The sequence below is a fragment of the Lepisosteus oculatus genome, chromosome 4 (assembly GCF_040954835.1).
Source record: "Lepisosteus oculatus isolate fLepOcu1 chromosome 4, fLepOcu1.hap2, whole genome shotgun sequence".
NCBI classification, from domain to species: domain Eukaryota; kingdom Metazoa; phylum Chordata; class Actinopteri; order Semionotiformes; family Lepisosteidae; genus Lepisosteus; species Lepisosteus oculatus.
This window is the reverse complement of record NC_090699.1, coordinates 34,136,756-35,290,188: the sequence shown is the minus strand read 5'-3', so window position 1 is coordinate 35,290,188 and position 1,153,433 is coordinate 34,136,756. Positions and strand designations below refer to the sequence as shown.

At 35.3% G+C, this 1,153,433-nt stretch overlaps 9 protein-coding genes and 1 non-coding gene across 56 annotated transcripts; 8 read left to right on the top strand and 2 right to left on the bottom strand.

Annotated features, from left to right (window-relative positions):
• Positions 1-195,016: 195,016 nt before the first annotated feature.
• On the bottom strand, positions 195,017-740,556 carry LOC102699018 (catenin alpha-3). Its single transcript, XM_006630805.3, has 18 exons — positions 740,416-740,556; positions 739,086-739,189; positions 723,032-723,224; positions 696,913-697,079; positions 687,816-687,935; positions 619,797-620,060; positions 596,406-596,609; positions 411,806-411,886; positions 409,321-409,473; positions 326,876-326,968; positions 290,430-290,586; positions 249,896-250,096; positions 227,874-228,025; positions 221,507-221,599; positions 214,222-214,403; positions 210,276-210,381; positions 204,279-204,413; positions 195,017-200,292 (listed from the first exon to the last, which is right to left on the bottom strand). The coding sequence occupies exons 2-18, from the start codon at positions 739,182-739,184 to the stop codon at positions 200,005-200,007; spliced, it is 2,688 nt and encodes an 895-aa protein (XP_006630868.2). The 5' UTR covers positions 739,185-739,189; positions 740,416-740,556; the 3' UTR covers positions 195,017-200,004.
• LOC102695265 (leucine-rich repeat transmembrane neuronal protein 3) lies at positions 449,228-550,008 on the top strand. Its single transcript, XM_015347588.2, has 3 exons — positions 449,228-449,748; positions 450,282-451,816; positions 548,729-550,008. Exons 1-3 carry the CDS (start codon positions 449,745-449,747, stop codon positions 548,921-548,923), a joined length of 1,734 nt encoding a protein of 577 aa, XP_015203074.2. The 5' UTR covers positions 449,228-449,744; the 3' UTR covers positions 548,924-550,008.
• A 20,147-nt stretch (positions 740,557-760,703) lies between the features above and the next one.
• trnas-uga (transfer RNA serine (anticodon UGA)) lies at positions 760,704-760,785 on the top strand. The gene has a single exon. It is a non-coding gene; the product is annotated as a tRNA-Ser (tRNA).
• Positions 760,786-778,053: 17,268 nt separating this feature from the next.
• On the bottom strand, positions 778,054-817,736 carry pik3ap1 (phosphoinositide-3-kinase adaptor protein 1). 6 transcript variants are annotated; one of them, XM_015347634.2, is made up of 17 exons: positions 817,340-817,735; positions 813,954-814,365; positions 801,326-801,534; positions 799,546-799,690; positions 799,089-799,231; positions 798,220-798,352; positions 796,541-796,737; positions 793,135-793,321; positions 791,981-792,076; positions 790,805-791,059; positions 790,172-790,234; positions 788,707-788,903; positions 786,523-786,595; positions 785,354-785,521; positions 784,248-784,318; positions 782,581-782,816; positions 778,054-781,774 (listed from the first exon to the last, which is right to left on the bottom strand). In XM_015347634.2, exons 1-17 carry the CDS (start codon positions 817,370-817,372, stop codon positions 781,660-781,662), a joined length of 2,733 nt encoding a protein of 910 aa, XP_015203120.2. In that variant the 5' UTR covers positions 817,373-817,735; the 3' UTR covers positions 778,054-781,659. The 6 variants fall into 6 exon arrangements, with proteins under 6 accessions (XP_015203120.2, XP_015203121.2, XP_015203122.2 ...); XM_015347635.2 differs by having other exon boundaries at positions 801,326-801,528; XM_015347636.2 differs by having other exon boundaries at positions 813,954-814,370; positions 817,340-817,734.
• Positions 817,737-825,970: 8,234 nt separating this feature from the next.
• Positions 825,971-865,675, top strand: LOC102687423 (serine/threonine-protein phosphatase 2B catalytic subunit beta isoform). Of its 9 annotated transcripts, none has more exons than XM_015347561.2 (15): positions 825,971-826,307; positions 836,332-836,529; positions 838,958-839,082; positions 840,030-840,141; positions 840,993-841,138; positions 841,509-841,648; positions 841,747-841,824; positions 841,931-842,025; positions 842,967-843,092; positions 843,662-843,739; positions 847,739-847,765; positions 853,489-853,570; positions 857,088-857,185; positions 861,418-861,447; positions 864,168-865,675. In XM_015347561.2, exons 1-15 carry the CDS (start codon positions 826,259-826,261, stop codon positions 864,344-864,346), a joined length of 1,563 nt encoding a protein of 520 aa, XP_015203047.1. In that variant the 5' UTR covers positions 825,971-826,258; the 3' UTR covers positions 864,347-865,675. The 9 variants fall into 9 exon arrangements, with proteins under 9 accessions (XP_015203047.1, XP_069045250.1, XP_015203049.1 ...); XM_069189149.1 differs by having other exon boundaries at positions 853,486-853,570; positions 864,112-864,317; XM_015347559.2 differs by having other exon boundaries at positions 825,972-826,307; positions 853,486-853,570.
• Positions 865,676-867,696: 2,021 nt separating this feature from the next.
• Positions 867,697-884,522, top strand: LOC102687078 (annexin A7). 3 transcript variants are annotated; one of them, XM_015347617.2, is made up of 14 exons: positions 867,697-867,836; positions 869,713-869,770; positions 870,154-870,382; positions 870,788-871,003; positions 873,520-873,560; positions 874,216-874,275; positions 875,655-875,763; positions 876,247-876,341; positions 877,382-877,495; positions 880,479-880,649; positions 881,434-881,604; positions 882,372-882,447; positions 882,639-882,751; positions 883,704-884,522. In XM_015347617.2, exons 2-14 carry the CDS (start codon positions 869,714-869,716, stop codon positions 883,824-883,826), a joined length of 1,575 nt encoding a protein of 524 aa, XP_015203103.2. In that variant the 5' UTR covers positions 867,697-867,836; position 869,713; the 3' UTR covers positions 883,827-884,522. The 3 variants fall into 3 exon arrangements, with proteins under 3 accessions (XP_015203103.2, XP_015203105.2, XP_015203104.2); XM_015347618.2 differs by lacking the exon at positions 867,697-867,836 and adding an exon at positions 868,080-868,100; XM_015347619.2 differs by lacking the exon at positions 874,216-874,275 and having other exon boundaries at positions 867,699-867,836.
• Positions 884,523-893,209: 8,687 nt separating this feature from the next.
• On the top strand, positions 893,210-1,079,194 carry LOC102698616 (sorbin and SH3 domain-containing protein 1). Of its 30 annotated transcripts, none has more exons than XM_069189125.1 (38): positions 893,210-893,318; positions 984,875-984,962; positions 1,007,714-1,007,769; positions 1,009,215-1,009,289; positions 1,012,165-1,012,260; positions 1,014,628-1,014,753; positions 1,016,263-1,016,289; positions 1,016,387-1,016,505; positions 1,017,702-1,018,430; positions 1,018,979-1,019,338; positions 1,021,642-1,021,789; positions 1,023,807-1,023,836; positions 1,027,541-1,027,719; positions 1,028,247-1,028,307; positions 1,031,439-1,031,513; positions 1,032,357-1,032,419; positions 1,034,833-1,034,895; positions 1,035,839-1,035,886; positions 1,036,460-1,036,589; positions 1,039,864-1,039,978; positions 1,045,299-1,045,382; positions 1,048,038-1,048,103; positions 1,050,075-1,050,176; positions 1,052,070-1,052,116; positions 1,056,940-1,057,118; positions 1,058,933-1,060,393; positions 1,061,216-1,061,304; positions 1,062,469-1,062,705; positions 1,064,462-1,064,508; positions 1,065,251-1,065,365; positions 1,066,035-1,066,160; positions 1,066,840-1,067,034; positions 1,068,264-1,068,854; positions 1,069,592-1,069,717; positions 1,072,601-1,072,699; positions 1,075,081-1,075,139; positions 1,075,656-1,075,762; positions 1,076,353-1,079,194. In XM_069189125.1, the coding sequence occupies exons 3-38, from the start codon at positions 1,007,760-1,007,762 to the stop codon at positions 1,076,418-1,076,420; spliced, it is 6,252 nt and encodes a 2,083-aa protein (XP_069045226.1). In that variant the 5' UTR covers positions 893,210-893,318; positions 984,875-984,962; positions 1,007,714-1,007,759; the 3' UTR covers positions 1,076,421-1,079,194. The 30 variants fall into 30 exon arrangements, with proteins under 30 accessions (XP_069045226.1, XP_069045228.1, XP_069045227.1 ...); XM_069189126.1 differs by lacking the exon at positions 893,210-893,318 and adding an exon at positions 956,271-956,541; XM_069189127.1 differs by lacking the exon at positions 984,875-984,962 and having other exon boundaries at positions 893,216-893,318.
• A 5,299-nt stretch (positions 1,079,195-1,084,493) lies between these two features.
• Positions 1,084,494-1,112,043, top strand: pdlim1 (PDZ and LIM domain 1 (elfin)). Of its 2 annotated transcripts, XM_015347628.2 has the most exons (8): positions 1,084,494-1,084,859; positions 1,096,007-1,096,158; positions 1,100,010-1,100,094; positions 1,106,324-1,106,394; positions 1,106,864-1,107,172; positions 1,108,669-1,108,823; positions 1,110,170-1,110,281; positions 1,111,575-1,112,043. In XM_015347628.2, the coding sequence occupies exons 1-8, from the start codon at positions 1,084,767-1,084,769 to the stop codon at positions 1,111,759-1,111,761; spliced, it is 1,164 nt and encodes a 387-aa protein (XP_015203114.1). In that variant the 5' UTR covers positions 1,084,494-1,084,766; the 3' UTR covers positions 1,111,762-1,112,043. The 2 variants fall into 2 exon arrangements, with proteins under 2 accessions (XP_015203114.1, XP_015203115.1); XM_015347629.2 differs by lacking the exons at positions 1,106,324-1,106,394; positions 1,106,864-1,107,172 and adding an exon at positions 1,105,472-1,105,659 and having other exon boundaries at positions 1,084,504-1,084,859.
• Positions 1,112,044-1,120,162: 8,119 nt separating this feature from the next.
• LOC107077393 (olfactomedin-like protein 2A) lies at positions 1,120,163-1,128,465 on the top strand. Its single transcript, XM_015347442.2, has 8 exons — positions 1,120,163-1,120,534; positions 1,121,250-1,121,472; positions 1,121,962-1,122,216; positions 1,123,916-1,124,023; positions 1,124,194-1,124,520; positions 1,124,937-1,125,057; positions 1,126,363-1,126,548; positions 1,127,113-1,128,465. Exons 2-8 carry the CDS (start codon positions 1,121,401-1,121,403, stop codon positions 1,127,712-1,127,714), a joined length of 1,671 nt encoding a protein of 556 aa, XP_015202928.2. The 5' UTR covers positions 1,120,163-1,120,534; positions 1,121,250-1,121,400; the 3' UTR covers positions 1,127,715-1,128,465.
• A 503-nt stretch (positions 1,128,466-1,128,968) lies between these two features.
• fam241b (family with sequence similarity 241 member B) lies at positions 1,128,969-1,132,866 on the top strand. Of its 2 annotated transcripts, none has more exons than XM_015347408.2 (3): positions 1,128,969-1,129,048; positions 1,129,639-1,129,793; positions 1,130,885-1,132,866. In XM_015347408.2, the coding sequence occupies exons 2-3, from the start codon at positions 1,129,695-1,129,697 to the stop codon at positions 1,131,137-1,131,139; spliced, it is 354 nt and encodes a 117-aa protein (XP_015202894.1). In that variant the 5' UTR covers positions 1,128,969-1,129,048; positions 1,129,639-1,129,694; the 3' UTR covers positions 1,131,140-1,132,866. The 2 variants fall into 2 exon arrangements, with proteins under 2 accessions (XP_015202894.1, XP_006630865.1); XM_006630802.3 differs by having other exon boundaries at positions 1,128,993-1,129,048; positions 1,129,647-1,129,793.
• Positions 1,132,867-1,153,433: the final 20,567 nt, after the last annotated feature.

Genomic DNA, 1,153,433 nt, shown 5'->3' with positions numbered 1-1,153,433 from the left:
CATTTACACATAAAAACATGTTTTCTTTTTTCTCTCTTCCCTTTGGCTTTCTGTTTCTCACCTCTGGCCCCCTTTTTTCTTTTCCTCTCCTCCTCTTTTTATATTAATGTTGGATGTACAGTATACACTTTGTTTAGGTACACGACGTCTGCTATACCAGGATGATTGTTCACATTTGTTTGTTATTGTATTTGGTATCAGGTAATATTCTTTTATCTACTCTGAAAATCCAATAAACAAATTGAACATGATAACATTTTCCTTAAAGAAATCAGATTTGTCAATTTTATTAATTACCCAAATGATTTTCTATAAGCTTCAGATGCATCACAGATCTTTGCATTGAGCAATAAGTATTGCACACAAAAACTTTCTTGAAATAATTGTTAATTATGAATAGGCACACAAATGCTAAATGAATTAAACTAATTAGACTAGGGAAAACTATTTTATTTATGGAGTGGGGGGAACTGCTTATACTGTATCATAAAGCATTTAAATTGAATATCTTTCACATCCATCAGTTTACAGGTCAATTCAGATTTTTTGGGGGGGTAATTTACAAAAAAATAGTAACGTCTTTGTGTATACCCAAACAGTGGGAAAGTAGGTGTCATTCTATTGACAATCAAGTTTACATATACAGTAACGTATAGAAAAATGGCAGTTGAGGAATCTTCCATTTAAAAAAAACTGTCACAAGCTACCTGTGTAAAGGATTATTTTTCAAAGCCATAAGAAAAGTAATCGGTTCAAAAACATAACCAAGTAGCTATTTCTATACTTCCACAACCATTTGTGTAAACTATGAATGTCTGAAGGCCTTCATTGTATATTGGACTATGTACTGTATACATACTGTAGGTAATACATACAGACCATTAAGATATTTTGATTTCAGCTACAACTTTGCCCATTCCTATTTTTTTTCACTTCTAGAAATGTAAGACAGAAACATGAATCTTAGTAACAACAGAGTGTTAATGTGTTTTAATCTTTGAAGTGTACTATATTTCCCTAATGAAAACATTACTTCACTGATGCAGTCAGGCTTAATTCCATACCAATCTCATAAACCCTAGAATTCCTCTTTTTTTTTCTAAGTGGAAAAATTCCAAAATCTTGCTGCTATGAAATGAGCATGAGCATGATTAGTAGGATGTCTGACAGTATCATCAGAGAACGATAAATCTGTCTTCACTTTGTGCAGGTATAGACAGATAAAACATATAATCGGATTACTCTTTGTCAGTTACATCCACAACTCTGATGCACACTATATTTGTGAATTAAATCATGGACTTTTCTGGAATACATAGCAATTTTTTTACACACTGCTTAGTAATGTAATGCCAAGAAGGACTGCGTTACTAAGTGGTCTGTTTTTATTAAACCAATTGACAACCATAAAACATAATGCTTATGATGAAATTCATACAGGATATCTGTGACTTCCAAGAAACTAATGAATTAAAAATGTTACTTGAATACAGTACTTATCTTCATAGATAATAGGGATTCTACAAATGTAATGGGTGCACTGTGCACATAATAATTAATAAAGGTACTGTAAGTGCACAAATGATTTTGCGGCAAAAATACCGCCTGAATGAGATTGGTTCAAAACAATTTAGAAGTATTTGTTGGTAATTAGATTACATCTGAAGACTTGAGAAAATTGTTTTTGTTTTGGGCATTTACTGAACACTGTTATAGGTGAAAGAGGAAGAATGTCAGCAAAACCTGAAAAGATCATAGACAACACATAATTAAATTTATGTCAGTAATTACTGAAAGCACCTATGGCAGCTATTACTGATGTTAGTATTTTATGTTAGGTCTCTACCAGCTTTGCACAGAAATATGGTATCATATTGTCCATTCTTGCTGGAAAAATGTATTTAATACTTACATTTTTGTTAGGGATAACTGACAGACTGCATTAGTGAAACCATGCAACAAATGCCCTATCGGAATTTTTCTACTCAGGGACATTCGGTTTTTCACTTGTCAGCCCACTTCAGTGTAGCTTATGCTTTAGGTAAGTTTCCTACTGAGATACGAATTTTTGATCAAGCTTTATACTCTTGGGAAAGGAAAGGTTTTCCTTTGAGATTCACATATACTTTTCAGAATTCATTTTTTCTACATTCCTAACAAGGTTCCAAGTCCTTCCTAATGAAAAGCACCACCATGCCTGACAGTTGGTACCAACTGGGTGATGTGCCATGTTGGACTTCTGCCAAAGAGTTTTTCAGTAAAAGCTTCTTACTTGCCACTCAACCATACAGATTCTGCCATTCAAAATGCACTGTAAAACCCCGTACTGCACGAAAGTCTCCAAAGTTAGCCGCATTGTACCACAGTCAGCGATTGGCTGGCCAAAATGACTGACAGGAGCAATCGTGGTGCATTGGTTGTTAGTGAAATGATTTAATCATTTAATCTCTTTACTGTGCATGTTTTAATCTTTAATTTACAACTAAAGGGACATTTTAGTAGCTGAGTATAAAAAGAAGAGGAGCATAACGCATCTGAAGGTCACAAAAGATATTAATTTCGGAACGTAAACATATTATGTAAACTGTATATTGCTGGTATTGGTACTTCAAATAAAAAATACACACTAGTATTCCACTTTCTTCCTAAACATTTTAAGGATCAAAGTATTTCATTCGGTTACATACTGTGGTTATTTTGGTAGTTTGTACGTGCTCCTTCTGACTTTATTAAGTTTATATACTTCATAAAATGTTATAATGTTTTAACCTTTCCTATGAATATTTACGCTCGTTAATACGGTAAAAAAACGCATACTTTTTAGAATTTGATTAATAGGCAATGTAATATGGAATTGTGTATCTAAAAAACGTAATAACAATAAAATGATACTCATATAGCTCAAATTATCACAGTAGGACATTACACTTTCTTTGTAAATATCTGCATCAGTTTAACCCGTGATTATGTGTGTAGTGTAATGGCTTAGACGTGTGCCTAGGATGCTGGAGGTCGGGTGTTAAAACCCAGCTGTCACCTTGAGATTTCTTTTAACAAATAAACATTTATTTTAAAAACTAAAACAGTAAATATTATGGACACTATATTAACATAAATATCAAAATCTGTTCTTAGCAAATTGATTTATTAATAACAATGAATAATTTCAAACTGCTACTCTACTCCCACTACAGTATAGCTTGTTGGAAATACATTTGTTTATCCTACATTAAGGTTTAACTCATTCAGAGTGCCCTACATTTCAAACTCCAAGTGTTTCATTTTGTCTATTGCTACAATATCAACAGCAATATAACAATGTAGTTAAAAGGAATGTGTCAAAATGTTTCCAAAATAACCACAAGTGAACGAGTTGAGGGATTTGATAATAATAGATAAATCATAACAATGACCCTGTGTTGCTAATCATGCATATCCAACTGTACTGTAATCCACTTTCTTTTTAAACACTTTTTATTTTTAATTTGTCTTGATGAATTGTGAGAGAGTGATAGACGGAGACAAGATGGAGGTTCTCGTCAAAACTAAATTCCCCAGAATGCAGTGGGAAGTAATGTCCGTCACCCTCTGTCAACTGACCAGCTGATGCACTGCATCAGAAAGAATGACTGAAGGATAAGCCCATTAAGAGCGAGTTTTTTTTAACCTGAGGGGAAGGAAAAGTGCCCACAGTCATTTTTTTCATTGTCAGACAAAATAGAACAATGTAGAGTACATAACGTGTAATATATAATTATATTGTTATTAATTTGTTTAGATACGTGATTCCATATTATATTCCCTGTTAATCAAATTATAAAAGTATGGTTTTGTTTACGCCAATAACGAGCAAATTCACAAAGAAGGTTAAGTATATAAAGGTATATGGTCAGAAAGAGCTCGTAAAAATGTTTCCAAAATAACCACATGTAAGACTTTGATGCTTAAAATGTTTAGGAAGAAAGTGGAATACTGGTGTGTATTTTTCTTAAAAATACCAATACCAGCTGTATACACTTTACATAATATGTTTATGTTCCTAAATTAATATCATTTATGAGCATGTGAAAGGCATGGTGAATCAGAGATTCTCAAAAGTTACTCTGTGTGTTTGGAAACGAATACGTGATTGGATCAAAGAAATGCTGTGGTGTTACTTTTTGTCAATGAAAAAAAAACATAACAGTCTTTTCGTTTACAAAGACGGTTACAAAGAAAGTGTACCAGGGTAATACTTGGAGCTTACAGCTTGTCCGAGCTCATACATTATTAATACTTTTAGTAATAGTATAAAGACTTTGATGCATAAAATATTTCTGCATAATTAAAATCATTTATGATAAAGGTGGTAGGTTGTGTACCTACTGAGCAATCTTGCTTTTATAAAATATACCAACTTTTTAATGTTTAATGATTAACATGCTGTAATACACAGTCTAAAATTAAAAGTCTAAAGAGTATACAACTTAAATTCTTAATTGGATAAAGATTGTCCCTTAGCAGTGATCGGGATTCTAAACCGGGTGTTTTCTGGTGACAGCTCAAATGCTGTACACGAGAGGTTAAGCTTTATTAGCTCCACCTGGTGGTGATTCTGAATACTATTTTCATAGCTGCGGTATTATGAGGTATGATGCATTGAGATGCGACACGCCCACCACATTTTTCCACAGCGTACCTCACTCGTTTTGAATGGCTGCATCTGTAAATCACTCAGAATCTTGATGTGCCAATTGTAAAAATAACCCTTCTTCCCTCCTTTGTTTAACTTAAAAAATTATGTGAAGAAATCCTTAATCACAATGCCATCACTTAATTTATCCAGATACACAAATTCACACCAGAGCCAACAACAAGCTATAATAGTGGACTATTTTTACGTATTCACTTTACAACAAACAAACAGAGTGTAATAATCTGATCGTGCCTTGAACCACTGGGTACAGTGCTTTGTCCATTACCACTATCAAGTTATGTTAAATCACTACAACATTTATCATTTTACAATAACAGCAATTGGTGTTCTTACTATTGTTGTAACAGAAGAAATAAGGTTCTTGATCCTGAGATGAAGTAAAACAGATGAGTTTATTGCATGCAAGGAACAATAAAGCCGAAGTCTTGTTTCCCGCAAGAAACAACAAAACCGAAGTATTGTTCCTCGTACTGTTACAAACTTTTGGGTTATATAGTGTTTTCTTCTCCGTTTCTGACGTCACTCGGTCTGATGGTAAAGAGGGGGGTTCATGGTATTTGGCCAGTTTACGATGTTCTGGGCAAATGGTCAGTTTAACATTACATTCAGGGGGGTTCCTAGCTTGCATCTGCAATCCTTATCAGTTAACCCCCTTTCCTGCCATAAACCCCAGCTTGTGACTTAGAAGTCTAAACCCCCTACAGAAAAGATTAAATTCAAACCCCCGTCTTCACATCTTTCTTCACTATGTAGTCTTAGAAAAGGATAAAACATTATAACTTTTTATGAAGTACACAATACAAGCTTAATAATGTAAGAACAAGCACATTAAAACCTGAACCCAGTAAGTTACCAAGTTAAAGACTTTGATGCGTATAATATTTATGATATGAATATAATTAAATTATTTATGATGAAGGTGGAAGGTTGTGTATTTTTGTCCAACTGAGCGATCTTGCTTTTATAAAATATACCAACTTTTTAATGTTTAATGATTAACATGCTGTAATGCATGTTACAGTTTAAAATGTTTAAAATAATTAAAAGTCTAAAGAGTATACAACTTAAATTCTTAATTGGAAAAAGATTGTCCCTCTGCAGTGACTGGGATTTGAAACCGGGCATTTTCTGGCGACAGCTCAAATGCTGTACATGAGACATTAAGCTTTATAAGCTCCACCTGGTGGTTTTACAAGGTTTTAGAAGGTGCTTCTGGTTACTATTATCATAATTAAATTAAAGTGCGGTATAATGTGGTATGATGCGCCATACCTACTGCGTTTTAACGCAGCATCCTCCGCGCATTTTGAATGTCTGAATCTGTACAAATCAAATTTGTGTCAGGACTGGGATATTTAAGAACAATAACTTGAATTTTAATCAAAACTTTGCAAATCTAGGTCTTGCTTATCTTTGTTCTGGCATCTCTAACCAGTTTCTTATTTGCTAAGTTGATCAGTTTGGAATGATGGCCTGATCTAGGCAGTGCTTGTACAGTCCACCTCTAAGGATTTCACTGTACTCAAAAGATTTAAGTAACCTTCTCCTTTTCTGTGTGTCTCTATAACTGTATCCCTGCTTTATATCAAAAGCCCTTTGGTGTTCAAGGTCAATCTTGGTGAATCACTTTGTGAACTGTGACTAAAAATTCAATAACTGAGGGAACTTGCACTGACAGATGCATTAATGTTGAAGTCAAGTTACACCACTTTGATTAGATACCTGTATAGAACCATTTCAAACTATTCTTTTGCACCCAGACTGATTTGCTGTTTAATACTGATGCAAGTGTGTCAAATATAAATCATGCGCATACTACCAACATTTTTATCATTATCATCTAGGAGTACAGTGTGTCTATTTTTGTTTAGAAGTGACAGTAACAAAATAGATTTGTTAAAGGCTGTGTTAAAGGCACTATTTATTAGTAGTTTCAAACAATTCAACAGTACTGTATATGGAATCTCCGCAGTATTTTGTGCACCTTATGCCAATACACTGACATTTTTCATTATTTTCTATTAGGCATTATTATGAATTCTTAGATACCATTATCACATATGATAATACATGTACATTTTCCGTGCTATTATTTTCAAGCTAAGAAGATTCAGTTAAATCAGATGCAGCTTAAAATTCAATATACTTTTGAAATCCCGAGAGAAATATTGTGGGCAAACTCTTCCTCATATCCTTCCTCTTATTCCTCAACTATTTTCCCATGGTATTCTTCAAGCAACATAAAAATTCTTGTATTGAAAATGAGAAAAATATTGTTACTTACTACAGGTACTAGCATTTTCTGTTTATTTGAAAGAGATTAAGATTAAGTGATATATGTATAATTTGAACAAATTAAAGATAGCTTTAAAACCTAACCTAGCTGTTCTGTAAGAACATTGACCTGACAATGTCAAGTGTAACACATTGTGTAGGTTGCTACAGTATATTAACAATATCATTTAAATTATATTTTAAAATTGTCCTAAAATAAAAATACAATTTAAAAGAAGAGGAGGAAATCTGATGAATTATTATATATATACCGTATATAAATGGTGTTTGACCTCACTTTAATAGCATTTTGTAGCAGTTAATGTGAGTTCTAGCAAAGACTGGTAATAGAGATGGTATCTTTAGAACAAATGAGCTGGCATATAAAGTATACTGTAGGGTTAAATTGCTGTAATGAAGCCCATGTAGTTTCTAGTGAAGAGCCTTCAAAACAAAAACAAAAAAAGGTTATAAAAATAAACAATTTCAATTGTAACATATTCACAAATTTATTAGTTTTTTGTTTCAGTACATTGACATCTTATTAAACAGTCATGGCATAAGTTAATTCATTATGCTGATTAACATTTGACAGGAACATGGTCAAATGGAGACTGGAGGCAATACAGTCTCTGCATCTACAGTACGATGCATGCTTTGCTGCAGTTTACAAATGCTGTCCTGTGGGATTCTGTCATATTCCTCTATATACAGTACAGTATACTGTGCCCTAAAAAACATATGCCTGTTTACAAGTTTCTAAGATCTACAGTAAATGCCACATATTGTCCCAGCTCATCTCACAGATGTTCAGTGGGGCTCACATCTGGCGAGGAAGTCATTAATGGCATTACTATTGCAAAAGCAACATAAGAATATGAGTTTCCATAAAGAGATGTTGTCACATCAGGATAAATCCAGGATGAGATTCATTTATTGCAATGCGGTGAGATTGCTATCAGCCCCTTGTGGAGCTCTGTTGCAAATAAAAAACTCATTTTCAGACCATCACATGTTGATCCTGATGAGGCAGTGTGATTCCTATATAGTGGCCTATTATTGATTAACCTTGTCTAGCTGTAATATCTTGCCAGGTTAAAAACTGCTGACTATGAGTATCCCAGACAGCAGGCAACAGTCTGCTGACATCAAACATACTGATGGCATACAGACATTGTTCTCTTGATAAGCAGGTCATATAGGCTCCTTTCTGGTTTTGTTTATTTATGCCAGGATTTATATTAAACAGGTTAAACTACCTCACCATTTGTACTCAATTAACTTTCTCAATAAGTAGTTAATTTTGTGCTTATGCCAGAATTGTTCATGTGTATTACAGTCTGTCAAAAATGCTCAATTACTCAAAATAACACCCAAAAGTTATTCAATACCAAAGATCCATGTCATTTATTTTTCTAAAAACACATTGAATATTTAAATTGAATTTTACCACTGAAGGGAAATCTTAGTGCCTGAGCATAAAAAGAATAGGAGCATACTGCAAGGCGTGTGATGGCCATAAACGATATTAATTTTGGAACATAAACATACAGTTTATGGCTGGTCTCGGTACTTAAAAGAAAACATACACACCAGTATTCCATTTCTCCCTAAACATTTTAAGCATCGAAGTCTTTAACTAACGTGATACCGGAGTCAACAAGCATACTTCTAGAATTTGATTAAAAGGGAATATAATATGGAATCGCGAATCTAAAGAAATTAATAACGATATGATTATATTGGTGTACTGCGACAGAGCTGTGTAGGGCTGTTTTGCCTCTCTCTCCTCATGTGACTTCCCTTGTAGCCCACTGGTCTACGTGCCCAATTACAAACTCATGGGTTGTGTGTTCAAATCCAGCTGGTGCTGTGACTTTTCTTTTAACAAACATTTCTTTGAAAAAATAGAATAGCAATATTATGGACAATCAATTGACTTTTATATTTCAAAATATCACAACATGATCGATTCTAAGTCATTTTTGATATCAATGAATAGTCGCCTTCTTCCCTTCTGACAACGGTCCCTGCGTCCGCTTCCTGCTCCTATTGTGTGTGTGGGGGGGATCCCTTCAGATCTCCCTTCAGATTTAAAAGGTTATTAATCATATCTTCGGTGTCGCATCTTACCAGTGCAGCTGATCTTTGCTGCCTGGGTGGGTCAACTATCACAAAGCTTTAGAGAACCTAACATTTCTATTATCAACAAATTGTAAATTTGTAATAGAGTAAATTTTTATAGAGAAATGGAGGCTGGACAGTATGCGTTACAATATAAACATTTGTATTGATTTAAATCGTGTTTTGATTTAAATCGCAAATGCATGTTTAATTAAATGTGTTTTTTTAATCATAATCAGACTAATGCAACATAAATTGATACAGTATCTTTGTCTTCTAAGTATCTTAATAAACTTTCAGCATAGCTTTCTACCCGTTTAGATTTATTTTTCTTGGGATTTTGGGATCAAACGTGGAAGGATTAGATTGTAATCGTTTTTATTTTTCAAATACGTTTTTTAGAAAAGTGTAATCTATACCTGCCCAGACTGTACGCCTTCCTAAACCCCACCCTGACCACTTTCACTCCTGTCCTGCTCTTCCCCGCGCACCCCAGCCAGGCACTCTTCGGCCTCTGCCCAGGATGAATGTATATTTAGATATTTACACCCGGCGTGGCACCGAGGGAGCGTCTGCATTTATAACTTAGTTTTTAAAATTAGTCAAGCAATATGAAGCATCTCCTTTTACTTTTAAGTCCCTTAAATACATTGAGCACAGCTTTCTCACAACTTAGATTACTTTTTGATACCATCCTTACACAAAGCAGAAACTTCTTGTATTTTCCGATGACATACAAGTGGAAAGATTACAGATTTTGCCTTATGTCCTAGTTATCTCGCTCGCGTTTGCGTTTGTCTGGGTATTTACTTTGTAATCTGTGGCTTACATCTACTGTATTGTTTCGAGATGCCACTTTTAAAGGTGATATGTAAAATAAAGTTTTTTAGTATTGTTATAGAGAATCATGATCAGATTTTCCCTGGTTCAGAAAAAAGACAATTAAAATCTGTATTCTTTCCACTTGTATGTCATCGGAAAATACAAGAAGTTTCTGCTTTGTGTAAGGATGGTATCAAAAAGTAATCTAAGTGGTGAGAAAGCTGTGCTCCTCAAAGCACTTTACAGGATAAAAACAATAACAACAATAGTGGCTAGGCAAATGATTTTTGTTATAGAAATACAAAATGAGATATAATGATGTGCATGAACAAAGTTATACTGCTATTTTCCTTAGATACGCGATTAGAAAAAATAGATTTTTTGAATCCCCGGCGGAACACATTCCATAAGAATCAGCGCTTTTATATATCGCCTTTAAACACATATATTTAAACACACGTTTACAATTTAAATCAAAACGCGATTCAAATCAATATAAATGTTTATTTTGTAATGCATAGGTGACTATTCATTGTTATTAAAAAGACTTAAATTCGATCATGTTGTGATATTTAGAAATATAATTTTTTTGGTGCGAGTGAGGTTTTATTTAATCTCTGACCAAGGGAAACGTTTCATTTTTTCAAAGAAATGTTTGTTAAAAAAAGTCATAGTTCCAGTGAGATTCGATCACAGACCGTGTGACATGGGAGTCAAGAACCTAACCCACAGCGACACCGGCAAGGTCACATCCAGAGTGCTGAAAAAGCACTACAGAAACATTATCGACAGACAATGTATAGTGTGTACTATTCTTGTGTTGCAGTACATTAATATAATTATATCACTATTAATTTCTTTAGATACGCGATTCCATATTATATTCCCTTTTAATCAAATTCTAGAAGTATGCTTGTTGACTCCGGTATCACGTTAGTTAAAGACTTCGATGCTTAAAATGTTTAGGGAGAAATGGAATACTGGTGTGTATTTTTTCTTAAAGTACCAAGACCAGCCATATACTGTATGTTTATGTTCCAAAATTAATATCGTTTATGGCCTTCACATGCGTTACAGTATGCTCCTATTCTTTTTTTGCTCAGCTACTAAGATTTCCCTTCAGTGGTAAAATTCCATATGAATATTCAATACTACAACGGGCACAGTAAAGATTTTAACTGTAAACCTTTCTACGACAGACCAACGGACCACGAGTGCCCCTGTCGGTCAACCAATCACGTACCGCGGTACCACGCCTCCTCTTGCGTCACAATGCACGACGCCGTAGCCAATTATCTCCGGTAAGTGTCTGTACCATGCACTTTGAATGGCTGCATCTGTACAAAGTGATGTTCTTTCTGAATTATTGTAATCACTGTATGGATTACTGTAATCACTAATGTTATATTTAAAGACGTGCTACTGTATATTTTTAATTGCTGACTTGTTGTCAAATATTATGTTATTAGAAGCTAAAAGGTTCAAATAAAATTTTATTTCACATATAATATTAATAGAAATTACTGTATATAGAAAGTTCACAAGTATTTTATACAATTATCAGTGATGCTGTTACTACCACATTTTTAAAATGCAATTTCCAATCAGAAAAATACAGGAGGTATTTTGAATATCCCTTGTTTTGTTTTTAATTTTCATGTACACCTCAGTTCATTGTCCTTCTAAAACAAAGAGCAAGTAATGGATTCAACTTGAAAAATCTGACACTATTTGCATATTGCTACAAATATATAAAGATCTGGCCTGTGCTTTTCTCTGTTCTTCTGAGTGCTCCAGTTTCCTCTCACAGTCCAAATACATACTGGTAGGTTAACTGGGTTCAGGGAAAATCGGCCCTGGTGTGAGTGTGTCTGTTTGCCTTGTGATGAACTGGTGTGCCGTCCAGAGTTTATCCTGCCTTGCACCCATTGTTTGCTTGGATAGGCTCCAGCTCCCTGGAGGATGGATGGATGGTTTAAACTGTTTTAACAAGACTAATGGTTTATTTGTACATTTGGTGTCACCAAACTATTTTTACACTTGCCTACTTTGGGACTGTTGGTTTTTTATAAGTTGTCCATATGTCTTCAACTCCAAAAGTAAGTGATTAGGAAAAGTATGGCAAGTAGATTTGCTGCTCTTGAATGCTCAGCTGCAGTCATTCATGTCTAAAGCGCCACACTGCCTTACAAGAGAGTTATCACTGACTGGAAAAGTGGCCAATTACAGAGAGAGTTTTTTTTGAAAAGCTGAATGTATGCTGGGAAACGAACTCTAGCATACATCTGCAGGTGCTCAGCCAGTTGTGCATCACTGTGTGGGAAATCCCACTCACAGCTGGCTATAGACATGCCCACATCTTTAAGTAAAAGGAAAGGACTCACTTTCAAGAAGTTAGCCTGCATTCAGTGCATCACACATCTTATATCTTACTGAAATTGCTTGCATGAAGGTGAAATGCAGCATGAAGGTGCTTCTATTGCAACACGGTTTTAGAGAAAGAAATTTCTCCTACAGTTGATACCAGAGCCTTGACTGAGAACTGTACTACACCATGTTAAAGCTGCAATCTTTATAGTGATTGCCCTGCACTTTTATACCTTATCGGGTATAAATACCTTTTATACCTAATCGGGCAAAGAACAAGGCAGTAAAATAATTTTGAGCATGTTTCTGAAAGTGTCTTCAGAAACAGGAATGTTCAACAAATACAGATGTCTTTTTAAGGAAGATAAAGATGATTTTACACAAACCAAAAACTGAGTAATAGACAAACCTATAAAGCTTGAACAAGAGGTTGTGAGAAGTGATAATGCCATTGCCCTTGTTAAAATAAATCCTTGTTAAAAAAAAAGAGTTTACCCTTAAGTAGCAAGTAATAGCTTACTGCTACTGTATGGTCTCTGACCATTCTCTGACAAACTAGTTTTCTGCTAATGGTATAGTAAGGTTTTATAGAAAATGCCTTTAGATGTATAAATAACAGTGAAATTCAATAACAATCTCTCCCTATAGAAAAATGTTTTCCCAGTGATGTAGAAAACACTGACTTTCAAAGTTCTCACAGCTTAATGTTGTTAGAGATCCCATGTTACTATTTGTAAAAGGTTCTTTTGCCTTTATAGAATGGCTAAGCTATAATAAATTTCAATTAAGTTAATTAACTTTAGCGGCTCTCCAAACGACCTGCTGCAGTATATCACAAGTTGGACATACAGTAGGAAAGGAATAGCATATCCATGTCCTTTTATATATAGAATATGGACATGGTTTACTGTCCTACTTCGTGGATACTTTTTGTTTCTTGAAGATTAATAATATTATTCATTATCAATTTTATCAGTTTTGTTAGCTGTATTTCTAAATAACAATTTAATAAGTAAAAATGTTACTAATTTTAGTTAAAAATGATGGTCAATCATATTTTAAAAATAACCTCAAGCCACCCATAACTTTTAGGTTTACAACATATTTCTACAAAATTTTGTCGCTGTAATCAAAGGTTTAGCATTTTCATTTTGCCATGGCAAAATGCTACTAGATTACATTAGAACTTTAAACCAACAAGCAGCATACTGGATCACCTACACACTGATCAGCCTGCAGTTGCTACCCCTAAAACACTTTTTTCATTCACGTTTTTACCATATACAGTATAAGACTATATACTTCCAGCAGCAAGAACATCTTGTGCAAAGGAAAATGTGCTACATATACTGTACACCCTTATTTGAGATGTATTTTACATTGGCTTAAAAAATAGGTATACGGTAAACACAAACGAGCCATTCGCTGGATTACAGTGCTAATAGATGCCACAAACAGTACTGTTTTTGAAAACCAACCTCCTACTATTAATGATGTATAAAATGCCACTGCTAACCTTGATAACCTTGGGATTATTCATCTTCCAAAAGTTTATTTTTAAAGTTTTCTAAAAGAAAAAGATACAACTATATACAGTACAATCAATCTTTACATCTTTACAACTGTCAAAAGATTGTGGTGCATTATAAAAGAGCATGGCCAAGCAGATAAAATGGGGATCAAACAGTTTAAAAGAAGATGAGAAATCTCCCACTCCACTTGTTATTCCAACACTGGTTGAAATTTTGACAGTCTTGTCATAACATTGACAGAGAAAAGAAACTGAAGAAATTCTTTGCAGATGTTAGATTGTCTTAGACACACAAACCTGCTAGAAGTAGCTTAATGTGTGTTAATCAAGTTTTCATAAACGTCAGACTGTTGCAAATGACTTTTTTCAGACCAGATGAGTTTTTTTTATTTATCTGACTACCTTTAATTTCTGAGCGAAGTCTTACCCAATAACAAAAGGAATGCATTAAGAAGACTGCCAAATCTATTCCTAAAAGAAACAGAAATTTGCTTTGAGAAAAGACAATTTTCATTCAAGAATGCAGGTATGATAACATGATAAAAGTGCCTAAAATTACTTCAGTTGGAAGAATTCTAATTTGAGTTGAACATCAGAAGTGCAGCAGAACAGTCAGCAATGTAGTATGCTTTCAAAAACACAACTGGAATTTACCATTTTCTCTACTTTCCATGTGTGTGCATGTTACATACTGTATCTTGACTTTTTGAACACCAGGACCTCCAGAGAGGTCACTGTTCTCTTTAGAATGAACTTATGTACTGCACATGCTGAAAATGTAACAGACTAAATCTTGCTTAAATTAGATAAGATCAAATACTTGATCTTATTTTATAATTAAAACATTAATGAATGGACAGGTGGATCAAAGCCTGTCAGGTCAATCTTTATAAGAATAGTTCCTATAAAGCTTCATGGTACATGCCAAAAAATTGAGTTTTAATTAAAATAGCTTAACTTATAATAGCATATGATCATACTAATGATCTGATCTTTATTCTGTTTTGCATACATTGAACTAAAGAGATATTTTCTCCTTCATGCACTAGACCTACTTATCTCCCCCAAATGTCTCCAACTCACTCTCTTCATTACTGTGTGTAGCATAATTTGAATTGATTTCAGTCATTTAGAATCCATTCAGGGTCAAACAGTGATTAACTGCCACAGATTTAATCCAAGGTTGCTGTGGCCTTTTCCATCAAGACAAACAGCTTGTCGGCCAGCTTTCTCTGCATCTTAAGTACTGAACATCCACGAAGTTTAACTACATTACTGGACTTATTTGAATTCTCTTCTCACAATGCCAAACACACAATTATTTTGCTAGCATTCCAAAATTACCACCAATCCCATTTGCATTGTACCACATTTTTAAGTTTAATACGAAACCTAAAAAAGAAAAAACAGAATGCAGTGAAAAAGAAACTTAGATACCTTATAGGCAATGAATGTGGCAGTTTTCTTTATTTGTGAGTTAAGGGCCAAATGTACTCCAGGATTCCATCCTGGATGTACTCCATCCACTCCAGAATGAACATTAAAACATGTAATGTTTAAGCATGCAAATTAGTCCTTGGATTAGAAAAACTGAACTGAAATGATATCACCAGTAAGACAAGAGGGTAAATCACACAAAATATCTCTCACTGACAAGAGATAAGGAAAGGAAAAAATGTTTAAGTAACTTTGCTAGTGTTTGAATAACCTCTAAACCATATATCAGCATACCCAATATATGGGTTTAAAGCTCAGGTAAAACTCTTAAGAATGCTATTCTTCATTTTTATTTTGTTAACCACAAAAGAAAACTATTTGATTATTTTTACACAAGACATGCTGTAAGAACTGACATTGAAGAAAGTTGGGGGGGGGGGGTAGTGAGAGACAGCAAGGTCACCTGAAAGCATGAAACACTGAAAAAACAATTCATAATTAATTTCTGGTTTTCGGATGGCCAGATTAAGTGATGAAATGTTACACCATTAGGGAAAGATGAATGCCACTTCTTACAAATTAAAGGGGAAACATGCACAGCTTCTAAACGTATAAAGGTTATTCAAAATTACACAGATTTGTATGCTGCCCTACAACATACTGTACAGTAGCAATGTCAAAAAACATCTCATGTTTCATACAACATTGTCAGAAAATCAAGACATAATCGTGTGCTGTTGTACATAAATGCAAGCTGAGATGAAGGTAACTGTTAAAGTGATGGTCAGGAGAAATAGATACCCATCACTAACAACCTTGAATAGATTTAAACAGAGTTTTTCTATGCATATAATGCACATTTTATTTTGGTCATAAAACCTTAAAATGAGTTATCTTCCTGAGTGGAGGCAAAGGAAAGCAAACTCAAATAACAGCCATACAGTGTGTCGTATTCTTTATTACTGGCATGACACAAGTGGCTATGGGTGTTCTGCAGCCTGTTTATCTCCCAAAGATGGAATTGCTATTATAAAATTGATGTCATTTTATTTCTCTGGACATGACTGTTTTTTCTTTATAATTTACTAGGCTGAAAATAATGATTTTGGTCTTTTGTCAGCATGAAGTTTACAACCAGCTAGCAAGGAGGTATTCAATTATTCAAAGCTGTGTTCTCCTGAACAGCTTGTACTTGTGACAACAAAGAAGATGCAAGCCTTGTAACAGTGGATGAAATATAAGGTCAGGAGTGAATAACTCTCTGCCCACCTTTTCAGATTTGGATGAAGACGTCATGGAGTGGCTCTTGTGACCTCTATGAAATTAAATTGCCTTTATAAATGAAGAACCCAACTGTCAGACTCTGGCAATAACAAGTTCTTTAACTGTTGTGGGCGTCAAAGTAATTTAAAAAAATCACCAGTAAGCTCTGATTAAAACTCGCAATCTGTTTGCTGCTTCCATATAAAATCAGGTATAAATAAGTTGTTCTTAACCTTCACTTATACTGATAATTAGAATCCTATTGCCACACACAAAAGGACATGTTAAGTGATAGATCACAACCTATACTGTATTTTATAGCACACAGTGGTTATGCTCTTAAGAAAGTGCTAGTTTTTATCTGTATGATCTATGAAACTAACAGTAACATATAGAAATAATGAAATATGTATTATTTTTTCAAAAACATCCTTATTACAAGGTCAGTATATTTATTTCTAACTTGCTAAAGGATGTCTGCAAATATTTTTTTTTCCATCTTTAAAACCTTGTGTACAACATAACTTTCAATTTTTAAACATTTAATTGTAGATGTAGTGTTTCATAGCCATTCAGGGACGCCCAATATGTAGCGTTGCCATAGCCAAAATGTAAATGTAGTGGCTCTCTGAAGGCACCAGTTCTGTAGGGTTTGGGCATTTACTGAGACAATTATTAATTGTAGCAGTAAATCACAAAGTTGATTCTTTTGATGGCTTTAGAATCAAACCATGCGACATAACTCAAACAACGCACACACACAGGTACTAATACACGAGGATACATTTATTAATACATAAAATATGCATGTAAACCTAACAGATCTTATCGAGAGGGTTATCAGAATACAAAAGATATATATTCAGTCAGTTACGAAGTGTTACACATATCAAGAGGACATACGTTCAGTATATCATTCATTTAGACCGTTTCATAAATGAACTTGGTAATAACTTCTACATTAGATACTCAAAACAAGTACATAACTCTTAGGAATTAAATTGATATCAACTGGTTGGGATAACAATTGAATTCTCGAGCTGTAATGCAGTGAAGTTGAATACTCATCCAATCTTTGGGGATTCAGATCTTCCTGCGGGCACAAAGAAACAGTTGCAGGCTGTTGTTGTCCAATCCGCGCTCTCTGGCTCCGTGCCAGGCTGTGCTGTGCGGCTTGCGACGGTGCGCTGCAGATGCTCACTGACCGGCTAGTCAGTGTTGGCTTTAACTAGCAAAGTTTGTGCATAGGAGAAAAGATGACTGTGGGTCCCAGCAAGTCAGGAAGAGGACTGGTTCGTTCCTGATGAAGAGCTAGTTCTGGATAGTGATTCAGCTGTCCACAGTTCTGACCTGTTCACGAGGCCTGCTGCTGGTGCTAACCTCAGGTGGATCCTCTGGTTACTCTCTGGCAACCTCCGCTCTAGACTCTTAGAACAAAGGAAAGTTCTGGCACTTGGACACACTGGCCGTTCCGTGGTTGTAAGGTCTACCATCTGTAGTGTCACCTGGTACTTACAAAAACAATATGCAGACAATAGAAATCAGCTAGCTGTTTTATTTCCATTTAAAGTTTCATGTACCTACAAAATTCATTAAAAAAGGCAAAGCACAAGATAATAAAATTATTTAATATTATCAAAGCTGGTTCTATATCAACTTTCTTTTTTTCCTATATAAAACACTTCTAATGGTGACTTTTACAGTGACTTTAACAACTCATCAAAATAGTTTAATGTTTCATTCGTGAAGACACTGAGTTTATCATCCTGGCTGAAAACTGAGTGGGTGCAGTTAAATTAAACCACTTGTCATTCTGAAGATGCATATTAGTGATACTTTGAGTTTAAAGATCAAAAGGAGTTCACCAATTATGTTGCCTGACAGTCAGAATCTGTTAAAAGGATATGAAATAGGTGCTCTGCATCTGAACACACCATACAGTATCTGTCTTTAGGTAACAATGAGCACTGCTTCAAATTTAAAGTATGAGAAACTATACATTGTATTTATAATATAGCACATTTACTGTATATCTGGAGCATGTTGATGACCACTGATACATAATGAGACACAGTAAGAGCATTCTGATTTGAAAGGCAAATAAAAATGCATAAAATCATTTTTTTATGTTTATGGTTCATTTTAATGCACATTGTTTTTATTGAGGTACTGTATAAGAGGTAAACAATACACAAATAATTGTTAAGGAACATAGAATTAGTGGAGTACCACAGGGGCCTGTACTCCGACCAATATTGCTCTTAGTTAATATCAATGGTACTGTATATATACTGGTATGGTTAGTTAATAAGTCAGGTTTACAGATATTACTAAATTAACAGGTTAAATCAACACTGTATAAGCAGTAAAAAAATCAGAAAGATTTTTAAGACTGGGCAAACGTCTGCCAGATGACATTTAATATAGACAAATGCATGGTTTTGCATGCTGGTAGCAAAAACAAGCTACAGACGCAGCCATGTAACACTTCAAAATAGTTCTGTCCAGAATCCTAAATTCAGCCCTTCACTGCTCAAAACAGATTGATAGGTGGCACTTGTCCTGTGTTAGATGTTACTGAAATTATAGCTTCATTTAATATGTTTTTTTCTTAGTAATTATAGTAATAATAATCATATTTCTTGAACATGTAACATATAAACATATAAAATACATAGGAACAAGTGATATTCCTTGCTGAAAAGCAAAGAAAGGAAACAAAAACTTTTGAGCATGGAATAAACCTATTAATTGTTCCTTTGCAGCCTATGCATGCTGACACAGATACCCACCTGAACTACACCTATAAAATACATAGCCTAGCTACAACTTTAATATATGTAACATGGCTGTACATTTAACAGCATATGACTGAACAAACATAAGTTATACGGATGCAGCCATTCAAAATGCATGGTACAAACCCATGGTACGGTAAACTACCTACAAGCCACCGCAGGGCACCACGGTAAGTGATTGGCTGGCCAAAATGACCGACTCAACTTCAGTTGAGTCTCAGGATGGTCAGGAGGCGCGCTGCGAGAATGTCCTGCCCTTGGGAGCCTTCTGCTCCTGGGCCGTCCTGCCCTGGAATTCTCCTTTGAATTCCCTTTAGAATTGTTGAATCTGAATCTGAATCTGAATCTCTCTGTGTTGCCTGTTTTTACCTGGAGGAACTTCAGCTCGTTGATTGGCTGAAAGTTCCATGGGCATCAGAGTCCCACGTGGGTTACTCGGCCCTACCAGTCCCTGATTGGTTGATCAAGGTGAGATATGAGTCACTTAGTCCTGACACTTAGTAATGCAGTCCAGATGTCCAACTGGCACTCCCTAGACAGATAGGCGCCAATGGATGATAGCCAGGCTTAGCTAAGTGCATCCCCCTTTGGGAGCTGTCCTTATCAAAGGAACCTTAAATCAGCCTGCATGAATAGTTTCTCTGTGGCTGCACCACAGAGATGAACAGAGAGATGAGGCCTAATTTGGGAAAGCTCAGAAACACTTAATTCTGCCTTATTATTAATAAGCCTCGCTGCTACATAGACTACAGTACATCTTATTTTAAAAATATTATTTATATTTACTTCTTGAAATTTGAAATTTGATTCTTGCCATTATGCTGTTTGGTAGCACCAGAATGTTTGGCAGAGAATAGTAAATGGTTCTTCCACACTGATATTTTGACTCTCAAACATTTGTCAAAATATAATTTCACTCAAACCAGCAGTGGGATTCAATCTCATATGTTCGTAATTTCTTTTTTAAACACTCTTAAGATTAGTTTTATCCCTTGACAGTGTTCATTGGAACTATTTACAAACCTCTATGTTTTCACCTTTTTTTTAATTATAATAATAAAGGTTGGGACCACATAATACAATTGCATAGATGGGGATAATCCAGAATTAGAGAAGTTATGCTGCCTAGTGATCACTCAGTTCCCCAAGGCAGGAAACACTTATGCTAATCATTATCATCTCATTCACATCACAATCAGAGATCTAAAAGTCAAATGTAATCAGCATTTAAAGGGCTTTCAAGGAGGAATGTAAGTCACCCTTAAACTAATAGGAGTCTATTGTAGACTTAAGGTAGGAAATTGTTTTATACCTTGTATCTGGGATTGCTATACACACTACAAACCTGTTTCCAAGGGTTCAACACCAGCAGAAATATCATCTTAGAAATCTGTTAAATATGTATTCAATTTGCATGAAACACAGTATGCTGTCTACCCAATCTTAATTGCTGCCGTTAACAATTTAATTGGTCTTCAGACAGAAACATTTGTTTTGAAACACTTGTCATCAACAAACATTTCAAAACATTTTTAAATATTACTGTTTTATATAAAATATTAATATTTCTTGACTGTCTTGGATTTCTTTGAATCCAAATTGCAGTTAATCATTATATTGGATGCTTTGAGAATGGGCTCTGAGTTACTGTAACCCTTAGCAAATTCTGAATGGATGGAAAACTGTTTATTGTTTTAACAATTTAGTTCAGAATGAGAAATAGTTTACTTTTTCAAATTCTAGGGATTTTTGCAATCCCTGCCATTTACTATGATTTTGCTATTTTAAGATTTGTAAAACTTAATATTTTTAGAATTTTTACAGTCAATAGCAATTCATTCATTATGGTATTTTACATAGAATCGTGTATTAGGTAAAATTCTACTGGAAAGCTAAAAATAAGAAAAATTCAATAACAGTACACACCACAATATTGTCATAGGCCAGAAGTTTGTCATTTGCAGTATCTTTTTTCACTGCTAAAGGCTTTACTTAGCCTGAAACAATCAGACTGTTTGAGGTGTTTGCCTAGATGTACAGTATATGGGTTAAAAGGAGCAAGATGGTCAAGAAGGTTTTTTGTGGTTTACTCTAGTAAATAACTTCATGGTAAATCCTTAGAGCCTTCAATGTGCCTTCAAGCTTGTGTCACATAATAGGACCTTGTTCTGAACAGTCTTGGAGTTCAGATACTGCCTTAGTAATTTCAGTGTGATCTTAGAGTAATGACTGCCCTATTTATTTTTGGAAACTTTGATTTCCAGTATTGTTGAATCCTCAGACTAAAACATTCTTCCCTCTTGGTGATGCAGTTTTAGAGTAAGAGATTCAGTTTTCAGCATCCATGTTGTAGGGTGATTTAGTTCTAAGTCATATTCTTTTATTATTAGGATACCCAATACCCTTTGGAATTAGGACAAAGTGTTGTTCTCTTTTTGGCCAGTTAAGGTCATGAGTGGTACTTTTGGATTATAGGAGTAAAATCCAGAATCTAGGTTTTCTAGGATCTAGGATAGGATTTTCATTAATGTTAATACCTTTTAACACAGGACGGGTTTGAAAATAAGTGAACAGCTCACTCATAACTGATACTGTATCTGAAAATGCTTTTTTAATAATGAGGACAAAAAAATAGTGAAGCTTTATTTTATGTTTTGAGCACCACATTGTAATGTTAAAGAAAATAAACCTACTGTATACTGTATTCTGAATGGCAAAGCAAACATTGTATATATTGTGAATACTTAATTTCAAACCTATTGTATTTTTTTCAGGAAGTGTCTTGGTCTACATACATAAGACAGAATTCCATTGTTTGTTGTTAATTCAATTCTACAATATGATTGTACACAAGAGATAAAAAAGCACAATGGAAATTAGGTAGGAAACCATTTTATACCTTACACCTGGGATTGCTATACAAAAGAGCGTCACATTTCAGCAGCCTGTTTTCAAGGGTTCAGCACCCAGCAGAAATATCAGCCTAAAGATTTTGTAAAATATGCATTTTTATGCCGTTATTTTAATTGTAATACTATACTCTCAAAACCACAGCCCACTTTGCACTTCTGGCAATACATCATGGTCTGTAACATGCAGTTGAGGTCTTCAATTTATCAATAAATTTCTAAGTGTTCTACCCTTGCCCCTGATGTTTGCTCTGCAGTGACTTGTGTCTTATTGCGATCTCACTATTTTATGACTGTCTCCCAGTGGGAATTATTTCCATTACTTTGCCATTGAGAGTTATAAATGTAGTTACATGGAACTCTGTTGTGGCCCTCGACTCTAGTGCATGAATTATTATTCATTATTTATTATGAAAACTTTTAATTTAAAACTTCCCTTAGCTCTTAAAGCCTTAAATTTTGCTACCAATTATATGGAGTGTAATTAACTTTTAAACCTTTGTCATTATGAATACGGCTTCAGCATAGCGTCTTGTTAAACATCTACTGGACACTCAAATCAAAGCACTTTGGACACAGGTAATGGGTACAAGAAATGCCACAAATGTGCAGCACCCACCTGGATGATGTGACAGCATGCGTATTGTGCCAGTATGCTCACCACACATCAATAACAGTGAGGAGGAGAACAAAGGGATGAAACCAATTCATAGATGGGGATTATTAGGAGGCTATGATTGGTGAAAGCCAATGAGAATTTTGGCCAGGACACTGGGGTAACATCTTTACTCTTTTTGAGAAAAGGCCTGGGATGTTTAATGAATAATTATTTCACTTATTGTGTAAACCGTTCGGTCAAATCCTGATTTTCATTTTCGTAACCTCCGATTTGCAACCATATCTACTAGATATTTATTCACACCAGTTATAATATTTAATTGCTGTTGCAAATTTAACAAATTCTGTGATAACTAGAATTCAGTTATTTTAAATGTAATTGTCATATTAGTGCATTTCAATATTTTCCAGTACATTTTATCCCAACTTCATTTTGATTTTTGGAGGTAAACAAGATCGTACACATCACGTAATAGGATAGTAGCAAAGACTTAATGGTAGTTGTTACGTCCTAGTGTGGTCCGTGTGTTTTGATGTTATGTTCCACACCTCCTGACTTTGGTTGTTCTCCCTCCCCATTTGGTCATTAATTCATCGAACTTGACATATTACTTCATCATCAATCAGCTCTCGGCAAATCAGAACACACCTTCTTCCATAGACTTTGCCCGACTTTGGTTCTGCTCAGCTCAGCTTCAGCTTCGTATCGCTTTCATTTTGCTTGGGCTTTACTTCGCTTTTTTTTTCATTAGTTTCGCTTCATGTGTGTTTCCGTATAGCTCCTGCTTTGTTGGGTTATGTTCGTTTTTTTTTTGTATTATCCTTTATTTCGCCATTACCTTCCCCTAACATGCTATATCAACCTCTGTGCTCTTTTGTGCCCTGTTCCATGTGTCTACTCTTGTTTTCCCTTATTTGTATTCATAGCTCACTTGTGTATTTGTGTGAACTTTTGTGTTACGGGTTAGTTAAGGTTGTCGGGTACATTGTGAAGACGTAGTTGGTCTTTGTATTAGAAACACTAGTTTAGGACAGCTGAGTGCATTTTGTCTTGTATGGTTTTGGGAAGTCAGTGAAGGTTAGCCAGGGTGAAGACAGAGTTCGGGTTTTGTTTTGGTAGATAGGTCAGCTTTCTCTCACTTTATTAGTCAGCTCCATTTTGTTTGTTATTTTCATTCCTTTGGCACAGTTCAAGTTCCTTTTCCCTGTGTGTTATTGTGTCCCATTTATGTACCAGTCACTTATTCACTTTAAAATAAATCCCTTTTGCACCAAACTTGTTGTCATGCTGCCTAAGTCCCTCACCAAAAACCCACCTACATCCAAATTCATCCTAAAGGTTAAAGCCTTTTACCCTGCTTTGAAGCAGCAGATTAATGGTTCATCTTCTCGGTTCGTATAGCTTTTCTTAATGCCTGATTAATTTAAGTCCTAATAAGAAATTAACATATAAAGTTTTATTCTTGCTGCTGATTGTGAGCTTTTTGTTTTCATTTATTTTTTAAATTCAAGCATTTTTAGAATTTAATTAGTTATTAATAAATTAATAAATTAATAAAAAGATATGTCTTGATCTATGCTTTATTTTAGAAAGTATATCCTACTTCAGAAACAATGTCAGCACAATCCCTCTCTGTACTAAAGAATGTTATTGTTTCTCAAGCAAGTTTTCAAATTTCATCACTTGGTTTAGCAGAGCAGAGCAGAGAGGCAGTGTGACCAATTTAACTTTGGAAAGTTATTTTAAACTACTTTAATAATATTCTCCCAAGACTAAATAAAGGCAAATAGTACTCTGCAATGTTGAAAGATACATCACTGAAATATAGCCTAAAATTTAAAATTCCTCACCATGTTTTAGGCATGATCCTCTAATAAAAAAAAACATCAGGATAAAAAGTAATGTGTGATGTGTGACGAAATGTCTCAAATGAAAGCAAATGTCAAAACGGAAAACCTTTAGACTCATCCTTAAAATGTGACCAATTTGTAAGTAGGAAAAACTTGTATTTTAAAAAGTGATCTGCAAAAAAGTACATTTGGTTTGGTATTATGAGGCAGAAATAAAATGGTTTCCATAAAGTAACAATGAAAATTTCGATATTATATGGCACAATCTACCATTATCCTGAGACATTTTCAATAGTACACAGAATATTTGCTTTTATTGCAGGTAGGCAAGACTAAATGCTGGTGCAGCTGAATTTTTTTTCATTATAACAATTGAAATAAATGGCACCATATCCTGTACTGAACACTACCTGTCAGCAGACATCCAGAGTGTAAAAATCTTGAGGATCACCCCTTCATAATAATGCATGTTGGTGAAGTACTGGCAAAAACCTTCATAGCCTAATTTGAAGTATTTCTTATTTATCATATTATCTCAAAGCCAAAATTAACCTCTGACTGAAGGTCATGCGTCAATTTAGTAACAATTTAAGGTTCTCCCAAGAGATGATATATGGAAAAGTAATTTGTCTAACCCCACCCAATGATTCCTTAGCTTTTCTAAATGGTTTTATACAAACAAAACTCAGTGTGCAATGCACCCTTTATTTACTTGATTAGACACTTTCTTATTTTGTGTTCATTCTATCCTGTGGAAAATCCACTTGTCATAGCAAACTTTTTGTCCTTTCTATTTTGATCATGTTTTTTCTGTTTGTTTCCATGTTATTCTGGAGCTACACAGGGTGCTATTGTGTTTTACTTTATTGTAATTAGGATATCGTTAATATTTTGTTTCTGAAGGACAACTCACCCAGTATATTATTTTGAAATGCATTCTTTTTACTACATAATTATTTTATTCTTTTATTGTTTCTTGTGTAGCAGTAAGGGTTACAGCAGAGCCTCAGGCCTGCACAGTCCTGCTTAATCATTTTTTGTTAAACTTCTTTTTACCTACTTATTCTGTTCTACAAGAAATGCTCATACTCTAGGTGACATGTTGATGACAATGACCTGCTTACACATCAGTTTGTGAAGAAGACTGATTTATTCCCCAGATTATCTTATAAATCTTATGCCTACATACAGACAGCATTTTGGGAAAAATACCGCATCTATATTTAATGTATTCAACCCTGAAAGCAGACCAAAAGATTATATTTTATTACAGAAGCATTCTAAAGACTTTAGAATTTAGAACCTAGCAGATCTTCCTTAGGTTAGACACAGTGTAGAAACTGAGAATGCATTGAGCACTAACATACATGAGGTAACAGGGCATCCTGCTGAGACTCTTACATTTACAACCAGCCCACTCAGGAGTGCACTCTATTAATAGACCATCTTAAGGTTTAGTTCAAAAGATGATGTAAGCGGTACATTCTGATAGGAGCTGCAGCCAAACTGGTCATTAAAGACAGTACTTTCTTAAACAAAGAATGAAGCACATCCAACACCCATTGTAAGCAATTCCCTACCCCTATTCCAATTGCCATACCCCTAAAGGGTACCATTGCTATTTATGTAATTCAGACCTATTTAAAGGTATGATGTACAGAGATGTTACTCCTTGTTTGATTTCTTTATTTTACTACGTTTGTTTACATATTGGTCTCATTTTAATGTACATTGTAATTGTATTTTTAAGAGTATAAAGTATTGTGTCATGTTTCATACTCAAATAATATCAAAGGGTTCTATATCAACTTTCTTTTTTTTTCCTACATAAAACACTTCTACTGGTGACTTTTACAGTGACTTTAACAACTCATCAAAATAGTTTAATGTGTCATTCGTGACACATTTAAAGCAATCTCTATGTCAATAAATTAGTCAAATGTTTCACTTTTTGCACCACTTTGCAAAGTGTCCTGAAGATGTTTGATCACTGTCGGACAAGGAGGCTGGGACCCTCATGCAAAGGGAGGAGTTGGGTAACTGGGTAACTGTACAGAAGGAGCTGGGTTGGAGATAGGATGCAAAAGGAGAAAAGTTTTCCATATGGCATATATATATATATATTTTTTTATTTCAGAAAAAAATATCAAGAATTATTACAAGTTAGGGCAGCAGAGGTGAAATTAAACTTGGTTGCTGTCATCCCGGTCGAACTTTCATTGTAAGCTCCGTTAAGGATACAAACCTTCTGAGTAAATTCATCTAATAAAATTTTAAGAATGAACTTAGATTGACCTTGACTTGTTTTTATGCATTTATCCATTTCTAAATTAGAAATATAGAATTCATAAAAGATTTAATAGGTACTGTATTCATAACACATTTAAGGTCTACCATCTGTAGTGTCACCTGGTACTTACAAAAACAATATGCAGACAATAGAAATCAGCTAGCTGTTTTATTTCCATTTAAAGTTTCATGTACCTACAAAATTCATTAAAAAAGGCAAAGCACAAGATAATAAAATTATTTAATATTATCAAAGCTGGTTCTATATCAACTTTCTTTTTTTCCTATATAAAACACTTCTAATGGTGACTTTTACAGTGACTTTAACAACTCATCAAAATAGTTTAATGTTTCATTCGTGAAGACACAGAGTTTATCATCCTGGCTGAAAACTGAGTGGGTGCAGTTAAATTAAACCACTTGTCATTCTGAAGATGCATATTAGTGATACTTTCAGTTTAAAGATCAAAAGGAGTTCACCAATTATGTTGCCTGACAGTCAGAATCTGTTAAAAGGATATGAAATAGGTGCTCTGCATCTGAACACACCATACAGTATCTGTCTTTAGGTAACAATGAGCACTGCTTCAAATTTAAAGTATGAGAAACTATACATTGTATTTATAATATAGCACATTTACTGTATATCTGGAGCATGTTGATGACCACTGATACATAATGAGACACAGTAAGAGCATTCTGATTTGAAAGGCAAATAAAAATGCATAAAATCATTTTTTTATGTTTATGGTTCATTTTAATGCACATTGTTTTTATTGAGGTACTGTATAAGAGGTAAACAATACACAAATAATTGTTAAGGAACATAGAATTAGTGGAGTACCACAGGGGCCTGTACTCCGACCAATATTGCTCTTAGTTAATATCAATGGTACTGTATATATACTGGTATGGTTAGTTAATAAGTCAGGTTTACAGATATTACTAAATTAACAGGTTAAATCAACACTGTATAAGCAGTAAAAAAATCAGAAAGATTTTTAAGACTGGGCAAACGTCTGCCAGATGACATTTAATATAGACAAATGCATGGTTTTGCATGCTGGTAGCAAAAACAAGCTACAGACGCAGCCATGTAACACTTCAAAATAGTTCTGTCCAGAATCCTAAATTCAGCCCTTCACTGCTCAAAACAGATTGATAGGTGGCACTTGTCCTGTGTTAGATGTTACTGAAATTATAGCTTCATTTAATATGTTTTTTTCTTAGTAATTATAGTAATAATAATCATATTTCTTGAACATGTAACATATAAACATATAAAATACATAGGAACAAGTGATATTCCTTGCTGAAAAGCAAAGAAAGGAAACAAAAACTTTTGAGCATGGAATAAACCTATTAATTGTTCCTTTGCAGCCTATGCATGCTGACACAGATACCCACCTGAACTACACCTATAAAATACATAGCCTAGCTACAACTTTAATATATGTAACATGGCTGTACATTTAACAGCATATGACTGAACAAACATAAGTTATACGGATGCAGCCATTCAAAATGCATGGTACAAACCCATGGTACGGTAAACTACCTACAAGCCACCGCAGGGCACCACGGTAAGTGATTGGCTGGCCAAAATGACCGACGGGGCACTCGTGGTGCATTGGTGGGTAGTCAAAAGATGTAATCATTTAATGTCTTTACTTTGCACATTTTAATCCACTTAGTTTTGAATATTTATATGGAATTTTACCACTAAAGGGAAATTTTAGTAGCTGAGCATAAAAAGAAGAGGAGCATAATGCATCTGAAGGTCATAAACGATATTAATTTAGGAACATAAAAATTACTGTATGTATGTAAACTGTACTGTGTATGGCTGGTCTTGGTAGTTTAAAGAAAAAATACACACCAGTTATCCATTTCTCCCTAAACATTTTAAGCATTAACGTTTTATGAAACGGTACCCAAATATGCAATTGCTGTATAGAATGAATTTTAATTTAAAAAAATTATTTAACACGAAAATTAAGCTGTTTACATCTTCCGCCTGAGAACAGTCACCCGTTGCTACCCAACGCAGAAACACAGCCACTAACTAGCAAAGAGTGGACATTAGCTATCCAATATGATAAAGAAATAAATGATTATTTTGTTTATTTCTTTTGCACATTTATTTGAACATTTCCAACGATTGTACAAGCACTTGGAAACTGTCCAATCCTTAGTTCATCAGGCATTTTCTTTTATGCTGCGGGCAGAGAGATGAACATTATTACACAGAAGACAAAGATACGTTGCATTGTGCATTGTGCTGCTGTAATACAGTTTTAAATAATTAAAACTCTAAATAGTATCAGCTTTATTTATGTGTTTTAAATAAAGGCGATTTAAAAGCGATTTAAATCAATATAAATGTTTATATTGTAACGCATAGGTGACTATTCATTGTTATTAAAATGACTTAAATTCAATCATGTTGTGATATTTAGAAATATACATTTGTTTGGTGCGAGTGAAGTTTTATTTTATCTCTGAGCCATACTGATTCTTATGGAAGCCAGTTTCCGCCAGGGAATTAAAAAAAAAACACACTTTGGTATTCTCTCCGATGCAGTGCAGTTAAAAACATATCTCTGATTCTGTTCCTAAATGAATATCGTTTACGACCATCAGACGGTTTATGCTCCTTTTCTTTTTTCCAGTGGATTGAACAGGGAGAGGCATTTCATGATGTACTTTTGACTGATGAAACAACAGTGGCTCTGGAACAGTTTTCAACCATGTAGTTTTATAAAAAGGGGAGATATGTATGCGTTACTGAAGCTAAAAGTTTAGCCTTTGTCACTAATGTAACCACTGTAGGGAAAACCGGTTCAGGGACGCCAAATATGTAATCATAGTTGCTCTCTGAAGGCACCAGTTCTGTAGGGTTTGGGCATTTACTGAGACAATTATTAATTGTAGCAGTAAATCACAAAGTTGATTCTTTTGATGGCTTTAGAATCCAACCATGCGACATAACTCAAACAACGCGCACACACAGGTACTAATACACGAGGATACATTTATTAATACATAAAATATGCATGTAAACCTAACAGATCTTATCGAGAGGGTTATCAGAATACAAAAGATATATATTCAGTCAGTTACGAAGTGTTACACATATCAAGAGGACATACGTTCAGTATATCATTCATTTAGACCGTTTCATAAATGAACTTGGTAATAACTTCTACATTAGATACTCAAACAAGTACATAACTCTTAGGAATTAAATTGATATCAACTGGTTGGGATAACAATTGAATTCTCGAGCTGTAATGCATTGAAGTTGAATACTCATCCAATCTTTGGGGATTCAGATCTCCTGCGGGCACAAAGAAACAGTTGCAGGCTTGTTGCTGTCCAATCCGCGCTCTCTGGCTCCGTGCCAGGCTGTGCTGTGCGGCTTGCGACGGTGCGCTGCTGATGCTCATTGTTGGCTTTAACTAGCAAAGTTTGTGCACAGGAGAAAAGATGACTGTGGGTCCCAGCAAGTCAGGAAGAGGACCGGTTTGTTCCTGATGAAGAGCTAGTTCTGAATAGTGATTCAGCTGTCCACAGTTCCGACCTGTTCACGAGGCCTGCTGCTGGTTACTCTCTGGCAACCTCCACTCTAGACTCTTAGAACAAAGGAAAGTTCTGGCACTCGGACACACTGGCCGTTCCGTGTTTGTCCGGGCTGAGTCTCAGGATGGTCAGGAGGCGCGCTGCGAGAATGTCCTGCCCTTGGGAGCCTTCTGCTCCTGGGCCGTCCTGCCCTGGAATTCTCCTTTGAATTCCCTTTAGAATTGTTGAATCTGAATCTGAATCTGAATCTCTCTGTGTTGCCTGTTTTTACCTGGAGGAACTTCAGCTCGTTGATTGGCTGAAAGTTCCATGGGCATCAGAGTCCCACGTGGGTTACTCGGCCCTACCAGTCCCTGATTGGTTGATCAAGGTGAGATATGAGTCACTTAGTCCTGACACTTAGTAATGCAGTCCAGATGTCCAACTGGCACTCCCTAGACAGATAGGCGCCAATGGATGACCATTGATCATGATAGCCAGGCTTAGCTAAGTGCATCCCCCTTTGGGAGCTGTCCTTATCAAAGGAACCTTAAATCAGCCTGCATGAATAGTTTCTCTGTGGCTGCACCACAGAGATGAACAGAGAGATGAGGCCTAATTTGGGAAAGCTCAGAAACACTTAATTCTGCCTTATTATTAATAAGCCTCGCTGCTACATAGACTACAGTACATCTTATTTTAAAAATATTATTTATATTTACTTCTTGAAATTTGAAATTTGATTCTTGCCATTATGCTGTTTGGTAGCACCAGAATGTTTGGCAGAGAATAGTAAATGGTTCTTCCACACTGATATTTTGACTCTCAAACATTTGTCAAAATATAATTTCACTCAAACCAGCAGTGGGATTCAATCTCATATGTTCGTAATTTCTTTTTTAAACACTCTTAAGATTAGTCCCTTTGGGAGCTGTCCTTATCAAAAGAAAACATCTTGAATGAATGGTTTCTCTGTGGCTGCACCACAGAGATGAACAGAGAAATGGGGCCTCATTTGGGAAGCTCAGAAACACTTAATTCTGCCTTATTAATAAGCCTCGCCGCTACACCACTAAATAAAGACATATAGAAATCCCTACGTTATAGACTGTATGTGGCTGGTATTGGTAGTTTAAAGAAAAAATACACACCAGTATTCCACTTTCTCCCTAAGCATTTTAAGCATCAGAGTCTTACATGTGGTTATTTCGGAAACGTTTGTACATGCTCCTTCTGACCATGTTACTGTTTACTGTTACTGACCATATTAAGTTTAAGTGCCTGTGGGCACTTTTCCTGTCCGTGGAGGGGGGACCGTCTTTCATTAGGTTAGTCTGTTCTACTCTGAGAATGTAGAGGGGGTGGAAAGTGCCCGAGGTCATTTAATTAGTATTAAAATTCGCACTGATTCCCTTGCGAAGATACGGACATAGGAATATTCGCGCGTGGTCAAAAAAATGGCATAAAAATGACAAAGTGAAGGCTGTGAAAACATTCACAATGTACTTTATAAACAAAGCAAGTGTTCTCACAACTCTAGGAGGTTTTGTGAAAATGCTACAGGCATGCCAAAATCGTTTTTTTTATTCAATTCTCTCTCGTTCGCCCTGCCCACCCCCCTCTCTCTCTTTCTCAATTCAATTCAAGGTGCTTTATTAGCATGACAGATGGGTACAATCGGTGTTGGGTATTTACTTTGCTTTGAGATGCCACTTTTAAAGGTGATATATAAAATCAAGGCTTTAACTTGCTTTAACTCCGCAAGTCTGAGTTCTTGTGTCTGTCCTATCCGAACCCGAAAGTATTACAATATGTATCTTTATAGCAGGTGGTGTACAGCTTTTTAGTATAGATTACACTTTTCTAAAATGTATTTAAAAAATAAAAATTATTACAATCTAATCTTTCCACGTTTGATCCCAAGATCCCAAGAAAAATAAATCTAAACGGGGAGAAAGCTATGGTGAAAGTTTATTAAGATACTTAGAAGACAAAGATATCAATTTATGTTGCATTTGTCTGATTGTCAATCAAAAAATACATATATTTAAACCCGCGTTTGCGATTCAAATCAAAACACGATTTAATGTTTGATAAATGTTTGATAAATGTTTATATTGTAACGCCTAGGTGACTATTCATTGTTATTAAAATGACTTAAATTCAATCATGTTGTGATATTTAGAAATATAATTTTGTTTGGTGCGAGTGAGGTTTTATTTAATCTCTGACTCAGGGAAACATTTCATTTTTTCAAAGAAATGTTTGTTAAAAAAAAATCATGGCTCCAGCAGGATTCAATCACAGACTGTGTGGCATAGGAGTCAGGAACCTAACCCACAGCGCCACCGGCAAGGTCACATGCAGACTGCTGAAAAAGCACTACAGAAACATTATCAACAGACAATGTACAGCGTGTACTATTCTTGTGTTGCGGTACATGAATATAATTATATCGTTATTAATTTCTTAAGATACGTGCTTCCATATTATATTCCCTTTTAATCAAATTCTAAAAGTATGCTTGTTGACTCGGGTATCACGTTAGTTAAAGACTTCGATGCTTATAATGTTTAGGGAGAAATGGTATACTGGTGTGTATGTTTTCTTTAAAGTACCGAGACCAGCCATATACTGTATGTTTAAGTTCCAAAATAAATATCGTTTATGGCCTTCACACGCATTACAGTATGCTCCTATTCTTTTTATGCTCAGGTACTAAGATTTCCCTACAGTGGTAAAATTCCATATAAATATTCAATACTTAAACGGGCACAGTTAAGACATTAAATATACATATACATACTGTATACAGTACAGTTTGCATACGGTAATATGTTTATGTTCCTAAATCAATCTCTTTTATGAGCATTTGAAAGGCATGGTGAATCAATTCTCAAAAATTACTGTACTTTGCATGATTGGAAACAAATGCGTGATTGCGAAATGCTGTGGTGTTACTTTTACAAAGACGGTCAATGAAAAAAAGAATGTGGACCAGGGCAAAACTTTGAGTTTACAGCTTGTCCAAGGTCATTCATTATTAATACTATTAGTAATATCTTCGTTAAAGACTTTGATGGCGACAGCTCAAACATGAGAGGTTGAGCTTTATTAGCTCCACCTTGCGGAAATTCCAGATACTATTATTTGACTTGCGGTATTATAGGAGGATTTACGGTAACTCGCGGTAGACTGCGTAAAGCGCACCACAAATAATGCAGTATCGCCCGCTCGTTTTGAATGGCTGCATCTGTATAAGCACCTATAAACCATCAAGGCTGGGTGGGACTTGCAGGACCCAGGCAAGAAGAATGTGTATTTCTGGGAGGTGTAGTTTCCACAGGCATTGAAGATCTATAATTTCAAGTATTAATACTGAAATGTACAGTATTTCAGGTAAAAACAGATATTTTTGTTACCTTTTCTTCACCCCTTTAATAACTTTTCTACTTCATTAGATCACTTGATGGAAGCAATTATTGGGGATAATAATTATATTTTAAGGTAGGTAAAGTTACAAACTGAGGTACTGTAGGTGACTATGGAGGTGTCTAGGACTCTAGATAAATTGTAAAACCTTGCAGTGTTAACATTTCCAGTGCCAAACCATGGGGGATGTTTGCTGAGATGTAGGGGTTCCAGTCTGTGATCAAAGCGATCATAAGTTTGCCTTAGTTAATTAAGTTCTCGGTAAATGATTAAGTGTCAATCAACAGTCCAGAAACACAATGTACTGTGTAACATCATATCAAGGAAAGGAAGAAAAAGAAGGTCAGAGCACCACATAGGAGGGAGTCAGGAGGAGTTGGAACTTGATGCTTGAGCAAGGCAATAGTCCCTACTTCACGATCATCAACAAAAATTCCTTTTGGAGCTTGCTATTCTGTAGCTTTTAGGGAACTTGGAGTACCTGAGTAAGGAATCCCTCAGTTTAATACTGTGTCTCCTGCTAGGGAGAGTTGTATTACATTTACTGTAGTTTAGAAGGCAGCTTATCTCTTCTTTGGCCTCTGTAGGTTTTATTTCAGAGTCAGGTACTATACTTGGTGGTAGCCAGGGATTTTCCAGGTGGACTAGACTAGATTTAACCAAGTACAATTTTTTAGATTTTAAAATAAAAATAACTATCTGTATTCTAATTACTATTATATAAAATACTAAATATTCTATATACTGTATATAATTAATAAAAACAATTATGTTAGTCTTATACAGTGATACCTAATTTGGTGTTACAGCAGCATTTCTGTTTCAACACTGAAATCATTGCATTTAACAAAATAGTAGATACTGTAGTATTCATACAGAATGATTAGCACAGGAAAGCATTAATGGGTAAATAAACACTTAATACTGCACCAATTTGTCTCACAACATGAACAGAACTTTGTGGATTAACAATGCCTCCTGGCAGTTTCACAGAGAAAAACTGTCCTGCATCAGTTTTTTTTTTAAATAAAAATGATGATGTTTTGGCATCTGTGATACCATGGTGCCTACCTAGGTATACCTACTGACACCTCATACAGTATGTAATTTTGGTCACTTACAGAAAATATGCTCTGTGATCAGTCTAGAAAACAGCAATCAGATACTTTTAGAAGGTGACGGGAATATCTGACACTGACGTGCTAAAGGAACGTTAGCCTTGAACATAGTTTAAATATTATGAAGATACCTCAGATTCAGTTGTTTGAGAGCTCAACCCTCTGAACATCTCCAGGATTAGCAGAGATATTCAAACTAAGGGATGCAAGTAGAAACCAATAAAAAGTGCATCCAAGAAGCAATGCTTTAGACAGAAGATTAGGGATAAGGGTCTCTCATTCTCTTTTGCAATGTTATACATTTGTTCTATGTTCCCCCCCTCCAAATGGAAGAAAAGAATGTGGGATGAACCATTTCTAATTTCCCCTTGGTATGTAAAGCATACTCCATTCATATTCATTGCATCTATAGGAAAATTGTACTTATTTTATAGCTGTCAATTTTTCCTATTGGTTTTCACTATGAAACAATCCATTACTTTCCTGTGCCAAGTGACAATTCTGTTACACTCAAGTTATATGGTAAACACAGTATACTTTATTTATCATTAACTTTGATTATATGATATAATCTGTATTTTGGGTTTAATAATAATAGCGTCATTACAGTTTAAAACTGTGAAACTAAAGGTGATGATAAAGGCCTTTTTTAAAAATTGAATAATTTCATTTTATTTAAATGGCCTCTGAATACAGGAAATGTGATCAGAATACAGACACATTTTTGATAAGACAATTTGTGAAAACAGATACTGTGAGTGTAAAGTTTAAATGAATAATGAAATAAAAGTTTTTCAACAGCTGATACACATTTACTGTATGGTTTATGCACAGAAATCAAACTATCCTGAAGAAATTCCCAAAAATAAACATAGTTTTTACAGAGCAAAACAAACACTCTGTAAGGATAATAGGACTGTGAAAAGGCAGAGAAGCCAAAAGTGTAGTGTTTTCCTAGTTGATACTATAACCTTAACCATGTAATCAAGCTTGAAGTAGAGCTTGAAAAGCTTATACAGAAATCACAGACGTTCTCAGTAGATTGCCAAGTTTAAGACCCTAGGTTAAAGAACTATTAACTTTAAAGAAGAGGCATTACCAAGGGCCCTGTACATTTAACATGGACTGGAATACCATGTCACAGTGAATTATGTAGCTCGCCTTCCTGTGAGGTATCCATCTGTATCCAATTCAGCTTAACACTGGAAGGGAGCCAGAGCTTAAAGTGATCTGACACCTGCAAATGCTGACAACATATGAAGTAAATAAAATCTTACGATACCTTGTATTTTTTTCAAGTATTTTAATGCATTCATAAGTAACCCAAACTGGAGCCATCCTGTTAGATAAAACAGACTTGCTCTACTTTATGCCTGCTTATCACAACTCCAACTGGAAGCAGATGGGATTGCAGTGCCTTTGAAGATTCCAAGCAATGATAGCTAACAAAAACAACTATTTTTGACCTAACATTGTTCACGTTTTATGATATTTAATATATGTAATTGCCATTACATTCTAATATTGCTTTATTTTTTTATTTCTAATTTCTAATTTCCTAATTGAGATCACTAATAATTAATTAACGTTTCTGTTGCTTCCATGGGGAATGGAAGGGGAGGGAGGAGAGGATGACAGTTTTAGGTTTTTATTTGATTAGCAGACAGCCTTATCCAAGGTGACTCACATAGATTATTTAGAATAAATACAGGTCAGTGCAATAACATTACAACAATTTATTTTAATAAACTCAAGTTATAATACATGTAAAATAAATACAATAATATAACTTAATAACACAGCAAATACTGTACAATTAAGGTTCAAGAATGCAATCAAATACCTATGCAATGCAGATACATTGTATAGTATATATGGAGGATATATCAATGAGGCTTGATCAAATAAAAACAGCGGTTTTAGATAACTACAACGGTTGGGTAATTGGGTTAGTGGTACAAGAAGTAGAGAGTTAACTCTATGTGGTACATATATAGTATATGGTTTGCAATAGAAGGAACGAAGGAGTATGGCAAGACCCACTCAAAGACACATCAACATTTCTGGATGTCCAAATGAAAAACAAACACTAACAATCCCCACATGGCAGCCACCTGTATTGGATCACACTTTTAAGCTGTTGACTTAATGTTCAAATATATTGTTTTTGAAGTTTAAGGACATTATATGTCAATGGTTTACAAAGCTGATCACCTCAATTTATTTTCTTAAAATTTCTTTGCAGGTGAGTATAATCATCATGCGATGTTATGCAAAAATATTATTTTTTCTTCATTTTTACTTCTTATTTTTTGCACATTAAATAAACAGAACAATGACCACAGCTTTTTTTGAGGGCACAGAAATTTTAAGGGCACAGATGCATTTCAAGACAGCAAACAACAAAGATATAATCTCCAGGAAGAAACAAATATTTTATTGTAATATTTCAGTATTCATGCCTAATTAAGAGAAAGAATGCTAACACTAATATACTGTAATATACAAGAATGTTCCACATTCACAGAAAGAAGCAATGGGAAGCAGTAAGAAATCTGTATTCTATTTTAAATAAGAGTACAGAACAAAATATTTCTTAAGGGAAAGTTCAGTAACATTATAAGGAATGTTTATTGTTTTAACCTATTTCTCACTGGGAAATGTGCACCAAACCATTACAAGTTTTCAAAAAAAATTATGAGAATTATTTCATACACCATCTAAATACAGTAAAATACTAAATAGATATATTAGCAAAAAGCTAATGAGTATGTAATGTTTCAGTAACTGGAAGTAGCTATTGAGGTGTCCAAGACTCTGGACACAAGGTTAACAGGTGGCTATGCATCAGCCCCTGAGAGCTTAAAAGCAAGAAAGGAACTAAAGAATCATCTGGATTACCTTGGTTAATTGCATTCTGGGTAAATGATAATGAGTTATCAACACTCCAGGAACACAGCATAAGAAAGGCAGGCAGACAGAGAGAGAGAAGGGGACACAGGGTATCCCCAGGTTACTATATAAACAGCCTCTCCTGCTTTGTGGATGCATGTTTAGACTAGGGTGATAGATTTACTACTGACTTTGTAGCATCCAGATTTATAAAAAGAGATTTAACTGTATGTCATATTCTGTTTAGTCTAGAACAGATTTATCTCAAGTTGTGCTTAGATTCAAATGTATCTCCATTGTTGGCCTGTGTAGGTGTTATATAGGGGTTGAATACTTAGCAATCTAGGGTGTTTCTGATAGGTCAAGACATACTGTAGGCCTCTGGGACCCCTTGTTTGTAAACAGGGTAACTTGCATGTAGTATATTTATGTTGCAAAGGAACAAGTAATAGGTTTATTCCATGCTGAAAAAAAGAAGAAAGAGAACACAACGTTTCGGCCTTGGAGCCTTCTTCAGGTGTGAGAGAGACAGGGCAGTAGGCAAAGGTAAAGTAGCGGGAGAACAAAGGTTGGGAGGGAGGAGGAGTGAGAGGCGGGAGCAGGGGACAGAAAGAGAGGCCAATCAAGAGGTGTGAAGTCTGAATGGGTGCAGAGAGGTGTAAAATGAAACTTCCAATGAATGGAGAAAATTTAAAAGAACAGTAATCTGTCGTTAAGGGAAGGAGGAATGTGTGATCCTAACTGCAGAATAATTTTAGTTGCGGTGGTCTTTCTGATGTATGAGTTCGGAAAACCGTCTTTGAGAACACAGACGGAGAGATTAGTGTGGTCGTGGCCGTCAGAGGTGAAATGAGAAACAATGGGCTTGGAGAGATCTTTAATCTTCACAGCCCTGACTTGTTCTCTGAAGCGGTCTCCGAGTCTCCTTCCTGTTTCTCCAATGTAGATGGCTGGGCATTTACTGCAAGAGATACAGTAAATAAGGTTGCTGGAGGTACAAGATGCTGTCTGGGTGATCCGGAATTGTCCTGAGGGGCCTTGAATGAGTGTGGTGGTGGCTGTGTACTTGCAGGTGATACAGCGAGCTCTGTTGCAAGGGAAAGTGCCTGGTGTGGATGGTTGTTGAGGGTGGTCAAGGGAGCTGTGAACAAGGAGCTTACGCAGATTAGGTGGTCGGCGATATGAGATGATAGGGCGATCAGAAAAGAGGGCCCCAATGGAGGGATCATCCTGTAGGCACCAAGGGAATGCGGTTGTTACGGTGGGAGTTCCTGATCGGGTTGATGGTCCGGGGGGTGTTTTTGGCTCGGGCAAGGGCCCTGTCAATCACACTGCTGGGATATCCTCTGTTGATAAAAAATTAGTACATTTCGAGGGCTTGGTTCTCGAAGTCGATGTCCTCGCTGCATAGTCGTCGTAACCTAAGGAACTGTGAAAAAGGAAGAGAGTTTTTAGTGTGGTTGGGGTGAAATGAGCTGTACAGGAGGTAGCTGTGTGAATCCGTGGGTTTGTAATAAACTGAAGTGGACAGTCGGGGGTAGTTGATAGACAAGTGGATGTCTAGAAACGGAAGAGTGGTGGAAGATATGTAAACTGTATATTTGAGGGACGGGTGGAAGTTGGTGAAATGGTGCAGGAAGAACTCGAGCTGATCGTTGGAGCATGTGGCGGCACCGACGCAGTCATCAATATATCGTTTGTAGAGGTCAGGGACATAGCCAGTGTAGGAGGCGAAGAAGCGTTCTTCTACCCAGCCGACAAAAATGTTGGCATAGCTGGGTCCCATTCTGGTGCCCATGGCAACTCCACTGACCTGTTGGTAAAAAAGATTATTGAAAAAGAATGCGTTCAGTGTGAAGACCAATTCTGCAAGGCGTACCAGGGTGTGGGTGGGTGGATCAAGCACTGTGCGTTTGTCCAGCGTGTGCTTGAGTGCTGTAAGTACGCTGGGCAAACGTCCCGAGATCGAATTCTTCCGCGACAGGGGTACCTTTAAAGCGGAGACGACGGCACCGAAAATTTTTGGCGCGCCCTCTCTTTAAAGCCCTGGCCAAATACGAAGACAGTACGTACAGTTATAATTCAAACGGAATTAAAAACTACACATCCCAGTTACCATGGTGGTGCTTGTGATCATTGCGTTTAACCAACGAAACAGGGCGAAAAATCAGTCACATGACTTTGGGGCAGAGTTTCGAAAGCTTAACCTATCAGCAACAAAGCGAAATTTACACGATAGGCTACCTCAAACTGTCAGTTACACGACTGTGTATGTCGCTTAAGCCACTCCTATTTGGCATTTTAGTTATGGAGGCGAGAAGACGCCCCCCCCCTCTCTGGGTGTCTGATTTGCCGCCATGTTTAACCGTCCGTGTCCGAATCGCAGTAGCTACGCGTATGAAATAAAGTTCATCCCAGCTACAAAACATATATATTTTTGTGGTAAGATGGCGCAAAACATCAGTATTTACTGCTATTAATTACTGTACGATTGAGCCTAGATATAAAGTTAGATATAAAGTTAAAATCTCGACAAAGCAATGTAGGAAATACAGAGAAAAGAAATCCTTTCTGACATCTAAAATCAGTTTCGATCAAGGTCTCTAAAACGAACAAGAAAAAGAGGATTTTCGGAGGGCAATTACGCTGTGTTTATATAGGATAAGTGATCTATGAGCAATCTAATTTCTTGATCGTTTAAAACAGTGAAATGTCAGCTGCAAAAGATCGCATCAGAAACAGCACTCTCTCTGCCTGTCATAGACGTTCAGGAAAGGCTGAATAAAGTCATGTCAAGAACAATAATTCGGTGATCAATAATAACAGTTGTAGGACAAGAAACAAAAGATAATGAAAACTTCTTTAGGCTAAAACTCAAGTTCATTCTACAAATTAAGGCAAATGAAAATTCAGGATGTTAAAGTGCTAGAGGTGTAAAAAATACAAAAATGCACATGAGTAAAAAGTTTTAGAAATGGAGCGCGTGTTCCTTTGAAATAAGCAAACAGAAAAAAAGCCATGACTAAAGTGCAGAAGAGGGATGCAGGAACACTTGCTTAGATATACAAAACAAATCACAAAAAGGTGTATGTTACAAAAGAACATGCAAACATGTTCATCATGTACATCAATTTCCCTTCACGATCAATAAAGTCTTATCTATAAACATGAAACAGAGTGAGGAATCAGAAAATTAGCATGCATAAAAAACAGCAATTCTGTCAATAAGCCCTAAATGAATTAATAGCAACCATGGTTTCATGGAGGGCTTCTCAGATAGTTGGGCATTCAGGTAGATTGCCAGGTGAAAGGATTTGTAAACATACTTTGTTAAAGCAAGTCAGTTTTTTCTGCAACACATAAAAGACATTTTTCCAAGAAAGTTTAGCCTTTGTCACTAATGAAACCACTAAATAAAGACATAAATATAGAAATCTTAAGATTTTGTTATTCAATGTTGGTAGCAGGATGAACTGTGCTAAGTGTATATTTTGTCGCAGCTTTGCTGCAAGATGTTAACAGTGAAAAAAGGTATTTAGAAATGAGTTATTTCAAGAAGAAAATGTTCAGAATGATTGCAAATCTAGCAGGATAGAGAAAGCACAGAAAACAGGCAGTTAGATTGATCAGATTAGTATGAAAAGTTATTTAGCAAAGGGAATGAGAAGAGTGACAAACTAGTATGCTTTAGATCTTTTTATCTGAACCAGGGAAAACTGATCATGTTTCTCTATAACAATAATAAAAAACTTTATTTTATATATCACCTTTAAAAGTGGCATCTCAAAGCAATACAGTAGATATAAAAACAGATATAAGAAAGACAAGCAGTTAGAGGTGCTACCAAAATTAGAAAATGAAGCAGATACAGACACTAAGTCTTCTGAAAAGAAAGGTTCTGCGGTTAGATTTAAATGCACTCAGGGTACGTGACTGATATCACTGGGAATACAAATTGAGAGCTCTGGGGTGCAGCTAGAGAAGACCCTGTCACCCACAGAATGTAGATGTTCTTGAGGACAGCTAGAAGACCAGAGTCAGACGGACAAAGGTGGGGAGTAGACAGATAATAAGCCATATACTGTAGGTACTGAATGAGGATGAGGATTTTGAAGTTGACTCGAAACCTGATAGGTAACCAATGCAAGGACTTGAAAACAGGTGTAATGCATCCCTGATAGGATTCTCGCTGTCATATTCTGAACATATTGAAGATTGCTCAGGGTGGATTTAATTTCCCCAGTGAACAAGATGTGCATTTATTAATTCTAGAAAAAAAAAAGCCTTTCTTGATTTCTCTAGTTCTTAGTTTCTCTAGTTCCCTTTAAAATAAACTATTATTCCACAATGCAGAGTATTATATGGACAGTATTTACACATGATATTGTCATTTAAAGAAATGAACACAAGCAGCTTTTCGAGATTTAAGTGTTGGCTGAGTTATTGCAGGATAAAAAACTAGAGATGTTGGTAAGAAGATAATTTTGGGATAGCTGAGGAATACACTGATAACAAGAACACTTCCTAATGGGGTTAGGCATACTTTTGATGAAGATGATGAAGTTAACAGACTGTATGTTTACATAGATACTGAAATGAGGATTGTATTTTAGATTTTGTGTAGTTGCTAGCATTGAACTGTGTGTTGGATGCACATGAATTGAAGGAATGGGCAAACATCGCTGATGCGGATCCACAGAGCCAGCATATTAAGATGTTTATAATTAGAGGCAATTTGTTTAAATAACTAGGTATGGATACTGATGTGCAAGAGAGGTGGAAAGGCTGTTTACTTAAGCCAGCACTATAAAATATTTTATTCTCAGTGAGATGCTGCCATTTCATAGTGGGTTTCTAACACTGTGTATAGTTCAATCCACACAGTGCCTTTACTTCCATCCATTTCTAATCTCTTTATCCAGTACAGAGGATTAGGAGCCTATCCCAGTAAGCAACGGACACAAGGCAGAATACACCCTGGACATAGCGCCAGTCCATCACAGGACAGACAGACACAAACACACACACACCAGGGCCAGTTTTCCCATAAACCAATTAACTTACCAGTATGTTTTGGAGTGCGAGAGGGAGTCATATCACACATATGGAGAAAAACCATGTAACCCAGAGAGAACATGCAAACCCCACACACACAGGATGGCAGGAATTGAATCTAGGACCCCAGTGCTCCAAGATAGCAATGCTAACCACTTTGCCACCATTATAAATGGATGGATATCTTAGTTATCTTTCTAGTTCACAGGTTTGCATGCATAATTTAATTTTGAAAGGCGCTGAGACATCAGGTACTACTGTTGTATTTATGAAAAAGAAACAAAACAAAAAGCATACTAACAACTGTGCCATCCTACTCTTTAGTTAATACAATTTATTATTTATAAACAGTTAACATTGTTAGCAAAATATTTCGAATTATATTTAATTAGTCAGATTTAATGTATATTTGAACAATGAAAATATATTTTTACAAGATGCGGGGGAAAGTGCAACAACTTATTACAGTGCTAAATGTAATATTGATTGCTAATAGTTTATGCTAATACCTAACTTTCTTAATTAGGTGTAATTAAAACAGTGAACTAAGTGTAACATACCATTCAGAAATACAATCGAGAATAGTTTTGTGGTGTTTGTATGGATGAAACGTTTCTAAAATGTATAACGTAACAAATTTAAAGACGATTAAATTCTGTAATCTTTCCACTTGTAATGTCATTAGACAGAACAAGAAGTTTCTGCTATGTCTAAGGATGGTATCAAAAAGTAGTCTAGGTGGTGAGAAAGCTGTGCTTAATGATAATTAAGTGACTTAAAAGTAAAAAGAGATGGTTCATATTGCTTGATTAATTTTAAAAACTAAGTTATAAATGCAGACGCGATCGCTGCCATAAGCGCTCCAGGCAATAGAACGTTCGTTCTGTACTGCTGCGCTCCGCGCCTCCTCCCTCTCTCGGTGCCGCGCCCCTCTCTTACGGAGCGCAGTGGGCGGTACGCTATTTTCAGAGCCTCTGATTGGGAAAAAAAGACCTGCTGATCAGTTTCACACACCAGGAAGAGAATAGAATGGGATTTTTTCTCTTCGAAACGTGTGTTGTCTTTATGAAATTCGTGTATTTTAAACGTTTAATTAAGAAGTAAAAACCTTACAGCGTACACAGAGATTCTGAGCTGATCACGAGGAAGAAAAATCACCCATTTTTCGCGCATAAAAAGTGGTTTTTAACTCTCGTAACCCATTTTTATAGGTTTTAAAGTCGTGCAATGTCTAAGTTAAGCAGGAACACATCATTATATCTCATTTTTTATTTCTTTTTAAAAAAATTTAAAAATCGTTTGCCCAGCCTACTGTAAGGCCTTCATTATGGGGAATGACGGTGTACAGAGATGTGATGTCCATGGTAAAAATGTGGCATCCGGTACCCTGAAATTGGAAATCATTGAAAAGTTGGAGCGCATGGTTGGTGTCTTTGATGTATGAGGGAAGATCTTCAACCAGCGGTCTCATGAGGCTGTCGAGAAAGGCTGAGATGTATATTTGTATATTTAGATATATAGATGTATATTTATGTTGCATGTCATTTAGTTTCTGTTGTGTCATTATTAGCAAATATGTTTAATTCAGTGTGCCTGATGTATTACTCTTTACTCCATAACTGTGCCAGAGAACAATAAAGTCAGGTGCCTCTAAATATACCAACCACTCGGATATATTCTTGGAAAACTCTTTATAATTTGGTGTGGTGGAGTATAATTTTTTTAACTCATTGACGAACCTGATTGGTCATTTTTAATATTCTCTACCTTTTTAAACTGCAATTCATATAAGTAGAAACTATATCATTTTATATTTTACAGTATTTTACAATGTAATACACTATTTTTCCCTAATAGGGGATTAACCAGATCACTATTGCATTTTGCATTCAGGTTTTATTTTCCCTGAAAAGTTTACTTTTCTTTCCTGAAAAGGAAAAGTAAGGCTCAAAATATTTCTAGAGGGCTTGTAAGTGGTAAAATCCCCAAATTAAAAATTTCATAATGACATATGTTTACTTATAACTGCACAATACAAATCTCTTTAATATGAATAAAAGTATATTTTAGGAATTATAAATTCAATAATAAATTAACTGCAACAAGATTCCTTTAATGCAAACACTGTCTGAAGTGTATTAAAGAAGGCTCTTGGGGACTTAGCTTTCCCAGCTCATTAAACACATTGAAGTTTGTTCTGCATCACCAACATATTTCAAACATCCTCAAAATACTTCAGACATTTAACAAGAAAAAAAAAATCAGCTTGAGGTAATGCCATTCATCCTGGACATCTTGTAATGCCATTAAATATGGAATATAAATTGCAGATTATCTTTCAGAATCCCCATCTTAATTATATTTATGGTTATAAAAAAGCAAATATAAATTAAAATAACATAATATGTGTACATACTGTTGAACCTGCCCTCTTTCTTTCATTATCATTCACAGGTAAAATACTTTTTTGCTGCCAAAGCAAAACTTTTACTTTGAATGACATTCAAAATAATCTTAGTTTGATTTAACTACAGTAACACTTTTACTGTACCTGCTTTATAGGATCAGAATCTTTAAGTGCCCATGGAAAAAAGTAAAGGTTACAACCTACAGAATCCCCTATCTAACCTATTACATTGGTAACATACTGTAGCTAATTACCCATTTCTTCAAAGAGGTTATCTGCTTCACCCAAATGTCTGAGCTTATTCAGGACTTCCATTACCCTTTGTGTTGAAAATGTGCTTCCTGTTTTGTTTTAAATGTACTTTTTTAAAAAATGTTTCAATGCTGATTATGTATTTGTCTACTGGGTTGACTTTCTTAGTGCATTTGCAGATTTTGAATGCATGAATAAGATACCTTCACAATCATTCCTGGTTCTAGTTGAAAACGGTTTGATTCTTGAACCTGTCATTATGGGATGTCTCTTTCAAACTGGAATGTTAACTGGTCGTTCTTTTCTAAATTGATTTTAGTGCAACAATATTTTTATGAAGTGATGACAAATTCTGCACAATTTTCTCAATTAGGTCTTACTAGTGTGTCATACAATATTAATATTACATTGATTTCTTTGAATATAACAGTATGCTTTTATTTCACAATGTTTTTTTTGTTTATTTTCAAATTGCCTTGATGGTGTACTGTAAATAGAGTGTCAACATAAATACTTAAATCATTTTTATATCTAGCTATTTGCATGTAACAGTCTGCCCCTATTTACTGTATGTAAAATGTCATCAAATGTCATCTGCAGGTCTTGAATTCAAGATAAATCTTTTTAATTTCCTTTGCAGCTTCGGCTGTGTTTGCTAATTCTTCTATTTTATCAGCAAATGTAACTAGTATATTATGTGTATTTACCCAATCTCTATTTTCAGACTTAATAGTCTTTAATTACCTGGTTTTATCACCATATTTTATGGATGGGCACTACATTAGCAATGTTTCAGTCAATGGCCATTACCCCTTTCTTGATTGACTGTCAGAAGAGATTTGTTAACACCCTATGAATCACAGTTCTTGTTTCCTTAAGTACAAGTGGAAAATACCATCATGGCCTGGAGATTTATCTTAAGTGTTTCTGGTATTTCTTGTTACATTATACTGTTCTTATACTGTTCTACTGATAGTTCCTCAGCTTAAGAAATGTTGTTGATTTTGTTTTCTTTGGTAAACACTTCAGTGAAATATTCATGCAATGCATCAACCATTTCTCTTTCGTTATCTGCATTTCCTATTTAGAACAGAGACATTTTACATCTTGTGCTGTGATTTTAATTGTTTTGGCAATAATGAAAAAAGAGATTATTTTGCAAGGAACACCAAGTGATACTGATCAACCATGGCCAGTCTGCAGACCTGGGGAGCTATACATCAAAAGAATACAAATTTAAGAAGTTTTTTACACACCTTATTTAAATTCAATAGCTTCACACCATTATCCTATATCCCAATGAGTTTGTCTGTTATGACACTGTCAAGGTCTTATTGATATATTTTTAATGAACTCAATTAGTTTCCACACTGCCCATTAAGTCTGATGTCTTGGTAATTTTCTTTGCAGGATGAGATCAAATTCACTAACAGGGATATGCTAAGAAGATGTGATTTAAACTGTTGACAGAAAGCCATTGATAGTATTGTAGCATTTTACCCACTATATTTTTAATCAAATCTTCTAATATTAAAGATGTGATCATATGAGCTGTATTTTTAATCATCATGGGAGGTTTGTGCCTAGAAAGCTAAAGAAAAACCTATATCAGCTTATAACACGATAACTATCTGATTACCTGGTACTAGAGGACCACTATCTTCTGTTTTGTTCTCAACCATGTTTATACAGTATATATACATATATATTTAATTTTTGCTGTTTAAGGTATTGTTAAATTGTTATACATGCCACATTTTGGTCCATTTTCAAATTGCATCTAATGACCCTCACCAAAAATGGTCATCAAACCATAATTTCCTCAGTCGTTCAATTTATGGACAATTTGCCATATATCATTCAATTATATTTAATATTATTATTATACTATAATATTCATATGAGTGAATGTCTGCATTGGCTTCTGTACAATTTAATTAGAAATGTCCATCACTACTATTGTATCTTATTGAGGTTACTTTAACAGATCAATCTATTAGCCCCTGATCTCTTGACTCCATAAACATCTATAATTGGTTTTACTGTAAAAAAACATAAACCTTTCTCCTAGTATCATAAAAAGTTTAAAATGTGTGACTGAAAAATAAAATTATCCACATTACAGTGCCTTGCGAAAGTATTCGGCCCCCTTGAACTTTTCAACCTTTTGCCACATTTCAGGCTTCAAACATAAAGATATAAATTTTTTATTTTATGTGAAGAATCACCAACAAGTGGGACACAATTGTGAAGTGGAACGAAATCTATTGGATTTTTGAAACTTTTTTAACTAATAAAAAAATGAAAAGTGGGGCGTGCAAAATTATTCGGCCCCTTTACTTTCAGTGCAGCAAACTCACTCCAGAAGTTCAGCGAGGATCTCTGAATGATCCAATGTTGTCCTAAATGACTGATGGTGATAAATAGAATCCACCTGTGTGTAATCAAGTCTCTGTATAAATGCACCTGCTCTGTGATAGTCTCAAGGTTCTGTTGAAAGCGCAGAGAGCATCATGAAGACCAAGGAACACACCAGGCAGGTCCGTAATACTGTTGTGGAGAAGTTTAAAGCCGGATTTGGATACAAAAAGATTTCCCAAGCTTCAAACATCCCAAGGAGCACTGTGCAAGCGATCATCTTGAAATGGAAGGAGTATCAGACCACTGCAAATCTACCAAGACCTGGCCGTCCCTCTAAACTTTCAGCTCAGACAAGAAGAAGACTGATCAGAGATGCAGCCAAGAGGCCCATGATCACTCTGGATGAACTGCAGAGAACTACAGCTGAGGTGGGAGAGTCTGTCCATAGGACAACAATCAGTCTTACACTGCACAAATCTGGCCTTTATGGAAGAGTGGCAAGAAGAAAGCCATTTCTCAAAGATATCCATAAAAAGTCTCGTCTAAAGTTTGCCACAAGCCACCTGGGAGACACCCCAAACATGTGGAAGAAGGTGCTCTGGTCAGATGAAACCAGAATCGAACTTTTTGGCCACAATGCAAAACGATATGTTTGGCGTAAAAGCAACACAGCTCATCACCCTCAACACACCATCCCCACTGTCAAACATGGTGGTGGCAGCATCATGGTTTGGGCCTGCTTTTCTTCAGCAGGGACAGGGAAGATGGTTAAAATTGAGGGGAAGATGGATGCAGCCAAATACAGGACCATTCTGGATGAAAACCTGTTGGAGTCTGCAAAAGACCTGAAACTGGGACGGAGATTTATCTTCCAACAAGACAATGATCCCAAACATACAGCAAAATCTACAAAGGAATGGTTCACAAATAAACGTATCCAGGTGTTTGAATGGCCAAGTCAAAGTCCAGACCTGAATCCAATCGAGAATCTGTGGAAAGAGCTGAAAACTGCTGTTCACAAACGCTCTCCATCCAACCTCACTGAGCTCGAGCTGTTTTGCAAGGAAGAATGGGCAAGAATTTCAGTCTCTCGATGTGCAAAACTGATAGAGACATACCCCAAGCGACTTGCAGCTGTAATCGCAGCAAAAGGTGGCTCTACAAAGTATTAACGCAAGGGGGCCGAATAATTTTGCACGCCCCACTTTTCATTTTTTTATTAGTTAAAAAAGTTTCAAAAATCCAATAGATTTCGTTCCACTTCACAATTGTGTCCCACTTGTTGGTGATTCTTCACATAAAATAAAAAATTTATATCTTTATGTTTGAAGCCTGAAATGTGGCAAAAGGTTGAAAAGTTCAAGGGGGCCGAATACTTTCGCAAGGCACTGTATTAGCACTTCAGTACATCTTTGGGATCTCTTCACTTCAATTTTGACTGAATCAATAAAAGGTCATTTTATTAATTCAGATTTGGAATGGTGCATAGATTATACTTTCATTATTGGAGTTTTTCTGTTTTTAGGTTAAGATTAAATTAACATTATTTTAAAAACTATGAGATTTTCATTTTGCCTGTGTGTCATAGGATAAACATGCTTCCTTGCAACATTCAAACATTAGACAAGTAACAGCTCTTTTTATTTGGAGCTGTCATATTTCTGCATTTATATGTACATAAGTAGACAATTACCATGGTGGAGCAAACAAAATATCTATAGAAAATGCAAACCAATGTAACAGCTTTACTTTCACATAGGTTAGTTATTTAATGACTGTCAGAATTAAATAATCATATAATTTACCTTTGATTTTGTCCTAAAATAATTTCATTGACAAATCTGTGTAGAATGTCATAAACAGTTTGGCTTGTGAAGAAGACAATTTTGTTTCTGTTACTGTATGCAGTTTATTGTGCTGTAATTGTCTTTTCGCAGCTTTTAAAATAGTGTCAGATCAGTATAAAATAAGTAAAATGTAAAATGAAATGAAAAGCATTGTGAGATGCAGGTTTACATCTTTTCTTATATAAAGATACATTCTGTATCTTTTGTAAGATATACGGTAGATTATTATTTTAAAATGAGACCAGAGTGCACTTGAAACAGTAGTAAATAATGAAAGTCTGAAAAAGTGTGATAAGGCTAATATGCTAATATGCACTATGGACAGTTTGAAGTATTCATGAAACTACATGTAATTACAGTAGATACAGTATATAGTATAGTAACTGTAGCATTTCACAGTCATGTAATTTGTACTCTTCTGTTTTCATTATGCATTTTTTTTGCAGTAATTTCCTCACTAGTGCAGCTTGGCTACACTAGTGCTAATCAAAAACATTTGCAAAGTCATCAAATTAAGCCATATATAGGGACTGCAGTTTTGTTTTAATGTCTTCGGATATTATAGCCATGAGACACATAAAATGCCATACATAAATTCATACATAATATTGATGAAAGTATTACATACTTAGATGGTAATGGAAAACAGCATCTTGAATTCCAGCTTCAACATCCTAAACTTGAACAGCTGCCAAGGAGAGAGATCATCTTCATGCAGATAACTAGTCATTCTGTCAACATGTTGCTAAGAAACATACTACTCAAACAAACCAATCATCTCATTATTTCAATTGCAAATAACATTATGTATATGCTAAATGAGCTACAGATCTAAAACTATTGTTCTCATTGTCTAGTAATATATTTAAAAATGTTAAAGTCTTTGTACTGTAGCTCACATGATCTTCACTCATACAGCTGAAGTTGACTATTTGTCCAGTAGTTGTATACACTGATTACATCTTCAGCTATACTGGACAGCCATTAATAGAAATACTGTAATCAAGATTACAAAAATCATGGTGTTTCCAGACTGCCAAGGAAAATTAAGTTGCCGTTACTTACAATATGTGAGCTTTAAGTCTGGAGTAGAAATGTGCTGTATTTGTTAACCTTTAGATATTAGACACTACAAGCACAGATTTTCGTTTGAAATGCTTTCCTTTTATCAAGTTGACAAAGCCAGAAAAGGGCAAAGCAAAGGAAGACAAATGTTTGACAAAATGTGTTATACAGTTCAATGAATAAAATGGAAGGTGTCATTTATCATATCCAAATGTTGTTGAAAGTATCAATCTATTATTCAATTTTGTGAGTTAATCTAATACTACAACAGAAAATGCTCCAGAGTATTTTTTTGTTATTCTTTCTTTCCGGTATACTGTAATAGATTCTAGTGGACAAAATGATCAGTATTTGAAACATTGTATACAATATTTGTTTTAACAAGGTTATAAAACAAATGTATATATTAAAACATTAACCCCTTGTCTATTATTTCAATGCACTTAAAATCTGGAGTTTGACAGATACCTAAAGAATCCATTTATAAAACTACAATTTTTGTTGACAGAGACAAGATATTTTAATATTCAGTCAGATTTTTTTAATTCATGAACTCCTTCATAACATTTGCGATGGTTCATTTATTATTTGCCTGAACTGAACAGTATTATTTTAGTAAAACCCATGTTACAGCAAAAGAAACTGCCTTATAAAAACGTGTTGAACATTTTCATTCTGGCTCTACAACGAGACAGCTGTTCATAAAATAATTGTATTTACTGTTTTTTGTTGCTGCTTAGGATCCATTTCTATTTTGATCTAGAGTATTGTCTTTGCAATTTCACACTGTGGTACAATTAAAGTATATTACACATATTCCTTTATTAAATAACTGTAGGTCAATGTTCCAGGAAATATCAGTTACCTTTTCATACAGTACATCTATTCTCACACTGGTCCCACTTGCCTACTGAGGATTTTACAGTTCTCATTTCAGGATTTCCAAATTAAATTAAAAAAAAAATCCAATTGATGATGATTTAATTGTTATACTTCCATATTTCCTTAACTACCTCCCAATATGCATTTTTAAGTTGGCTAAAGACCTTCAGAACTAGCTAAATCAGTGGATGCCTTGCATTTTGTTTCAGTTGTCATTCTCAATCATTTAGAACTGTTTGGAATACAAAGCTCAAGAAAGTTGTAATTGAAGAGCAAAAGTGATACAGCAGCTGGGTATTTTTGTTGTTGTTGTTGTTGTTGTAGACGGATCCATAGATGTGGACTAAAGCTAGATAATACAGATTTATGAAATACTGCAAATTGTTTTACCTGCTATGCGTATTTTAAAAAGGATACCTGTATGTTTTGCTGAGACGAGGCCATGTATTGCTGGCAAAGAAATTGCCAGAAGCAAGACAGATTATACTTAGAGCTGTTTCACGGTTGGAGGGCTGTCAGAACTAGTAGTAAACTGCTTATTCACTCTTGGCACACCTTTTCTGTTCTAATTATGTACTTGCTCACCAAGCTGTTCTTGGGCTGCTTTTTTCTTCTCTACACCTTGCTTCTCCATTTCATTTACTGTTGCTTGACTCTCAGTATTTCCTCATCAGCTGCAGTATGGAATTTTATTATAGAAATAACTGCTGAGACAGCGTGACTGAAGTTCAGTGCTGAGTTGTAGCAGAACTTACTGAAGGGTACAGGGAACTGATATATCAGCAGCAAATAAAGAAGACAGTATTTGTTCTTGCTGTGATGAAGTACTATACTGTATGTGTAGGATTTTCCCAAGATTTTAAATAAAAGTATTCAAACATTACTGGTAATTATTCAATAGCAATCAAGCTCATTACTTTGAGAACATATTTTCTTTAACTATGATACTTAATACCAGCCTAGATTTCTATTACAAGGACAATTATAGTATGTTACATATCCCCAAGAAAATATCACTTACAATAAATCGGCATTTATTATCCTCACCATTGACAAATAGTTTCTCAAATAATGCACTTTTAAAAGATATACTAAAAAAACATTAAAATCACAAACAAATGTGAATCTTCCAATAAACTCTTTTTTTACATTTTCAATGCCACTCGCTACAGTATATGTTGAATGGTTTTCATACAGTAGATGCTCTTATACTTTACAAATTAGTAAAAAGCTACAGTAATATTTGCAGCCTGAACACCATGCCCAGTTTGGAGTACTGCAGAACCACAAAAAAAACTTTGGTTAAGGTCCAAACAAGGTAATCTCCTGGTAGAAGTGTCAAATTTATTGGCTTTGCAGCATGAAACAAGTCACAGGTGTAGCTAGTATGAGGAATAAAATTGCTTACCCACTCACTCAAAAACTGAAATTAAAAGTAAGCATTTTAAAAAAGACAACTCGGCAAATATCAATCGCAAACATTTATTTGCTGAAATATTTCCCAGACAACTATTCACCTGACTAGGACTGATTGCTCATTGTTTTGACAGTAACATTGTTTAATGAGCTGAAGAAACATTTGTATTTTTTTCACTTGATTAATTCATTTAGAACTCAGGAACATAAAAAAAACATGGCTGTACTGTTTGTATACCCTTAGGGTGGATCTTGGCATCTTACAGGTGTCGCTGAGAGCTGTCTGCTTGTTTCCAAGAAAATGCTGAAGAGATTATGTAGGGGCATTGATGTCTCTCCAGCCAAAATGCATAGACTATGTCAGTTCTCTTCATTGTACATATTGTAGGTGTTTTTTTTCCAAAAAGACTGTTAATCTCTTTAATTGTGAAATTGTTGCAAAAAAAAGGTTTTAGAAATAAGTGTTTGTACTACTTACCAATAGCATTTTTGTCTATATATGACATATATAAAAACAGAAAGCTCTCAAGTTAAAAAAAGTAAAAAGTATTGTAACGCAACGGGGGCTCAGGCGGGCGCCCTTGCTGCATCTGGTCGGCCCCATCCCGACTGGAGGCTCGAACCCGGGACTTCCGCGTCTCTCTGCAGTGACCTAGCCCCGTGAGCTAAAGAGAGATCTCTTCACAGCCCAGTAGCTGTGGTCCTGCTATCACAGGGAAGGGCGGTGACGTCACCCGCTCTGGTACGCCGGCTCTTACACACAGTGCTTGTCGGCCGTAAGCGTTACAGTATAAAGGAAGTGTTAAACTATAAAGCCTGCAATTTTTCCTTCTCCTTTATCTGAAACTCATATATTGAACAGAAAACATTTTAAGAACATATGCACATAACATTTGCTGAGTAACAAAAGTAAAAAATGCTTTGCTGTTCCTTCCATGAGTTTGGTTTCTCTAAATCTTACCTTTAATGAATCATTTTTGAATCCTTAAAATGCTCAGCACATTCTTAATTGATTGTAAAGGGGCTATATTTATTTTAAAGTTAATGTTGAATAAATGTCTTGGCTAATGCGTATCCAGATTTCTGAACATTATGAGAGACTTGTGAAAGAAGTGAAAGAAGCCAGAAGCTACTGTACATGCGTAGAAAATTTTGGATAAGACAGTTTGCCATATAGCTATGCAGTTGTAGTTACTGATTTAACTTTCTTCAAAGAGTTTAAAACCATATGTATATAAGTAAGACAGTTTGACAACCATTAAAGGCTAGTTGGCTCGCTAAAGCGTCAGAGAAGCAGACAGGGTGACAAATAAAGGCAATAATCCTGATAACATTTAAGCAGCTGCTGAGGACATTTCTGTTTTTCCCCACAACATCAAAAGTCTTTAAGCCTTTTGACATGTTGAGATCGCGTCATACCGCATTTTACCGCATGCAAATTAGATTATGTTAATAGTATCTGGAATCACCTTGTAAAACCGCCAGGTGGAGCTAATAAAGCTTAACCTCTCATATACAGCATTTGAGCTGTAGCCAAAAAACAACCGGTTTCGAATCCCGATCACTGATGGGGGACAATCTTAATTCAATTAAGAATTTAAGAGATCTGGAGGTGATCAGGGAAAGCACAGTAAAGACAGTGCCCCTCAGAAAAGGAAGGAGGATGGGAGGAGGTTCGATTATCCGATTTATGTTGTTGAAGCCTGATCTCAAATTCAAAAATTTGTGCGATGAAAGCCTCAAGTGATGGGAAGTTCAGGGTTAGGTGTGTAACAAGATCCTTAAATTCATCCGATAATCCAAGGCGGGACTGAGGAATAAGGTCTTCATGATTCCAAGGGGCTAGAGCAGCCAGGAAGCGGAAGTCAGTAATGCACTCCTGAAGGGATTGGGATCCTTGAGTGAGGGAAGTCAGGCATGCAACAATGAGGTGATGCGAGTGAACTTGCCCAAAGACCGAATGTAGGGCAGCTTCAAAAAGGTAGAAATCGGAAGTCTCTGGAGTGTTCCGAGAAAGGAGATGTACGGCCCAATCCAGAGCTCATCCAGTGAGGTAAGATACCATAAAGGCAATTCTTACTGTATGCGTTGGGAAGGAGTCCGGGCGGATGTGAAAAGCCATACAACATTGAGTCAGAAAACCCTGACACCTGGAAAGGTCCCCATCAAACCTTTCAGGGGGAGGTGGGGGTAATGGATTTACAGGTGCAGGAGTCGGGGGGGCAGGAACGGGAGCTGCAGGTTGTGGAGGTGGTGATCGTGTGACATGGTTCATTAGTTGCTGGACTGCCGTAGTTAGTTGGCCCAGAGTCCGGGAGTGCTCCTGGAGACGTTATGCAGGTCACCCCAGTGTCAAACGCACCCTGGAATTTATCTCTAGATATTTCTGGTGGCCATCTATGAAGATCGACATTATTTGGTTTGTGCAGGCTTGTTCCATCTGTTCCAGTGCTAAATCTTCTAATCTCAAGAAGACCGGTCTACTTTAGCCACTTCAAATTCCTAGAAGACCTTGGTCCCACATCTCAGTGGTTTTTCTGACGGATCTGCCTAGGAGTCAAGGCAAGACTACTATCATGGTCATGATAAACAGATTCTCCAAGTCAGCTCATTTTATTGCCCTTCCTGCTTTTCAATCCACTCAAGAAATGGCCAATCTCTTTGTTCTTCACATTTTCAGACTTCATGGTATTCCTGCAGACATCGTATTGGATCAGGGATTGATTGATTCATTTCTAGATTTTGGAGAGCCTTTTGTAAATCTCTTGGGACTTCCACATCTCTTACATCCAGCTATCGCCCTGAAGCCAATGGCCTGACAGAAAGAACCTACCAAGGCCTACCCACTTACCTCCAAGCTTATGTCTTCGCTTCACAAGACGACTGGACTTCTCTTCTCCCATGGGTGGAATACGCACAAAATTCTCTCTCCTCTTTCAGGACCGGGATGTCCCCCTTCTACTGTTCCCTGGGATACCAACCCTCCCTTCTCCAGGATTCACTTCCCAATTCAGATATTCCCTCCCTCCAAAACCGCCTCACCTCCCTAAAGAAGATCTGGAGGCATGCCAGATCCTCCCTTCTCAAAGACAAACGCTGATGGTCATCGATGATCTGTTCCCAGGTTGCGGCCAGGGCAATTCATCTGGCTGTCTACCAGGAATTTACCCCCAGGGGAACCTTCACATAAATTGGGACCTCGTTAAATTGGACCTTTCCGCATCCTTTCCCAGATCACCCCTGTCACCTATTGTCTTGCCCTTCCTCCGACTCTCAGGGTGCATCCTTCCTTCCACGTTTCTCTCCTGAAGCCCTACCACAGATCTTTCCTCTCCCGAGCTTGACCTCCTCGACCTCCTCCACAACTCATTGATGTCCTGCCTTCTAACACATTTAATAAAATCTTGGATATCCACTGGCTCCAGGGCCGCCCGGCAGTTTCTTGTTGACTGGGAGGGCTATGGCCCTGAGGAACATTCCTGGGTCTACGAGGGAGATATTTTGGATCGCAGCCTCATCGATGACTTCTTCCATGAACACTCAATGGGGTTGTCAGGAGCCAACCCTAAAGGGGGGGGGTACTGTCACGCTCTGCACTCGCACTTGCAAACTTGCCATTATATTCCTGAAACGCACTGTTTCACAATCCCATTTCTAACTGAACCCATCACATTCTCACAGGCACCAGATTCCACAGATTCTCACTCCTGAACCAATTATCCAACCACGTCCCTCTCCCTTTAGTATTTAAAGTTCCCTCATGCACCCAACCTTGCTCACTATAGAAAAGCCTCCGTAGAGTTTTCTAGTGCGCGGTTTTTGTCTTGTTGGATTACCTGTTTTTTGGACTTAACTTTTCCCTTTCAATCTCATCTCTTGGACTTCGCCTTTTGGATTGTCATTTCGGTTTGTCTCAGCTCTTTCTAGTTTACTGATCTCTAGCTTCTACTATCGACCTGAATTAAGATTTTGGATTTTTTGCCTCTGCATCCTGCAGAGCTTACGGCTACACATAGGATTCCTGGAGAACTACCTGCTGGATCCCTGACAGAGGGATTCTTTGGACAGGAAATTTAAGTTTCCTACAATGGACTGGCAAGTTCTCTTAACAAGGTTCAAATACTTAACTGTAATCAAGTCCTAAAGGCTGATAAGAACAAGAATCCCCTACCTGGCACTGTCTCTTAATCTTTGCTTGTATCTTGATTTCTGTTCTCCAGTCCTTCTCCTCTTTGTATTCTGTCCTTTCTCTCTCTCCTCCCTTTACTTATGCTCTTTTCCTTGATGAATCTTATTAATTTACCCAGAACTTATCCTCTTGTCCGAGACAGGTTTCAGCAAGGTTATAGCACTCAAGTTAAACTCATATCATGATAAAGAAGATTTTTAATCACTCCTTGAAGTATTGCACTTGCAAGTGATCTCCAATATCCTCCAAATCCAACCATTAAATTTATTTTATGGAGCTTTTAAAAAGTAACAGATTGATAACACACAACATACCGCAATAATGAAATGATGCAATAGAAACTACAGCCCCACAATTAGTTTTCAACAAGTTTGAACAGCAAAATCAAAACACACCACAACACATTATGTATAAAGGACAGAAAACAACCTCTTCAAGATCACTTTGCTGATGATGTAGAATACAAAATGCACTACATTGCCTATACTGCCAATTTGCCATTTTTACAGAAAGAAAAATATAATTGCAAAAGCAAATATTTGCCAAAATTAAAAAGAAACATACTGCCTTTGAATATACTATCCTAATAATAATCCAAATAATATCCAAAGTATTGCATCCAAATGAAAAATAACAATCTGAAAATCAAACAAAAAAAGAAAAGAGAAACAGGGGTTAGGGTTAGCTTTTTGCTTCTCTAACAGATAAAACTAGTCAGTTAAATCTGACCATTCAGAAATTTAGTTGAGGATTATAGGTGTCCATAGTGAATATAACAACAACAACAATAATAATAATAATAATAATAATTTGTTTGCTTTCCTTTGTCTGTCTGCCTATTGTAGGGGCAAGACTTATTAAAAATACAGGAATTAAGTTTGGTGCTCCCTTGCCAGTCTCTCTCTCTCTCATCTCAGTGGTGCTGGATACAGAGAGGCCATTCCATCTGGTTCACATTTAAGGTGTTTCTCTAGCTGATAGTTTCCGGATAAGGAACAACTCCCTAGGCTGAGATTCACCAGCCACCCTAATGAATGGTGATCTCTGGTGCCTTACTGTCTGGGAGATTCCATGGGAGAGTCTTATCCTAAGGTTTACAACCCTAAGGTCAGAGTGCACTGTTACTCATCTTCCACCTCAATCAGCCAATCAGGATCTGGTAGGGCAAGGTAACCCCATGTGGGTCTTGAATGCCTGCGGAACATTCAACCAATGAACGACCGTAGTTCCTCCAGATAAAACAGTCAGTACCGGGCCCAGAAAGGGGCTCCTCCAGGACATTCTCAGACTCAGCTCGGACAATCATATGACAGCCAGTGTGTCCGAGTGCCAGGACCTTACTTTGGTTCTAAGAGTTATGAACGGAGGCCGCCGGCGCGTAACTAAAAGATCCGCCCGAGGTTAGCCCAGCAGCAAGCCTCGCGAACTGCAGGTACCCCAATGCTTGTCTGATCAATGAGTGAACTATGGTCGGAACTGTCGACAGGTGAATCTCAGGATTTAGGACTAGCGCTACTTCGGGAACGAGCCCGTCTTCTTCCCGTCTAAAGAGTGTGACTTGCTTGGACCCGCAGTGACTAGCCAGTCTTCAGAGAGCCCACTGCCAGCGCGTCGCCAGGCAGTGGCACCAGGCCAGAGGACGCCGATTGGACACAGCAACAGCCTGTCGCTGTTCCCTTGTGTCCGTGGGAGATATGCACCCACACAGATTGGATGAGTATTCAACATTCTGCATTACAGCTTGAGAATTCAATTGTAACTTCAACCCCAGTTGATATCAATTTAATTCCTATGAGTGATGTACTTGCCTGCGAGTATCTAGTGTAGAAGTTGTAATCAAAGTTCATTTACGAAACGGTATAAATGAATGGTATACTGAATGTATGTCCCTCTTGGTATTTGTAACTCTTCGTTATCGAATATATGCCTTTTGTACTCTGCTAACCCTCACTCTTAAGATCTGTTATGTTTATATGCACATTTTATGTATTAATAAATGTAGTGTCGCGTATTAGTATCCGTGTGTGTGCGTTGCTGAGTTATTCCGCAAGGTTGGTTTTCTAATAGCCATCAAATAATCATTTTGTGACTTCCTGCTATAATTAATAATTGTCCCAGTACAAAACCCCTACATTGTTAATCAAGTAAACATCAAACTAAGAATAATTATTTTCTTATCTTTTTGACTGGAGTCTAAACTGTTTATTACAGCCCAATTATTATTAATATAAAAAATAGAGCTTTTATTCTTCTCATAAAAATTTCCTAATTAATTTTTTTGAAGGCTAAGAAATGTAAGGACCTGAATTTTTTTCAGCCTCAGATTTTAATCCAAAGTAATAATTGTATTGAATAAGGCCAGAAAAAAAAATTGGGTACCTACAGTACATGTGCTAAAATGTGCTTTTGTTTTTTCAGTCTAGTGTGTGTACTGTGTAAGACAACTAAAAACAAAATCTGATGTTTCAGACTTAGTTAACTTCAGGCCCTGAACCAGGCCTGTACTGTCTATATTTTCCAGATAATTCTAGATGTTAAGGACAAATAACCTTGCAGGCAGAAATGACTTTTTTGGTAGAGGTGTGGCTGGGAGGGTTAACTAACCTTAATTAAGGGTTAATTAACCAAGGTAACCTAGTTGATTCTTTTGATCTAGTGTTGTAGTGTTGACACTAGATGTTTAAGTATTGTCCTTCGATTCTTGAGACACCTCAGTAACCACTTTCATTGACCGTAATAATATTTAAATTAAGCAGAAGTAATGTATTACTTTACATAGTAGCTATACACACTGGACCTGTGAAAGAAAATGGAGAACGGAGAATGAAAAACAGAGAATTAAGGGAGCTTCTTAAGGATCCTGATATTGTTGCTACTGTCAAAGGAAGAAGACTACAGTGGTAGGGCCATGTAATGAGAAGGGATCAAGACCTAATAAAAGAAGTAGTAGAAGAGAATATTGAGGGAAATAGGCCACGAGGAAGACCTAGAATAAGATGGATTGACGCAGTAAAAGAAGATGCCGGAAAGGCGTAAGGCAGAAATTGATGTAGGTGCCTGGAGAAATACAGTAGGATGCACTGGAGGAGGCTAGTTGGTGAGACAATGGAATGGCTTTGATTTGAGATGCCACCTCTGTAAGTATTTTACCAAATATGTATAGTTAAAAAAAAGTAATTTCTTACAAGCAACTTTTAACTGTAATAGATTACTGTTTTAAAGTACATTTTTATAATACTGGTCACAGGTGTTTTTGAGGTGTTAAGGCTGTCAAGTTTAGCTGTGAGATCAACAGATCCAAAATCTTTAGTATAGTCACATTAAGAAGCTACTGCCAGTTATGTTAGAATAGCAGATGTCTCCTGTCATGCTGTTGATATTGCATAATTAAAATAGCTAAAACTGTGTGCTTGTTAATTCATGTAAACATTGTTTTTGCATGTATAAGTTTCATGTATTGTACGTTGTATCCGCAATGTTTGCCATCCTTGTGTTGCTGCTCGTCTTATTATTTTATACTCAAATGCTAATAAGTACAAAGAGAAGCAAGATCCCACATGCCTATCACTGCCTCCCATAATATAATAATTACAGTTGAGTCATCTTTCAATGCTTATATATTTTAAGGTATATATAAAGTAAAAATATTTTGTATAGATGTTTTTACATTTGCAAGTCTTTTATGTTATAAGGGATGACATAGCAGAATCAGTTTCCTTCTTACTCCAGAAAATGAGATACAGCAGCTTAAATGGAGAAAGAAGTAATTATTATAATACCTGAGGGGGGGTTAGATGGAAAATATGGTGGCATTTTCAACACCACTGATTAAGATCTTAGAAATGACAAGCAAAGAATGTGACAAACAAGGCAGATGGCCCCCTTTCAAATTGAATGCCATTCACTTAACAACAATTCTTTGGAGATCATTTGGTTTTGATTCAAATTAACATATCAAGCTCTTAAGATTTGACTTACCTATTGCAGCATTAATCAGGATATCCTGATCATCTTGAACTTCTCCAATGTTCCTGTCTTATGGTCTCAGTTTTAATCATCACCTACTAATTCATGTGAAATGTAACATAATTACCAGAATTTAATATACCAATTTTTCATAAAACCATGCTGGAAAATAAATTGGCTGTGATTAGGAATTTTCAGACAAGCGGACCAGTACCCAAAAAAGTGTCATCTTATGTGTGAAATGAACAAAAAAATGAGAGGGCTGTCACAAGGAAACATTAGTGAAGACAAAGTCAGCTGTGAAGGTGACTGTATAATGAGGTCAGCATAAAAAGTGAGAACAGAAGTTTGCGTGGTTGCTAAAAATCTCAGGAATGTATATCAACTATAGTAAAGTTATAGGAATGCGCTGACCAAAACACTGAGTATGCAGAGAACATGTAATATTGAATGCTAAACGTAATCTACAGCATGGTCTCCAACCCTGATCTACTGTAGATGACTTTCCTGGTCTTCTGCATGTCCTTAGTTTATTAAAGATCACATTACCTATGCCAGTTTATCTCAATACTGGTTCTGTTATGTGAAGTCCCTCTCTTTGAAGGCTCTTGATTTGTTATACTGTAGTTGTTTCAAATAATGACTATTGCCTCTGATGAGTTGCAGAAGTATGTAGGTAATGACAGTCCATAATGTACTGCAGATGGAATGAACTAGTCTAGAGGGATTCTTCTAGTACGTAGAATTTAATTCTAGGTGAATCACAGCAATGATGGCAGTCTATACTGAAGAGAATAACATTCATGTTAATCATCCCAAATGAATTATATGAGGTACATTTCAAAATAATATTTATTAATTAAACAATGGTACCTGAAAGATAATATCTAATGATTCATGAAGCTATCTTTATAGGAATTATGTAAATTGAGCTATCGCAAAATGACAGAGCTAATCATGTACACTTATGAAATCCCACTGTTGGAGCAAACCAATTTACATCATATTGCTATGCACAATTAGCTGCCAGAAAGCTTTTGGAAATCACTTTGTCAATTTAACTTAATATAATGTTTAAAATTATGCAATTAGTGAGGCTTTCAGTTAAGAAATAAGTAGTATTGATCAGTTGATTCAAATAAATAGATGAATAGTTATGCAATGCATAAAATCAGTGATTAGATATCCTTAATTATCATGATCATTAGGCATTTGTTTTTATTAAACTTACTCTTCTAGCTTCTAAAAACCCAACAGGATGTTATAATAGGATGAAGCAAAGACATTTTATGACGTAAAGACTTTTTATACACAACTATGTCCTACAAAAAAGAAGTATATGTATTCCAACATACAGTAAGTAGTACATAAGAATAAACACAATATTTTACTGCAATTTTGAACAGTAATATATTGTCTTTTAGTACCAGAAGCAAATATATTTAAATTAATGCACTCATTTATCTCTACAAGCTAATGACATTGTTATATCCAGGTGGATGCTGCACATGGGTGGTGGTGGAGGGGAGGCTCTATTACCTGTTAAACACTTTGAGAGGAGTCTCCAGAAAAACACTATATAAGTGTAAGGAATTATTTTTTTAAAATTATTATTATTATAAACTTCACCTCACCTTTAAATCCAAAATTCTACAGCATGGGTCCCTTCATAAAAGTTTTCTGATTATCTGAAGTTTTGTCTACCCAATTTAATCCCACCATTAAACATCAGGTTTGAAATTTATGACTGGCAGAAAATCTGGATTTGATCTAGCCCACGTGTTAACTATATTATTTTTGAACAGGGCACAGATCTACTGTACAGTGAAAGCATTGAAAACATCCATCCATCCATTTTCTAATTGCTTTAGTCTATATAGGGTCATGAAGTAGCCAGAATCTATCCCAGCAAGCTGCGGGTGCAAGGCAGGACACACCCTGGAGAGGACACCCTTCATCACAGGACACACACAGACAGAAACACATACACAGTTTTCCCAGAATCCAGTTAACCTACCAGTATATCCTTGGACTTTGGGAGGAAACCAGAGCATCCAGAGGAATCCCCTGTGAACACTGGGAAAACGTACATTCCAACACAATTAAAATAAACAAGATGCAAAGAACTTTTCTAGGATCATAGATATTAGCAAGTATGAATTTATGTGTTGATTTGAATTGCATTCTTTATTACATCATATTTTTGGAATAGTTGTAGAACATACTCATATTAAAAAAAAATATTTCTCTTTGTAGGAGTCCAGTATATTGCACATTTATTCTGAACCAAACACTAAACTGTAATTTGAGAATTCTAGAGACTGGCATCAAACTCCTAACTAAACATGAGTTAGATGGAGGGAAAATATGCTGTAGGGCATGTTCATTGTGACTGCCGCAGTGACAGCAGCTTTACTAACACTGGCAAAAGCAATTGCTATAGTCTTGAAAAAAAGGTTTATGAAATAATGTTTCTAGAAAATCACAAAATAGGACAGAACATAAACTGAGACTTATGAATCAAGCAATACTACCTGTCCTTATCAAAGTTTTTTCCTCAATGTTAATTCACTATAGTGGACATACATTCTATATTCTTACTGTTTCTAAGTAAACGAAGATAGTATTAATCCTGAATTACCAAATTTACAGAACATTTTAATACCCTGCCACTAATCACAATGCTAGGAGTAGTAAATTAACTTAAGCAGACCTTTTTATAGGAATCTAAGTCTGGATTTTCTTCTGAATTGTTTGAAATACGCTATTGCATGAGCTCCTCAAGAAATTGTCCAAGCTCTGAACTGTAATGCAGCAATAAAGACTTTATTCATCAATGCCAGTCAGTACAGAAATGCATTTACAAGCAATAAAATACTTATTGATTCTAAGGATTCTATTTCTGTGAGCACCTGGTTAAATGAAAATGTGAAATTACTTCCAGACCCTTCTTAATATTCTGGCTCTATGAATGCTCTATTTAGAGAGTATCTTCTCTTTCAACCATATACTGTAGTCTTCAATTGATGCCACCTGGTTTTAATTTAAAAGTGCTCATTACTTCATCATAAATAGCATTTTTAAGACTATCAATTGAAACTGACAGAGCCTTACCAGTTTTTTGTTTTATTTTCCTTACGTATCACATGCTTTACATATTTGGTGTTTTTATTTAATCTATGAAAGCTTTCCACAATCCTTCACATCAGTCAGGGGCCTCCAAGACTAGTGCGTACTTGCACAGCCAGTAAAAGAAAAGGCTGTGAGCTACGTCTTTGTTAGAATAATCTTTATCCTCTATCTGATCCAATGGCAATGATTTTAGAGGCTGGGGTTATTTTGCTATTTTTTTTCTTCTTGTTATGTACAAAATTTTAACCATGAAACTCTGCATCTTTTTAAAATAACTTCAATAATCTGTAGAACTGAGTGGTAAAAGCCCTCACATTCTAAAAAAATGACAGCTTTTGAATAGTATTTGCCATTCAATATGTCACAGATAGGCGACACCTGCCAATCAAAGATACTTTTTTTGTTTAGGCTTCAGGCTATGCTGATGACTAGGTACAGTATCTGCAAAACTCAAATTCTCCATAAGAAATCTAGAAATAAACAAGAAATCAGAATACTTGGTTACTCTTTACATTAGCTGGGCAAATTAAATTTATAAATTCTTGATAAACTGCAATATATTAAAATAATCAATTTATAGATCCATTAATTGATGTGTTCAGCAATTGCATGTACTATAAACATACTGTAAGGTTATCTTTAAGAACTGTATAAACATATTTAGTTGCACGTCTACTAATGTCAGGGCATTATCATGCAATATATACACATTATGCATTAACTTTTAGATCTTTTCTACATTTTCTAAAACTGCCACTTGTAGCCCATAAATAAATGTAGTAATTAATATTAATGAATATTTTATTTAAATCAGACTGGTGTTTGAAACTTCAACTATAACTCATGTACCTACAGTACAGTATCAGAAAGGCAATAGGTTTGAAAGCATATATCTTCCAATAAAAAAGTAAATAAAACATTCAAAGATTTCCTAGGGAGATGTAAGGAATGTACACAAGGCTACTCACAGAAGCATACAGTCGATTTTTCTATGGAACTTAAAGTGGCAAAACGTTGATTTTATGCATTATATTCAAAAAGGGGGATGTGTTTGATAAGGTAACAGACATAAAGAACTGGGTGTTAGTACGCTTGAGAAATACATCTGAATGAGATCTTTTATGTCTTCACAGATACAGTATCCTAATTGCACTTTACCAGGAATGTGCAGAGCGGGGCGGCTACTGTGGCTCAAGCCCCTGCCCCTTTGCCCTCATTGGCCCAAGTGCCCGTTTTGCTTTTAGAAAAAAATCTAAAAACGATTCTGCTTCTGTACTTAGTATAGATCTCCCGTTAGGAAAAAAAAGTTGGACCTATATGAGCTCATCAGTGCATAAGTGGCCACCTCCATTTCATTTTATTAAGTGGAGAAAAAAAAACAGTGATAAGCAACATAGGCTACTACACCTGTTGAGGTCGTGTTAAATATTTTTGAACGGTGAGAAGATACACAGATTTTTCAGAAGGCCTGTTCAAAAGTAACACACCAAGGGTGTTGTATTGAGCACTTTGTGTTTAAGAAAGACTATTTTCATTCACCCATTCTAAGTTTGCACACTGCTGAACTCGCCACGTTATTGTCTGCATATAGATTTGAGATTTCCTTAAGAAAATTTAATTAACTGAGTAGACAAGCCAGTCTTTTTGTATTTGATATAAACAGCTAACATGCATATTCTTTGTTGTATATATATGGTTCAGTCACAGAAACAGTAGAGCATGCCTTCAGAAAAAAAAGAAAAAAATGAGTAAATAGTAATCAAAATAGCCAGTTCCTTAGGCTACATTCTACGTATGCCTCAATTACAGAAGAGTCTTGCCTCACAAGAATGATTATATCGGTAAATGTTGTGCGACTTAAGTTTTGATGAATATCAAAACTCCCTGTAGCCTATTTACAAAAAATATACAGGCTATATGAGTTGTAATTCCATTATCATTTTTGGACATCTCTGCCAAGTGTTTTTTTTAGGACACGACCAATAAATAATTCTACTGGAATTCAATTTATATATTAATACGTAATAAAAATTGATGTTGATGTATAAAATAATGTTTAAACTTTTAGTAGGGTATAGTGAGCAATTCAGATAGATATCCAGTAAATAATAATAATAGAGATATATTGCTTTATAGGACAAGTAAATGATCTGTATCTTTTAATTTAAGCTGGCAGATGATCATTTCTAGCAGCTTTCTGAATATCTGTCTCACACTAGACACTTTTGGGGGGGGAAGCAAATCTTTGATTTGATTTGATGTGCTATCATGTGAACTCTTGCTCTTAAGATGGAAAGAGATTGCATTTGGTATTGCATGTAATTAGATGGTAATTATTTTATTTGCTCTGTCCTCGTGTTAAGATGTGTTACCATATATCAGAAAAATAAAGTATATGCGCAGGAGAGTGGTTTAATATGTTGTCTGTTAATTAAACATAATCAGCAACTTTGGAAAACCATTTTTAACCAAGGTTGTTAATATTATAATGCCTCTGGAGTCACATTTAAACTTCCTGCAAAATTAAAAAAAAACACAGAAATACAGCTGGCACTGATTTGTGTCCCAGATCCTCTTATGTAACAAGTCCTGCCCTGTAAAGTGCCACTTCTCCCCTTTTGAGCCACTGCCCACCAAAAGGTCTCTGCATGTCTCTGCACTTGACCTTCAGCAAAACAACAAACAAACTGTAACCTCAGGAAATACGCTTTATGTACTTAACTAGAGAATTTAAGTGGGATTTCAATGTTTGCTGTACAATATATCTTTAATTTATGTTTGCAAGCAATATTTAAAGGGTAAAATGCTTGGTAAATACACACAATATGGTGTTAGTGTATTATTGCATACAGTATAATGCATTAAAATGATTTATTAAACAGTGTAACTAAATATTGTGATTTTTTTTATCTATTATATTTCTAAGGGAAAAAACATGCTATCTTTCTTCCATGGCTATTGCACTCATGGACAATAAAATTTAAATAAACAAATTTAAATTTTTGCTACTTAAACAAGTCAAAACAACTTCTGGGAAAATGTTCTACAGGTTCTAATTACAATTTAAAATAATTCACCAAGTCCAAGCCTAAGTTATGTTACAAGATGACTGTAAGTGCGACTCCCAAATTATCACATTCAATATATGATCTTGATTTGATTTCATGTTTTGTACTCATTTTCATTGCATTGCGAATTTAAAAAAAAAGTATCTGGGTTTACAAGGATATTGAGGTCCTTATGAGCAACAGTAACTCCTGTGACTTGCTAGACATCCGTGATCTTGCAACATTCTCAGTGATAGATGCTTTTCTATTTCCTGCTAAATCTGTTTTCAACAATGTGGCAAAAACAGCATGAAAGAAGGAAATGCCTTCGACAAAGCCCATTTTGAAGGAATGCTTATGCATTTTTCCTGTGCTGCTACCAAAAAACATTAATAATTTAAACTTAAAAAAAACAATTACATACAGTATTTTAAAATATTTGTGTTAATAAACGTTTTTCACAGAAAGCACTGTCAAAATGTAGAAAGTTTTCCATCTCCTGTTTACCAGGAAAGAAAATGTGGATATTTTCCTATCAGAAACTGTGTTTCAACAATGACATTTGCAATAAAATAAAAAGATAGAAACGCCGTGTTCAAATCGGGGACAAAGAACTGTACAGGGAATCACGGTATTCATTAAGGGAAAGCCATAATACGAGCTAAACGGAGATACAGAGTGTGGTTTGAAACCCAATGCGCTGACACCCAGAGGCTGTGGCAGGGATTACAGTCAATCACAGGCTACAAGTGCTGCATCCAGGAGATTGACACAAACAACACATCACTGCCTGATGAGCTGAACCATTTCTATGCCCGCTTTGATGCTCTGAACACGGACACTGCTGAGAAGGCCCCAATTGTACAGGGCAAGTTTGTTCTGAAACCCTCAGATCAGGATGTGCAGAAAACTCTGAGTAGGGTGATTCTGACAGCAGGCATTCAGGATTTTGTCTGAAATTGAGAATTTCCTGTCAAAAAGCAGCCAATTCACTCCTTCCAAAGAGTGTAATGAGACCTGAGCTTAGTACCTCTTAATCATCTAGTGTAGCTTGGAATGTCCAAATAACATTGTTTCAGAATTCCTCATCATGCTTCCTAAAAGTCTATAGGCAATAGAATAAGAAGCTCAAACATCATCCTTACAGATTATAATAATGATTGTAAACTACAATGGCATGTTGTGAACCTTTTCTGAAGGATTGAGAGTGATTGCATCAGATTTTCATTATGACTGCAGGTAATATTTGAAAAAAGAACATCATCAAGTAGGACAAGTAAGATAAAAGTGAAAAGAATCAATGTAGATGTGTTCTCCAAGTAGATTCTGTCCTATTTAATATTAGTTGTTTTACAATACACAGTGCATTGAAGGGAGTGAATATCTTCCACATTTTGTTGTCTGAACTTGCAATCATAACAGATTCAAACAAGATTTAAAAATGTAAATACCATTCTCCAAACTGATAAAAAAACACTGATAGTATGAAAACAAGAAAATTCTCAGTTGAAAATTGTCCATCTACAATTCACAAGATGATACAGCATGATTGCCCATAAAGACCAGGGAGGTTTTGAAACAAAATGGGGATAATGTGGCAGAAAGAAAGTTACATATCCATAACTACAGCGAAGTATGAGGAAGTCTATCATTAAGTGAAGTGAACAGTACATCATTTCATCCAAACTACCTAGATCAGGCCATAGTTCCAAACAAAGCAGCTAGGCAAGCAGAAAATGGCTATCAATGCCAGTGTGCAGTTAACTGTGCCTTTGAAAGCTCGGCAAAAGGTTATGCCTGAGACTGCAATCATGGGTTAATACCTCAACAATATCCCAATCCATACTGAAAGCTGGCCTGTATGACTCAATGGACAAAAAATAAGCCCTTTGAAAAAGGCTAAAAAAAGTCTGCAAAAGACTAAGTCTTATATAAGATAACTGGGGCAGAAGCCCAACACAACAAAAAGTATTTGGCACCATACCAAATGTCAAACATTGTTGTGGCAGGATCATGTTACTGGAATTCTTATTCTCAGCAGGAACTAGGATGGTAAGATGGATGGAAAATGAATTTGGCAAAGTACAGATAGATTTTAGAGGAAACCTTATTGAGTTACTCAAGAGTCTAAAACTTTATCATTTATTCACATTGTACTGTAGCAAGACAATGACCTAAATATCAGACAATGGTCACACTGAAGTGGAGGGTGACGAAGAGAGTCTATCACTTCTCAGTATTAAAAATATAAATAAGACTATAATATATTTTTATAGATGCACCAAATAGTTTAATTCTGAGGCGTTATCAATATATTGGAAATATGTATTTTATGACGAATAGGGTGAATTTGAAACAGAAAAAAATCAGTTCTACTGAACCCAATTCTATAGATATATTCTGTTGCTAACTGAGATCTGTCACGTCTTGTCTATTTCATATATCTCAGTTAGCTAAAGAATTGGGACCTTGGTTTCTGTTACCTCCAGTGAGCTCTCCCTCCTTCCAAATACTCTTTCTGGTTATATCTTATCAAACTGTTAATGTCAAGCTATAAACTTGTTTCCTAGGATATGGCCCACAGGTAATTCTATCTTAAACTTCAAAATAAGAAAAGGGCAAATCTACTAAGCCTTAGACTAAACGGTTTGCCTTGAGAGGGCAGCTTAAAGAATTAAATCTTCTAGGCTTAGAAAAGATAGATTTCAAATCACAATTAAATGATTTTTGGATTGTTTAAAACACTGAACAAAAAGATAGTGAAACACACATACATGTGTTGTGAATACATATTGTAGAATTTTCTGTGATTAGAATAGTTGCATTGTAAAAAAAATACTTCTAGTCCATATGGTACTTACAGTAGTTGCTAGAATAGATACTGTACAAGGATCACATCGAGACATTTCTTGAGATTGGCTAGGGTATTGATTTAAACAACAATGCTGGGGTAGCTTATTCAATAAACAAAAAATCCCTTATAACATAGCAAAATTAAAGTTGTTTCTGTCATATGAAACATTATGAACATTTATCTAAAATATATATTTGGCCTTAAACTGATTGGGTCTTAATGTCTAAATCTTAGCAAGTTAATGTTGACAGATTTTGTACTAGATCATGCCTTGCTTTTAATTCAGGTTTATGACTAAGAAATGTAAAATGTCTAATGTAAAAGAAAAAAAAACATTTCACAAAACTTTTGGAATACTTAGATTTGTCTGTCTTTTTTAGTGCAAGAGGTTATAGGGAATTAAATTAAAGAATAGTCTAAAACTGAGGTACAGATGAAAATATAGTGCATTTTACAAATTTTTACAAATGTATATATTGTATATAAACACAAACTGAAAATCTAGCATATTATTTCCTACAGGGATTGTATATTATCATTATATATATACACATTATATATACTCTGATCAACAGTATTTAACCATAGCATTTCTCCAGTACAAGTGTAAATTGAACTTCAACAAATAATCTAACATCAAGATTACAAATAATGTAATATGATTCACTACTAGTTAGTTGGAATAATTTTTGTTTTTAAACCCTTTTCAGTGGAACACTTTTCAGTGGAAGTAATAGAAAAGAAATGCATTCTGCTATTTTCAGGGCTTCACATTTATCAGGCTTCTGAGTGTTCCCTTATGATGGGTTTTGTAATGATAGACAAACATGACAGCAAAAGGCAATGATTGATTAGAAAGCACAAACAGCAATCCTACATGGTTGCTCTGAGAAATCTTAAAAGGGGTATTTACCTGGAAGCAAGATTTTTGTTCTTAATGGATTTCCTACTGGTGAAACATTTTATTACTCATACTGTAGTCTTATTTATCAATAACAGACTTGAAGCCCTTTAAAGGGCAACATCTCAAAATAGAAGTACTCAAAGCTCTAATTACACAACCCTCAGAAATCCTGACCCTAACTATCCGTGCCTAATAGCAGGCCAGGATATCAAATGCATATGAAATGAAGTAGGAGAAGAAAGTACTAATACTACAAATATTTTTAGTAACTCTAATTCCCTTCTTGCTTGCTGCACAATCTATACATGTTCTGTGCCATTCCATTGTCTTTATTCGACTTTGATATTTATTACTATGAGACAGCAATAGATAAAGATATTATTAAAAACAATTTCTAACCTTACTGACGAAAACAGTACAACAGGAGAAAAAAATATAACACCAGGTAGTAGAGCACAAATACTGTATGTGGCAAATGCCCACTTCCTCGTGACATTAACTCTCTTTAAGCTTTAGAAACCTTTTCAGAATCTATTTACAGTATAACCGTGATAGCTGGAAAGCACTGTAGTGTAAAAAAGCAAACTGAAAGATCATATTTCTTAAATTAAGATTAACATCCTACCTCTCCACCCTTACTTAATGTAAATCAATTTAAATTCAACATTATGAACATACAGTACAACAATGAGACTCCTAACAAACATGCAGAGCAGCTTAATTCACTTATTTTGTGCAAGGGATAGTTTGCTGAACAAATGTATAGTTTAGAGGACAAAGTCATTCAAAAACATTTTGAACAAAAAAAATAAATACCATTTTCCTACTTCTTTGCTTGTAAAATAAGTTTTTTGTCATTTTTATTGTCATGGAAACTACTTTGTCTAATTCAGTCTACAAGCTCCTGCGTGTAGAAATCCTATATTCATACTGTATTTAAGTCCCATTCATTGTCTAAATTAATTTAATTATAAATTTAAAGTGTGAATGATAACAAATCAGGAACAGAGAATAATAATAATACATAATAAATAATACACTTATTGTTTTATTAAACAGTCTGGACGCATTGAATATACTTTCTCAAATTCTGAATTTCCTGCAGGCAAAAGGAAAGATATACTGTACTACAAAACTGTCAAGCCAATTGAATAAACTCATGTGGAGACCAAAAAAGACAAGAACAGCTAATCCATCATCCAGAGAAGATCCAGTTTCAGGTTACAATTAAAAAACATCCAGGTCACATATTATCAGAATTTAACAAATAAAGGGAATGCCAAAGCAAACTTTGTCAAATAGATGAATGAATGTCTTTGGAATTGTTTGGAGGATAGAGATTGCACAGAGCTGCATAGACAACTTACTGCAATAGGGTAAGACAGTTATAATGCACATCTAAGGAGGAAAAAAAATCTTTCCATTGAGTTCTTAAATTTTAAGCAAGCTTTGTTTATGGAGGTAAAATAAGGTAAGGGCACCATACCTTTAACAATAGGGGGCGGTGCGGTGGCTAAGGATCTGCGCCTGTAGCTGAAAGGTTGCCTGTTCAAATCCCGTGGCCGGCAGATGAATCCTACATCCGTTGGACCCCTCAGCAAGGACCTTAACCCCAACTTCTCCAGGGGTGACATATAAATGGCTGACCCTGTGCTCTGACCCCAAGCTTCTCTCCCTGTTGGGGTATGCAAAAAGACAAATTCCTAATATAAGAGATTGTATGTAAATTAAACTCAATGAAAACACCAGCAAAAATAAATTGAAATTGAGTGGTAAACATGTAACTCAAATACTCAAATGGACATAGCTGCAATAATATTTGAATGAGAAAATTAGAATATTTTTAGTGAGATAGCTGCTTTAAAGTGCAACAAAAAGGTCGAGAGAGGTTAAAGTACTGTAATCTACTTAACAAATCAACCAAGCAACCTTTCACATTCCATAATAAAGCAGACCTGTGCAAAGTGGAAGGGTACTTCAGGATATAAATCTTTTCAAACCAGGAAAACCCTTCAAAAAAGCTAATGATTATTAATGATGTTGCCTGCTGCTGAATTTCCTCGGCACATTGGAGTTAGTTTAATAGGGCTAACCGTCAGGGAAAAGACTGTGTGAATTAAAATTTTAAATCTGCTTTTTTCAAAAAGGGCATTTTTGAAATTTCATATGGTCTTATTTGCATAAGCATATTTTTATATATAATGAGTAAAGAACCACTTTAAATTTCTATGGTCTGTCTTCAAAGCAAAACTACAGAACAAACTAAACAAAGCTTTTGTCTTATCTACTGTATGTCTACTAGATGTTATCCAGCTGTTAAGGGTTTAATTGAAGGAGAAAATGTAAATGATGTGTAAAATAACTTAATACTGCTTTTGAGGGTAATATACTGCAAACACCAATGAGTCAGTGAATTGTAGAAGAGATTGCATAACCAATAAAAAACAGCAACTGTACTGTATATCTTAATGCATTATCTCCTGTATACTTTGTTTTTAAAAATCTCATGGCACTTGACACATCCGCCGCTAATCGAAACCCTTCTCACAAACGGCCTCTTCTTCCAGACCTGCTTAAGTCGTAAAATGCCTTTTACAGAACATCGCTCTCTATTGTTAGCTTCTTTGGAACGTCTTGCCTCGCATTATTTGCTTTCTCTTGCCTTTATTGGATTCTCGAACTCAGATTTCCCCTTCTGAGCTCGACCTCGTCTAACACTTAGGATTTTTCTGCCTCTCTCTCCATTTGGATAACCTTTGGTATCGAACCCGGAATTCGCACTCGACTACGTCTCTTGTCTAATGTTTTGGACTCTTCAGAAAGCTCTCCTGCCTCGGCTCCCCTGCTCCACATAGGGTTCCTCACTCTACAACAATGCGGCTTGTTACAGCACGATCTGAAAGAGTACAGACCTACATGGTGTCCTGGTTAATTTTCCACTTTTTTTCATACCTGAAGCTTACTTTGAATTTGATTAGTGAAGTAATTTTTTCAGTTTTCTACCTGATCCACTGTACAGTATATGGGGACCACCTTGATGTACTCATCTGGGTACACTTCAGTAATGGATGAAATGGACTTCCAAAATTATTCAGACCCTTCAATAATGTCCCAATTTGTTCTATTGCTAATGTAACATTTTATTTAAACCTGAATTCTCAAAATACAAAATAAAGATATCTAAGATCAAGATAAGTTGCATTACAAAAACTAAAGAGAAAAAAGTGTGTTGATAAGTATGCAGACCCATGAACTAAATATTTGGTGAAAACACCTTTGGCAGTAATTACAACTGTGAGTTTTATTGGGCAAGTCTCAATCTGCTTTACACACTGGCTTGGTGCCAATCCCTGCTGACGAAAAGAACTATAACATAACACAGCCACCCCCATGCTTGACAGTATTGATGATATTGACTAAGTGATGCACCAATTTCAGGTTTTTTTTTAGAAAAAGGGCTTTGCATTTATACCAAGCAGTTCCAATTTTGTCTTATCTGACCACAAAACCTGCCCTGTGTTTGCAATATCACTTAGTTACTTTGCTGCAAACCCCACACAGGATTTGACATGGTAGTTAGTATGTTATTGTTTGGAGATTAGTTGTACTATACTGATTATAGGTTTTCATCCTGCCTTTTCTTGGATCAGTAAGCTACTATTAAATACAGTAGGCTAGGTGGGCAAAATGGCTTGCTTTCATTTGTAACCTCTTATTTTCTTATGTTTTTATTCTATTTAGTTCATAAATATCTACTTTACCATGCTCAAAGACAATATTCTTTCTAAAAGTTTTTTGAAACCATACTTTGTTAAGGGTTTTTGAAATGTTTTCATACCCTGATTTTAATTTAAGTCATTATACAGCTTTATTCCTGAGTTGTTTTGTAAGCTCCTTGATCTTCATGTCAAATCTTTCCTTACAATTAACTGACTGAGGGACCTTACAGAACTGGTTGTACAGCATTTATTCTGAAATCACGTGAACCACTTTTACTAGACACAAAAACAGAGGGTGCTTTGTTATGGGTTTACATGTCATAACATTTCTTTAATTTGATCAATTTACGTTTTTTCTATTTGCTTCTTTGCTTTGACTGTGTAGAACAAATATTAATTGCTATTTTAAACTGTAATGAGTAACCAAATATGAAAACTGGGCAAAGGTCTGAATACTTTCGTAATACTGTATGCTGGTTACAGTATATAAAGTGCTTTGTGATTCCTTAAGATGAAGAACAGCATAGAAATGAAAATAATTATCACAGGGGTCCCTAATACTGGACACAGTGGATCACTGTAGTTGTAACTTAACTAATAAAATGTACAATTGCAATATTTTCACGTTTTTTTTTCTATTCGGACATTCAGGATTTTCATTTACTTATGAAATGAAATAGTTAAAATGCAGCCCCCAACATGGTTTAGAGCTGGAAACAATCAAACAGTTCAAATTAATCCTATTATTAAGTCAATTAAGAGATCAGATATGTAACGGAGCTTGTCTGGAACAGAAACAAGCAGGTGTGTGGTCTTGTGGGACCAGGATTGGTAACTCCTGAATTCATAATGAAACAGAAAAGCATGAATAAATTGATTGCAAAGTAAAAGAATGAGATAAAGGAAAGTATTAAACTGCTGTGCAATCCTGCTGTGTAATAATACTTCCCGTATCAAAATATCCTTTATTTAAACCTTTTTATACTCCCCATGAGCATATGGAAAATACTACACCCCTGGCATGACGCATTTTACATTTGAAATTACAGATTTTAATTTACATTCAGGCAAACCTTCTTGGTGAATTAAAAAAAAACATGTATTTTTATACTGTTTAACTTATTTTCTCTTTGGAATCAAGAACTGCTGTTAAGACTTACAAAGAGTTACCTCACATCATGGAGAATAGGTGATGTGTCCTTTTTTCTGGCCAATCATTTATCCTTTTCAGTTTCAAACAGTTAGTACTGTACTTACCCGTAGACCCTCCTAAATACTGATCCAGTGACATGGAGTGACCAGTACTTTGCAAACAAAAATCCCCAGCCAGAACCTGCTCAATCCTGCAGTGAAGTTCTCTGCGGTCAGCATTTAAATACGCTGTGAACAAAATGAAATGGACACCGCTTTTTATGCTGATTTATATTCTTTGCAAATGTCATCACCATGCTAAACGTCTTTATGGACAAGCAAACATGAGGTGATGATGGGAAATAATGAAATGGCTTTTACTCTACTAGGAATTCTATGGCGGATCTACAGATTTCCTTGCTCACTGTTTAACACTGACACCTTAAATGTAATCCAGACTATTGAACTTCTGGTGGTGATTTAATGCATAGTCCAGGTTATGAAAGGGCTGGGTTTTAAGATTTTAAAAAAGCTATCCAAGTTACAAATTGTCACAGAAATATGGGCTATATTGGAAACAGTTATTCATTTTTTTCCCTATGATTGAGAAAAGCACAGCTGGTCTGACATAACACCTTCAGAAAATAAAGATGACAAATGAGCCCACTGAGTCCCTTATGCACTCTCTCGCATTGATAGGCAATCCAAATTTACTTTGCTCTGCACACCATATTGCCAAAACATTGCTTTCAAAGCTCATAAAATAGCATGCCGCAACAAATATATTTTATGTATAAAAAACAACTGCAATTTAATGCCAGATGTGACCTGTATTATAAATAATTCTTAAATGAAACACCCTGCAATACGTCTTTAACTGTTCTTAAGGAGGACTGGACTTTTTTGCTGGCTGCTGCATCTACAGTACAGTATGTACTGTATTTGTAGAGAGCATACTCAGATACATTTAGCAAACACGCTAACATTGATAGTTTCAAATGCATTTTAAAATGTAATCAAGCACAAATTTGGAAAATACAAAAACATTCTGTTGTTACGTGTTTTTATTTCAGAGCTTTTTATTCATAGAACCGTAGTTCTAATAATATACAGTAACCAAAAAAACTAATCTTAGTTCTACTATTTTATCTGAAACAAGATTGCAATGTGGTTCTAAATAAAATTTCTCTGCTCTTAATAAAGGAAGTAAATCTCAAATAGACAAATTGTACAAAAGTACCAAGCAGGTGCAATAAGCAGCGATGGAAATGTACAGTATAACAGCTGGGAGGGACTGTAGTGTGCCGAGGAAGAATACTGTAAGGGAAGCAGTAGAGTGATAGAGATAAAGAGGAGACATAGATTAAAAATATAACAGTTCTTTCAGAATAGCACTGGAGGACCTGATAATGCTGATAAGGAGCATTAACTTGCTTCTTGATTAAAATTATTCTTCTACATTTTCCATCATCATCATATATTATTTTATTAGATTTCTGCCTGTGTGATACATTAAATAAAACTCAAATTCTGAAGAATTGAAGAATCCTAATGGCAACAAGGAATATGTGCTTGGGGACTCTAGTTTTAATAATTATATAACAAAAATAAGCATTCATTTTCCTACAGAATTATCAGAACATGACAGGATTGTTTTACATGTAACTTAGCATGAAACAAAGCTTTTCATTTTCTTCTGAAATGTCAATGCTTGTGCCTTATTAACTCAAGGTTATAGTTTTCATGTATAATGAAATGTTAGGAAAAAATTGAACTGAGGCACAAAACTATACTTTATCCTTGAAACCAGCCATTTCTGTCAAGCTCACCAGTGATTCTTTCTGATTCTAATGGAAAGCAATCAACATATTGCCTTTTGCCTCAGCCCATGTGGATTGAAATAGACTTAAAAATCAATCTGGGCTAAAGTAAGGTGAAAAAAGTATTAAATTGCTTTTTCACAACTTTTTTGTAAACTGGAGACAACTGAATTATTATTATAACTGCAGAAATATTAACAAACATATCAGAGAAGCTTTGTAATAAATGTGACACTTAGGGGGTAACAATATAATGTGTTTGAAACAGACTATAACATCCTGCAAAAATATGAACTACTATACTGACTGTATGTTTCTAGCCACTTAATTAAAATGTGCCCTGAACACATCTAACCTAGGCACAAAATGATTTAATGAGTAAAGTCAAGCAATTTTACAACATATAATTCCAGAAGGGACATATATTTCTTAATGGCATAACTAAGTCTTGTAGCACTCCTTTAAACCATTAATTTAATTTGATTACAAAGGTCATTTTGTCATTTTAAGAAGATTTTTTCAAGTTTTGAACTCATAGATGGGCAAAATATTTACAGTACAATCGAAAATCAAACTGATACCTTACACCCTTTCAACATCTTTAAATGATATAATTCAAAAATGCAGATAGAACTACAGTTCTGTGAATGGGTTCAAGGAACCAAAGTTATATTCAATTGCTCTTGACTGAAATAACTACAAACACTATTTTAGAATATACTGTATATAAAATTAATGAAACAAATCACAAATTACAGAATTAGCAGTTGATTTTCAAGTCAAAGCAATAAGGTGAATAAGAAAATTAATTTCACAATAATAAGTTATTTTTAATTAAAATGTATTGTTTATAAAGCACCTTCCAAACCCAAGGATAATGTACTGTACAAAGTGATAAAGAAAAAAGGACAAAGCCCAGTAAAAACTAAAAGAAAAAATTAAACAAGACCATACAATTTTCTTAAAAAGATTAATCTTGAAGTTGGATTATAAGAGAGTCAAAATATTTGTTTTCTCATAGAGTCTGAGGAAAGGCATTCAATAATACTGGAGCAGCAAATCCAAGACTTAGTCCTGGGTACAGTGAGCAGAGGACCAACCTCAACTGAAGGGCACCGAGGGGAGGGAGTGTAAGCATAAAGGAGCTCAGGGATGTATAATGGAACAAGATTTTTTTTAAGTCAGTAAAAAAAAAATTATATTGAATATGTGATTTTATAGGCAAGCAATGTAGAGATTTGCAGTAAGTGTAGGAGTGTAGGATATCCTGCTAAGGTCTGATGTGGATTAGAAGTCTAGCTGCATAATTTTGTACATAATTTTGCAATTTACTGAGAAGAGGGCTTAGGGAGCCCATCAAGTAAAGAGTTTGCAGAAATCAAGCCTTGATGTTATTAATACATTAATCGCACACTCAGCACCAGACATTGATAGAAATTGCCTAATGTGGGTAATATTGCTAAGGTGAAAAATAGAAGCCTTAATCAAATTTTTCCTGTGGCGGTCAAAAGACAGGAAGTGTCTGTGACTCCCAGATTTCCGACTATGGCTGATGTGTGAATGGGGAAGTCATCCACCAATAATAACTACAATGATTTACTAAAGAGTCAAAAATGTTGGTATCCCTAAAACAGAAGTAACAGCTAATAGGAGGTAAGTGGATAGAATCTGATCAAGGACAACCAGTACATGTAACACATTCCAGAGAATCAGTATCTGTAAAAGGAATACAGATATTCAGAAGTTCCAGATTCAATATTGAATAATTGCTATGGATGTGCGTATCTGGCAGAATCTTGACCATCATTTCATAATTCTTTATTTAACTGCTTACAGTAGGTCAGTTGAGAACAAATTCTCATTTATAATGATGACCTGGCTAAGAGGCTAATGCCATTGTAGTGCAAAAACAAAGCAGTGAAAAAAGAAAAGAACAATCAATAAAATTAAAATAACATAATAGGACAAGGCAGTGTTAACAAGGGCAAATGTCAGGCAGAAAGGATTTAATCATACAACTGAAATGCCCTCAGATACAAAGGTGGATAGTTTTAGCTTACACTGCAGATTGCTCCCGTCTTTGGCAGTGGCAAATTGAAATGACTTGTATTTAAAGTCAGTAGCTGCTTTTGGAAGATTCAGTTAAACAAAAGTACTACATATTAAATTGTAGAAAGGCACAACTGCAATAAGTTAAGATAAGAGGGCAGTTTCCCAATTAAAGATTTGTAAGTTCATTTAAGCCAGTGAAGCATTAATTCTAGTATGCAGGGAGAGCCAATCAATCAAAGAAGAAAAATCGCAATGTGTTTGCTAGAGGACACCTGTGATAGGCCTTATGGCAGAAAAGGAAAAGACTTCAGGTTCTCCAAGAATGGCTTTAGATGCATTTCTAAAAACAGTATCCATTATTCAGTGTAATGATGTTTGAACAAGTGCATACTTAAAAAAAAAACATTCTTGTGTTTAAGATAAAGTTAACCAAGACTAGACTGCAGTGTGCATTTTAAGAGAACAGAGTGTTTAATTTTTAAAATATCATAAAGTAATCATGCATTCAATAGAGCTTTACTTCAAAATCTAAGTTTTGAAACGACATAAAAACCTTTAGGTGCATTTTAAAAGTGGGATATAAAAAATCTTTAAGTGCCAGTGAAATGTAAACGTGAGCAAAGATGAGAGAAACACATGAGGCATGTTGCTAGGTCAAAGTATATTATGATTGCACAAAGTGAAAATGTAAATAAATTAAACTGCAAATGCAAAAACTAAAATCCAAGACTAAAATATTTAACTCCGGGAAGGAAGGAATAGGAAAGGACTAACAAGACCAATGTTTTGTTTAGTCTAAATTACACCAGCACAAGCAGCATGTGTTATTTCATCTGGAAGAAAGTATTATGATAGCAAAGTCAGCATGTTAACAAAGTGCAACAGATGGCAAGAGTCAAATCTCAGTTTATGAAGATTGACAGTATACTTGACAGGCGACCTTTTATCTAGGTTTGGCTGATTCCTGTAGATTTGTTTGGGGACCTGCTAATGGATGTAACGGGAGCAGGACGGTCCCAGTCTAGTTTCCTTTCACTTGGAATTCACTTTTCTTGGGGCTTAATGACTATAGACAAAGGGAGCTGTTAAGAACTCAGGGGAAAATGCAGAAAGATGTAAGAAATCAATCGCAAAACCATCACTCTGGAGCAGAAGGAAGCAGCTGTTGACTTGCTTCAAGTTCAGCCATTAAATTGCAAGGTCAAAATTAAACATGCAGTAAGCTATCACTTAAACTGTCATACTTTATATTTTGCATCACTGATAGTCCATATAGCATCCGTATAGTTTCAGATTTTCATTAATTCAATAATTTCATTTTATTTTGAATCATTTAGTATTATTTTTAATTCAGTTTTCTTTTTAATTAACCAAAAGAAACTTGACAACTAAAATGGTAAGTTTTGAATTTCAATGAAAGACTGCGGAGATTTTGAATTTTATTAATATTTTATGTGTATCTATTGGACTATATATTAATGTTCAAGCTTCAAACAGTATTTTCCCAAAAACATTTTAAAAGGAGGGTGCTGCTGTTGATTTCTTTTGGTTTGCCAATACAGCAAAATACAATTAAATACACAAAGTAAACTGTCCTTTTTCTATGCAAATTTTCAGAAAGACTTTAAGATCCACTTGAACTGAGGTTATCAGATTTTTTTAAAACAGCTTTTTTTTCTGCCAGAGATATTGTCAAAGTATGTAGTCTATCACGGACTGGGGTGGATGAACATACAAGTAGCCCATCATCTCAGGGAAGAGCATGCACACTTCACTCGGGTAACTACACAGACTGCTGTGTTCAAGTACTTCCTGGACTAAACAGAGGAGGCTCTGAATACTGACAGTTGGGAGGAAAATGTAAGGACTGACAGGCTTTAAGGCACAGATGTGCAAATATCCCCATTAAAACAAAGGCTGCAATAATGTCTCTTTTAGTAATTATTACCCTCAGTTATTAGTGGTACTGTATAGACAGTGTTAGACAGAAGTGCTTCAGAAACAGATGGGTGACTCAAGTTGTCATGTTTCATGTTAGTGCAAATAACAAATGGCAAGGAAATAGAATCATAGGGCAAATTTAAGAATTACACTTGTAAATTAAGGAGCAACATGACCAAGACCTTCTCATGATCCCTACACAATACACATGCAAAAGAAAACACAGACATTTAGCACATGATAATTGACTGGGGCGGAGAAGATTTATGTTTATTAGTAATTGGGCTGCTTGTGGAACACATAGGATGGGTTACGTGTACAGTACATGTACCTAGAGTGACCCAATGTAAGACAGGTAGTATATGAATAGAATAATCCAAGAGTATTTTATTTTGGGGTTGTGAAGCCTATGGCAATAGTAAGAAAAAAACATGAAACTGATATCACACCCATTCTTAAATGCCATTATATAAATAATGGAAACATTTCTAAGGAAAGATAGAGTCGAGGAATCTAAAAATTAGTAGTACATTTTTTGAAAAAGGTGGGATAGAAGGAATAATGTGGTAGAGCAACATTTCAAAATTAATCTGTACCTCGCAACACTAAAACAAGATAGATACTGGCTGGTGAGAACCTACTGTAAATAGGACAAAATTTAAATCAGAACATTTAAGAACATCATGTTAGGCACAATATATGCTAGAGACCATCTAATGTGTGTGTAACAGTATACAGTATATTGTCTAAATGTACTGTGTATAAATATTAAACACTTCAAGACCTTTCCTGTATACCAAAGTATGAATGGTACTTACCTCCCTCCCCCCAACCCAAAATCATGCAGTGTTCCCTCATTCTTGGTGCTGTGTAGAACAAAATAGCCACCACTAACATTTCTGTTTGTGCATTCTTATAATGCTGCATCAGCAGTCCTGAAATGGCCACTGATCTTAAAGGGAAAGGTTACTGATAGGTCACCTATAATTTACCAATATATGTATGGTCTTTGTTTAAATATACTAAAAGCTTCATGTGATAAATTTGATCATTTGTAAAAGAGGAAGCTTGTAAAAGTTGCATTTTGGAATTTTACTAAATTAATGTTATTTGTTTAAAATGTTCAACCAATATATACATTTGACTAGTTCCTTTAAGGAAGGATAGCCTTCTGGGAAAGGAGGGGCTATAAAAGGGACTGGGAGAGGTGTCACGATCACAACCCCTCCTCTTCAGGGCGCTCCAGCCCTTCCTCGTTTGTATCATTCCTGCCACCTGTTCCTTGTTTCTTCCCTTTTTCTGTTCGCCTTTAAAAGCCAGGCGGTCACTTTACCGGGCACTCTGCATTTGATCCCCACATTGTGCAAGCCTGGGACCTGGTTGCACCTGGCTCCGTTATGTTTTAACTTCCCGTTCCTGTCTTTGTTCCCCCCGCCGGTCCTGATCCGGCACCTGATTTTAATCTCCTGTTTGGACGGATTTCCCAGCCTTGGACCTTTTGCTTTCGTTTTTGGATTCCCCCTTTTGGATTTATTCTGGACTGTTCACCTCGGCCACACCTTCCCGGATCACCAGCACCGTATGGACACGCCCCCCTGTTCATCCCTGTTACTGCATGACTTTTCCATAGTGTATTCTTTCCTCACTATTCTGGATTGTGTCGTCCACATAGGGTCTGGATAGAACTGTTCGTTACAAGAGGTCAGTAGGGAGTGGGTTCTCTGAAAGGAAGGTGATCTGTGTAAGAGCTCGTGTGTGTTTTGGCCTTCAGTGTCTTTTAATGAAGCCAAACCCAGTCACTGGGCCAGTGACAGCAGGCTACTGTACATTTCAATAGATTTCAATACAGTACAGTGCATATACTGTACAGTGACATTACAGAATGTTGCACATTATCTAATATTCATTATGTAGAAACTGAAATTAAAGTGGTTAATGATAGTGTTCTAAATGAGTTTGTAAAAATACTTATTAAGGAAGATATTCTTCTTGACTTAGAGTTGAAAAAAAAAACAGGATACAATTAAGAACCGCAGGGAAAGTGTGACTACAATATGGCTATTTATCATGTATACATTAAATCTCTAAAGATCAAGTCTAAAATTACTGTTTATAATTTTAGAAAAGTAGAATATGAAGGAATGAGGCAAAGCCTTGAAGTGAAAATAGGAAAGATGAAGTGGTAAAATTGGAAAACCATTCAAGAGAAAAAAATAATACTTCAAAACAAATGTACATTTATAAAGTGAATTAATCTCTAAAACAAATAAGTCCAAGTCAAGGAACATATGGCCTAAATGGCTTACTGGAATAATAAGTTTAAAATAGAGAAGAATACCCCATTCATTAGTAATTCAAAACTTAAAAAGCACAGTTGAGGTAGCATTAATTGCAGGCAGACAGACTGATTACATTTAAGCAGCTGCATTGTTTCTCATTTCCATACCAAAACATTTTTTTTTCTTCAATCACACACCATCCATTTCTACACACAAATAAAGTAAATCTACATTAACTGGGATTTATTGCTTGTCCAACATATGGCACATCCTGAAAGACTAGTGAAAGCCTGACTTTAACTGAAAACTACCACCTACTGTACTTTCCTAATTGGAAATTTCAATGGTCTACAGAAAGAGTTACAGGAACTGAGAGACCATCGCGAGATGGAGGAACTGGCTAATTCCATATTTATAAAATACTGTATACACACAAAATTATTAGAACATCAACAATAAGAAAGTAACAGAAAGCAGCTGTTCATAGGTTGTCATAAGGAGAAAAACATTGTATTCTATCTTGACAAACCTACCTAATATCACTTTTATCACATGATTTTGCCTTTATTGGAAACATTTGTTAATGCTCATCAGTTGATAATGCTCATCCATAAATACAATACATTGCAGAAGTTATGGTGTGCTGAAGAAGTGTTCAGCTTTCTAGAGACTTTTTTATGGAAAACGCTACTGTATCTGTGAAGATGTGAAGCATTACATAAGATGAGCACCAGTTAACTAAGGACATGGATCTACAGTTTAGGGGTTTGAGTGAATTTACTGGCACAATTTTTAGTTGCATGAGTTTATTCTGGCTATTAAGAATTGATTGGCAAAACAAGTACAGTAGATTTCACAAGAATTCACAACACATGAAATACATTTATTGATACATAGGACAATTCAATTATCTAAATGGACTGAATTGCAACCTCTGATTTGTATTTTTTCTGTATTCTTTTTAATTGCTTGTTTATATAAATATTTCAAATTGTTAAACATATTTCAATGTTAATAAATTTATTTATTATTTATTTATGAGGTGCATAAAAAAGTTTGGGAGGAAGACACCTCAGTTCCTCACAATCTAGGAGTAACTAGATGAAGTAACTAGAGAAGGAGTCCAGAACATTCTGGTCCTTCTCATGGTTATAAATACTAAAAAATAAAGCTATAGAAGACAATATCTTTATAAAGAGTTAAAGCTTATTAGAAAGATCTAGTGTTTAACAGTATGCAGATGTCAATCCTTAATCGAAAGATTTGAGAATTGTGCAAAGCAACGTTGTCTACCTGTCCTCCCAACACACACACACTTTATCCTTGGCTAAGGATCTGTGCTTGTGGCTAGAAGGTTGCCGGTTCGTATCCTGCAGCCGGCAGAGGAATCCTACTCCGTTGGGTCCCTGAGCAAGGCCCTTAACCCCAACTGCTCTAGGTGCACCAAATAAATGGCTGACCCTGTGCTCTGACCCCAAGCTTCTTTCCCTGTCTGCGTGTCTGAGTGCAAGTTAGGCTATGCGTAAAGACAAATTCCTGATACAAAAAATTGTATATGGCCAATAAAGCAATCTTATCTTATTCTTGCCGTAAACTTCCGGTCAGGATTAGACATTAAATGTTTTGTGCAAATTCTTTGAAATTACTGCATGTAATTAAAAATATGATGATGTCCACATGACGGAAATGTACCTAAATAGCCAAATACATACAATCAACTCACAAATCTAATGCTGTAAAAGTACAGAGTTGGCTGTGACAATTGTGAAGAAAGCACAGGACCAGTAACTGACACAGTGCAGCTACTGTAGGAGATTGTGGTACTGTACTTAGGAGATTGCAAAAATAAAATGCAGGTTTCCATTACATCTAATGTAGTATGCATTTTGCAAACCACTTTGTGTCACCTTTTCAGTTTAATGTTTGTGTTACATTTAATATGTATGCATATAAAACTGATACTGTATACCAAATCTCAATAACTTATATGAAGAACCTGAAGTAGCAATTGGAGATAGTCAACAAGTTTTCTGGTATTGAAGCAATGAAATCCAATCAGTATCCTTATGAAAATAGGAGGCCCTCTTTACACTACATAAGAGACAGCCCTTATTAGCCCCCAGATTTAAAAGTAAACATAACCAAGACAAGACATCATTAAAATCACAACAATGCCTAGGATACAATGAAGGTAGTCATTAAGACACAAAGTAATCATCACCAATGCACTAGCAACAAAAATGATTAAGAAACACTTAAAGCTGTACTGACACACTTTACTTCAAAAATCTGTATGTGATTTGAGTATTTTACGTAAATTGCACTGAATTACTGCTCTCATTTAAGAACCAATAATAATCTCCCATTTAACTGTCAAGGATGCCTTGGGATTTGTTGCTGCTTGATAGTGACTGAATGAGGTCAGATACAGTAGCTGTCTGACAGCTGACAAAATGGCATATGAAAGTGATACAAACTTACAAATGTTTTTATTTTGAATGTGATAGATTTTGCAGAGTGTAAAATACACTATACTTAATGGTTATCTCTTAGGACATAAGAAAATATAGAGCAGTATGAATTTACAAATATTGATTTTTCTGTTGTAGGAGACGTGCATTTTAATTTGTTTTATGCATGCGGTGTTTAACTTTATTTTAAAGTGGCAAATTAATGCAGGTAATATTTTTTTTCAAGTTCATTGAAATGCCATTAATTGCTTAATGACATTACAAAAAATGTAACAGTAAATTGCGAGTGTACCTTATGCCTTTTAGGAACAATCAAATATAATGATTTACACTCTTATAAATGGATTCTAACTATACAATATACCATTTATTGAAACTGAAACATGAAAAACAACAAATGCAAAAGAATAGATTTTTGAAACCATCTGTTGTGATACAAAATGCTAGTCATTTACTGAGATTACAAAGATCAGTTAAATAATAATTTCAGTTAAAATATGCATCAACTTTTACTATAACATGCTATAGTCTAGCTTGTAGATTCTATCAGTCTCATACAGTATAACTAAATCACATTTATATTCTCAGACACAAGTAAATATGCATTTACTGTTGTGAACAAAACATCAAACTTGGGTTTGGAATGATCGTTGAAATTTTGTTGTAGAGAAGCAAGAAGTTACAAGCAAAGTCTGAAATGAGTAATAATTTATATATATATTAGATATTATAATATATTATAAATTATATATATATAATATATATGATATATGTAAGTTATAATTTGACAAAAAAGGCAATTTCTGGAGAACAGCATAGAAGGCACACAAAAGGTAAATTAATTCAATCTTAATTCAAGTTTTGCAAATTGTTTTATATTCTGAGTACAGCTTCGGTCACACTATATTATTATCATGAATGGATGTTTAGAAGTGACTACTGCATAAGCATTACTGTAGAACTAAACTGTACATTATACTTTCACACCTGGCACAATGGCTATTTCTGATAATACTATCTTTGCCTTTCATTTATTTCTGAAATGCACTCAGGCCAGATCAGCAAACTGAATTATGTATGGAATAATAAATCATAACATAATAATATTAATTATAATGATAAAAGTAAATACAAACTAGATCCAATGGGGAAAAATAAATCTGATTAATTTCCAAAGACTTGAAAAAAAGTGCTTATTTTTAAGAGACAAGAGAAAAGAGCTCTAAAATAGAATTATTGTTGTTAATTCATAACTCCTTCTAATGCTTTTATCTTCAAAAGAAGAGGTCATAAAATATTTTACAACAAAAGGCTATAATGCTAAATAGAGCTGTTCATAATTTATACATACTGTATAGAACATGCACACCATATCACAGAAATATAAATACATCATTACTGTGTGCAGCTATTGCACTACTGCGGGTCTAAGTCACATATTATGTGAATTCACTGTGACACCTCTGCTTGCTTTGATGTGTACATGTTTGATATTTTAAGAGGCTAGTAGAGATAAGTGATGTGAAACTGAATAAGTGAGGAATATTTGTACTGTATAATGACATTGTAACTGAAAGACTTCAAAGGGGCACAGGCATGCATGCAATATTTCAAGGCACATGTAACTACATCTTTGTAATGAAGTATAAATGAGCACAATATTCTGTTAGGAAAGATGGTTTAAATATAGGCAGGTTTTCACAGAGATTTTAAAGCTCAAACACTCAATTTTCTCTAAAAACAAAACTGCTGTTGAAAAATATATGAACAAAACATTTTGATAAGACTACAGTAGACAACTGTACATTTAAAAGGAATGTGATGCATTGCTTTTAAGTAGAAGTCAAAATTAACTGGCAATGGCAAAGACTTTTCAGAGTTCTGATATTTGACATGAATGGAGCTGGATAAATGAAAGTGAGGTTTTGCTTGGGGTATTTAATTAGCACATGATTTACAGTTGTGTCAGACACTGAATGGCCTAAAAACCAAAAGCCCATTGAGCTGCAGGTGTCAAGGTCCACTAATTAAACTGTAGTAGGCAGCACCAGGAGCAAGCATCCATGAGTCAAACACACAAAGCATTTATTGTGTTGTGCTTGCACCATCCTTTCTCCAAGGCTTTATCACAGGGACTCTCAAAAACATTTTCTGGATATGAAAGAACATTTATTTAAATGCAACTTCGGATATGCTGTATTTGTGTGATTTTATTTTTATTACGGTTTCCTGACTCTGATTTTGTGCCAGTCCCAGCTACTTTCTAAAATGATGTTCTCACTAATTTTAAAGAAATGCACAGCTCGATTTCTGCAACTGCAAATTAGCAGATTGTTATTATTTTTGTTTGAAAAGCTGTGCTAATTGCTCTGTGAACATGGCCCCAAGGCACTTGGCACATAAAGAGCTGGAAAACATACTCTGGCAAAGCAAGTACCAGGCACTGATTGCATGAGGCAGGAAAGGGACCACGGCATAACACAGCTGGAGAAAAAAGGCAAGCATCTTAAGAGGATGGAATGTTTAGACCACAGAAGCAAAGAAAACTCAAATGTTTGCTTGGATATTTAGACATTACACAAAAGTCATCTGAAGTCTGCTCACCTTCATTTATTGACTATTCTATTTGCTCATTATTAACAGATATTAGCATGATCACATTCCAAATTAAATATTGTAAAAATATTGTCTGTGCCAATTTAGAATATCACAATCCTCTTGAACTACTGTATCTGAACTATTCAGATGCAAACCAAGAGGAAAAAAGTACCTTGCTGCTTAAGGTTTGTAAATATCGGTAGCTTCAAGAAAGAAAAGCAATGAATGCTTCACATGCTAAGTGCAAATGACTCAGTAGTGATCAAGGTAGTAACAGACCATCACTAGCTGATGAGATCAGCAATATGTTTTTTAAAGAAAAAGAAATAAACTCTCCTATTTATTTATATTTGTTTTTTTAAGCTACAGTAAAAGATTAAAGGAAAATAATCTAGATATGGACACATTTATCCATCTAGCAAAAATGCACAGTGGTCCCAAAACAACCCTTTTTAATACAACACGATTCACAGATTCACAAATTGAACAGTGTGGCAAGTGATGTGTAATTAAATAACAAAAGCCTTCATTGTCAAAAATGCTGAAAAATTACAGAATTTACATTATTAGTCACACTGAAATACAAAACATTAAAAAACAAATGCATCTGTAACTGTATTCATTATGCCATAGTAACTAAACCAACTGAGTATTACTGTATATTATGCAAACTTAGGATAAGTACATACAAAAAAACATTACTTTGGCAGCTGTAGAATACTGATAATACTTTAGGATTTGGTGTCATTTTAATAATCTTCCTACACATCTTAAAAGTGTCATACACTACAGTATGTCCCACCCATTTATCACAGCACCATCAATGAAAGTTAACCCATTTGACATAGTGTTTGATTATGTTTTTCTTCAATATGCAAAACTCACCAAAGACCTTATGTTTCACCCTGGGGTCCCATGTCATGTGCTGACCTTTTGTATTGCTAGATTTTAACCCAGTCAAGCATCTTTGGACATCAACCACCCACAGATAACAGGTGAAAGGACAAGTATTCCTTTTATCCCTGCATAACGTCTCTGTTTTTCTAAGCACCATTTTCCTGCTCATGCTTGAATTAATGGACACAGATATTGATCACTTACACAGTATAAGGGTATAGGGCTCAAATGGAATTGCATACCTACCTGCAGTAAAATTCCTAAATAACTCAACTGATACTGTATGTTATGAATATCAGTTTTCTTATAAAAATTACATAGGGAATTTAAATAAACAAAGGTTATTCTACATGTTTAGAATGCCTAGAATTAGGCCTTTGTCAAGCCTTGCTTTCAAATATTTATGCTACTTCAATAGTCAATGTAATCATTATAAAACAAATCCCCAACGAGCTATTCTTCATGGTTTAACAAATGATCAAAACAGGTTGTTTTCTAGCTTTTGTGTGGCTAGGGATTCCTTTAATTTCATAAAGCAACTATGATGGTTAAACCAGCATTGCACTACCAGTATTTTTAAAATGTACTGACAGTAAACGGTTGTGAGAGTAACAGAAAAAGCACTGACGTCAACACAACCAAGGCCAACACTGTTAAGTTTTATCAGTCACACATTTTTTGTTTTGCGTTTCTTCACTCACTCATCTAACAAAAGCGTTTTGGAATAAAAGCTTTCTTTCAGCACCCAGTTACTAATGTGTAATTTAAGTACCATGTGACAGATGTAGAAAGAAACAAAGTGATGATCATTAAAGCTATAATGAAAAACATCTAATATTTTCCTGCAGAAATGGCCACCCTCAGTGTATATATGTTTTTACTCTTCCACATTGTGACAAAATGGCAAGGACTCTAGCTGGCACTTTCCAAGAAAACAGGCTGGGGAAATGTTACATTGCACATTTGGTGTTTAACCTAAGTATATAATGAGGGAAGTGTAAATTATTGGTGATCTTTTGCAGCCTGGGCATTACTGTTATCTCAGTGTTTTCTGTAACTTCTTTACCAGCAGACATTTGTTCTATTTTAATGAAAATTATCCATGCAGTAGCTTCAGCAATAGTCCTTCAATGTGTGATTCATTAGACCTTTGGTGCTCACACAGCAGGAAGCAGTGATGGTCTGCTTCTGTGGAAACAGTCAATTACTGTCTTCTTTTAATTTATTAAATGAAAAAAAAATGTCTAACAGACATTAGGTACACACCAGATTTGATTTTTAAACTTGTATAAGCAGTAACTACATAGAGAAAGTAGTGTTATATGTGTGTAGAAGGATACAGTATATAAATGCTCTGTTTTCAGGAGTGCTTTTTTCAAATAGTTAACTCCTGCATCAAAATTTGTTCCTGTGTGATCAGGTTGTCTTAATGAATACAATGTACTTGTGAAATACCAATGCACTTCCTAGGTCACTTAAAAAATAATCTGAAAAAGAAAAAAATGCATAAAATATTCAATTAGTTTGACAAAATACATTTGACTCCTGAATCAATGAACCACAAGAGATACTGTATGCTTGTATTTACTATCTGTACTGTATATGTTTCATGTTGAATGCTTATTTTCCATTTTTTACAATGTAACTTTTCTACAAAATAATGTGAAATTGTATACTATAACATTTTGGTAGATGATTAGGGAAGAAATTAGGTAGTTATCTTACTAGTTATTGTGGGCCTTTTGAGATTCTGTTTTAAAAAGCAAAACATATTTTGCTTTATATATAGCAACCACCAGAAAATGGACTAGTTATCCACTAATATACAATTATGTCATTGTATCATTGTTATAATTTCCTAATATCACCTCAGGTACCTTTTTTCATATTTGCAAGAGTTCAGAGCGTTTTAAGATTTTCAAGTTCAAAAACATTCACAAGTCAGGATTCTAACACTGACACCTGAGGAGAGAGAATGTAATATGAAAACAGAATGTCTTCGGCTGTAACCACAAAACTGTAGAGGAATCCTGTCACTTTATCTTGCCTAGAATGATGGAAGTGTGACAGGCTACGTTGGCACACACAGTATTACCACACCTGTTAATTGATTAGAGATCAAAGCAACACCATTTACTGTTCTCTAAATATTAATACCTTTCTCATGGCATCTTACAATATCTCCTTTACAATCTAAAGAAAAAGTTTCATCATAAGCAAAAAATCTTTTTCCTTAAATATACAGAAGAGCAGAATTGCCTAAAAACAAACTCAATAGTAACGAGTCAACTTCTGAATAGTGCTTCTACTCTTAATTTATTTAGTGTGCTTTTCCAAAATTTTTCTAAAATCCAATTTTAAATAATATTCTTCTACAGCAGAAGTGAAAGTTTAACATGGCCTGTAAATGCCTGGTTTCAAATCCTGGTCAATGCTAAGGGACAATCTCTCCAATTATAGGTATAATTTTATAAAAGCGAGATTGCTTGGTTGGATTTATAAAAAAGAGTTAATAATTATACTGTAGCTTGAAAATGTGATTTGCCTCTTTCAGGTTTACATCCACATAGACAAAATCCAAAGGTAAATTTTGGTGGTAGAAAATAAAAACAGTAGTATAACGTAATGCATACCTTCCTCAACCAAATGTTATACATACCAACGTGATTTCCTACTCCCCCTTGTGTACGACTTTTGCATGTTCGGGTACGTCTTTCGCATTGCAAAAGCCCATGCTATTTACTCTTGCGTTTTGATTGCTTATGGATCTGTACATTTCCTGCTCTGACAAAGAACCTTTGGCAGCCGGAGGATTCTCCTACACTCCTCGACCAGCCCGTTCCTCTTACATTTTCATTCCAGCATCTTGTCGCTTCTATCCCCTGCCTTCCTACTAGAAGCGCTCATCTCCGGCCAGCTCTCATAGGATTCAGCTCCTCGCCAAAGTTTACATTCTGCAATTATTGTCCCTTCCTCATCACAAATCCAGCTCTCCTTCCTCCGCGGTGAATTCTTCAAACAGCCCCTGCCTCACACCGCAATTCCGTATATCCATTTCTCCTTTCCCTGGTTCGTCTCCCATAATTACAGACTGGACTGTGGCAAACCTTCAGATCACAGTGTCCAGTTTAAAGAAATGCTTCCAAAAAGTTCTGTTTTCACTCCATCTATTTGCTGTCTACAAAAGCAACTTCGGTTCTACAACATTCTCCGGCACTCTCTGCTGACGTCACCCGCGCCGCTATTCTCAAGCCTATGCTAGGACTCTTGCACAGCAGTAGCGGACCTTGGGGTCTCCCTGCTCAGCTTCGAATCCTGACGACTGCCGCACCCCCTCACGTCGTCATGTACCTGCAAAGCGAAGGAGAAGCACCATTTGGCCATACAAAAAAAAGGAAAAGAGAGAAAATATGAAGAAAGAATGAAACGTGAATACGCAAGAAGAGAAAGAGAAAAAGAAGCCAGGCTGCCCCTCGTCTTCCATTGTCTTGTCCTGATACATCTTCGTCTGCATCTGCATCCCCGGCGTCCTGGCCAAATTTCCCATTGGCCCTTACCATTCATGGCCTCCTAATAATCCCCATCTATAAATTGGCTACATTACTTTGCTCTCCTCCCCACTGATAGCTGATGTGTGGTGAGCGTTCTGGCACACTATGGCTGCCGCCGCATCATCCAGGTGGATGCTGCACATTGGTGGTGGTGGAGGGGAGTCCCCTGTAAAGCGCTGTGAGTGGAGTGTCCAGAAAAGCGCTATATAAGTGTAAGCAAATTTTTATTATTAATTATTATTATTATGATCTCTTCTTCAACCAACTAACCTTCACTGGGCAACTGCACCCTGCTCTATTCCCATCCTCCTTCTCTAAACCCTGTGACGCTGAGCCTAAGGCCAAGGCCCTCACCCATCCCCTCCCTCTCTATTTTTAATTTCTGCACTCCTCTGTCTCTCCCTCCGGCATCCTACATGGCCCAAGTTCCACTTGCTTGGTGCCTTCGGCCCCGGTTTCCTCTCTTCCAGCCCCGGCTTCTCCTGCTGCCATCCCTACGGCCCCCAGCCCATCCAGCAAACTAACTTCAGCACAGCCAGCAGGTATCCCACACAGTTCCCTACCTCCTGGCATGCAAAACGACTCAGTAGCCCTCTCCTCTCTTCCTCCAGTCATCAGTCATCTCGTTGTCGCTCTGTTTTTGCATAGACAATACTAAGACAATGCAATACTAGACAATGCCTACACCATTCAATCAATATTCCCATTTGCTGCTCTGATCCACAGTCGATCTCAGCCAGAAACTGCGGACCTTCTCGTTCTCTGCGTACCAGCTACCACTGATTTGACTCTTCGTTGCTTTTCAACATCTGCAGGTCATGCCTTTCCCTAGACCAGGACCCGCAGTTACCAACCCGTCCATTCGAAACACCTAGAATTTGACTATCCAGTTACTTCTCCTGTTAAAACAAAATGGGCTGCTCTCTGCAAATGCACATTCGCCGCCACATTTGCAAATCCCCGGCATTCAATTCAACCCCAGGTTCCTGTTTCTGCTGCTACTGTGGCCATCTCCTCGGCCCCGGGTCTGTCCGGTGTCCTACCTCTGGCCCAGTCAGCAGCTGTAATGTGTCTCGCGTTCCTGTCTCGTTCATGTTTCTATCTTCAGCTCTGCCACTACTGGCACCACCTCCTTAATGCTCATAAAGGTAAATCCTATGTCTTGCGTCCCCGTCTCGGCTTCGTGTTTATTCCTCTTGTCCTTTTCTGCTACCGGTACCACCTCATCGATATTTGTACTGGCAAGTCCCTATTTCATGCTTGTTATTTTCCCCCATGTCCAATCTGCCCCTGTTTTGTTCGGTTCCCCTTCCCCGGCATCCAATTTGGGATCGAGGTTTATTTCTCTTGTCCTCTGCTATTACTGATGCTAACTCCTCAGCCCCGGGTCCATCTGTCATCCTACCCTGCTCAGTCAGTGTCTCGTGTCCTTGTCTCTTCGTGCCTTTATCCCCTTTCTCCAATTCAGCCTCAGTCTTATTCCTCCTGTCCTCCATTGCTACCAAAGCCACCCCCTCAACATCCATACAGGTAAGTCCAAAACCTTGTGCCCCTGTCTTATTCGTGTTTCTATTCCTGGGGTCTTTCCTCTTGTCCTCTACTGCTGCCGCTGCTTCCTCAGCCCCAGGCCTGTCCACCTTTCTAGCTCTGGCTACTCAGCAACTGTCCCTTGACACAAGCCTCTATCCCTGACTTCCAGTTAGACCCTGTGTTCCTCTGAATTCCCTTTCGTCAACACCTCAACGCGTACCTATAATAACCAACTCGCCTATGCCAACGGAAGTCTAATTCCCTACAGTAAACCTATACAGAACGCGAACAAACACTCCAACTTTCCTACTGCTGCAACGACCCATGCATCATAGACCACACCTTCTTCGGACTCTTCGAAATTCTGCATTGGTGGTTTGGGGTCCTGCTTGGTTCTTTTTGGGGTTCCTGGCCTCCTTGTCCTAGGGCCAGGAGGTCGGCCCTCAGCCAAGCGGGTTAAACCAATATCGGCTTCATAATAGTTCATCACGCTTTGATCTTGGGTGTTGTCGTTCCTAGTGAAATGGAATTTATAACAAAAGTTCGGGAGGGATGACAACAACCAAGCTCAATCATACTCAGCTTTCAGTAATTAGCAATTGCTCCCATCATTTGTCCTCCACCAAACGCCATAAATACCAACGTGATTTCCTACTCTCCCTCGCATACGACTTTTGCCTCCCACCTTCACCCCATCTCTACCTCTGCATCTACCCCTTGGTTACCCTGCGTGGGGGTCCTGGCCTCCTTGTCTTTGGGCCAGGAGGTCGGCCTTCAGCCAAGCGGGTTAAGTCAATATCCGCCCCATAATAGTTCATCACGCTTTGATCTTGGGTGTTGTCGTTCCTAATGAAATATGTTATGCATCAAAGTCTTTTACTTGGTGTCTTCCAGTGAGTTTTAATGGTTTTAATGTGCTTGTTCTAACATTATAAAGTTTATATACTGTACTTCATAAAAAGTTAGAATGTTTAATCCTTTTCTAAGAATACGTAGTAAGAACACCACTTGCCGTTATTGGAAAAAAAAAAAGTTGGACTAATTAAATACCACTTGGTAGTAATATTAATATGAAATTGTTTAACTAAGCAGTTAAAATCTCACAAGTGAATGTTTTGGAAACATTTTGACATTCGTTTTTTTTTTACTTATTAACAATAAGCATTATGCATTCACTTGGGGGCCTGTCCAATATAATGATTCAATTATTTGGAAATATAAAAACAGTCACTGACTCACTTAAAGGTTTAACACGTCTGCCTTCACTGTCATGGTACAGGTTTTAATATATTGATAAGCTGTTCTCTGCTTACTGGCAATTGTAAAAGTAACCCTTCTTCCCTCCTTTATTTAATTTAAAGAATTAAATTAAGAAATCCTTAATCATAAAACCATCACTTACAATAATTCATCTAGATACACACACTCATGCCAGTGCCAATTTTGCAAGAAACAATTTCCCAGTAAGTCTTTGGACTGCACAGTACTGTACAGTACATTATAAGGTTTAAAGTTTTAAATTTAAAGTTAAATTGTTGATTGATTTCTGGCTGCTGATATTTGGATTAAGACAAAATACAGATTTTCTCAATTTGAATGTAAACCTAAAAGAGGCACATCACATACACAAAAGCTATAATAATGTACTATTTTTATATATTTGGCTATGTAAGAAACAAACCAAAAAAAATGCTCTGATTGGGTTTTGAACTGCCTGGGTACAGTGGGCTATTTACAGTCCATAAACATTCCATTGCCCATCACCACTATAAGGAAAATAAAAGTTTTTTTTTTAAATTCAATGAAAAATTTCTTAATCACAAAACCATTATTTATAATAATTTGTCCAGATACACACAGTCTCGCCAGAGCTAAGTTTCCCCAGAAACAATGTCCCAGTAAGTCTTTGGACTGCGCAGTACTGTATAGTACCATATATGGTACTGTGCAGTATTTAACTGTCATATGATAAAATCGGTATATAAATATATAGTATGCTCAGTAAATACAACATGAAACCATATGGTCATAAATCTACTACATTGCAGTATGTGGGAAGTATATTTTTCATAAATTTATACAGTAGTTACTTGTTGTTGAAATTTGCATTAACACAAAATATTGTTTTTCTCAATGTGGATATTGAGATTATTTGGATAATAGTTTCACTAAATCTTTCAGTGTTAGTACTAAACTACACTTAGTTTGCACTATTACTTTGGGTGCAGGACAACATCTGTTAATTTTCTTTGACACGAAATACTAATGGATAATTTGCATGACTAGATACTATCAGGCAATGCATTTTCAGAACTGTCTCCTTCAAATTTTATTTTTCTTTATCCAAGCAGCATCCATTTTATTTGTATTAGTTTAACTACTGTAGGTTATCCTCCGTAATAATTTATTAAAATTAGTCTTAAATTTTAATTTATTTTATTCTAACCCAAACTGGTGATAGACAATGGGTCTCTTTGGTGCATAGGTCTACAGTAATGGACTGATTTCTGTATATTGTAAAGCTACTCATTTCACAGCTATTTTCCTCAATGATTTTATCAATAGCTGGAAGGAGATATTATCCTGCTGAGAAACAACAATCCTCTACCTGCTAACAGAATCTAAGACTGTCAGAATAAATAAGGGAAACCATATATTTTCCAATCACATTCTCAGAACAAAATGTCAGGAGAATGCACAGACTTGTGCAGCATTCACATAGTCAATTTACAAAATTGTTAAAAATGGTTGTGTCATATGGGCATTGTCTTACTTAAATGTGTTATTGCTTGTGTCACAGATACCTCACTACATTCAGCTGTATTACTTTAGACAGCTGTTTTGGCCTGTACCACCAAGATGCAGCCATCTAGAATGCACATCAAAATTCATCAGCAGAAAGCACACTGCCTTATACTATGGCTGCACTCAGCATGCCGAATTCAGGCCGTCACTACTCAAAGCAGACTGATGGGTGATAAGTGTATTGCTTTAGATGCTACTGAAATAGTATCTTAATTTAATCTCTTTCTTAGTCTAATAGTCACATTTCTTGAAAATATTTTAAACGTAAAATACATAGCTTGGCTTCCATTTTAAAGAGTAACACTTTTAAACAAAAAAGGTACAAATGTATTTATTTTTTTTTCCTAAAAAGGTAATATGAATAAAATACAATACGTTTAAAGGGTCTGTTTAAAATAGAGCAGGAAGTGTCTCCTTCACAGCATGTACAGTAGTTGTAAGTTTTGCATGAGAGCTCAATACATGCATGAGAAAACTACATTTCCTGACATGCCACATATGTTAAAGAATTTCATGAAGCAATGTCCACAGATTTCCACACTGTATATCAACTAAAGTATTAGTGTCAGTACCTGAACAGCAATATTGCAATATGTTATTTTAGATTTTAATTATAAAAAATATTTTATGAATATTGGCTTTACAAACATTGTATTTAAACATTGTAAGCATACACAAATAAAATATTGTTTTATAATTACTCTTTACACATAATAATTAATAATTCTGTATTCTGTAACTAAAAATGATTCTTCTATAAGCATAATCTATCAGTATTGTGACACATCTCATTTGGAATTGTAGCAGCAACATGGTGACAACATCCAGTCTCAACAATATATTCCTTGTATTTAATGTAATTGTTTGTTGCTAGTATGCATACAGTATGATTAAAGCCGGAAAGCACTAATGGGTTAATATACATTTATTACTGTACTAATTTGTCTGACAAACACTCACAGCAGTTGTACTTTGAGAACTCATTGTGCCACCTAGCAGTTTTACAGAGCAGTGCAGTCCTGCATCAGATTCTTTGAAACAATTAAAAGCCATGACACACTTCTATACATCATGCCCACAATGGTACACAAACTGACAACTTGCACATTCTAGATATTTACATCTGTATAAATGCTTACAGAACTTCATACCATATTGAAGGCATCACTGAAAACCTGAACCTCTCATTACCTAATATACTGTACAATCATTCCCACTCCATCTATTGGGAATAGATTTATCAACAAAACTGAAAGTTTATACCATGGTAAGTACTATATATTATAATAATTTGATTTCAATACAAGTAGCTCCATTGAACAACTTATTTTTCTTATGAGATTTTGGTATGATTATATATTTGTTAAATATTTTCTTGTAAGACTTACTCCATTAGGCCTTATTCTTAAAAATTGTCATAATGATTTCATTTTCTATAATAATGTAAAAGTTATGCTACTACATACAGTTATTAGTTTCTGTATTCTTAAAAAAATAAAATAAAGATACTTTCATTGAGGGTGTGCAATGTTTTATATTTTAATTATTATCTATTCCCCTCCAAGGATGACTGCATACCAGCATCGACAAACACACTCAGAATTCCCAAAACCGTATTTGATGCCCATGAATATCATTGGAAGGAACAGATGGCAATTAAAATTATAACTTTGTCCATCTGCTACACATTGCTTTTTCTGAATCTGACAGACTCTATACTTTTCACTCTACTAAATTCTCCATCATCGTATCAATAAAACATGAATAGAAACATGTTATAAACTCCTGTTGATTTTATCATTTGTTTTACAAGTGAAATTCAATTATCCGTAGTGGTGAAAATAATTCTGCGGTTAAGCATATGCAGTAGGTTTCCAGGACTTGATGACTGCTAGGTGAAGGTCAAGCGCGTCTTAATATTTTAAACCATAAAACCTTAAAGGGGTGTATAACATATATTAAGGAAAATTATATTTAGACAGAACAACCCTAATATACTTATCCACTTCATCCTTCAGATCTTGATAAGCTTTTTATCACTGTTATTTGCTTTTCGTTTTGTTGAGTTGTTTTTTTTAATCAACTTTGAGAAGTCTTCTACTATCATTACAGGTTTAATGGCTATCTGTCCTGTTTTTATTATCTCCCAAGCTTATTTATTCACAATCATGAGCTCAAAGGTCTTTGTACAGTATACAACCAGGAATTATATCAAACACTCAGATGAATTTAAATGAAGCTGCAAACTTGGACATCCACAAATTTCTAAACTGACAAATGTCAATCCCTGAATACCACAAAGTACAACTGGAAAGTGACCAATAGCCAAATATGTTTTTATATCATTGCTTGTCATGGAAAATTAGATTTAATAGCAACAACAAAACATTTAAGAGGAAAAATGCAGATTCATTTAAGTATGTTTGTTTCTCCCAACTTGCTTTTCAAGAACAAACACCAATTGCATCACCATTTTCTTGAAGTAATCCTTATTAACTTTCGGTTTTAACAAAAAATAATGACATCTCCAATTCTTATTTTAGTTATTCACTCTGATGTGAGAATTTTATAGTTTCTGATTTAACTTGACTTTAAATCATGTTCTTTACTTGCAGTCACATTCATGGTATTTTAGATTCTGTTTTTATTTCTGGAACCTTTCACATTTTACATTAGTAGGAACATGCATCCCAACCACTGTAGCCATTGAAAAAGGTGGCCTCAAGACACCAGAATACTTTCTGTACTTCTGTATTTTTGTTGTTATGTTTATTCAAGGAGACATTTAAACATTTCTCCACTCGGGAGACACCATACTATTCTAACAGCTTTTTTGAACATTGGAAATTGTACCTTTGACCATGATTACAAAATGTAAAGTTTAATTTTCACATAATACTGCATAAAATGAAAGTACCCACCACAACAGAAACATACTGTATCAGTACTCAAACGGTTGATGTTCTAATCAATAGAGGGATTATTGAACTGTCTGATGTGGAATATATTAACTTCTGAATGCAATTAATATTGACAATGTCTGTTAAAAATTGCAACAATTAAAATGGAATATTTTTAAAAAAATGCATACTGTATACTGTATTTGCTGCTTTTCTTGGGACACCACTGGGGCTAATTAGATTTGTCCAGTGAGTAATTCCACAGGATTTACTATAGGATCATATTACTGTAGTTGCCAGGTATGCACAGGCAAGGGGTTGTGTCTAAGCTCATGTGGTTCAGGAAGAGTTCGGAGAAGAATGATCTGTAGTGACTTCAGATAGTACAGGAATTTATAATTGATTCCTGTGCTTTAACATCAGCAGCCAGCCTGTAGTTTTAATTCCAGAGGACCTTTGAAGGATTTAAGAGATGTAAAGGAAGAAACTTGTGAAGTATTTATTTTTGTTTTGAAGTGTATTTAATTGGTGGTTGAAGGAACTAGAGTGAATTTAGTATTTTTATAGATAAAAATATTATAGTATTCCTAGATATAATTTGAATCATGCATAGTCTATAAAGAGGTGTTAAGGGTAAATCCATTAAACCCCACTTACAGTAATTCTTGAGTAAACAAAAAAAACAATTTTATCATTTAAAAAGCATTTCCTAATTTACAATAAATGGCAGCAAAGTTTCACCCAAACAAACCTTTTTTAGTTAATCTTAGCACTGAAGACATTATCACGAGGTGCTCTAAAAAGACTTAACAATGATGTAAAGATTTTAGGAGTTTTAAGGGCTGTTTTTTAGTTAAGTGATGGTTCAATACATTATAGACAGAAATGGTACTGATAATTATGCTATATTCAGCTATAAATTGTTTATAGGGTTGTAATTTACCAGGTGGTGCATACGTGTTCTTATTGATCATTAAATCATCTGTCAGAAGTAAATTAATCAATACTGTTTTTTTATGTGTAGGCAGATTATTTTAATTTACTTGGTCAATGGAATGAACATTATAAATAAAACTTGCCAGCTAGGTTAAGAAACAATATTTTAAACTCCCTCCAAGTACGACTACAGTACATATATTCTCCCAGTAGTTTTAACATTATTTAACCTTGAAAAATGTATCTAGCTATATCATGTTTACCTCTTCTTTCGTTTTAATGAATGCTAGTAAAACGCTGAAAAACAATAGATAATAGAAAGGATAATTATTTTTGTTTCAACAGTATAGGTTTCCTCTCAGGAATATGCTTTAGGTATTGGCTCTGACCATATTTTCTGAAAGAAATATGGTCAGAAATGGTTCATACTGAAAACTGAAACTGAGATTAATTATTGCTTTCTTACCAGACTATGGGAGCACCTATAAAAAAGGACATTCTTGTATACCGTAGATCTGGGCAACATGAGCCAAATTACCTCTCATTTATTACATTTCTTAAGTTCTTAATATGACTTGCTTGCTTTAAAAAATCTGTCAAAATTATTTTTACATTTCAGACAAACTCGGAAAAGTCCAATATACTGGCTAGAGATAAATATTAAAATTGCTGTTACTTGTTACCTTAATTTGGTTATTATTTCCAGGCTAGCTCTCTACAAAACTGTGAAATTGTGTGACATTAAATATTCTGTTGCAATAATTTCCAATATCACTAGTTACAAAACAAACAAAACCTACTACACTAAGATCTAGTTTTATTTTATTTTATTTATTTATAATATCTTTACAGAGTTTTTTTCTCACCACCTTACTTTAAACAGTATCTTTATCCTGATGTATTTGTGTTTTTTCTCCTCCTGCTGTGACAACTACTCTCTCTTGCCCATCTGGTAGGGTGCATAACCTCTAAGTCAAGTAATCCATCAAAGCAAAGTTGATTTTCATTTTTATGATACCAGCACACGAAGTTGCTTCACACTAGATACAAGTGACCTCTTAGATGTATCTGCTGACCATATGCTTTCTTGACATGCTAGCATTATTTGATAAGATTTGCTGGTGGCACTTCATGAAGACAAAACAACAATGAAAAATGAAAAATTTAATTTTAAACATTTCTGTGAATATTGATAACATTTGTCATTGAGTAGTGACCTTTAAAAATTTAGGTCAGGTATTAAGGTCTTTTTTATATACAGTATCAGGATTCTATTATTGTTGACAAGATGGAAGATTACTGTATTTTCAGGTTGCGGTTACAGCTACAGTAGTCTAACTTACTTTTTGTACAATTTTTTACTGTGCAGACATTGTACAGTCGCTTACTGTGTTTTACTAGTAATTACTAGAACTAGTAATTCTGTAACTGAAAAGGCACTGCACTGGCCCAAAAGTAGGCAGCAACGTACTTGTACTGAGAAAAAAAGCATCTGATACTGTAATTCAGAGGAACTGAATAGAGATGCATCAGACTGATAGCGGAATTAATCTTGGGGTGCTGAAAATGAACTCCTTCACCTATATATAGGAGGATTGTGCTGGTAGTTCAACACCATGGTAGACAGATGTCTTGTTGGGATTTTGAGTAAAAAGATTAATTTGTTGCTGGTGTGGAGGACAGATGAAGGAGGCCACCAAGTCATTTCTGACACCAGCGGACAGAAAAGATCATTGGATAGCTTCTGGCCAAGGTGAATTAAGGAAGCTAGACAGAGCTAGGGCCAAGGAGGCAGCATCAGGAACAACAGGGGCCAAAAGGGGGAAAACAGGGACCTAAAAGACACCAAGAGTGAAGGTTTTGTGCCACACGAAACTCTGGAGACAGAGGTAGAAGAAATAGTGGAAGTTAAATATTGTGGAGATTCTTTTGTGGCTAATTGGAAAGAAATTAGGGGTGAATTGGATGCTGCAAATAATAGCTTGAGTAAGGCAGGTTAAAGCCATAAGACACCTGCTGACTGAGCCAGACATAGGATGCTGGACACACTTGGGGCCAATAAGATGACATCAGGAGCAGCAGAGGCAAAGAGAAAGGAACCAGGGGCCAAATTGTTCTCCAGGTATAGAGACACGAAGAAAGTAGAATTAAGAACCGTAGGATGCCTGCTGACTGAGCCAAAGGCAGGACACCAGGCAAACTTGGGTCGCAGAGGCAGAGGCTGAGAGGGAGGAAACCAGGGCCAAGTTGCATGCCAGAAAACATTATATTTTAATATGAATATTTTCACATTTCTGTTTGTTTGCAGACCAATGAATGTGACAAAAATGTGAGGAGAGGCTCAGCAGGACTGAAGTGCAACATTGCAGATGACATAATCGGGAGATGTGGATGTTTGCTGGAAGCCTAGGACATGTTTACTGCATAATCTTGATAGCTAAAGAGAAAAAAAATATTTCTTTGAAATGTATGTTGAGTTTGTACACATTTTGCAACAGTCCAGTTGTCAATGGCAGGAAAGGTTTCAGAATGAATGAGACAAGGTTTGTGAATATTACAGCAGGTTTGTGTTTGTGCGGAGCACCCAGAAAGAGAAATAATGAGATGATTGTGAGGCTGGTTGTTTTGAAGATGATGGGATGACAAAGGCAGAACTCACTCTTCAGTGAGGCATGGAATCTTGAAAAAGACCTGAGGATGAGGCTGGCTGAGTTTGAAAAGTAAGTGACTGAGATGTTAAAGTGTCAGATGCCCATACAGTACCTGTTAAACATGAGCCGAAGATTCCTGGCCGAGACCAAAAAGCTATTCATCTGAGCTGCTGGAGTACCCATTGTAAAGTGGCAAACTGTGGCAACAAGAAAAGGTTTTCCATGCAAAACAGGTACTGTATGTGAGAGAGAAGGGGATTATGTATAGTATTTATAACGCTTTAGGTGAAGAAATAATGTCACCTGTTATTACGGATTACTGTCAGCTGAGGCTGATGGAACTTTGCCACCCCTCCCGCCCTTTTGTGATAAACTCCATATAAATTCAAGGTATTCCATTCCAAATCATTTTCCGTGTAATATGTATCACATTGGTTTAGTTTATTTTCTACATGTAACATGCATCAATCTGGCCTGTAGGCAACATGACTTACAGCAGTTTCACTTACATATTTTATTCCCTTTATCCATAGTATAGATTTGGAATGATTTCCATAAATCATTTGAGATTATAAAATTATTGGTTTAAAATAGCTTTTGATTCTGAAGTATCAGAAATGCCTTCTTAAAAACATAAATTGTTTGAAGCTACATGTTCATTATTACTCAACTAATGATGACCAAATGTTTTACTCAGTAATAAGATTCATGGGATTTTTTTCTGAAGTGCTCTTCATTATTAAAGTGAAATGTCATTATGAAAAGGCATGTAGATGTAGCAGAAAAATACATATACAAAACAATAAAGATTGACTATGTCTGTGTTACAATGAATCAATTCAGAATATAGCATGATAAAATAGATTTCACTAAGTATTCTTAGCTCTGCTTTTAATTGATACAGTCATGTTTCATTCCCAGAAGTCCCCTGTTCTGAGTATTTCAAAGTATATAGGAATGAATGAGTACATGATGTAAGCACCTCAATATATTTCAGTTCAAAAGGTTGATTTTAAATTGCATGTTGAGGTGATGTTATCTCTGCTTACTTTTAATCAAATTTGTATGTAAACCTTTGAAATCCTAACACAAATAGAAAAGAATAGCCATCAGTGAGAATGTAGCAAACACTTGGCTAATTAGGTATTTCTATGATAGTAGTAACAGAATAGAGCAATTTTCAGTTTTACAATTTTAGCATTCTCTTTTCATGATCTATTTCATGACTTGTTTTTGACAGGATTTCAAAGTTTTATGTAAAATTTAACTATTGAAAAAAAATCACTTAATATACTACTGCCTATGTGTGCATTTTAAAAATATTGCATTCACATATCCCATGCAAGAAAATAAAATTCTTTTGAAATCTAGAAATCTGTATTTGTCACAACCCAGTTAATATTTAAATAAACACTGTTAAACCTGAAACATTATTAAAACTGGCATATGTGTAGCTGAAAAAGAATCTACAGTATATATATATATCTCATCTGCAAGATTCACATCTAAGCCATCTCTGTGCTTTCATGTGATTTGTGAGTTCATTATTGTTGCCTCTGCCATGTAATACAGTTTTGATGGCATCTTTGGTGCTTTCCTTAATTTCATCAGTGTTTGTGAGGATATTCTAGAAAAATGTTAGAGTGCCATGGAGGTGCATCTGTTAATATATATGAGACTGTTCCAATTCTTTGAAAATAACATTTTACCAGCCAAATATCATTACTGTAGGAAACATATTGTACAGCAAAGCAAGTTGTTTCCTAAATAACACCGTGGTACATTAGTAGCACAAACTACAATAAAAAAATTGCTTTGTGAAAGCCACAGGGTTGATTCTTACCATCTTCTTCGTATTGGTTTTTACCCAATCCTTTACATAAACAGCAACTTCCAGTTTATGGGGGGCATTAGTATTTAATAAGGAACAAGTAATGGTTTATTCTATGCTGAAAAGAGAAGAAAAGAAACACAATGTCTCAGCTGTGGAGCCTTCTTCGAGTGTGAAGAAGGCTAACACACACCCAAAGAAGGTTCCACAGCCAAAATGTTGTGTTTCTTTTCTTCTCCTTTCAACATGGAATAAAAGTTTGCTACCTATGCAAGCTGGCGCACCTACTCACTTGAACTACTCAGTATTTAATAGTTTCCTTACATGAATATAATCAAAAGGCACGGTGCATGGTCAATCAAATATTAGATTTTCTTCAGAAACTGACTCCTAACATGACTAAATAATATAAAAAATATGTTAACATACCAGTTTAATTTACAAAATATTTAAAGAATAAACTCACAGCTATTGAAATACTGTATTGTTCAATAATCCTGAAGCAGAAATGAAATTTGTGTTACAATTTTTGTTGAAAGTGCCAATGCTTACCAAATGTCCAATTTAAGATATGGAATTTTATTTGAGTCTGAAAACAAAATGTACACCTTCCTTCAGTTACAATATGCTAATATAGTTTAACTATGCAACAGTAACTATGTTTTCTGCATAGATGCCTTGCTTTAAAAGCATGTCAGTATTGACCTCACTAATGGAAGCTGTGTTTTAGCTGTTTAGCTTCAAATGCTATCTTCTTCCATCCAAATGCATTTCATAGATCTTTCAGAAAAATCCCCTTAAAGTTCTAGAAATATGCCATGTCAAATGGCAAATTGCCAAATGTGTTATTAGATGTGTTATTAGATTATCTTAGCCCTTATAAAAGTAATATAATGATATTTTTCTTTAAATCTAGTACTCCAGTACTATCTCTATTCACTGCCACCAGATAAAGTGGTAAGGAGTGGTGTACATTAGGGTGGCAAGATGGAGAAGCAGGTAAAATTGCTAGGTCCTCGGGTCAAACTCTTGTCTTGAGTGCCTTCTGTATGGAGTTTGAATGTTCTCATCCTGTCAATGTTGGTTCTTCCTCTGCGTGTGTGTGCACTCTATCACAGACAGGATAAGGGTTAAGGGTCTTTTTGGAATTGTGCCTATTGAAATTGCAAGGGTGAATCAAATTTCCTCATTTAGCAAAAACATACCATACATAATTACCAGAGATTATAGACTCTGTAATAGGTACAGTATATCCCATTTGTATGAGGTTTTGCAGTTATGTGACAGCAAAGATGAGAGTATAATTTTCGTTATCAGAAATGTATTTCCTTTGATGTCTGGGTTATCATTTGCAATGTGGACACAAGGACATCATAAGGAATCTTTACACTTGAAAAATCTCTTGTTGCTGAAGCTAGTATCTGCTTTTTCTGTACAGATTAGATTACTGTTGTAAAGAAGGAGAGCAATCTAGAGAATGTCATTCAGTTATATACGGTATGAGTATTTGTGAACCAATAATATTGATTAATTGACAATGACAATGTTCTAGTACTAATATGGCAAAAATGCAAATTGGAAGGAAAAATAAGTTTCATCAATAGAATACACGTCAATACATACAAGTATTAATATAAGACTCCCAATATATTGAAATATATAACAACCAATGTTTGCCGTTCCATTACAGAATAAATATGTGGGCAAATGCCTTTGCTTGAAGGTTTACCATATTGAATTTCTATTATTTGGCCTATAGTCACTGTTTGTTAATTAAGGTAGGTAGCACTTTAAACTTTAGAGCAGTGATGTGGAAATCACATTACTGAATACAGTCAATGTTCAACATAAATTATAATGCAAAAAAGCAATTTCACTGTGATTGTGCTGTTTATTTTGAGAAGTGACTGTAAATGAGAAAGTTATTTCATTAACAGAAGTACAATGCATTCAATAAATCTTTGGCAAAGTATGCATGTGCTTTATTCATAATTTAAATGGCATGTGTGCAACTGATTGAGTTTCAGTGAATTTCAGTGTCAATATGATATATTTTTCTTTATACTCTTACCATGGATTATATTCACCTCCAAACACACTGAAATTGTAGATGCGCTAAGTATGTTTCCAATTAATTGATAAATAGGAGGTTACAATTAAAGTAGTTATCAACATAACATTGTCTAAGATATACTGTAGTAGCTTTCCACTTAAAGAGACCTTTAATTAAACATATATTTACAATTGAACACATAGTATATTTAAAAAATATACAGTACAGTATAATGCAAGCTGGCTACTAAAAAATAGGCAAATCTCAGACTGAAACCATGTAACTGTCTCATTTAGATGAGTCTAAAATTCAATGTACATTCAGCGGGGAATGCTCCTTAATTGGAAAAGGCATTGGCCTTTGAGCTGTGCTTCTGAATCCAAGGGAGCGCAAAGGCCAATGGGATGATTTTAAACTGTGACATTCAGATAACCCAGCACTCTACCCACACAGTATGGCATATTACTTAAGCAGCAGCATGCTGTGAACTCCACACGTTCTGCTGTTTGAGGGCAATAGATACTGTTCAGTATCTGACCTTTATTTTACCAAAGGCTGCAGTATGGTGCCTTGCAAAAGTTCTACCTTTAAAACTAAAGTGAACAAATATGGTATATAATAAAGCACTTGCAATTTATTAGAAAATGTAATAGAAAAAAAAACATTGCAGTGCTTGGCAAACAGCCTTTTTATCCAGGCTTTACAGGGTACAAAATATGTAGACAAATGGTACAGTTTGAAATAGATTTACAGATTCTGTGCCTCCCCTCCCCCTCTTTTCTGTGCTCAGTAGGGTGTTCAACCTACAATGTGACTCACTTAGCAATCATTATGAGATCAGTTTCAGTGGAAAAGGTTTGATCCAAAATACTATATATATATAATTTTCCTGTAATGCCATGTGCACATCATTTTACAGTATGTCATTAACACTAAAAGAAAATAATCCTACCCTATCAAGTGCTTAAATTAAAAGAATAGTTCATTTTTGATCAAGGTAATATAAACCTTTTCTATCAGATAAAAAATCGAACTGACCAAGATGTAAGCTAATGTTTTGCAAATGTCTTTTGTTTCATCCAAGTATCTTATTTCAGGGATTACATATACTCAATAGTCATTTACTTTCAAGAAAGTGAAGAAACCTTAATAAATCCTTTATAAATCCAAGGGTCTGCCAGTAACACTTTCTACAGTGTTACAAAAACGTCATTACACTGCAAAATGTTTCCACATAATGCTGAAGCCTGACAGTAAGTTGAAAAATGCAATAGCAGTATAGCGGAATGAGAACTGAAGAGATTTGTTTAATTAATTTGTTTAATTACATCTTGAATCCACATAACATTTCACTTACATTGGTGAATGCCAATCCCCGGGCCTCAATATGTGACTCTGAACCAGCTTATCATCAGATAAGTGCATGTTCGGGTGGTCAATCACTGATATTGGCTTTCAGAACCTCTCTGGGTACCTTGTATGTAGCATTGGTTTCCTTTCGAAGCCTGCACAGTCTCAAAACCAGTCCACCACAGAGGTAATAGATATATTATCTTCAGTTCCTCTTCTTTTACCTGCAGACTGACTCATAAGATCTTCTTTCATACACAGGGGAAAAGGGGACTGACCAATTCCTGACACTCTTGACTGTCAAAAAAAACAACAACACACCCAGGGACACCCTGACACAGGCTCATCCCCTCAGTAAATCGCCAGGCTTATTCTGAAATAAGAACATACAGTATGTCCTCTGTCTCCTCAGAAATCTGAAAACACTGGCAATGAAACAGAATATGTAAGACATTTGCTATTTAATTTTCACTACATAACTATAGTTTTTCAAACTAATGATTTAATGGAGAAACTGTAGGAAGGACAGAAACAGGAATGAAGGGGATATTTTATGAAAAATGTAATACAAAACTTTTTATTTAGTTAAAACTTCCAAAGCCCCGGTTATACAGTATGTAACTGATATTTCAGGCATTTTCTAGTATTATTAAATAGACAAATGTAATAATAAAATGTATATAGCTTTGGCAGTGAAACCTTGCAACAGAAGAGATCTGTTTAACAAAATAGAATTTACAATAATTGTAAATGTGGTCAATTGTGTGAATGTGTTAACATGCTATTTAAATTAAGATGCATAAGATGCTGTAAGTCTGTATACAATAGTAGCAAAGTTAGAAATCAGTTAAGTGGAAAAAAACAATTAAAATGTCTGGGTTATTGTGAGCATGGTCAGGCATTGCAATGCCTCATTGCAAGACATTTGATGTTAGATATAATCAAAACATCTATGTACAGATAGAAAATGTCTGAGGATCACAAATTACTACTTATTAATGCCAGGTTTTGTTTGACACAGGCATGTTGTTTTGTGTTGATATAAACCTGTCATGAAAATAGAAAAAATGCTTTTTTGATTAACAGGTAGGGCAGTAGCTTTTTTGGTCCTTGATCTCTTTAAAACGTTTTTTAATATAGTATAATACTCTTCATATGGAATAAGGATCTAAAGAGTTCGAAATAGTTTATTGGTACCTTCTAATCTCTTGCTTTTACTAGTTCACACTGGTTAAGCAATATACTTTCATCAGAAGCATGTAAAAATACATTACAACAATGACATAAAATTTTTGATTTTCATACCCTAACATGTGGCTGTTATCTTACGTAATTTAAAAATGAATTAGAGCAGAAAACATTGCTAAGATATCTACAAGATATCTCAAATAAAATCTCAATTGATTTCTACTTACAGTATAATATTTATACTGCAAAGGAAGAGAGAATTCTAGAAGAATGGACAAAAAGCAGTATGGTTACCATCTACAAGGAGAAAGGAGACCCAATGGAGTGTAAAAACTATAGAGGAATAAAACTTCTGGAACATGGATTGAAAATCCTGGAAAAAATTCTGGACAAGAGACTCAGGAAGATAGTCAGGATCCACAACTCACAATTTGGATTCTCAGCGGGGAAAAGCACAACAGATGCCATTTTTGTGATGAGACAGTTACAGGAGAAGCCACTAGAGAAACGGAAAAAGCTGTATGTGGCCTTTCTGGACTTGGAGAAGGCATATGGCCGTGTGCCCAGAGAGGTGGTGTATTGGTGCTTGAGGAAGAAAGGAGTACCAGAAAGCATGGTGAAGTTAGTTCAAGCAACCTATAGAGATGCAACTACGAAGATGATAACACAACGGGGAGAGACAAAAGAGTTTGAAATCACAGTTGGAGTACACCAAGGATCAGCACTAAGTCCTTTCCTTTTCATAAACATTATTGACACACTGACAGAGGAGGTAAGAACAAAAGTGCCTTGGGAACTCATCTTTGCTGATGATGTGGCACTGATGGCAGATTCAGAAGTAGAACTACAGGAGAAAGTGTTTAAATGGCAGAGGAGTCTGGAAAAGGGTGGACTGAAAATGAATGCAGAAAAATCTGAAATAATGGTAATGGAGAGAAGAGGAGATACTATGACCAATGTTGAGGAGACAAATGGAGGAAAACTGAAACAAGTCGATGGCTTTAAATACCTTGGATCAAAACTGGTAAAGGGAGGAGAAACACTGGAGACAGTAAAACAGAGAGTGGAAGCTGGATGGAACAAGTGGAGAGAAATAACTGGAATAATCTTTGACAGGAAAATTCCTAGAAAGTTAAAGTGCAAAATGTACAAGAATGTGATTAGACCTGTACTACTATATGGAGCTGAATGCTTGGCAGTTGGAAAGAGGGAAGAGAACTTAATGAGAAGAACTGAAATGAGATGGATTCTACAGATTTCAATGAAGGATAAGATCAGAAATGAAGAAATCCGTAGACGATGTAGGGTGGTGGATGTGGTTGAGAAGATGCGAGAGGCGAGGTTATGGTGGTATGGACATATCATGAGGAGGGACGTTGAGGAAGTAACAAAGAGGGTAATGGAATTTGAGGTGGAAGGTAACAGAAGAAGAGGCAGGCCTAGAAAGAGATGGATAGATTGTGTGAGAAAAGATATGGAGGTATGTGAAGTGAGTGAGGAAGATGTGCTCAACAGAGACAAGTGGAGAAGAGCAACCAAAGCAGCTGACCCCAGGACAGTCTGGGACTAAGGCTGTGAAAAAGAAGAAGAAGAAGAAGAAGAAGAAGAAGAAGAAGAAGAAGAAGAAGAAGAAGAAGTATAATATTTATACTTAGTTATATATATATAGTGTGAAAAAGTAAGACATTCTTAATATCTTTCCTAAGTTATTGTATAACAGTAAACAATGGAGATATTCCAGATTTACAAATTGCATTCCTCACAAAACTGTCTAAATATATGCTGTAACAAGGAGACAAAAACAGAAATTGTACAAATTCATAGAATGTACCCAAAGAGCTCAAAAAACAATATGTGTGTGAATGCACTTCATTACTCAAACAATACACAAACAACTGTATTACCAGTTATTGAAGAAGGAAGCAATCCATTGTGTTACTGAAGTACTGTAGGCTGAAACATAATGAGGGGAAAAAGCTGCATTTCAAATTTAGAATGGAACTAAGACATTTGGATAGCTGTGATTGTATATATGTTCCACACTTTAAGTTTTAAAGAAAAAAAAGTCTCTGTACAGAGTTTTTAAAACACTGAAATATTCTCTAATGGAGCATCAATATGGTATTTGAGTGTATCTGCCTCTGAGTAAATTAGCCTAATGTAAAAAGATGTGTAGTCAAAATATCCACCTTATCCCATTAACACATAATTCAGGAAGAGATTCTGAAAATCAAAGTATTAAACTGCTGTTAAAGAAACATGGTTTTTGTAGGTGCTGATGAGTAAGGGTGGACTGTAGACAGTCTGGTTAGAAAGCAAGAGGAAATATTTCAAGATCAATATTTAAGTTATCATTTACGTTTTAGACTTGAAACATGATCTTGAAAATTCACAAAAAAGTTGGTGCACTGATTTAATACAGACCAATGGGCACCACCTGCTGTAATGGAACACTGAGGTATTTCCTGGGTCTTGGCCCAATATATTCCTGAGAAGGAGCCAAAAAAAGACTGGCAATTCCTGCTCCATTGATTATTTTGTTCTCACATGACAATTTTAAACTTGAAGGGGTTTTCTTCCTTTACAAATAATAGCATTCACAGGAATGACAAGAAAAATGAACCTACTGTAACTATTGTGTTTTTAGTCCTCATGACCAATTTGTGTTTTCTTTGAAGTACAACATTGTACATGTTTTCTAATGTAAAAAAGTCTACAGAAATAATACTTTCTTACAAGAAATTATCCAGATGGCATCTTAAGTTCCTTTTCTCATAATGCAATAAATACTGTGGCTTTAGGCTTAATTAGGCTACATTCCCGCATGCTTACTCTTAATACACCAAGCATAAGACATACTGAACTTCTCATAGATACAACCCACTCATTTGCACCTTCACTAAAGATATGCAAGCCATGCTGTCAGAAGAACATTATTTTAATACTTTTAAGTATAATTTTTATAATATTTTTGTATTGTAGGATATGGCAGTAAGAGCAAAAATTAGACCTTAATTCTCTCTTGCATATTAATTAAATACTAGTTAAACAAAATGCGAGTCTAAAAAATAGTTTTAAAAATTCATTACCACATGATGCATTTTCTATGTTATTTGCTTTGACTGTGAACCCTTATAGATATATTTAGGTACTATCTCCTGGAGGTCTGATTTTTGGTTGAAGGTGATCTGTATTTTTTAAATGCATAATGTGTGATAAACATGTCTGTGCCCTTCCTTTGTTATTAATAGTTTTTCCAGAAATATTGTTCAAGTTTTACTGATCAAGGCTATTGGAGCCGTTATTACCCAAATAACATATTTCCCAATACATTTTCTAATCTCTCTCTTCCTCCTTTTTCCCTCTAACACACCTGATTTATAGACGGACAACTGCTTCCATATACTGTACCTATACCATATACATATACCATATACTTCCATAACCTTAAAAAATACACATATAGGCCTATTTGACGGATAAAAATAGCTTTACCATACTAATGAGCATCCCCAGCTGCTAAATGATGACTTTATGTAAGCAAAACATAATTATACATTTCTATAGATATTTCTACTTTTTAGCATTTACTGTAAAATTACCATTTAGCATTTAAATACTCCCATAACTTTAATTAGCAGTGAGTATTTGTTCCTTAGATATTCTACTACATACTGTACAGTACATGTCCATTAAAGTGCAATGGTATATTCTTAGTATGGGACTTCTGTTAAATTAGTCACCGCAGTTTAAAAATTGCTTATGAAACCGTTGAATGTCATTCTCTATGCGGTGGTGACCAATTTAACACCAGTCTAATACTAAGAACACACAGTACTATAATCTATCTTTCAGAAGTATACCCTTTCATTGTCTTATTTTACTACAGTGTATAGTTGGTACAGATGAAAATTACATGAATATTATTATTAAAAAAGTGTTTCTAAAATTGAAATTGATAATGAAGTACACTGCATACTGTAGGAGGCTTTTCCTTTTCGGGTAATAAATATTCTTGAAGCCAAGTGAAAGTTTAAATAGTGAATACATTAACATAAGAACACAGCATACACACACAGAAGTCCAAGTGTGCCTGTGGTGCTTCCGTCCTGCTCCATGCCCTTTCAAGAAAACGTGCTGTAGCAATACTAGAAAGTTTAACTGTTTTCAGCTGAACTACAAAATGCTAAGAGTTGATTCTCTCACATGAAATTCATTTTTATACTGAATGTAAAACAAAAAGCAACAGCATTGTAATGTCTTATTCACTTACTGTATTGTAATTTAATATCAATAGCAATAACTAATGTGGTGTTGTGCACTGATACAAAAGTTTATTGCACTGCATTAATTATTAAACTTAAAAACAGTATCAGCACCTCATGCTTTCTTTTAGCATTTCCATGTTGTCTTGAAGTTTACAAAAAGCATCTAAATCTTGCCCTCCTCCTACACACAAGCACTGGCAATTAACTCTTATCACCACAGCTGTTAATTCCATGAAAGTTCAAGGATTACTGGAAAAAATCCCATGGAAATTTCTATCTTTGAGTTGGGTTTTCTTTAGTCCTGCTTTTGTGAACCTACTGACCTGCTGCCAAAACCATTTAAGCCTGAAGCAATGCCAGAAGAGATGAATCAAAACTCCATTTCCCTCAGTGTTTTCCTTCTCTGGCGTGGTATGAGGACCCCTTCACCTCTTTCACACTTAATACAACAGATATCAAAACTAATCTTGGCCATTTTCCCTTTACTTATCCAGCAATCAAAGCACGGAACATTAAACTCTCAGAAATAACTGCAGAAAAACATTACGTTAATGTGAATTATATGTTTTTGTCTGGAATCTAAATTTGATGACTGACAGGGAATTTTGCTTTCAATGGTAATTTATTACCTCAAACTAAAGGTGTTTTAAAAGCTTTCTAAAACTTCACCAGTTTCAGCCATAAAGTAGTCAAGAATAATAATAAGAACTGGTTATTTTATCCAGTTTAAAAATTCCTCAAAAGGAATTCCTAAATGAACTTAGATTGAAAAGTATGAGCAGATTGGATCCAGCAGCTATTCTTGCTCAAATGTATTTAAATTTGTAAGACATTAAATGTCAAATAAACACTATATTTTTCATAATGTGATAACTAACTGAAAGGCACCATACCATATTTTCCATTAAAACACAATGCAAAATATTTAGGTTTTTTATTATTTACAGTATATATCCACACTTAGTTTTTATTGCTTTATACTTTGGTTTGAACTTAATTTTCAGTGTGCACTTATTCCAACAAGCCACTGTGTTACTGAGTATCATGTCATATATTTTGGCAGTTAACTCGCTATTTGATCTTCATTTCTTGATAGATTGTCAAAGTGGATCAAGGTCAGCTCAAATCCCAATAAACACATCAATCAATCTTTGACTGCACATATATTACTTTTCAGGCTGCAGGCTACAGACCTGTTTCTATTAGGTTTAATGTGATTCTTATAAGGTTTCTCTGTAATTCTTTGTTGTTTTATCAAAAAGGGGCAGTCAAGGAAAGCTGAAGTAAAAATCTCCTGGGGAGCAGTTTGTTTTGGTCTTCTCTTGTTTTGTCTTCTGATTGCACTAAGATAGTAGGACTTTAGATATAATTGTACAATATATACTGAGAGACATTAAAAATACCATAAATATTTGTGCCAATCCTAATTTGCTTTTTAATGTCTCTGACTGTAATGTATACAGTATATAGTATTGTGAATATAACTGAATATACTGTATATACAAAGACAGATACTGTATTAAACAGTTCTTTCATCACCTCACACAATGATGCTGGTCTCGCAAAACTTGTTCTCATTGCTAAAATTCAGACACAGGAGAGTTGCCTTTATGTGTCTAAATCTGACTTCATGACATATTAACTGTAAACTGCATGGCATAAAAATACATAAAAAGCTCACAATGCATAGTGTAGACCTTTGTTATGTGTTCCCCAAGAACCACATTTTAAATCAACTTTCCTCTTTAAAATTCCAGTGTAAAACTAACCTGAACATGTGATAATGTAGGACAATGCTTATCTTTAAATATAACTGGAATTTATCCTGGTCCAACTCAAGCCAGATGGTTGATTAGCCATCAAACCATAATGAATTTAAAAACAAACAAAAATAAAAACATTGATATTACAATGATGAATACCTTACAAAAGGTACCTTTTGTATTGTTTTCCCTTTTATGCATTTATGCATGTAAACTAAAAACATTTCTCAGTGGTTACTGAACATACACCATGTGGTAGGTCCACATAAACTTTCTTACCTTTTTTGATGATTTTTTTATCTTGGTCCATGCAGTCTTGAACTTTAGCAGCAAGATAATAGCTTCTTACATTAACGGGGGAAATCATATTTATGTGCAGGTTGCTTTAAAATTTGGTTCAAAAAGTACACCCCACTCGGGGCAGCCGTCTAGTGTTTTGCGAAGATTTGCTAAGAACCTTTGGTATTTTTTTTTATGCACCCACCTTTACAGTTAATATTTCATACAGCTTTAGCGACACGAAGGAAACTCTCAAAAATCAGAACTTAGAGAATGAACTCTATGAAATGATGATAGAATGACACCAAAAAAATGAAGATAAAAAATTAATCAGATTCACAGATCACATATCATTTTACCAAAATGCCTCTCCAGTCAATGTTGTGTTGTACTTGTAGGCTACAAAGGTAAGAAAGCTTGATCTGCTCAGGTTTTGATTCTAGCAAGTATAGTGTGGGAAGCAACCTTTCTAAATGTATGCTTGTCTCAGTTTGAATAACATTAAATTCCTTTGCCATTGTTCTAATTAAAAGTAGAATATTTGGTCAATAAGACTGGATTCAGCTTTAAAAGGAAAGTATATTAATATAGCACTATGATCTTTTATGTACAAATGTACAGTACATAGCTTAGTAATGCCACTAACGTACTAATTTTGAGTGGTATACACACATAACTGATGTCCCACTCACCTTGTTCGTTCTGCACATGCAGATTTCATTCCACAGCCATGATCATAGATTCACTCTGCTTCCACAATTTCAACTGCAATAATTTATCCTCCAGTTTTATTCCACAGAACTTGTTTGGCATTTGGGAAAAGTGGACATTAACAGATTAATGTTGTTGTGATTGGACTGAATCTTAAACTCAACTAGTCACGAGGCCAGGTTTAACAGGTGGCAGACTCAATGCTGATGTTTAGGTAGCTTGTACTCAAAACCTTTATCCATCTCCAGGATATATGAAATTCAACGTCATTTTCTTAATCAGCTGTTAATCTGGTTCCTGGTTTTGTTCTTTAGTAATTTAGGCCACACAGTGGCTTCAAACAAAGGTTCTGAAGGCCTTAAGGAACTATGAACTACTGACTATGGCATTTCTTATAATACTAACTCTTATCTGATACTCTGAATGGATAGCATTTAAGGCATTGGTTGAAACATAAAAAATGTGCAAGCCTTTTCAATGCCTGTGTATTAGTACAGCAGAATGTCTCTCACAATGTCTCTCCTGATTATCGGGATCAAATCAGTGAGCTGTCACTCCAACGTAGCTGCATCACCCATCTATTTAGCAGTGTGGGTCTGAGAAAATATATTTGACTTCACTTAGCATGAATCAAATATGTTTTCATGCTTTTAGCAGCTTCACAGATATTACTACGAACAGTAAGTCTTGATATGATGGTAGAATCAGGCTGCAGATAATGAAAAGTGGTTTTTAAACCAAGGAAGCTCCACTACGCTAAATGTCTTGATGCTTTCAATGATGTACAGTACTTCATCATTGCTTACATGTGGGACCAGAAGTTTCTTCTCTGCACATTAGAAATCAATGTGAACTTCTCTAATTGATGGGTCTGAGGTTGTATTCACTGAGTTGAAAAACATATTAAATAGATACATTACAATCTTTTATCTCAGTTCTCACTGAGGTTTTACAATTAATGCTAATCTTTGAGTTAAGGCTAAGGATGATCTGTACAGTTCTCTGCAATTTTAAATAAGCCACAAGCAGTAATACTTTCTTCTTCCTTTTTGGTGGTATTGTGTTTTCTTTATTAGTTATTTTAGAAATCATTATGGTCTCTGGATGTGCTTTAGAATAGTATGTCACCAGAACAAGCAGACACAGCACATTAATCTTGACCTGTGTATAAGTCACTGTGATAAAAAAAAAACTAGGAGCAGAAAAGCTTCTCTTAAATGCACAGTAGGGACTCGACATTTGCAAATTTAACTTTCGTGAATGTTCTTATTCGCAATTCGATCTGGCTGACTGGGTTTTGGATGGAAATAGAGTAGAACAGGTTGAAACGAAGCTGAAGGTTGTCAATAAATAAGTGTCGCAACACACTAAGATCATGTGATGAATTAAGCTAGTGAGTGAACCTCTCCTTGCCTCTTGCCCAAGTACCCACTACCAAGGATCCACATCTCAACACAGTCTTGTTTTTGTATTATAATGAGCACTCCCAGTTCTGTGTCCGTGGTGTGGGGAATGACAGGCTGGAGATGGCTTTAGAGGCTCACTGACGGTATTATTGTTCTTTTTATTGCAGGGTAGGGTGTGCTAATCACAGAGGCAGAAAGAGAAAGTGCAGGCATCCTCTGGCTTCAGAAGAGTGATTCATGTTGTTTATTTTAACAGATTATGATATGTTTAGGATTACTTTTATTTCTTTCAGTTGATCAATGTTATTTAATTAACTTAAATCCAATGCATTAATGCATTGGTACTTTAATTATTATATAGGAGTGAGTTACTTATGTCATGTCTTTTTACTTTTAAACAAATTCAATATCCTGTTGTGGATTATGTGACAACATAGTGGTGGACATCTACTGTTACTATATCTCTGAATTTAGCAAAGGCATTTTCCAACACACTTTTAAAACAATTGCAAAAATGGAATATCTCTAACAATCGAAGTTATAAACACAAAAATAATGAATTATTCAAGAGCATTTTGTAACAGTCATTGAAATTACATACCCATCATGAAAAAGTTCAAAATTAATAAAATAGACAAGTGAATATCTCATATGCTGTGCTCCTCAAACATCTACATTTTTCCATTTTCTCCATTATCTCATCTTCTAACAAAAAACTGACATTACTTATAACACATACAGTTATTACAATTATAATGATTACTGTTATTGTTATTCATTTGCGTACAAGAAATCAGACAAATGTCATCTACTGTTCAAATTATTAGTCCCCCTCAATGAGTACGTTCTCATCTTTTTTTAAATTAATGTATTTAGAAAGGAATATGTTCAAATGTTTGGCCGATGAACTGCATTTTTTTTTGCAATAGCAGATGTCACTGCAACAGTATACCTGGCACTGAGGATTAAGCACCTGGAGGGTAGAATGAAACAGATGTTGCAGGCAATGGAACAGATGAGTGTAGCCAGCAAAATAAATGAGAACGAAGGGGTGGTGCAGATTTTGAATTACAATCAATTAATGGTACTTGATTGTCATTGGAGGGATTGTCTGTATATGTCTGGTGTATGATTGTCTGGTGCACTTTCAGCTAATGCAAATTTTGAAGCATATTCTAGTTGGTTTCTGTATTTACCAATATGTGTGTGTGAATCCCTGTGAATGCAGTCTGTGCTGGTAACAGAGTTGAACAGGAGATGTTCACTGCAACCTGGAACTCTTTTATAAAGCTACAGATATTACTAAAAAAAAGTAAATCTTGACAATACCATGTTTACTGCTAAAGCAGATTGATCTTCTTTTCATCCTTCATGATATTCTAGTACTACTCCAGTGCCTGTTGATTTTCATATATATTTTATGTAAAAGTCTACATGTTGAATCTTTCTATGTTTATTGGATTGCATGCACTAACATAGTGTTAGCTGCTGTATTTATTTATATTGCATATAACAGAGATTAATTAACTACATTGGTCAGTACAATTACTAATTGAATCCCAGTTACCATAGGGAAAAGCTGACAACATATTTTGTGGTTAAAAATGTAGTGGATTTAATTTTCCTTTATTATAAACAAGTTCCTCTATACTGTAGCACCCTTGCCCGGTGGTGAGGAGGACGCGCACCTACAGATGCAGCCATTCAAAATGGGTGAGGTATTTCGCGGCATACCGCGACACGCCCACTGGGGTATCACGCGGTTCACGTGTGTCACGTGACTAACTATCCGGCGTCGCCTTGTAAAACCGCCAGGGGGAGCTTAACCTCTCATGTACAGCATTTGAGCCTTTAATTTTGAACTGTGTATTACAGCATGTTAATCATCAGTCATTAAAATGTTGGTATATTTTATGAAAGCAAGATTGCTCAGTTGGACAAAAGTACACATCCTACCTTTATCAGAAATATTTATGCATCAAAGCCTTTACTGAAGATATTACTAATAGTATTAATAATGGATGACTTTGGACAAGCTGTATACTCAAAGTATAATTTCTTTAGCACATTTGTACAAGCACTTGGAATCTGTCCAAGCCATACTTTGTCAGGCATTTTGTTTTACTTCAACGAGCATAAAAACTTCCTTGCTTTTAACAGGGCGTTTCATAATTTCTAACTACGAAAATGATTTAAAATGCGACACCTATCATGAAAAGAAAAAAATACACACCAGTATTCCATTTCTCCCTAAACATTGTAAGCTTCGAAGTCTTTAACTAACGTGATACCGGAGTCAACAAGCATACTTTTAGAATTTGATTAAAAGGGAATATAATATGGAATCGCGTATCTCAAGAATTTAATAACGGTATGATTATATCCGTGTACTGCGACAGGGCTGTGTAGGGCTGTTTCGCCTGCCTGTTCATGTGAGCTGTCTTGTAGCCTACTGGTTTAGGTGCGTGACTACCAACTGGCAGGTTGTGTGTTCGAATCCAGCTGGTGCTAGACCTTTCAGTTTTATTCATTTATTTTTTAATCGCGTAACATAAACATATTACCGTATGCAAACTGTACTGTATTCAATATGTATATGTATAATTAATGTCTTAACTGTGCCCGTTTAAGTATTGAATATTCATATCTAATTTTACCACTGAAGGGAAATCTTAACATAAACATACAGTATATGGCTGGTCTCGGTACTTTAAAGAAAAAAATACACACCAGTATTCCATTTCTCCCTAAACATTGTAAGCTTTGAAGTCTTTAACTAACGTGATACCGGAGTCAACAAGCATACTTTTAGAATTTGATCAAAAGGGAATATAATATGGAATCGTGTATCTCAAGAAATTAATAACGATATAATTATATTCATGTTGCAAAACAACTGCAACAGACATAAAAACTCCCTTGCTTTTAACAGAGCGTTCCATAATTTCTAACTACGAAAATGCCAGGTGAAAGGATTTGTAAACATATTTTGTTAAAGCAAGTCAGTTTTTTCTGCAACACATAAAATACATTTTTCCAAGAAAGTTTAGCCTTTGTCACTAATGAAACCACTAAATAAAGACATAAATATAGAAATCTTAAGATTTGTTTTATTTAATGTTGGTAGCAGGATGAACTGTCAGAGTGTATATTTTGTCGCAAAGTTGCTGCAAGATGTTAATAGTGAAAAAGGTATTTAGAAATGAGTTATTTCAAGATGAAAAAGAAAACATACACAAAACATGGTTTCATTACGACCAGAATCGGTCTTGAGATATTTTTAACTTGATTTACAGTATTTGAGAGGTATGTCTTAACACCGATACTACAGTGCTTAATTACTGCTCACGTATATGTTTCTAGGTTTATTTTATGCACTTCATATGGTCAAATTACTTTTGAGCAACTAATAAGAAGCGCGAAACGGTATGCGTTTTAGTTTCGTTTTGTGCTGGAACCCGTGGATTGATTAGAGATGTCAAGTACATACAAGTCATTTTTTAAATGTTGTAGTTCGTCTTGAAAAAATGTTACGAGTACATCATCTATCAACAATTACACAGGTTCTGTTTCCATATTGCGGATTTTGGTTAGGTATTATCAAATCCAGTGGTGCTGTGTGTTACTTTACTGAGTCCCATGTCACATGGTCTGTGATTGAAACCTGTAAAACCGGTTTAATTCGTCACAGCCAGCACTCTTCAGGTGTGAGGGTCTTCTGCTCAGAATGAAACGCTAAAATGTTTGTGTATATTCTAATGGTAGTGGGGGCAGGGTGTGTGGGAACAGGTTTGGTTGAAATTGCATTGGAGATCTATGTTCTTCACACCTGAAACATTTTCTCTGAAAGCATTTTCTTCTCAGTTTAACCGATCTTGTTACAGCATGTTACAGTTTACTATTATTAACCATATTAATTTTAAGTGCTTAATGTAAAATCTTGTAAAAATATATTTTCATTGTTCAAATATACATTAAGTCTGACTATCATATAATAAGTTAAATACAAAACTAAAGAAAAAATAGGGTTAAATATAATTCAAAATATTTTGCTAACAATGTTAACTGTTTATGAATAATAAAATGTATTAACTAAGGAGTAGGATGGCACAGTTGTTAGTATGTTTTTTGTTTTGTTTCTTTTTCATAAATACAACAGTCATACCTGATGTCTCAGTGGCTTTCAAAATTAAATTATGCATGCAAACCTGTGAACTAGAAAGATAACTAAGATATCCATCCATTATATTCCATAATATCCATGAAATATATGGCGCTGAAATATGTGTGACGCAGTGGTGGCCTGACACGGTGAGGTGCCCTGGCAGCTATGTGATGCAGTGGTGGTCGGGTATGTAGAGGTGCACTGGCAGCTGTGTGTTGTGACGCAGTGGTGACCTGGCACGGTGAGGTGCGCTGGCAGCTGTGTGATGCAGTGGTGGTTGGGTATGTAGAGGTGCACTGGCAGCTGTGTGTTGTGACGCAGTGGTGGCCTGGCACGGTGAGGTGCGCTGGCAGCTGTGTGGTGTGACGCTGTGGTGGCCTGGCACGGTGAGGTGTGCTGGCAGCTGTGTGATTCAGTGGTGGCCTGGCACGGTGAGGTGCGCTGGCAGCTGTGTGGTGTGACGCAGTGGTGGAAATGTTCACCATGTTTCACCATGCTGAAAATGTTTGTACCAGACTTTTTTGAGGCCTGTTTAATTGTGTCTGAAGTCTGATGTTGTAAATTTTATTGTTAAAAAGATCCATGAAAATGTCACTACTAAAGTTAGCTGGTACTGTTGGTATTGTAAGTGGCAAGTAGAGCTCATATTTTAGATTTTGTGTAGTTGCTAGCGTTGAACTGTGTGTTGGATGCACATGAATATATTCATTATATGCCAGCACACCTCACCGTGCCAGGCCACCACTGCGTCACAACACACAGCTGCCAGTGCACCTCTACATACCCGACCACCACTGCATCACACAGCTGCCAGTGCACCTCACCGAGCCAGGCCACCACTGCGTCACATAGCTGCAAGCACACCTCACCGTGCCAGGCCACCACTGCATCATACAGCTGCCAAGGCACCTCACCGTGTCAGGCCACCACTGCGTAACACCACATAGCTGCCAGCGCACCTCACCATGCCAGGCCATCACAGCGTCAAACCACACAGCTGCCAGCGCACCTCACCGTGCCAGGCCACCACTGCGTAACACCACATAGCTGCCAGCGCACCTCACCATGCCAGGCCATCACTGTGTCACACCACACAGCTGCCAGCGCATGTAACCGTGCCAGGCCACCACAGCGTCACACCACACAGCTGCCAGCGCACCTCACCGTACTAGGCCACCACTGCGTCACACCACACAGCTGCCAGCGCACCTCACCGTGCCAGGCCACCACTGTGTCACAACACACAGCTGCCAGTGCACCTCTACATACCCGACCACCACTGCATCACACAGCTGCCAGGGCACCTCACCGTGCTAGGCCACCACTGCGTCACACCACACAGCTGCAAGCGCACCTTACCGTGCCAGGCCACCACTGCGTCACACCACACAGCTGCCAGCGCACCTCACCGTGCCAGGCCACCACTGCGTCACAACACACAGCTGCCAGTGCACCTCTACATACCCGACCACCACTGCATCACACAGCTGCCAGGGCACCTCACCGTGCCAGGTCACCACTGCGTCACAACACACAGCTGCCAGTGCACCTCTACATACCCGACCACCACTGCATCACATAGCTGCCAGGGCACCTCACCGTGTCAGGCCACCACTGCGTCACACATATTTCAGCGCCATATATTTCATGGATATTATGGAATATAATGGATGGATATCTTAGTTATCTTTCTAGTTCACAGGTTTGCATGCATAATTTAATTTTGAAAGCCACTGAGACATCAGGTACTACTGTTGTATTTATGAAAAAGAAACAAAACAAAAAACATACTAACAACTGTGCCATCCTACTCCTTAGTTAATACATTTTATTATTCATAAACAGTTAACATTGTTAGCTAAATATTTTGAATTATATTTAACCCTATTTTTTCTTTAGTTTTGTATTTAACTTATTATATGATAGTCAGACTTAATGTATATTTGAACAATGAAAATATATTTTTACAAGATTTTACATTAAGGACTTAAAATTAATATGGTTAATAATAGTAAACTGTAACATGCTGTAACTAGATCGTTAAACTGCGAAGAAAATGCTTTCAGAGAAAATGTTTCAGGTGTGAAGAACATAGATCTCCAATGCAATTTCAACCAAACCTGTTCCCACACACCCTGCCCCCACTACCATTAGAATATACACAAACATTTTAGCGTTTCTTTCTGAGCAGAAGACCCTCACACCTGAAGAGTGATGGCTGTGATAAATTAAACCGGTTTTACAGGTTTCAATCACAGACCATGTGACATGGGACTCAGTAAAGTAACACACAGCGCCACTGGATTTGATAATACCTAACCAAAATCCGCAATATGGAAACAGAACCTGTGTAATTGTTGATAGATGATGTACTCGTAACATTTTTTCAAGACGAACTACAACATTTAAAAAATGACTTGTGTGTACTTGATATCTCTAATCAATCCACGGGTTCCAGCACAAAACGAAACTAAAACGCATACCGTTTCGCGCTTCTTATTAGTTGCTCAAAAGTAATTTGACCGTATGAAATGCATAATATAAACCTAGAAACATATACGTGAGCAGTACTTAAGCACTGTAGTATCGGTGTTAAGACATACCTCTCAAATACTGTAAATCAAGTTAAAAATATCTCAAGACCGATTCTGGTCGTAATGAAACCATGTTTCGTGTATGTTTTCTTTTTCATCTTGAAATAACTCATTTCTAAATACCTTTTTCACTAGTAACATCTTGCAGCAACTTTGCAACAAAATATACACTCTGACAGTTCATCCTGCTACCCACATTAAATAAAACAAATCTTAAGATTTCTATATTTATGTCTTTATTTAGTGGTTTCATTAGTGACAAAGGCTAAACTTTCTTGGAAAAAATGTATTTTATGTGTTGCAGAAAAAACTGACTTGCTTTAACAAAATATGTTTACAAATCCTTTCACCTGGCATTTTCGTAGTTAGAAATTATGGAACGCTCTGTTAAAAGCAAGGGAGTTTTTATGTCTGTTGCAGTTCTTTTGCAACATGAATATAATTATATCGTTATTAATTTCTTGAGATACGCGATTTCATATTATATTCCCTTTTGATCAAATTCTAAAAGTATGCTTGTTGACTCCAGTATCACGTTAGTTAAAGACTTCGAAGCTTACAATGTTTAGGGAGAAATGGAATACTGGTGTGTATTTTTTTCTTTAAAGTACCGAGACCAGCTATATACTGTATGTTTATGTTCCAAAATTAATATTGTTTATGGCCTTCACACGCGTTACAGTATGCTCCTATTCTTTTTATGCTCAGCTACTAAGATTTCCCTTCAGTGGTAAAATTCAATATCTACAATGGGCACAGTAAAGACGTTTACAGTAAGTCTTTCTAGGACAGACCAACGGACCACGAGTGCCCCTGTCGGTCAACCAATCACGTACCGCGGTATTTTGCGTCATCGCGCGTCAGGATGCACGACGCCGTAGCCAATTACCTCCGGTACGTGTCTGTACCGCGCACTTTGAATGGCTGCATCTGTAGGCACTCAGGGTACCGCAAAGCAGGCTGGGAGTTGTAGCCTGGGGGGAGTCTGGGGGGCCACAGCTGACCTGAGCTGAGTCTGTTAACGAGTTACCACCATAAACCTCTGTGCTACAGTATATACAGTACAGTAGGTCCCCTAATGCGTGTGTAAATCCTTTGGTTGGTGTTGGTTAGAAGGAGAATAAAAGCACTTGCTTGTTTTCCTTTCTCGTCTCCACTTGTCCTTTGTCTTGTGTGAACTTGGAAGCTCTATAATACATACAGTATTACCTCATATACTGAGCAAATAAATGGGTTCTAAGAGGGTAGGAGGTGGAGACAAGATTAAAATTTTTGTTTTAACTGCATTATGCAGCAAAATGGAATTACTAGCTATCCTCTGCCATTTGACTAATTTGAGAAAATTAGTTGGCCATTGTTCTCTGGGTAGAGAGCACTGGCTTTATGTTAGGTGTAAGGCACCAGAGGGAAAAGGGAGCCTTAAAGTGATGAACAAGTGATGGAGTTTTATTTTTTTAAATAAAAGATTTTGGAGGAAATGTTGGTTAACTTATCAGCTACTGAAAGAGATTTCATGGAACTGTAATTAGCGTTTAAGAGCTAGTTTTTTGTTTATATATTATTTCCCACGCTTTATATGGGGTGGAGCGGTGGCTCTGTGGTTAAGGATCTGTGCCTGTGGCTGGAAGGTTGCCAGTTCAAATTCTGCAGCTGGCAGAGGAATCTTACTCTGTTGGGCTCCTGAGCAAGGCCCTTAACCCCAACTGCTCCAGGGGCACTGTACAATGGCAGACCCTGCACTCTGACCCCAGGCTCTCTCCCTGTCTGTGTGTCTCATGGAGACCAAGTTGGGATATGCAAAAAAGACAATTCTTAAGGCAAGAAATTGTAAAGGGTTAATAAAGTGATGTTATTATTATATAATAAAGAGCTGTTTTAGCCTTTAAGCTGTGTTTGTGTGTCAGTTTTTCGGAGACCTGCCTATTAAACGATTCCTCTTACCCATCATTCTGGCCCTGAGTGTGCCATACATTCTTATATTATTTATATACTGTACATTTTCCATAAAATGTAATAGGTTAATTTTCATGGTTAGAGCAAAGAAAGACCACACTTGCAGTGCACTACATGATCATGTGGTGAGCTCGATATTATTTTGAAACTACTTGGAAAGCTTGCATTTGAAAAAATGTTTCTTTACAAATGGAAATTTCCTCAAATGTCATAAACATTAGATTCTAGTATTAATACAATATTAAGAAGTTGAAGTGTCAACATCTCAAGAAAGTAGTTTAGTGCACTAAACGTGAGCAAATGGGCACTTTTAGAAACTAGAAAATCACCATTGCCACATGCAGCCACAATAAATACCCAGCTCACTGCAACTATTTGAATTTCTTTTAAAAACATTGAGTGATTTTTTCCGAATGCTTCTAAGTTATATTGGTACACAGTTTATATGATAATCAAAATGTATGGTGGGAATTGCTGCAAGCATTGTAGGACAGAAAGTTTTTCAAACAGCAAATAAATTATTTGCAAACAACAACAAATAAAACTATTTCAATCATACTTGCAAAGTACTATATGGTCATAATGGAAAATCTGGTCCCAAAACTCTAACCCTTATAGTTGACATTGAGTTGTGGATGACAGTGACTAAACACAGCATTCTTGACAGGAAATCATTTAACATGTTTCATGCTGTGGAGACTACAATGACAGAATGACTGGAGTAAATCATTTTATAACAGTGCAGAAGACTAAAAGGTAATCACCATTAGTTCAGAATCTAATACAGTATACTACTCAACTTTGCCAAGGATGAGCATTATAGGTCAAATTACATTACTTCACTTAATTAACATTTTGTGACTGTCAGTGTTTAATTTTATCTGTTGGCATGCAATCTGTGCGTTTTACCAAAATTTGCATATGGACCTGGAATACAAACATAGTACAAACATAATATTCTTGCAGGTTTAATACTGAAAGTAAATTTAAAAAAAAATGGAGCACTCAGTAGGTGGATCAACAGAAACAGTTTAGGAGTTTTTTCACATTGTAATGAATCCAAAAGGTCTGACAAAAAAAAAAATAATCAAAAAGAATAAAGAAATTCCAGCATGCATATTTAATGTTTTTAAATATGATGGAACTATTGGTCTGTGAGCTTTGTTTTATGATGTTGGTTAGGATATTAAAGGTTTCAAAGGAACACCATCTGAGTGGTTGAGTACTGGGTGTGGGTATGATGCAAACAGTGGATCACAGTTCAGATACCAGCAGAGACCGCAAACTCTAGTTGACTGGCATGGACACTAGGGCCCTCAAGGCTTGAGATGAAGAGGCTAGGAGAATGGGGAGAGACAGAACAATAAAAACAGTCTGGTTTTGCAAGACTGGTGAGCTAAATGCTCAAGAAGAAATGGACAGAAAAGAGGTTAGAGAGAACAGAGCAAGCAGATATTATGGTAGGGAGTGTGATGGACTGGACAGAAAACTGAGGTGACAACATCGAACGAAATGGAAGATTCACCAGTCATGGCCTCCTAATAATCCCCATCTATGAATTGGCTTCATTACTTTGTCCTCCTCTCCACTATTAGCTTATGTGTGGTGAGCGCTCTGGCGCACTATGGCTGCCATCATTCAGGTGGATGCTGCACATTGGTGGTGGTGCAGGGGAGTCCCCATTACCTGTAAAGCGCTTTGAGTGGAGTGTCCAGAAAAGCACTACATAAGTGTAAGCAATTATTATAATTATTATAATTATTTTAATCCAGGTGGATGCTGCACATTGGTGTTGGGGAAGGGGAGTCCCCATTACTTTTAAAGCACTTTGAGTGGAGTGTCCAGAAGAAGTGCTATGTAAATGTAAGCAATTACAACAAAAGAAGCAATTACTTCATTTATCTCTTATTAAGATAAATGTAAACATAGTAGCATCTGCAGAGAACTGTTTGTTTTTCATGGAGATGTTGATGTTGAAGAGTTGCACGTTTAGGAATGGTTGAGGAAGCAAGTCCTGAGAGTGTGGAGTTGATAAGGAGGCAGGGGTGAGGGGGCAGGAAAGACAAAAGGTCTAGCAGAAAGTGAAAGAGACGTCTGTCTTTGACAAACTAGTAGAGTGAATGCTCGTTTCATAACATTGTGAACTGTAAGATTATATGTTTTCTTAAAGTTCCACATAGCATACTACTATGATGTCATATTCACTATTTCACTATACTTACAAAAAGTTCTTTATACAAAATAGATTAAATGGTGTGATAGAATGAACGTTTCTTAATTTTTATAGTTAGGTATTATGATTTAAACTTTATTCCAGTCCTCTTAAGTGATGTGTACAATTTTCCAACAAGAAAATAGCTTTCTATTTGACTAAATAAGGTCTTCTGTATTTATCAAGCAACCAGTTATGAATTACTACAGTGAATTGATTAGTGTGTTCTGCTTACACAAGATATGGCTAGGAGGTCTGGAATTGTTTTCTGTTTTTAATTCTGTGAGATAACAATGCTATCCTTTTTGAGACTGCATTGCAAACAGACTGGGTACATTCATTCCAAAGTTCTGATTATTTAATTATGAGTTTTAATTTCATCATTATCTTCGCCCATTGCAGGGCAATTTAATTAATCAAAGGAATTTGCAGACAGAAAAGTTACATTGTACTTTATATTTGCAAAAATACCATATTGTTTGTCTTTTAGTTTCTGCCTGCCAACTGTTTGAAAGAACTACAGATCAGAAATTACTTTAGAGAGAGATTTTAGAGTTTTAATTACAAGGTTCATTTTCTGTTTTCTGGGAACTCTATACTCAGTGATAATGAATTGTAAGGACGTTTTGTAACAAGAAATTCTAAATACATTATGTTGCCATAAAGGGTTTAGATCAGTTCTACCTAAGAATTAATTTTCCATATGCTGTTTTGTGCTGATTAGGTGGCACAAAAGGAAGTGGAAAACACAAGTTTCAATCTATTCAACATTTAACTATTTTGTACTATCTTTCTGTTGTATAAAGTACAAAGCTCAGATAAATTACTCTCCTGGATTCATACATGTTTAGTATCTTTCTATTCTATTATATCTTTTAATTGCTGAAATTGATTTTCTTATTAAAAACAGCAGTTTGCTTCAGCTCCTGAAAATGAAATTAGTCCATTACAGAATAAACTCCTGTAAGCCAGGGTTACCAGTGTCAGTGCACTTCAACTTAAATCAAATCCCTCAATTTTTTCTTTATTCTCCCTGCCTTTAAATTAGACTTTTTCTATGTTTGTTTCTTGTTAAAAAACAGAATCATTTGGTAGGAGTTTAAGCAAAAACTGTGACAGAAAAATTTAATGTATCATATACAGTACATCATGAACATACAATACTACTAAACCCACAGGGGTATGTCCATGATTGATGATGTTGATGATTCAGGATACAGTTTATTCATATTTCACAACTGCAAAATATCTATTATATCCTAAATAAAAAAAGTTCCAGAAATATATAGTATGAATGTAAACAATATTACCCCTGAAACTCTGATACCATAACATAATGAATGTCATTACACAAAATCAGAGCTGGATTGGGGCCAGTCTGGCAGGCATATTGTGAAAACCCTATTTGACAATGTAATCATCCCAACATTTTAACAAAAATGGAATACAAATATTTTTGAATTCGCAATCATCATGACAGAGCAAGAAGCTTTTCTAATATAACATACATTCAAATGACAACTGAATCCTATCATTTCTTCCAGAACACAGCTAAAGTGGAACAATGTCTCGGTGTGAAATCACTTGTGCTGTCACAAGAAAACTACAAAGTTATTTTGTGAGGCATTAGAACTTATGAAAATGAATGGGCAGCCAAACACATACTGTACTGCATTTCACGCAAGAAAGCAAATAGAGAAAATATTCTCTGACTGGACTATATACTACAGTTTATACTGTATATAGACTACATTTATGTGTGGCACTGTGATTCAGGATACAGTTTATTCACATTTCACAATTGCAAAATTTTGGCGCTGTGGCTTGTGGTGTAGCGTGCTGGTCTGTGGTCACTGAATATCCAGGTTCAAATCCCCAGAATAAACTGCAATCAGTAATGGTCTAGGTTCAAGTGGGTAGTGCGGTAGCTCTGTGGCTAAGGATCTGTGCCTGTGCCTGTGCCTGTGGCTGGAAAGTTGCTGGTTTGTATCCTGAGGCCAGCAGAGGAATCCTACTCCGTTGGGCCCCTGAGCAAGGCCCTTAACCCTAACTGTGTCTCATGGAGAGTAAGTTGGGGTATGTGAAAAGACTAATTTCTAATACAAGAAATTGTATATGGCCAATAAAATGATGTTATTCTTATTATATATAGAGTACTATACTGTATGTACTGACAGGCCTTCAAAATTCTACAGGTGCTATTGGTTCTGAAGAAAGATATAAGATGTGAAGAAGGGGTTAACTGATTCCTTCTTGCACAAGGAATGGACGTCTTGTGACACAAGACATTCCAGGCTTTAAGTTATGGCAGGAAAGGGGGATAACACATAAGGATTCCAGATGCCAGCTAGAACCTAATCCTAACCCTAAACCTAACCCCCCAAGGAAGGAAACCTAAAATTGACCATTAAGACCATTGGTCAAAGCCTGGGGGACTATCCCAACACCGTGACCTCTCCCCATTACCATGGTAATGAGCTATGTCAGAAGAGGCTGAAAAGTGCTATATAAACTGGAAGTTTTGTACCAGTATTTAGAACAATACTTCGGTTTTATTGTTCCTTGCATGCAATAAAACTCATCTGTTTAAACTTTAACTTGGGAACTTATTTGTCTGTTACAACAGCTCCAATACTCACTTGTTGCATTTGTAATGCCTCCAGGTATATTTCAGGAACACAATTCAAAAATACTGTAATCATTCTCAGAATAATGTGCTGTAAATACACTTGTCCAACTGTTTTCAGGAAAACTGCAAAGTTCCACTAATGACCAAGTTTCTTTCATATCAGTGGATGAAATTACTAATGAGAGTAAAATTGCTAGTATACTAAAGATATAATAAAGATAATGGTTATGGTGGTGCTTGTGTTTGGGTGATGATTAGTAGTAGTATTTACAGTATGGGGAGAAAAGCACAGGAAACATAAGCCTCATTAAACTATTCCAATATGTTCCATAGGGCAACACCAAGACAAAATGCTTCATCCTGAGATCTACTTGTGAATCCATCTTTAGGTCAAGGCCCCGCGGTTCCTCTTAATCTTTCATTAAAAATAAATGACAGTAAGACACAGGCCTACCATATGGTGAGAAAATGGTCATCTGAAGTGACATTTCAATCAGTCTCACATCAGCCTGTGTCTGTGTTACACTAGCAACTGATTAAGATGTATTAGCAGGAACCAAGGAATAAAGTTTAAAGAGGTAAATAATGAATAACATTGAGTGCGACAAGATTTTCTGGAACAGCACATATAAGAAATAAATAGAAACATACAAATTAAAAAGTTTAATAATAATGTCATTAACTATAAAAATAGAATTGAAAGATTCTGACAGACAGTACTGTACCTTTTTGTCCTTATTAATAGCTAAAAAAATGTGTATTGTAAAATATTAGCAAGGTTTCCTTACATTTGTGCCAGACTCATAGTATGTGGTAGTTATGTGAGTTGTAAAATAGAACTCATAATAATAAGTGGAAAAGAGGGTACAAAAGACTTCAATTTTATGAAGTAGGAGCAAAGTACAGATGCAGCCATTCAAAACGAGCGGGCGATACCGCATTATTTTGCGGTGCACTTTACGCAGTCTACCGCAAGTTACCGTAAATTCTCCTATAATACCGCAAGTAAAATAATAGTATCCGGAATTTCCGCAAGGTGGAGCTAATAAAGCTAAACCTCTCATGTTTGAGCTGTCGCCATCAAAGTCTTTAACGAAGATATTACTAATAGTATTAATAATGAATGACCTTGGACAAGCTGTAAACTCAAAGTATTGCCCTGGTCCACATTCTTTTTTTCATTGACCATCTTTGTAAAAGTAACACCACAGCATTTCACAATCACGCATTTGTTTCCAATCATGCAAAGTACAGTAATTTCTGAGAATCGATTCACCATGCCTTTCACATGCTCATAAAAGAGATTGATTTAGGAACATAAACATATTACCGTATGCAAACTGTACTGTATACAGTATGTATATGTATATTTAATGTCTTAACTGTGCCTGTTTAAGTATTGAATATTTATATGGATTTTTACCACTGAAGGGAAATCTTTGTAGCTGAGCATAAAAAGAATAGGAGCATACTGTAACGCGTGTTAAGGCCATAAACGATATTAATTTTGGAACTTAAACATACAGTATATGGCTGGTCTCGGTACTTCAAAGAAAACATACACACCAGTATTCCATTTCTCCCTAAATATTTTAAGCATCGAAGTCTTTAACTAACGAGATACCGGAGTCAACAAGCATACTTTTAGAATTTGATTAAAAGGGAATATAATATGGAATCACGTATCTTAAGAAATTAATAACGATATAATTATATTCATGTACCGCAACACAAGAATAGTACACGCTGTACATTGTCTGTAGTGCTTTTTCAGCAGTCTGCATGTGACCTTGCCGGTGGTGGTGTGGGTTAGGTTCCTGACTCCCACGTCACAAGGTCTGTGATTGAATCCTGTTGGAGCCATGATTTTTTTTTAACAAACATTTCCTTGAAAAAATGAAACGTTTCCCTGAGGCAGAGATTAAATAAAACTTCACTCGCACCAAACAAATGTATATTTCTAAATATCACAACATGATCGAATTTAAGTCATTTTAATAACAATGAATAGTCACCTAGGCGTTACAATATAAACATTTATATTGATTTAAACCGTGTTTAAATCGCCTTTATTTAAAACCCATAAATAAAGCTGATACCGTTTGGACTTTTAATTATTTAAAACTGTATTACAGCAGCACAATGCACAATGTAACGTAAATCGCTATCTTTGTCTTCTGTGTAATAATGTTCACCTCTCTGTCCAGCAAATTAACAATATTAATAATAATTAACTTTATTGTATATAGCGCCTTTAAAGGTAGCTCCTCAAAGCTCTTTACAGGTTAAAAACAGTAACAACAATACTGTTAGGCTGGGCAAATAAAATACAAAATGAGATATAATGATGTGTTCCAGCTTAGACATTAACGAAGAGCATAACACGTGGCGGCGTAGCGGTCGGCTCTGGCTTTCCCATCTACTGTATTACCGATGTACTGCAAATACAACCCCCCTCTCTGCTGGAGTGCTGGCTGTGACGAATTAAACCGGTTTCACAGGTATTTTCAAAGTAGAAGGGGGCGAGATTTCCAGCGAAAGACACCTCCCCTCTTCAAAAACCCAGTAAGTATAGTACTTACTAGTTAAGAAAGCTAGGCTCCTCAATGAAATTGCTTTAACATGCTAATACTTTGGTGTAACAGTCCGGGCGTGGCAAGCTTCTAATATCAACTCGACTACGGCGAAAGGAACCCTTCTTTCATTGGAAGACAATGAACATATTCTAGCCCTAAATGAATTAATAGCAAACATGGTTTACATAAAAGACATTTTTCCAAGAAAGTTTATAATAATACGATCTATAGTTGAAATCTGAGCCTAAATAAAAAGAAAAGGCATTTTCAGAGAGCAATTACGCTGTGTTTATGTAGAATAAGTGACTAGGTTTATGAGCAATCTAATTACTTATTCGTTTAAAATACTATATAAAATAAAGTTTATTATTAATTTGCTGGACAGAGCGGTGAACATTATTATGCATAAGACAAAGATAACGATCCTGATCAGTTTAGAAATCTGTGTACGCTGTAAGGTTTTTACTTCTTAAACTTTTAAAATACACGTTTCGAATAGAAAGAAATCCTCTTCCTGGTACAGTATGTATAGCAAACCAGCACTTTTTTCTCCAATCAGAGGGGTGTCAGATGGTGTCAGCCAATCACCATTCTGAAGCCCTACCATAATCTCTGGTATGGGGAGACCCCAGAATTCTGTCCCATAGTTTAGATAGATGATAGATACTTTTATTGATCATGTGAGGGAAATAAAGTAAATCATTTTCATTTTAGGAAATTATTAAACGCTCATTTAAAAGCAAAGGAGATTGTCTGTTATAGTGGACATAAAAACAAGAGTTCGCTGGCATTATATCCTAGAAGACACAGACCGGGAGAATGCCCGCAGCGTAAAAGAAAATGCCTGATGAACTAGGGATTGGACAGTTTCCAAGTGCTTGTACAATCGATGGAAATGTTCAAATAAATGTGCAAGAGAAATAAACAAAATAATCATTTATTTCTTTATCATATTGGCTAGCTAATGTCCTCTCTTTGCTAGTTAGTGGCTATGTTTCTGTGTTGGGTAGCAACGGGTGACTGTTCTCAGGGGGAAGATGTAAACAGCTTAATTTTCGTGTTAAATAATTTATTCTATACAGCCATTGCATATTTGGGTACCGTTTCAAAAAACTTTCATGCTTAAAATGTTTAGGGAGAAATGGAAGACTGGTGTGTATTTTTTCTTTAAACTACCAAGACCAGCCATACACAGTACAGTTTACTCTACATACAGTAATGTTTATGTTCCTAAATTAATATAATTTATGACCTTCAGATGCGTTATGCTCCTCTTCTTTTTATGCTCAGCTACTAAAATTTCCCTTTAGTGGTAAAATTCCATATAAATATTCACAACTAAGCGGATTAAAATGTGCACAGTAAAGACATTAAATGATTAAATCTTTTCACTACCAACAAATGCACCACAAGCGCCCCTGTCGGTCATTTTGGCCAGCCAATCACTTACCGCGGTGCCCTGCGGTGGCTTGTGGGTAGTTTACCGTACCGCGGGTTTGTACCGCGCATTTTGAATGGCTGCATTTGTATATGACATTATTGCTTTTTGTACAGGGATCATAAATACAATTAATGTGCCTTTTAACTCTGTAAAATCCTACATTTTATTCAATTGTAAACAGTTTCAGTTCCTAATATAAAGTAATTTGTCAAAGTATATTATAAATCTGTATACCAGATCTCCAGAAAAAAACTTTATTTGAGTGATTAAGTTTCATCATTTACAATCAGTTTACATGCAGGCCATTTATCAATCAAATGTTTAAGTTTTATAAGAAACAATTCTTCTGCTCACTTTTTATAATCCCTTTTTGAAAAATCCCAATTTTAATTAATTTTGTAAATTTAACTAACTGAAACATCTAATCTATACCTGATTCCCATACAGATTGTAAGAAATGTTCCAAGATTTAAGATATTGCTATAGATGGTACACCTCTGTACAATAAACCTGGAAATATTTGTGTCTGGCCATTTGTCATTTTAGACAAAAACAGGTTCGTAGATGAAAGTACATTAATTCTTTTTAAGTAAATATTAAATTAATTTATATTGACTTTCATACAATTGTTTTTTATAAATCACAGACTTAACATTTCAGGGAACAGTATGAAGCCAATTTTTACTTAAACTTACACATTTTAAATAAATGGCTTTAGTCATGATGCATCAAAGTAAGAAAAGACAGCTTTGGTTGGCCCAACTGTTATCACCGAAGATGAAAAAAGAGAAATAGTAATCTCTGTTTTTCATTACTGCTGTCTGATGAACCATCACTTCATAACAAAATGATAGAATACAAACAGATAATGATCAAAGAATAGGCAGTCCAAAGAATTTGATGATTCCTCAGGCCCACCATTCTGCCACAACTGAATTTTTCCTAATGCACATATCCTTCCCTCCACTGTTAGAATGCAAATACAGTATATACTGTATACATTATACACACTGTAACATACAATATGCAGTAATATAGTCTTGTCTGATCTTATTGTTGGTGTTAACCATATTTTTTTTAATGGACTTCTTTATAATAGTGAATGTCTAGAAGCTTATACAGGTATAATTGGGACTATAGATCAGCTTTCATTTCCGATTTGAAGTACATGAATTACAAGTTAATGCTCAGACAAACTCAGATTTTTTTTCTTTATAATATATGCTTTTCCTCTAACTTTGCAAGTTACAGTAGCTGCCTACTTCATTTGTGCTACAAAGTGCATTCACTATGGAGACACCTAGAAATATTTTATCTAATAATCTACAAACAGAATGTAAAAGAAATACAGCAGCTACTTTAAATTCTATTGTGTAAATATGATGTTCTTAAACATTATTACAGTAAAAAAACAGCCCCAAATGTAAGTTTACTAGTTTGCTGGTTTGGCATTTAATTTTAAGTCAGCAGAAAAATTAACATATACAGTATAGCCACAACAAATGATAAATACATTATTTAAAAACCAAACAAAAGGAAGTAAAACTGAAGGTCATATTTAAATTCAGTTATTACATCTCTTCATTGCTATTGAAAGTTGTAATATTCTTGTGCCCACAACAAAATTTCCTTTTGGCATTCTTGCTGGTTCTTAAATTATTTTCTTCCCAAGAGTGCTATTAGCTCTGAAATATAATGTTTAGCAAGGACTGTAGTGAATTAGCAGAATTTCATGTTCACAATGTTCAAATTATATAAACATGTGAAGGAAAGTAACAAGAACTGTTCTTCAATTAATGTTTTATATATGTGCTCATTTGAAATACCTCCTTGTAGTTCTATAATCTATTAATAACATGGCAAGAAACAGTCATTGCTTTGAAATGTTTGTGGCAATGCAGTACATTTGGGGTTTCAAAGTTCAAAGCTGTTTACTTAAATGTGATTTTTTTTGGTAAGCTAAACCCCTGGGACTCCCCAGGTACTAAAGATTTTCTAAAATATATAGATTATCATAAGCTTGCAAGGATAAGGCAGAGAAAATGTATTGGCCGAGCCTTTGTCGTTGTTTAAGATCCAGTGGATGCAACATAAAAAATCTTGAGGCGTGTGGCAAGCAGTCTGAACCATGCAGTGTAGGTCTCACAACTGATACCTGAATTTCAATTACACAGAACATGAAAGAGGTGTTGCCAGAGAACCCTAAACCATTTATCACACCATTTAATCAAGGAACAAATACAGCCAACATAGTTCAAGAAACAAATAAATGAAAATGACTTTTTAAAGGTCACAAATGTTCCCACTTAATAGCAACTGTCAGTTAAGAAGAGTATCTGAAAGGTACTATGTGTATAATGTAAGCTTACAATGCCCTGCTTTTCAAAAAAGTAAAATAAAATCTCTGTCATTTGGCATTTGGCTAATAAATTGACTCGTCTGCATGCTGTTAAATCAGTTAGACTCACTTTGTATCAATATCACAGTTTCATATGAAGGGAATCTTAACAATAGGCAGTGCTTACAGTACATGCTAGTGTAGTGTGCTCTCTGAAGGCACCAGTTCTGTAGGATTTGGGCATTTACTAGGACAATTATTAATTGTAGCAGTAAATCACAAAATGATTCTTTTGATGGCCTTAGAATCCAACCATGCGATATAACTCAAACAACGCACACACACAGGTACTAATACACGAGGATACATTTATTAATACATAGAATATGCATGTAAACCTAACAGATCTTATCGAGAGGGTTATCAGAATACAAAAGGTATATATATTCAGTCAGTTACGAAGTGTTACACATATCAAGGGGACATACATTCAGTATATCATTCATTTAGACTGTTTCATAACTGAACTTGGTTACAACTTCTACATTAGATACTGAAACAAGTACATAACTCTTAGGAATTAAATTGATATCAACTGGTTGGGATAACAATTGAATTCTAAAGCTGTAATGCATTAAAGTTGAATACTCATCCAATCTCTGGTGATTCAGATCTCCTGCGGGCACAAAGAAACAGTTGCACTAATACTAATACTAATACTAATACTAATACTAATACTAATACTAATACTAATACTAATACTAATACTAATACTAATATAGTATTATACTATCAGGAACAGAAAAAGTAATAGTATCTAAAATTGTAACAGCCAAAACGTCAGGCATTCTGACACTTCAAATCCAGTTTCATTATTTGTTATATGGACTCAAGGGATTTGACTTTGCATGACACTTAAGTAGCAGCTTTCTAAAATTCCCCGTGAGAAACAACCGATCAATGACAGTAACAATTTGTTTGTGACATGCTCATATGTTATTTACTGGGGTCATAAAAATGTTCCTTGTCTGTTTTCGACAATACTACCAATGTGAACTTACTGTATAAAGAGTACTACTTATTGGCTGCCAAGAGACAGTGCATTTTAAACCATATGTATCAACTGACAGGAAAGGTTAGCAACAGCATTTTAATTTATCAGTTGTCTCAATGGATGCTTCAAAGGGAAAAACAATGGTGTTTCAGCAGATATTCTTTTTTATCAAATGTTTTATTTATTTTGAAGGAAGAATAACAAGAAATAAATATCAGATGTATACAGAGAACAGGAGCTCACATAAGCTCACATAAGCTCACATTCTAATAAAAATAAAAAACTGTGCTCATTAAAAAGGTTTTGGAAATCTATCCATGCTGTCACAGTCTTTGCAATACCAAAATGGAACTCTACTTCAGAATGGTTTCTGTGGATTAATTCAACCAAGTTCGATATACTGTAAGAGTATCTCAATTTTGTGGTTGTAATGTGACCCACCAGCAAAAGTCATTGTGGTAGATGCTTGTGCTTGATGACTGATTGCAGCTTCAGGGTTGAAGGAAATCTTTGAGGGCTTCACAGCAAAGTCAAAGCATTTACATCCTTAAGCACATTATTTATATAAATTCAAAGGTGCTCTTTTCGCAAGATGCTCCAAAAAATGTGCAGTCAGTAATATCCACAGAAAACCCAAAGCACAAATTTCAGTTGAAACTGCTAGAATTTGGGTTTCAATTGTGCTAAATTTATAGAGAAATATTGTGTCCTAAAACAGCACAAACAGATTGTCTAGTTCTCTCTAGGTAACTGGGATATGGACAGTTTTAGATGACAAAAGGAAAACTGTATATACTGTAGAAGGCCACTTGATGTTTTGCAGTGACTGTTAAAACAATTAGATTAGACACTGGGGAAGAGGGTAAAGCAGTAATCCGTGGCACCACATTGGCACAATGGGCTGAGTAGAGTCTAAGATAAACAATATAGGAAAAACTGTGTATATCCCAAGGTTTTATTATAAGCGAAATACAATAGGTCTATGTACATGTACCATTCTATATCACTATATCGAATTTATCATGTAATGATATTGAGCTTATCATGTTAACCTGTGTTAAGTCCCAGTTTGAGGTCCGTGTGTGTGTTGTTCCACATTTCCTGACTTTGGTTGTTCTCCCTCCCCATTGGTTCATTAATTCATCTATCTTCAATCAACTCTCAACCAATCAGAACTCAGCTTATTCAGTATTTAACTTGGAGGTTTTCAGAGTGAAGGGGCCTTTCGCTTGACTTTGCTTTTGTTTTGCTACGGCTTCATTTTGCTTTTGTTTTGCTACGGCTTCATTTCTCTTTGTGTGCGTGTTTCCATATACAGCAGCTTCGGCTTTGTTGGTTTGTGTTCGTCTCCTTGTACTTTCGTTTGTTTGTGTTTATCCTTTATTTCGCCATTACCTTGCCCTAACGTTATATCAGCCTCTGTGCTTTTTTGTACCCTATTCCTTGTGTCTACTCTTGTTTTCCCTTATTTGTACTTGTAGCTCACTTGTGTATTTGTGTGAACTGTTGTGTTTAGGGTTAGTTAAGGTTGTTGGGTTCAATCAACACACATAGTTGATCTTTGTATTAGTAACACTAGTTTAGGATGGGTGAGTGCCTTTTTGTCTTGTATGGTTTTGGGTAGTTAGTGAAAGTTTAGCTATGGCGTTAGAAGACGCTGAAGACCGAGTGTTTCGGTTTTTGTTTTGGTAGATAGGTCAGCTTTCCCTCACTTTATTAGCCAGCTCCATTTTATTTGTTATTTTCTTTCCTTTGGCACTGCTCTAGTTCCCTTTTCCTGAGTGTTATTGTGTCGTATATTACATACCAGTCACTTTTTCACTTTAAAATAAATCCCTTTTGCAGCACACTTGTTGTCCCTCACCAGAAAACCACCTAGATCCAAATTCATCCTAAATTTTACACCCCTTTACCCCTAGACACTTGGGGTCATAACAACCTGACTTCAATTTCTTAAAAATATGCTTAGCACACATTGAGATTAATCTTTCTCAGTTTAGTCTAAAAGACTAATGCACTTGACTATTCATAAGACACTTCAAGATCATAACTATAGAAACAATGTCCTTGGTTTAAGCAAAAACATGTCACTTTCTTCCTACAGAGATAATCCATTCAAATGGTCACTTTACAGAAGCACAGCTAATGACTAATGGATACTATAAGGGATGTCAACTCATAGTTATACCAAACTGTACTGGAGTAAAATTGCTAATTATTCACAGTTCACTAATTCCCTGATTGCCCTGATTTCCAGTGTAAAAAAAATAGTTAATTATGAATTAAGACTATATTTTTAGAGCAAACATTGCGTACAGTCACATAAATAGGTTATTTAAGTAAAAAAAGTAAAGTTAAAGAAATAATCAGTATTTATTGTTATAAATGGCATGTACTGTAGTGTAAGGAAGAAAACCAAACACCAAATAGTTAATTAAATTAATTTGGGACTGCAACAGAAAGTGCATAGTATTAATAAAGCAATGCAGTTCCTGCATCAACATTTCACCATATTTCACTTTCATAAAAAGAAAATGTAGAATTAATGATAGCTTATATTTATATATCACTTTTCTGAACACTCCAATCAAAGCGTTTTACAGGTAATGGAGACTCTCCTCCACCACCACCAATGTGCAGCATCCACCTGGATGATGCGGCGGCAGCCATAGTGTGCCAGAACGCTCACCACACATCAGCTATCAGTGGGGAGGAGAGCAGAGTAATGAAGCCAATTCATAGATGGGGATTATTAGGAGACCATGATTGGTAAGGGTCAATGGGAAATTTGGCCAGGACGCCGGGGTTACACCCCTACTCTTTTTTTTGAGAAATGTCCTGGGATTTTTAATAACCACAGAGAGTCAGGTCCTCAGTTTTACAGATGCAGCCATTCAAAATGCGTGGTACAAACGGTAAACTACCCACAAGCCATCACGGGGCACCGCAGGGCACCGCGGTAAGTGATTGGCTGGCCAAAATGACCGGTAGGGGCACTCGTGGTGCATTGGTTGGTAGTGAAAAGATTTAATCATTTAATGTCTTTACTTTGCACATTTTAATCCGCTTAGTTTTGAATATTTATATGGAATTTTACCACTAAATTTTAGTAGCTGAGCATAAAAAGAAGAGGAGCATAACGCATCTGAAGGTCATAAACGATATTAATTTAAGAACATAAACATTACTGTATGTACGTAAACTGTACTGTGTATGGCTGGTCTTGGTAGTTTAAAGAAAAAATACACACCAGTCTTCCATTTCTCCCTTAACATTTTAAGCATGAGCGTTTTATGAAACGTTTTAATTTGTACCGGACTGTTACATTTCTACCGGACTGTTACACCAACGCATTAGCATGTTAAAGCGATTTCATTGAGGAGCCTAGCTTTCTTAACTAGTAAGTACTGTACTTCCTTGGTTTTGGAGGGGGGAGGTGTCTTTCACTGGAATCTCGCCCCCTTCTACTTTGAAAATACCTGTGAAACTGGTTTAATTCGTCACAGCCAGCACTCCCGCAGAGAGGGGGGTCGTACTCGTTAATGTGTAAGCCGGAACACATCATTATATCTCATTTTGTATTTCTATAAAAAAATTGTTTGCCCAGCCTTACACTATTGTTGTTATTGTTTTTATCCTGTAAAACGCTTTGAGGAACACAGCTTTCTCACCACTTAGATTACTTTTTGATACCATCCTTACACAAAGCAGAAACTTCTTGTATTTTCCGATGACATGCAAGTGGAAAGATTACAGATTTTAATCGTCTTTTTTCTGAACCAGGGAAAATCTGATCATGTTTCTCTATAACAATAATAAAAAACTTTATTTTATATATCACCTTTAAAAGTGGCATCTCAAAGCAATACAGTAGATGTAAACCACAGATTACAAAGTAAATACCCAGGCAAACGCAAACGCGTTTTTAATAAAATGCTTTTATTCATTCAGCAGAGAGAGAGCGTAAAACCTGGGTGTAACAGCTGTTCCTTTTTCTGATCACTCGCTCTCTGGATAAACGTCTCGCCTGTCGTGTTCTTTGTTTTCCTAATTTGCTGATTATGCCTTCTGCGATCCACTCCTGCCCTCACACCTAAAGAAGACTATTTTAAATTTCTTTGCACGGTCCATTGTGCAATTAACCCTTGTATGTGCTGTACTTAAGGTGATATCACATAAAGGTGATGTGTAAAATAGTTTTTTATTATTGTTATAGAGAAACATGATCAGATTTTCCCAGGTTCAGAAAAAAAGATCTAAAGTATACTAGTTTGTCACTAGTATACTTTTAATACAGTCTTTGCTGTGCTCTTGAGATCCTTGTGATATTTTGAGCTCTGGTTGAATGATAAAGTGTTGCAGTTTAAATCTCTCTCTCTCAATTCAATTCAAGGTGCTTTATTAGCATGACAGATGGGTACAATCAGTGTTGGGTATTTATTTTGCTTTGAGATGCCACTTTTAAAGGTGATATATAAAATCAAGGCTTTGACTTGCTTTAACTCCGCAAGTCTGAGTTCTTGTGCCTGTCCTATCAGAGCCCAAAAGTATTACAATGTGCATCTTTATAGCAGGTGGTGTACAGCTTTTTAGTATGCACTTTTCTAAAATGTATTTAAAAAATAAAAACGATTACAATCTAATCTTTCCTCGTTTGATCCCAAGATCCCAAGAAAAATAAATCTAAACGCGGAGAAAGCTATGCTGAAAGTTTATTAAGATACTTAGAAGACAAAGATATCAATTTTTGTTGCATTTGACTGATTGTGAATAAAAAAACACATACATTTAAACCTGCGTTTGCGATTAAAATCAAAGCGCGATTTAAATCAATATAAATGTTTATATTGTAACGCCTAGGTGACTATTCATTGTTATTAAAATGACTTTAATTGGATCATGTTGTGATATTTAGAAATATACATTTGTTTGGTGCGAGTGAAGTTTTATTTAATCTCTGCCTCAAACGTTTCATTTTTTCAAAGAAATGTTTGTTAAAAAAAATCATGGCTCCAACAGGATTCAATCACAGACCTTGTGATGTGGGAGTCAGGAACCTAACCCACAGCGCCACCGGCAAGGTCACATGCAGAGTGCTGAAAAAGCACTACAGAAACATTATCAACAGACAATGTACAGCGTGTACTATTCTTGTGTTGCGGTACATGAATATAATTATATCATTATTAATTTCTTGAGATACGCGATTCCATATTATATTCCCTTTTAATCAAATTCTAAAAGTATGCTTGTTGACTCCGGTATCACGTTAGTTAAAGACTTCGATGCTTAAAATGTTTAGGGAGAAATGGAATACTGGTGTGTATGTATTCTTTAAAGTACCGAGACCAGCCATATACTGTATGTTTAAGTTCCAAAATTAATATCGTTTATGGCCTTCACACGCATTACAGTATGCTCCTATCCTTTTTATGCTTAGCTACTAAGATTTCCCTTCAGTGGTGTAATCATAGCCGGCCCAGGGACGCCAAATATGTAACGTTGCCATAGCAAAATTAAATCTAGTGGCTCTCTGAAGGCACCAGTTCTGTAGGGTTTGGGCATTTACTGGTACAATCATTAATTGTAACAGTAAATCACAAAATTGATTCTTTTGATGGCTTTAGAATCCAACCATGCGTCATAACTCAAACAACGCACACACACAGGTACTAATACACGAGGATACATTTATTAATACATAGAATATGCATGTAAACCTAACAGATCTTATCGAGAGGGTTATCAGAATACAAAAGATATATATTCAATCAGTTACAAAGAGTTACATATATCAAGAGGACATACATTCAGTATATCATTCATATACCGTTTCGTAAATGAACTTGGTTACAACTTCTACATTAGATACTCAAAACAAGTACATAACTCTTAGGAATTAAATTGATATCAACTGGTTGGGATAACAATTGAATTCTCGAGCTGTAATGCATTGAAGTTGAATACTCATCCAATCTCTGGGGATTCAGATCTCCTGCGGGCACAAAGAAACAGTTGCAGACTGTTGCTGTCCAATCCGCGCTCTCTGGCTCGGTGCCAGGCTGTGCTGTGCGGCTTGCGACGGTGCGCTGCTGATGCTCACTGACCGGCTAGTTAGTGTTGGCTTTAACTAGCAAAGTTTGCGCACAGGAGAAAAGATGACTGTGGGTCCCAGCAAGTCAGGAAGAGGACTGGTTCGTTCCTGATGAAGAGCTAGTTCTGAATAGTGATTCAGCTGTCCACAGTTCTGACCTGTTCACGAGGCCTGCTGCTGGTGCTAACCTCAGGTGGATCCTCTGGTTACTCTCTGGCAACCTCCGCTCTAGACTCCTAGAACAAAGGAAAGTTCTGGCACTCAGACACACTGGGCGTTCCATGGTTGTCCGGGCTGAGTCTCAGGATGGTCAGGAGGCGCGCTGCGAGAATGTCCTGCCCTTGGGAGCCTTCTAGCCTTCTAGGTATTATAGGAGAATTTACGGTAACTCGCGGTAGACTGTGTAAAGCACACCGCAAAATAATGCGGTATCGCCCGCGCATTTTGAATGGCTGCATCTGTACATGTCATCCAGAGGACAGTGCCTTTTTACAGTATTGTGTCCCCATCACTATACTGGGGCATTAGGACCCATATAGACCACAGGGTTTTTCCCCTAGGAGGTTTCCCATCCAGGTATTGACCAGGCTCAAACCTGCTTCAGTTTGTTACCAGTTGTGAGTTTCAGGGTGATATGGCAGTTGGCCATATCAATTTAAGTTAGGTGGAGAAGTTTAGTAGCTCCAATCTTAGGAGCACAGCATTATAGTATTGTAATTATATTTTCTATTTTTTTGTGAAAAGTTCAAACTTTATTGTAAACCAACTATGACACCCCAATTCTGAGATGAGTTTAGAAAGCTGATGAAAACACTGGTCAACAGTTGAATGTACAGTATACAATGATTCTGGGTACAGCCCTTTACTCTTTCACTGATAATTTGTAAATACTTTTCGATATGTTACATTGCTGCTTGTTTACTTGAAATCTATGATTCCTACCTAGTATGTCTCATAATATAAATTAGAACAATGTGATTCACAACAAGGTGATTTATCCTTTGAAGTGTTAAGATCTTAAGAAACAGAATAGCTTATGAAATCTGATTATTTTCCCTTGTGCACTTTTACAGTAGGATGTAAGCAAACCTCTATTTATGTTCAATGACAATTAATTCATAACCTGTATATCTTTCAAGCCTACTATTGAAAACATCCTTTGATAAGCTATGGAGCATATTACTGTATATCAGTACTCCAACCTATGCATAAAAGTATCAAAGTATCAAGGGATATTAACTATTCTGTGTCTTATGTGTTGAACATGAAATAATTTATCTCAAGAATGACATTTGTGTTTAGTTCTGACAAAATCAATTTCAAAACTTTGAATCCCAAGGAAATAAATGAATTGAGCCTAAAATAGTTAAAACAATTATTCTCACTGCTATTCTCCTCTTTTACAAAATCAACACTTATCATAGTACACTAGAGAGAAAAGAATATTTAAATCATATTCAACTTTGGTTTACCTCTAATTTATGTACTTTTACACAGATACTGTGTCATATATCATTATATTATAAATGAAACCATTTAGACATTTCATGAAGCAATCCTTTCACAAATATTGAAATAAAATTGCACAGTAATAGCAGAATAGTACCATTTCTGTCATGCATAGCTTCTACTGGTGGTGATGCTACTATTGCTTGCATGCTGTATGTTTGTTTGATGTATTTGTCCAATATTGGTTGATAAAAATTGAAGGTCTTCCTCTTTTTATAGACATATCTGAGAAATGTAACTAACTTGCAACATAATCCCAAGATAAAACCAATCCATTTAATGTCAAGCAGAGACATAAAAAAAAGTTAGGAGAAATCAGGTTTTGGATTCAAGATGTTTATTTTGTCTACATTAAAAGTGAATTTTAATAGATGCCAAGCCCTGGCCAGCCTTTTCTAAAATAGAAGGACAAAAACAAAGCGCTTGTTAATTCCCTCAAAGTGCCGGCAGCTACTGTACCTACGGGAGACAACAAACCTTGTTTTTATGGATACGTTTTGATATTCATATTGTAACGCTTACGGCCGACAGGCACTGTGTAAGAGCTGGCGTACCAGAGCAGGTGACGTCACCGCCCTTCCCTGTGATAGCAGGACTACAGCTACTGGGCTGTAGAGAGATCTCTCTTTGGCTCACCGGGCTGGGTCCCTGCTGAGTGATGTGTGAGTCCTGGGTTTGAGCCCCTGACGGTGGGGGGCTGACCTAATGTGGCAAGGGCACCTACCTGAGCCCCTGGTGCGTTACACTGGTGTCAGAAGTAGGGTGGGATGGCGATTTAAGCGGGGGAGAGTGTAACGCTTACGGCCGACAGGCACTGTGTAAGAGCTGGTGTAGCAGAGCAGGTGATGTCACCGCCCTTCCCTGTGATAGCAGGACCACAGCTACTGGGCTGTGGGGAGATCTCTCTTTGGCTCACTGGGCTGGGTCCCTGCTGAGTGACACGGGAGTCCCGTGTTTGAGCCCCCGACGGTGGGGGGCCGACCTAATGCGGCAAGGCCTAAGCTCCCGTTGCATTACAATATATTGCTTGATATTCAAGTGAATAAGATACTGATAAATGATTAAACATTATTTGACTCCATTTGAGGAAATGCAGATACACTTCATCCTTTAACACTCCTGGTACTCATAAAGAGGTATACTAATAGCATCCTATAGTTATAATTAGTCAATAATTGTTCTATATATGCAGTAATACTGTGGGGAATATAAATCCATTAAAAGTATAAATTTAGTTTGATCATCAATTTTCCTTTGGGATCAATAAAGACTTATCTTTCTATCTTACTCACATGCCTCTTGAAAAGTAAAACCTGAAAGTCAGTCTGAGTGGGACAAAACATTTGTACCAAAAGATAAAAAAAACATATCCTAAATTTCCTAGACTACATATTTTAAGGTAAATTTTATAAGAATTGGAAGACCAACATTTCTCAATGCACTGCGTAAAAACATGGTTGCTACTTAAATCATCTTTGATGGTAATAAGCTTTTGAAAAAGGCTCTTTCCTTCATGCAAAGTCTTCAGAGCCCAAACAAAACATCAAAGAAGAGTGAATAGAATATTTTCCAGTATCAAAGAAATGTCATATATAATTAGGGAAAAGGAGCCCTTTTATTTATGAACAGAGGTTATTGATAGGGAATTAAATTTAAATTCTAATCACAATCTTTAAAATGCATCCTTGAAGTTACATGTACCTAAGTGACAATTTCCACCTCAGTAACAAAATAAGAATCTACAAAAACATTGAAATTAATTGTGTCTTTACATACAGTGGGATTAAAGCTGGGAATTTGGATATTTTGGTAGAAAAAAACTGCCTAGCAACTCTGAACTAAGTAGTATAATAGGCTTCTGAAATTGGTTGGCCACTAATAGGCTTGCTGCAGGTACTCAGTCACTGTTAAGGAATAACAGCCTTTTGTTTCTTCAAAGCTGTTTCGTACTTTGCTACATCTGGTCGAATAACCTCATTTTTCCCTTTTATATTTGGTTAGAAGACAAATAAAAGCTAATGAGTAAACAGGATGGGCTAGATGGTCTTCTCATATATGTAACTATTTGGATGTATTTAAGTGTAAGACTGTTTTAAGGTTCCAGAGGTTAAATTCACTCAAATTCAGTCATTACAAATTATGACACCTGCTTTCTGATTTATAATATCATATATTACTGTGATCTCTTCAAAAGCAATTTGTAGAAGAATATTTTTATAGAGATCTGAATTTATTGAGCATCTCAATCGGCAATTTGAGTCTGAAAAGATCTAGAATGACATTTTATTCTATAGGCCTCAAAGGCAAAGCAGACATTGGAAAAAAAATTGCTTCAGAAAGCAACTTCCAAAGGTTATCACATGAAATGTGAGATTCTGTGTCTTACAGTATCTTAAAATATTAAAGGCTTCTTTCCTTGTATGATTCAGCTTTGCTTGATGGCATTCAGTATAGATTGGTTTTCGTAAGAATGTCATGCTGGCTAATAAAGCTAAGACCAGAATAGATCCATTTAGAAAGGGAAAAGTTACAGACTTTGCCTGAAATGTCTGTTGTCAATTAAGATACAAGAATGTTTTGCTATACTGGAGGAATATCAGTGTAGGAATATCAGCAAGTTTTAAATTTTTAAAAAAATCAAACTGAGTTTCATTTCATTTTTATTTTCCTCCTAACATTATGAGTTCAGGTCTCATAATGAAGTGAAAACATATTGGCAAATGATAATAGATTGGTCAGTGGTGAAAAAGCACTTCTGTCCAGGGAGAGCAGGGTGGAAGAGTGAAAGAGGTAAAGAAAAAGCTAAATGTCTGTCTTAGTTAAATAAAAAATACAACAAAAAAAACATTAAGGCTTAATAGAATGGTTAATTGTATAGCTTACTTATATGGATTTTAATTTTAAAAAAATACAAATATTCATATACTGAATATTATAACCAGCTGATTGTAGTATTAATCTCTGCACAGTGTGCTACTTAGGAATGTATGTTATGATAAGTAAGAGATATACTGTACGTTAGAAAATAAGAATTTGTGAGGTGTATATACTGTATTCTCAGATTTCTCTTCTGCATAATTTAACTGAGATCTGTGCAATTTAACCAACATGCCTAAGCCATACGAAAAGAAGAGTTAGTGTAGTAATTGCCATTGGGTTCTTCAGTATGTTGTACTATAAAATAAACAGAAAAATGCTGATTTATATACAGCAGACCTACAAAACAAATTCATTTTTTCCTTATCGTTTCTGTACTAATGTCATGCAAACAATTCGGGCTAAACTCTAAAGCCGGCATTGTTCATACCATGTCATCATGCAGATGTTACAAATATTTCACAAAGAACTGCTGAAGCAGTGGTGCCAGACTACCACATCTACCGTATTGGGAGACATCAGGGACAACTTCAGTAAACTTCAGTAAAAAATGTTTTTTATCATATGGAAATTCTCAGGCTTTAATGCTAAAGAATTATCATATTCTGCCATAAAAGGCACATATAAGTTGACATAATGCCTTTGTGATGAAAACAACTAGGATACTAAATGCAAAAATGTATTTACCACCTGAGATAGCTTGTATTTTTTCAAGTAATACTGAAAAAGAGTGTAACATTTTCTTTCAATATTTAAATATTCTTCACTCCCCTCAACCTTGTGAAATTACTTTATTCTGTTAGCTTACTTTTATTAATATGTTTATTTTATAAAATAAACTCTAAAATCTAATGACAAAACAAAATTAATTGTTGTGTTAATTAATTATGTTATTACTGTAATATGAACATTCTTATTAGCTTCAGTATATAATATTTGCTGCTGCATGATATATATTTTTATTTGTACATACTTTAATTTTTTTTTCAAAACATAACAAAATGAATACAAAATAATCACTATTTCCCCTAACCACACATGGATTCTTGCCCAGATAATAGCATCAGAACAACAAAAACTACATATAAATAAAGTTAAGAAAGGCCATAATCAAATCAAAGCAGGAAAAAAATGGAGAGGTAACCAAAAAATCCCAAATGTACTTTTGTTGGTCAACCAGATCTGTTTCTGCTTCTGCTAAGAGAGACCCAAAATTGGGGTCTGTCACGCCCTCTGCAGCCAGAGGGCGCTCCTTCTCTGTCCTGTCCCTAGTTTCCGGTCTGCTGTCCTTCCTGTCCCTCTCTTTCCCTTGGGCTATATATTTCCGGGTCTTGCACTCTGTCCTCGCTCAGCATTGATGTTCGGATGTCCTGAGACCCGCCTAGCACCAGGGCGCCCCACGTCCGCTCTCTGAGGGCATAGGTTTCTATACGGCATTCCTGAACTCTTTGCACTAATGAGCCCGGGCCTTTTTCCCGTCTCGCCGCTACGCATATGGGTCTTTTTCTGCTCTCCTGCTCCAACTCTCGCTCTCACTGTTAGTCCCTTTGGACATCCGTGACAGGGTCATCATTTAACAAAGTAGCAGCAAACAGTAGCTGCTTTTGGAAACTTTTCTGACATACTATATATAAAAATATACAGTACCTATTCTGCCTTGAGAACAGCACTTACACAAAGGACTAGCAACTAGTAACTAGTATACTATATTCAGATAAAAACTTTTAATAGGAAGATTCCATTTAACTCGGCAATTAAACACTTAATTTATTATAATGAACTATTGTAAAAGAGCAATCGTAGTTGTCTAGGTAATAAAAGAAGTGACAAAGTTTAAGTTTATTTATTAAGAAACAAACACCTTAGAACAGGTAAGGCTAAATTAATAATTTATATGATTCACTGCAATTATTGTTTTTCAAAAATAATGAAAGGATGTGCACATCTTCTGTTTGCCAGCATGATCTACAGTATGGTTAAATAACGTTGTTGCTTGGCCTAGAATGTTTTGTGCACTGAACCTTCAATGTTACTATGCTGCAGTGCATGCTTAGAGGGAACACAGCTTAACAATAGGAGCTGATGATGCAGAAAATGGGAAAACAGTCTGCAAATACTGTAACTGTATCATCTAGAAAACTTCAGAGGTGAAGTGGACATCCTTAGAAGGTAAAGTACTTGCCGCCTATTAGTTTTATTTTTGTGATTGGTGAACAGAATTTTAATCATACTAATAAAACCCCAAACCTATGTAATCTATATCAATAATATATATATATATTCTTACTCAAACTGATAAAAAGCTTTCTTGATATCCAATGAAAAAAAAATACAAGGAGAAGCAATTTCTGCACATCCATGTATAATGTGGAGGAGATGGCTTGCATTGTGGTTTAATTAAAAGTTGTCCGGTCATGATGTACAGTACATTTTTGGTCCAATTAATGGTCCAGGCTGCATGCTAGCACTCTTGCATACAGTTCACTGTCAAAGCAAATCAAAGAGAGAGGGAATAGCTTGCACAAAGTGTATGATGTTTATTTATTTTTTTCAGTAATAAAATTATAACAGTAGTGTAGCGGCAAGGCTTATTAATAAGAAAGAATTAAGTGTTCTGAGCTTTCCCAAATTAGGCCTCATCTCTCTGTTCATCTCTGTGGTGCAGCCAAAGAGAAACTATTCATGCAGGCTGATTTAAGATGTTTTTTTTTTTATAAGGACAGCTCCCAAAGGGGGATGCACTTAGCTAAGCCTGGCTGTCATGATCAATGGTCATCCATTGGTGCCTATCTGTCTAGGGAGTGGTTTGCTTACATCCTACTGTAAAAGTGCACAAGGGAAAATAATCAGATTTCATAAGCTTTTCTGTTTCTTAAGATCTTAACATCTTAAGGATAAATCACCTTGTTGTGAATCACATTGTTCTAATTTATATTATGAGACATACTAGGTAGGAATCATAGATTTCAAGTAAACAAGCAACAATGTAACATATCGAAAAGTATTTATAAATTATCAGTGAAAGAGTAAAGGGCTGTACCCAGAATCATTGTATACTGTACATTCAACTGTTGACCAGTGTTTTCATCAGCTTTCTAAACTCACCTCAGAATTGGGGTGTCATAGTTGGTTTACAATAAAGTTTGAACTTTTCACAAAAAAATAGAAAATATAATCACAATACTATAATGCTGTGCTCCTAAGATTGGAGCTACTAAACTTCTCCACCTAACTTAAATTGATATGGCCAACTGCCATATCACCCTGAAACTCACAACTGGTAGCAAACTGAAGCAGGTTTGAGCCTGGTCAATACCTGGATGGGAAACCTTCTAGGGGAAAAACTCTGTGGTCTATATGGGTCCTAATGCCACAGTATAGTGATGGGGACACAATACTGTAAAAAGGCACTGTCCTCTGGATGACATGTACAGATGCAGCCATTCAAAATGCGCGGGCGATACCGCATTATTTTGCGGTGCGCTTTACGCAGTCTACCGCAAGTTACCGTAAATTCTCCTATAATACCACAAGTAAAATAATAGTATCCGGAATTTCCGCAAGTTGGAGCTAATAAAGCTCAACTTCTCATGTTTGAGCTGTCGCCATCAAAGTCTTTTACGAAGATATTACTAATAGTATTAATAATGAATGACCTTGGACAAGCTGTAAACTCAAAGTATTGCCCTGGTCCACATTCTTTATTCATTGACCGTCTTTGTAAAAGTAACACCACAGCATTTCGCAATCACGCATTTGTTTCCAATCGTTCAAAGTACAGTAATTTTTGAGAATCGATTCACCATGCCTTTCACATGCTCATAAAAGAGATTGATTCGGGAACATAAACATATTACCGTATGCAAACTGTACTGTATACAGTATGTATATGTATATTTAACGTCTTAACTGTGCCCGTTTAAGTATTGAATATTTATATGGAATTTAACCACTGTAGCGGCGAGGCTTATTAATAAGAAAGAATTAAGTGTTCTGAGCCTTCCCAAATGAGGCCTCATTTCTCTGTTCATCTCTGTGGTGCAGCCACAGAGAAACTATTCATGCAGGCTGATTTAAGGTTCCTTTGATAAAGGACAGCTCCCAAAGGGGGATGCACTTAGCTAAGCCTGGCTATCATGATCAATGGTCATCCATTGGCGCCTATCTGTCTAGGGAGTGCCAGATGGACATCTGGACTGCATTCCTAAGTGTCAGGAGTAAGTGACTCATATCTCACCTTGATCAACCAATCAGGGACTGGTAGGGCCGAGTAACCCACGTGGGACTCTGATGCCCATGGAACTTTCAGCCAATCAACGAGCTGAAGTTCCTCCAGGTAAAAACAGGCAACACAGAGATTCAGTAAGATTCAGGAAGATTCTGGAGAGGATTCTGTGGACTGTTCTAAAGGGAATTCAAAGGAGAATTCCAGGGCAGGAAGGCCCAGGAGCAGAAGGCTCCCAAGGGCAGGACATTCTCGCAGCGCGCCTCCTGACCATCCTGAGACTCAGCCCGGACAACCACGGAACGGCCAGTGTGTCCGAGTGCCAGAACTTTCCTTTGTTCTAAGAGTCTAGAGTGGAGGTTGCCAGAGAGTAACCAGCAGCAGGCCTCGTGAACAGGTCGGAACTTTGGACAGCTGAATCACTATTCAGAACTAGCTCTTCATCAGGAACGAACCGGTCCTCTTCCTGACTTGCTGGGACCCACAGTCATCTTTTCTCCTGTGCACAAACTTTGCTAGTTAAAGCCAACACTAACTAGCCGGTCAGTGAACATCAGCAGCGCACCGTCGCAAGCCGCACAGCACAGCCTGGCACACAGCCAAAGAGCGCGGATTGGACAGCAACAGCCTGCAACTGTTTCTTTGTGCCCGCAGGAGATCTGAATCCCCAGAGATTGGATGAGTATTCAACTTCAATGCATTACAGCTTGAGAATTAAATTGTTATCCCAACCAGTTGATATCAATTTAATTCCTAAGAGTTATGTACTTGTTTTGAGCATCTAATGTAGAAGTTGTAACCAAGTTCAATTACGAAACGGTATAAATGAATGATATACTGAACATATGTCCTCTTGATATGTGTAACTGACTGAATATATATCTTTTGTATTCTGATAACCCTCTCGATAAGATCTGTTAGGTTTACATGCATATTCTATGTATTAATAAATGTATCCTCGTGTATTAGTACCTGTGTGTGTGCGTTGTTTGAGTTATGTCGCATGGTTGGATTCTAAAGCCATCAAAAGAATCAACTTTGTGATTTACTGCTACAATTAATAATTGTCTCAGTAAATGCCCAAATCCTACAGAACTGGTGCCTTCAGAGAGCCACTACATTTACATTTTGGCTATGGCAACGTTACATTTATGGCGTCCCTGAGTGGCTATGATTACATATTTGGCATCCCTGAGCCGGTTTTCTTACAGTAGTATTAACCTCTCCACAAAATAAACCATCTGGTTACAGTGCATATTTCAAGCTGAAATAGATCTAACTGGGACCAAAATACTATCTAATATTTCAGATACGTCACCATGAATACCAAGTTATATAACATTTTTATGTCTTGCAATACGTTTTTTTGTCTTAAACATACAGTATATACAGTAAATACCTCAAGTAGAGCTGACTTTGTTAAAAAAACAGGATAGTTGACTCTTGCCCAGACTATATAATTTCAAAAGTGGCGAGATGTGGAATTTATCAACATGGGATCTGTTAGCTATATTCTATATGCTGATCTGACGTCTGGAATATTTGAAAAAAGAAATTGTCTTATTTCAGAGTCTCTGTTAACAGCCCATACAATTAGTAGTTCTGTCTAGATCTAAGCAAAGAAATGTGGCACAATGTCTAAGAAGCAAATGTAATTATGTTCTCAGTAAATTAATTTTCAGTGCAGTATCATCATAAAACACGTGTTGTTGGACAGGTTCTAGAACAGGAATGGCCAGCTTTGATGTTAGAGAGTCACCATTCAGGAGATCAAGGACAGCCTTTTATTGTTCATTTTCTTTGCTTGGAACAATATTATTTTGACTATAGAAATAATTTGCTCAATTAAGTAGTTCCTGACCACTAATTTAAGCTCACACGCTCCAGGTCTATACAAATGATGCTGCAAGGATAATGTGTAAGACCTACTAGATTGTGGCTCAGTAGATGCCACTGTTCTAAGTAAGCTAACCCAGCTTCCAATTCAAAAAAAATCGTGAAGTTTCTCATCATGGTTAGAAATCTTAATTTATAAAAGTTACCAAGTTACTGTCTGGATGTCCCTGATACATTATACTGCACATCTTTCAAGATTAAATTTTGTGAAATCCTACATCTCTCAAAGAATCACTAATGTTGTGAGATCAGTGGCAAAACTTTAACTATACATTCCTCTGCATTAACAATTATCCATCTAAAGATGATTTTCAAGGTTTCCTGAGTGGATGAAGTTGCTTTAAAAAATGGAGTGCAAGTCTATTCTACTAAAATAATACATATCATACTGTATAAGCACACATACAATTATTTTCATTTATAAAACATCAATAACATTTCTTAAGATTTTAACAAAACATCATTCTAAATATATTTTCATATTACAAGTTTTCATGGATATTTCTGACATTGAAAGGTTACAGGTTTTAAAGCTCTTTTTCCTTATGATTCATAAAGATAAGGTACAATTTAGCAAGTCATCATATCAATAATGGGGCAGATGTTCCTTCACAGACATACTGTGATATAAACATACAGTAGCTCTGAGAGCCAAGAGCACAGCTAGAAACTACCACTGCAGAATAATAAATTAATGCTTTGTATTAGTAGCCCCTGTAAGTAAGAGTCAGTGTTAACCTCAGCTGAGCAAAACAAAATTATATAGACTCATAACTTGTAATAAGCTGTTCGCTCTGAAAATACCAACAAAACATCTCTCAAAGTGTTAAGATGGTAATGTACAATGTGCAGTATGTGTGGTACAGAATTGCAGAATGAATCAGTAATATCTAAATAAAAATGTATTCATGTCTCACACTTGAAAATAATTACCTCTTGTGAATACTATTTTAAATTGAAATCTTGTGAAGAACAGGTTCCAATCCTGGATGTCTGTTTTACCGCTATCTGTGTAAGTCCCTTTAAATCAGTAGCACCTGCAGAGTTATGAAAATGTGTTTAACTGCTCAAACTAATCCAATAATTAGTTTGATTATTCATTAAGAGTTAGGCCATTTAATAATTGAGGGATCAAGTGATAAGGTAAAAAGCCCCTCTATTATCATCCCAGAACTGTGCATGACTAAAAGACCAGACTTGCGTCTCAGTTCAGTAGACAGACATTGGAAAGTGCATTGCCTTATAAACCTTTTAAGGTAGATTGTGCTGAATTCTCTTCTTAGATTTTATAAGCTTTAATCTGATAGGTAAGTACAAGATCAGTTCGGTGTATATTATTCCTATATCATTTTTAAACTGTTTGGGCTTAATGCGACATATAAACTAATAAGCAGTTTGAAGTTACTGATTAGTCACTAATCAATAGTTTCTACACTGTTTGGACTTACATATATTTAAGGCTAATAATTTTAAAGGTTTATTTTAAAACAACTTTTGTACAATATCTTGCATCTAACATATTTATTCTGATGTGTTCTAACATTTCATTGAAGCATCTTGAATGTGGTGCTAAAGATTAATCTGATTGCTTTCAAATAATATACTGTATCAAATAACTTTGCATCCATCTTGCACCAATTGAAATACTTTATTTCATATTAGCTTTTCTCTGAAACAAGATTTGTATTAATGATAATCCCCGTTTATATTTAGTTCATATGTGTCATAACTAAATATGCTTTATTTGCATATACAGTAGCTACTATTGAGCATATCATTGCATTTGTGACTTATAATCATGGAAGCAGGTGGTCCCATCAAAACATGGCAGCAACTTATTCATACCTTTGTCTCCTTGCCTGTCATTTATATCAGCTTTGTCACAGTCAGACCACACAGTTTATCTCTCTAAAGCTAGTTAATCTGGCAAATAAACTCGCCTTCATAGCTGGTGTTCCATCAGTTGTAGTTGCCAACAGTACCCGTTTGATTCAATTCTGCTTTTTTCCCTCCGATGAACCTCTAGCATTTTAGTTTCCGGCAAACAGCACAGCCTTAAAAACACAAGTCCAGTTTTGATCTAATACACAATTAACTTTAGGATTTAATTTCAATGGAAAGACTCCCTTAAATGCAATTTTGCCATTATAGAAATGGAACTATTATTGACAAAATATGAATATGGTGTTTTGTATATTCACAGGTGACCAGGGATAGGCCTGCCGTAAACTTTATATAAAATACAGTATAACAGGAACAAGTAATAGGTTAATTCCATTCTGAAAAGAGAAGAAAGAAAACACAATGTTTCGGCATGTGGAGCCTTCTTTGCGTGTGAAGGCTCCACAGCCGAAACGTTGCATTTTCATTCTTCTCTTTTTGCACGGAATAAACCTATTACTTGTTCCTTTGGAGCCTATGCATGCTGATGCAACTAAGGACCTGAACTACTATAACATATAACATATGTATATAACATATAGCTGTATACCCATAGACAATTTAAGAAATACTTTATAGATTATTACACAAAAAACAAAAATGTTTTTGATTGTCACAAGCACTTTGTTACTAACACAGGATATAATGCTCTTTTTGCCATGAAATGCCTTTATCATTAATACAATCAGAGGCATTGAAATAAAATGGTTACATGTTGCTACATTACAACAGTTGTAATGAAAATCTTTTCATTTGGATTCATTTAAAAGTAGAGCAATATTATAATGCTCCTTTTTGAATTTTTAAAGTTTGTGCTCTGTGACTGAACCAGATTTTTTCTCATATGGTTTTAAATAATCATTCATGAGCTAATCCTACTTTAAAGGAATTTGTGAATCTGGAAAAGTCAGTTCATTAAGTCCTCCTACAGGTAATTCCACAGCTGTGAATACGAAATTGGGCTCCTTCCTTGGTTAAATTGCTGTAATCACTGCTTCTTATGTTAGCTGATGAATAGGAAGTATTCCATGGTTATAGCTAAAGAACAAAGGCTTTTTTTGATTAAAGGATTTTAAATCATTCATTAAAAGAAACCATTCATGTTAATCAAAAGATATATGCAATTATTAACTATCAGCACTTCTACAGGAAATATACTGTATACTGTACTGTATATACTGTATAGAAAAGAAGATATGAATGGGCAAAAAAATACATATCCAATAATATATCCAGTTGTGGAGTAGCTCATTGAAATACATCATCACGTATTCCACACTGATGAGACTTGAGAATACAAACAAACTTTTTCTCTGCAGATGTGAAATTGTATAGGGACAGAGAAAGTCCTTCAGATAAGATCAACCCAGCCCATTCAGATGTACAGTATGGATTACAGCTATCTGTACAGTTGCATGGATTATACCTTAATTATCGTATGTGGTCTCTTGTTGCCATGAAGCAAGTATTTACAGAGAAATTCAACAATTATTAAAATAGAATAGAAGGGTGGGGTACCTAAAGAAAAATTGTGAGGGAGATACACGGTGATTGGAGCTAAATAAAATTTCAAAAGGAAAAAAAAAACAAAATCTGGTAATTATACTTTTACTCAAAGGTCAAGGGTATTATGACCAAAAAGCAAGAAATAGAAGCCATTTAAAATTAGTATACAAATATGATGTAATTGTAATAACCAAAGCACAACAAGCAGAGTGACAGTGCAACTAAAACAGTACTGGATACACAGTATCACAAAGACCCAAAGAGACAGGAAAGGCCAAATATTTGGAGGGGTATCACTATGTGATACTCTTCCCTACGTCTAAAAGAACATTCAGGCAAAAAAAAAAAATCACCTAGATGAATGGTTTTAGAATATGCAGTCTAACATTCTGTAGGTCAAACATTCTAAGGGCATGAATTACATGGATGTTGAAGATAACCCTATTAAGAAATCAATAATAATGCTATCTTTGTAATGAAATTAGTGATGTGTGTATAGAGGAAGATGTTATTATTGTGGGGGATTTTGATTTTTAACAAAGACTAGAAAAAACACTACTGATTTTGGCAGCTGAGACTGGAGTATAGATTGTTCTTACTGGTAAAAGGGATATTAGGTAGGCCAAGACAGTGATAAGAATATTGATATAGACTTCATCCAGTTATATTTTCTAAAATAAAAGTAAACGATGAAGTAAGGTGTCTAAGGGATGAAAATGGGAAACTTTTAGACAATTAAAAAAAAACTAATATAGTAAATCAATATTTCATGCATGTTTATTCAAGAAAAAAATCAACACCACATCACAGACTGAACAAAAAATTAAATTCTGTACTAGAACCCCTTAAGATAAACAAATCTCCAGGGACTGATAATATCATGTCATTTGTGCTTCAGGTAAGAAGAGATGCTACTGTCACGGAAGCCAGGTCAGTCTCTCGTGGAGTATGCAATTAAGACCCTATGCGTGACGGTATAATCCAGAAGTATCTGGAGAAAGACATCATGTGATGACACAGCAGGGTTGACAAACAGGGGGTGGTTACTGAAGAGCTCCAGTGCATGGGGGAACGAGCGCAGGCAACCAAATCCAGGAAAGTACAAAATGGAGAGTCAGGGGGCAGTCTGAAATCCAAAAGCCGGGAGATCCATCCAAGATTAAAAACCAAGGAATGGGGAACCAGGATTAGGAACACGAATAGTAAAAACATAACGGGACTTAGAGGTTGGGACGTCTGGAGATAAGGCCTATGCCCTCGTGCTTCTCCAGAGCCCAGAGGTAGTCAAGCCTTCAGATGTCCGTCTTCCAATGCTGAGCCCAGAACTACGGAGACACCGGGCTTATACAACGAAAAGGTAGGAGCGCCCTCTAGGGTGGGGATGACGACCATGACAGCTACTCATTAGATATTAGCAAAACTCTTCCAACAGTCACTCAAAACAAGGGTAATACCCATTAAATCAAAGACTGATGTAATAATGTGACAGACTCTACCACCCAACAAGGAAATTCCAAGGATCTGCATGCTCAGAAACACACAATGACCCTAAAGCCAAATTCTAGGTGGTTGTTTCACTAAGTAGATTTCAATAGTTCAGGATTTTCACAAGTTAGCCAGATTGAATTAACTCAATAACTGACTTAGTTAGGCAAACTCTGGTGTAAGTTAGCGGGTTAAAGTAATTCAGTAGCAATACTTTGGATGATATTATTTTAATTTGTCCTGACCTGCCGTCAGGTCCTCACATTGTGGCCCTAGATCATTTGATAACACAGGAAACAATGTGATGATGGAAACTGTACATTATCTGGGTCAAAGTCTAGGTAACAACTATTGTAGGCATGCACATTTAAAAACTTATTTTGATGGAAAATATTGATAGATTTATTGTCTTTTGTATAATCAATGTTCATATTTTTAGGCTAGATTTTTTAAAACTGTTTGATGCTGTGAATTGATTTTCTGTTAAAAAATCAGCCTCATTAATTTGAGATGTCTGTGCAGCCCAGAACACCTACAGTATTAATACATGTTGCAAGAAAAGTTTAGATCATGGACCATACAGGGAACAGAATATATGTTTACAGTGGACAAAATTATACATGAGAATGTTACCAGCTACTGCATTTTATGAAACCCCTATACTGTATTTAATGAATGGTATTCACTAATGCATGGCTAGGAAATGTTATGAATGGACGCAGAAACTCTTTTAGTGCAAACCACTTTCCTTATCGCATGACACTAATAAAACACTCTGAGTCACCAACACAGTAAAGAACGGCACCAGTCACAAAGGATTCTAATCCCCATGAGCAGAGTGTGAGTTTCTTTTAACACTGTGCTATGACGAACAGTATTAGCAATGTATGGGCTTAAGAAATCATGAGAATGCAAAGTATAACCTGTCTGATATCTGTAATGGGTTTTGTAAAGCTTGAACCATAAACCGTCACTGAAAAGTAGTCAAGTTTTGCAGCAGACTGATTGGTCTATGAGTCATGCTCTTATCCATTAAGTTAGTATAGGTGTGACTTTACCTGCCCTGGAGCTGGTTAAAAATAGAGAATATGTTACTTAACTGGATCCTATGTAACCCTTTATAAATCAAACAAAGTCTATATTCATGTGATAATGTGAATTTCTCAGTCCTTCACTAATTACAATTATACAATAATTATATAATTTACATGCTGTGTAGCGATTTCCAAAGATCAGAGGCCACATTGTGGTCTTTAGTGATAGATCATCTGTAACCATTGCCCTTCCTTAAGCTGTCTTGCTACAAGAATCTATCAATATTACGGCTGAAAATAATGAATCAAATAATTATTGGTAAATAAGTGTGATTTCTATTACATGTAAAGTTATGAAAATTAATGGAAACTATTATGAAAATGGTAACATTAGATTAAATTAGATCAGATTCATAGAAAAAATATATGTGGGAACTATGTAAATACAGTTAAATTACAGAATTCTAGAAATTATACAATTATTGATTTATTGCTTCAATTAGGATCATTCTTCCTCAGTACATTTACCTTTCTATAGGCAAATGAGCACCTGGATCAAAACTTAACTTACAATTTGCAGGATAAAAGGAATAATACCATGAAAGAAAAAAAGAAGAAAGTGTTCTAACAATATCTAGGCCAGCATTTCTCAGAGGGCACACAAGGGATCTGAGAAAGAATTGGGAACACAGAACAAATCATTTTGTTTTGCCTTTAGCACAGAAACAACATTATTTGCGTGCTTTTTCATTAACTTCAGTTCAGTGCTCTTATGCACACACAACGTAAGATATTTGCAGCTCAGATATGAGCGGCATGGTTTACAAAAACTTTGAATGCTTAAAACAAGTGGGCACAACTAGACCTACTGTATCCTTCTTCAATTATGTTTTTTTTCCTGCAACCACCTTCAGTAATTCTTTAAATGCATTGGTGGTGCTATATAGTACTTTACTTCCATTATAGAATGGAAAATATATGCACAAAAAAGCAGTCAGCCTGCAAAGACTAGTAATATGATTCTCATACTTAGTTGCATGTAAAATAAACAATCTGGTTATATTGCACAAGAGGTGGTAAAGAATAAAAGAGAGTCCTATAGAATGGCACACTCTGCAGTGTGTATTTGTGGTAAACATGTAGTGGGTCACTTACCTGTTCTAGGGAAAGTGAAAATTGTTAATAATAATAACAATAATAATAATAATAATAATAATAATAATAATAAAATAATAATAATAATAATAATAATATAAACAACTGCTTTCACTTATATAGCGCTTTTCTGGACACTCCACTCAAAGTGCTTTGCAGGTAATGGGGACTCCCCTCCACCACCACCAATGTGCAGCATCCACCTGGGCTAATAAAAGCCAAAGCAGGCTCTATAGGTTATTCTATGCTGTAAGACTTTTTCTATCTTATTCATGTGACATTGAAGCTGCCTGTTCATGTTTTTCAGTGCCAGTTACCTGCCTAAAACAGACACAGATAAACAAGGGTTTTTATAGTCCTCAAAAATTGATGTGCTTCCTGTTAAAAGATACCCTACAGATATCTGAAGAAGAATTCAGCCAACCTGAAATGTCTGCATTAGTATTAAAAAGATTATTTTAAAGATTTAAGATGTCATTGTTTAATCTATAAGTGTTTATGTTTCTGCTTTGCTAATTTCACAGTACAGTATGTTAAATGTAATATACAGTATGAGTTGATATAGTCAAGATTGATACAACACACATCCCTGTAGTTTGTTGTGGTGAGATATGATAAGTAGATTCTGGGATTTCTAAACAAATAAAAAGCTAAATCATATAATAAAGCATTTGTATGGATTTGATATTACCTATACAGTATATACAGTATTTACTGCATGTACTATACACCAGTATTATCACACACAATGTGCAGTAAATGTGTAAATACATATCCTTGTAATACTATCACCTTTTCTGTTTAAATCACATTTTTTTAATTCAGACAGAATCAACTATAGTTACTCTAGGTATCAAGATGTTAAATAAATAAAGGTGAATTGGATCTATGATGAAAAAAGATGAATAAATGAAGGCTTTGGGTACAGTATGTTTAAACAACCTTCTCAATAGTACATACTGTACAATATGTAATAAAAGAAGAACAATTATCTGTTAATGGATATTTGAATTCCATTGAATAAAAAGAACAAATGCTCTCTCCTCCAACATCTCTGCTCATGGCATTTATAAATGTTAATGAAAAACAGAAATATAGAAATTGAAAAACTGCTGTTCATTATATGCACGCAATGAGATTAAATAGAAATGATATAGTGAAAAATACTTCATATAAAGGAAGACATATTGATTGCTTGTCATGTGCAGGGAATTCTGCTTCAAAACCTTTCTACTTTCTCAATTACACTTTTCAATTAAGAATTCCCCTTAGTCTTTCAGGTTCTTTTATCTCACTGAACATTGGGTTGGTATTAAATATGTACTTCTCAAATGCATCTGTTTATTCCCCATGCTGTCAATTTAGCTCTGTGATCAGTCAGTTGAGCTGTCTGTGTAGTAGTTTTTGAGCTCAATTAAAATGTTCTCAATCAGGCCATAACCAAAGGAAAAAGGGCAAAACTATTTTAAATGTTTAAATTACATTATTTTTTCTTTTTGTCTCAGTCACATACAGATACATTTCTGAATAAGATTAATTTTATATTACTAAATACATTTTTAATTACAATTTGTACCTAAGTTCAGACACAGTATATACTTCATTATTGCCACTAAAAAAAGAAGTAAGACTTGATATCCCAACACTGATAAATATGGCTATTAACACTCTGTTGATTGTCTTAGCATATACCTTTATCCAGTGATTCACAAGATAAAAATGGTAGATAAAGAAAATACAGTAAATCGTTCAAATACAGTACAAAAAAAAGTATGAAATGAGATGAAAAACAGTAACATACTGTTGGCACACATAAAAAGTGCAATACAACTTTTTTTTTCGTGCTTTGTTTTGTATGGGGCTGGAGTGACCAGATTAATAGAGAAAAAATAAGTAAAGGAAAAAATCAGGTGAGTTTCAAGATGAATTGTGCTGGCAGGGAGACAAGCCAGGATGAAGAAATAGTCTAAGCAGGTAAGCACCACGCCCTCAAAATAGGAGTTGTACAGACTTAAGTGAAGAAGGATTGCATCTTACAGCTATTGTTTATAAACAGGCAGGAGTGGGCCAGTATACAAATGTGATAAAAAATCAGAGAGGGAGAGAAGGTTAAAAAATGATACTGCTTTAGCAAAGGAATAAGGTGTAATACCACTGCACTAACCTGATGAATGCAGCAGTCCTGAAACGGGAACCCAAATTCTAATGCAGGTGAAGTCATGTGTGTGGGCAGTAAACAGGCAGGCGAAAGTGAAACAAGCAATATGAAAAACACAATTTGAAGCAGTGGCCAAGCAAGCAGGAGTTAAAACCAAGAATTCACAGGGAAAAAGCACATAAGATGATCCATACAGTAAGTGTTGTTATGGAAACAAGCCAGGTATGAAACACAAAAGACAGTGCTCAGGGGGGTGATCCATAGAATGAAGTCAAGCAAGCAAATAACAAAGCCTGAGAATACTGCGAATACAGTACAAGCAAGAGAACACAGAGACAAGACTAGAGACTCTATGACTAAGCGGAGAGGTACTGTCATAGGTGGTCTTAGATACCCTGATAGAATTGATCTTCAGAACCACTCACACAAGCATGGCAACCAGTGGCTTGATAGGTTGAATAGGGGCTTGGCTTGTTGTCATCATGCTTTAGGTACACAAACCAGCATTCCCACAGTAGCAGGTATGACAGAAGGAGAGAGGGATTCAAGACAAATAGAGGTGGAAAGGTCAATAGAAGGGAAAGAAAAAAGAGAGGAAGGAAATGTTAGACATAGGTTATTTAACATGATACAGTACATACAGATGCAGCCATTCAAAATGCGCGGGCGATACCGCATTATTTTCTGGTACGCTGTACGCAGTCTACCGCACGCAACCAGTAAATACCGCGAGTTACCGGTAAATACCGCTAGTTACCATAAATTCTCCTATAATACGACAAGCAAAATAATAGTATCCGGAATTTCCGCAAGGTGGAGCTAATAAAGCTCAACCTCTCATGTTTGAGCTGTGGCCATCAGTCTTTAACGAAGATATTACTAATAGTATTAATAATGAATGACCTTGGACAAGCTGTAAGTGTAAACTCAAAGTATTGCCCTGGTCAACATTCTTTTTTTTATTGACCGTCATTGTAAAAGTAATACCACAGCATTTCGCAATCACGCATTTGTTTCCAATCATGCAAAGTACAGTGATTCACCATGCCTTTCACATGCTCATAAAAGAGATTGATTTAGGAACATAAACATACATACAGTATGTATATGTATATTTAATTTCTTAACTGTGCCCGTTTAAGTATTGAATATTCATATCTAATTTTACCACTGAAGGGAAATCTTAGTAGCTGAGCATAAAAAGAATAGGAGCATACTGTAATGCGTGTGAAGGCCATAAACGATATTTATTTTGGAACTTAAACATACAGTATATGGCTGGTCTCGGTACTTTAAAGAAAACATACACGAAACATGGTTTCATTATGACCAGAATCGGTCTTGAGATATTTTTAACTTGATTTATAGTATTTGAGAGGTATGTCTTAACACCGATACTACAGTGCGTAAATACTGCTCACGTATATGTTTCTAGGTTTATATTATGCATTTCATACGGTCAAATTACTTTTGAGCAACTAATAAGAAGCGCGAAACAGTATGCGTTTTAGTTTCGTTTTGTGCTGGGACTCTGCTTTTAACAATGTCGCCGTGGATTGATTAGAGATATCAAGTACATACAAGTCATTTTTTAAATGTTGTAGTTCGTCTAGTAAAAATGTTACGAGTACATCATCTATCAACAATTACACAGGTTCTGTTTCCATATTGCGGATTTTGGTTACGTAATATTATTTTCTAGATTTCACGTTGTGAATATATGATTTGGGCAAACAGAGCCGCAAAGAAGTACATTATGGGTTGTTGTTTTGTTTTTTGCAGTTTTATCTAGAACAAGCGATGCTTAAACCTTTGTCTGATTCTTGTGAAACTATCCACACGACAGTTACAGTACCTAGGAGGTATGCTGGGCAAACGTTCCGAGGTCAAATTCTTCCAGCACGGGGGTACCTTTAAAGCGGAGACGACGGCACCGAAATTCTTTGGCGCGCCTTCTCTTTAAAGCCCTGGCCAAATATGAAGACAGTACGTACAGTTATAATTTAAACAGAATTAAAAACGACACATCCCAGTTACCATGGTGGTGCTTGTGATCATTGCGTTTAACCAACGAAACAGGGCGAAAAATCAGTCACATGACTTTGGGGCAGAGTTTCGAAAGCTTAACCTATCAGCAACAAAGCGAAAGGCTTCCTCAAACTGTCAGTTACACGACTGTGTATGTCGCTTAAGCCACTCCTATTTGGCATTTTAGTTATGGAGGCGAGAAGACGCCCCCCCCCCCCCACCTCTCTGGGTGTCTGATTTGCCGCCATCTTTAACCGCTTCGTGTCCGAATGGTAGTAGCTACGCGTACGAAATAAAGTTCATCCCAGGTACAAAACATATATATTTTTGTGGTAAGAGGGAGCAAAACATCAGTATTTACTGCTATTAATTAGTGTACGATTTATAGTTGAAATCTGAGCCTAAATATAAAGTTAAAATCTCGACAAAGCAATGTAGGAAATACAGAGAAAAGAAATCCTTTCTGACATCTAGAATCAGTTTCGATCAAGGTCTCTAAAACGAACAAGAAAAAGAGGATTTTCGTAGGGCAATTATGCTGTATTTATATAGGATAAGTGATTTATGAGCAATCTAATTTCTTGTTCGTTTAAAACAGTGAAATGTCAGCTGCAAAAGATCGCACCAGAAACAGCACTCTCTCTGCCTGTCATAGACGTTCAGGAAAGGCTGAATGAAGTCATGTCAAGTACAATAATTTGGTGATCAATAATAACAGTTGTAGGACAAGAAACAAAAGATAGTGAAAACTAAAGATTTTTAAGGCTAAAACTCAAATTCATTCTACAAATTAAGACAAATGAAAATTCAGGACGTCAAAGTACTAGAGGTGTAAAAAAATACAAAAATGCACATGAGCAAAAAGTTTTAGAAATGGAGCAAACAGAAAAAAAGCCATGCCTATAGTGCAGAAGAGGGATGCAGGAACACTTGCTTAGATATACAAAAAAATCACAAAAAGGTGTATGTTACAAAAGAACATGCAAACATGTTCATCATGTACATGAACATGTACATCAATTTCCCTTCGCGATCAATAAAGTCTTATCTATAAACATGAAACAGAGTGAGGAATCAGAAAATTAGCATGCATAAAAAACAGCAATTCTGTCAATGAGCCCTAAATGAATTAATAGCAACCATGGTTTCATGGAGGGCTTCTCAGATAGTTGGGCATTCAGGTAGACTGCCAGGTGAAAGGATTTGTAAACATACTTTGTTAAAGCAAGTCAGTTTTTTCCACAACATAAAATACATTTTTCCAAGAAAGTTTAGCCTTTGTCACTAATGAAACCACTAAATAAAGACATAAATATAGAAATCATAAGATTTTTTTTATTCAATGTTGGTAGCAGGATGAACTGTGCTAAGTGTATATTTTGTCGCAGAGTTGCTGCAAGATGTTAACAGTGAAAAAAGTTATATAGAAATGAGTTATTTCAAGAAGAAAATTTTCAGAATAATTGCAAATCTAGCAGGATAGAGAAAGCACAGAAAACAGGCAGTTAGATTGATCAGATTAGTATGAAAAGTTATTTAGCAAAGGAAATGAGAAGAGTGACAAACTAGTATGCTTTAGATCTTTTTATCTGAACCAGGGAAAACTGATCATGTTTCTCTATAACAATAATAAAAAACTTTATTTTATATATCACCTTTAAAAGTGGCATCTCAAAGCAATACAGTAGATATAAAAACAGATAAAAGGACCACAGATTACAAAGTAAATACATATAAGAAAGACAAGCAGTTAGAGGTGCTACCAAAATTAGAAAATGAAGCAGATACAGACACTAAGTCTTCTGAAAAGAAAGGTTCTGAGGTTAGATTTAAATGCACTCAGGGTACGTGACTGATATCACTGGGAATACAAATTGAGAGCTCTGGGGTGCAGCTAGAAAAGACCCTGTCACCCACAGAATGTAGATGTTCTTGAGGACAGCTAGAAGACCAGACGGACAAAGGTGGGGAGTAGACAGATAATAAGCCATATACTGTAGGTACTGAATGAGGATGAGGATTTTGAAGTTGACTCGAAACCTGATAGATAACCAATGCAAGGACTTGAAAACAGGTGTAATGCATCCCTGATAGGATTCTCGCTGTCATATTCTGAGCATATTGAAGATTGCTCAGTGTGGATTTAATTTCCCCGGTGAACAGGATGTGCATTTATTAATTCTAGAAAAAAAAGCCTTTCTTGATTTCTCTAGTTCTTAGTTTCTCTAGTTCCCTTTAAGATAAACTATTATTCCACAATGCAGAGTATTACATGGCCAGTATTTACACATGATATTTGTGATTTCAAGAAATGAACACAAGCAGCTTTTGGAGATTTAAGTGTTGGCTGAGTTATTGCAGGATAAAAGACTAGAGATGTTGGTAAGAAGAAGATAATTTTGCGATAGCTGAGGAATACACTGATAAAAAGAACACTTCCTAATGGGGTTAGGCATACTTTTGATGAAAATGATGAAATTAACAGACTGTTTGTTTACATAGATACTGAAATGAGGATTGTATTTTAGATTTTGTGTAGTTGCTAGCGTTGAACTGTGTGTTGGATGCACATGAATTGAAGGAATGGGCAAACATAGCTGATGCGGATCCACAGAGCCAGCATATTAAGATGTTTATAATTAGAGGCAATTTGTTTAAATAACTAGGTATGGATACCGATGTGCAAGAGAGGTGGAAAGGCTGTTTCCTTAAGCCAGCACTATAAAATATTTTATTCTCAGTGAGATGCTGCCATTTCATAGTGGGTTTCTAACACTGTGTATAGTTCCATCCACACAGTGCCTTTACTTCCATTTCCAATCTCTTTATCCAGTACAGAGGATTTGGAGCCTATCCTAGTAAGCAACGGACACAAGGCAGAATACACCCTGGACATAGGTCCAGTCCATCACAGGACAGACAGACACAAACACACACACACCAGGGCCAGTTTTCCCATAAACCAATTAAATAACCAGTATGTTTTGGAGTGCGAGAGGGAGTCATATCACACATATGGAGAAAAAACATGTAACCCAGAGAGAACATGCAAACCTCACACACACAGAATGGCAGGAATTGAACCTAGGACCCCAGTGCTCCAAGATAGCAATGCTAACCACTTTGCCACCATTATAAATGGATGGATATCTTAGTTATCTTTCTAGTTCACAGGTTTGCATGCATAATTTAATTTTGAAAGCCACTAAGACATCAGGTAATACTGTTGTATTTATGAAAAACAAAACAAAACAAAAAGCATACTAACAACTGTGCCATCCTACTCTTTAGTTAATACAATTTATTATTTATAAACAGTTAACATTGTTAGCAAAATATTTTGAATTATATTTAACCCTATTTTTTCTTTAGTTTTGTATTTAACTTATATGATAGTCAGATTTAATGTATATTTGAACAATGAAAATATATTTTTACAAGATGCGGGGGAAAGTGCAACAACTTATTACAGTGCTAAATTTAATATTATTGCAAATAGTTTATGCTAACACCTAACTTTCTTAATTAGATGTATTTAAAACAGTGACATTTAAAAGTGTAACATACCATTCAGAAATACAATCGAGAATAGTTTTGTGGTGTTTGTATGGATGAAACATTTCTAAAATGTATAAATGTGATTGAATCCCATGGAACTATGACTTTATTTCTTAACAAACATTTCTTTGAAAAAATGAAATGTTTCCCTTGGTCAGGGATTAAATAAAACCTCACTCGCACCAAACAAATTTATATTTCAAATTTATAATATCACAACATGATCGAATTTAAGTCTTTTTAAAAACAATGAATAGTCACCTATGTGTTACAAAATAAACATTTATATTGATTTGAATCGCGTTTTGATTTAAATCGTAAACGCGTGTTTAAATATATGTCTTTAAAAGCGATATACTGTATAAAAGCGCTGATTCTTATGGAGTGTGTTCCGCGGGGGATTCAATTTTTTTTTTTAAATCGCGTATCTAAGGAAAATTGCAGTATAACTTTGTTCATGCACAAACAGTGGCATGTTACATTATAATTTGGGTGTCTCCTCTTGCCAGAAAGCTCTAAATTGCAACGTAAATTGCAAAAATGCACTTGGTATCTGTCCAAGCCCTCCTACGAAAATTATTTAAACTGCGACACTGATCATTCATCTCTAAATAAACTTTATTTTATATAGCGTTTTAAGCGAATAGGTAATTAGATTGCTCATAAACCTAATCGCCTTTTCTACATAAACACAGCGTAATTGCTCTCTGAAAATGTTTTTCCTTTATATTTAGGCTCAGATTTCAACTATAGATCGTATTATTATAAACTTTCTTGGAAAAATGTATTTTATGTAAACCATGTTTGCTATTAATTCATTTAGGGCTAAAATACGTTCATTGTCTTCCAATCGAGTCGAGTTGAGTTTACATTGGAAGCTTGCCACTCCCGGACTGTTAAACCAACGCATTAGCATGTTAAAGCTATTCTATTGAGGGAAGAGCCCAGCTACCAAATAACACTGTACTTCCTACTTTGAAAATACCTGTGAAACCGGTTTAATTCGTCACAGCCAGCACTCCGGCAGAGAGGGGGTTGAGTAAAGTGGAAGCAGGCGAGATTTCCAGGGAAAGACATCTCTGGTATGGGGAGACCCCAGAAATCTTTCCCATAGTTTAGACAGATGATAGATACTTTTATTGATCCCGTGAGGGAAATAAAGTAAATTATTTTCATTTTAGCAAATTATTAAACGCTCGGTTAAAAGCAAAGGAGATTGTCTGTTAAAGTGGACATAAAAACAAGAGTTCGCTGGCATTATATCCTAGATGACACGGACCAGGAGAATGCCCGCAGCGTAAAAGAAAATGCCTGATGAACTAGGGATTGGACAGTTTCCAAGTGCTTGTACAATCAATGGAAATCTTCAAATAAATGTGCAAAAGAAATAAACAAAATAATCATTTATTTCTTTATCATATTGGCTAGCTAATGTCCTCTCTTTGCTAGTTAGCGGCTGTGTTTCTGCGTTGGGTAGCAACGGGTGACTGTTCTCAGGCGGAAGATGTAAACAGCTTAATTTCCGTGTTAAATAATTTTTAAAAATTAAAATTCATTCTATACAGCAATCACATATTTGGGTACCGTTTCATAAAACTTTCATGCTTAAAATGTTTGGGGAGAAATGGAAGACTGGTGTGTATTTTTTCTTTAAACTATCAAGACCAGCCATACACAGTACAGTTTATGTACATACAGTAATGTTTATGTTCCTAAATTTATATCGTTTATGACCTTCAGATGCGTTATGCTCCTCTTCTTTTTATGCTCAGCTACTAAAATTTCCCTTTAGTGGTAAAATTCCATATAAATATTCAAAACTAAGCGGATTAAAATGTGCACAGTAAAGACATTAAATGATTAAATCTTTTCACTACCAACCAATGCACCACGAGTGCCCCTGTCGGTCATTTTGGCCAGCCAATCACTTACCGCGGTGCCCTGGTAGGTTATTGTACCGCAGGTTTTTACCGAGCATTTTGAATGGCTGCATCTGTAGAGAAAGGACATTATAGGGAGAGATAAGGGTATCAGAGGGAGGAAAGAAGAAGAAGAGAGAGCATCAACTGCATTACATTGCTATGAAATAAAACACAAAATAGTTCTGAGCAGAAGAGGAAATGGTGGGTGTGGTTCCTAAAGGCAGGTGGTAGGTATATACAGTAGTCCAAGAACAAAGAGGAGATGCCAGTGTCAGAGAAGAGTTTGAAGTAGTGGAAACAATGGATAGTGAAGCACTGAGGAGATGAGAAGTATGTTATTTGAGTATGGGAAGGAGAGCTTGAGGATGAAGATCAAGTGGTAATAATCCTGTTGATGTTGAGGATTGTGAATGTGAAGAATGAGTCCTCTGATAAGACAGGAGGGCGATTAGGATTTAAGAAGGAATGAGAAAGTGGAGAAGAAATTGTGTGCTTTTTGAGTAATCAGTTTTGAGTGTATTACTTGTAAGGACTTTACACATGCATTGTAGCTCCACAGTTGTACTTTACATTACTTTTTAAGCATTGAGCTGTTATTTGGGTTACTTGCACTATGTTTGCCAGATATGTCCACTCAAAGTCTTGGTACAGAATCATAAATAATGTAGGCAGGAACTCTGAATCCCAAAGTTTTGAATTTCAAATTTACTGTATACAGTATATAATAGAAGATGTTTATGTATTTTGAATATAGATACAAGACATTTACAGGAAGTATACAATTAATTACAATTAGATATAGTATATACATTTCAAAATGCACCAAAACACTGAGTTAGACATGCACAAACAACTAAAATGCATCAAAAATATGTTTTGTGGAGAATTCCTACATACTGTTTGGACTTGTCATTTTTGTGAATCATTACTGATAGATTATAGTTTTTCATTTTAGATTATGGTATTTTATTGCCACTTTATCTGTGAAAATGTCAGCTACTTTGATTAGAACCCTGACATAGATAAATGCTCTTGTTCAATGGGAAATGGTGGACTCAGTTATATACTCTTGAAATATTTATATTATTTTGGGTACGAGGTTATCTTCTTTAGCTTCCACATGAGGGTATTCTTTTATTACACTCAATCATATTGTGAAATCTTTTCTAATTAACATTACCTACATGGATAAGTACTGTAGATTGAATGTAAATAATGTAAATGTAAATAAAGTATGGTGTTATCAAATATTCCAAATGTTAGGGTAGTTAGTGCAAAGAAACTAATTAATGTTAGTAATGGTTAATTTTAAAGATAGCAGCATTTGTGAAAAGAGCATGTAACACAACAATTTATTATGATTCTAATTAGGCATTCAAATCTTGGTACTTACTGTATTTATACAGCTGGGCTTGATCATGGAGATGTGCCTTGAGAAGTGCCTTGCTCAATAGTACAGCAACACTGTCCCCACCTGAAATTTAAGCAGAACTTAACACAACTCACAGCTTTCCAGTCAATAGTTTTGAGTTCTAGCAATTACAGCCACGCTATTGAATAAACCTGAAATTTCCTACATACGCATACAGTATACAGAACAGGGAATATACTATACATATAACTGTATATATAAAACTTAGTTCAGGTGGGTAGCTGCGTAGTCTCCAAAGGAACAAGTAATAGGTTTATTCCATGCTGAAAATAGAAGAGAGAAAACACATTTGGGGTGTGAAGCCTTCATCGGGTGTGAGAAAGACAGGGCAGACAGCAAAGATTAAATAGCACAGAAGAACAAACGCTGGCAGAGGGGCAGAGAAGCAGAGAGGCCACTCAGGAAGTGCAAAGTGGGGAAAGGTGAAGAAAGTTTTGAAGTCAAAACCTGCATGAGAATAGAGAAGATTACATGAAAATACGTCGGTCATTGAGAGAAGGGGTATGGTGTGAACCTAGTTTCAGGATGAGTTTAGTTTCTGTTGTTTTTCTGTAATGGGAGTTAAGAAACCCTTCTTTGAGAACAGAGACAGAGAGATCAGTGTGATAATGGGTGTCTGAGGTGAAATGAGAAACTATAGACTTGGAGAAATCTTTAATCTTCAAAGCCCTTACATGTTCTCTAAAGTGGTCTTCTTGTCTCCTTCCGGTTTCCCCAGCGTAGACAGCTGGGCATTTTTTGCAGGAGATACAGTACATGAGGTTGCTGGAGGTACACGATGTCGTCTGGGTGATCAGGAATAGACCTGAGGGGCCCTGAATAAGCGTGTTGCTAGATATGTACTGTATATGCAGGTGATGCAGCGGGTTCTGTTGCAGGGAAAGGTACCTGGTGGGGATGATTGCCGAGTGCTGTCAAGGGAGCTGTGAACCAGAAGTGAACCTTGCCCTTCTGGTGGTTAGAAAATTGATATATAAAACTTACACAGGCCAGAGTTCTGTGTGGCATGGTGTCTCAGTGGTTAGTATTGCTGTCTTGCAGTGCTGGGACTCTGGATTAAATTCCTGGGGTCCTATCTGCAGGGAGTTTGTATGTTCTCTCCAAGTTCACTCGTGTCTCCTCTAGGTTTCTTCCCACAGTCTAAAGAAATACTGGTAGGTTAATTGGTTTCTTGGAAAACTAGCCCTGGTGTGAGTGTGTGCCTATCTGTGTAGATGTGTGCCCTGTGAAGGACTGGTGTCCTGTTCAAGTTGTACCCTGCCTTGCCCTTGTTGTGGTGGTTAGACCATAGATGGATGAAGGACAGAGTGTAACAGGAAATGTTGCTACAGTGGACCAGAACTTACTCATGCCTGCAAAATAGCGAGATGTTAATGCTTTTTTGCTGTGGTCCAACAGCAATGAAATTAAAAAGAAAATGATGGTACTACAGTACCAATTCTTTAAACATACTGTATTGTATACAAGATATACTGTCTGAATAATTCTTTAGTATACCATTTTATGAGGACTTAGTAAACAGGGCTGAGTCTATAAGGTTGAACATCAGTGAAGGAATATAAATATTAATATTACTATATTATATAGTTAGTTAATCTATATTTACTGCAAATAACTATTCATTTCTTATTTGATCTACAGAATATGTTTGGTTTGTCTTAAAGACACACCGTAGTGAACCACATTTTCTAAAAAAATCCATTATTTTAACCAAATCCTCTATTTGTTCTTGGTCTTCAGAAGTGCATCGCTAATAAAAGTACTGTAAGTCTAATGCATTCACTTATTGAAAATAAACAAAAATAACTCATGGTGAATTTACTGTAGGTTGCATATGCTCACTTTTTTTCCCAACTGTGAGTTTATTTCATTGTTGGAACCTGTTGTGTGTCTGTATATTGTAGATAATGAACAGGAGAAGTCATGATGCATGTATTGGAAACTGGCTAGGAGTTTTGAAAATGCAATGTGCTTAGGCTCATCACAGTAGAGATAGTATTATCTGTCATAGAGACATCTGATCCTGTTCAATTGAAGATAGTGGTTTTGAAGGAAAGGTCTAGTCAAAGATTTTACAATCTGTATTTTATTTATATTTTATTCTTAAAGCAGCTGCCTTTCTGTGGCTTTTCTTTTCTTTTTTTTTAAATTGAACACATTTCTATGCAAAACAGTAAGCACAACCCAAATCACTAATTTCCTATCTGCACACAGCACTGACAGCCCCTCTCCCTGATAGAATCACCAGTGAAGTTATCCACGATGTCAGGCCTTTTCACATAACAGCTAGCACTTTGAAAAGATGGAAGAGATTAATAAATCCCTGTTATCTAGAAAGAAACAAACTTACAGTCCACTGTTACAGAGTATTACTTATACATATTAAATGGTGTTTACTATGTTCATGCAATATGCTGTAACTCTCAGAGAGAATATTTAAGAAGTATCATGCAGATTGTGCATTCTTAATTTTAAGTTGCCTCATGCCTTTCTTCAATCTGTATTGTGTAATTGTCTTTTCATCCTGTTGGAACAACACAGAGCAAGTTAAACACTAAGAATTGTTTACAAAATGTACTGTATTTAATAAAAGAAATTAGGCACATCGACAAAGCTTTGTTAAGCTTTATCCGGTAGTCATCTATAAATTAATTTTTTGTATGAGTCCATAATGCAGATTTAAGAAGGTTGTTAGGTTTTGGAAAATGTTTAAAGCTATATCAATCAGGAAGATTGTTGAATTCCAGCATGTTTAAATAGATAAACACATGCAGTATTTCATCAGTAAAGAGTGTATATACAGCATATGGAATTTATGTTGCAGTGTTCACATGTTGTACAGTATACGGGTATATCTTTGATTAAGGATATATATACACAGTCTAACATGTTGTGCTGTATACATAAACACATGATATATATATCCTTGATTAACATTAACCTATGATTAACATGATAATAAAAGTTTTTTAAACATAATAACTCAATCTAAAGAATTATATGACTTTCAATATTTTATACTTAGAGCATGCCAAATATGCATTTCTTGTATTTGTAAATACATCATGAAAAGTCAGAATGCACATTCTTTAGTCCCAAAAACATTCTGGCTTTCAAAGTTTCTGCAAACAGCCTTCATTAGGTCAAACATTTAACTAGCCGAATCTTGTTCTTAAACAATTGACTCAATAACTTGGGTAAACCCCTTTACTCTAGTAATGCAATGGGATCTTTGATGATAAAATAGATGGGATTCAGTTCAATGTCTCATCTTAATGACACTGCTTTCAACACTGTCCCCTGTTACCATGTTGTAACATCAGTTAGGAAATTCTGATCCACAGCAAAGAGTGCAACCTACTGGTCTCCAAACTACACCTACAGAATCCCGATTTTCCTTAAAGGTATCCCATTCCAGTAATGACTATGAACGGCAATAATTACTTAATGATTAAGAAAATTGTGAGACCACATATTCTATATGTCTGCTCTCATGGCTTCCTAAACAAAGTAGAACATAGGGAAAATTCCACAATATTCAGCTCCTGTGGCTTCTGCTTAATTATACCACCAATAGCACACAAATAATATGAACAAAGATCAAGAACCTGTGTTTAGGCTAACACTAATCTGATGCATATCTAGTGATCTTATTTGCCTTGAAACTGAATTTATGAAAGCAAGCACATTGTTTTCTTGAGTAATTACAGTGATGTCTGATTAGAGTACCTCTTTGAAAATCTATTTTGTTAGGGAACATATCCATAACAAAAGAAACAAACGTTTTCTGGTATATTTAGCAAGGAAGATAAGATTAACAAAACGATTAGAAGTTGTATTGTACTCCTGTTGCACATAAAGCACATTAAAGTCCAAAACCAGCCAGGAAAAGCATATTGGAACAAACAATAAAACAATACAGTATATTCTTCAAAGGTATGCTTGATGAAAGTCAGTTTAGTGAGGATGCTGAATTTAAGCACAATGTCTCAATGTTAAAATTAAAAAAGGAAAATATCCTTTTTACTTTTTTTAAACTGCAAAATGTCATATTCTTTAATAGCATCTGTAAGGTAAGCATGAGATCTTTTTTGTAAATATGCTTGCTAACCTGTGCATTTTGGTATCTCAGTATTCTTCCTTTAATTCTCTGGATATTGGATTTAGATACTTATAAAAATATTCCATTCAAAGTGTTGAAAATTAATACAGAATTTCCTGGGTTCTTCATACAATGATTTACCCAAATCCATAAGAAAAACCCTTATTATTCAGTTACTGCCATTCTGTGTCTGGAGTTAATCTTTTCTGTGTCTTTCACAATTTACCACTTTTCAGAATTTTAGTATTAATCAAACTCAAAACACAGTTCACCAAGAAATACAATTGTGAATGGTGTTACTTTACAAAAGTAATGTGATAATCATATTTTGCACATGTATTTTGTTTCATAATTTGGAATTTATCATCTGAAATTATCCATCCATTTTCTAACCTCTTCATTCAATACAAAAAAATAAAAATCTAGAGGTCCCTCTACTTCTGTCCTGTTCCTAGTTCCCTGTGATTATGCATGTCTTTCCGGTGTGTCTTGTGGTGTAGCTTATTTACTTCCTGTGTCTACTCTGCTCCTGGCTCAGCATTGAGGGAACGGGTGTCCTGAGACCCGCCTAGCACCAGGTCGCCCCACGTCCGTGGTCTGATGGCATAGGTTTCTATTCCGGCATTGTCTGACCCCCTGAGCCTGGGCCAACCTCCGTGTTGCCCCTTTAACCACTACGCATAGGGTCTCTACCGCTTTCCTGGCCATTCCACGGCATGCCCTTCCAACATCCATGACACTGCCTGTAGCATAATCCCCATAACATTTTTACTGAGAATGGAACTTCATTTTTTTTAATGACCTTCCATGGTTATCAATTAACTAAAATATGTGGATTACAATATTAAAAATTAAAATTAAAGCACATGTAATCATAATATTGTGATAAATTAAATAAATGCAAGTATAATCTTTACATAATTTACAAATTCAAGACCAACATCTCCGTTAAAGCCTACAGTAGATGAATTTTCCTAAACTGCCTTGGTTTTCTGATTTATAAAATCAATGGTAAATGATACCAAGCAATATAATTTCATATGTCACCAAATTTATCTACAATTCAATCCATGTCAGGAGTCAGAACAGTGTCACATATTTGCAGATTAATCCATGATGTTTAAGGTAGTGGATTTGGCAAGCATCATCTCTGATGAGTTGTCAGGTTATTAACATACAGTACATCAAAGACTGGAACAAGGGGAAAAAAGATCTGAGACATCATGGCATCTGTGATTTGTGTGTCTAAAAATAAAGGATTTTCAGATAACTGACGGTGTTTTGACTTAAACATGGAACATACATAGGAGAAAATGCCACAGATTACCAGATAAAGGTATTTTGTATCCTGAATATCATAGAAAATCATTCACAAACACATTTATTATATGAGAAATAAACAAATGTATTATTATGATGATTATTATTATTACAAAACCTTTTTGTAGCTGATACACTTGACCTAAATACATTTAATTTGTCGACTAACATTTGTCATGTGTTAGAATGCAGCAGAATTAAACTACACTTCAAATTTCAGAAATACTTTGGTAATAAAATATTGAAAACACAATGGGTCAATTGTAACGAACTGAAAGTAGCGTACTAACAGGAATTCAACCCGTGCTTAGTATGCAGCTGCAGTTTTAACTCGAGCTCCACCTTAAGACCAATTATAACAAACTTTGCTTAATCCGCAGCACTGTACTAAACCTGTTCTCAATTGCAAGGAACTCAAAGTAACAGCTGCTGCCCTCTAGAAGTGACTAAAGTACTGTAGCAGCATAAATTAAGCCACCTCTTCATATGGATTAAGCAATTTAGTACCATACTTGGTGTAACGCTACATTGCATTAGAGGGCTCCCAAATGTAGTGGAAATAATATCTTCACTACGTACTGAATTTATGCATCCGTCGCTTGGAAAATTATTGCAATATTTAACTCAAATTGCTCAAGTCTCATACCACATTTATCAATAATGCAGTTTATTAATAAATGTGTATTAACAACAGTGTTATTTATTATTAATTATGTTTAATGTCAATCATTATTACTAGCTGTGAATTTTAAGATATCCTAGGAAGTGAAGAGAAAAGAACTAGGTAAAGTAAATATTTCTATAAATGGAGTGTGAGCCTTTAATGTGTTCTTTAAAATCTGGGAGTCAACTGAATAAATTTGTTACGTTTTTTATTGTGATGGGTCTCCATATTTATGGTTATCAGAGGATAGCAGAGATATTGAGGAAATGGGTGGCACCCAAGCAGACTTTAAAGAAAAAAAACTTGACACCTTAAAAGTGATTATTTATCATTGTTCACTGTCCCTTCTCTGTGGTCCAATCATGACTGTGTTGAAACAGCCAGAGTGTGCTGCATGCCTTGGAGACGGAAGAAATAGCTCATCCCAGTCAATTGCAAGGTTGTGTAGGACTGCACATGCCATGCTGGTGCTGGCTCTTGATGGACTGGTATGCAAACCAAATGACAGACAAGCAAAGTGTTGTTTTACAATTCCAAAACCTCGTTTAATGTGGCTTCTTGCATTCTTATGACTCCTGTTATAGCGATGCTCTTGTAATGTAGGATTTTGCACAGGTGTCAGAAGATACCATTGTAAAGGATAATCACGATTTAGCAAGACAACACGTCAGAGAGCTCTACCCCACTTTGAAAGGAAGATATTGGAACTGACAAAAAACAGAATTTAATTTGAAATCTAAGCCTATACTGACACAGGAAGAGAGAGAGAAACGTTTATTTAAAGAGAATATTAAAGTTCTGAAAAGTAATCAAAAGGCACACCGTGCTAAAGAAATGTATTACCTTAAAAAATAGAAATGCTTAGAAGGTCAGTGGAAAAATAAACGTTTTTTTCTTTTTTGCTCAAGTAATTTTATAAGTTTAATTTCCAGTTCTGTTAAAAATAAAACTTACCTTTACTGGTCGTTAGTTGGTGTCTTTTTTAACAACTTATATAGCGATGTATCTGCTTGTTCATCTGGAGTATCTCGTTAAATGAAATTAAAGCCACAATATTACAGTAGCGTTCTGTTTCAAACACGCAGCTGCGGTTCTCATTTGTTTTGTAACTAATTGCATTTGAGTATCTCATTAATAACTGCGTACCCTCATCCGGTGAATTGCAGCCTAAATGCAATTCTTAAATTAAAAACTAACATTAATTTGTCAGGTTTAAATTGTCATTAATTTAGTTTAAATATGAACAAGAAACAGACCAAGTAATAATTGTATATTAATGTTGCCTACGTAAACTGCAACTTAGTAAGCAGTTGAGTACTAACTTGGGAAGTTTGTTGTAATTGACCCAATGGGTTTACAAATTATCTATAAACTAAAGTGCATGTGCTACTCAATAGATATCTCTATTTCCAAATGTGGTATTCAAAATGGATTAAGTAAAACTTTTATCAACCAGCCCTTTGCAAATATTACAATATGGTTTTGCTCATGTTAACCTAAAGAAAAGAAACTATTAAATATCACGTTTTGTATTGCTGGATTAAATAAAAAAAGATAGAAGGTATTTTGTCTTAAATGACATGGGGGTGGATTTTATTCAATAAGCATACAAGCAGCATTATCTTACTGCATTTTGTGTGGATAACAATGAAAGGATAACATGACAAAAATGGTTAAGCTACATTGAACAAGTCCTCAAATGAATCTCATCATTAATTTCCTTCTTAACCCAAGCTAGATTCTTTGCTAATTGGAAATCTCATTACCCTCAGAGAGACAAGGCCTCCCAAAACTAAGACAGTATGCACTAACAACTAAACCATTCTAACTGGTGCTGTGACATCTCCAGCTATCATTCTTTTCCTTCTCTGATTTGCAGCAGCACTGTTATTTACGCATTACTTTTAATGACTTTTAAGTATTTGCATGTATGCTCCAATACAAAGAATGCAAAGACATTAAGGAACCACCAAAAACATAAACACTGAAGAGCAGCAGCATCAACAACAAGTTAAATAACATACATCTTAGAAAAAAAACATCAGTGTAAGCCAGTGGTAGGTTCAGTAATCTGACAGCTTGTGGGAAGAAACTGTCTCTGAACCTGGACGTCTGTGCCTTTATGCTCTTATAACGGTTACCAGAGGGAAGGGGGGAGAAAAATGAGAAACCAGGATGACTGGTATCCTTACCAATATTTCTAGACTTTCCGAGACAGCAAGTTGTAAAAATAGTTCAGGTGGGTAGCTGCGTCAGCATGCGGAATCTGCCAAGGAACAAGTCATAGGTTTATTCCATGCTGAAAAAAGAAGGGATAAAACACAACATTTCGGCTGTGAAACCTTCTTCAGGTCTGAGGGATTTACTAAACCAGCATTCCGTTTCTTCACCACGATCTGTTCCAAAACCAGATGTAGACAAGTGCAGTGTTTTGCATGCAGGTAGGAAAACATATACTATAAATAGAAATTGGCAAATTCTGGTATAAAAAAGCTAAACATATTCCTGTGCTCCACAATCTGTGCATAGCAACCAGATGCATTTTGGGACTTCAAGGAATGTCCACACAGGCTGAAAGAACTAAAACCTTTTTAGTTTTTAATGACAAGACAATGAAGAGACCTGATATAAATATTTAGCTTTCAAAGGAATTGACGAAGTCCACCCAGATGACTTCTCAAAGTGAAAAACAAGACAGGAACGAAGGAGAAAATAAATTGAAGTCCATTTAAAAGCAAGAATAAAAAGCACTTCTTTACCAAAAGTGTTGTGAGAGTATGGAACAAGTTAACTAGCCAAGTTGTCGACGCCGAAATTGACACTTTGGCTTAATTCAGGAAACAGCTACAGAAGATAGGATTAATAACTACTAAATTGGGTTAGATGGACTGAATGGCCACCTCTTGTTTGTAACCATTTATATGGTCTTACCTTTGGACAGAGATTATTATTATATTACAAATAATAATAAAAAATACTACTCACTGCTTATAGTAAGTTTAAGAGATGTCCCTGACAGAATAAATCCATCCCTGTTCATGTACAAGAACAAACAATTATTTATCATATACTTATGAGAATTACCCAGTACTGCAAGAATTTCATGCCATTGGCCTTTCCTTGATGTCATCTACTGTATATCACGGGGTGAGTTTCAGACTTTCAATTTTTTTAGGAAATCACAGTGTGTACAGTACATTATTATGTACAAAATGTCTACATAACTATTATTGTTAAAGGGGTCATACTCCTTTGACTTCCTTTTAAACTTCCTATTGGATGGGAAGCTCTTCGAGGTCTGACCAATAAAAAAATGGTTCCTTTTTTGTGTTTCAACACATCAATCAAGAAAACTGTCATATACAGTACGTATCTCTTTTCTTCATCATCTTCTGATAGCAGGCATGGGCATTTTTCAGTCTACAAACATTTTTGTGGAAGTCTCTGAAACTATGTGGAAGCCACTGAAGGTTTCTTGTTTTCCAGGAGTGTAAAAGGAAGTGATATACAGAAAACATACAGTAGTATTACTGTATGTATTTTCATGGTGAAGGTCAGATAGCTTTTTGAATATTGCAGGCAAATGGTTACTGACCTCCACAAGTTGAAGGACAGCAATAAATTAATCCACACAAACTCTGAATCTGCAAATTTCTACTGTAGTTTCCATTGTCAAGAAATGCAAGGCTAGTGGTACAGTGGGAGGAATAGGACACAAGAGTATCTTGTCACCACAGGCTGTGAAACAAGTGAATAAGGAGGACACTGTAAATGCTAAGAAAAAATTGAAGATACAAATTCAGGATGAAAAGCACTGAGATCGACTGTAAGAATGCAGCACTCTAGCTGGCTTTCTTTTCTCTTTCTTTACTTCTGAGGGTGAAATACATAAAGAGGTGACTCATATCTGCGCTTTTTGGACACATTTTTGGACAGAATTATGCTTGACTTAAAAAATTATTTCATGTTACAACATGCCCACTGTGAAATAGTGTGGGTGGTCCAGGGGTTCTTGCCAAGACAGGGGAAATCATGAACTGCAATATATACCGTGATAAGAAGGACATTTCAGATCCAAATTATAAACCCAAATAAAATGGACAAACCAAGATATTTTTTAACTGTGCACAGAATAAATGTTCTGGACTGGCTTTTTCTATTTCCAGACCTCAATCCAATTGAACATTTATAATTCTACTGTAACTCCTGTAACTAGATGGAAACCAAAGGGGCAGAAGGACTAAAAACAACTCTACACAGAGGAACATTCATAAGTTTCCACTATGAAGTGACAGAATAACATAACACACTAAATATGACATGTAGTCACTATATTATAGCCTGCCAGAGGAGGATTTACCAAATACTAACTATAGCAGCATGAATACACGTGACACTTTCTGTAGTTATTTGTGACAGTGCAGTCCCATTAAGATTACTGTATAACATTTTAGATGTTTATTAAACTGGAAATATCATCCAATGTGATAATATCTAGCTATTTGGTGATTTTTGTTCAGAGTTCACTAGGTGTATCAATAAATTTGAAGGGTACATTATATTACAGCAGCAGATGTTTGCCTCATGTATTTTAATACAGAATTTAGTTTAGTTAGCAATTGAAACTTTCTAAATTACTTTATACAGTTGTTTAAGATCTAAGAACATTCCTTACTCTGAAAGAGAAAATGATTCTATTTTATAAAGAGCACATGGTAGCATTATTATAATACAATATATCTAAAGTGGCATTTTAACCTTTCAGAAAAAAAACTGTAATGATAATAATGTACCAGTTAATATAAAAAATGTCACTTTTCATAATTTCATTGTGCTTTGGTGTTTTATTGGTTCAATTTATCAGTAGTAGAGCTGTGAGGGGTGTGTATCCAGCCCACATTAGGCATTCACAATATTATAGCTTTAGGATTAAGGATCAGTCAGCACTATCTGTCTTAACCATAAAACAGTCATGGATTTGCTGATCACAGTTGAACTGTGAATAATTTGTCGCTTTCTATGAAATGATGGGAGTCTTGTTCAGCATTAAAAATTTATGTGTATTTCTCATATGAATGAAACATGTTCAATGTGTAATTGTAAATACTGCTCTTGACATCATTTTAGTTCATTTACTGTAGCTCATAATCACTCCCACAATGATTGCAATAGATTTTCACTCCTTCCTCCCTTTTTACTTTTAATATTTATTTGTACTCTTTCAATTATGGTACAGCAAAACTATACTAAAATCTGTTACTGATTTTGGACAGCAAATAACCTACTTATACATTTCTGGAGTAAAAATGTCTAAACACCTTCCCTTCACACCTTCAATAAAGCAGTCATATGGTAAGAATAGTGTTGTAATAAATACAAATAATTATCCATTTATCCATATGAACACTATCACTTATATTCAAAACTTGGTTTTGAAAGGTTGCAATGTATATTAACTGGCTGCAATGTATATAATACTGTACAGTAATATATTATTAACACATGAATCCATCCAATATCTTAACCAAACATACTGTATAATGTACAGTATAAGAACAAAGTTAGAAAATACCACAGTAGTGGTATTAGTTTATAATAGGTTTTCATACTGTTATACTGTTGCACAGACGTATATATCTGAACTATCAAAAATATCCTCAGTATTTTTCAGAATTCCACAGCTGAGCATTCCAAGTGCAATCCTGGAAACCTAAAAGAAGCCAATTTGAAACTAACCACAGATAATTTAGTATTCTGTTTATTATTTCTGCAGATGTTTTAAAGCTTGACAACCAACATGTCACAGTAATTCTTCATGCTACAGATTTCAATGATGTGCCTGCTCTTCACTCCTTTCAGGAAATGCTGTATACTGATATCAGCAGTTTTTACCCACTTATGCTAATGTAATATAATCTGTGCATGGTGAACTGCAAAGCCAACTTCAACATCACAGCTGAAAAAAATAATAAAATAAAGCAGATGATTGCAGAAAGCTAAGCATTCAATGCTATCAATTTTAACCATTTCTTGGTTGCCTTAATTTTCAGAGGGGTTATGAGTTTAGTGCTATATTATTTGTAAATTAATTTATCTCTTGTCATTCTGGAGAATAGGGGAGCCTTTATTTCTGTTGAACTCTAAATTTATAAATTATCTTTAAACCTTTTGCTTTAGAATTTGCTTTAGCTGATAAAACTGGATAAATCTAATGTCGGGTAAGTTCACCAAATGATCAACGCCAACTATAGTACATGCCTATTCCAGTTTGTTCATGACAAAAAATAAACATGACATTTAGCTCTTGAGTTTTAAACTTCTGTCATTGTATATTAAACATTTTAGCATACAAAAGGAATGGACATTTGAAATAAATATTTAAAGAAAATACTTCTGAATAAACAAAATATTTATAAATGAGCTTTTTGAAAATACCCTCAATATTAACTTAGTTATTTTAGTTAGTTAACTTAGTATTGTGTCAGTATTTAATTCTTACATTACTCAAATCCATCTGCTCATCCATTTTCTAAACGCTTCTTCAATTCAGGGTAACAATCCAGCAAGCATCAAGTAAGAACAGGCACTACTCCATCTCAGGTTATACCAATCTAGAATTTAAAATTTTGCTGCAGCACAGTACTTGAATTTAAATAGCAGGTATGCAAGGTTTTAATATTACTTTGTAATGAAGAAGTCAATTTTCTGTTCAATGACAGCACATAGTCAATATTTTCTCTTATAAGATGTACTGTAAACATACAGTAATTATCATGGTTACTTCTTCTACATAATATCGGCAAGGATTGTCAGTGTACACTGTTTATAGAATTACCATCAATTAATAGTCTGTCTCTAGTTATATTAGCTGCAAGTTTAAACTATAGCAGATCTTGAATTGCCAATCTAGCTTTGCAGGTGATGTGGTATTTGCTATGGCTGATCAATGAAGTAAGACAGAAAAAAGCCTGCACATTAATTCTGGAGACCTTGCAGAAATTATTATAAATAGACTTATAGAAAATAAAAAAACATCATTCATGATTACTTAGAATCATCTGCCTACAATACAATTCACCATGATAAATACTAAGCAGGGAATTTGAAAATGTTTATTATTTATCAGAATTCAACAATATCTAAGGATCTACAAATTTAAATGCTGCAAAACTGAAAGTCAGGAAGTGACATAGATAAGTTGCATTTATTGGAAGCATTATATTCCCTGTAATTATCTATTAAACCAAATTAGGGGTTTACAGTATATACATTTCAGAGGAATGACAAACACCCAAGATGAAAGCGTCGTGGAGTGAAATTGTGGCTTAACCCGCTTGGCTGAGGGCTGACTTCCTGGCCATAATGTAAGGAGACAGTACCCCCATGCAGGGTGACTAAGGTATCGCTGCAGAGGTAGAGGTGGGATTCAACAGACATGCAAGAGAGAGAGTTAGGGATCTTGTAGGTATTTATAGCATTTGGGAGAGGAATGGATTGTCAGGTGCGATTGCTAATTACTGACAGCCGAGTCTGATTGAGCTTGGTTGTTGTCATCCCTCCCGAACTTTTGTTATAAACTCCATTATATACTAGTGTATTCTGAAACAATGTGTTCTCAGTTATATATAACTACAGTATACTGTATATACTGTAACTGTTGCTGCTTACAAAATTTATATTTTTATTTTTCATTGTATTTAATTCTTATTAGTAAACATATTTTTCTCTTGTGTGATTCTGGTTTTTATTACAAATAGGGAAGCAAATGATAAAAATATCTTAATCCTGTTGGACTAGCATTCTTGGGAAAGTGATTACACTGTACAACAAGATAAAATTTGTGGAAAAGGTGTCTGGAACAATTAAACCAGCCATGCTAGCGCTGATTCAAAGGCTTCTTTAAAGATGGCTGAATTCCCCCTCTCATTCTCATTCCCCCTCTTATGTCTCCAAGGATGTTTTTAAACAGTTCTTGCGTCTACAATATAAAGGCATTATTTAATTTGCAAGCATAAGCCATGAATGCTAAAGCTTTTTAAAGATTTGTAAAAAGTCACATATGGGATGGGGAATTTTTAAATAATTCATATTCAGACAGTTACTTGCACTGTGTTTGCAGTTTCCCAATGGCCATATTCCCAACTTCCAGTTTAAGAAGTAGTTAATAAGGCAAGGTGCTTTGGGACACCCTTGATGAATGTCCATCTTAACTGGATAAGGTAATACAATATGAAGTCAGCCTAATGGGGCATGACAATAGTTTAACTGTAGACCATTGGTACTTCAGTGGCAGGGGATAAATCTCCAAGCTGGTTACCTAAGCATCACTCATTTAAAGAAATTAAGTAGTATTCTGTTGTGGTTAACAGAGTTGTTTTGTAATATTAGGATTCAAAATGAAACTACAAAAGAGAGTGGAAATTATATTTTGTTCATGAATACTTGTACGTTCAGGGTTGGTAGATAAAAAAAAAGTAAGAGGTTAGAGAGATCACTTTATTATCCATATACAATTTCTTGCATTAGGAATTAGTCTTTTCACATACTGCAGCTTGCTCTCTATGAGACACAGACGGGAAGAGAAGCTTGGGGTCAGAGCACAGGGTCAGCCATTGTACAGTGCCCCTGGCACAGTTGGGGTTAAGGGCTTTGCTCAGGGGCCCAACAGAGTAGGATTCTTCTGTTAGTCACAGGATTTGAACCAGCAACCTTCCAGCTATAGGTGCAGATCCTTAACTACAGTGCTACTGCTCTGCCCACAGAATATAATACTATTATATTCTAAAACATAATAGTATGTTTCAGAACAGATCACTTTGAGATTAAATGCATAACACATTATGTATGTTTGTTTCAGAATAGATCACTTTGAGATTAAATGCATAACTCATTTTAACATTTTTCAGTGGAAACTCAAACAAAAACTGGTACTTACATTTACAGAATAAGACTATGGACTAGTCAAATTGGAAAATAACAAACATGGACCACAATGCAGAAGGATATAACAGCATTGTTTTGTAATGCAGAAGAAAATTTTTAGAGCACATTTATAAAAATCATCATAAAAGTTCTTTACACTGAAACACTATTTCAGTCTATTGCAGAACAACAAAGAATGAGTCAATAGAGAGTAACCAATTAAATCTAACCAGTCTGTCATTGAGAGGTGGCAGGGAACTGTAATACCTAAAGCAAATCCACTCAAATACATATCATACAAAATCCCCAAGGTCTTTCTTAATCCGAGAAACAAGAGCTGTTGCGTGCTTAGGATAATTTCGGAGGAGGAAAACCATGATTATGTACTTGAATGTTCAAAAGTTATTGTGCTAAATGAGGTTAGATTGCTATGTTTAATAGGAAGTGTTCTCAAAAGATAAATTATTCATGTTGGAAGTGCAAATCATAGAAGTATATTTAAAAGGAGAAAAGGAGGAACTACTTTACTCAGGGGGTTGTGGGAGCATGAAACAAGGTATATAACCATGTTGTTGAAACCGAAAACACTGGGTTCTTTCAAGAAAATGCTGAATGAGATTATTGGATTCAAATAGGTTAGATCTGCCAGAAGGGTTTTTTCTTGTTCTCATATTGGTATTTCAATTCTAACTAGGCATGCCTGTGACAAGCTCATGTTTCAAGTGTTGAAAAAACCTGCATATTTCTTCAGAAATATGTCAGTGATTTGTTTTGAAATGTAAAACCTTGAAATGGTAATTTTTGGCACTTAATGATATACTGTACCTAACTTAAGCCTTTTTTTAATTTAACATTTTTAATTTCTAATGTATACATCCATCCATTTTCTAACAGCTTCAGCCAATACAGGGTTGCAGCAGAGCCAGAGCCTGTCCAGACAAGCCACTGAGACAAACGGCAGGGTACACCCTGGACAGGACATTAGTCCATCACAGGGCACACAGACACAAACAAGCACATACTTATTCACTCACTAGGGCCAGAAGCCAGTTAAGTGCTAGCATGTTTTTGGACTGTGGGAAGAAACAGGAGCTACTGGACAAAACCCATACAAATACTGGGAGAACGTGCAAACTCCATGCAGATAACACCCCAAGAATTCAACCCAGGTCCTGAGGAAAGGCAGCCCTGATGTATATAGTGTATGTATATATACTCACATATAGTACACATATACTCTATAAACATTTCTAATATTTTAGAAAATATAAATGATATTTTAAGAAAATGAACATGCAAAATAAAGAGGAATAATTATGTTAATTTCAGCATCGTTAGGTGAGCAATTATGCCATACACAAAAGAAATACTCCTTATTTTAGTCTTCCATGCACCTTCTTTTATTCCCACTTATGAGCTAATATTTTTTTGCTGTTGAGTTGAAAGTAATGCTGTTAGTTGATTTCATGAATACCTTGAGAATTTCACAGTACTTATATCAATATTGCCTTTTCAACCCCTTTCAATTATAACAGAAATAATTCAGTTATTTTCTGAATGAGATGAGATAATCTCTTACTGTATATAACATTTCTTTTTATGCCACCTTTTTTGGAACTCTTTCACAGACTGTAATATAAACATACTGTAAAACCTGAAAGACTTCATAGGTTTGGCATCATGTCTACAAAGGCATAGTTTCAGGCAGTTGCAGTTTAACAAATTGCTGAAGTACCAAATACTAGGTATCAGGAAACATCATTGGCATGCAAGATGTATCTTTTTTTAATGTATGTTTTAAAGTGTAGATACAGCTAGCATTGATTGAGTTGTTTGATGTCTTTAGAAAGTATTGAAGCTTTGCTACTCTCATGGGAGAACAGTGTGAATTTTAACATCTGTATCAAAATGAAGGGCAGATGGCAAGCGCTCACAGGAATATTTATGATACTACTTTCTTATAGAATACCATAGAACAGATCAAGGGAATAATGATAAAACTGTGACTGTGATACCTCAAATCAAACAGAGCTTGCCATGGAAATTCTCAGAAGGTTTCACTTTAGAATAGACAGTTTTTGTTGTCCACATATCTACTGTACGCTTTAACCTACTGAGTGAAAGTGAAAAGTGATTTTCTTTTTGGTTGTATTAGAATTATATATTCTCTTAAGCATAAGGGTGTCTAGTTTAAGGGAAGTATGAGTCTAGTGTCAATTCAAGCTGAACCTTGGTTTTAGATCTTATTATTTCTTGGGAATATGACATTTCTCAAAGTCCTTGTTTGTTTCTTACGACATGTAGTTTCACAATATCTGAGAAACATAATGATATGTGACTTTAAAATAACTTTTCAGAATTGTATTTATTTTGTTTTTCAAATAATATATTTTTTAAATAACAAATGTGCAATATGTCCTTTGTGGTGGTGAACAAATGTCTCCTTGAGTAAATCTGGATAACAAGCATCAAAATATTTTTACCTGGGGAGAATTTGGTTAGTCCAGTATAGTCTAATGGGACATTAACACCAAAACAACATTTATTTCCATAGTACTGTCAAAATGAGGAGAAAAGGAATAACATCATTCATTGTACATAACTTATTTTTCATATACAGGGATGGTGAGTATGCCCTTTAAGTAAAAATAAATGTGTAGTTCTTATACCTTTTTCTCTAAATGTATTTATTTTTGTAATAATACATATTTTACAACAATGATAAATTACATATAAATAAATGTATGAGAGAATTAAAATACATGAGATTATCATTTTGTGGGATAGAACTATGATAAACCTGAACCCTAAATTCCTGGTTCTGAAAATCTGAAGTCATGAAAGCTTTGTATTTGACTAATTATGAAGAACAGGGAACACAGTAGAAACAGGACTAATGAAGCAACTTTAAAGTTTCAATGGCTGTACATAATAATATAACCTTGTTTTCTCACTAATTTACACACTAAATAACCTAGTTAAAGTCCAATACAAATGAAAAGGTCAATATGTTTTTTTGCTCTTATTATGACTGATCAGTATATTCTTCCAATGAAATGAATTGACCACATAGCTGTGTTACTACAGCAGATTATCAGGTTATGTCAGAACAAGGATAGAGAAATGATTAACTTATGTAGTTTTTTTACATTTTGGGTTGTGTTGGTCTGCTTACTTAACACCTGTAAAGGTTTAATTAGATGAAGCTGCAAATGTGACTGGTGCAAAACTGGTGAAATACTGAGCAATTCTTTCATAAGATATATGTACACTGTATAAAGAAAAATGACTGCAGATACAGTAGTTTAAAAAGTTGAATGTAAGCACTTACTAGACTCCTGCTGAAGTAGCAGTGTCTGTTTCTTTCTGCTAGTAAATCTGAGACCGTGAGCATAAATCAACATAGCACTGAATATCAAGTCCACAAAGGTGGATAATCTGAGAAAAAAGGCAACATGTAAATACTAACCAGTAAAGGTATTATCACAGTATCTTGTGGACCTTCCTGTGTAAGTAGGACAACATCAAAATTAATACTGTTCAAATCTTATAAAAGATACATAAAGTAAAATATTGCAAATACACTAGTTAAACAAGTATAACACAAGCACTTACTGCACTCCTGCTGAAGTGGCAGTGTCTGTTTCATTCTGCTAGTAAATCTGAGAGAATGAACATAAATCAGCATTGCACTGCATACAGTACCAAATCCATGAAGGTGGATAATCTGCCAAACAGGCAACATGTAAATATTAAACAGTAAAGGTCTCAGCACAGAATCTTGTGGACCATCTTCTGTAAGTAGGACAACACCAATATTAAAACTGCCAAGACTTAAGAATTGGCTTCTGGTAGCCAAATAGGAGCCAATCAAAGAAGGGAAGTACCAGTGATCCCTAGATAATTTTCCCTGTGAAAGCCATCAGCAAATCATTAACTAACTTAACAAGGGCTGTTTCAGTACTGTGTCTCTGGCTAAACCCCAAATGAAAAGGTTCAGAAAGCTCATTAGATGCAAGATGAGATTGTAATTGAGCTGCCACTCCTGCATTTTTTGTGAGAAAAGGCAAATTGGAAATAAGAAACTAGTTTTTTAAGTACTTGCCTGAAATCTCAGTACTGAGTGGAATTTTGATTGGAAGAAACCAAGTTCCAGAACAAAAAAAAAATCACTCTGTGTCTTAGCTTCAAAAATTACCTTCTGCTACCATACAGATGATTTTGCACAATATACAGAGCTTGCTGCAAGAGTGTGAAAAGCATGTGGACAGAGTTCTGTTTTGAGTATGTTTGCTGTCTTTGGTGCTGTTACACAAAGTGCAGCTGTCAGGTTGCCATTTTCAAGCTTGGTGTTGGCTGTCTTCATGAAAGGGAAAGGTTGTGAATAGACAGCAGAGGCAAACACTGTTGTGCTTAAGGAACTTTATTTTGCTCCCTATGTTTCATGTGACACTTGCCAGGCAAGATCTGATCGGCTAGCAAGACAATGCAGGGAAATGTATTCATTAATTTTTAACACAAAACACTGTCACACTAAAGCAGGGATCTTTGTATAGTAGATACAACTGTTTTCCATTATATAGCACTTAAAAACTACTTTAAATAATTTTTTTATAAAAGACACGTTCTAAATTAAAAAATGGAGAGATAAATATGTTTATATTTTCACAGAGTTCCTTGAAGATTTAATATTGGTCTTTTTAGATTAGCTTCCATGAACAATAAATACACCAGTCATGTGTTAACAGAAACTTTATTAGCTTTTAAACAATTCCTAAACTATAAATTTAACATTTTTTAGACATACATTTCAATACATTGCACAAACTTTGAAGTAATTTGCAAGGCCAAATAACCTCAAAGCGCTCAGTAAGGGATCAAAAGATGGCTCTGATGTAATTCTGAATTTTCAGGATCTTCTTTTACATTAAATGCAAATATGGACTATGTAATGTAATGTTTCAGATTTTCAAAATGCTGACAAGTGAAATTTCCTGAGACTTCCCCAGGAGTCTTATTGTACTTTCAAAATTTAGATCTTTCTTTAAAAAACATCCATTGCAGTTATAATATTTAGCAACTAATATAGGTACTGTACATCTTTCCAATTATAATCAGGCACAGTTCAAATCATTTTCATGAAACTAAAAAAATACCCAATACTGATTAGTGTCTTTAAAAAAAGCCATGATGATATTCCAGTAAAACTATTTGATAATCACTTTATTTTCTTTGTTACATATTTTACATTCACTGTAGGTATAAAATTGTCCACTACAGAAAAACAACATGTCATATAAAGTCAACATTGTAACTTTTAGCAACAAAAGTAACTGCTAAGATATAGTGAATAAACACATTTTCTTGCATTTTTCAAACCTGTAAGCCAGGGGGAAAAGAGATGGGATAAATAGGCACTGCTCATTCCTAAGCAGTGGGTCATTCCTAAGATTACAATGTTTAATACCAGGCCAACTTTTCATTCTCTACTGTGTACACTTTAAAACAAAAAATAAAGATTAAACTTTTTAATATTTATTATAAAGCATTGTGTGGGTTACTAGAGTTGAAAGCTTTTAGTAGTACACTTTTCCAGATAATATCCAAATGTGTTTAAGTAGAGTTTGTACCATGGTACCACCACATTGAACTTGGTACAGTGGAAACCCAACTTCAGCTTCTGAAGCTTAAACTTAACTACCTGTTTTGCTGTTGGCTGCATGCTGTCTTTCAAAAGGTCCTTCTTTAATTAAGGGACTGAAGAGATGGAAATAATTGGATGACAGGTCAAGGCTGTGAGAAGGGTAGTCCAGTACTTCCCACCTGTAATACTGTAAGCCCTCACAGGTGTAGTTCACTGTGTGTGGACTGGTGTTACTGCGCAGTAAGATGATGTCTGAATGCAGAATTCTAGAGAGATAATTTCATTTATGAAAACTGATAGTAAAAACGTTTTGATGATGATTGTCAAAAATTACTTTTTGTTGTTTGCAATTACAAAATGAGATGAAATCACAAGTTTTGCCTAAACCTCAAACAAAAATAGTCAATTTGTGTCATTTATGCTTTTACCTCATATCTTTATCTCAAATAGTAACCAAACTCAGGAATGCATGAACATAGCTGCACACTCCACTATGAGATGAATGCTTAGAATTGGCTGAATTCCTTTAAATAAAAGGTGTGGAAAGGAGGAGAGTGGATGTGGTTATGTTCATGAGAAAGATGAATTACGAGTCGCAATAATAGACTATATCTATGGCATTACTATTATTAGTATAATAATTTTGAAATTCAATTTAATTATAAAAAGGGCCTGGGCCAATCAATCAAATGGGTAAGTTAGTTAAAAGTGTATTAGGCTGTATGACTCAACATTCTTTCCAAAGAAAGATCTGTGGTCTAGCTAGCAGATCTTCAGGACAAACAAAGAAGACTATAGGTAAGATTTTAACAATAGGAAAAAAACTAAAAGCAATCACAATATGAGTGGAAAATTAAACAAATTTGAAGCAACATCTGATGGAAAAGCCCATGTAGCTAGTTCGCAAGGTATTTATCTGAGAAAATACTGTCATGGATTCAAGATTCTAATATGCCTGAAGATATTTTATTTTTTTATAGAATGTCTGTAAAGTGAAAGTGACAATACATTTTAACACTATTATCACTGTTAGCATGATACTAGCATAGCATGATTAGAATATCAGATACTCGCCATGGAATAGGGGATAGATTATGTAAATTCAGAGCCATAAATGACAAGTGACCACGAGCTCGAGAGTGGCACACTTCAGAGTAAAATTCTGACCATTGAAGAGTGAAATATTTTATGTTATTTTTTTGTTTAATGATTTCTTAGAAAAAAAAGGTGGTAAATTCATAATTCAAATAAAGGTTTGAAAGGATGAAAGCTAATACATGGTTCTTATTTTTAAATAAGAGTAATTGTAAGTGATTTTAAATTTTAAAAGGTGTTCATTACTTATATTATTTTGGCAAGCAAAGTTTTAAAAACAGTTATAATATTGAGTTAAATTATATTAGTTAATTCTAAAGTAAAAAGACTAAACTTAATACCCTTAATAACCCAAAGGCTGTAACTAAATTATAAGTGAAAATGTTTTACAGATTGTAGGCGATATGATTAAAAACCAGCTACTGTACATGACTGAAAAATAATTAATACAATTTTTTGTCTCCTAAAAATATCATAGTGCTGAGGTGTTAGTTTTGAACAAAATCAAACCAAAAAAGGTAACCTGTTTACAACTGTGAGAAATCTTGTTACCTTAGTTACTGAAATGCCTAGTGAACCCAAAGCGAGCGTCTTTGAAGAATGGGTCACACAGTGAATCTAGTGGAAATACGCACCTAATGCTTTGGATAACACCCTGTAAAACTGAAGACAAATCTTAAAATATAAAAGAAGTAGATTCAATAAATTGAAATGAGAAATAACAAACTGTTAAAAGTATCAAGATTTATCTATGGACTGGTAAAGTCAAATGTGTTTCTTAAACATACACTGTAGTACTTCTTTATGTACTGTAAATAATCTTCTGGGTACTTTGGATTAAAATCAAGTATACTTCTACATATTTTATAGGGATTACTGCCATATACCTAGTTGCAGAGCTTTGCAAATATTATTTATTCATAATGTGATAATATTATCCCTAATGAAATTCTATATCATGTAATAAGTATAGTAATCCTCTTAAACAGTGTACCTAATAAGAATATGTTGTTCTTACAGTGTTTCCTCAGTGAGAAATCCATGCATTAACCTATTTTTCAGAAAGTTTTCTTATTATTCTGGTAAAACACAAACATGCAAATATTGTATATTTTACATGAAATAGATGGAGTGAGCATTATACATTCTGTTACTTTAGGTTTTAAAATCAAAATAGAAAGAAAATGGAAGTAAGAAAAGAACCAAGAAAAATACAATTATTTGTGTAAGGCTAAAATATACAGTATATACACTGCCTTGCAAAAGTATTAATATCCCTTGCACAGTTTTAACTTTTTGTTGCTTTAAAGCTTGCAGTCATAATATTTTAAAGTAATTATTTGTTACACAAACCACCTACTCCCCACAAAATGAAAAATAAAGTAAATAATAAAAGAAAGATGGAAAAGTCATGATTACATAATATGCATACCCTTTGCCATATTTGGGAGAGTTTGAGCAAATCTGCCAAGATGATTGGGCAGAAATTGCACCAAGGCACCATGAAAAACTGGTAGAGATTTACCAAAAAGACTTGTATTTGTAATTCCTGCTATTTCCACCAGATATTGAATTCACAGGTCTGAATACTAATACAAATAACATCCAATATTTCAGTTTCTTTTTCTCATTGGTTTTGGCAGACATTGACTGTAACTTACCCTACATTTAGAAGTCGTCGGTTTGAGCATTCAGGTTTAAAAAAAAAATACTTTTATAAATGTGTGTGAATCATTTGGTCATTTTACCAAATGAGGATGTATAGAAAGGATTCTAATACTTTTGCAAGATACTGTATTAATTCTGGGGAATCACTGTCTAGTAAATAGAATATTGAAAAAAATGCCTGGTAAGCATATTCTTCCTGTATAGTGACATAAACATTGATAGGAGTTTAGCAGATATTGCATATACAGTTTAATAAAAATCAGCAGGAGGATTGCCAGTAATATTTTAAGTATCAGAAATTATTGTTTTTGAAAGTTAATAAAGCTTAAAGGGTTCATATAAAATCCCATAGGTTTATATGTAAACTTATCAGCATGTCCATGTATTTTAATGTCCCCCTTTTTAATTATATAATTGTAACCTGTAGTTCAAGTTTTGGTGAATAATCCAGAACAGCTGTTCATGTAAAAGATTATCTGGCAATTAGCCTGAACTGAAATGCTCCACGTGACCTATAAAATGTAGTTCTGCTTCTGAACAAACCACATTTAAAATTATGCCTGGAAATAAACCTATATTGCAGAATTAAGAAAAAAAATGTTTTGTTTTCAATCTTGAAAAATATTTAATCTTAAATGTTCTATTAATTATGAAAAAAAAACACATTGCTTTGACTCGGGTCCAATATACAGTATCACTTACAGAATCTAAGTAACATACTGAAGAAAATGAGTAATAGTAAGGAATACAATACCCCTGCACCTCCTCTAGACCCCCAGTGACACAGGGATAGTAACTCACTTGCTCTAAGCTGAATCAGCCCTCGGAGAGTCCTTACACTCATATTCCCTTTCCTCCCTGCGAGTACTATGGAACTGAAGTGACAGCAGTCTGCAGCAGACATACTGTACGGCCTGAACTAAAACATACACAGGAAAATGAAACAGGAAACAGAACATTTGTAAATATCAGGTGTCAGTCTCAGTCACCAATTACTGATTAATAATTATTTAATGGTTATTTAATAATTTAACTATGATGATGATGATGATGATGATTTATTCATTTATTTATGTGTGCTATGCATCATTTTAAATTAGGTTTTACTCCAGGGGCTGTATTGGCCTACATAAATACATTCAATTTAAGTCCCCATAGAGTGTTTTACAAATGAACAAATGAACAGATCTTTCAAAATTTTAAAGCAAACAACAGTATTTTTTTTTACATAAACCAATGGGAGTTATATGAGCCATTTAAAATTATTCTCTTACTGCAATCTGATAAAACATCAAAAACGTTGTTCATTTCAAGATTTTTACTGCACTTGCCTTCCTCTAAACTCACTCATAACTTTGACTGGGTGAATTTTCTTTTTGGTGGAGCCTTTCCTGACAACTGCATAAGCTTCTTCTGGTTTCTCTTTTTTTATTAAAGGCTTCTTTTCAGGGGCTTTCATTCTCCACATGACCACAGGGTGCCGGGGCCCAGTGGGGCTGTGAATACGTATTATTTTTGTAGACGCTATGTAGGACATCTTTACAGTCTGGACCACAGCATTCATAAGGTTTTTGGCAGCTTGAATGAGGGATGTAACACTGTCGAGCTGCAAAAGCAAAGAAACAGCTTTATGACTTGCAAAGCAACACATGAAACAATCACAAAAAAATCTGTAGCAGGAAAAGAAAGACTACCTCTATGTTGAATGACTTGTTATGTTCAGTGCAGATGAGTGAAACTATGCCATTTTTTTAACAGAGGGTGCTCGTACAAGCAAGGAGTGTGTTTGTAATGTAAACCTTGAACCCATAGTGCTATAGCAGCTAAATAAAGCAATACCACAACATACTGTATCAATAAACATTTCTGTTTTCTGTTTTTTCGAGGAATGTAAAATAAATGAGTTAATATTTTGTTAATGTGATATACAGCAAATGCATTTAGTGCATTAGTGTAGCAATATTGCAGTTTCACATGTGTTCAAAGAAATTTGTTGCAAATACAGTCAACCTCAAATAATAAATCACCTCAAGGGCAACAATATAAATGATGGACTGTCTAGATGAGTTATTCAGAGGGTAGGATATAGGCACATATTGTCACAGGAGACCTTAAATGACTTTTATCTTAATGCTTTAAATAAAATAACAGTCAAGATGTAGATCTGAGTATCCTAACTTTTAAAATGATGTACCTGTATCATAGAATTTTACTATTGCAAGTCTGAGAAACGGACACGGACACCCCCCACCAAGGTACAGTATACAGTATGATGGTAGTCAAGTCCACAAAGAAAATTTTAAGAAGTTTTAAATATAATCTGAATCTAAGAATGAGGAAATGAGAAGAAGTGCATTTTGTAAACTGCTTACATTAATGGAATACTGTAACAGAGGGAACGACAGCCATTCAGAACTGGCTAGCCAAGGGTTAACCTCTTATTCACTTCTTTTTACAGATCAGATCAGCCATCAATACTATTCGACATAATAATTTTCCTACTTACACTTTAGCAGCTTGATTAAAAAAATAATAATATGATGTTTTAAGTGATTCTTGTCCTTACTGAGCAGTCCAGTTTCAGGCTTGTAGTTTGATACTTTATGCAGCACACAAACCTCCAAGTGTTCTGTTGTTAACCTGCTCTGCAATAGACAACTGACTTCATATGTGAAAACCTCACAGAGATATGTATACCCAGTTGCTAAAGGCAGTGAAAACATTACATTCTTCAGTCAAATTCCACAGGCAGGGACTTCTAACTGGCCATAAAAGAGACTCTGTGATTCTCTCTGACACCAAGAGTGTGAGCTACAGAACTTAGGTTCGAGGTGCTTAATTTGTAAATTAGATGATGCTGGAGCTCAATGTTAAAAAGGAGAGAGTGGATGTAAAAGGGGGAAATGGAGATACATGTTAACATGCAGTATATGCAGTAAGTAACTTAGTAACATTAGTCATTATAAATGCTATAATCATATGCTATTAAGCCTATTCTATTTTTGAAACACTAGATACACTCTCTGATGTACCTAACATCAGGTCTGTAGTATTTCAGAATCTGACTGGTTGATCCCCCACTAGCCTATACTATACAGTATACAGATACAGCAGCTTAGAATTTGCGGCACTAAGAACTCAGGATTTGGTGCAGCACACGTTATATACTGTAAGTGACGTCAACCCGTTGAAATTGAAAGCCACACGCTGTAGAATTCTTCAGCAGCAAAGGAGTTTGGTACTGTCTAGGGAATGGCATTATGTCTACTCATAGCCACATGTGTTACATACTGTGTAGAGCTCATGGGTGTCAACATTTTTAGGATGCAATTCTTGTCTTTTTCATTATTTTCATGAAATGACAATTTAAACACCTCTTCCTTTTAAAAATGTATGTGCAAGGGAGTATTGTGTGTAACATGATCAAAGCCATTTCTTTGTTCAAACTCATTTAGTATAAGCCTGATTTTAGGAGAGCACTGTACTATTTTCTCTAAAGATACTCTCCTCATGAGAAAATGTGTTGTTAAATTCTTAAGCATGAAACATCAGAATGTAAAATCAGTCCAATATCAAATCCTTTTTAAATACCCAAAATTTAACGTCCAAAACCAAGCAGGTTTAAGATCTTTAGCCTCTTTTGAAGCTTGTAAAGTTTTATGCTTGTCTCACATCCATTTTACCGCTTCTCTTCTACACCCATTAAAGTCACTGTTGCAATGTTAACTAGAAGCATTCACAGTTCCAGCAATGCAGCAAACTATGTGGCACTGAATCTTATTTTTTTCAGTTCAAGTATTTTCAAATTTGTAAATATGCATGTTTATTTTTTCATGTCACAGGGAAGAACCAGTACTGTGCTTAGAGGACCCCAAGCATGAAAAGTGTACAATTCAAAGGTGCTGGAGATGAACTCTGTTGAGCTCCATAACAGATTAGGCCCAGTTCAAGGCCAATAAGTCTCAGCATTCTAATTCATTCAATTCTAATGCATTGAACCGATCACAATACAGTCACATCCATTTCACTAGTATCAAAGTTGTCTTGCTTGATTAGAAAAGAAAACATTGGGCCAAAATTTTGGAAATCTTGAAGTCTAACAGAAAATTCTGATATGAACTTTTGCTGGTCCTGTACATTCTGGACTCTGCAACACTGACAATGAAATCATTCGATAACTCTTTAAGAAGCTAAAGGTTTCTTAAAGGGCAAAACGTTGATCTAGAGAAAATCCAGTTTCACAAGAAATGTCTTCAATGTTTTAAAAAGACCCATTGCTGTTTGGCCTGCATCTTGGAGGTTTATTTCATTAAGATGTGTGGTGGTCAGTTAGAAACTTGATGTCAGTTGTGCTACCCATTTGTCATTATCCAGTTTGGTTGCCTCCAGACCATCCACAAAGCTTAGCTAATGAATATTGCTGTGAACCTCAGCGTCATTGTATTTATCATTCATCTCTTCAAGTAGATTGAAATTGCCAGTGTGTAAAGTCAGATTGAGAAAAAAAAACAAATTCACTGTCTTTCCTATTGTATTTGTCAAATTATTAAGCTCAGAATTAGAAATATTGCCTCAAATATTTGCTTGATAAATAATACAATGGAAATTTACAGTCTGGTGGCCAATTTCGATCCTCAACAATCTGTTACAAATTGTTTCCTGACAATACGGGCTATGTTGAAATAATCTATATTTGGTTCTACAAGAGGGAGCATTTATCTAAATTTTAAAAATAAGCTTTTTTTAAAATGAAAATGTATCTAACGATTTTGTCAAGGATGTCTGACTCTGCACTTAAATGTAAAAAAATGTGATCAGTGACACTCATTGCAAGCTCTTCTGGAAACCAAAATAGGATGGCCCCAATAAAATTGAAGTAGTAAATAACCAAATTGAATTATTTTTCTTCTATGTCATTGCTTACATTTGTAATTCGTTTTCAAAATTAGCATCTGTTTTTCAATTTCTGATTTAATGCATCTTATATTTAGGCTATTAGGCCAATGGTGTATAGACTTTCTCTAGGGATTATACAGTATATACTGTGGGTATTTACATATAAAAAGGGACCGATATAACCCACTAATAAAACTTGATGACACACAATAGCCATCATGATCCAGGAGCCCCACTATAAAGCAGATCAAGTGAAGAAGGCAAAAATAATCTTCACCAATTCAATTAAGGTGGAGCTTTAGAAAGGCCAGACTGCAAGCATAGGGTATAATTTCTCCAGGACACCAGGGTTAACAACCCCAATGTAATGAGCAATGCCTTGATTTTCCCTGAAGACTTTCCATCCCAATACTTATCAGGCACAACCTTATTTAACAACTGAGATCTGATGAGCTCAGGGTACAGTACATAATCATTTCATTTGATATAAAGATGAATACTGTTATTGATTGGGTTTTGTTTTGCATAGTTATTTAATATTACTTATAATATTTAAGGTAACATTTTCTTGCATAGTTTACTTTTGAGTTTTAATTTAATTTTTTCATGGTTAAATATATTGCCTAGCACTCACCATTTTGTTTAGAAGAACAATGAAGCATCACATTTAATAAAAGTATAGACAGTTTTACTCACTGCTGAAGTAATGAGCTCTCCTCCAAGACTCTGAATCTCTGATTTCACCTGACTGCAGATCTTCAGCTGATGTGAGTAAAGTTTGATTTGTTCCAGGTAAGCCAGCAAATCATGTTTGCAAGATGGATCAGGGCACTGCATCAGATGGAGAATCAATTTGTAAAGATGATTATTTTCTCCTCAGTTGTTTCTCTTTTTTCTTTTAACATTTACTGTATATAAAGAATTTAAATAATTGTGTTTGATTTTACAATTGGAAGAGATTGTAAAGTTATATACCTTTGATAAAGCAAAAATCATTTTTTCAGTATATACTGTACTGTTCTGTAGTAAACACCATTTTTAACTAACTGAAAAATATGCATACAAACAACTTTCTATATTAAGCAGTTTCATCTCTGGTAATATAAATATTTGCAATTACTGATAAATTAATAAATTGATGAATTAAGGAGGTCAAATTTACACTTGATGATTTTGCCCATGTGAAATTTAGAAAGTACAGTATGACTTAAAAGGCTGTAAAGGCACTGATAAGAATGATTGAAAATCCTTACAAAAACTGTTAAATAAAACAAAGAAGAGTTATGTACTGTAGCATCAGACACAAAACAAAATGAAAGGTTATTGTAATATGTTCATTAACAGAAAATGCTTTGGAATAATACTACTTTGGATTATAAATACTGCACAATCAGGCTCAATCTCAGTGAAAAATATTTACATTACCTAGTAACAGAACAGTAGCACAACAGATCAATACAATTAATTCTGCTGCAAATTTAGTTAATACATTCACTGGTCTGTTTGATTTGATCATTTGTACTGATAATTAAATAAATGTATACACGCAGGTCTTTTCTAGATTAGATATTTCACAAGTCATGAATTTCTGCAAGAAATACGTTCTAAGGTTAAATAATAAGAAGAATAATTATGCTAAACATTTATTTTTTATTATTGGTAAATTGATAGACGAAGAGTTCATAATATGGTTTGTCATTATGCATGCAACAATACTAAATGTATCAGTTTTATTAGCATCAGATAGAACAAGGGCCTTAACAGGGTAAGATAAAAAAGATACCTTTGTAATGTTTCCACACACCATTAAAATGACAATTCATTGTAATAAATATCACCAGGGTTTCTAACTTATGGTTATTTACAAAACAAAAATAAAATAAATCAGCACTGGAAATAACACTGAAACTTTGCACAGCTGTTGATGAGAGCCAATAGATATAACCTCATTCTCATAATTACTGCAGAAGGTTCTGTTGCATCCATATTGAAATATCTTCATATTTTGTATTAGATGGAAAATTCTAAAATGCTGAAACTGCAGCAATAGAATCTGAATTTGGTCTATAAGTAAATATGAATGTCATCATCATAACAATCAAACACAAATCCATGATGACAAGCAATATGGCTAATGGTCAAAAGCATATATATAAAATAGCAGAAGTCTCAAGGTACAACCTTATAACTGAGTAACTTGGACAACATCATATTTAAAACAGACAGTATTTATGAACTGGCTCCTATGAAAAAAAGAAAAGTCAAAAGATTAATAAAATTAAAGATTAATAGTTCCTATAATTGTAGATAAACTCCAGTGTGAAGCCTATACTACCACTATCTTAATTCATGCAGAATTCTATATTTATTTCAAACATAATGCATGTTTGCTACATTGAAATGTGCAGTCTTATAACGGTAAATGGTCACAGTATCATGCTGTAAAGTATTGCAATATATCAGTATTTTTTTGTATTGTCTCACCCAAACTCTAATGTGCAAAAGTGTTGTAGAAAGTTAATTTTAAAAAGTAATACATTATAGGTACAACCAACTATTGTAAGGGACTACTTTTTAAAATTTACAAGATGGTAAATAATAAGGAAATTAATTTAAAAATCATCAGTTATCTATGTAGTGTGTACAGATACTCTGCCAACAACTTCTTAAGAATTTAACATACAGATCCAGGCATACAGATCAAAATGCACACAGTACGCTGCATTAAAATGCAGTATGTGTGGCTCATCATACTGCATCATACTGCATGTTAACTGAAAATTGATAATAGTATCCAGAAGTACCTTGTAAAACCGCAAGGTGGAGCTAATAAAGCTTAACATCTCATATACAGCATTTGAGCTGTTGCCAGAAAATGCCTGGTTTCGAATCCCAGTCACTGATGTGGGACAATCTTTTTACAATTAAGAATTTAAATTGTATACTCTTTAGATTTCTAATAATTTTAAACTGTGTATTACAGCATATTAATCATTAAACATTAAAATGTCTGTATATTTTATAAAAGCAAGATTGCTCAATGAGACAAAAGTACACAACCTTCCACCTTCATCAAAAATATTGTAATTATGCATTAATATTTTCTGCATCAAAGTCTTTAACTTGGTAACTTACATGGGTTCTGTTTTTAATGTGCTTGTTCTAACATTATTAAACTTATATTCTATACTTCATAAAAAGTTATAACGTTTTATCCTTTTCTAAGAATAAGTAGTAAGAACACCACTTGCTGTTACTATAAAAGATAAATGTTGTAGTGATTTAACATCACTTCATAGTTATATTAATATGGAATTGTGTAACTAAGCATCTAAAGTATCACATTTTGACATTCGTTTCTTTTAAAAAAAACACTTCTATTGTTCTTGTAGTGGTAATGAGCCCCATAATGCAGCGAGCTGCACCCAGTTGGTTCAAAGCTCGATCAGAGCCAAATGCATAAAAATAGTCCACTATTATAGCTTATTGTGAACATGATGTGTCTCTTTAAGGTTTACACATGAATTGAGAAAATCTGTATTTTGTCTTAATCCAAATGTCAACAGCCGGTAATTTGCCAACAATTTAACTTTGAATTAAAAATAAAGTTTAAACTGTACTATATAGTACACGGACAGGAATTGAACCTTGTCCGTCAGCAACATTCAACAGGGAACAGGTGGATGAATTATTGTAAAGGATATGGCCAACTTTACAGGTTGTGTAAACGCCAATGTAAACTTCATATTTACAATTTACAATTTTAAAAGTTCTTTAAAGCTTTCTCAGTCAAGAACGATAATTCACATAGGGACCTGTGTAAGCAAGCGTAGGCAGCAAAAGATCAGCTAAAGAGGGAAGAAAATGCTTTCAGAGAAAACAATGTTTCAGGTGTGAAGAATACAGAGCCCCAATTCAATTGCAGCCTAAACCTTTCCCCACATACCCTGCCCCCGCTGCGATTGGAATATACACAAACAAAGCACTGAAAACTTTATAGTAGATGATCAAGTGTTTCGCAGACATAGGGCTGGTACGTATTTCTGGCTTTGTGTGCTCACACCTGGGATTCGATTACTTCAAAATATATATATTTTTAATTGCACGTGGTTCTAGACCTTCTTTATATTAAAGTTATATCACTGGGCATCGTTGGATGGTTATCAGCAACCTCCTAATCTGCTTAACACCTGTAGAAAACATGACTATTTCTGTATGGAATGCATGTTGCGTTTATAAAATTAAAGTGTTTAAAATGTTTAATTAAGAAGTATAAAGAAATTACACCTTACACTGTAAGCTTAGACTTAGACTCGAAACTGGTCGCGCGGAAGAAAAACCACCCATTTTTCGTGCATTAAAAAGTGTTTTTAACTGATTTATATACAGTCTTTTCATGTTGATTTAAGTGTCCTTCTTTCAGTTGGATTGCATGGTGATTGTTACGATTTCTCTATTATTATTGAATCAATCAACTCGTTCACTTGTGATTATTTTGGAAATATTTTGACATGCTCCTTTTAACTCGGAGTTTGTAATATCAGGCGCTCTGAACGAGTTAAGCTTTGATGCAGTACAAATAAATGTATTTCCCACAAGCTATACTGTAGTGGCTTTAAAACTATACAACATCACACTGTATGCATGTGGCAAGTAAAATGCATGTGGCACTTAAAAATGTTTCTAAAGTAATCATTCATGAAGAAATCAAATTAAAAATAAAACGTGTTTACAAAGAAAGTGGATTACAGTAATACTACCAGCTATATAAATGCATATATTTAGATCCTTAAATTAATATCATTATTAATTTCTTTAGATAAGTGATACCATATTATATTCCCTATTTAGCAGATTCTAAAAAGTATGAGGCTTTTTACTGCGATAATGAGCGCAAGTATTCATAGAAAAGGTTAATCACTTAACTTTGAACATGTGATATTTAGAAAAACCAACACATTCAATATAGAGTCTATAATATTTACTATTTTAGTTTTTCAAAGAAATGTTTTTTTGTTAAAAGAATGCTCATGATGAGAGCTGGGTTCAAACCCCAGACCTTCACCATGCAAGTCAGATGCCTAAGCCAGTACACCAACACGCCACTTGACAACTTAAGCTATAACTGAAAAGGGCAGGCAAAAAGTTTCCAAGTAACTGGGTGAATGAATCAAACTGATGCAGATGTGTGTACTGTGAAAGTGTACTACTGTAATAATTTGAGCTATATGAATATAATTACATCATAATTAATTTATTTAGATATGCGATTCCATATTATATTTCCTATTAATCAAATTCTAAAAAGTATGCATTTTTTACTGCGATAATGAGTGTAAGAATTAATAGAAAAGGGTAAACATTATAACTTTTTATGAAGTACAGTATATAAACTTAATCAAGTCAGAAGGAGCACGCCAAAACTTTTCCAAAATAACCATAGTATGTAACTGAATGAAAGACTTTGATGCTTAAAATGTTTTTGAAGAAAGTGGAAAACTGGTGCATATTTGTTATTTAAACTACCAATACCAGTCATATACAGTTTACATATATGTGTATGTTCCTAGATTAATATCATTTATGACCTCCAGACATGTTATGCTCCTGTTCTTTTTATGATCAGCTATTAAAATTTCCCTTTAGTTGTAAAATTCCATATTAATATTCAATATCAAGCGGCTTTAAACATGCCCAGTAAAGACATTAAATGAAGCAATCATTTCACTTACAACCAATGCACCACGAGTGCCGTCTGTCGGTCATTTTGGCCAACCAATCATGTACTGTGGTATGACGCGCTGAACTGTAGATAATTTTGAGCGGTACGGGGTTGTACCGTTCATTTTGAATGGCTGCATCTGTATATGTATGTAATGATAGGGTATAAATCAGGTGAAGAAGCTGGGAAAGAGTTTTTTATTTACTCTGTTCATGGATTAGAACATTTTGTTTGCAATTTGTCTTGAGCCTGAGTCTTCTTTACATTGGTTATGTGTGGTTACCGCCTAGTTGTACTGCATCCAAATGGCTTGTTAATTTGGTGCTAAACATAAGTCACTATACATACAAAAAAAGTGGTGAAATTTGCAAAGTGGCAAAGTGGAAGTGCTCAGTGGTGGATACTGAGAAACAGACGCAATTCAAAAGGAGAGAGATGGTGTCAGATTATTAAGATTCTGTAGACTAATTTTGCCCACCTAATACCACTCCAACTGACAGCCCAGATAGCCTGAGATAGAATTTACTGCATCACATACTGTAGAGTATTAGCATGTGAAACACTCAATGGCACTTCTAGCACTTGGGAGCCAAAGACAGCCAACATTTTTCAGTCTTGACAGAGTGCTGATTTAAAATCTATAATAATACAACTTAGACATTAATGACAATTAAAATTAGAAGTGGCTGGCTGAAGCCAAAATTTAGAATTTTCGTTTTTTATTCATTGTATGAGGATATCAACACAGTTCAGAATGACCCAACATAATCTTTAAGGGAAAATGTGAACTTTTAAGTCTTAAACACTTAAGGTTTTATATTTTTATTACTAATTATTTCTCACCTGTAATGAACGATTTGAGCATAACTGTATGTACAATTAAAAAATCACAGAACTCAAAAGTGCAATCCTACTCAAAACAATCAAAATGTTATTATTTTGTTAGGCAATACAGTATGTTTCAGACTAACCTGGTTAGCAATCTGTCTCGCCAACACATCCATCCTACAGCCAGCCTCAGAAATCACCATGGCAGCATTGATTACATCTGATGTGTGCTTCAGTGGACCTTTACCTCTGTAAGTAATACATTGTAGTTAATGTACCATCAACTCATTTTCTTCAATAACATTTTTTAAAGCAGAGAACATAATGAAAGTTCTGTGTTACCAAGCATTCTGTCTCTCACTTCTTATTATGCTGACATTATCTTGTCGTCTTCCAGGATGCCTTAAATTGCCCAATGTCTTTGATTGTTTCAGTGTCTATGTCGATTAAAACAGGAAGTATAGTGGATGCCCAAACACATAGATTAAGACAACAAATCCTAGAAAATGATGGTCAAGAGGCCTTTGAATATATCCTAAAGCTGATAATACTTGGGAATTGTGGCTTGTTCTCTTCCCAGAGTTTCATTATTAATTCTATTTCTTTAGTCAACAAACTATTTTTGACAAATTCTATAGAGGACAGTTGCTTTTTTAAGACAAATGTTTTTTTTTCTGTTAACAGTAGAAGCACTAATCTTCAGAGCATGATGTTTTTTGACAAAGTTTGGAGATTTTGTTTCCCCTGAGACTTACAAAAGGCAACATATACGATTTATGTATCACATTAAATCCATTTCCAGAATTAGCAGAGGCTGCAAAACAGGTGACAGAGATTTACAATGCAGGACACCAATGAAGTTGCAAGGATAATAAATAAAAGCTTAGAAAATAGCTGATGGCACAGTTTTTAAGATGCACACCCCTCAACAAGAAGAGATCTATTACAGCATCATTTAAAAGCACTGTAATGCTCAGTTTGAGAGGGTGCACAACCTCCCATACACACTATAGTATCCACCTGTTTTAGTAGTCTGTAAATTAAAAATTACCACAAAACTATGAAGAACACTGGGCATCATTTCATCCAGAACTGAGATTGCCACTGTAAACTTCTACCTAGACTATATAATCTTATAAAAGCGTATGCCATATGCTTACGTGTATGTCTACATTAACTTTGCAATACGGAAGCAATAAAGCAGCAAGTCTAGAAAGAAGATGCACTTGAAATGAAAGGAGTGAATGGGATGGCAGAAGCCACAAAAGAGTGCCAGAAAATAGGTATATAGCACATGTAAATTAACACATTGTGCATGTTATGCAAAACAATGGTTCCCAAACTATTACTCCCAACCTACAGGTTGTAAACTACTACCGTAATCTGCTGAAAAAAAAGTGAGTCAGTTTTAAAGATAAAACCTGACTCATCTCTATAGAGGACTTGGCACCATTACTATCAAGTCTACCTGCTGTGTTGGTTCATCATACTGTACCAATGGCACAAAGGAATTGTTCTTTTGATATTTGTTTCTTTTTGCATTTTCTTTCTTGATTGTCACCAGGCTTGAAATTCAACAGGATAATGAGGTTAACACTTATTACCTGTGCCCATTCAGCTTTCTGTCAAATGAGGTGAATTAGTGCTTATGAAACAGTCAAAGTCACTCAAGTAAAAACGGTCAAAATGACATTAAGAACATTTAATCAAGGTATAATGTGGAGAGAGGAGGTGGGATGGCATCAAAATTCTGTATACTTTCTGTATTTCTGTAAAAACAAACCTGCATAGAGTGATACCTTTCTTTTCAGGATCAGTATATTGTATATTTACAATAGGGTTTCAACATCTGCAAATTAAACATTGTTTATTTGAGATTCAGTCTAACTAACAGGGTTTTGGGTGAAAGAAGTGCAGAGCTGCATGAAACCAAGCTGAAGCTTGTTAGCCACAACTTTCAAATTAGCAGCGCACCAGACTAGGATCATGAGACTAACGTAGCCTAGTGAGTGAGCCTTTCCCTACCGCCTGCCCAAGAAGCCACTACCCAGCATCCAGACCTCAACATGGTCTTGTTTTTATATAGTAATGGACACTCCAGGTTCTGTGTTGGCAGCTAGGGAATGACAGGCTGGATATGTCTTTAATAAGACTCACTGAAAATTTGGTGTTGCCCATTTCATTACACAGGAGTGTGCTAATCAAAAAGGGAGAGAAAGAGAAAAGGCGCAGGCTGGATGCAGAGAATGGAATCAATTTGTTTATTTTAATTGATTACTATAAAGGCGGACTTGGTTATTTGCCAAACTACCCCCAAGTGCTGCACTTTTAAGAAAAAGAGTAGTGTAGAAATGTATTTCTACTGTTACTTTACATCTCTGAATATATGAATGTTTTTTTTAGTTTTGGTTAATATAGTTAAAATGAATATATTAATTAATAAATAATAAATTAAAGTATAAAATTGGTAAAAAATCCCAGGATAACTATCTGATAACCTGTAGGTAGTGTTAAAGCTAAATGTACATTTACAGTACATAGCACATGGCAAAAACCCTGATGCCTTATGGTGGATTTGGCAGAAGCTTAGTACAGTTTACCCTAAATGCCAAACTAACACCATCTGCAAAAATCAGTTCCCAAGACTTATATTTACCCTTCAGATTTCCAAAGAAATTGAAATGTGTAATTAATCTATTCAAATTTGATTCATAAATAGAAAACAGATGGCAGATGGCTCCTTAATGATCAGATCTCCAGTCTCATAATGATCTCCTATGAATGATCACAGACTTGCACAATGAAACGTCACTTCTACACTTCAGAGAGCTTCTATTGCTTGTTTTGTATATTTTTTAGCATCAAAAAGGAAAATATGGAAGTTTTGCAGAAAGGTTTTCTATTATTTAAAATTTAGTCCAATTTAACTTCTAATCTTATATTGTGTGCTTTTATTCTACCTTAAAACTGGTACAATCAAAAAAGACATTGCATTAGTAAACTGATTATTAGCTTTCTTTTTAACACATTTATTTGTTATTCTAAATAATAATAATAATAATAACAATAATAATAAAAGTATTCGCATGCTTAATCCTCAAATATAAAACTATCCTCAAATGGTAAACAATATATCCCAAGCCTGTGGAAATTCTTATGAAAATAAATCACAAGGATAATTCACACACAAAGATCTTTATTTAAGTTTGATTTTAAATAAGTATTTTTTAATGAAGAAGGAGGCAGAAAAGGTTTTAGATGTGCAGCAATGTTTCATAGCTCTTGCCTTTTTTAAACAATAAAGCTTAAAATTCAAGTCAAGTCTCATGAATACAGAAACTCCCAAAGAAGGATTATTTGATTTGCAAAGAGGTAACTTAATCCTCAAATAAAGAATAAGTGGTTATAAACGTTTAAATCAATAACTTTAAAACTAACAGAAGCAACTCAATAATATAACTACTGGTAGGTATAGAAAATATTGAATCCTATGCATAAATGTGAAGATGATTTCCACATAATGCTTGTACAGTATCTAATATTTGTAGATATATGTATTTCTGGTGACATACGGTATGTGAACAAAAGGCTATTAATATATCTTAACAAGCTTTTCATTTACAATGGCAGCAGCTGCTGACATTATGAACATTACTATAAGAAGGCACTTATAGTGTATATTCATTTCGTTTTGTGCAGTAAATGGAAGTGTTACAAAAATGCTTTGAGGCAACACAGTATGTATGCAAATCTTCAATAAATGAATTCCAATACAACTTCTGCTTCTAAACCAACCTTAAACCCTGTATTAAAAACTGTACAGTACTTGTTTTTCTGATTTTTAACAATATAACTAATGATTAATCTATATAAGCATATAGCATATATTGTGCTGTATTATACATTCAGTTTGAAAGGGACTCATCAGTCACACTACATCACAGCAAAATCCTTTCCTTTCACTATTAAAATAGTAAATCCTCTAGGAGGGAACTCCAACACCTCAAAAGACCTAATAAGACAAGGGGGTGCTGTTATGAAGAGTAGTTATTACTGTAGGTTATTAACAAAACTAAAGTTCCCATTTACCTGGTGAAGTCTGTCATCTCCATCATAATCATGCACATCTTCTTAGCAAGGACAATTATATCATTGCTTGTGTCATCCCAGATTTCAATTTCAGCATCCAGCTTACTCTTCACCTTTTTAAAATCTGCAACTTGTTCAGCTATCTTTATCTTTTCAGACTCTGGTAGTTGTGTCATCTTTGCCTGGGGAAGGAAAATGAAAACAGATACTGTCCTTGTCAGTAAAAACAGTTGACCATAAGAAAACATTTTTGATAGGTAGTATTTCTACAGTAAGTGGATAAGTTTCAGATAAGCTAAAAAGAAAATTATTCAGATATATAATGTTAATTATGTGAGAGTCTTGATGCTTGGAGGTAATTTAAGCAAAACAGAGAAAAAAAAACTAATAATGCTCCAAGCGCTCAGTCTGCATCAGATGAATAATTTTCAGTACTACAGAATTTGAAATGTTTGGCCAGAAGCACAAAAGTAGGTAGGTTGCCTTTCTTTTAAAGGCAGTAATGCAGTAATTCAGATTTTGACCAATGTATTATATACTCTGACATAAAAAACATAGAAATTCTTAACAGATTACTCAGGGATTTGAATACACTGTTTACATACATTCTAACAGTATGCTATAAACGGTGCAAAATGCAATGCTGAGTACTGTTAATAGATACAGGGTAGAGATAGAAGACAAATAAATTGAGCTAGTGGCACCAGAGACAAAGCAGACATGAAGCTGATATGAAATTCACAGAATTATGCTTCATAATCTATTAAATAGGCTTTTGCCATAATAATAAGATTTATTATCAGGTCTTCACCACATACCAAAGATATGCAATTGTCATATTTATACCAAATTCTTCATCTGTGGACAAATGTATTATATTTCCACTTCTCATGTTTTGGGAAGCCATGTAAAAGTGTATATTCAGTATTTTGTATTTATTAATTAAGATATACTGTAGCTTCAGGGATCCTTACAAATTCAGACTGAGGCTGCTTAAAACTCAGCATAGACAGCGAGTGACTAGCTGTCATATTTATAATATTTTTGTACAGTATGAAAAATATACAGTATATGATACTGTACAGTAGATGCATATACTCTATACAGGCATATCCAAGTGGATAATAATTTACAGACACTCAGATATATTTTCACTGCCAGGCAGATACTGTATATAATGAGATGTATTACTGTACCATAGAGACCAAACTTGTTTATTTTCAGTACTGAAATATTATTCTAAACCTTGTGAGACCCGATAACAGCAAACATTGGGCGTAGCTTCACTAGATTCGTGGATCTACTAATTTTAGGCCTAGCATGATTATATTTAGTGCATGTTGTTCAATGATGGGCCTTTTTAATGTTGTTTCTCTTAACACCCAAACATGATTTTTATTTTTAGAGTAAAACAATTTATACTATTAGTTATAAAGATTTTTTAAAAGTTCTACATTTTTTACAATGTAAATTTTTTTAAATTTCCTCTATGTTCATAAATTTGACATAAAGCAGTAACACTGATATATACAGAATATACAGCATTGCTTAGGTTTTCTAAAACCAATAAACCTTGCTTATGTGTACTTTTTGGGCTTTTTTCCTAAGTAAGAATAAATAATAGTGAGAAAACAAAATGATCTCCTTACGTAAGTCAAAGATTTACAAATTTTGTCAATGTCACAATTTAATTTTGGCAAAAAAGATCCAAGTTTGAACACATCAGTGATGGGAGTTCTGCATTTGTACAGAAACTTTCCAGAACTTTTGTGTGTTCATATTCATTATTACAACTGTGGAGTGCAATCTTTCCAGAAAACTATGATTTTGTAGCAGATGCAAGTAAGCAGCATTCTGTTATTTTTTTTCCCAAATTTAAAGATTTGTTCTTGCTTGAGATAGCTGTGAAACACCTGTCATTTTAATAACTTCAGCTTTGCTTCAATTTCAGCTGTGCTGTATACCAGCTGTGAGGTTTCATAGCACAATTTTACCTCCTGTATAGAACCCTGCTGTCTTTATTAACACTAATCAATATGTATGACACAGTCTTCCCAGTTCAGATTATAACTTAATTAATGTTATTTTTTTATGAATCTAATAGTAATTGATAAGTTGCATCATTCTTAAAGTGATTAGGGAGAGATCTACTTACTTGGCACTTAGAACATTCCCATTGCAACTGCAAACGACTTTATAGTCTTTTATTTGTTAAAGGTAAAAAAAACATTTCAATGCGTGATTTTTTTTTTGTAATTTTCATTTTCTCAGAAATGATCATTTTCTTTACTGATATGTAAAAACACTGCATTCTGATACAGATGACAAGGAAAATATTAGGGATTCACCACATGCATTTCATGTGAATGTCTTTAGCAGATCAATATCATATCATACCATAAAAAACTGTCATTATGCTGTCATTAGGCTGACCCAACCATTGTTAGCATCTAACAGAATTGAAGGGTGATTAACTTGGTTGTGCTTTATTCTAATGACATGTAAAGGAAAGCATACTGCACATCAGTTTCCATTTTTACATTTAAACAAATACACTACATTGGTATGCAAATGCAATTACCCACTGACATCACAGCAGTAATTAAGTATGGTGTAAAAAAAGTACTGGGATTATTAAGATTAAAGTAACACACACTGCACACTTGGGAATAAAGCATTTCTTTTATGGGAAAAATACACAGGTCAAGCAATTAATAATAGTTCTAGGGGGTTATTCATAAATCATCTGTTTTGACATGGTGGCACATGCGGTTACCATCTTGTGGCATCCTTCTGATTCATAAATAGAGTTTACTGGCATAGCACCTGCATTACCGTGATGGAAGGTAATTCCATTAAAATACCACTTTCACCTCATTTGCATATATTGAAAGTGATTCATTAAAATGATGACTGTGAATTACGTTTACCAGCTTGGAAAAAAGCATATACCAAAGTTGCAAAGGAACAAGTAATAGGTTTATTCCATGCTGAAAAAAAGAAGAAAGAGAACACAACGTTTCGGCCGTGGAGCCTTCTTCAGGTGTCGCTACCCACCTGAACATATACCAAAGTTTTTGCCTATACTTTTAACTCCTGTCATCTTATAAACTTGATAATGGGAAAAGTTATACAGTATGGTGTTTGTCCATTTTTGAATGATAGATGATTGACATGTCTGATATAATCATGGCATGTTTTACATACTGTATGTTAACTTAAAATGTATATATATGTATAATATGTATATATGTATATATGTATGTTACATTGCATCAATTTGCATTTGTGACAGTAATGTAGGTACAAATCAATTAGCATAGTTTGCATTCAGGACATTTATCAAATCAATCAATTTTATTTTGCTAGGTCAACACTGGATAGTCGAAAATAGCTATTTTTCAGTTTTAGTCAGGACAAAAACAAACAAAATAACTTTATTTTGTTAACAGGAGCTGAAAAGAAAGAAAAAAACAAATCCTTGCGCTTGGCCAATTACTTTTGTTACTATGGGATGTCTCTTTGCTACTAAGATAAGCCTTTTGTCAATGTGTATTCCCTTATTTTACCAGGTAAAACAATTGAGAATAAATTCTCAATGAAAGATTATGTAAGATGTTACATTTACATTGTTTTTCCACAATGATTTATTCATCTGTTGTTCATGTAGTTACCGCTTTGTGATTATACTTGAAAAATTATAATGTAACTTGTGAATGGACATTTTTACACAAAGTGTAATTTGTCTGGAACAAGCTGACCAGTCACATCGTCAGTCAGAGCTGGTAGTCTTCAATCAAATAACTACTAAGTAACTAAATGAGTAAGACGAGCAGAATGCCCCCCTCTTTTTTGGAACCTCTTATTTTATTTAGATTAACATTTGGATAGATTTTCCATGGCTTTTTTCACAAAAGAGCATTAATATGAGAGATATTTTCAAATATACACTAATGTCAATTTCATTGTGTAATTAAATAAAAGTGCAACACAAGACAACATTTGCTTTTGCATTATGAGTTGTTCATAATCAGGATGAGCAACTGCACTACTGTAATGTGGTGGTAAGTGATTTTATCTTCAATATGTGAAGATAATAATTTACTGTATGTGTTCTCTATCATGCTCTATATAATTATATACAGACAGAGACATTTTAAAGATGCGAATGATTTAATTTCCAATCACAGCAGGAGAAATCAATGATAAAAGGGTTTGTATATTCCAGTGCTTTAACAATTAATTATGTGTATTAAGTAGTTCATTCATCCTGCATTTTATCAAGACAAGATGACAGCTTAACTTTGAATCTTTGTTTACAAATTTTGATACACTTTTAGTTAAGCAAAAAATTCTTAAGAATATGTTTAGAACCAAGTGGCAAAGGTAAAGATGGTAAAGATTTTTAGAAAGCAGCCTAGTAACTGTACATTATTAATGCTTTGGCTTATTGTATGGGAAGTTAAATTACTGTTACTATATTTATTAATAATCATTTGCTGACTATTTTGTTCTGATTACCTTATCTCATAAAAAGGTGATCTGGGGGTGTTTCTTTCTTGTCGATGGTGTAAGCATGGGTTTTGTGCTTCATGGTTTCCCTCCTGCACATAATGTTTGACACCTGCCATTAACCTTTTATCAACAGGTTGTTTGGGCTCTGTCATCCTGGGGTACATTTATTTTGTCCCTCCAACTCTTAATATCTATGCTTTGAAACCTGTATATCTATCTTCAACTAGCATGACATCCGAGTTCACTCTCCACATGCTGAACTTAGTTTCACTCTCTTTAGTAAGGTGCAGTTCAAGAGGCTTGGTTTTCTTGCTTTCTTATTAGGTTGTCTGTCTCGCTACCAGCTTGTACTTTGATCAATGGGATTTATACTGGACAGGACTCAAATCCATTGCTGAAGAGTCCACCTAAGCTGACTTTGTCCAGCTTCCAACATGATCAACTAATACTAACTGATTAGTGATCATACTAATCAAGTACGGGAGGATTAGTAAAAAGTGGAGAAACAGCACATGAAGGTTTTACATAAATATTTGTCTGATTTCATTTACTATAGAGAAGTGTATGACTTTACATGCAGGTAGCAAAAACAAACTAAAGCAAAAAGATCAAACACTTTTTAGATATTTCCTGGGACAGTGTTTCCTCTTAGTCTTTATTTTAAACTGCCCTGTATTATACTGTAACGTCCTTAATGTTTTCATCCATGGAAGTAAAATTAGCCACAGTATTACCATATGTTGATGCTGTACAGCACAGTTTGTAATTCACAATTAACAAAACACATTATTATTAACAATAACACAAAAAACCTGCAGAGATGAGTCGTTCCCTACTGAAATTTGAGGAATACATCTATGCCTACACCCTAAGCCATAGACATTGGGATCATAGAAAAATGTTCTGTTGGCTTTCATAAAATATAGATTTGACTTTAAAATATATTGTAAATAATTAACATTGACATGATTGATAAGGCCTCTTGATTTCAATTCAGGTTGCTGAACCATAATTGATACTCATTTTAATGTATATTTGTATTTTGGGAAACTATCCATCATTTATTCTAAATATTTGAGAGCACTGTAAATTGATTAGTGATGGTACCCTGACTATATATGCAACATATCCTCCACTTGTTTGCCAATCATCTGACCAATTGGGGATTATTTGGAAAACAAATACCGGACACTGAAGGATTAACCTGAGGATTCTGCATTGAAAAGTAATTCATTTCTCCTCCACTTATATCTGAAATCAGAGATTCTAATGTTATTATTTTTAACTGATATATAATCCTGCTCCACAGAAAATTCACTGTTTATAGAAAAAGATATTCACAATTAGGGCTGTACAGCGGCACTGTGTTTAGCATTGCTACCTCACAGCCCTAGAGCCCTGGGTTCAATTCTGGACCATATGGGTTTTCTCCCGGTGCTCCAGTTTCTGCCCACAGTCCAAGAAATACAGAGATTAATTGGATTCTGGAAAAACTGGCCCAGGTGTAAGGTTGTGACTGTGTTGGTAATTGTGTGTCCTGCGATGGACTGATGTTCCACCCAAGCTGTATCCAGCCTTAAGTCTGTTGCCTGCCAAAATAGGTTCCAACTCCCCAGCGACTTAAATTGAAGTGGTTAGAAAACTGATAAATCTACATTTACCATTATGTAATATACTGTATTATGCACAATCAGTGTGTTCATTTACTATGATTGGAAAGAAGGGCTTTTTACTGAAATGCTGACTGCATAGGCACTAATTCTTTAGGTATTAGACTACCATTGTACTTTTCTCTCAGGGTCAGACATATTTTGTAACTACACATATTACAATGTGTATAGAAATATAATACTTTATCATTGATTTGGCAAATATTGCATTAAAGTTAAGTTTTCTGGTAATTACTTTACAATATTATCCCTATTCAATCATATTCAGTTTATTTACAATTTTTACACTAGTTTGAGGACATGTAACCTCAGTAAAGCATTCAACCCATTCATTCATTTTCTAATCACTTTATCAAATAGAGGGTCATGGAGGAGCTAGAGCCAATCCCAGCAAGCAATGGGTACATAGCAGGATATACCCTGGATGGCACACCAGTCCCCACAGGGCTCACACAGACACATATACGCTTCTGCTAGCAGCAACCTTCTAGCCACAGGTGCAGATCCTTAGCAACAGTGCCACCGCTCCGTCCTAAACCCTCTCCCAGTCTCCCACATTACTGTAACCCTTACTCCACTGGGCCACCTAAGACATCTGATTATCTATTGTTTATTTATCTTTTATGGAGTATATGCCTAGTCTGAATGTTTGGGGAGAAAATAAAATGTTAGAGCATAAAGTTTAAATTCAAGAAAACCTTTTGACCCAAACTGATGTTCTAGCTCATAGTTTCTTACAATATAACAATCATATGCGAAAGGCTCATTAAAGCCCCAAAACAAATAGCACCTGGAGTGTGACCTATAAACCCAATCCATAAATACACTCTTCTCAATGCAACAAATTGCCTCCCATAGTCCATGCAAAGACTGCTAGCTGGCACAATAGTTCACAATTTATATTGAACTTTATGCAAATAATTTGAGAAGAATCGCATTAGAAGGGCAGCACATATATGATATGTTAACCTTAGCCTTATTCCAGTCTTAATCTTTGTGAAAACACTCATCTCCTGGTCTAAGACAATCTACGCACATATGACACTTTACATTAAACAGTCCTATCAATCTTCTCTTTATGTATACTGAAGATATCTTACCCTGTCTGTTTTTCCATCTGTCTGGACACTAGTGCGGCTGCGACTTTCATATTCCTCTTCTAAATCAGACAGGTCTTCTAGTTCTTCTGGGGTCTGTAAAAAAAAATGGATGTTTTGTTTTATAAAACAAACGACCTTTTGCCATAGTTTTTATACTGAGATTGCGGTAGAGAAATGTGACATAAAAAAACTGATTTATAACCAAATATAACCTTGGAATAACAAACAATGCGTTTTAATATTATGTCTTTCTCAAACTCTCCTTTTTATTTTTCTTAGTAAGGCCATTGCATTCGAGCCAAAAATATCATGCCAGAGCAAAGAATTGAAAATCCTTATTTTTTTATTTAACCAATGCTTTTTTAATATGGTTGCTATAACATTCAGTATGTACTTAGGCTGCAAATCACAGTGGTCATCTTCATGATTTGATTGAACAATTACTTAGACTTCTATAAATTATTTTAATTCTTCCGTATATGGAAGTACTGTATACAATACCTCCACCACAAGCAATATAGCAATACAAATCACTGTTTTCTAAGGAAATAAATTGTTCATTATCAAAAATACATTGATCCATCAATTTTCTAACTGCTTCATCCAATATAGGGTAGTAGGAGAGCCATAGCCTAATTGGCAAGGCAGGATACACTGGACCCATCAAAGGACAGACACACAAAGATAAACACAGACACACACACCAAGGTCAATTTTCCCTGAAGGCAATTGACTTTTCAGTATGTCTTTGGACTGTGGGAGGAACCAGCAAAACGGGGAGGAAACCAACAGAAACATGAGGTAGCAAACCTCAAGCAGACAACACCCCAGGTCCAGAATTGAAGAGTCCCAGTGCTCCGAGGCAGTAATGCTAACCACTGCACGACCATGCAGTCCATTTTTCAGAAACATAAAAAGCGAAACTTAAACTTTCCATAAAGAAACATTTATTCTGATGCTATTTTCAGTGATGACAGCTATAGCATTAAATACACTTAATGTAGATTCATTGTGATTACATATACAGTACTGTATATTAGCTGTAATGCCTATGGTAAATTAGAGAGTTCGCAACTGTTCACAAGGTCCTAAATTTAAATGGGCTTAAACAAATTTCAATTCAATTTAGATTCTCCTCCATTTCATCAGACAGCTAAAGTACTGTATATTAAAACATCTCCACAAGGAAGAAAAGCCGTAATTAGAGGCTTCTATTTGTTGGACTTACAGTAGATGTTAATGCTGCAGTTTTTGAACCCTGTGTCCTTGTATAATGGTTCTCTTTACCTGCACAAGCAAGTAATGCATTAACCTGTGGATTTAGAGTCAAGCCATTCACTTCACTTTCTTCTCACCACTGTTTGGCCTTATATTGTCTCGAGGGAAGAATTTTCATCACTTTGTGATATGATAGCTTCTGTCTGTAATGTGGTTTGGGATTTCAATAAGCAAAAGTAAAGGGGCACCTGTAGTGGCATTCTAAACTGTTTCCCTCATTTCCTTGATTTGTTTACAACATCTCATTTATTATGAAGGTTGGAGAGGACAGAAATTTGCTTTCCTGCTAATGCACATCATTTTTTATAGGGTTGCCACAATAGTTTTTTTCTCTTGATTTGTCCCAACAAAAATATTTGCTAGAGAGCATATCAACTACTTTTCTTTCTTTGTTCACGGATGAATGATTTTAAATTAATGTACATCTTTAGAGAAATTTGTGACACACTGCTTTGTGTTGTAAATGTTTCCCTTTTGTGATATTTTTCTTGATGCAATACCTGTTTCAGCCAATGCAATTATTCTTTGTCTTTGTAACTACCATATCTACCATTATCTTAGGGACTAGAGAAACAAAGAGATAACCTTTCAGAACTATACCAGAAATGTTTCAATCAAAACAAGATCAGTAACATGACAGACATCGTTTTAGATTTACATTGTGCAGTTTGCTATCATTATATTTCACACGTTCACCACTATAAAATGATTTCAAACAAAGACAAATGACTTTTATTTATCTAGAATTTTTATGTCAGTCAGAGTTAACCTTCCCAAGATTACAAATCCCTGCTACAAGACATTAAAAGATGAGCTATAGTAAACCATACTCCATCATGCTTTAAATCAGCACAATATGGACCTGAATATACCATTCAGTACTTGAGTTTGAAGCAACATTCGTTTTGTTCTTTTACATGGATTGAAACCAATACAGACTCATCACAAATAATCATTAACTGGACAAAATGGAAACCACCACACATTGTTTTAGCTTTTAAAAACTAAAACATACAAAGAATTCTGTGCCCTTAATATACAATAGAATGTTTAAAAGAAAATCTATAAAAAATAAAAGCTCTCCCACCATTACAAATACAGTAACTTGTGAACACATCTTTAAAAATCATTTGGCCATGTACGATATCAACAATCTGCACTTGTACTATAGTAAACAGGATCCTAGAAGAAGTAAATAAGAACAAATAAAATTTATTTTGAAGGGCTATAAGATTTTTTTTTCTAGAGGTGTTTTCACTTTCTTCATCATCGCGGAATCATGGGTCCTACTTAAAAAATGTTTAAAAAAGATCAGAAAATAAATCAGAAGGTCATGAATATAAGCATATCTGCATTAATAAAACATGATAAAATTAAAGTGTACTGAACAAAATAATGTTAACATACTTGAAGTGTTTCTTTTTCAGTCAGCATAGAATAAACCTTTACTTGTCACTTAAAAATGTGTTTTCTGTTCACTGTCTTTGATTCCCAACCGATTTACCCTTGTCTGTGATCCATCTTTGAAAGGCAGTGTTGGTCACATGGGTTTGAGTCAATTGAGTGGAGGTTCCACTCTTTCTGGGGTTAGATTAGATCGACCCTAGCTGTGTTGATACTCTATCTCTTTCTATCTAGAAGGATAGAAGTAGTTCACAATACACTTGTGCCACTTACACCAATAACTGTGAGGTAATACAATTATCAATGAAAACATCCAAGTTTACAACTAGCGTCCTTTCAAGGGTTTATCCTGTCTTGAGCCAATTGCTTGCTTTGATAGGTCCCTGCTTCCCCACGACCCTGAATTGGATGAAGAGGTTAGAAAATGGATAGCTGGAACACCCAAGACAACGGACAAAATAAGCTATACAGAAGCACATAAAACACATAAAAATAAACACTATGAAAATGACCATTAATTTAGACTTTGTCTAAATTAGTCAAGGACCAATTTATTGTTTAGATCTTCTAAATTCTTATTTTGTCTCTATAACATTTTAACTTTAGATTTAAATGAGCTGTTACTCAGAACTATGAGTCCTGCTTCAGTACCAAGGCACCTGTAACACTGTAATACTGCCTGTATTCTAACGAGCTAACCTCATTTTCCCACTTATGAGAAAAAAACATGGCAAGATCCCAAGGTACAGTAGTTGAACTCCTCCTCAAGCAATCCACCTTTTCCTTAGGAAGACCCAAGACCTCAGGTGAGGTGAGAAAGGAAACACCATCATATAGTATGTAAACATCATAGATTCCACCCTTAACATCCATACCATCAAAAATTAAATTAAAAGGACTGAATACACAAAAGAGCTGTTAAAAGGTAGTTGTGATTGCAGTGATTTGCATGATCAAGTGGCTAGATAGACACAAGAGGCCCAAATGATCAATGCTTTGATTAGGTGACCTTGTTTTGTAAAAAGTCAACTTGCATCTCTGTAAAAATTTCTTTTGTATCTGGGGTGTATATATATTAAACTATATAGTATATGTTAATTCCCCAGATGGCAATTCAATATTATAGAGAATTAAAATCGTAACATATTACCCTTCCTCTAATGACTTTGGATTCAGAATAATATATAATCAAAAGGAAAATCAATAATGCATGAAAAGGAGAAGCCATTGCCAATGAATTACAGTAGTGTTGCAGACATTTTATTAGCTGTGGTTCAATATATATGCACCTTAAATGCTTTCCCTTCTTGTCTGAAGTCTGAAATCCTTCCATGCTAGCAAAATGCATTTGTTCGCCTGCACAGAGCAGATGGTTGATGCATGTTCCTGTGTCCCATAGAGTACATAATTAGTTTACTTTTCGGTCATTTGGGATTTATCATGTCAGACATTACTACTGAACCGTGATAAACATTTGTGTCAGCTGTGTTACAAACCTTCGGTTTAGCTTTATTTCAGCCATGCAGGTCTTCCTTCACCTTTCAGAGACGTAAATTCCCCTGACAAGGACAGTTCCCTACTTGCATTATTTCAATTGAAAACCAAGTACTTCTAACACGCAAGGAGGGAAAAGGTAAAACAGCTTGAGGGCCGAAGTTCAGCACAGTTTGAAATAAATGATTTCACAGAACTGTCCCTTATTGACAGTTTGTGAGAGTTACTCACATACTGTAATATGTACCATTGTGTACTCTTTTCCAAAGATGTTTCAAAGAGTCAGTGATACAAACATAAATAACAACACAGACAAAAAAGCTACATGCAAAAAATATCTAAATGACACATTGTGATATTTTCACTTAAACAGGATTCTGTTGCTAAAGGTAGGTTTAAGTCTTTAATGTGGATCATTGTATGATGTCTCATTTTTGTGAGAGGATTTTACTGCCGGAGCTGTCTTGTTTATTGTTAAGCCACTGACTGTTCCATGTTCCCCTTTTGAGGATTATCTAGATTTGTTTCACTATGAACACTGAAGAATTTGAAACTTAGTCATTCTTTTAAATATGTAAATGTTGCTTAATTTTATTTAAGTAATGAAGAGAATATTTCTTTGTAGTGTTAACAGAAAAACAAGCATGATTTTAAACAAAGATGTTTCTGTAATGATCACTAAAAAAATTATTCATTAATCTACATTATGCAGAAAGCAGTGAAAGTGAAAATTAACAGAATGTTTCAAATACATAGGGTAAGGTAGAATGTTTAAATATTAAGAGCCATATTTTGCTTTTCCCCATTGTTTTGTCTGGTATGAAAAATGGTGCTTAATTCAGAAAGAACGCAGCCAAAGGTGATACCTGAGATTCATATAGATTTACATTTTCGAAACTATTTGCCTCAGGATTGATACAGCAGCATATTATGAATTACAAGGACACTGATTAGTCATTTATTAAACAATAAAATACACATACATTTAAAAAGAAAATATTTTAAAGAACGCGACTGAAACTTTATAAAGATGAAGCAGAAAATGTAGGTCTAATGCTAAATATCTGATTCATTCATTACAATTATTCAATTATATTATTTAGAAACACATGGATAAACAATATTATGTTATTTCTATCCATTTTTATGCAACAATACAAGCTATTTCTAAGTCAAAGGCTATTCTATAATTATGTGACTATTCTGAAAATAAGTATTGTCAATTCTGAAGGGATTAGGATAGGGTATTTATCCAAGAGTTATTTAATTTCTCAAGACAATAGTGCCTTTTCTGTCCCTGCACATGCCGGGCTTGGCACACTGCTTTTAGAGTATATTCATGCAGAGGTAGTGAGAGTAGCAGAGAAGTGCCATGGCCCTCACCATCTCCAGAGAGCAGGAGTAATTTGTGAACATTTTAAATCTAGCCTTGTTGAACTCTTGAAGAGTGTAGAAAGGCTCACAGAACCAGATTAAAAAAAACAAAAACAAAACTTGAATCTACTCTCAGTAATACAGTATGTTATGTAGTGGTGCCACCATGTGTATTAAAGCCCCCTTCTGACACTCAGTATATGGCATCAGAATGGAAAGAAATAACCAACAAATCAAAAACCTATTTAGTTTTTCCCATTATCCGTTAAAAGGTGTCTAGATAAGTGTACATGTCAATGTCCCTCATGGAAAAAGTGATAACAGCTTTGTTGCAATGGAACATGGAATTGCTTGCTGCCTTCTTAACTAGAGAAAACGGAAGAGGAATAGTTCAGGAGAGGTGATGCGTATCATTGGGAGTAAACAGCATGTTAAGGGACAAGAATGCTGAACTATTTATGTCTGTTATGGAAGAAGACAGCAGTACGATTCAAGTAAACCTTAAGATTTAAACTTGAAAATACTGTACACAAAATTAAAAAAATACAATAATATGTAAAGAACTAATAAATATAACAAATACTTAAAGCATGTTTAACCAAAGTGCATTGTAAATTGAGCCCACACAACAGATGTTTTTAAAAACATTTTCATTAATTTGGAAACACTGCTTTCATTGTTTTTTTTATCGTAGAAGTACTTTGACGTCACTTTATCCATGTTATTTTGGGGTCAGAAACTTTTAATTAACATACACCAGCTTTTTGAGGAGTCAGAAAGGACTGAATTAAAAAAAAATGAAAATAATGTAACTTACCCGTATCATCAGAACCGAGCACCTGATATCATGGATTGAGTCATAAACCTTTTTGGAGACATCAACAAAGAGGTTGTCGTCAAACTGATGCATTTGTCCTGTGTTCAGAGCGTCCATGGCTTTGCTGACTTGAGTAACAAATTCTGGAATAGCTGAAAAGAAAGAAATGTGATAAATTATATACTTTTCAAAGACAATAAGGGCTTCTAAATGTTTTTACAAGTACCATAACACTAGCATATGCTTGCTTCACATTTGCCTAAAATAAGTTGTTTTCATCATTAGGTAGTTTGTCTCCACAACTGGAATCATATGTTTTAGTGCTCAAGAATGCAATGACTTGTAGGAAGATGTATTTATTATACTGCAATCAGAAGAGGAATATTTCCTGCTGTCTGGTCTGATTATTTTATCTTTATTAGAAACTCTACAGTGTTGCTACTGGGTGCTATATACAGTAAGTAGAAGAAAGTAACTTCTTCTGTACCATTGAGTCTGTCCCTTTTATACTGTGGCACATACAGCACAGCTGTGAAAGTAATCCTATAAAATGTATTATAAAGGTTCACCTCCATTCCTTGCGAATGCTACAATATACTCTATTATTATTGCCAATGTCATCATGATTGTCAAGACGATCCAATAATACAATATTAATTATATCATGTTACATCTACTGTAGTTATTTGCTAATTCATCTGAATAAGGTTTTCCTACAGTATTTCAATAGCCTAATTAATGGCTAGGTTTAGTAATGTTGTGTTCAACTGAGATTTTTGAGATGGTTATTTTTAAAGCAAGCATACAATAAGATTTGACCAGTAGAATACAATGCTACTAAATAAAATAGATATTTCAGAAATGGCAAATTTTCAGAAATTACAAAAAAATATTCTGAATTTCAGAAATGACAAATTTTCATAACCTTCTTGATTGACAACTATACTTTATGAATCAAAACAGGTAAGGAATTAGACGTGGTAATGCTTTTTACATTTTTTGGGTGAAACTGAATTTGGCATTAAAGCCTTGAGCAAGAGTCTGAGGTGAACGACTGTATTGAGTGGATGTTAATATATTTTCTATATTTGCATAGATTTTTTAGATGGTCAAAAGGGTGGAAAATGTGATACTGTACATTTCAATATGTGTAGAATTGAAACAATCAGAAAAGTCTTTATATATAACATGGCATTATGCAGACATTAAAAATAACCAGCAGATCGTATGTGTTTTCTTGGCCGTGCCACTTAGTGCCTTCAGCATATTCAATAAGTCAAATCATGAATGCCTTCTTGGTAAAATTACATTCACATAATCGGTAATTTAAATTTAAAAAGTACATGAAATATTAAGTTAAGCACTACACAATGCATGCCACTGAATATATGATTAAAGTAATAAAATAGAGGTAAACTTATTTTATTCTTCTTGTTACATTCTTTTATGTCCTTGAATTCCATGAAGATCAACAGATGAAGGATTGATAGTTTGTATAGCTTAATGTTAACTGGACTGTGCACAATCTGACTTTTCGCTCCTATGTTACACAGGGAGAAAAGAGTGAAGGTCAAAAACAAAAGTACTACAGTCAGCAAATGGATGCCTACTTTTGCTTTGATAATCAGAATTAAATTGTGTGTAAATACATTTCAGCTTTTTTTTTACCTGATACAAAACAATAAATCTAGACAGTTTTTTTTTTAAAATAATGCAGCTTTCTTATTTCATATGATAGAAAGTATATTTAACTAAGCTCAGGTTATCCATTCTTACAGTATTAAAAACAAATAATCACCTAGGACTCCACTTCCAAAGGCTATCCATTAAAGAGAATTAATCCAGTGATAGCTGGGCTGGTACACAACAAATTTCTGCATTGCAGAAAGTGATAGCCAGTTCTAATTCCTAGAATATTTATTTTTATTTGCAATGTACAAACTTATTAAATTTACTGAAAATGTGAGTCTTCTAGTATAACAAAACAGACATTTAGGTATCCTTTCTAAAAAAGAAAACCGAATAAGCAAGGGAAATGTATGAGGTTTAATTAAAATACTGCATAATGTAATCTCCTTTGATAAAATTTACTAATGCTGTTCCAAACCATCCAAAGTTTACTAAATCATATTCAAAATTCAGAAATTATGTCATACAGTGTAAATGACCTGCCAAAAAGGTAGTGACATTTTGCATACTTCTGCTTCTTCTTTTTAGTGACAATATGCAGAAATCTCCCCAGGAAGGGTGATAGTCACTGCCATCACTGAGCTCTGTATTCTAACATTTTCATGTTATTGAAGGTTTTTATTCAAATCTACAAGACTTCAGGGAGATAAGAGAGACTCAAGCAGCCTGTGATGCAAGTAATTTGCTTATCTCCAAAAAACTTTTATTTGGTGTCACATGAAATAGCATATAACAAGGATTGATAAGCTGCGTAGTTTACAATGTACCAGTAACATAAACCTCAGTCTTTGTTTTTAATCCGGACTTTCTTTCATTTGTTTTCTTCTATGTCTTTTTTCCTTGTCTATGCAGAGAATTTGGGTACTTTTTTCTGGATTAATCTTGAAAATCATTCTTTGTATGCTAAGCATCAAAAGAAACCATCTATGCATGTATGTTTCTAGGGAAAAAAAGAGCTTTACATGTATCAATTTAAATATTTTTAATTGAAATTCTTCAAATACTTGTTTACAAGCTATGAAGAAAATGGCATGAAAAATCAGGTTGTAAATCAAGAGCCGGCCATTTACAGTAGGTTAAAGACAGATCATCCAAAACAGAATTGAGTCCTTTAAGTTTGTTGAGGAGAAATGGCTAAGTACTTAGTCTTTTTCATCTGGTCAAATCCATCTTATAAAAATATTTAAAATAAGTGTATTTTTCATTTGGAAAGAAGGAGAAAATATCTTTTATACATTTTTTGGTTTTACCTTCGCTTGTTGCATGCCAACATTTTCATAAATTTTCTATAAGGTTGTCAAGCTTGTACTAAGCAGAGGCACTGAAAAAATTACACTTAAATAAATAATTTAAGTAGGAAAAGTGAAAAATAGCCATTATTATAAAAGCCTGCTTAGGTTATAGTCATTAACTACTTGTGTTTTCTAATGAGAAGGAAACTGAAATTTTATTCGTGAGGCAATATGCATAGTACTTCTCTCATTCGTTTATAATTAATGAATCATTAGCAGTAGAATAATCTTAAATGCAAATGGATAGTGAAAGACTTATGACACTGTTTTTTTATTCATGAAACCCACGTTTGCAGTAACTTATGTAACTTATTATAAGGAGGTGCATAGCTCAAGAATCCTGTTTAATGAAGCATACAAATGACACAATAGAAAAAGCGTGCTACAAAATCTTATGAAAAAATAACTTGTTTAATTTATTTTGGGTTATTTTAGAACTTGGTTAAATTTACAAAGGAAGTCATATCTAATGAATGAAATTATGGCTGTCATTGGTATTGTACACAGTAATAGATTAAGGCAAGTTGAAATAAAGTAAAAATATTTACTTAATGAAACATATGTAAGAAAGGAGAGTGTAGATTATTGACCATTGCTTTCAGTCTATAGTGGATTTTATTTCCATTATCTAAGATATGTGTTGACATTCTTTGCTGTATTATCTGTATGCTTAATGCACATTTAATAATAACATGAAAGTGTTCCACTGATAGGAAGTATTGTATATTAGGTTGTGATAGGATTGAAGAGTATACAGTATGTAAATTCATTGGCAAGAGGAGTTGAAATAAATTGAAAGGAGCATATGACTGTTAAACTTTTTGTCACATATACAGAGTATCTCAGAAACAGTGCCAACCTGCAGTATAAACCAGAAATGTATGTAAGGTACAGTATATTGATAAGATAATGCCCATCAAGGATTAACATACAATAATAGCAATGTATGCTTTCCAAGTGGTGTGCCACACTTCAAACAAATCACAGCATATATGGCAATGTTCCCACTTTTCCAGTGCATTACCTCATCTGACACTATGAACATTCTTAACATTATTTCCTGTATTACATACTTCATCAAACAATCACAATTCCAAAGAAAATCTCATACCATGGTTAACAGGAAGCTGCAATAACTTTCTTTTCAAGACACAAAATGTGATATTGTTTTAATATCACTTACTATCGCCCGTGCTGGATATGTTGTTTTAACAATATTACTCTATTCTGGAAGTCAGGTCTTAAATAGCCCCTGCAAAAAGGTGGAGAAACAGATAAACCTAATACCTCTCATTTGAGAACTACATTACAGGATTATGCTTTCTGGTCCTTAGTCACAGAAATCAGCAGTAAATACTTATTGCAAAGGCCACATGTAAAGAAGGTAACACAATACTTGCTGTTCCCAAAATGACAACCCAGGGATCACAGAAATAGTGGGAGTCATGTTGTGTCTTTAAAAAGAATAGCATGAAGCCTTACCTGTATCAACTGCATGTATACACAGATATTAAAAGATAATATATTGAACACAATTTTTTACATTTCAAACATTGTTCCGTGTTCTACATACTGTTTACTCTGCATACAAATTTAGACATTCTAGAAAATATTATTCAACACTGTAGGTAAAAAAAAAGATTTTATTGACTTAAACAACAACCATCTCATGAAGACTCAATTGCCTATGAGCACAGTTCAGATTTAATTTTTTTCTAGCTGGGATGATTCAATAGTTTTAACTTTGAACTGTCAGGTGGCTGCAGAGTCTGAAAGGAAGCCAAAGTTTCACTTCAGCTGAGTGCTTTTGGTATCTATTTTAATGCAGATACTTGTGCCTTTAGGCCACAAGAAGAAATATTCAGAGCATTATAGATATAAACAGCAGGTCCTTTCTATGCTCCAGTTGGCTGACTAGGCAAGTACAAAAATGCAGACCACATTAGTAAATTCGTCGTGGGCCACAAAATTGGACTCCTGTGCTAAAGGGCATGTATTTTTACAATAAGGACAGATAAATTAAAATACCCATCATTCTCTAATATCTAAAGATAACATCTTATGAATAGTAATACACTCACAGACATTGAAAGCTAAATATGGAAATCAGTTTCTAATGAGCCTGTTCTGATTACCACTACAACCTTGGAGAGTGTCAGGATGGATTGGGCTAAACTATTTGATAAACGCTTGCCACACAATGGAGGTCATACTGAAGACTGATTTAAACATTCTATAAAATCCTCTGATGCCGTTTCATTTTATGCTATGTTCAGGCACATTTAGACTTAGCATGATAATCTGTGGATCATTCAATATCAACAGTATCACTGTTTAATGTTGTGACAATGCTGTGCTCCTTATCAACCTTCCTGTATTTAAATAATTGCAGTAAGTCCATATTCTTACTACCTTGACACCTTGGATGAATCTAGTTGTTTGAAATATACATATCTTAAACAAGCTTGACTCTTGACTCTTCTTGAGTTTTACCATAGTGACCTTCACACCAGAACTGAAGGGATGGGAACTGTGTATACTTCCCTCCAAAATGTAAACTAAACCATCCAACATTTTTCATATTACCAACATCAAAGTGCCTATAGATGTTAAAGATAGCATCATTTGAAGTCAAGGAGCTCTCACTGACAATACTGCAAACTCACAGAAGACCCTGTTGTGTAGCAAGTCAAGAACACTTGACCTGATTCATCAACATCCAACCATTGCGTTATGCAGCCACTTATTTTAATCTGTATTTTAAAATCTTGGAAAACATCACATCAGAATATTAAGACTATATAAGATCATTTGCTTTGCTAGATTGGCTTCAAGACTTTGCACATGAAACACTCCATTTCACACACAGATGTGAATCAGGGCTCAGATGGTGCCAGGCTTTATTTATAATTTGACAAAACAAAATATTATTACTACTTCTATATATAGTAATAAATAAATTCAGTACCCTTTATTTAGTAATATAGTGTTTTTTTACTACAGTAGCTAAATCCTTTAGTGTTACTTGTCGTCCTATTAATAATATCCACAATAATAATCTGTTACGAACAGAATTCACTATATGATTTAATCTCTACATATAAAAACAATGTATACCAGCTATAAAATAGACCATATTGGATATATTACTATATAAGCTATTTCTAAGGTTTATTCTTGGTTGACTTTGTTTGAATAGATTTAAAGCATTCTTTAGACAATGAACTGGTTCAAAAAGGATATCATTTAGATATCCTTTTAAAAGAACTCTATTGTTCCGTTATTAACCCATTATCTAAAAAAAAAAAAAAAACACTGTTGATCTGACAAATTTCCTGACTATTTAGTTGTATTTATTAGCTAACTTGGAACTAAAAATTCTTATTCATCCTTGTTTAAAAATCATGTCTATTCAGTCCTGTTTTCAATCAGCATCATGAGTGGAATGTCATAGTAAAAAAAAACTATGAAGGTGTTTCAAATTAAAATTGAGAAACATGTTTATTTTGATTTATCTTGAAGCAACCAAGCATCCTTGTTCTTATATTCTTTAACTTAAAATAAATTAGTATGATGATGTAACATTTCAAGTTGGTAAGAGCCAAAAGGCATTTTGGTTATGACTGGCTGTTTACATGTCAGTCGCTGCTTGTTGTTAAAATGAATGATTCCAATGAGATCTGATAGCAAACTGTCAGGGACATAAGTACATGACATTATAACTGTTTTTTCCTCTGTAATGCTTTTTTATATCTTTTCCTCTTAAATTGGTATAACATAGCTTATATATATGATTATATATTATAATTAGAAGCCCAAAACGTCATGATGCTATCCAGATTACAAGAATGCAATCTGCAATCATGTTCTAAAATGTATTATTTATTATTTATATAAGATCTTTAATTGCTTACAAGGCTAGGTTATCAAATAGTAACATATAGCATACTATTTCTTCTGCTTGTTCTTGTATAACAGACAAATTCATCCTTATTATGTTTGAGAGCTAGTTGTAGGTGAATTGCCCTCTCTATAATGAGAAAATGTAAACACATAAGATGTGCAATTTGCCTATAATCTTTCTTGTGGAGAAAGAGGACCAAGGCTGTATATTTTAATGTGGCAGGGCTATGTATAATCCACGCACAGCAAATTTTAATCATAATCCTTTAGAATTTAAGTATGCAGGCTGATATTTGCTGCTGATTTTACTCACATTTTGGGGATTTTTTTTCTTATTCACCATTTGCTGGAAAATAATTTACCTACATGATACAGATGCAACCATTCAAAATGCATGATAAAACACCATACCGTGCAAAATTATCTACAGAACAGTTTGGAATACCGCAGTACATGATTGGCTGGCCAAAATGACTGACAGGTGGTACTTGTGGTGCACTGGTTGTTAGTGAAATGATTGGTTAATTTAATCTCTTCACTGTGCATGTTTAAACACGCTTAATACTGAATATTATTATCGAATTTTACAATTTAAGGGAAATTTGGTAGCTGAGCATAAAAAAAGAGGAGCATAACATCTCTGAATGTCATAAACAATATTAATTTAATATATGTAAATATATTATACAAACTATGTATTGCTGGTAATGATAGTTTAAATAAAAAATACACAACAGTATTCCACTTTCTTCATAAACATTGTATGCATCAAAGTCTTTCACTCGGTCACTTACTATGGTTATTTTGGAAAAGTTTTGACATGATCATTCTGATTATATTAAGTTTATATACTTTATAAAAAGCTGTATCTTTTAACCTTTTCTATGAATACTTGCGCTCATTATCGCAGTAAAAAACCTCATATGTTTTAGAATCTGCTACTGTAAATAGTGAATACAATATGGAATCGCTTATCTAAAGAAATTAATAGCGGTATTAATTTAAGGATCTAAATATATGTATTTATATAGTTGGTAGTATTGCTATAATCCACTTTCTTTGTAAACATATTTTTAATTTAAGTCATTCACGAATGTTTACTTTCAAAACATTTTTAAGCTGTTTGTCTCAGCTGTGTGTCTGAGCAGCCAGTTGTTTTGTCAATAGGGGTTCTTTCTAGGCAATCCAAACTCAATACCTGCTTAGGGCACAAGTTTTTTTAAAAAACAAGACTTAAAAAAAATGTAATAGTAAATATGTACACTAAATTAATATTTAAAAAAATATATTATAACATATTAAATGTTAAGTGATATTAATAATGAAATAATGTGAATACTGTCAACAGTTGGAGAAAAAACTAATTCAACTGGTTTAACTCAATTCAATTCAAAACACTATTCAGTGGGGCAATTTAACAGACGCCTTTACAACAAGCCTTAAAACTAAACTGTATATATTGTAATTAGAATCAAGAATACCAATAAAATGAAACTATAATAATGTGTCTGGTCATTATTAACAGTATTAATTTAATTATAGTAATTTCAAGCTTCTTGTATCTTTTTCAGAGTCATTTTTTCCTTCAGTTTTCATAACCTTCGGTTATGACATGATGTTTCAGATGTCAATAACATTGTGAACAAATGACACAGCACCTTCAAACCGCAGGCATTTTAAAGATCGTGATTTGTCTTTTTATTTAAACAATTTCTAGTACTGCAATATCTGTTTGCATTTTTAGAAACCTTAGTTTGAATAAAGTGGATCCCAAGTGCAAGTGACTTCATAACGTGAGAAGGCATTATGCTATATTTTTTATGCATCAGTTGAAGCCTTCTGAAGTCTGTCAAAAACATAAAAATGTAACATAATATTGTGTGGCACGATGGGCAACTGATTCTTTTATTTTTAAAGAAAATCAAAAATAAGAAACAATAACGTGCCTCCCTAAAACACACATTGCATGATTTTAAAACACATAAAAACAGGTTTAGTTAAAAACATGAAATCCACTAAATCTTTGTGTAAGCTGTCAGTTTTTTAAACTTTTTAATTTAAACACTTTATTTTGTAAACACAACACACATTTTTAATCAGTTTAATGTTTAACATGTAGTTATACAGTTTAAATTTATTAAAAGTCTAAACAGTATATTATTTAAATTCTGTAATTGGCAAAAGACTGTCCCTCAACATTGGCTTGGATTTGAAACCGGACGTTTTCTGCCAACAGCCCAAATACTGCACATGCTGAGCACCTGGTGGTATTACAAAATATTTAACTTTATTTTAAAAAATATGCGGTACTTTGTAGTTTGTTGCGGAACATCCACCGCATTTAAGCGCAACATACCTCGCGCATTTTGAATGGCTGATCTGTAAATGATTTTTAAATGACCCTCTTCAGTCAATATCTTTAAATAAGGTTAATCAGTGTGATCGGCAGACAAAATAAATAACATCAAACAATGATCTTGAAAACTGAGAACTCAGAATTATGTATAGAAAAGACCACCATGCTTTTGCTTTACTATCAATGGTTAACAGTCAATTTTTTTCATGCACTAAAGTACTTTTATTTTGACAGTCACATTTTTTTTTCTTACAAGCTCCAGTAATGTTATTAATCGGCTCAATTTTAATATATATATATTACACACACTCATTAACTATTATACACCTAGATCGTTACCAGAAAACTGAAAGCACAATCATAAAATATTTGAAAATGTGATTTGATTTTGAGGTATGGTTTTTAAAAGACAAGCATTAACCTTCTAGTGCTTGTTTGCCATAACAGAGAATTTTATGAGGTGAATAAAATATCAAATTAGTCTTAGAAAGGATAGCTGGAGAAACAGTGAACAACGCAAACTGAAACAATCATAAATATTTTAGGCTGTTTACTTGTTTAGTACAATTAACACACTGACACTTTATGCTTTATAATTCTTTACAAAACAGACAAATAACAAAAACAAAGAGGATGTAGTTGCATAAATTTCTGTGTGCATTTATGGGTTTAGAATAATAAAATGTCATATTGTGTTACACTATTATTGTGAGCTTAACACCTCTACACTCTTAGAAAACTGAATGTGGGCACTAAAACAAAGACTGTAAGAATGTCTCGAGCTACTGCAATTTGAAAAGTGAATTTTAAAAGCACAATTTAAATGTAGGCAGTAATTGGGGTTAATAACACTATTTTCCTACTTGTTTCATAAGCTAGTATGGATGTTACTGACTTCCTGTTGCTGTTTCTGCTTAGCTTGTTATTTGCTGTTTAAAGTAGTCCATCTTCTGGACAGAAGCCTCAAGGCTGGATGAGGGGAAATGAGGTACAGAAATATATCACATGCTTCAGTACACAATGCCTCAGCAATGAACTTCAGCACCATCCATCCATCCAGGTAAGCTTAAAAGCTTACTTAAATTATTTTTAATTTCACGACATATGACTGAATGTACAGTTGTATAAAAAAGGTTCAAATACACAAAAAATGCTTTGGTTTATGTGTTTTTAACACTTAAGTTTGGAATGTGTGAATTGGGTGCACAAATTCCTTTTAAGAGGTAGTACTATATTGAAGGTTTATACTCACTATACATGTACAGTATATACTATATATATATCACTGTAAGTTAAATGTTTAACAAAGAAATTTCCACCCGTCTTTCCACCTATTCTTTTTGAAAATTCCTTGCACAGGTAGCATGTAACCATTATAGTTGACATTTCAAAATAAACTTTTCCCAACAGTGTTCACAGTTTTCATAGAAAATAAGCCTGTTTTTTTTAAAGCTGCTTGAAGAAAAATTTTTTGCAATGTAACACAATTGTCTAGTGTCATAATATTTAAATATTGGAAGAAGACAATGGCAAACCATAGAAGTGTGAAAAGGCTTAACTGAAGTAATACATTTAAGGCTGTGTATGGTGAAGCTTTATTAATTGGTCTATATTGACTTTAGAAATATTTTTTTTCTAATTTCATTTTGTTTCTGAATTAATATCACATGCTTTCAAGTATATTAGTTGCAGATTGAATATTAGGGCATAACAGTAAACAGCAGGGATTCCAATTTACATTTCATGAGCTAATTGCATTCAATCTCCTGTCAAGCCATATTAGGGAAATTGCCTGTATGAAAACAGAAACAGGGTACTCTTTATAGATTCTCCCTGTTGGCACATGAGGCAAAGGTCGATATTGCAAATGTCCCGAAAATGGAAAGATTGCATTGCAGTATAGCAGGTATAATTAATTTAAAAAGCTCATTGCACACGGAGTTCTTTTTTTCTTCAGGATCATAATAGATTCTGTAGTCATTTTGAACAATACACATGGGATGCAGAATGTAAGATGGATGACTTGGTGTTCTTCAGATTGAAAATATCACAAATGAGGTCCCATGGCTCCTTCAAACTGAACCTTAAGCTCTCCCTATTTCTAGTAACATCTCATAATGCATACCTGCTGTTGCTTTTTCCTGGGTGCTTGCTTAAGTATGGTTGTATTATGGGGCAATCTGCAACACACACACAAGAACAGCTCTTCTCTGGAGTATACATAGTTCAATAAAAACATGTCAAGAGTGTAAAAACTGAGCGTATTTGTAAATACTACCCCTGGGAAGCCAAAGAGGGGAATAATTTTGAAGTATAGTATGAAACTTTCACCACAAAAACTGTAGAACCACCCCGATTAGTGTGTTAATACAATGGTGTTAGGCCTCTATACTTTTTCCTCAGTTACCCACATTCAAAGCATCCAAACATGAAACAGTGAAGTGATACTGCACAGAAAATATCTGTGACCTCAGGAACCAAGCACTAAAATTTTGTTTCCCATTTCTAAATTACCAATGCTCATATTCATTTTTCAATCATAAAAAAAGGTATTTCAGGAACTAGAAAACTAGAAAAAAAAATTTCCATGAAATTTTCCAGTAAAATCAAATTAAATAAGGACATAATACAGAATATGAATATTGTGGTGTATTTACCCATGTACTGTATGTCCCAATAAAAACCAAGAATTAAGGATGATAAATTCACATTTGTAGTCCTGAAAGGATCATTTGGTAATAATATCTGTCAAAAGTGCAATAGGTTGCTTACTTTAATGCTGTAGACTGCAGCATTTAAACATTATGCGTTACTCTGCAATTGTGGGGTGTATTAGTGAGGGGAGGGAGGAGGAATATAGGAGCTTGATTACCAGCTTTGTGGTGTCATCTTTTGGAGGAATAAGTCGCTGTTTTGTGCTGGGGCAGCAGCATAATAGCAAGAGATGTAAATAGACTCAATAAACTTGTCAAGAAGGCTGGCTCTGCTTTGGGGATGAGCCATGACCCCTTGGAGGTGGTGGCGGTTCTTCTGCTGATTTGATGCAGCTGTCTTCCATGCAGCTGAACTTCTCCCATAGCTGATGAAATGAAGGGGGTATGCTAAGTGGGAAGCACAACTGGATACTTGTGGCAAAGGATACTTGTGGCAAAGTATTACTGTATATTACCCCCCCCTCCCCTCCCCATGATTTTGCACTAAGGGCTAATGGTTGACATTCTTCACTGTTGGTTTGTATTCTTCACTGTTGCATGAAAGAAAAGCTGAACACACACTTTGAATTAAATCTCTAGGTGCCGAGTTATTGACCAGAATTTTTACAGCAAATATGTAAAACAAAATGCCATTTTTATGTCCCTTGGTTATACCTTACCAATGCAATCTTTATGATACGAAAAGGAAAAAAAAAAGGTAACAAAAAAGATTTAAAGGTACTAAGAATGAGTTAGTAATAAATCACGCCACTTCACCTTTTTTGTGAAAGTGTCACATACACAATCAAGTATATCAGTGTAAGTGACGTGTATTGTAAGTGTAAATATCAAGAAGAAAATGTGAATTTTTAAAGCTAATTTTTGAAGTTTATGCAAAAAGCATATATTGCTTCACAAGTTTCTTTTTATAGAATGTCTGACATATGACTTACTGTTGTACAGATGTCTACCACTACTTACATTCTTATACCAGTTTGAAGGGTGACAGTGATGCATGTCTTTTGGTATTTCAGTATAATTAAAGTTTGCCAAGTTGTTTTTTTGCTTACTACATTATTTCAGCTTACCTTAAATGTCAGTAATTCCATGAACAGTATGCCTTGTCAAGATCAAATTAATATTTTCGTTGTAACCTAATTTTATGGAGAGATTCTCTTTGACCTTTGAAGGCTCTCTTCTTTGCTACTTTATTTTAGAGAGGGATTTTACATAAAATGTACATGTAAATGTATTTATTGCATAACTTTATCACAAGATAATGCAGTAATTACATGATAAGTATAATGGTATAGTATAAAAAATAGCATGTAAAGTTGAATAAGAATTTGGTGTCTGATGCATATTTTAATAATACAGTATGTAAATAGCTGTATGTCATAAATTGTCATTGCTTTTTCTTATTTGGTAAAACACTAAGTCACACTGCTATAGCCATGGCTTTCCAAACATACTGTATGCCAATCAAAATGATTTTTCACAATCTTGCCAGTCTTGCTCTTTGCCATAAGTACTATACCGAAGATAAATGTTTTTTTTTTTAAATAAAGTTTAAAACAATAGTTTTGGAGAGGTATAAAACTCTCACTGATTTCACCCACTTCCTCCTACAGTACCTACACTATTTAGACATATCCAGTTTCCACTTGCACATTTCGTTTTCAAATTCTGTATTTGCTGTATTTCTAGAGACAGACCTTATTGTACTATTCTTTTGAATTGACAGTTTCATAAAAAACAAGATTCAGTTTTGCTTGGCATGCATAGAACATTTGTGTTTTTCTCATATGGATTTTTAATGGTTGTCAGTATAACATGATATGGACAGTAGATTCCTTCAGCACACCAAACACACCAAAGCAAATTGAAAAAAAAATAGAACCCAGTTTATCCATAGCCTGTGCACAGTATAGTCATTTGTTATAATAAAGTTACATACAATTTCATTTGTTTTTCAGCAGCCATATCACCCTGCAACTCACAACTGGCAACCCACTGAAGCTCAGCAGGTGTGAACCCAGTCAGTACCTGGATGGGAGACCTCCTGGAAAAAACTAGGGTTGCTGCTGCAAGAGTTGTTGGGGCAAGCAGGGGGCAGTCACCCTGCGGTCTGTGTGGGTCTTAATGCACCGGTATAGTGACGGGGACATTATACTGTAAAAAAAAAAGTGCCACCCTTTGGATGAGACGTAAAACCAAGGTCCTGACTATGTGGTCATCAAAAGTCCCAGGGCGTTTCTCGAAAAGAGTAGGGGTGTAACCCCGGTGTCCTGGCCAAATTTCCCATTGGCCTTTATCAGTCATGGCCTCCTAATAATCCCCATCAATGAATTGGCTTCATTACTCTGTTCTCCTCCCCACTAATAGGTTATGTATGGTGAGCTTTCTGGTGCACTATGGCTGCCATTGCATCATCCAGGTGGATGCTACACATTGGTGGAGGGGAGTCCCCATTACCTGTAAAGTGCTTTGAGTGGAGTGTCCAGAAAAATGCTATATAAGTCTAAGCAATTATTATTATTTACAGAGGTGTTACTGTACAATACCTGCCTTCAGGTAGTCTGTCAGCAAATTATAGTGACTAAAGAGCTCAAGGGCCTTTAGTTGTATTATTCATCCTAATTATCAGCTAATATATGTAAACCACTGTCAAACGAAGGCTGTATTTCATTTGACGCTGCAACATTATCAAGTTCAATGAGAATAAGATCTCGGCATTTGGAACTGGAGCTCAGTGGAACAGTTTAATGTACCAAACAACATTCATCACATGATGGTATAATAACTGGCTCAGATACTTGTTTTTTTAGCTGTTTGCTCTTTCCTCGTTGAAGGTAACATACAGTATTGTACTTTGAAAGTCCTTCCTAATTAGCAATTGTTTGTGTATTCAATCTTACAGATTAAATTGATATTATCTCCTAGCCCCGCCCTTTCCTTGCAAAATCTTGAATTTAGCATTATGAAATTGAATTTGATTTTCTGACAGGATACAAATGTATATATACTGTACGGTATATGGTTGTGATGTTTAGACAGTGCTGGAAATTAATGATTTGTTTTTGAATGTTGAACATGTACAGAACAGTAATTAAACAAATGAATATGGATATGTTGCGCCGCTGATACTCATCATCTTGTCAGACCAAGCTGGGAACATATTTTACACATCACAGACACAGCTTCCCCAAACATGCTCAGTGTGCTGCTGATTTCTTATCATACTGTACAGTAGGTAGTTCTACTACTCATGCTTAAAATTTCATAGTTCTAAAAACATGGTGATTGTATTTGGATGAGGGGCTATTTACCATCATAAACATTGGTTTCACTGCTATGCTGATGAAACTCAGATCCGTTTTGCAGACTAAATCATACCCCTGTGTCTGTCTTATATTAAAACATGGATGTAAGCTATACTTAAGCTATACTGTGATTTTGCAAAGTTGCTGATAGCAATGTCAATTGTACTGAAATCAAACCTGTGAGAGAAGTTACTTTTAACCCCCAACTTTCATTTCAAGTGCATGTTAGGAACATCAGGAGAACTCTTTGACATCTGCATAACTTTACTCAAATAAGATCATGCCTAACTGATGTTAAAATGATGCATGCCTTTATTTCATCAAGATGTGAATATGTTTTAAGTAAGGTATTAAACTATCATTAAAAAAGTCTATCAAAGCCTATCAAACAGTAAACTGTTCCTGTTTTAAAACTAGCCAATCAATTCCAAACTTCACAGGCAATTACAGTATCTAGTGCTATTGTGGGCTATGAAAACGCAAAAGAATGGCAAAATACATGTAAAATTAAAGGGGTAAAAAAATACATTCCTGCTTTTCCAACTAGCTGAATGTTCAGCTAGCAGAATTCTCTCAAGTTGTTTGGAAAATGTACCGTTAATAAACAGTTATTTGTGGTTTACAAACAACTTACCCACCTGAATAAAAATGAAACAAAGAGGGAAAAAAAGAAAGTACTGAAAGGCTAGCATTTTAATAAATTAGCATAAACATCGTAAAAGGAATGAAAACACAACACTTACTGAATTTCTGGCTTTTAAAATGGCACTACTGATGTCTTTAAAATACAGGGTTCAGTCCATAATAAGAACAGTATAGTAGCAGACCTCAGAGAAATTATATATTATTAATATAAAAATTACAGCAGCTTTATACAGTAAACTATCAATGTCCATGCAAGGAAAATGTTAACAGATTTAGTGATCTACTGTAACCGTGCATATCTGACTTGTAGAGTGTTCTGTTCTTATCCTCAGACTACAGCATGTACAGTAACACAAGCAATTTCATACAGTATAGCTTAAAATAAAAATAAATTTTGAAAACTACAAAGCAAAGTGCCTATGCCTTCTGCAAGTTTGAACAACATTTTCAGTTATTTTCCTTCATATTTTTAAGGTGAGTAGCTATCCAGTTCATTCTCTTCTGCACAGCAAAGCCTCGTTTGATTCCTTTTACACCAGCTCCCACACACTGCACAGTTACAGCAGGTATTTTTGTGGGCAATTTTATACACTCTGTAGGAACATTACAAAACAATAAAAATACTCACAAAAAAGAAGAACACTCTAAATGGTTTTAGGTACCGATATACATTTAACAAAATCAAGTCTGCATGAGTAGTGTACCGGTTATGTGAACTAATGTGTGCCTTATTTATTTCTAACAAATGGATTTAATGTGTGTGGAGGAAAGCAACAGCTAGAGCATGATGAACAAATTGCTTGCCTGTTATATCCAGGGTAGAATCCACAACTAGTTGCTGTGTTCCTGCTAAATTCTTGTTGCAGCAGAGGTCAGTAACCTGGTTGCAAGCCCACTTGAGTTGACCTCAATGTGCTAAACCAGATGACAATATTCAATCACAACACTCAAACCCAACTCACAACCAGGGAAGTCTCCTTGGCCCATGCTAAAAATCAATAATCCTGAAACATGAGACATTGCAATGTTGTTATTCTAGTATTTACTTTTGGCAATATGTTAAATGCATTTTAAACTCCAGTCTGTTTCCTCAAAAACAGAATAAGTGTTTGCTTAATTAGTTTTTTCTCCACAAAAAAAACAAAACTTTTAAAACACGTTGTGAATAATTCACAAAGTGTTGAAACAATGTTCTCAACTAAGTATGAAAGAGGAAAACACACCAATAAATTCCTTATAATTTTATATTGATTCATTACCATACATACACTTTGGGTAATATATATTTTATAGTGTTCTGCTACTATAAAATACATCAGGCAGTAACAAAGGATGTAAAGTACAGTAACTATATGCTTTTAAAACTAAGTGAAGGATTACAAAATGTTGTGTGCAATGGGGACAGAATGCAATTATTTGTTTTGGAAAATGTCGAATAGCCACAAGAGCTATTAATAGAACCATGAATGAAAGAAATGTAAAAGAAAGAACAGTATTGCATGGGTATTTTCCCATAGTGTTCTGTTTATGACTTTTGTATGTGAAATACCACGAGACTGTCTAACATTTAAGTTAATGCATCGACTGGAATCAATCCAAGAGTTGTAGAAACAAAAGCCAAAATTTCAGGCTTTTTACAGACTGTTACAAGAGTATGCATGCTTTGGGACAAAGGAAACCTAAACAAAATGTCTGACATCAAACAATGTTGTCCTTAAAACGTCTGAGTAGAGAATGAATTACTGTAGTTCTAATCTCAAAATGCTAAAACATTGAATATATTGATTTTTTTCTGCTTATTTTCTTGTCTTACAGGTTATAGCATTCTTTAAACAAACACACTGCTGTATCTGAGTCCATACAACATTGGTTCTGTCAATCTGAATTGATTACAGTGGCCCTTGAGAGAACCAACTATTTAGATAATGGGAAATGTCATTTGTAACACATAAATGGATTAAAATATATAACATCAATTGCCAGCTATTAATAGAACCATTAATGTAAGGTGTTGCCAAAGAAGTGTGTAATGCACAATGAGAAAACCATTAAAGCTGTTCCTTAATTCCCTAACCTACACAATTGAATTGGATGTTGTTGCTTTCGAAACAACATTCTGCTAACAAACCATACTGAGACTTAAAAACATAAGGTATGGACTTTACACTAATAAAGTGAAAGGTTATTTCTCTATTAGGACATAGCAACTGTTTAGGATTTGCAGAAAGTCTGACTATAAATCCCTAGCAGGGAAAAGTAATAAGTGGATTTTAAAATCTTGAACATTAGTACATTTATTTTTAATATAATTCTTTAGTAAATCAGTGATAATACACCAAAAACAAAAAGAAATGCCTTTACTCTACTATTGTAGAGAAAAATTCCCTTGAAATTGAACTCTGATTCACTTGAACTTTTTATTTCATTGGAGGACTCTAAGTCTTTTTTCTGGGGAATCAACCTAACTAGGTGTCAAAGCATCCAAACAGAATTATCGAATTTCCTTTAAGCCTACAAATTAAACAGACTTTTTTAGAGTGCCTGAAAAATGTATAACTGAAATACCCATCATGCATTGAGATCCAATTTACACTTTGGCAGAAAGATAGATCTAACTCATTAAACCTTTTTACCATAACTGATTGTGTGCAGATTCACTCAGTAACATCCTTGATTTTCAAGTCTTAACCTAAAGAAATGTAAGTGTTAAAAAATGAACTGGTATGACATACAGTAACACAGAAACTATTTTAAAATGGCATGCTACATAATGTAATAAGTAAATAAACACAATTAAAAAATAAAGACAGATTGTAGAAAAAAGACATATTACGTATTACAGGTTTGCTGTCGATACAACTAATTTTAGACAAATGTTTCTCTAATGTGTTAATAACAGATGTTCAGCATAAATTTAAATTAGGTTGAAAACTTGTGGAATCTCTTTTCAATTTCTTGACTGTTGAAACAACAGCAAATGTTACTGTATCTTGAAGGACAAGAAAATTTGTCTAAGAAAAAAGGCCAAATTGTCCATATCTCATGCTTTGACTTTTTTTAAACTGTATCATTTTCCCCAAAATGTTAAATGTTTCCTGAGGTCTATATACATTTTGTGTTAGAGACTTAACCATTAAATGTTCAAAACTGCTAATGTAATTAAAGTGAGTTCCTTATATATAGTTCTAGGAACATATGGGCACATATGAAAACATATCTCCATATACTGTACATGTTTTTAGAACCATGATGTCCTTTGGGGATCCACTGGTATTGTTTTTATATCTCCAAGTGTAATTGCTATCCAACACTACTATCAAATCATTGTTATTCCAATATTACTATTATCTGCAGTTTTGCTTTTCTTTTCATGCCTTGTAGTCAAGAAAAAGAAGGGGCCACATTCTCAGTCATTTTAGGATGTAAGGTTTAGATCCCAACATGCATCAGTTTCTGCTTCATCTTTCTGGCATCAAATACTGTATATACGTGGTGAAAGTGTATGTAAAGCTCAATTTTTCTGTTTACCTGCCCATAAGACATAGTTCCAACTCTCAGTGAAATTCAGTTTAGTGAATTCATATGGTCTCTTTCTGTGTAGAGCCTTCTTCTTTGCAAATTATTTTCAACGTGTGACATCATTTCATTTGTGGTGCATAAAACTAAAACACTGAAGTGATAGGCGCTGATGGGGAGAATGAAGAGGCGAGATGATCCGCCATGAACTCAAGCTTCATTAAAACACAAAGGCAACAGAAGGGTTCAGCCAAGGAGAACGAATGGAAACTTTGCCCTTTCAGCAGACCTTCAAGTCAGCCAAGCCTACGACTAGGCTGGTGCTCACCTCATTACTGACACACACAGTCCCCTTAACAATTGGTGAAACCTCGATACCTAAAACCAACACAAACCCCTCCTCCCACTATTTACAGCTTGCAGTTCTTAACGGTGCTCCCAGCGGGAGCCCCTTTGTAGCGGACGCTACAATATTCTTTCCTCTGACTTTAACAGCATACACTTGCTTTAAGAAAGATGATTAGGTCAGCCTGCGGCGGACACTTGGTCCGCAGATCACATTTTGAGAACCACTGAGCTAAGGTACTTCCTCTGTAGAAATTCAGTATAATTCTATTGTTAGAAAAAATGTATTTAACAATACAAATCTTGGCTATCAACTAAAATTCTTACTTGGCTACTATAGCTATGGTGATGTCTCAATGTAATATACAATAAATTAAAACATGCAGTGCGATGTAGAATAATAAAGGTTGCCAAGAGCCTTCTTTTTATTGCTCTTCTCCTCTGTTCTTCCAGTCATCATGTCTCAAATACATTTTTAAATTGTGTTAATGAAACAAATCCTGAATTACAGCATGTTAGGTAAAACACAGAACCCATTATAAATTAAACATTTTTTGTATACTTCTTCTGTTATATCCTCATTTGTTTTTATCTCTGACAAATATACAGTGCCTTCACCTCCCTTTCAGTTAACACTGACACTAACACAAAATCATGCATGCAATACTCTTAATAAAACCTTAAAGGAACACATTTTGGGATGAAAACAAAATGTCAGTAAAATGGGAGAATATATTTGCTAGGCACTGTATTGCTTATTTTTTATATTGCTTATTTCTTGTATATACTTATTTTTAGTGTATATCAATCAAAGAGTTTGAAACATTTTTGTCATGTTACATGTACAGTACATTTTTTATTTCTATGTTCCAAATCCAAATGTCTTCATTCCTCATGTTGTGTGCAATGTTTTTTTAATAAAAAATAAATAAATGTGTGCTTCAATACACTGCCATCCACAGGAAGAAAAACTGGGACACAAAATTGATATTGAAAAGAGTGCACGTATGTTTTTCTGATCTACCTTAGGCAACATGGCAACAAGCAAAGATATTTAAAGTTTTTTTTAAACAATATTTACTTAGGAAGTCACAAAAAACTAAAGAGCAGCATGCAATGTTACAGTCTATAGTGCTGAGCACTTTTAAAATACACAGATAAACAGGAACCATTGCTAACACAATGGATAAAACTGGATATCCTTCGACTCTGGAGCAGTGCAGCACTTTCCAGTGTTTTCAAGAGACAAATGAGAATAAGACAACTAAAGACTATAAAAATTTGCAGCAGAGCCATGGACAGAAAATGTAGGGGATGTCTTGAGCAGTGAAGAGAACAAACTTCATGCCAGTGAACATATGAAGTAAATGACCCCGCATCTGCCAGTAAAAGGAAATGATGTATGGCAAAAGCATCCAGTTCTAAAAAATAATATGTTTTGGCATTATAATGTGTGTTTGTATGTTTTTAAATAAATAAAAATGTCCGAACACATCATGAAGCATACAGTTGTGGTTCTGTCTTTTTGCATAACCTAAATGGAGGCATTCTGTGTCTATGTACAGTATGTTATTGCCTCTGGTGCTGTGGTATCATCATTTTGAATTATGTCCCTTCACTGGTAAATCTTCAATGCTTTATTCTTTTTCTTCTAGATTTTAAGGAAGAAAACATCTGACCTGCTTAAAAGCACATCTCTAGGATTGTATTTCTTCATCTTTAGTTTCTCAAAACCTTTTTACAGATGGTTTGAAAATAAATCCTTAATATTGTTAAATAATAATTGGTGGCATAGTCTGAGATTGTAAACCTAGAATATACAGTATATGAATAAGAGGTAATTTAGCCAAAACTAGAAGAAAAAAAAAGATGTAAGCTATAAATCAATTGTTATGCCCCTGAATGATTTATCAAGGTTAGGCTTAATAAATGGTAAGAAAGCATTTCTTCAGGTCAATGTCACTGTTTTATTTTGCCATGATGAACTGTGAGGTATTGTCAGTAATCTGTGCAGTGAAGCGAGATGATTCCCTGAGGGTGGGTATCTGTGTGCATGTGAAACTAAACTTATGTGATGAAGCTCAGCATTTGAAAACCTGTCAGAATTTGCGACACAAATGATGCAGCTCATTAAGCAGAAGAACATGCCAATGTTATTTTAAATGATCTCCATCATGTCATCCGATAAAATGCAGTATTTATCTTACTATACTCTGTACAGAAGTTATGTCATCTTAATGATTCTGCCAGCATGACATACCATTCTCTGTGAGGTAATTGACGTTTTTCATCACTCCATCTGTGTAAACACCCGGCTCATAATTGTCCATCTCTCCAGTCACCACATGGGCCACTCTAGCAGCTCGACCTCGGATTGCACCTGCTGAACGGTCAAGGTTTTCAAAATCATGTTCCCGAAGGGCAATGATGCATTTGTTCACATCTTCAAGAATGTGGCTCTCTGAAACAGAATGATTTGAAATGAAAATTCAGTCAATGCAATTCAAATATGGTATACAGTATGAGCATAATTGTACTGTTTGCTACTATAACACAATAACTTAGAAGCCTTCAAAAATACATAATCAATTATGTCCATGAGATGTTGCTTTCTGAAATGAATCAAGAATTAAACAATGATATTGATGTTCATGTCTTAAATAATCTTCAGTCTAGCTAAAAAAGTTTATTTAATTTACTACAGGTATCAAGTAGCACATCATCTGAATAGGCTTTAGAATCCAATGTAGGGGTCTACAACTGGTAAACTTATCCCAAGAAATCAAGCCCCTGTAAATCTTGTATTTTATTGACTGTTGGTTTCAGTTAATGTAATGCCTTGCTTATTAAATTTATTTACATAGGTTTAAGGGCAGAGTTTGACGGGTGTGGTAGCTTTTGCTAGATTGTTTTTTCAGGAAACCTCCCGTTTTCCCTTCCCCACTGTTTACAAAATAGGTCAAGTTTGAATGAGAGAGATGAAATCTGCAAATATACCAAAGTGCATCGAAGAGTTAACTATCGCAAACTCTGATTGCTTTGCTTTCCTAAAATTTGTTTTATGTGGCCCAAAAGAAGAAAACAAGTCCAATTAGTAAGAGATGTGGGTTATACTGTATATGAGGAATGAAGGGTTGGGAAACATTCTGCAAACCCAAGCTTTTTGTCAGCTAAGCTTTACCATGGAGCATCACAGAATATAAAGTTAATCATATCCGTTTTCTTTATTTCTAGAAACATGTACTGTATTCTCCTATCAAAACAAATATTCATAAACTACAATTAATGAAGGAAATTTTGCATAAAATATTATTTGGCCATCTCAGCACTAAAGTCTCAGAGATAGGAAGAAAACTTATACGTAATATATAGAATATATAATATTATCAGAAAGATCCTGGAAAGGGTTTTGGCTTGTCCCAAAAAGATAAGGGACTGTACTGTACTGTATCAGTACTGTGAACATGTGACTGCTGTCCCTCTAGCTGGAAAATGTGTCCATCTCAGGGTCAAATGCTAACATACTGAATAGTAATATTAACAACACCATAAACATAAAATTATTAATACATGTGAAACTGAATACTCCCATTATGCATTTATCAACTCAGAAGCATTTAGAACAAATGTGTGCTATTATACACATTGCAGCTTATAAACATCTCCTTCTGTCTACTTCTATATCAGAACAGATGTGAAGTTCTCGATATTAACATTTTTTTCTACTTTTTCTAATGCCTGTGATAATACAAGGGTTTATATAAGATGTAATCAACATTAAACTTTTATGAGACACCTGTTTCAGGGAATGGAGCATACACACACTATGAATGTTTCCATCATGTGATGCATAGTTTGGATTACAATTGTTTTTCTATGTGGTGACAGAATTACAGTAAATGCACTTCTTTAGCAAAGAAACAGGTTTCCAAATATTTTTCACTATTCATAGTACACAGCCTTGAACAAACTTTATCTGTTTGACAGTTTATTATTGTCCCCATTTTCATAGAACAAAAATAAAACATTTATCCTTGAAAAACATGTTTGTAGAACCAACATCTTTGTTACAATAACAGTTTCTAAAAAATATACTGCTGTAGTGGAATCATTTTCTATCCACAATGTTTTCATTTTCTGGACTGCAGAATTCGATTTGTATCATGGTGCAAGATTAAGTCAACTGATAATTGTACAATGTTATTGAGGGTATGCCATATTTTTTTCCTTAAAAGCAATTCATTTTTGGCAACATTAGCTAACATTAGTAAGACCTACCACAAGCCCATGTCCCATATAACCCCCAGAATTTTCCAAATGCTTGCAAAAGCACTCTATTTTTATGATGCATGATTTATTTATTTTTATTACTTTAATGCATGCTTTCTTTTGACCAGGAGACATAATTGGTGATGCTAATGATATATGTCACTCAGGGGTTTAATTTATTTTTTAAATGGATGAATTTCATTAAATGTACAAGGCTAAATATAGTCAGAACACTATTCTGCTGTTGGGTAATCAATTTCTTCAGCTGTACTTCACCATGTTTTAGGCATGGAGGAACGCAATTATTTCATGTTGGATCTTAAGGCTGGTGATGCTCTTTTAATCCCCCCCCCCCTTCCCCCACACACACAAACTGTCTAAATTGTACTAAGGGTCAATGATTTATTTTTAAACTCAGCCTTTTTTTGTTCTTGAACTGCTTAATGAGGTAAAAACTTACTGTATTATCCGAAATAAACTGCTTAGTGAATATCAAGTCATTTTCTCGTAAGAAAATAATATTAGCTACAAATAAAAGGAGGTGAAACCGTCCATCTAGCTCACTTGGTGTTTAATAATTGATCCAAGGAACTCATTGAGCTGTTTCTTGAAAGGAGCCAGGGTATCATCTTCAACAAAATGTTAAGGTAGCTACAGTAGGTCCATTCTCCCATAACCCTTTGGGTAAAGAAATGCCTCCTGCTCTCAGTTCTTCAGTGTGTAGTGCCCATTAGTAATTTCTGGTTTCTGAGTTACACTGCATATTCTGAAGAAATCCACTGGGGTGACTTTGTTAAAGCTTTTGCAGATTTTCCATCTGTGGCTGAAGTCCTCTCGTAATCCATTTCGATTAAGACTAAAAAGTTTCCTTCAGTTCCTTCAGCCTATCAGCATAGGGCATTCTCGTAAATCCTTGCAATGTACTCCAATGTACTGGCATATCAGTGTTTGATATCTGTACTGGAATATATTGACATCTGCCAATGCCTTAATGGTTTCTGATCTACAGAAGACAGCAATGTTGTCTTTCAGCCACTGATTTTTGAAGCAGATTATTCCATTTTCTGAGCAACTACTCTCACAGATAGGGTGCCTTTAATCATGCCAATAGCTAATAGGTGATCTTCATTACTCAGGCAGTTCATGTCATATCTTCTTTTCTTCTTCCTTCAATGAAAGTTGTGTTTTTAGAAATTTTAACTCAAGTAAAATACCTATGAACATGGAATATTTTTGGAGCCATATGATCACTCCTTTGTCACTAGCTTTGTCATCCAAAGGATCAATGCTACTCAAACTACCAAGAAACCTACTGTATCTACTTCATTTCAACCTATTGTATTAATTTAAAATTAATAAACAGCATTATGTATGCACCCAGTGAGGTATTGTAATGCAACAACCATTATGTTTGTAATAAGGCTGTTGTGTTTTCAATCTGCATAAGTATACTTATAAAAGATGTGTATTACTTTCTTGTAGTTGTATTACTAGTGAGAAACTTTTAAATGTCTTTTCTCCAGGGGAGATCTAGTCAATTACATATCATATTGTTTTTTTGAAAAGCTGATCGATGAGTCAAATATTCTTTTCATATTAAGCTCCAGTATTTTCAGTTGTCTTTGACAACACACAACATGACTAAATCCTGATGACTTTCTAATGTTGGATGGCTAAAAAATACTGTTTATGTCACAAAGTGAAAAGAATGGGTGTTTGGGCACCAAGTGCCAAGGGCTGTATGGATGGTAGTTGCATTGATGGGCCAATGACAGATTTCTGCAGTTTCATGTACTGTATTTCTTCTGCATTTCCTGTCCTAATCAAAGGCAAAAGCAAAGACACCGGGCAATTACCACACCATTGATTCCTTAGTCTGTAAAATGGATGCAGCTTTCTCCAGGTCAGTGCCATTTCATGACAACAGGCTTAAGAGATTGTGAAAGTAAAGTATGCTGAAATGGAATCTTTCAAATAAATATTATCAGCAAACTGTAAAGGGATCTCTAACCTCTCTGCAAAGCTCTAATGTCAGCTGGATCCCTGAAGACAATTGATGTCATTTTTTGCATGGACTGATAAGATTGTGGTTTGTGGTCCGTTGATCACAAAGTCAGGCAAAGTTTTACCAGAGCAAGTTAAGAATAGAGGATGCTGTGTAGATACTGCATCTGATGGATTTTAATAAAAAAACATTCTCTTTTTAATATTTTATGCACCCCCCTTCTGAATGATTAAAGATGGTCCTACTCCTATACTCTATTTGAAAAGGAACAGGACATATAGTAGTTCACAGCACATATTTTTTAACTTGGTGATGTGAATTGAATAAATGAACAAAAAATACAAGTGTGCCACACACATTAACAAATTCCATGAAGTAATATATATATAGATACAGTATCTATACTGTACAGTACATCAACTACAGTATACAGTAGTGTTTGTTTCATTATTGCACACTGCCTTTATCAAGATGCCATTACTTAGTACAGTGTTTTGCAGCTGACCATTAAAATCATATTACTGTACACTGCTCTGGCAATATTAACAATTTAAATACATTCATCTAAATATAGTGCAGACTTGTATAATACCACTATAGTATGCATTGGAAATCACTACACAATCTGGCCTTTTGTTATGTGTTTATTTGCTTTTTAATACTATATGTTTTAAAGCCAGTATGTAAAACACTTATAATCAAAATCTAAAATAAGATTATCTCTTTTCTAGTTACTATTTATACACATTAATCATTCTGTGTACGGTACATAATTAAAATAATGATTCTTTTAAACAGTAGAGTGTGATGATACTAGTGTTATACAGTATTTTGTTATTCAGTACTATACCTTATTGTGGTTGCTGCATAGTAGCAATATCCTATCTCAGCACTGGAATCATTGTATTTGATTAAAACATTTTAAATGAGTACAGTATACATACAGTATGTTTAGTGCAAGAAAGCACCAATGGGTTAATAAACATTTAATACTGTACAAATTTATCTAAAAGCCATGTGCAGTACTTTAAGTCAGGTGGCAAATTGCAATATAAACAATTTCAGTTTTGATTAGTTTATAGTAAATCCATGAAATTCACTTCCTTAGAATTTCTATGAAAAAAGGCATGTTAAAAAACAAGGGTTGATCCAGGCTCCATTCATGGGATGTAGTCTTCTTTAAATAAAACTGTACAGCCAATGTTAAATACAGTAGATGGGTCATTGTGTTATATGTTTACAGTATACACGGTAACACCTAAAATATATTTTTAAGAAATATGAATATTAGACTAAGAAAAAAACAGAGAAAATGAAGCTACCATTTCACTATTACTACTACTTTATCTAACACAACACAAGTGTCTCCTATTAAACTTCTTTAAGCAGTGAAGTACTAAATCCAGAATGCCGAAACAGTGTATTGTATACTGCAGTTGCTTACCACTGATGGACGCTTTGACACACGTTCTAGATGGCTGCATCTGTAATTGGCAGGGTTTCTCTCTGCAGTGTGATTTATTTGCATTCTACATAAAACCTAGTCATCAACAAACACAAAACCACTCATTCCTATGAAGATCAGGGATGACAAGCCATTAGCATACACCGGTACAAGTAATAGACCTGAGAAATGACCCTTCAGGGATATCAGACTTAGTTCTGACAGAAAGAAAAAGCCAATGTTTGTGATAATTTCCCAGTTATTGTTAATAGCTTTTTATATTAATTACATTTTACAAGCATGAAATAGGACACGCCAACCAAAAACAATCCTAGTCTGTCACAATGGATATTTTCTGTAACTTGTCATTGATTGTAGAAAAAACACTTAAAGTGAAAACATAGTGCTCCAGAACTCTATGCAGTAGGTCATTTGTGAGGGTAATTTCAGAAATGCAATACATTACAGCGCATTAGATTGCATTGACATTAAACTGTTATATTAACCTTTAACATTAACTGATAAAGGAGGCACGTTTTAAACCAAAGGGGTGCGTGAGTAAGGAACAAGCTTTCCTGTCATGTCGTTCCTTGGCTTCTTCCAAAAACTTCAGTTTGAGGTCCTTCAATTAAATAGCTACTAACTACCAAATGAGCTAGATGGCTATGATGGTCTCCTCTCATTAGTAACTGTTCCAATTAATGTCAGAAAATGGTGTCAGATCTTAGCCTTCAGTATTATCATACTATATGTGTAAAGCCTTACATTATGCTAATTTACAAGCAGCCAGATACTGCTGTTTTTGTGTCTTCTCTATTTTGATAGGTGCTATTTATCATTTACATTATTTATAAAGCAAAGCATCTTATTTTAAGAGCCCTCTAGTACTTGTTAATATCCTTTGTCCCTTTCTTCTCTAATACACAATTTCACTTAAACTTGAGGTGCAGTTGATTTTCGATTCAGTGTAAAGTCTGGTCATCACACAAGCACAGTCTGATCAAATACAGCCACATTCTTGCCAAAACGTAATCCAACAGGAAATCTTTGTATTATCAAGAGAGACTCTACACCAACTTTCAGAACTAAATAAACATAGTAGTGATTACAAAGTGCATATTTATGAGTACATAATTATGAGTTCTCTCCTCGTTTAGCTCAAAGTCAAGACAGCTGTCAGTTTCATGTCCTGTCTATAAAAAGGGAAATATGTCATTGCCCATTTGTGGCAGTTTTATAGACACTATATAATCATAATCACTGAATATATTTTATTTGCTGGCATGGCCAGTAGGCACCTGAGCTTAGCTTCACTCTAATTTAGTCTGACCAAGTCTGAATTGTCTTTAATCACTGTCAGAGAGACTGACTGCCCTTTCTCTTTTAAATTAGTCTCCAAACCTTGTTCTTTCCTTTTTCTTGGCTGCAATTCAAGATATTGCAATGTTTCAAGCTAAGATCTCTATATATATGCTCATCTTCTTGAGGATGGTAAAATTACACTTTATCTTTGCTTGTTTTAAACAAATTCAGATCTTTATTTATTTAATTCAACTTCCCTTTTATCTGAAACCACAAGTCCTGTTTGGTTGTGTAACAAATGCTGGGAATGTTATCTTTAACATTACAAACAGTATTGAATGTCCATTTGTTTAGGAGAAAAACAAAACTTTACCAAAACAATATGTGCCTTTGGAAAGTAAACTTTTAGGTGAGGTTTTGCAGTGATCTTATTTCTTACTGTATGTCTCATGCAATAAAATAGTCAATGAGGTGGGAGGATACAGAAGCTGTTTGGTACAGTACACTAAATATACCACAACATGGAACTGTCTCTGCTTGATTAAAAATACATGCATGATTTGCTTGCTTTACAAATCTCCCCTGAAAGCCTCAAAATTATGTTGACCAGAGTTAACGAGGTGAAAACAACATCATTATGGTGTTTCATGCAGGAAAATGAGGATTTGTTGAAAGAAGTGAGCAAATGAAAGCCAAATGTCATGCTTAAATAGTTTTGGAATAGCTGAATCCAGGACCTACATTTTCATGTAAAAGGTGATAAACCATAGGAGTGTTGTACACATGTCAAGACAAGGTTGCAGTGCTCATGTCAATGTTAGGAGTGTCTAACAAACTTGTTCTTTCTAACCTGTGAATTCTCTCTGTAGCAGTGCTGCAAAAAAACCACTGCATTCATCTTCATAAACATATACTTTTCTTATTCATATATCAATGTAAAGACATGTCATCTTAACAGAGAACAGAGATGATAAATCGTACTAAATCTTCTAACCAAAGCCTTGATTTATATTAAATACAAATTTTAAAGTATCCCGAAGCAGAACATATAGCATAATAAAGAAGGCATAAATTAATCTTCACAAGAATAAAACATTTTCTTCTAGAATACTAAGAAAATATACAATTGTGTGAATAAGTTGAAATCACATTGACAATACAAAGTAACTGTTATTTTGTTTCAATTTTTAAGGCAATAGTGTATTGAAAAAATAAGCAGTTAATGCTTATTTTATGATATATTAAACAATGTATGCTCTGCAATCTCTAAATACTTTAAATGTCTTGAATGCTAAGATGGACAGAGTTAAAGATTATGACAAATGTATGGAATAAAGGTCTCTACTTACAAATTCAGACATTATTAACAGCTGAGTATTGATTAAATTTATTTGGCATGTCTGTGGCTTTAAGGCATGATACCAGGCTATATGAATGGGGTGTCCTTCCTCCTTAATAAAGCTGCTGCTGGGATTTGAGAAGGTGGAGCAGCAGTGATTGTTGTGGCTAATATACAGTATAAATTGTATTTATAGCAATGTGGTAACAAGTTATGGGCAGAAAGAAAGCAATGACTTTCTCCTGGACTTTCTTCAATAGCTACATTTCTGTAGTTACAGACAGACTGTATAGAGTATTCTTTTCCATACTTTTGAATTGTTTTAACTTGTTTACCTGAAGAGCTGACACCTGTTCGTATGAACATGGCGTCGAGCCCCTGAAAATGTTATTAAATGGAACACCATTGCCAGATCTAAGAAGTATCCTATGGTTACATTTTGGATTGTGAAGTCCATTCCCATTTCAGCCAATCAGGACATACTGTGCGGATACCCTGGAGACTGACACACTGGATAGAATTTAGCTGTTAATATAAGTGATGCTATAATCAATCTAGAAAAGCATAAATGGAAAAGAGATGGGAATGGTGAGTGGAGGAGATAGGGCAACTGTGAGCCACCGAGCAATAGCTGTCAGTTGGAAGACAAGAGTGCTAATGTCAAAAATTCAAAGTCATTGGAACTTGGAAAAATTAAGGTATTATAATGAAAGACCTTCCTGAGAGGTAGGGTTAAGGGCTGGGAGGTTGAAAATCTTTAAGCTATAGAGGTCTTGGAAAGCAGTTAAGAATAAATAGAAGCAAACATATGTATAGTAAGGGGATATACGGTGATTGGTAGAATCTTGCCTTTTTTGTTTTCCTTAATTTTCCACCACCAGTCCACCAGTAATTGAGATACAGTAAATATGGCCTATTTATATTCAGATGTTTTTAAGTATTTCTTTCATTAACAGCTCATTTGAAATATTCCATTTTGCAATGGATGACGTTTCCAAAAATCAAAGCATAATCAATTAACCCCTCCACTCTAGCACATACATGGAAACACAGTACTCCATGTATTTTATGTGTTTTGTTTTCCACAGCAGGCTGTGCAGAATTATTTTAACTATCTTAATTCTTAATCTTATTCTTAATCTTAAATAATTCTTAAATTATTCTTAATCTTAAATCTTAATCTAAATCATCTCATTTCATACCAACATACAGTACCGGGGGATAAGAATCATATGAATGAATATAGTTTAAATACATATAACACATAATAATCAACACCATTTACAGTGTGTATTACTCCTAGATTAAGCTTTTTATTATTCCCACCAAATGTAAACACACTAACCAAATAAATGGGCACACCAACACTAGTCTGAAAGACAATCCTGTTTCACCATTTAGTAATTATGTTTTGATGATGTATTATTTATTTCACACAAAACCTGGGATCTGACCTAGATGAACAAGTGGATTTTTCAGATCAACATTTCAGCAAACACCTTTTGTTTGAAATATATGCAGAATTCTTTTGATGATCTTTTTCCAGATGAATGCATTTGAGAGCTTCTGAAATTGTCACAGATAAACAAGATTTCATCCTGCAGTTATAATTATTGAAAGGTGCATAGTTGACAATATAAGAATCAATTCCCTAGATTCCTTTGCCATGTTTTTCAGAATATTGCATGTACTGCATGATTAGAAAGAAACACAAGTGTATGCTACATATTGAAATGACAACTGGGAGAGAGCATTTTTCTCATACCAAAAGTATCACCTCAATCATTTTTAAAGCATGTACAAGATGCTTGATGACTTACAGACTACATTTATTGTATGTCATGCAGCTTTCAATTTACTTCAGGTATTTAAAGAATGGAATGATTTATTTTTTTCAATCATCTGGTAAGCCCTACATTGTGACAGCTCACATTTAGGTCTGATGAACTTTTCTTGCTTTCTTGTTTGATGCCTCTACAATACAGATAGGTATCTTGCAAAGTCATGTATTTCCAAATAAAATATACTATTAAACATAATAATGCTTGTGTGTTTTAAATAATATACATTCAGTTAAAATACCATTCACATTATTCATATTTATAACATGTCTTCACATGAAAGAAAGAATAAATGTAAAATATAGTGACATGTTACAGTACAGATGCAGCCATTCAAAGTGCATGGCACAGACACGTACCGGAGGTAATTGGCTACGGCCTCACGCATCGTGACGCGCGTTGACGCAAAATACCCCAGTACGTCAATGGCTGACCGACAGGGGCACTCGTGGTGCGTTGGTCGGTCATATAAAGATTTAAATGTCTTTACTATGCCCGTTTTAGTAATGAATATTTATATGGAATTTTACCACTGAAGGGAAATCTTAGTAGCTGAGCATAAAAAGAATAGGAGCATACTGTAACGCATGTGAAGGCCATAAACGATATTAATTTTGGAACATAAACATACAGTATATGGCTGGTTTCGGTACTTTAAATAAAACATACACAGCAGTATTCCGTTTCTCCCTAAACATTTTAAGCATCGAAGTCTTAAACTAACATGATACCGGAGTCAACAAGAATACTTTTAGAATTTGATTAAAAGGGAATATAATATGGAATCGCGTATCTAAAGAAATTAATAACGATATAATTATATTCATGTACCGCAACACAAGAATAGTACACACTGTACGCTGAACACACCTCATGCTACCTTGCTGGTGGCGCTGTGGGTTAGGTTCCTGACTCCCACATCACACGTTCCGTGTTCAAATCTACAGATGCAGCCATTCAAAACGAGCGGGCGATACCGCATTATTTTGCGGTGCGCTTTAAGCAGTTCTCCTATAATACCGCAAGTAAAATAATAGTATCCGGAATTTCCGCAAGGTGGAGTTAATAAAGCTCAACCTCTCATGTTTGTGCTGTCGCCATCAAAGTCTTTAACGAAGTTATTACTAATAGGATTAATAATGAATGACCTTGGACAAGCTGTAAACACAAAGTCTGGTCCACTGGTCCACATTCTTTTTTTCATTGACCGTCTTTGTAAAAGTAACACCACAGCATTTCGCAATCACGCATTTGTTTCCAATCATGCAAAGTAGAGTAATTTTTGAGAATCGATTCACCATGCCTTTCACATGCTCATAAAAGAGATTGATTTAGGAACATAAACATATTACCGTATGCAAACTGTACTGTATACAGTATGTATATGTATATTTAATGTCTTAACTGTGCCCGTTTAAGTATTGAATATTTATATGGAATTTTACCACTGAAGGGAAATCTTAGTACCTGAGCATAAAATGAACAGGAACATACTGTAACGTATGTTCTGTACTGTATACGCTGTACATTGTCAGTTGATAATGTTTCTGTAGTGTTTTTTCAGCACTCTCTATGTGACCTTGCTGGTGGCACTGTGGGTTAGGTTCCTGACTCCCATGTCACATGGTCTGTGATCAAATCCTGCTAGAGCCGTGACTTTTTTTTTAACAAATATTTCTTTGAAAAAATGAAACGTTTCCCTGAGTCAGAGATTAAATAAAACCTCACTCGCACCAAACAAATTTATCACAATATCACAACATGATCGAATTTAAGTCATTTTAATAACAATGAATAGTCACCTAGGCGTTACAATATAAACATTTATATTGATTTAAATAACGTTTTGATTTAAATCGCAAATGCGGGTTTAAATATATGTGTTTTTTGATTCACAATCAGACAAATGCAACATAAATTGATATCTTTGTCTTCTAAGTATCTTAATAAACTTTCAGCATAGCTTTCTCCCCGTTTAGATTTATTTTGGGTTCAAACGTGGAAAGATTAGATTGTAATCGTTTTTATTTTTTAAATACATTTTAGAAAAGTGTAATCTATACTAAAAAGCTGTACACCACCTGCTATAAAGATACATATTGTAATACTTTCGGGTTCGGATAGGACGGACACAAGAACTCAGACTTCAGAACTCAGAACTCAGACTTGCGGAGTTAAAGCAAGTTAAAGTTAAAGCACCTTGAATTGAGAGCACAGCCAGGACAGACAGGCAAATAACATACACTCCACAGACATTCACAACAGCGACATATCATAAAACGTTTCCACATATTGTTAAATTATTACTTGTTTTTCAGGAAGTTAAAATAACACTTGAATTCCTTATCCAGTCTCTCGAAATAAAATTATTTTTCAAGCAATGCAACTAACGTCGGGCAACGTGTTTTTTTTAATCCAACATTGACAGCCACATCTTAAATCTTGTCAGTCAGCTCTTTTTTCTCTATTTGAATTGTGGCGATTCAAACAACTTGGGATAACAAGTGGTCTCAAAGTCACCGAGCTCACAGAGATTCAACAACATAGTAACTAGGACAAGAGCACATGTACAGTACCGAGAAAAAGTTTATGAACCCCTTAGAATCTTAACATATTTCACATACTGTATTTGAAAATTAAACATTATTAGCTCTTAATATGTCTTAATATTAGATAAAGTTAATAACATATGATGAAACGAGTGACAGAAAACTAGATACTTGTTCAACATTTACTTATCCTCAAATGATGTAATGTTCAATATGCATGCAACAAACAAATGATGGCACCTCTTTGAGCAGCGATGACTGAAATTACGTTTTCCTGTAACAGTTGATCAACCTCTAATACCAGTTTTATGGAATTTTGGCTTTTTTTTACTTACAAAAGTCCTTCATCTCTACAACATTTGAGGGCTTCTTAGCATGGACAGCTCGCTTCAGGTCTTACCACAACAGTTCAGTGGGGTTTAGGTCCAGAGTATGTTAAATGCAGAATTTCTTCATCTACTGCCATTCTCTTATACATTTGCTTTAGGATCACTGTCTTTGTTTTTTTTAGGATGATTTTACTGTAAGACCGACTTTTGGTTCAGCTTCAAGTCAACAACAGATGACTTGACTTCACCTCTGGAATATTCTTGTACAATGCAGAATTCCTGGTTGTGACAATGATGGCTAGCCATCCAGGTCCAAAGACAACGAAGCCATCACACTTCCACCACCATACTTGACGTCTGGGGTGAGGTTCTTCTGTTCAAAAGAAATGTTTGGTTTTCCCACACAAATTTTTCTCATTGTTGCCAAAGAGTTCTCCCTTTGATATCTCTGTCCAGGAGATCGTTTCTCCAGAAGCCTTGAGGATCATGCATGTGCTTTTTAGTGAACTTCAGACAGGCAGCAATGGAGAGCAGTGTTTTTTTTTTCCTTGCTATCCTTCCTTGAACATCATTCTTCTGTATGTGTTTTCTGATAGCTGAGTCATGAAATTCACAGTATTTCTGATCTTTATGTAGGGTGTGGCCTTTCACACTCAGTCTCCAAGATCTGATAAACTAAACAACAGATTCTAATTTTTCCTTTAAATGAGCTAACAAAACTAGAGGTCCATGTACTTTTTTACATCTCTCGTACCTTATTTAGTCTTATTTATTTAATTGTAATTCAATTACACCCTTTTGGATATTCATCTCAAGACTTCTTTTGATTCAAGCAGGCTATTGTTGTAAGATTCTTAAATTTCCATATTTTCATAACTTTTACTCAGCACTATATATTGCTGTTTGGAGTTTAAAGGGCTACTTCACAATGTTTTCTCTGAAATAAAATACAAATTAAGGATTGCATAAGGATTGAAACGTATCCTCCTTTATTGTCTCCACATTAGGGTCCTTTTAAGGAACTAAAAAAAAACATGTTATATACCTCATGGGGTTTGGAAAAATGATCCTATATACAGTATATGTGGCCAATGGTTTTGTGGTCAGATGCAAAAAAACCCTGGAGATTTTTGGTCTACATACATAGCATTACATCTCATGCAAAACCATCATAGTCCATCATTCAGTCATTAATATTCCTACTGTCAACTACCGTGGTGGCAGCATTATGTTAGTTCTGCTTCTCATCAGCAGAGACTTGTCAAGAAGAGAAGCTTGTCAAGACTGATGGGAACATAGATAGAGTACTGGCAAATCTTGCTTCAGACCTTCAACTTTGACAAAAAATCACCTTTCAGCAGAACAATGATCCAAACCCATGATGGAGTAGCTCATGAATATGAATAAGTAATTGTGTTTGAGTAGCCCAATAAAATTCCTGACTTGAATCCCATTGAGAATTTGATACGTTTTGACAACTGCTATCCATAAGCAGTCCCTAAGCAACAAGAGAGCGCCTGAGCAAATCTGCCAAAACAAAAATTGAAAAATAAAATCAAGTTGGTGTGCAAAGTAGGTAAAGACACACTCAAAAGGCTTGTAGCTGTAACTGCTATCAAATATGCTTACATCAAATATTGAGTTCACAGGTCTGAACACAATCAACATACTTCTGTTTACTCTCTTAAGATTTTTCCTGCAATTTACTGCAATGTATTTTTAGGTGTCTTGAGTTTGAACAATTAAGTTTTTAATAAAATATTAAGCTTACAAAAAATTCTTTTTTTTAATTTCACAAAATGGGACACCCTAGGAAATGTCTAAAAACATTTGCATGGCATCGCATATTATTAATTAAATCTGCTAAAATAGTTTAATGCTGTCTTACAAAGAAGGGGGTTTGTCTTCCAGCCCCACAGTTATATTTCAGGAAAGCTCAATTTCAAACCCATGATATGGTGATAGTCACCCTATCACAAACGAATGACAGTGCACGGACACTGATTGAAAGACACATTTCACACATTTCAAAACTGGAAGTTTTGTTGCTCTGTTCTGGATGGCAGACAATAGATGCTGTGCATACCTGTAAATTTTGTCTATTTTATATGTAAATTGGAGGTTTTACACATTACTGTGTACATTTTAATTGAATTGTGTCTTGAAATGCACATATCAATGCGGATTCTTTATAATCCCAAAATATAAAAATAGAGTTACAGTTCCCCTTTAAGGAATAACATTCAAAAACCTGTAACATTTTTTCTGAATATTTTCAGCACTATCATGTTCAGTTAGAGCAAAATTGGTCTCACTTAAACCCTCATTACTCATTACTAGAAACCACATTAGTTACTGTAAGCCCACTCTGTTCAGACTTATCTCCCATGTGATACCAATATCTCATCAGATTTAATTGCAGAACTCAGTTTTGAATACAAACTGTCTGCAAAACAAATGGGGAAGCGATTTGGGAATTCCTTCAATAATCGAGCAACAGAAGGATATATGAAAGATCTCCAAGTTCTTATATTAATGCAGGATAGGCTTTCACTATAAATTTATCCATAGATTCTTCATAATCCCTACCCGACTTTGTCTAGAAATGATTGGAATAAAATCATGATGTCCATAGAAGACACGGAGAGATATAAGAATAAGGGATTGATTCTGAATATTGCATGGACTACCCACACTGCAACTTTATGACTAACACTTGAAGGAGGGAGGGCTCATAGAAATATTTACATTTACGTTCACTATCTGCTGTCCTATAATTTATTATTATGTATAATTTATTCTTTCTAATTCTAGACTTCATAATTGTTTCAAATGCTTTCCACAAAAATGTATAACATTAAGAAGGAACCATGAAGATCCACCTCTTGTGTCACAATGTATTCATGACACTGAAAGGCAGACCACTTCTGTGCAATATATTTTGGACCTCCTTGATACAGTGATTGTCCTTACTATTGTAAATATATTGTTTAAAACTATAACTCAAACATGGAGAGCTATTTTTCTAATGATCTTCTCTCTTTTTCATTGATAGGAGAACAATGTCAAAATTGATGTATGATTTACACATCTGAAACACAAATTAAAATATTATTCTAAAACATTACTCACATGATTTAAAGCATCTCCAAACATAGGATATTATGAATATGGTGGAGAAATTTGAATTTAACAAAAAAATCTTGATATTTTGATAGGCTATCTTGATAACCTCTGTATTTATGCCTCCTCCCTGAAACAATACTTGGTGGAAACACCATTAGTCAGAAATTACGGCTGTAATACTTATGTTAATAGTATCTGGAATGACCTTGTAAAACCGCCAGGTGGAGCCAATAAAGCTCAACCTCTCATGTACAGCATTTGAGCTGTCACCAGAAAACACCCAGTTCCAAATCTGCTGAGGGACAATCTTTATTCAATTAAGAATTTAAGTTGTATATATACTCTTTAGACTTTTAAATTTAAACTGTGTATTACAGCATGTCAATAAATAAACATTAAAAAGTTGGTACATTTTATAAAAGCAAGATTGCTCAGTTGGACAAAAGAACACAACCTACCAGCTTTAGCATAAATATTTTAATTATGCAGAAATATTTTATGCATCAAAGTATTTACGAAGATATTACTAATAGTATTAATAATGAATGACCTTGGACAAGCTGTAAACTCAAAGTACTACTCTGGTCCACTGAATCTCCAATTCACCATGCCTTTCAGATGCTCATAAACGATATTAATTTAGGAACATAAACAGCACAAACGTGATATTTAGAAATATAAAAAATGTCAATATAGTGTCCATAATATTTGCTATTTTAGTTTTTCAAAGAAATGTTTATTTGTTAAAAGAAAACTCACGGCAGTAGCTGGATTTGAACACCTGACCTCAGCCTTATAATTCAGTCACTTAAGCCGTCACACCACAGACTCAGTGACATAGCAAGTAGTGAAACAGCAGTACACATATCAATAGAAAGTCTTATACTACTGTTTGTGTTACAGTACATTAATATAATTATATTGTTATTAATTTCTTTAGATACACGATTCCATATTATATTCCCTATTAATCAAATTCTAAAAGTATGCTTTTGTTTACTCCGATAACAAGCGTATTCGCAGAAAAGGTTAAAACAATCACTTTTCTCACAAAGTATATAAATGTAATATGGTCAGAAGGAACACGTAAAAACGTTTCCGAAATAACCACATTAGACTTTGATGCTTAAAATGTTTAGGGAGAAATTGAATACTGGCGTGTATTTTTTCTTTACACTGCCAATGCCAGCCATATACGGTACAGTTTACATAATATGTTTATGTTCCTAAATTAATATCGTTTATGACCTTCAGATGCATTATGCTCCTCTTATTTTTATGCTCAGCTACTAAAACTTCCCTTTAGTTGTAAAATTCCATAAAAAAGTTCAATACTAAGCGGATTAAAACATGCAAGTAAAGAGATTAAATGATTAAATATTTTCACTAACGACCAATGCACCATGAGGTCATTTTGGCCAGCCAATCACATACTGCGGTACACCATGGTGGCTTGTGGGTAGTTGCATGCGGTGCGGGTTTGTACCACAAAGTTTGAATGGCTGTATCTGTAAGTCTCTACCAACTTTGCACTAAACCGTGATCTACACTGTGTACACAATTCGACACTCTGTGATCATAGAATTGTTGCTGATTGGGCATCACTTAAGACAATTTCATGTCTTTCCACATGTTTGTACTAGGTTCAGATAAGGCAAACAACAATTACTTTTTTTATTAATTTACAATTTCAGTGTTGCTTTGGCTTTGTACTACATGTCATTCCTTCTCAAAGGTGAATTTTCATCCCAGTTTTGGGTCTTCAACAAACTAAAGTTTTCTCTATTTTTCCTTTGATTTCCAACCTCAATTTTGCAGCGCTTTACCTGAAGACATTTAACTTTTTCACCCATTACAGTGATCAGCTTGAGCAAAGTTGTCATTTAAAATGAAATGAGACTTCATTGGAAGGGGAGAATACTTTTGCAAGGCACTATACTGTATGTAATTACAATATGTTTCTCTATGATCAATTACCACAACTATTTCACAATTTAAAAATAAATTATTGAATTTAATTTTATAAAACAATAGGCTGATTATGGTCATTTGGCTTTGGATTTTTTCATGTTAGCTACCATATTTAACTGTACCCAAATAAAAAGCATGTATTAATTTTGAATATTTAATTCACATCTTAATGACCTTCAGTTCTTCAGCTAATAAACAAGTTCCTGATTCATAAGACTGCTGCGTCTAACAATGCATCCCCATGCTAATCACCTGGTCAATAAATTCTGTTGCATACTCCCATGTTCCAACAAACTAATTCATCTTTAGTTCTGTCAGTTTCAATTCAATTTTCCTACTTTAATCCTTAGACATAGTGAATTATGTACTATATTGTAAGTGTCCTTAACCTGTTACTGTACATGCCACGATTTTAAAGCTTTTAACTCTGAACTGGAATGACAGCAAATTCTACTGTTTAATACTATGCATGCAACATTTAAAACTATGTACTATTCTCTTCATATTAAGTATGGGCATGTTACAAATTAAAGGGAACAAATGATTGCACAAATTAATGAAAATATGATTCACCATTCATTTTGTTATATTAAAAATGAAGTGTAGCTTTAGGTACCTAAGGTTTTTATTCTAACATAATATCAGAGAATTAATGTTTCAATAAACACTTGGGATTCTGCAAGGAAGTGTCATTCATCTATTGCTCTTAAGACAGTAATACATCATTAGCATCATTAATACATAATTTATTATCTTTTCTTGATAATTATTTTAAGTCAGGATTATTCATATACAGTATGAAGACAAGTAACAGAACCAGACTTCCTAAATGTACAGTATAATACAAATTCCATAAAGAATATAAAAGAATAAAAATACAAAGTCAGTTCCAGAGTCCTTTGGGTTCTTTTCTTCTTCTTTCATCATCATCCTTCTTTTCAGTTTTGCTGCTGTGACTTGTAGTCAAGCTTCTGATCTTGATGTTTTGCATCTTATGCAGCAATGATATTTATTCATACAGTATAGAGTGCCTTGCAAAGTATTCAGGCCCTTGCATACTTCTAACATGTCTGAAAGCATTACAGCAAAAACATGACACTCTGAATCAGCATTTCTATTCCGAGGCAGATCTGCTTCCAGTGCAGGCAATGTGGGGAAGAAACAGGCTGAATAATACTGTTCAGGCTCACAAACAGGTTTATTGTCCTTTTTACTGTACTTACTGTGGGCATAACTAGTCATCGCGGGGAGGCACTATAGCTAAGAGCCTGGGAGAGAAAAAAAGGCATTCAATACACTACAGGGACATGAGGCAAAAGCATGTGAAGAGGGGACCTCTCCATGTTTTATACAGGAGGAGAGGGATAAAATTAACCTTAAGGGAAAGGGCAAAGAGGCTACTGATTCTGTCCACTTTGGGCAGTGTTGAACACTAAAATATACAATGTACCTGAGACAATTCAACGATTAAAAACCAAGACGGAAATCAGTAATTAATACTAAAGTAAAATTGAAATAGTATGAAGGGATAAATATTCAAAGCCTAAATTTAGCTAAGCTAAATTTGGATGCACAAAATTACCTTAAGGAGCTGCACAATTAATTGATTGGCCTCAGTCTGTGTTTTAATAATTGTTCTCCTGATTTCAGAATTTAAACACCTGTTTTTGTGTGGTTCCTTTGTCATGTAGTAAATTTCAAGAAAAGACTCCATTAACACCAAGGGGATTTAAAAGCCATAAAAGGATAAAGTAATTGAAAATCACAGATCATGAGAAGGGTAGAAAAATACAGAAATCTCTGAACATCGCTGTGTACATAGTCTGCTCAATCATTAAGAAATGGAAGGTGCACCGTACAACTCAGACACTGTGCAGATCCTCCCATCCCTCCAAATTGAACAGTCTGACAATGAGGAAACAATGGTGAGGGATGACATTTTGATGCCTTAAAAGCACTTAAGTGATATTGCAAACAAGTGGCAAAAGGGTTTGTGGTCAAATGAAAAACATTTTGGTGCAATTACAAAGTATTACATACTCTATGTCGCAAAACTAATACAATGCATCACCCAGTCTTTATCATCCCTACAAACAAACATGGTAGTGGCAGCCTCGTGCAGTGGGGATGCCTCTGGTCAGCGGGACTGGAGCTTGTTATGATTGAAGGGAAAATGGATAGACCAAAGTACAGATCAATACTCGACATAACTCTGTTTCAATCTGCTGAAGACATCTGGGAGGGAATTGATCAAACGTACAAGGCCAAAGCCACACTGGAGTGGCCTAAAAATAAGAAAGTGAATGGTCTTGAGTAAGTGGCCTGACCAAAGTTCTTACTAGAATCTGAGAATCTGTGGAAAGACTTGAAATTGCTTTCCATAATGAATCCTCAAGCAACTTTACAGAATTTGAGCAAATATACCAAGAAGAATGTGCACAAAATACACTGAACCAGTGTTCCACTAGTTCCACTGAACCAGTAGTTTGAGACTTACCAATTACCAAGACTTACAGCCAATATTTCAAAATCACTTTTATTTTCTCTTTAGTTTTCATTTAATGATAATTTAGTTTGTATAATTTTTTGAACTTATATGCAAAGTGCAATACAGAGGTGTGATATTTACAGTAGCATTGCTTCTTACATCTCCAGTGTCCTAATTTTGATTTTGAACTCAGCTGTCTGGGCAGAAATTTAACATTGTCTCCGTGCTTTTGCAGATTTTTACCAAGTGATCAGTTTTCCTTCCACCTTCCAAGTCATGTTGGCTAGGTATGAATTGTTAGATTTCCCTATATTGAGGTGGGCTGGTGTCCTACTAGATGTGAGAACAGCTGTGTATTCTCAATCCCGTTTTGGGCCCCATGATCCTGGGATAAGCTCTGGCTTGTTGTGACCCTCATTGTGATAAGCAGCTTTAAAAGGATGGTTTTGCATGCAAAAACTACATATGGTGATATAAAAAGTATGGCTGAAAAAATGTAAAACAACTCTGAATATTCTACCTTCAAAGCAATGTAATACTTTGGAATGCAATCAGAAAGCACCCTGAAGCACCATAACACAAATGAAAACTAATGATGATATTTCCATTGTAACATCACAATTAAAAGCACATTTACAAAGAAAAACATTCATGTTCAATTTAACTATTACTGTATAAAAACAGAAACAATTAAACTAAAAGTGAGACCTTAAGAAAGAAGGTATTGCTGCACATTTCTACGAACAGGAAAAATCTTCTGCAGATGGTCATTCAACTGTTGCATTTTAAAGGATTTAAGAGGTAAACAAAAAGGCACTCACAGCTGTCTTTCTCTTCAATATAGTGGTCCTGATTACAGAGTGAAGCAAACACCGAAAACACCATCAGAGCAGGAAGCTTTTAAATAACATTGTAATTTGATCATACAAATAAATTTAACATTTTATGTAACCAAACTTTATTTTTAACAGAAAATACAGAATGAATCCTTAACTGGAATGTTATCGCTTCAAAACTCAGGTGAAATGTTGCTGTACCCACGAAGAAAGTATTTCACTTGAATTGTTTTGGTAAAATTCCCAGATGTATTAATAGGTTCAAATATAAGTTAATTTGGATAAAAGCATCAACCAAATAAATTAGTAAGAAAGATTTGCATTCACCCTATCACATTCGACCAGACATCACTGAAAACTGGGGACTTGGTTTGTGCCAGAACAGTAGGAGAGACATGATGTGAAGTTGAAGCTGAAGATAAGTATGGTTCATACATAATAGATTTACATGACCTACAGTAAGTACCATATTAAAAGCCTTCCATAACAGCACTTGCTAATAGCAATAACCATATTTTATTTTATTGATATTTTTTCTGCATTATGCATACATACTGTATACTAAAGGTGTCATTCCTGCAACAAATTAATTAAATATATCTGGAAAAAATATTAGAGTTCACATGACATGTTTAAAGGAAGGCTTAAATGACTCTGTTACTAAATTAAGCCATAATATGTACTGTATAAGCGTAACTGTGATATAAAATGAGTCTGCCTAGGAAAATTTTAATATTGAAATTCTAGGAGATTTCACATTGCTGAGATTAACCCCTATTCATCCCCCACTATAGTACTGTCATTTCATGTAACAGATACTTTGTTAAGAAATGTTCCTATTCATCTTTATATTTCTTTAGCCTTTATCCTTTATGAAACATATGCTGACGAATTTAGCCACCTTTTGTCCACCAGGATATCATGTCAGTTTCCTATTTTCAGATGTTCCAATGTAATAATACCTAATTTCTTTTGAAATTTGCATTATTCATGGTGATCTAAAATATATCTGTAGAGATAGGAAAGAACAGGTCCTTGCAGAATCTCATGACAGATTAATTATGAGTTTCCGAGAGCTCCAGATTTCACTCCATTATTCTGGTTAAAGGCAGTCAAAACTAAGTACTTGTCGCTAATCAAAATGGAAATTTGTCTTCGGTCCACTTTCAAATTTTTTACATAACCCAACAAAAATGCAGTTTGGAATTTTCATTTCATACTTTTACATTGATTATATTGTGACCTACTATGGTATTATCACAAAGATATACTCAGCGTTGACTTAATAGGCCAACACTGACTCAAATCTACTATTATGCTTCTGTGAGAGCAATTCTGTAGCGATATGGAATACTGTCACAACAATAGTAAGTCCTAACTTGAGATATATTTGAAATGGGAAAAATCAAAGGATGAGTAAACTTGGCTGTTTTTTGTGAAGTAATGTATGAATGTTTGACAGTGATTTACAGTATCTTGCATTTAGTACTGTAGCTGCAGAAACATTATTGGATGTAGTTTTATGACTGAGCAGATGTGACTGCTGACCTCTTTTTCATCTTTAAACATTTTATTTAAAAAACTGTAAAACAAGCTTCATCTCAGCAGAAAATTATTATGAGTAACACTTTTTACAGAAAATGTATCAGAAAAAAGTACTACAGGAGCAGTAGGATGTCAAGTTATTACTGCTAAATCAATTTATATCCTATTTCATTATGATGGCAACAAGGCAAGAATTATTGCACTCTTTTCAATGTCAGCTAGTGTGCACTTCATACAATTAAAAAAAGTCTAGTTATTCCTGAAACAGTCAAGAACAGGTAACCAAACATAAAACTAAATTGTAGCTGACAGAATAAAGTAATTAGTCACATTTCTTCCCCCAGGTAACTGTTCAAGTACAATAAAAGCCAGTATATACTGTAGAAGATAATGATCAGAGTAGTGTTTTTTAAAGAACCCCAAATAATCCAATTTATCTCACAAGTAGATTTCTTAGCTCATTATATGACAATATTGATCATATTTTTTATTTTCTGAGAAGTGGTTGAAGAGTAAGAGTCAAGTCATAATGATGGAGATCCCCATCATTATTTGAAATAAAAGGTTGACCTGCATTGAGTACAGGAGAAGGTTTTAGTACAGGCATTTGTTCCTGATGGCAAGACCTTTCACTGCACCGGAAGTATGACTTATCTGTTCATCTAAAACAGTGCATTCTTAGAATAAGTAAACTGGGAAAGAGCCACAGTAACTCAAATATTTTGCACAGAAATTATACAGTCACAAGGTAAACTTTCCCTAATCGTAAAGTCTGATAATATACAAAGGAAAAAAAAGCAAAATACCTACTTGGATGATTCTAAAACATTATAACCCTTTTTCAATTCTATCAGTGGCTACAAAAGTTTACTTTAAAGTTTTTTTTTTCTTTAAGATTTCTACCTCAGGCTTCTCTTCAAATTTACATGACTTAAATAGAAATCTGACAAAATGGCATTATAATATTATGACAGGATATCTAAATGTATCACATTTCCTCTCATTTACTGCAGTGCAATTGTCGATTAAGAAGTATTTCTATGAGTTACATTTGTTAAAGCACTAGATGTACAATATGCCATTATGTATTCGATAAATACTAGACTTAATTATGATATCCTGCACTCATTAAAAATAGCATTTTTTATTCAAAATTCTTAAATTGTATTTGCCAAAGGTCTTTTCAGACAATGCACACAATTTTCACTAGGGTTATAATTGACAGAAACTAATACTCTAGAAACCTATATTTTACTGGTGAAAGTCATATTCTACTCAAAACAACCTACATGGGTTAAGTCACCTGTTGCACATGTTCAGACTCATCTTGCAGAATACCATGCTTCTCACAAGATTTTGGCATGCTTTCAACTGGGATTTGTACTTCATCAAGTCTTCTTCTCTTAGAAGTCTTCTTTTATGGACATCTTTCTTTTCCATTTTCTGTTATGTACCCTCTCTTTTTACTCACACAGTTTATTATTGCTACTTTCATCAGTCTTCAATGTTACTTTTAAAGGTATGTTATCCTACCACAGTATCTACTTGCACTAACAGAAACTATACAATAAGTGTGTAAGAAGCCTCACCTTGAACAGTACCCCCTTTGCTTCTAAGCCATTTCAAAATCCTTCTGAATCCTCTGTTACTTCATGCATATGATAGACTTCCCATTTGCCAGTACTGAAATTGAGATCTTAACATCTTAACATCTTAACATGTATCAAAAAAGACCCCTTAAACTTCAAATCATTCTGTCATGATCAGGAAGGCTCATAAGAATGGTTCCAGATAAGAGGAAGCAAATATCAGACAACTGTATTCCTTGATACAAACATATGCATTCATAGTTGTATTATATTACACTGGATTTGTGGATTATACAAAGCACTGTTGTGTATCAGAAAGCAATGCGATTCCATTAAAGTTCAATAGTGTGATGCTCAACTGATGGAGTCGAAGAGCAGGAGGTATGTCATGTCATTTAAAGGAACAAATCCTCTTGCCACAGCACAAAGCAGAGAGGTTTGATTGACATGCTTTTTCAGTTACAAACAGGAGGCATGCCTACTATAATTCAGTAATTTTCCTGCAGCTATGTGTAGGTTAATAGTAGTTAAAAGTAGAAAAGGTGTACAGTCTAGAATGAACATTTTCTGAAGAATGTACAGCAGGTTTGTTTTTTTTTCTTTTCAAATCAGTTATTTGCTAAACAGCTTAATATTTTGTGGGAAAGTAAGTGAAGTTTATTCTTAATATTGTGATTTAGGAACCTAATTTACAAACTTACTATACATGGCTTGCTCATCAAGGATTTACTCACTGAAGAATAAAATCAGGAGAATCTAACATTAATTTATATAGCTGAAACTAATTTGATTCTAAACCTTTGAAGTTTTAAAAAATCTAATTTGAAATTAGGCCATCTTAACAATTCTAATATTTTATTGCTTTCTATCCTCATGAAAGAAAACAATTAGTGCAACAATTTTACAGTATAATGAATAAATAGTCTAATAAATAATTTTAGCTCCCTCTAATAAATTTGTAATAATTAAGTTTTCAATTAAATTCAAATAAATATAATTACTTTTATATTTGTGAATTTTCACTTTTTAAATGGAATAAAATGCACTTTTAATTGTCTGCAGCTTTTATTACAACTAACTGATTGCATATTCATTCATTTAAATTACCCACAGTTTCTATTTACAGTACATTACTTGCAATATGTTGTATATATCAAGCATGGCTTTCAACAATTTAAATTGTACATCCAGCCTCAACCCACCAATACACACACATCCATTGATAAACAAAACATTGTGAACAAAATAATACTAAAAAACATTAGCAAAATATATTATATTGCCTTTGTTGCTTTTTTATCATTTATTTCTATATACTCTACATATACAGTATATTATCAGAATGTTTTTTGTTATAAAATCGCTATTTTACTACAGTATGTCCTCTTGCAGTTTTTTCTATGATGTACAGTACTTTATTCGAAGACTATATATTTCAGGACAGAAATATTCCTTCTAGAGCCACATTCTCTTCTCTTTTTTGTCTAATACAAAAAAGTAAAATAAAATAAAATAAAACACGACATGCTTTAGGAGTACTCTTTTGCTATGTTCTTCTTTTGCTGTCTTTCTAGTTTTGTGATACACTGTAATATCATTTCCAGCTTTTCTGTACTCCACTGTGAATTATTAAACACCAGCTGGTTTCAGTTTTTCCTCAGTCTTACTGTATGCTGAGACACACAGTAAATATAGTATTTCTTGGTGGATTTGTTTGTGTTCCACATGCTGTGTTCAAGTGTTAGGCAAGCAGTACTATTAGTGAATACTGAAGCTGTACATAACAACTAGTAAGGGTGCTTGCCATTTGCAGAGCCCACAACTGACATTTAGTGAATGAAGCCTTTAGTCAAAGCTGGATGAAGCTTTTTTGAAGCTCAATTAATTGAATGGCAGCAATAAAATACTTTTTCTTGTGCTAGTGAAATCAACCCTCAGGTATACTTTAGTCTAATGTGAGAACTAACGATGATTTAAGTAAATTAAATCAATTTCTATTAGTGACTAATGCAGCCATCAAAACACAATTGTAAGTGCCTGTGGGTTGCATTAAGAGTGGTTTACACATTTGTTACCTCGAGCTATTAAAAAATAGTCTGTCTCAGGCAAAGTTTTATTGTAGGTCAATCCATTTGCAGAGTAAAAGGGCAGTGACCTCTGAATGAAGTCAAAGCAAGGTGTTAAACATGATAAACATAAATAAAATAAATTGCTGATAGGAGACAGATATGTAAAGAAAATCTGTGATGAATAAAGAATTTGATGTAGGTGTACATAATGAAAATATGTGTCTCCTGCACTTAATTGGTTGATAATGTATTGTTTTATAAAGCATCGAGTACAATATTCGTTTTGGAAAAATAAAAGGGATGACATCTTATTTATGAGACATTGCTTCAGAAACTGTTGGACCATTTGCACAAAATGGATAGCATGTATTATAATAGTGAAAGTGTCTCAATTATCCTTCATGTTAATGCTATAACCAAAATTGTTTGAAATAATTAGTACAATTATTAATTTATATATATATAATTAACACAATTTGTAGTTTATACTTGTCCACAATAGCTTCTCTCATGGTAACATTAACCTTAGCTACTGTACATAGGATATCCAGCATATGTGTTACTTTGATGTCTTGAAGAACGTGTTTCCTGTATAAGGTTTGGGGGTGTTCACTTTTTCCAGGACAGTGGAGGAATTACAGTATGTTATTCTTGGAATCTGCTGTTACAGTATTCTGCCACTTACTGTATAACCATGAAGCAAATTCAGAATGAAGATTTTGAAGAACCATCATGTTTTCTAACATCAGACTGGGTTGTTATAAATTATTAACAGGCATATCTAAAGGCTACAGTAACTGGGTGAACTAAAAATGCAGTATAGCAGCAAGAGAGGATTCAAAACACATATAACCAGAAAATTACCCAAATAGTTTTGGATAATTTTGGTATTTGCTTAAGGATAAAATGTCAGTAAGTTAGTAAATCTTTTACTGTATTAGTCTCACAACAGTTTTGATGAAAAAACAATTGTTTGAATTCACATGACCTGCTAAATCAGTTTATATTTATACAGTATATACTGTTTTTGCTATTCTCATCCAACTATCCATTTCAATGTCTTAAGAGGTCTTTTCCTTGGTAAAGTCTTATGGTGACATGACATTATGGTTGTGGTTGTATTCGGACCCATTTTTGCATCTCTGCCTCTTCTGTGATTCCCAGCAATAATCTAGAACTCTTACTCTCCAATACAGTATATTGTTCGAAAAATGTTAGTATTTTTACTCAGAAATGAAATGTTATTTGAGAGTTAAGACTCATACCATTGGTCAACAATGTATTCTGAAGCAGACACATTGACCACGTACAGTTGTTTTTATATTAGATGCAAAATAAATACTCAAAGATCTTTCTAGATTTTGTTAGGGCCCATTACTCTCTGCCCAGCATTCTGAACCCAAAATTTGTCTGCCAGTGCTATAGATCATTTCCAAGATAGGCATGAAAGGACTATAACTGTGATATAAAAAATACTCCTTTCAGACATAATCATCTATAATTAAACTTTTATTAAATAAAAAATAGTCCAGAAGGGTGTTCCTTGTATTGTACAGAACATATATTTGCCCATTTCACTGATCAAAGTTAGCTATTTCACATTGTGCCCTAATAAGTGCAAACAGCTCTCAATGGTTCCCAAATACCTTTATAATGTATACTGTATGCAAATAGTAATTAGATGTCTGTTGAGACACTGCTTCATTTCATAGTTGTGAAACAGGGAGCATTAATGAGCTAAAGAAGTAATTAATATTCATCCCCCATACTTTATAATGACTGTTTACTCTTAAAAACACCACAATCTTGAAACTTGTCCCTTGAAATAAAATGCCAATGCTATTAAATTTCACATACCATGCAATTTAGATTAGAATCTAATTAGAATAAGAATACGAATCCTGCTACGTTTCTGAAATTCCATAGAACAGTATTTAATATTAAAGCATACCATAGTAGCCTTTCAAAATCATTTTCATTCACTGCAACAGCCTGTTAAGCAGTGAGTTTGCATCTTAACTGTTAGTTTATTTTGCAAAATAAATTAGTATATAGTTGTACATCAGACCTGAACTAATTGTTCATGAATTAATCAAAGAAGTAAAACAAAAATGATTGACAACTACAGTATTTTGCTGCATTTCAGGAGTGTTCATGTTTTTCTTTTAAAATTAATTATTTGGAATTTGTTTGAAATGTATAGATTATACATTGGTCAGCCTTATATGATTTTTATTACCATTTTGTCTTACACCTTAATCTCACTGAAGAGGTAATGGATGCCCTATTCCAGAATCAAACAAAAAGAGGACAATCCCTTACTTTGTTTAATGGTCATGGTTAATTGAAATGAGAAAAAAAGATGGAACCATGGAAACTGCTACTTTTCTTAGTAAAGTCTGGAAAAGAAAATTAGTTTTAAAGGATTTAGGGAAGCTAAGCTTTAAATTTTAACCAGACTTATTAATTTACTGATTCATCATTGTACATCCAGATATCACAGGAACAGCAAAAATGATTTCTTATATTTAAAAAAGTTGGTTTTAAAATATTTAATAGTTTCATATTTCGTTAGTGTTATCAGAGCATCAAATCAATTAACAGAGAGCTACAAAAAATATCACAATTGTTTTAGAATTATTGCCTTGTTCTCTCTATAGAACATAACAGCTACCAAGATAAAGCCACAGACAGGGGAGAAGCAATTCACATTATAATTAACGTCCCTAATTTTGTTAAAAAAGAAAAGACAACTTTGAAAGTATTTCTGCAATGTTGATCAAAAATAAGTACTTGGAAATCATAGACCAGATAGACTGAGCCTACTTATAACAGTTTGTAAAGATGTTAAATATTTACAGTATAAACATTTCCCCAGTCTAGAAGTCTGCACTAATTACCAAATAACAATATCCATACCACTTAGAACACATTCAATCAATGCACAACTGGAAGGGAAACAAATGCTGTTGATTCAAAATCAATTTTGTACCCAAAAAAATTGTACAAAATGTGGAGCCTAAAAGCATCTCAAATGTGTATCACCTACTGCCGAAAATATTAAATTAACATTACAGCTTCAAAAGCAAAACAAAGACTGTTCACGGAAAAGAACAAAATAAAAACTATGGACAAACCAAAAACATGTGAAATGAATGTTTTACAAGGGGGAGATTATACTGTACTGTAACTTTTAATAAACATTTATTTAAAAGTTATATTGAATGATAGTGCCTTATCATGTCCTTGTCAGACTAGCACTGAGAATTTATTTATTTACAGTATATCCACTAGTTTTTAAATGAAAGAAAATTGATGCAGTATGTATCTCTTTGACAGTGGTAGATAAAACTTTAAAAGACAAAAAGAATGATTCCATGCTGAACCTACTGTACATGGACATGGAGAATGCATATGGAACTTTTATTGAATCTGTCCTAACATTCATTGGAGCAGTCTAGTTTGGTAACCCAGAATAAACACAATAAAAACAGTTTGATGGTGAAGGCATATGGAAAAGTCATCACTGTGTAACAAGCTACAGCTGGGAGACATCTATACCAAAGCAGAGTGTGGAAGACCAATATAATCATTGACTGTGATGATGATCTCTTACACAGGGAATATGAGCTCCTCCTATCAAGGAGTCGATTTAGACTGCCTGCCTTGATTAAAGTGCAATAGAACTATGTTATCCTTTATTCCCATGACTATAAACCTGCTTAATTTGGACAACATGCATGGATCTCAAGTCTCTCACATACTGATCATCTGATTTCTCTTTTTTTCAAATTGTAAATTGTAAAAATTAAAAATCCTGCAATCGTAAAGATTACTTAAGATGCTAATTGTTCCGTGTATGTTTCTTTTTTTAAAATGGCTCATGTTGTTTAAATGTATTATACTTTGTGTTACAGTATGTCTTGTACCTGACAGCAATGTAAATTTCCCACCTGAGACAATAAAGGACATAAGTAAGAATTAAAGCTATATACAGAAAGCAGAAAAGCTAACCACCAGCTTATCTCTGTGTTGCTCTGTTAATGGCATGGAAATGCAAAATCAATCATATTATAATATGGCCTGCAGAATTATTGATAATAATCACAGGACTAGTGTGGCACATCTTACATTAAAAAATCAAAAGAATTGGTAAGGATAAACTGTTAAAATTTGAAGCTGTAGTAGTTAGCAAAAACAGACGTATGCTTGGCAGATGCCCAGAGACTCTTCAAAATGCAAATTTTTCAACCTATGGGAAATCATGAATTAATTGGTAATAGTTCTCTTTAAAGATTAATTACTTTAAGCATTGTATTCAATACATTTATGAATCCTTAATCACCCCCAAAGCCTTTATAACAGATGCATTAAGAGCTATAAACTCTTTTGGGGGAGTAGGTACAGTAAATAAGGGCAATAAAGAGTTTACTCTATTAAAATTGTATTAGGCCTGTGAAACTTTTCAGTTTAGCATGAGCTCTTTATAGCAGTCCAGTATTACATTTGTAGTTCAGAAATCTACTGTATTCAAGCAAAAAAGAAAATAAACTATGACAAAACAGATACAATTACTATACAAATACTATGTTTAGCTATAGAAATTAGACTTTCAACAGTAACTAAGAAGTTCTTTGTTGGAACAAACTTCAGTATGATTTAATCTGTTTTTAACTGTCTGATGTAGCAAAAGAAACATGCCAAAGAGTGACAAGTACACAATAAGCATTTATTAATCTACTTATTTGTTTTTGTTGCATTTATATACTGTATATATTGTAATTGTAATTAGTGCGGGTTCATTTCCGTGTGAGAATGTGGTGAGTAGAGGGCGTGACAGTATCATCCCTGCCAAAGGAGGGTTTAAAAAATGCTAACTACAACAGTGTAGATAAATGTAATCCTCATGTTTTATGAACTTAAATTTCTTATTACATATACTGTATAACTTGCTCTGTGCAGTGCTATTAAGATTATGTTTTAAGAATTGTTTAATTTGTAAAACAGATTTTAAGAATCTGTTATTTGATTTTATTGTTCATATTTCATCAGGGATATAAATAAATGCAGTATATTGGGATGATTTAAAAACACAACAAATTAGTTTTGGAACCAACAGTTTTAAGCTGACTTTTTAAAGTCATGAAAATGTGATAAAATACTATAGGAACTGTCTCTTTGCATTTCAGGCTGCTGTATGACATGCTATAAGCCTCATGGGCAAATATATTTTTTTGCTTGATCTAATCATGAGAGTATTGAATGCTCCAAAAAGAAACATTTCAGACTAAGTGAATTGAGTAAAAAGCATTGATCACATAAAAGATAAGGCGATATGTAAATATCAATATGCATTGAAAGGGAAGCCAATAAAGTAAATATTCAGTTACAATCCATTAAATAATATATTGGAACACTGATACCTTGGCAATGGGACAGCATATGCATAGATATATAGTATCATACAAATAAAACTGATTTCTGCCCTCATAACTATGTTTCAATTTTTATCTATACAGATCAGCTCAGCTGGACCACAAATATATTGCAGCACTCAGATTTGAAATTTAAAGTTGTAACATCCTCTTAATCTTTCAGACAAAATCAACTAATGTACAGTAATTTAAAACATCACTTTGTTTTTTAAAAGCATAAAGTATGGTAAGGCTTTTTAAAAAAGTAAAAAAATACCATGGCTATTTACAGGACTATGTAGGTCTGAAAATTGAATATTATACTGTAAGAAATTAAGAAATCCGTAGACGATGTAGGGTGGTGGATGTAGTTGAGAAGATGCGAGAGGCGAGGTTACGGTGGTATGGACATATCATGAGGAGGGACGTTGAGGAAGTAACAAAGAGGATAATGGAAATTGAGGTGGAAGGTAACAGGGGAAAAGGCAGGCCTAGAAAGAGATGGATAGATTGTGTGAGAAAAGATATGGAGGTATGTGAAGTAAGTGAGGAAGATGTACTCGACAGAGACAAGTGGAGAAGAGCAACCAAAGCAGCTGACCCCAGGACAGTCTGGGACTAAGGCTGTGAAAAAGGAGAAGAAGATACTGTAAGCAAAAAGATGAGAATCTAACTCTCAAACTAGATTTCAGAATAGACTAAATCTGTCCCAATTACAGATGAATCTGTGACCAGTCATTTTCTGACTCAAAAAGAATCTGAATCTGCAACAGTTATAATGACACTTAAAAAAGTGAAAATACAACAAAGACATGCGACAGATTACATTGTTTATAATACATGGCAGATTGTGAGTGAAAATTATATGATTATTAAATATGCTATCATATTACATGACCTATTAGTTGCCAAAAATGAATAGATGTTCCTTTGTGAATTAACTCCATTTAATTTCTAGAATAAGTAGTTATTTCACTTTTAAGCACTAGAGAAATACAATATACTACAAGAATAAATAAGAACTGTACTTGTACCTGAATGAATAATTTGTTTACACTCACCAGTAGGTCTATTTTTTTAGTTTATCTGGAATAAACATTCCTAATGTTTTTATTATTAATGTACTTAAGTGGTACCCAATCAAGCCTGCAATAACTACTCCTGAAGTGGCAATTACTGTACCAATTTGTTGTTATGTTTGTTAGAAAAGAAACTTTCAGAGAGGGTGCCCAACTGATAAGTAGATCATGGCAACTGAAAAACAAACCCTGTGTGAGGCACTGGAACAATTTTACAAGTATACTCTATATGCTCCACATTCATTAGTGACTCAGAAAACATGCTCTAGAAGTTACTTAATTCTGATACTTACTACAATGGCTTATCTTTTAGAATGTGGATATTGCATGAGTGTATCTCTCCTACTACTTTTGGGTTCCAATGTTTGAAATTTCAGCAACAGAAACAAACCATAACCAGATAAACTAATTTTAATTTGAAACTAAAAAGAAAAAAAAAGAAGAGGTTGTAAGTGAGCTACCAGTGTGTAAAACAAAACCCACACCACACACCTGCATAACCTGCCTGGGCTACCCATGGCATCCATTATCCACTGCAGGCTGGTAGCTGATCATGTTGAGAAGAGAAATTAGTTCACCACTAGAAAATAAATTTAGGTAGGCCAGATTGTATAAATTCAGAGTGAAATGACACCTACTGTTTTCTGTGATTCATTATTATTTAACCAACGTTATGGCTCAGGTCTTTGTTTTTCTACAACGCATTTTACCTGTGTATCAACACATGTACAGTAAGACACGTTGTTGTAAGTTTGTACTGTGTGCAAACAGCCTTGCCAGTTCTAATCACGTTATGGTGATGACAGGGTTTAGGAATAGAGAAGGAAATCACAGTAGGAATGTTGCTGAAAGGAACATCACAAGTCAATAGACATTCAGGGACCCTACACCAACTCTAGTGGTGTTACTAACTGATACTAACTGATAGGAAGTACCCATGCTGAATTGGGCTCTAGTCAACCATATGTGACGACCCCACAGCAGTGTTGTCATATTCAAAGGGACCACCTAAGGGACTGCAGCAACAACTACAGCTGCTGACACAACAGGGCATCACAGAAGACAATAAATCTGTAATGCCATCTTTAACATGATAATGCTTGTCTCCACATGGTAAAGGGTCAGTCAGGACTTTATCAATATTGGATTAACATCTGGGATCAGGAATTGGCCTACTATATCACTTTAGAAATATTCTTCATTACACTTCACTCACTTCAGTATCAGTTTGTTAGAACTATATTGAATGTTCAAATTAATTACTTAAAATGTCTTTAACCTGGCAGATGGATTAAAGATTGAACAGAAGAACATTTGTAGCCTGTATCTCTGTCAGTCCACACCACCACATTTGCATGTTTGAATTTGAATGGAGTGTGCTCAAGATATTAATCAATTGTTGAACGTTGGTCTGATTAATTTTTGAACTGCATGACACATATCACGTGATTCTTTGGAACTTTCTGATTAAATTATTTTTTAGCAAAACCTCATAGAATATGTATACATTTATCTCATATTAAAATGATCTTTTATCTGTGTTATCTAAAGTGTTTCAATATACTTTACAGTATCTTAATGTTGCACTTTATTCACCTCTATTTCAAGACTCAGTGTATCAAAGCAAAAAATCAATCTTACTGCTTATAAAAAATTCGGACTTTAGAATATGTGATGGGGAATTTCAACTGGGCAGAATACTCTAGTTAATAACTAAAAGCTGTAATCAAGCAATGTATTTGAGCTCAGAGACTGGTGAGTGGATTGGAGTTCTAATTGAAAACAGGAATTGGTCTTTTATTATTTTAATTTCCAAACATCCCACATTTTAAAACACAAATTGCATTGTATAAATTATATCCTTTAAGGTTTCACAATTATGAATTTAAAATAATAAAACTGCATTTAATAACACACATTACACAATAATATAGTTCAGAATTAATAGTTAATGGCTGCACAAAATTAAAAGAATTAAAGTACTGTATTTAACAATAAAAAACTAACTTACTGTAGATATTCAGATTGGACCTTATTGATTCTGGTTTCATGAATGCCTGTTTACTTTTAACATACTGTAGACTGTTTATTTGGTGTCTCTGCCAAATGTGTTTCATATTTAACACTGCTGTTCTTTGCATTATCTAAACCACTGATGCACTTATAAATGATGAAATAGCTTCTCAAATACAACTCTTTGAGACTGCAGTGAATTATTGGCAGCTGAATACTAGGAAAGCATGCTTACTTGAATTTACAAGGTGTTATTGAAAATAGTCCACCCATGATCTGTAGCAGTGGTACTCAATGCTGTTCCTGGAGTGTTCCTGTATCTGGTTTTGTTTTAACAGGGGCCTTCATCAGCAATATTATCTGGAGCCTTTAACTGATCTGCTTGTGGGTTTAGATTTGCTTTTTGCTCTTAGGTCTCGTTTTAACCCAAGTTAAAGTGCAATATTTATGATAACTTCCGCAACCAGAAATTTATGTAATCTCTACAGAACATGGAAATTAAGAATTTGCCCTTTTATCATTAAAAAAGTTCATAATAGGTGAATGGATGATGAACAGACAAAGGTGGAAATACCACTGTCAGAATATTTTCCCAAATAGTTTTTCCTTCTTTTTCATTCCAATTAGTATGTATTTTAGCTAGTACACCGAATGAGAGCAGTCCAGAAACTCACTAATTAGAACAGAGCTCATTCTTGTTACAAATCTCATTAAGAGTTTTAAGAACTGAAAGAAAATTTTAAAAAGGCCTCACACAGAAAATTGAAATAAATTAGTTTGTGATTATGATCTCAGTTGGAGACTTCCAGAACTAGAACCAAAAAACCACTTTTTTGTAGGTTTCAAAACTGTAAGCTATTCAGGGCATGTAAAAGTTGTGAAGTTTCCGTCAGTCAATCCAATTAACAATTTCATGCTTGAATTAGCTACAAAAAATGGAGATATATTTTACAGAGTAAGATATAAGGGCAAAATCCCTTATTGTTATATTGCAGTCTTGAGGAAAACTGGCAATTTGAATTATTATAATATAGTACTGCACTATTTAGGGCTTGTATTTTGTCCCTGGAAATGTGTGGGTTCAGATCCTGGGTTGAACAATGCTAGTAACCTTGAGCAATGCATGTTACTCAGATTGCTTCCATAGCATACACATTTCTAAAAAAGTTGTGCTTCTCTGCTTAGGATAAATACCGGTATTCAGTACATATCTAGGGAGTTTTGCAAGCCGACAGTTAATGAGCTGTTTATGATACGGACTGCTTGGAGGAAGAAACTGTTTTTGAATCTATTGGTCAGTGTTCTGATACTGTGATGCCTCCTACCAGAACCCAGGGGTGAAAACAGATCATGAACAGGGTGAATTGGGTCCTGAAGTATAGCTTGACCCCGGTTGTGGCAGCAATCGAGATATATCAGGTCGATGGAGGGTATCTCAGTCCCAGTGATTTTCTGTGCGGACCTCACAACCCTCTGTATGGCTTTTCTGTCCTGTACTGTGGCTCCACCATACCACACCACAATACCACCGATCAGGACACTCTCAATGGTATTATGGTAAAAATTTGTGAGTGTTGTCTTGCTCATCCCTCACTTCCTTGTACTTAGTTGCAAATGCTAAAATGTCCTTTTTGTTTTAAACACTGATGAGAGGTTTTCATCTTGCAGTGAAAGCCCTTGTAATTCTCCTGTTGAAGTCTTCCGCACATAGTGAATTGAAATAATGTACTTTCACTCCTGCACTCTAGAGATGGTCTACAATCTTGCTGGTTGTTATTTTAGGTTTTTTCTTTTCTTTTTCTCATTTTTTTTTCTATTGTAAAGTGCTGTAATATTTCTTAGATGATCTGGTCTTTGCCAATTATTTACTACTCCAGTAGCATATTTCTTTTTCAAGACATTCTATATTGATGATTTTACCATGCCCAATCTCTCTAAATGGCTTTAATTTTCTTTGGTCTCATCTTCACAATTACTTGCTTTTTCCATTACATACAACTCTCTAGACTTCATCTTGGTTTATGCCTTTTAACTCAAAATGCAGACACAAAACGTAAACCCCAAAGAATAGAACTAAGGCTATACATTCACAGATCTTTTATGTTTTCACAATTAAAGCAAAATGGAACATATGAGCAATTAGAAATGCCTGTTATTTGTTTGTCCCAATACTTATGCTCATCTGAAACAGAGGTTTGATCACAAATGAAATAATGTGGTGGGGTTTTATACATAACTTTCAATAGATGCTTAGGGCTTTATAAAATGGTTAAATCATTTAAATATACTGTAACAAATTATTGTTTTAGTCAAGTTATCAGGAACTCAAGTGAAATAAAAACTAAGACCTTTGTTTGAAGGAGCAACTTCAAAAATATTTTTCTTGCTAACTCGTACAGACGATAAATATTCAGCATTTCAGACTGAAATCTCAAGTTGAAATCTCAATCCTAAATACCATTTAGTATTGAGCTACTGAAACACACTACTGGTATATTTCCACCAATTGCATTTGCAAAATAATGAATGCATGTTTATAAGTTTAATATTGATGTGAACATAATATCATAAGAATATCATTTGTTTCATCTGGGATTTACAGTTTTAACTTGTAAGAATCTCATCAGCCAATTCTTGAAAGAAGCCAGAGTATCATTTCAATAGCATTATTATACATGGCATACAGTATATAGTTCCACGCACCCACAACTCATTTTGTAAAAAAATTACTTTTTGGTTTTAAATGCACTATCTCTATGTATGTATTGTGCATCTTGTGTGGTTTTGCTGTACCTTGTAAGTTTGAACATTGTGGAATTGATTACATCACTTTAGTTTCTGTTGTAGTTCATTTCTGTGCTTAATGTCAAATAACTTCATTGTCAAATACTATGAATTATAAAGATATAACAAATATGGGAGCAATGATAATGACATTATGCCTTTATAATTAAAAAAAAAATAACCTGTCAAATATTATAATTTTATTTCATTTATTTTATTATTTCTCTTCACTTCCTTTGATTTGAGTTAGCATGGTTGTTTAGTTCAGCTCCCTTCATATACCTCTCTGGTCAAGACTTAAAACAAAAAGTTATTTCAGCGTGTCATTTAACCTGTCTGTGTTGGTCATTACTAAGCATGTGAACATACCTGGTCACTTTTGTTTGGACTGATTCAAGAGTAGTAGGAACTTGTTTGTATTAGAATATATCCAATATTCTAGATCAAGTCTTCTAATGCATTACACTGTTGTGTTCTATAATTAGCTGATTTCAAAAGACAAGGAAGTATGTCCTGAGAATGCCATTACTTAACAGAAATACTGTACATGTACAGTATGTCACTGGTATGCAACTGAGGATGGTCCACATGCATATTAGTAGTCCATCTTATAAATTATTCAATAATATTAATTTATATACATTTCCAAACATTAGTGACACTAGTCATTAATGAAATGAGTGAAACTAGGAAACTAACCAAACAGTGTTATAAGAAATGTTTGCATTTGAATTCCTCCTGCATTAACAGCACAAACTTAAAAAAAAAAAACATTTTTAGTATAGCTCAGATTAAATGAAGAGAACATGGGAACAGTTTTTTCTAAAGAGTTATGCATTACTGGGCAGCAGGGTGGCTGTAGAGGTTAGCGTTGCAGGCTGGCAGCACAGGGGCCCTCGGTGGAATTCCTGGGGTGTTTTCTGTGTGGAATTTGTACACTATGTTTTCCCCTTGCTCACATATGCTTGCTCTGGAGGCTCTGTTTTTTTCCCCACAGTCCAATGACATACTGTACTGTATTAGTAGGTTAATTGGCTTCTGGAAAAACTGTCTCTGGTGTGCTTTTGTCTGTGTCTATGTGTACATTGCAATGAACTGGCTTCCCATCCAGGGTGTATTCTGCCTTGCTCCCATTGTTGTTGGGATAGGCAATTTGTATTTGTTTTATTTTAAATGGGTATTCCTGACAAGAACGGAATGAGATATGGGTCCAAGTCACAGTCATGGAAGGAATTTAATATTCAGCCCTAGACTCTGGTATTATAAATGTCACATAATGATTATGTCATAACATTATTAATGTCAATAAGTCTGTGAAGGTGTTTCTAATGTATTACTAAATGTACACTTAGCCCTTTGAAACTAAGACTAAAAGCTTGTAAGGCTACGACTATGAAATTCTGAGGGCATTGTGCCAAATGTAGGATTATATCCAGTAAATAAATTCAGTAATCAAATCATGGTGGGGAAATAAAATGCAAACAGACTTGTAAAAAAATAGCTCTGCAAAAAAAAAGCTTTTTTAAAATCATCAGTTTAGTAAATCATTAAGGGTGTATTTTATGCTGTAGAAACATTAAAGCCATAATTAGAAAAATTAAAACTCACAATTCAACTACAAAACAATGTTTTTCTCACTTAATAATGACCTGTGCCATTTTTTCTCACCATACTCTTCCACTTGAAGAGAAACTGGAAAGCAGCACAGTAATTACAATGTATTCAAATGAACTTATTTAAAAATAAAGATCTGGGTAGGGACTGCTCACATTGGTCTGGAGTCAAACTGAATTAATAAGTATTCTAACATCTAACTGCAGCTCTCTTTATCACACCATCTCTTCAGCTTTCTCATTATTGTGCTTTACATAGTAATTTTGTTACTGTTGCTAAACAATAAGCAATGACAGAATGAGCACTGGTGCAAAATAATTACAAGCCTTGGGCACATTTTTAGGAAGCAGGCAAAGTCAAGAGCCTTTGAACATTTACACATTCAAGCAGTTTTTGGCAGTAATAGACCCATGCTGTAGGCCATTATTCTAGTAATTCCTAATGTGGTGGATATTACTGTGATTATGGGCTGTATTTTTAAGGTCTAAGCAGCACATAACAACTAAATTACCCCCTTGAACCTAATAAAACCACAGTTATAAACTCTTCTTTTGCCAAGCAAATTAATCCTAAACTAGATGTCTGTGTCAAATTTTGTTTTCATTTTTTAAGGGCAGATTGCAGTGTGTTCTTTTAGATCTTTACTAATTCTACAATTACTGTATATATCCTCTTCTAACATTTAAAAATAACACTTCTTTCCAAAGTGCAAGAACACAGGACTTGTAATTTACCTTTCAACATAAGGAATGCCAGTTCTAAAGTATAACCAAATAAATGTAAGATTTGTCATGTAAAAACTTCACAATTAGACAGCACAAAGATTTTAAAATATTACTAACATTTTCCACTTACAGTCATCATATTACTAAACCTGGCTTCATAAGCTCTTTGCACATTAAAGAAGATTCTTCAAAGAATGATGGATAAGGTACTAAAAAGAGCTGACTGCATTAAGTGCATACAGGTAGTGTTCTGCTTAGGTATTGTTACTTTTCTGCAATTCATTCTTGAGTACAGTGTCAAGGCTTTCCATAAGACTAAAAAAACAAAGATGAAATCAGACAACTGATTTTAATCCCATCCACAAACTTCATAAAAGCAATGTATATTTCAGAATTACTTTGCTACAATGATACAAATAGAATGGTTAATCGATTGACAAAATGAGAGGGAGTGTTTTCTGACCTGATACTGCAAGGAAGTCATCAATGCTGGTGACGTCATCCACTGCTTCAGTTAAGAGCCGCACATGGGTCTCCCAGGCTTGTCTATACACCTCCATATTTTGCTTCACAGACTGACTTTTGGGTTTTGATGCCAGGGCCAAGGCAGCATTAATAACCTGTTGTACAGAAACAATACCATATTTTATATAAAAAAACTATTGAAATCAGTGTTTCTCCCATAAGTCAACTTTTAATTAATTGGAAATAATAATAAAAATTAACTACACCAAAAAATAAAATATGGCAGTCGACAGATGTTAGAAAAAATACTTTTCCAGATTTAAGTGTGTTTAAAGAGAATATAGTTGTAGTGACTTTTGGGCATGAATATTAATTAGTTCTAGCGGACACACAAGAGTATGAGAGACAGCTGCACTTTTTTTAATGGAAAATCAAAGTGAAGAGGCATGAAAAGTTCATTCACATTTATCAGCATGACACCTTTGACTAAAGACACAGATGTACAGTATGTATATAGTATTTAAGGTGGGTAGCTGCGTCAGCATGCGTAGGCTGCAAAGGAACAAGTAATAGGTTTATTCCATGCTGAAAAGAGAAGAAGACACAATGTTTCGGTTGTGGAGCCTTCTTCGGGTGTGAAAAAGAGAGGGCACACAGCAAAGATTACAATCTGATAAAATTATGAAAGCACTAATGAAGTCAACCCAATATATTTTGTGAGAAAAAAACAGTGAAATGCAAACCATTCGATGCAAGTGGAAACTATTTTTATTCAATTACTTAGATGATGTATGTAACTTATGATACTATAGTTACAGTAGACTAATAATATAATACAATACAATACAATTCCTTTAATATACAGTATAATGCCAATAAAATTAACTTGCTGCACCTACATATAGCAAAAAAGATGATCATTTAAATACATTAACACAACAAATTAAAACAATTATGATAACTACAGCAACACACAGAATTCAATATACTGTATGATTAAAGTATTTTTTTCTGGAAAAAAAACATTATTAAATATTTGTTTTTTTAAAAATAAAGCAACAAGACGTGTGCTTGTGTATTTTTGGCAGCATAATTTTATGACCTTAAACAATATACACCTTCTGTTATTTTACCAATTGATTTTAATTAGATACTTAAGGAATGCAACTGCTTCTTTCTTTGATCAGAAATCACATACTGACAAACAATGCATTTAATGATTACTACATTTTCATCTGTGGAGCTTTGATATGAATGCAAAACAAAAGTCATCTGTGTTTAATAAAATCAACCAGCATCTGCAATTATAAATTTACAGACAATAATACGGTGAAATGTTACCCAAGAGATTAATTTCAATACATTTACATTCTCCAGCTGTAGTGTGAGATTCCATGCAATGTGCCAATGCTTTGGAGAAATTTATGAGAATAAAATAAAATATAAAATAAAACACAATAAACAAAAAAAACAACAACTTTGGAACATAATACGCTTCTTTGGTTGCTTTTTGTGCATCTCACAAATTGGTCAAGAAAACTGTTGCAGGCTATTTTAACTTTTTCTGTGCTTAGATTTAAATTTTTATAATTTTCCTTTTTGCATGTCCCAGTCCTAATCGATGACTGTGGTTAAACTCGACTTGCTTCTGAATTTCCGAACAAACCATGGAGAGACAAAGGAAATAGCCTTCAAGACTTGTGAATCAAGTGACTGTTAGCTTTTTTGACAATGTAGAATAAAGGCTGATATAGACCAGTGACATTTATGACTCTTGTTATGCACCCATTGTTGTCAATGTTACGATATACGCTGAATGTCAGCCATGCAGTGTGAAATGCACTTCCTGCTCCATTTTATGGCCCTTTATGTCTATTTTTATTCATCTATGTGCATTTATAGGATCATAAAAAACATAAAATAGTTTTTAATATACAGTATATACTGTAACAAATGGTGAGTTATGAAAAAGTTGAACAACAGGAAATGACTGAGTGCATTGCTCAATAAGTAAAATAAATCATTTTAACCCCCAACTTTGGTGAAAAGTCATTTGGTGAGTAGTCATTTGGGCACACATTTGGGCACACTTGGTTGAACAAATAATTATTAAAATGACACACACTAAACACTACACAACATAAGCCTACAACACACCATGTACAAAAATACAATAATGTGTCCCAAAGGCCTATTGTTCTAATCACACAGAAAAACCGCAGACTGCTACCAAGTATTTGACTCTTAAATATACTAGGTAAATAGGTAAATATAACCTAAGGTTAAATCTCTTTCTGTAAACGTGGCTGTCACTAAACAAACCAGACAGGAGAGGCCATTTTTAACTGAGGAATTCTCCACACAAAAAATCAGAGATCCCTAAAAACTACAGAATAGCAAGCACTCTTAACAAGGTTAAAATACTTAATTCAATCTGATCTTCCTGGGTGAACTGGAACAAGCATCTCTTGCTTTGGATATCTCTCTTGTGGTTTTGTCTGTTCTTTTTTCTTTCTTTCATGTCCTTCATCTTCTTACAGTATACAGTATGGTGTCTTTCTGGACTGTTGACAGAACTTAAGTAAGGTAAACCAAAACAATTGCTTTGATCACTGAATATGGACCCTCTACACAGGGCTGCATTTGGCATAGTAGAACTAGGCACCAGGTGCCCCTCTCAATGTGCAACATAACATATTTTTAACTAGTATGTTTAAATGTGAGTGAAAAATTCCATATAGCTGCTATTTCTGTTGCTACTGTAAATTATCCTTATAGAGGCCAGGTCTGTTAAAAAATGACCAATCACAATCGAGAATGTAACATGTTTCTGATATCAAAACAGAGGTACACCAAATGGAGTCACTGTAATAATGTGTTTGTATTTCATTTGGTTTTGAGTCTATCAGTTCCATGTAACTGCTGAACAGCAGCATTTTAAAATTAGACACATAGACTATTTGAGGTGTTTTAATAGAGGTTAACGGATTCACATTTCACACAATTGGACACATGCAGTGTAAGTTGCCTGCCTAAAAATCATTTGCCTGGCCAAACAAAGGCGTGAAAGCAAATGTAAAGTACAAAAGACTGTTCAGCGATTATACATAATCAACATAAAAATATATTGTTTTCTTTGAGGTTTCTCCTGTATTTAATTAAATTGTAACGTGAACCCAAACTGTAGCCCTTCAGATTGCAGTCATTCTCCAAGTTACAGTGGCATGAACAGAGAGGAACTTTTCAGGGATCAAGTTGATTAAAACATACCTGAGGGTCAGCCATGGCATAAGACCATCTCAGTGAACTTGCCATCATGAACATCAGTCATATAGTGGGTCATCTACTATTGTATGAAGACTTAATTTTATGATTTTGCCTCCTAACATTCTAGGCAAATTGGTTTATAGAATGTTTTTATGTAAAATTTCTCATCTGCTTATCCTTACTGATATCACATTCCTTATTATTGAGTGCACTTTTTTCTTAAATACATATTTTTTTCTACTTTTCCTTTCTACAAAAGGTTTAATGTTGTAATTTGTACCTATTTATCATTAGTTCTTGTTATTAATGTTCCTATTCATTACTTGCATTATTAAATTATGTTAGCCTTTTAAAATTTGTGTTTTTTGTTCTTGCTTGTAACTTACTGTATTTATTATGTGTTCTACAAAGCTGTTTAGTACGTTTTATAGTTAGACTTTTTTTTTGTTCTATGTAGTAAAATAAGGTTGTGTTGGGAGCTGATAATAGTAGTGTATTTGCAAATCATGATCTGAAGGGGGTCCTTTGTAAGATCTTGCTTAAGGCCACCAAAAAGCTAAGGCTGGCCCTGTCCCTAGACTTCAGCAAACACCTTCTTAGTTTTGATGCTAGAAATGTTACACATTTTATCTTGATTCTTAGAGACACTTCCTAGTCGCCTATCATAGCCTCTCAATATTTTTCCCAAATGGCCAGCTACTCCAATGTGGCGTCAAACGTGTTTGCAGGTTTGCATTCAGTTTAAAGTTGAATTGAACAATAACTGCAAAGAAAGACATTGTAAAACCTAATGTTGAAGGAGACAAAAAAAGCATTCTTCAACATCAGTAGTCCCTCATACATGGACAATACAAAAAAATACAGTTTAGAATGTATTGTATCTAATATGTTTAATTTCTATCATTTTGTAATTTTATAGAATGTGCTGGTTGTTTATGTAGTTTCTTTTGTATCCATGCTATATTGTTGACAACAAAGCAACAGTGAACATGTTGAGGAGCTCTTGTTATTTGTACAATGCTGGAATATATGCGCTTTAGAAATGCAAACAATATAGATTTGCAACTTATAATAACACAAGCAGAATACTCATTTATTGGAAACAGTGTAGGGTTGGTTTTAACATTAAAACCAATCAGATCATTGCAGCAGAAAACAGGAATTATCTTGGAATTAGCTTTCTAATTAAGTAACTTAGATCAAGACATGGCTACCCTAAAATGATACAGATGCAGCATTCAAAATGCGCGGGCGATACCGCATTATTTTGCGGTGCGCTGTACGCAGTCTACCGCAAGCTACCGGTAAATACCGCTAGTTACCGTAAATTCTCCTATAATACGACAAGCAAAATAATAGTATCCGGAATTTCCACAAGGTGGAGCTAATAATGCTCAACCTCTCATGTTTGAGCTGTGGCCATCAGTCTTTAACGAAGATATTACTAATAGTATTAATAATGAATGACCTTGGACAATCTGTAAGTGTAAACTCAAAGTATTGCCCTGGTCAACATTCTTTTTTTCATTGACCATCTTTGTAAAAGTAACACCACAGCATTCCGCAATCACGCATTTGTTTCCAATCATGCAAAGTACAGTAATTTTTGAGAATCGATTCACCATGCCTTTCACATGCTCATAAAAGAGATTGATTTAGGAACATAAACATATTACCGTATGAGAACTGTACTGTATACAGTATGTATATGTATATTTAATGTCTTAACTGTGCCCGTTTAAGTACTGAATATTCATATCTAATTTTACCACTGAAGGGAAATCTTAGTAGCTGAGCATAAAAAGAATAGGAGTATACTGCAACGCGTGTGAAGGCCATAAACGACATTAATTTTGGAACATAAACATACAGTATATGGCTGGTCTCGGTACTTTAAAGAAAACATACACGAAACATGGTTTCATTATGACCAGAATCGGTCTTGAGATATTTTTAACTTGATTTACAGTATTTGAGAGGTATGTCTTAACACCGATACTACAGTGCTTAAGTACTGCTCACGTATATGTTTCTAGGTTTATATTATGCATTTCATACGAAACGGTATACGTTTTAGTTTCGTTTTGTGCTGGGACCCGTGGATTGATTAGAGATATCAAGTACATACAAGTCATTTTTTAAATGTTGTAGTTCGTCTTGAAAAAATGTTACGAGTACATCATCTATCAACAATTACACAGGTTATGTTTCCATATTGCGGATTTTGGTTACGTAATATTATTTTCTAGATTTCACGTTGTGAATATATGATTTGGGCAAACAGAGCCGCAAAGAAGTACATTATGGGTTGTTGGTTTTTTTTTGCAGTTTTATCTAGAACAAGCGATGCTTAAACCTTTGTCTGATTCTTGTGAAACTATCCACACAACAGTTACAGTACCTAGGAGTTGACTTCAGTGATGTCGCTGATGGGATGTTTCTAAAAATCCATCCTCTGTAAAACGTCTTCTCTAGTTGTCCTGCATATGTATTCGCTAATGAAGCTGTGTGTTCTGAGCCTGGATCTCTACATTTCTGTATGAACCAGCTTAGAGGGCTAGAGACAGCTTGTGTTTAAATTGAGTGTAAGGCAATTTATGCTTCTAAAGTCATGGTCAGCATTTATTATTGTACTGTGCTGTAAACTTGTTCTGTGCCTAGTCACATTATTTTATAGCGTTTTTATAGCGTTATCAAATCCGGTGGCACTGTGTGTTAGTTTCCTGACTCCCATGTCACATGGTCTGTGATTGAAACCTGTGAAACCGGTTTAATTCGTCACAGCCAGCACTCCAGCAGAGAGTGGGTTGTACTCATAAAGTAGAAGCAGGCGAGATTTCCAGCGAAAGACACCTCCCCCTTCTTCAGGTGTGAGGGTCTTCTGCTCAGAATGAAATGCTAAAATGTAATGTAGGCTCTGAATGGGTTCAATTATGATTTGGGCTTGATTAAGGTCGCTGCCTTTCATCTAAAACCCTACTTGAATCCTTCTAAACTAAAAATCAGTGTTAGTGAGTTCTAAATAAAGAGGTATCCAGGTAACAGTGAAACAGGCGGACAGTCTGGGGAGATCGCTCGTTTTCCATGTAAATAGTTCCCTGGTTCCGCACCCCTTGGTGTTTCTCTCGCTCTCTCTCGGGTCACCTGATCATTAGCTCGAAAGATTTCAGTGCTTTGTGTATATTCTAATGGTAGTGGGGGCAGGGTTTGTGGGAACAGGTTTGGTTGAAATTGCATTGGAGATCTATGTTCTTCACACCTGAAACATTTTCTCTGAAAGCATTTTCTTTGCAGTTTAACCGATCTTGTTACAGCATGTTACAGTTTACTATTATTAACCATATTAATTTTAAGTCCTTAATGTAAAATCTTGTAAAAATATATTTTCATTGTTCAAATATACATTAAGTCTGACTATCATATAATGAGTTAAATACAAAACTAAAGAAAAAATAGGGTTAAATATAATTCAAAATATTTTGCTAACAATGTTAACTGTTTATGAATAATAAAATGTATTAACTAAGGAGTAGGATGGCACAGTTGTTAGTATGTTTTTTGTTTTGTTTCTTTTTCATAAATACAACAGTAGTACCTGATGTCTCAGTGGCTTTCAAAATTAAATTATGCATGCAAACCTGTGAACTAGAAAGATAACTAAGATATCCATCCATTTATAATGGTGGCGAAGTGGATAGCATTGCTATCTTGCAGCACTGGGGTCCTAGGTTCAATTCCTGCCATCCTGTGTGTGTGGGGTTTACATGTTCTCTCTTGGTTACATGGTTTTTCTCCATATGTGTGATATGACTCCCTCTCGCACTCCAAAACATACTGGTCAGTTAATTGGTTTATGGGAAAACTGGCCCTGGTGTGTGTGTGTTTGTGTCTATCTGTCCTGTGATGGACTGGTGCTATGTCCAGGGTGTATTCTGCCTTGTGTCCGTCGCTTACTGGGATAGGCTCCAAATCCTCTGTACTGGATAAAGAGATTAGAAATGGATGGAAGTAAAGGCACTGTGTGGATGGAACTATACACAGTGTTAGAAACCCACTATGAAATGGCAGCATCTCATTGAGAATAAAACATTTTATAGTGCTGGCTTAAGGAAACAGCCTTTCCACCTCTCTTGCACATCAGTATCCATACCTAGTTATTTAAACAAATTGCCTCTAATTATAAACATCTTAATATGCTGGCTCTGTGGATCCGCATCAGCTATGTTTGCCCATTCCTTCAATTCATGTGCATCCAACACACAGTTCAACGCTAGCAACTACACAAAATCTAAAATATGAGCTCTACTTGCCACTTACAATACCAACAGTACCAGCTAACTTTAGTAGTGACATTTTAATGGATCTTTTTAACAAAAAAAATTTACAACATCAGACTTCAGACACAATTAAACAGGCCTCAAAAAAGTCTGGTACAAACATTTTCAGCATGGAATAAACCGTTACTTTAATGGTATAAACCTTAAATGGATTCATATTCTCAATAAGATTTGGTGCTCAGTAACATGACTTAGAAAATGACAGAAGACATACATATCATGCTTATCCTTCTATTTTTCATAATCGTAAACTCCTTAAGGCAGTTACATTTTCTCTGTTCTGACCTGGAGTTACAGAGAAATTTAAATTCTAATAAGAGATTTGTAATGAGGAAAGTCATACCAATCACTCATACAGTACCAGGATTTACAATTACAATACAAATACTTTCTTTCTGTATGTGTTTATTTTGCAGTTTGAGACTATGGCATTCCTTTGGGGGTCTATACTCCAAGGCATGACGTGATAAAGTATAGTTTGGATGTTTATACATTCATGTTAATCGTATTCTTGATTTATTTCAATAAGTGTTCATGTTTCATTTGCTAACTTAGAGCATATTGTGCAATGAAGAATAAAATAGCTGCATGACAAGTGACTTCCTTCTCTCAGTGGAAATTAAAAGGTAGCCTGATAAATTATAAGACAGTAAGAAAGGTTCCAATCAGGAGGAGACAATTCTTTCCATTTTTTTTGTTTGATTGCTGGTAGCAAACTGATCTGAGGATCTACTCCAGCTCTTTCTCTTTTTATCATACAGTAAATTTTATTTTCTTGCTTTCTGAAACACAATATAACAAAAAATAACCTCACAAACTCAAAGAAAAAATCCTTGCTCCCCCCCCTCCCCTTGGCAGTACTTCCTCCCATGCTTTTAACTAAGGGCATCTAAAATACTGTCAAACAGCTACAATGGTATCTCTGTACAAGGCTTTGACTGTGTCAATCACAGCACCTACCGTTCCCTTACCAGCAACAACATGGATTCTAACACTCAGACATTAAAAAAAGTCAGGCCAAGAGAGAAAATACCAAGCTTAACAACATGCGGTACCAGTAACATTTTACCCATAGTAAATGTAGGTACCCACTGTGATAAGCGAAACAGCCCTACACAGCCCTGTCGCAGTACACGGATATAATCATACCGTTATTAAATTCTTTAGATACGCGATTCCATATTATATTCCCTTTTAATCAAATTCTAAAAGTATGCTTGTTGACTCCGGTATCGTGTTAGTTAAAGACTTCGATGCTTAAAATGTTTAGGGAGAAATGGAATACTGGTGTGTATGTTTTCTTTAAAGTACCGAGACCAGCCATATACTGTATGTTTAAGTTCCAAAATTAATATTGTTTATGGACTTCACACGCCTTGCAGTATGCTCCTATTCTTTTTATGCTCAGGCACTAAGATCTCCCTTCTGCTTTGTGTAAGGATAGTATCAAAAGCAATCTTAAGTGGTGAGAAAGCTGTGCTCAATGTATTTAAGGGACTTAAAAGTAAAAGGAGATGCTTCATATTGCTTGACTAATTTTAAAAACTAAGTTATAAATGCAGATGCTCCCTCGGTGCGCTACTCTGGTGCTCCGGCTCTTACACAGTGCCTGTCTGCCGTAAGCGTTACAATATACATACCCAACACTGCTTGTACCCATCTGTCATGCAAATAAAACACCTTGAATTGAATTGAATTGAGGGGAGAGGGGCTCAATACCCTCAGTGGGCTTTGACGTGCTAATGCGTTGGTTTAACAGTCCGGTGTGGCAGGCTTCCAATGTCAACTCGACTCGATTGGAAGACAATGAACGTATTTTGTGATATTTAGAAATATAAATTTGTTTGGTGCGAGTGAGGTTTTATTTAATCTCTGACCAAGGGAAACATTTCATTTTTTCAAAGAAATGTTTGTTAAAAAATAAAGTCATAGTTCCATGGGATTCAATCACAGACCATGTGACATGGGAGTCAGGAAACTAACACACAGCGCCACCGGATTTAATAACGCTATAAAAACGCTATAAAATAATGTGACTAGGCACAGAAAAAGTTTACAGCACAGTACAATAATAAATGCTGACCATGACTTTAGAAGCATAAATTACCTTACACTCAATTTAAACACAAGCTGTCTTTCTGTATGAACCTCTAAGCTGGTTCATACAGAAAATGTAGAAATGCATTAGCCTGATTATGATTAAAAAACACATAATTAAACACGCGTTTGCGATTTAAATCAGAACACGATTTAAATCAATATAAATGTTTATATTGTAACACATACTGTCCAGCCTCCATTTCTCTATAAAAATTTACTCTGTTGCACACACACACACAATAGAAGCAGGAACCGCTGTCAGAAGGGAAGATATGTTCAAAATATCGCAAATATCGATCATGTTGCGATATTTTGAAATATAAAAGTCAATTGATTGTCCATAATATCGCTATTCTATTTTTTCGAAGAAATGTTTGTTAAAAGAAAAGCCCAGCACCAGCTGGATTTGAACACACAACCTGCCAGTTGGTAGTCATGCACCTAGACCAGTAGGCTACAAGACAGCTTGCATGAACAGGCAGGCAAAACAGCCCTACACAGCCCTGTCGCAGTACACGGATATAATCATAGCGTTATTAAATTCTTTAGATACGCGATTCCATATTATATTCCCTTTTAATCAAATTCTAAAAGTATGCTTGTTGACTCCGGTGTCACGTTAGTTAAAGACTTCGAAGCTTAAAATGTTTAGGGAGAAACGGAATACTGGTGTGTATTTTTTTCTTTAAAGTACCAAGACCAGCTATATACTGTATGTTTATGTTCCAAAATTAATATCGTTTATGACCTTCAGATGCGTTATGCTCCTCTTCTTTTTATGCTCAGCTACTAAAATTTCCCTTTAGTGGTAAAATTCCATATAAATATTCAAAACTAAGCGGATTGAAATGTGCACAGTAAAGACATTAAATGATTAAATCTTTTCACTACCAACCAATGCACCACGAGTGCCCCTGTCGGTCATTTTGGCCAGCCAATCACTTGCCCTGCGGTGCCCTGCGGGTTGGTTACTGTACCGCAGGTTTTTACCGCTCATTTTGAATGGCTGCATCTGTAGTACTACAGTAAAAAAATAAAATACAATTTTATCATGTTAAGCGTTGGGACAATTCCAGTGTACAGAAACAGAAATCTAAAGTTGGATATCACCAGCATTTTCTTCTTATTAGAATAAATATTACTCTTGTGTACTGATTCCCCAAGTAGTAAGTCAAAAATCAGAAAATGGAAAGGACGCAGAACTGAATCTAGCGGTACTCCAGAATCAAGCTTGCTCATATGGGAAGCATGGAGATTTGCAGTCGTTTTTTGCTGTTGGGTACTCTTAAATTCTGAGAGGTGTTTATTTTCAGTGAGTTTATAAACATATAGGAAATCTGATTCTTGTTGCTGAATATTTTTACTAAAGCTTGATTTTTAAAAAGTTCGAAATTATTAGTAGTAATTATTATAACAGAACTCACCTTTATGCTGTCTACACAAACATTCCAGTTTAGAGATATTACAGTATATTTCATGCTACAGTAGTTTTCCAGTTCAAACTCTCAAAAATTGTTTTTATGTCAAATTCTCTGGTTCAATTTTGATGCCTGTCGCATTGATTACCAAGGAAATTTTTTCAGCAAAACAAATCGAGAGATTCCTTTATTCTATACTCAAATTATTCAATCAATAAATGAGTTGACAGTAAAGGAGTAATGGTTTATGGGCAATTGCTTTCAGTGGATTATGTGAAAAAGAGAAGGGGCAATGTGTAATTCATAGGTTTAGTTTAATTGTGGGGGGAGTAAATTTAAAAGTTCTGTTGCAGTTTTGCAGATTCTTGTATGTTTTGTAAATTTCTGTGTGTGTCGATGCAAGACAGTTTTTTGAGAAATCATACAATAAAGTATTATTATACTGTAGTAATCTCCTGAGGATACAAAATGATAATTTTACAGCAGGCACAGTGAGAAAGATTATTGTAAATTTGCAGTACTACTGATCATTACCTAACCATGAATTTCACCTTCTGCTACTTACTAAGGTTACCATACAGTATATCTAGATTTTCCTGGATAAGTTCTCCCTTTTTTTCTTTAAATCTCCATCTATAGTTGGTGGAATTTTCAAATATCTTAAAGTGTACAAATTTTTCCCTTACTCTTTTTCCAGAAAGGTTTTCGATCTGGAATGGCTCTTGTACTGTGCAAATATCTGCGCATACAAATATTGCCAGCACAGACAAAGACAATGGAATGTCCTCCTGAGTGAATGTATATATATTGTGTGGTGTCTCTGGGGGAAAAGTTTACGTAAATGAGATAAAGTACTCACACCACACTTTTCTTCTTTAATTTCCGTGGAGTTTTACTCTGTTTCTCCAGTCTGTTTATCTCCAACCCAACCACAATCTGTTCTCTCAATCCTTGTTCAGTCCGAGTTCCAAAGTCCGTAAAGTACCACAAAACCACGTATTATCCAAGGCACAAGCCACAAACCGTAAAGCGTAATCCTTTTTTCCTTCCATTAATCCGTAATTCTTCAAACCTTCTGTAACACCAACCCGATTCCTCTGTCTCCTCCAAAATGCATTCACCTACTGGCTTCGGTGCTGGTTCACGGCTTCCTGGGCATTTATATATTGTTTCCCAACAAGACACTCCTGTGTCTCGATGTTTTTCAGAATAAGCCCTTTCCCTACACTGGTCAGTTGGTTTTTCTTAGTGGCCATCTTGCTCAGGTCTAAGTTGAGTATATTAAGTAGGTCGTTCCTGAAATATGTGTCCTGGATGACTCTTCCTCTGGTCCTCTTACATTCCCTCGCCCTGAGATCAGCCCAGTCCACGGCTGTCTAGAAAAGAAACAGTGCATTCGAGAGATGGCATCGACATTACCTTGTTTCTTTCCGGGTCTATAAACTGTTCAGAACTGAAACCTTTGGAGACTAAGGCCCCATTGCGTAATTCGTTCATTTTTGTCCGTGTTTTTTAACATCCACGTTAATGGTGCATTATCTGTATACAATATAAAGTGTCCAGGGCCCATTTTATTGCCAGAAATTCTTTTTCTATTGTAGAATAATGTTTTTCTGTGGGGTTTAACTTACGGCTAATATATAAAATAGGGTGATTTAGCCCCTTAACTTCTTGTGAGAGTATGGCTCCAATCCCAGTGTCGGACGCATCAGTTTGTATCATGAATGTTTTGGTAAAGTTAGGCACCTGCAAGACCGGTTGAAAAGATAAAGTTTTTTTAATTCTTGAAAGGCCCTCTCTCATTTCTGTCCATTTTATCTTTTCAGGACAACTTGCTTTTGTCAAGTCGTGCAAAGGGGCAAATCCTGGAATTTAACAGCGATAGTAACTTGCAAGTCCCAAAAACATTTGTATTTGCTTCTTAGTAGGTTTAGGCCAGTTTCTAATTAACTGATCATGTCTCATTCCTCTCCAAATCTTATACCTGAGATAATTGGCTTTCCGGGTCCTAGACAACATTTGTTTGGATTAGTCATTAATCCCGCGTCTCGCAAAGCTCCAGTTACTGCTTCCAGGTATTGTAGGTGTTGTTCCCATGTTGTACTACTGTATGAATTATGACGTCGTCTAAGTAGGTAGCCGCAAAATCTCTGTAAGGTCTAAGTATTAGATCCATTTATCTCTGAAAAGTAGCTGGAGCTCCATGTCGATCAAAAGGAAGGACCCGATACTGGTATAGCCCCTCAGGGGTGGCAAAAGCAGTCTTGGCTTTAGCTTCTTCAGCCAGTGGCACTTGCTAACATCCCTTTCTAAGATCTAGCATACTGATATATAGGGTATTACCTAAACGCTCAATTAGCTAATCTATAAGGGGCATAGGGAATGCATCAAACAGCAAGATCTCATTTAATCTTTTGAAATTATTACAGAATCTAATAGTTCCATCTGGCTTTGGTATCAGTACTATTAGACTAGCCCACTTGCTATGGGATTCTTCTATTATTCCCAATCCTAACATTTTTTCTACCTCTTCCTTAATTAATTTCCTTTTTATTTCAGGTATTTGATAGGGGGGCAGTCTTACCCTTTTTACCTGGTTCCGTGATAATCGTATGTTGTATGAGGTGAGTTTGACCAGGTGTTTGAGAAAAAACATCTTTGTTTTGTGATAGGAACTCTTGTAAGTCTTTCTTCTGCGACAGAGCCAGGTCCCTCACGGCGACAGCACCAGTTTCTTCTTCCAAAGGGTCAGGGGAGAAGTGGGTGAGCAGAACTTCTGCACCATGCCATCTCTTTAATAAATTCACATGGTAGATCTGATTCTGACGCCGTTTGTCATGTTGCTTAACTTTATAATTGACCAGGCCCACATTTTCCACCACCTCATAAGACCCCTGCCAGGAGGCCAGGAATTTACATTCTGGGGTCAGAATTAATACCAGTACTTTATCCCCTGGCTGAAATTCTCGCGCAATAGCTCCCCTATTATAAATCTGCGTTTGTTGTGCCTGGGCCTTTTCCCTCACAATGGGGACAACAATGTTTATTCTTTCCCTCATTAGTTCCACATGTTCAATGACAGTCTGTAAAGGTGAAAGTTGATGCTCTCAAGATTCTTTAACCAAGTCTAATAAACCTCCGAGCGTATAGTAACTCAAATGGAGAAAACCCGGTCGAGGCCTGCGGAACTTCTCGAATAGCAAACATGAGATACTGGAGCAGTTGATCCCAATTTTTGCCGTCTTTTAGCATGACCTTCCTTAGCATGCCTTTCAGTGTCTTATTAAAGCATTCCACTAGGCCATCTGTTTGTGGGTGATATACAGAGTTTCTGATTTGATGAATACCCAAAAGCTTACTTAAGTCTCACATGACTTTGGACATAAAAGGAGTTCCTTGATCGGTTAAGATCTCCTTAGGAATTCCCACTCTAGAGAAAATTTGCACCAGTTCCCTAGCTATGTTTATGGCTGTAGCTGCTCTCAGTGGAATGGCTTCGGGGTACCTCGTGGCGTAGTCCACTATTACCAGTATATACTGATGTCCCTTTGTGGTTTTGATCAGGGGTCCCACTAAGTCCATCTCAATCCGCTCAAAAGGAGTTTCTATAATTGGGAGAGAAATCAAAGGGTTCCTATAATAAGGTTGCAGGGCAGTTTTCTGACAATATCTCTCGATGGCCTTGTATATTCCCGGCCAAAAAAATTGAGAGAGCAGTCTCTCAGCTGTTTTCTTCACCCCTTAGGTGTCCTCCCAGTGGGTGGCTATGGGCCAAGTTGAGGAGTTTCACCTGGTAGCCTTGGGGAATAAGTAGTTGCTCCACTTCTTCTTGATCCCTCTTCTGCACCTGATAGATGAGATTGTTTTTCACCATGAAATAAGGGTAACTTAGGGCACTACTATTATTACACAGATTTCCCTCAATTTTTCTCACATGTCCCCATGCATTTCTCAAATTTCCATCTTCCAACTGGGCCGTCGCGAACCTCCCTCGATGTTCTGGTGGCTCCCAGTCTGGCAAAGAATTAATCTCCAAGTTCGGAGCATTCTTCCTGTTGGTCTGCCTCTCCAGGGGAATCTGTGTTGTCGTCCGAGTCTCCAGGACATGGGAGTGGATTTGCCTAACCAACTGGACAGTATTCCAAAGTTGGAGAAAGTGGGGACAGTCTCGTCCCAACACCACAGGGTAAGGCAATTGTTCAACCATCCCCTACAGTCAAACTATATGTTCCCATTTCTGTAGAAATCTTAATTTTTGTGGACATATATACCTTAGTTTCCCCATGAATACAAGTAATAGTGTTCCCTTCCCCTTGCCTGATATCAGTGTCTTCAGGTAGTGCTGTAGAGGTCACCAGGGTCACCATACTTCCAGAGTTTAACAAGGCCTTAACAGATTTTTCCCCTATCTTGATTTTAGCAATGTGGAGATCCTCCCAGGACGGGACGCTTGCCGTGAGGTAGTTACACTTTGCTTCCTCTCTGGTGTCCACTTGCATAAGTTCACACAAGTTGGGACAATGGCTGGCTAAATGTCCCTCTTCATGACACTTAAAGCATCTATGGATTTCTTTCCATGGTCAGGGCCTTTGAACTGATCTTTCCTGAAGAGATTTCTTGAATTGTGGTGGTCTTCGATAATCACTGTACTTTAGTGACTGAATCTTCATTTCATTCCACAAACTCTTGAGGTTTCTCCTCTCCTCTTTTCGAAATTCCCCTCTTTCTTCCTTAATCAAGGCTTCAGTGGCATGCCGTCTGTCCACAAAATCAACCGCCTGGTCTAATGTCTGGGGATCCCCATCACTCACCCATCAAGTGAACAGGCAGACTCCTCACAGAGATCCAACACCACTCTCTCTACTACTTGCCCTGAGTTTATTTCTTCTGGCAGGAGCAATTTCTTCGCCAGATGTACAAGGTCAAACATTTGAGATCTAGTGGGCTTGTCCATTTGATACCTCTAGTTATGGAACTGGACCGTCCATATTGCCGTTGTTACCCCTAATCTCACCAAGATCTCCTTTTTTAGAGTTTAAAAGTTCTCAGCATACTCTTCTTTTAAATCATAATAAGCTTTTTGGGCTTCCCCAATTAAATAAGGTGCCACTCTTCCTACCCATTGCTCTCTGGGCCATGCATTCCTAGCAGCTGTTCTTTCAAAAGTTGTTAAATATGCTTCAATATCATCTAGCTCTGTCATCTTTTGAAGCCCAATTTGTTCAGCGTTGCAGGTGTCTATCCCTGTTACTGGGGTGTGTCTGATTTCCTCCCCTAATCTTTGTAATTCTTCTCTCACCAATTTCTGTTCCTCTATAATTTGTTGATTAGTTTCAGTTTGAATCTTATTTGCCTGCTGATAGCTTATTGCTGTCCTTTTAAAGCCTGAAACTGGGTGAGGGTGGCTTGTGACACATGTTGTATTAACTGTCCCATTATTTTATTTTTGTTTTGCTTTTTAGAGAGATCACACACACAAAAACGAATCCCACAAAAAAAAACTTAATTTCCACAATTCTCAATCCCGAGCAACGTTGCCCACATCCTCCACCAATTGTGGTGCCTCTGGGGGAAAAGTTTACATAAATGAGATAAAGTACTCACACCACACTTTTTTTCTTTAACTTCTGTGGACTTTTACTCTGTTTCTCCAGTCTGTTTATCTTCCAACCCAGTCCGCAATCCGTTCTCTGAATCCTTGTTCAGTCCGAGTTCCAAAGTCCGTAAAGTATGACAAATCTGCGTCGTATCCAAGCCACATGCTACAAACAGTAAACTGTAATCCTTTTTTCCTTCCATTAATCCGTAATTCTTCAAACCTTCTGTAACACCAACCCGATTCCTCTGTCTCCTCCAAAATGCATTCACCTACTGGCTTCCACGCCGGTTCACCACTTCTGGGGCATTTATATTTTGTTTCCCAACAAGACACACCTGTGTCTCGATGTTTTTCAGAATAAGCCCTTTCCACACACGGGTCAGTTGGTTTTTCTTAGCAGCCATCTTGCTCAGGTCTAAGTCAAGTATATTAAGTAGGTCGTTCCTGAAATCTGGTCCTCCTACAATTGTTACTCTAGATTTTATAGACATTTATACAAATATCATTGGCAATAACCAACCCCCTAACACCACAGAGTAAACATTCAAATGCTGCAGAGTAGCATTGGTTTCTGGATAGAGATTTAAACAGAGATTATGAATAGCATGTTACATGTTAAATGAATATGGTCATGGCTTGTGGTGTCCACATTTCTGTTGGTGCTAAAGAGCTACTGTATATCACAGCTATGAAATAGGCTGTATCCTAACTGGTATATCTTTTCTTGATTGGCTCAGCTTCTTCCATCTATACCATTTAATTAAAATATGAAGGTAAGCTGATTGTTATTGGCACAACTTCAGTAACATATTCAAGTGCATAGCATATTCAGTATCACTTGCTATCTTCTTGTTTCACAAAGAGACAGGTAAATTGGCACTCTTTTGATTCAGGTATTAACTCAAGGTCAATAGCACAGCTGCAGCTAAACAAGCCATACAAAGTAATAGAAATCAGGACACCAGACGTATAAGATCTTTATTAAAGTGTCTGTACCAAACATAAACAGGAACATAATTATCTGCTAGCTCTAGAGAAAATGCCATGGGTTAAATAAAAGGTAATACTACTTCAATTTATGCAGTTTAGCGTGTAGATTTTGAATATAAGACATTCAAGTACTTTTTTGCATTTAAACATAGAATTTGCCATAGATAGTTTGGAGAGGAACAGTATTTTGGTAATGAGAATAATGTATGGGAAAATTGTTCCTAATAATAAAAAAGTATAGGAATTCAATGGGCCATTATTAGGTTTTGTACCTTTCTTTGTTATGAAAGTTCTATCTATATTCAGGCATTGGAAAATGTCCTACAATTTGTTTTTCAAATATAGCTACTCATTCTTTTTCTAAGGACAGTAACTAAAATACAGGTGAAGGTCAATGCAGATATTACAGAACATCCCTTATATTATACTGTATAGTTGCACAGGTGTAAAAGCAATCCATTAAACTGCTTACACATGCAGGCTTTCAGAATTGTTCACAGTAACAATTGCAAAGTCCTACATTCAGGATACAACAAAATGTTTATGCCTTAACTTTTTTTTTCTTTGTCCTTTTTCATCAAATTTAAGTCAAAAGGATATATATAAGTATTTTAGAAACATTTGTATTTAAGAAACATTCACAGGAGAAAAATGTATATATTTTAATAATAACATCAGTGTCTGAATGCAATTATAAGGTCTTAATCGACATCATTTGCCTATTTGCCCTAGAAGCAACATTTGTAATGTACAGTAGCTTAATATGGTACAGTAGCTTAATGTACTTTAAAGCCAAACATTTTTTCTATCCTAAAAACAAAGGAGAAAGGTGTCATTTTAAAATAATAATGTAAATTTGGAAATAAACTGGACAGGTCTTGTACTATGATATAATGAACAAGACTATAAAAATTCTACTTCACTAATATTTATGAACTACATACAGTTGGGGTGAGTTCCAGGGGCTATAACACTGCATCCTATCTTCCCTGCTCAATTACTCACACTGACAAACTCTAATGCTTTTGGAAGTAGAGACAAATCCTTATCAGGGAATGCAAGACTGTTTTCATAAAATATTCCGCCACAGCAAAGTTCACACTCTAAACTTGTACTAAAAGAAGATAACACTTGGTAAAGTTAAAAAAAATGCTTTTAAATACAAGTTGGAGTGGCAAAAGTCCCTTGGATTACTTGAAAACCCAAACTAAATATTTTCACAAATAAGAAAAAATACAATGCCGTTCCTACAATTGAGATGACTGCCTTTAGCGCCCAATGCTTGGTTTTGTTTCATGAAGAAGGAATAAAGGCAATGAAGATCTTGAGCAATTCTTGTACACTCGTATTACAATATTGGAACACTCTTGTCCTTTTTATCCCTTCAGTCTCCATATCCTGTCTTTTTTTCTACTCTCTGCTGTCATTCATCCTTTATTAGCTTATCCTTTAAATTAAAAACATGAGCTTGGCTGGTCGGCTCCACCAAATTCTAGACTCATAAATAAATAAAAAAAATCTGGTGCCCTCACTCAACATAGTTTATCTGGTCAGATTAACTCCAGATTAACTGCTCTGAAGACACTGTCTATATACTGTACCTTATCCCCATCTATCTAGCAGTTCTGATAACACAGGCATCAAAGGGATGACTTTATGAATAAATCATATTCCATGTATGTTTTTAATGAAAAGCCTTTAAAATTGACATTTTCAATATAACTTAGTATACCTTGTACAATATAACTTTAGGTGAAGTGCCTTACAAAAAATCAGATCCTTGCAGTTTTTACATTTTCTTGCTTTAAAGCATGTAGTCCTGACACTTTGATGTAGCAATTAATATTTGTTATAAAAACAACAGAGATTAAAGAAAATGTCCACCAGTCAACAATATACCAGTCACTGCACGAAGCTGGGCCTGTTTGGCCGAGTGGAAAACCCATCTCAAGTAAAGCATGGCGTTTGTAACAAAGCACCTGAGTGATTTCTTTAAAATCTGGCAAAAAGGTGTTGTTGTCAGACAAGGCCAACATACAGTTTTTTGGTCTATGCTAAGCATTGTGTTTGGTGATAATCCAACACAGCTCATCTCCCTGTCAAAAACCATCACTAAATTCAAACATGGGGGTGGTAGCATTATGCCATGGGGATGCTTCTCCTCAGAAGTGATTAGGTAAGCTTGTTAATACTGAAGGAACAATTAACAGAACAAAGTACAGGCAAATACTAGAGGAAAATATACATGCTGAAGACTTAAAACTTCAAAACTTAAAAAAAAACATCTTTCAGCAGGACTATAATACAAAGGTCAAAGGACAATAGAATAGTTTAAGAATAAGCCAGTGAATGTCCTTCTTTGGCACAAACTCCTGATGTGAATCTTGTTGAGAATCTGTGAAAAAACCTGAAAAGTATTGTTCATAAGCAATCCTTAAGCAGACTAAGAGAACTTGAGCAAATCTGCTAAGAAAGGTGGGCACGTATACTACACTATTGCAGTGCGTGAAGTTGGTAGAGACTTATCCAAAAAGACTTGAAGCTATAATTGTTGGCAATCATGATGCCACCAAATAGTTTACAGGTCTGCACTCTTATGATGACAACATATTGGAGTCTTTTCTCTTTAGTTTTTGCAGACATTCACTGCAACTTATCTTGCCTTTAGAAGTCTTCAGTTTGAACTTTTAAGTTTTGAATAAAAATAGGCATAATTTTACATTCCACAAATAGAAACATCATAGAAAAGGTCTGAATACTTTTATAATGCACTACATATCATAGTGTTAGGTTCTATTTAAATGTAGATACAACAATTTGTATAAGTATAAATGCATACATGATATATTCTTATATTATATAGATTCAGAGATAGACTCTATAGGTATGCACAATAACACATAAATTAATACAATAACACTTTAAATTAATATTTTGTCTGAAAAAGTGTGAAATCCTAAAATGTACACTGTGCCTACAAGTTGTCATTGAGTTGCTGTCACGGACGTCCAAAGGGACTAACCGTGTGGAGCAGGAGAGCAGAAAAAGACCCATATGCGTAGCGGCGAGACAGGAAAAAGGCCCGGGCTCATTAGTGCAAAGAGTTCAGGAATGCCGTATAGAAACTTATGCCCTCAGGGAGCAGACGTGGGGCGCCCTGGTGCTAGGCGGGTCTCAGGACATCCGAACGTCAATGCTGAGCGAGGACAGAGTGCAAGACCCAGAAATATATATCCCAAGGGAAAGAGAGGGACAGGAAGGACAGCAGACCGGAAACTAGGGACAGGACAGAGAAGGAGCGCCCTCTGGCTGCAGAGGGCGTGACAGTTGCTTTCACTCTCTCAGGCCCAGGCTAATGTCATTTTATGTTGTTTTCTAAACCTGCCTGGTTTCATCTCTGTAACATGTACAGTATAGGACAACTGTTTTTCATGCTTCAAACTGTACAGTTCTGTATAAAAGCACTTGCAAAATGTCAGCTACTCTTATAGGGCACATCATAAACAATGATGAGTCGGTATCAAGGAATTAAGTAGCTGAATTAGTTGAATGGTGTAGTCTAAATAACCTCAAACTCAATGTCAAAAAAACAAAAGAACCTGCGATGACTTTAGGCGAGGCAACGGAGCACTCTCTCTACTAATCATCAAAGGGCAGGTGTTTGAGATGGTACAGAAGTTTCATAATAATATACTTTATTTCAAAGTATACAGCACCATTAAAGTTTGATTCTTAATATACTTTACATAACAGAATAAGAACAATTATAACCCACACCGGACGAGCCCCCATTAATGTTACGATTAGGGTACATAAAGACGCCGAAGACCTTTTGATTTTTGTTTGTTTGGGTTAGTTAGGTTAGTCCTCACTATATTAGCTAGATCCATTTGGTTTTGTTATTTTCTTTCCTTTGGCACTGCTCAAGTTCCTTTTCTCTGTATGTTTATTGTATTCTGTATACGTTCCAGTCACTAATTCACTTTTAAAATGAATCCCTTTTGAATCCCAAACTTGTTGTCACGCTTCCTAAGTCCCTCACCAGAAACCTATCTGCATCCAAATCCATCCTAAATATTACCCTTCACCCCTAGACACCTGGGGTTATAACAACAAGTATTCAGGATTCAGTAGAAGATGCATAGATAAATAAATAAAAATAAAATAAAAAAATAAAAAATCCAATAAAAGTTTTGTGTCTGGATTTGAAAGCGTTCAGGGAAGGTGACTCTCATATTCTTGGGTACAGAATTCAAGAGTTTTGGGTCACAGCAAGAGAAGGCCCTGTCACACATATTATGAAGGTGAGCTTGGGGGACAAACGGGAGACCAGAGTCAGACGAACATAATTTGCAAGTAAAGAGGTAGAAGGATAATAAGTTTGACAGGTACTGAGGTGCCAAACCACGTCTAGCCTTATAGGTGAGCATGAGGATTTTGAAGTCAACTTGAAACCTGATAGGAAACCAGTGCAAGGAGTCCAGGACAGGAGTAATGTGATCACTTACATGTGACCTGATCAGGATTCTGGCTGCCAAATTCTGGACTTACTGAAGTTTGTTTAGTTTGTTTAGACAAATGTGTTGACAAGTTCAGTCAGAGACAACATAGGACATACTGTAGTCTGTAAGAATGATGTTTTTACAATATTTTACTCATGTGGGTCAAACATCAATCTTGGACAAAATATCCCGCCAAAGTTCAGTGCCATCCACAGATAAGATATTGAATTGACTTTACAAAGTTGATGGGAGGTGCTGAGAAGCATGACTTCAGTCTTGTCGCAGTTTAAATGAATGAAATTTTAGGTCATCAAGGTTTTTATGTTAGATACAATTAGAGATTGCAGACACAATAACTTCAGTGTCAGGTTAAGTATGGACATAGATTTGAGTATCAAATTATAATTTGGACCAAGTGATCTCAATAGCTAACCAACAGGGATCATGTAAATGCTGAATAGTAGGGGCCCCAGTACTGTCCTTGCTACTGGTGTTTCTACACACACATATAAACTATTCATAAAAAATTGAAAACATACAGCAAAGTTAAATTTAAAACAACCAATTGCCTTGAAAACTAGCTACCCTCTCCCCCTCCCTTACCTACCAAAATATCGTCAAGGTAATCTATTTGCGGTCTGATTCTCATTTTTTAAATTTTCATGTCTTAATCACTAACTGTCATGAACTGTGAGTCATTTATTGTTTGAGCACCAATCAATACCTATCTTTCCTGTTTTAAATTTATGGAAACTATAAATATGTTCTCTCATCAGCATCTTTATTGTTCACCATTCGATAATCCATCAACATAACATATCTCTCTATCACAAAACAATCTGTTAAGCACAAAACATTTTCATTAATTTTAAACAATCCTTATTACTTACAACACGTATTAACTGCATTAATGCTAGAAAGAAACAACACAACTGTCTATTTAAAGCTTACAAATATTCTATACTTCTTTTGCAGACTTGCAATCCGCTGTTTTCTTAATCATAAGATATGTAAGACCCAGACTTCCATCTAGAAAATGAAATCGACATATTCTGACACAGATTTTACACTGTGGCAGACAGATTATAAAGTAAAATGGTAATGTAGGAAATCAGAAATTTGCTGTTAATGGATGATTGTTCAAAAACGTGAATTCAGTCATCTTTAGAGATGATTGCATATTCAATTAGGATTATGGACATTTTTGTAATTAAGACCAGATGCCCTTTTAATATTGGTGAGATAGAGCAGAAATAACTTTATAATTTTGTTATTACCCAATGCCAAAAAATACACATGGATAAATAAACATTGGCCTTGACAAAGTGCTAGTGATTTAAAGTGTATATCACCTAACCAAAAGATAATATTTACATTGAAATGATGAAGCTCATAAACAGAGTGAATATCCAAAAGAAATATTTGGAAAATGACTCTTATCTTAAAATTAGATCTTGTTGCTCAGTCATCACCAGCACTCCAGTGTAAAATTAATATGTATCTAATAATTTACATAATTCAGCATTTACATATCTTAACTAATGAAGGTTTTACAGATTATTGTAGTGGGAATAATGTGCAAAAATTGTGAATTAAAAGCTCCTGTGCCAGAATTTTATTTTTATTTTTATATTCACTTCTTATGCCTTTTTTTATTTTTAACTTACTAAATCACCACTGTCAACATGTTTGAAAACTACCAAAAACGTTAAACTTATGATTCTAAATTTACTATATTTGTATAAGTCTTTAACAGTGTCCATTTTTGTATTTGCTTAAGTTTAATGTTTTTCACTCAACTTTTTATAAATGTAATATCACATTGACTAGATCTCAGAATTCCCAATATTACTAATGTGAATTTCTCATCTAAAGCCTCATTAATATAAAGACAAAATAATTATACATTCAACCGACTACATATTACTCCTGTATTTCACTGAATACAGAAGCAATTGTAAATGTAATTATCACTTTGAATGAAAATGTTAATAAGCAGTTTGATGAACAATTTTTCTGTAGGCTAATCTTTGCACTTTTCATTTTTTGAAAATCATTTTATCAAGTATGATATGATAATGACTTAATCCTTCAGGGTAAAATTAGAATTTGAAAAATGGCAGTTAATATTTGTTTTTGTTCTTTACTAAGGACATACTAAGAGCACCTGTACCAGGAAACTAATTATAAAGTTAGAGCAGTGGGATTGAAAACAAAGTGTTAGTGTGTTTACGTAATGGAAAATTATTAAAAGTGATTTTGGTATTTTAAAATCAACTGTATTGATTTATTATTGATGTATTTCATTTCCCAGTTGCTATGGAATTTTACAATGACGGATTTAATTACTGCAGCAACATAGTAATGTAATACTTCTTTAAAATACAACAGATATCTGTGTTGTGTATTATCATCTGTGTTGTGTACATCATTGTCTACAGCTTTAGACATACAAATTTAAATCTCGAATACTAGAGTACAGTAACTCGTTGAAGTGAGTACGCATTTGTTTATGTACAACTGATTTTAATAGACAATTTCTTTAGGCAGTGTACTACCACCTTGAAACTAATGTGTCAAGGCATGGGGTCTTATCACCAGAATGATTAATAAAGTAAATAGAAACATACTATTATTAGTAACATATAATATCCATGGTTATGGTTTTATTTAATAAGAGAATTTGAGCAATTTGTCAAATGATTCAAAGGTATGAACTAAAAAGTTTGTATAAAATCATATACAAGAAGCAGAATGGGTAGAATGGGTTCTGCACCTGTGGCTGGAAGGTTGCCAGTTCAAATCCCACAGCCGGCAGAGGAATCCTACTCCACTGGGCCCCTGAGCAACTGCTCCAGGGGTGCTGTACAATGGCTGACCCTGCGCTCTGACCCCAGGCTTTCTCCCTATCTGTGTGTCTGTGTGTCTCATGGAGAGCAAGCTGGGGTAGGTGAAAAGACAAATTCCTAATGCAAGAAATTGTATAGGGTTAATAAAGTGATGTTATTATTTTTATTACAATCAACACAAGGACTGACCTAAAGGAAGGGATAAGGAAGTACATATGTGCTCATTCAACACACACATTTAAAGATGAATGTCAAGTACAGTAAAGGAAGAACTAAGGACAACAAATCAATAAATACATTTAAGTTTGAGAAGTTTAGATTAGACCTAAAGATGTACATACAGTATACTAAACTACTTGTACTAACAAAAGGTGAGCATTTCAAAATGACCACTAAATGAGACAAGACCTCAGAGATGTTGATTGTGCCTGAAAAGGAAAGGATAGTCTTAAGATAAGCAATATAACTTTATTGTATCTCTATCCCTCGGCCAGTTCTGATCATCAATGTTAAAAATTATTTAATTGAATGTTGACCAAAGTGAGATTTAGTTGCATGAAAATGTGACTACTTTTAACAATGACCAAATCCTCTAATCCTCTTTACTTCTTGAAACTAGAATAAATTATGAATATGAAGCAAGTAAATCATCCATCTAACCGAATTGCTTTTTCTCAGAGCAATAAGTTAATTGATATAAAATAAATATACAGTAGATATGAATATATACACAGTATACACTGTAAAATAAATAAAAGTATGAATGCGTAGACTTTTACCAGTATTCAGAAACACTGTGTCCTCTGCTAGTATTGTTGTCAACAAACCTGCTCTGTGTTTCTTTATAAATATCAATGAAATTCAAGGAATGACTTAAAAATGTTACTGAAGCAAGCACATATCCTATGACTTTTTAAGGATGTCTTTTTATCAAGGCTGTTTAATAAAGATTTCATCCTGATTTATAAGATAACTTAATGGGATTTCAATCTATAGATTGTAAATAACACACTGATAATGTAAACTTAAAGCACCTACAGTAAAATGCAGTTTATATGACAAACAGTGTGAAGTAATCATTGCAGGGTTCATTTGCATTTTCAATTCAAAGCAAATCTTTTTTATCCTTTTTAAATCTTTGGCATTAGAAACATTGTACATAGTATTAAATATTTTTTCTATTAACTTGTACAATGTTAAATAGTTTAAATTTCCCAGATATTGCCCACATTACAATTTGGATCAACCTTTAGAGGTACTGTATATGGAAGATGAGAAGACCAAAGAGTGAGTTTTCAATCATAAATTCTGGTTAAGGAATATGAACGAATTAAAAACTAGCTGTTTTTGTTACAGGGGGTTATTGAATTTTATTGAATGTAACTTCAAGGCACATTTGACAAATTGAATGATTATGAAAAAAATAATAATTTCAAATGATGCGAAATAGTTTACAATTCAAACTAGCTCTTTTTAGATTTACAGCTTTCTGTTAGACAAGTCCTAAAACAAATGAGGATGATTTCACTGAGGCTCAGTTTATGTAGCATGTTACAGTGGATGCATGCAAGCATATTAATGTAACTGAGAGGTAACAAAACAAATAAACACTGAATGAGACCTATCTTATCATATAGACCTACTGTATATGATCATGATTGGAGTTTTTTTCACAGATACCAAATGTCTTTCTTAAAGGGAAAAAAAAATAACATACAGAATAAGAACATTAAATGATGCAGTAATACTTTAAATATCATTGCCACATATGCTACAGATGATTAGAACACTAGCCTTAACTGCTAAAAGAACAGAATAATCTACCCTAAATAATACTGCAATAAAGCCATTCCATTAAATAGGGCTTATTTTTCTTTGTTATTGTAGTATCTTCATATTGTAACCATTTCTCATCAATGCTTTAGGCAGGCTGTCAAATTCTGGCCTCATAATAGTTTGTTCTGCCTTCTTACAAAGTAATTTCATGAAAAGAAAGAACAAACTGCTCATTTTTCCATTTTTTCTAAGTCTGTCACTATCCATCACTTGATGTTTGTTACACCTTCAGCACTAACACCTTCAAGAATTTCAGCAGCTGCCTTCCTCTTGTAACCTTATTTGTTGGCTGGGTCTGTCCACTGTCTCTTGCTAAATGCATAGCACCTTCTTGCAACTGTGGTATTCTGTCACATAACTACAGGAGGCATTAACAAATACATTACAGAGAATGCTGTTAGTTCCCCAATCTTCCATCTGGCTAGAATTTCCTAACTGTGCTTTGCAAGGAGAAAAAGGAGTCTATCAATCCATGATTTATTTGGATGGCAACTGATTTTTCTTGAATAATGCCTTTTATATTTATTGGAAGAGAATAGTAAACTCATAGCACATGAGTATGATGCTCTGATCATGATAATTAGCATGTTATTTAGATAATAATTAAATGTTATTTTGATCAAAATGTAAATTGCAGATCCTTTGTCAAGGTGCAATTTTTCTGATATTGACTTTCACCTCTTTTCTATATGCCTCTCATCTATTTTTAATGTATATATAGTTCACAGTGAAATAGTATTTCATATCTCTCTCACTTCTTTCACTCCATGCTGAGCACATTCACCCTCATTGCCCTGAAGGCAGAGATGTCAGAATCCTCACCCCCACACCCCTCCGAAGCCTTCAATTTGCTGCTGACAGGACGCTATAGAATACCTCATAGTAGAAATAGTCTTTTACCAGCCTTACAATTGATACTTCATTTTATCAGACACTTGAGTGAAATACATTTGCCTCAGTTTTCCTAGAGATACAAAAGCTCTTGAGCAATGAGATGCATCTTTGAAAAGAGGTCAACTCATCTCTGGCCCCCCTCTTCAAGTCCAAATGAAGCTGAACATAAATTTCAAAGACATTTCAATACAAAACCCAAGGAACTATAATTAGTAAGAGTTAATAGATACAGGTAATAGTCTGTTGTATCTTCATTTTTGTTTTTTAAAAATCTGATTTTATTTCTAGCACAAGAGGTAGCAGGATTATTTTAATGGAAACTGACAAAATTAGGAGAAGAAAGTATATAACATTGTCTCCAATGCAACTGTCCTTCATTACTGCATTAAGATGCAAACATAACCTGTAGCTTAATGAAGAATATAGCAGATGATTTCCCCGATTAACTTAATTAAATGATGTGGGATACTGAATTTAAGTTAATGAGAACATCTTCTCTGAATACCTAATTGTGATATTATCTGAAGAGAGTAATTTCTAAAATGCTTACTGTATACCTCATTAATTTGGGAAACAATCTGAGCTAATGCATGTGAAATCTGATTTTGCATAGATTTGTCCACACTAAGCCACTTATAGGAAAGAAAGATAAATACAATAATTCACTTTTCATCTGAAAAAGGACCGTTTGTTTGAGGCAACTATTTGCAATGTAAAGGCTTTTTATGTTCTTTATTTTTAAACTAACTTGATGAGAGTTGCAATTAGTCATAATTACAAACAGTCATTACTACAATACAATCACAGGAAAAAAAAGTTCAACTTAGTCAAATTAACACAGTATGAATAACATCAAAAGCAACCTGATTCTTTAGATGAATGTTCCAATCTTAAGGAAATAGAAATTATTGGAAAAGTTCCATAAAAGATTACATAAACCATTAAACCAAAACCAGAGCAGAGGTAAAATATACCAGCTTTTATACAAAATCCTATATTGAAAGCTCATCATGCTTTAAACTATGCAGTGTGTATCACAGCTAACCATTATAGTTCTATTAAGGTGTAAGATTTAACTTATGAATAAATTAACATTTATATATGAACAACTAAAAAGTGTAATATTGAGCGACATTATCATTGAGAAATATTGTTTTACCCATCACTAAAATAGTTATCAAGTTTGCATAACTCCATCTAACCAGAACTTGTAATAATCAAATATATTGTATTTTAATACATAAATCCTAAAGTCATACAAGATCTATACAAGAAGTATTCTGTAATCACTTCTTTCCATTTAAAAAAAGGAATCAGATTTTTATTGATCCTCTTCCTGTTGTGTGTAACACAAATCTTCATTAATAAGTGGTGGGCTAATTTAGTTCTTTTATGTATATTTAAAACAACTCAAAGACATACATTAATATTGCACAATTTTAAAAGAGTCATTTAAAATTGAATGTGCTCTTAAATTTCTTTGGAAACAAGAACACACTAACACAAGACTACTATACAGATTTTTCTAAAATAAATGTCAAAGCTATTTCTGGAAAATAAAGAGATCTGAGACTATTGCAAAGATGCCAGTATTTCAGTTAAATCTTTTTTTTTTCAGATTGTATAATCATTTTATGAAGAGAACTACAGTTTTACAGGCAATTTCATAACTCTAACTATCTCAAATTTTAAATCCCACTGTTTATTAAGAGGTAATATAATAGGGAATATATATTGAGAGCATGCACATTTAGAAATAATGTGATTAGCACAAAAATGAACCTTCTTTTCCTCCATCATAAAAAGCAACGAATAAATAGCAATTAATTTCAGTTACATCTGAGCTTTTCCAACATGAAAAATGCCACCCAATGATTGATTAAATAAACATGTAGTGATTGTGTTATCAGTATAGCCACCGAAAGGTGGACAACTGGGTTAGTATCACGGAAAAATTGAATCTCCATTAGACTGTGAAGATGAGCAATCATTTTGTATAGAATGAAAATTAAAAAAGAAAAGCCAAGGGATGATGGAAGGTATCACTGCTTTGGTTGCAAAGTGAAAAATGTCACCAAGGGGAGTGTGCACAGTAATGTATTTGAGAAAGACACAGATCAAGGCATCTGATGTAAATGTGTTTTTTTATCTATTTATGTGAAGCCCGGGGATTCGTTTTTTTTTAACATTCCTCATATATTGCAAGAGTTCTCAAGAAATTTAAATAATGACTGCTACTTCAGAGGATTTAAAAGCTTTATATATGCCAAGCCCATGATTCCTTAATGTGATTCTTTATACAGACCATCACATTCAAAGGAAAACAATCAACATATATTGGCATTTTTCAAAATACTAGCAGTTATTTTGCGAGTAAGAAATAACTGTATAGTACAGCCCTTACCAAAAGCTACTGTAAATTGCAGTTGTAATAAAAAAACATTATTGTGAACAACAGATTATCTATCATTGCAGCTATTGTATTCTTTGTGGGATGAGTTAAAATTATATAACTAGATTTAGTGATAGCTGTGTTGAAATGAGAACAAGCAGTCCATGCTTTAGGTTTAACGATTGTTTAACAAAAAAAGTTGACCAATTGTGAAATTCAACAGAACAATTTGTTTCTCTTTAAGTTGTAAATGCATTGTTTATTATGGTTTACAAAATGATAATATAGGCTCTGTCAAAATATTTGAGATGGAATTATTTTCAGGTTGTTACAGAACAGATTCACCTTTAATAAGCAATGTGTTTTTTTAGGTACAGTAGATGTCTTCGTCTACTTGGAAGAACATCTTTTTGCAAAACATGGTATCTGTTGCAATTGCTTTATCACCACAAGCAGAATGAGTGTGACCAACTGAGGGGAATCGAATATCACACAATGATTAATTCATGTGGATAGTTCAGATTTTCAATCACTTCCAAACAGATGGTTTAGTAACCAGAGTTTTTTTCTGAGTACTGGAAGATCATGATTGGCGCAGCAATATCTAAGGTTTACAAAAAATAAGGAAATGAACAAAACATTACTATTCGCATCATTGAAGACAGGCTGTAAAAGACTCAGACGCCATGCAATTTCAGTCTCTATATGTAGAGAGGTTTAATCCTTCAAATTAAATAAATACAACATGCAGAAAGTGAAGTGTTTTTCTGGGAGGAGGTCACAGTTTTTGGTTGCATTCTCAAAAAATATTTCTGCAATTTTCTGCTGTCTCTTGTTAATAAATATAATTATTTTTTACATTTCATATATATATATATTCCATTTTACAAGGTTGTTAAATTAAACAAAAATGCATAGTCACAGTCTGCCACAACATTAGGTAAATTTATGAGGCTGAATTAAAAATAGAAGTGTATAGTAATTGTGAATTGCCAGGTTATGTGTCTACACTATGGGATGTGTTAAAATGAGAGCATTATATGTCACTATACACATGTGTATCTATCGAGTCAATAATAAAACAATGTTGTTCTGTAGATCACTGCTGTGAAAGACTTCTAAATATCTAAATACATTTGCAAAATACATCCTGCATTATTAGAATGTTCCAGTGAGAATTTCCAAAATGGGACATTTTGAGACATTGCCAGTCAGAGTAGAAATAGATGGTTTTTGAGTCTACTGAACCTGCGGACTGTAATTCTCCAGACAAGTGCATAATTAGAAATCTATTAAAATTGTGATCTGGAAAACACTATTTGCAAAATGAACAGAACCTAAAAACAAAACAAAATAATTATAGATATTAGACACAATATTAGAAGTATTAGACACACCCAAATAATAGATATTTTAACACATCTTTTAAGTGGGGACGACACATTGGTGGTGGTGGAGGGGAGTCCCTATTAACTGTAAAGTGCTTTGACTGGAGTGTAAGGATTTTTTTAACTCTAAGCCTGCCATGTTTTTAAGACTTCTACTGTATATTGATATTGTACTGGTATGCAAAAGCAATGAGTGTAAATACAAGGTAGACATTACTGTAGATGTTTATGATTTTTCACTTTTTCGGAAATACATTTAAAGCTTTTCTCTTTCTAGAAAATGAAGTACTAAAGATCCTGGTTCTTTGCAAAGCAGAAAAAAAGATATTTATAGAATTCTGGCAACTCCAAAAGTTAAAGTATCTGTCTTAATATGACTTATTTTATTAAATCAAATTAAAGGGGGTGTTATTTTTAAAGGAACTTACTTTCATTTCACAACATACAATAATCAAGAGCAAAAAAGGGCCTTAATTTAATTGCATGCTATAAAACACCAGAACAATTATTCCCATGGCATGAATTTACAGTGTTTAAAACATTTTCTTTGTTTAATTTAACATTCCTTATGACAGTAAATCCTGTTAGAGTTAAAAAAAACTATAAATGAGAGATGGTACAGCTTATAATTTGCTTCAATTGGATCACGATTAATGTCAAAAGTCTTCTTGTTTCATCCTCTTTTACATTATATGTGTAATTAACAATGGAAAATGTCAGTTCTTCTTTACTACTGTGTAGGTTTAATGTTCTAAGTTTTTTTAGAATAGTTTCTGTCTAGTATAGAAACTGAATAAAATTTGTAAGAGACATTATGGCATTTATCTTTTTTTCTATTCAGGATTTAAGGACAAGAGAGTATTCTCAGGTAGAATGGATGAAGAGATGATAAGACACACCTGTAAACATGCTGGAATTTTTAAACAGACAAAGGATTAATTTATTGTATTCTTAACATATTCAAATTGTGCCAACTTGAACCTGAAACTTGGTCTTGTCAGTCCTCAGCTACTAAATATGACTGGGCCTGGTGAGTACTTCAGTCCTCTGGGGAAAATTAGAATTTTGCCATATGACATGTTATCATTTGATAAGCACTAATGACTGCTAGTGGTCATTTAAAACCCTGAAAAATTCAGATATAAGCAGCAGTCTGGCTACATTTAAATATATATCATTGTGCTGTTTGAACATAAATAAATATAAATTTGCATAAATAGAAAAAGAGAAGACCATTATGTCCTTCTAGCTCATTTGGTAGCTAATAGGTAACCAATATCATCCAGTTATTTATTAAAAGATCCCAGAGTATCACCTTTGACTTTTTTTAAATTTTCATTGTGAAAATTGAATAAAATAAGTACCTTGTGTTTTAAATTTTATTCTCCTCCCCATTTCTACCATTAGTGTCTGAAAACATCCACTATGCTGACTTTGGCAATGCCTTTTTGCATTTTGAATATTTGAATATATTCCTCTCTCAAGTTCTTTTTGCCACCCAGATTAGGAACATATCTGGTCGCTCTTCTTTGAACTAAGTAGAAATATCTTTTAATTACACGGTTACAAAAATTGTAAACAATATTCTAAAGGTTTTTCTAGTGCCTTCTACAATTTAAAAAAATAGTTGCTTGATTTTAGCTGTATATTATTAATTATAAATCCTAACAGTTTGCCTTTTATTGCTTCCTCATATTTTCTAGAACAGTGGGTCTCATCCATGGTCCTGAGTGACCACTGTGTCATTCCAACTCTGCCCTTAATCACTGGTGTTAATTGATGCATGTAATTACTCTTCCTGCTTGTTAACCTTTTTTCTGTACTTAGTCCTTGCTTTGAAAATCTAAAGTACATTCTTCTCAACACCTATAGCATGCAGTCCTTCCTATTGCATTTTAAAATTTGCTCACTTATTTCTGACAAATACGACACAGGTGGGAATGTACTGTAAAAGGATCAAATAACACACATCAGACAACATACATTTCAATTGTTGATATCACTTACATACAAACAACTTCTAAGAGCTGAAAGAAAATTTCTATGTATACTGTCACGACCAGCCCCCAAGAGAGCCAGGCTGCAGTATTTAAGCCGTTCAAACCCGCTTCTGGCTGTTCGGTATTGAGTCTACTCTTTGAGAGCTCTGCCTGGCGTTTATTCTGTACCTTGCATTCTTCTGGATTCTAGACTTCCTTTTGCCTTTCGACTTTGGACCTTGCCTCTCGTTTCGGATTGTTTGCCATTATTTTTACGTCCTGGATTTTGAACCACCTTTCTCCTTTTGACCACAAACTCGCCTGATGTACTGGATTGTTTGCCTGCCTCGTCACCTACCTACTCCTGCGTCTGCACAGGATCCACATATCTCTTCAGTGGAGATTCGTTACATATACTGTACCTATATTAGAAAATTAAAATCATTTTGCTTTTGAATAAAAACTTAGCTGAAGCACATAAACAAAATAATCAGATATTTGCTGGGATCTAGGTTGAGAACCATTGATTTAGAAATGAAAATGATGTCAGGTTAAAAACCTAAGTCTTTTTCATAAGTAGTATTCCCATTTAAGCTTGGTTAAGTATCTTAGATTGGAATTTTTATTATCATATAAAACCAGAGTGTACCCCACCTTGTGCCTTTTGCTGGATAGGCCGGTTAGAAAATGGGTGGACGTTTCTGCTACCTGCATGTAACACATTATACTTGCCTACGTTATATATTATCTGCATCATCTGAACTTATTATAGTAAACCAAAAACAAACAAACAAAAAAATTGTACTATCATATCAGGGAGATAAAGAACAGACCAATTCAGAATATTAGTTTAATATTCAAAAATAAGTGTATATAACTGTACCCATTGTACCCATCAAAACATTTTGCGATAATAATGTTATATGTTAACAAAATTATAGGATTACGGGGCTTGATTGTTGACTCATTAATTAAATGCTCCTAAAAAAAGTTATCATTCCGTTTGGCTAGATTTGTGGCTCTGAAGAAAGAAAGAAACATGAAGGCTAATGTCAGTAGCTAACGTTTTATTAAACAATTTATTAAATGTATGTATTAAATAAATATAATATATTCTGCCAGATATAATATTGATCTTATAAGATCAATATATTATTATAACATTCTAAAACGTTCCATTGTAATTGCAATAGCATTGCACAGAGCAAAACCATGTTTGTTATAAGTTAAATAATAAAGTGAAATCCAGATAACATGAGGGTCACATTGTGCAAGTATATAATCTATTTAGTTTTCAGTGGGGAGATGTGTCATTGTGCAAGTTACAAAGGAACAAGTAGAGGTTAATTCAACACTGAAAAATAGAAAAAAATGTTTTGATTTTATTTTCTCAGGTGCTGAATATGAAGAAGTCTGAAGAAACTATGGAAGATTCCACAACCAAAAGGCTTTTCCCTCTTCTTCTTTCAAGAAATAAACACTTTGTACCTATTAGTAGAAATACTACAGTATTTATAAAACATTTCTTAAAAGGATAGTGATGCAAATTGAATACAAAAATAGTTAAACATAAACAAAAACATGATTAAATAGAATTAAAACCATGATTAAAATTAAAATTGGCAGTTTGCCAAAACATCAACTCTTTCCATCATCTACAGGTACTGTAGGTTGCATCATATTTTCTAAGAATTGCAGAATCAAAACTGCAGGTTGAGTGAGATTAAGATCTTAGTTGGTCAAAATCAAAACAAGATGCTTATGTCACTACTGATCCTGTTAAGAAATATAATTTTCAACACTGTCTGTAAGTGTCTGTGTCAGAAATCTCAAGACCTTCCATAATAGATCACAAACTGTGAATTAACAACTTCACTCTTTAACCTTGTGTATTAAAACTAGTACTATTAGCATTGCTGTATTATAATGCAACTAATTTGGGCTGCTGCCACCTAATATATTACTTTTCCAGAAACCCAATTTCTATATGTATCATATCCTTAAAGAAAAATTGAATATGTGTAATAAAAAATAGTGAAATGGGCAATGCTCTAAGTTTACAAAACACCTCAGAGCACTTCATAATATAACGTACTAAAATATGGCCCAGATCATGAAAAGCAACAGGAAACAAGTTAGCAGCCCAGAGCCATGGAATATCCTTCACAACTTTTTCATGTTGCAGGAGCCATTAGTTTTACTTGCCTGAATCACAAAAGACACAACAGCAGCAATGCTTACAGTGAACCCTCAGGTTACCTTGTCTAGTCAAATAATGAGAAAAGTAACACATATACAGGTGCTTAAGGGGCACTTATCAAACTTCTTTTAGAAGATGAAAAGTAGAGTAGTTACTTGTACTGATAAGAAATGAATGTTAATATGTGTGTGTGTACTGAGAGCTCATGCACAGCCTGGCTGTCACCTTGTTGAATCAGATAAAATACTCTTTAAAGTTAAATCATCACCATTAACACTAAGATGACAAAGAAATAAAATACCTATTGACCTCTAGAAACATGGACACTTTCCAAGAATAGCTTATTAATCCATTATTTTTAAACTTGTTGCATGTCTCAAATAAATATTAAGTTGAAATATACAAAATGAAAGCAGAAATATTTTCAGAGTTTTTGCAATGAATCTGTTTCTATTTAAAAGATAAAAGCAAGTGTTGTTCCTTTGCAGCCTGCACATGCTGACACAGTTACTATAAAATGTTGTTTTTACAACATCTAGTTTTTGAAAGGCAGCAAATTGTTCAAGTGTCAATGTATTTAAAAGTTGAAATAATAATAACAATATAAAACTTTTAACTTAACTAAACAAAGCTCTTAGAGAACCCCCAAAACAATACAAATTTGTTTTATTTTCCATGCAACATGCTTCATACCTGAGGGCACAGAGTTTCAATTCGGCTTGCAGCCATCTGAACAATCCTGACCCCATCGTCGTTTGTCGAAATGGAGCTGGCAAGGTTAGCTACCTAAAAACAACAATCAAGAAGCAGATAGTTGAAGCACAAAGCAATCCCTTTTAAAAATCAATAACCGGATATCTGCTGTAGAGTATATCAATAAACTTCAGAAATAATCATTTGGTATAACTAAATGAATATCATCAGGTAATGCTTCTTAGTCTTTAGATGGGAAAGACTTGATTTCCCATCCACAAAATGAAGTAGTTGTTGTAGAATAGTTGTTTATATTTACTGCTTATGAAATCTGAGTACCTCTGCTGTGTTATAAATCATTATACTTTAGTAGATACAATCCATGTTCTTAGTCTAGATCACAACCATTAAGAAAGACAAAATTACAGTATTTTTCCATTCTTTTTCATTGCTTTGTATTACAAAATTGTTTCATTAAACTCTGAACTCAATTAAACAGAACAAAACAAAAATGAAATTTAATACTGAACAATTAATAAAACAATTCAAATAATTGTATATACTGTATATAATATTGTTACAGCTTTAGGTGACTGAAAAGTGTCTCTTAGAGTTTAGATAAAGTTTGTGACACTTAGAAGGGTAAACATTTCTAACTTCAAAGCAGAGAGGATATTTGCTGAGGTCTTCGGGATCCCTTGAGCAGAACAAATTGTAAAGTTTACCTTAGTATACCTACAGTATGTAAGTTGTTGATTAATGATTGTTACAGAGCAGTACAGACACACTTACAATATAAGATCACATTAATAGCACAAAAAGAGGAAGAACCAAGGGAAGCAGGGAGAAGAGAGAGGAGTCCAGAGGAGTTGGGATGTGAAGCTTGTGCCAGTCAAGAGCCCCTTCTTCATGATTATCCAAATCAAACCTGACGGGAGCTAAGTATTTGAACCTTGTTAGAAAGAGAACATACTATTCTGTGTTTTTAGGGTACTTGGTTTTCCTGGGTAAAAGATACCTTGGTTAAAGATGCCTTTCCTGCTTGTGGGTGTATTTTTTAATTTATTTTGTGGCATCCTGGGTCCAGAGAGAGAGATTCAACTGCAGGTTGTATAACATTTATTTAGAAGGCAGCTTATCTCTTATTTGGCCTCAGTAGGCAGTATTTAAGAGTTTTTTATTTAAGGTCTGGTTAATTAGAATGTTCGGCCTCTGAACTGTCTTGTTTGTAAATACTATACATAAAGTAACCTGTGTGTTGTATGTTGCCTGTAGTGTAGTTTGTGTTATGTCATTGTAATAAATATTTGTTTAACCAAGTGTGCCTGGATTGTTACTTTCAACAAAGCTGTGCCAGAGAACAAAGAATTAATGTGCCTCTATACCAGCCGCTCCGGTATATTGCTAGAAAATACTTATAAGTTTGGTGTTATAAATAAGTATTTCACTTATTGACTAAACTGCTTGGTCAAATCCTGATTTTCACCGTTTTCATAATACTCATTTGTAACAATATCTAAAATATTGTTTGAGGAAGCAGCTTACCTTGACATTAAACAAAAAAATTCTCATTTACTCTTTCTACTTACAAAGCTTGAAAAATACTAATCTTATTACTGAAATATGCACACTACCGCAAGATAAGTTTTTGTCTCTAATTTATTGACCTTTGGTAAGAAAATGCCATCAGGATCAGTGTAACAGATTTACAAATCCACTGATCCTATTAAGATAAGACTTTTATTCCAAATATCAAATACTTCAACATCACCATTGCAACTGTTGCACAATATAGTTGCACTTTTTATTACGTTTATAAAGTTCATTTGAAGAATCATGACTGGATATTTGTGTCACTAAAGGACAATAACGCACCAAAATGGTGCTTAATTTTTAAAACAAAAATAAACAAGGTTGATCTTTGTGGTACATGAGCAAATTTGAAAGCTTCCAAATAAGAAAAAGACATTTGTAGGTTTGAGTTAATTTGGTTCTTTTGTAGTTAATTTTAGTTAATTTTAGATATGCTTTTGTCCGGTCACTTTTGAAAGGAATGCAGATTTGAGCCTCAACCTTCATTCCAGTCTCTCATTACGTTATGTGTAAAGTGTTTTCTCCTTGTTAAATAAATTGTCTTTTAAGTTTTGTCTTTGTTTAACTGCTGAATCTGCAGTATTCTGTTGGATTGACCCTTAAAATGTTATATATTTTGATCAAATCTTTTCTGTAGAATTAAGACAAAAGTAGTCAATGTCTTAAATGTTATTTTCACTTTCTATTATATACTGCATAGTACTAAAGCATTTTAGGTTTTATAATTATTCTCCTGCATTGTCTTGACGGGAACATAGAAGAATTCCCTTTCATGAATAGCCTTCTGTAACTCAGAATCATCAATTTTATGTGTATGGTGTTCTAAGACATTTTATAAGTCCATTGCTGGAGCTATTTTTGCCACTTCAATTATTTTTATTAACTGCAAAATTAACTGGTTTGCTAACTACAGCAAAATCTAAAATCTTTGGTATAGATCAGGAAGAGCAATGTTCTGGCTTTAAAAGGGGTTCCTGTACACTACTGCTTACTTCTGCAAAAAAAAATGGGAAAGTGCCAAACTGGGAAAAAAAAAGTCTGTACCATCAAGTTTAAAGAGAACAAAATCAGCAACAATGCTAAACAGATTCCTGAAAAAAATAATTAATAAGGTATGTTGTACTCATACTCGGATGGATCGAAATAATCATTATACTTTACTTTAAAATAGTATAGGTTACTCTATGTTTTTATTATTATTTGCTGCTGTATTTACTACGGCTGAGTAGCAACTATCTTTTAATGTAGTTCTGTATTTTTCATAAATCACATTATTAAATGAATAAAACAAAGGGCATATGCTGTGACTAACCTATGTCAAGTTCAATCACAGTCTAGTTTAGATTACATTTTCCAGCGTATCGGGGGCAATCATCATCTCTGCAGAAAATTAAATCTTGCATACAGACATGACCACAAGCCAAAGAAAGACAAGCCTAAGGAGACAGAGCTCCCAATTAAATATCTAATTTAAAAAAAGGATAAAGTACCAAGTGTCAAAAAATAAATCTATTAATAAGTGATAATGATGCCACATGAAGCCAAGAGGCTGCAAATCATTATTGTTTTTAATGAAATGTGGCTCAAGACATTTTGCCAACACTGTGAGTCGTTAAAACTGTAAAATTATGATCTAGACTCATTTTGTGATTATACTGCATTACAACAGTCCTACTTAATATGAATTTACCAAGTGGTAAATTAAGGTCCTGCAGTTATAAAACTTACAGCATGACCGTGATAGCTGATTGAATAGACAAGGGTTGATTTTATTTTTCATCTCAGAGATTTTCATACAAATGAAAGAAGGCCATTCTGCCCATCTGACTCCTCTGGTTGCAATTAACAAAAGACAATTCCCCTTTAATTTCCTTTTTTATCCTCTAGTTTGCATTTCACTGTTGATTCTGGTCCATTGTGTTCACAGGTCCCCTTGTAGTGTTTTCTGTATCAGTCTCTGTTTACTTTTCTGTGGCAAATTTCAGCAAACAAAACTATTTTTAATGCCTTTACCAAAATTATAGAAAATATTCTAAAATAGGATTTATGCATTGTAAAATTATAAGATTTAAATGTGTGAACATAAAATACATGTCTTTTTTATGTAGCCTCTTTTTTATGTAGGCTCAGCATTTTCCATATTATAGTTGCTACTGTCTGCATGTTATAATCTACACTTAATTTACATTAATTACATTAATGTAAATTAAAATTAAAGTTTTCCCTATTTTGAATTATAAGTCTTCTTGCATATCTTTTGCAACTTGGAAAGTGTCTGTTTTCCCACTGGTTTTGATATGGTTTAAACTTTGCTAGTTTATTTACTGCAGCCATTGATATTCCATTGATATTAATGAAGAAAAAAGATACTAGTACAGATCCTGTGGTACTACTAATTACATCATCCCAGCTGAATATTGACTTATCTGAACTGTTTTTTTTTTATCAATTCTAAATACTAACACAAAACCAATTTTATTGCACATTGAATTATTTTATAGGCATTTCTTTTCTATTATATTTAATTTTTTCAGAAAGATTGTATTACTGCATTTTCTGTGGAAAAGAAATATCAAGTAGTACTAACATACAGTGCATTTCTCTAGGACAATTTCAAACATCATTAATTCTTATGCCAAGCACCACAAGTTGCACATCTCTCAGAGACTCTCTCAAACTACCTCTATTTAGATATTCAGGTTAAGAACATCACCATTCCTTAGGCACCCAATGATTACGGTTAGGAGCAGTGACAGAGAAAGTTATTAATGTTTAATGTGAAGAGAGTGATGCAATATAGAACATACAAGTGTTGTCAAAGAATTGGGTACAGGGTAAGAGTGACGTCTGAGAATGTCACAGCATAGTTCATGCTTTGATTTTGCAACTATTTAAAACTGTCAGTTGAAAAGCATTTGTACCTCAACCTAATACACCAGCTGCTGAAAAGATGTTATTTTTTTATATTTAATATTATAGATTTTCTGACTGTTAAGCAATAGAGGAGAAAGGAAATTCTGCTATGGCTATGGAGTTCCTGTTATTCACCCAAAACAGGAAAATATTGATTTCTGTTTTTTTTTTAATGCACAAAACCTCAAAACAGAACTGAATATAGGGAATATAGTAGTTTATCCATCCATTTAATAACTGTTTTATGCAATACATGCTTGTGGGCGAGCTGTAGCCTACTGTATCTCAGTAAATAAGAAGTGCAAAGCAGGATACACCCTGTACTGGATGTCTGTCCATCGTGGCACACACAGACACACACACACAAGCCAGGGCCAGTTTTCCCAGAAGCCACTTTACCTACCAGTATGTCTTTGACCTCTGTGTGGAAACCAAAGCACCCTGGAGAAACCCTATGTGAACATGGGACAACACACAAACTCCATGCAGATACTGTGGCACCCCAGGAACTGAACCCAGCACCCCAATGCTACAAGGCAGCAATGCTAACCACAATGACACAAATATAGTTTTATATGAAATAAAAATTCACAATTAAGATGCACAATATGGCTTTTTTAAACCATGATTTGTTTTTAAATTATAGGCCTTATCTCAGAGGTTCTTTAAGCAAGCATCAAGTCCTCGTTCCAAGGTGTGGATCTGAGAACCAGTTTTGCTTTCTGTCAGGGCTGTCAGTGCTTTTTTGTAATTCTGGTCTTGAAATACTGAAAGATCATATCAGTCTAAGCTCTCTCACTGTTAAAACCCCTCATTACTTTGTTAAAGAATGCTGTTTTCTTAAGCTGATGGTTTATTTTTATTTAATAAATTAGACTTGTTTAATATCGAAATTAAATACAAGTCGATAATAACACCCCAAATCAAACAGCATAGTTCAGAATCCAATTTGCCTTTGCAGTCACTGGCACTCTTTAAGACTGCACACAATTTTCAAGGTTGTTAGTTTTTGTTACATATTGTGACATACTGGCAAAAGGGGCCAATATCTTGGTTCCATTACATTTCTAAAAAGACTCTGCTAAAGCAGCAACCATTGTGTCACCTTAACTTTCTAGCAAAAATGATTGGTCAGTTGTATGGATTCAACAAAAAGACTAATAGAATCAGATAAGTAATTGTCTAATCTAGTCCTCATTACAAGCAGATCAGCCGTCTATTGTGTTCAGTCAGGAGTTGAAGAAGTAAGCACTCTAAAGAAAGAGCTAGATCATTATTTAATTTTCCTGAGAAGTGCCTCTATAAAGATTAAAATCACTTTTTGATACTGTACCTTATGTGCATGTTCATGCATGTGTTTATGCATGTAGACACACTATATACTAAATATTGAACTAAATACATATTTTAATTTATATATATGTATTTTAATACAGATGCAGCCATTCAAAATGGGTGAGGTATTTCGCGGCATAATGCGACACGCCCACCGGGGTATCACGCGGTATCACGTGTGTCACGTGACTAACTATCCGGCGTCGCCTTGTAAAACCACCAGGGGGAGCTTAACCTCTCATGTACAGCATTCGAGCCTTTAATTTTGAACTGTGTATTACAGCATGTTAATCATCAGTCATTCAAATGTTGGTATATTTTATGAAAGCAAGATTGCTCAGTTGGACAAAAGTACACAACCTACCTTTATCAGAAATATTTATGCATCAAAGCCTTTACTGAAGATATTACTAATAGTATTAATAATGGATGACTTTGGACAAGCTGTATACTCAAAGTATAATTTCTTTAGCACATTTGTACAAGCACTTGGAATCTGTCCAAGCCATACTTTGTCAGGCATTTTGTTTTACTTCAACAGGCATAAAAACTTCCTTGCTTTTAACAGGGCGTTTCATAATTTCTAACTACGAAAATGATTTAAAATGCGACACCTATCATGAAAAGAAAAAAATACACACCAGTATTCCATTTCTCCCTAAACATTGTAAGCTTCGAAGTCTTTAACTAACGTGATACCAGAGTCAACAAGCATACTTTTAGAATTTGATTAAAAGGGAATATAATATGGAATCGCGTATCTCAAGAATTTAATAACTGTATGATTATATCCGTGTACTGCGGCAGGGCTGTGTAGGGCTGTTTCGCCTGCCTGCTTATGCGAGCTGTCTTGTAGCCTACTGGTCTAGGTGCGTGACTACCAACTGGCAGGTTGTGTGTCCGAATCCAGCTGGTGGTGGACCTTTCAGTTTTATTTATTTAGTTTTTAATCGCGTAACATAAACATATTACCGTATGCAAACTGTACTGTATACAATATGTATATGTATATTTAATGTCTTAACTGTGCCCGTTTAAGTATTGAATATTCATATCTAATTTTACCACTGAAGGGAAATCTTAACATAAACATACAGTATATGGCTGGTCTCGGTACTTTAAAGAAAAAAATACACACCAGTATTCCATTTCTCCCTAAACATTGTAAGCTTCGAATGAAACCACTAAATAAAGACATAAATATAGAAATCTTAAGATTTGTTTTATTTAATGTTGGTAGCAGGATGAACTGTCAGAGTGTATATTTTGTCGCAAAGTTGCTACAAGATGTTAACAGTGAAAAAGGTATTTAGAAATGAGTTATTTCAAGATGAAAAAGAAAACATACACGAAACATGGTTTCATTACGACCAGAATCGGTCTTGAGATATTTTTAACTTGATTTACAGTATTTGAGAGGTATGACTTAACACCGATACTACAGTGCTTAAGTACTGCTCACGTATATGTTTCTAGGTTTATATTATGCATTTCATACGGTCAAATTACTTTTGAGCAACTAATAAGAAGCGCGAAACGGTATGCGTTTTAGTTTCGTTTTGTGCTGGAACCCGTGGATTGATTAGAGATATCAAGTACATACAAGTCATTTTTTAAATGTTGTAGTTCGTCTTGAAAAAATGTTACGAGTACATCATCTATCAACAATTACACAGGTTCTGTTTCCATATTGCGGATTTTGGTTAGGTACAGTATTATCAAATCCAGTGGCGCTGTGTGTTACTTTACTGAGTCCCATGTCACATGGTCTGTGATTGAAACCTGTAAAACCGGTTTAATTCGTCACAGCCAGCACTCTTCAGGTGTGAGGGTCTTCTGCTCAGAATGAAACGCTAAAATGTTTGTGTATATTCTAATGGTAGTGGGGGCAGGGTGTGTGGGAACACCCTGCATTGGAGATCTATGTTCTTCACACCTGAAACATTTTCTCTGAAAGGATTTTCTTCGCAGTTTAACCGATCTTGTTACAGCATGTTACAGTTTACTATTATTAACCATATTAATTTTAAGTGCTTAATGTAAAATCTTGTAAAAATATATTTTCATTGTTCAAATATACATTAAGTCTGACTATCATATAATGAGTTAAATACAAAACTAAAGAAAAAATAGGGTTAAATATAATTCAAAATATTTTGCTAACAATGTTAACTGTTTATGAATAATAAAATGTATTAACTAAGGAGTAGGATGGCACAGTTGTTAGTATGTTTTTTGTTTTGTTTCTTTTTCATAAATACAACAGTAGTACCTGATGTCTCAGTGGCTTTCAAAATTAAATTATGCATGCAAACCTGTGAACTAGAAAGATAACTAAGATTTTAATACTAATTAAATGACCGCGGGCACTTTCCACCCCCTCTACATTCTCAGAGTAGAACAGACTAACCTTCTAATGAAAGACGGTCCACCCCCCACGGACAGGAAAAGTGCCCACAGGCACTTAAACTTAATATGGTCAGTAACAGTAAACAGTAACATGGTAAGAAGGAGCACGTACAAACGTTTTCGAAATAACCACATGTAAGACTCTGATGCTTAAAATGTTTAGGGAGAAAGTGGAATACTGGTGTGTATTTTTTCTTTAAACTACCAATACCAGCCATATACAGTCTGTAACGTAGGGATTTCTATATGTCTTTATTTAGTGTTTACATTAGTGACAAAGGCTAAACTTTTAGCTTCAGTAACGTGTACATATCTCCCCTTTTTATAAAACGACTTGGTTGAAAACTGTTCCAGAGCCACTGTTGTTTCATCAGTGAAAAGTACATCATGAAATGCCTCTCCCTGTTCAATCCACTGGAAAAAAGAAAAGGAGCATAAAGCTTCTGATGGTCATAAACGATATTCATTTAGGAGCAGCATCAGAGGTATGTTTTTAACTGCACTGCATTGGAGAGAATACCATAGTGTGTTTTTTTTTTTACTACCTGGCGGAAACTGGCTTCCAGAAGAATCAGTATGGCTCAGAGATTAAATAAAACTTCACAGACATTAACGAAGAGCATAACGCGTGTACTGTATGCACTGCAAGTACAACCCAACTCTCTGCAGGAGTGCTGGCTGTGACGAATTGAACCGGGTATTTTCAAAGTAGGAGGTGAGATTTCCAGCGAAAGACACCTCCCTCAAAAACCCAGTAAATACAGTACTTACTAGTTAAAGGCTAGGCTCCCGACTACGGCGAAAGGAACCCTTCTTTCATTAGAAGACAATGAACATATTTTAGCCCTGAATGAATTAATAGCAAACATGGTTTACATAAAAGACATTTTTCCAAGAAAGTTTAGCCTTTGTCACTAATGAAACCACTAAATAAAGACATAAATATAAAAATCTTAAGATTTTTAAAATACATGACTTTGCTAAAATTAATTTGAAAATAAAAACAATTACAACCGCCAGGGGAGAGAGAGAACAGGGGAGGGATGGTGGTTTTGCATAAGGGGCGGGGAAATTAGGTATGTTTGGGAATGTGTAGTTACATGTTCTGGCTGTTTGTGAATTATCGTTGTTGAGTATGGAGTGTTGAGGTATTGATTTTGTGTAATGCTTTATGTTGAAAATTGAGGTGGATTTTGTTTATGATAAACAGGATAAACTGGGATGGAAGGTAGGTTTGGTTTTGCATAAGGGGCGGGATTATGATAATTGGAGGATTTTGCGAGAGTAAAATGGTTTGATTATTTGATTTTGTATTGTGGTTGTTATCTATGTTTTTGGTTGGTATTATGTTTATATGGTTGTTTTTGTTGGTTGGTTGTTATTATGGTTATTAATAATACGATCTATAGTTGAAATCTGAGCCTAAATAAAAAGAAAAAGCAAGTGATTAGGTTTATGAGCAATCTAATTACTTATTCGTTTAAAAAGCTATATAAAATAAAGTTTATTATTAATTTGCTGGACAGAGCGGTGAACATTATTATGCATAAGACAAAGATAACGATCCTGATCAGTTTAGAAATCTGTGTACGCTGTAAGGTTTTTACTTCTTAAACTTTTAAAATACACGTTTTGAATAGAAAGAAATCCTCTTCCTGGTACAGTATGTTTACAAACCAGCACGTCTTTTTTCTCCAATCAGAGGGGTGTCAGATGGTGTCAGCCAATCACCATTCTGCGTTGGGTAGCAACGGGTGACTGTTCTCAGGCGGAAGATGTAAACAGCTTAATGTTCGTGTTAAATAATTTTTTTAAATTAAAATTCATTCTATACAGCAATCGCATATTTGGGTACCGTTTCATAAAACTTTCATGCTTAAAATGTTTAGGGAGAAATGGAAGACTGGTGTGTATTTTTTCTTTAAACTACCAAGACCAGCCATACACAGTACAGTTTACATACATACAGTAATGTTTATGTTCCTAAATTAATATCGTTTATGACCTTCAGATGCGTTATGCTCCTCTTCTTTTTATGCTCAGCTACTAAAATTTCCCTTTAGTGGTAAAATCCATATAAATATTCAAAACTAAGCGGATTAAAATGTGCACAGTAAAGACATTAAATGATTAAATCTTTGCACTACCAACCAATGCACCACGAGTGCCCCTGTCGGTCATTTTGGCCAGCTAATCACTTGCCCTGCGGTACCCTCCGGTGCCCCGCGGTGGCTTGTGGGTAGGTTACCGTACCGCGGGTTTTTACAGCGCATTTTGAATGGCTGCATCTGTATGTAGCCCCAACTAGCTCTGTTGGCAGAGCATGAGACTCATAATTAGGGCCATTCTGCTGCCCCTTCCCCCGCGGACTGGCCGCGGGACTGGGGTAGTCTGTTATTGTAGTGGTACGCGCATCTCATTTTTAACAAACAACACCACAAATCCATTACAGAAAACCTTATATTAATCTAAAACAGAGAACCGAGGCTTCACAAAACTGTTTTCAGAACTGAAAAGCACCACGGGAATCGATCGCAATAAAACTTTTTTATCGGAAGACGCACTTCAGCATACATGCGTCGATAAGTAATCAATAAGCCAGCAAAACATGACTACAAAAGTAAAAACTAGCAAAAAAAGAATATATCCCATATTTTTACCTTCTTTGGAGCCTCTATAAGTCTCTGTAAGAACAGCTGTATATCCACAAAGGGCTAGCCTGACTCATTTAAAGACCTGGAGGAAACTGAAATGTATTGGCTATTGGAATTAAGTTTTAAATCTGCCCTCTTTGAAAAAGCTGATCTAATTGGTCAAAATCGCTGTCATTCATCATATTTCAGCCAACCTCTCATGCCCATGATATCAATCCCCAATTCACCAAGTTTCTTGATCAAAATGTCAGTCATGCTGGCTCCTGTAGAACCTGTCAGCTCTGAAGAAATCTTCACGCTGCTTTCCTTTGTTGGAACAAGTGTATGATCATTGTCATCTGTTTGATTCTACTCACGTCGGGTGTACACCCAATCTAAGATTATTGAGTAGTACTTAGCTCATTCGACTTTCCTTGGGCACTCAAGATGCTTGACATATTTTTCCAGTCTTTGATACCATCTTTTGCCAGAGTTGATTTTCTCTCACTTTCACCAAAAAGTTTACAACAAAAGCAAAATGTAATATCCTTGCTAATTGAATAAATAAGCCATGGCCTCTCCAGTTTCTCCCCTTTTGCTAAAGTCCGACTATAATGACATTTTATGACAAATTTCTGTGCCTGCTGTCCCTGGGAAGATAGATTCTTTTGACTTGATGCGGTCCCCTCTGTATCAAAATGTCTCAAAATCCCTGGTTAATTGTTGTCGGGATCATTCAAGTTTTCCTCAGCTTGTAACGTTACTGGCTGGTGATTCTCTTTTTTGGACTAAACACAGTTGCTGCTAATGATATTCTTGGAAGCAGAACCCTCTTTGTCCGCAGTTGCTTGTAACTGAGTCTGACTCTGAGTATTTTAAGAATAAGCCTGTTTTTGGAGTTCCTGCTATTTTAACAGTCTCCTCTTTTTTGTATTTGCAGACGAACGGTTTTGGTTATTTTGACATGCTGAACTTTGCTGTCCACACGAAAAATCTCTCGAGTTGATCGAAATTGGCACCAGTGCAACAGGTCGGGGGTAAGCGGCACAAGCTCTGGCTGATACATTCCCCGGCCATTAATCAGTCAATCAAAGTTTATTTATCAAATGCACAACAATACAGCATGCAGCAGTAGTTGCTGGCAATGAATTGTCTTTTCTACGAGCTCACCGGGGGGGGGGAGGAAATCACAAAATTAAGGTTACAAAATAAGGTTACATAATAATAGATAATAATGCAATAGAAATTGAATAAAATAAACTCAGACAAAACTCAACATAAATAGAGCCTCTATGTGTCCAGGGTGTATGCAATATATTATGTCCAAGTAGTGCAGTATGCTGAATACAATGAAAACTGTATGTCCATGTAGCCATTACGGGTGATTTGGTGAAGGAGCTGCAGGTTGGCTATTTAGCAGTCTTATTGCCTGGAGGTAGACTTCCTAAGACATCTAGCTGAGTAAATATCCTGGATGTTAGTAGCTCACAGCTGGTATTGAGCCACACTGACTTCACCACCCTCTGCAGTACTTTGCAATCATGGGCGGAGCAGTTCCCATACCGGGCATTTATGCAACCAGTCAGGATACTCTCAATAGTGCACCTGTAGAAGCTGGCCTGGATATTTGATGGTATGCAGAACTTCTTTAGCCTGCTGAGAAAGAATAGGCGCTGCTGTGCTGTTAACTCCCAGGAACTTAAAACTGCTGACCCTCTCCACTGCAGTCCCATTTATATAAATAGGTTTGTGATTTCCTCCCTGGTGTTTCCTATATTCCACAATCATGTCCTTAGTCTTACTGATGTTCAGAGAGAGGTTGTTCTCCTGGCACCATGCTGCTAGGGTTTCAACCTCCTCCCTGCACGCAGACTCTCCACCATTTGTGATCAGGCCAATGACTGTTGTATCGTCCACAAACTGAATTATGGAATTTGAGTCATGCCTGGCAACAAAATCATGGGTAAATAAGGAGTAGAAGACAGGGCTAAGCACATAGCCTTAAGAGGCTCCAGTGTTTAGAGTCAGGGAAGAGGATATGTTGGTGCCCACCCTCACCACCTGCAGACATTCGGTCAAGGAGTCCAGGATCCAATTACAAAGGGAGGTGTTCAGTCCCAGGTCCTGGAGCTTGATGAGAAGCTTTGAGGGCACTATGGTATTGGATGCTGAGCTGTGATCAACAAAGAGCATTCTCACATATATTCCTTTCTTATCCAGGTGTGAGAGGTCAGTATGGAGGGCAGTGGCTATAGCATCCTCTGTTGACCTGTTCTGGAGATACGCAAATTGCAGTGGGTCTAGGGTGTCAGGCAGTAAGGAGGTGATATATGCTTTGACCAACCTCTTGAAGCACTTCATGATAACTGATGTGAGTGCAATGGGGCTGTAGTCGTTCTGGCAACTGACTCTGGGTTTCTAAGGAACAGGGACAATGATGGTTTTCTTAAAGCAGGAAGGAACTATAGACTGAGCTAGAGAAAGACTGAATATGTCCAAGAAGACATCTGCCAGCTGGTCTGCACATGCCTTCAGAACACAGCCAGGGATACCATCAGGGCCAGGAACCTTGTGTGGATTAGTCTTTTTAAAAACTTTACACACATCTGCTGGATATGATCAGTGGGTTTCCGTCTTGGATTTCTGGAATCCTCCTGGCTAGATCTGTGTTACTGACCTCAATCGAGCATAGAATGAATTTAGCTCATCAGGAAGAGAGGCAGACTGTTGTGCGATACAGCTGGGTTACGTTTTTGTAGTCTGTAATGGTGCGTATACCATTCCACATGTTCCGTGTGTTGCAGCCGTGATAATATGACTCTAATATAACTCTATGGTTGTATTTAGCTATTTTGATGGCTTTCCTGAGGGTCATATCTGGATTTTTTGTATCTATCCATATCGCCAGAATTGAAAGCAGCTGTCCTAGCTATAAGTTTGGCGTGTATCTCCCCATTTACCCATGGTTTCTGATTTGGATATGTGCGAACAGTAATCCTGGGAACCATATCTTCAATGCATGCATTTACCTACAGTTTCTGATTTGGATATGTGCGAACTAATCCTAGGAACCAAATCTCCAATACATTTAGAGTGATCAGGGAGAGCTTGTAGGATGACATGCTCTGCGAACAAGTTTCTAATAGGTCACAGAATAGTTTGAAGTGGTATTTTAACAAATGGACGACATAGAGGTTGTAAGAGCCAGTTGCAGTGCTGTGATATCACCGCCCTCCCCTGCACATAGCAGGGAAGTTGGCCAACTGGGCTAATGGAGGTCTCCTTTAGCTCAGCCAGCAAGTTCCCTGTTGAGTGACACTGGAGGCCCGGGTTTGAGCCCATGCGGTGAGGACCGAACAGGGGCAGGAGCGGCGAGGGCACAAGCCCAAGAACCGAGCTCATCACAGTACATTTGGCCACCCTTGCTCAAATGCCGCTTTAAGCAATTTCCCAGTCTGCCTATATGGACGAGCCGACCCTGCTCATAATCTCAGGGTAGTGGGTCCATGTCTCACAGGCGCAAGGTTTTCTAATAACCCATACTGGGCAACAGCAGTATGGGGCGGTGTTCGTGGTGGAGGATGACGTTTCCATGACAACGACAACAACTCTAGCTTTATCTGTGCAGAAGAAAGGCCTGGCAATCTACTTCCGTATCTTGCCATGAACGCTCTATGGATAATGATGGGGGAACTATCCACAGGGTCGCCAAGAGTTGACACCGATTCAACGGGACTCCGACCTCCCACCCCATTTTAATATGTACTGTGACACCACATATTGCAGTGTGTTTAGCAAATATTAAAAGCTCTACATTTTGTTGATTAGAAGCTCTCAAGCAAAACTGTAATATTTCTAAGATATCCATGAGTTAAGATTTCAGCACTTTTAAAAAGTTTAGGTGAAATTTTAATATATACAGTGCATGCATAAGTTTTACATTCAAAGGGAAAAAAATTATTTCTGCCTCACCTAAGAAGACCACCTTCAAGAGTTAAAGGTATTATACCTGATCTCTTTATTCTGTTGAAGCTGACCAGAGACTACAACAATTAAGCAAAGTGGTGCCAGATAGAGGGATTATGACGTGATCTCATATTAAAATGAATCCCTCCAAAATCCTTTCAGTTATGACTCACAACAGATTTAAGCATGTCTATTTTGATATAATTTGAAGAGAAATCTCTGAAACTGTACTTCTCATTCTTTGGGGTTAAATGCTTCAGGAACAGAATGCAAGATGATCTGCAGCAGATTAAAACATTTCTATGAATGAGGTTCATTTCTAGTTCAATGGCTGCTTTGTTAAACCAAGGCTGCATTTTAAAGAAATACATTAAAACATACCATTGTGTAGACATACAGTATGTGTGTATTGAATTGAGTGTGCTTGTCTTTTACTCATAGCCATGAAACCCACAGAGTACAAGAAAGCGATACTATACTTTGCTAGACTACTGTCTTTGCAAAATTAAGTCAACCTACCAGGCACTCTCTTTCACAAACTGCAGTACCAGCAGCAGTCTTACATTCCAGTACTGATCTTGTTAATCCACTGTATAAGTGTTTTGCTGCCTTGAATGTGTAACCACAAGGTATCATTGTGTGAAAGTGATATTCATATTTTGATTAATTATTGCTTAAAGCAAAAGGTTGTTAAGATACAATAAAATGTTAAATACCACCCACATATGCAGAAAGAATACAAGTACTCAGCGACAAAAAAACCTTAAGTGACAGCTCTGCTTTACATATTTACATACATGAAATGATGAAAACACAACAGGTGGATGGGTAATGAGGAATAAATCCAAATTAAATGCTTTCTAAATGTTTAGTTAATGCTTACTCACTAAGATTAAGCAGGTAAGAGGCTTAATAATTTTGGATAACGGCCTGTCCCCTGGGTGTAGGACAAAGAGGATAAGATCACTCCTGCAGAGTGAGAAGTTAACCAAGGTGTAGCTGCAAAGGTGGCTATGAGATACAACAGATGAATGTGAAGGGGAAAAGACATAAGGTATTTATATACTTATTTTGGGAAATAACATCAGGAATAATTACACTTTGTTGCCCAATTTGACTCATCATCCCTGCTCAACCTTTAATGTAAATTCCATTTCACAAGGAATAGGACCCCAATTAAATGTGCTGGGAATGTTTATTGAGTGCTTAGTCATGGCTAAGGGCCATGGGAAGAAAAAGCTAATACCTCGAAAGAGAATTGTGAGGGACTCCAAAACAAACAAGTAGGAATGAAGTGGAAAATAACACACAGAAGTTTAAGGACTGAGAAAACAAGAAAATGGCCCTCTGGGACAAGTTACTTGAATTGTTGCACACCTAGATAGATAATGGAAAGGACATTTTTTATTTAGGAACATCAGTATTGATTTCAAAGTAGGCATGATATATCTCTAATGACTAGTGTCCAAGTAGTTTAATGAGGTAGGAACATCTAGACAAGCTCTAGAGAAGGCTGTGTTTGAGAATAATAGCCTGAGTACTGGTTAGAATTCCATGAACATGAAAGAAACCAATAACAAGACATTGAGATGCTCACTAAGAAATGAGCAAGAACTAGAAATAATTGAGTATAGCATACAGTAAGCACTAATGTAGTATTGTATATTTTTGTCTTTAAAAATATGACTAAGATAAAATGGTTTTGTTTTTCTTGAGGAGAAATGTTAGTGTATCAATGGTTGAGATGTTGATGGCAGATATTCAGGGGTGAGAAAAGGAGTCGAAAGATGAAGAGGAAGCAGTGAATTCAGAACTTTGAAATGTGAAACAACAAGGAAGATCTGTGCAATACTTATCCTGATATATGATCTCTAACAATTAGAAACTGAATGGTAATAGAGCTATTTAAGATGAATTGCACAATGAGCTGGGAGAACAATATACCTTTACTGATTAAATGAATTTACTGGTCATAAATGTGGTAGCAAGATAAATCTTCCAAAACAATGCTCAAGTTTGTATAACACAAATGTTGTAAATACTGAAATATTTAAATTTGAGTGCAAAACTCTTAACCATGGGAGACTGGTAGAAAACCACACTAATGAAAAACCTCAAAGGAAGGTTTGATTAGAAGACTGAGATGAATGTGTTAATAAAATGAGTTCTCTCTCCCCCCTCTCAGTTCCATGTCAGTTTTTTATAACTTGCATCTGTAGAATCACATTTGTTACATAACACAAATTTGTATAGATTTTATGTAGTTTAGTGCATTTATTCCATTCGAATTTTTCAACTATTTTACTTTGGTAGACTTTTTGATTCCTAATTTTAACTAGACAAGTTAAAAAAATGCTACAGCTGAAAACTGTTAATGGAATACAAAAGAAGATATTCTACAATTTGTAAAAGCCATAATTCATGGGTGGATCCTGCCTTATGATTTTCTTTAGAACTTCCCAATTTACATTATTTAAATTAATCATTTTTCTGTAAATATTTTACAGAAATATATTGTACTGTTTATTACTCCCAACCATGTTTATGTTTAAATATGTAAATGTTCCAAAAATGTAATTAATTTAATTTAATTAAACATATCTAGGAAACATACAGTATATATTCTCAATGGCACAGCGGCCACAGGAGGCTTCAGTGAAAAGCTGTGGTCCTGTTTGGCAAGGAATGTGACTCAGAACTGAACCTGTGGTGCGCTAAAGGACGAGTGGCTCAAAGGTGATCACGCTACAGGAGTCAAGTGTAGATTATTTTATTTTCATGCTCTGATTTCAGTTGAGGTGGTATCTAGTAGAAATATTCCTCACAGGTTTGCCACTTATGAAAAAAATAATAAAAAAATAAAGATACAGTATATCCTTGGTTAATTTAGATGTGCTGTTTATTCTGCTATTCTGAAATCTGTTAAACTGCTGCCATGTAGCATCTGACTAAATGTGCAATGTATTTAGAGTTTTTGTTCTAACAGTTGAGGAAAATTTAATCTTTATTAACCTAAAGGAACTTTCCTAGCAAGGGCCACTCACCCACACACATGATCTATTCTGAAGTCTTTGTCATTATGTTTTGCAGTGCCCCAGCAAGGTAAAATCTAAGCCTCAGGTTCTCAGAGGCTTTCACTGTGAGCCACTATAATTGGAATCCAGCAGAGATACTTAGTGGGATTGGGCAAAAGGTTTACTGGATGCTGTGTGACCTTTTTTGTGAAGTGCACACTGTAGAACATGGTAAACAACAAAGAAATTGAATGGTTCTTAAAAAATGAAAAAAAAAATCATTTAAAACAATGAGCTTTGTGGGACCAGATCTGGGAATACCTGGTTTTAGCCAAAATGTGGGAGACTTTCCCACAATCACTCCTATACCAATTTGTCTAGCAATCAAATAGCTTTTGGATTACACTTAATGAAGAATTTCACACGTATTAATATAAATTCAACCATTTCACATATACTGTATATTTCAAGACAGAAAATAAATTATTGGAAGGATTTGTAATCTGTGGAACTACAATAGATACAGTATGATGTTAATATTAACTGTTTACTGTTCAAAATTATAAGTCGAATTTTAAATCAAATTCCACTTAAATTCAAAATAACTACTGCACTTTTAATTCGATTAAATGTAACACTGCATACTGTAGCCATTTCATCAATTATAAGCACACATTCTTATAAATGCAAACTGAATATGAGAATCTTGAAGTTATAATATGGAGAACCGAATATTGTTCTGGAATTGTGGTTTCCCTCATTGTTTGCAATGCCCCATAACTTTCAAACAATTTTGATTTTGTGTTCTTCTGTGTGAGTTCAAAAGTTTAAAATGACCTATGAAGAGTCTTCAGTGGCTCTGCCATTGAGATTGACAATCAACTTGGAAGAAACTATTGTAAATCAGGACCCTTTGGAATGACTCACTCTGCCTGCTACATAAAATTAGCAGTACAATTCATATTTTTTATGTGGCAAGGCAAATGTCCAAAAATGTCCTTTAGGGTTTTGAGCAATATAACCTTTAAGAAACACATTAGCCAAGGAAATAAACTATCTTAGTGTTATATTTGACAAATATTCTTAAGAGTGCTTTGTGCTCTGCAACTGACTATGCGTTATCTGCCAGAATGCTCCAAAGATATGGCATAAAATTGACAACTTTGTTCAAAGATATTACTCAAAGGTTATATTTTGTGGACCTCCAGAATATCTTCATATTTGGTGAGCTTTTAGAGATACTCCAACCTATTTGTTTGGATTTCTAAGAAAATCCAGGGTGAATCACTGGTTTAAATGAGGATTATCAGGTGGTCTACATGGACTTGCCATCAACAGTACAGTAAATTCAAAAATTACTGCGTCCAACACCCCTCCTATTCCCCATGCCATTAAACTAGATGAAGCATTATAGAAAAAAACTGCACAATCTTACAGTACATGTGGAAACATATGGGTCTGATTCATTACAAAACTATTGCTTCAATTATTTCATGCATTGAATCTTCTTTCCCATCCTGGATTTATAATATTGAGAATCATAAAAATATAGAAGTAAAATTAAACTTTTAAAACATGATTCATGATAAAGGATGAACTTCGTTGTTCCAATCCCCAAATCTGTCCATAATCTCTTAACACTGAGTCTGTGCAGTAGTATTTTTTTTCTTTAGTGAATTATTCATATATGGAAACTGTCTTTGAAATTAACAGTAAAGAGGGTGAGCTCACAATAACAGTCAATTTCTGTTGTTAGCTTAAATCTAGAATGACTAAGGAAAGCGCCTGCACTCTTCTATTACACTTTAGTGTTCCTTGTCCTTTGGGGCATATAAGCTGCATTTTTCATTTTCTCAGAAGTAAACTGAGCCAGCATCTGATGAAAATCCATACCAAATTTATGAAGTAGCCCTAGGAAATTTGTTCAGCCTTCCGAATATAAAAGGAGGAAAGTTCAATTTATTTTAAAGACAATATTTGTAAAAGTCTAATAACCAAAGTATTTTTCATTTTAATTAACTAATTAAATAGTCAAGAAGTTGCAGAAAATTAATATCCTTACTTTCTACAATAGATTTAGAAGAGGAAAAATATTGCATCAGTAGTGAGGTCATTCAAGGCAGCTGATAATAATTACATGTTCGAGTCATTAATATTGGCTTTAGGCTATTATTTGTTTTCGTTTTGTGGTTTTAGTATTAATCTAATTAATAAATTATTTTCAAGACTATGCTGGCTAATGTTGTCCTAGTCTACAAAATGGATTTTGACCTACAGTTCTGCAGCAAAGCAGAGAGAAAGACAATGTTGAAAAATACATTACATTCCTAACCTTTGGCCTAAAGGAGGGTTACATCCAAAAGGATTTAATTATGAGCCCTATGCCTAGTTTTATTTATTTAGGCCAATTCCTTATTTTTCATGAATGCAGTTATTAGATGTAAAAGTAAGAATCTAGGGATTATTTAATTAGATTTAGAAAAATGAGGAATTGTATTCCTAAGTGCTTTTCTAATGAGGAAGAAAGGCTTATGTTTTGAATGTCTTTAAAGTACTGTATATTAACCCCAAAACAATTTAATGTTTTATCATTTTAAATGGTTTTAATTATAAAAGAGTTGTTCTAATTTGAACCAAAATGAGCTACATATTACAAGAAAAGGGACGTAATTTGGAAATCATATTATGTAAATCTCATATTTTAAATCCATGATGAGAGAAATCCTCTTATTGACATCTTGTACATTATTCCTTGCTCCTAAAATGGTACATCAAGAAAAGAAAATGTAATGACAAGTAAGTTAAAATAAAACACCCACATACATTGCAAGATCAAAGACATCAAGAGAACTTTACTATGCATTGTGACAGAAAAAAAACAGTAACAGAAAAAAGTAGTTTTCACTCATTTTCACCTCACATTTATGGATGAATGCAAATCCCTCCTACTGCTTATTAAAAGCAATATTATAATTATTAAAGACATTGACCACCAAAGTGACAGGCCAAATTGAAATCAGAGATGTGCCTTTGGCACACAAAATATTTAAATATGCAGGTCATCCTTCAATGACATGATCCAATTAATTCATTCTGATGAGTGCCTTACCCCCCATCATATTGTTTTATGACTTTGAAACAAGAGTTCTACAAAAATAATGTTTCTTGGTTGTCCCCTTCAGCAGCATGATTCCTTTGAATAAGTCAGCAATGAACATTAAAGGACTTTTTAAATTAATTGCCAGTGATAGGTCAATTCATCAAAAGAAATACCACTAATAAATGCAATATATCCACAAAGTTATCACAAAAATACTTTAATCTAACATTTTATTGAACTTACATGACATAAATAAATTAATTATGCCAATTAACATTAGTCATCAACAGGACTGATTACCAACATTAGAAGGAACACAAATTGTACATCTGTAATGCAGGCTTACAGACACTTGCCCAGACTCTCAGACGTGAACCTCCTAATTGATTGATTTGTTGTAAACAACAATTAGCATATTGGTCTAAACATCTGTGCCATTCTCACAGATGTATATCACGGTGTTCTACACAAAACATTGATTCATCACGAAAGAGGACTTGACTCCACTGTTGGTGAATCAGTCCACTTAAGGTGTTGCTGACACTGAGCCACTCTTCTCTTGAAAAACAGGTCAGATTGCTTCCTTTCTGTGTTTCACCAGGCTTGACATTCGATGAGTTGTATAATCTCATCACCTGCCCCCAGTCAAATAATGGGGTAATTTAATGCTTATACAAAAGTCAGTTTCTATATGATTAATCAAAATTACACACACATATTTAATCTTTATTTTTAACTTATAATATTTAACATCTACTGTATATACTGTATTAACCTATGTGCAATAATAGAGTGAAAAGGTGTTTTGATGTTCAGTATACTGTATATAGTACACTCCCACATCTGTGTAATACTAAACACACCAGTAGACCGGTCTATTAACTAGAGTTTGAAAGTAATGTTAACTCTTTGAAATTTCTAACTTTGTGAAATTTTCACAGTATTTAAAACCAAAGGTGTCGGTGGACTTATTAACAGTGGTTGCATATTCCAGGACTAATTATAGCAAGTTCAATTGTAAGTAAATGTTACATATGACTTCAGACTTCCTTTAAAAAAAAATTATTAGGTTAGTAAATTCAATTAACTCTAAATAAACAAAACCAAAGATACATAAACAAAAAATCCTATATTGCTTTTTCAATATCAATGGCTTCAGATGAAAAGTTTTACCAATTACTCTGACAACACTGTGACTTAATCAGACACATACAGAGGATATGTTCAGTCATACACGGTATGCATACTTTAAAATTAATTGTGTTATTAATACTCTAATACTCTAATACTCTAAACTGATAATGCGTTCTTCAAATAATGTATTAACACTGGAACTCAGTGTAGGAGTGTGTTTGAGTGAGGGAGCTAATTATTTTAGTTATGCTTTTTAGATCAATGTTACATTATTTATGATTTTATGAATTTGGGATAAAAATAACATTTGTTGTGTTAGCCTTGGTAATAGAACTATCACACCCTTCAGTTTTAATTATTTTTCATAAGCATTTATTTTTATTCTTTTTAAATAGCCTCCACCCAATTACCAATGTTTTCATAAAATACATTTTTTATTTTAGCTGTAACTTTCATCTATCCATTTTCTAACCATTATATCCAATTGTCGCAGGGGATATCCTGGTAAGGAATGGGCACAAGGCAGGATACACCCTGGACAGGACGCAGATTACACATAGATACAGACACAAACACACACTTACACCACTACCCATTTTCCAAAAGCCAGTGTGACATACCAGTATGTCTCTGGAATGTGAGAGAAAATTAAAGCACCTGGAGAAACTCAGCCGAACACAGGTTAGAACATATAGACTCTAAGCTGATACCACCCCAGGTCTGGAACTGGTCTGGAACTGAACCCATGGTCCCAGCACTGCAAGGAACTGATGCTAACCAATGCACCACTGTGGCATCCAGCTGTACCTTCAAAGTCTGTATTATTGAATTAAAATGAGACAGCTGTTATTTTACTTGTTTCAGTATAATTTATTCAATTTTATTTAATTTTGTTTGAAAAGCCAAAAGGTGTTCAATATTTTTGCAGAACACTTGCCTAATTTAATCAGACGCCAGGCAAAAGGGTACATAAAAGCAAGTGTTATATTTTAAATTATCTTTAATTCTAATACTAATCAAACTTTAATGAATTTCAACATTGCAAACTGGCTAAGTGGGATCTTCAAAGAAATACTTCAGAACACTATTTGGCTAATAATTGCTGTTACTGTATATTGACAGATATTAAAATCCTAGAGTGTCCATTAATTTATCTTTTCTTATAGCATTAATTACTCTTTAAAATTAATGATTGTATTTTGTATACAAATTTGTATTTGTATTTTAAAGAAACAGTGGGTTCAAGAATTATTTGTACCCTTGATGAAGATGAGGAAAAAAGATACTATAAAATAAACAGAACAGACAATGTGCTATAATTTAGGCCCCTAAAAATTGAAAGAATAGAGGATGTTATTCTAAACAAGTTTTTAAATTAGCAATATTTTTTCTCAAAAACATAGGTGTCGAAATTATTGGATCCCCTGTTTATAGTACTTGGTACACCCTCCTCTGGGATAGCAACACAAAACCTTTTCCTATAAAAATAGTCCACTATTATAGGTTGTTAGTTCAGGTGGGTAGCTGCGTCAGCATGCGTAGGCTGCAAAGGAACAAGTAATACGTTTATTCCATGATGAAAAAAAGAAGAAAACACAATGTTTCGGCCGTGGAGCCTCTTCAGGTGTGAGAAGCTATTATAGCTTGTTGTTGGCTACGGCGTGAGTGTGTGTATCTGGATGAATTATTATAAGTGATGGTTTTGTGATTTAGGAGTTCTTCACTGAAGTCTTTATGTTAAAGGAGGGAAAAAGGTTATTTTTACACATTATGTATCGCCTCTTATATTTGTAAAAACATTCCAACTTAAATACAATGTGGAATATATTATTAATAACATTGTAACGTATTCAGATTTTTGGGGTTGTGCCCTTGCTGCTCCTGCCCCAGTTCGCCCTTCACCGCATTGGCTCAAACCTGGGTATCCTATGTTGGTCAACAGAGGTCTTTCCAGCTGAGCTACAGAAGACATCCTTCAGCACCAGTTGCCAGCAGCCCTGTAATGCGTAGGGGAGCAGAGGGCTGTACTGTCACCATGCTGCAACCGGCTTGTACCATCTGTATGCCGGCTAATTGTTAGAATATTAATACTGAATGACTATATACGAGTTGTGAACTGAAGAGTTAGAGAAGACACATTGAGTCTTGTCTTTTCAGCTTGGAATTTAACCTTTACAGCGATTCTTTTGGCTATATTTTTGTTTACATAGCCAGTAAAAATAGATTGGATTAATAACTGGAGTAAGAAAAGATATTTCACACATACTTTGAAACCATACGGGTTTGAAACAGTGGGAGGCGACACCCAGGAGTGGGGAGAGGCGGCATTTTGATTTTCCTGTGTGAACCGTATTCACTACAAACCTATAATGAGTCCCTGAGGCATATCGTTAAAATTTCGGAATTATGAAAAATAAACCTTTGTTGAGTTTGCTCGAGAGACAAAAGGTACAGTACCTTTTGAGAAGTCGTGTACTGCTTGCAAAGTAGCTGATTCTGACAATAATTTGCAGAGTAGCTGATTTTGACAAACAGCTAATTTTGCTTGAATTGATAATGTGGAAAATGTTTTTATTTACTTTACTGGGAGTGTGAACATTGAGTGACCACTGGGGCACACAGTGAGATTAACACAGATTGATTACTGAGATGGATAATTTTAGTAAATATGTTGACAAATGTCTGAATTTGTGCTTTCACGGGGCAAGATAAAATTGTATCCAGCTGTGAATCATCTACGTGACCTTGCCCCCATTAAATTTTTGGGAAAGGGGTTTAGTGAGCAACGTTAATCACAGTGTAGTGCTCATTGAGTGTTATTTTTAATACCTTGTACAGTATAACATTATAAAGGAAGTATGTTTTTTTTAAATAGTGTAATCACTATTCTTGCAATTATATTTTGTATTCAGTTTGTTTCTGCGTGTTAGCTGGTGGGCAAATGTTCAAGGTGGAAATTCTTCCTTAAGGAATGTACCTTTAAAGTGTACCTTGTATGTCACTTATGCCAGCTTTTCTTTAGTCATAGAGGTGGGAAGATGCCTACCCCTTCCCCTTTCCCTCTGCCTGCCTGACCTGTCCCATTTTTAACCATTCTGTGTCTGAATCACAGCAGGTGAGAAAGTACAGAGAGACAGAAAAAAGGTGAACCCTGTATTAATTTTAAATTTTATTTTACCTTCATTTTTTTATTTTATAAGTATGTATTTTACTTATTTTCTGATAAGTATGTTTTGTTCAGATTTAACATATGTTTGAACACAGTCTTATAAATTAATGGAATAAGTAATAGGTTTATTCCAAGCTGAAAAGAGAAGAAAGAAACACAATGTTTCGGCTATGAAGCCTTCTTCAGGTGTGAGAAAGGGCGATCCCTCCATAAGTACCCTTTTTTTTAACCGCCCAATCATCTCATACCACCGACAACCCAATCTACATAAACTTCTGGTTCACAGCTCCCTTGACTGCACTTGGCAGTCATCCCCACCAGGCACCTTCCCCTGCAACAGAACTTGCTACATCACCTGGAAATACATATCTAACAACATGCTCATTCAGGGCCCCTCAGGTCAATTCCGGATAACCCAGACGACATTCTGTACCTCCAGCAACCTCATTTACTGTATTTCCTGTAAAAAATGCCCAGCTATCTACGTTGGGGAAACCGGAAGGATACTAGGATACCATTTCAGAGAACATGTAAGGGCTTTGAAGATGAAAGATTTCTCCAAGTCCATAGTTTCTCATTTCACCTCAGACGGCCATGATCACACTGATCTCTCTGTCTCTGTTCTCAAAGAATGGTTTATCAACTCCCATAGCAGAAAAACAACAAAAACTAAACTCATCCTGAAACTAGGTTCACACCATCCCCTGACCGACTTGTTTTCATGTAATCCTCTATTCTGCAGGTTTTGACTTCATACAGTACCTTTCTTCACCCTTCCCCACTTTGCACTTCCTTATTGGCCTGTCTGCCCCTCCTGTCTCCTCCCCTCTTCCAGCTTTTGTTATTCTGTGCTATTTAATCTTTGCTGTCTGCCCTGTTTTTCTCACACCTGAAGGGGGGTTCACAACTGAAATGTTGTGTTTTCTCTCTTCTCTTTTCAGCATGGCATAAACCTATTACTTGATATTTTGCAGACTACACATGCTGACTCAGCTACCCACCTGAAATGTCTTATAAATTAACAAGATGTGGAAGAATTGCAAAAATGTATCACAGTGCAGCTTTTAATAGTAATTATTGATTACTAATAATGCACCTGACTTTATCTAGATGTATATACAATATTGAACTTAGTGTGACATAACATTCAGAAATACATTTGAAAATAGCCTGTGATATTTGTGTAGATTCAAGTTTTCTAAAATGTATTTAAAAAAATTTAAAAACGATTAAAATGTATAATCTTTCCATGTGTAAAGTCATTAGAAAGTACAAAAAGCCCCTGCTTTATTTAACGATGGTTTCAAATATAAAACTGATTGATGAGAAAGCTATGTTAAATGACAATTAAAAAGACTTCAAGTTAAAATAATTTTTTTACGTTCCATTATTACATTTTAAAGACAGGTGGACACGTTCAGTGTAAACCTGTAATACGGTCTTAATGTTTTGCTGAAAAGTATGCAAGTACTTTTGTATTCATACAAAAGGTTAAAACTGTGAATACAGAGGGAGTTTCAGAAATTAAACAGAGATCTGGAACACCCTGTCTCAAAAATAGTCGTTTAATAAATCGAAGGTTTTGAAAACAGTGACAAATCACCCCGAACAAAATACAATTTTAAAATACAAGCAGTTTTAAATTATTAGTTGTTATTAATAAATCATTTAACTTTTAACATGTTGTGATATATAGAAATACCAACAAATTCAATATAGTGTCAATAATATTAACTATTTTAGTTTTTAAAATAAATTTTTACTTGTTAAAAGAAAACTCATGCAGAGAGCTAGGCTCAAAACCCCCGACCTCCAGCATGTCACAAACCAAAGTCATTACACCAATGCGCTGCTTGACAACGTAAGGTATTGCTGAAAAGGGCAGGCAAAATGTTTCAGAGTAATCGTGGATGAATGATGTTTACAGATGTACTATGTACCAAATGTACTATGGTAATAATTTGAGCTATATGCATATAATTAAATCCTTAAATATCGTCAATATTTTTTGTAGATATGCAATTCCATATTATATTCCCTATTAATCAAATTCTAAAAAGCATGCGTTTTTGTACAGCAATAACTTTCTATAAAGTATATAATCTTAATATAAAGTATATAATCTTAATATAGTCAGAAGGAGCAAACTTTTCCAAAATAACCACAGTAACCAAATGAAAGACTTTGATGCTTAAATGTTTATGAAGAAAGTGGAATGCTGACTGGTGTGTATTTTTATTTAAACTAACAATACCAGCCATATACAGCTTACATAATATGTTTATATTCCTAAATTAATATTGTTTATGATCTTCAGACATATTATGCTCTTCTTTTTATGCTCAGCTACCCAAATTTTCCTTTAGTTTCCAGTATTCAATATTAAGCGGATCTAAACATGCACAGTAAAGAGATTAAATGAAGCAATCATTTCACTAACAACCAATGCACCACGAGTACCGCCTGTCGGTCATTTTCGCCAGCCAATCATGAACTGCGGTATTCCGCGCTAATTTGCAGATAATTTCACGCAGTATGGGCTTTTACTGCACATTTTGAATGGCTGCATATGTAACAAGGCACTGGATTTCTCCAGCTGTGACCCTTGGATTATTTTTTACTTCCCTCACAATCTTCCTCACTGTGCATGAGTCCTTTTCTTAGTTAACAACTGTTTTAGTGGTTTTGAACTTCTCGATTATTGCCGTGATAGTGATAAGCAGTATATTAATTTTTTAATGTATTTTTTATATCAATTACCAGATTTGTGAAGATCAACAACCATTTCTCTCTTTCGATTTGTCAGTTCTTTGTCTTTGTCTGGTGATGAATGTCAAAACATTTTGTCATGTGTGATACCCCTTTTTATAGCCTTGTGAAACAGGAAGCCCAAAAAACATTCCTTACGATTGAGTTGTATTGAAATAAGAATGACAGATTTAGTTATGTTTGATGTTCTTATGTTTTTATAAATATTATTAATAATATTTTAAATATCATTCATAATATTTTAAATATTATTACTCATTTAAAATATTTCTTTTTATTTTACTGTATTAAAATAAAATCCTGCAGTTTTCTATTCCTGGGGCACAAATTATAGCTCATTATCTGTACTGTTTATTTCATACAGCTTTTTTGCTCGACTTTATCAAGGGTGCCAATAATTATTGAGCCCACCATATTTTCGTTTTAAAATTTTAATTTTTGACAAAAATATTTGTATTATTTTTCCCTGAGCTTATCAACATCTGTGGATCTGTCATCGAGTTCAAATGAAATGAACAAGTACATTAGATTGCAATGTGCCATCTAGTTATGCATTATAAATGGAAGATCCTCAGATATATGAAACATGATTTCCCTGTTACTATTTTAATCAATTAAAAATGTTTTAAAACCTGAAACTTTGGGTATTAAATGTATTTTCCTTTGTTTTATAAATATACATTTTCTTATGATATATTTTTTAGTTCTGCTGAAAGATGTAGTATCATTCACCTCTACCCACAGAGCAGTTGAGTTGACCACAATGTGACCTTTCCCACAATAGCTCTCTTTTGTGCCTCAAGCCCAATATTTAAGTACCTTGGTCTGTCATTCATTTAAAATGTGTCATTAACAGATAGCTTGTTAGCAACATTATGCTGCTGTGGAGGTTAAAGCAGTCAACTCCAATAAGTAGAGCAATATTTAAGCTGTCACTTCACAGAACATCTGTTGTTTATGTTGAAAGCCTAGCTTTGTACTCCATGACCAACGTGACAAATTACATGATTATTACCTCGGTCTCCTGTAGTTGAATCTATAGTATTTCCCTCTGCCACAATACAGAGCTGATAACTGTGATTGTAAAATTGGTAGCCAGAATTTCAAGTATAGAACTTCAGACAAGGTCTATTTAAGCACTTTCTACGTGACACAGAGTCTGTAAATTACTTTGCAACATATAAACAAAGTGATATTTTACTTCTGCTGTAGAATGGCTGCAAAACCCAGTTGAAAATGAATAGGCATTATAATCTATAATCAGTAATAATAAAAGAATGACATGTATATTAACTACAACACAAAAAACTTTCAGAATATTTTTATGTGCAATGTATTAATTTCATTAATACTTAGTACTATTATAATATTACTTTTAATCAATAATACAATTCATACAGCTTACATTCTTTCATTTTATGTGACAGATCAAAGTACTATTTAGAAAATACCTAGAGAATAACAAGAAATGTCAAGTAATTTATAGAAAATTAGTCTACAGTAACATGTGATAGAAGGTATTTTAATGATGTCATGTTTTTAAGAACCTAATATAGTTAATTATGTAAATAAAGGTACATAAAAATGAAAACTTACATAGCCTGTCAGAAAACCTTTGCTTTAACAGCCAAAATATTCATTGCACTAACTCAGTGAAGTTTAGGAAAAATATGAAGTCTTATTGGTGACTTCTACACTGCTGAATTGAAAGGCTGTCCAATGTTTTGAATGGTAAATCAAAAAAATATATGTGAAGTTCTGAAATCAAATTAATTTCACATAGATTAAATCACTACAAAGTTATTAAAATATTAAATATTAAAATATTTACAGTAGAATTGTACTGTTTGTTGTATTTTATACAATAGCATTGTAAAAGTTTCATCTTTATTATCATTACACATTTTGAAAAAATATTAATTTCATTCCAGTTTGATTTTTATAAATACAGGTAACCAACCTCCATAATATAAATTCCAATGATACTTTGTACTGTATATGTTGCTGAAAAAAGTAATAATAATTAATCATCAGATACTGTATATGAAGCATATAAATGATAGAAATGAACAATTTATGTTGTTTTTGTTATTGTTGCTGTGATGTTCCATCAAGTTGTATTGTATTATCATGCCCTTGACATACTGTTCTTTTTACCTTTGCATATACTGTAACTTTAGATCAGATCTCCAGGAACTTCGGAGAGTAATCACTGTCAAATACATAGCCTGAGGCTCCTCAAAAACATAAGGTCTCACGGCAAAACAAAACATGTATGGCCTGACATTTGCAGGATGAAACTGCATTGAGCAAAAGGCAGGAGCAAAAAGCAGGTGTAAGGCATAAACACTGTGTGAAGAGAAAGGAAAGGTCAGTCATTGAAGCAAGGAAGGTCTAAAAGAAAAAAAAATACAGTGCTGACAGGAAGGCAAAAAGGTTGGTGTGAATGTATTTTTTTACATGAAATGTTAACAGCAGTTGGAAAAAAAATAAAATTGTCATAATGCAGATAGCTCACCACAGAAAAATGCAATGACACTTTACATTAAATATAAAACTGGTTAATATTTATACTTGTTAAACTATAATAATTTCCATGATAGTATGCATAATCTTACTGTAAGTATAATTTAATTTAAAGGGTTCAGAGAATCAGAGAATTCTGCTAAAAGAATTGTAATTCTGACATTGTAATATTTTCATTTTCTGTAACATCATTGTACTTACAGGTACTGTAGGAGTAAATGCATATGCATTAAATAATTGCTATGTAATTCTGTAAATAGACAGACAGTATATAAATGTGTTATTGTATTCAATCATTTAAAATACTATCATTGCAGAATAATTAACACAAATTCAATTAAAGCAAAACAAAATAATCTGGTTCTAGTAGAAAATAGAAAATGGAAAAGAGTTAACAAGCTTCATGCTCCTAAGGAGAGCAGACTCATGGGAAGCCACGTCCTCAAGCGCTTATTGACAAGTACAGTGGAAGAGTTGAAAGACAGTTAGCTGCAAAGTTGAGTTCTATTATAGACCCTGAAAAGCTACATATACCCTTCACACATTAAGTTATTGATGATTATTAAGAGGTATCTTTTACACAAATTCTTAAGCTCTATTATGTACAGCACATAACTGGTGTGTGTGTTTATACGTATTTATTTTTCTGCCAGGGTTAGAACAAAATTGTGTCTTAGCAAGCTGCAAGTGCAAGCTGCAAGAGAACAGATACAGGTTAATTCCACACTGATTAAAAAAAACATTGCAGCTGTAGAGCATTCTTCAAGTGCAGAAGAGAGAGCAGAAATACAAGCCAAAAATAGAAAATAGAAAAATAATGAAAACGTAAGAATGGGAACAACGTGGAAATTGAATTAAAGAGATAAAAATCTGGGTTACAAATTTCAGGGGAGATATGGAACGCTGCAACAATGTTCACTTTTCTCCTACCCAGTCTTTGTTTGCCTTGTTTTTCTCCCCTATCACTCTGAAGAACAATCCACAACAATGGATTCTTAAAATTCTCTTTTCAGTGTAGGATTAAACTCTAACTGGTTTTCTATATTCCTTATATATTTTTTTGTTGTATGATCACTGGACATCCTGCCATTTTTGGGGTTCATTGGTCAAACACCATTTAAACAATCATAGGGTTAGGCCACAATATCCCAAAAGTGACCCTGAGTGGACATAATCATAGCAAATCACAAATAAGATGTAAATCTCATTGTTAATTAAATTTGACAGGTTTCAATACAATCAGTGCCACCATCTTGATTGACACAGAACCATAGTACAGTATGTTACATAGCCAATTGTCTTATCTTTCCCACTGTGTCTAGTAATTTTGAAGTTTTCAGCCAGGGCTAGTTGGAAATATATGAGGAAAGCATAGAAAATCCCTCAACCATCACTACAGGCAAATAATTAGAAGTCTATTTATTTATATTATTTATGTCTGATAGCCAGCAGCCATATCACCCTGCAACTCACAACTGGCAACCCACTGAAGCTAAGCAGGTGTGAGCCTGGTCAGTACCTGGATGGGAGACCTCCTGGGAAAAACTAAGGTTGCTGCTGGAAGAGGTGTTAGTGGAGCCAGCAGGGGGTGCTCACCACTATACTGGTCCTAATGCACCAGTATAGTGATGGGGACACTATACTGTAAACAGGTGCTGTCCTTCGGATGAGATGTAAAACCGAGCTCCTGACTCTCTGTGGTCATTAAAAATCCCAGGGTGTTTCTTGAAAAGAGTAGGGGTGTAACCCCAGCGTCCTGGCCAAATTTCCCATGCCTCCTAATAATCCTCGATGAATTGGCTACATTACTTTGTTCTCCTCCCCTCCCACTCCAACGGTTGTAGTATTTCTGGCAACGTCAGCTCAAAGATTTGGTTCAAACCACCAAATGGAGACTGGTGTGCCGACAAGTGGACCCTGCTGATGCGGGTTTAACGCTAGGAAAGAGAGATTAATTAGCATGTTAACTAATATTGGGAATTCATACTGTACTTAAAACTAATTAAAGGTTATCCTAGATCCTCAATCATATTTCCTAAAAAAACTGAATGGCTATTACTCTCTGAAACATGAGATGCAAATTCTTTTTCTAAACTCTTCTTTTTACTAGAGTACTTTTTGTTTCAGAAGACCTAGCCAGTGCCAGTGCCTCGTCATGGATGTCAGTGAATCTGTTTCAAAAGATCTGTAGTGTCTATCCTTTTTTTTATTCATGTGGTGTAATTGTACCTTGAATAATGGATTTTATGGTGGTCTATGGGATATAATATCAATTTTGATGATTAGATTTCCAATCCATTTTTACATAAAGCTTCCAAAGCCTGAAACAGTCACATGAATAAAATCACTCTGCAATGTATGCATACAAACTATTAACCTTTATCAATATGCAGTAGGATGGAGGCCTTTTCAAAGTCTCTCCTCAGATTCCGAACTATTAGTACGCATCTTGCATTAGCCTTCCTGTAAATCTAATCTAATCTTTGACCAACAATGTCTAAACCATTTGTTCTATAAAATATTCCACAATACAATAAGGAAAAGGAAGCAGTTTTAAATATTTGTTAGTACATGGCCAAATAATATTATTGATTTTAACTGTAATAGGTATTTTTCCCCTGATGTTAATTATGGAATGCTTTGGAGCCCAGGAGGGGCCATCAGTAGGAAAAAAAGTTATATCGAGGGAATTATTTACAATCCATGCCCACAAGATAATAATAACATCACTTTATTAACCCTATACAATTTCTTGCATTAGAAATTTGTCTTTTCGCATACCCCAGCTTGCTCTCCATGAGACACACAGATAGGGAGAGAGCCTGGGGTCAGAGCGCAGGGTCAGCCATTGTACAGTGCCCCTGGAGCAGCTGGAGTTAAGGGCCTTGATCAAGGGCCCAACGGAGTTGGATTCCCCTGCCGGCCGCAGGATTTGAACCGGCAACCTTCCAGCCACAGACGCAGATCCTTAGCCACAGAGCCCTCATTCCCTCATTTATTTAGTGTGCAATTTTTACCATTAGCAATTTTTGCACTCTGTTGCCCCTGGGCAGTGTGCACCGTGTGATAATCCACGAACCTTCTCACTGTAAAGGTGCAATGAACGTTTTCTCTTTCCTTCATTTTTTTGTATTGCGGTAGTCGCCCACACATAAAACGCCAGCGTTATCTTCAGTTCTGAGACCTAGACATTACTGCCCTGAAACTAAAGAAAGTAGTAAGTAAAGTAAAACTCTAGCATTATCTTCAGCTCCAAACAAAGGCTATGAAACACTTGTTAACACGTTGTAGCATCTTTATAGGCTATTATATGTATATCAAGACACTACAACATGTTAACTAGTGTTTCATAGTGTTTGCTCTGAATCAGGGATAATGCTGGCGTTTTAGAAACTTTCTATGTGCGTGCGACTACCGTGACATAAAGAAAATGAAGGAAAAAGTAACTTTGTGCATATGAATTAAGGAACACGAGGGAAAGATTAAATTATTTTGTGCTCATGAATTAAAGAAAATGAGGGAATGATTTAGTTATTGTGTGCACACAAACTGTTAATCGTAGGAATGAATTCATTATCTCTTGGGCACGAATTGTAAATCGTTCACTCGATATAACTTTTTTTTCCTACTGGTGGCCCCTCCCTGACTCTGTAGAATGCATACTGTATATGTACATAAATACATAACATTAAAACTGAAAAATACTTCCTGAAGTACAATAATGAGTATACATTATTTAGAAGAATTTCAACAATAATGTTCATAAATATCTTTAGATTTTACTTCCATCTCAAAATGTATAATTCCACCTATAATGGCAATTTTGCAGTATTGACCATATTCTTTACATACTGTATAATGAACACCTTTACATTGCGTTCATCTTGCCACCATTTTGTTAAACAGAGAATAGAAACTCCTAATGTTACATAACAACAGAAATTAAAATTAAATGTCTCTTTGTAACTCTTAAATTAATTTCCTAAAATATATCACTTTCCTGCTTTTTATTGTTTCTCATAAGGAAAGGGCAAGTGAAATTAAACTTTTTACAATGTTATAAAAACAAAAGGATAGAAACAAGAGCAGAGTGAAAAAGAACTTAATTCAAACTTTCATTCTTACACAGTGTTTGACTTGTTAAACCATTCAGATACTGTACCTTAATTTCTGGTTCCTACAGTGTTAAACAATATATGAGTATAGGAGTCCCTCCAGAAGTATTAGTTCATCACAGAAAAAAAATCTTGATTTTGATTAATGGCAGCTAAAACTATTATACAATACGTTAAAAAAACATAGGTTTCTCTGAAGAGCCAACATTCACAACTTGAATAACCTCTGGGACCTTTTCTGTTTTGTATTCATTAGCAATTTCATGTACAGATTTGCATGTCACACAAAAAGAATATTGACTAAGGCAATCTTTCAGTCAAAGCAGTGACCCAAGTATGCAAGTTCTTTGCATACTTAAAAGTCCCTAGAGGTTTAATGTTCAAACAATTTTAATTAAATGTTTTTGTCATATGTGGCACTCAGATGACTTGCTGAACAAAATTCAAATAGACATCATTGGTAGTCTACAGCAAATCCTCCTTTATACAGAAGAATAAAGAGTCCAACCATGGACAATTTAGCTGCATATTTAACAATTGCTGCTGTAAGAATCTGATCTTTTTAGTTTTTTGGGTGGGAAGTGTGGAAATGAAATGTATCTAATTACACTGTTGGATTACGTGACAGACCACATTCTGGCAGACAGAGGATCATCCACCAGCTCAAAACTGTTACATTCATCTAATCCATCCATATAGCAGTTTTCTTAGTACAGTGGCCACAACTTAAAAAAAAAGTCTGAGTACTAAACACTGTCACTCCAGCTCATCCTACAGTTGTTCAATCGGACTCAAGTCGGATCAGTAGGGTATCCACAATATAATTGTCATATTCTCGTGTATCTTGAAAGAATCCCATCGCTACACACACAAAAAAAAAAATATGAGGATGTGTGTTGTTCAACTGGAATGTTGTCATAACACATAAGCCCATGGGAAGGGCAGAATGTGCTGTTCCAGGCGAATTGTCAGTGGTGAATTTAGTCAGTGGAACTCTAGTGATAGACACTTCAGTCAAGATCACATATTGGTGATGTGTTAATCTTGGCAAGGCATCATTAGTCATGGTCACCCAGACAATGTTGCCAGTTAATTTTAGTTTAATTTAGAGAATGTTGTGGAATGTACATTTCAGCAGCTGAAACACCCTCCCTAAAGTAAAGATGCCAAGTGCTTTCAAGGAGGACAAGCATAAAAAGTGATTGATATACTGTAGAAACTTAGTGGTGAAAAGGATCCTTTTTTATTAATTTGATCTCCTTTTTATTTATTTTCAGGTCACTTTTAAAATAAGAAATCACAGTTGCATCATAAGCTATAGAGTTTAGAGACCAGGTTCTAATTTGTCAAAAAATCTTAAATTGATTGCATATTTGTTTATAAAAGATGCAACTACTTACTTTCTAATACAGTACATTCTTCATTACAGATTAATACGGAGTCTCATTAATTCCATGGGTTAGCTAAATAAATTAAGTCTGTATTGAGACCAGCAAGCTGTATTAATATTTTCCCCTATTCTTCAAGAAAATGCAGAAAATTCAATAAATATATAATTTTTAGTTCAAACTTAACACATTAGTCCTGAGTAAATGTGACAATCTTAGCAATAATATCCATCTATAAAGAGAAATGTTAAAGAATAATACAAAATATTTTTTAAATGCTTAGGCAAAAGATTTTTAATAAGAATTCAATTATAAATACACATCCACTGGATTTATCTTTGGTTTGTGTTTTGACTTGTCAACAAACCGCTGCACTGCTACGACAATGTACTATGGTTAAAAATATGGCAATAGACATTCACAGCCATGAAAAATAGATGCTTTGCTTTTTCTGTCAGTTCCAATCTGATATATAAAGATTCCAGCCAGCAACCCACATATTGTACTCAGCAACAGAAGTACCCCATGTTCTTTTTTCTTATTTACACTATTACACCATACATTGCTTATCTATACTTATGGCACAGTAAAACAAATTGCACAGCAACACATTTACAGTTGAACAGTACTAATTGCTTACCTGGAAGCACAGACCAGCCTACTTGTTCTTGTACCTCTCACTGTGTTCTGTACTTTTTATTAAATGTTAAACATTTCAGAACATGTTCTGACCTTTTCAGATCACAATGTTCCCATGAAAGGAGTGTTAACCCAGGTGTCCTGGTTAAACTCCATTTGGGCCTGCACAATCAGGCCTCCACTTTTCTTACTCTAATTTCCCCAGTTCTCTACCTGACATTTTGTGTATTGGTCCTGCTGGCACATAATGGACCCAGGTGGGTCCTACACTTCAGTCAAGCATGAAATCCCCTCTTGTATGAAATACTCTGTGATCTTTTGGGATGAAAAGTACTATACAAATGCAAGGAAATGTGTAACTAATAAGAGCAGCAAGATCATATGTCAAATGTAAAGAACAAGCTGTAAAATGTGTTTCAAATGAGGCTGATCAAAACTGTTTACCTGCTCAAACAAGACCCCTGCAGTATGTGAATAGTAAAAAATATATTTTATTTACATGTTAAACCTCAAGAATATGTGTTACTAAATGGAGGATGGGTTATTACTGTAATTACACAGGAATATAGGCATAAATACCAGACTGCCTATAGAGGGTGCTTTACACAGCAATGTAGGCAATAGGAAGTTTAAAAAAGGAAGCCAGTGGATTGGAGAAAGGTTTTTGCTTTCTGAGGGAAAATCCTAGAGATTTACAGTTTGCATTTCACAGGCTTACTGAAAAAATCCAGATTTTCCCTCTGAGAACACAGGATTTACAACTCCCTTCTTTCTGGTACAATCAGTGATGTACAAGCAAAAAACAAATCATAACAGCTGAAAAGCTCATTCTTCACAATGCAAATTGCACAATAAACATAATAGCTATTGACAAACATACAGTATAGTACTTGGCCTCCAAATTGTTTATTAGAAAAAAATTAAAAGAATGGCATTCAAAAATAGAACAAAAGCTTTAACTCTGTTTATGTTCCATGTAAGAAACAGTTCTGATATGAATAGAAGTACAGTACAGTTTTCATTTTAAAGACTGGTAAAAAAGGAGCATGTATTGGTCATTTATCATATTTCATGTTAAGCATGTTTATAGAAAACAGGTACCAAGAACAGTGACAAGTAATGTTTTAGCTTACATTTATCAGTAAAGTCAAAATAACCCTTGTTCACAATTGTTTTTTGATGATCATATGCAAGTGATGCACAATACTTTCATTAAAAGTTCAGCATGCTTACACGTCATCATACTGTACAATATACAGGTTTCTGACTGTACAATATATGGGTTCCACATATTACGTTCCTAAGGCAAAATTGATGGCATTAAGGCTTTTTTTTCATGTCAGCATTTCTGTGATTTATAATGTTTTGCTGTGCTTTTTTATTCCAAACCTGATTCTTACATATATCTGCAAGATCTGCATTTTGAAATTCTACTGAAATGGAAATGGGTTCAGTTTTCATTGCTGTGAAAATTATAAGCTTCATTTACAAGACATATGCCTTTTGAGAATGATGTTCTATTTCTAATTAATGATTTAAATATGATTTTGGGGATTATAAATTGTACTGTATATACTGTACAGTAAATTGATTGCTAGGATCTTTGGTTATTATCAAGCATTGAAAATTATAGAATTCTTGAAAGAAATTTCACATCCAAAAAAGCACAAAACACAAGAAGCATGTCAAATATAGATCAGATTTGTTTACATCTAATGATGCACAGTCCCTTAATTGAGGGAAGATTCTGCTCACAATCTTGAAATGCTTTGTTGAAAATTCAGTTCTATCTACTGCAAGTAAATATAAACACACTGACTGACAGCAACTTCTGTAAAAAATAAAATAATTGTATTTAAAAAGAATTACTAACACCTTTGTTTGTGAAACGGTCATCTGTCCCAAGAGTATTCAGATAAAGCTTTGCAATCTTTTTTACATTACATTTAAGTCTGAAGAGATTTACAATGTGTCATTGGACACATTTCACAAGTAGCAGAAACATTACTTTAGCAGTCAAGCACCACAGCAAGGCATATGGATATTTTAAAGGCATGGTAAAGTTAACATTAAACTTAACTTTGCATTCATTGAATTTTATTATGTGTCTCACTTGTTATAAACGGTGGTGATGAGTATTATGGTCTTGTACAGATGCAGCCATTCAAAATCTGTGGGCGATACCGTATTATTTTGTGGTGCGCTTTACGCAGTGTACCGCGAGTTACTGGTAAATACCACTAGTTACCGTAAATTCTCCTATAATACCGCAAGCAAAATAATAGTATCTGGAATTTCTGCAAAATGGAGCTAATAAAGCTCAACCTCTCATGTTTGAGCTGTCGCCATCAAAGTCTTTAACGAAGATATTACTAATAGTATTAATAATGAATGACCTTGGACAACCTGTAAACTTGTATTGCCCTGGTCCACATTATTTTTTTCATTGACCGTCTTTGTAAAAGTAACACCACAGCATTTCGCAATCACGCATTTGTTTCCAATCATGCAAAGTAAAGTAATTTTTGAGAATCGATTCACCATGCCTTTCACATGCTCATAAAAGAGATTGATTTAGGAACATAAACATATTACCGTATGCAAACTGTACTGTATACAGTATGTATATGTATATTTAATGTCTTAGCTGTGCCTGTTTAAGTATTGAATATTTACATGGAATTTTACCACTGAAGGGAAATCTTAGTACCTGAGCATAAAAAGAATAGGAGCATACTGTAACGCGTGTGAAGGCCATAAACAATATTAATTTTGGAACTTAAACATACAGTATGTGGCTGGTCTCGGTACTTTAAAGAAAACATACACACCAGTATTCCATTTCTCCCTAAACATTTTAAGCATCAAAGTCTTTAACTAATGTGATACTGGAGTCAACAAGCATACTTTTTAGAATTTGATTAAAAGGGAATATAATATGGAATTGAGTATCTAAAGAAATTAATAACGATATAATTATATTCATGTTGCAAAAAAACTGCAATGGACATAAAAACTCTTGCTTTTAACAGAGCGTTCCATAATTTCTAACTACGAAAACTATTTAAACTGCGACACTTATCATTCAACCAGAGCTCGAAATATCACAAGGATCCTCTAGAGCACAGCAAAGACTGTATTAAAAGAATCGCGTATCTAAAGAAATTAATAAGATATAATTATATTCGTGTACTGCGACAGGGCTATGTAGGGCTGTTTCACCTCTCTCATCATGTGACTCTATTCAAAAGCCATTTAGCAAAGAGGGGATGAGAAGAGTGACAAACTAGTATACTTTAGATCTTTTTTCTGAACCGGGGAAAATCTGATCATGTTTCTCTATAACAATAATAAAAAATATTGCCACACCCGGACTGTTAAACCAACACATTAGCACGTCAAAGCCCATTGAGGAGCCGGGCGTAATAACTGTTTTGTCCCTTGATTTACTGATCTGCATTAATTACAGAAATCGAGTTCCTGCTCTTTGCAGACGACCTGGTCCTGCTGTCGCCCACAGAACAGAGGCTGCGGCAGAACCTGGCACTGCTGGAGCAGCACTGTCAGACCTGAGTGCTGACAGTCAATCTGGACAAGACCAGAGTTATGGTTTTCCAGAAAAAAAGCCAGACCTCCCTTAGTCTTCATTAAAAGTGAATAAGTGAATGAGTGAATAAATGCATCTTATTAAAAACACGTTTGCGTTTGTTTGGGAGCTATATTATGTATTTTTCATATGTAAGATATAATGATGTGTCCCCGCTTACACATCGCACGACTTTAAAAGCTAGAAAAACAGGTTTCGATTCACATTATCTGGCGAGCCTTGTTTTGTCAAAGGACAGCACAAAAAAACAGACAATTTTTTTGACAGACACAGACAACAGACACAGGGGGGGAGGGCAAGCGAGAGAGAGAGTTTTTTACCCTCTGTCAAAAAAAAAATCAACCAGGGCAGAGACTCTGGGTGGATCATTGTGTGGTACAGAACGGAGCTCAGTCAATCCAAACAAGTTCAGCGCTGATTCAGTTTTAAAAAAACTGCAACGGCCATAAAACTCCCTTGCTTTTAACAGAGCGTTTCATAATTTCCAACTACAAAATCTATTTAAACTGTGACACTTATCATTCAACCAGACCTCAAAATATCACAAGGATCCTCTAGAGCACAGCAAAGACTGTATTAAAAGTATACTAGTGACAAAACTAGTATACTTTAGATATTTTTTTCTGGACCGGGGAAAATCTGATCATGTTTCTCTATAACAATAATAAAAACATTATTTTACATATCAAATTTTTTTGATATCACCTTAAAGACAGCACATACAAGGGTTAATTGCACAATGGACCGCGCAAAGAAATTTAAAATAGTCTTCTTTAGGTGTGAGGGCAGGAGTGTATCGCAGAAGGCATAATCAGCAAATTAGGAAAACAAAGAACAGGGCAGGTGAGATGTTTATCCAGAGGGCGAGTGATCAGAAAAAGGAACAGCTGTTACGCCCAGGTTTTACGCTCTCTCTCTGCTGAATGAATAAAAGCATTTTATTAAAAACGATTGCGTTTGTCTGGGTATTTACTAAGGTGATATGTAAAATAAAGTTTTTTATTATTGTTATAGAGAAACATGATCAGATTTTCCCTGGTTCAGAAAAAAGACGATTAAAATCTGTAATCTTTCCACTTGTATGTCGTCGGAAAATACAAGGAGTTTCTGCTTTGTGTAAGGATGGTATCAAAAAGTAATCTAAGTAGTGAGAAAGCTGTGCTCCTCAAAGCGCTTTACAGGATAAAAACAATAACAGCAATAGTGTTAAGCTGGGCAAACAATTTTTTTATAGAAATACAAAATGAGATATAATGATGTGTTCCGGCTAAGACATTAACGAGTACAACCCCCCTCTCTGCGGGAGTGCTGGCTGTGACGAATTAAACCGGTTTCACAGGTATTTTCAAAGTAGAAGGGGGCGAGATTTCCAGCGAAAGACACCTCCCCCCTCCAAAGCCAAGGAAGTACAGTACTTACTAGTTAAGAAAGCTAGGCTCCTCAATGAAATCACTTTAACATGCTAATGCGTTGGTGTAACAGTCCGTGCGTGGCAAGCTTCTAATGTCAACTCGACTCGATTGGAAGACAATGAACATATTCTAGCCCTAAATGAATTAATAGCAAACATGGTTTACATAAAATACATTTTTCCAAGAAAGTTTATAATAATACGATCTATAGTTAAAATCTGAGCCTAAATAAAAAGAAAAGGCATTTTCAGAGAGCAATCACGCTGTGTTTATGTAGAAAAAGTGATTAGGTTTATGAGCAATCTAATTACTTATTCATTTAAAACGCTATGTAAAATAAAGTTTATTATTAATTTGCTGGACAGAGCGGTGAACATTATTATGGATAAGACAAAGATAACGATCCTGATCAGTTTAGAAATCTGTGTACGTTGTAAGGTTTTTACTTCTTAAACTTTTAAAATACACGTTTCGAATAGAAAGAAATCATCTTCCTGATAAAGTATGTATAGCAAACCAGCACGTCTTTTTTCTCCAATCAGAGGGGTAAGACACTGGGTTAAAAGCAAAGGAGATTGTCTGTTATAGTGGACATAAAAACAAGAGTTCGGTGGCATTATATCCTAGAAGACACAGACCGGCGCCAGACCAGGAGAATGCCTGCAGCGTAAAAGAAAATGCCTGATGAACTAGGGATTGGACAGTTTCCAAGTGCTTGTACAATCGATGGAAATATTCAGATAAATGTGCAAAAGAAATAAACAAAATAATCATTTTTTTTTTATCATATTGGCTAGCTAATGTCCTCTCTTTGCTAGTTAGTGGCTGTGTTTCTGATATGGGTAGCAACGGGTGACTGTTCTCAGGCGAAAGATGTAAACAGCTTAATTTTCGTGTTAAATAATTTTTTTTCAACTAAAATTCATTCCATACAGTAATCGCATATTTGGGTACCGTTTCATAAAACTTTCATGCTTAAAATGTTTAGGGAGAAATGGAAGACTGATAATGGAATGGAATGGAATGAATGATAAGTGTCGCAGTTTAAATAATTTTCATAGTTAGAAATTATGAAACGCTCTGTTAAAAGCAAGGGAGTTTTTATGTCCGTTGCAGTAAAAGAAAATGCCTGAGAAAGTAAGGCTTGGACAGATTCCAAGTGCATTTTTGCAATTTACGTTGCATTGGCCATTGTGCTGCTGTAATACAGTAAACTGTATCAGCTTTATTTATGGGTTGCAATTTAGAAAAAGTCAAAAACCGCACTCAAATTGCAATTTAGAGCTTTCTGGCAAGAGGAGACACCCAAATTAATAGTGTAACATGCCACTGTTTGTGCATGAACAATGTTCTACTGCTATTTCCTTAGATACGCGATTAAAAAAATTTTTTTTTTAATCCCCGGTGGAACACATTCCATAAGAATAAGCGCTTTTATATATCGCCTTTAAAGGTGGCTTCTCAAAACGCTTTACAGGATAAAAACAACAATAACAGCAACAACAACAATATTGTATTTCATTGCACTTTGAAAACCAAGTAATAACTTAACTATATGTGCAAACGTTTTATGATATGTCGCTGTTGTGAATGTCTGTGGAGTGTATCTTATTTGCCTGTCTGTCCTGGCTCTCTCGCTCGCCCTCCCCCCCTCTCTCCCTCAATTCAATTCAATTCAAGGTGCTTTATTAGCATGACAATCAGTGTGGGGTATTTACTTTGCTTTGAGATTCCACTTTTAAAGGTGATATATAAAATCAAGGCTTTAACTTGCTTTAACTCGGCAAGTCTGAGTTCTCGTGTCTGTCCTATCCGAACCCGAAAGTATTACAATATGTATCTTTATAGCAGGTGGTGTACAACTTTTTAGCATAGATTACACTTTTATAAAATGTATTTAAAAAATAAAAACGATTACAATCTAATCTTTCCACGTTTGATCCCAAGATCCCAAGAAAAATAAATCTAAACGGGGAGAAAGTTATGCTGAAAGTTTATTAAGATACTTAGAAGACAAACATATCAGTTTATGTTGCATTTGTCTGATTGTGAATCAAAAAAATATATATTTAAACACGCGTTTAAGATTTAAATCAAAACGCGATTCAAATCAATATAAATGTTTATATTGTAACGCATAGGTGACTATTCATTGTTATTAAAATGACTTAAATTCGATCATGTTGTGATATTTAGAAATATAAATTTGTTTGGCAGCTTTTACAGCAATCACCTACTGGTTAATTAAGAAATGCAGAAAATAAATACCTCCCCATTTCCTCCTATCCTTGACTAGGCTTTGTTTGCATTTCAATGAATTTGTCTTCCACCATCAGTCCAAGTTTAAAATACTGGTTTAAGTACCCGCAGCACAAAATTATTCTTCCCAAATAATATGATTTGTACTTTGTTCATTTATTTAACAGCCAATTGCCATTTTACATTTAGAAGTCAGTCTAAATACCAAGACTAAGTTATTTCTTTCAATGTAATACCTGAAATAGGAGTTTTCCTTTGATTGCTAATTCTTTCCCAAATACCAAATATTTTAAGTTTTACAACCTTGAAGCTGGCTCTCCAGAGTTACATTTCTTAACATCTGTTAGAAATGTATCAGTGCTCTATTATCTGGCCTCTTGGGGTGTTACAGACCATATTTAGCAGCATACAATGTTCATCACAATCCAGAAAAAAAAAACATTGTTGATCTGGAATCAGTCCAGAGAAGAAACAAGGACAATGTCCTATTCTGACAGACTAAAAAAGTTAATCTTTTGAGTCTGGAAAAGAGAATACTAAGAGGGAACCTGATTTCATATTTTCAGAATGTTAGCCTTATGGACTGGTTTAGAATTAAAAATGAAACTTTTTTTTTTCATTTTTCAGCAATTATTATAAAAATGAAACAGTCAACACTAAGAAAGAGTAAATTCAAAAGTGTTAAATATTTTTAATACAATTTCAAAATTAAATTATAAATTATAATCAATACCATTTGGGAAAGACTGGATGAGATCTTTGAATCAATTAGCTACTAGCAAACGTAGTTTGATTGGTCAAATCTTTTTGCATATTTTCTCTCTAAATTCTCTATGTTCTTATGTTTACTGAACCTTGACAAAAACTTTTAGAATGGATTTAAAAAACACAAGTTAAACATCACATTATTTCTAACATCACCATCACCCCCATATCCTTATGAACAATTAAATCTAGTACTGAAACATATAACTAAACATAAGTATTTACAGTACATGAAACATAGGAAATGCTACTTTCAGATAATGAAAAGCACAACTTAAAATAATAGAGTAAGTTCATTTTCCTGTTGGTGATGGTTCAGAAATGAGGAGACTAAGCAATTTTGTAAATCCATATATTGATATTAATAAATAGAGAATACATTGTTTTAAACCACATTATCAAACAAAAAGGTACGCATTCTGATTTACAAAAGTTAATACACATAATGGACGGACATTACAACTTACTTCTGTACACGATTCAAAATTTGTTATTGCTCAATCCTTGCACTTGCAGTCGAAACACGATTTTTCTCAAAACACAGTTTGATTTAAACCAGTCCATGGTGCAACATTGCTACTTTCATAGTCAAAATATATTAAACATACTGATGAAATGGATTTAATAACATACTCTCTTAAAAATATGCTGTAATCTTGTATAATACTCACAACTAGCGTAATGAGTCTCCCTACCATAAAGCAATGGTGCACAAAAAATTGAATTACAAAAACCCCAATTCATACTGATCAGATATGTTAGCTTACATAACAAATAAAAGTAATTCAAATAATTAAAAATATTGTACTGCTTGCATCGTAATGTGTAAAATATTTCTGTTACATCTGTCATTTTATTAGATTAAAAATCCTGAGCAGATTAATAGGAAAACATACTTAATATCTACTCTACTACACCTTTCATCAGTTTTGAGTGAATAATTCCATCATAGGTTCTTTCTGTTGGTATGGCATTGTTACAGCTTTAGGTGACTGAGAAGTGTCTCTTAGATTTTAGATAAAGTTTGTGACACTTCTAACTTCAATGGAGCAAGGATGTTTGCTGAGGTCTGGGGGGTCCCTTGAGCAGAAACAAGTGTAAAGTTTATGTTAGTACACCTAGGTAAAATGTGAATTAATGAGTGTCAAGGAGAAGTACAAACACATATAATGTAAGATCACATTAAGATCACAAGACTGGAGAAAGAAAGAGTTGAAGCTTTGACCAGGCGAGAGCTCTTACTTCATGATCATCCAAACCAAACCTACCTGGAGCTAAGTATTTGAACCTTGCTAGAGAGAGTGGGCTATTCTGTGTTTTTTTTATGGAACTTGGGTTTCCTGGGTAAAAGATACCTCAGTTAGAAATGTTTTTCCTGCTTAGGGTGTATTTTTATGGGTAGGGATTTAGACTCCCATTTATTCTGTGGCATCTGGGGTGCAGAGAGAGAGAGATTTAACTGCATGTTGCATTGTATTTACAGTAGTTAGAAGGCAGCTCATCTCTTGTGTGGCCTCTGTAACATATTAAGACTTTAATGCTTAGCAGTCTGGAGTTTTCTGGGTGACCAGAATGGATTATTACTCCTCTCTCAAAAGCTATGCCAGAGAACAAAGAATTCATGTGCTTCCAATCATATCAACCGCTCGGATATATTCTCATTAAATAATTTACAAGTTAGGGGTTATGAATGATTTTTTTAGTTATTGACTAAGCCACTCGGTCAAATCCTGATTTTCATAACCCCCCATTTGTAACAATATTTATTTGATAATGATTCTTGATGAATTTAATAAAAATGACATGGAAAATGGAACCAGTGGAGACTGAAATTATTAGAATGTATTTTAACTTGGGCTATGTCTAAATTACAGTTAATAAGACAACTTAGGTCTCTTACAAAATAACAAGACTGGCAAATAACCTGAGCCTCCCTCTTAGGATTTGTGTGGTTGTGCAACTAGTTATTGGACACACAGTGATAACCAGACCAGACATCATCTTGGAACAACAGCAAACTCTCCACTCTCCTCTAGCCAAGTGCACAAATCCATATGGAGCCTTAGGTACAAGTAACTGGTGTTGTAACTTTGTGTGGACATTTGCTATCATCTTAAAACAAAGACTGAAATAAAAAAAAACATCAGACTTTAGCACAATGAAGCAGTTGTGTTTTGGGACCACACAGATCTGAACTTTAATACCCCAAGTAGTGAACACAGAGTTACATTTGGTTTGCTTTGAATTTAAAGTTTGAAGAGAACTACTATTAGTGTTACTGACTGAAGCCTATGCAAATTACCCAATTATTTTACTAAGAACAATGCATTTACAATGGTCAATTAAAGAGCAATTTTATTAAATGTAATAAAAGATGTACTATCACATGTAATAAAAAACTACTTAGAAAATGGATTTCATTATGCTGAAGCAAAAAATAACCACTATTAATTCAGGTTTAGGGAATTGGTGGCAAGCACACTTAGACAAGTCCATTGAGGTTAGAGTGTTCTGAAATAGCTAGCAGCATTAACACGGATGGTACAATGGCAGATGGTCCTTTACATTTCTGTGGCTATTTAAAAAACAATGGCATACTAATTCTGTATATGCACTTTTATGGCAATCAATGTACAGCTACCCACATATTTAATAAACTGTCTAGCTTGAATTGATTTTTTTTGTTGTTGTCTTTAAAAAATACAGGCAATACACTAATCAAAGCAATTTAAAGCATATGAAGATTAAGTTTGATTGCATTATTCTGCTAGTTAAGGGTAACTTTACTGGTTATTGTTTCCTTTCAAAGTTGTCTAAGGTACCATCTTTCACCAGAAACCTACTGCATATGTTATTTTTAAAATGGTTTTGGTATATAGTGTCCATAAATATAAACTTTAAATTACTATCCATAACTGAAATCATTAAAAAACAATTCCTATTTCCTAAACTTTCTATAATGTTCAATATTTGAAGAGGGGTTGTCTTTTTTTTTCAAACATATTGCACCTAATTTGAAAAGCTATATATGAGAAATGCCAAAAATCAGCTGCATTTACATAGTAGTTTTCTTCCCAAAGGATTCCAAGCTGCATATTAAAGAGGACCCACCTTATCCACCGCTCAAGTGCAACACCAACCTGCATATACAGTATTGTAAGCATTATGCACCTCCATCCTTAGTAAACAGCAGATCAGGCAAACAAGTGAGTGACTATGTCACCACCTGAATTTTGGTAAACTAGATTGTAAAATCCCAGAGTGGAACTTAAATAGGACACAGGGTCTTACTAACAATAACAATATCATGGCCTCTTTAATGATCATGTAGTTAGGACTTTGCTTTAACATCTTATCTGAAGAACAGTACTGTACCTCCTACAGCAGTGTCCCCAGATACTTACTGGGGCACTGGTTTTAAAGTACTGGGAAGTTAAAGCCCAGCAGGAGGAAAATTGCCATGTGGTCCACCAACACAATGTGCACTATCAGCAAAGCTTCTTTTTTTTCTTACAGGCCTCCCCTCACAATAGTGATAGAGCCCAGTTGACTTATTATGCAATATGTTAAGTTGATATTACTGTAAGTTTTGAAAGGGGTAATGCAGTTGCCAAAAAGACTTAGGACTATATGTACGTGCATCATCTTCTAGACAATATGGGGAATCAACAGGCAAACAGAATGTTAGGATATAATGTTTTACAAATGTTCAACTTTGTATATTGCACCTGCAAAACGTGATTTAGACTATGGTTTTCAACTTTGTTCACATTACAAAAAATGTAGCACTGGATTAAAAAAAAAATATTTCAAACAAAAGAGAAACTCTGTCACGATATTACTTCCCCCTCCTTAAGGGTGCTCCAGCCCTTTCACTAAGACTTTATTCTCTGCACCTGTTCCCTTTTCCCAGCCCACCTTAAAAGCCAGGCGCTAACGCTCATCCGGGCTCTGCATCTGATTTCCATATCGTGCGAGTCCGGGACCAGGAAGTGCCTGGTCCCGTTAAGGTTTTAACCTCTGTTCCCGTTCCTGTTCCCCGTCCGCCGGTTCCGACCCGGCCTTCGTGGTTTTTAATCCTTCTTCTGATGGATCTCCTGGTTTTGGACTTACCCTTGCGTTTTGGATTTTCCCTAAGGACTACTCTCGGATTGTTCGCCTCGGCCACACCTCCCCCGTGCACCAGCGCACCGTGGACACGCCCCCCTGTCTTCAGCCCCGTTTTCCTGCATGACTTTTCCCTAGTGTTTCCCCACTCCGTCGGACTGTGTCGTCCGCATAGGGCCCAGAAAGAACTGTTCGTTACAAACTCACTTTAAAACCGCAACAATTATTGTGATGAAATTTTCACTTCAAATATTGACAATGTGATTTTTTTTCTCTGCTAATAAAGAATCTTTTCTCCATGAAAATGAAGCCAAAGGTACATTTTTTTTAATATGGTGTCATGGTAGGTAAAACAAGCATATGGACAAGAATATAATTAACTGAAACAAACTTATGCAAATAATAACTATAAGCTATGCAACCAAAATGAACCTGTAAGCAAACAAATTAGGTCAAATGTCATTTATCACGTTTCTTATATACTCAGCTCTCTGAGCACATTATAATTTGAAATACAATACATACTTAACTTTTCTCTTCTCTTTTCAATGTCTGTTTATTCCTATAGCTCCAGGCAAAATCTGACAGCTTCTTTACTATCGATGAGGTGGTAAATGCAAAATTTGGTATTTCTGGCACTTAATCAAGTAACTTGTCGATACGTTTAGTTATTGTGTTGCATCCTTTTCTGGAATCACCACATATATCAACATACCATTAAATTTGGTGACAGAATTAAGCAAAAGGAAAATCATTCACTGACATGCTGCTGTGTGAAATGTGTATAATGACAGAAATCAATCCTGCTTCCCAGTCAATACACCTTAATACCATAATGATGTTAATGAACCATTTCTTATGAAGCCTCTTACTGCTGACAAAGCTAAATTAACACATATTGAGAACAGCTAAAAATGTACTCATTTGAATTCCAAGTTCATTGCATTGCAAAGGAGGAGAAAAAGGTTACTTAGGCTTAATGCAACTATTAAAAAAGATGGAATTGGAGAGAACTTTAATATTTAAAAGTTAGAATCCCTTTCTTTTAGTTGTTTTATGTCCTCACTAATAGCTGTGTGTTTAAGTGTCAGAACAGATGTGATATGACAATTTCATTTCATATAATGGGTCAAAAAAGCAGCAAATGGCATTAATAGCACACATCAATTCAATGACGTGACTCTTTAGGGTATTATGTTAATATTCCACCCTTCAGACTTTATGCAAAATCTTATTTAACATTTTATGTCTCTTTTGGATTGTTCAGCACTATAGTGTATAATTGAATGTAGAGCTGAATGTCAAACTATTTTAATATTTTAAATCCTCAATTACTCTGAAAACTGTATTGATAAAATGTAGTCTTACGAGAATTAGAACATACTGCATACCTGTACCTTTTGACCTTTGTCCTGATATAGCCGATATGCACACAAGAAAAAAATATATATTTTAGTAGTATTTTGTGAATGACTTATTCCACAAAGAAAATCTAAAAAATTCAATAACCTCTGTTTAAGAAAACATGACCATTAATTCCAAATTAAACTGCAATATCCTCTATAAATTATTCTCTGTTTAAAAAGTTATTAATGGCTTAGGCCAATCAGCTCATTTTGTTGTAAATACTTTACTGTATATAACTAACCTAAGCATCTCATCCAGACATTTCTTGAAAGAATAGTGGCTATAACAACGTTACTGGGTATCTTATTCTTTATTCTTTATCCCTTGTGTGCACCTGTTTCACAGTTAATTCTGAATTCTATACAACATTTGTATTTCAAGAAATTAGACTTTCTTGGAAGAGAATTAGTACTTTGGGAGGAACATTACAATGCCAATAATTATCACTCTATAATGTTTTTTGATTCAGTACAATGAAATAAACAGCACTGTCTCTTCAGGGACTTACAGTAATACCTAGAAAACAAGTATGTTTGGCTTTCATATAGTTAGTCTCTTTGTGCAATACAGTTTATATACTTGTGCCTACAGGGATAAAGCAAACAATGAACTCAAAGACAACAACCTCATTCCACAAATATCTCTAGCTAATTCATTTTGACAAGATGATGGCTTGTTTTAGGTTTCATGCTCTGCATTATTGAAAAACAAAACAAAAACCACAATGACATAAAAATACTCTTTTTAAATATAAAATAATTTTTAAATATCAATGACAGATTATGCAATTCCAGAATTCCAATGGTGACATTGAAAAACAGATTTCACAATATTTAATCCCGGGATGCTAGAAGACCAAAGAAGCATGGAGATGACACATATTTGATTGCAGATTAGGTACTTTTTTAATCTAACATTGTGCTGGCAAATTGTCAAAGCTCACAAAATAATCTTAAAATTGATATTTAATTGCAGGGTAGCATTGCTGCCTCACAGTACTGTGGCACTGGATTCAATTCTAGACCTGCAGTGCTATCTGTAGGGTTTGCATGTTTTCCCTGTGTTCACATGGGTTTCCTCTAAGTGCTCTGGTTTCCTTCCACAAACCAAAGACATACTGGTAGGTTAATTGGATTCTGCGAAAACTGACCCTGGTGTGAGTGTTTATTTGTATCTGTGTCTTCACTGTGACGGACTGGCTCTCATGCATCACTGAATTGAATGAAGCAGATAGAAAATTGATGTGTGGTATCTAATAGCTATTTTTAACTTATACCCCACAGTTACCTGAAACAAAATATACACCTTAAAATAGCTGTGTAGCTCAAATTAATGGTATTAAAATCAAGCTTAATTTAGAATTGTAAAATATGGTGGGGTTTTTGATTAGTAATTGCAAATGCCAAGTTGCAAGGTAAAACACAAAATTACTTTATGTTTTCATGCAGCATTTAACTGATCAATTATGTTTGGAGATTAGTTTTAAATTTAGTTTGTAAGGATTGTTTACAATATTTTATTCAATTTTAAGATAACTACATCTTCCTTTTATGACTTTGGCAGTGATTGCATTAGCTGTCCATGTTTACTTGGTTTAGTGTTTAATATTGCATTTGCATTTTTATAATATATTTGCAGGTGTAAAAAGCAGATGCATTCGCTTATATTAACAACTATAAACTGAGCTCATTTACATAAACAAATCCAATTTTTATGCTGCTGTTTCATTTAATTGTCAGATTCGTTTTGCAAATTTCCTACTACTATACACACAACAACAGTAGCATGTTACCTGTCATTCGGCCTGAAAACTATAATGCTAGGTGGACAGATTAACCAAGATTTATTACGGTTCTGCTGTTTCTGATAACATTGTTCACATTACTGTATACAAAAAGTATTTTGAAGCTGCCCAACATGTTGATATTTTAGCCATCATGATCTTTCTTATGCTCATAGATTTCATTCATCAACCCATGGCCTGAACCTTTAAAGACAGCATAAGACAACCATATCCCAAAAAGATGTGGGTCTTTCGGGGCAGCTGGCAAGTGCTGGATTGAGATTTTGGGAAGGTAACTCTAAGGTTCAAAACACATTCTAAGTTTGGGTTCTTCACGGCTTGCATGCATACCTGTATGCTGCCTTGCACAATTATTACGCATGTTGCACAACTTTCACATTTTGTTGTTTTAAAGCTTGCCACATTTAAGTAGTAATTAATATTTGTAATATACATAACCTACTCCACACATTCAAAGCAAAAAATAAATAAACAAATATACATAAAACACATAATTAATATAAAGGGAAATGGAAAAGGAATGGTTGCATGATTATCTAAATTTTTGTTGTGACAAAATTAGTGAACCATACAATTGAGAAGTTCAAGTAGTTAGCTGTGTCAGCATGTGTAGGCTGCAAAGGAACAGGTAAAGGTTTATTCCATGCTGAAGAGAAAAGAGACAATGGCAACAGATTAACCATCCAATTAGTTGGCTCTCCTCTGTTTATGTGCAATAATAAGTAGTACATAATAAGTGGTATACAGTACATGAATTAAATACAAGTATCTCTGTAAGGTTCCTCAGTCAGATAATGAATTTAAAACAAAGATTGAACCATGAAGACCAAAGGGCATTCAAAAAAATGCATGGATAAATTTGTTTAAAGATAGAGATCAGGAGAAGGGCATGCCAACATTTCAAAACCTCTTATTTTTCTTGGAGCTTGGTGAACGTCATTAAGAAGTGGAAAACACATGGACATTGCATAAATCAGACTGTCCCTCCAAACTGAGCAGACGAACAAGGAGGAAACTAGTTAGGGATGAGGCCATTGAAAAGTGTGATTGGAATAGTCATATCGGGCTTTCTTGAAAAGAAACTACAATGAATATGGATGTTCTGCAACATTCCTAAGACTAATACTGTATGTGCTAATATTTGGAAACTATTCTTTTTTTCTTCTTTTGTGAAAATGCATTATAAAGATGAAATAACTTTACATTGACATTTGTTAGGCACTTAATGTTCAAAATGAGCTACAACACCAGCAATTATGAGCATTATACAGTACATTATTTGGTCGTCTTCACACTTAAAAAACTTAATGGTGCTTTACTAAAGCTGGACATTATACCTCACACCCTTACCAACTCATAACGACTTTACAAGAGTCACAAATTCTTACCTATTTAATCAAAATGAAATTTATAATACCCTTCCAAATACTGTTTAGTGCATGGATGAAAGCAGTCCTCATATTTTTAAGATCACCTCTAGAAACGTAACATACAGTAACTCATGCCAAATATCCTTTTGGGACCATATTTTTATTGCTACTGTTTAATACATACAGTATTGTTAAAGAGCACAACTGAGTACAAACTCAATTGCTAAATTCATCATGCTATATACAGTAACAAACACATGGGTCAGCAAAATATAAATTTCACTGCTTCCATTAACCTTGCCTCAAGCATGGCCATCAGATCTCCTGAAAATACATATACATAGTTTGATGTGCTGCAGAGTGACAATAGGACATTCCTATTGGAAGATGTTCTTTCAAGAGGAACATCACATTTTGTGTCTCTTCAAGGTCAGTATATAGTACCTTGAGGGCAGAATACAGTTACTGTAGAAAAGCATACCAAGACCTTCCAAGGTCTTGTCTTAGAAGAACAATGGATAACAACTTCAGACTATACTATATATGTTTAAACTCACAAGTCATTCAGTTTTAATTTATTCTTCAAAGATTTTGCAGTTTGGAATCATACTTAATTAACTTATTACAAAATGGCAAATGTGTTGTATACATCATTGCATTTGCATGGTTTATGTATGTGACAATGCTTTCATTTAAAACATGAAACAAGCAACATATACATGAGCAATAAAATAATCTTTAGACTATAGAACAAAATTTTTCTTTAAAAATGGGAGTCAAACAAGCCTAGATGTGATACCTGAAATGCATGTGTTTATTTGCAATATACAAGCTGCAGTATAACCCTTATAAGAATGTTGGCCTACTGAATGCCTTGAATGCAAGTTGATTTTCACTAAATATTAATTTAAATTCAAAACAAGTTGATTTTGAACTTTCCATAGGCAGGATTAACAACATCACATTTGCACCTCAAATCCAAGGGAAAAGGCTGCTATGGATATATAATTTTGTATCAAACCCCTGACAATACTTCTTAAATCTGTGTAGTCTGACAATAGAGAGCATCTACTCTATTTGTGGAGGAATCCTCAAGAAGAGGATTGTAGGTGTGTTGGTGAAGGAAACTAGTAACATGTGTGGTTCCTGGCTAATACGGGCACTGGGCATAGCACCACCTCGGGATTGGCAGTAGCACTTAGTTGAGCCACAAATCTGAGATTGATGGTACAAGAGCCGTTTCTGTATTAGGGAGCTGTTGACAGAAAATGGTGATATTGCTCCATCACTGATTTGTAGGCTACTGTATATGCATTACAACTGCTGATGTAATACTTAGATAATGAACTGAACTGAATTATGGATACCATCAATTGACTAAAACGACTCAGAAACTGTAATGACTGAACAAGATGTATTAAAGAGAGAAAGAGCCCACCGCAACATCATTTGTGTTTTTATGATAACTGCCAAAACAGGGAGAATGTGTAAGTTGCTTGTGACAGTGTTCATCAGGTACTGTAGCTTGCACGTGGGTCCTGCTATGAGAGAAGGAAAGAAGTGATAACCTATTGTACCTTACTAGCAGAATGTTTTTTCTTTGCTTTGAGATATAGTTCAGAAAAAAATCAGATCTGTGCCCATTGTAAGGGGATTCTGTTAATAAATGTTACAGAAAATGAAATATTAGCATGCACACATTTGTATCCACCTCCCACTTTAACATCAGTTTCCTAGGTAACTGCTCAGTGTTTTTACTTTAATGTGTTTCATTGCAATGACACACAAGGAGTTAACAAAAAACATCTGTTTGTTCAAAGAAAAGAGACAGAAAAGGCAGTTACAGTATTTCAACTAAAGTGTTGCTACAAAAGCAACAATAACAGCATTTTATTGATACTTAAAAAACCTCAAATGAAAGAAATACTAAGCATCCACATGGTACTTCCTTGACCCTTTCTTTAAAGAACAGTTTTTAAATGTAAAGCCTTATATTTGTACCCATAGTTGGCTTATCCATAGAATCGAGTGAAGTAGCAGCACCTTAGCTGGGATCTGAACCTACATCCTTTTAGTTACAAGTTCAAAGAACGAACCACTATTCCACATTTTAGTATCCTTGACAAAGCAAATGTGTGAGTGTAACAAAAAGGCTTCACTTATGCCAGGTGCATGTCCAGGGTCTACTCACACAAGCATTAACACTTACTCACTGTCTACAATGGCCCTCATAGTAATAATAATAATAATAATAATAATAATAATAATAATAATAATAATAATAATAATAATAATAAATAATAATAATAATAATAGTTATTAATATTCCTTACACTTATATAACACTTAATGGGGACTCTCTCCACCACCACCAATGTGCAGCATTGACCTGAATGTCATAGTACTCCAGTACGCTCACCACACATCAGCTATCAGTGGGGAGAAGAATAGAGTGACAAAGCCAATTCATAGATGGTGATTATTAGGAGGCCATGGTTGGTAAAGCCAATGGGAACTTTGGCCAGAACACCATGGTCACACCCCTACTCTTTTCGAGACACCCTGGGATTTTTAATAACCACAGAGAGTCAGCACCTCGGTTTTACATCTCATCTGGAAGATGGCACTTTTTCACAGTATAGTGTCCCTGTCACTGTACTGGGACATTAGGACCCACAGAGACTGCAGGGTGAGCACCCTATACAGGACCCACTAACATCTCTTCCAGCAGCAACCTTAGCTTTTCCAGGAGGTCTCCCATCCAGGTACTGGCCAGGCTGACACCTGCTTAGCTTCAAATCTCAGCTTTCTGGGCTTGATCACAGAGCCCTGGTGTGTGGCTCGCTCTCTGCTTCTCCCACCTACACCTGATGTGAGTTCATGTTAAATAGGGCAACACACTGCTGCCGTCTGTTAAGATAACTGCTAGCGGCAGCTGTGGCCTCCCAGGCAAGCAATGGGTGGCGTCCTGTCACAATGAGATCATATTGTATTAAAAATACTAAATACTTAAAGTCACTTGTTCTAGTGAATCTTCCAACTAACAAGGAAATCCATAAATTAACTATGCTGAATAAACTTGTATTTCTGCAGAAACATAATGGACCGTTATTGATCTCCCACGGGGGAGTTAAGTGAAACTCTATATTATTTTTTGATCACTGCAAGAATTAAAAATTCAGTTTCATTTCATATGAATAACTAAAGTTTCTCTAATGAACACAGGTGTAATAACTTACATGATATACCTCCCTAAACCTCTTATAAATATTCTGCATCATATTATTTACTGTTATAGTTCAATCCCTGCTAAACATTTCACTTTGAAATGTAGGAAGTATTTATAGTAAAGTGGAGCTGAATAAATTCTCCCCCAATCTGAAAATTAACATAAATGTAAGATTAACATGAAAAGTGTATATGTACTTTTTTGAAAGAGAAAAGAAAAGTCCTGCTAAATCATACAGTAATTACTAAATATCAAAAGCAACTCATACTTACTGCATCTCATGTGCAGTAAAGTCATAGTCTTAACCTTAATGTAACCAGCAGAGTTCTTCAACTGAGAATTTGACCTTGACAGGCTATGTTGATAGGGAGCACCTACACATCACAATGCACGGAATTTTGGCCATATAGTCTTTGTTCTTCCCCCTACATTTTGTTATTTATCACTACAATGTCTCTTTCTCCACCTGCATTGTAATTTCCACTCTTCAGTGTATTTTACTCAATATAATTTGTTTTCATCCTTACTGTGTATTTCACCCTACCACATCCTTTTGTCCCCTGTACTGTTTTCTCTTATAATGTATTTTTCCAATAGTGTTTTTTTTCTCCCAGCAGTTTATTACTGTTCCTGTAATGTATGCTTTCCCCCCCAAAGCAGTATTTTGCAAGGAAAAGATGTCATCTGTGATCTGTGAACTTCTTGTGGTCTGTGAGTTACTAAAATTTGAGCAATCTGTTTTAATACAGGTCCCTCTGATATTACAGCTTTAGGTGACTGAGAAGTGTCTCTTAGATTTTAGATAAATGTTTGTTACACTTTGAAGAGTAAACACTTCTAGATTCAATGGAGCAAGGATGTCTGCTGAGGTCTGGGGGGTCCCCTGAGCAGAATCAATTGTAAAATTTACCTTAGTATACTTTACCTAGGTACAGTAGGTTGTGGGTTAAGAATTGTCAAGGAGCAGAAGCAGGGAAGAAAAAGAAGAGAGAAAAACGTCCGGAGGAGCTGGGACTTGAAGCTTGCACCAGGCAAGAGCCCCTACTTCATGATCATTGAAAGCAAACCTAACTAGAGCTATGTTTTATAAACTTGCTTGAGAGAGCATGCTATTCTGTGTTTATAGGGAAATTGGGTTTCCTGGGTAAAAGATACCTCAGTTAGAAACATCTTTCCTGCTTAGGGTACATTTTTATGGATTGGGATATAGGCTCCCATTTATTTTGTGGCATCTGGGGTGCAGTGAGGGACATTTAACTATAGGTTGCTTTGTATTTAGTTAAAAGGCTAATTTGTCTTGCAGTATGTGGCCTCTGGAGGCATTAAGAGTTAAATGCTTAGGAGCAGCCTGGAGTTTTCTGGTTGATCAGAATTAGGCCTCTGAGACCCCTTGTTTGTAGATACTGTACATGGAGTATCGTGTGTGTTGGATGTTTTGTTACATGTAGTGTAGTTTGTGTCTTGTCATTGTAATAAATATTTGTTTAACCACGTGTGCCTGGATATTTACTCCTCTCAAAAAAGCCGTGTGTGCCAGAGAACAAATAATTCACGTGGTAACCATTATGCCAACCGCTCGGTTATATTCTGGTGAAATCACTTAAAAGTTGGGAGTTACAGTATGCAGAATTATTTTACTTGCTGAGTTAACTGCTTGGTCAAATCCTGATGTTCACCATTTTCATAGCCTCCATTAGTAACAATGACAAATCCTTTTAATCTAACAACGAAAGAGATTAAACTGCTTTCAAACTTTATAATGGCTTTGTAGGAACCATAACATACAAAAAGCCAAGTATGTGTCATTTAAGCTTTTTTTTAACAGACATATTAAACTAAATATACAACTTATTACAAAATTCTATAACAAAGCAATCAAAATACAGAATTCATTTCCCTAAATAGCTTGATACAGTACACTGATCTCACCACAGTGTAACTTCACAGTACTATTATAACATCCTCAATGGTATCAAGGCATGATTTTAGAAATGTACAGTAATATATTGCATCTTAAATGAGTCTGATCGATAGTCCGATTATGGTAATCCAACACAGTAATGCACAGAACAAAATGTAAATATGGAATAGGTTCCTTTATTTAGACAGTGAGCCATAATTCTGACAAAACATCTAAAATAATTGAAAAATGAAATTGTACAGCACTGTAGACCACCAGCAAATCACCTCTCAATATAAACCTACAACAGCATAACATCTTTATGAGTTATATTGTAGCATTATATATAAAGATTGTAATCAAATAAGTAACTTAATTTTTAAACATAGTCTCATCAGGAACATTAGAAGAAGTGCTTTCAAAGTGAAATGTACAACATTTGTGAGAAAAGCTGGAGGTGACATGTCGCTTCTAATAAGCTCTCATTTTATTATTCAGAATCAGACTTGCCACCATGGTGTATGACAAACACACTGTTTAATCAGATGAAACTTCCTCCTAATATAAGTGATAAATTATTCCCTGGAGACATTTTTACAAGGCATGTTTTTAACATCTAATAATTTAAGAGTCGACAGATACAATATTGTAATTATCTACAGTTAGTAATTGGCTCCAATGCAAAATAAAACTACTGTACATTTAACAGCCCACCAGACAGAAATAGGCAGGCTTCAAGACACTGAACATTTCGAAGAGGTGCATCTCAGAAGAGACCTCAAAATACATATTTTTGTGATTTTGATTCCTTTCTAATATGTTGGTCATTAAAAAGAGTCAAATTTTGATCCTAATTTTCACAACTAATGTTGTATATGTGGCCCCACATTAATTCATTTCAACAGAACTGAGGTTTGTCCATACAGTACTTAGATGATTATGAGCAAATTATGCAAAATTTGTATCTGAAGAAGATGTAACAACTAACTACATTTTAAAGTGAGTTGAAAACATCACTAAAAATATAAACACTACAAAAAAAATGCTATACAATCGTTGTGTCTAGTATTTGAATACTTTATGGTGATAAGTGGATATACAGTAGTGGATACAGTAGGTGATCCATGTTATTGATGTATTTTGGAAAGCTACTGCAAGTAAATTTATCAGTAAATGAAGAAAAACAATAACTTTAACCTGTTGGTCAGTGCATAAAAACAATGCAATAAAGATTTTTTTTTGCATTGTTATATTGTAAGTATTGTACTCTTACTATAATTAGAAAATAAAAGGTAATACATCAAAATAATTTGCAGTACATATGACTGAAGTAAAGTGGGAAAATGAAAAGTCTGACCACAATACATTTCAGGGGTGCACATTTTTAACACAATCAGCCTGTATGCACTGATGTACAAAATGAACTGCACAGAACATTTTATACAATTTATCTAAAAAGTAAAGACTTCAAAAACTCACAGTATAATCAATACTTTATATTGTTCTTTTAATAATAGATACCTAGTGCTATACAACAATTTCAATTCCACACAAAGTAAGCTTTTTAAATCAACAGGGGTGTTGGAGTTGAGCACATCTTTTTCTTGTGAGTAGTCATATTCCGTTTTGAAACACAGGCAGTTTTATAAATCTGAAGGTTTTTTTTCTTCTATTTGTGTATTATTTAAGAAATCTATAGGCAATCACACAAAACATAAAATAATAATTCTAACTTCACACTAGACTTTATAATAAATCTCTCAGTCACTCTAAAATTCCTATTGATTTTATATTTTGATTTTATAACAAAAATGGTATGTATGTGTGTGTCAACAATTCTGAAACCCAGTATTATACATCAAAAATAATTTCAGTATACAAGAAATAAAATTTTCCATACTCTGTGAACTGATAATACAGTATGTACTGAAAGTAATCCAGACATGGTCTACTAAAGGACTGTCTTTAAGGTTTGTTTTCTATCTACCTTAAAGGACTGCTTAACTTTATATGTCTTATTAGATGGATACACTCTGTACACTACAGCAACTCTACACTGGCAGGTCAATATTTCTTATGGTTCCTTATAAATAAAATAGTGCAGTAATCTATTTTACTGATTTTTATTTAATACTTCATATTGTAAATTAAAATCAGGTTACATCTTCATTGTAGCAAAAGACAGTTACTAGAAATTCATTTTCCAACATTTTCCACATCTTCAAAAATGCAAGAAGTGTTTATTATTTTTCCATTAAATGCTATCAATGTTCACCAGCTTCACAAAACACAACAACAAAGCAATCCAGGACAGAGCCCTGCGTTGTCTTAGCATACTAAGTCTTTGAGTCTTTATACTAAAACCTATCTTAAAATACAGTCAGGTTCAAATATTACAAACATACATTAGAGGCCTTTATTAGATAAAAGCCAAAGCATTTTTCCATGAATAATTGTTGAAGCTTCTGAAACAAAATTAATGCAGAGGGAAATGTTACAAAGATTTCAACATCAGTCCATACAGATTATATAATAAAGGTGGGCATGTGGTAAGTCATATTTCAATTCTCAGTGAATTGAGTAAATTAATACTTTAAACTATATATGAACCAGTCTAGCATTTATTGAAATGCATTGCCAGATGGAATGTTAAAAATGCCATGTCTATAAGTGGAAACATACCAAACAGAGACACTCTTTGTCACACTGTCAGCATGAATAACAAATCTACTTTGATATTGCAGAAAAATATCATCACAAATGCCACCTAATGGCCTATTTTTCAAAGCATCAATCTGCATCAATTCTTAAAGGATAATGTATAATTTTCCCATGATAGCCTGATAATAATGGCAGCTCATGGTCAGAACAGAACAAAAGACAGAACACCAATTTCAGTGTGTGGTAAGTACTACATTTGAATACATTCAAATCCATGTTTAATCCAGTGACACAGAAGCAAAAATCAGAATTAAAACAATAAAAACTATTAATGTTACTAGCAAAACACTTAGCCGAGAAGCAATGCAGTCATTACCAAATAACAGGTGGCACATCACTGTTTTCTCAGTCAGATTACAGCTAGAAGCACCCAAGATATTGGGTAAAAACAGGACAGTGAGCACACATGATTTACAGTGATTTACAGTGATTACAGATCATGAAAGGAATACGAGTAGGGACCTACACCTCTTTAAGGGCCACACTGCATTCATTACAATAAGCATAGTGGAACCCTTATAATGGAAAGCCTGCAGACTACTAGTATGGCAAAGACCATGCAGACAGCCACAATCAGTCTCACCATCTTGCAGTTGTGGAGCTAATTGACATGTGGAGAATGTCCACGATTATTGTTCTGATAAGAGCACAGTGGGTAAACTCCTGGTTGATTACCACAGAGAAATGAAAGAGGGAAGGACTCCAATTACATCATGCAGACCGTATTCCAAGCAATCAGGGTAGAATCTAGTGTGCAGTGATCATAATTAAAATAAGAAATTATTTCCTTTGTTCTGGAGAGGGACGCCACATATTCCCAAGCTATCAAGAGGTCATGTGGTGGTGTATAAGACCCCAACAGGTGCTGATGGATACTGCAAAACAACTTAATTCTCATTGAGTCATGATTTTGGAAATATTGAGAAGGTTAGATGCCTTAGATGAGGAAGTATGATTTGGAATTGAGACCATTGTCAACAAGAAGAAAGACTTCTGCAGATTGTTAAATGTGGTCTCTCTGAGTAAGAAAGAGAGCAGCCTCCCTGTGGTTTCTGTGGAAGAGAGATGGCAGGAAAGTTGTTATTTTAGGTACAATCTAAGATTTCCTTTGTTTCTATGCTTATTTTCTGCAACTCATGATTCCAGATATGTGTTTTCAGTCTCAGCCTGTACTGCAAGCTATCGAGGTAAATCCAGCTTGGCACAGCTCAAACTCAAACTTTCAGACAGTTGCTTCAATTTCTCTTGTGCTGCAGCAGGACTGCTCAGGATCCTGGAGTCGAGCCAGAAGGGCATGTGTTGTTGTATGAGGCACTACTGAGCATTAGTCATCACCACTAAGGGGTATTGGCTAAACCTGGTTTCAGAAATGCTGAGGGTAGAGAAAGTCCTACACTAAAACTTCAGACTGCATAGAAATCTTAAAGGGAGGGAGGTATTTTCTTAAAGTGGTGAATGGCAGTGTGCTTTGAGAACCCAATTCTTATATCTAAAGATCATCAAGATCATCAGACCTAGAGACCTTATAATATACAGGAGTCACAATAATAATCCAGAGGTGGCCAAAGGTAAACTCTACTGTCAATAGCTCAAAAGGCACAGGAGCAGGAGCACAAGATCTGAGGATCAAAATGAATGAATAGTAGAAATGCTTTACTATTCACAATATGATGGGTAAGTGGGAAGCAAGGCTCTACTGCTATAATCAGAGAGCCTGGGGCTCTACCATTGGAGTTTCTGTGAAAGAAAGAAGAACTAAGGATAGAGAAATAAATAAAAAATATTCTCCTGGATAGAAGCAAGTCAGGGGCAAGCCCAGTCTCAGCTAAATAAATCTGCAATAGGTTTATAGAAAAGATGTGATGTCAAGGCAACAGTGAGACAAAAAATATTGGTAACCTACCTCAATCACCTAGTCTTATAGAAGATATAGAAAAGTGTCAGAGCAAGATGGGTCAGGTGAAGTGGTAGAATCCAATTGGGTATATTTAGTATAGACTGTATACTGTATATACTTAGCTCAGGGCCAATGACTTGACAATTTCCTGATTAACTAACAATAAACACCTTCCATTTTTATTTAAACACAAATCTATTAAGAATAAAAGTAGCATTATATTATTTAAATGTTGAAAAGGATGCTCTTTTCTAACCAAAATTAATCTGCAATAAAGTAAAGCTCGATTTATCAATATCAAACCATTTTTGAAAGAAGATTTGGTGCCCATTTTCTTAAAGACAAGACAGAATTGAGGCTACACTACAATTTTGACAATTTTAAGATATGCCTTGATTGATTTTAATTATCTAATTGGACGACTTTTTTTTTCTCTGATTATCTACAATAATTTCCTCAGACATCATGAAAAGGATAATAAATAATACTTAAGATAATCATGTGCATCATTAAGTCACATTGGATAGCAATTCTACTTCAAAGAGGAGTATACAAATTAAATAACACCGGTGCCTTTTGAGTTTCAAGTTATATCCCTTCTGTGTAATTTCTTTTATTAACATACTTTAACAAACAGCAAATGTTAGAAAACAAAAAAAGAGACCTGAGAAATGGGACAATGGTGTAAGACAGAATCTTGTTTAACTAAAAATTAATGGTATTTTAAATTATTCAGAAGAACAATGTGTTTGAGTTGAGAGTGAACATTTGAAGTTTGAAAGATTCCAGAATAAGTTTAAGCCTACTTTTAGGACTGTGAGGACACTGAACACTGCACGGCAGTTTATGTTATAATACAAAACAATTCTGATGACATATTATGGAATGAGTTGTGACAAAAATTGGAACAATAGTTTCATTGGAAACATGAAAAATTAATAAGTGATTTAAATTAAGATGGCATGCATAAAGTTTAAACATAGAGCAGAACACACACCAAGGAAACATGGAAGTTATTAGGGCTGAAAATGTCATTCTATCAGTTGTCATTACCAATGTGTTAGTGATCTTCATAGATCATGTAAGAAATAATATTAGAAATTAAATAGAATAATTCCCAATTTGCAGAAATAGCAGGTTATTTTACAAATATTTGTGTACTAAGAATTTGCAAAATAGAGGAAGTGTCCAGTTGATACAATGATATCCAGGTGGATGCTGCACCTTGGTGGTGGTAGAGGGGAGTCCCCATTACCTGTAAAGCGCTTTGAGTGAAGTGTCCATAAAAGCGCTATATAAGTGTAAGCAATTATTATTATTATAATTATTATAATAACATTAAATGTAAACATGGTAGCATAATGTAAAAATATTTAACACAGAAAAGTGTTTTAACCACAATGGGATCTCTTGTTATATTAAGGCATCGTTTTAGGCATCATTTGATAATAACTGTTAAAAGCAAAAATGAAATAATTTTGTTTATTTTATAGTCAATATATTCTGTAGAATTTGTCATGTTACTGTTATTTTGTATAAACTGATAATGAACTGATTTGTCAAATAGTATTGTTCTGAATTTGTTTCAGTTATAACTGACACATTTCTTTTGATGATCAGTATACAAAGGGATCAGGAACTTGGGTTTAATGGCATACTGGCATTGCAACAATTCAGGGAAAGAACAAAGATACACTCTGTGAATCCTGCATAAAGTAATGGCACAATGTTTGGGAGGAAGGACTTCATGAAGGCTTGCTATCCCACAGCACTGCCTATGCATTCATCCCCTAGAGCAGTCCTAGGGATATGTGCACACAAACTGATAATGGCTGAAGAAGTCCATAAGGTTTTATTGTTTATTTTATCAGGTCACAGCAATAATGTGACAGGAGTCAAAAACTCAAAAATCATAAAAAATCATCACCTGCTGTGTCTATTTACAGGCATTAGAGGTAACTGCAGGACCTTCTTAAATTGGCCAGCCAAAATGTATTAATATATTTGGGCATACCGGAAGATGTGCAAGTCTGATAACATTCATCATACAACTCAGAACAGACTGAATGGTTGAATCTTGTCTGCACACATCAAATTTGTCAATTTATGCTAGACTATTTGTATGCCTGTGCTAATGGTGGACACAATGAATACAACTGAGAAATATTTGACTTGAAATTAGAATATTACTACAAGTAATTTTCAGCCATTTGTGTCATAAAATGTGTTTGCAGTAAAGAAGTTATGCCACTTCCAGAATCTATTGAATAAACCCACCTCAATGTTGTTTTATGTTTACATGGAATCTGACATTTCATGGATTTTATAATATTTATCCATATCATTATTGTTGTTATAATTTGTTATAGAAAATAACACAACCTTTTTAATGATAGATTTGTTTTCAGTTATTCACTCCAGACACCATGGCACAGCTTGCTAGTTCTAAAACAAGAAGCCATTTATTTGTAATGTGCAGAATAAGTATATAAATCTAAATCTGTGCAACCTATTAAAAAGAGTTTACATGAGGCTCATTAGAAATAAGCATACTGTCTATTGCAGCTGTAATTAAAAGTTCACACTTCTTGGAGTACAGCCAGCATTATATCCCAGCACAGCAGTATGTAGAAACAGTAATTTATCAAACTATGTTGTCGTCCTACTTGTTGATACTTTGTTAAAGATCTTATGAGATACTACACAGATGTATGATTAGGCGCTAAGAAATGTTAGCAGCTGTCAATCAGATCTCTGGCCTAATACCCTGAATACTCAGCTCCTTTCAAGGTCACAGAAGATGCACTGTACTCAAAACTGATACTGGACAACAGGGATACAAAACATTTTGAGTGAACACTGAGTGGAAAAAAGCCAATCATACTTTACACCAGTCAATTCACTTGAGATAAACAGCCATTATGGAAGCCAGAGGCACTTTAATTAAATTCTATTTATATCAACAGTAATTGTTGGTACTCTTTAATTCTGAAACAAGAGCAATTACATCTTCCCCAAATCTTGATCTTTATATGTCATCAGCTAAATCGTTTGTTTTTATAACTTACTCAGTTGCTAATGTGCATGTTTTTGCACAAGCTTTCTATTCACTTACTGTTTATTGTATGGTTAGTTCTGACTTTCTTTTTCTTAGTTTTTCTAACACAATCTTTCATATGACAAGAACTAATTGGAAGTAATTCACATGCATTATCACTGGACAAAAGGGTTTTGATTTATGTGTTAATGTATTTATGTGCTTTACTATGCTCACTCAGAACCCCATCCCATTTAGGATCTGCATTGAAGCAGAATATTTTTAAGGTAGAGGCCCCACTCATTTTCCTTACTGAATGTGACATGGGGAGAATATGTATACTCCGTACAGATGGCACTCCAGTCCAGAAATGACCCCAAGGTCACAGAGCTAAGAGGCAGCGGCATTAACTGCCCTACCACTGTTTGGCCCTGCTAATGTAGTCACACTTTATAACTGATGTATATTTAATTATACAGGTAATTATGATTCTCTGGGATACACTTTAATAATGTAATATAAAGATTATCAGAATTGAACAAACTGCTGCATAGTGGTGCAGTGGTTAGCATTGCAGCCTGGGTTGAAATACAGCTTCTGTATACTGTATGTGTGGAGTTTGTTTTCCCCTTGTTTGTGTGGGTTTCCTCTGTGTGTCCCAGTTTCCTTACAAAGTCCAAAGTTATACTGGTAGGTAGGTTAATTCGCTTCTGGGACTATCGGCCCTGGTGTGAGTCTGTGCATGAGTGTGTGTGTGTCAGTGTCTGCATTAAATTACAATGGCATCCCATCCAGGGTGTATCTTGCCTTGTGCCTGTTGATTGCCGGGATAGGCTCCTGCTGCCCCGTGACCCAGTACTGGATAGAGCGGTAAGAAAACAGCTGGAGGGAAGGCTATGTAGAGCTGGCTCCCTAGCTTAATTTTCATCCGTGGGTTTGTCCCAGAATTTCTCCGAACTCTCTTGTTTTAAGCAGATCAGGAAATGACAGCTGTCTGCAACCTTGTGAATAAGGATGAAATGTTGATAAAAAGTGTAATGAGTATAATTAACATAGACCATTTCCATTTTATATCAAAACAACATGTAGAAACAAGTCATGTTGAGAAATGCATCAAACAATGCATAAAAAATGCATCAAACTATTATACATTTAAATTTACATATCAGACATATTGTTGGTATAATAATTTATACTACAAACATGATTTAGCTAAATTTCATTGATACATTCAGATTTATAGTTTATGACCATACTCATACTGTTGTTTTGTTTTATGATCATTTTGCTTTACTATGTATTGTGTGGTGCTCACACATTGCGATTTTGTCAACTAAACATCCAATTCAATTCAATTTGCGGGGCTTTATAGCATCCTTTGTCTGCAACATTAAACAGTAGCACAAATTCAATATTAGTTTAGCCATCAATTCACCCCAATACATTCTAAATGATATTAAAAGAAAAGGCTTCAGTTAGATATTAGATATTTTATATATTTAATATAAATCATGTTTCACTGCTGTTGGTGACTTTAATTTGACCTTTTTCCTTTTATTTTTCAATCATTTGGAATCACTAATAATTATTTTTATTATATACTCACCAAATTTAAAATGGCTAATTATTTCAATCCTGGCTTACAGTATATCTATAATAAGAATACGAATATAATAAGAATAGGAACCCACAGACATTACCATCCTATAAGCACACTGATAAGAGCTAGTCATCTTTTGACACACAGTGTGTTAGAAGAGAGTTAGAGCCAGTTGTAGGTGCATCATACTTCTCCTTGATTCTATTTCAAGCTTGCAGATTCCCAACAAGTCATAGGAGTTGTAATGAAAACCAAGAAGAATCTGCCTAACTAATGGTTCCCATACCCCAGAAGCTTCTGGAGAATGTTGTTCCAGATCTGAACTGGTGGCATCTAGGCTACAAGGAGTACCTTTTCTGGTTAAAAGGTACCTTTTCTTGCAGGAGTCCTCAGGTATTCTCAGAATTTTATAATTGTACTTCTTGCTCTAATTTATATGGACCCACACAAATATACTTGTGCATATGCATATTATATTGATACATGTATTTAATAAAGGTTAATTCTAAGATGCTCTAATTCTATAAGCTGCATGTTACGATATCTACAAAACAACGCATTCCAAAAAGTTCTGAGGTAACAGTGAATGTTTGTAATTAACTTGCCTAAACCTTGAGTGCATCATTAGTTTCTTAAACTTAAGTCAAATGACAAAATTGCAAATCCTCATAAAAGCAAAAAAGAACAATCCATCTAGGAGGATTGTTATTTTTGCTTGTATAATTGTACACTTTAAGTTGGGCATATTTATTAATTTTGCATTGTTTTCCTCTCCCACTGGCTGTTCTATAGCCTAGAGCACAGTGAAAATGAAATGTGGCATCTTGAGGTGTTTTGTTTTTGCAAGATTAAATAATTTAAATAAAAAGTCCCTTGGCAGCTGCTGTTCTACACGCCAGTTTATCATTTAGCCCAACTGTTTCAGTGTTTTGCCGTATTTGATTGACTCAGAATTTGAGTGCAATCAATCTTTCTATCCCTCTGCCAGCCTCTATATACAGGGCCCTTTGTTTTCCTTTTATCATTTTTAAAAAGAGTGCAATTCTCTCTTTAATCATCACTCTGACCCAAGGGAATGTTTAGAATGTGCCATTTAGTTGAATTGATTACTCTTCAAAATAGCATCTACTTTACATTGGTGTGTCCAAAGTTAGTTTTAATGTAGGAGATGGTGAGGTTCGCTGCCTACAATTGTAAATGCAGACAGGTTTAAACAAAGAAATGCTACTTCCTTCATAGTTTTAAAGAAGTTTACAGGGGTTGTACTACATATAGTAACTATATACATTTAAATTCTGTAGCAATACAATAAATAAACATGTAGGTGTAAAATGGCAATTTAGTAGTAAAAATAATTAATATAGTACTTAACACAGTTATTATCCTTCAAAGTCTTTTCTAGGATCGGATTGAAGTGTTTTCACATTGAAATTATTGTACTTTTTAGCTTACCATGGAAGTTAAAACAGTTAAAATGTCACATTTCACTCTAGGATTGAATGGAGAATCATACAAATTTGGTAATACCAGCTGTTTACAGATTTATAAAATCACACAGTAATCAAAAGCTGTTTTTTAATTACAGTATTTCTGCTAATCTGTCAAGAAATTTAATGCTGTAATTACAGATTACTGTCAACCTTTGCTGCCACGGAAAGTCACAAGGTAGGTGGGAGAGAGAGATGAAGGTAACTGTTCTGGAAAGAATGTACTTAACACAGAGCAGAAATTTAGGGGGGAAGAATCTTGTATCTGTGCAGCTACACCTCTTGCTGGATAATAAAATTAACAATCTGCTTTCTAGACAACTAAACTGAATAAAGAACTGGATAAATTTGAAAAACGTAGGAGTGTGAAATATATGTTCTACATAATTTATTCAAATATAAATCAAAACTTTATGTAATGTTTGTTTTGAGTACAGGTGATTTATTTATATACTGTTTGGTAACCAAGTCATTCACTCTAGGAAAATATGCATAGGCAAAAATACATGGATACATTCTTCAATTGTTGTTTAACCAGTGTGACAATATACTGTACATGTCTGCCAGAAATAACCTGTAGTTCCTATAATTCAAAACACAAAATAATGCAATTTAAAAGTTACAATATTTATGTTCAACACTAGTCGATTGTTTTTAAATAGAATTGTGTTTGCTGTATGGTTAATAAGGCCTTTTTTCTGTCACACTAGTTGTTTTGATCTTTAAAAAAAAACATTTGCTGCATCTAATGATTCTCTTGAATACAGGAACAGGGAACAAGATCATCCATAATACCTGATAAATTAGTTTTTGTAACAAATGAATTGTAAATCCCTAGGACTGAGATAATAACCTGCCTTGCTTTTCTGATTCACTCTGGATTAGTTTTAGCAGGAGCTATTATTTTCTGTGCCAAATATGATGACACAGACATTGAAAACAACAAAGTTTGATTGTTCCTGTGATAAACCTCTTTGACACTGTGTTTACTATGTTACAGGTCAGAAAAACAGGAAACAACAAGACAGTTACATGTACAGTATTGAGATTGTTACAGCTGTTTCACCAATGAATTTCAAAAGCTAAAAGTCATATTTAGAATTAAATACTATGCAATTTAATTCAATTGCTCTTGCATAACACTTAATCAGTGAAACACAGAACTATAATCAAAGTGAACAATGCAAATCAAGTAGAAAAACAAAAAATAAAACACAGCATTAAAGCGTTAAAACACAGTAAGAACTGATTCCACTAAGGTGATGTACAGTATATGTTAATGCCTGCATTTGTAATACTTTTATTTCCACATTTGTTTTACATTTTATGTAGCGTGTACTGTAGCTGGCCAATCACTCACGAATCAATAAAGAAGAAATCACTGTACATTATGCTAGTAAAGCCATCCCATGCTGAAAACCTCAACAGTTTGCAGAAGTATTTTATATTTTTTAAAGAGACTTAGACCATTCAGACTCAAAAAAAGATGCTTGAGTCTAAAACAGCTTTGGCAGCAGGCTTATCCATATCATCCTCTTATAGTCAGCAAAGTCGATGAAAATTATGTCCGTAAAAGGTGACAGATTAACTGAACTGAAACCTTCCTGCTCTTCTCTAGTCAAATCAAATAGACCTCAATTTAAATACATAAAAACTCAAGTAGATATCTGGTTCAAATTTTTAACATTTACAAACATTATTCTGTTTTTTACAGCCAAGTCACTGTAGTTAATTTAAACACTATAATTGACTTCATCTACTGAAGAATACACTTACAGTATAACAGCCTGGTGTTTTAAATGAATGAGCCCTACAGGTTTATACTTTTTCTTATTAGAAAATAAAACTCAAAACAACAACAGTAAAGGAATATTTGTGTTCACAATGAAGGGAGAAGGTACAATGGTGTGATGGAGATTAAATGACAATATACATTAGCTTGGATAGGTACAGTACTCAGAACTAATGATAGGAGATCAAAGCATAAATATGTTGTAACTACTGTAATTTTCCATTACTTTTTTATTGTAATTTGTATTTATTACAGTAAACCAAAGAACAAAATTAAATCTGGGTTACAGGACAGGTGCTGTAGTGCAAACATTTTTGTGAGTAAACACAAGTGGTATCAAAACATCATATAAAAGAATAAGGGATTTGCCCTAATCAATTTGCTGCAAAGTGGGAGATGAAATTTGCTGTCCAGTCATGCACCACTAAGAAACTGTGTATTACCGTACAGCGATTGGATGTTCAGCAATTAGTGAAGAGAGAAAAATGCTAATAATGCAATACTTTCAGCAATCTCTCCAGCAAAGTGAAAATGCTCTAGATCAGGGGTTCTTAGCCTTTTTGCGAGTGCAACCCTTTTTAGGGGTTAAAATATTTTGTGACCCCCCCTTCCCCCTCCACACACACAGATTTAAAAATTGTAACGTTGCCTACATTGATGCACAGAGGTGTTCCAGATGCGGCTTAGTAGGGCTCAGGAAAAGACAGATCATCTTATACCCTGAGACAGTTTTTGAGGTAAGTAAGTGCAGAAAATCCAGACACACAGAAATGTCAATGCGAAGGGGACAAGTTTTTTCAGTGCCAAAGTACTCAGTCTTGGAAATTCAGTTTGTACTGAAATCCAGAAGTCAGCCAGAGGCATCTCCATGAACCTTTGCTTCAGGGCCAAATCAGTGGTCAGATCAATCAATGACTCCTCTCTTTCAAGAGCCATTCCTCTGCTTTGCAGAGAAAGGATTCCTTATTCATTTGTCTGTCTCAGACACTGCCCCATTTTCTGGAAAAGTCTCCCGAAACTGTGTTGTCATTCCATCAAGATGAGCCCGAATAAGCACACACAGGTCAGCCTTTAAAACAGCGTTGTCGTTCAAACACTCTGTGTGCAGGGAAAGCCTCAAAGTTCTCGTCGTCCAGCCAAGTTTGCCATAAGCATTCTGGTCCAAGCTTCAATTTTGTCGGAGAGAGAGAAGACAGATGTGTTTTTCCCTTGCAGTCCCATAAGACGTTTGAAAATATCAGCCAGATAGGCCAGCCATTTGTTGTCGGAAAATTTAGCAGCTAGCAGGGACTTTTTCTCCAATAGAAATGCTCTCACCTCATCTCGGAGCTTGTAAAGGGGACTCAGTACATTACCCCTGTATAGCCATTGTATTTCGCTGTGGTACAACAGCTGATGATGTTCTGCTCCCAACTCCTGACAGGGAATCTTGAAAAGTCGTGAGCTTGTTGCACTGGTCTTGGAATTTACAGTATGAAAAGCTTAATCCATTACTTGTTTGAGTTGGGGGGACATTTTCCTAGCTGCATGGGCCTGTCTATGAATCATACAAAGCATCCACAAAGCGAATGGAGCAACAGCCTGTACTTTTGTGACTAGCCCACTGTGTTTGCCAGCCATAATGTAGCTCGTGCACTGTCTGAGCAGATTCCCACACACTTGATCCAGGCAATTTCATGTTCACGTACATATGTGTCCAGCAAACGAAAAGTTGATCACCTGTGGTACGCTTGGGAAGAGGACGACAGCACAAAAAATCCTCATTAATTTCTCCCTCTTCAACAAATCCGGAGGAAACAAGCATTTGTGCATCTCCGGAGACATTAGTGGTCTCATCAACTTGTAAAGAAAAATACACACTAGATTTTAGCGATTACCAGCTCTTCCATGTCTCTTGCCTTATGCCCAATGCAGTTAGACATGGTATCATTTGACACTGGTACCAATGCTAGCTGCTCTGCAGCACTTTTCCCACACATAATTGAAACTGTTTCCTTAGGACACAGCAAGAAAAAAGTCTCACCTAATGTGTGTGGCTTCCCAGTTTTGTCAATCCAGTTAGCTATGATGAAAGACGCCTGAAGTGCCTTCTGGTTCACAGTGGTGGCTTTCTGGAGGGTAGATTGTTGGCCTCTTAGCTCCTGTAGCTTTCGTTAAAAAAACTCAACAGGTTTAGACTGCCAGGTCGAGTGTCTGGTCTGCAAGTGGCATAGCAGTCTGGAGGGCTTGAGGCTTTCCTTAGCCAACACTTCGCCACAAACCACACATAGAGGTTGTGCATCCTCTCCATCACTTGTCTGCGTTCATTTGTACTTTTGGTACTTTTCGTCGTATTTTCTCATTCTCTTCGTTTTTTTCTGTTCAAAGTTTTCTGCTGTGTGTTTCTCCACATTATCTTTAGCTTTCACTCTTCCAGTGCTACATATTAAAAAAATGCTCCATAGCTAGGCTAATCATGACTACGTTGTGCAAAAGAAAAAAAGTGCTACTTATATAAATGCAGTCGTTTCAAACTCAATAAAAATTAATGTAAATTAAATTACTGGGCGCACCGCAGACAGGGTGTGGAGCTGGGGGATGGTCTGTGGGCTCACATAGTGCCCACTAAGTCATCCTACTAATGTAAATAGTCTTAACCATGCAGGTGTATATAATAGTTAATTCTTTACCTCTGTTTTTGTCCTTTGATGTGTAACCTTTGATGTGTTGATTCTGTCTCTGTTGCCTATTGTCCAAAACCTCTGGGACCCCCAGGTTAAGACCCCAGCTCTAGATTTTTGTCATAAGGGTATCAAATATTACACTTATATTATTGATATTTTATTCATAAGGTGTATATTCTATATGTACAGTACAGTATATTAGATACTGAAAAATTAAGGAACCAATACTGCCAATAGCTTTATATTTTAAATTAAGAAAATATAGCTATAGATGTATAGTCTATGTATCCATCCTTTCATCCATCCATTTTCTAGCTACTTTATACAGGGTTGCAGGGGAGCTGGAGGCTAGCAATGGATGCGAGGCAGGATAAACCCAAGCTGGGAGGCCAGTCCATCAAGATACTTACAAGATTTGAAACCAGGACCCCAGCACTGTAAGCAGCAATTTGAACCACTAAACAGCACCTAGTACTAAATTAAAGTAAAATAACACAAGTAAATAGTGTCCATTTAACTCTGTCTATACAGTATATACTGTATTAAAATGCAGACACATGCAAACACACTTATCTATATGTTGCTGTTGTTAATACAGTATACAGGTATAGGTTTTATTTTTGCCTGAATGTTTCATTTTCTGTTCGCAACATCTGTGGAATTGTTGGCCCTTAGAATTTGTCTGAGGAAAATGCTTCCTGAGATGTCTCTAAAACGTAAGTGTGACACACTAACTAAAATTTAAGCTTCTATAAATAAGTTTAAGCTCTTCATAAGTAAATGTCAATGACACCACACCCCAGAAACTGTGCTTAATCATTTTTGCCAGTTTGAGTTCTAAACCTCTACACAATTCATGGGTCCAGAATCACACTGTATCAATTTGCCCCAACATTAAGATTGTTATTCAGACTCAAAGATGCATGAGTACCTTGTCCCATGGTCATAATCTGTCCCAGGGCTCCTTATTTACTCTAGCCTGTGAATTGTACTCAAATGGCCAACAGATTTTGCAATGTAGCAGGTTAGTCAAGTGTAAGAGTAATGTTTAGTCTGGTGTTAAGGGATGGTGGAATAGATATGATTGACAGAATAACTGTTTATTTATTTGTGGGTTAGTGGGACAACAATGGAGGGCTGGCAGTTTAACCTTCTTTGAGTAGATGATCAGGACTTTTGCAGCAGATAAAAGATTTCCTCATAGAAACATTATGCTGGAAAAAAAAGGGATTCTTTTTCACAAAACAGATCTAATTCTACTGAATGGAAGTATTATTAAGTAGGCTTATCCATTCTTTCCTTAGCAAAAGCAAACCTAAATCATGAAAATTATATCATTGCCTGTGGTTAGGGTAAGTGTTTTTATTTTTCAAGAAGTTCTAAAACTGAACATTTAAAGTACACTCAAATAATATAAGTTAACATAATAGTAAACTGAACTAATTGACGCAAACACAAATTAACTACTACCATAGTGCACCTTCAAAGCTGTACCATTGACAGTTTAAAATCTCATCAATGGTAGAGTGGCTAAACAATGTTACAAATCTTTATTTCTCTGGTGTTCATTCCCTGAGTAAGTGGCAGTCATGATCATTTAACATAATGGCACAATAAAAAAGATATGATTGAGAGAAATGTTGTTGTTTGCTGGGTAATGTAAATATAAATACATTTGTAAACATTTAGCAATTTTGAAAAGCAAAATGACACTAGAAAATATGTGGTTACTGGCATAAGACTAACCTTGGCTATCCTTAAAAGTCTGAAAGTATACTGGCCCCAGTCCTCCATTAACTCTAGGAACAAGACAACCTGCAGTTGAAATATAACAGCCACATCTCCACAAGAGCCAACAAAAAGACAGCCTGTGTGCCACTTTTCAACATTTTATATTGAGTCAGAATTGCAAACGTGACATGTCCTGTCCCCATTTGCACCAGACAGACACATCTGAGCTTATTCAAGCTCAGAGCATTCATTATCTTTCACCCTTCTTTGCCTTAAGCCAGACAACTGCTTAAAGTATACGAGAAAATGATGCTTATAGAGGAAGAGAAAAGAGACCTTTGGGGTACTGTGTGACTTGTTGATGGGAAATGTCCTTGTCCAGACAGCTGAGGTGTTCATGTTGTTTCCCTTGCTTGAATGACTAAATTAGAAGCAGTCTAACAGGTGTCTCAGCAGGTTGTTTCAACACCACTTCTTTGTCAGGTAACAGACACATAAACCCCCAGGCCACTATTTTGTTGTCAATATGAATGAAAAAGTGACCATTTCACTGTGAGATCATCCTTTAACTGTGAATTTCAGATATGGCTTACATATGCTGTCAAAAATAATTGGAGCCACTAGGAATTAAGAACATAAAATGCCTTTTAAATGACATTGGTCATTTCTTTAGCTTTATGTAATATGAAGGTACATTTCAAACACAAGGAAATGGCTTACATTTTTATGTTTGGCCATAATGTGGATTGTCTGAAACAAACCTTTAAAGCAGATTTTGATAGATGTTATTTGGGTCCATGGTGCAGAGATGCCATTTAAAAAATGATGTGTTTTTGAACTTCTAACAGTGCGTATTGCACCAAGGCCTGATGTCACATATTTTATCTCTGTCCAAAGAACTATTAATAAGCAGTGGTACTGTCTAGTCAACACACTGTCAGTCCCACTAAGAAGCAAGCCAAATGTTCTTGCAACACAATAACACATGAGTGCAAGTATATAGTTATAGACAAAAGGATGCCATGCAGTGGTTCTTGCTTCTTTCATTACTAGTTGTTTTTGGCCCAGGAACTCATATAGGCATTTCTTGAAGGATTGAAGGAAATTTGCTCCAATGAGAAATTACATGGAATTGAATGAGAGTCAACAATGCAACAAGGAACAAAGGAAGAAAAAGAAACTATTCTATTGCATTGGCTTTTACATGAAGCCCTCAAAATTCTGTAACTCCTAGACATTCTAAAACAATTTAAAAAGCAATAGATATTTTAGATATTTAGAAAATGGATACACATTTTTATTAATAGAACTGTATTTAAACACACACACACATATACTGTACATAACATCTACAGACTTTATGATAATTGAAATTGAACATTAATGCATACAGTATTTTCTTTATTTTACACTACACTGCTTAAAAATACACCCCTGAGATTTATACAAGCTTTTATATTTACCTCAATAATATCAGATTATGTTTTATTGTATTTGAAATGGACAACTATTTAACTCTTTATTCCTCTTTAATTAAACAATTTCTATTGTCAATCATCTCACTGTTATAACCCTATTAGTAAACAAGGATAAAGATGATTTATGCGCACTATTGAACGATTTGCCTTGTATTCCATTCTTGTATCCTGCTCTGCCCATAGGAGAGTAAGCATTGAACAGAGAACAGTAAAAACTACAAATCCAGCAATCTTGAACACACAGTATGTAACAGTAGCTCAAATCAACAATTGCTATATAGCTGTCAATACATGGTTAAATGATTCCATAACTAGAATGCATTATTGTATGAATATAACAAGGTACTATTTGCTGCCACTTGGATTTGTGAGTTAGAAGAACTAGATTGGAGATATGGGCTTTGTACATTGTATTTACAAAAAAAAACATGGAGGTAATCAAAAATAATAATTAAAGAAGATCTGGCTTTGCATTTATAGCAACACAGGTTCTAAATCACAAACGGTTCACCAAATGCATCACATTGTATAAAGCCAAAAATATTTAGTAATTAAGACTATGAAGTGCAGGAAGGCTAACAGAAATACATTTTTTTACAATTATATAGCTGACTCTCAGAACATTGTATTGTTGTGTCCCATAAACCATTTCAAATACATTTTTATATATCAAATGTGTGCTCAATCATATTACTGGAAACAATTATGCCACAATGGCACCATTGCTTAGCAGGGCTCTTAGGATTAAGAAAAGCTGAAAACAGTCAGTGTTTTATCTCACTGCAGCACATCTGTCATCTATGAATTAGCAAGAATTAACAAATCATGAGATGTTTTTTTTTCTACATCCTCTTTTTAAGATCTTCTTCTACCAATTCTTAGAATTCTGATTTTCTATTTTAACAAAACGCAAGAAGTATTCTGATCCAACAGAATTGTGACAGTTATGGCTATAAACAGGTGAATTTGTTCACTACCCTCTACGTACCTGTAGAAAGCCCTTATTTTGTATTATCACTGATAATCTGTCGGTCACTCACTGGCAAATACACACACGCATTTTATCCCATAGCTGTGTCATTATACTGTTTCTTTTTTTAGTGTAACTAGAAATGACGTGAATATTTTGTGAAAAATGTCCATATGGTACTACCAAATGGTAAATCCCAAGATTTCTCAAAGCTTTTTTAAAAAAATACAAGTTTGATCTTTTTAAACTTTCTTTTTTTCTTTCATTGCTGTTCTTTAATTCATCACATAATCCTGGTGTTCTCAATTCATAATGTGCTTAGTTGGTAGCACCTCTCACTACTCTATGATATTGTATATCTTAGTTACTTTGAAATACAAATGAAGACTTGCGTACAGAAACGAAAACTCATCATGAGAAAATCTTATTGAGGACACTTCAGTTGCTTACTCACAGGCAGTGCTGTTTATTTTATAAAAACAGTTTTCAACACCATGTTACAGTGAAAAATAAATTTACCATTGTGTACCAAACTCGCATGCACACTTGCATTTCAATTGTGCAAGATCATTAAATGAGGTTCTTTTCTGTCTTAGAACATCAGACAAAAACTGGTTTAAATGAACTGCACAATTAACGAACTGAGTGAAATATTGTCAAATATACAATACAGGGGACAAAATGATAAAGCTGCTTGATCCAGCAATGTCTGGTCTTTGGTTTAATTATGATCCTTTCTAGGCTGCAGACGCAGGAATTAGGCAAAACTGCAGCTGTGCACAGGGATTTAAGCCGATTTAAGATCAATTATAGAAAGAGCTATCTACGGAAGTAACCATGTTTATTAAATCATGATATGCAGAATGTTTCCACAAAAGAAAGCTGAGTAAAGACAAATAATAATAATACATTTCCAGAAATATATTTTTAAATAGGAATTTTCAAAATATAAGTGATGTCCTTCACATTTTATTCCTCATGCCTTTTCTTTTAGCATGAAAAATCATTTAATACTAATTTTTCAATAATTTGATTTAATAAGATTCACCACAGCAAAGTCAAAATTAACCTTAACTGACAAGCTTCATACTGTATGTATCATACACTAAAATCTACTTGTAACAACATGATTAATTATATAGTTTGAAAAAGAATGTGAAACCAGAAAGTCAAATTTGCTGTGTTTGGCAGAGATTGCTGTTGTCATGATTACTGCAGCCCTGTTGTCATGATATGATACAGTTAGTTGGGGAATTCGTAGTCAAAATAGTTGAAATGTTGAAATAGTCAACATTTAAATTGAGTGCCCGAGCAGCTGAATACTCAATTTGATGGTGTCTGTCACCTGACAGACTTATTTATACAAAGTCTACTATCCAGTTCCAACTGAGTAAAGATCCCATGATTTTTTGCAACATGTCTATAACTGGGGTATTGTGGGACTGAGCATTATCAGATGTCAGATTCTGATCCTTCCATTACTGACTTGCAGTACAAAAAGGTTATGCCTATGTAGCACATAGACCTGTGGTCAGATGTGTGTGGTTTCCTCTTCTAGACAAATGCAGTTCTAAAGACTCAAGTTAGACATGAATCTGTGCTTAAATACCAGTCCAAAGCAGGGTTTTTGTTATGTCTTCAGGAAGAAAGTTTCAATCAGGGAGACATGCGCAGGAGTACCATGAGTTTTCTAGGGATCCCCAGGGGAGATAACGTCATCGGACCAATTTAAATTTTCTCCAGAGGTTTTATTCTATTGATGAAACATAAACAAATCCATGTATATCTGTGTTTCATTCTCTGAAATAAAGAATATCATTGAGCTAACTGGGAAAAGAATGATAGAAATGTCTTAATTTAGACAGCCCTTAATCAATCGCAATAAAATGCAAAACATCAGCTGGACCTTAAGTTATTTTTCAACAACCAAAACATCATTGTAGCTTTTGTTTTGAGGAGTTAAGCGGTTCAATTAATTAATGGATTTATTGCAATCCATTGAACCTATAACAAGAAGAAAATGTCTAGACTAGAAAGAAAATTAATGGAAGGATCACATCATAATGGCATTACAAACTGAAGGAAGGCTAAAACAAAAGGAGCAACTTCTAAATAAAAAGGCTTTTAGGATCTACATTATTTGCATAGCAGAATATTATATGCTTGAAAAAATGTTTTATATTTATTATAAAGTCAGTTTGCTGACACAGAAGTGGAGTGGTTAGCATGGCTGTCTTTCAGCATTGAGACCCTAGGTTCAATTCTGGACCTGAGGTGTATGTTCCCCCTGCATTCACATGGGTTTCCTCCAAGTGCTCCAGTTTCCTCACACAGACCAAGGACATACTGATACTGTAGGTGAACTGGCTTCTGGGAAAATTGTACGCATGTCTGTGTGTGCCCTTTGATGGGCTGCTTGTAGAGACAGGCCATGGCACCCCTGTGACCCAGAATTGGATGAAGTGGCTAGGAAATGGATGGATGAGTAAAGATATTTTACTTTTTCATATTAACAAAAATATCAAATACAACCATAGCCTTACATGTATTTAACGTATTACAGTACATTTTGTACATTTTGCAGGAAAAACCTGCAAGTGTGTGCTGAATTTCACTTTGACACCAAGATTAAAGTCTTTACAGTTTCAGGTTCATTTTCTGAATTTGAAAGAAATATTGTGCATAATGTTAGCTTCATGTAGCACCCTTGTTAACTCTTACTGGCTGATGGACGGAATAGGAAGCACTCAATTGTGTTACTGTGATGCTGTAAACAGTTAAAGTGTGATTACACAACTTGGGATTTACTAATACTAAATATAACAACGAGCTTCTCTTACATATCAGGGGATATGTGTGCTGTATCTTCCTTGGTTTGTCATCACAAATACGCTTTTCAACACGAGGTCTTATTTGATAACACAGGTCTTTGATTAATTTATCCCTTCAACAAAGATATATACAGTATATAATTTTGATGTTTTTTTGTTGTTTTAAAACATTCATGATTGATTAAAAATGTAGTGATCTGATAGTGAAATACAATGCAGAAAATGAAATAGCTTCATATTTGCCTCATTTCACAACACTATACTGACTAAAACAGAATTAAAATAAATTATGTTAGCAGCATTCAGTTTCTCTATATTTAAATAAGTTCCTAAGTGAAATAAAAAGAGACTATGGCTACTTTTAACTAAATGGAGTTTACTAAGAAATGGTATCCAGGTGTGTGACAGCTTGAAAAATATGTCTGCATTTGAATAATTGTCACATAAATCAAACAAGAACTAGAAAAAAGAAAAATGATTCTATAACAAGCTAATTTATGATGTTTTATAAATTCACATTTGAGGATGTCTCAAAAATGTCAATGTACTGTAATCCTTGACCCCAGCCAACAGCTTAATGTAAATGAATGACAGCATAAGCACTAACCTTGTGCAACTGGATGCAATCTAATGGTATTATTCACAGGAAAATATTAAATAAAACAGAAAATAGATTCATATCAGTTTAAAATTAAAAATGACACCTAAGAAACAATGTCATGAAATCACACAACATTCATCAGACACCTGAGGCTAAGTAGAATAAGAACATACTCAGAGTCAAACTTTATGTTATGTTTGAATTATGAGTTGCCATCTTACAGTATGCTTGAGAAAATATTAACATTGCATGAATACACGTACAATAGCACAGTTGTGGCATCAACTATACAGGCATTTGAAAAGCAATTCTTTTTTGGAAGTATTTCTAAAAAGTACAGTATACATACTATATTTATATCTTAAGATCATTCAAACACTATCTTTTAATATTTCATTTTGATAGATTTATATTTACTAACTTCAAAGGGAAATGAAAAGCACAGGATTTTTTGGAAAAAAAAGTACATGAAATATTCCAAAATATAATAGAGAATATTATACAAGATGCAGTATGTGGGTATGAAGTAAAGTACTAAACCATATACTAAAAGTGAAAATTAATCAACAGCATTGGTGGTGGTTCAATTCTAGACCTGGGGTGCTGTCTGTGTGGAGTTTGTACAGGTATGTATTTTCTCCAGGTGCTCTGGTTTCGTCCCACACTACAAAGACCTGGCAAGGGAAAATTGTCCCTGGTGTGACTATGTGTACAGTATGTCTGTATTTGTGTCTGTTTGCCATTTTAATACAAAATACCATTTATTTTAGGTTATGTGACAGCACCCAAATGATCAGCAGTGCCTTATGAATTTCCATTTAGGTTCAGTTAATCAGACTACAAAATGTGTTTCATTCCTTTATATTGAAGGGTGGCAGAAATTGTTTTGAAAATAAATTGTTTGTTAAACTTAAATAGCCCCTACCTTGATACCATGAAACAAATGTCAACATTCTCTTGATAAAATGCCTAGTTGTATAATTATTTGAAGGCAGTTTCCCATTATACTTGATTGCTTCATTAGTTTTGAAAAATGAAAGAAAATATCTTAGATGCTCTTGCCATTGAACTTACCTCCATCAGCTTGTTGGCGTGTTCTCTAAAAATAGCTGCATATTCTTTGATTTCCTTTTCTTTTCCCTTTTTAGCTGCTTCAATGAGGACCAGAAGTGGGACAGTTGTGTCCAGAAAGGAGTCGGAGATGTGATCTATGATCGCCTTTCTCAACTGCAAGTCAATATTATTTTACTTTAGTGAAAACAGCTGATCACATGTGCTTCTGAAACAATACTCAATATCCATTAATAAAAAATACTATGTGTTCTGTAATGATGAACAGCATTAATCAGACTTTGCAACCATCATACATATATTTCAGGTGGGTAGCTGTGTCAGAATGCAAAGGCTGCAAAGGAACAAGTAATAGGTTTATTCCATGCTGAAAAGAGAAGAAAGAAAACACAACGTTTTGGCTGAAACTTTGTGTTTTCTTTCATCTCTTTTCATACATATAAGTATGGAATGCTGCCATATGGGGAACAATGAGCAGACTGAAGATAGAGCATAAATCAGCTAGAACATGATGTGAAAAAAATATCTCAAACAAATGGAGAAATGTGAAGGGAAATAAGGATAAAGAGACTTCTAATAAAAAAATCAACATGAAATGCAAGAAAGTCATGAACATGCAGGCTTTCAACAAGTCTAGGGTTTATAATTATGTATGGTAAAAACCTTAAAAACATGCAATCTACTTTAAAAATTAAAAAGAGGCAGTTCAGACAATGATTTGTAAAATATTTCCACTAATTAATGGAGATTTTGTTTACATTGAACCTTTTTTTGTTTCTGCTTAGAATATGTTAAGAAACTAACAAACACAGACCTCAGTAGAAGTTAGAAATACATCAGTGATATTAAAAGAAGATACAGTAAATTAAGGTGATAGTGTTTGCAAGTGGAGAGAAGTGCAATGGATGCAAATGTACCCAGACCCGGGGGTGGGGGGGGCTATCCCAATGTCCACCTATCTCCAAAGACTGAAATACAAATCCACCTCCATTCCCAACACCCACACTCCAAAAAATATAGCAACACATACCAATAAATATGCATTAATGATGATTCAAAGTATTCTGGCATTTTCAAATACAACTTTCACAATTATTCTGCTTCTAAAGAATACTGTGCTTCATAGACTATACTGCATTGACCTGTATTGATTGTTTAATGTCTTGTTATATTTGTGCTCTCTTATTCTGTGTGTTTCACAACAATCTTGTGTTTTAAGAAACTGAAGCTTATTGTACAGTATGCCCTATCGAAAGATTTCATTTCACAATAGGCATATCAATTTTATAGTGATCATTTAGTTTTTCCCCATTTAAAAATGAACATTTTTGCTGAGGCCTTAATGAAGAAATACGGTAGCTGAATGACACTATTTTTTTCCTCAGATAAGTGCCTTTAGTAAATGCTTTCTCAGTTCTAACTAAAAGCTGTTAATTGCATTTAATAGCAGAAGATGGAGGTTGTCAATTACTGTGAACATTTTTCTCAAGTACTTAATCTAAATCTACAAAGATATACTGTATGTAGTGCTATTCACATTTATCCATATACACAATAGATTTATTTAGCTGAGGGAGGTATATGTGCAGTAGATTACATAAGAAACATTTTCATAAATGATCTAGTTCAAAACAAAGCAATTATGAGGTGAAATAATTTCTTTGCATACTGTTCACTGTAAACAAAATCAACTCTAAAATCACAGCTAGTCTGGTGGATTACTAAATGCTTATGATGCCAGTATGTCCATCCTAATTTTGTAAATATTGTTGGAAGTCATTGTCAATACACAGTACATAAAGTGAAAGTTATTAGTGATGCACTCCTAAACTGAACAGTATTTCATTTATTACTCAATTCAGCTTGAAATGGATGGATAGTGATTACCAATTAAAACTTAAAAACATTTAATATTGTTTTTATACACACAATACCAATTGTGCAGTTTAATTAGCCATGTAGCTTTGGAGTACAGTAAGTTGCATTTAACTTATTATGTTTAAAGTCTTGATAGTAGAATTTTATTGAAACAAAATGTTATGTATATTTGTAAAATCATGCAATGGTCTTCACTACATTACTCAATTGAAAGGATATTTAAGAACATTTAATAGCAGTTAGGGTAATGTACTTCACTCAATAAAGCAACAGCTTTGTCACATTGAGGACTTCAATTAATAATCAATAATTAAGAGTGCAAGTGACCTAATTCTTGATGTTCTCTAACACATTAATATAGCCTTCTACTGTATGTGGTAACAATGTACTGTATAACACTGTATGTTAACACTTAATATTAATGTCCCATAAGGTATCAGCTTAAAGAATTAAATTTATTAGTGGAGTTAAAATGAGTTGTTGATATAGAATTTAGTAGTTTGGTTATGAGAGAACTACATATGTACCAAAAAGAGTTTTGGATAATGAGAAATTTTGAAAAAAGCTTTGTGATGCTTGAATTTAGAAACAAATCATAGAAAACTCCTACTTGTCTGCGAAGATCTCTTGTCCTCTTGCACATGTTATCAATTGCATTGTTCAGAGGATTGCTTCGTTCCTTCATCCCTGCCTACACAAAAAACAGAACAGAATCATATTTGCGAAAAGAAGATTTCTGATATGGATCAATATAAGGACCGTTCAAAATGGTTGAGTTTCATAACGTTGAAAGTGTATTAATAGAAATTCTAGTGAAATGCCTTCCTCATTTATTTCAGATTAACCACACAAAAAAGGCAGGACTTTTGTATTTCTGTTTCCTAATCTTCTTTGTATTTTGTACCAAGTATTCAAAAATGGGGTTAATCAGCAGAGTAACAGTATAGAACATGCTAAACATAACAACCACTGAGCAATAATTGGCATACTATAAATAAGCAGAATTGTATATATGCCTTAACATCACTTACAAATTCTGGACTGGCAGTTAAAAATAATCCAAACTCAATACCACAATATTTCAAAGTAGACTGGATTTCCCATTTTATCTGACTTCTTTTGCAGGAATTTTAATCTGTTACCTTATCATACAGATTAGTAAAAATACTGTATCAGATAATTACCATATAAAACATAAGAAAATGTTTATTGATTGCCCAGACCAACATTTGAAAAGGAAGAAAACTCTGTACCAACATGGTCTAAGGAACCTGAACATAAATTACTGCAGGGAGAATAGATTTTGAGCACATATGGGTACAACAGAAAAGGTAACTATAAACCGGATGAATAAGAAGGGCATAAAATTGCAAAAAGACTGAAAGGTAGAGCATGGTAAATCCAATAATAATTGTTGGCTTTAAACTAGATTGGAAAGAGGCACATTGTGTGCATTGTTATCATATGTAATTCCCTTTCAGGGAAGTCAATTGTATAACTATAATTGCAGGAGATAAAAACTAAAAGGAAATACTGTACATTGTCAGACCTTTACATCCTGAAAATACAGGGAGACCTTAGACTTGGTAGTTTTTTATTATTCTTAATATGCGATGTATTATACCCCATCAAAAAATTAAACCATTCTATTCAAACCTATTTACTACTAGTACCACATTACACAGTATGTAAAGAAAGTTTACAAGGCTGTGGTTACTCATCTGTACATCGTAAGTAAAATTTTAGTCATAGTAAAAATTTTATTTCACCCACAATATGCTGTGTGAAATTTCTTTTGTTCAGAAAAAAATTTACCTACTGTAACATAATAATATAAATCCTTACATAGAATTAAATACTTGATATTCCATATTACACCTGTAATTAAAAAAATGCACATACTTTTAAAAAATGTCACAGTGGAAGAGCATAAAGTATGTTTGGAAGGCTTGTCATGCTTCATATAGTTTGGTTCTGTGGCACAGTAGATTTGACATTTTGAGAAAAGACAATGGAAATGTCATCAGCAGAACAGTAGCTCTTTAAAACAAGGGATAACAAACCAGTCTCTCACAAGCCAACACTCACCAAGTACAATCATTTCTATAGTTTGCAGATACAGTAATAACAATGTTTTTTTGTGTTAATACTACTGGACATCTTGTATTAAATACAGTCAGATGACGTTTGAGATCTGAGTCTTGCCAAAAAATCTAAATAGCATATTGTTACCTAATTCTTATTTCTTGTGTATGAACAAGAGACAAGAATTAAATGCACTGAAAACATGTATTGAGTGCCCAGACCATACGTTGAGAAGGCTTGGACCCCATGCAGAGTGAGGAGTTAATCAAGCTATAACTGCAAAGGAGGATATAGGGTTGAGAATAGATGGAAAAAACAAAAGGCTTACTTAAGTTATTTATAGCTTTTTGGGGGGAGATGGTGGTGTCAGGAATTATTACAATTAAGGGCTTCTGAGGTATTAGTGAACCTGGCTGCTGCCATTCCACCCAAATGTAAATTCCATATAAATAAAGTAAATATAATCAGAATTTCTTTTACCAATATTAATATCACCAATATTATTATTTTTAAAATTTTCTCCTTATTTTTCCTTATGTTTTTTTTTTCCTTTTGAAGATTATTAAAAGTACAGTGTTGTCAGGCAGTTCCTTAACTCATCAGTTTATGAAAAGCAGAAAAACTTTAGGAAATTAATTAATTTTGTTTTCTGTAAGACCAAGGGGCAATTATAAAAGTAAATCAAAGTCTTTTGACAGTTATTTTTAATACACCCATTGCATGTACCATTGTGTGTCTTATGTGCGTTACCTGATTTTTTCGAAAATACTTGTTTTTTATTTTCACGAATTATCTCAGAAGCCAGCAACTGGTATTGTTCTCCTGTCAATTGTTTTGTTTTTCTATAAACTTAATCCTGACAAGAGTCTAAGTTTTAAGTATGTGTTTTTGAAGTAAGAGAATGTCTCTCCTGTCTTTGATGTGTATGAGTGGTCCAGTACTAAAGGCCTGTTATCTTCTTACCAAGACTCGACATAATCCTTTAACACACCAGTCAGAGATTTAGGTTTCTTTTTTTTTAATTTTGGCTACAGAGATCTGTGCACAGCCTGAAAACAAGCTACTACACAGAAAAACAGCCAACTGCCTCCCAATCCACAGCAGTGTTTCCCTGGAGTGCTAGTTTATCACAAATTAGTGCTCCCCAGCATCTCTCAGCTTGATGTACCATATAAACGTAGGGTACTTAAAAACTGACTTGGATGCTGGCTACTTTTCCAATATTCTCAACATTGAGAAACAAACATGGGGAAAAAACATTATTCCCCCCCCCCCCCCAATGATTCATATGAAAACTGCAAGATTTTAAACTGTTGTGGTAATAAAATCAAACTCACAACCATGCACATTTAACTGTAACTTTAAATAATAGCACTATGGAGACCTTAAAGAAAAAAAAGGAAAATATTTTTTCTAAATGTGCTGTTAAATCTAACAGTTAAAGCCTTTACATACACAAAAAGTCTTAAAGCTCTTAGTGTATTAAATGAGATGTTATATGTTCTTTCCTACCAAAATAACAGAGAATGGTATGCTCAATAGGAGTGGCCCATTTTGCCCATAGTAGTGGGGATAGCCAATGACATTCAGCAGGACAATGATCCAAAGACCATACAATAGTGATTTAAGAATATTATTCTCAAGTGGCACAGTAAAAGTCCTGACTAGTAGTTATCCTCAAGCTTCTTGGGAGAGCTTGAGCAAATCTGCCAAGAAGAATGGGCAAAATATGGACCAAGATAGTGTGTAAAGTGTAACGTTTTATGGTGTATAGTCTTAATTTAGTGAATATACTGTATACAGTACATATATTTCCTCCTTATATTCCCTTTACAAAGTAATGGCTCTATACCATATGTTAACTTAAGTGCTTTTGCACTAAAATGTATTGCTTCTTTTTATTTTTAAATTCCTTGCAAAGCATGGTAGCATGTAAAGGAGTGGTGGTATTTTTATGATTATTATTGGTATAATTATTTTTCTCAATTTGTGTCAATGACCATTTAAAAAACACCTTATGTTATGTCCCCATGCGTGTCTGTGTTTTGGTTTCTTTCACTTCCTGTATTTAGGTACCCCATCCCCCATTGGTCCATCACTACACCATTATTGCCATATTACGTCATAATCGATCAGCTTCTTGACCAATCAAAACTCAACTCAATGCTCGACTTTGTTTCTGCTCAGCTCAGCTTCAGCTTCGCTTCACTTTCGTTTTGCTTCGGCTTCGTCTCTCTTTGTTTTTGTTCGTTTCACTTCACGTGTGTTTCTGTATAGCTTTGGCTTTGTTGGTTTGTGTTCGTCTCCTCCTTGTACTTTCATTTTTATTATTATTTATTTTGCCATTACCTTGCCCTAACGTGTTGTATGAACCTCTTTTGTATCCTATTCCTTGTGTCTACTCTCCCTTATTTGTATCTGTAGCTCACTTGTGTATTTGTGTGAACTTTTGTGTAAAGGTTTAGTTAAGGTTGTCGGGTACATGGTGCACATGTAGTTGGTCTTTGTATTAGAAACACAAGTTTATGATGGGTGAGAGGCTTTTGTCTTGTATGGTTTTGGGTAGTCAGTGGAGGTTAGCTAGGGCGTTAGAAGACGCCGAAGACCGAGTGTTTCGGGTTTTGTTGTGGAAGTTAGGTCAGCTTCCCCTCACTTTATTAGCTAGCTTCATTTTGTTTGTTATTTTCGTTCCTTTGGCACTGCTCAAGTTCCTTTTCCCTGTGTGCTATTTTGTCCTGTATACGTACCAGTCACTTATTCACTTTTAAAATAAATCACTTTTGCATCTTTTTGCTTTTGTCACACTTCCTAAGTCCCTGACCAGAAACCCACCTGCATCCAAATCCATCCTAAATGTTACACCCTTTTACCCCTAGATGCCTGGGGTTATAATATTTATGTCCATGTATTTCCTTTTAGAAATGTGATCCATCTAAACAATACAATTTGCATTTATAAGAAGCTAGAATATTCGGAGACATCCAAAAAGCATTTCCAAATACATTTAGAAGTATTTGAAATTTAATTGCACAGTATAAAATATGTAAAAGAAAACTATCTTTACGAAGAGCTGATATTTTGTACAAGATTTTTGCTACTTTAAGGAGTATCGGTTTACATACACAGAAATAAAAAAGCAAACATTTTTCATTAAATAAGGTCACACTTGCTAACCTATTTAATTCATTAAAAATGCATCGCTTGAAGTCATAATTATGCAAAATACCAATGGTGACATTGATTTAAATGATTCTGATTACTGAAAATCTTTTGCTCTACAGTTACATAGCATTGAGACTAAACCAATCTCAATCAGCAATACATTGGTAACAAGAAAAGACAAAAGAGATTTTGTCTGAAGGCAAAAATACATAAAATCATGCAGCAAGAATAACAGCCTTCCCTCTTTTCAACATTAATATGTCTTCATAAAACTGAAGCCCAGTGGTTATATTGAACTTCAAACAACTATCACACTAACACTTTATGAATATGCAACTGTACTTGATATCACTCAATTCAAATTCATTTGGTTGTAGGAAAACTTTTTTTTTAACAGAGAAACAACTTACATGACATTGCTTTAACTTTCAAAAAATATAGCTTGTCTTTGCTGAACATTGCTGAACAATTTTGATTTTATGAGTGAAGACAGTAATCATTTAAATTTCAGTAACACCAGTCAGAAAATCCTGGAACATTATGTAATTTGCTGACCTCCCCATGTGGATATAAGTATAGTTTCATAAGGTCTGATCTATGAATATGTTAAAGTAAAGCAGTCCAGGTGTCTACCACCATACAGCTGCTGGTGACCTAAGTACACAAATGAGTAACTTTGATGACAGTAAAATATGTCTTCACAGATAACTTTTTACCACATTTACTAAAATCAGATAAAGTAAAAAAAAAATTGAAATGTCATATCATGGACAATTATGTAACAGATTTTAAAACCAAACAGCAACATCTCTTAAGTCAAAAACAGCTGTAAACCACCAGCCACCAACAAAGAATAGGGAAAAACCTGAAAGAAAATACTTATTTCATATTCATGAAATAAAACTACCCCGGAGTCTTTTATCCTGAGAAGTACAGTAAGAAGCCATTCAAACCAGAGCTGATGGCTGTATGAGAAATAAACAGAGAAAACTGATTCTGCAGCTAACCTGTTTAATACTTGTTCTGAAAATAAATTTAGAATTTCGTTTCCATAGCTGTCTGTCTAGTACCTGTGAAGAGTATTCAAAATAAGCCATCCAGATGCATTTTACAGAGCAGAATATATATATTTTTTAAGTTTAGTGGTTCTAGGTAGAGTCCATTTGTTACAGAACTTTATTAAACTTGAGTCCTATTGTCATACTTTGCATTGCTAGTTTTGCCAAAATAATAAAAAAAAACCCTACTAGTTGCATATCTCATGAAAACATTTTTTGAAGACTTTTCAAGAGTTTGCCTTAGGCTAAAAGCTAAAGCTAATCTAGACATGTCAAAGCTAAATTAAGGTTTTATTACCACCAGGGCCAACATTTGTACAGTAATTAAAAAATAAATGTGTCTCAGGTTGTCTTGCCATAAGAACCATCCAAAAGTTACTCTGACTCATTGTCAAAAGCTTTGGTGTGTTTGAACTATCCAAAGCATTACTAAGAACTTTTTTATTAAGAAAGCTTAAACGTTCTAACAGTGAATTATCTCTGTAACATACAGCAAACTTTTTAGTGAGCTTGCTGTGCAGGACCTTTGACATATTATTAGTTTTTTCTAGCATCAAAAGTGATGTTTTACACTTGGTAAATATTTGTACCTTCACACAAACCCTGATGGGATTTCACAAATTAATTGCTTTAATTTAAATGTATAAATACCCATTATGAAACACTCACTATTGATATAGTTTTCAAATGTTTTAAAATGACTGTGAAATGTTCTTGTTTTTATATTGTCTTTTGCATATCTTGTAGCATACATTCTTCTTTAGCAGACATATAATTTATAGAATTATGAAATTTACAACACTGTATCATTGGTCACTTTCAAATTAAATACATCTGGAATTCTAGAATTCTTCTCTATGTCCAGACTTTTGTAACAACAGGCCTAAAACTACATAATTGCAATTAAGATCAAACTGGTTTGATAAAGTAAATATAGTTTTTTAGTAAAGGCATTGTAAAAGTTACATACTGTATAAATGTATTAAATACAGTTACATGAATATACTATATATATATATCATTACATCTTATATCTTATTGTAAATCTTATCCTATATCTTATATCCTAGTGTATATACAGATGCAGCCATTCAAAGTTCGCTGTACAAACTCGTACTGCACGCAACTACGCACATGCCACCGCGCCGTACCGCGATACATGATTGGCTGGCCAAAATGACCGACAGGGGTACTCGTGGTGCATTGATCGGTAGTGAAAAGATTTAATCATTTAATAATAATTTAGGAACATAAACATATTATGTGAACTGTATATTGCTGGCACTGGTAGTTTAAAGAAACAATACACACCAGTATTCCATTTCTCCCTAAACATTTTAAGCATCAAAGTCTTACATGTGGTAATTTTGGAAATTTTTTGACATGCTTCTTCTGACCATATTGTCACGCCCTCTGCAGCCAGAGGGTGCTCCTTCTCTGTCCTGTCCCTAGTTTCCGGTCTGCTCTCCTTCCTGTCCCTCTCTTTCCCTTGGGCTATATATTTCTGGGTCTTGCACTCTGTCCTCGCTCAGCATTGACATTCGGATGTCCTGAGACCCGCCTAGCACCAGGGCGCCCCACGTCCACTCCCTGAGGGCATAGGTTTCTATACGGCATTCCTAGACTATTTGCACTAATGAGCCCGGGCCTTTTTCCTGTCTCGCCGCTACGCATATGGGTCTTTTTCCGTTCTCCTGCTCCCCACGGCTAGTCCCTTCGGACGTCCTTGACACATATTACTGTACGCTTATATGCTTTGTAAAAATTGATCGTTTTAACCTTTTCTGGGAATATGCTCGTTATCGGAGTAAACAAAAGCATACTTTTAGAATTTGATTAATCAGGAATATAATATGGAATCACGTATCTAAAGAAATTAATAACGATATAATTATATTCATGTACTGTAGCACAAACAGTAGTATAAAACTTTCCAGTGATATGTGTATTGCTGTTTCAGTGCTTTTTGTTTACAAAGACGTTTACAAAGAATGTGGACCAGGGTAATACTTTGAGTTTACAGCTTGTCCAAGGTCGTTCATTATTAATACTATTAGTAATATCTTCGGTAAAGACTTTGATCCATAAAATACTTCTGCATAATTAAAATATGATAAAGGTGGTAGGTTGTGTACTTTTGGCCAACTGAGCAATCTTGCTTTCATAAAATATACCAACTTTTTAATGTATAACTATTAACATGCTGTAATACGCAGTTTAAATCTAAAAGTCTAAAGAGCATACAACGTAAAGTCTTAATTGAATAAAGATTGTCCCCCAGCAGTGATTGGGATTCAAAACTGGGTGTTTTCTGGTGAAAGCTCAAATGCTGTACAGGAGAGGTTAAGCTTTATTAGCTCCACCTGGCGGTTTTACAAGGTGATTCTGGATACTATTAACATCGAATTTGCATACTGTATATTGCGGTATATTGCAACACGTCCACCACGTTGTACTGCAGCCTACCCCGCTCATTTTGAAAGGCTGCATCTGTACAGTACTAGTATATAGTACCTAAATGATCCTACAGTAAATGCCCTCTAGTAAATAAGTGTGTGAACCTTTAGATACAGTACAGAAATTGGTGCCACCTCTGGCCAGCAATGACTTAAACTAGATATTTACTGTAACTCTTTACCACATTGGCCTGGACTTCCTTAAAAACTGGTTGATGTCATTTGAAGGTTTTCTTGCATTAATAGCTCATTTCACATCCTGCTATAGCATTTCATTGAGTTTTAGGATCTGGGCTTGGATTTGGCCAATCCAAAATGCAACTTCTCTTCTTCTTTGGCCATTGTGATGTAGTTCAGCTTAGTAGTGTTCCTTTTAGAGAGCAATGATTTCTTTCTGGTAATCCTCGCTTGAAAACCATTCCTGCCATGGCTTAGTTTCTTGTGGGTTCATCAAGGATTTTCCTTGGTGCCAATGGTGAGATATTGGCATAGCTACTGTACCTGTGTACCTACTGTACCTGTATAGCTTCACCATGGTTTTGAGCAATTTACATTACTGACTGTGAGTTTTGTAAAACTCTTCTGTTGATCACCAAACTTGCAAACTTTCTGACCATTATGCATGACAAGACTGCACAACCCAGGCCTTGTTCACATGTTATACACTCATTTTACCACATGTTTCTAATTACGCCGTTTATTATACTAAATTACCAATACACATACTATTTCACATACACTAATTCTTGTTTCTACTTCATCACCATTGCATCTCAAAAACAATGAATCAATCAAAGGTATCTTTTTGGCTAATTACAAACAAATCTGTTTTAATTAAACATGTTTCAGTATCATCATTACAAATTGTAAGTCTAATACAGTATATAGGGGGTTCACAAACATTCTCAGTACTATAGCATCAACAGGAGAATTTCAATGGAAATTAAATAAACAATATATTGAAATTAATTTTCTTGATGGAAAAGACCACCACAGGATCAAAGTTAAATTTTTATGTGAAAAAATAAAACCAACATTACTAGACTGATTCCAATAACATAATTTACTCTAAATCAGATAACAGAAAATAACCATAGGTTAATAAAAAACTTAATGATATTATTCAACACCTTCAAGTTGTGGTGGCCAAGCATACTCAATATGTAAAACCATTCAAAAGCATAGAGCAGGATTAATACTTCAATTTGGGACAGCTGTGTTGTTGATATCTACAACATAACACAGTTAAGTGCCTCTCTAAGTCAGGAACAGCCATACATATAAAACAGACAGCAGTCAGTTCCATATCTCGAGGGGAATGAGAGTGAATTAGAAGTGTTAGTTGTAATGCTTATGAGAAGAGTGAATTATAATGGTAAAAGGGAATGTATCAAATCTCATAGGATATGCTTCAGTTACTCCTAGGACTTTTACCAGAAATGGCACAAACTGATCATCTTATACGCACCTGAGTACATGGCAATATGATGAAAGGATGATTAGAATTACTTAGTGACCCTTCATGTACTCTACCTTTATGTACTCTAATGGGAGTGAAAACAAGGACTAGCTTCTGCAACCAAAAAAAACAGCTTTGTTCCAGTCTCTCATTCAGGCATTTTATAATCTAAAAACACATGCTTCAGAAGATAGCTTTATATTGTTTCACATAAGAAACATCTTTAACATCTTTATTTCTTAAGATAATAAAAGTTCATGTGTTCTGAATTGTACACTATTTCTACAGTCACAGACATACATGTAGAAATAGTAACCAACCATATCTAAAAATCCAGTATCATATAGTATATCAATAGTATAAACTATTCACTAGTTTACTAAATGTCACAAATATTCTTTGTTAAAGTAGTTATTTGACGATAATTCTAGCAAGTAGTAGATAAGTGTGTCACTTAACTTGTCACTTTAACAATGGTTCTGAATACATTATTTACAACATTTGCAAAAAGAAGTTATTTTGAGTAGAAGCTGTTCTGCTATTATAAATAGTCTACATGTTTGGAAACACCATGTACAGAGAGACTGGGGAGAAAAAATAAAAATGCTCAGCTTAATACATCGTTCATATATTCACCAATATGTTTGTATCTCTGAACTTATAATTGTCTCCACTTTTACTGTATATAATTTCATTCATTGATGTCTAAGAGTGACCGAAAACCAGTAATTGGCATGTCAATGTAGAACTCTTGTATATTGAGCACAAATACGGTACAGTATACAATATGTAATTATATGAAGTATAATTTAAAGATCATTAAGTGTCTTAAGATTAGGTGTTTTACACACCATAGAATACTTGCAGAACACCATTTTAAGATGAATTCAAAAGGTAATATATTATTAACTTTTGAGTTCTGAAAGCCTCATTCAAAATAGTTTACAAATATTTCCTTTAATTTTTCATATTCAGTGTCCAGATTACTCAGGTATGTTATTTTCCCAAGAGCCATATCTTACTTAATTAAGGTGGGAACTGAAATGAAAAAAAAATGTAGCTTGTAGTTATACAGAGTTAACTCCACTCCTATCTGACCTAAGGTGTAATAATGTTACACCCTAATCCTATTTGACTTACAGTATACACTGCATAGTTTCATTAAATATAAAACTGATTTAATAAAAAAAAAATATATGTGAGCCTTAAACAAGTTATTTTGATTGTATTCTCTAACTAATTGATTGATAAATAACTAATTAACTCTCTAACAAGAAACATTCCTGACAATACATGGTTACGTTTTTTTTTTTTAATTTGCACACAGATGAAGAAAGGCAACAGCCTCAGACACCATATCTCCCAACCACATCTCCATTGTGAGGTTCCTTTAATGGCTAATTTCACTGTTTCCATCCCTTGAATCAGTTGCAGTATTTTTAAGAATGTTCCACCATTGTTTATTACCTTTCCTAAAACTGAAGGTCTTTTTGAAGATCTGAAGTCTTTTTTAAGGCTTGTCACACACCTTTCTAAATGGAAATGTATAGCCTCCAATATGTTTATATTCAATACTGTTACCTTAGTTTTATTTTCATAATGTCTCATTAAATGTTCAGTTAAATGGTATTCATCATTTTCCTCCTGTCCATGTATTTTGGTTTCTTTAATACTTTTTTCAAGGATTTATTATATTATAGATGCCTCTTTTATACTGCAGAAAAAAGAAGCAATCAATTCCAAACCATTTTAATTACAAAGTTTACTAAATGCAATTGATAAAATTGTTAGGCTTTTTAAATTAAAAAAAAATAGTTATAATTTAATTAATGCTTTAATGTAAAAGTGGTAGTTTTCTGTAAAAACACAGATGTCTAAGCATAATTTGAAAATTTTCTCTCATGGCATTGAGAGCTATTATGATAAGATCACTTTATTAGCCATAACAATTTCTTGCATTAGGAATTTGTCTTTTCACATACCCAAGCTTACTCTCCATGAGACACACAGGCAGGGAGAGAGAAGCTTGGGGTCAGAGCACTGGGTCAGCCATTGTACAGCATCCCTGGAGCAGTTGGGGTTAAGGGCCTTGCTCAGGGGCCCATTGGAATAGGATTCCTCTGCTGGCCGTGGGATTTTAACCGGCAACATTCCAGCCACAGTGCCAACACTCCGCCCCATTAAGAATCTTAACTAAGAAAATGATACATTATATAATTAAATTGCGGTTAAATGGCCCATTGCTGATTTTTTCTTTTGCTAAATATCTCATTAATATGCAAGTAGTGTTCCTAATGTAATAATTATAGTAGAATCAGTTGCTATAGACAGCTTACTTAAAGGGACACCATTACTCCCAAGCACAAGGACTCGGCAAGCAAGTAAGGCAAAACTGGTTGGTGATTTGCAACTGCATACGTCATAACATATAATTAAAGACCATTAATTCCTAGTACTACACATGTACCTATAACCTTGGAATTGAACAAATCTAATTACTCTTTAAAAAAATGTTCAAATATAAATTAAATCTATAATAAAAAAGTTTTATGGAAGTTTGCAGGACAGATTACAACGGAATATTTAATTATATTATCCTAACTTCTGTTGGCTGTACAACATGTCTTTTTTCTTTGGGGGTGGACAAATCAGTATCACGTGAGGCACAGGATATTATAGTTTTCCTTCTAACTCCATTCCTAATTACTTCATTGAACTAATAAAGTGGACAAGAAGTCATTTTTTTTAAGTTTAATCAGTTGCTAATTGAAAAATACCAGTGAAATGTGTAGCACCAAGACCCTCATGAATTGTTTTTTCTTATGCTTGTCTTTAAAAAGGATATTTAAAAGGTTAAAAACTGCGCATGACAGTATATCACAGTCACTGTACACTTTTACAAAAAAGATAAAAACCAGCATTTGGCAAAAATTATATATTTTTAACAATGGTTGACTTTTGGTGTACTGCAGCCAGGACTAAATAAAACAAACTTAGTGTTAGGGCAGCCAGGTAAACTGTGAAGGGTCCTGTGCAGAGTAGTGAAACCGTGTTCAAATGCTGTAAACAGTAAGACCAAAATTTCCAAACCGAAGGAAAAACACCAACAATAACTACCAAAGCACAAAACAAAGTCGTAAAACAGGGAGTCACAAAGTCAAAGAGTGCGAATAACAGTTAAAGCGTAAACCAAAACAACAAACCGAAAAGCAAAATGCAAGGTCAGGGTGAAGATCAATCCGAAAGCCAGGAGAGACAAGACAAAGGAAAAAGTGGAGAGAACTTCCAAAAATACTGAGCAACAGGAGAATGACAAAAGGGTCCTAAAATAGAGAAAGGCTGGGAATGCAAGGATTGAACGAGACAGGTGAGCGGTCAGGTATTTTGGAAAGGTCTATGCCTTCTCAAAGGGGCCGTACAAGAAGCTAGATACGTAACACTTAGTTCAAACAGAACAAACTCAACTGCATAGGAACAAGTAATAGGTTTATTCCATGCTGAAAAAAAGAAGAAAGAGAACACAACGTTTCGGCCGTGGAGCCTTCTTCAGGTTTGAGAGAGACAGGGCAGTAGGCAAAGGTAAAGTAGCAAGAGATCAAAGGTTGGGAGGGAGGAGGAGTGAGAGGCGGGAGCACCATGATGCGAGCCTGGACCTGGATGTGCCTAGCACCATTATGGTTTTAAGTTTCTGTTTCTGTTCCTGTTCCCCCTGCCGGGTCCGACCCAGTTCCCGTTTTTAACCGTCAGTCTCGGATGGACCGCCCGGCTTTGGACCTTTTGCTTTAGTCCTGGATTTCGCATTGGACTTTGTTTTGGATCGTTTGCCTCGGCCACACCTCCCCCGACCACCAGCACTTCATGGACACGCCCCTCTGTTTTCATCCACGCTTCCTGCATGCCTTTTTTCCCTCGTGTATTCTCACTCAACCCCAGATTGTGTAATCTGCATAGGGTCTGGAAAGAACGCTTCGTTACATATTTGTTGCGTGTTTTGCCTCTGTCCCAGGCTCCCACGCCCTCTGGGGCTTCTGTGTTCCAGGCTCCTACACCCTCTGGTCTCCCTGGCTCCAGGCTCTCATGCCCTCTGGTCTGGGCTTCCATGACTATATGTGTGGTTTCTTCCCCCGTTCGGTCAGGGTTTATTTTTGTTATGTGTGATTTTTTTTATTTTATGTGTTTTGTTTATCCGGGACTCCCACACCCCCTAGTCTCTCTGTGTCAGGCTCCCATGCCCTCTGGTCTGGGCTTCCATGCCCTTATGTGCTATTTGTTCCCCTGTTCTGTCAGGGTTTATTTTTGTTGTTCATGATTTTTTGTTTATTTGGTCTTGTTTTTTGTCTTGCTCCTCCAGAGCCCAGTCCAGCCCTTGCTTTCTCTACTCAATAAAGGTTTTTTACCCCAGAGGAGGGGGTAGCTCTCAGCCATAGACTCCCGGAGGTTTCCTTTCAGTTGAATGAGGCTTTTCCTCCCCCCAGTGCTGTGCAGCTCTTTTTTGGGCATCAAGAGACGCCCTTGGGGGGTAGGGGTACTGTTATGCCCAATAAACTTGGAAGGCGCTCTACTTCTCTCCTGTTCATAGTCCCCTGTGATTATTCATGCCTTTCTGGTGTGTCATGCTGTGTAGCCTATTTACTTCCTGTTTCTGCTCTGGTCTTCGCTCAGCATTGAGGTTCAGATGTCCTGAAACCTGCCTAGCACCAAGTCGCTCCTGTCCATGGCCTGAGGGCATAGGTTTCTACAGTATACGCCATTTCCTGAACAGCTGAGCCTGGGCTAACCCCCGTCTCGCTGCTACGCATAGGGTCTTTTTAGCTCTCCTGCCATTTCACGGTTTGTCCCTTCTGACATCTGTGACACATATGAGCTGAATCAAAATCTTGTTTTGCACTTAAAGAACTATCATTCAAAACTGAAGACTAGCTAAAGATTAGCAAGCATATTATGTAGTTTAAGGTTTTAGGTTTCCGCTCTTACCATTGCTTTGAAAATGTAAATTCTACTTTTTACAATAAAGCATAATTTAGTGATTAGATTATGAAATATACTCTGTTTATTTACATAAACTGATAATATACCCCCAGATGATTTTGTTTTTCATTTTGTTGCTTGTGGTATTTTTTCTACTAACAAGGACAGTGGGGTCAGAAAGGAAAGCATGTTCAATTCAAATGAATTTAAAGACTTTACAGTGCATGTTACAAAAGTAATTGTGTTAAGAGGTTCCATTTTATCTCAAGTGAATTTAAAATCATTAAGATTATGAACCAGGGAAGCCAGCTTCTAGCTTCCTTCAAAATATGAACACACAGCAAGTAAAACTTAATAATACATATTAATATGTGAATTAGATGAGAAATGCAGTAAATATGTAGATTAAATTAGTAAAAGCTTAGCTAGTTTTAGCTGATTTTGCAGGTTTGCTTTTTGCTGAGAAAGTGAGGATAGTCTCTTTTAGATAAGAAGAAGAAGTCACTGATAAGGATATCAGATAAGTTAGACCACTGAAAAACTGATTTATAAGTAGGAGTTTATTTTAATGTAAATTTATTTTAATCTTAAAAGCAGCCAATAGTACTTTTGCATTAGTCCCTGACTAAGGTCCAGCTGCATAATTGTCAGAGTAATCAGAGAAGTTTAGCAATTGCCAAAGGATAGAGTATGTGATCTCATAGGACATTTAAATTATCACAACTCAGCACATTCTTCAGCTCTTCAGAATTTTTTTCTTGCAAGATTTTAAAGGAATGAATTATATCCTAATTTTGCTGCTATTAAATTTAGCATAATCTACTAGGTGTTCTGGTCAAATAGTTTTGCCATTTATAGAACAAGGTTTGTTATAAAAACAGTCTTAAAAAACTTTTCAAAAGCTGTTTATGAGGTGTTGTGGCAAAAAGGAAATTAGCATAATTACATGTACTTGTGAAAAAACAGATATTGTGAGCTAACCGATAAATATTTCAATTTGTTCTGAAATATTTCAAATCAGAAATATTTGAAAGAATTATAGAAATTCAATTAGAGGAGAAATTAATGCAGACTACACAGAAGACACAGAAGAAGATCCTATACTGAAAGGGAACCCAGAACCCAAAAGCTGTGATGCAAACAACACTAACCATACTGCTCTGGTTTAAACAAATCTCCTTAAATTTGTGCTTGTTCTACAGATGCAGCCATTCAAAATGGGTGGGGTATTTCACGGCATAACCCCGGTGGGCGTGTCGCAGTATCACGCAGTATCACAGGGTTAATCGCGTCATTTGACGTCATGCCGGAAACTATCCGGCGTCACCTTGTAAAACCGCCAGGGGGAGCTTAACTTCTCATGTACAGCATTTGAGCTTTTAATTTTGAACTGTGTATTACAGCATGTTAATCATCAGTCATTAAAATGTTGGTATATTTTATGAAAGCAAGATTGCTCAGTTGGACAAAAGTACACAACCTACCTTTATCAGAAATATTTATGCATCAAAGCCTTTACCGAAGATATTACTAATAGTATTAATAATGAATGACTTTGGACAAGCTGTATACTCAAAGTATAGTTTCTTTAGCACATTTGTACAAGCACTTGGAATCTGTCCAAGCCCTACTTTGTCAGGCATTTTGTTTTACTTCAACGGGCATAAAAACTCCCTTGCTTTTAACAGGGCGTTTCATAATTTCTAACTACAAAAATGATTTAAAATGCAACACTTATCATTCAACTAGAGCTCAAAATATCACAAGGATCCTCAAGAGCACAGCAAAGACTGTATTAAAAGATACTTGTATGAGATACATGAGAATCCATGTTTTATCAACGCTTTCTTTTCCGTATACCAGATTTTATGGAACCACTTCAGAAGGGTGTCAGCCAGTCAGATTCCAGGAATTGGTACTTTGAAGGAAAAATACACACTGGTATTCCATTTCTCCCTAACAATTTTAAGCATCGAAGTATTTAACTAGCATGTGAAATAGCGTGTGAAAAAGTGGTAGTTTTAAGCTTTTCTGCTAATATAATATGGAATGGCGTATCTAAAGAATTTAATAACGATATGATTATATTTGTGTACTGTGACAGGGCTGTGTAGGGCTGTTTTGCCTCTCTCTTCATGCGACTTCCCCTGTAGCCCACTGGTCTACGTGCCTGATTACCAACTCATGGGTTGTGTGTTCAAATCCAGCTGGTGCTGGACTTTTCTTTTAACAAACATTTCTTCAAAAAAATAGAATAGCGATATTATGGACAATCAATTGACTTTTATATTTCAAAATATCACAACATGATCGATTCTAAGTCATTTTTGATAACAATGAATAGTCACCTTCTTCCCTTCTGACAACGGTCCCTGCTTCTGCTTCCTGCTTCTATTGTGAGTGTGTGTAATAGAGTACATTTTTATAGAGAAATGGAGGCTGGACAGTATGCGTTACAATATAAACATTTATATTGATTTAAATCGCGTTTTGATTTAAATCTCAAACGCGTGTTTAATTATATGTGTTTTTTAATCATAATCAGGCTAATGCAACATAAATTGATACAGTATCTTTGTCTTCTAAGTATCTTAATAAACTTTCAGCATAGCTTTCTACCCGTTTAGATTTATATTTCTTGGGATTTTGGGATCAAACGTGGAAGGATTAGATTGTAATTGTTTTTATTTTTCAAATACGTTTTAGAAAAGTGTAATCTATACATGCCCAGACTGTACGCCTTCCTAAACCCCACCCTGACCACTTTCACTCCTGTCCTGCTCTTCCCCGCGCACCCCAGCCGGGCGCTCTTCGGCCTCTGCCCGAGTTTTAAGGTTTTAAGTCGTGCGATTTGTAAACCACAATTCAAATAGAGAAAAAAAGACCTGACTGACAAGATTTAAGATGTGGCTGTCAATGTTGGATTAAAAAAAAACACATTGCCCGACGTTTGTTGCATTGCTTGAAAAATAACTTTATTTCGATAGACTGGATAAGTAATTTAAGTGTTTTTTTTAACTTCCTGAAAAACAACTAATAATTTAACTATATGTGCAAACGTTTTATGATATGTCGCTGTTGTGAATGTCTGTGGACATGTGCTGGCTGGACAGGAGGCTCCACTGTACACAGAGAGGGGCGGGAGGAGGGGACAAGCCGATACATACTCTTAGAGTTTGATTAATAGGGAATATAATACAAAAATATAGTACTAAAAATAAGATACACTGGAAGTCAGTATAGATAAATACAATCATGTCATGTCAATTTACATAAGCTTTATATAAAAAGTTGATAACTAACAGAGGTGAACTCTGTTATTTTTACAGGAAGAAAATGCCCTTCGGTCAAGGATTATCTTTTCATCACATTTCACAGAAAAGCACCATCACCCCTGAATTAAATTTGTAACCTTTGTATCAGCTAAGAGGTTGTATTGACCTTTTTGAAAGAGATGAGTAAGGAACTCCCATTGTGGGAAAAAAGATTCTTATCATGAAATATACAATGATAAACAGCTTAGACTGCTAACATACCCCCTGTCTACCCAAGTCAATATACTGTAATATGCACTAGTTTCTCTGAAGAAAAGGGCACCTTTTAAAGGTCATAACACCACAAGCATACTTACTGTAGAAATGTATAGCCCTGTTAATTTATTATAAAACTGTTTTTTTTTCATTATGACAGTCCCAAACAATATTAAGTCTGAGAATCATTACATAAAGTGGTTTCATCCATAAAAATAAAAACAAATGAATCATAAAAGCACAAATGGAAGGCACTCTACAAAATCAGCTGAGAACAAAAAACTAACAATACAAAGTTAGACTTTGTGATCTAAATAGGATATCCTAAAGTGGACTTAAAATAAGCAAAATAATGCAGTCATTATTCAGAAAACAGTACATACTGTAATTCTGCTAAACTCAAAATGTCTGTATCTTGATGAGCCCCAGATATACAACTGTGTGTAAGTAAGCCAAATATTTGGGACAGTTTTTAATTTAACATTGTTAAATAATATCATCATGAAACACACATGTAAGAGATAGAAAAAGACTATGTAGGTAAAATTATTTTGTTTATAATTAAAGATTCCTAATAATCTTTGCATGCCTTGCACATGACAACTTCAGACTCTCTCTACAAGCAGTGGAATGTGGCTAATAAGAAACGTTGTAAAGGTGTATCAATGCTGAACAATGTAATAATATACAGTATAGTGCACACATACTGTATTCCATCAGGTTTGTACTTTGTTTTCTTCTCAAAACCACAAGTGCATTGTCACTATCCATCACCAAAAGAAAGATCAAGAAAGACCAATTAAGATCTGCAAGATGGGTCCCAGAACCAAACCTGATAGCAAACTGAAGACCTTGGGGGTGATATTTGATCCATGCTTGACATTTGACCCATATCATCAAGCCTGAATCAGATATCCAGTATTTGCAAAATATTGTAAAACATAATTCTTCCACCTCAAATATATCACCAGACTACGTAGTATGTGGTTGCTAACTAATTGAAAAACTGGTCAACACTTTCGACTTCCTCTCATATTCACTACTATTAACGTCCTACTTACTGGGTATCTAAATCCACACTGAATAAACTTTAGTGTGAGCAGAATTCAGCAGTCAAAATCCTTGTGCAAGTCTTGTGCAAGTTACTCTTATCCTGGATTCCTTGCACTGGCTTCCTATCAAGTTTTGTTTCGATTTCAAAATCCTCAAGCTCACCAATAAGGGTCTACATTGCTTGTTACATCATTACTTGTCTGAATCGCTATCATCCTGCACACAATCTTCGATTATCTTATTCTGGTCTTCCGTCTGTCTCCGAAACCCTACTATATACTATGGGTTACAGGGCCTCTGCTATGGCACAGAGTCACCTTTCAGATCCAGCACTTTCAGATCCAGACTCAAAACTTTCTTCTTTATAAGGGCTTTTATTTAATTGACTCTCTGTCTGCCCCTGTACTTTCCTCCTATATTTCAAACCTTTATTATAATTGTATAATTCTGCCATCTCCTCTTACTGTTTTTTTCATACTGTAAAGTGCTTTGTGAAACCAATTTGCTATATAAAATTATATGATCTCAGTTAATAACCAGCTTGTGATGTTTACCTTAAAAGCAAGAAGCCAATTCATTTTCATGGGTTAACTCACTGGCTCCTCAATCTATTTTGAACTAAACTGGCAGTCTGAGTTTTCCAATGACATGACTAAGCAGTCCAAGTCAGAACTTATACTTTTCTCCAAGAAAGCAGGCAGAGAGAGTGAGTCAGTTAAGTACAGAATTTTGTCCAATATATTCAATATGTACAGATGGCCTTCATCTTTTTGTTGGCATACTGCATTTCTGAATTATATTCAGAACCTAGCTATAGCTGGGATGAACCAAGTTCTCCGTTGTCTACCTTACAGCCGGACCCCAAGAAGACAAACTGTGCACAGATAGTTTTTAAAGACCAAAGTTTAGGAAGACGGTAACTTTGGGAGAACTCCTTGAGTGTGAACACAAGCTAGAGATTTGCCAAAGCAAGGAAAAGTTCCTTCTCTCTCTGCATTGGCACTCTCGCTGCACAAAAATGCTGCAAGTCAGATCATGTACCAACCCCAAACTCTGTCTTAGCAGTGGGAAGTTTAACTCATAAAGGGTGTGTGGCCAACAGATTTTTTTCACATTATAATTCTTTAGAGCTGAACTAGTATTCCATGCATGTCTGATGTTTAGTTCACAATGCTTTACAGTATCTGAGAATATAAATGTGATTATATGAGACTGATAGAACCTATGAGCTAGACTGTGACATATTATAGTCAATGTATTTTAACTCTGAATTTATGAACTCCGATCTTTGTAATCCCTTTGTAAATGATCAGCATTTGTATTATAGATAGTCACCAATGTACACTTGTTGTCTGTTATGCATGTTTTGGTTTTATATAAATAAATTGTATATGTATATTGAGAATCTGTGTGCATGACTAAAGTATTGTTAAAAGTTGTCAAGTATTGTCACAATTTACCATCAATTTTTTATTGCTACAGCAAATTAAACTATTATACAATTCTTGACAAGAAGACATATTTCCTTATTTCAAAAATCTGTGAAAATGCTAGCAAGACCTTTCATGAAATGTAATAGCTTCATTATTTTAGCAGCAATGCTTATTAATAAGACAGAATTAAGTGTTGCTGTGCTTTCCAAAATGAGGCCCCATTTCTCTTCCTCATTTCTGTGGTGGAGCCACAGAGAAGCTATTCATGCAGTTTCTAATTTAAAGTGTTTTCTCTCCGATAAAGATTACCTCTCAAATGGGGAGGTGCCCAGCTATGCCTGGCTATCATGATCAATAGCCATTCCTGGTGCCTATCTGTCTACGGGACTCCTGGGAACATCTGGATGCAAACCTAAGGTCAGAGTTCATTGTCCCTCAGTCCTCTCTTGACCAACCTATCAGTAACCTGCAGACCCATGGTTGGTCCCAAAATGGCCGCCAAACACTCAACCATTCAGAAATACGCAGGCATGTAGTTATCGGAAGCCCCCAACTCTCAACCAACCATTGCACATCTGTGTCTTGGTTAAAATGCGCTGCTCAAGCTCAGAACCTTGCTCTCCTCTGCCGTTTTCACGTATCCTCAGAGACAGTCATGTGACTGCCGGTGTTGTCTATACCAGGACTTGGACTTTGTTCAAAGTGCTGAAGCTGAGGAACCTGTACATAAGAATTCAAATCGCTAGTAAAAGCCAACGTGGATGCTTTGCTTGATCACCAAAGTATACGTTCGGGCCCTTGTCGACAACCTGATTAAGTTTTTGCTCAGCAGTAGTGCTACACCAGAAGTAAACCAAGTTTCTTCCCTCTTTAAGAGTGACTTGCTCAGACCCGTGGTTGCCCTCTGTGCAGAGAGTCTTCTTACTAGTCAACCGGACTACTAGCAGGTCCCTGAGGAGTGACACTGTCTGGCGCGTCACCAACAGCAGAAATCTCTCATACTAATTTCTGCAACTCGGAACTGCACCAGGACTGGTAGGCACTGAGCAAGAGGACGCCAATCAGATGTTGCCACAACAGAGGCCAGTCTTTTGTGTCCATGCCCTGGGAAATACAAATCCATATCTGGATAAGTAACCCAATGTTCTGCATTGCCAATCGAGAATTCAATTGTATTTCAACACAAGTTGATATAAATTGAATTCATATGAGTAATGCACAGTATGGATGGTATACTGAATGCGTATTCTTTGTTTTGTATCTCTTTATTTTTTGCATTACTTCTTGATTATATATCTTGTATCTGTTAACCCTCACAGTAAGAACTGTCATCTGTATCCATGGAGACTGATATGTTTTATATGCACAATTTTTTATATTAATGTATTCCGTGTATTTGAATTTGTGTGCGTGCATTGCTGGCTGTTCCTGACGATTGTCTAATAGCCATAAAAGAATCACTTGTTACAATTAATAAATACTCCCAGTAAATTAACAAAACTCCTACATTATTAAAGTATGTGTTTAACAAAAATATATTTAAAACTTTATGTCCATTGTTTCTTATGAACAGCTGTAAAATACACTGTAGCAAGATTTATAAAGTTAAAATGCTGTCTAAAACCTGAACAGTGAACATTGTCAATGACAACACTAGGACTGGTATGCAAACTGGGAATTCTGGTCTTGATCTTTAACATGACATAACATAACATCACTTACATAATGCATTTCTTGCATTAGGTATTCATCTTTTTGCATACCCTATCTTGCTCTTCATGAGACACTGACACACAGACAGGGAGAGAAGCTTAGGGTCAGAGCACAGGGTCAGCCATTGTACAGCGCCCCTGGAGCAGTTGGGGTTTAGGGCCTTGCTCAGGGGCCCAACAGAGTAGGATTCCTCTGCCGGTTGCAGGACATGAACCGGCAACCTTCCAGCCACAGGCACAGATCCTTAGCCACAGTGCCACCGCTCCACCCTTTTGGGTTTGAGAGACCCCTAATAAGAACATTAGAGAAGGTAGCATATCAACCATCTTTTCATTTTATAGTTTAGTAGCTAAGTGAATCAAATTTCATCCAGCTCGTTCTTGAAGAAGCCTAAAGCTTGGGCTTCCACAATTTCAGATATCCATGGTGTTTGGTGGAATGAAGTGAAATTATGGATTATAAAGACAGAATATATTTGACAGGTCTGATTTTTTTACCCATGTGGACTAAAAACTGTTGCAAATTCAGTGATAGACAAAATAATCGGGGGCTGGGGCTGTACTTTTCATGGTTCCTTACATCCCTTGACATACTCATGCTACTTCAACTGAAAAAATACCCAGCTCTTTTCACAAGCGTAATAATCATCTCACTAGGATAATAGCAGCTCAGCATGTCCACCATTTACTAAAAGCACTGAAACAAAGAACAGCTCACAAGGGTATATTTCGTGATGAATTACACTCTGAACACTGTTCTACTAACATGTACAGTTGTTTCTGAAGAGAAGAACATTTTCTTTACATGTGTTAAAATCTTGCTAATGAAAAATGTTTCATGTTCGGGAAAACTCACATCATGCAGCATTAACAGATTTATATGAAGAAAATAGGATGCATACAGTACGATCATGTCCTTCAACTACGGGTCTTTTATTAAATAAATAAAATAAATATATAGCCCATATACTGTAAAACATAAAATTAATATTCATGTCAAAGGAAAACATGTTAGTAAAAGTCTGCTTTCAAAAGAAAACATCAATTGAATGTCATCACCTAGTTCACTAAATTGCTAGCTAAAAAATTAATTACTGTTCTCATTTCCTCCAAGTACTGTACAAATCAAACAAAGGCACCCACTGCATGGTTTAACAAAGTGGTAAGGAAAACAGGCCCTCAGCATAAAAATGGTTCTGTTGTACTCTACTCCAAGATTATACTCTAAAAAGTTTTTATAACGACTCCAGTTTTAGAAATATAAGTTAGACAAATACTTTCTTAGAAAGCAATTAAAATGCTTTGTGTTTTGAATGTAAATAAATAACAGAGGTGATGCAAGCTTTCTAAAATGATTGTTAGTTACATAGTGACAACATGTTTGATATTGGCCAACCACATACTGTACATCTTGTAATCTTTACAAAATGCTTATGAATTTAAAATAAGAAATATCTTAATATATAAACTTGTAATATATATATATAAAGAACATTTCTGAACATATTACATTTATTGATACTGTAGATGTCTTAGCCTTGAGGCGTTTCATTTTGTAATGGCAGCCAAGCACACATGGACAATTTCTTTCATTTTGTTCTAAAATGATTTTAGCCAACATATATACATTCACCAATCACAACGTTAAAAACAATTTGTATATTTTTATCTTCTAGTGCTATGAATGCTGAGTGATAACGTGGCTTGATTTCAACATTTCTATCTTCTAAAAAGTCCTACAGTAATCCTTAAGAAATATTTCTATATTAAGTTCCTTCCCATTTCAGAATATCTCAATTGTGAAGTGCAGGTATATTAGAGAGAAAATCTTATAATTTTAGAATGTTATAATTATTACTTCATAGGGAACACTTTAGTTTTTTTTTTTTAAGTCAAATTGATGACTTACAAATATCTTTGGTTTCCTATATCTGAAACTAAAACAGCTGGAATGTCAAAAAAAGTCCAAGGAGCTCCTAGTCAAAAAGGTAGGAGCTCCAAGAAAAGAGGCCAATACCGATCTTAGAACTGAGGGTAGCGAGGGCTAAAATATCCTGGGAAGTAGGGGGTGCAGTCATTAGTGCGGTGTTGTGGTTGGATAATTGACCAGTGCGCTGGTGCTTGCTGGAATTATCAATAGTTGTGGCCTGATTAGTGAGAGGTCATTTGCGGGATAGAATGCAGTTGCTGGTTGACGTGACAGTAGGTACTAAAATAAGACCAAGTTGGCTTGGTCTTGTTAGCATCTTTGTTGATGTTAGCATCTTCGTTGGGTAGGTTTTAAGAGTGCTTCTTCAGCTTATACTTGTTTCTTCCTTGAAATCTACCAGCAATACACTGACGACTATGTTAGAGCTGTCACTTGCTCTATCCACTACAGCAGTTTTTTCATAATTTCACCAATTTCCACCCATCTCCTAAATTAACGGTTAATGCTTCACATCTTGCACTACTCTTGCTTTTCTGTACATACTGTACATCCATTCACATCTCATCAGAGACTGAAAATGTCTGTTTTACAAACTCATTGATTCGTCTTGTTTACAGCACCTTCAATACCAAACTATCCAAACGTCTCCTTGTTCCTCAGAATTCAGAGTATGCTGAATGAGACTTTAATGATAGGACATATCCTTTTCATAAATTCTGATAGGGCTCTCACCCATGCCAAAAAACATCCTTTGGTACATCATACCCTGAACCACAAAAATATGAAGGGTTTTACTATTAGAAAATAACACTCAAGACTACAGAAGCAGCATCCCAGACAGAATTTGAACCCACAACCCTTTGGTTCAGAGCCCTAAATCCTAGTCAATACTGCATCACTTACCATTGTCTGCATTATTTAACATGGATTAAAAAGCTTTTATATGACAGAGACAGTAAAAGACAAAATTATCCTTAAACTTGTTTCACATATTCGCCTAGCACTCAATGATTGACTAATCTCTTTCTAAATCCATTCATTGATGGATTGCTGCCTTCCACGCTTCCACTGAAATTCATTACCCTGATTTCCATCTATTTAGGACCATTTTCACCTCCCTCTACCTTTATCATACTTTTTCTTTTGCTTTCCTTATCCCATCCATATGCTTCAAATTTCTACCTCCTTCCCCCAGACCCTTTAAGAAGGCATAACATCTGAAACATTTTTTCATTTTTTCTGTTCAGTATGGATTTAAGTTCTATACAGTACATTCTCAGCACAATTTTTTAAATATTTACATGAAAATGTTTAGATGCATTTATTAGTTGCAGATTTATTAGCATGTTTGAGCTTGTACAGAATTTAGTCTTATATTCATTTTACTGTAGTAACATTCTTATCTTTTTTGGGGTGGAGAAGCTAGATTTTAAAGTAGTTTATTTTTCGCTGCTCAGAATAGCTCTTTAAAAAAGCAATGTACAAAAAAAAGCAAATTACATTCCATTAGTTGTAATTCACTTATTAAGTTTCTGACTAATCTCAGACTTACCAGTGAGAGAGAGAGTGATACATCTGCTTAATATTAGTCTCACATTAAAATAATCAATGACATCTATTCCCATTTTTTTATATTTACTTTCCATTTTAGCCTTAGAAAACTATTGTATATATTGGTGGGGTATGCAAGCAGACTGGTTCCTGCTCATAACTGTATTCCATAATAAACAATACAAAATTATCATTATTATTATTCATTCCAATATTCATTCCAATATTCATATTATGAAAAAAGCCTTTAAAATGGTCCATTTATAGTCTGGGGTTTTGAAATTTTGAATCAGTGTGAATCTAAATGAGAATTGTTACAAATCAGAATGTTAATGGATTGTTCTAAACGTTTATAATTTACATGTGCTAGATAAACCATTCAAGAAGCTATTGAAAACAGGTAGACTGAAATATGAAAGGAACCATTCACTGCAGAGTTTTGAGCTGTCATGACTCTAAATAAATTTGTAAACCTCTAATATAGAAGAGAATGGAATGTGAACAACTTTTTGATTGTTTTTTTTAAATGCTAAGTTTATAACAGTTATATTTTCTGTATTCTTCAATTTCCCTGATATAAAATGCACTTTCTAGCTGAAATTTGTTGAGCCACAGATAATGTACTTCTTACAATACATATCTTATCGTTGCTTGCCTCTCTATCCGACTGCCCATCTATCTTATATGTATATGTCCACACAAATAGGTACTGCAGAATACTGGTTAAGGTTATATTTGCATATAGATTAAGTCAGGATTAGAAATGGTATAAAACACTGTAGGCCAGTAGAACTTGCCTGAAATTTAAAAAAATACACGGCATAGCTTTTCTAAATTGGCAGATCAAACAAATCATTTTAATGATTGGATTATTCTGTACCCTAAAAGTGCCAAGATCTAGCAAGCTCAATCCAATACAAAACCTGTAAATACTTAAATACAATGCCACTGGACACATTTTGTTCTTGATATTTTATTGTTGTACTAAATATTGTCTGAGAATTGGAGTAGTAGAAAGTAGAAAAGTGAAGAGCAATCTAAAAAAAATAAGAACAGTATTGCTGTATCTTTTTTTCTTTATGCTGTGTATCACTTCTAAAATTACAGCAGTGTGAGTGACCTTTGACTCTTATGATAGGAGTGAGAGACCTACTGATAAATCACCAAGGACAACTGAGAGAGTTTCAATGTGACCAGTCTTAAGGGAATAGTCTAGGTGAAACAAAGATTCAAACTTAAAGAACTCCAAAAGAGAGACAGAACAGGGACAGGTGGTGCTGACAAGCAAGGCATCCAGGAAGACATGGGGAAGAATTAATCTTTGATAATTCCTCTTCATGCTTACAAAAAGAGAAAAGCAAATAGGCAGCTTGCTGTGCACTGTCCCCATCCTAGCACTGCATGCATCTAAAGTATAATAAGTGTGTGTGTCTGATTACTTGTTTTCTGAAGAGTCATGTCTCACCTGCACTAAATACCCATAACCTATTTGTTATAGTCCCTACAGGTCTATAAAATCTTATTATGTCTAGATTGCACAAGAGTATAATGGTTACTGATAATTCCCAATGAATAAAAACAAAACAAAACTGGTGTAAATGTTATTGCTCACATCCATGAACAAATACTACTATGAATACTTCATCTCTCAATCCTCTTTAAGAATATGAACCAAGCAAAGTTCTAAAAGTCTATATATGTTACAAATTGTCTCTTTGGTATTGCACCATAAATATTTTAAATCAGATCCCATAAGACAGCTATTTTAAAAAGACAAATTTTCCAACACTAGATTGCATTTGATGAATGAAAAGCAAGAATGTGTGATCTTTGATAATACTATTGTCCTTCAAACACAAGACTTTGTTTTAAAAATAAACGTAAATAAAAACAAATGTAACTGTTCCTGGTTCCTTTTAGAGCCTGTAATTATGGTTACTGTAATTATGGTTTTAGTAACTATTGAGTGTCAACAAAAAGTTTGTGATCCCCAATATAGAAATTACAATTTCTAACCATGATAGCATTGTTAAATTGAAAATTATCCTTTTTAAATAAGCATTGCTAAGATACAATTTCAATGTTTTTTGAGATGATATGGTACTGTAAAAGAAGTAGAAAAAATAATTCAGAATCAGTTTGTGAAGTAAGTGAACATTTTGATTACTTTGCACAATTAGGAGGTAATTAGAATCAGTTGGTTAAATAATTAGGTAAGTAAACAAGATTGAGTTTGGATAGCCCTATATAAAGAAAATTGTCTGTAGTCTTCTCCATACATAATAGTGGAAACTTCTCACAATCTTTCACTATTGGTTCACAATAATGCTTTTTGCACTGTATTATTATAGTTTTGATTAATTATGTAAGTGTAATGTTAATCTTGAAGACATACAAGCATGTTTCCAAGACATAAGACTATTCAATATACTGAATATTTGTTAACATCTGCACATTTTTAAGTCTGCTATTCTCCAATAGCAATTGTATTTGAACATCAAATTAATTTAACAACACTTTAGAAAAGTTAAGTTTATCTTCTTAGTATCCATAAAATAAATATTAAGATCTGCAGAGGTTGAAGAGGAAAAGGTTGTGGTCAGTCCCTTGAGGGCACCACACAGGCTCCTGTGACATCTATGAAAATTTGTACTGTTCTTTTCCATGACAGTATTCATCATATACCACAAATTCACAAAGTGACAGCATCTTGGCGGGGCACATCGGTTCAATTCCATTGTACCTTGCCTCAAACTTCAAATTAGCTGTAACGCCAGCAGTTAAGGCAGTATGCCAGGTTGTGGTCAAATATGATCTTCCATCCATGGCTCCCAATGCACAAGGGCATGCAAATTAAATGTACCATGTTACCGTGTGTTTTGGAAAGACATTTCTGTGAGAGCTGCTGACATATTGTAAAGACAGCAGTGGCATGAGGGCATTCTTAGTAAAAACAAGTCAGAAAACTACTCCGAAGATAATGTCAATTTTCTGGAGCTTTCATCACACACTTGGAATATAAGACTTAAGAATACTTCTGTTACATTAGCTCATAGATCACATGACTTAGTGCACTCTACAATTCAGACATGTGCAGTACTTACATTCGTGTTTTCTGAGAATCGCTTTCAAAAGCAATAACTTTTGCTGTTTCCTGTGCTTTATCATCAAATCAAAAACCTTACATGCAATAAGGCATGATCAAACTCACTTGCAAGTCTTATTGAGGTTGAGGGGAAATCCAATACATTTTACAGTGCAGGAAATGGACAAATTTTCATATAGTAGAGCATAATATATATACAGTATATACACTGTATATGATATATTTAATGTAAAGAAAATTACACAAAGCACTCATAAAATTAATTGTTTAGTTAAAATAGCTATATAAATCCCCATACCATATATGTAAATGGACATACTGTATATAGTATGAATGGAACTATGGGGATCACCTTCTCATAGGAAGAGGTATTGGATAGGTTTCATTCAGCTGTGTGTCACATCCTTCCAATAATGCAACCCTTCATGGACACAAATTGTGGTTACACTATCACCCCACTTGTATCTATATCAAAATTCAATGCTTCATGGCACACCGAGACTTCCATATAAACAGTTAAAAATAATTTCAAACAGTAAATGCTTCTCTTCTACAAATCACCTACAGTAGGATATTTGTATATTCACTGGATTAACATATTGTTCATAATTAAAGTGTCAGAGAATACATTTACAATCTTGCAACTGCTAAGCCTGTCAGTAAATGTAGTCAGACCACTGTGTAACCTTAAGGGACACTTTCCAAGGGAAAAATATTTTCCCTTTACAGAACCTTTGTTGTTTATGTGCATCCACTACATGCTATCCAATTAAAGGTTTCTGTAAAAATCTATAATGTATTACTGGGATAAGATAGCAAAAGGTAACTGAAACAGTATTTCCATTCATCAACAACAAATTACCACTGTTTCGTACAGTACAGCAGGCTATTAGGATTATTTCACACAAGAGCTAAACGTTCTATAGAACAAAGGAAAGAAAGGTAAAGAGTTAGTTGCTTAAACACTATTATGTTTTATATTTCAAGTTTGAAAAAAGACAACTGCATTCACTAATAGAGATTTGTAAACTGTACATACAGTATAAGAATATTTGTTTCAATTGCAGGTGACATGAAAACAACTTTGGGGATTGTTTAGAAAAACAGACATTTAATTTTTCAAAGGGTATAAACACATTAATGCATTAAACTACTCACTTTTGTACCTCTTTCATAAACCACTGTGATAACAAGGTAGTCATGCTGAACTGGCATGATAAAAGTGCTAAACAATTACAGAAAAGTAAGCAAGCAACCAAGTAAAGTGACTATGCAAATTAAAGCATCCAAATCTGTCAACAGGATTAACCTAAGTGCGCTGTAGAAATGGATTGTGGAATTCAAGTTGGAATGAAAATATCAAAGAAAGGAAAAATATCCAAACATACGCCACTAAAGAACTTATTATTTCAAGACAGAAGCGAGATGGAGGAGACAGATAAACTACCTGCAGCATTTGTAAATAAGAAAAAACACATTTACAATTGGCAATTTTTTCATGACTTGAAAGATGTGAATGAAATGCATATTAATATCAGGCACCATGTAAACATACAAGCTAACAGTTTTTTTGAAGTAACATGAAATTACATCTATTTTCACTTTTGTTGATATGTAAACATGAGACGTATTGAAAATAAAGGTGCAAAAAAGTACATTCCCACACGTCACAGTAGTTCAGTGGCTCACCCAGATCATGATCAGAGGCAGACATGTTGTCCAGTTACACAGCTGTTTCACTGTCCAGCAAAATGGATAGGTGTAAATTTGTACTACGAACATTTCATGTCAACGGAGCCCTGGGTTTAATTATTGGGGTGATATCTGTGTGGAGTTTGTACATTTGCATGGATTTCCTTTGGGTGCTCCAGTTTCATCCCACAGTCCAAAGACATATGTTTATTGCCTTCTGAGAAAATTGTCTCTGGTGTAAGTGTGTGTGTGTTTGTGTCTATGTATGCCCTGCAAAGGACTAGTGCACTTTCCAGGGTGTATAATACCTTGCACATATCACTTACTTGGATAGACTTTCTCTCCCCAACTCTCTACTGGTTAAAGTGGTTAAGAAATGGATAGATGGACTCACTAATTTGTTGTGTAGTAAAGGCACGCAAAAAATGTTTATTTAAATATTTAATAAGATAAATAATATTTAAGAATATAACAAAGGCTTCAAATTAAATAATGCCATCTAGTACAGTTTGTTACTAGTTACAAATTGATCCAAAAATCGAATCCAGAGAAGTCAGAGCATAAGCTTTAACACGATGGTTTGGTTTTGTGTATAAAACTGCCAGTAAATGGTCAGAAGAGAAAAGAAAATCCTTTTTTTTTTCAATGTCATGAAATGTAAGAAAAATAGAAACTGATAAGAGAGAGAGAATTATCAGAAAGGCTTTTTTTACCATATAAAAGATTCATCTGGACATAAAAAATTGTAGCTGGGTATAGTTTACCCAGAAACATTGGGGATCATTGGGGATCACCTCTACAACTGAAATAGAAACTACAGTATAAACGTTGGGTGATATATTGCAAAAAACATGAGACTTAAGTATAAAGTAAACAGGAAATCTAATTAAAATTATAGAATATTAAAATTTTTAGCAATCGTGCAAAACCTCAAGAATGCTTAAACAATAATGGATCAATATTGTTAAACAGTATCACTGAAAGCATACTGTTGTAGAAATGTTCTAGAAAAATTGGTCAAAAGCTTATCCCATAATTCAATCCAGTAATGATAAACTAGTAGAAAAATACAGGGCAATTCTGCAAACATGGGAACTATGCAATTCCACAATACTGGCCTCTTTATTTCTTTTTTTTTTTGGCTGAAGTTTTTTGGTTGTTGACGCTTTTCTTCTGCTATATTCAGAAAAGAGTTTGTCTGAAGTATTGAACTTGAGTCCACGAAAATCAAGTTCTCCACAAAAGCAACTGAAAACAGCCTAAGCTTTCTTAGTCAAGCTAAGAAAGGATCAGAAATTAAAAATGGTCTTAATTTACATTACCTCACTATAGAAACAATAGGAACATTAATTAATTCAGCATTGTCAAACACAATTATTGTGGTGAATTGACCCAAGCCCAGTTTGGCAGAGAGGACGGTGGCAGAGAATAAGCAAAAAGCAAGTTTGCAGCTTCACAAAAGGCAGAGGGTTTATTGCCCTTTTAGTTAAAGAGGTGTGCTGGTCACCAGGGAGAGAGAGAGAGATTGCAGACTGAGAGAAGGGGGGAGCTCAGTTTGCCATAGATTGCCATGTGTGCCAAGAGAGCCAGTGTTAAGAGCCTCCCCTTATAGGTTACAGTGGGGGAGGGGAAGCTGCTCCACTGAAAGTGAAGGGGCAATGGCACAATCCATAACATAGCTAGGGGTGCAGAACACTTCATGATCATGTCATATAAAAACCCACTAATTATGTGTAAATATCCGCAAATATATTTAAACAACAGAAAACTTTTCCTATTGAAAATCAGCTGAATACATGGCATTTTTCCTTCTGATAAAAGCCATTTACCATTATTGTTGTTTTTATGAATCACTTTTAAGTTATGCAAAGATGGAAGAATTGTGCTCCTATGTAGACAAAGACAGCCATCTAACCTATACTTCTTTTCTTAGTAAAACTTATTATGAAGCATGCCAGACATAGAAGTTGCTTCAGGTTTGCAAATCTTAAGCAGCTCTGAAAAAGTTTTAAAACTATAATGATTGATTCATTCAAGCAGCTGAAAATTTACATTTTAGAAGTGTGAGTTGCTTACAAAAATATATTATTGATAACTGTATATATTAAATTGCTTCTGCCATCCAATTCAGTTTGAATATGATGATTTGGAAATCAGGTATATTAGATTGTTTACTTTTGCACTTTACAGTAGGTGCATGTACTGTAGAACATGCATGGTGTAGTGTAGTAACATGATTCCATTTCTCTACAGACATGCACACACTGTGGTGCATTTTGACATCTTTAAGTGCAGTAAAGAAATCAATCATCACGAAGCGATACAACAATAAAGGGTATGGACATTTTTTAAGTTGCCTTTAACTGTGTACTATGGCTTCAAGATTAAACTTTTTTATTCCCTCCTTGACTTCACATACCAGAATGAGTTATGCGAAGGCAGCAATGTGATGACTTTGCTTGTTAATGTAGTGGCCCTCCCAGGTTTTTACTGGATTCACACTGGAATGTGCTTTAAGCATGTTTACACTGGGAAATAGTCCTGTGCCGGAATTTATCTTCAAGATCCATTTCAAAATATATTAATTGGTGAACTGTACTGTACAGTATACAGTAAGCTACAAAAATATGTGAGAATACTTCCCCATGACCACTTGTTCTATCACATTTGTGCTGGTGTAAATGCACCTATTGTTTGTTTTAAGTGACTCTGAGGATTTGCAATAAAAATTACCACTTGCAACTTTTCTTGGGGAAAACCTAAAATATCACTGAATTGAAAAAGATTTTTAAGACACACAAAATTAAAACCATAGAATCCATTGAAGATTAAAAAAGTATGCAAAGAAACAATAATTCTATGGGCACTTTTGACTGGGAAGCATGCAGTGTTACTGTATATACCACACGGCAAAAAACTGAAAATCAACTGTACTGTTGATACATTTCTTTGGAACTAAAATCAAGAGGAACCACCTTACATTAGTTTACAGTAAATATTGATGGCAACAGTGCTGGCTTGGATGCTGTAGTACTGTTGACAGTTCTAGGAGGCATTATCATCATAACCATATTATACAGGAAGAAAATAATGAATTACAGATTTTACATGCTTAAAAGACAAATAACTAGGACCAGGACTTCTCAAACTACAATCTCTCCAATCCATTTCATTGCTGTACCTTAGTGCAAATACTACCTTAGTTTTGTAATTGAAATTTATAACACAAGAAAGAATCCAGCTCCAGTCCAATCTATCACACTGTTAACTACACTAATAGCACGCTTTAACAACCAGTAAGGCATCAATCCCTTTGGTGGGGTTGCCTTGTCCTCTTGGCCAGACTGTAACTCCTAAAAACAGGCAAACAATGTCAAAAGATTTCATATAATTATCAATTATAATTATGTATTTATTGTAATTGTAATACTGCATTTATCCATGTACTGTATATTGAATATAAATCTTCTCCTTTGCTTTGTTTATCATGTTACTTAAAAAAACTTAAACTCTTTAATATGCAACAAGTAGATATACAGTATACAAAATTTAAAGTCTTGGTTTTATTGGATAAATTAATTCTCCCATTCTTGGATATAAGAGAATATTCCTTTGAAACATCAACTCACAACAAAACTCAGTGCCTTGCTCAAGTAGACCCTTTCAAAGTTTGCAGATTGTGTTAATTTAAAGCTTAATAGTCATGACACTTTGAAGTAGTAATTAATATTTGTTACACAAAGAACCTATTCTACACATTCAAATACAAAAAATGATTAATATGAAAGGAAATGTCACAGTTACATAAGTATTCAAACCCTTTACTCTAGCAAACTTAATTTAGGTGAACAAAATTTTCTTAGTAAAATTGCCTCTTTTTGCATGCAATAATGTTTCAGATGATTTCAAAATAAATACAGTTGTTTAGTGAATTTTAAGCAATGATACAACCATGAAGACCAAGGAGCTCCCCAAACAACTCAGGGGTAAAAATATACTGTACTGTACACTATAAAGACAGAGATCAATAGATCAGACTGAAAAGGGGGGTATAAACAACTCAAAGACCCTTAATAACATTCTGAATATGGTGAAGTCCATCATTAAGAAATGGAAGGCACCAAGACACAGTCAGGATCACGCTGTCTCCCAAACTGAGCAGTCGGGCCAAGGAAACTAGTTAGTGATGCCACCATGGGGTCAACTCCAAATTTAAGAGTTACTGAGCCTGAGATTTGAAATAAACTATAAAGTATAAATAATGCTATGCATCATAATGTAATTTCACAAAATTGAACCCTAAGAAGGTTCTGAATACTTTTGCAAAACACTGCATACTCCTGCACTGACTTCTTAAGACATTGAAGATTTATCAGTATTTGTTGACCTGATAAGCTGTCCATTTTGTAGCTCATTTGAGAATATCATCCATGCTTTTCAAAGTTGAGTTTTATCCCTATTAAACCTTCCTAGAGGTCACTGGGTAAAATGGAAAAAAGATGATGTGATACTGCACACTCTTATGATCATGATCAAACTCCTTGATTAGGATCATACTTCACAATTCTTAGTCATGCTTTGCAACTCATTATGTTCTCAACCATATTACGGAGTGCTACCCATACTTCATATTTCATACCCATACTTCATAGATTCATATTTCTTTTAAAATTCTCATGTACTTTTAATAATATTTTACTAGAATTAGTGATGGTATTTTCATGTTTGGCTCCTTCTTTTCAGCAGTTATTTGATTGCCTGCATTTCTTTTTTAAACATATACAGTATAACCCATGTAAAACATGTTGACTGTACATATATTCTTTGGATACAACATGGAAACATATGTCAGTAACTTAAGGGTTAAACATTAGTTTAAGAATCAAAGCATGAAATATAGATCACTTGATCATAGAAAAGCATAACATAAAAAAAATATATTTTGTCTCCCATGAGTGTCTGTCATTTCTGGTCTGCTTCTAAATCGGAGACCAGGAATAAGCAATGGAAAAGTGATTTATTTATGGCATCATTTAAGGCTTGAATTTAAAGAGCTCAGCTTGTCCATGCCAGCCGCCTTGTTGTCAAATAACTAAACAGCATAAATATACCGACTGCCACTATTAAATTTAAAGTGCTCTATGTAGCTTTGGGAATACTTTGTTCTTACTTCAGAAGGCTGATGTCTTCTATGTCTGTGGTGAGTAGATTTCACTGCATTTCACATGTTGAGAAATATTCAGAAAGCTAGCACATCGGAAAGAGTGCATTACACAACATGTTTAATCATCTTAAGGATAAAAATATGCACAAATGAGATAAATAAATCTAAATGAACGAAAATTAATTTTGGTTGGTAGGACATCACAAAACTGCTCTCATTTGTTGTTGTTTTTTCAAAGTACTGCACAGTATGTACTGTATATATTCGTATTTATGTAATGTACAGGTATGAGGAGTCCATATGAGTCCAAATGATGTACCGTATGTGCATATTCTCTTTTAACACAAGGTATAAAAATGTCAGGTGAGTGAACATAAAAGTTCATGAGGCTTAATTGAAAATTGTTTTTATTTAGAGCAAATTAGGACACGTTATGAGAGAATGTCCCAAAAAAATAGAAAACCATTATAGGTGTCCTGTTTAAGTATCCAATTACAAACTAAGGTCACATTCTATGAGATAAACTATTTTATATTGCAATAAACGTCTCAGGAGTCAGACACAGTACACTGTTCATTTCCACATGACGGACATTAATTAATGTTTTCTCCCAGAGTTAATTCAATGGAAATGCACTGAAAGTATGTCTTTGACTTACTATACATGTACTGTACGACAGAGTTGCCATATTAAAATCAATGGTTGTGACAAAGATGATACTTTACAGCTTTAATGATACAGTGATAAGAACAAAATGGAACAGCTAAACTATATATATATCCTTCTGTGGTAGCCTGGCCTTGTGTTTTAATTTACATTCTTTAATTTCTAATCCTAAAGTCATAAAACTCCCCAACAAACTTGTTAACTTTGTCACTCTTGCTTTTCTGAAGCAGCAGATATATCCAATATATAAACATGATTTCAAGTATTTAAAACACATTTCATACTGGCCATTTTGTTCATGACTTCAAAAAAAAAACTTTAAAATGTTTACTATGTTTGGCATTCAATCACAGTTGATTGCAAGCTATACAGTATAACTACAGGTTGAAGGGGGAATTTGTCAGCAGGGTTCAGGCAAGGAAACAAGTAAAGGTTAATTCCATGCAAAAGGGTAAAGAGAAGAATTGTTCTGTGTTTAAAATGTCTTCATCAGTTCAGTTTTAATTACATGCTTTATTTGTTCTAATATGATCTGAAACTATATGAAAATCCTATTTTATTACAAATTTGAAACAAAAATTACAAAAACATAAACATACTGAAATCATACTATTGTTTCATATTCACACTTTAGGGATATGTTATTTACATTTAAAGTGAATCTAAGTAGACAGAATCATTGGAATTACCTCTGCTAATCAAATGATTAAACACACAATCTCATTTTTTAAGCATGTTTTCTTAACATACCTGATGGTGTATGTAGCACATCCCTGTGTAATTGGTTACTTTCCATGAAAAAACAATGAAACTAGTTCATATTCTGAAAGTTGTATTTAGCCTCCCAGATTAATCTTTCATATATCCCAGCAGAAATCATGTTCATTAGCAAGATAAAGAAAAGGACAGGATGAGTTCTGTGAACATGCTTGTATTATCCTTCACCACTGGGGGCAGCTTGACTCAAGATTGCATTCCACTGAAACCAGAGCAACAGTCTAGCAAGCTATCAGAATGAGAGAGAGTGCTGGAGTGAGCATCGTTTCCCATTCACTGCTGCGGATCTGCTTTTGTGTACACATTTCTCTGCTTCCTCAGAAAATCAGATGCTACTATGGGAACTTCTGTGCAGTGGGGTACTGGGCACAAACAAAGAGAACTGAATGCTGGCTAAGGAAAGTTGTTTAGAAATGCTGGGGAGAGAACATGTTCTGTCGTTACCCCTACTGCTGGTACTGCTGTTTCCTAAATATAAAAATGAGATACTGCAATGTCCACGAAGTGCAAATTACCTAGTTGAAGTTTAACCCTTTGCAAGTGCTGCTTTTTTTCTGCTTTTGTTTTCAAGTTTGCCTGACAAGGGGGAGTAATGTTCCAAAAATTGTCTGCATCCTTTAGGTTGCAGTTCTTATATCTGGGTGTCAGTGTACATTGACTTTCAGCAGTGCCACTGACACTATCATACTTGTGGCACAGTGAACAAAGAACAAAAAAGCTAGGAACAAATTCTACAGAAGTCAAAGGATGGGTGAGTACAATTACATACTATCTTCTCAGCTTTAAATAAAATTAATGTAAAAATGCCAACAAAAATTGTGGATTTTAAATGTGGATTTTATAGCCATGTACTTTCTATTGGTAGTACATGAATCCTAATCATTTTTAAAATATAATAATTAAGGTGATGTAATAAATACTAAATTCTGTTTAGTATTCATAAAACAAAAACAATACACTCTATAAACACTGTTATGTTAAAATTAATTTTAAAAAATACTTTTTTAATTAATTGAATACATTTGAGTAATTAGAATTTTACTAAATGAAAGCACCATAATAGGTCCTACAGAGAATAAACAATTTCATGTGGTTTTAAATTATTGCTACAAATTAACAAATATTCTACTAACAAGATTTACAATTGTACTTAATTATATGTACACATCTTCTGTTTGACTGTTTGTTTAATACTAATTTCAAGAGATAATTGTAATGGAAAGATGAAAAACCTTTGTAAACTGATAATGCATTGAGATGACATTTTTATTTTCTGTATTGTAGGTTTCAGTGCTATCAGGCTACTAAGCAGATCAGCTGCAGTACTAGTGATAGCTCCTACTGTACTACTGACAATGCTTTCCTCAGCTGAACGTGGATGCCCTAAGGGCTGTAGGTGTGAAGGCAAAATGATCTACTGTGAATCACAAAAACTGCTAGAAATTCCCCAAGGGATTTCAGGAGGCTGCTTGGGTCTCTCACTACGTTACAACAGCCTGCAAAGCCTCAAATACAATCAGTTCAAAGGACTGAACCAGCTTACTTGGTTGTATCTGGATCATAATCACATCAGCAATATAGATGAAAATGCTTTCAATGGCATACGAAGATTGAAAGAGCTGATACTGAGCTCCAATAAAATCAAACAGTTGCTAAATAACACATTCCGACCAGTGACTAACCTACGTAACTTGGATATCTCCTATAATCAGTTATCTTCACTTGGCACAGAACAATTCAGAGGCTTAAGGAAACTACAGAGCTTGCACCTGCGATCCAATAATCTCCGAAATATCCCAGTTCGGATATTCCAGGACTGTCGCAACCTGGAATTCTTGGACATGGGTTATAACCGCATACGAAGTTTGGCAAGGAATGTTTTTGCTGGCTTAATTCGTCTAAAGGAACTACATCTGGAACATAATCAGTTTGGAAAGCTTAACCTAGCTCTATTTCCACGTCTTGTAAGTCTGCAATTTCTCTACCTTCAGTGGAATAAGATCAGTGTCATTGGTCAAACTATGTCCTGGACTTGGAGCTCTTTACAAAAGCTTGACTTGTCTGGCAATGAGATTGAAGCATTTAGTGGACCAAGTGTTTTCCAATGTGTTCCCAATTTGCAAACCCTCAATCTGGATTCTAACAAGCTCACATTTATTGGACAGGAAATTGTGGATTCCTGGATTTCTCTTAGTACCATAAGTCTGACGGGGAATATATGGGAATGTAGCCAAAACATCTGTTCCCTTGTAAACTGGTTGAAAAGTTTTCGAGGGTGGAGGGAGAATACCATTATCTGTGCCAGTCCAAAGGAACTGCAGGGGGTGAATGTGATGGAGGCAGTGAAAAATTACAGCATATGCAGCAAAAGTACCTTTGAGAAATTGGATACAAGAGTTCCAGTCAATCCTTCTTTGAAGCCTACCCCCAGCAGGCCAAAACAGGAGACCAAACATGAGATTCCTTTTCTGCCTACCCCAAGCATACCAGAATCAAGCACTGATGCTGACCATGACACAGAGCACATCTCCTTTCACAAAATCATTGCAGGGAGTGTAGCACTCTTCCTTTCTGTACTTGTGATTCTGTTAGTGATTTATGTCTCTTGGAAGCGTTATCCTGCTAGCATGAAGCAACTGCAACAGAAGTCTCTGATGAGAAGGCGCAGAAAAAAGAAAAGGCAGTCACTAAAGCAAATGACTCCCACTACACAGGAATACTATGTTGATTATAAGCCTACGAATACTGAAACCAGTGAGATGCTGCTGAATGGAACAGGACCCTGCACATTTAGCAAAACAGGCTCCAGGGAATGCGAGGTATGAGCCTTTATTATAAAACTGATTTTTTTTAAGTGGAAAATACTGTAGTTTTTAATTCTGGTTTACAAGATTTATTTACAAGAAATATTATGTCTTCTGTCCAGCTTAGTGTGTCTGCAACATGCATTGGTAATGCCAGTCACTTGTGTAAGCCATAATCAACTCATTAAAGAATCCATCCATGTCAGCCTAACACTGGTTTTAGTGGATAATACAATGCACATTGTACTGATTTTTAAAATATCTGATCACACTGCTGATTTTTAACTTTTTAAATCATCCTTTCCACATCCCTATGATTTAATTCTAACATTATTAAGTTCTATATGGCACAGCATACTGTAAGGTTTGTCATACAACATTTAAAAAGCCACAAAGATTGATCAGATAATTTACCGCTCTACAGATTAATACTGCTTTGACTATAAAACACAAACTTGAAAAAGCATCAAGGTAAAATACTATTAAGTTGACATATTCAGCTTTCCATCTAATATCTCTTGTTAGAAGTGCTGATGCAGCAGTTTGCTCCTCATGAATGTATAATGAATTTTTTTCAACGAGGATAACAACCTCTTTTGATGATAAGTAATTTTCTAGAGGTTAAAAAAAAATCCAAGTGCTTGCATTTCATTACTGTTGGTGACTGAACACTAACTTTTACATGTGTGCATCTGCACAGATTCTGTATTTTATATAAACAGACACATAAGGTATATAGTATACAGTATGTCTTAAATACAGAAATGTGCCTTTAATAATTCACAACTAGTTCTACCATCTTGTAAAACTGTCTTCTCTATTCAGAGTGAAAGAGAAATGAAATGGAAAACTGAATGAGGTCCTGTGAATTTGCACTTAAAATACAGTACAGTAGCTTGATTAAATAAGAGCCAATGGATTATCTTTTTTTTTTGTTAAAAGTGGCAAATGACATCTGTGGCAAAAAAAGTTGATATTTCTTCCCTAAATCCCCTAAAGCATCAACCCTTTGCTTTTGGTTCTGATAAACTTCTCGTGACATTAGGAATGCCAGTGAAAATACAAAATCTGAAGTTCTCTTTGGCTATCCCACTAACACACAATGCTAGCTGGACTGACATTGTCTTATTTAAATGATCATCACCCAATCAGTATGTGAACGTCACACTAATGGCCTACTAGAGCAATATTCAAAAATATGAAAAAAACAACCTTAGAACTGCATTTTATCACTTATGAATCACATTATATTCTTTATACATTTTTCTCTTTTTAACAGACTCTATAAAAAACAGGATTATGTTCTGGAGATGAGATTAGAGTTTAATCAATACCACATTTTATGATTTAATGAAATGGCTTAATATATTACATTATATAATACATTTATAGGTCTTATTTACTTTGGTTATTTTTTGACCGAAGAGCATCTGTACTGTACAGTATCATTTAAAGCACAAATCATTAAATCAGTTTGTGTATTCTTCTGTAGTTTCCCTCCAGCAAAGACTTTAAAAATCTAAATTTATATATATATACTAAAGAAACATCACCTCAGAGTGATGGATGTGGAGTTGAAGCTCAGTAAATTATACCCACGTATAAAGAGTAACTGATATATCCTTCCATTTTCCTTTTTAGTGACATATTTGAAACATATTTTTATTGTTCAATCAATTATTTGACATTACCAGAATTACTTAAACTATTTATAGATACAATGTTAAAGTAGCCTTCTCCTTATACACAGCACTGTATTCTTATCTTTTGATGTCATTCATCACAGTACATCTCTAATGCAGTTAAAACATTCTGGATCTTTTGAATTTACAGATGAGACAGTTTCATTTTGGAGGATTGGGTACTAAAAAAAGAAGCTCAGCTCAAAGAATAAAGCCTCTTCCAACTAGTATCACACAATAATAATAATGTTTGTGCTAGGCTGATATCACAAAGCCTTCAGTAAAATGGATACATTTTAATAGATTTCTAAGTGAGTCTTTGAAGCTATTGTGTGCAACATACTGTATATATATATATCATGTACAGTATACCACAGTAAAAGAAAATTAAAAGGGAAGCAAAGAAAAGAACTCAGAATAGAACTAACTGTCTAAAGGGTAAAATCTCCATGTGGTTAATGTTTCTGGAGCCGACGTTCTTTTCTTCGGGAAATCTTTCTTTTAACTGACCCTTTTGCTGCTACTGAGAGGAAGGTTGAAATTTTGGAGGGGGAAAAGGGGGATGGGGTGAGTGAAGAATAAATCCTTTGCCGAGGTATTTTAAAGGATTGGACCTACTGTAGATTACTGCATCATTACACTTGACTTGGTAAAAAAAAAACAAACACTAAGAACTAACGAGACATCAACAGGATTTGAGGAGAGTGGAAACATTAAAAGATGCCGACTGAAAAGAACACATATGGTGGCTTAAGAGGTTATCTAATCATGTAACTTATTTCATAAATATGATGCCCATACTCACCAAGTGCATTTTAACAATAAATGTGTAGTATTAGGATAGATTATGCTTATCTCTAAAAGGTTATCATATAAACCAATATACTTTAGACCATACGAAGGCAGCATATCTTGATTGATATGGTAATCCCATCTCACAGCCCTCTCACATATGAATAGTTTGCAGAACGATCTTTCAAAACAGAAACTGCATAATTCTGAATGTAGGATAATCTTTTTCGAAGAAAAAATCTCCACAACATTGTTAAATTGATAAAAATGGAAATACTATAAAACAATGAATTTGGTCCCAATATTATGGCGCAGAAATTTAACAAAATGCTATTAACATTTTTATGTGATTCTAGTTTTATAAATTCTAATTCATGCTGTGCAAAACAGTGAGTGCCACTTGATTCCCTGTGCTGTATTATTTTCCTGTTTGATCAGTCCAATGACTGCAAATTGTTGTTCGAGCAATGTAGAGCAACGGTGAAAAAATCCCTGCAGTGAAGGTCTAAAACGAATGTGATAAATGCACTTAAAAGAAGCATGCTCCAAAGTCAGATTGTCAATATATAGGAACATCTTTTTGGCACTATTTGAAAAGTCTATTGCAAAAATTAGGGCTGTTTCAAATGGACTTTTTGCAAAAAAAAATATAACAGACCGGAAGAATGGCTTATTTTTTTTCAATAACATGTACAGTACTTTTCCAAGACTGAACTGCATAAACAGTTTACTAGAAAAGCTTGTTAATGTATTTGTAGACAGAATTGTGGGCTGTAGAAATGGTGAACACTCCCTCCCCATTATTCTCTTGAAAATGATCCAAGGTCTGTGCAAATCACCAAACAATCTTGAGAAGTTACAAGCCAACGATCAAGCCTTTACAAGGTAACATGAAAAACTAGTTATATTAGGTAACCAAACAAACATTTTTAACAATGCCAATAATAATAGATACAATTAAGTGATAAATTATTCAATAAATAATGCATCTATTTAATTGTGTTTAAAAATGACCCAATTGTTCAGAGATTGATAATAAAAAGCTGATTTTTACAGTTACTCATATAAGAATAAAGCTTTAACTTGGTTGGATCTGCTTGGGGGCATTTGACCTTAAAGCTAAGTTCTGCGTGCTAAAAGAAAATAAATGTGTCCATCCAGTTGTATGTACATGTATTACACTTCTTTGTGATTCCACTCAGGGAATTCCTGATCATTGTTGGTGGACCAATACTTATCATGCTTGCTGGCAACTATTACAGCTAAGATCTACAAAAGGAAAGAAGTGTGTTTCTGTCTTTTTCACAGTTCCATTTGTTAACTTACCAGCTACAGTATGTGTATTGTACTTCACTGCAGTGTTGCCAAAAACACTCTTGACAAGGATGTTTTTGTTTACCTGCATACTATACTTATAATTTTTCCAAATTGGGTTTTATGTCCATTTATATACAGGTATGTGAAATACAGCTTCCACAAAAAGGAGTTTGTAAAAGGATCTCAATTTTAGAACATGGATGGTTTATGTTTAATAAGGACCAATATGTCATACTATGGGAAGACAGAATGAATAATAAAGCCAACCTCCAACTGGCACAAACTACAGTAGTGTCAGCTAGAAGAACTATTGGCTAAAAGGCATGTGAAAATTAATAGTACTCATATACAAAGTAGCTTCATGAAGTTTTGGTGAATAATTAAAAAGGACAAATGAGAGAAGATGAGTTTGCCTGCAATATTGTTGATATTTTACAGGGTATTCAACTTCCAACTGGAAATTTTCATTTTGGTACAGGGTATAGCCTTGATGACTGGCTATGTCTGGATCTATTGTAGGATTTTAAATATTTGGCTGGCATATACTGTACTTGTGTTTTTCAAATAAATTATTTAATTGAAAGCTACTGGCAAGATAATATCAGAAAGTTTATTTGCCAAACATAGTTATACAAGGGCATTTGAGAGCTCAAATTCAGTTTTAAGGTAAGAAAGTGTTGAACAGCTATTGTACTAATCTTCAAATGTGTTTTTTGTTAATATACAGAAGGATGTACAGTATAGGACAGGGAACAACAGCTTATCATGATGCATAGACTTTCCAGAAAGGTTCTTGGTGCAAAAAATGCCAGAAACTAGAATTGAGTGAACAATTTAAGTAAACTAAATAAATTATTCATTTCTTACGCTTTTTAAATGAAATGCTTGTAAACATAATCAATGGCTTCAGGGATGCTTTGCATTCCTAATGCTAAATGTAGTGTAAGTCAATATATAAACATCAGAAAAATATTATGAAATAGAAAATTTTGTTGATTCTTCTCATCTTTTCCCATCTGGGACAAATAAGCATACTGAGTTATTGCTTTAAAACAAGTAACAGAAAAATAGTGTATCCTTCGCAACACTTGCTTAATGTATTCTGGTAATGATTAATGGAAGTGACTCCTAAAAAACAAATCACTCTGAAATACGCAGAGCAGTTGTTGAACCCAGAAGACGGTGATCATAATTTAAAATCCACTGATGCTGGAAACATATTTTAAAGAACAATATCAAGTCTGTATTTTTACAGTATGCATTAATGCACACAGCAAGGTACTGACTGTGTCCCTTATTATTGTAAGCATAGTGAACTGTTAGAAGTTTTTTTTTGACCTAGCAAGCTTCTTTTCTAATTAGGACTGGCATTCAAAAGCACTCCCTGGACAAGCTTGAATTAGCATCAGACTCAGAAACTTTATAATACTCTACTGCATTTTGCACAAACCCTAAAGATACACTGTGCTTTTTCATTAACCTTTCTTCTAGTTACTGACATTATGGCTACCTGTACATGAAGTGGCATTTGAATTAGTATAGATAATTGTGTAAATTAATTACAGGCCTTAACTTATAAAAATACCACAGTGTAAACTACAGTACATGCAGGAAACAGGTGTATGTAAAGGAAATCTGAACAGCTGTCATCAGTCTCTCTCTCTCTTGTTGCCTTATAGCACTGCTTGTCAGTCTTGTTCTAAGCAGCATCTTAGCATGCCTTCTATAAAGGTGTACTTGAGAGACATTGATTTCAGTTTGGGAGTTAAGTCAACCCTTGTAGACGGGTTCATAATTGTATTGAGTGGGGACTTTTCATATTTATTCATGTTTGGGCTGTACTGTTATTATGGAGGTTGAATAAATAAGAAATATTTCATATGAACATGCTGTTGTTCATGTCAATCACAATTCAATTCCAGAATGTCAATTTGAATGGAAAATGACACCTTTGCCAGCATATATCACTGTTCAGCAGTTTATACGAATATAATCACTCAATGAGGCAAAAAGGGCTACTTCAGCCATAAATGAAAAAGAGCATTTCAATGCTAACATTTGTAGAAGTGACAGATACAGATAAAAAAGTAGCTAAATATAGAACACATTCCTATCACTGCTATTTAATGCAGATTTCTTACATTGAGAAAGAAGCGTCCATACCTCTACTTCACTGGTCCACGTTTTCCAGTCCTTTATTTCTCAACTTGTATACTGGACATTACAAAATACTAAATCATGGACAAGGGTTATTATATTTATATAAACTGAATAGTGAGAAAAAATGTATAATATAAAGTCAGATGAAAGCATCTACTTAGCATCATATCTGGAATCAGAACAAGAAAGTGGTGAAATAAGATTTTTTTTAAAGAAAAAAATTATTTCTTTGATATTGCAAATAAATATTTACTGGATTAACTCCAATGTACGACGGTCAAGGTAAAATAGGTTTTGAAGAATCAAAGCAGGGTCAAAAACAACCTTTCTTTCTTGTGATCTTAATATTTCAAATTTCTCAAAGGGAAAAAAGAAATAGCACTGTCTCATGGTTCTCCCAGACCTTTGAATATTGAAATTAAGATTTGAGTAAGCCATTAATTAATACTCAAAGGAGTGGTAAGCTTCTTGAACTGAAGAATAGCTCCATGAACTTCTAATGATTTCCCAATTTGGAAAGAAGTCTTTATAAATTAGATCATTTGGGGTGGATAGACCAATGCTTCTAAAATCGCTGGTATTATACCTTATTGATTTCTAGAAGTTGCAGGCTTCACTAGGATACGTGGGCTAAAAATGGATAAATCAGGGGTTTCAAGCAAAGCTTTTAACAAACACTGCCAGTTTTCAACATATCCAATGTTTGTAATTTCCTTTTTCATAATTTTTGCAACTAAAAATCCTTAAACATGCCTATTTAGGAAAAGTAATTATTGCTCATCATGCATACCAGCAAAGTGCATTCAATTAAGCTGTGCTGCCCAATCCTGGTCCTGAAGAGTGAATGTATCTGGAGGTTTTCTTTGTGTCCTAATTACAAGTAGTACCTGAAGGGCTGGGAGAATCTGGAGATTAATCCAAATCAGACAGAAACTGATTTGATCTGTTTTAGTTCCATAACAGCTGAATTAGAATTAAAACTTGTAGGCATACCGATTCTCCAGGACCAGGACTGGACAACCCTGCACTAAACTCATGGTTTTGACTTACATTAATGAAAATGATGTCACATGAAAACACAACAATCTTTCTCTGTATAAGCAAAGTGAATAGAGTACATCTGGGAACATCTATAGTAAACACATAAATCAATGCATGTCAAACTAGCAGTTTTCAATCATAGCTCTTATTTCAAACAGCTCTGATGAAGCACTTTAATCTATATAATTGGTTTTGTACAGTACTCAGTAGTAAAATTGACAAAAGAAAAACAGCAGCATTTTTTTTCTGAAATGCTTTCCTGGAAGAACAGCCCCTGTTAAGCATTTATCCAAACACTAGCTATTCATAACCAAAAAATATTTTCCAGCAGCAACACAATATTCATTATCTATTTACAAAAAAAATCAGACTTCACCATAATACTATTCCAAACCTTTGTTTTAAATTATATGTTTCAATTGAAGTCTATATATAACAATCTAATTGAGTAGAAAGAGTGGGAAGGTCAGGACTGACTTTTTTTTACTGTCATACTGTTACATTTGTATGTTTTCAGTTATCAACTAAGCAACTCTACTACAATCCACTATAATTCAAGAACCATTTGCAGCTTAACTAGGTCAAAATAAAAAGGGCTGGTTGATAGAAAAGTGAGGGATATGATTACTAAACTTGTGCTCAGTTAGCATTTAACTTACAGTTTTGGAAGTGACTAAATGTTTTGAAACAATTCATAAAAATGGTTTACATACTGTACTTCATCAGAACTTTACGTTTTTAACCTGAGACATTACTTTTTAATTAATAGGTGTACAGTATTTGTAAACAATTTAACATAAATACAGTATATAAGATTATATGAACTTATCAATGATAATGATATTCTTTATGTTGCCAATCAGGGCTTCTTTGGTTGTATTTTAATATACAGTAGATTTAATATTTAGGGAAGGACTGTTTTTAAACAGCTGAAAAATGAATAAATGCAACAAGTCTCTAGAAAAACAAAGGCTTTATGTAAATCTACATAAACCAAAAGAAAATTTTGGAATTTTGGTGTTATCCGGAAATTGTTGTAGATTTAGTGTAGTTTCAGTATTGGCCTTTGAACAGCCCTAGATGAGGCTACACTTGTGGGACAATTTTAGGCTTAGATCAATTCCACACTCACTTTAATTAAATTACTGCTATTTCAGACACAAACCCTATTTGCACTCAAAACCAAACTCTATGCTTAATGCAATATGTACAAAATTATAAATTTGAGAGTTAATGAAAACATATACAGTGTCTTCCAAATTTTATTAGGATGACATCTGAGGCCTTGTGAACAAATTTGTTTGTAATTGAAGCTGTTTAAATGTTTGAACCAAACAGGGAAGTTGATCTGTGTTTGGGTTATTTATTTGTAAATATGAGGGCTATAAAAATGTGTATTTGTGTTTAGATGTGGTCCAGATTTTCAATTCAAGTGCAGTATTCACCCATGAACAAAGAGTTTGGTGTCTTTAACTTCCCAAAATCTTCATGGAGCTGGCTCTTTATGTCTTAAAAGCAGGGCTACTTGACCTGCACCCTTCAGCTTCACTCCATTACAGAAGTTTTGTTCAAATTGATAATTAGCAAGATCAATATAGCAATTAAGGAGCTTATTGTATCACAGTACTGTAATGGTGCAGAATGAAAAGACTGCAGGTTGAGGAGCTATTTTAAACCTTTTTGACTTTTCAAAGTGAATAATGTTCATTCACGTACATTTCATGCCATCTAACAGTAAAAGTATAAAATATGTACAGTATACAGTAATCCCTTACCAACTGTGAGGGATACATTCTTAGTGACTAGTTAATTTATGGTTGGCAAAATATAGACCTTATGGGAAAAACAGGGTGAGGGGAACAGAAGTCACAATTTAACATTAAAATCCCTCAAGCATTTTTTTCACCTACTGTATAATAAAGTAAAAGAATAACATTAGAGTAAACAAAAACACATGTGATGATGCAGAAGTAGATCATGCTTATGATGACACTAGTAACACTGCACTCTAGCCCTTACGACTACACTTACTGTAGGAGCCATTTTAATGTATTATTATTATTTTATTATTAACTGATGACATTAACACTTATTTCCCCAATCAGATATTCTCCTCTTGTGAAAACAACCAGTGACTAGCACTCATCACAGCTCCCAGATGCTCCTAGATACTTTTTGGGGATCACATTAAATGGTATACAGAAAGTTAAATGGTAAAATGATATACAGAAGGGTTTGCATGGATACTCTGATTTGTGAAAATCAAATTTGAGTATTGAAAGGGAATGCTGTACTTTCTATAACTTCAACATTCTGCTGTTCCCTGGCACTTTATTTCAGAAACTTAACATCAGATCGTACTCATGTGGATTCTTAATGTGTAGAGGGTAACATAAATACCAAATACCAATAACTTCACATGTACAGTATTTGTACATTAGCTCTTATGCAATAAACACACTGTAGCAAATTTATTTTCTCATATAATGAAGGAATTGGTGCTATAGTAGTATTAGTTTGGTTCTGAGGGTGGGCAGAATTTACAGTTGAACACAGACCTCTATACATATAGATACCAGTGCCCTACTGGTAAACATGCTTCCTCACAGAGAAGGAGTATGATACGTCTTGAGCATAGCTAGGTATTGAAATAATAGCAAAAAAAAACAGGAATGTATTGTTTAGCTCATAATGTACCTTATAAAAGGTGACTTAAACCTTATTCCAATAGAAAGCAAAGAATTTAATCTAAAGATATTTTCTGTTTTATATGGAAAATGCTGAATCTATAAGGTAACCTGTACATTTACGCTCACAGCTTAGAGGGAACATTGGCTGTAGGGCTTTGCAGTCAGCAATATTGCAGTTGCCATACCACACTGTGATGCAACCTGTTAGTATGCTTTCTGTAGTACATCTGTATCTTAGCCTTCTTTAACCATTTTAGGAAGTACAGGAGCTGTTGCACTTTCTTAATCAGACAAGTGGAGTTGAGAGATCATGTGAGGTCCTCGGTGAGATAGACACCAAGGAATTTGAAATCAACTATCAGCTCCTTGGTTTTGCTGACATTGAGGGTGATGCCAAACTTGATGATGAAGTTGGTGTTGTTTGGCCTTACAGTCGTGGGTGTAGAGGGAGTAGAGCATTGGACTAAGAACACAACCCTGGGGGACCCCAGTGTTCAGAGTTAGTGTGCCAGAGGTGTGGTTTCCAAGTCTGACGGCCTGGGTTCTGCATGTCAGGAAGTCCAGAATCCAGTTGCAGAGGGTGGTGTCAAGACCCAGTGCACTGAGTTTCTTGATTAGTTTTTCTGGAATGAGAGTGTTAAAAGCTGAGCTGAAGTCAATGAATTGTAGTCTTGCTTATGTGTTCTTTTTTATCCAGATGGGATAGGCCAGTGTGTATGGCATGTCACTGTGGTTTTCTTCAGTATTGGGATGATGGTGGTTGTCTTGAAGCAGATGCGGACTACAGCTTGGGCCAGGAACATAGTGAAAATGTTTGTGAATACACCTGCCAGTTGATTGTCGTAGGCTCTGAATATGTAACTGGGTATGCTGTCAGGTCCTGCAGCCTTGAGTGTGTTCACTTTTAGCAGAGATCTCACCATTCATATTGTAAATAAACTATTTTGTATACATGCAATAAATCTGTAAAATATACAGTAAGGCTATAAAATTACTTTTAATTAATGTGTAAATTGACCAGCTGTTTCCTATACATATACCAGTCATTATGCATTTACTGATTTTCCATTTCAAAATTGCTACAGAGCTCTGTCTAGTTTTCCTTTTTTTCTAAATGTGCTTATTTATTGACTATATGGTTTGTAGCAGCTCCATATACTGTATCCTAGTTATCTTCTACATGGTTATCTTCTACATGAAAATACATTCTATTATTAGTTCATTAAAGTGCTAAATCTTTTTTAGATAGCAGTTATGAAATTTTAAGTTGTTTAAATCAATTCATAAATAATTGGTGCAACGTATAACATGTTATTAAATTGGTTTTAAAACCAACTTATCATTCATTTTATTTAGTTAATCAAAACTACTATACATAAGTATTGTGCATATGTTGGTTCCAGTCTATAGAATATATTCCAACTGTGTTGTGTCTTCTGACATTCAGAATGTACATTTAGTGTTTTAGTGAACATTTACATTTAGTGTTTTAAATGTGAAAGTCTTTATATTCAATTTGGATGTTTGCAAGCTGATGGATTATACCGTGCACATATACAGTAAAAATATTTTTTCTGGTGAATTGTTTTAAGGAATATTGAGTTTTCTAAATCTGAAAAGTTTTTAAGTCTTCCCTTCACTTGTCATTCCACTGTCCCACACAAAAAAATAAAAAAGTAAATAGATAATATTAAAGACAAAATGGAACATCACTATTTTATTAGTATTCAAACTCTTTGCTATGGCTAACCTAAATATTTAGGTTGAAAAATTACCTAAATAAAACCCACAATTAGTTGAGTGGCTTCTGTCTGTGTCCAATTATAGTTGAATAATTGAGAATAAATAATGTTACTGTTACATGTGAATTTAAATCGAGGATTCAGCCATGAAGACTATGACGATTTCAAAACAACTTAGGGCGATAGTTTTAGAAAGGCTCACACTAATTTCCACACTGGATATCCATTTGAGCACTGTAAGGACATTCATTAAGAAGGGGAAGCTGTATCGTACTACCCATACAGAGCTTAGATCTGGCTGTTACTCCAAGCTGCACAGCCAGGCGTAGAAAAAAACTGGTTAGGAATGCCACTGTGAGGCCAACAGCAATTTTGAAAAAGCTAAATAGTTCAATGGCTGAGATGAGAGAAAATGCCGTGAGTCAAAGCTGGCCTTTATGGGAGAGTAAATAGAAGGAAGCCAACAGTGAAAAATAACATCTTAAATCCTGTATAGGGTTTGTTACATTCTGGTATAAATACAAAATATGATATCTAGTGCAAACAGCACGGTGCATTGCCCAGTCAATATCATTCCAAATGGCAAGCTTGGTGGTGGAAACATTATGTCTTAGAGTTGGTTCTCATTAGCAGGGACTGAAAAGGTTGTCAAGACTGAGGGGGAAATGGATGGAGTAAAGTACAATCTTTAAGGAATACCATCTTCAGTCTGCTAAAGTACTTTAACTGTGATGATAATTCACCTTTCAGCAAGAGAATGCACTACAGCAAGAGAATGCACTAAAGCACCAGGCAGGAGCTATACTGGAGTGAGTTAAGAATCCAAAATGAAATGTCTTTGAGCAGCCCCGACAAAGTCCTGACTCAGATCTCGAAAACGTGAAACTGCTGTCCATAAATAATCCCCAAAGCAACCTGATAGAGCTTGAACAAATCTGTGAAGAATAATGGGCAAAAACTGCAGTGACCCTGTGTACAAAGTTGGTAGACACTTAGCCAAAAAGACTTCATTTTGTCTTCATTTTAAATATGTGTATGCATAAACATGTTATAAAATTTAACAAAATGGGACACTATAGGAAGGGTATGAGTATTTTTACAAGGTACTGCATGTAAAGTGAAAAAAAATAAACCGTTGGTGAAAGGCATACTGCGAGATATTTTATCATCATTGCTGTTAGCAATCAAAATGACCCAATGTGCCTAATTACAAAGTGTAAACTATGCAGTGGTACAAACTAAATAAATTAGTCATTCTAGCATTATCATATAATTATGACCAAAACATAAGGGACAAAAAACAAAACATTAAAACACTAGGCTCCAAATGTACAAACAGCCCACAACAAGTCTAACAATAACAACAGGCTGACTATAAGGAGAAATAAAGTACCGGGAATAGTAGGGGGTAGAGTGATAAAGAGAGTGGAAAGCAAAAGAAAATCCACTCCAAAACTGTCTCGGAATCACTAATAATGATTTAGCTGGCATCTTTTACCGTCAATGAACAGCAAAATATCTAATGTAGTACCCTGCCTGTTTATGCACATAAAACTGTTTGATGCAATGAAACAACTGTATATTTTATGCCATAGAGACAGGGAGTTTTGTCCATGTCAGTCTGGGTTGTTTAACTTACAATGTCAATCCTGTGGTTTATAGGTGCAATGTACAGTAGTTGGTACATTCAAATTGTATCATGTTCTGTCACACAGCAAAATAAAAGAGAGCAAAAATATTAATACACAGTTTATAATTTCACTGTAGAGTATGATGCCACTAAATACTAGATATCAAGTTTTTTTTTTTTTTTGCAGCACTGTATACAGTATGTGTGTTTTGGTCATATAAGTATCTGCCATTCTGGTTCAGTTAGTATCTGAGCTCCATTGTATTAGAGTCAGTCTATAAATTACCCTACAACCTGGTAATTATTTCACAAGTTATTTCACAGATTAATTGCTGTACTGATAATTTTCTAGAATTACCAAAATATTACTGAAAAACTAGCAACATGCTATTACAGTTACATATTTACTGGTTCTTACATGGATCTACTGATTTTCCAAATATATTGCTAGAAATGACATCATATGGAGTGTGTATTATATATACACATTATATGAAGAATCCCCAACTATGTAACTTCATAGCAAAACATAACGTAATCCTGAATATCTAAACTACAGTACCTTCTTATACATATACTGTACAGTATGTGTATATATATTAAGCATGACTATGTCAGATGAATATCAATATACATTGTTTTTTTGGAACAGCTAGTGTAGATATATAATGCCTTCTAACTAAAAAGAGGATATTTGGATGAGTTTGATACAGAAAATGTTATCTTTTGAAAATATGAGAACAAAATATTTCATATTGTTCAAAAGAATAACTTCCAACCATGCAATCAATTATTAGTTGCACTTATTCAGTCAACTGCTAGAAGCACAAAATCACTGCTGCAGCAAAATGCATCAATTAAAAAATCCCTTGTATTAGCAAAATGAATAACCATTTTCACACTTAATTAGTAGATGGAAAAATGTCAAGTCAGGGACAGAATGCAATAATAACACTTATTTATTTATTATTCCTTTCCCAAGAGATAAGAATTGCATACAAATACAGAAAAATAATTATTTTGGTTTTGGTAATACTTAACATTGAAATTGCAAGACATTGGCAGTCTTGCTGTCTTTACAAGTAAATAATGAAACGGAATATAGATAACATGGAGATATTTATGTATGTAATGTACCATAAAATAACCCATAGGCATTATCAAATCAAATTGTTTTCCAAGCATGTTACATTTTAATGTTCACAAAATTAGAAAGTGATAGATGAACCATCTTCTAGATAAAATTCCAGATTTTTATGTGAATGGGTATTTACACAAAAAGTACAATAAAAACAGCCCCAGCTTTCCTGATTTGACCTAACTTTAAATTCAGCTACAGGCAGTCAAACTAAAACTGATAAATGATCAAGGCAATAAGGTTTCATTGCATTAACCAACCTTTGTATAGTATAGTAAACAACAAAGTACAAAATGTTCAAAATTTATATTTCAGAGATTATTATCATATAATATAATCATACATATAATCATTTTTATGGAAGCTAAAAGAAAGGAGTAAGAATGGCAGGAATTCTGTTGTTACAAAAAGTCTTATCTCCATTTTATGAACCAAAGTCATTTAACAGCTGCAGTATTGTGTGCTGCTTTACTGACAAAAAATTACATTACCATTTAACAAATTCTTTCACATAACATTAGCCGTGTATATCCATTTCAAAATAGTTTTTTTCTTCACATTTTGCATCACCATTATATAATCTTTGGCCTTTGTTGATTATTCTATATTAAATGTTCTACCTGTATGTGAGGATATGAGGAAAGCCAAAAAACTACAATTTATCTTTTAAAAAACTTAGATTTGTCACAGATTTTATTTGTGTAAAAGATCACTGTAGGAACTGGAAAAAGTCTTAAAACAAAATCTCGAAATGTGTATTTTGATCATTTTACATTTAACATGATGCCTAACTAGTTAATACGGTATCAGTGCCCCAGTGCTCTGAAGCATAGCACAAAGAAAAAAGCACATGATGACAGGAGACAGCATTCAACACTGGGCATTAAACAGAATCAAACATATCCTAAATTTACAACATTGTAGGATTAGTAAAAAAGAAAATGTGAAGTTTATCCTGGGAATATACTTTAAACTATATCTAAGACTTTTAAACTGCCCAAAGATGTTTGTATCAAACAGGTGAAGATGTACAGTGTCAAGCCTAGAAATCAGATCAACTGTCAAATGATGTCAGATTGCACAATAATAAAAAAATCCCATTTTACATGAGAACAATTATTATTTAGAACTTACCTCTCATTCTAATGACGTTAGATAACACTTAATAACATTTATCACAAATCCTGTGGCATAATCTAAGAATTGATCACTTTATGGATGTCACATACTGTATGTTCATGAGAATTAAAGCTGCAATTACTTCATTTTACATCTAATTAGTTTACGAAATACACGATGTTGCGTATTATATTGCCTAAAATGTATATTCAGTAAAATAATTATGTGAAGTGAAAAAAAATGTACAAAGTCATCCAATCCTCAGAAGAGTTCATTTTTCCTTAATGAAATTAATTTTTGTTCTATTCAAACCTTATTGGGTATAAATATTATTTTCAATTACTCAAATTCATTACAAATTCAAACATTGTTTTACAGAAAACAGTATGGACAATCCCCACCTGTTCCAATATTAAGTACAGTATCTTATTAATTTAGACTATCATTTTAACTTTATATGAACCAATACATATTTTCCCATTCATTTAAGTTTTGTCCAATTTTTAATTATAGTTTAGTATTATAGAGCATTCATATTTATATTGATTTTTTAATTTAATTAAGGTGTCAGTAAAGTGTTTTATTTTTTAATTAGCTTAAAATTGTACTGCAACAGCAAAAAACAAAATACTAGCCTCTCTTTCTAATAACATAAATTCAGGTAGAGTGTGAACGTGATTTGGCTGTAATCTCAATAGCTCATTTAAGGATGGCAGGATAAAAGACATAATAACATAAATAACATAAATATTTCTGTCATTAAATGTTTTCTATTTCTTCCATCTTCTTTGCTAAATGTGTTTTACAGATGCAGCCATAGAATGTGTGTCAAAACTCGTGTTAGCGGTAAGCAAACTGTGGTTTACTGCAGTGTGTTTCGGTATGCTTTACTGCCCAAAAAAGATCAATAGGTGGCACTGGTGATGTGTTAGATGTTCGTGGAATGGTAGCTTCATTTAATCTGTTTTACTATTTCTTTGAATATGATATAGTATATGTATATGGAATCGTGTAACTTAAGAGATTTTTTTTTTAGCTGAAAAAAATAGCCAAGGTATAAAAAAGTTTCCAAATGTTATTAATATTGATTTATTAATATAAACATATTATTTACAGCATATAGCTGGTATTGGTAGCTAAAAAAATAAGGTACCCAACAGTATTTCAGCTTCATCTTAAATTTGTCTCCATCACATTCTTTAACTTAGTCACTTGCTGTGGCTATTTTGGGACATGACTGTTTTATCTCAATGTCCCATGAGCACTTGCAAGGTTCATCAACAACATATATTTGAACAAAACAATTTATTAAAGTAAGTTTAAATCACCATGGCTGGATGGGACCTTTGTATAGTACCTGGCTTTGTCCCATGTTATTTTTTAATTATGTCTGCATTTTCTGATTGACATGTAATGATATTTCCCCTTGAATATGAAAATGTGTCCATCCTGAAAAGTTTTAGAATTCAGTGGTATTCATTTTAATTAGTTTGAAAAAAAGGGAGTATGATACCCTCATGTCAACTATCATAATGTCTAAAAAATATTTTAATCGCAATTATTTTGTTTGGTTTATAATCACAGAAAAAGATAAATATTATCTCAGTTGCACAAATTGATGAAAAATTTCATTTTAAATATTACTTTTGTGAGGAAAAGTACCACTGTTTTTAATATTTTATATTTAATAGCTGTTTAATCTAACGTTCCTCTTTGTATACAAACAAAATAAAAATGGGTCTTGGAAATATCCATGATATTAGAGAGCATTGACATTAATTTCCTTGCCACCACTCCAAAACGTTACCAGCAGTTGGTAAAAAGTAGTTAAATTATATGAGAGGTATCTTTATTGTGTAAATCGACCCCTTGTTCTTTTGTCAATGGACAACAGGTCAGTGAGCTGCAGCTACCATCTCTGCAAAGGGAAATAAGGGGGAATGCTGCAATATACTGAACAATGTGTTGATTCTTTTCCTTTAGAAGTTTTGTTATTGTTTTTATGCAAACAGTTGAGAAACTACATGCAGAACAGAAATATATAAAAATAGATAATTTTAAGAAAATACTAAAGTCTGTTCAGTTAAGATCTGCATTCTGCTGTTGCAGAATTTACCCAGTCCTATGAGATTTAATGAGAACCAGGGGTTCTCTTTAAGGTGCATAAACCGTACTTTCGCCACACTTCCACAATATTTAAAACATGTTTGATTTATGTTTTAATTGTGCAGTGACTAAAAATGAATACCAACTTCCTAGTGAAGTCTCAGCAGGACATAGCATAACCATATACCATTTGCATCATTACAGAATATCCAGATTCTTCACTCTCCATTTTGTCTGCTTCCCAATGCCTCCATGCAAGGCATGACATTCATTCTGTATAAGCAATTAGGCTCATCCATCTCATGTTTATGCAAATATAATATACAACTTCTTAATGTTCAGTTGCTATCAAAAGAGTTCAAACCACTTAGACTTTTTATATTTTACTTAATACACACTGAATATGCCACCGAATGACAGAAAACACTCTATAATGTCAAAATGAAAACAAAATTCTACAGGTCCTTCTAAATTAATTCTAAATATAAAACAGAAAATAAGATTGCATAAGTATTCACCCCTTATTGAATCAATATTCGGTAGAGGCATGTTTGGTAGAAATTACAGCCATGAGTCTTCATGGATAAGTTTTTACCAAGGAACAAGTAATAGGCTTATTCCATGCTGAAAAAAAGAAGAAAGAAAACACAACGTTTCGGCCGTGGAGCCTTCTCCAACTGCTGACGCAGCTACCCACCTAAACTACTGTTTGTACCGGCTTTGCACATTTGGACACTGCAATTCTTGTCCTTTCTTCTTTGTAAAATTGCTCAAACTCCCTCAGGTCAGATGGAAAAATTATTGAAAAGCAATCTTTGACTGGGCCGTTCCAGAACATTTAATTTTTTTAAACTACTCCAGTATGGCTTTGGTTGTATATTTTGGGTCATTATTGTACTGAAAGATAAATCTTTGCACAAGTCAGACTTTTCTTGCAGACTCCAGAAGGTTTTCGTCCAGGATTTCTCTGTATTTGCTGCATCCCTTTTCTCTTCTATCTTCACAAGTCCTCTAAGCCCTGATGCAGTGAAGCATCTCCATAGTATGATATTTCCACCACCATGTTTCACGGTATAGACGATGTTCTCAGGATGACGTTCACTATTATACTTGCTCCAAACATAATGCTTACCATTAAAGCCAAAAAGGTCAATTTTGGTCTTGTCAGAACATAGAATATTCTTCCACTTAGTCTCAGAGTCTCCCACGTGCCTTCTGGCAAACTGTAGTCGAGATTTGATGTGTGTTTTTTGTCACTCTCCTATGATGCCCAAATTTGTAAAGCACCTAGGCAGTTGTCATATGCCCAGGTTCTCCCATCTCATACATAGACTGTGATTGCTTCAGAGCAGTCACATGCCTTGGTGGCCTCCATGGCTAATGCTTTTGCTTTGAAGATATCCCGTTCTTCACAGTTTCACAGTTGTGCCATATATTCTATATTTCTTTATTATTAAGTCTACTGTGCTTTGGTGGATATGTAATGCCTTGGACATTTTCAAAGGAAAAACAGAAGGACATTACTTCAATCAATCAAGCATATTTGTCAAAAGCAAACTGAATAATTATACAAGTAATAGGTTTATTCCATGCTGAAAAAAAGAAGAAAGAGAACACAACGTTTCAGCCGTGGAGCCTTCTTCAGTTGTGAGAAAATGTTGTGTTCTCTTTCTTCTTTTTTTCAGCATGGAATAAACCTGTTACTTGTTCCTTTGCAGCCTACGCATGCTGACGCAGCTACCCACCTGAATAATTATACATTGTGTGTATTTAGTATATTCTCCCTAGTTTTGTGGCTTTTATCATTTATGTAACAGCTCAATGTTTCTTGGTTAATTGTCCATATTTTATGTTCAGAATACAGCTTATCTTTAACCTACTGTAATTGTATCCAAAGACAATTTTTTATTGATTATTTGTCATATTAGTTCAGTGTAATGCAAGTAGCATTATAACACGTGATAACAAAAGACATTTGATTAAGGACAAATCAAGCATTGCCTTGGAATAGCGAGGTTAGCAGATTTAATTTAAGATTTTATTATGACTGTTCAACAGATAATTTAAAGTGTTATTGGATGTTTTCTCTATTTTTTATCCTTCAAAATAAAATAAAATCAAATGTCATGTTCTTTGGAACACACTTCCCATTGCAGATGACCTAGGCTTGCTGTTATCTACAGAGCAGGGGATGCAAGAACAAAGAGGAGTGTGACCATATTCTTCTGATGCCAAAGCTAGTTTGTTTGGGACAATGTTATTGCATATACATTAAAAGATATGAATATAGTACACAAATTAATTATTGCTCACAAATTAATTATCGCATTTTTGGCACAATGTTATTTCATATAAATGCAGACGCAATACTTTCTTGTTTAAATGCAATTGTTTTTCTCCATTGCACTAATAAGCTTCTGTATTTCTCCTCTCTGTCAGGCGCCTTGTAAAACATTATGAACAAGCCGTGGTAATTATTTGGCAAAACTATTTGGTTAAATACTATAAAATAAATACATAGTTTTAAAATTAGAACAAAAATAATTCAGGTATGAAAAGTCATTTAAAAACAAATTAAACCAACTTGACACCACAATCATACAGCAAGATCTTACACAGAATCTCTAACCCCCCTCCCCCACACCCCCCAAAAAAAGTCTGTGACCACAACAGAATTAGAACTCCAATACAGCAGCTCTGAGCTGCAAGAGGACCTGATTAAATTAGTCTACCAGGTAATGCTTTCCTGACATCTGGACCCAAGGGCTTATATCCCCAATTTACTAAAGTATAGAAGAATTTGACCCTAACAATTACCGAGACATTTGTGTGAGCAGAAACCTGGTGAAGCTATTTTCAGACATTCTAAACACAAATACCAGCCTACCTTAGCCAGCACTGTGTCTTAAGGTCTATTACTCATGAGTACACATTAGTTAACAACATCATCAAATAAATAAAAGCAACATTTATGTCTGCTTGTTTTTTAAAGTATATTATATTTGATACAACAGTTTATATAATAAAATTCTCCAGAGCAGTATGGAGGGTAAAATATAAAACTTCATTATATCAACGTATTCGTTCTGGAATAATAAAATGACAGCATAAAGGTGAGCCAGACCCGACGTTCAACACACTTCCCATTGCAGATGACCTAGGCTTGCTGTTATCTACAGAGCAGGGGATGCAAGAGAGCCTGTCATTGCTGGGTCTATACTATCAGACCTCAGCCTGAGGAGAAAATCTGAAAAAAAATGTCATGGTTTTCAAAAAATGCCAGATGGCGAGAAACCACTTTACCCTAAGTAACATCATGCTAAAGCATATCCTGTGATACAACTACCTCTGCCTGATGACCGGATCATCAGCACATTCTATAAATACTCAAAGCTAACATATTTCTATCCCATTAAATACATACATATATAAATAAATTATTAAACAAATTAGAATAATAAAATACTTTATTAAGTCCTTTTTCAAGCTTTTTTAGGATGCTGTACATAGTGAATGAAAAAGACCAAAATTACAATAAAATGTAAAAGAAAAATTTAAACAAGAACATACAGGATCACGTAGATAAAATGAAGGCCAATCAGACACAGGTCCTAGTACAAAGGTGAGTTCTGTGTTTGGATTTGAAAAGAGTCAGATAATTTGTCTCCTTTAGAGTCTGAGGAAGGGAATTCCATAACAATGGAGCAATGACAGGAAAAGAATGGTCTCCAAAAGTCTGGAGTTTAGTCCTAGGCACAGTAAGCAAAGGACCAGCCTCAACTGAACGAAGCCTATGATTAGGGAGTTTAAACATGAAAGAGCTCAGGATGTACAGTATGAAGGAGATTTCTTAAAAAACCTTTAAATGTCAGTAACAAGATCTTATACTAAATACATTACTTAACAGGCAACCAATGTAGAGACTTACAGCATGTGTAGGAATCATATGATCCCAAAGTCTCGTGTGAGTTTGAAATCAAGCTTCAGGTCTGTAGACATATTGCAACTTACCGAGAAGAGAGTTAAGGACCTCACTGAGTAAAGAGTTGCAGAAATCAAGCCTTGAAGTTATAAATGCATAAATCAGACACGCTGCATCGGATTTTATGGAAATTGCCAAATGATGGCAATATATAATATAAGACACAAAAAAAATCAAAAGGAGATGATCAACTGTAACTCAGAAATCTAACTATAAGAATCTGGTCCAAAATCACCCAACCTATTTTGCTATATGAAAATAACGTACAGTATGTGGTCCACTCTGTCAGCAGAATTACACACAATGGGATACAAATAGAACAGGAATCTAATGCACGGAATTTATATATGTACAGTGCTTGTCATAGCAATTGTGATATGCAGAGAATTGAACAAACCACATGAAATAGACCATAACCATAGACCACAGCTCATCCAAATATAAAAACATACTGTAGATTCAAATTTTAGACTCACCTCCAATAAGTAATATAGAGAGTCACTTCAATTTTATGCTCTTAAAAATGAGAGAACTACCCAGAAAAATGTTTTCTCTGCCAGCTGTGCCTAATGCTAAATGTTATAAAAATAAATTTGTTATAAAGCATCAATAGGGCATCAGAAACACAGAAGTGTACCTGCCTCACAGAGGGTGTGGGTTCATTTCTAAGCTACCATAGGATGACATTCCGTGTTGAGTATGCCTGTTATCCCTGTATTTATATGTCCTCGTGTTTCCACTCACATGCCAAACACACATGACTGGCAGGGTTCGTTGTGTCTGTGAATGCTTTAAGTGTAATGTACAGTCATCCCCTGTCCAAGATGCTGTCCAGCCTTATGCCCTACGCCAGCAATGACCCTTAACCCCTCTTGCCACAGGTTTCTGAAAGATGGATTTACATTATCACAACACATTAAATGAAAGAATTAAATTAATAAACATATATATATGATATTTTATTATTAGTTTTGTGGATATTTTAAGATCATATTTTAAATGATTCAAAGAGCAATGTTTAATGAAAGTAAATCATTGCATTAGAAAATTATACAGATTTTACTACTCTGTTCCGTTAATTACATCTTTCTGCAATACTGTATACTTGTATCTCAGATCTCATGACTTAATTGTGACTTTGGTTTCCAGAAAGAAATGAAACTTTTAATAATGGATTATTTTTAAATTAACCTCAATCCTATGTAACACTACCAAGTAACATTTAAAGAGAATTATACTGTAGTACACATTGACAAATTAATATTAATACTCTTTACCTTTTATTAATATCTTATGTTTCCTTTCTCAGACGATCTTCCAAATTTAAGTTTAACAAGCAGGGTTGTAACATACTGTATGCATATTACAGACTCATAAATCAAGACTATGAGAGAACAAGCATAGAACACCTTAACAGTCCTTACATAAAGGTGTTGCAGTATCAGCACAGTATTACTTGGAAGCATTTAATTTGAAGAAGCTCTGGGTAGATTTATCAGATTTTAAAACTACTATTACAAAATAATTAATTCACATTCAGTACCACTTTGTTATATTCGTAAAACAACTACTGTACATTTATGATAAACAACAATACAAAAAACACTAGATTAAACACTAGATTTAAATGTCTTTCAAAATTTGTTTCTGGATTTATAGGAATGTAAAAACAAAACAAAAACTGTTATTTCTTTTTTTTAAACTGGGAAAAAAGACATGATGTCCATTTCCTCAAAATTCAAAGGATTCATATAATGATAGTGGTAACCATTGGTTATTTAGATTGACACCTAGTGTGAGGAAGCTCAGTGAATATAGGTTAGGACTGACAGGCCAATTTTCAAAGCTTTTTGCTCAACTGCAAAATTTGTCCTACAAAACAAGAAATGTAATTTTCAGTACTGCCATTCTCTGAAACATGCTGCTTAGACCAGTATAAGAATACTTTAACTGTGCTATAGACACAAAATTGGAGATACAAATACACATATCAGACCAAATTTGGCTAGCAGAAATACTTTCTCTTCAGAATTACTTCATTCTTCCGATAGTAAAGAGGACCTGAAGTCTGTTATCTCTCATGAAAAACGCTAGGTTTTCTGCTACACTCTAAATAGAAGTCAAATTTTATCATGCAACATGCAATATTTAGTGCTGGTGCATCAAATTTATTAAATTAGGCATATCAAAATAGAATGCACTTATAGACTAAGAATTCACAAGTCTGTTTATTAAGCAGCTAATTTCTAAAATGTTTTTTTTATCATTGGTGACTAATCTCATTATAAACCTTTAATGATATGCATTATGAATTATGATTAACTTGGTTCACACAGTGAAAATAGCATGTAGTCCTTACAGCATTTGCTAAACTGACAAATTTGAAAATGCCCAAATTAAAACTGTAAAAGCTATGATTTGCGATAAATCTATTGGATGTCATAGTGTTTTACTAATTAGAATTAAAAAGGTCAATCTCAAATGCTCATTGTCCAGAGCTTCATGGAGGCTATGGTGTGGTGTTTAACAGATGAGATATTCATTGTTTGCTCAGACCAAAACCCATTAAATAATTTCTATGGTAACAATAAGAATAGCTTTTGCAGTCCATTATGCTAACAATTAGCAAAGCCCTACAGTTTCATGACCTTAAAATGGACCTCCAACGAAATAAATTTCTTTACATTGTGTACAGTGTAAGTGTATTTGATTGAGGTAAAAATGTTTTTTTTTTCAGACTCCAATGCTTATTTATACTCAGTCAAACAAAACAGATGTTTTGACAAAAAATCAAACCTCCCCGTCAAATCACTGAGGTAACCTAAATACAAGTCTTTTATTTTGTTATTAAATCAACACAAATGGCCTAAAATAAATGAAGTCTGATATCTATTGGTCCATAGGAAAAAAATGAATTCATAAGAAGAACCCAACATTTTAACAATCACATAAAATTAAATGTCTTTTTTATCTCTCAAGGAGAATGAGGATGAGGGGACATGCTTCTTCGACTGGCCTTTACAGTGTGTCATTTGATGTTTAACATGTTTACAAACAAAATTTATGTCTCCAAAAATGCAACAGACTAGAATAAACTCCTCCACTACAAGAAGTAAACTCACATAAAACATAAAACAAAAAAATAAATAAAAAATAAGAAAGATAAAGAGGGCTAACCAATAATTTTGTAAACGTTTAAGGGCAATGCCCACAAATGAATGTAGTCCAAGACTCGGCTTAAAATATATTATGTAAATTTTGTGAAGTGGAAAAAAATCACTATGCATAACACATCCCAGGCAGGTATATCATTTAACTTTCCTAGTTCTCTTTCACATACAGTACAGCAAATGGATGATTGAGAAGGGATTGGTTTTAGTTGGAAGAAAAAATTACATACAGTAAAGATGAACCATTTATCTTTTAACACACTGCAAGCTCCATTGTGATTCATAAGAAAGACAGTGCTGATTGGAGGAGCAGTGTATATCTCACTGATTTTCCTAGAAGTCTCCCAAGGAATTGCAGGGCTTGCTGTTTCACCAAAAAAAATGGCTGAAAAATTCCAACCCTGATCTTGATAGCACTCCGTCAATTGTTCTCACCCACTTGAGAAATCCTGATCACAGCTGTCTAGTGGTGTAACCCAGGTTATAAAAATAACATTGTATTAAGGTGGTCCAATAAGCTAAAACTAAAACACTTCCATTAACTAACATAAAACTAAACAATCAGATATTTCTTACTCCTCCATATTTACAGAACTACATTTTTTACTTTTATGTTTGTACTACCATAACCTATTTTCTTATTTTTTGTTGTAGATTATATTATAATCTCTATGTTATAGATGTCCTGACAACTCCACTGCCATCTTAACAACTTTGATTCTTTTTTTGTTTATCCCAGCTCTCAGTTACTAAGAGAATATCCTTATGTCTATATGAGGAAGCTTGTTGATCTCCTAACGTTCTGCTTGGAGTTTAGTGGGAAAAGTAGTTTAGCAAACAAAAGACAAAACCCAGAAAAAAAGTAAATCTGTTCATGTTAATAAAATATTGGTAAAATAAACTTGTACAGTGCCTTTGGCAATTCTGAAGCTCTTTTTTCTATCATGTACTTAAATCAGATCATGCATTTTTTTTTGTAAGAATCTCCCATTGCCATTAATGTTAATTGTGTATTTTTTTATTAACACATAGCATTTTTCTACTGTTTAAATTTAACTTCACTATTGTTTAGTCTACACTTCTATAGGAATAAGAGGGAAAAAAGTGGCATGACACCTCATTTAATATTAATAAAATAAGCAGTTTAATCCATAGATATGTGAAAGGAAAATTAATGCAAATTGCTTGCTCCTTTTAGCTATGTATAGATTTAGATTTATTAACTTATAGTATGCTGCAGTGTAATAATTAGAATGCCCAATAAAAGTCAAAGTTGGAGGTTATGTTAAATCTGATTTCTATGCTCCCCTTAAAGTCTGTCAACATGGATGCTGATAATCAGCGTTGCATGCATAAATGTAGCTATTGCAGCATAAAAGTTACTTTCCTTTGCTTGGAAGCAAGATACTGTAACACTTAATACACATTGCAATTATAATACTAACATCAGCAACAACAACAAAATGTTTTCACTTGCCCAGTCCTGGACTGGTTTGGTTTGACATCCAAAACTGGTAGCAAAAAATATAAATATATAAATATAATATATAAATAAAATTAAATAAACATTACCACCAAGAGAGTTAAATGGCAATGCTAGATAAATAAAATGCATTTTTATGTTTTTCCCTCATTCATTATCACACCCCCATATTTATGTACTTATGCTTGCATTCTGATGGTGAATTATGATTTCTAGGATTGTGTGAGAAGCCAGATTCCACCATTGGAAATATAGGCTTAGGGAATGAGAATTACAGATGCTCTCAAATTAATGAAGTTTTCATCTCCCATTTTTTTCGGTCAAATGCTTAAATGCTTAAAAAGCATTTGACCAAATCCAGGGTCAGATAATACTGTCTACTAATGGTAATTTATATTTTAAGCAACAATATATTCAACATGGCCCAAATGATCTCCCTTCAAATAAAAAAAAACCTTTGATGTTTTCCAAACCATTTCACATAATTTGTAAACTTTTCAGTTGTCCATACAATAAACTCAAATTCAACCATTCAATAAATAACAGCATGGATTAAAGCAGATGTTGTGCAAATTCATGCATTGGATAAATTTTTAACACGTTAAATGCTATTTTATGATATTAATTTTCACTGATTTTTAACTGTTTAATAATGCACATTTCAGCAGCAGAAAATAGACTCTTTAGACTTAAAATAATAAAATGACCTTATGAAGACAGTACCTTTCCTCTAAATAATCATGTAAGGCCCTACATTTTGTACTCTCTTCATATTTAAAAGTATGAAGCCATGAGCATTTTTTCATAGATTAGTTATCAATCTAAGCAAAATGAAAGCAGAGAATTAATAAATCTTTTGGAAACTTGTATTCCGTACATACTGTATAAAAAAAGATGGGAAGACTATGTAATTTCTCTTTTGTAGCAAATTATGCTGGAGGTGTGTGAAAAAAAAAAAACATATAATAATAGAAACATGCTCCTTTTTGTTATGTTATGAAATGTACCGTACCCTACAGGCCTAACTTTGAATAACAAAATGTAGTTTGGACATCAGGTAAACAGATTTGCTCTCTCATCTTAATTTTTTCTAAAACAGTGCCTTAGCATAGTCATGTTAAGATATATCATATGTTTATATTGAGAAATAAAACAAACCGGTGACTAAATTATGATCCTTAAACATTTTATGCTTTATATATTACAGAACTGATTAAGTCACAATACTATTAATATTAATACTATTACTAATAATATTCCTCATCAATACAACTTATTGAATAGGCTTTCATTTAAACGTTTTGGAGCTATAAATTTCCCTCTTCTTACTCAAAAAGGGAGGGAGAATCCCCTTCTATTTGATGAAATAATGCAATATTGAAATTCCACTTTCAACCTTTGATTAAAGAATGGGAGGGACACAATGTAAAAAAGCCTGAAGAGTTATTAAGTATGTAATCTGTAAGCCCTCGGCAAGACATTTATCACAGTTGCAGAGCTTGTGTCATGTTCATTCTTCACACTTGTACAGGTTTGAGAGAGACTTCACTGAGAAAGAATGATCACGAGCTGATGTCACAGGGATAAATATTTGATGGGTACTTGGCAGTTTGCATTCCTTTATATAACATTATATAAATAATATAACCTGAAACCTTTTTATAAGTGGCAGTTTTGATTAAGTTTCCATTTGTGTGAGAAGGAGCTAATGACTGCTACTAATAGAATCCAAATTTTCTCTGATACCAGAAAACACTCCTGGATGCTAGTGAATCATATGGTATTCTACGGATTTGATGCTATTTCTTTTTACTACTTCCTTGCTCTACACACCATACCTTACTGGCTACTTTTTAAAGGTCATCTCAGTTGTAAACGTAAGGTTTGAACCATATATTTTGCAACAGAAATATTAAAGTCGGAAGAACCAAGTACAGTATAGAGAAGAATTATTACTAGTAGTTACATTAGCAGCAGCAATGTTACAGTGATATTCAGCAGCAACTCACAACTGGCAACCCACTGAAGCTAAGCAGGTGTGAGCCTGGTCAGTACCTGGATGGGAGACCTCCTGGGAAAAACTAAGGTTGCTACTGGAAGAGGTGTTAGTGGGGCCAGCAGGGGGCGCTCACCCTGTGGTCCACGTGGGTCCTAATGCCCCAGTATAGTGATGGGGACACTATACTGTAAACAGGTGCTGTCCTTCGGATGAGACGTAAAACCGAGGTCCTGACTCTCTGTCCCAGGGCGTTTCTCGAAAAGAATAGGGGTGTAACCCCGGTGTCCTGGCCAAATTTCCCATTGGCCCTAACCAATCATGGCCTCCTAATAATCCCCATCTATGAATTGGTTTCATTACTCTCTGCTTTCCTCCCCACTAATAGCTGATGTGTGGTGAACGTTCTGGCGCACTATGGCTGCCGTCGCATCATCCAGGTGGATGCTGCACATTGTTGGTGGTGGTGGAGGGGAGACCCCATTACCTGTAAAGCACTTTGAGTGGAGTGTCCAGAAAAGCGCTATATAAGTGTAAGCTATTATTATTATTATTATTATTATTAATTATTCCTATGTACCTACAGTACCATGAGTGTATTTAAAACATGGTCCAAGATCCCAAGAAAACTGCTAACAAGAAATTCTGATTCAGTTTTAAAAGCTCATTGTAATTAAAGTAATATTGAAAATGTAATAGTTAATTCGATTGTTACATTATACTGCCAAACAATTAAGCCTTGTTTCAGCTACATAATTATGCTAACAGCAGGATACTAGAAATAAAAAAAAAAACATATTTCAGTATTCTTGAGTTACTGATTTTGGCTTTTATTTTCAATTCCCCCTCTATTTTTCCCCTCTGACCTAGATTGTGAAACTTACAGTACTGACCGCAGGGGTACAGCTGTAAGTCATAGCAAGGAGGCCAAAGAAAACCAAAAGAAAAGTAATGTTGTTCATTATTTATACTAAGCTACTTGGGAAGTTATTGATTCCTCAAGAAAAATACAGATGCTGAGGGTGAAGCTATATGCTATATTTGCATTAACAACACCTGGTTGAACTTGTGGACATTAAAAGGTACTCAGTTCAATGAAAATTACTAAAGGATAATTTTGTCAATATACAATGCTACAGTGTTGCAAAAAGTTTAAACAATTATAGCTTGCAAATCATCATTTAAAATGGAAGAACCCAAGTATAGAACACTGTTAATGCATAATATGAAAAAAATATTAATAGTATTCAGGTTACACAGCTATATACAGTAGGTTGTCTAAGCATATTACTGTGCAAGTTACAATTCAGATTGGTATGTCAACATGCTACAAGGCAATAACGTAATACATGTCTTACAATGACCTTGAACAGGATTACCATAATCAGTGACTGGGCATTTTTAGATATAGGTTAAATTACTTAATGAGTAAGATTATTCCCTATTCTTAATAATACATTGTTTTTCTTTGATTTCTGCGCAAGAAAATAAAATATGCAGTCAACACTGTTACGTTTGTACTGAAAACTAGGATATTTATTCTACAGTTTCTACATTTCTGTTGTGAATTATGGAAACTGTGCTGCTTTCTGTAGAAGCACATTAGTCCTAAATAATTTAACTGACAATACTGATAATTTTGGTATCTTCTCTCAGTCTCTAATTGCATGAATCGAAGATTCATTCTTTCCATATATACACATCCAACTGGTCACTGTTATCCCACCCCTTAACTTGTTCAAAATCTTTCTCCTGCGTACTTGTTACTGTACTTTCCCCTTCATACTTGTTTTCAGTTTGGTGTGCTATAGGCCCTGTAACTAGATCCCAAAGAGTAGCTCAGGTGTGTGCCATGCCAGATTTGAATTTGTGACATTTCCTGCATTTTTTTTCTTTTTTTTTTACACCAACTGTTTATACTCACATTTGCTTACAAATAATTTGCGTAAATTGTGAGTCTATACTTAGTAATAAGTTCTCACTTGAACACATTTTGGTGTGGCCAGTGCTGATGAATTGATGGAGTGTATGAGACTATACTGTTGCATGCCAGAATTAATCAAGTCACCTACTGTAGATGACACACAGATAGCTTTGTCTCAATGTTCTTTCAGCCACTATTCATCTCCCATCATGTCAAGCTTGCTAAATAAATCAATAAAAGGTATTTGTCTCAAAAATGGAATTCACTGCAAAGAATCTGTAAATAAAACAGTTAATTTAAACGATATGTGTGAGCAACTGCATCAGTTTGTGTTGGCTGCAAAGGAAAAGGAGGGCACCTGAGAAATGCTGGACAAAATGTATTTTTTTGTCTTTTAGCACAGGAATTAACCTTTCCTTGCTCACTTGTTAATTTAATTGTTATGAAAAACATTGATGAACAAATCTGTGAACCTTAATAGCACAGGACTGACTAATGGATTCTCCATACTGTTCACCACTAATCACTGACAACAGTGTTCCTTTCACATTTTACTACAAAATGTATAAACATTAACTGATATTTGATTTTTAAAATGACTTTATAAACTACACTATATAAACATCTATATGAATGTGTACCTGTTTTAAATTGAGTTTTCTCAATTACTCATTTTTTTAAAATGGACTCACAAACCCCCCCCCCCCCCTTTACTGTACACACATTCTTTTTGGGAAATCAGTTTTTAATTTACAAGTTTTTGAGTTAAGCAGCATTTTTCAGGAATATACAGCTCATGTAAATAGAAAACAACTTATTTCTTGATTAGAAAATATCACAAGATATAAGGGAGAAAAATATACCCACTCTTTAATCCTAATCATAATAATCTTTTGTTGCTATAATGAAGGTCGATGTGATGAAGTCCAAAGCACAAGCAAACGTTAAAGGTCTAACTGTCCACTTAAGGTTCATCTTTTATTTATGGTGAAGATTTGGTAGATTAGGAGCTGTTGATTTTTTGTTGAACTTTTTGGAGATTTTCATCTTCATTTAAGTTTTAAAAAGGTAGTATAAAAAAGTATAATTGTTTGATACTTAATATATTTCCAGGCATTTGTCAGTTAAAACAGCAGAAACATTTTAAATGAAATTATTAAAGAACTCTATTAATTAGTTTAGAAGTGTCTCTCAACATAAGCATTTCTAGAAAACATTATTTTATTCTTGTCACTGTTTGTCATTTCATTTTCTCTAAAATATATTTTAATACCTATGTGATTTGTGAACACCCTAGGGTTTTTATTTAATTAAAATGCTAGATGCTTGCACTTCCACTGCTCTTGTCTAGGTATTTTCTATGCTCTTCTTTCATAGATGATTATAATTTAATCTCTATGATCTCATTTGCTGGTTGCCCTAAATATTCTTACCAGCAATTCCGTTGTGTGTGTGGTTTAGATTATTAATAATGCATAAAACTGTAGAATAAAATCTGAAGTCCAAAACTTTGAAGGGAATTTTATGTACTTGGCATACCCAGGTGTACCATATTCATTTCAGTATAGGTTTAAAGGTCAACATAACATTCTTAGTTAACTACATTGGTTAATTTGGTCTAGATTGGTCTTTATTAGCCTTTTTATTTTTAAATGTATACTACCATGTTGAGGTTGCATGTCTATTTAAACTGTGCATGTTAACAAAAGTAAAAATTATTAAAAATAAAGTGTAAATATCTGGAATACCCAACAAACTCAGTACCTGCAAGTTTTTCTTTCTGACTACCTTTTTGCTGGACTGGCTTGTGAAATTGGGGTTTCATGACAATTTCTTAAGCCAAATTTCGTTCAGAATATAAGTTGCAATGTGGTAACGGAACACAAGTAAATGTTATCAAATATTTCACACTAGTTTCATTAATAATATTTTAAGGTCTTAAAGATTAACACCTATCCTGAAATTCTAATAAATTATTATTTTCATTTAACGTACAAAGATCTTGAGAAATGAAATATAATTAATTTAAAAATCTAAGGATAAGCATATGGCAAGATTATTGTCAGTTATAAATACTGCGCATGACATTTCTGTTAATTTCATCAGCAAGAAAAAGCAAAGCAATTACAAAAATGAGGCCATGAGAAAAGGTTATTCAAACGCAGTGAAAAGATATCAATTGAATAGGGTGTAAAACTCATTTCCTAGAAGGTTTAGTGTCTTCTGATTGTTCCAACATCAAATGTCAATTAAATAATTAACCTACAGTATTTTATGGGACACATATAGGATGTTTATTCAGGTCTTCTACAGTTGATATCTCAAAACATTTGAGAACAGGTTAAAACATTAAATTATGCAGCTAATTTAATCATTGGTTTCATCATGTCAACAAGAGCTCGGGTGTAACAAGAAACAGAAGATACTAGGTCCTCCTGGAATTGAGTTTGACACCCCTAGCCTAGAGGAATGAGAACTTACTCAGTGTCATGCAAAAGATTCTAAAAAATATATTTTTTTTACACAGGACTGGAAAAACGAATAACAGGAAGGAAACAAACTCTAATATCTACTATGGAATATACAGTATAATAATCTGCTTATTAATGTACACCGAGTGTGTAAAGCAATATGCTTATTTTCTGGCTTACTCTGTTTAGCAATGTTAGCATAGTCTAGTCTAGTCTTACCAGCAGATGCTAAGCAAAGTCAGTAGTGGGAAGTTGCTTTTGAGAGTGATGTTGGTGAATTCGTCATTTTTAAACCCGTGTCCCAACAAGCTGACAAGACCCAGTGACACCACTCATAAGAATAGGTCTGGTACCCTAGCTAAATTTCATTATAAGATCACACAATCTGCCCTTCCTAAATTTGAAGATAAATTCAATTGAAGTTATTGTTACTTCTATTCCTGATCTGCTGCATAATTGGTGTGCTAGCACATAGTGACTGCAACATGATACCCAGGTGCGTACTGCACTTCAATGATGGAGGAAGTGGTTTTCATTGCATATATAAAAGGTTGTGGGAGCCTTTAGGTTAAAAAGCATAAAGTAGGCATTGCTGCAATTATCATATATCAGCAGTAGCAAAGCATTCAAAGTTTTTTTTAATTAACTTTAAAAAGACATTAATTAATTGAAAAAAAAAGATTCTGAACTTGCATACAACAAAACAAAAGGAAAGGTTTATATACATATTCAGTTTCCTGTTCTGCTGCACCCTAATTGTAAATTAACCTTGTCATTTGATTAAGTCTTTATATTGATATTTGAGAATGTTAGATCATTTAATCTTCTGATGGAAATGGTGTATTCTATGTACAACAACAAATTTATTTCAAAATGTAATGTTTATTATATAATTTACAAGGTGTCTATGAGTTTGGCTCCTTCTGTTCATAATGGTTGTAGCCACATTTGTTTTTACAAAAAGCTTTTATTTTCTAAAAAGGAGAAAGCAATGTACTGTAAATAACAACAATATATAGGAGCTTATCTCCAATGGAACACAATCTTTTATATTTCCTGACAACTATATTTGAAAAGTCTACTACAATCTTTTTTGGGTACATTGACAGTGTTTGAATAGATAGCAAATCATAGTAAATAATATGGGAAATAAACAGGAAGATGTAGGCAAGAAAGGAAATTATGGAAAAAAATATTTTAAACAACTGTTCCTGAATAGTAAACCAAATATAGCTCAGGCTTCCCTACCGTTTTTAAATTAACTTCAATCTACATAATATGTTTAATTTTATTGTTTTACACAGATCAAATGATCATAAATTTCCCATTCCCTAGATTGACATTTTTCAGAAATTATGTTCAGATTTTATTTCACCAAAGCACTTGCTATTGGTATGGAACAATGGTTGCCCATTGTCACAGATTCTGACTAAACTAAGTGATAAAATATAGTCATACTTATGGAAGGTATCTGAGCCTTAGGTTTTCATATTTGTGTTTTTTTGGCTTCTGCATACTGTAGCTACCCAATGTTAGGAATAATTAATATGGCATTGACCAACTCATGGAGAAGAGTTGGTTTTCTTGGGTTGAACTCCAACAGAGTACTGAATATTAATAAAACATTTCAATTAGGTGCATAAAGGAATAATAATCTCACAAAGCTATTCCTTAGAATTTTCCACTGGTAGGGATTAATCCTTTAAACAGTCACAGTTCCAGCCAGAAGATTTTTGGTTAAGATTTGGAAAACAGCAATTGCCAAGTACAAAGTACATTTGCTAAGTATGTTGGGATACCAGAACAGCAAAAGACAAACAAAGTGCCTCTGGAATTAGGATTAACTGCAGTTACAGAGTCATAATTCTTTAAAGGCAGAATTAGGGTGGGTCAATTAGGATTGTTATGAAACACATTGTCAATGACAACATTGGTCTGCATTGTAATAAACATGCATAATGACTGTAGTACCTGTCTTTTTAACAACCATCATAAATAAATACTATACATTTGTTTTACTGTCTTTCCTGAACTGATATGTTGCTATATATATATTCTTTGAGTTCACTTATGCAATACAGTGGCATTATTCAAATGTAGTCATATATATCAATAATTTACTAAACAGTACCTACAGTATCCCATAACCTGAACCCCAACCTAAAACCATCTTTAGCCAATGTCATAGACCTTATTCTTAACTTGAATGTTAACACCATACAAAAGTTAAATCCTAATCTTAACATTTTCTGAAATACAGTATATTTTTTTCTCTACTGTTATTGTGTTAAACCTTTATTCAATCATTTGAAGGTAAGGCTAAGCAGCAGACTCCAATAAAATTAATTATTCATGAGTGTATTTTTTTCTTCAAGCTGAACAGACATGCTGAACAGATATGAATAATAATATGGTAATTTGAATATATATTGTTTTCAGTTCATGTGCACAATTATAAGTGTTTATTTCACAGCAATGGGTATTTCATGAAATAACTGATCCTTGCTTGATTGAGGTTTGGTCTAGGGTACACAGTTTAAAGTGTTATAAATCTGCCTTAAAGGTATTAATTTATACCGCATCAAAGCAGTTTCAAGTTACATATCATATGATTTTGTAATCATTAACGAATCAGATTGAAGCTGATATCAAATGTAAAGTGCTACAATGTACAGGTGTACAATTTATATATAATTGGCCCTCCTTTTTGACTGGGGGAATTAGTCCGTAGAGAGTGTACACAGACCCAAATAGACCATTATGGAATGTAGGACAACTGTCTTGGAAGCCGATCATATTCAATAAATGTTCTCAATATGTCAGCTTTAACTTTCCACTTTAGATTAGGTTATGTTTTTCAGTACTTGTTGTGGACTTGTCAATTTTCAGAGGACACTGTCATTAGTTAAAGACGCATCTTAACACTGGCATATAAAAACAAAGTTAATTACATTATTTTGTTCAGGTAAGGGGAATTCTGTATACTACAAATAATGGTAAATCAGGATAGAAATGCATTTCAGATTGAGAATAAGCAAATAGCGTTAAAATTTCTAATAACTCAATTTCTTTGGTCCCAGATGAACAAGGACTACAAACAGATTAGGCAAGCATACAGGTTGTTAGGCATGGTCATCCCAAACACTACATAACAGACTTTACACTGACACTAGAATAGTCTAGCAACAGATTAAGTACAGAAGATTTCCAGCCATGTTATGAGTGAGCAAGGCTGTCTGTCCTAAAACTGGTAGATGTTTTATCTTTCCTTTTGAAGATGTAACCTTAAAATATACCCTAACATCATCTCTCTTTGATATGATAACCAAAACCAATGTACCCACACTGTAACCTGCATTGTATAGTACAGTGGTTCTCAAACTTTTTGGACCAAGTACCACCCCTAATCCAACCAAAGCATCCAAGTACCACCTACAAGTCATCATCTCATAGGAACCCCAGAAATTATCAATGACCAACATGAGCGCATGTGCACACACACTCACACATACATATAATAAATATTATAATAATCAACTTTGTTTGATATATTAAAATGTGGCTTCTCAAAGTGTTTTACAGAAAAAAAACAACACACAAAAATAAAAAAGCACCATTTCAGTGAGAGGGGTGAGCCTGTTTAGTTGAGCAAAGCAGATGTGAATTAATTTTTCGAGCCCTGATACAATTCACAACAGTCTAACAGATTTTAAATCGTCAGGCATTTTCTTGACGGCAAAGGTCTCGCGGTGGATGTTGCAATGAAACCATTAATTTCTGGAGCAACCTCTCTAATTCGTGCAACTACACCGCTGTGTCGGCTTGTCATTGCTCTAGCACCGTCCGAACAAACTCCGACACATTTTATCCAGTCGATGCCATTCTCTTCAATAAATTTATTCGAAAGCTGAAATACGTGCTCTCCTGTAGTTCCTGTTGGTAGCGGCTTACAGAACAGAAAGTCCTCGCGGGACGTACCCTAAAACTCGTATCTAACGTAAACGAGCAAATTGGCCAAATCGACTACAGACTCATCTAATTGCAGTGAAAAACATCTGCTCATCTTAACGCGCGCTGTCAGCGTACTTTTGATATAATCCTTCATTTCAATAATTCTATGAATGACTGTCTTTCGGGGGGGGGGGCAGCAGGTCGAGCTGTTCAGCAGCTTTATCTCCACACATAAAAGTGTGGGGCTAACCTGCTTTAGCAATCCGCAAGCGTGCATTTTTCCACGTTTCCATTTTTATTTCAGTGTTTATTTTAAGTATTTATTTCATGTGCATGGGAGAGAAACACAGAGACGCTCGGTGTATTTTTCTCAAATTAACTTAGAACAATTCTTAAATATTTTTCTGTTATTTTTCACGCTTTCCTGTGCTCACAAGATTACCAGCGTTCATAGCACGCATTTCTATGCATTCCTGTTTACAACGTTGGCATTGTTCCAAAATCACGCACATTCTCCTTTCTCCCTATTTGCTGGAGATACAGTAGCTTTTTTAAATACAATTGGTCACTTGCGTCCGTAGCACGCATTCCTATAGAGTGGTATAGAATTACAGAGTATCTCTTGTGTCCACTGAAGTATTAGCGTGCACTGTATCGTAGTACGTAGGCTGCGTATTCGACACGTATAAAAATACAAAATATGAAAACCCGTCCTGCTTTTTTCAGCGCACACAACACAATTCCAGGGTCATTTGGCGTACCACCTGGCGGCACGCCACGTACCACTGCCGGTACGCGTACCACAGTTTGAGAACCACTGGTATAGTACATTACAGCCATGTAACTTATTACTTTTTAGGAAACAATATGAGATAAAACTTTCACCTGGAAAAATACCTGGAGTTTCACTTCTTGAAACTCACACATGAGATGCATTCTCTCCTCTCTTTTTTCAGCTATAAATACCATTTTCTCAAGCTTTTTAACTTTAATCTACATATAAAACAATTGTCCACTAAAGCTATTGTACACATATTTTTTCACTCCTTAATACATCAAGAACATCAAGCATGGGCCACTACTTTTAAAGACACTGCATTAAAGAAAAAAATAATAATTCATTTCTTAATATTTTACTTTTGAAACTGCAATGAAATATGCAAGTAAGGACAATTTTGCTCAAGATAAAATTAAAATAAATAGCATATACTGTTATGTCTCTGCGTCCGCACAGACCACCGCTGCCGTCTATTTTGTTAGCTAATGTTCAGTCACTGGACAATAAGATAGATGAGCTACATTGTTGGATCAACGCGGAAAGGGACCTGAGGGATTGCTGTGTTTATGCCTTCACTGAAACCTGGCTGAATGCATGCGTCCCGGACACCGCCATCCAGCCAAAGGGGTTCACCGTTTACCGCATGGACAGAAACCACCAAGCAACCGGCAAACACAAAGGCGGAGGCGTTTGCTTCCTGGTCAACAGCAAGTGGTGCACCGACGTGAAGGTAATCTCTAAATCCTGCTCGCCGAATCTAGAACACCTGACCATAAAATGTCGACCCTTTTATTTGCCGAGGGAGTTTTCCGCCACTATTATCACAATCGTTTACATTCAACCTCAAGCCTGCGTGGAAGCAGCACACAGCGAACTCCACGACATTATCAACAAGCACGAAAACTCCCACCCAGAAGCCGTCTCAATTGTAGTTGGGGACTTCAACCACTGCAATCTGAGGAAAGTTCTGCAAAAATACATTCAGCATGTCACTGTACCGACAAGAGGAGGCAATATTTTAGACCACTGCTACACAACAATAAAAGGGGCATACAAAGCGCTTCCCAAACCGAGTTTCGGTAAGTCGGACCACATCGCTCTCCTGTTGTTTCCTGAGTACAAATAGAAGCTGAAGACCTCCCCCACTGCGAACAGGTCAGTGCGTTGTTGGTCTGAGGAGGCGGAAAGCAAGTTAAAAGACTGCTTTGATAGTACAGACTGGGATGCATTCAGAGCTCCCGACACAGATTTAAATGACTATACGGACGCGGTCACCAGCTATATTAAATACTGCACCGAAGTTTGTGTACCAGACATGAAAATTAGGTCATTTCCCAATCAGAAACCGTGGTTCAACCACGACATTCGCAATAAAATAAAAGATAGATCCACCGCGTTCAAATCGGGGGACAAAGAGCTGTACAAGAAATCACGGTATGCATTAGAAGAAGCCATAAAACGCGCCAAACGGAGCTACAGAGTGCGGCTCGAAATGCAGTGCGCTGACACCCGGAGGCTGTGGCAGGGATTACAGTCTATCACAGGCTACAGGGGCTGCAGCCAGGAGATTGAACAATGCATCCCTGCCTGACGAGCTGAACCACTTCTATGCCCGCTTTGATGCTCTGAACACGGGCACTGCTGAGAAGACCCCAAGTGTGCAGGGCGAGTTTGTTCTGAAACTCTCAGAGCAGGATGTGCAGAAGACTCTGAGCAGGGTGAAAACCCGTAAGGCTGCAGGGCCTGATGGGATACCACCTCGCGTCCTGAGGACATGTGCAGCCCAGCTGACCACAGTGTTTACAGACATCTTTAACTCCTCCCTGTCACAGTCCATGGTCCCCACCTGCTTTAAAAAAAACACTATTGTTCCAACCCCCAAAAAGACAAAAGTGACATGCCTGAATGATTACCGCCCAGTAGCATTAACATCTGTGGTGATGAAATGCCTGGAGAAGCTGGTGTTGTCACACATCAACTCCTCCATCACAGAGTCCCTGGACCCCCTGCAGTTCGCCTACCAGAACAACAGATCAGTGGATGATGCTGTCTCCCTGGCTCTGCATACAGCCTTGGAACACCTGGACACTAAGAACTTGTATGTGAGAATGCTGTTTGTGGACTACAGCTCAGCATTCAATTCCATCATACCCTGTCAACTGGTGACAAAGCTCAGGGGATTAGGTCTGTGCAACTCTGTCTGCAACTGGCTGCTGGACTTTCTTATCGAGAGACCACAGGTGGTGCGGATAGGCAATAAAACATCAACACCACTCACCCTGAGCACTGGAACCCCACAAGGCTGCTGTCCAAGGTTGTACTCCCTATTTACTCACGACTGCACAGCAAGACACAGCAATAACCGCATCATCAAGTTTGCCGATGACACCACTATAATAGGACTGATCAGTGATGATGACGAGTCCACTTACAGGGATGAAGTTGTACAGCTGCTTAGGTGGTGTCATAGCAATAACCTGGACTTGAACATAAAGAAAACGAAAGAGCTAATAGTGGACTTTCGGAGACACAGGCCACACACTCACAGCCCACTCAGTATTGATGGAAAGGAAGTGGAAACAGTCACCAGCTTTAGGTTTTTGGGAACACACATCTCTAAAGATCTAACCTGGACCCTGAACACTGACTCTATCATGAAGAAGGCTCAGCAGCGCCTTTATTTCTTGAGGTGCCTCAAGCGATGGGGGATGCCAATACATGTGTTGGTGAACTTCTACCGCTGCACTATCGAGAGCGTCCTCACCAACGGGATCACCGTGTGGTATGGCAACACCTCTTCGCGAGAAAGAAAGGCACTGCAGAGAATGGTCAATATGGCCCAGAAGATCATCGGCTGCAGTCTCACCGAGATTAAACAGCTCTATGAGGACCGCTGCCGTGGTAGAATTCTGGCCATCACAGAGGACAGTCACCACCCAGGGCATGAGCTCTTCACCCCACTGCCCTCAGGCAAGAGATATGAGAGCATACGGACACTTACCACTAGATTCTTCAATAGCTTCTATCCACAAGCAGTGAGACTGGCGAACACATTTAGCCATCCCCCTCGGACCACACCCACACCATCACCATCTACCTCATTGTAATTTATTTATTGTACGTCTCCAGTCATTGTTTACACGTCTGTATTGTTTACATTCAAACTGCCTGCATGTTTACTTGCACATTGTCTATTGTTTGTTTGTACATTGTCTTGATGCACTGTTTGCACTTTGTTTTGTTTTTTTACACTTGTTTTACAATCGAGAGACTTTCTGTAAGTAAGAATTCCATTGTACCAGTACCGGTTACATATGGCAATAAAGTTCAAGTTCAAGTTCAAGTTTATACAGGACTGTCCATTTACATTAATAGATAAGAATCAAGAAAGATAAACATATCTGTGTGTTCCACTGAAAGGTTACTGTATTGTGTTTTATTTTCACAACAAATATGCAGTCACAAAATTATATTTTCAATGCACTCATTTTCACTTTTGTTCAACCTAAAACATCTCTAATCATTTCTGTCTAGGACTGCAAACTTCCAAGTTAGTACAACTTTCATGCCTTTTAGTTTTCCTTTAACTGTGCTCATATTCCCTAATTGAATAATTTAAGCTTCTTTCAGAGCCCAATTGACAACAAGAAACTATATCTAATAAAGGAACAAGTAATAGGTTTATTCCATGCTGAAAAAAAGAAGAAAGAGAACACAACGTTTCGGCCGTGGAGCCTTCTTCAGGTGTGAGAGAGACAGGGCAGTAGGCAAAGGTAAAGTAGCGGGAGAACAAAGGTTGAGAAGGAGGAGGAGTGAGAGGCGGGAGCAGGGGACAGAAAGAGAGGCCAAATGCTGGTTTAGTGAGAGAAGCGGGCAAGTGGCCCAGGGAGGAAGAGAAGGTATGACGAAGAGATCTAGAAAAAGATTTGGAGGAAGGCATAGTGGGTCGCAGCAGCTGTAGAAGGCTCCACAGCCGAAACGTTGTGTTCTCTTTCTTCTTTTTTTCAGCATGGAATAAACCTATTACTTGTTCCTTTGCAGCCTACGCATGCTGACGCAGCTACCCACCTGAACTACTATATCTAATAAAGCTGACTTCAAAAGTTCCTTTGGGAATGGCTTTGTGATCCTTACAAAATAACATTATTAGATGCAAGTATACAATGTATGGTGGGAGTGGAATAGTAAGTACTGTACTATATATACAGTAAATCAATACTGTGATTAACATTATGTACAATAGTTGATGTGAAATGATACTAAGACAAAGATATTTTCAACTTTTTAGGCTGCTTCTGTCATGATTCCACTGTCAAATGTTTGAGTGACTCTTCCAGCTAAAATAATCTTTACTCAGTGCAATGAAATCCACACTTTGGAGAGAAAAGAACAGAAATGAAAACAAAATAAATTATATATTCGAGATATATAAACAAATATGTATATAAATATGAAAAATACATGTGATAAATGCCTACATATTGTAAATTATCATTTGAACAAATTTGACTTATTTACCTGATTAAGAATAAAGGTTTATTGAGGCCAGAGTCATTAACAATCAAACTTTATTTTTCTGATTTTAAAAAAGGAAACTTATTTGTGTTGGTTCATTGCTTGTCGTAGAAAAATGATTTACTGTCAAATCCATACAGAAAACAAAATTTGTTTGGGTTTATTGACATAATGTTCAGCCAAACAAGTTTCTGGGAAGAAAAAAAGTTTAACAACTGATTTAAGTAACAGAATGCTTTGGTAATCTCAGCTCAAATTAGGTACAGTAACATAATAAAATCGAATAAATAAATAAAAAATACTAAGCATAAGCACCCCCTCTGAATGAAACTGCATGCATTCCAGATAACATTGTATACAGATAAAAAACAAAGTGTATATATTAAAAAAAAACATTTTCTAGTCAATATGCAGAAGAAATAACTAAGCAAAGACCATAACATTCTACAGTGTAGAATTTAATAAAAATGTTGAAATTACATAATGCACAATTAAGATCTCACTTTGAATACCGTGTATAATTTTAGTAATCACTACATTACCAAAACCAATTTACTGCTACTGCCGTGCAGAGATCGACCACTTGCATTTCCCAACCTAATCTGACATGTTAAAAGAAATTAAAAACTTTTCAGTTCTTAACAATGAAGAATACAGGGGGATCTGATTCAAGTAGTCAGGTACTGATCTTGACAAGGTTAACTCATTGGATGTTTTTAGAATTAACAGTGAAACACTAAACATTGAAACAATGAGTCAGTTTTTTACACAAAGGTTTGAGATTGGAACCCAGATGTGTCAATGAAGCTGATAACCCTTGTTTCTATCAAGAAACAGATGGATGAGATGCTTGGATCACTTAGCTCTTAGCAAAAAAAGCAACTAGAATGGCCAAATGGTGTAATTGTTTTCAACCTTTCTAATGTTTTTTTTCTGATTAAAATAAAAAAAATGTGATACATTTTATTCTGATCGTAGTGGTTTCTTGATACTTTTGCCTGCTATAGCTACATATCAGATTTAATTTTTTATGACTGTGTAGCAGCAGCAATGCTTTTCTTAATAAACCACAGAATTAGGTGTTACTGATATCCAGTGAGGCCCCTCTATGTGATCTCAGCCACATAACGACTTAATGTGGAAGAAAGTGAGGAAGAAAAATGGCTTTTGGATAACGATTTTGTCACGCCCTCGGCAGCCAGAGGGCACTCCTTCTCTGTCCTGTCCCTAGTTTCCGGTCTGCTGTCCTTCCTGTCCCTCTCTTTGCCTTGGGCTATATATTTACGGGTCTTGCACTCTGTCCTCGCTCAGCATTGACGTTCTGATGTCCTGAGACCCGCCTAGCACCAGGGCGCCCCGCGTCCGCTCCCTGAGGGCATAGGTTTCTATACGGCATTCCTGAACTCTTTGCACTGAGCCCGGGCCTTTTTCCCGTCTCGCCGCTACGCATATGGGTCTTTTTCCGCTCTCCTTCTCCCCACGGTTAGTCCCTTTGGACGTCCATGACAGATTTTTCCCAGCACAGTGACACAACCCAGTACCAGTACTCCCCATAATGAATGTCCACCACTAGCACTTGGATGTCCAACAATGTATATTTATATGATCTTAATGTAACAGGTCCTGGATAATCCCCAAAAGATGACCAAACAATCAGGGACCTGCAGGAGGTAGACAGCCACTCCACCCGGTGACTTCTTAACTAATTATCAGCTGGAATTTAACCAGTTAAAAATGGTGCACATCTCTCCTAACTTGCTTCTCTCCACCGAGCCAACTTGGCTGGTTGACAACAGAACCTTGCGACTACCGTGGCTGTTGTCTAAAGCTGCTGGAAGTGCCAAGTTACAGATTGAGTCTATATGTAAAGATAAAATTCTGCCTGAGGACTAGCCTGTAGCCAGAACCTTGCGACCAGCGAGTAGCTGCTCCATTTTTCTACATTTTAGGGTAACTCACCCTGACCAAGCAGTTACCCTTGTACACAGACCCTGTCCTAGATCAGCTCAATGCTAGCCAAAGTAAGATCACATTGTTTATCATTACAATTAACAAATTGTCAGTAAATTCACACAAGTCCTCCAACTGCTCATAAAGCAGAAAAAATAAAGAAAAAATAAAGCGTGAAATATTTGGGTATGTTTTAAATAAAAAAAGAATGTTTAATTGTGTTTTATTAGATTCAAACTTTCTTTTTATGGCCCTACATTATGGATAATGCAATACATTTCTGATATAAAACTAATCAGTTTTATGCTAATTAAACTGTGACTATTACAACATAGGAAATTGTTCTTACTAGATATCTTGAGCTTAACTCAATGATCTAACATTTTTAAAGAGCCATAATAACAGGACTGTAACCACCTTACTCAGCAGCAGAAATATTTGCATAACATCACTTAAGTGCCAAAGTGACCTGGTCTTCAAAACATTTCAAGTGTGAAATGTTAATTTCTTTAGCTCACATTAAATAGGTTATGAAGTAATATATCTTTCATATCAAACAGACTGAGAACCTCAACAAAATATTTGTTTAATGAGGTTTCTTTCATTATAGCATATTCAATTCAACTTTATTTGTCATTATATTTACACAGGTGCATATACACAATTATACTTACAGTAATATAGATTGTTATGTTTAGTCCCACTGCATTGCAGAATAAAGTGAGCACCAGACAGCTGGACTCTACAAAGAAGTAATTATTACAACAAGAGTTAGTTTCCCAGAGGTCTCAACACTTCACAGCAAAATCATTGGTTCACCTGATGTATTGTATGAATGTGTCTTGGGATCTTACAGCGATGCTGAATATACTAAACCTCATTATTTAGCTTAAGTTCTCCCAATATTATACATGTGTGCAGTGTGAGGAAAAGTGTTTTGAATTCTGAATTACGATTTTGAATAAAGTTAAAATAGCAGAAACAAAGAAGTGAAATTTTCCTTAGAAATGAGAATAATGCACAGGATAAATTTTTAAATGATCTCTTCTAAATGGCTTTTCTTCAAAGCCTTGCAACCAAAATGAATGGCATAACAGCACTTCACAGTTCATACTGCACGAATTTGCCTGTACAGTAGATAACACTTGATGCACAGGGCTGTGTTATTTGTTGCACAGTTGTATTTCTTATTTAATGCAAACATTGTTGCAATCTTAAATATATATTTTTGATACCGACAGCTCAGTATGCAGGACATTAGAAAATAAAGGTACAGCAGGCAACTATATAATCGGTGTAAATTAAAATATGTATCATTGTGCAAGCTTCATTCAAGAGTAAAATAATGGTTTAGAAATTAAACAATGACATTTTATTTTTTATAAAAAATTATAATTAAGTAGACAAAAGGGAGAGCTGCAGCAGCTGTTTCTGCATGTACCCAGTGCTGAAGAATAATTAAGTAGAGGAAAAGTGAAACGTATAGGATTTTAAATATAAAATAAAAACAAATTTTGTATAGCACCAATAAACATTTTTGAATGTTAACTGTCACAAATGTTGTTATTGGTTTTTGTGTTTAACATTTTGTATTTATCAAGTCAATTATTGACTACAGTTAAAAATAAATAGGAAGACAAATGTAAAGTTTTACAGATACTGAAAAAAACCATCAAAATCTAAAACTGATTAAATCTTATTCAACTGTTTGAATTGCATTTACTATATTCTCAAATGCATACGACTGAAAGAAGCACCTAAAATTTAAACTGATACGATCTTGGCTACGGTTTCAGGCAGGTGAACATTCAGAGATGTTGACTGACATCTACTTCTATCTCAAGTTAAATATAAATATGTCTGATTATGATTTCTGTCAATCTCTTGATACTACATACTATCCAGCCATAACTAAAAGAAAAGTAAACTACTGTAAATACAGACATCCATATACTAGAAACTGCACAGGCAAGCTAATATTCAGTGTCAAACACACAGATTGTGAGTCATGTTTCCATTATTTCAGTGTAAACTTGTTGGTTCCCAGAGATTTACAAATGTGCCTTCATTAATGATGAGAAAAGCTTTTACATAAAACTTCCCTATGCTATCTTAGTATCAGGAAAAATAAAAAAATACTTTGTATTATCTCCTCTGCACAATTTTTTTTTCTTACTGCTACAAAGCTAAACACTCTGACATGTTTTTAGTGATGATTCTAGTACAATTTCAGGAGTGATTAACTTTAATGTGTTATCTGTAGGTTAACTATTACAAAAAATAAAAATACTCAAGTAAAATAAATAACAACATAACATTTATAAAAATAAACACAAAATAAAAATACACAAATAAATACAGTAATATATTAGACTGATTATATTAGAAGTGATTAATCTACTACAGAGTCTTGTAAAACAAGGACATATGTATACATAGTTAGGCTTGTATCCTAACTCAACTGTTTCAGAATTGCTTTTTATAAAACACCCAAGTGGTATTTTTTTTATTTGACTTCAAATTGGTTCAGTAACACTGATCTTATTTCATAAGAAAAGACTCAAGTATCTATGTTTTTACCCTATGTGATGTATTTATTCAGGTTCTTTAAAATTAATGTTACTGATATTACATTTTACAGATTTTTTCCTTGCTGCAAATGAGATTTCACAACATAACTATTCATTAAAAATATGTGATACTAAAAAGTACACACATACTGTATACTGAATTAAAAATAATAGATTAATTTTATTTATTTGATTTTGGTGAACCTCCAGGTTTAGGTATCCATGAGAAAAAAACTTTAGAGAAAAGGCTAATTTTCCCTTCTTACACTGCTAAAGTTGAAGGACATACTATATTTGAGGGAATTAATTTTGCTTGCAAGCTAGTTTTTTTAAAGCATTCACTGCTATAAACATGCAATAAAGAGTGCCAGCTGGGTCTTTAAAATCTATTTTGATATGTATATATTGCTTGTATGGGGATATACAGATGCAGCCATTCAAAACGAGCAGGGTACGCAAAACGTGGGCATGTCGCATCATAACACGTAATATCACGTCATACCGTATAATACCGCAGTAAGATAATAGTATCCGGAATCACCGCCAGGTGGAGCTAATAAAGCTTAACCTCTCATGTACAGCATTTGAGCTGTCGCCAGAAAACACCTGGTTTCGAATCCCGATCACTGCTGAGGGACAATCTTTATTCAATTAAGAATTTAAGTTGTATACTCTTTAGACTTTTAAATTTAAACTGTATTACAGCATGTTCATATTGTTCACGTGTTCACGTATCTAAAAATATTAATAATGGTATAACTATATCCATGTACTGTTGCACAAACAGTAGTATGAGACTTTCCATTGCTACGTGTGTGATTGTCACATGACTTGCCTTGGTGGCGTGACAGCTTAAGTGACTGATTTATATTTATTTTATTTTTGACTGTGTAAAAAAATCAATTTGAACACCATTGGGGGTGTTTATAATAAGCTGCTAAGTAAATAATAATAATAATAAACTTTATTTTATATAGCGCCTTTAAAGGTGGCTTCTCAAAGAGCTTTACAGGATGACAATAACAATAAATAAGAAGACTCCAACAATAATTAAGAAGATTTCACAAGATAGGACACAATTATAATTACAACAATACAACAATAACAATAGAGGAGACTGTGGAAGGTGGTATTAAGAAGAGCAGAGGGGTGAAGAATGGTTTTGAGTAGATTTGAAGGAGTTTAGAGAAGGTGACTCTCTAATATCCTTGGGCAAAGAGTTACAGAGCTTGGGGGCATAGCAGGAGAAGGCCCTGTCGCCCATACAATGTAGACGGACTTGGGGGACAGTAAGGAGGGCAGAATTTGAAGAGCGGAAGTTGCGAGATGGGAAGTAGGGCGATAAAAGTTCAGAGGTGCCAAGCCATGTAAAGCCTTATAGGTGAGCATGAGGATTTTAAAGTCTATGCGGAATTTGACCGGAAGCCAGTGCAAGGATTCCAGGATAGGAGTAATGTGAACACTTGCACTAGACCTGGTCAGGATTCTGGCTGCTGAATTTTGGACATACTGCAGCTTGTTCAGAGAAGATTTAAGATTCCCCAGGGAGTAGAGCATTGCAGTAGTCAATTCGAGAGAATACAAATATGTTGATCAGCTTTTCAGCCACAGTTAATGATAGCATAGGGCGTAGTCTTGCGATATTTCTAAGGTGAAAAAAAGATGTTTTGACGGTATGCTGTACATGTGGGTCGAATGTTAAGCCAGAATCGAATATAACCCCAAGGTTTTTCAATTTTGATTGAAGCTCAAGTACAGAGCCATCTACAGACAGGGTTACAAGACTGGCTTTACGAAGTTGATGGGGGGTACCAATAAGCATGACTTCAGTCTTGTCACAGTTAAGATGAAGGAAGTTTTGAGTCATCCACATTTTTTATGTCAGAGATGCAATTAGATAGAATAGAGACAGCCACATCAGTGTCGGGTTTGGTATGGATGTATATTTGAGTATCGTCAGCGTAAAAATGAAAGCTGAGGCCATGTGATCTTAAAAGCTGACCAAGTGGGAACATGTAAATGCTGAAGAGCAAGGGGCCCAGTATTGAGCCATGGGGGACACCAGACTTGACAAGACCAATTTCTGACCTGTACCCATTGAGAGAGACAAAGTGACAGTGATCAGTGAGGTAAGACTTAAACCATTTGAGGGCAGTGTCACAGACTCCAAACACAGTCTCGAGATGAGAAAGTAAGATGTTATGGTCAACAGTGTCAAAGACAGCACTGAGATCAAGAAGGATGAGTATGGAAAGAGAACCAGAATCAGAAGCTATTAGGAGATCATTGGTGACTTTGACTAGGGCGGTTTCTGTGCTGTGAAGTTGACGGAAGCCAGATTGGAGGGGTTCGAAAAGGTTGTTTGTCATGAGGTGGTTATGTAACTGAAGTGTGACAGCACGTTCTAGAATTTTAAAGAGAAAGGGTAAGTTGGAGATGGGGCAAAAGTTGTTAAGATTGTCGAGAGCCATGTTAGGCTTCTTTGGCACGGGAGTAATAGCAGCAGTTTTGAGGACCATTGGTACAATGCCGGTGCTCAAGGATTCATGTATTATATTGAGGACAATGGGATAGAGAGAAGAGAAACAGGACTGGAATAAAGTGGTGGGAATTGGATCTAAAATAGATGTGGTGAGTTTCATGCACGTAACTAGTTTGTTTAGGGATGCTGAGTCAAGAAGGGAGAAGCTGGAGAGACGGGAACCAGAGAAGTTGGATGAGGAGGGAGGAGGTATGGAAATTATATCCGTAGTGGAGAGAATGTGATGCCGGATGTTGTCAATCTTAGAACTAAAGAAATCTAAGAATGTGTTGCAAAGTTGTGATGAGGCAGGTAATGTGGTAGGGCAGTTTGGCTTGAGCAGTCTGTTGATGGTGGAGAAAAGATGTCTGGGATTGTTTTGGTGATTTTCAATGATGTGAGAGAAGTAGGTGGATCTAGCAGACTATAGTATAATTACCTTATAATCAGATAAGTAATCTCTCCAGGCCTGATAATGTACATTTAGGCCAGAAAGACGCCACCTACGCTCAAGTTTGCGAGAGGCTGCCTTCATGAATCTCAGATGGTCATTGTACCAAGGGGCAGGGCAAGAGAAGGAGATGGTTCGAGTTTTTAAAGGAGCAAAGGTGTCGAGGGTAGATAAAAGAGCATTGTCAAGTAACTGTATTTTGTCCTCTAGAGGGTCAGAGGAAGAGAAACAGGATAAGGAGGACAGAACAGAATTTGCAAACCTTGGGTGATCAATTGATCGCCAGTTGCGGAAATTTACAAAGTGTGAGGGGGAAGTGTTAGAACAGGTAATTCCAGATTGAACAGAATGGCTAAGTGGTCAGAGAGGCCTAGATCAAGGGGAGAGCAGTGGGAGACAAAGGGGTCATTTGCAATAATTAGATCTAAGGTGTGTCCTTTGTTATGTGACGAACTAGGGGTTGGACAGTTTTTCAGTGCTTGAACAATCGATGGAAATGTTCAAATAAATGTGCTAAAGAAATAAACAAAAAAAGTTTTAAAAATAAAAATTTCTTCTTTTATCATATTGGCTAGCTAATGTCCTCCCTTTGCTAGTTACTTGTGGCTGTGTTTCTGCGTTGCGTAGCAACGAGGACTATATTCTCAGGTGGAATCAAAATTCATTCTATACAGCAATCGCATATTTGGGAACTGTTTTATAAAACTTTGAGGCTTAAAATGTTTAGGGAGAAATGGAAGACTGGTGTGTATTTTTTCTTTAAACTACCAAGACCAGCCATATACAGTACAGTTTACATACAGTAATATGTTTATGTTCCTAAATTAATATCGATTATGACCTTCAGATGTGTTATGCTCCTCTTCTTTTTATGCTCAGCTACTAAAATTTCCCTTTAGTTGTAAAATTCCATTGAAATAATCAATACTAAACTATAACATTTTATCCTTTTCTAAGAATACGTAGTAAGAACACCCCTTTCCTGTAATGTAGAAAACGTTGTACTGCTTTATTACCACTTGATAGTTATATTCATATGGAATCATGTAACTAAGCAGCTAAAACATCACAAGTGGATGATTTGGAAACATTTAGACATTCGTTTTATTATTTTTTTTAAAACTTCTTTTGTCTTTATAGTGGTAATGGGCAGTGGACTGTTATGTAGCATTCTGCACCCAGACTGTTCAAAGTCCAATCAGAGAAATACGTTCAGTTTGGTTCTTACACTTCAACACTGGAACGTTCTTACAAGTGTATAATGCGATATGGAAGATATTATTAATAATATTAATAATGAATGAATGAATTAACAAGCACCTCAGCAGGTTAGGCTATAGCTGAAAAGGGCAGGCAAAATGTTTCCAAGTAATCACGAGTGAATGAATCATATTGATGCAGATGTTTACAAAGAAAGTGGACTACGGTAATAATTTGAGCTATATAAATATATTTAGATCCTTAAATTAATACCATTATTAATTTCTTTAGAAACACGATTCCATATTAAATTTCCTATTAAGCGGACTCAAAAAAGTATTTTTTACTGCGATAATGAGTGCAAGTGCAGGTTAAAACATTATAGCTTTTTATGAAGTATAAAATAGTCAAAACGACCATGTCAAAACTTTCCCAAAATAACCTCAGTAAGTGACCAAGTAAAAAACTTTGATGCATAAAATGTTTATGAAGAAAGTGGAATACTGTTGTTGTATTTTTTCATTTAAACTACCACTACCAGCCATATACAGTTTGTAGACGTTATGCTCCCTTTATTTTTATGCTCAGCTACCAAACTTTCCCTTTAGTTGTAAAATTCCTTATTAATATTCCATACATGCACAGTAAAGAGATTAAATGAAGCTAACAACTAATGCACCACAAGTAACACCTGTCGGTCATTTTGGCTACCCAATCACATACTGCGGTAGGTTGTAGATAATATCCAGTGGTACAGGGTTTTACTGCACATTTTGAATGCCTACTTCTGTAATATTAACCACTGAAATCTGGATCCAGTATTGAATAACAGTTATTGCCTTTAAAACCATACAGTGCAGACCCTGCAATCAGACTACATTCTCAGGCCAGAGCATAATCTCAGAATAGTCTAAGCATCAGTTTGCCACATTAATAAAATATAATATGAACATTAACTATATCTTTGAAAAAGTATTAACTGATTGTTACTAATTAGAATGAGAAAATCTAAAATCTAAAAGACACAATCAGTATCTGAGTCTCTAAAAAGAAAGTACAGATTATTTTTATTAAATTTTTCAAAAAGGAATTCAGATATGCTTTATTAAATAATTTAATCAACAAATATATTGGGGATAAGAACAGAAACAAACTTTAAAGCCAATTTGAAGTAGCTTTCACCAACTGAATCTGTAGTGAAATGAGAAGGATACAAAAATTCAGCACAAATTCAGTAGTACTCAATGTGGACTAATTTTATCTTTTAAAATAAAATAGAAAAAAAACATTTAAAAATGTTAATCTAGAAGAGAGACATTTTTCACCCTGGCATCAAAGAGTGTGTTAACAAAATGAAGCAATTCAGACTTGCTAATATTGTTTAGTTTAGTAGTTAAGTAGTTAAGTGAATGTTTAAATCCCATCCAGCCATTTCTTGAAGTTTTGGCCTCAACCAACTAGTAGTGAAGCTCATTCCAGGTAATTAGGTAAAGACAACTATTTTTGTAAAGAAGCTTTTTCTATTCTCTGACCTAATTAATTAACTTCAGTTTGCAATTGTGACCCTATATGTTTCTTTCACTACTGAGTAATAAGTAGGCTCCCGGGTTGAACTTATCAAGTTGAATTTTCACTTGAATTTTTATACCTGTACCTATTCACCCAACTTATTTTCTTCTGTACTAAAGACATTTATTTCCTTTAAACAGTTTGTATATGACAATTTCTTGAGATAAAAAATCATTCTTGTTGCTTCTATTTGTGCTCTTTCTAAGGCAATATTATCATTTTTTGTGATAAGGTGTCCAGAAATTCCAAATAAAATTCAGAATGAGTGCAGTCTTACAACTGCATTTAAAAGCTTGAGCATGGCAACAGACAAGAAGAGTTATTGGCATATCAATTTCTGGTTCTGTTTTGTCACCCTTTTTATGAATTGGTTTTGCATTTGCAAATCTAAACTCTGTGCGTACAGCTTCCATCAAAAGTGACTGTTGAACCATTCTAGCTACAGTATTGGCCTATGAATAAAATTGTTTCCTTAAGTAGTACATAAAATAGTATGTCTCCTTTGGCAATTTTAATAGCCTTTTTCAACTGTGGATCCTTCTATAACATTTATCATTGATCTTGCTTTTTATGCTGTTTGTAGAGTACTCTTTTCAAAAGAAAATAAGAAAGGTAGCAAATCGAGAAGGCCATTTGATTCATCTAGCTCATTTAATTGCTAGTAGCTAAGTGATCTGAGGATTTAAAGTACTTACACTTTTACAGTTCTTTCCAGTTCAATCACTGTAACATTTAATGGAAAAAAAATGCTTAACACAATGAGAACTGAAGCACTGAATACTGAAGCTGAGTCAAAGGGTCCTTTAAATTTTCAAATAATCTTTTTTGGAGGTTTTGGTGAGGTCTTTTTTTTCTTAGCTTATATTGTGTGTAACCCAACAGTAACTTTCAAATGCATCAAACTTTACTTTTCAGGCAAAAAGTTTTGAAAAACATGTTTAATTCTAACAAATAACATCACTTGTTTGCATTTGATATAAAATATGAGGTTCAAGATTCATTCAGAATAATGACCATTCTCAGTGGTCATTAAAGATCCCCGGGCATTTCTCAATAAGAGTAGGGAGTTATCCCTGTGTTTGGCCAAAATTACTGTGGCCTCCAAATTGTCCCCATGTATGGTTGGCTTGCACTTGTGCTGTAATGGACTGGCACCCCATCCAGGGTGTACCCTGTCATGCGCTCCTTGCTTCCTGGGTTGGCTCTGGTTTCCTGCAACACCGTATAGTATAAAGTGCTTTGGCAAATTACATGACATTCAGAGTATCTTAGGTAGAATTATCAGGAGGACAACAAAATAGATGATTTGTCTGGAACTAAATTTCAATGATTTGTGTGGGACCATACATGAAAAAATTCTGAATCCATTTGTTTATATAATCATTTTCATGATAATTGGGAAATAGCATTGTTCGGTTGCTTGAATTAGACAAACAACAGCAAAATATGAACAACAATAATTAAATCAGTAAACAAAGATTTTAATTTAGATTATGTTCTCAAATGTTGCTGGGAAATTACAATAACATACATACAGTATGTTGTAACTGTAGTGGACTGTTTACACTTGCTTATTATCTTACTAGAAAACAAAAGAAAACATTTTCAGGTTTCAAGCAAAACACGTTTCACAAAAGGTAATATCCCCGATAAAAATAAATCTGATGCATTTTAGATTTGTTGGGTCTCTTTCATTACTTTAAGTCTTAAAAGGAAGATTAAGATAATATGAATGTGGCACTAAGTCAGTTTTCTCTTTGGTATCTGTAAGCTAATGGAATTCATTCTGCAAATAACTTTTTAGTCCTTTCTCTTCAGAAATGGTCTTATCCTATCCAGTCAGAGTGTTTTACTTTAGCTTTGTTTCTTACTGAAACATCACCATGGCTTTAATACCAATTTATTAGAGGATGTTTTTACTCACAGCCATCTTTTGCTAAAATTAATGCAACACCAGCCATACTTCTGCAAAGTGGTCTTTTAGTACAGTATATAAGTGCAGCAACTATTTATTTTATACAAAATTAATTCAGTGCATATTTTATACTGAATTTTAAAAACGTAATGATCTCTTCAGTAGAAAACACTGCAATTGCATAAATCTACCAATCTCAGTAAGCCGGGGAAAACTCAAGTAACAAAATATTTGACCCCTCAACCCAGAAAAGCTTCACACAGCTGTAAAGTGTTAAGCCTTTAAAACAGGTGATTTTAAGCTGCTTGAATTTAACAAAAATAGAATACTTAATTGAATTTAGGGTGTTATCAGTGAGGATTTTTGTTACTTAAATGTGTTGTTTTTTTTCAAAGCAGTGTTGCTGGGAAGTTTTACAGAAAAGATGTGATGCTAATTTAACCATTGGAAAAAAGTATTTCTGATGTCAAGGTTCAATCATTCACAAACTGTGTTGTCCTACATTTACAGTATATACAATATAACACATTCTATATTAAATTAATCTGTTTTTAACTCACTTTTTTACATTTTGCTGTACAATGATACATAAAATGGATGGATCACATTAGGATGAGGAACAATTACAATTTTGCATTTATTCCGTAACTTGTCAAAAAGTGTTCATTTTACTAATATAAATTGTACATAATATCAGCAGGCTTTAAACTGTTTGACTGTGGCTTTTCTCCAGATTATACTGTAGTATACCCTGTTTATATAAGCTTTTGTAATTATTTGTACATGTTTGCAGTTTTTTACTTAAATTCTAATAGTTTGGTATATGTGGCATTGAAAGAAGTGTGTCATGTCCACAGCCACAGCTGCTAAATGTAACATTGTTGCCCTCACCAGTAGTGGAGCAATGGCCTTGAGATAGGAGACTGAAGCCAATAGCGGTGAGAACCTGACAAACCAAAAGTAGAATGTTATCCAGGAGACAAGCGAACAGGCAAGGGTTGGAGCTCGTGAATTACAGGAGAACAAAACAAGAGGAGATTCAAAGAGTTGTCTGAGATGTCAGCTAAATTTGGTACCTGGACAAACAGCCCAAAATATAGTCAGGCAAGCAGGGTCAAGCAAAGAAAACAAAATAGTTAATCAGAATAACAAATGTTCTATACAGTATGTTTTATACACTTTGATTTAAAAAAAATGATAGTTATGAGACTTTAGCAAAATCAACTGAGTGGCAAAATTAACAACAATTTAAAAATCCACATTTGTTAGGCTGTTTCATAGCAGAAGCAGAAATAATCCATTAAGGTTTTTTTAAAAGAAGACTTTCAATGGCTGAACTCTTAAAGACCAACTTTTTTCCAGCTGGCACTCTTCACCTTGCATAGTTACAGTGTGTGACAGAAATGTCATTCATCATGTGGCGTCTTTTCATTATTCTGAGTTCTGTGTGACAAACGTTTCACAGCAAAACATATTTTAAAGACATTTCCTGTCAGGATGAGTTAAAAATTATAGGACTTCTCATTCTGCAAGTACATTTTGTGTCAGTTTTGTTGTACTGGGTGTATATTTGTTTCTCAACAAGTTTCACAACTTTTCACAACAAGTTTCACAACAAGTCCATGGCACTAAAACTTGGAATTTTTTAAGCCAAGAATTTGCCCATTTTTGCTGCATTTTTTTTATTTCAACAGATTTTAATTACTTCAGGTTATGAGCTCAATTATTAAATTAAATAAACATGAAGTACTAATAATATTATTGTGCAGACTCAGCATCACAACCTTAGATTATTTACTCACAATGATAAAATAAAACTAGAGATCCTTTTTGAATGACAATCATACATAAACATCCAACTTTTAAAAAATTAATATAGTTGGGAAGACTGCAGCAATTATTGATGCAATTTTTTAAAATCTGTCTTTCCTATCTATCCACATGCTTGATAGAACTTTATGGACACTAACATTGATGTTTATGTTGAGTGACCTAGTGAAACTTTACATGGGATCTGGAGATTCATAAAAGCATCAACAAGAAAGCATGTCTTATTGATTATATGGGTCCAGAAAGCAAGGAATCAGTCTTAAGGTAACAGGAAAGTTAGTACGCTTCATTGTTAACATAAGAAAACTGCTAGCACATTTACAGTATGTTTTCTAAGCTAGACATTTCATAATTCAGCAAGCTGGCCTGTCCCTGACAAATATTATTTATATTCAATTTTTTCTGTAATAGTGTAGTACAGTATTTCACAGAAAAAAGTGCTGACTCATAAGGCGCAGAGAGACAGCCATGTCAAGTTTGGGAAAAAAGACAGACACTGAAGGCAGTGAGTTTAGTTGTTATAGCATATTGTTAATTTTCTAGATATGACCTTTTCAACAGACACTAAGGACCTTATGCACAACAATTTGACAAAACATCATGAATTGTCCCTTGACTCAACCTTCAACATTGAGGTGATTGAGATGTTTACAGTAGCATATTACAAAATTAAACTAAATTATTTCCTTTCTTTTTTACTTTTGTTACATTATTGATTTAAGTGAAACCACTTTTCCAAATGACAGTGAAATACAGTTATTGTCAAAAATAAGAAGGATTGGACACCTGATTGTTTCTTAAATCCCCAAATTAAGCCCTTTCCGAAGAGTACATTCTTCAGACTTAAAGCAGCATATTTTAAAACCAAATTCTAGTAAAACACAACAGTTTTTTTCAGCTTTTTTTTATTTTTGTTGACCTGTCCTACACAAATATTATTCATATTGAATTTGCTGTAATAGTGTAATTCTTTACACAATAAAAGAGGTCCATAATGAAACATATTACAGAGATACTGGAGGTGTATTTATTCTGATAACATTAGAAACATTATTCTACAAAAGCAGAGGCCACTCAACTAATTGTGTGGCTTTTTAACGTAATTTTGTGCACATGCATTAATTTAGGTTTGCCACAGCAAAGGGTTTAAATACTTGTGCAATCATGAATTTTCAATTTTTCTTTCATATTAATTATATACATTATTTACTTTTTTTGCTTTGTAATCTATAATTGTGTATCTAAAAAATATGACCATTTAATTACTGCATGTTTTAAAGCAACAAAATGTGAAACATGTGCAAGGGTCTGTACTTTTGTACAATGTCAATGCTGTCAATACTTTTGTATTTAAGTTTTTTCTACTTAAATGTTAACTTTCAAGAATGTTACTGGTCCCTAAAACTTACTTTGTGCAATGTGATCCTGTTTTTATTGCATAACTTGTAATAAAATAATACAGAATGCACTGCTACTACAGTATACTGTATATAATTGTAGCTACATTATATAATTCTCAAAATACCAAGATTAAATTGTTAAATATCTGTCAGAGGATTTTTATTTACAAGCTCTGCAAACTCATTATCTGCCCAAGTAAATACTCTTTTGATCCATTTGCATTTAATAAAAAATATTTGGTAAATTGCTGATTCAATAAATTTACACATTTTTCTAAGAAATGAGATCATTGCTTTTGAAACGAAACATTAAGAATATTATGAAGATACTCCTTAAATGCACCTTCTGTGTTAACTCGTTGACAAGTTTGTATAATCTTAATAAAATGTATATAATCATAATGGAAAGCAATCAAACAGATTCACATGGCAGCAAATATTTATTATTTTTTATCAGCATATGCTGTTTCTAACACAAGCACAGCACTATGTTTGTATAATTCAACTTGGACTTTGTCTTTAACAAAGATGTTTTGAACTACTTTGTGATGTATTTCACTGGCTGAAAGCCAGTTTCATTTCTACGCAGGGTCTAGGCCAAGATGCACAACTGTCTCAAGTGGCCCTGTTTAATTATACACATTTTATTACTTTAAAAGCCCCACATCTGTATTTGCAAAAAGCAATCTGTTCCTGTTTAGCTGCTCGTTGTTCACTGAATGCATTGGTAAACCTTCAGTACTTTCTTTGATTAAATTAATGACAATATTACAAATAGAAAACTATATAGCATATACAAAAAGCATGAATAGAATACTCTACTGAACAATTATTAAGTATGTACACACAAAAATGGATAATAAATACATAAATGTGCATATACTATTACCCGTCACATCAAAACGTTTTTTTTTCCAATAAAAAAATTAACATTTATGATTTTTAAGCTGTTTACAATTTTAAAGAGGTTAGGGAGAACAATATAGTGTAGTCTAAATCTATCACTAAAGTGTGTAGCTAGTTTGTTTTCTGAAGAAAATGAAGTATATGGGACTGATAAAGTAACCTTTTTTTGGCAACCACTTCCTTAAAACTAGACATTGTAAACCAAGAGAAGTAGTTATGGGAAGTGACTATTACAATTACCGTAATAATCTTTGAAAATGAAAGCACACATCAGAGGGTACTTCCTTGGTGGATATACTGTACCAGTAGATAAATAGATATACTGTATTCTGAAAATGCACTGCATAGCTTCTGGTGGACACCAGTGATTTCTGGATCTTCTCGTGTACCCGTAGAACAGTTCTTCCTAGGGTCCTATTTGTAAATGTATTTATTGCATAGTGTGATATTTTTACTTTGCTGTGGTTTCAACTGGCTAACATTAAAAGCACCGTGCTTTTGATTATGTTCTCACTTCACAAAATTATAGATTATATTGTATGCTTGACTCCATTTTACAATTATTATTCATTTTACATTATTTATGTAATACTATGCTATATGCTGCAAATACAGTGTAGCTGAAACAAGCAATTATGTGTTAGATTAAACCTATAGCCATTTCTTCTTATATGCATGATAAGGTAAAGAGGTAAAGAAGTTTTTTCTGTTGTATTATTCATTCATTGAGACAGCACACTGAATGGCAGTATTTGCTAATCTGTGATACTGAAACACAACAAGAGTCATGTTTCAAACAGAATATAGAAAGAAACAAGACATTTCCTGTCAGAATACCTATCATATCTAAACACATGGCTTTGGTGGCTGGACTTGATGTCAAGGCCAAGTTATGGTAAAATGGCTAGTCATTGTACATTCTCGGTATTGACCATACCGTAGCAGTCACAGGAGCAATACAGGAGATTACAAAATGGTAGAACTAATTCCATTACATATTACCACTTGCTTTTATCTAAGAGGAGATTTAACTATACATAATGTATAAATGTATAAATCCTTTATTTCCTGATGGAAAACCTTTTACACATTTAGATGCTTGAAACAAATGTTACAAATATGTTTTCTGATTATATAAGGAGTCAAAAACATTATTCTGCTGACTTCATGAGTTGAAAACATTGAAACCTACATTTCTATCATCATTAATGAGCATTACTCAAAAAATCTTAAGTAATGATATACTATGTAGTATTTGAATGAAATGTCTACATTAGAATAGAATTTTCCCCATAGTTGCAGTTCTATAATTCATACATAATTTTCTATTTAAAACTAACTATTATCTGTTCGGCTTTCTAAAAGCAATGGAAGAGGGGATAATTTTGATTCTCTACATTTCCTATGACTGTTTCTTTTTAGGTATATCAAAAATACGACTACAAATCAGTACTATATATAAAAAAGTATATAATTCCCAAACACAAAAATAATCAACTGGATTTAGAAATATATAATTATATGTTTATATATGTTTAGAAATATATGTTTTTTTTACATCTACATCTTACACAAAATTTGTGGCAAGAAAGGGGGTATGTAAATCTTATTTGCCATAATACTGCAGTGAACACTGAGCAAATATTTTTTACCAAATATCACTGTGCTATAGATATTTTATTCTTATTGTATTGATTATGACACTTGCAAAATGTTCAAATTTTTTATCAAGAAATGGGCTCATTATGTTTTAAAATATGTATGCTAAGTATGTTATTAGAATGGTGCTCAAGTATTTTTTTTAAAGCGATGTACTGTAGATTTATTATAAAAGACCTTGTTTTTGAAAACATTTCCTAAACTTTCCTCATACATTTGTAGCTCCTTATGTACAGTAGCATGATGTGAAGATTATATTATTTACATTTATAATGGCAATTCCAAAGAAAGGACATTTCTGTCGGTACTGTGGGTCATGGTAACTTGTACTTTTGTCTGAGCTAATGCTTAGCATTTAGCTAAGTATTCTTATTTTCATATATTCAGGCTGATTGAAATCCATTGGGGATAAAAAAGAAATGTCAAGGATCATAATGAAACACCATTTAAGGACCTGCAGTGAGCTATGAGGAGCCATTAAAAGTATTTGTACGAGGCATCAGTAACTGGAAAATTCATCTGTTTCACTAATTCAAGATTGTTTAAACACTAAAGCAGGAAAAGCGTATTCTTACAATGGTCAGTGGTAATTCTTAAAGTGTTGATTGCAATATCTGAATGTTTTAAATAGAAGTCAAAACTATAATTTAATATATAGTAAACTGGGCAGCAAAAGAAGGTTATCACTCTAAATTTGTACATATTAACATAATACAGTATAGACCTTTTGCTATTGATTGAATGTATTTGGCATAATTAATTGAATATGATGGATCATGATGCAATGGAGTCAGTAATGAATCACCTCATTACTGAAAGTGTTGCTTGATCTTTCTTGATCCATTGAATCTGAAGAGAAATAAACTTAAGAAAGGAACCAATATACTGTACAACACTTCACAAGATAACAATACCTTCATGCCTTTGGTGTGTTGGACTGGACTAAGAAATAATACTATCACTACAATTTCTAATCTGGCAAGATGTTACAGATGTTATCTGGTCTGAGTGATTACAAGTCTGTACAGAACTGTACAACAGATCCTGGGACCTTACTTGCAGTCCTTCCTGTTGCCTCATGCTGATGTAACAACATCACAGCAGGATAACACATCTTTAGTTTGTTCATACTCTGACAGCAAGGTGACATGAGAATGTAACAATTAAGCAATGGATGCCCCACGTGAGCCCCATTGAAAGACTGTGGGATGAGCTTGCTTGATAGTCTCATGCATAACTCAGAGACTACAGACCAGGTATACTCTTGTCCGGGCTGTGTGAAAATATTGGTACAGAATCCCACAAGACGGTCTGGGAGGAGAAGAGGCCTTTCTTAATGCCCATATTACAAAACTCACACTGAGATAGAAGAAGTCTCTCATGGCTCACGGGATCATTATACATTTGCTTGGCTAGTGCGAATAACCATGACTTACATTTGTGCCCATTTATACAGCTGGACATTTTACTGGAGGAATCTGAGTGAAATACCTTGTTCAAGTGTACGACAGCAGTGCTCTACCCCAGAAATGAACCTGCAAGCTTCCTCTTCCAGTGGAAACAAAGTAAAATCCCATGATCCTTTTGCCTACAAAATGCATAATGAGACTTTTACTGACATCAAATCACATTACTTTAAGTAAACAGGAGTGAGTATTCCTGTATTCCGCAAACTATAAAATACATATAGTACTATCAATTTTTTTAATGAAATACATACTGGATTTGCCAGCATTGGAAAAATAATGCTTTAATGCTGGAGGAAATTCAGATTGAATTCCATCTACATCATACAATAGTCTACAATAAGTAATGCCATGCACCTAATGTTAAAGCACAGTTTGCTATCACTGCATGTGCAGGCATTTGGCCAAGAAGGAGAGAGACAGATAAATGTACTAGGAAGAGAAGACATGACAGACAGGCAGCTAATACAATTCTAATGTTCTAAGGCCTCATGTGTTTTTAAAATGTTTTAAGTCAAATTATCCTAATTCAGGATTTCATTAATACCTTTGAGATGTGTTAAAAAATAATCTGTGAGTCATTATAAATAACATTTTACTGTACAGATCAGAAATCAACAGTTCTAGGATTATCTTTGTAGAGAAACAAATGCATAGTATTTTGAAATCTTTAAGTATTCTGTGATAAACAGTATTTAAAATATGGTTGTCTACAGCCTTGATAACTCCTAAAAAAGACACCTGTGATGGAAAACATGGGATTGTATAAAGTAGCTTTGCTTGAAATTACACATTTGATATTGATTTGAAGTTGTGTGTGCAATCAGGCTGTATCTGAAAGGTGACTTACTTCCAATAGACCTACAGTAAATACAATTCAAAAATAATGTGTCGAAAAATAATAAAAACAAGCTTTTCACACTGAATGTAAAGTATACATTTTAGATAAACATTGTATTATCCAAAATTCTTTTGTGTTGCAGAGAATTACCTTGGTGCTTTTGAATAGAACATAAGTATTTTGATTTCCAAGTATAAATCATGTTTTCCTTTTCTTTGTGAGCAAAACATACAATACAAATAAAAACTCTAAAGCACACCGTTGTTTTGTACTGTATGTTGGACTGTATTGATAGTAACTGGTACATCTCTTTAAGACACACAATTAGATTGCCATTAATGTTGCTTCTCTCTTTTTGCTTTATTGTTAAATACTTAGTTCTTATTATTGACCCATTTTTAGAACAGAACAACGTTATGCCAGTGTCACACTACACGACAGTCAACAGCCAATGAACGCATAACCAGAAGTACAATGCATACAATATGGCTGCAAGGAAAGAAGGAAAGTGAGTGTTTTGGACTGTGCAAATGGGGAAGTGGCTCGTCAAACTTTGGAACCAGCACAGATGTCTGTTTGATTTTTCGTGATTGTCTTTTCGTGTTTGTTGTTTGTTTACTTTCGTGCGGTGCTCCTCCTGTTTTTCCCGTGTGCTCCACGTTGATTGGCTGCCATAATGAGGTGACCTCAAGGTACTTTCACAGCACAATACGAGATTTGGGACCGTGCTGAAAAGTCATGAGGGATTCGTGTAATTTGTCACCCCCTGCGATTTCTTGTTGTATAATTTGACAATCTTTAGGACAGAAAAGGCACAGAGATTCAGCAACCACAGTCGTTAAATTGGATATGCTCTCCAACTAGAAGACATGTCGAGTCATTTGGTGTGACACTGGCTTTAGCTAGGTTAACTGAGATACAATTAGTTGTTAACTTGTTCTTATTTTTCAAAAAGGTTTAATACAGCAGTAAAAATCTGAAAGGTAAAAACACAAGAAAAGAATAAAATAAGGGCAATTCTGCAGAAGTCCAGGTTAATGGGAGAGTTTTCTCTATATACAAAAGCTTTCGTATCTAATTCTTATAACAAGTTTCTAATAAGCACATGCCTTTATAATTTTTCAAGAGCTTCTCTTTACAGCAGAGCCGGATAAACTGCATTTTCAGTCAGATGTCAGAGCACTGTTTCTGGTTCCATTCAAACCAAAATATAATCATAAAGTTGCAGATTCACCTGTCCCAACCCCAATCCAAATGTTTGAGGAAATTCAGAAAGGCAAGGACTTCTAAGGCATCATCTTTTAGCATGAGTCACTGCACTGAAAGAGGCCTGCAGGTCTTTTTGAAGAGTCACCTTATGAAAATTTTGATGGCAACATCCACCACAGGACGTTATACAATTAATGTATTTTGACATGGTACTATTACAACTGATAGATATTACTGGAAAATAGCATACAATTTTTTGTAAAGAATGATGCTTGGTGACCCATAGCTTCCCAGGAGAAATGTCTTAAGCTGCTTCAATCAGTGATACTGAAGACTGCACACAGGATTGCCATGGCATTGGGGCCACAAGGCACAGTGAAACTTCTTTTAGATCTACCGAAACGTACCTATATTAAGTTTTAATTGTGTCTTACTGAACACCTGACTATTATCTATTTTAAATGTGTATTTACAAATAACACATAATATATGGAAGGTTATGATACTGTTAAATTGACATACAGGTATGATACAAATATCATATAGTATATGGAAGGTTATTATACTCTTAAGTTAACATACAAGAGTGAAAGAACACTATTGTAACAGTAAAATGTGCCATATACTGTACAGTAAATTATGCACTATATGGACAAGGGACAATAGGCAATTTTACCAGATCTTCCAGCTTGAGCTTGAGAGCTGTAACCATTCACTGGGCAAAAACAAACCTCAGACTGTTATTATATGCTGCAATACATATTATCAGACCCCAATATAGTCAAAGTAATGATTAATGTGATTTGAAACACAGGAGAACATGGAAGCCTCTGTGTAGCGCACTGGGACATTGAGGCGTTACGTAGAAAAGGGTGAAGGGCAGATACATTTCCAATGTTTCTCCTGCATATCTTCTGACACTTTTTCTCGACTTAAAGGGGTCTGTATCCTTATTTCACTACACCAATCTGATTCAGATGAACAGTTGCTGTTCTCCTGAAATTAATAATCATATGGAAATGTTTGAGAGATGAATATCCAGTGCCATGGAGTTTTGCCGCTACATTTTTAATGTCCTTAGCCTGTGTCATTAAACAAACGTTCAATTTTACTGGTCCCTCTCCTTTATGACTGCAGAATGGAGCTTGTTATGATATGCTCCTGTTCTCAAAACCTTTTATTTCTCATGAAACTATAGTTTCTTTAGTCTTAGAAATTTGCCTGTGCACCTTTCAAGTTATTATGTGCACTGCAGAAAACGTTTTTTTGACTAAATATTTTTTTTTCTGTAAAAGGAGCCTGATTATCCTTAGGACTTCAATGGGCTTTGCATATTTAAGATAGATAAGTCTTTAATCCAGCCATTATAGGCTTTGATATCCATGTTGCATTATGTGGCACATTTAGCTTGGCTGTATAAAAATTATGTGCATATATTTAGTCACCAGTTGAATCCTAAGTTACATCCCTATGACGGCTTCATGGCATGGAGCTGCTTTTAATGTCTAAAAGAGCCTAAGAGGTACAGTAGTTTTGCTGCGGCAAAACAAAATTATGACACTACACAGTAATATTGATTTGAGTGTGACAGTACAGCTTGATGCGTGTCAGAGCTTTACCACTGTTTACCTGAGAACTCTGTGGAAGGCTAGTAAAGTTAACCACGTTCTGTACAACAGACATTGTATCATGCACTCTACAAGATTCTTACCTACTTTTACTCCAATTATTTCTGTCTCATTAAAAAGAGGAGGTCTGATGTTGATGTAGCACATACTTTCATCAATAGTAATTTATTTAAATTTTTATCAGTGTGCTTATAGCTGAGTATATTAAATATTAATATAAGATATAAACTGTTACATTTTTAATTATTTACATACCATTTTCCCTGTTTATTTTGTTTTAAGTTGCAACCAGATAAATAATGTACATCTTTGCACACTTCCTTCATTATCTGAATTAATTATTACAAACACGAATTCTGTTATAAATATATAATTTCATAGTTTGAAACTCCATGCTTGATCAATTCCTAGATATAGTCTACCTGTACATTTTGAAATGCAATTTCAAACCAGTTCTAAATGTGGAGATATGTCTAAATATTTGACTATGCCACTTTATTGAGATTTCAGCAGGGTTAGAAACATACAGGCTGATAAAAATAAAATATGCTTCTGCAAAGTGAATATTCACAGCTGATCTTCATAAGTAGACGGACAGTATACAACTGAAATTGAGATGCTTCTAGCATCTATTGTGATAAAAGTAACATTATTTACTGCAAAGTGGGTAATGTGAAATGCTTACTTAATGACAATGTGCAGTACCATGAAAGAAGAAGTCTGGATAGAAACTGTGGATCTCAGGGGAATTCATTATACAATAAAATGTGAAATCATTTTCATCAAGGTGCAGGTTTGAGACAAATATTGTACACAATAACCTTGAAATTGATTTTTTGCACAGATTTGTCCTCCTTAGTCTTGATAGATTAGAAAAAAGCCAGCACATTGTGCATGTACATCCATTCTTGTAATAGGACTTTATTAGCCAGTAAGTGGAATGTTTCTTGATATCATCTTAAAGCTATATGGTGGAGAATATCCACCAGTGATACTGTTTATGTGACAAGTTTCTTTTTGTTACATCCATCTGTAACATAAACATGCCACTTCAACCAAAATGTATTAGTAAGTATTAAAAACGTTTCACAAACAGTAATCTACCATTGTCATATCAGGAAAATAATTTAGGTATAAAGGAAAGAAGGGAGACAAAAATGTTTTGTCTCTTTGTGCCTGTTGCTTGCTGGGATAGGCTCCAGCATCCCCCATGACCCTGTACTGGATAAAGAGCTTTAGATAATGGATTAAAGGATGGATAAATTTAGTTTGATTTAAATATATAATTTCATGTGTAATGCAAGCAAAATAAAATCTGTGATTGCAACTGCATTATTAGTGCCAATGTCTGTACGATAAAGTTAATAAATTACAGGGTATATCATACTCTTTCACTAAAAGGAATACTAAAGGCAGAGACAGAGACTGATCAACCAAGCATTAGGTTTTCTGGGTATTACTGGCCATGCACCTCCCAGTAATACAATACCAGCATACTGTATGTCACCACGTACTCCTTTCCATTCCCAAGTCTTGAATCCCCCAGGTCTGTTCTGCACTTTAATTGCTTGTCTTAATAAGCTTTTCTTAAATAAATGTAAAAAGATATGACTTATATAAAGCCATGTAAGCAAAGTATTGATCTACAGCACAGCTGAATAGCATCCTCTAGCACTGCATTGCATCTGATAGTCAGGTTTGTGGGTGACTTTAGACAGTTATAGATTGCAAGCACACTGTGGATCCTAGTACCACATTAGAAATGCTGTGGTTAAGTCAGTTCCAGTTATGATATTGATTCACAGATTTCATGAGCTCCTGGATTCTGAATTCCATACCTGGCATTTCTGCAGAGAGGAAACCCATCTGGTGCAAATTTATTGCTCCACGACTCAGAGGTAGTAAAGTTATTTGCATAATCTTCATTTTATTTTCTTTTGGATCCCCTTCAGATATAACGCATCATTTTTACTGTTGCTTTACTGACATTTGTAAACCAGTGAAACTGAGAATAGTAATTGCTGCAAAAGAACAGGTCTGCTGTAGGAGGTTTATGTGCTTTTGGATCTGGCCATCCACCTGCAATAAACCTTTTCATTCTGGTCCATTTATTCCTTCTAATATTGTTTTTTTTTAGAAGAAGTGTAGGTGAACTGAATTAACTGTGCTTTAGGAAAGTAAGAACAAGGAAGATAAAGAAATGAAAAAATAATAAATGAGTATCACAGGCAGCTCACAACATGGGGTTGGGTTAATTAAACATTATCATTTAAGTACACCAGCACAGCAATGCATTTCGTTCAGAAGCAATGCTTTCAGAAAATGGCATGATATTTTATATCTCAGCACTTACTGTATGCCCTAAAAAACTGGTAGATGAACAGATTAAAGTGACTGTGGTGATTAAATGTGTGCCTAGTACCTAGCATAGATGCAGGAACATTGTGAGAAAAGTGAGGAAAGCTTTGAAAAAACTATATACTGTACAGTATCTGCTTGCTATCTTAAAATCCCTGATTTAGAGTAGTGAAAAATCTGTAGACTCTGTGTATTTTTATTATACAATGTATACTTTCCAATTCACTTCATAGAACAGGGTTGTTTACAGTACATACTTAAGTTTTAAGATAAAATATGCTTGCATATTCATTGGATATTTATAAATGTCTATAAAGAACCATGTTTAGAGTAAGAAATGAGTAGTATCTAAGAAGAAAATGAAAGAGTGAGAACTGTAGCTTCTGTACCTTATAATACTCTTGACTTGCAACAAAAAAAAGTGTGCACTCTGTTTTATCTTTTAATCCATGAGAATCATCATGGTACCTAATACATTAAAAAATTAAAAGAATTAGAACCAAAGAATAATTATTGTTAAGCTTTATTATATCTAAGCAGTTATAATATTTAATTTTTGACATCAATTCTTATCTTTTTTTTATTCTCATCTGTTTTTTTTCATCTAAGAAAAAAACAGTGTTGTGGAATGCATATGATTCACAGAGCCTGACTGGCACTACTTGAATGAATTAAATTAAAATAATGATTCTCTTTGCCAAATCAGAAGAGTTTTCACTTTTTTGGTTCATTAGTACTACTACAGGACAGAGTACAACAATGCATTTGGAAAGTCTCGTGTTTTCAGGTTATGTAAGGATAATGAGACCAGTAGGCATGAGGCTGAGAATTGTAATCAACTCATAGCATACTGTCAAATAAGCACAGCAGTGTAATTACTTTCTAGCTTTTGGAAACACGCTGAATGGCAAAATACACCTGGGACAAAGTGTCTGCATTTTTCCCACAGAAATTAGATAACTAAAATAAAAGAGGACCTTATCCTATTTAAGACATTTTGACTGTAAGCATAAAATGTACTATGTAAAAATGTAAAATTAAATGATAGTTATATACTGTATATCCACATTTAATAATATGGAAACCCTTCCATCACAGGTGAATGTATGAACTATATACAGTATAATGTATAAAAATGGTCCAACAAATTGAGTTTGTTTATTTATTTAAATAAATAAACAATATTTAAAATGTATTCTGTTAAGGAAAAGATATATAATAATTATCTACTGTACTTTTTTTTCTGCTTGGATGCTTATTTCAGATTTAGCAACCAAATAAATCAATTATTGGTAGTTGTAGTGAATTAATGTGTGAAATGAAATACACTCCCCATGCATACTGTATACAGCAAAACAAAATAAAGCATGCATGGTTATACTTTTCCCCTAACACTAATGCAAACATCCACTATATTTTCTTTTTCCCTCATCTATTATGAGTAAAGCACTTATCCTGGTGAGAGTTGTGGCAAGATAGAGCCCATCCTGGATGTATGATGTGCAAGGTATAATTCACAGCTCACCACTGCTCTCACCATGGATAGATGGACAATCCATCATAGCTGCATGAAGAACAAGATAATGTAGAGTAGCCAATCAAACCTAGCCAGGTTAGAAAGTGTTTGGGGGAAAAAGTGAAGCACTTTATGAGGACATTTAGAGAATATGCCACTGGAGCCCTGCTAACGCCCAATTTCTTTTTATTTTCCTCATTTTCATTTTTTTATTTATATTAGACATAAGAATTTTTTTAATAGGTTTAATTTGTCAATGTGAGGTCATCTTCTTGAAAAATATTATCACATTTTCTTTCCCAGTGGAAGTTCTGGTTAAACACAGAGAAAGGTAATTTGAATAAAATGGTATTTTAATTACAAACCACAGGGAATACATTAAGATTAAACAATATTTTACTGTGTATCCTGAGAATAAAAGGGATAACATCCAACTGGAAACAATGAGTGATATGTTAATAGGTTCTTTGTTGCTTAAAAGAGCACATGAAACAAAAGCTTCACCTGAGTTATAAATACTCACCTTGCTTAAGCATAATCTTATATAATTATTTTGAATTAGAATGGTCTGTCTACATAAAATACATGCTGTCTTTTACAAGCTTTTTTCAAAGCAATTTAATCCCAGTTGTGTTTCATTCATAATGTAAGGTTATTTATATCTTTCAAAATGGTGTTACTTAAAAGGTGCTTTATATGATACATCAAAATGTACAGCTTTAACTTTTATTCTGTTTGGACACAATATCTTTATTTTATATTTTTCTATGTAAAGATTTGAAAACATTACGTCAAGATTTTCCATAGGTCTTTAGCTGTGTCACACTCTCATGGCTTTGTCTATTTTAAACAAAGCCCTGCCAAGGTGTTTGGAAATGATCTTAAGGAAATGATTAATTGGTATGTGCACTCTTACATACATGCAAAAGCTAATAGAAAATAGAATAGAAATATCCTGTTACTAAAAAAGTTACTGGAAAGGAACCCAACAATTCCATTTGAAGATCCTTTTTTGATGACGGTTTAGTTCTCAAGAGCACAATAGCAATAATTATCCATATGAGAGTAGGGGGCAGAAAATATGTGATGAGGCAAGAACAGAATGAAGTACTCATACTGTATGAATTCATTGTTCTGATCTTCTAAATGATGTATAAAAGATGTACCAGAATGTACTGTGTCAGGTTACATCTGTGCCTCAAAAATAAAAAGCAATATATCTATATTGTTTTTCAGTGAAATACCTATTTCCTGCTCAGATTGGCTGTCCCACATCAATACAGTAAATCTATGCTGTGGGTTTCACTTGTGCCATTATTTGTTTTAAAAGTAATCCAGTACAATCTTTAGGAATTCATTTCCATGCAACTGCCGAATTATAATTCTATTTCAGCTCCAAGTGGTCAGTATGAAACATTATCTCACTTTAATGTATTTCCAAGCTCATTAGCAGCTCAAAAATGTGTAAAAATATTAACTTGATAATTAACTTGTTAAAAACTGACATTTAATAATTTTCACATTTCTATACCCATGGTTGGGTCAAAAGTTGAATGAATATAGACATATAAAGAAATAACTATGAGTACCTAATATTAATATTTTAGCAAAAACACATGGTGCTTTAAAGGCATTACAGCAATGTACTTTTTAATCATAATAATGTGAATATATTAGCTTAATATACTGCAGCATAAATCTGCAATCCATTCTTCAGGTTTAACATTTTAATACATACTGTATATACTGTAGGTATGTGTATACTGGCCTTTGCAAAATAATTTAGACCCCTGCACAGTTTTCATATTGTGTTAATGTAATCCTTGCAATCAAGAAACATGTAGGAACTATTTACACAACATACACAATACATTCAAAGCAAAAAGCATAAAATTAACAAGAGATAATGTGAAAGTAAAATGAAAAATGTGTGATTGCATAAGTATTCAAAACCTTTGCTGTGGCAAACCTAAATTAATTTAGGTGCACAAAACTACCTTAATGAGCCACAAGATTAGTTGAGTGGCCTCTGTCTCTTTGCAATAACAGTGGTTCAGATGTTTTCAGAATAAGGTCCTTTGGTCAGGTAGTGGATTTCAAACAAGCATTTAACCATGAAAACCTTAAACCGTAGCTTTCAGAACAGCTCAGGGAGTTGTGTAAAGGCACATATTTAGGAGAAGGCTATAAAAAAATTCAAAGATCCTTAATGTTTCTGAACATGGTAAAGTTGATCATTAAGAAGTAGAAGGCACACAGACACTACCTAGATTAATCCGTCCCTGCAACTGGGCAACTGGTTAGAGATGCCAACACGATGCCAAATATCCAATGTTTACCCTTATCCTGGTCACTCCACAAAGGAGACTGGTATGGAACCTGAAAAACTCAAATTCTACATGGGGTCTGCAACAAAGCACCTAAATAAGACTGTAAACATGTGACAATGTGACTTCAGACAACACAAAATTTGTACTTTTTGTTCTAAATGCAAAGTGATACATCTCATGCAAACCCAACATAGTGCATCACATAGTGTTAATACCATCCCTACTGTCAAGCACGATAGTGGCAGCATTACAGTATGTTATAGTTCTTCTCATCAGCAAGGACTGCCGAGCTTGTTAATAATGATGGTATCATAAATGGAGAACATTACAGGAAAATCTGCTTTAGACCTTAAACTAGGACAAAAAGTCAGTAGGACATTGATCCAAAGCACAAGAACAAAGCTACACAGGAGTGGGTTAAGAATGAGAAACTGAATGTCCTTGAGTGACCCAATCAAAGTCCTGACTTGAATACCATTGAGAATCTGCGGAAAGACAAGAAAACTACTTGTGTGATCCCCAGGCAACATGAGGGAGATTTAAAACATAAGAAATATTACAAAAAAGAGTCCATTCAGCTCATAAAGCCTTTTTTGTAGTTAATTGATCCAAGAATCTCGTCCAGCTATTTCTTGAAATAAGCCAGGATATCAGCTTGTTCTATATTCCTACAACCCTTTAGTTAAAATAGTGTCTCCTGATCTTAAGGGAATTGAGCAAAACTAACAAGAAGAATGGACAGCAATTATACCAAGCCAGTGTTTAAAATTGGAAACTTACCCAAGACAATGTGTAATTGCTGCCAAAGATGCATATACAAAATACTGAGTTTATTGGTCCAAATACTTAGGCAAATACTTATTTCTAGTCTTTGTAAAAATGGATATGGTACTAAATAATTTTAAAAGAAAAATAGCACTAGAAGGCAAAATGTATTAAGTCATTCTTTCATTAAAGACAAATTTGACATTTTTTAGACTTGTAGTCAATGGTATCTACATTTATCCAATATACTACAGAAGACCACCTGTTAGCTTTGAGAAGGGGTCACACACTTTTGGTAGTCTTTAAAGGTAAAAAATTGCCATTTTGTATCAAGTGTCCAAAATCCTATACAGCTAGAAAGACCTATGCAAAGGAACAACCCTTAGAAAAGTGAGATCAGCATAGACATCATTGGTCAAAGACACTAAATAGCTAAAGCAAAATTGTATATAATAACTATGTAACTGTATTAAAGATGATTTCTCAAAGAACAATCTTAAAGGACATATTTATCCCTCCTACTGGACTGTTTTGGACTTTTATGATTTGTGATATTTCACATAGATTAAAACAATTAATATAAAATATGGGTACTACAATGTTAGGGCTAATATTTTAACTATTTTCTGTAACAAGGGGAAAATCTTAATCTGTTTTCATGTTTCTGCAATGTGCCTGCTTCTCTTTCTTTTTAGTTGTGATTATTTTCATTTCAAAAAGCCTCTTGGATTTAGTGCAGTTTTGAGTGTTTCTCCTGTGTAGATTGGTTTGTCAAGATTTCCATCAACCTTAAGATCCTGCAGTGAGGATAAATTCTTATGCTACAGTCACATAGTTGGTGGCATAGAAACTTCAATAAGAACTCTATCTTCTACTTTTTTATGATGTACAATAAACTTGCCCATATAAATGGTACTAAATATAATGTTATATGTATAATGTTTGTGGCCAGAGTTTAAGTATTCTGAATCTTTTTCTGTTACCATATACTGTACTGTTCAAGCAAAACTGTACCATTGCATTGTAGACATTATGGTATTTAAATCTCAAACATCTACTACTGTAGGTACATGTGTAAGTCAGAGATATTTTTTATGAAAATCTGCCTAACTTTGAGCTAACATCACATTCTGCTCACTTAATTACACTATGCACCGAATAGCTATCTATTCATTGGTTTGAGAAAAAGCAATTGACCAGAGTGCATTCATCTTGAACTCAAAATATACTGTAATAATGTGATTCTCAACTATTCCATTTTCATAGGCTTCTTGGTATATAAATCTACACATGACAACTAATTACAATTCAAACACACATGAAATTCAGTGCTGGAAAAACAATGTTATGAAGTTATTAAAACTAAAAATTTATTTTTCACTTTATACTAACCACCACTAAGGAAAAAAGACCTTGGTAGCCCACTGTAATTCTTGTAAAATACGGTCCTCAATCATTAAATGAATTAGTTAAGGACTAAACTACATACAGAAGATGAATGTACTGTATAACAGGAGGCATTTAAGCATAGCCTTATTACAACTTATGGTTGGTTACTTCCTACAGCCCTCAGAGATGTGCACCAAAGAAACTTAAATACTGTATAACAACAAGTATGTTAATGGTACAAATTAAATTTTATGTTTTTCATTTATACAGAGTATGTTATATCACAGATTAGAACTGTGACACAGTGGTTAGAATCTCTGCCTTTCAAAGCTGGGGTCCAGGGTTTAATTCGTGGGGTGTCATTTGTGTAGTTTGTATGTCCTCCCTGTGTTTGCATGGGTTTCCTCCTGGTGCTCTGTTTTCCTCCCACAGTCCAAAGACATGCTGATAAGACTACTTGGCCCTGGTATGAGTATGTGTACATGTGCCTGTGTGTGTCCTCCGATGGGCAGGCATCCTGTCCAGGATGTATCCTGCCTTGTGCCCCTTGATTGCCGAGATAGGCTCTGGCTCTGGCTTTATTGGATTAAGCGGTTAGATGGATGGATGAATGTTTCATTATAAGAGTTTATAAGAAAAAGTTATGGTGTCTAATACTGTATGTGAGATTGATTATATTTCTTCAACACTGATGTTTAAGTTATAATATGTAATGTTATAGCTCAGTTTACTTCAACAATAACAGGTCCTGGATTACTTTTCCCTCTCGATAAATTGAATAATACCGATCACTGGAATACTTAGGGAAATGGTCATAAAGTACTGTACACATTTACAATCAAAGGTACAAAACTTAAATGGCAAGACATCTTCAGATATAGAAATTATAAAGCTTAAGGTCTCAAACATTCATACTATGTGAGTTCTTTTTACTGTTTAGGCCATGAGGTATGTGTAAAACAAAATGTTTTTTTCATTCATTATGGGTAAACCACATATTATTCTCCCGCTGAGTAACAACTCTAAAATATTGATGCACTGATGAGATTTAATAAGAACATTTTATCACATTTTCAAAAGTGAGAAAGTATTGTTTTACATTTTACAGACTACAACTTAAAATACTAATTGTTTTGAAATGCCACAATGCTTCTAATATTACTACAAAGTTACAACATTTACTAGGAAATTTACCTTTGTTTCAAACGCTTTGGTTTTAGCACTTGAGAGCAGATAACTACATCGTAGATAACTACATTTGTAGTGAATTGCAACAGAATGTGGAAGAATCCCATAGGAATATATACCTTCATCAATTACATATACATGTATAAATGATGACGACTTTTGCCATATTTGTCAGAACACCTTCTTAAAATATGGGGAGGGTGATTTGAAGGTGTAGAAGACAGTCACACATTTAACAGACAATCAGGCCATTATTCTCATTGCTGAGGATTTGTGCTACAAGATGTGGAAGTCAGTCTGAATTTAACCTACATGGTAATGCCTCTAAAAGTGAGATTTTTAAACAGTGCATACAGTAAGTTAAGTTAACAAAAAATGCCTCAAAGTGATCAATAAATATACCATGAATAATAAAAATAATGAATTAATAAATACATTAATAACACACTGGTCTGTGTGAAATTAAATAAAAGTGTTAAAATAATTACAATAATTTATATCTTAAAAATATATTTAATTTGATATTCAAAACAGTTGGTTGTTATTTCCCATTTGAAACAAAAGGGTATTCTTTTCATGTCTGTATGTTTGTGTTGGATTGGATTGTAAAGCCTGATAATGAATGAAAAATAAGGAAAGTGAAATGAAAGGAGTAATAGTGATTAGTGATCAATAGTCATTGCTATTTACGTAATCTATCTGATTATCGCAACCCTGATTGCAGAGGGGAAGAAGAGAGGCTCCCACACAAATTTCACATGAGGAAGTGAACAAAACTGTGCTTCCATGAGATTTCATGATAATATTTCTTGTGTCTGCATGTCTAGAGTTCTTAATTACGCAACATCCTCGAATCTTTCCATTCGTAACAGACCTTTGGTCACTGCACACAAGCAAAGAAAATGAATGTGGGAATGTCATCCTTCCTGTTTTGTTAAAAAAAAATTGTTTGTCTTTCACTAACTGTGGATTGACATCTCTGGGGTCAATTGGGCTACATATGAGTGTCTGCTAGGTCCCATTAAGGTACATCTAGAACATCAGTTACATAAATTCTATTATTACAGACAGAAGTACATTATCTTTCTTTAAACTATTGCAGAAGTGGGATCTGTGCTTTCCATTGTAAACGCTGATTAGTTTTTAAGTACTGGGTTGCCAGGAATATATTAAGGCTCAAGAAGTCCTTTGGATATTGCTACTTACACAAGTGCTGCCGCTCTTTGCCATCTTTATATCTGGCTTTCCCTAGAGTGAATATATTGCTGACCTTATTCTGGTACACAGTTGGAGCTCTTCAGCCATTTCAGGGCTGACACCATGTTCTTTACATTTACTGCCGGGAAATACTGCAGTGTTTGAGATGTTTTTTTTTTCTGCTAAAGTGCATGCATATGGTTTGGGCTCTTGCAGTTATTTCTGTTATTTTCTGTGGTGTTATGCATCTTCTAAACAGGAGAAAGTCTTTAGTCTATTTTTTCCAATGTTCTGCATTTGGGCTCCTGTTGCATTCTCTCTGTGTAACGTTTGAGTTACATTTGCAAGACAAAAGGCAGTAAACTATAGCTTTCTGAGATGTTTGTAAACCTAACTATTGGGAAACAGAAAAACTTTTTGTGCCACTTCACATTTGTACAGTAGGAACATAAAAAAGCAACAATAATACTAATAGAACTAAAATACTGTATGTAAGATCGTTGTTTCAGCAATATTTTCACAAAAATAAAGTATATGTTTTTAGGCACAGCTAAACCATAGAGAAAGTGTGGATTTAAATAAGTAAAAAGAAGCATTTTTTAATGTACAAACCACTGTTTCAGAAAAAGAATGGATTTCTCTCTTAGCATAAACCAAGAGCTATTCTGGCCTATGGAGAGCATGAAGCTTGCTCTCAGTGTGTTAACTATAAGACTTTCCTTAAAGTCTTCGGCTAATCTATATAATTGTACAGTACAGTATATACTCATAGGAACCCCAGAAATTATCAATGACCAACATGAGCGCATGTGCACACACACTCACACATACATATAATAAATATTATAATAATAAACTTTGTTTGATATATTAAAATGTGGCTTCTCAAAGTGTTTTAAAGAAAACAAAAAAACAACACATAAATGTTAAAAAGCACCATTTCAGTGAGTGGGGTGAGCCTGTTTAGTCGAGCAAAGCAGATGTGAATTAATTTTTCGAGCCTTTTCACAACAGTCTAACAGATTTTAAATCGTCAGGCATTTTCTTGACGGCAAAGGTCTTGTGATGGATGTTGCAATGAAACCATTAATTTCTGGAGCAACCTCTCTAATTCGTGCAACTACACCGCTGTGTCGGCTTGTAATTGCTCTAGCACCGTCTGTACAAACTCCGATACATTTTATCCAATTAATTCATTCAGAAGCTGAAATACGTGCTCTCCTGTAGTTCCTGTTGGTAGCGGCTTACAGAACAGAAAGTCCTCACGGGACATACCCTCAAACTCATATCTAACGTAAACGAGCAAATTGGCCAAATCGACTACAGACTCATCTAATTGCAGTGAAAAACATCTGCTCATCTTAACGCGCTCTGTCAGTGTATTTTTGATATAATCCTTCATTTCAATAATTCTATGAATGACTGTGACTTTCAGGGGGGGCAGCAGGTCGAGCTGTTCAGCAGCTTTTTCTCCACACATAATAGTGTGGGGCTTACCTGCTTTAGCAATCCGCAAGCTTGCATTTTTCCACGTTTCCGTTTTTATTTCAGTGTTTATTTTAAGTATTTATTTCATGCGCATGGGAGAGAAACACAGAGATGCTCGGTGTATTTTTCTCAAATTAACTTAGAACAGTTCTTAAATATTTTTCTGTTATTTTTCACGCTTTCCTGTGCTCACAAGATTACCAGCGTTTGTAGCACGCATTTCAATGCATTCCTGTGTTTACAACGTTGGCGTTGTTCCAAAATCACGCACATTCTCCTTTCTCCCTATTTGCTGGAGATACAGTAGCTTTTTTTAAATACAATTGGTCACTTGCGTCCGTAGCAGGCATTCCTATAGAGTGGTATAGAATTACAGAGTATCTCTTGGGTCCAAGTATTAGCGCGCACTGTATCGTAGTACGTAGGCTGCATATTCGACACGTATAAAAATACAAAATATGAAAACCCTTCCTGATTTTTTCAGCGCACACAACACAGTTCCAGGGTCATTTGGCGTACCACCTGGCGGCACGCCACGTACCACTGCCGTTTGAGAACCACTGTTTTAAGTAGTAATACAGGATATCTATTTATAAGGCAGTCTCATATTTGTTAAAATTTGTCTCATTTAAACTAAATCATTTGGAGATCACCCTTGTTTTCTGTTATATTTCCAAATTTCAGAAAAAGAAATGCTTCCATTCAGAATGTAATTTTATATATCCATGATGTGATTATCCAAAATAGACACCACAGGGTAGTAACCAATATACAGTACAGTAGAGGTGTGACTCCTGAAGAAGGTTCCACAGCTGAAATGTTGTGTTTCTTTTCTTCTCTTTTCAGCATGGAATACACCTTTACTTGTTACTTTGCAAGCTGCCTACTTGAACTACTTCAGACCGATATATAGTACAGTATATATACTATATACAGTATATTACAGTTATTCATATGCAAAATCAGCTATTTAGCTTAGAAACTTTTTGGCTTTAGGGCATATGTAACCTTTTTCCTAAGACTGGGTGTGTGTTATAAAGGATATTTAGAAAAATATGCAATTTGCTTAGGAATTGTAGGCTTTATAGGACAAAATTACCCATGAAATTCACATGAGTGCACACAAATTTAATATCCTCAAACATTGCATGATTCTAATCAGGGAAGGAGAAAATGTATGGTATGAGTGAAGAAGATGAAGGTAAAAAGCAACATCCCCTGGCTCTGAAGCTAAGGATCTGCACCTGTCGCTGGAAGGTTGCCGGTTCAAATTCCTCGCCCAGCAGAGGAATCCTACTCCAATGGGCCCCTGAGCAAGGCCCTTAACCCCAACTGCTCCAGGGCCACTATACAATGGCTGACCCTGCGCTCTGACCCCAAGCTTCTCTCCCTGTCTGTGTGTCTCATGGAGAGCAAGCTTGGGTATGTGAAAAAGACAAATTCCTAATGCAAGAAATTGTATATGGCTAATAAAGTGATCTTATCTCTTATCTTAATATAAACGGAGCATCAAAAGAATTCACTTATACAGTACATGTACAGTATCAGCAACAGATTCACAAAGATTCACTGGTGTACTGTTTTGTTGAACATGTACTGTATATCATGGCTAAATTCATCATGATTAACATTTGTCATCAACAGTGCTGGCTCTTCAGTCTTAGTCACAAGCTAGTAGTGAGTGGCCACCATTAAAAGAAATGCCAATTTATGCCAAAAAATGCCAAGTGTCAGATTGCCAATGACCACAAGTTGAATTCTACAGTGTCTAGATAATTCTCATCTAGCTCCTCACTGGAAGGTTCCGGGTTCAATCCCAGGTAGGGGCAAGCGATATAGCTTGCTCTAATTCCTTCCAGACGGCTCCTAGGTCCACTCAGTCTGCTTTCCAAATGAGTACCAGGGGTTAATCCTTCTGGGGGTAATAGACCAACTGGAGCATAATTCTGACCACATCACCTCTACCTCCAGTGTCGGGTGGTCAAGAAAAATGGTGGCCCTTGCCACCCATTCCCCCATGGGCCTTTATGGCCTGAAAAGGGGATCTACCATCCGAGATACTTCTGCCCTGACCAGCACATATGCCCTTCCCTAAAGACTGATCTGTTGTATACAACGGATAACATAATGTGCTACATGTATGTACCATACTCACTGCTACCCATCAGGATTGTCTAAACAAAACCTTGATTCATCACAAAGATTACATAGTCCAGCAACCAACATACTGACAGCACAAAGTCAACATTGTTTTGATAAGCGTGAAATAATGGTTCCTTTCTGTGTTTTAATGTGTTTTATTGATTTTAACCGGGCTTGAGACAAAACAGGTTAAATTACTTCATCACCAGTACCCAATTACCTCTCTCTACTCAAGTGATCTAGTGCTTATGGTCAAAGTAACTTCAGTAACTTTCAAGATAACACCAAAATCATAGCAATATGGCATTAGCATCTGCTAATATTATTGGTAAGAAGCAAATAATATTTTAGTTGTTCTACCTGAATTCTTTATTACAGGTTATCTTTTAAAACAAAAACGCATCAAACATTAAGGAATTTCTTTTTTTTTTTTAATAGTAAAATAATATTGTCTGTTCGGATTCAAAAATAACATGATTTTAATTTAACTGTTGTTAATGTTATTTGTTTTTAATGTTCAGGGTATTTATTATTAAACTATTACAAAGATGTATATTTTTTCAGTTTTTGTTTTAAAATGGTTACTGAGGAAACTTTTTTTGGTTTTCTACACAGAGCATACCATTTTTGTTTCTAAAAAGAGCATTTTTTTAATAATGCACCTTTAAAAACATCTCCATCTACATATACTATATAATGTTCATCTAGCAATCAAACATGATCACTAAAATGTCTGACAATAATAATTTTCAAAATAATGGTAACACTTCAATTTAGGGGCAACTTGTACAGTATGTCATTGATGTGTTAATTGTGTATTACTGAAACCCAACTTGTTATTTACTAGTAAATGCCATGCTTGCACAATAAAAGTTGTATTAGTGAATCATGTAGGGTATATACTGTATTAGTGTCCACAAGTAATAAGTACCTAGCCAGGTTATATGCAGATGTCGTCCATTATTTTGTAAGCAGTAGCATGTCATTAATAAAGAATAAATGCATGATTTACATTATACTACTAACAGGTTAAAGCATGCAGTCCAAAAGTACAGTATACTGTATGCCTCCTATCCATACTGAGGAAGCAGTTGTTCCATAATTATTAACTGCTCCACACCCTGCTGTTGTAATGCATCTCTTTTGAATTCTTTGACAAACTTGTTTCTAAAAAGCTTGATATTTTATAATCAATTTTCTGGTTTTCGTCATCAGTTCATTATTAGAACATCTGGGTCTTGAACAAGGGTCAGATGTCTTTATGCTTATGCTATTGCTTTGTTTTAATAATAGAGTAACTACTGCAACATGTACTAGGGAATTATTTTGCCATCACAATTTGCACTAATTTGATTTCACTTACAAGTAGAATATATACAATTTAAAAGGAGATAGGAAATATAACTACAAAAATACAAATGTCAGAAAATGAAGATCTCGTTTTGAGACTGGTTCACAAGATTAAAACACCACATGACAAATTTAATCTGATTTCTGTCACTTTTCAACAAGCAAATACATACTATTTTTCAGGCATTGCTCATTGTCCTCACTAAAAAGTAGAATCATTTCATATTACAAAAGATCATTTTCGGAGAGTAGCTTTGGATAGTCTTAGCCATAACTGAATTTTTTAACAACATTTAAGATTTAAGCATAGACCTTCTACACACAATTGTACTTGTTAATGGGGCCACTGCATTCCCTTCTAAAACTTCCTTACAGAATAAGTTCATCAAGTTACCTTTATAATGGAATGAAAGAGGTATGTGCACTTTCTCAAGACTGCATACTCTTGTAAATGCACAAATGACCTGCGAAAGTTTCAACTGAAATATTAATCTAGTTGTTAATTTTAACTTATTTTGGGCTACATACAAGTTGTCACAGTTTCTGCATTGATTCATAGAAATTAATGAGTCAATGAATAAGACTAAGTAAGGTGGCTATGTGCATTTGTTTAGCGAAAGAGAAATTAAAATATAATTTAATTTTTACATTTAATTTTTTTTACATTTTAGACACTTAGTAAAAAGCAGTCAGAGCAAAAAGGTGACAAAATATACTTTTACATCAATACATACAAAATATACTTTTACATCAATTTCAAGAAAGGTTAAAAAACACAATGTAATTGAGATACAGAGACATACAGCAGTTTTCTATCAGGAAGCCTTTAAGCATCATACATGTACTGTATAAGGACATTTTTGCAAGGATGACTGGAAACAGACAGGGTAGATGACAAGCCTGGGAAATATTAACAAACCAGGGGAAATCTGGTAAATAAAGTCAAAAGCCAGGAGAATTCAGGAAACAGGAAGACATGTAAAGAAATGCCCCAAAGTGAAATCCAAAATGGAATCCAAGGGAAAACAAAGCAAAATTCATATCCAGTGGTAGATGATAGAATGTACAGGGAAATCCAGAGGCAAAGTCAAAATAAAGCAAAGTCAAGAATCTGAAAGTAAACTAGGGCAAAGCACAGAGAATGCCAAGGAGACAAAGCTCTGATCTTAAATATCTGATGGTTAAGTGCTTGTAAGTGGGACTGATTTTCTGCCATATCGTGTAAAAACAGCAACTGTCAATTAACAGGTGTAGTAGTTGAGGTTGATTCAGTTGCAATGGTAACTCTAGGGCATGTGCCAGCAATCAGGTGTGAGTGTTACAGTTCACCTACAGTATACATAACCGGAACAAGCACGGCAGATATAATGCTATAGTATACAGACAAGAATACAGATAATAGATTATAAACAACAAAACATAAGTCATGTGTTTTTTGAAAAATGTATCACTTGAGACTCACTATGAAAAGTAACCAAGCAGACACAAATTACAATGACAGGTACAATTCCAAAATTGATCCAAAATATGAAAAATGTAATAATTACTAATAGACCATGATATGGCAAATGTTATCACTGAAAACAAAGGAAATACACATTTTAATAAAATGTAAGTATTCTTATTGGAAATGGGTTATTCTAAAATGTAATCTTTCAGGTTTCTGTAATGATCATGTACCAAGGAAATACGGGCCACTTTGTAAGCACAGGAACTGTGAGGTGTTTCCCTTCATTTCTCTGTTCATGACCTGGCTAAGATTTATTAGTTTTATTTTGTTTAACTGAAGGCTTTGTCTCATATAACATAAATTGAGGTACAGGCCGACAAAATCAAGTTGAAAGATCCCGATCCCTTTGTTCTACTGACAGTAACATTAAATATCTCAGTAATGTTGATTGGCATCTACATTACCATCAATAACATAACATGGTCTCAGATTTCACTTCAATACTTTTCTGACACATTAAATTCACTTTGATAATATAATGTTAACTGCTTTCCATCACATCAGAACAACTATAATGCCTGAAAACCCTATTTATAGATCACACTGGATCACAAAATAACAGTATTTACCATCGTAGCAGTACAGACAGTACCTGGTTTATGGCAGGAACCCATTATTTCTCAATCTTAAGATTCTTCTCAATGTTGCCTTCATGGTGGCCTTAGTGAAAATAATGCAAAATAGGATCTATTTTTAAGTACATGCTTACTTTTATATACAGACAGCTAAAAGGAATTGCCAACAAACAGCAATTTTAACACTTTGAAGACTCCTTTCAAAGAAAATACTGTAGAAATAATCTTCCATAGATGAATAAGTAGTGGTTCTAAATGTTTCAAGGTGCAGAAATATGAAGTTAAGCGGTGGATATGGAGAATGCAAGAAAAACAATGTGTAAAAGGCATGGCAGGTGAGAAAGTCCAAATGAATGAAAACCTGGAGAACAAATTGATGCTCCCCACTTTGTAGATGTAATGAGGTGTTTAATGGTGTATAAAGATTTAAAATTACTATACATATTATGTGGGAGATAGATCTGAGATTAATTCTTTATAAAAAGATATTTGTGTGATACACTTTGAAATGAATTTTCACTTACATGTAGCAAGAAAAACAAAGATACTCTAAGGTTCACTCCAGTAAAAAAATTACTGTCCATTGCTTTTTATTCTGATTGATTTTCTTTTTTAAAATCCACGGCTCACACTAAACCCAAAGCAGTAATGCATTAAACTGAAGATATAATTAATCTTTCAAAGTAGAATGCAAGAAAAGAAACTAAGCAAGGCAAGCTATCCAAGTTATCCACATAAACCAAATGATATATTCATACTGCTCTCTCAGGAAAGTTTCACCTTTTTCTGCTGAAAGGAGATGCTGAAGTCAAGATGAACATATTCCACAGCTCTATTCAAAATACTAAAGCACAAAAGCAATACATTAACATGTCTAAGGATTAGTAGTATTGTAATGAGGATAAAATAACAATTGTCATTGCTAGAAATATCCAGTCAAACCGGGAAGAACAGAAACCATAACAAACAGGTTCAGCTACTGTATGTGGTTCTGTGCAGACCACAGATGAAACAGATGAAATACAGTAGTTTGCAAGAGGTACTGACTTTGTCAAAACATCATTCCAGTAGTTAGGTAAAGTACATATTGGAGCTGAATAGTTCCACAATAGGGAGTTATAATAGTATAGAATAGAAATGAGCTGGATAAATAATAATGTAAATAATCCTTACCCCAAAATAAATAAAATAACCCCTGAAATACCTGTATTGTAATTATATTAATTGGTATAATTAGGGGTACCTGAGTCCTTTATTCTCTGGCACATCTTTAGTGAAAAGAGTAATAAATCAGGACTGCTACCAAGTATTTAAATCTGATATAACACCTAACTGTCCCCACAGAAAAGAGATAAACTTGTCTTCTTCACCAAACAGAATACAACTTAGAGTTAGATTTCTCTTGCAATAAACCTGGATGCTACATAATTAGTACCTACTGTATCTCCCTATTCTACAAATTCATTCATTAACCAGGAGAGGCCATTTTTTGTCTAAAATATCTCTATACAGGAAATCAGTTTCCTAAAAACAATCAAATGGAAAGCTCTTTAAACAAGGTTCAAATACCTAACTAAAATGTGGTCCTAAGGGCTGATCCTTTGTCCTGTCATTCCCTCCCTCTGTGTCCTGTTCATTTTCCATCTGTGTCCTTCCTGCCTATCCTTTCTTCCTTGACTGTTGATCACGCTTAATCATTTATCCAGAACTTAATTTACTAAGGCAAAGCAGATGATTCCTTGGATGAAGTTCCCTCCTTTCTCTGAAGCTCCTGAAAACTTCAAATGCTGATACTAAGCCAGTTGTTCACCAATGTATCTAGACTCTTAATACACCCAAATACCCAATATCAATGATTGTAACAATATGTACATCTGAAAACATGCTTTGTAATCATTCTGCACATTTTTTAAAGTAGAAGAAAATATGAATTAAACATTGTAGTATATCATCATTACCAAACATTGTGTCGGGATATTGTGCCCATAAACATTGTGCTTAAAACAGTGTTGTAGACTATTTTAAGGGTGCTACACAGTGTTCTGTATTATTTTTGTGTTTCTGTGATCCGTACTGTGCCATTGTGAAAATACAACCCAAAACATTTTTCACTGTATTTGAGCCTCTGGTATACAGTAGCACATTGAGTAAACCCTTGGACTCATGACTCAGTGGCTGATGAGGGACTCCTGTTGTACCCTTGAGTGAGGTACTTTCCCCCATGTGCACCAATCCACTGAGTTGTACTATATGGGGGAACCAGCCCTAGGGTGGGTGTAAGCCTGTGAAGGATCACTATCAAATTCAGTGGAAGAGTCAAGTGCTCTACAGTCTGTTTAATTTTACAGAAACTAGGATAAGTTCAGGCCTATAAATGATGAGTAACTACAGTATGGCTCTGGTGTAGACTTTATCCACTTTTTTACTTGAACCTCAAATAGAAATGGATATTCACAACTCAAAAGATAATTTGTTTTTGAAGCAAGAAATTGACTTGTTAAATTGGTACTGGCCCAATGTCAATCAATATGCATCTAGGACAGCACTCTGTACATACATCATTAAATATAGAAAAGGATACAGCAATAGGTTATTTGACATCTGTGCACAGAGCAGAAGCAAGCCCTGGTGCTTTGCCACTGACAAGGAGTAGAGGTTACTTTTTTTAAGGTTATTTCATTTGTCACTGCAGCTGTTCACATATTTCTCTTAATCAATTCCAGTCACATGAGCAAGTGATCAGAGAGTTATCTGTCAAAGTTGAACAATTAGACACACCAAAGATGAATATATCTGTGAACTGCTGAACTCAATCACTTTACTATTACATGTTACACTCAGATATACATACATATATATGAGGATTTCACAAACTTGATTTGACTTTGATCATATCATAGAAAGATAATATTTTTATATTTAAGTTTAAGCAGGATAATGATCAGGAAGAAGAGTTGAATCAGATGTTATAAACATGAACTTACAGAGGCCTTCTGTTTTTCATTGTTTACTACATGAAAAACATTACAACTATGCAAATGTTTTAAGTAGTGTATTGATGGTGATATGAAGTCGTTCAACAGTTTGAATTTCTTGTTGTTGCTTTTTCAGTGTTCAAACCCATTTAATCTTTTCAGTGAAATTCATTTGGCTCCTTGCTAAATAGTCCAATAAATCAATACTTCCTTCACATTTTCTCTTAAAACCACACAAGCCCTGTGCAGTAACAATAGTCAGTGATAAAACCCCAAGAAATACAGTTTAAGAAAAAGTATCAAGAAACATTTAAAACCTTTGAAAAGTGAAACAATATGTATTTATTTTTTTAATTAGGGTGTAATTATTTTGTACCTTTACTTAATTTGTATAAAATATTTTAATCCAGACAACTGCATAGCATATTATTTTGCATAAGTGTTTAGATTTTAACGTTATTGTCTTTCTCCAATACTAATAGCCATAACAAATTACTATATTTTACATCCTTTCCATAGGCTGATGTTGACATAATTGACCTGATTGATCATGTACAATAATGAGATTTTTTTCTTAACTGAGTAGCCTACAGTATATCAGATTTCTCAAACAACTGAAACACAGTCCAATGGAAAATGAAGATGCAAACCTTTTCACTCAGTTAAGTAAATCAACAGACCACCTCAAAAGTGTGCATTATTTTCAATTGCTTCTATTCAGAAGCCAATATCAATCAATATTTTCTGCACTCCCAAACTAGTATTGCTTTCTATAATTAAAGTTTGTTTCTGAATGTGCTGTAAAACAGTTTAGTACATCAAGTTAGAATTTAATATGGCTAACCATTTGTGCAATTTTTTCCAATTAAATAGAGAGTTTTGTGTTTAAAGATGCTGCTGGGATTGATAATACCAAAATCAATCTTCATATGACATTTCATGGTCCTGTAGGTTCCACGCCACAGCTGTAATAAAAATTTATTTCATGTGCAATAACATTGAGACCACCCTCCTGTGTGTATCTTTGGAATGATTTCTGAAATTCTTGGCACCGCAGGACTTTGCTGCATGTATTTAATTTTGTGATATAAAATCTGTAAAATTATAAGTCTGAAGTAATATAGTTATTTGTTATATAGTTGCTTCTGGCAACAATTTCAGTTAAAAACATATACCACTGAAGAATTGCACTCTACTTTCCTTGAAAGTTGGATAACACATACCTGATACCTTTTTCCTTTCCATTCTAGAATACTACAGCCTGATTTAATTACAGAACTGAAACTAATAAAACAATTCAAAACATAGTTTGTACAAGAATTATTTCCTTCCAAAGCTTAAATTTAATCAAACTAAACTTCTCTGATCGTACCCAGTTGTATACTTGTGCTCATCCCAAAGAGCTTAGATCCTTATTTGGACAGGATCCAACCAATGAGTGAATTCTTATGGTATACTGTAAGTATACCACCAGTAATACCAGCTGAACCATCCATCATGATGCCATCTACAACTCTACAAGTATACCCACAACAGCTGGATTGCACATTTTGTGGTTACATAACAGATGATTTAAGGAATTTCTGATTAACAATTTTGATGAGTTTCACAATCAATTTTAACATGTTGAATAAAAACATGTTCATAACAAGCATGTTCTCATAAAATGAACCACCGTTTTATTTTCATATTTAATATTTTATTAATTGTAATTGATTGGGGAATTTAATAAGCATATAATTCTCTCATTCAGGACTTTGCATTTAATATAAAATATGTGATATTGTAGGCATGAACCTGGGGGTTTCGTTTTGTTCTGTTATCACTGCAGAGAATGTAAAAGGCCACAATAAAGAAGTTCAGATCAATGTGTTTGCTCTTCACCTTGGAATGTGCTTCACCTTCCTGGCTGGCTTTCAAAAATTGCACTGTAGCCAGCAGTGCTCTATTTAGGCACAGTACATTCTGTGTGAATTCAATACACATGCTAGGTAAGGAGCACATATAACTATTATACAATTGCTTTAAGTTCTTGTGAGTCAATTGCCACATTAAGGCAATCATCTTAATTTGTGGTTAAAAGAGAATGCTGAAAAGAATGCAAAATGCAGCAAATGGAGGAAAACTGAAGCAACTTTCAAAAACCTTTTTTTTTCCAGCACTGACCATAACCCTCAAATGACATAATTCCATGTCTAATGTTAATTTGGATTGTCTAAAAATGTGTTTTTGGAGAACAGAAGCTATCTTTTGTGAATAAAGCATATATGAGTGAAAAAAGAAAATCCCGTGAATTTGCCTATTTGCTACTTTACTTGTGTAATGAGACACATACCTGAAACAAGTAAAGAGAGCATTTTACAGTCATTACTGATACGAAACAGTTATACCAGCATTTTCTGAGAAAAGGAGATATACTTTTGATGTCTTCCAGTGATAGCACGTTATCCATATGGGATCAATTTAAAGTAATCAAAACAGAATGTACTGTTATCTCAAACTGGATTACCAGTGGGATTTCTATTATCAATAAAATTATCAGATTTCTTTCAAACCAAACCAGATTATGTTGGAAAATAGTTTTTAGAAACAGCTCTTTCATTTTCTTGTTTAAAAACTCATGTTTTATGCAAAAATCTGACAAATATCAGATATCATATCAGTTAGCCCCTTGAAAATGCCTCCCTCCTCCCTAATAGTCAGGCAAATTAATAATCACCACAATATTTGTTTGTAGCCATAATTAACATTCCAGCATGGAAATCTTTTTAATCTCACTGTGAACCTTTGTCTTTACTCACATAATTCAATTTTTGTAATGACAGACAATAAAATATTGTCAAAGAATATTGTGCTTGTTTATGAATGTTTTAGAATCCTTTACATTTTTAATTCTGTGAATCTTTTTGAAAGGAGACTTAAAGACTGATCTATATTCATTGATATCACTTTTGGAGTGGCTTTGGAGACTCCAGTCCAAGATTATGAATTATGATTATGAATTCTCTTTTGAGCCAATTATCCAGATTGTTTATGTTCAAACACTATATTTCTGTTTTCACATACATTTTTTGGGATGTCCAGGTCAGTGAAGAGCTACAGTAGTTGTACTAATTAATTGATCTTTCAGCATTTCTTATATTTTTGCCACCCTCATAAATGGTGTTTTGTGTATTTTTTTTTTACTTTTGTGCCATGCTTTTTACATAATGTTTTTAAACGTTTTTGTGTTTTGTTCTATAATAGTAAAAAATGTAAAAACTACATATTGTTTTAATAGTGAAGATGTTAGGTATGGGAAAATGCAATATCTGCTGTTTGTTGTCTTTCATTTGAAAGTTCTCTGAGATTTGTCATAAATATATTAAAACTTTTCTCAGGACATAGGTTATAGTCTATTCTCTGTAATTTAAGGTCTGTCTGTTCTCAAATGTACATTACTAGCTTCTGTGGGGCTCAGGTATTTAATTTTGTAAGTTTGTTTTGTCAAATAAAATGTATGATTTAATGTACAGTATAACCTTTAGCTAATAGCACAAATATTCTCTATAATACTCCTTTAAATTGCTATACTTTAAAAATATTATCCATTTACAGAATCCTAAATATGAATATATTCATGCAAATATACAGTATGTGTGTATATTTATTTATTGTGTATGAACAGAGGTGGACAATAAGTACTGCTATGGGCTTGATGTTAATCTTCTGTAAAGATGTGAAGCTGTTGTCTTTAACAAGCAGTAGTTTTCATACTGTTCTTCTCAGTCTCTTGAAACCTGAATTTCAAAACTACAACAATGCAAATGAAAAAGCTTTTGAAGCCATGCCAGCGAAAGGGGGTAGGGGAGCACCAAGCAGAGAATAAAATTAATTACTAAGTGAAGCAATTTATTGATGACTCATGGTCTTCAGGCCATTTAGGTATGAGCCATATAATAAATGCCTGAAACTCTGCCAAAACGCTCATCAATAAACGTAATTAGATAAGCTTTATACTGCAAGCTTTGTTCTATACCACAGGGGCTGAATCAATATGGCGGAACATACAGTATCTGTTGTCAGCTTCTGCACATTTGAAGAAGCTCATTCTGAAATTGCATTTGAACTAATGAAGATAGTTTTTCTCCTGATGCAACTTCACACGTGAGTGAGTTCAAGAAAGTACTATTCTGAAATAATATACTCGTTGTTTATTTTATAAAGAGTAAAAAATAACAGTAAATCAAGAAAGTAAAGGGGGGGAAGCGAGTTAAAACCACTGTACAAAAACTTTCAAATACATGTAGCTTTACGCCCCCATCCAGTCAATCTTACATGCCATTTGTTTGAACTGATTTGCACTTATTCACAATGATGAAGATTAGAGAGCAACCATTTACTAGAGGAATTTGTGTGAAATACAGTACCTTGCTCAAGGGTCAAACAGCAGTGTACCACTTAGGATGTGAGCCCACAGCGCTCCTATCTAGATTCTAGAAACTTAACCACTGTTCCATACTGCTGTCACCAAAGATATGTTTACTGTATATCTATATTAACTGATTCAAGTCATCCTTTGAGTCATACTATAATAATACATATGAACTCCAAAATGATTACGAACATGAGGAGTTATTCATCCTATTTTTTTGTATTTCTGGTATTTTTGGTAAGACATCCATTTAATTTTATTAAACAGTGTACTTCGGTAAATTACTGTATTCTATCCATAACTCATCATTGTGCTTATAAGGATTTCCAGTGCATATTGTGGCATTAGTAAATGCAATGTTTCAGCCTTTTTCTAGACAGAATTGCTTTAGAATTTCCTTTTGACCATTGTACAAATCCCTGTACATTGCATATCATTCTCTGTACTACTAAACCACTACATGGACACTTTCTCCATTAAAAAAAACATTCAATAATGCTTCACATTATGACTTGCAATCTTCTTTAATAAATTCTTTATAACTTGCAATATGCAGTATACATGGAAAATCAACAGTATCAATAACCTGGTAAGCACTAATCTTTAATAATTAATCTCATGTTTGTTATATTGTCATATTCTTGTACAGTATATACTCTAAATGCTTCATTTAGCCACATGGCAATATTGATAGTGATGCATTCATAATATATTTTGCAGCTGCTAAAGTGCTACTAAACATTTTAATTATACAGCAGTACTGTATGTCTGCAACGTAAATTTAAATCACCCAAGATGCCAACATAATTGCCCTTGTAAGTCTGAATTAAACTTCATTTTTACTACTTCATCCACATTTATACAGTATATTGAACTACCTTGAATTCCCAGTACTCTGATCTGGACATCATCATCATAAAAATAAACAGCTTAAATATCCAAACTTGAGTTAATATTACAACACTCATATCTATCCATTATCAGAAAGCCATGTATTCCTGGTAAAAAACCCAAACCCGTACCCTATCCCATAAAACAGGTTGCAAGGCTAGACGGGACTACAATCTGGACGAGAGACCAATCCCTTGCAGTGCACACAGATCAGTATCTAAATATCAAAGCTCTAATACACATTTTGACATTTATTTTAAATTATCAAACAAGTTTCATTTTTAATGGAAGGGAGTTGAGACTTTCATGAATACTTTGAGACAACAGTTTTTGTGCTGTACCTAAAAATGTCACAAAATATTAGTATTTCCTGAATTTTCCTTAAGGCAGCCAGGAGCCGTGTATCATTATTTACACAATACATACCTTTGTTAATAATTGCCCACGCATATTTTTTATTTTTCACTTTTGTTTTCCATTTTTTTTAATTTAGTGTTTGCTCTGTGATTTTAAATATGTATATTAGTGAAAGAGGTGCCCTCTGTATGAGGTGACATCTTTAACTAAAATATGTTGTTCTGAGCCTTTGGTAGTGCAGCAGGAAAGTGACTTGCAGTTTGGAAGCTCTGTGACCCACAGAGCAACTAAATAATATCTTCAAAATAAAGCAAGTGAATAAGCAATATAATTCCTTTGACATTTCAGCACAGGGGTTCTGTGAAAATGACAAGCTGGTTAAAACAGCTCCCACTAATCAAGGTTTATAAATGTCATATACACTCTATTTACACAAAAATGCCCAAGGACCAAATCCACTGTGTAAACAGAAGGTCCCTGTCAACACCAACACAAGTATTCAGATTAGCACAAGAATGGACATACTGTAATGTGTGTTATAACACATGAGAATCAAATGGCCACTTTAAAAAACAAAAAACAATTTAATCAGCTTACACTGATATACTTTGCAAAATTTAGGCATTTTATTTAGTTTCTTCCTACTTATCTTGCAATGAGTCAGATGTGAATTAAATCTGTTATGAATTTCAGTGGCTTAACATTTTTTATGGTTATGTGCAAGAGTGATTATTGTAGCTTTACCATTCCTGCAGGGATTGGATCCTGTATTCTCATGGACTCCAAACGTGCATAGGGCCACTCCCTGGACTGCAGATAATTCTGCCATGCAAAAACAGCAGTCCTCTGCCATGGCAGAGTTCTGCACTATCTAGATTCCAGAGGGGGGTTACGTCAAACAAACAAACAAAACTTTCTGCTGGTATCACAGGTGAAATGCTACAGTAATATCCAATAGAATTAAACCATAACAACATTTGAGAGTATTTCTATTTTGATGATATTCATAGATAACATAATTGTAGCCTCAACTTTGTTTTTTGCTCCCTAAATATTGCAAGGAATAGATTTTGGCAGTTTTAATAAAACTGGTGCCATTGATGCTGAATGTTTTTTTAAAATAAAAGATTTTTTCTTTTGTGTGCATGTTTTGTAATTGACCAACAAGAACATCAGCCAGTAAAAATGAAAATATTTAGAAGCAGAAATAATAATAATACTGAAAGAAACAGGACATGCTTCTAAAGGGATACCATGGAACTAAAGGTTAACACAAAACAAAGTACTACAAAAGAAAGATAAGGCGAAACCTGCATAGAAATGTCACTGCACATTTTAAGATATATAAAAATGTCTTTTTTTTCTAGTTTTAAGGAGTTTATTGAAAAGTTTATCTAAACATACATTACTATTTTTCTTAATTAAGTATTAGATGTGCATTAATTTGCTGTGTATTCTGTATATATAAAAAGTATTTTGACATTATTTCCTAAAATTGTCAGTATGCTATGAGCAACATTCTTATGACTTATAACAATTTGCAATACAGTACATTGCACACATTTCCACTGTCACAATAAGTTAGTGAATCAGATATAAAGAAAGTGGAAAAATTCTGACACAGAAGAAGGAAATTCATAAAAAAATTGACCTCTACCGATTACTAGTTCTAAACTAATGTCTTTAGGGCAAGATAAATTGATTGACAGAATGCTTTATAACTCCCTGAGTGAGTGAATTTATTAAATAACTTTGCAAAGTCAGGCTCTCCGGTTGCCTAAAGCTTTGAGTAAAATTTTTGGGAAAAACTTGTAGTTATTAAAATAACAGCACACGAGCATTTGGGTTTTCCTTACCTGCAGGACACCTTCACAACCATATTATCCTGCTATTTCAGACTTGCAGTCAATTGGCCTAACTACCTATAAGGGGAATCCCATTAAATAAAACTGTAAATCCATTTTTTCATGGTAAAAAAAGTACAAGACACTTGGAAAGGTCAATTAAGGCTTAACTGGACCAATTCATCCCTCCTGCACAAGTCTGAATATACCGACAAGTTAAAGAAGCTTACAAAACCTGTTCATTGCCTCAGGGATTAGAAATGGGGAACATATCAAAATAATAGTGTTCCATCAAATTCCTGTGTGACCAAAGGTGCTGTTCACACAGTTCTTTCACTATGTAAAGCACTCTTTATACTGTTAATGTATTCCACACAATAGTTCAGTAAATTTAGTTGTGATAGAGAATAGTAGACAGTAGGGAAAGAGATGAATCTTCCTCCTACAGATGGTGGGTTCCTCACCCTTCACTAGAAAGAAATGGGTTGACTTTCCATTTGCCTTGCTGGAAATGCCACATCCCATTTATATAGGTTTTCATTTATTACTTTTATTTTCTACCACTTCCTGTGCCCCCATCTCCAGAAGACATGCCTTTGGTTAACCACCTTCTTCCCTGCTTGAGGGGGTCTCTGCATGTAATTGCCCACTACTAGTCTTTCTACAATTCCTGCAGTACTGAGAACAATCACATATAGCAAAATATCATAAGTACATACATTTGTTTATAAATTAAAGTTGTTTATTTCATTGTTAGTTTTTGCTCATTTCACTGTTAGTTTATCTGGTTCCAATCACTTTCTAATCAGTTGGACCATTACTTTTGCTACAGTCAGTCTCAAGGCACCTCCCCTTTACTTGTGGCCTATAACCTGCCCTGTGTAATTAGTAAATTCCATAAGAAACCATCTATCTATTCATCCACTTTCAACGACTAAGGAATGTAACAAAAACATACAGTTTGGTAAAGTCTTCTAGAAAGTGTAGAGACAAGCTCTATTATATCACTTAGAATTAAGTGTTATTAATTATTTCTAATAAATTGACTGAGCAGCCAGGTGCTTCTCTCTGAAATCGCAAGATTGTAGCTAAATAGGCCCCTCTTTGTTGGCCTCTTAAATGACAAAATGACCAGGTGGTCTTTAAGTGTGGAAAAGCATGGGAGGTGAGTTTGTCTTTTGGACAATGATATTCTCCAGAACACTGATGATCTAACTTCCCCTAATGGATGTGCACTGATGGCACCTGGATGTCTAGCAGAGACCATTAGGCACATCTTCTGGACTTGATCTTTAAGTCATAGGGCATGGTCAGTAACCCAAAAGAAGATCCACTATTGAGCGATCTGTAGGATGGATACCAGAACTACTGTATACCTGATGGCATCTCAGCAAATCACCAACTTGTGATGTCTCACTATAAAACTGTAACACAAATATTTTTTCAACAATCACTGGCACTCTCAATCTCTCCATCTAAACTGGCCAACTGACTTTTACAACATGACTACAAGCAGTCCAAGTCTGAACTCAAACATTTCTTCAAGAAGCCAGGCCCAGAACATGAGTTCATAAAGTGTATAATTCAGTAAAAGATATTCTTCACAAAACAGAAAATCTTTTGTTCATGAACCCCATGTTATTTTTGCCTGATCAATGAAATAGACAGTTGTTCTCTTTCTTTATGTCAACAACCAAAATAACCAGGTTTTCTGAATATACTGTAAGCTATAGCTGGAATGAACTGAGTTCCTCCTATGCCTAACGTTCCAGACCTCAAAAGGACAAACTGCAATTAAACTGTTTTTAAACACAGAAATAAGGAAGACATTGCTTTGGCAGAGCCACCGAGCCCACGCAAGGTAAAGCTTTCTCTCCTCTGTCTGTCACAGAGAAACCCAGTCCAGTCTTTTTACTAGAGTGAAGTTTAAACTCATCAGGGAGGTCTGGCCAATGGATTTCTTCATTAATCACATTATTCTCTAAAGAACTATTATTACAAACACATTTGATGATTAGTTCACACTAATACATGCATATATACTTGTGTCTGAGAATATAAATGTGTTTTAGTTACGTGAGAACGAAAGACTCTACAAGCCAGAGTGTAACAAATTACAGTCAATGTGCATTTAACTCTGATCTTTGTAATCCCTGATCACATTCCATATCACAGCACACCATTTCACATATACCTTTATACTGTATACTATTACATTTGTTAAGCATGTTTTGGATTTATCAATAAATGTTACATTGTTTATACTGTATAGAATCCATGTATGTAAATTTTGTTTGGTTCCTAAAAGTCATCAGGTACTCTTGCAATTTACTGTCACAATTTCTGATTACACTAAATTAAAATTCCCAACCACTTACATTTATTTATGGGGCCCTGTGTGAGGATGATTAAGAAAATGGAACAATCAAACAAAACTTTATTGGTAATTTGTAATATTGGGGTTCAGGATTCATATACAGTTTTACTGTGTTGAAGCCATTCGGAAGTGAGCACAGCCTCTGCTGTTAATTGCAGTACTACTTTTGTCACTGGGAATTTTGTAGCGTGTAAAGTTCTGTGGGAAAGTAGTTCAATAATTATGGTTGACAATCTCTCACTGATTGAATCATTTTTACTAAAAATGGCATCACTCAGCTGCTGAGATAGTACTGAAAAATGTGATTAAAATGAGAAGTTGCTCAAAGTTGCTGAAAGACAGAATGATTCTATGAAGAAAAATCTCTGGATTTAGTCAAACTCTTGTGCAGTTATGCTTTAAATCTTTCTAGACAACTTGAACTAACTTGCAAGGGCTTGTTGAAAGTTCAAATTCCCTGTCCCAATTTCTGATTGTTACAGCAAATTAAAATCTCCTGCTGAATCAGCTATTAGAACTATTTAAGAAAACACTTAGTAACACATTGCAAAAAACTCAAGTTTGATGGTATTTATACAAAATCAGTTCAAGGAGAAAAATTAAAGGTTCGGCTCCTATCCATTTATTTTTATTGTGGGCAATCTATTTTAACAAAGAGTACCACCCAGATGCTTGCTTTATAAGTCAACAGGTCTGTCACTACTGAAGACAATTCAAACTGGTTCTAAATCCAGTAATATTAACATAACGTATTTTGGTCAAATCAATATGGTGGAACATATCTGTCATATTTTGTAAGGCTATGATATAACAACATTTTTCCTTTCTGAATCTATAGGTTTACTTTAGCATTTTTAGAGTATATATTTAATGGTTGAATGCCCAGACTACAAGCCATGGGACAGTGAGGCTTTGTTCATGTGTACTTTAGTTTATGATCTAGGGTGCTCCTTTTCAGAAGAAAAAGACAACCCCTGGTGGCAGCTGCTTTGACATCTGAATCCCACTAGAAATCATCTGCTGCTGCTTTCCCCTGGAGAATCTATACATAAGTTGTGCCTATATGTGAGCTGATGTTGGAGGAGTCATCTCATTAGGATGACCTCTTACTAACTGCATTTTTCATAATTTAGTGCTATGTTCCTTCTCTAATTCCACACTTTGCTAGCGATAAGGTAGCACAGCTAGAGATCCCAATTAAACAACTGTTCTTTTGATATAAATTTAAGTAGTGTTCTTTATTCTGTCATTACTGTATACTGAATAGTGAGTTTATTCTAGAAGGAAAAATATTTACAGATTTCAAAGAAGATTTTCTTATCTCTAATAGTATGATAATAATGTCAACTATTATAATCTAAAAGAAATTATGATCAAAAACAGCTGATGTTATTTTTATCAGGAGAAAACTAAAGGAGTGCAACAGAGACCTAAATTAACTATTCTTTTTTTTTCCCAGATACCGTTGTCGATGAATGTCTCATCTTTTCTCACCTTCGACCAATCACCGATTTCATTTTGTGGTGTGCATCAGGAATTCATGGCTTCTAAACCCTTTGAAACTGCTATCCAAGAAGAATCAATGGACATACACAGAGAGAGAGACATCGAGTTGAGCACAATAACAATAGCACGCCCAGGAGATCGTATGTAGCAAAAGGAAATGTATTTGTGGACATCAAACGAATCCTGAAACTACTGTATTGATGAGCGTAAATGGATTTTTAAATGACACTTAAAGAGCAAAACACTTTCCACTTCATGAGACTTTGTTTGGCTAGAGGGGCACGTACCACTATGTCAGCTGAACTGGAATTTTTCAGAACTGCTTTGCTGTCCTCTGATCAGCTGTGCTATATTTTTTTTAAGGAAAAATTCTTTTCTTCCCAACATCCCATTAACCTACGTGGTATGTAAAAAAAAATCTGTAAAATATAATTGTATTTTTCATAATGAATACAGTTTGGATGAAAAAAAAGTAATTGCTTTATGTTTTCTCACAATTTTAATTTACAAATGAGTTCTATAGTGTTTTTTAACATTATGTTCTGTAATCTGTAACATTTGTGTTCCTTATAAAGAACAAAGTATGAATCTAAATTTAAGTTACAATGCTTCTTTCCCTATTGATTTATGCGTACTCATTTTTTATTTTATTTCCTAACTTTTTTATTATAAGGAAACTTAAAATAGTGTTTGTACTCAAAAAAAGGATTTGTTACGAGCAAAAATGCATTATGCATAATTATATCCTAGGTATTCGGTATTCAATACAGTGTATTTTTTTCTGAACTAAACGTGAGTCTTTTCAAAAAGAGCTTACCTTTATAGATGTTCACCCACAAAGTTGTTTTGGCTTGATGACCTGACATTTTGAGAGATTTAGTATGAAGTTATAAAAATGCCAACACAAAGAAAAAGTAAGCTTTGATGAGTTTCCATCCAAAAGGGGTGTCTCTAAATTAAAAATAAAATTGTCTTGCTTGAATTAAAATACTTTTTGACAAAATTATGTTTTTATGAAAGTGGAGTACTATTAGCTTCACCCAGAGCTTTCATTAAAATCCATATTTTTAAAAAACAAATGTTATGTTGCAGTGTTGCCTCTTGATGGTAATTTGGCCCTTCAATTTTAATGGCAACAGGGACCCTATATTTATACTCTAAGAAACTGCCTTTTCATGTGAATAAACAATAAAATACAGTGGTTTGGTGGACCTCTGAAGATAAATGAATAAACCTCCAATGTTTATTAAATAAAAAAGTTTATCAGAATAAAAGCTTTTTTTTAAATTTTACAAACACACAGGTTTCCAGGTTGACATATTTGGTTTTATGTGAGGTCTCAATAGGATTGGTTTAAGATTTTAAAAATCCAGACCATAATCAATTAAGCGGACTGTACCAGCATAGGCGAAATCAAAACAATGTACAAAAACCCCTCTCAATAGCGTACTTGTCAGATCATTTGCATCTTATTCACACTGTGAGCACTAGAAAAAGAGGAGGACATTGGAGCGAGATCAGAGGCAGTTCTCTCAAAAGCCACTGCCCAGCAGGACATGGAGTATTTCTAGCACGTCTGACCAGAAGAAAGGGGGTCACATCTAACCAGTTATATACAGGCACTTACAGTATGAGCTCCTGATCAGAGTAGGCAACAAAATCACCCAGATACAAATTAGGCATTACTGAACTCCAGGGTCCAATCGGGAGCCCTATTTGCTGGACTTTCAGGCAAAGGCAACAATACATTTACAGTTATGTACAGTACGTTACAGACTGTTGTGCTGTATTGGGTTATCTGCATTTTTATGATTCTCAGGGCCTTTTAAAAAATCTGTTTAAAAAGCATTGAGCATTTGCAAAAAGCATTAAGAGTGAAATCTTTGAAAATGTGAAAAAAGCAGCACAATTCAAATGTCCTTTGGCTGAGAACATTAAAGAGCTCATACTACAGAGATCTAAGTTATTTTGGACTTTTGGACTACAAACTGAGCAATACAAGCAGAATTAATTTTACTTAATCCACAATCAGCCATCAGATGGAAATGATTTTCTGTCATTATGCTTCATTCTGGTTAACTGAACGAAACAGCAAGCCCCTGGGCAATTCAAATGTGCAACCCCTTTCCACCTTTAAATAAATATTCTTAAAAGTACAGTTCATAATCTATATAGAACCAGCACATGCTATTAAAGGAGATTGACATATAAAGGCCGTTTATTTTATAGAACAGTACATTAAACATGTTCTATATTACAATGAAAAAGGCAATGTTACTTGAAATGTTGAAAAAGTAAGAGCTTCTAATTTTCTATAGAACAACTTTTAACATAAAATGTCAAAAACTCCCCAGTGGTCTGCAGTTGGCCCCTGTGACCTTGGTAACCTCAGCAAAACATGACAAGTGCTTTACAGCCCTCTATGTAGGAATTATTAACTTCAGGGACAAATCATACAGGCAGATCAAATCTGGGGAGATATAAGGAAACAGTGAAAGAGTCAAAACATAGGTTGCAAGAAATTTGAGCCTTCTTGAGGCATCTAAGGGTATAGAGGACATATATTCCTGTCTTTTACTATTCCATGAGGGACAAAATTCAGATATAAATGTTCACCTCTTATCTCAGAGTGTTACAGCAACCCCTGCCAAGGACATGTCACAGAGGGTGGCAGCATAGAAAAATATGTGGCACCTTTTTCATGGAAGATAGCTATTGAAACGAAAACACAACTAAATCAATATAAACAACAAAACCTGCATACTCTCATGATGTGTCATGCATTTAAGGAATTGAAGATAGGTTCTAAAGTTACTCAAGTGGCAGAGATAATTTGTTTAAAAAATAATATATTAATTTCTGAAAACAGAACAAAAAACACAACAAAGACTTGAAGTGAGGCAGGGGTAGTCAAACGTTTATTGATGAAAGTTGTATAGTTATGACTCTTTTGTGCTAGTTATATCTAACCATCTAACCATAAAGCTTACCATGAGAACTGAGTGGCAGGGTTATTTCATATGACGCCAGTAATGCAGCCAGAAAGTCATGAGAGGGCGTCAATGTCAATAGCTGGATAACTGCTTTAAAGGAATTTCTATTTGAATATCTCACATGGGATTAACAATAATGCTCACAGGTTTCCCTTGCCTTTAGGGTAATTAACAAGTTTATAAAAGAGTAATCTGAAAAGAGAGAAGCAGTCTTTCATCAGACTCAAAGAAAGGAAAAGCCAACATACTTCAATACTTTTTTCTAAAATTATTACCTGTATTTAACAAAACAGGAACACCACTAGCCTTCCTGAGAAGGAAAAGAGTTCAGTTATCCTTCTTTAAACCCAGCAAATAAAGCCCTTTAGCCAAAGCAATAGTTCTGAGAGAAATAATTTCCTCATGCTTAGGATTCCCACTTGTAATAAAAACCTGCTTGTCCGTCAGACATTCGACTCAGATAACAAATGATTTGGAATAGTAGGGAGATGAGCAAAAATTACTACTGCATATAGATGACTTTCTCCAGACCATGTGACTTGATGTTTTACATTTCAGCATTATGTTCTTCCCCAAAAAGTGAATAAAAGACAACACAACATGACAAGCAAAAGACTTACAATGCTTGAAGACAACTAGTGAGTTAAGAATTGTCATTGAGAATGTTCAGAGCAATGTCACATTAGACACATCTGAAAGCACATTTGTCACAAATCCAACAGCGCCTTTTTTACGGATACTCTAAAACATGTATCCCTTTGGTATTAGATACAATTTTAATGTGTGGCAATGAGGGAACAGTCTATATTTGGAAGCACTTACAGTATGTGGTGTTGCCTACATTCAAAGCATCTTTCTGATGATTTCACTTGTGTGCTAAACTTGTTATAGAAAGAGAAAATGTTGTCAAATACACCATCATAGCACTATCAACCAGTTTTCCTAGACCTCTATCCCAAATAAGGACAGTTGTGTGTATATTGATTTTAATTGAGAGAAGATAGTGATATAGAGAAAAGTTGCGTGCAGAAATTGTTTTAACAATTTGATTAGCCACTGGTTGAGGCAGCGTATCATTTCACCCTATAGACATGAAGATGTCACAGATAATATGAACATTTCTTATAGACCAAGGTAGGTAGGAAAAGAAATGAGAACTTCATAAGAGGAAGTTGGATAAAGGAATGCAGTTCTGTACAGCTTTCATCCAAATACTGTATACAGGAAAGAGCAAAAAATAAGACTGAAAACGTCCAGCTAGGTAGTTTAAAACTTACAAGTAATAGGTTTATTCTATGCTGAAAAGAGAAGAAAAAACATGTTTCGGCTGTGGAGCTCACACCTGAAGAAGAAACACAGTTGCATTCTCTTTCTTCTCTTTTACTCATGGAATAACCTATTACATGTTGCTTTGCAGCCTATGCATGCTGACGCAACTACCCACCTGAACTAGTTTAAAACTTAATTGGTTACTATGTAGCTGTAGCTCAAACCATGTCTTAAACACCCTTAAATGATAATGATAATGCATGGTTGTCAGTCAGACTCATGATCAAGTCTTATTCTGATGTTAAATGAACTAAATAAGATCAATATTAATTGGTAAAAATGTACTTTTGACATACAAATGCTGGACCTCAGTGGAATAGATTACAGAAAAAAGATAATTAACCATAAATGGTACTGTATTGAAAGTTAAACAGAATTGAACTGCTACTGTATGTACAGTATTATCCATATTACTTTTAGTACAAAAAAGTTTGCAGCTTGCTGAGAAAAATTAAGAATACACATCTAGGAGAAAACTAAAGACACTGTATTCAGTAATGGAAAAATATAATAAATGCAAGGGATAGTGCTATATAGCGTAACAGAAGTACCACTCAAAATATTTACTAATGAAATTATTCCAAGTAAAGATAAACTTTGACCTAATGTGTCATTTACTTTGAAAGCGGGCATTAGGAATGTACTTACAGTACACAGATGTGTATGCTACATCAGTATGTTAATGGAGGTTCACAGAAACCACAGATGTGGGGTATTGTTAAAGCTAGAATATAATAAATTCCTTTCTATTTCTGAAATGATTGCTCTAAAAAAGAAATAATGGATGACCTTAACCCTTCTTTTAACATACAGTAAAGGGCATATTTAAGACATGATTTTTATTCTTCTTAATGATAATGACTTTTTGTCAATTAAAAATGACCAAATATTATAAGAGCAGGTCACAGATTATGCTTGAATATCCCATAATTATCATGCTATTGCACGCTGAATTGGATCTCTGTTGTCATAGATTTAAAACGGGTCACACGAGCTCCTAATTGTGCAAATAAAAATTAAGTTGAAATATGGTCAGATCCTTTCATTTTGAAAATAGTTCTCTTCAACAGAAAGAAAGTCCTCTTAAGTTTGATTGAGCAGATACATCACACTTTAAATGGAATACAGACTTTTTTACTGTATTAATGTATTTATGATACTCCAAAATTCATGAAGGTAAAATTTATACTACAATATAATTGTAATGACATTCTCTGAAGTAATATAATTTAGCCCTCTAGGGAGTGTTAAGGACACACATCATTACAGCATGTAAGATACAATTTACAAGAATGCTATAGTATCACTACACAATCATAAGCCAAATTAATTAATATACAGTATAATGCAAAAAACAAATGGCATTTTTACTTTCTAACCATGCATAATTATATGATAAACTATTTCTAGTTCTGTCCGGTACATTAGACTTTAGTACTTCTAATCCACAGATAGGGATGCATCTGCAACTGTGTTTCACTAGTTTTAAGCTATACAATATATGAAACTACATCCTTTCAGCTATTAAAGAATTTCCAGCACTGTGAAACCTCTAAGACTCTCTATTTTTCATTTAGACCACAAGCACTGAGATTAGTTTGAACAACTAAAAAACACATGAGTCTGTCAATCACATGTGTTTGAATCAGCGAAGAGAAAATCCAGCTCATCTTCTTTCTAAGCTTGTTTTATTGGAGTACTGTGGGAACTCATGATGCTTGCAAAAAAAAACAGTGTAAGGTGTATATTTTGTCTTCCAGCTAACACTATCATTGTGATTCCATCTATTTAGATAAAGTACATTAAGTTCTACATTACTCTATTCATCTCAAATACTATGTTTTTTTGCTGTTTTTAAACTAGTTTTTGCAAAAATTCATTTCAAGATAGAATGGTAGGTTATTCATTTGTGTGGATGACACTGACTATCTCCAAAAAATAAGTATGATCAGAGTATGCATAATTCAGAGTATGCATTAGATTGTGAGACTTTCTTACCCAAATCCCTTTGAGTATACTCAAGATATACAGTATTACAATAGATGATAGCCTATGTACCAGCCTATTGTAACTTGACCAATGCAACCCAGGAATTTGCAGTAATTGCTGGTTGCATGTATTCAAGACAAGAATGCTCTCATCTCCCAAAAGAAAATGTGTAGTAGATGGTGCTTAACCATTGTTATTCAGCTGCAATTATTTTGCTTTATGGATAAGATTTACTAATATTGACCATTTAATACAATCAGTTATTCAAAGAAGAGAACAGCCTGTAATTTTTATAAATCTTACAAACTCTGAACTTTAAACTTACCTCCAACTACAACTACATTACAAGAGGTAACACTATATAATCTTATAATTTCTAATAAATATGTAATTATTCATTACCAGTGATTTCTTACCAGTGCAATACTGTTTTAATAGTATAGACTCCCTATACTCTTTTTATACAGTATGTAACAAGGTATAAATCAAATGTGTCACCAGAATCGAAATATGTTACTGATTTGTCAGTAGGTGTGATAAACTCTGACACACACCACCCAAACTTGAAGACTGCCAGCATGTCACCTCATTTTTTGCACTTTAAGTGGTCTGTCTTATTCCTTTAAGGATCTCTAAGGATCTTTAAGGATCTTAGATCATTCATGTTCTCCCCCCTTAGGAAAGACTTCCTTTCAGATTTTTTGCAGATTGATGCACTTGGCACTACTCACACAATACACTAGATTTTCTTCTAACTCTTTTCTCTTGGTCTTCATTAGCTACTAAGCAAATGCTCATCATACTCACTAGAACCTCTCATCAACTCTTTACATCTTCATTAATCACTAGGCACTAGTGTATTCAACCCAATTAACTAACTCTTTGTCACTTAACTGCAAAGTTTACTAAAATAGCAACAGACTGTTTTCTTTCTCTCATTTTCACACTCTGAGAAAGCCTGTCTATCTGCTGATGGTAAGGCACAGAGAGTATGTAAACTCCAAACAGAGCCTATCCTGACAGCTCCTTTCCCTCACATGGAATTTCACTCCCTCTGAGTGCTAATGACTCATTCAGACCAGCTTTGTTTTGAGCCTTAATGTTGTTTTTATTTGCACATAATGGTAAAAACTTATTTAAAATAAAATTCCCTATATCACCCTGCAACTCACAACTGGCAACCTACTGAAGCTAAGCAGGTGTGAGCCTGGTCAGTACCTGGATGAGAGACCTGGGGAAAGCTAAGGTTGCTGCTGGAAGAGGTGTTAGTGGGGCCAATAGAGAGTGCACACCTTGCGGTCTGTGTGGGTCCTAATGCCCCAGTATAGTAATGGGTTCAGTATACCGTAAAAAGGTGCCAGCCTTTGGAGGAGACATAAAACCAAGGTCCTGACTATCTGTGGTCATTACAAATCCCAGATTGTTTCTTGGAGAGAGTAGATATGTTACCCTGGGGTCCTGCCAGATTCTCATTGCCATTTAACCAATCATGGCCTCCTAATAATCCCTATCTATTAGCCTCATTACTCTGTTCTCTTCCCCACTGATAGCTGGTGTTATGAAGTGTTCTTTCAGGACCCTATGCAGAGGACACAATCCGGAAGGGAGTTAACACACACAGGGAGGAGCCGAGGAACCGGGAGGGGCGTGACGAAGGTGCTCCGGGGAGCGTGGTCCAGGCGAACAGTCCAAAGGGAAGTCCAGTGCAGGCAAAGGTCCAGAGCCGCATGATAAATCCAAGACAAACAAAACAAAGTTAAAAGCCGGAGCGGAATCAAACGAGGGGTCGTAGACAGACATGACAGTTAAAAACTGGAGCGGAATCCGGCGAAGGGTCGAGGGAAAAAGGGGGAACGGAACCTGGTGCTCCAGGTCCCATACTCGGCTGGTCCAGGAACCCAACGCAGAGCCCAGAACAGTGAGCGTCTGGCTTTTGTAGGGAGGTAGGAATGGGGAGCAGGTGCACAAAATCAACTAAAAAGTGAATGAGCCGGAGCGCCCTTAAGGAAGAGGGACTACAATCGTGAAAACTGGTGTGTGGTGAGCGCTCTGGCACACTATGGCTGCCTTTCCGTTGCATCATCCACCTGCACATTAGTGGCGGAGGGGATCCGCATTACCTGTAAAGCGCTTTGAGTGGAGTGTCCAGAAAAGCACTATATACAGTAAGTGTAAGCAATTATTGTTATTATTGTAAGACTTAAACCATTTGAAAGCAGTGTCAGAAACTCCAAACACAGTTTCAAGATGAGAAAATAAGATAACATGGTAAACAGTGTCCCAAGCAGCACTGAGATCAAGAAGAGAAGAATGAAGATAGAAAGAGAACCAGAATCTACTAATTGGCTTTATCACTCGGTTCTCCTCCCCACTGATAGCTGATGGGTGGTGAGCACACTGGCACAATATGGCTGCATTTGCATCATTCAGGTGTGTGCTTCACACTGGTGGTGTTGGAGGGGGATCCTATAAAAGTGTAAGGAATTATTATTATACGCATAGTAATGTTATCAAATGTTATCAAAAAAATATATTCAAAAGGAGATGACTAAAGGGAAAAAAAACACATAGCTGACCTGTAAGATACAAAGCCTCTGAGAAGTAAATTCCATTAACCCTGACCCTGGCAGAAGTATGTAGTTTATATGGATTGTTTATATATATTGCAACTCACAGTATATCCCTATTTCTATACAACTTCACACTCTGATATGGTCAAATGATTCTTAATAATTTTTGTTAATAACCTTTGTCAGTAAACTTAAGATCTTTAAGTTCTCTGCAGTACCTAACCTGATGCATCGTTTGATGCATGAGAGATATTCCCTTTCATTTGCATGTACAGTACTTTGCAGGCTGTTTGACACCTTCCACAGCATTTATGGTGCTACAGTATGAAGACAGAAGAAATGCATGTTTGTTATGCATAAAACTAGCATATATGATGCATATGTTAAAGTTAATACAATTGTACCACACTATTAGAGTTTAAAGGCCCCAAACAAAAGCACACCAGTTTAAAATTGAATGATAATTTCCTCAATGCTAATTGCTTGGTATACTATAGTATTTATCTTGTTATATTAAAATTTATTCCAAAGCTAATCATTAATAATCACATTTTTATGCACCTCCAAAGACATTTTTATACCTGAATCATTTATAAACTAAGCAATAATGACTTACTGTACATTAAACTTTGAACTGTATTATAATAAACAATATAATTTAAGATATAAAAAAAATCAATATTCTGTACTTGTTTTGACATTGACAGTGAATGGCTCACTACACAGAGTTCATGATCTATCCTAGCATATGACTAATCATCTACAATGACAATACTGGAACAAATTTTTAAACATTACAGAAGAATCATTTATTTATTGAATGACTTACACAATCCATTAAATGACAAAGAAAACAAATGTCATTAAAATGGAGTGGCTACACATTACACATTGCACAAGAAAGCATACAAACACTCTGTAATGTGTAGCCACTCCATTTTAATGGCTTTCCTTTCGTCATGTAACTATAAGTCCAGAGCATATAAAATCTAAATAATCCTGCCACAATGTACTGAATATAGAACACTTGCAGGCCAGTGTTGAACATAAACTTTCAAAGGGCAGGCTGTTAAGACTGATGTACACAATACTTTACAAAAGCCTTCTTACCTCTTCAGCTTTGTACAGTATATAATGGAATTCAGTGTCAATTGGTGGATTATGGATGAAATTTAATTGAAATTAAAAATCCAGCATCTTATTTTTTAAAAAGAGAAATAAATGTACACGTCCTCAAGTCTCAAACTTGATGCTGTAACTATATTAATATTTTATAGTTACCAGATATTTAGTTTTATAGCATTTTTTACAACTTTAGTATACTTCTGTGAGCAGACACTAACATCTCTTGACCTGAAAATGTTCTTTACATCATTGAATATGAATATGAAATGAATACAGAATAACAAGCTCTACAAGACGTTTGATAGGATCAGTATTTTGTATGCAGGAGAAGGCATATTAATGTTTATTGTTTATGGCTCTTACCATTGCAGTTAAACTGTTATTGCTGTATGAAGAATGTCTCATGGCTAAATAAAAATAACCTCAATCTAATCTGATCTAAAATATGAGTGGGTATAGTTATGAATAACATACTTACAACAACAAATTTAACTTTGCATGATTTGACTTTGTTAATAATGAAAAGAAACATTGAAAATAAGAGGAACATAACATTGAAAAATTCTGAAAATGTACAGGATACCTATAACCATTTAGTCTGCCACTAATGTACAAAAGTAATGCACATCCATTCATCAGAAAATGTATTGCCCTGGTAAGGGCATCAATATCTTTGAAGCATAGGAGAGACATAAGCAAGGCAAGACTGAGAGAATATAACCGCTCTTTTTCTGGATGAGATGACAGTCAAACAGACACACTGAGAATAGCCATTTATTAGTAGTAGTATACAGTACATTTCAGTTCAAACACAGAAAAAAAATAAATTTCTGGACTGCCAGAAATTATATATTTACAAATATGCAGTATTTCAGAAACAATTTCATTTCACTGTTTAATTGCAGGCATTATAATGCAAAATGTCTTAAAAAATAAAAAAATGTCAATTAAAAAAAAAAGAATCAGCAGGAAATTACTGTCTAAATCCAGAAAGCATCATGAAATCCTGACAGTGCTGCTTTGTATTCAGCAGTAAAGTGCAAGCAACCTGATAGGACAGCTGGGGGGAATTCTAATAGGCTAAATGTAGAGCTGTATAAAGGTCAGGACAAAGCATTTCACTAGGCAAAGCTGTGATTTCAACAGCTACAGTATAACAAAACTGACAAATAATGCAGTTTTCATTATGACACTGCTGAAATTTCCAGGATTGTTTTTGCAGTTCTATAGATATTCAATTTCTAAATGTGGGGTTTATAGCCCACCAAGAAAACATGTTTGATGCCTCCCGAATACAGCAGAGGGAATTCAGTTATATCTACAGTCTGTGGTTAACTTTATAAAAATGTAGGAAAGAAATTATGTAAAACGCAGTTCCTCTATACTAATTACTGAGCTAGTATCTTGAACAATAATCCCACATCGGGACTCAATGCGATTAAAAAAAGATGACAAGGTCATGGCTGCTTCTGTTTACTTTAGGCTCAAATCTACAAGACATCCTGATTACACTATTAATTAGCATTCACCTTGATTAAGTTATATCTATTAGCAATATTTTTATCATTAGAGACATGAGGAGGACAATTAAGAGAATAGCTGCTTAAGGAGATACATAATATTACATACATATTTGCATCTTTCCTTCATTAATACATATATTTACTTTATAAACAGAACAGCAAGTCCTGAAACCAGGTAAGAGTGAAGTTAATTTTTTTTGTCTCAGTAAAATACTGGAAACAGGCAGTCATAAACACACACTTAAAAAACTAAATTAAAAAAGTTTATTACATATGATATTGCAAACAAAAACTGTTACACGTTAAGAAATCACACCTGTAATAATGTCTAACTTGAGTACTGTAAAATATCTCCTGGGAATCCAACCAAGGTTTCAGAGCCGAAGCTTCTAATATTGAATTTCTTTTGTTTTCCCTGCAGCTTCCCACATAACCTGCTGTGTATCATGATTGATACCATGAGCATCATGAGGATAGTTTTTCAAGTTTACACATAACAAGCTTCACACCAAGATGTAAAAATACTACTTGGAGACCATGTAGGTTTGTATTTATCACTTTCACACTGTCTATAATTTTCCCAATTTATTTTAGTATTTAATCCACATAGAACATATAAAAACTTTTTCTTGCTCACACCATCGTAATTGCCTGTTTTTGTCAATGACACCCAAAGAAGGCTCCATAGCCAAAATGTTGTGTTTCTTCTCTTTTCAGCATGGAATAAATCAGTACCTGTTTTTGTCAACACTACCTGGCTTAGAAAATGTCCACTAAGTTTAGAGTTATATATGGCATTCAGGCACAGAATTTCCACTACAGGCAACTCTGCAAAATTAGGTTTATCTTAAAAACTATTTAATCTATTGCAAGATATGAGAAGACACAGGCAAGCAAACCGTTTATGCAACATATTAATTGCTGTGATGCAGGGACTGCAGGCTACATTAGGGGAAATCAACCATATAACTTACCACAAATCTAAAGGTTTTAGAGGCATTTCATAACTTGATTTCAAATACAATATTACTTAATGACTTGCATTGACAAAAATATGTTTTACACATTATACAAGTGACCTTATGAAAATGAAAAGTATACTTTATGCAAGAAATAAATGCTATTAAGTAAAACATTGTCGCCAATCAAGCCTTGAAACTCAAAAGTTTTACATGAGAATAGATTCATAGGGATTTTTTGAAGTTGTCAAAACAGCTACTTAACCCAGTACCCTGTCAGTTTTAACAGGGGAGAGAAAAGAGGCATCCTAAAAAAAAGTTCCTAGTAATCCCAGATCAATTCCTTGACATAAAATTCAGATATGACTATCTTTAAGAATCAAGCTTAATCAGCATGTTTCCTACATAGTACACCTTTTGAGCTGTACTTGTGGTGCAGCTATTCTGATTGCTCTGGTGCCAAATGTCATGATTCAGCTGTACATTCTCCACGCGTCTGTATATCTGACAGCAAGGTTAGCTGGTACATTCTTATCGAGTACTCTGAGACCTGTGGTAATCAAGTATAGGGCTATATGAATACAAATGGTTGCTTTTCAGTTTTGGTACCCTATGTGAAAAAATGTATGTACTGTATACTGTACTTATTGTTGCCATCATTTTAAGAGGTAATGATGCAGATCATTTAATGATCATTTAATGATTACATACTTTTAAAGAATACTTTAATCAAAACAAGGTCTGAAAATATTATTGATCATTATAATAATCTGATAATATTATTGATCATTCAAAAAAAGACATGCATTAATAGAAACAGTAATATTAAATGTAATCAACAGAAATTATCAGTTCTTTACATTTTAGCATATTTGGCCAGAAAGGTCAGCATTTAGGTCAGATCCAACCTTTATGAGTTTCAACAAATGTAAAACATTTATACAGAATTGTTAACATGAAACAATCTCAATCTGCAACAACTGTACCTTACTTTGGATATCAAGACAATTTTTAATAATAAAATATTTGTAAATGAGACAGAACAGTAAGATTTTAAATCTTGAAGTATTTAATTAGAGCATAGATTAATAATGAAATCTGAAAAGATTCTTGCTCTCTTATTCTCTTATGATGATGATAAATAATATAAAAAAGTAATAATTTCCATTATTTCTGAGAACAATTTCCATTATTGTCTCCTCATATCAGTGACATTTAAAAGACAAGTAGAAGTTCATGTGACTGGCCAAAGTAAAAAAAGAGTAATGTCACAGTTTTAATGTCACTGGATGTGTAATTGTGTAAGGTCCATCAATCAAAGCTCAATCTCTGTAAAATGAAGAAAGCCTACACTACTTTTAATAAATTTAAGCAAAAACAGGTTTACATTGAAAATGTCTTCATAATGCTTTTATGCCGCATTTTTTAAAGGATTCTGATTACAACCTAGAACCACTAGTGGTTCAACTTGTGCAAAATATTATATATTTTGTTTTGTTCTTTAGCTGTAATTTAGCTGTAATAGAAACACTGTAATCTGTAGAATAACATGTCATAGGCCAACAGATGCTCTCCGAGAGCCATGGTATAGGAGGTGATGTAGCTGTGCCTATACAAGCCACCAGAGCCCACTGTTATCAAGTGATTTTCATACCAGATCATGCCAAGTTAAGGTTACGATAAACCCTGGAGCCACCAACCATCCAACATTTTTCAGTTCACCTCACCATTTGGCAGATTTGATGAGTGAAATCTGGCATGACAGATTAAGCTTCAGGACAGCCTTTTGAAGCAGTTGCATTGGCCGCCTTGGTCATTGGGAGCATCGGAAGCAGTGTTCTATCTCATATAACGCTGCTTCCCACTTCACACTTTGCAAAACAAGAATGAGGTATATGTAGCGTGATAACTGAAGATCATTCACTGTACATATTTTTTACTTAAGCCCAGCACTGCTGGGGAGGCAGATAACAGACACATGTGAAAGATGTCACTAGACGTTCTACATCACAAACCTGTATGATGGCAACTCATCTACTGACTTGGAACATGTTGACCAAGTAAAAGTCAGTCAGTGTGATTCTTCCACATAGACCAGAGAAGAGAGGCAAGAATCCCTAAACAAATAAGAGTTACAGTATAAACAAGAGTTGGATATTCTGCTCATCTAACGCATTTGCTAAATGATCAATGGAACTCATTCAGCACTTTCTTGAAGGAGGCCAAAGTATTGGCTTCAACAACATGTCTGGGTAGCTTGTTCAATACTTCTACAACAATTTTAATAAAAAAAGTGCCTACAGTTCTCAGCTTGAAATGTACTTTTGCATAGTTTCGACTTTGTCGTCTTTCATGTTTCACCGTTCAGTCTGCTGGTTTGACTTGTCAATGCCTTTGAGGATTCTGAATACTCCTATTATGTCCCCTCAATCTTCTCTGTTCAAGACTTGAAGCATTCAGTTCAGCCTTTAACTTCCCTTTAGCCCCAGAATGTATTTGTTTGCTCTTCCCTGGACTGATTCCAGAGACATTTTCTAAAACAGTTCACTGATTGGCTGATATCCAAAGGACGTATACTCATTTTTGTTTGAAGATCCCGAGCTACTGGAATATACAGACCTGCTTAAACACTGAGTATTACCACAGTAAATATTATGTGACATTTTTAAATGTGTTTCAAAAAACAAAACTTATAATGAAAGTATTAAATGCTGCAGATGGCAACAATAAAAGAAACTGTAAATTGGTTGTAGCAGAAAGGTTGTCAATGAACTGGTTCCACAACTCAGATGCAAGAGCAAATTTATAATCTTGACAGTGTGCACGTCTGGTCATTCGCAGATCAAAGTATAAAAATATTATGATTTCTCCAAAGCAATTTCACCCTATCATTTCAGAAATAGCACAGTTCTACACATATTTGACCAAAAGGTCAAAATGCTCCAAGAACATATACAAGAGCTATAAATGTGTCTAGCTCTTTAAACAGACTTATTAGATCACATAAATCCCTCAAGGCAAAGAGTAGAGACTAATCTAATTACAGCTAAAACACTATGAACTGGTAAATAAAAATAATCAAGTAGAAAACCTTGCTGTATAATCAAAATACACTTATTCCTGAGTGGCAATCAATTAGACTGCTTTTGGGACTTTTAGTTATAATGGAACATTTGTATTTGATGGGTGGAAACTTGAGAGCTTTCTACTCAACCAAAATATTTGGGGAGGAAATTTTGTACAATGTTTTTTTTGAGGCAGGTGTCCAAAAAATCAAATGTACTATGCTACTTTAATCAAAACTGGGAGAATGATTATTCTCTTACATGTACAAGTGTTTCAAACAAACCTATAGTCTAAGAGATGCAGTAGGAAAAAAAGCAGCATTTTTAACAAGCACTTTTCAGAAGTGCACGATGATTGAGAAACTTTACTACAAGAAGCACACTACACTCAAAAAAGTAGCCAAAAACAAAGCAACTTGTACAAATGATGCAATTGTCAAGTGCAGGATTTCCAGGTCAGGGAAAATTTTCTAAATGTCTGAAATTATGTCTGCCATATATTAAAGCAAAGTCAGTAAGGCAACACAATAACAAGAATGGTTTCCACATTGTCTGCCCATGTAATGGAAATAAGAGAAGAATTTCTGTATACTGTATGTAATAGTTTCCATTCAGTGTGGTGAATTGGTTGGCTCATGCAACACTGCCCATGTTTATGTGAATGGTGTTTCGAGATCATCAGCATTAAGGAGGAATTCTTGACATTTACTTTGAAAATCAGAGAAATTCATACAGTTAACAAGGTTAAGAATTTTGTCAAAAAGAATGTTCCAATCAAGAAGCAATGATCAGGACTGATTGGATACTAGCAATAAACAGACATGTTATTGTAAATTGAAAAGCAGGCCTCAATTTCCATAATTGTATTTTGTATAACCAAGTTTATAATTCTTTCCATTTGTCATTTCGGGTAATGCAATTGAGTTTACATTATGACACCTGTTACTAAAATAATTAAAAAGTGTTGCGTCAATTTCATTTTTGTTAGAAATCAAAGCTTTCATGGAGTAAAGAAACAAAAGCACCACCCAAATATTAAAAATTGTGTGACTGCTTGATGTGCAATTTTAAACAGATGTGATAAAAGAAACTGAACAGCTCAAGCTGTAAAGTTCAAGAAAAAGAAAAAGCAATTACAGACTGATTAGTGCATTGAAACCTTTAATATTGAAACCTAACCTGTGGGTACAGTATATTTATAAATGAAAAAGCAACGTGTTCCTTCTATGCTCCAAATCCTGGCAAGAAAATGAAGCTTTTGTTTCCTTTTATCTTTGCAATGTTTTCTGACATGAACTTACAGGGTTGCTCTCTCAGGATACAAGTTATACAGTATACAGTATTTTAGCTCCAGTGGACACAATGAACTATGAATTACTTAACCGAAATAAAACTTAGATCCAATTTCCTGAATTTTAATTATAAACTACATGTCAGAATTCAATATGACCTAGAAAAACCTTTTATATTTATAAATCCATATATTTTCCATATACAGCTGAAGCCATCTAGAATTTGCAAGGTGTCAGTTGTTATACAGCTCTAGGCACCACGGTATCCAAGGCATTTATAGTTCTGGCTTTATTTTTTAAAATAATAATCGGTTGCAAGACGGCACTACATTGTAAAACTGCCAGGTGACGCAGTGAATCCTTAAAGTTCAGCAGCTGAATGTGGTTTTCAGATAAATTGGTACATATTTATTAATGTTTTAGTGTTTTCCCACACCAGTCATTACTCTATGCTTACCTACTGTAGCAACAACATTTTCATTAAATACAATGATTACATTGTTGAGACAATGTGCTGTTACCACATTACTGCCACAACTCTGAATGACATGTCACGAAACTGTATAACACTAAATTAATTATTGTTTAATTAAACACACTGTACAAAAATATTAATTTGTGTATGAACAGCAATTAGAAAACAGATAATTTTAGATTTTGATAATAAAAATAATAATGTTCTTGTCCTCCATCAAGGCTCTTACTTGACAAGATAAGCAACATCTCCCCAAATTTCCTGGTAAGGAATGCAAGATGTCAGCTTCATATATCCTTAGACTTCAGCTGGAATGGTACAAGAATATACAGTCATAATGTACATAATAGTGAGCAATAATTAGATTTTCATCAATAATCAATCAACAAATCAGCCATCAGTGGTAATATCAATATTAATGAGTGAAGCATATGTGCTATTAAATTTATTCAGTTTCTTCACTTTTTAAAAAAGCAATTAGGTAACAGATTTTTAAATAAAATGTGAAAAGTATAAAAAATTGTGCTCCTTAAACAGTTGTTTGAAAGTTCTGCATGTTTTCCTTTTAAAGTTATTGACATTTAAAATCTTGTGTCTAAAAGTCAATAAAAAGTCATGTGAGTGAAGTGAAGGTTGTGGAAAAATTCTCAAATAATCTTCAACAATGCAGTTTGAATGTGGATTTGTTAAGACTCTGCTGAAGTTTCAAAAAATGGAAAACAAGAAAACATCGAACTTCAAAGTAACTTTGTTGTTGTAAATGTATGTAGGAAGTGTGATAATGGTTATTGATACTCCGCCTAGCTTAACCATGATACTGTAACTACCCTTGCACTCCCTAGAAATTCGCTTTTCTCTATAAGTTCATCTGTAAGAACAGACCTCACTTTCTGAATTACATTGATTTGCTCATAAGGACAATGTCCAAACCAGATGCACCACGTAATGAAGATGAAGGCCTATGGAAAATCAATAGACATTTGGAGAGCGTTTGTTCATCACACATTTAGAAATATTTATTTACTATCTAATTTAGGTGGTAAAAGAAAATAAGATTTCTAGAATTTGCTCTGATGGGGCAGTGAGATTTGTGTGTCATTTTAGTATTTACCTCAGAACCCATTACTTGGGATTTTAAATTTCTCTGCTCTTGAAAATGCACTTATAGGGAATACTGAAATGAAAGTGTGAAAAAATGCAAAACATAATTGTAGCTATTTAATACACATTAAAGAAAATACAATTAAAAAGATAGGTTTTCCTTTAAAAATTAACTGACCTCACATATTTAAAAAAGTTGTGCCTCATGATTAAACTTGATTAAAGAATTAAGATAAATTCCCAATCTTAAGTCTGAATTATGCACTTAACATAATGTGCATTTAAATTAATGTGAGCAGTGCATTTAAATTAATCCAATTACCTAGAATAACTCAGATCTTGTTTCTAGTTGGTTTCCTCTTCTGTGAGATTGATTGCTAAGATGAACAACAGTCTGAAACTGAATATAAAGGAATAATTTTATTGTTCTTATCACAGTAAACTTATTGCTGTACTCATACCAGTCTCTTAAGCTTTCCTTCTGATTTATCAAAGGGAATTTGAATGTACAGTATGAGTTGGGAACAAGATACTGACCTCATCAGTTTGCTATTATAAACCAAATGAGCTAAACAGGCTGAACAGCCTCCTCTTGTTATTAAAAATTCTTAAGTTCTTAAAACAAGCTTATCAAAAATGTTTTAAATTTCTTAATCTCAGCATGTTTTAAAGATACTTTTACTAATCAAATTACAATCTAATATTATGTAGGTCTTTGACTTCCCTGAAATACAGCTACGATCTATATCCACAAGCTACTTGACAATTACTGGTATACAGTAAGTATTATTCAAAGGCTTTATCGATTATACACCATAATATATAGGAAATATGTATGATCTGTTGTCTTCAGTTCTATAAGTCCAGTTAAACATATTACATATTTCCATGAACCTAGCAAAGTTAATGTGTATTTCCTATGGGTAATGATAGCAGTGGTGTACTGTTCATCAAGAATTATGACATGGTATTGTGCATCAGAAAACCTTCATTAGTAAATAGACTTCAGATAAAATAAGCTATTGATCAAATATGCCATATTAAGTTAAATCTTTCCTAGCAGCAGTCCATCCTCTGTAGGCCCTTTCCAAGACTGCTCTAATGGGTAAATTCTACCTAAAGCAAACTGGTATTGAATGAGAATTCATCAGCAGCTAGTCAAGTGTAAAAAGTCTATCAATCACCACAATGGAAATAATTCACATTTCCACAGCATCAGCAATTTTAATTCCATCTCTGGGAAAGGAGGGGAAAATCTTGTTTCAAGCACTCATATAAATCATCTAAATTTTGTATTATACACGCTACTTTATATTGCAATCACAAAACCATATGGGTCAATAATACATATTTCTTTTGAGCAAACTTGACAACTTTAATGCAGGTAGAAAAGAAGGTGATTGTACACTGTACAAAACAGACATTATTCATAGGCCTGTCAAAAAGTGTGATATATGCTAATGTTCTATACCCCCAAAGCAAAGGAAGCCAAATGTCTGGTTTGCTGAGCTGTTAAACTAAATCAAATGAACATTTCAGTGAGTGAGCATGAAAAAAGTTGTAAGATTGTTGTTAAATGAGAGGATTAGAGCAGTGTAAAATGCAAGATTGTGATGGGGGAATTAACTTATGAAAGTATAGGGTGGATGAAAGGTAAATATGATAAGTTATTAGTGGAAAAGAAAATGTGGTCTATTTAAGTAAAGTCTTATGGCCGACTAACCTCTTACCTTACAATATTATTTTTTCTCAAGGTTTATTTTCTACATTGGTTTGATCCAGAGGCATCATGTTGCTAAGCCTTAAATCATGAAGCATCTCTTAGTTCTGTACATATACTCTTATTACATATACAATATACAAAATGCAGTGTCTTATGAAAACATTCACCTCCTTCCCATGATGTCCCATTTCAACAAGTTACAAACGTATGCAAACTTTTAAAGCAGATGTTTTAATCAAGCTTGGAAAATTTAGTACTTTGAGTGAAACAAGTGAAATGCCAGCAGAAACTGGAAAGATAAAAAATCTAGGGCAAAAATATTCTTTCTCCTGATTCAATACTTGATGGAAGCACCTTTGGTAGTGTCACAAATAGTGTAAGATGACCAGGGGAAGAGTCATTCATAACCGGTATTTTCGGAACGACGTGCTTAAAATAGTTGAAACAGACCTGAGCAAAATGGCCGCCAAGAAGTACCAGCTGACCCGCATATGGAAAGGGTCTATTCAGAGAAACAACAAGACATTGCCGAGCCTCATCAGGAACCAAAATATAAATGCCCTGGAAGCAGTGAACCGGTGTGGAAGCTGATAAGCTGAAAGTGGTTTGGAGGAGGAAGAGGAACAAGGATTGAGTTTAAGGAAGGATTACAGAATAACGGACTATCCAAAGGAACTACGGATTACGGTTTACGGATTGTGGTTTGGATATGACGCAGATTTATTTGATAGACTTTGGAACTCCAATAGGATCAGGATTGAGAGAATGGATTACACACTGGATTTGGAAGATAATTGGACAGAAGAAAATCCACGAAAATTAAGAAAGAAAAGTGTGGTGTGAATAATTTTATCTCATTTATGTAAACTTTTCCCTCGGAGGCACCAAAATAGGAACACCTACTGTAAATGCAGGATAATTTTAGCTTTTATTGCCACCTACACCACCTAGCAATTATAACAGTGCTAGGACTCTTTCACCTGCAACAGGTTCTTTTTAATTTCCCAGAACCACCAGCGCATCCACAGACCACAGAAGACAGTTACAGTACATAACTACACCTTTTATTTCAGTTTATCATTCTTCCAATCACACAAAAACATCTCTATAAAACACTTCTATAACTGCCCACCTGACATACATCATAGAATGTATAACAACTTATCCACAAGAGAGAGACGCTCACAAACTAGCACAAGAACCCCATGGACCCCAGTTACAAAAACACTAATGTCCCAAAACAGCAGTGTCATTCTCTAAAAATAGCTCCAGTCTGTGACCTGGCATGGCTCATTCTGCCACAGAAAAAAAAACTATATTGTCAATAAAGAATAGAGATGATGCTATTGCCTTCCTCTGCTGTCTCTGTCGAGTCCCTGGTAACCAGTTCCTCTGTGGTGAAAACTGATTTCTTCAGTTTCTTCTGTCTCTGCGTGCTCTTGAACTCTCACCACTGGGTGTTTGAAGCCCCTCTAACCTTTGCTCAGGACATCTCAAGGAGGATAAAAAGGGAAATGAGACCTGCCTCACAATCCCACGTCACCTCTGAACTGTGTGGTAATGAGTGTTTTGCCCAAGGAGGACCTTTGATCAATGAGGTGCTCAAAGAACAAAGAGAAAATAAATCAATCCTTGTAGAGACACTGGCAATTCTATGCAAATTTAATGTCATCAGTCCCTGACGCCCGTTTTCCCACACCCATTTTTTTACTCTGTTATACTAGCAATTACGAGTTTTTGCTTACCTACAAGCTTTACACAGCAGGATGGTGCAAATTTTCATCCATACTTTTTTAAAAATTTGCTCAAGCCCACGTTGTTTGGGCATTGTTGATGAGCAGCAGGTTTCCAGTCTTGACACCAATTTTCTGTTAGATTTAAGCCAGGATTTATACTGGAGCACTCAAACACATTCATATTCTTCATGTTAAGCCACTCCTTATACTTTGGGTCATTGTCCGGCTGTATAGTGAATTTGAGTTTCAGATTAAGGTCTTGAGCAGAAAAACAAGTTTTCTTCTAATATTTGCCTGTTCATTGCTACATCCATTTTCCTCTAAATCCTGACAAATGTCCCAGTCCCTGCTGATGAGAAGAAGTCCCATAATTCTTGACAGGTTTCACAGTAGGGATGGTGCTGATTTAATGGTGCACTGTTCTGGGTTTTATTGCTTTACATTTAGAACAAATAATTTTCAATTGTATCTTTGGAGTATCACTTAAATGATTGTTGCAAAGGATTTGAGATTTTCCACTCAGCCATTCAGCCCTACCCTGTGGTGTAAGAGATTTTGTTGACTCATGGATTTTTTCCCCTCCATCAGTCATTGAACTGTGTAGCACTTTCAAAGCTGCCATTGGACTAATCATCCCTAACAAGTTTTCTCCTTCCTGCCTGTTACGTTCCACATCCCTCCTTTAGAGGGCGATCCTACGCCTTTCTGTTATGATTAGTTTCTATTATTTCCTGGTGAGTCTCGTTTGGTTTTTGGTTAAAAGCCTAGCGTCTCTGCAGTTCCTGGCTCAGTATTGGAAGATGGACGTTACAAGGCTTGCCTATTTCACTGATAACCCGAAGGCAGGCCTTCCCCGGCGCCCTGACCGCCTGGGTCTGGGATTCAGAGCGCCTGGTCCCATAATGTTTTTAGTTCCTCTTTCTGTTCCAGTTCTGCCCCGGTTCCTGGATGGATCTCCCGGCCCTTGGATTATGGACTGTGCCCTGACTTCCCTTTTTGGACTTCCTTGGACTTGGTTGCTTCCGCATAGGGTCTTTAATAACGCACTCCACGGGAGTCAGAACCGGATCCCGTGATAAAGTACTGAGCCAACTACAAAGACTCCGCGGATGGTAATCCGGAAACCCAGGACTCCATCTATCCAAAGACTGCCTCTGTCTCGTCCCCAAAGGTACCCTCTCATTTTGATTTTTTGGGGGATTCCTTACGGACTGTGCCCTGTATTTTTCATGGACTCTCGGGGTTTTTTTTTGCATGTCTTTTTTCTATGGAGTGGGTAGCCGTCTGTTCATCATTCTGTCTTTGACAGTTTTTTGTGGTTTTTTTTTCTCCCTTATTTTAAGGCCTCAGGAGCTGCCGTCAAAAGGGGGGGGGGTGGGGTACTGTTAGGGTCTTTAATAATGCACTCCATGGGAGTCAGAACCGGCTCCCATGACACTGCCTCCCAGGTTGGACAGTCTGATCTAGGCAGTGTTTTAATGGTACAATACACCTTTTGTAATGATTGACTTTACCACACACAAAGATATATTCTTTTTCATCCTTTAAAATGTTTAACATTCATTTTTTTTATGTGTCTTTCAACAACTTTATCCACAAGTTCTTTTGAGAGCTCCTTGATCTTCATGGTTGAATCTTTGATTAAAATTCTTCACTTCACTAAAGGACTTAACAGAGACGTGTATTCATTCCCAAATCATGTGAACCACCATTATTGTACACAGCCACTCAACGAATTGTATGAATTGTCAAAGTAATTTTAGGCATCTGAATTAATTTCTGTTTGCTTAAGGGGATGTATCAACACTTTAGTTTTGATTTTTATTTGCAGTTTTTGCTGATTGAACTTTAAAAAATACTTTACTTTACCATTTGTGGGAATTGTATGCATTGTACTTTCAGTTGAGCACTCATTGGCTGTTGACTGTCGCAACACAAGAGCCCACCCCTACGACTTACAACTCTCTATGAGAAAATCAAACCAGCTTGATTTTTTCGTAGCAAGTCGCAGAGAGTCGTAGGGGCTGTAAGGAGCGCGATGACTAAGTTGCTGGGGGTATCACACTACACAACCGATGGTAACAGGTGTGCGCTGCAACTATCTACAACTCACTGTGATTTTCTTACGATTATGTAAATGAAGGCTATGACTGAAAATCATAGGAAAAGTCGTGTAGTGTGACGACGGCATTAGCTTTAGGAAGAGTGAGAAGACTTGCTTCTGTTTAAGCAGAGAGTGGATAACTGACATAACTACAGGTTAAGGCTCCTATCATGCAAGATAACTTAGAATACTCTATCAAAGTCATATTACCTGTCATGACTAACCTATTTGTCATGGTGCATTTCTTTTCAGGAAAGGTTTTCCTTAGCTCTATTTAGAAAGACAACTTAAAATCTGACATGAAATCATAAACTTAAGTTCCTTTTATAAAATCTTTGATACTAAATATTAAATATTACCATTGTAATTTCTAAGCACTGAAAGATGTAGGTACACATTTAAAACTCAATTGCTTGTGCAATACCTACATTTTTTCTTACACAACACATAGGTTTTTAAATTACTTGAGGGTCAGGGTCTGTTTTTTGTATTGGGGAAAAAAATATTTTACTCTGGTAAATAAAACCTCTAATCATTTCTAAATATTCAGATCACAATGTTTTACATTTTACACAAAAGACTATGGGCGTTTGGAACAAATTACCCAGCAATGTCACCTAAGCTGGAAGAGTTTCTTGTATCAGATAGCTCTTAGGAAAATGGGCTAAATGGGCTCTTCACGTAGAAAAAAAAATATGGCATTGTGTTTCAGCAATAATCACTTACTGACAATATAGGTAGTATAGGTCTTTATGGAAGCTTATAAATGAGATGATGGTGTAGAATGTTGCTAAGGACTTAAGATAAAGTGAAAATAGTGGTGAAAATGTAGCTAAAAAATCATTATTGATTTGAAACATAATATAAATCTTAAGGAGATCTGATTTCCTAAAGAATCTGTAATTTAAATTAAAAAGTAATGCAAACTTAGACCTGAGAAATTACTGTATTTTACAGTACCAAGGAAAGGCAAGCTGATAAAAAGGCCAACAAAAATATTGTTGAAAATCCATAGGTTTTCTATGGAAAACATTAAAAAGCCTCAAACCTAACGTAGGGTCAGGCAAGTACACTCTTTAGGTGCCACACTGGCCTATGATTTTCATTCCTTAATAACTACAGTACATTGAATAATTTAAGTGGATAAGACGTCACTCAAAGACTGGAGTTATCTAGCCCTACTCTACCTATAGGGGTTCAGGAACCTGAGCCATACTATCACTACAATTACAGTTTTCTTACTAACATGCAAATAATGTCCAGTAGAATTTGGTTATCATCATCCATGTTACTCTAATACTTTTGAGATATTCCAATCCCTAATCTTATGTGCTTCCAAACACATTACTTAGAAGTAAGTTAAATAATAAAATACAAATATTTTAAATTTAAATCGTTATAACCTTATCATATTCCTAAGTCAATCCATTCAGTCTATAAGAACCTGTTTCTTCATATTTTGCTGTTAAAAGGCATTGGAATACATACTGTGCATGTCACACCTTCTGTCACCAAGCAGACAGATTTGAATTTTTTTCTGAATAAGTGCTTAGTACAAACACTTCTAATTGAATGTTGCTCTAAAAATCAACTTTTATTGTGCTACTGTTTGCATTTATGTAGTTCCTCTCAGAAATGTTTACTTAAGCCACTTACTGTAGAGTTACAAGAATTCTTTATGTGCATATACTGTAGTAATACTAAGTTTATTGTGAAACACTTTGTTTTAGGCATTTATTATGATAATTCCTGTCTGTTAAAGATAAAAGAAACTAACTTTTTGACTGCACAATTTTGATATTTTAAGAAATCAATTAACTGTAGAATTAATTGAATTAATTAATTGCATTAATAACGTAATTGATAAGACTCACCTTTGGTTGAAAATGTCTGTTAAACAGACAAGCGATGTGCAACATCAGATCTACAATGGCATATTTTGAAATTCTTATCAATGTGTAAATAAAAATTGTCCCTATTTTCATGCATTAAGATGTATGTAAGTTAATATTAATTTTCCATCTAAGTGAATGTAAAAACATTGAATTAGCTAAGCATGAACCAAGTGATCTTCCACTGGGATTTCTGAGAACAAAAGGGATCACCACTATATCGATAAAGAAGCTACAACTTAAAATGATGGGTCCCTCTGAACCATTCATCACTCGACACCTACTGATTATGCAATCAATGGCTAAAGCACAGAGGGACTCAGACAGCCTTTGAGAGTCACTGCAAATGTTGAGTTATGAGCTACAGTACATAAAGTCGATTGCTTCCTCTATCTATTAATTATTTTAGTCTTAATAATAACAAACGTCAGTTAATTTGAAATGTTTTTCTACAGACTAATTAGAGTTCCATTTCTTTCAATATTCAGGATATTACCGTTCTTAGATTCTGTACAAAAATAGTTTTCTGCATTTAAGTATGTACCATGTATTGTGTTTCTCTGAATATTTTGGTTTACCTTTTGTAGAGAACAAATGAGTTTTACTTACAGTATATAGTTTAAAAAATACAACCATTCACTCCATCCTTAAGTGTAGCTATGATCACTATTTTGTTGATGTTTACAAACTGCTAAATTGCTGAATAATACATGCAGAAATAACCAAACTATGATCAGTCACTGACATTTTTATTTCATACATTCCATTGCTTTCCTTCAAATGTTTTTTCCTGCATTTCTGCAAGAATCACTTTTATTATTGCTCCATACGGCTCCGTACCTAAACAAGCCTCTAACTTGTTTTCAAGTGGAGATACTACTGTACAGGTAACTCTTTAAACTATTGATGATCATCCTCACCAAGACAATTTTTAGCTGTCAGCATAAAACTTTTCACCAGTGCTTATCACTTACCATTCTAAGCCTGAAATATTAATAAAAACAGAAGTGACAAAGTGTAAAAAAACAGGTCAGGAGTAACCATAGAAACCAATATTAAGAAAATTCCCTCTATATCTGAGCTCTTTGTCTTACTATTGCACCGCCATAATTATACTGGTTTATCAAAATAAATTTTAAAGGTTTTCATGTAGAGAGAGACAAAGCAATGAATGAAAACATGGGGGTGATCTATTAGAAACCAGTGTGACTCTGGCGGTGCTGCATACCTATCAATAACATGAAGATCTAAAGGAGCAGTGTTGAGATCCTGACTGTAAATTTCTTCAGCAGCCAGCTAAGACTTTGAAGTGTTGATGTCAGACAAGGAAGCACAGGCAACAGCTATAAACATATTAAATAACAATTGCTCTGTGTTTCATTCAAAAAGCTCTGTGGGACTGAAGATGACATGAACATGGTTTAGAGAACCTTAATCTATTGTAAATACACTAAGAATATTTAACATCAAAGCTAGAAATGGATGAGTCTGTGAAAGCCTGACATGCAGGAATATAATCTATTCCAATAATTTCAATAATTCAATCTTAACTGATAGAAAAAATTCTGCAACTGGAAAATACTAAATGCAAATACCATAGGCCAGACAGAATGCTTCAATGTCTGAAAACAATGTACAGTATAAAGGCATCTTTTAATTTATTAGAAAATAGCTTTGCTGCTGTGAAAACAAACTTAATGGCTTTATTTCAAGGATATTGGAGATCCCTTGCATGTGCAATACTTTGTGAAATTATTGAAAATGTTGTTTATGGTAATTTGTAACTAACATAACACTATTTACTCTTCAGTCCAAATGAGGACAAGAGACCAGGCTAATGTTAAAGGATGACAGTGACACAGTAGTGAGCATTAGTGAGTCAAAGAACAGGGACCCTGGGTTCAATTCTGGTTCTGGGGTGCTATCTGTGTGTAGTTTATATCTTCTCCCCAGGTTTATTTATTGGGGGTTTCCTCCAACAATCCAAACACATACTGGTAGGTTAATGGGCTTCTGGGAAGATTGGCCCTGGTATGAGTGTGCACATGTCTGTGCATCTGCCCTGCAATAGACTGGTATCCTGTCCAGGGTGTATCCTGCCGCTTTTTACTGTTTTGCTGTACTGCAACCCCACCTTGGAAGGAGAGGTTAAAAAATGGATGGATGGCATCTTTTAAAAATGAAAAGCCCAACATAGTTGAATAATTTAAGAAATGCAGGGAGAACAACAAATATTAAAGTATAAATTAAATATTTTGAAGGAAAGCCTTAATAAATGTTTGCAAAAATAGGCTCTGGTGTCCCCCATAGCCATGTATTGCATATACTGTAGCAGTTAGAAAATGGATGGATTCGTCGATCAAGTAGTTTGCAATGACCAAGCATATGGTGTATGGTTTTGGAGTCTTATGACCATTAGGAAAATTTTTAATATTATGAAAGTATTTTTTATTAATGCTACTGTACTAAATGTGGTAAAGCTTAAATTAGTGGTATTTCTATTAATAATAATGTACAATAGATGTACAGTATTTCAGCATACTTGTGTGTATAGAATTGTGAGAAGCAGCCTATGATTTGAGAGCACAGCTTATGTTGTGAATTAATGTGTGCTTTAAATTCAGAGCCTTAAGACACACTTACTGTTTCATTTCAGAAATTAATTTCATAATGAATAATTTTTAGCACATTATCCACTTATCTGGAAGTAACATAAGGACATATTACATAGACAGGACTAGAAGTGAGAAACATCTTGTAATTTCTAGTATGCAGCTATTTCAGAATCATATTTCAAACCTTACAAACCTAATTGTATCTCGTGGTAACATTTGTGGTTCATGACCCTGTCACAAAGAAAGAACAAGAAAAACTATTTAGCAAATTCATGTCAAAACAAATGGAAATGTATCACATGGGAGTCTTAAACAATTTAGTAATCAAATATTGGCATTCTATGAATATGTATATCTTATTATGGCATTTCATAATATGGACTAAAACTGCACAGTTGAGTTTAAAGAAGGAAGTCTGTGAAGCCCCCCTGTTTAGTGGTACCAAACATTGATAAGACATCACAGTTCTGTACAGATTACAGAAAAGTGTATGCTGAAACACCAGACATCGTATGTTTAACCATAGTCAAGGACCGATGTGCTGTTCCCTTTTGTAACAGGGTTACTCCCTGGAAATTAGACACATTTAGACACAAGAAGAGTATTATTGGACAATGTTGTGTGGCTCTGGCAGACTTCTCTGTAAACTGAAGAGTTATAGAGGAGACACGTTGTGTATCGCCTCTTTTTACACTTGTTAATATTAATGTGACACAGAAGATATTATTAAGATATATAACACAGAAGATATTATTAATTAACAGCTGTGAACCACTGTTGACAATTATCTTAATGTACACAAGAATACATTTTCTCCTTTCATAAAGTACATGAGTGAAAGATCTTTATGAATATGGCTTTCTTGGTATTCAGAAACATTTTAAGTTAATGTACTGTCATTAGTTAAAAATAAATGGATTATATGCAGTTCTTGTACTGCTTGTAGTGTATTAATTTAGAAACTCAAGCACAATCAGAAATAGTTGGTAGCACACAATAAATTAGGTCACAACTTTATTAGTCATCTAGAATGTAACATGAACAAGTAGTAGGTTTATTCCATGTTGAAAAAAAGAAGAGAGAAAACACAACGTTTTGGCCGTGGAGCCTTCTTCAGGTGTGTGAATGTAGAATGTAACGATCAACTTTCATAAATCCATAGAAATTCCATACCATAGTTTTATTTGGTGTATAATGTCCCATTCCAATTATTCATCTGAACATTTTGTCAGAATACTTCAATTCACCATCTAAACAATATCAGTAAACATTCATTTGAAAATAAATGTGACATATTACTAATTACTTCAAGTTTCATAACATCAAATTCCAAAGATGTGATTTCCAGAGGGTGAGAAATGATATTGCACTTTAATTATCTGGTGTGTTTCCTTATTATATTTTCATAAGTGGTTCACCTGATTCATTGCAATGAATCCAATGACAGCAATAAAATACAACTCATTTGACAAAGAGAGTTATCCTTTAACATGCTGACATACAGTATTCCTGAATGATTTCACAGCTTTATACTAGACTTATCAGGATAAAAAGACATATCACTACTTAATATCAATTTGAACCTGTACACCATATAGTACGAAATAAGCAAGTGTTATTTGTTTGCAGTACTATACATGTACAGTAAATTGACTACATAATGTGAATTCAAACTGTCAGCATGCAGTTTCATAAATTACTTGGCACAAAAACAAACCCAAAGCATAATCATGCTTTCTTAAATCATCTGAAGTAAAAATATCTCTGACTTTGATGTTAGTAATATAAAAATTCAACAAAACTAAAAAACAAAATCTAAGAACAATGTTGCCCATCTTTGAAGCTGTGCCATTAGGGATACTTGTACCAGATTATATAGTATATATCTTACAATTTAAAAATAATCTTATTCAGTTATGTACCAGTTTTCAAGTTGGTTTCATTTATTGTTTAGAAGTTATAAAAAGTCACATAAGTAATTAATGTCTTAATGGCTTGCTGATGCCAAAATATTAAATATCAGCTGCCTTCACCTCATGCTTCTTATCATTTCTAAAATGTCTGTTTTATGAAGTACATTCTAACGTGATTTATAGACATGCACTGTATGTGGTTAGCTCATGTAACACATCTGAGAAGCGTTTCCAGCTGTCTGGCACCAAACACCTTACAAAGGTCACTTTTCTCTGGGTTGTTTTGTTCATTTGTCTGTAAAGCCTGTCATGAATCTTAGAAAAGCAGTGGCATAGCTAATACAAGCACAGCAATTTTCTATATTGTTTATTTTATGCAGTTTCTTTTCCTACCTTTTCTGTTCCTAAGTCAAGACTATGTGATTTACAAGATACACTCTCATTGACCTCCATTCAAAATTGTTTCGTTCCCAATACTTGCCAGCACACTTTTCTCACCCAGCTCTGTACATGTAATGGCCATGGGTCCTAAATTAAATGGGCATTCTTTACCTTGATATCAGAATTGTTTTGATTTGAGGAGACCACGATGCTATTTAATAGAGTATTTTCCAAACACCTTAAACACAGAAAGCTCATATAATGAGTTGTAATTACCCTAGACATTTTCTCTTTTTGATAAAAGACCAACAGCTAAAGGTTTACACTAAAGTACCGTACTCTAATCAGATTAACTGTTGACACCAATTCTATCTGAGGAAAAGTCCTCATCAAGATAATAGAAATAGGCAATCATTACAATCAGATTTATGCATAACATCTACCCAGTTTTCTTTTTCAAGTACATCTTGAGGATCTATGAAATATCTGATTTTTGTTAAAGATTTAAAATTAATTTCTAAATTTAACAATGAAATGCTTTCATGATTGAAAGGCAGTGCACATTTTAATTTACTGATGGTGAACCAAAACCTATCAGCCTATGCTACTCTTAAAATTATCCACTACAGCAATTAAAAATATTACCCCTTAACTGATTTTCTAACAAAGGTCAAAGAAATCAGTCTCCTTTCCTGCACAACAGCGACACCGTTGGGTGGGTGATCTTAAATTAGTGCCTAAGCAAGGTCCTCAGAAAATCAAGATTTCATGGACTTTATCATTTACTTTGTGAAATGGTGTTTTCCCCAATACAGCAAATACAGTACATTGTGGTTTGCTCCATGTTCAGCAGTTCAGTGCCTGTATTCTGAGCATGGAATGCTGTGTGTAGATTTTTGCTGTGTGATTTAGATAAGCTTCATTCTAAATTCATTGGAAGTTATTATTTAAATTGAACGAATGCTTTTCTTAAAGTTATCACACTCCATCCTTCCATTTTTACTGCTTTATCTAATACAGGGTTACAGGGGCGACTATCTCTGCAAGCAATAGACACAAGGCAGGATACACCCTGGAGGGGACACCAGTCCATCACAGAGCAGACAGACAAACACACACACACCAGGGCCAGTTTTGCCGCAGAAGCCAATTATCCTACCAGTAAGTCTTTGGACTGTGGGGAAAAAAGCCGAGCACCTGGATGAAAACCATGCAAACATGGAGGGAACATAAACGTCACACAGATGACATCCCAAGAAATGAACGCAGGGAACCAGCACTTTGAGGTACCAATGGTAACTAATGTGGCACCCACATATACAGTATCACATAAGTTTCAAAACTAGCAAATTCCACAACACTGCTTTATAATGTAAGAACACGAGAAAGGTTATTAGAAGAGGCCATTTGGCCAATCTACAGCAGTTCTTGTGATAGTAGCCACCTGATGTGAGGATAAAAACGAACACCTGAAGAAGGCTCCAAAGTCAAATGTTGTGTTTCTTTCTTTTCTTTTCAGCATGGAATAAACCCGTTACCTGTTCCTTTGCAACCTACGCATGCTGATGCAGCTACCTACTTGAACTATCTCACCCAGATGTGTCTAAAAAATCCAGGATATTGGCTTCATCAGTATGGCTGGGTAGCTTGTTCTATAGTCCTACAAAGCTTTGTGTGAAGAAATGGCTCCTGTCATTGTACAGAAATGTACAGATGAAGCCATTCAAAACAAGCGGGGTACGCCACGGTACAACGCGGTGGGCGTGTCGCATCAAAACGTGTCATGTTGCACTTTACCACATGCAAATTAGATTATGTTAATAGTATCTGGAATCACCTTGTAAAACCACCAAGTGGAGCTAATAAAGCTTAAGCTCTCATGTATGTGAGCTGTCACCAGAAAACACCTGGTTTCGAAACCTGATCACTGCTGAGGGACAATCTTTACTCAATTAAGAATTTAATGCTCTTTAGAATTTAGTGCTCTTTAGACTTTTAAATGTAAACTGTATTACAGCATGTTAATCATTATACATTAAAAAGTTGGTATATTTTATGAAAGCAATATTGCTCAGTTGGACAAAAGTACACAACCTACCACCTTTATCATAAATATTTTAGTTTGCAGAAGTATTGTATGCATCAAAGTCTTTACCGAAGATATTACTAATAGTATTAATAATGAATGACCTTGGACACGCTGTAATTCAAAGTATTACCCAGGTCCACATTCTTTAACCATCTTTGTAAACGAAAATACTATTTTTTCATTGACAAAAAGTAACACCACAGCATTTCGTTGTACATTGTCATGTTTCACATCCTTTTATGTTTTTTTTTATTTATTTTGAAACCGTGATCTTGGCATGCAGGTGTGAAGTAGAGTTAACAGCTTCAGAATTAAAAGTTTATTAATATCTTCCATATCGCATTAACATTGGAATGTTCTTACAAATGTAAAAAGACGCGATACACAACATGTCTCCTCTATAACTCTTCAGTTAACAGAGAAATTCTGCCAGAGTCACACAAAATCGTCCAATAATACACTCCTTGTGTCTAATTTCTAGTATAGCAGGATTTGCATGATAAGCACATTGTATAATGGAGATGACATTACCCATGTCTATATCACTGTACAACACAGGTTTGAGGCGGAGTGTCTGTTAATAAAACAGAGCATATTCCAATACATATAATTACTGCATGATTTATTTATCTGTTTCATTAGGGGAATTATATCAGTCAGAATCTTAGAGTGACAATTGTAAAAATAACCCTTCTTCCCTCCTTTGTTTAACTGAAAGAATTGCACGAAGACAATACCATCATTTAATCTATCCAGATACACAAATTCACACCAGAGCCAATAACAAGCTATAAGAGTGGACTATTTTTATGTATTCACTATATAAGAAACAAACTGAAAGTAATACTCTGATCGCTCATTGAACCATTGGGTGCAGTGCTTTGTACCAAGTTAAAGACTTTGATGAGTAAAATATTTATAAATAAATTATTTACGATGAAGGTGGAAGGTTGTGTACTTTTGTCCAACTGAGCAATCTTGCTTTTATAAAATATACCCACTTTTTAATGTTTAATGATTAACATGCTGTAGTACACAGTTTAAAATTATTAAAAGTCTAAAGAGTATACAACGTAAATTCTTAATTGGAAAAAGATTGTCCCTCTGCAGTGGTATTCGAAACCGGGCATTTTCTGGAGACAGCTTAAATGCTGTACATGAGACATTAAACTTTATTAGCTCCACCTGGCGGTTTTACAAGGTTTTACAAGGTGCTTCCGGATACTATTATCATAATTCAAATTAAATGCGGTATAATGCGGTATGATGCGCCACGCCTACCGGTTTTTAACGCAGCGTACTCCATGCATTTTGAATGGCTGGATCTGTACATTCTGTAGATTCTCAGCAGGGTCATTCAGTACATAGTTTAACCACATCGGGTCCACTTTATCAACATGACACAATAAGAGTGCATTTGTTTCACTTTCACCTATGCCCATTTGGTTTCAAAATCGAACCAAATAAAAAGACTTGAAATTGTGGACAAACAAAAGGTAAGAAATCAAGTCCAGAATGCACTTCACAGGAAGAACAGGTCCTGTTATATACTGCCATCACCAGAAGTCAAAAACCTTAAACCATGAATCTTGACCTTATACTGTATACAGTATCTTCTGTGTAATAAGCATACTAATGTGTATTAATGTGAAACAAGTTCAGTAGTGATTTTTTTCCTAGTAATCTGTGTCAAGTTTCAGGGATGGATACATGTTCACTATGACAAGGCTCAAGTAATAATTGCTCTGCTGGAGCAAAAGCCCTGAACATTGCAAATCTAGGTCATGTTAGCCTGGGTCAGCCATCCATAACCTGGATTCCCCAGGTGATGGCACTCAATTGACTTATTGCTGCCAGGATAGTGCTGAGTGACTTCTGCAGTTTAACAGGTGCCTGAAGGCTTGCAGTTACATCAACGTAAGACGTGCCAATCCTCAAGTTATCACTGCTTCTCCTGTCTGCCACTGTGGTGCTTGAAGTGAGTCAAATGGTGAATAGGAGGAACACATTTACTTGTCTATCTCTCATAAGCTGGTTGAGGAGTTGCTGCAGAACTGAATTTTAAAAGAAATTGCAATTCCAAACCAGGTGTTTATACCATATAAAAGTAGGCAATAACAAATGTTTAGAACTGTTGATGGCTTCAGACATTGGATTTATGTGAAACTTCTCTAAGCATTTATCTTCATATTTAATACTCATACTTGTAGAAATAAAAATGGACAGATTATATGTAGAGCACAACTACAAGTAAGGATTTCAGTATTAGACATTCACATATTCCATTTGCCCCTTCTTAAAAGTTAAAGGCAAAGTAACATTTTTCTTCATTCAATGTTACATAAACACACACATTTATCCCAAAAAAAATCTCCTGAAACACTGCTGTATGCTTTTTTCAAGCATTGCTTCAGGAGCAAAAGCAATACAGCCTAGCTGGAAAAAAGTGGCATAATCATTTTAGATGTGCAAATTTTGATGACTGAACATTTATTAAGTGTCAGTTTAATTTGCTAAATTGAAGGTTGGACAATAGCGGCAGGCCTCTTAAAATCTTCCACTAACTAAACAATAACAATGATGCATCTTGCATTTAAATTGAATGACTAATCTTTGCTTCAGGCAATTTTTAATCCAAATGTACATCCTGCACCCTCTAAAATGAATACCTATTTATATACAGACAAGAGTAGGAAAACAAAAAATGCCCAATAAATTGCTTCACCAATACCTTTTTATCTGACCTATATACAGTAGCTTATAATACTGTGTGCGAAATAATTTGAAAATGGTTTCTCAATGTTAACTGGGAAATTGGGCTCAGTTGCGTGTACATACAGTACAACATTTATTTCTAACTGGAGAAGCATAAAAAAGTATTAGTATTAGTATGCTAGTATTTTTCACATATTAACAGGTATGGATTTTGTTTTTACTTGCTCTTATGTTGAGTTGTAGTAGATGTTAATCCTAAACTGTAAAAAGTTTAACATTGGCAAGGGATAAACACTAAAGAAATCATTCAGTGACAGACTTGGGCCGCTGTTAACATAAATAAAAGAACAGATCAATGATTTAAACTAAGACATCACAAAGAACTGGTTATTTAACAATTTCTTCAGATAGATGTTTAAAATTAAGTCTATTTTTAATTAGAATTCTGCACATGGATGGCATGATGGCACAGTGGTTAACATTGTTGCTACACAGCATTGTGGTCCAGGATTCACTCCTTGGGGTGCTATCAGCACAGTTTATTTGCTCTCCCCATGCTCATGCTTATGGTTTCCTCGTGGAGCTCCAGTTTCCACCCATAGTCCAAAGACATACTGGTTGGTAGTTTAATTGGCTTCTGGAAAACTGGCAATGGTGAGTGTGCATGCATCTGTCTATGTGTTGGATGGACTGCTGTCTCATCCTGGGTTTATCCCGCGTTGTGCCCATTGCTTGCCAAGGTAGGCTCTGGCTCCCCCATGACCCTGTACTGGATAAAGTGGACAGAAAATGGATGACTATTCTGCACTCAAGGTGAAATATTATGCTATTAGTAAACAGAATTTTACAGACATTTTGAGGCATGTAATGAATAACATTTTTGGACCAGATCTTCATTTCTGGTGCTGGAGAATCATAGTGTCTAGAGATATTTAATATCTCTTTAAATAGTATCTGAAGAGGAAGAAGAAGCTGTTAAATTGATCAACAGGTTCACAAAGTTGGAAAGAATTTACAGACAAACTGACCCTCGAGGACTAAGATTAGATACCCCTGGATAACAGTCTATTAATAACAATATGAAAAAAAAAGTTTGTGAAAACATGAAAAAGATTGAAAAGAAATACCAGGAAAAGAGAAACTTGTGGAATAAGTTATATGATCTAAAAAGGGTCACTGATTATGGAATGTGTAAGCATCCCCTGAGTTAAAACAGTAGTGTGCTATATTTGCTATTTGTGTGACAAAGCGTTTCTCACCTTATAAAACAGATTATACAAGTTTAGCTCTAGTTCTGCATATCTTTATTAATAAACAATACTTAATTATCTGAAATATTTGTAAAGTTGTTAGCTTTTCTTTGTAAATCCATATTTGTGTGCTTTTGTCATTTATAGGGGTGTCCAGTCTAAGAAAATTGTTTCAGCATGATGGTAGATGTACTGCAAGAGTTGCATATTTCCTGAGCAAACGTAATACAGATGGCAAAAAGCACTGTGTAGGAAGAGCTTCAAGTACATGTGAGAAGATGTAAAAGGAATTTTGGAACTACACAAGGAAGCTTCTATCAAGATCAACACTTCAGGATGTTTTCAGAAAAACTGAATGATGAAATGTTCATTGCATTGATCATAACTACTTTTATAAGTAATTGTACAGCCATATATTTAAACCACTTTCAAAATATCGTAATCTTGTCTTGGAAACATAATTGGTGATTGCAGTAGCTCATTGTGGAGTTTATAATGACTTGCTTACATTTATTTCTAGGTCATCTGTTTGTCTGAACAAGAGCCAAAAGACCCTAGGATTTTTACAAGCTAGATTCTCTTACATTTTAGGGATAATCAAAGGGCTAAAGTGATTTTTAAATCTAAACTTTAGATTGGTGGCTTATTGACAATTTGGTTACATCAATCATTAAATTCTTAAATAAAAAAATGTAATGAATCTTCAACTGATGGAATGGGAGAAGTTCCACTTATTACTGTTTATTAACATTTTAAAGCTTTATTCCAGATATAATTAGAAGAGGGAGATTCTCTTTCATGATGCTGATAACACATGCTGTGCAAGAATGGCCACTGGGATCCTTACAAAATACATTGATACAGTATTTGGTGATTGTCAATTGTATTCACTTTGGTGAATAATATTAAATAAACTTAAAAAAATCTCTAAAGGTTTACATTTGCAGTAAAATAAAGCTATGAAGGGAGCAATAAGCTCACCTTCTAAAGTTAACATGGCTCCAGAAGCAGAGGGTGCTTTATAACATCCAAATGCCTGTCAGACACATTTGGGGAGAATTGGGTTTTGATTGAGTAAAATAAGCTGTTTGGCAATTTATTTTGTTAACATAAGTCAATCTTGAAAAAAGTAAATGGAAACCCCACCCCTTTAGAAAATCTATCCTTGCAAAACTAATCATTTCAATTTAGGGACACTTCATTATCTGCAAGATTTAAGAGTCTCTGAATTAATCTGCACGTCTGGTGAAGACCGGCTGTGCCTTTTAAGATGCTGAAAACAGATTTTTACAATGATAAACAATATAACGTGACAGAAATATACCAGCCAGGTTGGGATGTATATTGCCAGAGCAAAGGAAGTAAATTATCCAGCATCATGAGTGGGTCACACAGAGTAATTTAATAAGGACTAATGTAACATTAAAGTATTTCAGTAGGAAACACCAAGACAAAGCAGTGATATAATTCCTTTCACACAGCAGTTTGCTTAAGTGCCTAAAAATAAATTGAGGCTCTCCAGGGAGTATTCCTTCTCTAATGCTTAATTAATGGATAATGATTTGCAGAAATAAGCTAAATGTATCAATAAAATAGACAATTAAAATAGAACTATAGATCCAGAATAGTAATAATAAAAAGCTCAAATTTTCTTGTTTAATAGAGAATTTTTAAATCATATGCCACTGATATACAGTATGGTGCTCGCTTCATTCATTCTAATCCAAAAATAAACAAAGAGCAACAAATACATTTAAACCTAGGAGCAAATATTCACAAACCACAATTAGAAGCACATACAACATCTCTAAAGAGATCTAAATTTAAATGGAATGTGCTGAATATTATAAGCACCTGCCATAGTATGTAAAAGATGTGGATAGCTAGGGAGATTAACGATATTCCCATCTCTTTGATGCATCTACTGTAATTTATGTGCTAGTTTGAACAGATGAAAACCAAGCATAATGAATGAAGATTTTTCTTAGGAAACTCCACTAGGTAGGATGAGTGGTTTATGTGCACAAAGGGGCAAACCGCACACAGTAAAAAGGGCAGTTTTCAAAAATGGGAAAATGAAATGTCCACCACCCAAATAACAGTGTGCAGAATTCATCAGGCAAGACAATTCAGAATTTGCCAACTGACAAAATCCTCAACAAATATAGATTGAACACAAACCGTAGAGACATTACAGTGGACATTCCTATAATGTTTCAATTTTATGAAAGTCTTCCCTGTAAGTCTACAAGCAATTGCTCCACTTTTCATTTGAACTGTCAATTAAAAATGCAGGAATGAAAATGTCAAACCTCAGAATCAATCCTCACCATAAAACCTATAAAAATGACAGTTCAAACAAGACAAGGGATAGTTAAAAACAGAAAGAAAACACCCTGCCAAGAGTATTTCACAGTAGGTACAAAAAGTTAAAATGGTGATCCAGATATACTGTCAGAACAGAAAATTAGGAAATTAAGCTTAATTTTAAATATGGGGTACAAACACCCCACTCTCTATATTTGAATGCACTACCCTTTCAGAAGCCTCGTGGCTAATTCCATATAGTGGAGGATTTTGATTCTCATTCTCAAAACCAGGTTGGTGTCCTCTCAGCCAAGTGAGCCAAGGCCAAAACAATATCTGCATATCAGGGAAATTAATGCTGTGGGTTGTGTGAAGGTCTTGAAAAGGCTATTATTTATAGGCCAAGTATGCAGAGAAAGCTTTGCTTTACTGTTTACTTTACTTAGAAGTAAACATTCTAAGAATCTGATTTTTTTTTCTAAAATATTATTGCCTTCACTAAAGAGTATACAAAAGTTATAATTTGCTGTAATAACAGTTGACATACAGTAACTGCCTTTATGCAGGCATGCATACAGTTACACCTAACAAAGAGATACAGCAGCTGAGGTTTGTTGAAAAAGAGATTTACATTAATGTTGTTTATTAAACTTGTGAATTGTGGCACAATACAAATCTTTTTAGTAGTGAACACAGGATAGTAAGGGGACCTGATGTGGAGCATTCTGGTGGAATCCTAACATCTGTGAGAGTCACTAATTCCTGTGCAGTTAGCATACAGGAAAAGTTATTTAAGATGTACAGTTATCAGACACAAATTGCCACAAATTACCATATTCTGTTCTTACGTTTTTTTTAAATTAAGTTACAGTTACAGTGACCTACATGGATAATTTTCTTGAACATACTGTGAGTAGCTACCAGCTATAACAGTATAGTTAAGTAGCTTTTTCCAGACTCCTGCAACTGCACTACCATTTGTCTGAAGTGCCTTTTATCCTCAGTATTAAATGCACTTCCCAAAATCTCCACTTTTGTCCCCTAATGACCAATTTACTGTTCATTCTGAAGAGGCACATTGATTTCACTTTGATAATGCCCTTTAGGATTTAGAATACTTGAATCATATCATCTTATTCTCCTATGTTTGATAAAAATATTTTTTCCAGAAAGCTGTGGTGAATGACCTCCTGTCCTCAGTCACCTGACTATTTGGTCTAAAATAATTGGTTTGTTGAGTGACAGTTTTAATACCAGGAAACTGAAGATTCCATATTACTAAACATCTGTCTGGATACAGAGGACAGATCTTCTGATGTACACACTGCACCAGCGGAAGAGAGGCAAGGAAACAATTGAGCAACTGATGGGTGAACGTTGTGAATTTTGGACATGTTGTAACGAATGAGTTCTTGCAGGGCCCTATGCAGACAACAATCCGGGGTGGAGTGAGAAAACATAGGGAAAAAAGGCATGCAGGAGTTGGGAATGAATACGGGGGGCATGTCCAAAGTGCGCAGGTGTCCAGGGGGGTGAGTGTGGGGCAAACAATCCAGAGGTAATCCAAATGGGGAATCCAACACGGGCAAAGTCCAAAGCCGGGTGGTCCATTCGAGACTAGACATGATAAAAACAGGAACCTGGATTGGAACCGGCGGGGAAGAGGAACGGAAAGTAAAGCAATCATGGACAAGGCGCATCCAGGTCCTCGGCAAGCTCAATACTAGAATCAATGTGGGCCCCAAACTGAGTGGGTGTTTGGCTTTTAAGGTGGACTGGGAACAGGTTGAAACAGGGGGCAGGTGCAAAAAATCAAAAATCAAGTCCAAAGTGAAAGAGCCAGAGCACCCTTAAGGTGTGTGTGTGTGGGGGGGGGACTACAATCGAGACACATGTGAGTTTTTGGAGGAGTCTGTGGTACACCTTTGGAATCCATGAGCATCTTAGCTGGCCCTCCAAGCTTACAAAGAGGGCTCACAAAAAAATCTAGTTAGAGGCTTTTGTGTTTTGGTAATTTTTGCCTCCCACTATACAGTACATACTGTAAGCTCTTTACACTTACAGCTATGTTGTGTGACATTTTTACCTAGACCTGTCTATAAACAATACTGTAGGTGTATCACAATATCCATTGCTTTTTTATTTCTTCTCCATACTTATTGGAAGATGCAATTGATGAGTCTAAAAAAAAACTTTTTTTATAGACTTCTTCAAACTCAGTTTCTGCTACATGAATGTAACACCCTACAATTCTCTACAATAAATGTCATCCTTCATGTGTTTGTGGTCTAGAATGTTGTCACTTTGAATTTCTTTTCCAGCTTCTACAATGTTTTCTAATCCTCCTGTTAAGCATTTTGAGAACCTGACTAATTCACCAACTATGTCAGAATTCAGATTAGGATTATGAATTATGAAGAGCAATGGTCCCAGTCAAACTGCTTGTGGTACACCACCACAAATATTACCTTAATTTGAGAACTCACCCCTTATTCATGCGGTTTTCAATCCAAGAGTTCTGTCAGTTCCAATTCAACTTGAAATTTCTAATTTGTAGTGCAGTACAGTGTAGCCTGTTCAAGAAATTCTAAGTCAATTATGCAATACCTTTACAAAAAGGTAATTGACATAACTTATTTTTGTTTCTATTTTATTGTATTTGTCTCAATTGGATCCAGTTGTTTAACATCATATAGGTTTTCTCTCTATACATGTGTACAGTACATACATTTTAAACAAACTAAGAATGATTATTATCCAATTCAATAATTTCAATTTCAGCTACTAGCTGAAATATTCAATGGTTTTCCCTAATGCAAGGAATGTCAGGAAAATTAAAATCACCCATGATAACCAATTCCCTCATTACACAGACAGTATATCCCAGATTTCATTATGTAACACAGTAATGTAATTGATAACTGAATTTTTTGCTTCACAGTATACTCCTATCACTGTGCCCTTTGTTTTTGTAAAGGAATACAATTTACAGGAACACATATTCTTATGTATTGTTCTACACCATCTTGTTTGTCTCTTTGGAACGTTGCAAATTCACTATTGTAATCACCATTACCACTATGTACAGTATAGGTCATATTTCAGTGATTCCAGTTGTATCATAACTGCTTACTAACGCAGTAGCTTCTATTTATTTATTGTATTTCATTCCTAATAGTCCTAATATAAGCTTTTAATCACCTGCTGCTCTTTTTACTGTACTCCCTATCTCCTTTGCAACTTTTCTTTAGCCCCCCACCACCACCACTTCCCTTCAAGTTTCAGAACTGCTCTTTGGATCCTTGCCCCTAGAAAGTGTAGAAGGGTTTGCAGTGACCACAAAAGCTGAATCCGTCTTCAGCACACCATGCCATCAGCCATGCATTGCATTTACAGATGATGGATGATGATGATTCTGATTTTGTCAGCCACCTCAGCTACAGCCAGACTGCATACTATGGTTGTTTCAGGGTCTTTGATGCAGATCTCACTTGCGCAAATCCTGAAAAAAAAGGCTTTACAATAACAATTACTGCTCTTTTCTTTGCATTTTCAAAACAACAACACTGACTGGACTTGGTGTGACTGCTGTTAGAACTTCAGTATATTCAGTACATGAAGGTGTCCCAAGAGCAAGTATCTGATGTGATGCCTGAAGAGGCTGCTGTATTTTTAATTCTTTAAGTCCTTAGAGACCCTTTCAAAAGATACTTGCTTTTACTTCATTAGTATGGCAAAGGAATCAAAATTAATAAAAGCATTAAATTCTCACACCACATACAATATATAAGAAATAAATACCTTAAAAACATGGATAGTACAAATAGCCTCCTTGATATGTGTCAAAAACTAGTTTTTACCAGGTGTTAATTGTTTGATGTTCACATGTCAACAAATGAGGCACGAATGTAGGAAAAACAGAAATTAAGAAATTCCAATCTCCCTTTAATACAGCAGTACCTATAATAATGAAATGTTTGAAAACAGGAAGATGTTTATTATATTCTGAAAATATTAATGGCTTGTCTTGCTTTTCAGAGTACAAATGATTTGGTAATTGTTACCAAAAATCACAGTATGCACTGATTATCATGTTTGGGCCATGATAAGAAACTATATCTTAATCTAAAAAAGACTGGAAAGGAACTTTAGGAAACATGGGTGCATGTTCCAAATTATCCAGATTTAGTGGAATTTAATTAAGATCTTTAGAAACCTGCCATTTTAGCTTCAATTTTTCTACTTTGGAAACAAGCCAGTTTATCTTTTCTGCTCTTTCAGTTCTGCCAAGTTGCCTGTTTACATGAATTGTATAGAAGTATCATAGTACAGAAGCAGTAAAATTATTTACATTATTACAAGGCTATAATTATATAAAGTATGATATAGAGCTAAGTGGAATATAACAACAAACACCTACCATGGCAGTTTCCTCATGTTAATATTCATAGTAGTGAAATCTACAGTACTAAGATTTCTGAAGTTGTGACTGAATCACCCGGCAAAATATATAAGCCAGACACACAAATAATGTGCAAAAACTGCGTTTACTTAGTGTTCTTGTGCAATGGAAAAAATGCTACAAAAGAGAAAAGACAAAACATTCTATAAATACAATAAACTCAGTTTCTCCAGGGAATTTCTTACTTGCAGTTTTAAAGAAGATGGTCTCAAACCCAAGCTGTGTAATTCACACAGACAAGAATATACTTACCACAAGACCAAGACAAGACTATTACAACATGAATGTGAGGTTAAATAACCTAGATTTTACCCCCTGATACTCTCAATGAGCAGATCAGCCACCATTTAAGCCAGAGGCGTGTCAGGCTTGTAATTCAACACAACATGATGGAACAGAAAGAAGACAAAGAAAAGATTGGAGATCCACTCTAATTAAGACAAGTACAAATAACCAATAAAAATGAAAATAATAATACTTATTTTCAATGACAATGGAAATGGGTAAACAAAATGTCTTCTTTTGTATAAAATAAAACAAGTACGTTTATAATGCATATGAAAAGTGGAAAGTGTGGAACATCCATTTAAGACAGAAGCTAAATTTAATGCTTAACAGAGCATGGGAGTATGAGAGACAGCATGCTTCTTCATTTCCTCACTTCATTGGGGATAGGGTGCTCATCAAATCCTTGATTTCTAAAATACCAAAAATTGTACAATAAATCAAACAATCTTAAAGCTCAAATCAAATCCAAGATATTTGATTGACAAAACCCTTTTTATAAAAGCTAGGTATCTTACCTGTCAGATGTTCTCTCCTTGTCTAAAGACATGATTGAACATAGAGCTTTGTGACTGTCATTTCATACCAAATAAAAATATATCATCAAACCTTCTGGGAATGTACTATGACTCATCAGAATGTACCATCTCTCCTATCAAAGTCGTTCAATGGCTTTGGGGAATATCCTGTAATTGAGCACGGAGCAATGACACTGGTTGCCCATTCCTTCTATTGCCCTTTTGCAACTCAAAGTCAATTTTCACTGCACTCCTCTCACAGACATTTAAAAATGCCTGTATATGAAGCTAATACTGTAAGTCTTCCCTATACAATCCTTTTTTCACAAACATAAACCTTTCCAATGTTTGTGGCAAGTCCTCAAGGAGCCATTGAGACTTATCATTGCCTCTTCCATGTACACGTCTACAGAAGAATATACTGCCAGCACGTACTGTAGATCTCTCTACATTCCTGTGGTTTCTTACCTACAGTATTGAGATGTAGTGAAATGTATCACTATACTCTGCCCACATCTTCTCCAAACCAAAGAAATTGGTTGCAGGCACATTCTCTAAACACATCTGGAAGTGCAATCTCACCAGCTTCCAATGTACTTTTGTGCTCAATCTGATAGCCCAGGTTTTTTTTATTTTAATTCAGACTTGATCAGTTGATCAGTCTGTGGAGCTGAAGTCTCCGTCTTACTAGAACTCTAGCATCTCTGACTCACACTCACATAAATTCCTTTAATTGCTTTTTTGACATTTATGCTATTAGAAACATTGAATCTACACTTCTCCAACATCCACCATTGTTGTAAAAAAGTTATTTTATGTATCCTTTACCTTTCTCAGAAAAAATATTTCTTAAAATCCCATTAAGCAAATCTGAAACTTGAGAATTTGTTAACATAAAAGTGAGAAAAGTGAGAAAAAATGGTCATCAAAACAGTATTTATTAACTGATGATCTAACCAGCCGAACTATAATAAAAAACACTAAAATGGTAAATATAGTTTTGAGAAGATTCAAAATGTTTAAATGTCTAAAAACTAAGCTTTTGTCAAGGAGCATTGTATCCAATTAAAATTCTGCCACATATTAATGGAGAATGTATTAGAATCCTTAAAAGCTATTTAACAGATTGTAAATGTAGTTTTAAATGACTTTTATCCACACAGTAATTACCAGTTCGATTAAAATCCCTACCTAAAATCAACACTTCAGAATTACATTCCAATAAAAGCTCTAACTTCTGAAGGAAATTAATTCAGTGAGAGCATATACACATTAATAAAGTTAAAAGGCATGTTTTTAACTACTGCCTGAACTGTAAGTAGGCACAATTTAACTACCTCATTGACATTAAGAGAACAGGGTAAAAATCCTTTGCAAATAGCACAGCTACACCCACACTGACATTAGTAAGTTTGATTTAAAAATGGGACAAAGCTTAGTCCAGATGTTTCTGGACATGTTTACTGAACATTGTATTCAGCAGAAGTGCTTTTCATTAATCACATGAACAGATTAACATCAGAAAAAATAAAATCAGTACTGATGACCTGTTTGCTTTTTATCTCATCTAAAAACTTAAAAAAACTAACATCCCTTAGCATTTTATTAATCTGATATATTTGAGGAAATTAAGGCATCACTGAGATTACCTTCTTCGCTCAGATCCTGGGCATTCAGTCTATGCCTGCAGTCAGCATAGTCCATGATATAAGAGGACAGCAGTCCTAATCAGTTTTCAGTGGACTATAAAGACTATAAAGAACAAGTAAATGTTTATTCCATGCTGAAAACAGAAGAAAAGAAAATGTTTCAGCCGTGGAGCTTTATTCAAGTGAGAGTGAGAGAAAAACCTTGTTTCATTTTCCATCAACAAAGATTCCTTCCCTTCTTATTTCAAATCTCCCTGCTATCTAAGACAGTGTCCACCACCATTCCTCAGCTACTTGAAGGACCAGACTGTCCACTCGCCCAATTGCTTCATGCACTGCCAATTTATATTTTAGCGATTGCTAACATCTCCTACAGTCGATCAACATTCTTCTAAGCCATTTTAAGGCCATTCTTATGAACATGGATTAAGTATTCATTTAGAAAAACAATTTTAAACTCTCAGCCTTGACATCCTGATCACTTTCGCAGAAGTCAATTCAGCCCAGGAACTGTAGATGAAAACCTTTCAAAAACAATTTTAACAAATTAAAACTGTACAATGTAACGAAAAACATGAAGTAAGAAAGGATAAAGCGGCCACTCAAAAAGACAAATTCTATAGAATTATTGGAAGAACAATTAAAGATTCAAAGGAATTAATGTATCGTTAATGAAAAAACAATAATAGATACAAACATGATCCACTTCAGTAATGAAAATCATTATTGTTGAAATTTTTATAATAGATGGCGTTGTGTCTGATATTTAACAGAGAATGAGATATACTACAGACTAGCCTAAAGATACCAGAAAACCATCTTTGTGAGGGACAGACCACAGCATTGAAAGCAGTGGATGCAGCACAAGGAATTCCATGAAGAAATATCCCAAGTATCAGAATTACTGTCATTTGCCAAGCTGCAATGAAATAATCTGCAAGCTCAGAGGCTGTTCAGGAGTAACTGACATGAAATATATCTTGATCCAAAGAACTTCTGATGTACAGTAGCAGTAAAGAGCATCAGAGTTTTATACACTGAAAAGTATAACTTTATTCCTGCCAAAAATAACAGAAGTCAACTTGTATGAAGAAGTCATGGTTAGAATTACACTGACTGTTACAGTGTTCAATCTAATTGCTGGGGGAAAACACCTCCTTTAACATAAGAATCCCACTGGTAAAAAATTGAGAGCAACCTTAATAGAACAGACAAGACAAAAAACAGTTTTTTCCATTGCTTTGAGAACTCAATCCGATACTCAAAGTTCCAGCAGAACAATACAAGACCAGACAGTGCTATATTGATGTTATAGGATCAGCTCCACAAAGTGTGGAATAAGTGAGCCATGACTAGCTAAACTGACCAGCCATGCAGCTGACTGAAGCAACATAGGAAGAGTGTTGAAAAGTCCCAAGTGAGAATTGATATCAATGTTCAAAAGTGTTGCATCTCATTTGTCATTAAATAGATTATATTACTGAAAATAATTACTTTTGGTTACCTGTACAACACATAATGTAAGTCAAATTAAAACTAGCACAGCATCTCTCAAAATGGTGACACTTACGTTACCAATGTACTCTGAGAGGAGTTCCTGAAGAGCCTGTCGCACCACATTGCACTCAGTGATAATTCGCTCACGGTGAATATCACGTGTGCAGGAGGAGTCAGCCAGCAGAGCAGCTCCGCTGATAATGGCTTCCAGTCGCTTTTCAAGAGCGGGTCTGATATTATCCTCATTTACAGTTAAGGGATCAATCACAATCACACTCTGCAAAACAAACATAGGGAAAGAAGGTTTTCAGTGCTTCAGAATGGAGATAAACTAGAACTGCATGCATTAAGTACTTAGAAAAGAATCTAAGTGGTTACACCTTTATTCCAGATGGTTTTGATTCCTGTGATAGCACATTCAGTGTCATTCAAGGAAAGGAAAATAAAGGAATGGAAATGTATCTATGCATTTACAAAGTAATACTAGATTGCTTTTATAAAATCATATAAGCAGTAGCAGAAGTCTTTGCAGAAGTTTTTATTTTTTCTGCTCACATACCTGTATGCTAAATTTATGAACAAGTAAAGATTTATTACATGCTGAAAAGGGAAGAAAAACACAACATTTCAGCTCTGGAGCCTTCTTCGGGTGTGTGTGTGTGATAAGGATGTCAGTATCCTGTTAGACATCACTGTAAACCAGTTGAAGAGAAAATAAGGGGGTGCTTTTGACCTTAAAGAAACTAATATTTATCAAAGGTCACCACAAGGTCATATTGGGGTAGTAGCTTAGCAACTGACAAAGAATTAAAATTGGTTATAGATTTACAGCAAAAAGGATTCTTACTTTTCAATGCTAGGTGTCTGTCACCTGTGTATATTGAAAACCGCTTGCTTTTCAGAGAGCTCTTTTCTTTTCACCTTTATTTTGAGAGATGAGAAATCTTCTTTTGACATTTAAATAACCCCTTTCTTTTTGGCTATCTTTTTCACAGTTACACTCTGGTTATGTCTTCACAATGGCCACCCAATTCCACTAGCCACTGTGAGTCCCTTTATATAGCAAACAATCTAAACTAAACTCATGTGAAAATGTGACTCTCAGTCCTTCACAATTAACTAATAAAGCAATGAATATGCCACAGGTGAACCTACTGTCTATACAAACAATAGAGGCCTTGATGACCTCTAGTGGCAGATCAGCTGAAACTACTACTCTAATAACTGCTCTCATGCCTCATCATGGAACAACAGGGATGGGGTGGCTTGGTTTCATATGGAATAACATTCGCTTTACACATTATAGTTGCCTTAATTGCTTATAGTTGTGCAATGTGCTTGCACAGAGCTTACATTTTTGCCTGAAAAGGCCACAAAACTCCTCAAATCAATAAAACTCTCCTGGAAAGCATGTTAATTAATAACATCTAAAGGTATAAAATGTGTTGTGATATCAGGGCAAGCATTCACCTAGCATATTAAGCTTACAAAAGTATCTTTATAGGAAAATCTCAAATATACTATACATTGTACTTATTGTAGAACTACTGCTTCACTAAAATTCAAACTAGTCACTAGTTCCATCCATCCATTTTCTAACCATTAATTTCAATAGTGGGTCACAGAGGAGCCCAGACTTATCCACAAAAACAATGGGTGCAAGGCCAAATACATCCTGAGCAGGATGCCAGTCTCTTTCAAACAGTGCAAGTGTGTGTTTGGTTTGGTGTTTGGGCACACACACTCACACCAAGGCCTGTTTTCCCAGAAGTCAATTGACCTGCCAGTATGTCTTTGGACCAGAGCAGATGGAAGAAATACACACACATGAAGAACATACAAACTGCATGCAGATATACCACAGGAGTTGAACCCAGGGCCCAAGCTCTGCAAAGCAGCTCTGCTACCACTGTGCCACCATGTCACCCACTATCCAGAGTTGTTCCATAAAATTCCTCTATTAGAAATGAAAGTGGTGTCTACCGGAGACCCTTAAGTTAGGTCTTTTCAGTTACAATATATTCTTACAAAAGAATTGTTTGTTGTGAATATTAATTTAACATAACACAGCACACCAAAGGCAAGCAGATAGCCACAGTTCGCACATCTGATTGATGACAATGCTGATGAAAAACAACATTCTTAAAAGCTTAAAATGTATCAACTGGAAAAGGATTTACTTTTTCACATTGCGTTGTTCCTTTTCATCAACAAATTATACATTTCATATAAAACTAAACTATAGCAAAATAATAACTTTCCTGCATAAAGGATATAACGGATTCTATAGTTTCATAGATCAAAATTGCTTTCACCTGTTAAACATTAAGGAAATCCCAGTTATACACCAGTAAAGCAAACCATTATACAACTGAATTTATGTTTTTTTAGTATTTATTATATTATTTTTCATTCACATAAAATTATGATTTGTCAGGAACAGTCTACAATCAAGCACACTTGATTCAATCAAGCACAAGCAACATTCTTGATCTGATTAATAAACTAGTGTTCTTTCAAAAGGCGCACATCAGTTGTGAATGGCTAGTGTTTGAGAGCTCCAAGCCCTCCTCTACTCTTAAAACAAACTTCGATGGCAAGCTTTTCTGTTTTAGAAGTGGCAAAACCACAATATCAGATAAAAGTCAAACATGTTTACAGCATGGTCACTAATCACCTTCCCAGGCTGTTTTTATATAATCAAGTGCCTTGCCCATCAAAGTAGTGTTTGATGGGATTACAATATTACAATATTACAATATTAATAATTGTAATGTTCAAATAATTTTCAAAGTGTTTCCTATTTGCTCTTTTTTTCAGTTAGTATATCCATAGGACCTACTAGCTATAGCACATAGGCATTTACAATATTTCAGCCTAACAGGCTTTTATGTTACCTTCTCTATGCAGCTAAATCATAAACAGATCATACTGACCTAAATCAGTCAAAAACAGATATTCCAGAAGTTTAAACATCATTCTTTTGAGCGAGTCCAAAAACTATCAGGGTTTAGAAGGTTTTCCAATATTGTTGATGGTACAATGGACAGGGTATACAAATTTGACACCTGAAGAAGGCTCCACGGCCGAAACGTTGTTATCTTTCTTCTCTTTTCAGCATGGAATAAACCTATTACTTGTTCTATGGTGTACAAATGCCTCACATGGGCTCTGCATTTTTTTCGTTTAAACTGTGAAAGCTGTAGTCCAGTCAAAAAAGTCAAAACGTTTCTACTCAAGGTATTGTGGTGTCTCCGGGGAATAGTTTATGTAAACGAAGGTAGGACTTACACCACACTTTACTGTCCTCAGATCCGTGGCATTTCTTCAAACAACTGTCTTCCTAATACAGTCCGTAATCCGTTCCCTTAGTCCTGATTCGTTCCGAGTTCCAAAAGTTCGTAAAAAAGACAATCCGTGATGTATCCTAAACCAGTGTCCGTAATCCAAAATCATAAACCTTTCTCCTTGCAGTCGTTCGTTGTTCCTTAGCCCTGTAACAAGCACCTCTTTCCACTCTTCTCCTCCAAAACACATTCACCTTACCGGCTTCCGCGCTCTTCACTGCCTCCGGGCCACTTATATTCCGGTTCCTGATGCGTCTCAGCTGTGTCTCGTTGTTTCTTAAGGTAGACCCTTTCCATCTACTGGTCAGCTGATTCTTTTTGTCCGCCATCTTGCTAAGGTCAATCTCTAGCATTTTCAGCGTTTCGTTTCGGAAATACCTGTTAGAGATGACCCTTCCCCGTGTCCTCTTACATTCCCTCCCCCTGAAATCAGCCCCGACCTCGGGCGATCTAGAAAAAAACAAACAGTGCATTTGGGAGAGGGCGTCTACATTTCCTTGTTTTCTTCCAGGTCTATAGACCATCTGAAATTGAAATCTTTGCAGACTAAGACACCACCGCGTAATTCTATCGTTTTTATCCATATTTTGTAACATCCATGTTAATGGCGCATGATCTGTGTATAATATAAATTGTCTTCCCAATAAATAATACTTCAAATAGTCTAGGGCCCATTTGATTGCTAGACATTCTTTCTCTATCGTGGAATAGTGTTTTTCGGCTGGATTCAACTTACGGCTGATATACAGAATAGGATGCTCCAGTCCTTCAATCTCCTGCGACAGTATGGCTCCAATCCCAGTGTCTGAAGCATCAGTTTGTACCATGAAAGGCTTACTGAAGTCTGGTACCTGTAAGACTGGTTGAGAAGTGAGAGCTGCTTTTAAGTCTTGGAAAGCCCTCTCTTCCAAGTCGGTCCATTTTATTTTCTCCGGACAGCTCATCTTCGTCAGATCGTGTAGAGGGGCGGCCATGGCTGCAAACCCTGGGATGAAACACCGATAGTAACTTGCCAGTCCCACAAACGTTCGAATTTGCTTCTTGGTAGCTGGTTTGGGCCAGTTCTTGATTAATTGTACTTTCTGATCTTGGGGCATGATCAATCCTCTCCCGATCGTATAACCCAGGTAATTGGCTTCCCTAGCCCCCAGACAACATTTATTTGGGTTGGCCGTTAATCCTGCTGCTCACAACGCTCCAGTCACTGCTTCCAGGTGATGTAGATGTTGTTCACAGGTCATGCTGTGGATTACAACGTCATCCAAGTAGGCGGCTGCAAAATCCCGATACATCTCAGAATTCGGTCCATCAATCTTTGGAATGTTGCGGGAGCGCCATGCAAACCGAAGGGTAGGACCCTATACTGATATAGTCCTTCAGGTGTGGCAAAAGCGGTTTTGGCTTTATCTTCTTTGGCCAGCGGCACTTGCCAATATCCCTTCGTAAGATCAAGGGTGCTGATGTATCGAGCGTTACCTAATCGCTCGATTAGTTCATCTATACGGGGTACGGGGTATGCATCAAACCGCGAGATCTCATTTAACCTTTTGAAATTGTTGCAAAATTGGATAGTTCCATCCGGCTTGGGGATCAGAACTATCGGGCTAGCCCACTCACTATGGGATTCCTCGATTATTCCCATCTCCAGCATTTTACCCACCTCTTCTTTAATCAGTTTCCTTTTGGCTTCTGGTACTCGATACGGGGGTAGCCTTACCTTTTTCCCCGGTTCCGTGACGATCTTATGTTGTATAAGGTGGGCTCGACCAGGTGTCCGGGAAAAAACATCTTTGTTTTGGGACAGGAATTCTTGTAGTTCCTGTTTTTGTGCCGGAGCCAGGTCTCCCACGGCTACTGCACCCATTTCTTCTTCCAGAGGGTCTGGGGAAAAGTGGGTGAGCAGAACTTCGGAGCCATGCCATTTTTTCAGCAAATTGACGTGGTAGATTTGATGCTGCCGTCTTCTGTCATGTTGCTTGACCTTATAGTTGACTGGCCCCACCTTTTCCACCACTTCATAAGGTCCCTGCCAGGATGCCAAGAATTTACACTCTGGGGTTGGAACTAGCACCAGTACCCTGTCCCCAATCTGAAATTCCCTCGCAACTGCTCCCCTATTATAAATTTATTGTTGTTGAGCCTGGGCTTTCTCCAGGTTTTCTTTCACTAAGGGAACAATAACATTTATTCTTTCTCTCATCTGTTCCACATGCTCAATGATAGTTTGTAAAGGGGAAGGTTGATGTTCCCACGATTCTTTGACCACGTCCAATAGGCCCCGTGGTTTCCGAGAGTATAATAATTCAAAGGGGGAAAATCCAGTCGAAGCCTGCGGTACTTCTCGAACCGCAAACATGAGATACGGGAGCAGCTGATCCCAATTTTTCCCATCCTTTTGCATCGTCTTCCTAAGTATGCTTTTCAGGGTCTTATTAAAACGTTCTACTAGACCATCGGTTTGAGGGTGATAAACAGAGGTTCGGATCTCTTTAGGAATTCCGACTCGAGCGAACAGTTGTACTAGCTCCCTAGCTATGTTTTTGGTGGTGGCAGCTCTCAACGGAATGGCTTCGGGGTACCTGGTAGCATAGTCTACTATTACTAGAATATATTGGTGACCCTTGGTGGTTCTGATCAGGGGCCCCATCAAATCCATCCCAATCCGTTCGAAGGGGGTTTCAATAATTGGGAGGGGAATCAAAGGGTTCCTATAATAAGGTTGTGGCGCACTTTTCTGACACTCGGGGCATTCCCGACAGTACTTCTCAATGGCCTTATAGATCCCTGGCCAAAAGAACCTAGAGAGGAGTCTCTCGGATGTCTTCTTTACTCCCAGGTGCCCACCCAGGAGGTGGCTATGGGCCAAGTTGAGGAGTTTCATCTGGTAAGGCCGGGGAATAAGGAGTTGTTCCACTTCTTCCTATCCCTTCTGCTGCACTTGATAAAGGAGATTATTCTTTGTCATAAAATATGGGTAACTCACTGTGTTAGGATCAGTACACCACTCCCCATCAATTTTCCTGACATGTCCCCACGCATGTCTCAAGTTCCCATCTTCTAGTTGGGCCGTCCCAAACTTACCCCGACGTTCTGGGGGTTCCCAGTTCGGTAGTTCCATATTTCCAAACTCAACTCGACCCTGATGAGACGGACCCACAAGAAAGATCCGTTCCGCTTTCTTGTGGGTCCGTCTCATCAGGGTCGTCGGTAGGGGCGTCACCACTGTCTTCCGGCCAGGGGATTGGTCTTGGCCTAGCTGATTGGATCGTGTTCCAAATCTGGAGGAAATGGGGACAGTCTCGTCCCAGTATGACAGGGTATGGCAACTGCTCAACCACTCCTACCGTTGAGCGGTAGGTCCCCTGTTCTGTAGAGATGCTCAATTCGACCATCGGATAGTCTTTGGTGTCCCCGGGAATGCAAGTAATAGGTATTCCCTTTGTTCTTGGAATCTCTAGTCCTCCCGGAAGTATTGTAGGGGTCACCAGGGTCACCGCACTGCCAGAGTCCAATAAGGCCTCGATGGGTTCTCCCTCTATTTCGATTTTCGTAAGATGGGGATCCTCGCGGGTCGGGACCCCCGCTGTAAGGTAGTTGCATAGGGCTTCATCTCTGGGGTCTACCTGCATGGGTTCGGGCAGGCCGGGGCAATAGCTGGCTAAATGCCCTTCTTCCTAACAATTAAAACATCGCCGGGTTTCTTCCCATGGCCGGGGCCTTGAGTCAGACTTCCCCCGAAGGGTTTTTTTTAACTGTATAGGTTCCCGATATTTATAGGCCGATACTTTATTTCGGTTTCCAGACTCTTGGGGCTTCTTCTCTCCTCCCTCCGAAAGTCCCCTTTTCTCTCCCTAATCAGGGCCTCTGTGGCATGGTGTCTGTCCACCCAGTCCACGGCTTGATCTAGGGTCTGGGGATCCCCTTCACTTACTTTCCTTTTCAGGTGCACAGGCAGACTCCTCACGAAATGATCCAACACCACCCTTTCTACCACCTGTCCTGGGTTTATTTCTTCTGGCTGGAGCCATTTCTTTGCCAGATGTACCAGGTCAAACATCTGAGACCTCGTAGGCTTGTTCATCTGGTAGCTCCAATTGTGGAACCGGACTGCTCGTATCGCCATGGTTACCCCTAGTCTTGCCAATATTTCATTTTTCAGAGTCTCATAATTCTCTGCATCTTCTTCTTTTAAATCATAATATGCCTTTTGGGCTTCTCCAATTAAATAAGGGGCTACTCTCCCAGCCCATTGCTCTTTGGGCCATGCATTTCGAGCTGCAGTTCTTTCAAAGGTGGTTAAATACGCTTCCACCTCATCAAGCTCAGTTATCTTTTCTAGCGTAATTTGTTCTTCCTGAGCGGTGCCTCTCCCCGCTACCGGGGCCTGCTGGATTTCTTCCCTTAACCTGCACAACTCTGCGCGTATTAATTTTTGCTCCTCTATAATTCGTTCGTTGGTTTCTTTTTGGATTTGGTTCGCCTCCAGTTGCGCTTCGTTAGCTTCTCGTTGTCCTTTTAATGCCTGGAATTGGGCGAGGGTGGCCTGGGACAACTGCTGTATTAATTCTTCCATAGCGTTTCTTCACACGCGCAAAGCGGAACCCGCACACACACACACACAAAAAAAACTTGCTCTCTTCGATTCTCAAACCCGAGCGGGAGCTGCCCGCATCCTCCACCAATTGTGGTGTCTCCGGGGAATAGTTTATGTAAACGAAGGTAGTACTTACACCACACTTTACTGTCCTCAGATCCGTGGCGTTTCTTCCAACAACTGTCTTCCTAATACAGTCCGTAATCCGTTCCCTTAGTCCTGATTCGTTCCGAGTTCCAAAAATTCGTAATAAAGACAATCCGTGATGTATCCTAAACCAGTGTCCGTAATCCAAAATCATAAGCCTTTCTCCTTGCAGTCGTTCGTTGTTCCTTAGCCCGATCCATAACAAGCACCTCTTTCCACTCTTCTCCTCCAAAACGCATTCACCTTACCAGCTTCCGCGCTGTTCACTGCCTCTGGGCCACTTATATTCCGGTTCCTGTTGCGTCTCAGCTGTGTCTCGTTGTTTCTTAAGGTAGACCCTTTCCATCTACTGGTCAGCTGATTCTTTTTGTCCGCCATCTTGCTAAGGTCAATCTCTAGCATTTTCAGCGTTTCGTTTCGGAAATACCTGTTAGAGATGACCCTTCCCCGTGTCCTCTTAAAGTATGTACCATACAGTAACTCTGCTGTCAGGAAAAACTTTCCTCAAATTTTAGAAACGTTGAAAAGTTTTCCACAGTCCTTAAAAGTGCACATTAAAACTAAGCACATCAAAACCTGTTGGGTAAGAGTTAAAATGAATTAAATAATTGAGGATTCACCCATTTGTGAGCATTTTATACTTAAATAATGACAGTATACTAATAAATGTGCTGAAATAAAATAATTATTTATCTCACAAAAAAACCTGCCCTGCATCCAACCTGAGGTGTAACTCCCCATAAAAATTGCATCCTTGAAAATTATAAAATTAAGATGTCAGAAAATTGGAAAATTGTGAGAACAGAAGACTTAACTAAAAAATGTTTTAGATATACCCATTGTGTTCCAAAAGGTAGACCATAAGCATTAACAGACAAAAACAGATCTCAAGGATGCCGCAAAGGCAATGCTCAGTTCACCACCATTTGGGTTTAACCCTTTGACCTACAGGGAATATGAAGCAAGTTCTTCTCTTTCCTGTCCTTCCCAAATGGACTGTGATCGAGGGGTTTATATCCCCTGTTATCTCCACGTGGAAGATACCACAAAGTTTCATATAGCGAAGTTATCGTACTACAACAACAAACTGATTATTTTTCCTCTGAGCAATGGAAATGCTTAACAGCCACTGTAAATAAAAAATGTAAATACTTTAACACTGTAAATTTTAAAAGTCAAACAATGGGTAGTGTAGGAATATTCTGTACAGTATGTGCAGCTATGCACCCATCTTCATTAACTACGTATGAGAATAGTAGGTCTGGTACTGTACCTCTCTCTTCTTTAACCTCAGTTGGCTTGGGCTTGAACATACACACACTCTCGGTGTAAATCAGTTCTTCAAACACAGCATTAAATAATATGAGTTCAACCATTAAACTTAGCATTGCAGGTCTGCCTAATTTTTTAGATTTGTTAGATTCTCCACTCTCCAGCTAGCTGGACTATATATCTGACTGATTCTAGACCACCAGCCGCGGGCAACAATGAGGAGAAATTGTAAATCTAGTTGTGGGGGATCTCACTGCTGCATCCCCTACTCTATAAACAGAAGTTAATGAGATCTGCTCCCCACAGAGCATTTACTGCATCTGTTTATTTGCAGGCTTTGCACAAGAGGAGAGTACAAATCATTAGGCAATATGATTTTCTGAATATCTGAGGGAATGGAACTTATTTTAAAAGGTTAAGTGCTCTCTAATCTCTGCCTTGGCTTCTCCATACATCTCTCATTCTGTTACAACTATGCCCCTACTCCCAGGTGGCTGTTCAGAAACAACCTGGCAATTCAGAACAAAAACTAAACACAATTATTTTGGAATGAAAAAAATGAGGGAGGTCTGATGAGCCATTATTAGCACAGCTCTGTTTTTGCTTTATGCGAATGGTGCATTAAATAAATTAAAATGGACATACAGTAAAAAAGGAAAAGCAAGTAGAGTATAACTCATTAATAATGAAGTTAAAAGGAAATTTGGTAATCCAAAAAACAGTACAAAATGTACCGTATCATATTTGAAAAGATTGTGCTTTGTGTGTTGGTACAATTTGATGAAAATATAATAAGTCAAAGGCAAACAAGAATTTTATTACTAAAAAAAATAAAGAAAAACAATAGTACTGACTGGAAAGCTCAACTGTCACGGACGTCCAAAGGGACTAACCGTGGGGAGCAGGAGAGCCGAAAAAGACCCATATGCGTAGCGGCGAGACAGGAAAAAGGCCCGGGCTCATTAGTGCAAAGAGTTCAGGAATTTCTTATAGAAACCTACGCCCTCAGGGAGCGGACGTGGGGCGCCCTGGAGCTAGGCGGGTCTCAGGACATCCGAACGTCAATGCTGAGCGAGGGCAGAGTGCAAGACCTGGAAATATATAGCCCAAGGGAAACTAGGGACAGGACAGAGAAGGAGCGCCCTCTGGCTGCAGAGTGACATCAACACCAAATTTCACGCAAAGATCAAACACTGTGGTACATTGCATATATGACGAACATCCACCCTCTATTATAACCTGTTTTATAACATCCACCATGTATTATAACATGCACCCTATGTTATTAAACCCTCAAATAAATACAATATGTGAAATAAAATATTATATTTTATATCCACATTTAATAAAATTCTATTTAAATGTGTTTCACATTTCCCCTAAAATACCATTTTCCAGTTGCCATATTCTCTGCATTTTTAAATTCTGCTCTTGAGCAGACAATTACATTTAATATGAAAGAATATGTTGCAATTTTGAACATGGTTGACCTAGTCTTGGGTAACAACAGACTTCCTTTTTCTTCCACTGAAGATTAGGTGATAAACTGCACTCAGTGTGGTTCAAAATTGAAGAGTAAAAATTGGTAAACACTATTCAATGGATAAAAACAAATCTAAAGATAAATCAGATATTTGTCATTTTAGAAAACTGGCTCAAATAAGTACTCCAATAGCCAAGCAAGCTCTACCATATGTACAGGAAATCAACAGTACTAGATCTAAATATTGATTTAGAAAAAAGAGAACAACACAAATATTAAAAGGCTGGGTGACTTTTATATTGTACATCCAAAGTACTGTACTAAAAGCAGATCAACATGCTGGGAAACTTATGTACTTGCTTTATACATAAAAAACAAACTAAACTTTTATGTTGCTGGTTCCTTTTTCACTGTTATTTTCCAAATAAAAAGTGGGTATCCAGAAGACAAAGTGACATTCCCATTGAGAATTCTAGAAATAGTCCATTAATGTTTCATATATTGTAATCTCAAATCAGGCTAGTTTTCCACGAATATGGACCTTGAACCACCAGAACAAGTGCTTGTTTGTCTCTGCAACTTTGTCACTCACTTAACTCTCTAGATCCCTATGAACATTTTCTGGCAGTACAACATCTAAAACACAATGTTAAATATTATTTAACCATACCTTCTCTCATGAGCTTCCAATTTTTTATATTTCAGTAATAATAAGCATCGCAGCATTAGAAAAGGAATTGCAAAAAGGAGATAATATGATCATGCTTTTTTCACAAACAATAGTGATTAATTGTATTTAAGTCATATACAGTTTCTGCTGATCTGCCTGTCTGGCATTTCAATGGTCGGTATTTGTAACGGAAAAACACTTTGTTCATTTTTTTCTATAATATTTGCAAATCAGTTATGCCTGGAGTATGGAACAATTAAGAGGAAAGAAAATTAGCTGAAATAACTAAGTCATAAGGGGTGATGGAATGCTGACATGTTCATTTTAAATTCTGACAGGGTACAATTAAGAACTTGATTAGCTGGGAAAAAGAGAGAAACATTATCCATAGCATTTTTCTATTACCTATGTTCTCTAGAAATCAATATGCTGCTCAGTTAATACACAAAGGTGATACAATATTTATTGAAGTTTATTCTTATGTATTCAGATGAAAGGACACAATACAGAAATAAATGTGTGGCAGTGTCTGATTTGCATAATGATTTGCCTTTGTATTCCATGATTTACTTTCTGAAAAATAAAATGCATGTAGAAAACTTTTCCATTACAGACACAGGTAATAGTCTCAGAGCATTTTCATTTAGTCTGCCTGTAGACTTCACAAATATGTTAGGGATTGCTGGAAAAAATGACATACATTTACATTTTTAGAATTTTCAGAGTGTCTGTTGCTTTACCCTACCTGTCTCAGTGATGGAGGTTTCTTTTTAGTGTATTAAACATATTTCAGTGTAGTGTAGTCCCTGACAGTGTAAATTTAACATTAAATAAAAACAACAAATATACTCATTCATCAATATCGTAGTATCCTTACATATTAAATAGAGAAAGTCTATGAGTTTTTGGTCAATCTTTACTATTTTGGTAATGAATTAGTATTCGGTACATGAAATCTGTGTATGAATGTAATGTGGAAGATTTGAAAGAAAGGTTGATCCATGTTATTGTTCTGTTGTATGAATCTGATCTCTGGTCACATTAGTGAAGGGACAGACTAACTAAAATATTTCCATGTGTTCATTGAACATCATTTAAGCACTCCAGGTTACTTTAGGTACTCGTGTCTACTTTAACATGTATCTATATTCTTAAAACTACTTTGGAAATACCGGCTTTATAAAATATTGCTTTTAGACCATTCGTTTAGATCAATGTATAGATCATGTTATGCTGCTAAAAAAAGATATTACTGTGTAACATGTAATTCGTTTTTTTTTTAATGTATGAAATACTATGCTAATCCAGCTTTATTGTATGTGTACTGTGAATGGAAATGGAAATATCTGATCAGATCCAATCTTGAAAAACCAATAGAGAGTTTTGCATTTGCATTGAAATTCTGGTTCAATACTTAGGCCATATGTCTTGTCTATATCTGAGGATGTGGGTAATTATAAACTTTAACAACATTGTCCCCAGGTGAATCATTACAAATTTAATATGCCTGTGCATGGCTTTCCCCTCTGACAAACAGATGACAGCTATTGTTACAGAAAATAATGTCCCTGCTTTTTATAGATGATGGAGTTAACCATTAATAAAAAACTGCTATCTCTATCTAAAGACTGTTTAGATAGAAAAAAAGGAATGAATAAATGAAAAGCCTGCAAACTACAGTACACATCTTTGAAATTAAATGTTTACATTTTTACAACTCTAGCCACAGAAAACTATACCACATACTGTGACAGGCTTACTTGTACCTACCAATAGTGGGGGAATAAAAAGTAGGGCAGTTGAACATGCCACAACCTCAGCTAATACCCAAGTGACCAATAAGTCACCAGTCTAGTTCAGATACAGGAAAGCTTTCCAGCTACAAAGCAACCTTGATGCTAATTGGAATCCTGAGTGACATCTATTGTTGCGAGATGAAAATTGAAATTTTCATTACATAAATGTAATTACATTTTTTAGTAAGAATCCAAGTTTCCCATGGTTACGCCATACTGTACAAAATAAATAAAAGCTACCTTTATTCTGATATTAACAAAAGCTGCATGTTTGTTGTCTTCTTTGATGATTGCATGGAGCATGATGATTCTCTTTTAGCGGGTGATATGGTAGTGCAATGGTATTACTGGCATTCAGCACTTGGGGCCCGGGTTCAATTCCTGGGGAGCTAATTTATATCTATGTCCATTTTGCTTGGTATTTTGTTGAAACAATCTGTTACCATTCTTAAGTGTACAACTGTGTGGAGCTTGTATATTCCACCTGTGTTTATGTGGGTTTCCTCTTTAACAACAATTAAAGAGGATTCTCTTACTGTCCAAAGGCATGCTAGTAGGTTAAATGGCTTCTGGGAAAATTGTCCCTGGTGTGAGTGTGTGTGTTTGCATCTGCCTGTGCCCCATAATGGATTGGTATCCCATTTAGAGTGTATCATGCCTTGTGCCCACTGCTTGGGAAGCTCCAGCTCTCCAGCAACCCTGTATTACATAAAGCTGTTAGAAAATTGATGGATGGGTTCTCTTTTTAGTGCTTCAAATATTATTTTCATTTACTATGTGGCTCAACCAGTAATGGTGTCTGTTCATAGGACAGAGTTTGCCCTGTAACCCAGACATCAGTGATAGGGACCAGTATTTCCCAGGGTTGGATAGGATTGAGTTGCCCAATGTATTCTTAGCCATAAAACATCACCCTCTGTAGCATGCCTAGAGCCTTAGAGCTAAAGTTTCAAGTGAAAGCTGTACTGTACGTGTCCTCATTTTACTGGCTAATTCATTTTGCGGTCACTGTAAACATAAGAAGTCAAAGGGTTAAAGAATGTTTTTTTAACTTCACAAAATGTTAATATTTGTCAGCAAAGTTTCAGAAACTACTCTCAAACAAAAGAATATTCCTGTTTTTCTAAAAAAAAAAACTAACAATTGCCTAGGAAAAACATACAGTAGTGTGAAAAACAATAAAAGTTTGAATGATTTCTGAAGTACCCAAAGAATGTTCTGAGCAAATCACTTGCATTTCAAAACTACAAAAATAGGTACTGAAAAAATGTTTTCTGAAAAATGCTTGTCTTCCAAGAGTTACAAGGTTGTAATTGCCAACTAGAGAAATAAAAAGAAAAATAATTGGTGCTTTCACATTAAAAAGGTCATTGCAGAAGCTATCTGTACAGTTATGCTTAGCGTGGCAAGTCAGCATAGAAGCAACAGACATAAAAATGGAACTTAAATCACAAGATACAAAAAGCAGAGTAGCAAAAGGTGTTTGCATGGCAAAGTGTCTGATAGCTGGAAGTTTTAAAAACCTTTCTACTCTTCGTGAGAAGTTTACTCATTCTGGTAAAATATAAGTCTAAGCTGAAAAAAATATTTGAAAAAAGATCTATAACAAAACTTATTTCAGTTTTCATACAAAGATACTAATCTGTTAAAAACATAATCAGAAATATGGCAAAAATAAAACTCAGAACTACAAATCACAACTTCCCTTTTTTTTGCATATTTTATTTCCAATTAACTTTTTGCATGAACAGAACTCCAGAGTATTTATATCTCCAATCAGTATTGGAACTGGATAATTTTTATTTTCTGTGATCAAACTCACTTGAACCTGGCTTATTCTGTTTATTACTTTTTTATGAAGGTAAGACTTTAAAGTCATTTCCCTGGGGCAGTTAAGCTCAGGTTCATGTCTAGTTAATTTTACTGCATCTACGTTTAGAAAAAAAAGACTAGACGTCAACTGAAAATTTAGGATGTTCTACCACAAGTGCTCAGTTGAAACAAGTGCTGACAAATGTAACACATTCCACTCACTCTCACATACCCATGCGCACCATTTTTCACAAACACTCACACCATACGTATCCTATCACTTTTATCTGCTATCACTATTTTAGTTCCTCGTTTTCCCCTCTTCTTTGCTCACTATTGTAGTTTGTCACTCGGAGCTCCCGCAGTGCGCATTGTCTTTCTTGTCTTCTCTGATTTTGGATTGTTTACTGACTTTTGTCTATTTCTTGGTTTTCGTTCTCGCCTTTCGGATTGGATTTGTTGCCTTGGTTCTACTGCCCTCTGTTTTTGACTTATTGCTCGTTTTCTGGATTTTTGGATACTAGCTTAGCGTTTTGGACTTCTGGTTATTGTGTATGTGGCTTTCTTAGCCCTGCACAGGGTTTATTTTCTCCCTTTTTGTGACAACAAATTATAGAAAAATAAAAAATAATAGGATAAACACAACATATATCAAGTGTTTTACAGTCTTTTCCAGTAGTTTTTACTAAAAAAGGAAAACAAAAGTAAGTAAATAACTATAATAAAAAAAACAAAATGTACAATATTATTATAATATCAATAATAAAATTATATTAACTTTATTTTTAACATTTTATTAGCTCCTCCCTAATTTATTTTATCCATTTTGCTGGGCATTTTATTGGAACAATTTGTGTGTAGTACTTTGCTTAAGGGTACAACAACTGTTTTCCGCAATTTCCCTCACAGGATCAATAAAGTATCTATCTATTTAAACCCAGAATGTTCAAGGTTGCCCAGAACCTCTAAACACTGCTGCCTGTCATTAAGCTCTACTGGAACTCACTTTCTTGGTCTCCAAACCAAAACAATCATAAAATTCTTAAATAAAATAAAACTAAAATAGTTAAGCATATATCCAACCCTCTGAAAATACAAGAGTCTATATTTTGCTTTGTTTAAGATGACAGAAAATGGAAAGGACCTAAATAAGGACTTAAAAAATATTCCAAATACTGGATTCAGCTTTAAAGCTTCAGGTGAAGAGTTTTGTATTTATTACTGTTGTAGCCTTTCTCTAGCAAAGCATGTCCTGACAAATATTAAATGTATTAAGCTTGTATACAGTACATTACTAATATTCTATGTTCATGAATACAAAAATGCAATGAATAAATACAAACTGTTGACAAAGATTATTTAAACATAGGCTGGTAAATTAAACCATTAATTAAATAAATGGTCTACATTGTACAGATTATTGTAAATTACATTGTTTTAATTAATATACATAAATATATTATATTCTACATCACACTTAAAGCTATAACAGTCTGGAGTATCAGATTTGCAAACACATTCACTAAACAGTACAGTGAAAGAATAACATTTACTCAATGCCATTCATATGCACCATGAATCAATGACACCTAAAAGGAGCTGGACCTCTAGGCTAACTAAGACCATATCTATCAAATCTGGTGATCACAATCAAGCATGGCACATGGGCAGAGGGCCAGTTAAGTGAAACAGGCATTAGTAATTAATTCACCTTATCAAAGACTATACAGTACTATGGGGAATGTTGAGAACTAAGGATGAAGCTAGAGGTGTCATGTGTAAAAGGTAGTGAAGCATTTCAATTACAAATTAATATAGTCAAGTATGCCTTCTGTATGTCTAGCAATCAAAGGTCAAATATGCCTAAAGTAAAAACTAATTACTTGTATATTCAGCAGAAGCATCAAATTTGATTTTTTTTTTCTTTGCTACTCTTTGGAATCTGCTATTATTTTAATATAAAGGAAAACACAATGGCAACCCAAGTTCATCTAATTTCTTTATACTCTACCTAACAAAAAAATAAAATGATTTGTGTGTTCTGTTCAACCATGTGATATGTCAGTAACTGAACAACTCCCTTAAAACCATCATCAAACTGTAAAATAAAATAACTTAATTAAACCAAAATTCAATTACTCATTTAGGTCTAGAAATAGTTAAAAGGTATTATTACAGAGAGTGTATAAATAGTCCAAAGAGTAAAATTTAAAGGCAACCCGATAAAAATGAACTGCCCCCCGAAAAAGCAGTATGTTTTTTCTAAACAGATCCATGACATAAGGCTTTTACAGCTTTCACACAGTTACAGTTAAATAGCTTTGCTTACTGAAAGATAGAAATTTAGGTTTTTCACATCAAAATATAATGAAATAAGAAATATTCAGAGATATTGTCACTGCACAGGTAGAGTACCCATGGTGTGAAGGTTTTTCCTTGTTTACGGCAAATTGTGTATAATGGAGGTAAGGTAACAATTGCCTGCAGCCTATCTGCAGATTGCCAGCAGGGTATTACAACAGAGCCAGAAGCTGCATAGCAACAAAGGCACAACCAAAAAATGAGAAATGCACAATCAAATGGAACAGAGAAAGGAGAATACAACACTGTTATTCTGCAGCACTCATTACTATACAAAATATGCCTCAGCCTTTTGGAAGCAGTTAGAACACACAAAAGTAACATTAAGTTTGTATCTTTAAAATGCAAAAATTAGTCAAATAAAGGGCAGTTCTGCATTTTAGTTTTATAATATTTTTTGTTTTTAATTAATGATTAAAAATATTTTTAAATTAACCCCCCCCCCCCACTTCAGAGAGCCTTCTCTCTGAAGTTTCTGTTCATGTAGAATTAACAGTTCAAGAATTAGTTCCACTCATATTTTTATTAATTCAACATGTAAGTTAAGTGATAAGAAATTCTGATTTACAATGAATAACTGGAATATCAATAATACTTTGCCAATTCTTTGTATGGTTATTGAATACACAAGATTTCTTAATTGTCTGTGCCAATATAATGAGCATCAGATGAAACAACACTCTATTTAAGTTTTTATGCTTTCAGAAAAATAAATTATATAGATTTTGAATATAGTATTGAATATACCATAACATTATGTTATGTAATATACTAAATGTTTCTGGTGTCAGTGTATATTAAATAAATTTTTTTGCTATAATTTTGATTTACTGAACATTTGTGAGTGTCACATACTCAAGTGACATTGTTGCATGAGCACTAAATCATCTCATTAGTGAGAGTGTCAAATGGACAGAGGTGATGAGAAAATTTAACATGCAAGAACACAACACCTTCAAGCTTTTGGTTTGATAGATGCTGGTCACAAAGTCACCTCAACTGAAAATGACCCAAATCCTCTTCAGTAACGGTTCAGTCACCCTGTTGAATGATAGTGAGTGTAATGTAGGTATTCAGAAATATTAATGGCACACTAATGGCAGTGTACAACACACTAGTTGATGGGAGGGTGTACTGTAAGTGTAATGTTCTCGACAAGAATGTCTAGCTGCTAAAGTACAAACCTGGACTTGGAGAGCTCCAATGCAGCAACATTTGTAGCTCACCATTAAATAACCAGTTTCTAAAGTAAAAAAAACAACATTTTTTTCATTGATAATGTTAATGATAACTTAACTTAAATAGATATTTTTGTTAAATTGTTTGGGCAGAGCGGTGGCTCTGTGGCCAAGGATCTGCGCCTGTGGCTGGAAGGTTGCAAGTTCAAATCCTGCAGCTGGCAGAGGAATCCTACTCCGTTGGGCTCCTGAGCAAGGCCCTTAACCCCAACTGCTCCAGGGGCGCCATACAATGGCAGACCCTCCGCTCTGACCCCTGGCTCTCTCCCTGTCTGTGTGTTTCATGGAGAGCAAGCTGGGGTATGAGAAAAGATAATTCCTAATGCAAGAAATTGTAAAGGGTTAATAAAATGATGTTATATATATTATTATATAAAATAAATAAGAACTTATTTAGGATTTGAATCTATAGTACAGTAGGTACTCTTAGCACCTAAGTGCTCTGAATTGAACAGATTACTATCCAAATCTTACAGGTGTTGCCAATCTTTAATATCAAGTAACAAATAAGGTGACCTACAACACTAATTGGATTGGGGCACTCCAAGACAAGGGAGACCTTCAAAAGTCTATGACAGCTTGTATTTACACTCACTGCAGTCATCAGTTTTATGGGTGCCTTTCCCTATGCCTCTATTGAACCTCACACCACAAAATATATTTGTATTGTTTAGCCATGCACATATATATGTTTATCCATATATAAGGTTAAAAAAAAGTTTCATTCAATAAGTCTCAGCAGATTATACCATCACTGCAAGAAACTAATATTGATCAGGGTAAGGCACTGGCAGCATCTTAGCATATAGATCTGGGATTTGAGAACTAATTCAATTTGTTTAAATGACCATCTGCCAAGAATCATTTTTCTTAATTATTAATGAAGTCCTAAATCTCAAAAGAAAGTTAGTTATCAGCCTGCAAGAGGCTGGAAAGACATCTCTTTTAAGGTATGAGCAATTTGCTAATCCAAGTCAAACAGCAATGTATATTTATAGTTAGTTCATGTTAGTAAAACTCCAGGTCAATAGCTTGGAGCTAATAAAGAGATACTTTGGAGGTAAATATTATATTGCCATTATACTTCACATCATAACATGAAATATTGCTGTTTTGCATCTTTACTTTTGTATCTGCCCGTTCATCACTAGACCAAGAAAACAATATTAACAGTACAGAAGCATGAATAAAGGTCCTCAATGAGATGAAAGCATTTTTTTCTGAGAGACTTCAATGGATGTACCACTGCTTTGTGATCTATTTTATATAGTATTCCAACTTGAGCTTTAATATTAATGCTGCTTACCCCTCTACACTAAGCCTTGAGTCTTAAAAGTGACACTCCAAAATAGCGTAGTAGTAAACAGAAATATGCTTGAATAAAATACCCTAAAAAATATATTTTAAAAAATGTGGTACTCTATATGCTATGGGTGTAGCTGTTTTGAGGTGTTTGTATTGAAAAACAACTACAGGGATAACTTATGGATTAGGCAAAAGATTTCTTAAAAAACATACCAATACCTAAGTTAAAACATGGTTATATTTCAGTGTACCTTACTTTAAAAAAAAGTTCATAATTTGAGGTTTTAAATTGCAAAAGAGCTTCTACAAAGTTAATACGCAAAATAATTATTTGTTCAAACCCTATTGTGTGCGGATAATTTGAACAGATGTTCGCACTTGAGCTCAGAGCATAAGGAGCAAAATATTGCAGCTCAAATTATTGCAATTTAGATTTTTTTTTTTTACTGTGTAATAATGTAATACAAGGTCTTTGAAAACTCCAAATGCATTGTTTTCAGAGGTGAAAAAGAAACAGTACCAATGTGTGAAACAGATTTTGAAATCCATTTACCAATGTTCATATGCCTTTTTAAACACTGCAAATTAACCCAGTCCTTAAGATCTTCAGGTGAAAGCTCCAAACGCTACCATAAGATAAACATGCTGGACCTAAATTCAACTACCTGCTCATGAAACATTAGTACTTTGCATTCCAGTTTCTTACCAATCTGTCATCATTTCTTCTCTACATTCCATCCCATCAAGAAAAAAAAGGTCTTTAGTAAATCAAATCAAATGGAAAAAAAAGTTTAAAAATACAGAAGTCTACAGCAATTTTGTTTTAATACAAGACTTTAACTCAAGCTGCAGCTGCTAGATGGAGAAAATAAGACTTTTTTAAACTAACTTAATGTATCAAAGTTTGAGCAACAGGTTAAAGTGAAGTAAGATAAGGACTATGTGACATTTTACTTTTTATAAAAAATACAACAAAAACAGATTGAATAATAAACAAATGATATTAAATAAGAAAATAATCTTGAAAGCAAAAAAATAATTAAGCTGTCACCACACCTGTTTTTTTTCACATAGTGCCTTTCTAAATTAGACTGACAACAATTAAATAAACTATTTTTTAAAGTAATTTAAAGTGACTGATTAAATAGCAAATAAAAAAATTAATATGATTCCTTAATTTTGGAATCTGCAGTGGAGGGTTCTAGCCTGCTATCTAGATATTAGCCTTTCTTATATCTAGATAGCAGACTGGGCTATGCAAGAATCAGGACTGGTAGCACTCAAAACAGTATGACAGTATGACCAATAATACCCTATGTGATTATAGTGGTCTTGCTCTTTGGTTTTCACGTCTGACTGGTCTGAAAAAGGCCACTGTTGTGTTTCAGTAAACATTTCTGTTTCATCTCCAATACATTGTTATTTAATAAATTACTATTTATGTGTCTAGCACTGAAACAATAATTGTATTTCAAACAAATATAAAGTCTACTTAGTGTCTTAATTTCAATCTGATGAAAAATGTTCATTTGAATATTAACAAGATGCACGTCAAACAGAGCTTTTCAGTGCCATATTACAATATATACCAATCCCTAATAATAACTCTGCATTTGTGATACTTTAATGTCCTTTAAAACTACTTTAAAAGAATCAAAGATAATTTATACAGTACCTCATGGTGTCTCCTATTTTAAAGCATACTGTATACAGTATATTTGGATACTTGTGTTTATTTTTTATTGTTTCCAAGATTTGAAAACAATCAACAATTGAAACAAACATCATAATATTGGACAGCAATAATTTTAAAAAGAGAAAATGTGATTTAATTTAAAATTCCTCCTCTCCAGTGTTTCTTTTACACATCAAAATTTAAAGAGTTAGCAATTGAAGCAGAAAGATCTCAGATATTATTTTTCAAGTTTAAAAGTCTCAACTCATTGTTGCTGTGTTTAAACTTCAGTTAAATGTGGAATATATGCATTTTTGAACTACACTTTCCAACAGCACCATTAGTGAAGAAACTGTAAGGCAAATGTTTAATTATTTTTTCATGTAAAATAATTAAAGAAATGCATGCTACTTTGAATCCAAAACATCCAGATCCGAGTCTGCAAAATTACTTCTAGTACAAGAGTTAATAAAAACTCTTCATTTCACATGTAAATAGCTGTCACTCATCACAGAAATCAATCAAAAATAGTTTATATCTATTTAAAAAAAACAATTAAGTCTTCAGAGTTCAACAAATGTAGTTTAACCAAAGATATAAGATTTGTTGGTTTATTTGTTGTGCATTCAATATTTAGAAACAGAATAAGGGAAATACAGAAAACATAATTTGCTGTTTCTTGACAGTATCTTTTGTAATTTTGCGGCTAATGGTTTAAATGACAAGTTCCACACGGAATGACCAGATTTAATGGTAGAAATAACCACTTTTTGTTATGTTTGACCATTAGCAGCCAGTGCAGATAGTAGGTTTGCTTAATTGGTTTATATCTTTTTACACCCCAGGAAGACACGTCATAGATTATATTCTATGACAGCTGATGATGACAGCAGTACAGTAGATGCCAATCTATCCCATAGATGTTATATCAGGTGACATATGGCTTTTTTCCTCACAACAGCAGGCTTCATAAACCTAAGGTTTTCTGATTTTGCAAAACAATGAACATGGTATTCAGGCCATCCAACCAATATTGAACCCCTGTCTCTGAAGAGAATTGTAAGACTATTTACTGAAGAACATTAGATTCTAAAATAATGAAACTTAAAGTGGGCACTGTAAAATGATTGAAATTACATTACTAAGGATGCCATGGATGGCAAAGAAAACTTTAGAATATCTTCAAAGATCTTGCAGTCATCTCTGTATTTTTAATCAAACATAATGTATCAAAGTTTGTGCAACAGGTTAAAGTGAAGTAAGATAAGGACTATGTGACATACACTACACCTTTAAGGCTAACTACTCATCTGAGACCTTCATAAATTTAGTCACTATTCATATTATTCACTGGTATGGCTTTCTTGACTGGAACACATGCCAATATTTAACAGGTGACTGAGGGGTAGGAATAATGTACCCTCCATTGATTAGATAAGCACTAAAGGTCCATTTAAAAAGAAAAAAAACAGCATGAAATAATATCTAGATTCCCACTGAATTGCATCATTCCAATGCCCCATTAACAAATGTGAAGGATAAATATAAAATCAAATTACTCCTGAGAACACTACAGCTAATGTAACACTTGCTTTGGATGAACATTCAGATTGCCTTTTTAATAGCACACTATTAATAAAAGAAAGTACATTTGAAATGATTTTAGATAAAAGGATGGATACTGTGGTGGATATTGAAGGATAATCCAATTGTGTACAACAGTAATGATATCTTAGTCTGATATAACTTAGGTTGTCAACCTACCTCCAACTCGTCAAGTGCTCCCCCAAGAGTCCCAGAAGTTGACATGGGTTGAACTTTGGCTTGCCCAATGCCCTGGGCAGCATTTGAAATGGCAGTAAAGGCGTCCTGTATTTCATTACAGATAGAGTCCTTACTGGCTTTCAGGGAAGCAACATCAGGGTGTTCCAGGCAAGCTGAAGAGGTTGAATATAGAAGAGACGAATTTTGCTTCAGTAGTCCCCGGGCACTTGCCATCTCATCACGTTGATCAGGGGACTTGAGATCCTAAGGGAGACAAGCATTTCATGACACGTGCAACTTAACAAAATACAACAAATATGCTAAATGCTGTAGTAATGCTAAAACATTTTTTACATGTGCTCACTAATGAACATCATGGAAACAATTTAATGACATTCCTAGAAAAATCTAAAACTTTAAGGACATTTGCATGTTAGTTTATACAGTATATATTTTTAAAGCCTCTAGACAACTAACCGACACTTCTGCCTACCTCTGTCTTCAACAGGACCCTACCACTGACTACCAAAAGGAAGTGGTATCCACCATCTCCCTTCTTACCAACAGTAAGAGCTCTCCCAGGAGGCAAACCAGCTCATCATTGAACATCCCCAGGTATCTCAATTTTATCTCCTCCCCAAAACCACAAACCAGACACCCCTGGAAGCCCCATTGTATCAGCATACAACTGTCCGACTACATACATCTCAGCCTTTTTCGACAGCCTTATGAGACCGCTGGTTGAAGGTTTTCCCTCATAAATCAAGGACACTTGCTCCAACTTTTTAATTATTTCTAATTCCAGGGCCTAAAATGCTACATTTTTACCATGGACATCACGTCTTTACACTGTCATTCCCCATAATGACGGTCTTACAGCTCTCAAGTACACGCAGGAAAAACGCACAGTGCTTAATCCACCCACCCACACCCTGTTACGCCTTGCAGAATTGTTCCTCACACTTAATGCATTCTCTTTCAATAACCTTTTTTACCAACAGGTCAGTGGAGTTGCCATGGACACCAGAATGGGACCCAGCTATGCCAATATTTTTGTCAGCTGGGTAGAAGAACACTTCTTCGCTTCCTACACTGGCCCTGACCTCTACAAGCAATACATTGATGACTGTGTCGGTGCCGCCACATGCTCTAACGACCAGATTGAGCACTTTCTGCATCACTTCAACAACTTACACCTGTCCCTGATATATACAGTTAACATATCTCCCACTACTCTTCAATTTCTAGACATTATCGTCTCCATTAACTACCACCAACTCTCTACTTCAGTCTATTACAAACCCACAGATTCACACAACTATCTCCTTTACAGCTCATTTCACTCCAAATACGCTAATTTCCATTTTTCACAATTCCTTCAGCTATTATGACTCTGCAGTGACAACATCGATTTCCAGAACCAAGACCTCAAAATGTACTATTTTTTCATCAACAGAGGACACCTGAGCAGCGTTATTGACAGGGCTCTTGCCCAAGCCAAAAACACCCCTCGGACCATCAACTCGAGCAGGAACTCCTGCTGTAACAACCCCATTTCTTTGGTGCTTCTCTACCACCCCAACACACTTCCTATCCCCAGGACTATTAACGACAACTTTTCCATCCTACAGGATGATCCCTCCATTGGGGTCCTCTTTTCTGACCACCCCATCATCTCATATCTTCGACCACCTAATCTGAGTAACCTTCTTGTTCACAGCTCCCTTGACTGCCCTCAGCAACCATCCACACCAGGCACTTTCCCTGCAAAAGAGCTTGCTGTATCACCTGCAAGTACATATCTAACACCACACTCATTCAAGGCCCCTCAGGACAATTCCGGATCACTCAGATGACATCTCGTACCTCCAGCAACCTTATTTACTGTATCGCTTGCAGTAAATGACCAGCCATCTATATCAGGGAAACAGGAAGGAGACTCAGAGACCACTTCAGAGAACATGTTAGGGCTGTGAAGATTTAAGATGTCTCCAAACCTATTGTTTCTCAATTCACCTCTGACGGCCATGTGTGACCATCGCTGTTCTGCGCGAGCTTGTGCCCTCGCTGCTCCACCCCGCCGGTTTGTCCTGCAACACCTGGGCACTAACCTGGGTCTCCGGCATAACGCAACAGGGAATCAGCTGAATGAGCTAAGGGAGACCTCCCTCAGCCCAGGCAGCTGAGGTCCAAACTAGCTCTGCTACACCTGATCACACTAATCTCTCCATCTGTGTTCTCAAAGCTGGTTTTCCTAAGTCCAACATCAGAAAGACTACCAAAACTAAAATTATCCTGCAGCTAGGATCACACCTTTCCCCTTCTCTCAACGACAAGACTTGTTTTCTTCTAAATTCTCTCTATTCATTGTAGGTTTCATTTCACACCTGTCTTCACCCTATCTGATTGGCTGCTCTGTCTGTCCCCTGCTTCCGCCTCCTGCTCCTCCTCTCTCCCAGCTTTTGTTCTCCTATGCTACATTACCTTTGCTTACTGCCATGTCTTTCTCACAACTGAAGAAGGCTCCACGGCCGAAACGTTGTGTTTTCTTTCTAGTTAAATACCATTTTTACCTTTTGTCATATTCTTTTTCTATTCACTATTCAGAATGGGAACAAGTCCCAGTATGTTGAATATACTGTAATCGTCCCATCCATTTTCTAATTGCTTCTTCCAATTTAGAATCAAGGGGGAGTCTGAAACCATAAAAACTCTACACAGATAGCACCTGAGGGCCTGTCTTGGCACCACCCTTTATATTCCCCCATGTCGAATATAATGAGTTTAATTAATGGAGCCATTTTAAATATTAATGATATGCACAAACCCAACGAGAAACATTCTCCCTAAAACAAATTCAGCTTTGTGTTAATTTGCCAGTTTTAAACTAGTTTGAATTAACTTCATATTTATGTAATCTGGTTCAGTTGGTTGGTTTAAACATGGTTAATAAATAAAAAATATATAAATTAAAATTTGTAGTTTCTAAATAAAAATTATGTTACATTTATGTGAAAGTCAATGACTCCTTTCTCCTCATAAACAAACTTGTTCCTACAGATAAAATTGATAAAAAAGTGAAAGAAAACTTACAAGGTTCTTTAATTAACTACTGTATAAATTGATTCATAAATTGCATTTAACACCAAATGCTTAAATTTATTTTGAATGCAATATTAGATAAAAGTAGATTAGAAAAAAGTACTTTCACTATTTAACAACTCTCTCCACATACTGTACTGTATCCAGTAGTGAGTGTATAGGCTTTGTAAAGCCCAGTAGGTCCTAGTTTTACTACTGTGGTGCTACTGTCTCTGCTTGTTTTTACTTCACCTGAGCTCTTATTCACAGGTTAGTTGATTTAAATCTTCTATTTGGGAGAAGTCTTTAAATATTTGAGAAAGAATTGTGACTGGTATCAGACCTGTACCAATTTCTGTTTCATTAATCCCTTTATTCAGATTTGTTGCCTGAAATGTAACCAACTGGACTACTGCAGAAATAAAAAACTGCCCACTTGAAGGAGTTCTTGATATATTATTATTACCATCTGACTCCTCCTCTCAAAGCCATTAAACGTTTTTCAGAAATAAGGAAAAGCAAATTGCAAAGAAACTTAAAACCCTACATACTCAAATTGATTTGAAGTAGGATACAGTATTTTTCACAATTAGGACCAACCACAGGCTCAACAAACAACAAGACTAATTAAAGGCATCGGTAAGCACCAGTAATTTAAAGTTTATCTGGAATGAAAATCAGCAGACACAGGGACTAGGTTTGGGAACAACTGGATAGCCCAAAATGATTTTAAGTATTTGTCTTCTGTTCTTCTCTTTTCGATCTTTCAAACTATTCCTAGTAAAGCAACCTTCAGCCAATTTTCTCAAAATGTATCAAGCATAAAGAGAGAAAATCAGGGAGGAAATAATTGTTCTTCTGCATCAATAATACACACAAGAACTGACTGATTTGAAACTTGGCAGACATAATCAACAACTAAATCCATTTTACATTTGGTCAGCATAAATTACAACAATAACTGTATTGTAACAGTATATTGTGATACTACAGACTTCCAGTTTTATTTTTTTGTGCATAATACTGGTGTTTTTACCCAAAATTGAATTAACAGTTCTGTTCATTCTCCATCCCTATGACAAAGTGAGTACTGTGCACGTCATTTTCATTTGTTAAATATGTTTTATTATGTTAATGGCAAGTATATACAGTATAACAAACATTTTTGAGATATTCTCTTCCTCATCATCCTTGTATGTGTTTTTCAAAGGCCGTTTTTAATTCATGATGTCCATGACCAAATTTATTCAGAGAATATACAGTATCTGTGAGCTGTAATCACAGCCCACACCTCAATGTACTCAGTTTATGATGTAGAAATGATTTAATGCTCTTGTGCGTCTCTTGGGAAAATGTGGAGAAGGTTAGTATATTCTACCCAGGGGGTTAAAGCCCTGCTTACAGTTACATTAAACATTAATTTGAGAAATACATGTTTCTGAAATACGGAGAAAAACAATTTCACCTATTTGACATTAATCTTCTTTTTAACAAAAATGTATAATTTTCAATGGATTTAAATATTTTAAAAGTATAAATATACTGATGGAAAAAAGAAACAACATTTTCTAGTTATAGCTTATGTACTTTCACAAAAAGTTGCCAATTTGTTTTAAGCAATGAGGCATTGCAACTTACCAATCACACAAAAGCTCATTAGGTGCACTTTTCCCCAACAAGGTCCAGGTGGAACAATGTCAGATCAGGTCACCTTTAAAAAGGCCTTACTTTGAAAGTCGCCACACCCAGACTGTTAACTCGATCAACCGTTTTGACATGTTCCTTTTAACTATATTGCTGTCGATATTGTAGCAATAGACAAAATTAAATGCCTGGAGTTTGTAATGTAAGGATTTCTATATTTATGTCTTCATTTAGGTGTTACATTAGTGATAAAGGCTAAACTTTCCTGGAATTTTTTTTTGAATGTGTTGCAAATAAAATTTTTCAGTGCCGTCGTCTCCACTTCAAAGGTACCCCCCTCGTGGGAGAATTTGACTTTGAACGTTTGCCCAGCGTACGAGTCCCCCTTCCCCCCATGGCCATACTGACAAAGCAATTTGCGTCAACGCCCTTCCCTGTGAATAGCAGGGACCTCAGTTGCGGGTTGAGGGGAGATCTCCCTTTAGCTCAACTGGCTGGTTCCCTCTTGAGTGATGCCACAGGCCTGGGTTCGAGCCCCAGCGGTGTAGGGCACATACCCATGTGAGCCCAAAAGTGCTACATTATTACAAATATCTTCCGTGTCACATTAACATAGAATGTTCTTTTTTACAAGTGTAAAAAGAGGCAATACACAACATGTCTCCTCTATAACTCTTCAGTTTACTGAGAAATTCCGCCAGAGCCTCACAACATTGTCTAATAATACTCTTCTTTTGTCTAATTTTTAGCTTAGCAGGATTTGCGAGACAAGCACATTGTTTAATGGGGATGATATTACCCACGTCTATATCACTGTACAACACTTGTTTGAGTCGGAGTGTCTGTTAATAAAACAGAGAACCTTGCAATACATATACTGTAACTACTTCAGGTGCATCAGCATGCATAGTCTGCAAAAGAACAATAGGGTAATAGCTCACACCTGAAGAAGGCTTCACAGCCGAAACGTTGTGTTTTATCTCTTCTCTTTTTAGCATGGAATAAACCAATTACTTGTTCCCTTACTGTAACTACTGCATGATTTCTTAATCCGCTTCAGCTAAATGAGGGGAATTAAATCAGTCAGAATCTCTGAGTGCCAATTTTAAATTTTTCTTCCTTCATTTGTTTAACTTAAAGAATTTCATGAACAAATCCTTAATCACAATACCATCACTTAATTTATCCAGATACACAAATTCACGCCAGAACCTATAAAAGTGTACTATTTTCATGTATGCACTATATGTATTCTATATATATAGAAACAAACCAAAAGTAATACTCTGATCACGCTTTGAACCATTGGGTGCAGTGCTTTGTCCATTACCACTACAAGGACAATAAAAGTTTTTTTTAAAAGAAATGGATGTCAAAATGTTTCTGAAATGTCCACCTGTGATATTTTAGCTGCTTAGTTACAAGATTCCATATTCATATAACTGTCAAGTGATGTTAAAGCACTACAACATTTATCTTTTTAAAATAACAGCAAGTAGTGTTCTTACTATGTATTCTTAGAAAAGGATAAAACATTATAACGTTTTATGAAGTACACAATATAAGCATAATAATGTTAGAACAAGCACATTAAAACCAGAACCCAACCCTAAGTTACCAAGTTAAAGACTTTGATGCGTTAAATATTTATGAATAATTAAATTATTTATGGTGAAGGTGGAAAGTTGTGTACTTTTGTCCAACTGATCAATCTTGCTTTTATAAAATATACAGACTTTTTAATGTTTAATGATTAACATACTGTAATACACAGTTTAAAAATTACTAGAACTCTAAAAAGTATACAACTTAAATTCTTAAAAAAGATTGTCCTGGGACTGGCACAATTATGACTGGGATTCAAAATCGGGTGTTTTCTGGCAACAGCTCAAATGCTGTACATAAGACATTAAGCTTTATTAGCTCCACCTGGTGGTTTTACAAGATGCTTCCGGATACTATTATCATAATTTAATTTGCATGCGGTATAATGCAGTATAATGCGGTATGAAAGCCTCATCCACAAAAGAAAACTAGAACACAAAATGAGGCCAACTGTGTGACTCCAACACACCATTTCACTCATATCAATATGTAAATGATTTTTGTTTAGTCATAGAAATAAGGAAGTTGTTTTAGGTCAAGAGTCTCATTATGAGCTGTGAATAAAAATAAACAACAAATATAGAATGCGTTTCACTGTCAAGGATAGTTAACATTCATCTCTAATTTTAGAATCTGATACTGTATCTGGTGTGTCTTGGTATGTGCAAAACCATTTGTTTTTTAAAGGACATAGTGACCATTATATTGAGAAAAATGCATCACATTGGTCCTTCAGTCAATCAAAAAACATAAATGTTGGTCGAAACACACTATGCACCCCACGTTTATGTACAATCAACTTTTTTACAATCTAATTAAAAACAGGACAAGAAAAATGTGTTCCTTCCATAAGGCTGACCTCAAGCATCATATCCCATTACACTTTCACTTCATTTATTTGCTACTTTGTAGATCATTAGTCAACAAGGCTGACAAGAAATCTGGAATATCTGTAATAGAAATGTCTCTTTTCATAAGTTTGCATTAATTAGTATCTAATAGGTGTTTTAACATAAGGCTAAAAAAGTCAATAAATACCCTACCACTTTTCATTTATTCCTACACCCAAACCAAACATTTATCAAGGTTTCAGAGCATTCCCTTCAAGTTTATGAGTAGCCTACTTTTTGCCTTATAACTTACAGTAGGTCTCTTGATTAAAAGCATATGTTTTATTGCTAAGCAGTTATATTAGACAAACATCTGTATTTAGCTTCTGTATGAAGGAAAAATAAAAAGTGCTAAATACTGAAACTTTCCTTGGCATGCAATATATACTGAATAGCAGCAAAAACATTACTAATATCAGCTAAAAATCTATGCACATACAAATAAAAAAGCCTTTGATGGCTTAAGACTTTAAAGCAGGAAGAATGTAGACCAATTAAGAAAATATAAAATTTTAAATTTTTAAAATAATATTGTTATACTTTTGATGATATAATCAAAAGATAATTTAATGACAACACAGTCACAAAGTTATCATCAGTAAAATATTTTTGTAGCATGTGTACTGACATGATTTAACATGAGTAATAAGTTCATTTTGCTGATTTACTTTGTCATCAATATGATTGATAAACAGGGGTCTACTGTCAAAAGCACAATAATACCACTAGGGACTCAAACCCGGGCCTCTAGCATCACACAACAGAGGTCCCTGCTATTCACAGGAAAGGGCGGTGACGTCACCGTGCTGGCAAGCCAGATCGCACAACCTGTAATGTCGGCCGTATTCGTTACAATATATTTAGATCCTTAAATTAATATTGTTATTAATTTATTTAGTTTCACAAAATTGTCCAAAAATACTCTTATTGTGTCTAATTTTTAATTAAGCAAGATTTGAGCTACAGACCATTAAAAAAAAACAGGATTCACTTTTTTTCTGTCTCTTTCTCACCCGCTGAAAATCGGGTGTTAATAGAATGTTTACAAAAAAAGTGGAATACAATAATCCTACCAGCTATAAAAATACATGTATTTAGATCTTTAATTTAATATCATTCTTTAGATACGTGATTCCATATTATATTCCCTATTAATGACATTCTAATAGTATGCTTTTGTTTACTCCGATAACAAGTGTATTCGCAAAAAAGGTTAAAACATTACAACTTTTTTCAAAGTATCTAAACTAAATATAATTAGAAGGAGCATGTAAAAATGTTTCCAAAATAACCACATGTAAGACTTTAAATCTGACTTTAAGATGCTTAAAATCCTTAGGAAGAAAGTGGAATACTGGTGTATATATTTTTTTAATTACCAATACCTGCCATATACAGTTTACATAATATGTTTATGTTCCTAACTTAATATAATTTATGAGCAATGTGAAAGGCATGGTGAACTAGAGATTCTCAAAACTTATGAGTATGATTACAATCTGTATGATTGGAAACGAATATGTGATCAGATCAACGAAATGCTGTGGTGTTATTTTTTAAAACATGGATAGCAAAACACAGTTTGTATCACTTTTAAACACTTTTTACAAGTGTTCGTTTTATTAAAATTCAATACCACAAAGCATGTGAACTGTTACCCACATTTTGGGTAATGAAAGCCAACTTCATCTTTTTTCACATACATTTATATGGTGCCCCTAGAGCAGTTAGGGTTAAGGGCCTTGCTCAGGGGCCCAACGGAGTAGGATTCCTCTGCCTGGCCACAGGATACGAACCGGCAACATTCCAGCCACAGGCACAGATCCGTAGCCAGACAGGACAGCCACCACACCACCCCATGTGTAGCGTACACATCACATTCTACTAACCAGTATGGGTGAGAGCTAGCACAGAGCCTATGAAGTGGCACGAGCGTTCACTATGTTTTGTTTTGTGTGTTGTTCGCTAATGTGTGTACTCTTACTTTTCATGGAAGAAAATGTGTGATTTAGATGTTATCATGCACCCTAAAGATGTTAAGAAAATGAAAATTGTCAGTATATGTAATTACACAATAAGCAAATGAACTTTATGGTATTGCCCTTAGGTTTGAATAATGTCTAACTAGGTAAACTGTTTTTTATTACTAAAAACACAAACCATGGTATGAATGTTGGTTATAATTGTTTCCTTTGTCATTTTTTGGGAAAAACATACTGTAGTAAGGGTTACATTTTTGGAATCAGGAAAGGACTTTAATCTTTCCCCATTAGCAATAATGGAAATAAGTTTTTCTTTTTATGAATTTTCACTATATGAAATGGTTTCTGGGAACAAATTACGTTCATAAAAAGAGGTATGGGTATGTTTTAAATAGGAGTACAGGATACTTCAACAGTCCAAAAGCAAAAACAGGTCTGTATAATCTCTATTTGCATATTTCTAGTCAATCAGCATCATCATGTTCTAAAATATCCAAGAGAACTAACTCCACAGCCAGAAATGGTAAATACACTTTTAGTGTGAAATTTAAAATTAAAAAAATCTATATCTTATAACTTTTCTTCACTCATCTGTGTTAAAGAAGAATTTCTATAACATGATATACCCATACACAGGGGTTGTTACTGCTTATAACACTGAAAAGGTATTTTCTGCCTGCTCTGACCCGTTTCTATTATACATATAATATTTTGTTTAGAAAATCTGCTTTATTTGCATTCAGATGGTTTAGCTTTGATTGAAAAATGAAAATAAGACAACCTGATATATGACATTATTACATTATTTAAAAAAAAAACTAAACATCCATCATTTCTTTCAGTTTTACAATAGTGTAATAGATGTTAATTAAGAGATTTTCAAATCAAAGTCTCTTCTCCCTGCCACAGATTAACTCCTAAACATGGGGGGGGGGATTGAACACCAGGATCTGTCATTATAATGAATCTCACAATCGCAAAAGTACTTACAATGTATTTTTCCTTGGCAGTGGCAGGACATGCCACTGTTTACATCCATTAACTAGACCCTTGTGGCTATTAAAATCTAACACTCATGTGAAGCAGATGACAGTTCTTTGAGCAGGGTATAATATTGTGACTGACTCAAGCTGACACTTCAAACCTGACATGAAGAAATACACAAAATATAAATCAAACAATGATTGGGAAATAGCAGCAATAAAAACATGGTTGGTAATTTGGCTTTTTCCCATTTTAAAATATTTTTCCACTGTTGATTTTTTTTTTCTTGAAGGATTCCAGTTCTTTCTGACAGGTCCAAAACTGAAGAATTCACAGAGACTGATTTCTGTAACACATACTTAGAAAGAGTTTTAAGATGTATGTGCATGCATGAGAGTATGTGTGTGCAATAAATCAAACAAGACCTCAAGTTGTCTCAGGTGAAGGAAATGATGAACAAGCTAACAAATGAGAACATACAGAACTACCAATCTGCTTTCTGAACAACCATTCAGTGATGTAAAAGATTCAACACACTGTTGACTTAAAAAAAGACACTCTTTCACTGATTTTGTTTGACTGATTCAAACTTTACTTAATCCTTAATTTAAGAGATATCCCACAAGCATGCAACTGTAGCAAATCGTCAAGCCAATACCATGAACGTTTCATTAAAAATGCTTCTCACTAGAAATTATACTAAATGCCTTTCTGTTTGGAATGATCTGCTATCACCGATAAGTGATATATGGAGTTTGTAGTGAAAGTTTGGAAGCAAAAAAAGCCTATAAATGCCACCAATTATATACTTCCTTTTTCTAAATCGAATAAAAGGCACTTAACTTAACCTAGTGTTTTCCCAGAAGCTCAGCAACCTTGCACCAACTCCACTTTAACAATCCATTCAGCCATTTTATCATTTCACTTGGGGGAACCAGATTATGCCACCCCATATGGTCACACTGTCACACCTCTTGTAGTCAAGCATATTAAAACCAGTGTATGTAAATAGCATTCTCCTCCTAACTTATGTGTAATTATTTATAAATTATATATTCATACTTAAGAAGATACATATTTATGGGACACTCCCATACATATGTATTTTATCATTGTGTTTTATTATTTTTGTAATGGTCTCAGGGAGGTATACTTGTCTGGCACAGAACTTCACTTGAGTGGAAACCTTACTGGGTTAAGTGAAGAGAAGATGCCAGTGCTGCTCTGCATATAGATCTCTCATTTCTGGTGGGTGATGTTATCAAATGAGAATGGACAGCCGAAATCTAAAAGATTCTGCACATACTCCATGCTCTGTGTCATTTACAATTCCACCTGAGTGAGAGAAACAATGGTGACTGTCTACCATGGGAAATTAAGGTTTGCTATTTTCTCAGAATATGTCCCAAAGCAACTGCCGAGAAGATATAGGAAATGTGAACAACTTACAGCAGGCTAAAATGGAGATTCCTTTCATCTGTAAAGGTAAGCAGCAGGGAACAATGTTGGCATTCCATATTTTCACAAATACTGCATTCTTTCATACTTTAAGTATATCCAGCAAAGAGCATTGCTGTCCCAAGGGAACAGACATCACTGCACCTCAATATTGTCCTTGCAAATATGACAATGTCACAAAGCTTATTTCTGCTTTCTACCATATCAAGTCAGAAAACACAACAAACCTCTGACCAAAAATTGTATTTTTAAAACAAGGTGAAGGAAAACATTTTTCCTCCAAACTCAGGTGCCTCAATGTGATCTGTTTTGTGACATGACAGTTATGGCTTCCATTTTTTTTACAAATGCATAAACTCACAATTCTATTTTTTTTATATTTTGTGTAATATGAATAAAATCCTGACTTACTCAAACGACAGATATATTTCAACTTCCAATAATAACATTCAGTTTCTCTTAAAAATTGAAATCTATTTTCCACTTAAAGCATATACAATTTTGAAAATTAATAGTTAATAATTAATAATTAGTATTTTTTGAACATTTATTGTAGATATCTAAAACAGTTCATTTGTAGGCATTCTTTTTACCCTCTCTAGCACATCAGTTTAAAAAATATTTACATGCATCAAAGGTGGGGAAATTGAAAGAACTCTGAAGGCCTCATGCTCCTGTTGAATAAAGAAGTATTTGTATGTGACAGATTTAATGCAGAACTGAGAATAGATGGCTTTCAGCAGTTGCACAACGGACATATAAATCGTTCGAGAGCTGCAAAATCTATACAGGGAAGAACAGTGGTGTAATTTATAGCACTGACATTTGTCAGTGAAGAAAAAAAGAACCCACCACAGAAGAATTTTAGTCCAGTACTTGAGACCTGCACAACTGGAAAGCATCATGTTGAACAAAACCACCAAATAATAGCATTTTCAATTTTAACCAAATAAACCAATGATGTGAAATGTTACATTGATTTTGCTCCTCATAAACAATAATACATGTGCGCATTTATAAAAAACCTTCCTTATAAGGAACTATAGAATAATGTATTTTGCAACAACCACATATCACAGGGGGGAGGTTAATGGTTTTCTAGTAACCCAAGCAAATAAAATTCTTGTTGACCAAGTTTTTTTTGACAATTTAAAAAACATGTAAATGTCTTTTTATTCCACAGGTTTACTTCAAAGAGGCTGCTGACAATAAGTGGGAGGGTGGGGTGGGATTTGAAACAAAGTTTTAGATAAATACATTGCCTACATTTTTTTTATTATCCAGTTGTTTTCACAACGATTTCTTTAAAAGCGTAAAAATATGATCTATTAAAAAGTTCTAAATCTGCATATCAACCACTTGTATTTCCAATTCAGCTCTTTATTCCTGTAACCATTAAACTCTTTAAGTATGCAGCATCCATTTTTCATGATGACACCTTGAATCTGACTGCTAGTATGCAAGCCTGCTGCAGAACAGCCTCAAGCATGTTGATTTCAGACAGAAAAATTCCCATTGCCAGTACTGTTGTTAATATTCAGCAGCAAAAGAGTAACTGAGCAATGCATACAATTTTAAGAATTTCAATAATTATTGAATGCAATTACTATAATCACAATGTAAACATATATTCTACACATGTATATTGAAGGGCATTTAATAAGTGTCAAACCTGAGAACAAAGTGGTGTCACTAGGCCTAATGTATAAGGCTGGTACAGAAAAAATCATGTTTTGAATGTGCCTTTTATACAAGATGATGGGAAAAAAATCATTTGTGTAGTTCTCACGTTTTACGTACTAGAGAACCTAAATTAATAAATGATTCAGTGTTTTCTTACATAATATTTGATGGCAGAAAAATATTGAATATACTTTTTTCATTTTAAAATCCATTCCAACAACAAAATGAAAGACGATGTTAATAAATATAAAATATGGATACATATGATTACAGCATTTTTTTTTGTTCAGTACTTTAACAAAAGAATCAGAATCTACATAGGAAAGAAAACCAACAGTGCAATTATCTCCAATCCACCTCCATTTAAAATAGTTGTTGAAAATTGTAATTGTAATATAATTAAAAACAGACTGCCTTACTTAGGTGGAGATAAAAAGTCTTCACATCAATTTAAGAGCATACTTGTTATTTTTTCACATAGCCACTGATTCATCTTGTCCTGAACTCAGCCAGTTTTCATTACATTGAGAAAACATTAAGATGGAAAGTACAGTACAATTTCTTGCATAGTTTAAAGAAAAGCAGCACAGAAAATGGCAGTTTGCATTTTTCTTTGCAAAACAGTGAGCCAAGGCATGTTCAGCAGTTTATAAAGTAACGATTTAGTTTTCAGGGCTATGTGCTACTGCCCATGTCTGATTAGAGCAACAGTTCTTGTTCTAGCAAGTACAGTATGCTTTGTTTCTGGCTCATTGCCACAACAAAGACAGCAATACAGTTATGCCATGCTGCTCTATGTGTGGTACATGGTAACAAACTGATCAAATGTTCATTTGTTTTCTTTCACATGTTATAGTAACAAGGATGGAAACTGCTTATTCCAACAAAAGAAACTCATTAAGTTTACTAATCTTTAGTCATTAAGTCAAGAAAAATTAAAGGTCCATAAGACCTTTTTATTTTACTTATCCATTAGTTTCAGATGGAATAAAAATAATAATAAGCCTTCTGTTTAATGTCAAGAAACCACACAACCAAATGAAAACAATACATTACGATCGCAAAACAACATATTCCACTTTGGCACTATCTTTCATTTTTTACAGAATTAGACAGTAGGAAACATATGGATTCAGTGGGTATAACACTGGTATCCTATTTATACTGTAATAATAATAATAATAATAATTGCTTACACTTATATAGCGCTTTTCTGGACATTCCACTCAAAGCGCTTTACAGGTAATGGGGACTCCCCTCCACCACCACCAATGTGCAGCATCCACCTGGATGATGCGACGGCAGCCATAGTGCGCCAGAACGCTCACCACACATCAGCTATCAGTGGGGAGGAGAGCAGAGTAATGTAGCCAATTCATAGAGGGGGATTATTAGGAGGCCATGATTGGTTAGGGCCAATTGGAAATTTGGCCAGGACACTGGGGTTACACCCCTACTCTTTTCGAGAAGCGCCCTGGGATTTTTAATGACCACAGAGAGTCAGGACCTCGGTTTTACGTCTCATCCGAAGGACGGATGTACTTTATCAACAAAAAATATTTTCGAACAAGATGTGTGCACTGGCTTTATTAGTTTTGCCCCAATCTTGTTAGAGAGCCTGTTTCTAGATGGTTATAAATGAGGCACACAGCCAACAAGTTAATAATAAAAGAAGAATTCTAGTTATCTTTTCACCCACAGATTTCACCCAGATAAAGTCAATCAATTGGCTCAGTTGTTGGTTATTCTATCAACTGATTTTTGCATTAAGGAAATGCACATAAAATTTAAGAAATGGCTTATTTATCCCATAGCACCCTCTTTTGGAATGTTTTACGGTAAAAAAAAATTGCCCTTGTTTATTTACTGTATTGTTGAATCGGAAAATGATCAGTTGCATTTTTTTCAGGTGAACATGTTAAACACTGTCTGCAAAAAATCATCCATCTATTATTTTCAACTCTTTTATCAATTCTGTCAAGAGACAATAGATCTTTAAATGCAGTCCTTAATTCTTAGTCAGTGCAAAGTGCACTATTTCATTGACACAGTAACTCCTGGTAGCAAATGCAAACTATTCCAAACACATGCAACAAAAGCAGTACATGTTACTCTTTAACATTTCACTGTCATGCCTGGACTGGCGTTGGCTCGCAGCCCAGGCATGTCTCAGGATACCACAACATTTCCACGAGCAATCACAGTCCTCCCGCAGTTCCCGGCACACACGCAGGCCTCCCATCGGATCGACCATCCCCCTGCTAACCAGGCACCCAATCTTCCGATTAATGCAACAATCACAGTCCTCTGTTTAATTTTAAAAAATAACACCGGGAAGGTGCTCCACCATTGAATTACCTGTGTCACATCATTGAGTACAGCGCAGTTCCACAGGATACATAAGCGAAACTTGGCAATTCCTACAGATCCCTAAATCTTCCACAAGATCCCAGTCTTCAAATATCCTCTGTGGATCCCTGAACCAGCCTGTCATACAGTGGCCTGAGGAAGACCAAAGTAGGTCTGTTTTACAAAAGAATGGCTCTGCCACAAAGCACTCAAGTAAGTGCAGTTTATTTACAGTGCTCCTCGTTCCCAACGCAAGAAAAAAACCCCAAAAGTAAAATAGTAAAAGAAAATAGTCCTTCAAATAAAGACAAATCCTCTTACAATTACTCTTATTGCCTTCTCTCTGATTTTGGTCACAACTACTTGATTCACCAACTGACTGATTAGGAGGAGCCAGCCTGTATATTACACTATGTAAGCCCCCCCCTTTGGAACAAACCATTACTCAAAATTTCACAAATTATACAACCATAATACATTCATTCAATTACTTACAAAAGAACATAATCAAATTTATGTTAATTACGAAGTTTATATTTCCTTTTATCCCGGTTAAAATAAACATCAATACAACCAATAACATTTCCCCCTTTTCACATGCATGTGATTTTAACCATCTCCATAAATACACCTTAAAAACTGGGGTTAGATTTGGCCTTCCGGAGCCATCATAGGCTGAACCATCTCAGAAGTACCAACACCAAACAAACAGTGAGTATCATTAATTTCGAGAGTGCTCTCCATTCATGTCACAATACTCACTCATACCCATATGTAAGTATATGTTTTATTTATGTGAATGTATGTGAAATGAAGTAATAGCAGTTACTAGTCAAGCCCGAGTGTGCACCCTCAGGAACTTATCTACAGTAGCAACCGCTCAACGGAGGGTGTTTGAATAGTGTATTTCCCGTGCTACCTGTACCTTAGGACAGGCTCTTCCGTCACACTGCCTGTACCCAGGACTACAAGGACTTCCACAGTGGTGTATTTCCCTGCCTGCTGCCAACTTCAACACCCCTGTCTGCCTGTCTCCTGGTCGGCCATCACTCTCCCTCATTCCTCACAGCACGTCGGCTAGCTTCAAGATCAGGATCAAGAGGTGAGTGAAATTCCAAAGCCAGAAGACAATCCAAAAGCCAAGGTCAGGAAACAGCCCAAGATCCAAATGTCAGGTAGGAAGAATTCAGCAAAGGCTAGACCAAGAGCTCAAAGACTTGAAAACAATACTGAGCACAGCTTAAATAAAGAGCAGGATTTAAATAGGTTTGGGAGGGGGAGGCGTGGTGAGGTTGGGACACTAGGCAAACAGGGATTGGCTACTGCCGCCTGCTTGATCTGCGCCTCTGCTGCACAGATGAAGTAGGCACTAGAAGTAGGGGTGCCCTCTGGTGGTGGGACGCATGAAGTGTAACACCACTTTTGGCCAATCTCAGACACCAGTGAAACTCCCCAAGCCCTAAACTCCTTTCATCCTGTTATTCACTTCAACTGCCTGCAGCACACAGCCGTGCTGTAACACTCTCAACTTCACCTGTTTAAGCAGCTCAAAGGGATTTAAGCATGGTTTTTAAGGAAAATCATAATGCAAGTGTTTTCATATGCAAGAAACTGACTTTCCAAGTCAGACATTGTACAGCATATACTATTCGTATGTTGCAGTACATGAATATGATTATATAGTTATTAATTTCTTTAGATACACGATTCCATATTATATTCCCTATTAATCAAATTCTAAAAGTATGCTTGTTGACTCCGGTATCGAGCGTATTTGCAGAAAAGCTAAAAACTACCACTTTTTATACACAATATTTCACGTTAGTTAAACTTGTTAGTTAGACTTCGATGCTTAAAATGTTTAGGGAGAAATGAAATACTGGTGTGTATTTTTTCTGTAAAGTACAGAGACCAGCCATATACAGTTTACATACTGTAATACTGTATGTTTATGTTCCAAAATTAATATTGTTTGTGGTCTTCACAGGCATTATGCTCCTATTCTTTTTATGCTCAGCTACTAAGATTTCCCTTCAGTGGTAAAATTCCATATAAATATTCAATACTTAAACGGGCACAGTAAAGACATTAAATATACATATGCATACTGTATACCAGTGGTTCTCAAACTGTGGTACATGTACCGGCAGTGGTACGTGGAGTGCCGCCAGGTGGTACGCCAAATGACCCTGGAACTGTGCCACGTGCGTTGAAAAATCGGGACGGGTTTTCATATTTTGTATTTTAATACGTGTCGAATACGCAGCCTACGTACTACGATACAGAGCGCACCGATACTTCAGTGGACACAAGAGATACTCTGTAATTCTATACCACTCTATAGGAATGCGTGCTACGGACACAAGTGACCAATTGTATTTAAAAAAAGCTACTGTATCTCCAGCAAATAGGGAGAAAGGACAATGTGCGTGATTTTGGAACAATGCCAATGTTGTAAACTCGGGAATGCATAGAAATACGTGCTACGAACGCAGGTAATCTTGTGAGCACACGAAAGCGTGATAACAGAAAAAAGAACTGTTCTAATTTGAGAAAAATACACCGAGCGTCTCTGTGTTTTACTTCCATGCGCATGAAATAAAAACTTTAAATAAATACGGAAATAAAAACGGAAACGCAGAAAAATGCAAGCTTGCGGATTGCTAAAGCAGGTAAGCTACACTATTTTTGAAGAACCTTATTTACCGTTGGCAAAAGAGCTGAAACGTATTATGTGTAGAGAAAAGGCTGCTAAACAGCTCGACCTGCTGCTCCCCTCCCCCTGAAAGACACATAGAATTGTAACACTGCAATTAGATGAGTCTGTAGTCGATTTGGCCAAATTCCTCATTTACGTTAGATACGAGTTTGAGGGCATGTCCCATGAGGACTTTCTGTTCTGTAAACCGCTACCGACAGGAACTACAGGAGAGCACATATTTCAGCTTCTGAATGACTTTATCGAAGAGAATGGCATCGACTGGATAAAATGTGTGGGAGTTTGTACAGACGGTGCTAGAGCAATGACAAGCCGACATAACGGTGTAGTTGCACGAATTAGAGAGGTTTCTCCAGAAATTAATGTACGCATTACAACATCCACCGCGAGACCTTTGCCGTCAAGAAAATGCCTGACGATTTAATATCTGACTCTGTTGTGAATTGTATCAAGGCTCGAAAAATTAATTCACATCTGCCTTGCTGAACTAAACAGGCTCACCCCTCTCACTGAACTGGTGCTTTTTTATTAGTTGTTGTTAATGTTTTTTTCTCTAAAACACTTTGAGAAGCCACCTTTAAAGGCGCTATATCAAATAAAGTTTTTTATTATAATATTTATTATATGTATGTGTGAGTGTGTGTGCACGCGCGCTCATGTTGGTCATTGAGAATTTCTGGGGTTCCTATGAGATGATAATTTGTAGGTGGTACTTGGATGCTTTTGTTGGATTAGGGGTGGTACTTGGTCCAAAAAGTTTGAGAACCACTGCTGTATACAATACAGTTTGCATACAGTAATATGTTTATGTTCCTAAATCAATATCTTTTATGAGCATGTGAAAGGCATGGTGAATCGGAGATTCTCAAAAATTATTGTACTTTGCATGATTGTAAACAAATGCGTGATTGGATCAACGAAATGCTGTGGTGTTACTTTTACAAAGACGGTCAATGAAAAAAAGAATGTGGACCAGGGCAATACTTTGAGTTTACAGCTTGTCCAACGTCATTCATTATAAATACTATTAGTAATATCTTCGGTAAAGACTTTGATGGCGACAGCTCAAACATGAGAGGTTGAGCTTTATTTATTATTTTTATTGCGGAAATTCTGGATACTATTATTTTACCTGCGTTATCATGCAGTATCATGCAGTTCTATGCGAGAATATACGGTATTAATACCGTTATTTGCAGTATACAGCGTCAAGCGCACCGCAAAATAATGCGGTATCAACTGCTTGTTTTGAATGGCTGCACCTGTATATAAAAAATATTGGGGAAAGTCTGCTATAGGGAATAAGTCTGAGAGATTAGCTACAGAACAAACTGTAGAAGAGCTTTTCAATTTTTTTTGTTCTAATAATGTTAATTTATAAAAAGTAATATACTGCTAATCACTAATGTAAGCAATACAGAATTTATATTGAAGTAAGTTACAAAAACATACAAAGCCCTAGTGCACTATAGTGTTTAGCTTAAAGCATGTTACCAAAAAAGGATTCTACTGATCTGAAAAGAGATCAAAAAGAGTGATCAGATGAAAGCCTGTTCTCATAGGAATGTCATGCACAGATAGGCAAAATGAAGTGAATGTCTTGAGTAAAGGAGGTGGCAGGGGTGTTTGTTACAAGTTTTCAAAACTGTCAAAGCTATTGATAAAAGTCAATGCAGGGTTTCAAGTTCTATGATGAATCATAGGTGAGTGTGTTGAAGAACTTCAGTAACTCTTTGCTGGGTGTCACTATAGTACGCTAAGGTCCCAGGTCACCCATCAGGCAGAAATGTATGACATACTATTATACTCTTGAGTAATGCTTTCAAACAATCAAACTAAATCCAATCAACTAAAATTCCAAACTGTGCATACAGTGAATCAGGCATTATCATTATTATCAGACAGGTTGCATATGAGGGAGGATGGTCTTCACTAGCAAACAAATGTTCTTTCTATAAGCCTGTCATGTGGCTACACTACACTAAAGAAGCATCACTGGCTATACTTTCTCATTTATTGCATGACAATGGAATAGAAAAAACTTTGTCAAAACCTGACTGTACTATGGTGAATTTCATTTTTACACAAGCATGGAGAGTCAATATCATGATTTATGTTTACACTTAGCTTTATTCCTTTTTGCATTATTTATACAATATTGTATATTCACACACACATGTATATGTATGTAGAGAGGCTGATCAATTATTAATCATCCTCTTTTATCATCTATCTCTCAAAAATTTAATGAAGTTTAATTTTTGAGAGATAGAAAGTAGAAAGTCTTCTTACTAGACTTTGAAATGTTTTACATTTCACAAAACGTTTGGTCATTTCACATGAAATGGCTTTTTGTTTGCCTGAAAAGAACTACAAAAATGAAATGTTGTAGAACTGCCAAGTTCCATTAACAATTACTAAAAGCAACCTGAGGGAAATGCAACTACTTAATACACTTAATATTGATATCACTAAAACAACTAAATCACTAAGAAGTGTCGATGTAAAAAACGTAAAAGCAACAGTGTAGCTTTTTAAAAATTATGACACTGTTTTATTTAAAGAAAAGCTTGACTGGAACTTATCTATGAATTAAAGAATGATAGACTGGATTGTAGAGTGCTATTTTCTTTAGAGATCTGCTGTTTTAAGACCTAACAGTTATAAAATGAACCATGCAAACTAGCTATTTTCTCTAAGGAACCATACTACCTTGAAAGGACATTCTGTACCAAACCTGCCCTATAGCATAAACAAGATACAGAATGTTGCATCTGGATGGTAACACAAATAGAAAAAAAGTCTAAATGTAGGCTAAAGTCAAAATAAATGATGCCAAATATTTTGCCTCCCCTGTTCTCCTATTTATTCAACTCACTCTTACCCCTGTACCAATTTTTGCAGAATGAGTCTGCAAAAATTGCCTGTATACTATATCTAAAACAAAAAACAGCAAGACTCCTGTCTCTCATGTGTCACTTCCACAATCCGTTCACTAATCGTTTAGACCAGTGGTTCTCAAACTTTTTGGACCAAGTACCACCCCTAATCCAACCAAAGCATCCAAGTACCACCTACAAATCATCATCTCATAGGAACCCCAGAAATTCTCAATGACCAACATGAGCGCGCGTGCACACACACTCACACATACATATAATAAATATTATAATAAAAAACTTTATTTGATATAGCGCCTTTAAAGGTGGCTTCTCAAAATGTTTTACCGAAAAAAAATATTAACAACAACTAATAAAAAAGCACCATTTCAGTGAGAGGGGTGAGCCTGTTGAGTTCAGCAAGGCAGATGTGAATTAATTTTTCGAGCCTTGATACAATTCACAACAGAGTCTAACAGATATTAAATCATCAGGCATTTTCTTGACAGCAAAGGTCTCTCGGTGGATGTTGTAATGCGTACATTAATTTCTGGAGAAACCTCTCTAATTCGTGCAACTACACCATTATGTTGGCTTGTCATTGCTCTAGCACCGTCTGTACAAACTCCCACACATTTTATCCATTTTATCCATTCTCTTCGATAAAGTCATTCAGAAGCTGAAATATGTGCTCTCCTGTAGTTCCTGTTGGTAGCGGTTTACAGAACAGAAAGTCCTCATGGGACACGCCCTCAAACTCGTATCTAACGTAAACGAGCAAATTGGCCAAATTGACTACAGACTCATCTAATTGCAGTGAAAAACATCTGCTCATCTTAACGTGCTCTATCAGTGTACTTTTGATATAATCCTTCATTTCAATAATTCTATGAATGACTGTGTCTTTCAGGGGGAGGGGGGCAGCAGGTCAAGCTGTTTAGCAGCCTTTTCTCCACACATAATATGTGTCAGCTCTTTTGCCAACGGTAAATAAGGTTCTTCAAAAATAGTGTAGCTTACCTGCTTTAGCAATCCGCAAGCTTGCATTTTTCCGCGTTTCCGTTTTTATTTCCGTATTTATTTAAAGTTTTTATTTCATGTGCATGGGAGTGAAACACAGAGACGCTCGGTGTATTTTTCTCAAATTAGAACAGTTCTTAAATATTTTTCTGTTATCACGCTTTCGTGTGCTCACAAGATTACCTGCGTTCCTAGCACGTATTTCTACGCATTCCTGTGTTTACAACGTTGGCATTGTTCCAAAATCACGCACATTCTCCTTTCTCCCTATTTGCTGGAGATACAGTAGCTTTTTTTAAATACAATTGGTCACTTGCATCTGTAGCATGCATTCCTATAGAGTGGTATAGAATTACAGAGTATCTCTTGTGTCCACTGAAGTATTAGCGCACACTGTATCGTAGTACGCAGGCTGCGTATTCGACACGTATTAAAATATGAAAACCCGTCCCGATTTTTCAACGCACATGACACAGTTCCAGGGTCATTTGGCATACCACTTGGCGGCACTCCACGTACCACTGCTGGTACGCGTACCACAGTTTGAGAACCACTGGTTTAGACCACAGTCCAAATCCTAGTGTCTCACCATTGATCCCTGCAGGAAATGGTCAAATTTGTACTATCACTGGAGAGTTTTTGGTGGAGGAGTGACAAATTATGAATTTTGAAGTTCCAAATTCTAAAATTTTATATGTAGAGTTGAAAAGTCTGTAAAGTCTGAATTTTCCTCAATACACAGAGTAGACGACTAGTAACAGTATTGTTAAAAATTCTTTGTAATGCCTTGATATTTTGTAATGTCAAGATACTATCACAGAGACCATAACAGAGGAAAAATAGAAACTCAACAGCCAGAGTAAATTTCACCATTGCTCTGTTTTTAGATATAAATAGATAAACAGAGAACAATTTTAGACTTGGTTGCCAATGTCCAACAAGCAATTTCCTCTAACAGGGGCAGAGGAAAAACTCTTTAGATTTTACTGCACATGGAACCCCACTTCAATTTTGTAAGATTGCATATTCATATAGACCATCATTACAAATCCTACTGAACCTAAAGTTTCCATAGCCAGCCAGGTATATTTGAACCACTAAGACTTACACTTGTAATTGGAAGCTTGTGGGTTAAAATCCTGCTGGGGTACCATTGTTGTGCCATAGATTGATGTACTTCACACAGACTGCTTCAGTAATACTGTATGCCCAACTGTAAAAATGGGCATAAGAAAATCACAGCCAAATTAGGGAACCAAAACACTAAACTTAGTATTAAAATATTAATACAAACATTATGTAAGGACCAAAATATTTTTCAGTCTTGATGCTACAAAGCACTTATGTTTCTGTGGTTTAAATATATAATTATATTTAATTATAAATATAATGACTATATCCATTTAAGATTGAATTTAGTACAATTGTCTATATGACTGATTTTATGTAGAATTTGTCACCTATATTTAACATAAATAGTTAAATAGTTAAAGGTTATAAAACATTGTATGTATAAAGTTTTATTAGAGTATCCCTGCCATGTATGGAAGAAAAAAAGTACATTGAGATAAAGCCAAGCTGACTGAAAGATGTCAAGCAAATATTACAAGAATTTAGAAGAACGAACAGTTATTAAATACAATTACAGTACAATCCCTTTAAATGTGTACGAATCACTAAATTTTTCATTTATGAAAACTGATATTGATATTAGCCCTCACATGGCAAAATCCCTGTCCCACTGATATGTTTAAAATAACTTTAACAAAAGCAACATTGAGAACCAATACAAATGTATTACTCAACCACTTTGTCTTGAATTAAATTTACACAGAAATTCAGACTGACCTAACCTAAGGATATGACCAATCTTAATTAGCAAGCCGCTTGTCTGATTAAATTAGGTAGATGAGTTATTTGACTTTGTGTTATAACAAAGAATTGTATTTATGCAATTACTGTAACTCTACTGTTTTACTTTTGTATGGAAGAATGGCATTTTGTTGTTGAAATTCCCTCTTAAACATTACATTTTCATTTTAAAGTGGAATAAAATCAACATTTCATCAGGAAACAGCCAAAATATTTCAACAAGTGGAGAATAAATTATAGTCAGATTCTTTTTTATTAGTTCACACAGGAATTTGATATCTTTTTGCACTTCTTTACATAAAATAAAAATGGTATTCCTACCATAGCCTAACCATACCTAATTTAACTTGCTACAAATTAATACATGATTCATTCATTTTCTCATTAAAGGAAAAATCAACACAAAAAAGAAATGTAGTGATGTCAAAGAAACAGTTAATCTAAATCAGTTAATTTGTAATATATTGTGACATATTTCTATCAAAAGCTAATGTTTACAATATTAAAATATTGTAAATATTATTGAACAATTTAGCACGTTTTTATCTCTGCTTTATTTGTCTCATTTATGGCATGTCTTGGCTAAAGAAAAAGAAGTATATGGCCTACTACTTCATTGCTTTTTACAGTCAAAGTAATTTGTGCCAAAACATAGTTATGTTAGGATGGTCTAATTTCATTTTCATAGTTAAAATTCAAGAGCTTGTAATGTGTCACAAGTACTCCAGTACTGTTTTTTTACTAGATTTTTTTTCTGGTGAAATGTTAAAAATAAAAAGTACTGGAGTTTTTATTTAGGCAAGAAGTTTAAAAAGCTGGAATATTGTCAAAGTGGTTAAATCATTGAGAAAAAACTATGTGTCGTGACAAAAACAGTTGGCAAAGTTGTTTACTGGCCTTGAACTCAAAGTTAGGTCTGTGCTTTGTGTTTTCCATTTAGCCAGGTAAAAGAAGATTTTCTATTTTTTACTAGCATTCTCTGGACAGAATATTCTCAACATAAGGACAATTAACCTTAAGCAAAGGCAAAAAAAATGTAAACATAAGGTAAGACTATGGAAAACAAAACTGCTGCATATGGCTCCACAATTTCCACATTGTATGTCTGCAGCCATACACTCAGGGACCCATTTACCAAACGAGGATAATGTACTGTACAATATGTGCGGTAAGCACAACTACCACCTGGTGTCAGCTCCGCCCCTGTTAACTAAGAGCAGTACCACTTGTGGCATGCTGCATGGCTCCTGCATAAAGCACCGCTTTGAAAGAATTTACATATAATGAATAATGGTAATTCATGGAAATGTATTTAAATGAGCTTGCCAAATACCACTAATGAGGTTTTTAATATGCATTCAGTATTCACTAAGGGGTGCTAATTTCAATCTTCCTAAATTAGTGATTAGAAAAAGTGGGTACTGTGGCTCTTCAAAGAGCACAAAGGAGAACAATTTAGATGCACAGGACACCAAGGAAGAGGGTTGTGGAGATATTTTGGACCAGGCAGATATTACCAGGTATGTCTCAGGATGAGGTTACTACACAGTTCAGATCAAATATAAACATCATTTTGATAGTAGTAGTATTCCAAAGTAGTATTGTTTTTTCTCATCTGAAATAAAAATCGAGGAGGAGAAACCAATTAATGTGAAAACTAGCATTTAATGCATTAACATAAAATACCTGTCTCTCTATATAATATTTTTCTGTGTCATGTAAATTTACTAGGTTAACAAGGCAGTAAGACATTTTTAGACTGTTTTTAAAAATGTATGTTTTTTGTTGAAAGCATTTTGCTTTCAGACATTTGACAAGACTTTGTGAAGTTTCTATCACGAACAATTTGTGAGTTTGTGAATTGAAAAACATCCAAAAATTACCCTCAAATGGGAGTTGAGAAAAAAGAAAGCTACTTTGACAGTTTAAACCATTTTGTATGTTCCGAAATATTTTAATATTAAAGCATAATTCTATTTAGTTTTCAAAAAATAAAAAAATAAAAATGTTGTTTTCACAGATTTCAACTTAATGTTATTGTTCTTGCTATATCAGAACATATTTAATTGTTTTTCAGTTTTCATTTGCATTGTTTCACATAATGTATTTTCAAATTGACTTGGATCCACATTTTTTGTGATACTAATGTGATTTCATTTTAAAGCCACATACTCCCCAAACAAGGCACTCTTATTGACAAATTCAAAGTGTACATACCACAAATAGTTTAATCTTCCTTAAATCATAATTAATAAATAATTATGTGTTCTTCGTTACACAAAGCTGCAGGATTATAGTAAGTTTGCTGTGAGCTCAGCCAAAAAGCAAATGCAATGCGTTCTACCACAATAATATTCTTAAGGTCATGAAAACAAGAGGTTTGAATCTCCTGAAGGGGAAAAAAAGTTATTTCTTTGAAAAGTCAGATACTGGCATGTACCTCTGCTTCACTGATTTCTAATCTCACAGCATTCCCTGTTGTGGGTATAAACCTGGCTGCAGGGATGTTGGCTGATTTTCCAGCCTTAGAGATACTTCTTCGCTCAACTTTCAGCACAGGATGCCATATGGGGCAGGCCCCTGCTGGGAAAAACAAAACCTGTTTTTGGACTGACAGGGTAATGCTTCATTTGTGTGTGATTGTTAGTGCTTGTTTCTAAAGACAAGTTGCTTCAATATGCAATTTAAAAACATACTATCAAGTTTTTTTTCCTCTACTATTATGTGATTTTATTTTAGAAAATGTCCACTATGTAAAGACTCTACAGTGAGCGGTGAAATGCCAGATTTTACACAATATCTAACAGCAAGTTTGCTTCCCTTTAGCAAAAATGGAAACAGTAAAGGATCACCCCAGTTACAGCAAAGTGTTCCTCATAACTACTTTTGTTATTCTTGCAGCTCACAGTAAATTATTTTGCTGTATAAAATAAGGGAGAGGGGTGAATATCTTTCTGGTTAGAAAATAAAAGGAGGAGCTAAACAAAATGGTACATACAGTATATACTGTAACGAAAGTCAGCAATAATTGTGATTTAAAACAGGTGGGTGAGACTGCCTGGTCTGTCATTATCCCCTCTGAGCTGCATTTATGAACTTTCACTTCACAAGAAATAACATAAGCTTAAAGCGTATCTTTGAAAACCATTGCACTTAATAATTGCACTTAATAATTTAACAGGATAAAGAGAAGAGAAACAAATACCATAACATCTATCCCATTTTAGGGAGCTAAACAAAATGGTATCAATTGTGTCAAATAAATTAAATTGCCACTTAACTTTGACTAAATTTTAAGTTGAATGATTTTCTCGACTTCATTTAATTTTAAATGTGAATGATACAGTATATAATTTTTTTTTTCTGAAGGAAGATGTAGACACTAAGCTAAGAGATCAGATCAAAGATAATAAGCAATGTTAGCAAGATTTGGGTGATGTAGATTGTTTGTGTTTTGGCAGCACTGTGCAGAAAAAAATATAACCAATTACAGTATATTATATAAATGAATAACCATAGTTAAATTCACTATAAACTAACATTTTCAGAATATGTGTAAAGTTTAAAACGCAAATAAAAAGACAAAGGAGACAAGATTACCTTTGTAATTTGTGTTACTTTCTCTAACAAAGTGAAAAATATTCATTTACAGATTCAGACAAAAATAGTACTTTATGTATAAGTGAATGAAAAACAATGCAGAACTTCAGATGTCTCATTGGAGCCATTGAATGACTGTGCTGATTTTTCAGTATCAAAATATAATGAGCACTTTGGTCAAACAGCATGTAACGTTCTCCAGCCCTGTACAATACATATGTAGGAGTTGAATTTATGGCACTGTGATGTTCTTATTAAATTGTTCATACCTAGATTTACAGTATTTTTTTGTAGCAGTATATCTACTGCACCATTATGTTATTTTATATGTACTACTTCAGGAGCCCCTCAAAATCTTGGCCTGATAATAACTAGTTTACTCATACCACAAAATGACTGATATGTTTTTGACTAGAAATATGATAGCATTATTTTATATTAGAAAACAGAAAACAAGTGTTGACTATAGTGCAGCAGTAATACTTAATTTCCAAAACAGCAGCATTGGATGATAGAAAAAACTTTAATTAAAATAAACAGATAACCTAAGGTGAAGTATAGTTAAATGTATAGCTATAATACAGATACTGCTGTACATTTACTAGAAGTCCAACTTTAAAAATATATTTTTATATACCTTTTTAAAAAGATGTGAGCACACAAATATGATAGTATCACTTAGCATTATAGCCCTACTATTGAAAGATGAAAATGCACACCTGGGAACATGCAATTAAAAACTAAGTTGGTCAGAGTGCTATTGTTGCCATGCCTAACTGTTTATTAGTCTAGCAGAAAGTCAGTGACTCCACAAACCTCAGCGTTCAGGAGAATGTTGCTATCCCAACAGTATAATAATCTACCAGAAGTCACATTTGCATTCTGCAGAAATCAGCATTGTCAATAGGTTAAAGGTTCAAACGCTCTCCTGGAATACCCAAGAGGACAAGGAAAAAATCTGCATGCATTTTAAAATTGTATTTCATTGTTTTAAAATTTAACCTTGAAAATAAATTCAAAATTGCTCTTCTCTGTATTCTTATATTGTATATTATTTCTATACATTTAGAATGACCACTATGCAAGACTAGCTTCAAAGTTCTTGTTTCTAACAAAAACTAAACATTGTGAATCTACTTTACCATATCTAATGCTGTACCATACATTTTATTTTTGTTCATTATTTCTATGTGCAAAGGCACACTGTTTCAAGAATCATAAAATCAGGAACTGATTTTTTCTTTTTTTAATACAAAGAAAACTTTACCATGAAAGTGTCAATATGTTCAGGTACCTATATACAGTATCAAGTTTCTGCAAATCCACCATACTTCAGATTTTAAAAATGAAAAGCTATCAATGTATTATATTTACTACAGCACTATGTGATTTCATTTCTCTTGATTCAACAGAAAAAAAAAACATAAAATGTAGCATAAGCAAAAATAGTGGTGTGTAAAGAATGATTGAACAGCATTTTTATAAAATGAAAACAAGGTCTTAAACTTTGTCTCATAAACACCTTAGGGGAATCTGCAGCAAATTCCTACAAATGCATTCAGCATTTCTCCTTTTCAATTTACAGCAAGTGTAAGCTTTACAAAAACTTGTTAAAGCTTAGGACTGTGCGAAGAGGCTTTATTTCCCAGTGTAACTGACATTTCATCCAGCCTTAATTTATAATTAATGATACTGAATTCCCAAACCAAACAAACTTAAGTTTGAATTAAGAACAGTTTCCAAATAACACAATCAACTCATTCAATAGACTGTCTGAACTACTTTAAACAAATATGAATTGGATGTATTTCCACAGATTTTTTCTTGTTAGTGTTTCCATAGAGCCATGGCATATTAAACTGAACACCCGATAGTTTGTGGAGCTGTTCAACTTTCCTATGAGACATACAGAACCTTGTAAAAGTATTCAGATCCTTGTACAGTTTTCATAATTTGTTGCTTTAAAGATTGTGTCACAGAATGCTGACAGGTTGAAGGAGGAACAGCCTGTGATTAAGTTTGCATTTAGTGGTTAGGATTGTGTAAATGTGTGTGCATCACTGTCCTTCTTCTATGTTTACTTCCTGTTCCACAAAACCCCCTCTAACCCAACAAAACCAATAAAAAGATCAGACTGAAAAAATGGGTGCTGTTTTTCATTCCCACAAACCCCTTGACAAAAGGCAAACAGAGCAAAGGAAGATGGTTTCTGCGAGGCACCAGGAGAGTGACACAATTGGACCAGCAGCCACAAACACAAAACAGACATTGGTACAGTACATCCCAGTACTGTGCTGGGACTTTGATTTCCTGGAGGCCGGAAACAAAGAATCAGACCGGGAGAGCCGGCACTGAACAGACAATGTGGAACAGAGTGTAGCCTGCAAGAGGACTTCCAATACAGCTCCGCCATTGCAGGAACTGCAATGCTTCCTTCTTCTTTTTGGCTGTTCTTCTGCACACCAAGAGAGTCCACTATGGATGAATTTGATATTCTTGTATATAAGGTTACAATTGTGCTGCATAGGGCAGCACAATAAGGACCTTCTAGTGCCTTTTCCTCTTTGCCTAAATGTACTGATGATCTTCTGGAATCAGATGTACTCCATGGAGTTACTTTTTGTGTCACCAATGAGTTTTTGGGTAGTGTTAAATGTTGAAATCTATAGAAAAAAAAGTTTTTTAAATGATATTAGTGTCTGTTGCGGGTTGGTGCTTGCTCTGTGATCCTGCTAAATAAACAGAACCTGTGGCATGGAAAAAAGATAGGGCTTAGTCATGCACAAAGCAAGAATAAGTCTTGTTTTTAAGAGTCACTTATCCATGACACTTGCAGTTGTGGCACTTTGAAATAGCAATTAATATTTGTTGTATCCCACATGAAGATTGCAATAAAGCAGCTAAGTGATGTCGAGCATGGAGGTGGCAATATTACATTATAGTTCTGTTTCTCATCAGCAGGGACTGGGAAGCTTGTCAACTCATGGAACCGATGTAAACTGAAGCAGGACAATAATCCAGTGGCCCAAGGTCTTGAATTCTATTGAGGACAACATGCTCTACAAATAGCAGAAATATCGCCCTTAGTCCCCCCAACCGGACACCCTCACACCCTTGGCTGCGCCCTGATATCCTGTCCATGAACACCACAAACAAAAGCGGTGACAATAAACTATATCTTGAAAATATAACACGTTATACAGTACGTTATATAAGCATAAAGAATACATAGCCTTAGTACCATTTTAAAATGAAATATGGCTGTACATTACTTTTTTCTGTTTATAATAATTATCCCAATTTGTTAATATTTTGCAACATATACAGATGCAGCCATTCAAAGTGCACGGTACAGACACGTACTGGAGGTAATTGGCTACAACGTCGCGCATTGTGACGCACGATGACGTGCGGTACCACGGTACGTGATTTGTTGACCAACAGGGGCCGTTGGTCTGTCGTAGAAAGATTTACAGTAAACGTCTTTACTGTGCCCGTTGTAGTATTGAATATTCATATGGAATTTTACCACTGAAGGGAAATCTTAGTAGCTGAGCATAAAAAGAATAGGAGCATACTGTATCGCGTGTGAAGGCCATAAACGATATTAATTTTGGAACATAAACATACAGTATATGGCTGGTCTTGGTACTTTAAAGAAAAAATACACACCAGTATTCTATTTCTCCCTAAACATTTTAAGCATCGAAGTCTTTAACTAAAGAGATACTGGAGTCAACAAGCATACTTTTAGAATTTGATTAAAAGGGAATATAATATGGAATCGCGTATCTAAAGAAATTAATAATGATATAATTATATTCATGTACCGCAACACAAGAATAGTACACGCTGTACATTGTCTGTTGATAATGTTTCTGTAGTGCTTTTACAGCACTCTCCATGTGACCTTGCCGGTGGCGCTGTGGGTTAGGTTCCTGACTCCCATGTCACACGGTCTGTGATCAAATCTCACTGGAGCCGTGACTTTTTTTTAACAAACATTTCTTTGAAAAAATGAAACGTTTCCCTTGGTTAGAGATTAAATAAAACCTCACTCGCACCAAACAAATTTATATTTCTAAATATCACAAAATGATCAAATTTAAGTCATTTTAATAACAATGAATAGTCACCTATGCGTTACAAAATAAACATTTATATTGATTTGAATCGCGTTTTGATTTAAATCGTAAACGCTTGTTTAAATATATATAGGCACAGTTAAGACATTAAATATACATATACATACTGTATACAGTACAGTTTGCATACGGTAATATGTTTATGTTCCTAAATCAATCTCTTTTATGAGCATGTGAAAGGCATGGTGAATCGATTCTCAAAAATTACTGTACTTTGCATGATTGGAAACAAATGCGTGATTGCGAAATGCTCTATAAACATTTACTCTATTTGCAATTTGTTGATAATAGAAATGTTAGGTTCTCTAAAGCTTTGTGATAATTGACCTACCCAGGCAGCAAAAGATCAGTTGCACTGGTAAGATGCGACACCGAAGATATGATTAATAACCTTTTAAATCTAAAGGGAGATCTGAAGTGATCCCCCCCTACACACACACAATAGAAGCAGGAAGCAGAAGCAGGGACCGTTGTCAGAAGGGAAGAAGTTGACTATTCATTGTTATCAAAAATGACTTAGATTCAATCATGTTGTGATATTTTGAAATATAAAAGTCAATTGATTGTCCATAATATTGCTATTCTATTTTTTCAAAGAAATGTTTGTTAAAAGAAAAGTCACAGTGCCAGCTGGATTTGAACACACAACCTGTGAGTTAGTAATCAGGCACGTAGACCAGTGGGCTACAAGGGAAGTCGCTTGAAGAGAGAGGCGAAACAGCCCTACACAGCCCTGTCGCAGTACATGAATATAATCATATCGTTATTAATTTCTTTAGATATGCGATTCCATATTATATTAGCAGAAAAGCTTAAAACTACCACTTTTTCACACGCTATTTCACATGTTAGTTAAATACTTCGATGCTTAAAATGTTTAGGGAGAAATGGAATACCGGTGTGTATTTTTTCTTTAAAAGACCGATTCCTGGAATCTGGCTGGCTGACACCCTTCTGAAGTGGTTCCATAATATCTGGTATACGGAAAAGAAAGCGTTGATAAAAAAGCCTGGATTCTCATGTATCTCATACAAGTATCTTTTAATACAGTCTTTGCTGTGCTCTTGAGGATCCTTGTGATATTTTGAGCTCCAGTTGAATGATAAGTGTCGCATTTTAAATAATTTTCATAGTTAGAAATTATGAAACACCCTGTTAAAAGCAAGGGAGTTTTTATGTCCGTTGAAGTAAAAGAAAATGCCTGACAAAGTAGGGCTTGGACAGATTCCAAGTGCTTGTACAAATGTGCTAAAGAAATTATACTTTGAGTATACAGCTTGTCCAAAGTCATTCATTATTAATACTATAAGTAATATCTTCGGTAAAGGCTTTGATGCATAAATATTTCTGATAAAGGTAGGTTGTGTACTTTTGTCCAACTGAGCAATCTTGCTTTCATAAAATATACCAACATTTTAATGACTGATGATTAACATGCTGTAATACACAGTTCAAACTTAAAAGCTCAAATGCTGTACATGAGAGGTTAAGCTCCCCCTGGCGGTTTTACAAGGTGATGCCGGATACTTTCCGGCATGACGTCAAATAATAAATCCATCCAATTGATCTCTTGATGAGTGGTGAAGTCTCTTGACTGAAGTTTGGAAAATAAAACAAAAAAAGGTCCATGTCAACCAAACATAATTAAGAAAAGGTATCCTCCAACAAAAATGAAAACTTATATTATTATATCTGGGCTAGATGAATAGAGTTACACATAAAATGTAACTAAATTCCAAAGATATTTCTTCAATGTTACAATACTATATTCCACTGTTCATTTTCAGACAGCTCATGTACTGTATTTTTCCTAATATTTAATTACTCTCATTTTTCCAATTTTAAGTGGGACATTAATATGATCAGCTGTGAAAGTTCTAAGGAAGAAATGTCTTTTGTTATAAAACTGCTTAAACATTCAAGCAAATGTTTAAGATCTATAGAATCTATAGAATAATTTGCTGCCTCTAATTTAACATTATCTGGAATATCATTTTTCCATTTCATTTTTGTATGACAATACCCTCACACTAGCCCTTTCCCTTCTGACATTTTCCATTAACATTTGGTGGAAATTTTGTTTTTACAGAGAGAAAAGATTACAATTGAAAGGTACTGGAAATTAACAATTTTAACCTCACATGTAGGTTTCTTTTGCAGATTTTGCAGTGGATTGCACATTTTATGCATTATTCCTTCTTGTCACGCCTAGGATGGTGGTGATTTGCAACTGGTAATTGCTACAGGAAACCACAACATTCCCACAAGCACTCACATTCTTGCTGAACCCGTTAGAACATAATTGGTCCTCCTGACAGTGTGACTTTCCCCCTATCAATCAGGCACGCAATAAGATAATCAAGCCACCAGTTGAACACCATATTTAATCCTTGAAACACCACAGGAACAGTGCCCCGACATTGAGCTACCTCAGTGCTGCATCCAGTCATGATCTGAGAAGCCTGGAATCCTTAAACCCAAAGTTCCTGAATCCTGGTTGTTAATCAAATGTCAGCATCTTGTTTGTCATTCACTGAAGCACCTATCCAGCAGTGCTTTCTCTGCCACCCTGTTCCTACCAATTTCTACGTATCTGCCTGTTCCTATCTGACTGTCATCTGCCTACAAGTAATTGCCCCAGAAGTATCTTTCTAATCTGCCTTGCTCCCCTCACGTCTTGGTTCTTTCCAGGATCTTACGAAGAAAACCGAGATAGTCACTTGCATATCAGCCTGTCATTTTAACTGGCAGTGCTCCGCAGCCGTCTGTGCCATAGCATGTCTTTTCCAGGTCTTTTTACTTATTCCAAAGGTTAGATAACAAAATGGGTTGAAAAAAACGTAAATACAGACTTCTGTATGCAGAAATGGAGTTTAAAACAGTATAATTTCCAAATGTACAGAATATCAAGATGCGGCCACTCAGAATGTTTGAGGTATTTTGCGGTGTGCCTCAAAGAACATGCCACATTACATTGCAAGGTATTGCACAACACCTTTATATTTTTTCAAATAATCTGATGCAGGGCTGCACTATATATAACTGCCGGCTGGTGCAGTGATTGCTTAACATCCTATGTGTCTAGTCATACTGTACAGTAACAGATTTTTTTTCATTAAATGTAGTATACAGAATTATTAGTATTTTTGTATGAATAGTAATTAGAAAACAATTGCTCTGCAAGCAATTACAAGATCAGTAATCTTAATTGTGTCGTTAATACAGTATATATGTTTTATATTATATATAACGTTCTTTTTGCAGTGTAGTGGAAAATGAATCACTTTTAAAGTTAGGGTCCTCAAGAGAGAAAAGGTTTAGATTAGTGGTATGGTTCTTGCCTGCCACACCAGCACCCAGTTTCAGTTCCCAGCCACCAGGCAAGTTGTATTTTTAACAAAATTAGAATAATTAAGACTCTTAATTATTATCAAGACTTTCTCCGGCAAGTAGTACCACACCAATAAAGCATGGACTACTAGGTATAAGAATATATTTTACTCTACAGCAGTGCACACCGCTTTTTAAACCACTTTTTTATTTGGTTACCAAATATTTAGTGTCCTGTGTGTTTTCTGTTATAGTTTTTTCTTATTATTTACGGTTTTGTAATGCTCTGTGCACATTGTGTGAAAGTATTGTCAATTGAACTGAACACATCTCGACAGAGTAGGTCTCCTAACATACTGTACATGTACTGTACATATGGCAGAATATGGCAAATTTACACATGCCCCCAGCATTTTAATGTTTTACATTATTGTGATCTATGAAACTAGTACAAACATCAATATAGTATACATTATTTTTTTAGAGAAAGGTTTTATTTAAGATTTTCATTATAAAAAATATATTAGATGTAGCTGCTTTAAACACATCGTCTTTCACAACTTCTACAACCAACAGTAGTTGCTGCTTTTTTCCCATGGTTCCCCTCCTCAACTGACACATCTAATGTGTATTCAAAATGGAATGGTAGTTGTTGCCGCAGCCGTGAACTGCAGTGAGCTGTGCAGTATTGTCAGGATGATGATGATACTACTACTACTACTACTAATACTACTACTAATAATAACACATTCATTATATAGTTCTTTTCTTGACATTCCACTCAAAAGTGCTTTAGAGGTAATGGAGACTCACCTCCACCACAACAAGAGAGCCAAATCATAGATGAATTCCAGGAGCTGCTGAATTTACTTAACTGAAGTCAATTTGATCTTTCTTCCTGGATCCGAAAATAGAGACTTTTGTCAGTTTGCTGAAGGTATCCATCTGCGTAATCTCATTTTATGAAATAGACTCCTGGTGCTCATTAAACACCATCAGTAATCTAAACACAACAACCACTTGGCACACCCTTTCTGAATCACATGAGAGTGCAAAATAGGTTCATAATTCCTGTTTTAATTTTCTGTTCTGTTTTAACAGATTTCAAATTTATTGGTTAAAGGTTATTTAAGTTAAAGCATGTTTATGATACTACAGTTAAAAGCACTGCTCTTGAAGCTTTGAAAAAATCTGCAAATGTATTTTCATGCTTAAGGAAATGATAGTCAGGTAAAGTCACAACTTTTTACACATTTCATCTGTTCCATCCCTCCTCCGCTCTTCCACACTTCTCACTCTGCATGGGTCCCAGCATCCTTGTCATCAGTGTGAAGAAGAAGGCGAAGGAGGGAGAATGTTGCATAACAAAACTTATCTTAAAAGTTTGTAGTTTATTGTTTTATTAATATCAGTTTCTTATTTTAGATTTTAGTAATAAAAATATATTAAACAGCATAGTATTATATATAATATAAAACATATAAAAATAGTATTTAAAAGCAAACATGCACTTAAAAACATTAGTTGTGATTTCTGTTTAAGGACATCTTTAAATTCTCTTTCACTCTCAACTGGTAGAACTGGTTTTCACTCCTGCCATTGACAGTATATTCACGTTTTTCTAACTCTTCATGTTCATTCAATGTTATTCATTTATTATTACTTTAATATTGAGCATACAGCAATAAGCAAAAATTATAAAAATGACAATGTAGTACACATTTTTTGCTACTACAACTTTTTTAAATATTAATTTAATGGTTAAGAAATTGTGATATATACAATTAATTAAAATGGCAATATAACACACATATTGTGTTATGTTAATATAGCATACATATATATTATTAAAGAAAGAGTCTTTATTAGTTAGAAGTAAAGTCTGTGCATTGGCCAGGAATCAAAAACCTTGAACTTCCAGGTGTCAGATGAGAACTCTACCACTCATCCAAAGCATCACCCAGAAGGAGCAAGCTAAATTAAAAGTAACCATGGTTACTTTTTCCATTTTCTACAAGCATTTCATTATCATTTACAACAGTAATGACAGCAAGTATTCATGGAAAAATGTAAAACAATGAGTTTTAAAAAGTATATAGTTAGAACAAGGATATCAAAATGTATCTAAAATAACCAAGTGAAAGTGTTAAAAACTTGAAGAGAGCGTAATACCGTTGTGTACCTCATTTTTTATTTTGGCTACCACTACTAGCTATATACAGTATGTATATTATATTTATATTTTATATTTATAAATGAATACCCTTAATGACATTCAGAAACATTATTATACTTTGGGATTTTTTTTTAATTTGAGCTACCAAAATGTTCCTTTAGGTACATAATTTCATATGAAAATCCCATATTAGTGGTGGACTTAAATAAACAGAGTAGGAAAACAGATTAAATGAATTAATAATTTCATTAACATCTAAATAACATCACAAGTGCCACCTATCAATCGTTTTTGGCCAGTGGATCTCAAGCCGAGTTAAACAGTGGTGTGGCACAACCATTGTAACGTGGCAATGAGTTCTTCCATGCATTCTGAGTGGCTGCATCTATAGAAACTCTATCTGACCCAAAGCTACAAATGTCAATAAATACTGTATTTGCAACCTGTAACTTCTTTACCCATGCATTATCTGTCACGACCACCAGGCAGTCAAGATCAAATCGTAAGCGAGCTAATCAGCCCCAGCAGCGGGTGATTAGTAACAAACGCCGCCGCAAGACTTAAACCACCTGCGCATACTCACGGTGCAGTGCGCACTGCTATTTATACCCTCTTCACCTGTTTCCCACTGCTCGGTATTGAGTCTACTCCTTGAGAGCTCTACCTGGCGTTTTTCCCCGTACCACGTTTATTCTGGATTTTGGATTCCCCTTCTGCCTTTTCGACTTTGCACCTCGCCTCTCGCCTCGGACTGTCTGCTACCGGAGAACTTCCTGGATTACGACTTGCCTTTCGCCTTTTGACTACGACCTTGCCTCTCGTTTTGGTTTGTTCGCCTGCCTCATCTATCACCCGTGCCTGCGTCTGCACAGGATCCGTGTATCTTCCCACCAGGGATTCCTAACATTATCTCCACCTAACTAAATGGAAGCTATTTTGTCCCAAGATTTCCTTTCCTTTAATTAGAGAAAATCTAATTTTCTCTAATTAGCCTTGCAACAGGAAATGATAACCTACATCAGAGATTAAATTAATTTAATAAAACCCAGTATACGCCTCTAAAGAGGATATTTCTATTAATTTGGGAATAACATGGAACATAGTATGCAGAATGACACTATGATAAGTACCTTTACATACCTTTACATTACATTTACCTTTACATCTTAGGTTTTCAAAGTAAATTTCAAATGAACATTCTTTTAGATGACAGATTCAAGGTGGCTGGGGGATACAATGCAAATTGCAAGTTCAGTTTTAGTAAGTTGTAAGATATATTGTTGAGCTGAGCAGTCATGCTTTGGTCTGTAGAAGGAGCCATTCAATAAAGATGATATTGAGAAAGAACTGGAAGTTGCAGCTCAATGAAGATATGAATACTCCAACTCAGTGAGAAGTACAAGAGTCAGGAAAGAACAGAATAGGGCAGGAAGAGAGTAAGGTTTTTAAATGACTTTTAAATGTAAAATCTCTCTAATTTAAAGGAATTGTTTTCATTAGTTATTCTATTGAATTTTAAAATCTTGTCTGAACAAACCATTTGTATTAGATGACTATTTCAGGGTTACTTGCTCCAGTAATCTAGTGACGGACTAATCATTTGAGAATTTCATAATGGAAAATGTGCAAATACTGTGTATAAATCAGTATTTAAGTGCATTAAAGAAAAAAAAGAAATATTATTAATATTGACTTTTTTCTTGTCACATTTGTAAGTACTTATTTACAGGAAATGATATGGTAATATAAAAGTCTTGCTCAATGGAAACATAAAGGAACTACAAAACTCAGTAAGTGTTGAACATGCTGTCTAAAAACAAAAATAAATCTATTTTATATTATTTAGATTAGTGTTGGAAAATTCCTGACTTGATTTCTTTAAAAAATAGGTATAATTTAATGTAAATTTCAGAAACAATCAGAATGTCAGCAATGATTCTTGGCAACAGTATCATTATTTTCAAGACTTTAATGGATCTAGCAAGAACTGAAACTGAATACCACCTAACCTTTCATTTTATTGGAGTATAAAAAGCTTACTAAAAGAAAACATTTGACCTAGTGTATTACATTAGCATGTCAAGAATTGACAGCAAATTACCTTTTTTTGTTTGTAAGTGTTCTTAACACTCTTGTGTTTTTATGTACTTGTGTTTCTAATAATTCTCATCTGCTAGTGCATGGTTTAATATACTGAAATATATTTTTTCATTCTGTGGACATTCAATTATTTTCAAAGCCATTCATTGAACAATCAATAGTCAATATTTAAATGTAGTGACGTTTTGTTAAATGGAAAACATACAGCCAGAAACGCCAGATTTCTAGCTACTTTCACCTTTATGCTTAAGCTAAAAGAGGGTAAAAATTATATTGTAACTGCTGGGTTTTTCAGTGTGTTTCTTGTACCACTGTAAAACCGTGTTAAAGTACTAATGATAAACTGAATTTACAAAGTATTCTATTAACCAAGATGCATACAGAGAATGCACCTAGGTAAACAAGACCTTTCAGCTTAAAACAAAAACATTTTGAATAAATTATTGAAGTTGCCACTGGTGAAGGTTAATGTAGCTATTTTCATGCACACTATTATCATTTTGCAGCTTTTACATAAGAATATTTAAACCTCCAGAAAGTACAACAAATAAACAGCATGCAATTTAATATCCTGTTACCTACAGTAGATAAGATGAGAGGTTTTTAATTTCCACTGTTCTAGTAAAGTTTTGCTTTTCACTGCCACTGAGAGAGACACTTTGTCTATTTGTGTCTGGTATGGCCCAACGAGCTACAAAAAATACAACTTCACATTGTCACCTTCATTCACTGAAATGTCTGCTCAGTTGCAGATTTTGTTTTCTATCCATCTAATCGCTGAGCAATTTATGACGGCCACTCAGGAGGCCACAAATTTATTCAAGATGGTGTCAAGTAACTTTGAAAAAGCCCCGTTTTTCCACATGAACACAGAAAAAATTGTGAACTTTAGTAAGCAGTAGCGGGTATACAATTCCAATAATCTGACCTACAATATTTAAGAATATTTAAAATTTACATTAAAAAGTATAATAAAAATAGTATAGTATAATCTCACAGGTTCAGCCTTACATTGTATTCTTTAATTGCACTTCATATATTTAAACCTTTCTGTGTTATCAACCTTTCATTTGCAGAATTCCAATGAAATGAGTTTGGTGTGAGTATATAGACATGCACCAAAGGAATTTTTCATATTTTTGAAAATAGTCTAAGGCATATTATTCAATATATACATTTTAAAATAGTAGTTTATTTAAAATGGTAGCAAAATTCTGAATCATCAATAGGGTCCACAAACAATCAATTTTACTGATTAGAGAAGAAAGAAAATTCGAAAATCACTCTTCACTTCAAAACAAACCTCCAAGTAGATTTGTGTTTTGATAGGTTCTACCTTAATGTGTAATACCTCAGCATTCCTACAGTTACAATTACTGTAAGTTTTGAAACACAAAATTAAGTTTTCATTATTAATAATTTCAAAAACAATCTGAATTTTTCATTAATGAGATTCTAAAAAATATTACCCTGATGGCATTTGAGATTTAAGTTCAAATAATTATTAAAACTATGAAAATTTAATAGATCATTTTTATTTAAAAAATTAAACAATATTAGTGCCCCATAATATGCAAATCCGAGCACTTTAGAACCCATTATGTAAAGCAAGTGATGTTCAAAGCATAGATACTTTTTTTAGCTCGTCATGAAAATCAGTTCCATGCTTGACATAATAATTACAGTAGGCCCAATTTAGAACAAAAGGGTCTAAAACCGGTAAGTATTTTTCTGAAAATGAAAAGGACCTTTTCTTCTCTAAAATTGTTATTGAATACATTAGCAACATTCGTAGAAACAGATTTTAGAAAAGTGTAACTTGACTTATCAGTAGGTGACTCATTATCATCCTTTCCTTTATAAGTAACTGGAGATAGGCAGATGAGTTCCTCCTTTTGCTTAGCTTATGTGACATACTAATTAACCACTGTGATAAGAATTTATTTTAAATAGATGTTTCAATATTCATCCAAAGAAATATTCAAGGGAAGAAAATTGTCACCAAACTGTACTTTTCTCATTCATAAAACACTGGGATGGAGCTGAAACATCTTTTAGCTTGTCATCCAATGACTCACAGTGCCAAAATAACAGAGTAATCATTAGATTCACTGCCTGATGTAGTATGTTAGGAATCCTTCTTCGAAAATGACCTTTTGTTGAACATAAATTATTGTGTTTTGTGACAGATACTTGTTCAGGTTGCATGGCAAAAGATTTCCATAGAAGAAACACTCTGACTTTGGTGGTAATATACTGTAGACGATCTAGATTATTCCCTGGCTTTTCTTACAGTTTTGAAAAAAAATCTATATTAAAGACTGTAAGCAAGGCCTTACTCCAAACTGCATGGCTCCAAACTGCACTACAAACACAAATGAAAGTAAACCCAAACTAAAACACCTCTCACTGACACCCAACTAATAAACCTAATGTGAAAACCTGTATTGCAACTGAATCAATAACAATACAATCATTAACTTAATTTTACCAAGGTGCTTACAATAAGTCAAGTATTTTTAGTCCATTCTTGCCCTCAGTCCATTACAGAATTATAATGGCATAACTACAAAAATACAAGATAGATTTTCCTCCTGAACGAAATAGTAAAATCAAAACATTACGTCATCATTTCTGTTTGCACCTAAGACAACTGTCTTTCTGCAACTAAAGCCTGTAATTTTTCACACCTGTGTGTTTTATCAGAGAGAAATAAAACAGATTGCATGATGCCAAATGGAATGTTTCTGTCCTGTTTGGTTTGTGTTTGAAAGACTTCTGTGAGTGCCATGTGCTTTGGGTGTTCCTTTGATATGATAAAATCTCTCCTACATTTAATGTATACAGTAAATGCTCGGAGGAGCATATGTACTAAGTGCTAGGGGAAACCCTTCTCTGTGTTATGCTCTTCTTCAGCTGATTGAATAAAAAATCTCTCTTTGACAATGTCCTAACATGAGTGAAGACTGAGTTTTCTTCGACAATTTCATCGACATACAGTATGTCCAAAATGAGCTTACTTGACCTCTCTAACCAGTACTGGAAATAATGGTGATGCTGGACAAGTTTAGAAACATTTATATTTTTCTTCTTATCCTTGACTAGAGAGCAAAGATTCAGAAGTATATGAATTCGGGGTAAAACAGACAGATTTGGGATAAGAGAGCAACAAAAAATCTGACTACGAAGCTCAAAGGTATACCAGAGCAGAATTCAAACAGACTAACTGACTAATCTGATATTTTAACAGCATTGTATTAAACATGACAACTGAAAACAGATTTTAATTGTTTTTTTGTGAAATTCTCTCAAATACATGTTTATATCTATTTTTGCATATGTATGAAGGCATATTTCAAAAAGAAAATTCAGTATTGTCAGTTGACAATTGCTGAATATTTCAAATAACTATACAAATTATAGTAGCTAGAGCTGTTTTTCTTGTCTAAAGACCACAATTCTCATCATTTCGGAGAGTAACTACCAACCAAAGAGATATCAAATTCCCCAGCTGGAAAGATGAGAATTTATACAACACACCACTAGGCAAGTTAGAAGCAGGACACCTTATCTCCCTCTCATCCCCTGAAGGGATATAAGTCTGATATGCCTCCTCAACCCTTCAGTTCTAAGCTTTTTTTATTTTTATCTCTATTATCTTTACTATCCACTCTGTCTCAACTGTGGTTTAAGAGACCACATACCTCATTCATTTTTACTATACCATTGTTTTATGTGGGTCCTTATGTCTTTGTAGGAGTTGTGTGAATTTACTGATACAATGTATCAATTGTAACAGCACACTGTGTCAGGTTACTTTGCCAATTAGGAATCAATCGACGGAAAAACAAGCAGTCTGCATACAGATAAAAAAAACATGGAATACAATTATTAATATGTAAAATGTGTACATAATGGCAGTCAAAATAAATACGTAAAAGTCTGCTTGGATACAAACGCAAGAAGAGATACAAAAATCAAAGATTATGCATTTAGTATATCATGAGTTATACTAAACTCATTAATCAATCTCATTAAATTAACATTCCAATTCTCACAAGGAAATACTACTACTAAGATTAATTAAATTGATATTGACTTGTGTTAGGGTCACCAAATGAATTCTCAAGTTTGATGTTGTTGAACATTGAACAACAACCATGGATTCATAACTCTGGCGCGGAAGAAATATCTATCAAAGTATTGAGCAATGTCCATTCTGTGCTCTGCTGGCCCGATGCTAATCCAGTTCTGGTGTGGCTTGAATAATTGGAGGGGAGAGAGGGTTCCACTGTAGCCTCATGCTGACAGTTCTCTTCAGTGGGACGTCCAGATTAGCACTAAGCTGAACTAGGACAAAGTCTGTGTACAAGGGTCACTGCTTGTCAGGGTGAGTCACAAATTGGGGGAAACATGGTTTGCTCCCATTATTGGGGCTACATCTGAATATTAAGTTATTCAGATGGGTTGACAAAAGTCCAACCGTATTGCTCCAGTGATCAAACAGATGGTCAGTGGTAGCTACCTGGTTGTGAGATTTTGCTGTAGGCTAGTCCTCGGGCAGAATTCTGTCTTATGTAGAGCTCTCTCTAACTCGGCACTTCAGGCAAAATGTTTAAGTCCCAAAGTTTAGACAACTGTCATGGCAGTCACAAGGTTCTGTTGTCAACCAGCCAAGTAGGTTCGGCGAAGAGAAGCAGGTTAGGGGGGGATGTGCACCGTTTTTTAACTGGGGAAATTCCATCTGATAATTGGTTAAGAGGTTAGCAGGTGGAGTGGATCTCCATGTTTCTCAGGTCCCTGGTTGTTTGGACATCTTTTGGATGATTGACTATGACCTGAATTTAAGATCATTGTCCAGATGTACCTATGGGTCTTAGCTAGACATTCAGGTGCTAGCGGTGGACATTCATCACTAGGAGTGCTGGGACTGAATTGCGCCACTGTCCTACAAACTAATCTCCCTTATATTTCTGCACGCCAAAACTTCAAAGTCATTCTCTGGCTGAGATCACAGAAGGGGCCTAACTAGAGATCCACAGCATTTCTGCTACATCTGTAAGAGCTGTTTCACTTAGGCATTGTTCACTTGTTAGACATGCTCACATTTTCTCCAAATAAGGAACTCCTTTCCTTTTGGAAATTTTGGAAACTAACATAACAGTCCTTCCCCATTTCCAAGGATCATTGGTTCAGCACTTTTACCATACTAGTAAATGACATCAGATTGTTTTTCTTTTTCTAAGCATCTTACTGAGCTTTTACTGTATTATTTCCCTTCCTATCTGTTTAATTGGCAAGGAAAGAGAGAACAACATGCTTTTATATTTTATGCTGCGATATAATTCCGATCAAATCTTAAGATTTGCTTTTTTACTTGAAGCTCAGAATCTGTTGATTCCCCCTGTAGTGGCAAGGCATTTTTACTCTGATTAGAGCAAGTCAAGAAAAGTCAAATCTTAAAATCGTGTCCAGCATTGAACCATCTAATAATAATCAAATCAAATCTAATCAAAGTTTATTTATCAAATGCACAACTATACAGTTATATAATATATAGTGCAGATGGGCTCCATTGAGTCTGACATCTGTTTCTCCCCAAGACAATGGTCAAAGGTCAGTGTTCATCACCCAAAGGACCTGATAACATCCTCAATCAATCACCAACTGTGGTGCTGTACCTGTACCTTAAAAGCTAGTACACAATTTATTTTTCATTCACTCACTGGCTCTGTCCTCTGTCCAACTAAACTTTTTCAATCATGAGACTGTATGCAGTCTGAGTGAGGACTAAAATTGTTCTCCGAGACGCCAGGTCAAGAGTGTGACTCAGTAAAGTACAGAATTCTATAAAAGAAGAAATCTTGTGGTCACAAACCCACTGTTATTTGCACTTGATGAACAAATTAAGACAGTTGGACTCTTTTATTGACATCATGAATATCTAAGCATATTCAATAGAAAGTTATAGCTGGGGTGAATCTCTGGACCCAAGCAGCAGACAACTATGTAAAGATTGTTTTTTTTAAACTGGAGTTAAACATCACTACCTTCTGGCAGAGCTGCCCTCAGCAACATTAGGCAAAGTTTTCTCTCTCTTTTCTCTGTGGTACACTTCTAGCATAGAATGAGAAGCTGTCAAGTTGAACCACGAATCAATCCAGCCAGTTCTGTTTTCTCAGCTGGAAGTTTAAATAAAAAAAAATGTTTGGCCAGTGGATCTTTGGGTATAAAACTTCTTTATTTGCATTATAATTCTCTAGAAATTAACTATTATTTCAAACACATTTAATAGTTTAGTTCAAATAGAAATGTATGTTTATTTGTACAGTATGTGCTAAAATTAATGTGGTGTTAATATATGAGACTGATAAAACCTACAAGCTAGACTAAACACGTTAAAGTCTAAATGTATTTTAACTCTGAAGTTATTAATTATCCTCTTAATACAAATCTTGATAATTTCACATAAATATTCTATTATATTTTTTTGTTTGTTTTGTATGTTTTGCACGTATCAATAAAATGTATATTGGCTATTTACAATCCGTGTATAAGACTAAGTTATTATGTTTGACTATTTCCTAACAGTCATCAAGAGCTCTTGCTATTTCTGTTACAGTTTCTAATTAATTAACTTCAAGTTAAAATAAAATAAGCCCCTCACATCAATACATCTCCATGTATCTCAATGACCACATGCACTCCACTGCCCTATGCTCCATCATCTTTTAGATCTCTTTGCCTGTATACACTTCAGTGCCTCCATGTAGCTTCTAATGAGTATAAAACCTCTTTATTTGCATTATAATTCTAATGTATGTACCTCTATGCCCGCTCTTATACTCCTGTGCCTCTATTTACCTTGGTTTCTTCATGTACTGTACATCTGTATGCTGTGTGCCTCCATGTACCTTTTTTGTACAGTATATTATATACTTCCATGGACTTCACAGTCAACATGGATATGAGCTGCCTAGTACCACACAACTGATGAACTGTCAGATGAGTAGATCTTCACTGTCTTCTTGTCATATGGCTCTCCCACTTTATGTTGAGGGTGACAGGGACTGTCATGTTGTGTCACTAGGCCTAGCACCCTAGCCCTTCCCTTTAGCCTCCCAAAATGACAACTCAATGTTGTGGTTTATGCCCTCAGTCAGGCTTCATTTGAGCCTCTGCAGATGACAGAAATTCGTTTTGCATGTTAAAACATTCTTACCGGCTATTGTCTCTGAAAAAAGTGTTGATGAATATTCATGCCCTTTAGTGGAGAATGCTTGCTAATGATCTTCTGATAGGGGGCTTAGAGTGTCATTACACAACTTCCAAGCATTCCTCTCAAGGATCATGTCCCCTTTTCCTACGAATCAGTTCTTGGATTTGATAAAGGTCCAACCTCATTTTTTTTATTCCTTTTCTTTACATGACCACTAGTCAGGGTGAGAGATTTTTGAGTGTTTTTTAATATTTACCTTGATTTTTCAGGTAATTGATGAATGAATTGCTAGTAGTCTGTAGTAGTTTTTTGGTTTCATTAGCTTAATTTATAAAGAGTGCCTAAAATTGCCATGTTGCCTTAACATCTCTTCAACAAATATTAATTTAATTTCTATATTGTCAATCAATTTTCCTTCCTTTCGTGCCTTAGTCGACAACACTAGAAAATTAACCAGACTGTAACAGCCTAATTTGCTCTACTTTGTTTAATAAAACAATTAGAACACAAAAGAAGGAGAGAATATGTAAATGTATGCAATACCTTCTTAGAGAAATAAAAAATGAATTTTCACCTGTATTATACACTTTTAGAAATATTCCGTTGTTTTTTTTTCGAATGACCTCAAATACTGAGTTACACAAGTGCTACTAATTAAATATTTTTATGACCAGAGGAGTGGCAAAGTTTAGTTACAGTATGTTTGCATTTCACACCTGGACTGAACTATTCACAACGCATGGAACCATGGTTATGGGTTTTGGGAGGTATTTGTCTGGCTGTCTGTGGGCTCAGAGGCAAGTACTGTAAACACTCAGCAAGACACCCACGATCAAATAAATGCCCTAAGAGTGTCCCTAATGATTTCATCTGCTTAATTAACTGTACTGTAAATCATTAGTATTGCTATATTAAAGAATAAATGGTTAACAGCAATTGGCCACTCCTAGGGGGTAAGCTTGCTAGTGCAGCTACAATGCTTATTAATAAACAACAGAATTAATTTTTGCTGTTGATTTGTAGTGAGGCTTTGGCTACTGAATATCCCTCTTGATTCTAACATGCTAGAATACAGGGGAGATTAACCTTCTTGCTAAGCAGCACATCTAAATACAGTGACAGACACCAGAACCAGTACTCCCCATGATGGATATCCACTCATAGGCACCTTCATATCTACAAACAGATACAAGCACAACTGGACGGTGACCCCAAATTTTACTGTAGGTCATGTTCAATCATCCAAATGATGACCAACCAAACACGAACCTGCAGGATGTGGAGACCCACACAACCTGACAAACTTATAACCAGTCCCCAGCCATAATTCTTCAGGGTAAGTACTGCACGGGTGCCTTCTCTAGCTTATCTCCACTAAGTCGAACATGTTGGCCAACTTACAACAAAACCATGTGACTGCATCTAATGTTGTCTAGTGTCTGGGCTTAATCTTTTGTTTAATCTTAAGAGTTAAGGGAGAGCCGTACATAAATCAGAATTCTGCCCAAGGTCCAGCCTGTACTGAGACCTTGTGACTAGCTAGTCAGCTGTGAGTCCGTTTGATCACTGCAGTCAATTAGGTTAAATTTTTGTTAACATGTAAATACACCAATATGCAGAAGCTACGCTGAGAACAAACTGAGTTTCTTTCCACCAGCTGACTTGCCTGCACCTGTGTAAATTTCATGCATAAACTTTAAAACCTAGTTCAGCTTAACACTAACCAGCAGGTCTTCCCCAGTGAACTGACAGACAGCACAAATCTACAGCAGGACTCTCTTACTCTTACTTCAAGTAAATTAAAGTATTTATAATTTTTGAGTATACAAATGCAAGTAGTTATATGAGACTAATTATCAACTTAGAAACTATAACCAATGTTATAACCAGTGCTTAATCATTTAATATAATCGTAATAATGCTTAAGCTTATTTGTTTATTTTGATATTTTTGTATTTTGATAACCCTCAAGTAGACAATCAGTCATTTTGTATTTAAGCAATTCTACTTACATATATTATCCCTTTTGTTAGTTTTATAAGCACACTGTTTGTATCAATACATGTATATTGCACCTTTTTGAAACAGACTACAATGTCCAGACAGCTTATTATTCTTTTTCCTGATTCATAATAGCCAATATCAAAGTTCACACAATTTACTTTTACAATAATTAAATTGTGCCAGTAAATTTAGACAACACTAAATAGATCAGATGTTTTAAGCAGATCATGAACCACATTACCTGTTAATAATCTGAGCATTTTTGTAAGTGAGCTTGCAGACTAAAAACATTCCATTCTAAATTAGTGAACCTTGTGTCTATTGCAGTTCCACACTGCTGACCCTTGATTGTTCTCCCTCCCCCATTGGCCCACTATCACACCACTGTTTCAGTATAATGTCATCATCAATTAGCTCTCAGCCAATCAGAACACATCTTATTCAGCATATAACATATAGGTTTTCTGAAGGAAGAGGTCTTTCATTTGACTTCGGTCCCGTTTGGTTTTGGTTATCGCTTCGGCCTTGTTGTTTGTTGGTTTTCAGTTAGTTTCTTTGTACTTTCATTTGAGTGTTTATCCTTGTTTTGTCATTACCTTGCCATAACATGTCACATGTTCAACTTTTGTGTTCTTTTGTACCCTTTTCCTGTTGCTTACTCTCGTTTTCCCTTATTTGTATTCCTGGTTCACTTGTGTTTTTGTGTGAACTTTCGTGTATAAGGTTAGTTTAGGTTGTTGGATACACTTTACACACTTAGTTGATTTTGTATTAGTACACTAGTTTAGTACGGGTGAGTGCCATTTGTCTTGTATGGTTTTGGGTATTCAGTGGAGGTTAGTTAGGGTGTTGAAGATGCCGAAGACCGTGTGTTTTGGGTTTTCTTTTATAGTTAGGTTAGCTTTCCCTCACTGTCCTAGCCAGCTCCATTTTGTTTGTTATTTTCTTTTCTTTGACACCACTCTAGTTCCTTACCCTTGTTATCACACTTCCTCACCAAAACCCACCTGCTTCCAAACGAATTATCCTAAATGTAACACCCCTTTACCCCTAGACACTTGGGGTCGTAACAATAACAAAAAGACAAAGGTGACACATTTTGTATATTTTTTTATATTTCCTGAGCACTGTTTTGTAAATATATAAAGAGCTGTTATCTTTCATAAAAAAACTCAGGTAATAATAAAGTCACTGTGCTTGATTTCAAGAAATACCCCAAACACGCTATTTCACTCATTCTCAGCTCTGGGTAGTTCTTTAAGAAAGCTTCTCCCAAAGCATTAAATACAGTATAAATAATATTGCGATGGCTTTGATAATTATTTTAACATATTTCCAATTTTAAAAGTCAGTGACTGTTAATGAGATGATACCATCAATTATAGTTAATTATAATTAATAAAAAGCCCAATAGAAAATATAGAGAAGATTATTTTAATCTTCATAATTTCACGTTAGATAGTTAGTCTACAGCATGTGTACTAGTTTAACCCTTATGAAATTACAAGATTTCCAAATCTGTTACAGTCTCTCTGTCATTAAAATGTTTTGAAGGTACTTCTTTTAGGGGCAGAGCAGTAGCTAAGTATCTGCACCTGTGGCTGGAAGATTGCCAGTTCAAATCCCGCGGCCGGCAGAGGAATCCTACTCCATTGGCCCCCCGAGCAAGGCCCTTAACCCCAGCTGATACAGGGGCGCTAAATCCAGAAGACACTAGGCTATTCAGGAATCAAGTTTTACATCTCTGCATTAGAGCTATAATTATGGGATGTATGTTCAGAATAGCACGCACATGTTTGTTCTTAATTTCTTAAAACACCATTACTGTTTTTTCATAATGAGATACAGTTTGTTTACAAATATCTCAATACAAATTAAAATGAATTGTATTTTAACATTAAAAGAAAAGAAAAGGGTATCATAATAGAAATTATGATATTTCTGGTACACTGATATGCAAATGTCAAACTAATTTCAAATATTTTCTGTCTGCTAGAAAAAATAAATAATACACAGGATTCTTCTGTTTCAACACTGATTTCACAGCAAAAGATAATATCTATTCAATTTATCTGAGGGGAGCACTTTTTTAGAAACAAAGTTTTTAACTTTAAAACTTTTACACTTTATTAACTTTTTAACCCTGTATTAAACAGATACTGTATGGACCGCCATTGCACTGTAGGTGGACCACTAATAGTTAAGAGCTTTTCTGTATCTAAGAGCTTCAATTAATATTATCTAGTAATTGTGTTTAATTTCCTTTGACACTTATACAGATCACCATAACACCAGGACTGGAGTGCCTCAGGCTATCCATCGCTATGAAGTGTATATTTGGAAGTATGATATGAACATTTAAAAGCAACAGTATTACAATAAATTAGGCTATTCATCAGAAAACACCATTTACAACTGTAAATATAACATTGCTGCAATAATTATAAAAAGTACTATACTACTGCAGTACTATAGAGGCTGCAGAGATGGTCTGAGAGAGGGGTCCACCTTAGTGAATTAACTTCTTGGTAAATCATTAAGAGTCATCAACAGTCCAGAAACACACAATAAAAGACAAGCAGAAAGCAGGTAGGGGCAGAAAAGAGAATAAAGAGGCAGAGAAGGAGCATACAGGGAGAGAAGAGAAGATGCGTGTCAGCTGAGAGGACCTTGTTTGAATCAGCCTTAAAGAACATTCAATCTAAGTATTTGAACCTTGATTAAGAGAGTTTGCCATTCGTTATTTAAGGAAACTATGATTTCCTCTATAAGGAATTACCAGGCTAAAGACATTCTCTCCAGTGATGCATTTTTAGAATAGGGGGACAGAACGTCAATCACTTAGGAGCATCTGGATTTATAGGTAGGGTGATTTAGTTCTTTATTGTATTCTGTTTTATTTAGGACATAAATAAAACATGTGGACCTGTTTAGGAATTCTACAGGAATACTGGTTTAGCAGTCTGGGTTTTCTGTCTGGTCAGAATTGAAGCCTCTGAGAAGCCTTGTTTATAAACAGGGTAACCTGCATGTTTTATGCTGTGTTTTGTGTTGTTTAGTTTGTTTATTTTGTGTTAATGTTTGTCTCAGCTTTGCCTCCCATGTAATACTGTTTTGCCAGAGCTATGCCAGAGAATATGGTACTCAGGTGCCTCTAACTATACCAGCCACTCAGTTATATTCTTGGCATATTTTTGACAATTGCTGGTTATAATTATTTATTTTTAAATATCCTGCTCTGCATATTCTAATCCCTTCCTTTGTAACAATATACAAGTGATTCCTCCCAACCCACTCACCATACAGCATAATCCTACTTAGCTATCCAAAATCTTTGCAATCCACAAAACATTTACTTACAGTAAATGACTGTGAATTTCAGTAATTTGCAAAGACTTAAGTAGTCATGCAGATCTCAATGTTAAACAATGACATTAATTCAGACAATAAAAAAGATTTGCTGTTTACAGTAATGCAGTAATCAGAGATGAAATAGAATGACATGCAAAAGTGATGTGTACTATTATACAGTTAAAGCCAAATCAATTAAGTTCATTTTAAAAAGGAATCAGACATGTGAACTTGCCAGTCTATCAACTGCAGTTTGATGTCAACATAACTGAAAGAGGTTTGTAATCTAACCCACCATTTTCTCTTTTGAGTCCAAAATGTTTGTTACTGCTTGCATGCAATGAAATAAGAGAAAACATGTTACATTGATTGAAAAAATAATTTCATATTTGTTTTAGTGTTTGTCAATTAGAAATACATCCATATTAAGCGCCTGGTAGATACCTGAGTTTTCTATTTTTTCATTACTAGGAAGCACCTGTTGGTTAAATATTACTCATTTGCTTTATGGTATTTATCAGACAGATTTTTGTGATTGCTCTTCCATATTAGCTAACATACCAAAACTACAAACAAATCATACTACTTTTTTTAAGTGCCATCACTTCACAACAGATCATTGAGCAGCACAATTGGCCATTTATTAAAGAGAGTAGAAATGGAAAAACTTGAAATCTGGACAAATCTCCTGTAATATCCAATATATTTTCTTTAGGTTGGGGATGAAGAACAGGTGAAAGTGCAGCTGACAGTGCTTAATCAGTCATTCCAGCCTCAATTGATAGTTACAAAATACTGACACATGACTTTAAAAATGCTTTGTTAGTTTTTTTCAATCTTATGTTATACACAGTCCTGACATGAATCCTCTTGAGAATCTGTGGAAATACTTGAAAAATGCTGTTCATAAGAAATGTTTTAACATCCTGAGAGAACTTGAACAAAACTGCCAAGAAGAAATGGCAAAAATTGTATAATTATATAACTGTAATAATGATACAGTTTGTGTGCAAAGTTGGTAGAAATTTACTCTTGAAAATGTTCCATTAAATATTGAGTTCATAGGTTTGTTATGCATTCAACATATTTTGTTTCTCTTTAGTGTCTGCTGACATTTATTGTAACATCTTACCCATAGAATTCTTTATTCAAGTTTTGAATAACATATTAAGATAAGAAATTATATGCAACATATTATAATTTAACAAAATGTAACACCATGAGAACACCATGGTAACACCATCTGAATACTTTTGCTAGGCACAGTATATAGTCAAGATAAACAGGAGTATATTAAGATAGTGATAAACACAATAAAATGTAACAAGGAATCATACAATTGCACTTCAGAAATAGTTACATGCTATTATACAGTACTGTATGTACATGTACTTCAAATAAAACCCTTAAATTCAGGATTCATGTTGTATTATCTTATGAAATGTTACTTTTGCTTGCTGGAACATCCTTATAGGACAACCTTCAAGACAAATTTCTGTAGATTAGTAGAACAAAAGATACACTTATTGTTGTGCACAATACTAAGCAGAATTTTTAGGCATCTTTGATGCACTTCACCTATTCCTTCATAATTAGATAAGACTTATGCTTTTTTTCTTATTCTTTATTCTCATTGCTATTTTACAGCTATTGTGGAACAATTTATTTAAATTAGGGGCTACAAAAACAGTGTTTGAATTTAATTTGAATACTTAGTGGTTTTCAAGTATGTTCTCAAAATAAGAGCCATTTTGCTGTTCTCTTTGGCATCAGAACAAAAAGATCAACCACACAAGAGCCAGTACATCATTACTATTCACATATTCTGGGATTCAGGACACTGGACATCTTCTAGTACTAAAAATGTTTATGAAGCATTTTAATATGCTATGACTACATGTTCATTTCTATTTAAACATGCATGTCTGCTCATTCTACTGGCTTATTAAACTTATTGAAACTGAAGTGAATTAATCATGCAGATGATCACACTTTAATTTTTGGTCCTCTCAGAGAGTACATACTTTAAAACTAGTACTCTGCTGCTTAATGTAGTGCATACTATTGCACCCCCAATTTAAGCTTCAAATTGAGTGACTCAAAAATGCCTCTGAGCACCTGATCTATATCTCAGTCAAACACCAATCCCACTGTGACAAAAGACCTATCCCCTGCTGTGAAAAGTAAGAATACTCATGAGAGTCCTGGGGATTGTATTAAAAAGAATATATTACACCATAGTATGTCAGGAGCCATATCACCCTGCAACTCACAACTGGCAACCCACTGAAGCTACGCAGGTGTGAGCCTGGTCAGTACCTGGATGGGAGACCTACTGGGAAAAACTAAGGTAGCCGCTGAAAGTGGTGTTAGTGGGGCCAGTAGGGGGCGCTCACCCTGTGGTCTGTGTGGGCCCTAATGCCCCAGAATAGTGATGGGGACGCTATATAGTTAAAAGGTGCCATCCTTTAGATGAGATGTAAAACCAAGGTCCTGACTCCCTGTGGTCATTAAAAATCCCAGGGCATTTCTTGAAAAGAATAGGGGGGTTGCCCTGGTGTCCTGGCCAAATTTCCCATTGGCCTTTACCGATCATGGCCTCCTAGTAATCCCTGTCTTTCAATTGGCTTCAGCACTGTTCTTCTCCCTACTGATGAGCATACTGGCGCACTATGGCTGCCATTGTATCATCCAGGTGGGGCTGCACATTAGTGATGGTGGGGAGTCCCTATTGTATGATTGTCAGGGTGGCAATGCAGTGGATGACATGTGGCACCTAGCGCTCAGACATGAGTAAACAGGCTTCGCTAGTGGAATGAGACAAAATCCCATAAGAAAGTATTTACACAGCATATTTAAAATGCATGTACAGTACATGTATTTCATATTTACAATTTATTATTATTCCAATGGTGGTCATACATACTGTACTACTAGCCTGTGGCATTCATAGTAGACTCCTTGTTAATCAGCAAAGTTAATAGATAATGTTAAATCAGCATAATGAATGACATGTCTCAGGCATCTGCTAAAAGATTGTTTTCCCAATAATAACTTTGTGAATGTGTTGCATTTTTAAGTGATATGTTTCTTTTATTGTCCAGTCTACATCCTGTAGCTATAAGATTAAAACGGCTGAAATTCTTTTCTCAAACTGAACCCTGGTAGACTGTGTTGTGTAACAGCTGGCGCCCTCTTACTTAATCGTTGACTTTGAGGTGCTGATACCTTTTTAACCTCTGAAAGGCATGTAAACCCTGTATTGCAATCAATAAAATTGTAGCAATATACAGCTATCATATACCCTGGCAAATGAAGAACCCGTTTGCTCTGTGGCAGATAGTGTTGCCACCAGTTCAAGTCTTCCATGAATCACTCCAGAAATGTTCTCAGTGAAATATTGATTCTGCAGACTTTTTATGTCCTATGTGGGCAGTGTTTGTGCTTTGGTGGTTTTATCTCTGGAAAACATCCTATCGAGCCCTTATTGCTTATTGCTGGATGTTAAAACTGAGGCATTAGCATGTTTTGAATGATCAGTATAAACATTAAACTACTTTCCCCAGATAAAAGGTGGATGAACACCATGCATCTGAGAAAAAAGGAAAAGACGAACTCAAGAAAAGCACTACAGTACAACAGACTGTGAAATTGAATACCAAAACCTGCTGCTTTATTCCATTGCAATTCTTTTATTTTGTTGATTATATAACTAAATTATGTTAAATAAACAGTTAATGAGCTGGTTGTAAACAATACTGAAATTATAAAGATCCATCAATAATATTTGACAATTTCACTTCCCTTGGGTTCCACTTGAACAATTCAACCTGCTGCAGAAATATTAAAATGGTAGATATTTCAACCATCTGGGAAAGTCAGGCGTACACACAGGCTAAACTAGCGTGTTAACCAAGCAAAGTTACATTAAATAATGAATAGGGGTCTTATTCTAACATCATGAATATGTAATCACCTAATTAATTTGTGGGCTACAACATAGAACTGCTTTCTATGAAGTACTGTACAGTACATGTAATGTGTATACAGTATGAAGTACAAAGATATACACTCTTTAATATCTGAAGCTTATTGATGGACAGTGAACTGTGGATGGGAATATGCATTTTGTAATTTGCATATTAAACTATTTGCATATGTAATAGTTACATCTATTAAAATTCTGTTTCTGAAAGTACAAGTGCTACTGGCTAACATAGACATTTACACAAGTCAATATAACTCCCACTCTGTTCAGAAAATTAAATGCTTTTACAGTTTTGGAACAATGTCAGTAAATTGAATCCAGCCAACACAGAGTTTAGCACAGATGCTTTGATTTGTACTTTTCTGCTATGTGGTACACTATCATCACTTTGTGCTTTTGAAAAGCTTGTTTTTATGGTATTTATCTATATTGAAAAGTATTTCCAAATTTATAATTGTTAAAGATTTGTATATAATTAATCATTATAATGTATAATTAGTGCATCATTTTCAACAGAGAACTGCACTTCACTGTCACAGTAGTCCCTTGTGCACCAAATTCCCTACTCTCTTCACCACTACTGCTGGTTTAATTCCCTCCTCCTGTTCCTACCCCTGACAAAGAAATACATTAGACTGCTGAATCAATGGAAATAGCTTGGAGCATGTGAGTTTTAACCTATGCACCTCAAAGTTAATTTATAGGTACAGGTCACACTTCACACACTTAAACTAAAAAATACTGGATCCTAAAATGCTACCAGGGATTAAAAATAAATTGAGTGTTGTATGCTTAAACCTGGCTGTATATTATGGGTTGTTTTCACTGAAATATTTACTTTAGCACAAAAGGGATTAACATCAAATGTATGAATGTATGTTATTCAAAAGCATTTGATAAATTGTATTTGATAAATTAATAAATGATAAAATGTATTTGGTGTCATTTTTACTGATCATTCAGGAATGACTATGATGCAGTCAAATGCTTTAACTTTAGCACTAAATTACCTCTGTAATTTTTGCACAAAACAAACTCCTTCCTGCTGTTCTGTTGCATTTCCATTCTAAATGGCAAGCTTCTGCTGGTTCTTAGAAAGAAGAAACAATTTTTAGCTGTTGAGCCTTTTTCACATAACTTTATTAACCCTTTACAATTTCTTGCATTAGGAATTATCTTTTCGCATACCCCAGCTTGCTCTCCATGAGACACACAGACACACAGATAGAGAGAGCCGGGGGTCAGAACGCAGGGTCTGCCATTGTACAGCACCCCTGGAGCAGTTGGGGTTAAGGGAATTGGTCAGGAGCCCAATGGAGTAGGATTCCTCTGCTGGCTGCAGGATTTGAACCGGCAACCTTCCAGCCACAGGTGCAGATCCTTGGCCACAGAGCCACCGCTCCGCCCCAATTACAGGGGGAGGTGGTGATGAAGAAAATTGAGTTGATTGGGCATTGCTAATGAGTAGGGTTTAGAGTTTTTCTTGAGTAATTTTCTAATCTGTACTTCAGTCCTCCAACAGCAAGAAGTCAATATAGCCTCTTCTAAATATACATTATAATCATTAAACTAAATATATAGTATACGTATATTATATTTGTGATATATTGATATATTAAACACCCTACTGTGGTGATGTCATTTAAGCAATAATTTACTGCAAAATACACACAAGCATGTAGCTGCACAGCTACTGTATACATAGCTATTGAAACTTAATTATGTCTATTTTATTTAGAATTTTGTTCAGTTTACAGCAAAATGCAATGTGAAGGTAAAGTTGTTTCCTAGGGGACTTTAGCTTGTTAGTGACTGAGCACCTGCCCACTGGAAAGTTATTTTATTCACTATGATACAAACGTTGCCCATGCTCAAAATTTACTATGTGGATACTCTGAATTTCATTCAGAGTCACCACCTCTCCCCTGTAATTCTCTGTACATTTCCACAGCAGTGGAGAGAATTAGCCCCTTTACAATGTTGAAAGCTTTCTTGCTTTACCATTCACAAGATTCCATCAAGTACCTTGCCGTGAAGATGCTTTTGGAAACCATTGTGTGTGCAGCTTTTAAATTCTTTTGAGTTTGGTTTGTAAGCATGTCAGCAACTGGGACAGTTTAGCAATTAATTTGATAATACATCCTCACATTCCACTCACTGTGCCCTTTGTTCTGAATCAGCTGTCATTGTAAATCCACTTTTGATGTACTCTGGGTCATATTTTCTGACTACGTAGTTTTTCATATATTTAGAAACTCCTGAAGCCTCACCACAATCATCATTTTTGCCTGTTTAGGAAACAATCCATTCCACCAAATGAAAGAAACTGTGAAGCAGGTAGCATGCCTTCTCAGGTTTCAAATTTGATTCTCAAGAACCTTCACATATCACTAATTGATCCAAGTCGAGTGCACTGTTGAAAAAGCAATCATGCAAATTTTTTTAATGTCTTATAATATCACACTTTTAGAAAGAGAGGGAAATACTTTTTAAGTATAATTTATTTGTTTTGTTGCCATAGAGTGGGAAAAAAATAGTATTAGTATTAGATAGATGTCTTCTTAATAAGTCCTCTTTTAATTTAGTGGTTTCTTTTTCTCCACAGACCACTAGGTAGAACCTTGCGAGCCACTCAATGGGTCCCAATCCATTGTTTGTGAATAATTAGTAGGTATTTAATTTAATCTATATATATATATTTTTGTAAGCATTTTCAAATTAACTTTTTTCAATGCACATCCTTGTTAGAAAGCTACTTTCTGAAAATCACAGGAAACTGTAGGCTACACATTTTTCTGGTAATACTGCATTCTTTGTGCTGATTATTTTATATCAATCATCTGTTTCCTTATAATAATAACCAATTTGTGTAGAATGATAATATTCACTTCATTTTTTTCAACTTGCATGTGTCTGTTAATGAAAACTCATTTAGAAGATATTAAAGACTTGGCAGATGTGCTGTAACATCTATCAAACAGATGAAACAGATCTGATATGTAAGTTTCTTTAGTACATAGTAATGGGAAATGTAGTGTAACTGCATTTCAGAAATAGATTTGTACCTCATAGAAATAAGGTATCCTATCCATTGGGACACAAAAACCTGTCCATATATTCATGGCAGGAGTTGTCCGTGTCTGTGTTGTCTGTTTTATCTTGTCATTTTGAGTAAATTATCTTGTAATTACATTACATTACGTAAGTACATTATTTCTTAATCAGATTATATCAATGATCATGTGAATGTGTGAACAACCTTAACAACCTAGAATCTACCAAGAGCTCATCTGGAACTTTGGGTTTAGTGCTCACGACAATGTCCAATGCTGCAGAATGTGCATGGACTTACTGTACTTTTGAATTAAGTTTCGTCATAATGAAATGTTACAATTTGTACCTGATGTGAACCCAATTATAATAACCAAGGGGACTCTCACACATATCTTTAAACAAGAAAGAGTGCTTTGTGCAATCGATTCCATTGTTTAAATTGAAAGTCAACTAATGATAATGTAGGTATTGTACGACAATTGTGCTATCATGTGATTATTACAAAGTACACGATTACGAAGTACACGATAATGTACTGTATTATCTTATAATTATGAGATAATTTATTATCTTATAATAACGGGATAATATACCATCTCATAATAACAAGATAATTATCTCATATTTACAAGAGAACATATTACATATTTATATTTTTTCCTTGATGGTAGCAATCATCATATGTAACATTGTATAGGAACAAATTTTCAAATTATATAGACAAAGTGGATTAATCATTTACATGTGCACAACAACATTTTGCCAATGTTATGTAAGAAAAAAGGCTTTCCAGACCCCCAGACTCCTTGCATATTTAGTCTCTACACAATTATTAGCATATTCTTCTATGAAATATTTTTCTTTAAAATACTGTTATAATACTTTTTAAAAGTAAACAACATTATAGTAAATTGTCATATCTGAATTTTAAAAGCCAATTATACACACTCAAATGATAAATAGCAGCATACTTGTCTTGCCAATTCAACTGCAAAATTCTTACTTCATTAGCTGTTCTGCATGACTACTAATCAGATAACTGATTGTAATGATAATGAATAATGATATAAATCTTAAAATTTGATTTGACCTCTATACTTGCATTTTTTGTCATACTTTTTTCATTATAAGTAACAGTGTACATTAGTTACTGATTTTAAGCATTGCTTTTAGAGCCTTGTTGAGATCTTTTATTGTCAGATAAAGCATAAAAAACATGTTTTTAATGATGCAAAAGGAGATGGACACCTGTGTGTCCTGACTAGTGAAGGTGTTCTGTCAAAGTGCAGGTTAAGCTCTGTGGCCCTCTATGGCAGCTACTATAAACTACTAAAAGTTTGTTTTGTGTACTATACTTTTTGTATAGTTATATTAAAAAGAAAGACAATGTGCTCTGTTATGAAGGGATTACAATTATTCACATCCACTTTAAGCATCCTGTCATTCCCAAAATTGCTATATGAATATAACTGACAGCCCATTAAAACATTGTTCACCAAAGTCAATAAACACACTTTGACCTCAATATAACTATTTTTGGATCATATTTTTTATCTCTGTGTTGTTGGATAGATTTCAATGTAAATATCTGTATTTATCACAAACATTACCAATTTTACTTTATAAATTAATTTACCAAAATAAATTAATGTTTCTCATTCGTTGCTCCCACCAATGCTTTATGTGGGCTACTGTACCTGGCATAATTAACTTTAGTAAAATTAACAACAATTCACTGGTTGACTGGGAAATACAGTAAATACAATTTGTTTTCTTGCTATCCATCAGGAAGTAAACAACAAACATTGTTTAGTGCTTAAAGTATTCCTCGTTTTTACTGTGTACCTTTCCTGGGAAATACAGCTGCACTCTGTGGGGGTTCTTACATACAGACCGCTATGCTGTAGGAGTTCACCTGAGACCACCAAACCTATTTGTGTTTTGATTAAGTCTCAAGCTCCTGGCTGCATGGGCAAAAGATTAGAAAAGTAATCTTCCACACTACCTAGCTCTCGTTGTGCATTTTGAACAGTTTCTCAGATTTAGATCAACACAGCATTTCTGAGGAGATAATCTGTTCTTCATAAAAGGCTGATAAAAAGAAATCACTCCTTTGGGGTAAACTTAAACAGTATGTATTGTCTTTATTGCCATGTGTTAAGATTTCTTGCAATATCTCTAAGAGAAGTGTAATGAATTCAACATAATTCTTCCAAAGATACTGAATGAAACATTATCAAATCACAAGCAAAGGTTAATTCCACACTGAAAAGTAGAAAGAAGAAACACAATCTTTCGTGAAAAAGGCTCAACAGCTACCAGCAGAAGCTTGCCATTTAGAATGGAAATGCAACAGAACAGCAGGAAGGAGTTTGTTTTGTGCAAACAGTCCCAGAGAATTGTACTAATTAATGAATGGTACCCTAGTAACTAAATCAGTGGATCTTATTTCCAAAGAATCTACAGTGCCTTGCGAAAGTATTCGGCCCCCTTGAACTTTTCAACCTTATGCCACATTTCAGGCTTCAAACATAAAGATATAAATTTTTTATTTTATGTGAAGAATCACCAACAAGTGGGACACAATTGTGAAGTGGAACGAAATCTATTGGATTTTTGAAACTTTTTTAACTAATAAAAAAATGAAAAGTGGGGCGTGCAAAATTATTCGGCCCCTTTACTTTCAGTGCAGCAAACTCACTCCAGAAGTTCAGCGAGGATCTCTGAATGATCCAATGTTGTCCTAAATGACTGATGGTGATAAATAGAATCCACCTGTGTGTAATCAAGTCTCTGTATAAATGCACCTGCTCTGTGATAGTCTCAAGGTTCTGTTGAAAGCGCAGAGAGCATCATGAAGACCAAGGAACACACCAGGCAGGTCCGTAATACTGTTGTGGAGAAGTTTAAAGCCGGATTTGGATACAAAAAGATTTCCCAAGCTTCAAACATCCCAAGGAGCACTGTGCAAGCGATCATCTTGAAATGGAAGGAGTATCAGACCACTGCAAATCTACCAAGACCTGGCCGTCCCTCTAAACTTTCAGCTCAGACAAGGAGAAGACTGATCAGAGATGCAGCCAAGAGGCCCATGATCACTCTGGATGAACTGCAGAGAACTACAGCTGAGGTGGGAGAGTCTGTCCATAGGACAACAATCAGTCTTACACTGCACAAATCTGGCCTTTATGGAAGAGTGGCAAGAAGAAAGCCATTTCTCAAAGATATCCATAAAAAGTCTCGTCTAAAGTTTGCCACAAGCCACCTGGGAGACACCCCAAACATGTGGAAGAAGGTGCTCTGGTCAGATGAAACCAAAATCGAACTTTTTGGCCACAATGCAAAACGATATGTTTGGCGTAAAAGCAACACAGCTCATCACCCTCAACACACCATCCCCACTGTCAAACATGGTGGTGGCAGCATCACGGTTTGGCCCTGCTTTTCTTCAGCAGGGACAGGGAAGATGGTTAAAATTGAGGGGAAGATGGATGCAGCCAAATACAGGACCATTCTGGATGAAAACCTGTTGGAGTCTGCAAAAGACCTGAAACTGGGACGGAGATTTATCTTCCAACAAGACAATGATCCCAAACATACAGCAAAATCTACAAAGGAATGGTTCACAAATAAACGTATCCAGGTGTTTGAATGGCCAAGTCAAAGTCCAGACCTGAATCCAATCGAGAATCTGTGGAAAGAGCTGAAAACTGCTGTTCACAAACGCTCTCCATCCAACCTCACTGAGCTCGAGCTGTTTTGCAAGGAAGAATGGGCAAGAATTTCAGTCTCTCGATGTGCAAAACTGATAGAGACATACCCCAAGCGACTTGCAGCTGTAAACGCAGCAAAAGGTGGCTCTACAAAGTATTAACGCAAGGGGGCCGAATAATTTTGCACGCCCCACTTTTCATTTTTTTATTAGTTAAAAAAGTTTCAAAAATCCAATAGATTTCGTTCCACTTCACAATTGTGTCCCACTTGTTGGTGATTCTTCACATAAAATAAAAAATTTATATCTTTATGTTTGAAGCCTGAAATGTGGCAAAAGGTTGAAAAGTTCAAGGGGGCCGAATACTTTCGCAAGGCACTGTACCTACGGTACCTTTAAAAGTTCTCTGCATCAACCTTTTTAAAAATATTTCAAAACAAGCCAATTGATTGTGACACATTCAGTTATTTTTGACAGCAAATAAAGAACACTAGTACAAAGATTTCACAGCAATTGCTCTTTTTCCCAAACATTTCACACTATATACCCTTTTAACCTACAGTATCCTCATATTAAATTCACCAGCTGATTATTAATTTAGTTCATTTATGCAGAAAGGCAAGAAGAAAGAAATGTTTCCAATGCGAAAACTTCTGAACACATTATTGAATACACGGTATGGATTTTATATTTTTAGGTTCATTTGTCAAGTGTGCCTTAACAAACTGTACTAAACCTGACAGAATTTAATGAACAGCCAATGTAATGTTGGAATATTACTATGCATTTGTATGACTTCAGTGTTGTGACTGACTCACACAATAGTCTTCTAAGCCTTGAGTAAAACTGGCTCTTATTGTTACCCATCTACAAACACAAGTCTTCCAATTTTATTAAAATAATATTATAAAGGCCAAGAGACTATAAGGAATAGTCAAAGGATATTACAACGGTACAAGAGCATATATACACAAGAGCATTATAGCAAACAAAGTTCTTTGTAATAATTGCAAAGAGGAGGTACAGGTATAAGTGTTACAGGTATGAAGAACACAAGACACTTAATCTCCATGGTACAATGGATTTCAATTGTACATCGGGAAACAAGAATTGCCATTCATAGGCTTTAACAAAACTTTTTCACAACTATTTCTAGACAATGGTCACACCTACTGACTCGAAGGTTTCTAATGTATCACCCACCTATAAAAAGAACACAAAGCTAAACAAGGAAATACAGACTAGATTAGTTCTAAAATTGCACAGACTATGCAATGGCTGCCTAGACAGCTCAAGTAAGTAAGGGAATGGACCATGCAGGTTCCAACAGACACGGATAACTAAAAGAACACTATGATAAAAAGTCCACAAATTAAGTCCAGAAACAGGTTGAATTCAAATAAAATAAAACAAAAGAAGCCAGGGAAAAGAAACAAGGAGTAACCAGAAGAAAGAGAAACATGAAAATAACAACAAGTAAAAGAACAAGGACTGAAACAGAACAGGAGCTGTACAGAACAGTACTTGAATTAAAAAAATGGTTAATGGACAGGAAATTTGGTAAAGTGAATTCTGAAATTGAAATGATGTAATAAGTGCAGTATCTCAAAGATGCATATTAAGATCACTGTTGTTTTTCCTGATTTATTTGGAATATCTACTGTAAGTTGTGGTATAGCAAACAAACCTGTCAACATTGCAAAGAATACCAATAGAGGAAAAAGACTGGGCATATTGTATTGAATATTAACAGGTTAAGAGTACTGTATACAGGTAGCAAACTTGGTTAAACAAATACATATTAATGGTGAAAAGACACAAACGACACTAAACACAAACTCAACAAAACATACAACACACAAGTTACTCTATGTACAGTATTTACAAACAAGACATTTCAGAGGCCTAAGATTCTAATCACCCTGAAAAAAACCCAGACATCTACTAAATAAGAAACTCTTCAATTATGCCTACAGAGGCCAAATAAGAGATATGTTAAGGCGGCATAAGCCGGGTGTACTTATCCGAGAAAGGCGAAGTCAAGAATTACAAGAGAGAGATCAAGGAAGTTGCTTCTAAGGTGTGGACAAGAGGCTTGATAGGCTTGATAGGGAAACCCAATTCTGTGCACAGAGGTAAATGTGAACAGTTCTTAAGTAGTGTGCAGCTGTGAGGTGTGGTAGTGATTGAGAGGGCTGATCGGATAATTAGATATGATGTCTGTACCTTCTGAAATTAGTAGAAGCTTGTGTCTGATTACGAGAGGCCGTCTACATAAATGCAATACAAACTGCAGTTGAATCTCTCTTTCTGGACCCCGGATGCCACAAAATAAAAGGGAGCCTATCTCCCTAATCTAAAACACACCCACAAGCAGGAAATACGTCTCCAACCATGGTATCTTTACACAGGAAATCCAAGTTCCCTAAAAACACAGAATAGCAAGCTCTCTTTAGCAAGGTTCACTTAGCTCCAGTCAGTTTTGGTTTGGATGATCATAAAGTAGGGGCTCTCACCTGGCACAAGCTTCAAGTTCCAACTCCTCTCTCCTCTTCTATTCTTCCTCATTCTGTTTCTCCCCTCTACTTGTTGTCTCCTTTCTTGTTCTCTCTCTGTGCTCTTTCCCTGTGCTCTTAGTGTGATCTTACAGTATATTGCGTGTGTCTGTACTGCTAATTGAAAATCATTAACCCACAACTTACCTAGGTATACTAGGTAAACTTTACAATGGTTTCTGATTAAGGGACCCCCACATCTCAACAAACATCCTCTCTGCTTTGAAGCTAGAAATGTTTACTATGCCAAGTGTCACAAACTTAATCTAAAATCTAACAGCCACTCCTCAGTCACCTAAAGCTGAACAATAAAAAGTGGGAAACACAGAGATTGAAGAAATAACCCATTCTTCATTACTCCATTTAGGTTATTGTGTACAGTTTCTGTCATCATGATACAATACAGGTCTTGCTGTTTTGGAGTCAGTAAAAAAAGAGTGACCAGATATATCCTGGAACTTCAATTTTCTACACTGACAGAATAAAAAAAACTGTATCTTAATTTTATTTCAAACATTCAATATCCGTAAAAGGCACTTTACTACAACAACAACCCAAGGGACTTCTTCAGAATCAGTGAAATACACATAGAAACTATATTGACATGCATTTAAACCTGTGAACAGAAAGCTGCCCAGTCATGTTGTTGAAACTGATAACTAAATTTATTTCAAGAAACACCTAGATTTGAGAATTTTGTCAGTAAGGAACTAAAAACCAAATGATGGGCTGATTAGCCAGGTTTTTCTACTTCTTTTCCTCCTTCTCTTAACTTTTGTATCAGTGTTTAAAATACTCTCTGGCTCCCATTCTCTGTTCACACCCTGGTTAAAACAAGTTTGTGATTAAATAAGCAAAATATTTTTTTTAAAATATATATGGTGTATTTGCCTTTTTAGTAAAAAATGGACTAAAGTACTCGATTTTCCCCAAAGAACGTTGATTTATACCGTATCTCTAAATATCAAAGAAAATAAGATCAGTGCTATACTGTTTCACATGCTGTTGTTGAATGCTATGCATGTTCAGGAACGATTAAGCCCCCACTGTGCTCTACATAGAACTTATTTCATCAGGCTATAAAATCCATGAGATTATATAGTACTGTACCCATGGCCCACTTCAGGGGTTACTTTCAGACCACTCAATCCAATATGCAAAGAGTGCAACATACCACATGCTGTTCAGTTACCTTAAACTGTGTTCTTAATACTACTTTATACTCCCTTTTGAAGTAATACAGTTTGATGGATTTGACGTTTAGATGTCATAATTATTGATCAGGTCTGACAAACCTGTGACAAACAAAAGCAGATCACTAAAATATCTGGTCACCATCAAGGTGAAGCAATACAGCATTTCAAGGACAAAAAGCAAGTGTACAATAATTGAGGATTTGCAGCCTAATCCTTATTTGAAAAAGGCTGCTATCTCATGGCTAAAAAATAAATTTAAAGCCCTTTTGATTTAAAACCATTAAAGCAATTCACCTCTTGCAATCCACTTTAAAAATATACTAGTATTATATCAGAAATTTCATGTTCACAAAATTATAAATAGGTACATTTTAAAGTCAGATGTAAGAAAATGTCAATGGCAATAAATGAGCATACAGAAGTCTATTTTACAGTAGTCTTAACCCCAAAATGCAACACTAAACACTTTCTAGTAACATCGCTTTAGCTACCATTTTGTAAAACCTTACCACAGATGTTTTCTTGTGGTTTTTAAGAACTTATTATATTATAGCTATGCTTTAAAATATCATGTCAAACATTTGAATGCATATTTTCAGTAACAAATGTCTCTTATCAGATACATTAAGAGTTTCATTAGAATTTCTAAAATATTCATTTATTCTGTTATGCTGCTAGCTATAATTTCAGAGATTCAGAGATAGGCAAACTACATTATTGAAATGTATTTGTGCAAATTCACCATCCAAAACAATAACGGATGCACAATTCTTTTTTTGTATCTTGGGAATGTTTACAACTCTTGTACATGTTGGAATATTATTATTATTATTATTATTATTATTATTATTATTATTATTATTATTATTATTATTATATCATCATTGTCAATGTCTCAGTATCCAAATGATTGTTTTTCAGCATGGCCTGATCATCATGTTTTGTGTCTCTGGGAAGAAAATCTATCAATATAATCTTTTTATACAAAATCTAAAAGAGAAAAATATTTAATTTATGTCATTATGTCAGGTGGATGCTGCACATTGGTGGTGGTGGAGGAGAGTCCCCATTACCTGTGAAGCGCTTTGAGTGGAGTGTCCAGAAAAGCGCTATATAAGTGTAAGCAATTATTATTATTATTATTATTATTATTATTATTATTATTATTATTTTAAAAATTTCCTCTATGAATGCATCCATTATTGCAATCCACAATGTATTAGATTGTGAATTTATCATAAATTAAACTGTTGTCGTGTCATTATTTTAAAACATATTTTCACAGTATAAAAAAAGTTTAAACCAGATGAAATGAGAAGAAAGCCTGTTAGCTAAACATTACAAAAACACACTAATAGGTCTGCATATGTGCTTGCCTGACTATGAAAAAGTAGAATATTCTTTTAGACCAGAAGATGCTTACCTGTTGTCTCTTATGGGCCAGATTATCCAATACATTTAGCTCCTTTCCAAATTGTTGGTATGCTTTTTTCAGATCAATCTTGTTGGATGAAGTTCTGAGAATTTCAAATGTTTTCTGAACCTGCAATTGAAAAATGAACAATTGGCCACACAGAAGCAAACTGGATTTCTTCTAATCCAAGAAAATAAAAAATCAACCTTAATTTGCCTGAAAAGATCAATTTTCTTTCTTGCAGACACTCAACGATACATTAATGAATGTTTCCTTAAATTATTCAAATTAAACTGTGAAGAAGTGCTTAGTCTTTGAACCCTCTTTGGGCTTTAAATTAAAAATAATTTAATTTAAAAACATCATATACAGTAATACATAGAGAAAAATGCAATGTTTTATTTTTGCATTTGACAAAAGAAACTAAAAGCCTTCTGAAAGTTACAGCCTTCTTTGTTGTAAAGACGAGACATGATTGCACGATATGACCTGCCCTTTTATTTAATCTTTTCACATTATTTAATCCAGATTGTACTCTTATTTGTTTCTATTGTTCTTTAACATGTAACTTGACAGATTAATATAAATGAGAGAAAATTACAGAAGGAAGTCTATCAGTATTATATTATAATGTTTTAACAACTACTGTAGGTCCTCTATAAAGCCTCTCATCTCACTGAAGAAAAAAAATCTTGTCTCACTGTGCTTTTTCAAGCTCAGTTATATTTAGATATTTGCGAAGAACTGTGAAGTTTGTCTTTAAGCAGAGCAGCTGCATATATTTGTAGGACAAATGTAAAATCATTTCAGGTAAAAATTAAGTATTTACTGTACTACTTCTCTTAAATTCTATTTTACCAATTTCATTATGATACTAAAGTAACAAATTCCATTAAATCTTTGCATTAACACTTTCTACTCTTAACAGGAAACCCATGACAACAGCAACCTAACTCACCAGTGCTATTCTATCTAGGTCACAGTTTTTTTTTTTTTAAATGAACTGAGAAGTGGCTTAGTTCAATTTCAGTCAGGTATTCCTCAGATTTCAGATTTAACTGTCAGAACATCTTCCAGACAGCTATTTATTTGAATTACTAATTACATTAGAAGCTAAATACAGATAAATGTTTAAAACAGAACAAATAGCTGCACTATACAGTATATAAATGAATATTGCATATCATTGTTATTTTGCAGGTTAAAATATGTTCCAGCAGGTAGAAGAATATAATGTATAACTGCAAAATCATAGTGCTCACAAATTAGAGTATTATTGTTTAGAGTATTGTTAGAGTATTTATTAATAAGTTATAAATGCATAATTCCTCTTAAACATCGTGTGACAATACATGCCCTCAGACTGTTATAACGTTGCAGGACGCATGCTAGCCATGTCAAACGATCTTTTGGATTTTTAGTTGCACGGCTCTCCATAGTTACTGTACTTGAAGTCCCTCCAGAATCCTAGCTCTCTCATTGGTTCCATTCTGGAGGAGACCTTAGAGCTCCTTCCTTTTCCAGGTTTCTCCTTTCTGTTCTCTCTTCTCTAATGACAAAACTAGCAAAAGCGTTTTACACATGGTTCATTCCACACAAAAAAAATCTGCCTTTCTCTAATACACTTGCACTAAACTCCAATGCCTACAGATGAAGCCATTCAAAATGTGAGACAAAAGTCATGTCCACTATTATCTTAGTGTGATGTTTGGCTTGCCATAGAAGATTGGTAGATGCCACTTGTGGTACATTAGATGTTAGTCAAACGGTAGCTTCACTTAACCTGTTGTACTTGTCACGAACCGCATTCCTACGTACAGTACATCTCTCGCCGCCAACATCCGAGCACTAATGTATTCTTTAACTTGGTTAATCAAAATATTTTTTATTTATAATATCTATTTTTAGTGTTTTTCATGTAATCATGTGATTTAATGTAAGGGTTCATGCAGTGTTACTTTGAAACACTTCTGTGTTCATTTGGTTTCACTTTCTCTTCAAGGAATTATAACATCAATAATTGTATTTATTGGTGTTTACAGTATATGTAATATTTGTATGGTATTTAATGCATTTTTGCAGTTTAATGGATTTAATTAAGCACTTCTAATCAGAATGACACTTACGAGAGGCCTGGATTCGAGTCCCGGTTAATACGCAAGCTCTCCCCAAATTGTCCCTTGCTGATAATAAAGATAATAAATAATATGCATACTATATTAACATTTTTCTTAATTGTATATGCCACATAAGTTAAATATTAAATTAATATAAATTATAAAAGTAGCAATAACATTGACAAACCTGCATAGTTTAGAGCTACTGTAGCAAAAGTAACACCCGGGGGCAGTGTGACAAAGTGAGATTACTCAGTTAACCAAATACATAAAAATATAGTTTATTGTATTGTCTGTTGTGAGTGCAATTTATTTCAGGTTTACTTACTCATTCATTCTAAATCATTGGAATTATAAATCACTACAGCCTCTTCTGTATTCAGGGTTGTCTTATAGTGCCCTTACTGAGAATCATCTAATGAAGTCAGTGCCTCATTGGTATCACTGGCAAAAGTCTCTTGAGATGCATCATTGTGCTCCTGGAGATTGGGTATTTATATTTTGTCTGAATGCTAATTCAGTTTATAAATGAAAAGCAAAAAAATGAAAAGACAGCTTGTTCTTTCTTTTCTTCAGATCATTTATACACAATGGGAAGCTATCTTGGCTTCAGTGGGCTCAAATGCAAAACTCCTTTTATACAGTTCTTTTATACATGTCTCAAAAAAGTTTAATTAAGCATAGTTTATGGTATGAAGAAAATTGTAAATATTTTTGAAAGCTGGAAGTGAGATTTGAATGTCTGCTCCTGGAACCATGAAGACATGTAAATACTTCCTCCACCTCATCTCCACCTTTGTAGCTAACCCTTGGTAACTTCTCAATCCACAGGGAATCCTAGCATCCTTGTCAACATAAGGAGGGATACAGGAAGAGAGGGATGTAAATATGTGAGATGTCAACAAGTGAGATGTAAACACGTTTTTGGATTGGTTTCATAACATCATTAATCTTAAATGTTTGTTGTTTTTTAATGCCATTTTGAGGTGTAATGGGAAATGAATCTAATTGTCAATAAAATGACTGCTAGGCCAGTTAGAGAGAAACAAACCAAAAGCGCTTTGCTCCCTCCCACCTACTTGGTACTCTGTAAGAATGTTCAGTTCAATCCACAGAATGCATTGTGGATATCTGATGAATTTTAATTAAAAATATCTTCTTCTCAGTGTAATATCTGATGCAGTACATCCCATTTACCAGTACATTCATGGTGATGCACAATAGTTTCACACAACAGTATGAAATGCTTCTGTGAGCTGGGCATCCATTAAGTCTCTGAAGTTCCTGTGCTCTAATTTTTGCTTTAAAAAATGTTTGGTTGGATAATAAACAGTATATAGTCTAACAATGTAACTTAAAATATGTAAGACAAATTATGCCATTAATAAATAAAAATGTATATTTGATTTATTTAAATCCATAAACATTTATGAATTTTATCATTTCTTTGTCGTCCCCATCAAAATGTTACTATTAATGTAATTCAACCCAGAAACTAATTATTCTAATGACACATTGTCTTAATGTCTTTAGAAACGTTCCCTGCTTTCTAGATTCTGATCCTGATTTGCTTTCTTTTTTTAGCCTGCCTTAATCTAAATGTCATGAATAGTACCACCAATTTTTTAAAAGATCATTAAAATTATATTGCAAAAATGTTTTTAAGTGGAGCAGAGTGCACATCATCTTCCCTTCATAACTAACTCAATAGATCTCTCATCTCTAAACTCTACCAGTTTCTCACTACAGAGAAGGACAAAAAACTCAGTAATCTTCTACAGAAGAAAACCATCAACACACCAAACACCTTCACCAATCCTAACCTTGTTGTCACTATACCTTCTGACCTTTCCCTTTCACAGGATGAGCGATCCCTCCTCAGCAAAGGCCTTTTGTACCAGATCCCAGGAAGCTGGACATCCCCCAGACCAATGTCGACTTTAACCGCTTTTACCGCAGTATCCGTCTCAGAGCACATTTTGCTGACGATTCCTCATCACAGGGAGCTGATAACAACCTGGTGATTGATGTCATTAACAACATTAATCCCAAACAGAGCTGTTGGACTCCCCCCTCTGGCCGTTTTCCACCAGTCGATTATTTCATTAACCAATGCACCAATCAAGCTCCCAAGGCACTCTCCATACCCAGTAAACACAGGTCCAACCTTAACCAAGGAGAAAATCAGGTGCTCCAATCTCTCTGCAACAGGGATGATATTGTCATCAAACCAGCAGACAAAGGAGGCGCTGTTGGTCCTCACACTAAACGCATTCTCTTTCAATAATCTTTTTTACCAACAGGTGAGTGGAGTTGGCATGGGCACCAGAATGGGACCCAGCTATGCCAATATTTTTGTCGGCTGGGTAGAAGAACGGTTCTTTGCTTCCTACACTGGCTATGTCCCTGACCTCTACAAGCGATATATTGATGACTGCGTCGGTGCCGCCACATGCTCCAACGATCAGCTTGAGTGCTTCCTGCACCATTTCACCAACTTCCACCCGTCCCTCAAATATACGGTTAACATATCTTCCACTGCTCTTCCGTTTCCAAGACATTAACTTCTCCATCAACTACCCCCGACTCTCCACTTCGGTTTATTACAAACCCACGGATTCACACAGCTATCTCACACAGCTATAGCTCATTTCACCCCAAACACACTAAAAACTCTCTCCCTTTTTCACAGTTCTTTCTGCTATGACGATTATGCAGCGACGACATCGACTTCGAGAACCAAGCCCTCAAAATGTACTCCTTTTTCATCAACAGAGGATACCCCAGCAGTGTTATTGACAAGGCCCTTGCCCGAGCCAAAAACACCCCTCAGACCATCAACCCAATCAGGAACTCCCACCGTAACAACCGCATTCCTTTGGTGCTTCCCTACCACCCCAACACACTTCCTATCCCCAGGACTATTAACAACAACTTTTCCATCCTACAGGATGATCCCTCCATTGGGGCCCTCTTTTCTGCCCGCTCCATCATCTCATATCGCCGAGCACCTAATCTACACAACCTTCTTGTTCACAGCTCCCTTGACCGCCCTCAGCAACCATCCACACCAGGCACTTTCCCTTGCAACAGAGCTCGCTGTTTCACCTGCAAGTATACATCCAACACCACACTCATTAAAGGCCCCTCAGGACAATTCCGCATCACCCAGAGGGCATCTTGTACCTCCAGCAACCTTATTTACTGTATCTCTTGCAGTAAATGCCCAGCCATCTTCATTGGAGAAACAGGAAGGAGACTCGGAGACTGCTTCAGAGAACATGTCAGGGCTGTGAAGATTAAAGATCTCTCCAAGCCTATTGTTTCTCATTTCACCTCTGACGACCACGACCACTCTAATCTCTCCGTCTGTGTTCTCAAAGACGGTTTTCTGAACTCATACATCAGAAAGACTACTGAAACCAAACATATCCTGCAGCTAGGATCACACATTCATCAAAAGTTTTCTGTCACGGACGTCCAAAGGGACCAACCGTGGGGAGCAGGAGAGCGGAAAAAGACCCATATGCGTAGCGGCGAGACGGGAAAAAGGCCCGGGCTCATTGTGCAAAGAGTTCAGGAATGCCGTATAGAAACCTATGCCCTCAGGGAGCGGACGTGGGGCGCCCTGGTGCTAGGCGGGTCTCAGGACATCCGAACCTCAATGCTGAGCGAGGACAAAGTGCAAGACCCGGAAATATATAGCCCAAGGGAAAGAGAGGGACAGGAAGGACAGCAGACCGGAAACTAGGGACAGGACAGAGAAGGAGCGCCCTCTGGCTGCAGAGGGCGTGACATTTTCATTCATCTCAACTTTTAATGACCTAAATAAGCCTGTTCTTTACCATATTTACCACTTCTTATTGACCAGTTTATCCACTTCTTTAAATTCTTTGGGGGCTCCTGCTTTAAAAAGATGCTCTGAAACTAGGTTTGGACAGCCAGGTTTCTGCCAGGGAATTTCAAAGGTTATACTGTATGTGGTAAATGCCACATGATATACTGAAGAAATGTTGTATTGATTTTAATCAAAATCTTAAATATTCTTTCTCTAATAATAATAAAATCTAATTAATTGTATATATCATATATTTATATTTTTATTAATTTTATACATCACAGTCTGTTAGATATTCACTTTACGTTCACGATCTCTTAAGCCCATAGTGGCTGCCCAGCACAGAAATGTTTCAAACTATTGCATGAGCATTTGTATTGAGGACATATCAGATATTAAACTGAGTATATTACACTGAGGAAGATGGGCAGGTGGTGGTAACTTCACCCCCGGACAGGCTGAGAAAGGAAACTACAGGTGATATTAAGTGTCTAGAGTATGCCCTGCAACTGGTTCATTTGGTTATCATCAGCCATTCACACTTCTTTGTGTTTGTATCATTTCAAGTAGCTTTATTGGCATAACATACTGTAAATACAGTATTTGTTGAACAGTAATTCTCACAGTATTAACCTCTGTACTGTATGCTGTGTGTTCCCACAAAGGTATTGATATATTGTGTCTCAAAAATAAATAGGCATATTAATAAAGATAAAGTCAAGGTTCTGAAAAATTCACAGATCATCCTCAAGGGTATAAACTACAGCAGCATCCTGGTTCCTCAAGGAAGAAATAAAAAAATAAAACTTTTGTTCTCCTAATGAGGACTTTTTAAATGCTTTGATTGCAATTAACAACACAGTGCTCAATAAGAGAATGCTAAAATGAACCTTCAAATGTTTTCATTTATATTGCCGTAAACGAATATTCAGACATTGTAGAAGTGGTGTTCTATGAATCTTTACAGTCTCAGTAATCTAAACAAAGCACGCCTTAGGCAAACCCTCACTGAACTTACAGTACATGCAGGTACAAAATTGGGTTAATAATTTCAGAGACTCCTACACTTTAGATTGTGGAAACTTGTATCAGCTAAAATCAACTTATCGGTATGCGAACATAATTCTTTGAATGTCATTCAAATCACTACTGACCTCTTTTTTGTTTTTTTATATTTGCTATGATTTTAAAGCCACTATGTATAATATATTCTTAACAATTAAAATCTAAAATAAACTAATCCGTTTTCTAATTACTGTTTATACATAATTACTAAAAATTCTGTATGTAATTAAGAAAGTGAAAAAAGTGTTACTATATAGTATGATTAGATCAAGAAAGCTGTTATGGGTTAATAAACATTTATTAATAATTCTGAATTCTGAACTTCTCAAAATCTTCACTTAAATTTTAATTTTAAATCTTCACTTTGTTGTTCTAAAGGTATTATTAGGACATTAGGAGTCCAGAAAGATTAGCTTAGTATATCTGTATATTCTAAGGCCACAACTTTCTTTCAACCTCTGGAGCACAAGCAAGACCTGTGAATTTTACCTTTCCCCAGATCCAAAGCACCAGCAATTCAACCTATTCTTTCAGGACTTAAACATAATGGATATTTCTCAGCATGGAAAATTAAATTTGGGGGCAGATGAATGTGTTTTTTAAGATAGGGAGGATTTATTTTGTTTTAGTACAGTACCCACAAGGCTGGTTTGTGTCAAATGCATTGTCTGATTTAGAGAATTTTACATTAGTTGTAGAGAGCATACTGTCCTCTGGAGGATCTTTTAAAGTGCAGAAACCAGCATTACCTCGTTAAACTGCTGTGTCACTGATAGTTTGCAGGAAGGTGGATCCATTTCTGAGAGGATGATGGAGGGCAGTTTTAGACTGTAAAAGGCTTGGACTCAGGGACTCACAATCTTTGCAAATCATGTGTAAATAGTAGTTTATAAGTTTGTGTCAGTTTGTAATTAAGTGTTGTAAACATACTGTATATCCATGTTCTTTATATGTTTCTGACTTTTCAAGAATTCGCCATCTTACTGCATCAGGAAACAAGAAAACATTGTACTGTATCTACTTGGTTGGTTTTCATTTATTACTATAGGGTACATGTTAGCTGTTTATTTAAATTCGTGACATTATATTTATTTCTACCTTTATACATCACCCTCACCCAGTTTATTTTATTACATCCCATGTCAATGTTTACTTTATAGTTTATATATACATTACTTTATAGTCCTTCAAATGTTCTACAAACATACAGTACATACTGTACCATATACTATTATTGCATAAACACTTTAAATAGGGTCTATTTAGTTTACAATTTATGTGCATGATCATGATAAATTAAAAATATGATGACAATTTGAAAATCAAGGATAATTTAAAGACATTGCACATTTTTTGTTTAAAGAAATAGTGTCTTTTCTGCATGGTCAACCAATTTAGCCAAAAGGCACTGTTTCTACAAAAACAACAGTGGCCTTTAGAGTATTAACATAACGAAAAAACTGTGGTTCATAATTGAGGTCCTTTTTTTATAGCAATAGATTTTTTACATTAATGTATTTGCAATCCCTCTTGAATTCTTTAGCTCATGTCCTTGACTTACAATGATAAGATTACAATTAATGGATACAGAAAATGATATCCTTTTACAAAATTCAAGTGTTGAATACTATGTTTCTGTTGAATAGGATTTGTGCACTAGATTCAAATATCACATTCAGATGTTCTTAAACCTATTTCACTAAAGGGCTTTTTAAGAAAATAATCAAGGCAGGTACTGTACGCAATCTAAGTTCTGCATTTGCTTCCATCATTTCAACTGTATTAACATCTCTGTCTTAATACTTCATTACATTAAGAAAACCAGCAGCATAACTTTTTTAGTATTTTATGACCCAAAGATAACTCACAAAATGTTTTAGATCATTTTTGAACATTAACCTCAAACTATTTTTTTGTTCTTTCCCTCCCTCACCTGCATACAGTATGGGCTACAAAACTTGATAATATGATTATACTTACTTATATACAGTATACACTATAATTATAATACAGACATTGGTAAACAGTATCTCATTATTGATAACTGCACAAACAAAAAAAAGACCAAAAAACATTTTTTACTTACAGTACTCAGATGTTCTAACAGATAGATGACATCTATGATGTCAGCAAGGATGAGGAGTCTTGTAACCGCAGCTAGTAGAGTACGAGCAGCTTGAACCACAGCCTCTCGTTTGGACAGACAACATGGATCATCTGTGAACTCTTTAGCTGTCCAAGTCAAGGAGTGACCTACAGGGAGAACAAGTTCGAAACTGAAAAAAGCACCCTTAAGAAGAAGAGACAGCGTTTGAAGGGACTGGAAGTGATTTTCTTAAAACAAGAAAGTACAGACTTGGGAGTAAAACCAAATAAAAAAGTATTCTTAGTCTTCCAATCTGAAGGATTTTACAGTTAAGTCTCAACAGATGCTGTGCTCTCTTCTCTGTCCACTGAGACTTGTTGTCCTGAATTTTACTCTTCATAGTGTTCCTTCATTGAACTGTGTAATCTCTTATGCATCAGCTAAATAGAATGAGTCATTCTAGCCACTAAACACCTTAAAGAAACTCAGACTTAAAATTTAAACTTGACCAGACTCAGATCTACTTTTAATTTGTCTACTTGTAACAGCACCAGACTCTGTGTACCATCACTTGTGTACTGTACCTTTGACATAATACGGAGACTGAAAGAAAAAAAACACTGCACATGATTTTAGTGTTGTCCATATTAACTATATTATTTTCAATCTTAGTGTCTAAGAATGTCATCATTTACTTGACTGTGTCATTGTTTGCAAACACATGTGCTAATATTTGTCCACAAGGCCGAACACATTCAATTTTAATCTTTTGCTAAGCACAAATCAAATACATGGAGCACATGGATCTTATTTCCATTGCATCAGGTGAACACTGACACCTAATGTGTGGCAGATAATACAACTTAATAATCAAAGAGTCACCATATGATTGTTGAGCATTGCATTCAATAGAAATTATTACTCTTATACTGCACCTCCAATATATTTTTTTATTATGGACCTAACTCCTCAGCAACAATAAAATAGACATAAGGGGCAAAGGTGACAATAACAGGGTGTGTAAAATGTATCCCCCTTGATGCATAAACATATTGTAATTCAATAAGTAAATTCAAGAAGTATCAAACATCATAATAATTGTAGATACACTTGCTTTGTGAGAGAGGTTTTGAAAATGGGAAAGGTCGATATTGGCAGCCTCATACCATACCTGTTGTAGTTAATTTTGATTTATAACCATCCCACCCACCACTGCCAACTACCATGTTATAGTATATTGCACTGCCACATCTATAACTGCTTCAGTGATCATTTAGAACATTTTTCTTGGAAATCTTAATAAGTACTGTTTGGCAATAGTTTAGCCAAAGAATGTATCAAGCTATAATCAAAATAATTTGCATTGATATTCTTATGTATCTCTTGTTCGAAAGATGAGCTCATAAAGAAAAATCTACAAAATATACAGGTACTGTATACCAGTCAGTCAGGTATTAACAGCAATCCTTTTTAGGTTAATGTGGTCCTAAAACTAAGGGATATTTTTTTATCTTTTTTAAACAGTTTTCTTCATGATTATGTCATTACCCCTGTACAAATAATGTCATCTCTTAGGAATCACTGCAAATTCATCCTCTGTTATGTAACAGGTTAAACTCTTTTCAGAAATTCAGATTTTTCATAAATGATTTCATGATACAGGAATTCATCAATACTCTAGTAAAAAAATTAGATATAGAAATAATTAAAATGAAAATGTAAAAGAACATTTAAAAACCATTATAGTTTGAAATCCTAATTGGTTTCAACTATATCATTTCCTGCACTATTCTAAAAAGGTTCTGTCTGACTTGAAACCTGTTTTTGCTGAATTACTTTATACTCTGTATTTTAATTGCAGACAGGACATACACAGATCTAAATTAAAAATACCATGGCAGTTTCAGAAATGCATTCCACAAAGCTCCAAAGACTAAGCTCCTGGGACATACAGTAAAAGGACACCTTTTATGCACATACAGTAAATAAACAGGTAGGCAAATCGACAGATACAGTACAAACACTCACAAACGCTGGATGCAGAAAGGGTCTTTAAAAGGAAACTTTTAGAGGATAATAGCCAGGTTGGGATTTAAGTCTTACAACACCATAAGCAGCATATTGCAACCTGGGAATTTCCGTACTCTATGCATGATCTATAGTAGCTAAAAGGGTTTTGACAAAATAGGTATGCTTATTTCTTGCTTTTGTCCCCTGAGGAATAGCATGTTAGAAAAACTCAGAATCAGCCATTGCAGAAACTAAGGTCACATTTCTGATTGCTTTAAGCAGTATTCTGTTCGAGATACCATGGCCAGTAACCACAAATGCATTTTCAGGCAGCCTGATTCACAAGGTCTAACTTGAAAATTCACCAGACTGGGAAAATGTGGTCTAGGATCTTGTATGGAATGCAGCACAAGTGCATTGCACCACAAAGAAGAATGCAAACAAGTAAATATTGGTGTGTGACATGAAGGGGGGATTCCAAGATCCAAGTGGCTAAAGAATTGTTAACACTGAAATTAAATCAGCCATCTTAAATGATAAACAGAAAAAATAAAAAAATACAAAAACAAGCATACAGAAACAGGGGAATAAAAGAGGGTAGAGAAGGAATAAAAAAACAGTATAACAGGTATAAACACATGAATACAGTACACTTCTCTGTAAACTGATGGTCCTCATAGCACTATTATTGTATGTTAATTGTCAAGTGTGATGGTGTACTGTTTTGCCTTTACTTTCTCTTTTGTTTTCTGTTGCTCTGTTTTAGGTCTGGTCCACACCCCTGCCTCTATAGCAATTAATGAGCCTGGAGGCAAAGATAGTGTAATTCCATTCATAAAGATTGCTTCCCACTGTGTTGATTTCATTAGGACAGTGAGAGAACCTTAAAAAGAAAGAAGCAGTCACAGAAAGAACAGGGAAACAGCTGCACAACAAGCAGACAGCTATCTTTGCACAGACTGTGCAGGTCTTAGAGCAAGCTCCCTTCTTTTTGCTTTTCCTGGGTCAAGCTTCTTTTGCTTAATGGATTTCAGGTGAGTGGAACAAGAAGACGAAAATATGTTTTTGTGGACTGGTTTGGGCTTTATAAGGAGTAAGGCTGAGTTAATGTTAAAGAATGTTTTTTGTGCTCACTCTCTGCAAAGTGCTCCTTGTGTAACCCAAGTAAGGCTGCCTTCCCTGCAAATCTGAGCTGTTTGTTCTCTTTTGTCTATATTTTAGCTCACCAGTATGTGTTTTTCCAGTGGATTTTATTGTACGTCTGGTGGACTATTATCCATCTCACTCATATCGAAAAACATTTTTGCTGTAAGTTAAGAGATGCTATTTGTACATCTGTTAGGTTTCAGCGTTATTTACAAATTCTCTGTAAATACATTTACAGCACTGTTGAAAATAAACCTTGTGGCTTTGAATGCTTTGTCTTCTTTCTGTCACTGAGACCAAAGTCACTTGCACTATTAAAGAATCTTGATTTGGGAACCCCAAGACTACAGAATTGAGTGATCCTAGTCCTCTGTAATACTAGATGATATAAGCAAAATATTTTAATCTAAAGCTATAGTGTAACTGCTACAATTATTGTAATGGCACTATTTCTAGAAATACTGATTTCCTGATGTTCACCAGGAAGCCATAACACCATTTCTGTAATGGTTAGTAATGCTTGATTTTAATAGAAAAATATGTTCACATTTATTTTGCATCCATTTTAGAGAAAGATTTAGGCTCTGAGTAGAATGTTTTTCGTAACACATATTTTAGGTTCCCTCTTTTTCCCTTATGCAGTATTTGTGCCTCAGGTGCCAGGTAGAGTTCTACAGTATGTTTCCATGTCTATTGAAGTTAGGCCTTTGATTCTTATAGATCAGTAAATATCTGTACAGAGTAGCAAAAGTGTATGTGTTGAGTATTTGTAATTTACTTTAAAATGTTTATTTTTAGTTTTGACATTTTCTGCTTAGTTATTATGTCATCACCACACTGAACAACAAAAAGTTGCAAATACATGTACAATTGTCTAATCATGTATTGCAAAATAGTTATTTGGTATTATTAAAGGAACACCCTCTAGGGACATGGTGGTCATGAGCATACAAACTTTGCAACAAACTATGGGTATAAGTATTCATTAGCTCTGTAGCGGTGAGGCTTATTAATAAGAAAGAATTAAGTGTTTCTGAGCTTTCTCAAATTAGGCCTCATCTCTCTGTTCATCTCTGTGGTGCAGCCACAGAGAAACTATTCATGCAGGCTGATTTAAGGTTCCTTTGATAAAGGACAGCTCCCAAAGGGGGATGCACTTAGCTAAGCCTGGCTATCATGATCAATGGTCATCCATTGGCGCCTATCTGTCTAGGGAGTGCCAGATGGACATCTGGACTGCATTACTAAGTGTCAGGAGTAAGTGACTCATATCTCACCTTGATCAACCAATCAGGGACTGGTAGGGCCGAGTAACCCACGTGGGACTCTGATGCCCATGGAACTTTCAGCCAATCAACGAGCTGAAGTTCCTCCAGGTAAAAACAGGCAAAACAGAGAGCCTGAGAGATTCAGAAGGGAGATTCAGTAAGATTCAGGAGAATTCTGTGGACTTTTCTAAAGGGAATTCAAAGGAGAATTCCAGGGCAGGACGGCCCAGGAGCAGAAGGCTCCCAAGGGCAGGACATTCTCGCAGCGCGCCTCCTGACCATCCTGAGACTCAGGCCGGACAACCACGAAACGGCCAGTGTGTCCTAGTGCCAGAAGTTTCCTTTGTTCTAAGAGTCTAGAGCGGAGGTTGCCAGAGAGTAACCCGAGGATCCACCCGAGGTTAGCACCAGCAGCAGGCCTCGTGAACAGGTCGGAACTGTGGACAGCTGAATCACTATTCAGAACTAGCTCTTCATCAGGAACGAACCGGTCCTCTTCCTGACTTGCTGGGACTCACAGTCATCTTTTCCCCTGTCCACAAACTTTGCTAGTTAAAGCCAACACTAACTAGCCAGTCAGTGAGCATCTGCAGCGCACCATCGCAAACCACACAGCACAGCCTGGCACGGAGCCAGAGAGCTCGGATTGGACAGCAACAAGCCTGCAACTGTTTCTTTGAGCCCGCAGGAGATCTTGGATGAGTATTCAACTTCACTGCATTACTGCTCGAGAATTCAATTGTTATCCCAACCAGTTGATATCAATTTAATTCCTAAGACTTATGTACTTGTTTTGAGTATCTAATGTAGAAGTTATAACCAAGTTCATTTACGAAACAGTCTAAATGAATGATATACTGAACGTATGTCCTTTTGATATATGTAACTTTGTAACTGATTGAATATATATCTTTTGTATTCTGATAACCCTCTCGATAAGATCTGTTAGGTTTATATGCATATTTTATGTATTAATAAATGTATCCTCGTGTATTAGTACCTGTGTGTGTGCGTTGTTTGAGTTGTGTCGCATGGTTGGATTCTAAAGCCATCAAAAGAATCAACTTTGTGATTTACTGCTACAATTAATAATTGTTCCAGTAAATGCCCAAACCCTACAGAACTGGTGCCTTCAGAGAGCCACTACATTTACATTTTGGCTATGGCAACATTACATATTTGGTGTCCCTGGGCCGGCTATGATTACAGCTCTTTTTGGATCGCTGATTTTTAAGTATGCAGGTCTAGATAAAATGGACAGCTCAAACAAAAATGCCCCCCAACACACACACAAACAAACAACGACACTCAATACATTAATTTGTGCTTTTCCATTAAAAATAGTGCTTGTGCTGCTTTGGTTTCCCAAATATAATACATTCTTTTTTGTGATGTCACTCAGTCCCCCTATAATGGCATAGGGGAACAAAACTAGTCTAAGTTTTTTTCTGATATACTTGTGCTGATTTAAAACAGACAAAGAGATGCAACAATAAGGTGAAAAACATGTTATTTAAAGTTCAGGGACAATCAACACCGAAACCACAGAAACTAAGCTCTTCTTCTGAGGTGTCAATACAGTTCTTCAATCTCTCTCTAAAGCACAGGGGAGCTATTAAGCTTATTACTTCAAAACTAAGTTTCTTTCCAAAACTCTTCTAAAGTCTCCCTCTGGGAGATGGGCTGCCAACTTAAAGCAGGCCGGTGAAGCTATTAAAGTTGCGGCAGAGCTGGTGAAGCTATAGAAACCACAGCAAGGTAGTGAGACTGAAGAGATCACAGTAGTCTGGTGTGGAAACTGGCTGTTGGTTTGTAGCAGACCAGCGAGGCTTTAGAAACTGCATATGGCTCGTACGGGAACTGACTGCCGGTATACAGTATGTAACCGTCTGTTGCATCCAGAGGGGAGTGTGGTCAGAGCACACTGAATAGTACACTGTGGTACTGCCTCTGAAAGATAAATGGCAGAGCACTGGCTCAGTGGCATTTCAGGATTAAATAGGAGATGAAAAGCTGAATTATTGGGTGCCTAATTGGTAGGGGAAAAGAGGACAAAAAGGCAAACAGACCGTATCTTTAGAGCCAGGGGATAACCATGATTCCTAGACGTCTCCCAGCATATCCACAGGCTGCCCTGGTGTAACAGCTTTCTAGTTCAATATTATGTTGAACTTTCACTACTAAGTGTTTATACAGTAGTTTTATGATCAATTAAAATTAGTGCAAAAACACAAAAAATGAACTTAGTCTAAGTTTTGACGTTTCCACAACAACTGTTCAGAAATGTAAGCCTTCATGTTTATATTGTATAAAAATATAAAATGTAAAACAAAAGCATTGAATTCCTTAAATGTTGCAACTAATTTTAGCCCTATAAATATGACTACTGCATATCCAGAAAAATTAGACTAATTCTATCTCTAAATGCCCATTTTGGGAATAATTCAAAAAGAAAACAGGAAAATCCAAGAACTAAGGAAAGCATATTACAGAAGATAAAAACGTTTTTTATATTGACACCTAAATTAATTGTTTTTTCAGACACCCTCAGCCAAAGTGTTGCTTTGTTTCCTATTTCCCAGAAGCCTATAATACTGTGAAGCTGGTGACCTTAATTGTAACAGGCCGTTCGAGATGCAATTTACACTTTATGTAACATTCTCTCTGTCAGTGAAATCAATCCAAACTTTGTTATTAAACATTATATACTGTATTTCTCCATAATGAAATCTGATATGTTAATAATTTATTTTCTGAAAAAATACTGTATATCTTTCACATGGAACGTGTGCAGCTAATGCCTTAATTAAAGCAATAAAAACCATAGCAAAGGGCAAGCAGTTTGGCTTTGTTGGAACATCTAATATTTGCAAACTTGTGGGTATGAAAGGCAAAGTTTTTTATTCAGAATGTTTTACAGAATTAAGGCAGTAGGAAGTCATTTAATACATCAGAGCTCTTGTGACAAGTAACTGCTACAGCAGAAACCTTTATAGAAGTTAATTCCAAGTTTGAGAAAAAAACAGAGAAGCAGAAGTAGGGTAGAAACCAAAATGCAAAGATTCAGGAAAATCATTATGATCATAATAATACATTTCTTGATTTTATCAGACATATAAAGTTGTCACCTCATAACATAACAATGGTTGTTTCTTTATTATGAGATGAACCAGTTTAATAACAGAAATATGATTCCTAATGCACATCACCTTTCTATATAGTTTTTTCTTCATTTTCTTCATTTAGAACTCTAGAGTGTAATAATAAGTATAATGTAATAATAAGTAATAATTCTTCCTTATTACTTGTTTCCTTCACTTGAGAGGATTTTTTCAAAAATGTGTACACAACAATTAAAGACAGGTTCTGTATATCATCATAACATTTTGTTCAGGTCATTTCTTACTTGCCACAGTTGTTTCACCTTAGACGTTCATTTACTAAGTTCTTGTACTAAGCTTTTCTGAACTTTGAAACATTATTGAGCAATTTCCACTCTAAGAAAATAGAGCACTAATAGAAACACAGATGTTCTCACTACATTTCTATGTCAATATTTAGAATAAAAAGTAAACAAAATAGTTTTAATTGTAATTTACCACATTATATACTGTATATTTAAATGAAACAAAGCTTCAATGTTGTTAATAGTAAGTCATGTAAATCTACATCCAAATGACAAAGAAACTTATTTTAAAGCACCAAGTTCAGCACATACTGTACCTAGAGTGCAAAATTACATAAAAAGTAAAAATACAGTTGGTCTTTCCACAATAAAATGCAACTTCTAACTTTCCTATATTTGTTTACAATATTGCATCTAGGAATCCATCTCAAATATTCTCTAAATTGTAAATGGATCATGCTTATGATATCTTCATAGTGAAGCGGACACAGCTAAAGAAGTATATAAGAGGACATTATTGTTATAATCAACTGTTTGAACTCTATGCAAGGTTAACTGAGAAAGGAAACAATCTGTCTAAAGTGAAATATTTTTTCACTTTTTCACTGAAATAACCTGCCTCTCCAAAATTCTTCATTAGAACACACTATGCCCCACACTGGCTGACTCCATGCTTGGAAGCTCTTAATGACAAATAATGGGAAAAAGCATGTCCATTAGCTTCTGTATAAATATCTAACTGTGAGTTACATTGTTCTGTTTCCTCCACACTCAACCAATCCAGGTGCTGCTTTCTTAAGATACAATACTGTTTTACAAGAAATGCTACTTAGGAATTAATCTTATTGAATTATTAAACCTCTGTACACTCCAAAAGAGGGAGGAGAAATATAATGTACTTGCTAGCGGATTTGTCAGTCTTTTCTGAAAATTGTAATAAAGGGGGTAGACAAAATGGGAAAATGAATGGGAACAGAATGATGCACCTCTATTCCATTTTATCAATGCTGATTAAAATGTGTTTTTTGACTGTTGTAGTAGGGCAAACGCACCATGCTTAACTATTAGTTTTAATAACTTTATGATGTATATCATTCCATTTCAACATTTGTTCATTTACTAGTGATCAGTTTAATCTTTTTTTTTTTCAATTTTCTCCCTTATTCCACCGTTTAGAAAAATATTATGCTAAATCTGGAGAAGATACATTCATTCAATAAGGTATAGTATAGTATCATACCATCCATGTACAAAACTCTAGTATATCAATGCAAATTAAATAGAGAGGCAAAACTAAATAAAATGTGCTCCTCTCAATAGCAAACATTTATATTATTTCTTAAGACAAGTAATTTTGCCTGAAATCAAAACATCTGCTAATGTTTTTTGAAGATTGCTTATAATGGTACAAAATTAATGTTAATATATTACATTCAATAACTGTAAAATATGATGGTGCTGCTATCCAAATCTACAAAAGGCTTGCCAGCCATGAAAATGTCCTTCCATCTTTTGCTATCAAATATTCTTGTATATAAGATAAGTAAGGCCTACATAACATGTAGTGAAAATGCATTGCTGAGTGTCAATTTTATATTGGCTATTTTAAAATCATTGTCTTAGCTTTTATCTGTTTTTCAAAGCAGTGCCTACAGTACTTTATGGTGGGGAGAAAATGCATATTCATGTCACCAGGGCCACTGCAATTTTATCTTTTTGAGGCTCAGTTGAAATATCCTGTTGGGTAAAGTGGCTGTGTTTGTACACTGTGTGTCTACTACCTTGATTGAATGGTGTGATTTCTCTTTCTGCTGTGATGCCCCCAGGATGCCCTTGTAAATAAGATGACAAATCTCCATGGGTGGTAGTTAGTGCAGCTGCAGAACTCATAATGTTTCTCAGCCATGTCAGGTAAAACCTTATAATGTGGAATTTCCAGGGTCTGTTTCAACTAAATTTTATATTCTGGCTTTGTTTACCCATTTGCTACTCGTTTTATTTATTTGTTTATTAATATTCTTGACTGTTTACAGCATGGAGCAGTCATTAGTCAGCTGTGGAGCAAATGAGTCCCCACCACAGGTTCCTGTTCGTTAGAGAGCTAGAGAGATGACAAATTACCCCAACAAAGCATGGCAGCAGTATGTCTCCAACGAAACCCAGCTGCCATTAACCACCTGCCACCGCATCAAGATAACATACCACTACACCTAGAAAGAAACACTGCAGTACTATCTGAAACTTCAAACTGAACTAAAATTACAGAAGGATTTAATAGGAACAGTGGAGAAATTTACAAACCATGCAAATCTGATGCTTCCAACTAAAAGCAATTGCAGGATCATTGTAAATATTACTTATTTTTACATTTTATCATTGTTGTTCTATCTTCATTTTTATTCAGTATTTTAACAAGGTACAGCGCTTTGCTAAATTATTCAGAATCTTTAAAGGGGAACTGCAACACTTTTGTATATTTCTGGTTTAGAATGTACCAGCATTGATGAATGCATTTCAAACCACAATAAAAGGAAAATGTACACAGTAATTTGTAAAACCTCCAATTTACAGTACATCACAAAATAGACACAATTTCCAGGTACATCTCCTTTAACCCAACAGACATATTGCTTTCGATTTCGAGATCGTTTTGCCAACAAATACTACTGATTTGTTAACTGAGCATGTGGGTAATTTGGGAAAAAGCAAAATGTCTGCTGCACAACCTGAATTTATTCACTGATACATCGCATTATATTAGTCATTATGGTGACAAATGAGCAGGAAGGGACGAATCACGCTGCAATTCGTGGCAAATCAAATGCGAGTTTGCAAGAACACAGCGACTTACATTACTTTCACACAGTTTAGAATTTTGTGCTTAATTCGAAATTCTTTAATTTTTTCTATAACATCAATGAATCAATTTTGTTGCAGAGATTTAATAAACGGTCCCTTTAAGCCTTGCAGTCATGTCACTTTAAAGCAGCAATCAATTTTATTATGTACACAATTCAAATTGTGTACACATTCAAATACAAAAAAAGAAGTAAACAGATAACTTGAAAGAAAAAAACAAATTGCAAACGGATTTGTTCTCAAACAAAACAAAACTGGAAGGCTTCCGGCTAAATGCAAAGCATTATGTCTGATGCACACCCAACATCACTAAATCAACAGAATCTCTACTGTCAAGCATGGTGAGCAGCATTACTTTATAATTTTTCTACTTGTCAGCATGGACTGGGAAGCTTGTCAAGACTGAAGTATGGAGTAAAGTACTGGCAAATCTTTGAGGAAAATGTGTAAAATTAGATCCAGAACAAAACTGAATCTTTCAGCAAGACAATGACCCAAAACACAAGGCCAGAACTACACTGGTGTGGCATAAGAATAAGAAAGTGAATGTCATTAAGTGGTCCAGTCAAATCATCACAGATCATGGGCTTCAATACTTATGCTATCAATATATTTTAGTTTTGCTGACAATTATTGTATCCTATCCATATGGCAACTTATCCATAGAGTTGTTCAGTTTTAGCATTTGGGTTTTGACATTTTAAGTTTAAAAGATGTGCATGCGTCATTTTATAATTACACAAAAAATGTGACATCAAATAATTTTGCAAGACACTATATTATTGACATTTTTGTTATCATGAGTTACAGTGCACCTTTTGTTTTAGTGAAAATTAGTTTAGGTTATTGATAGTTCTGTTTTCAATGAATGGTTTGGTTAATTTGCCACTCTTATTACTCTACATTTACTTACGCCAAGGATAAACCAAGGCTGAATTATCAAAAGTTTTTATATTAATGAGAACTGCATCCATCTTCTGATATAAAAATAAAATGTCTAATATTGGTCTGCATCTTCACAGTATTGCTATAGTAACACTGGTATGTGCACTGTTAGAAACTTGAAGTGATCCATTATTCAGGACTTATAGCTTCTCTGGAATAAATAATTAAGTTTAAGTAAAGGTGATTGGAAATGACACTTGCTGTATTAAAAATGTATGTCCAAGTATTCCTTCTGAGATTTCATTAACACTGCTTTCTAAGAGCTCTGAAATAGCAGTGTAAATACACTAACATCGGCATTTAGTATGAAACAATGCACAATGCAATGCAATTTGCAATTTGTACAGTGTAATGCAACTACTAATGGTACAAAATAGTATTTACTGTATTTTGACACTGTAAAGGTACAGCTCACCTGAAGGAGAATAATAACCGGTGACAATTGAAAAAACCCTAGTGCACAAGTGAAGCTGAAGACCAGAAAAAAAGGTAGCTGGCAGACTTACAGGGAAATGCCATCCGAACAAGAAGTATAAAAATCACAATAGAGAGGAGTAATCAAAAACATAGCAGAGCTCATAGACAGAAAGTCCTGGCTTTCTCCATGGCCATAAGAAACACTCAAGTGAAATCCAAAAGCGAGATCCAAGGAATCCAAGCGAGATCCCAAAAACCTTCTTATCAGCAGTAACGAGCTCCCTCAGGAGGCAAACCAGCTCATCATTGAACATCCGCAGGTATCTCAATTTTACCTCCTCCCCAAAATCCACAAACCAGACACCCCTGGACGCCCCATCGTATCAGCATAGAACTGTCCGACTACTTACATCTCAGCCTTTCTCGACAGCCTCATGAGACCGCTGGTTGAAGGTCTTCCCTCATACATCAAGGACACCAACCACGCGCTCCAACTTTTTAATGATTTCCAATTTCATGGCACCAAATGCTACATTTTTACCATGGACATCACATCTCTTTACACCGTCATTCCCCATAATGACAACCTTACAGCCCTCGAGCACACACTGGACAAACGCACAGTGCTTAATCCACCCACTCACTAATTCACACCTTGCAGAATTGGTCCTCACACTGGATGCATTCTCTTTCAATAACCTTTTTTACCAACAGGTGAGTGGAGTTGCCATGGGCACCAGAATGGGACCCAGCTATGCCAATATTTTTGTTGGCTAGGTAGAAGAACACTTCCTGAACCAAGCCCTCAAAATGTACTCCTTTTTCATCAACAGAGGATACCCCAGCAGTGTTAATGACAAGGCCCTTGCCCGAGCCAAAAACACCCCTTGGACCATCAACTCAATCAGGAACTCCCGCCGTAATAACCGCATTCCTTTGGTGCTTCCCTACCACCCCAACACACTTCCTATCCCCAGGACTATTAGCGACAACTTTTCCATCCTACAGGATGATCCCTCCATTGGGGCCCTCTTTTCTGACCGCCCCATCATCTCATATCGCCGATCACCTAATCTGCACAACCTTCTTGCTCACAGCTTCCTTGACCGCCCTCAGCAATCATCCACACCAGGCACTTTCCCTTGCAACAGAGCTCGCTGTATGACCTGCAAGTACACATCTAACACCACACTCATTCAAGGCCCCTCAGGACAAGGCCCCTCTTGTACATCCAGCAACCTTATTTACTGTATCTCTTGCAGTAAATGCCCAGCCATCTACATTGGAGAAATAGGAAGGAGACTCGGAGACCGCTTCAGAGAACATGTAAGGGCTGTGAAGATTAAAGATTTCTCCAAGCCCATTGTTTCTCATTTCACCTCTGATTGCCATGACCACTCTAATCTCTCCATCTGTGTTCTCAAAGACAGTTTTCTGAACTCATACATCAGAAAGACTACCGAAACCAAAATTATCCTGCAGCTAGGATCACACCTTCCCCCTTCTCTTAACGACAGACTACTCTTCATCTAAATTTTCTCCATTCATTGGAAATTTCATTTCACACCTCTTGATTGGCCTCTTTTTCTGTACCCTGCTCACGCCTCTCACTCCTCCTCTCTCCCAGCCTTTGTTCTCCTGCTGCATTACCCTTGTTTACTGCCTTTACTTGTTCCTTTGCAGCCTACGCATGCTGACGCAGCTACCCACCTGAAATACTGTACTTCTGATTGTTAGACTGTTATCCAATTTACACATTTACATTCAGAATGAATAACTTTTGGGTTCTCTAAACCTATTTAGAGGAAATGACAGGGCTAAGTACAAGTATATAAGATACTGTACTTGCTTTTTCAATGGACAAAAATGCACATGCACAATGCAGTATGCTTCCCTCATGCACTTCAAAAACATCTGAATGTGCTGTTTAGGAACTCAAAGAGTATAGAAGCATTATCAAATTTCTTGCATACGCATGTGGAGTAAATAGTGTTTGCTAGTAGGAATACTGATTAATTAAAGAAAAGGAGATATAACAGTTATACAGACCTAAACATTAAGAACCCCATATCAAATAGACTCTTTCAACAGCAAGCGATGTGTACAAAGAAAGAGAACACAGTGTAGGCTTTCACTGCCTTTCCTGGCAAAACAAAATGCTAGATCTCAGTCCTATTGAAAACTAGTGGGATCCATGGAATGCACAATTCAATCCTATACACAATCACCTAGATTACAGAACAAAGGCAAACCTTTGAACAAAAATGGGGCAGTGTTCGAGTTCAAATATTATAAAAACACTTTATATATGTCCCATTCTGTTCAAGATGTTCCTGCTACTTAGAGGTGCCGAATGTCAAGGGAGCTCTTAATGTTTGTTGAGTGAATATAATACATAAAATCAGAAACAAAGTACTTGAAGAATTAATATAGATTGTAATAGATTAGATTAGACAAGGATTTAGTAAAGTAGCAGAATGTACATTCTCGGGGTCTTATTATGTTTCCAGATATGTTTTTTCAAACCTGTAAATGTTTTTTTTTTAAAAATTGTATCTGACAACTAGTGAGGCAATGTATACATTTATTAATTCTTATCTACATAATATGAATTAGTCATGTTGGTGCAATGGTTAGTGTTGTTGCCATACAGCACTGGGGGCCTGGGTTCAATTCTGGCGTGTGATCTGTGTGGAGTTTGTACTGTATGTCCTCTTTGTGTTCTCATAGGTTTCCTCCAGGTGTTCCAGTTTCCTCCCACAGTCCAAAGCCAAGCAGGCAGCATAATAGGCTTCTGAGAAAATTAACCCTAGTTTGAATATGTCTGTCTTTGTGTCTGTGTGTGCCCTGCAATGGATTGACTTCCCATCCAGGGTATACAGTATCTGGGAGAGGTTCCAGCTTCTCTGAGACCCCACATTGGATAAAGCAGTTAGAAAATCAATGGATAACGTAAATTATCTTTGACGATAGAGAGTGTTTATACAGTATACAGTATATAGAGGACAGACAATGCAAATCCGTCAATATAAAACAAAGAACAGATTTTATAGTTCAACTAGACCTCACATATTGAATGAAAATGAAGTGATCAAATGAAGATGGTTTGTTATTCTGTACTGAAATCCTGTACAGGCATAACTAATTGTAGAAAATGGCTCCTAAAACGTACCTTCCTTAGAGTTTTTCCTCTATCAGTCCCCAATAACCAGACAGCTATAGTACATTATTAGGACAATCCTAATTCATTTCACACTGGGTATACAAAGTTTTAAAAAAATAGAATTATTATTAACAGATTTATGAATTGCTGAAAGAAATGTTTTAATTTTTAGCCCTGTCTATAATACTAATATTAAGTATTAAATAGAAAGTCCTGCTCTTGTTCTTGCACCTAAACTCGTTCTCCTGTTGTCTTAGTAAAACCCTTGGTTGTGAAGTTTTAAGTTACAATCATTCAAGCTCATAAACTTTATTTTTTTTCCAGAATATAACAATGAGTTTAATTCTATGCTGAACATTAGGATTAATAAAAAGCATTTCACATGTGGGTCACTTTTCAGTGTTTTTTATAATTACTTTAAAAATGTGAGCAGCTTTAGATTAAAGGCAACAAGGACATGCATTGTTTTGTATAAAAAAAAACTTTGGATGTGAAGTGTTAAACGTTCTTGGGCAGAGTGACTTCCTCCATGTTCGGCACAGGCGTAGGCTCAGGCCAGTTGAGGATATACTTTAAAGAATTTCTACATTTCACTGCTTTAAAAATAAATTAATATGGAATCATGTCATAAGCATAACAGGCTTCAGCTTGAAGACACTGACACTAGCCAGGTTTTTAGATTTTTATGCTTTTGATCCATAAGTGAATCATCAGTTTGAAAATTCAGTGAGTCAAGCGCCTCTAAAGTTGCTTCCAATTCACAAGGGGGTAGACAAAAAGTATTTTAGTTCTTCTATTGCAACCTATTTTAAAAACTGAATAAAGCTGGTTCTGGAAAAGGTTAGAAAGTAAAGTGATCCTAGCTTGTTTAACCACTAGTTTCTACTGGCACCTTTGGAATTAAAGTGCAAATATTTTAGTCCAGCAAGAGAATAATAGTTTTAACAAATCAGCCAATCACAATTTCAGTGAAATCCTACTATGACATTCTCTGGGCAATCTCATTCTCTGGGCAACTGATAAGCACCAGTTGCACCAGTAGCAGGTGATTGTGACATGATGATAGGTATTCAATACAATTTGTACATAAAAAAAAAACATAGACTGGCAAATGTAAAAAAAATATGAAGAGAGCTAATAAAAGCAGATACTCTTCTTCTGTGAATTCACTCAGCAGATAATAAAATAAACATTGAATACACATTGGGGAAAATATTCACATATCTGGCTTTCACATTTTCAACTTTGTGTCATCTGAGTCTATGGATGCTAATGTAACCTTTCATAATATGATAAAGTCCAGTTTCCTGGCAATACTTTATGACAACAGACTTTGTTGTGACAAGAAAGAGCTCATTTCCAATTCAAGTTTACCTTTGACTTGGGGAATATCTGTACAGGTATTTATTTTCTCTCAGGCAGTACAAATCATGTCATTTGGTAATAACTTGTCTTTTAGTAGCTATAAAAAGTATGAGATACTGTACAAATGGATCGCAGCCAACAAGGGAACATAAGGGAAAACCAAACCATGAAAGGGCAAGTTAATTACTGTAAGTGCTAATACCTAAATGCCAGGAATATAAAGAATAAAATGAATGAAATAAAAGCTACTGTTTCAGTATGTGTAACGAACAGTTCTTTCCGGACCCTATGCGGACGACACAGTCCGACGGAGTGGGGAAACACTGGGGAAATGTCATGCAGGAAAACGGGGTTGAAGACAGGGGGGCGTGTCCAAGGTGCGCTGGTGCACGGGGGAGGTGTGGCCGAGGCGAACAATCCCAAAGAGTAATCCATAGAGTATCCAAAACACGAAGGTAAGTCCATAGCCAGGAGATCCATCAAAACACGACGTTAAAACCACGAAGGCCGGGTCGGAACCGGCGGACAGGGGACAATGAACAGGAACAGGGGTTAAAACCTTAACGGGACCAGGCGCTTCCAGGTCCCGGACTCGCACGATACGGAAATCAGATGCAGAGCCCGGATGAGCGTCAGCGCCTGGCTTTTAAGGGGGAACGGGAATAGGGATCAGGTGCAAACAATGGGAGGGAACGAGGAAGAGCTGGAGCTCCCTTAAGAGGAGGGGTTAGCGATCGTGACAGTATGCAATTAGGCTGTGAGTGGATTCACTCAAATATATCTAACATAGATCAATGATGGTAAATATAGCATTAGTGGATACATAAAATCAGAAATGTTATTTTATCTATCATCTTTAAAAGAAGCTTCTGAAAGCTCTTTAAAGTAATATAAACTAAGGAGAAGAGATAATAGAATTAGCTTACATAAAGAAACAAGGGTCTACAATGCAGTAGAGGATGTAAAGGGTATATGTGGAAAGGGAGCAGTAGTCATTGGAGACTTTATTTTTCCTCACATAGATTGAGTAAATCCATCAGGGATGTTAAAAGATGAATTTGAAATTTTAGACACAGATAACAGCTGATTCCTTAGTTTGTGGATGTGTTCAAACAATCAAGACAGAGTAAAAAATGTAAATTAAATATAACTATTAGGGAATTGTGTTCCTAATGTATTATGCTTTGCGGTTTACTTTGAATCTGTACAGGAGTTTGAAACAAATGTTTACAACTTCAAGAATACAGAATGCATACCATAATGAGGAGTAGGAATGAGGTAGATGTTAAGAGAAGCAGAATGGGATAGGATAGATATGAAATCATCAGAAAACCATAAGTTTGGCATAAGTTTAGAAATATTCTACTTAAACACAGAACAGACTCAACCCAAGTGAAAGTTAAACCATTTAAAAAAGGGGGAAAATTCAGTTAATAGAAGGAAGGATCAAGAATAAAATCTAGTTAAAGAAATGGAGTGTACTATAAAGCATGTAAATATAACAATAGACAACAGAAGCCCATGCAAGACAGAAAATAATAAACCATAAAAGGCTAAAGTAAATAATAAAAGGGAAATGGCTAAAATATATTACATTTAGTGACATAATATAATACCTTAGACTCAGCAAAGCCAAAGTACTAGCAAAGAATGGGTGGACGTGTTCCAGGTGTTAGAAGCACAACAGAGACATTATTCATAAGTATATTAGCAAATCCCTTTCCATAGTCACTCAAGATTGAGGTAATACCCATTGACAGGACAATTGCTAAGGTACTGTAGCACGCACCATAAAAAGAGATGAAAAAATCAAACCAAGAAATGATATACCAATAAGTCTTACTTATCAATAGGATTCTTAAGAATACTCAACATGTTAAGAAACAACAGGTCTTTCTTAAGTGTTTTTAAGAAGTCTTTACATGAGAAAAAGTGCACAAAGGTTTTATATAAGGTTCTACATAAAAGATTGAATCTCCAATTGCATACAATAGGCATTCAAGGTAATAAATATCCAAACTATTAATGTTTAATGGCTAAAAAAAGGTACCCATACAGGGCAAATACTCAACCGATGTGATATTACTAGTGGAGTGCAGTACAACAGGAAATTGTTATAGTTGACTAGACTTTAAAAAAAAAGATTCCAAACAATTTCACAAAGTTCTGAAGGAACTACAGTAACGTCAAGTTTTATCATTATTCTTTCTTGAAAATAACCAAATGAACAGCACTTTGAAAATGTTTTTGGAGCCAAGTGATTTAAGAAAAGCAAACACATTGCTAACCTTTGACATGGCACAGTATATTACCTTCTATTTATAAACCATTTTGCATCAAGGAATGCCTATTTATCTGCTAATACTCCACTTTGTTACCTGGCAGAAAGATTGCAATATCTTTGTCTATTTCTCCCAAAACAAAAACTTCAAACACAGTTCTTTCATAACGCTGTCAAACCGAACCCTTCAAAATGTAATTGAGAAAGCATTCTCTTAAATAAAAGGCAGTTCAAGAGTTATCCAAACACAAAATCAAACAGGGCTTTTCAACATTAAATATTTAGCTTTATACTGCAGTATATCATACGACTAAAGCACTGATCTGACATGGTCTAATTTACAAAAAGTATAAAACACCAGTTCACACACAGAAGGCAAATAGGAATGAATTTAACTTTGACATGTTGACATCTGAGCAAAAACAGCAATCTGACAGCTCCAGTCCTCATATGAGCCTCAACATGTACATACTGTATGTACTTTCATAACATTCCAAACCTTTTTCTTGTTTGTAGTTAACTGTTGTAATATTTAATAAATCACTGTAATACAGCTCAGATTAACTAAAATATAAACTTTATATTTGAATAATATCTCTTAATTTTAATTTTAAACAGCTTTCATCCCTGTCTTAAAAAATGTAAAACAACAACATTCATCTCACAGTTCTGCAAATACTGAATTAGCAAATAGAATCCACTACTATTGTGTGATAAACACAGCTGAACTACAGCCCACATAGGACTTTTAATCGGCTGACGAGGGAAAACAGAAGGAGGAGGAAGCTATATTTAGTTATTTGCAAATGCCCTCCATATTTCATGCATTACAATTTGTTTTACATTCAGATGCCAAGTTTATGTCCTGATGAAAAGTGTGATATTTAAAACACTGACTGTACAATTCAATTCAAAAACCTGCAGCAGAGGTTTAATAAACCAACTGAAAGCATCTATTAAATTGTTATGAAGGCTCTTTGGTGCACTGTACTATTCTATAATCTTTTCAGGGGAATGAAGTAATTTACACAGAAAACAGGACAATACAAGTGATTTCTTTGTCTTAACAGACATGTTTGCTTGTAGATTCCTATGATTGCTCATCCAGACCAGATGTGCTCCAGAAAAGCACATATTGTAATCTTATAAAATAAGTACTAAATGAAACAGTGTTACATGGACAAAATGGCCTTAGCAAACTATAAAACATCATTGTTGTATTGGAAATATACAATAATATAAAATGTTTTTGATATGGAAATGATACATGATCATGTTGAGTAGCATAATCTCAAAACGAAAAGGAATTTGGGGCTAAAAGAATAAGACAATTCCAACTGGGTTGTTTTCCAGCATTTTCTCAGGAAAACCAGCTGTGGAATGGATCCAGGGGGAGTGGTTAGAAGCGTGTCTTGCTATACATTCAATGAGGTTTGTATCAGGCTCCAGTGCAGGTCAGCTTTTTCAGGCAATTCCTCAACAGAAGCTGTCAAACAGCTTGGTTCAGGAAGCGCACATGTCCTGCTGTCAAATGGTGGCCAAATTTGGAACAACAGCTGCAACAAAGGCTGCACAACTTGTAGAATTTGTTTTGCAACTATACATGTTCAAACTATGCTTATCTCAAAATTACCTAGAAGATTTTACCATAGGTCATCAGTAAAGAAAACAATGCTTCCCTGTTTTATAGAAAAATGTTGCAGGGACAGCAAACCATTCTTAACGCCATCAGTGCTACAGATTTAAATAGAAATGAGTAATTCATTCTCGATTACATTTTTGATTACATGCACTGAAAAAAAACCCTCCAGTGACTGGCATAGGGTTACAAAGCAAAGCCACAGTGATTTCTTTATACTGTTGAATCTCTATGCTTTTGTGATTTTCCAGCATTGTCGTTCAGTTTAGTATTCCCAGTCCTCTTGCAATTTCCCAAACTAAGCAAGCTTATTAGACTAAGTATACAAAAGACAAGTCTTTGACAGATGCAACATACAAATAGGTTCATACTGCATGAATATGTATTTTTTTCTCACCTCTTATATGTCTGTGTTTCATAACTGGTCTTTACAATGGATTTTTTACAGTTAATTCCTCAAAATGAGCTATTCCTACAGTATAACATACAGCACAATATAGAAGCAAAACACTGCATTAGAAGATGATCACTTTATTGGCCATATACAATTCTTGTATTAGGAATTTGTCTTTTCACGTACCCCAACTTGCTCTCCATGAGACACACAGACAGGGAGAGAAGCTTGGGGTCAGAGCGCAGGATCAGCCATTTATACAGCGCCCCTGGAGCAGTTGGGGTTAAGGGCTTTGCTCAGGGGCCCAACAGAGTAGGATTCCTCTGCCGGCCATGGGATAGGAACTGGCAACCTTCCAGCCACAAGTGCAGATCCTTAGCCACAGAGCCACTGCACTGCCCCATTAAGCTGAGATAGAAACCTTAAATTTTGTATGTTGTGCTTCTTGGGCATCCTATACAAGTATAACCACAGAACAGATAGCTCATTCTTTGTGCATATTACTCTATATAGTAAGTGTATACTGTAATGTGTATTCTGTACAATGATGGATTCAAAAGAGCTGAGGTTAACACCGAGAGCAATATAAGAGACCAGTAGTCTTTCAGCATCTTAAACATTACTTTAACTACAGTATCCGGATTATTATGCGTTTCTGCTTTGTGTTTCAGATTTAGACCAAAATGCATGTTGAAAAATAAACAGGATTCTAGAAAATTCTAGATTCTGAGATCTTGATTAGTTGTCCCTGTTTCATGAAAAAAGGATAATTTTTCAAATCACTTTTGTAGCTTTCTACTAAACACAGAGCTACAGTATAAATTATAGTTATCCTTCTTGACCCATAAGGTACCATAGATTTTGAAAACCCCATGAGACAGCAATGTGTTTAGCAGGAGCTGCTGCCCTCTGCTGCCCATTGCATGCTAGTTGAATTTTTATTGAAGGAATCTGAACATATTTGTCTTTGCTTAGAAGAGAAAGGTTTTAATGATTAATGAGCAGTATAGCCTTATAACAGAGATTCTCTGCACCATGTCTGAAATGCAAAACAGCTAAACATTACAAGTGGTAAATCCATTATGGTCTAAATCTGAGAGAAAAGGCAGAAATACATAGTATTATGTACAGTACTGTACCTGTAGGTAACTGGAGTCAAAACAAATGAACAATACTAAAATAATATAATATAATTAAGTAAAAAGTACTTAACAATACATAAAAAGCATGTTTCACAATAAAAGAAAATTACAAAGCCAGGACAAAAAGCAGATACAAAAGCTAAAACATTCACAAAATTATGTTTTCAGATTAGACATTGTGTTGTGACCAGGAACATCATCATCATCGTAATAATAACAACTTTATTTTATATAGCATGTTCTCAGATCGCTTATCGGGAAAAAGTAAAAAAAATTAAGAGAACTAAAAGATTGTCAATGGTAGAAGATAAAATTTAGAACAAAGAAACTGAAATGTTTGGATGCACTAGAAGATCAATGGGGCAGACACAGAAATCAATTAAATAAAAGCCTTTCTGAAGAAGAAGGTTTTGAGTGTGGATTCAAAAGCCCTCAAGGAAGATGACTCTCTGGTATTATTGGGGTTACAATTCCAGAGCTTTGGAGCATAGTAAGACACTTGCTATGGGTGACCAGGAGACCAGAGTTAGATGGACAAAGGCTACAAGGTAGGGAGTATGAAGATAAGAAGTCAGACAGGTACTGAGGTACCAAGCCATGTAGAGCCTTACATGTGAGCATGAGGGTTCTGAAGTCGACACCAAACCTGACAGGAAGCCGATGAAAGGATTCCAGGACAGAATAATGTGGCCACTTGCACGCAACCTGGTCAGGAGTCTAGCTGCTGAATTCTTGATAGACTGAAGTGTGTTCAGAGTGGATTTCAATACCCCAGGGAGTAGGCTGCTGCAGTAATTAATTCTAGAGAAGGCAAATGTGTTGGCCAGCTTTTCAGCTACAGTCAGAGACAACATACTATAGGATGTAGTCTGGCAAACTTTCTGAGATGGAAGAGTGATGTTCTTACAATATTTTGCACATGCGGGTCAAATGTTAAGCCTGGATATCAACATTATCTGTCAATAACATTACGTCAGGTTTACCACATTTAGGATGCAAAGAATGTTGTCATCAAACATTTCTATCAGAATTGCAGTGAAAGAGCTACGGTACCTTGGTGTTAGGTACAATATAGTGTGGACATTGATACCAGTATTATCTGCTTGGTAATGATAATTCAGACCATATAATTTTAGAGTTTAACCAATAAGAAGCAGATAAATACTAAATAGCACAGAGACTAATGAGTGCTGTGGAGATCAAATGTAACCAACCCAGTCCCAGAACTAAAACTTGACTGTAGTTTTTTAGCTGGGACATTCAAAAACATAGATGGAAAATAAGATCAAATGTCTCCCAACAGTGTTTTTTTATAATATCTTTCTGCCAGAGAAAAACTGAATTACAGCCCAGGTTGCCGAGAACAACTTTCAGCTGTGGCCTGTCAATGCATTTACAAGAGAAATTAATAATAATTGGGGATGATTTCCAAGTCCAAACACTACCAGTAAAATGATTTCTACAGTCAGTGTTGACACTGAATTAAGAAATACGCTGTTTATGATTTAGAATTGTAAAAAAGAAACTACAGTAACTTGGAACTTGATGACATTCTCAAGTAATTTCTAAGCTCACAAGGCAGGTCTCTATATATTACAACATAAGAATGCATTTATAGACAGTTTAGTATTACATGACGTCCTTCTGAAGGAATTCTTATTTGTCTGTAGAATACTTCTATAGGACAAAATTGGAAATCTTGTTGGGTTTTTTGCATGTCATAGTGTAAATAAGCCATAATAAACTAATTAATAAATCTATAGAAACTGATCCTGTAAGTCCATGAGCACATTTTGGAGAACAAAAGGGAAACACTAAATGTATCAATTAGTAGTTTCACAAAACAACAAACACTACCTGTGGAAACCTTACCACCATCATTAAAATTCAGGAACTCTCATATTGTGTCCTAGTTTTGATGAGTCAATATATTAGAACCGCTACCGAGAAAGGGGTCAAGTCTATAATAATTACCTAAGAGTATACTACTATTGTTCAATTGTTTCAATTAGAACTGCCAGCTTGTATTCCTGTTTTGCCCTCCCCATTTACACCCAGAATGGCAATACGTTACACACAGAGAACCCAAGTAAATTTTGTTAAGGTAAAATCGAAGAATTACATTCTTTACCACACACTGGGAGTGAAATAAAACTGATTAATTTCTTAGGAAGCCTACCCATTCATTTTTGTTTTCATTTTCTCCAGATCTAATAGTCAAATTTATTTTCCTAATAAATTAATGCCTGTATCCAATAATGTTGTTAGAATGAGTTTCATGAAGGTCCAAGTTCAGCTTTCAGAAGACTGTTCTTGTACTCCTAATTTATATTGCTTTTTTAAATTTGGTTTTAATTCTATTAGATTCTATTTACAAATATTATATGAAATAACAACAACCAATCTGATTTTTAAAAAAGATTACATCTTTATAAATATTTGAAAACTCTTATATTTCATGAGGCTTGCTAGTATACAGTATGTATTCCATCAAATGGGACTTGATAATTGAATGATTTCATGCTATTTAAATTAAAATCAAATCTTATGTAAATTTAAACAAAGTTTGACATATAATATAACAGACAGAAAATACAAAAATGAACACTTCATTACATACTGAAAGTGACTTGTGCATTTTAAGGAAAAAAATAAACAAAGTATTTATTTAATGCAACTGTATATGGACATTTAATGGTGTACAAAAAGCATCTGTTAAAAATCTTTAAGTTGTACAGCTGAAATACCATTTACAAAGCTAAGCAGTAATTGCTAGTAACTACTGAAAAATAAAAACACGTTTTAGACATTTGGTCTATTCTCAATTAATGTTCTTTGTCAATGGTCTGAAAGTCTTGGAGTGCTAGTCACTTTCTAATCACACAAACCAACAGCTACTATGTACAGTATTACTTGTCTGTGTAATTTTTTAAAGCTTGGATGCCTATATGACATTTGTGCTGCATTGGATGAAAAAGAAAAGAACACTTATGTGGTGAGAATGCACATGAAAAAAACATATTTGTTCATTCTCTCGGGAGAATCTCCAAATCTCCTGCGAAATTGCTATAAATCTCCCAGTTGTCCTGTCTCCTAGTTTGAGAAATTCTTTACCGAACCTACAGTAAGCAGGAGGCAAAGTAGGAAGTTAAATAGCAGAAGGTAGTGAGGGAAGAAAGGCCTCAGAGATGACCTAAACTCCAGATATAGCACAGAGACATCTGGCTAAGGTGTAATGAAAAGTGCTTCATAGCATAAAAGAAAAAAAAATAGCACAGCCCAGTTCGAAGTCAGTGTCATGCTAAAACATATGCACAGTGACAAATTCAGGAAAGACCAAAAGTGAATCTGTTGAACTACAGAATGCAGAGCTCTCAATTTTGTTAAATTCTGGTATAGGTCTGTGGCACCAGGTCTAAAGATGTTTTATTCACAGTTGATATTTTCAGGGTACTGAAACTGCCATAAAGGACTCGGGATCCAAGACAGAAAAACATCAAATTTCCTGTTTATGTTAATTGGGTGTATCAGTTTAATAAAAGAACTCAGAACAAAAAATCTGCATTGTATCTATTCTGTTATTATCTGAATCTTAGAATTGCATTTTGCATCACAAAAAATAGTAAATTTATTCTGAACATTTCCACATAAATAACAACAATATTTATGGCATTTAAATAAAATGTATTGTCAATATGAGACCCTCTCCAGTTTTAAAACATCTGCTTGTGTCTTTGTTTTTACTTATTTCAAATAACATTAATTGATTGATATTATTTTGGAATCTTTTAGATAACCAAAACAGTTATATTCCATGTGTAGTTTATATCAGTATATATTAGTTGTAGTTTGTTTATAACCTAAATCAATACTTAGATGCATCTACTGTATTTATGTGAACACATACAGTAAGGTACAAATACTGTACACCCACACCGATAAATACATGTTTGTACAGCCTCGCACTTAAACATGAATTGAAAAAAAACTTCACGCAAATGTCAGCTCAACCACAACTGCACAACAGTTTTTTTCCAGCAAGTTATAATCCAATATTTAGTTAAACCGACTGTTAGTGACTTACTTTCTCTCTGTACCTCCTTCACAGCTGCAGTCAGCTCATCCTTCAATACCACAGTCTCCTTTGCTATCATTTCCCCCTTATCAATTAAATTTAAAGTAGCTTCTTCCACTGACTTCAACAGCACCTTGGCCCTCTTAGAGCAGCCTTTTTTCTTGTTGGATGGATTTTTAGGACAATTCACCAAAGTTGTGACCTGCAAGGATATATAAGAAAACAGGAGCAAAATGTAACTTTGCCATAACATGATTAAGGAACAAATAACATTAGCAGAGTACACACAGTAGCAGGGTTTTTTATCACAGTTATAAGCACAGCAAAGTCTGTTCCCTTTTGAGTAAATAATCTAACCATAATCTAAAAATACACCTTTGATTAATTATTTTATCTTAAAGGGATTTATTCACCCAGGAGCCCTCCATTGAGTACTGGCAGCACTTCTTAGCAGCTAAGGCAGAAAGCCACTCAGAATATGTACTATTAACTTCTTTGTTTGGTAACAACAATAAATAAGCATTGCACTTTCTATACTTCTCATTTATTACCCCTTGTGTTTTGCACTGTATGGTTATTATGCATTTCATTTGTAGTATTTGTGTGTGGCTTAGCTGTAACAGAAGGTTGTTCCAACTCTGCACGGGGACTGTCTTGATCTGTCTGCAATCAAGACAGAAAAAGATCCCTTAAACTGCATAGTGAAAAAATGCATTCCAAAACTAGTGTTTCTAGGTGACATCACAACACGTATGAATGAACTCACCCTTTTGAGTATATGTGCCAACCCCTGGTCTAGATGCTCAGCTCTTTCACCACATACAGTATCCCTTCACAACAGAGTTCTTAGCATTGATGCATTAGCCAACAGACTACCTTAGCTTCCTATGTTGACAGGAACCTTGCCCATCATGCCAAACTACAGTATGTAAAACTGATTTAGTCCTCATGGGACAAACTAGTGTTAGTCAAGGTTCTTCCTTGACTAGTTTGACTAACTACAGCTAAGGTAGTCTGTTCAGCAAGAATGATGAAGCTTGACTTAGTGTTTTCCCACAGAATTACCCAATAAACCACACTTCCATTAATGTCCAGAAATGTGGCATGTTCCAACAAAAAAAAATGTCTCCATGGGGTCTTTAGTTATAAAAAAGGCTTATGCTGCATCTATTCTTGTCACACATTTACAAAACCACCTCAGGGTGTTGGCAAATAACACATATGAATTCATCAATCGCATTACATTAGTCATTACAGTGACTAGTGACCAGGAAGGGGGAACATCACTTCGCAATTCATGGGAATTCTTGCTCTCGCCCATGGTAAGACCAGGGGTTTGCAACAACAAGGTGACTTACAGTACTTTCAAAGATTTCACAATTTTGTGCTTAATTCACAATTTGAACAGTTTTTCTATACCCTGAATGAATTTATTTTGTTTTGTCAGATGTGCATAGGCAGGCAAGATGGCTGTGTTAGCGCCACAAATATCTTTGGCCACACCTATGGATCTAGTGAGGGTGAGATGCTAGAAGCCCAGCCCAAGGAGTGCGTGCAGCTGGCTATAGCAGTGAGTCAGACTGTAACTCCAAAATCTTGAAGGTGGTGCAAAAAGAACACACTCCAGAAAAGAAGCAGGGCATATAGACATTCAGCCCGCTCACTGGCCATAGGGATTCACTGCAGTCCTTGACTCAGAATCTGAGTGTTGCCTGGTCAATTGGAAGGGTGCACCACTGACACCTGGGAGCTCATTACAGTGAAGCAGGAGCATTCCCTTCAATTCAAGCACAGCTTTCACTGCTTGGTGGGAAAAATGCACACTTTTGAGGCAGCATCCCAGGTGGCCGCTTTACTATCTCAGATCAGACTTCCAGTCTCTATTCAACCACTTGAAAAAAAACTTCAGCTCAGCTCTAATTTCTGTACATGAAAACTTTCGTCTTGGCCCTAACTCAGCTAAAAGACTAAGTGAATTACAGGCTCTGTCAGCAGCCCCTGCATACATCTTTTTCGTTAATAACAGAGCAGATGGTGTCAGTGTTCCATATGCATCAGTCAATGCAGCTGGAGGCTTTCTTTCTACCTCCCTTCACATCAGGTTTGGAGTGCCGCCTGCATACATTCTGCCCTGTCCGGGCTCCGGCATACTATGTAGAGTTAATTTCTTCTTGGAGGAAAACAGACCAACATTTTGTCTATTATGGTAAGATAAGATCACTTTATTGGACATATACAATTTCTTGTATTAGGAATTTGTCATTTCGCATACCCCAACTTGCTCTCCATGAGACACAGACACACAGACAGGGAGAGAAGCTGGGGGTCAGAGTGCAGGGTCAGCCATTTATATGGCACCCCTGGAGCAGTTGGGGTTAAGAGCCTTGCTCAGGGGCCCAACAGAGTAGGATTCCTCTGCCAGCTGTGGGATACAAACCAGCAACCTTCCAGCCACAGGCGCAGATCCTTAGCCACAGAGCCACTGCACAGCCAGTGTGGAGTAGAAGCTCAGGGCCAAGAGGTCTCTGAACACCATATGTCCCACTGGGTCACTGACATGGTTAAGACCACCTATGCAAATTTTGACCTTTCCCCTCCTCAAAGACTTACAGGATACTCAACATGGAGCCAAGCTACATCCTTTAGTTTAATCAGCGAGGCATCAGTTCAAGTCTTCCACAAAGCAGCAACATTGTTTCCGCTAACACACACATTTTCATGTTTCTGCTGGGCTAAATGTATTAGATGTCAGAAAACTATGCTTAGGCACAGGGTACTGCAAACTACATTCCAGCTAAGGAAGAAGTAAAGGTTTATTCAATGCTGAAAAGAGAAGAAAACAAACACAAGGTTTCGGCTATGGAATCTTCTTCGGGGTAAAGTGTGCTAGCTGACCTATCAGATTAAACAGTCATGAATCCCAGCACTTCTTGGTACTATTTCAATGCCTGTTTCCTTCAGGTAGTATAATCTTCACATATCACATAAAATATTCAAGATTATTAAAACAGTAAAAGGAGATATTAAACAGTTTTTGGGAAAAACATGGAGGCAAGGATGTTGTTTTAGAATCACTTTACAAATACAGTTTGCAAATGGATAGGAATGGATGTAAAGAGGTCACTCTGTACATATATACTGTATACGACTCATTTGTGTGAGTTACAGTTACTGTCAGGAATTAAATTATAAATACAGCACATAACTTTCAGCATATTAAACACTACAATCAAAATTTGAAACATTTCCAAACACCTGAATATAAAGTTGTTCCCTTGGATTTGTAAGCTGATGTTTTACATTAATTAATGAGCTGTAGGAAGTAATTAACTTGCTTTAAGAAGTTAATTTCTCTGTATACAAATGATTTTAGAACATAGGTTGAATCACTGTAATATCTTGTTACATTTTTCATCTATACATGGTAGTAATGCCATAAAGATGGAGCTTTTCTACTAATTTATTTGCTTGCTACGAGATTTTTCTGAATGTGAAATATTGTTTAGCCTTGACAAGATGTGATGGGATAGCCTTTCAGATATCTTCAAGCTTGCAGCTGAAATCAGTTTTCATGGTCTAGTTCTGTTCCTTGTATGGAGCAGTCATGGGACAGTGGAATGCCATTTGGGGATTCTTGGAATACTCTCCCTATCAAACCACTTAAGGATTTAATCTATTCTCATTATTCAACCCTTCGTTTCCATAGAGCATCAGAGTTTACATTGATTGCACAACCCAGTGCATAAATATTTTATTAATTCTGCTTAGTATCGTGTGTATTTTCTTAACTCTATGATATTTATTACCTGTTTTTAAAAACAGTTTTATGGGTGTGAGTGGGGCTTTCACTGAATTGTAACTTACAAAAAAAACGTGGAAGTTCCTTCAAGATCTATCAATTTCACATAAATAAAAGTAAAAATTGAAAACATGCATATTTCAGTATTTTGCAAATAAGTGTTATAAACTGACTAATGGAGTTTCCCCAAAGTTAATACTTACAGGTAGCAGAATTTAAAATCCCATTTACTATACCAAGTTTCCTGAAAGGTAAAAATTCTAGGATCTACCACCATAAAAGTTCCTACAGACTTTTCTAGTATTTTTCCTGGAAACTTTTCCTTTTTTGTCCACTCTTACAGTTCAGTTTACTTGAAACATTCCTGAAATTGTTTATTCAAATTAAGCCACCTACTCACAACGCAGTGTAGAAACAATGCAGCTCTTTCAAATAAATCTCAACAGGAAATTTTGTTGAGCAGAAGTTATAAAAATGCAGTTCACTATTTCTTTTTTCTTTCTCTCTTTATTTAAAGAGGGTATCTAATGTTATATGCAGGCTTGACACATAATGTCCCCAGGCACCACTACTATGATAAAGAGTTTCTATCCAACAAGTCCCTCTAAAACCAAGTCTTTTGCTGAGGCTGACAGGGCATCAGTATTGCCAGAATGACCAAAAGGAGAAATACAGTGTGACTTATGTTTTGGTTACATAGAAAGCTTATGTAACTGGCCATCCAATGTCTATCCATCCACATTCTAACTGCTTTATCAAATACAGGATCACTGGGGAGCTGGCGCCTATCCCAGCAAGAAAAGGGCACAAGGCATTATCCACACTGGACGTTACACTAGTCCATCACAGCCATTTAAGGTATTTCAAGACAATTAGTGAAATAAGCACTGTGATGCTCAGAAATATTAATTGAAAAAGTATAGTACATTAAGGTAAAACCACATTCAGATCTAATATAAACATGAAACATAGCAAACAACATACAATATATGTTGTCTGGAAGAAGCCAACTTTTATACACAATTCAAGCTTCAGGAATTCCAAAAGTGTCCACATGGACTTAACAGCAGAACTTGCATGAATGAGGGAAATTCAGGAAATCTGATCAAAGGAAGTTTCTTGTGACATCTGTAAATGTAAAGTACAGTAGCTTTTCTGGTCCTGTTTGGTACTAATGTTTCAAACATGAAACACTGATAGACTCTATAGTTTTACATTTCTTCCCTACAGTAGCTCATTTAATGCATGTATTGATACATTTGGTATTTTGTATCACCTCCCTTTGTTGTGTGACAATTTATCAGAAAGAACATGTTACTAAGGTCTTGTACAAGGACAAATAATGAAAAATAACTGGACAGACTTATTGAATTGTTAAAACAAGAGAGATGTTGTTCTCCTTGTGTCACTGAGAACAAGCCTATTCAAACAAGGAAAATTAATAACAGAAAAGAGTTTCAATTTAACACCATGGAACTAAAATCAATCAATTTTGTATCTGCCCTTGAAATGGTACATTTTTTGAACCACAAAGTAAGCATTTTACTTCAAAACATTCTTTCAAAGAACAACTCTTCTCTGGATTTTGTTTTCCTCCGCAGTTTAATAAAGGGCAGTATTGTTTCCTTTGTTCTACAACATAATTTGCAGGATGCATTACAGTACAATGAAACTGTGTAGAAAACCAAAGTGTTACTGCTCTGAAGCAGTGATTCACAAAGAGTATCAAGGGTGTTTTCTCCCTTAAAACAAAAGAAATACCCATTATTAATACTTCTGTTATGATGATGTCCTGATCTTCTTGTCCTTTTTTTCATCTCTTCATGATACCAGCCTCTCAAGCATCTTTTCCTGAATCCGTTCAAACTACCTCAAATTCAGACTTTCAAAATCTGACCTACTGTACACTACCTTCTCCACCTTTCCAGATCTACCAGTATTTATTTTGAATCTATAACCTTTTCTCACTCTTTCACCACCAAGAGCCTCAGTGTTATGTGATGCTTCTCTTTCCTGCTCTCAGCACATCTTTCCCTAAAACGTCACCTTTGGCTAAAACAGCTTCTGCAGGGCCTTCTCTTTCCCCAACAACTTACTCTGTACAGCTCAGATGGTTCAATCCTGTGTTCAAATCATCTCTCTTCATCTCATCCAAAATCCTAGCCTCAACTCGTTATCTTTGCACTTAACTAGCTTCCCATATTAACTTTAATCCAATTTAAGATCCTTGACCTTTGCTATTGATCTCTTCATCACTCACCTCCCTCCATTCTCAGGCTCTCTCCTGATTACTTCTCTTGCCATTTCTGCTCACCTTCTGCCAGCCACTGAATTCTTCCTTATTTTCTCTCACACGTTCCTCTGTTGCACCCCATGCTGCAGTTTTGCTGCAGTTTGGCACTACATCACCTCTGACCACAATCGCCTGGTCGGATTGCACCTGTAGATCCTAAAATCACACCCAATACAGCATTTTCTAATTGTTATGTCCTGTTATGTTAACATTGTTATGTTCTAATTGTTATGTCTTATATAATTTAATCTAATTAGATTATGATAAAGTCTGTGATACAGTATATCTCTCTGTGCAATGTATATTTTGTAATTTTTAATTTTTCTACTTTTAATGTACGTCAATGTTAAATGCACAAGGATCAGAATAAAGTTAAATATATAAATCAACAATTTTTCAGAATGATCTTCAATGTTTTTAATATTTTCATATTTTAGAATACCAACTGAAAGCTGCGTATGATACTTTTAAAATTCGAAGTCAACACTATCTCAAAATGTTGTTACTAACATTACAACACACAAATAAGAACAGGGGTAACTTTTCTGACTATGTTTTACTGCCAGCCATTGCCTTTACAGATAATCATCACAATCATCTTAGAGATTCTATAAAGGCTTCTATAAAGACTTAGAGAACTCTTTATAGAACCTAGTTTTGCCTAACAACAGGATAACAGGCTTTTTGTCACTTCTACAACCTCTATAACAGCCCCTATAAACTTTTAAAGTGTCTTCAAATCTATCATTAACAAACATAACATTCATGAATTCTGCAAACCTTTTGTAATGTTCTGTGTTTATTTTACTGTGATAGTTCTCCTTAAAAGGTCAATAGCAGTCATGTCTTTACTAGAAAGCAATTTAATCAAATGCATTTTATTTTTACTCATCATAATTATTTAAATATTACAGCTATAACTATTGTAAACTGCATACATTATCATTCCATTTAAAAGAATGGTGTTTCATTCATTACCTTGTGAAAATAAATGTATAAATAATGTATAAATAATGTACAACAAAATGCTAAAATATATTGAAAATCAAATACACATAAAACAAAGTTATTAACAGGAAAATCTTTAGTTGCATATAAAGTATAAAGATAATTCATTAATTAAACATGACACACTGTACTGTAGGTAAATTGCATTATGCTGATTAGCATGTGTCATCAACGGGAAGTCTACTGTAAAAATCATAAGCTAGTAGCATGGAATTACTAGCTCTCAGCTACTGTTGGAAGCCACACATGCTGTGTTTCATGCTCTGCACAAGGTTGTAGATGCTGTCTTTTGGGATTCCATCCCATTCCTCTCTTAGAGCCTGGACATGTTGTTCCAGTTTGCAAGAAAAACAGTTACATGGGCTGCAACAGGAAATGTACTACAACTGGAGTTATGTATTAACCAGATACTTCTGCTTGGACCATCACACATGAATTATCCTATGGTCCAAGTCTGGAATAAACAATGTGACACACCCAGGACATCTGGCTCTTGTGATAGGAGTTCCTACTTCCTTCACTTCCAGAAACTCTTGGAATGAAGGTATTTCTACTGTCCAATAACCAACATCATCCTTCTTCTTGGACCAAAGTCTCTTCACTTCACAGGGCTTGACCTTATTTTCATTTTTATCTGAACTGCTCAAATAGCACCCTGACCATTTCTTTTTTACTGGTCAGGTGACTGAAGACAGCAGTTCATTCCTCATTGCACTCTGGGAAATGTGGATCGGAAAAGAACCTTATCTCCATCTGCTTCCATCTTAAAACATCAATTAGCATATTATTCTACATTCCTGCACCACACTTACACAAAACCTTGTTACCTCATGTGACAGTCCAGGCTTCAAAATGTGAGTTGCACAAAAATTCTACCTATGTTGTTTCTTTCCTGGCTTGACATTAACTTGCTTTAAACAATATTCATCAGTATATGTTATGAATATGCATGAGTATGGTGGTACATTTTAATTGGTACTCACATAAATAGTTATACAGTTAAAAACAGTATATACAGGGGGTCTCCATTTAATGTCAATGGGGACTGTAACATGGTTATATTATCAGGGAATCATATCCCGTAAGAATTAATGGAAATAGGGGTTAATGGGCACCCAGAAGACTTTAAGTGTGAGATATGTCTCCATAAGAATCAATGTATTTCAATAGTAATAGAAACCAGAACATGACAACATAAAAGTACATTCATGTACATAGTGTACATTCACATTTTCTGTGTCTAAACAAAATGATTATCATAGTACTCCATTAAGTTAAGCACTTCGATGTAATTTAACCTTGTAGAAACATGTGCATGTGAGAGATACTTTAAAATACTTTTAAATTCATCTGATATGTACAGTAGAACATTATGTACAGGCTACATAGTTCCATATTAAATACTGTACATATGATAAATAAGGACATCTAATATCATATACTTTAGAATAAATTACTTTTATTTTAACTTCTCAAAACATAGTTTGTAAGCACTGAATGTTTCTCTGAACTTTATTAAGATGCTATGCAGTCAGAGGATGTAAAGTTGGGACATAAAAAGATGTAAAAAATTGCATAAACATCTCAAACACATGTAGTACCACTATAAACCAGTAATATATATATATAATGATTTTTATATAATGCAAATAAATTTTCCAATTATTATACTAGAAGTCTGGCCTACATTTTTAGGATGCAGTGTACAGTACAGGTGTGTCCTATGGACTTAAAGTCGGGAAAGCTTGTTTTAGGGATTAATGAGTCAAAATACTAGATACTAGTCAGATAGGGAAAAAATATTCTGTACAACCAAGCTGATAACATTACGCAGAAGCTTAATAAAAAATGTCCCAAAATAATTGTACAGTATGTTAAGTTAAAGCAAATGCCATCCTAAAGTAAAAAAAGTCTTAAGTTCCTGGCTAACTACTCAAGAAAATACTTACATGCTCAAGCATAATTTCAGACTTATTCATATTCATTAGTGCAAAGACCAGTTAGACATTAAATACAATGGTGTCAGACATTAGGTGAATATGTACTTCATGTATGAAATTCACAGAGCAGGCTGTCAGCTGTTTTACTGATGATTGCACTAGCAAACATTTTTTAATCTAGGAACTGTTTAAGGTAAACAAATATTGGTGTCCCACAGTAGTAAATCACTTTCAATTAAAAAAATCACATAATACCTATAAAGATAGTCAAGTGAGAAATGTTAAATATGGATCAATCCTATGTCCTAATGAAAAATATTATGGGACACATTTTGGGGGCATTTACAGTCATTAACATTTTGCAGAATGAGTAGAATTTAACCAAATTTCTCCAGTGGAAGATAAATACTCTTGTGAAATATATTTTAATTTGGCCATAAAAAAGGATTGAACAAACTCAGTTTTATTAATTTATTTGGCTAAAAAACAAATTCATATAAAGCAGTTATTTTTTACTTCCATGTAAAATGCTAATGAACATGCTTTTGTTTTCATTAGCCCAGGAGAACAACGGGAAAAAAGTACAGTATATCCTGTTACTCACACTATTCAAGTCAAATATCCAGAAGTAACTGTGCAAATGAGAAACCCATATCAAGAAAGCTTTTCCTTCCTTTGAGTCCTGTTAATTTCTGAGGGATTATATATTTGCCAAAATCTTAAACCGCTGGGTTTAAAAGAGTACAGAAAGCAAAGTATTTATTTTGTGCAACGAAAATTAGGAAGGTTAGTAAAGCTATCTAGAGCTTTTTCCTGCTTATAAAGGTATAATTATAGGTAACAAAAGTAACTTTTTAAGTCCCAATACAATATATTCAATGGAAATGAATTTTCTTAAACACTGACAAGGCCTCCAAACAGCAGCCTAGATGCAAAATGTTTCCCTTCATTTGTCTTCAGCCCACTGAAACTGACCTTGATCTCTCCTTGACATTCAAGTGTTCTACCAATGATTCAGTGATAACCCAATCCAGAATTTTTAAATTGCTTTTTCAGCATAACATTTTTACAATAGATGGGATTATCTTAAAAGCAGCACACATAAGGTATTGTTTTGTGAAAATGTATAACCCAAAGCAAAAACAAAAACTCTCTGCTTTGAAAAACAGAAGCTGGACTCCATTTCTGTACTTCTGGAGCACCAAATTCACATATTTGTTGTCTCACTTTCTCAATGGTCTCATTTAAATGTCTCAATTGTCTCAATTTTAATTACACAATAAAGTTTACATGTGATATATATTCATATCCCTGTATGAAATTTGAGCACTTACAGTTTGTCTCTTTTTTGCACCACTCATTAACTACTGTATATAATGTAAGCTTACAAAAAATGTGACATCACATGAATGATAATATGGGTTTGTGAGTTTACACTAGTAAAAGACACTATTTCATCCACCATCATTAGACTTCAGCAGTGCTATCCATTCATACAAAGCACCTGTGACCAAACCTAGTGCTGGATGTACAGCTGAAATGTCCTAGGAGAGACTAACCTGAGGTACTGCTTCCCTACAGCAAACATCTGCATGTGCTAGAATAATATGTCATCTAGCAAAACTCACAAATCTCATTGTAGTCATTGGTAACTCACAGCAGTTAGCATCCACCCAGGCTCCCTAACAATGGCAACTTTATAACTCAACTTCACCACGCTAAATAACTGATGTTTGCAAATCAACATGAATGTTAACCCTCTGGATACCTGTATAGTACTGGAGCTTCCTGTAAAATCTAAGCTTTAATTTGCATTTGGTCGTTTTAGTTTATACAGGAAATCCCTGAAAGGCTTTCTGTATATAAGAAAAATATTATATTGGTGGTACTAATGTAGAAGTGTTGAAAATGGGAATGTTTGTAGTCCATTTCTTGCCTGTTGTAATCTTACCACACAACTTTATGAAGATATAATAATATTGGCAAATAAAGTAAAATTTGCCTTAAGCTTGGCTAAACTCTGAGTGCACGCACTGCTTAGGTGGCATTTCTAAATTTTCTTTCACATATTTTGGCAGTTTTGCTTCCTGGCAATACTGGAGTTCATAGCCTCCTTAAATGTAGACTCTATATAGCAAATTGTTTATTTAGCAGAAACATAAAATTATAAATTACTCCCAAGCATGCATGACACAAGATGCACTGTACATTATATTTGGCCAAATGGCTAATGTTCACAGGTAGTCCCATGGTAGGTATTTGGACATATTTATAAATGAGTACAGTGCATAAGGAATTGCTGTATATATTAGCCAAAGGATAAGACTTTAAAACACTTTCATTACATCAAGAATCTATAACATTGTATTATAAGGTTAGAAAAAAGGAAATTGAAATATTCTGTTTGAATAAAAAACAATCACATGATTTTTTGTTAACTTAGCTCTATATTTAATGGAAAATGTAAAAAGCTCCTTCCCTTGTTAATTAGGGCGAGAAAGATGAAATATCCTTGAGCATTTTCTTCTACCATGCCAACCTTCAATTCAATACATACTATAACAACCTGGTAAATGAAGACCACTTTCAGTCCCCTGCCAAAAGAGGTATTATACAGTATATACCCATGTAAGCCGTAACTAAAGCAGAAAATCCTCAGAGGAACAACTGATAATTTAATTTCTTAATCAATGGATATTTTGCTCTTATATTCCTGGCTAGTTAACTATTCTCACAAAATGTAAAATGTAATGTCATTTTAAAACTCATTGTCAGAGCAGACAATCAAGTTCTGATCATTCGCTTCTCCGTGCTTTGCTTTGGGACATCAATTCAAGAGACAATCTGAAATACTGTAGGTGTTTAGGATGTAAAACATAATAATTCATGAATATGACAACAAGGACAAAATAAATAGAAAATCCAAAAGATGCAACCTACCCATTAAGTTTTTATACCAACCACAGAACCGCTTAAGTTCTTTTTTACATTAACTACGTCTGTTTTAGACACATGCTATTACAAATGAATAAGGAATTTTATTAACTCATAATCTATGTTGCCTTCTTCCTGTCTTCACTGCTGCAACAGAATTGTTCTCAAAGATATGGCTGAAACATTGGCATTTTGTCTTATGCACAGATTCAATTATCTGTGTTAATTTTCTGTCTTTTAATGTGGCATTAAATTTAATACATTCTTACACGTACTGCACACTCTCTAACCTCACTCAGGCATTCGGACGTGATGGCAACTATAAAAGTTATTTGCTACAAAATACAACTGGAAATATGAGCTGCATATGATATCCTAAAAGAACATGGAGACAAATGAAAACTAGAATTATGCCCAGAACCTAAACTGGAATAAGGATTGCCAGCAGCACTACTGCACCATCTCAACACTCTACAGTTCAGGATACCAATAACCAACTTTTCCTCCCTGAGGAGGGAGGTTAGACAAATCCCTCTACCTTCTCCACCTGACTTCTGATATACTGCCTTCTGCTACTCCTGAGGAATGTCCAATTATACACAGGACCAATCAGATTAACCCTTTTCTGCTTGAGGAATTTCTTTCCACAGGAGTCCAATCAGTCAATCAAGGCAGGTGTGTCCAATTTGCTCCCTAGAAGGAGGAGGATTTAACTAAACCTCCATAAAAACTTATCTGCACCAAGATACCTACCTACGGTATTATGAAGTCACTTAGCTACCCAGTTTCACATAAGATATCAAATATAAACTAAAATGTCTTACAATTACAGTAGGTTTTCACTGTGTGGAAACCTAAAAAGCATCATATTGCAGCATGCCAAGCCTGTGAATAAAATTTTCATAATAAATAAAATGAAGTCATTAAAATGAATAATAATTCCTTAGACTTATAAAGTGCTTTTCTGGACACTCCACTCAAAGCACTTTACAGATAACAGGAACTCCCTTCAACCACCACCAATGTGCAGCATCTACCTGGATGATACTGTATGTCAGCACCCCTAGCCCAATTATTAGGAGGACATGATATGTAAAAGCCAAGAGGAAATTTGGCCAGGATGCCAGGGTAATACCCCTACTCTTTTGGAGAAGAACACAGGGATTTTTAATGACCACAAAGCATCAGGACCTCAGTTTTAAATCTCATCCAAAGGACAGCACCTGTTTACAGTATAGCATCTCCATTACTATATTGGGGCATTAGGACCCACACAGACCACAGGGTGAGCACCCCCTACTGGCCCCTCTAATAACTCTTCCAGCAGCAACCTTAGCTTTCCCAGGAGGTCTCTCACCCAGGTATTGACCAGGCTCACATACAGTACTTCGTTTTTGTCATGAAAGTGTGACCGTTGCGGTTCTGTGCAGTCTCGTGCCCTCCTCCAACCCGTTTCATCCCACAACACCTGGGGCGCGAACCCGGGTCTCTGGAGTAACGCAACAGGGAACCAGCCACATGAGCTAAAGGAAACCTCCCTCAACCCAGGCAGCTGAGGTCCCTGCTATGCGCAGTGAGGGTGATGATGTCACCGTATCTGAACTAGCTCCGCTGCAAAAGCCGGGTTGCCCTCCCGTGTAGGATGATATTTAGACCCTATGCGAGGAAAAAGGAGCATAGACAGGGTTCAGGGGAGACACACAGGGTTAATTGGTGCTCACAGTGAAGTAGGGGAATATCCGAAGACAAACATATCCAAGGAGGTTCAAGGGGGAGTCAGGAAGCAGTCCATAAGTCCATTGCCGGGAGATCCATCAGGAGATGCAGACAAACAGGAACACATGACAAGACAAGAATCCAGGAAATACAGAGCTCTGTTCTAAGCCCAGGGCTGTGCCTCCTCCTGAAGCCTGGTGGTAGGCAGGCCATCGGGCTTCCATGTTCCAAAGATGAGCCCCAAAGACAGGAAGGAGTAAACTTTAACAGGGAAGCTAAAGCACAGTACACCAGGAAATAATGTAGCTAATAAAGACTAACATGAGGAGGTTGGAGAGTCCTCTGTAGGAGAGGATGGTAACTGTAACAGTACCCCCTCCTAGAAGGGCAGACTCCGGGTGCCCTTATAAAATAAAAACGAAGGTGACTAAACCAGGGACAGCTAAAAGCCAAGACTATATACTGTACAACTAGGAAAGGTTACTATATACGATAATGACTATTTACAACTAGAAAGTCACCAAAAAACGTGAATATATACAGGGCGGGCAGTCCTCTCTTTGAAAAAATACCAAGAAAGAGAAAAAAAAAAATCCAAAACAGGCAGACTCTCCAAATCAAAACAATCAGAGTCCAGACATCAAAAAAAAGGAAAAAAAATCCTGATGGGAACTCCATGGGGTCTTAGTAGAAGACTCAGCTTTCTGTCACAGGAGCTGGTTCTGACTCTCATGAATTGCGTAAGAAGACCCTATGTGTGATGGTATAATGTGATGGTATAAGAGTCTGGAGAAGGACATCAGGGAAGGCACAGCTAGGTAAGGTCGGGATAACAGACAGGGGATGGTGACTTGAGTGATCTGGTGCACAGGAGGCATGAAGTAGGCTAACGAGTCCAAGGAAGTCCAGAAGGGAAAATCGGGGCGCGGTCCGTAATCCAAAAGCCGCGTGGTCCAGCCATGACAAAGACCATTAACACAGGAATGGGAACGTTGAACCAGGAACATGGAAGATTAAAATCATAACGAGGCAAAGCGCTCCGAGCCCCAGACTCAGAGGTCAGGACGCCATGGTGAAGCCTATGCCTTTGGGCCACTTCTGTGCCTGATGGTAGGCGGGCTTCTGGGCGTCCGTCTTCCAAAGCTGAGCCCAGAACTACGGAGACGCCAAGCTTAAATAGGGAATCGGGGATAGGAAATAGCTGGGACAAATAAAGCTGGGAACACAACAAAAAATGTAGGAACACCCTCTAGAGGATGGAAGACGACTGTGACAGGTTTGTTCAAATAGGTCTAGTAACATAAAAAATGCCCCAAAGTGAATTTTGGGGGATGCAATAAAACTGAACTGAATAAAAACACAGACACACTAAGACATTATGACATTCAAGATATTTGCTTCCAGGGGTGAGGGATATATATATGTAATATATACTGTATGTAAGTAAAAGAATACATTCTGTTTACTCCGAATTATTATATGGGAATTGCTGATTGTAAACCTCTGATCAAGAGTCATAGCAGGTGTGAAATTAAGAGAACCCTATGACTCTTTCTGCAGAGAAACCCTTCAACAGCTTAGCATTCCACTATGCAAACTCTAAAACTGGCACATGCTGCTTGAAGAGACATATCTTTTCATTCTGCCCAAGACTACATAGGCAGTTCCTCACAACTTGCAATACGACTCCAGGATCAGCTATTGTACTGAGACACTTTTTCTGAAGCATAGGATTGGAGCTGATAGCAACTAACCAGGTAGCATAAAAGTGATTGCATGGATGAGCAGAGCAACAACAAAATAGTTGTGGCTAAATTCAGTCTAAAATCTGCACTTGTCTGGGCTGTATCACTCTGTGCCTGTAACCAAGACTCCTAGTAGCACCTAAGCTGGTCAAGAACAGTGGCTATTAGCTTTTGTAAACTCTCCTTCTAGCTGCTCAATAGCAGATTCTGTGGTTGACTGACCGTCTTCTGAACTGTCATTTTTCATTCAGATAGCCTTGTATCCTCTGAAACCCATATTTATCTAACCAGAACAAAAACCTTCTCATTTTCTGAGTGTCCTGAAAAAACAAGTCCACACATTCACAAGAAAATAGTACACCAGTGTATTATTAAGCTGCTTCCTAAAGATGCCATGCCCATCTTCAGTTTCTCCAATTATAATAATCAACTTCTTATTCATGGAGCAATTTGGTAGAAATAATTGGAGGCTTAAAAATGAATTGGTGGCTTGGTGTTAGATTACTTGTTTAGAAAGCAAGCATTTTGTTAACTGTTAATTTTCCTCTAAGATTAAATTCATTGATCAAAGTCAAAGGTAAACGTTTTTTCCATTGGTATGAATGTCCTTGTTTATTAAACTGAATACCTGTATAATCAGTGGTTCAAGCAACCTTTCCACTGTTATAGTCCTGATCTGAAGATCCTTAGGGTCGATTTTCAGCTGAAGATTTTGTAGCAGTGTCATTTTACCTATTAGAAAAAGAAGCAAAAAACACATAACATTATCCACTGCACAATAATAATTCAGTTTTCAAAAAACTCCCTTTGGTTTATATCAGTTACCTACATCACACAGTACAATTATTGGAGTTCCACATTAATACAGACCTTAAGGAGATATATTACAGATGAATCAATTATTTTACTTGACATCTGAGTCTTCTAAAATAGGTTTTGATAAAACAGTCTAATTACACATATCATATTGGATAAATACGACTGAACATGTATACAGTATGTAGTTTAATAATTAGAATATTAATGGAATACATGGTTACTCTGAGTGATTAAATATGAACAAAGTGAAAAATGTCATCAACTAATCAATAATTTGAAATCTAATTCTCAAAGATAAAGATTCATGTAGCTACTGTAAATGTTTTGAACCATTTATAAACTATTTAGAAACTTTTACCTTAGTATGTGACCCTGACCAAGGTATTCCTAGTAGATTATAAATAGGCTGCAGGCTTCCTTGCATTGCAAAAAATAAACCCAAGCTTTGCGTAGTATTCTATATTTAGCACGCCAACAGTTTCTCATCAAAGTGAAACTTCTATTTGGTTAGTTAAATTAAGAACAAAAATATATTTATAAAAACGTTTACATGTCAGAATACAGAAAAAACTTGCAAAATTATAAACTTTATAAACTGCAAAGTGTCGAAAATAGTTGCACACTGTGTCCAAGCATTCAAATGAGTTATGCACAAAAATAAATTTAAATATACAAATTATGTTATGTCCCTGGAAAACGCATTCTCTATTTAGTGGGGATGACTACAGTGTACAGGAAAACACCTGGTGTCTTTCGTTGTCATTACATAATTAAAACGAGCTGGTGTTTTCCACTTAATTAATTCAACTATTAAATGTATATAAATTACATATTTATAAGGACAAAGCTTAAAAAAGACTAAAACATCTTGCACGGTAAATGTCCGATACCGGTGGTCAACTAAATAAATTCTGTCTTATTAAGGCACGAAGTGTCCGTCATCTGTTTAAATGCACTCGCTACAACCGCACACCCTTTTAAATAATTAATCAAAACAATTGATTCCCTTCCAAGAAAACATTGAAATTAAAATTTAAAGTTTATGATTTAGTAAACTATTCGAAACAGTGACGTTTTAAATGAGATATCAAAAATACGAACAACTAGTGAGAAAGAAATAGCAAAACACGCATTCTTACCTTTCTAAGTCTAAAGCACAGAAAACTGTTTTGCTGACAAGGTTTAGCTGATGTACAATGAACTTTTCCACGCCTGCAGAGCACAAGTTGGAAGCCACAATCCAGTTAAAAGAAATTCAGCTGGTATTGCCCTCCCCCCTCCTCCCTCTGTTCGCTTGCCAGTCATGCGCTCCAATGCCTACTTAAACTGTCAGCCGAGCTACAGTTGGCGCATGATTTCATTGACATCCACTTGCTGCTTCTGAAAATATCCGAATGACAGGAGGGCTTCGGAGAGGTTAACACAGCTAACAAGAAGCAGGCCCCTTCCTCAAAGAGATTCTACTGTACCAGCACCTGGCAGATATACAGTAAATACTGTATACTGTATGTTCTTTGCAGAAAAATTCTAATAATCACCTTTATTTTATATAGTGTCTTTAATTGTACAATACATCCTGTCAAGTTACATGTTCAACTTCTCAAGCCTTCCAAATGGCAAGTTCTACATTTCAGATAAAATCAAAATCCCCATTTATAGTGATATAAAGAACTCTGTAATCCCTTTCAGTCATTTCAGACAGAACGTACATCAGTTACATGCTAATCACTTATACAATTCAATATTGACAGAGGAGAATATAGAAATGTTTAAGTATACTGTACTAACCTTTCCATTTAAGGAATCGATTAACATTTGACCTCTGTATATATGCAACTCTGTATTAGTTATTAATTTTTTTCTATTTTTGTTAATTAACCCAATATTTTTCGATTCAGACTTCAATGAATTTTTTTTTTTATCTATGGATTAAGCAGAAAGAAACTTTTGTACTAATACCAGCAAATATATACTTCTAAGGGGTGGATGTCAGAGTGAATATCGTGTACCAAGATGAATCCCAAAATCCAGAGTATATCACAATGGTTTAGGATACAAGATGGGATATCATCTAGGATCAGTCCATCACAAGAGAACAATTAAGACACACCAGTTTACTTAGCCACCATTTCTTTTGGGAGCTGGGAGGAAACCACAGCACCTGGAATAAATCCACATGAACAAGGGGAGAAATGCAAACTCACACAGAGTCTGAATGCCTGCACCTTAGTCCAGAAATGAATCCAGCAACTATGATCTGTGGAAAAGCAGTGATAGACACTGCACCACAGCTCTGAACCAATGGTGTATTGCAGTACATTGTAATTCCAACAGTGCAACTGTCAAGTTTTCTCACACATCCCCAGATTGAAACCTAGGGCTTTTGCATGAGGCCCTGCATGGTGCCAAGCTAACAGATACTGCCGTTTGTACCTCTGCTGCATTTGGTGTTTCATCCTGTGTCCCATACACACTACAGTGGCTCTCAAACAAGCCTTTTCATTTTAGTACAGTGGGGTGCATGCTTAATCCTTGGTAGGGTAGCTCTTGCAATTTAATTAAGCATACTGTATACAAAGTTTAAAAGCTCACATCTGACTGATTTCAAATACATTTGTCAGGAATTTAAAAATAAAGAGCAGAGCAACAGTGCTATATACCATATATGCTTAACAAAACAATATATTTCAAAGTGGTTTACAGTAAGTGGCCAGTACCCTACTTTCCATGCTGCTTTACACTAATGGGCAATAGTATTTACTCTTTTTTTATTTAAGCTTTTTTTGGTTTTATTGAGGACAGGCCCTTGCTGGATTCTATTCCTGTTGGTTTTCGTTAGTGAGAGATTCATGTGATTATGCAAAAATAAGAGAATGCGAATTATAATATAATGCATAATTTAATTGATTGAGATCTGCATAAATGGTTATAATAAGTCATTTCTGTCCACTTATGTTGGCCACCTGGATTATACTTTTTCTCCAGGTGAGGGTAATGGCAATATAATATTTGCTTATCACTGTATTGTTCTAATTATCTAATTTTCTAGCTTTTACTTTCTCATTCTACTGCAGTACACAGTCATAGATATTTGAGGGTAAAACAAAAGCCAGTAACTATTTACACTCTTTGTTTATTAGTTTGGATTTAAGCATTTGGACACTAAATTCATCGAAAACCAAGCTGACCTCTTTTCACTGGAACACTAAATTAAAGTGAAATAAACAAGTTAAAACCTCATGAAATACCCTAGGCACTGCTTATAATTGCCTTCCTTTTGGGAATAGGATTTTTATGCAAGGAGATGAATTATTGAAGCAAGCATTTGTTATTAACTGAAGAACTCTAAAAGAGAGAATTTCAATTGAGGAATATAACCTATCTGAGAACTGCCAATAAGAATCATATCCATTCTCCACACGAGTGTGGTGCAAAAGAGCTGTAATTTTTGCAAAGACACTATAACACTTCAGAGAAGCTGAATCAAGTTAGGAGCAACATCACAGACATTTCCCAGTAATCCATCCATCCTTTTGCCAACAGATTTATCCAAAACATCTACCAGTGTATCTTTGGACTATGGGACAGACCCAGAACACCTGGAGGAAACAACACAAACACAGGGAGATCAAACAAACTACACACAGATAGCACACCAGGAACTGAAACCAGAGCCCAAACACAGCAAGGCAGCAATGCTAACCACTGTGTCACCATCCAACCCTATTTCAAAAATATTAATATAATATAAAATATTAATATCATACACAGTATAAGCATTTTAAACATTCTATGAATGCTTATGATGCATAAGTTTAGTATCATTAAGATACAATATTGAGAAGCTGCCCACTAGATAAATCTGGAAGGCAGTTAGGCACATATTAAGTTGGAATTGCAAAGTAAAGTTTCATCACTGAGGATGAATGTGAGAAGAGAAAGAAAGATGTAGCCATAGCAATTAAACAAAGTGTAGATCACCAGCAGCCCTATCAGTCTTCAATTCACAAGTGGCACTGAAGCTAAGCAGTAGTAAGCTTGGCCAGTACCTGGATGGGAGACCTCCTGGGGAAAAACTAAGGTTGCTGCTGGAAGGGGTGTTAGTGGCTCCAGCAGGAGGTGCTCACCCTGCGGTCCATGTGGGTCCTAATGCCCCAGTATAGTGACAGGGACACTATACTGTAAACAGGTGCCATCCTTCGGTTGAGACGTAAAACTGAGGTCCTGACTCTCTGTGGTCATTAAAAATTCCAGGGTGTTTCTTGAAAAGAGTCCTGGCCCAAGTTTCCCATTGGCTCTTACCAATCATGGCCTCCTAATAATCCCCATCTCTCCTCCCCACTGATAACTGATGTGTGACGGGCGTTCTGGTGCACTATGGCTACCATTGCATCATCCAGGTGGATGCTGCACATTGGTTGTAAAGCCATTACCTGTAAAGCACTTTGAGTGGATTATAGATCATATTAGATCATATTATAGATCAACAAAATGAATCTGTTTAAAGTCACAGGTATAAGGGGCTTGCTTTTTCATAGAGAATATCAATTCTTCCTCTTCATTTAAATAAGCCATTCTGCAATAACTAGTCTAAATTAGAATAATGGCTAAAAATTAACTTCAAGTTCTTTCGATGTTTCAAAAAGATATTTTGAATTTTTACATACAGTACATTTCATAAAAGATTCCTATAGCAGAAAGGAAGAAAAATTGGGAAAGGTGATTGAGATCCAGACTATACTCTCAAACTAAAGATTAATAAAAATATCTGTATTGTAGCTTTACAAATGATTGTACTATGATTGGTCTACAATGATTGTGTACATACTATACATTTAATTTGTATGTACTGTATTACCATCATAATCTCCAAGGTCCACAAAATTATTCTAATTTAGTAATAGACATGAAACCCCAATATGAAGTCTGTAGAAACAAAACTTCTTAAAATGAAAATTAATTTCCATAGAGATCTATCACAGCTTAACCTTACTTATTAGCCTACACAGAGATGGTGGAGAATCAATTAATGTTTTTGTTTCGTAACATATTCCTTTGCTGTAACATACTAAGTAAACAACAATATTTTCTGCAATTTCACATGTTAATGGGGCTGGCAGTGAAACCAAATTTGTTCTCCATGCTCCAAATTCAACATGCGCTTTAAAGAATGCAACACCCACTTCAGGAATGTGTAAAAATATGCCATCAGTAAAACATTTTTTTCATCCTGTGCTGTTTGATGGTGGGCATCACAGTGCAGCCATGGTTAAGTCAATACTTATTATAAAAACTGAACTGTACATCACAGGTTCTGAAAAGTAGCTGTGAAAAGAAGTAAAAACAATAAGATGTGTATGATTACTTCTTCAATGTGCATGCTGCTCATGTAAGAACTTGCCAGAAGGGAGCCATTTCAGATGCCCTTCTTTTTGTTAACAGTGGTAGGAAGTAATATATATATATATTATCACTCCTTCAATTCATAGAACTTTCTATTTCATTTTATTTTCCAGCAATTTCATTTAAGAAACGTGCAACACTTACCTACTCTGGACATCTTGTGATTCAGCTTTGATTCAGATATGAAACATTTTGTCATGTGTTTTTCATTTACAATACTGCACATACAAAACTTACAAGTTATAGGTTTATTCCATGCTGAAAAAAGAGGAAAGAAAACACAACATTTCGCCCATGGAGCCTTCTTCAGGTGTGAGAAAGACAGGGCAGAGGGCATGCAAAAATTAGCTTGACTTAAATTTAGATAAAATATTAAGCATATGAAATTGCAATTTTTGTAGGTTTTTTTTTCATTAGCAGATAGCCTGCAATATTCACATCACTGTCACCTCATGGCCAAAATCCATCTGTGAATCTGTGAGCAAAGAGGATTGACAGACAGCCACACTCTGATTTCATTGCTTGCATTCCAAGCTTCTGAAATCTGATCAGGACTAGTCACTGTGGCAGCATTAGGCAAATTAATTCAAGCCAATTTTCTTTTTAAAGTCAAAGAGAACTAGGCCAGTGAAGCATTGCTTGGAGTCCAGCCAAAACATGCTGTTTAACGTTACCAAATTCAAAATTTCTTCATAACAGCAAGATTCAATATGAGATACAGTATGCACTTCTAGCAAAACAAGAACTACAGAAGGTGTCTGCATTTACTTAAATATGATGTGCTTAGATTTCGAAAACAAGAAATGTTAAAAATAACCATTTATAATTATATATGCATTCCAAAAACCTTCTTCTCTGGAGTCTCTTAAGCTGTAGCAACAAAAACTACCAAGAGAAAGAAGACAATAAGAAACCATTCTAATGCCTGCTATACAGATATCTCCTTTCCTGTTACTGTTGCTCTGATCGGCTAATGCAGTCTAATCTGTGGATATACGGTAGAATTAATTGATTTCACACCTTTGTCAATGTCATTGTTTTCTCTGTATAATTTTTGCAGTTTTTTCATTTGAGAAATGAATGGAAAAGTACATAATATCACATTAAAGCAAACAGCTTCCAAAGCAGCAGCTACCACAATGACAAAGTAGATGTATCTCACTGAGTCAACACCTCCACATGCCACAATAAATACATTTTTAAAAATGTACAACTGTTGGGATTTTAAAGCTCTTTAGTGATGAAACTTGAATGTGCCCTGAAGATAAGAAGGTCTTAGGGAATATTAATTCTCTGACTGAAGCAACAAACTCACAAATAGGGGTCTATGGCATTCTGAAGCACATGGCCCTTGCTCATGCATCCTGAGGAATTTACTGTGTGCAAATGAAATTATGTACATAAAATGCATCAAAGATGTGTGGTGTTGTTAGGATTTCCTTTTTCAATTTTCTTCAGTTATAATTTTTCACTATTTCTGATTTTGTTGTACAACACTTGACCTGTCATAAAACTAAAAATGTGACCACATTGTTTGAAAATAATGTGAAATTAATCTTTTTCTTCATCATGTACTATCACACACAAAAACACCTACATGACTACTGTGCCCAAAAAAACATCTTGTATCTGGATTTGAAAGGTTTCTGCTTTGATGGTTCATTTGTTTAAGATGGTTCTGAGTGTACTGTATATGATTTCAATAAAACAGGAAATGCAACCCATCTTTTGCTTAAAAACACAATAATTATCGCTTTTACTGTTGTAGAAACTTGATCTTGACCTCTGCTGTTCTTTCACAAATTTTAAACACCCAATTCTTCACTTGCCTTGGGACCCATTTTCTATAGCACACATTCCATAGAATATCTTGATCAGCTACTCTTTTACACATGAGTGAAAAATCTCATTCTATTACCCTTCAGCCATTTGTTAATGTATACCCTTAGATGATATTCATTCCTTAATATCCTCATTCTTTATCTCTCCCCTCAGTGCTTAATCTGCTCTGCATCTCATGGCAAGCATTACGTTTGTTGTGGTCTGTGATACGTTGGTTCTGAGATTAAGGTTCTGAGATCAAGGCATATACTGAGGTCAGAAGTGATCAAAAGGGAACTACTTGCATTGCAAAACAGGATCCTCTGGGCTTTTTCAAAGTGAACATCATAAATACATAAATATATGTCTTGGCAGTTCGTGTGAAGTGCACTGATGTGTACAGTCCTCATAAGACACCTTGTTATGGGATTTACTATAAGACATGACAAGTAGTTTCTGCAGACATCTTATATTTAGAGCTTCTGGTTTTCCTAACTATGAAAAAAACAAACCTGCATCAAGAGGGCAATTTAAGGCAAATGTGCAGAAAAGTGTTCAGAAGAAAAAGGGAAATACTGTATGGTGGTTTGCTAAACTTTGAAATTTGCTGGAAGTACTCATCCAGGATTGTTGTGGTAGATAATGATGTTATTTATTTAGCTGTTTTTGCATTGCTTGTAATGTATTGAAACTTATTTTATTTGTCATATGAAACTTATATTTGTTTTTTTCTTTAGATAAATATTTGGAAAACATATTACTCTAATGTGTCAACATGATCGGAAGGCTTAGTGAATGCACCTTATTAAAATTGCAAAGCATTCATTAAAGGTTTGCTACTGCTTTTACAACAATGGCATTGTACTGTACAATTAAAAAGAAACAAATCATCAAGAATTTCATTCAATAGGTGTGCAAGTAATGTATGACAGCTTAGACTTTGAGGTTGCATGTCCAATCATTCATCAATTATCAGAAAGTGTTGTTATGGTTTGTGGCTCATACATACCAAATAGAATTTCTATATTTTTAAAGTGCAGTGTATAAAAGTATAAAACACAATCCGAGAAGCATGCATCAATGCATACAATTATAAATATGATTAAAGGAATGATAATGATTGAGCAAAAATAATAGCAATTTCAAATTACAAACATGCAAAATAATGAATAGTGATGTTTTTTTATTATTTGGTTAAAGCTGCTGCTGATGAGAAACCAAATATAAATGTCAAGCACTCAGAATTTTTCAATACATGAAAGAAAAGAGGGAATAGAAATTTTAGCATCTTTTAGTTGGGCTTAATACTCTATGACGTCCACTGGCTTTAAAAACTGCATAGGGAATAACATATAAAGACAAAGTTTTGCCTCAAGTCACAAAGAATACACTAAAAAATTTAAAACAGAATGCAGAATATAGAAGGGAAGATTTAAAATGGTGATTAAATTCTCCATTATTAATAACATGTGGGTGAGTGTATCATACAAGCCTCAAGACAGAACATTAAAGCAAAGCCAGCAGGTGACTTAAAGCAAGGCCTAAGGTGTTCTGACACCAGAGTTTCAAGGGGAGTGAAATTATTATGGAATCTAAAAGCTTGACTCCTGTTGATATGAGTTAAACCATGTCTTGCGTTAAATGCCTCCACTGCTGAAAATTACCTCGACTCAGGCTTGATAGAAAATGCAGATATTACATGGAGGTCTGTGAGGCCTGACACCCTGTGGAAAGAGAGTTTATTCAATCTTGACATCCTAAGAGAACATAAGCATTTGTGGGACAAGAAGAAAGACAGGAAAGGTCAAATTTGTTAAGCTAGTACAGATGAAGCAGGTACTGAAGATGAATGATGACGTTTTATATAGCATTAAATGAGGAAATTTCCTCATGGCTTGGGGAATGATGAGGTTTTTGAAAGAGAAGTTAAGCAGTCCTCTGAGTGTAGTAAGATACAGCATTCACTTCCCATGACATTGCTCACAGCAAGTCAGATGATTTAAATTCATCATAAACATCAAGAGTTTTGACCAACAATGTTGTCCTTGAAGTCCCTGTAAACCAATATTGTAATGACCTACTATTTCCAAATAACATCTACAATGTTGGTAAATTTGTTATTCATTTTTCACAGTATGTCTGAGCTGCATTCATTCTAATACTAAAGTAAAACGCCATATATGCATTTTAGCTTTTATTTATACTTTTCTTAAAACAATCTCATTAAAATGTATTCATAATTGTTTCCAAAGTACCATATTCATCTGGTAAGAATGCTATTTACAGTATATCATGCTTCACAAAAGTTTATTTTCTTCAACTTTTTGCTCCAGAGTGTATTCAAAATATTCTACAACAAATACAAAACTTTAATTAATGTTCTTTCCACATTCTGTTTCCCAAATGCTGTTTAGACACACCAGACACTTCAAAGTGAACATTTTTGTGGTGGAAAGAGTTTATTTGCAGCAGAGCATGAGATCCTAATAGTACTATGTTTGTTTGCTACACAAATGTGCCCTTGAATTGAGAGAGGATTTCAGATTTGTTTAGATGCAGGTAACAGTTATGGTGAGATTGTACCATACAGAACAGCTAAGGACTTACTGTAAATGCAAAGCTATGCCTGAGGCAGAATACAAAATAAAATCCCCACTAGGTGGAGCCAAGAAATCCTCTGATGCTGTTATCCATTGAATCTGTTATTCATTGACAGTAATTACATCCACTGAAGTTTGAAACCTCACTACTCCTAAATCTATTTTAATGTCTTGTGTCTTTCCTCCCTGAACATATGTTGGTCTTAACACATTTTTTTCACTATGCTAAAACCATTGTTTCTTCACTCTGTGGTGGAGATGAATACTAATAGAAAACCAAAGATAAGCTGAAGTGACTTCAACCATTTATTTGAAAAATAAAAAGGAAAACATTTTGATCTCCTGAGCTTTCTTCAGAGATCACCTTCTGGACACAACAAGCAACCAATACAACCTGTATTAGCAACCAATACAGTATATTAATTTTTCTTTCTCTTCCATATGTAATTAATTTCTGCTTGTTCCATGGCAGCACACACTCTATTACTAATCAATTTGCCTGTAGCCTACATTATAATAATTGCTTGCACTTATATACTGTAGCGCTTTTCTGGACACTCCACTCAAAGCGCTTTACAGGTAATGGGGATCCCCTCCACCACCACCAATGTGCAGCATCCACCTGGATGATGCGACGGCAGCCATAGTGCGCCAGAATGCTCACCACACATCAGCTATCAGGAGAGCAGAGTAATGAAGCCAATTCATAGAGGGGGATTTTTAGGGGGCCATGATTGGTAAAGGCTAATGGAATATTTGGTCAGGATGCCATTAATGTCTATATTCATCTAAATATACAGTAGACTCTTTCAGTTTTGACTGAAAGCTTAATATCTTTTTTTTACATTGTTTATATCTTATATTGTGCACAAGACAATGATATCTGAATGGTTAACATATATTACTGTATATCAAAGATTGCCATATGGAATACCCATAATGACAAAAACCCACAATATTTTTTTATTGCTTTGTTCTTTATGTGTGACCAGCTTCTTATTGCTACTGAACTTTCCTAGGAAGAGCAAAAGAAACAGCTACTTGTAGCAGAATTCTTGGATTGGAATGGTTTGTAAATATGAATAGACATTGAGACACATTCACAGTCAGGACACCTTGAGATATATCAACCAACACCTTTGGTATGAATACATGAGGAAGGCGTTAAATTATATTAAAATAAATATTTTTATACTACTGTACTTATTGAGACAGATTAGTTCTGCAAATATTAGATTTAAGATTATACAATAATGGTGACATTGAGGTTTCTCTTTTTAATTAACAGTGTTAATGTTCACAAAATTATGTAAAAGAATTCCCTGTCAGTTTTTGTAGAAAAACTTAAATATTATCAACAGTAAAGAGAAAATAATTAAAACTATTTACCATAGTCTACCATATATGGAACATAATTTTCACTTATTCAGCAAAACATTTTACAAATCTGGAGCATACAGAGCAGCAGGGGCCTATTTAACTGCTGTGTATATTGCTAAACAGTTTAGTAAAAGAGATAAATATTTTTAAATATGAAATATCCATGTTTTATTTAGTGTCTGTGGCAAAAACTGTATGAGCGTAGCCTCACAAAAAGTATAGAGCTCTATTAATAGTACAATAATTAAAATATCCATCATGAAGTAGGAAAAATTACAATAAAATATTTTGATACATTCAGAATCCAGGAATAGCAAAACAAAACAAGATCTTCATGTAGACCAGATAACCCAAACCAGTAACATAAAGCAAATTGTCAAGCACATACAATGAGAAATACATTAATTTAGAATATGAAAAGTCTCTTGGTTATAGGAACCAGTGAAATAAACAAACACCAGGTCTGTGTTCATGAGTGATTGATTTTGAGTAAAAGAGGCTCAGTTAAAATGCATTGATTTAACATAAAGCTAATTCAAGTAGATCTAAAATTGCAACTCGTTTGTTGTTGTACTAAAGTGTTTTTGTAATCAGATTAAATTATTGGGGATACATATTTATTTTTACTGTTAAACACTTGGGTTACCTGTTTAAATATTCCATGATTGTTATCATAACCCATACTGATATGTCTTTGCCTATAATATGGAATGTATTTTTGAAAGCTTTAGAATATATGCATGACATAATATTCATAATTCACCAGCAACCAATGCACTTCTCAGAAATGCTGCAATGTTTATCATTTAAGTGGTTTTATTTAATTAATCTAATTACACTAAGAAAAAAACAGAACAGCCTATCCTCCTCCCTGACTGAAATGGATATGGACTGTTGAAGTCTTTTAGTGTTTCTTGTGATTATAAGTGACCTTATTGATTTCCTACAGTATATCGCTTGTCTACTGTTTTCCTAGTACAGACTGTTCACATGGTCAGACAGATTATAGTTATGCTGTACTTTGCTAAACTAAAAAAAGAAGATTACTCCCTTATGGTATTCAGAAGTATGTATGTATTGAGATCAAAAACTTGCTGAGGTCCTGATTGGGAAGCTCCGAGGTCAACATTAATGTGGCAGTCTGGTAAGAATGGAAGAATTGGTTGGAGCAGGTTATCTGCTTTAACAATGGTCCCGTTGGGCAGTCAAGAAGAAGAACAAGTGGAAAATTGCTTAGCATCTCTGCTCTAGGATTCAGAAGGTACTGTAGGATTTCATCAAATTGGAGAAGCATGGAACTGGCCAGGCAGCAGAAGGCTTAGAACCAGAGTTTTCCAAATAGTAAATAAAGGACTAAAAAGATAATAACCTCATATGTTATAGTTAAAAGAGCTCTTCCAAAAGTAAACTGGAAGTCTATGTGTGAATGAAAAAAAAAGTTTAAGCTAGAGGAAGAAAATTAAAAATCAATATTGCTATTGTAGGTCATAACAGTGTGGGCACTTTTCTTTGATAATTCAAGTGGCTTATTTCAGTAATAAGATGATTAGAAATGTACCCATCATGATAAGGAATGATCACTCTTCTAAAGATGAGACAGACTGAATAGTCAATTATTTTAATAGGATTAAATCCTACCACTATCTGTACAGCTAATGTAGTTTGCACTGGAGCCATGTTGCTGTATGTCACCTTGTATGATCATCCCTAGATCACAGCTTTTCAGCATTCACTCTTGGTATGGTAAAGGAATCTTTCAAAAAAGAAAAAAGAAAAGGAAATGTGAAAATAATGAAACAATTTGTGTGCAGTTAAGTCACTTGGACATAATGAGACAATGTAAAAACATAACTTGTCTAATTTTTTAAACTGCAAATCTATTTCTTTTCTCAAGTAAAATATAACTATTGTAAAAGAAGGTTAATCTTATTCTGTGTAAAATTCCACCTCCTTCACATTTTTCAATTAATACAGTAGCTGTTCTCTCTTTCACCCACAAGGATCCTCAATCAATGTACATCATTCCCACTTCACAACATGGCCCTGTCTACCCTTTGTCTTTTATATCTTTCGGAAACTGCGGATTCTTATAATATTAACAAAAATGATAATTTGTTAACCAATTCTTTGAACTGTATGCCCTATTCCAGCGCTGAAGAGCTAGCACTCCTGTTTCAACAGGTATTTGTATTAACTATTAAAAATAAAGTGCTACAGTATATCGTGGACAGAAACCTTCCAGAATTAATTTAATTGGATTAGTAATAAGTGGTGGTATTCAATGCATTTTCCTTTGCTTTATTATTTAGCTTTGCTAATTTTTTAACAAAAATAAGTTAAATAAAAGTTAAAATAATAAATTATTAACAAAAAATGGGGGCTCAGCTTGTTACACCATCACAGATTTTAAAACTTTAGTTTTTGCTTATTTCAATTGTGAGTATACAGAAAGACTGTCAAAATGTCTCATTAAGTACTACACCTCAGAACATGTTTTTTTTTTCCCAAAAAATAGTGTAAATAATTCCTTATACTTATATAGCCCTTTTCTGGACACTCCACTCAAAGTGCTTTGCTCCCCTCCATCACCAATGTGAAGCATCCACCTGGACACTCACCAGACATCAGCTATCAGTGGGGAGGAGAACAGAGTAATGAAGCCAATCCAAAGATGGGGATTATTAGGAGGCCATAATTAGTAAAGGCCAATGGAAAATTTGGCCAGGATGCCGGGGTACCTCCCCTACTCTTTTCGAGAAGAGCCATGGGATTTTCAATGACCACAAAGAGTCAGAACCTTGTTTTCTAAATAGAGGTTATAATAAATGTTCCAGAAGATGGTTATATCTTTATTTTAATTTAAAGTCTTGCACCCAGAACTTCCTTTCGAGTATGTCCCTTGCATTCCCTCTGCCTCCCCACCTACACTCTCACAGCAAACTCTCTTGCTCACTCCTTGCAATAGTGAGAAGGGATCTGGGATCTCAGTTAGGCTACCATTCCCTCAGCTAGGCATGGGAAATATTAATATATGACAAATGCTCTCCACATATTTTGTCCCTCTATTGTATTCATTGGGATTTAATCAAAAGTCTGAAAAAACGTCATGGAAAAAACATCTTAACTTAGTACAGTATACAGTAGATAAATTGTTAGTATTGTGATGGTTATTGTGATGGTTACTAATAAAATCTGATTGATTGGAAGTTGCCTGGACCAGGATGGGAGATCTCTGCCTTAGCAATACATAGTGCTATAACGGCCAGTATTAACTGTCTCTTAATATAATTGGTAGTTAAAGTTCACATTGATAAGACATGGCTCTTTTAACATTTAGTTAAAATTACTTTCAATATGATGATTATCATTAAACTTACTAAGACATTGTATAACATTTGCTGGCCTTTGGCAAAGCACATAAATCAATTACATATTGCTGTATTGTATTATTTCAAGATGCACTAATGCTTCTTTTAGGTGTCATCTTAAAGCTTGGGAATTGTAAATTTCAAGTTTGAAAGGAGAGGTTGAATTGTTGAAGTGTGCATTTTCAGTCTTGAAGGTAAGAGATTATGTAAGGATTTATAGTCAATTGGAATTAACCCTAATCTGAAAGCAGAAACCCATACAGATGTGCATTGCAAATCTGTTTGTCAAAGAGCCAGTATGTGCTCAAACACTTACAGTGTATAATTTGATTCAGGGCTCTAAATGTCCTTTCCTCTACCTCTTGTTAGATCAGATAATTGTTCAAAATAACACAGGTTATTATAAAAATAAGTCAGATTATTATATTGTGTCTAACACATACAGTACACCCTCTGGTACACAAAGATTGATGAACCAGGAGTTGTTTTACAGTATTCCTTGATTGCAAACAGATGTTAACACCCAGAGGACAGAAGTAATGCTTAGAGATTTTGGTCTTTTGGTCTCATAGGTACCCAGTCACAGCCAGGGATTGTTCATTCATAATATATATATACTGTAATCACAAAATGCTGCATATGACCACCCTGCCCCAGCACGGTTTGTTCCAATAATCCTCACTACTGGGTGCTCCTAGTCACAGCCTGGATTCAAGCCAGTAACCTTTGGGCTTGTTATGCAAACAGAGGCACTCCTTTTCTTGCAGAAGAATATCTCAATTATGTTTCAGCCACCAAACTAAAATATTTACTTAAGGGAAAACCATAGTCCTAAACTCCTATTAGACTGACTGCATTCATCCTATCTGAGTTAACACTGCAACTTGTTTCTCTCTGCAGGAAATACTGTATAGTTTAGTACATACAGAGCTTTTCTTGAATATTCAATTAGATTCTTTACCAATGGAGCCATTCATCCCCATTTCATACAAAAAAGTAATCTAAGCCTGGGCTAAATGTTGTGGCTCCATAATTACCAAGATGTTTGCATATTAAAGGAAGGCCTTGAATACCGTACATGCACAATTGAACTCTATTAATATGTACAAAATATTTAAATAAAAAGGGGTTTCTTCATAAACTGTGCATTTTGGAAAAAAAATATACATTGAATAAAGGCAGAATTTTAACTGGTGTGGTCAAGGTATTTTATAGGCTCGCCCTTCTCAGTTCTCACTCACCACCTGTCTTGGTATTGCCAACTCTTGCTGAAGCAAGCTTGGGAAACAGTTCAGAGGACAATTTTCTCTTTTCAGGTTTTTTCCACATATTATGTGCATAAATGTATATAATAACATTGCACATAACACAACAGCATCATCCATTTGTCTTATTGGTGAACTTTTCTTTCTTCTGAAAAATCACCTTGAAGTAAGAGTTTTCCTATTTTTTCATTTGCATGCATGTTGAAGTGTATTTTTATTCAGAATATAAATAAAAAACAGGATTCAGATCTGATCAGTGTTTTACGGCATACGTTTAACATTTAACGAAACTTCAGAGTAGCAGAAAGTCATGACAGCGTTATACGTCACCATTTCCTTTTGGTCTTCTGCTCAGGCTTTATTTCATAGTGCCGATGCCACTGCTACTCAATTCAATTCCTTTATAATGTTGAATTTTTAATATCCTAATGCCTTTTCAATATCACTATTGAGTAAATCGGAAGAATATTGTATTACAAACCCACTGATTCTCATATATGAGAATCAAACTCCCTTCATTTCTCAATTTTCAGACATAGTTCATGCAGCAATGAGACTTCCAAATTCAGGCCCTCAGAAATTACATTTCTCTGGAATTTGCTGCAGAGATTTTCATCTGCTTAGCTCCTTTTCCTTATTTTGCCTATGTTTTCTTTCATTATTGTTCCACACTTCACTTGTCTTAAAATTTGCTCTCTCTCTCCTCCTTAGTCCTGAAGAAAGCTACACACCTGAGCTTTCATTTTCTTTCCATTTTTACTTGTCATCATAGATCTAAGTACGAAATACATGCCAAAACAATGAAGAATGAACATTGACATCAATATGACTTTTTTGTGCAAATGTAGAGGCTACTGTGTGTCAAAAAATATTGTATATTGTATATTGCAGTAACTCTGTATGTGCAACTGTACAAAATACCACGAGTACCTAACATAGATCTTGATTTACATTTTTAAAAATACTTGAATAATCCATACTGTAAATCATAAGGAAGAAAGAGGACATTCTTGAAAAACAACAAAGATGGATTAGAGTGTGCAGGCAAATTTCTTTAGCAATGCAAATATATTTTCATTTTGCTCATACAGTATCTTACATAATACCTTGACTGTTTAAAACTCCAAAAATAATTTTGTGTTCTGCCAATGCATTCATTCGTTAATGTTAGTATCACTGTTAAGAACACCTGGTATATTTACCAGATGGTACACATAAATAATACAGAACAATCTACTACAAATTTACCATACAACAAAGCACAGCCATTTCATCATACGGAACAATTGGTTGAAAAGAATAATTAACATTATATAGGAATAAAAAGCAACAATTATGAAAAACAGCAAAATCCTAGATAGGGTACTCTGTGAAAAAAGCTTGATGTGACCAAATGACCCAATTATTAATTTTGTCGTGAAGCTTCTGCATTTTAATTATACTGTATATGCTCATTTAGTAATTATATCCTTAAATTAGTCAATGATCTGAATTTCACATAAGAAATGTACTGTATGTGTATGCATTGTTGTTGGAATTTTACAACTATGCACTAACTGCATTATTTAAACTAGATGGGCTGCTCAGTTTTGTTTGTGTGTAAATCTAAGCAGGCAAAGCACTTAGGCTGCAGCTGTTTGAAAAACGGTTGTATTTACTGTATATAATTTAAAAAGGATTTTAAAAAATATTCTGTGGATATTGAAAGATGTACCTGTGAAATGTTCATAAAAATAGTTTTGATATCTAAATATCACAACAACACATATAGTATGTGGATCGTTTTTTTTTTCTATTCTTTTTAAAAAGAAAGGAAAATACCAGATACTGCATATCCATCCATCCTTCCATTTTGTAACCACTTCACAATACTGGGTCACCGGAGAGCTGATGCTGATCTTGGCAAGCAATGGGAGCAAGGCAGGATACCAGCCCATTGCAGGGCAATGCCAGAGATAAAACCAAAAATAAAGTTAGACTATGTTTTCCATGTTTTTGTTTTAAAAGAGAAAATATAATTTTGGCAATTGATCCTTTGACACTACCAAAACAGAACCTGATTAAGCAACATACTGTACAGTACAATGATATCATAGCTTCTCCTTTCTGACACCCATGTGGACTGAAATTCTCTAGAGTGGTGCTATTACAAAGATCAGTTGCTGTATTTGCTGGATTTGTTCTATAGTTTTAGATTAGTTTAGAATGTGGAAATGTTTATATTGCAGGCCAGTGCAGAATCAGAACCAGAATGTACAAGTACTAATGTGTACAGAACCAGAATGGCAAGTAGGTTTGGATAGCAAGAACTAGAATGTCTCAGGTAATTGAAGAAGACACTAAATCTCTCTAAAGAACATACGTTATCTAGAAACACTGCCTGAATTATTTTTTATTTTGTTATATGTATCTAAGTATTAATACTTTTAAAAGAATCTCATTCAAAATTTCACACATGAAATTTAATTTGGGGTTTAATTTAAAGTTTTATGAACCCCAAATTAAGTTGTATTTATATTATTTTAATAACTAATCTGTTGTTTCGATGCTGTAGCTCAATATGTGTATTTTATTGGCATTGTGCATCATGGGGTTGAACTCTGATTGGAATCCTAGATCCTGGAATATCCGAGTGAAATGAATGTGTTGGTCTCCTACTGTATGTTTCCTTTCTGAACTGCAACGCAATCTTACAACACCCTTCCCCCAAAAAGATCTGAAAATGCAAATGTGTGTTAGATCTTGTCACTCCTGTATGGGGAGACGGTAACACAGTAAAGCATGATTTCAATACTATGTCTTGATCTGTTTATCAGCAACATAAGCCTTAAATGATAAAAATAATACTCCCTGTACAGCGTTAAATTAGCTAAGAAAAATAAATGTAAATACACGTCTGACTTTAATATGAAGTTAAACAACAAAGTTTTAAGTTTGATGGGTCACCGTTCATCTTGTTTTTATCAGAGATGGTTGTTCTAACATTAGGGAATTCCTGCACAGTGATAAACTATATATTTTGCAACGAAGAGCATGTAAACAGTAGCACAAGCTTGTACACACACAAAGGACTTTTTTTTTAAACCTGTGAAAATCAAATCTATCATTTTATTAGTTTCACCTGCTGTGCCTATTTTGTTTCTCCACAGGATCTTTCTTCCCTCGGTACAAACCTCCTGAAGATTTGTTCAAAGTAATTTTTTGGCTGGGTTACTTCAATAGCTGTATCAACCAGGTGATATATCCTTGTCTCAGCCAGGATTTCAAAAGAGCTTTCAAGCGGATCCTTAAGGGTCAGTTTGGAAGGAAGGAGAAACCATTTCTCAGCCCCCATCACTTTGTATATAGATCCACATGAAAGCAGATGTGAGCAGTATTGACTGTGCACAAGTGAAGGACATACTGTAGATGCACCTCTCAGCACAGTAACTGAGAGTGCCATCCTAAACTGGAGATTGACATGGAATGGACGTTTTTACCTTCCATCCAACATGTACATTCTTAGTGATGGTACCGTAAATATCTGTAATGTACCTTAAAAGCCTTAACAATAAATACTTGGGCTTTTACATCCTTGATAAAGTCTGTTCTGCATCGGTAGTAGTCCTTACATTTAAAAAAGTAGCATTCAGAGCCTAATTTTAGCTTTTTGTGCCACACTGAAGCTTCTTTCAGGACTGTTTGGTAAATGCTATTTTGATGTGTACTGCTGCTTGAACAATAGCTAAACCCATGTAATTTAGTTTGGTGCTGACAGGGCTCTAGCAATTGGCAGCTTACTCTGTTCATTCAGTTTCTAGATCCTCAACCAAAAAATGTGATTAATAATACTGCATTGGAATACTCATTCACTCAAAACTGATTACACTAAACCTGATAACTATAAGTAATCCAATTCCTAAATCTCATCTGTCTTGGTGTGCAAGACCTGAATTTTCAATGCGATTCGGTCTTCAGAAAAAAAAAAAGATGCTTTTACTTTCCAGCTAATGGTAAGGGTATTGAATTTAGTTTTAGTGAATCAAAGTATGGGTTTTGTAAACATTGCAAATACAGATTTATCACAAATCACTCTGCTTTAGCTGAATTATGTATATTTTGGATATGTTTGTTCCTTGGAAGAACTGGATTTTTTATTTTAGTAACAGTGTTATAGTTGTTGTTAGTATATGTATAGTATATGTGTGAGAACATGTTGTATAAGAAATATACAGTAGCTATTTCACAGCCAACACTGTGGTGTTCATTATTTGGGGTATCTATTCATAAGCCATCAATACAAGCATCATAATGAGGTGGGGAATGTCATATTCAGGGTGTGTTTGACTTAAACAAATATCACAAACTGTTCCCAGAGATATTACTTTATTTATTATTTCCCTACAAGTTATACAGTTTCAGACCAGATTTGAGAGCTGAGCTCTTTAAGACTTCTCTCAATGTACTGTTAGTACAGTACTAGATTAGTAATAGATTAGTTTTCCCATTTTTATCCTGACACAGTATTACAAGTTTAGCCATAATGCAAATTTAATCTTTCACTCATTGTATGAGCTCCTTGCATTTTTAAATTCACTGGTCTGTATTGATCATTTTTTTTCGATTCAGACAGTTTTCATTTTCATTTTAATTCATATGGTCAGTGTACTCAATATTATACAGTAGGTTGCTGCATATCTTACTAGAGTGGCATTTCCAAAAGTGGAACCATATTTTTATCCCTAATGTAATATGATTATAATAATAAGACATAAGGTTCTCTTCTTCATGCCATTCATTACATGGTATAAATGTAACCTTTTTAAAAATGTATTAATTAACTGCACCTGTCACAAACACATACACATAGACAGATAAATTAAAGCGTAAAGTTTAGGTTGTATTTGAAATGTATAGTTGAAAGCTGAAACACCAGTACTTGAAGTATTTAAATGTATGCTGTCCAGTCTTCATCTTCATAAAAGAGTTTTCTTCTCTCTGAAGGTTGCAATAATAATAACAATAAGCACTATTTGATCAACATGTAATTATCGGTTTCATACATGACTTCTGTAGTGGTAATTTGTGATTAAAATTTAGCATTCTGTTTTGACCTACTGATCCATTACATGGTTACAAGTCAGGAAAGAAATACTGCACAGGCGTTGGCGACACCCTGTGGCCTATTTTGTTCTGCAACTTTTGTTCTGCATTTGCAATCATGTAACCGAAAAAAATGTATGTACAGGATATAAACCATCTTTCACATTTAACCGTAATATCTATATATATATATGTCGTTAACAAGCGTTGGTAAATCCTCAACATGTCTTTGAAAATCATGTCTGTGCAAGTGCATATCTGTGTATGGTTTCATTTTAGTATTTACAGTAGCACGTACTGTACTGTTACCTTTCTTGAACCACGAATGCACGCGATAAGAATTTAATACATTCTAAGTGTATCTAAATTTAATTTTTGTATATACTTGTAGACCCATGTTTCAACAACGTAAAAATAATTTATGAGAATCAGTCTCTCATAAAAGATGTCACGTAGCATCACGGTTAAGATTCTCCATTGAAAACCCACTAGAAAACACTTTTGTTATGCAGCGATGGCCGAGTGGTTAAGGCGTTGGACTTGAAATCCAATGGGGTCTCCCCGCGCAGGTTCGAACCCTGCTCGCTGCGTTGGTCGGTTACACATTTTTGTTCTTTACGGATCACAAATGTTCACATTCAGGTTAGAGCAGTAACAATATTTAGCAATGGTATCAACAAGACGCGATAATACTCGGTAGTTTATGGAGCATAAGAGGGTAACTGTAAAAGTATAATGAAATAAATATAAGTACAATATAAGTACAAACGACACAGTGTAAATAAAAGATCTGGTCTAACGAGGGTATTCAGTTTGGGAAATGCTTGGCTCTAAATAAGAAAAAAAAACGGAAAGAGGGTGATTTTCCTGTCTTTTATGGAAGGTACCCCTTTCTGTCTTAAAAATTGTGTTTAGACAGTCAAGGTATTCATTGTAAAAAAAGGAAGACCCAGATTGTCCTCAAGAAAACACGTTTACTTTCCAAATAATATTTCTCACTAAAATAAAATATATCCTAAAGTAATGAGCAAATAAGAAAATGTATTTAAAGCACAAAAATTAAATATGATAGAATATAATTATTAAATTTTGTGACAGACTATTTCAGTTGATTCAGTGAGTATAAATGTCTGAAGTAAAAAATGAAATATGGATATTTCACCCCATAATAACTAAATTACAGACTACAAATCTGGCACTATTTTTAATATTTTAGAAACTTTCCAATTTCTATAATAGAACTGTCTAAAGTTAAATGTATTTGAGTCCTTAGGGAACAGTTATAAAAATTGTATCCCTCTGGACATTTTCATGCCTTCATGGGAATTGCTAGTAGATTATGCTTCCATATGCAGCACAAGTGAGTTGTTTCTGCTTCTCTGAACTTATTCCACTTGGAGATAGCACATGGCTTAATCAAGTTTACACCCTCCAATATTATGTCTGATCATTGTACCTTCCCCTGCCTTTACAAATGAGCCTCTGAAGCTGAGAGATTTGCATATCATAATGAAAAATGTGCTTTACGTGCTGCAATTAAGGACAGGAGATGTGTAACAGCATTTAATTTCACCAACCACCAAGAGTGCTTCTGTATTTATGATTGCTTTCTCATATAGCACTTTTGGTTTGCATTGATTGGAATGGAGGTGGAAGCCACAGTTGGGGGAAGGGTCCTCATCTTTTTTATTTTACTCATGTATAAAAATGGAAATGAAAGAAAAAAAAACATTTTGTCCATTTGATATGATGTGTAATGGTATTTCTCTTTAAATGGGCCAAAATAGTCACAGACTGATTTTTTTCAAGCAAGTGGATGCCTGATCTCTGTGAATACAAAATGTCTTGGACAGCATTCATCCAGTATCTCTCTAGCATTACCAAAGCTGTTTATTTTATTTTTGCTTTTTTTTACAAACCAGTGAAACAGCTGACAACAGAGTAATACTGTGTCTCTGCAATGGTTAATGTAGTGATGCAACAACATGTGGCAGTTTTTGCTTGGTACTGCTGTTATCATTTTTTTTAACTGTGAAAAATTAAATCATTCATAATTGCTGCTGATAAATACACTTTATCTTCTGGCTATTTATTTACCTTCTTCCCTTCAACATGGACTAAACCTTTACCTGTTCCTTAATAATAAGCTACTTAGAGGGGGAGGGGGGGGGGGCATCATTGTACAGTATATTTCTACACAGCTATTCAAAATGAATCCATCTTTAAATCTGAATTTGTTTGATGGGCCAATGTCACAAGTCAATTTTGTTTGCAGCATGTTGAAGGAAATTCATGCTTACATATTATAAATGACATAGTGAGTATATACCAGATAAACGTGAAATAAACCCTTTTCTTTTCAAATCAAATTATCTACAGAATAGACAGAAATACAGGAGTTTGGAACAACCTCCTTATTCGTTTTAAAAATAGTAAATGCATATCTCACTATATTTAGAAGCTGTGAAACAGAAATTAAAAAGCGAGTTTTGTCCCTGACTGCTAAGGTTCAATATTCTTAACACATTTTTATGCAAGATGACAATTTCTATGAAAATGAAAGCATAAACTCAGATTGCAAGTGACAACATTAGCAATTACTTTATATAAATGCTCACCACTGATTATATGGGACAAAGCAATTTCCCAATCTTCAACAATGTAACCATTAGAGAATGCTAATGGAAAGATTTTATTTACACAGTATTTCAGAAGACAGAGTGATCCTCAGTCTTTGGAGAGATTTAATGAAAATGCAGCACAGAATGCAAAAGGTGCACATAAAAAAAATAGAAAAACAACTACCACAGTAGTTTGGGTTTTAAAGAATGTATCAGTTAAATTACAACAAGGCTTGTATAGCATAAGGAACAGGTTCCTGCTCTGCAGCAGTTTTATAGCTACACTGCACCTTCTGTATCTCCAGCTGTCTGATGTACACTGCCTTCCCATATTAAAATGAGCACCACCAAATAGAGTGGAGTATATACAGTATAAAAGGAATTGTTTTATATTAGTTAAAAAAGTTACAAATAAGAGATGTGTGCTACCAACACCAGATACTGCTGTGTTAGCAGTTCATTTTTTCTGTCATGTATAATGCAATTTATGCATTGTCCCAGTTTCAATCTTTTTTTAATATAACACTAAATAAATGCTGGAAGAACAGTGAAAACGTTTCTAGAATTTTCCATATGCATATTTTCAACTAATTTTGGTGGTTGAAATTGGGGGAGGGGTTTGGTGGTGTTACATGAGTGCCAGAAAGTACAAAGAATATATTAAATTGTGAAACCAGATACTGTATGTGTGTGTTGTATGATTCATAGTAAAAAACACAATTGTGTGGCAGATTTATTCCCACTTAGACTGGAAGATATTAAAATCTCATGGATTCTCTGAACAAATAACCTAGTGCGCTTCAACAAAATACATAGTTTTAAAAAATGTGTCCAGTACTGTACCATATTTGACACAAAAGAGCATTAAATGTTCTCAGGCAGACCCAAGCTGACTTTAATTAATAGGTTATTGTCTTTGATTTGATATACTACAGTTTAAAATGTGTTTTCAGTATCGATTTTTCCTGCCTCTGAAAGGATGTAGGTGATTAAGATTAGATCTAACTTTCTTCCTCCCAGGGGCAAGTAATTAGTTATTATGTTGTCACTCTTCCAATTTCTTCCCTATGTTTAAATAAGTGCAAAAAGCATGGTAGAAATGTAGCAATTATAATGACCATTTGTCTCAATGTGACAGCCCCGTAATGATCCGTAGGGTCATCTGCTTTGTGTGTTTTTAAGGTCTCCATCTGGAGAAAGAAAAATGCGTGCAGGTGTCATGGAGTCTATTTTTTTAACACAATTTCTAAATCATCTGTTATCAGATGACTTTTAAAGCCTTTGAGCATTCCTCTTCTATCTTCCCATACCATCAATAAAAAACTAAGAAAAAAGTACAAGACTGCTGAACAACGTGCTGATCAGGTCACCGGGCTGTGGAAGAAGATGAATAATACAATAAAGTCCCCTATTAACTTTACACATGTTTAACCTTACACATGTTTTTACTAACCATTATTACAGCCTGAACTGCATACTGCATGTAATGGAAAAAAATAGACATCAGTGACTATTGAATGTATAATTTAATTGGTTTAGATTTAAAAATGTTAAATTAAAAATTGAAATTATTTGTAATGTTCCTTTTAATGGGTATATCTTGTTAATTACTTAGGATCTTGTGAATAGATGAAAATTAATTTCGAATTAATTGAATAACAGTACAACAATTAAACAGATTCAATTAAATGTGTCATATATTTTCAATTGCATACAGTCAGAACAGGACAGTCTTACTTTTCACGAACAGGCAAAAATTAGAATAGATTTGTGGCACACATTGTAATGTGTTCTTCTCTTATCTTTACTTGATTATGTGATTACAGCCCCATATAAAACAACAGTAAGAATATACAGATATACAGTAGTATATACCGTAGTACTGTATATACGGTAAAAGAAGATCATGTTTTAACCCAAATAAAACAGATTTTAGCATAGTTACAGAGAACAGTTATCTTCCACATCTAGTCGATTCTGGCAATCTAGGAGTCAAAATTAAGGAGCCTGTCTTTTTCTTTGTTTGATTTTATTCTCAAAGTTTGTTTTCTCAGGCACTGTACTGTATTAATTTACTGTTTAAGATACCTACTACATGTTAAATCAATGTTATTACATGATCAGAAAGACCTCTCAGAAAACTTTCTCAGGCCCTGATTTAGAGATTTATAGTTTATTTTCACCACATAAGATTTCTATTGAAAAATCTAACGTTCTATGGAATTACCGTACATCAACAGGGATTCTGAAAAAGTGGATTCACTTTGAGATATAGGCATTAATTTAATTCTTCAATGTAATTTTCAAGTTTTAAAAGTTCCCACAGATTTTCTCCTCCAAATAGGTCTCTCTGCACTTCATTACAGAACTCAGACATTTTCTCGCCCCTTATGTGTTTTGCAGTACACTGTTGTGACTTCACCTCATCTCGTCATTCCTCTGGGTTCAAAAATGTTACTAAGAACTAAGAGACATTTGAGCTTGCAGGAGAGCAACAAGAAAAAAAAAACCTTGACAAAAGGAAATATCTGATAAAGCAGAAACAAAACAGTCATGTGCTCTTCAAGAAATGTCTTAATTGCTTTGAGGATTGATATAAATTGTCTGCTTTTATTTTGGGAACATGACAAACTTTTTCTTTTTTTTTTCTCAAAATGATGTTACCATGCATGCTCATGTCTAAGTGTAATATATGTTTCCCTTTGCAAAAGAAATTCAGGACACATTTCAAAGTGGATTAATCTAAAAATATTAATTCTCTAAAAGCAAGTTAAAGGGTTATCCACAGAACTTCGGGGCCTTTAATATATATGCAAATCAGCACGCACAAACTACTCAGGCACTTGGTCCAGAGACAATGAAAAGGCAAACGTCTGCAGGGCTTTAAATAAAACATAGGTTATACAGAGTCAAACTTTTTTTAAAGTAATTAATTTATAATCGACCTATCTGTCAAGTTAGCTGGATACCATTCTGTTCCTGACAGATAAATATTATAATTTCGACATAAATAAATTAATAAAATAAAAGAACTGTTGCTAAACAGAAAGTTAAAGGTAAGCAAAGTGTTGTAACATGGAAATACTTTGACTAAGACAGCTGGATACCAACATTCAATTTCTTCCTCTGCAGGAATGGCACTGCACATGGGGGATAATTCCACTGAGACATTCAGAAGTGCAAATACTTCTATCTTTTACCTTAAGAAAGGTATCAGGCATTGTAGTTGTTTGTTTAATGCTTGTTGAAACCAGACAGTCTAGGAACGTAACCAAATGATACTGTATTATTCACTTTTGCAGGCCAGCATACAAGTTGGACAGAAATACAAAAGTAAAAGAAAATGCATGATTTTGACTAAAAATAAAAATGAAACATAAAGTCTGTATTTTATAAGAAAATTGCATTTTATGGCAACATTGTTGACAGGTTTTTGACATGGTAGCAAAGAACAGTAAGGGATTTAATTAATTTAACAAAAATAATTACAAATCAGAGAGCATTCAAACATATATGTTAGGACAGTTTAGTGGTACAGTTCATCACCACTACTGTATCTTGCTTATTTTCTAGCACACATAAACTAGCCTAAATCTTTTATCTTTATAATTAATGTGTTACCATTAGGCTTCCAGTATTTGATAAGCTTCCAGCTTCTCTTAAGGTCAGTAACAATTAAACCTGGCTCCATCTTTGTAGCCTCTGGCTTGCTTTCAACTCCCAAACCGCTTTGTTCCCAAGGTTACTTTTATCAGCTTGTGTTATTCGGGTATTCGGACACAAAAAAACTAGAGGCTGTGCTTACCACACTCTTATACCTTGAAAAGCACACTAATCACCCACAGCTACTGTAAACATCATCACATAGGAATCCAGTTAATTAGTGTTCCCCTTTTTTCCTACCAGAAAATATATTTTCCTTATTGAATTGTTTGTACTGTATGTGTGTGTACCCTGTGACACACCTGTAGTCCATGCAGCATGCAAGTGCCCTGCTCCTTCAGGAAAAACACCTGGCTGCCACAGTCATTACCAGGGGAAAAGTAATTTTCTAACAGTGGACAGAAACATACTTTATTTCACTTGTTAGGATAATGTTTCTGCAATGCAGTTTCTGTGTGTCTGTTTTTGCAAAGATTGTTGTTTGGAAGCTGATGGAAAATAAATGTACAATAAATATATTACAGCATATACAGTAGTACTGAAGAGACTTTGACTAGCTCAGTGTGATGGAGTGAATTGTAAGTAAAATAGGACTGCACAAAGATGTGTATCCCATTGCTCTTTATTATGCACCTATTCTGATTTACCATAGTCATGCTGTTTATATTTTTATACTATACTGGAAATATCAAAGTATATGCTCAGGGAGATCCTAGAAATAATATATCTATCTATCTACAGCATAATGGATACACAAGAAAAAATGCATAAACATTAAGCTTTGACACCAAAACCCCAGTGAATTCATCTCAATAATATACACTGAATCCTTCTTGGTAGATGCTGAACATATTGCATATTTATGCATTGAGTCAATATGAAACCTACACAACCATTTCACAAGTGGATGAAAAAGATAGTGAAAGAGGCTGAAAAGCATCCTTAGTTCAAAATCCTAAATGTTTCCCATTATTTAGGATAAAAAGAGCATTGTACAGTGCATAAACACACACAATATCATCTGTCACAGTAAAGACTGCTTCAGGTGAAACAACATTTTATATGTGCATTTTATGTACTATAACCAAGACCGCTAACAGTAGTAAAAAACAGGTTACATTTGTATTTTACAAATAAAGTATGTATTTGTACCGTGTCAACGCTCAGAATCTGACTGTGGTAGCCCTCTCTTTTTCCCTGCTTCCTGTCAGAAATATGTGGCAATGACAGTCACACTTGTATGTCAGTGATTATGGGGTAAGGGCAGGAATTTCTATCCTCCGTGGCTGACACAAAACAAAATGCATTTCAAACAGTATATTTCATTTTTATGGAACTGATGAAAAAATGTAACAAAAGAAAAACAACCAGATAAACTCTTAAGAATGTCATGTTGTTCTGTTTTTGATAAGGATAAGGAAAGACAAGTAATAAAAACTACGTCGCAGGACACATTTTTAACATTAATAAATGAAAGGAAGCCAATTTCATATATGTCATATAGAAGCTGGAGCCTAGACAAATTGGTATTTCAAAACATTAGGGAATGTTGCAAACTACATTATGTACATTGGTTTGTGGTTTTAAAATGAATTTAAAAAACTGATCCACAGTACAAAATGATTATTCTTCAAGCAAATACATACAGAGGTGTCCGTCTTCTGTAGGTAGCCCATGAAGAATTCTTATTATTTTTTGTGAGGTATTTTCTGGTTTTATGTCCCTTTTAGTAAAAATTTTAAAATCAGTCCCTCTGCCTCTTTGCCCCTTTACAATACCCTGCTTAAACCTAGCAACTCCTGCTAACGTGTACTGTAGGAAATATATCTATGCAGTTATTCAAAAAAATAAACGGTATGTTCATATCATACGAATAAAAAAACCCTGACAAGTTTTCTAACTAATCCATAAAATCACTGTCAAGATAAATAATGTGATGGACATTTTAGATTCGTACTGTATGTTAAAATTTGAGGAAAATTCACAACCTGTGACAGCCACCACAAAAAATCGGTATGTAAATAAATGTTCATAGTAAGCTTTGCTGAGATAATGGCATGTGGAAATTATGCTGAATATCAAAGAAAGGGAAAGGAAGCCATAGGATGTATGTCAAATATCAAAAGAAAATTCTTACTCAATTAATGGAGTTTAAAACTAAAGATCAGGAGGTGGTTAAACTAAAATTTCACCCACTTCTGCTCTCCTACATATAAATGTCTCAACCCTTGAGTATCCTTTGTACGTGTCTCCTTGTACTCTGTGTATGCTAGATACTGACATTACATTATATTCTAAGTCTTCCATCTTTGACTTTTATTCTTTAACTTTCCTGCGCATCACCTGTGCTGACCCTTCACAATTCACCATCAGTACCATCACTTGGCTTTACCGCCACTGCTGGACCCAATTTGCCTTTTCAGTGTTGGAGTAGGAAGTCACCTTATTGTTCTGCCTCAAACAAGTATTGTAGCTCTTTGACCTCTACTTCTGTACTGTACGTCCCATTCAGTATCGGTGATGTCCTCTCCTCCCGGTTCCTTCCAATGCAGCCATTCAAATAGAAAACTAACAAGAAATACCCTGCTTATTAAGAGAACGATGGCCTTTGAGCACAAAGTGTAGAACAATTTGATTACTTCCAAGTTCAGTAGACCAATCGATGGAGAATAGAATACATAGGCTGGGGGCATATGTATCTAGTCATTCTTTAACTCCACTTGTAGTGATAAATGACAACATTACATTCATCAAGTCCTGGGGCCTTACTTGCTGCTCTTCCCAATGGCTCCACCAGACATGACCTACATCCTGATGCACTCTTGTAACAATGGCTTTATTGGGAGATGAGAATGTGACATTTATTGTACTGTATGTGACATATATTAAACAAATCCACAAAAAGCTGAATCTACCACTTCCCACTGTAGTGGACATAATAAGACACCCAAGACTACTTGAATAGTGGCCACCTGTCAGGAAGTGTATCTTTCTACCAAAACCTGTGAAGTGATTTGGGAGCCAACTATAAAGGTACAATTGGGGATCTCCAATAAACACTGGCATCTTCAGGATAAAAAGTTTCAAAAACTACCATTCCAATTTGCCCACATAAAGGTGGCATTCATGGCTGGGTTGCAAGAAAGAAACTTCTACTACCACTAAAAGAGGTGATTCAACTTTGCCAACTATCATTGCGATGACAATTCAAAGCATTATGTTTGGCTTGAAAAGGATGAAGCCTGTGTTGAGAAAACTCATGCAGTTGAAAACTCAACTGATGGTGGGGGATCAGTTATGTTTGGGGGTTGTTTAACATTCTACAGTAGATATTTTGCCAAAAAAAAAGTTGAAATCATTATCTCCAACACATATCAGCATGTTTTGGCCAGACACCAGGTTATTTCTGTCAAAAAGCTCAAATGGCCAAAATGGATATTGTTGCATGACAACAACCCAAAGCATACATCCATATCAACATAGGAATGGTTAACTGTGCAAAACAAAAAATGTTCTTGACTGGCCATCTTAAAATAAAATTACAGGAAACTTGTATACTGTATATACAGTACAGTATAGTCGCAATTTCTTCACTCTTTATCTGTTCCTCTCAAAAGGCACTGTTGGACGTGGTCAGTAATTATCAATTGACATTGTTGACACCATGAAATACACATCACCATGCTGTATTTTGTTTCACTTGAAATATATTTTAAATAATGTGCATTGATTGAGCACAGCAGACATTCACAGCAAACTATACTGAACTAATACAGCTGCTAATTGAATTGTTCTTGGAAAAACTGTAAAAAATTGGTTCAGGATTTCACTACCATACTTCACTGACACAACAACACATACAGTATACTGTATACAGTACATGCTGTTTTCTATGTTAGTATTACTGTCAGTAAATGCAAATTAAGGAAAAATCTCATTGCGACAGTTGTCACAATGGTAATGCAACTACCAGGCCAATAAACTTTAGAACATCAAGTCTGTAACAGTCTTTAGAGTCATGACAAATTATACTGTGGAGGTTATTAATATTTTTTAATTATTGTCTTCAGTCAATACAGCACAGGTAAGATCCAAGCTTTTGGATAATCTAATAAGAACTGAATTCTACTGTACAATATGGTATTGAGGTTTACTGTGTCAAATACTGACAACTATTTCAAATTTTTAGTCATAAAGAAATGGTACAAAATTGACAGTTGGGCAGCCACTGTTAAAAAAGTAGCCACTTCAGCACATTAACAACACTAAAGATTCTAGAGGCGACAGATGTAATTTAACATTGACATTCATTTTTTCCTTATGGTCATGTTTTTAATTATTTACTCTTCACCGGGAAGGTTTACTGTGTTACCTTGGGCTTATGTAACTTGAAGAACACTTAATTTAAGTTTTGTTGCATGTGTACCAAATAGTAAATAATTCAAACACAATGGAGAAAGCAATTCTTCATCCTGAAGGTCTGTCAGGTGTAAAAAATACAATTGAATGAATCTAGTGGTTTGGTAAAATGTTAATAAACATTATTGTTATGGAGCTTCCATCATTGCCAGTTCTGACAAAATCACAATACATAATAAAATGTTATATACAGTAGGCTGGTTCTCTTCAGAGAATCTTTAAAATTTAAAGATTCCTTTAAATATAATTGACACAGTCATATCAAAATGGACATGTACCGTCAGGAAAAGAGTACTATATAAATACAATTATTATTAAGGTTTTGTGAAATTGTAATGTAGAGTAGGTGTCAACATGTAACATGGTACATCTGTGACAATAGGCTATTTGATGTTGCTAGATGAAAGCCTTTACTGACAACAAAAAACATTTAAGCAGCAGGAGATTACCAGTCTCCATTGAGATTTTGATTGGAACCGGGTTCCAATCTTTGGCCACTCACACCATCAGTCGTGGTCAGAAGAGGGATGCACACAAGGATACGAACCCCATACCCACCGTGAAATATGGTGGATTGTTAATGTAGTGGCACTATTTTGCTGCCTCTGGTCCTGGGGCCCCTGTTAAGATCAATGGCACCATTAACTCTACTAAGTATCAGGATATACCGGCCAAAAACCTGGTTACCACTGTCAGAAAGCTGTGACTTGGTCGCAGAGGGACCTTCCAGCATGGCAATGACCTTAAACACATCTCAAAATCAGCAAAGAAGTAGTTGACTGAAAACAAAATCAGAGTTTTGCAATGGCCATCTCAGTCTCTGGACTTAAGGCCCATTGAAAACCTGTGGTCTGAATTGAAGAGGGCAGTCCATAAGGACATGAAAGATCTGGCAAATTTCTGTCTAGAGGAATACTCCAAGATCCCTCCCAATGTGTTTTCCAACCTTATTTAACATGATAGGAAAAGGCTTTGTGCTGTTATTCATGCCAGAGGATGTTACACCAAGTACTAGAAACGGTATCCAATAATTTTTTGTTTTTTGAGAAAAAAAATAGTATTACTCATTGAAGAACATTTGTTTTAAAATAGTTGTACTAGAAAAAGAAAAGGTCTGTAGTTTTCCAATTCTTGGGGGGATAAATATATATAATTATTTGTGCTGTTTATTTTATACCTTTTTTTGTTCATTAAGGTTTTTTTGTTATCAAGGTGCCAATAATTCTTGACAAGAATTTACAAACAGGGTATGCATGTGCACAGATAATCTCTCCACTCTACCACAATAGCTAAGGTCCAGTGTAAAGAGGAAGTCAATGCATCATTAGGTTCTTAACATTGATCAATTTTCTGAGGTTGGACATTGACTGATTAACTGCCTACTGTGGGGCTATGTCTAAGACTTTAAATTGCTTGGTATTTCCTCTTCTCAATTAAAACTTCATAACATTTTTTTCAAACTCCTTCAATCCAGCTAAAAATGGTTGCTCCTGTATCTATGTACAGCTACAGACTTCTGATGAAAACAAAGTTATGCTTTACTGATACAAATGTTCAGCTACAGGTACAGATTTTTACCTGTATGAGTTAATAGTAAGAATTAGTTTGTTTTTGCTTTCTACCCATGACGAAGAAACAAAAATATGTGAAAGATTAGAGATTAATATTTTTGTGGTTTTATTGTTGTGAGGTTACTGTTATTTGTACCCTGTGGGTCTTAACCAGATGTGATTGTAAGTCACTTTAGATGAAACATCTGCTGAAAAAATATATGCAAAATGTAAATTGTGAGATAGATTTGAAGTAGACTTAAAAAATCATTGGTGGTCTGTAAAATAAAGTTTGTTGTTATGAAACATGGATATTAATTTAAATATGCTTGCATGTTGGCCAAGAAAGCAACCAAGTTTCTTAGAAAGAAAAATCCACTAGTCTTTCATAATTACATATTGTCTTTTTAGACTTTTTAAGGCTTTAGGTGATTCTTCTATTTAGCGATTAAAAACAGAAAAAGTTAATTAAAGGTTATTTTTGTTCATATCGATAGTAGACAGGTACTGTACATAGATTATACAATTTACTGAAATAATAAGGCATTTGTCCAGTTTTACTTCACATGCACATGCACAATCAACCACCTGTCCGCTAGATCCCATCACCACCCAACAAGTTAAAGATTCCCTCAAAGTACTGGCAGGACCTATAATTAGTATGATGAACACATCCCTTGCATCAGGCATTGTACCTGACCAGGTATAGCCAGCAGCCATATCACCCTGCAACTCACAACTGGCAACCCACTGAAGCTAAGCAGGTGTGAGCCTGGTCAGTACCTGGATGGGAGACCTCCTGGGAAAAACTAATGTTGCTGCTGGAAGAGGTGTTAATGGGGCCAGCAGGGGATGCTCACCCTGCAGTCCATGTGGGTCCTAATGCCCCAGTATAGTGACGGGGAACCTATACTGTAAACAGGTGCCGTCCTTCGGATGAGATGTAAAACTGAGGTCCTGACTCTCTGTGGTCATTAAAAATCCCAGGGTGTTTCTTGAAAAGAGTAGGGGTGTAACCCTGGCGTCCTGGCCAAATTTCCCATTGGCCCTTATAATCCCCCTCTATGAATTGGCTACATTACTCTGCTCTCCCACTGATGTGTGGTGAGTGTTCTGGCGCACTATGGCTGCTGTCGCATCATCCAGGTGGATGCTGCACATTGGTGGTAGTGGAGGGGAGTCCCCATTACCTGTAAAGCGCTTTGAGTGGAGTGTCCAGAAAAGCACTATATAAGTGTAAGCAATTATTATTATTATTAAGGTATCCACAAGTTCTTAACAACTACAGACCTATCTCAAATGTTCCACTTTTATCTAAAATTCTTGAGAGAATAGCCCAACTTTAGCCTTATCTGTATTCAATTATTATACTTGAGAAATTCCAATCTGGTTTCCGCCCAGGCCACAGCACTGAAACTGCGTTAACAAGAGTTGTAAATGATATTCTGTTAGCAACTGACACAGGGAATCCCAACAGTGTTTGTGATCCTAGATCTTAGTGTTGCCTTTGACAGAGTTCACCAATGTATTTTGTTACATGGGCTTGAGTCTGAGGTTGGCCTACAGTATGTGGAACCGTCCTTAAGAGGTTTACCTCCTATTTAACTAACCGTTTTCACTATGTTCAAACTTCTAATATTTGTACTGCTTCATCACTGCCACCTGTCAAATTTGGGGTACCACAGGGATCAGTGCTCAGATCTGTATTGTTCTCTCTGTACATGTTGCCACTAGGTAGGATAATACGAAAGCATAATATTAACTTTCATCCCTATGCTGATGACACTCAAATATACATTTCATTTACACCTAACGACAACTCGTCAATTGTCACTTAAGCTAATTGCATTAATGAAGTAAAGTCTACTTCATTGTAGTGTGAAAACTTTTTGTCACTCAACTCTGATAAAATTGAGGTTTTATTGTTTGGTGGCAACAGTGCAGATAGGACTGTTATAACTTCAGCACTCAACTCTGAGGGTTTAAAATTTTGCCTCAAAAATTCGGCACATAACTTAGGCGTCATCGTAAACACAAGGCTCTCATTTAACTGTTATGTTAATGCAGTATCGAAGGTGTGGTTCCTACAGTTAAGAATCATTGCAAAGGTATTTTATTTCCATTCAAAAGGATTTACATCCAGACTGAAAATATATTACTTCAGCCTAGCCTACTCACACCTTCAAGCTACATCATAGCTTGTTGCAACTATGGCTGCTGGTGCTGCTGTACATAGCATTGTTTGTCTCAGTGTTGGCCTTCCAGGTAGATACATCTGTTCTGACCAAACTATCCTATTCTCCTCCCCACGTGTCCGGATGGTGCCTGGGCTGGACACCATCTGAGTTGGATGCTGCATCACTGGCTTGGATCCAAGAGGGAAATCGTGGATATACAGTAGCTATTGTTTAGGAGGTTTTACTGGTCTACAGAGATCTGCATGGAGTACTGGCACAATGGAAGACCTAATACTCCACATTAAGTACTTTTTTAGAATTGTATAATGTTAGCATGCCTAGAGGGGTTGGGCAGCCAGTTGACCTCGGAAGCCCTAGAGGTTTTTTTAATCCTTACACAGGAACTTTTGGTTCCTCTCCTCCATTTTCTTTTTCTGTATTGTAATGCCATGTATTGTCACACGGCTTTGTTAAGTGCCTTGGGGCAACCTTGTTGTGAAAAGCTCTATTAAATTGAATTAAATTGAATTTACATTTGATGTGACAACTACCCAAATTTAAAAACTCCATAAAGTATAAGGATAAATTCTATTCTTTTAGCTCATTATCGGACAAATGTCTCTGAACAACGTCTCTATGTCAGATTTTAATTTAACTTTAATTAAACAATTTGACGACCATATTTGTAACAATCAATTAATCATAAAAATCAATTTAACGACAAAATATTGTAATTTTATTCTTAATTGGAATACACAATAAATTTAGCATGTCATTTTTCAAATCAGAAAAGATTAAGTACTATATAGAAAAGATTACTGTATACAGTATATTGGATACTGTATATGCGTTAAGAGCACCACTCCAGAAATTCAGTCTGGTGTGGCGAGTCTTCCTTATCTGTTTTAACAGCCTCTTTCCTCTGCTGTCACTCTATTTCTTTTCCTCCCCCTTTGTCTCTGTACATATTGTCAGTTGGACTGTTTCAGTTTCATTTTTGTCAAAACTTCTAAAATGTTATTAGGGTAGCACAGTGATGCAATGGTTAGCATTGTGCTCTCACAGTACTGGGTTTATGCATTCTATTCCAGACTTGGGATGCTATATATCTCGATAGCCCAGTAAAACTGTACCGGTCGTAATATTTCTTGATAGCCCAGTAAAACTGTACCAGTTGTAATATTTATTAATTAACCATACTATTTTTAACCATACTATTTTTGCACTGTTCCAAGAATTACCTTGCACTGTTTTTGTCCTGTTATATTTTCTTTGTTTGCGGAATTTTGCACAGTTTTGATTACTTGATTACGTTATTTATGTTATGTTATTAGACGTTACTGTTATTGCTATTGTGTTACTGTCTATTGTCTTATCTTCTGTCCTATTTATATACTGCACCTGAGTGACTTATGAGTAACACTTTTCATTATACTATGCACCTGTGTAAGTACAATGACAATAAATTTGGATTGAATATGTATTGAGTTCTATCTACCGTATGCTCATGTTTGTTTCCTGCAGTTATTCTGGTTTCCTCCCACAATCCAAAACTATATTGATATGTTAACTGGCATTTGGGAAGAGTGTGTATGTCTGTATTTGTGTCAGTCTGCCCTGTGATGGACTGGTGTCCTGTCCAGTGTGTACCCTGCCTTGACCTATTGCTTGCGGGACAGGCTCTGGCTTCCCCCAAGTTGGTCCTCTAATGTCTGCTTTCTTTGGTGTTTCTTGTCTCTCGGATGCCCTACAGCTTGGTATTCACCTGTCTCTCTGATCCCTACTGCGTCTAAATGGCTCTGAACATGGATCAATCACTGTCTGTAACTCCTGGATTAAGTCCCTCAATGCAGCCCAACCTTCCATGGTTCCTTGGTTGGACATACTATAGCTCGGTTCATGTGTGTGGCTGCTCGTCACGGCCATTGGCTGGCATCCTGACACTCTCCCTCTAAGTGTGTGTTGTCCATCTTCAGAAATGTGTAGCTCTGGAACCCAGCCACTGTTGGTCTATGGATGGGATGGGTGGTCGCACATACGCTGGATGTGGTGCTGTGGCAGGCTGGGATTTCCGACTCAGCTGACCTTTGTCCTGCGTTTGGAAGTGATGGATGTTAACGTTCTAACTTTAAGATATGTTAGAATGTTTTAACTTTGCATACCTATGGCACAAAATAAAAGTGATACACAACAATTATTAAATATAATTTATAAAAACATCTTCTGTTAAGTATTAGAGAAAAGCCAACAGTACTTGAAGATTCAAATGGCTATATTTATGCTATGTAAGCCATGATACCAGCCATGATGCCCCCATAAACAGCCAAAGCATAGGATAATGGTCACAAAGAAATTATATATATATAGTATGCCTCATTTTAAGCTGTGTAACAATAAATGAAGACATATTGTTTTGCTTCACTAACTTTGCCCTATCCTAAGTCTCCAAGTGCCACCTAGAGGCCACCTAGAGAAAGTGGAAACAAAGTATAAAAAGCTAAAATACTGTACAGTACATCACACTAGGGCTTCTACTTTAAAGCATAAATCTTCCTAAATAACAATGTAGATATCGTAATGTGGCATTACACGTGAGTGTGACAGAGCATGGTGTGGCTGAATTTACACCACACGTTTCATTCACCAAAAGGAATCAAAAACCAATTTACACATAGGAACCATTTCACCCATCACTGAAGGGCACAAAACCACACAGCACAGGGATAGAGAAGTGAAAATATACTTGACCAACTAAATTAAGAGAAAACTTTAGGTGGGCTGATAAAGCTCACCATGCAGTTTTAACCAGGACACCAGGTTTAACACCCCTATAATAATAAAATACTCTTCAAATGCATTTACCAGATACATATTGTGATTATCAGCATGAAACACTACTGGACACACCATATGCAGTTCACGCTTCACTGGGTTGATCAATACTCATTTTACCACTGCTGACCTTCAACTGCCTTCAGCAGGCAGGGTATTTAAATAACCAGATGCACAAGTGGGGTAGGACAAGCCACACCCACCGTCACTCAAGTTCCCAGAAACCATCATGATTGACCCGCTGCCAGTGAAAATGTACAGCCACCAACAGTGCATCAGTGTTGAACAGGGGTTGTGTCATTTTCTTTCCAAAACACAGAATTATAAAAGTGCTCAATTATCCTTGATCTTCAAACTTATAATAACTGTAATCTCAAATAAAGTTTTACCTCATCCTGCTCTAAACGGACTCACCTTTCACAATTTCTGCAAGTCTTCTGGGCGAAGCCCTTGTTTGTTGAAACATTAGGTCTGGGGATAAAACAGTTTAAATGGTTAAAAGCAACTCCACTTCCAGCCTTACTTGCTATTAAACTAAAACACTAGATGAACAATAATGAAACACCAAGGTAACAAAAGACAGTAGTACCAAAAACAAAGGTTTAAGAATTTTAATGGAGGAATTTTGAAAAAATATATTTTTTCATCATTTTTCATCAAAACATTTATTTTCAAACGTACAGATAATAAGAAAAAGATAAGTGAATACACATACAGTATACACTGAATTTGATCTCAGTTATATGAGTGAAATTATAATCAAAGAACAAACAATTGCAGTTTTTCAGTGATTCTGCTCCTAGTACCTCTTGGTACTTGGGTGTTTCTATTCTCTGTCTTTGAGCATGTGGAGTATGGGTAAGATACCATATAGATAATTACAAAACATTTAAATTGAGCACTCCAGCTGTGGCTTTGTGATAAACCTGCTAGTTTATTTTCTGCAGTGGTTCAGTATTTCAGGGCATGAGTATTCTGGTGATCAAACAGTGAGTTCAAAGAAAATAAAAACATTTACAGCATGTATTTAATGCTGAAGCCACAACAATATAAAGATCTTCAGTACTGTGTACACATTGTACATCTCCAAAAATCAATTCTTAGGTATTTTCACATGTGAAGTACAATAACCGTGTTGTCAAACATCGCCCTTTTAAGGAAATCTTATCATCTCAAGGCAAAACTAACATGAAACAAGTAAAAAAACACATCTTCTTGTTAACAATGGGAACAGGTCATCTGCAAAATACAGTAGAACTCAATACATTTTCAGTTTTGTGTAACAACTTATAAATGCTATTATACTATAAAGACTAATTTATAGTACAATTATACAATTCTAAAAAAGTATAGTAATTGATAACAAAAAGCATACATGCATACATTTTTGTGATAATAAGCTCCAAAAAGTAAATGCTCATCCTATTTATTTGGTATGTTCCAGACTTTTGTTTTTTAATTTGAAAATATTTAGACACTGTGTGCTGTGATATTTGAAAATAACACTTAGCTGATTAAAACAAAATAATCTGACAAAAGTGAAACAAAAGAAATTGTCAAAAAGTTAATATAAATCACATTTTTTGTTCAACTCTAAAGCAGGTTTTTGATCGAGAACAGAGTCATGATTGTAAGGATGCTATGCAATGAATTTGTTGTGCCACACATCACTCTCTGTGGCTTTGTTTTAAAACATAGTGCAAACAGTGAATCAGCTTTTCTAACTCAGAACATAAAAAAACATAATTTCTATGCAAATCTAAAATGAATGTGTTGACATGTAACATACTGTACATTTCATTCTGACTACTTTATGGCATTTTTAGTACTGTGCTTTAACTGTTTTTTTTTCAGCTGTTACACAAAAATAATAATAATAATAATGTCATGCATAACCCTGGCTTCATGAATGTTTTGGCAAAGAAAGGCAAACATTATTTTACTAGTTTTACTACATATCACAACAGAAAAATCAAACAAAACGTATTTTTAGACTTGAGAAAATATGCTAAATGTTCCCAGCGATTAATAATAATCAATATTAATTATTGATTTTATCTCAAAGTGCTTAACATATAGGAGGGGATCTACTTCATCCACCACTGAAGTACAGACCCCATCTAGTTGATGCATGGCAGCCACTATGTGCCATGAGCCCCACGACACAAATCACATAGAGAATTAAAGGGGCAATTAGATATGCTAGATTGTATAAGCCCACAATAACCAAACTCCACAACATCAGGACACAATGGTTAATGGTGTTGAATGTCTAGTCTCCTGAAGAGTGCCTTGTAATCTTTAGAAATCAAGGCAATATTCAGTTTAACCCAAAGAACAGTCTTTTGCACTGTGTTTGCACTCATCATACTGGGATACACTTTAAGTACTAACCAGATTAGAAGGTAGTAACACTGCTGAATGAAACCTTTGTTTTGTATTAAACCAAGAAACAAAGGCAGATTGTTCTACATGATTGGCAAGCACAACTACATGACCAAACATATCCAGAAACTGATCAAACAACTTTTAAAACATTTTCCTCCAGTGTAAAACAACACAGCTCTTCTAAAATGTTAGAACTTTGTTTCAGAACTTGTCACAGACTTACAACAACAGTGTTTTGCAAACGTTTTCTGAACCTCAACACATTCAAAGCAAAAAACAAAAAGAAATAATCAAATACATAACTAATACTGTATGAAAGAAAATGGAAAAGTCATGATTGCATAAGTATTTAAACCCTTTGCTGTGACAAAACCAAATTAATTTAGGTACATAAAATTACTTCAACAAGCCACACAATTTGTCAAGTGGCCTTAGTGAGCAATAATAGTGGTTAAACATGATTTCAAATACACATACTGTATTTCTTTAAGGTCCATCAGTCATGTAGTGAATTTCCAGCAAAGATTCAACCATGAAGAACAAGAAGCCTCCAAAGCAAGTCAGAAATAAAGCTGCATAAACGGACAGATCGGGAGAAGGGTATAAAACATTGTTTTAATATTTCTTTGAGCAAGGTGAAGTTGATCATTAAAGAAGTAGGATGTGCCCAGATACTGCCTAGATCAATCTATCCCTCCATACTGAGCAGCTGGAAAAGGAGGAAAAAGGTCAGGGGTTCTACCGTAAGGCCAGAGGTGATTTTGGAAGAATTGCAAAATTCTGAAGCTGAGGTGGGAGAGAATGTCCATGGATCAACAATATCCTGGTTACTCATCCTGGTCACTGAATAATTTTGCAAGGCACTGTATGTTTAGAAAATATTTTTAGAAAACATAAATGAAACATGCATAGCATATATAATAGTTGCATTAATAAGCATTAACACTGGGCTCTATATGTAACCTACTCAAAGTAGTGCAAGAACACATTTTCCATAAAATATTTTAGAATTAATATATTATATGATTCAGAGAGTACTACTCAAAATCCAGCATTTTCTCCTTCAAATTCCATATTGACTATGAAGAGTATGATTACATAAATACAGTCATACTTTTTGCTTTGTTTTTTATATAAATTAAGGAGAATAATATATTATATTAAATACAATTTTTACACAACTCTGTCATTATAGAAGGACTCTGGATGGATTTAATTGAAAAAATAGTAACATACTCATAAAATATATTATTTTGTGATTTTTGTTGAATTAAAATCTTTGACTGGTAGACAATCTGCTTATTTGTTTAATCAAAAAAATATTACACACAGATAAAAATTCACAGAGCATACAGTACACTATCGTAAAATTACCTAATCAATAAACAAAACTAAATGTGTGGACTAGTATCCAAGTTCTGCGCAGCAGGCTGGAAGTTTGGACTTTGTCCACTAAAGAAAATGGAAATCATAGACATGCATGAAAATGTTAGACAAAAAAACAGAAAAAAAAATCAGATACATAGTTCTAGAATTCCTGGATTTAAAGGACTGATATATACTGTAACAAGTGGTTTCTATGTAATGGAAGCAGATTTAGCATTTTCATCCTCGAACATGGGAACAGTACAGGAACAAATTCCTGAGACCAATTGTACTTACTGCGGGTAAGAACCGCATGTAACGTTAACTCCACAGAAAGTATCAGGCTATTCAACACCTGCACCTCTGCATTCCCACTCAACTCAGGGTTTGTGGGAGCAGTTCACAAACAACACTGAGAGGAAGAACCATGCCGGCCAGTGAGCCATCAATTATCGTGTTCGACGTGGGATAGGCGGAGGTGGGCTTGGCTGACGAGGGGGCAGTTGTGGGACTGGACGAGGGGGACAGGCGACATAGCGATCATTGATAGAGCGCTCTGGAACCCTGAAACAGGGAATTTTGAGTCAGCACACAAAAAACAAAGCATGTTGAATAAAATTAATGTGCTTAGTCAAACTCAAAACATTTTAATGAGGACTTGCATAGTTCCCAAAACACACAGAACACTCAGAATTAGATGACCCGATTATGTTACCCACTGCAATTAAGAGGTTCAGAATTCCACGCAAGATATCACGATACCAGTTGGTAATTACTTTGTAGTGCGACTAAATACTATGTAGGTCACTGCCCCTAGCATACAGACAGCGTTGGAAGCATAAACAGATTAAATTCTCCCTAAAGGAAATTGCAGTAGGTTCCAGTAGAAATGTGTGGCTTGTTTCTAATGGTATGAACTGATATTTACCAGTGTGAACTGGTTTAAACTGCTCACCAGTTACCTTGATAATTACCAGTAGAATGACTACCATGAAGTCTATAAACTGTCTTAAACTGTAGCAACCATAATAAACTAGTTACTACTGAGTATTGGAAATATTCTGAACTGATATATACTATACTACTATACTACTATATTAAGTATTTCCAACTGGAATGTCCACTAAAACAGAGAAAGTACATACCAGAAAATCTTATAATCATGCATGAAATGCATTAATTGTTTATAAAATAAGTTTTGCTGATTAGGAAAGTTTATGCATTAATAATGCTTCATATGCAGGTTACAAGCAATATAGCAGCTATCCCAAAATACTGCACACTAAAAGCCCTCTGAGAACTTGTAATGGCAAAGACAAGGTTTCCGTGACTTTAAAAACTGGTACTGGAGTTCCAATGATATGGCCAACCTGGCAGGGGGCCGTGGGGGAATTCGGGGTGGTGGCAGGTCTGGTAGCTCCTCTTGGATGCGTGGAACTCGGGGTGGTGGCAGGTCTGGTAGCTCCTCTTGGATGCGTGGAACTCGGGGTGGTGGCAGGTCTGGTAGCTCCTCTTGGATGCGTGGAACTCGGGGTGGTGGCAGGTCTGGCGCCTCCTCTTGGATACGTGGAGGAGGACTGGGGCCAGGGTAACTCTCTGAAATATCCTGAAAAATCAGATGAGGTTGACAGGAAAAATCAGAAATATCTGACGATCAGAAAGCGCCACAAAAATAGTTAATTTTTAACTTGCTCGCTCAAGCACTTCACATTAATTTCTTTCTTTACCTTTTCACCAGTAACACTTTTCATGTTTCCAAAATTAGTTTATTTTGTTCTACATGGCCTAAATGGTTTAATTAAGAGAGTAAGAAAACATTGCAATGGAAGAAAATGTTCTACAGATTGCTTAACTGGACCAAGATTCTGATAAAGACAGCGTGAATCAGGAATCACCAAGAGGCAAAAACATTACAAAATATTTTAATAATAATAATAATAGATAACAAAGAAACAGTTAATATGCTAAATGGACACGAGGACACCATGCCCAAGGAAATGAGGGGTGTTTTGTGAGGAATATCAAGCAAAGTAAAAATTACTTATATTTAAAAAAATGTTAATATTTTAATTTAAATGTTAAAAATATGGCAAACATTGAGATTAAGGCAGATATTAAAAACCAAATGTGCACTGTTGTAGCTGTTTGCTTGACATGACTGCTGGTTTGACTATAGACCTATTTAAATATGACACAGTAGAGGGCAGTATTGCTATTTATTAAATTACGCATACAGAAGGTGAGAGACACCAGAAGAACTCTGACATTCAGGTAGCCTGTAGTGTTATAACCTACACTGTTTGTAAAATATAGTTAACCCATGTCAATGCCACTGTTTTGTTTTCACTGACACTTGGCTCCCTTTTCTAGTATTTATTTTTACATTTTAAACTCCTTGTGGAGCATTATTGAAGAAAACTAAAGAATTTTGTGCAGTGGGCTTACATACTATTTTTCTCTTTCTTTCAAGTAATATAAAATAACTATTACATGTTTCTGTTTTATATGCAAGAAATTATACAGAAACTTTTCAGAAGTACATTTCAGAAATTAATGGACTATAAATGGTAACATATCAATACACATTCAACTATTTAAGCTGTCAGCAATTAGACATACTGACCTTATAGGACATAGTGTATAATGACTTTTATTTACAATTTATTCATATTTACTTTCACGGTTAAACCTTATGCAAAAGGGGATAACATTCATGTCAATCTTGGAATTTAGCATGTACAATAAGTCTTAATTTTCACATATAAAAAGGAAAAAATATTACACATATTATTACACAAATGAAAACAAATTAACAAAGAAGTACTGTATCACTAAAAAATAAAATTATAGGAATATGCCCTAGAAAAACCAAAAAACTTGAATAGAACTGTCATTTCCTACTACTTATTCCTACAGAATTAAGACAAGAAGTATAGTAATAACCACAAGTGGGTGCACCTAAATATACAAAATCACATAAGCAGCAAAGCTGAAAACGGCCTCCTGTTTTGTACTGACTGATGCACTGGAGGCTTACCTCATTGTCTGCTTCTGCTCCACTGCTGAAGCTCAGACTGCTGCGTGTGCTTGATCTGTTGCTCTCATTGCCTGCTCGAGACAAATGCATGCTTAACGTTCTAAATCGCGTGGTGCATGCAAAATATTCAGAAATGCTCAGCAATTCTTTATCCTGCACTTCTCCTCTTCGCATACCCAACTTATCTTTTGTTTTTGCATGTTCAGTCTCTGCTACCTGGATCAGGCATGAATCTGTTCCAGTAATGTCATCTATTCTTTTGCTTTCCGCAGGTGGTTCAAATGGCTCACATGGCAGCAAAGTTGTTTTACTAAGGCAAACAAGTGATGATGCAAAGGAACGCTGATACTGTATGTTACCATCAACAAATAGGATGTTGATCACTTACATTTGTCTTTTATCCTCAATGTAGTTCTGTTGCATAGCTTTGCCTATAGTAAGTAATCGGTGAACGTACAGTACCATATATTTAGTTGCTTACCAGCAGATGGACAGATGGCAAGTAACTGCTAACCACAGGCCTACTTAAGATAGTAATGACAGCTTCTGTACACTTTGCTTTTTAGTGCTACCACTGTGTAAATATGTAATTAGTCATCAAATCCATATCCAATGTCACAAAAAACAAACAAAAAGTATAATCCACTAAATTATGTCTCTTACTAATTTCATGAATGAGTTTTTCATTTGTTTCCAAATCCACAAATTCAGTTGTCCCTTTAAGGATTGTTCCTTCGTGATATGGACAAAATTTTTCAAGAGGCAAAATGTTTATCCTGAAAGCTTGTTTTCCACTTAGTGAAACAAACATTCAAGGAAATGTAAGTATTATTTCTCTAACATCTAGTTCTGTGGTTTGTTTTTGAGGACAAAAATAGAAAATAGAGTAAAAACTTAAGTCTCCAAACTTCCCTCTCAGTCAGATTAAAAGCTGTCTCAACATTTAATGTCCTGTTTCTGTTTAACAAAAGCTATCCTAAATCTGAACTATTTGTGCAGAGGAAGTCTTTTTGATCTTTGTGCAAGGAAGGTTCTTGTCAAAAGCAGGGCATGTAAGACTCTATTTAGAAGGGTATAAATGCAGTCAACACTTTTGACAGACTTACTGGATGTACTGGTGGTGCTCCCAGTATGCCAGTTTCCTCTATGAATCACTTGAGCTGGGGCAGGTGGAGGAAACATTACTCGGGGGCTAGGTTCATAAACCGCACACTCCATATTCATCACAGACTTGTTGTTGGAAAATTGTTGAATAGGAGCAGTTATCTCCAAGTCTGAGTTTAAAAAAACCAAGGCAAACAGAAAAGATGTAGTTAGCTCCTGCAAACTTCAAAGTGCTGGTCATTCAGGTTAAATACAATAATTATAAAAACCATTAATCATCATTATTCTCATAAATCAATTTAATTAATGCAATGGACACTATTTAATACACAATAATACATTATGTCACCGTATAGAAGTCCTCTTTGACAAAAAGTAGATGAGTTGTATACACACCAAAAATAAGTGAGTTCATAAACAGTGTGACCTATATTTTTAGGTACTCCACACTGCTGATATGATTTAACATTACTTTCAAAGGTGAGAAAAGGTAAGAAAAACAATATATTTGCATCATTGCTCTGAAACAACTTTACCCAACATTTTTGAGGGATTAGTTTTTTACACTTACTGTAAATCTAAGTACGCCCATTTATTGTAAGTTACAGTGCCATCACCGAAATAACTCATTTTAGTCTGTGATGAAATGGCTATATTTGGTTTTCTTAATTATGTACAATATTTTACAAATATTAGTCTGCTCTGGAATGGCAATCTCAGGACACCTGCAGGAGTAGAGATATTTTTTGCATTTAAATAAGCCTTACAGTAAAGCACTGGTCAGTCCAAATATCCCGATTCCTTGAAAAAGAGCTTCCCAGTGCACAACCCTACAGTCTATACAATTGGAATTGTAACAGGTTAAACTCATAATTTACTAACTTACATTTTCTTTTAATTATTTGAAAATTTAAAAATACTACTAAATTATGCAAATGTACATCTATATTAACAGTTCCTACATTATTCATAAGCAACGTCAAAACGGAAAACCATGAAAAAAGTCTAACCAATCTCATTATTAGTAAAATGGCTATGAATTATACGGTATATTTTCATGATGAGGACATTTATTTTGTACCCCAGTTTAAGAGTGTTTTAAGGAACTGCTATTGTCAGAATCATTAAATCAACTTTTAAATGCTACCTTTCTCATTTTTCTCATTCTTACCTATGTTCTTTCCTGATTTCTGCTTTTCTTTCTGTCGTCTTGTAATGCTGTCTCTTAATTTCTTCAGATTTTCCTAAAAAGAAGATTTCAAACCTTAAACCCACAACTCTAGAAGCCCACTTTATACTAATTATTCATTTTCTAGTTCAATCAATTTTTATTTTTGATTTTGAATTGATTTTCTTTGAAGCAGTAGCTGATATCATTTGCTTTCATGTCAGGATATAACGTGCAATTTTACAGCATCATCTTCTAAAATGCACAAATGTTATCTAGAAAGCTGGATGAGGACATTTATTTTTTGTACCCCTGTTTAACAGCGCTTTAAGAAACTACTATTGTCAGCATAGTTAATGCTATGCTGTCAAATACTTTTGAATGTTACATTTCTCATTTTTTCATTACTAGTCTGCATTGTAAAATCTGTATGCTTGACCCATCACTATTGTAAAAAGCATACAAATATTCCTAAAAACAGACAACAATTGAAGATGAACTATACTACTTCCAATTTTACTTCCACCTTTTCAGACAGAAAAGTTTTGACAGGGGAATTAAGAAGCATACAATTTTGAGTCATAACATTTGCCTAGTTTCATTTCCCAAGTCCTACACAAAATGATTTTTAAAACTCTTCTTAACGTTCATCAGCTCAATTAAAAAGTTGGGGTTTTACACTGGTAAGTTCTTGAGACCCAACAACAGCAAAGCCTTTCTTATATGGTTGTATAGCACGAATACAAGGGGCAGACAAAATAATGGAAAGATTTAACAAATAGGACATGCATTTTGAAGTAACTAAATCACAATTAAAAATGATTCTACACATGTGTTTCATATAAATTCCAATACTAAATACCAATACTGTATGTTTCCATTATCATAGACATCTTGAAATTCACACTTTAACATGTGAGTTTTTAAAACAACATAACAGATCTAACAGATTTATAAAAAAGGTTAAATAGTGTGTGCCTGAATTGCAGGTCTGTTGAAGCTCACAGAGATAGAAAGGCATTTAATAAGGTTGCTAAAAACTATAAAACACCAGCTTCAAAAATGACCACAGAACTGAATCTACACCCTGCATTGCAGTGTCTGTACCTCATGTGCTTCACAAAGCTGATATTTACAGTAGGAGTGCCATTCAGAAACCGCTTTTAACCAAGCCCAATGAGCAGCAATGCATGACCTGGTGTAATGAGCACAAAACCTGGACTTCTGAGCAGTGGAAGATATACAGCATGTTATTTTGAGTTGAGTTTTACTCTTTTTCGAACATTGGGATGGGCGTTATAATGTGGTATTATGACTCTCCGTGGTAGAGAACATACAAACTCTATATAGATAACACTGCAGTTTCAGAATTAGTCCTTGGGCCCCAGCACTACAAGACAGCAATACTAACCACTTTGCCACCATGGTACACACCTTTATTTTTATACAATATAATATGCTATTATGTATATGGAGGGAAGAAGATGTACTTTTGGAACCTTACTGCAATGCAACAGCTTAACTTATAAAAGCCATCTAAAAGTAGCTAACAACATTTTCACTAGAACAATGTGGGTTCTGAAAATAAACTGGTCTGTTAATTATAGTAGCATATTTTACCGGAACTATTTTCTTCATAGTCCAAACAGCTCCCAGGAAATATCCATGCTGAACAACAATAATAACTATCCTTGTATAAGAAAAAGGCATATTGAAAAATAACTTGAAAAGTGATTTACCCTTGATTCCTCGTATTAGCAAAAAGATGAATAGTTTATGTATGATCAATACAAATTCTGTGTTCTTTAAACTAAGTTCAATTTGTTATCCTCTTTCAAATTAAAGATTATATTCGTATAATATTTTGAAGAAAGTACTTTTGATGACTGAATCAGTAAACAGAAATCCACATTAGGAATTAAATCATCATTTGAAATTAATATAAAAATATGCATTTATATAATTACAGAAATAGAAGTAACTACATTCCTCATTTATTAATTTGGCAAATTAATGTGTCTGGAAAATAGAAAATCAGTGTGAAATAAAAGCTGAAATCTGATCTGAAGCAATCTGAAGCAAGATGTTTCTTATTAAACACATCGGATATCAAAAGTCATTTTAGATCCATGTAAAACATTAATATAAACCTAATGCAATGAGAAATCAGTTAGAAGACTAAAATACCTGTTGGAATCGCAGGGACTCTGACCTTCTCTTCTGGTTGAGCTGCCATTCCTTGAACTCCTGGACAGCCTCTTCTACAGTGATATCACCCAGCTTCACCTTCTCCTGAAGCAGAATTAGCTGTCTCTGGCCTGGGGTTTTCATTCCAGCAAACGGGTCATAAGTGGTTGTGGGAGGTCTGTCCCTCACTGGTCTCACTAATCCAAAACACAGCACAGAACTGGATAAGTGTGAAACCATTAGCAACAAAGAAACTGGATTGAAATTTCTCATTCATCGTTGGAATTTCTTCTGAAATATTATGTATAAAATTACTCCTTAAACGAGATAGCCACATTCCACTCAGCCACATTCAGAGTTTCAGGACTACACAGTCTCTTATACATCAGTTGAAAGAATTAAATTAAATACCATAAAGGAAATAATTAACAGGGAGTACAAGAAGTAAAATATTTTCATTTGTTTTGTTATACAGTACATACATTTTGTTATTTTCGTAGAAAATACCATTGAAATTGTACAGAGCCTTTACTTCTGAGGCATGTACTGTATGATAGGAAATTTAATTCAAACATAATTCATAAAACTTAGTTAAACATACATATATTGTATCTTTGTGATCAATCAATCTTTGGTCCACAGAGCTGCATTGTGAAATCTCAGAGTACAGTTTTACGGGATTATACAACTTGTTTTTTATTAAACAGATTACCCTTATTATTGCATCAGAAATAGAAAGCCATGCACTGTACTATAGCATTTTCTAATAATTCATATTTTATATCACTTAGTCCAATAAGGTGTTGTGGAGAGTTAGGGTCTAACCCGGCAGGCAATGGGTGTAAGACAAGTTCCAGTACACTCTAAACAGCTCCATTGCAGGAGACATACTGTATAATAAATGCACACAGGACGTGTCAGGTGCAATTTAACCTACTGTAGGCAGCATATCTTTGGACTATGGGAGAAACCAGACCCCAAGGCAAAAGTCCATGTGGCCAGGGAGAAAAAATACAAGCTACTGAGCAATACAGAAGGGACCTCAAGCTACTGTAGAACTGAAATAAGATTAAAAAATTACAGACCTTTTCCATTTGTCAACAAGTAGGCTAGACAATAGGCCAGATTTGACTTCACTATTTTGCAACTGTCCAGTGTTTCCACAAAGAAAATAAAGGACAAATAAAAACATGTATTCTGTGTTAAGACATTCACTGAAGTAATGAACAAATAGTGGGGGATGAAAAAGATGTTTTAATTTGTCGTTCTTCAAAATCTTATTTATATGCTTTATGTGCAGTGCTTCACCAATAGGTTACCTGAATAAAATGAGTTGTTTAATTTTTTTACTTTCGTCATGCTACGACTAACGGTTTACTAATGATCATATTTTACTATACTGTAACAATGTTAAAAAAACACAGCATACATATATACAGTATAATGCAACCATCAAAACTCTTACCTGGCAACACCTTTCCTCGAACATAAAGATTTTCAGGTTTTGATGCTTGCTTTTCAGAAAATACTATAAAAAACAGAATAATAAGTTCTAGCAAAAAATAAATACACACATGTTCACATGTGCTACAATCCTATTTGCTTATGACTCTGTGAATTAAAATGGAACCTTTTTTAAAACATCAGTCTTTTTCATGAAATATTTTTTTTCCTATTTAATTCTTATGTTATGGGACTACTTAATTTTATATATATATATAGTATATAATTCAATAGCCTTGGCATTAATTCTGATATGACAAAGCTATTTAATCCATGGTTTGTACCTTTTTTTAAAATGTGACTGCTTCACGGGGACTACAGTTACCAGTTACTTTTAGAAGTACAGTAACATTCTACAACATAGATTAATAAAATTATTTAAAGACACATTGCTACATGTGTAACCATGTGTTACTGTGTATAACTTGAAAAATGCTAAAGAGGGCTAGAAACATTGGAGGGGAAGTAGCAGCGCTCATTTTTACACATGCCTTGTAATACAGTAATGTTCACTACAGCTAAATATGATTGAACAGACCACAAGGAAAGACTTGTTCTAGTTTCAGCAATCCAGTGGCCAAGTCATTTCCCTGACCTTTGGAAATGTACGCCTCTCTCTCTTCTGGATCACTGCAGACAGAGGGCCTGGGAATGGGCGCAGGCGGACGATTGACTATCTCTGGGATGTAGCTGGCACCCTGCTCGACCGTGTCGTAGACATCATCCTCCACACACAACTTGTAAGGGTCCTCCTCTTCCTCCTCAATCTCCGACTGCACCTCCTCCCCTTCCTTAACACGGTTGTCCGTGTCCTCTGGCACCTCAGTTTTAGGACATTTCTCCGATTTGCCTGTTGTAAACATCATGAGGGAAATGTAGTTTCATCTTTGTTGAAGAACAAAACTTCATTAAATTAAAATAATCTTTTTATAACATTTACTTACAATGTGGTACAATCATGTTAATCCAACATTTGATGACATGCTAACACTTAACACATACTGTAAGTAAATCATATGTGCTTTAAACAAAACTAGGGTCTCTAATACATTGCAATACCACATTCTATAATTTGAAATAAAGTTATTTTGCGTACTTCTTTAAACATTCTGAAATGCAATGGAAGGGAACATATCTTTTTTTTCTGTATGTAAATAGGGTTAAATTAAATTGATTCTACATTTTACTAATGAACTTAGTAATTGATGGCAAAGGATCTGTCAGGGAACCGATCGGTAGAATAGGAGGATCCTTATGGGTAGCCGTGAATCCTGCAGAATGTGGAATAGCACAGGGACAAAATCCAAAACACGTAATCCAGGGGCTTGGTCGATTGGAGAAGCAATAAGTCTGGGAACCAGGGAAATCCGAGAAAGACAATCCGAAAAACGAAATCCAAAGAGCATAGTAGAAAAAGGCAGGAGCAAAGATTAGAAACCGGGAGATCAGTCAAAAGAGTTGAAAAGTACACATGAGAATACTACAGGATGGCTTCTCAATAGTGAGCATGGGTTGGTACGTGAGGGAACTTTAAATACTGAAGGGAGAGGGATGTGGTTAAAAAATTGGTCCAGGAGTGAGAATTTGTGGAATCAGGTGTATGTGAGAATGTGATGGGTTCAGTTTAGGAACGAGATTGTGAAAAAGTGGGTTTGGGAATGTAACAACGTTTGCGAGGGAAAGTGCGGGGCGTGGCAGGATCCCCAAGCACTAGGAGGGTACCCACTTTTCCCATCTTTACGTTTTGCAGACCTATAAAATGTAATTTTACCTTCCAGAAACTTCCGGAGCATAGTTTCCTGTGTATTCACTGCAAAGGGATCAGGGACATCAGATGCTTGTCTTAATGCCTTGTCCATGTCTTCATCTGAAGTTGAAACACAGAGTAGTTATTCTCTACGTCAGTATTTCAAGAAAGGGATGATGAGTTTTATGTTTATTAAAAAATGTAATTATGGAGCCACCATCATTTTTCCATGCCTTAAAACAGCATTACTTCAAAAATATTGAAGTAATGCTGTTTGTAATTGACACTCAAGGAAAAGGTATAGAATTCCAATCCTGGTTTAAGCCTCAAACTAAAAACTCTACAATACAATTTTATTGATCACACTAGGTAAATTCAAATTCCCTTAAACAAAATATTAACAAAAAATTAAATGCTTTTATAGTGACTTGCAAAATTATTTAGACCCCTGTACAGTACTCAAATTTTTTTTGTTTAAATATATCATTAATATGACAAAAATGTTGATCTTATTAATATTAAACCTCTTGTTGTGGCAAAATCTTAATTAACATATGTAAAGGGGGTGCACTGAATTATGTTAAAGAGTAACACAATTAGTTGAGAGGCCTCTGTCTGTGGGCAATAACAGAGGTTAATAACAGAGGTGGTGACGTCAATCATTAAGAAGTGGTAGACACCCAGGTACTGCCTACTTAAATTTGCCAAGCTCAGAAACTGGGAGAGGAAGGAACTTATTAGCAATGCCACCCTGCACTTTGAAAGCTACAGAGATCAAAGCATTCATGGCTTCTATGCAATCAACATTTTTTTTCTTTTTAGGTTTTGCTAACATTTAAAGTAACCCATCTCACCCATACACACCTTAAGTTTGGGAATTCAGGTTTAAAAATTTTACATTGTAATAAGAAAAATGTAAATGCAACATTTTGAAACTTCACAAAATGGGACACCATAAGAAGGGTCTGAATACTTTTGCAAGACACTGCATATGTGCAAATATACAGTATAATACTGTATATGGTGTAGTAAGTCAGTCCAAATCAGAACTTTTTTTACTTCATTCTTTCATCCTTTCCTTGTGATTTGGTAAAATGCAATTGCCTTGTATTCTTAGTTTCAGCTAAGTTAGTCCTGTTAACTGAAATTAAGTATTTACATGGTGAGAAAACACTTACATATGTCCTCTATACAGTCAGGATTCAACTCCATCATTGACTCATAGATGTCTTCATCACACCCTGGGTTCAGAGAGTACCTCATCAGGATGTCTCTGGAGGTATTGGACATAGACTCATATATGTCCTCATCCTCTCCTTGTGTGATGCTTTCCTTAATGTGAGTCTTCAGCATATCTGCCGTTTCCTGCAAGCAAAGATCAAAGAAACTGAGATTCCCTTTCTTTCTTCCTATCCACCATAGTTTCTTAGGGGTCTACAACAAAGCAAACACATCACTAAGTTGTTCAATTCAGCAGACACAGCTGAATTGTACATACATTTTATATTAATCCGGCATAGAATAGTAGCCTATGTAACCTTGACACACTTCTCCACTGCTACACCTAATGAGCCCCGTGCAGGTATCAGAAAAATTACTGATAACTGTTTATTTAGGGAGTCTTTTACTGTCTTAGTCTTAGTAATTCTTACTGATAAGTGAAAATAGGGAGAACCTCTGGAGGGTTCCCATGTACAAGGAAATCTGGATGTAACTATACACAGGACAGTATATATGAATAATAATAATTGCTTACACTTATATAGTGCTTTTCTGAATACTCCACTCAAAGCGCTTTACAGGTAATGGGGACTCCCCTCCACCACCACCAATGTCCAGCATCCACCTTGATGATGCGACGGCAACCATAGTGCGCCAGAACGCTCACCACACATCAGTTATCAGTGGGGAGGAGAGCAATGAAGCCAATTCATAGAGGGGGATTATTAGGAGGCCATGATTAGTAAGGGCCAATGGGAAATTTGGCCAGGACACCAGGGTTACACCCCTACTCTTTTCGAGAAATGCTCTGGGAATTTTAATGACCACAGAGAGTCAGGACCTCGGTTTTACGTCTCATCTGAAGGACGGCACCGTTTTACAGTTTAGTGTCCCCGTCATTATACTGGGGCATTAGGACCAACATGGACCACAGGGTGAGTGCCCCCTGCTGGCCCCACAAACACCTCTTCCAGCAGCAACCTTAGTTTTTCCCAGGAGGTCTCCCATCCAGGTACTGACAAGGCTCACACTTGTTTAGCTTCAGTGGGTTGCCAGTTGTGAGTTGCAGAGTGATATGGCTGCTGCTATGCTATGAAGCACTGCCATGCAGCTGCTATGAAGCTCTGCCATGTTCTTCAAATTCAAAACAACAACCCTAAAACACTACACTGTACAGGAATTAATAAAAGATTGCTACTAATGAGTCTTATACATGTGAATGAAATTGTTAATGATGGGGATGCTACATTAAATTGAAATAAATTGAAAATCTTGATAAATTAACTAAAGTTTCACATGAGAAAATCACAATTTGTATGAATAAACAGTAAAATAAAAAGAAACACAAAGATAGCAGCTTTTAGTATCTTATATATAAGAATACAGCAAAGCAATAACGTGATCACTATGCCTTAGTACATTGTTGTTGTTGTCCCTGAAAGTTTTATTTATAAACTTTTACATGGACTTCCAACAGTAATTTGAGTAAAAGTTAATTAGATTAACTGTAACTGTAAAAAATAAATTTTGTGTTGAGAAACCAGCTAGAACTACCGTGTTGTTAATCTTGAAGGTTCAAAATTAGCTAATTCTAAGGAAAGTTATTTTGTGTGACTTTCTTAAAATAAACTGAAAATTTGTAGAAACTTGCCTAACCTCGGATATCCTGCAAACACAGAGCTGTTGAGACTGTAACAGTAATATGACTGTGAAAAGAGGAACTAGCCAGTATTTCACATTTACTCCGATTAAGCACTGCAACTTAAATAACACAAACTGCTAGTAAGTACAGTATATGAGTGCTTTACCATTTTAAAAGAATTACCTCCTTAATGCATATTCATTACGTTAACAAAGCGCTGCCTTTAGATAAGAATATGACTTAATGGCATACTTGGGCTACACTGTAACATATGTTTAACTTGTTAGCTTTGTGACCACTCTAAGATTAGAATGTAGAGAATTCTACACATTATTCTAGTGACTTGTTTGGTTGACCTACACCTAAGAAGGAGTGTGAGACGGAAACTTTCATTTCCCCACAGCCTCCTCAGACACTTAAGGCTCTTACACACTGTGTTAAAAGCAGTTATAGATTAGGTGATTCAATGGTTTAAAAATCAAACGAGACAGCCTAGAACTAGAAGAAGAAACACATTTTAAGTCACAATCATCATTGTGTTACTCAATAACCATCCTTGCTAAAAACAAAGAAAAACTTTAAAAAAGTTAAAAATGTATACCTTTAAAACAAATCCAAAATTGAAAAGCTGTCTCTGCGCAGTGTTTAGAAACACTCTCAGCACAGCATAAGGGATTTCAGTGTGAAATGTTCTTGTATAACAAGCTATTTAAATATACAGTGAACAAACAAAAACTGACCGATAAAGTTAATTTTACCTCATCCAAATAATCTGACCTGTCAAAACAGGATAAACTGATAAATTAAGCAATGTCTGTTGTGTTCTTGCTGTATGACTTTATATATAGTGATATTTTACAGAATGTTTTTTTTAAATAAATTCAGTGGCTTTGGTTAACCTTTTCTTACTTCCTCAATCTCTGACACTGACAACATTACATAAACAAGACAGGTTGAGGAAAACCTCATGCCAGAGTAAGTAATCTACATATTATTTAGTTTGGTATAATCTGTCTGAAAAAGCTATATCACAGATTACATAATTTATCCATACACATTAATACACATACATGAACTGTACAATATACAGTATGAAGTGGTTCTGAACTTCAGAAAACGTAATGTGGAGTATCTGTACTTAAAACACAGTGAAAAAGTAATATGCCACTTCATATTCTCTTTTAACATGGAATATAACATATTTGCATTCTCTAACTGGGGGTTATATGCAAAGCAAATCTAGCAGTGAAACATAACCCCTGGAGGAATTTAGCAATGCTGAAGACTGAAGACCAGGTGTTTTTGTACTATTACTGTGTACTATGCTAAGGCCCTCCCAGTCACAGGAATTGGAGTGGGTTCTTGAAAGGTGTTTTATCACTATGGGGACCTGATGCACTATATTTTGCTGCAAGATAATATCAGTGATATTTCTTTCATTTCAAATATACTTTAGTACACACCACAGTCTCTGAATTCTCTGAGAACAGCTGCTGTTTGAATGCAAAAACTCTTTAATCGTAGTTGAAGTGTTAAAAACAAATAAATCCTGTAATACTTGTGTGCAACAGAAATGTTTTATTCCTAAAGGCGCAGTTGTTTTTTCCCATTGCAGTTTAAGTGAATATTTGTATACCGTCTTTATTTTAATTAAAACATATTTAAAATGAGTCTATAATTCAATCTTACATCAATTAAGCATAAAATACTTGGTTACTTACAACATACTCATCCATAAATTGACGCAGGTCTCGGAAGCCATTCTTTTCAGCAATATTGTTGGGATAGTCTCCGTATTTGTTAACTACACTGTAAGCCTGGAGAGCACCAGGACACTGCAACAAGACAGTTGTAAGCTTCTTCAGTCCATACTTAGCAGCAAAATGAAGCAATGTAGGCAGCTCCTCATTCCGTTGGTCTGGCAGAGAGTATTACAATGTAGAGAGTATTACAATTAAAATTATAACAAAAAATTCCAACATGAACAATATTATATGTTATCTTGTACTTTGCAATGTCTTGCACACACTTTTTCCACTTTACTTTAATACACCTAAATGAAGGGAGTGTTTTTTATTTACTTTTTAATTACGTTTCACTTTTCCTTTGAAGCGCATTGTGTGCTACTTTAACTTATCACTTACTGTACTGTATATACACTCAAGTGAAGAAAACTCACGGAGAGACTAATGAGATTAATGATACTGCTGAGCCTAAGGTCAGAAATTCAAATTCACTTTCTGGTCTGATTTAACTAATAAAATCTTGATACAAATGATGATGTTTCTAAAAGTATTTCCTTCTAAATACAGTATCAAGAATGATGTACATCTGCATTACAGCTACAAAAAGGAAAGCATTCAAACACTGTAGCCTTCAAACTTCACACACATAATCTGACAGGCAGCAAGGAGGATCACAACCATCAGTCATACCACCGTGTATGAAGACCACAGTAACACTAAAAATACTGAAACATACGAACTTCATGATTTCTACAGGTGATTTGTTAAGGATTATACAATGCTGAATGCTATATATCAGAATGTATAGATTTTGACACAGTCAATTCTAAAAAAATACAGTCCTATATTTGTGATGTACAGTCCTGGAGAGGAACTGCACACATGAATGACTGATGCCAATAGTCATTTTATTGTAATTTATTATTGTGCAGTAATTCAGACTACTTGCCAAAAAAAAACCTCAGAACCCATTTGGAAAAGGAAATCTCGCACCTAAGAGATTTTTTTTCTTTACAAAAAATGTACTTGTTCCCAATGGTTCTTGTATCTTGGAGAGATAAAGTATATTAACAGAGAATTACTGTATATAAAACTATAATTATCAATTATAATTGCAAGGGAAAATGTCAGACTCTGAGCATTAACCTCCTTTGCAGTAACTCAGGGTGGGAACTGTGTGAATAATAGTCTGAGCACACCTCTGGTTGCACATATTTCAGCGTTATGCATGAGTTTTTTTTAAAAGTTATTGCATCAAATCCAGAGTACAGTAACATAAAACAGTAAGCCTCCCATTTGTTTCAGATTCCTTTTTTAAAATTACATAACCAAACCAACCAAACAAATTAACCGTCTGACTATGCAAATATAGTACACTTGTTGGCCTTCCCAGATATTTGTGTGCTACAGTATATAACATTTTAAAAGGAAAGATTAAGTATTTGTTTCATATATACAGTACATACGTTTTAAAAGTTAATATCAATGTCTTTTCTAAAATATAACAAACCTCTATAACATTGTGTTACAAATAACTTCAAATGGTCTTCCAGCATCAAACACCAAAGACCGACAGACTATTGTATTTTAAATATTGTTGATGTTAATGGTCAATTTGTTCAAATGTTAGAGGTTCTTAATAACAGTTTACACACATGCTGACATATTTTCTTCTTCGAGCTGGTTAATTCCAAATAGATGAAGCCCAGATACAGGCATATTTGTCTTCAATGATTCCGTCAGTAATCTGTCCAGTGATTCTCTACAGCATGATGTGATGTTAAAAGCCTAGAAGAAGAATGATAAAAAGAGAGCATGAGGAGAGACAGTGTAGGTAACATGAGACAATTGACATTTCATTTTTTGAAATGCATTTTTTTTTTCTAAAAAATGCTGATATTTCACATGTTCTTTTTCCTCATTTGTAGGTAATTGAAGCAATGTCAAGAGCCCAATTTAAAGGAAGAAATATTTTTCCCCAGTGTATATATCACATGCATTTATAAACAGTAAAAACAGCCTATATTAAGGACTCCTTTTATAACTTTAGTTAACTTTGAAAATGCATTTAAATTTAATATTACTATACTGATTTGCGTATTTGCTAAAGACTACATCATGTGAGTGGTACTCAGAAAAACAAAACTATTGGACAAACAGGTTGATTATACTTCACATATAGATGCAGGCAGACATATTGATGCATGATTGTTTACTAATGTCTTAGTATAATAAACATCTGTTTGACTCATGAATCAACAAATTTAAAATGCAGGCTACGATATGTCTGCATTTCAACAGGCATTTCTAGGATCAGTAGCATGTGTGAAAGTGCCACAGCAGTAGCAAATAAATAACTTACCAAAAAAACACTAGAGTAAGTACAATTTTATCTGGACTCTGCAGGATTAGCATTAAAAACAAGTAGATGACTGATGACCAGATGACTGCAAAAAACTATCCCTAAGTCAGTAAACAAAGTCCGTCAAATAAATATAAAATTCATCCCTTTCTACCTTCTCACCTGGCACATGAACTCCATTGGATTTATGGCATTTTCAAGAAAGTTACTGATTTCCCCCATGCCAGTGTAGTATGTTATAGGCATCGAGCAGACAGTTAAGTCCCCACTGTACAAAGTCACCAAGACGGATCCAGAGGGCATGTCTACAAATAAAAAGAACATTGCATTCATTGCATTCAATTCTGAACTTCTTTCCATTTTAACAATCATATACTGGAAATACTTCGTCAAGCTGTCTCTCCTCACATGTTTTGGTTCATGCCACTGTCAAGTTTATATTTTTATGGAAAGAGATCACTGACTGCAAGTTCTTGATCAACTGAAGCACTGACAGGAAAACTCCAAAACAGCTACAATTTTAAACTGTCTCTTATTTTGGGAGATAATCATGAGATGAAACGGGTTCTGCAAATGTTGCTCTTTTTCCAAACTTCTCACAAGACATATTTGCACTTACCAGGTGCCTTGGCAGAGACTGTATATTCATTCTCCAACACACCTGACTCTCGTTTAGAGGCACAATTTTTGCATGAAAACTCCACTTCAGTTTTTATTTGTTTTTTTAACTTACATTTCAGAATTATGTACACATTCACCTGGGTCTGAAAAAAGCAAGAATAGCACCATTATAATATACTGTATTGAGCTACATTAGTGTCAATGGATAAGATAATTTAACAGGTAGGTGCAATATAAAAAAAAACAAAAGAGAAAATAAAAATACTTCCTCAGAAAAGTGTGAGAGCTAGATTTATCTAGTTTAAAAATCTTTTGTTTTCCATTTAGTTAAAAATATTCAGTAATTCATGTAATTCATGTAATTCAGTAAAAACAAACATGACATGAAGTAACGTGATTCATCTCGTCCGATAGCACTATACTGAAATCAGAATTTAACCACAACATCCCAGGTGGATGAGAAAAAATGATTGCTAACTTTGTTTAGCTGTACAGTATATGGCTTCTGTTTTAGTTTCTTTACAAAGGTTGCCAGTCACTTACAGAATAGATTACAATGCTCTTCTGCTGTAGAGATACGAATGGTAGCTCCTATTCTTTTATGCTGCTCAAGCATTAAATTAACATCAGCAGTTTATCAGGTCTTTATGGTTGTGGCACTGAGAATGTGTAATTCAGGTACAGTATATTGTAAGAGACTCAGCTCACATTGTCACACTGCAGAGATCAAAATATCACTTGAAATGTTTCTAAATGCTTTTAACTTGTAAACCTGTATAAGCATCCAATGATTGCGTCTCTCTAGTGCTTCTTCTCATCCATGTATAATGCCCTGCTCAGCTTGCTATGATTTTATTATTAAAGGCTATCTATAAATAAACTCGCTCATCTTTAAATGAACTTTATTATTATTTTACAGTAGTACTATTACTTTTTGATAAAAGGCAGTGCAACAACCCTGCTGCAGACACTACTGTTGTACCTAGAGTACTCTATCTCCATTGGTCCAGTCTATCCAAATGGATACATTGTTGGGGGCAATTCCTGGGATGGACAGATGTCCTGTCCAAAAGGGGGGTGGGAGCTGGGGAGTTGCATGCTCCCTCTTAATGGCACAGAAACCACAATTACTGTAGGTCTGTCTCAACGAGCTGATATGGCTGAGATATGGAAGTTACATATTATTAGTTTTTGAAATGTTGATAGTACAGACTGCCTTGCAACTTAAAGCATCCACAAGAGAGGGATGAGCAGGAAATAACTCTTGATATTTCGAAAACATTAATCTAGTAAATACTGAGATGGGATGACTAGTCTTCTCATTATTAACTTTTTATATCTCCTTATTGTCTTAAGGTGGAAATGCAGTAACACATCTTATGCCGCAATGTTCTCTCATAAACTAAAACTTACATGAAGCTCTAAAAAACTATTTATCACAATGGCCCAACTTCATATTTCCATCATCACTAAAAGAATGCTGTTTACAACTTTTTTAGAAAGTTTTTTGCTTCCTTCAGGTAAAACCAGTCAAGTCTTTGAAAACGGTTAAAAACAGAAGTGAAAAGTTTTCAAACAATTAAGTACAGAATTGACAAAGTTCCTCATTTGGAACAAACAATTTTTCCATGACAAAGGGGACGAGTTATTGGTACCATGTGACCATTAGCAAATATAACATTACCTTTTTTCTGTTCTGGTTTTTGTCTTAAATATCACAGATCCTTAATAACAAGAAACGTTGCTGTCGCACAGTGAAGAAGGAACCAAGCACTTACCCCACACTGTATTCTGTTTGGCAGAATGGCAACGCATTTGTCGTTGACAGATCTTGTGGATTCACTTTGGAGCTCTTCTTTATCGACAACAAACTCTTCATGGTCAGGTTCAGTTTGCTTGGGCTCATCCTTCTGCTCAGCCTTTTTATCCAAGACATGATTTACCTCTGACTCTGCCTCGCTGTCAGTCACACTGTCACAACCTGAGTCTCAGGAGAGTAAAGAAATGGATTTTATTATTTTAGAAAACGGCAGACCCTGAAGTCTCACTATTCCAAAATCACATTAACCCAAAATGGAGTTTGAAGATGAAAAAAGCGTAAAGAAGCTCTTCTAAGAAATTGTACTTGTGATTTATGTCATCGTTTATTTATAGGGATTTTCTTTCTTTTCTGAACAAGTTACCCATTAAGGATTCTAGAGGGGATGAAGAATTACTGCTACACTGTGACTCAAATTAAATAAAACTTAAACATTGTATTCTCCTGAAGATACTGTCATTTCAAATATCAATATAATTTAAAATTTTCTCTTTTGTCTTTCAATATCTGAACAATGCACTCTTTCCTTCCTCTAGTCTTATGCATCAAACAGTTAGATAGGCCTTCATCCTCAATACTGTATATACAACTGCTCTACCAAAATTGTACTGTCTCCTTTTATATACTGTATGTTTTAACTATAATTGTCTTTTATTATTTTCCACGACATTTTCTGCTAGCAATACTGCCTATGCCAAGAAACTTCTGTCCTGCAGGTGATTGATGTGCAACCTGTTCTAAGCAATTCTAAGAAGAAATAACTCTAAAACTAAATTAAATCTTGTGCTACTCTTTTCAATAGTAATAATTCAAAACAAAAACTGCTTTCATTCCAGTTCATTAAATTTATATTGATCAGACATGAGTGCTAATCTAAAATAACACTGTATGAAAAAAATACATATTTTTTTCATTTAGAGTCAAGTTATAACATTTCAAAGATATCAATAAAAAGAATAGATATAATAGACAGCACAATGTCCATATGATGAAATGTAGTGAATTTCTTGTTAACTGTGGAGAGGTAATAATACTACAAGATTAATAATAGTACTAATAATAGTAAAGGACTATGATGTCCTGTACTTTGGTAGCATATCCTGCCCTGCTGATCTATTAAATTTTCTGTAAGAACTTAGCAAGTGGGGTCACTTTCATTATTTTAAAGAGAAAAACAAAACTCCCTAACAGTTATTTTAATTTTACTTTACTTTTCCATCCAGGATTAAAGTCTGGTAAAAGTCTTGTTCTCAATCTAGCCAAATCCTTTAACTACTCATGCTAGTGGTGAAAAATATTGTTTTATTGCTAATAACTGGCTTTTTTTAGTAATGGCTTCTAAAAAAGGTACAATAATATTGATAATTGTGTCCTTGAAAAATACCAACATGCCAATTTTATAAATCCTTCAAGAACTGACTTAGTGTTTAAAAATGATTAAAAAGAATGTATTAAAAAGATGAGAAAATCCATAACTGAATATATATGCATTTAATTAATTAAAATCCATCACCATCCCATCTCCAATTCATACTTTATTTTTAAGAAATCTGTATGCCAATGTCTTTCAAACTGTGAGTAACGAAATTCAAACCTGGGGATGTCATACTTGCTTATAACAGGATACTGTATGTTTTTTTACATGTACTGTGCTCGTAAGTGTCTTAATATACAATCATAAGAAAAATAAAAAAACATTTGTTTAGATATGGGAAATTGAAGAGACAGTATTTTATGTGGTTTGCAGTAGTGGTTTGTACTAGTTCACTAAAAGATGTAAGTATGAAGGACAGTACCAGTAATATACAATATTATTCAATGTAATTACTTCATACTTGATAAAAACCTAATTGCTGGTGAATATAAAACTTGGTCATTTTCACCAAGCTTATTGGTAACATCTTCTGCATAAGTAAACAATTAACTACAGTATATAATTACATATAGGCCAGCTCTAGAAAACATATTTTTAAAGTTCTATCATTTAGAAGCATTTATATACAGATAGTGATATTCTGTTACACAGCATTAAAAAAGTACTCAAAGTACCCAAAAGTACTCAAAAGTACTCATAATATCAATAACAAAATCAATAAAATAGATAAAATGCCTGCAAAGAAATTCAGCAATTTGCACTGTACACAATTACGCACCATATCCATTTTTTAAAGTAAATCTCTAATCATATGGCCACAGTTAAAAGTTTCCATGACCATCATATAAATTACTTGTTAAGCAGCTGCTGTATAAATTAAGCCACAAAAAGGAAGTACGGTTAGTTTCATGTTCCTTACTTTTTGTGTAAGGCTTCAATTGGCTTTTTGATGATCAGGGCCTTTAGTAGTTTGCTGTGCATTTCAATGTGCATTTCAAATGTATTCTGTTGTAATCTATTATTCTGTAATAGATGCTCATTAACTACCAAAAAGTTTATACAAATCTACCAGTTCAAACTTTTTTCAATTCTTAATTTGTTTCTTAATTGTTAAGATTGTAATATCTAATGAGACGTTTTGAAAACAAAGGTTTATAAAACCTCGGTACCTTTATAGATCTGTTATCTTACTAGTTAAGGGATTCTAACATCAATTATTAAAGTAACAGAAGTTCAAACTTAAAATGTAGACTGTGACAACAAGGCATAAAAAAATCCCATTATAATCCCCCAAAAACCCATTATTATAGATTATCTGGTGTAATCCAAATCTTCTTTCAAATTCTTCATGTATTCTCTTTTGCTCAAAGTTATTTCATATCTAGAAGTACATTCAAATAGAGTAAAATATGTCAAACCCATTAGTATTGTCTTGTTTTCATATAGCATCTTAAATCCTTTTTTACCCTAGTTCACTTCCAACATAATAATAAAATACAGGAAACCTACCTTTCCATTTGTTCAACATTAATGAAGTGTTAATGATGTCAACACTCTGATAAGACATCTTCTAGGTCACCAGTCAGATCATGTTAGACACAAGTTAAATAAAACAGCTCCAAGCAATTGGTGTTAAAAGCAAAATGCAAATACTGTGCTTTAGCAGGGAGAAGAGAGTTTTCTGAAATTGAATACTTTTTCATCCAAGAGCAGGGTTCCTCTTTAGTCTTGCTTCCTTCCTTATGGAGAGCCCTCCCCTGCTCACAAGAATAGTAAACAGCCTGAGAATAAACTGAAAAAACAGTCCTAAGACACCCAGCGGAGCCCCTTTGCTTTTATTTCGGTTGTAACCTAATCAACACAAAATGATGGAGTCACCACCTGTGCATTTCACCTGACTGAAGGAAAGAACCTTAATCTATTTATATCCATTGTGTACATCCTGCCTGCTGCTCTTTTCTGCCGTCTACTTCTGTTTGGTCTGTGTTGCTTTATTTTGTTGTTGCTATATTATTGTCCCAAGGAAAAACAAATTCATGTACAGTATGTATGTCTCCATTTTATTATTCTTCCTGGTATTGCCATTGTTTGCAATATAGTGTATAATATTTCAATCCAAATAATGCAAGTTTGTCATGTAATGATTTTTCTGTTTGCTTACGTTTCATAATTCACATAATTTGTAAATTAGGTACCTTTTGTAAAGCTAATATTTGAAAACAACTCTATATTGCTCTGTATTGTTGATACAGTAATTATCAGTTGGTACAGTAATGTCTTACTTTTAAAAAAGTGTTGCTTTTGGCTAAAGATGTTAGCTTTCTGTAGTGGGAAAACTAAAATTATATGTTGCCTTGTCTCCTTACACTGTACACCATGGTATATTTATACAGAAAGTATCACTTTGTTAGACCAAAAACAAGATTTTCAAAGTAGATTGAACTCTTATGTTGTGAACTGTTTTCTAGAAAGTAGTGGAAAAAAACATAGAGTAATAGTTTTAACCCATGAAGTAGAAAAACTAAGGACTGCACATTTTTTACAACTCTCTATTTTTCTACTGTACATTTGCCAATATTTATCTTAACATTTCCTGTAATATTAACTCATAAATTAATCAATAAATTATGCTATAAATTAAATTAAAAACTCAAAAGATTAAGACGCTACTGAGAGAAAGTGGTCTGACATGATTACACATAACGGAATGTCACACTCTGATTCATCTTTGCAGCTACTGAACCATGAGTTCACTGAATGAAGTAATGTATAATGATGATGTTACTTCCGCATACAGAGCCAAGGTTTCAATAATATAGAGAGAGCTTCTTTGTTTTTTAAATCCTTTTAAGTAAATTGAAATGGAAAGATTCAGATTATCCTGAAAGGGTTGGCACATAAATTTCACTCACTGTCACAAGGGAATTAATTCTTGACCTGTGATATAACACATAATTTTATTTTTTCCACACTTTACTCCTACTAGCAGTTAACAACCTAAAAATATATAACGGAAGTGTAACTAGGGACCATGAAGAGGTATCAGTTTACTTGGTCCTCTCTAAATTACTATCACTATCAAGCTGAGTAGTAATGAACACAGAAGTTTAACTCTGTGGCCTATAGTACAGTGCCTTAGTATCAAAATACAACTTAAAACATTACTCGGAATTATCTTGTTCTAAAAATTATTAAATTAAAAATCTATAACATTAATTTATAATAATCGTTATCACAAATCAAAATTAAACCACAAATGTAGCATGTCATGTTGATGAAACAAAATATTTTGTTTTTATTTTTTTTCTGAAAGTTCAGTGTTATCCATTTTAATTATAATAAGAACAATAATAAGGTACCAAGCAATCTTCTTCGGCATCTTAGAAGGTTTGTTATTAATTTATTTTGCTTCCACATTATGGCATATCACAAGTAACACACATCCTAACTCCCAAGACTTCCTCTTACTACAAAATAGACTTACCAGTTTAAAATGTACACTGTTAACCATTTTAAGTAATAAAACTGCCTTTAGGCCAATCCAATGTTTCTTAATGTTTTTGAATCATACAGCGGCTTCTTATATATCACTAAAAGTCTCTTGTTATCTTTTCAGTTACTGTATAATGTTCATTCAAAAATATTTTCGATGTTAATCCAGGCAGAGAAAATATGAAATAAAAAAAGCAATAAGGCTGATTTTACCAAAACTGTTAATGAGAAATCGCTTTCAGAAAATCTCCAGTGTGCCTCAGTTGTTTTAATTTGAGTATATAAACAGTCAGTTTTAACAGGATGCTGTAGGAAGTCACAGAAAGACACCACATGTTAAAAGTATCACTCATTCAGTCACAGTAGTGACATAGACACAGAAAAACAAAAAAATGAATTTTAAAAGCTTACTTGGTCTTGTCACAGTCTAACATAATTTAAAAAGATCAAACACCCTTCCTGTTTTCTAAAATACAATGGGAAAGAAGACACAGGTTGTTTCTTTTATGTTCAGTAAAAAAATATATTTTGTTCACCTCTGCTCTATATATGTTCAAAGACTGTTCACTGTGGGGAATCCTGCAAAGACATTTAAATATTTTCACACACAGGAAAGGTTTCATTGGCTTTCAACTGTTGTTAGTATTTTTCTGTTAAAATTACACACTCAAGATAACCTAAACATAAATGTTAGATAATACAATTAACCAAAAGATCAGAATGTCCCTAAACAGCACTTCAGAAAATATCATCAAAGCTGCTTGTACACCCAATACGGTTGTGATATGACGAGAGTAACATATTAACAAAATACACAACCAATGCTGACTTTTTGTAGACTACAAACTTACTATTCTGACCAGAAGGACGTGCCATTGCTGTTTTACAATAATTATTTAAACAATAATTTGATGATGTGCTGGACTTGCAAATTTCAGCTCTTATCCTTTCGGTAAAGATAGAGGATACATCATTGTGCTTAAACTTAAATGACCACCACAGTAGTAGCTACACGCAGCGGCATATAAAATTCTAAACTTTATGGGAATGTGCTGACCAGAGGATTGTTGGAAATATACTGAATGTTTATTGATAAAACAGGATAAAAGTACATTGCAAACATGTATTTAGTGTAATGGTTCAACCTTTGCCCAGAATCAGTGTTTTATGATATCTTGCAAGATATTTGATATTTGATGAAACAGGCATATCTTATCATATAGAGTTCCATAATAAGGTGGAGTTTAACTGCAACTCTTTGATTTGTATTAATGATATACTGTAACTGGATTCCATATTAACCATCCTGAAAAAATTCCTGTACAGTATAATATAAACATATATACTGTACAGACTGTACACTGAAAGTATAAATATACTTTCTTAAGTATTCTGATGAGTTGCTTTCTTTTACACATTATAATATTTTGTTCACCCAGCAACATATCATGTGACTTGACACATGTAGCACAAAGCAGCAGCAGAACTTCACATGTGGTTTACGTATGCGGGACTATTTTAGTAACTGAAGCATTTCTTTCATAGACAAGCTAGATTGCTTGCCTTTAAAGGGGCACTGCAAAGCACCATGTGTTATGAGGAATTATTTCTGCTTCTGAGCATTTTTTTTTGAATGGAGACTTATCTTATAAGCGTTTAAACACTTATGAGTGCTTAAACAAAACACCTCACTTCCACATCAGTTAGAATGTACAAAACACCAATATTTACAAAACATTTAATAATAATGTGGGATAAACATCCATGTTACAGAAGGAAGACACATTAAATTACCTTTCGAGATCCTGTTCACATACACCAAGTTATCTTAAATACAAGATGTGTATGATCCCATTAGCAATCAGAGACCTATAATGTAAATGTGAGGACTAATTGAATGATTGCACAACCCTAATTGTACTCAGAGGAATGGAAACTAAGAATTTTAGAAATACATGAACAGTGAACTTCCCTTTCAGACAGAATGCATTCATAAACAAGTATGAAAGGCCACATCACTGCCCTGGTGCTCAGAACCACTGAGGTTCTCTTTCGAAAAGGCCTTTGGCACTCTGTTGCATGCCACTAACTTGCCACCAGTGGAATCCTGTTGGCCTACATTGCTGTGACACAGCCCATATCCTAGGGAAACCATGACCGTGGATGGAGTGTCGCATCATCTCCAACATCCTGCTCCAGCCCAGCTCTGATATGCAAGTGATTAAGCTTTTCTAACCGCTTCATACAATTCAGAGCTGTAGGAGTCGAAGCCTATCCCAGCAAGCAATGGGTGTAAGGCAGGGTCCACCCTGGACAGAATGTCAGACCACTGCAGATGGATTAACACACATAAATAAAACCCTGGAAACTAAATATACAAAATATTCTCTTGGATATGATGACTGAAAAGTCTAAGACATAATTTAGCATACTCAGAAAATATATCAATAATTTTATGGGTAGAAGATAAGTCATTGGTCATAGTCATAGGACTTGGTACTTAAAATGTTCATAGGATTAGCTTTTTAAAAGATTTCTAGTTCAATTTAAAGTGCAGGTCCTTTTGGATTAAAAGTACTTGGCCTCCTTTACCCTTTCCCCATTTTAGATTGTTTATTCCAGTAAAACTCAGTTTTAGACCTCCAGTCAGGTCTTTGTGGGTGCCTTCAGGTTTTCATCATTTACAAAACCCATACCACAAAATCAGGCCTTCAGATTTCAAAGCAGACCATTGCCAACCCAAGTCCAGTTCGGAATTGTAAAATGGTTGATTCACCTTATCAAAGTTGCATTCACAATTACAGTAGCAGTTCTACGTATTGGCAGGTTATAAATGAGCTAAATGTGCCTCTAACACATAGCTTACTAGTACAGTTATGGAAACGACAATTATTAGAGGTAAACAAGAGGATAACTTCATGGTAATAGCATGTGACAGTATTAGCATGGATTTAGGAAGAACCACAATTGTTTAGCTTGCTATTCTTTTTTGACAAGCAACAGTGGCCAAGGATTTTTTTTAAATAACATGTTCAGGTTTCCTAAATGTTTTTAATAAAATTACTGAATAATTTAACACATATAAGTTATTGGAAAGTGTACAGTAAGATTGGATTAACATAGTTTTAACAGGCTCAGGAAATTTAAGGATATTAAGTTTGACCTGAATCTCTTAATGCCCTTGCAAAGTCAACCATTTTCTGTGTTCCATGTCACCTATACAATATAATTATTCTACCTCTTATCTTCTTGTTTTCAGATTGCATCGGTTTTAGCAAAACTGATTTTACATCATATTCACTCCTTGCATACTTCCATGGACTACTTCCAGCAATGATTTATATATTAACTGGTAATAATTAAAACCTGGACATATAGAATTTATAAGTCAAAAACATTGATGTTTTAATGAAAGAGCCTCTTTCGTGTTTCTACTTGAAATTCCAAGATTTTGGAATATTGGCCTCTAGATGTACAATTCTCTGTATCACAGTTCTGCATTCAGGAACACACAATAAAAATAGCTAGTTGGCATTCTGAAACAAATGCTGATTTATGTCTAATTGTTAATCTATTTCATAATTCTAAAATATAAAACTAAGGTTCTGAATAATAATATGTTGCTTCCCAATAGCTCTTAATTCTATTTTTTTTTATTTTTGTTAGTTTGTATGTTCTCCCCATGTTTGCATGGGTTTCCTCACACAATCCCCGTACTGGCAGGTTAACAGACTTTTGGGAAAACTGGCCGGCATGTGAGTGTGTGCATGTGTGCATGTCTGCTTTGCAATGGTGTTCTGTCCAGGGTGAGATCTAGCTCCCCTGCAAATACCACAAATGCCAGTGCCTTGCAAAATTTTAAAGTAAAGGTCTAAAGAAAAATGAAATACTGTATGTGATTGCATAAGTATTCATTTCCTGTGAACTCAATATTTGACACAGTTAGCAGCAATTACAGCTGCATGTTTTTGGTAGTGAAGGTCCCTTCTAACTTTACATTCCAGGTTTGCGCAACATTTGCCCATTGTACTTAATTGATAAATTTGCTCAAGCTCTCTCAAGTTGCTAGGGATTCACTTACCATATGTAAAGCAGTTTTTTATTCTTTCCACAAATTCTCAGCAATAATTTTAGTCAGAACTTTGACTGTGCCACTCAAGGACATTCGCTTTTTTATTCTTAGGCCACTTCACTGGCCTTGTACTTTGGATCATAGTCCAATTAAAAGATTAATTTTATTTCCAGTTTTATATCCTTAGCAGACTTGCTAGTATTTGCCTGTTCTTTGCTCTGTCCATTTTTCCTTCAATTCTAACAAGCTTTCCAGTCCCTGCTGAGAAGAAGCATCCACATACTGTAGCATGATAATGCAACCACCATGCTTGACTGTAGGTTAGCGTAGACACAGAGATGAGCTTTCAATTTGGTCTTTTCTGAATATAAAACAGTTTTCTTTATGTTTGTAGTATAACCTAAATGCTTTCTTCTAACCCCCTCCACAGGTTTGCTACCCTACCATACAAGTGTATGTGAATTGTTGATTCACAGACCTTTCCTCTCATCTCAGCAATTGAACTTTGCAGTTGTGTCTCTTATACAAAGAATGCATGGACATTTGTGAAGTCACCAATGCAAAGAATGCATGTTAATAAATATAAATTGCTGCTTCAAACTGTCATGACCAAGGTTTAAAGCAACAAAATGTAAAAACTGTGCTAGGGTCTGAATACCTTCGCAAGACTCTGCATATATGATATTTATAATGAATTGAGATGTGACCGTATAACAGCACTCAGTGGTCGAGTTTGCTTCAACAGTAGACAATATTCTGGCACACGTACAGCAACCCAGAGCGGTCGGTTGCTTATTTATGTCTCTGGGTCTTTTTACTAAGGTCAGAAAGAGAAAATTATGGCCTTTGATTTATTTACCAGTCTAGAATGAAACCACTAGAGTACACAGCTGGTATTTAGCACCTTCCTCCTTCTCCGAACATTCCTCCTATTAATTCCCTCCTGTTATATATTACAATAATATAAACTCTGAGAGGATTGAAAGCTAACCAACACGGTACACTGAGTATGAAATTTTCACTCGGGTTAAAAATTATACATATACTGTATAAAGGAATAATTTGCATCTATATCTGATCATTTCAACTTTTCATATTTCACTTTTCTTTCAACAGTCTCTAAGGTACAGTAATCTTGTGCTATATGAACAACAGCTATATGATTTCATTTATAGGTGATGTAGTAATTCCTACCTTTATTTCCATTTAACAAGCAGATCTTCACTCTTTCGAGCTAGGCTCTCATAAAGCATTGCCAAGATTCTTCTTTTCTCGCATCTTCACTGATAAGGCAATTACTTTTTATTTTTATTACATTTTAACTTTTTAATAATAAAGGCATGTCTATGCATTAAGAACAAATAGTACAGGATACTACCTGCATTTGTTAATGACTGCAACAATGTAACTAATGTACCGTAAAGGAGCAGTAATGTTATTGTTTTCCTACCTATTGTTTAAGCATTGGCTAATGACTTCAAGCACTGGAGACCCGAGAGGGGTTAGAAAAAGTCTGGCAGAAGACGAGGATCAGAGCAACAGAGGTTGTAAGGAGAGAGAGAAAAACTAAAGACAGGTCACAACAGAGTGGGTGAGACAGTGGTAGGAAATAACTATGATTATGAAATCAGATTCATGCAGCAACAGGGAGCTAGAGAAGGAATAGAGAAACGGCAAAAAAACAGCTCTCACTCAGTTATCAAAATGCATTTAGTCCCATAGCTCAGTCTCTTTATCGTGGCTTATCTTGTAGCATGAGGATTCTCACCTCCTTTTCTCAGACCAATGAAATTTACACTCCTTCCAGTTAGCATTATTTGATTTCCATCCCCCATTCAATACACTAAAACCACTGATAAACATATTAATACAAGCACAGATAAAAAGTGGGTGACAGAGTAATGTGGCAGTTAGCTCTGATGTCTCACATCTGTTGGGTCCTGGATTCAGTTTTGGATGATGTCTCACATCTGTTGGGTCCTGGATTCAGTTTTGGACTGAGGTGTATTATGAATAGAGTTTGGTTTTTGACAAGCTCCCATGCTCTAAAGCCATGCTGGAGAGGTTAATTTGTGTTTCTACATGATATGTAGGCATGCCTTGGGTCCTGTGTTTCTACAGTATAGCAGGCCGTTGCACTTAGCAAATAAAAGTGGCTTTCTGATAATTGATGTATGAATGCAATAAATCGAAGCAAAGCAACTTCATTATACAGTACATTCTTCTTAGAAATGTGACAACATTCTTCTTATTCTTGTTTGTTTTGTTACAGAACAGAAAATGTATATTCTACCCGCAGAGAAGGGTTTATCAATATTATTTAGTTTCTTAATAAAATATGGTTTATTTTTTATGGTCTGCGTGATGAATATAATAATAATAATAATAATAATAATTGCTTACACTTATATAGCGCTTTTTCTGGACATTCCACTCAAAACGCTTTACAGGTAATGGAGAATCCCCTCCACCACCACCAGTGTGCAGCATCCACATGGATGATGCGACGGCAGCCCTAGTGCGCCAGAACGCTCACCACACATCAGCTATCAGTGGAGAGGAGAGCAGAGTAATGTAGCCAATTCATAGATAGGTCACTATGGGTCTTTGACACACTTTCTGGATAGAATCAGGAAGTAAATAAAATTTCATGATGCTTCAGATTTGGTAACTCCTGAGATCATGAGAAAAACAAATAATTGCTTGCCACACTTACATAATTGCAAGTAGATGTACATAATTGTACAGTAGATGCATAGTCTAAACCTAATTGTATAGTCATATATTTGTAATTGCATTTCAAAGTTAAGTAAATGATAGAAACACTTGTCTATTTAGAAACTGTAATCTTCTAAAGCTTCTACTGTGCATGAATGAATCCATGTTAAATGGAAATGTTAATTCCCAAACACATCCACCATAATTAACCCACACAGCCACTGGTCCGTTATCACATTCAGAGCTCTACTGTTTTTTTTCCCTTGTGATAAAGCAAGACTTCAATCACACTAAGCACATTTGGAAGCTCAAAAACTGTCAGTGTTAGGCTTTGCAAACACAACCCTAGATCCTAGCAGAGCTTGAGGGGTTGCACATCAGACCTTGGAAAGCCATATCACAAGGTCAGATTCTAGCAATGCACTGTAAATCCAATGCTGCAATCGATTCAAGGATGGATGTAATAAGAACTTGATGTGTGATTTTTTTTTTACCTGATCTCATCTAGACAAGAGGTGCTCAAACAGTTAGGGCAGCTATTTATTTTAACAAATCTGCTTGTACCTAACTGAGACACAAAATCAGAGTATCATGGACTGCAAGTGAAACAGAAATGTCAGAAAATATCTACTGTAATGTCACAAGCTGCTTTCTTTTCCTGGATATTTGTGTAACTAAAAGCACTAGCCCCACATTGCAAAAAGGATATAATTAATCCAATTCACACCAGTACATAATAAATGATAACAGTTGTAACAAGCATATTCCCCTCACCTTGTCACCTTTATGAAAATGATTTTAAAACTGCCTAGTGCCATTATTGTAGGTTCCAAAAGTCTAAAAGTAAGTAAATTGAAATTAAGTAAATGGCTGACAGAGCATTTTTTACAATATTTGTTTCTGTAAAAAGACCAGAGAACAAAAAACTACCTTCAGAAATGGTCTGTAGAACTGTGGAAATATAGGTTGTTGTCTCGTCCTCGGGGTAGAGCCGTTTCCACTTCTGCCAGTCACTGAAAAACTGTTCCAGACCTTCAGACTCTGTTACCCCACAAAACAGCAGCACCATCTTGCTTGGAGGGTGCAGAACTTTCAGAAAAGTCTCCAGAACAATCGGGATATACAGATTTTCCAAGAACTGCATTGAGAGCAACAACAGAATGCACTTGCTCTTGTGAAAGTCATCCATTTCTGACTGTCCTAGAGGAGTGTTCTTTTCAACTTGTTTCAAAAAAACTGACTTCTTGGAAAACTTGCGCGATGAAATAAACACATTCTGGAGGTACTTAGCCCACTCTTCAGCTTCATCAGTGTGAACTATCAGCACTTCACAACTGTCCATCTGAGCTGAGAAAAAAAAAATGGAAACAAAATAAGACAGAGCTTTTTTTTCCTGAAGTTAATAATTAGAGCATGTTGCTATCATCATCATTTACTTAGCTGACTCATTTATGCAAGGTGAATTATTCTCACAACAATGACTGACCTGTAAAAATTAGCTTTGTTAACAATATTAACATCCATAATTAAAAGTATTATAATACTTTCATAATGCTCATAAAATATGGTGAAGCAACTGAATGTAAAATAAGCATACCATCTACTATATACATCTGTAACGTATTTTATTATATTTAACTGCATTTTGTATTGTCCTGAACCTACCCCATGTACTACAATGTAAACCTGCTATGGGAGCACAACATTAGTCAAACCAAGTCAGTAATTACTGTTAAGTCCCAATACTATTGACTACCTTGCAAAACCTGCTACCATATCTGATCAAAGTTATTCACACAATTTCATGGACAACCTTTACAAAGCAATTCATTTCTGAAAGGTAACCGATTACTGAAGAAATTCTCATTTAAGCAGTGATATATTAAGTTTTTTGATCCAATGAAATGAAAAGGGTTAATTGCTGAACAGTTAATTGCTCTAACTCTATCCTCTAGCTGTAAATCTTATGTTTATACAGGAAAAATGATTTTGATTCTGTGACCACCCACTAAATTTAAATAATCCAGTGATTTAAAAATGCATTTAAGTCACTTGAGCTTTGATTTCAGATCAACATTATTTCCTGATTCTTCTTCTTCCATGAAGTATGTACTGTACATCAACATTATTCCCATTAGTCAAAACTATTATTTTGTGATATTGTCAAAAACACATATTGTCAAAAAAAGCATATTAAATAAATTGTGCATTTACAAAAGTGTACACTTTCAATTAAATTACATACTGTATAATATTGACACTACACACAAGACAAAGAACCTTTACAAATATCTGTCATAAGCAAGGAAAATATAATAAATTAAAATGAATGCAAACTAACATGCATATAGTATCCAGAAAAACCTACTACTTTTATTAGCTTACTTTTGAGAAATTCCTTGAGAGTACACACAAGGAAAAATGTATATCTTGTATTTGAACACGTTAATTTCCATACAGGCTGTTAAAGCTCATGTTTTGAATGTCTCATTAATATGAAATTAATAGACATGTATCACTCCAAATTTTATACTTTTCAATACTAAAATAACTGCCCATTCAGTAAATGTTCATCATTTTACAATGTAGTCAGAATATCAAGTATTATTATTTATTATTTCATGTCTAAAATGTCCAAATTTATATCAAAACTTTATTCACTTCCTAATTGCAAGTTTTCCACTGTTCTTCATAAAAAGTTTCCAGAAACAAAGCCTAATGAAGCAACCAAAATACCTAGATTGGATCTGCAAATTTTTACTTAAATATGTTTAAGGTAAAACTATAGATTAATACAATTTTAAAAGACTGAATTTCTGAAAGCATGAAACTTCACAATATTTTAATTAACATGTAAACAGACCTGCATTCTGAACAGTTAGGAAAATGGAAGGAGAAATGACACAATCCAACATCACAACAAATACTAATAGTATTCATTCATTTGCTTTGTGATTTTTTTTAAATCTAAACACCTGGTTGTACTGTATGTTGTATAATAATTTTATGGATTGCAAAAGAATTTCAAGCATTTAGCATTTATGCATTTTAAATTACTGAATTATGGTACAGCCCCATAATAACAGTACAGTCCTGCTTTGAACCAGCATGTGTGCATGCAACATTTAAATATTAAATACTTTAAATAATAATTGTGTCAATTGTCCATTAACTAAGGTATTAAGTGCGTTAAGATATTTGCTGCTATATGTCTAAATTTAGAAATGTCTGAGTTAAAAAGACAGAAAGCTGACTTCAGATTATTAGTGTAATATGTCTATTAAAGGATCCATTAAAGAATAAGAAATATTAAGAAATGCTAAGAAAGATTATACAGTAGGATAACTGTAAGGATTTGTAAGGATAACTTAACACTAGTACCAAACCACAAACTGTCTGAATTCTCATTTCTGTTTGAGTTCTAAATGCTTACAGCTAAGCTTAGTGTAAGCATAAAAATGGGACAGAATTTGACCCCTAAGGGACCTATAATAGTACATTTGTTACAGGTAATATGTCATTCTCTTTGAAGACATATGTTTCTTTACAATATTTGCTTCATAAAATCCAAACAACTGTTACTTTCAAAAGTCAACAATTCAAGCAGCTTGTAAACTGTCCCTTTTTTACAGTGTTTTTCTAGCATAGTCTTCAAATTGTTAAAGAAAAATAGCACATTTTATAAAACTCTTCAGTTTAGGATGAGAGATTATTTTTATAAGATGCTATTAATGAATTTTCCATTACATAAAATGAGAGTACAATACAGTATATAGGGTTTTCTTAAATTTAAAGAAGATGATAATATTGATTGTGCTTGTTCACAAAAACATAACACATTCAATCTCTAAATGTGCGTGGCACCTGCAAAGTATGTTTTACAGAACACTTCAATATTTCGTGTCTTTCTGTAACTACCACTTTTGTATTTACTTGGAAATTCAGATCCTCATTTCTGTTTTGCAGAGTGGACAACTTATTTTACTTAGAAATTATGGTTATGATTCCAGTTACATTTCAGTGACTCTAATGAAGTGCATGCAAGAAGCAGATCAGATAAGCTTCTTTTATTTATTCCTCTTTTCCAAAACAATGATGCTTACTGTATAGTATTACACTATAATGGAAATTCTAAGCACTGGTTCGCTGCAAATATACTGTACTTCAGAGTTTGCATATATGTTAGGTTCCGTATTCATTGGATATTAGAAAGGTTTAAACTTTTTACTGATGATAAAAAACAAAAAAAGAAAAGTTGTCAACAAAATAGAGATACGTGCTTACAAATATATACAAACAATATCACAACTACTTACCTGAATGTGACATGTCGAAAAGACATAAAACATTCCTGGACTCCGAGCTGCTCAGCGGTTCAGCCTCCCTGTATTAACTGAGCGCTTCAGTGACCTTCTATAGCTTCGCCCCTACATGCAGTCCTGCCATGTTTCAGAAATGTATTTGCTTTTATATCTATGCAAATGTGTAAATTGGATGTAAAGTTGTTCACATCTGGCGGTCTCGATGCAGTCAATAAAAGTTTACAAGTTTCATCTCACAAGTCGACTCTTCCCCTCCATCGCTCCGCAGAGAATAACAGTATCAACCAGTCACTTTTTCAGTTTCCTGATCTTACTGTGACCAAGCGTCACTTCCTAAAACTGTCATTAACTCCGAAGCTGAAGTGTTTGCACAATTGATTGTTTGACCTGTAGAGAAAAGCAAAGAAAGCACAACCTTGGTAACTAACGCAACATTCCAGAAATCAGGTGACTTATTGCGCTTATGTATTCTTAGCGCCGAATTAAAAAGCCATTTTAACAACTTTAATACACCTGTAAAGTCATTCCATATGTGGTTACGTACGCATCGACATCAGAAAACAAACATGTCTGCCGCAAATATTTCTTATTTCGATGTTTTAAGTAGAATGAAAATAATTGTGAAATAGTATTCACTGGGTCTGCCATTAACGCGGTCGCTTGAACTCAACTACCCAATATGACTCAAACAGCATGGACACAGTAAGGTACAGTACATGAATGCAATTTGATGAAAGACCTACTGTACAATTAGGGTTTCTACAAGAAGGACAACAAAAACTTTCATTAATTTAAAATGAGAAATTGTTTAAATATGAAAGAATACCATTACTTAACTATTACCATGCCATATTCCCTGGAGCTTTTAGAACAGATAAAAGTGTTTCTAGGGTTCTGTAAGGTTAAGAAATAAGTTCTAGAGGCTTTGGTACACGACCTTGTCAACAATTATCGATTTATAAGTGTAAAGACACTGGTGATTAATAATAATTCACTTCCTAATGTGACATCTTTGAAAGTTTACATTTAAACTGCTTCTTCGCACCCGACGCGTAAAGTAGGACTAACAACAGAGCAGTCATGAGAACTTAAAAAACATTAACATGTACTACTGTACCTAACATCCTCGTGTTATCTAGAGGCATATAAAAAAACTTTGCAGAACTGAAGGAAATGTAACTGACACAGTTGTCACTGGACTTATATTCAGTGGAAACAAGACATTCAGATTAAATGGTCTGGGGAGATAGTCCTATACAGTACAGTAATTACAGAGCCAAAGCATCACAGGTTCTAACAAAACATCACGACTTCAAGATTCATTGGATAATACGTTTGCTGTTTTTTAACTAAATGTAAGGATAACACTTAATCATAATAATTTATCAGGGATAACATACATTTGCTTTTGAGCGTACCAAATGAAATGAAAACATTCAGAGCATATGCAGCCGTTCAAGTACTGTATATAATCATTGCAATGCCAAGCTCGATCAAACTGTAAAAAACAGCAACTTTTCAATTTCTTTAATGCGGAAGAGGCGAGTTTAACCTTTCGGATTTTTGAGTTTTTTTTCCATTCTTAATGTTTTGGTTCCCCGTTTCTGAGTTTCCGAACGTAAATTAGATAAAATAAAACAATTCGTGTTCTGCAAAATGCTGAGTTTCTCAAGTTTATATTTGCTGTTATATTCTTCTGAAGCATTTTTAATACGTCAGACAAGACGCTTTAGAATAAGAAGAACGGTCAGGACAAAACATCGGAGTACATTTTTTTAAAACTATTTGCAGAAAACATCATTTTAACGCACTGAAACACAACCACGTGCTGATTTTGACGCTCGCGGATAAGCTTTACCGGAGCTGAAAATTGTGCTGTTATTCTAAATATTAGTATAATCAATTGTTATTGCTAAAAGAAAACGCTTGTGGTGATTCGCTATAACAAGAGATTCAGGTCAACAGTATGCATTAATTTTTAGGTTCACAAAAGAGAAATAAAAGTACCTTTGTATCAGGTGTTTCCTGTTATGATAGGAGACATATGAGGAAGTTTCAAGGACTTGTTCAACCTGTTTTGTTATAGAGTGTGGTGTATTATACAGTATGTGCTGATTCTTTTACCACAAATGCTTTGTAGGTATCAATATTTAGGTTTGTTATTAAAATTGTGTCCAACCATATTATCATAATCATAGAAGTACTTTTATGAAGTACAATGAAATGGCAGTAGGTGTGTTCTAAAGTTGGACATAGGCCTGGTTTTAGCATCGCATTGCCAGAACACATAATTGATGAAGGTGATTGTTCTTACAGTCAATCAGAATCATCATACATTGTAGGACCACTGAAAAACTTTTTTTAAAAATAAGCATTTTAATTTTATGCAACATGGTAAAATGCTTATTAAAGTTAAACAATAAAGATTTAACAGAAGTGATTGAGAGGATATTGTATTGTAAAATATTTGTAACTTTTCATCTATCTATTTTCTTCCCACTTCTTTCAAAGCTCAACAAGCAACAGGCACACACATAGACACAGACATGCACACAATTGGGCTCACAGTAGGGCCAGTATTCCCAGAGACCAATTAACCAGTATGTTTTTGACTGTGGGGGGAAACCGAAGCACCTGGAGGAAACCTACACAAACACAGGGAGAACATACAAACACACAGATAGCACACAAGGTCCAGATTGAAGCGAGGGCCCCAGCACTGTGTGGCTATCAGCAATGATAACCACTGTACCACCTGTTTTTAACTTGACAATACTTGTCAATACATTGAATACTAAAATTCAATAACATACCACCAGAGTATTTCCTTTGCTTCATATGATGAGCTCATGTTCTACAAATTAAATATATATATATATCCATTAATGGAAGTATGTGAGTTGTGTACAGGCACATGTAACACAAAACACATAAATAACAATGGTGATTTTTGTTGATGGAAAAAATGGATTTGATTGGACCAATTTTAATACATTTGAGGAATTAAATGCAAATGTCCAATATCAATGGCTTTTGTTTATTTGCTTATTAAAAAAAATCAATTTACCTGTGGAGTATTAATATATAGCAATATGTAATGAAGGCAATACAATATAATCAACATTTTTGTATTAATTTTGCAGCCAGTAAAGCATTTTAACACAATTAAAAAAACAGTCCTCTACTTTTTCATGTGATCTAAACCTATTTACTCATGAAAAATAATGAAGCAAAGAACTGAAACACAAAACATAAAAATGTTATATCAGTTTAGGTACAAGATTTTAAGCTTGATTTTTAAGGTTGATTTGAAGACTTATTTTTGTCCGTGTTGTTTCATACTCAATAATTGTTAGAAAGAAAATATAGAAAGATGTATGAAACACTTGTCCAAGACCCATGATTACAAATGCTCTTCTGTAATTCTTGAGATTTAAGAAGATGGTAGTGTGTAATTAGAGCAGCACAGTCTCCTTTTGATTTTGTTAACTTGTGATCTATTAAATGTTTTTAACCGTTTCTAAAGATAGAAGCACCTGCTATTTTCTGATGTTGTGATAAAAGATATTGGCACTTCCCTTGCATTTTTAATATATTTATTACTATACTTAACATAGTGCCAAAAGGTTGTTTTACAAAACTTATCTGATTGTGGTTAAACTTTGTAGCATCTTTTTAACGCTTCTCAAATCGGGGTCAGGTTTAAGTAATTTCTTTTACACCACTCAGATAAAACCTAAAAGTGGGTTACCGGAATTCTGCAGCTGTAAAACTACATCATTTAAAAAAGATGCAGAAATATATTCCTAAAGATAAACATGGAGTAAAAACATCTGAATCCATGCAAACAAAAGGATACCATTTGGCACAGTAAGCTTCTTTGGTTTGCAATAGCTAATTGAGCTGTTGATTTTATCTGTTCAGTGAAAGAACTAGTTGGATAAAATAAAGATAGCAAAGGTTTAGACAACATAGTTGGGTAACTTTTTCCAGGCACCGACAACCACTTCTGTAAAAACTGTCTCCTATTCTCAATTTTAAATGCAGTTCCCCCTAGTTTACATTTTGTGTCCTCTGGTGTACATTTCACTGTTCATACTTTAGAAGTTTGTTGGGTTGACGGTCTCACTGCCTTTGAGGATTTTGAATACTTGAACCATGTTCCATTGTAATATTCTCTGTTTGAAACAAAATTATTTTTTGTCATTTTAGCCTGTCAGAGTATAACATGTGGTAATGTACTGTACCTGAATGCTCTTCTGTGTTTTGATGCTAGAGTAGCTAAATGGAATGACGAATTCTACATGATCTCTTACTTGTACAGTTTTCATTTATACTTACAACAAAATAGATGTTATGGTTTTTACTATATGCTTGTAACACTCTGCACTAGTCTACATTAAATGTAATCTGCTAAATGTTTGCATAGTCTTGAATTCTTTCTAAATATTTTTGAATTTTTTTTACAGCTTATATTGCTGGCTAATCCTTCTATTTTGGTATCCTATGTGAATTTGACTAGTTTTCTAAGTATATCAGAATCTAAATCATAAGAAGAAGAGTTGTCTAATTACAGATCCATATGTTACTTCACTGATTACATCATTCAAGTTTTGATATTCACCCGGGTCTTAACCCAAACATGTGTTGCTTTCAATGCCTACAGCTTGCAATTTAATAATTCATCTTTTATGACAAAACCTTTATTGAAAGCCTAATAAAGCCTTTATTGAAAATCTAAATGAATCTAATATCATAAACTCATTTTGTATCCATTACTGCCTCTGTTTGTTCAAAGAACTCTAGTTATACAAAACCCGCCTTTCTAAATCTGTTAACTCTCCCTAGAATCCTGTTGCCATACACATGATGCTCTACTTTATTTCTAAGTAGAATTTCATAATCTTAGATTTAATAGAAGATTTTTTATATTTATTTGGTGTAGTTTTGATATACTCTTTATGACTGGGTACTACATTATATGATAATATGTAAATGTTCATTTTCAAAGAACCCATTTTCTTACACCTACTTATATTCTCAGGCCATATATAAAATATGAAAAAACAAAATACCAAGTACAAGTATCTAAGCTAGAGAATGCAAGCTACTCAACATTTCAAAGTACAAGGTCTTCTAATGGGTCTTGATTACTGTACCTACCCTAGGGCTGAAATGGCCCTAATGCACCATCTAATGGACAGTCATAACATTACAGAATGTTTTAGATCTGTTTTTAAGCCAGTGATTTATGCCAGAAAAATACCAAAGAATTAGAACTGATCTGGGCTGCAAAGGAAGAAATACTGATCAAGGAATACAATTATAAAAATGTTTTATTGACCTTTACAAGCAAATAAAACTACACATATACCTTTGATTTTACACAGGCTGTTCAGACCTGAGAGGGGAATGGTTACAGTGGTTTCATAGCTCTTGAGCTCTTGAGCTATGGGCTCAATTCTGCCCTAAGGCACTTTCAGAGTGAAATTTTCATGTTTCCTCCATGCCTGAGTGTATTTTCTCCAAATCCTCTGATTTCTTCTCATAGTTAGAGAAACTGTTTATAATAATTAGTCTCCCCTGCATGTGTGTGGTATCTTGTCTGAGGAACACTCTGCCTTGCAGCCATTGTCTGCTATGATACTGTAGGCTGCAGCTCACTGTGAATATGTAACACTAAGCGGTTATTAAAAACAAATGGATGTTAAGAGCTGTTTGCTGAACACTTGGGGGAGCTCTATGGTTAGCGCTTTAATACTATGATCTGTATAATAGCACTGCATTGTGTGTCACACAACTCTTTTTTTAACAAGTACTTAGGACTAATCCATCAGACAAAGCAAATTTAGTTGGCAGGAGGGGGCAGCAAGGTTACTACTGCTACATTATAGCTCAAGGCTACTGGGTACGTTTCCAGATAGTGACACCTTCTTTTTGGAGTTTGCATGATCTCCCTATCTTAATGTGGGTTTTTGCTGGGTACTCTGGTTTTCTCTAACCTCCCAGAAACATGGAGTTAGGTTTGAATGTTTGACTGATAATATACCATCCCCAGGTCATACCCAGGTATGGAGTATGTAAAAGGAAAATTGAATAAATAAAATAATTAATAATAATTAATTATTATTATAATAATAATTTAAAAGTTATTTAATAATAATTCCTTACACTTATATAGCTCTTTTTTGGACACTCCACTCAAAGCGCTTTACAGGTAATGGGGACTCCCCTCCAACACCACCAATGTGCAGCATCCACCGGCAGCAGCCATAGTACGCCAGAACACTCATCACACATCAATTATCAGTGGGGAGGAGAGCAGAGTAATGAAGCCAATTTATAGATGGGGATTATTAGGAGGCCATGACTGGTAAGGGCCAATGGGACATTTGGCCAGGACGCCAGGGTTACACCCCTACTCTTTTCGAGAAACCCTGGGATTTTTAATGACCACAGAGAGTCAGGACCTCGGTTTTACATCTCCTCCAAAGGACAGCACCTGTTTACAGTAAAGTGTCCCTGTCACTATACTGGGGCATTAGGACCCACATGTTAGCACCCCCTGCTGGCCCCACTGACACCTCTTCCAGCAGCAACCTTAGTTTTTCCAAGGACGTCTCCCATCTGGGTACTGACCAGGCTCACACCTGCTTAGCTTCAGTGGGTTGCTAGTTGTGAGTTGCAGAGCTGCAAATAGCTGAACAAAGGCTGCAGAACCCTCTACAAGTCAATTACATACAGCTTCACTAGGTAAATTGATCTCAGACACATTAATATGTTAAAGAATTCAATTATTAAAAATGCAATGTGTGATTACAGTACGTATAGTATTCCATTAGTTACAATTTCAAGAAACACAGTATTCTAAAACAAATTGCACTACTTATTTTTCAAATAATAAGTATTCCTTGATACAATGAACACTGGCAAAAATCAACCTCTTGACCTACTTTTGATTCCTTAGAAACCATCATGTCCCATTTATTATAGGAAGCTCTTGTACATCCTGCTTTGCTTCATCATTTCTAATGGCTCCCTTTAGAATATCCCATTGTGTTGTGTTTATTGACCTACTCATTACTCATTCTGTGCTGTTAAAAAAAAACTTAATCTGACATACTTTGGCAATTATTTTGGGGAATTTTAGATTTATTACAGTCATTAGTCTTTCTTTCAGTGCTGGTTATAATAATGTAAGAAATCAATAATCCCCATAGTTTATGAAGAAACTTCAGTAGCCATGTGTTTGCATAAGTGTTATAAAAATAAACAAAAATCCCTAATTTCCAGGATAGGTTTTATAAAGTTTACCCCTATAGCTCCACTTTGTTATTTTAGTTTTAGTTTTGTTACATGTTAATACCCAATATCATCCCAGCTACAACACATTGATATAAGGTACATGAAGAGAGCAAACACTAAATCCCTCATATTCTGTGTGTTGTCAGGCCATCAAACATTTTTGCACAGCAGTCATGAAGTAGTCCAACAGAGTAACTGTTACATCAAAGAGAGGAAGAACACCATTATGTACAGACTCCCAGGTGCCTGGTCAGTGAAAGCTGCCACTAACACACAATTAACTAATAGAGCACACCTGTTTGGTCCCTCCCTACCAAACTTCATTTGTATCTGGGAGCTCCCAGAGACAATTCAAGCACAATATAAAGTTGCTTGGGATCAGATAGGCAGTTTCAAGGCCACATGACACAATGAGTATCCCTTGTTGAAGTTTTTACTAAACAAGTGCCTCTAATGAAAGTCTGTAAATGATTTAAAATTTAAATTAGGGATCTGCTTTGAAAGATAAGTAGATTTTGCTAAATTGTTGCTTGAATGCTTATTATACTGCACTAAGCACCAATTGTTTGGTTTACCAATGGTTGCAGACTGACAACATTGAAACATTGCTTCCACTGACCAAAAAGAATGCATACCAGATTTTCTTCAGCCATCCACAACCGCATTGCTTTATTAAAGCCTTCCTTAATTATTAACAGCAAGGCATTTTGTATTTGGCTAGGTATGAAAAAAAGTAGTTAAACATTGATCACAGTTTAGCTTAATGCTAACAGAAATAAGGATATTGACAATTCATTTATTATTGTGGCTAGACAGTGTGGAAAGATTTGCATGATATGAAAGCTTTAGTGGTAAACCAAATAGATATGGACAATATCTTGCTTCATTATTCTGAAATAGACTGAAGTATGGCAATAATTATACAGTAGCAGGAGTCTAGATAGGAGTCATGCTATTCACAACAAATCTTATCTGGGTATACGCTTTTTTTTAAATAATGCAGTATACTTTACTAATACATTATTACACAGTGAATTTGTGTTGTTTGCTGTATTTTTTCTGACTTGATGATTAGTTGCATTTCTGCCTGACCTGTAATGCCAGAGTCAGAGCTGCCAGCCAATAGTTGAAGTTACAATGAACAGTTTCCTTGATGAACAGAGTTTAAATAAGATTGCTGTACATTCTGGGTTTATAATGCACTTTTTTGCGGGTATACTAGTTTTCGAATTCACCTCGCATCAGTGGCAGTTCTGTATTCACTCCCGCATTCAATCGGAAGTGTAATAAGTCACTATTTGAAACCAGTCCCATGGAGACACGCAGAGGGGTCGCTACAGTCTGGGAATTCCGTTCTCCCAATCGCACGCACACACACCGCCATGTTGGTCTTAACTGCAGGTTTGAAAATCAGTGTCTGAGTGTATTCCTCTTATCTCAGTAGAGCTACCCCTCTCTTGGCAGCTGCTATCATTTACACGGGCTCTATGAAAATAAACGGAACCACTGATAGAAGGGGGGCTGCCGCAGTGACTAAATACCTGAGGAGTGTAAAGGGAGATTGTCCTGAAAAAAACCATAACAGAACGCGACAGACCTTCCTCCAGCATGTCCACTAAGGACGGACTGCTCCCCAGCACTGATCGTGTGATAAAATGTGAGTACGTTTTTTGTGTGTTGGTTTCTCTACTTGTGTGGGAACTCAAGCAAAATATTCCTAGTATGATGTTAAAAATGGCGGACCTACTTTACATTTGCAAATATTTATGTTCAGCGAAGATCCCGGCTGACTGAGAGATTATTTAAATGCTGAAAGTGTGCTGGGTTATTCAAGTACGTTTGACCTTTTTTGTTGCACGCATTTAAAATTATGCAGCGATATGTATACAGCAAAAGGGAGCGCTTTGCCTCCTCATGTCGCTTTCTACAAAGTTAGGTTGTTTTTGGCTTTTATATATGTACTTAAATGACGCAATTTAAAGTTTACAAAAATATTCAGAGAATTTCTGCATGTTTTATTAACACTGTTAATGAATTAAAGCTCACGCTAACATTTTATGATGTATGGTTATGCAGTTAGCTTAGTTATGAGTGACTTTAGGTTATAATACAAGTGTATATATATATTACTATGTATGTGTGAAGATAGACAATTTTTATAGTTTGATCTAGTCAGTAATGTACAGTAGGATATATACTTACTGTGTGTGTTTCATAGACATACAGTATTACGGTTTGGAAACGAAGACAACAGTTGCTGCAGATTAAAACTCGTTATCAGGGAAACTTGTCTTTCACTCAGAGATACATAAATTCTACATTATTATTCTTATTGAAAAACGTTAGACACCACTTTAAGATGTTGGACAAATACAGAAGTACAGAAATTATTTTAATACATACTTCTTATGTATGTCGTTTTTAAAAGACGTTAAAGTTGAAGATAGTTTAGATGTGGCGTTGGAAATGGTAACTGGTGAACACTATTCGCAGGCCCTGTCAGCGTGTCCTGAAGTAGGCGTGATCTTTCAGATGTGCTTGGACTAAGAATGGCTGTCACTGTGGCCTGCATATTACACACTGCACGCTGACAGAGGGCCGTTGAACACATTTGAAATGGTCTTAGTAGAAAAGAGAACGATCATTTTTAAGTTTGTCGTTTTCTTTACTGTGCCGATATTGTGAGCGCTTTTCAACAGCATACTGTATATCCAATTAAAGTCAGTAGAACGCAATATTTATAAGTGCTTTTACTTTGCTTTACAGGTAAAAAAACTAAAATGCATTTATTATTAAGGCGATTGCCCCTCAGTTACATGAACTTGTTTGCTAATCTTTCTTTGACAGTTTTTCTGTGATGCAGTGCAGTGAATTGGATGCTACCACACTGTACCTTAATGATTGATTAATGTTTCTTTATGCAACTAAAACATGCTTAGTTGCATACGTAATTTATTTTATTACTACGGTACTTTAAAACATTTTCCACCCTTAGTGGTAGAAATGGAAAACAGTGATATTTACTGTATTAAACTCCTTATTTAAATGAGAAGAACTCCAACATTAAGTAAAGGTGGATGCTACTAATATTTTAATGCTACTAATATTTTGAACTTGGGGGAATACGAGCTGCTCCCTCACAGGTCCTCTTGAGTCCTGGGTTTGATTCAGGACTGGCAGTCCTCTGTGTGGAGTTTGCATGTTCTTCCACGTTAGGGTTTTCTCCAAGTGACATTCTGGCTAGGCTGTTTGAAAACTCTGAACAGAACTTCTGCTTGTATGTGTGTCTGCCCTGTTGTGAACCAGCCTGTATGCATTCCTGCTGTGCAACTAGGATTTCTGGGTTATCGCTGTGCTCCTTACCAGGAACAAGCAGCCTTTTCATAATGGACAGAGGTTTTTAGCTTTATGTTATTGCATCATATTAAAATGCATCAAGAGAAGGTTTTGTCCTGCAGTATAACAATGTCTTGTCCAGGGTGGACTCCTGCCTTGTGCCTTAAGCTTCAGAGAGCAGCTCTAGGTTTGCCGCAGCCACAACCCTCACCTGAATAAGCAGTGTTCTGGTTGGTGGATAGAAGAGAAAATTCTTAGTAGAAACCCTTCCCCAGAAAAGGTCTCCCATTTTATTTTTAGCTATGTGTCTATTGGTCTCGCGGTATTTGAGGTATTGGATAAGGTGCTAACAGGTCACTCCTGCATACTTAAATCTAGGTGAAATATAAGTACAATATTTGTTTATAGTGTGTCTCCTGAGACATTTGTTCATCCAATTTGTATTGGAATTTGCAGCTATAAATGAGACCTATTTTCCATGTAATACTTTTGGATTTCCAAACAAAAAAAATATTTCCTCATTTTAATTTTTTTTCTGTTAATTTTCAAAATGTCTTTTATAATCATACTTAGACAGATTAATCATCTAAAATATATACATTTGTTTCCTTTTACCAATATATCTCATTTATACACAAATAGTTTTACATTTTTGGAACATTTTCCAGATTAAGATAGCTAGATTCAAAGTCATACTGAATACTGCCACAGATTAGTAGTACAGCAGCCAATGAATTTGGGTAAATTTGAATCATATGCAGCGTACATTCATCAATAATAAAGAACATTTGTCTCTGCAAATATCATGGCCCCAAGATACAGTACATTGATGTTAACACAGAGAAGACTGTCGATAACAAAATTACAAATACTCTGGAGAATTACAGCTGAATTGATGTGATTGTTGTTTGTTTAATGACTTCAGCAATGAAAAACAACACAACTGTGTAGCTTGAAGTTGTCTCATGTATAATTCAGTGATCACGTTTAAAGTCTATTCCTGCACTTAAATTAATAAATTCACTTTCTTATGAGAGTTGTAGAGAAGTTGCTGTAAAAGTATGACCTTAGAATGAAACATTTTAGATGTTTGTGTGAGCCTTTGCTTTTATGTTTGTACCTGGAAGTAGAAAACATGTTTTGTTATTGTGGATATCAGGGGATGGATTTTGTCTGGAAATTAAACCATCAAAATCCATTTTAAAATGTTTATATATCTCCTCGAAAAGTACTTTGGATGACACGTGGAACAGTGGTATTCTAGGATGTAATATGCTGCTATCTAATACCTGCATTTAGAAAAATAATGGAACAAACATATAATCAAAATCCAAAAAACATACAGTACACTCTGTTTTGATTAATTGGTCACCTGTGATTGACCATGATGTACTCAGATGACTTTTAACTGTTGCATAAGCACTTAGTCACCTCTTCAGAAAGAGAGTGTATTGAACAAGGGAGATGAGATAACTTATCCTATTGAATTTCAAGCTTGGTGATAATTGGAAAATTTAAAGAAAGTAAGCCATTTAATTTTTTTATGGTTTTGGATAGCTAAGAAATCCAAACAAAATAGAACAATGCCTTCATCATGCCATGTACACAGCCAGCAATTTCTGTCCTTGAAATACATTGCAGATAAGCACAGTTCTTCAAGTCATAATATTCCAGCAAGATCAAGGTTCAAGAGGTTCAGATGATTGGGTCTGAGCTGGAGGGTCTTGTCACTATAGAACTCCATTTCTAGTAAGTGGATAGCAACCTGACTGTGTAGCGCTATACTGATCAAGTCCCGAGACCTCACTTGATGCTTTTCCTGGCCTCATTCTGAGGTGACAACACATGTTGTTATGCTGCTTGTACAATAACTGCTTTCTTGTGAAGCCAGATTCATTAAATATTTGTGGGATAAGCTGAGACAATGTGGCTTTTAGAGCTCAGAGTGAAAAAGACATATGTTTATCAAGGCTGTACTGGTGTATAGGGACGGAGACCCTCAAGTCTTCAACCTGATGCAAAGCAATCGCAGATGTGCTCCTTGGAGTGCTTCCAGCTGTGGATACTAGCCTGTATTTTTCACACAAAAAGATCCACAATTGGTATTTTAATGGCATGTTAAAATAACTATAATGAATTTTCCTGTCATGTCTGTTCAATAAAATATCAGTGCGCATACTATAGACATATTTGTAATAATTACTACTGAGTTTTGTTGCAGTTATAAGTGTTTTTATGTTCAGAGTACTATATAGTAATGTCAGTCAGACTTTAGAGAAGGGCATTGTTGTTGTTTGGAGTCAAATGGAAAAATGATCAAGCAGAAAAACACTTGAAGGTCTATAATGTAATGGCAGGTAAAGAAAATTCGATATTTTATCTAATGTTTAAAATATTTTAAAGGAATTGAAAATGTCACCCCAAACCACTGCTTCGTCTCGGGTATTATTGGACAAGGACTGCAAATGGAGGGAAGTGTGTCATTTACTTGCATGTTTATGGAAATTTAATGTTGTAGATACTTATTCTGAAGCACCCTTTCCAAAACTGCTTGAGTACTTGAATCCCTGAAGTTCTTGCAAACCAAATGAGCAAGGATGCTTAAAAGTCTCATTATATTTACAACCTTATATTTATAAATATTTAGACTACTCAAAAAACTTTGTGCATCCTATCATGCACTAAATAATGTATTTTTACTTCTTTCATTAGTTAGAATTTTGTGGTTTTCTAACTCACAAAAGCCAACTTTATTGTGGGTACAGTGGGTATACCTGGAATTCAAATTCTTGCCCGAAGGTGAGTAGTGAAACTTTAAACTACATTGTTATGTGTACTGAAGCCAGGAGAATGGACAGGCATGGCTGGTTGGATTTAACTGCCTTAACTAGAAGTACAGTCATTAGGTTATATTAAAGAATTACAAATACTGCATCAATAGAAAGTTAGCCATGTGAGCTAAGCAATGATTATAGGAAGATTTTTTTTTCTTTTTATGTTATGGAAACTATTGGTTTGCAATTAAAAGCTAATTTGCAAAACTGTAGTGATTTTTCTTAACTGGTGATGAACTTATTGGCATAAACATACATACATGGACATCCATTTAGAAACATTGCAGTCTGTCATACTAAAATGCACAAAAATGGTGCCATTATTTAATTCAGTTACATTTAAGATTACTTTTTAATATCAGCAAAGTACAATAGGTACAGTGTGACTTGAGTGTTTATGAAGTACAGTAGATATCACATGTATCAGAAAAGATTGTACATTTACTGCAGCCCTTTAGTAATAAGATTGTAAAATGAAGTAGTTCAGGTGGGTAGCTGCGTCAGCATGCATAGGCTGCAAAGGAACAAGTAATAGGTTAATTCCATGTCTAAAAGAGAAGAAAAGAAACAACGTTTCGGCTGTGGAGCATGTATTACACCCGAAGAAGGCTCCAGAGCCGAAACGTTGTGTTTCCTTTCTTCTTTTCAGATTGTAAAATGTACCAGATAACCTATTGTAATACTGTTTTTGCACCAAATGTTTTAAAGGCATTGTGACACTGAAAATCATAATTGTACTGTTTAGTGCTAAACCTTAGCAGTTTGGTCAGTCATGATGTAATCCATTACAAATTGTTTTAGTAATGTTGTTTTGAATGGCTAGATGCACTAACACAAATGAATATTGAAGCTGTAAAAATGTGAAAAGCATTATTTAACTGACAGATTTTCTGTAATTCTCTTAAACCTTTAATTTCTGTCATCATTTTGCGCAGAACTAATTCAGAATGAGGATCTAATTGATTTTTCAGTGATAATATAAGGAATATTTACTGTAGTCATTTTGTAAGCTCACTTTGTTCTCTCTGTATTCACATGGGTTTTCTCAGGCGTTCAGCATTCCTATCATGCTGGGTTATTTGGACAAATTGTCACCCATCTATGTGTATGAATGTATACAATATGTATCCCATCCGGGGTGTAGCTGTCCTACCTTGTGCTTATGCCTGCTAGGTTTGGTTATAGTTCACTGCAACCCTTTGTGAATAGGTGTTGATTTTATTTGATTTGTAGGTGACACTCTTTCCCCTGAATGAGAATATCCTAAATCAACACCCCACTGTAATGATACTGTAGAAATTATCATTTTTCAAATGAGATGTTAAACTGAGGTCCTGACTACTTGGTAATTAAAAACCCAATACCACTTTTCAAAAGTGTATGAGTATTAACTTAGTGATTTGACTAAATTCTACTCTCAAATAATCTGACCTTTTAATACACCCATCTATTCAACAGCTAAAGCAATTTCTTATTTCTCTACCAGAACTTCTTGCACTTAGGTGTCATGGTTGCAAGACAGGAGGAGTATCTTCTTACTTAGACTCTGCTGTATTCATAGCAATGTTATAATACTAGAAAACAGTAGTGGGGCCCTTTAGTAATTGTTGCTGTACATAAATGTGGTTCAGATCCCAAGTGCCCTGCCATTGTACCGTTGAGCAAGGTACTTCACATTCATATTGCTTTAGTAAAACAATCTCCCTCTGTGTAGGTGCAAATATCAGTAGCTTTGGGTAACAAAAGCAACGAACTTAATAAGATTGTGTCTGATGTTTAATATCTTTGCTCAGCAATATCATTTGTGGGGTAAAGAACTGGCCAAAAAATGTAGCAGTATAGAGGTATTTGTTAATTCCAAATGATGTATTGGGTTTAGTGTTATATAAGATGAAACAAAAAAGGTCAGATGAGCAAGGTCAAAAAACAGTATCAAATAATTAATAAAATTATAATAAGAACTATAGACCCTGAAGGATCTGGGGGAAATGCATATTTTGAAATCTCAAATTTCCAGGACTGGTGATATACACAGTCCTCTTGAGGCTCAAGGCACACACAAGGAGCAGAAAATTAAGTCTTTGAAATAAGGGGAATTTTAGGAATAGATCCTATGCACAGTTATGCCCGCCCTGTGTGACACATTTCAAGTGTCTGTAGTTTAAGTGTGCTTATAGAAACTCTGCAAATGCTAATTCCTTTTGTAGGAATGAGATAATCTTCCTTGAGACCAAACTGTCTTGTTCTATTTTTGAAATGCACTTTATTTTGTGTACGTGCAGTTTTGATGAATATTGTGTTGCTTTTAATGGAAATGGGGCTATTTCACAGCAGTCCTAAATGAGCACCCTGCCAGTTCTGAGCAAATAAAAATAATGGGGATATGTGCAGGCATGAAATGGACATTATAATTGAATTCATTAATATAAATGTATATTTTTAGAATATCACAGTTCTGCTAAGATGAGGTTTAAGTTTAGTTTTACAGAACAAACAGCATGCATCATCCATCAAGGCAAAGTACAGAATCGACAATATCAAAAGTTTTTTCATTTAGTGATAGTGTTAACCAGCAGAGGTGAATAGTTCTAATTGCTATTTGTAAGTCATTGAATGAGGTGCTGAATGTTACTTATTTCAAGGTGCACATAATTCAAGTGTTAATATCAACAAAGTTGTTTTTACTGAATCAGTTTTGTTTTCAACTGTTAAAAATGAGGTAAAATGTGCTTGGTGCTAAAACGTATTTAAATTAATTTTTAAATTAATTAATTTAAAATGTTTACAGGAGAACTACTTATTGAGATAAAAATGGGATATTCTATGTGAATTCTGGTGTTCATTGGATTAAAAATCTGCCCCATAACACAAAGACAGCTTTTATTATTGTGATTAATATTATTGCTAGTAGCTATGGTATAAAGACTATTGCATAAAAGCTACTACAAATTACAGATGACTTGTGGTAGCTTTCAGAGGTTAACAAGTGGTACTTGCTGACATATTTTATATGATCAGAGTTGTAGTGAATGTACGTAGAAGATGTGGATTTAGAGTGTAGAAGTGTTGGGCACAGCTTGAATGAATATATTATTATTTTTATGCATATTCAGTATTGATAGATTGTCATTAGCATTAGTTGTTGGATGGATGGGTTTACTCTTACATGTGGTATTTTGTTGTCCTCTTCCAGACCAGAAAAGTCCTTGGTTATGCCTGCAGAGTGACAGTTATTGCTGCAATCGAAGTGTTATTTCAGAAAACATGTTTACATTGCCTTCAGAGTGACAAACAATCTCAAAACATGGGCTTGTTTGAAGAATGCTCTTTCCACAACAGGTGCCCGTTTTTTTTCTGAAGTGTTTTCCATGAGGGCGAGTAATGAAAATTCAAACAGCTACAGTAAATAACCCCTATTGGGTTTATTTTAAGTCTTCCTATAAACCGTATTTGTAATAATAGAACAACCTATGTTCATAGAACATATCTTCGCAGACAGAAGACCTCTGTTAATTTTAAAGGGGCAAGAAATCACTTTTCTTTTTCCAGCCTATAGCCGGGCTAAGTGTATAAAAGTGTGTCCACTGTGAAACTTTTCACAAGTGCATACATTAAAGTAATTGCTTCTGACCTACAACTGTCACGTCAGTACTGCAGTATGACTCAACTTTAAATAAAAACAAGAGTACTTCAGCTTTGATGGACCTTTAGGCCTGATGATCCACATTTTTAGGCCAAATGTAAAATTGCAAGGACACTTGGCAAAGATTCATAAGCCATAGCAAATTGTCAATGCAGTTTTATATAACAGAAAATTTTGTACAGTTAAAGGGAATTTATTCGGTACTACTTACAGTATTTATTTCATAAGGGAAATATAGAATAATGATAAACGCAGCTCATAACTGAAATGTGAGGAAACATCTTAATGGATTGGCATTTTTAAAAATAACCCCAGGGAGTTAAAACAGTGGCTCTGGGTTCTGAGTTACCCTGTAACTCGGAGAGGGGGAGGCAGCAGCCGGTTTTTGCTGACACATGCATGACAGCCTCACTTATTTGTGACCTTTTCTTGTTGGCTGTTTCCAGCCAGAACAGAGAAGGCTTACTGAATCTACTACACTTTCTTTTCTGCTCCTGTTTTAAGCTCTGAAGCAGAGTACCGGGCATAAGAGAGAAGCATTCTGACTTCTGTAGCATTGCCGAAAGTGACTTTTCAATTCAACACATTCACTAGAAAGTTTTAGAACTTACAAGTTGAAGTAAGTTTTCAGCAGGAACAATGTACGGGCAAGTTTAGAACAGAGGTAGGGCAAGGGAGGAAGTCTGTAGTAGTATTTTAAGATCAGAAGAGCATTCTGTTCTTCTAGGAGCAGGAATGACAGTGATGAAGAGAGCTCAGGGGCAGTGGCCGAGTTGTATTATTTCTAGAGCACGCTGCTTCCTTCCCTAAGCACATAACTTCACATTTATACCTGAATTACTTCTTAACTCTCTGCATATAGACTAATAGAAAGGCTTACAGAATGAAAATTCTTTCCTAAATAGTCTTAAGAACGGTCTACAAAGGTAACATTTGACCTAATGCATGGAATAAAATTAGTGGGATTTAAATCCTAGGTCATTTCTAACAGTTGTGATAATGCTAAAAATGTAATCTATTCCTCATTATGAAATGTAATATCACACTTTAAACCATGTTTAAAACCTTATAAAAATATTTATATAATATATATATATTTATGTTTTAAGAGTTCTTTAGGAATCTAAATGTGGTGGAAAAATTCTGAATGACAAATGATGATGTAGATCTTGATTGTTTTATTTGCTTGGCTGATGCCCTTATCTCAGGATGACCCACAATAGATCATTTCCATTCCATGTAAGTACAAGGATTAATGGCAGGTACAGTAAAAATAAATAATAGAATGACAGTAAGGCTGAACCAAAACTGCAAGAGCCACACAGGTGGCATACAAACATAATGAAATGATAAGAACTAAAACATTAATACAGACAGTGTATAAAGAGGAGTAATGTAAACATTATGAAAAGAAGTTACAGAACCAAGGATTTTAAATGATCTTTTCTCTTGAATGCAGAAAGGTTAAATTAATTTTGTGGGGGCATATTGCCCTCCCCTTTTCTTATGTTACATTTAATATTAAATACTACACATCAGCTTATTACTGTATATATTCAGTGCATTTTAATTGTAGAAACACCTTTGAGTGTGAATCTGTAGCCCTGCATCTGGAATAAGGTTCTTGTTACAGCTGAGTTCTGAATGACTTAATTGGGCCACTTGCTTAATTAGTACAAGTTAACATGCTCTAGGCTTCTCTTTGCTTACTTGACTATTTAAAGCTACCTGAAAAATCTTGTTCATTGTAACCTTCCAGCATCACAGTTGTAGGTTTCAGTTATTTTGTTTTTATTTTTTTTCCCTGAGCACCTTGGTTCTGTGAAAACTTTGCAAGAAAATAAATCTCCTTGTTTTGTGTGTTGCAGCTGTCCCCTTTCCGCCCACTCATCGGCTGACAGCTGAGGAAGTGTTTGAAAATGGTAAGCCACGGGTGGAGGTTCTGAAAAACCACCTCATAAAGGAGGGACGACTGGAAGAAGAAATAGCCCTTCGGATTATTAACGAAGGAGCTGAGATACTTCGCAGAGAGAAAACTATGCTAGATGTGCAAGCACCAATTACAGGTGAGAGCTTTCGTCATTCTGATTGGTTACGTTTAATCCCTGCTTCTGCAGTAGGGTAAAATGTGAAATGATAAGTATACAGTAGATTTGTGTGCATTAATATATAATTATATTCTGATTTCATTTTTAAAGAGATATTTACAAGGCCAAAATAAAAGCTGTTAGAGCATACTGCTCAGGGCTCCCTTTATGGGATGAGAAAAATGCAGATGGTTTGAACTACTTCTTGAGTCACAAGCAAAATGATAGAAACAGCTCACACTGACATCGTCCTTCAGGCACCCGGTCAGCCAAATGAGTTGCTATTAGGTCGCTAGAAGAGAATCCCCTTGCTGACTCTACCCAAAGCAATCCTGATGGCTCACAGCCAATTCAGCACTAGGACTCCCAGCAAAAGGCAGAGAACAGCATAGCCTGGATTTGACCTAGTAATGCTAAGGTCATAGACCTTTTACTGTTCGTTAAAGAGGATTTGGAGCTTCCCTTTAAGTGTTTTTACTCCATCATTAGGTCTGTTTTTGTGAAAACATGTCATTTGAACTTCAGTAAGAGCATAGGGAAAGCTACAGATGAGAATTAGTAATTAGCTCCATCTAGCTCATTTGGTTTCTGGAAAGTCAGAGTAACTCTTTGTGTAAAGTGCCTCCTGTTCTTTCTTTTATGTTTTTCTGCTTAGTTTCCACTTGTGTCCTCTGCTTCGTGTTTCAGTGCTAATTCTGAAAGAGTGTATTGGGTTGATGTTCTCAATGCCTGGTTTGAATCTGTTCCCTTTACAGTACTCTCTTTACAAGACGAATGTAAGCTGAACTTTATGGACACAACCCTTTTTCTCTTTTAGAAAACTTATTGTACATTGAACAAAGTATATTATCATTGGTGTAAATCTAGAATGATTCCCTTCATCATCAACTTGAAACGTTCTCATAAGTAGTGTTTATATGAATTGGACACTGGACCATATATTTATGTTATAATCATATATAATAGATATTTAAGATGACTTTAAAACACATTATGATCCTTCACAAAGGAATAAAGATTTGTCTTTACACTTGTCTGACATAAGCTGAAAGTGGTCTTCCTCTCACTTTTGGAAGGGTAACTCAGATATGTAAATGTTTTAGTTTTGGTAACTTATAAACCTAAATCGGACTATTGTTTTATTGTTTCCAACTTGGGTTAGCTTTTTTAAGTCCTCTATAACCTATTTCAAATGATAGCTCATTTTTACCTACAATGCAGTGTGCAAAATATTGCATAATGAATCTGTAGTTTTTCTGCCCTTCATTATGATCAGTGTAGGTCAAATTAGTGTTTAAAAGTTTGATTGAGGCAACAATGGTGGGCTAGCAGTAGAATACAGAGGTACTGCTTCTAAAAGCTTTAATAGCCCTGAATGTAAGGCTCACCCTGAAATAACCTTAGCATAGGATGGATAAAAATGTGTTTACATTCTACAGTGTTCCATTAGCATCTTCTTACACCGCATGCCCTGCAGTCTAAGGTGTAGCATCAGACAGAAGCCCGAGGAAGCTCTTAGCTCTTAGCTGACATCCAGCAAACCATAGGGATTGCTGTAACAGGATACTCTAGGAGACTACAAGCCCACATACCCTAGTGACACGTAGCCAGTAATGTGCTACTGCTGTTGGCTAATGACAAAATCCTGTTTTGTGAGGCCCAGATTGAAATATAAGTGGAACCGTTGCTGGTTGAGGCACTTATTAGCATACATAGTATTTAAGAAACTGATGAACAAGAATGCAGTTATTCACCTCAGTAACTGAGCGCTCTATCATTTGTGTAAACAATTAATTTAAAACTTTAACTCTTGTTTTTGTGTTAAGATAAAATATTGTACAAATATTCTATTCTGTGCATTTTGTGCTGTAGGGCAGAATTTAAAGTTGGAGACTTACAGCTCATTAGGGTGATTTACTGAGTTACATAGTATTTTGTTCTCGCATTTGGTATGAAAAACAAGGAAGGCATTTTGTATTGAGGTGTCATGAAAGGATTTTATGCTACTAAACTATTCAGAGATATGAATGTCATTTCCTGTCCCTGATCCATGAGATAAATTTCACTTTAGTGGTTTTGTATTTCATTTAATTCTGTGGAAGATTTCGGAGTTATTGTTTTATCCTTCTTCTTCATTCTTGTAGTTTTCCAAAATTAAGTAAAGTAATATTTGAAATAGAGGTTGTCATCTAGATTTCAGATTATTTTTTTATAAAAACTATTCTAAATATAAGAGACTTTAATTATATATTTTTCAAGTTTTCAAGTCTTTATTCCCATCACTTGAAACATACCACTTTTTTTACATTAATGGTATTGTATGGATTTTCATACACAGCCAGCTAAACTACAATGATTTAAATAATTTTAGAATTTTAAGTATTTTAAGTAGCTGTTTGTCTTTTAGTGTGTGGCGATATTCATGGGCAGTTCTTTGACCTGATGAAGCTCTTTGAAGTGGGAGGATCCCCAGCCAACACTAGATACCTCTTCCTTGGTGACTATGTGGACAGAGGCTACTTCAGTATAGAGGTAAGAGAGAACAGAAGATTGCGCAGTTTGAAGACTTGAACTAATTACACCTTTATAGTTTTCGGATAGATACATTGCCTTATTATCTTGCATTTATAAGCTACCAGATCTACACATTGTTTATTCTCCAGTAGGCAGAAAACTGAGCGGTCAACAGTGACATGATCTTTAGAGCTGCTGCCTCAAAAGCCTAGACACCCTCATCCTGTTCTTGGTTGAGGTGCCTTTGTGCTGGGAATTTGTACTTTCTCCTCATGTTCATGTGTTTATCCTCCTGGCACTCCAAGTTTCTTCTGCTTTCCAAAGACAATAGTGGTAAGCTAAAGTGTCCGTTCTTTGATGAAAGGGAAATTCCCTTAATTAATCAACCCTATTAGAAGCAGCTGATAGGATGCTGATGCCAGAATTAGTTGTTAAGGGGTTTTGAAGAATAACACCGAAAACAGAATCTTGTGATTACACAGTGTTTCTCCTATTTCTTAACATGTTTATTTTGGAATACATTGTCTGAAAAAATGATACTAAAACAGTATGCAGCAGTCAACTGAAATTATATCTATTTACCGTGTGAAAGCTTGTGTTTTGTTTTCTGCTTGTATTCATGAATTCATGGGCGGAGCGGTGGCTCTGTGGCTAAGGATCTGTACCTGTGGCTGGAAGGTTGCTGGTTCAAATCCCGCAGCCGGCAGGAATCCTACTTAGTTGGGCCCCTGAGCAAGGCCCTTAACCCCAACTGCTCCAGGGGCGCCGTACAATGGCAGACCCTGCGCTCTGACCCCCGGCTCTCTCCCTATCTGTGTGTCTGTGTGTCTCATGGAGAGCAAGCAGGGGTACGGGGAAAGATAATTCCTAATGCAAGAAATTGTGAAGGGTTAATAAAGTGATGTTATTATTATTATTATTATTACTATTATTATTATTTATAAATGCTTTGCTTTCTTTCACAGTGTGTTCTGTATTTGTGGGCACTGAAAATTCTATACCCTACCACATTGTTCCTATTAAGAGGCAATCATGAATGCAGACACCTCACAGAGTATTTCACTTTTAAACAGGAATGTAAGTATAAGGCACATCCAGGTGCATGTTTTATTGCTTTGAATTGCTGTACTCTGTACTGAAGCTTGTAATCATTACTTAGCTGTTGCAGTATTATAAGATAATATTGAACAGCTTTGCAGTGTTTGGATTGGAGGAATGCGAAAGAAAACAATTATGTACTTTCAACAAAAAAAGACTTGCACTTAAATTATTAATATGTACAGGTCATCCATATTATGGCTGCAGTAAGAATATAGCTGGTTTATGTAAAAACATAAATACTGATGATCATTACTTAAAAACTTTCAGATAGTTGATTGCTATTACAAAACTGATTAGTATGTGTTGTTCTGTCTTTTAAATGTGCCACCCATAGTCCCTTGTCAAAGCAGACAACTGAAATGACTGTTTATAGGTTATAGGCTAGACAAGTTAGAATTGTTTTTTTCCTAAACAAAGTTCAAAGCATTTTGTTCAAACTTACTGCTGTAATATTTATATAGAGGCCTGGCACTGCTCATATACAGTGGCTTTCTGGCCGGTGTAATGTTTAACATGATTAAATTGTAACATTTACATTTTTGGACTGGTTTTACTCCGGTTGGATTGTCATTATGCAAAGTCACTTATTTTAATGTCACATGAGCTTACTTGATCATTACAAATCATTACAAATACTGTTTTTTCAGCGTCATTGATGGTATATAAATGTTTGTGGGTTTTTTCAGCATAGAAAAAATTAATATCAAGAAGAAATACTGTTTATATAAAAGCATTAGTTTACATTAGTTTGGCTTTTCTTTATAGATTTTGAACTTGGTCACACTTTAGACACTTGATTTGTTTCTTTGGATCTTTTAACTTTCCAGGTAAAATCAAATATTCCGAAAGAGTGTATGATGCTTGCATGGAAGCCTTCGACTGCCTACCACTCGCCGCACTTTTAAATCAGCAGTTTCTGTGTGTTCACGGAGGCCTTTCTCCGGAAATCCAAACTTTAGATGACATTAGAAGAGTAAGTATTACCTTATTTATATCTTAATGAACACATTTACACCAAAACATGCATTTACATCACGTGCAGTTAAGGCTTTTTTTTTTTTGCACTACTGGGTCTCAAGAATAATGATCCATCCAGTATCTTTTTACTTAGTTTAAAATCTGCTTTACTTTGCACTCTACTGATGTCCTGTGTTAAAGTCAACTATAGCCGAGAACATAAAAGAGACTGAAAATAAGACAATATTGAGAAGGAAATTAATTCAGAACATCAGAATGTTATATGTTAATATGTTGTACTAGTGAATTTTAGAAATCTAAAATAAAACATTTTAATACTTGCGTTTGATAGTTATACAAATATTCTTTTCTTTGTGTTTGCACAGTTAGATAGGTTCAAAGAGCCACCTGCATTTGGGCCAATGTGTGACCTGCTGTGGTCAGACCCTTCTGAAGACTTTGGGAACGAGCAGTCACAAGAGCACTTTAGCCACAACACTGTCCGTGGATGCTCGTACTTCTATAGGTAATCTGGGTTTTTCTACACACCTGCTTTTGACAGTTCTTTAATATCTAGACTCTGCACCCCAAATTTGAATATTACCCTTTATTTTTTGCTTTCAGCTACCCTGCAGTGTGTGAATTTTTGCAAGCAAACAATTTGCTATCAATAATTAGAGCACACGAAGCTCAGGATGCAGGGTAAGCCACTTAAGAAATAAGTGTAACTTTGTTGTTTTGAGCTAAAGTCATAAGTTGTGTGCTTAAGGTTGCGTTTTTACCTGGAATAATCCGTTTGTCTTTTCAGGTATAGAATGTACAGAAAAAGTCAAACAACAGGTTTTCCATCACTAATTACGATTTTTTCAGCACCTAACTATTTAGATGTGTACAATAATAAAGGTAAGTAACAGCCTCATTGATTAGTATTTATCCAGTACTGAGCTTTGAAGAACATTGTGTAATATTTGACTAAAGGTGATGTGGTGGTTATCTTTTTGAGCAATTTTGGGGTCAAATTGGCGTACTATATCCAAAATTAGGTTATACACAATTCAATACATATTGTTGTTCAAATGTATCTATATTTCTGCACTATTGTAGTTTAGCACATTCATCCTAATAATCAGAGGATAAGATAAATTATTGAATTAAGGTAATGCGGTGCTAATTCTGAATGTCAATAATTAATTGACTCTGAAGGAGAATAAAATATTTTTATGAGACCAATATACAGATTCTTATAAGACATACTGTATAAATGGTTATCAAAACAGGACAAAGGTTTTTCTAGGTGTTAGATTTCAGTTTGAAGTGTGTCTATAAAACTGTGAAAGAATCCATTTATACCTAACTGCCTTCTTCTTAAAATGAATAATACTGGAATTTGCTTTAGGGACTTTCTGAGTCCAGGTTTTACCAAAATCTTAATTTATTTAAAAAACAGCAACCAAAACACAAGGCAGTTTTATTGTTCTTTTTCCTATTGGCAGTTTATTTCAGATCTTACCAATGGCATTTGTTGTTTTGACATTTAGAATTGTGAAACCAAAACCATAAAGTTTTGATCTCAGTAACTGTTATCATGTACCCATAACAGTCTCTCTTTTTATAGCTTATTGTATTATTGTGATAGTATTGTTTATTATAGCTTTTTGTTTGTTGTGGGAAAAAAAGCATTTACTGTATGTTGGCTGCAGTCATATCCATTCATGATATTGTCCTTTAAAGACATACATTTTGAAATGTAAACAGTTGTACTTTTGTAAACAACTTTTACATTGTACAATACAAAGTAAAACCTATATGCATCCTTGGGATTTTAAGGGGTTTTGTCATTGCAGCTGCTGTATTAAAATATGAAAGTAACGTGATGAATATCCGGCAGTTCAACTGTTCACCACATCCATACTGGCTGCCTAATTTCATGGATGTTTTCACGTGGTCTTTGCCATTTGTTGGTGAAAAAGGTATGTGAAGTATACCCGAATCTTTAGAAAATGAGTCATTTGTGCTAAAAATGTTGTCTTCAATCTGGTTACATTTCCTTGTATGTCCACTTGCATTTTGCTGGGTGCACTAAGTGCAAAATAACCACTGTTTACTCCCATCAAGATTATAAATGTTTAAAACCTATTAGGTTTCTACTGATAGTTCAGAAACATAATTATGATAGTCTTTTATTGCCATCATCTGCAGGAAAATCTGGTTAACATTCTTTGGGCCTCTTTTAGGACATCTGACATCACTGGAAGCCCATAAAGCGTAAAAAAACATTTTGGATATGATATTTAACTGATGTTATACCTATTGCTAGATAATCTAAAGTAATGCTATACATTCAGCATATGTGATTAATGCATTGACCACCAATAAATTGTCATATTAAAATAGTATCATTAAACACTGTAGCATTTTATTTTACCAAACTCTGTTCAAATCAAAGATTTTGGAGTTAAACCTCTTTTCCAATTATCATGTTGTGTGCAAATACAAAAGCTTCTGCTTTCAGGATAAAGTAACACTGTCTCTAAATCAGTTACAGAGATGCTGGTGAATGTGCTCAACATTTGCTCCGATGATGAATTAATGACAGAGGGTGAAGATCAGTTGGACGGTAATAAAAAGCTTTTGTTTTGTGAGATTTTCTTTTCTGTGTTATATTTTTTATAACCTGCATAATTTAAAAAAACAGTTACTGTAATTAATTATCCCATCACAAAAATACAGTACCTTTCAGGTCATGAGATATTAGACACTTACATTGGTTATGAATCAAAATGTTATACTTTGTAAATAGAAATAGATACTGTTTGTTATTTTTATCATAAATTGAACCTTTTTGTAATATAGAGTAATGCTTAATAGGCTGTATAACAAGACTAGTTTTGAAATCTAGCTCCAGATTCACAGATGGTAACTATCTTCTTTAGTGGTTTTGTTTTTGTTCTAGAATCTCACAGTTATGTGCACTGCATATGCTCAGGACAAAATAAAATATTAAATTGCTTACAAAATCAGTGTAGTTTAGATGTGTGAACTTCGTTCTAGTAATGCTGTATAGTTTTCCTTCAAGAGATCTTTTTATTTAGATTTTTTCACAAGGTGTTTTTGTAAACCAGTCCAAAGTACAAATTTAGGGTCAAATCACTGTCACAGAACTTTATTAATGCAGTTATATGTTAGCTGCAACTTAGTATGAGAAAGATCTTGAATGGAATATGGAACGTGTGTAATAGTTACTCAGAAAAAAAGATTTCACATTTTTTATAGAATTATAGAAATATTCTTGAAATTAACACCTAACCTGGGAACACCTGCAGAGCAGGTTTCATGAATAGCACTAAACTGTCTCTTTTATTGGTTTAAAAAATCTGCAAACCTGGAAATCAAAGTGTTAATATAATTTTATATTATTTCCATTTTCCTGTTGTTTGAATTCTTAATTGATAAGAATTCATTGGAATGTATTATATATGTGATTCTCTGACATCATTCTCTGCTTAGATTGTCATTGGTAACGTTTTTATAACACATAAAATAACACAGTTGTATAGAGTTGTTTTGTGTCAATAGACCAAATTGTATTTTCTAAATTTATAATGCATCTAGATAGCACTGCAGCTTGTGTCATTATGGTCCTCCCATTTTGTCTACCACTTACCAGTTGTGAATAACCTTGCAATAAAAATTTCCGGAATTTGGAATTTATTTTCCAAATTATTGTTTTAGTATCCAAATGTATTAATTGTATGCAGCACGTAGTATTTAAACAACATAACATTCTATAGCCTAATCACCTAATGAAAGCTGTCTGGTGGGTTTTTCTATTCTCGGTTTCAAAATGCCTATAGAAGACCCCACTCTACTGTGCCAAATGGCACATAAAATATGTTTTTTTTATCAATAGCTTATCTAAAATCCATTAACAGTTCAGTGTGAACTGGTCCTGGTGGAGATTGGGTGGGTCTCACTACTGGTTTTGGGAGGGTTTAGTGCCCTGCAATATATCACTTCTGCTTCCATACAGTTTAATATTAGTTTTCAGGTACTACTACTAATATATAGATACAAATGTTATTAAAGGGAACAGCATTTCACAATTTTAGAAACCTAGAAAACACTATACAGTCATGGATCTGCCATCTTAAACCTTGTTCTGTGAACTACTGTATGCTTGGAGAAAAATGCTCCTGAATTTTAACAACAATCATGAAAAAACTATGTAATATGCAAAAGTAAGATGCAGAACAACAGGAAAATGCATTTATATATTTCACCTTTCAGAGTACATTAGTCGGTGCAGCTGAGGAATTTTGTTAATTTGGCTAAACGTAACCATTATCCTAACATTGATCTTTCCCAAATTGATGCATTTAATTTGTACATACACAAGTAGCCCAAGTCATGTCAGGAGACCACAAATATGACCCATACTAGGGGATTTTTAATATTTTTCCACTTTCCATTTAAGAGGTATTTAGCTTGACAGATTACAGGTATCTTACCTTTTTAGATACCATAAAATAATTATATTATAAAAAGATAGACTATTGTATTATATCTGAGGATGAAGTATAGTACATACTACATTAATGTACTGAACACACATAAAATCAGCTCAATCATTAAAAGGATCAAGATGATATATATTCTTAGTATCTACTGACATGATGCTACTGCCCATCTTTTGCTATGTTGGAATATTTAATAAAGATGAAATTAATACATTTTGTTTATTGAATGTCAAATTGTGGTCATCTAAAGTTTCAACTTTTGAAAGAATAAGGTGCTGAAAATAGTTTGACTCTGAAACAATCAGATATGTTGTGAATAATAAGGTCTGTGAAATTCAAAGTCATCTGACAAGCACAAAAAAGTTTGTAGTTAAACCTGTTATAATATAAAATGTCAAAGTTGTGCTATTTCTATCTTAAACTTTCACATGGAGTTCAACTAAAACGAAATGCAAAATGTGTTTATTTGGCAATATGATAAGTCATTAATTTAATCAAGTTGCACAAAAGTATTTGCCATGGTAGAGTATTAAAGAAAAAAAGTTTTAGTGCTTAGCAAAATCTTAGTACTATATGTATATTCCAGATTTACTTTACTCCTCTACCTCTACAAGGTCATCAGCCATTCTTTTAATATACCCTATTGTTACTTGATAGATTTTGAGTGTTATTCAGAAATGTTCTGTACGAAACAAAACTTACACTGGGCCATGGTTTTTACCAAAAACCACAGAGGAACATAGTCTTGTGGAGTTTTTTTTATCAGTCATTGTCTCAATTGAATAGTAGCCCCATGAAACATTGTCACAAAGCAAATTACAGGCAACTACTGACATAACTTCAGAAATAATGTATTTTACTACAGATTAGACTTTCTAATGTAACTGTTTGGGTCTGACCTGAGGAAAATCCTTAAATCTGTAGTTGCACTGCCTCTCCACTTTTATAGAGTAAATTGTTTTATGTTTGTGTTATGTTGACCAGCTTTCATTTATTTTGTGTTCTTGTTTCAGGGATATCCTGAAAAGTGGGAGGTCAGGCAATTTAGTTAAAGCAGTGACAACAATAAATATTAAAACTGAATCTGGCATTTTATCTCTTTGGGTACTGTCTGGTTATTTAGTTTGTGTTTTTACAGGTTGGCATTGCATGTTCTAGAGAAATTTCAGTAAATTCAGTGTCCTATGGCATTTTCAGCAGAAAACAGTGGCTTTAAGGTGTTCTTAAGGCTAAGAATAAGATTGAGATGGATTATGATATGATTCCCATTAAATATGTGCACCTTTGTTTTGTCTGAGTCACAGGTTGCCTGTAAGCTGCTTAACTTCCATAATTGCACATTTTTATAGAAGTAAAATTGTGATTAAACTCTCTTCCAAGCGTGTTTCACTTGGAAGAGAGTTTAATCACAATAAATGAGTGTGGAACTCCTTAGTATTTATCTTCGTATTGGAAAATTAAAATTTTCCAATTGAAATTATGTATTGTAAATACTGTAAGTAGAATGATTAGGTTTGTAGCAGTGAATGTTGAAAAATTAAACATATACCTATACTGTATAAGGTAAGTAAAAACTAAATTTCAATTACCAATTTTAAAATGGGTGGAATTTGGGTTGATTTTTATTCATTTCATGTAGTGTTTCTTTGCACGTCACAATATTTTTTGTTTTGAAGGAAAAAAATGAATTTGGTCTTTAAAAAGCATCACTATATTAATTGAATGAATTATTAATAAAACTTCAAATTGTATAAAAAAGCATAAGTGTCTAGGAATGTAAAAAAACATTGTTTTATTGCAAACATTCTTGTTGCCTAAAAGGAGTGTTTTAAGTCATTTGTTGGTTTGCTCTATTAATCTATAGATGTTCAATGTGATTAAATTATACGTCGATATTTGATGTAGTGAACAAAGGAGTTTTGGTTTCTGCTGAACTAATGTTTTCTGTGTTGCAGCTTGGCTTCTTTCTCTTCCTTTTATTTCTTCACCTTCATTCTAGTGTACATCACCATCTGCAATTAAATTCTTTCTGTTTTTGTCTTAATTCACTCGTTCTCTTCTTCATCACACTTCTTTTATTCTGGATTCTCCATCTGAAGAGCGACTCATTTATGGCAGTAGAAAAGGTACAGACCAGACAGAGCTGTTATGCTGGGAAATATGACTTGAATTAAAAAGCACCTTTCATCACAATTGGAAAAATATGTAATTTCTTAAAAACCTAACATACTACCTCCAGCAAATAGAGACTGGATATATAAGTCATATTTCTGGACATCTGTCTTTCTGTGCATGAAGTTGTTTGCTCTTTGTTCCTTCTCTTTGCTGTCCTAGACTCTAGGCTTTCTTCATTCTTTACCTGTTTATTGCAATCAAAATATGTGCATGAATAGAAGTCATTTAGTTGCTTTGCTTTGCTGTTTTGTTTTGTTACTCTTGCATGCTATAGCAGACTAAGCCTAAATTGAATGCAATTATACCCCTAACTTTAGTCAGTATTCACTCCTACAACTGTTCAAGCAGTTAATTTGTATTTGAAAATATTTAAGTCATCGGTTTGTGTCATTAATGCAGACATTATGTTAAGGTAAGAAATGAGGTTTGTTGTAGGTATGTTTTTTAAGGGGCATCCCTTGTAAGATGACAAGTTGTTTTCTTAAATGGTAATGTTTGGAGTGCACATCACTCAGGTTTTATCTGCAGTTTGCAGTTTGGAAACTTAAAATTGCTCAAGCATTTAGTTTTCTTATTTGAGCTTTGAAGCTTGTCTTTTACAAATTTGGTTTATGTAGATTATTTTTCCTGTTGTGCACATACTACATCCAGGTAGCTACAGGATTTTACCTATTTGACAGCTCCATTTATATCTGGCCTACAATCATCTCCTTTCTATTTTGTACGTTTTAATACAGAGAGAAAATAAATGGAAGGTCAAAAAGTGACTGAGGAAAGTGTGACTTTGGTTTGACTGCTGAATTTCCAGTAAATGAGCTAAGAAATACCACATACCCATGTGTTAAAACTGCAAAGTAACATGGTTCTTTAAGATAATTCACAGAGGAATAAATTGCTAAGAGTGTACATTTGACCTGATCTTGTGGTCATCCTAAGAAGTATTCTGGTAACATAATAGGAACTGAACTATTACACTGCTGATCTGGCATTTGATGGCCAGACATATGATTAAAAACATTTTAATAGCTTCACTGTAACTTGGTTCTAAGTAATTTGAGACAATTTTTTATTTGTTTCTTTTCCTTAGATTATCAGTTGCTATGGTAACTGTATATCAATATGGGTTGTGTCTCTTTGTTATAATATTATTTACCAGCGAACTTTGTGTTAACGTGACCCTAACATGCTTCCCCCACATGTATTAATTGATATTTCAATACGGGTCAAGATCATACCTATCACAACCCTTGTCACCTTTCTTTTGAAGATCTGTGTCAGCTGCCAATATTGTAATTTTATACGTGGTGAGAAACAAAATAAAATTCCAGGAAACTGCGGACAGTATTACAACATTTATTTTATTTTTTTATGTAAACGAACGACAGCAGTTTCATAAAATGAATGTATGTTAAAGTAATTTTGTGCTCAAAGTCTGAAAGAAATTAAAATGGTTTAAACTTTGAATAAAATAGTCTGTTTGAGCTATTTCCATATAAAAGAACATTTGAATTGATATGTCCATCTTAAAAATTTCTGCCTTATTTTAAATTCAATTTTCCTTGCTTCATATGCAAGTAATGAAAAATGTGTTCTTATTTGGCTGACCCTGCACTCTGACCTCAAGCTTCTCTTCTGGTCTTTGTGTCTCATGAAGAGAGAGCTGGGGTATGCGGAAAAAAACAAATTCCTAATACAAGAAATTGTATATGGCCAATAAAGTGATCTTATCTTATCTTAACATGATCTGCTGTATTATTGCTCCCTCTAGAGGTCAGCAGTATCTAGATAGAGTTGACTCATTAATATTGAAAATAGAAGTTAGGTTTTAAGGTTTTTGATCCTTTGATTTCTAACACCGTTCTGTTCTAACTCAGGGTCCATTTAAACTGAAAAACATGAAGAAACCATAATTTAATGGGTATTAAAGACATGTTTAATGACAAATGTGTACAGTACAAGTTAAATGGATCAGAATATTTCAGAAAAGTCAAGTGTCTGTTTCACGTTATTTTGTTTTGTGAAACTGACAAGATGTATTACTACAGTACCTTATCAGTATTATTTTTTTAATTACTAATAAATGTCCTATTTATTAGTTTTGTTTTGAAGTCTTACAAAAAATTGTGCCGCCTCCATTTTTACATTGTCTTCTTACTTGTTACCAGTAGTATCCTCTGTACCTGTTTTTGCTTGTATTATTTGCCATGTGAATATGGTAGTTTAAACAGCACCATCAAAGGGCATCTTAGAGAATATCTTAGTGTGCTAGGGAAGCCAGTTAATATTCTTCATCCTACTGAACATGCATTGTGCTTAGCAACACTTGATAGATATATAGTCAAGCTTTTAGTCCACTCCAGTTTAACATCTTTTCATAACTGTTGTTGATAGATGTTAGTAGTTGGCATAGGAGTGAAGTATTAAGGGAAAAAAAACAACGGATGATGCAAAATACATACACAAGAAGACAGACATCAGGAAATGAAAACCATACAAAATACTTTAGTCTTACCGGATTGTAAAAAATATCAAAGTGTTGGTTAAGAATATTTTCATGTTTAGAACATTTAAAATGCTTACTGAAAACAGTTCCAATGCCTGTTTTACAAAGAAAGGTTTAAAAACCTTTTCCAACTTCAATGTCGCTAATATTGTCTGGAGTATTGCTTTTATGAAATATGACAAGGTCAGGTGTTAGAATGGCAACAAGAGAAGCTCATATGTATCATGCCTTGAAAAAAATGTTGTATTAGTAATTTCCATTTTTAAAATTAAGTTAATTAAGTAGCCTTTCCCAGCAAATAGCTTTGATCAAATTGATCTGGAATTTATTGGAACCACTAACTGACCACATTTGGTGGCATCAAGAATTTGAAGCTTAACTTGGCACAAAAATTGTCATAAATGTAATGACCTAATGGGAAAGAGAGACAAAGTGCATGTCACCACAAATTTTGAGGAAAACGTGGGTGTCTATGTGTAGGAGAATTTTCTTTAAGTTGCATTCTAAGGGATTTTAAAGACATAAGAGATGCTAATAATGTTTATTGTAATTTAGACTAAGGTTATGGGTACATTTTTATTTAGATTTATAAATTATTAATTTTTTCCAGCTTTGCTGTTTTGTAATGGAAGTAATAAGTACTGTATACATTGAAGTGAAGCCCTAGTGCTTGATATGAAAAACACAAATGTCTGATTAATGGGATTACTGTCCATTGATTAGTGATGTCTTGACATTTTTATTAAACTGCACACCAGGGGGACGTATTGGTGGCCACATTGTAACATTGTAATCTGTAGTTTTCTCATGTGAATTGCTGTTATGTGAACTTTGTTTATGCCTCCTGGTGTACTGATTTGCAATGCAGAATGCACTTAAATTGTACATTCACATACAGACATTTATGTTCTTTATATGAAATACCAGCCACAGGTGAAAACCTTGGCAGTGATGACAGTGCTCTGGCAATTAGAAACTTCAGTCTGATTCAGCCTGGTCAGTGTCATCATCGTATTTTTTTCCCCATAACCCAATGTGTAGATATTCTGTATTTCTGAAAGGTAACACTGTAGAACTATTATAATTGCTTGAGGGTTACAAAAGTTATCAGTTTTTTTGTAACCATTATAAAGTTAGTTAGAGATTTGTAACCTTCTTGCAATTCATATTACTGCATGTTTCATTACAGCTTGGATATTTTTCTTTTTTGGGAAGTTTATATTACTTTTGTTGAAGCTAAGTAGATGTCAAGTTAAATTTAAATAGTGGGATATTACATAAAAAAACAAACGTAGAATTAAAAAAAACATCTAACCGTCATCTTTTTGTTGCTCACTGCTTAGTGTATTATTTTTAATGAATGTAGGTGATCTAAAGTAATTATCCCACAGAAAGTTTAAATACACAAATAGCATTATTTTGCATGAATCGGATTACAAAAACAGAAATCAAGTTTAATCCAAATATATCAAATTTGTTTTTGCACTTTTACTATTAGCAATACACAAAACACAAAATAAGCTCATACAATGCCTTGTTTTTTCACAGTCCTCAGATGTTGTGTCAATAGAATACATAAATGTATTTGAGTTTTTTGCACATTTCTGAACTTTTAAATCCTTACTGAATTTAAGGCTGATAGAATCTTAAACCTTCTCTTTACAAAGTTTAAACCCAGTCATTACTTTTGGTACCCGCTACCAAATTTAGAAGGGCAGTTGTAATTTTGCAGTTGGCCTGTGTTTTTATTTGGTCTGGATCTAGATTTTGCTGATCTTTACCTAGCTTGTTGAGGATTGGTGAAATAGAACACATTATTTATAGTCGGTACAATGTAGATTGATTTAATTATTAACCATGTGCTTTCTGTTATTTAAATTAAAGGCTGTTTACTTTACCTAGTCTATTATTGACTGTAATTTATTGTAATGTATTGACTGCTACTGTATGTACATACATCCAAGAAAAAAATTCAATGCTGTAATGTATTTATAAGACAGTGTTTTATGTTGCATTCAGTATGTATCGCTCTTTATGTATAGAGATATAAAATTGATTCATGCATTTCTAACTATACCGAAAATATTTCCAAAAGCTTTGCTGCTTTGTTCCACAATTGAAGCTGTTCTCAAATAGTTGTATCTAACCCAGTATTTCCAGCCAGCTATTTTTGATAGTTAGCAGCTAATTGTTTACTTTAAAAATGGCCAATTCCTTATATTGTATTTAAAATATGCACCTGGACTGTTCCAAGAAAACACTGAATTTATTTTACCAAATGTATTTGTCTCACATTTTATTAGTAATATGTGCCATTTGAAAAAAATATCTTTGTCATTTGAGTTGACCATATTATGTGGAAAAACTTAATAGCAATACAGTATATGACAGGAGCAGAGAACTTCATCATACAAACTGTAACTTAATTAAAGTTTGTCTGCAGTCACAGTTTTTAAGGGCGAAATACCTAGTGATTAATGTAGGTAACAAGGAAGTCACAGTATATTAGGTGTTAGTACTTTTATAAGACACTACTGTGTGTGTTTATGTATATTTATATGAGGTAAATAGTTTTTGTATTTTATGAGTGTTTTAAATAAATTGTTTTCAATGCAAAATATTTTGAACATGTTAAATGAATTGTAAGTATAAGTATCTATCATGAAGCACGAAATACCAGAATGATCTGAACCCATTCTCATGTTTGCTTAATGAGCTATTATGAATTAATAACATTTCTAATTGCTTCAGTGTTGCTTCAGTAACCACAATAATTTTAATCAAATTGTAATTCACAAAAATTGACTTTCACTCCACTATCACACAAATGACAAATGTTTGTGTGTGCTTGTGTAATTACATTATATACAGTACATCCACTACTTGGTATGTTGTTTGCTTATGGCTACTTTACTGGTATAAACAGGTTTAAGAAATTAATTAATACGTTGTGATCTTAATTGGTGAAATGTGGTAGATTTAAGTGGAATTTGTCCTAGGTAGTCTATAGAGTTCCTCCCAATCCCCAGTAGTTTCTGCAGGTTATAGTTGCATAATGCTGCAATAAGTTTTAGTTAATTTATAGACACAGTGATGACAAAAACTCTTCAGACATATATATTATGATACCTTTTCCCATGCTTGAGATGCTTCTTCTTCCCCTGAAAGTAGGTAAAGCTGCAGCCCGAAAAGAGATCATCAGAAATAAGATCCGAGCAATAGGCAAGATGGCCCGGGTATTCTCTGTGCTCAGGTATGACAGTTCTTTTGCCATTTACAGTTGAATAATAATCCAGTCTTCACTAAACAAATAAGTAGCTGTTCAGTGTAATTGTTCAACTAAAATTGATAAATTTATGTTCTTATATCTTTGAAAATATTTGGTATCTACCATTCAATAAACATGATCAGCATTTTAGTAATGTAATTTCTGTTTAATTGCTTGTGGACAAATCTGACATACCTCCCACCTTTGTGTATGTCCCAATATACAGTGCCTTGCGAAAGTATTCGGCCCCCTTGAACTTTTCAACCTTTTGCCACATTTCAGGCTTCAAACATAAAGATATACATTTTTTATTTTATGTGAAGAATCACCAACAAGTGGGACACAATTGTGAAGTGGAACGAAATCTATTGGATTTTTGAAACTTTTTTAACTAATAAAAAAATGAAAAGTGGGGCGTGCAAAATTATTCGGCCCCCTTGCGTTAATACTTTGTAGAGCCACCTTTTGCTGCGATTACAGCTGCAAGTCGCTTGGGGTATGTCTCTATCAGTTTTGCACATCGAGAGACTGAAATTCTTGCCCACTCTTCCTTGCAAAACAGCTCGAGCTCAGTGAGGTTGGATGGAGACCGTTTGTGAACAGCAGTTTTCAGCTCTTTCCACAGATTCTCGATTGGATTCAGGTCTGGACTTTGACTTGGCCATTCAAACACCTGGATACGTTTATTTGTGAACCATTCCTTTGTAGATTTTGCTGTATGTTTGGGATCATTGTCTTGTTGGAAGATAAATCTCCGTCCCAGTTTCAGGTCTTTTGCAGACTCCAACAGGTTTTCATCCAGAATGGTCCTGTATTTGGCTGCATCCATCTTCCCCTCAATTTTAACCATCTTCCCTGTCCCTGCTGAAGAAAAGCAGGCCCAAACCATGATGCTGCCACCACCATGTTTGACAGTGGGGATGGTGTGTTGAGGGTGATGAGCTGTGTTGCTTTTACGCCAAACATATCGTTTTGCATTGTGGCCAAAAAGTTCGATTTTGGTTTCATCTGACCAGAGCACCTTCTTCCACATGTTTGGGGTGTCTCCCAGGTGGCTTGTGGCAAACTTTAGACGAGACTTTTTATGGATATCTTTGAGAAATGGCTTTCTTCTTGCCACTCTTCCATAAAGGCCAGATTTGTGCAGTGTAAGACTGATTGTTGTCCTATAGACTCTCCCACCTCAGCTGTAGTTCTCTGCAGTTCATCCAGAGTGATCATGGGCCTCTTGGCTGCATCTCTGATCAGTCTTCTCCTTGTCTGAGCTGAAAGATTAGAGGGATGGCCAGGTCTTGGTAGATTTGCAGTGGTCTGATACTCCTTCCATTTCAAGATGATCGCTTGCACAGTGCTCCTTGGGATGTTTGAAGCTTGGGAAATCTTTTTGTATCCAAATCCGGCTTTAAACTTCTCCACAACAGTATTACGGACCTGCCTGGTGTGTTCCTTGGTCTTCATGATGCTCTCTGCGCTTTCAACAGAACCTTGAGACTATCACAGAGCAGGTGCATTTATACAGAGACTTGATTACACACAGGTGGATTCTATTTATCACCATCAGTCATTTAGGACAACATTGGATCATTCAGAGATCCTCGCTGAACTTCTGGAGTGAGTTTGCTGCACTGAAAGTAAAGGGGCCGAATAATTTTGCACGCCCCACTTTTCATTTTTTTATTAGTTAAAAAAGTTTCAAAAATCCAATAGATTTCGTTCCACTTCACAATTGTGTCCCACTTGTTGGTGATTCTTCACATAAAATAAAAAATTTATATATTTATGTTTGAAGCCTGAAATGTGGCAAAAGGTTGAAAAGTTCAAGGGGGCCGAATACTTTCGCAAGGCACTGTAAGTGATGCGCTAAACTTAATTAAATCTGATTGATACTGGACTGGTCTTTTAACTTTAGCTAAGTGTTTAACTCTAAAAGTTATACATTTTAAAACTGCTGTCAGTTATCCTGATACACATTAAAATAATTTAATAAGGCAGATATTTTCTACATGATCCATTACATCAGCGCAGATAGTGAGAGCACATGCACTCTCCCGAAAACGATTAATCTTAGAGACTAATGAGCAACTTTACAATGTACCTACGTAACGTACAAGCTACTTTTTCGTGGGTTTCCCAAAACCCCTCTTAATCGGTCATTTAACGAGCGAGTATAAAGTACTTCTTTGTTAACCCCTCCCCTGATGTCGCTTGGCAAAAAGCATCACAAGTCGATTGAAAAACAATCGATTGACAATACTTTCATTATATGGTGTCAGTTTTGGTCCTTCAGTGGGATGAAATAAAGTTGTGAAAAGGAATATGAAGCAAACATGACATTATAATTTAACAACCATTTAAGCGAAAGCATATAGATAGGCACAAAATGGGACCCTTATTGTTTCTAAGAGAAAAGAAAATAAGTGACCGTAAAAGAAAACCAAATTTAACTGTGTGGACAGTGTATGCGTCCTGTACGACGTCTTTGATTTAAAGCCATATTTTTTGGCCCGCTGCCATTGTTAAGAATCACAGTGTTTCATGAGAAAAAAATGTTGTTATTTTTTAACATAAAACAGTTTTAGAATTTTAAATATTGTATCAACCGCGGGTTTCAGTACGGAATGGAGCAGGCGTGGGACTCAGGGAATGGGGCTGAACAACACATTTATTAACTTGAATCGGGAAAGGTACACACACAGGGACAGGGATTACAGCGCTGCACCTACACTAACATACACACACACACACGAAGGGAAGAGACTGTATCTCAGCCTCCGTCCCACTATGTACAGTCCGGTAGTCCCCAGGTGCTGTTCTCAGCCCGCCCTGCGTGGCGCTACATTGTAATACATGTTACATGTTTCACGTTCTTTATGGAATTTAAATACAATTTAAACCCCACCCCAAAAGTACTAAAAGAGGGAGTATTATTAAAACATTTGACTTATGAATATGAAATTTACCCAAGATGACTAATAAATTAATTACTGTATAAATAAATGTTCTTTTTTCAAATTTCCTCTTACATAGTACAACAAAATATTAAAATCCTTAATATAAAATCTTAGTATTCTATATTTCCAGAGAATTCCCATGACTTGAATTTAATGTGCTCTGTCTGGCGATCTCTGTCGCTAAGGTTGGCGCAAGAAGTAGCCAGTTTAAGAGGCACTTAGTGATTAACGAGTGGGTCTGGGAGCACGTAGATTACAAAGGATGCTACTTTAGTTACGATGGGTTTTGGGAAACACTCGTAAATTAACGATCAATCTTAAGATCGGGTTTACAATGTTCTTAGCGTTACGATGCTTTCGGGAAACTCACCCCTGATCAGGAAATATGTACTGATGCAAGCATAACTTAGTGTCACTTCCGTGGCCTAAAAGCTAGATGAATAGTATTTCAAATCTGTTAAAATGTGCATGGTGTAATTCTCAGATTACAATGTCAATGCACAACATGTCTTCTTGTCTTGTAATTGCTACTTATTTCTTGGTACACGTAGGGAGGAAAGTGAGAGTGTGCTGACACTGAAAGGGTTAACTCCGACTGGGATGCTGCCAAGCGGGGTTCTGGCGGGAGGACGGCAGACTCTGCAGAGCGGTAATGATGATGCTTCCTTGCAGCTTGCTGTTCCTCAGATGGACTGGGGCACGTCTCACTCTCTTGCTAGCAATACACATAATGCATGCTGGGAATTCCTTATGCTTTTCAGTACCTGTCTTAGTGGCTGAAGTCAGTGCAGTCTTTACATGTTTCTGGGGCTACTTCCAATGCATGCCACGCCAGGGTATACAAGAAAATAAAACATTAATTATTTAATCAAGTTGCAGTAATGGCTAATGCCCTTTTCCCCACCAAGTTCCAGGTACTCTTCACGTAGAACATAAAATGTGCAAAGAATATTATGCAAATTATACAAATATGTAGTTTTGTGTTTTGACGTACTGTGTTGCCTCTTATAGTGTTATCATTCTGTGGCTTAACAAAAGTATGATAGAAAGCAGAAAAATACATACAGTATGTAATTGTATGTATTTATATGTTCTGTCTCTGTACATATGGTTAAAGTGAGCAGCCTGACTTGTATACCCTGGTACATCTATGCCAAAGTTTGTGCCCTCTGTCATGTATGTGTAATGTGGTATGTATTTTTTAAACAGCCTTCCCTAAAATGTCTCTGTAACCCAAAGTTTCCTTTTTCCTTGCCTATGTGGTAGCCATTTATAGATTTGATTTTCGGGGTTAAATTATTTGTGTGTACAATCCTTGTGAGGAGCAATATCCCAAAAAATGTAGTCTGTTTCCAATGTCATAGCTTGGCTTAAAATATTATCCATTTCTAAAACAAAAGCATTTAAAATTGAATATAATATATTGTACACATTGCAGATCAACAGTTTAGATTTAACATACTATACTACAGTGGTGCTAGAACGTTTGTGAACCCTTTTGAATTGTTTCATAAAATGTGACCAGATCTTCATCTAAGTCATAAAAATAAAGAGAACCCGATAAAACAAATAACACACAAAAGGATATATATATACTTTTTCATTTATTCATTGATCGAAATTATCCATCATTAAATGTCTTTGTCGGAAAAAGTGTGTGAACCTATGCTTTCAGTAACTGGTGTGACCCTCTTGAGCAGCAATGACTTCAACCAAAAGTTTAAGGTGACTGTTGATCAGTCCCGCACATCGGCTTAGAAGAATTTTGGCCAAATCCTCCTTACAGAACTGCTTCAACTCAGTGACGTTGGTGGACTTTCTTGCATGAACTCCCCCCTTCAGGTCCGGCCACAACATTTCTATTTGATTAAGGTCTGGACTTTTGACATTCCAAAACGCAAAATTTCTTTGCTTCAACCATTGTTTGGTAGACTGACTTGTGTGTTTAGGGTCGTTGTCTTGCTGCAAGACTCACCTTCTGTTGAGCTTCAGTTCACGGACAGATACACTGACATTCTCCGGTAGAATTTGTTGGTACAATCCAGAATTCATAGTTCCGTCAATGATTGCAAGCCAATCCAGGTCCTGTGGCAGCAAAACAGCCCCAAACCATGATACTGCCACCATCGTGTTTCACGGTTGGGACGAGGTTCATGTTGGAATGCATGTTTGGTTTTTCCTAAACATAACGTTTCTCATTTAAGCCAAAAAGTTATATTTTCAACTCATCCGTCCACAGAACATTCTTCCAGTAGTCTTCTGGCTCATCCAGGTTGGTCTTTAGCAAACTTTAAACGGGCACCAATGTTCTTCTTGGAGAGTAGCTGTCCTCCCATGCACACCATTCTTGTTCAGTGTTTGCCTGATGGTGGACTGTTACAACCCCAAGTGTCTAGGGGGAAAGGGGTGTAACATTTAGGATAATTTTTGGCAGCAGGTGGGTTCTGGTGAGGGACTAGGAAGCATGATAACAAGGGTCAGTGCAAAAGTGATGATTTTAAGTTGAATAAGTGACTGGTTTATAATTGGACACAATAACACACAGGGTAAGAGAACTAGAGTGGTGCCAAAGAAAAGAAAATAACAAACAAAATGGAGCTGGCTAAGAAAGTGAGTGAAAGCTAACCTGACTACAAAAGAAAACCCGAAACACACGGTCTTCGGCGTCTTCAACACCCTAGCTAACCTCTACTGACTACCCAAAACCATACAAGACAAACGGCACTCACCTGTACTAAACTAGTGTGACTGATACAAGAATCAACTGTGTGTGCAAAATGTACCTAACAACCTGAACTAACTCTATACACAAAAGTTAACACAAATACACAAGTGAACTACAAATACAAACAAGAGTAGACAAGTAACAGGGTACAAAAGAACACAGAGGTTGATACAAGTTTGGGCAAGGTAATAGCAAAATAAGGATAATGCAAACATGAAAGTACAAAAAGATTAACAGAAACCAACAAAACAACAAAGCCAAAGCTATATGAAAACACACACACAAAGCAAAACAACGAACCAACAAAGCCAAAGCAAAACCAAAAGCGAAATAATGCGAGCAGGACTGAAGTCAAACTAAAGGCCCTTTCCTTCTGAAAGCCTCCATGTTTTATACTGAATAAGATGAGTTGTGATTGATCAAGAAGCTCATTAAAGTTGATGTCGTATGGAAACAGTGGTGTAATGGTGGACCAATGGGGGAGGGAGAACAATCAAAGTCAGAAGTGTGGAACATAACAAAAACACACATAGACCACACACTGGGATGTAACATGGACTCATGAACACTGACATTAGCCAGTGCAAGAGAGGCCTGTAGGACCTTAGACGTTAGCCTTGGGTTCTTTGTGATCTTCCGGAATATTATACGCCTTGCTCTTGGAGTAATTTTTGTTGGACAACCACTCCTGGGGAGAGTAACAGTGGTGTTAAATTTTCTCCATTTGTACACTGTTTGTCTGACAGTGGATTGGTGAAGCCCAAAGACTTTAGAAATCATTTTGTAGCCTTTTCGAGCCTGATGAGCATCGACAACACTTTTTCTGAGGACCTCAGAAATCTCCTTTGATGGAGGCATGGCATGCGTTCACAAACCTATGTGGTGAAGACCAGACTTTGGTAGTGAAGACTAGGGTTTAAGTTTTTTAAATAAGGCTGGGCCACTCAAACCCACACCTGATTGTCATCCCATTGATCGACACTCCTGACTCTAATTATCCCCTTAACTGAACTGATAATCCTAGAGGTTCACATACTTTTTCCAACAAAGATAATTTTGATCAATAAATGAATGAAAACGTATATCATTTTGAGTGTTATTTGTTTTATTGGGTTCTCTTTATCTATTTTAATGACTTAGATGAAGATCTGATCACATTTTAGGTCACACTTTTGCAGAAATTCACAAACTTTCTAGCACCACTGTATATAGAAGATCTAGAGGTGCTGAATATATTTTCCTCACTCAAACACTTCATAGTTTACACTTTTGAACAGATAGTTCTGTCTTCGTTAAAAATGGTTTTAATGGAAAATTCATTATACAGTACCATCATGTTCAAAAGATAAAACTAGTGGTGAGGACATGGTTTGTGTTTGCATGAGGAAAAATCTATTAAAATGTTCCTAACCTCTAGTTCTTCTGTATATTATCTGTTACTTCCAGACTTATGATCTGTGGTATGTATATACATATACAGTATATTTAACTTTGTGTGTGGTTGTTTGAATGTTTGCGTGCGAGTGTTAAAAATGTAATTGAGTTAAAATAACAAATGTTTATTTGTGTGTGCATATATTTTTGCATGAAAATGAAATAAATATATAATAAAATTAAACTTAAGCATTTGTATTTTTAATCTGAATTAATATAAAAATAGTTTATTTAAAAAATCATCTACAATTAACCATTTATGTTCAAACAATGTAAATTAGTATGGAAGTAAACATTATACATTCATATCTATATTTAGTTGAGATTATAACCTTTATTTCTGTTTCAAATTGTGCTGAATAAATATTTGAATGATTACTAGGGAAAAAAATGCTGTAAATTTCCAGGCAGTCAAGGTATACATTAAGTCCTCCATTTCAACTATGTTGGTTAAAATAGAAAAACAAAATATCCATTTGCCTGTGTGTCATTGGATGGCATAAAAAAAGATCTCCAACATCCTTATGCAGCAACCAGTTGCAAAGGTAGATGTGGTTATCATTTTTATTATATTTTATATTAAAATACAAAGCTGCATATGCTGTTCAGCCAATGTGGGATAGTGTTTGTGATTGACGAGATTGACCTTTCTTTCTTTCTTTCTATATGCGATATTACACTGTGCATCTCTCTCATTCATCTTTGCATGCGTCTGCTCACAGCCACGGTTGAGGCAATAGAGGCTGATGAAGGTATGCTGCAGTGTCTGTCTGTGGCCCAGATCTGTGGTGGTGGGCAGCGGGTGGTCTTTTCTATTTTTGTGGGTTGCGTGTGAATTTACACCACCAGTGATCTGTCACTTCCCAATTGATTAGCACTACTTTAAGCAGAATATGATGGGTAATTGTTCTATTCTGGTATACCAAGAGCAAAACTATAAACTTCTTTCTGCCTTTGTAAAAAGAAAAACAATTAAATGAATCTTTTGGTTGGAATAGTGTGTTGTCAGAGCTGTCCAGTATAAGATCTTTTTATAATCAAATGTGTATTTACTTGATTCTTTAAGTAAATAATTAAGTATCAGTGCTTAAATGATTCCTTAATACAACTAGGATACTGGAACGATCTATAAATCCATATATTGAGCTTGAAATCTGTATGTCAGTCTAACATACAGTAAGATCAGATGGGAAGAGAGAAATCAAAATAGCTGTTTATTTCTTAAATTAAAATAAACTTGCAATTCCCAGATTTTTCCATTTTGCAATTTAAAAGTATCCCATATGGTCCAAAATCAATATCTAGAAGTATGAGCATTTCTACAGGAAGTCTTTCTCAAATTGACTGGCATGATTTACATTGAGTATTATATTAAAACTTTCAGCGATTATTGGGGGCAAATGACCTTTAAGAAAGGAGCGAATGCAATATATTTTGAAATGTACAGCTGTTTCCTAGAAGTAAGGCTTCAAATAGGGAATTATGAACTTGAGTAGTAAAAATTATTTTTCCAACTTAAGTTCAAGAATTGTTTTTCATTTTACAAAATAAATAAAACTGAATTGGAGAGCTATACACTAATTCAAAAGTTCATTTAATCTGACCATCTCTGCTTGCATCTAGTGATGTCAACAACAGTTTGATGACTTGAGATTTTTCCTTATCTGCCCCATTCTTTGCATGTATTATCCAAATGCTTCACTTTGTTTTATGCTGTTTGATACTCCTGCATGTGAGCAGTTTTTCAGAAGTTTCATGTAATTTAAAATGATTTATTTTTGTGTTCTGTAATGTAATATCTTCTCGACTCTCTTCCTGATCTATTAGTTAAGGAAATAACTGTTTTTTTCTTTCTCACCTTAAGTTGCACTGTAAAGATCTCATAAAACATGCAAAATGTTTTCTCTATATTGGTGAAACCAATCTAATGTGTAGTGTAATAAAGTGTCACAGAGTTATTTTATAAGTACAGTAGGAATGGTATGCATCTGTGAACATGAAGATTAAAAAAAAACATATTTGTAAAAATCTTACATAATATGTGTTGGGGGCTGCCACTTCACAAAAAGACATGAACTACATTTCCATTAGGCACATGTCCTAGTTACAGTATATGGGATGTATCCAGCTTTTGTTAGGAATATAATTCACTATGCTCCATTTGTAGTTGTCTCCAAACTCCGAGTACCCTTTAACAAAGAAAAGGTTAATAGACTTGCTTTCTTGTTTTTTTTTTCTTTTGAGTTGTTTTGAATGTTTAGTTTTGGTATTATTGTGAACTTTTCTAATTTTGCGTTCTGGTATTAATATGTTTGGAAGAATAAACCAACATGCAGCTTAGTGACAGTTTATTCTTTAATTTAGAAAAGTATTTTGGTATTTCAAAAAACATTTGCTGTTGATGATGGTTTTTTTACTCGCTGTAAGACACAAAATGTGCTTGTTTCAGGATGAAATAACTTGTATTTGTGAATGGCCTTGTAGTAAGTTTTTCCTAATTGCTAAGTGAAAGGGTCCCCTGAGAACAAAAATAACTTTGATGTATTCCAAGTATGATAGGCATAAAAACAACATAAATTGTCGTATGTAAAAATGTGTATATTTATTCCTTTTGCTACTGCTTGTTCCTGCACACTCAGACACAGGTCTCAGTTAGGGCAAGTACACAAAAAGGCTGATAGTGGTGAATGTTGGAAGGTATTTTTTGTGTAGAGCATAACTTATAGATCAACGTTTCTTTTAATCTCCTGGAGATCTGTTACAGGTTTGTGTTTTTGTCTGCATCATTACAATGGCTATGAACCCAGTACTACATGTGTATGTATATATAATATACAGTATGTAGGCTATACAGTAGTTAAACCTTTTTACAGAAGACTGCACTTTTGTGATGTGTAATATGTTGTATGCATTTTGTGTGCATAATACGCATCATTAATATTATTGTAGTTCAGGTGGGTAGCTGCGTCAGCATGCGTAGGCTATAAAGGAACAAGTAATAGGTTTATTCCACACCTGAAGAAGGCTGGACGGCCGAAACGTGTTTTTTGTCTCTTCTTTTTTTCAGCATGGAATAAACCTATTACTTGTTCCTTTGCATTAATATTATTGGTAACATGGTGCTGTAGTTGGTCATAGTTTCAGCATACATGTATGTCGCTGAGGGCATTATGCCATCAACATACTCAAACTTTAAAGTCAGGTAATGTACCTATGGAAATGCAGTATGTTTGTAACCAAGCTGCCCCTAAAATACACAGCCATTGAAATAATGCAAATATTTTCTTTAAGTAAAATTTCTGTTGACACTGCCTTTTTCTGAGTGCTTACAATAAGATAACCTTAAGCTTACTTTTTTTTAATCAGTTCTTGGACAGGTTGACTTGCATACTGAGTTTTGTCATTCTCTACCCCAGTCTCCTCCTCCTACTGCCTTTCCATCACTCACTCATCCGATTTGCATTTTGTTAAGCGATCCGAGGATTTTCGCCGCAACATAAAATCTGCAGCTTTGAAGAGGCGAAAGGCTTAGACAGGATCAACGAGAGAATGCCCCCTCGGAGAGATGCCCTCCAGCAAGATGGTATTCATACAATAAGCCCTTCGAATGCCATTGAAAACAATGGGACTGACAACAATAATGTGCAGTGACTACACCAAGTCCTCTTTTGCACACTTCATGTCTGAATTTATATATTATTTAGGTATCTGCTTCTACAGAGCTTTAGCTCAAGAGACAAGGAATTAACAAGCATTGTTGACTGATATGTGCGACATGCAGAATATGTAATAAAGTTAAACCAACATTCAACTACAAAACCAGCCAGTGTAAGGAGAGGGGGGGTGGATATTTGTGAGCATGATGGACTGTTTCAGTGGATCAGATGGGCAGTGGGTGAGTCTGGCTTTCATTGATGCAATCCTAACGGACAAAAAGTGGGGTAGGTAATTTAACAAAATTTCAAATACAACCCTAGTTGCTAAGTGCTTAACCTTTATTTATTGTTGTTTTTCGTCTTTAAAAGGAAAATTGAAATGTTCAGATGGAATGATCTTTAAATCATTCAGAAGCTATAGATGTGTTTTAGATATTTATACAAAATGCCAAAAAAAATCAAATTCAGCTGTTAAAATGTGCAACATGCTGACCTCAGGTGTATTCCTCCTAGGCACTAATTATGTATTATAATTTTTTTGAGTTGAAATATTTTCTAAAGGAATATTTATTACTTGAAAATGCAATTATGTATAAAGTGATAAATCCCCTTCTAATGTAAAAGATTATGACTATATTAGAAATATTAATCTAAAGACCTCTAATTACAATATGTATGGCCTATTTCAGTTTAAAAAATAGTCCAGTGTTTTTGCATTACAAATTTGTGTTCATATCAAGTCTGTGAACCTTGACTGTAATTTGTGTATGCATGTTTTAATTTGCATAGACTTATGTACAGTAAACATAAGCCAATGGATAACCATGTAGAAATATCTATAGGCTTTGATGCTGTAGAGTTTATTTACTATTAATATATTTAAACTGCTTAAAATGTTAATATTATTTGGGGTGATTTTTTTCCCAATTAACAGTTACAAAGTTGAAAAATGCCATTACATTTTCACAAAATCCAAACACTTATTATCCCTTCTGCAAATGTTTCTTTCCAGTGGAACCTAAGAATTTACTTTAAAAAAGCCTTGAGAGGTGAATGACTGGGCAATTACAGTAGTAGCAAAATGTTCTGAACTCTGTTGTATTTTCCCATTGTTTCTTTTGTTTTACATGTAAAATTGGATCTGTTATTCATCCCCTGAAAAATAATTTAAATCATTTTATATTCTTCCAGAACCATCTCTTATTTGCGCTGATGCACAACATGTACATAGTGTCTAAAGCAAGCATGCATGTTATGTTCTCCTTGATTATTTTATAAAAAAACAAGTACATAATAAATTATCTGTGTGACCAGCTGCTCTTAATCCAATTGTGTGGAATTCTTTCTGTGATTTTTTTCTGAGTATAATTGATATCTATTTTGTTAGTACATTGTTCTTGAATTGACAGGAGGAATATGTGCACTATCAGTTGAAACTCTTGTTTTAAACTGTAGCTTTAGTTCTGGTGAACAAAATCAAAACATATTCTGGTGATACATTTGGAAAACCTTTGTTTTACTTGTTCACTTTTTTGTTTTACTTGTTTTTTTACAATGAAAGGCTAAATTTACTGTATATCATATTCCCTTTAATAAAGAGATTTATACATATTCAAATGATTTGGACCTACCTCAAACATGCTGTTTGCCTCACGGTCTCAGCAAGGTGTGGTTAAACCATACGATTGTTAGTGAAATAACACTGTACATTTAATTCTAAATGGAAAATTAATTGTGAAATAGAATAATTACAATTTTCCAATAAACTAATATGTAAGCTGTCGAAGATATTTTGAAGTCAGCACAAGCCTTCTAATTTTGACTTGATATTTTAGCTTTTTTCCTTCCTTTATATTTTCATTGGTTTGGATCAGATCCAAATCCTTTACCATTTCCTTTTTACTGCTGTTTATGTTGAAAGAGTATTAATTTGTGCTGCAGTATATTAACTAAACTTCTGATTTTGTTCTATAAGTATTAACACACTTACAAAGTTTTATGAAAAATATTCAGGGTGTGAAGTGTATCGTGTCCCAAGTTTACCTTAAATTCGTAACAGAAGTTATAAAAACTAATGCAGAAGCAATGACCTGGAATACTACCCGTGCTTTAAGACTTACCCCTGTTTCTCGGCAGCAGTTTCACACCGTTTTCTCAAGTCTCCTCTATTCGTTATCCTTTTTAAAATTCTGTCCTCACATACTGTAGGCTGTGGAACTCCCAGTTCACGCCCATAAACTCATTAGCTTGTCCTAGGGCCAGTTTCTACACTTACTAATAGACCAGTATTTTGATGATCACTCACCCCAGCATCTTCAAAGACTACTAGGATCACGTTAACTAGAAACAAAGGATCAGACATTCCAAGGACACAGTTGAGTGTGAAGAGTTGTCACAGAATATATTTTTCAGTACCTTAATGCCAAGAGACCAACAGTTTGAATTATGAATTATGTGCTGAAAAGCAATAGAAAATGGGTGCATTTCCATTTACTACGCCCCCCCCCCCCTTTCCAATTTCCACTTAAAATGAAAAGGAAACCAAAAATGGCTACAAAAGATGACCTCAATAAAAAATAATTCTAAAGGACTGTCATCTTCCATTGAATTGCTGGATTTACTTGATCTTTGGTTTGAACAAGTGGCACAAGCAGAGACACCACTGTTCATAAAACTATTATAATTTAGGACATTATAATAGGACTACTGATATGCAGGTTGAATTATTAAATTATTCCTGGATAATCTAGAAGTGATATTTCATAGACTTCAAGCTTTGACCTTGGTCAAAGGATGACGCCATGACAGAGAGAACTAAGATCTGTATGTTCCGTTGTTAACTCTAAAGTATATGATGTAATGCCAATTTAAATCATACCTATATAAATAAAAAATATAGAAAAATGTAAATATAAACTTTATATGTAGAAAAGATAACAAGTTCGTTTTTTTATGCAGATGTTTACAACTTTGTCCGTAAGTACTTTTTTCTATTTCGGCTGACAAAAATGATAAAAACGTTTTAAAAAATCTGTTTACATACAATGCAATTTGCAACAACGCAGAAACGAATAAATTAGTTTTCATTGTAACTTCAGTAATCATGTAGTTAAGCCTTTGGGGTCTGAAACAAATGTAATATGAACGGACAATTAAAAAAGAAAGAAAAACATTAATTGTACTGATCCAGTTTCAGTTCCTTATCTGAAGTTTTTTTGAATACCTGTACATTCGCATCAAGGGTCAGCGTCAGTGGAATATCCGTGAGCTATTTAGAGTGTATATGGAGTGTTGTAAAAATTCCTTTCTAAACCGCGCTACAACAGCACAAGGTTACTCCCCTAATTCCACGTCACGCCCGGATGAGTCAAGCAGTCAAGTCAATTCACTGGTTCAGCTAATAACTTCCAGGTTCCATACTGACTAGGGGCTTTTGGATAACACGGACTGCTTTAAGGAAGTGAAAGTACAACAAATACCGAAAGGTACGTGATTTAAAAACATAATTCACCTTAAAAAAACATGTATATCGCTGTTATAGATGGTCTTCTTTTGGCGTAAGACTGCAACTATCTTTAATGTAATGTTCTCTTTCCCGAAGCGGAACCAAGAGGCGTGTAAAAAAAGCCAAAAAATTACCGGAAGGTTTAGTTTCTGAAGGGAAGACTTTGGAAAGTAGGCCAAAAACATACGAAGTACGCAAGCAAGGGGAAAGTACATGTTCTTAGCTGTAATGCACACAACTACAGGTACCTTTCATTTTGAAACACTGCTTTAGTTTAGACTCTTAAACAGTCAACCTTGGCTTTACCACACCCTGTTCTATGTGGCCAATTGCAAATAAAAAAGTAGAATTAGTGCATAAGGACGTGCAATTTTTGGCAATATCGGGTTGAAAACAGGTTTACAGATTTGTCGTAGTTCTGCATTTTCTGCTTAATTTGTATTGTTTCGCAACCTAAAGACAAGCTGTTTTATTAGCGTCAGTACTTTCGTATTTCTTAAGGAAAGCCCACTGATTGAGGTTGTTTGGCTACTTTAGTGATTATTCCTTGCATTTTGTGTAGTGCTTTTCATCCTAAAGGAAATCAAAGCGTTTTACAAATTGAGGGAGTACTTAATCTACCACTGAAGCTCCGCACCAGCCTGGGCGAGGTTTGGCAGCCATTGTGTGCAAGTACTTTGTTGTGCTGTTTGGTAATTATGTTTCTAGGAGGAAGGGGCCCCTCCTACTCGAAGATACTAACTAACGAAGTTGGGAAGGTAGAAAGATTGTAGCTACAGCACTTAGTGTAATTTGACAATAGTTTTCCCGTGGATTCTTGTGGTGTTAACATACTGTGCATGGTGTGGTGTAGCAAGGCATAGTGAAAACATGGAAACTGTCAAATGACAGTAAAAGCATTGTAACTACAAAAATATTTGAATAGGGTTGCCAAGGTAGATTATAATAGCGGTATCGTGGACAGTTGAGCTTAGTATTAAACTACTGTACGTTTTTGAGCAGTGAGACTACAGCAAAGTGACCGATTAATTTTCTTCACGAAGCATAAACTTCTTAGTTTCCTTTACTGTCATTTTATTATTAGTGGCCTGCTCAGATTGTTTGCCATGACATAGTACATATGATATTAAAAAACAGAGAAATATTATTTTACTGTGTACTACTACTCGTTACATTCTTGATTATAAAACATCCTAGTAATGAGGCTTTCTCAACTTTATTTACTCTGATGCTCATAATACTTTGACAGAAGTCTTTTTACAGTTTTGAGATTTACAGAACACTTAGTTTGGCTACCAATGCACGCACAAAATCAACTGATTTTCATGATTGCTTTAAAACATGTCTGAACTCCCAGATACGTGTTTTAGCAAAATCTGTGAGACTGGGATTTTCTGTTTTGATTTGACATGTGTGACCCAGTTTAGCTAACATTAAAAGGATAATTATCTTTGAGCCTGGCTATGAATAAAAGAGAACAAGGTATGTAGTGTTTAGTAAAGGATAGCGGTACAGGTATCATGTTACAGTTCCACTGTTACGCTCATGTACCACCTGTTTGTGTCCATAAACTTGAAAACAGTTCTGCATTGGCTGTAGGCCCTATATAGTGGTCTGTCCTGTAGGCAATTATTTGTAATTATTGTTCCAAAACAGACAGGTTTTATGAATGGTCCTATAAAAAATACAAAATTCTATTCTCAGTGTAAAATGCTGCCACTGCATCATTTTCTAAAGCTTGAAGTATTTTTTTTTGTTTTGTACATGTTCTCTAAATGTTGAGAAAAATGCAATTTTACAATTCTACTGGTTTGTGTAGCTGTCGTAACACTAATGAGCTTTTTTTTTTCTTGCAGAATGTCATACCCAGGTTATCCACCCTCAGGATACCCTCCTTCCTACCCTGGATACCCTGTAGGTTACTCTTATGTCCTAAACAAGCAAGTATATCTTATGAGGTTGGCTGTTATTTTGTTTTCATTACAGACCCAGCTCTTATTAAGAATTAGCAGCTTTCTGATAATGAATTGATGGAGTTTTCCTTAGTGTTTTAAGAAACAAATATGGCTTAAACAAAAGCAAGCCATATACTGTATGCAAAAAGCCTACCATTTGATTTTTGCTTCACTGGCCAAGCAAAGTTGCCCAACCACTCTCTTACCTTTCAGTTCTCTTGTGTCTTGCTTATCATTCCAGAAATCTTGAGGCAACATGTACCGTTGCCTCAGCTGAATGTGACATACACCATTACTGTGACTGTGTACTGTATATCCTTATATGTTTTGCTGTTTCTATAGCCTCAGGGAGCTGGAGGTTCTGCCTATCCACCCCCAGGACAGTATCCAGGTGCCCCAGGAGCAGGTTACCCCCCGACAGCCCCAATGGGTGTTGGGGGTGCCTATCCTCAGGGGCAGCCAGGAGCTGGATATCCTGGGTACCCACAAGCTCCCGGCCCAGGAGGGTATCCAGCCCCCAGTGGATACCCCCAGCAACCTGCGGCTGGAGGATATCCCTCTTACCCCGGAGGTACAAGATTTGTGTTGAATTTTTGGAGAAACATGAATGCTCTGTCTGTACAGGTAGTGCCTTAATACCAAAACATGTATGTGCATTTTAAAGCCGAACGTAAATGGTCTTTTAAAATTGTTTCTTTTCCTCCTGAAGGCATAATATTGAGAACGATATAGATACATTGCTTAAATCTGCTTTAGTCACATTTTAGCAATTTTAGTCAGCTGGGAATCTGTTTACACTGTTCCATTATTTGTTTGGTTTCTGCTAAAGTGCTTCACCTATTGCTCCATCGCATCATTTGGACCCTGAACATTTTATTGGAATCGCCTAAGAATATGTGGGCCTCTTTTAAACATTATTCTGTGTATGCAGCTGTTTAGACACATTAAAGGTTGGTGTTTACACTTTCTTTGACAGTGCCGGGAGGCCCAGGGTATGGAGCCCCTCCAGGAGGCCCAGGGTATGGAGCCCCTCCAGGAGGCCCAGGGTATGGAGCCCCTCCAGGAGGCCCTGGGTATGGCGTTCCCCCTGGAGGCCCTGGGTTTGGCGCTCCCCCTGGAGGCCCTGGGTACGGTGGATACCCCCAGCCTCCAGGCCAGGCCTATGGTGGAGGAGGACCAGCCCCTCAGCCAGGTGTGTTCTGTCCACACATGCTGTTCATGTCATATTTTCTCGAAGTGTTTGCAGCTGAATGAGTAGTTCTCATTACAGTTAAAAAATAATATGAACACTATAAGCACTGTGAAATTAGATGTATTTTAATTTATTGTATTGTGAGTGAGATTTCATGGCTTTTACTCCATTCTTTTAGATTGTTCTTCTACTTTTTTAAACAATATTACTAACAGTGCTTGTGGTTTTCATTCATTTTTTATGATATCTTCCTGTTAATAAGATAAGATCACTTTATTAGCCATATACGATTTCTTGCATGAGACACACAGGCACACAGACAGGGATAGAGAAGCTTGGGGTCAGAGCGCAGGGTCAGCCATTTATACGGTGCCCCCAGAGGAGCTGGAGTAAAGGGCTCAATGGAGTAGGATCTCTCTTCCAGCCGTGGGATTTGAACTGGCAATCTTCCAGGCACAGGCGCAGATCCTTAGCCACAGAGCCACCACTCTGCCTCAATAATTTCTCATTTCTTATCATTGCTGTGAGAATGCTCTCTGTACTTGCAATTGAAATAGTAATTATTTGTGTGCGTGCTATTAATATAAATAATGTAGCACTAAGTGAAAGAAAAAAGGGGTTTGGACACGTTGTATACCACAGTCATGCTTGAAAGTTTGTGAACCCATTGCATAATTTGAGTTTTTTATTTTTAAAACCACAAAATGTATATTTAATCAGAATTTGTCAATTCCTAATTGAAATACAGTTTAATTATTCACCAATTTGAGTGTTTTGAAAGAAAATGTCCATGCAGCAAAATAAAACACACAGTATACAGAAATTGTGCAGGTGCACATATGACTTACATCTAGGTAAAGCAGGATCAGATGGGTCAATGACAAGGTGTTAATTAACTGAGATAACCAATGAAATTGAATATGTAAAATGATGTGTTAGAGAGGAGCAAACATAAAAAATTGCAAGAAACAGGTCAGTTACTCTTCCTATGAGTCTAGCATCATGCCTCGAACTAAGGAAACATCAGCAGAACTGAGGAAAAAAGTAGTGGATGCTCATCAATCTGGACAAGGTTATAAAACCATTTCAAAAAGATTTGGACTCCATAAATCCGCTGTTAGGCAAAGAGTATACAAGTGGAGGGCATTTAAAACAATGGCAACCCTGCCAAGAAGTGAACGTCCTCCTAATAATTTCACCTAGGGCCATAAGGAGAATAATAAAAGAAGTAAAAAGTAATCCTTTAATAACATCCAGAGATCTACAAGCCTCCCTTGCTGCCTGTGGAGTAGTGGTGCATAGATCAACAGTAAGAAGAACCCTGAACAGAAATGCCATCTATGGAAGGGTTGCCAGGAAGAAGCCTCTTCTGTCAAAAAAGAACAAAGCTGCCCGTCTGAAGTTTGCCAGAGACCACCTGGGAAAGCCTGAAGAGTTCTGGAAGTCTGTTCTCTGAACAGATGAGTCCAAAATTGAACTATTTGGGCACAAAAAGAGGGCACATGTTTTGCGAAGAACCGACACAGCCTACCACCACCAAAACCTTACCCCTAGTGTCAAGCATAGTGGTGGGAGTGTCCTTGTATGGGGCTGTTTTTCTTACTTTGGCCCTGGGCAACATGACATCATTGAGGGAGTCATGAATTCTAAGAAATATCAAGGAATACTTCAGAAGAATGTCACGCCATCAGTTCAAAAACTCAAGCTGAGCACAAAGTGGATTTTTCAACAAGACAACGATCCTAAACTTTCAAGTAAGTCCACTAAAGAATGGCTTAGGAAGAAGAGATTGTGAGATGTGCTGGAATGGCCAAGCCAAAGCCCTGACCTGAATTCTATTGAAATGCTGTGGCAGGACCTTATGAGGACTGTTCGTGCAAAACATTCTGCAAACCTCACAGAGCTGGCGGGGTTTTGTAAAGAGGAGTGGGGAAAAAATCCCTCAAGCAAGATGTCAGAGACTGATAATTGGTTATAGGAGGCGACTGTGTGAACTTATTGCTGCTAAAGGAGGTGCCACAAATTATTGACTGAAACTTTTACATTTACTTTTGCATCCAAGAATATCTGGTGATCAAATCCCTTTTTATGTGTTGGAAATATTTGGGATATTCATTCTATATATTCATTAAGAGTTCAGATTCATATAATATCTCTATAATATCTAAAATAATGATAACCTTGAAGTGTTCACAACATTTTTCAAGCATGTAGTTTAAGGTCAACAACTGCAAACCTTTTTTGTAGGTCACTCCCAAATGTTTGTTTGCAGTGCAAGCAGGACTCAGTCTTATGCTTAAATTCTTGGAATAATTTTCCCCGTTTTCCACTCAATGCATACCTTTTCCAAAAAAAGGCAAGCCATATATGCACTCCTTGGTTACTGTATGATCCTTGTGTTACTGTCAGTGACACAAGGAGAAATGTCTTATTTTGACATGTGATGAGCCATGAATGAGAATCCCTGTTCCACAGACGTGGCTTATAACTCTTTTGCTGACATGTCTTTATTGCAGGTGGATTTCCTGGTGGACCAATGCCAGGTCAGCAACCACAGGTAAGGGCAAAGTACCTCCAGCACTGTTAAAGAAACCCTTTTTCAGCACAGTTCCTAGGCTAATAATGTAGTCACATGAGGTCGATTGCAACAGACATGCCAATTTTCGTAAGGCATTAAATAATTAGTCTTATCTATAGCAAGGTTGGCACTAACTTATTCCCATACTTTAATATCCTCTAGAGGGCAGCAACTGTTACTTTAGGTTTGTTGCAATTGAGGATATTTTTAATCCAGAGCCAAGTACGTTGGAATTAATATTCACCTAGTATGGAGCTGCATACAACGGGATCATCCCCTGTTACTATACTGCTTTCATTAAGTGCAATAGACCCATAGTGTCTGAGCCTGAAAATCATTTTAATATTCACAGAGCAAAGAGAAAGTTAAACATAAGTTACAAGTAACATACATTTTCACTGCATCCAGTGAAAGTAATGCAGTTCCTATTAGTGAGATGAATTGTGAATACTGATAATTTTTATAACTGGCAATTTTTTAGAAAGTGGAATCATTTTTAGAAATTAATTCTGGAATTTGTCAATCTGATAAAGCCACCCATTAGATAGGTGTTTGTTAATATTTTTATTGTGTGAATTAGCATTTACTACATATACATTATGCTGTGTTTTGTTGTTTGTCTTGATCTTATAAGTTAGGATTTGAAGACACAGGCTTTATTAGTTGGGAGGAACCCCAATGGATTAATGATGAGGTGACTGCATGGCAGAGAATCATTTGTATTATAATGATTCATAATACATTTAATATGTTTATTAAAGTTTTTTTCATGTCTGCTTTATGATCTGTGGCACAGCATGTTATTATGTTAAAACCCTTACTGCATCCACACTGTTTGATGTGTATCCTGAAAACTGTACAAAACATTATTAAATAAATCAGTTATATATGGTAATCATTCTGCCATACAATTTTTAAATGTGAATAGTATCACATACAGAGTATTTTCTTAGAAGAAAGGGCAGATGTATGGAATGGAATGAAGCTTTGCTTGCTATTGAAACTGATCCAAATACTGGAGACTGTTGAGAGATAAAATCTTTATTATATTTACCTGGGTGACATTTGCTTTGTGCTACCAACACCTAATCGACATACCTCATGAAACATTGTAGCCTCTGACAAAAAAAAGTAATCTTCAATGAAATGAGTCAAACCCTTGGATAACATGGGCTTTAAAGGGTGTGGGAATCTATTTTAAGCCAGAAGAGAGAAGAAAAGCAGCAGGTCTCTTTCACTGCTTAGAAAGTTCTTAACTAACTTATATTGTACTTGAGCTTGTAACCTAGTAACATTTGTATGTTACAGATAGAAAAGTGTAGAAAATGTGAGGGGGAAAAAAAGGATTTTTTCCTTTATCCTGCTTCTGTTATCAGATTTTTTTTGTCTTAATGATTTTTCAGTCATTTTCAGAATATCAGATGGCCCACAACAGTTGATTAATATGTATAGTACAACACTGGAATAAACATGGCAAGATGTAGTTTTTATTTGAATTAAAATGAGCCAATGGTCACTGCTTTGAAGCTTTTTACAATTACAGTATTGTTTAAAGAATGGCCATCGGTCCTAACCATCCCAGACCTGTTCTGCTTTATTTTACTTTATCCTTTTTATTGCTTTGCTAATATGCATGTTACAGACATACTGCATATTGTACATTGCCTGCACTTGCAAGTCCTGTGAGATGTTGAGATGTTGAAACAGTTTTAAAAATACGCCATTTCATGGTTTTTATATAATAGACAATTTTTGCTAAATTCGTGATTCAACTTTCGGTTCTTTATCCTTGATAATCATGAAGTAAGTATTGGCAATGTACAAAATCCATGTGCCTCAGAGGAAAATGAAGTTAAAATGTAGTCAGATGTGGCCTATAATTTTGGAAAAGCATAGGATTTGGTGCTTCACTACTATTTATGTTTTTAATAAGAAAAAGTATTTGTCAACAGCATGTTTGAACCCTGCTTCCATTAAGGAAACACATTGTATGACTGGCACAAAACAGTGTTTCGTTTTCAACTCCTTTATATCCAATTAGATTTAAAAGTAATTCTTTGGTATTCATTTTAGCCACTGCCTGTGGTAGGAAAGCCAGTGTACCAGGGCACTATAAAGCCCACTCCTGGTTTTAATGCTGAGGCAGACGCAGCTATTCTTCGGAAGGCCATGAAGGGGTTTGGTAAGTTATTCTGTTAAATAACTTTGAAGTCTTGAAAAATAGTTTTAGATAATTAATATTAAAGCTATTACCTGATTATATTACACAAATGACAAGTATCTGCATACCTAAATACAGGATTTAAATTTGTCACTAGGAATAGTGACGGATTATCGGATTAGCAATTACCATATACATGCTTACTTAAACATTATGTAGTCAAGACTTAGTTATAATTGATGTCTATGAACTGCTCATAGCCTAACTATTGTGAATCTGGGATGAAATGAAAGCAATGACTCTGCTTTCCTTTGATTTGTTTCCTAGAATTGTAATTAATGAAGTTATATGACATCCACTGTCAGGAGCTGAGGCTGCTAAAAAGAAAGTTTGATTAAATCCTGTTCTCATTTTCATGACAAGATATTCATTTGTCTTGGAGAATTATTCATGCTAATTTTATTGTTGAGCCTTTACAGCAGTGTAAGTTTTCCTTTTGTCAAGGAACGGATGAGCAAGCCATTATTGATGTTGTATCTCGTCGTACAAATGAGGAACGACAGAAAATCAAGACAATGTTCAAGACCATGTATGGGAAAGTGAGTTGGATTGAGCACTGTTGGTGGTGTACAGATACATCTTGGAAATGCATTACTTATCCTATCTGTGCATTAAGAATGCTGTGAAGGAACCATTCTTGTTTAGAATGATTTTAGAAATATTCAGATCACTGATTGTAGGGTTTGCTGTTCATTTTTGATTCCTCTTATGAAAAAAGATTATTTCTACAAAATGTAATGTGTAATCTTGCAAATATGAATAACAGTATATAGTGTTCTCTAAGTTTTAAGGCAATACTTGAATTGCTAAAAATAAAGTTTTTTTTTTGGTAAGTAAAGAATAGCTGTTTTTATATGTTTTTTCCCCCCATAATCATACCCATCATATGCACAATCAGGAAGTCATTTGAAGTGGCTATGATGTATAATAAATATATATTTTGGTAAATACAAATGTTTCATGTCCTCCATCAGGAGGACAACTGATAATTCATAAATGTTATTAAGATACATGTTAATTTGCTTTAAAGGTGAATATGTTGACCATTTTGATGAATCTATACTTTTTTCATTTTTATGTGCTTAATTAAATATCTTTCTTTACTATATAATGTAAAACTAATGTTTACATTATGTAAAAAATATGTTAATTTAATATGTAAATGAATCGTACCTTGCACCTTGAGTAATATAGAACTATAGTGTCAGTTTAATAGCCTTTTTATGGAAAATACTTCTTATACAATTTTAGTTCACCTGTATTCTGGATGTTATGGATCTGTTTTTCACATTTTTAAATAGCACTGAAGCTTTGAAATTTATTTTTATATACTTTTTAGGCCACATCAATACATTCTATCGTGTTACATTTTACAGTTTTGTTATTAGCTGTGAGCTATAGTTCACATTCAGTCACAGCAAGAGTTATAGCCAATGTAAAATTCCTATTTGCAGAGGTTCATACGATCTTCTTAAGAAAAATTGGCCAAAAAAGTGAATGTTGTGAGTCTGGTACAAGCACAGCTTTAAATGCCTGAAAAAACTGAAAGAATAAAGGCTGACATTGTCCCCCTTTACAGGATGTCATTAAAGATTTGAAGTCAGAACTGAGTGGGAACATGGAAGAAGTCATCCTTGCACTGTTCATGCCAACTACATACTATGATGCTTGGAGTTTAAGACATGCAATGAAGGTATGAAATGCTCTTCAGATTTATGCACTGTATTTAAACTTTTAAGCTTTGCTTTGTTTTTTTGTAGTAATAATACTAAATTGTTAAATTGTTTATTTGTAGCAATAATAATATGGAGTTGCTCTAGATAACACTATGACCATATTGGTGGGAGTCACTCTTAGTCTATTGACTTGATAAAAACTTCAAGTATTATTTCTGTGGCTCTCACATTGTTAGGTTATGGTTTTCTAATTTAGTTTAGATGTTGCAAAAAGTATATGCATACTGTATCAATAATTTTACTGTTCTATTAAATGGTTATTAAGGAGAAAAAAAGTTAATATTCCAAATAAGTCTGTTTTTAAATTTCTTCCCTGGAGGTATACCCCTGTTGTTGCAAACCTGAACAAGAAGCATTCACTAGATTCTTTAAAAAGATACTTAACTGTTGTCTAAGAGCAGCTGTATGCATCAGTCCTAGGCTTCTGACTGAGACACACCCTCTTTGTGATATATTGGAAGCTTACCATGGAATTTATGAATCATAGTGATAGGGGAAAAAAGGAGGTGTGGAACATTGGAGCTTTTCAACACAATATACAAACAAAACTAAGCCACCTTTTGTTACATGAATAGACAGCAAAACTGGATTTTCATTTTTTTAATAGCTTTCAGATTGAAAAGGGCAGTTTTGTTTTTTGCGTTCTCTATCAAATCAACTATTTTAAATTTGAACGTTTTCATTATTTTATGCCTTTTCATCTTTCAGTAATATTAAATGTTGTCAGTTTGAATGTCGGAGGCTTGATGTTGACTGATATGGCATTCTGCCATTTGTGCGTGCCTGTCAGTATTGCACAGTTAATCGCAAATAAAGCTCTTAATTCTTATTGTTGCAATGACTTTTGTTGGGAAAGATTAAACAGATGGGTGTATTATTTAGGATCTCCAGTAATAAAACCACAGCATTAGGTTGTCATGATGTCTGTTTCTTGGAAAGATGTTTTCATGTTCAAAAAATAATTTACTGAAGGTTTCTCATGTACTGAAAAGGAATAATTTTCCAGATCTCCTGAAACAAACTGAAAAGCAAAGGTTGTTGAAAGATCACAGACATCATACAGTATGTCCATAGCTTTGTGCCCTAACACTTTGGGTGCATTTGTTTAAACTATAAGGAGGTATTAGAATGTCAGTTCTCCTAGCATTTTATTTTCAGGAGTAGGTCTTAAATACAATATTCCTTAACATGTAAAAAGGAAAATCAAAACTTTAAAATTGCAAGATGCTCTTGTAGCCAGCAAGTGGCAGTTGTTAAAAAAATGTTTTGTATACATTTAGATTCCAATGCAATGTGCATTTTTAATTTTGGAGACAGCTTAAATCTATTATGTACTTTTACTAATTGTACTAAACTAAATCTAGTTTTGCTTTTTGCTGATGAGCTGTAATGGATTGTTGGGGTAAAAAATTAAAGCACTTCTGTTCAATTGCTTTTTTGAATGCTGTTGATTTCCTTTTATTATTTTAAAAGAAAATGGCTGTATGAAACACTTGAGAAATGTGCACCTTGACCTAATGAGATAATTACGAGCATTTCTCTATCTGTAACATTATGTTGTGCAATCTGTCTGCTTTACCCACAAACCTGCTAAACAAGAAAAACAGCTCCAATTAACTTTCTAAAGTAGAAGCCTGAAATGTAATGCACTTAAAGTGAACATTTTGTTTTTTAATGTATTCATATAAAAGCCTTTGGAAGGTGGTTCTTGATTTTCTTATGAACTTTTGGTGGCTAAATTAATTTTATTGAATTCATTTCAGCATTTATGTAATAGTGGTGCCATGACAGAAACTGTATCGTTCAGGATTTAATAGTATAGAGTTTAAATAAGCAATGATAAAGAAAACTTTTTAACTACTTCCACTTTTTCCAGCTCAGCTTTTACTATGTGCAGGGCAATAGAGAAAATTTTGTAAACTTATAAATCCTTAACTATTGCAGCGGTTTTAAAAATAGTTATTTGTTTTATCTGTATTATTATTTAGTGTGTATTTTAGATAATATATAATGTTATGCAATATAAAATAATACAGTATGGAACTGTGGAAAATACCCAGTGTTTGGCCACAATTAGCAAACTTTGTGCAACCATTCTAGTCAAGTAGAAAGTAAAAGGTATAGGAACAAGTTTGTGATTTTAATGAGGTTTCAAAATACAACAAAGAGATTATCCAAACACAGCAGACTTCTTAATTATTAAGAAACAAAACAATTCTTAACCCTAAATGTAGGAATTATAAAGAGGGTTACTACCACCTCTAACCTACTGTAATACTTTCCCTCATGTGACACAGACACACCCTTTTAAGCACAATTTGCCTTGTGTAAATGCTACATTGCAAACAATTAAGAAAAGTTAAATCCCAAGTGAACAGGATATGATAATGGATAAACATAAAAATGTACATAATTTAGATGAAGAATACAAATTTAATTTTACTTAACCAGCACAAAAAGTGAGCAGACAAATGACAGACATTTGTCTCCTCAGAGATAGACTTTTTGCCCTTTCCTAGGCCATACAGATCTTGTATTTCTGGCTTCTACTTTATTGAGATTAGTGTATGCATGGGACATAACAAGCAGTTAAATTATTTTTAACAGAACTCCTTTAATGCAAACATACTAAGACACTTGCAGAACCCTCTTAACAATAGCTGTGGTATTTTCATTCTCTGGTTACCAATGATAATTATGATTATCGGTAACAATTCTAATTATGATTAATCAATAAACTGTTAATATTTTGCTACTCGGTTACTATCCTGTTTTGCTGTTGCCACAAGAACATGTCATAGATTGTTTTAGCTTGCTGACATTTTGACATTGGTTAAGTGTGAGATTCTTTAATGCTTGATTATAAATACGGAGTGCTTTAGACCTTAGTAGTCCCATTGTAAATTTCTGATAGGTTAACATCCAATATTTTTCCTTCAGGGAGCTGGGACCCAGGAGAGGGTCCTGATTGAGATTCTCTGCACCCGAGATAATCAAGAGATCAGGAATATTGTCAAGTGCTACAACTCTGAATTTGGTCGAGACCTAGAGAAGGATATCCGCAAGGACACCAGCGGGCACTTTGAGAGGCTGCTCATCTCCATGTGCCAGGTATTGATTAGTTTAGTAGGAGTCAAGGGAATCCCACTGCAAATAATGACTGAAATTAGGTGTCAGAGTCTGTGTTTTTTGGAAATCAAGTTTTTAAGTTGGAATGATAAGTAGTAATAAGTAGAACATTTTAATAATCCATTCATTTAATCACAGAGAAGATATTTTAATAATCATGATCAACTGCTGGTAAGCTCTTACTTGCCTCACTTCAGCATTCCAGTGTGCGTGAGTCAGTGACAGGATTAGTCAACACTAGACACAAGAAAAGAGTTGCCTGCATCACCCAGGTAGCGATAAACTGATACTTCAAACACTGACTTAAAGAAATTCTGGTATCAATACAGTAGGTAACAAACTAACAGAAAAACTAAAAGGATAGTGGGACATCTTTAATTTGTATTCTTCCCTCTGTTTTTAATTGCTTTTTTGCACATTTGGATTTTGCTTTGTCAGATACTAGCTTGTGTAACGTGAAAAGCTGAGAAGCTTTTCCAAGAAGACATACAGTATGGCTGTAATTTGTGCCAAATGTGCCTATATCAAACATTGTCTCAATGGGCGTGAATACCTATGCAATCAGGTATTTTCCGTTTTATATTTTGAATTAATTTAGGAGGACCTGTAGAATTTTTTCACTTTGACGTTAAAGAGTGTGTTCTGTCATCAAGACCAGAAGCTGCTGATGGAATGGAATCCAAAATAAGTCTAAGTGTGGAGCTGTGCCATCCTGGGGCTGTGTGAGTGAGTTCTGACTAATAGTATGCTGTTAATGCGTCTGCAGGGGAACAGGGATGAAAGTGATGCAGTCAACCTGCAGAAGGCTCAGGAGGACGCTCAGCGCCTGTTCCAAGCAGGGGAGGGCAAACTGGGGACAGACGAATCCTCCTTCAACATGATTCTGGCTACCCGCAGCTTTCCCCAGCTCAGGGCCACCGTGGAGGCCTATGGCAGGGTATGCATGTCCAGTGTTGCTCTCGTGGTTATAAGGCCTTCCTCATCAGTGAAAACATTTACAATATGTTTAGGAAGTTGTTTTGAAGGAACATGTTTCTTGATTGTATTGCCATATTGATCTTTATTTCAAACTCACTTCATTCTCCTCAGAGTGTGTTCGCCAATTTAAAGGTGTTTGGAACTTTTTGAAGGGTGAATGTCAATGACAGAAGTACTTGTAGTTAAAATGCTTGTCTTCTAAAATATGGAAAGGCAATAAATATTCTTATAAGAACGTTAGGTGACACCCTTCGTAATAAATTGTTACATTTTTCTGCTACATTTTGCAATGTAAAAGTCATTTGATGCAATATTATTATGAGAAAGGATATCCCATATGGCCTTATAACTCTCATGTGGAGATGACTCATTTTTCACGAGGGACTTTGTAAATTCTACTTGTTAAAGGGTGATTTTCTTTGCTGGGAAAAACAAACATTATTATTTCAGGATTACTTGTTGTTAGTATGTTGACTTTAAGAAGTTATTCATTCTGAATTGATAAGGTTATCAGTTACAAAACTTTGCTCTACATTTTTTTAAGCATTTAAATAAAAAATGTAAATTTAATATTTTATACTTTCAGTACAAACATAAGCCTATGTGAGCTAAATACTTTTCTCTTTCAAAACTTATGTCTGTCATGAATTCAGCACTGTATTTTATGACTACTAAATTAGCATTGGATACCTACTGTAATTGTTTGTCTTTTTCTGAACTTTACAGATTGGCAAACATGACTTAATAACTGCCATTAAAAAAGAATTCAGTGGCTATGTTGAATCTGGCTTGGTTGCAATAGGTAAGAACATTTTAAATAAGCTTTTTTATTAATGATTCATAAAGATAAGTGTTCTGCTGTGTTTCATTGAAAAGGAGGCTTTTGTAATTTTAGGCTTGATACCTTAATATATATATATTCCCTAAATATTAAACTGCTTTTGAATTAGCTTCTGGAAATAATTTTTAGGTTGTTTTTTGTCTTTTCTGCAGTTCAGTGTGCCCAGAATCGTCCAGCTTTCTTTGCTGAGAGACTATATAAGTCAATGAAGGGAGCAGGCACAGATGACTCCAGTCTTACCAGGATCGTTGTAACTCGCAGTGAGGTGAATGCCTACAACAATACTTCCTTAAAAGCATTACATGAAATTCATTTAGTCTGAAATCCATTTGCTATTTGATAACTGTGAAAAAGCATTTACACAGTTTAGTGATGATTGTCCTCGGCAGTGGTGATATTTTTAGCAGTATAAGAGTAGTGTCTTTTCACTAGCTACTGTAGCTATTTCTGTAGCTCAGCTCTGAAAGCACTGTAAAACGCAGGTAATCACTTCAGCACAGATCTGCTATAAAAACGGAAAATCCCGAAAGTTTTATTTTGAAGATCAGAACTTTCAAGTGTTGTTTAAAATGTTAAAATGTTTTATAACATGCTATATAACATTTTGATTTTTTTAAAAAACAATGATTTTCAAATTATAATTCATTTTGATGTGCTGTAATTCTGCAATTAGAAGGGGCACATAATTCCTCAAGAGTGGAAGGGAGTGTGTACATGCTGATTTAGGTTGCATTTTGAGTTTGCTTATTCACTTCACAGAGATAAACTATACAGTACATGGACTTTATTAAGAGCTCTGAAAGTGTTTACTCCTTATTCATCTGTTTAACTACTGCATTTTTATATTGAACATCTTCTTGTAAAATAAGAATTGGTAGGCATAAAATATTGAGTGATTTATTTTATACAGTAAGATGAAAGGGCTGACTTTACAGTTAGAGGTCAAAATGGGGAGTTGTATCATGTGAGCTACAAAGGAGCAAACAGATTCACCCCATACTGGAAAGTAAAAAGAAAAAAATACAGTACAACATTTTAGCTGTAGAGTGTTCTCAAGGTGCATAAAAGATGCTCCACAGCTGAGTTTTTTTTTTCACTTTTGAGTATGAATTAACCTCTGCTTTTAGCCCCAGAAAACTACTTTTTTTTTATAAATGATATTGCAGTCGACGCATGTTTCTCCTCATGCGACTGATAAATCCTGATTTTCCTTACAGATTGATCTGGTGCAGATTAAGGAAGCCTTCATGCAGATGTACCAAAAAACCCTATATACCATGGTGGAAGGAGATACAAGTGGAGACTACAAACGTCTTCTACTGGCAATTGTTGGTCAATGAGTAAAAGGCAGCAGAAAACTGTCTGTGTACACGTGTATCAATTTATATCAAATGTGTAGCAGACACAGTGAGTAGTAAAATCAGTTTTCAACAGAAAAGTCTTGAGACATTGCAAAAGTATCATTTACACTGACTGCCTCTTTCTATTTTTACATTTTATTAAATGAAAGTCAACTTAAAATATATGCATATTATGTATTTTAGAACCATTTTCAGCAATGCACTGACTTTATTATTAAGCCAACTTAAAAACCACAACAGAAACGGGTTGGTATTTGCATTTCACCAACACAAACATGTTTTTTGATAGTGTAAAGTGTCAGTCTGGAAAAAAGTGTCAACATAGATTATTATTATTATAAATGTAATTATCTATGCATTCTTCCTAGATGAGTTTGTTAACCTTAGAGTCTATGCATTTACATAAAACCTGCCTTAACATATCCAAGTCTATATGAACTTGATAAAAAAATGCTCACACCAAATACATTATACAGAATAGAGTTAGCAGAAAACCTTGTTAAAAAAATTGCATGTCTGATTATTAAACTGCTCGATATACTGTAGCATGGTTTTTGAGTTCTTGTTCAATTTCTTGTAACAGAAGAAATGAATGTAATAAAGTCTGACAATCTTAGTTTTGTGTCTCAAGGTCCTCAAAAGAGAATTGAATATCATTAAATTTAAATTGCAAAACTCTTCTTAATTTATCTTTTTCTTAACACATAAGGCTGAGTGTTTTAGCTTTCAGTTTCCTCTTTACTCCCTTTATACATTAATATAGAATTGCCAAATTCTCGATAGCGGAAAGCGATAACATAAAATCCTAGGAGTTTTGGCACATTTGGAAGTGCTTTACAGGACGGATTTCTTTGCTAAGATCTTGAAATACAACTATTACAATAAGTTTTAGGTTGTTCCTAAATGCAGCCAAAGGCTGGAATCACTGTAAAATTGAATATTCATTCAAGTTATTGAATTTAAATTTGACATATACTGAATCCTTTAACATCCCAAGAATTAAAAAAATGTAGTTTGTGCATTTCCAAAGATAAAATGCATAATGTACAGAAGCAGATTTCTTCTTGAAGAATAAATGTATTTGTGCGGTGTTTGTCACATTGAACTGAGTTCTGATTCTGTAACGACGACCACATGATTATAGAATAAATAGGTATATCATCAACCCCTGTTCTAAAAAAGCATTGGAAATTTTACAGGAGAAGCATGAACTCTGAAGTTATTAAATCCTTTTGAACTGTGTTGTATTTTGGTATGGAGAAACACACCAAGGTTGCTACGCCTACCTCCTTGACCAGAAAAGGCTTCTGAGTCAAGTTGGATAAGTAATTTACTGATTTGTAGGGGCTTTGTTGTTGAGCTTCCCTTCCCTGACTGCATTGGATCCATCCTGTCTTGATATAACTTGTAGTTTATGGACATTTGTACTGCTTACATGATGCTGGGAGGGGAGGTTGGGGGAGGCCAGGAGTGCTGCAGCTGAAGCACTCAAATCCTCACTGCCTGTACTGAAGCTGTCTCCTGCTGCTCAGAGACATCCAAAAGATGGAAACTTGGAGCACCACCAATGACGGGTGAGTAGGGGTGTGGGATGGTGTCATGTTGTGCTCTCTGGATTTTGAGAAATGCAAATTAATTAAAAAATGGTTAGCAAAAAACTAACCATTGAAGGTTATGTCTTTGAGCACAATTTTTACATTAACAGCTATCTGTTATTACATGTGTTATCTTTTAACAAATGTAAGAGTGTATGGCTCTTATTAAACATTAATCATGCTTAATCTTGTCAGTGTTATCAGCAATTATAGTTTATATTTATAGTTACTCAACAGCTTGACGTCTTGATAAAAATAGCCTTTGACGGGGCTGCTCTGATGCAAGTTTGAAATACGTCTGAAAAGGCAGGTATTTAGGTCTTTGCATTTGTATCTAGAAACAGTTGTGCTTTTACCACACCAAAGAGTTATGTAATTAATTGCCTTAAGAAAAACATGTAACTGCAAGTGGACAAGTGCCATATCATTAGGCAGAAGGATGGGTGGATTTAGTACCTTACTCTGTTGAACGCTGCTATAACTGGCATACACTCCTGGACGATGTGCAGCTAGGCTGGGGCACGCACTGACTTTTCATCTGAAAGCATAATGATTACTTATGACTGTGTGGTGTTTCTGTTGTGATGAAATTATGCAAATTATAAAAACAAATTAGCTCTAGAGATGAATGGGTCAGGGGTGTGTCATGTCTCTAAAAACAGGATTCACAAGGAGCTACAATATAAGTGTTCATTTAAAATGCTTGTTAGTCTCATTACCACCAGAATGCTTTCAGGTGGGGCTGCACATTGGTTGTGGTGGAGGGGGGTCCCCATTACCTGTAAAGCACTTTGAGTGGAGTGTCCAGAAAAGCAATTGTAAGCAAGTAGTAGTAGTAGTAGTACACCAGAGATAAGTGCGTTATGGTAATTTATGTTTTAAATCTGCCATCTAGTGGATTGTTCTTGAAATTACATTATTAATGCACATTTATAGGATCCCTTTTCAAAAGCATATTCTCAAAAAGATCTTTCAATTTAAACTTCAAACCAAAATGAATAGTGTAATTATTATGAAACGGGTTTGAAGTTAATTCTATATTTTCCATCTATAAACCCAAGGCTTCTGCAGGTAAAACCGCACATCTGAAGCTTGCCCAGTTCAGCATAGCAGCCTACATAAATATTATAAATAAAGCTGCTCGAAAGGATACAATATTAAAAACATAACTAGAGTAATCAGGTCTAGTTTAAGCACAGAGTAGATCCACTGTGAGAATGTTGATTTTTTCAGGACTGGATATAACTAAAACTTTTCCATTTGATTCTAGAGACCACTATGGAAAAAGCACCCTGGCTTAATGCATTAACTGAAAGAGGAGTCACAGGTGCAATTGGACATAGAACTGATCATATACGGTATATGACCAAAAGGAAATAACCAATAAGAAATTATCTATCACTGCCCTCTTACCTAAGGGCATAATAAGCCTTGCACATCTTCTCTGCCTATTTTTTGACAAGTCAAATTGTGCATTTCCAGATATTAAATTTTATTTTCCATGTAATTTGTTTTTTGTATTTCACAACATTTCATTGCTTACCTAAAAAAGTGTGTGGCTCTGGGAAATGTTGCACTAGGGTACTTTGAAGTTTTTTATGCCATTAGATCTGTCTTGAAGATCAGTGAATTCATTTTCTGTGTTATTGCTTCTGACACATAACATCTAGTTCTTTTTTGGCATTATTCAATCTTTCCAGTAGCTCTGGGTTGTTATTATCTTGAGTCCTCTTCAGTTACCTACCTACCTGTATATGAGACATTTGCTAGTCAGTGTATTACATAATCCCTGTATAATGGATTCCACAATTACTGTTATCTTTCTCAGAAAGTGTGCTCCTGGAAAAAAGGTTTCTGCTTGTTTTTCTATTAGTCTAAGTAGGACAGTTCTCTGTTCACATTCGGTGTTCTTGCTGGTTGATGCCTAATCTGAGCCCCTCACAGTAGCAGGAGCGGGTATTACTGACTGCACCTGAAATATGTTAATGTAAAACATATAATGATAAATAATAATTCCTTACACTTACATAGCAATTTTCTGGACAATCCACTCAGTGCACTTTACAGTAATGGGGACTCCCCTCCACTACCACCAATGTGTAGCATCCGCTTGGATGATACAATAGCAACCACAGGGCACACAGTACACTCACCACACACCAGCTATCAGTGGGGAGGAGAACAGAGTGATGAAGCCAATTCAAAGACAAGGATTACTAGAAGGCCATGATTGGTAAAGGCCAATGGGAAATTTGGCCAGGACACTGGGGTAACACCCCTACTCTTTTCGAGAAACACTTTTTTTAAAACCATAGAGAGTCAGTACCTTGGTTTTATGTCTCATCAGATGGACGATGCCTTTTTACACTATAGTGTCCCCTTCACTAGACTGGGGCATTAGGACCCACACAGACCACAGGACCTGTCTGCTGGACCCACTAAGACCTCTTTCAGCAGCAACCTTAGTTTTTCCCAGGAGGTACTGACCAGGCTCACACCTATTTACAGTAGCTTCAGTGGGTTATGGCAATATGAAACTGGTTGTTGTGAGTGCAGCTGCTGTTGGGGTCCTTAGGTAGAAACCTGGAGGGGAGTACCACAGATGGCTGGGGAGGGTGTAAATACAGTAAAATAATACTGTTGAAATTGTGTTTTTGAAAAAAGAAATAAATAGTGTGCACTGTGCAATCCAGTATTGCAGCTTTCAGCTCATCCACTTCTCTGGACTTGTTTATTTTAGAGCCATTCACATCTAATTGAATTCACCCTTGGATAGGTGCTGGATTCAATTGTACACTTCAGTTCTTCCAGTTATTTAAAATTATTCATGTTGCACAGGCCAGCAAAGTGTTTTGAAAGCAAAGTACTTTAATTTAAAAATGTTCAGCATAATTTACAACCACCCTTGCCCAGAAAAAGTAATAATTTCATAAACCCTGCTCTTCGACTGTCTCGTCTTCTGTATTACTTTTCTTCTTGTACTTGTCCTGCTTTGCAGGATTCAAGATAAATCAAGAATAAAAGAGAGTTGATCTGTCCTTGTTCTTCAGAAGAACACTGTTGAAAAGAGAATGGATCAAAGTAACCGATTCCTAGCAAAAGAAAGAATATTGTGTCAGAGAGTGTAGCGGATGGGAAAATTAATAAAATAATAGTTAAACGTTAGGAACAAGTAATAGGTTTATTCCATGCTGAAAAAAAGAAGAAAGAGAACACAACATTTCGGCCGTGGAGCCTTCTTCAGGTGTAAGGACTGACTTTAACTAGTCAGGACTGACTCCATCTTGAGTACATGTGAAATATAGATGTTAAGTAATAATTTACCCCTACTGACATCGAAAATTAAAAAAAGCTATTGACTAGCACAAAATACACAAAACAAAAATACATTTATTTGAAGTTTATTATAGAATAATACATCCATCCTATTCTAATCTCTTTATTTTGGGGAGCTCAATCCTATCCCAACAAGCAACAGGCACAAAGAAGGGGACACCTTGCAAAAGACACACACACTCATACCAGGGCTAAATTTTCCAGAAGACCATTAACCTACATGGATGTTTTGGGGACTGTTGGAAGAAACTAGAGCACCTGAAAGAAACCATAAAAACAGACAGGCTCCACACAGCTTGGAATTCTGGGTCAGGAATTGAACCACTGTGCCACTGTGACCACTGTGCCACTATGTTACTCTGGCTTACACTAAAAAATAATAAATTGCTCCACTTGGTAAACATCAGTTTATTGCTGTAAAACGATTGAATACAGCATTTTGATGTCTTTTAAGTTATTGAGGTTAATTAAGGTTAATTACTGCAATGATTAAATGGTTTATAGAATTAAATACTTCAGAAAACAAAAGCCAAGAAAAAATTAAAATATGATGGACCTTCCTACAAAATAACCTTAAGGACATACACAGTATAAGTAATTAGAAAGACAAATCAATCAGAAAGATTACAGGTGAAATGCATGATGAGAATATTAGATGATTAGTAATTTATTATCTAATCCACCTAGGTGGCACCTTGGTTTAAAAAACATTATATATCATCTAGAAAAAGCATTCAGGGAGAGGAAGATATTCAAAGTAGGAATGTTCCAAAAGGTACACACTGAAGATGAACCCATTTGAAATTACAACTTAATTTCCAACAGCTAGACTTTGAAAGGGCTGTATTCTAGTTACAAATGTTCTTTTCTAACAGCAAAATCTGAATTTAATCAAAGTAAAACTAAATATGATTACTTGAAAAAACACAGACTTCAGAAATTAAATGACAGTGGGAACAAAAGTTTGGGCTGAGGTGTTGGGTTGCTAGTGTAAAATAGTTGTATTTTGTGCATGCTATTTAAGGTTTGTAGGAAAATTGCATTATTTTGTAAGTATAGGAAAGCAAATGTTTTCCATTGTTTATGGATTAGCTGCTCAATCAAAAGACGTGGTGAAAAAAATAAAAAATTACAATACTCCATCAATGGTGGTGCGGTGGGTCTGTGGCTAAGGATCTGCGCTTGTGGCTAGAAGGTTGCTGGGTCATATCCCGTGGCCGGCAGAGGATTCCTATTCTGATGGGCCCCTGAGCAAGGCCCTTAACCCCAATTGCTCCAGGGGTGCTGTATAAATGGCTGACCCTCTGCTCTGACCCCAAGCTTCTCTCCCAGTCTGTGTCTCATGGCAAGTTGGGGTATGTGAAAAAAGACAAATTCCTAATACAAGGAATTGTATATGGCCACTAAAGTGATCTCATCTCATCTAAACCAAAAATCACTGTAAAAGGCATAGATCATGTTTATGAATGACAAAATTACTTCAAGGAAGGTGTTCTGCAAATAATAACAATTTTTGCACACGTACTGTATGAGTTGTGTATACTGAATCCCTGTTTATCTAGGTGTAGCTCAACCAATAGGCAAATGAAGCACTTTATCTAAACAATAATGCTTGTCACTACTCCTTTTGTAAACAAACATACTTTTAGTCAGAATTTTTTTAAATCAAAATATCCAATGGAAGATTTTTCTTATAACATTTTTTATTAAATACTACATATTTATTTTGTTTACTTTTCTGTAGGTTCTCATGACCTGTTTTATTAGGGTAATTCAGACTTATTTGTAGAGCACAGGAGACATAGAATGGTATGTGAGGGAGGAGAAAGTTGTCCAGAATAGTGTGTCAGCTGGTTTGTGGTGGTATGTGGTCTGTTCAGTTAATTAAGATCTGGTCAGTTCAACAGTACTCACTCACACCTGCTTTACTCCCTAACATTCAGAACTCTAACACACCCTAGGAAGATAGCTGTGTTTACTGAATGAAATAATGATCCAGACAATAAGTGTCTTTGTTAGATACGGTGCAGTTCCCCAAAAAAACACAATTTGTTGTTTAACAAAATAGTATGTTCTGTTTGCAGAAACTGTGAAAATAAACCCGAGGCATGAGAAGATGTCCTGGTGGAAACAGGATTGTCTAGAAACAGCTGCAGCTGAAGTACAGAAGATCGGGAAAACAGTCATTGCAGACTCTGCTCAGAATACATTTCCAAGTCAAGCACCCCTACCTTCTATCACATTAGAAAAGAGATATGATAGCAATTTGACTCTAATCTGAAATCAAAATAATGCTTCAGTTTGAACTTCAGTTTAGTGGCTTAAGTCTCAAGCAAAACATTCCTCCGCCATCCTAACTTGTTTTTTTTTAAGCCTCAGGAAACTGGAACTTAATGTATCAACTTGGAAAAGCAAACATTTAATAGAATGATGGCAGTTCAAACTTGACTTTCCTGTATTGTTTGTTTAATGTGTTTCTTTAAATGGACCAAACATTTTTTTTGTTATCATCATTCCTCAGTGCAACCATAAATAATGGCAAAGATTCCTGATTTTAATTTCACCAAAAGGTTGAAATGATCTGAAATGATAAAATGCTGCTGATTAAGTGATAAGAAACATAACTGTGTTGTTTTATCTTTGTTATGTGCAGAGTTCAGTAGAACACTCGAGAAGCTGAAGCTGCGCTCTTTGCAGTCGTCCTGCACAACTTTTAAACTTTCTTCCACTGTCTGGCTATAGGTATGGATTGCCTGTCTGTTTATTCACATCTTGGCTAGAGGGTTGGCCTTAGGCAAACTTGAAACAAGCAACTAGAAACACCATTATGAAGTCAGCACCCAGCTGGAAAGGACTGGTGCTGTGGGTATACTTGTAAAATAAATGGCATTTCTAGCAAGTTTCTGTCAGCTTTTTTTTTCACAGTCTTGTCTCCCCCTTGAATTATTCTGCCGTGACTAAATGAATGTTTTTGTCTTTACAGTTCAAGTTAGCTTTTCTTCAACTATACAATGTAAACATTAGACAAGAGTGAGGTGGGTAATGTCAGAATGGATTAGTTTAGCAAATGTGCTATTTATTAATGCTAATGTACTGGTTTGACCACCCTGATTTAGAATTACCCTTGGTAGTCTTATTTTATATCATAAAAGGCAGTTTTTTACTGTTTATGCCTACATGCTCCAAAGTCACTGCACTCATTGTGAACACACTTTTTCAGTGGCAGAAATTAGTTTAAATGCATTGTATTGTACATTGTTTTTTATTGGTTACATTCTTGTGTGATTATAGTTTATTTAGTTAGGGGTTCACAGAAGTGTTTTCAAAACAATGAAAAAATTGTTTTAAAACATGGTCATTAAAGACAGTACATAACAACCAGTGATCCCAATAGATGCATTTGCATAACAAAGGACTGTTTGATAGAGCCTTTCAATTCTTTATACTTGCTCACAATAGAGACTTGGGAAAATACTGTTCTTCAATAGTTCTATTTTATGGATCATTTTTACGAGGCAGAAAAAATAGTGAGAAATATCACCAGGTGCATTGCTTATTGAACTGCAAGCCCTTCCAAAAACAATAGTCTGGAAATCTTCTTTGGTGGAATGTGTTGTGCTTATCAAAAGCTCAGCACAGTTGCCTTATTTTTGATAGTGCTAGTACAATCAATTTTCTGAAGAAATACAGACCTCAGAGGCATTGCCTTGTTTGTAAATATTCCTTCATCCGATAAATTGCTTAAAATACTGTACATCTAGAGCTGATATAGCTTTCCTTAGCCTATGAAACATAGCCACAGACCTCCATAACAGCTGTACTAAAGTTGATAATAAGATACTTAGAAGAAGAAAAAATCAGCAACAAAATATGCCATTTGAAAAATGGCAAAATCACAGCTTTTGCAAGCATTCAGAATCATTGCTTTAGTTGTATATTAGCAGAATCAATGTATCTCATAATGGAGTTGTTATGAGATAATATTGCATAAAGAAGAGGCTTTATACAGATACATATAATTTGTGGACTTATTTTTTAAAATAAGTTTCCCGTCTGGTACGTAGTGTATGAAAAAGCCATTTTAATAACCACTGCTGCTTCTACATAGAGGATGTGGTATTAGTCAATGAGATTATTAAAATCATTCACTCCAGATTTTGACTCTTGGATAGACCTTGGCGTCATTTATGTTGTTGTAACGTTGTGACAATGGAACTACAAGAACAAACACATCACACGATAGGAACAAGGTAGTTCGGAAAGTTCTGGTTTGTCGGCGTCCGCTGCAGCCCTTTAAATACATCGCTTTATTGTGTTATTGGTTAACCAGAATCATACGCCGAAGCCCGAGCCAGGCAAAGGCAGGCAGGATGATTCGAGATATATTCTAATGAGAAGGGAGGCAGAGCAATGCGATTGGTGGGATGCTGGTGTCTTAAAGTGGGTAGCACTTGCTGTCACAGCAGCACGAACAGGATCTGAAGTGTAGCATGGTGTTCTGTCATAGCAGAAGGAAGGGGATTGGTGTGTGCTTTTGAAGGTAAGAGCATATGTGAAGAGCAGCTGTTCTCCCCCAATTATGCACTTTTCTTCTGACGCAAAATGTTTCAAAGGTTCTTTCTGATACATTTGTCAATGTATAAAACTGCTTGTAATTATTCATTCAAGATAGTTGAATTGCACAGTTATGTGCCTTTTGGTCAAAAATGAAAGCAGAATGTGAATTCCATGACATCTGGCTTCGGGGACCAACTGCATGTTAACCGGTGGTGCAGTTCTGTTTAATTTTGCGGTCAGTTTGTTTTTTTTTGTGTGTGAATGTTTCTGGAACATCACATTTCTTGCCGGTTTAAGTGTTTGTAACGTCGTTTTAGTTATTGAATTCACCCGAGCATCCGAGTGCAGGTGAATTCAGTTTAAGAAAATGGGGTTTACGTGGGGCTGGAATAAGCTGGTTGGGAAAACGGCGAGAGAACTGCAACTGCAACACAGCAGAACGCTATCCACTTGCTGCGGATAATGCAATTACAAAGTCAGCAGCCTTGCGAGTGACTGCTGCACTGTACATGAAAAAGAGCGACTGGTCTAGTACTTTTCCGCACTATGTAAGGAAAATACTGTACTGTAGCTTACGATGAAACATTCAATATAACATTATGTAATTTGTTTACACAGTATGGTATTTTGCAAAACGTGCAATATAAAATATGTATTCATGCGTATTCATGCTTCTTAGCACCACGTTAACGCTTTAGAGGCAAAATGATAACAAAACTGAAATGATTAAGCCATCTCACTTCTTGCTTTTTCGAAACACATACAGTATACACACTGTAGAAGAGCAGTTCAGGATCGATTTCCATCCCTTTTGATGTTTTAAAACAGGTTAACTCGGTATAGCTTTAAATGTTAAAAGTTTTTCATTATACAGTAATTGCAGCAGTACTTACTGTATTTTTTTCCTCTAGTTTTCTGTTTTCATTTAAATGTTTTTCATTTCAATGGGCTAATTCTGAAAGCAGCTATAACGTAAATGCCAACATTCACTTGTTTTTGCTTTTTTTCAAGAGGCATTTTTGGTTCAGAATTGGCTTGCTTTCTGTGAAGTTTCTGTTTTTCTTAAGAACTTTGACGTGTAGGAAAGTGACTAATTTAGATACATTTTGAAAGCTTGTTTCAGAATAAGTCCGGTGCATTTAGACAGGGCGATAAAGATATTCAATTTAACCAGAAGTCTTAGTAATATTTTGCCTACTCAGTACAGACAGAAGAGCCGTATAAACTGTGTGCTGCAAGCTACACGTCTTTGCAAGATGCAATGTACAGCATCTGCATTTGAATTACTGAATTATACCCCAAAAAGTGAATGGACACAACCCTTCTATAAATCATTTTAGGTGCTTTTTTAAAAATAAGTTTTTATTTAAACACCAGAAATACAAAAAAGGAGACAGAATAATGAAATATATACAGAAATAGACACTTCAAAGCGGAATTCATTTTATGTGAACCTTTATTACTGCTACATTTACATCTAATAAGTGCTTTCATAACGTTACTCATCTTTATGACTTTTGTACTTTAGTGACACAGCTAAAATTGAATTAGTTGAAAATGACTCTTACATTTTTAATTGCCCAGAGGTGAAATGGGAAAATTGATGTTTCCTAATTTTGTTAAAGAACCCCAGAGAGTGGTTTACCTGTAATTGTTCTTAATTTGGACAATCTTACAAAAAGACTGTACGAAAAAATTACTGCTGTGTTAATAATCAGTGTTTCTCCAAGAAAGGTTAGTTTTAATATATCTAATAAGGTAATTTGAGCAGTACCATTACATTGTTTTCAACAATGTACTTGAATTCTTAATATTTAGAGTTAACAAGATAGACCTTGTTAAGTCATCCTGAGATTCGCAGAATACCAAGAGATACAGTATACTGTATACTGTACTGTCAAAATACCATGTATAAAAGAAGTGACATTTTATCATTGGATTTTTAAAATATTCCATCAAATAGGGCTGATCCATATGTGACTGTCCTGTAGTACATTGTATGGCGAAGGGAGAGTGTTATGATAAATAGAGGAGATAGAAGCTGCAATGTATGTTCATGTATCAGGCAGGAGGTGTAATGAGGCCGTTCACTCATATACAGACCTGACATTTTTCAGTAGTTGTCTTTGGAGATCTGTTAAGAATCGCTTCTTGCTGCTTGAACCTCTTATGACTTGTTCTGTAAGACAGCACGCTTAAAAGGAGCTTATAGAAATAAATGAATAATTAAACAGCAAAACAGAACAGTAAAAACAAGTTTTGGATTTCTTAGTGAAACTCAAGTTATTAGTCCTTTGTTTTTTCCTAATTTTATAAATAATGCTGCCTTTAATTGGGGCTTTTTTATATACAGTATGTGTTCCAACACAGCACTTGCAGTATCACACAGGGTAGTACGTTCTCCAGTGTTCAAAAGGTAAAGGTGGGAGATACTACTCCCAGTATGCACTTTTTTGACATCATAAGTAAAACTATAAGTCAGTGGAACATTTTTATTCCTTTTGAGAAATTTTACAAGTGTAGTGGGATTTTAGCGGACTTGGCAGTGTACGTTTCCTGAATGAATCAAAAATGTTCCACTCAGACAATGTTTTCACCTCCATGTTTGGAATTCATTTTGCTGCTACTGTTTTTGCTGCTAAGTGATTTTGCTTTCATTACACTGCGTTTTGTTTTGTCTTTGTTTTGCGCTCTTCCTTGTTTTTCTAGTAAGCCTCATCACAATCACAATGGTATTGCACCTGTTTTAAAGTGTTGAAAGTTGTGTGAGAACCTGATCTGACAGTTACACGTTACTGTATGCTTAAACATAAAGGCAGAATAGGGGTTTTATAAACATCTGTTAATCACACCCCTAGAGGAGTTATTTAGTTAAGATGATAGAATTCTGTGTTTTCCTTTTTAGGTATGTTGAACCATACCCACTCTTTTGAAACATACCCACTCTTATTTGGGTTTAAGATCTCTATTATCTTTTATGAGCTAGTTGATTTTTTAAAAAAATAAACCTTGAATAAAAACTGAATGCTTTGAAAATGTGTAGAAAGCACCATTGAAGGGGGGTAGGGTCAGGATCAGTTCTTAAAGAATCTTAAGTGCATTTGGGCAAGGTTCTTGAACAACACAAGGAGGCATTACTGTCTTATGGAGCAGGAGAACATGTGAAGTTTATGAAAACCCCCTGAACTAATGCAACTATAAGCAAGAGGTTTGTTCTGGCTAATACAGGACATACTGTAAATGAGCATGGTGGGATTCTTGAGACACAAGCTTCCAAAGCAGCTAATGAATTATTTGTGTAGGCTTTTAAATATTTTACACCTTTTGTTTGCGATCATGTTACTTATCCATTAAAGTTATGAGGACGCATTTGAGATAGCCAGCTTTGAGATTCAAAACAGTGAGTTTCAAATTGTGTAGTTTCCTTTGTTGCTGGGGTGTCTCTGGGATAGGTTTGAGCTTATTATTCAGCAGTGCTTTGCATCTATCCAGCCTCTTTATCATTTCCAGGTGGGCTCAAAAGGTGGAAATCACCTCCTGGATTATGCACAGCAACTGGGTGGTATAAAACATTTGGCACTCATTAGTGTTGGGCAATTTATCTCACAGTTCATCCCAATAATGTACAGCATGTAAACCTTTACAATGGGAAAGCTGTGGAAAACTATGCAAGTAGAATGCATTGATATTATAATTTTAAACAGTAATGCATTTACTTAAAAACCTGGTTCAAATCGGGAATGTGTATAAACATCCATAATGACTTGAAAAATATTTTGCCATTTTGTTCTTTGAGTTATCAGCTAAGGTACAGACAGTGGAGCAGTTATCAACTTGCAAAACAATCTCTCGTTGGGGTCTTCCATACTTGGTGAAGATGTGGAAGCTGTTCTTTTACTCTGTTCAGCTGAATAAACAGCAGTCAGTGCCGGGATATGGAGACTGATAGATTAGGATGGCTTTAGAAATATTTATAAGACAAAGCCAAGTCATATGTGGTAGGCAAACTGAATTTGGTCCCTTCGGTACAGGATCTTTTAATTATTTTCTGGTTGAAATAAATGCCACAAAAACAGCAACAAAGAAAGCACTGTTGTTTATAAGTCATATTTACTGTTGTTACAAGAGATATAGTGTTTTGTACATTTTACTAAGGTAACAATGAATAAACATTAGGCTAGCTGCAGAAATGATAGCTAGTGCAAGAAACAGGTCAGTTTATTTAGCAACTTTGGAGAGGTACAAATATGTTTTCTGCTTGAGAACAATAATGCTGATTCCCTACATTATACATCTGCCTACTGTAAATGTTTAGTAGCAAAGGGTAGAAGATATGAACAGTACATGCATGGGATGTTTACACAGTGTACTTTTACTTTCAATAGAAGTATTGCTTTCATTAAAATAGTTGAAAAATGTAATCCCTATTTCCGCGTAGAGGCACAGCTTTCAGATATATTTTGGTCACCTAACTGCATCATTATGGTCTCTTCACCATTTTGTGTTATATTTCCTGTTGTTTTCCCTTGTTCTACACACTTTTCCTCAACTGGTATTTACGACACTAGAAATATTTAGTAATTTTATATTTTGTAGTCTAGTGAACAGTGTAAGCTTTTCTTAGTACACACAAAGTTATTTTTTTAAATGTATATAAGACTCTTCCAATGTATGCTGCTGCCAAGTTTAAATAATATAAGTATTTGCTTTCCTTAAGTTTTTATTTTCATGTTTAGTTAATGTTGCAGTCTAAACAGCTGTGCAACAGTCCGTCATCATAAGGAGATGTGACCAGATGAATGGAGACACTTTCAATATGTACTTATGAGTCTTTACAGTTACCTAGTGCTGTATTTCAGACAGAACATTGCTTTCATCTCTTGTATTTCAAAGTAACAATTTAAATATATACTGTACAGTACTTGGTATTACTATATAAACTTAAACTTCTATAGATGTTTTTGTCAGCAATTTAACCCACTATGAATCACATTTACTACCACACTACTGTATCACAGTAATACTAATTACAATACATTTAAATGTTTAGGCTAGTTTGTAGAAGCCCTGAAAAGATGTGGTCTGATAGGAGTAGGATATAATGTATATTCATATTTCATCTACTAATGCATATAGAGAATAACACAGGATTCTGGACTGTTGTTGTTGCTTTGGATGCTATTTGTTGCCATGGTAAATGATTGTTCCAGCTAAAAATAGCTTTTGAGAATGAAAGCTGACTGGGGAAATGACATGGGGTAGTATATATTAGTTAAACTTCTGAGTGCACATCACTATTGATTGAAACTGAACTGTACACTTCAAAATTAGGATATTTCCTCTCCAGCCAAGTTTAAAGAGATGCTCAGTTTCCCCTCTTGCAAAGGCTCAAGATCTCAGTAGATGTACTTCAGGAAATCAGTACACACATTGTATATGACCTGCAGTTATAAACAATGAATGAAATATGGAGCTTTAACAAGAGTCTATAGTTTGTTCCTTGAAGAAGAAAGCAGCATACTAAGAAAGTGGTTGGCTATACTTGTTAAATACAGTACTGATGTGAGACCCTGCCCTGTTTATTGCTGGACTGAAACAACACTATTTCACTGTGTTTCCCTAATGGTGCATTTACTGTCAGTGACCTTTTCAAAGTATGTTCAGAAACATTTTTTTTCTTTACTTCAATGTAGCTGTTGTACAGAATGCCTTAATTGGCTGCTGGAATGAAACAGAAAACGATATTGTAGTTGCAGAAATCTCTAAGTGTAACATTTTAGTCAGTTTACTAATATTAAAGAAAACAGGTTTGAATATTGGATAAATTGGGTGTTTATTAAGTTTCATTTAAGTTTAAAAGTGTGCTTAAAGTAAGACTTTTGGACACAAGGCTATACAAAGATTGCATTTCTTTAAATACCAATAAACAAATGCATTGAAAGGATATTCTGATTGTTTAGGTGACTGTATTTTTCCGCTGTTTGCCTTAGAAGTAGGTACTAAAAACAGCTTTGTACACTGTAACACGAGGAGCTGTTCTTTATCACATGTACCGTGTAAAAATGAAAAGGACGGTATAGCTGTTGCAAAAACAACATGGCCTATTGAAATTGTAACCAGAATGAAGATACCATTATATATACTGCACAATAATAAATAACATCGAATGATCAAAATAAAGTTAAGTTGAGCCACATTTGACTGTCCATTTTGCAAGTGCTTTGTTGATTTTGATCAAAATATTAAGACATTTCATGAAGGACACCATAGATTCAGAATCCAAATATTTTAGTGGTCAAATTTGGATTTCCATAGCTATTTTTCTTCACTTTTAAACAGGAACACCTGCTCTTATTTTCCATGTACTGTATGTCCTCTGGTCCAGGTTTCCAAGTTCAAAATAGTTGTTTGGCTTAGTCTGTGAGTTGCTCTCAGGATCTCAGATCAAATATCTCTATCAAATCCTCCAAAAGTATTTTGTTCCAAGGTAAAGATATTAAGATAATTTCACCTGTCCCTGTACATCCTGAGATTATTTTGAATTCATTTCTTTGAACTCTTTCCAGCTCAGTAATATCTGTTCCTAATGTGGTGACAGGATTAGACATAATAATGCCAGAAGAACATTATTCCGTTTCAAAAGGCGAAAACTATTCATTTCATACTGAACACCCTTCAGTAGATGATTCCGTTTAACATAGCCATCAGAACAGTAGTCTGGCACAGAAGTGAACATTCCCATATTGGTTCAATATGGCTTCAGTTATTAATGCCTTACAGTAGTTCTGTTGTACAATTTTGTACTGCATTTATGTGAAAGGTTAAGCTGTTAATGTATATTACAGTTCAGATAAACTGTAAATGCCCCCAAATTAGTAAATTATGTCTTATCTGTAAATATATCTTATATTTTACTTTTGGTATAGTTGGTATAGTACAGTTGGTATAGTTCCAATGGATTTTAATTTAAAAAATAATGAACAGAATTGCTAGAACCCCATCTTTATTGATTTCATAGTTTTGCACACAAATTTTAATTCATATCATGGTTCTTAAGTGCAATTTATGGTCTATCAACAAATAAGATGAATAAGATGGATATTTTATCTTGCATACAGTATCACATGAAGTAGTTGTTGAATGTACAGTATAGTGGTAATTGTATTTGGTTATCTCTGCAGTTCTAAAGAATTATTCTCTCTGTAGCCCTAATGAATTAATGAATGCACTATAGAAGAATATGGATTTTCAACCAAGCAACCGTGCTGACAAATATGAAGATGTCTGAATGCACATATTATGGTATTGTTAGTGACACAAATATGAGAGCAAAGGACACGCTGTGAAAGTCTTTAATGGGGGTATTCTAAGCACCACTTCTGACTTCCATTGTAGCATTATTATTTTTATTTAGTGGCATGGATAAAAGAAGATCATTCAGGGTGCAGCATGAAAACCATATGCTGCTCACATCGATATTTTCAAGGGAGCATGCATTTGGGACTATTACTATGGAGTTTAATGATGTGTGCAATTCATAGCATCATTCTTTATAGTATACACATAAAAAATAAATAAAAATACTAGGTCAAACTAAGTATAAGGAAAAAACATAAACTATTTAATAAGCATACACAATGATCAGCAATGCTTACATCCAGCTGGTCAAGTGGGCAAATGCACTACAAAATTATTAAAAGGTAAATGTCTTTCTGCCCCACATCTACTGTATTTTGGAGTACTTGTAAGTCCAGGATGTTGTCTCTGTAGCACAGGCTTCACCATGAATGCATGACTCTTAATCAAAATCATGAAGGTCTTCCAGAATTTTCTTCTATAGGACACTGAGCAGGTGTGGGGTTTCCAGTGAGCATTATAATTGAACATGTCTTTAAAGAGCTCACACATACTCAGAGAGGTTTCTTTTGGGTACACCCTATTAGCCAGTGAACCAAAGTGAACCCTTTGTTATCACCCAGCCTGGCCTGATAAAGCTGATTTTCTTACTTGTTATTGTTATTTATTTTTTACTTGTCTTGGTGAAAAAATTGATTCACCAGATAAACTGATGCAAGTGCACAAAACTAAATTCCTGTGTGTTTGCATTTGTAGTACTGCTTCTGTTGAAGACCTGGGGAATACTATGGACATCCATGGCAGTTGTTTCCCATATTATTTCACCAGCACCACCTTAAAAGTATGAAGTCAAATGTTCAAAATGGCAATGACTAGGAGCTTACCATGCATGAACAATTAACAAATGAGAGTACTGTATCATGACTCAACAGTGAAGACAAAGTATCTATTTAGCACATCAACAATTACCTTATTATTACTTATTATACTGGACCTTACAATCCTAATCCAATTTTTATAGTTCTCTTTCTGCCAAACATTTTACCTCCATTTCGCCTGGTTTATGTTCACACCTGTACAGTAGCAGTGGTTTTCATGTTGTCCTTAGCTTTCTAATTATTTTATTATGTAAATGTATTATTTATACAGACAATATCTTTATCCAAAGCAGTTTACATGAAATAATTGTCATTTCTACAATGATGTATCACAGTTTTAGAGTAAGCAGTCATTAACATGTCATCCTGCAAAATAGGAAGTCTAGTACAATGTAGTAATACTGTATGTACAGTACTAATGCTGCATATAACATACATTATTGCATGGTGGATTATACACAGGCAGTTAGAATCCTATAGTATGGCTTTGTATGTCTAGATGCAGGTCTTTGGTGATACTTATATTCATTTAGGATCCCTCACATTAATCTTGTAACAGTTATCTTTAAAAAGGCTACACAGAACAGAGGTCATAATCTTTATGATAAGGGTTTTATTGTGTACCAGACCATATATCCCCTTTTATATGGACAGAACTAGTTGCTAGTTGCAGAACTAGTTTTTCGAGCATTGCCTGCAGTAGTTTTGACAAAACCTCTATAGGTTTACCATGGTGAATGTGCATGGCTTTATGTTTTTCTATTTCCCAAAAGTCTTATGTTTTTGCTTTGCCACAGACTTCCATTTTAACTCATATGTTTCATTACAAGATTACTAGGTTTTATTCTGCTCTCACCTCTGTAAATCACAGCAAGCTTTTAGAAGATGTGTCATTATATACAGTTGCTTTATCTTGAGATTCATTGATGAATGAATGAGTGAAAAATTTTGCTCTTGCTTTTGGTTGCTATTGTCTCCTCATACTAGCAGTTTTTGATTTGAAACACTGCAGGGAAGTTCTGACTTTTTTCTACTTCAGGTACTTGGTGTTCCTGTTGTTGGCCTAGCCTAGCTCTGCATTTTTTTTTCATTGAGAGATGGAATGAGAAAGTCTTGCCAAAACCGTGTGGAAATAATAAGAACTTGTTAAAAGGGCTTGACGTCAGGAAATATAAATCTGCTGCACACTCTGTTGCATCTAATACATTTCCTTTTATGTACGAACAATCTAAACAGCTGGAATAAGCCATGAATAAATCTCACTCCTCTCCTGATGATTGTTAGGAGGTTGGAGTGCTCTATCAAATTTTTCTACCAGGCTGTTTACACTGGGAGGACGCCTTCCCAAGGAAGAGTGTTCCTAGGACCTCTGGATCAAAGCTAATTCAGTCCATGTATGGACCTGTTCTCTGTGACTTAACGGTGCACAGCCAAATGTGTTTCTTACTTCTCTTCTGTGAAGCCTGTTTACCCACCAGAGCCAAAGATAATACAGTAGATATCTAGGTTTTTTTTGTAAACTGCCTTCTATCCTACCAAGACCTTATTTAGCTATTTAGAAGGCATTCTCAATAACACCTTTTGACATTAAAGGGAAAACAACAATGTGAAAATAGAGCAATCTGTTATACTGTTCGTGAGATCTAACAATTTAATGCAAAGACAGTTACACATTAAGAAAGGATTTTCTTTTTTTGTAAAAGAGTCCATCAGCCCTCTGTTTTTTAAAGAAGTTGGTAATTTAATCAGAGGAATTTATTTCTGACTAATTTAATTTTTACTTTTAATTTTTGTATGATGTCTTTTAATTGCATGTTTATTAATCAAAGCAGTAACCAGAAACTCTTTTTGTCTTTTCAGGATTTGAATTAAAACAGTTTTTTTTTATATCCAAGGCCAGACGTATAGTCTTTTTGTGATCTTTTGATAAGTTAATTTTAATATTAAATGCTATTAGCACAAAGCTTCAAAACATATGAGATTGCATTTCTTTAAATAAATATACACCACTTAGTGTTAGTCAGCAAAGACTTTATTTAGGAGCAGATGTGAAAGATTATTTTCATTATAGACTGTATGTGGGTTTTGGTTTATTTAATTTTTGTGACATTTTTCAGAGGAAACAAAATTGCCTAGTAGCATATGTGAGATGTTTTTTTCCCTAATGGAGTTTAACAGAAGTTCATGCAGAAGGTTAGATCCTAATCTCCCCTACTTCTACTCTCCTACATACAGTATTTATATAGTACATCTCACCTGGACTTCTGCACATTTCTCTCGCTCCCCTCCTGCCACTCCAGCTACACCCTTGCAGCAGCTCCCTGGCTCATTCCTCATAAAAGTCAAGGGGTTCAATTAGCTTCATCCATACAATCAGGGTGCCATTCTCTCAGCTAGGAGAGTTACAACCTCTAATACATTCGTTCCTCTATGACATTCATTAGGATCTACCTGAACTGTTGAATTCTCAATTGTATTATTTTTTTCTGATGTGGATCTGCTTTCAGACAACCTTTACATCCTTACAGCTGTCAAAGTGTGCTTCAGTTCCTGCAGTTCTGCAAATATGATATTGTGTCTTGTAGTACATTTTACCATGAATTTTCATCACTAACATTACCAGGAGAATTTGTTTTGCAGTTGTTGGTTTTCCTTTTTATATAACAGTGCATAAGAATATCACAATATTTTTTATCATACTTATTTACTGTAATTTTGTATAAAATTAAGGACTTAGAACAGACTTTGCACTCTGTGGTCCAAAGTGTTATAGTTCATTTAATGTAAAGTACCTTTGGTAAAGTGACGTCTTAGCATATCAGGTTAGCTTTTAGACTCTTTTCTGACAGGTTGTGGGGTAAAATACCTGCTGCAGACACTGCTGTTGTATCCCTTATTGAGATGCTTTATACCAGTTGTCCCAGTCCATCTAACTGTATAAGTGGGGACCAGCACTACTGGGAGTAATTCCTTGGAGTAATGATGGACTGGTGTTTCATCCAGCAGGTACGTCTTGTGTCCTCTGGTCCTGTTAATGCTACAGAAACCAAGATGAGCTCCAGCCTGATGAGCCAGAATTCAGAAATGTGTCTCTGGTATGAACTCTAACAACTGTACTTGACTATACCTAACTCTACAGTTTTTACCTTTGGTAAGTTACTGCTACCTGGGCAGCTGGTCAGTCTAGATGTTTGTGAAGCTCATTCACTTGAACATTCTTGTACTTTGTCCTCCTGTAGTTTGATGCTTGCCTGACTAGATTTTGATAGAGCTGACCATTTATTTTGCATTCTGAAAATCTATTTTGTACTAGCTATCATGGGGAAACTGATTTCTTCTACATATAACCATGGGATGCTTTGGCTTTGTTGTATCACATACTAGCAATATAAAGAGGATTTCATTCATTGGCTGGAGTTGTACGTGTAGATGCAGTATATACTCACAGGTTTGCTGTACATCAAATTGCTCTTCTGACGAGCGCTTTGGCATTTTAAAATTATTTATGACCCAAAACTAAGATGAAGAATGTGAAAATGTAAAAATGTATAAAACTTTAGGAATATTAGGAAACAATTTGTTAGACAAGCTGACCTTATAAGCTTTCAATTGGTTAGGGATTGTGAAAACTGAAGCCAATATTGCTTACTTTTACCTGGAGTAACTGGATGTATTTTGTTCTATACCACATTATGAAGCACTGCATTTTTATTATGTAATTTGGAAATGATTGCAGGTTTGACTTCCCTAATTGGCATATTTAATGAACGGAAGAAACAATAAAGCAATAGAAAAATTCAGGCTTCAGCTTATTTAAACTAAATTAATACTTCACAAAAAACATTTACAATATGTAGCCTCTAGGTTGCAAGCTTTTATAGTTTTTAACTTTGTTTAGTTTTCTGTCAGAGAATACTGTCAATTTTTAAAACGTGAATGTTCTGCTGCTGTACATAAAGAAATATTTACAAAATGCAGGCTTTCACTGCTACCTTCAAGATTCTCAGTTTGATCTGTTGTAACATGAATGAAGGACCTCACTGCTTTACTCAGGAATTGACAAGGTCTCTTGAAGGGTATAAACTCTCCTCACTTTTCCATGTCTTTAAATAGAGATCTCTCTCCAGACTTCACATGATGAAAGCATTACTATGCAACAATTTCGTGGGCCTAATGTACAGTGTACATATATGGTGGGCATTGAGGTTCTAGACTAACGTGAAACTGTTTATAGTAAAGGAAGCCTGTTGAGTATTGCATACTGTACAGTACATTGATTGTGTTGTTGGACACGAAAATGTATGCTAAATCACATCTTAGCCACCAGAGGCACTGTACTGCATGTTTCTCTGTGCAGTACAGTACAAAACAAAATTACATATGTACAGTAGCTGATTTGATAGTTGGTATTTCAGGTTATAACAAATTAGTTTTTGTCCGTATAGTAAAAATAGAGCCATATGCAGAATAGCCATTGTGTGCAGAACTAATATTCAGCTATCTGTAGTTGTACATTTTAAAAGCAAGTGACTTTGTCCGTGCAAGTATACACTTAATTTATAAAGCTATCTCGGCATGGTGGTGAACAGTTTTAAATCCATCTACAACTTCTATTTGTCTTTGATGTCTTTGGTACTTTTGGTTTTGGTATGTTCAGGGATCTCTATTGAGAAACTAAACTGACTCACATGTTATCAGCTACAGTTTCAGTATTCAATGATGGCACATGTAATCATGTAATCAGCTGCAATACCAAATTGACATTTAAGATAATCAGAAATATGTGCTTTAAATATGTCCTTGCAGTCCTACAAAGCCTTTCATATAACATACCTACCCATGAGTTTAATACAATAATAAGCAAGGGTCAGAAACTGTGAAATAACAGTGTAATAAATGCAGAAGACTGCTTTCACTTAGTACTTGTTACATATACATCCATTAACGGAAAATTGCTTGGCCTTAAGCTCATCCTGGAAGGTAAGATAATACCCTGAACCTGACCTTGAAGTCAGCCCATCACAGCAAACACACAGAGACAATTTAGAGACACCAGTCAACCAAGCAATTTGCAAGGTGGTTGTAAAATGACACAAACACATGGATAACATGATTTAAACTCCACACAGAAGGCACCCTGGACTCAAGAGCTGTGAGGCAGCTATGCAATGCTGTCCTGATTATTACATTTAATTCTGAATGTTCAATAAAAAATGGAAGTCATCGATGTACCATATTTACTGTATATATACAGTATGTATAAATGTCTCATGTAATATTGCAATATTGTAAGAAAAGGAAGGATGTACTGTATAAACAAATATTTTACTCTTTAGCACTGATAGTTATTTATTCAGTAACATTAGAATTAAAGAGACAAAGTGTCACAAGTACTACAAGCAGTTAAAACAAACACATCTCCAGGTCCTGATATATTCTGCAAATTGTAGAAAGGAAGCATGAGATGTTATTCATAGGGCAAAAGTCTTCCAGCATTCATTCAAGATGTCGGTAATATCCATAAACTGGAAAAATTGCCACATTAAAAATGTAAAACTGATACTTTACACTTGTGGTTATTCAGACAATAATTAGTAGAAACCAGAGGATTAGAAGATGACAACAGGATTCTAGAGAGATATGGATTTAGAAAATGTAGATCTTGCCTAATTAACTTGTTAAAGTTATTTGAACAAACATAGAGACAACATATGACATGGTATAATGGTCAGAAGGCTTTTGATGAAGTTCCTCATAAAATATTAATTCTTAAACTGCAGGCAATAGGCATTCAAAGCAATGACTGTAATTGGTTTGAGAACTGGATAAATGAAAACCAAAATACAGATAAGACATGAATGCTCAAATTGGAGAAATATAATCAGCACCGTACCACAGGGATCTGTATTAGGGCAACTACTCTTTGTAATTAATATGGTCTACATTTTGGAATAGTTAGCAAAATAGTCACATTCATAGTATGAAATAGGGGGGTTGCAATCACTGTAGAGGAAGCAAAGGATGTTAAAAAACATTTAAATAATATTCAGTGCTGACCAAGCAGTTGGCATTTAAAGTAGGTAAATACAGAATTTTACATCTAGGTAGAAAAAGCACAAGCTATATTCAGCTATAATGATGAATAATCATTAATATATTCAATACTAACTTCATTAATATCTTCAATACTAAGTAGATATGTAATGAAAAAGAAAAGAGAATATTAAGTTTTAATTTTCTTTAAAGTGTTTGGTACAGTATTAACTTGTTTACAATAAGGCAATTTTGTTCATCACTCTTCATGCAGAGGAAAATAAGCATATACATTCCTCAGCTCAAAGGAACGCCCTACTCTTAAAGAAATGAACCTTTTTAGTCTCGATCAGAGAAGACTACAAAGAGACCTGATTCAATTATTCAGCATCCTCATAGGATTGACAAAGTTAATCCTATGAGCTTCTTCAAAATCAAGAGTTTAACTGGAGTTCATTTCACAATTTTGGGAGGAAGTTTAGATTCTAATCTCAAACCCAGGACTTCCCTTTGCAATTCTCTCTCTCATCCCTCCCATCAGCACATCTTCACCCTTGTGGCATCCGCCTAGCTCACTTCTCTCTAGGTCACACCAAATAGTATATACTGTAGGTATTTCGTACCTCTGTCACATTTATTCGTATCTAACCAAACTACTGAAATTGAAACAAAGGGTGAATCCTTTTACAATTGAGAAAAACAGGTACTTCTTTACACAAAGGGTGGCGGTGGGGGGGGCTGAAACAAGCTGGGTTGCTAAGTTGTTGAGCCTGATGCTATTGCATATTTAGGGAAATGGATGAGTTCTTTGCATTAATTAGCTACTATCAACCAAACTAGCTAGATGGACCATGTGACCTCCCCTTTTTTCGTTAAAGTTTTTGTATATATTCCATCAATCTCCAGAAAACAAAAGGTGTACCATTGATTACCAATAGATGTTCAGCAATGTCTGTGGACATGTGGGATGATTCAGCTAACAGTAGATGATTAATCTCTGCATAAGATGTTGAACAGCAGTTTAGAAGCATCTTGCAGCCAAAATTGTGCTTACTGTTGTTTTTTCTTTCAGCCACTGATTGTTAACTCTCAATGCTGTCTGTTTTGATGTATTAGCCAGGTTTGCTGTTGCCGTCAGTGAAATACTAGAGGCATATTCACTAAAAGTTGGGGGTCACTTCCATCAGCTGTTTTCCCACACTAAGATAAGACCTGTGGTTTGCTCTTACTTTACAGTCCTCGGGAATCTTTGGTGGTACAATTTACTGGGATATTCCCATTACATTAGACAGACTGGGATTCTCATGTAGAACACATGATTGCACATACCGTATGGTACACCAATTATATACTGTATGTACTGTATACTGTATATAGTATAAGACAATGTATTTGCTTGTTTCTAATAAGAAGCAGCATATTCAAAGTTCAGCAGCTCTGGGTTTAAGCAAAACTAACATGTACAGTATAGTATAAGCATATATCACCTATCATATCTATTATTGCACATTACTTTAAGTATTACTAAGGATAACAATCATTCTGGTTTCTCACTTTTGTCTACCCTGCCCTCTGGTAAGTGTTATAGGAGCATTAAGGCGTGTACCTTCAGATTCAGTGACAGCTTCTTCCTGCAAGCTGTGACATTATTGAATTCTGCCTCTAGCACTGACGCATGCTGATGTTTTTTGCACATTGCTTGTGCTGACTTCTATCTTAGTTGTATGTTATTTAACTTTGTTGTTGTTGCTGCTGTTGTTCTGTTTAGGTTTGTAGCATACATGCAAATAAGCATTTCATTGCACTTTTGCATATGACACATAAACTGATATATTTTAGTTTTCGTTCCTTGTCTTCCTGTGGGTTTTCAGAGACAATTCAAAATACTGTTGGTCACCTTTAAGGGGTTGAATGCTTGTGCTCCAGTGAACTGGTTAGCGTGTTCTTTTTGTGCTGTGTCCCTATTACAATTCCTGACTATGAGACTCTCAACACTAGGAAACCATGTGGAATGATCTCCAAGCCCACCTTAGATCATGCAAGACAGTCAGCACTTTCAAATTGTGTCTTAAAACTCACTTTTAAAATTAATGTACTATATGAAAATATGTGTTTTTATCTCTTTTGTTTGCTAATTTGTATTATAAGGCACCTTAAGATGATGTACCAATAAGAGCACAATGCAAATTTAAGATTTTTATTGATTTTACTTCCTTCAGCAATGAAATGCAGTAGTAAACCTCACATAAAACTAAAACAGATTAAGAATTAGTAATAGGCAAATCTGTTTCTGAAACAAATGGTCAAAATTTCTATTAAAACCATCACTGATACCTTCCGGTGTTTGAGATTAAGAAGGATAGACTTTGACCTTTGTCACTTGACTTTCCTATGTGCTCCATGAAATTGTCTTTGTAGTCATAAATTATTTAAGATTTTATATAAACCAGTACTGCTGCTTATTTCAAGTTCATTCTCATTCAGTGAAAGTGCAGATAATTGTGGAAAGGTTTGTAATTGTTGTAATTAATGGTAATTGTCAGAAACACAGAAAACCAAAGCTAAAGGATGAACGCGTTCACAATAAAAAAAATAAGAAATGGGAGATGCTCTAAGATTTCACATTTTCTTTTCCTAATGTTTAAATCTGTAAATGAGTTTTTTTTTAATTTATTGATGACTGTTCAGATTCCATCTTTTGTTAATACCACGCTGAAAGCAGTCCTTTTGATGTATTCTACTATCTAGAATTTTTGACCTTCAATACTAAGGACTACATGACCTTTGATATAACACAAAAATAGTGAATCATCAAGACATTAAACATTTCTGGGCAGTTCAGACACCTAAACCACGGGTGGTGCATTTGTCAGATACAGAATGGTGTTCAGAAAGATTGCTACCATCTAAAGTACTTTGTTTACAGATTCCCAAAACAGTAATAACATTTTAATTTTAAATGGGTGAATCACAGACATTAAGCTTACTGAAATTTTCATTTCTGTGTTACTCGTTCTTACAGGAAGTAAAAACAATTACTATGGCTTTATCTTATTATCATACATTGACTCAAGCATGTACTCTACCAGTGCTCCCTATACTGTTGTGTTTATAGGTAAAGAAAACAACCTGTTTTTTTTTCTAAGGCTAGTGAGAAAAGCTAGCCTGGTACAAAGCTTTTGTTTTTTTAACAGAATGTATGTTTGAACCATAGCATTTATTTGACAATGTCAGTGTAATCATAATATTTGCCTTGTATGATTCTGGTTAGTGTAAAATGACTTTTAATGTTGCAATTGTCTGCCAAGAGTTTAAACTCTGTTATTTTGCTAGTAGTTGAGGTTTGTAGGTTCAGCTTTAGAAGATATTGTATATAACATAGATGTTCTCCTGAGCGTGCCCTGCCTGCTGCTTTTCTGATACACTGTTGACCCCATGTTTATTTTATCTAGGTATTTAGTTCTTCTACCATATCCTAGCTATTACAGTATGATGCCTTCTTCAGAAGTGTAGTCAAGATCGGCTGCACAATTATACAGTATTTAATCCTAGTGGTAATATAAGACAACCTTTGTTTTGTCTTTGATTACTCCTCCTAGTTCCTTCTGCTGATCACGTTTTTTTTCTAATTATAATAAGTATTATTATTTTTCTGAATTCTCCCAATACTTTGATACATTTGCTAAAACATAAAAACAGCTTGTAAACATAGATTATTAGAAGTTGATTTGTACTTCTCTATTGATGTATCCATCCACCCTTCCATTTTCTAATGCAACACTGACAACATGAAGGCACTGACCCTTTTTAGTCTGGACAGAGAAGATTATGAGGGGACCCAATACAAGTATTCAAAATCCTTGAAGTCTTTGACAAATGTCTGAAGAGTGAAAGGCTTAACCATATGGCACAAGTGGAAAGTATGTGGAAGCGCATTTAAATCGAGAACAAGAGCCACCTAAATGTTGTTGAAGTCGAGACCCTAGCTTCTTTCAAGAAATGGCTGGAATAAAGCTATGTGTGCTCCTGGAACTGTTTTTCCTGCAGAAGTTTCATTTGTGAATCTGTGATTATTAGCAGAAGATTAATAAACTATGCCAGAGTGAATTAGAGAACTGAGAACTGATTTATCTGAAAGATAAATGAGAAGGCCTCAAAATCTACCACTGTGACTTCATTAAGTTCAGGAAATGATGCTAGTTTTACTAATGCCAATTTTATTGCACCTTGACTAAAAACCCTAAAATCACATTTATTGTATACACCTATTTGTGAAAGGTGAATACATTAAATTGGCTCTGTTTTAAAATTCAATGAACTGTCCATATTTGTTGTGTTGCCTTTGGAGGTAATTTGTTCATGACCAATACGAGGACGCAGATGTGTCATGGGAAATGGAATTCAAAAATCAATATGAATGCATATAATAGTAGTGCAGGTACAGCAATACTGTGGGAAATGTTTATTCATCTGCCATTTCCACTTCTCTTTTTCTCTAGCTAAAGTTAAAGATGACTATCATGAGAAGTCTTGTACTTAATTTTTGTTACAGTAGTTACTGGCCTATCACATTTCTTGTGGGATATGTGTATTTTTTTTGGGAGGGGGTTAATTAACAGAATAACAACTATACTGAGTTTTATCATTAATGAGTTACCAGGTTGTAGTAGTTAAGGGCTGTGGGGTCTGTAATCAAAGTAAAAGGAATTTAAAATACTACAGTTCCAACATAATTATAAAAATCAGCTACAGCTGAGGATCTTGCTACACTGGAAAGAGTCCAATGTGGAGTTAGCAGAATATGCTCAGAACTGAAGAATTTGTCATATAAGGACAGATGAAATAAAGAAAAAAATGGAATGCCTTAAGCTTGTAACAGAAAAATGCCATGGTGAGTTTTGTTTGAAGTATTGAAGAGAATCAGCCAAATCTAGGCAAACATATACTGCACTCCAGCTCCAACATAATAAATGGTAAGGAGAAAACCACACACAGTAAATGGAAATTTTAGATAAGTTCATTCAGGATTCATCGATTTAGGCTTTCCTATGTGATTGTGAGAGTTTGAAGTGCCCAATTGTGATGCCAGTGCTGATTCCCAGGAGTCAAGTAATGGTTTGATGAGGTTCTGGGGTCAATATGCTAGTTGAAACCACATAAACAAAAAGAGCCAAATGACCTTCATTCACTACAGGTTTTTTTTGTTTTTTTACATGGTGCACCACTAAATGCACCCAGGCATATCTTCTGACAGACACTAATTAGTTCTTATACCTTATTGAACATGAGGCATCTTATAACAAAGTAAAGGCTATATCCTGTTTCTGCTAATAATTATAAATGATGTTCTTCCTAGTAAATTAAATTCAGTTTTTCCATTTCATCTGCCATTAGTACATAGAGGGTATGTTTGTTGCATTTATCATATCCATCAATGCAACCTAAGAAGAATATTAATGCAATTCGTTTAACCCCTAGTCTTGACAGGTTAAGACAAAACAAGTGTCAAGTGTCAATACAAGTGTCTTCTTTACCCATGTTTCTCATAATTTGCTTCACTATGACGAACTCTTCACAATAAGAATAATGTTTTTTTTTCAGTTAATCCACATGAACATACGGCATTTTGTTTCAATGCAAAATTTTATTAATTTTTTCTTTGACAATATACAGTAGCATGTTTTATATTCCCAAAATTATGTCTAAGTAAATAAAATTATACCTGTAATTTAGCAGTTACAGTATGTCAAATTCTAATAAAGACAGAATAAACCAACAAATATGAAGGGGCAGCATAATGTACTTAATATTTTAATGTTGACTTGCCTGGTTGAGGAAATTACAAAAATCACAGAGAATATTTATACGCAGGTGAACAGAAGTGCAAGATTATAGTTTGACCTCCTCCCAACTCCTGTTAAATCACACCATTAAAATCTTAAATTCATTAGAAATTTTAATAAGAATTCTAATTGGAATTTGTTTAGCAAAATAAAAAAAAATGTGTTTTGAAAATCTTACTGTTGGTGTTATAAAAATTGGCACATAAGTATCATTTACATTTGAATAACTTTGTTTTGAAGCAAACCTCTAGTGATAGTTGAAAGTGAAACCTAAGTTTAACTTAATAGGTTTCTGTGAAATACTGGTTTTTCTACATCAACTTTGTAATTCACTACAGAATTTGTTTTGGTTTGCAGTTTGCAGTTGCAAACTTGCAGAGAAGTAAAGATTAGGAATTTATTTTCAGCTCAACAAGACGTAGGGCTTTCTTGTAATTTAAATACTTGGTTTGAGCTCATTTTTTGAATCCTTTAGAAAGATCTAATTAACTTTACTATCATGTAATATTTGTAATAAATGTAATATATAATACATGTAATATTTACATGTAATCATTGTAGGACAAATCGTCAGTGCATAAAACTACTTTAAAAAATTAACTTTTGAATTCCCATCCTTATCACTGGTTTGAATCACTGGTTTTGAAGCCCAGATTTCAATGAATGACTTCTTTAGACCTACTGTAGGCTGTGTCCTCCTACCCAATGGAAGCCCAAGGTTTATAATTTAGGATTTGCCATGGGATCAAACATTTGATGTAATATTTTGCCAAGTTGTGCAAAATACCAACTATGATTTAATTTAGCTAATCAGTACCTTACAAAGGAGTTAATTTATCAGATGTTCTACTGAGGAAAGAAAATAATCAGCAAAGTTAAAGTGTAAAAGAAGCATAGTAATGGGAATCACATTTAATGTAGCTGTTTTCTTAAAATCCTTATAGGGATTGTCATATTTAGTATTTCCCATAAAATGTTGTAAACTGCTTTCACATCACATAATTACTGCCCATGAAGCATGTAAGTTATGCACTATTTAAATTAAATGTATTTAGAATCATTCATGGGACAGAATTTTTTCAAAGGCACCAACTAAGCTTTCATATAGAAAAATGTGATGCTTCTTTAAACAGATTGAGAATTAAGTGAAATACTGATAGAATATATGGAGTTTCATAACAAGAATGTTTTCATCTGTAGTGTAAATGCATTCAGTGACTATTGAGGGTCTCTCCATAATGTTTAATAGATACAATGCCACAGTTTCAGCAGCATTCTAGGCCAGTACATTCCAAAGTACATGCAATCACATTTAAATATATCTGAAATTGCCATTGTGACATTGCAATTCTACTTTTATGTATCATATTTCCACACCCTGAATCCGTACGCCAGACGTTTACTGTGTTCATTGACGTCGTATGAAAAAAATAACATACTATACTGCAAAATGTGAAATTTGTGGAAAACCAAGAAACATGTAAATTATATCAGAATGTTTATCACGGATGTCGGAAGGGACGAACCGTTGAATGGCAGGAGAGCAGAAAAAGCTTTGGGTTTTAACTTCAGAGATGTATGTGCCTCTGTGAAGAGTTGATCTCTTATATCCACCAATGCCAAGTATTAATACTTTAATTAAATATAGGAATGGCTGGCACAGTGGTACAGTGGTTATTGCTGGGGCCCTGGGTTCGATTCCTAGGGTGCTTTATGCATGAAGTTTGCATGTTCTCCCCATGTGTACATGGGTTTCCTCTGAGTGCACTTTCCTCCCACAGCACAAAGACATGCTGGTGGGTTGATTGGCTTCTGTTAAATGTACCCTGGTGTGAGTGGGTACACTCTGTGTCTGTGTCTCTGTGTTCCCCATGAATGGACTGGTGTCCCATCCAGGGTGTATCCCGCCTGGTATCCAGTGCTTCCTGAGATAGGCTCTGGGCCACCATGACCCTGAATTGAATAAATACTGTAGTTATTGATATGATGAATCAATATGATGTGATGAATCTATATGAAAAAGTGCATCATATTCTGAGGTCTCAATGTTGTTTCCCTTCATATACATTTTGAACTGCTCTTGATCTTGGTCTCTTGACTTTAAAGTTTTGATTTTGGTTGTGATAGTAAATTCCTCTCCTGGAACGTTGTTACAAAACTCATTTTACTTCAGGTTCAGCTTTCTTTCTGAGAAATTGATTTGGTGGTTTTAAACACTCTTAAGTTTGTGTCCTGGAAGTATTCTGATCTCTTTTTTATCTCTTCCCAGAACGGGCATATTGTAGATGTTTGACGAGACAAAGAGTTATTTTCACAATAATAACAAAATCTGGGAACATAAATATTATTTTCACAATATTTCGACTTCGTTTGCACTTGATTAACTCAGCATGAATTCATATACAAAAAAAAACTCTGTGAATGTCACTATTACATTTTTATCTCACCCCTGAGAAAAACAAATTTGCCAGAATTCACTGCCTAAGACAGAATTCTCTCTAAAAATGAGACATAAATAATCAACATGAAAACATCAGTATTGTCCATTAAGAAAAAAAAAGTGGTTTATATACTTTGGAAAATGTATTCATTCTTTGATTGATGTAAGGGACTAGTTTTAAAAAAATGCAAACGCATATTTTATTCTCTCTTGTTTATACATATGTTAGACGTTCCAACGTGAGAAACCACAGAAAGCATCTTTGATCTCTTTCACTTACAGGAAGTATGGATGGAATGTAGCCTTGGATAGTGCTCAGTACCTGCTGAGTGTTACTACTTTAAATAGCAACCGTAGAGCCTCAAATGTGTTTGAGAATGATTAGCTTGTGCAATCAGTAGATAAATGTGCTGTCCTTTCACCAGCAGGTTTCTATGAGGCAGATCCCTAGAGGGACTGCTACACTGAAGGCAGCAAAAATAATGTCTATCAGACATGCTAATGGTTTATAAATGTTTTAATAGTAATCACATAAAAATGCAAGCAGACAAAAACAAGTCTTTAACACCTTTGCACCAGTAGACCACTTTAGTTTAGGCAGGCATTTGCATTCTCCAAATTAAAATAAAGCTTATTATCTTGAATTAAAAGAGTGGACTTTGAGAATAAAGGAGAAAATACTTAATGAATAAAATACTGTTGGATATGTAAAAGGTATTGGCCATAGCTGTATTACTTTAAAATAAATCAGTCTATTAGAATTTCCAAGTCTTGATACTTTTGTGTCAATGAAGTGTTAAGGTAGAAACTGTTAAAAATGATTTTGTTTATTAAATGAAAGTGGTAATCCTGTTTCCAAATAAAAGGGTAAACCTTTTGGTGTGATTCACTGCAGTATAAATGCAGTTAAAAGGATGGAATGGAAAAGAACATTGAATTCACTAATCTTTAAATCAAACCAAACATTGTGGTCTACAACTTTTATGGACATTAATCTAAATCTTCCAAGGGGACTAAAATACACTTTAACCAAGTACATTGGTGATGCTTTCAGAGAAAAAGCACTTACTATTGGAGGTATTAGCATATTATTCATATCATATTATATCCTATAATATATTTTATAGTTTAAACATAATAATATATTCTCAGTATATGTTCTCAGAAAAGTTCAGTATGGAACCATTGTAGATTATAAATAATAGTATTTCAATATATAAACTATTGCTTGCAACTATCTCTAAAAATTATTTACATTTTTATAAAGTGAAATTAAAATTAAAAAATGACCAAGTCCTTGAACACTACAAGTAATTTTTTATGGTAGTTATAAGTAGGTGCATGGTTCAGCAGGGATCAAAGTTATGTAAAAGCAGGAAAACAGATTAATTTCTTATTCATCTTTTCTTTGTTCTATCTTTTAATTTCTCATTCGGCCACCCTCACAAAAAAGCAGGTTTTATGAGAGGTTTTGAGAATACAGCAATATTTAATCTGTAGTTCATAAAAGTGTGCTATTTTTAAGGTAATGTGCTTGTTGGTTTATGGAAGTGGAGCAAGGTCATTGCAAATCTTCTTGCTCCTCTTTTGCTATGAACTGTTTAGACTTCTGATGTGCCCTGAAAAGTGTTGAAAAAAGTTAAAACTAAATAAGCCACAGATTACTAATGTTGGAACAGGTAGAAACTGTTAAAAATTATTTAGTTTATTAAATGAAAGTTTTGTGTCAATGAAGTGTTAAGGTAGAAACTGTTAAAAATTATTAAATGATACTAATAATCCTGCTTCCAAATTAACGGGTTTATTTCATGCTGAAAAGAAAAGAAAGGAAACACAACATTTTGGCCTTGGAGCCTTCTTCAGGTGTGAAGAAACGTTGTGTTTCCTTTCTTTTCAGCATTGAGTAAACCCGTTACCTGTTCCTTTGCAGCCTATGCATGCTGACGCAGCTCCCTACTGAAAAAAGGCCTCTACAATAAAAAGTGTTCTGTTTATCCATCAGAGGCGAAATCCACTATTTCACAAAATAACTGCAATTATCATATTTTATGCACAGTTCAGACTTTTAAGTACAGGACCCTTTTTTAGAAGTTGTAAAATAGTCATTTCATTTTTATATGCAGGGGAAAAGAAAATAGTTTATTTTGCCATAAAGAGAGAACATATATTTGAGTTTCCAATCCATATGTGATTCTGACATTGGAATGCTGCCAGATTTCATGATATATTGATCCATTTTCTATCTAGGGAACAGCTCTTTATCACAAAAGGAGTACTGAGATTCATTTCAAAACTTGGGCCAACTTTTGTGCTTCTAATTATGCTGTGTGTAAATCATTTTGTTAGGTTCTTAATTGCATTTCTCTGAAGTCACATTTTTATGCCTTTTCAAACATTGCAGCTTCAGCATGGTTGAGACATTCCTAGACACTCAACTTTACAGCATACAATTTAGACAGGGAACCAACATTTTTTCAATACTTTGGTAATTATCAGTATATTTGAGCAACATCACAAAAGTTAAAACAATTAAATCCATGTCTCATTTATCTGTTTTTTTTTGTACAGTTAATTGAAAATATATTAGCACAGTATTCATGACATCATATTTTGTTCTGCTGTTTATGTGGCCTCGATGATTTTTTTTTCATGCATTGTAGTGAAACAGAACATGTGACAGTTCTATCGGATTTCATAGATCTGTAATGCATTCTTCAAAGCTCTCTAGTGTCCTTGCATGTGAGGCCAAACACACTCTAGATAAGCCAACGTGGCAACAACTGCAGCTTTTGTTTTAGAAAGTGCCTTTCATGACAAGTCGCTGTAAAAGAGCTAAATGAAAAACAAGTGTTTTATGTACGAACAAATAATGAGTGGCCCATAGCTCCAGCTTTGTGTGCCTGGGAAAGTCCTAACAGGATGAAGATGAGACATTCTTACAAAAACACTATATATTTGAAAAATAACTTTGAAAACTCTGGGCAGTTGATGAAAAAACAGGCAAACCCATTATTCATACATATGTTCTCTGTATCCTAAAGACAGAAGCAGGGAGTACAGGAAGGACACAAAAGATGGAAAAGAGAGGAGGAAGCATTGGGCCCACTGAACTGCTTGAAACACAGAGAACATTCAAAGGATTCTTACTTCTGTAAGCAGCCACAAATCTAACAGACCTGACAGGGACAGGATGTTCAACTCATAGGGCGCTAAATGGTACCCAGGCACCTGCAGGATTTTCTGATTAATGCTATTTCATTTTTAATGCTGAAAATTATTTTGCAAGATTTGATCTTTTTTATTTTAGTAGTATTTGATTTAACATGTGCAGATGGCTAAATGTGCTGCATTATGCATAATCAGAAAGCCTGCTTGAGGGCTATTTTCTCAATGATATGTGTGATTTTTTTCAGAAGACACAGGAAAACATGACATATACTTTGAGGCAATGTGCATTAGCCTGGGTTGCCGCCTTTTAAGGGTGTAACTGATACTGTTTTAATATCGCAAGGGGAAAGGAAGCAATAAACCAGAAATGCTAATTAGAGTGCCCGTTTCTTATCAAACAAAATGTATTTTGGGTTTACGCATACTTTTGAAGGACTGGCACAGTGGCACAGTGGTTATTACTGGCTTGCAGTGCTGAGGCCTAGGGTTTGATTTTGGACATACAGTAGGGTGCTATCTGTGTGGAGAGTGTATGTTCTCCCTACGTTCGCATGGGTTTCCTTCCGGGTACTTCAGTTTCCTCCCACATATGGGTAGGTTTACTGGCTTTGGGAAAGTTGGCCTTAGGTGACATATGTTTTTGTCTGTCTGCTCTGTGATGGTAAATGTCCAGGGTTTACCTGCTTTGTGTGCTTTGCTTGCCAGGATAGGCTCCAGCTCCCCTGTGACCTTGAATTGGATGAAGTGGTTTGAAAATGGATAGATTGATGGACTATCATGTTTTACAGTAGTATTTTTAAGAGGAAAGAAAAACTATTTTGCTTTTACATTTTTCATCATGTACCTGTAACAGTCATTTTTGATACATGTTTGGATTGAATGGCATTTAATTACATTTAATGATCCTTTGTTTCAGTAAATAAAACCTTAAATTTAGATTATTTTAATTAGAATTTTGATAATTTCTTGCTAGATACAATCCTAGTTATTGGGGTGTTACTAATTTTGTACCCACACCAAGAAATATTCACTCTGCTGTCTTTGACTTCTCAAAGGCCCAGCCTGAACAGGTGATCATTTAGAGTACATGTGGAGGAGTGGAGGCAAGATTGGACAATGTCAGGATTTAACTGTGATCAAGATATGGCCAGTGATATGAGCGGTCATAACAGTCTACAACTCAGAACTGGCAACTCCCTGAAGCTAAGCAAGAGTGAGCCTGGTCAGTACCTGGATGGGAGACCTCCTGGAAAAAACTAAGGTTGCTGCTGGAAGAGGTGTTAGTGGGGCCAGCAGCGGGTGCTCGCCCTGTGGTCCATGTGGGTCCTAATGCCTCAGTATAGGGCGACACTATACTGTAAACAGGCGCCGTCCTTCGGATAAGACATACAACTGACGTCTTGACTCTCATTAAAAATCCCAGGGTGTTTCTTGAAAAGAGTACCCAAGAGTAAACATTTCCCATTGATCCTTACCAGTCATGGCCTCCTTATAATCCCCATCTATGAATTGGCTTCATTTCTCTGCTCTCCTCCCCACTGATAGCTGATGTGTGGTGAGCATTCTGGTGGACTATGGCTGCCATTGCATCATCCAGGTGGATGCTGCACATTGGTGGTGGTGGAGGGGAGTCCCCATTACCTGTAAAGCGCTTTGAGTGGAGTGTCCAGAAAAGTGCTATTGAAGGGTAAGAAATTATTAATTATTATTAAGATGCATTAATTGGCTGAGCCCAGCTGGGTTTAAGTGGGTTTAAAACGATGTCATCGTTAAAAAGACAACAGTTCCAGAATGTCTTAGTATACTTTGTGACAGAACATTGAATGAATTGTATTAATATAAAAGCTTGAAATTCCAAATCTCCCTGGAATATATTGATTTGTTACTAACTGAAAATGACATTAACATGCAGTTCATTGTGTGAGGTCTGTGATGACAGCTGGTGCACAGTGAATAGCAGGAATTTTCATAAGAGCTACCTGAAGTGTCCACTCTGGCAAATAAAATGACTAATTCAGAATTGCTTTGCAGAGAGGTTAAGGTGACAGTTTTCAGATTATTTTAAAAGCATGTAGGCTTCACTGCAGAAATAGAACTGTTTTTTGGATGTGAATTATGTACTGTATAAAGTTCTAATCTGAAACATTTTACACATATCTATAATAGAATCATAGTCTATTTTTTGTCTCTTTACCTTTTAATGTTGCTTTTTATTTTTTATGATCTCATTGTTACTGTTATACATATACATGAAATAGACTAAATATACTGTACAGTTGATATAATAATGTCATAGTGGAAATGAGTCTCAGCTGAGGAAGTGCATGACATACTGTATAGTCACCCAAATTAAGATCAGCCAAATGAACTAGAATCACACTCTCAATGGATTGGCCCATTATCTGAGCACACAATAACCAGCAAGACTGTATATTTTCACAGCCTTGAAAATCTATCCCAGCTGCTATGTCCAGGCTCTGGATGTAATGATGCACTTGAGGAATTTCTCTTTTATTAACATTATGGGAAACATTTATTTACAACTAACATACCAGAATACAACAGGGAGGAGGCAGTTTGCCAAGGCAGCCATCAAGCTGTTTCTGTTTCCCATGGCTTCTCTCAGAAGAGATGAGAACAGTTATTAGGAAAATTGAAATCTTGCCCAAGCAGAAATGCATGTTGCATGTCAAGAGACATGCTTCTTCAAGAACCTTGAAGCGAATTCCAGAAAAGGCAAACCTAGAAAACCAAAAGGCAAGAACGTCATTTCACTAAGGCTGCCGTTATCGTTAATTTATTTTCTTTCCAGTGTTGAAAGCCAAGGTATAGAATGTTGACCACAAGCTAAATATACCGTAATCATTAATTTGGTAAACACATGCTGTTTGCATTCAGATGAGATAATTCGATAATAAAATTTCTATGAAAGTGAGATTGTCTTAAAACAGTCTGAGGCAGCATGGTGTTAGCACTGCCTTATAGCTCCTGTTCCTGGGCTTCATTTCAAGATGGGGCATTTGTGTGTGTGGAGTTTACACGTAATTCTCATGTTCAAAGGGATTTTGGCTGGGCACTCTTGTTTCCTCCAACCTACCACAGGTATACAAATTGATATTGATTGGCTTCTGAAATAAAGGCTCTTTCTGGTTTCTTAGGGAGCGTCAAGGGAATTACATAGAAGGAATTATTCCTGTACAGCCAGTACTGCTTAAGGGACTGAAGCAATACAGAACCACAAGAGCTCAATGAAACCTGATGAATTCCCCTCATCTTTGGATGTTCTGATGTTTCACAATATAATCAAATAATAGAGCTTCCAATTCACTTCATTGTAGGATTTGTGCACAAACATAGTGTAACAGCTACTGGAAGGGATTATTGAGTTGTTTAATGAATTTAGATACAATGGTCAACATCTAGCTTGTGTCACCATTTGCAGATCTCTTCAAAGCAAGTAGAATTAATGTATGAAAAGCGAGGTGTTTGCAGAGCTGTAGTTGGTATCCGAGTCACATTGATTAAAGGAATCCTCTGGTTTACCTTGGTTAATTAAGTTCTTAGTGAATGATTAAGAGTCATTAACTGTTCAGGACAATAGCATAAAGAGACAGATGAGTCAGACAGGGAAAGAGAGAGAGGACCTGGGAAGAGACAGACATAAGGAGAGAGAAAAGACAGTGCCAGGCAAGAGGTTCTTGTTCCAAACAGCCCTCAAGACCAGATGCGAGTTAAATATTTGGACCTTGTTAAGAGAGCTTGCCTTTTGGTTATTTTTAGGAAAATCTGATTTGTTGTATTGAGAATCCTAGGTTAAAACGGCCTCTCCTGGTTGGTGGATGCGTTTTGTAAGAATAGATTTCCCTATTCTTCCCTTCACTTTGTAGCATCCAGAGAGAGTTAACTGTAGGTTGGATTCTGTTTAGTTGAGAAGACAGGTTTATCTCTTTTGTTGGCCCGTGCAGGTGTTATATAGTATATTGTTTTTGTAATATTGGAAAATCTGGTAGCAGTCTGGGGTTTTTCTGGTTGGTCAGTATGCACTGTAGGTGTTGGGCATACCTTGCCTATTGAGATTAAATGCCTATTAATTGTTTATAAATAAAGTAACTTGAATGCTGTGTGTGTATGTTTAGTGTGTTAGTATTATATAACAAACATAAATTGTTATTATTAAATATTTGTTTAACCAAGTGTGCTTGACTTATTATGCTTTTCACCAAAGCTGTGCCAGAGAACACAAAAATGCTTGGGTATATTCTTGGCTTATCTATACAATTTGGGGTAATGATTGATTAATTTACTCATTGATTTACCCCCTTGGTCTATTTTCTGTAATTCTCTACTTTCATAACCCCATATTGGTAATAATATTTCATTTAAAAATTTTTCAGTTATTTAATTAAATTGTGAGGTCCAGTATTTAACTACCTATGGCCTGGGATTACCAAACAATATATTTTTTGTGCTTAAAGCACTGGAGTTGTCCTATGCAAATGCTAAAATAGCAGACAAAAACAGATCATTTTCTAGATGTCTTCAATATAAATTCACCATGGCACTAAAATTCACACAGCATTGCCAGACAGTAGATAAATGTCAGCTTTCAAATCCATCTGTTCATTTTTGTTCCTTTCACCCAGTGAACGTGATTAGCCTGTGCAGTTGAATGGCCTATACAATTCCTGCAATGAAGCATATTTACTTAATTTGGGCCCCTAAGAATTTGCTATGTCTTGCAAATAGACTAACAGACTAATTTGAAAATAGTGGCGCATCATTAAGACACAAATCAAGTGTCTCCACCTTATATTTGGCAAAAAAACATAACCTCTATCACACAGTACAAAAGTCAGTGGAAGGTTATTTGTCATGTAAAATTAATTAATGGTTCTTCTGTGATGTTGTTGAGGAAGCTGATAAAACCAAAGTTTGTATTGGCAGCAATTCCTTTCTTTGAAGATGGATAGAAGAGGAATGATAAGTTGGGGGTTTGAACTGATAAAGTAATGCAAGCAAAAATATTGGACACACAAAAGAATGTGGCAATATGTAATGTCAAATTTGTAAAGTGGATACAGTACATCTACTGAATAAAATATTGAAGCCTTCTGACTTGTAAGAAAAATAAAGTTGGAATATTAGATATTAATAGTTTTGATGGTGGTAGAGTAGCTCTTAAATCAGCTGAGTTTAACCGTTGAATCCATTTAATTTAATATCCTTATCTCATATTTTATTTTTCTTTACTCTTGAGGCATAATGTTGCCACAAACCTTATAAAATTCTAATTATCTGGTGTTGGAATTTTGTGGCAGTGCTTCATTCTCCTTTTCTAAAACATACGTATGACAGTGAAATAATGAAATAGCTCCTATTCCTTTTTCTGTACTTTCTTCAACAGAATTCTGTAGTTAAAAACTGGCCATGCTTAAGAGTTTTGTTTTCATGCCAGCATGCTGTCTTGTTGACACTGTCAGTTTTTATGTATACACTGTATATATCTGTCTTTTCTCTACTATCTTTTCTGACTGTGAAACTATTTACATTGGTCAGTGTTATATATTTGTAAAAATTCATTCTATTTTTAGACAATTCTGCTGAATGAAACAGCCAACTTCTTGCTTAGTAGGAATTTGGTGGTGACTTAAAGTAAGGCAGTCATACGTTTCTTTCCTTTTCATATGATCTATTTGAAGTAAACAATATTTTGCAGAAATCAAAACCACACATCAGAACCTGTGAAGTGTAGGGAACCATATTACATCACTGACAGTAAAAATTAGAGGGAATGCCAAAATCAGCAGTCATGTTACTCACTTCTATAGTAGTATAATAGCAACAGTCCAGATGGCTGTGCCGGTCTTGTAGCATATTGACCAGGGTGTGAGCAGCAGCATGTGGCATATTAGAAGTACCTTTGGGCAGTTAAACACACTTGAATGGTGAATCTGTAGCTGCAGAAGAGGAGGTGTGTCTGGGTAAAATTGTTCACAGCAAGTTTTATTGGATGATATATGAGATTCTTGCCTTTAGGTATGACTCATGTCAGGTTGTCAGTCTGAATCAGCAATCTAAAGTCTGTTATGCCTCTATAAATACTGTATGTGCTCTGTCAAATTCAGGCCTCAATTTTCTTTCAATCTCCCCCTACTGAGCAAAAGCCCAGTAAACACTTTTAAAGTGTTTCATTTTGTAGAAAAAAAAGACTACATGCAGATCTGAACAGGTAAAGACCTCTATAGATCTCTTGGTTTGCTCTTTCAATTTGAATCCCTCATTTAAATTTGTTATTCTAAGCTGAGAAGCAAAACACAGATAAAAACTATAAAAAACACCTGTGACATACTCTATATAACTCACACATAGAACCTGAACCCTACATCAGGGTCATCAACAGTGCCAGCAAACAGGACACACAGATGAATGAAAAGGGCTCTGTTGACAAATATTCCATTATCTGACCTAAACACAAAACAATGATATTCCTATAATAGTGCATTAACACATTGAGTGTAATTATTTGTTGGTTGTTTTACTGACCAGTAACTTGTGTTATTTATGTTAATGTTCTGTGTTTTTGAAATTCTTATTACAGAGTCTTTACCATTAAGATCCTGTGTATGGTCCTGTGATAGAATTAGTCTTGATTTAAATGAATGGGTGAAGCTCTAGATGTAAAAGACCGTGCACAAGTTTGAATCAGGATTGGGAGTTGGAATGGGAAAGGGAGTAGTATGAGTTCGAATTAAAGCCGTGTCAGTATGTCTCGGCATGATTGTTGAGTTCAGCCACTATTTATTCCCTTGCTATCTCAGCCACACTACCAAAAGCAGTTCTTAGTGACATTAAGGCTCCACGGCCGAAACGTTGTGTTCTCTTTCTTCTTTTTTTCAGCATGGAATAAACCTATTACGTGTTCCTTATTATTATAAATGCTTGCAGATGAATTACAGGAACACTTACAATTATAGTAACTTTTAAAGTTATAATCTGAGGACAGTAAAAATAAAGCCAGGCTTCAGTGATTCAAGTGAACGAGTGAGTTGAGAAGAACAAATGTCTCTTTGGGAAGGTACAATTTGTTTGTGTTGTATACTGACCCAATGTGGTACTGCAAGTTCAATTAACTTAACTTGTACCTGCAGCACCTTTATTACATGGGGAGATTGGTGCCTGTGAACACACACACTGTTCACACCTGAGATTTCCAGTTTCATTTGTGTAGATTGCATTGCAGTATTGCATTGCAGTTTTCATGAAGTAAGGGTAAGAGTACTTGACTCTGAGTAGTGAATGAAAATTTAAAAGTAAATGTCAGTCTTCTGAAACATTTAATATTGTTTTTGTAAGCCACCACTTCAGCAATGGTTTCTAGATTATAGAACTTATACCTCGATAACTGTGGGATGTTGACCAACCTAGTCAAAATCAGTCTGATAAAGAAAATAAAATAATTTTCTTTCCTGGAACTAACATAGACAGTACAATAGTCCAAGTCTGTGTTTCAAGGGATACAGGTCAAATTTCTAATTATGCTTTTTTGCCAGCACAAAAATGGATAAACTTTGATCATTGGCCTCATTCTCTTCTGAAGTCCATAAACTTCACCACAAAGCTTGGCACATACTGTATATTCTTGCTGAATATAGAAGAAACAGCTGGGCCTCTTGGATCTCCTTTGTTGCCTGATGTTTTCCATATGGAAAGAGATCTAGCTTATAGAGGAATGGTATAAAGACAATTAATTAACAGTTCTGCCATGTATTTAATACTAATATTTTATTGAATTAGACATTTAGATTTGGCTGTCTTCTTAATTAAATTCATAATGAGTGCCATGTGCCTGTTGCTTTATAGTTGTCTCATTCTCTTGGAACATTAGTTGGAACAACAGGGGCTAGGAGAAAAAAATGTCAGAGTTATAAGAGTCATGAATTATTTAGGTTCTCCAAGATGTACGTTATGTCTGTAAAACCATAGGAAAGATAGAAAATGGGGTGAACATACAGAATGCCTTGCTCTCTAGGCTGTTAGAAGCTGTGACTTCCCAGAATTCATTAGTCATTAGTGGTTGATTGTAAATATTTTGAGGGCCACTTGTGACTTATGTCCCACCTTTCCCTCATTTTTAGGATGTGTAGAATTTTCTGTACCATGATCAGAATGTAAAATTACAAAGCAAAAGCATATAAAACAGAGTACAAAAAGAACATATTCAGCAAGAACAAAAATGGAAGCATAAGAACTGATAAAGAATTTTACAGCCTGCCCTCCTAGTAATGCAGAGCCCCAAAACATAAACTTCATAGAAAAAAAATAAAATTAAGTGGAACAAGAGCTGTCCTGTAGCTGTCCTGGGTGCTGAAATCATTGTCATACTCTTCTGGCACTAAAAAGAAAGAATGGAAGAGTACAAAAACAAAACATTCATGAAAAATAAAAGCCTCCACCTTCTATTATGTTTCATCTCTCTCTGTAGAGAAATTACTTCATCTACTTTTACAGTTCTGGACATCTGCTGAAAACAACATTTTGCATGTTCCCATGGAGGCATTCCCACAATATTAATGGATTTTCTCTCTTTCTCTGTTTTAGGGGAGGTGTTTTAAATTCAAAGAATTGACAATCTTATTGCAAATGTGAAAAATCTTTGATTTAAGATTAAAATTCCTTACAGTTTGAGTGTGTTTGCATGCTTGTGTGTCTGCACAGACTAGTGGTAGAAAGAAGTTTTAAGAAAACCTTAATCTGTTGATGTTTCGTGTAATTAAATTAGTAAAAATTAATTGATATGTTACAAGCTGTGTTCTGGAAAAACACATTAAAAGCTGTAAGTACTAGCTATATTTCCATTTGCAACATATCCTGTTTTTATTTCATTTTTCATGTAGGGTATCCATGGCTTTAAGACAATTACAGTGTTATAGTGAGGAGGAGAATACAATTTATTTTAAGGATGTGAGTTTCTTTCACCTAAACTTATTTTGTACTGGCATCTGATAATTTCAGTTATCAAATGTAAATTAGCAAAAAGATCACACATCCAAACTCCAAAACATAAACTTAAACCCAGCAGCCATATCAACCTGCAACTCAGCAGGTCTGTGCCTGGTCAGTACCCGGATGAGAGACCTCCTGTGAAAGCTAAAGTTCCTCCTGGAAGTGGTGTTAGTGGGGCGAGTAGGGGGCGATCACCAAGCGGTCTGTGTGGGTCCTAATGCCCCAGTATTGTGACAGGGACACTATACTGTACAAAGGCACTGTTCTTCGGATAAGACATAAAACCGAGGTCCTAATTCTCTGTGGTCATTAAATATCCCAGGGTGTTTCTCGGAAGGAGTAGGGGTGTTACCCCGGTGTCCTGGCCAAAATTCCCATTGACCTTTACCAATCATTGCCTCCTGGTAATCCCCATCTATGAATTAACTTCATCACTCTGTTCTCCTCCCCACTGATAGCTGGTGGGTGGTGAGCGTACTGGTGAACTAAGGCTGCTGTCACATCATCCAGGTGGGTGCTGCACATTGGTGGTCCCCATTGCCTATAAAGCGCTTTGAGTGGAGTGTCCAGAAAAGTGCAACAGAAGTGTAAGGTAATATTATTATTATTTCCAGATTGTTACAGTATGCCACGCTCCCCAGGTAGAACCCGGAGCACGATCCAGGAGTAGTAAGAACCCAATTTCCGAGAAAGAATCAGTCAAGACCCGGGGGAGCAGCATGCTGACAGTTAACAGCTGGGCAATGCTGTGTGTACAAGAATCGGGCAAAACGGAGAGCGTGCTTAGAGAGCGTGGAGCAGCCTGGGGAAACAGGGTACCGCACAGGGTTGAAATCTGAAGCAAAGGTCGTAACCGGGGGAGACATAGCAGACAAAGCCAGCGAGGATCTGGGAGATAGGTTGAGGGTTTAGTCCAAGTTCAAAGCCACATACACACAGCAAAGTCATGTTACGATCCCTGCCTCCCGGCAACGGAAGAGGCAGAAGTAGGCCTAGCCCTACTCCTTCAGTTTACCTATCAGTTTTCCTATTCACCACCACACCCCCGTCTCTGCCTACTTAAACACCTGTCTTTCCCTACCTCCTTGCTCAGTATTGGTTTTCCTTTCGAGCTTCCTGGTTGCGCTACTCCTTCTTCTACCTTGTGTTCTTCTTGGCTTTCGGTTTACGTTTTTTCCCCTTTTGACTACGGCTTTTCAGATCACGCCTTGGCTTCGTTACTCACGCTCTGTTTTGGATCTCTGGCTACCCCTGGACAATCGGATTGCTCTATTGTCTACGATTTCGGATCACGCTTTGGCTTCGATAACTCGTTCCCTTTTGGATCTCTGGCTTCCCCTGGACTCTCGGCTCTTTCCTTCGACTACGGCTTTCTTTGGATCACGGCTAGGCTTTGTCAGCTCCTGCAAGTGGGTTCACTCACTGGTTTCGGTTTCTGTTACCGAATCCGTAACAAGTCACAGGGGTGATGTGGCGGACACAGTTGGGCACAAAGCAGGGGCCAGAGAACGAGAAAAGTCAGACATGTGGAAAAACTCGGAGACGAAGATTGAGGATCTCAGTGTCCAAATTCAATGACAGAGCCCCGAGCTCTGCCAGGTCTGAGTATTTATTCTGAGAAGCACCTGAAATGCGTATGGTCGTAAACTGACTCCACCTGCTCCAAGTCTCCAGGCAATTAGTTTTCTGTGGCACCTGCAGGTGGGAGACAGGTTTATGATGATGTCTCTGGCTGTTGCGCCACAGCTAGCTCACTGCACAGTTTAGTTGAGCTCAGTTCACAGTTGAGTAAAATGTTGAGGTCACATACCTCTGTGCAGCAGTGGTCTTTGGAAAGAGAGAAAATACAGATTTCATACTTTGCTTGAGAAATATACCTTACATCTGTGAAGAGCAAGATGAAATTGTTAATTAAGCCCGAGCTAATAACACAGTGTATTTAAATTTTAGAATGCATTTCATAAAGAGCCTCAAAAGAGGTTAATCATGAATGGATTACTATTAAAATGTATATGAATTTCAAAGCATTTTATCAAAACCAGAAATTCAATCAAGAGAAACTCTTCTACAATATGTTAAGAACTATTGTGACAAAATAGAGGAATGCCACAATTCCATTGGCCTTAAAGGCCAATTTCAAAAGTCTATAGATGTTACATTGTACAGTATATATTATATTAAAGTACATATTTTTAAGCCATTATAATTACGGTAAATGATTCCCAAATTATTGTAAGTGGAAACTGGTCATTTATCAGCTCTGGGATAGGTTCTGTCACCTTTATTAATGAGTAGTGTACTGTACATGAATATATAATGGGGTGATTCATTCACAGATTTTATGAAATGCAATAATCTGTCATTTCTCTAGACCTTGCACATACACATTGTACTTGTACAGCAATGTAAGAGACAGGACAAAAAAGGAGCTTAGTACAGTACCTTTACCTGCTTTAACGAGTTACTGCTTTTAGTGAGCCCTAAACTGAACATGCATGTTGAGAATAATTTCCTTGATGACTTGATTATTTTCAGACTAAAAATGGTACTAATCCATATAACATTTTCAACAAGCAATTAGTTTACTTAAGACAATGTTTTTTTTTTACAATTCTTTGTATTTACAGAATGGGTGAATTGCCTTTAAACCACAGAAGGAAATACCATGACATGTTTTTAATAGATTCAGAAATGAAAGAATAAGTATCTATTTCCCCAGTACTTATTTTTAGTTTAAATGTTACTCAAGTGTGACAAGACTATTTAGAATTGTAGAACTAAAATAGGGTTTAGTGATTAAAGATTATCATAATTAACCTTTAACAGTCCACAAGAGATTTTGATTTCTGTTAACACATGCTCACATATTTTAAAAGTGATTTAATAATAATTCCTTACACTTATATAGGACTTTTCTGGATGCTCCACTCAAAGCACTTAACAGGTAATGGGGAGTCCCCTCCACCACCACCAGTGTGCAGCACCCACCTGGATGATGCAACGGCAGCCATAGTCCACCAGTATGCTCACCACACATCAGCCATCAGTGGGGAGGAGAACAGAGCGATGAAGCCAATTCATAGATGAGCATTATTAAGAGGCCATGATTGGTGAAAACCAATGGGAAATCTGACCAAGACGCCGGGGTAACACCCCTACTCTTTTTGACAAACACTCTGGGATTTTTAATGACCACAGAGAGTTGGTTTTAAGCCTTATCTGAAGGACAGCACCTTTTTACAGTACAGTATGTCCGTGTCACTATACTGGGGCATTAGGATCCACACAGCCAGCAGGGTGGGCGCCCCGTACTGGCCCACTACCACCTCTTCCAGCAGCAACTTCAGCTTTCCCAGGAGGTCTCCCATCCAGATACTGACAAGGCTCATACTGTACCTGCTGAGCTTCAGTGGGCTGCCAGTTGTGAGTTGCATTTATTAGATGACACCTTTATTTTAAGTCAATTAATATATGGTGTATATTATTATATATCAGTTATTTCATGTTGTGCACAAATTGTAATCTCATAATCCCTTAAGAAAAGTGTCTAAGGAATTCTGTGTAGTTTCCATATTGAATTGGTTTTATGATGTAGTTCCATAGAATATGTGCTTTTCCTCTGACCATTTCTGTGTAATTATAAATGTCACCTGTAAGTGTCAGTTTCTGTTGCCTTTTGTAATCATCCTAATTATCTCATCTATGCAGTATCTATTACTTAACCATCCTGTACCACTGTTATTCGCACTAAAAACAACGTTTTTTACATTTCAGGCTCTGCAGAACATTCAGTACAATTCATGTAGAATTTTTCCAGTTCTGTTTCTGCTTGTATTACTTATTTTTTACAAAAAATGGTAGACAGTTTCCATTGACAAGAACAGTCTTAATAAATTAAGATTAGATGAATCAGTGTTAAACAATATGCTTTTTATTCATAATATTTGCATTTTGTTCACTTAATTTAATCATGTTTCTCATTCATTAGTCATGGCTAAAGATGATCATTCGTCTTGACTAATGAGACCAGAGCAGCAATGATTCAGTTAAGTAACTGAGATGATAGACTGAGTAACAAGAATAAGACCTACATCACCTTTCCAGAACCCTGATGTATCAGTAGGACAATCAGCATGTGTTAGGACCTTGGTGAAGGTGCTGTTTTCATTTCCACAGATGTAGATGCACTGTATGAAAAGATGTGATTTCACACACCTATATTTTAATAAGGGGAGTGGTTTGGCTCCTGTTAGCCATTAGCTTTCCCTGAGACACAGTTTGGATTTCTTGTAACTTTTCCAATCACAACCATGAATGTTCTAAGAAAATTAAAGGTCTTTGTGTTTCGTTAAAGTGCAAGCAACCATGACCCTGATAAAACAGAAAGGAAAGTGGAGATATTAGCAAGAAAAGCTGCGCTGGGTTTTCTTAATAATGCAATGCTGCAATCTACAGGGACAAGATGTATTGTTTTCTGTGGTTCCACACTTAACGACTTTAGATGAGGGATGAATGTTAGATGTACAGTAGGTTGTAGTTTTCCATTCTGTCTGCTGAACCTGGATATCTGCAAGCATTGACTGGTATGTTCTATCTCCATTCTTTCAATGTTGGTGCTTAATTTCAAAGTCTGCTGATCTTAGTCTTTGAAATGTGACTGAATTAAAATTTTGAGGATTCCTTTGTCAAATATTAATTAAATAAGATTGAATTCTGTCACTCTTGTTTAATGTTCAATGGCTATGATTAGCACTTTTACTTTTTTAATTTTCACTCAGATGAGAAAAAAAATAAATGATGAGATCCTTCATGTTGTAACCTGTAAAAGAACTAAATTAAACATGAGCTAATGCTTTTGACTTTTGGATATCTTCGAGAAAGGATACCCCAGCGTGTGTTCTAATTTCTCATTTTTCAACCTCCCAGACAAAGCCTTTGCCAGACTCTTGGATAGGAGACTGTGTTACCTTGAATTCCTAAAGAACAATATGAATTCTGTCCCTGTTCTATTGCATATTCAGTACTAGAGGTCTTGAAGGACTTAGCCATTCTGAACTACCTCTGTTTAATGCCTGGAGAAGGCAAGGCAGCTGTATTCCTTGAAAGGTTTTGTGGTAGGTCCTGAAAGAGTATTAGTTACCTTTGCCACTTCTGCATTCCATCTGGTTCCTTTATGATCTGTGCTCTTATTTTTGGCTTTCAGTGGAATCCATTCCAGATAGGTATTGAATTCAAGTATGTGTCTTGTCTATGTTCCTGTTTGTGCTTGATTGAGGTATGGCTATGGTTATGGCTATGGCAAGGCAATGCCAGATTGCTGAGGAGAAGCCAAACCGGTCTGTGGTGGTAAAGTGGTCGCTGAGTTTTCAGATGAAGATCTTGGTTTATAGGTCAATAAGTATCCCCATCCTCACCCGTGGTTATGAGTTTTGGATAATGACTGAAAAGTCAAGATAATAGATAAAAGTAACAGAAGCAATGAAAATGCAGTTTCGTCTTATGACTCCTTCCATGACCACAGCTAAGGACAGGTTCCCCAGGCGGAGTCTGGGTGGGTCAGGATACAGGCAAGTGACAAGAAAAGTCCAGGCAGACTGGGAATCAGGAGCGGATGGAAAAGTCCAGAAAAAAGGGAAGGCAGAGGAACACCACTGGGAAACTGCTGGCTGGTGGTTCATAAATGCAGAGTGGAGCAGGGACTGAACAAGGCAGTGTCGGATTGCTGAGGAGAAGCCAAACAGGGCTTAAATAACCTACAGTACCTGCAGCAAGCTTATTTCTCATTGCTTTCATTACATTCAGGTGATTCAGGTGCTACGAATATATTGTCTCCTCAGGAACTGGTATAGGACAGGCAGGACAGAGGAGGTCTCACTGAAGTGCACCATGACACAAAGTTAATATGGTCCCCCAAACATTAGTTCATTTAATTTGAGAGGAATACATTAGTTTAGAAGTCCACTCAACCCATTTTTAACTTCATTGTTTGTATGATTTCCCATTTCTTAAGCGCATGGCATGTTTTATGTATGACATTACAGCAGTATATGTGCTTTTATATTAGTTTGGACTTCCAAACTAATTTATTCCTGTTAAATAAAATACATTAATAAACACAACACTGTTTGGGGGACCAAATTAACTTTTGCAAAGAACAAACCTTTATATGATGCCTGCCCCTGTGTGTGGAATAGCTTATTGCAGTGGGGAACTACTATTGTACCTTTAAGCAAGACACTACCCTCTGATTACTTAAGTAAAATTACCCACCTGAAGAAATGTAAGTTGTCTAACCAACTGCTGGTCACTATTAATTATATACAAGACATATTGTAATTTATCCATCTTGTTATTTCATGGAATACAACAGATGTCAATCAGACTGCAATGAACTTCCCAGATGGACAAATTGCCTATCCTGCATAACAGATGCCACTCTTACACCAGCATCTACGAGTATTAAATTACTAGCAAGATCACGGGTCTCTGTTTCTTGGTATTGCTGTCTGAGAAGGATACAAGGCTACCTGTAGTCTAGATTTCGAATCTGAATTAGACATTTGAGTAAATTACTGGGGAATTACTGTAGATACATGAATAAGAAATATAGAGACCATTGTAATACTGTAGTATGATCCCTTATAGAGGTGCGTTAAACAAGATGACAGTAGGCATTCTCATTACAATGTCTAGCGAACAATTATCTACACACCTGTTAAAACGTTTCATGAAAGATACATCTTCATTTTTGCTGCCTTACCATCACTGACTTTTCATCTAAAATACTATAAGAAAGGGACGATCTAGTAGAAATGTTAAATCCACGTAACATTTGAAAGGTGATAAATTGGCAAGACAAAATGTTTCAGCTTTTACCCTATAACTCTTTTTTTTATTGGAATGTGTCTGCTTGTATTGGTGTCTGCTTCTCAGAAAAAGCCATTATTAATTTTTCTAGACACCATAGTTTATAATATTCATGTAGGTCTTAGTGGGTGTGTGGTAGGTGTTGAAGACACAGAGTAAATAAGCACAAGCACTGAATGATTTAAAAAGCAGTGGTTCTTCACTGTGGTTTAACATTAAGAAAACATGTTTTATCCCAAAATCGAGCATGAGCTTATATTTCTGGATTCCATCTAAGAGAACTCATATTAATAACTGCATATGAAATATCACAACTACCCCTATTTAGTGTTGTTCCATTACCCTCCTTCATTAGTAAAACAGCGAGTTGCACTAGCTATTTATTTGTCCATGTGCTGTGCAGAACAAACAGGGCTCTGGAGATACCAAAACACCATCATGAAGTGTTTTAAGGAACAATTCTGTTGTCATTTTTAATACCTTTTAGAAAAATAACTAGTTTGCATATTCTGAAAAACTCTTAGGTACTGTATGAGGAATGGAAATAAGTTGATTGATTAAAAGCCCTCTGGAATAAGGCACACCAGTAAATAGCCCATGGAATTATGCTTAATTAAAAAATAAATACTGCTCCAATGCTCTAAAGGTAATTCTGTTCATCAAATTTTGTTACCTGCTGGACAATTCTGAAAAATGCTAATATAGTAATCTGAATGAACTCAAGGGCATTTTGGAACCAAACCAGGAGGAAATTATCAGTAATAGTCTGAGCGCTCCAGTAATCAGTAGCATACAAGTATGATTATTGCAGAAATATGCTAAACCCTAGTGAAAGGCCTATTAAATATTGATAGAGGTATGATAATTACATTATATTAATGAAAACAGGACTTTCAATGATTCCTTTAATGAGGATACTAAAGCTGATGTCTGTTGAATACTTTTTATTCTAATGTTATTAAAAGCAAATATTTCATGAAGGATTGAATCATAAATAGCTTTATGGTTTTCTGCATATACAAATACTATGAGAGTACTCTGATTACAAATGTTTCATTCATTCTCTTTCTTTCCATCAAAGTTTTATGTTCTTCAGTTTAGTTTTTGCCTGCATTAAACATAAAATGGTCACATTTATTGTCTGGAGTACAATACTTACAGTAGTTCATCAGATTTAGAGTCTAGCAGTGGAAAACCACATCAACATACTGTATATATACACTAAATTAATACACATATATAGTTTATACTAAATCATGTACCGCGGTACAACGCAGTGACCTATGGGTGATTTTGTGCGGTACGGGTTTGTACCATGCATTTTGAATGGCTGCATCTGTATATGCACTAAATTAAGAGCAAATTATACATGCTTAATGTATTATACAATAAATAAAGAGCAACATTTTTTAAAAGTGGGTAGCATATGACAAGTTCACACAACTCCTTTTTTGAACAGTGATTTAAAGTGATTTAGCAATCTTGAATAGATCCAAAAAGTGTTTTCCTTTTTCTGATTAGTCATCACAATAAGTTGAACATAGCCTTTAACTTAAATGTATTTACAAGGGTGATTCAGTTACACATTAATATATAGCAGGAAAAGCAGGAGTTGAGTTTTAGATTGCAATTGTGCATTCAGTACTTCTAATATAATATCTTAAAAGTAGTAGTGTGGGCTCAGGATTTGGCTCTGATGCAGAAATAAAGCCTGTGCCTGCTGTCTCAAGTGTTGATGTTGCCTTATAACATTTCTTCCAGTAATGAGTCTTGATTATAAATAGCTCTCTAGTGTGTTTGAAACCGAGATGAAAAAGGAACTCTCTTTATTACGTCGCACAGATATAAGTAAAGTAGTGTAAAACTGGTAGCATTGCTAAAATCCATCCATCTTACATAATATGTTCTTGATAATCTTAAAAAAGACAACACACATCATTTACTGTTCCTTTTAATTTTTGAAGTTTTGAAGGTTTCATCATTCCACACCCTCATCTTTCACTAAAGGATTCTTCTGCAGCTTCCTTCATTAGACTATATAGGAGTAACTGTACATTTAGGTATTTTTCAGTTGGTCATTTTTGCCCACCATGCCTTGAATGCTACAGGAGCCACCATATGAAATGTTAATATACTTTTCAATGGATTGTGAATGTTTACAAGATTTATAAGCCATTTAGTGCCTATGTTTCAGGAGGACATGGGAGAAATGGAGCCTTTGAGCTTTTAGAAATGGAGCTAGAGATGGTTATGTTCACACTGCCGGAGATTTCCAGTTTTTTTAGTTTAGAGTTTCAGGGGCTGAAGCCCTTCTTTTTTGATTCAGTAGGTGCTGTATATTTTACGGTTAACAATGAAGTACTGTAAAGGTAAAAATAGGTAATAGTGTTCTTTTTAGGTATAAAGTGAAATCTGTACTGAATACACTTACTGATAAAACTAAATATTGAAAAAAAATCGTAAGGGTTAATTTCATGATGTTTGTGTTTTCTACAGGTCATTTCTTACTGACTATCGTTTGACGCAACCTGGTTCGAGCATTCTGTTATCAAGCTTTCTATGAATGGTACACATTTTTTATCATTTGTAAGCCAGGCTCTATATGCTGTAAATCTTTAGCACACAAAAGTAACATTTTCTGCAACTGAGATGATATTTCCATGGCCAATTCACACTAATAGGTTTCTTAGAACCAATCAGCTGGAAAGCTGAACAGTGTTATGTTCACAACTGTTTCTGGGCCTGCATTCATTCAGATGAGAATTTGAGATTTTCATTTATTGGGAGAATTAGGGGAATGAAATTTGTGATGCTTTGAACAAATTAATTTCTGTAGCCACTGTCCTTTGCCCAGGGGTACCACTTTCCAATGCTGCTGAATAAGGCAGTTTGCTTGTTTGGATTTTGAAGCAGTAGAATAACATTTTTTTTGTAATAATTATACATAATTTACAAAGGTGGACCTGTACAGAACTTCAACTGAATTCAAAAGACAAGGATAAGATCAAACCTATTGCCTAATATTTTCCAGTCTTGCATTAAGTAAGCATAATGAGTTCACACATTTACAGTACATCATAATTATTGTATAAATGAATAAATATTTATAAGAAAATGGTCTAAATATATATTTGTTCTTTAAGTGTTTACACTTGGGAATTTGCATTGAAATCACCCTCAACAGGTGATTATGACAGAATTATACTGACATAATTAAATTTACCATATTCAGCATCTGTTATTAAGCTAGATGTGCAGAACAATGTTTTGTTTATTCCTTATAAACACAAAGAGCTGTAGCAGTTAAGCCTCATTCCAGTGAATTCAGTGACTTCTGAAAGATGAACAATTTGGAAATGCAGAATAAATGAGAACTTGTGCAAAAATTGTGCTTGTGGTAAAGAAATGACACTGCTTTAGCTTTGATTTGTGTTTCCATGGAAATGTTTTTACACAGATTTTATATTTGAAATGTATTTTTCAAGCCAAACACACAAAATAGCTACAGAACATATAGTATCTCAAAAATTACAATTTGAAAAAAAATCAAATTAAAAAAAAACTGTGTCAATTATGACTATGTTACTCGTCTCTTTGCTAACAAGTCGTGGGACTCTAAAAATATTTTATTAGGCAACACAATACTGCAACTGTTACCTTGCCATGCCTGTAGAGATTCTATTCATTGGTACTGTTACTGCCACACAGCTTTTGGTCCCTGGGTTTGATTCCAGAGTGCCATTTGTTTGATTTGTATGTCCCTTCCCATGTTTATATGGGTTTTCTCTAAGTGCTTTGGTTTTGTCCCATTTGTCAAAGAAGTTCTGGCCAGGTAAGACTATTCAGCATTGCCCCTTTCACTGTGGCCTTATAGTGGACTGGTGTCCAGGGAGAGAGCAGTCATGTGCCCTGTACTTCTGTGATAGGCTCTATGTTGCTGTTGTTCTCACCGGGACAGGTGACTTCCTGATAACTGATGAATGGATGTTAGCTCCCTTACAGTTTCTGCTACTTGACATATGTATTTTCATGCATTGTGGTGAAAAGTTGTATCCTCTAACCTCAGGCTGGAAAGAGCTCTTTATCTGGTCAGCTGTATTATTTTTGTAGTTTTCCATGATCTATAATAAAGAAAAACAATGATTCATAAATATCAAGTATTCACCTGATATTCATAAACAACATATCTTGTGACTTATTAAACAAAGGTCTATTTATGTTCATTGAAATTGAAAATTGAAATAGGATTTTAAGCTTTTAGGTTAACAAAATACATATCTTTCTATGGACAATTTCAGCAGAAAAGCAGAAGACTACCCTGGAATGCTTATCACTGGAGAACACCTGAGGTGCAGAAACATATACAGTATATGCACATGTGGAGAGTTAACAATGCCACATGGAACAAATCCAGCCACCTGCCTGAACAAAAACAATATGTCCCCTTACTCCTGTACTTATTTAGTTGTACAGCAGTTAGCTCCCTTTAAGAATCTGCCTTATTTCTACATGGTCAGATATTGTTTCAGTCATTGCAAGGGATTTGAAGCCTTGCTGTCTCACTGTATCCCTCAGTGCTGGCATTCAGCAGGGTACAGTGTCAGCCCCTGCACCTCATCCATCTTCCATGTCATCAACTGTGGCCACTTTGGCCCCTGTCATTTTTAATGTCTGTATTTTGTCTACTCAGTCTCATTCTTTGTGCAGGATGTCTATTACCTTCTTGCTTAGCATTAAATTCATTTCTACAACTGTCTGTTTAGGTGTCCTCCACAGTATATGCACTAAGTTTTCCTCTGGAATGACTGTCGTAGCTTCCAGTTTTTTTTGCAGAAGCCTTTTGGTTGTTCTTTTCGAATTTTAGCATGTTTTTGTGATGTGTTGAGTTTTGTTTTTAGTCTGTTGTTAATTATATATATATAGTATACATTTTTTGTGATGATTAATTTTAAAACTGCATTTACATTGTGGGGTGTTATCTCGACATCCTAAATTCCATTCCATCTCTTTTTTTCAGCGAAGAGCCAGTCTTTGAAATGACTCACTTTGACTCAGATTCCATTTTGAGAACTGTTCATTTTTGTAATTTATCCTTACCACATTCAGTTTATTTGTGTTTTCAATGCACTACACATGGATAGAAATGACTGTACCAACAGAAGCCTGAGAGGAATGACTGCTTAGTGAGGTATTTACAAAAGCATCTTTCAGAAACAAGTCTAAAAATATATCTAGATTTTTTTTTAATTTGCTCATCAAATTTTTTACAGATGATTTTAAAGCGGTACAGAGCAGTTGTTTTCTCCTGCAGACAGAGTTAAGGGATTTGATCTGTTTCATAACTTAAAGGTCACGTATCATTCCATGTTGGTCAACAGAATGGCTTTATTCAAGATTCTGGCAGTTTCAGCTTGTTCCTGGTAGGCATGGGTTTACTGCAAAAATATCCTTTCTCTCTTTGCGAAGCTGGCAGTTTCAATGGGACATGGCGTGCAGAGAGCAGGGTTATTAAATAACAAACTGTAACTGAACTGTCTGTCTACATACTCGGTACTTTTTTAAATTTAGATATGCACATTGTATGTCCTTTAATTGGATTGTATTTTATTTCTCTTTCTCCATAAATCTAGGTCTCATTTTATTTTTTTCAGATGTTTATGCTAAAAAGTATCATTACCACCTCACTGCCAATACTAAGGGGCAGCTGTTTAATTGCTTCAATTTATGTTTGCTAAATTATGTAAAACTTTGTTTATGGTGCTAAGGAAAAATAAATTAAAGCCAAGCAATAAATTTGAGCACAACAGCTTAGTATTAATGATAAGCACATGTAACTACTGTGGCCTGTTTGTGATTCAACTACTGGGCAGGGGCTGTGTAGGTCACACCCTGTTGATACAGTACTGTATATTAATTTTAGCTGAAATTAGGAAGTAAAAACAGATGTTGCTCTTTTTTATTTATTTAGCTCACTATATACAGTATATTGGGATTTGTACTTGATCCATGGCCTCTTGGAAATACTTACAGTTCTTGTTAGACATTGTTGGTATGTTATATGTGGCTGTAGAATACAGAATAGATAAAAATATTCAATGTTCTGTATATATTGTCGTTAAAAATGTCTTCTATTTTGAGCAAGTAAAACCTTTTTTTATTGAGGTCATAGGCTTTTATATTATGAGCATCCAGAAGGTGCAGTAAGGTTTTACTGTAGGTGCGTCTCAAAAGCTCTTAGAAATCTTACTTTTTACTTGGGTCTCTGCATTTTCTGTCACTGACACGAAACTTCAGGAAGCCACTGCAAGGACTCCAGGATAGGAATAATGTGATCACTTGCACTAGACCTGGTCAGAATTCTGGCTGCCGAATTTCGGACATACTGGAGTTTGTTCAATTTGGATTAAGAAACACCAGTCGAGAAGAGCATTACCGTAGTTGATTCAGGATAAGACAAATGTGTTGATCAGCTTTTCAGACACAGTTAGTGATAACATAGGACATAGTCTAGCAATATTTCTGAGGTGAAAGAAAGATGTTTTGATGATATGCCGCACATGTGGGATGAATGTCAAACCTGAATCAAAAATCATCCCCATGTTTTTCAATTGAAGCTCAAGGACTGTACTATCCACAGATAGTATGATATGATCTTAAAAGCTAACCAAGTGGAAACATGAAAATACTGAAAAGTAAGGGGCCCAGTATTGAGCCCTGAGGAACACCAGTACTGTTGTAGCTTAGCATCACTCAACTAATGGTCAACATTATGACATTTGGAAATAATTAAAAAGTGCATTTAATTGTGAGAAAAGCTACACTTGGGATGTCGTAATATTATTAATTTCCTTTTTTAATAATTTGATGGTAAGACTAAATGAATTGCAAGCAGGTGGATCATATTAAAACAACTTTTCTGTTGCTAAAAACTGTCATTTTCTAATATTAACAAATTCAGTGTCTTTTTGTGAAGAGCTGATTTAGTGTAAGTGGGATCTCTCAGTATGTAAATGAATTAACAAAATACATTTATAAGGTAGATGAAGCATTCAGAGGAGTTAGAGACCTGTTTAATTTTGGAGACATCTTATTGAAGTTGTCTGGGACAGAAAAGGATTAAAAAGCTTTTATTTTTTCTTCTTTGAGCTTTAGTGAACATCTTACAATATTTCCAGATCTGTACAATATGGAAAAAATACAGAACGCTTAGTTCTTACTGGATTAGCTGCATGTATTTGGAGTTTATTGGTCTCATTTGTGAGCATTTCTTAAATCATGGTTGAATATGTGGTTCATATTTATAGGACAAGATAGCTTTACATGAGTATCCTGTATTTTAGTAAAAATATGATCATATTATCATATTGTCATCTGTTTTTTTAAGTAAATATACACATACTATCTCACAGACAATGTATAGTCAACTGCTGTTGAGAGATGTGAATAGCAGTGTCTTTTAAACTATGCTAAAATTTACAGAAAGTGTAGTCAGTATTGGTGTTTTATCAGTTGTGTTCATCATAAATTAGGTCTTCTGATGTTTTTTTGAGATCTGAAATGTCATCCCTTAATTACCTTGCACATTTAATTATATTTTACTCAATATGTCAAAGCTGATGTTTTCATTCCAGAAATCAGATGATAGTTAACTGATTTATAAATATTTTAATGGAGGCAAAAGTAACAAATTCATCTTCTTTTAAAGTTTTACACCTCTCGACTTTGGAATTCAGTAATAATGAAAATGTCTTCACAAGACAAGCAGTTGCAAATAATGTAATCAACCTTTAGGGTCTTTTATTATTTTTTTACTTAATGTCTTCCCCAAAGGATGCCATGAATATTAAATAGAGTCTTCAATATTACATCTGGACTTTATTTGCTTTTTTAAAAAGAATACTGTAGTTAAATGATAAGTATAAACGAATTGTTTGCAAATACATTATGTAGGGGCCTTGAGATTTGCCACTTAGTGAGTGGTATTGTTTTGCATTTCTCCCACAATCAATGTATAAATGACTACAGCTCTGAGTCAGAAACTTCCCACAAATGTGAAGAATGAATTATTCCTTTGCGTCTGGCTGACAGAAATGTAACACAGTAGTTATAACTCAAAACTGTCATTTGAGCTTGATGGAATTTTGTAGGATAATCATTAATCAGTAATGTTCAAACTTTTCTGAAAAGCCTGAATTGAAGACATCCATCAACAGGCATGTAATAGACCCATGCTATATGTGATAGGTGAGTGAGAAATTTTATTTGCATTGGATAATTTTTAAAAATTACACTTATTATCGAAGCTGACTTGTTTTGCATTTTATACTTATTAATGTTAAGTAAGTAACATTTCAGAATCTGATGAATTATTAATTCACACTTTGACACTATTAATTCTGTCTTTGGCCAATAAGGAATTTATAAATAGTCAACAGGCTTTTGCATCCATTTAGTAGACCCAGGCTATTTCTGGCAACATGAGTTCAGAGTTAATTAAGGGAATTAAGGGAATAAGTCTGAGGGAGCATTTTCCAAAAAATGTTGATTATCTCATTATTATTTTACATTATTGTCATTCATCTTTAGATCAGTGGTTTTAGATGTTTCTGCATTGTTTTCGTTTTTTTTTGTTGTTTCAGAATCCTTAATAGATATTATATTAGACCTAAAACAGGATAATTACATTTTTGTCTTGCAGAATTTACTAGCAAGTAAATGTCCTAGATGGGATGAAAGACCTCCTTTCATTTGTGATCTTTCTTCTGTTTTTATGTTCTTAATGGTTTAACTTTGAATGTAGAAAAAAGAGAATGTCTTAGGTTTCAGTTACTAGTTCTGTGTTGTTTAATGTTTTGCCAGCACCTATATCACCCTGCAAGTCAACCAACCCACTGAAGCTAAGCACGCATGAGCCTGGCCAGTACCTGGATGGTAGACTTCCTGGGAAGGTTGCTGCTGGAAGTGTTGTTAGTGGGTCCAGCAGGGGGCGCTCACCCTGTAGACTGTGTGGGTCCTAATGCCCCAGTTTAGTGATGTGGACACTATAATGTAAAAAGGGGACATCCTTTAGATAAAATGTAAAACTGAGGTCCTGACTCTCTGTGGTCATTAAAAATTCCAGGGCGCTTCTTGAAAAGGGTAGGGTTGTTACCCCGGCGTCCTGGCTAAATTTCCCATTGGGCTTCACCTAACATGGTCTCCTAATAATCCCTATCCATAAATTAGCTTCATTACTCTGTTCTCCTCCCCACTGACAGCTGATGTGTGGTGAGCGTACTGGGGCGCTCCGCTGCTGTCGCATCATCCAGGTGGTGCTGCACATTAGTAGTGGTGGGGAGCCCCCATTACCTGTGAAGCACTTTGAGTGGCATAAAAATATTCTTGTCACAGGAGGTTGCAGGGAGATATAATGAATATTAGAAAATCTAATTTATTTTATTTATATAATACATATTTGTTAAACTGTAAGCATGTGAAAGTTCTTATATGAAAATATCTGGAGAACTGAAATGTAACAATTTGTGTCTTATTTTAAATTTGTGAAATATTCTTGCAGTTCACGTAGATGCTGCATGTTATCCCTTTAAGAGGAATGTAAGAACCACTTTAGCTATGTAGACAAACACAAGGAAGAAGTTAATAGTGGTACAGTTAAAATAATATAGCCTAACCATGTTGACCATTGCATTCATAACCATGTACAGTATATCAAAGAAATCGTGTTGTACTACAGTATACGAACTACAGAAAATTTGTAAAAGGGAAAATACTGCACATCTGACAGAAATATTTGTCATTGTAGTGCTTGGACTACAGTTGTGCTTAGGACTTTAAATTATGGATATGTGCATGAGTTCTGATGACTGCCATAGTCTCATGCTCTGAATTCAACATAATTTGTAATACCAATAACATTCTCCAGTTTAAATTTATGCAATATTACTGAAATGCAGGTCAGCTGCCAACATCATACGGTTTTACTGTTAGAGGAGGCAACTGAAAAATAACAGGCATCACACCCAGACTGCATTTTCATTCCTCCTACTTGACCTGCTAGAATGACAGTTACAAGAAAGAAAAAAAAAAACAAGAAAAAAGAGGAAAATGTGTCTGCCAGGACACAAAAGTGATCATTTCCTGCCATACTAGTCTTGGCCAATGTACAATTCTTTTTCCAGTGCCAAATAAAAGAGAAAGCTGCATACTCTATTCTCCTGATCATATCAAGGAATGACAAGTATTTTGGAAAGCAGGAGCTGATTGCTCTTCATGGTCAGATAACAAATGTAAGAAGGCACCGTTAGCAAGGGAACATTGTGTCACATTGCACCATTCTGTTTACACAACATTGCTGTTAGCTAAGTGGACCAGCTGATTAAAGAAATATCATTCTTCCCAGGCTCATTCTGGAAAAGCAAAGTATTTCTGATTGCAATTAACATAAGTAACATAGTCTAAAAAAGAAAATCTAAAAAACAACAGAAAAACAGAATTTGCATGTTGTGGTGCTAGACAGAATGTACCTGTGTTTAATTTATGCAAATTCCTGCTATACCAAACAAAACCATAATGTGTAGATCAGAAATATATACATATATATTCTGCAGGTCTGAATTTTATAAACTTTTATAAAAAATTATATTAAAAAATCTGGTCAATTACTAATACTATCATATTCCATGGTGGAATCAACAGTTTTCTCTTGTGTTTGTTCCATGTACAAAGGTCTATGTTTCTACCTTGTGATGTGTCCTGTTGAATTACCTTTTGGATTTCTCACGTGACATGCTTTCAAAATGATTCCATCTAATTTTCCTTATTTACATGCTCTCCAGCCAGAAGGTGCTGTAAAACATCCAGACTTCAGGTAACCTAATCTAGATGCACACATTAAGGTTTAAAGTTTCAGTCAATAGTACAGTGTGAGGCTGTCTTCACATTGAAGACTGATTGTCTTCAATGTTGGGCACACACCTGGATGTAATTAATCAATTTATGTATTCCTTGTTAGATGAATTTCAGTTACTTTTAGTACCTGATGATTAGATGTACTGTATAATGCAACATGTAAACTTACACCCTCAATTAGTCATGTACTCTTTTTACATTCTTAGAGAGTAGTGAGCAAATTGAATCACCAACCTTAAATCTCCTGGAAAGGTTTTCAAAAATGATTAATTATTTTGTTTTTGAGGGACGTTCTGTTGTCTCTGTTCTAAGGTGTAATTGCCAAGCTTGTTGTCCATTATGGCAAAACTCTGTAATGATTTGCTGATTGCCAGGAAGTTATAATAGAAGCAAATTAGTGCTGGAAAGACCACTGAACAATAAAGAGGTAAATGTTTAGTTACTGCAGTGGATATACTGTATCATTGTCAGCATCTAGCCCTTGTGAAAATGCAACCTAACCAGCTGGTATGCTGCTTGGATATACTGTATAGGTATGGGTAAAACTAAATCCAGGGAAGAAATGAAATTATGTATTTCTTTTTAGTCACTTCCTTTGTGGTATAGTAGAAGCTGTTATAGGGTGTGAAGGGTTTGAAATAAATGGACATAGTGACAAGAACCTGCAAGTCTGTTTTAGCTTTAACTGAGGATGGTTGAGGGGAGACTTTGCAAAAATCTTCAGAATTATAAAGACAGTTTTGACTGCCTGCTAGTTGTACATCGAGTAAAACATAGTGACATACTAAAAATGAAAACTTTAAAAAGCAGGATAGGTTAAAGGAAATACAAATGTGATGAACACTCTGAATAATTTTACTCAGGACTGTGTATTTTACCCCACAGTTTCTCTCATTAAGTATTAGAACACCCTTTGTGATGCCATATACAGTATGTAGGCTTAGTTAGGTGCAATGGAAAATGGTTTAAAAACAGAGATTTCCATATACAACAGAATACAGGATATGAAAAAGTAAAATGTAAGCAAACAGCGTAAAATAAATATATTAAATGTTCTCACTGGCAATATAAAAATTGATAGATTACTCCAAGAAAGTGACTGATTTTGTTTTAGTTCTGACTTTTTTACAGTATAGAGGATAATCAGTAATATTTCTCTGTTAAACAAACAATCAAAAAGATCATAGTAGGTGTTTCATTTGGTCTTGAACTGCTTCCAAAACAAAGCTTGATTTTAAATTATAACATACATCTTTATAATATGTAAAACAATCCCTAAAGCATCCTAGATGTCAAATATGAGGTTTGCTTTTGTTTTGAAAGTGGTTTGGCAAGAAGAATGTATTGCTTGGCAGGTGAAGGTACTGCTAGCCATATGTTGTGGAGTTTTATATGGCTGAAATGAAGGGCTCCATTGATAGCCTTTCCAAAGCTGAGGGTCAGATTTCTGTATTCTCATTGAGTTTGCTAACACCCCGCTGTTGGGCTGGCCCCTTACTAAGGACTGTACAAGTTACCCTTGGATCTGGGTTTCAGGAAAACATTTGAAAGGTTTATGTGTAGTTGGCTGCTTGTGTGTTTTCACCGTAGGATGGAGGTATGGTAAGGATCACTTTGTTGCGAGCTGTCTGGGAAAAACAAGTTGTATTTTGTCAGCAATGCTTTAAGTTTTCCCTGAGATAAATTGAAGAGTAATACAATACCAAACAACCTAGAATCATTTATTTTATGCAAAAGAGAGAGACACATGTACATTACATGTACATTGAGATTCATGTTTGCTCTTCTCTCGGGATGTGCAAAGTAAAAAAATAAATCATGACAGTAAAACATAGTACTGTACATGTTTGCATGTTACTTCTGGTGACATGGTGGTGTAGCGGCTAGCGCAGCTGCCTTGCAGCCCTGGGCCCCTGTCTTCCATCCCAGATGTGGGGTGCTACAGTACTGTATCTGTGTAGGGTTTTAATGTTCTTCCTGTGTTTGCGTGCGTTTCCTCTGGGTGCTCTGGTTTACTCCGGTTTACTTTCTGGGAAAATAGGCCCTGGTGTGTGTGTATATATATCTGTGTATCTGTGTTTGTCTGTCTTTCCTGTGATGGACTGGTGTCCCATCTGAAGTGTATCCTGCTTTGCATCCGAAGCTTGCTGGGATAGGGTCCTCTACTGCCCTGGATTGAAAGAAGCAGTTAAAAAATGGATGAAAGGATGTGTTACTTCACTCATCAGTGCAGTACTGTATACCATCTACAGTATGCATGATTAACTCATCAAGAATAGTAGTCTAACAGGAATAACTTTAACACCCATTTTCCCCACTGTTACATTAGAAAAAAAGATCATAGCAAAAAGTCCTGTAAAAAACCTGTTTTCTTTTAGTGTTCTAATCAATTGTAAAAATAATCATGAGGTTCCTCTGTAAACATTATAAATTCCATGAAAGGAAAAAGAATACCACTGGAATAAAAAATATAAAATGTAACATTTTCCATGCAGTACCTAAAATACATGTATGCAATACTAAAAACTTCTGCTTGTAAAATTAACAAAAAATATTCATCATCTTTGTTTGAGCTAGGATTAAATTATCTTTCAACTGCAAAAGAAAGCAATTGGATTTGTAGTCCAAATTGATATCCAAAGTTGAGTCAGAACATAGTTTTAAGAAAAAAAATCCATACATTTTCTTAATATTTCTATACAGTATGTATGCAGTACTTTCTAAATGTATTGGGAAATTGAAGTGAAAACGTTGATTTTCACTATCAACTCTTATAGTAATCCTTTCTCATTAATTAAAAGCTGGTTAACTCCTAAGTACTTTATTTTCTAATCAATTCAGCTCTCAATTCAATTCTACTTTCTTGCATCAATTAAACAAAACTGAACATTTTAATTTTAAGTTAGGCATGTATTATTGTAGTGCTTATCAGTAGGGTGTGACCAAAAGCTGGGAAGAAGAATCCAGTTGCTGGATAGATTGTGGCATGGTAAAACAGGCAGAGGTCAAGCTGAGGAGGACAGATTGCAGCACAAGGGAGTATCCTAAAGAAAGTCTAAAAACGTGGTTCAAAAACATGGAGGACTGTCCAAGACAAAATCCAAAAGCAGAGTCAAAAACCAGAAGAGCAATACTAAAAACCTGGAGTGAAACAGAGCCATAGTCAAAACATAGAGAGTTCAGAGCTAGGCAATCAAAAACAAGCACTAGGATATGCCAGGACTTGAGAAAGAGACTTAATGACTGAGAACTAAGTGAGGGAAATGTGAGGACTTAAATACCCAGTGATAACAGGGTACTGTAAGTAGAGTTAACTGTGGGCAGGTGGCACAGATAAACAACCAAATCTAGTTTGTACGGCACCAGTGGATGTTAGAGTCCATGTGGGGATACAGCTGGTTGCTGTAATAATACAGGATACACATAAAAGATCTGTGAACATCCTCCTGTCACTCTTTGAATTCAGTTTTTGGAGTCTGTAGTAAAAAAGGCATAATGAAAACCAAACCACTTTCTGTTAAAATAATGTAGGCAATTTTGATGCGTAAAGAAAAAAAACTCCATCAGACTCCATCATCAAATAAACTAGGCATCTCAAAATCCACAATTTTGAATATACTTATTAAGAAGGAAACCAACGACAAAACCAGGTCATCCAAGATAAATATGTGCAGTTGATGAAAAGAACATTGTGGAGCTGTCAGTGCAATCACCTACAGTACAACCTCCAGAGTGAAGGTAGTGAAGATATTAAAATCAACATTTCCCATAAGTTTGTAACAGACAAATTGCAAAGGTTATGCTGCAAGATGTAATAGATACTGTATATCTTATGCTTCAAGATACATCAAATAAAATTTGCTTTGTTCAAAGATGAGTCAGGAGAGTTTAGGAACAAAGTTATGGACAGATACACTTTACAAAAGTAATTGAAAGGCAGAAGTGTGAAGAGTAAAGGAGAAAGAAACAAACTTCTGAATATCCACAGAACACCATCTCATCTGTGAAGTACAGTGGAGGTAATGTCATGTAAGTTCACCTCTGGAACTAGCTCACTCGTCTTTACTGATGCAGTGACTAGTGATGACATAGATGAAAATGATAAAAAGGCTTCTATACGTATTGAGCAGTGCTTCCACAAAAAGTATGACAGTTACGTAAAGTATATGGTCAGTCCAAACAAGGAGTTCATCAGGAGAAAAAGTCAGTCTTGAGATTTAAATGCAATGTGAAGAGCCAAATAAAGTCTGAATATCTCAAGAATAGACACGAGCTCAAAGTGGCTGAAAATACTTGGTAAAGCATCTCAAATGATTATACAAAGACTCTGATGAGCTCAATGAGTCATACTGTATGCAGGTTTTGCTTCAGAGGGATATGCAGCTACTTACTGACTCCTGACTAACACCTGAAATTTACTTGAAGAAATTGTGTCCCAGTACCCACGTCACTTGTCTTTAGCACAAAGTATGTTTTTGTTAGAATGTTAGTAAATGTAAGCATAGACTTAGCCAAACATAACACATTATGCTGTACTTACCATTCTTATTAATAGCATCATCATTGATACAAGTTGATTGACTGTAAGAGCATTCAAGTTAAAAACATATTCAGATATTTGTTGTTTTTTTATCAAATAAAAAAGCTTCCTGAAGTGGGTATGAGAAATATTATATATTTTTAAAATAGCTCCATGATATTTATAGATTATTTATGTAAATGTTAAGGCTTTAACACATAAATAGAACGTACAGTATTGAGATACAAATCAGTTGTTTGCTTGTGCTGACTTAAACTTTCAATCCATTCAAGTCTAATTAAAAATATAGGGTTGCATAAGGTCTTTCTAAAATATCCTAAACAGCTATCCTATATTACTAGGTTGAAACCCACATACAGTATAGAGTTATGTACTCACTGAAACCCCACAATGGGTAATAAGGGTGGCTATTCTGAAGAGGAATAAACATTATCTTATGATTTGAGAGTCCAGCTGAACAAAAACCCTGGGTAAATAGGGTTTACTAGGTATTGGGTGATATTAGGTTCTGCTTTATAGCCAAGATCAGGGAGGAGGAAATACTATATTTCTAAATCTGAAAAATATTTGTTTTAAATTGAAGTAGAAAAGAAAAAAAACATACACTTGGTCTTTAACATATACAGGAAGAGATTGGGACAGGACCCATGAGTTCATGACATGCTCAGCTTTGGCTTTTCAACAATGGCGGGAAGTGATATCACAGCTTTTCCTTTTACGGAGGTTTCCCACAAGCAGAGTAAAGACTCTCTAGGTATCTATCAGGATGATCAGATTATACATTTGTTTAAGTGTTCACCCCCCCTACTCCCTAAACTATCCATTTTTCTACTTTATATGTTCAGGGATTGTCAGCAACAACGTGACTTTGTCATTCATGCTTTAAGTACTTTCTCCAGTTGTACTTGTGCAGTTGATTAATGCTATACAGAGGTCCTATTCAAGTTATACACACTTGAAACTGTTTTGTCGTAGGAGTGATTTAATGCATGAAAATCTGAGGACTTCATTTTACTGATTACTATAGAGAGGATCAGACTCAGCTTTCAATATGTAGAATGTAGTTGAAAAGCTATGATATTAAGCATGGTGTCCAACTTTTGCCTTATGGTACAGGAAATGGCCACACTGCATTTGACCACCTAATCCTGCTATTGGTGAGAAAAAAAAATCCATTCTCTCTTTGCGTTCTCATTGTTTTAGATGGAATTGAACACTGCAGTCACATTACTGGAATAATAAAATAATATTACAATAAAAAAATTTACCTTTTTAGACAAAAGTTAGGAAATTCAGAAAAAACGTATAGTATGGCAGTGAAGTTTCTAGAATTAACTGGCTCTAATTAAGTAAATTATTTCAATTGAAGTAATGACCAACTACCAGACACAGGTTTAGGGACAAAATAAACATCTTGCTATAGTCAGGTGGGATGCATATGTACTTGTACCTTTAGGTTGAGAGAACTGTAATTGAAAGTTAACAGAAAAAAAATGGGGGTTAGTTTAGAGATCCTGTTTCAACAAAATCTCTCCCTGGGCCATTTAAACCAGATGTATGTCAGAAATACCAAGCTATATAATAAAGAACTACAGTTGCTCATTTTTGTTTTCCGTGGAGTAAATGTGCATTTATCTTTTGTGTGAATGAAAAGTGTCATTTTCACAACTGATACCTTTTTCTTATGCAAATGTTTTTTTTAACCATAGGACTATGCAACTAAGAGTGCTGCACAGTACCAGTAGACTAATGAAACTGCATATTTGAAGAAAAAAAAAATATTCAAAAACCCTCATTTAACACCATGTGTTATATCACAAAAGCAATGCCATAACACAGATATCTTCAGTCCTGGGCTGCTGGAGAACCATAGTGTTCAGGTTTGCATTGGATTCAAACTGCCATTGACTTTATTGAATCAAATATTGGCAGTCATTCATGACTGAAGGCACCTATAAGACCTCAAGGACTGGTGCTCTCCAGAATAAGAGAATAAAAACACTTCTATAACAGCATAATGTAGAGGAATGGCCAGCCTGGCACAGTATGTACTAGTCTAGATTGCCCTGAGTTACAGTATGTCTTTGTCTATTGTGTGCAGGGGTATGGATTTTGTTTTGCAATTGCAACACAAGTTGTTTAATTTAAAAACAAGTGATACTAAAATGTAAACAATTTAAGCATGCTTTTAGTCAAATGCATAACACTTGTAAAAGTCCAAACAATCTTATTTTCTTAGGTGTGATGATACCGCAGTACTTGCATCTGAGTTAAAATAATATGCAGCACATAGAGTACAGCACATCTGCTAGACTGTCTTCAAAAGCACCTTTTGAATCTGGAGACTGCATTCCTGTGGTTAACTTCTGCCAGTAGCATAATTAACCTAATTAAATTTTACAATTGCCCTCAACTATTGCCTTCCACCTCAAGACATCCCTGTGAATAAAACCATTATTTTTGACACAGTACAGTTAGGCAACAGCGAGTGAAAGCAGTCTGGATTAATTTCCAAGCTATTAGATCCAATAATTCCTCATACTTTGGCAGCTGTGTGTCATGACACAGCCCATGGGAAAAGTCATGTAACTTAAATGCCAGTGTATCCTTTTGTTGTCTGGGTTGAATGTGAGTGAAAAAAAAAACTGGCAGAAATATCCCCTTGTGACAGTTTTCCACAGAACAATGCAAACTTATAAATAACTTTCAGCTTTAACACTCTCAATTCATGGCTTTTACATACAGTATACACTTTCTCAGAGTTGAATACAAAAAGTGTTTTAAGATATGTAGCTCATAAATCAGATCCTTTATTTTGCAAAGAGAAATATTACTCAAAGGTTAAAATCTGAACTGAAAGTTGTATTATTCATACTCTTCAAGTAGTAGTAGTGAACACTTCACTGTCTCTGGATGAGTACTTCAGGAGGATTCAGCAAAATTCTGAATATCATCCCAGAATCATGTGATTTTTTCCCCAAGGAATGCAAAGTTGATGGGGGACTGCTGGCTAAGCTTCCCTGGAAAACAAGAAATTGTGAGGCATAGTCATTTCTGAAACTTAATTGAATTTAATTTCATAGCTTGTGTGTTAAATCTGGAAGCAGGATTAGTTTGTTTTTCGATGCAGGCTGTCTAGCTCCTACTGTACAGTAATAACCCTCAGGATTTCGCCCTTTTCCTGTTTGTCACGAATGACCCGCTAAGCAAATGGGAAGATGAACCCTACGCGGTACCTTAGGGGGTCTAGAGATGAGGAGGTAGTTTCCTGAAGGAATGAGGGCTAGACAAGAGACAGGATCCAAGTCAAGTTCCGAGGTTCATAACTACAGGTCAGCGAGTTCCAATCCAGGAGAGGGTTAGGCAGAGGCGTAGTCAAAAGCCAAGATCCGTGTTTCAAAAGGTTTAGGTCAACGAGAAGACTTCCAATCCAGAGAAGGGCAAGACAGTAGACGTGGTCAAAGGGGAAGTTCCGAGGTTCATACCAAGAACAGAGACGATTCCAAGAACAAAGGCAAGATAGGCACTCCAAAGAACAACCAATACCAGGCGAAGAGCAGAGGGTTCTGGAGGGCTTATTCAGTGTGCGAGGGAGAAGGTGTGCTGATTGATGGAGTGTCGTGGTTGGCTGATTGGCAGGAGCGGTGTTGGTTGGCAGAAGTGCTCGATGCTGGAGTGTAATTAGCGCGAGTGCGCTTCTGTGTGAGAATGTTGTAGGGGAAGGGCGTGACACTGTTAGTACCTCCCAAGTTTTCATCCTCAACTGGACAGTCCAGTTTGTGACCTGTGTGTCTGGAAGAAATGTTTTAAATTTCACCACTGTCCAGGACTTCAGAAGAGGGACCCTTAAACTCAGCAATATGTCATGACCTGGTAAAGACCAAAGATATGTGAAATAACCACCGCAGGAAGCTATCCCCAAGAAGAAACCCCAAACCTTCACCTGCAACAACAAGCAGAGATGCATTATGTATTTCTCAGAAGGTGACAAGTCTTGTGGTGGATTTGCCCAAAATTATATTTTAGACATCCCAGTTTGCTTGGAATGACACCTACATCTATATGTGAGAATGGTTGTAAAACTCAAGGGCCGGTTGGCAGTGAAATCCTATTCCAATTTCGAAATAATGGCAACATTTTTTTGCCTTCATTGTAATTATTTTGAAGAAGCAAAATGGGCAGATCAGGCAACAAGTTCTAGTCTGATATTGTAGTGTGCAACACTAATTACCCATTTGAATAGAGTACAAATCTAAACCACTGTCAGCTTAGAGGCTAGAGCCAAATGATAGCTAAATTTAAACTTGAACTCTGACAAAATCATTTAGACATCACTTGTCTTGACAGGTCTTCATTATAAATCCTTTTTAGTTTGTGGGAATGAAGTTGACCTGACTGACATTATTACACCATGTTTGACTGTGCTGCAAAAATGTGTTAAAGTTTCCTGAAACCATTTTTCTGCAATTCTGCATTTCACTGGACTCACAATTGACTTATGGAGGCAAGCTGTTGTGCTGTTGTGTTCTATCAGTGAAGCCACAATCCTTTTGGGATTTTGAGAAACATTTTTGTACTGCTCATAAAAAATTCAAAAGCTATTATTTTTATAAAATGCTTCTGTGATTTTAATTCAGGTCAAGCGAGTCAAAATCTCTGTATTTTTGGTCTTGAAATATTAACTCATTTGGTTGAAAGAGAAAGGGCACATAACCAGACAAGACTTGGTATTATAACAAGTCTAGCATGATCTCCAGTCTCCTCTGTAGATGCTGTTACTGTATGCCACTGAATATTTATTTGTGCATATACAGCATTACATAACATTTGCAAAACGTATGGAAGAACAGAGATTAGGAAACCCTGTAAACAATTTAGCAGACTACTTTATATCTGAAATACCAATAATTATAGTAATTTAGCTAACACTGTAGAGGTCTTGTTTTCACTGGTTTAAAATTAGTCTCGCCACCCTTCAAAAGGGGGAAAACGTAGTTTGAAAACACTGGTGAGCATATTGCACTCTGAGACTGCATTCCTTTCTGAGTTGTCTTGGGTATAGCCTGCTCCATGTGCTGCGTCAGTTGGGTTTTTTTAAAAAAAAACTTTTAACCCCTTTTTGATGAGCAGGAAAATTACAGCTGTGCTGAGAATTTTAATACTAAGCTCTCCAGTGTAATCCTATTGGACAAAGAGAAACCCTTCAGGAGACAGACCAAAACAGTAATACATTTATGCTATGATTTTGCATTGGGGACGTTTCTGTTAATAAACTGCAGAAGTGTACATACGGAATTAAGACTGTTGTATTATCATAGACATAACACATGTGAGATGTGGGATATGGGCGAATTATTATCAACGTCCTGTAAGGTATAAAGTGAAGAAAAAAGACATTCTTTCGCCCCCTTTAGAACAGATATATTTGAGCAAAAGTGACTGATAATTAGAAATGTCATTTTTTGATAATTTCTCTATTTTTCATTCACATCCATATTAAATATCAGGAATACAAACAGGTTATTGAAAAATAGTTACATACTGATCCGTCGCGTTCATGTTGTTTAACAAGAATCATGGTGGTGAATGTTAACAAATTTAATGACACAGTTTAAGCAAATCTATTGTAGGCACTGTATTTACAGACAGTACACAGTATATATCATTGCACACCTTACGTAAGGTTTGCAATTAAAATATGACAGATTTTGTAACCTCTGCTTTGTGTGGTTGTTTTTTTTACAAAATGGCAAAAAGCTACAGTAACTTTCGGTGTTTTGATAATCCTTCACGTGCCTTAGTCCTGTAAACTGAAAGTGCGCTAATGCAGCAGAAGGTACCCCCCTAAAGCACCCCTATCTTACTAGGAAAAAAAGGGCAAGCATGGGTTTGTCAGAGTTGATTGCTTGTGTTTTCAAGTACTGGATGAATGCATGACCTCTTGAATAACGTTTTCAAGACAGGATTTAATATTTTTGCGCATTTTAGAGGGGACTGCAGTGCAATCTAGATTTTAATTTGCTTTCGGAATGAAACGTTTCCCTTTCGCAATGCGTGGGTTAAGAAACTGAAGAAGTCCTTCCGAAGCGCAATTCCACAGAGTATCGTGACATTCATTCCTCTCAAACATATATTGTGTGATTTCCAGCACATCAGCCGAGTTAAACATTGTAAGTACCTTACATATTACTATATATCTGTTAGAAATGTTTTCGTTTCCACATCTTTGTGGTTTTGATTGGGCTTTGTGCAGCATCGTTTAAAAAAATATATGAACAAAAGTAAAGCTAGGTTTCTTGTATACGGTATATTTTTTTGCTCCTACAGTGTGCTGTGTTTCTTATTGTAATATCTTTGTAGCATCGGTTACAGCCTTATTGTTATATTTTATTTTTAGTCATTGTTGATTTTGCTGCTTTGTCAATATTGAAGGCACAGTCACATCTGTTATATTAACAGACCGTTACAACTTCCATTGCTTTTTCAAGTTTTTTTTTCCCCCGTCAGACTTGCTTTTATGAGAATGCAGCTTTTTGTATAAATCTGAATACAAAACTTGGATAGGTCAACTATAAAGACCAAAAACAATGTTTACTAAAGATTTGCTACAAATGTTGTAACCAGTGTGTTGTAAGTAACTGAATAAGATTATTCTCACACCGTCCGTGATATTGGAACTTTCCAAAGAGGGGAAAAAGAGGCAGCCCCTAACAGATGTAAGAAAAGCCTTATCATATTGCAAACTGTAGTTAATAATTTACATTCTGAATACCACTGGGAGTATAACATGAAGGTTAGACAATCATTAACAAAATAATCGGATGAAGATTATCTTTAAATCTTACGTGGTAATTTTCTCTGTTTTCCCTTGTAGGCTTTTTGTTTCGTGGCACAAAAAAATCCTTAATGTTAGATACTGTACACTGGCATGGGATTGAGAAAACAAGATATTTTATCCCTTTGTGGACATTTACTGTAGTACATTAAAATGACAGGTGATATATGAGTTACGAAGTAGCAAACGGAAAAAAGTAGCAATCTTGCCGTCTAAAGATTACATGTAAGAGAAAATGTCGTCACTTCAGATTTCAAGGTTTTAATAAGGTGCAGTATTTATTACATTAATGTCTTTCTTGTATTAGTTTATAAATCGAACAATATTCTGTTAATTTGTACTGTATTGCAATACAGTAATAGTGACAACAACATTATTTATTACCAATGTGTGAAAGATATTTTAAAATGATATGTATTATGTTTTTATAAACAATCTTATACTGTGAGATATGGAGTGTTGATACCTCTGGATTATGTGTTCTAATCTGACACAATCATAAAAGTTATTTATAAACTGTAACAATACTTTTTAAATCAATTCACTTGGGAACTATTAGATATTTTTAAAAAGCCATTTGGATATTTTTAGGCATGGAGAATGCAGATTCGATGGTTAGTGATACTGTGCCTTTTAAATTACTGTATGACAGAAGACTTTTGCTTTAGTGTTCTGTAAACCTTTATTGTATCTTTAGCTCAAAATACAAACTCAAAATAAACAAGGAAATTCTCACTGCTCCTACTACACAAGAACTTAAATAATCGTGTTGTACATTTTTTTGTGTGTTTACATGTAATTGTTGTGTCTGAATTGTAGAGCTGAACTGTTCTAATTGTAGATATTAAGTGTCACTAACTAGCAGTGCTAATACTGTTTTTTTTACATTTGATAGCATTATCAGATCAAATAGATTTGTAATCTAGAAATTTGTGTTGTTTCCTGCTATAGTAATATAAAAATCCTTACTAAGCAATTGCATATTTCCATAGACTTTGCTGAAGTTCAGTAGTTTGCAGCTCTTACCCTTGACCTGAAATTCCAGTGTCCCTTCGAGCCAGATTGTTGTTCACTTATTTTTTCAGCCACTAAAGACAGTGAAATATTTGGCTAATTTGTAAACCAACATTAAATGTAAAATGCATTGTGATTCTTAAAGCAAAATTATAATTCTTAGGAGACCCTCTTTTATCATGATAAGTATTGTTACTCTGGTGTTCACAATAAGGTATTCACAAAATATATAAATATCTTGCTTAGATTTTAAAATCTTACAAGGAAGAAAGATATTTTAATACAGGGATTCATGATATAAAGGATCTGTCTGGGGTTTTGTTTAAAAAGAAGCTCTTTTAAATATTTTTACAACGTTTTTAGAAGAACATTCTGGTGTAGACCTACCTGTAGCTCAGTAAACAAATGTCCTTCTGTGTTTCTGTGTTCTGTAAACTCTTATATAAATAATATATACTGTTATTTTAAGTGAGGTATTTACTCCAGTTGCTCCATTCCAACCAGTAATGTAAGCGGGTCCAGCATTGTTGGGAGTTATTCTGTGATTAACCAGTGTCCCATTCAGGGGGGAGTCAAGTGCTGTTAGTCTAGTTCACTCAATGCTACAGATACCATGATGAGCTCTGTTCCAAGGAACTGCTGTGTCTTTGGTATGGACTATAAGTTTTAACTATTATTTTGAGAAAAACTATACAAGATTCACTTTATACTTGTTATTTTAATATTATTGAAGGGCTCTTCTATGGGAAACGTCTGTACCTCCATCATGAATATTTAAGCAATTAACTTTATTACACTGCATGTTGTTCTTTGGATATACAGTATGTAGTAAAACAGGGCACAAATAGAAATGCTTAGTCAGAGGCCCCCAGACATGTTTTTTCTAAAAGCTTTAACATAAATAATGGAATCTCAAACACAATTAGTAGGAAGATCTTCACTTACACTGTACACATAACCTTGTTATGGACATGTGTTTCTATTCTGTGGGCTGTTTTTCTGTCCAAATGATCAAATTTGAATCCTTGAGAGATTTACATAGCTCATTTAAAAACGTGCAATTATCGGATTATTTTTGGACTTATTTCTTAATATTGAATTGTTTTTCACAATTGTCCTTTATTGTTTTGGTGAAAACAGCTATTTGTACATATTACTGAAAGGTTGTCAGTCAGGTTATTTAAAGTATTACAGTAAACACCATACTATTTTTGTATATATTGTTATTATCTTAAAATTGTTAAATGGACTCAGATTTGTTGCATAATTAATCAGGATTCACCAAGCATACTCAGTCATGCTAAACATCCAGTCAGCACACTCCAGTATACAGTATTTTAATTGTACTTCATACTGGTTCTTGCATGTGCTATGGACTGGATCTGGCTGCTTTTAGAGGAGGCCTTTAAACCATTGAGTGATGGGAGTTGTCCTTTTACAGTTCAATTCGAAACTATCAATCCGTTGTCAGCTAATTAAATTAAACTGATTAAAATAATTTTCCAAGCAGGACCTTTCAATGTGGCATTAAACAGAGAATGAACCACTTAAAATAATATGATAACCTCTGCCTTGGTATTTTTGTTTGACAGAAGATAGTACGAAGTCTTTTCGGATTGGAGGGTTACAGTATCTAATGCAATTGCAAGATAGAAAGTGTGTTACAGTATGTCCAAAGTGCATTGTGCCAAAACAGATATACGTACAGCACAATCAATGTGATTGTTTTTGCACTACATTGGTGACTGAAAGGGTCTTCCTGTACAAATAGAGTTAGTACTGTTATCCTTTTGATAAAACTGATGCACCCATGCTTGTCATTATGTGGTGCTTTTTATGAGTGAATATTTTATTACAGTCACAAAAATGGGCAGTGAAACCAAATGTAAAACAAAGATCTGTGGTTACCTACAAAACGTAATATTTACATAATTGTCTCCAGCGGTTCACCGATTTTATTAACCACAACAGTTTTGTTAGTAGATAGGTTTATGAAAACCAAAGATTGAAATAGTTCATTTTAAAATGATTTCTTAATTGCCTTTATATTAACTATGTATTGATGTGAATCTCTTTCTAAGAGGACATATGTTAATAAGTTTTATTGAATAGTATGTAAAAGGTGATTTTAAAGTAGTATTGAAGAAAGAACAGCAAACCAACCAAACACAAGACAATCTACTATACGTGAGCAGCACAAGTTTAGCAATAGTTGCCTACTGTATGCCCTGGATTATGTTGACATTTTTAAATAGCACTGTTGCTTAGCATCAATTAGCACATCCCTTTAAGTACAACACTTGATTATAAAGTTACTAGTTGACCCAAAGGTTAGTCTTCCTAATTCTTCCTGTATGCTTAGCATCCCACATATCCGCACCACAGCTGTCTTGTCAACTGAGGGGTTATTCAGAATATTTATGTTTAGCAACTGTGACTAAATCTATTTGATCCCCTTTAAAGACAGGTAGTACACATTTTATAGCTAATCAAGGCATTTTAGATATGAACAGAAGTTTGTGTACTGTAAGATCGAGTACTCAAAGTTTTCTTTGTAATGTTTCAAAGTGTTTATATATCTACAAAAGGTAAAAAGGTCAAAGGTTCAAAATGTTAAAGCCACGTCCATAAATTACTAGAACAGCAAAAATGGCTAATAGCAAACTTTTGAATAGCAGAAGTTTATTCATAAATCATCACTTGTTTATAGGTATGTGAATATCGAAAAATACGAAAAATGAAAGGATATTCTAAAATCCTTACATTTGTCAATGTGATGCATATAAAGAGACGAGGTAATAAAACAAGAATCAAGATATTTATCTGCATTTAAATCAAAACAGAATTTGTATCCTAAAAATCATTATTCATTAAGACTTTATGGAAACCAATGGTGTACTTTCCCTTACGATAAAACATAGTGGGTTTTGATTACTTTATCATTTTTTTACTCTTCCATTTGCTACCCTTTTGAAAGTAAACCTGTATTCTGTATTTTTAAACTGATTTCAAGTTTTGAGTTCTAACTGTGAATTGCCACACTCAGGAAATAACTGAGTGATAATAGGTAAAACAAACAAAACAAAAGAATACCAAGCTTACACCAAGTACTCTCTATACTGAATTTTAATGTAACCCTTTAAAATGGAATACGCTTTTCTGAAATGCACTGAAATGTTTTCTCATAGAGCAAATAAATGTTAAAGAAGCACTTAGTTTAGGTCCAACAATATTGGAAATATATTTTGCCCTTTGAAAGGCTTCTGATTAGGTATGAAGCTTCCTCAATCCCCTAAAAAATGAGAAAGAAAGCATACTGTACCTACCTATTCAAACCCTAAATTCACAATGTGCTTTGAAGCTTGAAGGTAGAGAATGAGAACTCATTAACTTAAATAAGACCAATTTGTTTACTAGAAGTAATGGTTTTAATTCAGTTTTTATTCTAGTGCTTCGCTATATTTTACTGAACAGTAAATCAGACAATATTAGTGTACTTTTGATGACATCATTAAAACATTTTAATATTGCACCATTACACATAGATACAATTGACCTAACTGCGCAGAACAGAAAAAAAATGTCATGTTCAAAGCAGAAAAACAGTTCTTTAATTGCTCAGACTGAAACATATTCAGTGTTCACAAATGCCTTTTTTTGTGCTCTTCTACCTTAAAAGGTGCTATTAAAGAAGATTTGGGAAGTATAGGATCATTTCTACTAGGGGAATACATACCATAAATAAGTCTGTTAATTTAGTCTGTCATGATTTGTAATAGATCACTACTGCCACTGTGAATTAAGCGAGACAGTAAGCAGCTGTCCATATCATTAGTGTGTCAGTTGAGAACATGCCACAGATTGACGCACGTGTTATTCACCTACACAGATTAGAAAGTTTCACCAGTATTTCAAGAATGCTAAGCTTAGAGAGAGTAAATTGTCATTGTGCATCTTGAAACTGCTGCAATGCCCTTGTGAACATTAGAACACATTAATCTTAGAAATAATGCAAGATTAAGCCATATCTAAGAGTATAACATTTTATGTAATTAACACATAAAATGGCAAGATGGCAGGCAATGATGACCTGACAGTGGGATGACATGAAAAATGAATAATATATTTTTTTAAATACAGTGTGTTGTACAGCCAATCAGATGGCAGCTTCAGTGTCAGATCTTCATAAATTTAAAGCTTGAGGAGCTAAAAGAATTTTGGAGCTTTTTTAAATGAAATGGAAATTCATTAGCTGTTATATATAAAGTGTTATATATAAACTACATTATTAGTAGTAGTAGAATTAGAGATTATTATCAAGATATTTGATGTACAGCACACAAAATAACAAATTATACTTTCTCTAGACAAAACTCTATGCTTTGTTTCACAGCTTAGGATGGAAATTTCTTAAGGATTGTCAGTTTTCTTTGTATTGTGTCTGTGGTTTCAGTATTTCTGCAAATTGCTTGTTTTGTCTGTAATTATTGAAAATAAACCAATGATGTGTGTGTGTGTACTGTATCTTCAGCCATGATCAATTTTGTGCACATTTTTAGCAAATAAAAAACTAATCTCACTGGTGTGCTGAAGGAGAGATGATTGCTTTTTGATCAAGGTAAGACTTTGGACCTCAATTAGCCACAGATGTGCAAATATTCGTCACTAGATTTTCTTGTAAGGTCTGTTGTCTTTAATTTCTAATTTAAGATTTCAAATGATATTTGTTATTATTTGTGACACTGTGTGTATGGGGTAGTATTAAAACATTAATGGAAAGACTCTATAACAATGCTGACATCCTCTTCCCTGGAGTTTGGAATTGAAGCAGACTAATCTGTAAACAGTTAAAGCAAGCCATTCACTGAGGTTTATGCATCATAAATGTTACTTTAGTTCAAGCAAGCAGGGCTGTAGACGTAAGAAGTACTAGAAAATACTGTGGAGAACTTGCTTTATAGAATTTAATTTTTCTAAAATTCTATTTAGAGGGCTCAGTATACTTTTAATACTGAAATGTACCAATTTAAACTATACTGAAATGTACTGTTTCACATACTGTATGTTCTAAGAGCAAACAAAATCTAAATACTAGGCAAAGGAAATGAACACATGACTGATTAGATTCAGTTCAATTACAGTATGCTGTCAAGTTAATGCTGTCATCCATGCATATTGAGCTATCGCTATGATAGCTCTCTTTTATTTTTGATGTGTTGTCTTATGTGGCTATACAGTCCCATGCAGAGAACAGGCTAACAGCTGCCTGTGTTACAGGTAATCATATATCCGAGTGTGAGAAGACAGTGCCTCTGTTTTTCCTTTGGTCTTTGAATGTTCGACTTTTAGCTAGGTACAGTACTGTATATGGCCAGGTCAGGAAAGCTGAGCCTAAGGAAAGAGATGTTTGTTTGCAAGATTGCTGCAGCTCTCAGTGATTTCATTTGACAGGGATTTTTCGCTATAAGGCTGTAGTTATATTCTTTGGGAATATTGTGTTAATCAGGTTGATACACTATATCTTATGATGGTGATAAGTAATGTATGTTTCACATCCCTAGAGAACACTTGTCAGAAATCTAATCAGTACATTTGGATTTTGGATTGCAAATAAAATAGCTTAAATAACATCCTTATATGTAACTATTTCAGTTTACCTGATGCTGTGCTAGTTTTTTTCAGACTAACAAAATATTCGCCATCAGTATAAAGATGCATTTTTAATACATTGTATTGCCAAAGTCGCAAAACTTCTCTGCATCCTTCAAATGTGTTTTAATAATATGTAAGACATTGTACCCATCAATACCCTTCAAACAAAACAGTTTACTTGACTTGACTTGAACTTTATTGCCATATGTAACCGGTGCTGGTACAATGGAATTCTTACTTACAGAAAGTCTAAAGTTTAATTACAACTATGGGCTTTCTGAGGTAGTTCATTAGAAGGTACTTTGTTGTTTGGATGCCTGTGAGGAGTCTATGATATGCTTAATTCATTGAGTGCATCTGCCACAATGCCACTGTCTTCTGTAGTAATAAATATCTGGGTATATAAAACTTTGTCATATCTCTTTGTGGATGCAGTAACTGGTCAGAGAGAGTCTTTATTATACCCAAGGGCCAATATGTCTCACAGCAGACAATATAAAGAACATACTAACAATACACATACTGTATATATGCACAAAAGTATCATTTGTTAACATGGTTATAGCCACAGGTATAAATGAGAACTTGATCCTCATTTCAGATTGGGAAATCTGTGTTTGCATTCTGGAGGGGAGTAATTGGAATTATTTTAAAAAAGGGTGTGAAGGGTGCCATTGCTGTATTTTTGGACTTAAGGCATTCCATTTCAAATTGTTTTGTTCACGCCGAGTGAAAGTGAAGAAGAGATTTTTGTAGAAAATCCTTCATTTCCTTAAACCAAAGTAAATTGTAAGATATGATATTAGACTAGTCTGCATGCTCAATTGTTTGCTATTTGGTTTGGTATGACTTTATAAACAGAACAGGTGCTGATGTAGATTATCAATTAATATTTGGAGAAGCTAAGATTACCTTGTTAAAAGCATTAAATGCCATTTAAGCTTTAATTGAATTTGACTTATTCGCAAGTTGAAGATTTTGAGAGAACAGGCATGAAAAAAATGGAAAATTATACAGTGTCTATAGAAAATTCTATAACCATTGTTGTATTGTTCATTGTTAAAATTGTTTGAAAAAAACCTTTGAAATGAGTAGCCTAATGTTTCCTAGGGAATAATTTGAAGATTATATATAAGCTGCAGATTTCCAGCTGACTGGTTAATTGATTTTCTTTGCAGTAAAAATCTTAGTCCATCAAGTAGAGTTCTTTATCTGGGGCTTCTATAACTTCTAAGGCTTCTCTGAAGGTCATGAAGGGCATAACCAGGTTTCCTTAATTTCTGGTGGTTTTCACTGAGGCTAATTTGCTTGCCTTGCAGGTATTAAATTTTCTTGCTCAGTCAGTCAACCACAGAACTGACAGATCAGCTTATTCATTCCATTAATCACAAAAGGCTTGATAGCTGCATCTGTATGTAATACATGCAGTTGGATGGTAAGCTTGTTTCAAACCACTATTTAGAAACCCTTTGTGAACTTGCTGCTAATGGATAAGATGATCACAGGGAACACTTGCAAATTAAAGAAGAGAGACTAAAGCGGATCATTTTGAATGCTATCGTGTACTGAAAGGATTTGGATGAGTGCTTTAATTTAATAAAACTAGAAAGCTGCCGTAAGATGATTGTATTGGCAACACTAGGTGTTTACCACATAATGAGAACCCAGAATGATTACTTTTTATTTTAAAATTATATACAGATTTATCTCTTCAATTACACCTTGGTTTACTCATGTGTTACAGTGTGTGCTTGGTATGGTGTTACATTTCTTCAGGTCTTGCTGAAGCTGTTGGTTTTGAAAGACTAGTGTTAGCGTTTGTAAACATTTTTGTTCTTAAAGCCTGTAGCATGTATATGAGACTCTTTCCCCAAGTAAATGTTTTCTTTTCATTTATGTAGAGTGATAGTTACCTACAATGGGACTTCATAGAGATGTATGCGCTATACTGTACCTACAAACCTTTCCTTACCCAGGAAAGACATTTCACCAAGTCTAGGTGCCTACAAAAACAACATTCTCACGCAGAGGATTTGCTCTGACAACAATTAAGATGAATTTTTGGATGTGTAGTTCTGCTTTTAACATTTCATCACTGATACAACAGTTGTTAAATTAACTTTGAAAATGTCAGTTCTCATGGTATAGAAGGGGATCTTTTACTTTCATCCCTTTAAGCCTTTTAGGAATATTGTATACACAGTTGTCTTTCATTCAACACAGATGATTTATACTGTGTTTTGTCAAATGGATGCCAAGAGAGTGTTTGGTCAGATTATTAAATTGTGCTGGAAATATTCTGTGCTATTCAGCATGAGGTACTGTATTTATGGTATTAATTTTAAACAATCATAACTCAACTGATTTCAGGGTTATGAGGAAGTGCAGACTGATTTCTTTTATCTGGAGATGAAACTGCCTTCAGTAAAAATGTTATTGTGTGTTTTACATGCTCAAAGTCTTAAATTCATCTAAATCTAAAGGATTAGGACATACTGTTGTTACACATTAGTTTTGTGTACACAACTTTGGCAAATAAGCTGAATTCACAGATAGTTAGCAGTAATACTGACATTGTTTAAGAAAACACTGAACTTCTGGTGATTTAAGGCTTTGGAAGGAAGTTTGGGAGGGATCATGACAACCAAGCCTTTTGCCCCAGCTGTATTTAAATCATAAACATTATCCACATAATTTCTCAAAACTATACTGTATGTGTAATATGCAAATCATTTTCTTTTCACATTTTGCTTTGCACATCCCTCCCTCACTTCATCTCCACCTTTGCAGCTACCCCTTGGTTAACTCCTCACTCAGCAAAGGGGTTCCAGCTTCTCATCCTATATCCTCAGTCAAGTGGGTTAAGAAAAATTTCACTATACTTAAAGGTCCATTTTGTTGTTCCATTTTCTCAGACTGATTATTAAATCTCGGTAACAAAATGCATTTATTGATGGCATTGCAAAATTTTACAAATTTTGATTTAAGCACCAAATCGTGAACATTGTGAAAGTACTGTGCAATCGCCATTTTATTACAGTCCACTGGTCCACTGGCGAGAGCGAAACTGCACGGATTGCGATGTGAAGCTGCCCTTCCTGCTCCCTAGTCACTGTAATGGCTAATGTAATGCAATGTGCGAGTGAATAAGTACAGGTTGTGCAGAAGTATTTTACTGTAGAAATGTTCCAATGTGATCCGCATGCAGAGTTAACAAGTAAGTAATATTTGTCGGCAAAACCATCTTGAAGTTGAGAACAGTATTGCTGTTGGATGAAAAGAGATGTACTGTAATCACCAGCTTGCTATAATAGGACCTCTTCCAGCCACTGAATGTTTTGTTGCCTTGTTCTGAATCACAGTCAATGATAGCAATATGGCACTGCTCATACCTGGAAATGTAATCTAGTTTGTGATTTAAATTTTAGGTTTTACACGTTACTGTGTACATTTTGCTTTAATTGTGGTTTAAAATGCACTCATCAATGCAGATTCTTTCTAACTCCAAAATATAAAAATAGCGTTGCAGTTCCCCTTTAGTGAATACAAATCCTGTAATACACCTAATTCTTGTGTGTTTTTATTCCTTGTGAATAGTGGTTGTGGATTTCACACTGCAGTCCTTTTCAAAATTAGGTCAATTTAAAATTAATATTACATAATGCACAACTCTGTGTATTGAGTGAATTGGCAATACAATATAATGCACTGTTTCTGGGCTAGAGAAGATAATCCAATTCTAATTACTGTAAGCATTTTAGTGTTTTATAAATATATATTTTTAAAATTAAGCATAGCCTGAAACAACGCTAAACTGTATTTTATATACTTTAACGTGGTTGTGTTGATGCTTACACCATTCCTTTTTTTTATTCACAAAAAAAGAAACACAAACACAAAATACAAAAGGGGGGGAGCATATGAAAACACAAAATAACTGTTTATAATTATTTTAGTATAATTCTACAATATTTTTATGCAGTTTCTAATAGTCTACTTGCATTCCTGTGTGTCTCTGCATCTAAACTGGAATTTTAATAGTTGGTCAAGATCCAAATTTTATTTTTTAAGTCTTAAAGGGCTAAACATAGCATATACAGTACTGTTCACAAGTTATACCATTCATTTAGCATTTTAGGAAATGGTGTCACCGCTATAGGTTTTACAAAAATAACTAACCACTAGTGTAATTCTGTAATTACGAGGCTCTGATGCTGAATAGAGTTTCTGTTTTTAGATGAATTCCTCCAAAATGAGACTTAATCTCTCCTGATCATACAGGATTTTTTTTAAAAGTTATTTTATATGTTTAGTTTTAAGTTGTTGGTAGCAATCAATTAGTAAAACAGATTTTTTTCTGCCAGTCAAGCATATTTTCTGTACATATCCTCTTATCAATAACTTTAAATACATATTCTAAAGGCAGTTTTCTGAAACAATAATTTAAGTTTATTTAATGTAAATATTAGTAAAAAAGTTTGCTGATTGCAAACAAGTAAATCTCATGATACTCATGTCTGTTTCTTTCTGCCACTTTCAGTTTACTCTCCACAATTCAATGTTGTCCCAGTGACTATGAAGCTTCAGGCCATATGAAAGCACTTTCAGCACTTACATTAAGTCAGGAAAACCCTCCAGCCAGCAAACAACAAGATAGGAAATGGATGCCATGGAAACCACACATAATAAGGGTTTTCTTTATTCATGGCTATGGAAATTATAACACTCCAGTTCTGTGATAGTTAAGGCTCCTGTTATTTCATGGAGATCATTTGCTTTTCAGAATGAAATCTGAGAAGAAACACAGGTATACAGTATGTTGTTGCACTTTTGTTGTTGCTGCATGGTATCTGTCAAACTTCCCAGCAGTATAGCTTGTAATGTACTTTTAGTGATGGATCCTTATCGTATGACATCTTGCAGTGACGTGAGGGTTTGTTGCCACTACCACTGTGGGTGCTGTTTGTGGCTGTGTGCATTATTGTGCAAAATACATACAGTACATATCATTTATTGATGTTAATTTAAAATAATTCTTACTACAGAAATTATTTATAGACATTTTGTAAATGGGGCACTTGAAATTTGGCAAGTACTCACCTCCTTTTCCTTTAAACATGTATATCAGTTTTGCAGTTTCCAATAATTCCTTTTTCAAATTATTTGATGTCAAGAGACATAACTCGAAACAGAAACACGACTAAAACCTGCTGATTGAAATAAAATGTCTGTTACTGTTTCAGCTAGTTTCAGTTCAAACACTTTCAGTGGTAAAGATAATGTGTCATGTCATTAATGGCATTAAAGTGTACTAATAAAGTATAAAATTATACAGTATATAGAATATATGATGACTAACCTCATTGCAGTTTCTATCAATTTAGTGTTACATAACCTTTATCATAATATTTTCACAGTTGTAGTTAAAGCCTTGTGCATCATTGGTAACATCAGTGCAATCCAACAGTTCCACAGCAAGCTGACAGGAAAGGAATACCCTGAATGTAAGTTTGCAGAGTGTAGAGTACTGGAACAATGAGAAAAACAAACTCGCAACCAAAAAACAGAGAAGTGACACATATTTGAGGAACATACAGTATGTGCTTGATATACATATAGTATGTGCTTTTGTGAGTTATCTTTCTACAGTATTCAGGGAACAGAGATGAGGACTAAGCATTAAACTGTGGTGCACAAATGCATTTGTTGAGGTATTAGAAATCAACAATGTATAGCAAACTGGGTGTTATTATGAACACAAGAGGGTGCTGTGTTATAGCACTTATGAATTGATTCACAAAGTGGGCCACATAAATGAAGCATATGGCAACTGCCTAATGCAAAGCTGCAAATAACCTAGTCCATAATCTGGCAGCTGTACAGATCATTTGTGTATGCTGTTACTGTATTACTGTCAAATGTGTGCTCTGTAATTGGAAAAGATTTTCCAGATGTGCCTCATGACCTGAATGAAACTGATTTATCAAGACAAGATGCTAGTACCCGTGTGGAGAATCGTTTGTGAGTTATTTTAAAAATGATGGGAAGTCTGTGAGACTCATTTGTTAAGTTCATTGGAGAAGCAGTCTTCCCCCATAGTGTTATGGATGTCAAAATATTTTGGTCACCTTTTTTTTCTGCTTCTACTTCAGAGATTATAGCCTTGATGTTCACTGTCCTTTCCAGTAAATGAGATTCAGCTGAAGCAAGTGAGCTTCATGATAAGGAGCTGTTGGTGGAAGCAATACTTGGAAAATATTTGGATTGAACATAGATTAAGCCAAATTTAACTCTTGGAGCTAAAGAAGCTACATCATGATCTGGAGAAGCTTTCAACAATATCAGCTGCCATAAACCACATTTTTTTATGCTCAGGCACAAAGTAATAGTTACTGTATGTTTATGGTACAGAGATTAAGTTGTTCATTTATTTTTTCAGTGTGGTTTCTTATCCTTTTTCAGGAGACCATGGGTCTGGTTTTTAAGTTCAAGGGTTGTACTGGTGTGCAGGCATGTTGACTAAAATCACATGAAACCTGGCATGTCTCAGTATATTTCAAGGAATAATCATCATGTGAATGAGCTTCCATCTTCATTGTAAATTCTTCACACAGAGGCTTGTTCTTTTTCCAAGCAACCAGTGATTGCTATGCAGTTTTCTTGGCATTGGCATCTGTCAGTACAGACTGTGCACCAGCATGTGGTATACTATAAAAAGGAGCTGAGAAAGTAGATACATTCATCGCAAATAGTGTGTGAGGAAGAAAGAAGATAAATGTGCACTGAAACCTGCAGCAATTTTGCAAATCTCTAGAATGTGGCTATTTGAAATTCACACCTGTCATGGTTAAAAGGCATTTAACTTTGAGGGATGCTACATCAGGTTTCCAACAATGTCTGTTGCCATAAACCATTTGTTTTTTTATTTTGAGGCACAAAGTAATAGTAATGTTTAGAGTAGAGAGATGTTTCATTGGCAATGCGTTCATACATTCATAAGAACAGCTATAGATTAAGCACGGCATTTCCAAGGTTTTTAACTACACCTATTGCCTTACCTACATACTTTAAAGACTTATCAGCTAATTTATATTTTTTTCCCAGGTGTTTCAACCCTTAAAATGTATACATATATCAAGGTTACATTCTAGGTGTTGCATGGTGCATCACAACACATTTGTACAGTAAGATAATGGAACCATTCATATTTGTGCGTCACTGTGTGTATTGTAGTGAAAGGTAGATTCTTAAGGAGGCCGTCATCTTGACTCATATCAGGCCTGATGATTTTGACTGTGAACCAATATGGCCACAGTAGTGGGAACAGAGTTGCAAAAGTGGGCTGAATGAGTGTAGGGAACTCCAAATGAAAGAAACTCTTTCAAAAGAGCCATTAGGATGGGCTCTATGTGGATCTAACCACACCTGTAAATAACTGAGAGACTTATCTGTATAAGAATAATATCCTGACGGAGGAGGATCAGTATGCCTTTAGCAGCAGAAGAAAGAATGGCTTGCTCGACCAGGGCTGATGAAAGGTAATGCAACTGGAGGAGTGAAGCACTGCCTGGCAAGGTAGCAACATAACTTATCACCGTACATGAGAGAGAAAGAGTCTAGACATCAGAAAGTGAATCACAAGAACATAGTGTGACATAGCTGCTGATGGGTTGGTGGCCAGAGCGAGGTAGAAGAAGGCTGTGAGAGAGAGGTAAGAGACAATTTACAGAATGACTTGTCTAGAATACTCTAAGCCTTGTGGAGCGAAAGAGCTGGCTGACTCAGAATGAATATTCCCTTTCCTAGTGTAAAAGAATCTAGACTTGTGTGAGAGAAGAGGGCAGAGAACATCTGAAGGAATAAAATGTCTGCTGCCCTGCAAGGAGACAAACAAGAGAGCGAGATCCTGGAGGGGATTCAAACATGGTAGTTATGTAAGCCCGGGACACTTAAAATGCCAAAAGGTCATGTGACATGCATGATATCTAATGCAAGACAGGCTTGCAAGCAGTTAAGAGCTAGTGTTGCTGCAGCATGCTCTGGAATATTTCTGAATGCAGCGTACATAACTGATCTCTACAGATGTAGATAAACTGTAGCATAGAACATCTGATAATTACTTCTGTTTCTGGTTCTGGTTAAGTGTGATATTAGCTGTAACCTGACAAACAATAGGAGAGATGGTAGATTGAGTCCCATCAAATCACCTGTTACCATCTAAAATGACATGGAAGGATAAATGTTACCAACATGTATTGGGTACAAAGTGACTCCTTTTTGTTGGAGATTCAAGATTTTCATGCTGTTTCATTATCATTTATCAATCGATCTCCCGTATTCTCAAGATTACCAGATTGCTAGTTTTATACAGTACACAACATTAGGTGAAACATAGAATTAAGCTGCCATATGTTAATAGGAATAGTTTTTTGATAGCTGAATATTTTTTTATGAGATTACCTTCCTAGCTGTGATAGTGTTCACCGCATGTTTTTAAACTCTTATACTATAGTATAGTATAAGTATCTTATACTATCTATAAGATAGTAGGTACTTTATATATTCTATATATGTATATGCAGTATACTGGCTTGTTGAAGATGTTCAAGTTAGCTTTGTTTTCCTAAGATACTTTACTAGGAGATGTTCTGAAATGATTCTAAATGATTGCAAGTGTTTACAGCCATCAGAGACGTGTTACATTTTTACATTGATTTATATCTGTGCATGAATATTTGTGTAGTTAAAAGATGCATATCTATCCATCCATTTTTAACCAGTTTATCTAGTATGGGATCACCTGTCACCTGGTGCCTAACCCAGCAAGCAATAGACTCAAGGCAGGGTATACCCTGGACAGGATACTGTACATTAAATATATACTGTATGTACATATACGTTTATATTAAACATACAGTGCAAACTACCTAATGAGGAAATACTATTCAGTGTAAAATAAATTGGGAAGTTTGTATTTTTAAAATAATTAAAAGCCTCATTATAGAATGAAATATATGTAACACTTTTCTTGAATGTTTTTGAAAAGTATTCATAAATCCTGTGTACTTCAAAACTCAACAGAAGAACTTTTGTTTTGTTTAGAATAGGTAAGATGAGGTTTTGTTTAGACAGTGCTGAAGCTTAATGCTTAATTATGATGGAGAGGTTGCTGGGATTTCCTCTTTTTATGTACTTTATATCTAAGAAAACAAATTTGAATAGAGGCGTCTTATCATTTATTAGAATTTGGAAGTCGTTTGGCTTAAGGAGATAGTATGAAGTACACTCAAGTCAGCTGGTGGTAGCTGCTTTCAGCTACTCAGTAGTTCAGGTAGGTAGCTGCATCAGCATACGTAGGCTACAAAGCAAAGCATATAATAAACCTATTTATTATAACCCCATTATAACCTATTTATATAGGTTTATTCCATGCTGAAAAGAGAAGAAAGAAACCAAAACAAAAGAAAGAAAACACAACTTCTTGTTCACAGCTCCCTAGGCCGCCCTCAGCAATCCTCCACACCAGGCACTTTCCTCTGCAACAGAGCTCGCTGTATCACATGCAAGTACTGTACACATCTAATACCACACTCATTCAGGACCCCTCGGGACAACTCCGGATCACTCAGATGACATCTTGAACCTCCAGCAACCTTATTTACTGTATCTCTTGCAGTAAATGCTCAGCCATCTACATTGGGGAAACAGGGAGGAGACTCAGAGACCGCTTCAGAGAACATGTTAGGGCTGTGAAGATTAAAGATCTCTCCAAACCCATAGTTTCTTATTTAATCTCCGACATGATCACACTGATCTCTCCGTCTGCGTTATCAGTGTAGGGTTTCTTAATTCCTATAGCAGAAAGACCTCAGAAACTAAAATTAACCTGAAACTTGGTTCACACTTTCCCCCTTCTCTCGACAGCAGACTTGTTTTCTTCTAATTCTCTCAATTCATTTTGAGGTTTCGTTTCACACCTCTCCTCACCTCACTCGACCTCGCACCACTTGATTGACCACTCTGCCTCTCCCCTGCTCCCGCCTCCTCCTCTCTCCTGGCTTTTGTTTTCCCATGCTATATTATCTTTGCTGAGTGCTCTATCTTTCTAACGCCCGTAGAAGGCTCCACAGCTGAAACGTGCAAATCAGCTGGGAGGAAGGAGGTCAGAATAGGCCTGAATCTGTCAAGTGTCTACTTTTGTCGAGATGCACAATATCCTTCAGGATTCAGAGGTTTTGAATACTAATGAGGAAGGAAAAAGAGGCTAGCTAATGGGTCTGGAATGTGTACTGTAATTCCCAGGTTTTCCAAGATGTCTGCATTAACAAAGCTTTTTACCCTCATAACCTTGATGTAGTCAGACTGATTTGTTGTTGTTTTTTGTTTTTTATAAGTGGGGCACTGATATTTCTTATTTACAGTTTTTTGAAATACAGTATATTATATAATGGTAAGAAATATTAAAGTTTTTTTTTCTGCCACCATATAGTCTGCGGCCCTGGTGACCACCGCTCCTGCTGGTTTTCATTCCATCCCACCTTCATTAGATAACTGATCTAAGAAATTGCTGCATTTGAACTTTTGCATTTTGTTTCCGGTGACAAGTTTGGGATTTTATTTCTTTTAAAAAATACAACTGTTAAAGCTCCAACATGTTTAAGAACAGGGAGCAACCAGTTCAAATTAACATTATATTAAGTCAAGGAAGGGTTAGATTGTGTAACCGAGGGCTCAACTGGCAGAAAACCCAACAGATGTGGGTCACCAGGTCTAAGGTTTGCATTGATGTACCTGGTTTTGGCACAAAAGATGAGGAATCACCTTAGTTGTAGTGAGCAGTAGGATGAATCTGCTTTATGCATATAAATGCATATACAGTATCTACTTTAAAATGCCTAAAAGCCTGAACAGGACCCAAATTAAGCTGAGTTACCTGAAAAAATGTATTTTTCCTGTTTCCGTGTGAATTGTTCGTGGAAAACACTTTCTTTGCTAGAAGATACAGGATATTTTTTGTACCACTTGCAAGCGGTGTTGTCAGCCGTGGTGATTTTGTAGTTTCAGCTGCTTTAATTCACAAATCTAATGACACATTACATTTTTAAACTTGACTGCTGAAGTCATTTGTTATTTTGTAATGGATTTTGTAATACAACAGGTTCCTTGTATAACACTCCATATTTTTAATGGGTTCTTATTTATTGCTGTCTGCTGTATCATGTACTGCTTCAGTTTCGGAAGTGTGGGGTTTCATTGTAAAATCCTTTTGTATCGTAATGGTTTTTTGGGTGGTCACCTTTTTACTCAGCATTGTCTGTTACTCAGCAGAGAGCAGCTGGTCCTTTCACCGCCCCTAAAATAGAATTTAAATGTTTCTTATCATGTACGAGCTAAAACAGGCTGACATCAGGAGTGTTTAGTATTTCTTTGAGCCTCATTTCATTTAAGCTAATTTTAACCCATGCCATCGGTTTTGTTAGCTATCGTCAGACAAGGACTTATCAGACACCATTGTAGCTGCCTCTGAAAGTTTAAACGCTGAAGGGCAGTTTAGAAAAATAGGTATTTGCCTCATACATGTATACAGTATTTCAAAATATATATATTTCAAAGTACCATTGATGTACACACTTGGGGTACTTAAAGGTGCATTTGTGACTTACTGTATGTTCATCCATTCTTCACAATTCATGGTATATGTTTAAGTGTAGACTATTCCACAAAACCACCAGTGCCTTGGTGAGCCAATGATGGCCTTGGGGCTTATTGGGAGGCAGGGCAAAGTTGAAATTGGATATGGAAGTTGCTTGAACATCAAATTATGCTTAAACTCAACCAAAATGTGTGTGATTGGCCTTCCATTTTATTCTTTTATTCTTAAAATAAAATAGAGCATACACATAATTTTACTAATACAAGTATTTTATTTTCATTCAGTCAGTATGGATGTTTGGATGGTTTTGTGAACTGCATTGAATTTGTGCATTAACCTTGAGTTGTTTGTGGGCACACAGTTTTTTCTGTATAACAAATGTATCTATCATTAATTACAAATGTATCTAGCTCTGTAAATTTGCTTAATACAGCAGTGTGAAAGAAATGTTCAAGACCACAGCTGTGTAAACACTGATTAGACTAACACAGTCTCCTTACATCCTTACAGGGGCAGTTTGACTTCTCTTGGTTCCCCTGTGCTATATTGTCGGCTGTATAGTTATCATTCCCTAATAGGGATTTGCTAAAAAGCTTATGTTATTAGCAAAAGCCAAGGTATGAAGTGCCATTGTCTCCAAATGTTAAATGTATTGGAAATCAGAAATGCAGCCTTACTACTCTTATTCACTACTCTTCTAAAAGTTATTCTCTGCAAAAAGGAGCAGTTGAAAAGATGAATCATTCCCATATCGTCACCTTTCCTGTGTAAATTACTAAAATTATCCACTGTTTGTTAGGCATTTGTTTTAATTGAAGGGTAAGATGAAGTAGATCTGTAGACTTTCGGTGGTTTATTTAATGACTTAAATAGTTAATTATTTAATGATTATTAATTATTAAATTTTAAATGGACAATGACTGTACATCACGCATATAACTTACAGTACTCTATGTATATATGACTTTAGTGAAATACAAAAGAATACTTCTAGTAGTGGTGGATGCTGCACATTGGTGGTGGTAGAGGGGAGTCTCCATTACCTGTAAAGCGCTTTGAGTGGAGTCTCCAGAAAAGTGCTATATAAATGTAAGCAATTATTATTATAGTAGTAGTTTCCATTACATTCTTGAACAAGATTTTCAAGAAGTTGATTCTTGAAAGTTTTTTCCTGTTGAAATACAAACATTGTATTGTAAAGAATTTAAAACCTATTATTACATTTTGTTTGTGATGAAGAAATTCTTAGACAAATGCTTAGGTTTACAAGTCCAATATTGCCTACATATTTGTTTTTCCTTTTGAGTTGAAGGAGTGCCATCATTAATTTTGTGTTTCGTATAATAAGCTCTGTTGAAGATTCCATAGGACCCTGCAAAAATAGTTATTTTTTAGTTTCATTTTAGGTTTTTAAATTACTTGTATTAAAACACAGCATTAGAATGAAATGTTGATTTTCTGACAAGCTGATAATCACTCCTGATGAGAAGGGGCTAACAAAAACTGCAATGAAAGTTGATGGCTTGAGCTTGGTCAGAAGATGCCTTATTCATACGTTAGGCTCTTCAGTGAAAACATTTCCTTTTGAATTAATACTTATCATTATTCTGCTGTTACACTGATCCACAATTACACATAAAATTTCATTTTTGGCACAAAATTGGAAATATTGTTTCTCCTTATGCTGATACCTCTCATGGCTTTCTATAACCTCTTAATCGAGTTATTTAATTTCTTAGGCATTTTTACAAACTAACTCTGGCACTTTTACATGTTCCTGTTAGCCTTTTTTGTGACACTGTCTTAAAATGGCACTTGTGAAGCGAAAGGTAGTTGTTGAACGTGACGTAAAGGAGCAGTGCATTCCTTCTGTTAATTGAGCATAATCAATACAGCAATATAAATTGTGTACCTTGTTGTACAGTATGTCAGCTGAGTGATGCAGCAGATGTACTTTTTATTTTTTAAATGAAAGCTCACCTTTATGAAATATGTGCTATAGGAAGAGACTGTCGTGAGCCTTCTAAAAGCAGATAGGGTTCTTGCACTAGTGGTGACAGTGATCACATGTGTGCAAATGTGTGTGGCAGCTGAGAAGAATTGCTTTCGCTGAGCCTTTATTATAAGCAGCTGTCAGGTCAGTGAGTCTTGTAAACAAAGACCACTGGCTGTCCTCTGTCATTGTCAGCCTCCTTTGTTGGTTTATCGAGGTAGTACAGACGTGGTTGACAGAACACGTCTTTTATTCCCTGTGTTCCCTTTTCTAAATTCATGCTGCAATTGCCAGGTTTGATTTTTATGATGGGGAATATGGTAGCACTAGCCTAGTCACCATTTTCATTGAGTGTCGATTAATTTTCAGTTTAACTTATAGAATCACCTGATCTGCTATGTATTGGGGCACATAAGGGTTGCCATGCAGCTCCTAGGTTGGTGCTGCACTTCAGTAGGGGCTGAAGTGAGTGCCTTCCTATATATGAAGCTCTTGGTGATTCTTAGAAGAACTCCTTTTATATAAATTCAAGCATTATTGTTATTTATTGCCCTAGAGTTCTAGTTCAGTTTCTTGCCATACATGTTATTTATTATTCTCCCATTATCAAGTTTAATACCAACATTTTAATAGTCAGTTACCTTGTATTTATCGTGCATATTTTAATTTACAAAGTCTTAGTTCCTTAAATTATGTTTTTTTCCATTGAATGCCTCATGATTCAACAAGCAAAGACCTTCACTCTCACAGAGTGGAAGTCAAGCCTTGTTCTTCAGGCTTGCTGTTCAAGCCTCAGCCGTGCCACTCATGGACTATGACCCAGGGTGGACCTTAGTCCAGAGATCAGATTGCAACAGTGATTCCTGGGGCCAGCTGCACACATCTGAACTTGGTGTAATCAGTGTTAATTCTCCTGTATGACACTGTGGAGCTGACAAAACAGTAGTGGCTCTGACAGTTGAGCATAGTTGGGGACCATATCCTCAGCCCCTCAGTTTCCCCTGTGGTAGATTATTTAACTGAAAATAAAAACAACTCATAAATGATGGGTCCTTTCAGATCGGGTGTGTATAAAATAAAAAAAACTGCATTAATTATATAAAGAAAATTCTGTCCTGACTTCTATGGATTATTGCTTTCTGTATCGCTTCACTAATTCTCCAAGCTAGCCCGCAGTTAATTTGTTCCTTGTCTCTACTTTGTTCTAAAAAATGAAATATTAGGCACCTGAGAATACTTTCAGAAGCATTTTATTAGCATGATTTATTTAAAATTAACAACATGTTTCGTGATATCAAAGAGGGCAACCATTACGCTTTCAGACTGATTGTGTGAAAATATTAGGTTAAGCTTTGTGTTAAGAAGCCTCTCAGTATAACATCTCTGTGGAATTTGTTCAGTTTAACCACAGCTATTTATTGTTAACAGCGCTGAGAATCGATCTGTGGGTATAGAATATTAAGAATAAATTCTGCTCTTAGAAACTATAGAAGAGCCAGTTGTATCCGAGGAAGAGCAGTCTGGCAGGCTCTTGGGTGAAAGGCAGCCCATTTGCTGTGTGGATATTGACATAGCTGGAAAATAGTTTGTTTGCAGCTGTTGCAGGTTAAAATAGGTCTTTGTTTATTAGGAACATGTTTTCCTTTTGACACTAGGTGCTGTCTCTGTTGATTTGTCCCTCACCTATTTAGAATGACTAGATAGCTGCTTAAGCCTAGCCTAGAGACATGCTAATGATAGCTAGCTGGGGCAGCGGGGTGTGGTTTCCTTTTCCATGCCGTAAAAGTCTCCTATGTGCACTGTTAAGGTTAACATGCAGGAGTTGGGTTTTTATGGGAAGATTTTTTTATAGTCGGGAGGTGATATATTCTGATCAGTTAACCAGTATCAGTCTTTCTACTAAAAAAACAACAGATGTTAATTCAATTTATTTCAAAGACAAGGCTTCTATTTGCATACTTTTTTTATTTTCGAGGCCTTTGGCCCTCAAATCTTTAATTGCTTTTTGTGCTATAAACAGTTTTACCACTGTAAACTGATACAGTTTTATAGACTGGATAATTCTTGGGAGACTCCATATTCCAGGAGTCCATTCATAATGGAGTTTACAATGAAAGTTCGGGAGGAATGACAGCAGCCAAGTTCAGCTGGCCTCAGTCGTCCTTGCTTGTAGTCGTTCCTGACGTCGTTTCCTAAATTAAAAAAAAAATCCTGTACTAAAGTCTTTTCTCCACAAAACTAGCATTCTGCATTCACCTCTTCCACCTTTGCAGCTACCCCTTGTTTATCTCCTCTTTCTGCATAGGGGTCCCAGCCTCCTCGGCCCTCAGCCAAGTGAATCAAGCTAAATGTAGTATGACTGAACACTCAGTAAACATTTATTCAATACAATTAATTCATGGGTGTTGTTAGGTCCTCCTGAGCAGTACATTATAACTTTTAGAACAAATTAAAATTACATAGATGCTGCCAAGAGTGTTTGTCAGGTCTGTATTCCATGTATTGTATTTACAGAACTATGTAGCCTTCCTCTGCAATGCACAGGCATTTTGTTCAGGGCATATTCTTCATTGTACCCATTTTAGACTCTGCCAGTTTAGACTCTGGCTCACCACTACACGTTGTATTGGACTAAATATTTATTGATGGGGATGATAGAATTCCTTCTACAGTCTATTTGTTATATTGTTAAAATTAGCAATTTTAACAATTTATTAGCATTTCTTAAAATACCATACAGTTAGTCAGATAGAAAGGATTGTTCATTGCTCATTGCCACATTGTGTTATTTTGGATTCTGCAGTGTGCCACTGAGGCCTCTCCTCTTTAATTTGATGAATCTCACTTTCATGTATAATATACTGTATAGTCAGCAGGCATATCACCCTGCATCTTACAGCTGGCAGCCCACTGAAGATACGCAGATATGAGCCTGGCCTGAAACTGGATGGGTGACCTCCTGTGAAAGCTAAAGTTGCTGCTGGAAGAGGTGTTAGAGGGCCAGTAGGTGGCGCTCACTATGCGGTGTGTGTGGGTTCTAATGCCCCAGTATAGTAACAGGGACACTGTAATGTAAAAAGGCGCTGTCCTTCGGATTAAATTTAAAACCGAGGTCTTGACTATTGTTGATGATTAAAAATCCCAGGGCATTTCTCGAAAAGAGTAGGAGGTGTTACCCCTGTGTCCTGGCCACATTTCCCATTGGCCTTTACCAATCATGGCCTCCTAATAATCCCCATCTATGAATCAGCTTAATCATTCTGTTCTCCACCCCACTGATAGCTGATGTGTGGGTGAGGGTACTGGCACACTCTGGCTGCTGTTGAATCATCCAGGTGGATGCTGCACATTGGTGGTGGTGGAGGGGAGTCCCCATTACCTGTAAAGTGCTTTGAGTGGAGTGTCCAGAAAAGCACTATACAAGTATAAGGAATTATTATTAATATATACTTCCAAAATTCTCACCTAAGAAGACAAAATGTCAATTATAAGTAGCATTTTCAAAATTCAAACAGGCCACTTTGTATATCAAATGCTGCACAGACACATAAAGTACAGTAACTGAATCAATCGTGAATAAAAGAAGTTGCAAGTCTTGATTAAGTTTGTTTCTTGACTGTGTTTGAGTTTGAAGTTTTTGGAAGGGAAGGCACTGATGCTGAAATTTAGTATAAAGAAATACTCCTGTAATTATACTAGTAAACAGACCTCCTGTTTTGTTCTGATCATTCTAGTGGTGTTTTAAGTGTGGTTAAGCCAACTCTTTTCTGGCTCAAAGTAAAATACACAAACTTGAGTTTTCCAAGTAATATATAAAATAGTATTTGATTTCTTTTGTGTTAAACCAGTTTGGTTATGATGTTGGTACTTATTTTTGTTCATATAACTTATTTATTTGCAAGTACTTTTGCTTTAAGTTAAAGAAAACAATGACTAAAATTTCTTTCGATCTTTTAAATTGATTTTAATCCCTTTTGCAGGCATGGTTTGGTATTCCAATTGGTTTTTAATTCAGGAAGTTTTTAAATAAGGATTGTAAAATTTCATATTTATATATGTTGGAGGTGAGAATGGAAAATAGCATGATATTAATATTTTTAAAGTAAACATTGTAACTAGGAAGAGGTGATTGCCAGATGTTTTATAATGTCTGGCAAACCCTACCCTCTGCTAGGGCAGTCCCAATGATGTGCATACATAAACACTCCACACTGACAGTCGAAGTCAGTGCAGGAGGCTTTACTGTAGGCTTTTGTTTTAGAACAGAATGAATTAAAAACCCAGTCACAACTAACAACATTCATGACCTATGTGTACCAAACAAAAATGTGCATTTCTACATTCTATAATCAGTATGTTAATGCAAGGCACCTAGTGAAGCTATTCACAGTAATTACACAGTAATTCACAGTAATTGGGAGGTTAGCTGTTATTGCAATTCTTGTTTATGCCTTCCTGCCATATGCCACATTGTCATTAACAATGAGCAATTTAGAAAAGGGGACTTTAAACAGTAGTGATAATTATTATCCATTGACTTGTTGAAAGTCATGGTATGCAGAAATATGCAAGTTGCAGAACACCTTACTACTGATGCAGGTTGAACTGCCAGTTATGAGAGGAAGAGATTATAAGTGATATGTATCAATTTCATTTAGTTATGTTTTAGGATTTCTTGAAACTGTAGATAAATATGGTTGAATTGTGAAGTACTTTCAACTTTCAAACACAACGTTTCAACAAGAGAACACAACGTTTCGGCCGTGGAGCCTTCTTCAGGTGACCTGAAGAAGTTTCAGCCATGGAGCCTTCTTCAGGTGACCTGAGGAAGGCTCCATGGCCGAAACGTTGTGTTCTCTTTCTTCTTTTTTTCAGCATGGAATAAACCTATTACTTGTTCCTTTGCAGCCTACCCATGCTGACGCAGCTACCCACCTGAATCTTTTTAGTCTTATATCGAGTAATCTATAAGGGGACCTGATTCAAGTACTCAGAATCCTGAAAGGCACTAACAGAGTTAATTGACTTTTTTAGAATTCATTATGAAACAGAAAACGGAGGAAACACATGGAAACTAAAAATGAGAATTGTAGACATCTTTGTTACACAAAGGGTTGTGGACATTTGTAACTAGCTATCCAACCAGCTTTGGAAGACGCTGCTTATCCTAGCTTCTTTCAAGAAATGGTTGAATTAAATTCTTGGTTAGTCATCTGCCAGGAAGCAAGCTAGATACTGTAGAAGAGTCAAATGGCTTCCTCTGCTTTGTAACCATTTTTATGCTCATATTTTCTTAAAATATCTGTCTGCTACATGAAGATTTGACATCTAAGGTGCATGCCAATTTTGAGAACAAAGCTGTGGTTTCCTTCTACAGGTACTGTACCAGTATTGTTCAGGGTACCAAAGGAATATAATGTATTTAAATTGTTTAATAGAGCTTTAATGCTTTCAAGTTACTTTTCTGATGGCATGCAGCTCTCAGCTCCCTTTTCTTTGCTTTTTCTCATAAGAAGGAGTACACAGTAGAGAGGTCGCTTGCTGAGCAAGGTGAATCATCTAATTGGCCCTGTGAACACCTTAGTTAATGTAAATTTAAATTTTTAAGAGAAAGGTGTTTATGCGTAGTCACTATTATAGACTGGAATAAATAATGTTGCAGCAGCCTTCAATGTGATTTAAAGTTGAATCCTGAAACATGATTTAATTTGCTGTTGGCAGTGAAGTAAGAGAGACTGCTGAAATACTGAGCTAAATAAAGCGGGTGATTTTTTTTGGTGTCTTGAATGAAGTGTACCTACAGAACTAAAATATACTGTAAATTGGTTTTATATGTGTTATATGATTTTTACTCCCGTAGTTTCCAGTATTTTACTGCCTGAGCAAATCAGTGATGTCTAGGATTTAAGAGCCGCAACTACCAAAGACAGGGGGTTTGGTGCACAGATTGTCTTCTGTAATACCGAGTTTGCATTTGTGTCTTTCCTTTTGTGTTTTGGTTGTTAGGGAAAATATACACTTATCCCTTTTGCTTTATCCTTTCTTTTGTAAGCTTGTAAAGTCCATGTGTTTTAGAGACCTTTTAAAAATGACTCCAAAATCTTTCATCCATTTAAAAACTACTGGGAGTGTTAACAGATAGGTGATGTACTGTTTTAAAGTTCTCTTGCATGATGTGGAAACCTTCTGTAGCCTATATATTATTAAAATCCTCAGTCCACCCTATATGAAAAACTCATTAAACATGTTTCTTTCTATTGTTTAAAGTTGAAAAAATATTATGTTTACTTTCCTTAGTTTTTACTTTGGCACATTTTTTGGTTACTCCTACTGTAAGTCATTATAATGTATTTCCCTAAATCCTTTTTGGCATGTCTGATTTTGACTTGGACTACTATACTACTATTACATGCATGTCTTTCTCTTGTTTTTGATCTAAAAAATGCAGTATATTCTCCTTTTCCAAACAATTTTCTTAAGTGGGTTGTTAGACCACAGTGGCTATTGAGTTTGTGACTGAAACTTGCTTACAGTACTTTGGGATTCATTTGTCCTGCACAGCTAGGACTTAACCGTATTATCAAATAGATTATACAGACCTGCAGGTACCTTAACCCCATCTCCCATTCCTATTTACTAACATAGATATTTGATGTTGATATAAAGTTCTTTTTAGTATCTGTTGCATTTTTCTTGGTTATCATAAAGGGAAATACATAGAGACAACAATATTATAATTTATTTACAGTATTATACTTTTTAAAGTCAATTAAGAATGTTTCTGAATTGATTCACTGGGTAAATCTGTTAATTTTATAACAGGGATTTCTAACATTTCCTGTTTACGTACAGTACAATTAGCCAACATCTGACCAAAAAATCTATTTTCTTTATTATTTAACTGGTTTAGAAGCTCAGCAGTGTCACAGTACTGACAGGCTATACTTTTTCATGATCATTACTGTACATCTTTTTATTTCAACAATACTGCTGCTCTAACACTTATTTTTGTAAAATGCAAAACAATTCTAGTTTATAAAATGTGAAATAGTTACTTAGTTGAATAATATTATTAATTTAAGAAAAAAGTAGCAGCAATGGTGCTACAGCAAAATAACATATATATGAGCTATAAGGGTAATTTATATCAAAACACTGTCCACTCCACCATAGATGTGGCAATATTTACCAATGCGCTGTGTACAACATGTATACAAATCAAATGTTAATATTGGTGTCTTTGGGGTTCTTATAGTTTTTGGGGTATATAGCGCCAATTTTTTGCTATGGAACTTTTTTGTAGTGGTTTGATATTTTTGCATGGACACTCACAGAATTCCCTGTTTTTCATTTCAGCTTTTTCGAAGAAGGTGTCTCAGTGAGTCAATACTGCTAGAGCCAATTGCCCTTAGCTGCCTCAATCCTGGCATAGGTTCAACAAAAGGTAAACCACAGAGCCAAACCTTATGTATATTTATATCTGTGACACATTTTCTTCAGTTACTCAGAGTTACTGTATGTTATAGTTTTCACATAGCTGTCCATATTAGGTATACCATGTACTTCTTAATTTACTTTTAATGACACGTTTGTTATTGTGAAAGGACTGGATGATGGATTGTAGTGCATTTGGAAGACCTCATATTGGATTAAAGTTGTGATAAATTGAAACTGCAGTGTGCTTGACACTTCTGAAAAACTGCTTTACAAATGGTAAGGACAATACTGTAACTTGCTTACTGAGACTTGTGAATTTTAAGTAATTTTAAGCAAAAATGAAAGACAGTCTGTGTTGTGAAAAGCAGACTTCCAGAGTCAAAATTTCTTTAGAACTGTTAGCTGCAGAGGTATGCTTATAGTAAACAATTAAATATACTGTACATAAGAGCCTAAGAAAAGTTCTTACAAACAAGCCCATTTTGCTCATTTGGTTTCTAAGAGCTGCATTGTCTGAGGATCTTTTATTATTTTCTGTTCATTATTTTCAATTGCATCCTTAACAGGTTAACAGTTTGCTCCAGTGGACATAGGCCCAGACTTTCAATTTGTTAACTTCATGATTGTAATGGATGCCTCTTTTCTGAGATGGTAAATCAGTTCAGTTTCCTGGAGATATTTTCTCACTGAATACTAAATAAAAGTGTGATCTGGGCTCTTTGGGTGGTAACAGAAGCTTGTCAGTGCTTTTGTTAGGATTTACAACTTACAAAGCATTAGCTTAAACTTTTGTTTTGTGCACATTAATAAATATGTCTTTGAAACCTGAAGAATGAAAGCAATGTCATTGTCTGCGTCACCTAATCCAGGCTGGAGTGGTAAACAGTTGCAGCTGTTCACAGAGTTTCTTTAATACACCCCATCAGAATAACAGCAGCCCCATGACTGCGTAGGCCAGGGTAAACACATTGACTCACTTATGAAATATTTGTTAAATGGGAGCTACTAATGAATCAGTAGTCCATATACTGTTCTCAGGTCTTAATCAAATGTCCCAAAATTTGCAAAGGCTGTAATAAGTAATGTTAGTGTTTTCTGTATGTAACTCAAGTAAACTTTAACAATAAGGCAAAGTTAATGGAATGACCACTTATTTTCGTAATTTTAACAAGGGATACTCCCTTCAGCATTCTGAGAGCAATGATATAAAAAGGACAGAAATGTCTTAGTGAAGGTCAAAAACAGTTATAACAGGGCATTTTGGTTGTTGAGTCTTGAGTAAAGTCTCTGAAATTGTTATGTGTAGTTAAACCAAGGGAAGGTGGAGTTGGGAATGTAAACATGGAAAAAGTAGATTCAGAAATGATATAGGCAAGAAATGTATACAGCAGTTAATTAGTACTTGAAATTGTTTAATAAGCCATTATCTTGAATATAATGCACTTAGGTACAGTACTTCAAGAACTACTGTATATGGGTGCTGTACTAATATTATTCAGATTCCAGACTAAGGATGCAGCTAAGATGTAATGAGCCAAGGGCTCTCGTGCTTTAACTCAAGGTTCTAAATATTTTCTTTAGGCAAATATGTATGACCACATGGTTTGCAGAATGAAAGGTCTTACTTTCAAATGAAATGGATTGTGAAAATACAATATATTTACAGTATTTCTAAAATGATACTGTTACAAATGTGTAGATTTATTAATTATGCTGTATTCAAATGTATATGGAAATTGAGATGGTCCTATAGATCTTGGTCTTATCTTAAGGCAACAGTCATGTAGTGTTTCCTCTGTTGCTACTCTTGGTACTTTAATTTTTCCGCCTGGAAAAGAAGATATACCTGCCCTTTTATACAGTCTAAACAATTAAATATATACTGTAGGATTTAGTATGCAAATATTTTTAACTTTTGTTTCCAAAGCTAGTTACATTTCAGACTTAAAGTGTGTGTGCTGTGCTCTCAATGTGCTAACTTTTCTAAGAAAGCAACTGAATTTCGTTGAAACTTAATCAATGTTTTTCCAATGCTTTGTTTTCAGAGAATTAGGAAATATCGCCTTGAAAGGGAACTTCATGTATGGTTGTTGAATAATATAATCAGAACCTTTCTTTCTCTAGGGAAGTATCTTATTCCTGGTCTTCCGTAACATTTGAACTTTAATGCAAATACACTATTTCTCTTTCATTCTCTTTCTCTTTCAAATCCCAGAATACATAACAAAATAGCCAGACAGTTTCACTGTAAATATAGCTCTCATTTCTCTGTTCTAATATCTCATCTAGAGTAATTGAGAAAGAGTACATACTTTATGACATAAGAAAATCAATAAATTAAACTTATTTCTGACTCATTCTGGACTATGGGATCTTTGGTATATTAGCTCTCATATTGATCACTATCAGTGGTTGCAAATGATTTCAGATTAATCTTTCCACTTTAACTCATTAGTACTTGAATGAAGACCCTGAAATAAAATTTTTGTAGTGAATGCTATGTACTGTATTCAGTACTAACTTAAAGAGGAAGAAAGGTGGAATAGTTTTCCTAAACTATTGTTCTCCAGTGGAGTTAGTTTTAACAAACACACCCACTAGAAAAATAGTCTTTTGAGACTTGATTACTTTGTAAGTGAATAGTATAATAAAGTCCATAATGACAGTTAACCCTAACATATTATGAGAGACCATATGTTTATTTTTTAATGAATTTTCTAAATATGTACATATTTTGTATTAATTTATATAAATGTTTACACTTTGTAAACTATGTACACTTTGTACACTATGTACCGTCCATAGTCACAGATACAGCGCAGAATTTAACTTGTGCTGAATCATAGAGGTTGGGTTAAAAATTATTCAGTTTAATTACATGCTATATATTGATATAATTTAATGATTTTTTCACAGATAACATACAGTATATGGTCTTAAAATATATAATAAAACATATCATTCTGTTACTGTAAAAAATGATAAAGCGATGTAGTGTATTACCTAGTCAACTGAACTGTAAATGGAAGATTCTTGATATTATATTACAAGGGATGCCACACAGTGGTAGAGGTGAGAACCAGACAAGAAGGATTCATCTTTTACAGGTTGGTTTAATGATGATGTTCTTTTTGGGACCTTTAAAGATTAACATGGGAAACATGGGTGGATGCTGGACATTGGTGGTGCTGGAGGGGAGTCCCCATTACCTCTAAAGCGCTTTGAGTGGAGTGTCCAGAAAAGCGCTATGTAAGTGTAAGCAATTATTATTGCTTAACCCAGTAGCCATATCACCCTGCAACTCACAACTGGCAACCCACTGGAGCTCAGCAGGTGTGAGCCTGGTCAGTACCTGGATGGGAGACCTCCTGGGAAAAACTAATGTTGCTGCTGGGAATTTTAAGGACCCTTTTCTTATTCTATTTCACTTTTTTTCTTGTCAAAGCATCTTATGCTTTGTTAAAATTAAGGATATATATTAAGGCATTTTAATTTGTAAGTTTCAAGACTACGGGTATATGCCTATGCCCAATTACTTCATGATCTGTCTGTAAAAGTTTACATAAGGTCTAGCCTTTTATTGTAAGCTCCCGTGATACAGTTAGTCTGTTAAAGTTGCTTCGCTCTGTCCAATGGAAACAAATTGACATTGAGTCGTTTGTGATGGATAGATATAAAAGGAGTGTTTAGAGATTTTCAGAATTTAACAGCTTCCAGATGTGGTGCTTCCTGTCTAGCAGGCCTTGCATAGATCTGATGAATGTGTCCCACCACGGGAATCTGGTGCAGGACTGGTATCTCTAGTCTCAAAGATTCCTTTGTTACAGTGAAACTGCGCCAGATGTGTGGAAGATAAATCAAGGTTTACAAAAGTAATGACTCACAGCCAAGGCAAACAGCATTAGATAACAACTGATAATGAAAGCTGCAATTTCTAATTAATGTCTAATGCTTAACAAACCTCAGATTCCCAGCACCATACCAACTCTTTTGTACAGAACTAATACAAAACATATCGTCTACTTCAACATTTCTGACTGGTCACAGTTTGTGCAGACGTTTTGGAATATAAAAAATAACCCCTCTTATTTCTTTATTAATCATGTACAGCTTTTTCAATTGTAGTTTAGAGGGAAGATTTTAGTGAAAATGTCTTGGTTTGTTTTGTAGCATGTCCATCTTCTATATTGGATTCTAAGAAATGCCTTATACTGTACCATAAATCTTTTAATTACTTCAGTTTTACTATTTGTATATTTATTACCAAAATGTTTTTTTTCTTCTAACCACAGCATACACATGGATTACAAGGGCTTTTTACTTTTTAGCAAATGCATTGATAAAGCCAGAGCTAAATACAGAAGCCTTACTATATCAGTCAACTACATTTTGTTTGTAAAAGATAATGTTTAAATAGCTGCCATATTATACCAGAAATTCTCAAAACTACAAACCTGTGTATTGCAGCTAGGGAACTAGTTATCAAATTACTTAATAAGAAATGCAAACAAGTGGGACATTTTCGTTTTTTTTTTCTTATTGTGAGTTACTGTGATCTTAGGCATAGTGCCTTTTCCTTTACTTTGCTTTCAGCAGCAGAGCTATTGTTAGGAAATCCTGTCATTGAAGGAGCAATAAACAAACAGAGGGAAGTGAACTCTTTTGTTTGCTTCAAGGCAGTGTGGTGTGAGGAGCTTAGGTCTGGGTAAAAGGGATGCTAAACAATGCTGAAAAGCTTGGATGAGGCTAAGTGGTTTTGGAGAAGGGTTGGAAGATTTGAACCGGAGAGCAAAGACTTCAGAGATGACTTCAGACTGATTTGTTCACATGACTGTCAGGATTTTGACCGTTTGAAGGTTAGATACAATTTGTAACACAATCCTTACTGAACCCTTGTCTCACAAGCTTCATATACAGTACATAGAAAACAAGTTCTGAGCTGTCTTTGAGGAGAGGTAAGAGACATCTTCCAGAATATTTCGTAAGGTAAAGGAGTAACAGTCATACGGAGGCTCACTATAAGTTTCATGTGTTTTCTGAAATATTGAAATATTTTTGTTTTATTAGCTTAGAAGTTCTTGTGCATCATTTTTCTTTGTCTTGTGAACTTTGTTACAATCCACATTGCTTACTCTTTTCATTGTGGTTTGAAGTCTCTTTAAAAAAATATTGTATGTATCAGTTGATAAATATTAAATGCAAAGAATTAAATTGACTAACTTCCACCACTCCTTAGCAAGTAGAATATACTGTATACTTTCATTTTTACTGTACTTCTTTACATAACTATACAGTATATAGTGTCATTTGCATATATTTCAAGTCATACAGCGTGAGGAAAATGCATAACAGTATTACTTGTATGTTTATAGTACAACATATAGTAGTTGAATTTTGGAAAATCTTTTTTTACTGTAAATCTTTTAAGACCTAATATTCAACTGTGGTTAAAAGTAAAAAAATCATTCTGGAATAAAAAGTCATAACAATGAATGGCTAAACCTACTCTTTTGTGACTTATTTTTATTCTTCATTTATAAATCATCCATGGATGTTTAGAATGCAGTATCAGGCCTGTGGTCTAGTAATGCTGGTTTCAGATGGGGCTGTCTTTAGACTTCTCCTCAGAAGTGGACTGTGCATGTCCAAGATATCCTACATTTGTTGAGAAGCTGTGACTGCTCAGGTACATTTGAGTTTATAATGTTACTAATGAAAGCTATCTCAGTGCTTCAGCTGATGTTAACTTTACATTTGCTAGTAGAGGGTTTTAGTAGTGAGCTGAAATTGGGTAGTAGTTATCTGTTTAAGAAGCATTAAAAATGACAAAACTGTAAAAATAGATTTTTTTAACATTATGGGTAGTTTCCCATTTGTCGTGCATTTGTAATGTGAGTGGCTGGTCATTGGATTCCAACTGTTGTCTCAGACACACCTTAAAGAAGCACATCGCCTAAAATAATATCAAGCTAGCTACATTAAAAGAATTGTAACACTCCTTAAAACATCTGCAAAAGACTAAGTAGATGGACTTTTTTTCATACTTTTTTTGCACATCAGGGATAATCGGATGTTTGTTTTTCCATTTTAATTTTTAGGTTCTGGAGAAGATTACACTTCCCAGAAGCTTTAAACAGAACCACTCCACAGTAGTTAGTGACCTTTCCTCATGTGCTGATGTCACCACTATGAGAGTGCCCTCCTCTGTGAGGGGCTCTATATTTACTTTTTACGCACTATATTAACAGGATTGGGTGTCGTGTGGTTCAAATGACTGAGGCAAAGTCTGCCGCCAGGAGACACATTTTAGGCTGCTCAGCTGCTGGCTCTTCCTGTGATTAGTGCCCAAGGAACGCTCTTCATTACAAGAAGAAGTCATAGTTGAAAGTCAGAGAGCTTTGTGCCCTGTTGGCATTAAGCTACCACTGTGTGCATCATTGGTTAGGGTTACACGGTGGATGTCCAGAAAACTTTATAAGATTCTTCTTTCAGGGGCTGTTTTAGTCAGGACACATTACATACTTCAATGAGCCTCAGGTTCTAGTGGAAGAAAAAAAAACATTTTAAAATATTGCCAATATAGCAGCTTAGTTGGAAAGAATACTAAAGGACTGAATGATACAAGAACTTTCCTATCAGTCACTTACTTCAGCAATATTATGTACACTCATAAAGGCAATATAAAGAAAGGGACAATCTAGTTGTCCACTGTGGCAGTCTGCAGACAGCTAGAGAGTTTCTGTTTCACATTACTTTTCCATTCAACACCTGTTATCAGCACTACAAAAATGTTACCCATATTAATTCTACATTAAAAGCAGAAGTGCACTGCATTATCAGTTTCAGTTTTTAACTTAAGTACAATTTTTAAATTGCACAAAGATTTAATTAAAACTACACAAAACTGCAACTTGGTAGATCTGTTTAACTTTTCTGTACTAGAAAAGCTTTAATTTACATTATAATGTGTGGTCACAGTCTGGAATTTTGTTTCATTTGCCTTTCATTTCTCATCCTGCAGTGGTACAGTTTACAGAGGTGCTGTAAAATGTGCTGTATTTACTGTATTACCCTTTAGCAGTGAATCTCTGTGGATCATGTCCAGAACAATGCTAATTGGAATGGGCATTTTGATAGATCCTTCTCTGTGCTTTCAGCCCTGAGAAGTCATTAAACAAGCCATCTAATTTTATTGTTGTAGTCGTCAGGCTGGCAGGGAGCTAATGCACAACTGGGACAAGACAGGACAGAAATGTCACAGCAGTGAGGAGGTTATCATCACCCTCTCACATGACATTCCAGTATTTTCTGTCAAGATGATACACATCTCCATAGAAGAGAATACTAGTTTGGCCATTGGCTTGGTACTTTCCCCTTGCTGACACTGGCGAATGATCTCAGTAATTTCTATGTAGAGAAAGCAATGATCCAAGTAAAAAAACACTTATTATTCCAGACCAAAGCAGTCTGTTCTGATTTTCTTTTAACTATGTTTAAAAATGACATGAAAGAAATCATCATGAAATATGCTTATATTATGTCCTTAAATCAATTAACTGCTCTTAATTAAATTTTAAATTTACTGTCAGGAGTCAGTGACTCCTGATTTCCCCTGCATGCTGTGTAGTTTATCCTACAAATATGTGTTAATGTAACAATATTGACACTAGAAGAACAAGAATGCAAAGGCCTGAGTGGTTCACTCACTGGGAATATGGGAAAGTTCTTAGGATTGTATGTCACACCCTCCCTACAGCTGAGTCACTGTACAGTAAGTTGCACGTTGCAAGCCAAAATAATTATACATACTGTACCCGAATGAAAAAAACAGGTGGCCAGACATATATCATGCTAAGAACTAAATTACTGGTGTATGTGAGACAAAATGATTAGTGACATATACTATACCAGAAAAACAAATTACTGCCATATGCCTTAATTAAAATCAACTGGCATAAATCTGTATATTTCAGATATTCTGTGACTGTACTGCATGTTAATGTGAGACTAAATAAATCACTTCTACCTGACAGAATATAAAATATATGCACTAACAATTCTTTAAATGCTGCCAACGAGTCCTCATTCAGCAAGAGTACCAAGTGTGAACAGGGAATTTAGACAATGGGCAAATAAGAGGAAAAAGAATCCTATGTCACGGTAGCCGGGTCAGACTCCTGTGAAATGCGTTGTTACAGACCCTATGCATGACGGCATAATCTGGAATTGCTTGGAGAAGGACATCAGGGAAGACACAGCAGGACCAGGTCGGGTAGACAGATAGGGGATTGTGAATGCAGTGATCTGGTGCCCGGGGGGCATGGGGTAGGCAAATGAGTCCAAGGAAGTCCAGTGGGGGTAAGCAGGGAGCAGTTCAAAATCCAAAATAGCCAGGAGGTCCATCCTTGATGGAGATGGTTAAAAGCAGGGAACGGGGAAGTGGAACCAGGAACACGGAAGATTAAAAGCATAATGGGACTAGGCGCTCCGAGCCCCAGACTCAGAGGTCATGATGTTTGGGGAAAAGACCTATGCTCGCGGGACTACTCCTGAACCCGGTGGTAGGTGGGCGTTCAGACGTCCGTCTTCCAAAGCTGAGAATGGGAACTATGGAGATGCTGGGCTTAAATAACAAAAAGGAGGAGAAGACACAGGTGAAGGTACTTAAATTAAACATAATACAAAAAGGTAGAAGCGCCATCTAGAGGAGGGATGACGACCGTGACACCCTATTTTGATCATTAAGCCACTTCTGCTCATTATGGTATGTTATTAAATATAGAATATAGTAATATATCTGATGCATTTGATATGATACAGTCAGAGGTAGGCCAGCATCTACTGTATTATAGGCTGCTATTCATAACTAGATGTTTGGAAGACAAACTCCAGTCCGTATCTACTGTATCTTGATTCTTCAGTCTAATTTCATTGCTCACTGAAAATCTAGTTCAGATTCCTCTCATAAACCCACAATCTGAATGTGATTTTACTTTTAACTGTCTTCTAGCCTGATTGCTTGGCATTCCACCCTTTCCACTTTGTTGTATGTGTATTTAGTATTTTCCTTTGTACTGATTGTTCACCTAGGACATACTGTAGTAAAATTTAGAGACCTGTTGCTGAATAGTTTTCAGCTGAGTATTTAAGTTCTCTGCTATCCTTGCAATCTGAGAAGTTAGCGCTGCCATCTCATTTTTCACAAGCTGTAGTTGTTATCCATAGCTGTCTGTAGCAGAGTGGACATTTTAGTGAATTAGAGAGTGATAAACTCTTTCAGTATCTTCTCACTTGGGTGGGGGAGAAGAGGGATGGAATTCATAAGGGTCCCTGTCATCTCAGAGTCTCCAAAAATGAAACCAAAACAAAAATAAACATGCAGAGCAATGAAGTGAAAGACAGAAGGTGGAAGATTAACACATGTCAATATAAACATCTAAAACTTCAAAAGTAGCTTTTTCCAAACTTGATGTTTCCCTTCTTATATGGTATTTATAATCTGAAATTTGTGCTACTTTCATATAACACTCTGCACTTGCCTATATTTAATGGCATCTGCCAGGTGTTTCCCTGGCATGAACAATAAAAAGCAGCAGGTTTGATATAAGATCCACAGGTAATATATAGCATGCATATTTTCTTTCCAAAGTAAGGTGATACTGCAGTTTTAAAGAATGTAACATTTGAGCAAAAATAAAAGCACATTTCTTCGGGGACAATTGCTTCAGTCAGAGAAGTACAAAAGAAAACTTGTACAGAAGTACAAATAATTACCTTGTCTGTCTGGAGACAACTGAGTGGCAGGTTAATGGCAGCAACAGTCCTGCTATCAGTTCTTTATCTCAAGTACATGAGAAGGATGATTCTGTTCACATTAAAACAACATAAAGATTTGTTACATGTAAGTCCAATGTGAAAAAGATATCTTTAAATACTCCGCAATGCAGGAATAGAATAAACATGAAAATGTTGTGATGGAATGGTGTCCTATCCAGGGTGTATCCCACCTTGAGTCCATTGCTTGCCCGTATTGACCCCCCACGACCCTGAATTACTTGAAGAGGTAAGAAAATGAATGGAAGAAAAATGTTACCTTTTAGCTGTCCTTAAGCATTTTTTGTGTGTTACAGCATGCATTGTAGTGTCGAAAGAAAAAGCAAATAGGTAAAGTGTATGTATTGCACATTCTAGTTAGACATTTGAGGCTTTGGCAATTTGAATGTTTTAAATTTTTATTCTATTATTCTGTTAAATATTAATATTATTCAAAGGGCCAGCACTCTTAATTATAGCTTTCAGTTCTGATGTCCATGATGCTCAAGCCTGGTAGAATTTCTAGCTGGCTAAAGCCCTGAGAGTCCTGAGTTGAGTTGATCTCCCCTGCTTACTGTGGAGTTTGACAATTCTTTGTTTCAGTTTTGAACCTGCTGTTATGCGGTGTGTTTCCACGGGGATCTCTCTTTTGAAAAAGACCCGCAGTTAGAATCGGCTGACAAGTTCTGGTATCATCCACAGAAACTAGACCTGCCCCTATTGGGGGCAGCTTTGTCGGTTACAGTGTTGGAAATAAATGTAGCAGAATGAACAGCTAAAGCTCTCTGTCTCTTCTAAGAATCTTTTCTCGTCGGCTAAGAGAAGGCATTTTTTGTTTAGTCCACGGAACCCCTTCATCACATTGGCAGGAGGCTTTGCACTGGAGTTTACCCCTTTAGGTAATAAACTGAGTGGGGTGACCCCTCCCAACATTGTGTCTGTGTTTTGTCAGATTGAGTGGAATGCGAGGCAGTGGAAAGAGGGGGGGCCGGGCCTTAATGATCCTGTGACAGAATGACTTGCATGAATAACAAAACAAATTTAGGCACCTCGAGAAGGAGGAGCCCAGTATATAAAGCTGCAGGAGGCTGCAGGGTTCTTCCAGAGGCTGTTTGATTTTTTTTCTAAAGGGATTGTGAGGCTAGGGAAAACTGAGGAAGCAGAAATAGAGAGAAGCAGCCAAGAAATGGCTCCATTAACTGACAAAGTAGATAAAAGGTAAGACTGGATGCATTTGTTCTTCCTTGTTGGGGCTTTTACGGCAGTGACTGATTGTATGACTTTCTAACCTTGTTTTAAAGTTCTCTGGGGGGGGGAGGGCGTGAGAAAGTTTTCTTTGTGCACAACACAGAATTGGCTTAAAAGCCGTGTAGACCTTTTTAAAATTCTAGTGGCATCCCCGCTTTGTTTTGTTTTATTACCAGAAAGACATTCATTTCAATTTTTTGTTGCCTTCTACACTGTTGTAAGCAGCTGACTTAAATTTAGGGAGGTTTTATGGTAGTAGCAAGAGCATCTTAAGAACTGGCATTCTGGAGTTGCCCGCAAATTACTCCTCTGGGTTTGTGTGGAGAAGCTCAGATTCCAGTTCAGAGTTTGTGCCAAGGTGAGACATTCCCTCCTCTTTTCTTGGGTATAGTACTTGCATTTATGTGCTTTTTGATCATTGTAATTGTCACATTCTCCAATGTTATGGAGAAACAATCTGTTTCAGTTCATAATGAGTTTTATTATTTCTTAATTTATGAGATCACAAGGATAGAAAGGAAAGCAGAGAGTACATGAGGATATTTAAATGTTCTTCTTTAGTTTTACTTGGTTGATTTTTTTCTTACTTTCAGTTGACATTCAGAACATAGATCAAAGAATGTCCTCCTTTTGTGTAATTTCAAGATAAGTACACTGTACCTTTCATGCATCTGAGGAACTGTTTACATTGAGATGGACTTTCATTGTTTTACACATCTGTGTGGAGGGATAGACTGTTTCTGTTCAAGGGAACATGTAGTTTTTAGTTCAAAGCAAGGTGTACTATTTGGTATAGAAGAGATTGGGGGAAGAAAGGTGTGCAAATTGTGTTTGAAGTATATATTTCTTTATATTACATAGACTGATCAAGAGGTATTTACAATAGCTGTGATATAAATAATCAGTCTTGGTCTGTTGCCTTCTTAAATTACAACAGCATTATATATTTATTGAATACTATATACTGTAGCACAACATACTTTCATTGAATTTATAAATGTGTATGTAAATGTGTTCTTATATCATTCCCTCTGGTAGTGCTTGTTGTTTACCAACTTTAGTAATCTATATCAATTTTAATTATCTGGTCATTTACAGGTGTTTGAATCTCAGTTTGGCTGCTATGGTTTCTCAGATGAGTTTGCTACAAATACAGTCAATTCTTTGTTTTCAGACCTGTTTACTGTTAAATGTGGTTTGCTAACCATTATGCTAGTCTGTACAGTATGTACTGTATAGCACAGGGTACCTGTTTTAGCTGGTCTCATACTTATTGAGAATAAGATATTGTACAGTATATGAGTATGAAAGAGGAAATTGTTGTATTTCAGAATACACAGATAGTGATTAAGTTATGAAAGGGAATAAGATGGGTATTAAAGACCTGAACTCAACAGATATTTTGTCCATTGTGACAAGTACAGAATGTTTAAAGTTGTTCTGGGAAATAAAGTAAAGTGTGGCCATTTCTCAATGAGTGACCTCGGGGGTCTGATGTGTTATAATATGACATTGTGGTATATGACATTGTGGTTTGGAATATAGCAGTAGCTGGCTTAGCTACTCTGTAAATCATTCACATTAGCATATTTCTTTGTGGATGGTTACTGCTGCTATCCCCTTGCTACTCTATATAAAAGTTGTGCACATTCAGTACCAAAGGAGGCTGTCACATGGTCATCTTGTTTACACTGGAGCTCCATTCATTTACTCTAGGTGGTTACATAATTGCAGCACAGACAGCCACACATGTATCTGTAGAATTCATTTGTTTTGTCTATACCTATGAAGCACTGTGAGAAATGTATTACATTTTAGTGATAGCCCTACATTATATTCTGTAATGCTGAAGAAGTTATATAGCATTTCTATATTTTGTGTACTGTATGTTGTGATTCTGTTTGCTTTAGAGCCCATGTTAATGACATATTTTGTTCAGAGACCATTAGAATACATTGGAGGACTGGGTTGGTGGTGGTGTATGAGGGAGGTGGACAAAATTATTTCTAGAATAATGTTTACAACCTATGATAATATTTAAAAAAAACTCTTAGATAAAGATGGTGATCATGCTTTGTAAAATGAGAAGAAAAAACATTGGTTTCATTCTTAGTTAACCCAGTGTTTTGAAAATGCCTAGCAAAATATCCAGGTTTTCATTTCACAAGCTTCTAAAATTAGTTTGGATTTGTGCCTGTTTTAAGCAATGGAAGGAACTCCAGTTAATTCCTGTGAAAAGCCTACTGTGGCAAGTCAATCCTCAGAGTCACGTTTAAAAATAGCCCAGCTACTGATCTTATGTTACCTCATCGCAAGACAATTGTTCATCTTATTTTGTAAAAGGACAACTGTCAAGGCTAACACAAAAACATGTATATGATTATGCAGTTCATATTCCCATCATTGTACTTCAAACACTTGAATATTTTCAGCATTGTTTTCTTTATGGAATACATTTTAAGCTTTACATTGCATTTTGTAATCATTAAAAAGAAATATACAGTAACTTTAAAAAAAATATGAATGTTTCTACATTCATGACTTATCTCAAGTAATAGATATTTTACTTTTTCTTCACACAGTAGATGCCAACCTCACTGCAGCAAACAGATGTCCTTGCTACCAGTGTGCTCAGCACAATTAAAAAGTAAAAAAATAATTGAAGTACTTGTAACAGTGTGACTTTAGGAATGGGTATGAGAATGAGACATATTTCAGCATATGAGACTTTAGAAGTGATTTCCTCCTCATTCTTAATCAAACAAGCTTACACTTACCTCCTGTAGGTAAAAGGAGAAAATATTTGCTTCATTATCTGGGGCAAAGCACTTTTTAAACTTTTGATCACATTTCTGTGACTGTATTTTCTCTGTATTCTTTTACACTAAGAAGTGAAAAAGTTGTATGAAATCCAAACAAGACTTGAAGCACCATTTAACTTGGACCATTGTTAACAAATGTTACGGTGTGAGTTTTAGTACTCAGCTAGCTCATTAAGTCTTGTTTTCATTCTGTTCCATTGTTATGCCAGCTATCTGCAACAAGACATACTGTACGCTATGGATTTCATACAACCATCAAGGGGCAGTTATTTCTGGCACTTCAGATTGGAGACTTTGACTTTCCAATGTGATGACAACAGAGCTTTCAATTTGTCTCTTTCATGAGGTGTCAGAAAGAATAGAAATGTTTTTTAAAATAATGATAATGATAGTCTATTGGAGTCCATGCTGAACTCCGAGTCCTACATTTCAGATTTATACAATGTAATCAATTATTTTAAGATTTTAAAACTTCCACAAATAATATTAATTAAACTCCCTAAGTTTATATCCCTCATTTTATAATAACATTCAGGGTGTCAGTGCACTCAAATCACTGCAGTCTGTATTGAGCTGAAGGGGTTTAAGTCAGACATGCATTTTTGGATGCAAGAAACAGACGTTACATACTCGTGAGATCATTTTTTCCCACGGCGTAGGTTTAGAAAAAGAAAATATGGGTTGGAGTTAAAGGCCACAGTTCTTGGAGGGTTCACAGATGTAGGAGATTAAAACAAAAGCTTTAAAATACAACAAATATAACATTTCTGCTGCCTTCCTGAGTTACCAAGAGGTGCTTATCAGACTTAAGAGAGTTCCCAAAGTGCAAAAGTCTTTGATAAAACATAAAGTCCACTTTGTGAAATATTGGAGTTTATTACAGTAAATGCTGTTAAAAAGGATTATTATTACATTTTATTACATGTGTATTATGTAACATTTAGTCCAGTTCCTGTGTGGAAGTCTGTAAATTTTGATTATAATCAAAACATTGCTTTTTACTTGCTTTTGTTTCACTTAAATTCTTTTTTTTAATATAGGGTTGAAATTGTAATTTTAATTATTAATGATCTGATAATGTCTTGTGGTCGGTATTTTTCTGAAAGTACAGTATATACTATACTTGTAAATAAGGATTCAAAACTTTTAAAGGTCTAGCAAAACTGTTAGAAATTAAAGTGGGGGAAAAAAGATGTATCACTATTTAGGACTGCATAGGTAATAAAGTGCTTAGTCATAAGATCAAATTCTGTTGTGTGGTTTCTCTTTGACTACTTCTAGTAAAAGTGTCCTAGTAAAATCAATTCCTAAGATTTCATTATACTCTGCCTGTAATGTAGCTGTGATTCTGCAACGCAGGACTACTATTCTTTCACATAATCCAGAGTGTTTACGCTGAAAAATGAGTTATGTAAGAGAAGAGTTTTATTACCTATTGTTCATCCCACTCATTTTACAAAACGTAAACAGGTTTCACTTTACATGCTTTGAAATATACTGTATATTGAGCATCAAAAGAGACTCAGAAAGTTATTTCTTTTTCAATCTTGCTATCAGTTTTGTCAGGCTGCTATCAGTCACTATAAGCAGAGTTCTGTAGCAGCTAGACACTACTGCTCACACTTGGACATCCCTACTAACTGGTCGACTGTTCACAATAATTAGCTCGTCTGCACTCACTGCTGTCCATTAAGGTGATATAACTTATAACTCTGTTCACATCTGTAACTTGTGCTTTGCATCAGGTTGTTGATAGGGTCTTGTGGGATCCTGTTCCATTTTTGGACATCCTTATGAATCGGTCTATTGTACACAAACAAATTAGCTGAGTGCACTCAAAACGTCACTTAAGAAAACCTGGCTTAATTGCTGGTGGCTCCACCTGAAGAAATTTAGTCTAGCCTTCAACATGCCAAAGCAGTGCCACACAGATGTTATTTTGATAGCATATACAAATATTTTACATTAGTTCCTTTGTTTTTTTATTCTTGATTTTCACCAAGTTTGGCATCTTATATCACTGTTTACACCTGGCCGGCATCAGGCTTGTTTTGAATCACCTCACTCATAAACTATGTCTGATAAACCCTTTAATGGATGATTTAGTGATTATGCAACAGTAAAAGTCAAAGTATATCATGATCAGTTATGAATGAACAGTTGATCAAATTAAACCAGAAACATCTAATCAGTATCTTATCTCCTATGCTTTTTTTCTAAACACACATACATAGATAAACAGTGTGATAAGTATCTTTTGATGTTAAGTATTTTGATGTTTGTGTATGTATCTTGAAATTATCAGAGATGATATAAGATAAACATACGACATGCTTATGTGAACCCTAGAGTTTATTTGGAAATGTAGACTTTATCCCTCTTACAATCAGTGAAATGCATGCTGATATTGAATTCAAGTCACAAATACAATGGCAATAAAATTGCTAATGTCTTTTTTTTGGTTTAAAGTGTTACTGAAATGCATGTCACAACAAGCATGAGAGTACCTGAACATAAATTGAATGTCATAAGCTTAATACTATTTTTCCTATGTATCTGTCTGTTACGATATTGAAAAGCCAATGACATTTTCAATAGAAAAAAGTATTAAAATTTGAGAACAACTGAATATTATTGCTAGCAAAAATGTGTAGAATGCAGAATTGTGAGACAGTGTTTTTAAATAAAACAGAATGTCATCTTTATTTATGCAAACACAGCTTTATTAGCTGCCTGACATATTATTGTGGTATTGGTACCACAACTTATTGTAGATCCATTGTCTAGAGAATGGTATGTACAGCATTTTTTCATAAAGTAAATACGGAGTGCAGATTCATACATTAAATATTGTTGTATCCTGAACCTTCTGGATCGAAGAATCTTAATCTAGGCTCAGAGCAAGTATCTTTACTGATTGAGCCACTTAAGAACCTTTGTAATATCTGCAGATCCAAAACAGTATACAATATGGTGGCTGATGCCTAAACCTTTTGTTACTTTATGCCACATGCTTTTTACTGAAAAAAGTAAATTTCTCTTTGCCTTTTCACTATATTCCTGCATTATTAAAATAATTTTGCATAAATTCCTTCAGTGATGACTTCTGGGTTTTAAAGCATTACTTGAAAACTTTGGATTTTTCCTTTGTAACGAGGAAGAAAACTAAGAGAAAAATGAGTCTATAATAAACATTTGACCTTGCATTTCTGAGTACCGTATGTCATGGTACTGTTCTTAAGCACCAGGCACTTTTTTTTCCCCAGAGGTATAAGTGTGGTTCCCTGGAATGCAGTTACAAAACTCAGTTCATCAGCATTCTGCTCTCTGCTGTGTTTCTTCTCCATGTTCATTCCAGCGTTCCTTTGAAAATTTGAAGCATGTGAGGCAGGAGTTGGATACTGCAGGCCAAAGAGCCCACTTATCTGAATTCCTTTTGGAAGGAAAAAAAAACAGCTCGAGCCAGGAATTTATTATTGAAGACAAATTTTCCACGCCATTTAGGGAAGGGTGTCACGGGCTTCAGTGGAACATTATGTGCCAGAGGAGAGACCACAGTAAGAGCCTGCATACAGTATGTAGGTCCTTGTGCTGCTGTCTGGCTGAACAACAGCAGCAGTAACTGTATCGTCATTGGTGAGAGGTTCTGGTCAGAATACTGGTCCCCTCCTATGTATCTTCTTCACAATTCTATTTCCTTGCTGCCAGGCCGAGTTTTTTCTTCCACCCCAGGAGAGGCACAGCAACAATATTTCTGTCCTAAACAAAGTATCATAAGCGACAGGTGAATTGAATGCAATTGCATGTTGCTAATGTAAAAGCTCCCTAGGTGCTACAGTATTTCTGTAAAATGTATTTCACAGAGTTTGGTTTCATTTTTATATTTCAGGTTTGTTAAAAAGAATATAAAATCTAGAAAGGTCTAGAAACCTCTTCCTTTGTATCCCTATCTTCACCTCATGGCCGAAGCCACAATGAATTTTACCAAAACAGTTTAGCTATCGAGACAGATTTCTGTTTTGGTTCCATTTTTCTGTTTAGTTTATCATTAGAATAAAAAGGGTATGTGGGATACCAATCACACTTTTGGAAACTACTGTTTAAACCTTGGCTCAGTGTGCTGCTTTTTGTGGTATTGACATAACACTGATACTTAAAGGAAGTCAGTTTCTGAAGTAATAATGAAAAATTGAAATAAAAACAAAGTATTGAATTTTAGGAATGAATGTGTTCTTCTTAAATACGTGGCACAGGCTCGGGAGGCTCCCAGTATAAAACAAAATGATCTGGCCAGATGTAGTGAATTATTCACAGGTGCATTGTAGAGTTATTTTAATGAAAGCTAATAGTGTTGATGGGTATATAGCAAAGATGGGTACAGGAAGGTTTCCCACAAGTTATTTTTACATTATTGATTTTCATCTGAATTTTTACAACAAACCTTACACAATCAACAGTATCTCACCATTATTTAATACCAGGCCAATAATCTATTATTGCTTATACCATGTGATCTGCTGCATAATGCTTTGCTTTTTGATACTACTGTACATTATGATGCTACTGTACTTTTTGATACTACTCTACTACTGTACCAGCAGCCAAATCACCCTGCAACTCACAACTGGCAACCCACTGAAGCTCAGTGGGTGTGAGCCTGGTCAGTACCTGGATGGGAGACCTCCTGGGAAAAACTAAGGTTGCTGCTGGAAGAGGTGTTAGTGGGGCCAGCAGGGGGCGCTCACCCTGTGGTCCATGCGTGTCCTAATGCCCCAGTATAGTGATGGGGACACTATACTGTAAACAGGCGCTGTCCTTTGGATGAGACGTAAAACCAAGGTCCTGACTCTCTGTGGTCATTAAAAATCCCAGGGCGTTTCTCGAAAAGAGTAGGGGTGTAACCCCTGCGTCCTGGCCAAATGTCCCATTGGCCCTTACCAATCATGGCCTCCTAATAATCCCCCTCTATGAATTGGCTTCATTACTCTGCTCTCCTCCCCACTGATAGCTGATGTGTGGTGAGCGTTCTGGCGCACTATGGCTGCCATCGCATCATCCAGGTGGGGCTGCACATTGGTGGTGGCGGTGGAGGGGATCCCCATTACCTGTAAAATGCTTTGAGTGGAGTGTCCAGAAAAGCGCTATATAAGTGTAAGCAATTATTATTATTATTATTGTTATTATTATTACAAGGATTCAGATTGGTTAGGATAGGTCCCTGAAGTGTGATAAATTTGCTTTAAATCTTATCATTTCTTACACTGAACAAGAGGAGGTGGTTTTCAAACCAGGGACTCTTGTTCTAACATTAGCATACTACACTAGTAGTACTAGTGAAACTGCTTTGTTAACCTTTATATCATATGTATCTGTTATTAATGTTAACAGCACATTTAAAAATACAGTATTAATAGAGCTGCATTACATTAGTATTGACAGTGGCAGCCACCAATCTCAAATTAGTTTGATCACCTGCACAGAAACATAGAAAAATAATATGCACATTTAAATATTTCATTAAAATAATATAGTCATTCTTACCAATTAAAAGTGTCAATACATTATGTTTATTACAGCATGTCAAAAATGTATGTACCCTTCAGAATAATAATATTAAATTCATGGTAAATAGGACTAGAAAAACTGCTTCAATGTTCTACAGATTTAGTTATTTTTCAAACTGTTGACATTACTAAAACAACAGAAAAGAAAATTCAGTAAAGATGGAAATTTATCATTGTCTTTGAAAAAGTGCCAGTAAAAATGAGATTGTAGAAGTGTTTAATTTATTCACTAAGACAACTACAGTGTGGAATAAAACTCAATACATTTTTAAAACATTCTTGTCTTTATTCTTAATGTAGGAGAAGTTCATAAGTATTATTCAGATAAAGTATAAGGTTTTGGTGTACTTGCTAGAATGCAAAGCTTTTTTCTGTTTGGATTCACGTATTGTTTTTTATCTTAGTGAGACACCCTGGTACAACATCAGCTTTAATGTTAATGCGTATCACTCTTGCTTCAGTATTTCCATACATTGTACTGAATGTACTGTAGTTCTTTGTGGTTCATTAGATACTCAAGCTCTGCCTAAGTAAAACAGTGATAGTCTGTAAAAGACAGCAAAAAAATCAGGCATAATATACAGTATAGTTTTTAGAGCAACTTGAACTGCAGTGCACAAAGAAATAAGTGAAAAATAAGAAGATCTTTTTATGTTGCAGACAAGGTTAAATAGTTCATAAATTGTTTAAGGATGTTTAGAGAAAAGCTGCTTAATAGAAATATAGCTACAGTGGAGTCTGCAATGAGTGGAAAGCTTGTCCAAAACATCCCAATTTGTGCTATAAATTGTTATTGGAGCTTGTTTACAGAATGAGTAGGGAGCAAGCTTTAAAACATTTACCTGGCACCTGCTTCCTTTCTGAAGGCAAAAAAATATCTTAAATCATTTCCCACCATAATAATAATAATAATAATAATAAACTTTATTTTATATAGCGCCTTTAAAGGTGGCTTCTCAAAGCGCTTTACAGGATGACAATAACAATAAATAAGAAGACTACAACAATAAATAAGAAAATTTCACAAGACAGGACACAATTATAATTACAACAATACACCAATAACAATAGAGGAGACCGTGGAAGATGGTATTAAGAAGAGCAGAGGGGTGAAGAATGGAAGCAGTTAAGTAAAGGCTTTTCTGAAAAGGAGGGTTTTGAGACTGGATTTGAAGGAGTTTAGAGAAGGTGACTCTCTAATATCCTTGGGCAAGGAGTTCCAGAGCTTGGGGGCATAGCAGGAGAAGGCCCTGTCGCCCATACAATGTAGACGGGCTTGGGGGACAGTAAAGAGGGCAGAATTTGAAGAGCGGAGGTTGCGAGGTGGGGAGTAGGGCGATAAAAGTTCAGACAGGTATTGAGGTGCCAAGCCATGTAAAGCCTTGTAGGTGAGCATGAGGATTTTAAAGTCTACGCGGAATTTGACCGGAAGCCAGTGCAAGGACTCCAGGATAGGAGTAATGTGAACACTTGCACTAGATCTGGTCAGGATTCTGGCTGCTGAATTTTGGACATACTGCAGCTTGTTCAGAGTAGATTTAGATACCCCAGGGAGCAGAGCATTGCAGTAGTCAATTCGAGAGAATACAAATATGTTGATCAGCTTTTCAGCCACAGTTAATGATAGCATAGGGCGTAGTCTTGTGATATTTCTAAGGTGAAAAAAAGATGTTTTGACAGTATGCTGTACATGTGGGTCGAATGTTAAGCCAGAATCGAATATAACCCCAAGGTTTTTCAATTTTGATTGGAGCTCAAGTACAGAGCCAACTACAGACAGGGTTACAGGACTGGCTTTACGAAGTTGATGGGGGGTACCAATAAGCATGACTTCAGTCTTGTCACAGTTAAGATGAAGGAAGTTTTGAGTCATCCAAATTTTTATGTCAGAGATGCAATTAGATAGAATAGAGACAGCCACATCAGTGTCGGGTTTGGTATGGATGTATATTTGAGTATCGTCAGCGTAAAAATGAAAGCTGAGGCCATGTGATCTTAAAAGCTGACCAAGTGGGAACATGTAAATGCTGAAGAGCAAGGGGCCCAGTATTGAGCCCTGAGGGACACCAGACTTGACAAGACCAATTTCAGACCTGTACCCATTGAGAGAGACAAAGTGACAGCGATCAGTGAGGTAAGACTTAAACCATTTGAGGGCAGTGTCAGAGACTCCAAACACAGTCTCGAGACGAGAAAGCAAGATGTTATGGTCAACAGTGTCAAAGGCAGCACTGAGATCAAGAAGGATGAGTATGGAAAGAGAACCAGAATCAGAAGCTATTAGGAGATCGTTGGTGACTTTGACTAGGGCGGTTTCTGTGCTATGAAGTTGACGGAAGCCAGATTGGAGGGGTTCGAAAAGGTTGTTTGTCATGAGGTGGTTATGTAACTGAAGTGTGACAGCACGTTCTAGAATTTTAGAGAGAAAGGGTAAGTTGGAGATGGGGCGAAAGTTGTTAAGATTGTCGAGAGCCATGTTAGGCTTCTTTGGCACTGGGGTAATAGCAGCAGTTTTGAGGACCGTTGGTACAATGCCGGTGCTCAAGGATTCATGTATTATATTGAGGACAATGGGACAGAGAGAAGAGAAACAGGACTGGAATAAAGTGGTGGGAATGGGATCTAAAATAGATGTGGTGGGTTTCATGCGCGTAACTAGTTTGTTTAGGGATGCTGAGTCAAGAAGAGAGAAGCTGGAGAGACGGGAACCAGAGAAGTTGGATGAGGAGGGAGGAGGTGTGGAAATTATATCCGTAGTGGAGAGAATGTGATGCCGGATGTTGTCAATCTTAGAACTAAAGAAATCTAAGAATGTGTTGCAAAGTTGTGATGAGGCAGGTAATGTGGTGGGGCAGTTTGGCTTGAGCAGTCTGTTGATGGTGGAGAAAAGATGTCTGGGATGTCCATAGCCTGTAGCAATTTAGTACACTTGAAAAGTACAATGACTACACAAATTCATAGGCTGACTAGTATGACTAGAAAATGTATTAAAGTATTGAAAACCCTGAAACAAGCTGAGGTCAACCCAGATTATTATTTCTGACTCAGCAAAAAACAGTTAAAAGGGAATCTGTAAAATCTGCACATGTGTGTAAAATTGAAGCAAGTTCTCCTTTCCCAAGGTGATAAGGATGTACAGTATGGAGAAAATGTGAAACCTGTCTTTTGAAGTCTGTCATCTTTCATAAAACTATATGACTCATTCCTTGAGATATGTTAGACATGTTACCCATAACCAAAGGGGCAAAGTTTGTCAAATAGACTGAGAATGTGTACTTTTGAAATTAAAACATTCTTTTTTTGTCTTGCAGGGAGAACCAGACGGTAGATGTACACAGGCCCAGCTCCTCCATCACCATGAGCACAGGTACAGTAGGTTATTCCCTCAGCTGTGTGGCAGAATTCATGATTATGTTGAAATCTTTTGAGAGTGTGGATGAATCAACTTCTCTTCATTCCAAAATAAATTTCCCTTATTGGTTAGCCTCTTTGGTCACTAGGGGCAGTGTGTTCTTTTCACAGTACCAGAATGAATGAATAGGATGTGAACAGGATTTGCCATATTTCTGATAAAGACACTTTTACAACCCAAAACAATTGCAATCACTCAAACTTTTTTAAAGTATTCTCATTAAAAAATGCAGATTAAATAATTCAATCCCAGGAGATCTTGACTCCTGTTAACGCTGACTCTATCTTTGCAGTTATTTATGTATATAACCAAACAAAATTCAGCAGTAAATTATCTTATCTTCACAGATCATGTGAATATTGGGGAACTTGATAACTTCTGTGAAATTTCTATCATATAATCACTGAGTTGTCTGCCTTAATCTCTCATTACTGGAGCTCTCACCCTGTCATTGGAATTAATAGTCCATTCTATGTGATATTCACTATTTTGTTATTAAGACGCCTTTACATTTATTGATGTAATTGAACCAATTTTAAACAGATATGTCAATAAACTTTATTTTTTCCTCTAGTATATATGTACAGGAACCTGCTTGTACAATTTAAGAAACAAAATGATTTGCTTTTGCAAAACAAAGCTGCATCAGCTAAAGAAATTAACAACTGAGAAGATGTCTTTAAAATTTATAAGCAAATCTTTAAAATAATAATAATATACACTGGTTGTCATCCCTAAGGGTCCTAAAGCAATTTACATCTACAGTAAGAGTTCCTGCACCACTGAAATGTGGCATCTCCCATGATAAAAAGAAAGAACGTGAGATAAAAAACAAATAGGCCTGACTTTTGTTTTGTTTCAAGAGAAAACATTAATTATTTTTTAAACTGTTAAAAGAGCTAAAACAGAGCAGTTTAGGAAATACTCAAGTAAGGCAAGTACAAGGAGTACAAGAAACCCTATGGTTCACTATGGCCAACGGATCCATGGGTTCAAAAAGAAAATTAAGGACAAAACATTTTTTTTTCCCCAGAAAATCCTTATACCTGTCATTGTTAACATAAATTACCCCATCTAGGAACAACAATGAGGTTCCTCGTGGTATATTGCTGGTGATTTTTTTTTTTGTCCTCAGTAGTATTTGTAGCTTTCATTTGTTGATTAGTATACTGTAGGCTGGCCTTTCTCATCAGCTAAAAGAGCATACTGGTTTGTTTCACTCCACAATAGCCCTATGATAACACATTATGTAATGCTTTTGGCTAAAGCCTCTGAATGAACGAATATCAGGAAATAAATGGTTGGCACGGATTCCCCATGATCTAATCCTGCATGACTACTGTCTGTGATCTTTATCCCGGGAATGAATGTTTTCCACAAACTGTGATTTCCTCTTCTAGAAGGCGAGATTACCATCTCAGAAGCAGTTGTAAATGGGCTATCGTCACCCCCCACTGTTCATGAGCAGGAGAGGGGTGAGTCAAATGTTTTTTTAATCAATAATACCACAAATATGCTTTATATTCCTAGAAGTACCTCTTAATTACAGAGTCCTGGTATGTAAGATGAGAACTCCCTACAAAAGAGTGAAAGCATTCAGGTTTACTATAGTATAGTACTTTGACAACTGTGGTATAAGTAAGAGTTTTCTGCATGACCCTCTGTGGCAAGTCTTGATTTAAAAAGGCATCCTGTTAGCTGTGGAACAAGTAATAGGTTTATTCCATGGTGAATAGAGAAGAAAGAAAACACAACGTTTCTGCCCTGGAGCCTTCTTCATGTGTGAAGAAGGCTCCATGTGTGAAGAAGGCTCCATGGCCGAAACGTTGTGTTCTCTTTCTTCTTTTTTTCAGCATGGAATAAACCTATTACTTGTTCCTTTGCAGCCTGCACATTCTGACACAGCTGCCCACCTGAACTACTACATCATGTTAGCTATGATATGATAAAGTTTGCGACTATTATTTTTCAGCTTGCTTTTGGCTGGCAATTTATTTATTTCAATGTAAATTTATAGTCACTTTCTTATAGCTGGACTTGTATTAAATTATCTCATTATGGGAAATTTGTTTGGTCAAGCTATTGTTAGATTCTTGTTCTTTTCTTATAATTAGGTTACTGTGCAAACAATCATTTTGTTAAAAATAGATCTTGAATTCCACTAATTAAAAAAAACACATGAAAATGTCACTGTAACATTTTAGAAAAATTGAGTGAATTCTAAGTAATAAAATCCCTAAATAGTGTTTAAGTTAGTGTATAGAAATGGTATTATTACAGCTTTTGCTTTGTGCACTTTGGCTGTCTAACCTTTTTTGTTTTGTTGGTCTGTTCTTAACTTCTTGTTTTTCATTTTCAAATTAATCCTGAGATCAGAGGTGCTTTGTAACATGAGATTTTCTTTGATTTTGGAGTCATCATATTTCACCTGCACTTTCACAGCACAGCATCCTCATTTCTACGTGGTGTCTTATGCAGAATTTATTTGCCTTTGTTTTGGATTACATGCTTGTTGTGCAAAATTTAAAATTTCCTTTTAATGAAGTGCCATTTATGTCGTCTGGAAGCCCTGTTATTTTTGTCTGGGGAGATGTGGTCAAATAAAGGAATTTCACTTGATACATAGAACTACCCACACACATTTAGACAACTATGTTAACACAATAGTGAGATGGAATAAACACTAACATATAACATTTTAATATTACTAGCAAAGGTGTGTGTGTGGTTATTATCTAGAAGGCTCAATGTTTAATTGCTAACTAATATTAACTGCAGTCACTGGTGATCCAAAGATTGCTGGCTAGTGGAATTGTGTGAATGTAGATTGGAATTGTGTGAAAGTAAGTGTAGAATACAGTGATTTATAGAATTTGATCAAACAGCGCCACCAAATGGAAGACAAAGGAAATAAGTCTCCCCTTCATTATCTTGAGTCAGGAGAATAATCATCATTAAAACTGCTGTACTGTGTAATTATACTATACGATGTGCTTAAATGTTGATTTGGAGAGAAATGGGAGTGTATTCTTTAATGTTCCAGTGCGGTGTACATTTAAGGTGTTAAATGGTTTTGTCTTGAAATGAAGCTACATCATTTTATGAGAGTATAAATGTTCTTGTTTTCTTATTATAGAAAGTAAATTAATTTAAAGAAAAAAAAACACCTTAAATGTACAGTCTACAAGAGTCATACTGAGTAACATTAACAATAACTTCAGTTGATAAATTCTCCTTGAAAAGGCATCTAATTGGCTTTGGTCCATACTGCATTCTGATAAACAGCGGAAAAAAATTCTGGTCGCTAGGAAAAATAACATCCATAGCAAGGGTAATGATATTAAGTTTCTGGGCTGCATTGTTTTCTATCCTTTCCTTTATTTTGAATTTGTAATTATCTGTTTGCAGATATAGAATTTCCCAAGTCCGGCATTCCATATAAAATGTACATTAACACATTACACGTTCATCAACCAAACAGCTGTCCTTTCAAACGGAGGGTTTACAGAGCTTTGAAAAATAAAAGTACAGGTGTTTAAATTCAGGGTTTGCATTATCCTGAACACATTGAACTGTGAACTACATTACATGGTCTTTGATTTAGTTCATTCAACAGCTAAGGCAGAACTGATGGTAACACAGAGATGCTTTAGAGAGATCAGAAGATTTGAGAATAGAGAGATGAGAAGATTATAGGTGATTTTTTTGCAGAATTGGATTCGTTGTCAAATTCTGTCCGTGACAGGTGTTTATGTAGAAGATAAATCCTGTTAATATTGTTTTTAATTAAGAACTAAAACCTGTTTGTCATGCAGACTTATTTTGTATACGTTATTGGGAAAAATAAATAAATGGTGAGTTCAGGTCAGACTTCAGAATATATTAACAGAGCACTTAGAAGCAGTACAATAAACTTAAGTGCTGAGGCTGGCCAGACTGCCTAGCATCTGTCAAATTTTAATTTACAATGTCACTCACATTCTTGTTATGTGGGAGAAATAAAGATATGTGATGCACCTTCCTTGATGATGCTGATAAGTCCTGTAGAAAGCCCTAGAAATTCACTAAAAAATTCTGGGTTTAATGATTGGTACAGTGAGTGAACTTTGATTTAGGTCAATGCATGAAATCTTACTGATAGTGTACTGAAAGCATGTCTTTCTGACAATCTTAATATTTTTTCTTAAATTTGTATTTGTTCTGTTGTCTTAAAACCTCCTACTCTACACTCCTTCCCTTTAGCACTTTTTCCTCTGCTCACGTCTGCTCTGAAATGCAGCCCCACAGCATGCTTTGGGTTGGTTGTCTTTCTGCACACTGTTTGCATAGTCTACACTTTTGTGTTTGCAGCCGTGGAAGGCCCTTTGCGTGCACGTGCTATCTCTGCCGTTAAAATAATCCCAGTGAAGAAGGTGAAAAGCTCTCCTGACCTAATGCGGGTGACAGGTACCCTTTTAAAACCCTCCATTGACCTTCCATAATGGGTCATGCTCCATTGCCATTATATGGACACCGCATGTTGTAACCATCTAATCTTTCCATCTTTAAACTCTCACCTCTGTGCTGCAACTAAATAATTAATCTCCGGTGTCATATTTTAATATTTCAGAGAAATGGAAGAAATGTAACTTGTGCAACTCAATGTTTTATAGATAACTACAGTATGATATCTTGATATTGGGTCAGTTTCAGAATTGGTACTGTATGTGTTTTGTACAAAATAAATTAGTAATGTGCTTATTTGGTGGAGTTTTAAAGTTTATATTATATTGGCAATTTTCTGGGATAGTTTAGTCACTCGGTCATCCGAGCAGACAGCCTGAATTGAGTGCTAAGTACCTCTCTTTAAGTGAGTGACCCTGGCTAACTGTTCATGTCAATCAAGGCAGTAGAAAAGGGGATTAGTTCATGTCTGGCAGATCATTTGACTGTTTTGAAAGATATAGATGTGCAGTTTGACATCCCTTGCTACCAGTTGTGTAGCCTTACAGTATGTCATAAATATAACGCTTAGTCTCTTTTGCTTTTACATCTCCTTTGTGAGCCCGGCTGTACAAAAAGCAGCATTTGGTAGTGAAATTCTAAACAGTACTAAAAGGGGAAAGACTTTTTTTTTATCTTGGACCTCTAGAATAGGACAAATCTGGAATAATTCTGAAAACACACCTCCATGTAAAGGTGAAATAGTTTTTCCCTTTTCCTAGTATTGTGCACAAATATATGTACTTGTTTTGGATTCACTAAATCCATTCATGGGTACTATTTATGCAGTGGCTTGCAAAGTGTTTGCAAAGATTCAAGATGGTTTTAGAACAGTTGTGTTCTATAAACATTAAAAATATTACAAATAGCCATAATAATAGTAAGATTTTAAGTAATTAGAATAGTCATGGGGAAGGTGGTGTGTGCTGGGGATAAGAACTGGATTGTTCCAAAGCAGCCAAAAGGAAAAGACTGCCTGGTAAGATTGCTCATCAGCTGTTTCGTACATCTCTGGGCCTTTACTAGAGGGCTTGCATGTGGCACTGTCCTCCTCTTAGCACTCCACCACACCAACAGTCAACACAAGGCAAAGGTCTCTGTGCTGGGCATCACTGAATATGACTTCTTCCCCTTGGCAGAATTTTTTTAGTTTTACAAAATATTAAGCATCATACAAGCATTTAGTAGTGGTATGTGAAGATAGTATTTGTTGTGCATATAGCACTGTTTTGAACAATTGAAAGGGTAGGGTCGCATTTCTTATTGGAAGAAATATATATTTAAATTGTTTCCCAACATGCTGGAAAATGCTGTGGCTTTGTGTTTTTGAGCTTCATTCAGTTATTTAGTGAATAGTGACTTTTTATTCAATGTGTGACAAAAGGACTTGAATAATGTGGCAAAACAGAAAACAATGGTCATAACTAACTTTTCTCGTGTACGTTTTTCCATTTACTAAAATAACCCAGGTCAGGAAATTATAGTAGAATAGTGTCTGTTATAGTATTATGATTACGTTATGTGACATAGTTGTAATTTCTTAATAATAGTGTAACAAATTGTGTGACTGTGAAATAGACTTCATGTTTTTTTGGATACAACTTTATTTAACTTTGTTATAACTTTATTTTTATGAAGTCAATAAGTGGGTCATACAAAATGTACAAGATCCAATTGTGCAAGATTAAATGTAGTTTGACAGTGTCTTGAACTTTTACAACAAATACAGATACAGTAGTAAAGAAAGAAAATAGGACAAATGCTGTTATCAAAGCAAGTGTTTTAAAGACAGAACCACTTGCTTTCATTTTAATACATAAAATATTTTTATGTTTTGTAAAGAAGAGGGGCACTTTTTAAGGTTTGTATTTTGTACATTTTCTGGTAGGTCTTACATCATACATCATTTGTATGGGAATAGCTAGAGAGGTCTCTCGCACCTGTTGAGGAGGGCACTTAGTGTTACACAGAGATCAGAAACAGCTGGCAAACCATAAGACACTGGTTCTGCACCGATATTCATCCTCATGACATTTGTGTGCATGTGGCAAACCATTTCTGATGTGGTTGTTGCAGAAACGCTCCAATAATAGAAACATCTCAGACACTATAGTTTGGAACACAGAACAGATGAGTGAAATTTGTTTTAAGACATAATTATATAGGGTAGCTTTTATTGCTTGATAAGGTGGCTGTTATTTCAAATCCAAAGATACTAAAACTAAGTTACCCACTGTGCTCACAGCTGTGATTTCTTACCGTGAAAAACACAATTTCGATGATACATTTTCACAGGAAAAAAGTACTTACAGATTATTTTCTGCCCCTCAGAAACAGATCCTTCCAAAGTGTGCTCAGGGAAAGGCGCTGTGACTCTCCGAGCTTCCAGTGCGCACGGTGACCTACAGACAAGCAGTAGCCCTCAGCCAGGCTCAGAGATCCATGATGCCCCACAGAGTAAGAGCCCTCTCCAGGCATATTTATCACACTGTAGAATCTCAGTTTTAATGAATTTATCTTTACTTACTTGTGAAATCTTTACAAACAGATTTACAGAGCTATTGGTGGCTATGGTCTATGTCTATATTTACATCAATGTCTTCAACTTGATGAATTGTTTAACATAATTTGTGATGAAAGATTGTATCAGAAAGTGGACAAAGGCAGATTTGTTCTTGCCAGTGTACATTATTTGTTGAGAAAATGATAGAAATGATTGAATATGTGAGACCAAAAAGAAAGATGTGCAATATCATAGTTAGACCTCACTATATTAAACCTTTTTAAACCTGTGTTAAGCCTGTATTAAACCTGCTGCAACCAATGACCATGAGAGTCTGGCTTTTCTGTATTTTAAAAGAACTAAAGTTGACTGCAGCAGTTTTTATAGGGCTCACAAATGTAACACTATTAAATGCAGAGTTTAGTATGGATAGGAGGGAAAGTCTAAACCATTTATCATGGAAACTATTTATCATTTAAGAAAAGGTAAGGTGCTGTGTTACAAAATGGGATTGAAGTGGGCTGTTATGAAACACAATGAACAAAAGGGTTCATTTTAGTCGAAACTTTTCTTAGGTACTTGAAATTGGCCAACATACAGTTTTGAAAGGCAAGAGAAGGGACAAAATATAACTAACTCTTTATCAAGCTTTTACTATTGCAGTGAATTTCAAGCATTTCACTCCATGTTTACTACTTGTTTTATTCAGACTGTAGTTTCTTTTGCATGAAGATTCTTTGAAATATTCTCCTTCTGCTGTTGGAGTAATACAAATTAATAACTAAGTATTAATTCAATAAATTGAAATTTTATATGTGATTTAAATTTCTGGAAGGCATTATTATAATGATTGATAACCTACAAAATACAGCTCTTGATATTTGCAATACTGAGGTATTAACTCTGACAAAATGATCTGACAATTACACATTTCTCAGTGGTCCTCAAATAATAACATAGATTAATTATCTGTGTTAATATTTATTCAACTTTCAGTCTTCCACAAGTGCTTTGCTATGGTCACGTATATGTTAATAATGTAAAACACTTTTTGTTGTTCTGATTGACTCATAGTGCTATTTGGAACCTGGAATCTGAATGCACAGTTATTTGTGGCATTCAGTGGGAATGTGGCCATGGTTCTTTTAGAGATGCCTTAATTGTTGCTGTGCCTTCATGAATAAAGGGAGCAGTGGAACAATCGTTCTCCACATTGCACTGAATGCGGGCCTTGTTGTGTTTACAAAGTTCACAGATTGGGAGGGCATCTTGTTTGGTGCTGGTTTCTATGGTAATTAGTGGCCCTGTCAGTTCAAGCCCTTACAGAAAGCATTCTGTCTGTAATAGAGTGCCCTGACTCTTTGCTGTGTGTGGTACAGACTAGTGACTTGTTCTTTTTGAAAGTAACAGTTTATTTCTCCCCTCTTTATTCTGGTTCAACACTTGCTGTGGAAAACAAACAGGTCCTGAGCCAAAAGACCCAGGAACAGGTACTTTTTTTTCTACTCAACTTGCTTTGGAATTTTTGGGTCATTCTGTTGGGATGCTCAGGTCCTCCTTTAATTTGCATGTTATGACCTCTGACAGATGGTTGGAAAACTCAGTCCTTTGCTGACCCTAATGGAGATACCAGCACTTCCTTGGCTGCTAAGGGCTATCGCAGTGTCAGACCTAATCTGCTTTCAGACAGCAAGACACAGTCACAGGTGAGTTCTTCCACTTAACTGCAGCAATGTTTTAAGGATGTGGCATTGAAACGTATACGTGTTAGTTTTGCCAAAAAAGGGAAGATGATACTTGAAATTGTCACTACTCGTTAAGGTTAGTTGAAAGTTAAATAGTGCCAGTTAGTGTATTCAGTTTACTTGCAATCAAATATTAATGTAGAAGGAGGAGTCCTGCAGGATCATTTTAACAAATGAGCTCTGTAAGCTCTTTTTATTTCTTACAAATTTCAGCACAAATGTAATGTGTGTTTAACCATTTTGTGTGATACTTGAAACTTTGTGGAATAATTTAAACAAATACTGTACTTAGCTGATGGACATGAAGACAGAAATGTGTTTGAGATTTGGATTTCTCAATAAAAATAATACCTAGTTCTAGTGTATAGAAATCCACAAGCAAATATTCAGGGTTTTAGAGTAATTCCTTTTTGAAAAAATTCAATGAGAAAATCTACAAATATAAACACATACGTTGAGAAATCCTTTTAAATTCCTTTTTACACAGGTAATGTTTATAAGTAGTTCCATTTTATGCATTGTAAAATGTCTTGTATAAATTAATGCAACAATTCGTTGCTAATGTAAGTAGGAATTGTCAAGAATGTTTTGTTACAGTTGAATATTCAACTGTAACAAACAGGTTGAATATGCTTCATTTGGGAGAAGGTAACAAAATCCATTAAAATTGACCTGGGCTAATTTGCTCCTTCGAAAGGGAAAAAAGCTGAACGGTTACACAAATAATTCAGATTGTTCTGTAATGTCCTTGATAAAATGCACTTATGTGCATTTACAATTTACTTTTTAAGCAGATGTATCCTCATTAGTATTATTGAGCTGCTAGAAAGTACATAAGGGGGGGGAAACTTACAGTAAAATATTGTGAAAAAATAGAGCTCCAGAATCACCTTATGCATAATGCTTTGCAAAAATGAATAAATCATAAGTTCCGTTAATTTTATTTTCTGATAGGAAAATATTATTATTAATCATGATCTTTTTTTATTCAATTGTTTGAAATACTATACAAACATAACAAAAATAAAATTGAATTTTCTAGTAGTTTTAATGATATAGAAGTCATCTCTCTCTAGTGAACAATGATGCAACTCGTTTGTGTTCTACTCTTTTTTTTTCTACGTGGTTTTGTATTCTGTGTGGTTTGTTCTCCTAAGAAAATACCCCCTGTTCCACCTCTCCCGAAAGAACAGAGCTTTGCATGGCGTTTCACACCTATTCAGGGAGTCTCTCACCTTAACCCTGCGTCAGCTACAGACCGCTTGTATATGAGCTACCCAAAACCTTTTGTGCCTACAGCGCCTTCTTCTGGCAGCAGTGGGCAGTGTTTTTCCCAGTCACAGGTCCCAACACCCAATGAGCGCTCTGTGTCTTTAGCTCCTCAAGCAATGTCACTGGCCACCACAAAGAGCAGTCCCTCTGTGTTACAAATGCATGCTGGCCAGACCACAGGACAAGCTACACCTACCCAGTCAGCCACACAGGCAGAAAGTGTTTCAGGGAAGACAGCAGAGAAAAAAATCAGCAGTCTTTACGTGGCTTGTTTATCTAACAGCACATGCTCACCTGCACCTAAGTCTCCAGTAAGTGTGCCCATAGCAGTGCAAGTCTTCCCTGAGTCCTCCACATGCTCAGAGCCTTCTGCCACTGCTGTGTGCCACCGCACGGATGACAGCCAGTCACCCCCACCTCCTATCCCCCCAAGACCTTTCTACCCAAAAGGCCCAGGGAGCTTCAGCCCTCAAAGAGAACCCTTCAAGACCAACCATCCGTCGCTACCAGACCACGGTGGTGTTGCCAAAGTAGATAATCACGGCATAAAATGGCCGGGGATGTTCTGGTCAGATGGGCCCTCGCAGTCCACACGAGCAAAGGGATCCAGCATGGTACTCTACTCCTCTGACTTCTCTAGTGCTACTTGCTAATACTTTCCTAATATTTCTTCTAGCCTTTTAACTTTTGTTTTTTTAATTGAAGTAACAAAAAAAACAGTTTCTGAGGTTCTCTGTTCATATGTTGCAGTATTTTCTTTTTTTTTTTCTTGGCTTGCAACACAAACATCCAGTTGTCTGAGAAAGTGCTGAGCTGAGGGAGACAGCTCAGGAAATGATTTCTGTTGTGTGGAATGGGTTTCTCAAGGTGTTCAGTGATGAATATGTGAATGACTCTTTTCAGCTCTACATACTTCTTGATGCATTCTGTCGTGACAAAGAGTGTTTGTGTATGGGAAACTGAGATCTCAAAGCAACAACTAAATTTCAAGATGCATAGCATTTATAAAAACACATACCTCGGTATGTGCAGTACATACAAAATACAAAGATGGGGGTGTAACTAATGTTACAGATCACATAGGTTTTTTTTAGCCTCAATCCATGGACAGCTATCCAGCTTTCTCGTCCTAACAGCGTACTAAGGCCCTTATCTCCTGCAGGACGATTCTCCTTTCCTTGTTCTGCCTGAAGTCCAACTAGTACCCTTGGACCAGGCTGGGAGTGCTGCACGACGAAAGGGCAGCCCATGCCCTCCACTGCCACCTCTTGTCCCCGCTGGCCAGGACAGCACCTTTCTCGAACCTGCTGGAGCACTGACCTTGCCAACACTGGACGATTTTATACCTCCTCACCTGCAGAGGGGAGCAGCTCGCGTCGCACCTCCTGTTATCGACACCCCTTCCCCGACTAACCTGCCACCTTCACCTCCAGCCCTCCCATCGGCACCGTCCCCGGCTCCCCTCCCCGTACAGGCCACTGAGCCTGCCACCACTCCTGTCATCTGCTCCGGAGCACCTACAGTAAGACAAGTGTGCCACTTCCTTCCTGCCCGAGTGGCAGCGCACAGATGTATCCTATTTTTTTTTCTGGTCTTGATCTTATAGAAGCCTGCCTCAAACCCTTCAAACTAAAAGCCTGCCTTCAAACAGAAAACAACGTCACCGCATGAAAACTATTTTTCGTTCCTTTTTTTAGTGTCAAACAGCTTTTACATGTTCAAAAAGAGCAAATACGTCACTTCTTTTCAGGGAGCATGATCCAGTAATTGACTTCTCCGCACTTTCCAACTGTATAAAATCCACTCTTCACCTGTGCACAGTATGCTCCATTTGGTATTTTAGAGTTGACACTGGTATCTGTGTCCTATGGCTTATCTACTGTGCTGTCATTCTGTGGTATGGACACAGAAAAAAATATTCTAAAACCTGAAGCCTTTTCAGTTTTGATTTACCTAAAAGTATTGTAAATGTAGTATGTACAGTTGTACATATAAATACTGAAACATTCTTGCTTGGTATTAAAACTGTTAGACTATTTTTATAACTTTTTCATGGGCAATATTGATTTGTTTTTTCAGGCTGGTAGTACCTTGTTTTTTTTTATTAGCAGGACTACCAAAAAGAGAGGGTCCAGTGAGAGTGGATTTTTTGCATTTAGTACAGTATATCCCTTTCTTTAAAGTCCTCTCCTGTTTTGCACTTCTTATTTGTGGCTATATGCAGTGGAAACCCTGGCGTCTCAAGCCAACTGAAAGACAATTTAACATGGCCGGACCCACTTAAACAAAAACTAACCTGTCTTGTGTGACTTTCAATGCTGATGAGGACTAATTGCAAGGGCTTGTGGAGCTGCAAGCTGATGGGAGTGACAGCCAGGAAAGCCCCGCTTTCTCATATCTATTAACAGGTCCTCATGTGGCCTTTCTATCATCTGTCTAATTTCTTCTTTTCCTGCTCAGCCACAGCAAGCCCGTTTTGCATATATGTGGCTGTGTTGGCGTCGCCTTGTCCCATGTACTCTCTGGCTGCAATGTTAAACCTGTGCTCCTTCTCCCTTACGCTGTCAGCTGCAGTAGTCAAGTTTCGATGTGGCCTGCATAAGAGCTGTACGTTTTGAGTACCTGCTGTGACAGGAATCCAGGCAGGCAGTCAGGCTGTCTGTGACATGCTCCCTCATACCATTCAGCTTGGCGCATACGGATGTTGTCTTCGTTTCCATTTTCCTATGAGCCAGAAAAGTATTTAAATAGTTCTAGTCTTTTGTTATTAGTGGCTGTGTGGGTACGGTTCTGAAAATTAAAAAAGGGTGCATTGTTTATTTTGAATATGTTATTGGTAGAACGCTAAAGAAAGAAATGTCTGTTCTCAATCCATTTTCCCTGTAGGCTGTCCCACTTCTGTCATCTGGTGTATACTTACTGTAGATACTTCTATCAGCTGTAGGTCAAACTCAAGAGTGTTTTTACTACACTTTTCAGGATCACATGCAAAAGTGCATATAAACCAATAGAATCTTTTTTTAAAGTCGTTACCGATACAGTTTTGAGGCTTCTTTGCTTCTATGTCCCAATTGTTGGTGTTCCTGATGCAAGAAAGAAAGAAGCACACAAAAGTAATCTTGAAACTCTTGACTTCTAACTTATGTTTATAAAGTCTTTAAATCACACTCTTGTCCTGGCCAAATATATTTTTTGTACAGTGCAATGTCATTCACTGTCATCAGGAAATATTTACAATCAAGAGGGAGGGTGTTCAGCTGCCATAACAGACTTGGAAAGGAGACCTATTTATTAATGTTTTTTTTTAAGTGTGATGGCCATCTGTGTAGAATCTAGTACAGTATATTGAATGATAATGGGACACGAGAGTGCATGGATGGATACAGACATATAAAACAAAGTTTTCTTATGTAATTATTAAAAGCTAAGAATATAAAAGATTAATGCTTCACTGTTGGGATCCTTTCGTGTTGGAAACCATGCTCCCCTTCTTGCATAAATAAGAAAATCAGGAAATAAATGATAAATTAGTCCGTGACTGGCAGCTTTTAGATTTTCCTGTCTGACCCCCCTGTTTGCTGATGTCATTGAGTCTGACAGTGTTGCAGTGGGGAAAGGACTTATCCTGTCTCAGTGCTCCTTGTGTTATCAGAATTTTGTTTCTGGTTATGTGTAATTTGCAGAAATAATGGAAAAGATTCCCGCGTGTAGAAAGGAATAGATTCAAAGGCCGAACTGTCAGGGAAGGCTACCCAAGTTCTGTGGAGGCAGACAGGCATCCTTCATGTGACTCCCTGATATCTGACTTTGTATTAATCTCTTAAGGTGTCGCAGCCTGTGAGCACCGACGTCTCTCCGCCCGCTCCCCAGTCCGATCCACACAGCTTTTTTCCATCAGCAGGCAGGCCCTCCTCTGGCTATCCTTCCACTACAATTGTCAACCCAACAATAGTGCTTTTACAGCACAACCGAGGTAAGAAGTGCAGCGGCTTAGTTACAGTGCAAAGTTGTGCCTGAACAATGTCATTTCCAGTAACACTTGAAATAAAAATTAAAGGATTAGGTTTTTTCACTTGAATCAAAAGAACCTTGTAAAAAATGTATGGAAAGAGTGCAGAAAAGTAACTGGCACTGCTCAGATTCTGTGTTCTCTTGCAGTAAATGCATAATGTTATGTTTTGCATAATATATTAAATTTAAATCATTTTGTTTTTTTTGTGTTTTATGCACCTTTACACTGTTGCTATTTTTTACAGTTATATACACTATATTGTTGTTATGTACAAGAATTCCCTTCTATTCCTAAAAAACCTAAATGATACTCAAACTCTTTAGGTGAAAGACATTACTTTTATAAACTAAGAGTGAGCATGATAAAGAAAATGCAGAAGATTTTTGAATAATACAACTGCCTCACTCCTTAATCTTAAAATGACAACTTTATACCCTAATGCTTCCAAGTTCCCTAATTTGTTCAACACCTTAAGATTACTAACCTAAAAACATGTTCTCACAATGATGGTGCTAAAGCCTGATGTTTTCTGTCCTTGAGCATATGCACTCTGGGTGAAATGCATTTTTCCTTAAATAGTAATATTTGGTGTTCATGTTTGCTTCCTGGTTTGGTATATGTGTTTCATTTTTTATTTAAAAGCTGTATTAAAAGGAGCTGTCACAAAACAGTATACATGTACTCAGATAAGTATCAGAAAAAAATACATTTTATTTATCAATAATTTATCAATCAGAGCAACAGATCTGAGCAATTTAATTTTGAATAGAGTGATGAGAATATACTGAATTCCCACCCTTTTCAATTGATTGATTAATGGCAGAATGTGAAAATGTGACAAATTAGTACTTTCTTTGAAATACAGTATGGCAATAAAATATAGTTATGTTTCTTAAAAGGGAATGGCTTTCAACCTTTTGAGGAGTAATGAGTAGGTGCCTTTGTATACTTAGGGCAGATCTAACACAAATCAGGAGACTGTACTGGACGATCCAGTATACATAGTTGCACTGTAAATTACTATTTAAAGATTAATGTGTTTCCTTTGCAATTGAACCTCTAGACTGTTACAAAGCCAAATCTAGAAAATGTAGGTTATATGATCCAAATTTCTTATGCAATGCAGAGAAGTACACTGGGACTGTTTTCTAGAAAAAAGGAAAAATATCCTAACTCCAAAAGAACAGAACTGCAATCACTGCATGAAATTTAGCTTGGTCATCTTCCAGATCTTTCTAAATGTTTTCAAAGTTTGCTGCATGCTATTTTGAATAGTGACTTTTTGAAAAGAAAATTACTGAGGCAGTCAGAGGACAACTATTTCACATGTGACTTTTGCTGGACTGAAACCCACAGTAATGGTGTTGACAGAATATAACAGGTATCCAACACATCTTTTGTCTTTGCCGTTCTGAGCTAAACAGCTGAAAGCTAAAAATACATGGGTTCCATTGTCTATGTAAAGTGGAATGATGCAATACAAAAAGAATGTCAGTTTGTTTTTCTGTGTGTCGTTTCATGATTTCTGTTAGTATTTTCTCCTGTTTATTTTCACGCATGTAAACATAATGATTGATGGTCCTCCAGAATTACAATATTTTGAATTGGCCTATAATTTGTTTTATTATGGTTTTCTTTTCTGAGCCTGTTAGTGTCCATGATGATGAATAGGTCTTTTTTTTACCAGATTTCCAAATAACCCATGGAGAACCAATCAGCTTGTGCTGCATTATATCTTGATATGAAATAAGTGTATCTTCAGTGCTGAAGTGCTTTCTTTATCATGCGTTTCATGCAACCATGAAATTTCTATTGTTTCTAAACCTCTATTTTATCAACATTTTCTAAGATGCATGAAGGACAAAAATATTTCAGCTCTGAAAATAGCACAACAAAAGCACAGCAGAAAAATCAGTGTGCATCACCTGAATAAGTTTCATTTTGATGTTTCCATTTCACTTTTTCTCTCTCACCACAGAGCAACAAAAGCGCCTTAGTAGTTTGTCAGGTATGAAGTGAATGTCTGGTAAACGGGCATTGCTCTCTGTTGGAGATATGAGCTTTCTCTGTTAAACTGGCAGGGTCCGCAGCAAACACGTACTTTTTTAGGAATCTTCAAGAGAAACTATAGTCCAAGGGAGCCTAAGATCAAATCTAATTGGGTACACCTTGGATTAGCATGGAACAGGCTGTCCAATCAGCGTTCAGAATGGTAGTGTATGTTCAGAATAATGTTCAGTGCTTCATCTCAATGGCATGCTCTAAATCTTAGCATTTTCTGACAAATAGAGTAACGGTCCCTCCAAGTAGAGTATAATATTCTGCAAGGTTTAGGGCATTTTAATTTCCAAGTCTTTTGTGGGCATTGTTGGATTGACAAAAATCTAAATCATTTGAGTTAAAGCTTGTTTCCCAAATAGTATTGACATTCCAGTCAAGTTTAATTTGAATCTTCCTGAGGTGATTCAGGATAACTCCTGATACACGATTTACTCAAACCTCTCACCACTAAAAAAATTGAGAGCTTACATTTTTTTTTATTTTTGGTCAAAAATAATACTTTGTAAGATTTTTCTCTTTTATTGTTTTAAATGGACCACTTAACAGTCATTTGGATGTTAAATTACCTCTTTTTCCTAGTTTAAGTGTATATTAAAATCCAGAGTTCTCTTAGAAGTATTTGAAATGGATTTAAAATGATTTTATGCAAATGAAATTTGTTTCTTTTAATTATGTTTCTAGCAAACATTGTGTGCTCTTAATAAGCTTAATAATATTAAAGTCCGCTTTTAAACACATATTTAAAACTGCTGAAAATATTTCTATTGGAGGGACCAATTTTAACTACAGTATATGCAAGTAGAGTTATTGCAAAACAAAAAATCATCCTTCCTGACTTGACAAAAGATTAGTACATTGAACTATGTGAGCCATGAATGTGTTGAATCGTACAGTCTGCCGAATCTTTCTGGACCACTTTTAAATGTAAGCTGGAGTGCTGCACTTTACCTTCTGAACTTCTTTTCTTAATGTGTGTTTGTCTATCTGACAAAATAGTGTGCTTAGAATATACGGATTGGTGTCTCATGATATTGCCCTCCACACTGTGCAGTATACAGTATATTGGATCAAAGTGCAAATATACTTTGAGCACATAGTGCAGAAAAGTTCTAAAAATTTTCTTTTAATGATTTGAAGCAAGCTGTTGTGCCAAGCTCAACATCATAATCTTCCATTTAAGTGGAACACCTCCTGAATACTTTGAATATTCATTTTATTGCAGGCTAGAATGCTGAAAATACATATTTATGTATTTGAACAGTCAGTCATTTTTAATGACCAACAAGAGACGATTTTCTGTTTAAATTGCCATTGACCACCCATGTGGTTTTGTTTAGTGTTCATTCGAAAAACGGAAAGTTTATGTTAACTCTTTTTGGAAGTAAAATGAAAGTACCTCTACGTTCTGCTGAATAATTCTGAACTTGAGCCTCGTAAACTCTTTTTTGGTTGTTGATTTTGCAAAAAAGTTAATTTGGTAGTTCTTTCTTTAAAATACAAATTGGAGCGAAGTATTCCAAGTGCTAATAGGATTTTTGGTTTGGAAGCTGGAGCAGTCTGGCATACAGTAGATGATTGAAAAACAAAAGCACCATTATAAGGGAGAAAAGCATATTATACTTTTTTAACTCCTTATTTGAGACTTAAGAAATTGCACGGTAGGAATGCAGAAGGGTTTTACAAAAAAACTTTCATTTTTGAAAGAAAATGTATTTTTTGTAATTTTTAATTGAAGAATGTGTTTGCTATGGGCACTGCCAGTTCAGATATGGACACTTTTTTGCACGTCTCTTTGCATGAGCTCCCTTCATTTATTTAAATCGTTTTTGGTTTCTTCAATGTTTCCCTTTGTTTGTCCTCTGCTGTACCTTCACCACAGGCACTATGCTTTCTTTTTTTGCATGCTTGTAAATGTTTAATGCCAAGGGATGCCTGCTTTTGGCTTTAGAATGTTACCTGGTTACAATAAAATACTGATGTGACAGAATGATCAGTTCAAACCTGTAAGAAATATAAGTAATATATACAAGCCTCCACAAAAAATAATGTTTGTTTGCTTTTGTACCGAGATATTAAAGTTTTTTTTAAAACATGCTAATGTTTCTTAAAATATATTTAATAGAGATTACCCTTTCTTATGGACAAAGCAGACAAACTTATCCACCAGCTTTACTTCAGATCACGTGCACATTCTATTTGAAGGTTTCACGGTATTATAGTTTTATTAAACCCTGCCTACCTGCTTTCTTTTCTCTTTAATAGATTTGTTCTGTGTCATCAGTGATTTAATTAGTTTGCAATGATTGAAACAAATAATTAAAAAATAACTCTAGTTTCTTCTGCACAACAAAATTGACGAAAAGTAATTTAACCTTTCATATTATCTAGCTCTTTTGTTCAGAGTGGATAAAAATGCCCATTACTCAAATACCTATGAGGAGTATGGGCTGCCTTATGTAACAAATATACAAGGAATTAGGGTAGGCAGGGTAACAGGATTTTTTTACCCTTAACCATGCATATTAACATGCACCTCCAATTAATCACAAGATTCAACCACATTAGGCCCTTCGACACTGCATTGCTTATAACCAGGAGATATCACTTCATTACTCTAAGAAACAGAACATGTATCTGACAATACATTATGGCTCTCAGTGTGAAGTGCTTATTAAATGGTGCTGTAGTTTTTTTCTGATGGTAAATTGTGGTTTTGGCAATTCTACAACTTGGACCAAATTGAACATCTCTGAAGCCCATATCCAGCAAATGTGTTTTTTCGTGTGTTTATGAAAGCTCAAGAAACAGGGGTAAAACCAATTTCTAATCAGTAATTGCAAATTTTAGCATATGTTGAATTAGACATAATGAACATGTTTGTCTTATGGAAGTGGTGTACTGTATGTTCATTAAGTCTTTTACACATTTTAAACTGCAACATAATAGTCTATTACCAGTACATTAAATTCATCTTGTGTCGCTTTTTTCACCTTTAAATCTCAATGGAAAATTATTTATTTTCTGGGGCTTTCTTTTTATATGTTATTCTTGAGTTTGTCCTAGGATTACCACAGCTAAAGCACTTCAGTCAAGTTTTGTTAAATGATGATTGGAGATGTGTATAAACAAGAAAGCCTTTCAAGAAAATGTTGTGTTTGTACACATCTCCAATTCATCATCACCTCTCCATATCAAGAAAATGTTTCACTAGATAAGTGTAATTTATTTGGATGACACCTTTATCCAAAGAAACATATATTTGTATCCATTCAAATACCTTGGTATTTTGCCGAACCAATTCTTTTCAATGTAAAAATACCAGCAGTGTCACACTCAATATATAAACCGTACTGCCCTCCAATCTTGAGTTTTGAGCCCAAACCACTTGTACTTACTGCTGTTGGATCTGTATTCCATGACTGGGAGCAGTGCCAATGGCCTTGATCATCCAGATCTCATTTCCCAGTGCTCTTTTGAGAACCAAAACCATTCTTCCTGGAGAACACAGCACCACACAGTCTCCGGTTCTGGAAAGGAAAGACAATACAGTATTGAGATTCTGTTGCATCAGGATTCAGTGTATTTAAAAAAATATTTCCCAGCATGCTTCCATGCTTGCTTGGGCTGACTAGGATCTGGTTGGTTCCTCAGATCCTGTGCCAGAGAAGGCAACTAGTCCCAAGGAGGGGAGTACAGTTTTGCAGGAGAGGGAACTTGCTGAATACCCCCAAAGTGGAAATACAGAGATGGATGGCAGAAGGATGAAGCTTGTCAGGTCTCCACAAAATGTTGGAATTGGTCCTGTGGATGAAATTGGCATTCCTCTGCGGGTAAGAATCCATGGAGGGTTAAGGGAAGTTCCATACTCTCTTTTTTTTCCTCATTATTTCATTCTTTAGAGTAGTATTTACTTACAACACATTCTTGTTTTCTTGGTAGTCCTTCTCTATTCTAAAGCAAAATGATGGTTTTATTCAGCATTACTAGGGGAGAATAGAGGTACAACACTTTTTTTATTTCGTGTACTCCTGCTGTGTGGGGAATATCACAGGAGGTTACATCTTTGTTTTGTATCTTTCTCTATATTTTGATTTCTTTTTGGTTTTTTCAAGGCTTAAGTTGCATATGTGAAATTAGATCCATTTAAATTAATAATCCTTGCAGTTCTTGAAAGTTTTGTAATTGTCTAGAACAAACCAGCCAATCTATATTATTAGTGATGATAATCTTGGATCTTAAGTCTTTGTTGTCATAAAATACAAGTGTTTTTCTCATTTCAAAACCTAGAAAGGAATTTTTGAATGTCTTAGTTTTTAATTGTTTTTAAGAAACTTTTATCTTTTATTTGTTTACCCAGAATACTGAGAGGTCCAAGGATTGGTATAAAACAATGTTCAAACAGATCCACAAAGTCAAAGGTAATGTACTATATACATGTAATAGTGGACATTGTATTAACAGTAAACTGTTTTGTATGATAAATTCTATTGCACCCTGTAATCAAATCAGATTCTTAAATTCCAATAAGACGTGACTGTAATTTAAGTATTTAAGTGTTTGAAAATAGTAGCCATTGATTTTAACCATGTCATGCTGATATTGAAGATATTTTTTCTAGTTTTAAAAATGCATATAAGGGATTTTTCTGAAAAAAATGAAGTGTATCAGAACATGTAATAAGGGGTTTTCACTTAAGGTCATCTAAAGCAGTGGTTCTCAAAGTGTGATCTGCGGACCACCAGTGGTCCGGGAACGTGCACCAGGTGGTCCCCAGGCTGACCTAATCATCTTTCTTAAAACGAGTCTACGCTGCTTAAGTCAGAGGAAAGAATATTGTAGCGTCTGCTACGAAGGGGCTCCCCCTAGGAGCACTGTTAAGAGCTGCAGGCTGTAAATAGTGGGAGGAGTGTGTTGGTTCTAGGTATCGGGGTTTCACCAGCCGTTAAGTGGACTGTGCGTGTCAGTAATGGGGCGAGCACCAGCCTAGTTGTAGGCTTGGCTGGCTTGAGGGTCTGCTGAAAGGGCAAAGTTTCCAATCATTCTCCTTGGCTCTACCCCTCTGTTGCCTTTGTGTTTTAATGCAGCTTGAGTTACGCCTATCGCTCCAATGTTTTAGTTTTATGCACCACGAATGAAATTATGTCACACATTGAAAACGAGTTAGTTTGGCGGCAACGTCAGTCTGTTGTTGTTAGTGATGCACGAAAAACCCGCACCCGCCCAACCCGATTTAAAATGATAGTGAATAGTAAAGTACTGACCTGAAGCTGTTCTGAACCCACTCCATTAGAAATTACACCGAACGATATTCGAACATTCATTTCATCAGCATTTATTGAAAAAGCATATCCAGATTCCTAGTTTTAAACAGACTAACTAGCTTGCCAAATGTCTCCCACCTGGCTCTTTTGTCCCTCCTTCTTCTTTATTTTTATCTCACCTTTCTGGAGTTGTGTCCTGAGCTGCTCTAATGAGGTTGCCATAATGTTTTTTTCTTTGTAATACACTGTTGTCTCTTAGGTTACGTTTTCTCCCACTTTGCCTTGTGATACAACCAATTGGGGCTTAAATATGGTAAAACGTCAGTTTAAACCTTTAAATCACTTTAATTTAAGATACAATTGATCTGTTTTCTGCAATATATTTGCTTTTGGTCATATTTCAACCCACATCCACCCAACCCGATCTAAAATATTTTTTTGAACCTGAGTCATGCTGCCCATCACTAGTTTGTTACGATTGCATGGGTACGCTGTTTACGTTTTGATATGTGAGTGTGGTTCGACCATTGCACTTATTATTGTTCGTACCATTTTGTTCTTACTTTTGAATATCTGACTTTGAGTTTGAAAGTTCACAGTGTAATTTAAAGAAGCAGTCGAAGCAGAAGGGTTAATATGGATCACTGGCTCAAATTGGACTCTGAAACACAAATATAGTGACGATAGTGACAGCGCAAGTGCGAGTAAGACGCAGAATAGAAGTGAAAATGCGAGTGAGGTAATTTGTGAATCATACCAGCCGTGCTGTAATTCTAATTCCAACAGTTTGATAAATGTGATGTGCAAGGAAGCAGAAGGTGTGCTTGATGTGATGTCTTCATCTGCTTCCGGACATGAGACTAAAGTTGTCCAGCTTGGATCCAGATATCACTTCACTGATTGCTCAACAAAAGCAGCTCCATTCTTTACATTTTTATTATTTAAGTAATTAAAAACATGTGCAAAATATGCAGCTTTGTTTGTAAAAATATAAGTACTTTTCATAAAATTTAATTCAATATTATTTATTTTTTAGTACATTAATAGGGGATGATTTTTACAGGGTAAGAAGTGGACGTAGGCATAGGTGGTCCATCGCATCTGTGACTTGGTGTAAGTGGTCCGTGGACCATAGCACTTTGAGAACCACTGATCAATAGAATAACAGGTTTTTACTAATGTAGTTCCACAAAATATTAAGGTAAAATCAATTGAAACTCCTGAACCAATGTAAGTGATTGACATTTTTTCTCTTTTCCTACTGCTGTACATAGTTTCTGACAGGGCTGTACTTTTGATCATTTAAAATTATTTCCACAAAATCAGCAACAGATTGTGCTCTGGAGCAAAATGATTTGAAATTAGCCTGGAAATATTTGCTTTCGCTAGGTATTATATAAGAATTCTTCACTAATTGTTCATTGCTTAACCCACGATTTGCAACACTGGCCATAAAAAAGCTACAGTGTTGCAGTTCTGATTTTTAACCCACTTAGGATGACAATGTCCATTGGTTTAAGTTGTCAACAGTAATGTGATCTGTGGCTGCTGTTTGAAGAGAACTATAATTCCTAGAGGACTGGGGTTCTTGAGAGACAGGATTAAAGTTGTACTACCGGTAGCCCTGGTCAGACCCTGCTGAAATGTTAACTAATCTCCAGTTAGGATTATTTGAAATTACTCTATATAAGGTCTACAATACAGCATGAGATTAAACTTTCATCATGCTTGTTAGGTTTGTTACTAGGCTTCATGGACATTACAGGCAAATTAAAAGTTGTCATAACAGTAGAAATTGATTTTCAGTACAATTGTTGTTTTGTTTTCAGTACTTGTTTGGTTAGAAATGAAACTTTGGCCAACAGCAATAAAATTGGAAAGTTATTTGTTCTAATTCCTGTTGTTAAAAAATAAAGTATTTGTCATCTTGATAAAGTGAAGGATGGACAAAATACATGTGGACATTTTTGCGTATGTATACAATATGTACATTATGATGAACTAATAATGCCTTCGATGTGCAAAATAATGTTTCAGGTGGGCTTTCACCAGTTTTTCCACTTCTTGTCCATGTGTCCTTCTCCTTTTTGTCTTTCCGTTCTGTTCCTGGCCTTTCGTCTAGATGTTAACATTTTAGGCTATTGGGTCTGAAGCTGGCACTGTGGAGGAGACAGAAAGTCTACATTTTGTCATCTCCTATGTTGGGCTTTGACAGTTCTCTGTAATCATCACGCTCTTACCTGCTGTCTCTCTCTTTTCTCTTTCTTAAACCTGCCGTTTCTGCTCAGAATCTCCTGAAGAAAACCCTTACTATCCTACCTACAAATTCCCAGAGCCTACCGAAAAGCCGATCAAAGTAGAAGGTACCACTGACTGCTGTTATCTCAGCCAGCCAGTGTTGCGAGTGTTTACTTTTTCTTAACAGCTATCAACCCTAGTATTTAGTTACATTTATTTGAAAACTCTCTATGGTGCTCATATCTTTAAATGACAATTTTGCAAACAGTTTCCTCATGATTAATGGAAGGAATGACATATCATGGCTGTAACTGAAACTATGTCTTTCTCTTCTGGCAAATTTGGTGTTCTACCATTCAAATGTATTGTTCATCTTATTTGCATTGAAGTAGTTTGGAAGTACCATACAGAGATAGTTTTGAGAACTATTAATATTTAAGAAACGACTAATATTTCTGTTACATTTTAAAAGGGAAAAGGCTTAATCTGTTTTCTTATCTCTTGTTAGCACTGCAAACTTTGAAGTATGACTTGATCTAAACCTTTTATGTGCATATATTTAAGTTAAAATATGCAGAAGGCTTAGAAATGTCTTCTTAGGACCTATATACTTTAGAAAATATGGCTATAAATAAAGTCAGATTGTTGTTAACACCTGTGGCAAGCAAGGTGATACTTTACAAGCTAAAGCACATGGAAATCTCAACATTGTTTAATGTTGTTCTAAGAACAGATAGACTTCATCCACGGCGATGTGCTAACTGGAGAGAAGAAATATAACTTAACATCTTAGTTGTTGAAGCGTTAGGTATGCCCAACTAACTTTATCATTCATTATCATTGTCTTTATATGTAAAAAGACAGTACATAAGTGTGTTGTTTTTTGCTGTCAGTTTGTAACCCAATTACAAAGGAACAGTAAAGAACAATCTGGAACTATTCAAATCCACTGCTTTTCTCTGCTACAGAGGAAAACCCTTATGCCCCTACCTACCAGTTTCCAGAGTCAACTCCTAGTTCAAAGTCAGAAGGTAAAACAGGGGGATATGCCACATTAATTTTCCTGGTTGTGGTGGAGTGCTGATCACATTGCTTAATGCTGTCTCCTTCTGATGCTTTGCCCGTTGCCCTGATGATGTGACGTTTTACATTTTGGTGGGCTTTGCTATGCTTTTTACCCTAACAACTGCAACTGATAACCCCCTGGATTGACGGTGTAGATTTGAACAGGTTCATTTGCTCTATTTTCATGTGCTTTGCCTTCAGCAACAAAATATATAAATGGTCTCTGAAGTTTTTCTCAGGCTTTTTGATTTCCTAAAACCGTACCTTTATAGCATTTAATATGACAAATAAAACTGATGTACATATAAAGGACATGTGCAGGACAAATGAGCTAAAGGAGAATTGCTAGAGAGACCTGATGGGCGTGTGGTACTTAATACATTTTAGATCAAGTCTTGATTTAGTAGATCTGTTAGTAGATTTAGTAGAACTGTTATGAATTGAGATTCAGAAAAATGTTATTAACATTGCAGGTTTGCTAGAGATGAATGATAATAAATGTGTAGTCTGACAATTAAAAACACACACTACTCCTTTGCCCTGTGTTACCTCACAAGTGGGAGCCCAGGCTGCTTAATTTTATATTTCATTTGCTTGTAAAAGAACCTCTTAGGACTATATTTCTGGAACAATTTTTAAAACCTTTCTTAAATCAAGACAATTATTTCATTTCAATGGGCAAGCAAGGGAGACTGTACTCCATTAAATTTTACCACTTCCATTTCACTTTCCACTTAGACATGCAATGAAAGGTTAAATGAGAAAAAAATGGCAACTGTAAAGTAGCTGATCCTACAAATAGGCAGAGGTGTGGTACGCATGTGCCTTTAATTTGTGAGACACAATCCTTCCTTCTTTACAGATTGCTTCCATTTGCTTGGTGCATTATAATTCTTAAAAAAACATGTTCTCTCAATGTTATGGAACACTGCAAATGTAGTTTGCACTGTCTTGTTTTGCCTTCACAAATGATCTCTTATGTGTTACATTTCTACATTAAGTCTTCTATTTCCCACAGAGAATAAACTTATATTGCAAAAGAAAGATGTCAAAACCTGCCTTTTGCCTTCATTTCAGTGTACACAATTGTGAAAAGGTCTTTTCCTAACATCAGCATTACTTCCATAAAGATGTCACCTGTTTTACTTATAGCACATCCTGTCATTCACATCTGCAAAACAGCCCTTTCCATCTGTTATCCCTTGTAAAACGTCACCATTACAGTAGTTAAGCCCCTCTGTAAATGATGTAAGATATTAGACCTGCAAGCATACAGTATAATGAGAGGCATTAAAATTACAACTAATGAGCATTGGAACCAGTACCGTTTGTTGTGTTTGTACTGTCTCATAGACGAAAAACATAGCAAAATAAAGGTACATCAGACTAACAACCTAATTGTTTTTATTAAACTTTAATTATATCAAGTGTTGTTGTATTGGGCATTTGCTATTGTCTTTATTATACTAATATACTGTACAGTGTGATACTGTCATGATACCTTACTACTGCATGGCACAGTTACTGTACATTGCAAGTATACTTTTTTGTACTTCCTCCTTTATTGCATATCTTTATTGCATATCTTCAGTGTATCCCGACTTTTTAGGTTTATCACTGCCATACCTTTTCTTTGGTATTATTTACATTTCACTTAAACCATATGAGAAGTCATACCTTCTTTGACTGAATTGTGAAAAGTGTGTTATTTGTATATACTGAACAGAGAGCCAAATAGTGCTACACACAAGACATATTTCAATTGAATGTAAAATAGTTTTGAATGGCACCAAGGTAATTTAAACTTGTTAACACATGTATTAAAATGTTACATTTTGGTAGGTACAAGAAACAAATGAAAGGTGTGATTTACAGTATTCCCGTTGATTGAATTCTCAGTAATTTGCTTACATGTGTGTGAGCTTTAGTTGATTGTTCAAACAGACAACTTGCATCCAATGTCCAAGCAATAATCAGGAAATACGGACTAGTTCTACATCATGTTTGAGCATCTGTTCACGTATTTTGGATTATAGATTGGCACAGTACTGTATATCCTGCCCACAATATGCCCATAAAATCAGGGGGCATCCATATAATTATTTTTTAAGCTGGCAGAGTCATTATCATGATCACTATTATTTTTATGCCTACCAAGCACCAGCACCAGTTCAGCTGGATCCACAAAATAGTCTACTTTTCTGAAATCCTTTGACTAAAGTATAAAAACAGAACAATTGCTTGCATGATGTGGGATGCATACAGTACATTTTCTCGGCATTGAGATGTGCTTCTGTGTCTTTTGTGGATTTCTTTTTTCATCCATCTACTCATAACTTTTTCTTAAGTTTCTTCTGTCTCTTTTCTTATCATTCTTAGTGGAGACCCCTTACATCCCAACCTATGTTTTCTCAGAGATTGCTAAAAGGCACTGTTCTGAAGGTACCGGTTTTAATTGTCAGGCTTCTTGTGTTTCCTGTCAAGCTCCCAGTGCTTTATTGCCATCATGTCTCATATCACCTTAACTCATTAAGAGCTTGGTGTTTGGATGTGCAATTTTAGCAGTGTGGAGGCCTGTAGACTGCTTGACAATGAGGATTCCAGAGGGGACAAATGCAGCATGTTCAACTTGGAATAAAATGGAACTTCAGATTGCCACTATGAATTATTCTGACTGCAGATCTAAACAACAAAGATAACTATTTTTATATTCCGACCCCAGACCCCAGCAGACCCCAGTATACAGTAAATGGAATATACTATTTGTACAGTATAGCAGAGTGAATATGCAATGGACATGGTAAAATGAAGTACTGTATGAGTAAGCACAAGCTAGAGTTTATCTCAGGTATTGCTAACATTTATTATTTTTTAATCAGAATGGGAATTTTTAAGATCAAAACATATTTGTAATGTACAGTACAACATACAAGTGCATTTAAATCAGCATAACAACTGTATGCTACAGTATGTGCATCTCTATATGGGGAACATTTTTAGAAGAACAGCTATATTCTCATCAACACTGTAAAAGTGGGGGCTGTTGAACTCCAGAGATCACTACCAGTGCCTTAAATCCCACAACTGTGCAAAACTATCCAATGTGCTGTGTTTATTAAGTACATATTCCCAACTTTATTTTAAAAACCTTGTATTTCCTTTGTAAAACTGTAATACATGGGACTTAGTTACTTGGAAATAATTACAGCCTTATTTACGACACATTTGGTGTTTGAATTTAGGTCTGCTGTTACAGTATATGAAAAGGTCAGTAAGGAATTTCTTATCCTTTTCATACTAAGAAAGGCGGGTTATTTTTGATAGTAACAAATCTACTTTTGTTAGGTTTGAAGCTTTAAAGGTTTCTTGTCTGTGTTTTTTGCAGATGATGATTCTGATTCAAATTCTCCAAGTCAGTCATATTCAGAAGATAGTAAGTGTATTTTTTAATTGTTAAAGTATATGAGAATTTATTATTGTTTTATTTTCAAATTTCACATTATCCCGAATTAGTCTCTTTTAAAAAAGACCACATTTTTAGCTAAGGTATACAAATAATTTCAATCGCTATTCTACTTATTTGTTTCCATTGGAGAAGACTGTACTTCATATTAAAGAAACATCCATGAATGAAAATCACTCATCCCTTTATGTGTGTATTTACTGTATCTTCCTTATGTTTCTCAAAATGGGTCATTCTTTGTAGTCTTACCTAATTCCTGTAACACACAATACATTTGCAGAAAATTGCTTTTGAAAGAGCAGGTCATGATGACACTGGTGCTGTCTTCCCCAAGTAGCTTTGGTTCTGGATAATTAAAACAGACCATGGAGGGAAGGAGGAAACTATTAAAGGCCATGTCCTTCAGATCTGTGTATCACAATAACCAGGTCATTTTATTACCTATCTCTGTGCAACTGCTTGGCAAATTCTTAAAAGGCAGTTATTGATTACTGTTGTTTCTGTCTTGTCTTTGTAAATTAATTTGATGTGCTGGCTTTACAGTGAGAAGTCAGAGTTGTGTGCCACGATCAAAAAGTGCAGGAGACAGTATTGACACTGAATTGGGAGTGAAAAGGTCAGCAACAGTGCCCCTGCCACCACGCACCTCCTCTCTCAAGCCCTCATCCGAAAGGTAAGTGTCCCCATAAAGTCAAACCATAACGTGCTTTTCACAACATGATTGGACCCTTTCCTGAACCAGAACTACTAGGTTTCTTTACAGAAGTAAACCTATTTGTTCTTGAATAGGTGTTGCAGAAAGCATTTAATCCATTTAAACCTTTGCTCCTTAGGCTCGAACTATCCATTTCTCTTACAGTTTTGTGTGTTCAATTACCCTGGCATTTTTGTGGCAATAAATAGGCAATTTTCCAACCTTATCTGTCATGGAATATCAAAATTATACTGTGTGACTAATGGAGAGAGGAGTGACATACCAATCTGATAAGCATATTTTCTTTTTCAGCAAAACATATTTTCTTGCTAAATCTCATCCTTTGCTTTACTAATTTAAAGAATAATTTCCTCCTGTTGGGGTGTTTCATTCAGTAATTCACTTAATAATTAGCCTGCATTTAGGTCTAATAAAACTGACTAAGCTTAATGTGGCACAGTACTTTTGAACTTTTAAGTCATTTTAACTTGGGAAATTGTGAACCAACTGTGTAAACTAATTGTTTTTTCCAAAAGTCAGAAATAGATTTAATATTTATCAAACAGTTACATTATTTTCAGTTTGAAATTGGTTTTGCATGTGTTTTTTCTGTGTCTGCTGTTTTTGTTGTCTTTGCCTTTTCTTGACTGGGATAAAAGTGTTTTCTAAAAAGAAATTCACGATAAGTAGTAATTCATCTCCTGAATGCATTTAAATCTCACGATCATGGTATCAAATACATCAATTCCTTAGGGTTAGTGACAGCTCTTGATTTTGTCAAAGATGGATTAGAAGTCATTATTCACAGTATTTATGAGATAGAAGAACATGAAAAGGATCAAAGTCAGATAATAACTTGGGTAAATTCTACCTCAATATGCAACTTATTGATGTATGTGCATTTAACTCATATGGTTATAGAACTAAATGGTTGTGTTCATGCGGTGCTCATTTTTAGCTGTCTAGCTGTTGAGACCATATCTGTGACACTAGAGTCAAGGGAGATTTGACTGCTCCCCAGTGTGTGTGGTCTGGGATCTCCACAAGTATTGTGTATTGATATTTTGGTAGCATGCCTGCTGCTTTGCCTATTGAAGGGGCCTCATCTCTAAGCTGTCAGCGGCTGTGGCCAGCCTTTGCTCCATATGTGCATGTAGCTTCTATGTAGCACCTCCCCATATGGCCAAGAAGAGCCCTAATAAATAATTCAACCCCAATATGCTGAAATATATTAGGTTTTGACAACAAATGATTAATGAAGAAGCTTTGTGTTGACATGCCTAATCCTTTGGCACAAAGTATTGTGCTGATTCCTAGCCATTTCAATTCATCCTGGCGCTTGGTACCAAATTTCTCTACTTACTGTAGCTCTGCAGGTATCATTTAAATTTAGTCTTTTTAGTCCTGCTTATTGAGAACGTTAATGTGACTTCTGTCGACATTGCCCATTGATTAGAAGTTCAGACTTGTTTTCACAACCTTTCCTTTAATTCTTCTGTTTTAAACAAAAAAAAAATACGTCGAAAGGCAGACCTAAGCATTCTAATCATTCGGACACTAACTATTGAAATTATGTAAATGAAATCCACACTTTTCCTGAGCTTTAGTTTTTGCATAATAGCTTTTATTTTGTACAGCGATAACGTCCACATCACCAAATGATGTTCACATCATCTGTTCTACTCTATATAAAGAGAATAAAATCCATCATACTATAGTAAGTAGAAGATTGTTACTGTAAGAGACCCTCCTACCTCCTCCCTTCCAAAATATGGCAATAATTGTCAATATGTCGTGTGATCATCCCGACCTGCAGCACAGACCCAGCTCAGAGATCTGGCCATTCCTGCTTAATGTTGTCCTTCAGTAACTTCTCGGCTTTTTATCATTGTTTGAAGCAAAATATTGAGCAAATTCTGAAATGAACCTAAATTCTACAGTAGTTATGATCTATATGTTGAACGTATAAACAGTATGGTTTTTAATGATGATCCTTCAGTGCAACACTATCTCAGACTTCACATGGTGCCTCAATGGCTATTTGCATGAACATTTTGCATATTGCTTTAAAGATTCTACCAATAAATTTCAGTGAAAAAAAGAAGGCTGCACCAGTTGTCTGCAGTGCATTCAATGTTAAATTACCATTTCCTGAATACTGGCAGTGAAAAGGAACTTCCAGCGTGCCTTATGAAGTGTTTCTGTCCATTAGAGCTACCCTGATGCTTTATCAGCAGCTGATCTCCACATCCTGACCAGCTGTTTAACTGTGATTAACCTTATGCTTGACATAATTGTAGATTTCCAGCCATTTGGAATTGCTTTGTGAATCTCTGAGCTGCTTTGACTGATACCAAATTCTCATGGCAATGATGTTTAAGAATACCCATGCTCCATCCTGACAAATGCTCTCCATAGTTCAGAAAATGACAGATAATTTATTACAAGATGTCTTCATAAAGAGTTTTTTAAATTAAACCTCATTTCCTTGAATTGACATCCTCTTATGCCCTGCACTTACAAACTGTCTCACTGAGCAGTTCGAACATAGTATAAGGCTGAGGTGAAATTCTTTAAATTTGCTGTAGTGTAGCTATGGCGTCATTTTTAAAAAGTACATATTCTACTGACTGTTAAACGGTTTTGTTGCGTGTATAAAAAAATATGCTGTAAACTTTTAAACAATGGTCACGTCTGGGTTAATGGTTTTATTTGTGTTATTTTAATAGTTTTATATTTTCCATTTTATTTACACATTCAGATAAATCTAATGAATGACCATAAAATTAAAAGTTTTTGTTTTTATTTATGTGACTATATAGGGTTTAGCTGTTAAAAATGAAGGAACTGATGGCGTAGAGAAACTGGCATTTACACACCTGAGGCTTTCCTTGTCATTTCGTTTCCACATGGTGAAACGCTCACAAGCTCAATTCACACCTCATTTTCAGTAATGGTCAAAACAGCAGGGAGTGTCTTTTGTTTTTTCCTGGCTGTTCACCCAGTGTAAAAATAATAAATGGAGGTTTTATGCAGAGAATTTCCAAGAGACCAGATTTCCTGCTGCACAGCCTCGGCACCCTGATTAAACGGGGATTAACTGTGGTGTTCAGGGGAGGAGGGGTTCATATGGGAAAGGGGTGGGGGTGGGGGCTTGACTGGTTGGATGGGCTGGTAAAGACGATATCCAAAATTGCGCTGGTTTCCATGGAAACAGACAGGTTGAATGTTAATTTTGTCTTGTCCTCCTCAGGAATGATTGGGAACCCCCGGACAAGAAGGTTGACACCAGGAAATACCGTGCTGAACCCAAGAGCATCTTCGAGTATGAGCCAGGAAAATCCTCAGTGCTGAAGCAAGAGAAAACGGTAAGGTGTCTCCGCCTCTATTCCTTCAGCCCCATTATTATACATGCCATACATCCCAGTATGCATTATTTATGTTTCTCAACCCTGCTTTCTGATGGATTGGAACAAAGCTGGTTTGATTGTGAAAGCAAGTAAGACCTTTGCAATTCTGTCATTGTTTTCACTGTATTTGAATCCAGGTATTAAATGAGGTGACAGTATTAGAGGCTGGGATCAAATTCCCCCTTTTCATTCACTGACCTAGAATGATTATTTTTGTTCAGTGATGGTAGATGTAAATGAGCTCTTTACATTTTCTGCTGGAGGGAGATGCATTACACTAGATGCATTAACTGGATTTTCACATCTCTGATTGGGGACAGCTTGTTTATGTTTTTTGTTGTTTATGGCAATTTTTTAAAGCATTTGTATTATTCCTTTTGCATCTTTTCTGTGGTGAAAAATTTGTTTTGGATGGGTTCGACAGCAGTTCAAAACTGTTCGTAACTACTTTTGAATTCCTTTGTAAAGTCATTCTAATAATTTAGGAGTCTTTTTTTCAATATTGCTAACAACTTCACAGGATCAGACAGGAGCTTGTGTTTGATACTGAGCTGCTATGGTTCACCTGTTTTGTTCTCATAGCTCTAGACTGTCTTCATGGGCAAGGGGGGCAGAGATTATATAATATTGTGTACTTATTATGCAGAAAAAGGTGCTTTAAGTCATAGTCGGCTTTCATCACTGCCTTTTATTTAATCTTGCATTTATATAATTTTCCATAGTTTTATTTTTTTATTTTTGTTCTCTTTTTTACTTTAAAATCAATCTGTTTCTTTTGTCATTTTGGAAAATTGGTTTCAGATGTTCCTTAAGGAATTCTTGTTATCAACGGCAAAATGGTAGTCTGCTTCTGCTGTAACTTATTGATGGTGTTTAAGAGGTCTCGTACACATACAGTGCTGTACACTAATAAATACAGGGGTCCCCTTACATACTGCATGATAATTGGTTCAAATTTGTAGGCAAAATCAAATTGGAAAAGAATGCCAAAAGGAACGGCATCAAAATATATGTACTCTGTGATTTATGTTTTGCCGTGGAAGTACAGTTTTTTGTGTGCAACTGTCTGAAAGGAAGATTTCCCTTGTTTTACTTTTATTTGCAGTTTATCTAAGATATCTAAGAGGAGACCCTTAACTTTTCTGTACTTAAATGCCTTTTGTCCTGAAATGCAGCTTTCTTATTTGTTTGATGACATCATAAATATATTCAATAGTAATGTTCCCAAGCGAGGTATGCGGTACTGTATGTATTTTAAGGAAAATTAAGTTGAAATGTGTTACCATGTTTGTATTGCAGGTGCAAATTTAACAATTTCTGTCTGAAAAGCAGATGGACAGATACATATCACTGCCATTACAATTCCACTAAAATAGTTTTTAAAGGACAGTTAGGTGACAATAAAAGGTTATTCGTACAATATTATATTAATATTATAATGAGTTTGTGTTGTGGTACATTTATGACTATGAATGTGTTCCTACAAGAATGAAAAGAGTGTAAGTGTTATAGGCAGTGGAATACCTGTAATTAAAAAAAAATGTTTTTTTTCAATTGTGCAAAAAACATTAATCCATCTTTCAATTATTTGCATGTTCTGAAAGAACACCTTGCCGAAAGAACCCTTGGATATAAGCATGATTATTCCTCGACATCCTAAAGACTTCAAGTCTCTACTACTTACATAGTTGTTAGTAAGAGGAAGGAAATCCATGTGGATTCAAGGAATCATCCTTTTTCGTTTGGTGCCTGTTTCTGAGCAGATTAGCTCCACTATCATCTTTAGGAAATACAAACTGCTTCAGGAAGGAAGCAGTCTTGGGGCTGCAGACAAAAATGGATGGTGACTGGCATCCTGGTAAGGAGTAAAACATGACAAGCTAATTCAAAAATAGATCACCTGAGACCCTTTTTCAAAATCATTCGATGTGTTAAAACACAAAACATTCATGCTGTTAATTAAAAAGATTAGAATAATAAGTAATGATGTGTATCCAAACAGTTTGTTCTTTCTTTATTGTATTTCAGCTGTGTAATATTTTAGAATGTATTGGTAACCTTATTAATGAAACACATGGTTCTTAATGGTACCTGGCGGGGGTCTGTAATGTATGAACCCCCTTTACAACTGTATTTTAGTTTCTTTGTGAGGGGTTTAAGAATTGATTATTTTGTTCAGGTATCAGGGGCACATCTTTGAACACCTATGTGGGGCCATGGAAAAGTGTTATGGAGTGCAGCATGTTACACTCTTTCAGGAGTGAATTGCAGTACTCTCAAGTCACACTGCATATAGTAACTTACTGTATTTGTAAATATATTGGCTGAACAGAACAGGTTAAACTTAGAATACCCAGCAAGGAGCCTTTTACAAAGTGAATCAAGCACCTGTGTGATCATACTGACTGTAATATTCACAGCATGTTTCCACAGTCAAAGTAATGTCCATCATTTTGGCAGCTCTGTTAAATTGTGAATTGGATCAGCCATTAGCACTGCAGTAGACTTGTGGAGAGTATGTCTCATGATGTAATAATAATAATAATAAACTTTATTTTTTATAGCGCCTTTAAAGGTGGCTTCTCAAAGCGCTTTGACAACAACAATAAATAAAAATAAAACACAAGATAAAACACAGTTACAATACACAGAGGAGACTGTGGTTGGTGGTACTAAGTATAGTAGGAGCAAAGGGGTAAAGAATGGAACCAGTTAAATAAAGGCTCTTCTAAAGAAGAAGGTTTTGAGTCTGGATTTTAAAGAGTTTAGAGAAACTGACTTTCTGATATCCTTGGGGAGAGAGTTCCACGGCTTGGGGGCATAATAGGTAAAGGCCCTGTCACCCCTAGAATGTAGATGGGCTTGGGGGACAGGAGACCAAAATGAGATGAGCGAAGGTTGCGAGGTGGGGAGTAGGGCGATAATAGTTCAGACGGGTACTGAGGTGCCAAGCCATACAGAGCCTTATAGGTGAGCATGAGGATTTTAAAGACCACACGGAATTTGAAAGGAAGCCAGTGCAAGGACACCAGGACAGGAGTAATGTGATCAATTGCACTAGACCTGAACAGGATTCTGGCTGCCGAAATTTGGACATACTGCAGTCTGTACAATGTAGATTTAGATACCCCAGCGATCAGTGAGGTAAGACTTGAACCATTTGAGAGCAGTGTCAGAAACTCCAAACACAGTCTCAAGGCGAGAAAGTAAGATGTCATGGTCAACAGTGTCAAAAGCAGCACTGAGATCAAGAAGGATATAGAAAGGGAACCAGAATCAGAAGCTATTAGAAGATCGTTAGCAGTCATTACGCATGAATTTCTATAGCATGTGGACTTTTTGATTTGGACCTGCTAAGATATGTGGTCAAAATGGGGCTAGCTTTCATTTTTAAAAGTGTTTTTTAATTGACATATTCTGAAGTAAAGAGCAATCTGGCCTATGTGAATTCTAGGGAGGATGCAACATGTTAAGTTCGTCTTGCATTGTATATTAATTATTAGCTGTTGTCAGCTACCAGATTTATTGGTGAGTTTCAAGAGTCAAGCTTTCTTTAAATTTAAATTCTCTCTGGAAAGAGTGGCAATTTAATGCCATTAAGACCCTATGATTGCAAAAGAACAGTTTACTTTTAAAATCATAAACACATCTGAATACATAGTGTCATAGGGTATAGCTACACCCAAGCTGTGTGCTCATTAATGGCTGCAATTCAGTTTCACTTATGCTGAGAGCATTTGATCAGTTTGATCTTGTCATTGAATTTTTTGTGTACCTCAGAATCATGAAAGACATCCAGCTAAATGTGACACCATCTTAGGTTCTAAGTGAATTCTGTATAGTACTTATCCACTAGTACTTTTTATCCATGTAAAATAAATGTTACTGTTGTGCAATACATCTCCACAAGATGTGAATCTTAGTAGCGTTAAAAAGTTAAACTGTACCATAAAATGTATTTCAGACATACTTCAAAGGTAAAGGGCCACATGCAACTGAAATTTACTCATTCTAATTCTCAGGTGTGTCTCAATAGACTCCTTGACAGTGTAATTAAAGCACTTACTGGATGAAATTACCCTGCAGTAGTCTTTTCTGTTTGATATTTCAAAAATAAAGGAATAAAGTTGATCCTTCAGATCATGCTCAAACCAATGCTAGAGCAGTACAATCTAAATTTCCTGAGCTCAGTATTCCTTGACTGTAAGTAAAATTCCAGATGTTTTTTTAAACTAATCAAGTGTTGCTGCTTAAGATTTTGCTGTATAACCCTTGATACAGAAACATAGAACAATCACATTCTGAACCTTTTTTGAAGTTTGTTCTTGATGTTACAGTACATGCTTTTAGAAGTCTAAAATTCCTGAATGCATTTCTACTTAACCACACATTTTGCAAAAATTCAGTAATATAGTTTGAAGTGATATACATCACAGAATCTTCAGTGAAAATAAGAAAGTTTACAAATGAGGCCCAACTAGCCCGTTTGGTTGCTAGTGTTTAATTGGTGTGTGGATCTTTTCCAGCCATTTCTCAAAAGAAGTCAGGGCATCAACTTCAAATTAGAATCAACTGGATAATAAGCAGTGTCAGTTTTATAAACAGATTACAGATCACTAGTTCTTAAATTCTGCATATGAACTTACAATGGTGACAAACTGAAGGATTAATCACCATTCAAGTGGCATTTTATCTCAGTAAAGTTCAGGATTAACTTGCAAACATAAACTTGTATATGTGACATTTAACAGCCTGCCACCCAGTGTTTGACCTATTTTCCTGTGTTGCATTAGAATGTAGTTCCATTGAGAGCCCACGTCTTCTTTCTAAACACTTGAAAAGAATGTTTCATTTTCTGGTGTATATTGTTGTCTGAAGTTGGGAAAATCAAGCAGTACAGTTGCTCTTTCCCGTGAACCTTTCACCTTCCTGCCATCTTTGATTTATTACATCTCTACCTTTTGTTTCTCAAAATCATGTCACGATGTACTATTCATTCTCTTTGTTCTCTGTTTCCAAATGAATTATTTCTGGGTACCGCTAAAAAATGCATTCACTTGTTTGCACACTTGCAGATGTCCAGAATTAGATATACATGCATATTAATACAAATGCAAAGGGCCATAGTAAAATCTGCCTTGAAAGAAAAAAATAGCATTGCAAAACATTAGCAGTGCAAAAAATGGACTGAAAACTGAAAAAGCTGTCCTTTTACTCTGTACTCAACCATCTTCTTCTCTCTCCTTGTCCTCCTCCACCTTCCTTGCTACCCTTGTAGACTCGGGATATAAGCCCAGAAGAAGTAGATTTAGAGAATGAGCCTTGGTATAAATTCTTTTCAGAGATGGAGTTCGGAAAACCGGTAAGTCTTGTGGCTAAACTGTAACGTAACGTCTCAACACTGTTCAGGGTTTTTTTTTCCCCTTTGTGTAACCTGTGCTTTACAGAAGCATGCCATAAGAGTGCATATGCTCCATTCCCAGACCTTGTTTGTCAGTAACTGGCACTTCAGCTGTCTTTGGTGTTCCTGGTTTTGTCCAATACCCCTCTTCTTAACCAATACTTACATTTGAGGCCAACAGGTGCTTTCCAGTCTCAGTTTTTAAACCTTTTTTATAACAATAGTTATGGGGTTTCCAAAAAGGGTTTGTAGTATTTAGTCTCTTGCCTCCTGATTTTATTTTAGCTCACTGGACTTTAAGCATTTTCTCATTGTTCATTGCTGGAGCAGGTTGGCTGGTTCCCCCATTACCTGATCCTGTTTTTTTATCATTTCATTTATTTTACATACAGTAGATACCCATTTATTTTCCTTTTGAAAAATAAAATTTCAGTTCCTACCTGGAATATAAGGGACATTTATGCAGTTCTGCAATAAGCATGATCAAGAAGCACAGCTATTACTTAAACTTTGAGAAATAAAAGGTTTTATTTTTGTATTGTCACTTAAATATATTATAGCATATGGAGCTACAATAATTCTACCAGGCCAAATGCATCTTAATGACAATAGAAGCATTTTACTCACAAATATATCTGCTTCTAGGAGTCGGCAGGTATTTAGAAGCCTGATTAATGGATAGGTAATTCTTTCTAAATTTATTTCAGATATATGAATTGAGTTTAAAATATGTAGGTAGTTCATAACCTACATTGCATTTTTTAACATTTTTTCAAAGTTTAATGACAAGTTATTTAAACCAGCAGACTGCATGATAATACATTTCTTGTCCAAGAAGAAACTCTTTAAGTAAGACCAAAAGAAGATGAGATTTCTTTCTCTTATAAATGAACCTATTCATTTCTGCAGTCTTAAAGTACAGTACTGTACATCACATTTAAAACCAGAGATGAAAGTCCAAAGTATATATGTTAATGTATGTAAATATTTTAAGTTATAATCATTTTTCCTTGGGGTTAGTACACACACTGGGGGTTCTTCTGTATTGGATTACTCTTAACCTTCAGCCACTGAAAACATTCACATCTCCACAATAGTGTGCTCAGTTTGACATCCATTCAACTCCTCAGATGTCAGACTGACACAAAGTGGTCCACCCATACATCAGCTGTGTGTGTGAAATTCACCTTGAAGGAACAGCGGTAGTGCAGTCCTGTGCTTTTTTTCCCAACAAACTAGAAGCTCTATTTTAGATCACGTAATGTGGTAATTGAGCAATATAGACTAAAATACGAAAGAGCATCACATTTAGTTTCAAGAAGTAGAGAGAAAGGAATGAGAAGACGGTTTAATTCCTTTATTGATAAAATAACTCGACATAAAAGAACAGATGCGCTGAATAATATGTACCCGATTTTCTAGTTTTGCTCTGTGTGAGTCTCTTTGTTGTTTACCGTTTTGTGATTTTTTTTATTTTTAATAAGTAGCATAAAAATATTTTAAATGTTAAGAAACAAAGGTAAACTTTACATAAACCTTGCATATCCACTGGAAAATGTAGTTTGCAGTGGACACTAGGCTGCAGTTTAAGGCTGTGTCCTGATCATTTATTTTGGAACCTTAAGTCAGCCTGAATTCAATCAAAATGCAATAAATAAGATTGTGAGCTATTAGTCAAAATATCTTAAGAAAGCCATGGCATGGTGTGAATGTTCTGGCAGCAAACATTACTTAGAATAAGTATAGGCACTGGTATTTTTTTAAGCAGAGTTGAGCTGCCAACATAAATGCCTCCTGTAATGGTAAGAGAAACTTGGGATGATGCATCTGAAATTAACATCAGAGCATGCAAACATGACTGAGATCAAATATGTGAACAAAAAGCAAAACCTTATAACAGTTTGTTCCCATTACCTACACTGCTGTCATGGGAGTCCAGCCCTATATCAATGTGGTATGTATACAGTCCTATTTCAGACCCTCTATTCTTCCTTTTGCCATTGTCAGCCTTTTCCCACTTTGAATTGACAAAAACGTCTTCTCCCTTGCACCAGCATCCAAAAATGGATTCAGCTGCATAACCACTTATTTAGTCTCATTTGTGTGTGTGTTGGGATTTTCATACAAACTTGCATTGCAACAAGTCAGGATGTTTCTCTCCCTGTATATCAGTGCCGTCTATTGTTTGACCTTATGTGAAAATGGGCTAGGGGGTAAAGGTTGTCTTATTTACATCACCTGTAGTTTGGAAGGAACAGTGTTGGTCAGCTCTATCTGAAGGCAGTCTTTATTAAATGTGTTCCACTGCTAGTTACAGTTTATTTGTAGTTTACAGTGAAAATCCCAACATGCTGTACAGGATCAGGAAAATAGCATACTGAGAACTTTGAAGTCGAGAGGGGTAATGTTTCAATGCCAGCTCTCCTCTTGTACTGTACACTTGGATTGCCTCCTGCAGCCTCTCTATTTGACTCTTAATCAGTAACTTTGCCCACCCCTTTTTCCTCTTTTCCTGTTTGCATCCTGAGCAGTTCTCGCCCCCTCCCACCCCCTCCCTCTGATGTCTTTTCTGTTTTCTGTTCATTTTTCCTCATTTCCTCCTCTGCTTCCCATCAGCCTCCAAAAAAGATCTGGGACTATACTCCAGGGGATTGCTCTATTCTTTCTCTGGAGGATAGGAAGGTAAAGCTGTCTTGTGCTCATGATCCAAAAGTGTTTCTTCTTCTTCTGGTGATTTTTTTTTTGTAAGGCATGTGTGGGTGGCTGATACGGATTTCAAACCACAAGCATTGATCAAGGGGTTATGTGTGAAAAAGGGGTTTTGAGGGGTGACTTCCTCAAAAAGCTCTGGTTTGTAACAAAGAACTTGGGAGAAGTTTGCTAAAATATTCAGTCTGCTGCAGGTACTCTGCACTCATTCTTATCAGTCTTTTTGTGTGAAGTGGTTATAAAAGGAAACATTATTAAATTATTTCAAGTATTTTTCAGGAATGGCAGCACCTGTTTTTAAGATTCACAGTAACTGTGATTATGCTGGATAAATAAAAGAATAGTAAATCATTTTAATTTGGATGGAATATGCTAGTACAAATAATTGTCCTGATAATTTTTGTTTTAATTTATTTTGCTTTGAAATGCAAATTATGTTTATTTCTAAATGAAACTAGGCTTTTATGTTTTAGTAAAAAACAATGCTTTTAATTAACAAAGTCTGTGCAAAACGTATTGATTCCCTGGATCTCCTCACAATATACAGTGCACATCCATTGCTTTTACTCTGTTGTGAAAATGTGTACTGATGCACATTGCCTGTGCTTGCTATGTGTTCCCTTGCCATTAACTTGCATTCCTGGGGCTGAGCAAAATTGCACAGCAGGTCTAAAGCAAAACACGGGAAAACATCTGTGAAACAACTTCAGTTCTGCAAAAGAGATCCATTCTTAAATGGATCCAAAAGAAATGGGTTTATTTCCACATGTCCCAATATGATCTATTAAATCTGTTGTATCATACAATTTTCATAACGTTTTTTAAAGATGTATATCCAGTTATATACATAACTGATGTTTCATCAGGCATTGCAGTTAATGCTGCGGCTTTAAATCTCTTGAGCCCTTGATTTTTTTCCAGAGTTCTCATGTGGATCCCGTGGGTTTTCTCCAATTATTGCTGTTTGGTTCCATACTAGGAATAAAGTGGCTTTCTGAATATTGATGAATGAAGTTTTGTTAAATTTCAAATTATTATTTGAAAAGAATCCCCAGTTCACTCACATGGATTCCTTGTATAGTGTTCTATGAAATGCTTATTTCTTGTTGTGGTAGAGTGTGAGCCAAAGTAAACACTGTCCGCAAAAGATTGAGTGGTTTTTGAAGAGACTGCAAAGAAAGTGATAGGAGTAACTCAGTGGCTTCCTGGTTTCCTTTATTTCTGACTGGATTCTTCCTGGTTTATTTCTGACTGGAATCTACAGTCAGCACGACTCCATATAAGTAAAAACTAAATTGCTAAAAACACTTTGTCACCAGCAGACATTATCACACTTCACAATTAACAGGTTTAATAATTAGTTGCCATGGTTACAGATCTCCCAAGTAGCATTTATCTTTTAGTGCCTTTCTTGCTTCAGCTGACTCATGGGGTGGATGTTTTTATTTAGTATATCTTCCAGGGTTGTTTTTCCTCTCTGTCTCGGTATACATCTGGTTCGGAATCACATTCACAATAGCAAAAGTTTTGCTTGTAAGCTCTGCAGAAGTGAAAAGGAAAAAAACAGCTACTGCGAAAATAAGTCAGAAATACTAACAGAGCTTCTAGATATCAAGTAAACCTTAAAGAACATTTAAAACAAAAATTAATTCTGTTTGTCCCATTGCATGTTTAAGGAAACATGATAGAAAATATCAGGGCGTCCTACCAATAGGTTGTGAAAGATTTTTGCTGTGACACTGTACCAAACCCCACATGATGTAGCCAACTATAATTAGAAATGTACAGTTTAACACCTGAATAAATTAAATTTGCATTTACATGGTAAGACAGTCCAAAAGACTTGCTCAGCCCCCGGTGTTTGTGACCTCTGTTCCTGGAAACATCTAACTCATCCTCTTAACTTCCTAACCCTGAGCATTTTTCCCTTCCTTCTCAAATCAGGACCTGCTAGAGAAAGATCTCTACCGCTACCAAGCCGAGTTAGAGGCAGATATAGAAAACATGGAGAAGCTTTACAAAGCGCAGGATAAAAGACTGTGGAAGGTATTACCTCTTCCTATATCATGTCACGTTTTCAAGTCTTGTTGGACTTCAGTGTACATGCCATGAGGAGTTAGCTGGTGAAGAAAACTGTGTGTCAGCCTGCAAACGGTAAATTGAGGAAAGCTGTGGAGCAGATAATTTATTTTAGCCTCTACTTAATATTTCAAATAGTTAAGTGTCTCCTAATGCTTACAGTGCTGCAACAAGCATTGATTATGTATTGAATTTCTGAAACAGTAGTTGAATTCATAAAGATAATAGTAACCAGGTGTATCAGGATTGATAATTTTTTACTATCTGTCCAATATAATACAATAAGTTTGTGCCTAATATAATACAGTTTCTTTTAAAGAGTTACTTAATTTTGTTAAGAAAAGAGAAACATACTTAGACTATTAGAAAATACTTTCTGCTTGTGTAGTTCCTGAAGGTCATTTTAATCCTAAATCTGCCGATGGTCTAGATAAAGTCATAAAAAACATTTTATATTCATATTGGCTTACAGATAACGTCATCAGGAAATTTTCATCAAGTCCTTTTTTGACTGACCAGGCTAGTTCTCCTAGCTTTAATAAACACAAATATATATCTTCCAGGCTGTATTTTCTTTTTTGATCTGACTTTTTTTGTGTTGTTCTACTTGCAAGAGATCTAGGATAGTTTAACTGCTGTTTGCCTGGTTGCTCTCATGGCTGTTTCACTCCACAGCTGAAAACTAGCTGACAGCTGTAATGGGGGAAAAAGGAAAGAGATGCAGGAGACATACAGGCAGGGGGGAACAGAAAATCAAATGTTTTATGGTAACTTTCTGTTCTCAGTTGTATTTGTGAGTAAGAGGCTATGATAGTACTGTATATTACCTCAGACCTCATGCCAGAAAAAATATTTGTTTTATGAAGAATGACATTGTAAATCATCAGCTTCTCCTCACTACTTCTATATCCTGTATAAAAACCACTGCACCACAGCTGTGGCTGACAGCACAAGCTCCTGTTGATTTGCACGTTGGTCTGGAAATAATCTTATCTGAAATAATTAAAATAATTTGATCTAGGAATAAGACACTGTAGAAGAAGGGGGTTGTAACACATTTGTTTGTGTGTTTATTTTTCATTTGTGTTATAACTGGTCAATACTTTCTTTGAGAAGATAGAGAAGATTTTTCTAAGTTTCCCTTTTCAGCATGCTGAAAAACATTAACAGAAATGGTCTATCCATTATTTGCACCGCAAGCCTTCTGCACTAAACACAAAATGCTTAAATATGAATTGCATGAACTGGTAGTTTTTCCCATGAATCGAATTATTACAAAAATATTTTTTTTGTTTATTCCATTATGTTGCAGAATCAAATATTGTGACATTATTTATGTTTAAAAACTGTACTTTTGTGGCATCATGTTTCAGTCGGTCCAGCTTCTTCCACACAATTCATGAATCATATCATGAATTTAATCAGTTTTTGGGCTTGGGGTTGGCTGTAAGTGTCAGCATGTGTGTTTTGTCCTGCCTGTTCTTCACCCGGGTTGTGTATGTGTTTGTGTTGTAGTCTTTAATCTCAGTGACTCATTCATAGACAAAAGACTGGGGGCACTGCAAAAGACACTCAACCACATTGGCTACACCACAGTCAGTCCCTCCCTGCAACAGAACCTCACAGGCAGCAACCCCTTCAGTCCTTGGCTTGCTTGCTTGTTCTGCATGTGGGCAGCACACGCACTAAATTCCTGCTGGATTAAGCTGAAGCCTTTCTGACAGAGCAAGACAACAGGCTCTGGCTAGAGAGGAGACAATAAGACAACACCAGCCTGGCCAAAGACGGATGCTTTTTTCCCCCTGTGTGAAGCATCCTCCTGTGGGTTTGTCAATGACTTCTTTGTCTGGTTTGTTGCAGAGTGCCCCTTTCAACCCCTTGGAAACTCCAGACGATCTCCAGCAATAGTAAGTCCGGCACTGGTTTGTTTTTTTTTCGCTTTCAACATCTTTGTTCCTGCCTCTAATCTATGTTAGTCTGTGTAATTACTTGCAGCAAAGTTTAGATCTACTGTAACCGCCCTAAAGAGATTTCCCGTTTGGAACTCTTTGCTTCCTGACACTGGATACAAAATGTACTTCAGTTAGCCTTTTAGTGCCGCTTCTGCTATTTTTTCCTCATTCTGTTATTATTTATCTCTGACAGCCTGTCATACTACTTAAAATTAACAAAATGAAGAAAAAAAACAACACACAGTAGTGTTTTGTTGTCAGATTAGTGAGGGTCACTGCCCTGCTGTACTGACAAAGCCCCTCAGATGGAAAACTGCCTGAAGAGTTAATCTCCATGAGACCCATACAGCTGCAGGGACTAGGGAGGCTGGTTTGGGGTGTTTTTTTCTTTTTTGTTGATCTGGAGCAGGTTGAAAAATGGGAACTGGCTTTAAGCATATCTCTGGTGAACAATATATTCCAATGTACCTTGTTTTTTTATTTGTTTTTTAAAGGTAGATTGCTTTTTTCTGTCTTGAAGAATGCTGGTTCTGTATTTATTTGGCAGCAGTAACTATGTTTTGTTATTGCAACATTGATTGTTGTAAATTCATAACAAGTAAAGATTTTGAAATAATCAGTTATTTAATTCAATTATTTTTATTACTTATATGGAATGTATTATCCCTTTTGTTTTGAGTATTCTTACAGCTCATAATGTAGTTGGTTTATTCAAAGCAGTAAAGGGCTGCTATATATAATGTGCCTTTTTTTCAAATGTGTCCTTACTTGAGATGAGAAAACAGTTTTGTCGCAACCCTTGATAGTTTATGTAGATTCTGAGCTCTGTTAGTATATTTACTAGTATGAATCAGTATTTACACATTTATGAATTTATGCATCCCACCTGAGTTTATGCATCTCATAAGGGGAATTCACAAAAGACTAGAAGTTAACCTAAAAAATAAGTGAAATAAAAAATAGAAGTGTTTTAAAAAGGCTCAACATATTAATTAAAAGTGTTAAGTGAATAAGATGATTATGTCTTCCTGAATAGTAATAATATGTTTTGCATTTAAATGTTATTAAATTGTTTTAATAAAAACATATTAAATATTATTTTAAATTTTCCTAAGGATCCCACTGCAGGTTTCAAAACAGAATAGAGTTCTTTTGGTCCAAACTTAATAAGAAAATATTAAGCTTGATTTTGCAAATATGTCTTAAAGTAAGTCTACATTATATTTAATTGTGCCTACACTTGGTGAAACACCAAATTTCCAGTCCGACAGAAAGTTCACTTTCATGGCCAGAGGATTTTGAGCTTAGATTCTTACCATGCAACCTAAATAAGATCAGGCAGTCACCTCTCAGTAAGTTTCTTTTGAATGATAATTTGGCTTTTCAACATCATCTTTTAAAAAATTCATGGACATTTTTAAAATTTAAATATCTACCTTAGAATGTGTCTGTTTTTTCAGTTCCAGTTAAATATTTCCATTTTTGAACAACATGCTAATGACTAGATGACACAATGGTGATGGCACAGGTGTTGTTTTCTTTGCAAAGCTTACCCTCTAAAGCTGTAAACCAATAAATAATAAGTAAAAGATTAAATAAAATGTGCCAAGATCGGTAGATACATATTTAGACATTACTTTGTAACCTATATAGCTTTTGTTTCACTCATTGTAATGTACAGTAGGGATTAAGCCAATAATATCCTCTGAGTATTATGAATTAAAAAATGATGCTATCCAAGTAAGTAATCTTGTCCTAAATCATCTTGCTTCCAGATTTGTAGTCTTGTTCCTTTTCTGTGATATTACAACTCATTAGTGATGATACCTTTATATTCTCTGCAGTTTTAATAGGAAAATGACAGACTGAGGAGAATGAACCAGAGCCACATTTCACCACCCATTAAATAGTCCAAACCTGACCAGCATGTTAATTCAGTCTGCCTATTAACAGAAAAATAGATAAGATATCTTAAGAATATTTGTATAGCAGTAAGGTACTACTAAGGGAAGTTCTTTAAGTCCACTAAAAATACATAGCTTACTGTGTTTTAATATACTTTTGTCTAGAAAGAAACATGCTGTATATATATTATCTCATGTACATAACTACCACTGGAGAAGTGTTAAAAATATGGATCATCATGACACTTAGTTTTTACTATTTCTTTTGTTTCAAACGTAGGCAATGTTTAAATAACACAGAAGGTGATGCTTTTAAAAAAACATCACCTGTTCAAAACAAAAAAAAAGTTCATCACAGGCCTCCTAAGTGGCTCAACTTGTAAGGGTGCTTGCCAGAGTGGAGGCTGAGCTCTGAACCTGGGTGGTATCACTAATCATCTGTGACTGACTTTACCCAGGCAGTGGTGCTCGACTAGCGTCTGAGTGCTGCAGACGGTAACATGGGATTAGCAAGCAAAGACCCTCTCAGGTCTGAGCAACACAGCAAGCCCTGCTGTAATTCTGATATCAGTTCTGACCCAGGGTGATGTCCTGTTCAAATACAGATGGCTTCAAAGTGGATGAGTTGGAGGGGTTAACCCACACTTCCTCATTCTCCCCTGTGCATGATCACAGGGTTCATAGTTGCATAAATATGTGCTGTGATTTTTGTTCTGTAGAATGTGTGAAAAACCAAACTCATTGTCCATTGAGAATTATTGACTGAAATTACAGATCCTTCACACAGAATTACAATTGTTGCTTATTCTGTATGAACCTTTCAGCTTGTTTATCTCACTCAGGATTATTACTTTTCTTTTCATGTATGGTTTGGAGTAAAGCTCTTCAAAAGTAGAAGACTGGGCTAAATGATTTGCATTTCACTTTTTGTCTGTAGATTTAATCTTTCTCAGGCTTCATACACCTGTTGACATTATCTTAAAACTGAATTACAGTTTAATGTTATTGAGAAATAGTGTTTTGTGTATCTTGCATTACCTAATGTGTTTCTAGTGATATCCAGTCCCCAAAAGGCGCTTGTCTCTGTTCATCTAAGTTTTGGGCTGTTTATAAGCTTTATGCATCACCTCACACCATGTTTATTCCTCTTGCCATTTTGACAGACAACAAAATCTGGTTTCTTACTGGATGCCTGCAAGTGTTGATATTTATTAGCACTGAGATTTAGTGTGCAGCTTTACAATGGGAGGTACGAGCCAATAACTATATTTTAATAGATTATTTTATATATTCATATATTTTAATATCCATATTTTATAAGGGTGTACTGTACATATCTACACATGATAAAATCTCATGTATACCATATACAGTACATGCAAAGAAAAATAGTGATAATATACTACAGCCCATCTTTCCTGGGGCTCATGTGTGTGAGGACACTGCTGAATAGAAAATTATGTGGAACAGATCTACCTTAAAAGTGTTCATTGTGTATATCTCTCCCTATTTAAATGATGACATTTCTGATGAGAGGAAGTATTTGTACTTTCAGTCCCGTGATATTAGCAGTGGTACTGTATATTAGTACAAAGAAAGTGGGAGGGCATCTCCGAGAGTTCAAAGCCTCCTTTGTATGAGATCGCAGTGCTTTCTTTTTAATCAGCAACTCTTAATGCCAGGTCTGTGCATCTGCCTAGCTATAAACTTATGATTGATATTCTAGTAAATACCCCTCAGTGCAGGGGTCAGTACCTTTCAAGATCAGGTTATAAGGTTTTGGTGAGTCACATAAAGTGGTGCCTCTACTCTGTTACTTTTGTCAGGACTGAGTTCAGAGTGGCAACATACAGTATGTACATGGTGAAGAACTCTTGACATAGTGACCAAAATGTGCACAATGGTCTCAATGAATTCTTGCTAGTAAATTATGCACCTGTGTCTTAATTCTGGGTGCTCCCTCCATTTTATATTTATAGCATATGTTTTTGCTACTTGCATGTAATACTCTGTCCTTCTCATCTGTCATTTATCTAAATGTTACTGAAATGTAATTGCGTTTTCTACGGAGTTTGATCATTTTTCTATTATGGTCTCATATGTATTATTTAAAAATTAATTTAATAAACAGTATTAATTTAATAAACGAGCCATTATCTTTTAATCATTTTAGTGATTGATGTTTCCCCTTTTCATTACATTTTTATTGTTGTTTCATTCTACTGTTATGTGGGGGCAGAAAAGCTTTGTTCATAAGCCTTTAGAGTCATGGCTGACAGGTTGTGGGTTCAAGTCCCCACTACAGACACTGTGCTTGTGTGAGGGACTTGACGCTAGTTGTCCCAGTCCACCCAGCTGTATAAGGGGGGACCGGCATTGCTGGGCAGTGATCCCTATGATGGACCAGTGTACCATTCAGGGGTGGAATCATGTGCCCTCTAGCCTGCTTAACGCTACAGAAAACAGGATCAGCTCTGGTCTAATAAGCCTCTGTGGCTTGGAATGGAAAGATACCTTTTTTCTTTCATAATACTCAAAAGACTGATATAAGTTGTAATAACCTTCGCTGTCCACTTCATTGGCCTTTTTAATACCCTTTTTAAACCTTGTACATATACTGTATACAGTAGCCTCCTTTGTGACGCATCTGATGTAGACTAGATTTCATAACAATGTTTTATACTGCACTTGTTTAGGACAAGTTCTGTTACAGAATGTGTGGGAGCTGACCTGGGCTGAATGACTGTTAACCATTCCAGAATGTTCTTATTGGATTAAAATATTACATAGAAACCAAAGGGGCAAATGAAATTGTATTGTTTTTATTGTTTATAAAGAGAAAAACATTTGTTGTTTTCTTTTCTCTCCTCACAGCTCAATGTATACACCCAACTACCATGTTGTGAGAAAAGACAGTGAGCTGGCAGCTAGTGAGTCTGGAGGCTCTGAAAGTGAACGTCTCATTTACAAGAGTGTCCTGGAAGGTGGTGATATCCCATTGCAAGGTCTGAGTGGTCTAAGCAAGCGTCCTTCCAGCTCCTCTTCCACAAAAGGTAGGCAATGACTGACAGGGACATACATCTTTGAAATCGTTGGCCATAAGTGAACCACTATCAGAAACTACTATACAATATTGTGAAACTTTCAAAATCTCAAGATTCAAAACATAAACCCCTGCATTCTGGTATTTTTCTTTTTTCCTTAGTCATTCATATGTGTTTTTTTTGTTGTATCTTCTTCAGTTATGACAGCTATAATAAATTATCTGTTTTTGTTCTTCAGTGATTAACTACTACATTCATTAACATGGATCCTTACTTTAAAACCACAGTGTGTGAAGGAGTTGTAAAGGTACTGAATAGTACCAAAAACACTGCTGTTTAGTTTGTTCAGAAATATTGTCTTACAAAACTGAAATATTAAGGCTTGACCACATGTTGGTGGTTTTTCATTGAAGTGTATCAATGGCCTTCTGACGAAGTAAACCTTCGCACCAGGTTTTAGGTTTGTACATTACAATAAGCAGTTGTGTAGTTGTGTCAAGGCTTGGATTTATTCTGTGGCTTGATTGAAATTATTGGCCAGTAAGTTTTTTTTTTCCACACGACAATAGACCTAAATAATAAAATGCTTAATAATTCTCAGTGTCTTCTTAAAAACATGTTAATTATTAACATTTGTCCATAATTATAAGTTATTAGAGAAATAATTAATAAGATAATTGAATGTGATTTAAAAATCTGGTTTTCATTTTGCAGCATTTCAGATTTGGAATTTTGTTATAAATTGCCTAAAGCTGCAATAGCAAGCCACTTTTTGTACTTGCTGTTATATTAAAGGGTTAAAATTAAAATACCATTTGAATTAGGCTGGTGTGCGAAGACAATGAGATAATGTTATTATATAATCTCATGTGGTAGCTCTAAAGTCTTGCAAATATGTTTTGAATCTTTGTTTCTGGACTTTAAGTCTGTAGGGCATATCTAAATAATAAAAAAACATGCAACAGACTGTTGTGCAAAAGACAGCATCGTGTATTGAGATCATACCAACTGCTTTATAGAAGGGATGTCCAGTCCTGGTCCTGAGGAGCTGTTTTCTGCAGGTTTCTAGGTGTATGTAAATCAGATTGCAGCTGAAGAGCTAAGGGATATTGATTAATTTGTCCATTTAAGCTAACAATGAAGTGTGTTCGGATTTAAGAATAGAGTTGGAATGAAAACCCGCAGACCCTAGACAGGACTGGACACCCTTAATTTATGGAAAAATTTCAAATCCAAAGTACTACAGTTGTTTCTCATTGTTAGTGCTTATTTTAACATGGTGAAACATACAACCAGTGTCCAGTTTTCCTGTTTTTCATATGTTTTTCATAGCACATCACCATCTGTCAAGTGTGGGGAACATTTTCATTTCTTGTCCTTTGAGGTTACCTAAAAGCTGCCAGGCATAAATTAATATACCTGCATTTCTTCTTGCTCTTAAGGAGGAGGCTATTCCTACTGTTTGACAGAGGTTAATTGGTACCAAGTTAATAATTGATCCAGCTATGGAACAAGAAAAAAATGCTTTAACAATTCACTTTGATATGTTTTTTTTTTTCATTTTGTATGTGTTTCTGTCTCGCCTGTAGATAATTAAATGTAAAAACTTTGTTTTTTTCTTGTTTTTCTGTGAAACTCTGAAAATTGATCTCTGCAATCGCTGCATGTGTTTGGTTGGCCCCACTATCAGCCTCTCTTGAGTTTTCAAAGTCAATCACACATTCAAGAATGTGGTCAGTCAGCATACATCAAACTGTGATCAATGCTGAATTATATTTCACCTAATAGACTGTATTTATTCTATTGTTCTGCATGCTTACCAGTGGATCATAAAGGTGGGAATGCTTACATCATTTCACCTTCTTCTTCTGTAAATAGCAGATCAGTTATTGCTAGTAATGCGCTAGTTTATAAATGTAAGCATAAGAAGCCATTGTCAGCCGCCAAAGCCTGCATTTCTGAAATCCTCCCCTCCAAATTCAAGCCGAAACTGGTGCCTTCTGGCAGTGGGTATCAAGAGAGGGAAGTACCTGCTGTGACACACCCCAAAGCTCACAGCTGCGAAGACCTTCATGATGGCAGCTCCTTCTTTGACAGCAAGAGGGCAGTACCGAGAGAGGTGAGGCAGAGTGCGGATTCCCTGCTGCTTCAGGAAGGAAGTACAATCGGGAGGCGGGAAGGCAGCACCACCAGCCTTCAAGAGTACAGCTGCCAGAAAAGTGCCATCCCTCCGCGGAAGAGCAGCCCTGAGTTTGCTGCCATGTACAAAAACATGCACTACGTCCACCGCCCGAGGTCGCAGGGTTCCAGTCCTGGGGGGAGCGTGCGCAGCCTGGCCTCACAGTTCGAGAGAGAACACAATGGGTATGGAGAGCCAGGAGAAGGGGAAGGCCTTGAGCGTGTCCCCCGTCACACTGTGTCCTCCAGGGTTACAGAGTTTGAGCAGATAATCCAGCGCTCATGCTCCCTGCCCACTTTAGACAGTACCTACAATGCTCAGAGCCCTGGCCAGTCCCGTATGGCTTCAGCTTTCTCAGCTGAGTCTTTGCTTACAGAGCCCCCAAAGAGGGAAAAGGAGGAGACAGAGAGGCAGGAAGAGGTAAAGATAATGGTAAAAGGAGCTTGTCTCTCAGAGAGTGAGGTAGCAGAAGAGCTAGCTTCTTCAGAGTTCAGTGACATGGTACCAGTGGACTCCCTCTCCACTGGCACTGAAACAGAGATTGACCGACTTTCTAATGCCTCTGCGGAGAGCTCTGCTAGCAGTAGCATCTTTCCTACCCACCACCACAAACCCAGCAAATGCAAAGGGGCCTGCCCTGCCTCTTACACCAGGTTTACCACCATCCGCAGGCATGAGAAGCAACAGGCCAAAGTCCAGGCTAAGCTAAGCACCCAAGAAAACAAGAATGTCTTCCCCAGAAACCTCTTTCTCATGGGCCCCATGCCCTTCCGGTTGAAGAAGCCACTGCAACAGCAGGAAGTGAAAAGAACCACGGCTGTGACTGTCACACGGAACCCACCTAACAGCCTGAAAGTAGACCAAGTGGATCACGGTACCCTGCAGGGTGTGTTGACAGAAGGCAAACCCATCATCCCACAGCGACAGTCCTCCTTGGAGGCAGTAGAGAGACTAAGTGCTGGAGACACACACCAAGAAGGCTCGCTTTCTTCCCCCAATGGGTGCTATGATGGTGTCTCTAATGGCAACAGTTGTTCGTTTGCTCTGGATGGCTTGGATCCCAACAACAATCCGCAACAGCTGGTGATGGGAGCATACCTCAGAGGTGGCTATTCCCGTACTTTGCAAGTGTCACTCCCATCTGTGTGGCCACTCATTTTGTTTGACCTATTTGTCCTTCCACCTGTGCTTTCTCTCTGTCTTCACACAGTGGTATTGCAATCTTCATTCCAGTCTGTCTGTCGTTTTGCTACCCGTTTTGATTGGCATCTTACCAGTGAATCCGTTTTTTCCTGTGTCATTTTTTGGATTTATAGGCAATGTCTAAATTAAACGTATTCAAATACATGGCAAAAAAATTGTAGTGGGTGATGGTTGTTGTGTGGAGAGATTACTGCAAACTTTGGTCATGTATTAGTGTCTATACATACTGTGTATATGTATGAATACATATATGTATATACACAAAGTTGTGTGCCATTGAAAACCTTTTCTTTATTTATTTCCTGTGGTATGCAACCTACAGTCTCCTCTCGCCTTACTGTATATGTAGGCTAAAATAAATAAAGCACCTGGGGTTATCTGCCTTTTGCCTGGTCATAGACTTGTTTTCTTTTACATTTTTGTTACACATTGAGGTTTACATTTAGTACTCTTGACATTCATCTCAGTGCTCATTACCATTTTTTGTTAAAACTGCCAAATTGCATTATTCTTATGCTTATTACATATCAGCTGGGCTGTTTTCTTTGAGGACTATCACTTGCAAAATGATTGTTAACAACACTAAATGTAATGCCTGCTCTTAGTGTCTCACTGTATATTTATATAGGAGAATGCCGAAGCCGACTTTAAAAGAAAGTCAGTGATTGAGAAAGGGTGAATGTCTTTTAACTGTGAAAAGTACCAATTCTTCTCATCTTTTAAGTAGACTCTGATTCTCCGCGCCATTTTGCTCCTATGGAGCATTCAGAATATCCAGAAGACCTTGTCCGCAGACGCTATGATGACAAAGAGGTAATCTTTAATATAAACTTTTTTAGATAAAGGTTCAAGTTGCACCTTATTGAGTGTTCATGCCATTGCAATCCAGTGAACTAAAGTTACTTGTAACTAGATTAAAGTGTTTTAGTTGTCTATGTATTTCAGAGGTTTATGCTGATAGACTTTAAGATTAATAATTTGATTAGAATTTCTGCTTTTCTGTTTCTTCAATATTTATTATAGTTCAAATTCTGGCACTTAAGAGCAAACAATAACAATTACAGTATAATCCTAAGATTATTACAATATTTAAGTTATTAGATAATATTTTTAGATAATGTGATAATTAGAAAATGCTTTGAGTTGAGAAAACTGTTGCTTCAGATACAGATTCTAAGATATTTGTACGTTTTTAAAAATTGAGTTCCTGAATGTAAGAACTTTAAAGGCAGCACAGTATCTAGAAATAAGGATAATAAGTGTGTTCGCTCTCTACTCCACTCTAAATTACCCTCCTTTAGTCAGAAAGCAGGAGCATGGAATGGAAGGTGCTTGTGATTCAGAATTGTCTGGGCCTGCTCTTTTAATCAGAGTAGTCTGGAGTTGTTTTCCTGCTTCTTTTCCACTGTGACTGTGCTGTCTTGAGTGGGTTGGCTTTTTTGCTAAAGTTGAGAGAGGAATGCCTCAGAACAGTCTTTGTTTCTGTTCAGTGGCCATGTGTCTGTCCTTTCCAACTTTCTGTTCCAAATAGCAAAGTATGGAATTTCCAGCGGTCAGAATGCAGCAGTTGATAAAAGGGGTTCAATTTAAAATGACAAGTACAGCCTAAATACTGTAGTGGCTTTCTTGGATTAATGAGACTAACAGTAATGTATTAAGTCTAAATGTGCAATACAAACAGTTAAGAAGCAGTGACAAATTTTACAGAACTGCTAAGGTGTTTTCATTGTGACTGAATGTTTTGTTCAAAACTAATAAACTGATTGACATTATTATAAGACATTTAATATAAATGTTTCTTTATTCCACCCAATCACTCTTTATGCTCATTACTATAGTTTAACCTTTTTATATTAGTATCATTTTACACACACAAAAACACACACATATATGCATTCTACATATGTGTTTGTCACTGTAATCCCAGGACATTTAAAAAATAATAAAATCATTAACTTTATGCAATTTCCACGGCAGAAACTGTTAGAGGAGCAAAGAAGACTTAAGCGCGAACAAGAGGAGGCTGATATTGCATCTAGACGACACACTGGACTCTTTCTAACTCACCATCAGTTTATCACTAATGACCGATTTGGAGACCTCCTTAACGTTGATGATGCAGATAAGAGGAAATCTGGGTCCGAGGTCTGTTCCACTCACCTCAATCCGCTGCTTGACCCAAAGCAAGATTTGCCTCCCACATTATGTAATGCTGTAGGTCAACATCCGCTTCCAAGACTCGGAGCTCCCTGTGTAGAATTCTGCTTCCAAAATTAACCTGGCTGCTGCTTCTGGTACATGATGGTTCACACTGCCTGCTGTCATGGCATGTCTGCATCCCAGATGGCCAGAACTCCATGCTGATGCATGCGCCCAGGCATAACCCACATTCCATTCACCGCTAAAAAAAGACAAGTCGGGAACATCAGTTTTGTTTTTGGGGGCCATTCAAGATTAAATATACAGTATAGATATTAATGTGTGAAATGAATCTTGCTTGGCTCCCATAAAGCATTATTTTTCATTAAAGTGTTTTTGGCAGGCATAGCTAGGAAGTCGCTTGCTGATGTACTGTTTCCGTGTACTGTGCAGTCCTTCGAGCCTTCCACTTTTTTATCCATTCTCTTTTCTTAGTTTTCAGCCATCTTTTCAAAAGGTACCATTCAAATTCTCAGTAGCTGTTTTGAATGATGAGTGCTGTAAGTGGTAGCTAGAAGAAGGACAAAGCTGTTCACTTTCTGATGGTTGGGTTGTAGTCTATTCTATGAGATAGTGTAGTTAAGCTTTAAGCTTGGCCCACTGTTGGTGTCATTAAATATGATTAAGGCTGACAATCTGTTTGGGATAAAAAGAGTTTAATCCTGAGCAGAGTAGAGGCATTCCTGGGACTTCCACAATTCTTATTAATTTATCTTTTATAAAAGAATAAATATACTTTGGATCACCAAAGCAACTTATCTGGATTCCTTCATGGGCACAGAAAACCTAAAAAAGTATGTTATTGATCTTGTCAGTTGCCACAACAGCTGGCAATTAAAAAATCTTTTTTGTCAACTGTGTGACAAAGATCAGCATTTCCAGTATTACATGATTTGCATGATATAGCTAAGTAACTGTAACTCGGGGGTAGTTTTCTGAAGAGACATGCTACTATGCAATTTCAATTAAGGAATAGGGAGGGAACCCTCTAAAGTTAGACCTTTTTAAATCCAGTATTTATATCCCATTGTATAGGAAAGTAACTAAAGGAAAAAATGAACAAATTTAAAATGACAAGAGAAGAGATTAATGTATTTTGGCATATATGCACTGGAGCTGTACTGTGAAGGTCCAAAACTACAGTATGTTAATAGGGCTTTTTTTGTGCAGCTCACTGTTATAAAAGGACTTGTGGTTTTTTTTCCTTGATATATGGCAATGTTAACTTCACAGGCATCTTTAAAAGGAAAATTATCAATGGTCTTACACAGTCAACAGAACTCAAGATGGGCCAGGACTTCTGTGCAGAAGTTGACTCTTAGCTTGTACTTGCTTTCATCTACACCCATGCAGAGCATTTTACATTATTTTCAGTATACTGTATAAAAAAATAAGCATGTTATGCTATGTTGGATAAATTCACAGTCCAGTAAGTCAAGTTGAAATTGACCATAATCTCTTTGAACAACATCAAAGACATTTTCAGTCTCTTCACTGTATTTTGAATTTGGAAAATCAAAGTTGACACAGCCTCTGCAGTGCCAAGGTTAATGAAGAAATAGCATGAGATTTTAGGAAGCTACCACTAGATGTCATTAACCATCCACAGTCATCACTTCCTGATACTAATGCTTTATGTTTAGTTTTATATTTCATCTGCTGTACTGTTCTCTCTGTGTAGATCAGATTTCGCTTTTCAATACTCACTTCAACACCTAATTATTTTTCTTGTAACATGTCTCATTATTGTTTTTGTCTCTACAACCTACAGATGTCACCAGCTCGTGCCAGATTTGACTTTAAAGCTCAGACACTGAAGTGAGTACAGTTAAACAGAATCACTTATGACTGTGCGCACAAACCACTGTATGTTTGCACTAGTATTTTGTATATAAAAAGGAAAACATATTTGTTATTGTTTTTCTTTAGGTTCTAATAGAGATATTCTGTTCTACACTAATTTAAGTACCTCCTTGTTTTATTATTAACGTGGAATTGAGTATTTCAGTTTAAAAATGATAATGTAGATATAAGATTTCTACATTCAAATAATGTGATATAATTTAATATAAGTGGAGTCTCTTTGCATGTACACTGCATTGGAAGTCATATTTTACTGTAGTTCCTGAAGAAGTCAATGCAAAGAAGAATTTATTACCAGGAGGATTTAATTGTACTCTTGTTCTAAGACATTGTAATATAGTAGCTAAATGGGAAATAATTGCTTTCAATTCTCTGTTTACACAATCTGGAGAAAATAGTAAAAATATTTTAACCTGGTTGTCTTGACTCCTCCTGTTTCATACTTTAAAATCTTTCTACACATCCATCACAACTGGATTTTATGGTCATTTGTATAGAAAAGGGGAATTGTCAAAACAGGACTGCTTCTCTAAGGTGAGAATGGGCACTATTTGTGAAAACAAACCAACTGCTTAGTAGTTTTGTGTATATTTTGTGACCATCACCTATTTTTAGGTGCATTTTATGTACTGTAACAGCAATATCAGTGATCTAGTAGGTTTCTAATTCCCTTTGTATTGGGCTGATGTTCTGCTAGGGAACTGCCTTTCCAAAAAGGAGACATTGTCTACATCTATCGTCAGATTGATCAGAACTGGTATGAAGGAGAGCATCATGGAAGAGTGGGGATCTTTCCCCGCACTTATGTGGAGGTAACTGGACATCTATTATAGTATATAAATTGACTTAACATGACAAAATATTTAAAAGTCTATTAAATCCATTTATAACTGTTAAGATACTGTAAAGGTTTGTATTATTTACTAAAGATTGAGTTTTAATGTGAAGCTTAATGCAACTTTAAATAAAGAATACATTTTAAAAAGTGTTTTAGGTGAAACTTATGCAAAGTCTCATCTTACTGTGTAATCAAGTCACTGCTATTTCTAATTAGTGGGAATATATTAAGGACACAGTATTTTATTCATAACTGCATAATTGTGGTATACAAAGTTTCTGTTCCACCCAGATTGCACAAAGTGTACTATTGTCAGTTTTTTACCCCTCACTGAGAAAGAATGTAATTAGCATCCCTACAGGTTAAATTAATATCTTTGTAGGGCTTAAAACTTCAATTTGTGGCCAGTCTCACAGAATATAGAGCACATACTGTAACTCTAATGTAGTGAGATGCAAACTGACCGAAAATTAATTAGTTCAGGTGGGTAGCTGTGTCAACATGTGTAGGCTGCATAAAAACAAGTAATAGGTTTATTCCATGCTGAAAAGAGAACAAAGAAAACACAATGTTTCGTCCGTGGTGTGTCAAAACTTCATTAATTAATACAAAATGAATTAGCTGCCTTTGTTTATTGTTTTAGATCCTGCCACCAACAGAGAAGGCCCAGCCCAAAAAGTCAGCCCCAGTCCAGGTTCTGGAGTATGGAGAGGCCCTGGCTAGGTTTAACTTCACAGGGGACACAATTGTTGAAATGTCCTTCAGGAAGGTAAGTGCAGTATTCCCTGTCCTGAAACAACTGGCGCTTAAATTCCATTTGTACCCACTGGTATTAGATGAAGATACTGTTTGTTTTAGATTTGTCAGCCCCTTTCATGCTTCTAATAAAAAATAAAATACACCTGAACTTATTAACTCATTCAGAAAAACATTTGTCCAAGGTTAATTTTGGTTGATATCGTTTTGGGGGTTATTGAGAGCAGCCCTCTGCATCTTGTACTACTGCCTCTCATTTCTTGAGGATAGAAGTACAAGATCCTTCTTATAGGTTTTTTTTGCTTAGCATAAAAGGTACTTAAAACAATACTTTTCAAGTTTTGTATGTTTGATGTTTATGACATTTATAGTGTTAGCATTAAATAGTTTTAATTTTTAATTTTTAAAGAATTATAGATTCATTTGGATTTCCTCTATTGCTGTCAAAGGACTTGTTTCATCTTCCATATTACGGCATCATTTACTGATCAGTGTACATTTGCAATTTTGCCTCAGTGTGTGGTTTGTCCCAGTGACGTTTTCTGTTTATTGACCATGTCAATAAATCTAATACCTTTTATTCCAAATTATTTTTGAAATTGTAAATTAAATAAAACCAGATTACCTGATGAGTCTTTCACTCTCCTTGATGGAAGGGTTTTAAATCCCAGCTGCTTCCCATTCTGTTGCAGGGAGAGAGAATCACACTGATCCGCAGGGTGGATGAGAACTGGTATGAGGGCAAAGTCTCAGGCACCAGTCGGCAGGGAATCTTCCCAGTCACCTATGTGGAGGTTCTCAAACGGCCTCGTGTTAAGAACGGAGTGGATTACCCAGACCCCCCAGTGAGCCAGTCTCCCAATCGCAGCCACACTGCATCACCGCAGGTACAGTACACCTCTAACCTCAGGCCTGAGAGAGAGGGTTCACAGCTGTTGTGTTAAGGCTTAATGACTAACAAATGCAGCACAAAGTCTGTTCATTATTTAAACACCTATTTCTTGGGATATTTCTTAAATTAATTTAACTTTAGTTACAATAAATAATGTGCTGAAGGTTGTCAATAGGGCTTTATTGCCATTTGCACACAATAAATTAATATAATAGCAAAACTGAAGAGAGAATGAAGTACAATATACAGTTGCAAGAAAACATTTGTGTTTTTACATTACTCATAATTACTCATAAAATTGTGGTGTGATCTTCAGCTAAGTCACAAGAGACAAGGAGACAAGCAGATTGTGTGAAACTATGATTTAGTTGAAGATCAGACCACATTTTTATGAGTAATTAATGCAGAAATCCTGGTAATTCCAAAGGGTTCACAAACGTTGTCTTGCAACTGTACGTACAAGGATATACAGTAGTTTGTGACTGATGAAATTGGTCAGTTTGAATTACTAGTATATGTGTAGTGTACTGTACAGTATGTGTTTAGATTCTAGATCTGCACAGCCATATCTGGCAACTTGGTATACCTAAAGACTGGTTCTTAGCTATAGATGATCATTGAATTAACTATGAGAATCACGTAACTCCGATTAATTCAGTTACATTAGTTTTAATGTGTTCTGTAAATATGACTGGGTTAACTTCCTTGTCTCTGTAACTACACGTGATACTGTATATGTGGTAAAGAATTTTCTTTGGAAAAATGAGCTAGATAAAGGGAAAAGTATTTTAAAAAAGACTCCTAAAAAAGAGAGCCAACATGTTTCCAACTAATAAAGGTCCATCAAGTACTGTAGGTTTTAAAGGCCCATATTAACCTTAATATAAAATTAGTATTATACTATATCTAAGGACATTGAGGATGAATTCATCATTAGCAGATTCCAGATTCCATATACTGTAGGTTTATAATATAGCTTAATATAGACTTTGATTTTTAATTTATTTAAATTGTAATGCCTTTAAATTAAAGATTTCTCGAAAAGTACATTCTAAATCAAATATCATGTTTGTGACTTTACCAACGGAGTATATATACAAGTTACACTCATTAGACATTTTTTTAACATTGTTGCAGGTGCTTGTCTTCCTGCGGTGTGGCTTTACATTCTTCCCCTCTGCATTATTCATCTTTTTTCTTTTTTTTTCTCCTTCTTTCGTAAAGTGTGGCCACAACCGGCTGCTCTCTCCCACCCCTCCCCTGCGACGCGCCATCTCCCCTGAGGTGCAGGCCATCACCTCTGAGTGGATCTCCCTCACAGTGGGCCTGCCCCGCAGTGGCACCCCTGCTGCCACTCCCCCTCTCCCACCCCTGCCTGAGGGCTTCTACTCCTGTGGGGACTATATCTCTCCCTCCGCGGCCACCAGCCCAGTCCCTCCAGTCAGCAGCCCTCTGCGCAGCCCCTTGGGCCCCTCCCCTGCCAGCTCCCCGCTGCCCCCACCCTACCCCCCTCGCCCCCACTCCTCTTGCTTGGGCCCTGCTCCGTCTGTCACCTTCACGCCCCCCCAGGGAGAGGAGCTCCTCCGGCGCTCCGCGTCCCCCACGTGCTCCCCCAGCCTCGGCACCCCAAGAGGCTGGAGCCCCGAGGCGGGCTTTGTGGGAGGGAGCCCCCAGCAGAGGGGTCTGGCCATAGAGCTGGAGGAGAACCAGCTGTGCCAGGAGCTGCTCAATATTGTGCAGGGAGGAGAAGGCGCACAGGGAGGCAGGGAGAGCAGGCAGGAGGCCGTCAAAGAATGGCAGAGTAGCCCAGGAAAGGTATCCCCTGCATGGAGTGCAGTGTTGCAGTACTTAGATTCTTCTTTGTGTATTTGTACCTCAAAGGTCTCCTTTGAACTGGTTTTTGTAGCATGGTTGTTTTTGTACACACAGACTAGGATTATCGTTCTGGGTGATGAAGTAATATCAAAACAAATCTCTTGGCATAGCAATATAAAAGACATACTGTATGCATCAGAGTATTCCGTGTGCTTGGAAAAAAATTATCTAGCTGAATCTTTGTGAATATGCCAGAGAGATATTGTATGCATGGTTTGGAGAATCTTTTGTGTATTGCATGAAATTAAAGTCATTAAAGTCATTAGCTGCTGTCATATTTGAAATTATCTGCTCAAATCACTAAGCCTTCCTAAAAGAAGGTTCTGTTTTCCGATAAACATTTGCACGTGGATACTGTATATGTTCATAACTTAAAAAATGATCCCAATGTCTCCTCATCAACTAAATCATAGGGTGCCTTTAGTAGTGGAGGAAACTAAAAGAAGTCATCAGGTGTTGTATTGTTTAATCTGTTAACACCTAGCTTTGTAAAACTGAAGCTTAAGAGTGGTATCACACCTGTACCTATCTGTCAAGTGTAGTCGTGTCAGTTCGTTTTATGTATGTGACTAATATTATTTTTTATTCAGCGCATTCTGACTTAAGCAAACACAAACGAGAAGTAATAAAGCTTAAGATTCGACTTTCAAAATTAATAAATCCTTCTTTTCCTTAAGAGAGGAGACCTGAACAGGTCTATTCATAGCCCCCCTCCCCCAGCCTCCATCTGCACTGCCCTTCTCTCTCATCCTTCAGCCACACCTGTCAGAACCCCAGCTAGGCTCAGGCCTCCAGGGCCACAGGTAATACCATCAGTGACAGTCTCCTTCCCTTCCAAGAGCATGGCAGTGCCAAGTGTGCCTCAGTATACAGTTGTAATAACCTCCAGACTAACAAACATTCCTTTAACTCATTGGCTTAAATGGCTACTGTTGTACTGTTTGCAAAGTTAACAAGACTGAGAACCGATTCAGTCTTTGCTGTTCCATTTTCCTTTCATTCACACATAAAAATAACAGTTTTTATAACATTTTTATCTGTTAGATGGAATTGGACAGATGTTTTATTTCATGACTAGTGATATTAGACAGCAGCCTTACCACTTTCTACCCTGATCTCATCAGATTTCAGTAGAGTCTGTGTAAGCTGAACAAGACTGGGCCTGTTCATTACTGAGATGGGAGACTTTTCCTATTAGGAAAACAAGTTTGCTGCTGTAAAAGTTGAAGGTAGAACAGATTTTGATAGTTTTTCCCCTGGACGAGTACTCCAGTATGGTGCCTGTGTATGAAGTACAGTAATGTCTCTCCGACATTAAACTGGGTCCTGATAAATTGGTTAATTGAGATTCCATGGTACCATTTAAAAGAGTAGGGGTGTTAACCTTTATCTTGGCTAAATTCTACTCTGGACTTATGCAAGCTGTGCTTCCTAAATGTTCTCATTAATTCAATTGGTAGAGTTTTTTTACATTTCCTCTCCTGATCTATTGTCTAGTTATTGCTGATTTGCTTTGTAATTGTGTGTTGTGTAGTTACGGGTGTTCAAATGGCTGCCACATGTCACTCAGGAGTTAGTGCACTTTAGTGATGGATGATTTAGTGAGTCCCTTTAAAAAAAACATTTTGAGATTTTTTGGGCAAAAAAATCAAAGTGAAATCATTATTATTGTGTTATACTGAGAATCAAAACGAACACTATGCATATATGCTGGAAAGAGAAGAAAAGAAATCTTGTGTTTCTGTCACTATGGAATAAACCTGTACTTGTTGCTTTGGAGCCTACACATGCTGACACAGCTACCTACGTGAACTATCACATATGTTTTTAGAAAATTTACGTAATTTTGGTTCTTTTTCCAATTGTTCTGCATCATTGAGATTCAGTTAACTGGGGGCAAGCGATGAAGTGATTAAATTAGTTGAAGCTTGTTGAAAATCAGGAAGAAAAACACTGAAAGTATGTAAAATGCCCTGTTTATTACATAAACAATGCCTTCATGCCACTGGTTGGAGCATTACCTGATCTGGATTTACCAGTAATGGCACTGAGTCCTCTGAGTTTAATCTAATTTTTGTGTAGCCCACCCTGTACATCAGTGATTGTGCCACAAAAGTGGAGAACGATCTACAAATTGTTGTGTACAAAAGATAAATCCATTTGGAGGTCCAAGTGTGATGATCTGGACCACTTGTGATTTATGGCACCCTGACTGCCGGGCACTAAATTGTCCAAGTCATGGGACATCAATTACTATCTTTTGTAGTTCATTCTGTGTGAGAAAAGTCTAGGAGGACAGTCTGTAGATGACTTACTCACCAGACTTAAGCCCTATTAAACAATTGCTTAGAGACCAGTGGACAGGCACATGCTTGTCCAGGCTCTGTGAACGGAATGGAACAGCATCATCTTTGCTGCGGTGAAAAGTGTGTGCCATAGATGCATTGCTTTCCTCGAGCCTGTGACTTTCAAAGCAGCCTTCCCTGTTCATTATCATTTTGATGACACATGCTTATCAGCATAGTGTTTTTCCAAATGCCATGGTTATTCATTAAAGTGTTAGTGTACCTAGAGTACTATAAAAATGTTTTGTCATTATCCTGATAAATGCTCTAAAAAAGGTCAATTGAAGGATCAGTTTAATTTACATACTGTATAACACTAATATAATCATTACTTACTGGCAGACATTGTTTTTAATGAAAGTAAAAACATTCAACTTCATCCATAGCAGGCAAGTACATACTGTAGGTGATACTGTAAGTGCCACAGGAAAGCAATGCTTTGTCGAAACATTAGTTAACACTTTGATCAGTGTAGTTTTCACTGAAATCTAGTTTATCAATAAACTTATCAATAAAGATAAATGGCATTTGTATAGCAAGTGATATTTCTAAAATTTCAGTAAAATTGGAAGTGTGTTTTTAAAATCTGTTCTTAAAAACGGGTGTGAGACAGAATTTATGGCAGACTTCTGTGATTGAGTTCTTGCAGTTGATACAGGGTGTGTGCCTGTTACTTTCATGTTGTAATTATACTGTACCTCTGTTGCAGTTGTTAAAATTAATTATACAGGATTATGGATAAGAAGGTATTTTGTTCAGATATTATCTTACACAACTACAGTAGGTGCACCTTTGTGTTGTCTGTTTTATTTGTTTTTCTGTTGTTGATTTCAACTGTTAAGAAAACCTCATTTGGCTATTTTATGAATAAAAGCTCAGGATTTGTAGCAGCGGTGTAATGGAATTCATTTCTTATTTATTTTACAAGAACTTATTTAAAGGTTTGAATCTTTTCTATACATTATGGCTATTCAATATTTGTGATCCTACAACAAAATCATGGCCTGAACAATTTTTGTATCATGAACCTTTATCAAGCTTTATTGTGGTTTTTTTTTTCTTCTGTGGCGGTTTCTTTATGGGCCATTTCCAATAGTGACTGCATAATGAAGCTTGCAGTACAGTGGTGCGATTTTTGCTTGTTGAGTTATTAACTCCCTTTATCATCTCTGTGAACCACACAGAACATCTACGTAAATGTTTGATTCTTTACTAACTAAGCTTGTCTTCTGAACATTCATGTCAGGAGAAACAAGGTCTTGGTATGTGCTTGGTAATTCAGCATGCAGCAATGTGAAAATATATTAACTAATGTCACCTTTTTCTCCCCTGAATATTTAGCTTGTGCAGAATGAGATTGGGTACCATGGGCAGACCTCAAGAAGTCCAGTTATACTGTCTGATATTCCAGCTAATGTTATGAATGCCAACTCTTTTGCGGTAAGATGCGACTTCAGTGAACTACTGTACATTGCACAAAGCAGAATTGTGAAATAGTATGCCTACCCCAGTTTACCCTTAATTGTACATATTGTCTTTGAAATTAAACACTCTGAAAATAATTTTATGCTTCTAAAAAGCTGTGGAGTTCAACATTCACATTCAGATACAGAATACTATAAAGAGCGGAAAATAAAATATTTGGTAAAATCTCAGACACTCGGCAATAAACAAACAACAGCTATGCTGTATTGATGTAATAATGTATTAAAATACATTATAATTCCTTGTTTTAAATTGTTTAGATATAGGAATTTCGAATCTATAATATTTTATTGTGCCTTTCGTGTGCAGAAATACCTATTTATATTAAGATAAAGTATGTAAAGGATTCATTTTTTTTATTTTTGAACTACTCAATGTATTCTTTGTCTTTGAATCTGTTATTATTGTTACTATATGTAATATGTCTTGTTAATCACAGTCTCTGCCTGTGATGCACCTTTCTGTTTTTCAGCACCCCAGTTCTTTTACGTGCTCTGTCCCTTGGCATGTGTTCAGATGCTGTGTTGGACATAACCACTAGTTTGCTGCTTATCCTTCTTTCTTTGCAAGCACAGAGACATTGCTAGGTCATGAGGTGTGTTGTACAGTTCAATGACTGAAATATTTAGACCCAGCGCCTTTTCATCAAAGACCATTCTGAAATTTTTGAAACCCCAAAAGCTATTGCAGACACTGAAACTTGCTTTCAGAGTGCATTACTAAGGCAGCACTTCTCAAAAGAAGCAAGGGAAGTAAGAGAAACACATTGCATCACACAATATATAGTATGTAGTAAAATATTAATTAGAGAGACTGAATTAAGCTAGAAGTATTTAAGATGTACACAATTATGTGAAATTAATGACATTTACAGAAACAAAAGTTAGTAAATATTACTGTTGTCCAACATTGGCATTCCATTTACTACTGTATATATTAGCATTTAGAACCTTTTTTCTAGCAACGTCTCTGCTCTTTTCATTAAGTCAAACTGATTGAAATATCCTTTTTGCTTCCTTGCGACCAATAACATTTGCCAAACTTTCTCCTTTCTAATTTGCCTCGTGATCACAGCCCTCCCACCATTCATTGAGATCAGGACCAGAGCTCACAGACTCTGAAAAGAGTTATGTGGTAAGAAATGGGTAATACAGTGGCCTTTAATCGTACCCTCAAAGAGACTAATTCCCTAAGCAGAGAAGTGATATACTTAATTGAATGATTTGAAAAATATAAAAAAGAATTTTCAAAAATGTTGTTTTGCTGTTCGAGGGTTTATTTAAGTTAAAGTTCTGCTTTGCCCAGTTTTTGGTGATGTGCAGGTCTGAAAATGAAATTGTGGCAAAGAATCTTGAAATGTCCTCATTCACTTATTATTTTTCTACTTTCAGAAGACACTGTGGCATTTGCTGCATAAATATTAACAAATTAACAGTTTAGTTTGAATTATAATTTTAAAAAGCTATGAATGTTCAATATTTTTTTAATAAATCTAAAAGTGAACATGCAAAAATATGACTATGCAAACATTATGTCCATATGTATTTTCATATTTTCAGTTATATTAGTGTAAAGTAATCAAAATTCTAGTTTGAACTTTTTGAGGTAGTTTGACATTACCAGAAGTCAGCTTGTACCTTAAGTTGTACATTATTAAGAAGATCCCAACTAGGTTATGCCTGTTCTTTATTGCTCTACACACTGCAGTATTCCTCTCCTGTTAACTGGCTGCAGACTGCAGTGCTTTGAAAAACGTTCTTGCGTTTTTCTTCAGTAAGAGGATGGTGTTTGGAAACTTGCTGTACTATCAGTGTTCTGTCATCTTGCTCTGTTAATAACTCACACAATTGACTGCATGTCCTTAGGCAGGACCTTAACTGCAGCTGTTAACTCACAAATTGATTAGTCTTTGCATTATTCTTTGGTATCTATGACAATTTCACATGCACTTATTCTGTATCTTGCCTGTTTTCCATGCTTACCTTTGGATTCCTCCTTCATCTGTCCTGGCTTTAACGGACCCCCTGATGTTGTTACTTACTGGACTCATTTGATGCGTCTGGAATGCTCCTCTTCTCCTCTCCTAACCTGCCCTCCCCAAACTCCATCTCTTTTCCGTGCTGACTGTCTGCGTTGATGGCTGGGGGGGGATCGGCCTGTCCTTCCTGTTTGCACTGTATCTGTGTGATGTATCTGCTTCCCAGGAAGCGGTCTGCAATGAGATCATGAATATTGCAGAAAAGTCTGTCCATTACTGCAGCACCCTCTCCCATCCCCTTGACTCTAGCCGCAGACTGTCTTCTAATCACAGTAAACAATCTTTCATAATTTCTCAGCAACCCCAGGCTCAACAGCATAGGAGCAGTCCTGATCAGAACCGGACCAGCTGTGAAGTGTAAGTTCTGCCCCCACATCTCAGCACATTGCTGAAAGACTGAAGTCTCTCAGCAGACACTTTGAGTTTTGTCTGACTCAGTGGGAAACTGTAAAGTAGATTTATTTGTGTTGTCAGCTCTGAAAGCTTTAGTCTCGTCAAATCAAATCATTTTGGTGCTTGATTTTTGTATATTTTTGGAAATTAAGAAATAAAAAGGTGTTTCACTAGAAGTAAAAAATTGGACTAAATTACAGAAATACAGTACGTACTTTTAGGCAATCACCTATTTGTCAGTAAGACAGTCAAGCAGTTGAGTAATATAAAATGCTACAAGAAAGAACATTTTTTTTCATGTTATTGCCACAAAAACCTCATTTTAAGTACATGAGTATGCTTTAGGAGAGGCCACAGAGGAACGTAAAGGTCCATTCTATACGTGGAAATGAAGTTGCTTTTTGATCTGGGTGATTGTGATTGCTCTGATCACAGACTTTGAAGTCACCAGTTTTAACCTTGTTATCTTTCAATCTTTAGCTTCCAAGCCCTGTACAGTTATGTGCCACAGAATGAAGATGAGCTGGAGCTCCGGGAAGGCGATGTTGTCAATGTCATGGAGAAGTGTGATGATGGCTGGTTTGTTGGTAAGTACTCACCAATTCTTTTTTTTTTCCTTTTGGTTCGGCATCTAGAAATGACATCTGGTCATTTCTAAACTATGCAAGGCCAGATAATAATATTTTTTATAATAATAATAATAATAATAATAATAATAATAATAATAATAATAATTCTTCCTTTCCTGAAAAAAGTACTCTTTCAGAGTGAAACACAAAATATCAACTGCAGAGGAAAAACCTTTTTTTTCTCTGTTCTAATGAATACAGAAAGAGGGTAATTGAATAATTATGTGAAGCCTTTTTATATTGAGAAAATTCCATTTTAAATTGCTTGCACATTATATCCATCCATTTTCTAACCACGTTTCTTACCACTCTCGCTGGGACGCCAGTTCATCGCAGGGCACACAGTGACACAAACATGCACACACTTACACTAGAGCCAGTTTTCCCAGAATCCAATTAATCTGCCACTATTTCTCTGGACTGAGAGAGGAAGACAGAGCACCCGGCAAAAACATAGTCATCACGATTTAAAATCCTTAAATCAAATCCAGATTCCGATAAATTACACATTGATAAAGCCAGTTTTCTTTTTTCATGTCAACCTCTAGGTACTTCCAGAAGAACAAAACAGTTTGGCACCTTCCCTGGGAACTATGTGAAGCCTCTCCATTTGTAAACATTGCTCTTCCAAATGGACACTAACAATAACACAGCATCCCCCAGCAGCCTCTTCAGTTACCATTTGGGAAACTTTGGGACTTTTAAAAAAAATTGAACACACCTTTCTTTGCTGTTGAGCTGGAGGTTTTGGTGAGCATTTCAAGGTCAAGTAGAAGTGGATGAGGCATGTGATTATATGGTAAGAGGTTCTTCTGAGAAGCATGGCCATTGTCTCAGTTTCAGATTATGTGTAGGACTAGAACGACAGGGAGTGCTGAGGATTCACTGCCTCAACTCTTCTGCCTGGTACTCACTGTCACTTTGCTTGCTGCACCAGCCCAATTTGTGCAAACTCTTGTTATCTAAAAGCAACTGCCTGATAAACCCTCAGCAGAGAAGTTTTATAAGTCTTTGTGAAGCTGTGTGCTATCCACTGATCTGTGGCTCTAAGCAGAACGATTATTTGAATTTCAACAATATGAAGATCTCATATGTAATAATGAGCAAGATTTGGTTTAGAGGAACTTCTTAGTGAAGGACCTTAAGAGAGTACTGGAAAAAAAATCAATATATAGTGCTTCTTGTGCTTTATTTCACTTTGTTATACAGATACCTGTACACCATAAAATTTAAAGTCGCATATCAAAGTACTGAAAACTTTTCTGTTGAAATAGCTTTTTTCCAGATACACATTTCTGTACATATCATTGAAAGCTGTAATTCAGAGTGTAGGATAACTTTCCAAGGGCTTGCAACCTTTTCTTGGAGACAGTGCAGGAATCAGCAGATGAGGGCATACCCACAGAATATAAGAAAGGCCATTGAAGATGGAATTTTACATGTTGCCCATTTAGGTTTAATCAGGAGGATTTATTTTTGTTTGAACAACCCATCTTCCCTGATTAAAGCTAAAGTTTAATGGTTTTATGAAAGGAAAAAGTTCAATAGGAAAGGCTATTTTCATTATACCACCACTAGCTTTTAACCAGTACTGCCAATCAAATGCTTCTACATAACCCCGACTCTTTCTCTTACCGAAGAGAGTAATAAAGTATCTTTAAATATGAGACAACTTAATTGTATTTTTTATTGAACATGTCATTTACCAGGCAGATTTGCAGGAATAATTTAGTATGCTATCCTTTTCACAGAACATCATCTTTGCATAAAAGAGTGAAAAAAATACCTATTTTTATGCTGATAACTTTTTTAGAGAGAAATATAACAAAAGTAAATGGATTACTAACATACTAAAATGCAGAAGTTACAGCTGCCCACTTCCAAACTTAAGATGCTCAAGATGTGGAAAGCACAGTTCTCAGTGTGTGTGGAGAGGGAAAACTGCATGGAGTAAGGTTTCCATCAAAATCCAAAAACTCCAAAAATGGCCATTCGAATAAAGAAATAAGTCTAAAGTCTGAGATTTGACTCCAGAGGTTCAAAGATAAAAAATATTTTTTTAAATACAATGTTTAAAGATTTTAGTTTGAAGGGTGACATTTAAATCAAACCATAATTCTTGTGTGACATGAAATATGCAAATTCTGGATTCACTCAGTTGTTCCAAACAACACGGTAACTTCCTAAAGATAATGAAGAACAATTATGATTTTTTGTCATACAGTAGGTATTCCAAAATGCCATGTATCCACTCTGCAGTCCTCAGTGAATTACTGGCAAACATGACTAAAATGGCATAAATTGAAAAACAGATCTATGCACTAAAACATCTTAGTTATACTGTACAATTTACTAGTTTTAATTTACAATCTACAGTTCAAGTATGTTACCTTGACAAATTTGAAATTTAGTTTATAGAACAGCTAAATTCAGATTGGGCACCATAAGAATGCTTGACAGCATTTTATAAAAGCTGTTTCATCAGCAGTAGCCTAATGTTAACTCATGTTAAAAATTAGAACAGGCTAGCTTTTAAATTTTGAGCGTCTACTACAGATTTCAGAGTGGAGCAGGGTAGTTTGTCTTTGTGACATTTGACTTCCAGATATTTTTCATCTTTTATGTAGTATATTGTTCTATTTCAAGGTTGTAGCCTTTGACGTTTCAGATTTTAGTTGGGTTTTTTTCAAAGCCTGATCACCATTTCTAAAGGTTTGGGAATTTGGCAAGAATGTAACTTTAAAACAGCTTGACGAAAGTACAGTATGATTGTAAATATGTATATTTGATTTTGTACAGAACGTGTACTTATCCTGTATAGAAAATAATTTAATAGAGATGGATTTAAAAGCGAGAGGAAAAAACAAGACGGCAGTTATGGAGCTCTTTGATTTTACCAGTTTATTCACCTGAAGGATTTTAGTGAAGCACACAACACAAAAAATGTCTAGCACAGAAAAACACATGCACTAAAATAGACTAAAAAAGTGTCTTGCTACCACCTTGCGGGGATCTCCTAGCCCTCATATTATGTATGATTTAGGAAATTTTGTGTTTTCTTTTTTGCCTTTGTTGTTTTTATCTAATTTAAAAATATCCCCAGAAATGTATTACTCACCTGTAGCAGTGTATTACAAGTTTAAAAATACCTAATAAAATGTTTACAGTATGCTGACTGTATATAACAAGATGCTTCTAATACATTTTATTTACCATTTTCTGTATGCTGCGGTTCATTCTAAATGCTCTTTGCAGCATTTTGTGTTTAATTTACTTCTGATAGTACTGCTTTATGATTTCACAATATGAATTACAAGAATCTATTTACAGTGTACTGCTGTGATTGCTAAATTCAGTATTATGCAATATTTAATAAACTTTATTCAAACATGTCTGGAAAATAATGTTTTTGTCAACATTATTATTGTTGTATGTATACAGGTATGCCCATTTTAGGGTTTGCATGCATTGCAAATACAACATTTAGCTAAAAGGCCTGAGCTGGAAACTTTTTGTTGCTTTATTTCAAGATTTTATCTTCAAAAAACTCTTTATTGCAACATGTAAAACCTTTGAATATTTTCCTTTACCAAATCTTTTATCTCTTTTGGAGCATCAATATCATAACTTTTTATTTGGTTATTAAGTTATACTATATTAAAAACTGACATTTTATTGAGCTGCTAGTTATTGATAGAGTTGGTACTGTAGTAGCCTTCAGTACCATAGAATCCAACATTTTTATGAAACCCCATTTATCACTGCCAAGTTGCTGTGATCAAGGAGAGTCAAAAGACCCATCATATCCCATTAGAAAAGTGCTTGTGTATGCAAGCTTCTGTTGTCTGCAGTCAAACAGAACAGAATTCAAGTACAGTATTAACTACAAGGTATACACAGCTCCAATCATGTTCATTACTCATGGTGCTCAGTAAGTGATGGATAGCTGTTTGGGATCATGTTATACATAAATGAAACTCTATTCCAGTTTTTTTGTGGCCACTGTTGTATTTCGTTAGGTAATTAAGGCTGAATTTTATACTCTGGGACCTCATCCTACCACACAAGTACTCATTAGGTTTTCTGTGATTAGTATGTATCCTTACATACATTAATTTTAATGCTCTAGTTGTAGTTTTTGAAAGCAAATTGGTAGTGTTCATGGAAATTAAAATGCCTAGAAACCTGAGATACGAATGATGAGAGACTGGTTCAAACTGAGGAGTTAGCAAAGGTAAAGCAGCAATTTCTTCTGTCTATTGGTTTCTGTTTTATAATGTATTTGCTATCTTGGCATGACTTCCTGTAAAATGTTGAGAGGATAGTGTTTATCCTGAGGTTTGTCTGTCTACAGATAGAGACATTTCCTGATATATTCATACAAACCCCATCATATTATAGACTGTATCATTGCCCTGGCTTCCTCCATGCTCTGCAATCCTCTTCTAGAGAGTTGGCATGTCAAGAGTGTCATGTTGCCTAGGGGGGTGTGCCAGTCAAATTCAGGGAACCTAGGTATAATCATTGCCTGACACTGAGGATCACAAATTTCTTACATTTTCTAAACAAAGGGGAAACACTTTATAGAGCAATCGGAGAGAAAAGGAAACTTGACAGATTCATAATTTGCTGTTGGATTACTCTATTGTGTATACTTTTGGGATGGTGCAAGCCAGCATTCAATCTGTTACATTTTTGGGCTTGTTTCTTAACTGTAATTTGTTATAATGGACAAACACAGCATGCAAAGGGATGGCCAAGCTTTGATATACAGTAGATAAGCAAATAAGAATCCTTTTGAAAATATGGTACATTGACCAAAACAATTCAATAGATTTCAAGGTTATTTGACTACCATAACAAATGTGGCTTCTTGTGTAGTAGTCTGTGCTCATTTCCTGTGTTTTTTCAGGCATTACTGATTTCCATAGACATCTACAGATCTGTATCTAAGTTATTTATTTGGCCATAAATTACTGTCAGTTGCCCCATACAAACTTGACTTAATGACAATGATAGAGAAAAATGTGAGTTGCATGCAACATAGTTTGCATTTTCTGTGAAATGCTAACTTAAACGTTTTTATAGGATGTTGTTCACCAAGTTAAATGTAAAATATTACAGGTGTGGTTTTATATGGCATAGTAGATTTTTACATATTTTTGTAATATTTTCTTTTAAACAATAGAAAAGGGTCATGAAAACTAAACACACTCACCTAGACACTAGAAGTATATATCAAACATATTTACCTATTTAAGACCCATTTAAGCCCAAAACACAAAAGTACTAGTAGCCCTTAACACCACCAAACACTGAAAGTTCTAGGGTTTATTCTGTCACTTTTTAAAGATTTCTCAAACTGGCAAGTATTTTCTCAACTGTAGCCCAGTTATTCCAAGATACTGTTGATCCAGCTGTTTCCCATCAAAGGAATATCTACAGCTTAAAGCAAGACCTTAGAAGATTATGTTAAAAGGGTAAAAATATGCAGTTTTTTCCCCTACAGGATTTTGAGTTTTTTACTTGTTTTTGTTATGTGTACTTTCTAATATTCCCAGAACGGAGCTTTTTAGTTTTGTATTAGATTTAGTTGATCCTTTTTGTGAATTTAATACAGTATCTGTCCATTGTTAATGTGGTGATATGAGTACTTTTACTTATTCAAAATTAGCAGGTGTCCACTGAGTTTTGGTATTAAATAGGGGAATGCATACATACAAAGCTTTGGAAAAATACTTTAAAAAAACTCATTTGTTTAAGCAATTTTGATGTTTATATATATACTGTACATGCCACCTTGTACTTTATGACTGATATGAGATATCTTGATCATGGACAGTCACATTTGAAGTGAACCAGGCCTCCATGAGTAGGCTCACAATACATGATAATGGCCAACCCTATCTGGTAAAATATTTTAATAAGTGGGAGGTTTAGATCCAGTCTATTTATATTGGCAAAAATAGGTAGTTATACTTGGACTTCAGCCTGAATTGGGAGCCTGATATAGGTCTGAAAAAAGTATGGGTGTATCTTAAATTCATGGAAATTGGTGGAGGGTTTAAAAATATGCTATGTTACAGACTGCTTTACAATGCCTCATACGGTAGTATGATTTACTCTAAGTGCATTTTTAATAGTATTACTTGAAGTTAAACATTGACATTATAATTATTTGGCTGAAAATTTAGCCAAATCAAGAGGTTCTAATTAACTTTTTCTAACATCAATATTTTGGTACCCATTTACAGTTGAGTTTGTCAGAGCAATGTTGTAAAAGGATACAGCTGCAGAGTCTTCACACAAAACTGCCAGTCTAGAGGTCAGAACCATTAGTCCACAACAGCATCCGAAGCAGTGTTCCTAGATTAGTATCACCAAGACAAAAGTATTTCCAGAAATACCAGTAAATATCCAGAAAATACAAACTTTTGATGAGTCCATGGACTGTACAGTATATATTTTCTCTGTAATGTTAACACCTGGTGTTTTTTTTTCTTAACAAGAAAACAAAGCAGAAAGATGGAAAGTGGCAACCTGTCAAAATACTATGATAATAGGGAAATGTATGTGTTATTTATTTTCATTGTGTAACATTTTGGATTTGCTATTTCACAAAAAGGGGTGGTGTTTTTTTTTCTCCTGCCCTTTGATAAAACATTTAAAGAAAATATAGAGAATGACAATGTAGAATCCTTTGAATAAGATTAGTTTTAATTTGGGTTTTAGATACATACTTGTTGAAGAATAAGCAGAATATATTTGAAACAGCTACTGAACTGCTTCCCATGGATGTTTTGGGAAAAAGGGCTCCTTTATATTTAAAATCTAAAATCTTTTAATGTTACCTCATAATCTTCTCTTCCAAATTGTCTGGGAATCACATGTGATTAGATGTCTGCTTTTACATATAATGTAAAATACAAAGATCAATTCTCACTTCTTTACTGAGTGTAAGATAATTGTTATGAATCTAACATCTTTGGGGGGGGGAGGACAAACTCCTACGTGCTGTACATAAAAATGAGGAAGGTTTGTTTCTCGTGGGAATACCTTTAATTCTCTGTCAACTTTTATATTTTCACCGTAACCCTACACTTATTTAAGCAAAGTGAATTAATTCCAGTAAGAAAATCACTGCTTATAAAAGGGAAATAAGACTGAAAGGCTAAAATAATGTATATACAACACAGCTTGTACACAAAAAAACACTGAAATGTCTAAATGTATATCCTCAGGTGTTGATGGAAAATTGGTGAAAATTGGAGGTACAGTATATTGACAGATAATTTCTAATGCACCATGCTATCCCTAGTGGTGTATGATATATTGGATCAATACATAATGGAATATCCTAGATTGTACAATTCAATCTTCAGACTTAAACACAATTAAACATGTATTTTAAATACTGAAGAAAAAAAGTCCAAAGAATCCGGGAATAGGCAAGAACTCAAAATGGTGAAAGAAACTCGAAGTATAAGCGCTACAAAGAAACTCAAAATATTACAAGAAGAATTTGAAGAGATCAATGGATTGCAGACTTCATGTTATTGCCAATCTTTGTTCCAACACTGTCCGTAACAACGAGATGAACTCTGGCTCTGTTCAGGAGCTTGTCCACTTGCTCAGGGAGGTCTACAATCTAGGCACTGCATATGAGATTCCCTATCACTTGTGCACATTACACTGTCTACACCTTTAATAATCAAGTTCCCCACAGCCACTACTTCCCTTTTACTAGGGGCAGAGCTCAGATCTGTCTACAATATGGCCTGGAAACTGTGGAAACAATCTCTAGTGATGCAAACCCTTCCTTGAGGCTTTAGCCTATTATCACACAGTTCTTTTTCCCGCTCATAGATCTGAGTGCCGAGATAATCAGACGGGGTCTCAAGTCTTTTGATTATAAACACAACAGACTCAATATCCCAATAGCCAATCATCCTGCAAACACTCTCTGCAATGGCCTCCTAATGACATTTCTTTCTTCTTGTTTATTAAATACCCCTTTTAACCCAGACCAAGGTTCCCAAAACAGAGATTAAGCATTTAGATAATTGACAATGCATACACAACTTTAATGTTTAACATGTTGCTTTTTTCACATTAAGAATGAATACAATATCTTATTTAAAAACATAAGAGTTAAGGCCTAGGTATTGTCAGATACCCACTCTTTTCTGCTGCACTGTACATATAGACTACTATACAGTATATACAGGGTATGTGGATTGTTTTATTGTTAAAGTTGCAGCCTTTAAAAGTAATTAGAGTGTACTCCATCACCGTTTCTGTTTCAGATAAGCCACACAGCTCTTTATACTCTGTCCGGAATTGATCAGATGTGATAAATGTCATAAATTAGCTAAATGTTAAAGCCGAAAGGTTAAAGCCGAAAGGACATATTCCCTGCAGCTCAACTAAAGTCTTTCACCAAACTTAGGCAACAGCAATAGCAATTGAAGATCTAACTGAATTTAGATAAATGGTTAAGGTGCACAGCTCTAGAACAGGAAGGTGTTCCTGTGTGCCCGTAAATAATAGGCGTGCAGGATCATCATAGCAGAGTAAGAATGCGAGTCAAAGGGTCGGGACATTCCACATCCTTTTAATCAGCCATACCATACATGGAAATGCTCGCATGTCAGACGGTGACGTATTCGTACAATCCCAAAGACAAACATAGGATATCAATTCAATCGGATGGAGCTGCCTGGAAATTTCGGCAGGCGCTCACTTGGCTAACTCACTGGAGCGGGGACCACCCTCTGATTACACAGGGTGATAAAGGCACCTCCCTTCGCATTTACTGTTGCATTGCACTTTTATTTCCAAAAGTACGATCTAGCCTGTCGTGCTTTTCGCAGCTTATTTTTCGCTTCCCTATTGCTCAATAAAAAGTGGTGTCTGTGATCTTACTGAGACTCGTAGCTTTCACTTTTCCTAGTCTGAAGGCATGCCTCTGCGAATTGTTCTGAATGGTCCCGGACCATGGGGATTCCGTCTGGTTGGAGGAAAAGATTTCGAGCAACCTTTGACCATTTCACGGGTAAGAAGCTTATTTCCTCCCCACTTAGAAGTTTTTCAAATGTTTTGTCATTTTATCCTTCATAAATTCATTTCTCTCCCGGTAGTTTAGTCGCAAGTCTTCTTCACTAGGAATTACTTAGAAAGCAGGATAAAACGTTTTTTTTTTTATTGCAAGGCTACATATAAAAAGAAACAATACACAAACAAGATAGAAAAGAGAACTACGCCAAAGACTGCAAGTCATACAGTATTTTACACAGCATTGATTCTGTATCACTATGTGGATACTGTTGCAGCCTTTTAATTATTGATGCGCTGTATTTGAATTGTGCTTTTTAAATTTTTATCACGAATAGCTTTTTAGGAGAATCAGGCAAAGGAGGCAGTGGGTAGTAACAGTAACAACCCGTTAACAAGACGTGCCTGTTTACCTGTTTGAGTTTGAGACTGGGGACACATTTTAAGGAAAAATTGTGTATCTGTTACATCTACTACAACCTCTACTTCAGGAAGCTAGTTTATTTTGCTATGAAGCGCTAGAATGGATACTGGTTGTCACCCACTGTACCTCGGTAATAATTGTGAGTAGTACATACTGTAAATGGAGTGCCCTCCACACAGAATGCCTTGCACAGGACATTCAGGATACTTATTGCTTCAGTCTTCTCATACTTTTTGTCTTTCCTGAGACTATCATTGTTCACCAACATTTCTAAACCATACCTTTCAGTGGTTGGGATGGAATTATAAAGTAGTACTTTTCGTTTTACTTCACATAACCCTGAGTATTTCCCAATGGCTGGTATTTAAGACCTATGAAATTGTGTGAAGTCTATAAGATGCAATGGATTTATGCTGATAATTTTTAGTGGAGGGTCTATGTTTTGGAGAGCTATCAAAGTTATGTAGGTGAGAAAGAGCCATTCTGACTGCTCTGCTCATGCAGTGCCCCAACATATGAAAGTCTTCGAAAAAGGTTAAGCAAATAAAATAAAGATGGCATTTAATTTTTTTCTTACTACCTCCCAGGAATTCTTATTTTGTATTTCTTGAATTGTCTTAAGGACAAACAAATAAAACATCAATATTCATACTTTCTAGCTAATTTCTTATTCCAATTAAAAAGCATGGAAAATAAATAAACTAAAGAGTGGTGTACTGTATAAACTACCCGGGTGCTTACTTTTTGTTTACCTTTATTGGTATTGACACTGAAGGAGTGTACTGTGTAAGTCCAGTAAATCTCCAAATAAAAAAGACTAAATGGTGTACGTCAATTACTGTTACAAAAGTTCCATGATTAGGGTAAAACAAATGAAGTTTGAAACAAAACTGCCTGATAATAAAAAAATGCCGACACACAATAAATCTTAAGCTGATTAAATGCCCGTTCAAAAACTGGAAATATTCTCATAGCTAAAAGCATAACAAAAATATATATATATTTAACAAGCAGTTCAGTGTTTTTCATAAATGGTTAGTAAACATTGGTTGTGTATTGATGTACAGTATTCCTTCCACATACTTGACCAAAGCTGTGTAAGAGTATGAAAACATTCATTTCAAGTAAATGTGCAAGAACCATTTGAAGTATCACTTCTTTTATTGTACTTAAAGCTCTTAGTTGCTTAATAGTCCTTCATTTAATAGAAATGTTATACTGTGTATATATAAGCATTCTGATATCTTCTGCTTGTACAAAAGCCCCTTTGGATATTTAACAGTAGAGTGTATTAGAAGCTCCTATCTGCATGTTACACTTTGCTGCTGAATTGCATTTACATTGTCTCTGCCAGGGTACTAACAAAACTTTCTTTTTCCTTTTAAGCTTAAATGTATATACTGTAATAATGAAACATTTCTTTGTGGTTTACAGGTGTTAAGCCTGTACAGTTCACTGTGTTCTGTGAAATAAATACCAATAATTTTGAATGGAGAGCTATGTTAACTGAATTTGGATGCAAGGGAAGAGGTAAAGGTTAAATCTACGTTGAGTAGTGCAAGAAAAGAAAAACATTTCAGCTGCTATGTCATGTGACAATTGGGAAGACTTAACAGCTTAAGTTTAACAGCTGAAATGTTACATCTTTTATTTCTGCTTTTGATGACGGTGCAATACTGTACATACTTCAGTGTTAGAGCCTTGTCAAAAATAATTTACTCGTGCCTTATTGTGTGCCACACCTTTGGTTTCAGTCTTCCTCAGATTCATTTGTAGTCGGCACGCTTTCCTCGCCTTGTGGTTTTTCAGAAATTTGTGGACATGTCTGCTCTCGCAAAAGTGGTCTTAGCTTAACAGTTTTGTGTTAGTTTTTTCACAAATGCTGATAAGGTGCATGGTTGAAATAGATTTAGAAAAACAGTTGTGAACATATTTTCCAAGTTGACTGGTTTAAAGAGGGGGTGGAGTTGTGTTAGTAGTTTTGAAACGTTTTCATAGGTTTTAAAATACATTTTAATTGCATCAAATAGAAACTAGCAGTAAATGCAAAGACCATACATCCTAGGAAACTGTTATATTCTACTTATGAGTTGTAGTGTTGTAACTGAAATGAGGGAGAAAATAATTCAAAGCAGTTGTTTTGAGTCTTAATATCTTGTTGATATGCAGCATTTTTCATAACAAAAATTGTTGGTTTCCTTGTTGCCTATTATTGAGAATGTATATACTCAAACATTGGTTATTGCCTTTCACAGAAAAACTAATTAGAATTCAAAGTTGTATTTCATAGAAGGTTGTTCTTAGGATAAAAGTGACTTGCAGGAATACATGAGTGCCCTTCTTTACCAGCTATGCAATGTGTATCTCAATGGCTACATCTGTGTAAAGGCATACTGTCGTCTTTTCGATGAATAAACAAGTACCTTTAAAATAAACCATCGTAGCCCAACTAGAAAGTATGCAACAGTGTAGTGTTTTTACAGTGGGGCACTGTAAAAAGTGTTGAAATGTCCACAAACTGTTTTTAATGCTATGTCCAATCATAACTGAATTCATTCTGTTAGTGAGTCTTCAGTGCACAATGTGGTATCAGTCAATCTCCCATGGTGCCCTACTGTGTTTTGTTAGCTGAACTGACAGTTATGTTAAACTTCTTTATCTTGGAACAACAGTCACAATGACCATGTTTCCTGATTGCTAAATTTGTATTGCATGCAATCACTAGGGGCTGTGCTGTTTATATTTTTCAAATATGCTTTTTTAATCTTAAGAAGTTGAAGTAAATTATTCTGATGAGCAAAAATGTAGGCATCCCTGGTCAAAGTGTCTGTTTCAGTGAATCTATAAGTGAATATAAGTTGACAAAAGATCTGCCTGGTACAAACTTAAACATGCCTTTCTGTCTGCAAATTTAAATTCACAATTAATGTTTATAGCATTGTAGACATTCAAAATAATAAAACATTGAATATGACATGTCCAAACGTACTGTACTTATTGTAGTAACACCTCCATTGGTAGAAATCATACCTTCCAAATGTTTCCTGTAGCCAGCAAAGAGTCTTTCTATTCTTGCTTTTGGATTTTTTTTCTACCTCTTCAATCTCAGAAATATTCTTAGGTCTTCTTGCATGCACTGCATGCTTGAAATCCACAGATTCTCAATGATATTCAAGTCTCGGAACAATGAAAGCCATTGCAACACCTTAAACTTTTGCTCCTGTAAGTACTTCATAGTTGGTTTTGAGGTATGTTTCAGATCGTTTTCTTGCTGTCTTGCTTTTCAGCTTTACTTTCGGCACTGAGCTTCTAGGATCTGTTCATATTTAGTTGAATCAATGCTTCCATCACCCAATATTTCCTGTGCCACTGGCTGCCACACAATCCCAAAGCAAAATAGATCTAACCCCATGCTTAACAGATGGCAAGGTGTTCTATTTTTCAGGTGTTTCATTTCTTTATCTCCAAATGTGACCAAAGAGTTCAATTTTCATTTCATCAGTCCACAGCACTTTGTTCCAAAAGGTTTCTGGCTTATCAACATTTTGTATTGCTTACTTTAAAACTAGTGGTTCCCAATCCTGGTCCTGGTAAACAAAACACTTGCAGGTTTTTATTCAATACCACCTTACCTAGATAATTGAAGCCTAACTTAATCTTGAAGTTGCTTCAATTGTCTATTTGCATTTTGTATCTAGTCCCAAAATCCCAAATTAATTTCACTGGGAACACTGTTATTATTGTAATATTATGGATCATTTTTGTGAAGCAACGCTGTTATGTGGACCTGTAGGCAACTACTCCATTGTCAGTTAAACTCTGCAGGTCCATTGCAGTGAACTGTGGGTTCTGCTTTGCAGATCTGACCAGTTTTTGAGCAGTTCTATCTGAGAGTTTTCAGGGTGTTCCATATCTTGCCTTGTCTTCAGCATTTCCCTTTAACTTCCATTTCTTAATGATCCTTCTGACAGTTGTAATTGCAAGCTGGATGCCTCTAAGAGACATTTTATTGCTTTCTCATGCTTTGTAAGATTGAATGATCTTTATTTTCCAAGTCCTCTGACACCTACTTATACAGTAACCGTGACTTTCACTTACTTGTATGACAGCTCATGGTTGTTGAAAGAAGGCACAACAATCACAACCGAGAGGTTAGAAGGGTGAGTATTTGTTCACTTGACTTATTTTAAGGCCTAATATGTCGGTGAAGTTGTGGGGCCTATGGAAAAAATTACATTAAAAAAAGTAGTAATGAGTTAGCTGGAATGGTGCCCAAACCTTTGCACATGCCACATTTACATTTTAATTTTTCAATATTTTAAAATGAGCAAATAAATTATGAATTAAAATTTGTAGAGAGATGTCATGTTTAAGTTTGCATCACACAGAGGATGTATCAACTTCTTTTAACTTAGTGATTCACTGAAACATACAATCTGACCAGGGGTGCCTAAACTCCTGCAACACTACTGTATGTGTATGATGCGTCTCACTCTAGAGTAGAACAGCAGTGTCCTACCTGGGATTTGAATTCACAGACATCCTGTAGAATTGATAAATAAGTTCTAGTTCTGAAGAAGTCATTCAAAATTACCATGGTTCAGGCTATGGTCATGGTATTAGGGATTTATTACTTTCATCCAACTAATCTATGCCGGAGGACAGTTATTGCCTTAATTGTTCTATTCTTACTTCATAAACCTAATTTGTTTATAGAATACTAAAATTGTCACAACATTGCCAATGGTTTTCCATGTGTGGTTGTTGATTTTTAGTTTATTAATAACATTGTAAAAGATGGCATTCTAGGGAAGTCCCTCATGGGTCTGCAAATTATACTTTTTCCACTGATATAACTTACAAAATAAATTGCCTTTTCCAAATTCTCGTGTGCATTTCATAATATAATTAGGTACAGGCAGCAATTTTAGATTAAGAAAACGCATTTTTATAGCAGTCGAAGACATTGTGCTGTATTTTGTTTTAGGTTTTGTCCTAATATTAATCTGGCTGCGCACACTTGTGAGAGAACTTAAAAATATGAGCTAAGGAAAAAATGTCCAATGCTAGTGACTTGCATTTCAATCCAAAATCAGCAGATATTGGTTTCTGGTATGAATCATACCCTGCTGACAATCCATCTAATTCAAAATTGAAAACAGTTGTATTGTTACAGATATTGAAGTCAATGGGGAATATTCTTAAGTTATAATAAACCACTTCAACAAAACTGAAAAGAGTCGGGAAGTTCCTTCTGTTACCACTTACTGAAATACCTTTCTGGTTATCTAAAATATGCTTCCCTCCTCCCCTCTAACACACATTCCTTTGTCTCTAAACAACAATTCCCCAGCTCGCTTGTGATTTATTTTATTATTTATAAATTCTCTCTGTGGGAAGGAAGCAAATGTGATTGAGATTCATTTTTCCTCTTACATTAAAATAAAAAAAACCTTCTTAGGGCTTACTGTACCTTTGGAAGCAATCAAAGAAAGCACCAAGCCCTTTGATTTCTCTTTCAAAACGCTGCCTTTGTTCCATCAGACCATTTACAAATTCCACTGTAATCTAGATAATCAATTATCATCATTTGTGTTCTAGAACATTTTAAGTTCTAAAAAGTTCATTTAAATATTTTCCCTATCTTGCATATTGGATTGCTATTATTTTAATAATGGAATAGCTCCATTATGTTGTTTCTTAGGTTTCATGCTACCTTTCACACTTGGTATTCTTGGGTACTATTTATACATAATTCCTAATTACTTTCATGAATGTTTTATCCTGTTTGAGTACTTTAGGTCATCCATACCTTTCACGATTTTGTAGTACCTCCGTCAGATCTCTCTAAAGTCTACTGGTGAAGAAAACCATTGTTTTATCTGGGGCAAGGGTTTACAAAAGGCTTGTGGTGTCCTCATACAGTATATTGTTCAGGGCATCCCAAGAAACAAAGGCAAGCTTTTTTACACTTTGTTTCATTTTTTGAATCTGCACTCACTCCACTCATGTGCTTTGACAGAATTCACTGACCTGGTGACCTGCTTTTAGAAGTTTATACTAATGGCCCTACATACAATATTTTAAATTTAATTTGATTTTATTTAAATTTTAGACCTCTTTTGGAAAGGATGTTCAAAACTCCCGATAACTCTTACTTCATCTCTCATCTCTTCAGCAGCAATGTCATTTTTGCATTTTTGTGGCAAGATGACTAATATCAGCTCGTTTTACCTCCAGTTATTAAAACATGCAAGTCCTGTTTAAATATTGGTTGAAATTAAGTGACAGCTTTCCATTGCAGTATCTTTTCTTCACAAGAAACTGGTTCATCATCATTACAAGAAACTGATTCATGATGTTTAATACACATTAACAGATGAAATCCAGAAACATTCATGTAATAATTGAAATCCTGTGAATTTTTTTATTCTGTTAAATGTTCAACACATGGCCCTGAAGTCCTTTGTGTTTGTTTTAATATTCTAATTTTGAGTGTATAGACCATACTTACAACAAGTTGTAGCACATACTGTAGCTCCTAACATGATTTTGCAGAGAGGATTATGGTGGAGCTAATATTGGGAGCTGCTTCGCTAATGTATCATACTGGTTTCTACTTATCTTAAAAAAAACATTGTTCAAGATAAAACAATGTGAAAGCCTTTTGTTTCCTTTGGGTTCTGCTTTGAACTTTGATACCTGCCACTTGTCTGTAGGAGCTTGTAGCAGACATTCGGAGCAGGGGAATTTTTCCTTCTTCAGAACTCTTAACTGATTTTATTAAAAGAGTATGGTCTGTCCAATGAGACTTCATTAATGCAAAGGCATTCATGATATGTGAAACAACTATTTTGAAACCACAGTTACACAGTGTTGAATTTTTTTGCTTTATGCTATGAATTATTACTCTTTCACAGTGAATTGTAATTAATTGATTGATGTAATGAAGCTGACGGCACATTGCCTTTTAAAACAGTTACCTAGTGTACTGTATCATACACACCTGTATGTGCTCAGAACACAGCCAGTCAGAATTTAACTAGAGCTAAAATGCATAAGCATATATTGCTTGTTTTAAATTCATACTCTGATTTTTAGAATAAATGTTCAACGTAATGCTGTTCACCTTTTAAGGGATTGAACAGTTTGGGTCGTGACTGCCTCTGTAAACTATTCACACAGTGTTGGTTGCACTCCTTGGATTCTGGCCTTCTTTCAGTTCAGATCACTGGAAGACCACACTTTATCTTCTCTTGCTCCAAGACTGTGAAATGGTCTTCCAGCCCACATCAGATCTTGCAAGTCAGTCAGCACTTTAAAATCCTGTCTTCAAATTCACCTTTATACTCTAGCTTTTAAGAGCTTCTGTTTTCTGTTTAGCTTAGTGTATTATTTTGTGTATAGCTCTCTGTTGGTTAGTTTTATTGTACAGTGACTTGAGATGTACTATGATAGGTGATATACTATATGCAATTATTATACAATTGTTCTTATTATTCATTATTCATATAAGTGCTGTATATGTTGTTATGATTCCTAACTTCTGCAGTTGCAAAGATTGCTAAGAAACTGGAACTGGGGTGTTGTACTTTTTGTTTGTTGGAAGTCAGTAGAATGAAACATCCAGTATTGATCACTTCTGTAAGCCTTTCCATGACCAGGTGATAGAAGGGGATCCAGTTGTTACTGTCTAACATTGTTGTATTAAGCAAAACCTGCAAGAGTCCCCTTCTTTTAGTAATGATGGAGGACAAGAAATGTTCTGTAAGGCCTGTTGCACATGTTGGTAGGGAATATAAATATTTCCAGAATGCTTTATTTTTGTTTATAGAACTGTTATTTTCAAATTCTTTTATTGTTTTTGCGTGTGAGTGTCAGTAGTTTTGAAATATAAGCAAGGTAAGGGCATATATTGGATGAGTGGCGTTTTCTAATTGTATTGACATTTTAAGATTGCTACGCATTTCACACCCAATTTTGTGGATTAATCATTAACTTGAATTACATTTTTACTCTTCCTGACAGCACCATTCTGACCATGATTGCAAACCACAGTTCTGACATAATAAATACAATGTTAATACTTTTCACTGAAAAACAATCGCCAGAAACAGTCGGCACATTCAGTATCGCTATATTGTTAGTACCTTTGACAAGTTGATTTGCGCAACTAAGTATACTTGGTTGGTCAAAACTTGAACTTCAAATGCATTGTAATAACATAATAAGGTGCAATTTCCTCTCTTCGGGAGTGGAATGATACCATTCCTCTGAGGCTTCTATTGACCTCAGGAAAAAGTACCCTGACTTAACAGGAAGTGCAACACCCCCTTCCTAGATGTGCAGTATCTCTACAAAGAGGCAGTGGGTACAAGCTGTTTTTGGCTGCTATTTCAATTTCATTAGCATGTGTGTAAACGGGAGCATATCTGTTCAGAGAGCAGAATTTTCAGTATATGTGTGTAACCTTTCCATCAATGAGTCCATCCTTTGAGAGCTTATTAATTTTTTACCTGTTGGTGTTCACTATGTGTATGGAAAAAGCAGGTAAATGAGCAGTGAATATCCTTGTTTCTTTGACAACTTTTGGTGTTTTGATTTGAAAGTACACACTACCTCAACTGATATTACAGTTAAGAAGTATTGAATATTATTTTTTTTACTTCCCATAACAAGAGAAGTAGAAAAGGTTTCTGTCTCAGTACATTTTTTGCTGGTGGAGTGGGGATAAATGTCAGATAATTATGTAAATTATGTAAACCTGGAAATAGAACTAATATTCAAAACTTACAGTAGAAAACTTTAGGTCTAGCTGTAACATCCACTGTCTGCAAAATTAGGAGCCTTTAGTTTTGAGTTGAAAGTCTTTGTTCTTGTTAGGGCTTGTGTTTTTAATGGGGCTTACTAGTGAAAAATAATGTTACTTTGCAAAAGTTCACTTTTCCTGTTCAAACCTATACTCCTCCACCTACTTCCTGCAGTCAGGGCTGGTCTTGTAATGCAGCTGTGCGTCAGCACTGCATGTATCAGCAGAGGGGATAGGAAAAAAAGGAAGATAAAATTGAGATACATGTAAAACCACACCTGTTTTTATACCTACGTTCTGTGGGTTTGGACTCTAATAAAATATTTCAGAATGGAAATCCATCATAAATTATTTGCCTTTGCAGTAAAAAATAAACGGGAGATCATGTTTTGGAATTTAATCTTTTGTAATGTGAATATATCACAATTATTACTTCCTAGCACAGCAAGGACAATTGTATAATGCAAGTTGTTGTATAACAGTAGGTAATGGCCTATAACCAGCATTTCAAATTCCTTTTAATAATCTGAAGTAGCACCGTGCAAAGTTTCTTGCTGAGCTGGAAAATTAAGTAATTTGCACATGTGCCTTTCTGGAACTTCAGTATCATTCATTTATTTTAATAGGTCGAAATAATACACCAAATGCAAAAAGTTCTGGAATTGCCTCATGTCTAGAGTTTTCTTTGTTTATTAATAAGGGCATTGCATAGAAATAAGATGGTAAATTTACCAAGCTTTTGTTTTTAGAATGCTCTTCTCAAAAAAGATAATGAGAAATTTCCAAATCACTTCTACTATAAGTCTCAAGTACTTCACAGTTATTTTGACTTTTCAAAACGCTTTTGAATTTAATCTTTTATAAAACAACTGGATGAGGAGCAGAGTCACAGGTAAAATATTTGAAGGCCCTATTAAGAAACTGCTGTAGTTTTGAATAATAATTAAAGGAGCATGTCATCACCGTCAACCACTTAGGCATCTTGCTTTCATCTTGCATCTGCATCTTCAAAGTGCAGCTGCCTTACCGATGAGCCTGCTTGAAGTATAATAGGGGAGTTCCATGATTATCTGCACATTTTAAATGCTGAAGAAATGATATGTACGATTTCCTATTTTCAGTTCCTATTTGTTGTTTTTAAGAAAAGTTATTTTTTTTATTTCTTCTCATTAACACATTTTTCAGTTTTGGAATAATTTTCAAATATACCATATGCTCATAACTTTCTGCCTGTTTGGTTCTGGGTTTATTTTATACTGTACTTGATAATGTTGGTACCTTCTTTAGGCTATTACTACTACTTTAATATTTTAGAATTTAATTTCAACTGTAACCACTCTCATGGAGCTTGAATTTTTGGGTGTGAACTCTTGTGATGGATTTTGGGCCAGTTAGCAGAGATTTGGAATACGCCTTGGTGTAGAATCAGAAAGCAACTATTTGTCTTAAGGTGCATTCAAGTCAAGAGCGTAGATGCTTTTCTGTAGCCATCACTTATTTTAGTAGTGTGACATGCTAAACTGCATGTTTTTATTATTTTTTTTTAGAACTATTGAGGATGTTTTGTGATTTTGTTCTGGAAAACGTGAAAGATATGTCTCGACAGACTGTTTTGAACAATCAACAATCTTTAATTTATACTTATATTTTGTACTCTATGAAACATACTGCCCATTATGCAGACATTCTATATAGAAATGTGAGGCAAATTATTTTGATACTCCAGTGAAGATGCTCCCTCATCATCGTCCATGCTTCTTAAAGGAGGCTCTTACAATCTGCTGTATATATATTCTTGTGGGAATATTTTTACAAATCTGAGTCTTCTCACAGCTTTCCCTTGCAAGAGTCCTCATTTTCTCCCCAGCCTCTCAACTTTGGTTCACCTGGTGAAGTTTCCTGTGTTCTGTTAAAGGTCACCCCTGGTAGTAAAGCAGCTCAGGCCAACTTGTGTGTCGGGGACATGATTCTGGCCATTGATGGGGAGAATACTGAGAACATGACCCACCTGGAGGCACAGAACAAGATCAAGGGCTGCCTAGATGAAATGGTCCTCTCTGTAGACCGGTAAGTGAAGGGTTGTAGGTACAGCTTTGCTAGACATTATGATCTATATAAAGCACCACTTCAGTCCAGGAACTACTGTCTGATAAGGAATGTGTTATTCCAATCAATATTTTCCTTCTTGGACTCAAGTTTTCATTCTGCTGATGCACTGTGGTTCCCTTTTTTAAAGACGGCTATACATGTACTTATAAATGCTTTAAATTGATGCAGACAGGAAAAATGCAGTAACTAGAAAGTGCAAAAAATAGGTATGTTGGATGCTGAAATGGCACACAAAGTGATTGTGAAATTGTGATGGAGTAAGAAAAGGTGGAGAAGAGAAGAAAGGAAACAACGTTTCGGCTATGGAGCCTTCGCCCCCGAAGAAGGCTCCACAGCCGAAACGTTGTTTCCTTTCTTCTCTTTTCAGCATGGAATAAACCTTTACTTGTTCCTTTTGCAGCCTACCCATGCTGACGCAGCGACCTACGTGCAATTGTGATGATACTTGTATTAATTTTACATCACTTTAGCACCTTTTTATCTTTTTTTGCAATGTAAATGCATGTGAAAAAGTAGTGGATGAGGCTGTTGGCTTTATTTTATCCGTTGTGTCACCAGGAGTGAGCCCTGAACTACTAATCCATCCTCCTGATGATGGTGCTCCATTCATTGTGCACCACTGTTTGGGAAATCCCAGTTGCAGTCGACTAGTGGCATTGCCCTCACTCAGACTTGAAGAGCTCAAGCTGTAATTGGCTGAGCTGCTTTACCAGTTGCCCCATTCAGCAGTCATAGCTTTGATGTTAAATAGTCTAACACTGCATTAAAAGTTGCATAAAAGTTGTTAAGCAGGGAAAGTGTGGATTGTTGGTTATAGATTCAGAAACCTCTTTATTGAATATCTTAAATGTATACCTCCTGGAAAGATGATTTGCAAAATCCTATCTAGAACCTTCTAAAATTGTATAAGTCTGTTTTGTTGTGAAATGTACCTCTCACAGAGATTTAAACAATACGTTAATAGCGAACCGTGGAGTATAATAGTTGCTTTTATATTCAGAAACTGACACCTATTTGTAGCAGTGTTTTGCTTTTGTTATTTTGTGCAGGGTGAAGTAAATGCCACGTTTTACTTGGAAGACATACCCGGTAATAGCAGTGGGAATATATATCTCTAGTTTGTTTGGTTGTTGGCATATATGGACACATTCCTAACATAGCATCTTGCTGAGGCAAATTCTCAATGCAGTTTTATTTCCAAAAGGATTACCCCGACTATGCAGTTGGCTACTGCAAAATGAAAGATCAAAGTATTGAAACTGGTTATATTTTCAGCATTTACAAATGCTGCACAATTCACACCACTAATCTAGAAAATAAATTGTTTCAAAACACTTTTGTTATGAAAAAAAAACAGCATTAATTGATTTATAAAGCAATTCAGCTGTAATCTAAGGAATACTGGGCAGATGTTTATATTAATGCTGTAAAAAAGAAGTCAGCGCTTTTATTTTTAATGGATACCAACATTCTAAATTCTGTTATGATAATACGATGAAGAATAATCTGAATCCTGACATGTATGTGTTTGTGGGAATACAATTCTCAAACAGAAATGTAAATATACAGTCAAAACTCAAAACTGGTTATGGGTCAAAACTGCCCTTTGTTCAATCGGATGTAGTAAAATACTGAAATGAAATAATGACTAGCAGTTTAGAACATAGTCAATTATAATTATCGGGTACTGTAGCTTCTGTTAACTTTAAGAAGTGCTTACACTAATGTTTGCTTTGGCCATTGTTAAGACTATTCATAACTGATACAATGTGATGAAAGCTGACATGACCGCTACACTATTCAGGGCTGATGAAGTTCGTCCTAAGCTTCATTTTAACCAGCTGCAGCTGACAGATCATGACTGAAGTCTCAACTCCCCACAGCATGAAAACCTTGCCCAGTATTCTTGTGCAGTAGATTAGACTGTAGATTGTCTATTTACTAGTTTAAAGCAAATATAAAATGTGTTTAAGTTCATAGATTAGTAATAATATGCTTCTTCATGTTTACTTTAAAGAAAGTATAGTTGTAATAAGAGAAACCACACTTTGAGTGCCACAGGACTGAAACCACTGCTGTCTATTTTAAATCAGTTACCTAAGCTGAAATAGTAGTAAGTCTGCCAAATTTGAGGGGCAAGATGCAGTAACAAAAACTGATAATAAAGGCATTCATTTATAAAGATGAAGCAGATGCCTGAACTAATTTAATTGTAAGGTAAGCAAGTGCAAAAGATTACGTTTAGGGAATGTAAATGTACGATTTATTATAATTTGAGTCCCTTTGAAGTAGAAAGAGTCAATTTATCAGGCGCAGAGGCCTTTCAGATTATTCATTCTTGTCCTTCTTTAACAAATGTAATTTGTTATATTTGGTTTAACACCTATTTGCAACTTGTGCCCTGATTTAAAGATGACGTGTTAAATGTATGTGCATAAAGTGGTTTTCTGGGGCACTTTTACCTGCAATAATAAAACCTGAACTACATTTATTGAAAAACATTTTATTGGAAGATTTTGAATAACAGAAGTTGTACCTGTAGCTGTCTTGTACAATGTTGTTGTTCGTGCATCTACCATAGAATCAAATTCTCTTCTACAGCTTGAAAAAAGCATCCAAGGTATGTAACCTTTCTATGAAGACCGACTGTAAGCAGAAGAGCATTACACAATGCTATTTTTACATTCCATTCTAGTCTAATGTAGGGCCAAAATGTTTCCATACTTGGGCATGTATTAACATTATTTATTTGGCTTGAAGACAGTTAGTCTTTCCCACTGGGTGATTTATGGTGCAGCTTCTGATTTAACCCTTGTGAATATTAAGTGTCAGTGACTGCTCTATTTATTTTACTTTAGTTTTGCTGTATATGTGATGTTTTTTTTGTTTATTCAAGTACTATAATATGGGTAGCAGCACACTCCCTCATGAGTTTGCCTTATTGTATTCCATAAGCTCTATTTTACCGGAAATATTGTACATAATTGTAAAGTGATAAGCCAACATGGAAGCCTAAAATTATTTTCTTCTGAAGAACATGAAGGGGGAATCCGAGGACAAGTCAGGATTTAGAAGATGTTGCTATAAGCATGATTTGACAAATTGGAGCACAGGGAAACAGGTTATTAGAAGCCCACAAGTATTTTGTAAATATTTTTATAAGGAGATTAAGGACATCATGTTTTCAGACATACAATTTCTTTGCTTCTGAGGGAGCTCAATTATACTGTGATTCAACACATGATGTCATGGGTTGCTAAATCCTCTCACAAAGGGGTAATAAAGGCATGAATAGAATTAACCACATTTGTACGTTTTTTTGCCAACCCACCAATCTTATTGTTTGCCAGTGATGTGGTCATTGAAAAGGAGACGGATTACCTCGGTATGCGTCTTTGTCACTAATGCAAAAGCATGAGGAATGACACTTCTCAACTCAGGTGGAGTTAATCATACCTTATGTCTAAATGTCTCTTAAGTACAAGTAAAATACTTGTAGACAAGTTATAAACATGTCCAAATGTTAATGTTTTTCCTTCTCTCAAGGTGTCATTATTTTGGAATTTATTAATAATAATAGTTGCAAAAATACATTTTTAAATGTTTTAATGGAATTAGTGTTATAAATCTGCTGTAATGCTGTGTACATTGAACGAAAGTCAGATACAGAACCAACAACATTTCACCATCCCCCCCCCCCCATACCCAAACTGTATGTATAAAATGTGGAGAGTGAACATGAAAGTAGTTCATTGTATTTCCCACTTGCCAACAAAATAATACAAATTGTGACCAATTTTCTTTGTTAGGTCAGAATCCAAAATGTGGTCTCCACTAGTGTCTGAAGAAGGAAAGACCAACCCATACAAGATGAATCTAGCGTCTGAACCACAGGTAAGTTTAGACAACAGAAGAGCAAACCTTCTCAGTTATATTCCTGAAATGCTTTGTTAATTACTTCGTTTTTTTTTCCCTGTTCCTGTTGCCTGTTTCTTCCTTGTATAAGGTTTTTCTACATGTTTCAAGAGATCTATTGGATCTCTTGCAAAGATAAACAGTTTTTACTCTAATTTAATTTAAACAAGTTTCCACTTTTAGACATTCATTTTTATCTGAAATTATGAATGCATGAAGTGCAGTTACAGTACTACCACATCATTTGAAGCGCCATGTCAGTAAAGTGGTCTGATGACTAAAGAACTCTTGTTGATTTCTGTGTTCTCTATCAGTGTTGCTCGGTCTGTGAACTTAATCCAAAGGGTATTCTAGTTTGTTAAATCCAAATTTCTGTATCTTAGCTTTTGCTGCATCTTTCTCATAATTCTAAACTGTAACATTGACAATAGAATACATAAAATATAGGCTATAATGAAACGGAATATTTGCTTTTTCTTCCGAATTATCCACTGAAGTTGAAGATGTATTAATAAAAAGAGGGTGTTGATATAAAGTTCTTAAGCACTTTACTTTTCTTACAACCATCAAGAATCAGACCAATAAGAGTGTTACAATGGAATTACCAACATTTACATGTTTTAAATGTGTACAGAACTCTCCCACTGAGTGCTGAGAAACAATGTTCTTATTGTACCATTATGCAAACAAAGGACTGGCTGTCACACAGCCAAATATGATGTCATTGTTTATAGTTCAACAGTCTAGATCCTAGGAAACCAACATTTATCACACACACCTCAGGATATGCTCAAGTACCCACATGCCATGAAGCAAAAGACAAAATAGCATACAGATGCTAGCATTCAGACTTGGCATTAATTGTAAATATTACATTTTAACTACTGTTTGTCACACAAACTAATTCTTAAAATAATGGACAGCTGTATTTCTATTTTCTTTGTCATAATGAACATCGAAGAGGAAAATTTAAATGGACCCATTGTCTTCTTCAGATCCATTACTAGTCTTCCGTTCCATTTCATTTTTGTATAATTTATTGTTGACAAGGTTTGCATTTTTCTAAAAGTAAAAAGGGTGGCCTTCCTTCTAATCAATCTCCTGTTCTACTTACAGGGAAGGAAAGAAAGGAAGGAACATTGTAAATTCCACAATCAACTTTCACAATCACCTTTCTGTTTGTATTGTAAACGATCCTTTTGAATACTAAATAAGTGTATTTATAGTACATATCAAGAGATAACACTTGCATTTAAGGTAGATTTCAAGTGTTTAAAGTTGTTTATAAACTTCTCCCTAGCGATTTTTTTCTCCAGTCTTTAAATCTTATGTGCACAATAAGATAAGCCATATTTATTTCTTCTACCTGATATCCATTGTTACTTTTCTGAAAATCCAGTTAACAGCTTTTACCTTCTCTTTGCCATAGGTCTGACAATACAATTATGAAATCAGCAACCTTGGGTCAAGTGTTCTGGTATACAAAGTACATTTATAGACAAACTTGTGTTAAAATATTGTTTTCATCAGCCTAACAATAAATAGGCAAAGTACAGCATGATGAAATATCAATAACCATTAAGTTGTATGGCTGACCACTATCACTAGCTCCGAAGCATTAAACAAAAAAATGTTTGTTGTAAAACTTCCTACTTGGGAACAAAAGTCTTCCATGAGCCACATTAAGGTGATTTTAATAGGTTAATTACATCACTGGAAGTTGTATTAGCATGTTTTAGTAAGGTGAATATTGTTACACCTATTGAAAGTGACTGTTGAAGTGTATTAAGAATATAGAGACCGTTAACACAGCTAGTGTCACCATTTACAGCTTCAGAGCAAGAAAGGACCTGGGGTGTTTACAGGTCTGAAACATAATGATCAAAGGAATTGTCTGGCTTACCTTGGTTAATTATGTTCTGGGTAAATGATTAAGTGTCATCAACAATTCTGGTACAAAGTATAAAAGGGCAGGTAGACAAAGAGGAGAGGGAGAGAAAAAAAGAGGTGAGAGAGGAGACTTGGAGAAAGGTGAGAGAAGGACAGGAGAGAGAGAAAACTGTGTGCTCACAAAAGCCTAAAGACCCAGAGTATTCGAACCTTGTTAAGAGAGCTTGCCATTCTGTTTTTAGGAAACTCCTATTTCCTTTCTATAGAATTCCTCTTTAAAATCCTCTTCTGGATATCAGGTGCATTTTTATAACAAAGAATTCCCTGTTTCCCACTCGCTTTGTAGCAATCGGGTTTTAGGGAGATGTAACCATAGGTGATATTCTGTTAACTTTCAAAGATAGGTATATCTTTTGTTGTATGAGTATTAAATACTTAGTAGTAGTAGTATAGGATTTTTCTGGTTTGTCAGGGCATAGTACTCTAGGATGCTATGTTTGTATATAGGACCTGTATGTTGTATGTTGTCATTATTAATAAATGTTCAGGTGGGTAGCTGCGTCAGCATGCGTAGGCTGCAAAAGAACAAGCAATAGGTTTATTCCATGCTGAAAAGAGAAGAAAGAAAGTGCAACGTTTCGGCCGTGGAGCCTTGTGCCTGACTTATTACTCTTCTCACCAAAGCTGTGGCAGAGAACTTGAACTTGGGTGTCTCTAATTTTACCAACCACTCAGGTATATTCTTGGCAAAAATCTTTACATTATGAGGGTTATGATTATTCATTAACCAACTAATTTCTGATATTCTCTTTTTTTAGCCCCTATTTATAGCAGCATACTTTCTGGTGTTTTATCAAAGCTAATTAAAACTCCCTGTTTTCTTTTTTTATCATTACTGAATTGTGATGGAATGCTTAGAATTGGGATTAATTAAACTTTTTTCAGTTTTTGGGCTTGTTTCATGTAGAAGTTGCATTTCAAACCTGGGAGAAATAAAAAAAAGAAATCCAAACCATAATTACATCTGCAGAATGTTCTAGTTACTATAACCTCATGGAGGAAACTATTAATGTCCTGTCTAAAAAAAACTTTTATGATTCCCATGCTGTAAAGATTTTGTTTAGCAATCGCACTGTTTTTCTTGCCATTTTTATGAATACTGGAATTTTGTCTGCATAATATTTTATCACTTTAAATGAAGAAAAACAAAACGCCTAAAGATCCAACACTCATTCTCACATGGTATTAATTTATTTAAAAAAATACCTAATTAAGATATTAGGAATGTTCGTTTATTGCTTATGAGTACAATGGGCACAAGCCCAACCCCTCAGACATGACTGAATTCATGACTCGGAAACCATAACCATGTCTCCCTCTGTATCCTGAGTGAGGGTACACCAGTTTGCAGTACTGTAGCTCTAACTCGGAAAGACCTCCATCCCAGATGCACCCTTCCAGGCAGAAACACAATAGCGTAACCGCTTTTTGTTGAAGTGTAGATAAATTAAAAATGAACTGTTCCAACGGATAGAATGCTTGACTGTAATGAGAGCCTAGATTTTGTCCAGTTTTTTTTTCTTTTTTATATTCTTCCTCCCTTGATCCACTGCCTTCCAGCTGCTCTCTTCTGCTAAAAGTTAATTTGTTTATTTATGGTTACAGTAAGCCATTTGTGTGGCCAAGGGTCTTTTTTAAACTGCTAAATGAAAGGCTGTCAAATTCATACTTCACTGTAGTTCTTAAAAGAATGAGGACTCTGTGTTTCTGTGCAGTACTCCATAACGGACTTTAAAAATGGGAAGCACGGGAATTATGTGTTCTAAAATTAATCCTTACATGTTCAGATGTTTCCTCCTTTTTTGCTCATGAAAAATTCTGAGCATAGTTTAGCATTTATTGAGGGCCAAATTATAGCTGTATATTTTTTTTCCCACATCGCCATACCCATATAATTGGTTTCAATGAGTTACTAACATTAAATGACAGGTTAATAAATGATTTTTTTTATAATCCCTAAGATATGAGATCATTTAGAAACATATGCTGCCTATTCCCCCACATATTTAAAAAACTAGTTTATTCATAGCTAGTTTCTCCCTGAGAAGACGGTGACCCTGACTGTTGGGGTTATTCCATCTGGCGTGCATAGAAAGAGATTGAGAGTTTTCTGATGTAATAGTTCCCCCCCATTTCTTTCTAATTTTCGGTTTTTGGTTATCATTAGTAATTGAATATTTTTGCAACAGTCTCTGTCTGTCCTAATTTGATGATTTTATAACAACTAACTCTTTGTTAAAATAACATTTTGTTTCTGTTAAGCATTGATTTTAACATGGTAAATTTGATAACGAAATTACTGTTATATTTTCCTGATATGCTGTAAATGGGTTAAAAAACAAACCACCACATTTAGTGTTTTGAGACCACAAAAAAAACTGTTACAAGATTTATTTACAAGTTATCTGAAGTGAACGAATTTAGAAAATTCTGATTCTTGAAGCACTGCTCAGGATTCAGCTCACTCAAAGCTCTTCTCCAGCAACACTGCTTCCTGCTGGGCTGTTGGCTTTGTGCTGTGCCGCTCAACTCCATCAGCACCCTGATACCTCCTAGAAGGTCCACTGAAATAAACATGTTTATTACACACAAGAGAGAGAAAGTACCACCCCCCCCCCAAAAAAAAAAGACGTTTTGACATCCTCTGAAATGCAGTTTACTTGAGTCAACTCTGATTACGTTGCAGAAGATCGCACAGGTTGTACTACATTTATTTGGTCAATGTGGGATATTGGTTTCTACAAGGTGCTACTACTGTATGTTAAAATAAACACTGTCTTGGCACTGAGGCAATGTCTAAGCCTCACAACACCAAGAATAAAAAAGAGCAGGCACAACCAAAAATATCTGATTGCTGGAACATTATCCAGTCCCTGATGAAGATGTAAGTGGAGATAGCTGAAACTCATACCATGGACATATCAGTGTTGCAGGTCAACGGGACAATTCCAGTGCACTAATTGTATTGTGGCTGGAGCCTATGCAGTCGAGACTATCACTATTTTTTCCTCACCTGTACACTTTTAGTTTAAACAAAACAGTGCTGCCAAATGCCTTGCAGTCTTATATTTAGAACTGTTAAGGTTGGCCTCCGTGTTTTCTCAATCTGTGCACGCCGTTTAAATTTCCGAATTTCCTTGCTGGCCCTTTGAAGGAGGCTTTTCATTTTGTAGGCCGGTTTATGTACCACATTACTAAAAAATAATGTCTTATGTTTATTAAAGGCCTTCCTTTAGTAGACTGCAGAGGATCAGTGGAGCACTGTTCTATTTAAACACCGGCAAGCGTGAAGTATTACAGTATGTAATACTTTAGCAGCCTTTTTTTTTTTGCATGCTATCTGGCTGTCGCCGTCACGCGTGCATGTAATCACAACTCATTATTCCCCCCTCCCCTCTGCATGCAGGAGGTGAAGCACATAGGGAGCGCTCACAACCGGAGTGCTTTGCCATTTGCTGCTTCCAGCACTAGCCCAAAAGTGGTCACCAATCAGTACAACAACCCGGCAGGCCTGTATTCATCAGAAAATATTAAGAACTTCAACAGCACTGTGGAGGCTAAAAGCAGCTCCAATGCACCAGAGCCAAGCAAAACGTAAGTGGGACAAGTTCTGCTTTCAGAAATATGAAAAGCCATATTGGGTGTTAATTGTTGGAATTCTCTTTCAGGAATTGCCTTCCTTTTCTAAAGCCACCTGTTTCACATGCACGGGTTGAGTCAAAAGTCTTGTACCCGAATTAAACTCAAATCAGTTTATGATTTAGCTAACTGGGTTAATGTAGAAATGGTCTCAGTTCTAAGAGAACCAGTTCTGTTATTTAGAGAAAGTTGTATTTCTTGTTGTTTTAAATTGGATGTCTTATTTAATCTTATAGAGATGATGGAGATTTGGGTAGGCTTTTACAAGGTTCAACCGACTTGCCTTAATTTTGAGAATCACAAAGTTGTAAAAGGTGTTCTCCAGGACTTTACAAGATTATAGTAAAAATAATTTATCTTCTTTATAGAGCAAATATATGTATCTTGTTTCTTTTGAATAAATGTCAAGAAATTGTGCACCAGAGAGAATTACTGTGAACACTCTCCAGTCATTCCAGTTTAATTTGTAAAATACAGGACTTGGTCATCATTTGAGTCTGTGATGAATGTTTTAAATGAAGCAAGACTTTTGAAAACCCTGTGTTCTGTAACCATGTATTGTGAACTATTTTCAACCAGCTGACCTCCGCGTTAACTGCGCTGTTTCTTTGTCCATCAGAGACCCACCCAGTTTCAACGGGCTTTCAGTATGACCACCCAGTCTGTAAAGCCATCCTCTGGTCACAGCAGGTGCTCTAACTTTCCATCTCATTGCTCTCCTTAAACACCTTTTCCATTAAAATCTGTTCAAGTGAAGAGTGACAGTGGCTGTACAAAAACCTTTACAGCAGTAGTGTCGTTTTTTCTTAATTTACCTTAAATTTAGTCTATATGAAACAACACTACCAGTGAAAGAATAAAAGAACATTCTTTACATATGCTAATTTGTATTTAAGTGATAGATCTCATTGAAAGTCTTTATTCATTCCAAATATTAATGAATCATGCATTGCATGGTTAAGCTTAGATATACATTTAACTTCCCAGTAATCTGCATGTGTGGATTTGTCACCGTAAAGGCATGTCATTTGTATATCACTCACATTCATGGTGAAATAGACTGTGATGTTCTTGTGTTTCCAACATTAATTTTTCATTTCCTCCTACCACTTTTTCATCTTGCTGCCTGCTTTTCCTTTAACCCAACTGGGACCTTCAGCCCACTCTCTCCCTCAGGGGGCTTCCAAGCTCCCTTTGCTTCTGTGTATAACCCAAAAAAGCGTGGCAGCTCTCCTGCCCCCCCTCTGCGGCGCCACAGCACCTCGTCCATCCCCAGTCAGGTGCGTGTGGGCCCCCGGGAGCTGAAGACTGCTGCCCAGTGCTGCCCAAACAGCCCCGTGGAGGTGGATGTGCCGGGCATCAAAGTCCTGCACGTGCAGTTTAACTCCCCTTTACAGCTCTATTCACAGGCTAACATACTGGACTCATTACAGGGGCAGATCTCTACAATCAGCCCTGAGCTCGTCAGGTAACGCCATGCTCTCTGTGTGTGCGTTCGTACGTTTGCTAATTTTGTCCTTGTTGGCGCCCGAATACGAGAGCATTTGAAACGGTAAATGGTTTCTAGTGAGCTGGCACACTTCATTTCCACAGAAATTCTCTCACCATCACATCTGGTGCACATGCGTGTGTCTGTTCTCCCAAATTATTAAATGAAATATGCGTCGCATCACGAAAATCAGGATTGGAAAACACAAAGTGGAAATAAACTGATTTAATTACATAACTAACCCAAAAAACCTGGATTAAGTCTTTTTGTCTCGACTTTTTTTTACAGGGTTTTCGTGCTCAGAGTATGATGAGCATGTTTTACTTATGCTCTAGTGTAGAATGTTTAACAAATTTATACTCACTTTGGTTGTTGTTTGTGATCTGATGTTCCCCTACTGTCTCAACTTGGTTTTTAATTCTGCAAAAATCGACTGTTGTGAATTTAAGTTTGGTTAATTTAATTTTAAGAGTACCATTTCAGATTAAATTATTTATGTTAAGATTTTCATTTAAGAACTTGTTTTTTCCCTTTTGCTGTTTTTTATCTGGTGTATTATTTTCTAAACATTAGATGAATCATCTGCATTTCTGCATCAGTTTTTGACAAGGGAAAAATTAAACAGAAATTGCTTTATGTTGGACTTTATGAACTATTCCCTCATTTTTATGCCTTTAACATTGAATCTTTCCCCTTTTATCTAGATAAATTAAAGGCTTCTGCAGATCTTCTCATCCTAAAAAAGAATTAGCATTCCTGCTCTCACCCTTAGAACTATACTAAATCTTTAAATTATCCCCTTTAAGCCTATAGTATCCAGATAAACATGATATATTAAAAATATTTTGAAGGTTTTGAGTTGGAGATTATATTTTTACCCCCTGAAGTAATGACATTTCCCTGAATAAATAACCTTATTCTTTTCACAGAAAATGTAGAAATTAGTGAGGAAGCCACATCACAAATATTAGAGCACTTTCTGTAGAAAGTCTGCAAAGAAATCCCAAGTCTTGTCTTTGTAAAATATATATATATACTGTTTCAACTAGTATGTCGTCTTGGAAAACATTGTTTGCATCAGACACTTCTGTTTATGAATAAATTGCTACAGCACCTTTACTTTACCATTTTACAATTTTATATTTCTTTCCAAGCAAATGAAGATGTGCTTTTGTGTGAGATGTCCTGAAACAGATTTTGTAATATTTTAAGCATTGATAATACAACTTCCTTTTCAGTTATTGAATGTGATTGATGTACTGTATGTGGTTGAAATCTCAGTTGTACCAAAACAATTTATAATTGAGTGATCTGTGTATCCTTGTGTCTAAAAATTGTACAGAATTCAATTATTCTGGTACATTTTGAGTTTTGAGGACTAGATTTATTACAAGTGGCTTTCTGTCTGCTTTGTCACTTTTATTTAGTTTGCTTTGTCTATTTTTTAACTATGATGGTTTTTTTTTACATTTTAGCCCAGACACCTTTAAGCCAACTGCTATTAAGCCAGCGATAAACACAGACTCGGAGGTTTACAAAATGCTGCAGGAAAATCAAGAATCAGATGAGCCCCCACGACAGTCCACTTCTTTCAGAGTTCTGCAGGAGATCCTCGAGTCTGATGAAAAAGGTACCAGCCTCAATGTGAATTACTATCTTAACTCTTTTACCATTAACAATTAATAGAAACAGAATCAAGCATGCAAAAACTAGTGTAAAGATATCTTAAAAGTGTCTTGCTACAAATACCCAATATTATTTGCACAGATTTTACTTGTAGCTTGAAAAACTTGGGTATACTATTACATCATTGAAGGTTGACTCAATGAAGTTATGACAGGGATCACAGAGGAGTGGTAGCACCTCCCTGCAGAGCAGGATCCATATAATATGAGAATGTGGCCTTAATTGAAGAATTCTCACAGGGAATTAGCCCCATTGTGTAATCCCTAGGAGATATGTAATGGAGTACTCAGAGAAGAGAGAACCAGTCTACTCTAAGATTACTTAGAAAAGCTAATGAACTTCAAGTTAGGGTTGCAGTAGGCTAACAACCCATGTCGCATCTTGGAGAGATGTCCACATTGACTATAAGTACCATAATCAATGCTTTGCCCAGGCACGCTTTTCATTCCCCTGTCCAGATTCTGGGATGCTATCAATAGTGCTCTTTACCATGGGTTTTTCTCTCTGTGATGCTGCCAGGACTGGTAGCCAGCCATGACCCTTACTTGATCTGGGTAAATTCTCACTTAATTTCTCATTTTTCTGGAAATGCCACAGTGCTGCCTGAGTATCCTGCTGTTTGGCAGTGTGCTTTCGCCCCCTTGTGGTCTCTAGCAAAACCTGATTGAGCTACTATAACTTTCTCCACTACATTAATGGCTGCATCAATGCTTAAGATACACATTACTTTGTCTTGTTTTAATATCCTTTGTTACGTTTGCAAATATTTGCATGTGTGCACTGTAGAACCACACTGCAGACATCACTGACCTTCATTTCCAGCATTGCGAAACAAGTTCTTCTTGGTTCTTAGACAAGCCTTGTAGACATAGTCTCAAAGAAAGGAATGATTGAAGCTGTGATTAAAATTAAAACATATCTAGAAATAGGCTGATATATAGTATACAGTAAATATCTGAGGAAATGAAAAATAAATCTTTTGACGACATTTCTGAAATTTGTGGCCCAGAATTAAACAGCTCCCAATACATAATCTTTCCTATTTAATACTTTGATATTTTGGTACATGAGTTAGTAGAAGAAAATAAAAAAATAAACAACATGCAGATTCTCATTTTTAGATTAAAAACACAACATACTGTACATTTTGTCTAATGGCATAAAAGACTGCACATCGTAAATGGAGGGCTTAATGAAAATTTTAGTATGAAAGACTTCAAACTGTTATGCTTAGGCATTCATGAAAAGCGGCACCTTACCTTCTTAGCTAACAGTTTTCTCTAATTTCAGGAGAAAAGCCATCTGGGTTTAGAAGTGTAAAACCTCCCACAGCTAAAATTGGATCCTCTGTTGGGAGCACAGAAAAGCTGCCAATCTGTGACCTGTGTGAATCGGGCATTGTGTAAGTATTTGAATGTAGTATAAAAAAATGTATTCTTGATGTTATGATATAAAATATTTCTACTTGATACCTTCTGCTCTATTTTAAGTTTATTTTTTTATGTACCAGTACTAATGTTGTTATTGTAGTAGCAGTCTGTGGGTCGAAGGATGAATACTAGAGCTGGAACAGGTAAATTGGTCAGCAGTAGGTGAGCATATCAAACAGGCAAAGCACAGTCCAGAATCGCAGTGGGGTCACTACTACAATTCAGAGCTGGAGATACTCAAAGGTACAAAGGAATATCTGAAAGCCACGGTCCAACGAAGCAATCCAGGTATTTAGATAGCCAGAGCTGAGACAAAGCATGGTTGAGTCCAGATCAAAACGTAGGCAAGCTAGGGAACACAGCAGTGGCTCAGAGTGCAACTCTCCAACAATGCCCTGAGCACTGCTTGGTCAGACCTTAAATTGCTCACTTCCCCAGGAGGCAGGGGATAATGTGATCACTCACAGGTGAGGTAAACTTCCTGTCTTATTCAGTTTCACCGGCAACAGGTCTGATTGACAGAGGAAAGGGGCTTCCCTGGAACTAACCTTCTTAGCAGTGCTCCTGCGGGGATAGGTGTAACAAAATTCTGTTGGTTTCATCTTTTGATAAAGTCATTTACTAGTTATTGGAAGACAGTACATTCCAATAGTACATAGAATTGCATTTAATTGCAAAGAAACATCTTAACTTGTTTAACATATTGAAGATATATTTGGAACCCGGAGATTTTCTCTGCTTTGAAATCTGCCAAAATCTGTTGTTCTGCTTTGGTGTGATACCCAAAGAAGCCTTTGTGATCATCTCCATATTTAAACCATCGGACACGTTTCAGTGCCTGGCCTGCACTAAGATAAATGTCAAACCTACTGTACCAGGAGACCAGCCCCTCTTAATGTATTTGAAAGCTCTTCCCTGTCTATGGCAATTTCATCAATGTAACAGTCTTGCCCTGCTCTATGAAACATTCAGTAACTGGTAGGCAAACATCTCACCAAGCCTAGTCCATGTCTTGATATTCCTAAAGCCTCTCTTGTTAGACTCAGATTCAAACTAATGCCTTGGGGACCAGAAACCCACATGACTCAGCTTGTCAAAAGGCTGTGGGGGCTGTTTTAGCTGTTAAAAGGCCTGGATAGGGATGTCGCAAATAATCTCCTCTTACACTGCGAGAACTGCTGTAGATTATAAAAACATAACCTTTTTAATATTCCTGACCTTTCAATGTATAAATCTCATTGCCTTACTCTTTTCTCTCCTACAAGGGGTGTGATTGTAAAGCTGAGAGACAAATTCCGACACCCTGAATGTTACACTTGCACTGACTGTGGAGTGAACCTGAAGCAGAAGGGCCACTTTTTCGTGGAAGACAAGATCTACTGTGAAAAGCACGCCAGGGAGAGGGTGACTCCACCTGAGGGCTATGATGTCGTCGCTGTCTTTCCAAAATAGACTGGGCCGGCAGTGATGTTTGAACCACATCCAAGTGCCATGCTTTGAAAGACCAGCATTTATGCTCTTTTATCAGTAACAGAATCAAAATGCAACTTGTTTCCTTTCCTGAAGTGAGAATTTGGCCGGCCCTTCTAAGCATATGGTGTGATTTGCAGGCACACTGCTCACGCTTGCAAGCTTCAACGCCGCTCTTGAAAAGCTGGATTCAGTGATTGTATCTGTTTTTGTGCCAGCAGGCCACTTCATTTATGTGCATTAGAATAAAAAATCTTTTCATGAGATGTTTCTTGGGTTTCTTTTGTTTTTGGTTCATGGATCTTCATTTGCAGTATTTGTTTCCCTCAGTAAACAGTTGGTTGATATTGTTTAATGAACAAAAAATGACATAGAAATGAGAGAAAACATATTTTGAGAGAATGTAGTAATTTTGACTTTTTGAGCAGCTAGGGGTTTGTTAATTGAAGAACCTCAACAACTCTCATCTTGTAGGAGTCCAGGTGAATAAATTTCCCTCAAAAGTCATCAGTATTCATCATATAAACCCAAACATCTTTGGCTGGAGACAACTTTGTTTCAGGATTTTGAATATTGCAATCTGAAACTGCAGGCTTCAAAAGATAATAGATCACTTTTAATATGCTTACATAACGGCTTTCTTTAGCTGATATTGACTTTTGTTAAGCAGAAGTCTGTTTTGTTCTCACTGTCTATTCTTTATAAAAGTATTGGAAATAGAACTCTTTCTAGCACCAAAAAACTAAACTGAGCTAAATTAAGCTCTTCAGTTTATGAGAACTAAAATATAGTAGTACGGGCATGTCTGTTTTTTTTTTCTCGATGGAGATGGGGATATACAGTAAATGTGCTATTTTGCTGGATAATGTCTGTAAACATGCTTCTCTAAATTTTGTGTTTTTGCATTATATTGCATTATAATATTTAGGTGATGATTTTATAAGCTTTGTCGTGAATAGTGTCAATTTGGCATTTTTTTCTTTCATTCCCATAAAATATTTCAAGTGTGCATTATTAAAAAAAAACTACAGGGAGCAGTGTGGGTCATCTTATTTTTTATATTCAAATTTGGAAAAGATCTAGTCTAAATTACTTTGGGCAGTCATAACAGGAGGATGTTAGGTTTATATTGGTAGAAAAACATCATTCCTTCTATTTTATCGGAATGCGAGCAAGTAACCATGATTCAATTTCCAGAGTAATTGTGCCTACATGAGACTTGGGTGTCAGTGATAGTTGGTTTTATGTGAAAGAGGTATGTGACAGGCATTTGACTATATTAATAAAACCCTTTAATTATATCAATATATGAGGATTTTTAGCCGTCCTCTGCTGTATTATAACCAATGTTATGCTTTCCACATATTCTCTTTCTAAGTAGCTTATTGAGCTCTTTGAACTTGGCTTTTATTAAGTCTTTTAATGTAATCTTTAAAGTTTTCTCAAATGATCTAGTGATGAAGGATGTGAATTATACCACTGCTGGCAAAAGCAAAGCACTTGTGCTGCACAACCTTTCTGTAAAGGTTAATTTAGTCAGCTAAGTTTCTTAGCTCTAGAATAGTGGAATGCTTGGACATTGCATTGCTACCTACAAGCTGTGCCCTGTTTAACATGCAAATATGTTAAATTGTATTATTTCTTTGGCATCTGTTTTATCACGGTGAGAATCCAAGAGAGTTTTGGACTAAAACCATAGCTGAAATAATGTTTGTACCCTGTAGCATCCCTGGTTGTGACATAAACTTGTTACTTGAACTTAAAAGGAAGGTAGGGCAGACGTGGGTTTCAGCTCTAAGTAGTTCAACTCTATAGTAGTTATTTTAGGCTGGCCATTTTTTATTAATTAAAGTAGGTTTTGGAATTGGTTCATTAGTTCATGCTGCCTTGTGCCTTGCAAATCATAACAAAAAAGTGAGCATCATGCTTCACACTAAGAGAAGACTAAACCAGATCAAATTGACTAATATTGTATATGTCAAACAAGTTCTTTCACAACAAGATTTGATATAAACAGAGGGCTGAAAGATTCTTCACCTTTTTAGGCCATATTCAAAATGAACAACAAAATAAAGAATGTAATACAGAAATATGGGGATTTAACTTTTGGCTGTGAGTGTACATGATATAGACTAGTATATGTAGGTAAAGTAGAACACTCTGGTGTTTACTTTTTGTACTTGACTTAGGATATTTGAGTTACCTTTTTGCTCTAACTTTGGCCTCCTAAGCAGATATGAATGGGACTTAGACACCTCCGTTCAGAAAATGGTTGCTTGACGCAGCTCATACTTCATGAATTAATGCCATTTGCGCTCACCATCTCAAACTGCTGACAAAAAGCAAATATCCTCATACTGAGAGGAATATACAGTACATGCAATCATCTCAGAGCAGATGGCCGGAGATGCTTGCTATAATATTACAAACATAATTGGATGGAGATCAAGCCCCACCAACTGAAAGGGTGAAATTATCAGTTGATTATTTCAAATTCACTCTAGTATTGTAGTTAAATAGTATTTTCAATTTTTTGCATTTTTTTCACTGTCAAATGTGACAAGTTTGCCACATACTGTATGTGACTGGGTGTCATTTTTTAAAATTTTGTTCTTTTTCCAGGTCTGTCAGAAAGTAAACCACTTCTGGAAATATAACTTGGTATTCGTTCAATAGTCCATCATTCAAAATGGTTTTGTATGTCATCTCTGAACATCTCTCCACAATAATCATGTGCTCAGCTCAAAACAGTAAACCAATTACAAAGCCACAGATACAGTAAACACTCATTTCTATTTTCTTTCCATTTAAATCATCAATACTCTTTGCTGCTTATTTGTGTTTTGTATATTCATTTGACCTTTTCAATCTTTCTCCCTTATCTCTGCCAATGAAAATGTGGAATTTTGCAGTTAAGTGTACTAATACTGTCTAAAGCAAAATATAACACTGAAATTATATCAGAAAATACATACAAATGACAGAAAGACATGCCCAAATAAATATTTCCAATTTCACATGCTTATTAATGTAGAAACATTAATTAAATATTCCATATTCATTTCTGCTTTCTGCATTTTTTTCTTATTGAACACCAAAAGGGACCTGCCCTTTGTACTTAATGGTTTTCCAGATCTAGAACTCACTTTTCCAAGTGTTCATACTGTAAATTGTCTGAGATCATTTCTCAATGCAAAAGCTTGGAAATACTACAGCTAAAATTATGGTTAATTGATATTTTAGATGTTTTAATGAATTTAGAAAGTGGTGGGGTTTAAAAACCTTCTCTTCTATAGCCTCAATTTGATATACAGAAAATGTTTAATTAGAAATCTATTCTTAACGAAGGTGCTATTGAAGTCCTTGTTTAGCTACGATTATAATGAGATACAAATGCTATCTGGGCCCTCTCATGCAATCTTTATTTACTGTGAGCTTCGTTAAATCCATTGCCGTCACTATTTGCAAGCTAGACAGACCCTTTTCATGATTTGCTGAACGTGGTGAGATCAATATATTTTTAACTTGAATGGTGGACAGATTGCTCCTAACTTTTTAAAATTTTTTTATTTATGCTTAACAAAAGAACAAAAATTACAATACAAACAAGAGTACATATAACAATTCAAAACAAAAATATTGTCAGGGGTAGATTGCTCCTTACTTGACAGGACATGACAGCTTCCATTGCCATTACACTTTAAAAGAGTCTTAAGTAATTCTGGGGATTAACTATTGTTATTTTTTCTGTGTGGCTAATGATATGGTAATTCGATGGATTATAGAATGAGACTCTTATTGGAAGACACCTAAATATTTTCAAGCTTTGCTGATTTTATTTTGTGATTGCAGTTTCAAGGATTTGAAAATTCTTTCCTTTTCACCACTCCTTGCACACTTACAGTACCTTACATCCTGTCTGAACTTGTTAAAAAAGTAGAATGGAATGCAAATGGGCAACTTTAGCTTGAGGGTTTTTTTTTTGTGTGATATTGCCTACCCCTATACTGTATATTATCACACACAAACAACATCTCTATTATTTGGCCGTAGCCAAGAAATGACACAGTCACTATTTCATTCCTTTATTGATTCATTTGTCTCAATGAAAATCTGTACTGTTAGATACTCTTAGGATTTAACACAGACATTTAAGAGCCATTCATTTTATTGATGTTATTATAGCACATGGAAAGGCTAATGGAGTTACAGTGTCTCCTTGTGATTTACATTTCCTATGTAGTAGGCAACATTTTTCCTGCCATTTACTGTACAGTCTGTCTATGAGAGGCAGTTAAAGAATTAAGTATGTGTAAAATTATAGATATATCTTTAGGCAAAGAGTTGTTGTCTGCAAGTACATGGTCTATCACTGCAGTGTATTTTTAAAATAAATGCCAAAATATTTTTAATTTTATGTTATGTCTTCACTTCCACATGATTACAGACAAAGTCTCTTTTCATTAAAATGTTAAATTATATACAAGCATCTCTAAATAGCTTGCTGATCTTATCTTTAATAAAAAAAAGAAAATTAGAAGGTTTATAATATGTCATGCAAACTGAGATTAAAAATGGTTTTGTAATTGCTGGATGACTGTCAGCCTTCTGAATGAACCAAAAGGAAAAGAAAATGAATTGACTCACCCAATTACTGTCTTCTGCAGTTGTATTCTGTCTAGCAATACAGATGTCTACTTTTTATTTTTATTGCTGGTTATAAATAATGAATGGAATACAAACACAAGAGCATTCTCCATTAAATAAAATAACTGGGTAAATTAATTGTTTGGGGTGCCATCTTTTTTTTTCTTTAAGAATTAACACATTGTAAAAGCAGTCACCATAAAACTATGAAAGATATGTTCCTGTTTTGCTTGCCCGCCTCTTCATTTTGTCAATATATTTAAGATTTACACAACTGTAATTATTTGTTATTGTTGATCTCATTCAACATTCATCAATACACAGGAGATTTGCCTTTTTAATTAACAGCATGCACTAGTCAAGTTCTTTATTCAAGAGAAAGCTGCTAAACCCATATAAACTAAAGCATGGACCAAATCAAAACTTTGATCCACTAGCTAGTCACAAACTGGAATCCCGATCTCTGGTGTCAACATACCAATACTTTTTTTTAATAAGAAGTCACTTACCTTTGACTCTAAGGGAGTCTGCCATGAGACAGTCTTGATACAAAACCTACTTACTGTACATTTTGCAAGAGGGATTAAGTTTTAAATTGTTTTTTTTTTCTTTTGGCTTTGCTGAACCTTTTCTGTCTTGAAAAAGTCTGCAGTAATGTTCTCTTACTCACCTAAGTTACCCAAGGGACATCTTCAGCATTAGCAGTGAAATACGAACCAACTCAAAGGAAATGTTAGGAGAGGTGCATTTGAGATAATAAGTATAACCGACTGTTCGTTTCACAAGACTACTCCTGTAGGTGTGTGGATCAGTCTTCCCCAGCCATGTTGTTAAAGCTGACACCCTGGCTTCCTTCAAGAAATGACTGCACAACACTACCGATCAATCACATACTGGCAAGCAAATGAGCCACACTAGTCAACTGATGTCCTCTTTGTTTTATGTTTTATGTACTTATGTGTATCTGCATGGCCAAAAGAGCAGCATAGTTCTGTCCCAGTCTGTCTTCTTATAAAAAAGTAAATTCCTTCATTTTTCTGGAATTTTCCACTTAACCCCCAACCACACTCTAATTGAATTCTTCTAGCAAAGTGATGTGATATCTTCCAGTTAGATCAGTGTTTTATCTTTTATGTGCTGTTATTTTCTCTTGCTGTGTGAGTGCATGTTCAGGGTTTTTATGTTTTTGTATAGAGCCAATCTGTGGTTTTGGGAGCTATGTAAATATTTGGTTGCTCCCTTTCATGGTTGTTAAGGAGAAGCTTAAATTACAGGCTTCTGTTTTTGAGAACACGAAAATAACAAAAAAGGTGAGAATCGATTTTCCGTTTCCATGTTTTGTGATGATTATAGTCACTGTAAAACCAATAAAATATGTGCAAAATGTGCATAGGTTTATACAGATTGATTGTCCAAAAAGTACAATGGAGCAAACATGCTGTCCATAGAGGAGCAAATGAAGGGCTAACAGTCCTAGCCTAGGGCAGCGTTATACACCCTGACAGCCGCCGGGAGGAAAGACCTGCGGAAACGTTCCCTTGAACACCGTAGCTGGAGCAGTCTGTTGCTAAAAGTGCTCCGCTGCCCAGTAACAGTCCCATGAAGCGGATAAGAGGTGTTGTTCATGATAGCTGTGAGCTTGGTCAGCATTCTCCTCTCAGCCACCACCTCCATGGGGTCAAGGCTCATCCCCAACACAGAGCCAGCCTTCTTGATAAGTTTATTTGCATCTTTTGTCATGATGCTGCTGCCCCAGCACACAACAGCGTAGAAGATGGCTGCCACCACCACTGATTTATAAACAAATGTGTAGCAGTGTTCCACACACACCAAAGGACCTGAGCCTCCTAAGAAAATAGAGTTGGCTCTGACCTTTCTTGTACAGGGTGTCAGTGTTACCAGATCACTCCAGCTTATCATCCAGGTGTACCCCTAAGTACTTGTAGGAATGTACACCCTCTATGTCCTCACCCTGGATGGAAACAGGGTTCAGTGGAGACTATAACCTATTAGTAAGCCTCTACAATGAGAATAATAGAGACATTAAGTGAATTAAATTGTAGAATTCTGTTTTTCTGGTCGACAAAACGTTCAAAAAGACATACACCTGAGATCTGGTGTAGTCATTCACCACAATCTAAAGCAAAAACCCATCAGACATCTTTTTAGACTTTTTAGGGTAATGAGACGGTGTGGTATAGCAGCATCCAGACATGCCTGGGATGCTTCATAAAGCCTCCAAGGGTACAGGCTGATGTAGACCCACCCAGCTTGTCTAGAGAAACAGAGAAACATGATGAATGATTTTTCAGTCACACAAAGGTATTTAAAAAAACTAATATTTCAGATTACAAAAGAAAGAATAAAGGGCATGACCATAATATAGGTTTATTGGATTACATTAATATGATAGGAGAGAGAATGTATTTCTACCTTCACCTGCTCAATTACAACAGCCATTGTTATATTTTCTGTTGGTTTGCAATTTTATTTTTTACAGTATATTGTATTTGCTCTCACTTCTCAGGTGATACTCATTATCTCCAGTTATGCATCATATTTTAGCTACGTATAAGCAATAGTTTTTTTTCCTTTATATTTCAAAATACATATGCAGGATTAAATATTGGGGGGTGTTTGTACTGTACATGATGCAAAAGTTAAAACCTGAACACAATTAATAAAATACTTATAAATATCCATGGTTATTATATTAGATAAGAAAAAAAGCATAAATTAAAAGAAACTACAGGCAAAAAGATGAAGATGGGCTATTGTTGTTCTTCATATTATGCCTCTTGCCTTGATAATGTTCTTATCTGTTCCAATACTACTGAGAAATGCTGGAGCTGATAACTACAGTGTATAGTCATGTAGGGTGATGGTACAATAGTCTGGGTCTTCTTCTCAGGGATTTGATCAGAGACTCTCAGGAGCCTCATGGACCAGAATTAATTATCTGGAAGAAACAAAATGACTGTTTTTCATATAGCATGTGAAACTCATTTGTTATTTAAATTAAACTTGTTTAGCTTTTTCTCAAGTGGTGCCCATGTCCCCATCCTTGCAACAGATCTTCCTCTTCCTCGAAGAAATTTGTCTGACATGTTGTATGATATCCTAGTCCAAATTTGGTTGTATTGCATGGGAATACATAATGTACATCCTGACAATCCTAGTATCCATAAAGCCAGAACTGAATGAACGGTTTGATGCATTAATGCAGAACTTTACGTTTATGGGGTTCGATTTAGTAACTAGAAGACCTCAGAGATACTGAAAGTCAATTGAATATGTACTTAGGAATGAATTCAGGCGGCACTTTCACACACACATAGATGTGATTTGTTTTGAAGCAAACTGCCTAAACTTGTCAGTTCTCTGGGATCATTTATCGCAAAATCTGTAAGCTTCTAACAATCAACCAAGAAGCTGCACAATATCTTTTTCTCACTTAAAGCTGTCTTTGTACTCTTAACTGTTAAAACTGTGTCATCCTCATACTTTAGTCTGTCGCGTCTTTACTGAGTGAGAGTGCCTGTCTGGATTTTACTCAGACCTGGATCTGCAGAGGTGTATGAGTGTGGCAGGGGGTGTGGTAAAGGCTGTTCTCAGATGTCTACTGAGAGAGGCTGTCTCATTTTCTCTGTGACTCATTCTAACATACAGTAGAATAGATTATATCAGGTAGCAGTTTGAATATTTTATCATTCACTTTCAGAACCTACTGTGAAGAGCCAGTTATTATCACAGGTGTACACAACTAAAGGATGCACGTAATCCAGGCTTCTGGCTCTTCTGCTTGGTGTCATAAACCACAGGGTTAAGATTTGCTTTATCTGTGAGAACTACTTTTAAAACGCTGATTTAAAGTCCTTCCTTTTTGCATTATGATTTTGCTTTCCTTTCCTTGGAAGACAGAATGTGAAGATTTTTTTTCCATCATCATTCGATGAAAATGTATTTGCTTTTTCAAATAAGTACTTGGAATATTTTCAAGAAGTATAGCCACGATTACAGATAAAGAATTTTGGAAATGTTTCCTGTATTTCTTCAACATACAGTATGACAAATTGTCTGACAATTTTGTGTACTCATATAAAGAAGGGTATGTAATCATTATTTTTCACTTCACTTGGAAATATTTTTTATTTTTGAAAGCACTGAGGATTTAAGAAATTAAAATAAAAAAAAGTTTTTGGAACTTCAGTACTATTTCAAAATTCAGTACTATTTTAGGGTAAAAGGGAAAGTTGAGTTTAAATCTCTTCACCTCAAGACTTAACTTAAATGGCTGAATAATAATTATTTTTAGTCACTTCTGTATTTCTTAATACCAGCTCACTGTACCTTTATGTTACTAAGAGGAAAACAGATGCATATACAAATAATACACCAGTTCTGATTTATTGCAAAGTGGAAGATGTACTCATATGGTAGAATGCTGCATTACTTTCATATCAGTCTTTTTTCTCCAATTAATATCTTATTGGATTAGAGCCATTTTACAAAAATGTCAGTTTTTCACCTGAAAAGTGTGTTAAGTGTGATGATTTATGTTAAAGTATTTTCAGTGTTCTGCACATTCACATTAATTGCTGTAAGATATCATTCAGAATTATTACAGTGTTGACAGATTAGGTACAGTATTTGTTACAACATTTGCATACAGGTCTTTGTTTTGGTATGGATTCTGTCCAGACTTGAAATTAAAAACTTTGAAGTAGAAGACTTTGCAGGTGAGAGCTGAGTGTTTAATGATTCCTTTTTTTGTCACATTTAAAGGAGTTATTCTGATGCATTTTTGCTCTTTTGATCTACAGTTTTGCTTCGCAGGTTGTTTATTCCCTGTTTTTAACTTGGAGAGAACTTTAAGCTAAAGGTCCTAATAGACAGACCTGATTTCATACAAATAAACTAAATAAGCAGCAAGTCCTGTAGGGTTGTGTTGCTTCCAGATCTGTGCAAGTGACAATGCGAGTATTCCTATGTGTAACAACCCTGTCACTGCTGGCTCTGACAATCGACTGCTCCATTGCCCAGCAGGTAAGACGTTTTAAGCGAAATCACAACAATTTACTCGTTAATTTTCTTTAAAAATATCTGATATTATAACTTTATTGGTAACATTATTAAGAAAATAATTTGTTCACTGTCTTGGTACATTTGTTAAATGTTAATGTTTAATTTATTTGGATGATCAAGATACGTAATGTATTTTTGTTCACATTATTATTATTATTATTATTATTATTATTATTATTATTATTATTATTATTATTATTATTATTATTATTATTATTGTTGAGCAACAGCAATTAGATTAGATTACAATAAAAGCATGTATAGGAATGTATAGCATGTACAGTATAGGAAAGCATGTGTAGAAAGTACAATGAAACTACCATGCATATACAAGCTGGTAATGTAGACACACAGCTGGTTTGTGATCCGTGGTTCCGGCCAAACAAGTGAATTATATTATCACACTTAGAATGAAATGCCACTTTGCTTGTCCTTCACGGTGTGTTGCAGTCTTCAGAGCAGTCCAATTCCCTTGGTGGAACTGAGGGGCAGTGTGGCTGTCGTTGCTTACTGAGGCGACCATCGCTGGAGCAGTGCAGGCGGAGTAATGAACAGGGTGACTGGAGACATCAGTCATCTTTGATACAACCGCTAACATCTTGGGGGTCAAAGTGCAAGTGTCACTGTGAGATTGTAGGTTACAGCCCCTGTGAGAATGAATTGAAGTTGGAAAGGCTGAAAAATAAGATTCCAGATATTGCAAAGGTATGCAGAATGAAATACATTGTATCCAGCTCTTCTTAATCTGCATGTTACAGTACATTAATGTTTAGCAGTCCTAATGCTTTTATACTTATACAACACTGATAAAATCCATGACACAGTATTTGCTGATATTTTTTGGTTAGAACTTTCAATTCAGCTGCAGTGCACCAGCAACTTCAAACTACCAAAAACAGTAATTTAAAATCCACACCTGCAGCAGCCTACACAGGGCCACCGTTGAGCGGAACTGATGAATGAAAGCATTTAGCATCTGTGTTACATTGGAGGTGAATTGCATCTAATAACACTATCACCATTAACTCTCAGGACTGCTTTCTCACTTTCTGCTGATAGGCCCATCAATCTTAAGTCATTATTTATCATCAGAACTGGACTGTCAGTAGTCTGCCATAATTGATACAGAAAATTTGTACATCATTGACTTAGCAATAATAGTGTTAGAAATGTAATTTCTGAATCTCTTTTAAAAACAGGAAGAGGAGGCCGCTTGTCCCTTCCAGGGTATTCAAATTGAGTTCCTTTAAAGTCTTATTAATATTGTTCACTTCCTTATATTGTACCAGATGGGACATTTGTTCTGCAGAGAGCTAAAAGATTTACTGTAATACAATACACTTAACATATTTAACACAATGTGAACCAATGTATGATGAGAAAGAAGAAAATACATTTCTAAAGTAAAATATACAATCAACTATGCAAAAAGGCTCAGTTCTTGTAGCCTATCAGAGCATGTCATTCCTTTAAGCTCTGGAATATATCTGGTTTCTGTTCTCAGGACTGATCGTGAGGAACAACATTCTCTGTAATATGATTACTAGAATTGTACAATTTATTCAAAATAAGTAAAATTCTCTATTGATCCCATATATTTCTGATCCTATTGTACATCTCTTACGCTCTGTCTAGATCCTTTGTGTTTAGCTTTCCTCAAATTGTAAAACTATGATTTGGACTGTTCCTACACAATTACAGTTTAAAAACATACCTTAAAAATACAGGCATTTCTTCTTGTTCGTTCTCTGACAAAGTGAGCAAAGAAGCTATTTCTTAGTTATATACAATATACAGTATATGCCATTCCAGTTTCTGTTGCTGACATTCCTGTTGGCCTTTCCCAGTCTATGTGAGGAAAGTTGAAGTCTCCCATAAATGTATTCCTTTACACAAATATTATTAGAATTTCACTATGAAGTGTTGAGTTCTGGATAATATCTGAATTTGGTCATGTGAATATTACCTCCAAATGCTATGCTTTTTGAATGTTTTTAAAAATCTGAGTCATATGGATTCTGCTATTGTTTAAACAATGTGTTCACTTGTTTTATTGTTAGGTAAAATGGATATCAATAAAAAAATAAAGAGCAGAGTAATTATTGATACACCTTCCGATACCACATATATAACTAGATATACAGGTTATAACATAGCAAGACAACCATTCCTATTATCTAATTAACATGTACAGTACCTTAATAAGTGTAAACTTCTTAATGATACATCCAAACCAGTAGAAAAAACATCAAAAATCTTCATACAAATAAATATTTTTTTATTTACATTCATAGAGCATAACCATATTAAATATCATTTTTTAATATTTATTTATATTCATACTCTTCAAAACACTTTCTAATCACTGAAGGGTGTGACAGCTCAATTTCTTCCTCTACAACAGATCAAATCTACAGTGAAGGTCCTTCAACAAGTTATTGAAAATGCTGACATCCGACGTCTGAGCTCCAATACCAACAGGGTCATCACCCATATCAAATCCCTGGAGCAGGTATTTATTTGTTGAAACATGTCCAAGTACATGTCCTTATGTTTTACTATCTTGTCTCTGTCTGTGTTTCAGTTGATGTTTGTGTGATTGACACCTCTTCTTTGTTTGACACTCAGTCTGTCTGATCAACCAAAGTCAACCAACCAGACTCCCTGCATTTTGTCTCTCAGGTTTTAAGGACTCATCAGATGTCAGAAAAGGCGTTGCTAAAGAAGCTCCAGGGCTCTCTTTCTCAGAATGCACTTCTTTACCAGAATGTCAGTGAGGCAATGAGGTTCCTGTCTCGTGAGATCTACAAAGTCAATGGCCACCTCAGACACACTGTGGTCATGCAGCCAAGTATAACATTTAACAATCACACTGCAGATCAACAGCCTGTTATAATCGCACCCCACAACTCTGTGCCGGATACAGACAAATCTGCCAATCAATACACTATGTCCTATAACAGTAAAAATCCCAATAATGTCACAGTGCACCTTAATCAACTAACCCCGGTAAGTACATTCTTTGAATCCTAATAATCAGTAATTAATATAAATACCCACAGCCACTGGCAATGAAGTAGAAGGATTAGCCCTGTTTGTACATTTCAGTTGTTTCCTACAGTATGTTTAAACTGGAATATAGAACATCACTGCACCATAGTGTATAAAGATTAAAGTGCTAATGTCTAGTCAAAAGGCATACTGTAGAATACTCACACATAAAGTAAATTTTGAACTACACTGAAAATTGTGATTATCTGTGCGCTACAAATACCCTTTCATATCAGATATAAAGATATTCTAATTTTTTTTTAAGTGATGCACCGGAGATGTAATTTTATGTCCAGTAAGATTCCATCATAAGCAATGTTTTTACAACATTCTTCTGTGTAAAGGTTGCATTATTATCTGTTTCTCTTGGGAAGAGGGAAAAGAACCAAAGTTCCTCCACCTATGAGGTAACAGATCAAAAGAAGTTCACTAGCCCTATTCCCCCTCAATATGGGAGTGAGGAGGATTACTCTCAGAAGGAACTCGTCAACACAGGTGAGATATTTTTTAAATAATAAAGATCATTTTCATTTATCTACCCAGAAAACAACATGGAGCTCACCATGCTGTTGCTAAAAATGTTACATTTTGAGGGGAGGGTTGTTACAGTATGTTCACAATCATCATGTGTTTTAGAAAACGTTCCAGAGGAACAAATAATTAGCAAAACTGAGTTTAATCTAAAAACATTTGAAATAGTGGGTTAATTATTATATTGAATTGTTCAGGTGGGTAGCTGCGTCTGCATGCGTAGGCTGCAAAGGAACAAGTAATAGGTTTATTCCATGCTGAAAAGAGAAAAAAGAAAACACAACGTTTCGGCTGTGGAGCCTTCTTCAGGTGTGAGAAAGACAGGACAGACAGCAAAGATTAAATAGCACAGGAGAACAAAAGCTGGGAGAGTGGAGGATGCGGGAGCAGGGGAGAGGCAGAAAGAGGTGAAGAGAGGGGTGAAGTCGAAACCTGCATGTGAACAGAGAAGATTACACGAAAACAAGTCTGTCATTAAGAGAAGGGGGATGGTGTGAACCAAGTCTCAGGATATTTTTTGTTTCTGATGTCTTTCTGCTATGGGAGTTAAGAAACCCTTCCTTGAGAACGCAGACGGAGAGATCAGTGTGATCAAGGCTGTCTGAGGTGAAATGAGAAACTATGGACTTGGAGAAATGTTTAATCTTCACAGCCCTAACATGTTCTCTGAAGCCAAAGGAACTGTGAAAAAGGGAGAGAGGTTTTAGTCTGTCATGTGGTCATGCTCTAATGACCAGCTTGAGCACTTCCTGCATCACTTCACCAGCTTCCACCCCTCCCTCAATTATACGGTTAACATATCTCCCACTACTCTTGCATTTCTAGACATAAACCTATCCATTAACCATCCCCGACTCTCTACTTCAGTCTATTCAAACCCAAGATTCACACGGTTATCTCCTGTACAGCTCATTTCACCCCAAACACACTAAAAACTCTCTGCCTTTATCACAGTTCCTTCGGCTACGATGTAAAGTGATGTCCATGCAGTGATGACATGGATTTCCAGAACCAAGCACTCAAAATGTTCTGAATTAAACAGTTTTTATACATGCAATATTACATGCAATATTACAATTCTTTCAGAACTTCAAAAGCAGTGTTAAGACTGCATCCAACTGACCTGGCCAGATGGCTTGGTATATTTCTCACAAGATAATTAGAATACAACAATATGTCAGAGGCCATCCCTTGAAGAAATGTGGTATTTGTTTTTTATACAATGTGATTATGAAATCTGCTCTCCATTTCTCTGCCCTTCTTCATCAGCGCTGGAGAGTAATTGCTCTGGGACTCTGATTTCAGTTGGGCTCTCTGAGACTGTGGCTCACTTTGGTAGTAAGGAGGGAGCCTGGTTTATGGACCCCTGGTTTCCTGTTGGACCAATCTATGTGGCTGATAAACTTTTTGGTAGCACCCTACTGGAGTTCAAGGACCTTAAAGCTCTGAAACAGGGTAACTGAAAATACTGTATAGAGCAGAAAGGCACGTCTTTAATGAGGATTAGGGGCTGTGTTATTAGGAGTTTAAGGGATTGAAAAAATGTTCATGGTAAACTTCACTTAATCTGGTTCATCTGATTTGGAATGAAATATTACACAGTACATTCATTTTATTCTTACAAAACATGCAAGAAATCATTCCAGAAAATTATTATTACATAGAATCATAAAGATCACCATAACAATCTACATTATTAGACAAGTTGTTGTATGTAAGTATAGTTTATTGTACAGGACTAAACCTATCCACACTGTAATATTTACAGTTTAAGTGTAACATTTATTGTTACAGTTTAATTGTTTATGTTTATTTTAGTGATATCTGACCATGCACTATAATGTACTTTGAACATTAAAAAAGTGAAAAAATGTATTCTATAGATTTTTATACAACTATTGTTCTGGCAGTTGTAACACTTAGCTAATATGAAAAAAAAATCAACAAGTAGATATTTTAATAAATTAGTTTAAAACTACAAAATGCACTCGTTATAATTGCTTTTCCTTGGTCTCCCAGATAATCCCTCCTCTCCACCTCACTACCTGCCCTGCAGCTATTCAGGAACTGGACATGCTGTCTACAATGGCTCCTTCTATTACCTCAAGGCCTTCACTCAAACCCTCATCCGCTACAGCCTGGAAAAGCGAGCCCTGGCAGCCTGGGTTCAGCTGTATGATCTCGCAGTCCCTAGAAGTTCCGGGTCAGGTGTGGGCTGGCAGGGTCACAACGAGGTCTCTCTGGGGGTTGATGAGTCTGGACTCTGGGCAGCCTACCCCTCTACCAGCTTTGGAGCTCTTCTAGAGGATGAACTGGTTCTTGCGCGGTTAGACCCTGTGGAGCTGGTCCCACTGAAGGATTCAGTCTGGAAAACAGGACTCCAGAGACCGCAGTATGGTCTGTACTTCCTCAGCTGTGGCGTTCTGTATTGTTTCCACCAGGGGGCACTACACTATGCTTTTGACACATACACTCAAGGTTGGAGCCCCATTTCTCTGGCCTTCCCTAACAGAACTGCTTACTCACATCTCACTCAGCTCTCTTATTGCCCCTTGCGCAGAGCATTGCTTGGTTGGGACAATGCCACACAGGTATTCTATTCCCTCCTTTTCACTCAGTGAGGGAACAAAAACCTAAATGAAACTAAACTGAAATATAACACAAGATAATTGGATTCATTTCTCTTTTCCTAATTAAAACAAAAAAGAATACAAACAAGATTCAGCCAATCTGCCAAATTTGGTAGTTAATAACTCATCCGGCAATTTTTGAAGGAAGCCAAAATATTGGCTTCAACAACACTGCTGAGTAGCTTGTTACATACTCCCACAACCCTTTGGGTAAAGAAGAGTTGCCTTTCTAGGTTTAAATTGCACCTCCACATATCTTCCACTGATGTCCTCTGGTTCTAGTTTCACTGTTCACTGTGTTGGATGCTCTTTTCTAGACTGACACCAGAGCAGCAAAATAATAGTACAGGTCTTCGGGAATGTTATGTAAAATTAATACTTCAGTATTTAGAGATAAGTGGTAGACCTTTAATAAGACATTTTTTTAAAGAAATGCATTTATTTTCTGATTATGTACAGTACAGTACTAATAATGTTTAACAAATTACAGCCAGCAGATTGAACTTGGCTGTTGCCATACATCCTGGACTTTTGTTATAAACTCAATCAAAAGGCATGGAGTTATGGAAGATTTGAACTAAGCAATTAGAAGAAGAAGCACTTCAGGTATTAAAAACAGATTCATATCTACATTGCTTCTCCACTTTTAGTTCGATGTGTAATATGCACATATAATCTGTGTAGCCTGATTATGTGTTTACTTGATAGAAGGTCTGTCATAAATTACAGAATGCTTTATCTATTCATTGTTTTTCATTCTTAAATCTGACAACATTTTGCTTCAATGTGTCATAGTCACATACAGTTTTTTTTATTATTCTTATTATGATAATTATATTTTTTAGAAAGAATAAACTTTTTGAATAAATACATATAACTGTTTCTGGGAGTTAACCTTAAATTATATAAACATTTTAATTATATCCTTTTTTGTATTTTGGTGTCACTATTATATTCTCACTAATTAGCTGAAACATTTTTTCCTACTTGTATATAAGATTATGCATTTGTATTTTATATTTTGTGTCACAAAGCACTTTGACAGAAGGATCTTGTTACTTTCCTTTCACGTAAACCAGAAATTTAGGTTATTTAAACATCTTAACTATTTGTGCGTAAAAAAATACAGTTCAGTAAAAATATACAAACAAGTGGCTACATACACTTGTTTGTACAGTACATACGCACTATGGCGCCCCCAGCCTGCCTCTCATATAGCTGGGCTCAAGAGCGTAGTGAGTAGACATGTGATATACAGGCGTGGCGTGGAAAGCGTAAGCGTGACGTGGAAGACAGGAAGAAAAAAGGATTTCTTTAAAGCAGTGGTACGTTTACAAATTATGTGCTGATTAATAATTACTGCTTGCTTAAGGCAGTTCATAGTTCAGAGAGAACGTCTAACATAATACATATAGTGGTAAAATTATAAACTGGGCTGGGTTGTTACAATGATTCTCATTGTAGCAGTAGGCAAAATGTTCAGGCACGTATTTACTAGATTTCCAACAACATTTTCGTTATGATATGTAAACACACCATATAAAGATCTCTGTTAAGTTGCAGTGTTCTTGTTTTGGTTTTAAAAAGCACATCGCGTGTTTGTCAGTAATTCTAATTTTTCCCCGTACTGGTGGTATCTTTCTTGTGCTTTGACCGACTCTTGTAGTACACCATTCTCTAAATGCACGCAGATTCAGTGACTCGGCACAAATAGTTCCTAATGCATTTTAATGTAATACATATATTAAATATTGGTAGTAAATAATATCACATATTTTGTTGTAATGACTCGCAGTATTTAAGGCTCAAATACTGATAAAAGCAGGTAGGCAAGGTGGTGGAAAAGCATAAGGTTTTCATATAACCTTATATTTAGAAAAAAGATCATGTATCGAATAGCACATTTCTTTTACAGAGGTGCAGGTTTGTGTGTCCCGCAGTTGGCTGTGTTGTGAACTCGGCAGCCTAAGAATGGTTCGTATTTTGGCTAATGGAGAGATCGTGCAGGACGACGACCCTCGGGTACGCAAGCCGTCCAGTCGCCGAGAGGACCTGAACCTGCAACGTCGAGTAAGAACTTTATATGGTCAGGTGAACGAACCTCCGGCAGAACAGTCTTTATATATAGAAGATATAAAGCAGTATCGAGCCCTAACGTCTTCCATGGTGCATTGTTTTTTTTCCATTAAAAATTGTGCACAAAGGGAGGGAGATTCACAATTTCAGGAAAAGAATATGCTGTCTTATACCGACTAGCATGCAGAGAAAGTAAAATACGAACGAATAAATAATAAGAATGAAAACGCGAATTATTCTGTATCAAGCTGCACAGACCTTAATAATCCGGTTTAACATAGTACAATTTTAATGGTGGGGATATTATGTTTGTGAAGACTGGCACCACTGAATCTTTACTATATACGTTTTGGTGGACGAGTAAATTACCATTTTAAACGTGGCACTCATTAAAAAATTAAATAATTTGCCACTAGATGGAGCAGTATCCTTTTGGACTACTTTTAAGAGATTATTTTTGCTGAAAGGAACTATTTTTACAATTGTATTATATTATTTATACAGTAAATATAATAATTCTAAAAACAAGAAATGCAGGAGTGGAAAGCAGACTGCAGGAGAAAAATTAAAATGTTTCAGGGTTCTAAAGGGTGCAGCATGGACCAGTGGATTCAGGCATTGAACCCAAGACTGGAAGATTGTTGGGTTTTAGGAGCTGTTATACTCCTCAGCATGGGTTGTTACCCATTCTACTCCAGTCTGGCCAGTGGTATGAACTGGCAGCAGCAATGCTTGGCATAAACTTGCGATGAACCAACATCAGGTTGTCGCAGTCTGCGTAGCGCTGCAGAAATAGGGATAAAATATGTCTTGATGATCTTAGGCTCATATATGGACATTTACTACTTAAGCTCACTCTGTGCAAAAAATGTGATGATATGCATTAAAGTTGCTGATCTATGCTTTTGATTTTTCTATGCCTGTACAAGCTGGATCTAATATTTTGAATGATTAATATCCTTTATTTGAATTACAGGTTTAAAAAAAAACTGATAGGATAAGTGCATATAGATTATCGTGCTTGAAAGTCTCTTTTAAAAGCATGGCTGCTCTTGGTGGTAAGGTTTGCTTCCTTAATTCCTCAGGGTTTTATCCATCAAACAGCTGGAGGAGCTTCTGCAGAGAACGCTCGTATGACACCCAGGGGCTCCGGGAGGTCAGCCTTCGCAGAGATGAACCAGTTCCTGGTGAATCTGGGCTTCCCTCGCTGGAATATGGGCACCCAGGTCATCGAGCCCTTGATGTCTGTTCTGATCTTGCTGATCATTGCTGTAGTGGGCCTCCGGGGAATTCTGCTCCTGGGACTGCTGTATGTAGTAATGACCCGTAGCCAGCGCTGAGCCCACATTATGTTGCCTCTGATGTGGCCTGTGGATCACCTCGTGCATTTGCACAGATATTTTTTTGGGGGGGAAACCATCAGCTGATTAGCAGTGAAGAGTACCTGGGTTTAAACATTTGATCACAAAAAAATAGATGACCTTTGTTTGAAATGACATTGCTGAAGGATTCTTGTCTTGCAAGGGCAGGGCATTTTTAAAAGGTTAGGGTTGTTTGGTAGCAAAACGAGCTTATTAAAATAGAATTGGATATTGGGTTAAATGTGAATGTGACTGCCATTCATAGGAAGTGGCATGTTCTTTTTAAGAAGCCATATCCTATAGAGCTGCAAAATTAATTCTTTCTTTTTATTATTTTAATGAAGGTGTGTACCCATGCCTTAAGCTGTCCGCAGGCTGTTTTACTTTTGGGAACTGCCATAGCAACTAAACATGCAGTGAGGTCGCTGCTGGGAGTGTAGTGCCATTATTAATATTCAGTGTGACTAAAAGCTTCATGGAAAGCTCAGATTAAATATCTAAAATGGTCAAAATCAAATGGCACCCATTAATGGAAAAGAACTGCAGTGTTGTTACTTTTCAACATTTTTAGAGATTTTAACTTTGATATTTTAATTGAACTAGCTGTTAGTGGTATGGACTATGTAATGTTGGTGTTGTGTGAAAGTTTTATGTAGATGTACAGTATTCCTCTTATCTTTTTGTAAGTTTAAGGTTTTAAAAAAATATTTGTAATCACACATTTGCTTAGAAATATTCTTTGAGGTCTTAGGATCATTACTGATTAATAATGTGAAGGAATCTCTGTCACTTTCTTTAATGTGGATTATAATGTGTACAAAACATCTCAGTGATTAGAATTTTCAGCTTTACAGAAATGGCTCAGGATTTTAACTCAGGTATGAGATTCAAAAGAAACATTGAATTACATCGATTCTTACTATAGATAAGCAGTTCTACTTATAGTAAATTTAAAATATTTTACTTACCTTATTACAATTATATTGTATGAATTATTACAATTATATTGTATTGTATAAATTTAAATAGATATATTTAAAATATTTTAAAAAACAGACATTCTGTGCTTAATTTTTACGCACATTGTTTTGAAGAAGAATAGTGCTAATTCTATTTAATTGTAGGTCTTTAAATGCTGTGTAAGAGGCATCAAAAGCCACACTGCTCCTTTAAAAGTAAAATTGGTATTATGTTCCATTTAGGTTTTGTTAATGAGTATCCTGTATTCTTACAAACTATGCCCACAGCATTTCAGTTAAAAGTTAAACAAAACATTTGTATTACACACAATAATTCCTGAGATTTTGTAATGACATTTTGACTTCTTTGAAAATTAGCAAGCAGCTGTGATAACAGTGAATACACAAATGAGCTGCTTTTGCATGCATTTCAATGATATTTTAAAATAGTCAGGTATGTACTGTATTTATTGTGCATATAGGAAACATTTAAAATGAAAAAACATATATGCTTTTATAGTGTTTTATTTATGTGCGCTAGAACTGATGGGAATCAGTTTGTTAAAACTGCTTGAGAAAAGTCAGTTCCAGCCATTCAGCATCTGATGTTTTTTGAGGTTGTTACCTAATTTAACATGATGCTTACGAGGAGGTTGTTCAGTTGGAGTTTAAGTAATGTAAAATGAAAACCAAATTGTGTTGAATACATTTTATATTATAATTAATAAACCTGATCTTTGAAACACACCTACAATTGCATTTTTTTCTTAAGTTACAGATAGTCATTAAGTTGAGGAATTGATATACTGTAGTATGATATTCTAGAGTATAGGACACAGTAAACATAGAATATGCAAAGTAATCCTAATGGAATTCAAAGCAGTTGTCAAAATTCTGTTGAGTCATTTTATTTATGTTTGAGATCTTGCAACATTAAGTGCCATAATAAGGAAAGGGGCATATTAAAGAAAATCTTTACTTGGGTTCAAAATGTACATGGCTATGTAAATGGCAGGCTTTTGAAATTTAATAAGAATTTGGTGGGATATTTACTGTTTTTTCACAGCTGTGAGAATGCATAATGTATTTTAAGGCCATGTGTAGCATTACTCTCTGCTGTGAATTTATTTGTAATGTGTATAGATGCCTGATCTGTCCTTCCAGTTGAAAAATACTCCTCTCAATTTATGAAAACATCTGAAATTACCCCTTATTAAACATTGTGCCTTACATTCATATCTGCCTTCTGATCAAACCTCATGAACTTGAACTTTAATGCCATACGTACAGTAACCGGTACATGTACTGGTACAATGGAATTCTTACAGAAAGTCTCTCGATTGTTAAAACAAGCACAAAACACAAAGTGCAGACAGTGCATCAAGACAATATACAAATAAAGAGTAGACAATGTACAGTAAGTAAACAGTAAACAGTTTGAATGTAAACAATGCAGACGTGTAAACAATGACTGGAGATGTGCAATAAATAAGAAATCATAATGAGGTAGATGGTGTAGGTGTGGTCCAAGGGGCATGGCTAAATGTGTTCGCCAATCGCACTGCTTGTGGATAGAAGCTATTGAGGAATCTGGTGGCAAGTGTCCGTATGCTCTTGTATCTCTTGCCTGAGGGCAGTGGGGTGAAGAGCACATGCCTGGGGTGGTGACTGTCCTCTGTGATGGCCAGAATTCTACCACAGTCCTTTTAGAGCTGTTTAATCTCGGTGAGACCACAGCTGACGATCTTTTGGGCCATATTGACGATTTTCTGGAGTGCCGTACCACACGGTGATCCCGTTGGTGAGTGTGCTCTCGATGGTGCAGCGGTAGAAGTTCACCAACACAGGTACTGGCATCCCCCATCGCTTGAGGCACCTCAAGAAATAAAGGCGCTGCTGAGCCTTCTTCAAGATACAGTCAGTGTTCACAGTCCAAGTTAGATCTTAAGAGATGTGAATTCCCACAAACCTTAAGGTGGTGACTGTTTCCACTTCCATTCCATCAATACTGAGTGTGTGGCCTGTGTCTCCGAAAGTCCACTGTAAGCTCTTTCATTTTATTTACCTTCAAGTCGAGGTTATTGCTATGACACCACCTAAGCAGCTGTATGACTTCATCCCTGTAAGTGGACTCGTCATCATCACTGATCAGGCCTATTATAGTGGTGTCATCTGCAAACTTAATGATGCGGTTGTTGCTGTGTCTTGCTGTGCAGTCGTGAGTGAACAGGGAGTACAACCTTGGACTCAGACAGCAGCCTTGTGGGGTTCCAGTGCTCAGGGTGAGTGGTGTCGATGTTTTATTACCTATCCGCACCACGTGTGGTCTCTCGATTAGAAAGTCCAGCACCCAGTTGCAGACAGAGTTGCACAGACCAAATCCCCTGAGCTTTGTCACCAGTTGACTGGATATGATGGAATTGAATGCTGAACTGTAGTCCACAAACAGCATTCTCACATACGAATTCTTAGTGTCCAGGTGTTTCAAGGCTGTATGTAGAGCCAGAGAGACAGCATCTTCAACTGATCATGTACATGTACATCTCCAAAAAGCCTTAAATCTATGCGATTTTGTGAACACCTCAATTATCTCACTTCTCAATCTCAATTATTCAGAATTCCAAGGGATGTGTGAGAGTGCAGAATTAAGCAAAAAAAACGATTTGTCTGCTTGTTTGTAATTACAAGCTAGAATAGGGTGTAATTCATCCTCATTTATGGACATTTAGAATGATTTCTGTGCCTAAAATTATGTTTGTATTTTGACAGTTCAGAAAAGGCTTGTGTTCCACAGTCATAAAAAAGCATTTTAACTTTCCCAATGCTTGGGGGCCCTGGACTTTGCAAATCATGTTCACAGAAGTTTATTTTTTACCCAAATACCTACAGTATGCTATATATTAATATATTCATGGCAAACAGATGTAGTGGAAATAAAAGTTTATTCAAACCTTTCAAAACAACTGAGGCAAAATTATCAGAAGATCTCTTTTGTGCATGCTACACAATGTGATTGTGGCCTGCAGCTCTACAAAAAGCAATTATTTTATTAATGTCATAAAGTACTAGATTGCAGACCTGCCAATGGACACCATGGTTGTAGGTACCTTCCAATTTAATGGACTTAGAGACTGATTTAATCTTAAGTAATTCAATCTCTAAATCCATTAAATTGGAAGGTACCTACAACCAATGGACACCACGGACACCAATCTCTAAGTCAGGAAGAGAAATGTATAAGTCTCTATAATTTTTCTCATTTCCCTTGTTTGGATTGTGTTATCACATAGACTCAGAAACTGCTTGTTTGCTTCACCCAAATCCATCTCCAGCAATGAAGCCACAAGACTGCGGTCCATGAGAGGCTGAAAAACGTATCTGCAGTCTGCCACACTTGATAACAAATGAAAAGGAACAGAGATTTAAAAAAAAAATCTCTTCAGACAAGCAGAGTGTATGTGTGAGAGGCTGCTTAAAGATGTGTTGCCTCAATCCCCACAGTGTGCAGAACTGATTCTCTTATTGGATTAGGGACTCTTTGAATGAAACCTCCCACTCTGCACAATGTGCGCCATTGTCGTTAAAAGCAATCTAATGCTTGCAAACTCCTTTCAACAAACTGCACTGAGGCTTCGGGCTGGATGTACTTTTCACCACCCCCCAGAAAAGAAAAGGAATGGTCTTTAAGCGTGTTTTTTTTCTTTTTCCTTTTATGAGAGGCTAAGATTTACAATTAATTACCATACACTCCGGACAAGCGCTGTTCTCACATGACACTACAGGGGATTATTCCAATTAAGTGAAGAGGTCCTTCGCTGGATCTCATCCCTCGCAACTTCTTAACCAGGCCAGGGAACAGGCCCAAGGCCCATCGTACACCACAGGCATCGGAGTGGGATTCAGACGGCCGTACTCTGCTTACAGTGGAGTAGCCACTTCCTATTTTACCCCAGCCCCATTTAAGCTATGAAATTGCCAGCCATCTTTGCTTCTGATGGCAACAGGAAATGTCTTTAAATTGTGTTAAAATTGAAATACTGCCTAAGAAAGTATGCGATTAAAGTCCCTCAATTTAATTTTTTTTCAAGGTCAGCTTCCACCCCAACCCACCTTTTTGTCTGCTCACTGCTTCTCATTATCATTCCTTGAATTGTCCCTCGATAAGATAATTCAGTTTACCTAATCACTTCTGTATAGAGCAACAGACAACCCAAAGACTAAAACACCATAAAGGCTCCACAGTGCCTCCCATTTGTAGTGAGGCACTGACATTAAATCATGTTACAAATGTGCAAATTGATTTTCAGGGTTAGGCAATGGTGGTGTCCAAGGGCACAGAAAGTGTTAGGGGAATGTAAAATGGTATTTGATCATTCATCTATCCATTTTCAATAACTGCTTATTTGTCAAGAGCCAAAGCCTAACCCAGCAGGGCTCAAGGCAGGATCCAATCTAGAAGGGAATCCAGTTTATTTCAAGGCCCAAAGAGATGCACAGATGGGACAAAATTTCGAGATGCCTTTTAACCTACAAAGCATGTTTTGGACTGCGGAAATAAAGCGGATCTCCCAGGGGAAAAAAAACATGTGATTGTTGTGGAGAACAGGCTAATTCCGCACAGAATGTGCACCAGGCCAGAATCAGACCCAGAACCTAGGCATAGTGACTCGAGGCAGCAATGCTAACTGGCATGCCATGATGGCACCTGCCTGAGAACAAGATCATTTAAGACTTTCGTCTTTGTGCTCAACAAAATAATGCAGTATGTAAAGCCAATAGTAAGCATTTTAACATGGAAAAAACTGACAAGAACATTTCTGATGCACAGTGAACTGATTGATTTCTAAGGAAATTAAAACATTTTTTGTAAAAAGGTATGGTTCACCAGCAAATGGGTGGCTGATGCAAAAAATAACTTTCTTTTCATAAACTTATCATAATCACTTATAGCTTTCAGTCAAAATGTTTCCCATCTGTTTAGAAATCTAAGCTTATATTTTAAGTAAATATGTAAATAAAATATAGTGTAATGTGTTTTATGTAGTTTGTATTAGTTTTCTCTTGTTTTGACTTTCAAAGTCTCTGTTGATATCTTTTGGGAATCAAGCGGTTTATTTGCCACAGAAATGTTTTTCACTTCAATTGCAAGAGGGTGAGCAAACGTTTGTGCACTGCTGAATATATCAACCACCAGAACATTAAATTGACTGCCTAGAAGAAACAGCAAAAGAAGTAATGAAAGCAGATCCAAGGAGAGCTATGCTTCACTGCCTTATTCCTTTTACTTTTCCGTCATTTGCAGCTGAACAGCAGAGCTTTGCTGATGCTAATTAAAATATTACACGGTGCAAAATAGAAAGTAGCAGCCCTCCTCTCCCCTCTTTTGGAGTTTTTAATTAAAAAAGTGCTCAAATAATCAAGAACTATTTTAATATTACACGAGAGAGTTTTCTTTTCCCAGAAGAAGTGAATATGCATCCTTGTATTTTAATAATCAGTTTTCTTGTGTTGGGAACAGTTGTTGGGTCAACTTTTTTTTTTTGTGGCACCACTTCTATGGGCATTGTAGCATTGGCAGGAAAAGGAGGATAATCAGTGGCTTTAGTGGGATTCAACCTCAACTGCAATCTCTTTTTGTATGCTTACTCCCCATCTCGCCCCATTCAAGAACTGTTTGGATTTATTTCCCATTATTTTCCCCTATCTTAAGCCCTTGGGTAATAAGTGCTCCATTCATCCCTCTTTTTTAATTTTATGAGAGGGAGAACAAATCTCCAAGCCCTTCTGAATAGACGGGACCACCGACGCACCCCCCTCTGTACAGATGTCACTTACAAATTACCACAGGAGCGTGCCGGGACCCCATCTGTTGGGGTGCGAGGCTTATCCAAGGCCTCCTCAATGGACCGGGATTAAATTCTCATTAAATCCCAATGGCTAAGGTCCAAAACAAGTCGACAAACAAAAAAACAAAGACACCATTTTGAAGTGTCTGGCCAACTTATTTTTGCTTGTCTTTCCAGAGATGTTTTGTGTTATATGAAATAAATCGCTCTGTGGCACTTGGTTGAAAAAGAACTGTACCTGTAGGCCCCACACAAGAACCTGTAAGAGAGAAATGGATTGGTCAGTGGGGCCATGGTGTACTAGCCAAGTGAATATGAATGCAGTTTGACCTCAGGGTCACTGCTCACATCAGTGACTAATCTGGGATTTGATTCCACAATTCTCTCACCGCTTACTAGCCCTTGGTAACTGAGCACACCTTGCATTATTCATTTATTCTTGGTGTTTGCGGCTTAGCAAACACTTGCACAAGTAGGCCTAGGAAATATTAAAAAGGCTATTTACTGGACATTTACCAGACTCTCACTTTACAGTGAGGTTTTCTGAATTGAGGTCTTTGTTAATGACCTCATTCCTTTTGCAAAGACTGCATTTGTATTCCCATAAAAATAATGTTTGGTGTTTTTATAACAACCAATAATTCCAAGATAACCTGAGTTATGATATTTCTTCTATTTTCTCAAAAAACTGCATATTCCCATCTGAGAAGCATTAGATTTGTAGTATTCTTCCTCTTCTTTTTTTAATGCAGAAATCTACTCCAGCACAGCTTGTGATAGAGAGGCCCCTTTCAGGATGTGAGGGAGTGTACCTCCCAACCAAAACATCACTATTTTTCTCATTTGACAAGTGGAGTCTTGCCACAATCAAATGAATACATGTAGACACCTTGAACACAAAGAAAAGTTTTACACAGTCTATTTACACTAACTACATAGTCTCATCCTGATGGATTCCTAGTATTTGTATAATACTTCTAATGTTTTAATTTATTAAATGAAAAAAAATCACTATAACGATGCCCGGAAAGTAGTGATTCTGTTTAATACCAACAATAACAAAATGAGTCACTCTATAGAAAGCAGAATACATCTCTTGACATCAAATTATATAATTCAAACCAATATTCAAAAAGTTATATTGTATTTCATGTCAGTATGTTTATTCCATTTAAAAAATAGACACTATACTCTATGTGAAAGGTTTTTGGATACGATTTTTTATCTATTTTATGATATTTCCTGTTTCAAACCAGTTTCTGTGTCATATATATTGTTTTTGGTTTTCCTTTGACAGAGACATGCTGCAAAGCAGAAGTCCACTAAATAAAACACAGGTCTCTGGTGAATGAACAGAAATGGCTGTGAATTGGCTCTGACAGACATTGCTTCTCAGTGCTGGAGGTTTCTATTCAGGCCCTGAAAACAGAGAGATAATCCTGTTAGTAAATTGTTGCTGTGGCTTGTCCAGGGTGGTGAACTCAGAAGAGCATCTCAACCCCCTGGTGCTTGGACACACAGAGAGAAAGAATCATTGAAGGCTGAGCCAATGTTCAACACTGTATCTTATCTCTTGGGATGCTGAAGTGTCACTTAAAATTTTCAGCTTGGCTTCTCAGGTGAGGTAGGAGGATGTCAACAGGCTGGTGAATAATGGTCAATAGTCCCTTCTGGCTCTGTGGTGACCAAGCCTGAGATGACAAACTACTGTTCTATGGCTTCTTCCTAGGTGCAGACTGAATGAATGAAGCCTGGTTTAGTGAGATTTTAATCATTGGAACAGACTTGTGCTGTCTTGCCTTAACAATTACATTTTAATAAAATGAAAATGATCCCATTCACATCTATACATTTCACATGGCTGCTGAACCTTAAATATAGATGATTGTAACACAAAGTGTAAATTATAATTTTTTGTTACTGAAAGGATTTACTGATATGTAGTAGTCTCTTTTGTCTTAGCTATTAATACTACATTAACAGGCAAAAGCATATTTGTTTTCACTTTTTCTGCCACATTTTCTTCTTATTGGATTGTAAGCCTGATTGGATTACCACTACTATTACATTTTTAAAATCACTTCAAAAAAAACTATTGGAATATGAGGGGTCTTAAAATGTTTGTTTCTGGCAAGGTTGCATGTAGTTGGCATAAGATTTGAAGCATGGATCTTTTTTATTATGTTTCTCCGACTGATAAATTAAGGATGTTTTCAGGAAAAAAAAATATTTTGTGATGAAGGGTTTGGAAGTAAGAACAGGGTCTGAAATGAACAATGGGATTTTCTGCAGCTTTGGAGGAGGGGGGTGGAATTCTGTGTAACAGGTCATCCAGTCTTTGAAGTGTGCCAGCAGTGGAGGTCTGATCTGGTTCAGACAATGAGATGAGTTTTATAGCCAAAGCTTAGCCCTCAAGTGAAGAGTAGTGCACATCACAGTCAGAAGCCACTGCAGGCAGACTGAGCATAGACTGATGGGTAGAGAATCTTTTGTTCAGTAACACCATGAATGGATGGTCCATCTGAACTGTGAAGGCACATGAGTGAGGTAATAAGGGAATATTCACCCCGTGTCTTTATTTGATATACATGGTGCGTCATTACATTGATAGAGGAAACATAGTGTTTTCCAGCCTGCACTTTGGTCCTGAGACCTAGTCTATAGCAATATCAAATATTTTCTTTTTAAAAAAGAAAGGGTTTAAAATCCACCTCACCCTGAAGTGCTTTCTAAACTTTATTAATGGAATCATATCTGACTACTGTTTTTTTTCCCAAAAAAAAAGATTATTAATAGTTTAATTTTCATTTTATTGAAAAGTTCAAGCATTGAGAAATTCATTTTTCACAGTTAATTTTGATAGCTAGCTATTGTAGTTTCTTCTAGTCCAACTTAAACAGCACTAAAAGCATTCCTTTAAGGATGAAGGCAGGCCAGAAGTTTTTATTTTTGACTGTTAATTTCAGTTTGAAAGTCAGCTTACTTTTGTATTCATGCTTTGCAGTGGAGAGCTATGTCTCAATGGACACGCAAAATAAAACATATGTTTCTTTCGTCTTTGAAAGCTTAGATCTGCAAAATAAAATATATGTCCCTTTTATCTTTAAAAGCTCAGATCTTTATCTGTGTGCAACATATGTTTCAGCCAATTTACATTGCTTGGTCAGCAGCTGTTTTCTTGGTCTATAAAATAGTTATACAAAACCAGTTCTTTTAAAAAATGCTTTCAAAGCGCCCTTTTCAGTTTAAAATAGAGAGGACCAATCTGTATAAATAAGTAGTTCTGCTCCTTGGAAGTAATAATACTGTGGTTGCATAGCACAGGACAAGCCATGCTGATATGTGACCCAAAGTTTTACATCATTATGGTGTTTATAAAAGGAGAAGTCCTTTTTTATTCTTTTCTGAAAAAAAAGACGTGGTTTACAGAGGCTAACTTCAGGTCTCCTGGTTGATGGCCCAGTTTGAAAGCACTGGGCCTGTCAGCGTGAAACCCTTCGCAGTTAATCTACAGTAATTCAGCGAACTCCATGGCCTGTGTGTGTGCACGTATCAGCGTCTCTCTTTGCAGCTGTCCCACAATCAATCTGAGAAGTGTGAATAGTTTCACGGCGCCCCAAAGAAACGATTTTGATTTAATTGGAGCTGAATAGACCGCGTCGATATATGATGACATTTTCATTGCAAACTAACAAGGGAAGAAATTCAATTACGTCCCCAGTTCCTTTTTATTTTTTGTGGTCTGGCAGAGGCCATTTTCTTCTATCTCCTGTCTGGCTTTGTGTATGAAAGCCAAGTTAAGAGAAGGAAAACACTAAGAAGAATTTAAATCCACACTGTATACCCAATAGTCTGTCATTTCAAGTACAGTACAATGTTCGGTTACTATCTAGACTATGAGGGGAGAAAAACAACATTACATTGCCCTGTAGAAAACGTTTTTATGTAGAATGGTCTGATACAATGAACTTGTTGTATCTGGTGTATTTGGGAAATTAGTGTACCTCAGAAAAAAAGTGTAATAAAAGTGTAATAAAATTAATGTCATCTAATGAAATGAGTGAAGATTTGTAGATCTTTACTGTTTTGTAGTTTTCAAAATAAAGATGACAAAATTTAAGAATTAAAGAATTAAGAATTTAAGGTATACAGTGCTATTTACAGAATCAAATGACCATTTATGTTTAATTTCCTTTGCAGTGAGTTGACTCTCATACCAGATGCACCCTTGTGTTATGAGTTCACGGTTGGTTCTGTTCTGTGTAATAACACTCTCTTATTATTCATAGGTGTTTCAGTCTTCTCTAGCAAAACTACTTAGATGTTGTTTAAATTGGTTCAATTTAACCAAATTGAATCAAAACTTTACTTATCTAACATTTGAATTAGTTATTTGTATGTGTTCTTTTATTCACTAAAATATGAAAATGTTGTCTTAAGTTTATTATATACTGTATGTCAGTAAAAAGGGGGACAACATTACTTAATGTCACCTACACTAACCATTTCTGATCCAATTTAAACTTTAAATTTAAATTTAATACTTCAGTGAAGTGATGCAAATTCAGATGAAGCTTAATCTAGCCAAGTCATAAACTTGCAGTGTCCTTGTTTTTTTGTTATGTTTAATCAAATGTGTTACGGTGGTGATTTACAGACCCCTTTCAATTTGAATCTACAAAAGACATTAAACTTTATATAATCAATATAATTATATGATCAATTGTTCCTATAAAGAAATGTTCACTCAGGAGGACAAAAGGCAAAACATAATAGTCTTCTTAAATGGAGTTAGCCACTAAAATAAGAAATGTATGGCTCTGAAACGAATAAGACACACCTAGTCATTCTTTCATTACTATATTTTTTGTATCATAATTTTGATTGAAAGACATAATGGTTGTTTTTAGGTCCATCAAGTTAAAAACAGATACACTCTCAGGTTAAACATTTTTCTCTTTAACTGTTACTTTCCAAGACTTTTGTTACCTTTTCATCCAGCTTTAAACAATCCAGCGTAAAAAAAAGAAGTTAAGCTAATTTTGTGGTAATGGAACACTCAAATATTGAAGGTCAAATGCTTAAAATACACAATTAGGTTAACTCTGGCTGTGAGGTATGAAATCACTATGTGTTTAACTAATAAAGCCCATTGAATTGCAGAAAGGAGCTGTTTTTAAAGGTGCATTCATAGAAACAGCTGCACATGAAACCTGCTCTTCAAACAAGCATTGAAGAGATAATTTTATTTAAACAAAATAAATTCAATTATGATAATGAAAATTTAAATAAAAACCTAGTTTTAGAAGGGATGTGCTTTGAAACATCCAAACAGTAGTCAACCAGAGTTTTAAAAAGTCTGAGCTTCTGTCAAGACACAAGGATGATTGGGGGCAGGAAGGATACAGCTGAGATTTATTTTTTAATCTTTTGAGAGCATCTTTAGTTAACAGTTTCTAAAGTGGACATTATAACACTAATTTCAGTTTACCAAAGAAGGTAAAATGTATATTCTTGAAGCCAGAATTAAATTTCCTAATTGTAAAACGTGTGCTAAACTTCAAACTACTTAACTTAAAATAATCAGGAACATCCATTATGGTATCTTGATGTTAACCAAGTAGTACAAAATTAAGATGAATAAATTAAAATAAATATTATATTATACTTATATATTTTATCCCTAGAGGAGACCGTTTTTAAAATTTATTTTAAATGGTTTTTGCAGAACAAAAAACAAATGATTGCAATGCATTTCTGAATCCGTAAAAGTAAACATACTGTACGTTTATACCCCAGGATACCTGTGTTCAAACTATGAGTTACTCAAGGTGTCCCACATTAATTTAGAATTCAGAAATGAACATGGACATTTTTGTGGTTCTAAACCATTCATCTAGAAGTCCTCAAAACTCTGAACATCCTTCTGAGATGCTGTTTTCTATTTGGTATTGTATCATTCCTATTTCTCCATGTTCCACAGGTGTTTGATATGACTGGCAAGAACTACAACTAGACTCTGTAGTGACCAGTTACTTGCAGAGTCTTGTGAATTGATCTTGCCTTGAGTCAAACTGAGATTAAAAAGACACATTGACAGGTACATTGGTACTGTGAAGAAGTGTTGAGAACAAACTACCAGTGAAGGAACCTAGAAGTACGTGATCCTCAAAGTAAACCATATTTGGCACATTGAATCACCAAACAGTGCAAATCTGTTATTTTTTTACAAAGCAGCTTTCAAACCTGTTATCATTCATTACAGTAGATGTGTGGAAACAACCAGTCATACAATACTGTGCTGTTTGTTTGTGGAAGGTACTATTTTGTGTTTGTCACATGCTACCACAAGAAACAGCCAAAAACAAGGAAAGACAATTTGCTAGAATTCAAATATCACTTCAGTTTTATCTGTATAATAATCATTGTTTGCTTTTATATTATGCGTTTTACCCCAAAGGATGCCAAAATGTGCAGGAGGAACTTTGCATTTTTGGAATCACTTATTACCTATTTTATTTAAGTATTATAGAAAGGCATTTAGCTGCCCTGTATTAATGTAGCTAAAGGTTTACTGGCTGTTTTAGTGTTCTTTTCAAGGTAAATAAATGAATTTTTGCACTGATGCTTTCACAGTTTCATTTGTTAAAGAAAACAACAAAAGTGCATCACTGCTTAAAGCTGTTAGCTGTTATTCTTATAACATGGCTCTGGTCTTTATCTGCCAATTCAGTGAGGCCAGACAGGAGGACCTCGAAGCCTCTCCAGGGAATCATGGACAATTGTAGTCACCAGCCACTTCCCCTGCATCTCTTTTGCCCCATTGTAGCACAAGGGAACAGTTCATTCTTACCCAGCAACAGGACTCCTTGCTTGTGGCTAATCAACATGTTTCTTTTGTCTTTCGTGCAAGAATGAACCGTCACAGTCAGACACCAGAGACAAGGGCGATCAGACAGGGGGGCACTAGGCCTTGCTGGAGAAGCTTTACTTTTCATACCACACAAAGGGATTACCTTGACTCTTGGGTATTTAGTGTAATAGCATGATATCAGCTGAACTTCTACCACCACTATAGTCACCACCCCAAAAAATTGCACTGGTCAAGCCCCACCACAGATATTCTTAGAACATCATTTTTAAAAAGTGACACGGGCCATTTTTAAAGGACAAGCATTACATTTTGTTCAATATGTCAGTCTCTGGCTACCACATCCTATAGGAAATATTGAATTTCTGACCTCATTTCTGAAATGAACATCACAAAAAAAGATTTTACCATTCTGTTTTAGCTTTTTATTTCTTTTCAGTAAGCCCATAGGCTTGTGATTGTCTTGTATTTAAGAAAAACCCAGAATAATTCAGTTTTTTTCTCCTTTGCATTACTAGGGGTCCTTAAGGTACAGTAAAGGTTTTACAGGAAATTCTATCAATAAATAAGGAAAAAGACAATAATTGAACCTAAATGAAATATTTTGGTAAAGAACAATGAAATAACATAGAAAATCCAAAACATGAAGCAGGTAGGTGTGGTTTGTTTTTTCCTTCAAATGAGCTTTAACTCTCTGCACCTGACTACAGAACCATGTACCTTGACTATTTTCTGCATACAGCTCTTCTGTACTCAGAATGCCATTTGTGTGCATTAACTTTTACTTTCCCTAGCAAGGAAAGACTGCTTCAGTGGCACATGTGATACTTCTGTCTTTCTTGAATGGCCAATAGCTATGCATTTATTAGAATATTGCATTAGTTCTGTAGTCATCTGTGCCTATGAAATCAATCTATTGTCATACAATGCACATATCATTAATTAGAACATCAAGCGGTTGATTTCTTGCCAAAAGCATGAAGAAAATGGAATACACACTGCTTTGTCTGTAGAGTCTTCTTCGGGTACCTGTGTACTGTATGTGCATTTCACTTTTTTTTAATTAACTTCTGCCTGACCCTTCACATGCTGACTCATTTCTCCACTGTCCGTTGTCACATTCTAATACATTTCACTAATGAGTTTAAACTGTCAAATATTCAGTTTTATTTAACTGGCAAGCATACATAGCCACAGGTGATAAACCTGGCCTGCAGATGTACTTTACTGTAGTATTTTAGTCCATTATATATTTTTAGACAAAATTGATTAGTTCTTGCATTTCAAGAACACTAGTCATACTATGTAAGAAATGCTTAACTATGTTTCAAATTAGGATACCAGAAAATTAACTGCAAAAAGAAATACTTACAGTATATGTGTGTGTGTGAAAAGCTCAATAAATGGCAAACCTGGAAGTGGTCTGGAATTGAACAATATCAAATATATTTATTAATTTATGTATTTTTCACTTTCTTTAAAATTATATCAAAGAAAGAAGCAGAGATTCATTCCATGCTATAAAGAAAGAAGAGAAGAGAACATGTTTTTGGTGTATGAAGCCCTGAGGAAGAATTTAGCTGAAATGATGTATTTTTATTTACTTCTCTGGGTGGTATGAACTTCTGCTTGTTTTCCTTTGCACCTCACATAGTGGCACGTATCCCAGCTCAAGTATAAGTCTCAGTGCTGCTTTGTTATTCACACAGTATAATTCGTTCTCTATTTTAAATAAATTGCAGTAGCTGCCTGAAGAACAAAGAAGATTTCTTGATGTATGTATTTTTCTAAGGATCCTGGACAATATGTCAACTTCCTTTTTGCAAATAAATACTTCTTAAGAATGAAATCTCGTTCAGTTAAAAAGATAATAATTTCTTTAGTTTCTTTCTTGAAATTCCAAAATTAAATAAGTATTCTAGTCATAGTACATTATTGATATAGTTCAAGAAGGCTGCAAAGGAACAAGTAAAGGTTTATTCCATGCAGAAAAGAAGAAGGCTCCATAACCCAAACGTTGTGTTTCTTTTCTTCTCTTTTCAGCATGGAATAAACCTCTACTTGTACATGATGTAAAATATACTCTTGCCTTGTATACAGTACTCATTTGAGTCTCTTCCTAGATTGGAGGATTCTTTTGCATTTGAAAGATTTTAGCCTTACTTTTCACTCCTTACCCTCAAGTGAGGGAGGGATTTCTTTTTTCTAAATAAAAACTGAGCATCTCCTTTCCCAAAGCATACTGGCGTTTTTCAGATTAGCAGATCAGTACTTTTATTTTAGATCCCCAACATCCCCTTATTTTACAGAGATGAATAAAAAGACTGAGCCTGATAAACAAAGGGGGGCTCCCCCTAAGGAAAGAAGAAGCCAAACCACCCTAGAAGAAGCAGCAAAAGCAAAAAAAAAAGCCAGAATACAAGACAGTGAAAACTGCAGCTGATTCTATTATTCTCTCTTAAACTAATTAGGTCCTTTTCCTCACTATTCAAGCTGCCCGTTCACCCATCCACTGCCCAATTCTATCGACTTTAGGATTTCTGCCTCAAAAAAAATTCTACAGGTACATTTGCATTTGTTTGCAGCCCCCTATGGTGAGCAAATCGCCACTTCAAAGCCGTCACACTAGGAGAGAAGCAAGCAAGACCCAGACATTATGAATTATTGTTTTGTCCCTTTAAGCCGATGTACGGGAGAACTAATTGAGCTGCCTTTTGGGAAGAATGGAGCAGGGGGGTCTCCCATTCATAGCGAGCTGTGATGGATGATCTGTGATCCAAAACGGGCCACTTCAGAGGTCAAAGGGCAGAAGGGGAAGCTCTGCCAATCAAGGCGACTATTCTCCTGCCTGGCTCTTTCCCCCTACTCTTCCACCCCATTCGGTGAAGGAATTTGTGCCGGAGTTGATAAGACAGAAACATTTCCAACAAAATACCATTTCATAGCTGCTTCATTATTTGAAGGCATGCCCAGATAAAAGCCCTTTCCTGCCCGTTAAGTCTCCATTAACACCTCGGCTGCGAAGTTGGGAATTCGTTGCAGTGTGTTTAAAAAACAAGTATTTGCCTTGAAAAGACCCTAGAATTGCTGGATAATGTAACCCCGAGTCCAGCCAATTTCATCCCTGAATCTCTGGAAGCATAATTGATCAAATCCAACTTTAAATTCCTGTGCAAATTGCAGAATAAAGGTTTGTACTCCCATATGCAGAAACAACCAAATAAAATTAGCAATTCTAGCATCTCTAGCAACACAATGTGTCTCAAAATAAAATGATATATGTGCAGACTTCTGATTTCAAACAAATTTCCATGGCATACTGTACATACTGTTGCAAAATCAAAAATGGCAGATTATCCAAAACTTTTAGTAATACATTAATTTACAAATTTCAGTTCAAATCAATTATTATTTTTGATATTGGTTGATTATTTTATTTTTCATTGATAAAAGATTCATATTGTCTGACTTTTTTCTGCGTGCTGGTATAGAGTAATTGCCATTTAACCCCTGTTAAGGTAGCTGCAGTTTATTAAGGGATGGATCGTTTGTACATACTGCATTGTAAAGTGCTTTAGAAGTACTTTAGAAGTTAATATAAATATCTTACAGTACATATTTTCAGGCAGTTGCAAAATATGTTGTTTCTTTTTTACAGCAGAACTGTACCCTTCTCTGTTCACCTCTCTATTATTGAATACACACCTAAACAACCTTTAAAGAAGGTGCATGCAAGTTTTTATTCGAGTTTACAAAACTATGCTTAGTCTCACTTTATGACAGCTTTTGAAGGAACATTAAGAGCAGTTTAATAAATTATAAAATTACTTGAGTTCACTCTTTCTTGTTTCTGGAAGCAATTGTTCACTTTTTACAGCAACAATTTTTGGGTTAACATGGGATTAACCTTTGAAGCATACAGAACTACTGAGCAGTTTGATTGTTCAGTGTGATGTGATTCCTGCAACACTACTGTATATATATGAAGCAGGCAAAAGCATTGCCAGCAAATTCTTCTACAAAATCGACAAGTACAGTTTAATTAATGGCATTTTAAATATGTGGTTATCTGATTACAAATGAAAACAATTCTATTATTCAAAGTTTTTCTTCTATAGTCTAAATAAATTGAAAAAATAGATGATTTCTCTTACCACACTTTTTCCCAACCCACACTAACAAACAGCAAGAAAGTTTTCCAAATCCGGACACCTACAGCTTTCAGTGTTGTGTCTATCTGGAACTTTAATTTGGAACTGTAATGTCTAACAAATTGCAAAAGAACTAGAAATCTCCTACACAACCAAAATGTAAAAGATTACAGATATACAGGACCAATATAAATACTGATAACTCTTTGAAAAGTTTTTGTGGTAGTGAACATTTGGCTAAACTTTTATGCACATACTGCAAGAAAAAAAAACTACAGGTATTTTTTTAAACTGCAACATTTTTAGTATAAATTGAAATATGAATTTGTTTTTGAAATGGTAAAACAATTCATACTGTACCACCTAAGATTCTATGTTTTTCATTTTTTTCCTCTTTGTTATGTTGCTCTAAAAATGTTATAGTTTCATAAATGTTATAGTTAATGTTTCAGTATACAGTAGAAGGTACTCAAAGCTTGGAGACTCAAAGTACTGATTTTTAAGATCCCTTAAAAAGATACCTGCTCATAATGTTGTCTGCTTTAGGACTAACTAATGAGTTGGTAGTTCTACATGTGAAAATTAAGAAGAAATCTTACAGATTGAGTCAAGATCTGATTTGTTATTGAAGTGGCTCTCTAGAAGTACTGTAAATGTTGTATAAATGGCAGCAACAAGACCTAAATGCAGATTTTGGGTCAGTACAGCATAAGGATTTGGCAAACCTTGAATAAGGTTGCATTGCTTCTCACTATTTCATTAAGAGCTGGGTAGCATTCAGGCACTGAGTACACAAGAGGACCTTGTTGAGCTTAAAGGCTGTTTTTGGCTCCAAAATGTGCGCTGAAGAGGCAAGTCCTAAAAATAGATCAAGCCTTTCTTTTCCCATCACCTGACTATGTTCACAAGCACACAAGGGGTAGCTGGAGGTGATTCCCATAATAATGCTTATTACCTATTCATTCAGCATCTAGGAATTCTGTGCAACAAAAGCATACTCAAAACAACCTCCAGTCCCATTACTCCTATTATTTCTTTAAAATGTGTATCACTTGCTAGTTTTACTTTTCTTGGGACTTTCTTTGACATGCTGAAGTCTGTTAACAAAGAAAAAACTAGCAGTTAATAATGCAGGACAGCCAGTTGTGTTTGTCCTGAGCTGTCAAAACCACTGAGCCAGACCTACGAATCTTTGTTTCTTCACCCTGTTAATGACTAAATACCCATCAAAATATTATTGCAGTTGTGTTTAATACATATCGAATGAAAAATGTCCAACATTGACAGAAATATGCTGAAAAGAAAATATGGGCAAGAGATACAATATTATTCCTCTTTAGTTTTGAACTAAATGTGTGTTAAAATGGTATGTATGCATTTTATTTGCTACATATTATTTATTGAAAGATGCATGTGTTGCATTGTATAAACTTTACGTTTCTATTATAAGCATTTTAACCTTTTCTGTGTATCAAGTTGAAATCGCATGCCAATGTTTCAATTGTTACTATCCCAGAACCCAATGAAGCAAATATTATTCAAAGTCAAATGTGCTCATTTTAAAAAATAGTATATTGCTGGGGTATGAATCTTGTTGCACTTCTGCAAAGAATCTTTTGAAGAGTTTTAAGTCAATCATGCACTGACAGGCTTCTTCATGGAGTTTCTAACAATAAGGACTTTCTAAATACTGTGGAATCCCAGGTCTTCACAGCAGAGGACTGACTCAGCCATGTCAAGTACTGACATCAGGGGACATCAAGTACTGTATGTCAGTCTTACCCAGCCTGCATTGAGCATTTAGAATCAGAAACAAATTAGATTAATTCAGCTTCACTTGACATATTTCAGAATGTTTTGTAGAATATGACTGCTTGCAGAAAGTTATTGAGCAGAGAGGAGAACATATCGCACATATTTTATAATGCTCCAGAAGTGTGTTCTAATCTGCTTTATCCTTTTAAATTATTTAAATATTGTAATTATGTGTAATGGCTCAATCTGTGCATTTTACTATTACTGTACCTATTGTTATAAACCATATCACAGGCGGAAAGAAGGAAATAATTTCAAGCTCTGTCTTTAAATACTCTGGGCCAATGTCCCAACAAAACAAATTAGTTTAAAAGGTTAAATTCAAATTAAGACAAATGAGGACCAAGCTTTTTTTATTGCACCTCTTGATCTGCATTGTTCCACTGTTTAGCAACAGGTGCATTCCAAAGACTCACAGGCTTCTTCCTACTGTCCTCATTGACAGAAGCTTTTCGGTTGTTGTAAGAACGACAATTGCACTGCACATCTGACCTTGAAATCACTAGGAAAGTAAGATTAAGCAAACCCCAGCTGTAATAAGGATGTTTTACAACAAAGTGCAGAATATTTGTAAATGTGACTTTGGCGTTATACTAGCTAATAATCTGTCTTAAAAATAGTCTAATACACCACTGATCATAGAGTGTTACAGATAAAACTATTACAATACTTTCATTTTTACACCAGATACTATGAGGATATATTTTAGTGGGTCATACAGTACATCTTCTGTCAAGAGCACCATAAACACTGAGGGGTACTTCCAATTCCTGAAGAGCTGATGATCTAAGACAATATTAACATGCCAAAGTGTTGCATGCTGCAGTGGTAGTACGAGAGACACCAGGTTAAAATTGTTTTCAGTTTAAAATCATTTAAATTCTCTCTTGATATTTATACTTATTTGGTGGATATCGTATTGCTCCTGCTTTCTTAAAAGCAGATTTATCTTGGGGATGATGCTCAATGATTCTTCTAAAAATGCTTTTAGTTAGAGAAATTTACCTTGGTCTTTCAAATCTGGATTTTTTAAATTTCATAGGTGTACATAACTGTATCCCCACAGAATCTGATACAAAATATAACATCTGAAGTCAAACAGAGATGTTGACCATTTATTTCATCCATCCACTATATTACACATTTTGAATATTTTTCTTTTTTGACTTTTTGCATGCAGTTGGTCATCAGCTTGTTGCCTTTTCCTTTTTCTTTTATGATATAAATGAAAAGAAAAGGTAACTTTTGCAGTTTTGCTTGCTTTGCATCACATTACGGCCCACAAACTCTGAAAGGCACCCTTTTAAATAGCATGACCCTGGCTGACTAAAGCTAAGCTGAATGAGTTAAAGCTAAGCTGACCTTGAAGGATTGGCATGTTCCTGTATAGAATTTTAAGGCCCAGGCTCTCCCTGTTTGCTTGTACAAATGTTTGGCACGGGTAATGCAAATTGTCTGTGTAGGCCTGACAGTGTGAAGTATGGCTCCAACCTACCAATGTGTGAGCTAATTATGTCCATAGTGTGGCTCAAAAGGGCCAGACACTGTTGTTTGGGTCAACCCTTGAGAAAGCCAAACAGGTCTAAATCAAGTCCCTCGTTATGCCAACCAGCTCTTTCCCTTGGTGTCTAATAAAGGTAAGTCACAATGGCCTTGAAGCAAGCAGGGCCAGCTAGGGTATTGTACAGTGGTTGATCAATAGCCTTGTTTGGCCACAACAGATGGCTGGACTGGGGCCAGGGGAAGGAAAGGGGGGCTGCCGTACGTCTTCACTTTGCATCTTTTTCCCCTTTTTTATTTAATAGAAATTTTAACACAGAGACAAATTAGCTACTGTGGAGTACCATCTGCTACAGTGTGTATATTGAAGGTGATGGAGGCAGCACCTCGGTGCTGGGGGGTGGGTGTCATGGTAGGGGTCTTCCTGACATGTTTACGAACTTCTAAATTTACAGAGTTAAATCATTTACAAGCCCACAAGGTCACTCGTTCAACCTGAATAGAAAAGCAGAGCTTTGACTGGGTAGAAAAAGGTAGAAGAAATACAATTCTCGCCCTGTAGTCATGGAACTGAAGCCTGAAAGCCAATATTATCATTCTGCGTTCTGCTTTGTTGTCCTAATGGGCATAAGTTAAGTTGTTAATTTGGGAACTGTATGACTTGTTTTCCTCTGCTTTGAAAATGATCAAACCGAACATACACTGTAGGTGTGAGAGAAAGTATGGTGTTATAGAAAAAAAACATAAAACGAAACATGCTCCACAATGTTTGTTTTGAATTGGCACCATTATCCTTTTCTATTGATCAGTTTATTGTTGAAGGTTCATGTGGTGCTTATGGTTCTTTGTTTAGCCTTGTAGTTACATTTTATGGCTTAACTGTTTTTATGTTGTGACACTACAATATTGACCATTAAAGCGAAAGAGAGATATTTTAAAAGTGCTCTTTACATTTCATTGTATTTTTACATGGTATTTAAATGGTGCTTACTTTACTACCAGCTTCTGTTGAACCCAGGGAACAGATTTGTATTGGTATGACAGACATGTAAGGAAAATCCTGTTGTTATTAGAAATGGTGAGAGTGGACCAGTAGGAAGCATACAGTACTTCCCAGTTAACCTTAAATTC

What these genes read in the sequence shown, in the direction of transcription:
- LOC102687078 (XM_015347617.2), top strand. Translation starts at nt 869,714, where the DNA reads ATGTCATACCCAGGTTATCCACCCTCAGGATACCCTCCTTCCTACCCT. An exon ending in TGCCAGGTCAGCAACCACAG is followed by an intron (nt 873,561 to 874,215) that starts GTAAGGGCAAAG and finishes TGATCTTATAAG; the next exon opens with TTAGGATTTGAAGACACAGG. An exon ending in CCCAATGGATTAATGATGAG is followed by an intron (nt 874,276 to 875,654) that starts GTGACTGCATGG and finishes TATTCATTTTAG; the next exon opens with CCACTGCCTGTGGTAGGAAA.
- LOC102695265 (XM_015347588.2), top strand. An exon ending in CAGGCTCCAGGGAATGCGAG is followed by an intron (nt 451,817 to 548,728) that starts GTATGAGCCTTT and finishes TTTTTTTCCCAG; the next exon opens with ATACCGTTGTCGATGAATGT.
- LOC107077393 (XM_015347442.2), top strand. Translation starts at nt 1,121,401, where the DNA reads ATGCGAGTATTCCTATGTGTAACAACCCTGTCACTGCTGGCTCTGACA. An exon ending in ACTGCTCCATTGCCCAGCAG is followed by an intron (nt 1,121,473 to 1,121,961) that starts GTAAGACGTTTT and finishes GGTGTGTTGCAG; the next exon opens with TCTTCAGAGCAGTCCAATTC. An exon ending in ACCTTAATCAACTAACCCCG is followed by an intron (nt 1,124,521 to 1,124,936) that starts GTAAGTACATTC and finishes TCTCTTGGGAAG; the next exon opens with AGGGAAAAGAACCAAAGTTC.
- fam241b (XM_015347408.2), top strand. Translation starts at nt 1,129,695, where the DNA reads ATGGTTCGTATTTTGGCTAATGGAGAGATCGTGCAGGACGACGACCCT. An exon ending in ACCTGAACCTGCAACGTCGA is followed by an intron (nt 1,129,794 to 1,130,884) that starts GTAAGAACTTTA and finishes TTAATTCCTCAG; the next exon opens with GGTTTTATCCATCAAACAGC.
- LOC102699018 (XM_006630805.3), bottom strand. Translation starts at nt 739,184, where the DNA reads ATGACACTGCTACAAAATCTTCAGCTGAAAATCGACCCTAAGGATCTT. An exon ending in TCTCAGAGTACATTGGTAAC is followed by an intron (nt 411,887 to 596,405) that starts GTAAGTGTCACC and finishes TTTTTTGTGTAG; the next exon opens with GCAGGGATGAAGGAACGAAG. An exon ending in CGAGACAGATTGCTAACCAG is followed by an intron (nt 204,414 to 210,275) that starts GTTAGTCTGAAA and finishes CATCTGATGCAG; the next exon opens with TGCCCTGATCCATCTTGCAA.
- LOC102698616 (XM_015347473.2), top strand. Translation starts at nt 995,955, where the DNA reads ATGGCTCCATTAACTGACAAAGTAGATAAAAG. An exon ending in TCCTAGTTCAAAGTCAGAAG is followed by an intron (nt 1,032,420 to 1,034,832) that starts GTAAAACAGGGG and finishes TATCATTCTTAG; the next exon opens with TGGAGACCCCTTACATCCCA. An exon ending in GCCACACTGCATCACCGCAG is followed by an intron (nt 1,067,035 to 1,068,263) that starts GTACAGTACACC and finishes TCTTTCGTAAAG; the next exon opens with TGTGGCCACAACCGGCTGCT.
- LOC102687423 (XM_015347559.2), top strand. Translation starts at nt 826,259, where the DNA reads ATGTCCACTAAGGACGGACTGCTCCCCAGCACTGATCGTGTGATAAAA. An exon ending in AGATGTGTACAATAATAAAG is followed by an intron (nt 842,026 to 842,966) that starts GTAAGTAACAGC and finishes TTGTCATTGCAG; the next exon opens with CTGCTGTATTAAAATATGAA. An exon ending in GGGTGAAGATCAGTTGGACG is followed by an intron (nt 843,740 to 847,738) that starts GTAATAAAAAGC and finishes CTCCATCTGAAG; the next exon opens with AGCGACTCATTTATGGCAGT.
- pdlim1 (XM_015347628.2), top strand. Translation starts at nt 1,084,767, where the DNA reads ATGCCTCTGCGAATTGTTCTGAATGGTCCCGGACCATGGGGATTCCGT. An exon ending in ATGGTCCTCTCTGTAGACCG is followed by an intron (nt 1,096,159 to 1,100,009) that starts GTAAGTGAAGGG and finishes TTTCTTTGTTAG; the next exon opens with GTCAGAATCCAAAATGTGGT. An exon ending in CCTCGAGTCTGATGAAAAAG is followed by an intron (nt 1,108,824 to 1,110,169) that starts GTACCAGCCTCA and finishes CTCTAATTTCAG; the next exon opens with GAGAAAAGCCATCTGGGTTT.
- pik3ap1 (XM_015347634.2), bottom strand. Translation starts at nt 817,372, where the DNA reads ATGTTTTATGTCTTTTCGACATGTCACATTCAG. An exon ending in TCTACAGACCATTTCTGAAG is followed by an intron (nt 801,535 to 813,953) that starts GTAGTTTTTTGT and finishes TACTCTCCTGAG; the next exon opens with ACTCAGGTTGTGACAGTGTG. An exon ending in CCCCCACGGCCCCCTGCCAG is followed by an intron (nt 781,775 to 782,580) that starts GTTGGCCATATC and finishes TCCCTGTTTCAG; the next exon opens with GGTTCCAGAGCGCTCTATCA.